This window comes from Nomascus leucogenys, chromosome 14 (genome assembly GCF_006542625.1).
Source record: "Nomascus leucogenys isolate Asia chromosome 14, Asia_NLE_v1, whole genome shotgun sequence".
Classification (NCBI taxonomy): Eukaryota; Metazoa; Chordata; class Mammalia; order Primates; family Hylobatidae; genus Nomascus; species Nomascus leucogenys.
Window position 1 is genome coordinate 27,574,814 of NC_044394.1, and position 1,108,002 is coordinate 28,682,815.

At 38.3% G+C, this 1,108,002-nt stretch overlaps 7 protein-coding genes and 5 pseudogenes across 18 annotated transcripts in view; 6 read left to right on the forward strand and 6 right to left on the reverse strand.

Moving 5' to 3' along the window:
• Positions 1–30,986, forward strand: part of EHBP1 (EH domain binding protein 1) — a 354,447-nt gene extending 323,461 nt beyond the window's left edge. For all 7 annotated transcript variants that reach the window (XM_003262441.3, XM_003262440.4, XM_030828368.1 and 4 more), the window contains 4 exons: positions 22,084–22,183; positions 23,292–23,365; positions 29,562–29,676; positions 29,906–30,986. In XM_003262441.3, the coding sequence (XP_003262489.2) occupies positions 22,084–22,183; positions 23,292–23,365; positions 29,562–29,676; positions 29,906–29,996 (380 nt within the window). In that variant the 3' untranslated portion in view covers positions 29,997–30,986. The remainder of the gene's footprint in view (positions 1–22,083; positions 22,184–23,291; positions 23,366–29,561; positions 29,677–29,905) is intronic.
• A 4,755-nt stretch (positions 30,987–35,741) lies between these two features.
• Positions 35,742–42,325, forward strand: OTX1 (orthodenticle homeobox 1). Its single transcript, XM_030827337.1, has 4 exons — positions 35,742–35,820; positions 37,390–37,597; positions 38,526–38,677; positions 39,978–42,325. Exons 2-4 carry the CDS (start codon positions 37,501–37,503, stop codon positions 40,791–40,793), a joined length of 1,065 nt encoding a protein of 354 aa, XP_030683197.1. The 5' UTR covers positions 35,742–35,820; positions 37,390–37,500; the 3' UTR covers positions 40,794–42,325.
• A 75,067-nt stretch (positions 42,326–117,392) lies between these two features.
• WDPCP (WD repeat containing planar cell polarity effector) lies at positions 117,393–595,823 on the reverse strand. Its single transcript, XM_003262443.4, has 18 exons — positions 595,085–595,823; positions 491,211–491,295; positions 485,825–485,872; positions 484,920–484,964; positions 483,296–483,366; positions 482,983–483,042; positions 441,027–441,141; positions 438,678–438,811; positions 434,994–435,185; positions 404,094–404,703; positions 381,925–382,113; positions 378,443–378,566; positions 323,291–323,354; positions 269,045–269,147; positions 173,270–173,432; positions 149,180–149,259; positions 148,614–148,645; positions 117,393–117,625 (listed from the first exon to the last, which is right to left on the reverse strand). The coding sequence occupies exons 1-18, from the start codon at positions 595,157–595,159 to the stop codon at positions 117,575–117,577; spliced, it is 2,241 nt and encodes a 746-aa protein (XP_003262491.2). The 5' UTR covers positions 595,160–595,823; the 3' UTR covers positions 117,393–117,574.
• Positions 235,703–236,834, reverse strand: LOC105738556 (annotated as a pseudogene).
• Positions 595,815–613,985, forward strand: MDH1 (malate dehydrogenase 1). Its single transcript, XM_012501160.2, has 9 exons — positions 595,815–595,928; positions 601,347–601,445; positions 602,278–602,374; positions 604,248–604,423; positions 606,011–606,133; positions 611,456–611,632; positions 612,050–612,163; positions 612,723–612,812; positions 613,650–613,985. Exons 1-9 carry the CDS (start codon positions 595,926–595,928, stop codon positions 613,773–613,775), a joined length of 1,005 nt encoding a protein of 334 aa, XP_012356614.2. The 5' UTR covers positions 595,815–595,925; the 3' UTR covers positions 613,776–613,985.
• A 4,563-nt stretch (positions 613,986–618,548) lies between these two features.
• Positions 618,549–619,665, forward strand: LOC100582469 (annotated as a pseudogene). Its single transcript, XR_179337.3, has 2 exons — positions 618,549–618,706; positions 618,807–619,665. The product of XR_179337.3 is annotated as a 40S ribosomal protein SA-like (transcript).
• A 30,794-nt stretch (positions 619,666–650,459) lies between these two features.
• LOC100604430 lies at positions 650,460–651,231 on the reverse strand (annotated as a pseudogene).
• Positions 651,232–691,764: 40,533 nt separating this feature from the next.
• On the forward strand, positions 691,765–692,097 carry LOC100582811 (annotated as a pseudogene).
• Positions 692,098–757,277: 65,180 nt separating this feature from the next.
• LOC100604758 lies at positions 757,278–758,172 on the reverse strand (annotated as a pseudogene).
• Positions 758,173–854,643: 96,471 nt separating this feature from the next.
• LOC105738580 (proline-rich protein 36-like) lies at positions 854,644–856,512 on the reverse strand. Its single transcript, XM_030828079.1, has 2 exons — positions 855,126–856,512; positions 854,644–854,715 (listed from the first exon to the last, which is right to left on the reverse strand). The coding sequence occupies exon 1, from the start codon at positions 856,237–856,239 to the stop codon at positions 855,529–855,531; it is 711 nt and encodes a 236-aa protein (XP_030683939.1). The 5' UTR covers positions 856,240–856,512; the 3' UTR covers positions 854,644–854,715; positions 855,126–855,528.
• On the forward strand, positions 855,344–908,363 carry UGP2 (UDP-glucose pyrophosphorylase 2). 2 transcript variants are annotated; one of them, XM_003262447.3, is made up of 10 exons: positions 855,344–855,612; positions 870,246–870,373; positions 871,782–871,889; positions 899,313–899,498; positions 900,805–900,938; positions 902,419–902,716; positions 903,212–903,409; positions 904,244–904,486; positions 906,891–906,995; positions 907,921–908,363. In XM_003262447.3, the coding sequence occupies exons 2-10, from the start codon at positions 870,260–870,262 to the stop codon at positions 908,026–908,028; spliced, it is 1,494 nt and encodes a 497-aa protein (XP_003262495.1). In that variant the 5' UTR covers positions 855,344–855,612; positions 870,246–870,259; the 3' UTR covers positions 908,029–908,363. The 2 variants fall into 2 exon arrangements, with proteins under 2 accessions (XP_003262495.1, XP_012356616.1); XM_012501162.2 differs by lacking the exon at positions 855,344–855,612 and adding an exon at positions 856,238–856,580.
• A 586-nt stretch (positions 908,364–908,949) lies between these two features.
• VPS54 (VPS54 subunit of GARP complex) lies at positions 908,950–1,040,089 on the reverse strand. 4 transcript variants are annotated; one of them, XM_003262449.4, is made up of 23 exons: positions 1,039,603–1,040,089; positions 1,004,488–1,004,643; positions 1,002,268–1,002,509; positions 992,630–992,708; positions 989,392–989,426; positions 986,259–986,390; positions 982,490–982,875; positions 968,801–968,927; positions 967,151–967,258; positions 964,352–964,407; positions 962,234–962,330; positions 953,115–953,455; positions 938,490–938,619; positions 937,727–937,908; positions 937,166–937,278; positions 934,175–934,238; positions 931,467–931,572; positions 930,509–930,596; positions 929,829–929,950; positions 929,635–929,715; positions 915,818–915,925; positions 913,815–913,909; positions 908,950–910,321 (listed from the first exon to the last, which is right to left on the reverse strand). In XM_003262449.4, the coding sequence occupies exons 2-23, from the start codon at positions 1,004,621–1,004,623 to the stop codon at positions 910,216–910,218; spliced, it is 2,934 nt and encodes a 977-aa protein (XP_003262497.1). In that variant the 5' UTR covers positions 1,004,624–1,004,643; positions 1,039,603–1,040,089; the 3' UTR covers positions 908,950–910,215. The 4 variants fall into 4 exon arrangements, 3 of the variants coding, with proteins under 3 accessions (XP_003262497.1, XP_003262498.1, XP_030683938.1); XM_003262450.4 differs by having other exon boundaries at positions 908,964–910,321; positions 1,002,268–1,002,473; XM_030828078.1 differs by lacking the exon at positions 989,392–989,426 and having other exon boundaries at positions 908,964–910,321; positions 1,039,603–1,040,063.
• Positions 1,040,090–1,108,002: the final 67,913 nt, after the last annotated feature.

Sequence of the window (1,108,002 nt, forward strand, 5' to 3'; positions counted from 1 at the left end):
ACCTGAGGTCAGGAGTTCAAGACCAGCCTGACCAACATGGAGAAACCCCGTCTCTACTAAAGATACAAAAATTAGCCGAGTGTGGTGGCGCATGCCTGTAATCCCAGCTACTCAGGAGGCTGAGGCAGGAGAATCGCTTGAGCCCGGGAGGTGGAGGTTACAGTGAGCTGAGATCACGCCATTGCACTCCAACTGGGGCAACAAGAGTGAAACTCCATCTCAAAAAAAAAAAGATATTTGAGCTTAGAGTTAAATTAATTCTGTACAACTAATAAATAACCAGGAAAGGAAGGAAAAGATGTTTGCTATAATAACACTTTTCAAATTTTATATGAAGAAAAATTTTGCCAGTGTTTCTCACATTTAACACATATATTTGATGTTTCTATATACTGTTCTTTAAATGTTCTCTTATCCTGAAAAATTATATTTTTGTTCATTGTACTTGGTTCACATGACTTAAATATTGCCTCTTAAGATATTGTAATTTATACACCTTTCTAGCAAAATGGAGGTTAAAAATCCTATATTAATAGGGGTAACTTGGACAACCATAAAAAAGGAGAGACTATCTTCTAAATATAACAACAGTTTTTAAAAATATTCTAGTTCTTTACTTTTTATTATTTAGTGTGCTATTTCTATGTTCCTCGTAAGTATGGATTGTATGGGAATTAGGATTCGTGTAATAACATGTCTCCATTTTGTAAAGTTCCTGGGTTTTTGTGGTTTTGTGTTTGTTTGTTTGTTTAGAGACAGGGTCTTGCTATGTTGCCCAGGCTGGACTGGACCTCCGGGGTTCAAGCAATTATCTTGCCTCAGCTTACCAAGTAGCTGGGACTACAGGCAAGTGCCACCCTGCTTGGCTAGAGATTCTATTTTAATAGACATTAATATGTCTATTTTCATACAGATTATAATGAGAAAAAAGACCATGTCATTAAAAATATATACATTAAACTAAGTGAGATATCTCTTTTAGCATTTTAATTACAGAACTGAAAAAAATTTAAAAAGTGAAGATTTGTCATTAAAAATTATTTTCTAATATGATATACCATGATAAAATAGAAAATAAAGTTTTCTAGGTTATTAAAGTTGAATACCCAGTTGACATCTACTCATATAAAATATCAGATGGACAGACAAGGCTTTAATATTTCCTCTGCAAAGGAACTTTTCATAAACAGAAACAAAATAAATGAGGGAATTTGATGTTATAAAGCAAATAAAATGATTACTAAGGTTCTGAAGTGGTATAGAGTTACCCTATTCTTCTCTACTAAAATTTATAGAGTATTGAATCTGTAATAATAAAGAAACCAGAAAAAATGATACTTTATATCTGAAAATTTTCTACAAAGTGAATTTTTAACACAATTTTCAGAGGCAATAAGCCACATCTGTTGATGGACTCTAAGAGTTGATAGTATTGTTCCTTTCTGGAAGCAAAATGCTGACATGATTTTGATAAATGTGGTGTTATAGGTCTGTTTTGTATATATGTGTTTTTAACTGCATCAAGATTTTAGTTACTTTATGTTACCTAACTCCAAGAATGCAAAATAATACAGCATCATTTTCTAATTACAAGAAGTGATAAAACTTCTTGCAATTATGTGGAGTTTTGGGGGGGTTTTTTGTTTGTTTTTCTGTTTTGGGGGGTTGGGGAAATGGAGTCTCATTCTTGTCGCCCAGGCCGGAGTGCAATGGCGTCATCTCGGCTCCCAGCAACCTCCGCCTCCCAGGTTCAAGTGGTTCTCCCGCCTCAGCCCCCCGAGTACCTGGGATTACAGGTACCCACCACCACGCCCGGCTAATTTTTGTATTTTTAGTAGAGATGGGGTTTCACCATGTTGGCCAGGCTGGTCTCAAACTCCTGAGCTCAGGTGATCCACCCACCTCAGCCTCCCAAAGTGCTGGGATTACAGGCATGAGCCACCATCCCTGACCCAGCCAATATACTTGAATCCCTCATTATGTCTGAGGTTTTGATCCTTGATATGCTTATACTGAATGTAGAAACTTAACCCTGGTTAGTGAAGCTAATTAGTTTACATATAGTCACACTAAGTCAAAGGTGATACAGTATGGCAGCTAAGAGAATTGTGAGAATTAAATTAGATACTTTATATCAAGCATTTGCAACCAAACACTTGGAGTATAACATTTGCAACCAAGTACTTGGAGCTCCATAAATGTTAGCTATTATTATTTATATGATCTTTTTAATACTTAAATTTCTCAAGGTCTCCTTTGAAGTAAAAGATGAAAAACACCAATATGCTGGGAATTTTACCTATCATCATCACGCACTAAAAAAAGGTATAATGAATTAATATTGTTCTCACATTTCTACATTTTATTTATTATTCTATGTTACATATGTAGTATAGAGGCATTTGATTATTGGGAATAATCAATAATGAACAGACATATAGTTTAAAGAAAATAGTAAATTTTGTTTTAAAAGGAGAGTTTAGGGGGCTGAGTGTGGTGGCACCCACCTGTAATCCCAGCACTTTGGGAGGCTTAGGCAGGAGGATTGCTTGAAGCCAAGAGTTGAAGACAAGCCTGGGCAACAAAGCAAGACCTTGTCTCTACAAAAACTAAAAAATTTAGCTGGTTGTGGTGGCACATGACTGTAGTTCCCAGCTACTCAAGAGGCTGAGGCAGAAGAATTGCTTGAGCCCAAGAGTTTGCAGCTACAGTGAGCTATGATTGCACTCCAGCCTGAGCAACAGAATGAGACCTTGTCTCTAAAACTGAAATAAAATAAATAAAAGGAGAGTTTATATTTAAGGTGCTTATAGTACTTTTGTTTTTTACTTTTTATACTTTCAATTTTAAAAACTGGTAATATAATTCTTTCTATAGTTTTTTTCTGTAGTTACAAGGAAAATTAAAATATCATACTTTCAAGTTTTCTTTATTCTCACAATTTGTTCAGCTAATTCAAGCTTCTGTTGCTATCTGTATTTCATTATTTAGACCATTTAAGAAGGAAAATATAAATTATATATAGAAACACTAGCACTTAATTGTTGAATCATTCTGGTTCATGAAATAGGTTCTGGATCATAGTTTCTAGAAAGGAACCTTGCTGATTCAGAAATGCAGAGGGCTTCCTAAGGTTCTCATTTCTAACATTTATTTCTTCTCTCCTTGGCACTCACTGGATGCCCCAACTTTTTACTATATACAGTATTAAGTTGACTTTCTCATCTGCTGACTCATGTTTATTCATTTATCCAGAAAAACAAATGTATACAGTTTCTACCCGTGATATTTAGAAAGTATTTTCCACTACTAGAAATTTTGAATTGGAAATGTAAAGTATAATTTTTGAACCTAAAGAATTAACACATCACCATAATTTTCAATTTGGAACATGTCTGTTGCCTGAAGTGAGGAACATCCTTATTCTAGATTGCAATAAAATTTTTTAACATTTAAAAAAGTAGAAATTCCAGGAAAATGTGTTTTTTCTCAACAACTATCTATGAAACAAAATTTAGGCATTTGAACTGACTTGGCAGCAACATGTTTTTCTTCTGAATGTGAAATTAAATTTGTGTAATGTCATGCCAATGCTAAAATAACATGTTATACATGGAATATCACCGTTTCTTTTTTTAAGAAAAATTAATCTCAGTGACTTCTTTGTGAAAGGGCCAAGACAGTGATTCTCAAACTTTTATATCCATCAAAAAAATGCCTGAGAAATTTGTTAAAAACATAGATTCCCAAGCCCTACTTAGAAGATTTTGATTCACTGGACCTGGTATGGAGCCAGTCTTCTAGGCAGTTCTAATACAGGTGATCCACAGACCACATTTAAGAAACACAGAGTGAAGATGTGCTAAACTCATAGTGTTACAAGTGCTAAGAGAAGTAGCACAGCATAGAGATTTAAGAGCATAGACTTTAAAATCAGTAAGATCCCAACTAGAATCTGGGTGTTCTTAGACAAGTTACTTAATCTCTCTGAGCCTCCGTTTGATCAGATGTTTTAAAAAAGAAAAAGGCAGCAGTGGCTCACGTCTGTAATCCCAGCACTGGGAGGCTGAGGCAGGCAGATCGCGAGGTCAGGAGTTTGAGACCAGCCTGGCCAATATGGTGAAACCTCATCTCTACTAAAAGTACAAAAATTGGCCGGGTGTGGTGGCACACACCTGTAGTCCCAGCTACTCGGGAGGCTGAGGCAGAAGAATCACTTGAACCCAGAAGGTGGAGGTTGCAATGAGCCGAGATCACGCCATTGCACTCCAGCCTGGGCAACAGAGTGAGACTCCATCTCAAAAAAGGAAAAAGAAAGAAAGGGAAGGGAAGAGGAGGGGAGGGGAGAGGACAGGAGGAGAAGGGAAAGGGGGAGGGAAAGGGAGGGAAGGGAAGGGGGAGGGAAGGAAGGAAGGAAGGAAGGAAGGAAGGAAGGAAGGAAGGAAGGAAGGAAAAAAAAAAAAAAAAAAAGGATGGGCTGGGCGCGGTGGCTCATGCCTGTAATTCTAGCACTTTGGGAGGCCGAGACAGGCAGATTGCCTGAGGTCAGGAGTTGGAGACCTGCCTGGCCAACATGGTGAAACCCTGTCTCTATTAAAAGTACAAAAATTAAGGCCGGGCGAGGTGGCTCATGCCTGTAATTCTAGCACTTTGGGAGGCCGAGGCAAGCAGATCACAAGGTCGGGAGTTTGAGACCAGCGTGGTCAACATGGTTGAAGCCCTGTCTGTACTAAAAATACAAAAAATTAGCCAGGCGTGTTGGCAGGTGCCTGTAATCCCAGCTACTTGAGAGGCTGAGTCAGGAGAATCACTTGAACCTGGGTGGTGGAAGTTTCAGTGAGCCGAGATCATGCCACTGCACGCCAGCCTGTGCAACAGAGTGAGACTCTGTCTCAAAAAAAAAAAAAAGAAAGAAAAGAAAACATTAGCTGGGTGTGGTGGCAGGCGCCTGTAATCCCAGCTACTTGGGAGGCTGAGTCAGGAGAATCGCTTGAACCCAGGAGGTGGAGGTTGCAATGAGCTGAGATTGTACCACTGCACTCAAGCCTGCACAGCAGAATGAGACTCCATCTCAAAAAAAAAAGAAAGAAAGAAAAGAAAAAGGCTAATAATACCTACTTCAGAAAGTTATGAGTACTTAGCACAGAACTTGGCAGAGGATGAGCACTCAATACAATAGTAGCTACTGCTATCAGTCGGAGTAGTTTAATTATTTATTATTGTTTCTGCCTTTTTTCTTTTTTTTTTTTTTTGAGATGGAGTCTTGCTCAGTCGCCTAGGCTGGAGTGCAGTGTTGCGATCTCGGCTCACTGCAACATCTGCCTCCCAGGTTCAAGCCATTCTCCTGCCTCAGCCTCCTGAGTAGCTGGGATTACAGACCACCACGCCCAGCTGATTTTTGTATTTTTAGTAGAGACAGGTTTCACCATGTTGGCCAGGATGGTCTTGAACTCCTGATCTCAGGTGATCCACCTGCCTTGGCCTCCCAAAGTGCTGGGATTACAGGTGTGAGCCACTGTGCCTGGCCTCATTTTTTTTTTTTTTTTTTTTTTTTTTGAGACAAGGTCTCGCTGTGTTGCCCAAGCTGTTCTCAAACTCCTGGACTTGTGATCCTCCCACCTCAGCCTTCCAAGTAGCTGGGATCACAGGCATGCACCACCACACTCAGCTGTTTCTACATTTACTTTAAATTTTCCTTAGCTTCTAATATACACATCTCGTTCTATCATAACTCTCCTCTTCTTTGCAACTCACACACACACACTTATACTCTCTCCGTCCCTCCTCTGTCTCTCCCCCAGCCCCCCAGAAAAGCCAAAAGTACTGGTTTAGGAATTTGACATAAGGCCAGAGAATTATTTTTGTTGTTATTGTGTTGTTTTTCAACCCTTAGGTTATATGTAAAAAGTAACTTTGATGAATGTTTGTGTGAACGCCATAATTTTCACAGATAAATTAATAACTAGGAGGAAGCCTTAGGAATTGTGCTAGTCCCTTTATCTGAATTCCTACACTTATTATATGAGTGTTAGGCACTTACAGAAGCAAACTGAACTTAGACATTGTATTTTGAGAAATTTATTTTAGGACATCAGGTAAGAGTCAACTTTACAAATGCATTTATCCTCCTCTGTTTCATCCTGACTTCATCCCCTAAGAAGATTAACCAACATTTCATAATTTGTTTTGACAAAGAGTGACATCAGAGATGGATAAGTATGTATGTGTTGGCCCCTCAGTCCCGAACCAAAATCAAGGTAGTTCATGGAAGGGTGCAAGCTCTGTTCCGACACCTTTCTCCCAGTTTCCCCAAATGGAAACTTTTTTTTTTTTTAAACGGAGTCTCACACTGTTGCCCAGGCTAAAGTGTAGTGGCTCGATCTCGGCTCACGACAACCTCTGCCTCCCAGGTTCAAGCAATTATCCTGCCTCAGCCTCCCGAGTAGCTGGGATTACAGGCACCTGCCACCACGCCCAGCTAATTTTTTGTATTTTTAGTAGAGACGGGATTTCACTATGTTGGCCAGGCTGGTCCCAAACTCCTGACCTCGTTATCCGCCCACCTCTGCCTCCCAAAGTGCCGGTATTAGAGGAGTGAGCCACCGCGCCCAGCATTCGAAACATTTTTCTTTAAAAATACGGATGCTAATGTATAGAAACAACTGGATGCATTACTGACCCTTGTTATGTCCTTCATCTTGGAGACAGAGCTGTCCAATTGAATAGTCATGAACCATACTTTCATTGTTATGCAGGCTTACAAAGTTGTGCTTTCAAATCATTGGCCATTCCCTTGTGGAGACATTGCCAGTTCCTCCTCTCCTCCTTTCTCCTTCCTCTTTCCTCCTTCCTCCTCCTCCTCTTTCTTCTTCTTTTTCTTTTTGACAGAATCTCACTCTGTCGCACAGGCTGGAGTGCAATGGTGCGATCTTGGCTCACTGCAACCTCCGCTTCCCAGGTTCAAGCGATCCTCTTGCCTCAGCCTCCTGTGTAGCTTGACTACAGACATGCACCACCACGCTCAGGTTATTTTTGTATTTTTAGTGGAGATGGGGTTTCACCATGTTGGCCAGGCTGATCTCGAACTCCTGACCTCAGGTGATCCACCTGCCTTTGCCTCCCAAAGTGCTGGGATCACAGACATGAGCCACCGCACCTGGCCGACATTGCCAGTTCTTCTAGTGTATGGTAGATTATTAAGTCTTTCTTTTAGTTACTCATGTTTTTAACACTTTTCATAGGCCTGTAGGTGGTTTGCATAAGAAAACAACATACATAGTCATTGTATCTGTTCCCTATCCCCACTTGTCACTTCTGAGCTGAAATGTGAAAAGTATTCATGCACTCAAAGGAGCTATCTCATCAGAAAAAGTTTACAGTGTAAGTTAAAGAAAACCTGTTGAGTTGATACCTATTTTTTTAAAAACATCAGAGGCCAGGCACAGTGGCTCACACCTGTGATCCTAGCATTTTGGGAGGCTGAGGCAGGCAGATCACCTGAGGTCAGGAGTTCGAGACCAGCCTGGCCAATATGTCAGAACCCCATCTCTACTAAATATTCAATAATTAGCTGGGCGTGGTGGTGTGCACCTGTAATCCCAGCTACAGAGGAGGCTGAGGCAAGAGAATCGCTAGAACCCTGGGCAGTGAAGGTTGTAGTGAGCCAAGATGACACCACTGCACTCCAACCTGGACAACATAGCAAGACTCTGTATCAAATAATAATAGTAATAAATTAGATATTTTTAGATGCTTAATATTACTAATTAATGTTTGTAATGTTTGCTTAATTGTTTGGTTTTCTGTAAAGGTTTTTTGTTTTGTTTTAATGGAATTTGGAGGAATTTTTTAGAGAAACAAAGATTAATCAAAATAGTGTGATTATTTTTATAGCTGTGTAGCTTTACAGGATAAGATTTGATACACATATATATACATAAACAGTTATTTTCCTAAGGAAAGACAGTGGACTTTACCTGTAAAAATGAAAGTATATAAGTTAGTTTTATCCTCTGTGTTTAAACTAGTGACACTGGTACATGAATTCACAGTATACAGAGTTGCAAACATCTGGCTTGTCAGTGTCCGTTGTACTTACTGACTGGTTGTAGACTGCTCTTCTACTCTTTACCCACCCCAAAGCCAACCAATCCCATGCCCCCAGTGCCAGTTCACTCTGAATTAATAGCACCACTTGGTGGCCAAAACTAGGAATTGTGTCAAGCACTAACATTTCTTCCCTACTAGCATGTTGTCCTCCACATTAGACACTTCTGAACTGGAACCTGACAGATCTCTTCATGGCTATATCTGTTGTGCTTTTGAAGGATCTAGCTCCATAAGGAAAGTTAAAGATATAAGTCAAGGAAGACATTTAGACTGATATAATTATTTCAAAAATGAGTTTATTATAAATTTTAGTGCTTTAAAAAATTAGAGGTAGTTTTATATTTCAGGTATAAAAATTTTCTAGAGAAATGAATTATTAAAAGTCATAAATATTTTATTTTCTTACAAGAATAAAATTAGAGGGAGCCAAGGCCAGGTCTGGTGGTTCATACCTGTAATCCAAGCACTTTGGGAGGCCAAAGTGGGAGGATCGGCCAGGCACGGTGGCTCACGCCTGTAATCCCAACACTTTGGGGGGCCGAGGTGGGCAGATCACGAGGTCAGGAGTTCGAGACCAGCCTGGCCAACATGGTGAAACCCCGTCTCTACTAAAAACACAAAAATTAGCCTGGCGTGGTGGTGGGTGCCTGTAATCCCAGCTACTTGGGAGGCTGAGGCACAAGAATCACTTGAACTCGGGAGGTGGAGATTGCAGTGAGCCAAGACTGCACCATTGCACTGCAGCCTAGATGACAAGAGCGAGACTCCATCTCAAAAAGAACAAAAAACAAAACAAAACAAAAAAAAATGGGAAGATCACTTGAGCCTAGGTGTTCAAGACCAGCTGAGCAACATAGCAATACCCTGTCTCTATAAATAACTTAAAAATGAGCTGAGCATGGTGGCATGTGCTTGTGGTCCCAACTACTCAGGAGCCTGAGGCAGGAGGATTGCCTGAAGCCAGGAGGTCAAGGCTATAGTGAGCTGTGATGATGCCACTGTATTCTTGCCTTGGCAAAACAGCAAGACCCTGTCTCAAAAAAAAAAAAAAAATTAGATGGAGTCAAAATTTAACACTTTTAAGACCATTTGTTTTTACTCAAATGCTTATTTTGAATCAAAGTTATACTGAACATTGCTATTCAAAAGTAGAATACTGGTTGGGCATGGTGGTTCACACCTGTAATCCCAATGCTTTGGAAGGCTGAGGTAGGAGGATTGCTTGAGCCCAGCCTGGGCAACAGAGTGAAACCCCATGTCTACAAAAAATTTAAAAATTAGCCAGGCATGGTGTTGTGCACCTGTAGTCTCAGCTACTCAGGAGGCTGAGGCAGGAGGATTGCTTGACCCCAGGAGTTCAAGGTTACAGTGAGCTATGATCACTCTCCTGAATTCTAGCCTGGGCAACAGAGTGAGATCTACTCTGGGAAAAAAAAAAAAAAGTAGAATACCATTCTAGAAAAAGTACTACACATTCATAAAGCCAACAAAGTTTGGTTTTAGATAATGGACTTTCATTAAAAGATTAGTTTTCATCATTTGTAGATGATAAAATGTTTTCTTTAAAATTATCCTACAAAATTGTTAGTGTAGATTAGGTAGATATTTTGCTAAACTCTGAAACACGTAATTTGATTTGATGGCAACAAGTGTGGGAAATGAAAAGAAGTACTGTGTCAACAGGTGTGTTGTGAGGACTAAGCAGATTTTAGACAGGGTTTTGATCTGTCACCCAGGCTGGATTGCTTTGATGCAGTCATAGCTCACTGCAGCCTCCATCTCTTGGGCTCAGGCAATCCTCCCGCCTCAGGCTCTGAGTGGCTGGTACTACAGGTGCACACCACCACACCCAGCTTACTAACTTTTTTGATTTTTAGTAGAGACAAAGCCTTGCTATGTTCAGGCTGGTCTTGAACTCCTGAGCTTAAATGATCCTGTCACTTTGGCCACCCAAAGTGCTAGGATTATAGGCGTGAGGCTCTGGCCCTTTTTAAATGGGCTGTAGCTTTGGAGAAAAGGGAAAGGATATTACAACACAAGGACATAAAGCTAACTGCTTGAGATTGACCCATAAGATTTGTGCCAGAATCTGAGATAAATTATTGGGTTACCATGATATTCTTCATTCTACAGGGTATTTAAAAATTTATATCATGATAGAAGGGGCAACTGAACATATCCTGGGGATTAAGTTGAGGAGAAACATGAAAATAACTTTGGGAATTTTAGAGATTCTGGGAGTCACATGTTAGATTTTCTGTAGACTTCTAACTGAACAAAATGGCAATTAGCACAAGGATCTTTGGGATACACTTAACAGAACATGTGTAACCTTGGAAAGGGGAATGTCTAATGGAGGGTTTGCAACTGAGTAACTGCTTTAAGAAAAGAAAAATGGGTAATGGGTAGTTGATGGGTTTGGGTGCATTGAGGGGATTTAAAAAGGCAGAATGCTGTTAGGATGCATTTTGGTTGATTGGTTCAGTAAAATGAATATGTAAAGACATTAGAAATATGCTCAATGAAACTAACAACTTCAGACTTGCACTGAGTTGCCCAACATATTTACTTCTGTGGATAGTCCTTTTTAATGCTTGCATAGGCAGTCAGAAAAACTCTGACACTCTGCTGGGAGGAATCACCATGCCTTGCTCTATCAATAATTCTAGGAGTCAAGAGAGGATACTGAAGTTTGAATAATGAATGTGGCTCTCTACCTAGTGTGTGTGTGTGTGTGTGTGTGTGTGTGTGTGTGTGTGTAGAGAGAGAGAGCAAGAGAAAGAATAATAGCAATATCGTATTACTTACATAGCATTTATTCACCATGAGCCTGGCACTATTCTAAGTGCTTTACATATTTGAATTCATTTAATCTTCACAAAACTCTATGAAGTAGTACCATTGTTTCCTTTTTACAGATGAGGAAACTGAGTCTTAGGGAGAGTAAATAACCTACACAAGTTCATATAGCTCTTAAAGAGCATTAGCTGGACTTGAATGTATCCTGATAATCCAGTGCTGGGCAGAGTATTCTTGCTTGGCCATTTTCATTGGATGGCCATTTCCATTGCCTCAGATGGAATCACAGGTAACTTGTAGTTACCCAAGAAGTGAACAGGTCTCTTCTAGGCATCCCATTTTTGTAAGATATCATATACCAACGTATAATTCAAGGATCTTATGGACATGTTTGCATAGGAAGAAAGGCTGACTCCTCTTATGAAGAATGGTATGCTGCTCTGACATCATTGCTAAGTCCCAATGGCATGCACATGGGAAGACTAAATGAAATCCCCTCTGTTATGGATGAACTAAGTGAACAGCATGAGGGTTTTCTTGTTTATCAGCGTTTTGAAGGTTTTTTTGTGTTCATTTGTTTATCAAAGCCACTCTGAAGGCTTTGTCAAGGTTGGCCCGAATTCTAAATAAAGAGTCTGTTCTGGTAAGACTGATTACCTATGAGTCCTTAAGTGTCAAGTGGGTGGCTAAGAGTAGTGGCTCACAAGACAAACTGGCTGCATCTGAGGCCTGGTTCCACCACTGACTAGCTATATGACTTGAGGTAAATTATATAACCTCATTAAACAGTTGATGCTATTATCATCATCATCATCATCATTACCATTATTATTCCCAGCCTATAAGAAAGTTATTGGTTGTCAGTGATCTGATGAAGGAAATACATGACAGTCTCTTTGAGACATTCTTGTTCTGAACTTCAGGAAATGGCAATACAGAGCCAAGTTCGTTATGAGTGTACTCTAGTGAAGATAATGTGTACCCACATGAAGAGAATGGTTCTCCAGAGAACCACTGAGGGGCACTGGATGTGGTATTATAGTGTTGAAATTCACACTAATCACCTGGCCTGATCTGGAAGAACAGCATTTATTGCATTTGATTTCAAGGTGTTGTGTTAATTGTTGAAATCCTGTTCAAGTTAGAAAGCTGCTGGAGAAGGATCTACACTGTCCTGCTTTGCTTAGGCTTCTGTGGTTTGAGAACAAATGTGGGTGCGGGCTGCAAGTGGGGAGGCATAATTCCCATCAGCTCTACCCTATAGATATTTAGGAAGGTGCATATGAGGACATTATGTTAAGTGAAATAGGGCTGGCACAGAAAGACAAATATCGTATGACCTTACTTATATTTATAATTAAAAAGATTGAACTTGTCGACGTAGAGAGCACAATGGTGGTTACCGGGGGGGCTAAGATGGTAGGGGACGTAGGGGTAAGGTCAGGGAAGATGTTGGTGAAAGGATACAAAATTTCAGTTCGATAGGAGGAATAAGTTAACCAAATCTATTGTACAATGTGGTGAGTATATGTTTTTGTTTGTTCGTTTGTTTGTTTTTCAGTGACAGGATCTCACTATGTTGCCCATGCTGGCCTTGAACTCTTGGGCGCAAGTGATCCTCCTGTCTTGGCCTCTGAAAGTGCTGGGATTACAGGCGTGAGCCACCACACCTGGGCTTTAACAGTGTATTATACTTCAAAATTGCTAAGAGACTTGATTTTAAGTGTTCTTACCACAAAAAAAATAAGTATATAATGTAATCCATATGTTAATTACCATAGTTTAGACATTCCACAGTGTTTACCTATTTCAAAACATGGACATGATAAATATATACTCTTTTTGTCAATTAAATAAGTAAATGAGAAGGTACATAGGAAGGATATATCACAGTGTTACCTGGTTATCTGAACCCAAGCATGATCAAAGCAGGAATACAGTGGAAAAGAAACTTACTGTGCAGGCAGCTAATTTAGGGTTGAACTCATCCCTTATTGGAAACCGGAGGCTCTGGAGACACCCTGGGTATGATATTTTAAGCACTTTTAAAGACTTTTTTTTTTTTAAGAGTTTTGGTCTTGCTGTGTTCCACAGGCTGGCCTTGAACTTCTAGGCTCCAGTGATCCTCCCACCTCAGCCTCCTGAGTACCTGATACTGTAGGCATGCTCCACCACCCTCAGCCAATTTGTAGAGACTTTAAGCCACACTGGAGCAGGTTACCTACAAGAGTAGTTGTCCGACTGCATAATACATCTTTGGAGAAACCCTTTATTAGGAAGGAACATATCTGGAACACATTTAAAGCCTATCTGTCTGAATTTGTATTTCTATATTTTAAAAATTATATATATTTAATTTTCCGTACTTTCAGTAGAATCTAATCACAGTCTCACCTGGCATTTAGTAAATAAGCTATTTCATCTACACTGACAATTTCATAAGCTGCTTTTAAAGGTGCTGTGCTTTTAACCTCCAAATATCTTCCTATAAAAATGATGAAAACTTACTTTCCCACTGAAGCTTTTTGCTTTGTAAATATTTGATATTCTGTTGTTGTCATTCTTTTCTTCAAATTACATCAACTTGTACTTCATATTGTAATTCTCATTTTTTAAACTTTATATTCATAACCAGCAAACTTGTAGATGTGTTCCATTAGTCCATAATTTTCAATCTTAAAATGTACCTTTTTTATTTTTTGATATTAACCAGTATTCCATTATCTACTTTTTTTTTAAGTCTCTAAAGCCCACTGTCAATAACTAGACTACCATTGTTTGGAGCACAGCCACACTGTTGTGTTACCATAGCTGTGGTTATCTTTTGTAGGCAGCAGTGGCACTGCTGACCCAGTAGGGCATCTGCTTTGTTTTTCCAGCTGCAGAGATGGGTTTGTACTGATTCACCCACATTTTTCACCTATCCTGCATATGACCAATGGAACACTAACTATAGACTTCGTTATGGGAGCCAAGATTAAAAATACAATTTGTGTCCATGAAATTGTTTACAGATTTACCCTTGATCTAGCTATCCCTGGTTATGTCTGTCTCCATACTAGACTATGCGGCCTTTGAGGGGAGGGACCACATCTTGGTTATTTTGTATCTCCAGTTCCTGCCTCAGGGCTATATACACCATCATCACGCCCTTCATTATTATCATCATAGCTTGTAGTCTTGGGTTCTGCATTAAGTACTTTATGTGGATTTTCTCAATTCTTACAACAATCGTGAAGTAAGTAATACCATTATCCATATAGAGATGAAGAAACTGAGGTTTAGAGAGTTTCAATAATTAGTCTGAGATCAAGGGGCTCAATTTTTTTTTAAAAGCTCAACTGAACAAAAGCTATATTGTTTTTTGTTTTTGAGATGAAGTCTTGCTCTGTCGCCCAGGCTAGAGTGCAGTGGCGCAGTCTCAGCTCACAACCTTCACCTCCCAGATTCAAGCGATTCTTCTGCCTCAGCCTCCCGAGTAGCTAGGATTACAGGCACACGCCACCATGCCTGGCCAATTTTTTTGTATTTTTAGTAGAGATGGGGTTTCACCATGTTGGTCAGGCTGGTCTCAAACTCCTGACCTCAGGTGATCTGCCCACCTCAGCCTCCCAAAGTGCTGGGATTACAGGCATGAGCCACCATGCCCAGCCAGCAGAAGCCATATTGGGTGTGGATGCAATGTTCATCTTATTTGCATTATATTCAGAATGACTGATCTAACCAGCCACGAAACTATAGATAGTATATAATTATATATCATGCTTGACTCTACCAGAATTTATAGTTATATCTACAAGAGTTTCTCAGAATTAATGTAAGTAAACATTCATAATATGCTCCTTAATTTATAAGAGGTCTTTATTCTAAAGTTCATTTATGAGTCAGTTGTTCTATCATGTGTATCCAAATAACCTAAATAAAGATGAACCCCATTCTCCCAGTGAGAATATCCTCCCTGAAATTTTGGCCTACATGAATGTATAAATGTTTATGAATATCTGTTTTAATATTTAGCTATATATATATATATATATATATACACAGTTATTTAAAAATCACATCTTAAAATACATTAACCTAGGAATATTGCTTTTCTCCACTTCCGCTTTTTTTTTTCTTTTTTTTTGAAACGGAGTCTCGCTCTATCGCCCAGGCTGGAGTGCAGTGGCGCGATCTCGGCTCACTGAAAGCTCCGCCTCCCAGGTTCACGCCATTCTCCTGCCTCAGCCTCCCAAGTAGCTGGGACTACAGGCGCCCACCACCACACCCGGCTAATTTTTTTTTTTTCGTATTTTTAGTAGAGACAGGGTTTCACTGTGTTAGCCAGGGTGGTCTTGATTTCCTGACCTAATGATCTGCCCGCCTTGGCATCCCAAAGTGCTGGGATTACAGGCGTGAACCACCATGCCCAGCCTTTTCTTTCTTTTTTTTTTTTTTTTTTTTTTGAGGTGGAGTTTCGCTGTGTCACCCAGGCTGGAGTGCAGTGGTGTGGTCTCGGCTCACTGCAACCTCCGCCTCTTAGGTTCAAGTGATTCTCCTGCCTTGGCCTCCTGAGTAGCTGGGATCACAGGCATGCGCCACCACGCCCAGCTAATTTTTTGTATTTTTAGTAGAGACAGGGTTTCGCCATGTTGGCCAGCCCAGTCTCGAACTCCTGACCTCAGGTGATCCACCCACCTCAGCCTCCCAAAGTGCTGAGATTGCAGGCATGAGCCACTGTGCCCAGCTTCTACTCCCACTTTTAAAGAAATTATTTTATTCAACTATTCATGTTCATCTTTGATATTAATATATCTGTCACTTCTAGAGCCACTTGAGTCATTCCCATGACTTGACTGTGAGAAGGCTGTAGAATAGGGAGTGGATAGAAGGGAGTAGGCCAGATGCAGCCCAAACAAAAAGGCCTTCAGGAGAGTGGAGAGCTGGCAGAGGGAGGCATCCATCTGTAAGGGAAGCTTACAATTCAAGTTTGCCCCTTACTAGAGGTCGCTTAATTGATTCTCCAAGAAGACTACTGTCTATCCAGTAGAATTATGTCTGTAAAAGTGACTGACTGTATTTTATCCTATTTTACAAAATACATTAAATGTACCTTAAAAAATAAATACAGCTTTGGAGTTCTGAGTGTTTTAACTTTAGTCAAATGCTCATCTGTAGATGGTCAAGATAGTCATGCATTACCTGAAATGTGAGTCATTTACCTTTAAAGGCTCTTAGCAATAAAAAGTTATGGATGCATCATAATCCCATATGTAATTTTAAAAAAAATACTAAACTATTGGCCGGGCACAGTGTCTCACACCTGTAATCCCAGCACTTTGGAAGGCTGAGGTGGGCAGATCATTTGAAGCCAGCAGTGTGAGACTAGCCTGGCCACCATGGCGAAACCCCATGTCTACTGAAAATACAAAAATCAGCCAGGTGTGGTGGTGCACACCTGTGATCCCAGCAACACGAGAGGCTGAGGCAGGAGAATTGTTTGAACCCTGGAGGTGGAGATTGCAGTGGGCTGAGATCATGTCACTGCACTTCAGCCTGGGTGACAGAACAAGACCCTGTCTCAAAACAAAATACAAAAACAAAAAAAAACCCTAAGCTATAAGTAAATATAAATAATTTAATCAGTTATAATTTTTTCCATAATGACTACTTTGATGCTTTTTTATTTCTGCCTTAACTTTGTGTTTAGTTTGTTACCTTTTGAGAAATCCAGTGCTGACCTTCAGTATAAAAAAGATCAGTTCAAGCATTAGGAGATATACCTAATGTAAATGACGAGTTAACAGGTGCAGCACACCAACATGGCACATGTATACATATGTAACAAACCTGTACATTGTGCACATGTACCCTAGAACTTAAAGTATAATTAATAAATAAATAAATAAAAAGAAATGATTTTTAAAAAGAAAAAAAAAAGGTCAGTTCAGGCTGGGCGTGGTGCCTCATGCCTGTAATCCCAGCGCTTTGGGAGGCCCAGGTGGGTGGATCATGAGGTCAGGAAATCAAGACCATCCTGGCTAACATGGTGAAACCCTGTCTCTACTGAAAATACAAAAAATTAGCTGGGCGTGGTGGTGGGCGCCTGTAGTCCCAGCTACTTGGAGGCTGAGGCAGGAGAATTGTTTGAACCCAGGAGGCAGAGGTTGCAGTGAGCCAAGATCGCACCACTGCACTCCAGCCTGGGCAACAGAGCGAGACTCTGTCTCAAAAAAAAAAAAAGTCATTTCAGACCCCATTAAGGAGTGAGAAGTTGGTGCAAGAAGACTGCTGTAAACTTCCAACCTTTAGAAATAGCTTCTTCCTATGTGTAAGTTTATTGAGGAAGAATTTTGGTGAAGTTGTCTGTGCCTCCTCCTGTAGAAAGTCCATGCATAGGGGTCTGTTAGAAGTCATGTGTAGAAAGTTGCTACCTCACATCTGTCCCTACATTCTATCTTAGCAAACGGGTAAATATAAGATACGTGTGAGAGAGTATGGCAGTTTTTCTTTTGCTTCAACCAAAGGAGACAGGATATTTCCCAAAGTTTGTACTCTTAATATTGTAAATATGTCAGGCTGAGCAAATGGTTTTAAGACAATTAAACTGCTGAAAACATCAAGATTATGAGATTCTTCCATATTGATGCTGTTTGAGGATATTGTTGGATCAGAAACATTTGTAGTAAAATTTATTTTCATAATATAGCTCTATTTCCTAAGTTTAAATATTTTCTAAAACTGAGGCACTGGAGTCCTGCAATAATGTTGGCTTTGGAGTTAATGTCTACATGACCCTACATAACTGCACCAAATTCATCTCTTTCATCCATTAAATACCAGTTACTTGGATACCTTCGTGTATCATATGTCTTTTTGTCATATGTCTTTGAAAGGTCATAATCATATTCTTATAATCACCATCAGGACAATTTGTAATGGCAGGTTTTTGTGTTTTTGTGTTTGGTTTAGCTTTGCTATGTTGTGTCCTTTAAGGGCTATATGTGATTACTACTCAGCCATCACCACTATGGGGCTATGGCAAGATTTCAGCATTCTTTAATGATTTCATGGTAGAAAATCTTGAATTTGTATACTTGTATAACAGCAGCCTACATTTATATGTATTAACTCTTTCCCATTGAATTCGTCCTCAGCTGAAATTGTTTTGTTCCTTATTTTGCATTTATATAAGAATTCACTGTCTAAAATATATCTTTATAAAATAGATAATTTTACGGTGAAAGATTAATTAGGAAAAGCTAATGAGAAGACAGTTTTTAAAACATTCATAATTTCTGGTTTTTGACATCACTTATTCATTTTAAAACTTACGTTGAAAATACTACTTCTGAAAAAATAAGTAAAAATTACATACAGATGCTTGGATAAATGAATGAATTGCTAAATAAAAATAATAACTTTGAAGATTTCTTGGAAGATATGTAATATAAAGTAGTTGATATTGTCAGTTAACACTGACTACTGCATGTAGTGCTCTGCATCATATGCTTCTGTCAAGTGGTTTTTGTTAACTGTGTAATAAGAAGAATAATTTGAAGTTATATTTACAAATAGTTACTTTTCCTGCCATTATCATTATCCTTGATTATTTAATAATTTTTAAAAATCATACTCTAGCTGCAATAACGGATTAAAAGAAAAAACTGACTTTAAGGATTGTGATATCGAAATAGATGTTACATTGTCTTGGAGGCAAAATAAAAACAAGTTTTTAAGGAAACAAAGTAGGAAAAAATATTACCAGAGATTATATTAAGTAGTCCAATACTTTAAAATGTTAAGGCTAAAACTAGTTAAGTAGTTTTTATGTTTTTATTGATAATTTATTTATAATAAATGTGAGGTACTATGTTTTAAAATATAGCGTAACAACTCAGCCATGCTTTCACGTTTTAGTAATTGTATACTATACTATATTATTTTGTCATTTTTAATTTCAAAATGGCTTTCAGTAGTGTACGTCTTGAATTTTCTAAATGGTGAAACTGAAAAAAAATTTTAAAAAGCATTATTGTTGGTCTAGGTGACAAAAATGTGGTTGTAATTACAAATTAAAGATAATTTTGAAAAAGAGGCAGTTAACCAGGTTAGGTTAAATAAGATTAAACGATTTATGGCCATTTTATAAAATAATGACAGTCTTCATTTTAAGCTACAATGTAAAGTGCTTTATTCTGAGATTAGGTATTGTGGCAGAAGCTAAAACTGCCTTTTTTTCTAACAGTGCCAGAATACAACCTCTTTTTCTTTTTGCACTAACAAGACGGCTTTACCACCACAGCCCACTCTAAGTAATTAAATCAATCCTTTGTACTTACCGTATTCTCCTCTAGTGACGGTACTAGATCTGATTATATGCTTCATGCATATTCAAAGTACCTCACTGACAGCTCTTTAATGAGCTCTTACTTAATCAGTATGAACAATGTTCATCTTGTTCTTTTTTTCCTCATGCATTAGAGCTACGAACAGTTGGGAAAAATGAAACATCCAGCATTCATTTGAAAAATATATTGTACTTTGAAAAGTGTCTAAGCTGAGGAAGTTGCATTCTGCCCTTTAAAAGTCTGATGGACAAATTGGATTACTAGTATTGGATTAAATAACAAATGGTTAGAGGAGAAATGAGAAAAGCTCACTGTGATCACAGGCTTTAATATTTTTTGTTACTTATAAAGCTAAAGGGGTCTTTAACCAGTTATTAAAGTCAGGATTAATTTGTAATGGTTCAACTTACTGGCTTTTAAAAGCTTTTTAAATTTAAAAAATTTGAGAGCCCTAAAAACAATAGTGTAATGATGTATTAGAAGAAATTTTAATTTTTTTAATATTAGGTTAAGTATAGATGTCCATCATTGTATACTATCGCAGATAAGGATTTGGTGATACAGAATTGATTTATCTTCAAATATGTTTTTCCAATTAAATACTCTGTGAAGCAATGAGTAATGTGTCCTTAAATATTTCTTATTGTTAGGCTTATTTCCTTCTAAAACATGAGATTCTTTTGTTATTAGTCATTTCGTAACAATTAGAGGAAGGATATCTCTTATTCTTCACTAGAATTCATAGGCATAAGTTAAACTGAAAATAACACAGTACCACATCAATATTGTTATTCTGAAGGAAGCTGTCTTCCATTGAAGAAAATGATGCTAATTTAAGAGTAGGCTGGTTGCTTCTAGTATTGCCTGAAAACCTCAAATTATAGGTTAAGTTAAATGCAAAAGAAAGTTTTAATAAGTCTATATTTTTAGAAATCACATAGGTTATGAACACAAGAATTAAGTCTTTAATTGGAAAGTAAAATATCATAAAATCTACACCTATTAATATTGCACACATGTGGCATTTCACTGATCAAAAAGGCCTTCACCAGGGTACAATTGGCCTTTTTCCAAATTGCAAGCTTTTTCTCAGCTTTTTCTTTTTACTCTTTCTTCTTTTGTTGCTACCCAGGGATTTGTGCCTATCGCAGCCTGTATCACATGACCAGTGTCAAGACATCACATGGTCCAAAGTGAATACAAAACCAGCTACCCTAAAAGAGAGATTAAAAATACTGTAAAACAATAAAGACTTTTGTTCAGACTCTTAAAAGAATCTATCCTAAGTCGGCTTCATACCATTAGTTTTAACAGCATTAAATGAAGGCACATATTCTCAACTATTCTCCCTACTGGTAAACAACAGCTATCTATTTTATAGGGATGCTCTGAAATACATGTTTAATCCCTTACACACACAGATTAGCTTTTTATATTCTATTTGTATTCTAAAAATTATTTAAATTTGTATTAATGTAGAAATATTTAAATAAATTATGGTATGCTCATAATTTATGCAAGCACTATAAAGAATGAGATAGAAATTTGGACAATATGACAGAACAAATCATAGATGAATATGTAATATGAGCTCTTATGTTAAAAAAACATGTATGTGTCTATAGATACAGTTCATACACATGTGTGATAGACATAGCTATCAATGTGGTCTGGAAGGAGATATGTTAAACTATAATCATACTTACCTCTGGAGAAGGGAAGTGTGGGGTTGGTAGAAGAGGGCTCTCCTTGACATTTTACTTGAAAAGAAAATCAAACTTAGGGAATAATAATCTGAGGGGAATTATTTAATTTTAATAGATATTTAAATTAACCTTATGAATGCCATACAGAAGTTAAACTGAAATATTAAATAATAGCTTAGCAAAACAATAAACCAGTCATGGGAAAAATTCAGGAAATAAACATTGAAGAATTAGAAATTCGACTAGGTATAATTTGAAGGGAGAGAAAGGAAGATAGGAAAATTAATATTTTTCTTCAATGTAATTGTGGCCTACCTCTACATGAACAAATGACAAATATATACTATATTATAATCCCTAATATGGATTATATTGGCCTTTGTGAGGAAGTGGCAGGGTGGTATTAGATGATGGGATGGATATTAGCGATGGGGAATTTTAAGTATCTCCTGTGTACAATCAGTTATAATCTAAAATGTTCACTTGTCACTCTGCTCACATGTTTTCTGAACATCATGATGTTCATTAAATTTTTTTTTCATAGGTAGCTGTGGGTACTTTTTTGTAGCCTGGTCATTTACAGTGTATTTAGTAATTTATAAGTAGTCTACCCTATTAGGGATGATGAGTTCCAAAATGTCATATATATTACATATCTCTAGTTTACTTTTGGGGAGGAAAATAAGAAAATAGCAAGTTGTTACAAATGGAAGCTTTCACACAATCTCTGGACTTCCCTGATCTTCCTGCTAGTCTTATGAGTCTCATAATGATTTTTTAATTTTTTTTTAATCATGACCATATGTCTCTCAGCACTGTGAGTTCCTTATTGAAACATAATAGCAAGTCAGCCTCTAGGGAGACTTTAAAAGGTAGGACATTTTGCTTACTGTACTTAGTGTTAATATGATCTATAGGTATGTTCACGGAGAGTAAAATATGCATGCTGAATAATATCACCTTAAGAAGACTGACTTTTCTTTTTTCAGGACTTGGACTTTAACCTTCTTATAAGCAGTTTAATATACAGTATTAGAATAACTAAAATGTTTTCTATGTTTAAAAAATTCTGTGCTAAACTATTATTTGGCTTGTATAACATCATATAGTAAGAGTTAACTCTTCCTGAATTATAGGAAGGAACACAGAAGAAGAAGAAGCTATGATGCAGGAATGGTTTATGTTAGTTAATAAGAAAAATGCCTTAATAAGGAGAATGAATCAGCTCTCTCTTCTGTAAGTACTCATCATTATGCTTGTTTTGCCTACAACATTGATAAATCTTAGGCCTCTTGTTATTGCCTTCTTTGGGATTTCATATTTATTCGGTATTTTCCCTTTCCTTAGCAATTACATGTTTTATAAAAAAATAAAAAATAGTATATGACAGTTTTCATCTTATAAGAATTTTTAAATGGAACAATAGACACTGAAAAAGTGTTTATTATACAGAAAGCCAAGGAATATAAACAATTATTGTATTTAAGAAATAAATCACTTATACAAGGAAAGGAAGTTTGGTTTATATTGAGAGAGGGCAAGATAAATAAAATTAAAGTTTATTTAACAACAAATTCTAAGTTAAATAAAATAACTCTTAATAAGGACAAAAGTACATTTATAGTCTCAGGTGATGTTACTCTAAATTTTGGGATAAAAGATCAGTTACTAAAACAAAAGTGACCTTTTTGTGATTATAAGAATTACAGTAAAATGGAGTCTAGACAAAATGTAAGCATTCTTAGTTTTTAGCATTTTAGTTCACCGGAGGACTTAAGCATGTTCCTTTCTGCTCACTAGCAGTATTCTTCTAGTATGCCACCTAGTGTGAGAATGAGCAGGCTTACGTGGTTTATTTTAGTGAAAAAGTCTAATTTTATAATTTCTGCCATGCCTGAACTTGATAAAAGAGCTATGAAGAAGCACAAAACTTAACAAATCCTGAATTGTGGTCTCTGTATTAAATTTGCACTGCTGGTACTTTCATGTTTCTTGTATTCTTTTCATATGGAGTTTTGGAAAAAAGAGATTATAAATTATGAAAAATATTTTAGAAAATAGCCTTATACTTGGCATTTACTACAAGAAGCAATGAAGAAAGTGAGTAATTATCCTCAGATTAAAATATACCTATGTAACATTCAGAATTGAAGGAGGAAAATAATAGCACTAGTAAATACTCGACTGAGGAAGGTTTTAGGTTTGTGTATCATTCATTTGGAGTGGCTTAAAGTTAAAGAGAAAAGTCAGTTATGAGTCCTAAAATCAATGTAACCTAAAGGTTCTTTTAAGTGTTTAATGATTTAGTAATTAGCATATTGATGAACTTTTGCAACTTGCCCAGGGAAAAAGAACATGATTTAGAACGACGGTATGAGCTGCTGAACCGGGAATTGCGGGCAATGCTAGCCATTGAAGGTAAGAAATGCTATGGTGTGGTGAGGTATGTGACGTGTCAGTTGTCAAAGAGATTTAAAGAATATAATACACTTCTGGTCTTACTACATCTGGTGTACTAGGGACCTTCCGGAATTGCAAATAAATGCCGTGGAGGCAGAAAGCAGTATCCATATAAACTTAAAGACCCTAATTCAGATAGATAATCATTATGTTTGCTATTAATAATAGCAGAAAATTGTCTTAAGTTTTGATTCAGTAAGCTTATATGTCCATAAAATGGAAAATATAAGGAGTTGATTGATTTAATTACATTTTACTTAAGTGCGATTTAAAGTTGTTTCCACTGGGGAGGTTTGGAAAAGATTTATCATTTTGATTTTTTACATCCAGACTCTAAATTTTGCTTTAATATTTAATTGATGTCAACATTGAAATATATCCGTGTTCAGTCTACTACAGTTCTTAAGATTCCAACTTGTATTAAGTGAGTATCTGGGCAAAGATTGGCATAAGAGATAAATGAAACAGTTTCATGCTTTTCATAAAGCTTTTAAATGAATTATATAGTAATCCTATGCATGGTTCATATATCAGTAAACATCAGCTAGCTTATCTGGCATTTACTATATATGTTTTTTTTTAATTCTTAGGTGTTTTATAATGCTGTTCTCCTTATATCTCAGTTGAAAATGTCTTATAGTTCAAAGATGTCTGCTTAAAAGCTAATCCTTTGGGCTCTGTAAAATAGACCTTTAGTCTAATCAATGCAAACTGATTTTCCTATTCTATATTGACCTCTTAACCCATTGACTGTCCATGGTAATTTTGTTCTTCACCTGATAAGGTACCTGATCCATAATAAGTCAATTCTAATTAGTTCGGAAACTGGAAATTTAAGTACGTAAGGGAAAGCCAAGTGAAGCCTTATATTCTTAAAATATTTTAATAAATATTGTCATCAAAGTGCATGCTATTTGTCTAAATACTATCATATATGCTTGTAGACATTTCATTTTTAGTTACTTTTATATTCATAAACTCATTTGATAAATATCACTGGCAACATTTGTATATCCTCATTTAGAAATCTGATTTACTTTATTTTGAAAGGCTTCAGTTAGCCAATTTCCTTCAAGTGGCTACCCAGATGTATCAAATTATAGCATTGATAATGACTATAAAATTTGTCAAAATTATTTAAGAAGTTCTGTGAAACTTGCCGTTGAAATAAAGTGCACAACTATACTAAATGGTATTTTTCCTTTTGATATAGTTTTTGTAGTCATGGTATAGTCTTCAAAAGAGCAAAATAGTCAGTTGAAAAGTAGGCACAGCAAACACTATTTATATTATATATATATGTATGTATAATATATAATGTTTATATATAGTATATATAATACATATAACTCGTCATACAGTTTATTATAGATTCATTGTACACTACACTCAACACAATATTCTTTACATTTTTATCTACGCTTTCACGTATAGAAAGATAAACTATGCCCAAAATACAGCTTGATACAATACAGTTGACTTTAAGATAGATATTGGTTCTAACCCCAAAACCAATATAACCAAATACCTGTCTTAAAAGCAGGGCCATGACACATTAAATAATTCAATTTCATCAGCAGTCCTATCCCTATATACCAGATTTACAGTGTTAAATAATCTAATATTTTATCTGCCTGACCTGCTTGCACATACAGAAAAGCAGTAGAAAGTCATATATTTGAAGAAAAGTGGAAAAATATTTTTAAAACAGTTTTACTACAGTTGTTAGTGTTTTGCATTATCTTTCTCTTTTGTGTTTTAAATACATTGTCTGTGTATATATGACTGTGCCTTAAATCTCTCAGCCAGTTTCCATTGCTGGTTGAGGGAAAGAGGCGACTTGAGATAAGGAGTAGCCTGTTGATTACAAATAAAGATACTGTCTTAAGAAAGAGGCCTGCCCCACTAGCCTGGGCAGTACATGGGCTGGGCTGTCCCAGAGAGGTGGTGATCACTGTGAAGATCAGCTCTGTGAAGACAGTGTCCTCTGAGCCAACCCTTAGAGTGGACACACATTCAGATGAATAGCCTTTTCGAGTGTTAACACACCACAGAAAAAAACACATGAATAAGCAACAGTAGTTGGTTTTGTTTTGCTTTCTTTTGTTTTAAAGTTCATTTCTCTTTTCCCATCCCTCCTACTTAGTAGCCATAAGATGGTTTTAGTATAAATAAACTAAAATCTTTTCAAATAAATCTGCTGCTGAAACCATTCACCAGGAGAATAGCATAGAATATTGATAACCATAGTACATTGAAAGAAATATTAACAGCTTGGTTTGAGAGCAAAATATAATATTCAATACATCCATTCTAAGAATCCATAATCACTTTGGCCTTTTACCCTTTTTATCCTGAGGTGTTTTTCATAGCAGGAGTTTCACTCTACTGAACTAAGTTGTAGGATCCCTCAAACTAACAAATATCTTTTAGATACTTTTCCTATAGTTTTTTTTGTTCCAGATTATTTAATGCCCCCTCAAGAAAGATAAATTCATTTCTGCACACATTGGGGTGGGCTTTTAGAAAGTGGTATGTTCATTTTCTGCACAAGAAATGGATCTTCTCTAGGATTTTGTACATCTTGATTTATTCCTGGCTTAGAGTTTGAAGTGGGTGCTCTTCTAAAGGGATTTATGCATAGGTTCACTATTTTTGTAGTTATGGTTTATATGATAAGCTTTTTATATTTAAAATCAATATGTAATCCTGTGGAGGAGCTTATCCCCTAAAACCCCATTTGTAAATCTATTTTAGCTTTGTTACACAGTACAGCCACAGTCTTCCATAGATTGATTAGGTACAGCGGTAGAATCCTATCAAATGGCCTGTTCTGATGATGATGCAAACTCTTTCAGGATTGCTAGTTGACTGGAACTAAAGATAAGACTTGACTGCAATCCCCCAATGTGCTCTTTACAAAACTAGTGTTAATTTTCATCAAAGTGCCAGGCTTATTTATAGTGGCAAGGTTGAAGGTTTACTACAAGAACTTTAGGTCCTTTCTATTAAAGTGTTTATAGGTATTTCTCTTGCCTTTTTTCAAGGTAATTATCAACTTCAGCAAATAAACTGAATCAGGGAGTGAATAATTGGCCCTATATATAAAAAAGAGTTTTTTAAACTAACAAAACAGCTCAGTGCAGATGGACATAAACAGAATCTCTTTATTTCAACACTTTGGCTCAAATGCAGCATCAAAACTTAATCCTATTTGTTACGAGAGGATATGGCTTTTGTAGCAAAAGTACACTGGAATCTTTAAATTAATCAGAACCCACATTGTAGTTTGTCCAAGCCAAAGTCAGTGCAGTTAGGCTTGAACATGCGAATGTGAATCTTGATCAATTTTAAATGTAATACTACATTTTTTAAAAAAGATAAAAATGGTTTGCTTAATTTCTCAAATTAGCATTCAAATATATATGTATGTGTATGTATACATATGTATGAGTTTGTGTACATGTATATTATATAATTTATTCCCATTATGAGAAAACAAACATGAAGTAAAAGTATAGTTTTGCTTATGTAAACTCTATTCACTGCACATTGCTATTTCCTGTACAGTTGACTAATATTTTGTAGACAGATATTAATGTAGCACTGTAATGACAGATTTAACATTTTAAAATCCTATAAATTTATGCTGGGATATTTTAAATTCTAATGTCATTTAAATTTGACTCTGAAATGATTAAAATTACCTAAATATTCTTAATTTTTAAAAGATTTCATTACAGTTATAGAAAATGTCATTACTGAGCTAGGGAAAAGTTAAGATATTTTAAATTACTCAATACTTCAAAGGTTAAAATTTTCTTTAAGGTCCTCTTTTATCCATTTTGTTAAAGTCCTAATTTTTTCAATATTAATGAAATCTTGGTATTTTTAATTACTAATTAAAGCCTTAAAAGCAACTGGTCAAGTTCAGAGAAGGAATAATTAAGAAAATTATATGTGTTGTTAAAATTTATGTTTTCTTGGTTTAATTTTTTTAAATATAATTTTCAATTTAATTCTATTTTTGAAAATTTATTCAATTGTAAAGCTGTTAGCAAAATGTTTTGGAAGTAAATAATTATAAATCAAAGCTTATAATCAGAATGATTTCTTGAGGTTGGAAGTGAAAAAAATTAATATTCATTAAACTAGTAATCTTAATATAAAATTTAGTCTCAAATCTGTTACACGTTTAGGTTTTTTCTCAAATAATATTTCTAGAATTATAGTTACCTGAAATTAGACTAGATGACCCTTAAGATCTTTCCAACCTGGAGACCCTATTAATTTACCTGCTGAATAAGACTGATTTAAGAACAAGAACCAGATTAAAAAATTTTCCAGCATTCCTGTCCTCAGTTGCATTTAAATCCAAAGAATAAAATTGTGATATATATGGCTGCTCTTCAATTTTGCTGTTTATTTTTTAAATTATTATATTCAAAGAAACCCTTTCCAAATAGTTTCTGTATTCATCTCCATGCTATAGAATATTTCATTTTTAAAATAAAAATGTAATAGTGATCAGTTATTTAATGTATTTGATGTTTTATATCGAATGTGGATAATTAACATATAGCATGTTTCATATAAATATGTATGTATGTGTTAGAGCTTATAATGAAAGAAATAGTGATAAATTGAATAAAACATTCTAGCTTTTTGCTGCTTTTCTAACCTTTATTGCATGATGATGCATCTAATTTTTAATTTGTAAATACAAGATAGAATTCCCTCTAGCACCATTTGCTTTCATAAAGCTGCTGAGCAGTTTGCTGTCTTGAATAAATTTTGCTTTGGAGGGGGTCGGGGGGGATTTGAACCAGCACATTCTTGTGTGGTTTGTGAAGATTCACATGGTAACCAGCGGTGTGCATTGTTAGGTTTATCTGAATAAGCACCAGCCATGTGAGTTTTAACATGATTGCCCAGGGCAATGGAGAGAGAAGAGAGAAACCCGAAAGGATTGCACTTCTCTCTGTTTTTTTGGAAAGTGCATTTGCTGGGGGAGGGGGCTGCAGGAGTCAGTGGCCATGGTTCTTTTTTTTTTTTTTTTTTTTTAAGCTGGTGTCCTGTTTCCCTCTAGGTCCTCATTTGTTCTGCTATCTGCCTCATCATCTACTTCTTCTTTTCATTGTTTACCTTCCTAATGAGGGAGGCGGGGTAGACTGGGGGTTGATTGACAGCTACAAGCCCTTACAGTCTGGCCAGAGAGCAGTTGGCTTTGGTTTCAAAAGTGTTTTAAATGTTCGATTTGGTCCTGTTTTTATTAAATGAAACTGCTGCTCATCTTAAGGAAATCATCAGACCAGCAAAGATTAGGAAATACATTATTGGGGTCTAAAACCTTCAAAAAAAAAAAAAACGCCCCCCATCCATGGAAAGAGCACTGCCCATCGGGTTCTCCAACCTTTATCATAGGATTTCAAAAAGAAATATGTAATTTTTCCTTTGCAAAAGTGCTTTGATTTGAAACCACCCAGCAAACGTCTCCAAAAGAAAACTGGCTGTGATGCGATCGAGAGCTGCAGTGTAATATTGCAGAGCAAATTTATTTTTTACTTCAAAGAAAAATGCTAATTAGCCGATTCACTACTTTTAAAGTTATTGTGAAGCATATGGCGCCCAGTGTGAGATACATCCAACTGCTAAAATAGAGCGAAGAGGAAATTAGCGAAGAATGGGCTGTTTGGGGTGAGAGTGGGGGTGGGGGAGGAGGATAGGTTCTCAGGCAGATTCTCTAGCCTTTTCAGAATAATTTTATCGCCCATCACTGTTTCCCGCCTCCTCATTTACCCACTTCCCCCACTACCAACCCCTGGGCCAACCTCTTCTGGGCCTCTAGCTCCCCTCCCCCACTTTGGCTGGATTCAGGTGCGCACCTCAGGCTAGCCGCCGGTTCACACCTGGTTCTAAGCAGGTTCCAACCCTGCCGCAGCCATCTCCATTCACAGGATCTATTTAGGAAGTAGAGTTTTAGAGAGGAAGCCTTCACCACAACAGCCAAACTCCCCAGAAAACAGTAGCTAGTGGCCCTATAGTGTGGTTTGCTGAGAAATATAAGGAAACTAGAAAAGGCGGGAAGGGGAGGGCGGGGGGCCGGGTGTTCAGAGGCCCTGCCGGTGGGTAACTAGCCTCCCGTCTTCTGCAGACTGGCAGAAGACCGAGGCCCAGAAGCGACGCGAGCAGCTTCTGCTAGATGAGCTGGTGGCCCTGGTGAACAAGCGCGATGCGCTGGTCAGGGACCTGGACGCGCAGGAGAAGCAGTGAGTGGGCAGTGGGGTCGGGTCGAGGCTGGGCCACCTGCCGAGGGGCCGAGAAGTGTGCGGAAAGTTCAATCCAGAGGTCGCGGGAGGGCCGGGGCAGACTCCCGCTGGCCTGGTGCTCCCCATTCCCGCTGGGGATCCAAATACTGGGCGACGGGGGAGTGCTGCTCTGCCCTCCACGAAGAAAAATAATTTTGTTTCCTGTTTGTCCTGTTTGTCTGACATCCAGGGCCGAAGAAGAAGATGAGCATTTGGAGCGAACTCTGGAGCAAAACAAAGGCAAGATGGCCAAGAAAGAGGAGAAATGTGTTCTTCAGTAGCCATCAGATCAGAAAGAATCTCTCCCAACATTTTAGAGTCTTGGTTCCCAGAGCAGAAAAAGTCAGACTCATTGTTGATTTAAAACTTTTAACATTTTGTTTGGCTGGATTGTACTACTTTACCTCTACTTTACCACCACCACCTTTTCCCTCCCTCCTTTCCAAATAATATACAGAACTCCAAAATAGCTTCGTTTAAGGATTTTTTTGTGAGTTAACAATTTCCTTGAAATCCTGTGAAATAGATTTGCACAGACACCTTGTGAGTGATTGGTATTGGAGGTGTTCAAGAAACTGTTCAAAAAAAGAACAAAAACACTTCCCTCGTTATTTTCTCTCATTTTTTGATGGGAGGAAAATTTGAAACATTATTCTTGTTGTTGTTGGTAATAGCATAATGACAGTGGGAGGGGGGTACAAGGGGATAAGAAAAATGTCATGATTTTTTTCCAGTCCTGCCATATGTAACACTTACTCTGTTACCTAAATTTTATAGTTAGATCATATCCAATCTACTTATTAAACTGTGTTCTATTTACCAGTGGAGTTTTTCTGCAGTGGTTGCGTTTCGCTGTAAGGATAATGGAGTTCCTCTCCTCTGCTTTCCTCAGAGGATGGTCCTTTAACATAGCCAGAAACAAGCCCTGTGGTTTGAAGGTGAGCTGTGAGGATAGGACTAATTGATATGCACCAGTTTACAAAGACAGTCTTATCATCCGAGAATACACCATCTTTTTCTCTGGATAATTATTTCTTACATCATGCTTGATTCCTACATTTTGTTGGGTCTCAACATTGGCTCACAAATGCTGTTAATATTTATTCTGTATTGATAAAAAGTCTGTCTTGCCACTACAAGTAAATCCCCCATTTAATATTTTCTTCTTTAGCATAGCACTGTCATTTTTTGTGAAAATGGTTATGTTTATTTATTACAATACTGAGTCATATATAAATTTTCAATAAAAGCAGAAACTTTCTTACCTTAAACACGGCTGCTACTTTCTTGCAATGAAAACTTGACATTAGTTTGAATGGAAGTTTGTCTATCCATAAGACTTTTCATGTGGAAAATGGTCCTCTGGAACTTAGGGCAGGATACTGGGCTGCATTTGAAGCTGAATAAGTTTACACCATCCCAGAGGGGGCCCTGCTGACACACGAATGCGAATTGAAAAGTAATTAGTCATATTCTTAAGCAGTATAAACTATCAAGTCTTTTGTCAAGGGTAATCTCTGCTAAAGATTTGAGGAAATTTGTGATTCCACACCAATGAAAAAATATTTATATCTTGAATTTTCCACGTCATTACTTTGAATTGTTAGAGTTTTGAAGTCGTATTAGGGAGAGTCGTGTCTTCTGATAACCGGCAAGTCTGTAGGTACTGAAGTGAAAGGAAGAGGGTTATTTGTTGGGGGGCGGGGAGAATGTGTGCAGGTATGTGTGTATGAAATGAGGGAAAGAGAACTTTTAACAAGAAGTTCTAGGCTACGGAAAAAAAAAAAAAGCGATTCTATGGTAGTTTCCTTCATTCCCCCACAGGGGTGTCCAAACAAAGAAAGCTTGTTCAACAAGTCCAGAAACTTAGAGAAAACAGTCCACTAGCATTTATACTTTAGCGTAGATCATATGCATGTACACACAAACAAATTTCGTTCCAAGTATGCAGCCACCTCCAACTGCCAGTCTTTCAAAATGATAAAAACTTGCTACGGTAGAATTCCTTCATGATGAGGATTTCTTTTAAGTTATTGAAAAGTTATTTTAAGTAAATGAAGTCGGTATTTGCCCTCTTTATTCGAGCAGGAGAGCAGAGAGAGAGCTGCTGCTCTCTGGGGAACGCTCTCAGAATCCCGTTCTAACCCCAGGAAAACTCAGCAGACAGAAATCGCCCGCCCCAAGCAGCCTGGGGCCTGGGCGGCCAACAGCACCCACCCAGTTTACGCTTGATTCGAGGAACCTTCACTTCCGAGGGGCCTCGCCGAAAAGCAGCTCCTTCACTCCGGAAGCCGCTCCCAATCGACCAACTGACAACCCTTCCCTCGCCCCAGATTTGCTAGGATGGTCTGGGACCGCCGGGCGGCCCCTCTACCTGCCCCTCCAGCTTTAGTCCCGAGCCTCTCGGGGTTTCAATTTGGGCTGCTCGGTGGCGCCCGAACGCCCCTCAGCGGCGGTGGAGCGTGGACTCCGGCGCCTGGCGGGGTCAGGCCCGCGGCAAGGGCGCTGCATCCGGACATCGCTGCGTGGTGCCCAGACGCTGGCTCCCGAGAACGGGCACGAACCCAGCACGCCGGAGGACCCGGAACCCGAAAGCCCGCGCTGCGGGAAAAGAGGCTATCGGTCCGAGGGTCGCAGAGGAGCAGGGGCGTTGGCGGTGGGCTTGCTTGGGCACAGTCTGCGAGCCGGTGCAGAACTTCCGCCCCTGGTCAGATCCCTCGGCCTCACATCCAAAGCCCTCCCCCTGTCCCAAGTGTCCTCCAGAGCCTGGCCCGGCCTGGAGGTCACCTGGATGCTGGATCCGCGTCTCCAGACCCAGCTCCCTCGCCCCTTCCCGGCTCGAGGGCCTTGAGCTGGATGGCTTCACCTCCTCCAGTGGTGTCCCCACTTCCCCTTCCCGCACCGCGGCCGATGCTGGAACGGTCATGGCTTCTGGCCCAGCATCTCCCACCTGGACATTTGCCTAGCGACGGCCGCCTCAATCCTCTGCGCTGCTTTCAAGAAACTTTCATCCCAGTCTCTCTCCCTCTCCACTCTCCTCCCTCTCCCCCTCTCCTCTCTCTTTCTTTTCTTAATCCTGGGGTTTTATGGGCTGAGCGTTAAGAAAATTCGCCTGCAATTTGGGATTAGATAAATACTCTCATTAGGAAAAAAAAAAAAAATCCGTGCTACTTGATACCTCCCAACTTCCCCGAGAATGGTGGCAGCATCTGGAACCGAGAGCGCCGGACTCCCGCGAGGCGTGCCCCGGGGACCACGCGGGCACATTCCAGCGCGCACTGCCGTCCCACCTCGCTGCGCGGGACCCAGGTCAGGTGCTGAGGCTGCAGGCGAAACAGGGCCTGGTGGAGGGAGGAATGCGTTAAGGTGGAGGAATGGGGCAAGGTCACGCGCCCCGGCACTGGAGGGCCAACCCCGGCACACAGCGGACTGGCCGGGAGTAGGGCAGCGCCGGGCTATGGACGCGGACGCCGGCGAAGCGAACCCCGGACGTCCGCCTATTCTTTCCCCCCAAACTAGTGCGCTCCAGCCGGCGCCTTTCCTCGGAACCTAAGGAAGGGGTATATTTCGTTGCTTTCTTTAAACTTCAGCACGATCACAGTGGCTCCGAGCCACGGGCGGCTGACCGCGGGCCTCGCGGGCTACTCCTGGTAGGGGCCTGCGCGAGCCTAAGGTGTGTCCCCGCCTGGGTTAGCGCTGCGCTCTGCACTGTTTCTTTTCCTCTTAAAGCTTCTTTCTCACTCAGTCTCTCCCTCCTTCTCTCTCTCATTTTTTCCCATTTCTCTCGTTCTTTTATTCAGCTTTCTCTCTTTCTCTCCCTTTTGTGAATGGGCCGCGGTGTCTTTGTTCTGGAGAGAAGCGCCCGTGTCGCTGACTTTTGTGAACCAGAGAAGGATCTTGTAAAACCTCCTTTTCTCCTTCGTACGCCCCCACTCCCACCCCTCCTCCCCTGCCCCTTTGATTAGATGTTCCCTCATAGTCAAAAAAAAAAATGTAATTTCGTTGGTCTGGCGGCCACTTTCTTTGAACATTAGCTCGCTTTCAGCTCCAACTTCAATTAGAAGGAGTTGATTTTGAGAGATCAACAAAAGAACCGACCAAAGCCTTATTAAAGGTCCTAAGAAGATCTCCCGGGTCCTTTGAGAAGCAGTTAAGGAAACAGTGTGCCCTCCATCATATTCTGTTACCGTATTTTATTCGGACTCCAAAGGAAAGTGTCGCTTGGGGGAGGGGGAAGCACTTTGATGAGCTGCGGCCGCGGCCCCTTTTCACTCAGCGGGCTCCCCTTTCCTTCTCCTCCTCCTCACCCAGCGCCCGGTCCGCTCTCGGCGCCCGACCCCGCAGCCCGGGCAGCGCGAGTGCTCCCCACTGCGATGCGCCTGGAGGCTCCTTGACTCGCCCTCACACTTAATCCTATGAAAACTTTTTACCCCGCCTGTCGGAGTGGGGGAGTGGGGGAGATTAGAAACAAGGGGTAGAAATTCCTCGAAAGGGAATAAAGTGCCTAATTTTCAGGAGGAGGTGCCATTTAAAAGATTCGCCTAGCTTAGAGTTGGAACGAAAACTCTTTTTTGCACTTTTAAAAGTCCACCCAGGTAGACGTGTTTGGGAAGTTTTTTCGGCTGGGAAATGGGCTTCGCCCGTACGAACAATCCGGGGAAATCGCCTCAAGGAGGCTCCTTACGCATCATGTGGAAAAAAGTTGAGGGCAGGGGTCTGTGGCCACATTTTCCATCAAAAAGTCCCTGTTAGAGGCAGTCTAAGAAAGAGAGAGGAAGAGTGAAAAAGAAACTTTCCTATCAAAATGTTTGAATTAAGAAGTAAGGTGTACGTGTGAGGGGAAGAGGACGCTGGGCTCCAACGTTTCAGAAGAAGCGCTTAAGACTTGCAAACACCCTTGGTGGGGAACCGGGAACCCCGGGAGATGCCGACGAGCAGGTAAGTGGCGGCGCCCTCCCAGTGGGTGCTCTTCCCAGGCGCGAGAGTCCCGAGGCGCCGAGGAGAGATCTGCACGCCCGGAGCTGCTCCCGCGCTCTGCAAAGTAGCCTGCGCCGGCACGAGCAGCCCGCGGCGTCGGTCTCAGGTGGCGGCGCCGAGGAAGAAAACGCTGGGGCCCGCGGCGCCGGGAGAGGGGCCGAGGCCCGGGCTCCTCCAGCCCGCCGCCCCCGGGTCCTGGCGCCCACACCCGAGCGGCTGAGCCCGGTAGCGCGCGGGAGAGCGAAGGAACCGGTTCTCCAGCACCTCGCCTCCTCCCTGCCACTCCCTCCGGAGCGCCGAGAGCGCGAGAGAAGGGCGGGGACGCCCAGGGCAGTCCTGGAGACCCACGGCCCCCTCCGCGGCCAGGACTCGGGCTCTCCGCTCGCCTTCCTTGCCTAGCTCTGCGCCGCTTTTGCCAGCCGAGTCCCGGAGTTAGCGCGCGACCGGGGCGGGGCGGGCGGGCGGGGAGGGCGGGGTGTGGGGGGCGGGGGAGGGCGGGGGCGCGCGGAGGTAACCCCCGGCTCGCGCAGCCATTGCCCGGCTCCCTGTCACTCAGCCCTCGCGGGGCCCCCGATTGGCGGCCTAGCCCCGTTACGCACTCGCCTCGCGTTCACATACCCGGGGAGGGCAGTAGAAAGGTGATCAATCTTCATCAGGCTACATTTCCAATCACCTAAACAACCGAGCAAGACAAGCCACTCCGACAAGGTAAATCGCTTGATTTATTTAGTTTGCAAAGTGACTCTGCAGGACTTCCCAGTCCGCACTGCCTCCACGTTGCACCGGGAGTGCCGCGGCAACGCCGAGCCACCTCCCAACTCTGCCCCTCGAATTCCCCCCCTTGCGGCCCCTCGGCGCGATCCCGGGCGAGGCAATGTCCTGAGAACGTGTGGGGCTTAGCAAACAAAGTGTCTGTGCAATAAAGTGAAACCCAGAGGGACACGCACAAAGCCACTGAAAAAAAGATAGAGGTGGGAAGAAGGAAGTTGGGAAAAGAAAGAAACCCGGGGGTCTTAGACCAGCCGCCAGGGTAATTCCAGTGCCGCTCTGTTTTGCAGGTTGGCTGCCCCGGCGGGTCTCTGTGAGAGATCCAGGTAGATGGTGAACGGCCCCGGCAGCTGAGGGCAGGTAAGGAGAAAGCCGCGGGGCCACCCCGGACTCCGGGAGCGCGTTGGTTACCCTTACCTCCCCCTCCTCAAATGGATCCCGGCTTCCCCGGTCCCCAGCAGGTGGGCGGGGCTGTGGGAGCGGCCTGGCTCCCCTCTTGGTGAGCCGAGGACCCCGGGGCGCTGTCGCGGCCCGCCGTCCCCTCCCCCGCCTCCTCCGAAGTAACCAAGCTGAAGTGCTAAGTTTGGAGAAAGTCTTTGAAAACTCACGCTGCAGCTTCGCAAAGCCGTCGCAGCTTTGAGTTCCATTTTCCTTCGGCCCTAGAGCCCTGGCTGCTTCCCTTCCGGTCCCCTTCCTACAAGCTGGACTCCCTCAGCCCAGGTCTTGGGTCCCAGAAGACGGGGGCGGGAACCGGGCTGGGGGGAGCTTCTTTAGCTCTAACTTCTCTCCTTGAAAGTCCTAGCCCGAGTCCCTGGCTTGCTTCACAGCGATCCCGCTAAACGGGGTGTAGCGATGGCCCCCCAGGGCCCCAGGCCCAGTTTCCAGCGCCCCTCCCTGACCCCTGAGAGTGGCGCCCCGGGTTCCCGGCAGCGACGGGGGCGAGGCTTCGACCTCCCAGCTCGGGTCTGCGTGGGCTACGCCGCTGAGGCCTAGTTCTCTGTTCTCGACCGTGTCCTGGGGCCGCGGGTTCAGCTACGAGGATGGCAGCACGCGACTTGCTGCCCTCCGGCTGCACAAATCCCCGAGACCCTTTAAGGTGCTAGGCCAGTCACCCTTCACCCCCTGCTGGGACCCTGTGGTCCGCAGCCCAGACTGGGCAGAGAGAAGGCCGGGTGTGCGCTGGCAACGAAGGACGCTGGCCGCAGCTGAGGCGCTCCCGACCTCAGGCCACATCTTGGGGTCGCCCCCCTCTACAGTGGCCCCTTCGGCGTCCTCTGGCCCTCTGCGAGGCCTGGGCCCGTTACTGCGGTTCAGGTGTGGTGGGATTTCGCGTCAGCGATCTTTCAGTGGCTGGGCACAGAGAGGTCAGCTGGAGTGGTGATTGCGGGACCCGGGGCAGGGGAGCAGCCCTGGAGACCTTTGAAGGAACCAAGTGTCCTAAGTGGACAAGAGGTGGAGGTGCAGTTAGCCCTCCACATTGGCCCTTTGTAGTCTCTACCTTTTCAAAAACACGTGAAACAAAATGAAACAACCTCTCATGCTCTGGGCGGCCTGCCGTCCGGGCACCAAGTGAACGTTTGCTTGTGCAACATGAAGCTGGCTTCTGCCGGATTCAGAATTTTGCCTGGACTTGGGATCTTGTACACTCCGTGGTTCTGGCTCTGACCTCCCCAGCCTGGCCCTGCTTTTAACTTCTCCTTACTCATATGGACTCCCTACCAGTGTCTTTGGCTTATTCCAACCCTAGAGCCAGACGACCCAGAAAACTTTACTTTTCAAAGCAACTGTGGTTTCTGGGCTAAGGCCTTGTGAATCCCAGTTGACCACCCTGCGCAGTTCTGTAACCTGCCTTCCCTGTCTATCCCGGGGCAAGACTTGGCAGCCAAGTGGCTCCGATTGACGGTTTCCGTGTGTCTCGTGTCTTCATAGGCCAGGCCCCCAGACGCATCAGACCCTGAAGGACTGCGCGGTGGGAGCCCTGCACCGCTCCTGGCCCCGGGCCCCCTGGATCCGTCGGGGCGCCTCCACCCAGCTGTTAGCATGATGTCTTACCTCAAACAACCCCCATACGGCATGAACGGGCTGGGCCTGGCCGGGCCCGCCATGGACCTCCTGCACCCATCCGTGGGCTATCCGGGTGAGCACCAGCCCTCCCGACCCTGCCTCAGCCTCTCAAATGTTGGGGACCCCCAGACTGTTGGGTTTGAGTGCAAGCTTTGTTGCTGAGCAGGCCCAGGGAGCCGGTTGCAATACAGGGCCCACTGCCGGCGCACGGGGCAGAGTCGTGGGCGTGGGAGGTGGCCAGGGCTGAGAAAACGCGCAATGTGCGCCTTCCCGGCTGGGTCACCGGCAACCTTTCTCCTGTTGTGGTCCCACCGCCAGCGCAGAGCTCATTTACCTGCGGATTCGCTACCCAGGGGCCGCTAGTGTTTTTCCTTTTTCCCCAACATGAAATGAGTAATCTGGACCCTCGTTAGGCCCTGACAGAAAGAGCCAAACTTTCCTTATGCGAAGCGGCAGGCTGCACTGAAGTAGTATTCTTCCTCCCTAATTAAATTGTCCTCTAAATCGATGTCCTGCACCCATTTTTGCACTGCTGTAGAGGACGACTTGAGCCAAAGCCGGGGTTTCTTTTTTAGCTCCCGCTCCTTTACCTCATTTATTTTCTCCGAAAGTGTTTTTCAGGTCGTGTTTCTGCCTACCTCTTCCCCACTCCCTGTCCCCTAGCCAGAGTGTGTGTGTGTGTGTGTGTGCGCGCGCGCGCGCGCAGGGGAGGGGGGGATGTAGAAGAAGGGAGACTGTAGACTTCTCTTACTTTTTTAACCTCAGAGGCATAGAGAGGGGCAGCCCTCGAATCTTGGAGACACTGGCTTCTAGTCGCACATCTGCACTTTCTCCCACCTGTGGCCTCTCAGGCTCGGCCGCCCGAGGGAGTTTCTTTTATTCCCAGTTCGGCTTTCTCTTGCGAAGGCCGAGCTCTGGGCCTGCCAGGGGCCTGCCTGAGTCCTCTATCGCTGGTCCGCGTGGCCACCAATGACCCGCGGCGTCCCCGCGTGTCCCCGCAGCCACTCCGCGGAAGCAGCGGCGGGAGCGCACCACCTTCACGCGTTCACAGCTGGACGTGCTCGAGGCGCTCTTCGCCAAGACTCGCTACCCTGACATCTTCATGCGGGAGGAGGTGGCGCTCAAGATCAACCTGCCGGAGTCTAGAGTCCAGGTGCGCACTCCCCGGGCTCCAGGGTCTGGGTAGGGGAGCTGAGGCTGCTCGGGGAAGGTCTAGGAAGGCTCTTGAGTAGTTCTTGAGGAGACCATCCTGCGGGGGTGGGCTTACAGAGTGGGCAGCCGCTCTCGGACTCCCCCTAGCGCTGGGCCCCAGCCAGGAAAGGGGGCAAAAGTTAAAGGAAATGGCTTAGAGCCCTGGATTCCGCCTTTAGCCCTGGGGCGCCTTCGGTATCGGTATCGAAAGTACTTTTCAGAATTGCGGGAGGACTAGGGAAGCTCCCGAATGTAAAGCGCCCTGCGGGCCTGACACTCGCCCCTGCTTCTTCGCCTGCCCCAGGACTTGGCAGTTTCCCTCAGAGGCCTGAATTCTGCCTCTGCCCTTGTCTTCCACCCCGGGAATCCTAGAAATGGAAGAGCGGAGATTGGCCGGAGCCTGGTGCTCTGCCTGGGTCTCATTAGACGCTTCCTGTGCTTACAGAGGATGCTAAGTGCAAAATCCTGCTGCCGGCTTTCTTATTTCTGTTTTTGAGATGAAAGGGTTCCGATGATAATGTTCGGATTCTAACTCAGAACTCTCCTCAAGAATCTCGCCTCCTTTACTCGAAAGCTTGAGAAGGGGGACCAGGAATGCAGTGCCATGTGCTGGGGCTCTCCTAGAAGAGTAACCATTCCATTTGGTTCCCCACCTGGAGCCAAAGGGCCAACGAAATCTCACCCAGGCTTCCTTCCCGAGTTTAAGTACTGCCTCTGTTTAGCCTCTGGCCTTGCTCCTACCCCCACCCAAATACTCGCCCTGCCCAGTTCTGGCCTCCAGGAGCTGCTCAGTGAAACGGCTCTGGCCCTTAGACTTGGTGACTGTTCCACACTCTTCGGCTCTGTACCTCTCCACTGTTGCTGGAGCTCTGTTAGTAGAAAACTGGGCCTCCAAACACACACGGGGCCTCCAAACATACACGGAAGCAGCCAACAGCAGCAATTTAGAGATGGCAGAACTTCTGGCTGGGCAGACTGAAATATTCCGCTCTAGGGCAGAGTTGCGGTAGGGGTGGGGAGGTGCGCATCCCTGCTCTGGAGCCAGCTGAGGAGGGGCTTTGAGTAGAAGGATGGGGGAGGGTGGAGGAGCTGGGAACCCAGGTAGGGGGCAGGGTCTGGCCAGGCCAGAGACAGGAAGGGGCGGAGGCCTTGGTGGGAAAGGGTTGCGATATTCTGGGCGGGGAGTTGGGTCCACGGGGCGGGGGAGCAACAAGCTGCCCTAGCTCCCTTTGACCCACTCTCCCGCATCCGGCCCACTGCAGGTCTGGTTCAAGAACCGCCGTGCCAAATGCCGCCAGCAGCAGCAGAGCGGGAGCGGAACCAAGAGCCGCCCAGCCAAGAAGAAGTCCTCTCCAGTGCGGGAGAGCTCGGGCTCCGAAAGCAGTGGCCAATTCACGCCGCCAGCTGTGTCCAGCTCTGCCTCGTCCTCTAGCTCGGCGTCCAGCTCTTCCGCCAACCCAGCGGCTGCAGCGGCTGCGGGACTAGGTGGGAACCCGGTGGCCGCCGCGTCGTCGCTGAGTACACCAACTGCCTCATCTATCTGGAGCCCGGCCTCCATCTCGCCAGGCTCAGCGCCCGCGTCCGTGTCGGTGCCGGAGCCACTGGCCGCGCCTAGCAACGCCTCGTGTATGCAGCGCTCGGTAGCTGCAGGCGCCGCCACCGCAGCAGCCTCTTACCCCATGTCCTACGGCCAGGGCGGCAGCTACGGCCAAGGCTACCCTACGCCCTCCTCTTCCTACTTTGGCGGCGTGGACTGCAGCTCATACCTAGCGCCCATGCACTCACATCACCACCCGCACCAGCTCAGCCCCATGGCACCCTCCTCCATGGCGGGCCACCATCATCACCACCCACATGCGCACCACCCGTTGAGCCAATCCTCAGGCCACCACCACCATCATCACCACCACCACCACCAAGGCTACGGTGGCTCGGGGCTTGCCTTCAACTCTGCCGACTGCTTGGATTACAAGGAGCCTGGCGCCGCTGCTGCTTCCTCCGCCTGGAAACTCAACTTCAACTCCCCCGACTGTCTGGACTATAAGGACCAAGCCTCATGGCGGTTCCAGGTCTTGTGAGCCCAGCAATGAAAGAGGAGAAGAAACGCAACTACCTGCGCCCTCCGTGGTCCCGATCCTGTTGCTGCTGCTGCACCGCCCGCCTTTGCCTCGACTTCTCTAAAACTGAATTTTCACCCCCCAAAAAGATGTCCATTGCCTGCACTGCCGCCCCCATTTTTGTGCCACTTGCTTGGGGGGATGTGCAAACCCGCCCTGCCCCTTGGATGGGGGGACCGGTGCTTCGGCTTGGCCTACACATTCTATACAGGAGAGATGTATTATTCCCCCCCTTCAGCCCCTACTAAACTCCTAAGCCTCCCTTCCAATCTTTCTGAACAGCTATTAAGCACTTGCAGCCTTCGGAGGCTCTTCGCTCTGATCCGCTGTTTGAGCCCAACACTTTAATTTATTCTTTCTGGACACTGGAGTCACTAACTGGCGTGTTTCTGCCCACTGGAGCACCCGCACACTACTCCAAATCAAAACCACTACGAGTTTCTCCCGCGCAGACTGCCGCCCCTTCAGCTGCCCTCGATTTTGCTCCACGCCTGCGGGCCAGAGCCTCCCGGCGTTTCTTCCGCCCCAGCGGAGTGCGCTGGGGCGCGCCAGGGCTGGGCGCGCCAGGGCTAGGCCCGCCGGAGGAGCGCGCCCCCAGCCTTCCGCGCACAGAGCCGCATCCCGCCCCGCCCTGCGCTGGACTGGTTCAAGCTTCCGCCTCGGCGGGAACGCTGTACATAGTCAGGTCCGTTCCAGGGACCACTTAAACTTTTTAGTTGCTGTTGGTTGGTTGAACTGAACATATCTTGTCTTAGCAGCCAGGAAACAGAACTTTAAGATATATACAGCACATATATATATACACATATATATACACATATATAAAAAACAAAAGCAAAAAATATTTTCCCTCTGTCCGTCCCCCGTCTGCTCTTCCTCAATCAATGGCGCTTTTTCTTTTTCAGTTGTTGCAAAGCTGCCCTGCCCTCTTCACATCTTCTCCCTCTGTGTATTTATTGAAGAGAACCGCTTGGTTTCAGGAAGCTGGGCGCGGGATATCCGAAGTGTGGAGGAAACAGACAAGTCAGGGTACAGAGGTGGGGGTTGGGCAGGGGCGCAGGGCTGAACCCCTCACCCGGTCTAAGCACAGGGTCGCAGTTCCGATTTACAAGTCTAAAACAAGAAAACCAAAACCAGGGAACAAAACAAAACAAAACAAAACAAAATCCATAAAAGTACAGCATTAGGGAAAAACAAACAAATCCAGGCCCCAAACCCAGTTCCAACTTCTCTGTCGGCTTCTCTCTTTCAACACCCTTGTTTTGTCTAGTGAGTTTTTAGTGCACCTTCGTTCTCCGAAATCTGCGGAGAGCCCGCGCGCCTGTGTATCAATTTTGGCTTTGGCCGCTTCGTCCAGTAGGTGGGAAAGTAATTTGTAAATTTGATTTGTCTGATGTGAAGATCACAAATTACTTGTTGAAATGTAAGGCAGTCCCCCTCCTCCTCTTTATCTACATTAATTCCCGAAAATAAATGCAAATTAATGAACGGCTTGTTAGTGTTGCTCTTCTGATTCCAGCCCCAGGTCCTGGTCTCGGGGGGCTAAAGGCGAGGGAAACTCCGTGTTAATAACCCGCGTGTTAATGACCTGCGTGAAGCTGGAGGCCAAAGGATGAGGCTGGAGGACTTGGCAAGAGAAGTCCCCAGAAACTTTCGCTTAGGGAGTGTCTCCCCCCACCCCCACCACGCCCCTCCGCGTCAGCCTGGCCTCTTCCCCCAGGCGTTTTGACCCCGCTTCCCCCCTCGCCATCCAGGACAGAGACAGGTGTCAGGACTCAATTCCCGAAGCAATTCCTTTCTCTTCAGAGGCAGGAGCCTGGCACTGATTTCTTCACCCTAATTGCCTGCACCAGAAAGAAGAGGGGGAGGGGAAGAGGGTCGGGAGGCGGGAAAGGATAGCTCTGTAATGCTCTCAGAGCTGAGCCAAAAAGGAAAAGAAAGCAAAACGACAAAAAACTGATCCGTGTCCTGCATGTTGGCAGCAGACAACCTTCCTTGCTGCTGAGCTGTCCCGGGTGGCTTCACCGCGGCTGGGGAATCCGAGCCATTCCTTCCACGTGCTAAGATGTCCCTCTAAGCCCTCAGCTCCTGCCAGAAGCAGCCAAATTACCTTTCTTCGTATTGTAAAGTTCCTTTAAAACATACAAACTCATAACCTGGAAAAGTCGACAAGGACGCGTTTCACTTTGGCAGGGGAAGAAGACGCCTGGCTTGCATCTGGGGGTCAGGAAGGACAGTTCCATCTCCCTCTGAGGGAAGACGGGGGTGGGGGGTAATCCTCCCCCAGAAAATGCAGAGCCTGGAACTGTCCAGACTCTGGCCTGAAACCTCATGGGTGTAAGGCCATGAATCTGCTCAACTTGTTCACGGTCGGGAAGGAAACAAGGAAACAACGAAAAGTTTCCTGCGAAGTGACCAACATCCCCTATTTTTAAAAAATTCAGTGTGAGACCTGAGAACACACCGTGAAGCGGGGTTCGGAGAACGACCCCTCCCGCGTCCCGCGCCCAGCGGGGTCGCAGGGCTGCGAGCCCGGCTGTAGGAAAGCTTTCTCGGCCGCGTCCTCCCTCCGGATTCGGTAGGCCAGGTTCGGGCGCGCCCTTCCCACACCAACAAACCATCTTTCCCGACTCAGCAGAGGCCCACAGGGGCGCAGCCCCTGCCCCTCCGCCCTTGGCCCAGCGGCGCCGCCCTGGCACGCCAGGCCTGAAGGCAGGGCCGGCCCGCGCCACGCAGGGTCTCCCTTAGGCGGCGCCTTGGGTGAAATGCGGGGCCAAGCCTGACCTGCCGGGGTGCCCCGTGTCATCTCTGGTGCGGACCCCGCACGTGCCGGGGAGAACTGGCAGGCGGCCAGGGCGAGGAGGCTTCCAGCTTGCGCCGCACTGGCCTGGGCACCCGGGCTGCAGGGCCTTTTGGGCGCTCCCCTCAGTGACCCTACCCGTAGCGGCCCCAGGGCGGCTTTGGCTCAGGCATCAGCTGCCAATGCCGCTCGAGGCCCGCGGCTCCCTGAGGCGAGCTCTGTGGGGCCCAGAAGTCCTCTTGGCTGCTAAATGGAACGAAACCAGGAGACCCGGCTTTGCACTCGTTTGGACAACTGTGTGGCCTCCGGAGCAAGGTACCCAAACCCTTGGGCCTCAGTGTCGTCGCAGTTGTTATTTGACCCCACTCGGCCTGGGACGTGCCAGAGCTTCACACTTTCGGTCGCGGCTGCGGGCAGGAAGGGCAGATGCGACCCCGTAGGCCGGCCCCTCGGGGGTGTCTAGAAGCTTCGGCAACTGCATACAAGGCCGGAAGGGGCTGGCAGCCAGGCACACCGAAGCCCGGCTGGAGTTCCCGCCCGGGGAACGAGGCTTCGAAAAGAGGCACGTGCTTCTCCCAGGGCCTCCTGGCAGGTGCTGAAACCCCACGGCGCTGAGTGGAAACCGGAAGAGGGAAGGCGCCCAGGCAGGGCCTGCCGGGCCGCGGCGCCACCTCAGGCTGCCGGGACGCTGGAGCGTAGGGGAGTGGGGTGAGTGCGCCGCCGGACCGGGGGCGGCGGGGGATGGCGGGCGACGGCGGGAGGTGGCCAGGCCCGGCAGGGTGAGGGCGCTGGCGTTGGCCGAGAGTCCCTGGGCAGCGGCGGCGGGAACGCGGAAGGTCCCCCCCACCCCCACCCCCGGGCCGGCCACCTGTTGACAGGCAGGTTCTCTGAGAACCGACTTCAGCTCGCCCTTCTGTCCAGGAAGTTTGTTCGGTTTGGGTTTGAGTGTTCGTGACACAATTGGAGCAACTAGAATTGAAGCAACTTCAGGAGATTTAGCAACCCGCGAAAATTTAGCAAAGTTCAGACGTCGACAGTTTTCTTTCTTTGAGTGGTCAACGAAAACTTGACGTTTTCTACTCATACCTTGTATTCTCTGCTTATACTGTAGGGGCAAAAAAGTCTACTCTTAGACGAACGTGTGTGAAGTGCTTTAAGGTTAAGGGATGGGTCATATTTATGATTTTAAAGATTGCTTTTAATCTTAAAACTCTCTCAAGGGCACTGCTTTAATTTGCTGAAGTTCTGAACAGATTCGGTGAAGTAACCTCGTTTGTTGAGCCTTTCTGTAATTTTTTATACCAGTTATTGAGGATATATAGAGACAATGTTTCTCTAATTCATTAGTGGGTTTGGGGTTTTTTAGTTTTTTTTTTTTTTTTGAGGAAAAAATCTTAAAGCTACAGGGTAGTAAACGTAAGGGGGAATCTGATTCAGAAGAAAAACAGGTGAAAACCTTAAGACGCTGGATGTCAGCAAATTCATTTCTGCTAAATTACAGAGACCAAAAAACGGAGAGGTTTCATTTCTTGTATCAAAAGAAAATTACGAGTTTTTAATGTATTTTGTGCAAAATAGCAATTTCCACAGCTAAATCGTGATTTTTTTTCAATTGTGAAAATATAAATTCACTACTCGCTCTGGCAGAATTAATTAATGTTAATGATGTCATTAGTGCCTGATGACAAGCACTAAGGTTTTCTTTAGAGGTAAAGAAATAAAATCTGATATATAAATGTTGTTATTATATACATTATTGGTAAAGAGAATCTGTATCATTACTATTCAAAACCAAAAAATCACTTGGCTTCTGATGCGGAATTAATTTAAGAACAGCAACAAGATATTTTTGTAAAATTCCCTAATTAAAAACAGAATAAGTTCTCAACAAGTTATTCTGTATTTCTCACACATTCTCTCCCTTCCCCCATGCATTTTCATGTTTAAAATGAAAATGAAAAAAACCCTCAAGAAATATTTATATTAAACAATACTTGAATTAAAACCCAACACATTTTAATTGAATATTAAATAATAACAATGTCTTGCCTATTTGACAACAAGCAAACATCTTCATTAAGGAAAGAATCTGTTTTAAATAAATGTTTGGGTGTCTGGACTGTACTTTTTTGAAAACCAGAAGCTTTTTTGGCTGTGTTTAGTAGATGGTTCCTGAGAAAGCAATTATGCCTCTTAATTATCCTGTTGATATTTACTGATATCTGAAAAAAGAATTGAATTTTTGTGTGTGTGGAGGAGGGGAACATGCCATTTTGATCTAATGATTCTTCAATCATGTTTTAAAACTGAGTTAGATTTTACTTAAAACACATTAGGTGCAGTTCCTCAAAAGTTTTAAAAATCAAAAATATTTGCCAAAAAAATCCAGTAATTTAGGTGAAATGGCAATTACATGATACAGCCAAAATTGACACTGCTTTTAAATATATCTAGTTTTTTTCTTAGGAAAAAAATAGAGCAAAGAAGTATATAGTGTGCTTGAAACGAAAATACGTATCACTCTAATTTATGAAATTGTACACTTTTGTTTCTAAAACTATTACTTGAAAGATAGGGATATGCTTAAAATATGTTGGAGTTCTTTCTAACCAAATAGGACTTAGGCTTCATTTAATCAATAATGGTCCATCAACATTCAAACATTGGAAATCTATGGTGTTTCTAAAAATTGTGCCTCTTTTACCTCCTTTGAATCCTTTACTTGGTGACTAATATAACTAAAGGGACAAAATTGCATTCCTTTCCAATGGTCACAAATACTTTTTTTCGAAGGTTCATCTTTACTAAACAGATTATGAAAGCTATTTTAGAAAATTTTAGAAATTCTTTTAAAGTGGATTGTAAATTAGGATTTAAGGAACTTGAGTCAAAACATTTTCAGGATTGGAATATAAATAGATCATAACTAATCTTTACACTCGGGGTAAAAAATAAAATGTAAGAATAAATGATCTCTGATTCAGCTTCTAAAGAGTGTACAAAACATTTGGTGTCTAAAGAATGTATAAACATTTTCAGTACACAAATATTCTCATGTATGTTCAGCGCTCTAAATGCTGTGAGATACATCATCTATCATAGCTATTTCAATAGGAATCATGTTTTTAAAATTTGTTTTAAAAATTTTGCTGTGAAATATACAAAAGAAATTAAAAAGATTGTACACTGCAAGGAATAAAATATACATGGAGCAACAAGTTTTTAACAAATACTTTGAAAAGTAGATTTGTTGTTGGTTACAATATCAGTGTTTAAATTTAATGTTGCATAAAATATATCTTCATGTTTGGGGGATTTGTTAAATCTTTTAGAATAGTTACTGCTACTACATAAGGACACTTTTTAAGGGAGAAAAGCACTTTAAATCATAAGATAAAAAAAATCTATAGGCCTTTGTAAATTCATAGGGTTTCTTTCTTGGGTGGAAGAGATGTGCTTTATGTCTATTTGTATTTTTTATGAACGAGCACCCAGATAATCTACCTTCTTGTTTCTCAAGCATGAATATTTGACCTCAGAGCTATTGCATCAAATCTTGATTTCATTGCTGGTGTTTCATTGCTCAAATCCATGTTTCTAGCCCAGACTTCTCTGTTAGACTTCGGATACCATACCTGTACATGAACTAAATAGAGGCTATTGAATTTAAGCCCTTAGGGAAGTTAATGATATGATGTCTGGGACTTGCTTCAAAATAGTCAAGGAAGAGAGAGAGTAGGTCAAAAATAGAAGAAATAAGATTAGCCTTGAGTTGATAATTTTTGAAACTGAGGGAGAGAACTAAGACTTTATTATACTATGCTTTTGTAGATTTAAATTTTTTTCTGTACTGTGAATAAAAGATATTTTATTAGTTCGTCAAACGTAGTCTTTGTAGTAGATTGAAAAAAATTGCACTTCCCATGCATTGCACTTCCCATACAATATTATTCACATATATTGTTTTCTTTAATTTGCCCAAGTCTTGTGAAGTTGGCAATGGTAAAGTGAGACTAAGTGGTTTGGTCACTTATTCAAGGTTGCATTATTGGTAGGTAGCAGATCTTGGTACTCAGTCTTCAGATTCCATTCTCATTTGTTCTAAGAGGTACCTAAATTTTTAAGTATATTAACAAACATTAATTTTAAAATACATAACATATCATTTGAGAATCTGATTGCCAGATTAATATTAACAAAACATGCTTCATCTAAATTCAAGTTGTAAAAATTTGAATTTTGGTCATTGAAAATTATTTCTTGGGATGTTCTTACCTTTCTGTTTCTGGGCGTCACTTAAATTTCATTTTAATGAGTTTTCTGAGAGATATTAACATTAATTGAGGAGACTAGTGTGATTCCAAGTCTCATCTTTCTATTTTCCCCATTAATTCCTTATTAATTTTAATTTCTTACTAATTTTCATTTCTAAGTAATTAAAAAATTCCTTATTGGTGGGTTCATATTTATGAGTGGTGTTTTCTGTTCTTAACTGAGGCTTCTTTGCTCAGAATATTGCTGTATTATAGGAGTTCTAATCCAGAGAATAAGTTTAAACCAGATATGGAGTTGGGATTAGATTAGTGGCTCTGTATTTGAGGCTTAATTTATGTGTAAGCAAACATTAAGGTTTTTTTTTCCCTAACTGCACTAACTTGGAAACATCTATTTTTGAGTTTTGAAGCTTGTAGCGTGATGTTTAAAATCTCACTAATGGCAAATCCTTGTCTTTTTTGGGTAAATTTTATTTTTCAGAGCTAAGTCTGGAAATTAAGAAATGGGTTAACAAGTTGGGTGGCAGAGATCATATCACTTTAGGTCTCCTTTATTGAAAAGCAAAGAGCAGAAGTCTTGTTTAAGTTGTACCTTTATTCTTCAGGTTTTTTTAAATCCTTATTTTATGATTCTATTCATGCTAATGACTTCTTCAGTCTTCCCCTTACTTGACGTGAAAAATAAACGTTGTCTATTCATGTTTATTATGTTTAGAGAAAATAAATAGCACCTATTTTCTCCCTGTATTTTCTCAGTTGAGGCATAAATTTTATTGTGTACTCAGCTCAGCACCTGATAATCCTGCATACCTTTTATTTGAACTTTTTATTAGGAACTGAGATTTTTCTTTACCCTGAGATTGTATTCCAATTAATAAGTCAGCTAAACCTTTTATCCCAAGAGAGATTAGAAATCAGCGGGGTTCCTAGTGCTAAGAGAAACCTAAGAGGTTGCACTAAGTTTTCCTGTACTCTCAGGCCTTGGCACAGTGCCAGACACAAGGTAGGACTCAACAGTGTTTACTGAGTGAATTGAAGAGTGAAGCCCAGTCATCAGCCATGAAGCAGATTTATATGTAATTCTTCTCAGACACAGAATTGCCTTTGTTTCTTTGTGATTTTTAAAGTTAGTTTTGAATGGATTTGATAGCATCCTTTCCTAATCTCTTTTGATCATCCTTAGAAATAAGACTTTTTTGGTTCTCACTGTCACATCTCTTTCAATATTTATTTCATTAAAATTTATGTTATAAAATTATTTAAAAGTTTATAAAATGTATGTGTACATTTTATCAAATGGTTATCAACTTAACACCATGTAATCACTACCCCCACGTCAATAGAATATTATTGGGACCACAGAACTTTTTAGGTTATTCTTTATCCATCATAATCTCTTGTGTCTCCCCAGAGGTAACTGCTCTTCTGTTGTTCATGTTACTGACACTTCTTTACTTACCATGAGGTTATGTCCTAATAAACCCATAGTAAGTTAAAAATATTGTAAGTTTATTGGCTAGAGTAAAAAAAAAAAAGAAAATATTGTAAGTCAAAAACACATTTAATACATCTAACCTACCAAGCATCATAGCTTAGCTTAACCTACCTTAAATGTGTGAAAAGCACTTATATTAACCTACAGTTGGGCAAAATAACCTAACAGAAAGCCTATTTTATAATAAACTGTTGAATATCTCATACAATTTCTTGAGAACTCTACTAAAAGTGAAAACCCGAATGAATACACGGGAACTTAACATATGGTTTCTACTGAATGTGTATTGCTTTTGCACCATCATAAAGTTGAAAAATCCTAAATTGAACCATTGTAAGTTGGGAACTGTCTATAATTTTTTCTTGCATTTCTTTTCTATCTTAACCACCTCTATATGTATTCCTAAACAATTATAGATCTATTTAGCCAGTTTTGAATTTTATAAGAATAAAATTATATTGTATTATCTTTGTAACTATTTTCACTTAACATTGTTATGTTTATAATTATATATCTGTAGCTTGTTTATTTTTATTGCTGTATATTGTATAATAATACATAGTGTGAATATACCAAAATTTATCTGTTTTACTGTTAATAGGTGTTTGGGTTGTTTCCAGTTTGGGACAGTTATAATGGTGCCACTCTGAACATTCTTTTATGCATATCCTGATGCATATAAGAATGCAGGTCTCTAGGATATGTTCTAGGAGTAAAGTTTCCGAGCCATAAGACCTGTATATATTGACTAAATACTGGCATAATTTTCCAAATTGGTTGTGTTAGTTCATATTCTCAAATAGTGAATGAGAATTCTAATTGCTCCATATCTTTGCCAGAGTTTAGTATTGTTAGACTTTAAAAATTTTGTCTCACTGTTGGGTGTGTAGTAATATCTCATTGTGGTTTTAATTTGTGTTTTCTTGATTACTGATGAGATTGAACCCCTTTTCATATGTTTGTTGTCTATTTTTCTTTCTTCTTTTGTGAAGTGCCTATTCTTATATTTGCCTTGGTCTTTTTTTTCTATTAGATTGTCTGCCTTTTCTCTGATTTGTAAGAGCTCCTTGTATGTTCTGCATATTACTCCTTTGTCAGTTATATGTGTTGCAGATATTTTCCCCACTTTATGGATTGCACTTTCACTCTTAGCTGAATTTGTTAAATTTTTTCTTTCTGATTGGTGCTTTTTATATGTCTTGTTTAGGGAGTCCTTTCTTACCTCATGATCATGAAAATATTTCTCTATATTTTCTTATAAAATATTTATTTTAAAAGTTTTGCCTTAAATATTTATCATCTGACTTTTGTGTGAGTGAAGTATTTGGCAATGGTTCCTCCTGTTCCTTCTTGAAACTTCATCTGCTCACATGACTGCAAATATTATCTTTATGTTGCTAATTCCAAAACTCTGTATTTTTTGGTATTGACTACATTCCTTAGCTGAGACCCTTATTTCCAGCTGCCTCCTGGATCTCTCCACTTGAATCCAATCAATACAACGAATTTGGAAAATATCTGCTACACTGAGCTCATTTGTTTAATCCTTGCTTTCTGTTTAGATTAAATCATCATGTAAGCCAAAGTACATCGTGGAATCTGAGATTTTTCCCCTTTCCTTCCCCATCCAAATAGCCATCATGTCCAGGTGATGCTACTTTTGAAATACATCTCAAATCCATTCTTCTTTTCCTTCTCTCCGGTTCCACAATTACTGCTCAGAGTTCCACCTAGTCTAGTACAATAGCTTCCTAATTGGTTTTCCTGCCTTCCTTCTATCCCCCTTCTGTAGTCAGTCATTCACACTGCCACAGAATTTTCTTTCTAAGACAAATCACACCTCTTTCCTGCTTTTATGGCTTTTCATTGCCTTCATTATAACAAAAAGTTTAAATCTTTCACATGGCTTCTACCATCACTCTGCGGGAATCTCATGTTTTAGCCACACCAGGCTACTTATTGTTTCCCAAAGAAGCTGCGTACTTTCATTATGCCTTTTTTCATGTTGTTCCCTCTGCTTGGAGTAGTCATCTTTCTACCTCTTCCCACGGGGAAAATCCTATTCCTTCCACCACCATTCCCAGACAAAATTAATCATTCCTGCCTCTGGGCTTCCCATAACACTTTGTTCATATCTTTATTGCAGTACTTATCATACTGCTTTATAGTTATTAGTTTATGTACCTGTATTTCATGCTATAGATTTTGAGGTCTTTTAAGACAGAGAATGTGTTTTGGTAATATTTTTATTCTTAGCACCTAGCAGTGCCTGATACATAATAGTACTAAAACATACTTGAATTAAATTTAAAAATTCTGCTAATCTTAAAAAAGAAAATAGAAATATATGCATTGACTAAAAGGTCATGAGTAGAGAAAAATGTTGATGAAAGAGTACAATATCAATGTTTCTAAACTGTTTTAGAAAAGATTCATATCCATTACCTATTCTGAAGTTGATTAAAGCTGTTGTGTTTTGCCGTACCATAATCTCAGCTTAATTAGTTATCTGGGCTGTTTTATGTGGGTGGGTTCTAGTTAAAAAGATTACAGCATACTGCTCTGCCTCAATGCTAATGAAGGGGCAAAAATAATCTTAAAAGAACAAATAAAATTGACTGAACTCTCATTTTTAAAAGGATGACTTTTGTTTCAAACAGACTTAGAATACAAAGTTAGTTAAAAATTAGTTTTAAAAAAGTAAGAAATTTGTAACACTGCTGGAGAGATGTGTGTGTTTTTTTTTCAGAGAACACATTAATGAGCATAGTCTATCCTATTACAAGTGTTATGATACTGAATATATTTGTTTTGACAGTGCTTGCTAACGTCTAGTCTGGAAGGTGCTGGAATTAGGTACTCCTTGAGTTTAATCATAATGGTGATAGGTTAACAGTTTCTACGTGTGATAATTTTGCAGACTTCCACAGAATATAAAACCTCTGGTGACTAGAGTCCAAATATTTACCTAAGGCTCACACAGCACATACAAAACAATTGAATTGTTGTTAGACAATTTTTTACTGTTCATCTGGAGGAAGCAGGGTTAGTAGAGTTTGATAACGTTATCTTTCTCTCTTTTCGTGTTAGCTTATTTGTCATATGCACAAGAATATTCTGAATATAAAATGTTCTTAATAGAGAAAATTTAAGAGAAAATTGATTTTTCATTAAGATATTATATATTATTTACATTTGGAATTCAGATTGAAGTAGATCTTTAAAGAAACTTGAAAACGTTTGTCTTCTATGTCTGCAGATCAGTATCTTCTGATAATTATATAGATTTTGAAATAAATCATTCCCCAATCATAAAAGTAACTTTTAGATAAACATGGTCAACTGAATACATGTGTTCATTTTTACTCTCTCATGAAAACACAGTAAAATGAAAGTCAAGGAATAAAAAAAGGCATAAACTCCATAAGGACAAAGGGAACATGAAAGGAGACATCAACAGAATTTTGGAAGCTGGATTGTTAGTGGGTGAGTGATAACTAACTTAGTAAAGAAAGCTGAATGCCTGACTGTGCAGCTACTTTCTACCTGCCACACCTGGCTAGCTGGGATAGCAAATAATAGCCAGTGGCTGTACAGATACTGGTGGTTCCAAGCAAGTGGTCAACATGAAATTAGGGGGGACCAGAGCTGTCTTGACATGATCTCATTGTAACACACGTGTCTACATTTTTGAGCCTACAAATAACATTATAGATGCAGTATGCGATGTAAGCATGTTATGAATTATGTTTGATTATGGGAGTAGGATGATGGTATCTAAGGAAGAACTTCAGTGGCTCTGTTAATTCAGCAAGAGTAACTGTGGAAACATAACATCTGGACCTGACTGTCCATTATGGTAGCCATTAGCCACATGTGTCTTTTGAGCACTTGAAATGTGGCTAGTCTGAATCGAGATGCAATGTAAGTATACAACTCTTCCTAGTTTTCAAGGACTTAGTATAAAAAAAAGACAACGTGACATCTCATTAACTTTTATATTAATTGCTTTTAAAAAATATCTCGGATATACTGGTTAAATCAAATATATTACTAAAAATAATTTCACCAGTTTCTCTTTACTTTTCTAATGTAGATTTTAGAACATTTTAAATTATGTATGTGGCTCCTGTTATTTTTCTTTATTTCACCTCTGAATAGAAATATTGATCCCTAAGATGGCTGGTGTGGTTCTCTGGTCTGTCTCTTACAGAGGCAGAAAGAACTCTAAATGGGGACCCCATCCATACTCTATAGTACATTTGAGTATCACCGAAAGTGCTACAAATATGTACTTTTGGCAAACTACAAAACTAATAGCATTGTGAGTTGTGAGTCTCTTAACTGAATAAAAGGTAATTGCCTACAGTTATCAATAGATCTCTTGCTAAAATTGTTAATTTTCTTGAATGTCACCCACCTGTCAATGCCTCTGTAGCACAATTCCTCCCTTGAATCTATGTGACTTATTTTTTGTACGTGATTATTGAATGCCAAAAGAGAAAACCTCACAGCTGAGCAGACAGGATTCCATAGAGGCACTGTTGCCAACCTGGCCTTGGATTCTCAAGCTTTTTAACAATCTTTCCAATGTTTCTGTGTTTTTCTAATCGTTTCTTTTTTTGAGACAGGGTTTCACTCTGCCACTTGGGCTGGAGTGCAGTGGCACAACCATGGCCCACTGTAGCTTTGACCTCATGGGTTCGAGCAGTCCTCCCACCTAAGCCCCCCAAGTAGCGGGGACTACAGGCTCATGTCACCATGCCTAGCTAATTAAAAAAATTTTTGTAGAAACAAGATCTCACTATGTCGCCCAGGCTGCTCTTGAACTCCTGAGCTCAAGTGATCCTCCTATCTCGGCATCACAAAGTGCTGGGATTACCGGTGTAAGCCACCTTGCCCAGCCTCTAGTCATCTCTTTAACCTAGTCTTCATGGTGGCCATTAAAACCCCCTCTATTCTTCTCAAACCCTCTATCCTTTTTCTTAGCAGATGACCTTACTTTCTGCTTTACTGAGAAAATACTGTAGAAGGCATCAGAGAGGAATTCCCTTGTCTTTCAGCTACCATACCTGCAATCTTATCTCTACTCGTGTATTAGAGTTCTCTAGAGGGACAGAACTAAGGGAATATATATGTATATATATATGTGTGTATATATATGTATATATAGGTGTGTGTATATATGTATATATACGTATATATGTATATATGTGTATATGTGTGTATATATATATATATGAGTTTATTAAGTATGAACTTACATGATCACAAGGTCCCACGATAGGCCATCTGCAGGCGGAGAAGCAAGGAGAGCCAGTCCAAGTTCCAAAACTGAAGAACCTGGAGTCCGATATTCGAGGGCAGGAAGTATCTAGCACGGGAGAAAGATGTAGGCTGGGAGGCTAGGCCAGTCTCTCTTTTCACATTTTTCTCCCTGATTATATACTAGCTGCACTGGCAACTGATTAGATTGTGCTCACCCAGATTAAGGGTGGGTCTACCTTTCCCAGCCCACTGACTCAAATGTTAATCTCATTTTGCAACACCTTCACAGACACTCCCAGGATCAATACTTTGTATCCTTCAATTCAATCAAGTTGACACTCAGTATTAACCATCACAGTTCATAACCATTCCTTTACTTCTGTCAAATGTTAGGCACAGTGATTCTCTTCTGTCTGAAGTTAATCTCTGATTCTGTATTCTTGTTCTTATCCCCTTAAGCTTCCTCAGAGGCTTCTTTTGGCATCTTCAGTTTCTTTCTCCCTCCTTACTGGCTTTATCCCAACAGAACTTAAAGATGCACTGACCTCTGCCATCTTTAAAAATCCTCTCTTGATCCTTTGTCCTCCTATACTTACTACTAGGTCTTCTAACAGCTGAGCTTCTTGAGGAAATTGCCTACTTACTATTTTTGTGTCATCACCTTCTGTTTACATCGTAATTCACTGCAGTAAAACTTCTCCCCAAGACTGCTTTTGCCAAAGCCAATAATTATATGTCTAAGATCCAAGGGGACAATTTTTAGTCTTAATCATATTTAACTCCTCAATAGCATTTGATACTAGTAGTCATTTTATCTTCTATGAAACACCTTTTCCTGCCAGGTTTTGGGAATCTCTATTCTTGCAGTTTTTTTTTCTTCTTAGTCTGCTTTGTGGCTCCTCCTTTTCTGCTTACGCATTAAATATTGTTTTTCCTCAAGACTCCTTCCCTGGACTGTCTTCTCAGTTTACATACCCTCTATGGTAATTCATCTACTCTCACGTTTTCAGTTGCTCTGCATATGTGTTTTCAGCCTTAATCTCTGACCCAATTTCTATCTGCATGATGCACATACAATGGTACCTACACTACCACATCTGCTCCTTGTACTTTATCCTCTATCTCGGTGTATAACAACTCTATGAACCCCTGACCACAAGAAGGAAACCAGAAAGTTATCTACATTCCATTCACCTTGGTCCTTCTTCAATTTCCATTGTCAGTTGCTCAACAAATTCAGTTCATTTTATCACTTAACAGGTCTTAATTCTACTTACCTGTCTATATTCCAAATACAAAATGCCTCTATAATCTCTCGTCTAGTCTGTTCCAATAACCTCCTTACTGGTTACACTTTCCTCAATCCTGATCCTATACATAAAACCTGTGGTAGTTAGTTTCCAAAGATGGCCCCTAATGAATCACATCTTCCAGGATTTATGCCCTTGTGTGGTTCCCTCCCATATTGAATCTGAGCTGACCTTGTCACTCACTCTAAGTAATATGGTAGAAGGGATGCTGTGCCAGTTCCAGGCCTCCGCCATATAGCAAAAGTTGAACACTTGATAGCTTTAATTTTTGCACCTAAAGTGCCTCATAGTCTCCAGCTCCCCTGCTGGAGGACTAGAAAGTGGAAAGAGTGTGCCTGAAACTAGATGGAGGAAGAGAAGGGCTCAGGCATCCCGGTACCCCAGGTGAATCTAGCCTTCTAGATGTCCCTGACAAGATGCCATATGTGTGAGAGAGCCATCTTTGATGTTCCACATCTGTAAAACCCCCAGATTACTTCAGCCCCAGGCAGCATCATGTGGAGTTATAGAACTGTCTAACTGAGCCTAATCAATCCACAGAATAATGACAAATAACAAAATGGTTGTTGTTTTAAACCACTAAACATTGTGGTGGTTTACTTCACAATAGGTAAAGCCAAAACTAAACCTCTCTCTGTTGTACTTACTACTCCGGTCTCACCTCTGACAGTTTACCTTTGACACTTTAAGATATACCTTCACTAAGCTGCTTGAAGTTCCCCGAATTCCCTCTGCCTTTTCTTCTAGGCTTTTTGCTCCCACTGTTAGAAACATTTTCTTTTCTTTTCTTTTTTTCAGACAGGGTCTCGCCTTGTCACCCAGGCTGGAGTACAGTGGTGCAATCATGGCTCACTGTAGCCTTAAACTCCTGGGCTCAGGTGATCTGCCTACCTTAGCCTCCTAAGTATCTGGGACTACAGGCATGCACTACCATGCCTGACTAACTTTTATTTGTAGAGACAGGGTCTCGCTATGTTGCCCAGAGTGGTTTTGAACTCCTGGCCTCAAGTGATCCTCCCGCCTAGGCCTCTCAAAGTGCTGGGAATGCAGGTGTGAGCTCCCACACCTGGCCTAGAAACATTTTCTTATTTAACATAACCCTTGCCCTACCAAAATTCCTACTCAGCTTTCAAATTTTTGCTTAGACATCCCTAAAATCCTAGGTGACTAATTTAATTGCATTGCTTATGTACTTTCATAGTAACAAATACACTTGCTGGCAGAATAATGGTTGAGAATATATAGTTGAGCAGTGATCTTTTTGTAAGTTGCTTATTCTCTCTAAGCCTCTAGTTTCTTCATCAGTAAAATGAGGATAATCATATAAATTAACCCATAAGTTTGTTGGGAGTATGTAAGAATGTTCAAAAACAGTTAACTATCATTAAGCAAAGACATGGAATCAACCTAGGTGGCTATCAACAGTGGTATGTCTATACCATGGAATACTATGCAGCCATAAAAAAGAATGAAATCGGCCGGGTGCGGTGGCTCATGCCTGTAATCCCAGCACTTTGGGAGACCGAAGCAGGCAGATCATGAGGTCAGGAGATTGAGACCATCCTGGCTGACATGGTGAAACCCGGTCTCTACTAAAAATACAAAAACTTAGCTGGGTGTGGTGGTGGGCACCTGTAGTCCCAGCTACTTGGGAGGCTGAGGCAGGAGAATGGCGTGAACCCGGGAGGCGGAGCTTGCAGTGAGCCGAGACCGCGCCACTGCACTCCAGCCTGGGCGACACAGCGAGACTCTGTCTCAAAAACAAAAAAGAATGAAATCATGTCCTGTGCAGCAACATGGGTGCAGCTGGAGGCCATTATTCTAAGTGAATTAACACAGGAAGAGGAACCCAAATATTGTGTTCTCACTTACAAGTGGGAGCTAAACATGGCACAATAGACACTGAGGACTACTAGAGGTAGGAGGGAGGGAGAAAGGCAAGGGTTGAAAAACTGTTAGATACTATGCTTACTACCTGGGTGGGTCATTTGTATCCCAGACCTCAGCATCACTCAATATACCCATGTAACAAACCTGCACATATACTGCTTGAATCTAAAAGTTGAAATTTTAAAAACCCAAAAACTGTTAATGATTATTAATGTTGTGAAAACATTATCACAGCCCAGGTGCAGTGGCTCATGCCTATAATCCCACCACTCTGGGAGGCTGTGATGGGAGGATTGCTTGAAGCCAGGAGTTCAAGACCAGCCTGGGCAATGTAGTGAGACCCCATATCCATAAAAATATTTTCAAAAATCAGCTAAGTGTGGTGTGTGTGCTCATAGTCCTAGCTATTCAGGAGACTGAAATGGGGGGATTGCTTAAGCCCGGAAGTTCAGAGTTGCAGTGAGCTGTGATTATGCCACTGCACTCCAGCTTGTGTGACAGAGCAAAACCTGTTCTCAAAAAAAAAAAAAAAAAAATTACTAAATGGATGAATGAATTCAGATTATTCGCATTTCATCATATCAATCCAAATAAAAGCCTAACTTCATGCCTTTTTAAATTCTTTTTTTATTTTAGTGAACTATATGTAAATACGGATTTGTCATTTTAGCCTTTTTTTTTTTTTTTGAGACGAAGTCTCACTCTGCTATCCAGGCTGGAGTGCAGTGGTGCAATCTTGGCTCACTGCAACCTCCGCCCCTGGGTTCAAGTGATTCTCCGGCCTCAGCCTCCTGAGTAGCTGGGACTACAGGTGCACACCATTATGCCTGGGTAATTTTTGTATTTTTAGTAGAGACGGGGTTTCACCATGTTGGCTAGGCTTGTCTCGAACTTCTGACCTCAGGTGATCCGCCCACGCTGGCCTCCCCAAGTGCTGGGATTACAGACGTGAGCCACTGTGCCTGGCCCGTTTTAGCCATTTTAAGTGTACAATTTAGTTGTGTTAATTACATTCACAATATTGTGCCACCATCACCATTTCCAAATTTTTTTTCATTATTCCAAACAGAACCTCTGTGTCATTAAACAATAAACTGTAATTTTCCCCTTCCTCCAGAGTCTAGAAACCTTTAATATACTTTCCTTTTCTGTGAATTTACCTATTTTAGATTCCCATGTAAGTGAAATCATACAATATTTATCCCTTCGTTTGGCTTATTTCACTTAGCATAATGTCTTCAAGATTCATTCATGTGGCATGTGTCAGAATTTTCTTCCTTTTAAGGCTGAATATTCTATTGTATACATATATATTTTTTGTTTATTTATCCTTTGTTGGACACTTGGGTTGTGTCTTCCTTTTAGCTGTTGTGAATAATGCTGGTGTGAACATGGGTGTACAAATGTCTGTTCAAGCCTCTGCTTTGAATTCTTTTGGGTATATACCCAAAAGTGGAATTGCTGGAATATGTGGTAATTCTATTTTTAGTTTTTTGAGGGACCATCATATTTTCCATAGCAGCTGTACCATTTTACATTCCCCCCACCCCAGCAATGCACAAGTGTTCCTGTTTCTCCACGTCCTTGCTAACACTTGTTTTTTTCCTTTTAATAATAGTCATCCTAATGGGTAGGAAGTGGTATCTCATTGTGATTTTGACTTGCATCTTCCTAATATTGGTAATGGTGAGCATCTTTTCATGTGCCTGTTGGCCATGTGTATATTTTCTTTGGAGAAATATTTAAGTCCTGTGTCCATTTTAAAAATCAGATTGTTTTTATGTTGTTGAATTGTAGGAATTCTATATCTGTACAAGATATTAAGTCCTTATCAGATATATGATTTGGAAATATTTTCTCCCATTCTGTTGGTTGCTGTTTCACTCTGCTGAGAGTATATTTTGAGGTAGTTCAATTTATCTATTTGTTTGTTTTGTTGGCTGTGCTTTTGGTATCATATCCAATAAATTATTGCTGAATTCAGTGTCATGATGATTTCTCCCTATTTTTTGTCTAAGAGTTTTGTAATTTTAGGTCTTATATTTAGGTCTTTGATCCATTTTGAGTTAATTTTTGTATGTGGTGTAAAGTAAGAGAACTTCATTCTTTTGCATGTGGATATCCAGGTTTTCCAGCACCATTTGTTGAAAAAGACTGTCTTTTCCCAATTGAATGGTCTTGGCATCCTTGTCAAAAATCATTTGACAACGTACTCTAAGGTTTATTTCTAGGCTATCTATTGCGTTGGTCTTTATGTATGTCTTTATGCCAGTACTATACTTTTTCCATTATTTGTAGCATTTAAAAAAATAAATTTTATTGTGTATATTTAAGGCATATTTGTAGCTTTTGAAATCAGAATGTGCAAGTCCTCCAACTTTGTCATTTTTTTTCAAGATTGTTTTTGCTCTTCTGGGACCCTTGGAATTTCATATAAATTTTAGGATGGACTTTTCTATTTCTGCAAAAAATGCTATTGGGTCTTTAAATTGAATCTGTGTATTGCTTTGGGTGGTATTATCTTAGCAGTATTAAGTCTTCCAACTCATTAACATTGGATGTCTTTCCATTTATTTATGTTTTCCTTAATTTCTTTCAGCAAAATTTTGTAGTTTTCAGTGTACAGGTCTTGTACCTCCTTTGCTAAATTGATTCCTCAGTATTTTATTTTTTTAAACCAAATTTTAATTATGGTAAAATACATATAACATTAACCATCTTAGCCATTTTTTAAGTGTGCAGTTCAGTTTAAGTATTCACGTTGTTGTACAACCAATCTCCAGAACTCCTTTCATCTGTCAAAACAAACTCTGTATCTATGAAACAACCACTTTCCATTTTTCCTCCCCCAGCCTGTGGCACACACCCTTCTACTTCCTGTCTCTAGGAATTTGAATCTTCTAATTACCTCGTATAAGTGGCACATACAGTATTTGTCTTTGTGTGACTGGCTTATTTCACTTAGCATAATGTCCTCAAGGTTCATCTATGTTGTAGCATGTGTCAGAATTTTATTCCTTTTTTTTTCTTTTTTTTTTTTTGAGATGGAGTCTTGCTCTGTCGCCCAGGCTGGAATGCAGTGGTGCGATCTCGGCTCACTGCAAGCTCCGCCTCCTGGGTTCACGCCATTCTCCTGCCTCAGCCTCCCAAGTAGCTAGGACTACAGGTACCCGCTACCATGCCCAGCTAATTTTTTTTTTTTTTTTGTATTTTTAGTAGAGACAGGGTTTCACCATGTTAGCCAGGATGGGCTTGATCTCCTGACCTCGTGATCCGCCTGCCTTGGCCTCCCAAAGTGCTGGGATTACAGGTGTGAGCCACCGCGCCCAGCCGAATTTTATTCCTTTTTAAAGCTGAATAATATTCTATTGTGTGGGTATATATATATGATATATATATGAGATAAACAATATATGTATCACTGGTAGATGACACTTGGGTTGCCTGCACTTTTTAGCTATTCTGAATAATCCTGCTCTGAACATGAGTGTACAAATGTATTAGTTCACTAGGAGCAGCATAACAAAATGCCACAGTCTGGGTGGCTTAAACAACAGCAATTAATTTTCTCACAGTTCTAGAGGCTAGAAGTCTGAGATCAAGGTGTTGTCGGGGTCAGTTTTTCCTGAGGCCTGTCTCCTTGGCTTGCAGATGGTCATCTTCTCACTATGTGGACACATCTCTGGTGTCTGTCTCTTCTTCTTATAAGGTCACCAGTCATATTGGATTAAGTCCCATCCATGTGACCTCATTTAACCTTGGTTACCTTTTTAAATGTATTGCCTCCAAATATAGAGACACATTCTGAGGTGTACTGAGGGTTAGGACTTCAACATGTAAATTTTGAGGAGGACACAATTTAGTGTATAACAACAAATATCTGTTTGAGATTCTGCTTTAATTCTTTTGTGTACGTACCCAGAAGTAGAATTTCTGGTTCATATGGTAATTTAATTTTTAATTTTTTGAGGAACCACTGTACTGTTATCTAGAGCAGCTATACCATTTTACATTCCCACCAACAGTGTACAGGGGTTTCAATTTCTACACATCCTGAGCAACACTTACTGTTTTCTGTTTTTTTAATAATGGTCTTCCTAATGGTTGCATTTTATTCTTTTTGATAATGTTATAAATGAAATTGTTTTCTTCTTTCTTGTATTGTTTCCTCCTAATCTGTAGAAATACAGCTGATTTTTGTGTGTATTGATCTTGTATCCTGTAACTTTGCATGATTTGTTTATTAGCTCTGACAGGTTGAAAACTTTTTTTTTTTTGTAGAGATGGGGTCTCACTATGTTGCCCAGGCTGACCTTGAACTCCTGGTTTCAAGTGATCCTCTCACCTTGGCCATCCAAAGTATTGGCATTACAGGCATGAGCCACCATGCCTGGGTTTTACGTGAATCTTTTAGGGTTTTTCTACGTAGAAGATGATATGGTTAGGCTTTGTGTCTCCACCCAAGTTTCATTTTGAATTGTAATCCCCACAATCCCCATATTTCAAGGGAGAAACCAGGTGAAGGTTAGTGAATCATGGGGACAGTTTCCCCCATGCTGTTCTGGAGATAGCGGGTGAGTTCTGATAAGATCTGATGGTTTTATAAGGGGCTCTTCCCAGTTCGCTAGGCACTCCTCCTTCTTGCCACCTTGTGAAGAAGGTGCCTTGTTTCCCCTTCGCCTTCTGCCATGATTGTAAGTTTCCTGACACTTCCCCAGCCATGCTGAACTGTGAGTCAATTAAACCTCTTTCTTCTATAGATTACTCAGTCTCAGGCAGTTCTTTGTAGCAGTATGAAAACAGACTAATATAGAAGATCATTTCATCTGCAAACAGAGATAGTTTTACTTCTTCCTTTCCAATTTGAATGCCTGTAATTTTCTTTTTTCCTCCCTAATTGCTCTGGCTAGAAATCCAGTACTTTTTGAATAGAAGTGACAAAAGCAGGCACCCCTGACTTGTTCCTGATCTTACAGGAAATCAAGACTATTTTTTTCTATAAAGTAAAAATTTCCATCTGTGGAGAAAGTCTTTCATATTTGGGATACACTTCTCATTAGCTTGGTTTGAATGAGGAAACACAAGAGCTTATTAAGCACAAGAGGGAAAAGTATGGGATGGAAAGAGTCCTTCGAAGCTGATTAGTAGGTATAGGAGAACCTCACTAGGCTTGACAAAATGTTGTTTTGTCAAGGGGTCAGGGACATCCGAGACTCACCCCACCACTAGGAGGCGGTCACTAGCTGTTTCAGGGCGAGTTTCTGAAAGTGTGAGCAGCATTCTATGAGTTACTAGCAACTATAATGGATGTTCATAGGATATGACAGATATTTTTGTAAATTAGGAATAAACATGAAGTAGAAAATAATAATTTCCTGTGTGCTTGGCTTCATCGATATGGGGTCCATGTAATTTACCATCCATACTTTAAGAGTGAAAGGGGGTACTATTAATGATCATTCCTGAAAAGCATGTATAAACTGACTGTCCCAGGCAAACCGGGACACAGGATATCCTATTTGTAGAGTTATTCACATTCTTAGATGGCAATTGTAGTTAGCATTTAATCTTGGGAATGTTTAGTCATGATGGCACGTTAACTTCTGTTAATAATTAGCTACTAACACAATCTAGAGGTGGATTCATAAGGTTGAGACATTTAATATAAATAGCTTCAGTTCATACATGAACATAGAAAATAAAGGATAATTTGTGAAGAATGTAGTGATTTCTGTTACAGTTGCCTCCACTATTGCATGCAACTAAATTTATGCTCAAAGCTATACTGCCCTTTAGGCAATTTCTTTGCCTATTAGACTGAGTCAGAGTAATCCTGTGGTAATGCAACTTTCAGTGATGATTGGTGATGAATTTATAGCTCATTTTTGCTTACTGTTATTTTCTGAGAGTTTATAATAGTATCTATGAGCCATTTGACTCATAACTGGATTTGTTTTCTGTAAGTAGTATGACTTCCTTTTAGAATAGCCTCCCTCATGGATGTATGTGTTATTTATATATAGGGCTATAATCTTTGATACCAACCTAAAAGTTTAGGAATTTCTGTCATAACATATTGGTAAACAATCATGATTCTGTGGTCCATAACCTTTCTTAAATCTTAAAAGATGATTGATTTATCATGTTTTTAGTTTCTGCAGTCCCCCTGGCAAGAGTAAAGCTTTTCATTGTTTTAACATTTGAATGGAAAGTCATATTCGCCTTCTTTGGCTGCTTTGCCTGCCCTTCTTTTGGTTCCCTAACCTGTGGGTGTTGCGCAAGGCCCTGTTTTCTACCTCTTTCCTTTGCCATGTTCATTCTCTTCATGAGCTCATTCATTCTGGTGAAAGATTCAGCTGTTACTTCTATGTTGACTTTTAAAGCTGTCTGTTCAGACTGATTATCTCATTTCATCAAATCTAAAGTTTAATTCATTTTTGTGTGTCAGACTCCTTTCCCCAACTACCCAAGGTCATTTATATCTGTCTTTCTCTCCATAAGTCTGTCTGTCATATATATTACTATCAGTAATATAATTTAAATTTTAATTTTAAAAATATAATATAAAGAGGTTTGACTCCCAGTAAGTAATTCATCTTTATTACTTTCCCTGGAAATTTATAGGGGCTTCATTTTGTCCATTGCTTTAAGTTCAGGCTCCTGTGCTTTCAAGGTTTCATTATCTAGTTCGGTCATCTCTCTCTCACTGGTCCCTCCCAGGATCTAACCTTACCCTTCCCCTAACCCCTTGGTATTAGGCGGGTCTCCTCTTTGTCATGGTGAACACACCTTGCTGATGCTGTCCATTTAATTCTAGAATGCACAGCTGAAGGAATTATGAACATTTATTTCACAAATGTTTAGAAAGTGACTGACATGTAATTCTTTGTTTTTCCTATTGCCTGTTTTCTTTACCACCCTGTAAGCTCCGTGAAGGCAGGCAGACCTATGTTATACCTGTTTGTGTGTGCTCCAGTGTAATCAAATGCTAGACACATAGAAATGGCTTGCTGATAAGTTGTTTTATTTTAAACATACAGTATCTTCCAATACATACCTTAACCATATCATTTTTGTGGATCAATTTAATTTAATCAGGTTTTTGGTCAGTCATAAGTTGTCCTAATTCAAATCCTCACCTTTAAGGAACCAAAGCTTATAGAACAGTGATTCTCAATCTCAATGGAATGAACAACCCCCTTTTTAAAATTAAATACTTTGTAACATCACTTTATTATCCTGAAAAAAATGTAGGGACAATACAACCTATTTATATCTCTAATATAAAAATAAAATAGAATGCCTGAAATCACACTAAGAAGCAATAAAGGAAACTGTTTTATAATAAAATATCAGATATTTCTATATATAAATGCTTAGGCATGACCACACTGGAAGTCCCAATGAAGTAGTCAGATGTTTGTACACAGAATCACCATGAAATAGACAACTATGTATACAAACTGATTGAGGTAAGTTGTATTGATGTTTAAAATATAATGAGTATAATGAGTAGTGTTTCTTTCAGTAGTGTGATTTTCTGAAATGGTGAATAACTACAAAGTTCCAAACTTTTCATTCCTGAAAAATTCAGCACATATCAATACTGTACAAGAATATTTTGTGTTTATATGTAACATGGAGAGTCTAAGCTCACATAATTATAAACACGTTTTTCCCTTATATGACCATCCATCAGGAGTTGAAAGTGATGAGACTATTCTTTGTTCTGTGTAACTGTCCCACTTCCTGCCCACTTGCTTACTGCTCATTAAATATCAGTAGCAACTGATTATTGTGATTGTAACAACCAAAAATGCCCCTACCAGATTTCTCTTTTTTTTTTTGTTGTTGTTGTTGTTGAGACAGAGTCTTGCTCTGTCACTCAGGCTGGAGTGCAGTGGCACGATCTCAGCTCACTGCAAGCTCCGCCTCCTGGGTTCATGCCATTCTCCTGCCTCAGCCTCCCGAGTAGCTGGGACTACAGGTGCCTGCCACCACGCCCGGCTAATTTTTTGTATTTTTAATAGAGACGCAGTTTCACCATGTTAGCCAGGATGGTCTCGATCTCCTGACCTTGTGATCCTCCTGCCTCGACCTCCCAAAGTGCTGGGATTTCAGGCGTGAGCCACTGTGCCCGGCCTGTATTTTTCTATTATTATTTTGTTGTTGTTGTTGTTGTTGTTGAGACAGGGTCTCACTCTGTTGCCCAGGCTGGAGTGCAGTGGTGTGATTATGGCTCACTGCAGCCTTGACCTCCCAAGCCCAAGCGATCCTCTGAGTAGCTGGGACTACAGGCGCATGACACCATGCCTGGCTAATTTTTGTATTTTTTGGAGACAGGGTTTTGTCATGTTGCCCAGGCTGATCTCAAACTCATGGGCTCAAGTGATCTGTCTGCCTCAGCCTCTCAAAGTGCTGGGATTTCAGGCGTGAACCACGATGCCTGGCTCCTCACCAAATTTCTTTTCTTTTTTTTTTTTAAATTTCATTTTATAGAGATGGGGTTTCACCATGTTGCCCAGGCTAGTCTCGAACTCCTGGGCTCAAGTGGTCTGCCCACCTTGGCCTCCCAAAGTGCTGGGATTACAGGCTTGAGCCACTGTGCCCAGCCATCACCACCAAATTTTTAAGACAAAAAAATTTTATTTTCCATAGAAAATAAATCCCTTTTCTTAGGGGATGCTGCCCCATTGAGAATAATTTTAAAAATGATTTTGATTTTCAGATGAAATGAGGACTTCCCAAATTGTGTTTTGTGATGAACTAGATTTTGACATGTTAACAGAATATCCATGGGGGGCAGGGAATAGTCTAAGGTTGAATTAAAATAGTTTTCTTTTTCTCCAATTTGCATGATTTTTCATAGCCTTTAATGTGTCAATGAATATTTTTCAATTTACTAGAGGAAGATGCATTATTTCCCCAAAGGATTTCATTGTGGAGTCCTTTGGAAATTGCTGAACTCACTTGTTTAAAATATAACCCCTGTAGGCATATAAGATTCTGTGGGTTGCCCTTTGAAGATAAAGACAAGAATGTCTGTAATGTGTTCCATTTACAGTAGGATCTAGGCAGCCTTTGGTCATCTAGAGAACTTTGAGTTGCATATGTCTTGCTATTATTTGTAAGCATGTCTATTCTACCAGAATGTTATGGAATAATTCAACCCTGAGCTGTGAAATTTAATAAACCTAGGAAAAGTTATGAAAAAAATTATGGAAAACTAATATGCACAACTGTATTGTATATCAACCTAAAAGTGGCAGGAAGATGGAGTGACCAAAATAAGTAAACCCCAGGTTTCCTATGTTGATAATACTGGTAAAATTTTTCTTCTGTTAATAGTTCAAATAATTTTCATAACGAGATTATATGCAAATTAGAGGAGACAGCATTCAATGAAAAATATATGAATGCATCTCTAGAACTGTACTAAAATGGACATAGAAATAAATTAGATTCTTTGGAGAAATCTGAAGGAAAATTGATGATCAGATAGAAATATCAATGAAACATACAAAAGAACACAAAGAAAACAAATCAATGAAATATGTGGAAACCATTACATTTTAAAAATTTTAGATTCAGGAGGTACATGTGCAGGTTTATTTTGTGGATATATTGAGTGATGCTGAGGTTTGGGCTTCTGATGATCCCATTGCCCAAGTATTGAGCATACTACCTGATAGGCAGTTTTTCAGCCCTTGTTCCTTTCCCTCCCTCCCCACTTTTGGAGTCCACAATGTCTGTTGTTCCTATCTTTGTGTCCATGTGTACCCAGTGTTTAGCTCCCACTTACAAGTAAGAACATGCCTTATTTGGCTTTTTTTCTGTGTTAGTCCTCTTAACATAATGGCCTCCAGTTGCATCCATGTTGCTGCAAAGGACGTGATTTCATTCTTTTTCATGACTGCATAGCATTCCATAGTGTATATGTACCACATTTTCTTTATCCAGTCCACCATTGATAGGCACTTGGGTTGATTCCATGTCTTTGCTATTTTGAATAGTGTTGTGATAAACATGTGAGTGCAGGTATCTTTTTGGTAGAACGATCTATTTTCCTTTGGATATATACCCAGTAATGGAATTGTTGGGTTGAATGGTAATTCTATTTTTAGTTCTTTGAGAAATCTCCAAACTGTTTTCCACAGGGGCTGAACTATTAATAATTTGCATTCCTGCCACAGGAATTTCTTCTCAACCTCACCAATATCTGGTATTTTTCATTTATTTATTTATTTTGAGACGGAGTCTTGCTCTGTCGCCCAGACTGGAGTGCAGTGGCACAATATCGGTTCACTGCAACCTCTGCCTCCTGGGTTCAAGCGATTCTTTTGCCTCAGCCTTTTGAGTAGCTGGGACTACAGGCATCCGCCACCATACCTGGCTAATTTCTGTATTTTTAGTAGAGACGGGGGTTTCACCATATTGGCCAGGCTGGTCTCGAACTCCTGACCTCATGATCCACCCACCTCGGCCTCCCAAAATGCTAGGATTAAAGGTGTGAGCCACTGTACCTGGCCTATCTGTTATTTTAAAATTTTTTCATAATAGCCATTCTGACTTGTGGTATCTCATTGTGGTTATGATTTGCATCTCTCTGATGATTAGTGATGTCGAACATTTTTTATATGTTTGTTGGCTGCTGTATGTCTTTTTTTGAGAAGTGTCTATATCCTTTGCCCATTTTTTAATGGGATTTTTGTTTTTCTCTTATTGATTTAAGTTCCTTATAGACTCTGGATATTAGTCTGTTGTTGGATCCATAGTTTGCAAATATTTTCTCCCATTCTGTAGGTTGTCTGTTTACTCTGTTCATAGTTTCGTTTGCTGTGCAGAAGCTCTTGTTTAATTAGATCTCATTCGTCAACTTTTGCTTTTGCATGTGCCTGTCCAATTAGCAGGTAGACACATGTAGGTAGAGGATCCACAGAGGAAGAAGAGACCTTGTGCGAGGCAAAACTGGAGATGTAAAGTAAAAAGATGGGAAGGAGTGCTGAAAGGGGTGTCTTGTACCCAGACTCCTAGGGATCCAGCTAGGGTGGCAGCTGTCAGAGGTTGTAATGGGGACTGATGGGGTAACTGCATAGAAGGGGAGGTTCGATTTTCATGGTGTATGAGAAAACGTTGAGTATCTACGAGCAAACTTTCACTGTTATTTTTGGGGCTGGGTATAAGTAAACAAGAAGAGGGCCTGGGAGGAGAGTCTGATGAGCAAGGGGAAGGTAGCTTAGCCAAGGATTGAGTGAAATACAGGGTAAGTGTCTTCCTAAGCAATAATTACTGCTGATGTTTTTAAGTTTGTCAGTATTGATAGAGGGCTTGTCTGTAATATGGAGGTGGAAGGCTCCAATTGTTTCAGTGATGTGTGTAGTTGGGCTTTGGAGATGAAGAGTAAAGGAACATTGAGAAGGTGAAAGATTACCTAGGGGAATTCCAGTGGGTCTTTGCCGAGAGATACATAAAGGAGTAGCCACAGGAATAGTAGTTTGTGTTGTGAGAGATCCAAATATGGGGGAAGTAGAGTTAATATAAGGAGAAAGGTTTTTAAAATAAGTGTGAAGGAGGGCGGCAGCTTGCTGCTGTGAAATGTCTGGGGAAGTCTTGCTGGACCTGTCTAGAAAGTAAATGAGTTCTTCGGGACGGTAAAGGTGAGGGCTGTTAAAGGAAGTTCAGAGGTGTAGGGAGACAGGAGATGTTGCCCAGTCTGTCTGTAAGGCAGGGACAGCTGTGTAGGCACTGAAAGAAAGGGAAATGCAAAGCCAGCAGTTGTTCGCTAAGGAGGGATTAGAAGTGGCTAGGAGAGAATGGATAAGGTTGATAGTGTGGTGGAGATAGCTGGGGAGAGGTAGAGGGTGGCATAAGAATGGGAATGAGAATAAGAGTGAGTATAAAAGTAAAGAATAGAACTTCATCAGGGTGGAAGTATTGGAGGGTGCCCTGCCAGCAAAGATTATCTATCCACCCTAAGAGGGAGTTAAGAGTGGCAGTTTGGGGATAGCACCAAGAGATATTAGCTGTGATGGCTTGAAGAAACAGTGTAAACTGGCGGTGTAAACAAGAGTAGGGCATTTATAAGCAGTTGAGAATGGAGAATAGGAGTATGACCAGACAGAAGATAGTAGGGATGACTAGTTTTTTGGGGCGCAGCCTAAGTGGTGGGGGTGACTTTGTAAAGCCCTGTTGCAAAAAGTAGGGTAAGGACGAACAGACCTAATAGAATGAAGGGATGTATTAGGCTCATAAGGGTTATTACTGTTCTTCAGAAATACGAGTGAGTTTAAGGGAAGTAGGGGAGAGTACTTGCGACTTCCAGGAGGAAGAGGAGGGATTAGGCTGGCTGTCCGATGGACACAGCTTTATTCTGGAACGGTGAACCCAGTGGGGAGGATCCTGCAGGTGGACGGCAGTTGGGGTACTATAGATGACTAAGTAGGGTCTGGTCCATCGAGGTTGTAGAGTTTGAGCGGTCAGATTCTTAACAAGAACTGATCATCCAGCTAGGGTGTCTTCATATGGCTGGGGATCTGGAGTAGGCAAGAGAAGATAAGCAGCCTGGTGAATTTCCTGTCTAGCCTGCTGGAGGACTGAAAGATAGTCACCTAGAGGGCTGGTGTCTGGGATGAGGTTGGGGCCAAGCAAGAAAGTGCGTCCATATAAAAGTTCAAATGGACTGTACCCTGTAGCATCTCAAGGACAGGCTCTAATTCTGAGAAGAGCAAGAGGTAAAAGTACTGTCCAATCCTTTTTAAATTGGAGGCTGAGCTTGGTGAGGTGTACCTTTAAAAGACCATTAGTCCGTTCTACCTTTCCTAAAGATTGAGGATGGTAAGGTATATGAAGCTTCCGCTGAATACTAAGAGCCTGAGAAACTGCTTGGATGATTTGACTAGTAAAGGCTGGTCCGTTATCAGACTGTATAGAGGTGGGAAGGCCAAACCGAGGAATTATGTCTGACAGAAGGGAAGAAATGACCGCAGTGGCCTTCTCAGACCCTGTGGGGAAGGCCTCTACTCATCCGGTGAAAGTGTCTACCCAGACTAAGAGATATTTTAGTTTTCTGACTCGAGGCATGTGAGTAAAGTCAATTTGCCAGTCCTGGGCAGGGGCAAATCCCCGAGCTTGACATGTAGGAAAGGGAGGAGGCCTGAACAATCCTTGAGGGGTAGTAGAATAGAAGATGGAACACTGAGAAGTGATCTCCTTGAGGATAGATTTCCATGATGGAAAGGAAATGAGAGGTTCTAAGAGACGGGGTAGCGGCTTGTAACCTACATGGAAGAGGTTATGAAATGACGACAGAATAGAATGGGCCTGTGAGGCTGGAGGGAGATATTTTCCTTGGTCTAAGAACCATTTGCCTTGTGTGGGAAGAGACTGATAGGTGGAAGTTTCAGCGGGGGAGTAGGTGGGAGTGACCGAAGTGAAGGAGAAAAACTGGCCGTGAGGGACAGAAGTTGGAGAGCTAGCTGCTTGTCTAGCCACCTTATCAGCATGAGCGTTGCTGTGAGAGACAGAACTCGGAAAGCTAGCTGCTTATCTAGCCACCTTATCAGCATAAACGTTGCCTAGAGCAAAGGGATCTGACACCTTTTGATGGCCCTTGCAGTGAATGACCCCAGCTTCCTTTGGAAGAAAAGTGGCCTTGAGCAGAGTTTTTATTAAAGAGGCATTAATGATGGAGGACCCTTGTGTAGTGAGAAAACCTCTTTCAGCCCATATGACTGCATGGTGGTGCAGAATATGAAAGGCATATTTAGAATCAGTATAGATATTGACGCGTAGTCCTTTTGCAAGAGTGAGGGCTTGAGTTAAGGCAACTAGTTCGGCTTGCTGAGAGGTAGTGGAGGGGGGCAGAGCGGTAGCCTCAATGATAGATGTGGAAGATACTATAGCATAGCCTGCCTTTGCTGGTGAGTGGTGATTAGGCCTGATGGGACTGCCATCAATAAACCAAGTATGATCAGGGTGAGAAACACGAAAGAAGGAAATATGGGGAAATGGGGTGAATGTCAGGTGGATCAGAGAGATGCAGTCCTGAGGGTCAGGTGTGGTATCCGGAATAATGTGGGAGGCCAGATTGAAGTCCGGGCCAGGAACAATGGTAATTGTGGGAGACTCAACAAAGAGCGAGTATAGCTGAAGGAGCCGGGGAGCAGAAGGTATATGTGTCAGGTGTGAGGAAGAAAATAGATTTTGGAAATTATGAGAGCTGTAGGGAGTGAGTTGAGCATAGTTTGTGATTTTGAGGGCCTCTAAAAGAATTAGGGCAGCAGCAGCGGCTGCATGGAGACATGATGGCCAGCCTAAAACAGTAAGGTCAAGTTGTTTGGACAAAAAGGCTACAGGACGCGATCCTGGTCCTTGTGTAAGAATTCTGACTGCATAGCCCTGCACTTCGGCTGTGTGTAATGAAAAGGGTTGGGATGAGTCAGGGAGAGCTAGAGTGGGGGCAGTCTCTAGAGCTGTCTTTAAGGAATAGAAAGAAGAGTGGGGAAAGGATTTAGGATCTATGGGGTCAGCTAGGTTTCCTTTTGTGGGTTTATATAATGGTTTTGTTAGGATGGCAAAACCAGGTATCCAAAGGTGAAAGTATCCAACCATGCCCAGGAAGGAAAGGAGTTGTCGTTTTGTAGAAGGGATTGAGGTTTGAGAGATTAGTCAGACACGATCGGCAGGGAGAGCATGTGTATTTTTATGAAGAATTATACTGAGGTAGGTAAAGGATGGAGAAGAAATTTGACCTTTGGAGGGGGATACCCAATATCCTTTGGAGAATAAATGCTGAAGGAGCAGAAGTGTGTCTTGTTGAGAAGATTCAAAGGAGGGGCTACAAAGAAGAAGGTAATCAATATATTGAATAAGGTGAGAAGCGGAGGGGTGGAAAGAAAGTAGATCATGAGAAAGAGCTTGGCTGAAGTAATGAGGGCTGTCCCTGAAACCTTGCGGCAGTACAGCCTAGGTAAGCTGCTGGGACTGATGGGTGTCAGGGTCAGTCCAGGTGAAAGCAAAGAGAGGCTGGGACGAGGGGTGCAGGGGAATAGTGAAAAACGCATCTTTAAGATCAAGAACAGAATAGTGAGTTGTGGAGGAAGGTACTGGGGACAAAAGAGTGTATGGGTTGGGCACCACAGGGTGGATAGGCAAAACAATTTGGTTGATAAGGCGCAGATCCTAAACTAATCTGTAAGACTTGTCCGGTTTTTGGACAGGTAAAATGAGGGAACTGTAAGGAGAGTTTATAGGTTTTAGAAGCCCATGCTGTAGCAGGCGAGTGATAACAGGCTTTAATCCTTTTAAAGCGTGCTGTGGGATGGGATATTGGCGTTGAGTGGGGTAAGAGTGATTAGGTTTTAATGGGATGGTAATGGGCATGTGATCGGTTGCTAGGGAAGGAGTAGAGATGTCCCATACTTGTGGGTTAAGGTGGGGGGATATGAAAGGAAGATGTGAAAGAGGCTCTGGGTTGGGGAGAAGGGCGGCAATGAGATGTGGCTGTAGTCCAGGAATAGTCAGGGAAGCAGATAATTTGGTTAAAATGTCTCGGCCTAATAAGGGAACTGGGCAGGTGGGGATAACTAAAAAAGAGTGCATAAAAGAGGGTTGTCCAAGTTGGCACCAGAGTGGGGGAGTTTTCAGGGGTTTTGAAGCTTGGCCGTCAATACCCACAACAGTTATTGGGGCGAGGGAAACAGGTCCTTGAAAAGAAGGCAACGTGGAGTGGGTAGCGCCCGTATCAATTAAACAGGGGATGGACTTACCCTCCACTGTGAGAGTTACCCGAAGCTTGGCGTCCGTGATGGTCCAGGGGGCTTCTGAGGCAATTGGGCAGCGTCAGTCTTCAGTCGCTAAGCCGAGCAGATCTGGGAAGGAGTCAGTCAGAGAGCCTTGGGCTAGAGCTTTAGGGGCTCTAGGAGTAGCTGCTGGGTGAGCTGGGCAGTCTGATTTCCAATAGGTCCCTGCACAGATGGGACATGGCTTGGGAGGAATCCCAGGCTGTGGGCATTCCGTGGCCCAATGGCCATATTTGTGGCACTTGAAGCAAGATCCTGATGGAGGAAGTCTTGTAGGAATGCTTGACTGCCACGGCTTAGGCATTTTGAAGTTCTCATATGCTGGAGGTGTGTCTGGGTTTTGTCTCACAGCAGAGGCAAGTAATTGCAACTCAGAAATGCATTGCCATCTGGCTGCTTCCTCTCTATTATTGTACACCTTGAAGGTGAGGTTGATTAATTCCTGTTGTGGGGTTTGAGGGCCAGATTCTAATTTTTGAAGTTTTTTACTAATGTCAGGAGTGGATTGGGTGATAAAATGCATATTAAGAATCAGGCGGCCTTCTGGCCCTTCTGGGTCTAGGGCGGTATAGCGTCTAAGGGTTGCTGCTAAGCAGGCCATGAACTGGGCTGGGTTTTCATCTTTACCTTGGGTCGTTTCTTTAAGTTTGTCATAATTAACAGCCTTGTAAGCTGCCTTTTTAAGCCCTTCAACTAGGCAGGAAACCATGTAATCTCGCTTAGCTATACCTGGGGAATTTGCCTGGTAGTTCCACTGGGGATCCTCTCAGGGAACTGCTCTAATGCCTTCCTGGAGGTCTGGCTCATGAAGCCGGTGGTTATCAGCATGAGATTGGTCTAGAGAAAAAACTCTTTCCTGTTCATCTGGGGGAGGGTAGAAGTCAGGATGACATTTAAGTCACTCCAGGTTAAATTGTATGACAGAGTTAGATATTGGAATTCTTGTATATATTTAGTGGGGTCTGATGAGAAAGAGCCTAAATGTTGACTGATCTGAGAGAGGTCTGATAGAGAAAAAGGTACATGTACCCTGACTATGCCTTCAGCTCCAGCCATCTCTCTAAGAGGAAATTGTTGGGCAGGTAGGGAAGAGCTAGTCACGGAACTAAACTGTAAGCCGGACCGGGTGTGAGGAGGGGAGGTGATAGAAGGATTATAGGGTGGAGGAGTGGAGGCTGAGGAAGAATTGGGACTTAGGTCAGCCTGGCGATGAGCAGCCTGGGGAGGAGGGGAAAGGTCAGATGGGTCTGTAGAAAAGGAAGACTGAAAAGACTCAGCGACGCTTGGGGTTGGGACTGAGGGGACAGGTGGGAGGGAAAGAAGGATCTGGGAGGAATCGCATTGGGAACAGAGACTAGGGAGGGAACGAAGTGTGAAAAATGCCTGGACGTAAGGCACCTCAGACCATTTGCCCATTTTTCAACAAAAATTATTTAGGTCTTGTAGGATGGAGAAATGGAAAGTGCCGTTTTCTGGCCATTTAGAGCCATTGTCAAGTTTGTATTGGGGCCAAGCGATGTTGCAGAAGAAAATAAGACGTTTAGGTTTTAGGTCAGGTGTGAGTTGAAGAGGTTTTAAGTTCTTGAGAACACAGGCTAAGGGAGAAGAAGGAGGAATGGAGGGTGGAAGGTTGCCCATAGTGAAGGAGGCAAACCTAGAGAGAAGAGAGTGTAGAGACACGGAGGGAAGGGGTTCGGGGGTTCTTACCCTCCAGAAAAGGGGGAAAGGGGTCGGGTCATGGAAATAAGGGATTGGGGCACAGAGATAAGAGGTTGAGGTGTGGAAATAAGCGATTGGGGGTTCTTGCCCCCTAGAAAAGCAGGACTTGCCACTAAGAGTGAAGGAGAAGGGGTTGAGGGGTACTTGCCCCGCCCCAGGAAAGCAGGACTTGCCGCTAAGGGTGAAGGAGAAGGGGTTGAGGGGTACTTGCCCCTGCCCCAGGAAAGCAGAGAAGGGGTAGAGACAGAGAAGGGGTTGGGGTACTTGCCCCTTCTCCAGAAAAGCAGAGAAGGGGTAGAGACAAGGAGAGAAGGGGTTGGGGTACTTGCCCCTGTACTTGCCCCTTCCCCAGAAAAGCGGGACTTGCCGCTAAGGGTGAAGGACCAAGGCAGGCATCCCTGCGTGGTCTGACACCTCTGAAACATGGGTGAATAATCAGAGAGGCGTCCCTGCAATGATTAAACACCAAGGGAAGCTTGCCTTCCCGGTCCGTGACCGGCGCCGGAATTTTCGGTCCATGGATATAATGTGTCTCCTTTGTCTCTACCAGAAAATGAAAGGAATTGAAATTAACAGAAGGGAGAGATTGAAGTGTGGCACCAAGATTGAAAGGAGAAAGAGGTTGAGGGATAGTGAGGGAAGTTGGAGAAGAGAGTAAAAATAGGCCGCTTACTGGATTTGAAATTGGTGAGGTGTTTCTTGGGCTGGTCGGTCTGAGGACCTGAGGTCGTAGGTGGATCTTTTTCATGGAGCAAAGAACAGGAGGACAGGGGATTGATCTCCCAAGGGAGGTCCCCCATCCAAGTCACGGCACCAAATTTCATGAGCATCCATGTGAAGAGACCACCAAACAGGCTTTGTGTGAGCAATAAAGCTTTTAATCACCTGGGTGCAGGCGGGCTGAGTCCGAAAAGAGAGTCAGCAAAGGGTGGTGGATTATCATTAGTTCTTATAGGTTTTGGGGTAGGCGGTGGAGTTAGGAGCAATGTTTTGGGGGCAGGGGGTGGATCTCTCAAAGTACATTCTCAAGGGTAGGGAGAATTACAAAGAACCTTCTTAAGGGTGGGGGAGATTACAAAGTACCTTCTTAGGGTGGGGAAGATAACAAAGTACATTGATCAGTTAGGGTGGGGCAGGAACAAATCACAATGGTGGAATGTCATCAGTTAAGGCTATTTTTACTTCTTTTGTGGATCTTCAGTTACTTCAGGCCATCTGGATGTATATGTGCAAGTCACGGGGGATGCAATGGCTTGGCTTGGGCTCAGGGGCCTGACACATACTACAAACTTATGTCCACCCTACCTCTCCATTGAAAGTACTCAGCTCCTTTAGCCAGAACATATACCAGACCTTTCACTGATAAGTTTAACAGCATGTTAACAGTTCCAGAGGGTTGAGAAAGGATAAATAATCCACAAATACTCAAATTATCCTTGTTAACAGTGACTGGTTTCTGTTGTAATTGGACTGAACATGATGAAAAAACATAAAACCGATTTTTTCACATACTGCTGACGCGACCTTAACTTTGTACAAGGTGACGTGATCATCACACTGTCTCTGAAGGAAAAGGTGGCTGATTTTATGGGAATTTAGGCATGGGGTTGGTTACCATTCTCATATACAGATTTGCTGGGAGAAAATGAGAAGGAAATAATGACTATGGCAACTCCATGCCCTGAATCCATCCATAAGATTAGCATTATTAGCATGGTGAGTTTATCTGAGAAATGTAGGGTCATTCCATTCACCAAATTCTCCAAAACATTATTTGGAATGTTTGTCAATAAGAGCAGCTGCTTCTAAAAGTGATTTGTACTTTTGAGGCACCTGTGTCCAAGCTAGAAATCATATCTCCTAAAAATTTAAAGGTAGCAAAACTGCCTACGTGGAGAAAACCTCTTGGATGCTGTGAAACTCTGATCATCAGTGGTAAATGATCCACAGTACCAATAATATGTGAAAAACATTATTGAAATTCACCAAGATCAAATGCAGGTAAAGGAATGTGAGTGTGGACACTTCAGGTTGTTTGTCCCAGGATCCTTCCTGTTGAGTTAAGTAAAATAATAGCTTGTCTCTCCCAGGATAGCAAAATAGGTAATTCTACCAAATGTTAATGACAGGACCATGTTATTGCTACTCCAGGACTCACAAAGGGGAACATAAAGTTTAAGTTATCCTAAATGCAATTGTTTTGAGGGGAGATGCTCCAGCCAGGAAAGAAATTGTAAGTGTGTTTAATTAAATGGCTCATTACTTCTCTCACCATTTAAGAGTTGAGACATCTTTGTTTTCTTAAGGCAAAACAGCAGAGGATTCCAAAGGGAAACAAGATGATCGATAGGAAGATGCCCATGTTGTTAGAGGCATCTTCCAAAACCCTGATTCTGTCTGGTTAGGACCACTGCTGGAGACAAAGACCTGGCATGATGTCCCATCTTGCTAAATACCCAGAACGTTCTCTCCCACACCAGGGCAGTAATTTCTTTATATGCCCTTGGGCTAAAAGGGACAAATGGCCAGTCATCGTGGACAGTTTATGATTATACAAAGGTACTTGGCAATTTATGGTGAAACACTGCTTGAAAAAGCAGTCTTTGTCTCTCCCTGAGAGAATTCTTCCACTTAAGAAGAGCCACAAGAATTCTATTTGCATTTGCTGGTTTACAAAGTGAATGGCAAATTAATAATATTTGATACATATAAAATTGGAAGAAAACATTTCAAATAAAAAGAGAAAAAGAAAATAAATTAAATGTTATCACTTATCACTTTGAAAGGCAAATACATGAAAATTCAGTTTTCATGCAATCTGCTTTATGTTTTCTCCCAGGTTAATTAATAAAGGTACAAAAATAAGGAGGAAGAAGAAATAAATGCTAATTACCATAAAAATTCCTGCATCTCTATAAAATCCATGGGCTCACAACTAAAATGTAGTCAAATGACTTTATTGTTTTTCTCTCAATATTAATACCTAAGTATTCACTTCCAAATAAAAAAGGAAAAGTTTTAAATTTTCCCCCTTCCTCCTATAGAGAAATTCCAATAAAATAACCTGATATTTGGGTTTTAACCAAATTGTTTTTACATTTTTTGTAGAGATGGGTCTCACTGTGTTGCCCAGGCTGGTCTTGGGTTCCTGGCTTCAAGTGATCCTCCTGCCTTGGCCTTCCAAAATGCTGGAATTATAGGCATGAGCCACTGCACCCAGCTGGTTTGGGGTTTTGTTTGGTTTTTTTATTTGTTTATTTTTTCAAAATTGTAGTGAAAGACATGTGTTTATATCAGTCATGTTTATATTATGTCTGGAAAGCCACCTTTCTTGAGAAATTTAATCTCAAAACTGCTTCTTCAAAATGAAAGCATCAAATTAAACATATACGTATATAAGTATATAGCCCCTTTAATGTGATGCTAATATAGATATCTTATTGAAGTACCTCAACTATTAAGCTGAAAACTGTAGATTCTTCTCACTTAAGCTAGTATGACATATTCTTTTTCCTCTTGGGATCCCTACACTCTTGAGCTACTAGGATTGAGTTCTCAAGGATGCAGGGCAATATGGGAAGTACTCTTAGAGATTCAAGGCAATGGATCTAACATATGTTAAATGTCCATCTGTTATAGGCACTGAAATAGATTCTTTATATTTAATTTACTTAATCCCTACATTACTTTGTATTTTTTTATTCTCCCTTTACAAATAACAACAATTGAGACCAAGTGAAGTTGTCCAAGATCACTCAACTATTAAGTACTTGAACTTAGATTTTAATCATGGTTAATCTGATACCAAACCAGTTATCATGCCATTTTGTATAATCTACAAAGCAGTGTTAGTGCAAATTATTTCTATTAGTCAAAAGGATAAATTTTCATAACTTTCAAAAAATGATTATACATCCTCTTCCCAAGTTTTGCTCAGAACCGTTCATTTTGGCCGTCTGTTTCCGTCATTGTAAAGCTAATGTTTTTATAGCGGCCTACAAATCCCTACTTAAGCCTTGTCCCACCTCTTTCTATTGTCTCTGTAGCCTCCTCATTTACTACTTTTCTTCTTGATCATTATGCTTCAGCCACTCTGGCATTCTTGCTATTTCTTGACTATGTGAGGCATACCTTTGCCTCAGGCCTATTGCATTGGCTGTCCTCTCTGTCTGGAATGTTCTTCCTTCAGATATCCACAGGTTTCACTTGCTTTTCTCCTTCAAGTTTTTGCTCAAATGTCATCTTCTCAGTGAGGGCCACTCTGGTAACCCTGCTTAAAATTTTCATGTCACCTACTTCAATTCTCTCTTATTTTGCTCCTCTCTCTATATATATGTATTTTTTAGAGATAGGGTCTACTTCTGTTGCCCAGGCTGGGGTGTAGTGGCACAATCATAGCTCAGTGTATGTAGCCTGGAACTCCTTAGCTCAGGTGATCTTCCTGCCTCAGCCTCCTGTGTAGCTGGGGTTACAGATGTGTCCCAGCATGTCCAGCTAATTTAATTTTTTTTTTTTTTTTTTTTTTTTTTTTTTGGTGATGGGGTCTCACTATGTTGTCTAGGCAGGTCTTGAACTCCTGGTCTCAAGTGATCCTCCCACCCAAAAGTCTCCCAAAGTGTTGGGATTATGGGCATGAGGCACGATGCCTGGATCTATATTTTTTCCATAGCACTTATCACCTTCCAACATACTGTATAATTTACTTATTATTATCTGTCCACTCCTTCCTTACTAGAGTGTAAAATCCATACACTTTTTTTTTTTTTTGAGACAGGGTCTCACTCTGTCGCCCAGGCTAGAGTGCAGTAGTGTTATCACAGCTCACTGCAGGCTGGAACTCCATGCCACCATGTGGAGTAGTGCATCTACCACATCTGGCTAATTTTTGTACTTTTTGTAGAGACAGGGTTTTGCCATGTTGCCCAGGCTGGTCTCAAATTCCCGAGCTTAAGCAATCTTCCTGCCTCGGCCTCCCAAAGTGCTGGGGTTACTGGTGTGAGCAACTGCACCTGGCCGAGATTTTTATCTGGTTTATTTAGTGATGCAGCCTCAGTGCTTACAGCAGTACTTGGCACAGAGTGCTTAATGTATATTTGTTGAATGAACGATTGAATTAATGAATAAGCTTTTATTTCTTCAGAGGTTTTCTGACATCTACAGCAATAGATGGAAGAGTGCCTTGGTGTATTATCATCAGACAGTGGCCCTGGTATATATATAGTGAATAGATCCTGATTTATGTGAGTGATTACATAGTCAGTTCATTTTGGGTAGAGTGACTTCCTTATGGTGATTCTTGAATTAGCAAACATGAAAGATTTTTCTGTTTTAGCTTGTATATTTTTCTGTTTTAGCTTATATATTTTTAGATTTTTTTTTTTTTTAATGGATGGGGGTCTCACTGTGTTACCCAGGCTGGTCTCAAACTCCTAGACTCAAGCCATCCTCCCACCTCAGCCTCCTGAGTAGCTGGAACTATAGGCACATGCCACCATACATGGCTGTATTCTTAGATTTTTGGGGTAAATTTTTTCTTTTCATTCTGGAAATTTTAAGACATAAACTAAAGTGGAGCTTTAGCAGTTATCAAAACACAGCTAGCCTTATTCCTCCTTGCTTACAGCCACCTCCCAAAGATTATTTTGAAGCAAAATGCTATGGTGGAGAGAAAACATATCATTTCAGTTGTAAGTTATCTGAAAGGTTTTTGATAGACTTGAATATTGTTGAAACTCTTAATATTGCAGCTCATGATTTGTTCCAAAATATGATTAAATCCCTGCTAAAGCAAGTCACTCTTATTCTAGAATTTTACTGTATTTTTATTTTTCCATCTAAGATCTGAACCAGTTTTCTAATTTACAGTTGATCTAAATGTGACTTTCCCCCTTTTCATTATAAAGTGTGTGTTTGTTTGTTTGTTTGTTTGTTTTTTAAGAGAGGCTCTCACTATGTTGCCCAGGCTGGCCTCAAAGTCCTAGGCTCAAGCAGTCTTCCTACCTCAGCCTCCTGAGTAGCTGTCAGTGTATTTATAAGAAAAAAACAAAAACAAAAACTCCTCCTTAAGGTATCTGCTTTTTATACAAATGGCCTTTTTAATAAAATGACTGGATACTTAAAAAGAAAAAGCTAATTGTTTTTAGAGTAGCGGGATTATGGGTAATATTTAATTTTAAAAAATTGGACTATCTTTACTATTACTATTAAAAGTAAAAAGCGTTTTGTAATTGAGGGTTCTTTACTTATCTGTGTAATATGAGATGACCAAATCAGTGGTGCATGAGAAGGGTCAATTTTGTTGTACAAATGGCTGAAGAAGAGCTGGATATAACACTTTGTTCAGAGCCAATGAGCTGTGATTTTTATCTGAAATGTTACAGCTTATTTTTCAAGCCTAAATTCTCTCTGTGCTATGGGGTTACTTCAGGCAGTCTCAATGTATGACCAAAGGCAGAGTGTTTAATTTGCTGATAATTATTACAGGCCCCTATAATTCATAAGTATATTTTTAGATTGGGGAGGGGAGGAGGAAGCAAACATTTTGTATAACTGTCATAATTTGCACATTATTACAATAAATAATTATTTTACAGTTAATTAAAATGTTCTAAATTAGAGAACTATCTTATATATGAATTTTAATGTATTATTAGACTATTAAATTTAGTCTTCATTATTTTCTTAGCTTACCAGTTGTGAAAGTGTAATAACAAATGGGCTGTTTGCTGTAATTGCTGTTTGTTATAATTAATTTATAGGTTCCGTGTTAAGGAACCTATTCTGCTTAGAAACATTTGAAAGTTTTAAGTGCTGACTAGGAAATTTTAAAATGTTATATTATCTGAAAAAGATTTTCTTGACAGACAAATCAGCATCTCTGCCAGTTTTTGCATCATTATTTTTGGCAGGATAATTAGCTGTAATGCCAGAATTCAGATATATGGTAGTTGGAGTTATAGATGATCCAAAAATTCATTCTCAAACTGTGATTTATCTCACAACCATAGGAAGTAGGGTGTAGATTACAAATAACTAGGTGTATACATGGTTTTAAAGCTACTCAAATAAAAATAAGTAACCTAATAAAAAGATGAGAGCTTTTGAACTATTACAACTTTGATTATTTTAAGTTAACGAAACATTCAAAGCCTTAGCACTCTGTCAAAATTTTGGCAGTACATAATGGCATATATACAGTACAGTAATGCTCAGCAATTCTTGAGGGAAAAGGTATAACTTTGGACAGTTTCTGACATATGTATCTTTTACCCATGAGGGAGTAGTTGAAGTTATAGCCTAAAGGAGTTAATTGGTAGAATAAGACTTCTGAGGAGGTGGTTGGTAAGGCCAACTTAAATGGTTGTGCATAAGGATGCTGGGCCAAGTGAGTGAGGAGGGACTGAAATTGTGTGCTTGGCTGCTAAACCTGTGCCCTCGTGTAGAGATTGTGTACCTAGAGGAGGAGCCTTTTTCTTAACAAAGTGTAACAGCATGAGCTCTCAGAGGCTCTGGTGGACAGAGATGAGTTCCAGAGGCCAGAAGTGATTGATTCCTATTCCATAATGATAGTAGGAGTATAGAAAGGAAAATCTATAAAGAGTCTTCTTCAAATATTTGTTTAATATTTTATTCAGAGTAAGAAGATATTTACTTTCTAGTAAAAAATATTGCATACCTCTGTATGTTCATAATAAAAGATTTATTAACATGGACAGAACACAGTTTAATATTTTAATTTATATATATTTTTAAAAACTCATTGATATACTACCACTGAAAATTAGGTAGCATTATTTATTCACACTCATTAAGGATTGGGGTAGTGGCCTATACTTGATCTGACTCCTCCCTCCCTTTTTTAAGTCATCTCCTGTAATTTACTTCCTTTTTCATTTCAGCCACAGAGAGGTCCTTGTTTCTGTTTTTGGTACTTGCCATTTTCGTCTGCTTACAATGTTCTTTTCCCTACTCTGCTCTATCTTTGCATGGCTGTTTCCTTTTTATCCTTTACGTCTTTTTTACCTCAGTGTGGCTTTTCCTTACTTTTAATCTCTATTGGCAACCTCTTTATCCCTAGTCTTCTCTATATGTCCCCCTATGTTTTTCTAAAAATAGTGTTTATTATGTATCATCTTCATTTATATGTTTGGTATCTGTTCCTCCTAGAATGTAAATCCCGCAAGAGCAGGGACCTTGTTTGTCTTGTTTACCACTGTATCCTTGGTTTCCCAGAACTGTACCTGGTATATAATTGGTGCTCAATAATATCGTTGAATACATTATTAAAGTCGAAAAGTCTTGTTCAAAATATATTTTCAGGTTACTTTTATGTTTTTTGTGTTGACAACATGCTTCTCACTTTTCTGTATTTTTTTCTTTAATCAGTTTTCTTGTGCTGTTTTCTGAACCAGAGAGCTTCCTGTGAGGCATATTACAGATTTCAAATTTAAATTTAAAAAATAAATTACTTGCTCCTGGTAAATAGCACCGTGCAATGCAGGGTTTAATTTCAAGTTTTCTGGAGATTGTGACTATCAGTTTTATGTCCTTGTTAAACATCTGGATCAGGATTGGTGGTACAACCTTCAGTGGTACTATATAGTACAGTCTGCAAAAATATTTGATGAGGATAGGTTGATGTTGGCAAGAGGTATTGAAAATTTTTTTTTTTTATTATACTTTAGGTTTTAGGGTACATGTGCACAATGTGCAGGTTTGTTACATATGTATCCATGTGCCATGTTGATTTCCTGCACCCATTAACTCGTCATTTAGCATTAGGTATATCTCCTAATGCTGTCCCGCCCCCCTCCCCCAACCCCACAACAGTCCCCGGAGTGTGATGTTCCCCTTCCTGTGTCCATGAGTTCTCAGTGTTCAATTCCCACCTATGAGTGAGAACATGCAGTGTTTGGTTTTTTGTCCTTGCAATAGTTTACTGAGAGTGATGTTTTCCAGTTTCATCTATGTCCCTACAAAGGATATTAACTCATCATTTTTTATGGCTGTATAGTATTCCATGGTGTATATGTGCCACATTTTCTTAATCCAGTCTATTGTTGTTGGACATTTGGGTTGGTTCCAACTCTTTGCTATTGTGAATAGTGCCGCAATAAACATACGTGTGCATGTGTCTTTATAGCAGCATGATTTATAGTCCTTTGGGTATATACCCAGTAATGGGATGGCAGGGTCAAATGGTATTTCTAGTTCTAGATCCCTGAGGAATCGCCACACTGACTTCCACAATGGTTGAACTAGTTTACTGTCCCACCAACAGTGTAAAAATGTTCCTATTTCTCCACATCCTCTCCAGCACCTGTTGTTTCCTGATTTTTTAATGATGGCCATTCTAACTGGTGTGAGATGGTATCTCATTGTGGTTTTGATTTGCATTTCTCTGATGGCCAGTGATGATGAGCATTTCTTCATGTGTTTTTTGGCTGCATAAATGTCTTCTTTTGAGAAGTGTCTGTTCATGTCCTCTGCCCACTTTTTGATGGGGTTGTTTGTTTTTTTCTTGTAAATTTGTTTGAGTTCATTGTAGATTCTGGATATTAGCCCTTTGTCAGATGAGTAGGTTGCAAAAATTTTCTCCCATTCTGTAGGTTGCCTGTTCACTCTGATGGTAGTTTCTTTTGCTATGCAGAAGCTCTTTAGTTTAATTAGATCCCATTTGTCAATTTTGGCTTTTGTTGCCATTGCTTTTGGTGTTTTAGACATGAAGTCCTTGCCCACGCCTATGTCCTGAATGGTATTGCCTAGGTTTTCTTGTAGGATTTTAATGGTTTTAGGTCTAACATTTAAGTCTTTAATCCATCTTGAATTAATTTTTGTATAAGGTGTAAGGAAGGGATCCAGTTTCAGCTTTCTACATATGGCTTGCCAGTTTTCCCAGCACCATTTATTAAATAGGGAATTCTTTCCCCATTTCTTGTTTTTGTCAGGTTTGTCAAAGATCAGATAGTTGTAGATATGCGGCATCATTTCTGAGGGCTCTGTTCTGTTCCATTGATCTATGTCTCTGTTGTGGTACCAGTACCATGCTGTTTTGGTTACTGTAGCCTTGTAGTATAGTTTGAAGTCAGGTAGCGTGATGCCTCAAGCTTTGTTCTTTTGGCTTAGGATTGACTTGGCGATGCGGGCTCTTTTTTGGTTCCATATGAACTTTCAAGTAGTTTTTTCCAATTCTGTGAAGAAAGTCATTGGTAGCTTGATGGGGATGGCATTGAATCTATAAATTACCTTGGGCAGTATGGCCATTTTCACGATATTGATTCTTCCAACCCATGAGCATGGAATGTTCTTCCATTTGTTTGTATCCTCTTTTATTTCATTGAGCAGTGTTTTGTAGTTCTCCTTGAAGAGGTCCTTCACATCCCTTGTAAGTTGGATTCCTAGGAATTTTATTCTCTTTGAAGCAATTGTGAATGGGAGTTCACTCATGATTTGGCTCTCTGTTTGTCTGTTATTGGTGTACAAGAATGCTTATGATTTTTGTACATTGATTTTGTATCCTGAGACTTTGCTGAAGTTGTTAGTGAGCTTAAGGAGATTTTGGGCTGAGACAATGGGGTTTTCTAGATATACAATCATGTCATCTGCAAACAGGGACAATTTGACTTCCTCTTTTCCTAATTGAATACCCTTTATTTCCTTCTCCTGCCTGACTGCTCTGGCCAGAACTTCCAGCACTATGTTGAATAGGAGCAGTGAGAGAGGGCATCCCTGTCTTGTGCCCGTTTTCAAAGGGAATGCTTCCAGTTTTTGCCCATTCAGTATGATATTGGCTGTGGGTTTGTCATAGATAGCTCTTATTATTTTGAGATACGTCCCATCAATACCTAATTTATTGAGAGTTTTTAGCATGAAGGGTTGTTGAATTTTGTCAAAGGCCTTTTCTGCATCTATTGAGATAATCATGTGGTTTTTGTCTTTGGTTCTGTTTATGTGCTGGATTACATTTATTGTTTTGCGTATGTTGAACCAGCCTTGCATCCCAGGGATGAAGCCCACTTGATTATGGTGGATAAGCTTTTTGATGTGCTGCTGGATTCGGTTTGCCAGTATTTTATTGAGGATTTTTGCATCAATGTTCATCAAGGATATTGGTCTGAAATTCTCTTTTTTGGTTATGTCTCTGCCAGGCTTTGGTATCAGGATGATGCTGGCCTCATAAAATGTGTTAGGGAGGATTCCCTCTTTTTCTATTGATTGGAATAGTTTCAGAAGGAATGGTACCAGTTCCTCCTTGTACCTCTGGAAGAATTCGGCTGTGAATCCATCTGGTCCTGGACTCTTTTTGGTTGGTAAGCTATTGATTATTGCCACAATTTCAGAACCTGTTATTGGTCTATTCAGAGATTCAACTTCTTCCTTATTTAGTCTTGGGAGGGTGTGTTTGTCGAGGAAGTTATCCATTTCTTCTAGATTTTCTAGTTTATTTGCATAGAGGTGTTTGTAGTATTCTGTGATGGTAGATTGTATTTCTGTGGGATCGGTGGTGATATCCCCTTTTTCATTTTTTATTGCGTCTATTTGATTCTTCTCTCTTTTCTTCTTTATTAGTCTTGCTAGCGGTCTATGAATTTTGTTGATCTTTTCAAAAAACCAGCTCCTGGATTCACTAATTTTTTGAAGGGTTTTTTGTGTCTCTATTTCCTTCAGTTCTGCTCTGATTTTAGTTATTTCTAGCCTCCTGCTAGCTTTTGAATGTGTTTGCTCTTGCTTTTCTAGTTGTTTTATTTGTGATGTTAGGGTGTCAATTTTGGATCTTTCCTGATTTCTCTTGTGGGCATTTAGTGCTATAAATTTCCCTCTACACACTGCTTTGAATGTGTCCCAGAGATTCTGGTATGTTGTGTCTTTGTTCTCGTTGGTTTCAAAGAACATCTTTATTTCTGCCTTCATTTCATTATGTACCCAATAGTCATTCAGGAGCAGGTTGTTCAGTTTCCATGTAGTTGAGCAGTTTTGAGTGAGTTTCTCAATCCTGAGTTCTAGTTTGATTGCACTGTGGTCTGAGAGACAGTTTGTTATAATTTCTGTTCTTTTACATTTGCTGAGGAGAGCTTTACTTCCAACTATGTGGTCAATTTTGGAATAGGTGTGGTGTGGTGCTGAAAAAAATATATATTCTGTTGATTTGGGGTGGAGAGTTCTGTAGATGTCTATTAGGTCCACTTTGTGTAGAGCTGAGTTCAATTCCTGGATATCCTTGTTAACTTTCTGTCTCGTTGATCTGTCTAATGTTGACAGTGGGGTGTTAAAATCTCCCATTATTATTGTGTGGGAGTTTAAGTCCCTTTGTAGGTCACTCAGGACTTGCTTTATGAATCTGGGTGCTCCTGTGTTGGGTGCATATATATTTAGGATAGTTAGCTCTTCTTGTTGAATTGATCCCTTTACCATTATGTAATGGCCTTCTTTGTCTCTTTTGATCTTTGTTGGTTTAAAGTCTATTTTATCAGAGACTAGGATTGCAACCCCTGCCTTTTTTTGTTTTCCATTTGCTTGATAGATCTTCCTCCATCCCTTTATTTTGAGTCTATGAGTGTCTCTGCACGTGAGATGGGTTTCCTGAATACAGCACACTGATGGGTCTTGACTCCTTATCCAGTTTGCCAGTCTGTGTCTTTTAATTGGAGCATTTAGCCCATTTACATTTAAAGTTAATATCGTTATGTGTGAATCTGATCCTGTCATTATGATGTTAGTTGGTTATTTTGCTCGTTAGTTGATGCAGTTTCTTCCTAGCCTCGATGGTCTTTACAATTTGGCATGTTGTTGCAGTGGCTGGTACCGGTTGTTCCTTTCCATGTTTAGTGCTTCCTTCAGGAGCTCTTTTAGGGCAGGCCTGGTGGTGACAAAATCACTCAGCATTTGCTTGTCTGTAAAGTATTTTATTTCTCCTTCACTTATGAAGCTTAGTTTGGCTGGATATGAAATTCTGGGTTGAAAATTCTTTTCTTGAAGAATGTTGAATATCGGCCCCCACTCTCTTCTGGCTTGTAGAGTTTCTGCCGAGAGATCAGGTGTTAATCTGATGGGCTTCCCTTTGTGGGTAACCCGACCTTTCTCTCTGGCTGCCCTTAACATTTTTTCCTTCATTTCAACTTTGGTGAATCTGAGAATTATGTGTCTTGGAGTTGCTCTCCTCAAGGAGTATCTTTGTGGCGTTCTCTGTATTTCCTGAATCTGAATGTTGGCCTGCCTTGCTAGATTGGGGAAGTTCTCCTGGATAATATCTTGCAGTGTTTTCCAACTTGGTTCCATTCTCCCCGTCATTTTCAGCTACACCAATCAGACGTAGGTTTGGTCTTTTCACATAGTCCCAAATTTCTTGGAGGCTTTGTTCATTTATTTTTATTGTTTTTTCTCTAAACTTCCCTTCTCACTTCATTTCATTCATTTCATCTTCCATCAGTGATACCATTTCTTCCAGTTGATCACATCTGCTACTGAGGCTTCTGCAATCTTCGCGTAGTTCTCAAAACTTGGCTTCTCCATCAGCTCCTTTAAGCCCTTCTCTCCATTGGTTATTCTAGTTATCCATTCTTCTAGTTTTTTTTCAAAGTTTTTAACTTCTTTGCTCTTGTTTTGAATTTCCTCCCGTAGCTCAGAGTAGTTTCATCGCCTGAAGCCTTCTTCTCTCAACTCGTCAAAGTCATCCTCCGTCCAGCTTTGTTCCATTGCTAGTGAGGAACTGTGTTCCTTTGGAGGAGGAGAGGTGCTCTGCTTTTTAGAGTTTCCAGTTTTTCTGCTCTGTTTTTTCCCCATCTTTGTGGTTTTATCTACTTTTGGTCTTTGATGATGGTGATGTACAGATGGGTTTTTGGTGTGGATGTCCTTTCTGTTTGTTAGTTTTCCTTCTACCAGACAGGACCTTCAGCTGCAGGTCTGTTGGAGTTTACCTGAGCTCCACTCCAGACCCTGTTTGGCTGGGTGTCAGCAGCGGTGGCTGCAGAACAGCGGATTTTCATGAGACCACAAATGCAGCTGTCTGATAGTTCCTCTGGAAGTTTTGTCTCAGAGGAGTACCCAGCCGAGTGAGGTGTCAGTCTGTCCCTACTGGGGGGGTGCCTCCCAGTTAGGCTGCTCAGGGGTGAGGGACCCACTTTAGGAGGCAGTCTGTCTGTTCTCAGATCTGCAGCTGCGTGCTGGGAGAACCACTACTCTCTTCAAAGCTGTCAGTCACACAGGGACATTTAATTCTGAGGAGGTTCCTGCTAACTTTTTGTTTGTCTATGCCCTGCCCCCAGAGGTGGAGCCTACAGAGGCAGGCAGGCCTCCTTGAGCTGTGGTGGGCTCCACCCAGTTCGAGCTTCCTGGCTGCTTTGTTTACCTAAGCAAGCCTGGGCAATGGCGGGCGCCCCTCCCCCAGCCTCGCTGCCACCTTGCAGCTTGATCTCAGACTGCTGTGCTAGCAATCAGCAAGACTCCGTGGGCATAGGACCTTCCGAGCCAGGTGCGGGACACAATCGTCTAGTGTGCCGTTTTCCAGGCCCATTGGAAAAGCACAGTATTAGGGTGGGACTGACCCGATATTCCAGGTGCTGTCTGTTTCCCCTTTCTTTGACTAGGAAAGGGAACTCCCTGACCCCTTGCGCTTCCCGAGTGAGGCAATGCCTCTCCCTTCTTCTGCTCGCGTACAGTGCGCTTCACCGACTGTCCTGCACCCACTGTTTGGCACTCCCTAGTGAGATGAAACCGGTACCTCAAGCAGAAATGCAGAAATCACCGGTCTTCTGTGTCGCTCAGGCTGGGAGCTGGAGACCGGAGCTGTTCCTATTTGGCCATCTTGGCTCCACCCCCCCGAAAAAATTTTTTTTTTTTTAATGCTTTCAACTTTGAGGACTTAGGGACCATTACACATTTGCCTGGTTATGAAGCAGTTGTATTAAATGGTTATTATCAGTTTATTCCAGTGATATTATAGTACCTCTTGAAGACTGGTGCTCAGGCTTCTATTTGGTCAGTCAACCCTTTAATCCAGCTCCGAGAAATGGATAGTTATGGGTATATGTCACTTTAAGTGTGATAGCAAGAATTTGCGGAGTTCTTGGCTGATGTCTTTTACTAAAATAGCAGGCAAGGTCATTTGCTGAGACCAAGTAGAGAAATAGCAGGATGGGAGGTGTCAGGAAAGTAAAGAAGAATGGGAGGGAACTGACTAGGGAAGTGAAGAAGGGTTATTTGGTAGAGCTGAGAACCAAACTGAGATAGATAACTATGCATTTTCAGTGGTACCAGTTTGTTCATTTGTGTGAACAACTGGAATGGTAAATATCATAAACACTTTTTTTTTAGTTCTTTAGTAAATGTTTTACAGCTGAAATAAAAAATAACACTGTCTAATGGGGTTTTCAATGTGTATAGATATATAGATAACTATAACACAAAGGGGAGAGCTAAAGGACCTATATGATGGTAATGTTGCTATAGTCTACTTTAATTGTTAAATTGTGATTCTAAGAAGACTGAGTAGTTTTTATTGTAATCCCTAAAGCTATCACTAAAAAGATACAAAGATATATAGTAATAGCACAATAGATAAATTTAAATCAAATACTAAATAATATTCAAATTGTCAAAAAGGCAGGAAATGGGAAACAGAAGAAAACAGAGGAGACCAACAGAAAACAATAAAATGGTAGTCCTAAATCTAAACATATCTATATCTATATCTATATGCATCTAAGTGGTCTAAATACAAGAACTAAAATACAGCAATTGTCAGATTCAATAATAATAATAATAGACCCTACAATATCTGTCTATACAAGAAACCCACTTTAAATACAGTGATACAGACAGATTAAAACAAGAGGATGGAAAAAGATATACCTTGCAAATACTAATCAAAAGATACTTGGATGATACCTCACCAAATAGATTTCAGAGCAAGGAAAATTAATAGGGGCATTACATACTGATAAAGGGGTCTATTTGCCAAGAAGACTCTACCAATTTAAAACAACTGTGTGCCTAACAGCAGCGCTTTGAAATAACATGGAGCAAAAACTGGTACAAAGGAGAAATGGGAAAATCCACGTGTAGGTGGAGACTTCAAGACTCCTTTCCTATCCGCTCCAATCACTATCCTAAGTGATAAAGAAAGAAGAGAGAGGCCGGGCATGGTGGCTCACACCTGTCATCCCAGCACTTTGGGAGGCCGAGGTGTGCAGATCACTTGAAGTCAGGAGTTCGAGACCAGCCTGGCCAACATGGTGAAACTCCGTCTCTACTAAAAATACAAAAATTAGCCAGGTGTGGTGGTACATGCCTGTAGTTCTGGCTACTCGGGAGGCTGAGGCAGGAGAATTGCTTGAATCCGGGAGGCAGAGGTTGCAATGAGTCAAGATCATGCCACTGCACTCCAGCCTGGGTGACAGAGTGAGACTCTGCCTTAAAAAAAAAAAAAAAAAAGAGGAGATCAACAATTGAATAACACCATCAATCAACTAGATCTAATTGAATTTAAAGAACATATCACCCAACAGAGCTACATATATATTATTTTCAAATGCTCATGGAATATACCAAGATCAGGGGTCAGCAAATATTTTGTGTACAGTGCCAGATAGTAAATATTTTAAGCATTGTGAGCCATGTGGTCTCTGTCACAACTACTCAATTCTGTCATTGTAGTGCAAACTCAGACTTAGATAATTCATAAATAAATGGGTGTGACTATGTTCCAATAAAAGTTTATACATGGACACTGAAATTTGAATTTCATGTAATTTTCACATCATGAAATATTCTTCTTTTGATATTTTTAGCCATTTAAAATATAAATATAATCCCTAGTACACGGGCCATACAAAAATTGTCAGCAGCTGGATTTGGTGCAAAGGCCGTAGTTTGCACTCCCCTGACCAAGATAAACAATATTCTGGTTCATAAAAGAAACTTAACACCTTTAAAAAAATTGAAATCATACAAAGTCTGTTCTCTGGCAGTAACAGATTTAAACTAGAAAAATATCAAAAAAAGTTATCTAGAAAGTCTGCAGATATTTAGAAAGTAAACAACATAGTTCTAAACTCATGGGTCAAAGACATCTCATGAGAAATTGACATAGTTTGAATTAAATGAAAATACAACATAACAATTTGTGGGATACAGAATACACAGAACTTTATAGCACTAAAAATAGATGGAAATTTATTATTTTTATTTCTATTTTTATTTTTGAGACAGTCTTATTCTGTCTCCCAGGCTAGAGTGCAGTGGCATGATCTCAGCTCACTGCAATCTTTGCGTCCCAGGTTCAAGTGATTCTTGTACCTCAGCCTCCCAAGTAGCTGGGACTACAGGTGCGCACCACCACAATGCCTGGCTAATTTTTGTATTTTTAGTAGAGAGGGGGTTTCACCATGTTGGGCAGGGTGGTCTCGAAACTGCTGACCTCAGGTGATCTGCCCACCTTGACTTCCCAAAATGCTGAGATTATAGTCATGAACCACTGTGCCTGGCCCAAAAATAGAGGGAAATTGATAGCATTAAATGCTTATGTCAGAGGTGTTTAAACCAGAGCAACTCCATCTTGAACAGGAGCTGGGTAAAACGAGGCTGAGACCTACTGGGTTGCATTCCCGGATGTTTAAGGCATTCTAAGTTACAGGATAAGATAGGAGGTTGGCACAATATATAGGTCATAGAGACGTTGCTGATAAAACAGGTTGCAGTAAAGAAGCCAGCAAAACCCTCCAAAACCAAGGTGGTGATGAGAGTAACTTCTGGTTGTCCTCACTGCCACACTCCCACCAGTACCATAACAGTTTACAGATTCCATGGCAACATCAGGAAGTTACCCTATATGGTCTAAAAGGAGAAGCACGAATAGTCCACCCCTTGTTTAGTGTATAATCAAGAAATAACCATAAAAATGGGCAACCAGCAGCCCTCAGGCTGCTTTGTCTATGGAATAGCCATTCTTTTATTCCTTTACTTTCTTAATAAACTTGCTTTCACTTTGCTCTATGGACTTGTCCTGAATTTTTTCTTGCACAAGATCCAAGAACCCTCTCTTGGGGTCTGGATCCAGACGACTTTCCTGTAACACTTAGAAAAAAACAACTCGGCTGGGCGTGGTGGCTCATACCTGTAATCCTAGCACTTTGGGAGGCTGAGGTGGGTGGATCTTGAGGTCAGGAGTTCGAGACCATCCTGACCAACATGGTGAAACCCCGTTTCTACTAAAAATACAAAAATTAGCAGGGTGTGGTGGTGCACACCTGTAATCCCAGCTACTCGGGAGGCTGAGGCAGAGGAATTGCTTGAACCTGGGAGGCGGAGGTTGCACTGAGCCAAGATTGCACCACTCCACTCCAGCCTGGGCAACAGAGCGAGACTCCAGAGCAAGACTCCATCTCCAAAAAAAAAAACAACTTAACTCAATAATCTAAGCTTCTGTCTTTGGGTTTTCCATATAGACAGTTTCTTCTTTTCATTATGCTATTGTATGATTTTCTAGTTGATTTGCTATTTCTTTTATCTTGTTCATTCTTTTTTTTTTTTTGAGATGGAGTCTTGCTCTGTTGCCCAGGCTGGAGTGCAGTGGCGCGATCTCGGCTCACTGCAAGCTCCGCCTCCTGGGTTCACACCATTCTCCTGCCTCAGCCTCCCGAGTAGCTGGGACTACAGGCACCCACTACCACGCTCGGCTAATTTTTTGTATTTTTAGCAGAGATGGGGTTTCACCATTCACGGGATAGTCTCGATCTCCTGACCTCATGGTCCGCCCACCTCAGCCTCCCAAAGTGCTGGGATTACAGGCTTGAGCCACTGTGCCCGGCCTTATCTTGTTCATTCTTAAGGTCTGGGTCCCTACCCCAACTTTCTATTTGCTCTATTGCAATATGGGTGAATTTTTCTAGACTTCTCTGTGACCAGTTTGTCTTTTCTCAGCTACAGTTTGGTGGTTGGATAATGCCTTGTACCTGCTTTCTGTACTCATAAAGTTGGGAATGTGAGGGGAGTAGGGAGAGTTATTCAGCTGGGGTTTTGCAAGTTTTTCTAAAGGACATGGGTTTCGTTTCCTCTTTCAGGTTTTATTAAGTGTCCTTGACCAGGGTTCATTAAGTGTCCTTGACCAGGGTTCGTTCCTCCTAACGAGTGGGTATCCTTTTCCTGTGTGGGATGTGCTCAGGGTTGACATGTTTTCCTCCAATGTGTTACGTAACTCTAGTGCCGTTTCTTCCATTAGGGAAAAACATCCTACCCCATTTTACTTACTAATTTCCACCTCAATACTTATAGTTTATAACAATTCACATTCCTTTTGTGTTTGGTTTTGGTAAATTCCTATTTAATGTTGGGGACAGTTAGCTCTGCCTATATTTTAAATGATGCATCTGAGAGTACCTCATTTCCTCACTAGAATCTAGCTTTTTTATATACAGTTTGTCTACTCTAAAAATATTTTCAGCTGGGTGTGGTGTCTCACGCCTGTAATCCCAGCACTTTGGGAAGCCAAGGTGAGTGGATCACTTGAGGTCAGGAGTTTGAGACCAGCCTGGCCAACATGGTGAAACCCTGTCTCTACTAAAACTACAAAAATAAGCTGGGCGTGGTGGTGCATGCTTGTAGTCCCAGCTACTTGGGAGGCTGAGGCAAGAGTATTGCTTGAACCTGGGAGGCGGAGGTTGCAGCGAGCCCAGATTGTGCCACTGCACTCCAGCCTGGGCTACAGAGTGAGACTCTGTCTCAAAAAAAATAAATAAAAATAAAAAGATAGTTTTGGTTTGTTTTCCATGAGCCACTTACTCACTTATTCATTTCCTCAGTCTGCTTTTTTCCAAACTGGGGCACCAGTGAGAAACCTCATGCTTTTTCTTTTTGTTACCAAAATAAATAAACTTAATTAATTATAATGTGCAGCAATAAAATATTTTACATATTTATAGGATACATATGAGTATTTTTACATGTATAGACTGTAATGATCAAGCCAGGGTGTTTGGGGTATCCATCATGTTGGGTATTTATCATTTCTATGTGTTGGGAACATTTCACATCTGTTCTTCTAGCTACTTTGAAATATATAATATATTGTTGCTAACTATAGTCACCCTACTCTGCTATTAAATATTGGAGCTTATTTCTTCTATCTAACTGTATATTTGTACCTACTAACCAACCTCTCTTTATGCCACTCTCCCACCCACACTCACCTCACTCTCTGGTATCTATCATTCTATTCACTACCTCTGTGGGACCAACATTTTTAGCTCCTACATATGAGTGAGAACACGTGTTATCTGCCTGTGTGTTTGGTGTTTGGTTTTGCTAAATTCCTATTTATTGTTGGGGATAGTTAGCACTGCCTGTATTTTAAATGATGTACCTGAGAGTTTGTGTGTCTGGCTTATTTCCCTTAATATAATGTCCTCCAGTTCTATTTATGTTGTCGCAAATGACAGGAATTCATTCTTCGGGCTGACTAGTATTCCATTGTGTATATATACCACCATTTTCTTTATTCATTTGTCTGTTGATAGACACTTATGTTGGTTCCATATAATGGTGCTATAATAAATATGCCAGTGCAGGTATCCTTTTGATACACAGATTTCTTTTCCTTGAACAAATATCCATTAGTGGGATTGCCAGATCATAGGGTAGTTCTGTTTTTAGCTTTCTAAAAAATGTCCATACTGGTTTTCATAGTGGTTTTACTAATTTACATTCCCACCAACTGTGTATAAGAATTCCCTTTTCTCAGCACCCTCACCAACATCTGTTATTTTTTGTCTTTTTAATAACGGCCATTCTAACTGGGGTAAGATGATCTCTCATTGAAGTTCTCATTTGCATTTCCCTGATAATTAGTGATGTTGAACTTTTATCTTCATAAACTTGTTAGCCATTTGTTTGTCTTCTTTTAACAAATGTCTATTCAGATCCTTTGCCCATTGTTTCAGGGGATTTTTTTCCTGTTGTTTGAATTTCTTGTATATTCTGGATATTAGTTTATTAGGTGAATAATTTGCAAATATTTTCTCCCATTCAACAAGTTGCCTCTTCACTCTGTTGATTGTTTCCTTTGCTGTGCAGGAGCTTTTTGGTTTAATATAGTCCCATTTGTCTATTTTTGTTTTCATTGTCTATGCTTTTGAGGTTTTAGGCATAAAATCTGCCTACCAATTGTCCTTAAGTATTTCCCCTATGTCTTCTTCCAGTAGTTTTATGGCTTGGGGTCTTATATTTAAGTCTTTAATTAATCTTTAGTTGATTTTATATGTAGAGAAGGGTCCAGTTTCATTCCTGTGTGTATAGATATTCAGTTTTCCCAGCACCATTTATTCAAGATCGTGTTCTTTCCCCAATATATGTTCTTGGTGCCTTCATTGAAAATTAGTTGGCTGTAAACATGTGGATTTATTTCTTGATTCCCTCTTCTGTTTCATTGGTCTATACATCTGATTTTATACCAATACCATGCTGTTTTGGTTACTATAGCCTTTTAATATATTTTGAAGTCAGGCAATGTGATGCCTCTCACTTTGTTTGCTCAGGATTGCTTTGGCTATTCATGCTCCTTTCTTGTTCCATATGAATTTTAGGATTTTTTTTAATTCTGTAAAAAAGACATTGGTATTTTGATAGTGATTACATTGAATCTGTAGATTGCTTTGGGCAGTTTAGTCACTTTAATGAGATTAATTCTTCCAGTCCATGAGCATGGGATGTCTTTCCATTTGTTTGTGTGTGTACTCTTCAATTTATTTCATTAATGTTTTGTTGTTTTCCTGGTATACATATTTCACCTCCTTGGTTAGACGTATTACTAGATTTTTTTTGTGACTATTTTAAATAGGATTGCTTTCTTGATTGCTTTCTCAGCTAGTTGATTATTGGTATATGGAAACTACTGATTTTTTTGTATGCAGATTTTGCATACAGTTACTGAATTTATTAATCTAATCCAGGAAGTTTTTGGTGGAATCTTTAGGTTTTTCTAAATATAGGATCATATCAGTAAAGGAGGACAATTTGACTTCCTCTTTTCCAATCTGGATGCCTTTTATTTCTTTCTCTTGCCTGGTTGCTCTGGCTAGGACTTACAGTATGACATTGAATAGAAGTGGTAAAAGTGGACAGCCTCGTCTTTTTCTAGATCTTGGAGAAAAGGCTTTTAGCGTTTTTCCCATTCAGTATGATGTTAGCAATGTGTTTGTTATATTTGGCCTTTATTATTTTGAGGTATGTTTCTTCTATTCCTAGTATGTTGAGAGTTTTTACCATGAAGGGATGTTGAATTTTATCAAATGCTTTTTTTCTGCATCTATTAAGATGATCATATGTTTTTTTTCCTTCATTCTGTTGATGTGATGTGTCACATTTATTGACATTTGCATATCTTGAGCCATCCTTGCATCACTGGTATAAATCCCACTTGGTAATGGTCTATTGCCTTTTTGCTGGGTTGCTGGATTCAGTTTGTTAGAATGTTGTTGAGGATTTTTGTATCTATGTTCATCAGGTATATTGGCCTGTCATTTTCTTTTTTTATTGTGTCATTGTCTGGTTTTAGTATCAGGGTGATGTTGGCCTCTTAGAACGAGTTAGGGAGAGCTTCTGCTTCAGTGTTCTGGGATAGTTTCAGGAAGACAGGTATTAATTCTTCTTTCTACATTAATAGAATTTGACTGTGAGTGTATCTAGTCCTGGGCTTTTCTTTGGAGACTTTTTATTACTGATTCAATCTTGCTACTCATTACTGGTCTGCTCAGGTTTTTGATTTTTGTTGTTGTTTTTTCTGAGATGGAGTGTGACTCTGTCAACCAGTCTGGAGTGCAGTGGTATGATCTCGGCTCACTACAACCTCTGCCTCCCAGGTTCAAGCAATTCTCCTGCCTCAGCCTCCTGAGTTGCTGGGATTACAGGCATGTACCAACATGCATGCTAATTTTTGTATTTTTAGTAGAGATGAGGTTTCACCATGTTGGTCAGGCTGATTTCAAACCCCTGGCCTCAAGTGATCTGTCCCTGTTGGCCTCCCAAAGTGCTGGGATTACAGGTATGAGTCACCACACCCAGCCTACTCAGGTTTTCTATTTCTTCTTGATTCAGTCTTGGTAGCATGTATATTTTCAGCAATCTATTCATTTCCTCTATGTTTTTCAATTTGTTAGTGTAGAGTTGTATATAGTCTGTGATCTTTTGTATTTCTGTGGTATCAGTTGTACTGTTTCATTTTTCTGATTTTGTTTATTTGAGTCTTCTCTCTTTTTTTTTCTTGGTTAGTCTAACTAGCAGTTTAGCAATTTTGTTTATCTTTTTGAAGAACCAACTTTTCATTTTGTTGCTCCTTTGTATTGTTTTCTTAGTCTCTATTTTGTTTAGTTCCACTTTGATCTTTATTCTTTCTTTCTGCCAATTTGGGGATTGGTTTGTTGTTGGTTTTCTAATTCCTTGAGTTGTATTGTTAGGTTGTTTTTTTTGAAACCTTTCTACCTTTTTGATGTAGGTATTGTAATAAAATTCCCTCTTTGCTGTAACCCAATGGTTGTTCAGGAGCATATTGTTTAATTTTCCACATATTTGCGTAGTTTCCAAAGTTCCTCTTGGTATTGATTTCTACTTTTATTTTATTGCGGTCTGAGAAGGCACTTGATATCATTTAGATTTTTTAAAAATGTTGACTTCTTTCATGGCCTAACATATCTTAGAGACTATTCCACGTGCAGATAAGAAGAATGTATGTTCAGCAGTTGTTTGATAAATGTTCTGTAAATGTCTTTAGGACCATTTGGTCTAAAGTCCAGTTTAAATTGAATGCTTCTTTGTTGATTTTCTGTGTACATGATCTGACTAATGCTGAGAATAGAGTGTTGAAGTTCCTTACTATTATTAGATTGGAGTCTGTCTCTCTCTTTAGACCTAGTAATATTGCTTTATAAATCTGTGCTGCAGTATTGGGTGCACATATGTCTAGAATTATTATATCCTCTTGTGGGATTGATACCTTTATCATCATATAATGACATTCTGTGTCTTTTAAAAATGTTTTTGACTCAAAATCTGTTTTCTCTGATGTAAGTATAGCTACTTCTGCTTGCTTCTGCTTTCTGTGTATATGGAATATTTTTTCCATTCCTTTGCTTTGAGTCTGTATTTGTCTTTACAGGGGAAGTGCATTTCCTGTAGGCAGCATATAGTTGGTTCCTGTTTCTTTATCCATTCAGCCAGTCTCTGCCTTTTAAGTGGAGAATTTAATCTGTTTACATTCAAGGTTATTATTGACATGTGAGGTTTTTTATTTGTTCTTGTTAATTGTTTTCTTGTGGTTTTCTTTATTCTTTGTGTTTTTTTTTCTTTGTCTGTTATTGCTGGTTATTGTGGTTTGATAGTTTTCTATAGTGATACCTTTTGAATCCTTTCTGTTCTTTATTTGTATTTGGTTTATGAGTGAGTTTATGGTTTCATGTGTTTTCTTGATGATAAATGTCATCCTTTCATTTCCAGGTTTAGGACTTCCTTGAGCATTTCTTATAGATCTGGTCCAGTGGTGATGAATTCTCTTAGTGTTTGCTTGTCTGGGAAAGACCTTATTTCTTCATTTATGAAGGCTTATTTTGGTGGATATAGTATCCTTGCTTGGCAGTTTCTTTCTTTCAGCTCGTTGAATATGTCATTCCATTCTCCTCTGGGGTGTAAGGTTTCAGCTGAGAAATCCACTGATGGGGTTTCCTTTATAGGTATATAGATACTTGCCTCTTTCTGATTTTAGAATCCTGTCTTTGTCTTTGACTTTAGACATTTTGATTATAATGTGCTGTGGAGTAAGCCTTTTTGCATTTTATCTGTTGGTGGAATCTCTGAACTTCCTGGATCTGCATGTCAGTCTCCTGCCAGACTTGGGAAGTTTTTATCAATTATTTTGTCAAATAGGTTTTCTAGGCCTTTCATTCTCTCTTTGCCCTTGGGGACACCAGTCATTCAAATATTTGTTTGCTTTATGTTGTCCCAGATGTCACAAAGGCTTTGCTTATTCCTTTAAATCCTTTTTTTCTTTATTTTTCTCTCATTGGACTATTTCAAAAAACCCATCTTCAAGTTCTGAGATTCCTTCTTCTGCTTGAACTAGTCTATTGTTGAAGCTTTTGAATGTATTTTGTATTTCAATTAATTCTCCATTCCAGAATTTGTTTGATCCTTTTAAAAAATATCTATCTGGTAGATTTCTCATTCATATCCTGAATTGTTTTTCGAATTTCTTTGTATTGTTTTTCAGAATTTTCTTGTATCTCTTTGAGCCTCTGTAAATGAGCATTTTGAATTCTTTGTCTAAGGTTTAATGAATTTCTTTTTAATTGGTATCTGTTGCTAGAGAATTCTTGTGTTTCTTTTGGGGTGTCATATTTCTTTGCTTTTTTGTGATTCTTATGTTCTTTTATTGATATCTGTACATCTGGTGTAACTGTTGCTTCTTCCACATTTTTGAATTTGCCTTTGTAGTGGAGGACTTTTTCCTGAAGATGTATCTATGATGTTGGTTGGATAGGGCACTTTGGTGTTGATTCGGGTGCATGCAGTAGTGTAGCTCCTGTATGGTTTCTTTGGCTATAAACAGTGTTAGTGGTACCTGTGACTTCCATGTAGCTTAGGTGCAATTATTAGTGGAGGCTGTGCTGAAGTTTTGCTGGGGACTGGGATGCCAGGTAGGCCACTCTTTGGGCCCCAGGAGTGGCAGTGGTAGGCTGAAGTGATTATCCTTGAGCCCTGGAGTGGTTATGCTGATTCTAGTGTTAGTGGGTCCAGATGGCTGGTTCTTGGGCCTCCAGGTGGTTTGCTTGGATGCTGGCACTGGCAGTGGTAGGCCACACATGTGGGGATGTTCTTGGGCTCCTGGGCAGCAGGTGTGATATGGGTGATGGTAGTGGCAGTGGTGGGGCAAATCATTGGAACCCAAGTGGTTCAAGCTGCTGTTGGTGGTGGCTGCAATGGGTTGGGAAGACCAATCCTGTGATCCACAGGTGGCATATGTGTTTGGGTGCCAGCTGTGGTGGTATTGACAGGTTGCATCAGCCTGATCTCAGACCTCAGGAGGAGTGCTCAGATGTCAACAGTGATGGGCTGGGTTGGGCAATTTTCAGGCACCTGGACAGCATGCTCAAGTATTAGGGGGAGACACTGGTCCAGCAGACTTGTTATCAGGCCCCTGGTAGTGTGTTTAGGCACTAGCTATGATAATATGGGTGGAGTTGTCTCTAGGCCACTGGAAAAATGCTCAGATAGGGACAGTGGCAACTGTGTTGCAGAAGCCTGCCACTGGGGAAAGTGGGGCCACTCTCAGTGGGAGCAGCAAAGGCAGACAGTTCTGGAGTGTATGATTTTCTTGCACTTCAGTCTTGCAACAGCTTGCAGCAGCAGCAGTCATCGGATTTGTCTTTGAGGCACATGAGAGTGCTCAGCCTCCCCTCTCCCTCCTTGGTCTGGGAGTAGCAGCAGTAGCATCGGCTCCAGGGCAGGATATAGTCCTTTCGGGACTAGGGTCTCAGAATGGTGCCTTGTGGTAGCTACTCAAGGCTTAGGGGCCTGTGGGTCACAGTGTCAGCTCCCTCTCTGCAGCAATGCCTCTGCACAATCTTTAGGCAGCTCCCTATGTGAGTCTCAAGTTGATTCAAGATGACTGACTAGATCCTACTAGTATGCACCTCATGAGTATCAAGGGGCTCTCCTCTAGCTAGGATTGTAAGAGTTTGTGGCAGGAGTGTGGACCCTTGGGGTCTCTTACTTGCCTTTTCTCTGTGTCACAGAGCTTCTCCTGGCTTCCAGTGCATCTTGGCCAAGGAGGCTGCCTCATTTCTGTCTCTTTCCTTGCTTTCGGTGCTTCCTAGAACTTCTCGGTTGAATTCCAGTGTTTTCTCCTGGAGGATCTATTCTAATTGTAAGTATCTATTTGATATTTTGGTTCCTTTCCATGGATGAGGTGCATACTAGTAGGATCTAGTCAGTCATCTTGAATCAACTCGCCTCACGATTTTTCTGAAGCTGCTTCTTTTCTTAGAACTTCTTCTTTGGGATAGAGATTATAGCCATCTCACACATTTCCTTAGTTATTATTTTTTGAAGATTCATAGCATATCGTTTATGCTTTACTGTTCGGTTTTTTTGCCATTTAAAGTACTCTTAAATTGCTTTTGTTAGGCTTTGACAAAGAGAATCCGTGATGTGGTTTTACTCTGCCTTCCACCCAGCTCTCGGAAGACCTATAATTTTTGTACTTAGAAAAATTAATAAAGATATTTCTACTTTAGAAGGTAGAATATAAAGTTTTCAAAAAATAAAATGAGACATATTTGAAAAATTGATCAAAATATAAGAAGTGCAATGAAAATAACTTGTGAAATTTACAAAGAAAAATAAAACCAATATATTGAGGATTCAGTTTAAAAAATACCACATACAAACATGTTTCCTCAGAATTTATAAAACTGTGGAAAACAATGTGGTAATATATTTCACAATTCTTAAAAATACTTATTTTCTTTCACACAACATTCCAGTTTGTCCTAAGGAAATAACAAGAATATGTATATATAAACAACAAAAAGACATTAGTATTAATATAAACCTTAAACTGAAAAGTGATTAAAATGTTGATCAACAGATAAATGTTTAAGTGTAATTAGAAAATGCTCATTACAAAAAACAGGATAGTAAACTATACGTATTATGTGACCCTAGTTTTATAAGAAAAATATATTTATAATAAAGGACAGTGAAAGGAAGCACACATTTTTAATTTTATTTTTAATAACTTACATATTTTTTTCAAATGTTCCATCATGAATATATATTCTTAAATTTAGAGAAAAATAAAAATAATAAGATTAAGAGATATCTGTTCTCTGATGGTTCTAGAGCTGGGAAGGGGTGTGGTTGAAGAAAGTTGCTTAATGGGTATAAAATAGTTAGATGGAAGGAAAAAGTGCTAGGGTTGTATAGCACAGTAGCATGACTATAGTTAACAATAATCCCACTGGGCCTTGTGTTTAAGAGCAGGGTCTCTGAAGACATCCTTGTTGAAGACAGTTTTGCCCAAGTGGATATTACAGAGTATTTGTGGACATGAAATGATTGTAGTTATAAATTTGCGCAACAGACTTGATCTTTGACCTCTTGATGATCTTCTTGCCTATGGCACCTATCACTTTGTAGGGACAGTGGTCAATTCCAGACACCAGAGATATGGTTATAGGGGTGATCTGAAGTGCCGTAATCGATGTTCTACATGATGATGTGTTGGCCTTGAGTCCAGAGTAGCATCAGGCCAGGACCAGCACCACTCTCCCAGGTTTCACAAACTTGCCCATTTCGACAACAACCAAGTAGGCCTACATCAGAAAGGAAGAAAGCACACTTCTGCTAACTGTATATTTCAAAAAAGTTGGAAGATTTGAGATGTTCCTAAAACAAATTATAAATGTTTGAGGTAATAGATATCCTAATTACCCTGATTTGATCATTGCACATTGTATGCATGTATAAAACTATCATATGTACTCCATACATTTGTATAATTATCAATAAACAAATTTAAGATATCTATTGCATATGAAAGAAATATAAATAAATGAATACAAACTTAAGAAAGAAGTATTCATAAGAGGATAAAAATATGAGTTTAAAGTGATAAGATAGCAAAAATGGTAAGACAATAATGTATGCTAAGATTAATCAATATAAGCCAATTAAAACCAGAAGGTAAAACATTGAATAATAAAGTGATAGGATGTTTAAATAATATAATAAAATAATCTAATATTAATAATGAGTTTTAAAAATAAAATCACACTAAACTGGAAGAAGTAAATAAGGTAGATACCCAGATTAAATCTTCACATTAACATCCTGTAAGAATGAGAATAAAAAGAGTTTTCTGAGCTGAGGAAGTTTCATAGCTTTAGTGACTGACTGAAGATTGCTGAGAGATAGAAGACAGTATCTATTTAATGGTGCCATTTTCCCCTGGTTTCTCATAATTGAAAAAGCAGCAGCTCTTAGGTATTTTAAAAGGAATTTAAGGGGATTTGGGGTTGTTTCTTCGTTGTCATGTTTTTGGAAGTTCTTAGTTACGGTCTCATCGTGACCGTCTCAGAATGATAGCCTCAGACCCAGAGTCTACATGACTTCTGGCTCTCCTACACGTAATTAAGTGTTCATGTTCTAATTCCAAATCCCCGAGAGAGTATCTAATTGCTTCAATTATTTATGTTCTGGGGATAGGGTTGGGAGTGAAGGAACAGGGTCAAATAGTACAAAAGATCTGTTCCTTCCAGGGTTATAAGCAGGACAGATTCTCAAAGAAGAAATTATTGGCATCTCTGATACATGTCGTGAATAATTTTAATTTCTATATGTAATGTGAATAATCACAGATAAAGCAAAGGATTTTTTTTTTAAGTCTCAGTGTCTTCCACTGTACTTGTGAATTATGTGAACACAGTAATGGTAGCTTCATAGAGTGGTCACAAAATGAGAACATATTGATGTCTAGATAGAATTATCTTAAGTAAATCTCTGGATTGAAGATTTCAGCATCTTCTCACTTATTTGTGGGATCTAAAAATCATGTCAATTGAACTCACGAACACAGAGAGTAGTAAGATGGTTACCAGATGCTGGGAAGGGTAGTAGGAGGTTAGGGAGGAAGTAGGGATGGTTAATAGGTACAAAAAAAAAAAAATAGAAAGAATGAATAAGACCTACTATTTGATAGCACAGTCGGGTGACTATAGTCAATAATAACCTAAATTTATTTTTTAAATAACCTAAATAATGTAATTTGATTATTTGTAGCTCAAAGAATAAATGCTTGAGGGGATACATACCCCATTTGTATGATGTGCTTATTTCACATTGCATGCCTGTATCAAAACATCTCATGTACCCTGTAAATATATACACCTACTCTATACCCTCAAAAAATTTAAAAAGTTTAAAAAAATTATAAAATATTATCAAATGATGATTTTAATTCTACCCCATAAAATTAAATAAGCATTGTATTTCACCTTTTAAAATAAGTCCATTCATGCTATGTAGACATTAAAACTAAATATTTTAGGAAAATTGCTTTTGTTCTATGTACATGTTTAGCACTACTTCCCGTATAATTTTAAAATCTGAAATTCTTCTAGCATACAGAGTAAGTAGATTATGATATACTGAAGGATTAAGCTTCACTGTCTTGTGTCAGATTAATCTCTCATACATAGATTGTCACTTGACCTGATAGAAATATGACTGTAATTCACTAAAAAAATTCAGTGGATAAGTAACCATTTCACTATTTTATGTAGAATGAAGAATGTATGCTTCTTGACTGATTGCATAATTCTCCAAATTAAATTTAAATAAACCTCATAATCACGCATTTTTCTCAGAGTTTCATAAGGATTCATGGAAAAGGTATATCTGATAGCTTATGTAGTGAAATAGAACAATTAAATATAAATATTCTGTGATTCTTCTCACTTTATTAGGGTTAAAGTGTGTTAAAGTTACTGAATGAGGATAATTTTGTATTTTTATATAAAAGTTTCTACATTATTTTAAACTTAAATTTTCTCATGAAACAAGTAAACTTTTGCATTTAAACAAAATAGTTAATACTATGAGAACATTACTCCATTTGCTTATATGTTTTTGAATGAAATAGGTAAAATTATATGCATATAAATGAATGTTAAAAAGGAGTGTGAAAAATAAAGATAGCAGTGAGGATTATAGTTTGAAATTAATGTATATTTAATAGTTAAAGGAAATTTAAATAAAGTAAAGCAATGTGTTTTTGTCCTAACCGGAGGTTGTATGAAAGAACTGAAATGTATCATATTTAGGTAAATAGTTCAGCTATAGAGCAGAAATATTAACCTAAAAAATTAATTAAAAAGTTGAAAATAAATAGGTGGGCACAGTGGCTCATGCCTGTAATCCCAGCACTTTGGGAGGCTGAGGCAGGAGGATAGTTTGAGTTCAGGAGTTTAAGACCAGCCTGGGTAGCACAATGAGACCCTGTCTCTATAAAAAATTAAAAATTAGCCAGGTGTGGTGGCATGCACCTATGGTCCCAGCTACTCAGGAGGCTAAGGTGGGAGAACTGTGTGAGCCTGGGAGGTGAGGCTGCAGTGAGCTGTGGTCGTGCCACTGCACTCCAGCCTGAGTGACAAAGTGAGACTCTGTCTCAAAAAAAAAGTTAAAAGTATTAATAAACTTTTACATAACACATGAACAATATTATGTAATTTATGTTAGAATCATTGTAAGAGGATAAAGGAATACTGCTTTTTTTGAAAAGTTGAGAATAAAACTAGAATACTGAACTAGATTGTTAAAATCTGATTTTTAAAATGAATTGTATTTTAAACGTCATGACTTATTTTTTACAAGACCTAATTTTTTTTTTTTAGACAGAGCCTCGCTCTGTTGCCCAGGCTGGAGTGCAGTGGCATGATCTCGGCTCACTGCAACCCCCACCTCCTGGGTTCAAGTGATTCTCCTGTCTCAGCCTCCTGAGTAGTAAACTTCATGACTTATTTTTTATAAGACCTAATTTTTTTTTTTTTAGACAGAGTCTTGCTCTGTCACCCAGGGTGGAGTGCAGTGGCATGATCTCGGCTCACTGCAACCTCTGCCTCCTAAGGTTCAAGCGATCCTCCTGCCTCAGCCTCCCGAGTAGCTGGAACTACAGGCACATGCCATCACACCCAGCTAATTTTTGTACTTTTAGTAGAGACGGGGTTTCACCATATTGGCCAGGCTGGTCTCAAACTCCTGACCTTGTGATCCACCCGCCTTGGCCTCCCAAAGTGCTGGGATTACAGGCATGAGCCACCGTGCCTGGCAAGACCTAATTTTTTTAGAGCAGATTTAAGTTCACAACAAAGTTGAGAGGAAAGTACAGAGATTTCCCATATATGTACTGTCCCCACAGATGCAATAGCTGCCCCCCATCAACATCCCCCACCAGAATGGTGTATTTGTTACAGATGATGACTCTCCATTGATACATCATCACCCAAAGTCCATAGCTTATATTAGGGTTTACTCTTGATGTTGTACATTCTCTGGGTCTTGACAAATGTATGATGAGCTGTATTTACTCTATCGTATCATATAAAATAGTTTCACTGCCCTAAGAATCCTCTGTGCTCCACCTATTCATCCCTCCTTTTCCTGTAACCCCTGGAACCCACTGATCTTTTTATTGTCTTCATAGTTTTCCAGAATCCCTTTTCCAGAATGTCATATTGATGGAATCATACATTATGTAGCCATTTCAGATTGACTTCTTTCACTTGGTATTATGCATTTAAGGTTTCTTCATGTCTTTTCATGGCTTGATAGCTAATTTATTTTAGTGTTGAATAATATTCCATTATTTGGATGTACTACAGTTTATCCATTCACCTACTGAAGGGCATCTTGATTGCTTCCAAGTTTTGTTACTTATGAATAAAACTTTGATAAACATCCATGTGCAGATTTTTGTGTGGACATAAATTTTCCACTCTTTTGGATAAATACCAAGGAGCTCAATTGCTGAATGATATATATGGTAAGAGTATGTCTAGTTTTGTTGAGAAACCACCAAACTTTCTTCCAAACTGCCTGTACCATTTTGTGTTCCCATGTGCAATAAATGATAGTTCTTGTTCCACCTCCTTGCCAGCATTTGGTGCTATCAATGTTCTGGATTTTGGCCATTCTAATAAGTGTGCGGTGGTTATCTTCTTGTTTTAATTTGCATTTCCCTCATGACATATGATGTGGAGCATCTTTTCATATGCTTTTTTTTTTTTTTTTTTTGCATCTATATGTTTTCTTTGGTGAGGTGTCTGTTAAGGTCTTTGGTCCTTTTTTTTTTTGAGATGGAGTCTCGCTCTGTCGCCCAGGCTGGAGTACAGTGGTGCGATCTTGGCTTACTGCCAGCTCTGCCTCCCAGGTTCACACCATTCTCCTGCCTCAGCCTCCTGAGTAGCTGGGACTACAGGTGCTGGCCACCACGCCCAGCTAATTTTTTGTATTTTTAGTAGAGACAGGGTTTCACCGTGTTAGCCAGGATGGTGGTCCATTTTTTAATTGGGTTGTTTTCTTATTTTTGAGTTTTGGGAATTCTTTGTATATTTTGGATAACAGTTCCTTATGAGATAGGTCTTTTGCAAATATTTTCTCCTAGTCTGTGACCGTGTTTTCATTCTCTTGGCAGTGTCTTTTGTAGAGCAGAAATGTTTAATTTTAATGAAATCCAGCTTATTGACTCTTTTCTTTTATAAATCATGTCTTCAGTGTCACATCTAAAAAGTCATCAGCAAATCTAAGGTCATCTAGATTTTCTCCTGTTATCTTCTAGGAGTTTTATAGTTTTGTGTTCTACATTAAGGCTTGTGATACATTTTGAGTTAATTTTTTGAAGGTCTTCCTCTAAATTCATCTTTTTTTCTTTTTTTTATTATTATACTTCAAGTTTTAGGGTACATGTGCACAATGTACAGGTTTGTTACATATGTATCCATGTGCCATGTTGGTGTGCTGCACCCATTAACTCGTCATTTAGCATTAGGTATATCTCCTAATGCTGTCCCTCCCCCCTCCCCCCCACCCCACAACAGTCCCCGGAGTGTGTTCCCCTTCCTGTGTCCATGTGTTCTCATTGTTCAATTCCCACCTATGAGTGAGAACATGTGGTATTTGGTTTTTTGTCCTTGCGATAGTTTACTGAGAATGATGGTTTCCAGTTTCATCCATGTCCGTTTTTTGTTGTTTTTTTTTTTAAAAGAAATCTCCTGTCCCCCAGGTTTGAGCGCAATGGCTTGATCTCGGCTCACTGCAACCTCCGCCTCCCGGGTTGAAATGATTCTCCTGCCTCTGCCTCCCAAGTAGCTGGGATTAAGGCGCCTGCCACCACGCCCAGCTAATTTTTGTATTTTTTTTAGTAGAGATGGGGTTTCACCATGTTGGCCAGGCTGGTCTCGAACTCCTGACCTCAGGCGATCCGCCCACCTCGGCCTCCCGAAGTGCTGGGATTACAGGCGTGAGCCACCGCACCCAGCCTAGATTCATCTTTTGCATGTGGGTGTCCATTGTTCCAACATCATTTATTGAAAAGGCTATATATATATATATATATTTTTTTTTTTTTTTTTTTTTTTTTTTTTTTTTTTTTACAATGTATTGCCTTTGCTCCTTTGTCAAAGATTAGGTGACTATATTTAGTGGCTCCATTTCTGTGCTCTCTATTCTATTCCATTGACCTATTTGTCCTTCACCAGTACCACACTGTCTTGATTATTGTAGTGTTACAGTAAGTCTTTAAGTTGAGTAGTGTCAGTCCTCTAACTAACTTTATGCCCCTTCAATATTGTATTGGCTATTCTGAGTCTTTTGCCTCTGCATATAAACATTAGAATTGGTTTGTTCATATTTACAAAATAACTTGTTGGGATTTTGATTAGGATAGCATTGAATTTATAGATCAAGTTGGAAAAACTGTTGTCTTGATAATATTAAGTCTTTCTATCTATGAATATGGAATATCTTCCAATTTATTTATAGTTTTCCTCATATAGATCCTGTAAATATTTTGTTAGATTTATACCTAAGTATTTCAGTTTTTTGGTGCTTATATAATGGTATCATGTTTTTTATTTCAAATTGCACTTGTTCATTGCTGGTATATAGGAAAGCAATTGACCTTTGTATATTAGCTTTGTATCCTGCAATCTTGCTATAATTGCTTATTCCAGTTTTCTTGTGAATTCTTTTGGATTTTCTTCCATGATTTTTTTAAAAAAAGCAAATTGGTAGTTATGTAACTAGGGTTATAGTTGTAGATTATTAAAATATAGAAATATTCTTAGCAAAATCTTGCTACTTCTGAAAGTCAGTTTTTTTGGAGTTATTTTAGGAGATAGCAGATCTCAGTGAATTTCAGTCTTCAAAGTCATATTAGGGAAAAACTTTATGTTACATATATATTTCTCAAAATTGTGATAAATACACATAACATATAATTTACCATCTTACCCATTTTAAGTGTGCAGCTTAGTGGGCTATGTATATTCACACTGCTGTGCAACCAACCTCCAGAACTTTTTTTGTCTTGCAAAACTGGAACTGTCTACCAATTAAATAACAACTCACAATTTTCCTCTCCCCTCATCCCCTGGCAACTACCATTCTATTTTTGTTCTTATGAATTTGACTACTTTGGATACCTCATATAGGTGGAATCATACAATATTTGTCTTTTTGTGACCAACTTATTTCACTTAGCATAATATATTCAAGGTTCATGTATGTTATAGCATGTGTCACAATTTACTTCCTTTTTTAGGCTCAATGTTCTATTTTGTGTGTGTGTGTGTGTACAGACATACATAAGCACCACAGTTTATGTATCTGTCAATGGACATTTGGGTTCTTTTTGCCTTTTAGCCATTGTGAATAACAATACTGTTATTAACATGGGTGTACAAATATCTGTTTGAGTCACTGCTTTAAATTCTTTTGGGTATATACTGGAAGTGGAATTGTTGGATCATATGATCATTGTATTTTCAATTTTTTGAGGAATCAACGTACTGTTTTCTGTAATGGCCGTGCAATTTTAACTTTGTACCAACAGTGCATAAATGTTCCACATCCCTGCTAACACTTGTTATTTTCTTTCTTTCTTTTATAATGTAATAGCCATCCTAAGGTATGTAAAGTAGTATGTGATTGTGGTTTTGATTTTCATTTCCACTAGCAACTACATTAGCAATGTTGAGCATTATTTCATGTGCTCATTGGCCTTTTGTATATCTTCTTTGGAGAAATGTCTGTTCAAGTTCTTTGCCCATTTAAAAATATTTTGCTATTTTTTGTGTGAGTTGTAGGAGTTCTTTATATAGTCTAGATATTATGCCCTTATCAGATATGATTTGCAAATGTTTTCTTCCATTTCATAGACTGCTTTTTCAATCTGCTGATAGTGTCCTTTGATGCACAGAAGTTTTTGGAGTCCAGTTCATCTATTTTTACTTTTGTTGCTGGGCTTTATGTCATATCCAAGAAATCATCACCAAATCAAATGTAAAGAAGCTTTCCTTCTGTTTTCTTCTAATAGTTTTATATTTTTAGGTCTTATGTTTGGGTCTTTGATCCATTTTGAGTTATTTTTGTATATGGCATAAAGTAAGGGTCCAACTTCTTTCTTTTGCGTGTGGATATCCAGTTTTCCCAGCAGCAGCACTTGTTGAAAAGACTGCCCTTTCCCTCCCCATTTAATGGTCTTGGCACCCTCATCAAAAATAATTTGACCATATACTCTAAGGTTTATTTCTCGGCTCTGTATTTGTTCAATTGGTCTATATGTCTGTGTGTATATATTTAAATAATATAATTAATTAATTAGTATTTTCTTTTTCTTTTTTTTTTGATAGAGTGTCTCATGCTGTCACCCAGCCTAGAGTGCAGTGGTGCGATCTTGGCTCACTGCAGCCTCCACCTCCTGGGTTCAAGCGATTCTCCTGCCTCAGCCTCCATGAGTAGTTGGGACTACAGGCACGCACCACATGCCCAACTAATTTTTGTATTTTTAGTAGAAATGGGGTTTTGCCATGTTGGCCAGGCTGTTCTTGAATACCTGACCTCAGGTGATCTGCTCACCTTGGCCTCCCAATGTGCTGGAATTACAGGTGTGAGCCACCATGCCTGGCCAATTAGTATGTTTTAAAATAAAGTCTTAGTTGTAAATTTGATAGTCTTTACTAATTTAGAGATGGTGAAACTTCACCTCCATTTTCTTAGGGTCCTGACTGGGCCCAATAACTAAACTGATATAAGTTAGATTAACAGGAGAAAAGCATGCACATTTATTCAATACAAGTTTTATGTGGCATGGGAGCCTTCATAAAGGAACGAAGAACTGAAGAAACTGTTAGAGTCAATTTCTTAAATACTGAATTGGACAAAGAACAGTAAGTTGGGAAAATGTGATAAGGCAAAGGGGATTAGGCTAGGATAGTTAATTGTGTAGGTAAGTAGCCAGGAAGATAAGCATTGGTGTAACTAGGTTTGTTTTTACAGAATTCCTTTGGCCTCAGCTTTTTGTCCTCCATGGTAAGAATGTTGCATCTTTCATATAGGAATTTCATTTCTTGCCTTAGGAAGCAGCATGAATGTCATAGCGATCTTTTTTTCACCTGCTGTTTTTCAAGTGCTCTATTAACTTAAATAGTTAATATGCCAGAATGGTATAATTTTTTTCAGTAGTGAGTCCTGAGATTTTATTTTCTTTTCACAGTATCCATAGAAAAATCTTGCTCCTACCCCATCTGTATCAGTCCCATTTCCCCTGCATCCTATAGGTAACCATGTCATAAGGAAATACACATATATAAGTCCTATTGTTTCTCCTTTTTTAAACTTAATCTATCTTACAGTTACTTTTTACTGTCCTAATTATAGCACATTTTTACTTTTTAGGTTCTATGATTTGAAGAGTGGTATGGCTATATATTACACCTTCTAAGTTGTTACCATATTTTGGAGCAAAATGTATTATTATTTTTACTATTAATTTACATTTAACATGAATCATGATCCTAAAAGCATCAAAATGTCTTCATAACCTCCTACAAAGAAGAGAGAACAGCACTGCTGTTCTATACTGTGGCTCTTGCCTGGTCTACAGTTACAAGAAATAGTTCTTTGGTTGTCGTGATGCCCTGGGTAGGCTTCATTCTTAAGTAATGTACTTTGTCTATAGTAACTCCCTGCAAATATGTATATGTGAACAGAATATCTTGAAGAAACATGGTGAGGTTTGGTTGCCTTTGTTCTCTGAAGTCTTTTTTTTTTTTTTTTTGGAGATGGAGTCTCACTCTGTCGCCCAGGCTGGAGGCCAGTGGCATGATCTCGGCTCACTGCAACCTCTGCCTTCTGGGTTCAAGCGATTCTCCTGCCCCAGTCTCCCAAGTAGCTGGGACTACAGGCACGTGCCACCACACCCAGCTAATTTTTTTTTTGTATTTTTAGTAGAAACGAGGTTTCACCATGTTAGCCAGGATGGTCTTGATCTCCTGACCTCGTGATCCATCCACCTTGGCCTCCCAAAGTGCTGGGATTACAGGCGTAAGCCACCATGCCCGGTCTGTTCTCTAAAGTCTTTACGGTTGTTGTTTCTATTATTGTTCCCAGCAAGAACTGGAACTGACCTGATGTCATGATCTATGAATATAATTTTTAATTAAGGAAGAAGTACCAGGAAATCTCATGTCACTATAGACCTGCTTTGCTGAATACCATTTAGCAGTCTATACTCCAGCCACCAGGCATATTGGTTGTGCAGTGATGCCTCCACGATAACTAACAGTGAGGAGTAGAAGTTGGGCTTAGACACTCTGGCTCTTGCATAGGTTGAGGGGTATGTTGTGTTCTTGTAACAAATCCCACATATACATACATATGCATATTGTTCCACAAACATCCCCAAGCAGAAACCAGAGTTAGGAGCAGAATAACCTCAAGAAAATTTTGGTTGCTAGGCCATAGATGAGTCTTTCTGAGGCTGGTATTTTGACACTATGTGCTCCATTGTTTCTAATCTGCTGTGTTGTGCTGCATCAATTGTTTCACCACATTATCACTAAAAACTTGGTCTCCCTAAAAACATTAACTTTTTAGGGCCTGTGTGCCAATGGGGCCTTTTGGACTTGACTTCAGCTTTTTGGAGGACAGAGTCCTTTTCCCCTCGTAGTGTTGGGTTATTAGTGAATCAACCCTGAAGGGGTAAAGGGTTGGAGCCTCAGCCTCCCAAGAGGCTGTCACTGGAGAATGGTCTCACTGACCTCAGCCCTTGGGCATTTCTACAGCACATTTTCCCCCTAACCCCTCTACTCCTGCCAAATGCCTACCTAACTCTTATAATAGGAAAGCTGGGAACTTCACTCAAAACCATACAAAAAACCAGTTTGTACATTTGGACAGCTCCCGAGCACTCACAGTCACTGTGTTTCTCTTTTCCAGCAGCAGACAGTCACTCTCATGCAGTTTAAGTGATTTATTGATGTCTCAGCTAAACTTGCTATTGTTTCAGGACTTTTCGCCATCAAGGTTTTTAAGGAAGGGCATTCTGTACCAGAGGAGCCATGCTACTTCCTTGTGTTTGCTAATGTGTCCTTAGCCAGCCTTATTCTTCTTCAGCTTTTCTACTTTGGCAATAGATCCTCATGGTGTCCATCTTAGACATCCCTTTGTTCACATTCCATGCCTCCTACTTGGCCTTGGCTTTCACATCTGAGGCTGAAGGGGCAGGGATGTTGCAGTCGCTCTGGGTGGGCTGTTTGTAGAAGCTACACACCAGCAGTTTTCTCCTGATCGCACACAGTACCCTTCAGCTGCTTGAGGGCAGTGTGGGCCAGCTCGAACTCCACTTGGCACATTGTGGGAGGGGAGGCCAGGCCCCTCTGTCCTTTCTAGGTGACACCTGGTGCTAGAAGGCTCATCAGGTTTCTTCATCAATAGAGTAGGGATCATGATGATGATGATGTATCTTCCTCACTGAGTTTCAGGGGACTTTTCATTGAGAATCCCTATGTACAGTGTCTGGTACAGGGCTATGTGTGTTGTAGCACTGATCAAACTCTCAGTAGACGGTGGTATAATTTTAACTCCTTAACAAACATTTCAAGATAGTAAGAAGAAAGTATAATACCAAGTTTTGGTTACACAGCCTTTTAATGAAGCAAAAACTTTTAGACATTAACATTCCAAAGTTTATTCTAGCAATAAGACACAATGTGACAGCTAATATAAATTACTGTGGAAGTTACTTCAGATCTGAGAAATCTGGAAAATAGTTGAAAAAGCTCATGGGTCTATTCCTGAAGGACAACCTGTGAACCTGTCAGTGCTAGGACAGATACTACCTAGCTGTTCCTGCCTATACTACTCTTCTTACTTTAGAGCTATGGTAGCCCCTTCATAATCCTTTCAGGTTCTAGCAAAGCAGGAATATCAATTTAATTAATATTCTCAGATTTACAACATCTGGGAAATAACAGCATTTATAAATCATGGGCATTATCAAAGATCATTCATAATATATTCTTACTATCTAAACTTGGTTTTCTGTACATTTAATTTTTCTAGACGTATGTGAAGTGGGGAAAATGGGTACTTTAAGAACTATGATTTGTTTAATTTTCACCTACATAACTGGCAAACATTTTCATTATTATTATTATTATGTAGAACAACATAGATGTATCAATATCCATATTTTATATTTAATATCTCACAGGAAAGGTATTTTGGGTTAATGACTATTTACCCAGAAAATCTGGAGAAAATTTTGCAATCTTGACAAAACCCTATTTTTTTAAATAAAATTTTTTCTCTAAAAATTAGTTAACTTTTGATTATCTGTGTGATAAAGAAGGTTGGGAATAGGAGAATGAAAATTTGCTGGTAACTCAGTTTGGCTTACATGTTATGCATTATTAAAATTTTTTCAGAGCAATAACAAAATGAAAAATCTAATTTGAGTTTCACCTTCTTTTGTCATACCCTCTGGTAGAGGTACAGATAAATGGGAAGTAGAAAGAAAAATTTGAAGTATAAAAGCCTTCAGTCTGATTAACTTTGAACTCTAAGATTTATATAATGTAATTATTATCTAATATTAAACAATGTTGATTATTATAGATGTCTATAATTTTTTTTTTTTTTTTTTTGAGACGGAGTCTTACTTTGTCACCCAGGCTGGAGTGTAATGGCATGATCTCGGCTCACTGCAACCTCCACCCCCCGGGTTCACGCCATTCTCCTGCTTCAGCCTCCCAAGTCGCTGGGACTACAGGTGTACGCCACCACGCCTGGCTAATTTTTTTTTTTTTTTTTGTATTTTTAGTAGAGATGGGGTTTCACCATGTTGTCTAGGATGGTTTCCATCTCCTGACCTCGTGATTCGCCCTCCTCGGCCTCCCAAAGTGCTGGGATTACAGGCATGAGTCACCGTGCCTGGCCTATAGATGTCTATAATTGTGAAATACCAGTTATCTGCTAAAGAATGGGTGTCAATAACTGTGAAGGGTATGAGATTTTACCCTACTTACTGGCTAACAAGTTACCACACTATAGTTTCATGAGTGCTGTTAGAAGACATGAGACTCCTGAGTCAGAGACAAATGATAGTAACCAGGGTATCAGCATTTTTTTCTTTTCTTCATGGATTCTCTGAGCCCTATTCCTATAGAACAATGTCAAGAGATGACACCTGCACACTCAATGGGCAGTGTAAAGCAGAGGCATTCTGAGCTTAAAGAACTCAAATCTCAAAGAAAAGTTGGTAAGCATGCCTGCGCCTTTCTCCAGAGGGAAAACAGTATCTGTGTTCTAAGGGGCAGTCAGGGCAAATTACTCATAGCAGTAATTTGAGAGAACCATGGAGAATTGTCTTCTAACAGTGGGTCTGGGCTGAAAATTTGCATAATAAATACTGTATTTGTAATGTAAATTAATAATGTAAACAAGAGCAGAAGAGGACTTTCTTTCTTTTCTTTTTCTTTTTTTTTTTTTGGAGACGGGGTCACTCTCTGTTGCCCAGGTTAGAGTGCAGTGGCGCGATCAGAGCTCACTGTAGCCTTGAACTCCTGGGCTCAAGCAGTTCTTCTGCCTCAGCTTCACGAGCATGTACCACCATGCCTGGCTAATTTTTAAAATTTTTTCTAGAGACAGCGTTTCACTATGTTGCACAGGCTAGTCTTGAACTCCTGGGCTGAAGAGATCCTTCAGCCTTGGCCTCCTAAAGCACTGGAACTACAGGCATGAGCACTATGCCTGCCCCCTACTGCCCCTTTTTTAAAGTACCTGGGAGAACAAAGTTTAAATATTCTATTTTTGTTGCACCTAATTAACATACAATTTAAGACACTTCCAAATTTTACATTATTGAAAATAAGTAGGTTAAAGACTTTTACTTAGGATCACTTTGCTGTTATGCTGCATGTTTTTGAAATAATAAAACTTTATTTTGAAAACACTCAACTCAAAACTCTTAACTAATTTATGTGATTCATACTGTCTCTTGTTAAAAATCCACACAGGGGATTTTAAGTCTGTATCAGGCCATGAAAAAGTTTAGATACGAAGGAGGCAGTTTTCTTTTTTTCTTAATATTTACACCAGACCAAAGTGAATCATTTTGAGAGAACTACCATCTCTGATATCCTGCAAATAAACAAATAAAAAATAATGTTTAAGCAGAGTAAAAAGTTACTGACTTAACATTTGTATCTTTATTATTTTTAAGTACTTAAAAATAGTGAAACAAAATAAAATAGTTTAAAATGTACTGCACATAGATACATAAGAGAACTGTATACTTACCTGACTTGGTCATCAAAATTTTGATACGATATTCATAAAAACTAGTCAAGAAATAATAAGCATTAAAAGGCAAAGAAAGGACAGGATGTTAATTGAAATTTAGAAGCATCTGAGGGTTCCTCCAATGAAAAATTGCAAACTGTGGGTCATCATTTGGATTCTACAGTGTGATTTTAAAATACTGTGTGTTCTAAAAGGTATTATATAGCATATATTTCCTAATTTTGGTGTTTTACTGAGTATTTGATAATGGCTCTTGAGATAATGGTTTATAAAATAGAACAGATTGTGGTTTTATAAGACTTTCATAAAATTTTATGAAGCTGCAAAGAAATATTAACAACAACTTTATCTATTTCCCATTTGTTATTCTTTCTTTTGCACTTTCCGCCCATCCCTGTCAGTTACAGAAAAACAGAAGATCTTATGGGCTTCTGAAGTTGGATGATGTGTGAAGATAAGACTAAAGATGAGTGATATTATGTGAAAAATAATACAGTGGGGACAGTTTGTAAAATTTGAAGATAACCTACTTAGAGTTGAAATGGTAAAAGTAAAAGGTAAAGAGAGTAGGGATAACAGCACTTACACTATCATGTCATAATTGGAGACATTTTACTTAAAGTATAGGTGAAAATAATTTTAAAAAATAAATTTAAAGTTATTCTGTAAGTTATATCTTAAAAGTTATTTTTACTAAGAGAAGCCTTTCAGAAAGTCTGCATTTGTACTATTTTAAGTAGTCACATCTCAAAGGAAACAGATATGCGGCTAAAAATTAAGGGCAACACATGTATGTAGGTATGTGCCTGTAGATCTTGATGTACACAAAATCGAAAAAAAAAAAACCTGGAAAAACAGGTAGCAAGAAGAATGCGTAATTTAATAGTGCCTGAGGCTTGAGTGTGTGCTGGCAAGTTCCAGGCTTTTAGGTAGCTTTCAATTTAAAAAGAAAACTAAGCACTGTCATTTTTAAAACATAAGCTTCAACTCTTGGCTTATAAACTACCATACCAAAGTCTAGTTTCTATACCACGAGAATGGTCATTGAGAAAATGAGTTAGGTTTTGGCCTTGTTCATCAACTGGCAGAGATCCTAGGTAAATTATTTTATTTTCTTAATATCTAGATATACTTGTTGCTAGAAGGCTGATGGCATACCTAAGAACTATCGTGTCGTTCAGCCATGTTGTTGATGTTATGTAGTGTCTTCTATCCATGATTTAATCCTCTCTTACCTTAGGAATTACATTTTAAAAAGTAAGAATCATAGAATTAACTTCTCAAGATCTTCCAGGATTTAAAAAAAACAAAACAAAAAATATTCCTTTGGAGGATTTCCTTTAAAATCCATTGCATTTTAAAAAGACTTCAGGTCATTTCCAAGGTTTCCATTGCTATATAACCTTGACTTATACTCTACGTACCTTAGAGGGATATTTTGAAGATTTATAAAATAATTTATTTTACATTCAAGTTTTTAAACATTATTTGAAGTAAACATAATCATTAAATAAAATTTGGAAAACAGAAAAGTATGAAAATTTACCCATAGTCCTACCAGTTATACAAAAGTAAAGTTAACATGAATTTGCTTCTAGTCTCTTTTTCTCCACATATATGTTTTATTTATTTATTTTAAACACAGCTTGAATTATATTGTATATATAATTCTGTATCTTTTCTTTTTCTTTTTTTGGCCTCACAACACTTCAAAACTTTTTAATGTTCCCACATAGTCTGTTTTTAATGGCTGAATTTTATTATTCCATTAAATACTATAGCTTTATTTAACCACTCCTTTTTTGGATAAATTTACATTGTTTCCAATTTCTTCTTTTTCATAAATAACCCTATGATAGATATTCTTAGGCATGAAGTTTTTTTTTTTTTCTGTTTGTAGGATTATTTCCTTGGTATAGAACTGTAGAAATAGAATTATTGGACCAAAAGCTTATGAAATTTTAAGCTTCTGGATAAACACTGTAGAATTGGTAGTTTTGCTTTGCTTGTTTCCTAGTTTGGGAGGAGGTGATTTTGTTCAATAATAGGAAGTTGTGGTTCCAAGGAAGACTGATCTTCATTTTTTTTTAATGTTTTGAAATTGTGCTCAGCCTTGACTGAATGAAACTACATGTTAATTCTTGTAGTAATTTTACAGCAACAAAAGGGTTTTCCCCAGTCCCTCATTGCTTTCTACATGTGGTTAAGTGCATTTTCTGAGCCACACCCTTTTGCTGTTACCTAATATTGGGTGATATCAGGTCACTTTCCTTTAAATGTACACAGACTTTTGTAAGTAAATTCAGCAGACAAATTAAGCTTTGCTTTGTTATAAACTGGACTTTGACCTGTGGCTCACTTAATACAGATTTTTAAATTTTAATACAGTAAGTGATCATCTCAGTTTATTATGTCAGGTTTCCTCTGTGTTACTAATAGTCTCTCTTGAAGTTTCTGATTTGGTTTAATAATAATTAAATCCCAGAAGTATAATATTTTAGACATGGAAGAAATCTTAAAACTCCCTAATCTGAAATTCTTTTATTTTATAGATGAACAAGTTGAGGCTCATATGGGTTAAGTGTTTTGTCCAAAGTCAGTTAGTGGCAGAGTTGGGATTATAATTTTGTTCTTATTTCTCTGTAAAGTGTTTTTTTTCCACTATAGTTTTTTAATGTACTAACAATACTAGTTCCACAGACTGCTTTATGATTAACTTCTCTGATTCCCTATTCCTATCATTCAAGGCTTTTGCTTATAAGCATGCTACCTAGTGGCCCACCCTATGTGGCAGGAGACGCTTTTCTGAGTAAGTTGACCAGCTATTCAAGTTTCACTACTGAACATTGTGAAATTGAACTCTGCTTTTTGCATATTTGGTATCATATATAGGTTTCTTTTTCATCAACATTGCAGAGTTTGGTACTTGACATTTTTTGCAGAAAATGCAGTCTCAAACTGACTATAGTCTAGCACTTGCCAAAGGTTGGCTTGAGGCTTCTGGTACATACTAGAGACAAGCTGATAGATAAGCTAACTAACTTTATAACTTCTGTGTTAAGTAAGCCATCAGAAAGGAATGTACTTAGAACTTGTCATTTCACCTTTCCACAGGAATGCCTTTAGTGAATTATGATTTAATATAAGTATTTCACCTTATAAAGAAGAGTTATAATAAGAAACATCTATGTGACTAGAATGTCTATCCTTTTCAAAACTCTTAAGACATGCTTAGTTTGTTTTTCAGTTAAAAATTTAGAGATTGGGTCTTGCTAGGTTCTCCACGCTGGCCTAAAATTCCTGGGCTCAAGCAGTTCCGCTACCTCAGCCTCCAGAGGAGCTGGGATTGTAGGGATACGCTATCACACCCAGGTTGCGTTTCAGTTTTTTTGTTTGTTTGTTTTTTAATAAGACAGTGTCTTGCTCCGTTGCCCAGGTTGGAGTGCAGTGGCGTGATCTCGGCTCACTGCAACCTCCGCTTCCCAGATTCAAGCAGTTTTCCCTGCCTCAGCCTCCTGAGTAGCTGAGACTACAGGTGCACGCCACCACATCTGGCTAATTTTTTTTGTATTTTTAGTAGAGACGGGGTTTTGCCGTGTTGGCCGGGCTGGTCTTGAACTCTTGACCTCAGGCGATCTCCCCACCTTGGCCTCCCAAAGTGCTGGGATTACAGGTGTGAGCCACCTTGCTGGGCTGCTTTTCAGTTTTTTTTACACAAGCTTTTTTTTTTTTTTTTTTTTTTTTTTAGAGATAAGGGCTCACTCTGTCACCCAGGCTGGAGTGTAGTGGTACAATCAAGGCTCAATGCAGCCTTGATCTCCCAGACTCAGGTGATTTTCCCACCCTAGCCTCCCAAGTAGCTGGGATTACAGGCATGCACCACCACGCCAGGCTATTTTTGTATTTTTTGTAGAGACAAGGTTTCACCATTTTGGCCAGGCTGGTCTTGAACTCCTGGCCTCAAGTGATCCACCTGCCTTGACCTCCCAAAGTGCTGGGATTACAGGTGTAAGCCAATGCACCTGGCCTGCACAAACATTCTTGAGTGTGAATATAGAATGCTGAAAAAGTGTTTCCATCTAGATAAATTTATTATTTGCATGTGTTAAAAAGTCAATAAAAACAATAATCATGAACCGTGTTTTAGAACAGAATGGTTTTCCATTACCTAATTTGACAGATTAATCATGTAATATTACTAAATTAAACATAACTATTCTCATTTTACAGATGAGGAAACAAGTATAGAGGTGTGTAGCAGTGAGGAGGTAGTGGAACAAAATTGGACTGAGACAGTTTGCTTATAATACTGCATTCTTTCTGTTATACCGTGATACTTCTCAAAGTAAACCTATTTCACTTTTTTGCCTTTGCCTTCCCAAATTCAGAGCTAAACACACTTTTAATTTGTATAAAACAGCCTGATATTCGACATCACCTAACTCTGCAACTTTTTTTCTTTTCTTTTTTTTTGAGATAGGGTCGTGCTCTGTTGCCCAGGCTGGAGAACAGTGGCACAATTATAGCTCACAGCAAAATTACAGCTCAAACTTCTGGGCTCAGGTGATCTTGCCTCAGCATCCCAAGTAGCTGGGACTACAGGTGTGCACCACCATGCTTGGATAATTTTTTTAAACTTTTATTTTTGTAGAGACAAGGTCTTGCTGTGTTGCCCAAGCTAGTCTCAAACTACTGGGCTCTGGTGATCTTTTCGCCTTAGCCTCCCAAATCACTAGGATTACAGGCTAAGTCACCATGCCCGGCCTGCAACTTTTAATTGACTTTTGCTGTGTATATAATTTATTTTAGATATGATATATAAAATACTTTAATGAAATGCCCCAAATCTTTCAGAAAGTAAATAGATCATAAATACTGAGATAAAGTATGTTGATATATTTAACTTTTTTTTTTTTTTGAGATGGAGTCTCGCTCTGTCACTAGGCTGGAGTACAGTGGCACAGTCTTGGCTCACTGCAGTCTCCGCCTCCCAGGTTCAAGCAATTCTCCTGCCTCAGCCTCCCGAGTAGCTGAGACTACAGGCACGTGCCGCCATACCCGGCTAATTTTTTTTTGTATTTTTAGTAGAGACGGGGTTTCACCATGTTGGCCAGAATGGTCTTGATCTCCTGACCTGGTGATCCGCCCGCCTTGGCCTCCCAAAGTGCTGGGATTACAGGCGTGAGCCACCACGCCCAGCCTTAAAATATTTTTTAAAAATCAATTTTTAGAGGAAAGAATGAGAATAGTTTTATCAATTACTCCATCTCAACCAATACTTGAAGATACTGTATTCCATCAAGCAAATTGATAAACTTATGATAGAAGTACTAGCAAACACAAAAATTGCTACTTTATCATTTTTAGAGGTTACACACTTATACTTCAAGATGCTCTATTAATGTAATTGTCAACATGTAAATACCGTGTATGTGTATGTGTATGTGCGTGTATATACACACACACACACACACACACACACACATATATATACACACACTCTCTATTCTATGTGTATCACTCCCCTCTGGATGATAGTATAAACAGAAAGCGCAGCAGGTTGCTGTATCTACCATAATTCCACATTAAAAGAATGGGTTTCTGCCATTTCTAAATACAACATTTCTGTGGGCTGGCACGGTGGCTCACAACTGTAATCCCAGCACTTTGGGAGGTCAAGGCGGGTGGATCACTTCAGGTCAGAAGTTCAAGACCAGCCTGGCCAACATGGTGAAACCCTGTCTCTTCTAAAAATAAACAAATTAGCCGGGTATGGTGGCATGCTTCTGTAATCCCAGTTACTCTGGAGGCTGAGGCAGGAGAATCACTTGAACCCGGGAGGCAGAGGTTGCAGTGAGCTGAGATCATACCTCTGCACTCCAGCCTGGGTGACAGGATGATACTCCACCTCAAAAAAAATTAATAAATAAATATAAGATTTCTTTCAGACAGTATGCCAATGAATAGTACAAACAAGACAATGTAGATATGTAACTACATGATTTATTACCCTTGACTATGAGCAAAGTCAGTGGGAGGAAACAAGAGGTATGCCCCATACCTAGAAACTCACTCAAACATGTAGCCCCAAGATAACCTTACCTATTAAAGTTTAAAAGATAATTAAAACTTTTTCCTTCCATTTCTGTCATTAGCACAAATTTTTTCCAGAATGTTCCCAAGAGGTAACTAAATCACTAGGGGTTTCATTTCTTTCCTTTATTTTTTATTGTGGTAAAATATATGTAACATAAAATTTACCACTTTATTTTTTAAGTGTATACTTTAGTGGGATTAGGCACATTCACATCATCATGTAACCATCACCGCTTTCCATCTCCAGAACTTTTTCATCATCCAACTGAAATTCTGTACTCATTAAGTAACAATTTCCTATTTCATACTTCCTTAAGTCTCTGATAACCACTGTTTTACTTTTCTGAGATGGAATTTCACTCTTGTTGCCCAGGCTGGAGTGCAGTGGCACAATCTCGGCTCACCACAACCTCCGCCTCCTGGGTTCAAGTGATTCTCCTGCCTCAACCTCTCGAGTAGCTGGGATTACAGGCATGTGCCACCACGCCCTGCTAATTTTGTATTTTTATTAGAGATGGGGTTTCTCCGTGTTGGTCAGGCTGGTCTTGAACTCCTAACCTCAGGTGATCCACCCACCTTGGCCTCTGAAAGTGCTGGGATTACAGGCATAAGCCACCGTGCGTGGGGTTCTACATTGTGTCCGTAAGAATTTGACTATTCCAGGTACTTCATATAAGTGGAGTAATACAATATTTGTCCTTTTGAGCCTCATTTCACTTAGCATAATGTCTGCAAAGTTCATTCATGCTGTAGCAGGTATCAGAACTTCATTCCCTTTTTAGGGCTGAATAAGATTTCATTATATGTATATACCACCTTTTGTTTATTCATCTGTCAATGGCCATTTTGATTGTTTTGGGTATTGTGACTAATGTTGCTATGAACATAGGTGTAAAAATATTTGTTCATGTCCTTGCTTTCAATTCTTTGGGGTGTATACCAGAAGTAAAATTGCTGGATCACATAATGGTTTTATGTTTAATTTTTTGAGGAACTATCATACTGTTTTCCACAGGGGCAACACCATTTTATATTCCCACTGGCAATGTACAAATGTTCTAGTTTCTCCACATCCTTATCAACACTTTTGCTTTCTGTTTTTGATAATGGCTATCTTATTGCTTCTCAGCCTTTTGGCTAAAATCAAATAATAGCCATCCCAATGTATATAAAGTAGTTTCTCATTGTGGTTTGATCTGCATTTTTCTAACAATTAGTGATGTTGAACATCATTTCATGTACTTTTTGTCCATTTGTATATCTTGGAAGTTCTTTGCACATTAAATTTTTTTTTATTGGGTTGTAGTTCTTCTATATTCTGGTTATTTGTCACTTATTATATATGTGATTTGCAAATACAGTTGTCACTCAGTATTTGTGGGGGTTGATTCCAGGACCCCCTACAGATACTAAAATCTGCAGATGCTTATGTCCCTGATATTAAATGCATAGTATTTGCATTTAATCTATACATATCCTCACATATATTTTAAATAATCTCTGCATTACTTATAATACCTAATACAATGTAATTGTTATGTAAATCATTGTTATACTGTATTATTTAGGGAATAATTTACAAGAAAAAAAGTCTGTACATGTTTAGTACAGATGGTTTTTTTCCCAATGTTTTCAATCTGTTGTTGGTGGAATCCACAGATGAGGAACCCATATGGATACAGAGGGCCAACTGTCTTTTCTCCTGTTGTGTGGGTTGCCTTTTTACTCTGTTGATAGTATCCTTTGATGGACAAACGATAATTTTAATGAAGTCTAATTTATCTGTTTTTTTGTTGTTGTTTTTATTGCCTGTACTTTTGGTGTCTTACCTGTGAAATCGTTGCCAAATTCAATGCTACATTTTCTCCTATGTTTTCTTCCAAGAGAATTGTAGTTTTAGGCCCATGTGTAGATTTTTGAAACATTTTGAGTTGATTTTTGTATATGGTGTAAGGTATGAGTCTAACTTCATACTTTTGCATATGGACATCCTGTTTTCCCAGCAACATTTGATGAAAGGAATGTCTTTTCCCCCATTAAATGGTCTTGGCACCCTTGTCAGAAATCATTTATCCACATACACAAAGGTTTTATTTAGGTTCTCAATTCTGTTCCATGGTTCTAGATGTCTCTCTTTATGCTAGTACCATATTTTGATTACTGTAGCTTTGCAGTAAATTTTGAAGTCAGAAAGTGTGAGTTCTTCAACTTTATTGTTTGTTTTCAAGATTGTTTTGGCTTCTCAAGGTCCCTTGATTTTCTGTATTAATTTAAGGATGAGTATTTTTTTTTCTATTTCTGCAAAGATATATTGAGATTTTGATAGGAATTGAGTGGAGAGTTCTGTATGTGTCTATTCCATCCAATTGATCTGTAGTGTTTTTCAAGTCTTCTGTTGTCCTTATTGATCTTCTGTCTGGTTGTCCTATCGATTACTGAAAGCAGGTTATTGAAGTCTCCTAATATTACTGCATTGCTGTCTATTTCTTTCTTCAATTATGTTAATGTTTGCTTCACATATTTTAGAGTTCTGATATTTGGTGCATACATATTTATAATCATTATATCTTGGTGAATTGACTCTTTAATCATATATTATCCTTCCTGGTCTCTTGTGATGATTTTTCATTGAAAGTCTTTTATCTGATACCATTATAGGTACCCCTGCTCTCTTGTGGTTACTATTTACATGAAATATTTTTTCCATCCTTTCCATTTCAGCTTATGTGTTGGATCTAAAATGAGTCTCTTGTGTGCAGCAGAGTGTTGGATTTTTTTAAAAAAATCCATTCAGTCAATATGTCTTTTGACTAGTAGTTGGATTATTAAAATTTAAAGTAATTATTGATATGGAAGGATTTACTACTGCTGATTTGTCACCTCTTTTCTGTATGTCTTGTGGCTTTTTGGTCCCTCATTTCTTTTCTTACTGCCCTCCCTTTGTAATCCATTGATTTTTTTTTTTTATAGTGACATATTTTGATTCCCTTTTCATTTCCTTTTGTGTGCACTATATAGATATTTTTCTTGGTGGCTAACATTGTGATTACATAACACATTTCAAATTTATGCAATTTATGTTACACTGATAACAACTAATCTTCATTAGCATACAAAAATTCTCCTTTACAGTTCCTCCTATTTTTATTGTTAAAACTTATATTTATATATTGTGTACTTATTAGATATATAGTTTTTTTGTGTGAGTAATTTTATAGATTCTTTTTTTTTTTTGAGATGGAGTCTCGCTCTGTCACCCAGGCTGGAGTGCAGTGGCGCGATCTCGGCTCACTGCAAGCTCCGCCTCCCGGGTTCACGCCATTCTCCTGCCTCAGCCTCTCTGAGTAGCTGGGACTACAGGCGCCCGCCACCACGCCCGGCTAATTTTTTTGTATTTTTAGTAGAGACGGGGTTTCACCGTGGTCTCGATCTCCTGACCTTGTGATCTGCCCGCCTCGGCCTCCCAAAGTGCTGGGATTACAAGCATGAGCCACCGCGCTCGGCCAATTTTATAGATTCTATACAAGAATTAAAAGTGGATTTATGTACCAGAATTATAATAACACAGGACTCTATAGTTGCCTATATGTTTACCTTTAATGGAGAACATTGTACTTTCATGTGACTTTGTATAGCTGTCTAGTATCTTTTTGTTTCAATTAGAAGGACTCTCTTTAGCATATCTTGTAGGGAACATCTAGTGGTGTTGACTACACATCTTTTATCTGGGAATGTCATAATTTCTTCACATTTGAAGGACAGTTCTGCTAGATACAGTATTCTTTTGTTTTTTTTTTGAGATGGGGTCTCGCTCTGTCTCCCAGGTTGGAGTACAGTGGTGTGATCTCAGCTCACTGCAACCTCCGCCTCCCAGGTTCCAGCTATTCTCCTGTCTCAGCCTCCCGAACAGCTGGGATTACAGGCATGTGCCACCATGCCCGGCTAATATTTTGTATTTTTAGTAGAGATGGGGTTTCACCATGTTGGCCAGGCTGGTCTTGAACTCCTGATCTCAAGTGGTCTGCCTGCCTCAGCCTCCCAAGGTGCTGGGATTACAAGTGTGAGCCACCACGCCCAGCCCAGTTGATGTTTTTGAATATACTTTCCCATTCCTTTTTAGCCTGCAAGATTCATACTGAGAAATTCGCTGATAATCTTACTAGGCTCCCTTGTACGTGATGAGTCATTTTTCTCTTGTAGCTCTCAAGATTATCTCTTTGTCTTTGACTTTCAGCAGTTTGATTGTAATGTGTCTTGTTGTGTGTCTCTTTGGGTTTATTATACTTAGAGTTTTTTGAGCTTCTTGAGTTTATATGTCTATTTCTGTCCTCAGATTGGGTAAGTTTTTGGCCATTATATTTCAAATAAGTTCCCTACCTTTTTCTTATTGTCTTCTCCTTCTGGGATCTTCATAATGGATATATTGTTCTGCTTGATAGTGTCTCTTAAGCTCTGTTCACTTTTTTATTCTTTTGTTCTTTTTGCACCTCATACTAGATAATTTCAAATAAGTTATCTTTAAGCTTGTTTATTCTTTCTGTCCAAGTCTGCTATTGAATCCCTCTAGTGAATTTTTAAGTTTGACTATCCCCAGTGTGCCCATTATATTTTTCATTTCCAGAATTTCTGGTTGGTTCTTTTAATAATGTCTATCTCTGTTGAAATTCCCCTTTGTTCATATAGTTTACCTGATTTCCTTTAGGTCTGGGTCCATGTTGTTCTTTACTGTTTGAACATATTTAAAACAATTGTTTGAAAATCTTTTTCTAGTAAGTCTGATACCTGTATTTTTTCAGGGATAGTTTCTGCCAGTTTATTATTATTATTGAATGGTCCATGTTTCCCTGTTTCTTTTTATGCATTGTGATTTTGGGATTTTAAATTCACAATAGTTATGTTGGGGATTTGAAAACAAAAACAAAAACAAAAACAGCTACTTCTCCCATTCTCTGTAGACTGGCTCTTTGCCATGGAAGTCCTTTCCTAATTATCTTGGCCTTGCTTCTGAATTTTGAGATCACATCAAAGAGAAAGCTAAAGGTCTTCTCAGGTCTTTACTGAGCATGCATCTTGCCTGGACCTGTTCGTGGTGTTTTGTATCTCTGTATAGATGGCTGCTTTTAATTGTCTTAAATTTCCCAAGAGATCTTTGTGGGGTCTTGATGGTCTGTCATATGTCTCCACCTATAATCTTTTGCCCCAGGAATCTGTAGGGTCAGTCTCTCTGCAGCTTTCCTGAGCCATGACTACTGCTTCTCCTCATCTGAGATTAAGGCCATGCTTGTCTCCTAGCAGAGATCTAAGTTAGGTGAATCAGGGATCAATTCTTCAGGCAGTCTGTAGACAAGTTAGAATGTTGCAAATAAGGTCAGCCTTGTTCATTTTGGTTCAAGGGATGGTGATATGATTTGGCTCTGTGTCCCCACCCAAATCTCATCTTGAATTGTAATAATTCCCATGTGTCAAGGGTGGGACCAAGTGGAGGTAACTGAATCATGGGGGCAGTTTTCCCCATGCCGTTCTTATGATAGTGATGAGTTCTCATAAGATTTGATGGTTTTATAAGCGTCTGGCATTTCCCCTGCTGGCATTCACTCTGTCCTGTCTGCTTCTCCTTTGCCTTTTGCCATGATTATAAGGTTCCTGAGGTCTCCCCAGCTATGCAGAACTGTGAGTCAACTAAACCTCTTTCCTTTATAAATTACCCAGTCTTGGATATTTATTCATAGCAGCATGAGAATGGACTAATACAGGTGGAATTGGGAACTGCCATCTCCTCCAAACCAAGACAACGGCTGGGGAGGGGTGGAACAAGGGTGAGCAAAAATGCCATGACATGTCCTACTGTTCGGGATGTAGCTTGTTCTTGATTGTTTGTTTAGTTGGTTTCTGTAGACCTTTGACTGTTTTCCAGAGTTCCTATAAAGTTATTTAGCCACTGTATAGTTGTTTCTTTAATGTTTATTAAGGAGAATGAGAGTCTGAAGCTTCTTAGTCACATTTTGCTGACATCATTCTTCCTAGGGGTTTTCTAATCGTTGTTTCCTCTGGTTGTATGTGGTTTCCTTACTGCATGGGAAGGGGACTCCATTGTCAATACAACCCTGAATAATATATGCAGTGTGAGAACTTTAGTGAAATTCTAATCCCACCTGGTCAAATCCTCGTTATTTTGCCCAACCCACTTCTGTGGTTATAGAATGTAATTTCTCTGTAGTATCTCTCTTCCCCAGTTTTATTTTATTTTTCTCCAAAATTCATATTTTATTTCTATGATTTAACTCATATCCTTTCCTGCTTCAATATAATAGATCATAATTATGATCAATAATACCCACTCGGCATGTAAATAAAGGAAATAAAAATTAAATTCTGGCTAAGTTTCACAGAATGCCAGAAAAGTATTTAGTAAATTTATATATATGCATACACAAACACCCCCCCCACACGCACACACACATACATGTACACATATTGTTTTCATAGAATGCTGTGTTTTCAAAGGTTTTAGATACTTGGCTTATACTATGAGAACTTTGAACACTGGTGTTTTTAATTTGAAATTCTGAGAACCTTTTGTTCTTGGTATCAAATATGAAACTTGCAAAATTCACATATGCAAATTGCTTCATTTATTAGTGACCTCTGATGGCTTCTGATTAAGTCAATATTGTGTCCATCTTTGAAGTATGTATTTAAAAAGTATGAATTTCCTAATTTTTTCTTCATTGTGGCTGACTATAGGGAAATTGCTGTGTATCTCAGTTAAGGTCCATTTAAACGTGTTTTTCAAAGCTCAAGATGGGGTTGCACTGTGGCTCACACCTGTAACCCCAGCACTTTGGGAGGCCAGTGCAGGTGGATTGCATGAACTCAGGAGGTTGAGACTAGCCTGGGCAACAAGGTGAAACCCTGTCTCTACAAAAAATACAAAATTTAGCCAGGTGTGGTGGCACGGGCCTGTAGTCCTAGCTACCTGGGAGGCTCAGGTGGGAGGATCACTTAAAGCCGTGAGGTAGAAGTTGCAGTGAGCTGAGATCACACCACTGCACTCTAGCCTGGGCAACAGAGCCAGACCCTGTCTCAAAACAAAACAAAAAGCTCTGGATAAAGTGTGCAAAAATCTTAAAATGGACCACATCCATCAGAGAATAGTCTACTAAATTCAGGGCACGTGATGTTTTTAAGATCTCTGTGAACGTGTTCATAAACTTTAAGGAGGAATTAGCCAAGCACTGTCAGAACATTTTTTTGTTTTCACAGAGGCTAATATAATTGTTCTTCAAATGTCATTATTTCTTTTATTTTGAGATAAACTCTTGCTCTGTTGTCCAGGCTGGAGTGCAATGGCACGATCTTGGCTCACTGCCACCTTGGTCTCCCAAATTCAAGTGATTCTCCTGCCTCAGCCTTCTGAGTAGCTGGGATTATAGGCGTGCGTCACCACGCCCAGCTAATTTTTGTATTTTTAGGAGAGACAGCGTTTCACCATGTTGGCCAGGCTGATCTTGAACTCCTAACCTCAGGTGATTCATCCACCTCAGCCTCCCAAAGTGTTAGGATTATAGGCATGTGCCACTGTGCCCAGCCAAATGTTATTATTTCAAGTTAATAAAATTCTCATAATTATGGCAACATAATCCTCTCTTTATGTTTTTCCACAAAAGAGAATATGAATAAGGAAATTAAGGTTTTTTGTTTGTTTGTTTTGAGACAGAGTCTCACTCTGTCATCCAGGCTGGAGTGCAGAGGTGTGATTATGGCTTACTGCAGCCTCTAACTCCTGGGCTCAGGCGATGCACCTGCCTCAGCCTTCTGAGTAGCTGGGACTACAGGCACGTGTACCATGTCTGGCTAATTAAAAAAAAAATTTTTAGAGGCCTAGTTCAAACTCCAGGCCTTAAGTGATCCTTCCACCTTGGCCTCCCAAAGTGCTAGGATTACAGGTGTGAGCCACTGCACTGAACAAGGAAATCTGAGGGACATACTTTTTCTTGAGAAGTAAACAGGCAGTAATGTATTCTATTAAAGATGTAGCCATTGTAGTGCCAAAGGTTTAATAAGCTAATTCAAAGTGTCAGAGAACTTTATACTTGAATTACTCTCTCTCTATATGTATATATTCCCCAGAGGACTTTTACCCAAACAGTTTTCTTAGAGTTAAAGTTAATAATCTGATGAAACCTAGAGCTAGGTAATGGTTAAAATAAGTAGTGATTTAAAAATAGTTCACTGCTTACTTTAACCATAAACTAACTTCAGGTCTGAGCAGAATATGAAATTTAAGAAAATTGTTTGGGAAAAAAGTCCTGCAGGGATTGATGGAGAGAGTGAGAGAGAGAGAGGAAGAGAAAGAGACAATCTATTATAATATGGGTATAATAAAATACATAATGTATTATGTATTATATACAGACACATAATGGAGCACTTAAGATGGGTGCATTTTATTTATATGCATTTTATGGGGGAGGGAAAGTAGTATAAACAAATATTCTTTTATCTTTTTTTTTAACTTTTTGGTTCAAGAATACATGTGTAGGTTTGTAACACAGGTAAACTTGTGTAATGGGGATTTGAGGTTTTTTGTATATATTATTTCATCATCCAGGTATTAAGCCTAGTACCCTTTAGTTATTTTTACTGATCCTCTCCCTTCTCCCACCCACCACCCTACAATACCCTCCAATAGGCCTCATGGTCTGTTGTTTCCCTCTATGTGTCCATGTGTTCTCATCATTTAGCTCCCACTTGTAAGTGAGAACATGCAAAATTTGATTTTCTGTTCCTGTATTAGTTTGCTAAGGATAATGGCTTCCAGCTCCATCCATGTCCCTGAATGGGACATGATCTTGTTCTTTTTCATGGCTGCATAGTATTCCATGGTATATATGTACCACATTTTCTTTATCCAGTCTATTATTGATGGGCATTTAGGTTGACTCCATGTCTTTGGTATTGTGAATAGTGCTGCAATGAACATATGCATGCATGTCTTTATAACAGAATGATCTATATTTCTTTGAGTATATACTCAGTAATGGGATTGCTGGGTCAAATGGCATTTCTGGCTTTAGGATGTTGAGGAATCACCACAATCTCTTCCACAGTGGTTGAAGTAATTTACACACCCACCAACAATGTATAAGCATTCCTTTTTCTCCACAAACTTGCTAACATCTGTTTTTTTTTGTTTGTTTGTTTGTTTTACTTTTTAATAATCACTCTGACTGGTGTGAGGTGGTATCTCATTGTGGTTTTGATTTGCATTTCTCTGATGATCAAAGATGTCAAGCATTTTTTCATGTTTATTGGTTGTATGTATGATTCTCTTGAAAAGTATCTGCTTGTGTCCGCTGCCCACTTTTAATAGATTTTTTTCTTCTTGTATATTTATTTAAGTTCCTTATAGATGTTGGACATTTGTCAGATGCATAGTTTGCAAACATTTTCTCCCATTCTGCAGGTTATCTGTTTACTCTGTTGATAATTTCTTTTGCTGTGCAGAAGCTCTTTAGTTTAGTTTAATTGGATCCCATTAGTCAATTTTGCTTTTGTTGCAATTACTTTTGGCATCTTCATCATGAAATCTGTGCCCATGCCTATGTCCTGAATGGTATTACCTAGGTTTTCTTCTAGGGTTTTTATAGTTTTGGGTTTTACATTTAAGTCTTTAATCCATCTTGAGTTAATTTTTGTATATGGTCTAATGAAGGGGTCGTTTCAATTTTCTACATATAGCTAGCTACTTATCCCAGCACCATTTATTGAATAGGGATTCATTTCTCCATTGCTTGTTTTTGTCAGGTTTTTTGAAGATCAGATAGTTGTAGGTGTGCAGTCTTATTTCTGCATTCTCTATTCTGTTCCATTGGTCCATGTGTCTGTTTTTGTACAGGTACCATGCTGTTTTGGTTACTGTAGTTCTGTAGTATAGTTTGAAGTTGGGTAGCAATGATGCCTCCAGCTTTTTTATTTTTTTTGCTTAGGATTTCCTTGGCCTTTTGGACTCTTTTTAGGTTCCATATGATTTTTTTTTTTTTTTTTTGGTGCACATAGTTTATTTAACACTCCTCTGTTTGGTGATTTAGATTATTTCCCACTTTTATTTGTAATAAAAAATTGCACTGCAGTGAGCATCCTTATGATTAAATTTTTGTACTCATCCTTAATTATCTTTTTAGGATGAATTTCCAGAGGATGAATTACAGTTCACATTTAACTCTTTAAATGCAGAGTGTCAAGCTGCCCTGCAGAGAGGTTGTGCTAATGTGTGCATGCTCAGCAGTGTATACCAGTGCCCATTTCCTTGCAACCTTGGCAACACCAGATATTGCTATTTTATTTTTTATTTTAATTAATTAATTAATTTGTCCATAAGTTACTGGGTACAGGTGGTATTTGGTTACATGAGTAAGTTCTTTAGTGATGATTTGGGAGATTTTGGTGCATCCATCAAATATGGGTATACACTGCACCATATTAGTACTGTTTTATCCCTCACCCCCTTCCCACTCTTCCCCCCAAGTCCCCAAAGTCCTTTGTATCATTCTTATACCTTTGTGTCCTCATAGCTTAGCTCCTACATATCAGTGAGAACATAACGATGTTTGGTTTCCATTCCTGAGTTACTTCACGTAGAATAATAGTCTCTAATCTCATCCAGGTCACTACAAATGCTATTAATTCACTCCTTTTTATGGCTGCATAGTATTCCACTGTGTATGTATGTGTGTGTGTGTATATATATACATGTGTATATACACATATACATGTATATATACACATATACACGTATATATACACATATATATATGTGTGTATATATACACACATATATATATGTGTATATACACACCAGTTTCTTTATCCACTTGTTGATGATGGGCATTTGGGTTGGTTCCATGATTTTGCAATTGTGAATTGCTCCACTATAAAAATGCATGTACAAGTATCTTTTTTGAGTAATGACTTCTTTTCTTCTGTGTAGACACCCAATAGTGGGGTTGCTGGATCAAATGGTAGTTCTACTTTTAGTTCTTTAAGGAATCTCCACACTGTTTTCCATAGTGGCTGTATGAGTTTACATTCCCAACAGCAGTGTAGAAGTGTTCCCTGTTCACCACATCCATGCCCGCATCTACTGTTTGTTTTTTTTATTATGTCCATTCTTGCAGAAGTAAGGTGGTATTGCTTGTGGTTTTGATTTGCATTTCCCTGATCATTAGTGATGTTGAGCATTTTTTCATGTTTGTTGGCCATTTGTGTATGTTCTTTTCAGAACTGTCCATTCATGTCCTTAGCCCACTTTTTTATGGGATTGTTTTTTTCTTACTGATTTGAGTTTGTTGTAGATTCTGGATATTAGTCTTTGTTAGATGTATAGATTGTGAAGATTTTCTCCCACTCTGTGGGTTGTCTGTTTACTCTGCTGACTGTTTCTTTTGCTGTGAAAAAGCTCTTTAGTTTAATTAGGTCCCAGCTATTTATCTTTGTTTTTATTGCATTTGCTTTTGGGTTCTTGGTAATGAAATCTTTGCCTAAGCCAATGTCTAGAAGGGTTTTTCCAATGTTATCTTCTAAAATGTTTATAGTTTCACGTCTTAGGCTTAAGTACTTAATCCATCCTGAGTTGATTTTTGTATAAGGTGAGAGATGAGGATCCAGTTTCATTCTCCTACATGTGGCTAGTCAATTATCCCAGCACCATTTGTTGAAAAGGGTGTCCTTTCCCCACTTTATGTTTTTGTCTGCTTTGTTGAGAATCAGTTGGCTGTAAGTATTTGCATTTATTTCTGGGTTCTCTATTCTGTTCCATTGATCTGTGTGCCTATTTTTATACCAGTACTATGCTGTTTTGGTGACTATGGCCTTATATTATAGTTTGAAATCAGGTAGTGTGATTCCTCTAGATTTGTTCTTTTTGCTTAGTCTTGCTTTGGCTATGTGGGCTCTTTTTTGGTTCCATATGAATTTTAGAATTGTTTTTTCTAATTTTGTGAAGAATGATGGTGGTATTTTGATGGGGACTACATTAAATTTGTAGATTGCTTTTGGCAGTATGGTCATTTTCACAATATTGATTCTACCCATTCATGAGCATGGGATGTGTTTCCATTTGTTTGTGTCATCTATGATTTCTTTCAGCAGTGTTTTGTAGTTTTCCTTGTAGAGGTCTTTCAACTTCTTGGTTAGGTATATTCCTAAGTATTTTTTTTTTTTTTTTGCAGCTATTATAAAAGCAGTTGAGTTCTTGATCTGATTCTCCACTTGGTTGCTATTGGTGTATAGAAGAGCTACTGATTTGTGTATATTAATCTTGTATCCAGAAACTTTGCTGAATTCTTTTATCAGTTCTAGGAGCTTTCTGGAGGAGTCCTTAGGGTTTTCAAGGTAAACGATTGTATCATCAGCAAACAGTGACAGTTTGACTTCCTCTTTACTGATTTGGATGCCCTTTATTTCTTTCTCTTGTCTGATTGCTCTGGCTAGGACCTCCCAGTACTATGTTGAACAGGAGTGGTGAGAGTGGGCATTCTTGTCTTGTTCCAGTTCCCAGAGGGAATGCTTTCAACTTTTCCCCATTCAGTATCATGTTTGCTGTGGGTTTGTCATAGATGAAGTTTATTACATTAAGGTTATGTCCTTTGAATGCTGATTTTGCTGAGAGTTTTAATCATAAAGGGATGCTGGATTTTGTCGAATGCTTTTTCTGCATCTATTGAGATGATCATGTGATTTTTACTTTTTTTTTTTTTTTTTTTTTTGAGACAGAGTCTCACTCTGTTGCCCAGGCTGGAGTGCAATGGTGCGATCTTGGCTCCTGCAACCTCCACCTCCTGGGTTCAAGTGATTCTCCTGTCTCAGCCTCCCGAGTAGTTGGGATTACAGGCGTGCATCACCAGTCCCGGCTAATTTTTGTATTTTTAGTACAGACGGGGTTTCACCATGTTGGTCAGGCTGGTCTCAAACTCCTGACCTTGTGATCTGCCCGCCTCAGCCCACCCAAAGTGCTGGGATTACAGGCATGAGCCACCATGCCCAGCTGATTTTTACTTTTAATTCTGTTTATGTGGTATATCACATTTATTGGCTTGCATAAGTTAAACCATCCCTCCATCCCTGGTATGAAACCCACTTGATCGTGGTGGATTATCTTTTTGATATGTTGTTGGATTTGGTTAGCTAGTAGTTGTTAAGGAGTTTAGCATCAATGTTCATCAAGGATATCGGTCTGTAGTTTTCTTTTTTGGTTATGTCCTTTCCTGGATTTGGTATTAGGGTGATGCTGGCTTCATAAAATGAATTACGGAGGGTTCCTTCTTTCTCTGTCTTGTGGAATAGTATCAAAAGGATTGGTACCAATTCTTCTTTGAATGTCTGGTAGAATCTGAATATCTGCTGTGAATCTGTCTGGCGTGGACTCTTTTTGTGTGTGTTGGTAATTTTAAAATTACCATTTCAGTCTCACTGCTTGTTATTGGTCTGTTCAGGGTATCTAATTTTTCCTGATTTAAGCTAGAAGGGCTGTATTTTTTCCAGGAATTTATCCATCTCTTCTAGGTTTTCTAGTTCATGTGCATAAAGGTGTTCATAGTAGCCTCGAATGATCTTTTGTATTTCAGTGTTGTCAGTTGTAATATCTCCTGTTTTGTTTCTTATTGAGGTTATTTGGCTTTTCTCTCTTTTTCTCTTGGTTAATCTTGCTAATGGTCTATCAATTTTATTTATCTTTTCAAAGAACCAGCTTTTTGTCTCATTTATCTTTTGTATTTTTTGTTTGTTTCAATTTCATTTAGTTCTGCTCTGATCTTGGCAGTTTTCTTATTTCTGCAGGGTTTGAGTTTGGTTTGTTCTTGTTTCTGTAGTTCCTTGAGGTATGACCTTAGAATGTCAGTTTGTGCCCTTTTAGTCTTTTTGATGTAGGTGCTTAGGGCTATGAACTTTCATCTTAGCACCGCCTTTGCTGTATCCCAGAGGTTTTGATAGGTTGTGTCATTCTTGTCATTCAGTTCAAATAATTCTTTAATTTCCATCTTGATTTCATTTTTGACTCAATGCTTATTCAGGAGCATATTATTTAATTTCTATGTATTTGCATGGTTCTGAAGGTTCCTTTTGGAGTTGATTTCCAGTTTTATTCCACTGTGATCTGAGAGAGTGCTTGATATAATTTCAATTTTTTAAAATTTATTGAGGCTCGTTTTATGGGCTATGATATGCTGTATCTTGGAGAAAGTTCCATGCACTGTGTGTTCTGTGGTTGCTGGATGAAATGTTCTGTTTATCTCTGTTAAGTCCATTTGTTCTAAGGTATAGTTGAAATCCATTGTTTCTTTGTTGGGTTTCTGTCTTGATGACCTGTCTAGTGCTGTCAGTGGAGTAGTATAGGTCTTAGGTCTATTCTTAGGTCTATTAGTAATTGTTTCTTAGGTCTATTAGTAATTGTTATATAAATTTGGGAGCTGCAGTGTTAGGGGTGTGTGTGTGTGTGCATATGTGTGTATATATATATATACACATACATATATATACACACATACATATATATACACATACATTCATATACACACACATACATATATATACACATACATATATATATCCACACACACACACACCCATCTATATATATATTTTGAGACAGAGTTTTGCTGTCACCCAGGCTGGAGTGCAGTGGTCTGATCTTGGCTCACTACACCTTCTGCCTCCCAAGTTCAAGTGATTCTCCTGCCCCAGCCTCCTGGAGTAGCTGGGACTACAGGCACATGTCACCGCAGGTGCCTCTGTTTTTAGGATTGTGATATTTCCTGTTGGACAAGGTTTTTATCATTATATAATGTCCCTCTTGGTCTCTTTTAACTGCTGTTACTTTAAAATTTGTTTTGTCTGATATAAGAATAGCTACCCCTGCTCACTTTTGGTGTCCATTTGCATGAAATGCCTTTTTCTGCCCCTTTACTTTATGTGAGTCGTTATGTGTTAGGTGAGTCTTCTGAAGGCAGCAGAGAGTTGGTTGGTGAGTTCTTATCCATTCTGTGGCTCTGTATATTTTAAGAGGAGCATTTAGGCCATTTACATTCAATGTTAGTATTGAAATGTGAGGTACCGTTGCATTCACTGTGATTTTTGTTGCCTGTGTACTTTGGTTTTTTTGTTGTTTTTGCTTTTTAACATGTATTTTTGTTTTATAGGTCCTGTGTGATTTATGCTTTAAAGAGGTTCTGTTTTGATGTGTTTCCAGAATTTGTTTCAAGATTTACAGCTCCTTCTACCAGTTCTTATAGTGGTGGCTTGGTAATAGCAAATTCTCTCCGCATTTGTCTGAAAACGACTGTATCTTTGCTTCATATATGATGCTGAGAGTTTTCATCATAAAGGGATGCTGGATTTTGTCGAATGCTTTTTCTGCATCTATTGAGATGATCATGTGATTTTTTTTTTTTTTTTTTTTTTTTTTTTTTTTTTTTGAGACAGAGTCTCACTCTGTTGCCCAGGCTGGAGTGCAATGGTGCAATCTTGGCTCCTGCAACCTCCTTTTGCTGGATACTAAATTCTTGGCTGATAATTGTTTTCTTTGAGGAGGCTGAAGATAGGGTGCCAATCTCTTCTAGCTTGTAGGGTTTCTGCTGAGAAGTCTGCTGCAATCTGATAGGTTTTCCTTTATAGGTTACTTGGTGCTTCTGTCTTACAGGTTTTAAGAATCTTTCTTTTGTCTTAACTTTGGATAACCTGATGACTATGTGCCTAGGCGAAGATCTTTTTGCAATGAATTTTCCAGGTGTTCTTTGTGCTTCTTGTATTTGGATGTCTAGGTCTCTAGCAAGGCTGGGGAAGTTTTCCTTGATTATTCCCCCACATATGTTTTCCAAGCTTTTAGAATTCTCTTCTTCCTCAGGAACACTGATTATTCTTAAGTTTAGTTGTTTAACGTAATCCCAGACTTCTTCATGACTTTGTTCATATTTTCTTATTCTTTTTTCTTTGACCTTGTTCGATTGGGTTAGTTCAAAGACCTTGTTTTCGAGCTCTGAATTTCTTTCTTCTACTTGTTCAATTCTATTGGTGAGACTTTCCAGAGCATTCACCCTTTTTATTTTATTTTTTTTTGAGACGGAGTCTCACCCTGTCACCCAGGCTGGAGTGCAGTGGCACGGCTCAATGCAACCCCCGCCTCCTGGGTTCCAGTGATCCCCTGGCTAATTTTTGTATTTTTGTCCAGCTAATTTTTGTATTTTTAGTAGAGACAGGGTTTCGCCATGTTGGCCAGACTGGTCTCAAAATCCTGACCTTGTGATCTGCCCACCTCACCCTCCCAAAGTACTGGGATTAGAGGGGTAAGCCACCATGCCTGGGCAGCATTTCACATTTCTAAAAGTGTGTCCAAAGTTTCCTGAATTTTTGGTTCTTTTTTCTTTAAGCTATCTATTTCCTTGAATATTTCTCCCTTCACTTGTTGCATCACTTTTTGGATTTCCTCTTGTTAAAATTGGGCTTCACCTTTCTTTGGTCCATCCCTCTTTAGCTTAATAACTAACCTCCTAAATTCTTTTTCAGGTAAATCAGGGATTTCTTCTTGATTTGGATCCACTGCCGGTGAACTAGTGTGATTTTTTGGGGGTGTTGAAGAGCCTCATTTTGTCATATTACCAGGGTTTTTTTTTCTGGTTCCTTCTCATTTGCGTAGGCTCTATCAGAGGGAAGGTTTAGGGCTGAAGGCTGCTGTTCAGGTTCTTTTGTCCCACAGGGTGTTCCCTTGATGTAGTACTCTCCCCCTTTTCCTATGGATGTGGCTTTCTGTGAGCCGTACTACAGTGATTGTTGTTTCTCTTCTGGGTCTAGCTACCCAGCAAGTTTATCTGGCTCCAGGCTGGTAATGCGGGTTGTCTGCACAGAGTCCTGTGATATGAAGCATCTATGGGTCTCTCTGTCATGGATACCAGTGCCTGTTCCAGTGGAGATGGCAGGGCTGTGTGATGGACTCTGTGAGGGTTCTTGGCTTTGGTGGTTTAATGCTCTATTTTTGGGCTGGTTGGGCTCCTGCCAGGAGGTGCGCTTTCCTGAAAGCATCAGCTGTAGTAACATAGAGAGGGACCAGCGGTGGGCGGGGCCCTGACACTCGCAAGATTATATGCCGTTTGTCTTCTGCTACCAGGGTGGATAGGGAAGTGCCATCAGGTGGGGGTGGGGCTAGGCATGTCTGAGCTCAGACACTCCTTGGGCAGGTCTTGCTGTGGCTGCTGTGGTGGATGGGGGTGAGATCCCCAGGTCACTGGAGTTGGGTACCTAGGAGGATTATGGATGCCTCTGCTGAGAAATGCAGTTTGTCAGGGAAGTAGGGGAAAGCCGGCAGTCACTGGCCTCACCCAGCTCCCATGCAAACTGAAGGGCCTGTCTCACTCCCACCATGCCCCCCAACAACAGTCCTGAGTCTGTTTCCAGGCAGAGGGCATGATGGGCTTGAAAACTTGTCCTGTGCTACCTGCCTCCCAGCTGCAAAAGAAAAAGGCCTGAATTTTAAAATAGTTTTTATCTAGTTCTGTGAAGAATCTCAGTGGTAGTTTAATAGGAATAGCATTGAATCTATACATTGCTTTGGGTAGTATGGCCATTTTAACAATATTGATTCTTCCTATTCATGAGCATGGAATGTTTTTCCATTTGTTTGTGTCATCTCTGATTTCTTTGAGCAGTGTTTTGTAGTTCTCATTGTAGAGATCTTTCACCTTTTGGATTAGCTGCATTCCTAGGTATTTTATTCTTTTTGTAACAATTGTGAATGGGATTGCATTCCTGATTTGGCTCTTGGCTTGGCTATTGTTGGTGTATAGGAATGCTAGTGATTTTTGTACATTGATTTTGTATCCTGAAACTTTGCTGAAGTTGTTTATCAGCTGAAGGAGCTTCTGGGCTGAGACTATGGGGTTCTCTAGATATAGGACCATGTTGTCTGCAAACAGGGATAGTTTGACTTCCTCTCTTCCTATTTGGATGCCCTTTATTTCTTTCTCTTGCCTGATTGCTCTGGCTATAACTTCCAATACTCTGTTGAATAGGAGTGGTGAGAGAGGGCATCCTTGTCTTGTGTCAGTTTTCTAGGGAGTTTTCTAGGGGAATGTTTCCAGCTTTTGCCCATTGAGTATGATTTTGGCTATGGGTTTGTCATATCTAGCTCTTATTATTTTGAGGTATGTTCCTTCAGTACCTAGTTTATTGAGAGTGTTTTTTTTTTTTTTTTTGACAGAGTCTCGCTGTATTGCCCAGGCTGGAGTGCAGTCATGCAATCTTAGCTCATTGCAATCTCTGCCTCCGCCTCCTGAGTAGCTGGGACTACAGGCACACGCCACCATGCCCAGCTAATTTTTGTATTTTTAGTAGAGACGGGGTTTCCATGTTGGCCAGGATGGCCTTGATCTCCTGACCTCGTGATCTACCCGCCTCAGCCTCCCAAAGTCCTGGGATTACAGGCATAAGCCACCGTTCCTGGCCGAGAGTTTTTAACATGTTAATGATATGTATGCTAAAGTGGCTAAAGAGGCGAAGTGTATGGATATCTGCAACTTACTTTGAAATGTATCAAAAATAAGATGTTTCAATGCAATAAAAGTTGAAAAAAAATAAGATGGATTGATAAAGGGACAGTTAATGGACAGATATGTGATAACGCAATTATTTTAAGACATTAATGGTCGAATCCAAATAGTGGGCATACGGATGTTTACTGTACATTCTTAGAACTTTTCTGTATATTTAAAACTTTTCATAATAAAATTTTGGTAAAACTAGTGTTACTGAGAAGGTACCTAAGCCTACATAGGTCTAGTTTGGTTCGGTCAACATTTAGTGACACCTATAGTGCTCGAAGTGATATAATAACTATTAGGGATATAAGAGTGAAGTAACTCAGGCTCTTTGAGGTAGAGAGTGGCAGGAAATAAAACTGGAAAGCACAGGTTAGTTAATGGAGAGTCTTATACACCATGATAAGGAGCTTGAACTTTATCCTATGGGGTTTTAGGGAGGGGAATGATACTTAGGTAGGTTACTTTGGCAGCATTGTGGAGGCTAGATTTCAGGAGGAGGTGGTGGTGGTGGTAGTGGGTATAGATTAAAGACAAAGATAATAATTAGGAAGCAGTACTCCAAATGAAGATGATTGATTAACCTAAATTCCAATGGTTATAGGGCTAGTTTCTAGAAATATTTAGGAGCATTAATCAATTGAATTAGATTGGTTGGATTAATTGTAAGTGGGTTATAGAGAATCAAGAATGACAAAGACCACATATGAAGGAGCAAGTTTGGAGTTTGAGGGGAAAATGATGAGTTTGGTTTAAGACATCTTATGTTTTGGATATTATCTAGTCAAAGACTTCTTTATTCATGCATTTTTGCCTACATTATTTTATAAACATTCACTATAGAATTCCAAGTCTGTTGCTAACAGTAAGATGTTGAGCAAAATGGATACAGATACTGCCTTTTAGAAAGTTACAGCCTAATAGGCTGGGTGCGGTGGCTCATGCCTGTAATCCCAGCACTTTGGGGGGCCAAGATGGGCAGATCACTTGAGCTCAGTAGTTCGAGACCAGCCTGGGTAACATGGTGAAACCTCATCTGTACTAAAAATGCAAAAATTAGCTGGGAGTGGTGGCACGTGCCTGTAATCTCAGCTACTTGGGAGGCTAAGGCAGGAGAAGTGCTTGAACCCAGAGGTGGAGGTTGCAGTGAGCCAAGATCGTGCCACTGCACTTCAGTCTGGGTGACAGAGTAAGACTCTGTCTCAAAAACAAAAAAAAAAAGTTACAGCCTAGTGAAGGAGATAATTAAACCAAAGTTATAATAAAAAGTGATATTCATGGTGATAGGAAAAGTACAAGATGGTATGGAACTTCCTAGAAGGAATAGTTATCTTAACATTGGCTTGTAGATATTATCAGTCTGAAGCCTGGGATGAAGCCTGGACTGGAGATACCAATTAATGTCTTTCTGCTGCTGATTCCTGAGAGTTGATAAAAATGTCCCAGCAACTCAGGAGGCTGAGGTGGGAGGATGGCTTGAGCTTGGGAGGCCAAGGCTGCAGTGAGCTGTGATCACACCACTGCACTCCAGTCTGGGTGACAGAGCGAGACACTGTTATCAAGAAAAAAAAGTTGTTCATTTTTTCTTTTGAGACAGTCTCGTTCTGTCGCCCAGGCTGGAGTGCAGTGGCATGACCTTGCCTCACTGCAACCTCTGCCTCCTGGGTTCAAATGATTCTTGTGTCTCAGTCTCCCGAGTAGCTGGGATTACAGGCGTGTACCACCACACCAGCTAATATTTGTATTTTTTTTTTTTCTTTTTAGTAGAGATGGGGTTTCACCATGTTCGCCAGGCTGATCTTGAATTTCTGGCCTCACGTGATCCACCCGCCTCCCAAAGTGCTGGGTTACAGGTGTAAACATCTACTCCTGGCTGAGAGAAAAAAAAAAGTATTTTCTTTTCTGTCCACTAAAAAAGTCTAAAAGCCAAGATTAACCCAGAGAAAATAGAAGAAATGGAGAAATAGTAGATTCTAGGTATAAGACAGAGAATTTACAAGGAATTTACAAGATGAGTCTGGGACATCTCATGCCATAAAAGTTAAGCTGCTGCCAAAGACTAATAGGGTTAAAAGGACACAGGAGCCAACACACACACACACACACACACACACACACACACACACACATCCCAAACCCCAGTGGATTAAAGACAAATGTGAAAGGTAAAAACTTTAATAAAAGGATATTATCTGTATGAGATTGGAAATAAGGAAGGACATCTTAAACAAGATATAAAAGCATACCATAAAGGTATAATGGTGCATTCTTGTCTTTAATATAGTCAAAATTTTTTTCGTCAACCACAAAGACAGGAAAGAGATAAGCAACAACTTGGGAGGAGTTATTTGTAACACTGACAAAAGATTAGTTTCTAAAATATATAAAGACTACTACAAATCAGTGAGAAAAAGGCAAAGAACTCAGTGGAAAAATGAGTAAAACGTAGGAATAGGCATTTCAAGGAAGAAGAAACAAGATGGCAAGAAACATATGAAAAGATGTTCAACCTCATTATTAATCAGGCAAATACAAATTAAAACCTCAATGAGAAACCACTACACAGCTACTAGGGATGGCAAACATTTCAAAACCTGAGTGTTTAAGTATTAGCAAGATGTGGAGAAATGGAAACTCTTATACTTGTTTAGTGGAAATATAAATTGGCAAAACTACTCTAGGAAGTATTTGGAATTATTTATTAAAATTACAGATATGTATTGCCTGTGACCAGAAATTTCACTCCTAAGTATATACCCTAGGAATATATTGTTGCCCTGTTCATAATAGAAAAAGCTAGAATCAACATAAATGTCCATTAACAGAAGAATGAATAAACTGAGTAGTGGATGAATAAATTGTATTCAGTCGGTGACATACTATAGGCAGTGAAAATGAATATACCTACATCTATACATGTCAGCATGGCTATATTCAAAAATAATATTTAGTGAAAAAAGTAAGTAACAAGAAGAATGCACTATGTTTCCACTTATATAAAGTTCAGAAAGAAGTAAAACTAAACAAGTTGTTAAATGAGTTTGAGACCAACAATATAGCCAAGACCCTGTCTCTACAAAAAGCCCAAAATTAGCTAGGCATGGTGGCATGCACCTATAATTCTAGCTACTTAGGGGGCTGAAGTGGGATGATTGCTTATGCCCAGGAGTTTGAGGTTACAGTGAGCTGTGTTCAAGCAACTGCACTCCAGCCTGGGTGACAGAGTGAGACTCTCTTAAAAAAAAAAAAAGATTTTATTTATGGAACTTGCCTCATATGGGAAAACCATAAAGACAAGCAAAAGAGTGGTTAAGACAAAATTTAAGACTGAGAGTAGATGGAAGAAGAAATGTAATTGAGGAGGGGCACCCAGGGGACTTCAAAGGTACTAGTAATGTTAATGATTTTTCTCTCAATGGTGGGATGAAGGTGATTTTTATTTTGTTTTCTGGCTTTCCATATTTTTGTATGTGTGGCTTTCAGAGAGGTGATGTCATGTAGGGGTTTCTCTAGGGTTGTGGTTCTCAACCAGGGATGACTTTTTACTATCTTCCTCCCCCCAGGAGACATTTGGCAATGTCTGGAGAGTTATTTGGTTGTCGTGACTGGGGTGGGTAAACTACTGGCATTCAGTAGACAGAGGCCAGGGATTGCTGCTAAACATCCTACAATGCACAGGACGGCCCAAGAGCAAATAATTATTTGGCCCAAAATGTCAATAGCACTAAAGTTCAGAAACCCTGGTCTAACAGCCAGACTCTTTGGGTTTGAATTCTAGCTTTGCACTTTACAAGCTGGGAGACTATGGGAAATTACTAATCTCTGTGTCTCAGTATCGTTGTTTATATGAGGCTAATAGTAGTATCCATCTGATAGGTTTGTTGTGAGAATTAACAGAATTAAAACATAAGGTACTGAGTCCAGAACCAGACAAATAATAAGTACTTGATAAATACTAACCATAATGTTTTATTATTATTTTTGTTGAATATATTCAATTGGTTGAGAAAAAAGTTAAGAGAAATATGTTGAAAAATAGTTATTATAGCAATAGAAAAATATGCAAAGACACACATATGCACAAACCATACTTTAAAATGTAGCATGTGGAAATTTCACAAGAAGACCTTTGCAAACAATGACAGCCTGTTATAATCTGTATCTTATCTGTACTTAATAGCAATTTCTAAACAAGAAACCAGAGCACTGAACATAAAGTGTGTATGAGTTAGTGCTAATCTGAATTAAGCTATATTAGTAACTGAACTCAAAGTCTTGTGACAGATTACATTACAAAAACCATCCTATACTTTAGTGCACAAACTGATATTTCCCTTATTCTTTATAAAAACCGTTCCAGAAAGATCCTTGGGAAGTCAGTTTCTTGACTGGATTTCATGTACACTTGTTTATCCAAGTGGATGTGTCTGTAAAGTTGTGACAGGATGCTGTTTTTTTTTGTTTGTTTGCTTATTTCAAGACAGGGTCTTACTCTGTTGTTGCTCAGGGTGGAGTGCAGTGGTGTGATCTCAGCTCACTACAATCTCCAGCTCCTGGGCTCAAGTGATCTTCCCACCTTAGCCTCCTGAGTAGCTGTGACTACAGGTACACGCCACTGTGCCTGGCTACTTTTTGTATTTTTAGTAGAGATGGGGTTTTGCCATGTTGCCCAAGCTGGTCTCGAACTCCTGGGCTTATGCAATCCACCTTCCTTAGCTTTGCAAAGTGCTTGGGTGTGAGCCACTGCACCTGGCCAGGATGTTGTTGTTGTTGTTTTCTTAAAACAAGTATTCTAAAAAAAATAAGCTATTTAAAATATATACAATTTATGGTAAAGTTTCTTGAAGCTTTTGCGAATTAAACAAATTTTTAGGCATGTACATTCAACTGTAATATGGCGTATTTCCCTCCAAGCAAATAAAGATTATTATTTTTATTTTCAATGCAGGTATGTCCAGGAAGAAGTAGATTGAAGCAATGATATTGATCATTACTATCATTAGTATAGTTCCATATAATTAGCAAAGTCCTACCACATTTGTGTTCATAAAAGAGCTTCATAAAAATCCCGTGGAGTGTGTGGCATTATCTCTATTTTAGGAATGAAGAAGTTAAGGCTTAGAGAGATGAAATGACTCGCCCAAAGTTACAGTGCTAGAAATTGTGGGACTATCATTCAGATTCAAGTCTCACAATAAATCCTAGCCTTTCTGTAATTGGTATAACAGGGAATTGCTATTTCCTCTCAAAATGAACTGAGATGCGATGTCAGGGACAGACACGGGGAGGGGTTCAGAACTACCTGTCAGATGTGATATTTTATATGCACTATTTATAAAAATTATATGTAAGTAATAAAATATATTGAATAATTTAATCATTATTATACACCTTTTATTTTTAAATTTTTTACTTTGGATAATTTCAAACATATATCAAAGAGAGAATGACATTTGCAAACTGCTATATTACCCGCTACCCAGCTTCATCAGTTATCAACTCCTGGCTACTCTTTTTTTTTTTTCTGTGACACAGAGTCTTGCTGTGTCACCCAGGCTGGAGTGCAGTGGCATAATCTTGGCTCACTGCAATTTCTGCCTCCTGGGTTCAAGTAATTCTCATGCCTCAGCCTCCCAAGTAGCTGGGATTACAGGTGCAGCTGCCACACCTGGCTAATTTTTGTATTTTTAGTAGAGAGGGTTTTGCCATGTTGGCCAGGCTGGTCTCAAACTCCTGGCCTCAAGTGATCCGCCTGCCTCGGCCTCCCAAAGTGCTGGGATTACAAGCATGAGCCACAGCGCCTGGCCAACTCCTGGTTACTCTTAATTCGCCTACATCCCTTCTACTTTCTCCCTACTGAATCATTTTGAGTCAACTTGAAGACGTGTAATTTCATTTGTACATATTCTGTTATGCACAATTTTATTTTAAAATAGCTTTTAAATAATAATTACAACTTGGGAATACTGAAAAGCTGAAGACATTTTTAGAAGCTGTTAGTGTAGTTAATATAGACCAGTTAATCTAGTTAATGTAGTCCAGTTAGTGTAGACCAATAGATAGCATTTCTTGAGTTCAAAATAATCACATACATTACGCTTTTCTCTTAGAATTTAAATGTCTAGTAATAAACAGAGAAAGTGTTTTACCTGTTCTCTGCCGTCTTCTCTCAGTTCTCCGCCTAAAGTAAAAGATTAAAACATTAATTATCTTAAAAATCTAATAAAGGACCTTGAGAAAAATTTTTTACAACACTAAAAACAGAAATGCTTAAAATAATAAGTTAAAATGCTGAAAACGCTAGAGAAATAAAAAACCAAACCTTAACATACTATGAAAGTACCAATCATTTTCATATATATGTGTATGGCTACCTTGTGTTACAGTATTTACTATGTATAGTATATACTAGCAGCATATCACTTGAGAGCTTATTAGAAATGCAGAGCCGTAGGCTCCAGCCCAGATCTACTGAATCAGAATCAACTTTTCAACAAGATCTCCAAATTTATCTATATTTATTTGTATGATCATTGAAATTTCACCTTTGTAATAATCAGGCAACTTGGTATTTTATATCAATGACAAGCAGTCTTATACCAACTAGAAATGCTCAGAGTTTTCTTGTTTTTATTAATTTACTGAAAGTTCTTGCAAGCTATAACATAGTTTTTCTGTTATACTTTGAATACTTGGGTGTCTTGAATACCATTACCTTCTGCATTACAGGTATTAGTCATCAAAAATCCAGAACAGATGTCTTTTTCAGGTTCATTCTTTCTGTCAATTATTTGTCTGCAGTATATGGGTGTTTTTCATTGGAAAAAGGATTAAAAAGAAAATTTTAAGGTTAGGTATAAGTTATAGATTTTAAAGTATTAAAATATTTAAAAATTTCTGGGTTAAAAAACGTAATTAAAAAATTTCTTTGGAAACTTTCAACAATATAGTAATCATTTAAATACCATTATATTTAAAAACAGAGAAAGACACTTTTAATTTTTCCACCATTAAATATTTTACAGGACATTTCAAAGAGCAGTTAAATTAAACTAACATACAAATAATGTAATTTACATATGAAGTTTTAAGAGAAACAATCATGGAAACCAAATGTGATGCTCTGAACTCATGGCTATTACAAAATTAAAATTAATGATGAAGTTTTATAAACTTGTAAAAGTAATTCACTTTTGATGTAGAAAACCCCCCACCAAAACATAGAAAAAGAATAATATAAATATCCAGAGTAGTTGTCTGGATATTTAGCTCCACTACTTATTATTATATATCTTTTAAAAAAATAAAACTGAAATAACGCAGTCTTGTGAAATTTCATGTCATCATCTTTCACTTATTATATTTTTTTGTTTTAAAATTTGTACTGTTTCTATGTTAAAACTGACTTTCTTAAGGTATAGAGTTTTGTGATTTTTAACAGATGTTTAGATTCTTGTTATTACCATTACAAACAGAATATAGAACAGTTTCATTATGCCAAAAAAACCTCCCTTATATACTTTATAGTCACACCCCCCTCAACCTATACACCCTGGCAACCACAGAAATCTTCATAACTATAGTTTTCACTTCATGAATGTTGTATAATTGGAATTATACCATATAAACTTTTGTGACTGACTTCTGTCATTCAGTATAATGCCCTGATATTCATCCAAGTTGTTAAACGTGTATCAATGCTTCACTGCTTTTTATTGCTGAGCAGTATTCCATTACAGATGTGTGTACCAGTTTATTTATTCACCTGTTGAAGGGTATTTTTCTCAGTTTTTGAAAATTATGAATAAAACTGCTACAAGCATTCATGTAAAGGTTCTTGTGTGAACCTGTTTTTACTTTTCTAGTGTAAATACTTAATGGGATTGTTGAATCATACGGTGAATACATATTTTACTTTGAAAGAAACTGCAAAGCCATTTCCCAGAAGAGTTATACTATTTTATATTACATCTCATGCAACAATGAATGAGAGTTCAGTTACTTTGCATCATCCTCACCAGCACTTGGAATTGTCAGTATTTTTAAAAATTATTGACATTCTAGGGCCAGGCACAGTGGCTCACGCCTGTAATCCCAGCACTTTGGGAGGCCGAGGCGGGCAGATCACGAGGTCAGGAGATCGAGACCATCCTGGCTAAAATGGTGAAACCCCGTCTCTACTAAAAATACAAAAAAATTTTTTTTAAAAAATTATTATTATACTTTAGATTTTAGGGTACATGTGCACAATGTGCAGGTTTGTTACATATGTATCCATGTGCCATGTTGTTTTGCTGCACCCATTAACTCGTCATTTAGCATTAGGTATATCTCCTAATGCCGTCCCTCCCCCCTCCCCCCACCCCACAACAGTCCCCCAAGTGTGATGTTCCCCTTCCTGTGTCCATCAGTTCTCATTGTTCAATTCCTACCTATGAGTGAGAACATGCGGTGTTTGGTTTTTTGTCCTTGCAATAGTTTACTGAGAATGATGTTTTCCAGTTTCATCCATGTCCCTACAAAGGACATGAACTCATCATTTCTAATGGCTGCATAGTATTCCATGGTGTATCTGTGCCACATTTTCTTAATCCAGTCTATTGTTGTTGGACATTTGGGTTGGTTCCAACTCTTTGCTATTGTGAATAGTGCCGCAATAAACATACATGTGCATGTGTCTTTATAGCAGCATGATTTATAGTCCTTTGGGTATATACCCAGTAATGAGATGGCTGGGTCAAATGGTATTTCTAGTTCTAGATCCCTGAGGAATCGCCACACTGACTTCCACAATGGTTGAACTAGTTTACAGTCCCACCAACAGTGTAAAAGTGTTCCTATTTCTCCACATCCTCTCCAGCACCTGTTGTTTCCTGACTTTTTAATGATGGCCATTCTAACTGGTGTGAGATGGTATCTCACTGTGGTTTTGATTTGCATTTCTCTGATGGCCAGTGATGATGAGCATTTTTTCATGTGTTTTTTGGCTGCATAAATGTCTTCTTTTGAGAAGTGTCTGTTCCTGTCCTTTGCCCACTTTTTGATGGGGTTGTTTGTTTTTTTCTTGTAAATTTGTTCAAGTTCATTGTAGATTCTGGATATTAGCCCTTTGTCAGATGAGTAGGTTGCAAAAATTTTCTCCCATTCTGTAGGTTGCCTGTTCACTCTGATGGTAGTTTCTTTTGCTGTGCAGAAGCTCTTTAGTTTAATGAGATCCCATTTGTCAATTTTGGCTTTTGTTGCCATTGCTTTTGGTGTTTTAGACATGAAGTCCTTGCCCACGCCTATGTCGTGAATGGTATTGCCTAGGTTTTCCAATCGATAGAAAAAGAGGGAATCCTCCCTAACACATTTTATGAAGCCAGCATCGTCCTGATACCAAAGCCTGGCAGAGACATAACCAAAAAAGAGAATTTCAGACCAATATCCTTGATGAACATTGATGCAAAACTCCTCAATAAAATACTGGCAAACCGAATCCAGCAGCGCATCAAAAAGCTTATACACCATGATCAAGTGGGCTTCATCCCTGGGATGCAAGGCTGGTTCAACATATGCAAATCAATAAATGTAATCCAGCATATAAACAGAACCAAAGACAAAAACCACATGATTATCTCAATAGATGCAGAAAAGGCCTTTGACAAAATTCAACAACCCTTCATGCTAAAAACTCTCAATAAATTAGGTATTGATGGGACGTATCTCAAAATAATAAGAGCTATCTATGACAAACCCACAGTCAATATCATACTGAATGGGCAAAAACTGGAAGCATTCCCTTTGAAGACTGGCACAAGACAGGGATGCCCTCTCTCACCGCTCCTATTCAATATAGTGCTGGAAGTTCTGGCCAGAGCAATCAGGCAGGAGAAGGAAATAAAGGGTATTCAATTAGGAAAAGAGGAAGTCAAATTGTCCCTGTTTGCAGATGACATGATTGTATATCTAGAAAACCCCATTGTCTCAGCCCAAAATCTCCTTAAGCTGATTAGCAACTTCAGCAAAGTCTCAGGATACAAAATCAATGTACAAAAATCACAAGCATTCTTGTACACCAATCACAGACAAACAGAGAGCCAAATCATGAGTGAACTCCCATTCACAATTGCTTCAAAGAGAATAAAATACCTAGGAATCCAACTTACAAGGAATGTGAAGGACCTCTTCAAGGAGAACTACAAACCACTGCTCAATGAAATAAAAGAGGATACAAACAAATGGAAGAACATTCCATGCTCATGGGTTGGAAGAATCAATATTGTGAAAATGGCCATACTGCCCAAGGTAATTTATAGATTCAATGCCATCCCCATCAAGCTACCAATGACTTTCTTCACAGAATTGGAAAAAACCACTTTAAAGTTCATATGGAACCAAAAAAGAGCCCACATTGCCAAGTCAATCCTAAGCCAAAAGAACAAAGCTGGAGGCATCACGCTACCTGACTTCAAACTATACTACAAGGCTACAGTAACCAAAATAGCATGGTACTGGTACCACAACAGAGAAATAGATCAATGGAACAGAACAGAGTCCTCAGAAATGATGCCACATATCTACAACTATCTGATCTTTGACAAACCTGACAAAAACAAGAAATGGGAGAAGGATTTCCTATTTAATAAATGGTGCTGGGAAAACTGGCTAGCCATATGTAGAAAGCTGAAACTGGATCCCTTCCTTACACCTTATACAAAAATTAATTCAAGATGGATTAAAGACTTAAATGTTAGACCTAAAACCATTAAAATCCTACAGGAAAACCTAGGCAATACAAAAAATTAGCCAGGCGTGGTGGCAGGCGCCTGTAGTCCCAGCTACTTGGGAGGCTGAGGCAGGAGAATGGCGTGAACCTGGGAGGCGGAGCTTGCAGTGAGCCGAGATCTTGCCACTGCACTCCAGCCTGGGTGACAGCGCAAGACTCCGTCTCAAAAAAAAAAAAAAAAAAAAAAAAAAAAAATTACTGCCATTCTAATAGGTGTACAGAGGTATCTCATCATGGTTTTAATTTCAATTTCCCAAATAACCAATGATATTAAATTTATTTGTTTGCTATCCATATATGTCCTTATTGAAATGTCCGTCCAAGTCTTTTGACCACTGTAATTGGGCTATTTGTTTTCTTACTGTTGAGCTTTGAGAGTTCTGTATATATTCTGGATACAACTCCTTTGCTGGATATGTGACTTGCAAATATTTGCTCCCATCATGTAGCTTATCTTTTCAGGCTCCTAACAGTGCCTTTTGAGGAACAACAGTTGATGAAGTTACCAATTTTTAAAAAATGGATCATGCTTTTGGTGTCTAGTTGGAGAATTCTTTGTTAATCCCAGGTCACACATATTTCCTCCTATGCTTTCTTCTAGTTTTACATTTTATATTTAGATCTATGATTTATTTTTAATTTTTGAGAGTAATGTGTGAGGTTTAGTTTGAGATTCTTTGTGTGTCTGTGTGTGCATACATGTATATTGTGCCAATACCATTTGTTGAAAAACTATCCTTTCTCCATTGAATTACCTTTGCACTTTTGTCAAAAATCAGCTGGGCATATTTATATGGGTCTATTTCTGGGTTATATGTTCTGTTTCATTAATCTGTGTGTCTGTCCTTTTACTAATACCATAATTTCTTGATTAGTTATAGCTTTGGGGATGGCAAACCACAGTCCCTAGGCGAAATCCAGTTCATACATATTTTAGTAAATAAAGTTTTATTGGAATACATTCATTTTATATTATCTATGGCTGCTTCCTTGCTATGATGACAGTTAAGTAGCTGTGAGAGACTATGTGACCTGCAAAACCAAAAATCTTTACTAAATGGCCCCTCACAGAAAATGTTTGTCAACCCCTGCTATAGCAAAAGTCCTAAGATCATGTTTGATTCTTCCAACATTATTTTCCTTTTTCAAAATGTTTTTTGTTATTCTAGCTTCTTTGTCTCTTTTTATAAATTTTAGAATCAGCTTGTTGATATCCTTAAAAACTCCTTCTGGGATTTTGATCAGAATTTTATCAGATCTTTAGATTAATCAGAAATCTTTAGATTAGTCAGGAGACAGCTGACATCTTTACTATATTGAGTCTTCAAACCATAAACATGTCTCTCTATTTATTTGTTTACTTACTTATTTGACAGAGTCTCACTTTGTTGCTCAGGCTGGAGTGCAGTGGTGGGATCTTGGCTCACTGCAACCTCCACCCCCTGGATTCCAGCAATTCTCCTGCCTCAGCCTCCCGAGTAGCTGGGACTACAGGCTCGTGCCACCATACCCGGCTAATTTTTTTTTTTTATTTTTAATAGAGACGGGGTTTCACCATGTTGCCCAGGCTGGTCTCGAACTCCTGACCTCAGGTGATCTGCCCGCCTAGGCCTCCCAAAGTGTTGGGATTACAAGCATGAGCCACCATGCCCGGCTCATTTATTTTAATCTTCTTAAGTTTTTAGCATACAGATGGAATGTTTTGTTAGACTTATAACCAGTATTTCGTTTATTTTGGAGCTACTGTAATTTAAAAAGCTTTTTTGGTTTTCAACTGTACATTACTAGTATATAGAAATACAATTGGGCCGGGGGTGGTGGCTCATGCCTGTAATCCCAGCACTTTGGGAGTCCGAGGCAGGCAGATTGCCTGAGGTCAGGAGCTCGAGACCAGTCTGGTCAACATGGTAAAACTCCATCTCTACTAAAAATACAAACAAATTAGCTGGGCGTGGTAGCATGCGCCTCTAATCCCAGCTACTAGGGAGGCTGAGGCAGGGGAATTGCTTGAACCAAGGAGGTGGAGATTGCAGTGAGCCGAGGTCGTGCCATTGCACTCTAGCCTGGGTGACAGAGTGAGACTCTGTCTCAAAAAAAAGAAATACAATTGATTTTTATGTGTTGATCATATATCTGGTGACCTTGCTAAATGCACTTATTAGTTGTAGGAACCATTTTGTCTGCAAAAAGGGATGGTTTCATTTCTTCTTTCGTACAGTGTCCCATAAGAGTGGTAAAAGTGGACATTTTTACCATGTTTCCAATCTTAGGAGGAAAACATTCAGTCTTTCTCTATCAAGTAGGATAATAGCTGTAGTATTCTTTTTTTCCTTCTTGGTAGAAACTCTCTATAGTTTGAGGAAGCCCCCTTCTACTCCTAGTTTTCTGGGCTTTTTTTTTTTTTTTTTTAAATCATGAATGGGTATGGAATTTTGTCAGACATGTTTTTTGTACCAGTTGATTTGATCAGTTGATTTTTCTTATATTGTTAAAACTGTGGATTACATTAATTTTTGAATATTGAATAAGCTGTGCATTCCCAAGGTAAATCCCACTTAATTCTGGTATATTATTATTTTTATATATTACTAAATTCTTAATCCTTGTTGAGGATTTTTACTTCTATATGTATGAGAGACATAGTAGTCTATAGTTTTTTTGTACTTTTTGTTTTGTTTTGTTTTGTTTTAAAAATTCCATGGGACTGCTTGATATCTTTTTTTGTATTGTCTTTGGGTAGTAGCCTCAGAAAATGAGCTGGGATGTGTTGAATTATCATCTTATATTTTCTGAAAGAAATGTGCACAATTGCTAGTATATTCTTCTCTCAACGAATTCACCAGTGAAACCATCAGGACCTGGAGATATCTTTTACAGAGTTTTTTGTTTTGTTTTAAACTACAAATTTAATTCCTTTAATAGCCATAGGATTCAGATGATCTCTTTCATTTTCTGCCAGTTTGGTTTTTGTGGCTTTCAAGGAATTATTCCATTCAAACTATGTTGTTAAACTTATTTGCATACAGCAGTTCATGACGTTATTTTTTATCTACTTAATGTCGGTAAAGTTTAAGATAATATACCCTCTTTTGTTCCTGATATCAATAATCTATGTCTTCTTTTTCTCTTTGTCTGACTAGAGTTTTATCAGTTTTGTTGATCTTTTCAAATAGGCTTTTGGCTTCATTAATTTTTCTGTTTTCAACTGCAATGATATATGCTCTTTATTATTTCCTTTCTTCTGCTTCCTTTGAGTTTACTTTGCTTTTCTTCCTTTAGTCTCTTTAGATGGAAGCTTAGATTGTTGACTGAGGCATTTCTTCTTTTCTAATGTAAGCATTTAATTGAATAAAATTCTTATTTTAAGCTGTGATTTTTTTTTTTCAGTTTATAATCTTTTCTGACTTCCTTAAGACAGCCTCTTTGACCTAGGGATTATTTAGAAGTTTCTTTATTTCTAAGTGTTTGGAGAATTTTCTCTATTTCTTTCTGTTATTTATTTCTAATCTATTCCCATTATGGTCAGAGGACATACTTTGTGTATTCTTCTAGGTTTGTTTTATGACCCAGGATATGGTCTGTTTTGGTAAGTTCACGTGCACTGCAAAAGGATGTGTGTTCTACTGTTGTTGGGTGGAATGATTTTCTGTCACTAGTTCTATCAGTTGTTGAGAAAGGACTGATGCAGTCTCCAAATGCAAATGTAGATTTGTCTGTTCTCATTGTGATCTCCATCATTTTTTCTTATATATTATGACATTCTCTTGTCAGATGCAAACACATTTAGAATTGTTACGCTTTCTTGATAAATTGACTCTTTTATCATCTTTTCCTTCTTTCCTGGTGTCCCAAGTTTCCCTCTGGTATCATTTACCTTATGTCTCAAGAACTTCTTTTAGTAATTCTTTAATAACAAATCTACTGGAAACATATTTACTAAGTTTTCCTTTACCAAATTTGAAGTTTTCAGGTATTCTTTGTATATATATATTTTTCAGCATTGCATTCTTTATCCTCTCCTTCTAGGGCTCTAATGTCATGAATGTTAGACCTTTTGGCATTGCCTCACAGGTCCCTCGGTTCATTTCTTTAAAAAATATGTTTTCTTTGTTGTTCATTGGATACTTTTGATTGATCTGTCTTCAAGTTCATTGATTTTCCTTTGTTATCCCTATTCTGCTATTATCAAACCTATCAATGAATTAAAAAATTTTGTGGGGGCCAGGCGCGGTGGCTCACGCCTGTAATCCCAGCACTCTGGCAGGCTGAGGTGGTTGGATCATTTGAGTTCAGGAGTTCGAGACCAGCCTGGGTAACATGGTAAAAACTCATCTCTACAAAAAAAAAAAAAAAAAAAAAAAAAGCAAAAATTAGCAGGGTGTGGTGGCATGCACCTGTAGTCCCAGATCCTTGGGTGGCTGAGGCAGGAGGATTGCTTGAGCCCAGGAGGCTAAGGCTGCAGTGAGCTATGATTGCACCATTGCAATCTAGCCTGTGAGACAGAATGAGACCCTGTCTCAAAAAAAAACTTTTTTTTTTTTTTTGGTTAATTTGCTTTTGAATTCTTTATTTGTTTCTTCTTTATACCTTCTACTTCTTTTTGATACTTGGGTTTTTTTTTGTTTGTTGCTTTTTTAAAGAGATGAGGTGTCACTAGTTGCCTAGGCTACCCTCCAACTCCTGGGCTCAAGTGATTTTCCTGCCTCCGTCTCCCAAGTAGCTGGGACTACAGGTGCATGCCACCATGCCTGGCTTGTTTCAGTAATTTTAATGATTGTTGGAGCTCCTTAAAGTTTGTCAGATAATTCCAACATTTGTCATCTCAGCGTTATTGTCTTTTGATAATCTTTTCTCACGTGAGTTGAGATTTTCCTGCCACTTTATATATCAAGTAATTTTTGGTATCCTGGACATTTTGAATATTTTAAGACTTGATCTTGTTAAAATTCTGTGATGAATGTTATTTTTGTTTTAGCAAGCAATTATCTTATTATGTTTAGGCTTCAAGTTACAGTGTTCCTCTGTGAGCAATGGTATGTCAGTTTACTTTTCAAAGCTTCTTTGCAGGGCTGTTTGTCATGCTGTTTGGTGATATTTGCAGTGCTGTCAGTGTCTGTACCATCCAGCAGCAAATATATAAGCTGGGTGATAGTTTATCTATCAGTTTAGATATCAAAGTCTTTTATATACTGGTTAGAATCAGATCCACACATGCATACCTTGGGGTAAGCCCTGGAGTTTATAAACAATTTAATGGGGTTGTTTTCACAAGCTTTCATGTCTGCAGTCTCCTTTGGTGCTTTCTGGATCCAGGAAGCTGCATCTTTAGTTACCTTATGCTTCCATGTACCTCCATGGTTGCACTTGACTAGGCCCAAGTGGTGGTGAACTAAAGGAAAACACACTAGTAAACTTGCCATAGGTTCAGAGGCACCTCAAGTTCTTGTCTTCTTCCTCATTCCTTCTGTATTATTTACTTTTCAGACTCCCCAAACAGCTGCTCCAATATATTCTACCTAGGATTTTTAGCTGCATTCAATGGGTAAGACAGGAGGAATATGCTTACTCCATCTTACCTGGAACCAGAACCTGATAATCATGATTTTTAAGTGAGTATATAGTATCTGTTATTTAGATATACTGTAATTTAGTCATTAATTCCACATATATGTTTTTAGGCCATTCACTTATATAATAACAATGTGATTAACATTTTTATGTTTATATTACAAAAATGAAATTTAAAGTTATGGCATTTTTAGGCTTTTGTTATATGTTGCTAAAATTAGTTTCTGAAAGATTGATACTAATTTACAAATTTGACCATCACAAAGAATATTGACCACAATTCATTAAAACACATCAAATGATATTTAAAAATCCATATGAACCTCCACTCCCCTACTACCCAAACAGTGGCCACTACTGGGGCTTGCTGGGTTAATTTATTATCCTAAAAACTGTTAAATCTAGGGAAGTTATCAAGCATTTACTCTGCCTTTCGAGGTAACTGAATAGTTGATAAGGAAACTTTTATTATGTATAGAAGTACTCAAACTTATAAATGCAGAAGGAGCTACAAAATTAGAAAATCATCATTTCCCAACCCCTAATAAAATAATCTAGGCAATGTTCATCAGTGATTTCAAAAACATCAACTGAAAGGTTGATGGGGAAGTTTATAATGGAGAATTCCATTAATCAGTCTTTGCTTCACTAAAAGACATTATATACCTCATGTTGTGATGTAATAGGAAGCCCACAGCACCATCTACTATGCATTACTTGGGACACAAAGCAACAATTTCCCCAAATTTGCTTATAGAACCATAAGTAAGAAAGCAAAATAATAAAAATGTATAAATATAAGGGATTTGCAGATGACATGTGCTCTTCTCCCTTGTTCCAGATATGCAGTGTATCTGTGGGAAGAAGCATACAAAGCTTGATGTACCTTGAACCATAGTTAATAGATATGGTCTGTAAGGAAAGTATTACATGACAGTGTGAAAGTGTGTCAGGGCATACTTAAGGAATTTTCTGGGCCTCTGCCATATCTGCAGAAGGCAGTTCAGTACCCTTGTCTAGCTCTGTTTTCAGTTGTGCAGGAAACAGCAAAGACAAAAGCATCTATTATTTAGTTATAATTTTTGCATGTATATAAAAATGGCGCCATATTCCTTATGTGCTTTTCACTTTCCATAATTCCCTCTCTGAAAGTTTGAATTTCTTAACCTTTTTATCACTCCCTCTTGACACAGAAAGGTATGTGAACCTAGATTCAAAGAATATGGCACAGAGATAATAAATAGACCCAAAGAAATAGTGAAAAGGACATTTCTGGCTGTTCTGCAATGGCAATGTTTCATGATTTTGAAACACACATTTCAATATTTCATTATGCACTAACAAAGCTGCAGGAGGTCCATATCTGAGAATAACTGCTTTCAGAAAGTAAAACAAAAAAGCCCCTTAAAGTGAATCAATTTAAAATGGGGTTGAAAATCATAGTAAATGGTGACAATATAATTTGACTAAAAATAAGAGGTAAAAATATATAGATAAGCTTATTTTACTTGTATTAATAAAATATATGTTATAATTTCAGCTGTTCATAAATTCATTTTTTTTCTTTTTTTCGACATGGAGTCTTGCTCTGTTGCTTAGGCTGGAGTGCAGTGGCACGATCTCGATTCACTGCAACCTCCTGTGTTCAAGCGATTCTCCTGCCTCAGCCTCCCGAGTAGCTGGGACTACAGGCGTGTGCCACCACACCCGGTTAATTTTTGTATTTTTATTTTTAGTAGAGATGGGATTTCACCATGTCGGCCAGGCTGGTCTTGAACTCCTGATCTCAAGTGATCCACGTGCCTCAGCCTCCCAAAATGCTGGGATTACTGGCATGAGCTATTGTGCCCAGCCATCTGTGCATAAATTCTTAGATGGAACAAAGTCAGTCAGTTTGATTTGGAGAGTGGGGAATGGTTCTACTTTTTCTGACCAAATTGTCTTACAGTATGATATGGCATATTTAACTTCATATTCGACTTGCACAGCATACAAGTTCAGAAAGAGGGCCATTTTTTTCAAAAAATATTCAAGGACTTAATCATTTTTCTGAGGGATTCTATTAATACTTTGATAAATTCATTTGCAGTTTTATTATTCTTCTTGAATTTCTCTTTTTAATTGGTCTAAGTTCCTTTTCCTGATTTATCAATAGTTTTACATGAGATCTGAACATTTCTGTAACATCTCTTTCATTGACTTCATGAAATATTGTTTTTGCAAGATTTTTAGTTGTTTTGAAATATGTTTGTATTGCTGTGTTGGGTATTTAAAGAGCTGACAATCAGTGAAAATACTGATAAACTAATATTTCATAGGTGGAGATAAATGCTAGTCTTCACTGGGGTGTGATATTTGAATGGGGAGAGGACTGAGTTTACAAGTAGTTAACTTATTGTTAAATATTTCATGTTATAAGGACTATTGTTCTATGTAAACTCATAACTACAGGGTCTCAGATAATGAATATTTGGGTAATTAGGAACCCCTATAGTTAAAAAATTATATCTTTGAATGCAACTTATGAAGTTTGAATGCTACTTATGAAGTTTGAATGCTCTGAGCTTTGTGGGATAAAAGTACTATGCAAATAGTAAATGTCACATGAAGTCCACTAATAAAGGTTAAGGATTTCAAAATATGTAATATAGATAAGGCTTTATACATGAAATTATACCTCATTTGACTTAGTAACTAAAAAGAAAATGAAACATTCCAAGTGAAAACACTTCTTAAAATACATAAATTTTGGTGCCTTAGATTTTCTAAGGTTTTCATTTGTCTAGTTCTGGTACTGGAGAACTAACTGCAGTTCCATAAAAGAGCTGTGAATCTATAAAGCAGCTCATTTCCTTCCAGCTTTTCTTGAGACATATTAAAGCCACAATAAAATATAACTTCTCCTTCTCAATAAGCTTTAGTGGATCAGAAAAAGAAACTAAGAAAATAGGCCAGATTAAGCTGGAGAGAAAATGGAAATCTTTTTGTTCTTCAACTCCCATTGTCTTTCTCACATTATCAGTTTTCTTAAAAATAGCTATAGAGTCAGTGAAAAAGTGTAAACATTTTTAGATTGCCAAATTGATTATACCCTTTCATTTTTATGTTTTAAAAGAGCTTAATATTGTTTATCTTCTTTGGAAAGATGTTTAAAATTAGCCACATTTAATCATATACCAAGGCTTAGAAAAGGATGTCTCTAGTGAGTTTCTGGTTTTATAGGCAGCAAACATAAAGCACCTGGTGGGCACAATATGAACTTACAGTTTTATGTAATATACATTAAAGCTACCTTAAGAGCTCAACACACTGGAAATGCTTAGTATATTCTACATTTATTTCAGTTTAAGATACAGAAATGGACTTCCTAGACATATGCCATATGTTCTCCTCTCATGCCAAGTTAACAAGAATTAAAAGACTGAGATGAATAAACAAGGTCAACTTAGGCTGAGCCAAATTAGACAACAGAATAATTGTCAGATTTTCTGTTGGCAGGGACAGTTTGTTTTGAGCCAATCTTCATGAATTATAGGCTGTAATTTTTTTTTTTCTGGTAAGTCTACTGCCAGGCATTCTGTTGACAATTTCTTTGTTTTGTAAACACTGAAAATTTTCATCCATTATATTGTTTGTAGGCACACACCAGGATTCTGAATAGATGAGTATTTTTGGTTTGTTCCAACTTAAAGGAAAACTGCTTAGACATGAATCAAATAAAATCACGCCAAAATTTAACAACTTTTAACAAGATAGTATTTCATTTGGAGTTTCTTATGTATGAATTCAATACTGGTTCATTATAATAGCAGGAAACCAACCAGTATTGTAGTTAATTTCTAGCTGTAAATATCAAAGTAGATATATTTACTGCAAATACAAGGTTTATTTGTTCTACAATAAATAATTTTAGACCTTGGAAAGGATAATCTAATACAAATGAGAAAATTGAGGCAACCAGAGAAGTTGACTTATTTGAAATATAAGAACTAATTTAGGGCTGTACCTAATCTAATTATTTTTAATTTAGTCCTAGGATCATTCATTTTGTTTATACACTGTCTGACATGGTTTAGATCTGTGTCCTCACCAAATCAAACTTGACATTAGATATGTCAAATTGTAATCCCCAGAGTTGGAGGTCGGACCTGGTGGGAGGTGATTGGATCGTGGGAGTGGTTTCTCATGAATGGCTTAGCACTGTCCCCTTGTTCTTGTGATAGCAAGTAAGTTCTCATGAGATCTGGTGGTTTAAAAGTGTGTGGCACCTCCCCCCAGACCCCTCTATTCCTCCTGCTCTGACCATGTGAAGTGCTGGCTCCCCCTTTGCCTTCTGCCATGATTGTAAGTTTCCTGAGGCCTCCCCAGAAACTGAGCAGATGCTAGCATTATGCTTCCTGTACAGCCTGAGGAAGAGTGAGCCAATTAAACCTCTTTTCTTTATAAATTACCCAGTCTCAGGTATTTCTTTATAAGAATGTGAGGACAGACCAATATAATGTTTAAGGCTTTGTTACACACAAATGTTTATGTATAAAGATGTAATTTATAATAACACAAAGGAGCAAGAGAGAGGAATGGAGCAATACAGGAGCAAAGTTTTTATATACTATTGTTGTTAAATTGATATTAAAACAAACTAAGTTGTTATAAATTAAGATTTATAATCATCAGGTGAACCACAAGAGAAAAAGCCTCCAAAGAAATTACAAGGGTATTAAAATACCTACTTAACACAAGAGAAGGCAATAAGTGAGGAATAGAGGAATAGCTACAAGGAATGTAGAATATGACAGCAAAATGACTGATGTAAATCCTGACTTATTAATTACACTAATAATAAATGGATTAAACCCTCCAATTAAAAGGAAGAGACTGGAGGAATGAATTTTAAAATAATCACTTTCAAATCTTTTAAGATATGTGACAGTATGTAAGAGACAAAGTGAGAAACTTTAAAAGAGAATTAAAAAAATATAGTTTTTCTTATGTAAAGTGAGTGTCCCTCAATTCCTGTTGTGTTTTCATCAGGACTGGGAGCTGAATTTTGTCAAAGGCATTTTCAACATCTATATAAATAATTGTATGATTTTTATCAACCTTAGATCTATTAATATGGTATATGATATTAATGGATTTGGTAACACTAAAACAACCTTGTATTTTCAGGGTGGGTCCAAGTGTTGGTTTTTTTCACTAATATTTTACATGAATGATATTGGTTTGTCATTTTTCTGTGGAAAAGTTTTTCTTTATTTTCAATGCTTTGGAATAATTTATAGAGCATTGGGAATATCTGATCTTTGAAGGTTTGGTAGAATTCTACCTGGTCATCTGGGCCTTTTGCTCTTTTACAGGGTAATTTCTTAATAATCTTGTCTATTTCTTTTATGAAAATTGGTGTGCTTCAGATTTCTAAATTCAATGGTGGACACTTTTGGCAATTTGTATTTATCTAGTATATTATCTATTGTTTTCTAAGTTTTCAAATTCATTTGCATAGAAATTTGCAAAGTAGTCTCTTATGATTAAAAAGAAAAAACCCTCTCTTGTTTAAATGGTTAATTTCTCCCTTCCTCCCTCTGCCATTTCTTAATTTTGTATGTTTGTGTTTTCTCTCTCTTTTTTTGATCAAGTTGGTCTATTTTGTTGTTTCAAAAACATCTGGATTTGATAATTACATCTACAGTTTTTTGTTTGTTTTGTTTTGTTTTTTGTCTTCTACCTGAGGTATCAGTAATCTATGGCTTATGGACTGGTTGCCTGTTTTGGTAAATAAAGTTTTTTGTTTGTTTTGTTTTTTGCTTTGGAAATTTATTTTTTTAATTTTAATTTTAATTTTTTTATTTTGAAACGGAGTCAAGCCCAGTCGTCCAGGCTGGTGTGCAATGGCGCAGTCTAGCCTCAGCGCAACCTCCGCCTCTCGGGTCCAAGCAATTCTCCTGCCTCAGCCTCCCAGGTAGCTGGGACTACAGGTGCGTGACACCACACCTGGCTAATTTTTGTATTTTTAGTAGAGACGGGTTTCACCATGTTGGCCAGGCTGGTCTCAAACCCCTGACCCCGTGATTCGCCTGCTTCGGCCTCCCAAAGTGCTGGGATTACAGGCACGAGCCACCGCGCCTGGCTAATTTTTAATTTGTTGGATACGTAGTATGTGTATATATTTATGGGGTACATGAAATTTGAGACAGGGTACATGAAATTTGAGACAGGGTCTTGCTCTGTCACCCAGGCTGGAGTGCACGGGCGTGATCAGCTCACTGAAACTTCTGCCTCCCGGGTTTCAGCGATTCTCATGCTTCACCCTTCCTGAGGCGTGTTCCACCACGCCTGGCTACTTGTTTTGTATTTTCAGTAGAGACAGGGTTTTGCCATGTTTGCCGAGCTGGTCTCGAACTCCTGGCCTCAAGTGATCCGCCTGCCTCAGCCTCCCTAAATGCTGGGATTGCAGGCATTAGCCACTGTGCCTGGCTGTACATGAGATATTTTAATATAGGTAAACAATGTGTAATAAGCACATCAGGGTAAATGAGGTGTCCATCACCTAAAGCATTTATCATTTCCTTGTGTTACAAACATTCCAATTATACTCATTTATTTATTTTTATTAAAATATACAATAAATTACTGTTGACTGTAATTACCCTGTTGTGCTATCAAATACTAGATCTCACTCATTCTATCTGACTGTATTTTTGTACCCATTAACCATCCCCTCCGCCATCAATTACCTTTCACAGCCTCTGGTAACCATTATTATATTCACTATCTCTGTGAGTTCAATTGTTTTAATTTTTAGCTTCCCACAAATGAGTGAGAACATGTGAAGTTTGTCATTCTGTGCCTGGCTTATTTCACTTAACATAAAGTTCTGCAGTTCCATGTAAATAAAGTTTTATTGGACCACAGCCACATCCGTTCACTTATGTATTGTCTATGACTGTTTTCATGCTACAACAGAGTTAAATAGTTGCAGCAGAGAACATATGGTCCATAAGCCTAAAATATTTACACTGAAGCCATTTAGGAAAAAAGTTTGCCAATCCCTGCTCTGCCTCATTAATTTCTGGTTTTATCTTTATTATTTCTTTCCTTGTGCTTTATTTTGGTATAGTTTCTTGTTATTTTTTAAAGCTTTTGAGTTAGAATTGTTCCCTTTTTTCATTTCTTTCTGGTAAAAGTGCTTAGTGGTATCGATTTTCCTCTGATTATTACTTAAATACATCCCATATATTCTGATATGTAGTGTTTTATTATAATTACTTCTTAGAAATTTCATGTTGTATTTCTTCTTTCATCCAAAAATTGTTTAATACAAGGTTTTAAAATTTCCACAAGGAAGGGCATGTTGGTTCTTGTTAAACATTGCTGGTTGTATTACATTGTGATTGGAAAGTGTTTGTAATATTTAGTGAAATTTAATGATATATTTTGGCAAGTAACATACCTTTTTTGTAAATAGTCCATGAATTCTTAGGAAGAAAACTTATTTTCTTTTATCAAGGAATAGAATTTGATGAATATTCATAATATCTACATTATTATGTTTAGGTATTATTTCTTGTTACTTTTTGCCTACTTGATCTATTCTGTAGTAAGCATAGTGAGTTAGGCTGGGTGTGGTGGCTCACGCCTATAATCCCAGCACTTTGGGAGGCCAAGGCAGGTGGATCACTTGAGCCCAGAAGTTCAAGACTAGCCTGGGCAACATGGCAAAACCCCATCTCTACAAAAAATACAAAAAATTAGCTGCATGTGGTGACACATGCCTGTTGTCCTAGCCACCCAGGAGGCTGAGGTGGATCACCTGAGCCCAGGAGGTCAAGACCGTGGTGAGCCATGATCACGCCACTGCACTCTAGGCTGGGCAAGAGTGAGACCCTGCCAAAAAAAAAAAAAAAAGGGAATAGTAAGTTAAAATCTCTTATTATTCCTATCTCTCTATATCTCCTTGCATCTTTTATATTTTCCTTTATAAAGGTGGCTTCTATATTATTTGTTGTACAAATATTCTTAAGTGTTTTATCTTTGTGAAATTTGCATTAATTTTTTTTCTTTGTTGGATTTTATGCTTTTGGGCTTGAATTCTGTAATTAGTATGGTTACTATTGGTTTCTTATTATTTTCATTTGCCTGAATATCTTTCCCCATTCCTTTATTTTTACTCTTTCTGAATCATTTTATTTAGATGTATGTCTTTCTTACAGTACATAGCTGGATCTTGCTTTATGAGTAAATTGAAAATCGTTTTCTTTTAATAGGTGAGGTGAGTCCATTTACATTAATTGATATGACTGATATGCTAGGTTTCAACTCTTTTACTAATATTTTACAATTTTGTGAATTTTGATATATTTGCTATGTTTCTCTCTGAGGTGTGTGTTTCCTTTCTTCTCAGTTATTTATCACTTGAGCCCAGGAGCTCTGGGCTGCAAAATGACCATTGGGTACCACACTAAGTTTGGCATCAACATGGTGACCTCCTGGGAGCTGAGGACCACTAGGTTGCCTAAGGTGGGGTAAACTGGGCCAGGCTGGAAAGGAGTGGGTCAATCAGTAGTGGGATTGTGCCTGGTGAATAACCATTGCACTCCAGCCTGGGCAACACAGTGAGACTCCATCTCTTAAAAAATAAAAAGTAGATGGTAGTTAGTAAGGCTAGTGGTTTCGTTCTAGTGGTTACCTTTGTACTTGTATGTTTTCTAATGCCTTTAGTCTCTTCTTTTCCTACTTAACCTTTTATTATGTGGCATATGAGATTTTATTGTCTCTTTTAACTCTCAACTATTGGCTATACAAAAATCAGTGAGCTTATTCTATCTTACTCTTTCACTCTCTGTTCCACTCCCATTTCCTAAAGCTGTATTACTTCTACTTAACATACAGTATTTGTATATGGGTCTTCCACCCCTTTTATCTTCTGCTTACATTTATATTTATTAAAATACAGTCAGTCCTTGTACTGACAATTTGTTACTCATTTCATGGTTAGATGAAACTCTTCCTCTAGTATTCCTCAGGAAGGGTTCATAGGTACAGAATTTCCTATATTGAAAACTGTTTCTTTTAGTGTTCATACTTGAAGGAGATCATGGATGACTATACTATCCTTGGTTCACACTTTCAGTCACTGAGTTTTTGAAAACTATAGTTCTGCTTTTGCCTTGCCTTATATTTTATTTTTTTGAAAAGTTTGATACTTGTTTGAAAAGTTCGATACTTTTTTCCTGAAAGTGCACTTTGGGCGTCTGAGAAAAATTATATCAGAACAATCAGCTCCAAGAAATATTCTAGCTATACTCTTATATTTCAATGATTAATTAAAAAAATGTTTAGGGCCTTCTGGTAAAAAGATCAAATAACTTACATAAGCAAAAGTACATGAATACATTTTGCAACATTTTCTTGGATTTCTAGTTTCAAGTATTCTGTTACATTGTTTTATTTTTTCTTTTTCAAGGAATCCAATTATACAAATGCTGTTGCTTCTTTGTCTTATCTCCCATTCCATTACTTTTTCTTTGACTTTTTTGCTTCTCATTTTCTTTTCTTTTCCACTATTTTCAATGTTTTTAATTAAGTCTTATTATGAGTTTATTCTCAATGGGGTACCCTGTAACCTTTTTTTCATTTTTGGATAATATTATGCTTTTATTTTTCATTTATTTGTTTCAGTGGACTTTTTTTTTTTTTTTTTTTTGAGACTCTATCACTCTGCTACCCAGGCTGGAGTGCAGTGGCATAATCAGGACTCATTGAAGCCTTAATGTTTAGGGCCCCAAGCGATCCTCCTACCTCAGTCTCCCAGGTAGCTGGGACTGCAGGCGTGGACCAACATGCCAGGCTAATTTTTTTTTTTTTTTTTTCAGTACAGATGAGGTCTTGCTATGCTGCCCAGGCTGGTCTTGAGTCCCTGGGCTCAAGGGATCCTCCTACCTTGGCCTCCCAAAGTGTTTGGATTACAGGTGCAAGCCACCACACCTGGCCAATTTTCTTGGTATCTTCTTCCATCCCTCTCTCCTTCTCTCCTGTCCATTTGTATTTTCCATTTTTTTCTTTTTCTTTCTTTGAGATGGAGTCTCACTCTGTCACCCAGGCTGGAGTGCAATGGTGCAATCTCAGCTCACTGCAACCTCCGCCTCCTGGGTTCAAGCAATTCCCCTGCCTCAGCCTCCCAAGGAGCTGGGATTACAGACATGTGCCATCATGCCAGGCTAATTTTTATATTTTTAGTAGAGATGGGGTTTCACCATGTTGGCCAGGCTAGTCTTGAACTCCTGACCTCAGGTGATCTGCCTCAGCCTCCGAAAGTGCTGGTATTACAGGCATGAGCCACCATGCCTGGTCTCATTTTGTCTTTATAATTCAGAGTGGGTTTCAATATACCCAGTTGCTTATTCCAATGTATCTAATTCTGCCTGGTATGTTGTTGTACAGTTTTCTTTGACATCATAATTGTTTTGGGGGAGGAGAATTTTCCTTAATTGATGTGTGTAGTTTTCATTTTCCGTTACTTTGACGTAACTTTGTATGAAACTGTTCATCTTTTTCCTGCTTATTTTTGTGGTACTGGCTATGTTTTGTGAGATCCTAGTTCAGTGGGGTCCTCAGTAGAGCAAAGTCTAGGCACTCGTTAGCATATGAATAGACATATAGATCAATGGAGCAGAATGACAAATCCAGAAATAAACACTTAACACCTATAGTCAGTTGATTTTTGATGAAGGTGTAAAGGCAATTCAGTGGGGAAAATGAGTTTTTTTTTTCCTCAAAAAAAAAATACTGGGGAAACGTGTATTTCTATATACTAAATAATGACCTTAGACCCTTATTCACATCCTACATAAAAATTAACTCAAAATGGACTTTAAGAGCTGGAACTATAAAACTTCTAAAAGAAAACATGAGCAAATATCCACATGTTCAGATTAGAAAGAAATTTAAGTACAACACATAAAAGACAATCAAAAAAAGAAAAAATTGCTATCCTTGGCTTCACCAAAATTTGGAAACTTTTGCACTTCAAAAGACACTACTGGAAAATGAAATGGCAAACCACAGACTGGGAGAAAATACTTGCACATCAGGTATTTAATAAGGAACTTGTATTCAGAATATATAAAAGTATCTTACAATTCAATAACAAGACAACTAAAGAATGGACAACAAATTTGAATAGCTATAACAACAAAGAATGCTAATGAGCAAATAAGAAATGTTCAACCTCATTAGTTGTTAGGGAAATACAAATTAAAGCTACAGTTAGATACCATTCTTCACCCAACAGAATAGTTATAATAAAAAAACATTGACAGTATTAAATATTGGTGAGGATACTGAGAAACTGGAACCCTTATATGTTGCTGGTGGGTATGTAAAATATTATAGGCACTTTGGAAAACGATTTGGCAGTTTCTTAAAACTAGCGAATTAAATATAAACTTAGAATAAGACCCAGCAATTCAATTCCTACATATCTGCCCAAGGGAAATGAAAATATATGTCCACTTAGAAACTTAAATGTGAATGTTTACAGCAACGTTATTCATAATTGTCCCAAAATGGAAATAACCCAGATACCATCAGCTGGTGAGTGGATAAGCAAAATATGGCATATTCATGTAATAGAATACTATTCAGCAATTAAGAAGGAATAAACTACACATTACATGAGCCTCAGTAATATAATGCTAAGTGAAAGAAGCCGGATACAAAAGACAATATATTGTATGACTTCATTTATATGAAATGTCCACATTATATGATTTCATTTATATAAAATTTCTCTAGAGACAGAAAGCAGAGCAATGTTTGCCTCAGGCTGGGTTAGGAGAGTGGAAATTGGGCATAAGGGAACTATTTGGGGGTGATGGAAGTGCTCTAAACCTAAACTGTGGTGATGGTCATACAGCTTTATAAATTTACCAAATATCATTGACTTGTATACTTACAATGGGTGAATTTTATGGTATATATAAGTTATATCTCAGTAAAATTGTTTCTAAAGAAGTATCCAGATGTGGTGGCTCACGCTTGTAATCCCAGCACTTTGAAAGGCCAAGGCAAAAGGATCACTTGAGCCCAGGAGTCTGAGACGTGCCTGGGCAACATGGTGAAATCCTGTTTCTACAAAAAAAAATACAAAAATTAGCCCGGCATGGTGGCATGTGCCTGTAGTTGCAGTTGCTTGGGAGGCTGAGGTGGGAGAATCACCTGAGCCTGGGAGGTCAAGGCTGCAGTAAGCCATGATCACACCACTGCACTCCAGCTTGTGTGACAGAGTGAGATGCCGCCCACCGCACCAAAAAAAAAAAAAAAATAATAATAAAGAGGTAGGACTTCTAGGTAGCTGAAAGTAACAGCAGTCGCCTATGTTCTAGCTCCCAATACTTCTTTTATAAACAATACAGAACATTATACAAGGAAAAATGAAACTACATGACAATCATGTTCTTAGCATGACTTGAAGACAGAGAATGTCCAAACTTCAAAATAATTGTAACTAAAATGGAAAAAACAAATGCCAATGCATGATCTCTCTAGCTCCTGATATTCTGGTACATCAGAGCATGGACTACAGAGAAGACACTATAAAGTACCATGCAATCAGAAGAGGGAGTTTTCAAAAAGGATAGCTTCTCAGGGAAAAGGCAGAAAGAGAGAGGTACTTTTGGCATTTGGGTGTGAAGGAAGAAAGAAGCATAAGGAGGAAAATACTAGACAAGAGAAAGCCAAAAAATGAGAGGTTACACGATCCCATCAAGAATTTGTGTGCTGGGTGTGGTGGCTCATGCCTGTAATCCTAGCACTTTGAGAGGCTGAGGCGGGTGGATCACCTGAGGTCAGGAGTTTGAGACCAGCCTGGCCAACATGGTGAAACCCTGTCTCTACTAAAAATAAAAAAAAAAATTAGCAGGGCACAGTGGTGGGCACCTGTAATCCTAGCTACTATGGAGGGTGAAGCAGGAGAGTCGCGTGAACCCAGGAGGTGGGGGTTGCAGTGAGCTGAGGTCGTGCCATTGCACTCCGGCCTGAGCGACTAGAGCGAAACTCTGTCTCAAAAAAAAAAAAAAAAAAAAAAAAAAAAAGAATTTGTGGAGAGCTTAATTAGCCCCTCTTTGTTTTTCTCATTTCCAGGCTCTCCCTGTTGAATTTTTGGCTAGTTTGCTATTCTGTCACTTGCCCTAATGAGGTGAGCAGAACTGGCATTTCCTATCAAGTTTGTCAATTTTACTGACAATAGTTTGCTACTTTTATTAGACAATGCTGCTAGGCAGTTTTCCCACCCTCAGCTCAAGTCAGCTGTTGGTTTTCAAAGCCAGTCCTACCCTGGTAGAACTAGTTTGGGGATGGGCAGGAGGATGGAAGCAGCTTCAGGCAAGAAAATAAGAGACTTCTACTTTATTACTAGAAGTTCAGCAATTTTTCATGAATAAATGCTTCTCAATTTGTTTTTTGCCTTTGTTTGATTTCCAAAGTCCAGAAATGATGGCTTTTGTCTAGTTTTATATTTGTTTCTTGGAGAGAGGATTTGCTGATATCCAAATAAACTCTTTCATATTTGGAAATCCTCCCCCTCTTTATTTGCTGTTAATGTGTACAGTTTGAGAGATTTTTCTTGAGGGTATTATAGGTGGGTAGGTATAATTGATATATACGTATTTTTTAATGTGGCCTCTTTACAATTACTGAAAATAGGATCCTCAAAAGCAGGAATGTTATGCATAAACCAGGGAACAGATCTGACCCACTGCCTATTTTTATAAAGTTTTATCGTAACACTGCCATTCTCAATCATTTATATATTGTCTGTGGCCACTTTTTTACTGTAACAGCAGGATTGAGTAGTTGCAAAAGTTTGTCTGGCCTGCAAAGCCTAAAATATTTGCTCTCTAGCCCTTTACACAAAAAGCTTGCTGACCCTTGCTTGAGAGAATCATTATCATAATTAATACTATAATTATCACTTTAAATAACATTATTACTTTTGTTTGTTTTTTAAATTTCATATTTATTCTTTATCTTCTCAATAACCCATGTAGCAAACTGGACAGATATCAGATATTTAAACTATCATTTATCAGATTTCAAAAACTAATGGTAAACTTGCATTAAATAAATATTATATAAATTATAATTCAAACTACATATTCTAAAAATAAATATGTATTAAAGGTAGTCTAACAATCCTAGAATTTAACAGCAGAATACAAACAATTCAATATGTTATAGTAATTTCATTTTGGCCCAGAATAACATTTATTGTAGCAATATTATTTTTATATTCACTTCTGCCATTCATTATGCCTGCTTTGAATAACCAAACTACTGCAAAGTCTGAGCCATGAGAAATGCAAATTTTTCTCCTTGACAGTTTGAAATATTCTTGCTTTGCTATTAGTTGGCATTTGAACAGGTAATACTAAATACTTTATGGAGCAATTTCCTCAGTTCAACATTTCTTACCTGTTAGAAGAGCCATTCAGTATTCTTTGTTGTACAATATGTCTGTGGGTTGGGCAAGAGGGAGGGAGGTTATCTGGAAATGAGTCTTCCCCTTGAGGTGCTAAAGACAGGCCAATAAAAGCTTCATTTAGCATATCCCCTCTGTCCAAGGGCCCCAGGAGTTCTGTTAAAAATGATTAATATATGAGTGAAATATTAGATACAATTTCTGCTAACTCCCTTATAAGTAAGATCACAGAACAACTTTCACATATCCCAGTAGAACTTTTTTCTTTATTTTGTCAATTTGAAAATCTTGTTGTCCTAGTTCCCTATGACTTCTGTCATTCTTATACTTACTTCAGCAGTTTGATAACAGAATAGTGAATGTTTTCAAGTACAGATTTTAAAAAATTCATTTATATCTTGCTTATGTATAGTGTTTTTAACCAGCATATTATTTATACAATTTTTTTGTTTTTGTTAGCCAATTACTGGAATATTTTATCTTGGAATATTGCAAGAAGTGATTTTACTCTTTCACATATAGCACATAACTTGAAAAGGAAAATATCTCCCAATATTTGCTTTCAATTAGCATTTTAAACTTTATAGGGAGATATATACTCCCATATCTTAGAGATGTACAGAAGTATATAGAGAGATATTGGGCATTTGACAGGGCATTGTTTAAAAATATTGTTTGAAACATAATGAAGCTGTGAAAAATATATTTTTTGTAAGAAACATAAACCTTATTAAAAACCAAAAAAAAAAAAAACTCTTAGGACCACCGTGTATGGCAAAACATAATTTTTACCATCTTAAACATTTTAAAGCATACAGTTCAATAGTGTTAAGTATATTCACATTGTTGTGAAGCAAATCTCCACAACTGTTTTGTCTTGCAAAACTGAAACTGCACCCATTGTACCATTCCCCATTTGCCCCTCTCCCAGTTCGATAACCAACATTTTATTTTCTGTTTCTATGAATTTGATAACTTTAGATCTTGTGTAAGTAGTATCATACAGTATTCGTGTTTTTGTCACTCGCTTATTTCACTTAGTATAATGTCCTCAAGGTTTATCCGTGTTGTAGTATGTGACAAGATTGCTTCCTTTTTAAGACTGAATAGTAAGCTGTTGTATGTATATACCATGCTTTGTTTTTCCATTCTCTATCTATTGACATTTGGGTTGCTTCCACCTCCTGGCTATTGTGAATAATGCTGTTATGAACATGGATGTGCAGATATCTCTGAGACCCTGCTATCAGTGCTTTTGGACATATACTCAGAAGGGGGATTGTCATATCATACAGTGGATCTATCTTTAAATTTTTGAGGAAACACCATACTGTTTCATTGTGGTTCACCATTTTACAATCCCACCAACAGTGCACAAAGATTCTAATTTCTCCAAATCCTTGACAAACTTGTTATTTTCTGTTTTTTTTTTAAAAACTAGTCATCCTAATGAATGTGACATGCTACCTTATGGTTTTGATTTGCATTTCTCTAATAAGTGATACTGAGCATCTTTTTATATGCTTGTTGGTCATTTGTATACCTTCATTGAAGAAATGTGGATTCAAGTCACTTGTCCTTTTTTGCTTTGAGACAGAGTCTCACTCTGTTGCCCTGGCTGGAGTGCAGTATCACAATCATGGCTCACTAAAGTCTTAACCTCTCAGGCTCAAGTGATCCTCCCACCTCACCCCTCTGAGTAGCTGGGACTACAGGTGTGTGCCACAATTCATGACTCATTTAAAAAAACATTATTGTAGAGAGGGGCTTTCACTAGGTTGCCCAGGCTGGTCTTGAACTCCCGGGCTCAAGCAATCTTCCCACTTCCTGTGGTGGCTCATGCCTGTAATCCTGCCTCCCAAAGTGCTGGCATTACAGGCATGAGCCATGGCACTCAGCCCCCTTGCCCATTTTTAATTAGATTGTTTTTGTTCTTAAGTTGTAGGAGCTCTGTATGTAGTCTAGATATTAATGCTTTGTCAGATTTGCAAATATTGTCTCCCATTCCTTAGGCTGTCTGTTCACTTTATTGGTACTTTATTGTGTCCTTTAATGCATAAAAGTTTTTAAGTTGGATTAAGCCCCATTTGCAGTCCCATTTGTCTATTTTGCTTTTGTTGCCTATGTTTTTGGTATCACATACAAGAAATCATTGTCATATCCAATATCATGAAGCTTTTCTCTAATGTTTTCTTCTAGCAGTTTTATACTTTTGTTTCTTTAATTCATTTTGAGTTAATTTTTGTTTATGGTGTAACAAAAGGGTCCAACTCGCTCTTTTGCATGGGGATATCCAGTTTCTCAGCAATGTTTGTTGAAGAGATAGTTCCTTTTGCATTGAATGGTGTTGACATCTGTCAAAAATTGCTTGACCATATGGTTAATGGTTTATATCTGGGCTCTCAATTCTGTTCATTTTTGTTAGTCTATGTCTGTGTTTATGCCAGTACTAATGTTTAGATTACTGTAGCCTTGTAATATGTTTTGAATCAGAAAGACCTCTTTTTCCCTTTTCAAGATTGTTCTGGCTATTCAGCATCCCTTGTGATTCCATACTAATTTTTAAATGGATTTTTCTGTATTTCCAAAGATGCCTTTGGGATTTTGATAGGGATTGCACTGAATTGGTAGCTTACCTTGGGCAATACTGACATTTTAACAACATGAAATATTCCAATCCATGAATATTGGATGTCTTTCAATTTATTTGTCTTTAATACCTATCAGCAGTGTTTTCTAGTTTTAAGTCTTTTACCTCCTTGGTTAGGTTTATTCCAAAGTATTTTGTTCTTTTTGATGCTATTGTAAATGAAATTGTTTTCTTACTGTCCTTTGCAGATTGCTCATTTTTAGTGTACAGAAATGCAATGAATTTTTGTATGTTGACTTGTATCTTGCAACTTTGCTGAATTCAATTATTCTAAAGTTTTTAAATGGGATCTTTAGGGCTTGCTGCATAGGAGATTAAGACATCTATAACCAGAGACAATTTTACTTCCTTTCTGATTTTGGTGCCTTTTATTTCACTTGCATAATTGCTTTGACTAGGATATTCCAGTATTATGTTAAATAGAAGGGGTGAAAGCAGGCATCTTTGTCTTGTTCCTGATACTAGAGGAAGGGCTTTCAGTTTTTCACCATTGAGACTGATGTTAGCTGTGGTTTTTTCATGTATAGCCTTTATTATGTTGGAGTATTAATAGTTTCCTTACATCCTAGTTTGTTGAGCATTTTTAGCATGAAAGAAATTGATGTTAGCTGTGGTCTTTTCATGTATAGCCTTTATTATGTTGGGGTATTAATAGTTTCCTTACATCCTAGTTTGTTGAACATTTTTAGCATGAAAGAACATCAAATTTTGTCAAATGCTTTTTTTGTGTATATCAATTGAGATGATTACGTAGTTCTCATCTTTCATTCTGTTAATGTGATTAGAATGATTTTCTTATGTTGAACCATCCTTACTTTACATCAGTAAATTTTACTTGATCATGGTATATTATCTTTTTACTATGCCTAAGAATTTCGTTGGCTAGTATTTTGTTAATGACTTCTTTGCTCCAATATCTATCAAGAATGTTGGTCTGTAGTTTTCTTTGTCTTCATCTGGCTTTGTTATTAGGGTAATGCTAGCCTTATATAATGAATTTGGGATTTTCCCTTCTTTTAAGTTTTTTGGAAGAGTTTGAGGAGAATGGGTGCTAATTCTTTAAATATTTGCTGGAATATTCTAATGAAGGCATGAGGTCTTGGGCTTTTTATGTGTGGAGTATTGGTTACTGATGCAATCACTTTAATAGTTGTAAGTCTGTCCAGATTATGTAATTCTTCATTATCCAATCTTGGTTGGTTGTGTGTTTAAAAGATTTTGTCCATTTGTGTAGGTTTTCCAGATTGTTGGCATACGACTGTTTGTAATATTCTCTTACAACCCTCTTTATTTTATGTCGTATTGGCTGTAATATCCCCTCTTTCACTTTTGATTTTAGTTATTTGAGTCTTCTCTCTTTTTTTTAATTAGTATACCTAATAATTGGTCAGTTTTGTAGATACTTTGGAAAAACCACCTCTTAAGTTTTGTTGATTTTTTTCTATTGCTTTTGTATTCTCTATTTCATTGATCTTTGCTCTAAACTTTATTATTTTCTTCTGTTAGCTTTGGGTTTAGTTTGTTTTTCTTTTTTTTTCAGTTAAGGTACAAAGTTAGGTTATTAATTTTCAGTTTTTCTTCTTTTTTAATGTAAACATAGCCATAAACTTCTCTGTTAGTACTGTTTTCACTGCATCTCACAAGTTTGGGCACTGATATGGCTTGGATGTTCCCTCCAAATCTCATGTTGAGATGTAATCCCCAGTGTTAGAGGTGGGACCTTGTATTAGGCTGTTCTTGCATCACTATAAAGAAATACCATACAACCTCAGCGACATGTCAAAACTCCATTTCTACAAAAAGTACAAAAATTACCTAGGCATGGTAGCTCATGCCTGTAGTTGCACTTACTCAGGAATTTGAGGCTGGAGAATCACTTGACCAGGGAAATGGAGGTTGCAGTGAGCTGAGACTGCACCACTGCTCTCCAGCCTGGGTGACAGAGTGAGACCCTGTCTTGGGGAAGAAAAAAAAAAAAGAAATAACAGAGACTGGGTAATTTATAAAGAAAAGGGGTTTAATTGACTCATTGTTCTGCAGGGTGTACATGCATGGTGCTGGCATTTGCTCAGCTTCTGGGGAGGACTCAGGGAACTTTTCCTCATGGAGGAAGGTGAAATGGAAAGTGACTGGATTATGGGGGCAGATTTCTCATGAATGGTTTAGCACCATCCCCTTGGTGCTGTCTTTGCAATAGTGAGTTCTCATGAGATCTGGCTGTTTAAAAGTGTGTAGCACCTCCCCCTTCTCTTTCTCCTTCTCCAGCCTTCCCTTGATCTTCCCATTTCACCTTCTGCCATGAGGAAAAGCTCCCTGAGGCCTCCTCAGAAGCTGAGTAGATGCCAGCACTGTGCTTATAGAGCCTGCAGAACTGTCAATAAAACTTCTTTTCTTTATAAATTACCCAGTGTCGAGTATTCCTTTATAACAATCCAAGAATGGCCTAACACAGGAACATTGTGTTTTCATTTTCATTTGTCTCAAGAGGTTTTCTAATTTTCCTTGTGACTTCTTCTTTGACCTGTTGTTTAAGAGTGCATTGCTTAATTTTCATGTATTTGTGGATTTTCCAGTTTTCCTTCTGTTGTTGATGTCTAGTGTCATTTCACTGTAATCAGAGAAGATATTTTCTGTGATTGCTGTCTTTTAAAATTTGTTAAGATTTGTTTTGTAGCCTTCATGTGGTCTGTTTTGGAGAATGTTCCATGTGCACTTGAAAAGAATGTGTTTTTTTGCAGTTGATGGGTGAGTGTTCTGTATATGTTCTGTTCCTTATATAGAGCTGGAGGTCATTATCTTAAGTGAAATAACTCAGAAAACAGAAAGTCAAATACCATATGTTTTCATTTATAAATAGGAGCTAAATACTGTGAACACATGTAAATAGAGTGTACAATAATAGACACTGGAGCCTCAGAACAGTGGGAGGGTGGTAACTGTGTTGTTGAAGACCTCTATTACTTTTTTTTGGTATGCATTTAAGGGGTACAAGTACAGTTTCGTTACATGGATATACTGCGTAGTGGTAAAGTCTGGCCATTTAGTGTAACCACCACCTGAATAATGTACATAGTACCCATTAATTTATTTCTCATCCTTTACCCACCTCCTACACTACTGAATCTCCAGTGTCTATTATTCCATACTTTGTGTCCATATGTACACATTATTTAGCTCTCACTTGTAAGTGAGAACATGTGGTGTTTGACTTTGTTTCTGAGCTATTTCACTTAAGATTATAGCCTCCAGTTCCATCAATGTTGCTGCAAAAGATGATTTTATTCTTTTATATGACTGAGTAGTATTCCATTGCACATATATACTACATTTTCTGTATCTAGTCCTTCATTGATGTAAACGTAGGTGATTCCATCTCTTTGGTATTGTGAATAGTGCAGTGATAAACATGTGAGTGTGGGTATCTTTTAGATCTAATTATTTTTCCTTTGGGTAGATAGCCAGTAGTGGGATTGCTGCCTAGAATGGCAGTTCTATTTTCAGTTCTATGACAAATCTCCATATGGTTTTTCATACAGGTTATACTAATTTACATTCCCAATAACAGTGTGTAAGTGTTCCATTTTCTCTGCATCCTTACCAACATGTTATTTTTTGAATTTTTAGTATTAGCCATTATGACTTGTGTGAAATATGTCATTGTGGTTTTAATTTGCATTTCTCTGATCATTAGTGATGTTAAAAATTTTTTCATATGCAGGTTAGACATTTGTATGTTTTCTTTTGAAAAAATATTTATGTTCTTTGCCCATTCAGTAGTGTAGGAGGTGGGTAAAGGATGAGAAAATATTTATGTTCTCTGATTTGTTTTTGTTGTTGTTGAGTTGAGTTCCTTGTATATTAGTCCCTTGTTGTATGCATAGTTTGTAAATGTTTTCTCCCATTCTACACATTGTCTGTTCTCTTATTTCTTTTTGCTTTGCAGAAGCTCTTTAGTTTAATTAAGTCCCATTTGTCTATTTGTGTTTTTGTTGCATTTGCTTTCGAGGCCTTAGTCATAAATTGTTCATCTAGGCCAATATCCAGAGGAGTTTTCTCTAGGTTTTCTTCTAGTATTTTTATAGTTTCAGGTCTTACATTTAAGGTTTTAATTGATATTGAGTTGGCTTGTAGATGGTGAGAGACAGAAGTCCAGTTTCATTCTTCTGCACAGGTAATCCAATTTTCCCAGCACCACTTATTGTAAAGGATGTCCTTTCCTCAGGGTATGTTTGTGTTGACATTGTCAAAGATCAGTTGTCTGTAGGTATATGGCTTTATTTCTGAGTTCTCAATTCTGTTACATTGATCTGTGTGTCTATTTTTATACAAGTACCATGCTGTTTTGGTTACTATAACCTCATAGTATAATTTGAAGTCAGGTAATGTGATGCCTCCAGCTTTGTTCTTTTTGCTTACAATTGCTTTGGATATTCAGGCTCTTTTTTTCATTCTATATGAATTTTAGGATTGTTTTTTCTAATTCTCTGAAAAATTACATTTTAAAAATAGGAATTACATTCAATCTGTACATCTGTATGGTTGTTTTAATGATATTGATTTTTGTGATCCATGAACATGGGAGGTTTTTCCATTTGTGTCATGTATGATTTCTATCACCAGTGTTTTGTAGTTTTCCTTGTAAAGATCTTTCACCCCCTTGTTTAAAATATATTCCTAAATATTTTACTTTTTTTGTAGCTATTGTAGTTCTCGATTTGGTTCTCAGTTTGCTGTTGATGTATAGAAATGACACTGATTTTTGTACACCAATTTCATATTCTGAAACTTTACTGAACTTACAAAATCTAGGAGTCTTTGAGATTTTCTAGGTATAAGATCATATCATGAGCAAACAGAGATAAGTTGACTTCATCTTTTCCAAATTTGGATGCCTTTTATTTCTTCTCTTGCCTGATTGCTCTGGCTTGGGCTTCTAGTATGTTGAATAGGAGTGGTGAAAGTGGTCATCATTGTCTTGTTCCAGTTCTTCAGGAGACTGCTTTCAAATTTTCCCTGTCTAGTATAATGTTTTCTGTGGTCTTATCATATATTGCTTTTATTATTTTGCAGTATGTTCCTTCTATGCCTAGTTTGTTGAGGATTTTATCACAAAAGGATCCTTAATTTTATCAAATGCTTTTTCTGTATCTAGAGATATTTATATAGTTTGTTTTTAATTCTTGTGTAATGAATCAAATTTGTTTACTTGAGTATGTTGAACTATACTTGCAAATTGGAATAAAACCATTTGATTGTGGTGTATTATGTTTTTGATGTGCTGCTGTATTGGGTTTGCTAGTACTTTGTTGCAGATTTTTGCATCTATGTTCATCAGAGGCTTTGGTCTATAGTTTTCATTTTTTGTTGTGTGCTAGTCTGGCTTTAGTATCAGAATAATACTGGCTCTGTAGAATGAGTCAGGGAGGCTTCCCTTCTCATTGAAGTTTTGGAAGCATTTCAGAGGGCATTAGTACCAGTTCTTTGTAGATTTGGTAGAATTTGGCTGTGAATCCATTTGGCCCTGGACTTTTTTTTTTTCCCCTTAGGAGACTTTTTTATTACTGATTAAGTGTCACTACTTGTTATTGGTCTGCTTAGGATTTCTGTGTGTTCAATCTCGGGTGGTTTTATGTTTCCAGGAATTTATATGTCTTCTAGATTTTCTAGTTTGTGAGTGTAGAGATGTTCATGGTAGTCTCTGATGATCACTTGCATTGTGGTATCAGTTCTAATGTCTCCTTTTAAATTTCTGTTTATTGGATCTTCTGTCTTCTTGATTAGTCTAGCTAGCAGTTTGTCAACTTTGTTTATTTTATCAAAGAACCAACTTTCTGTTTCTTTGATCCTTTATAATGTTCTTTTGTTCACAATTTCATTTAGTTCTTCCCTGATTTGTTACTTGTTTTCTGTTAGCTTTGGGTTTTCTTTGTTCTTGTTTTTCTAGTTTCTTGAGGTGTGATGTTAGGTTGTTAATTTTTCTATTCTTTGGTTGTAAGCATTTAATGCTATAAACTTCCCTCTTAGCACTGCTTTTGTCATTGACCTAAAGACCATTCAGGAATATGTTGTCCAATTTCCATGTATTTGTATAGTTTCAACAGTTCCTCCTGGTATTGATTTATAGTTTTATTTTTCTGTGGTCTGAGAAAATACTTGGTATGATTTCAATTTTTAAAAATTTATTGAGATTTGTTTTGTGACCTAATGTATGGTCTGTGTTTGAGAATGCTGCATGCACTGATGAGAAGAATCTATATTCTGCTGTTGTTGGGTAGAATGTTCTGTAAATGTCTGTCAGGTACATTTGGTCTCAAGATCAATTTAAGCCCAGTGTTTCCTTGTTGCTTTTCTGTCTCAATGATCTGTGAACTGCTACAAGTACAGTGTTGAAGTCTCCTACCATTATTATGTTGCTGTCTCTCTATGTCCAGTAATATTTATTTTGTGACTGTGACTGCTCCAGTGTTTGGTGTGTATATATTCAGGATTTTTATATCCTCTTGTAGAATTGATCCCTTTATCATTACATAATGACTGACTTTGTCTTTTTTTTACTTTTGTTGATTAAAAGTCTGTTTTATCTGATATAAGCATAGATACTCCTGCTCACTTTTAGTTTCTGTTTCTGCGGGAGATGTTTCTAGTCCTTTACCTTCAGGCTATAAAAATCTTTACCAATATGGGGAGTTTCTTATAGTTCTTATGAAAATATGGTTCATATTTTAAAAAACCCCATCTTCCAATCTATACCTTTTAAATTAAGCATTTTATCTATTTATGTACAATGTTCATAGTTATATGTGAGGTTTGTTTCTATGATAATGTTAATTGTTATCAAATTGCTTTGTACATTATTTGCATCTTTTTTTCCCTCTTTCTGTTTGTCTTTGTTGTTTGGCAGAGTTCTGTCCTGTTGTAATTTGGTTTCTTTCTCTTCCTCCTTTGTGTAACTGTTTTTATAAGACCTGTGAGTTTTATAGTTTGTGTATTTTTTATGATGGCAAACATTGACCATTTTGTTCCATGTTTAGAACTCCTTTGAATATTTTTATATGGTTCGTCTAGTGGTGATAAATTCCATCAGTGTTTGGGAAGTACCTTATTTCTCCTTTATTTATGAAACTTATTTTAGCAGAATACAAAATTTGTGGTTGATAATTTTTTTTTTTCCTTTAAGCACGTTGAAAATAGAATCCCAATCTCTTACTGGCTTATAAAGTTCCCACTGAGAAGTCCACTGTTAGTCTGATGGAGTTTACTTTACAGGTGACTAGACGATTTTCTCTTGCTGATTTTAGGATGTCTTCCTTTATATTAATTTTAGACAATTTAATGACTATACGTTGTGGTGAAATCCATCTGGCAGTGTGTTCTCCTAGTATTCATTTGGCCTCTTGTATTTGGATGTCTAAATCTCTTATAAAATTAGGGAAATTTTCATCTGTTATTTCCTTAAATGATTTTCAAAACTTTGTTTTTTCTTCTCCCTCAGGAACACCAATGATTCATAAGTTTAGATTCTGTATATAATCCCATGCTTCTCAAAATGTTCATTCTATTTTATTCTTTTTTCTTTATCTTTGTCTAACTAGATTAATTCAAAGGATTGTCTTCAAGTTTTGAGATTTTGTCTTCTGCTTTATCTAGTCAGTTATTGACCCTTTCAGCTGTATTTTGTAATTCCTTCAGTGAATTTTTCATTTCCAAAAGTTATGTTTGTTCAATTTTAGATAAGAAAAAATTGGTGAAGTTCTCTGTGATAAATTTCTCATTGATATCCAGAATTAATTTTCTGATTTCTTTCTATTGGTTTTCAGATTTCTTTTGGATCTGATTGAGCTTCTATAAAATCAATATCTTGAATTCTTTATCTGGCATTTCAGAAATTTCCTTTTGGTCAGCATCCATTGCTAGAGAGTTAGTGTAATCCTTTGAGGGGTGTCATAACCCCCTGACTTTTCATGCTTCCAGTATTACGCAGATTTGTTCTCATTTGGAGAAATAGTCACTTCTTATTATTGAATTTACTTGGGCTTGGACAGGGCTTCCCCCTCTCCCCCATCCCCAAATCCTTGAGGATGTGACTGTAATATATATTGTGCAGGGATGTTTGGCTTTGCTTCTGGGTACATTCAGTGGCAAAGACTATGTATGAATTCCTTGGTTGTAAATTACCATCATGTGGTGGCTTTTTAAAATGCTGGTTGTAGTAGTGGTATACCAGGCAGGTGAGCAGGCTCATGACCTCCTGTGAAGCCAGGGTTATAGGTCACAAGGAGCTTATCTCATTCATAAGTGCTATGGGCTTGTGTTACCAGATTTTGTCCTGTATTGTGCAGGTTGACCTCCAGGCCAGTTAGTGGCACTTGTAGGTAAGAGCTGGCTGTGGTGGTAGTAGTAAAGTTCATGCTTGATCTTTGTTTACCAAGAGAAACACTCCAATGTCCCAGGCAATGGGCTGGATTGTGGAATGCTCAGTGGTTTGGGTTTTATCCTCAGCCTGAGAGAGTGTGTGAAGCTGGGCAGAGCTGGACCAGGCAACCCTGCACTTGCGCTGCTCCCGACCCTGGCCCCCCCACCTCCCAAACAGTGAATGCAAGCACTATCTCTGAGGAGAGTTTAGGGAGCAGTCACCAAATGCCTGGAGATATGCCCAGTAAAGGGTAGAAACACTGTTGCTGCACCAAGTTCCTCACATGTGAAGACCAGGGCAGCCAAAGCTCCTAGACCAGGTGAGCTGGTGTGGAAATCTGCCTCCCTCTCACTCCTCAGAACCAATGGAGTTTAATCCCACCCTGGCATGAGCTGGGGCACTCAGGAAAGTCAATGCAGACTGGCTTTAGATCGCAGTGCCATCCTGTCCGCAAATCTTGCCACTTGGGGAAAACCATGGCTCCCTAGCAAATCTCCTCCCTCTCTGGTTCCACAAAGGGGGAAAGTTCAATTTCACAACCCATGGCTTGAATGCACTTCACAATCACCACTCAGTTCTGGATGTGGGGGCCCTTCCCCACCTCCAGTCCCAGCACTCCATACTGCAGCCCAAGAATCTCTAATGCCCATGGCTACTGTTGCTAGGTTACTGAATCCTGCCCAGTTTCTTGTGAGCCAAGATTGAGAAGGGCATCCTCCTGTTAGATCCCAGGTCTGAGAAAAATACTGGAGCATTTCCCAGTATTTTTCTTTCTCAGTCTCCTGGCCTCTTGCCATGTTAGCCCCAGGGCTTAGAAGGGCCGACGTAGTTTCCCATGGCCTGGGTGGCATGGTTTCTTAGAGGAAAGGTAGATCACAGAGGTACACTCTTTGCTCCTCTACCATATTGGGGGCTTCACTCACAGTTTTCAGCCAGATGCTGCTACTCAGGGTGCCTTCTCACCTTTTATTTTCCAGGATTTGAATTTCTGTGCTCCTTCTTGAATAAAAGAGCAATATGTGACTATGCACTGTTTTTTTTTTTTTTTTTTTTTTTTTTGGTTCCAAATAGGTGAAGCATGCTAGAAAAGTCTCTGATCTGCCACCTTGGGGGAAAAAAAGAGAAGTCCTTTATTTCTTTATTGATCTTATCTTATATCTGGTGATCCTATCCATTATTGGAAGTGGGCTATTGAAATCTCCTACTATTACTGTGTTGATACGTATTTATCCCTTCAATTCTGTCAATGTTTGCTTCACATATTTAAGAGCTCTGATATTTAGTGCATAAACATTTATAATTACTATATCATCCTGGCGAATTGACCCTTTAATCATTATATAGTATCCTTCTTAGTCTCTTGTGACAGTTTTTGACTTAAAGTCTATTTTGCCTCATATTAGTATAGATATCCCTGCTCTCTTTTGGTCATTGTCTGCATTGAATATCTTTTTTCATCCTTCATGTTTAGCCTTTGTGTGTTGTTAGATCTAAAGTGCTTCTATGCAGCATATCACTGGATCCTATTTTTATATTTTTATCCATTTAGCCAATATGTCTTTTGGCTGAGGGGTTTAATTGCCTCACTTTAAAGTAGTTACTGATATGGAAGGATTTTCTATTGCCATTTTGTTACCTGTTTCCTGTATATCTTGTGGCTTTTTGGGCCCTCATTCTTCTCTTACTGTCTGTCTTTGACTCCCTTCTTTGTCCTTTTGTGTGCACTGTATGGATATTTTGTGGTTACCACTGCAATTGCAGAAAGTATCTTAAAGTTATAACAAACCTATTTTAGGCTAATAAGAACTTAATTTCAATTGCATACACAAATTCTCCTTTACAGCTGCCATTTCCCCCCTTATGTTATTGTCATAAATTACCTGTTGTATATATTGTGTATCAATTACCATAGATTTATAATTGTGTGTGTCTGTGATTTACTTGTTTAGACTTGTATATACAAGAATTAAAAGTGGACTTATGCACTAGAATTACAATATAGGATTCTATGTTTAAATGTTTATCATTAGTGGAGAACTTTACAATTTCATATTACTATGTTGGTGCCTACCATCCTTTGTTTAATTTGAGGGACTCTCCTTAGTATTTATTGTTTAGTAATATTGACTAAACAGCTTTTGTTTATCTGGAAAGGTCTTCATTTCTTCTTCATTTCTGAAGGACAGTTTTGCTGGATACAGTATTCTTAGTTGATTTTTTTTCTTTTAGCACTTTAATCATCCCATTTCTTTTTAGCCTTCAAGGTTTCTATTGAGAAATCTGCTGATAATCTTAGTTGGCTCACATGTACATGATGAGTTGTTTTTCTCTGGCTGGTTTCAGGATTCTTCCTTTGACTCATAACAATTTGATTATAATGTGTCTTGGTATGGGTCTCTTCAGGTTTATCATAGTTGGAGTTCATTGAGTTCTTGAGTTTGTAGGTCCATTTCTTTTATCAGCCTGGGGAAGTCTGTAGCCACTGTTTGTTCAAATAAGCTCTTTGTCCCTTTCTCTTTCATTCCTCCTTTTGAGACGCCCATACTACATATATTATTCTGCTCAGGTTCTGGTAATTTATCTTAATTTTTTTTTCTTTTTTCTCCTCAGTCTCAATAATTCCAAATGTGCTAACTTCAAGAACACTGATTCTTCTGCTTGCTTAAGTCTGCCGTTGAACCCCTCTAGTGAATTATTTAGTTCACTTGTATTTTTCAGGTCCACAGTTTATTTTTGTTTTGCTTTTTTTTTCAAGAGACAGGGTCTTGCTATGTTGTCCAGGCTAGTCTTGAACTCCTGGGCTCAAGCAATCCTCCCTCCTCAGCCTCCCAAAGTGCTAGGATTAGAGGCTTGAGCCATCATGCCTGGCTTTATAATTTTTTGAAAATAGTTTCTCTTTGTTGATATTCTTATTTTGTTCGTGCATTGTCTTCCTGATTTCTGTGCAGTTCTGTGTTCTCTTGTAGGTCTTGATCATCTTTATGAGAGTTATTATAAATTCTTTTTTAGGAAGCTTATAGATCTGCAGTTCTTTTTTTAATTTTATTTTATTATCATTATACTTTAAGATTTAGGGTACATGTGCACAATGTGCAGGTTTGTTACATATGTATACATGTGCCATGTTGGTGTGCTGCACCTATTAACTCATCATTTAGCATTAGGTATATCTCCTATTGCTATCCCTCCCCCCTCACCTCACCCAACAACAGTGCCCGGTATGTGATGTTCCCCTTCCTGTGTCCATGTGTTCTCATTGTTCAATTCCCACCTATGAGTGAGAACATGCAGTGTTTGTTTGGTTTTTGTCCTTGCGACAGTTTGCTGAGAATGATGGTTTCCAGTTTCATCCATGTCCCTACAAAGGACATGAACTCATCATTTTTTATGGCTGCATAGTATTCCATGGTGTGGAATTCCAATGTGCCACATTTCTTAATCCAGTCTATTGTTGTTGGACATTTAGGTTGGTTCCAAGACTTTGCTATTGTGAATAGTGCTGCTACAAAAATACGTGTGCATGTGTCTTTATAGCAGCATGATTTATAGTCCTTTGGGTATATACCCAGTAATGGGATGGCTGGGTCAAATGGTTATTTCTAGTTCTAGATCCCTAAGGAGTCACCACACTGACTTCCACAATGGTTGAACTAGTTTACAGTCCCACCAACAGTGTAAAAGTGTTCCTATTTCTCCACATCCTCTCCAGCACCTGTTGTTTCCTGACTTTTTAATGATGGCCATTCTAACTGGTGTGAGATGGTATCTCATTGTGGTTTTGATTTGCATTTCTCTGATGGCCAGTGATGATGAGCATTTTTTCATGTGTTTTTTGGCAGCATAAATGTCTTCTTTTGAGAAGTGTCTGTTCATATCCTTTGCCCACTTTTTGATGGGGTTGTTTGTTTTTTTCTTGTAAATTTGTTTGAGTTCATTGTAGATTCTGGATATTAGCCCTTTGTCAGATGAGTAGGTTGCAAAAATTTTCTCCCAGTCTGTAGGTTGCCTGTTCACTCTGATGGTAGTTTCTTTTGCTGTGCAGAAGCTCTTTAGTTTAATGAGATCCCATTTGTCAATTTTGGCTTTTGTTGCCATTGCTTTTGGTGTTTTAGACATGAAGTCCTTGCCTATGCCTATGTCCTGAATGGTATTGCCTAGGTTTTCTTCTAGGGTTTTTATGGTTTTAGGTCTAACATTTAAGTCTTTAATCCATGTTGAATTAATTTTTGTGTAAGGTGTAAGGAAGGGATCCAATTTCAGCCTTCTACATATGGCTAGCCAGTTTTCCCAGCACCATTTATTAAATAGGGAATCTTTCCCCATTGCTTGTTTTTGTCAGGTTTGTCAAAGATCAGATAGTTGTAGATATGCAGCATTATTTCTGAGGGCTCTGTTCTGTTCCATTGGTCTATATCTCTGTTTTGGTACCAGTACCACACTGTTTTGGTTACCGTAGACTTGTAGTGTAGTTTGAAGTCAGGTAGCATGATGCCTCCAGCTTTGTTCTTTTGGCTTAGGATTGACGTGGCAATGCAGGCTCTTTTTTGGTTCCATAGAAACTTTAAAGTAGTTTTTTTCCAATTCTGTGAAGAAAGTTATTGGTACCTTGATGGGGATGGCATTGAATCTATAAATTACCTTGGGCAGTATGGCCATTTTCATGATTTTGATTCTTCCTATCCGTGAACATGGAATGTTCTTCCATTTGTTTGTGTCCTCTTTTATTTTGTTGAGCACTGGTTTGTAGTTCTCCTTGAATAGGTCCTTCACATCCCTTGTAAGTTGGATTCCTAGGTATTTTATTCTCTTTGAAGCAATTGTGAATGGGAGTTCACTCATGATTTGGCTCTCTGTTTGTCTGTTATTGGTGTATAAGAATGCTTGTGATTTTTGTACATTGATTTTGTATTCTGAGACTTTGCTGAAGTTGCTTATCAGCTTGAGGAGATTTTGGGCTGAGATGATGGGGTTTTCTAGATACACAACCATGTCATCTGCAAACAGGGACAATTTGACTTCTGCGTTTCCTACTTGAATACCCTTTATTTCCTTCTGCTGCCTGATTGCCCTGGCCAGAACTTCCAGCACTATGTTGAATAGGAGTGGTGAGAGAGGGCATCCCTGTCTTGTGCCCGTTTTCAAAGGGAATGCTTCCAGTTTTTGCCCATTCAGTATGATATTGGCTGTGGGTTCGTCATAGATAGCTCTCATTATTTTGAGACACGTCCCATCAATACCTAGTTTATTCAGAGTTTTAGCATGAAGAGTTGTTGAATTTTGTCAAAGGCCTTTTCTGCATCTATTGAGATAATCATGTGGTTTTTGTCTTTGGTTCTGTTTATATGTTGGATTACATTTATTGATTTGTGTAGGTTGAACCAGCCTTGCATCCCAGGGATGAAGCCCACTTGATCATGGTGTATAAGCTTTTTGATGTGCTGCTGGATTCGGTTTGCCAGTATTTTATTGAGGATTTTTGCATCAATGTTCATCAAGGATATTGGTCTAAAATTCTCCTTTTTTGTTGTGTCTCTGCCAGGCTTTGGTATCAGGATGATGCTGGCCTCATAAAATGAGTTAGGGAGGATTCCCTCTTTTTCTATTGATTGGAATACTTTCAGAAGGAATGGTACCAGCTCCTTTTGTACCTCTGGTAGAATTCGGCTGTGAATCCATCTGGTCCTGGACTTTTTTTGGTTGGTAAGCTATTGATTATTGCCTCATTTTCAGAGCCTGTTATTGGTCCATTCAGAGATTAAACTTCTTCCTGGTTTAGTCTTGGGAGGATGTATGTGTCGAGGAATTTATCCATTTCTTCTAGATTTTCGAGTTTATTTGCGTAGAGGTGTTTATAGTACACTCTGATGGTAGTTTGTATTTCTGTGGCATCAGTGGTGATATCCCCTTTATCATTTTTTATTGTGTCTATTTGATTCTTCTCTCTTTTCTTCTTTATTAGTCTTGCTAGCAGTCTATCTAGTTTGTTGATCTTTTCAAAAAACCAGCTCCTGGATTCATTGATTTTTTGAAGGGTTTTTTGTGTCTCTATTTCCTTGAGTTTTGCTCTGATCTTAGTTATTTCTTGCCTTCTGCTAGCTTTTGAATGTGTTTGTTCTTGCTTTTCTGGTTCTTTTAATTGTGATGTTATAGTGTCAATTTTACCTCTTTCCTGCCTTCTCTTGTGGGCATTTAGTGCTATAAATTTCCCTCTACACACTGCTTTGAATGTGTCCCAGAGATGCTGGTGTGTTGTGTCTTTGTTCTCGTTGGTTTCAAAGCCTGGCCAACACGGTGAAACCCCATCTCTACTAAAAATAGAAAAATTAGCCGGGCATGGTGGCGGGTACCTGTAATCCCAGCTACCTGGGAGGCTGAGGCAGGAGTATCGCTTGAAGTCAGGAGGCAGTGGTTGCAGTGAGCCGAGATTGAGCCATTGCACTCCAGCCTGGACGACAGAGCAAGACCCTGTCTCAAAAAAAAAAAAAAAAAAAAGAACATCTTTATTTCTGCCTTCATTTCATTATTTACCCAGTAGTCATTCAGGAGCAGGTTGTTCAGTTTCCATGTAGTTGAGCAGTTTTGAGTGAGTTTCTTAATCCTGAGTTCTAGTTTGATTGCACTGTGGTCTGAGAGACAGTTTGTTATAATTTCTGTTCTTTTACATTTGCTGAGGAGTGCTTTACTTCCAACTATGTGGTCAATTTTGGAATAGGTGTGGTGTGGTGCTGAAAAGAATGTATATTCTGTTGATTAGGGGTGGAGAGTTCTGTAGATGTCTATTAGGTCTGCTTGGTGCAGAGCTGAGTTCAATTCCTGGGTATCCTTGTTAACTTTGTCTCGTTGATCTGTCTAATGTTGACAGTGGGGTGTTAAAGTCTCCCATTATTATTGTGTGGGAGTCTAAGTCTCTTTGTAGGTCTCTAAGGACTTGCTTTATGAATCTGGGTGCTCCTGTATTGGGTGCATATATATTTAGGATAGTTAGCTCTTCTTGTTGAATTGATCCCTTTACCATTATGTAATGGCCTTCTTTGTCTCTTTTGATCTTTGTTGGTTTAAAGTCTGTTTTATCAGAGACTAGGATTGCAACCCCTGCCTTTTTTTGTTTTCCATTTGCTTGGTAGATCTTCCTCCATCCCTTTATTTTGAGCCTATGTGTGTCTCTGCACATGAGATGGGTTTCCTGAATACAGCACACTGATGGGTCTTGACTCTTTATTCAGTTTGGCAGTCTGTGTCTTTTAATTGGAGCATTTAGCTCATTTACATTTAAAGTTGTCATGTGTGAATTGGATCCTGTAATTATGATGTTCGCTGGTTATTTTGCTCGTTAGTTGATGCAGTTTCTTCCTAGCCTTGATGGTCTTTACAATTTTGCATGTTTTTGCAGGGGCTGGTACCGGTTGTTCCTTTCCATGTTTAGTGCTTCCTTCAGGGGCTCTTTTAGGGCAGGCCCGGTGGTGACAAAATCTCTCAGCATTTGCTTGTCTGTAAAGGATTTTATTTCCCCTTCACTTATGAAGCTTACTTTGGCTGGATATAAGATTCTGGGTTGAAAATTCTTTTCTTTAAGAATGTTGAATATTGGTCCCCACTCTCTTCTGGCTTGTAGAGTTTCTGCCGAGAGATCAGCTGTTAGTCTGATGGGCTTCCCTTTGTGGGTAACCCGACCTTTCTCTCTGGCTGCCCTTAACATTTTTTCCTTCATTTCAACTTTGGTGAATCTGACAATTATGTGTCTTGGAGTTGCTCTTCTCAAGGAGTATCTTTGTGGCGTTCTTTGTATTTCCTGAATTTGAATGTTGGCCTGCCTTGCTAGATTGGGGAAGTTCTCCTGGATAATATCCTGCAGAGTGTTTTCCAACTTGGTTCCATTCTCCCCGTCACTTTCAGGTACACCAATCAGACGTAGATTTGGTCTTTTGACATAATCCCATATTTCTTGGAGGCTTTGTTTCTTTTTATTCTTTTTTCTCTAAACCTCTCTTCTCGCTTCATTTAATTCATTTCATCTTCCATCACTGATACCCTTTCTTCCAGTTGATCACATCGGCTACTGAGGCTTCTGCATTCGTCACGTAGCTCTCGTGCCTTGGTTTTCAGCTCCATCAGGTCCTTTAAGGACTTCTCTGCATTGGTTATTCTAGTTATTCATTCGTCTAATTTTTTTTCAAAGCTTTTAACTTCTTTGCCATTGGTTCGAATTTCCTCCTGTAGCTCGGAGTAGTTTGATAGTCTGAACCCTTCTTCTCTCAGCTCGTCAAAGTCATTCTCTGTCCAGCTTTGTTCCATTGCTGGTGAGGCACTGTGTTCCTTTGGAGAAGGAGAGGCGCTGTGATTTTTATTCCAGTTTTTCTGCTCTGTTTTTATCCCATCTTTGTGGTTTTATCTACCTTTGGTCTTTGATAATGGTGATGTACAGATGGGTTTTTGGTGTGGATGTCCTTTCTGTTTGTTAGTTTTCCTTCTAAGAGACAGGACCCTTGGCTGCAGGTCTGTTGGAGTTTGCTAGAGGTCCACTCCAGACGCTGTTTGCCTGGGTATCTGCAGCGGTGGCTGCAGAACAGTGGATATTGGTGAACCGCAGATGCTGCTGCCTGATCGTTCCTCTGGAAGTTTTGTCTCAGAGGAGTGCCCGGCCGTGTGAGGTGTCAGTCTGTCCCTACTGGGGGATGCCTCCCAGTTAGGCTACTCGGGTGTCAGGGACCCACTTGAGGAGGTAGTCTGCCTGATCTCAGATCTCAAGCTATGTGCTGGGAGAACCACTACTCTCTTCAAAGCTCAGTTGGAAAGGCAGAAATCACCCGTCTTCTGTGTCGCTCATGCTGGGAGCTGTAGACCAGAGCTGTTCCTATTCGGCCATCTTGGCTCCTCCCCCTAGATCTGCATTTCTTTAAGGCAAATTTCTGGAGCTTAATTTTGTTCCTTTGGTCAGGCCATGGTCCCGTTTCTTTGTATGCCTTGTGGTCTTTTGTTGGGATTTGAGCATTTGAAGAAACAGCCACCTTTCTCAATCTTTATGAACTACTTTTACTTGGGGGAAAACTGACTAGTCAAGCTGGCTAGAGGTTGTGAGACCTCTCAGATTTTTCCTGGGGATGCATTTTCTTTGGGGTTGTATGTTTACTTTTATTGTATCTGGGTGCTTCTGTCTTCCTTTCCTGTGTCTTCACAGGAGCTCTTTCTGTTGTAGTCTTCTGCCCTTAATCTCTTGCTCCCCCTAGAGCCTGTCTGCAGAACCGCAGAGTCTCTCCTGTCTAACATGCTAAGGCATTAACCTCTGTTTTCAGTGGCCTCTAATCTTGTATCCAAACTATGCGACTGTCATTCTCATCAGTTCCCTGAGCAAAGTAATGCAGCCCACAAACAAGTTTGCATGCTGGACTTAAGTTTCAATCTATTTCTTCTGTTCCAAGGGAGGGGTCAGGCAAGCAAAATGCAATGAACTCTCTTACCCTCTCAGGCACCATCCATTCTCTTGTTTTGCACTTGCCTGAGTCCTGTAGTCCATTAACTAATTTCTAGATTTCTCACAAAGCAATTTTTATGTATATGTTACAGATGATTTGTCTCCATAGAAAAATGAGGGCCTGGAGCTTCCTAATCTGCCATTTTGCTAATGTCACTTATGTATATTATTTTCACAGTGTGTATATAGATCTACATAGACATATATATTTGAAAACTGCAGCAGGTGAGGACTAAATGCTTTTTCCTTGACAGACAAAACATTATATTTATTCTCACCTTGAGTCCTTTTCCCAATCCTTACTGTTATTGAATTTCTTTTATATTCCATTAGAAAATACATATAGCATATGGACTGTCTCCTCCCACAATTTTTTGTAATACATTCTCCTTGGATATGCTAGTACTATTTTAAGGATGAAAAGTGTAGTAGGTCCTTCTATTAACATACTTATTTTTCAGAATATCACTACATGGATGAATTGTACTCTTTGCTATTCATTAAGATAAAATGCAAATGTATCTGTACCAGTAAATGGAGTTCTTAGATGGTTTCATTTTCAAATGTGAAAATTAGGTTTGATTGTTCATTCTTAAAAGCAAACATTTATTGAAGGTCTATTGTGTGCAGATATCTTTACTGATTGGGGGATATAAAGATGAAGCTGACATAATCCCATCCTTAATGGGCTTACAGTGTGATAGCAGGGTAGGGAGAGGGGGCAGAAAAAATAAACAAATAGTGACAACATAGAAGTAGAGAAGAGGCCAGGTGCTGCGGCTCACGCCTGTAATCCCAGCAGTTTGGGAGGCTGAGGCAGGCAGATTGCTTAAGCCAAGCAGTTCAAGACCAGCTTGGGCAACATGGCAAAAACCCCATCTCTTAAAAAAAAAGAAATACAAAAACTAGCCAGGCATGGTGGCACACACATGTACTCCCAGCTACTTGGGAGGCTGAATGGGAGGAGCACCTGACCTGGGGAGGTTGAAGCTGCAGTGAGCCGTGATCATGCCACTGCACTCCAGCCTGGGTGACACAGTGAGACCTTGTCTCGAAAAAAAAAAAAAAAAAAAAAAAAAGTAGAGGAGAAAAGTTTTTAGAAGATGCTAAAGGACATATTTTGGGTCCTTTATATTTGTAAATATGTTTAAATTGTGTTTTCCTCAATATAAAATGAAAGTAAGATCCATAGTGGCAGCAATTTAATATGGTTATAACTTTGAGAAAGGACAACAAGAGTTAGAAAAAAAATTTATATTAACTATTTTAAATCTGATAGTCTTAGATTATAGCTATAATATGTGATTATATTTTTGAAATATAATATTGAGTGTACTCAATTCCAGGAAAGGTTCTAGATGTGACTAGTACTTTGGTACCACCTACTAAACAAAGCTTAATGTCTTAAACTAATAAACTACAAAGAAGCAGAATTTTGGTGGGGGTGGGGTACAGGATGGGATAGGGAGTGATTATAGCCTGAGTGACCTATTACTTTATAATCACCTTTGTGTTCAGTTTGTGGAAAGGTTAAGTGTTTAGTCTGGAAGATCCTGAATTGGGTAAATTTGAATTATTGCTAGGAAGCATGAATTACCTAGAATTTTGCTTTGTCTTCCTAGAACGCAGATTTTAGACTGGGAGTCCAGGTGCCAAATTCAGTTTATAGATGTTTGATCTACGGTATTTAACAACTATTTTGAATTATTTACCAACACTTAAAAATTGAGTCATTTAGGGCTGGGCATGGTGGCTCACACCTGTAATCCCAGCACTTTGGGAGGCCGAGGCAGGCAGATCACAAGGTCAGGAGATCGAGACCATCCTGGCTAACACGGTGAAACCCTGTCTCTACTAAAAAATACCAAAAATTAGCCAGGCCTGGTGGTGGGCCCCTGTTGTCCCAGCTACTCGGGAGGCTGAGGCAGGAGAATGGTGTGAACCCGGGAGGCAGAGCTTGCAGTGAGCTGAGATTGCGCCACTGCACTCCAGCCTGGGCGACAGAGCCAGACTCTATCTCAAAGGAAAAAAAAGAAAAAATTGGGACATTTAGATAAGCTTTCATTCTGTTTTGTGCAATGGAAGCTACCCTAATTCATAAAAAAATGGAGAGATTTAGCATAAAAATCCAGTGTTCAGGCTTTTTGAAAAGTCAGATTTTGCAATATTTGGCCTCCATTTCCTAAGAGCCACAGTTTCCTTAATCAGAATGGCTACTGCCCACTTTAGTGGGGCAGGCACACTCCACTTCATCCCAGTCCCCATTAAACTCTATTATTTCTATGACATCAAGGCTGAATATCTGTTCTCCTTATCAGGCTTATACTTCTAAAGGCATCAAACTATAGATCACATGGGCCAAATGCAGCCCTACATCTGTTTTTTTATGGCCCGCAATCTAAGAATGGTTTTTATATTTTCAAATGGTTGAAAAAATACAAGAAAGATATATTTTTAGATGTGAAAATTATATGAAATTCAAATTTCAGTGTCCAAATAAAGTTTTATCGGAGCATAGGCATGCTTGTTTGTTTACATATTGTCTAAGGCTGCTTTTGTACTATAGTGTCGGAGTTGAGTAGTTGAGATAGAGGCCATATGACTTGAGAAGCCTAAACTATTTACTATCTGGCCCTTTAAAAAATTTGCTGAGCCTTGATGCAGAACAAAAGGAAACGCTTTCCTTACCCCCCTTTAAATTTTTTCCTTTCCTTGTCTCTTTCACTGTTTTTTTGCTATCCTATCTTAACATGTTCCTTTAGATCCAGGCTAGAATTACCTTACCAAATTCCATTTCACAGCAAGAATGAAAACAGTGAAAAACTCAGGAGACCAGGGTTCTGATCTCTGTGTTTAACTATCTGTGATCTTAGACAAGTCATTTAATCTCTCTGAGCTTCTATTTCCTCATTTGTTCAACAAAAGTGCTAAATTAGATCATCTCTAAAATATTTCTTACTTTCAATTCCATGAAGTAGACAAAAAAGAAAGAAGAGATAAGCTGGGTGAATAAAAATGTAAAGGACAAAGACTAAAGAATGACTGGGAGACTCCTGGTTGCTAGGTAGGTAGGATAGAATAATAATTGCCACCTTTATTCAGTTAGCCCATTTACATATATTATCTCTAATTCTCATAATGACCCTTTAAGGTAGGTATCATTACCCCATTTGCAGATACAGAAACTGAGGGTCAAAGAGGTTAATTGGCTTGCTCTAAACCAATATCTATTAAGTGGCAAAAGAATCAAGGTTCATACCTGAAATGTCTGGCACAAAGCCAGTGCTCTTCCATTTCAACAAACTGCTGAAGTCAAAAGAAGAGAAGTGAGCTAAGAGAACTTATTGCTGTTATACATTTGTCTTCTGAAATAAATGGCACTGTTTCTCTGGTGATCTTATACATTATTCTTTAAACCTATCTATTCTTTTGTTGGCTTTGTGCCTTCAAAGGAGATACCCTTTCCAGTCTAAAATCTCCAAAGGATTTTCAAGGTAAAACACTTTTCAAGATGTTCAATCACATGGAAGAATGAAAATCTTTTATAATATTGTTTGTTAAACTGACAGCTCTACTTAACAGAAACCATTAAAATATTTACAAAGTAGCAGCTGCTCTTGTAAAAAAATACAGCTTTTTGGAGGCATAAAAATAAACAAGTTGATAAGTACAAGATAAGCCATTTGGTGACTTCTTTATGTACATTGCACAATATATGGAAAATTATGATATTTACACAGCAATTATACTACAAAGCCTTTTAAGTTAAAAGGACACAGACTGAGTAAGAACTGAACTGTTTACAAGAATTTTCCATACTGATCTTGGAAACAATTTAGGGAACCCCCAAACATAATCCTTTAATAAGCTTTATGTTTTAGGTGTTTTTTTTTTTCCCAAAAAAGCTTTGTTCTTATAAGATAGTTATATATGAATGAATCTCTATTGAACTCAGTTGCATTTGATATTCTACTAGAATTACAGCCAAGTTTCTTATATAAATAATTAGAAGTTGTGGGAAATAGATCGAGAGCAAACCAATATATGTTAACAAAAATGTTTAAAAGTAACTGAACATTTGCATTTTATGCCTTTATCTGTTCATATGACATTATTTATTTATTTAGAAACAAGGCCTTGCTCTGTTTTCCAGGCTGGAGTGCAGTGGCATGATCATAGCTCACTGCAACCTCTAACTGCTAGGCTTAAGCAATCCTCCCTAACTCACCCTCCTGGGTAGCTGGAAGTACAAGCACGAACCACCATGCCTGGCTAATTTTTAAATTACTTTTGTAGATATGGGGTCTAACTATGTTGCCTAGGCTAGTAATTTGATATATATAAGCTAAGTGATTTTTTTAAAAAAAGTAAACATTATCAAAAATTTGCATTGTTGGGTAAAATTAATTTTATCAAAATTGAGCAGTCATATGTAACTTTTACAACTCAAGGTTATTCATAAGGAAAAAAAATTACATGAAGGTGAAGGTGGCTTTTTGCAAAATTTTGAGTTAATGGAAGAATGACACTGGTCATGATCCTGTGATAACATGAGCTTGCTGATTTATTTAATGACTTCTACTTACTGGTAAGACCATTAGATTGAAAAGAAAGAAAACCTTCCGGTAGTGATTTCTAAATCTGTGATATACTAATAGCTTGAGAAAACCACATACTTTCATTTTTAAATATCCCTATAAATTATAGAATTACTACAAACCTTTAAAAATGTTTTGATATTATTTTTTCTACCTTCAAGTTCACTTAGTTCACCCTTTGTTGTCCTTCCAAATACAGTATTTTCCATGCTGTTCTTAAAGAAAATAATATTTTTCCATTTTTTAGAACTAGAAAAAGGCAAGAGACTAAGATGATGATGGAAGAAGTGTTAGGATGTTCAATAAGTGTCAGCAGCTTATCAAAAGAAAGAAAGAAAAAAAATAGTGTTACCTTGACCCAAAAGGGTGATAACAGGCAACTTATCTTTTAGGGTAAATGTTATGAAGTCCCATACTGTTGGCCTTAGTTACTTCAAAGTGTTGATGTGATCTCTATGGAAGTTATGCCTTCCTGTGTAAGAAATACCCACATATATATTTTTGACAGTTCTTTTCATTAGAAAAATAAGTAAGCAAAACAGGAAAAATATGCAATTAATGATAATGTGTTATATTTATGTACAAAAGTTTGTCTTTAACAATGAGTTTTCCCTTCTCATCTTAGAAATCTTTGATATGAGTTGATGTGCCTATATGGAAATAAGTAGTCATTCTTTAGGGTGATGTAAATGTATTGGGATTAAAGTATTTTCTAAAAATTTCATTTTCAATTATCATTACTATGTGTTGATTGATACACTGAGTTTCAGTGTCTATATATTATCAAAGCATATCACAGGAAAAAGCAGATTTGAACCAGTTTATTCCAGCATAACTTGGTAGGAAAAGAAATTTTCTTAAACAAGATCAGATTTCAGTTTTCATTGCTTGTTGCAAGTAGAAAATATAATCAATATCAAGAACCACAAAATCTGTTTATTGTATTTCAGTAGTAATCAGATGGTTTTCTACAACTAAAATGTACTGGTAGGATACTAGTTATTACTGTTTTATTTTTATATATTTTCTCAAAAATGTATGGTAATTTTATAGTTAAATATAGGGCTAGGAAATATATAAATGACTGACTAGTCTTGATTAAATGACTTAACAATCTTTACATTTCAAAAATTTTTTCTTTTAGAGTTAATATTTAACTTATTTTTCATTTATTCTTTAAATTTTTATCGACTCAAAACCAAGATGACATTTTTATAATTGGTAGAGGAGTCAAAGGCCGATGAGCCTTTTTATTCAGTGTTTCATAGATGCAAATTTACAAACTGCTCAAATAAACTGTACTGAGTCAGGCAACAATAATTACTGATAATTATGAGATTTATTCTAGACTCTGCCATGTGATCTTAAGCAGGTCACGTAATCTCTCAGATTGTTGGAAGTGGCATTTAGAAGTGGGCATCTTACATATTATTGGTAAATCAATACAGTTTACCCTTGACAACATGGGTTTGAACTGCATGGGTCCACTTATACATGGATTTTTTTTAATTTATTTTTTTATTTTTTTGAGACAGGGTCGGATTCTGGCATCCAGGCTGGAGTGCAGTGATCAGCCTCAAACTCCTGGGCTTAAGTGATCCTCCTGCCTGAGCCTCCCAAAGGGTTATAGGCATGAGCCACCATGCCAGGACAGACATAGATTTTTTCAACAAATATATTAAAAAAAAGTTTTTGGAGGTTTGTGACAATTTGAAAAAACTCACAGATGAACCACATAGGCTAAAAATATCCAAAAAATTAAGAAAAAGGTATTTCATGATTTCAAAAAAACATGTAGATACTAGTCTAAGATAAATACAAATCTACTATAAAAAGTTAAAATTTATCAAAATATGTACACACACGTACAGACCATACATGGAACCATTCAATCAAAAGAAATGTTAACAAATATAAAGATTGAATATTAAATCATAATAGCATAAAATTAACTGTAGTACACATAATGTACTACTGTAATAATTGTATAGCCACCTCCTGTTGCTATTGTGGTGGATTTGAGATTTTTGAGTATCTGCTTAAAATGCTGCATGATGCTAATCATCTATCCATGAGCAGTTTGTCTCTTAAGTAAATTGTGTATCATCGTAAAAAGTGATCTTTTGTGGTTCTTGTGTATTTTTCATTATATTTAGTGCAATACCAGAAACCTTGAATAACACTATCAATTCCCTATGAAGTGCCACTAGTGATGCTGGAATTTCTGCCAAGAAGTAGAGAAAAGTCCTGACGTTACAAGAAAATGTTGAATAATGTTGAATTGCTTGATATGTACAATAGACTGGGGATCTGCAGCTGTGGTTGCTCACCATTTCAAGATAAATGAATCCAGCATAAGGACCATTCTAAAAAAGGAAAAGGAAATTCATGAAGCTGTCATTGAAGCTATGCCAGCAGGTGCTAAAATCTTGCACTTTTTGCAAAATACCCTTTTATCTTGCTTTGAAAATACAGCTTTCATGTGGGTGCAGGATTCCTATGAGAAAGACATATCTATAGACTATAATGATTTGAGAAAATGTGAAGTCATTATATGACAACTTAAAGCAAAAGGAAGGTGAAGGATCTAAAGCTGGAGAATTTAATGCCAGCAAAGGATGGTCTGATAATTTTAGAAAGGTGTTTGGCTTTAAAAATATCAAGATAACAGGAGAGGCAGCTTCTGCTGACCAAGAAGCAGCAGACAAGTTCTCAGGCACCATTAAGAAAATCATTGAGGAGAAAGGATATCTACCTGAGGTGTTTAATGTAGACAAAAGTGCTTGATTCTTGGGGAAAAAAATGCCACAAAGGACATTTATTAGTAAGGAAGACATCAGTGCCTCCGACTATGAGTAGTCAGACCATGAGGAAGAAGACATGGAAGAACCAGTGCCAGAAAACAAATTGACAATCTGGGAGACGGGTTCTGACTGTTCAAGACTGCTTTTGACTACTTCTGACACAGACCCTTCTATGAAACAGGCACTGAAACTAAAGCAAACAATGGAAGAAGGATTGGTACAATATAGAAACATTTTTAGAGAAATGAAAAAGAAATAAACAGAAATTATGATGTATTTTCATAAAGTTACACTAAGTATGCCTACCTCTCTTGCCTCTCCTTCAACCTCCTTCACGTATTCTGCCTCTGCCACCCCAAGACAGCAATACCCACCCCTCCTCTTCCTCCTTCTCAGCCTACTCAACACAAAGACAACACGGATGAAGACCTTTATGATAATTCACTTCCATTTAATGGTAAATATATTTTCCCTTCCTTATGGCTTTTGTAATAAAATTTTCTTTTTTCTAGCTTACTTTATTGTAAGAAGATAGTATATAACATATAAAACATGTTAATTGATTGTTTATGCTATTGGTAATGCTTCCAATCAACAGTTGGCTACTAGTAGTTAAGTTTTGGTAAAGTCAAAAGTTATACATGGATTTTCTACTTCATGGGGGTGCCCCTAAACCCCCACCTTGTTCAAGGGTTAGTTGTACTTTTAAAAGGGCAATTTGGCAGTATTAATAAAAATAAAAATGAAAATATTCACTCTTTGGCCTAGAAAGCCTACCTATTGAAGTATATCCTGTAAAAAACATCAATAGAATGAGCATGAAGATATGTATAAGGGTACTTATGCAAGCTTGTGATTAAACATACATTATTTATTATGGAAATTTCAGCATCTGAAACTAGCCATTATTTAGCTCTCACTTATAAGTGAGAACATGCAATATTTGTCTTTCTGTGTTTGAGTTGTTTCACTTAATATAATGGCCTCCAGTTTTATCCATGTTGCTGCAAGACCTCCTTTTCTACCACATCTTACCTAGCCAAAGAAAGTTCTCTGGCTCATTTAATTAGATTGGGCCCACCTGGATAATACAGAATAATTTCTCTGTAATCTTAGTTAAATCTCATGTAACATAGCATATTCACAGGTTCTAGGGATTAGAATATGAACATCTCCTGGGGGAGATATTTTGTCTAAACTCATTTTTAGAAAGGGTTCTCCCATTTACAGGTTATACCAGATTTCACCCTTGTTTTCTTCTAGTACTTATATGGTTTCATTTGTTTACATTTAAATCCCTCATCCTTCTGGAATTTATTATGGTATGAGGAGTGAATCCAGTTTTATCATTAAAAAATTAATACATTTACAGAAATTTCATTTATTAAAAAGCTGAAGTTCATCTTTTCTCCACTGATTTGAACTGCTTTTATCATACACTAAATTTCCATACGGATTTTCTGCTCATTTCCATTGGGATACCAATATACTGTGTAATTTTAATTAAAGAGTTTTTTGAGGAACCTCCAACCTGTTCTCCATAGTGGATGTACTAAATTACATTCCCACCAACAATGTGTGAGTTTTCCCTTTTCTCTACATCCTCACCAGCTTTTCTTATTACCTGTCTTTTGGATAATAGCCATTTTAATTGGGGTGAGATGATATCCCATTGTAGTTTTGATTTGTATTTCTCTGATGATCAGTGATGTTCAGCACATTTTTATATGCCTGTTTGCCATTTGTGTGTATATATATATATATATATATATATTTTTTTTTTTTTAGACAGAGTCTCACTCTGGTCACCCAGGCTGGAGTGCAATGGTGCAGTTTCGGCTCACTGCAACCTCCACCTTCCAGGTTCAAGCGATTCTCTTGCCTCAGCCTCCCAAGTAGCTGGGATTACAGGCACCTGCCACCACGCCCGGCTAATTTTTGTATTTTCAGTTGAGTCGGGGTTTCACCATGTTGGCCAGGCTGGTCTCAAACTCCTGAATTCAGGTGATCTGCCCGCTTCAGCCTCCCAAAGTGTTGGGATGACAGGCATGAGCCACTGCGCCTGGCCTGTACTTTTGAGAAATGTCTATTTAAATATTTAGCTCATTTTTAAATAGGATTATTACATGTTTTTTTCATACAGAGTTGTTGAAATTCCTTATATATTCTGGTTATTAATCACTTGTGAGATGGGTAGTTTGTGGTATTTTCCCCCATTCTGTGGCTTGTCTCTTCACTTTGTGGATTGTTTCCTTTGCTGGGTAGAAGCTTTTAAACTTGATGTGATCCCATTTGTCCATTTTTGCTTTAGTTATCTGTGCTTGTGGGGTATTACTTAAGAAGTTTCTACCCAGACCAATGCCCTGGAGCATTTCCCCAATATTTTCTTGTATTAGTTTGAGGTTGTAGATTTAAGTCTTTAGTCATTTTATTTTGATTTTTGTATATGGCAAGAGATACAGGTCTAGTTTCATTTTTCTACATATGGATATCCAGTTTTCCCAGTACCATTTATTGAAGAGACTATCTTTTCCCCAGTGTATGCTTTTGTCACCTTTGTTGAAAATGAGTTCACTGGAGGTGCGTGGATTTGTTTCGGGTTAGCTCTTTTGTTCCATTGGTCTGCGTGTCTATTTTTATGCCAGTACCATGTTGTTTTGGTTACTATAGCTCTGTAGTATAATTTTAAGTAAGGTAATATGATTCTTTTTGCTTAGGATTGCTTTGGCTACTCTGTGTCTTTTGTGGTTCCATGTAAATTTTAGGATTTTTTTTTTCTATTTCTGTGAAGAATGTCAGTGGTATTTGATATGGATTGCATTGAATATGTAGATTGTTTTGGTAGTATAGACATTTTATCAATATTGATTCTTCCAATCCATGAACATGGAATATCTTTCTACTTTTTGGTGTTCTCTTCAATTTCTTTCATCAGTGTTTTATAGTTTTCATTATACAGATCTTTCACTTCTTTCATTAATTCCTAGGTATTTTATTTTATTTGTGGCTATTGTAAATGGGATTACTTTTTAAATTTCTTCTTCACATTGTTCACTGTTGGGATATAGAAATGCTACTGATTTTTGTAGGTTGATTTTGTAACCCACAGCTTCACTGAATTTATCAGTTCCCACAGTTCTTTTGTGTGGATTCTTTAAATTTTTTCAAGTATAAGATCATAGCATCTGCAAACAAGGACAGTTTGACTTCTTCCTTTCCAATATGGACGTCCTTTATTCCTTTCTCTTGTCCAATTGCTCTTGCTAAGACCTCCAGAAATACTATGTTGAGTAACAGTGGTGAAAGCGGGCATCCTTGTTGTGTCCCCATTCTTAGAGGAAAGGCTTTCAGTTTTTTTTCATTCGGTATGTTACCAGCTGTGGGTCTGTCATATATGGCTTTTATTAAGCTGAGGTATATTCCTTCTACACCACTTTAGATGGTTTTTATCCTGAAGTGATGTTGAATTTTATCAAATGCTTTTTTAGCATCAAATGAAAATGATCATATGGCTTTTGTCTTTCATTCTGTTGATATGATGTATCACATTCATTGATCTGCATATTTTGAACCATCCTTTCCTCCCAGGAATAAATTTCACTAGGTCATGATGAATGCTCTTTTTAATGTATTGTTCAATTCGGTTTGCTAGTATTTTGTTGAGGATTTTTGCATCAATATTCATCAGAGATATTCACCAGTTGTTTTCTTTTTTTCCTGTCATTTTTAGAGGAGTACTGTCTGTTGGTTCTCTACTATGAGCATTACTGGAATTAGTAACCAATTTCCCCCTTTATCCTTCTTCTCTCCCAGTGTCAGATATGAAGTAATACACTTCTTGTTTCTAGCCAGCATCTGTAAGGCAGTCCTTTATTAATTTTATTTTTTTCCTTTTCTTTGAGACACAGTCTCACTCTGTCATCCAGGCTGGAGTGCAGTGGCTCATGGCTTACTGCAGCCTTGACCTCCTGGACTCAAGCAATTTCCCCACATCAGCCTCCTGAGAAGCTGGGAGTACAGGAGTGTGCCATCATGCCTGGCTAATTTTTGTACTTTTTATAGAGATGGAGTTTTGCCATGTTGCCCAGGCTGGGCTCAAGTGATCCTCCTGTCTCAGCATCCCACTTACTGTATTTTTATTCTACTCTTCTTATTCTCCCTATATTTTTATTTGTTTTGGGTTGTGTCATTATCTCGCTTTAACCATCATTTAGTTTTATTTTTAATTTACTTACACGCTAATAGTTTTTCATTTATTGTGGTAAAAAACACATAAGAAAAGTTACTATCTTAACCATTTTTAAGTGAATACTTCAGTATGTTGACTATACTCACATCGATGGGCAACAAATTGCTTGAACTTTTTAATCTTGCAAAACTGAAACCTATTAAAAACTAATTTTCCTCCTCCCTTTTCTCCAGCTGTTGACAGCCACCACTTTGTTTCTATGAGTTATGACCACTTTAGCTAGTTCATATGAGTGGAATCATATAGTATTTACCCTTTTGTGACTGGCTTCATCAGTTAGTTTTAAATGTAGATGTATTTATTATGCTTATCGCTAGTCCTTACATAGATGTCTCAAGTCATATTGGCTGTTTGAATCTCATTATCCAATAGATTTCCTAGTAGTGGCTCATGGAAATAAGAGTGATATGGTTTGGCTCTGTGTCCTCACCCAAATCTCATGTCAAACTCATGACAGTGAGTTCTCACAAGATTTGGTTGTTTCTATAGCACCTCCCCCTTCGCTCTCTTTCTCCCTCTCTGCCATGTGAAGAAGGTGCTTGCTTCCCCTTTACCCTACCACCCTGATTGTAAGTTTCCGGAGGCCTCCCCAGCCATGCCTCCTGTACAGCCTGCGGAACTGAGTCAATTAAACCTCTTTTCTTAATAAATTACCCAGTCTCTGGTAGTTCTTTATAGCAATGTGAGAATGGACCTAATGCAAATAGGTCATTTTGGCTCACCTTTTTCTTGAGTATCTTAAATGTATTTCTGTATTGTGTTCTGGCATAAAGTGTTGCTGACAAAGTGATCATAATCCATTTTCATTCATTTATAAGAACTTGGTCTTTTTGTCTGAATGCTCAAAGGATTTCATTAGAATATATCCTGATGTTGACCAACGTGGGCTGGTGTTTCCAGGTCATGATGTGCTCTTTCATTACTACTATAAAGTTTTTTTCTATTTCAGGAAATTTTTCTTAAGAGTTTTTCAGGATTCTGCTGTATTGCATTGGTTTTTCTTCTCTAGGAATTCTCATTTTATGTATGTTGGATCTTCTTTGCCTATGATCTTTCTCTAGCACTTTTTCTTGAGTCCATTTTCATTTATCTTTGATTTTTAAGTGTTTCCTCTTTTAAATTCTCTAGTTATCATAAGCAATTGTGTTTACTTAGTCTTGTGATCCTTCTAAGTTAGTGTTCATTTCTAAAATGATTTTTTTCTTTTGTTTCTTATTCTTTCATTCTCTAAAAAATCTTCTTTAATCACCTCTGAGTTTGTTATCCTTATTTACATTATTCTTTCATAACTTATATCACTGTATTTAAGATTATTTTAAAATATTGGGGTCAATTCTCATCTATTTGTGGGCATGTCTTTCTAGAGTGCTTGCATTGTTGATAGGAAATTATTATTCTTATTCTGTTTTTCAAATGCTGCTTTGTATGGGATGTGATTGCAACCCTTTGTTCTTGTTCATTTTTATGGAAAACTGCCTTTTCTGTACTTTTAAGGGGGTGAGTGTGCCAAGAAAGCTTTCTTATCTGCATAGGTCTGGAGCTTCTGAGTTTGTTGTGTTCATCATATAGACAAAAATATGGTCTTCTATTTTACCCCTTTAATTTCTACATTCTTTTTCCTTTTCCCCCATTTTGCCTGGCATACTCAATTTGGGCTCTACTCCGAACTGTTTCTCCTAAGTTTGGGGATTTATCTAGAAAGATTATTTTGATTTGTTAGTCTTAAGCATTTATAGGATCCAGAATCTAGACCATCCCAGCACCTCCATACTTTCTACAGTTTTCTTGTATCCACAAATTGGAATCTACAGAATCATCTCTATTTTCTGCTGCTGTTCTGAGAATGACTTCACAAAATCTCCCAATTAGTAGTTGAAGTTTTCATCTGTCTGGACCATTAGAAGTCCCCCTACCTTCCATGTGTTTCTCCCATGAAGCTGTTGTTGTTATTTTTGTTTGGGTGAGACTCTGCTTTCATGGTCTGTATTTATACTGAAAATCAAGATCAAGTCAGCTTTTGCCCTTCTGCTCCATAGGAGGTTTATACCCTCCCTGAGCTTGGCTTGGGACACCTGCATTATTGTTTCATAGGTATACCTGCACCCTCCCACACCGCTTTTCCCCAGTTTAACTCCCCCTTTGGCTCTGGCTCTGGCAAGGCTTGTGTCTGGCTGGTGTGACTGGGTGTTTACAGCTGGGAGTAACAGCCTATTAGGGCTTGCTTTCTACTCTCCCCATACTGGGCCAGTAAAAAACAAAAGCAAAAACAGTAAGAGTAGTGATATATTTCACAGGCAGCCCAAAAGGCTGCCTCCATCCCACTCCCTCCCAGGGTCCCTCTAATTATTTTACTTTTTGTGATTGTAGAATTGCATAACACTTTATTCCATAAAATGTAATAGAATAAGTGTTCTCCCTCCCACTTTTTGTTCACCTTTCATAGCTGTTTCTGCCATACTCATTCCCTTGGCTGAGGTTTCACTGGATAGTAGGTAGAGACAGTGGGAATCTTGGTCATCCATTCATGCATGTCACTAATTAAATGACCAAGCTTTAGGGTTCCTTAAGAGACCTATAGTTGTTACTGCCACTTACCTGAGCCTCATTGAATTTTTTCATGTTGACATTCAGAGGACTGCACAGAAATCACATTGCTTCAACACCCACTGTGGACCCTCTAGACCTCATGAAGTTTTTAGTGGGTCCTATAGCTGTTGGTGATTTATCCCTATCCACTTATGTTTTGGGGTTTATAAGAATATGTAGTTATTAAAGTTTGTTGTAGATGCTGTCCATGGATATTGGTGTTCATTATTGTAGTTGCTCTTTCTGTTAAGAGAGTTTCCAGGGGATTAAATACTTCAATGACAGCATCTTTTTAGAATTATCTAGCAGCACAGATTTTAGCAAAAACAAGGAATAACCCAAACACCCACTAATCGGATACTGATTAAATTGTAATATATTCATACAATTAAATAATATAGCTATAAAAAAGAGAAGGGGGTCAGTCTATGTATACTGACATGTAGTGTTCCAAAATATTTTGTTAAATCTTTAAAAAGTCATTTTGCAAAACAGGAAGCATGATTATATTTTGTTAAAAATATGTGAAAGGGGAAAAGCTAGAAAATATGTACTATGTTAAGATTTCTTTTCTGGTTGGTGGCATTATACAGATCTCTTATTTTCTAAATGTTTGAGTTTTATGTAATGTGAATGTATTAACTTGTCATTAGAAAGTAGAGTACATTTTGAAAACAATGGCTATGCTATAAAATTAAGATAAAATTAATATACATATAAAATTATAAATGTTATATATTTACAGACTATACATATGTAATTGCAAACCTAATATGGGCTGTTAGGTTTATAACAGTTAACATTATTTGCCTCTGAAGAGAAGACTGGATGACTACAGAACAAGTTTGGCAGTAGACCCTTTAACTAGAAACCTTTGGAATTCTGAGCCATGTGTGTATTTATTATTCAAAAAATTAAATGTAATTTAAAATTAAAAATTTTCACAGATTAAAACTTCTTTGGTGTAATTTACACAAATTAAAATTTTTTAAATTAAAATTTGTGTAAATTAACTTTACACGAATTTAAAACTCATTTAAAATAGTTAATGTAGGGGGAAGTTCTAAGATGGCCGAATAGGAACAGCTCCAGTCTACAGTTCCCACCGTGAGTGACACAGAAGACAGGTGATTTCTGCATTTCCAGCTGAGGTACTGGGTTCTTCTCACTGGAGCTTGTCAGACAGTGGGTACAGGACAGTGGGTGTAGCCCACGGACTGTGAGCCAAAGAAGGGCAAGGCATCGCCTCACCCAGGAAGCACAAGGGGTCAGAGAATTCCCTTTCCTAGCCAAGGGAAGCCATGACAGATGGCACCTGGAAAATCAGATCACTCCCACCCTAATACTGCGCTTTTCCAATGGTCTTAGCAAACGGCACACGAGGAGATTATATCCCATGCCTGGATGGGCGGGTCCCATGCCCACGGAGGCTTGCTCACTGCTAGCACAGCAGTCTTGAGATCAAACTGCAAGGTGGCAGCGAGGCTGGGGGAGGGGCGCCTGCCATGGCTGAGGCTTAAGTAGGTAAACAAAGCAGCCAGGAAGCTCGAACTGGGTGGAGGCCGCTGCAGCTCAAGGAGGCCTGCCTGCCTCTGTAGACTCCACCTCTGGGGGCAGGGCATAGCTGAACAAAAGGCAGCAGAAACTTCTGCAGACTTAAACGTCCCTGTCTGACAGCCTTGAAGAGAGTAGTGGTTCTCCCAGCACGGAGTTTGAGATCCGAGAACAGACAGACTGCCTCCTCAAGTGGGTCCCTGATCCCTGAGTAGCCTAACTGGGAGGCACCTCCAAGTAGGGGCTGACTGACACCTCATACGGTCAGTCGGGTGCCCCTCTGAGATGAAGCTTCCAGAGGAAGGATCAGGCAGCAACATTTGTCATTCTGCAATATTTGTGGTTCTGCAGCCTCCGCTGGTGATACCCAGGCAAATAGGGTCTGGAGTGGACCTCCAGCAAACTCCGATAGACCTGCAGCTGTGGGTCCTGACTGCAGGAAGGAAAACTAACAAACAGAAAGGACATCCACATGGAAACCGCATTTGTACGTCAACATCATCAAAGACCAAAGGTAGATAAAACCACTAAGATAGGGAGAAACCAGAGCAGAAAAGCTGAAAATTCTAAAAATCAGAGTGCCTCTTCTCCTCCAGAGGAATGCAGCTCCTTGCCAGCAACAGAATAAAGCTGCATGGAGAATGACTTTGACGAATTGAGAGAAGAAGGCTTCAGAAGATCGGTAACAACAAACGTCTCCAAGCTAAAGGAGGAAGTTTGAACCTATTGCAAAGAAACTAAAAACCTTGAAAAAATACTGGACGAATGGCTAACTAGAATCAACAGGGTAGAGAAGACCTTAGATGACCTGATGGAGCTGAAAACCATGGCACGAGAACTATGTGATGTGTGCACAAGCTTCAGTAGCCGATTTGATCAACTGGAAAAAAGGGTATCAGTGATTGAAGATGAAATGAATGAAACGGAGCAAGAAGAGAAGTTCAGAGAAAAAAGAGTAAAAAGAAATGAACAAAGCCTCCAAGAAATATGGGACTATGTGAAAAGATCAAATCTACATCTGATTGGTGTATCTGAAAGTGACAGTGAGAATGGAACCAAGTTGGAAAACACTCTTCAGGATATTGTCCAGGAGAACTTCCCCAGTCTAGCAAGGCAGGCCAACATTCAAATTCAGGAAATACAAATAACGTCACAAAGATACTCCTTCAGAAGAACAACTCCAGGACACATAATTGTCAGATTCACCAAAGTTGAAATGAAGGAAAAAATGTTAAGGGCAACCAGAGAGAAAGGTTGGGTTACCCACAAAGGGAAGCCCATCAGACTAACAGCAGATCTCTCAGCAGAAACTACAAGCCAGAAGAGAGTGGGGGCCAATATTCAACATTCTTAAAGAAAAGAATTTTCAACCCAGAATTTCATATCCAGCCAAACTAAGCTTCATAAGTGAAGGAGAAATAAAATCCTTTACAGACAAGCAAATGCCGAGAGATTTTGTCACCACCAGGCCTGCCTTACAAAAGCTCCTGAAGGAAGCACTAAACATGGAAAGGAAGAAATGGTACCAGCCACTGCAAAAACATGCCAAACTGTAAAGACCATCAAGGCTAGGAAGAAACTGCATCAACTAACGAGCAAAATAACCAGCGAACATCATAATGACAGGAACAAAGTCACACATAACAATATTAACCTTACATGTAAATGGGCAAAATGCCTCAATTAAAAGACACAGACTAGCAAATTGGATAAAGAGGCAAGACCCATCAGAGTGCTGTATTCAGGAGACCCATTTCACATGCAGAGACACACATAGCCTGATAATAAAGGGATGGAGGAAGATCTACCATGAAAATGGAAAACAAACAAACAAAAAAGCAGGGGTTGCAATCCTAGTCTCTGATAAAACAGACTTTAAACCAACAAAGATCAGAAGAGACAAAGTAGGCCATTACATAATGGTAAAGGGATCAATTCAACAAGAAGAGCTAACTATCCTAAATATATATGCACCCAATACAGGAGCACCCAGATTCATAAAGCAAGTCCTTAGAGACCTACAAAGAGACTTAGACTCCCACACAATAATAATGGGAGACTTTAACACCCCACTGTCAACATTAGACAGATCAACGAGACAGAAAGTTAACAGGGATACCCAGGAATTGAACTCAGCTCTGCACCAAGCAGACCTAATAGACATCTACAGAACTCTCCACCCCAATCAACAGAATATACATTCTATTCAGCACCACACCACACCTACTCCAAAACTGACCACATAGTTGGAAGTAAAGCACTCCTCAGTAACTGTAAAAGAACAGAAATTATAACAAACTGTCTCTCAGACTACAGTGCAATCAAACTAGAACTCAGGGTTAAGAAACTCACTCAAAACCGCTCATCTACATGGAAACTGAACAACCTGCTCCTGAATGACTACTGGGTAAATAATGAAATGAAGGCAGAAATAAAGATGTTCTTTGAAACCAATGAGAACAAACACACAGCATACAAGAATCTCTGGGACACATTTAAAGTAGTGTGGAGAGGGAAACTTATAGCACTAAATGCCCACAAGAGAAAGCAAGAAAGATGTAAAATTGACACCCTAACATCACAATTAAAAGGACTAGAGAAGCAAGAGCAAACACATTCAAAAGCTAGCACAAGGCAAGAAATAACTAAGAACAGAGCAAAACTCAAGGAGATAGAGAAACAAAAAACCCTTCAAAAAAATCAATGAATCCAGGAGTTGGTTTTCTGAAAAGATCAACAAAATTGATAGACTGCTAGCAAGACTAATAAAGAAGAAAAGAAAGAAGAATGAAATAGACACAACAAAAATGATAAAGGGGATATCACCACCGATCCCAGAGAGATACAAACTACCATCAGAGAATACTATAAACACCGCTACACAAATAAACTAGAAAATCTAGAAGAAATGGATAAATTCCTGGACACATACACCCTCCCAAGAATAAACCAGGAAGAAGTTGAATCCCTGAATAGACCAATAACGGGCTCTGAAATTCAGGAAATAATTAATAGCCTACCAACCAAAAAAAGTCCAGGACCAGATGGATTCACAGCCGAATTCTACCAGAGGTACAAAGAGGAGCTGGTACCATTCCTTCTGAAACTGTTCCAGTCAATAGAAAAAGAGGGAATCCTCCCTTTGGTATCAGGCCAGCATCATCCTGATACCAAAGCCTGGCAGAGACACAACCAAAAAAGAGAATTTTAGACCGATATCCGTGATGAACATTGATGCAAAAATCCTCAATAAAATACTGGCAAACTGAATCCAGCAGCACATCAAAAAGCTTATCCACCATGATCTAGTGGGCTTCATCCCTGGGATGCAAGGCTGGTTCAATATATGCAAATCAATAAACATAATCCATCAGATAAAGAGAACCAAAGACAAAAACCACAGGATTATCTCAATAGATATAGAAAAGGACTGCAACAAAATTCAACAGTGCTTCATGCTAAAAACTCTGAATAAACTAGGTATTCATGGGATGTATCCCAAAGTAATAAGAGCTATCTATGACAAAAGCACAGCCAGTATCATACTGAATGGGCAAAAACTGGAAGCATTCCCTTTGAAAACTGGCACAAGACAGAGATGCCCTCTCTCACCACACCTATTCAACATAGTGTTGGAAGTACTGGCCAGGGCAATAAGGCAAAAGAAAGAAATAAAGGGTATTCAATTAGTAAAACAGGAAGTCAAGTTGTCCCTGTTTGCAGATGACATGATTGTATATTTAGAAAACCGCATCGTCTCAGCTGAATATGTCCTTAAACTGATATGCAACATCAGCAAAGTCTAAGGATACAAAATCAATGTACAAAAATCACAAGCATTCCTATACACCAATAACAGAGAGCCAAATCATGAGTGAACTCCCATTCACAATTGCTTCAAAGTGAATAAAATACTTAGGAATCCAACATACAAGGGATGGGAAGGACCACTTCAAGGAGAATTACAAACCACTGCTCAAGAAAATAAAAGAGGACACAACCAAATGGAAGAATGTTCCATGCTGATGGATAGGAAGAATCAATATTGTGAAAACGGCCATACTGCCCAAGGTAATCTATAGATTCAATGCCATCCCCATCAAGCTACCAATTACTTTCCTCACAGAATTGGAAAAAACTACTTTAAAGTTCATATGGAACCAAAAAATAGCCCGCATTGCCAAGATAATCCTAAGCAAAAAGAACAAAGCTGGAGGCATCATGCTACCTGACTTCAAACTACACTACAAGGCTACAGTAACCAAAACAGAGATATAGACCAATGGAACAGGACAGAGCCCTCAGAAATAACCCTGACTTCAAACAATACTACAAGGCTACAGTAACCAAAATAGCATGGTGCTGGTATCAAAACAGAGATATAGACCAATGGAACAGAACAGAGCCCTCAGAAATAATGCCGCATATCTACAACTATCTGATCTTTGACAAACCTGACAAAAACAAGAAACGGGGAAAGGATTCCCTATTTAATAAATGGTGCTGGGAAAACTGGCTAGCCATAGGTAGAAAACTGAAACTGGATCCCTTCCTTACACCTTATACAAAAATTAATTCAAGATGGATTAAAGACTTAAATGTCAGACCTAAAACCATAAAAACCCTAGAAGAAAACCTAGGCAATACCATTCAGGACATAGGCATGGGCAACAACTTTACGTCTAAAACACTAAAAGCAACAGCAACAAAAGCCAAAGTTGAGAAATGGGATCTAATTAAACTAAAGAGCTTCTGCACAGCAAAAGAAACTACCATCAGAGTGAACAGGCAACCTACAGAATGGGAGAAAATTTTTGCAATCTACCCATCTGACAAAGGGCTAATATCCAGAATCTATAAAAAAGCAAATTTACAAGAAAAAATCAAGCAACCCCATCAAAAAGTGGGCAAAGGATATGAACAGACACTTCTCAAAAGAAGCCATTTATGCAGCCAACAGACACATGAAAAAATGCTCATAATCACTGGCCATCACAGAAATGCAAATCAAAACCACAATGAGATACCATCTCACACCAGTTAGAATGGCCATCATTAAAATTCAGGAAACAACAGGTGCTGGAGAGGATGTGGAGAAACAGGAACACTTTTACACTGTTGGTGGGACTGTAAACTAGTTCAACCATTGTAGAAGACAGTGTGGAGAGTCCTCAAGGATCTAGAACTAGAAATACCATTTGACCCAGCCATCCCATCACTGGGCATATACACAAAGGATTATAAATCATGCTGCTATAAAGACACATGCACACGTATGTTTATTACAACACTATTCACAATAGCAAAGAGTTGGAACCAAGCCAAATGTCCATCAGTGATAGACTGGATTAAGAAAATGTGGCACATATACACCATTGAAAAATTTGCAGCCATAAAAAAGGATGAGTTCGGGCGGTGGAGCCAAGATGGCCGAATAGGAACAGCTCCGGTCTGTGGCTCCCAGCCTCAGCGACACAGAAGACGGGTGATTTCTGCATCTCCGTTTAAGTACCGGGTTCATCTCACTAGGGAGTGCCAAACACTGGGAGCAGGACAACCGGTGCAGTGCGCTGTGCGCAAGCCGAAGCAGGGCGAGGCATTGCCTCACTCAGGAAGCGCAAGGGGTCAGGGAGTTCCCTTTCCTAGTCAAAGAAAGGGGTAACAGACGGCACCTGGAAAATCGGGTCAGTCCCACCCTAATACTGCGCTTTTCCAACGGACCTGGAAAACGGCACACCAGAAGACGGTGTCCCGCACCTGGCTCAGAGGGTCCTATGCCCACGGAGTCTCGCTGATTGCTAGCACAGCAGTCTGAGACCAAACTGCAAGGCGGCAGTGAGGCTGGGGGAGGGGCGCCCGCCATTGCCGAGGCTTGCTTAGGCAAACAAAGCAGCCAGGAAGCTCGAACTGGGTGGAGCCCACCACAGCTCAAGGAGGCCTGCCTGCCTCTGTAGGCTCCACCTCTGGGGGCAGGGCACAGACAAACAAAAAGTCAGCAGGAACCTCTGCAGACTTAAATGTCCCTGTCTGACTGACAGCTTTAAAGAGAGTAGTGGTTGTCTCAGCACGCAGCTGGAGATCTGAGAACGGACAGACTGCCTCCTAAAGTGAGTCCCTGACCCCCGAGCAGCCTAACTGGGAGGCACCACCCCAGTAGGGACAGACTGACATCTCACTCAGCCGGGTACTCCTCTGAGACAAAACTTCCAGAGGAACTATCAGACAGCTGAATTTGTGGTCTCACGAAAATCCACTGTTCTGCAGCCACCACTGCTGACACCCAGTCAAACAGGGTCTGGAGTGGACCTCTAGCAAACTCCAACAGACCTGCAGCTGAGGGTCCTGTCTGGTAGAAGGAAAACTAACAAACAGAAAGGACATCCACACCAAAAACCCATCTGTACATCACCATCATCAAAGACCAAAGGTTGATAAAACCACAAAGATGGGGAAAAAACAGAGCAGAAAAACTGGAAACTCTAAAAAGCAGAGCACCTCTCCTCCTCCAAAGGACTGCAGTTCCTCACCAGCAATGGAACAAAGCTGGATGGAGAATGACTTTGACGAGTTGAGAGAAGAAGGCTTCAGACGATCAAACTACTCTGAGCTATGGGAGGAAATTCAAAACAATAGCAAAGAAGTTAAAAACTTTGAAAAAAAATTAGACAAATGGATAACTTGAATAACCAATGGAGAGAAGGGCTTAAAGGAGCTGATGGAGCTGAAAGCCAAGTATCGAGAACTACACGAAGATTGCAGAAGCCTCGGTAGCCGATGTGATCAAATGGAAGAAAGGGCATCAGGGATGGAAGATGAAATGAATGAAATGAAGCGAGAAGGGAAGTTTAGAGAAAAAAGAATAAAAAGAAATGAACAAAGCCTCCAAGAAATTTGTGACTATGTGAAAAGACCAAACCTACGTCTGATTGGTGTAGCTGAAAATGACAGGGAGAATGGAACCAAGTTGGAAAACACTCTGCAAGATATTATCCAGGAGAACTTCCCCAATCTAGCAGGGCAGGCCAACATTCAGATTCAGGAAATACAGAGAACGCCACAAAGATACTCCTCGAGAAGAGCAACTCCAAGACACATAATTGTCAGATTCACCAAAGTTGAAATGAAGGAAAAAATGTTAAGGGCAGCCAGAGAGAAAGGTCGGGTTACCCACAAAGGGAAGCCCATCAGACTAACAGCTGATCTCTCGGCAGAAACTCTACAAGCCAGAAGAGAGTGGGGGCCGATATTCAACATTCTTCAAGAAAAGAATTTTCAACCCAGAATTTCATATCCAGCCAAACTAAGCTTCATAAGTGAAGGAGAAATAAAATCCTTTACAGACAAGCAAATGCTGAGTGATTTTGTCACCACCAGGCCTGCCCTAAAAGAGCTCCTGAAGGAAGCACTAAACATGGAAAGGAACAACCGGTACCAGCCCCTGCAAAAACATGCCAAATTGTAAAGACCATCGAGGCTAGGAAGAAACTGCATCAACTAACGAGCAAAATAACCAACTAACATCATAATGACAGGATCAGATTCACACATAACAATATTAACTTTAAATGCAAATGGGCTAAATGCTCCAGTTAAAAGACACAGACTGGCAAACTGGATAAGGAGTCAAGACCCATCAGTGTGCTGTATTCAGGAAACCCATCTAACGTGCAGAGACACACATAGGCTCAAAATAAAGGGATGGAGGAAGATCTATCAAGCAAATGGAAAACAAAAAAAGGCAGGGGTTGCAATCCTAGTCTCTGATAAAATAGACTTTAAACCAACAAAGATCAAAAGAGACAAAGAAGGCCATTACAGAATGGTAAAGGGATCAATTCAACAAGAAGAGCTAACTATCCTAAATATATATGCACCCAACACAGGAGCACCCAGATTCATAAAGCAAGTCCTGAGTGACCTACAAAGGGACTTAAACTCCCACACAATAATAATGTGAGATCTTAACACCCCACTGTCAACATTAGACAGATCGACGAGACAGAAAGTTAACAAGGATATCCAGGAATTGAACTCAGCTCTGCACAAAGTGGACCTAATAGACATCTACAGAACTCTCCACCCCAAATCAACAGAATATACATTTTTTTCAGCACCACACCACACCTATTCCAAAATTGACCACATAGTTGGAAGTAAAGCTCTCCTCAGCAAATGTAAAAGAACAGAAATTATAACAAACTGTCTCTCAGACCACAGTGCAATCAAACTAGAACTCAGGATTGAGAAACTCACTCAAAACCGCTCAACTACATGGAAACTGAACAACCTGCTCCTGAGTGACTATTGGGTACATAACGAAATGAAGGCAGAAATAAAGATGTTCTTTGAAACCAACGAGAACAAAGACACAACATACCAGAATCTCTGGGACACATTCAAAGCAGTGTGTAGAGGGAAATTTATAGCACTAAATGCCCACAAGAGAAAGCAGGAAAGATCCAAAATTGACACCCTAACATCACAATTAAAAGAACTAGAAAAGCAAGAGCAAACACATTCAAAAGCTAGCAGAAGGCTAGAAATAACTAAAATCAGAGCAGAACTGAAGGAAATAGAGACACAAAAAACCCTTCAAAAAATTAATGAATCCAGGAGTGGGTTTTTTGAAAAGATCAAAAAAATTGATAGACCACTAGCAAGACGAATAAAGAGGAAAAGAGAGAAGAATCAAAAAAAATGATAAAGGGCATATCACCACCGATCCCACAGAAATACAATCTACCATCAGAGAATACTACAAACACCTCTATGCAAATAAACTAGAAAATCTAGAAGAAATGGATACATTCCTGGACACATACACCCTCCCAAGACTAAACCAGGAAGAAGTTGAATTTCTGAATAGACCAATAACAGGCTCTGAAGTTGTGGCAATAATCAATAGCTTACCAACCAAAAAGAGTCCAGGACCTGATGGATTCACAGCCGAACTCTACCAGAGGTACAAGGAGGAACTGGTACCATTCCTTCTGAAACTATTCCAATTGATAGAAGAAGAGGGAATCCTCCCTAACACATTTTAGGAGGCCAGCATCATCCTGATACCAAAGCCTGGCAAAGACATAACCAAAAAAGAGAATTTCAGACCAATATCCTTGATGAACATTGATGCAAAAATCCTCAATAAAATACTGGCAAACCGAATCCAGCAGCACATCAAAAAGCTTATACACCATGATCAAGTGGGCTTCATCCCTGGGATGCAAGGCTGGTTTGACATATGCAAATCAATAAATGTAATCCAGCATATAAACAGAACCAAAGACCAAAACCACATGATTATCTCAATAGATGCAGAAAAGGCCTTTGACAAAATTCAACAACACTTCATGCTAAAAACTCTCAATAAATTAGGTATTGATGGGACGTATCTTAAAATAATAAGAGCTATCTATGACAAGCCCACAGCCAATATCATACTGAATGGGCAAAAACTGTAAGTATTCCCTTTGAAAACGGGCACAAGACAGGGATGCCCTCTCTCACCGCTCCTATTCAACATAGTGCTGGAAGTTCTGGCCAGAGCAGTCAGGCAGGAGAAGGAAATAAAGGGTATTCAATTAGGAAAAGAGGAAGTCAAATTGTCCCTGTTTGCAGATGACATGATTGTATATCTAGAAAACCCCACTGTCTCAGCCCAAAATCTCCTTAAGCTGATTAGCAACTTCAGCAAAGTCTCAGGATACAAAATCAATGTACAAAAATCATAAGCATTCTTGTACAACAATCACAGACAAACGGAGAGCCAAATCATGAGTGAACTCCCATTCACAATTGCTTCAAAGAGAATAAAATACCTAGGAATCCAAGTTACAAGGGATGTGAAGGACCTCTTCAAGGAGAACTACAAACCACTGCTCAATGAAATAAAAGAGGATACAAACAAATGGAAGAACATTCCATGCTCATGGGTTGGAAGAATCAATATCGTGAAAATGGCCATACCGCCCAAGGTAATTTATAGATTCAATGCCATCCCCATCAAGCTACCAATGACTTTCTTCACAGAATTGGAAAAAACTACTTTAAAGTTCATATGGAACCAAAAAAGAGCCCGCATCGCCAAGTCAATCCTAAGCCAAAAGAACAAAGCTGGAGGCATCATGCTACCTGACTTCAAACTATACTACAAGGCTACAGTAACCAAAACAGCATGGTACTGGTACCACAACAGAGACATAGATGAATGGAACAGAACAGAGCCCTCAGAAATAATGCTGCATATCTACAACTATCTGATCTTTGACAGACCTGACAAAAACAAGCAATGGGGAAAGGATTCCCTATTTAATAAATGGTGCTGGGAAAACTGGCTAGCCATATGTAGAAAGCTGAAACTGGATCCCTTCCTTACACCTTATACAAAAATTAATTCAAGATGGATTAAAGACTTACATGTTAGACCTAAAACCATTAAAATCCTACAAGAAAACCTAGGCAATACCATTCAGGACATAGGCGTGGGCAAGGACTTCATGTCTAAAACACCAAAAGCAATGGCAACAAAAGCCAAAATTGACAAATGGGATCTCATTAAACTAAAGAGCTTCTGCACAGCAAAAGAAACTACCATCAGAGTGAACAGGCAACCTACAGAATGGGAGAAAATTTTTGTAACCTACTCATCTGACAAAGGGCTAATACCCAGCATCTACAATGAACTCAAACAAATTTACAAGAAAAAAACAAACAACCCCATCAAAAAGTGGGCAAAGGACATGAACAGACACTTCTCAAAAGAAGACATTTATGCAGCCAAAAAACATATGACAAAATGCTCATCATCACTGGCCATCAGAGAAATGCAAATCAAAACTATAGTGAGATACCATCTCACACCAGTTAGAATGGCCATCATTAAAAAGTCAGGAAACAACAGGTGGTGGAGAGGATGTGGAGAAATAGGAACACTTTTACACTGCTGGTGGGACTGTAAACTAGTTCAACCATTGTGGAAGTCAGTGTGGCGACTCCTTAGGGATCTAGAACTAGAAATACCATTTGAGCCAGCCATCCCATTACTGGGTATATACCCAAAGGACTATAAATCATGCTGCTATAAAGACACATGCACATGTATGTTTATTGCGGCACTATTCACAATAGCAAAGAGTTGGAACCAACCCAAATGTCCAACAACGGTAGACTGGATTAAGAAAATGTGGCACATATACACCATGGAATACTATGCAGCCATAAAAAATGATGAGTTCATGTCCTTTGTAGGGACATGGATGAAACTGGAAATCATCATTCTCAGTAAACTATCGCGAGGATGAAAAACCAAACACCACGTGTTCTCACTCATAGGTGGGAATTGAACAATGAGAACTCATGGACACAGGAAGGGGAACATCACACTCTGGGGACTGTTGTGGGGTGGGGGGAGGAGGGAGGGACAGCATTAGGAGATATACCTAATGCTAAATGACGAGTTAATGGGTGCAGCAAAACAACATGGCACATGGATACATATGTAAGAAACCTGCACATTGTGCACATGGACCCTACAACCTAAAGTATAATGAAAAAAAGAAAAAAAAGGATGAGTTCATGTCCATTGTAGGGACACGGATGAAGCTGGAAACTATCATTCTGAGCAAACTATCACAAGGATAGAAAACCAAACACCGCATGTTCTCACTCATAGGTGGGAATTGAAGAATGAGAACACTTGGACACAGGGTGGGGAACACCACACACCAGGGCCTGTTGTGGGGTGGGGGGAGGGGGGAGGGATAGCATTAGGAGATATACCTAATGTAAATGACGAGTTAATGGGTGCAGCACACCAACATGGCACATGTATACATATGTAACAAACCTGCACATTGTGTACATGTACCCTAGAACTTAAAGTATAATAAAAAAAAAACTAAATAAAATAGTTAATGTAGAACATGGCCAAACTTCATTTTTTTTCCTAAAAATTTATTAGCATAGGAAATTTTTTAATGAAGTAAATGGAACAAAAGGTATTATACTGAAAACTCGTGTTTTCTACTAAGGACTACTATAATGAAAATGCAGTCTAAAGACACTGAATTGGGTTCACCTGAAAGAAATATTTTAAATGGCATTACTTCCAATAATTATTCTGGCAATTGGTAGGATTCTTGAACCTATCAAATACTTTAAACAAAATTAAAAAAAAATCCCTCAATGACATGTTTTTCCTTTGAAGCATAGGTGCAGTCTATAAAACAAGAACCAAAACAATCTGTTAGAACAGGGTTCACCAAACTAAGTTCAGACAAAATCCAGGTTGATGCCTGTTATTCTTTAACCTGTGAGCTAAGAATGGCTTTTACTTTTTATTGGTTGGAAAAACATCAAAAAATTTTCTGAGATCTGTCAACATTATATAGAATTTATATTTATGTCCATAAATTCAGTTTTGTTGAACTCAGCCTTGATTATTCATTTATATATCATCTATGGCTGCTTTTGGACTACAAGGGCAGAGTCAAGTAGCTGTGACAGAAACTGTGTGGCCCACAAAATGCAAAATACTTACTATCTGGCTTTTTACAGAAAAAAACTTGCCTACCTCTGCTTTAAAATATTTCATTAATCTGGAAAAGCTGCGTGTATTAGTATCATGAGTTTTAAATCCTTGACCTTAATTTTATTTAGGTTCTTAAAGTGTGATCAAAGAAATAATTGGTTTGATCCTCAATTAGGAAAATTTTTCATTTTCATTCATGATTTAGGTACATTCTTGAGACCAACAAATAAAGTATTTGAAATAGCCTTCTTTCTCCTGAACTAAAACCTTACCTCTCAGCTGTCATCTTAGAGTAAAAGGGAAGACTAACATATCATTTTGTGCTGAGCCACATAATTAATGGACCAGTGCACACACTGATGGGTTTAGATGAAAAGCGACTGAAATTTGAACTATTAGCTTTCTCTTTCTTGTTACTTCAAAAGTAGTTTGGGCTTTAAACATCAACTTACAGGTGTTTATCTTTTCTTAGTTGTCAGATAAATGGGGTTCCTGAGACATCATTTTGCAGTTTGGTCCACCTCAAAAAAGAAAAACCCAAGAATCCCACAACTGAACTCCTTGATAAAGATTAGACTACTTAAGGTTGTCCCTTAAGGTTACCTCTGTGGAGATATCCTTCAGAAACGAAAAATCTGAAGTATCATTATTGAGTACTAATTTACTGAGCAGTTATACAGAATGCTCTTTACCTTAAAGTTTGAGTACTAATGAGAATTCAATTTGATAATTTATGGTAAATGGATTAAAACCTTCAATATTTATCTAAAAGCTATACATTTGAATTACTACCCTTATTGAAATTTGGACCACAAAAATTATTTTGTTTTAAGTAAAGTTTTTGGTCAGTGAAGGAGGGGATTATGGGGCATTTTTATTGAATATATTATGCTTTCCTGTACTGTATGAATTTTACAAATGAATATATATTACTTTCATTAGAAATAGGATAGTGTTATCGTATATTCAGGAAGGGATATTAGCACTATTAATAAAAGTCAAACTGTAATATTTGTTTTCATGCCTTATTTCAGTTCAGAACTGTACAGTTGTAAGAAAAGTATGATGGGAACGTATATTTGTTTCTGTTTAATATCAAAGTTAAATTGGATGTTTCTCATAAAATACAGCATGCTTTAAAATACAAATTGTTCATTTATTTATTTATTTATTTATTTTATTATTATTATTTTTTGAGACGGAGCCTTGCTCTGTTACCCAGGCTGGAGTGCAGTGGCTCTATCTCGGCTCATTGCAACCTCCGCCTCCCGGGTTCAAGCGATTCTCCTGCGTCAGCTTCCTGAGTAGCTGGGACTAAAGGCGTGCGCCACTACGCCCAGCTAATTTTTGTATTTTTTTAGTAGAGACGGGGTTTCACCATGTTGGTTGGCCAGGACGGTCTTGATCTCTTGACCTCATGATCCGCCCACCTCGGCCTCCCAAAGTGCCGGGATTACAGGCTTGAGCCACTGCAGCTAGCCAAAATACAGATTGTTCTATAGTTCTTTTTAGATACTAAAAACCTCCAATGAAGTTTTTGTTATTAATTGCAATTTTAATTCAGTGTATAGGGTTAATAGTATGTTTTAAAATATGGCTTAAAACCTGACACAAAACAATAGAATGCTTTTCTTTGTTCTAAATCCGAACTATGTGCTGAACTATAATGAAGGCTGAGTTAGCTAATTGTGATGTTTAAATATACAATTTACATGTATGCATAGTGTCATAAATCTTTGCATTGCTCTTTACTATTAGGGTTTGTTATTTAGTATTTTCCAGATGGATGCTTTTACGAGCCAAAACATAGGAACATTTTCTGAATTCACCTCTGGGCATTAAGACAAAAGAAGTAGAGGTATTATAACCTGACTTGTTTGAAACATCACTATGCTACTCTGAATGACAGTTTACAATTTACAAGCAGGGTGTGGCTAAAAAAGTCACTGAAGCAGACATAAGCATAGGTTTTCCCTGATACATACTTCTGGCCTGTCAGTCATGCCTCTCAAATGCTTTGTTGCACAGGCATGCCAATAAGTAAAACCACATTTTATCAGTTTTGTGCCCAAAGGCTTTTAAAAGGCCACGCAACTATATCAGTGTTTGAAAACCCCAGATTAAAGCTGAAGTCCTCAAGCAGATACTTTTCTTCCATTTAAAAGAGTAGTCTTGTATTTTCTTAAAGTGATTGATGTAAGAATGATAAAAACTTAATATTTTAACAAAATTATTAAAACTTTGGTTATTTATCCTGCTTCCAACATTTTCTATAATTTTTACACAACTAAAAAATTCTAACATGAATGAATTAAAATATGTATCATTTTCAGTGAATGTATCCATGTTAACATATAGTAAAAACAGGCCGGACATGGTGGCTCATGCCTGTAATCCCAGCACTTTGGGAGGCTGAGGCGGGCAGATCACGAGGTCAGGAGTTCGAGACCAGCCTGGCCAACCAATATGGTGAAACCCCATCTCTACTGAAAATACAAAAATTAGCTGGGGGTGGTGGCAGCACCTATAGTCCCAGCTACTCAGGAGGCTGAGGCAGAAGAATTGCTTGAACCCAGGAGGCAGAGGTTGCAGTAAGCCAAGATCGTGCCACTGCAATCCAGCCTGGGTGACAGAGTGAGGCTCTGTCTCCCAAAAAAAGAAAAAAGATATAGTAAAAACAAAACAAACAACAAAAGCCTTTGGCTACACTGACTGCACCTCCTTCTTCTGCTACCTGAAATATGTCATCCTTAAGTTTTAACTTAAAGGCATAGATTTGGGTAGCTGAAGCCAGAGTTTAAGCCAATAAAAGTTGCACGTGTATTTTAGCGCTTTCTGGTTTTAGAAAACTGATTCCCATTATCATCCATTTCAGAGCTGGCCATGGAGTTTTTGAGAATTTGTTAGCTTCTGGGATTGGAGAATGGGGTGAGAACTTAATGAGAGAAGTAGGGATCAGCAGAAAAAGAGAAGGGGGGTAAATCTGACTGAATATAAACAACTCTAGGCTGAATATTAGGTGGTTGGTTACATCTGTGACCCTGAATGGCTCTAGGAAATGTTTAGCTAAAATTGATAGTATGGATATGTTCTGGAGGAAAATGGTGTCTCCAACTTGGATTATGTCTTCTGATAACTACTGTTTATTGCTTGGCATATTAGAAGGTTTACTCTGAGTCGTTTTAGTTTTTTTTTTTGTCTGAAGTTCTTTCTAGCTGTTGATTGGCAAGGGTTTGTGAAATTACCCAGTAGTGCAGACAAAATGCAGGTATGGAAGTTAAAGTTACTATGCAGTGATGTATGAATGTAGTACATTATTATATGCATATTTTTCTTTTTTTAATTTAATTTAAAGTTCCAGGATACACGTGCAGGATGTGTGGGTTTGTTACATAGGTAAACACGTGCCATGGTGGTTTGCCCATCAACCCCTCACCTAGGTACTAAGCCCTGCATGCATTAGCTATATTTATCCTGATGCTCTCCCTCCCCCTGCCCATCAAAAGGCCCCAGTGTGTGTTGTTCCCCTCCCTATGTCCATGTGTTCTCATTTTGCAACTCCCACTTATCAGTGACAACATGTAGTATTTGGTTTTCTGTTCCTGCATTAGTTTGCTAAGGATAATGGCTTTCAGCTCCGTCCATGTCCCACAAAGGACACAATCCTATTCATTTTATGGCTGTATCGTATTCCATGGTGTGTATGTACCACATTTCCTTTATCCAGTCTATCATTGATGGGCATTTGGGTTGATTCCATGTCTTTGCTATTGTGAATAGTATATGCCTATTTTTCAACAATGAGATAAGAGAACCAGGAGTGTTGTCTATATCATATGTAGCTGTAGAACTATTTTTCCAGGATTCATGTAGTATTAGTTTTCTCTTCCCTTCATTTGAATGGTGAATAGAAGAATATGAATTCTTCCAGCTAAAGCAGCTGTTTTGTAATGCTTTCCACAGTTGCATATATAAACTGTGGGATAAGGGAATAGGCTGTGGGGAAGTTAATAGTGGTAGAAAACTTTGATCAATGATATACTGATAGAACAGAGGAGCCAATAGGCCCAATGAAGGTAAGAGAGCCATTTTGATAAGCACATCTACCACGATCAGGATTAAATGTCATCCTTGAGAGGACATGTTTGTTATAACATCCATAGCAACAGTTTCCTAAAGGTATTTAGAAGACAGTTCAGATGTAGCAACTTCTTGGACGTTCTGGGTCTTTGCTGGAGGTACAAAGTAATCACAAAAGTAAAGCTTTGCTGGAGCTTTTTAAAAGATACGTAGAACCAGGTGTATTGGTAGATAACTTCCCCTCCATTTCCTGGCCTGCATTCCCTATCTATCTTCAGGGGCTTGACTCTAAAAGGTTCTCGATTAGGTCAGGCATTGCTATATGTAGGTGTCCACTTGTTGTTTCCTCCTAATTATCTCAGTTAATTAAAATTGTGTAGAGAATTTATGACCAGAACTCAAGCAAAACCTTGTATTTTTTTGAGAAGGTTCATTAGGTAGGGCAATGACATTAGAAAAATGGGTGATGAAATAACCTGCAAATCTAGGAACATTTAAATACCTTTGATGAGGGGTGTGGGCTGTCCCATTCTGGGTTGGATCCTTTCCCATAGTTGGAGAGAACATTACTTATAAGAGTCACCACCAGGCTCTCGAAAATACAATTTTAGGGATTGGTCCAGTGGTAGTACTCTTGCAGGCAATTCACCTTTGCCTGGACAGAGACTCATATGCAGTTGAGGCTAAAGAGAGAAAGCAAAGTTTCATATATATATATATATATATATATGTTTACTCCTAATATTACGGACCAACCTTTGTAATGTGCCTATAGCATTTTATGGACTTAAGAACATCACCAGTTACTTTTAGTAACAGACACTTTTAATAGTGTCTGGAAGGCTTCCTCACTTACAGTTCTACTGTTTAAGTTTCGCTTCTTTAAAACTTCTACCATCAGACTTGTGGGGATTTAGCACAACAGGATTCCCTCAACTCCCAGCTTGTAAAAAACAAGACACTGGCGTGGCCATAGATGAGGAATGTGGGAGCAAGGGCCTCTAGCTTAGATATTAAATACACTGTTTATCATGTCAAGCACCTAGTCTTTCACCTGCAGTTCTGGTGACAATGTAACTCCTTTGTCTCCTCATCTGAGAAGTCCTATAGGAAGCAGTATATTTGGTCAGAATTTTAGGAGTGGATAGAGCAGATGGCACATCTAGGTAGGTAGTTTGCAGACTATGCTTAAGGCAGTGCCTGGAGGTGAAACTTATAATAATTTAAGTCAGCACTACACATAGCTGTATCAGCTGCATTTGTAGCTGTAACATTTACTGTGATTTTATGTACAGGTAAAAGCAACTAAATAATTTACGTCTTTTAGTATAGAATTGTTACATGAATCTATTTTTTAACTTATAAATTATTTTCCATTTATTTCTTCTCTATAAAGTTATGACATTTCATTGTCATTAATAATATGTGTATATATACATGTGTTCATTATGAGTTTGATTTGAGTAAAGTAAAATTGATCTTTGAAATATGTTTTAAAAGGGGGAAAAGGTCTAAGAGGGCTAAGAACACCTGATTGATATAAAACGTAAGAAAAAATGGGAAAGTGATCCTAACAAATCAATTATCTATAAACAGATAAGATAAAATGGGTATAATCTTTTAGTCCTTAATTAAACAAAATATGACTGTATCAGTACTAAATATGTCTATACGTAGGATGTCTTAAATTTTAAATGAGAAAGCTAGCAATTCCTATTTGACGGAAACAACTCACCTGCTATCGAATATGCTTATGAATTCCATTCATACCTGAATGTTGGGTGAGTTTTGATTAAATTGGACAATGCATTTGCAAGTATTCAGATAATTTCTGATACACAGATGGCAATCAGCAAAGACCTAGATTCTTCATTAAGCTAATGAATTATCAGAGAACATTTTACCACCCTCACATGTGAGAATCCCGAGAAAGCATATTGTTTGGTTGTGAAAATCTGATTGGCACTCACAAACTAGCCATTATAAAGGCAATATTCCTACAGTTACATAAAGGCTCCCCTGGAAAAGAGAAACTAAATAGTAATAATCCAGTCTGTGCTTTTCTGTGGAGCTTACAAGAGGCCTTATTCCAGGGCAGTAAGTGGGCAAGGACTGAGTGAATTCTGCGAAACATAAGACTCACTACAATTGTGGCATATGGTGGCAGGGCTATAGCATGGCCAGGTAAATACCTAGCAGCAATATGTTTCAGGAGATTGGTCCTCTGCTTCTAAACTGTTTAATCCATAAGGAATTGCTTTGTGTGTATGCTATTAGGCGAGGTTTTAAAAACTTACATTTTAATCACATAGATATCCAAATAACCTAGCACCATCTATTTAAAAGATTATCCTTTCTCTTCTGCACTACAGTGTCACCTTTGTCATAAATCATATGGCCATACTATATATGGGGTGTGTTTCTGGCTTATTTGCTTCTGTTGGTCTGTTTGTCTATTCTTGCATCAATATCACTATTCAATTACTGTAGACTTGTAAAAGTTCTTGATTTCTAGCACTGTAAGTCTTCCAGCTTTGTTATTCTTCAGAATTGCCTTAGCTATTCTTGGTCCTTTGCATTTCCATTTTCATCTTATAATCAGTTGTCAGTTTACACCAAAAATACTGTTACAGGCCTAAAGAGACACCTTACCAAAGAAGATATACATATGGCAAATAAGCATAGGAAAAGATATGCCACATCACATGTCATTAAGGAAATGCAATTTTCAATAATTAAAATAACAAGCAGATATGACTACACACCTATCAGGATGGCCAAAATCTAGGACACTCATGACATAAAATGCTGGTGGAACAACAAGGATTCTTATTCATCGATGGCAGGAATGCAAAATGGTACAGTCACTTTGGAGGAAAGTTTGGTGCTTTCTTATAAAACTAAACATACTCATACTGTACGACCCAATACTTGTACTCCTTGATATTTACCCAAGGGAACTGAAAACTTATGTCCACACAAAATCCTGCACACAGATATTTATCATAGCTTTATTCATAACTGCCAGAACCCAGAAGTAACCAATTTGTTCTTCAGTCGATGACTAGATAAACTGTGGTACATTTAGATAATGGAGTATTATTCAACACTAAAAGTAAATGAGAGATCAAGCAATGAAAAAAACATGAAGAAACCTTATTAAATGCGTATCACCAAGTGAAAGAAGCCAATCTGAAAAGGCTGTTTGATTCCAACTATGTGACATTCTAGAAAAGACAAAACTATAGAAACAATAAAAGCATCAGTGGTTACCAGGGACTAGGGAGGAGAGAGGGATGAACAGGCAGAGCGCAGAGGATTCTAAGGACAGTGAAACTAGTCTATATGATATTACATGGTGGATATATGTCATTGTACATTTATTTGTCTAAATCTATAGAATATGCAACACAAAGAAAAAACACTAATGTAAATTATTATTCTGGAGGATAATGATGTATAAATATAGGCTCACCAATTGTAACAGATGTACCATTCTAGAAGGGGATGTTGTTATAGGGGAAGACTGTTATATGTGTGGGAGCTCGGGGTATGTGGGAAATCTCTGTACCTTCAGCTTAATTTTGCTGTGAACCTACAATGACTAAAAAAAACCTATTAAAATAATTTTTATAAAGATACTCAGGAATGAAAAAATACTATTCAGACTTTGGACTTGTTCTGCAGTACATACATTTAACAAAAGATTTGTATAAGGAATATATGAAGAACTCTTGGAAAGCATAAGAATAGGGATGATAACTCTATAGAACAATAGGCAGAAGGCAAAAGTCTTGAAAGGGCACTTCACAAAATATATATCCAAATTCCCAATAAACATATAAAAAGAAACTTTGTGAATCATCAGCAAAATACAAATTAAGTAAAATGGTAGTGGTGGTTGGGGGTTGAGGATACCTAGTGTTGGCAAGGATGGGGATGTAAGAGAATTCTCACGTATTGGCAGTGAGAACATAAATTGCTATAGTTACTCAGGAAAAATCCTAAGAGGTATCTACTAAAGCCGAAAAAACACATGCCCTAAGACCCAACAATTCAAGTCTCAGATATTATACCCAAAAGAAGTGGGTATATACATTCACAAAGGACATGTAGAATAATACTTATAATAGCCTCAAACTGGAGACAACCCAAATGTTTCTTAATGATGAAATGAATAAACAAATTGTGGTATACAGTGGGATAATATACATAACAATATGGGTGCATTTCACAAACATAATAGTAATAAAATTATGTTTTCCTCATCTATCTCCGCCAACACACAGAAAGATGCAAATAGTCATCTCTGTATATTATTACTACAGTATATATGTTTACGAATGCACTTATTTCTGGATAAGGATGTGTAATTCGCTTCCTAAACCAGGTGAAACTGATTTATAGTATTAGAAGGCAGAAACTTTAATCCTTTGCAGTATAAGAAGATGGGACAAAGGAGCCTTTTGGAGTGCTGGTAAAATTTAGTTTCACGGTCTGGATGCCAATTATATGTGTGTGTTCACTTAGTCAAAATTCTTTGAGTTGAACACTTACAATATGTATATTCACTATGATAGAAACAAAATTTGGCTCTTCCAAAGCAAATCTTGTTATCAACTCATCTACCCATACTCTATGTTGAAATCCCATGCTTTGGAACAGGAGTTTGTGATGACAGCTAAATATATTGCAGAGGCTTTAGAAAAATAAAGGTAGATGAGGAAAACATAATTTTATTACTAGAATGGTTTGGTCAACAATGGAATCTGTAAACTCTGACTAAATAGCTGTGTCTGCTGGAAGGGACTCTAACCCAGAGAAACCCAGGGATTCCTCCCTTACTTCAATTGCCATATATTTTCCTTTTTTTGAGTAAAAGACTTTCCTAAGCATTTGAACTAAATTCTTTGATAGGAAAAAAAGACTGTATATTCTATACAACTTTAAAATACTATTTATTTAAATCATTTTAAAGTATTGTTTTCAAGATTTCTTGAAATTCCTGACCTGAGTCATCTTTGTGATGTGTCACACCCTGTCACATTAAGTTACCTTACATCGAATAAACAGAAGAAAGGTTATAAAAACCTAGCATGCATACCACCTGACATGAAAATATTTGCCAGCTATTCCTTCTGCTTAAGTGAATGCATCCCAAATATCTAGATTATTAGCTTGGAAAAATTATACACTTTAAAAATAATGAAAGAGTAATCTCTCTACATTACTATAGTACATACATTTATGAGTATACTTAATTCTAGATAAGGGTAGAGTTTTACTAGAAATATTATGTTTCTCTTTCACATTTTTTCTTTTCATATGAATGTACATGTACAAACTTGTTTTACTTCTTTCTTGGAAGCAGTCTTATGCACAACATGGTAACTATCTAGTGTAAGTGGAATTTAGCCAGAAAATAAAGAACAAAGAACTAATTGAAAGTTAACAGAAAATTTGGCCAGAAAGTGTTTATGGAACTTAACACACCACTTGTTATGAAAAAGCATTATTATGAACATCTAAGTAACCTAGAATAGCTCCAAACACTTTTATTTTTGATTAACAAGGCAAAATAAAGTGAGGCTCTCAAAAGGATATTCAGGTAATGTAGAAAAAAATTTTTCCTAAGGAAAAGGAATCACTCTATGCACATAATTAACAGTCCCCCATTAATGTAAATTATTTAGCTATGATAAGCAATGTTTTATCCTCTATCTCATATTTTATTATAAATATAGCTTTAAAATACCCACTGAATGAACAACTTCCTTTAGTTCTAGAGGAATTGTAGAAGTTTCCGTTTCATAAATGAAGGAATTGCTTAGATCAAGGTCTAAGGTAAAAACCTCCAGTTCCACATTAGTATTAAAACCTGTCAGTATGATACATTGCAAAGGTGTTATAGAGATTGTATGATACAAGGCTCAAAGCTACTTTCCTGCACTGTGCTATGTAAGTGGTGTAAGCACTTGCTTGTAGCATTGTTAATACAATATGGTAAACAAAGAAGACCTTTCTTGCTATCTATCTTTTCTATGCCAAAATTTAAAAAGAACCACACAACTAATCTGCAACATGCAACATTATGGTGGTAAAAAATATGGGAAACAGCAGTGGACTTAAAAAGCAGAATAGCAAAGTGATTTAGAGTATGAGACTTGTAGTCAAATAGGCATGGTTTCAAAATCTAGCACTGACAGTCTGAGTCTCTGTGTCCTCATTTGTAAATGGGAAAACGAATATTTAACTCTGTAGTTGTAAATATGAAATATGATAGTAATTACAGAGCTTAGCATTATGGCTTGCAAATAGCATGTGCTAATAGTAGTTATTTTTAATGAAGATTGGTTCCTACATTCCCTAACCTTGATAATATGCCATTTTTATTTATTTCAAGTTCAAAAGGTACATTTATTTTACACTATATTTACAAAGGAACAGAGTATAAATGTAACAGGGAACAAAGGAAACAAAAATGACAGGCATACATAGTTACATACCAAGTATAGCAAAATTTGTTAAGAAGAGTCTTTAAATATTACTACTTGTAGCATTTAATAGTCAAAATCAGTTGCTAAGAATAATTTATCATCTCAGGAAGAAGTTTTAGAAGGCTCAATATATATGACTCAAACTATGACTTTCTTAATGAAAAAAGTTTACTTTTATCTTCTGAAAATCTCCAAGTTGCTGGAGGTCATGTACACCAGATCACTGCCAATTTTTAAAAGATTCAAAGGCTCTTAAATTAGCAAGTCACAATTGCTTAGGAAAACTATTTGTAGTATATATTCAACTTTCAGTAATATTAACACATGAAAAAAAATCCTTACACCTAACTACAATCAGTAATATGTTGCTGGATCTTCCAAAACAGAGACAAGGTATTCTTTTATTTTTGTTTTATTTATTTATTTTTTATTATACTTTAAGTTCTAGGGTACCTGTGCACAATGTGCAGGTTTGTTACATATGTATACATGTGCCATGTTGGTGTGCTGCACCCATTAACTCGTCATTTACATTAGGTATATCTCCTAATGCTATCCGTCCTCCCTCCCCCCACCCCACGACAGGCCCTGGTGTGTGATGTTCCCCACCCTGTGTCCAAGTATTCTCATTGTTCAATTCCCACTTATGAGTGAGAACATGTGGTGTTTGGTTTTCTGTCCTTGTGATAGTTTACTCAGAATGATGGTTTCCAGCTTCATCCATGTCCCGACAATTGACATGAACTCATCCTTTTTATAGCTGCATAGTATTCCATGGTGTATATGTGCCACATTTTCTTATTCCAGTCTATCATTGATGGACATTTGGGTTGGTTCCAAGTCTTTGCTATTGTGAATACTGCTGCTATAAACATACGTGTGCATGTGTCTTTATAGCAGCATGATTTATAATCCTTTGGGTACATGCCCAGTAATGGGATGGCTGGGTCAAGTGGTATTTCTAGTTCTAGATCCTTGAGGAATCGCCACACTGTCTTCCACAATGGTTGAACTAGTTTACAGTCCCACCAACAGTGTAAAAGTGGTGTAAAAGTGTTCCTATTTCTCCACATCCTCTCCAGCACCTGTTGTTTCCTGACTTTTTAGTGATTGCCATTCTAACTGGTGTGAGATGGTATCTCATTGTGGTTTTGATTTGCATTTCTCTGATGGCCAGTGATGATGAACATTTCTTCATGTGTCTGCTGGCTGCATAAATGGCTTCTTTTGAGAAGTGTCTGTTCATATCCTTTGCCCACTTTTTGATGGGGTTGTTTGATTTTTTCTTGTGAATTTGTTTAAGTTCTTTGTAGATTCTGGATATTAGCCCTTTGTCAGATGGGTAGATTGCAAAAATTTTCTCCCATTCTGTAGGTTGCCTGTTCACTCTGATGGTAGTTTCTTTTGCTGTGCAGAAGCTCTTTAGTTTAATTAGATCCCATTTCTCAACTTTGGCTTTTGTTGCCATTACTTTTGGTGTTTTAATCCTCAACAAAATACTGGCAAACCAAATCCAGCAGCACATCAAAAAGCTTATCCACCATGATCAAGTGGGCTTCGTCCCTGGGATGCAAGGCTGGTTCAATATATGCAAATCAATAAACGTAATCCATCATATGAACAGAACCAAGACAAAAACCACGTTATTATCTCAATAGATGCAGAAAAGGCCTTTGACAAAATTCAACAGTGTTTCATGCTGAAAACTCTCAATAAACTAGGTATTCATGGGATATATCTCAAAATAATAAGAGCTATTTATGACAAACCCACAGCCAGTATCATACCGAATGGGCAAAAATTAGAAGCATTCCCTTTGAAAATGGGCAAAAGACAGGGATGCCCTCTCTCACCACTCCTATTCAACATAGTGTTGGAAGTTCTGGCCAGGGCAATCAGGCATGAGAAAGAAATCAAGGGTATTCAATTAGGAAAAAAGGAAGTCAAATTGTCCCTGTTTGCAGATGACATGATTGTATATTTAGAAAACCCCATCATCTCCGCCCAAAATCTCCTTAAGCTGATAAGCAATTTCAGCAAAGTCTCAGAATACCAAATCAATGTGCAAAAACCACAAGCATTCCTATACACCAATAACAGACAAGCCAAGAGCCAAATCATGAGTGAACTCTCATTCACAATTGCTTCAAAGAGAATAAAATACCTAGGAATCCAGCTTACAAGGGATGTGAAGGACCTCTTCAAGGAGAACTACAAACCACTGCTCAATGAAATAAAAGAGGATACAAACAAATGGAAGAACATTCCATGCTTATGGATAGGAAGAATCAATATCGTGAAAATGGCCATACTGCCCAAGGTAATTTATAGATTCAATGCCATCCCCATCAAGCTACCATTGACTTTCTTCACAGAATTGGAAAAAAATACTTTAAAGTTCATATGGAGACAAAGGAGCCCACGTTGCCAAGACAATCCTAAGCCAAAAGAACAAAGCTGGAGGCGTCATGTTACCTGACTTCAAACTATACTACAAGGCTACAGTAACCAAAACCAGCATGGTACTGGTACCAAAACAGAGATATAGACCAATGGAACAGAATAGAGCCCCTGGAAATAATACCACACATCTACAACCATCTGATCTTTGACAAACCTGACAAAAACAAGAAATGGGGAATGGATTCTCTACGTAATAAATGGTGCTGGGAAAACTGGCTAGCCATAGGTAGAAAGCTGAAACTGTATCCCTTCCTTTCACCTTATACAAAAATTAATTCAAGATGGATTAAAGACTTAAATGTTAGACCTAAAACCATAAAAACTCTAGAAGAAAACCTAGGAAATACCATTCAGGCCATAGGCATGGCCAAGGACTTCGAGACAAGGTATTCTTAAGAGTCCAGACTTTTCAGACCTCCACACTAGCATATTCCAGCATACAGAGTTTATTTGACTTCATTTAACAGAAGAGAAGATCCTTTGAAATGTAGTGAAAGACAGGCTGGTGTATTTTTGCAATCTTTCCTTCTAAGTTTAGACACAGATTTTGTTGCTGATACCTTGGTCAACAGCTGCTGTGTTTATCAGTTTCGCTTTAGTTCACTGTCCTTACTGTGAAATGTGATGTCCAAACCTTGAAGTTATTGAACTAGAAAATGGGGAAGGCTCTCAAGATGTATTTACTTTCTCAAAAGAATCTTGAAATGCAAATTTCTGCATAAGTGCATGAGATATTAAAGACAGGGGGTCCTAATATGAATTTTGTCTTTTCCTCTTATGAATGGGTTTGCTGCTAGGTGACCATTCAATCACATTAAGCTTAACCTTTTTCATATCCTTTAGAACATCCAATATGTTTGGAATATATTTCTCTGGCTTTTTTTAATGATAATTATAATTGGTCTTACTAGCACCTGCATGCTCTTTGTTCATTTCAGTAGCTGGATTATCTGAGTTACAAATATTAGATCCTGGTTGTACAGGAGGAATATGGAGGCTGGAGAGAAGAAAACTGAGGAGGAAGTGGTGGTGGAGGAGAAGGAAGCAAGGAGGAAAAGAAAGCATTGAACTTGGAAACTGATCTGACTCTAAGTTGGAAACTCATCTGAGCAGCCCCCAATGCTGGCATTTGTCTCAAACTAATGGGCCTGTCATTCAAGCCAAAGGAGCTAGAATTTGTACTCTTTTTAAATTCCTGCATTTCCACAATTGCAGCAATCTGACAGCCAAAACAAAAATTAACTTCAAGGACAACTACTTTTTTAAATTGCAGCTTCATTTGCAGGCAGATCTTTTTTCACCGGTTTGTTATGTCTTAGGGCAGGTGACAATGGATCCCAAATTAATTGCAAAATATGGAAAAATTCAATTTTTTTCTTTTCTTTTTTCTGTATACTATTATAAAATCAGAGCTAGCTGGCTTCTTCATCATTTGCCACACAGAAAATATCAGCAAAAGATGGAACCATAGATCCACAGTCTACACAGTTCAAGAGTGGGACCAACTCAAAATTAAGTCCTCTACAAAGTTCTAATGGAAGCATTTTCCCAATAATACAAATGATATTCCTACTTGATCCACATTCTTTCTCAAATCAGTAAAACTTCATCTGGAGGAACGCCAAAATATTCCAGCATCTCTCAAGATATTCAATATGAGAGACATCCAGGAAGCAAATACAAAAGCCAATTCAAGGAAACTATCAGTTTTTCGGTATCTTCCTCTGAACCTGAAGCCAAGCCTCCTGGCAACCACCAGCACATCAAGCAGAGGGCATTATGAATCCCTGTCTTAGAATCCTCAATTCAAGAATTCTGGAATGCACAGGTTCTGGTCCAGGAGTGCTCAGATGTTGACCTAATGACTGCCTGCATACCTCGACTTGCAGGCCACAGACATTAATGATGCCCTCACTTAGGGGTATGAGGTTGAGCTGGTGCCAAGCCCTGGAGCCCCTTGCTCAGCCAAGGTTAACTCTGCAGGAGGTGCAGCCATCTCCTCCTGTGCCCAACCAACCTACCCAGTATTCCATTTATAGATTCAGCATAGTATTATAAAAATTAAGAACATATGCTTAGGGTAAAAAGGACCTATATGTAACAATCTCTCAGCATCGTAATTTTTACTCATGGGTAAAACAGATATGTTGTGAGGTGGCTGTAACCATAAAATGAGATAATGTATGAACAGTGTTCAACACATTCTCCAACATACAGTAAATACTAAATAAGGGTGGCTAAAATCACAATACCTAGATTCTGGCTCTAGTTCTTGCACCAATCAGTATGTTAACTTTGAGCAAGTCACCTAGCCTGAGTTTCATCGAAAAGAATAAATGAGTATAACAACATCTGTTACCATCTATCTTTTAGTGTTGTTGAGATAACAATATTAAATGAAGTGGGCACTGTAGCTTGCACCTGTAATCCCAGCTACTTGGGAAAATGAAGCAGGATGATTGCTTAAGCCCACGAGTTTGAGGCTGCAGTGAGCTATGACCATGCCACTGCACTCCAGCCTGGGTAACACAGCAAGATTTCATCTCTTTAAAAAATGATTCAAGTAATCCCTTTGAAAGCTGGAATGTCTATAAAATGGATGATATAATAATTTGGATGGCGGTTGAGAGCATAAATAACATAAAAATGTCATTTTAAAGTCTATATAATCAAGAAAGCTGTGGCTAGCTTTTGTTAATTTTGTAGACAATACACAGGTGATAAACATTAAATAAGAATCATTTTTCTCTGTGATTAGTTTATTATGGTACTTAGAATCAGAAAACTTAGTTAATATGAATATTTTGTCCTATTCGGGAATAAGATATTAACAGAAGTTTATGTATACTGTAGTATAGAATGTATGACAAGTGTACTGATGGTTTTTGTTGAGAAGAAATGCCCTCTTTGGCTCTATAATTCACTTCTAAAAGAAATGACATATTGTTATGTTATCAGATTAATAACTATTTGTAAAGCCCTTCAAAGATGAAAAGCACTCCATAAATGCTTAGCATTTATTATCACTAATAGAAACATCATTAAGCTCTTCTTCAAAATGCTGTGAAGACAGAAGAAGATAAATAACTAAAATTAGAGCAGAACTAAAGAAACTGACACCAAAAAAAACATAAAGGATAAATGAAAAGTTGGTTCTTTGAAAGGATAAACAAGATTAATAGGCCACTAGCTACATTAACAAAAAGAGAGAAGATCCAAATAAGCACAATCAGAGGTGACAAAGGAGACATTACAACAGACCCCACAGATATACAAAAGATCCTCAGAAACTGATACAAACACCTCAATGTACACAAAGTGGAAAATGTAGAGGAAACAGATAAACTCCTGGAAACACACAACCACCCAAGATTCCCAAGATTGAGCCAGAAAGAAGTTGAAACCCTGAACAGAACAGTAAACAACAAGTTGTGAAAATGAATCAGTAATAAAAAGGCTACCAATCAAAAAAAGCCCTAGCCCAGAAGGATTCGCAGGTGAATTAAACCAGATGTACAAAGAAGAACTTGTACCAATCCTACTGAAACCATTCCAGAAATTGAGTAGAAGAGAACTCCTTCTTAACTCATTCTATGAAGCCAGAACCACCTTGATACCAAAACCTGGCAAAGACACAATGAAAACAGAAAACCACAGGCCAACATCCCTGATGAACATATATGCAAAAATCTTCAACAAAATTCTAACACATCGAATCCAGCAGCAAATTAAAAAGTCAATTCACCATGATCAAGCAGGCTGTATTTCTGGGATGCAAGGTTGGTTCAACATATGCAAATCAATAAATGTGATTTACCACATAAACAATTAAAAAAAAAACCATATGATCATTTCAATAGACATGGAAAAAGCCTTTGATAACATCCAACATCCTTCTTGATAAAAACCCTCAACAAACTAGGCATAGAAAGAACAAACCTCACAATAATAAGAGCCAGTAAGAGCCATCTATGACAGACATATCTGCATGGGCTGCCCATGCAGCCAACATCATACCACATGGGCAAAAGCTGGAAGCATTCCCCTTAGGAACAGGAACAACACAAAGAAGCTCACACTCCCATTCAAAAAAGTACTGGAAGTCCTAGTCAGAGAAATCAAGAGAAGAGAAAGAAATGAAAGGCATCCAAATAGGAAAAGAGGAAGTCAAATTATCTCTCTTTGCTGATAATACGCTTCTGTACATAGAAAACCCTAAATACTTCACCAGGAGACTCCTAGACCTGATAAATGATTTCTGTAAAGTTTTGGATACAAAATCAATGTACAAAAATCAGTGCCATTTCTATATCCCAATAACGTTCAAGCTGAGAGCCAAGTTAAGAACATAATCCCACTTACAGTAGCCACACACAAAATAAAATACTTAAGAATACACCTAACCAAGAAAGTGAAAGATCTCCACAAGAACTACAAAACACTGCTGAAAGAAATCATAGATGACACAAACAAATGGAAAAACTTCCACATGCAACGGATTGGAAGAATTAATATCATTAAAATGTCCATACCACCCAAAGCTATCTACAGATTAAATGCTATTCCTATCCAGTTACCAAGGTCATTTTTCACAAATTTAGAAAAAACTGTTCCAAAATTCATATGGAATTTAATAAGAGGCTGAATAGCCATAGCAATCCTAAGCAAAAAGAATAAAGCTGGAGGCATCAGACTATCTGACTTCAAATGACATTACAAGACTGCAGTAACCGAAACAGCATGGTACTGGTACAAAAACAGACAGACAGAATAGAGTGGAACAGAATAGAGAATGCTGAAATAAAGCTGTACGCCTACAACCAACTGATCTTCAACAAAGTCAACAAAAATAAGCAATGGGGAAAGGACTCCCTATATAATAAATGATGCTGGGAAAATAGGCTAGCCATATGCAGAAGAATGAAGCTGGACCCCTACCTCTCAACATGTACAAAAATTAAGTCAAGATGGATAAGACTTAAATGTAAAACCTCAAAATATAAAAATCCTAGAACAAAACCTAAGAAATACTCTTGTGGAAGTTGATACAGCCAAAGAATTTATGACGTGATAGACATCCTCAAAAGCAATTGCAACAGTAACAAAAATGGAATATCGGGACCTGCTTAAACTAAAGAGCTTCTGCACAGCAAAAGAAACTATCAACAGAATAAATAGATAATCTACAGACTGGGAGAAAATATTTGCAAACTACACCTCCAACAAAGGACTAATATCCGGAATCTATAAGGAACTTAAACAAATCATTAAGAAAAAAAAAACCCATTAAAAAGTGGGCAAAGGACATGAAAAGACACTTCTCAAAAGAAGACATACAAGTGGCCAAACATTAAAAAAATGCTCAATATCATTAATCATCAGAGGAATGCAAATCAAAACCACAATGAGATACCATCTCACACCAATCAGAATGGCTTTTGTTACAAAATTAAAAAACAACAGATGTTGGCAAGGCTACCGAGAAAAGGGAATGCTTATACACTGTTGGTGGGAATGTAAAAATTAGTTCAGCCCCAGTAGAAAGCAGTTTGAAGATTTCTAAAAAAACTGAGTTGAACTACAATTACATCCAGTAATCCCACTACTGTGTTTATACCCAAAGGAAAATTGTGCTACCAAAGATACCCGGCCTTGTAAGCTTATTATAGCACTACTCACAAGTGCAAAGATACGGAAACAACCTTAGTGCCCATAATGGTGAACTGGATAATGAAAATGTGGTACATATACACCATGGAATACTACGTAGTCATAAAAAAGAATGAAATCATGTCCTTTGCACCAACATGGATGCAACTGGAGGCATTATCATAAGTGAAATAATGCAGAAACAGAATGAAATATTCTATGTTCTCTTATAAAGTAGGAGCAGCTAAACCCTGGGTACACACAGATGTAAAGATGGGAACAACACACACTGGTGGCTCCAAAAGGAAAGAGGGAAAGAGAGGGGCAAGGGCTGAAAAACTTGTTAGGTACTATATTCACTCTCTGGGTGATAGGGTCAATAGAAGCTGAAACCTCAGCATTAGGCAATATACCCTTGTAACAAACCTGCACATGCATTCCCCTAATCTCAAATGAAAATTAAAAATAAATATTTTCTAAAAAAAAAACAAAATGCAGCTATAGCTTCATGAATTAATTGTTAAATAAGATGGCATGCCCAAAATGGCAGATGGTATATCATGTGAACCTTTTCATGATTATAGCAATAATACAAATTTCTTTTGTTAGACAGCTATTAATAACTATTAGCACCTCATTCTTCAAAGGTTATTTTTGTCTCAGATAATTGCGGCACTGAAAAGTGAAATAATTCATTTTTGATTCTACAGTTTAAGCTAGCGCAGAAAAAGGCCTAAGCTTCTGGGAAACTCCTGAATGATTGATGTTGTAAAGCTGCAGTTTCCAATATGGTAGACACTACTGCATGTGACTACTGAATCTTGAAACACGGCTCATGTGACTGGGGAACTACCTTTTAAAATTTTATTTAATTTCAATTAAATTAAAAAATTGATATTCCATCTAGTAATTGTGAATTTTTAAAGAATGTGTACAACAACTTGGGTAACAAACTACTTCAACTGTAAATTTTATGAAATATGAATATAGATCATTTATTTCCAATGAAACTTTAACATCTGATTTGAGATGTACCCTAAGATGTAGTAGATAATTTAAAATTCTGTCTGTGGCTTGCATTATATTTCTATTGGACATCATTGCTACACAGGTTTAAAGACACACAACAAATCATATATGACATGGACGTTACTCCCTTTTTTAATCCTTCTAGTTCAAACCTAGGAAGTTGGAAGAGTATATGTGAAAGTAGAAAATTTCAGTTCTTGTATTTGTAGAATAGGGGAGTAATAGAACACCTTTTTTTTGATAGGTGAAGACATGGCCTTCAGGAACTATGACCTGGCATTACTTCAGTTATGCACTATTAAATGATTAACAACTAGCTCTCCACAAACTAAACCAGAACCCAAACCAAAAAACAACCAATTTGTAGAGTTTGCCAATTTCCATGACATAAATATTCCTACCAGGGCCAATTTCGAGCTACCAACATGGTCACTGAACATGCAGTTGGGAAGAGATGCACATAATTGGCACTCATGAGGCCGTAGAATCCAGCCTCAGTGCAGACTGGAATACTTTGAGTTGCTGACATCTATATTCTTTAAAGATGTGTGTGTATATATGTGTGTATGTGGGAGCTGAAATAGATCAGCTTTAAATTAAATTCTGCCCTATAGCAAAAAGCATTATAGGATTATTATTTCTATGAAAGTAGGGCATTTTCTTTTCTTTTTTTTGAGATGGAGTCTCACTCTGTCACCCAGGCTGGAGTGCAGTGGCGCGATCTCTGCTCACTGCAAGCTCCGCCTCCTAGGTTCAGGGCATTTCATTTTCTTTAAGCCTTTGGAAACTATGTGACTATAAAAACTCTGATTCTTTCCAAATTCCCCTTGAGAATATAGATTTATGGTTATATGAAGCCATTTTGTAAATTGTAAAATGGTAAAAACAGGTGAAGATATTTAATTTTGATAAAACAAAATACATGATTGTAACTTAGAAACTTATTAGGCCAACTATATAACAAAGATTTGTGAATAGAGATTTCCTAGGGACATAATAAGGGCATAGGAAGATTACCTTCAAAATTGATATAAATTCTGACATATTGAGAATTTTATACATGTAAAATATCTGTAAGAGGTCCAAATTTAGCTCTAAAGTTCGATAATTTTATGAGTTTTGTTAGCTAATATATGTTAAATCATTCTGTTTATTTAGAAATTCTTGTTTCTATAATAGCTCCTCTGCTTGGGCACTTTAATGTTATGCTTTTTGCTACACTTTTAAATTTAGCATAACGTCTTTTAAAGGCAGTAACTAAGAGGATTTAATTTAAAAGTATCTTTTGAATAAAGCAATTTCCCCTCTAAGGAAATCCTCTAAGAGAATATTCAAGCTTATTATTTTAGTATGGGTTTGTTTGTACTATTAAATGGATATGAATAAATGATTTTTTCACAGAGTTATATGTTGGCTAGAATTTTATAGTGCCTGAGTTTGGATTCTATTTTGTCATATCTAATCACATGCATAAAATTTTACTGCTGGAAAAGACAGACTCTTCTGTATCTTTATTTTATAATAGAGCAAACTAAGACCCCAAAAAGGGACTGTTTAAGTGTTATTTGGCTAGTCTTTACTAGTTTAGCCAAGACTAGACCTCAGGTTTTCCATCACTCAGTATTTTTTGATTTTTAGAGACAGGGTCTCGCTCTCTTGCCCAGGCTGGAGTGCAGTGGCATGATCACAACTCAGTGTAACCTCAAACTCTTGGCCTAAGTGATCCTCCTACCTCAGCCTCCCAAGTAGCTAGGGCTACAGGTGCGTGCCACCACCCCGAGCTAGCTTTAAAATTTTTGGTAGAGTTGAGGTCTTGATATATTGCCCAAGCTGGTCTCAAACTCCTGGCCTCAAGCTATCCTCCCACCTTGGCCTCTTGAGTCTTTGGGATTACAGGCATGAACCACCATGACTGGCCCATCCTTAGTATTCTTAGTTTGTACCATATAACTGCATAAATCTACTTGTCCATCCACATTTTGGAATTATTGATAGAAGATATTTTTGTTATACTCCACACTAGCTACATTGGACACGTATTCTGTTTATTCTTTAACTACATAGTTTCATTAGTTACCCTTAATGTTATATACCAATCCTTGAGCAAAATTCTTTCATTATTTTCTTATAGAAACTGTGAATATGGGTTATTCTGCCCCAGATTGGCATAATTTGCTAGTCTAATAAGTAAAGCAGAGAAAGAGGTTTGAGACATTCAACTCCTGTCTCAGAAGGAAAAACAGAAGGGCTAAATGCATAACATTTAACATTTGTACCTTTCTCCACAGGAAAAGACCACTACCTTTTGCTTAGTAACTGTCAATTTATGACTAGGTAAGTTCTGAAGAGTTGACAACTTGTTTTGGAATATAGTAATCTAGTATTTCAGAATTCAAAAATATGTTAAATAACATTTAAATTATGGAAAGTTTCCATCTGAAAATAACTAATTTAGAGAAAATCCATACTTATTCAATAACACCAATTCTTAATTACCATATGTCACATTCTGTGATTGACAACATTATGTCACCACAAAGAAAGGAACAAAGGTTTGATAATCATAGCATACTTAATAAGTTTACTGAAAACTGTACATCTCTTAAGATATACAAGTAATACAGTCTTGTATAGACCTCTGCAGTCAAGCAAGCAGTTAGTCTTTGATGTGCTCATAATTATGAAATATTTAGGATGTCTTTAGGGAAAGATGCCTATAGGTAGGAAGGTTTAGATCAAAACTGACATCATTACATAATAAAGGAGGAAGGGTGAAGTGAAGCCAAAAGTAGATTGGCAAGAATATACCTAAGTCAAACAAATAATATAATGCACCCTGTAATGCACAGTATAGGAAGTTAAACAGTTGGCCACAGTTTCAATTGTTTATACAATTAAAAACTGCTTTTGTAGTTTCATTTTAGAAGAATTTTATATTTATAATAAGATATTTAAAGTATAAGAGCAAATCTTTACCTTCATCCATGTATCACCTCTTGGATAGAATTTTTATATATTTTTACAATGGTACCATGATTTTTAATTTTTAAAGTATTTTTAGAGACAGTCTTGCTCTGAGGTCAAGGCTAGAGTACAGTGGCCTGATCATAACTCCCTGTGACCTCAAACTCCTGGGCTCAAATGATGTTCTCACCTCAGCTTCTCAAGTAGCTAGATTACAGATGTTTGCCACCATGCGCAGCTAAATTTTTAATTTTTGTAGACATGAGGTCTCACTGTGATGTCCAGGCTGGTCTCAAACTTCTGGGCGCAAGCAAACCTCCTGCCTCAGTCTCTGCAAGTGCTGGGATGACATGTGTGAGCCACTGCACCTAGGCTTATGACTTTAATGCCATTTTAGGAAGAAGATAACATAAAAAATCAAGCTTTTGAATGATTTTTAAAATGGCATGGTAATGTGGTGATGACATATCTCTGGTAACAAAAAGGAAGATAAATAATGATTCCAATTTTGTTAAATATATGCATAGAAAAAAGGGAATTAAATACACTAAAATAACTCTTTTTATCAGTTATCTCCAGGTAATAATAAGAGTGATCTTTATCTTTTACGTTCTTTATACTACATTCTCTAAAGTTACCCATTTAAGCATGAATAAGCTTTTATATCAGAATTTTAAAATACATTTTAAAAGGAGATGGCAACTTATAATGCTACAGCTTTTTTACAGCATAGTATCTGCAAGATCATATATGATAAATGTATTTGGAAATATAATGCATTTGGAAGGATTTCATAATATGCAAATTTGTAGACAGCCACATTAAGTACAGCTGGGATGTCTTTGAAAAGGATTTCTTTTATATTTTCATTTCTCTGCATATGAGGATTATATAAAAGAAGTTGTTTCTCTATGTTTTTCTTTTTCTAAATAATATTCTTCAAATAAGAAGTTAACCAGGCACGGTGTTGCATTCCTATAGTCCCAGCTACACAGGAAGCTGAGGCAGGAGGATCGCTTGTGCCCAGAAGTTTGAGGCTGCAGTGAGCTATGATTGCGCCACTGCACTCTAGCCGTGGCAAGAGGGCGAGACATTGTCTCTAAAAAATAAATAAATGCTATTCTTCAAATCTCAGTGTAACAGATGAACTGCTAGCTGTCCCCAAATGGCTTTTGCTTTTATAGTAACTGGTGTTTTGCTGGGTGCATTATCACCCCACTAAAAATGCTTTCCAGACTTTCTTACGGTTAGTGTAGCCTTATGAACAGGTTCTGTCTAATGGGATATGTACAGAAGTGATATGTAACAACTCCTGGGTTGTAGCCTGAACAAGATAGGACTATGCTTGCCTCCTTTTTCCTCCTTTTGTAGGCTGGGATGCAAATCTTCAATGATGTAGATGAAGGCTTTACCCTAGAGATGACAAAGTAACACAATAGATAAGGCCTGGTAATCTAATACCAGCATGCCTTACCAGTCCTGGAACATGTTCCAGGATTGTTATACAAGAAGGAAAGAAAATTCTCTTCCTGAAGTTACTGGGTTTTATGGTCCCTTGTTTTACAGTAGCTTAGACTATTTCACTTCATAACTGTATTGTACTGTAGACAGATGTCAATCTGACTTTTCAGGCTTATGCTAAAAATGACACAATATAAAAATACAGTCTTATTTAAGGGAAAACTTATTGAATGGCCATCTCTATTATTTCCTCACACAAATGGCTGGTGTGATAGAGTATCTCATTGTGGTTTTGATTTGCATCTCTCTGATGATTAGTGATGATTAGCATTTTTTCATGTTTCTTGGGGGCTTGTATGCCTTCTTTTGCATAGTTCATGTCCTTTGCGCACTTTTAATTGGGTTATTTTTTTCTTGTGATTTATTTAATTTTCTCATAGATTCTGGATATTAGGCCTTTGTTGTATGCAGTTTGTGAACTCCCATTTTGTAGATTGCCTGTTTACTTCATTGATAGTTTCTATTGCTGTGCTGAAGCTCTTTCATGAAAGCAGAAAACAAAAAAGAGCAGGAGTTGCTATTCTTAGATCACAGAAAACAGACTTTAAACCAGCAAGCATCAAAAATGACAAAGAAGGGTATCATATAATGATAAAGTGTTCAATTTATCAAGAAGACTTAACTATCCTAAATGTATATATACCCACCATTGGAGCTCCCAAATTCATAAAACAAGTACTTCTAGACCTATGAAAAGACTAAGACAGCCATGCAATAATAATGGGGGACTTCAAGGGCTTCAACAGCACACTGACAGCATTAGACAGGTAATCAAGGCAGAAAAGTAACAAAGAACTTCTAGACTTCAACTCGACACTTGGCTAATTAGACCTAATAAACATCTACAGAATGCTCCATGCAACAATCACAGAATATACATTCTTCTCATCTGCACACATAACATATTCTAGGATTGACCACATGCTTGGCCATAAAGCAAGTCTCAATAAATGAAAAAAAAATTAAAATCATACCAAACAACACTCTTAGACCACAGTGCAATAAAAATAGAAATCAATATCAAAGGTCTCTCAAAACCACACAATTACATGGAAATTAAACAACTTACTCTTGAATTACTTTGGGCATTAAGGCAGAAATCAAATAATTTCTTGAAATTAATGAAAACAGAGACACAACTTACTGAAATCTCTGGGTGCAGTAAACACAGTATTAAGAGGAAAGTTTATAGTTAAACACCTACATCAAGAAGTTAGAAAAAGTTCAAATTAACAATCTAACATCACACATAGAGGAACAACAACAACAACAACAAAAAAACTAACCCCAAAGATAGCAGAAGAAAAGAAATAATATCAGAGCAAAACTGAACAAAATTGAGAGGCAAAAATCCATACAAAAGATCAATGAAACCAAAAGTTGGTTCTTTGAAAGGACAAACAAGATTGGTAGACTGCTAGCTTGGCTAGATTAACAACGAAAAAAAGAGAGATCCAAATAAGCACAATCTGAAATGACAAACATGACATTACAACTGATCCCATAAAAATATAAAAGATCCTTAGAGATTATGATGAACACCTCTATGCACACAAACTGGAAAATCTAGAGGAAATGGATAAATTTCTGTAAACACACAACCTCCCAGGAAGAAATTAAAACCCTAACAGACCAATAACAAATTCCGAAATCAAATACGTAATTTTTAATAAGTCCAGCTATTTCTGAGGTAGAGCCACATTTCTACTCTTTGCTGCTAGTATGTATCCTATGATTGCAGTGACGTATTCCCATTTTCACTTATTTTGAGATGGGTGTCAGTCAGTTGTCCTTATTAACATAATTCACAGGCCAAGTCCTATCTGCAACTTCTATCAGCGTGAAGTTGACTAGAGAGTTTAATCTATTACATTTAAAGCATAGGTTGAGCATCCTCAATCCAAAAATCCAAAATCTGAAATGCTCCAAAATCTGAAATTTTTTTGAGTGCCAATATTGATGGCATAACTGGAAATTCTACATCTGACCGCCTGTGACAGGTGGCAATAAAAATGCATGCACACACAGTTTATTAAATGTTCCCAAGGAAGAAAGACCTTCCCCCACCCCCTCAGCTGTCATATCTTTTCCACACACAGCTAGATGCCCTCACACAAGCACACCCACAAAGGTTAATAAAATGGCACAAGTGCAAGCCAGGTGTGCCAATGTCAGGTTCCCCATGATACCCTGCATGAGGCCAAGACCTATGTGTATTACTCACTGTGTCGTTTTGTGTATTCTCTGCTCTTTGTAAAGATATTCATGAAATGTCCAAACAGTCTATATTAAATAATTGTACGGGTAACAGTGATAAGAAAAAGAAGAAGCATTTATATTTATTGCACAGAAAGTCGAGCTTTTTGAGAAACAGGACAGTGGTGTAAGTGTAAAACATCTGGCCGGGCGCGGTGGCTCACGCTTGTAATCCCAGCACTTTGGGAGGTCGAGGCGGGCGGATCAAGAGGTCAGAAGATCAAGACCACGGTGAAACCCCGTCTCTACTAAAAATACAAAAAAAATTAGCCGGGCGTGGTGGCGGGCGCCTGTAGTCCCAGCTACTCGGAGAGGCTGAGGCAGGAGAATGGCGTGAACCCAGGAGGCGGAGCTTGCAGTGAGCGGAGATTGCGCCACTGCACTCCACCCTGGGCGACAGAGCGAGACTCCGTCTCAAAAAAAAAAGTGTAAAACATCTTAGAGAGCAGAAGGGTGTTGGAATGACCACCATAAATGACTTGTATAAACAGGAGGTAAACTATTGTTTTATGCTAAAAGTGATTAAGTTAATGAAAAATAGAAAAACAATGCATGCCATAAAGCTAAAAATGCAGATTTTGATCATATATTGAGTAGATCCATCAGTACTGCAGTGAACACATGCCACTTATTGGTATACTGATCATGAAACAAGCAAAGATCATGATGAACTAAAAATTGAAGGGAACTGTGGATATTCAGTAAGCTCGTTGCAGAAATTTAAGAAAGATATGGCATTCAATTTTTATTATTACTTTTAAATATGGGCACATAATAGTTCTATATATTTATGGGTACATGTGATGTTCGATATAGGGATAAAATATGTAATAAATCAGGATAACTGGGGTATCCATCACCTTAGCACTTACTATTTTTCGTGTTAGGAACATTACAATTCTACTGTCTTAGTTTTAAAAATTTGTGGTGATAAAGCATCTGCTGATTATAAAGCAGTGGACAAATTCACTGACGAGTTCACTAAGGTCATCAGAAATAAAAATCACCAGAACAAGTCTATAATATTGATGAAACATCACTGTTTTTGTTACTGCCCCAGGTGAGACAGCCCCTATATGAATTAAGGATACCAATGACAGAAGAACTCTGCTGAGATATGTTAATACAGCAGGCCTGCATAATTATAAACTTGCTATGATAGGCAAAAGTTTGCATCCTTGCTATTTTCCAGGAGTGAATTTCTCACCAGTGCATTATTATGCCAACAAAAAGGCATGGATCACCAGGGACATCTTTCCTGGTCGGTTTCACAAACATTTTATACCAGTGGCTTGTGCTCACTGCAGGGAAGCTGGCCTGGGTGATGACTGCAAGATTTTGTTATTCCTTGATAACTTCTGCTCATCTTCCAGCTGAAATTCTCTTTAAAAAGTGTTTATGCCATGTATTTTCCCCCAAGTGTGACTTCATTAATTCAGCCATGTGACCAGGGTGGGTATCCTTAGATCAATGAAGAGTAAATATAAAAACACTTTCTTAAAGAGCATCCTATCAGCAGTAAGCAGAGGCGTGGGTGCAGAAGGTTTTCAAAAGGATGTTTAGCATGAAGGATGCCACATATGCTTTTGCCAACACTTTGAATACATGACTAGAGACACAGTTGTGCATGACTGGCACAATCTCTGGCCTGTGATTATGTTAACTGATGATGATAAACAAGGTGGTGACTTTGAAGGATTCTGTATGTCAAGTGAGAGAAAAATGTCTGACCTCCTTACATATGCAACAAATATACCTTCAGAGTCCTTCAGTAAGCTGGAAGAGGAAGATATTGAAGAGGTTTTTAAAACCAATAAGGAGCCTCCAGTTGCTCATTCATTGACCAATGGTGAAATAGCCAAAAGGGTTCTGAATCAAGGTGATTATGATAATAGTGATGATGAAACTGTTAACACTGCAGAAAAAGTGCTTGGAAGTGACATTGTGAAAATGTGTGATGGGCTTATTGAAAGTCTACAGCAGCATGAACAAGAAATCATGTCAGTTTATAAAACCAAAAAGAAATGTGTAAGACAAAAACCTTTGTTATGAGGCAGATAACTCTAAAGGAAACACTTCAAAATGCCATTGAACAGGATTTTTTCTTATCCCTAGATGACCCGCTTCCGGACTCTTTAACTGCTGCTGCTGTTTTTCTCACCCAGAAAAATAAAATTCCCTATGCAGTAATCTTTTACTCAAAACACAGCATTGTAGGTAGAGGCAGAAAGCTTGCCATTGTTTGTTGTTGCTGTTGTGTAACAGCTGCTAACAGGTATTCTGATGATGCTACTGTAATACTTAGTTATCCTGAACACATTTTTTTACTGTAGTAATGGTATGTCATATATTTACTCTTAAGTACTTATGAATGAATGTGTATGAAAATGACTGCTTATTGGTAGCATATAAATTCAGTCAGGAATGATGGTGATGCCAAACAATCACAGATTGTCCACATGGGTGGCTGAGACAGTGACACCTTTACGTTCTAATGGTTCAATGTAGACAGCTTTGTTGCATGCACAAAATTATCAAAAATATTATATAAAATTGCCTTCAGGCTATGTGTGTGAGGTGTTTTGTGTTTAGACCTGGGTACCATCCTCAAGATATCTCAGTATGTACCTGCAAATATTCCAAAATAGAAAAAAAAAAAAAAAAAAAAACCACCAAACAAACCCCAAATCCAAAACACTTCTGGTCACAAGCATTTCAGACAGTGAACAGTTAACCTATAATTACTGATAGAGAAGGACTTATGTCTTAGGGCTGTTTTTTGTTTGTTTGTTTTGTTTTGTTTTTTACATATAGGCTTTTTGTTACACATTTCCTTCACTGCTGCCTTCTTTTGTTTTTAGTTGTGACATGTTTTGATTCCCTTCTCATTTCCTTTTGTACACATTCGATAGTTATTTTCTCTGTGGTTATCATGGGAATTATGTATAACATTCTAAAATTACAACAATCTAATTTAAATTGATATCAAGTTAACCTCAAGTGTATACAAAAACTCTTATAAAGCACTGTCACTTCCCCTACTTTGTTATTGATGTCACAAATTACATCTTTATATATTGAGTACCTATTCAAGAGCTTTATAATTATTTTTATGCCTTTGTGTTTTTTTTCTTCTTCTTTTTAAATCTTTTTTAATTTTATTATTATTATACTTTAAGTTCTAGGGTACATGTGCACAACGTGCAGATTTGTTACATATGTGTATACATGTGCCATGTTGGTGTGCTGCACCCATTAACTCGTCATTTACATTAGGTATGTCTCCTAATGCTATCCCTCCCCACTCCCCCTACCCCAGGACAGTCCCGGTGTGTGATGTTCCCCTTGCTGTGTCCATGTGTTCTCATCGTTCAATTCTCACCTATGAGTGAGAACATGCAGTGTTTGGTTTTTTGTCCTTGCGATAGTTTGCTGAGAATGATGGTTTCCAGTTTCATCCATGTCCCTACAAAGGACATGAACTCATCATTTTTTATGGCTGCATAGTATTCCATGGTGTATATGTGCCACATTTTCTTAATCCAGTCTATTGTTGTTGGACATTTAGGTTGGTTCCAAGTCTTTGCTATTGTGAATAGTGCTGCTATAAACATACGTGTGCATGTGTCTTTATAGCAGCATGATTTATAATCCTTTGGGTATATACCCAGTAATGGGGTGGCTGGCTCAAATGGTATTTCTACTTCTAGATCCCTGAGGAATGGCCACACAGACTTCCACAATGGTTGAACTAGTTTACAGTCCCACCAACAGTGTAAAAGTGTTCCTATTTCTCCACATCCTCTCCAGCACCTGTTGTTTCCTGACTTTTTAATGATGGCCATTCTAACTGGTGTGAGATGGTATCTCATTGTGGTTTTGATTTGCATTTCTCTGATGGCCAGTGATGATGAGCATTTTTTCACGTGTTTTTTGGCTGCATAAATGTCTTCTTTTGAGAAGTGTCTGTTCATATCCTTTGCCCACTTTTTGATGGGGTTGTTTTTTTCTTGTAAATTTGAGTTCATTGTAGATTCTGGATATCAGCCCTTTGTCAGATGAGTAGGTCGCAAAAATTTTCTCCCATTCTGTAGGTTGCCTGTTCACTCTGATGGTAGTTTCTTTTGCTGTGCAGAAGCTCTTTAGTTTAATGAGATCCCATTTGTCAATTTTGGCTTTTGTTGCCATTGCTTTTGGTGTTTTAGACATGAAGTCCTTGCGCATGCCTATGTCCTGAATGGTATTGCCTAGGTTTTCTTCTAGGGTTTTTATGGTTTTAGGTCTAACATTTAAGTCTTTAATCCATCTTGAATTAATTTTTGTATAAGGTGTAAGGAAGGGATCCAGTTTCAGCTTTCTACATATGGCTAGCCAGTTTTCCCAGCACCATTTATGCAATAGGGAATCCTTACCCCATTTCTTGCTTTTGTCAGGTTTGTCAAAGATCAGATAGGTGTAGATATGTGGCATTATTTCTGAGGGCTCTGTTCTGTTCCATTGGTCTATATCTCTGTTTTGGTACCAGTACCATGCTGTTTTGGTTACTGTAGCCTTGTACTAGAGTTTGAAGTCAGGTAGCGTGATGCCTCCAGCTTTGTTCTTTTGGCTTAGGATTGACTTGGCGATGCGGGCTCTTTTTTGGTTCCATATGAACTTTAAAGTAGTTTTTTCCAATTCTGTGAAGAAAGTCATTGGTAGCTTGATGGGGATGGCATTGAATCTATAAATTACCTTGGGCAGTATGGCCATTTTCACGATATTGATTCTTCCAACCCATGAGCATGGAATGTTCTTCCATTTGTTTGTATCCTCTTTTATTTCATTGAGCAGTGGTTTGTAGTTCTCCTTGAAGAGGTCCTTCACATCCCTTGTAAGTTGGATTCCTAGGTATTTTATTCTCTTTGAAGCAATTGTGAATGGGAGTTCACTCATGATTTGGCTCTCTGTTTGTCTGTTATTGGTGTATAAGAATGCTTGTGATTTTTGTACATTGATTTTGTATCCTGAGACTTTGCTGAAGCTGCTTATCAGCTTGAGGAGATTTTGGGCTGAGATGATGGGGTTTTCTATATATACAATCATGTAATCTGCAAAAAGGGACAATTTGACTTCCTCTTTTCCTAACTGAATACCCTTTATTTCCTTCTCCTGCCTGATTGCCCTGGCCAGAACTTCCAACATTATGTTGAATAGGAGTGGTGAGAGAGGGCACCCCTGTCTTGTGCCCGTTTTCAAAGGGAATACTTACAGTTTTTGCCCATTCAGTATGATATTGGCTGTGGGTTTGTCATAGATAGCTCTTATCATTTTGAGATACCTCCCATCAATACCTAATTTATTGAGAGTTTTTAGCCTGAAGGGTTGTTGAATTTTGTCAAAGGCCTTTTCTGCATCTATTAAGATAATCATGTGGTTTTTGTCTTTGGTTCTGTTTATATGTTGGATTACATTTATTGATTTGCGTATATTGAACCAGCCTTGCATCCCAGGGATGAAGCCCACTTGATCATGGTGGATAAGCCTTTTGATGTGCTGCTGGATTCGGTTTGCCAGTATTTTATTGAGGATTTTTGCATCGATGTTCATCAAGGATATTAGTCTAAAATTCTCCTTTTTTGTTGTGTCTCTGCCAGGCTTTGGTATCAGGATGATGCTGGCCTCATAAAATGAGTTAGGGAGGATTCTCTCTTCTCCTATTGATTGGTATGCTTTCAGAAGGAATGGTACCAGCTCTTCTTTGTACCTCTGGTAGAATTCGGCTGTGAATCCATCTGGTCCTGGACTTTTTTTGGTTGGTAAGCTATTGATTATTGCCTCATTTTCAGAGCCTGTTATTGGTCCATTCAGAGATTAAACTTCTTCCTGGTTTAGTCTTGGGAGGATGTATGTGTTGAGGAATTTATCCATTTCTTCTAGATTTTCGAGTTTATTTGCGTAGAGGTGTTTATGGTATTCTCTGATGGTAGTCTATTTCTGTGGGATTGGTGGTGATATCCCCTTTATCATTTTTTATTGTGTCTATTTGATTCTTCTCTCTTTTCTTCTTCATTAGTCTTGCTAGCGGTCTATCAATTTAGTTGGTCTTTTCAAAAAACCAGCTCCTGGATTCATTAATTTTTTGAAGGGATTTTGTGTCTCTATTTCCTTCATTTCGGCTCTGATCTTATTTCTTGCCTTCTGCTAGCTTTTGAATGTGTTTGCTGTTGCTTTTCTAGTTCTTTTAATTGTGATGTTAGGGTGTCAATTTTACATCTTTCCTGCTTTCTCTTGTGGGCATTTAGTGGTATAAATTTCCCTTTACACACTGCTTTGAATGTGTCCCAGAGATTCTGGTATGTTGTGTCTTTGTTCTCATTGGTTTCAAAGAACATCTTTATTTCTGCCTTCATTTCATTATTTACCCCATAGTCTCTCAGGAGCAGGTTGTTCAGTTTCCATGTAGTTGAGCGGTTTTGAGTGAGTTTCTCAATCCTGAGTTCTAGTTTGATTGCACTGTGGTCTGAGAGACAGTTTGTTATAATTTCTATTCTTTTACATTTGCTGAGGAGTGCTTTACTTCCAACTATGTGGTCAATTTTGGAGTAGCTGTGGTGTGGTGCTGGAAAGAATGTATATTCTGTTGATTTGGGGTGGAGAGTTCTGTAGATGTCTATTAGGTCTGCTTGGTGCAGAGCTGAGTTCAATTCCTGGGTATCCTTGTTAACTTTCTGTCTCGTTGATCTGTCTAATGTTGACAGTGGGGTGTTAAAGTCTCCCATTATTATTGTGTGGGAGTCTAAGTCTCTTTGTAGGTCACTAAGGACTTGCTTTATGAATCTGGGTGCTCCTGTGTTGGGTGCATATATATTTAGGATAGTTAGCTCTTCTTGTTGAATTGATCCCTTTACCATTATGTAGTGGCCTTCTTTGTCTCTTTTGATCTTTGTTGGTTTAAAGTCTGTTTTATCCGCGACTAGGATTGCAACTCCTGCCTTTTTTTGTTTTCCATTTGCTTGGTAGATCTTCCTCCATCCCTTTATTTTGAGCCTATGTGTGTCTCTGCACATGAGATGGGTTTCTTGAATACAGCACACTGATGGGTCTTGCCTCTTTATCCAATTTGCCAGTCTGTGTCTTTTAATTGGAGCATTTAGTCCATTTACATTTAAAGTTAATATTGTTATGGGTGAATTGGATCCTGTCATTATGATGTTAGCTAGTTATTTTGCTCATTAGTTGATGCAGGTTCTTCCTAGCCTTGATGGTCTTTACAATTTGGCATGTTTTTGCACTGTCTGGTACCGGTTGTTCCTTTCCATGTTTAGTGCTTCCTTCAGGAGCTCTTTTAGGGCAGGCCTGGTGGTGACAAAATCTCTCGGCATTTGCTTGTCTGTAAAGGATTTTATTTCTCCTTCACTTATGAAGCTTAGTTTGGCTGGATATGAGATTCTGGGTTGAAAATTCTTTTCTTTAAGAATATTGAATATCGGCCCCCACTCTCTTCTGGCTTGTAGAGTTTCTGCCAAGAGATCAGCTGTTAGTCTGATGGGCTTCCCTTTGTTGGTAACCCAACCTTTCTCTCTGGCTGCCCTTAACATTTTTTCCTTCATTTCAACTTTGGTGAATCTGACAATTATGTGTCTTGGAGTTGCTCTTCTCGAGGAGTATCCTTGTGGCGTTCTTTGTATTTCCTGAATTTGAATGTTGGCCTGCCTTGCTAGATTGGGGAAGTTCTCCTGGATAATATCCTGCAGAGTGTTTTCCAACTTGGGTCCATTCTCCCCGTCACTTTCAGGTACACCAATCCGATGTAGATTTGGTCTTTTCACATAGTCCCATATTTCTTGGAGGCTTTGTTCGTTTCTTTTTATTCTTTTTTCTCTAAACTTCTCTTCTTGCTTCATTTCATTCATTTCATCTTCCATCACTGATACCCTTTCTTCCAGTTGATTGCATCGGCTACTGAGGCTTCTGCATTCGTCACGTAGCTCTCGTGCCTTGGTTTTCAGCTCCATCAGGTCCTTTAAGGACTTCTCTGCATGGTTATTCTAGTTATCCATTCGTCTAATTTTTTTTAAAAGCTTTTAACTTCTTTGCCATTTGTTCGAATTTCCTCCTGTAGCTCGGAGTAGTTTGATCGTCTGAAGCCTTCTTCTCTCAGCTCGTCAAAGTCATTCTCCGTCCAGCTTTGTTCCATTGCTGGTGAGGAGCTGCGTTCCTTTGGAGGAGGAGAGGTGCTTTGCTTTTTAGAGTTTCCAGTTTTTCTGCTCTGTTTTTTTCCCATCTTTGTGGTTTTATCTACCTTTGATCTTTGATGATGGTGATGTACAGATGGGTTTTTGGTGTGGATGTCCTTTCTGTTTGTCAGTTTTCCTTCTAACAGAAAGGACCCTCAGCTGCAGATCTGTTGGAGTTTTCTGGAGGTTCACTCCAGATCCTGTTTGCCTGGGTTATCTGCAGCGGTGGCTGCAGAACAGTGGATATTGGTGAACCGCAGATGCTGCTGCCTGATCGTTCCTCTGGAAGTTTTGTCTCAGAGGAGTACCCGGCTGTATGAGGTGTCAGTCCGCCCCTACTGGGGGGTGCCTCCCAGTTAGGCTACTCGGGAGTCTGGGACCCACTTGAGGAGATAGTCCGCCCGTTTTCAGATCTCAAGCTGCATGCTGGGAGAACCGCTGCTCTCTTCAAAGCTGTCAGAGAGGGACATTTAAGTCTGCAGAGGTTACTGCTGTCTTTTTGTTTGTCTGTGCCCTGCCCCCAGAGGTGGAGGCTACAGAGGCAGGCAGGCCTCCTTGAGTTGTGGTGGGCTCCACCCAGTTCGAGCTTCCCGGAGGCTTTGTTTCCCTAATCAAACGACTCTGCAATGGCGGGCGCCCGGAGTCCCCCAGCCTTGCTGCTGCCTTGCAGTTTGATCTCGGACTGCTGTGCTAGCAATCAGCAAGACTCCATGGGTGTAGGACCCTCCGAGCCAGGTGCGGGATATAATCTCCTGGTGTGCCGTTTTTAAGCGCGTTGGAAAAGCGCAGTATTAGGGTGGGAGGGACCCGATTTTCCAGGTACCGTCTGTCACCACTTTCTTTGACTAGGAAAGGGAATTCCCTGACCCCTGTGCTTCCTGGGTGAGGCGATGCCTCGCCCTGCTTTGGCTCGCACATAGTGCACTGCACCCACTGTCCTGAACCCACTCTCTGGCACTCCCCAGTGAGATGAACCCGGTACCTCAGTTGGAAATGCAGAAATCACCCATCTTCTGCGTCACTCATGCTGGGAGCTGTAGACCGGAGCTGTTCCTATTTGGCCATCTTGGCTCCTCCTCCACCTTTGTGTTTTAATTCAGGTTGATAATAATAAGTAGTGTTAAAAACTAAAATTATAATAATACTGGTTTTTATATTTGACTGCCCAGTCTTCCTGGACATATAATTCTTGGTTAATCTTTATTTTTTTTCTAGCACTTTAATTACACCTTCTGGCCTCCAAAGCTTCTGCTGAGAAGTCAGAATCCCTTATTATTGAGAATCCCTTGGATATTATGAGTTTATTCTCTCTTGCTGCTTGCAGATTCTCTTTCGACAATTTGATTATAAGGTGTCCTTTGGGTTGATTCTACTTGAAGTTCATTGAGCATCTTACATTTGTGGATCCATGTATTTCCTCAAATTTGGGAGGGTTTTGGTCATTATTTCTTCAAATCATCTTTCTGATCCTTTCTCTGTTCAATGAGCATCTTGGATTTGTGGATCCATGTATTTCCTGAAATTTGGGAGGGTTTTGGTCATTATTTCTTCACATAATCTTTCCGATCTTTTCTCTCTTCCCCTTCTGGGACTCTCATAATGTATATATTGGTATATTTGATGATGTCCCATAAACCTCATAGGCTTAGTTCACTTTTCGTAATTCTTCTTGGTCCTTAGAATTGATAATTTCAAATATTGTATCATAAAGTTGGCTGATTTTTTTTCTTCTGCCTACTCAAACCTTGAACTTCTCTAGTAAATTTTTAAATTCAGTTATTGGACTTTTCAGTTGCTTCAGAATTTGTTTGGTTCCTTTTTATAATTTTTCTTTTTTGATATTTTCATTTTGCTCTTATGTGTTTTTTTTTTTTAATATTCTTTAGTTCTTTGTATGGTGAACATATTTAAGGCAGCTGTTTTAAAGACTTTGCCTAGGTAGTAAGATGTCTGTGCTTTCTCAGGTTTGATTTCTACCAATTAATTTTGCTCCTTTGAATAGGCCATGTTTTCCTGTTTCTTTGTATGCCTTGTGGGGTGTGTGTGTGTGAAACTGGGCATTTGAAAAAACCATCTCTCCCGGACTTTGCAGACTAGCTGTGTGCTGGGACAGTCCCACTAATTAGCTAGGTTTGCTCTGAGCATAGGAATTGGCCTGAGGTAAAAGCATATGGTCTTCTCAGGTCTTTTCTGAAATGTGTGTTGACTGGGCCTGTGTGTGGCTTTCTCAATTCCCCTGTATACATGGCTGCTTTTGAATGCCTTAATTTCTTTAAGAAAATGGCCAGTTGCATGGCAACAGTGATGTCATCTTGAAGCAAAACTGACATGATGATGGATGTTTGACTCCTACATACCAAGGTGTTCTGCAGCAAGTTCTTTAGACAATACCTGTAGCATAGATAATCCCTAATAAGATGTTTTATCTAGCCTCTACAGTGATCATGGGTTTTGGCAATATAACGCCTCATGAGAATGCTTATTTAATCTCTCCAGTTTTGTCAAGAAAGTCTGAGACATCACCAGCTGCACGTGTCTTTACCTCTGATTTTTTATGTAACTGTGGGGTAACAAGGACAAAGGGCTTCCTATTCTGAAATTTTGCTGTATGTCACTCAGAGTGTGGAACTGAAAGAAGGAAGAGGCTGACGGGAGAGGAATTTTCCAGGTATGGTAGTCTTCCTTTATCCATGGGGTATATGTTCAAAGACCCCCAGTGAATGCTTGAAATAGATATTACCGAATCTGATGGCTGCCAATTCGAACACCTTTCTGTTTGTGTCTTTCACCTGCAAATTTAATGACTTCCATCATAGCTAAGCACTTATCACACAGTGTGGCTGTAACTTTTGCAGTTTGAGGTGCAACAGTACCACTCACGAATTTCTGTTTCCTTCTTCACAATGTCATGGATAGAGGATTCGTATGTAATGTACTATAGATCTTAGCAAGCTCAGCATATGATATATTTCCTTATTAAGTTGATAACTTTCACCTTTTTACTTACTGAGAGCACCATAAGGTGCATCTCTTTGGTATATCTGAATTGCCAGCATCACTACTCTTGTGCTTTGGAGTCATTATTAAGTAAAATACAGGTTGCTTGAATACAAGCAGTGCTACACCATTACGGTCCATCTTATAACCAAGATGGCTGCTAAATGACTTATGGGCAGGTGGCATATACAGTGTGGGTACACTGGACAAAGGGATTCACATCCTGGACAAAACAAAATAGGACAGTGTGAGATTTCATCACACTACTCAACAGTGCACGATTTAAAAATTATGAATTATTTATTTCTGGAATTTTCCATATAATATTTTTGGGCTGCGGTTGACTGCAGGTAATTGATACCACAGAAAGGAAATTAGCAGATAAGGGGAGACTACTATAATAACAGTATAAACATCTGAGTTCTTTACCTCAATTGAATGATTATTATTATTTTAATAGCTAGTACCATCATGCTAAGCCTATTAGCAAGGATAAAGATTTACAGCTGTGCAATTAAGCTATAAGTTTCCCCATGTGAATTATAAAAATCTCAAGTTCTATGAATTTATAGCTCTTGCCTGGAATGATGAGAAAGATGAGGGTTGTATGGTCAAAATTTTTGGAAATGTTAAGATAAATAGTTAAGTTTGTGATTTCTGAGAACATTTCATGTATACCAGAAATTTTTAAAGAAATTAGTTTGTCTTAATATATCCTTCAAGTATTTAGCCATATATATTTTATTTTACTGAGTGTTTTATGGCACTATTATATTAAGGAGTTCAATCTGGGAACTATGTCCATAGAAAACTGATTAGAATTGCTATAGAGCAGTGGCTCTCAATTTTTTGCAATTTATGGAGCATTTCCACTGTAACCTCATTTCACTGCCTATACAAAAAAGATCTCTCCAAAGTTTATAGAACTAAAGGCCTGCACCAAAAAGTTAGAAAGATCTCAAATTAACAATCTAACATCACACCTAGAGGAACTAGAAAAACAAGAATAAACTAACCCCAAAGATAGCAGAAGAAATGAAGTAACTAATATCAGAGCAGAACTAAATGAACTTGAGATCCAAAAATCCATAAAAAGAATGAACGAAACCAAAAGTTTATACTTTGAAAGGATAAACAGGTATGATAGACCACTTGTTTGATAACAAAGGAAAAAAGGATAATCTAAATAAGCACAATCAGAAATAACAAAGGTAATATTATCAATGATCCCACAGATATACAAAAGATCCTCAGAAACTAATACAAACATCTCAATGCACACAAACTAGAAAATGTAGAGGAAATAGATAAATTCCTGGAAAAACACAACCTCCCAAGATTCAGCCAGAAAGAAAGTGAAACCCTGAACAGAACAATAAACAAGTTATCAAATTCAATCAATAATAAAAAGCCTGCCCTTTTTTTTTTTTTTTTTGAGATGGAGTCTCGCTCTGTTGTCGAGGCTGGAGTACAGTGGCATGATCTCGGCTCACTGCAATCTCCGCCTCCTAGGTTCATGCCATTCTCCTGCCTCAGCCTCCCAGGTAGCTGGGACTACAGTCACTCACCATCATACCTGGCTAATTTTTTGTATTTTTAGTAGAGACGGGGTTTCACCGTGTTAGCCAGGATGGTCTCGATCTCCTGACCTCATGATCTGCCCGCCTCGGCCTCCCAAAGTGCTGGGATTACAGGGGTGAGCCATCGTGCCTGGCCAGAAAGCCTACCAATTTTAAAAAAGCCCCAGACCAGACGGATTTGCAGCTGAATTATACTAGATGTACAAAGAAGAACTTGTACCAATCCTACTAAAACTATTCCAAAAATCAGGTAGGAGGGAACTCCTTCATAACTCATCCTATGAAGCCAGAACCACCCTGATACCAAAACCTGGCAAAGTCACAATGAAAAAAGAAAACCACAGGCCAATATGCCTGATGAACATATATGCAAAAATCCTCAACAAAATTCTAACACATCGAATCCAGCAGCAAATCAGAAATTTAATTCACCATGATCAAGCAGGCTTTATTCCTGGGATGCAAGGTTGGTTCAACATATGCAGATCAATAAGCATGATTCACCACATGAATAGAATTAAAAACAAAAAGCATATGATCATCTCAATAGACATGGGAAAAGCCTTTGATAAAATCCAACATCCTTCTTGATGAAAAACCCTCAACAAGCTAGGCATAGAAGGAACAGACCTCAAAGTAAGGGCCATCTATGACAAACCCATAGCCAACATCATACTGAATGGCAAAAGCTGGAAGCATTCCCCTTAAGTACAGGAATAAGACAAAGATGCCCACACTCATCATTCCTGTTCAAGAAAGTACTGGAAGTCCTAGCCACAGAAATCAGGAGAAGACAAAGAAATGAAAGGCATCCAAATAGGAAAAGATTATCTCTCTTTGCTGATGATATGATTCTGTACATAGAAAACCCTAACGACTTCACCAGAAGACTCCTAGACCTGATAAGAAAACCCTAAAGACTTCACCAGAAGACTCCTAGACCTGATAAATGACTTCTGTAAAGTTTTGGATACAAAAATCAACAGAAAAATCAGTGCCATTCTATATACCAATAACGTTCAAGCTGAAAGCCAAGTCAAGAACATAATCCCACTTACAATATCCATATACAAACAAAATAAAATAAATAGGAATACACCTAACCAACGAAGTGAATGAACTACAAAGTACCGCTGAAAGAAATCACAGATGACATAAACAAACGGAAAAACTTCCACGTGCATGGATTGGAAGAATCAGTATCATTAAAATGTCCATACTGCCCAAAGCAATCTATGGATTCAACTCTGTATCTATCAAACTACCAAGGTCATTTTTCATAGAAATAGAACAAAAACCATTCTAAAATTCATATGGAACCAAAGAGCCCAGATAACCAAAGCAATCCTAAGCATGAAGAACAGAGCTGGAGGGATCACCATTACCCAACTTTAAACTATACTACAAGTCTGCAGTAACCAAAACAACATGGTACTAGTACAAAAACAGACACAGAGACCAATGTAACAAAATAGAGAACACTGAAATAAAGCCACACACCTACAGGCATCTGATCTTTGACAGTCAAGAAAAGAAGTTGGGAAAGGACTCCCTATCCAATAAATGGTGCTGGAATAGCTTGCTAGCCATATCTTTTCACCATATACAAAAAATAACTTAAGATTAATTAAATAATTAAATGTATGACCTCATACCATATAAGCATCCTAGAAGAAAACCTAGGAAATGTCCTTCTGGACATTGGCCTTGGTAAAAAATTTATGATTAAGTCCTCAAAAATGAATGCAACAATAACAAAAATTGACAAGTGGGGCCCAATGAAACCAAAGAGCTTCTGCACATCAAAAAAACTCTCAACAAAGTAAACAGACGGCCTACAGAATGGGAGAAAATATTTGTAAATTATGCTATGCATTTAACAAAGGACTAATAAGCAGAATCTATGAAGAACTTAAAATCAACAAGATAAAAACAAACAAATAAGACCATTAAAAAGCCTGCAAATGCCATGAACAATCATTACTCAAAAGCAGACATACAAGCAGTCAGCAAACATGAAAAAATGCTCAATGTCACTAATCAAAGAGATGCAGATCAAAACCACAATGAGATACCATCTCACACCAGTCAGAATGGCTTTTGTTAAAAAGTCAGAAAATAACATATGCTGTGAGGTTGTGGAGAAAAGGGAATGCTTATACACTGCTGGTAGGAATGTAAATTAATTCAGCCACTGTGGAAAACAGTCTGGAGATTTCTCAAAAACTGAGAATTATCATTCAACCCGTTGATCCCATTTCTGGGTATATACCCAAAGGAAAATAAATTGTTTTGCCAAAAAGACACATGCACTTGTATGTTCATCACAGCACTACTCACAATAGCAAAGACATGGAATCAACCTAGGAACCCATCAATGATAGACTGAATAAAGAAAATGTAGTATATATATACCATGGAAAACTATACAGCCATAAAAAAGACTGAAATCACATCCTTTGCAGCAACATAGTTGTAGCTGGAAGCCATTATTGTAAGTGAATTAACTCAGGAATAGAAAACCAAATACCACATATTCTCATATGTAAGTGGGAGTAAAGTATTAGGTACAAATGGACATAAAGATGGGAATAATAAACACTGGGGACTAACAGAAGGGCAAGGAAAAACTACTTCTTGGGTACTATTGCTTACTACCTGGGTGATGGGGATCATTCATACCTCAAATCTTAGCATCATGTAATATACCCATGTAACAAACCTGCACATATGCCCCCTGAATCTAAAATAAAAGTTGAAATTACTAAAGAAAAAAGCTTCTAAAAAATTCACCAATAGAGTAGTTTCTCCTTTAGAGATAATTTGGGAGGACCAAATAAGGTAATGTTTGTTACAGTACTTAACATAGGACACTATATGAATATAAACTTTGAAAATTAAACTTTTAAAGATAATTATATATTAATATGCAGTTCTAAGAAATAATGGAGAGGTCCCACGTCTCTTTTATCCAGTTTCTTCAAATGATAATATTTTACAAAAATTTAATACAATGTTACAACCAAAATATTCACATTAATACAGTCAAGATTAATGTAAAATTTTTAAGTTGTAGGAAGTGTTACATATGCCATATATAAATAGCTGGATCATAAAGTACTATTACATGTTCAAATGCATCCTTTCTAGAATGTTTGACATTTAGGCATTAGGTCAAAATAATCTAGATATCAAAACTAGGCAGAGATATTGAAGCAAAACCATGAGTCTGTAAGACTGATCCCTCATGAATGTAAATGCCAACATTTAAAAATAGTACATGAAATGCAGGAATATGTAAAAATACATCATCACAATTAAGAAGTATTTATTCTGGAATGTAAGGTTAGTCTGCCATTTGAAAATCAATGCAATTCACTATATTAATAGAACAAAGGAGAAAGATCATGATAATCTTGATAGGCACAGGAAAAGTATTCGATGAAATTCAGTACCTATTCGTGATAGAAACTCTTAGCAAACTAGTTACTGAAGGGAACTTTATTAATATGAATAAAAGGCCTATTAAAAACCTGGGGAAAACTTTATGCTAACTGGTGAATTATTATAAGCTTTCCCTAAGAATGAAGAAATAGAAAATAATGCCGGTCACAACTTCTACTTATCTTTATACTAGAGCTTCTAGTCAGTACAATAATAAGGAAAGAGAAGTAAAAGGCATAAGAACTAAAAAGGAAGGAATTAAAATGTCCTTATTTGCTGATATTGTTTGGATGTTTGTCCCCTCCAACTCTCATATTGAAATGTAATCCCCCATGTTGGAGGTAGGGCCTCATGGGAGGTGTTTGGGTCATGAAGGCAGATCCCTCTTACATGGCTTGGTGCCCTCCCCATGGTAAGAAGTGAGTTCTTGCTGTTAGTTCACATGAGAGCTAGTTGTTTAAAGGAGCCTGGGTCCTCCTCCTCTCTCTGTTTCTTCCTCTCTTACCATGTGATATGGCATCTCCCCCTCTACCTTCTACCACGATTTGAAGCTTCCTGAGGCCTCACCAGGTGCAGATGCCAGCACCATACTTCTCATATAGCCTGAAGAACCTTGAACCAAAATAAACCTTTTTTCTTCATAAATTACTCAGTCTCAGGTATTCCTTTATAGCAACGCAAAGAGACTAACACATTTCCAGACGACATGATTTGGATGCAGAAAATTCAAAAGAATTTACTATTGGCATTAATAAGCAAATTTATCACTTATTGCTGGATATAAGGTCAATATATACAATAGTCAATTGTATATATATCAGAAATAAAACAGAAAATGAAATTTAAAAATAAGATTACCACATACAAAGGAGAAAAAGAAATACTTAAATCTAAAGGAAGATGTGGAAGACCACCACTATGAAAACTACAAAACATTTTTTATAAGAAATAGAGAAGACCTAAATAAATGGAGGGATAGATCATATTCATGGATTGGAAAACAATATTATAAAGAAATAAATTCAGCGCAAATGTATCTATGAATTAAATGAGATTCTAACCAGAATTTCAGCCCCCGCTGTTTTTTTTTTTTTTTCCTTGAGTCAGGGTATAAGCTGATTTTGAGATTTATATGGAAGGATAGCCAAGTCTATCTTAAAGAACAAAGCTGGGCAATTTGCACTACTAAATAATAACATTGACAGCCAGAGTTGCTTAAAGCAGTGAGATATTTGTGCAAGTATAGACAAACAGAGTAATAAAATAGAACATGGTCCAGAAACAGCCTAAATATTATACTGTCACATATACAAAATTACAATACCTTTTCCACCGGAATGGCTAAAATGAAAAAGAGAGACAATATCAAGCATCAGTGAGGATGGCCAAAGCTGGAACTCTTACGTACTGCTGGTGAGAAGGGAAATTGTTAACAACTACTTTGGAAAACTGGAAGTAGTTACTAAGGCTGCATATTCTATGTCACAGTCTAACTTCTAAGCACAGTCAAACAGATCTGTGTACCTATGTCCGTTAAAAGACATACACAAGAATGTTCATAGCAACACTATTCACATTAGCCCCAAACTTGAAACAACCCAAATATCCATCTAAAGTAGAATAAATTGAAGTACATTCATGCATTGGAATATTGTCATACAGCAATAAGAGTGGAAGAATTATAACTATATGCAACAATATGAAAGATTCTCAGATTTGTAATGTTGAATAAAAGGAGCCAAATACAAAAGAATATAGGTATGAATCCATTTACGTTTGAAAAAAGGCAAAATTAGTCTATAATGTTACAAATCTAGACAGTTGGGCTGAGATTATAGCATCTTGAAGTGGGTATAGGAAGGCTTCTGGGGTCCCGGTAACATATGTTACTTCGTCAGGATACTGTTTACAAGGATGTGTTCACTTTGTGAAATTCATTGAGTCACATGCTTATGTTTTGTGCACTTTTCTGTATGCATGTTAGACTTCAATAAAAAATTTTAAAAATTACCAAATTGTTCAGATTATCATCATCCAGCTTTTCCTTTGGCGCCTCTTGCTTTTAACTATGGTGACAGTATTTATGTCTGATGCTTTTTTACAGACTTTCCCATGTAAATGGAACTACTCTTTCACTATCTTACATAATTTGGCTCCTTGCTTGCATCAGAGAACCACTTTGAAAGCCAAAAATTTAATAACTTTCAGCTTTGGGATAAGTTTAAGAGAATAATTGAATTAAATTGAGGGAATTTGAGAGAAAATTAGCTTTCCCCAGCATGATGTGGGCTGCAAAAAAGAAGTAGGTAGAGACCATGACGAGGAAACAAGAAATTCTTTGTTAATTCCATTTGGAATTATGAGTGAGAATCACCCAGTTTTCTGCAGCAAAACTAGAGTAGAACATTCACATAATGGGGCAACCTCTTGAAAGTTACTGATGTTATTTAATAGTATCTTTGTCAAAACACAGTAATCTAGGTCAAAGGCTAAGGCCTGAGACAAGGCTGAGAAAAGGGAAGTCACAGGGTATCAGTGAAAATATATTTGCTAGAAATGACGCAGGGCTCAAAGTGGGTACACTAAGCTTTCTGGCTAGGAATTATCAGCTGGCCACAGTAACCTCATCAGAGAATACACAGGAAATGAGATGCATTTTGGTGAATTGGGGAGTTTCTTCATTTTGCTGAAATTTTGTGATAATCTCTTCACATTCTCTTTCACTCTTACTAGTTTTAAATAGCTTTAAAATGCAAAGATGGTCCTCATTATATCTGATACCCTGGAAGAAAAGGCAGGGTACAGGACAACTAAGGAAAATTCCCAGAAAATTGGCTATGACTTAACTTCCTGCTTTGTTTTCCTAAATGGCTAGAGGGATAGGGATGGAGGGTATTTCCCCATCATATAACATCATCATTCCTCTAAACATGGTATGCTTTCATCATTTAGTTAGAAGTGACTTCTCATAGCAAATATAAATTGTACTTACTTCACAGAGTTGTGCTGAAAATTAGTTATCTGTAACTTAACATTCAATAAATATTAGGTGCTATTATTAGTAGTAGTACACACATTAATATCCCTCCCTGGAAAGTAACAAGATATAGTCATAGGTCAATTACAGTTATTCTTATCCAATACTGCATTAATAGTGAGTATTCCTTATCCATTAGAAACGGAGATATGAAAGTGGTCTAATCAATTTGGAACTCTTTCAGGATGGGGGAAGGAGAATGGAATTATCTTGCTAGTACCTGTCAGCCCTGGTATTCAAGTTTAGAGCTACCCTGCTGGAATGGCTTTGAGTCCTTCAGTACCACCTTGAAGATTAGATCTATGTGGTGGCATCAGAGAGAAGCTGACAGTTGGTCCCTTTGGCTGCAAACAGCATTACAAAAACAAAGCACAAGATCTGTCAATGGAGAGGCTTGTATAAGATTTTTCAAGCACTTACAAAGTGGAAATCTTTTTAAAACTTATTTGTTTCAGAGGAGTTCCACAGAAAAATGAATTCTAGTACAATCCTGAGGGTTCTTTGCCTAATTTAAGAATAATGAATACTCAGGAAGAAAAGGAATTGGATTTCTAAGTATCAATATTGCTCAATTTAGCAGCATTAGATAAACTGAGTTAAAAAAAAGATGTTAGTGTTGATATTACAATACTTTTTATAAACTTTCATTTTTTTATGTTATAAAATTTAAATGGACTTTTAAATTCATTCTAAGGCTTCTGATCTGTCTTCTTCAGAATACTACGGTTTAAAATGATTCTAGCAGCTTCTAAACAAAAACAATCACCCATCAAACCCAAAATCTCATATGAAATACTTTGCCTGATATAGGAGAGAATTCTTTTGAGAAATGACATGTCTATGTATAAATAAAGGATTATATAAATTTCTGCACTGGTTAATTTTAGTAACAGCACTATGATAATACTAAGCTCTTTCTCCCAAAATCTTATGAAAAGAATATACTTTCGACTTTTTGCTAAATGATAACTATAGTAATCACTGATTAGAAATTTTCACATAAACACAATTCCAACTTGTGTATCAACATTGTGCTGTTTGTCAAGGCTTAATTCTTCTTTTTATAAGGCACTGTCTTTACAAACAAAGTAATTCAAATTAACCAACCATGTCCTCCAAACATAAATAGAAATGATACTATTGATTAAAATAAAAAGCACTTAAAAATAGCATTAATTCTTACCAACCCCAGAGGTTATTGATTCTGCATCAATGTCACTAGCTCTTTTTCTTGCCACTTCAGCTAGTGCCAATTCACCTTTATCTAGTGCAAGGTAATGAACATCCTGAGGAAATAAAGCAAAATAAAAGATTGATTCAAAATTAATCTTGCTCAAGTTACAAAGAGGATTTTGAAGGAAACTTATTGTCCAGATTACAAAATAGAAACAGTTTGTAAATATTCTTTTCTGTATTTTAAGTTTCTTAGTTTTCTAGTATAAGCAAATTTTTCTGAATTGGAGATCACAGCTATAACTAAAGGCAAGTATTTAAATAAATTATTTTAAGCTGTGAGGAAAAATACAAGTTTTTAATAAAGTGTTTGACATAGTTCTGTCAGGGAATAAAAATGTTAATTGCTGTTTTTCTTTGGTAAGACATTAATATCCAAGGGTGTGTCTTCAAATTTTAATTGTATATTATGCTAAGCACGACAAAAGGGATACTAAACAGATTTGTTGCTGCATCTGGCATATATTTGTTATTATTAATATTACTAGTATTTTGAACCCAAATAATTAGTACCGACTAAGTGCTGGGCACTGTTTTGGAGTATGGCGATCAATTATAATACCATATCTCAAAAAGCTGTATGCCCAGTGGGGAGAGAGACCACTGTAAACCAGTAGTTAATTACAAAAAGGTATGGTAGATTTTATAGCACATATGTGCAGAGTGCTATGGAGCCAAAGAGGAGGAACTGATCTCTGATGGTAGTCTTGAAGGGTGAATAAGAGTTACTGTAAGAGAAGGAAAATGGAGAAAAGGTGACAGGGAATGAATGACATCTGCTACAGATATGCAGAGAAGCTTGAGAAAACACAACTCTCTCAGACAATGGCAGATCTTTCGATATGGAAGGAGTGTTGGATATGTGGGAGAAAACAGTGAAAAGTAATACTGAACAAGTGGAGTCACTAAAACGGATTTAGATCTCTTTTTGCTATGCAGAATGATTGTTGGAATGAAAATTTTATTGAAATAAAAATGGGAAAAGAATATGAACAACAAGTTTACAGTGAAGAAATAAATATAAATGGCTTATCATTAAAAGATATGTGACCTTATGCAAATAAATGCAAGCTGAAAAATGTAATTTCAAATTGGATAAATCTTTAAAAGTAAATAATAATTACGGGTTGCAAAGTTTTGGGAAAACAGGCATGTAACACTTACTGGGAATATAATTGGTTAAGACTTTATTTATTTATTTATTTATTTTTTGAGACAGAGTCTCACTCTGTTGCCAGGCTGGAGTACAGTGGCATGATCTTGGCTCACGGAAACCTCTGCCTCTCCAGTTCAAGTGATTCCCTTGCCTCTGCCTCTTGAGTAGCTGGGATTACAGGTACGCACCACCACGCCTGGCTAACTTTTGTATTTTTAGTAGAGACGGGGTTTCACCATGATGATCAGGCTGGTCTCGAACTCCTAACCTTGTGATCTGCCCGCCTCGGCCTCTGAAAGTGCTGGGATTACAGGCGTGAGCCACCACACCGGCAGGTTAAGACTTTATAGAGCCAAGGATCAGTAACCTATGGCCCATGGGCCAAATCTAGCCTGCTTTTGATACAGTCCTCAAGTTAAGAATGGTTTTTACATTTTTAATGGTTGGAAGAACTGTGCTCAATCACTGCTATGGAATGCTGAGTGGCTTTGAAATTAGCTTTTGCTGCAGATTTGAAAAGGTTTCAAGCTAAAGTTACAATGTAAAACAGTGCTTATATGTGAAACATACTGTGATAAAGTCATTTCATTTCAACGAGAACATTGTTTGAATTGCAAGTAATGTCAGGCTGCATCACATACTTCCTGCACTGTCGAAAGGTTTTTTTTTCCTGTTTTTTTTTTTTTTTTAATCTCCATTCCTACACAAATTTTCAGCAATATATTTTCTGATTTCAAACTACAGCAGTGTTTTTCAGACCTTGATGCAAGTGCAAAGGAAATTTACATATTCCAAAATCCATTTAACTGTGCAATTGAGGAACTTTAATTGGAAGTGATTTGCAATGTAATGACATGCTAAAAGGCATTCTAGCCTTTTAGCTAATAGAATTCTAAAAATGCCTGCCAGTCTGTTGAATATACTCAATTAAAAGCATATACTCATGGATTGATATCAGTATTTGGCAGTACTTACATATGTGGAAAGACATTTTCGAAGGTGAAATATGTAAAATCTCATTGTAGATAAGCATTAACAGATGAACGTTAGCTAAAGATTTTGATGATAGGAAACACCAGCTTTCAAACCCAATTAAGTGAAATGTTACCTCCTCTGAAAAGGATTCCATTCTTCACATATGTAGAGCTATATCACAAAAATTGTCCTCTTTTAATTCCATCAATAAAGATTTATGGAAATTTTCTGTCTTATTATATAAGTACCTATATGATAACTTCAGTTTTGCCTCTTGGCTCACAAATCTGTAATATTTGCTATCTGGCCCTTTGTAGAGAAAGTTTGCTGGCCCTGTATTTTAACAATATATCATAATTTAAAATATACTTTTGGTAAATCTTCCTAAGGAAATGATGGGACAGTGTCCAAGATTGGTAATTAAAGCATTGTTTATAACAGTGAAAAACTGGGGGCAACTAAAATGTACAATCAAAATAATCATGTGGTTTTTAATTTTTAATCCAAGAATAGCATGATACTTTCATAATAGATCCTTATATTCAGAGAAGAATTTGGTAAGTTGAAAATAATATACTTTTTTCAACTTTGCTAATATTTAAGATTTTTACATCTATGCTCTTAAGAATAGTCTGTGACTTTGTTTACTTGGACTGCCCTTGACTGGTATCAAGACTACACTGGCCTTATAAAATGAGTTAGGTGGCTTTCCCTGTTTTCTGTTCTTTGATAAAATTTGTATTTATTATTGAAAGCAAAAAATATGCAATACATTTGAGAAGACATTACCAACCATTACTAAAGAACACAAATGAACATCTGATTAAAATACAGACATACACATGCTTATATTTAAGAAGACCATACATTTATAAAGATTTCAATTCTGACCCCATATATCCTGTAAAACTCAGTGGAGTTCTAATCAAAATCCCCTCAACTTGATAAATTGATCTTAAAATTAATAGGTCAAAACAAATGGTCAAGAATATCTAAAACTTATTCTAGTTAATTTTAAAACTATAGAACACTGATATACAGCCATATAAACAACAACAAAAAAGAAACAAGAAACATACCCATATATAGATGGTTCTATTTGTGGTACTATTATGAGTACTTTATGTTTAGAAGTAAGTGTGGGCTATAAGATCTGTGGTCAACAAATGATTTCTGGAACATTTTCTGTCTCTTATTTTTGCATTCTTCCTTAATTCTCTGATTTCTCCCCTGTATTTTAAAAAAAGTTCTAGGGAATTGGGGTCATCGATTTGAAGAGGGCAAATTAAAACAAAAATAAAAGAGATTGTGTTTTACTTTGCCCAGGCTAGATTCAAACTCCTGGGCTCCAGTGAACCTTCTGCTTCAGTCTCCTGAGTAGGTGGGACTACAGGTACTGGCTAAGAGGGCAAACATTAATAGTTCTTAAATTGATATTGTATCTCTCCCATGAAAGTCTTAATTTCATAATCTGTTTGGAAACGTACTATGCAGTCCATGTATTTGCTGATTCACTTGTGGACCTCCTCATTATTCATATATTTGAATGTGGACTTAAGCAAAATGCATTCAAGAGTATATCTCTGTAATTCCATGCCCCTGAGGTCTGACAGAGTTAATTAAGCTTTAGGATCTGGTGAAAGACATATCTAGTATCTATATTGCCTCTTGAGTGGCTATCTTCTGACTTCGTTTAATAATTTTTGATAGATTTAGCCTAGGAATTTAGTTTAAATGTTGGATTTACACAATTAAATGCTATGATATGAATGTCCCACCAAAACACATGTTGAAACTTAATTGCCAATGCAATGGTATTGGAAGGTGGGGCCCTTAAGAGAGGATTAGGTCATGAGGGCTTTGCCATCATGAACAGATTAATGCTGTTATCACAGGAATGGGTTAGTTATCAAAAGAATGGGTTTGTTGTAAAAGTGAATTTGGCCCAATTTCCTTTCTCTGTCTCATGTGTTTACTCTGCCTTCCACCCTTCACCATGGGATCACTCTTACCAGATCCCAGCACCATGCTCTCGGACTTCCCAGGCTCTAGAGCTGTTAACTGAATAAATCTGTTTTCTTTATAAATTACCCAGTCTATGGTATGCTGTTGTAGCAGCAGAAAACGGATTAAGACAACAAATGTCTGGGAAATGGTCATAGTCTAAATGAATCAAGAAAATAAAACCCACTTGGCTGTATATTTCATTTTTATGTCCTTTACCTGAGTAGGCTAGCACATACAGGAATAATGGACATGGAGTAAAGCTCATTGAGACTAATGCTAAGGTACTGTTAAGTCTAAATATACTGAAGAAATTGCAAACAAGTGGCCACCAGCAGGGTAGTCATACTCACTGTAACATTAGTTTTAATCAACAGATATTAGCTAATCAAAAATCATTCCACAAATAACTATGCAATGTTTACTATGTGCCAGATACAGAGATGAATTTTCCATGAAGCTAATGAAGCTTAAGCTTCATTACCTCTTACTTGTAGAAGCCCTTTCTGGTATCTAATTTTGTATCTGAAAATGTAAATCCTTTTTCTTAAAAAAAAATTCCTCAAATTATATCAGCTTCAGGCTCTGTAAAACATGGATGTACCCCTGGCCAGATGCCTAGCTGTCATGGTTCTAACAGACTAGTGGACTATTTACTATATGCTACTTGTTTAGAATCACTTGTCTGGAAGACCCAACTATATGCTGTGTACAAGAGGCTCACTTCACCTCTGAGGAAACACAGACTGAAAGTAAATGGATGGGAAAAAGATATTCCATTCAAATAGAAACGGAAAGATTGGAGATGGCTATACTTCCATCAGACAAGATATACTTTTAGTAAAAAGGCTGGGCGCGGTGGCTCATGCCTGTAATCCCAGCACTTTGGGAGGCTGAGGCGGGTGGATCACGAGGTCAGGAGATCGAGACCATCCCAGCTAACATGGTGAAACCCCGCTTGAAAAGAGAAAAAGGTCATCTTATAGTGATAAAGGGTTCAGTTCATCAAGAAGTTATAACAGTGGTAAATATATTTGCATTCAACACTGGAGCCCATGAATATATGAAGCAAATATTAATAAGTTTGAAGGGAGAGAGAGATTGCAATACAATAATAGTAGTAGACTTCATTACCCCCACTTTCAACACTGGATCATCTAAAGAGAAAATCAATGAGGAGACATCAATTTAAACTACAATTTAAAAAATGGACCTAACATATTTTATAGCATCAGCATCCAACAGAAACAGAATATAAATTCTTTTCAAGTGTACATTGAACATTCTTCAGAACATATGATATGCTGGGCCACAAAACAAGTCTTAACAAATTTAGGAAGACTGAAATCATACATTTTCTGACCACGATGGCATGAAACTATAAATCAGTAACAGGAACAATCTTGGAAAAGTCACAAACATGTATAAATGAAGCATCTTTCTGAACAACCAATTGGCTAAAGATAAAATTTAAAAATACCTTGCGACAAACAAAAATGAAAACACAATATACCAAAATGTATAAGATGCAGCAAAAGTAGTCCTAAGAGAGTATGTAGTAAAAAGTGCCTACTTCAGAAAAGAATATCTCAAATAAACAATCTAACATTACACCTCAAGGAACTAGAAAAAGAAGAATAAGCCCAAACTTGGAAGGAAATAATAAAGAGAAAAAAGAAACAAAATAGATACTAGAAAAATAACAGAAGAGATCAAGAAAACTAAAAGTTGGTTTTTGAAAAGATAAACAAAACTGATTAAACTTTTGGTAAACTAACAAAGAAAAAAGAGAAGATTCAAATAAAATCAGAAATGAAAGAGGAGACATTATAACAGTATACCACAGAAATACAAAGAATCACAACGTACTACTACTACTATGAACAACTGTATACCAACAACTTGGATAACCTAGAAGAAATGAATGAGCTCCAAGAAACATGCAGTCTACTAAGTCAGGAAAGAAAGAAATAGAAAATCTGAACAGACCAATAATGAGAAAGGAGACTGAATAAATAATGAAAAAGAAAAGCCTGGAATCTGATGGTTTCACTACTGAATTATACCAAACACTGAAAGAAAAAGTAAAACCAATCCTTCTCAAGCCCTTCCAACAAACTGAAGAGGACGTACTTCCAAACTCACTATGAGGCCAGCATTACCCTGATACCAAAGCCAGACAAAGACATTACAATAAAAGAAAATTACAGCCCCATGTCCCTGATGAACATAGATGCAAAAATCCTCAACAAAATACTATCAAACAAAATTCAGTGGCACATTAAAAAAGATCATTCACCATGATGAAGTGGTATTTATTCCAGAAATGCAAGTATGGTTCAACATATATAAATCAATAAGTGTGATACACTGTATTAACAAGATGAAGGACAAAGACTGCATGACCATCTCAATAGATGCAGAAAAATCACCTGACAAAATTCAACATCTGGTCATGATAAAAACTCAAAAAAATGTGGAAGGAATATACCTCAACACAATAAAGGCCATATGTGATAAGCCCACAGCCAACATCATACTCATTTGTGAAAAGTTGTAAGTTTTTCCTCTAAGATCAGGAATAAGATAAGGATACCTACTCTTATCACTTCTATTCAGCACAGCACTGGAAATCCTAGCCAGTGCAATTATACATGGAAAAGAAATAAAAAGTATCCTTATAGGAAAGGAAGATGTGAAATTCTGTTTGCTGATGACACAATCTTACATACAGAAAAAACAAAAAATAGTTCAAACTGATAAATTTGCAGGTTGCAAAACCAAATTTAGTTGATTTTGCAGCTTATAAAATCAGTAAAGTTGCAGGTTATAAAATCAACATACAAAAACTTATCCAAAAAATAAATTAAGAAAACAATTCCATTGATACTAGCACCAAAAAAGAAAATACATAGGAGCAAATTTAACCAAACAGATGAAAAACCTATACACTGAAAACTATAAAACATTGATGAAAGAAATTAAAGAAGACACAAATAAATGGAAAGATATCGGTTGGGCACGGTGGCTCATGCCTGTAATCCCAGCACTTTGGGACGCCGAGGCGGGTGGATCACGAGGTCAGGAGTTCAAGACCAGCCTGGCCAAGATGGTGAAACCCCATCCCTACTAAAAATACAAAAATTAGCTGGGTGTGGTGGCAGGCACCTGTAATCTCAGCTACTCAGGAGACTGAGGCAGGAGAGTCATTTGAACTCGGGGGGTGGAGGTGGCAGTGAGTCAAGATCACTCCACTACACTCTAGCCTGGGCAACAGAGTGAGACTCCATCTCGATAAATAAATAAATAAATAAATAAATAAATAAAATTAAAAAAATAAATGGAAAGATATCCCATATTCATGGATTAGTAGAAACAATAGTGTTACAATGTTCACACTACCCAAAGTAATGTACTAATTCAATGCAATTCCTATCAAAATTCCAATGTCATTTTTTTAGCAAAATAGAAAAAACAGTCCTAAAATTAATATGGAACCAGATAATACCCTAGAGAGCCAACAATCTTGCGCAAAAGAAACAAAGCTGGAGGCAACACAATAACTTCAAAATATATTATAAAGCTATTGAAACAAAAGTAGCATGGTACTGGCATAAAAACAGGCACACTGAAGAATGGTACAAGATAGAAAGCCCAGATGTAAATTCAAATATTTATGGTCAGTTGATTTTCAACAAAGCGGCCAAGAGCATGCAATGGGGAAAGAACAATTTATTGTCCTTTCCAATTTATTTAATAAATGGTGTTGGGAAAACTGGATATTCATGTGCAGAATAATAAAATTGGACCCTTACATCAAACTACATATAAAAATCAACTAAAAACGGATAAAAGATAGTATGTTAAGCACAAGACTTGAAACTTGTGGAGGAGGGAAAAGCTCCTCGACATTTGCCTGGGCAATGATTTCTTGGCTAGGATTCCAAAAGCACAAGTAGCAAAAGCAAAAACAGATAAATGAGACTGCAATGAATGAAAAAGATAATGGACAGCAAAAGAAGGAAGTAACAGTGAAGAGATAAACCATGTACTGGGAGAAAATATTTACAAACCATACATCTGATAAGGGGCCAATATCCAAAATATATAAGGAATTCAAACAACTCAGTAGTAAGAAAACTCAGTTAAAAGCTGGTAAAAGTATCTGAGCAGACATTTCTCAAAAGACAGAGAGATGCCAACAGATATATGAAAAACACTCAACATCTCTAATCACCAAGGAAATGCAAATTAAAACCACAATGAGATATCACCTCATGCCTGTTAGAATAACTACTAATGTCAAAAAAGAAAAAAAGAATAAGTGTTGGTGATGATATGAGGAGAAGGGAACCTGTGTATACTGCTGCTGGGAAAGCAAATTAGTACAGCCATTTTGAAAATAGTATGGAGGTTTCTTAAAAAAACTAAAAATACCATATGATCTAGCAGTTGTGCTTCTGGGTACGTATCCAAAGGAATTGAAAGTGATATGTCAAGCAGACACTGGTACTCCCATATATTTCAAGGTTTTTCACCACAGCCAAGTTATGGGGCAACCTAAGTGTCCACCAATGGATGAATGGATAAAGGCAATGTGGTATATCAACACAATGAGATATTATATATAGCCTTTAAAAATAAGAAAATTTTTTCATTTGTGACAATATGGATGGAACTAGAGGGCATTATGCTAAGTGAAAGAAGCCAGGTACAGAAAGACAGATATTGTATGATCTCACTTGTTATATACGGGATTTTTTAAAAATTGATTTCATAGAAACAGGAAGGTGATGACAGAGTCTGGAGGTAATAGTGGTGGGGAAAGGGAAGATGGTGATCAAAACATACAAAGTTTCAGTTAGACCATAGGAATAAGTTTAGTGATCATTTACACTATATGATGACCGGCGTTAATAACAATGTATTGTATATTTTGAAACAGATTTTTATTTTTTATCTTTTTATTTTATTTTGTAAAACAGGATCTCACTCTGTCAGCCAGGCTGCAGTACAGTGGCACGACCATGGCTCACTGCAACCTCGACCTCCAGGGCTCAGGTGATCCTCCCATCTCAGCCTCCCAAGTAGTGGGACTACAGGCACATGCCACCCCACTTGGCTAGTTTTGTTTTGTTTTTGTTTTTATTGTTTTTTTTTTTGTAGAGACAAATTTGCCATGTTGCCCAGGCTGGTTTCAAACTCCTGGGCTCAAGTGATCCTCTCACCTTAGCCTCCCAAAGGGATGGGATTACAGGCATAAGTCACTGCTCCTGGCCTTCAAAAAAGATTTTTACTGTTATGATCACAAAAAATAAATTGGTAAGGTAACAATATGTTAATTAGCTCAAGGGAATCTTTCTGCAATGTATACATAGATCAAAACATCATATTGTACCCCACAAATATACACACATCACATTATACCCCATAAATATACACAATTGTTATCTGTCAATTAAAAATATAAAAGAATCATGCATCTTGGAGAGAGGCATAATAAAACATTGTAAGATGTTTAGTCTTTTTTTTATTTATTGGCCCCTTTTTGGAGTCACTTTATAAAATTAAAATGTCATATAACAAGTCTAAATGGACAATGTACGTAACAGATTTGAAAAGTGTCATATTGACAATTTTCAACTTTTACTTCAACCCAACCAGTGTTACTTAGTTGATAGATGGTTAACTTATAAAAGTGTTACTAACTTGGAATCAAGTTTTCAGAAAGATATTCAGAAGAATGAACACCACTTAGTTTCTGTCATTCTCAATGACAATTTTATAATTTATCATTTGTCAATTTGACTTATATTAGCATCATCATTTAGCACTATTAAATGAAATTGGCTTCCACTCAACAAAAGATGACAAACTGACAGTCTCTGGACATGATCCAGATTTCAAAATTTACACATATTCTGTCTATACATGTAAGATCTAAATAAAAAATTTGCTGTCCCTGGGACTTCATTACCTTTCACAGAAGACTTTTGAATGTGCTACCAGAATGAATATGCAAATTTACAGCAAAAAAAGCATTTAAAGCTAAAAAAATCTTGAATGGAGTTTCATCTTAAATCATACTTTGGATCAGTTATTGACAGATATATAAGTACTATAACATATTGATGTTGTTATAACCTTTTCTAATTTGTGAAATGTTCCTAGGATTGATAGGTTTCTATGAGATATGGAAGCACTAACAAAGACATGCAACAGCTTATACATATTTATGATTACTGTGTTCTTGTCCTGTATGATGTTTTGATTAGTTCAAATCCATTGATAATTGAAAAATTTTATTCATATTCTACAGCTTTACAGGTTTAAACCTTGGTCAAAGTTGCCTTCAACACATTCAAATTCATGCTATTTCACCTACACATAAATGTGTAAAATATTGATACAATCCTCTTTGTGTTTGTTTATTTATTTAATTTTTTTTTTTTTTTTTGAGACAGGGTCTCGCTCTTTCGCCCAGCCCAGTGTGCAGTGGCGCAATCTCGGCTCACGGCAAGCTCTGCCTCCCGGGTTCACGCCATTCTGCTGCCTCAGCCCCCCGAGTAGCTGCGACTACAGGTGCCCGCCATTGCGCCCGGCTAATTTTTTGTATTTTTAGTAGAGACAGAGTTTCACCATGTTAACCAGGATGGTCTCCATCTCCTGACCTCGTGATCCACCCACCTCGGCCTCCCAATGTGCTGGGATTACAGGCGTGAGCCACTGCACCCGACCTTTGTGTTTATTTTAAAATAACATTTTCCTTTGGACAAATCTGATCAATAAGCAGCTTTAAGAATTGGGGAAAAATATCATTTCTAATACTGTGTTTATATTTTAGAAGCACCATATTTCGTAGCTTTGAGGAGAATGAATGTAACTTTCAAGATAAGGAAGTATGTTAAATAACTTACCTCAGAGTTACGTTAATAGAAATAAAAATTTTAGTAATCAATTGTTAGCATTCATATAAATGTTCCACAGTATTTCTTATATTAGGTCAGAACAATGAATCATCACTTTAAAAGTGAAAACATATGGAAAGAATCGATATTTTATTTTACCAAATTAAGAATGTACTTGGCTTGTCATATATTCTCATGTTAGAATAAGCTTGTAGGAATTACATGTTTTTGAAGGTTTTGTAGAACTCGTAAATAAAACCAAGTGCTTCCTTTCAGGAGTTCTATTTTTGACTACTGTTTGAATTTTCTCTGTGGGATTACTGGACTATTTAATTTTATTTCTTATGTCGATTTTAGCCATTTATATTTTTCTGGAAATTATTCACAATGGGGAGGAGGCTTTCAAGATGGCTAACTAGAGGCACCAGCACTCACCTCCTCCACAAAGAAGGACCAGAATATCAAGTAGATAATCACATATTGAATACAGCATTTAAGAGAGAACATTAGAATTCAGAGAGAAGTGACAGGGAACCTCTGAGACACAGAAGGAGAGGGAAGAAAAGTTGCCAGCCAACCAGTATTGGCACAGAGCCAAGAGAAACTCCCCAGTGCAGGGAAAAGGTTAAGGTGGGAGGTCTATAGCAGTCTGCTCTCCCATGATGGACTCCTACAGTCCTAGTCACAGGAGAGCCCCTCAGTCCTTATGGACCCTGAGACTAGTATAGGGACTTCTCGGAGTCCATGCAGTGGCACTGTTCCAGAGAGGTAGTTTGCACTGCATCCCACATTCCCCAAGACTCAAGCAGCTGTAGCATAACATCACTTTGAGAGCCCAGTCACAACAAATGATATGCTTCTCTGGGGCACAATAGCCCCTGAATGTCCACATCACTGGAACCCTGCTGACATTTCCCCCAACATCAGCCCAGAGGGCTGTAGCATTGAGGCACCAGCTAGACTCAGTGGTATGCCCAGGTTGTTTGCAGCACTCTAGCCCACATACTGTCCTGCACCTGGGAAATGGGCAGTGATGTATACTGGGGAGGCTGCCTCTGGGACAATGGGAGCCAGAACCAAAGTGTGTGCTCACCAGAGCCTGAGAGCCAACTTCCTACGTTCACTGTCACTGATAGCAGCCCTTCCTTGCTCCCAGCAGCAAAGCCAATGTGCACTTGCACATACCTTTGAGGAGCCCAGAGACCAGCCAACCTGGGCACCATCCTAAGGCCTAAGGACAGGCCCACCCTACCCACTACTGCATGAGTGCACTGTCCAGAGCCCTGAGGATTGATCTGCTTGTCTGCCACAGCCTGTGGTTGAGTGAAACGCTAAGGAGCTTCAGGACAGGCTTAACTGCTGGTGCCCACATGTACCACTGAGGGGCCTGAGAATAGGTCTCCGCTGGTCACTGGCATCTGAGTACACTATCTAGGGTCCTGGGGACTGACCCATCCCATCACCGTCACTGGTGCCTTAAATGCACCATTGTGGTGGGGGGGAGGGGGCTTGGAAACAGGCCCGCCCTGCCCACTGCCAGTGACTGCATGTACCACAAAGAAACCTGAAGATAGGTCTACTCTGCCCACTGCCACTGCTTCCACTGCCCAAGCACACCATTTGAGGATGTGGGGAATCAACCCATCCCACCCACCAGCACTAGCACCTGCACCTGCCTTTTGAGAGCATGACATCAGGCCCACCCAGCCTGCTGCCACTACTGCTGCCAACATCAACCTACATGTGCCACCTGGGAGACAGGAAACTGGCTTGCCCAGACTGCTACAACCACTGGTGCCAGCATGTATTGCTTAGGAGCCTCTAGGTTGTCCCAACACTGCTACTGTCATTGTTAACATCATACATGCTGCCTAAGGACCCACCCACCCACCAACCACTGCCACTGTTGGTCCCTGAACAAGCAACCTGGAGGTCCAAGGGTTAGCCTGCATGGACTTACCACCAGTGCCCGCATATGTCACCTGGAGGTCCAAGAATTGGTGCACATCCAGCCCACCACCACTACCACTATTGCTGCCTGAAGACCAGCCTTCCTGACATTCCCATCCTCAGCAAAGTCTCACTATACCTTTCACTAACAACTGCAGCCTAAGCAACTGAGGAATGAATAGACACCACTAATTCTGATGACAGCCAATGAAATCATATGACGACTACGTGAGTATGCCCAACCAGAATCAAAGCCAAATCAACCTACCCAACCAACACTATAGATACATCTTTAGGAAAATGTCTTACCCTATGAAAGCCAATCTATAAAACTGGAAGAAGCAACTGTTCACCAGATGTGCAGATATCAACATAAAGACATAAGAAACATGAAAAGGCAAGGAAACATGACACTGCCAAAAGAACATAATAATTCTCCAGCAACAGATTCCAATGAAAAAGAAATCTGTAAAATGCCTGAAAAAGAATTCAAAATAATAATATTAAAGAAGCTAAATGAGATACAGATAAAAGTTTTAAAACAATCAGAAACACAATTCATGATCCGAATGAGAATTCAACAGAGATATCATTTAAAAAATTCTGAAACTGAAGAATTCAATGAATGAAATAAAAAATACAATGGAGGGTTTAAACAACAGATTAGATCAAATACAAGAAATAATCTAAGAACTGGAAGACAGTTTTGACACCATAAATCTACCAAATATTTGAATTTTCAGAGTCCCAGAAGGAGACAATATGGGCAAAGGTATAGAAAACCTATTTAACAAAATAATAGCTGAATACCTCCCAAATCTTACAAGAGACATAGACATTCACATACAGGAATCTCAAAAGGTTCCTAAATAGATACAATCCAAAAAGGTTTTCAAGCCACGTTATAGTCACTGTTAAGAGTCAAAGAAAGACAGAATTCTAAAAACAGCAAGAGAAGTGTCAAGTCACATATAAGGGAATCCCATCAGATTAACACTGGATTTCTCTTTTTACAAGACAGGAGAGAATAGGATGATATATTCAAACTACTGAAAGAAAAAAAACATGTCAGCCAAGAGTACTGTACCCAGAAAAGCTTCTTTTCAAAAATGAAGGAAAAATAAAGAAATAAAATGTTGCCCAGATAAGGAAAAACTGAGGGAATTCATCACCACTAGATTGGTCCTACAAGAAATATTTAAGGAAGTCCTAGATCTGGAAGCAAAAGGATGATATCTACCATCATGAAAACACATAAAGTATACAACTCACTGATAGAGCAGACACACAATAAGAGAAAGAGAAAGGAGTCAAATGTTACTACTATAGAAACCCAACAAACTACAATGATAAACAGTAAGAGAGGAAGAAAAGAATAAAGGATATACAAAACAAACTTAAAACATGTAAAAAAAAAAAAAACCAGAAGTAAGTCCTCATCTAACAATAAAACCTTGAATGTAAATGGATTAAATTCCCCATTTAAAAGATACAGACAGCTTGAATGTATTAAAAAGACATGACCCAACTATATGCTTCCTATAAGACACTGACTTCACCTGTAAAGGTACAATAAACAAAATAAAGGGATAGAAAAATATGTGCTGCACAAATGGAAACCAACAATGAATTGGAGTAACTATATTTATATCAGGTAAAATAGAATTTAAATACAAAACTAAAAAGAGACAAGGAAGGTAATTATGTAATGATGAAGGGATCAATTCAGCAAGAGGGTCTAACAACTCTAAATATGTATGCACCCAACACTGAAACACACACACACACACACACACACACACACACACACACACAGCAAATATTGTTATATATAAATGGAGAGACAGACTTAAATACAATAAGAGTTACAGACTTCAACACTTTTCATTCTCAGCATTGGACAGATAATCTAGATAGAAAATCAACAAAGAAACATCGGATTTAAACTGCACTGCAGACCAAATGGACCTAACAGACATTTACAGAACATTTTATTCAACAGTTACGAAATATGTACTCTTCTCATCAGCACATGGAATATTCTCCAGGACTGACCATATGTGTTAGGCCACAAAACAACTCTCAACAAATTTAAAAAAAAATCATATCAAGTATCTTCTCAGACCACAAAGGAAGAAAACTAGAAGTCAATACCAAGAGGAACTACGGAAAATGTACAAATACAGGGAAATTAAACAATATGTTCCTCAATGACCCCTGAATCAAGTAAGAAATTAAGAAGGAAATAAAAAAATGGAAACAAATGAAAATGGAAATACAACATACTAAAACCAATGGGATCCAGCCAAAGCAGTGCTAAGAAGTACTTTTTTGTACATCAGAAAAGTAAGATTTCAAATAAACTACTTAACAATGCACCTGAAGGAACTAGAAAAGCCACAAACAAAACCCAAAATTAGTAGAAAAAGAGAAATAATAAAGATCAGAGCAGAACTAAACAAGATAGAGGCTAATAAATAACACAAGAAAATTGGTTCACTGAAAAGATAAAAATCTATACATTTCTAGCTAGACTAACAAGAAAAAAGGAGAAAAGCTGAAATAAATAAGATCAGAAAGGGTAAAGGAGACATTACAACTGATATCAAAGAAACAGAAAGGATCATCTGAGACTTTTATGAACAACTATACACCAACAAATTGGAAAACCTACAGGAAATGCGTAAGTTCCTGGACATATACAACCTACCAAGATTATACCAGGAAGAAATAGAAAACCTGAAGAAAACGATTTTCTTCATTAACAAGATTTAATCAGTAATAAAAACTCTCCCCAAAAAGAAAAGCCAGCTGTTTTATTATTGAATTCTACCAAACTTAGAAATGAATACCAATTCCTCTCAAACTATTTCAGAAGATTGAAGAGCAAAAATTCTCCTAACTCATTCTATGAGGTCAACATTGCCTCAATACCAATACCAGACAAAGATATGACAAAGAAAAAAAAAACCTATAGGCCCAAAACCTACGGGCCAATATGCCTGATGAACACAGTTGCAAAAATCCTCAACAAAATACTAGCAAACTGAATCCAACAAGACATCAGTAAGACAATACACCATGATCAAGTGGGATCTATCCCAGGGATGCAAGGATGCTTCGACATATGCAAATCGATAAAAGAACAGAATGAAGGACAAAAACCATTTGATCATCAAATAGATGCAGAACAAATGTGATAAAATTCAACATCCATTCCTGGTAAAAACTCTCAAGTTAGGCAAAAAAGGAATCTACTTCAATATAATAAAGGCCATATATGAAAAACAGTTAACATCATACTGAATAGGCAAAAGCTGAAAGCATTTCTTCTAAGAACTGAACAAGAAAAGGATGCCCACTTTCACCACTCCTGATCAGTATAGTACTGTAAGTACTAGCTAGAACAATCAAGCAAGAGAAAGAAAGATGGAAAAAACAAAGTCAGATTTGCAGACGGCATGATCTTATACCTAGAAAGTTATCAGAAATGATAAATGAACTCAGTAAAGTTTCAGTTTACAAAATTAACATATAAATATCAGTAGAGTTTCTATATTTCAATAATGAACTAGCTGAAAAATAAGAAAGAAATCCCATTTGCAATGGCCACAAAAAAATACATAAGAAATGTTTAACCAAGAAGGTGAAAGACCTGTATGAGGAAAATGAAATAACACCAGTAAAAAAAACCAAAGAGGACACAAACAAATGGAAAGATATCCCATGCTCATGGATCAGAAGATTTAACCTCATTAAAATGAATCAGGGAGAACCAGGAAGATGGTGCATAGGAGGCAGGACTAGCTCACAGCTCCTGCTTGGACAGACAAAACAGTGTATAGAAACTCACGTCATGAACTTTTGCTCCAGGAACTACTGCAAGAACATACCAAGAAAGCTGAGAGAATCCACAGGCTCTTTGAAGGAACTTGATCACCCTGCAGGCTCCCTGAGATACGGAAAAACTGTGCAGGTATCCATGGCTGAAAGATCTGAAGACAAATCACATCAAAGGACTCTTTGCAGACATTCCCCACTACCAGTCCAGAGCCCAGTAGCTCCACTGGGTGGCTAAACCCAAAAGAGCAAAAACAATTGCTGCAGTTCCACTCTCAGGAAACCCCATCCCTAGGGGGAAGGTGGAGAACACCACATCAAGGGAGAACTCCATGGAACAAAAGAATCTGAATAGCAGTCCTTGGGTTCCAGATCTTCCCTCTGATATAGGCCACCAAATGAGAAGGAACCAGAACAATTCTGGTAATATGATAAAACAAAGTTCTTTAACACCCTCAAAAGAACATAACCAGCTCACCAGCAATGGATCCAAACCAAGATTAAATCTCTCAATTGCCAGAAGAAGAATTCAGAAGGTTAATTATTAAGCTAATCAAGGAGGTACCAGAGAAAGGTGAAGTCCAACTTCAAGAAATAAAAAACATGATACAGGGTATGAAAAGAAAAATCTTCAGTGAAATAGCTAGCATAAATAAAAAACAATCACAACTTCTGAAAATCAAGGACACACTCAGAGAAATGCAAAATGCACTGGAAAGTCTCAGCAACAGAATTGAATAAACAGAAGAAAGAACTTCAGAGCTTGAGGACAAGGCTTTCAAATTAACCCAATCCATCAAAGACAAAGAAAAAATAATTTATAAAAGTGAAGAAAGCCTAAAAGAAGTTTGGGATTTGTTAAGTGTCCAAACCTAAGAATAACTGGTGTACCCAAGGAAGAAGAGAAATCTAGAAGTCTGGAAAACATATTTGAGGGAATAATCGAGGAAAACTTCCTTAGCCTTGCTAGAGATCTAGACACGCAAATACAAGAAGCTCAAAGAACACCTGGGAAATTTATCACAAAAAGATCATTGTTTAGGCACATAGTCATCAAGTTATCTAAAGTTAAGATGAAGGGAAGAATCTTAAGAGCTGTGAGGCAACGGCATCAGGTAACCTATAAAGGAAAACCTATCAGAGTAACAGCAGATTTCTCAGCAGAAACCCTATAAGCTAAAAGGAATTAGGGTCCTATTTTTAGCCTCCTTAAACAAAGCAATTATCAGCCAAGAATTTTGTATCCAGAGAAACTATACTTCATAAATGAAGAAAAGACACAGTCTTTTCCAGACATAGACAAATGCTGAGAGAATTCGCCACTAACATGCCAGCATGACAAGAACTGCTAAAAAAAGAGCTAAATCTTGAAACAAATCCTCAAAACACACCAAAATCGAACCTCCTTAAGGCATGACTCTCACAGGACCTATATAACAATAACACAATGGAAAAAAAAAAAAAAACACCACCACAAGGTATTCAGGCAACAAACAGCATGATGAATAAAATAGTACCTCACATCTCAATATTAATGTTGAATGTAAATGGCCTAAATGCTTCACTTAAAAGACACAGAATGGCAGAATGCATAAGAATTCACCAACCAAGTTATTCTTGTCTTCAGGAAACTCAACTAACACATAAGGACTCCCATAAATTTAAGGTAAAGCAGTGGAAAAAGATATTCCATGCAAATGGACAACAAAAGTGAGCAGGAGTAGCTATTTTTATATCAGACAAAACAAACTTTAAGACAACAGCAGTTTAAAAAGACAAAGACATTATATAATGATAAAAGGGCTAGTCCAACAGGAAAATATCACAATCTTAAATATATATGCACCTAACACTGGAGCTCCCAGATTTATAAAACAATTACTACTAGACCCAAGAAATGAGATAGATGGCAACACAATAATAGTGGGGGCCTTTAATACTTTACTGACAGTACTAAACAGGTCATCAAGACAAAAAGTCAACAAAGAAACAATGGACTTAAACTATACTCCAGAGCAAATGAACTTAACAGATATTTACAGAACATTCTACCCAACAACTGCAGAATATACATTCTATTCATCAGCACATGGAGCATTCTCCAAGACAGAGCATATGAAGGCCATATGACAGGCCACAAAACAAGTCTCACTAAATTTAAGAAAAACCTAAATTGTATCAAGTACTGTCAGACAACAGTGGAATAAAATTGGAAATCAACTCCAAAAGGAATCCTCAAAACCATGCAAATACATGGAAATTAAATAACCTGCTCCTGTATGATCTTTAGGTCAACAATGAAATCAAGATGGAAATTTAAAAATTCTTTGAACTGAATAAGAATAGTAACACAACCCATCAAAACCTCTGGGATACAGCAAAAGCGGTGCTAAGAGGAAAGTTCATAGCATTAAATGCCTACATCAAAAAGTCTGAAAGAGCACAAAGAGACAATCTAAAGTCACACCTCATGGAACTGGACAAACAAGGACAATCCAAACCCAAACCCAGCAGAAGAAAAGAAATACCAAACATCAGAGCAGAACTAAATGAAATTGATTGAAACAACACACAAAAAAATACAAAAGATAAATGTAACAAAAAGCTGGTTCTTTGAAAAAATAAAATTGATGGACATTAGTGAGATTAACCAAGCAAAGGAGAAGATCCAGCTGGGCGCGGTGGCTCATGTCTGTAATCCCAGCACTTTGGGAGGCCGAGGCAGGCAGATCATGAGGTCAGGAGATCGAGACCATCCTGGCTAACACAGGGAAACCCTGTCTCTACTAAAAATACAAAAAATTAGCCGGGCATGGTGGCAGGTGCCTGTAGTCCCAGCTACCAGGAGGCTGAGGCAGAAGAATGGTGTGAACCTGGAAGACAGAGCTTGCAGTGAGCCGAGATCATGCCATTGCACTCCAGCCTGAGCGACAGAGCGAGACTCTGTCTCAAAAAAAAAAAAAAAAAAAAAAAGGAGAAAATCCAAATAAGCTCAATTAGAAACAAAATGGGAGATATTACTATAGATACCATAGAAAAAGATTATTCAAGGCTGCTATGAACACCTTTTTGTGTGTAAACTAGAAAACCTAGAGGAGATGGATAAATTCCTAGAAATATACAATCCTCCTAGATTAAACCAGGGAGATATATAAACTCTGAACAGACCAATTATAAGCAGTGAGATTGAAATGGTAATAAGACTGCCAACAAGAAAAAGTCCAGGACCAGATGGATTCACCGCTGAATTCTATCAGACATTCAAAGAAGAATTGGTACCAATCCTACTGACACTATTCCAGAAGATAGGGAAAGAGGGAATCTTCCCTAAATCATTCTATGAAACCAGTATCACCATAATACCAAAACCAGGGAAGGACATAACAAAAAAAGAAAACTACAGACAAATATCTCTGATGAACATAGATGCAACAATCCTCAATAAAATACCAGCTAATTGAATCCAACAGCCTATCAAAAAGATAATCCACCATGATCAAGTGGGTTTCATATCAGGGATGCAGGGATGGTTTAATATACCACATAGACACAATTAAAAACAAAAATCACATGATCATCTCAATGAATGCAGAAAAAGGATTAGACAAAATCCAGCATCCCATTAGGATTAAACCTTCAGCAAAGTCAGCATAGAAGGGACAGACCTTAACGTAATAAAAGCCATCTATGACAAACCCACAGCCAACATAATACTGAATAGGGAAAAGTTGAAAGCATTCCCCCTGAGAACTGGAAAAAGACAAGGATGCTCACTTTTACCACTTCTATTCAACATCGTACTAGAAGTCCTACTCAGAGCAATCAGATAAGAGAAAGAAATCAAGGGCATCCAAACTGGTAAAGAGGAAGTCAGACTGTTGCCGTATGCTGATGTTATGATCATGTATCTAGAACACCTTAAAGACTCTCCAAAAAGCTCCTAGAACTGGTAAATGAATTCAGCAAGGTTTCAGGATACAAAATTAATGCACACAAATCAGTAGCTCTGCTATACACTAACAGTGACCAAGCTGAGAATGAAATCAAGAACTCAACCCCTTTTACAATAGCTGCAAAAAAAAAAAAAAAAAAAAAAAAAGGAAAAGAAAAGAAAAAAAAAATACTTAGGAATATATCTAACCAAGGAGGTGAAAGACCTCCACAAGGAAAACTACAAAATACTGCTGAAACAAATCATAGACAACACAATTAAATGGAAACACACCCCATGCTCATGGATGGGTAGAATCAATATTGTGGAAATGGCAATACTGCCAAAAGCAATCTACAAATACCACCATCATTCTTCACAAAACTAGAAAAAACAATCCTAGAATTCATAAGGAACCAAAAAAGAGCCCTGTATTAGTTCATTTGCATGCTGCTGATAAAGACATACCCAAAAGTGGGAACAAAAAGAAGTTTAATTGGACTTACAGTTCCATATGGCTGGGGAGGCCTCAGAATCATGACGGGAGGTGAAAGGCACTTCTTACATGGCTGAGGCAAGAGAAAAAATGAGGAAGAAGCAAAAACGGAAACCCCTGATAAACCCATCAGATCTCGTGAGACTTATTCACTATCACAAGAATAGCATGAGACAGACTGACCCCCATGATTCAATTACCTCCCCATGGGTCCCTCCCACAACACATGGGAATTCTGGGAGATACAATTCAAGTTGAGATTTGGGTGGGGACACAGCCAAACCATATCAAGCCCACATAGCCAAAGCAAGACTAAGCAAAAAGAACAAATCTGGAAGCATCACATTACCCAACTTCAAACCATACCCTAAGACTACAGTCACCAAAACAGCATGGTACTGCTATAAAAATAGGCACATAGACCAATGGAACAGAATAAATAACCCAGAAATAAAGGCAAATATTTACAGCTAACTGATCTTCAACAAAGCAAACAAATACATAAAGTGAGGAAAGGACACCCGTTTTAATAAATGGTGCTGGGATAATTGGCTAGCTACATGTAGAAAATGAAACTGGATTATCATCTCTTACTTTATACAAAAATCAACTCAAGATGGATCAGAGTCTTAAATCTAAGACCTGAAACCATAAAAATTCTAGAAGATAACATCAGAGAAACCCTTCTAGACAGTGGCTTAGGCAAAGACTTCATGACCACAACCCAAAAGCAAATGCAACAAAAACAAAGATAAGTAGATGGGACTTAATTAAACTAAAAAGGTTTTTCTGCACTGGAAAAGAAATAATCAGCAGAGTTAACAGAAAACCCACAGAAAGGGAGAAAATCTTCACAGTCTATACATCTAACGAAGGACTAATACCCAGAATCTACAAAGAACTCAAATCAGCAAAAAAAAAAAACCCAACAATCCCACAAAAAAAGTAGGCTAAGGACATCAATAGACAATTCTCAAAAGAAGATAAACAAATGGCCAACAAGCATATGGGAAAATGCTCAACATCACTAATTATCAGGGTAATGCAAATCAAAACCACAATGTGATACCACTTTACTTCTGCAAGAATGGCCATAATAAAAGAATTAAAAAAAAATGTTGGCATGAATGTGGTAAAAACGGAACACTTTTACACTGTTGGTGGGAATGTAAAGTAGTACAACCACTGTGGAAAACAGTGTGGAGATTCCGTGAAGAACTAAAAGTAGAACTACCATTTGATCCAGAAATCCCACTACTGGGATCTACTCAGAGGAAAATAAGTCATTATACAAAAGAGATACTTGCACCTGCATGTTTATAGTAGCAAAATTTGCAATTGCAAAAATATGGAACCAGTCCAAATACCAATCAATCAATGAGCGGATAAAGAAAATGTGGTATATATATATACTATGGAATACTACTCAGCCATAAAATGGAATTGAATAATGGCATTTGCAGCAACCTGGATGGAATTAGAGACTATTATTCTAAGTGAAGTAACTCAGGAATGGAAAACTAAACATCGTATGTTCTCAGTCACAAGTGGGAGCTAAGCTATGAGGACGCAATATTGTAAGAACGATACAATGGACTTTGGAGACTCAGAGAAAATTGTGAGGGCGGGGTGAATGATAAGAGACTTCAAATTGGGTATACTGGACACTACTTGGGTGATGGGTGCACCAAAATCTCAGAAATCACCACTAAAGAACTTATTCATGTAACCAAACACAACCTGTTTCCCTAAAACCTATTGAAATAAAAAATAAAATAAAATGAACCATACCACCCAAAGCAATCTACAGATTCACTACAATCCTTATCAAAATATCAATGACATTCTTCACAGAAATAGAAAAAATAATCCTAAAAGTATTATAGAACCACAAACAACTCTAAATACCAAAGCAATGTGAACAAAAAGACCAAAGCTGAAGGCAAAATATAATACAAAGTTATGGTAACCCAAAAAGCATGGAACTGGTATAAAAACAGACACAGGGGCCCAGGCACAGTGGCTCATGCCTGTAATCCCAGCACTTTGGGAGGCTGAGACAGGTGGATCATGAGGTTAGGAGTTCAAGACCAGCCTGGCCAACATGGTGAAACCCTGTCTCTACTAAAAATACAAAAATTAGCTGGGCGTGGTGGTGCACACCTGTAGTCCCAGCTACTCAGGAGGCTGAGGCGAGAGAATTGCTTGAACCTGGGAGGCAGAGGTTGCAGTGAGCCGAGATCATGCCACTGCACTCCAGCCTGGGCGACAGAGCGAGACTCTGTCTCATAAACAAACAAACAAACAAACAAACAGACACATAGATTGATGGAACAGAATAGAGAACCCAGAAAGAAATCTACATATTTACAGCCAACTGATGTATAAAACATAGATTTAAATTGGATCTCTCTGAATGTAATTTTTTTGATGATGTTATTTTACAGCCATATACGTTTTTACATAATTATAAAATAAATAAAAGTGAAAGGCAGTTCTCAAGAATCAAAAGCAAAATTAAATGAACTTAGTAGTATAGTGGTCCCTCAGTATTAATGAGTGATTTGTCTCATGACTTCCCCCACCCCCAAGAATACCAAAATCTACAGATATTCATGTCCTTTATATAAAATGGCCTGGCATTTCCACATAACCTACACACACATTCCCAAAACACTTTAAATCATCTCTTGATTACTTATAATACTTACTATAATTCCTACACATTATTTCATTAATGTGGATTCAACATAGCGTTTGGCTTGGGAAAAACTGAAGTTTTGCTTTTTGGAATTTTGCAGAATTTTTTTTTCTGAATGTTTTTGATCCACGGTTGGTGGAATCCATGGATGGGGAACTAACAGATATGGTGGCCTGACTGTATATCAAATTCATGGCATAACTTTATGAAGAACATGATTTCAAGTCACTTTAAAATGTAAATGTTTTTTATCGCTTATGGGATGTATTTACAAAGAAAGGAACTGCAAAGAAATCTTAGAATTTTTTTTTAAGAGGTTTTGCTATATTGCCCAGGCTGGCCTCAAGCAATCCACCTGCCTCAACCCCCTTGCATCACCAGGATTACAGGTGCATGCCACCACACCCAGCTTTTGGAATGTTTTTATAAGTTTACAAATAGGATTCATATTTGTATAATTATTCAAAAACCATTTTCTATAAACATTGTATATATGTTGATAAAGCGCAGCCTGTGAGCCAAATACAGCCTGTGACCAGTTCTTGTAAATAGTTTTATTAGAATGTAGCCATACTTATTTGTTTACATATTGCCAATGGCTGTTTCTGAGCTGCAGTGGCAGAGTTGAATAGTTGTGACAGAGACTTTGTGGCCTGCAGAGCCTGAAGTGTTTACTATCTGGCCTTTACAAAAAAAGTTTGCCAACCCCTGTTCTAGCTCTTTCTCCAACACAGTAACACACTCAGGACAAGCAGAGCATCCCAAATCTAAAAATTCAAAATGCTTCAAAATCTGTAACATTTTGAGTACTTTGGAATTAGGGGTTGTGACTTTTTGTCTCTAATTCAGTATCACCGGCAGTAAGGTTCTAAACAGTGCTAGGGCAGTGCTATATATTATGACCAACGAGGTAGTTGTGTTGTTTCGATTCAGTTTGTTCCTGTATCTTAGGAGTAACTTAGAGAACAATGAGGAATTCTAATAAGGAATGAAGGTGACACAAAGCTGAGAGGATTTATCAGTAAAGGCCAGCGCAACAAAAAATACTAAACAAGGTTATTCAGTCAAAAAAGAAAATATATCAGATAGATACTTGGAATGATATAAAGGAATGAAGAGTACCAAAATGGTAAATACATGAGTACATATAAAAGACTTTTTCTTTTACATTAAAAACTAGGAGCAAAAACAGTTTCAATGTATTATGGCACGTATTATACATAAAAGTGAAATGAATAACAATAGCACAGAAGATAGAAGGAATGAATATATACTGTTGTCATGTTCTTACACTATCCATGAAGTGGTATATTATTTGAAAGCAGATGGTTATAACTTAAACATGCATACAGTAGTCCCCCCTTACCTGTAGGGGGTCCCCAGTGGATGCCTGAAAGCATGGATAATACTGAATCCTATATATACTGTGCATGGTTTTATTCTTTCTTCTTCACAATTTCATGGACAGAAAATGTTCCAACCATATATCTTAGCAACCTCAGCATATGATGTTTTAATCTTTCCTTATTATGTTGAGAACTTGCACATTTTCATTTAAATGAAGCACTTAGTATATCTGAATTGTCAGAATTACTACTTTTGTGCTTTGGGGCCATAATTTGGTAAAGGTAACTTGAACACAAGCACTATAATAGTTTAACAGTTGATATAATAACTAAGATGGCTACTAAGTGACAAATGGGCAGGTAGCTGTATAAAGTATGAATATGCTAGACAAAGGGGTGATTTTTATCCTGGGCAGGATGGAGCAGGACGACACAAGATTCCATCATGCTACTCAAAATGGCACACAATTTAAAATGAATTGTTTATTTTTGGAATTTTCTTTTCCATTTAATATTTTTAGACTGCAGTTGACTGTGGGTAACTGAAACCATGGAAGGTGAAGCTGCTGGTAATAAGAGGGGACTACTGTATTTTAAGCCCTAGAACAAGCAGTTGCACATGGACATACACACACAAAAAAATTTAAAAATGAAGTATAGCTAATAAACCAAAATAGAAGGTAAATTGGAATACCAAAAAAAAAAAAACAAAAAAAACAAATTAATTCAAATGAAGCGCCAAAAAAGGTAAAAAGAAGAAAAGGTGAAGAACAGATATGACAAAAAAACGAAATGACAGGTTTAAATCGAAATACATAATTACATTAAATGAAGATGGTCTAAAGAGTCCAAAAATAAGGTCGGGTGTGGTGGCTCAGGCCTGTAATCCCAGCACTTTGGGAGGCCGAGGGGGGCGGATCACGAGGTGAGGAGATCGAGACCATCCTGGCTAACATGCTGAAACCCCGGTTCTACTAAAAATGCAAAAACAAAATTAGCCGGGCGTGGTGGCGGGCGGCTGTAGTCCCAGCTACTCAGGAGGCTGAGGCGGGAGAATGGTGTGAACCCGGGAGGTGGAGCTTGCAGTGACCTGAGATCGTGCCACTGCTCTCCAGCCTGGGTGACAGAGTGAGACTCCGTCTCAAAAAAAAAAAAGTCCAAAAATAACACCCCAGAGATTATTGTACTTGATGAAAAAGCAGGAATCAATTACATTTTGTCTATGGGAGACCCACTTTAAAGACAAAGATAGGTAGAAATAATAGAATAAAAAATACGTGTAATGCAAACACCAATCAAAAGAAAGCTGAAATGCCTATATTAATAAAGGACCAGTAAACTTCAGAACAATAACTATTATTGGGGGAAAAAGTCGTTTCATGAAAAAGAAGGTCAATGGCTTTAAAATAGTTGATGCAAACTCTGAAAGAACTGAAAGTAGAAGTAGTGGAATCCACAATTATAGTAAATAGTAAAAATAGATTTTCCTATTTACTAGTTCTAAAGTAAAGAAGATTTAAACACTCCTCTCGAAGTAGTTGAGAGAACAAACAGAAAGTCAGTGGATATAAAGACTTAAACAACACTATTAACCAACTGACCTAATTATCATTTAAAGAGCAACACCCAGCAAGAGCAAAATATACATTCTTTCAGTACACATGGAACATTCAATAATAACACAAGGTCGTAAAACAAGTTTCTCTCTCTCTCATTTTGTTTTTTTTTTTTCAGATAGTCTTTCTCTGTCACCCAAGCTGAGGGGCAGTGACAATCATCGCTCACTGCAGCCTCGAACTCTTAGGCTCAAGCAATCCTCCCACCTCAGCCACCCAAGTAGCTAGGACTGCAGGCACATGCGACCACACTCAAATTTTTAAATTTTCTAAATGTAATATATATCCGGATTGTCAGGCCTCTGAGCCCAAGCTAAGCCATCATATCCCCTGTGACCTGCACGTATACATCCAGATGGCCTGAAGCAACTGAAGATCCACAAAAGAAGTGAAAATAGCCTTAACTAATGACATTCCACCATTGTGATTTGTTTCTGCCCTACCCTCACTGATCAATGTACTTTGTAATCTCCCCCACCCTTAAGAAGGTTCTTTGTAATTCTCCCCACCCTCGAGAATGTACTTTGTGAGATCCACCCCCTGCCCACAAAACATTGCTCCTAACTCCACCGCCTATCCCAAAACCTGTAAGAACTAATGATAATCCTACCACCCTTTGCTGACTCTCTTTTCGGACTCAACCTGCCTGCACCCAGGTGGAATAAACAGCCCTGTTGCTCACACAAAGCCTGTTTGGTGGTCTCTTCACACGGATGCGCATGACATGGATATTTTAAAAATCCAATCTTATGGTCACTGATTTTCAACAAGTGAATTTAATTCATTTATATTTATTATAATTTATGATGTTTAGACATTCTAGCTAGCTTATTCTATGGTTTCTTACCATACCTTTAACTATTTCCTTTTGATTATTTCCTATTTGCTTTTAAATTTTTTATCAAGTTTTCTTTGTTGTGTTTTTCCTATTTACTAGTTCTAAAGTTATACCATTTATAGTAGTTGGCTAAGGCTGTCATAACAAAATACCACAGAGTGGGTGGCCTAAATAACAGACATTTATTTTCTCACAGTTCCAGAAGCTGGAAATTCATTGTCAAACTGGCAGGTTTGGTTTCTCCCTGAACCTCTCTCCTTGGCTTGTAGATGGCCACCTTCTTGCTGTGTCCTCACATGGTCTTACCTCTGTGCACGCACATTCCTGGTGTCTCTTCTACTTCTTGTAAGGACACCAGTCATATTGGATAAGGGGCCCATCCTCATGGCCTCATTTAACCTTAATTACCTCCTTTAAAGGTTCTATCTCCAAATATTGTCACATTGAAGGTCAGGGCTTCAACACATGAACTGGGGAAGGGTGGATATAATTCAGTCCATGACGTCATCCATTCTTTTTTTTTTTTTTTTTTTTTGGCTGAATATCCTTAAATTTTCGACATACTCATATCAACTTATTTTTCTAAAAATACCTAGGGTTTAATCAGTATCCGCTTATTCTAACTTTTCTCCACTCACTCACCCTACTCTTCCTGTTGTAACACCCTAATTATTCATCCTTGCTTGCCCAGGAACACTTTGCCATTCCTAGTATCCCTTTTCTCAAGGCATGAAGAACTTTTTGGTGCTCCTCCCAATTTTGGTAGCAATCTTCTCCTCTTGACATTTTGGTTTCTGCTTTGTTTCTTCTATTTCATTCTGTTTTACAGTTTTCAATAGATTCCTCACAGACTCTGGCCCATCAAATTTCTTGTCTTGAATTCCAGTCATAAATTTTTAAAACACATACACATACACATGCATCTTCCATCATTCCCAGAGATTTGGCACAGAAGTAGAAAAGATTTATGTGTACACTCAATCTAATATCTTAAAACAGAAGTACATTTCATTTCATAGTTAATTCTTCTGACTAGAGAGTTCCAATTGGGAGAATTTAAACTTGAAAGTCCAAGCTAGGTTTGAGTCAACAGAGGCAAAAACGAGTCTATATTAATAATATTTAAAATTGCAATTACAAGGTATGTAATAAATGGTAAGTCTTGTTTCAGAAGTTAGCAGGTATAAAACTCCTCTATATAAAAACAGTGCCAACAAAGCAATTCTATGTCAACTTGATCACCAAGCAAGTGCCTAGGAGTGGCAGATGTAAGCCATCCTACAAAAATCATGCCAATGAAAGACAAACTACCCAACAGTATCATGCCAAGGGAAGGCACAGATGGCTGGAGAGCAGCAGCTATAGGTCTTTTTATAGCATTATCAGATGGCACAGTTGACATTCCAACTGGACCTGCGCCAATGGCCAAGGTAATTAGGGATGCCAACATGAGAATGTTCAGAAGGCATACTCATCCTCATGCCATCCAACATGAAGCCAGAGATGCAATCTTGGGTGGCTTTTATGCCACAATGAGTAAAGTAAAATGAGTAGCTTTTATGGCACAGTAATAATGAGTTTGGAGAGGTTACCTGAATTTTCAAAAGCAGAATAATGTCCTAAAGACAAAGAATTAAAAGCAGCATTTCTGTGGCCAAATCGACTTCCAAACCACACAGCATCTATTGACAGAACGCATGTAATAGTAGAGTCTAGATCTGTGATAGTAAGTGAAAATTTATATTTTTTAAGTAATCTCAAAGACACAGAAAAGTTTCAAGTACAGTACAAAGATCACTTTTTTTCTGAACCATTTCAGAGTAAGTTGCCAACATATTCTTGAATACTTCAGCATCTATTTTCCACAAATTAGGACATTCACTTACATAACCACAATCAAACCAATAAAATCATGAAATTAACACTGATATCATCACTCAAACTTAATCACTGAAGTTTCACCAGTTGTTCAAATAATGTCCTTCCTGTCACAAAGATCCATTTCTTGATGCATTTAGTTGTAATGTTTCTTTAGTCTCCTTTAATCTGGAATAGTTCTTTGCTCTTACTTTCTCTTATATGAACTTAGCATTTTTGAAGAGTATAGGCTGGTTATTAGAATGTCTCTCAATTTAGGTTCAGTCGATACTCCCCATGACTAGATTCGGGTTATGCATTTTTTTTTTTTTCAAGAATACCATGGAAAGGATGTTGTGTTCTTACTGCAATATATGAGGTGACAAATTACTTTTATTTCTTCCATTATTGATGATGTAAATATAAATTTTGATTACTTGATTAACAGGGCATCTGCCAGCCTTCTCCACTGCAAAGTTATTCCTTTTCCCTTTGTAAATCATAGATATTTCATGAGAAAATATTTTGAGGCTATGTAAATATACTGTTTTTCATGAAACTTTTTCTCACCAGTTATAGCATCCATTATGGATTCTTGTCTTAGAAAATTATCACTATGATGTTTGCCAAATTGTCATTTTCTAATTCTATCTTTACTTTTATATTTATTAGTTGGATTTATTTACTTGTATCATTATGAAGTCATGGTGCCTTATTTTATGCTACATGTTATAATCATCCTACACATTTTGATATATTATGTTCTCATTTTAAAATTCAATTCAAAATATTTCCCATTTTCTTTTGTGATTCCTTCTTTAATCCGTGATCTTTTTGGAGAAGTATTATTTACTTTGTATTTGGGAACTTCATAGATATTTGGATGTAACTGACTTGTAATTTAATTCCTTTCCTGTCATATTTCAATCTTCTGGAATTTATTGAGTTTTATTTTATGAACCAGGATACAGTTTATATTTAGGGAATATGCCATGTAGATTTGAAAAGAATGTGTATTCTGCAGTTGTTGGATACAGGTTCAAAAAATGTCAGATCAAGTTGGTTCACATATTTTATATATTCATGATTTTTTGACATGTTCTATGAATTATTATATTTATCTATTTCTTTTTTGGTTTGTCGGCTTTTGCTTCATGCATTTGAAGCTCAGTTATCTTCTTTAGGATTGTCGTGTCTGCCGGATTAAACTTTTGTCATTATAATGTCTCTCTTATCTCTGGTGATACTTTCTTTGTTTTTGAAGTCACTTTGTCTTATATTTACTGTTTGCAGGATATATATTTTTCACATTTTTTCTTTAAATTTATTTGTGTCATAATAATTAAAGTGCTTCCCTTATACACTGAACATAATTAGATCTTGCTTTTTATCCAGTCTGACAGTCTCTGACTTTAAAAAAAAAAATTCATGTCTGCTTTTTGAGTATGCATCCAGTTGGAACTTAAAGTCGTTATTTATTAATATATTTGGGGTTAAGTGTAACATCTTATTATTTGTTTTCTATTTGTCCTCCTTTTCTGTCTTCTTTGGATTGAATATTTTAGAAGTATTTTAAAATTTCCTCTTTTGACTTTTTAAAGCAACATACCTATTTCCTTTTTTAAAAAAATCCTCTAGGCACCATAATGTGCAATTTTAACTTATCACAGTCTACCTAGAATTAATACTGCACCACTTCAGTTAAAAGGCACAAATCTTACAATAGTATAATTCCATTTACCCCCTCCTCTGATGAAATGTTATTCATTTCTTGTAGACATAATTATCACAATGTATTATTACTTTTGCTTTAAATAATTATATACTAAAGAAATGTTAAAATAAGAAGGAAAGAGAATATTAGTCCACATGCTTATGATTTTTAGGACTCTTCATTCTTTCATGCAGAGACGAGTTTTAATCTGGTATCATTTCTGTCCTATCTGAAAAACTTCTTTCAGCTTTTCTAGTAGTGCTGCTGCTAATTTCAATTTAATTTCACTAATTTAAAAGTATCTTTATTTCACCCTCACTTAAGGATGATTTTCACTGGATATAAGATTTTGAGTTGAGAGTTTTGGTTTTGTTTAGCATGTTGATGATGCTGTTCCATTATCTTTTGGCATCACTGTTTCTGATTTGAAGTCAGTCATAATTCGTATTAGCTGTTGCTCTTTTTTGTTTCCTGGGTATTTTAAAGATATAATTTTTTGTTTCCTGGGTGTCTTAAAGATTTATCTCTCATCACTAGTTTTCAGTAATTTGTCTATGCTGTGCCAAGATATGGTGTGCCTAGGTATTGATTTCTTATATTTGGAATTCACTGAGATTTTTGGATCTGTAGGCCAATGTTTTTCACCAAGCTCCAATTACATGTATTTTAGACTATTTGATTTTGTTCCATAAGTCACTGAGACTGCTCATTTTTTGAAATATTTTTGTTTTCTTTAGATTGGATACTTTATACTGATCTGTCTTTAAGTTCACTGATCCTTTATTATGTCCAGTCTCCTACTGAGTAAATGTTTCATTTCACGTTTTATATTTCTTACTTCTAGAATTTCTATTTTGCTTTTAAAAAAAACATACAGTTTCTATGTTTCTCCTGAGAATCCCTATCTTTTCAATCATTATGTTCATCATTTCCTTGAAAATCCTTGAACATTTCTGATGACTTATTGCCCAGAACATATTTAAAAGGAAGGCTAATACAGTTTCTTATAGGAAAGACCCAATGGCAGCTGCACCAGAGAGTCAATTACAGTTTTGTATGTGCTACACAGACTTATTTTTCACTGTCAAAGAGAAGGAAGAATAAGGCAAATTAATGTCTCCATAGTGATGGTGTTTTTCTGTCTCTGATTTTTGGATTACAAATCTAGGGAAATGAAAAGCAAAGAGGAGGCTGGGCATGGTCGTTCACACCTGTAATTCCAGCACTTTGGGAGGCTAAGGTGGGCAGATCTCTTAAGGCCAGGAGTTTGAGACAAGCCTGGCCAACATGGTGAAACCCCACCTCTACTAAAAATACAAAAATTAGCTGGACATGGTGGCTCATGCCTGTAATCCCAGGATCCCAGGTACTTGGGAGGGAGAGGCAGGAGAATCACTCGAATCCAGGAGGCAGAGGTTACAGTGAGCTGAGATTGCGCCACTGCACTCTAGCCTGGGCAACAGAGTGAGATTCTGTTCCAAAAAAAAAAAAAAAAAAAAAGAAAAGAAAAGACAAACCCAAAGAGGAAATGGAAAGATCTTGTTAGCAATTTGAAAGCTGGCTCTTTTAGTCTCCATAATGAATTTAGGAGAAGGTTTAAAAAGACCACAAAATAACCCTGTAATAGAATTATCAGGTTGAGGGTCATGGAGAAGGATATCAACATTATCATCATTTAATGCAGCTGGATTTTCTATCCTAACAGTTTTATTTTTTTTAAAAAATCTCACAACAGAACAATAAGTTGTCCAATTTGTTGTTTTTGGTAAATATAAGACATGTTTAATGTGGGATTTTATATAAATGCCAAGTGAGGTTGCTTAAGTTTGGATGAGTCAGGATTCTAGTATTTCTCAGAACTGTGAAAACTCTAGCATCTCCATTTAGCCCTTAATCTCACAGCAGTGGCTTTCTGCTATGCCTTGTCTACCTATAGTATAGCTCTCCATTAAGGACCCAAAGGGGACCACAATAAAGACTTCTGGGTCTCACCTCTTCACACAGATTCCCCCTTTCTGATATATCAAAAATTTTAGATCCCTTATCATCCCTGGATTCTGAACACTGATCTCTGGGAAGATGACAGAGTAGGAAGCACTAGGAATCTGGAACCTAAATAATAATTGCATTGGCAGAATCTGTCTGATGTAATTGTTTTGGAACTATGGAGTCTATTGAGGCTTGCAACTTTTAGGGAAAGGCTTGGATGATAAATTGCAGTTAATTTTTATCAATTTCAGCTCTTAGCACAGTATCTGTTACACATCCACCACCCCAGCTGTATGGTGGGCAACTGTGCACACCTTCCAGAGCAGCTGGTGGTCAGCTGTCTGGAACGAGGGTGAGCAAAATATAGGGGTTCTGTGCGCTATGAACTGATGCTTGACTGCAGAGGTGCAGACAGGGAGGCAGGGCACCTGACTCCTCATTGCACCTCACCCCTCATTGTTGCAAACCCCTCCTCCTTGCCTGAAGCGACTTGTAGGAGATTTAAGGAGCTGTGCTCTCATTACCCCCTTCATTTTTCTTTCTTGCCCTTTTGGGAACCAAACATTAAAGACTAGGACTCTGAAATGCAACCGCATATATGGGGAAAACTACAAAGTTACCACACATTCCAAGCGCAGGAAAAGTATAGTTTTTGACAAGGCCTGAGAAGACCTTAAGATTCACTTTAGTATAATCTTTGGCCCACAGTCAGCCTAAAACAATTGTAAAAACCCTAAAACAATAATAAAAAAACAGCAAACCCTGAGGAAGGATGTGAATCTGATTCTGTTACCATGTTATTAGATTCCAATGTCCAGTTTTCAGCAACAAAAAATCATGAGGCATATAATGAAATAGGAAAGTATGGCCTATTTTAAGAGGAAAAAATAAACAAATAGAAACTGTCCCTGAAAAAAAAAGACCTGATGGCAGACCTACTAGACTGTAAAACAGCTGTCTAAAATATGCTCAAAGACTTAAAGGAAGATGTGGGGAAAGTCAAAATTATGAATGAACAAAGTGAAAACATCAATAAAAAGAAAACCTAAAAGCAAACCAAAAAGAAATTCTGGAGCTGGAAAATATAATGACAAGATGATTTCAAAGCCAGATTTGAGCAGACAGAAAAAGAATCAGGAACTTTGAAGACAGGACAATAAACATTATCAACATAAGGAACAAAAAGAAAAAAGACTGAAGAAAAGTGAATAGAGTCTAACGGACCTGAGAGATACCATCAAGCTGATCAACATATGCATTGTGGGAGTTCCAGAAGGAAAAGAGAAAGTGCCAGAGATGGCTAAAAACTCCCCAAATTTGATGAAAGATATGAATACAAACATCCAAGAAGCTCAATGAACTCCAAATAAGATGAACTCAAATAAATCCACTGTGAGACACATTATAATTAAATGACAAAGGGAATGTTGAAAGCAGAAAGAGAGAAGTGATTTTTCACATACAAGGGCCCCTAAGTAATACTACCAGTAGATTTCGCATCAAAAGCTTTGGAGGTAAGAAAGCACTGGGCTGATAAAAGTGCCGAAAGAGGCCAGGGGTGGTGGCTCATGCCTGTAATCCTTGCACTTTGGGAGGCTGAGGCAGGCGGATCATTTGGAGTCAGGAATTTGGGACCAGTCTGGCCAACAGGGGGAAACTCCATCTATTACTAAAAATACGCACACAAAAAATTCACTGGGCATCTTGGCAGGCCCCTGTAATCCCAGCTACTTGGGAGGCTGAGGGAGGAGAATCACTTGAACCCAGGAGGTGGAGGTTGCAGTGAGCTGAGATCATGCCACTCCACTCCAGCCTGGGTGACAGAGCAAGACTGTCTCGAAAAAAAAAAAAAAGTGCTGAAAGAAAAAAAATGTCAACCAAGAATCCTGTATCTGGCAAAATTGTCCTTCAAAAGTGAAGAAGAAATTGAGAAATTCCCAGTTAAACCTAAGCTGAGGGAGTTCATTACCACTAGACCTTGCCTGCAGGACATGTGAAAGGGAGTCCTGTAGGGTGAAATAAAAGGGCACTAGACAGCTACTCAAAGCCATACAAAGAAAAAAAAAACTCAATAAAATTAACTACCAAGTATATTATAAAAGCTAGCATTATTGTAACAATGGTTCAAAATTCCACCTTTTGCTCTCTATACAAATTAAGATACTAATACATTTTAAAAATTATTAGTCTAAAAGCTAGCATTATTGTAACTTTGGTTGGTAATACTACATTTTATATTTTGTATGAGACAGATACATTTAAAAGAATTATTAGTTTATGTTATAGAGTAAACAACTTGTAACAAAGTAGTTTTGTGACATTAAAAACCAAAAAGGGTGTAGAGAAAGGCATGAAGGAGGAAAGTTTTTGTGTGTTACTGAAAATTAAGCAGGTGTAAATCCAAATTATAGCCTTATAACTTTAGGATATTTAAATGTAATCCCCATGATAGCTGCAAAGAAAATAGCTATAGAATATACACAAATGAAAGAGGGAAAAAAAATATTTCACTACAAAAACAATCAACCAAACATGAAAAAGACAGTCATCCAGGAAATGAGGGACAAAAAAAGCTGTATGGTATAAAAAACGACTGGCAAAATAACAGAAGACACTCTGTATTAGTAATTTTAATGCAAATGGCTCAAACTTCCAAACAGAATAGATAAAAACTGACTCAACTATATGCTGTAAGAGATTTACTATAGATCCAAAGACTCTAATAGATTAAAAATGAAAAGATGAAAAAAATATATTCCATGCAAATAGTAACCAAAATAACAGGTATGGCAATACTAATATTCAGAAAAAAACCAGACTTTAAATTTAAAAAGGTTACAAGAGATAAAAAAAGAATATTATATAAGTACAATCAGAAATGATAACAGTGAAATTGCAACTGATAAGAAATATAAAAGATCATCAGAGATTACTATGAACATATATACATACATAAACCAGAAAACCTTGAGGAAATATATTAATTCCCAAACATCCTCCCAAGATTGAACCAGGAAGAACTAGAAATCCTGAACAGACCAATAATGAGTACTGAAATTGAATCAGTAATAAAAAAAATCTTCGAACAACAACAGCAACAACAACAAAAAAGCCCAGGACCAGATGAATTCATGGACTACTTTTATCAGATATACAAAGGAGAGCTGGTACCAATCTTACTGAAACTATTCCAAAAAAAAAAAAAAAAATCAAGTTGGAAGGATTCCTCCCTAATTCATTCTACAAATCCAGTATCATCCTGATACCAAAATCATGCAAAGACACAACAAATATTCCTAATAATACAGGCCAGTATTCCTAATAAATACAGATGTAAATATCCTCAACAAAATATTAGCAAACCAAATCCAACAGCATATTAAAAAGGTAATTCACGATTAAGTGGGCTTTATTCCAGGGATACAAGGATGGTTCAACATTCACAAATCAATAATTATGACTCACCACATAAACAGAATTAAAAACAAAAACCATATGATCATCTCAATAGATGCAAAAAAAAAAAAAAAGCATTTGATAAAATCCAGCATCCCTTCATGATAAAAACCCTCAGCAAACTATGCACTGAGGGAACATGCCTCAAAATAATAACGGCCATCTATGACAAGCCCGCGGCAAACATCATACTGAATGGAGAAAACTTGCAAGCATTCCCTCTTAAAACAGGAACAAGACAAGGATTTCCACTCTCAGCACTACTATTCAACGTAATACTGGAAGTCCTAGCTGCAGCAATCAGGCAAGAGAAAGAAATAAAATGTATCCAACTAGGAATAGAGGAGTCAAACTATCTCTATTCACTGATTACATGATCTTATACTGAGAAAATCCTAAAGACTCCTCCAACAGACTTCTAGACTTGAAAAATGACTTCAGTAAATTTCTGAATACAAAATCAACATACAGAAATCAGTAGCATTTCTATAAACCAATAACATTCAAGCTGAGAGTCAAATCAGGAACTCAATCCCATTTACAACAGCCATAAAAATTAAAATACCTGGTAATATATTTAACCAAGGATGTGAAAGATCTCTACAAGGAGAACCACAAATGCTGATAAAAGAAATCACAGATGATACAAAAAAAATGGGAAAACATTCCATGCTCATGGATTTGAAAAATCAATATTGTTAAAATGACCATACAGCCCAAAGCAATCTACAGATTCAATGCAATTCCTATCAAAGTACCAATGTCATTTCACAAAATTAGAAAAAACAATCCTAAAGTTCATATCAAGTCAAAAAAGAGCCCAAATAGCCAAAGCAATCCTAAGGAAAAAGAACGAAGCTGAAAGCATCACATTATCTGACTGCTGTCGTTCTGGATGCCTACTGACTCCAATAAGGATGGCACCATGTCTGAGAGGCTGAAGAAGAGACCCGGAGTCAGCAAATGAGGCATAGCATTTAGTGAGGGACTTACATAAAAGGATGGTCCAGAGGTGGTGAGTTGGACAGGAGAACTGTTACCGCTTGTAAAAAGCATGTGGTTTATATAGCATTTTCACTTAGCAACCTCCACTTGGCCAAAATAATCCCCTGTACAGCCTGCATTCCAAGGGCTGGGCTGGGGGTTCAGATGTCCTCCGTAAATATGGAATAGATCCTCAGGTTGGTCACTCTTGGATTCCTTAGCTTAGGACTCCAGACACACATTCTTGTAAGACAATAGGATCATTCTCAGGGTATACTTAAGTTATTGCTGTCAGGTGCCATACACTCCACCCTAACATACTCTTGAATGGCCCTCACATTCTTATCATGCCATTTCCTCTATCATTCTCCTGCAGTCAGGTATGTGGAGGAGCATTTCAGCCAGATGCCACAGCAGCAATACAAACTACAACAACAAAAAAGAATAACAAATATAATAACAATCTCACTGGATACAAAGTTCTACCAAGTGCTTGGGAGTTGATTTAACCATGTTGTTATGGGGTGTAAGACAGAGATTCTATAGTGTTATTATAATATACACTATAGAATATAATGCACGGGGTAGACCTAAATACTGGTATTTAGGACCTGCATGGCCTAGTTACACTGTGAGAGTAATCAGGGATATATACACAACATTCAGTTTTAACTAATGCGCAGGTTCTACCCAGGGCAGCAGTTAAGATGTCCATGCCACTTTTCAAAGTAATGTGTCTGATTTGGGTGGTGTCTTCAGTAAGAAGAAGAATAGCATGGTTGGTATCATTAATGGCTGCAGCCATATGTTTAGCCTCAACTTGCAGCTCTATCTATATCTATTGTTGCCACTTGGGGAGAAAAAATGGCCAAAGGGTAAAACCGCCAGGATGCATGCTTCTGGCAGTACCTGACTTTCACACTCTCCCAGTGAATAGGAATGCATGGTATCTACATGGGACACAATGCATACTGACAAGGATGCCACCAGGTGCATATACCAGTCCAATTAGAGGGTAAGGCCAGCTGTGGGTGTCACAGCCCATAACAATCCCCAAGGGGAGAGGTAGACCCCCATGTGGAGAGAGTTATACTGCCACCCAGCCACATATCTTTGGTTATTTGAAGGGATCGGTTACATTGCTGTGGAGATAGCCATCTGTATGGTTAATATTGTCAACTTGATTGAAGTATCCAAAGTATTGTTTCTGGGTGTTGCCAGAAGAGATTAACATTTGAATCAGTGGACTGGAAGAGGAAGAACCACCTTCAGGAAGACCCACCCACAGTGTGGGTGGGCACCATCCCACTGGCTGCCAGCATGGCTAGAAAAGCAAACAGAAGAAGGTGGAAGAAGCTGACTTGCTGAGTCTTCTTGCCTTTATCTTTCTCCCATGCTAGATGCTTCCTGCTCTCAAGACTCCAAGTTCTTCAGCTTTTGGACTCTTGGACTTACATCAGTGGTTTGCCAGGGGCTCTCGGGCCTTCAGCCACAGATTTGAGGCCACATTGTTGGCTTCCTTATTTTTGAGATTTTGGGACTTGGGCTGAGCCATTACTGGCTTCCTTGGCAGCCATTACATACAGGCAAAGGTCTTATGTAGTCTACCTGCCACTGTTGCACTTGGCTCCAGCCCTGGCCTATCTGTTCAGTATTGTGTGGAAAGGGCCTGGGGTGTTTCTGTGCACAGGTAGGACATTGCTGATAGATGAGTACTATCTCTTTATATCATAGTGGTAGTCCTCAATTTTCACTATGTCCCAAAAGGTATGTGGTCCCCAATGTCCTGTCTTTTTATGTAGCCAGTAAGCCACATCTTTTATGGGCACTTCCTTGAGGAGGAGAACGTAGGCTAGGCTTGTCTACCTGTTGATTTCCAGGTGGTGTAGATGCAACGTGGACATCCACATGGTAGACTGTTACATGCATCCTCTGGATGCGTGGAGAACATCATTCCACACATCAGCACCTGAAGGGCGCAGGCTGCTATTGACCAATCCTGTGTTTTCCACTATAGTAGCCACATTGTAAGTCCCTTAAAGACAGCCCAGTTGTCAGTGCATAGGACTACTGAGTCCAGCTTATGAAGGAGGACCATCTAAGCTGCCTAAAGCTCAGCCCACTGGCTACTATGCCCTTCACCTGTATCAAACCAGATATTATCAGTGGATGGCTGAGTGGCCACAACTGTCTCGTTGTAAGGACTGTATCATGATGAGCCATCTGTGTACCAGGCCTGGTTAGGAATTGGACCCTGTCCCTACTGTAAAAAGAGGGGATTTGTGGAGGCTCAGCATCCTCCACTGAAGACTGTCCTTCAGTTGTAACATAAATGACAGGTCCAAGCATCAAATGGAGCTCTGCAATCAAGGGGCTATTAGTTCATGTGCTCCTCTGTTGCAGGTAGGCTTCACATTTGGGCAGTTTGTGTCTGGGCATTTCTAGACTTTTGTTTCTGGAAGGTACCCTTCAGCCAACCTGCTGTGAGGTACGGGGTGCATACTAGCATCGAGACCCTCTTTGTAATGTCCTCAACTTCTAAGGCATAATATGTAGCACAAAGTTTTTGCTCTGTGACATTACATTTAACTCCAATCCCCTTCCATAGTGATACAGGAGTTAAGAAGAAATCACTTAGGCAGATAGCAAGGACATGGGAGTCCTTGGAAAGGCTTTTCTGTTTAATGACAAGCAGCCCCAATCATTTTCTAACAAAGAACAGCCTGCAAGCTGGGAGCTTGCACGGATGAATGCTGGCAGAAACTAAGGACTGGACATTTTTAAGATGGCGGCTCCATCCTCCCTTCTCTGCCAGCCACGTGTGCTGTAAGGGGCAGATAAGATGGCACTGATCAACTGGAAATCCCTGGGACGACTAGCCTTCCCTGCTTGCTATGTAAGCATCATACCTGATCGAACCAATCTATGAGCCCTATATAAATCAGACACCACCTCCTCTAACTGGACTATAAAACTTGGTGCATTCACCACCAGCTGGCCCTTTCCGCTAGGAGACCTCTTCCTCTACGGAGGAAACTGTTTCTCTTTCTCTTCTCTTCTACCTATTAAACCTCCGTTCCTAAACTCCTCATGTGTGTCTGTGCCCTAAATTTTCCTGGTGCGTGACAGTGAACCCCAGGGTTTATAACCCAGACAACGTAGCCACTTCATAATGGGAACCTTGTCTGGGATACCAAGTACAACATTCATCAAAATGGTGAGCAGAGGGGAGCGAACTCCAACTCTGTCCTTTCATTCTGAGGCTCTCAGCCTCCATTTTAGACCTTTTGTGGAGGACTTAGTTGTTGCACGGGACTGAAGGAAGTCCTACGGCAACTGAAGATTTCTTCTGGCCAGGGCTGCCACCCGGTATTATTCAAAGGCTTCTGGACTGACCCCAGCCTCTGACTGCCCTGATGGGGTGTCAGCAACAGGATCCCCAACTTTCCTATCATAATTTCCTCCTGTCCTGTTTGCAACCATCATATCTCTTATCCTGTGTGTGAAATATATGCGTGAAGTTTTACAGTTCAGGGATGTAATCTTGTTTGGCAAGATCAGAGAATGTCTAGTAACTGGGGATGTAGCTCAAGGGAAGATGTCTTTGTGATTTTCTAGGAACAGAGGGTTCCCCCAACCACAGTGACTGTCTCTCTCTTAGCCTTTGGTCTGGAGAGCACATGTCATTTCCAGGTCTCTGCCCTTGGTCTGGAGAGTACATGGCATTTCCAGGTCTCTCTGTCCTTGGTCTAGAGAGTATGTGGCATTTCCAGGTCTCTCTCTGCCCATGGTCTGGAGAGTACATGACATTTCTAGGTCTCTCTCTGCCCTTGGTCTGGAGAGCATGTGGCATTTCCAGGTCTCTATCTGCCCTTGGTCTGAAGAGCACATGGCATGTCAAGGTCACTCTGTCCTTGGTCTAGAGAGCACATGGTGTTTCAAGACAACAGTGCCACCTAGTGGAACAGGGATCCATGAGGCATATTGTCAGTCCTTCACTGAAATACCCTAGCCTCCCAATTATCTTCCCTTTTTGAGCCTCTCTACTAGAAACCAGGCTTTACGCTGCTTTGGTAAATGGGAAAACTCTGCCTTCAACAATTACGTTAAAATATCCTCCAAAGCCAAATTTTAGTCTTCCCATCAGCAGGAAAATGGCCATTCAGTCTCTACGTTCTTTTAAGGTACCTATTCTGCCTCCAATTAGAGTGGTACTTAATTAGTAAGGGGATTTTAAGTTCAGAAGTTAGCCGGAACCATTCTTTATGGGTAAATGCTTCAGCACAGGCCATAATAGCAGGATATAAAGTTCAAACTAGCACACCCTCTCCATTAAAGTGGCCTTGCTCAACTATTATGTAGTTTTTCTGGAGATCCATTTTTCAGGGAGCCAGGCACGTCACACAAATCTAGGAAGTCAAAGGGAAATCACAGGCAGAGAACTAGAGCCACTTGGGTGAGCATGACTAATCCCAATCTCTTAGTTCCTCTGGTTCCATGGCTGGGGGTCATGGCAACAACCATGAGCAGCATGTTCAACAAGGTGTCAGGACCCAGGAACCATAGAGGGAAGACAGCAAGGGGACGCCCCCACTGTCTTCCTCTCCACCCTGAGTCACACCAAAAGGAAGGAGACAAAGGGATGCCTTTTTTTTTTTTTTTTTTTTTTTTTCCACTTTTCTTTCTAGACGGGTACTATCTTAAACCTGCATTCCCTTGGAGTGCATTCTGAAGCACTGGGACTTCTTTCACCCTGAGACTTTAAAGAAAAAGCAGCTCATTTTCTTTTGCACAAGGGCATGGCCTTTTTACTAGATCTTTGCAAGTGTTACAAAATCAACCTAGTGCTTTCAGCAATCATATTGGGCAGACCTAAAAAGAATATTTCTCCAAAATTAGAGAAGCAACTTCCAAGGGAACCACCTGATGATCTCCCTTCATTTGGGGCCCCTTCAAGTTCCCTTCTCATTACAGGACCTTAGTCAAATAAAGGGAGACTTAGGTCAATTTTCTAATGACTCTGATAGGTATATAGAAGCTTCCTAAAATTTAACTCATGTATTTGACCTCTCATAGAAGGATGTTATGCTGCTCCTAAGCCAAACCCTAACCACAGCTGAGAAGCAGGCAGCTCTGTAAGCATCAGAGAATATCAAAGATGAGCAATATGTCTCCTATAGTGGGCCAAAAGAGAAAATAGGAAAGGGGAAGAAATACAGCAAATACCATTCCCAGTAGGATAGGAAATACCTGTTCACAATCCTAATTGAAACTACCAGACTTTTCTATGGTGTTTTTCCTTCTTTCATGGTTTAAAATGGCTTCTCTTTTATAATGTTCTTCCAACTTTGGAAAAATTCATTTTCCGACCGTTAAAATGCTTGGCTTAGAGTTGAGCTAGGAGGAAGGGAACCCAGAAGCCTGACATGCCAACAAAAGGGTAAAAATATCTTACCAGTTGGGCTTTTGGCTTCTCTCTCCCTGTGCAAATTGGTAAAAGGGATAAATAAGGATAGTTGCTAATATTCTCTGTAAAGTTTTAATGAAAAAGGATTTGTGAGGTTGGTCTCAAGCTGTAGACAATCTGGTGTGCTTTGTGTGTCTTTCTGTATGGTTCTGTCAGAAGAAAGGGTACCTTAGGTTAAGATGTAGACCCAGGACCCCATAAGACTGCTGTTCAAGCCAGCCCAACAAAATGATCAGTAACAAACTTGGCTACAGGCCTCCATCTTGTTTCATGTCCTTGGGAACATGACCTGTAAACACATGGCAATATTTTGTTTTAGTCTCTGCCACTTTACAATGGTGACTGTCTTCTTGTGCTGAGTCCATTCCTGGGTGAGGGCCACAAAATCAGAAGCCAGTTTTCTGAGTGGGGTCAGGGTATATACCCCAAAGTAGCCACTTCAATAGATGGGACCAGAATCCTAAAGGCACGTGTATATGTCCGTGTGTTTCCCACAGGCCCCACCCAAGCCCCTCAGAGTAACTGGCTACCTCCAATCCACAAGGCTATTCCTGCACTAGAACTTCCAAGGCCTGCATTTATTTCACTGTGATTTTAGCTTGTTCAAGGCCACATCCTCCCTTGTGGACCAGTTCCAGTGGTCCTCCTTCTTGACTAAGCCATCTAGGGGCCTAAGGAGTTGTACCAAATGGGGAAATAAAAGGACATCAATACCCTAGAAGGCCTAAGAAGGTTTGCAACTACTCTGGTGTGGTAGGACGTGGGTTGGCCTGTACCTTATTCTATAATGGTAGACTGAATAAATTTAGTCTCATCCCACTAGGTGACACCCAGGTATTTGACTGATACACCTGGACCCTGGACTGTGAGTTGACCACCCATTGTCCCTCTGTAGGTCAAGTAAGACAGCAAGTTGGGGGCTGCAGTTTCTAAGCTAGAAAAAGACTCAGAAGTTAGCATGATATCATCAGTATAATGGAAAACACATACCCCTCTGGAGTGGTCCACTGACAGAGGTTGGAGGCCTTTCGGCCACAACAGACAGTGGGGCTAAGTAAAAATACCGGGGGCAAGATGGTAAAGATTCATTGTTCTCTTTTCCCAGATGAATGCATATTGGTCTTGACTCTCTGGGGCAATGCGAATGTTAGAGAAGGCCTTGGTAAATAACCCAGCAACAGAAAAGAACAAACAATCCCATTAAAAGTGGGTGAAAGACATAGACATTTCTCAAAAGAAGACATATAAGCAGTCAATAAACATATGAAAAAATGCTCAACATCACTAATTATCAGAGAAATTAAAATTAAAACCACACTGACATTTCATCTTACATGACTCAGAATGGCTATTAGTAAAAAGTCAAAAAAAAAAAAAAAAAACAGATGTAGGCAGGGATGTTGAGTAAAGGGAGCCCTTGTACACTATTGGTGGGAATGTGAATTAGTACCACCTCTATAAAAAACAGCATAGATGTTTTACAAAGAACTAAAAATAAAACTACCATTCAACCCAGCAATCCCACAACTGGGCATCTACCCAAAGGAAAAGAAATTATTATATAAAAAAGACACTTGCACTCATATGTTTATTGAGTATTATTCACAATAGTAAAGTCATGGAATCAACCAAAGTCTTCATCAATGGTTGACTGTATAAAGAAAATGTGATATATGGGTGCCTGGCAAGATGGCTGAATTGAAACAGCTCCAGTCTGCAGCTCCCAGTGAGATCAACACAGAAGGCGGGTGATTTCTGCATTTCCAACTGAGGTACCTGATTCATCAAATTGAGACTGGTTAGATGGTGGGTGCAGCCCACGGAAGGCGAGCCGAAGCAGGGTGGGGCATCACCTCACACAGGAAGCACAAGGGGTCGGGGAACTCCCTCCCCTAGCCAAGGGAAGCCGTGAGGGACTGTGCTGTGAGGGACTGTACCATGACGGACAGTGCATTTAGGCCCAGATACTATGCTTTTCCCATGGTTTTTGCAACTTGCAGACCAGGAGATTCCCAAGGATGCCTACACCACCAGGGCCCTGGGTTTCAAGCACAAAACTTGGCAGCTGTTTGGGAAGACACCAAGTTAGCTGCAGGAGTCTTTTTTTATACCCCAGTGGTGCCTGGAATGCCAGTGAGACACAACTGTTTACTTCCCTGGAAAGGGTGCTGAAGTCAGGGACCCAGGTGGTCTAGCTCAGCAGATCCCACCCCCGTGGAGCCCAGCAAGCTAAGATCCACTAGCTTGAAATTCTTGCTGGCAACACAGCAGTTTGAAGTCCACCTGAGACACTCAAGCCTGGTGGGGAGAGTGGCATCTGCCATTATTGAAGCTTGAGTAGGCAGTTTTCCCCTCACGGTGTAAACAAAGCTGCTGGGAAGTTCAAAATGGGAAGAGCCCACCGCAGATCAGCAAATCTGCTATAGCCAGACAGCCAGACTGTAGCCAGACTGCTGTAGCCAGACTGCCTCTACACTCTGGGCAGGGTATCTCTGACAGAAAGGCAGCAGGCCCAGTCAGGGGCTTATAGGTAAAACTCCCATCTTCCTGGGACAGAGCGCTTGGGGGAAGAGGCGACTTCGGGCGCAGCTTCAGCAGACTTAAACGTTCCTGCCTGCGAGCTCTGAAGAGAGCAGTGAATCTCCCAGCACAGCACTCGAGCTCTAAGGGACAGACTGCCTCCTCAAGTGTGTCCCTGACCCCCGTGACTCCTGACTGGGAGACATCTCCCAGCAGGGGTCAATAGACGCCTCATACAAGAGAGCTCCAGCTGGCATCTGACGGATGCCCCTCTGGGACGAAGGAACAGGCAGCAATCTTTGCTGTTCTGCAGCCTCTGCTGGTGATACCCAGGCAAACTCCAGCAGACCTGCAGTAGAAGGGCCTGACTACTAGAAGGAAAATTAACAAACAGAAAGAAATAGCATCAACATCAACAAAAAAGGTGTCCACATAAAAACCCCATCCAAAGGTCACCAGCATCAAAGACCAAAGGTAGATAAATCCACAAAGATCAGGAAAAACCAGGGCAAAAAGGCTGAAAATTCCAAAAACCAGAAAGCTGCTTCTCCTCCAAAGGATCACAGCTCCTCGCCAGCAAGGGAACAAAACTGGATGGAGAATGAGTGTGACGAACTGACAGTAGGCTTCAGAAGGTGGGTAATAACAAACTTCACCGAGCTCAAGGAGCATGTTCTAACCCAATGCAAGGAAGCTAAGAACCTTGAAAAAGTTAGAGGAATTGGTAACTAGAATAACCAGTTTAGAGAAGAACATAAATGACCTGACAGAGATGGAAAACACAGCACAAGAACTTCATAAAGCATACTGAAGGAGATAGAGATGCAAACGACCCTTCAAAAATCAATGACTCCAGGAGCTATTTGAAAATATTAACAAAATACATAGACCGCTAGCCAGACTAATAAAGAAAAGAGAGAAGAATCAAATAGACACAATAAAAAATGATAAAGGGGATACCACCACTGATCCCACAGAAACACAAACTACCGTCAGAGAATACTATAAACACCTCTATGCAAATAAACTAGAAAATCTAGAAGAAACAGATAAATTCCTGGACACATACACCCTCCCAAGACTAAACCAGGAAGAAGTTGAATCCCTGAATAGACCAATAACAAGTTCTGAAATTGAGGCAGTAATTAATAGCCTACCAACCAAAAAAAGTCCAGGACCAGACAGATTCACAGCCGAATTCTACCAGAGGTACAAAGAGGAGCTGGTATCCTTCCTTCTGAAACTATTCCAAGCAATAGAAAAAGAAGGGCTCCTCCCTAACTCATTTTATGAGGCCAGCATCAACCTGATTCCAAAACCTGGCAGAGTCAAAACAAAAAAAGAAAATTTCAGCCCCAAATCCCTGATGAACATCAATGTAAAAATCCTCAATAAAATACTCACAAACTGACTCCAGCAGCATATCAAAAAGCTTTGTCCACCATGATCAAGTCAGCTTTATCCCTGGGAAGCAAGGCTGGTTCCACATATGCAAATAAATAAACATAATCCATCACATAAACAGAACCAATGACAAAAACCACATGATTATCTCAATAGATGCAGAAAAGGCCTTCCATAAAATTCAACACCACTTCATGCTAAAAACTCTCAATAAACTAGGTATTGATGGAACACAGCTCAAAATAATAAGACCTATTTATGACAAACTCACAGCTAGTATCATACTGAATGGGCAAAAGATGGAAGCATTCCCTTTGAAAACCAGCACAAGACAGGGATGCCCTCTCTCAGCACTCCTATTCAACATAGTGATGGAAGTTCTGGCCAGGGCAATCAGGCAAGAGAAAGAAATAATGAATGGGCAATCAAATAGGAAGAGAGGAAGTCAAATTGTCTCTTTTTGCAGATGACATGATTGTATATTTAGACAACCCCATTGTCTCAGCCCAAAATCTCCTTAAGCTGATAAGCAACTTCAGCAAATCTTGGGATACAAAATTAATGTGCAAAAATCACAAGCATTCCTATACACCAATAATAGACAAACTAAGAGCTAAATCGTGAGTGAACTCCCATTCACAGTTGCTACAAAGAGAATAAAATACCTAGGAATCCAACTTACAAGGAATGTGAAGGACCTCTTCAAGGAGAACTACAAACCAGTGCTCAAGGAAATAAGAGAGGACACAAACAAATGGAAAATATTCCATGCTCATGGATAGGAAGAATCAATATCATGAAAATGGCTATACTGCCCAAAGTAATTTATAGATTCAATGCTATCCTCATCAAGCTACCATTGACTTTCTTCACAGAATTAGAAAAAACTACTTTAAATTTCATATGGAATCAAAAAAGAGCCCACATTGCCAAGACAATCCTAAGCAAAAAGAACAAAGCTGGAGGCACCATGCTATCTGACTTCAAACTATACTACAAGGCTACAGTAAAGAAAACAGCATGGTACTGGTACCAAAACAGATATATAGACAAATGGAACAGAGGCCTCAGAATAATGCCACACATCTACAACCATTTGATCTTTGACAAACCTGACAAAAACAAGCAATGGGGAAAGGATTCCCTATTTAATAAATGGTGTTGGGAAAATTGGCTAGCCATATGCAGAAAACTGAAACTGGACCCCTTCCTTATACAAAAATTAACTCAAGACAGATTAACGATTTAAATGTAAGACCTAAAACCATAAAAACCCTAGAAGAAAAGCTAGGCAATACCATTCAGGACATAGGCATGGGCAAAGACTTCATGACTAAAACACCAAAAGCAATGGCAACAAAAGCCAAAATTGACAAATGGGATCTAACTACTCTAAAGAGCTTCTCCACAGCAAAAGAAACTATCATCAGAGTAAACATGCAACCTACAGAATGGGAGAAAATTTTTGCAATGTATCCATCTGACAAAGGGCTAATATCCAGAATCTACAAAGAACTTAAACAAATGTACAAGAAAACAAACAACCCCATCAAAAAGTGGGCAAAGCATACGAACAGACATTTCTCAAAAGAAGACATTTATGTGGCCAACAAACATATGAAAAAAAGCTCATCATTACTGGTCATTAGAGAAATGCAAATCAGACCCACAATGAGATACCGTCTCACAGCAGTTAGAATGGTGATCATTAAAAACTCAGGAAACAACAGATGCTGGAGAGGATGTGGAGAAATAGAAACGTTTTAACACTGTTGGTGAGAGCGCAAATTAGTTCAGCCATTGTGGAAGACGATGTGGCAACTCCTCAAGGATGTAGAACTAGAAATACCATGTGATCCAGCAATCCCATTACTGGGTATATACCCAAAGGATTATAAATCATTCCACTATAAAGACATATGCACACGTATGATTACTGTAGCACTATTCACAATAGCAAAGACTTGGAACCAACCCAAATGCCCATCAGTGGTAGACTGGATAAAGAAAATGTGGCACATATACACCATGGACTACTATGCAGCCATAAAAAAGGATGAGTTCATGTCCGTTGCAGGGACATGGATGAAGCTGGAAACCATCATTCTCAGCAAGCTAACACAGGAACAGAAAACCAAATAGCACATGTTCTCACTCATAAGTGGGAGCTGAAGAGTGAGAACACATGGACACAGGGAGGGGAACATCACACACAGGCCTGTCAGGGGGTGGGGAGATAGGGGAGGGATAGCATTAGGAGAAACAACTAATGTAGATGATGGGTTGATAGGTGCAGAAAACCAATGGCACATGTATACCCATGTGACAAACCTGCATGTTCTGCACATGTATCCAAGAACTTAAAGTATAATCAAAGAAAATGTGGTAAATATACACCATGAAATACAGTTCAGCCATAAAAAAGAATGACATCATGTCCTTTGCAGCAACATGGATGGAGTTTGAGAACATTATCCTAGTTGTAGTAACTGAGGTAATTAAACACCACATGTTCTCTAAGTGTGAGCTAAATATTGGGTACACATGGACATAAAGATGGAAATAACAGACACTAGGGACTCCAAAGTTGGTAGAGGAGTAAGGGTTAGAAATTTACCTATTGGATACAATGTTTATTATTTGGATAATGGGTACACCACAAGCCCAATCCTCACCATTACTCAGTGTATCCATGTAACAAACGTGCCCATGTGCTTCTGAATGTAAAATTTAAAAAAATTAAAAGATGGCATATACTAATGCAAATTTAAATACAGCAAGAAAAATAACAATAATTAACATTTATGTACCTAATACTGTATCATCAAATATATGAAGCAAAAACTGACAGGAGAGGTACAGTGGTGCATGCCTGTAATCCCAGCTACTTGGGAGGCTGATGTGGCAGGATTGCATAAACCCAGGGGTTCAAGTCCAGTCTGAGCAACATAGTGAGACCCTGTCTCTTAAAATAAACCAAATAGAATTGAAGTGAGAAATAGTCTACAATAGTAGTTGCAGACTTCAATACCCTACTCTTAATAATTGCTAGAAAACCAGACAGAAGGAAATATAAGACTTAAACAACACAATAAATCAACTAGTTGTACAAATACAAAATATTCTTCCCCAAAACATAAACATTATTCTCATGTCTATATAAGACATTTTCTAGGATAAACTAAGTTTCAATAGATTTAAAATGATAGATATCGAAGTATCTTCTCCCATCACAATGGGATGAAGTTACAAATCAATAACAGAAGTAAAACTAAAAAACCCCCAATTTCTGGAAATCATATAAATAACACACTCAGACAACTAACAGATTAAAAAAGAAACCACAAGGGAAATTAGAAAATGCTTAGAGACAAATAAAAATGAAAACACAGAGTATGTACTCTGAAACTAGGCTGCCTTGATTCAATTCCAATCCCTCAGGTAGAGACTATTTATTTTTAAACACCCAAATATCAATAGTTACCTAAATTCCAGCATTGTTAATCTGACAAATGTATAAATAATGTAAAGTGAAGTACTACCTAAATATTTGAAAAGTGAGTAATATAAAATATATACTAGAACTGTAGTCCTTAAGTCATTACAATATGCCAGGCACTTCATATATATTATTAATTCATTTGATACTTAAAGCATACTACGGATTTATGCATTATCATCACCACAGGCAATAAAATGAAAGCAAACAAAGTTAGGTAAATTATACAAAATTATGCAGCTAATAACTGAGAGAGCTTGGAGTTGAATCAACAGGCCTTAAATATAAGAAAATTACTATGAGGTTGCTGGACCTGAGGAAATGGGCCTGAAAGAACCCACCTCTTTGTTTACTTCACACTTGTACCTAGGAGCCTTGTCTCTTTTCAGTTTATTCTCTACAATGCAGCCTTAAGTGATCATACTCTAAACAAGGAATCAGCAAACTGTGACCTGCCGTCCAAGTCTAACCCAAACTAAGAATGGTTTTTGAAAAAAAAAAAAAAAAAAAATCACAGGAACAGTTTTTTGTGACATCAAATTTCAGTGTCTATATATGAACTTTTATTGGAACACAGCCAAACTTATTTCTGTATGTATTGACTATGCCTGCTTTTGCTCTATAATGGCAGAGTTAAGTAGATGCAACAGAGCCCGTATGGCTTGTAAAAAGTCTAAAATATTTACAAAACTAAGCCAAGCATGGTGGCACATGCCTGTAGTCTTAGCTCCTTTGGAGGCTAAGATAGGAGGATTGCTTGAGCCCAGGAGTTCAAGGTTATAGTGAGCTATGATCACATCACTGCATTCCAACCTAGGTGAAAAACCAAGACCCTGTCTCAATCAATCAATCAATCAATAAAGCAAGCAAGCAAGCCTAAACTATTTGCTACCTGGCCCTTTACAGGAAAAGTTTCCTAGCCAAAATACTGATAATATCACTCTTCTATTTAAAATGATTTAGTAACTTCCTATTGCTTTTGAGATAAATTCTAACTTCTTTATACGGAATGTAAGCCCCTTTAGTCTCTCTGCTTTCTGGCCATATCAACTTTCTTATCATGTTGTATGTCTTGTAACTTTTTACCACTGATAATATGCTAATGCAAAAAGGACTATTTTCAGGTTAACTGATAGACTTTTGTGTGATCCCATTGTGATTCATATGTTATTATTTTTAGTCTTTTAGCAAGAGATATCTCAAGGGTAGAAAATCATGTATGAGTAGGAACAATCCTGTTTATTTTACAAGCTTTTAATTTCAAAAGAGGTAACATTTTTCAATCTATAGGCTACAGACCTCTGGCTAGATGAAATTTAGATAGTAAGAATCAATCTATTAAAAAAAATCCTTTTAGGCAATTTCTACGTGGAACCTTAAATGTATATAGTAGATTGATGAGCTTAAATAGAACTTTGAGGCTTTAATGCTGTCAGTATTTTGAGCTTCTTTAAAGCAGACCTTGGGCTATAAATAAAGTTATGTATGAAGAGTAACAATGCAGCATTCTGAATAATGACTGTTTGCTTTTGCAAATAAAAAGGACAGTAAAACCACTTCTATACTTCCGTTATTTTAGATTTTCATCTTTTATGTGTAAAAATCCTCATGGGTTAAGATTAGCCTATCAGTAGAAAGGCTATTGGATGAAGGTGATTTGAACTAACATGGACACTTTATATTGTTATTGGCTAAACTGAGACTGAAAGCTGAAACAGATACGATTTGAGAAAAGTTTAGAAGGTGCCTTTCATGATGTTTCTAAATTAATTATTATAACATTAGAAATTACAGAACATAATACCTTGAGAGATAAATTTTACCAGGCACCAAACATTTAAGTATTCATCTCTTTAGTTCTTATCTTGGCTAGAAAAAAGACTGAAACTATAGACATAAAAAATAAAGAAATATGGGGAAAATCTACCGTTATTGGGGTAAGTGGCAAAGGTGAAAAGGTGGAGATAAGGAAAAAAGTCAATGGGGATGGAAAATCTAAAAAGCGTAATTAATTTTCTGACACTGTGGCCGGGCGCGGTGGCTCAAGCCTGTAATCCCAGCACTTTGGGAGGCCGAGGCGGGTGGATCACGAGGTCAGGAGATCGAGACCATCCTGGCTAACCCGGTGAAACCCCGTCTCTACTAAAAATACAAAAAAAAAAAGTTAGCCGGGCGTGTTGGCGGGCGCCTGTAGTCCCAGCTACTCGGGAGGCTGAGGCAGGAGAATGGCATGAACCCGGGAGGCGGAGCTTGCAGTGAGCAGAGATGCACCACTGCACTCCAGCCTGGGGGACAGAGCAAGACTCCGTCTCAAAAAAAAAAAAAAAAAATTTTCTGACACTGTGATCTCTGCATGTATAGATTTTGATGAAAATAATAAAACCTTCCCTCAATGTAATATGCCTGCTCAATTAAACATCACAAAATGCAGATGACGAACAATGGAATGTTCACACTTTTGAAATTAGATTTTTATGATCAATAATAGTATAATTAATTGAATGACATACATTTAGAATTTAAATATCAAACTCAATCCAAAGATGATTGATCTAATGTGATGAATCCATAATATTATCTAAAACATCAAAGCTTAATTTAAACTACAAAATGTCTTCACTGTGCAAAAGATTCAGGAAAAGGACCTTCTACAAGTATTTCTTGCTTTCAAGAGGCTTTTCATCTATTGTTTCTGTGACAACAATGAAATTGCTGTATAACAGAATATCTGAAACATCAAAGCTTAATTTAAACTATAAAATGTCTTAATTGTGCAAAAGACTCAGGCAAAAGCACCTTCTAGAAGCATTTCTTCTTTCAAGAACCTTTTCCTCTGTTGTTTCTGTAGAAACAATGAAATTGCTGTCTAACAGAATATGCTGGGAAACTAGGAAAGGACTTTTCCTTTGTTCATTTGATCTCAATGTGGCACTGTGGTGCAAGATCTTATAAAACAGAAACCTGATACAGAGTACAAAGATTTGTAAGAAACTGGTCAGTTTTACTGTTCTGTAGCTAATAAATGGGAGGGCCAGAGTGTACATGAATTTAACTTCTTGGATCCACTTTGTACTATGGTTACTTAAAAAATACATGTGAGAACATTCCTACTTTGTTACTCTACACTAAAATCTAAGGGACAAACTGAGCACATTCAAGATCTGTGGGACATATTTTGCCCTATGTCCTGGATTCTATAGCTTTTCTTCAGAGAATGGATTAGAAAGACATTTAAGCTTATTAGATAGATAGGTGTCATCCCCTTGCATCAAGGTACATGAGGAGAAAAGTTCAAGAATTATAAATTCTTAGAAAACATAAAAGATCCATTGGAGCCAGCAAAGAAAATGTCAACAAATCAAAAGATACTAGATGGTTATTGACCAGTTTCACGAAAGCAAACCTGCAAGTCAAGATGGAATAATGCTTTCCCACCCTGTGTCTAAGGCTGCAAAATGACACTAATCCTTTTTATGGTCACAAAAGCTGACAACTTACTCAGCCTTAGAACTGAAGGCACAAAATCATCTCCGAAAATGACTCACCATAAAGAGGTCACGAGCACCAATGTCAACAGCTAGGAGAAATGCCTTTTCAAACCTCTGGTACCTACAAGGCAGAAAAAAATGTTATGTTAGTTGTGAACAAGAATATATAAAAGAAAAGAGCTGTTTATTTAACATATTTCTGTGATATTGTTTTTGTCCTTCTGATTGGAAAAATATTTTCAAACAGAAGGGATTTGGCCTACTAAGATCTTCCATATGTGAAAAGTTATTACATTTAGGAGGGGCTGAGGCACAGAGCCTGTGGAGGCCTTAAGTATAACTTTCAAGAATAAACATAACCCCAAGTAGACACTGCTGACTATGATAGCTTAGAAAATATGTTGCCTCTTCTTGTTAGTACCTCCTGTATTTGCCTGAATCCCTCTCAGCTACAGAAATCAAAAGGCAATTGTGTTTATTTTGTGAATGAAGAGTGTCTTGTACTAGGAAGCTTATTGATTCATTATATATTCAGTGGAGGTGGGATATACTAAGGAAGAGGTCAGAGGATTAGCAAATTGTACTATTTGTCCATGCATTCACTGCAGTTTTGCATTTGTCCCCATTCCATTGTAACTATCTGGCAATACTAATTATCTATCTATCTATCTATCTATATATATATATTTTTTTTTTTTTTTTTGAGATGGAGTCTCACTCTGTCGCCCGGCTGGAGTGCAGTGGCATGATCTCGGCTCACTGCAACCTCCACCTCCCTGATTCAAGTGATTCTCCTGCCTCAGCCTCCCAAGTAGCTGGGAGTAGGCGCACACCACCATGCCCAGCTAATTTTTGTATTTTTAGTAGAGATGGAGTTTCACCATATTGGCCAGGATGGTCTCGATCTCTTGACCTCGTGATCCGCCGGCCTCAGCCTCCCAAAGTGCTGGGATTACAGGCGTGAGCCACTGTGCCTGGCCCCATCTTCTTTTTTTTTTTAATACAGGGTCTCACTCTGTCACCCAGGCTGGAGTGCAGTGGTGCAATCATCGCTCACTACAGCCTTGACCTCTTGGGCTCAGGTGATCTTCCCACTTCAGCCCCACCAAGTAGCTGGGCCTATAGGTGCACGCTACTATGCCCAGCTAATTTTTTGCATTTTTTGTAGAGATGGAGTTTCTGCCATGTTGCCCAGGCTGGTCTCAAATTCCTGGGCTCAAGCAAACCACCCACCTCAGCATCCCAAAAGTGCTGGGATTATAGGCCTGAGCCATTGTCATCATCTTCTTAGGATCAAACTTAAAGGTAAATTCTTATATTGTGTGCCCCTTTGGTCACATCTAATTCTATAAACTGCCCTTCCTTGAAACCCTCTCCTACCTTGGCTTGCCCTGCTTTCCTTAATTTTTTGTTTTCCCTTCCTTAGATGTATTCTTCTTCGTCTCCTTCGCTAGTTCATTTTTCTCTGCCTCCCCATGAAATCAGTATTCAATAATGCCCTTTTATTTCTACCCACTCTCTCCAATCTCCTCAATAACCTTACCATACCCAGGGCATTGCTTATCAGTTATCAGTGGCTTACAAATCTACACCTCTGGGATCCATCTCTTCCCTGATCTCCAAATTATTATTTCGAGGCACCTCAAAGTTAACATGTCTAACATGTTCACTGAAACATCAATTTGGCAATCATATAGGGCAAACTGAAATTGGAGAGAGTGAAATTAAGGGGGATAAGTTAGGATGTGCTCTTCTTTCTAGGTGAGAGGTAATGATAGACAGTAGATGGTAATGATACATGGTAAAATTAAAAAACTGACATTGGCATCTGGCAGCATGGTGAAACAGAAACAGCAAAAGAAAACTCCCAACTAGGTTGTTTATAAAATATACAACTTAGTTAAAGTAAATCATAGGACTATGAAAAGTAAGTAAATACCAAGGGGGCCATATCCTCCATAAAAAAATAACCAATTAAACAAAATCTCTTGATAGAAATCAGAGTAAGGATCACTCAGCAGACAACAAATAAGGGGCAAAAACAGGGCAGAACTACTTACAGGGCCATCACTCTTAGGAGATAAGCCTGAACAAAACTCAAGTTAAAGGTGATAAGCTCAGACTGTTGATTAAGCCAAGTACAAGAGCTAAACCCAAGAATTCTGATTAAGCCAGGGGCTAAAAGAGACCCAGGTTAGTAGTGCCCCTAACTTTCACAGAAACAAACAAATTCATGTCTGGATTAAAGCCTTTCTAATAGAGGCCCTCAATGATTTTTTAACATAAATTAACATAAATTAAAATCAAACAAGTATGAGTTCATAAAGATAATCAAAAACACAAGAAAACAAGGCACTATAACTAAAAATTAGAAAAATAACAAATTTAGATCTCCATGGATTTCAAATAATTGAACTATTAAAGTAGGCATATAAAATAATTCAATATAAAATATTTAAAGAAATGAGAGAGTCATGAAAATAAGCATGTAATATGATACAAAAAAGAATAATCAGGTTACTATTTTAAAGAATAAAACAGAACTTTTAGAAATAAAAATCTAATTATTGAAATTAAATAATTTGACTTTTTGTTTGTTTGTTTTGGACTGGGTCTTGCTCTGTTACCCAAGCTGGAGTACAGTGGCGTGATTATAGCTCACTGCAACCTCAACATCATAAGTACCTCGAGTGTCTTAGAAGACCTTGAGTCTCCTAAGCAGCTGTGACTACAAGCATGTGCCACATGCTGGGGTAATACTTTTTTTTTTTGTAGAAATGAGGTCTCATTATGTTGCCCAGCCTGATTTTGAATCCATGAGCTCGAGTGATCTTCCTGCCTCAGCCTCCCAAAGTGCTGGGACTACAGGTGTGAGCCACTGTGCTCAGTCAATTTGACACATTTGAAGAAAGAATTGGTGGAATAAAAGTGCATAAATTATGTATGTCAGGAATTACACAGAATGTTGCACAGAGGAAAAAGAGATTAAAAATATAAAGAGAGGCTGAGCAAATTAGAGAATATGAAAAAGTCTAATATGACTACACAGGGAATTAAGTTAATGGCTAAGAATTTCCAGAGATGATAAATGATATGAGACAATCAACACAAAAGAAACAATGTATATCAGGCAGGAGATATAAAAAGGAAATTTAAAATATCCACATTTGTAATGGAAATGCAGAACTGAACAAAAAGAGACAATTAGGCCGGGTGCCTATAATTCCAGCACTCTGGGAGGCCGAGATGGGTTTATCACTTGATGCTAAAACTTCAAGACCAGCCTGGGCAACACAGTAAAACCCCACCTCTACCAAAAATACAAAAATGAGCCAGATGTGGTGGTGGGTGCCTGTATTCTCAGCTACTCAGGAGGCTGAGGCACAAGAATTGCTTGAACCCAGGAGGCAGAGGTTGCAGTGAGCTGAGATTGTGCCACTGCATTCTAGCCTGGGCAAGAGAGTGAGTTTCTGCCTCAAAATAAATAAATAAATAAAAATAAAAAGATAAGAAAGAAAACTAAAACCTTCCAGAAAAGAAAGAAATAAAAGGCATCTATCAATAAATTGGAAGAGAGGAAGTCGAACTATCTCCCTTCTCAGATGATATGATTCTATACCTACAAAATCCCATAGTCTCAGCCCAAAGACTCCTAGATCTGATAAACAGCTTTGGCAAAGTTGCAGGATACGAAATTAGTGCAAAATGAGTTGCATTTCTATACAACAATAATGTCCAAGCTGAGAGCCAAATCAAGAATGCAATTCCATTCACAATGGCCACAAAAAGAATAAAATACACAGGAATACAGCTAAACAGGGAGGTGAAAGATCTTTACAATGAGAATTACAAAACACTGTGGAAAGAAATTAGAGATGACATAAACAATTGGAAAACCATTTCATGCTCATGGATAATAAGAATCGATACTGTTAAAATGGCCATACTACAGATTCAATGTTATTCCTATCCAACTACTACTGACATTTTTCACAGAACTAGAAAAACCTTAGATTTATATGGAACCAGGCCAGGCATAGTGGCTTATACCTATAATCCCAGCACTACTTAAAAAAAAATACAAAACATTAGCCAGGTGTGGTGGCGGGGGCCTGTAATCCCAGCTACTTGGGAAGCTGAGGCAGAAGAATCGCTTGAATCTGGGAGGCAGAGGCTGCAGTGAGCTAAGATCGCACCATTGCACTCCAGCCTGGACAACAAAAGTGAAACTACATCTCAAAAAAAAAAAAATTTATATGGAACCAAAAAAAGCCTGAACACCCAAAGCAATTCTAAGTAAAAAGAACAAAGTTGGAGGCATCAGGTTATGCACTTCAAACTCCTACAAAGCTACAGTAAACAAAGCAGCATGGTACTGGTACAAAAACAGACACATAAACCAATGGAACAGATTAGAGAACTTAGAAATAAAGGCAAACACCTGCAACCAACCATCTGATCTTTGACAAGATAGACAATAGCAGCAATGGGGAAATGACTTCCTATTTAATAAATGGTGCTGGAATAACTGGATAGTCGTATACAGATGATTGAAACTAGGCACCTTCCTTTCACTGTATACAAAAATCAACTCAAGATGAATTACAGACTTAAATGTAAAACCCAAAACTACAAAAACCTTAGAAGAAAACCTAGGAAATATCATTATGGACATAGGCCCTGGCAAAGATGTCATGACAGAGACTCCACAAGCAATTGTAACAAAAACAAAAAACTGATGAATGGGAAGACCAATTAAACTAAAGAACTTCTGCATAGCAAAAGAAACTATCAAAAAAGTAAACAGAGAACCTACAGAATGAGAGAAAATATTCACAAACTATGCATTTGGCAAAGGTCTAATATCCAGAATCTATAAAGAATTTAAATAAATTAACAGGCAAAAAACTTAAAACCCCATTAAAAAACGGGGAAAGGACATGAACAGACACTTCTCAAAATAAGACACTCAGCCAACATGCATATGGAAAAATCCTCAGCATCACTAATCGTTAGAGAAATGTGAATCAAAACCACAATGAGATACCATCTCATACCAGTCAGAATGGCTATTATTAAAAAGTCAGAAAACAACAGATGCTGGCAAGGGTGCAGAGAAAAAAGAACACTTATACACCAATAGTGGCAATGTAAATTAGTTCAGCTACTGTGGAAAGCAGTTTGGAGATTTCGCAAAGAACTTAAAACAAAACTACTATTCAACCCAGCAATCCCATTACTGAGTATATACCCAAAGGAATATAAATTGTTTTAACATAAAGATATGTGATGTGTATGTTCATCACAGCACTATTCACAATAGGAAGGACATGGAATCAACCTAGATGCTCATCAGTGGTTGACAGGATAAAGAAAATGTGGTATATCCAAAGCTGGGCAGAGACACAACCAAAAAAGAGAATTTTAGACCAATATCCTTGATGAACATTGATGCAAAAATCCTCAATAAAATACTGGCAAACTGAATCCAGCAGCACATCAAAAAGCTTATCCACCATGATCAAGTGGGCTTCATCCCTGGGATGCAAGGCTGGTTCAACATGCACAAATCAATAAATGTAATCCAGCATATAAACAGAACCAAAGACAAAAACCACATGATTATCTCAATAGATGCAGAAAAGGCCTTTGACAAAATTCAACAACCCTTCATGCTAAAAACTCTCAATAAATTAGGTACTGATGGGACATATCTCAAAATCGTAAGAGCTATCTATGACAGAACCACAGCCAATATCATACTGAATGGGCAAAAACTGGAAGCACTCCCCTTGAAAACTGGCACAAGACAGGGATGCCCTCTCTCACCACTCCTATTCAACACAGTGTTGGAAGTTCTGGCCAGGGCAATCAGGCAGGAGAAGGAAATAAAGGGTATTCAATTAGGAAAAGAGGAAGTCAAATTGTCCTGTTTGCAGATGACATGATTGTATATCTAGAAAACCCCATCGTCTCAGCCCAAAATCTCCTTAAGCTGATAAGCAACTTCAGTAAAGTCTCAGGATACAAAATCAATGTACAAAAATCACAAGCATTCTTATACACCAATAACAGACAAACAGGGAGCCAAATCATGAGTGAACTCCCATTCACAATTGCTTCAAAGAGAATAAAATACCTAGGAATCCAACTTACAAGGGATGTGAAGGACCTCTTCAAGGAGAACTACAAACCACTGCTCAATGAAATAAAAGAGGATACAAACAAATGGAAGAACATTCCATGCTCATGGGTAGGAAGAATCAATATCGTGAAAATGGCCATACTGTCCAAGGTAATTTATAGATTCAATGCCATCCCCATCAAGCTACCAATGACTTTCTTCACAGAATTGGAAAAAACTACTTTAAAGTTCATATGGAACCAAAAAAGAGCCCACATCGCCAAGTCAATCCTAAGCCAAAAGAACAAAACTGGAGGCATCATGCTACCTGACTTCAAACTATACTACAAGGCTACAGTAACCAAAACAGCATATTACTGGTACCAAAACAGAGATATAGATCAATGGAACAGAACAGAGCCCTCAGAAATAACGCCGCATATCTACAACTATCTGATCTTTGACAAACCTGACAAAAACAAGCAATGGGGAAAGGATTCCCTATTGCATAAATGGTGCTGGGAAAACTGGCTAGCCATATGTAGAAAGCTGAAACTGGATCCCTTCCTTACACCTTATACAAAAATTAATTCAAGATGGATTAAAGACTTACATGTTAGACCTAAAACCATAAATACCCTAGAAGAAAACCTAGGCATTACCATTCAGGATATAGGCATGGGCAAGGACTTCATGTCTAAAACACCAAAATCAATGGCAACAAAAGCCAAAATTGACAAATGGGATCTAATTAAACTAAAGAGCTTCTGCACAGCAAAAGAAACTACCATCAGAGTGAACAGGCAACCTACAAAATGGGAGGAAATTTTCGCAACCTACTCATCTGACAAAGGGTTAATATCCAGAATCTACAATGAACTCAAACAAATTCACAAGAAAAAAACAAACAACCCCATCAAAAAGTGGGCGAAGGACATGAACAGACACTTCTCAAAAGAAGACATTTATGCAGCCAAAAAACACATGAAAAAATGCTCATCATCACTGGCCATCAGAGAAATGCAAATCAAAACCACAATGAGATACCATCTCACACCAGTTAGAATGGCCATCATTAAAAAGTCAGGAAACAACAGGTGCTGGAGAGGATGTGGAGAAATAGGAACACTTTTACACTGTTGGTGGGACTGTAAACTAGTTCAACCATTGTGGAAGTCAGTGTGGCGATTCCTCAGGGATCTAGAACTAGAAATACCATTTGACCCAGCCATCCCCTTACTGGGTGTATACCCAAAGGACTATAAATCATGCTGCTATAAAGACATATGCACACGTATGTTTATTGTGGCACTATTCACAATAGCAAAGACTTGGAACCAACCCAAATGTCCAACAATGATAGACTGGATTAAGAAAATGTGGCACATATACACCATGGAATACTATGCAGCCATAAAAAATGATGAGTTCATGTCCTTTGTAGGGACATGGATGAAACTGGAAACCATCATTCTCAGTAAACTATCGCAAGGACAAAAAAAACAAACACCGCATGTTCTCACTCATAGGTGGGAATTGAACAATGAGAACACATGGACACAGGAAGGGGAACATCACACTCGAGGGACTGTTGTGGGGTGGGGGGAGGGGGGAGGGATAGCATTAGGAGATACACCTTATGCTAAATGACAAGTTAATGGGTGCAGCACACCAACATGGCACATGGATACATATGTAACAAACCTGCATATTGTCCACATGTACCCTAAAACTTAAAATACAATAATAAAAAAAAAGAAAGAAAATGTGGTATATATACACCCTGGAATACTATGCAGTCATATAAAAGAAAGAGATAGTCCTTTGCAGCAACATGGATGGAGTTGGTGGCCACTATCCTAAGAGAATTAATACAGGACCAAAAAACCAAATACCACATGTTCTCTCTTGTAAGTGGGAGCTAAACACTGAGTACACAGGGACACAAAGAAGGTAACAGTAGATACCAAGGCCTACTTGAGGCTGGAGTGTGGGAGGAGGGTGAATTGAAAAAGTACCTATGGAATACCATGCTCATTAGTAGCATAGTTATTCTGGGTGATGAAATAAGCTGTACACCAGACCCCCATGACATGCAATTTACCCTTGTAACAAACCAGCTGATGTACCCTTGAACCTAAAAGTGCAAGAAAAAAAGAATAACTTATACATAAAGTTTTAAAAAAGAAAAAGCTGCCAGAGAGAAGACATATCATCTAAAAAGGAACTACAAATAGACTGACCCTAGACTTCATTGGCAACAATGGGAGGTAGAAGACAGAAAATATCTTCAAATTATGGAGGAAAGATAAGCATCAAGTCTTTGAGCAGAGATTCCTCCAATTTGTCGATTTTTTTGTTGCAATTGCTTGTGGAGTCTTTGTCATGATGTCTTTGCCAGAGCCTATGTCCAGAACAATATTTCCTAGGTTTTCTTCTAAGGGTTTTATAGTTTTAGGTTTCACATTTAAGTCTCTAATCCATCTTGAGTTAATTTTTGTATACAGTGAAAGGAAGGGGCCTAGTTTCAATCTTCTGTATATACAAAAATTCTAAACTTGAATGTACGTAATAAAATAGGCTTGAAAATGTATAAGGCAAAACATGAATAGAATTAAAACAAATGATCAGACTACCATCACTGTATAAGACTTCAAGGGTTATCTCTAAATATTTGCTAGTCTAAGCAGTGAGAAAATTAGAAAGAAATAGGAGTCTTAAACAACACAATTACGAAGTTATATTTATTGGATACCTAGAACTTAAATCAGAGAACCACTTCCCGGGTTCACGCCATTCTCCTGCCTCAGCCTCCCAAGTAGCTGGGACTACAGGGGCCCGCCACCACGCCTAGCTAATTTTTTGTATTTTTAGTAGAGATGGGGTTTTACCGTGTTAGCCAGGATAGTCTCCATCTCCTGACCTTGTGATCCACCCGCCTTAGCCTCCCAAAGTGCTGGGATTACAGGTGTGAGCCACTGTGCCTGGCCCAGAGAACCTTAAATCTTAAATCAGAGAATGCACATTCTTCTCAAGCACAAATGGGATATCTACAAAATTATATTGTGTAGTAAGTAAAAAAGCATGTCTCAATACATTTTAAACATTATAATTAATCCATCAACAATGTAATTAAGTTTGACAAAAAGATAAGCAATATATTCACATGTACTTAGAAATGAAGTCATTAAAGAAGAAATCATAATAGAAATTTTAAAATACTTAAATGCTAATACTATAAAAAAACTTGAGCAAATGAGGTATTTGAAGGGAAATCTATAGCCTTACGTGCTTATATTGAAAAGAAGTTTAAAAATTGATAAACTACGTATCCAACTTAATAATTTAAAAAAACAATAACAGAATAATCTCAAGAGGGCAGTGGAATAACATGTTTGAAGTATTGGAAGGAAGAAACACAAAAAATTTTATATGCAGTAAAGACTTTCACAAATGAAGGTGTAATAAAGACATTTTCAGGAAGAAACTAAGAAAATTTATCAAAAGTAGAACTACGCCATAAGAAAGACTAAAAGAAGCTCTTTAGGCTAAAATAAATGTTAGATGGAAATGCAGATCTTCAAGAAAGAGTGAAAAGTAGGAGTAACGGTAAATACGTGGGCAAATATAAAGAACTCCATTACCTTATTTAATATACACTAGTCTGTTGAAAGCAAAAATTATAACATTTTGTGACGGTTGTAACATGTAGGTAATGTATATGGCAACAATAGCATAAAGGATGTTGTAAGGTGGGTAAATGAACAGATTCAGTTCATTGCAAGATTTCTACATTTTCCATGAAGTGGACTGCATGAAGATTTCCACATTTTCCATGAAGTGGACTGCATGAAGATTTCTACATTTTAATTCTAAGTGGACTGTAGAACAGTAAGGATATAAATGTAACCCTTACAGCAACCACTAAAAAAACAGTGCAAGTAGGTATGACTGAAAAAGCAAATAAATAAAAAATCTGGAAAATATTAAAATAATCCAAAGAAGGAAGGAAAAGCGGAGTGAAGAAACAAAAATTAGTAAAAATTAGTACAAACAGGAAACAAAATGACAGACTGAATTCCAACTACATCCATAATTACATTAAATGTTAATGAACTGAACATTCCAATTAAAACACAAAGACTGTCATAAAAGAGCAAGAACCAAATATATGGTGCTTGTAAGAAGTCCACTATAAATATACAAACACAGATAGTTTTAAAGTACATAAATATAAAAATGTAAATGTGAAAAGGCTAGAATGGCAATAATTATCAGATATAATATACTTTAAAAAACAGTATTAAAGGAGGGACATTTCATAATGATAAAAACACCAATTCATCAGGAAGACCCAACAATCATGAGTGTGAACGTCTTAAATATATGAAACAAAAAAAGGTGACAGAAATAAAGAAGACAATTATATTAACAGTTGCTTTTAGCACACCTCAATCAGCAAGTTAAACAAATGGAAAGTTAAAGTAATAGATGATCTCAATATTCATGTAACTGATATTATAGAACAATATCAGTCTGAAGTACTGAAAGGAAGTGTGTCTCTATTATCAGAGTGTGTATATATATATACGTTTTAATATGTACTTTGTGTGTGTATAGCTGTATATACACTGTGTGTATGTGTATATGTGTGTGTGTGTGTGTGTGTGTGTATCCATCCACATGAGAGCTCCTTATTGACTCTGTTACTTTGCTGATTTATTTCCTCATTTTTGTCATTCTGACCCATCTTAGACTGAAAATGTTACATGCAAATTAACTACTGGTTTGCTTTTGTCTGTTTCTTCTTATATCTCCTACAATTTCTGCTTTATGAAGATTCCTATCATTTTATTTGCTACACAGATATAACTTTTTTTTACTATGAAAGGTAGCCCACAGCATTGTAGAGTGACTTTCTTTGTTCTGTTTAATAATCTGTGGCATAATTCTGTCTTGTTATACAGTATATAACAATCCCTGCTTAGTTTGTATTTTTTGCCATATGGCAACTTTGCTTTACTTTTTAAAAAATTGTTTTGATTTCGTGTTTGTTTTGTATTTAGGAATGTTTACATTTTTATAAACTCAAGTATGTATAATTAATGTACTTCTCTTGAGCTCCTTTTTCTTTACTTCTATTGTCTTCTTTTTACATATCACTTTACTGAGGTATTATTGACACACAAAAAGCTGTACATATTTAATGTATACAACTTGATTAATTTGGAGAGAAGTAGACACCACTGAAGCTATTACTGAGAGGTGAAGCTGGCTGGGCTTCTGGGTTGGGTGGGGACTTGGAGAACTTTTCTGTCTAGCTGAAGGATTGTAAATGCACCAATCAGCACTCTGTGTCTAGCTAATCAGGTAGGGGGATTGGAGAACTTTTCTGTCTAGCTAAAGGATTGTAAATGCACCAATCAGCACTCTGTGTCTAGCTAAAGGTTTGTAAATGCACCAATCATCACTCTGTCAAAATGGACCAATCAGCTCTCTGTAAAATGGACCAATCAGCACTCTGTAAAATGAACCAATCAGCAGGATGTGGTTGGGCCCAGATAAGGGAATAAAAGCAGGCCACCTGAGCCAGCAGCGGCAACCCACTCAGGTCCCCTTCCACGCTGTGGAAGCTTTGTTCTTTCACTCTTCACAATAAATCTTGCTGCTGCTCACTCTTTGGGTCCGTGCTGCTTTTATGAGCTGTAACACTCACCGCGAAGGTCTGCAGCTTCACTCCTGAAGTCAGCGAGACCATGAACCCACCGGGAGGAACAAACAACTCCAGACGCGCCACCTTTAAGAGCTGTAACACTCACTGCGAAGGTCTGCGGCTTCACTCCTAAAGTCAGCAAGACCAAAACCCACCAGAAGGAAGAAAGTCCAGACACGTCCAAATATCAGAAGGAACAAATTCTGGACACAACATCTTTAAGAACTGTAACACTCACTGCAAGCGTCCACGGCTTCATTCTTGAAGTCAGTGAGACCAAGAACCCACCAATTCCAGACACATTACCACACTCAATGCCATAAACATATCTATCACTTTCAAAAATTTCCTCTTATTCTGTTTTCTAATTTTTACTTTTTCTTTTTGACACAGGGTCTCACTCCGTCACCCAGGCTGAAGTACAGCAATCATGGCTCACTGCAGCCTGAAACTCCTGGGCTCAGGTGATTCTCCCACCTCAGCCTCCTGAGTAGGCTGGGGCTACAGGTACACACCACTGTGCCTAGCCAATTTTTTGTATTTTTTGTAGAGATGGCGTTTTGTCATGTTGCCAGGCTGGTCTCAAACTCCTGGGTCAAGCCATCTGCTGGCCTCGGCCTCCCAAAGTGCTACAGGCGTGAGCCACCATGCCTGGCCCTCTTAATTTGTTTACTTTCATGGTAAGAACACTGAAGATGTACCCTATTAGCAAATTTTTAAGTATACAGTACAGTATTTGTTAATGATAGGTATTACGCTGTACATTAGATCTCTAGGTCTTACTCATCTTGCATATCTGAAACTTTGTGCTCTTTGACTAACACATGTTGTTCCCCCTCCCACTGGCCCTGGCAATAACTATTCTACTCCATGCTTCTATGAGTCTGACTTTAGATTCCTCCTATGAGTGGAATAAGTCATATTTGTCCTCTGTTCCTGGCTTATTTTACTCAGCAAAATAAGCTGGTTCATCCATGTTAAAATTTCCTTTATTTTATAAGGCAAAATGATATTCTATTTATGTAAAACCACACTTTTTTTTGCAAGTACATTGCTTTTATTGATTATACTGCAATATAAGTGAATGATACCGATGATATTAATAGAACTTTGTAAGTATTTGAATTCTATTTAATTCTGCTAAGAATTAGAGATTGACTAATCCTCATAGAACTTCCTAATTTGCCTTGTAAATGAAGTTGGTAGTATGAATTTTATTATTCTGGTTTTGTATATCAATATTTCTCAATTTTTTTCATTATTACCCTTCCCCCAAAGGTCTTTTTGTTTTAAAAAATTTTAAATGTGAAATATCCAAATTTTTCAGGGCTGACTGAATTTTTTTTGTACCCTTTGCCTAACATCCATCTCTCTTTTTCCAGAATGCCTCATTTCCCTAACTTTCTGGTAACCACCATTCTATTCTGTATCACTATGAGTGCAACTTTTTTTTGATTACACATATAAGTGAGATCATGCAGTCTTTTTGTGTCTGGCTTATTCACTTAGCATAATGTCCTCCAGGTTCATTCACATTGTTGTAAATAACAGGATTTCCTTCTTTTTAAAGGCTGAATAATATTCCATTATATAGATATTTATCTCATTTCTTTATCCATTCAACTTTTGAGGGAAAATTAGGTTGTTTCCATATCTCAACTGTTGTGAATAATGCTGCAATGAGCATGAGAGTATAGATGTCTCTTCAAGATACTGATTTCATTTCCTTTAGACATATACCTAGAAGTAGGATTTCTGGACCATACGATAGTTTTGTTTTTAATATTTTGGGAAACCTTTATACTGTTTTCCACAGGGGCTATACCAGCTTACATTCCCACCAAGTGGTATTCTTTTATGCACATTCTTGCCAGCCACTTGTTACCTTTTGACTTTTTGGTTAGGAGGTATCATAACAGATGTAAGGTGTTATCTCTTTGTGCTTTGATTTTCATTTCCCTGATGATTAGTAATGTCAAGCATCTTTTCTTATACCTGGTTGGACATTTGTGTATCTTCTTTGGAAAGATGTTTATTCAGTTCCCTTGCCCATTTTAAAATTTGGTTGTTTATTTGCTATGGAGTTGTATGAGTTCCTTATATATTTTAGATATTGACCCCTTTCCCAGCTATATGGTTTGCAAATATTTTCTCTCATTCAATTGGTTGCCTTTCATTTTGCTGATTTTTTTTCTTTGCAGTACAGAAACTTTTTAGTTTCATGTAGTTTCATTTCTTTATTTTTCCTGTTGTTGCCTATGATTCTGATATCAAATCTAAAAACTCATTGCCAAGACCAATGGCAAGAAACTTTACCTCATTGTTTTCTTCTAGCAGTTTTAGTTTCAAGGTTTTATGTTTAAGTCTTTAATCCATTTTAAGTTAACTTGCTTGTATGGTGTAAGAGAAGCATCCCTCTTAGAACTGTTTTGCTGCATCTAGTTACATTTTGGTACATTGTGTGTTTCATCCTTAGGATGCATATGTTCACTGTTCCCCAAGGCCAATTTTTTTTTTTTTTTTTTTGAGACGGTCTTGCTCTGTCACCCAGGTGGGAATGCAGAGGCACTATCACGGCTCACTGCAGCCTCGACCTCCCAGGTTCAAGGATCCTCCCACCTCAGTCTCCCAAACAGCTAGGACTACAGGTGTGCACCACCACACCCAGCTAGTTTTCGTATTTTTAGTAGAGGCAGGGTTTTGCTCCGTTGTCCAAGCTGATCTTGAGCTCAAGCAATTCACCTGCCTTGGCCTCCCAAAGTGTTGGGATTACAAGCATAAGCCATCGTGCCTAATTTTTTTAAAGCCATCGGCCACATTTTTTTAAAGGCAGATTTGACACCATGTAGAATAGCTTGGGAAGATATAAAATCCTTGGCCCATCCCCTTTTTCCTTGAGTATTTTGTATTCACTGCATCAGTGTTCTCTTGTTGGTATGAAATCTTATGTTAACTTGATTATTTTTACCCTTTGAAAATGATTTAATGTTTTGGCCTGGAGACTGGGAGGATATATTATCTTTAAAGTCTGTTTTACTAAGCTATTTCATGGAACAGTCTGACTGTTTGGGTTAATTTTCCAGGTACACTGTGAGTTGTTTCAGTACGTATATTCAAGTCATCTATTTCAGGAAAGATATCTCGAATGTTTTAAATCACCTATTGAGATATGACTCATTTATAATAAAATTCACCAATTTAAGTAAATAGTGCAAGGGGTTTAGATGAATGTATAGTTATGTTACAATAATTACAATCAAGGTAAGTATTTTTTAAATCATCTCAAAAAAGTTTCCACGTGCTATTTTGCAGCAAATGCCCTTAGTCCACCCATCTTCAGGCTTTGAAAAACAATTTATCCATCTTGTTTCTGTCACTATACTTTTGCTTTTTTTCCTAGCATGTCATATGTGTGATATCAAACAGAATATAGTCTAAAATGTATCAGGCTTTGCTTTTCCTTTTCAAGAATATCATAAATGGAATAGTGCAGAATGTATTGTTTTTACCTTTCTTTTCATAAATCTTTAGAGATTCGTCCATTTTGTTCAGGTAGCTAGTTTTTTTTAAAAAAATTGAGTAGCATTAATCAACAGTTTGTTTATACATTTACCAACTGGTGGTCATTTGAGATGTTCCCATTTGGGCCTGTTATGAATAATGGTGCTTTAAGTATTCATGTACAAGTTCTTGTGTGGAGATGTATTTTCAGTTCTCTTGGGGGGAGATACATACATATATATACATATATGTATATATATGTATGTACATACATATGTGTATATATATATGTACACATATATATATATTTGTATTATTGGGTAATATGGTAAATGTATTCTTAAAAGGAACTGAACAATGCTCCAGTATGTTATATAACATCTTATATATCCAAGAGCAATACAGAAAATTTCCAGTATATCCACATCCTCCCTAGCACTTGGTATTGTCTTTTAAGTTTTATCCTTCTAATGGTTCCTGATGTAGTGGCTTCTTATTATATGTAAAACTTATATTTCTCTGATGACTAATGATGTTGAACATTGTTCATGTGCTACCTAGACATCCATATTTTTTCTTTCGTAATGTGTCTCTTCAAATCTTCTGTCCATTTTTTATTGAGTTATCTTACTGTTAAGTTGTAAGAATTCTTTATATATGCTGGATACAATAATCAGATACTGTTTTATCAGACACATATATTGAGAATATTCTCAGTTTGTGGCTTCCATTTTCATTTCTTAATGGTGTCTTTTGAAGAGCAGAAGCTTCCAATTTTGATGAAGATCTGTCTGTTTTATTCTTTTTTCCTTATTTGATTTTGTAGAGATGGGGTCTCACTATGCTGCCCAGACTGATCTGGAACTCCTGGCCTCAGGTGATCCTCCCACTTTAGCTTCCCAAAGCACTGAGATTACAGGTACAACCACACTCCACCTATTTTTTCCATGTTATATCTAAGAAATCTTTACACCAAAATCATTAATGTTTATCTTCTATCCACTTTTCCTGAAGGTCTACAGTTTTACCTCTTATATTTAGGCTTTACCCATTTCAAGTACATTTTGTATTGGTAAGAGAACAGGATTTTTTATTTTTTTGGCCCACACAAATATCCAATTGTTTTAGCACCATTTATTGAAAAGATTACTCAGTTGATGACTAAGCTCTGATTTTTTTTTTTATCTTGCCCAAATTCCTATATAAGGGGTCTGGGGAAGTCATGCCCTACAAACCAAAAATTCTCATCAGATGGATTTTATTTAACTCTGTATATCATGACTTACTTTCCAATCTGACTCTGGCATAACAAGGAAGAAAATCAAAATGTTTTACCCCAAAATATATTTCCTTGTCATACCTTGAAATTGCCATGCAAAGTCTCTTGTGGGAAAAATCCACATTCTGTAGAGAATCCCCTTTCCCTTTTCCCCTTTGTTTTCCTTCCTTCCTTTTCGGATCCAGGAGATAATCAACTAAGAGCTAGGAACACGTTTAAGTCCACTAAGAAACATTTTACAACCTGTTCTCTCTGAAGTCCGCTGAGAGCTTCCGCTACACAATCAAACTTGGTCACCACAATCCTTTATCTTAACCTGAACATTTCCTTTCTGTCGATCCCATGTCTTCAGATAAACTCAACGAATTGTGAACTAGAAAATGTTTAAATTTACCTATAGCCTGGAAGCCCCTGCTTTGAGTTGTCCCGCCTTTCTGAACCAAACCAATGTATTTCTTAAATGTATTTGATTAAGTCTTATGCCTCCCTAAAATATATAAAACCAAGCTGCACTCTGACCACTTTGGGCACATGTCCTCAGGACCTCCCGAGGGCTGTGTCATGGGCCATGTTCACTCATATTTGGCTCAGAATAAATCTCTTAAAATATTTTACAGAGTTTGACTCTTTTTGACAACACATTCCACATAGAATTATCTTGAACAGTTAATAAAAACCCACTTGTAATAAGTTTTGAAATCAGGAAGGGGAAATATGCAAACTTTGTTCTTTTTCAAGATTGTTGGGGGCACTTTGTAATTTCATATGAATTCATAGATTGGCTTTCCCTATTTTTGAGAAAACAAAAAACACATCCATTGGAATTCTGGGAGGGGTACCATCAAATTTGTACATTACTTTGTTCACAATTGCTGGCTCAACAATACCAAGACTTTTAATACATGAACATGGGGTGTCTTTACATTTATTTAAGTCTTAATTTCTTTCAGGAATTTATTATAGCTTTCAGTGTTTATTTCTTTGACCTTGTGAACCCCGAATATCTAACTGAGACAGGTCTCAGTTAATTTAGAAAGTTTATTCTGCCAAAGTTGAGGATGCGCACCTGTGACACAGTATCAGGAGGTTCTGATATGTGCCCAAGGTGGTCAGAGCACAGTTTGGTTTTATACATTTCAGGGAGACATGCGACATCAATCAACATATGTGAGATGAACATTGGTTCGGTCCAGAAAGGCAGGACAACTTGAAGCAAAGGTGGGACAACTGGAGATGGGGAGGGGACATTCAGGTCATAGGTAGACAAGAGACAAATGGTTGCATTCTTTTGAGCTTGATTAGCCTCTCCAAACGAGGCAGTCAGATATGCAATTATCTTAGTGAGTAGAGTGAGTAGTAGGAGGCTGGTTTGCCCTAAACAGTTCCCAGCTTGACTTTTTCCTTTAGCTTAGTCAGTTTGGGGCCCCAAGATTTATTTTCATTTCACAATCTCCTTGGTTATAGTTATTGCTAGTGTGAAATGAAAGTAAATCTTGGGACCCAAACTCACTAAGCTAAAGGGAAAAGTCAAGTTGGAAACTGAGTCACACGAACCTGCCTCCAATTTTATTCCTAAATAGGACAGCTACAAAGATTTTTAAAAGCTATAGACCTCCTTCACAATTTGCCCACGAGGAAATTTCTTGTGGGCCCCAAGATCTTTACCCTAAAACAGTTCTGTTGACTTTTACCCTGACAATGTAAATTGACAGCTTATCTTCACAGGTAAGGGACAAAGGACATAACTCAAAGTCATCCCTCTGCCCACCTGAGACAAATACATATCTGATTGCTTCCTCTGCTCTATGTTTATCTTATGTAAAAAATGCAGATTTAATGAGCTAGATGCATAAGTGACTATTCTTCTACCCCTTTCACATGTATATGGATAATCAAAGACTCAAAAGAATGCAACCCCTTGCCTCTTATCTACCCATGCCCTTTTAAAATTTCTTCCTCTTTCACCAATACCTGCCCTTTTCCCTTTAAATACTGAAGTCCCCAGACCCTCTTTGGAAAAAGCATGGACCACAGTTTTTCCTGTGAATCTGTGTTCTTTCCTGGGCATGTCCTTACCTGTGGCAAATAAACCTCCTAAAATGATTGAGACTCTCCTTGCTCATTTGATTTATACTAGGTAATTTATTCTTTTGGATGCTATTGTAAATAGAATGAAGTTTTTTTTTTTTTTTTTTTTGAGACAGGGTGTAGGCTCTGTCACCCAGGCTGGAGTGCAGTGGCATGATCTCAGATCAGTCCAGCCTCAGCCTCCCAGGTTCAAGAGATTCTCCCACATCAGCCTCCCAAGTAGCTGTGATTACAAGCATGCACCACACCTGGCCAGGATTTCTTAATTTCCTTCTTAACCTGTTCATTGCTGGTGTAGAAAAATGCTACTGTTTTTGTGTTAATCTTGTATCCTGCAACCTTGCTGAATTCATTTATTAGGTCTAATTGTCAGAGGCATATGAACTGGAGCAACTCCATCTTAAATAGGAACTGGGTAAAAATGAGGCTGAAACCTACCAGGCTGCAACCCAGAAAGTTAAGGCATTCTAAGTCACAGGATGAGACAGGAGATTAGCACAAAATACAGGTCATAAAGACCTTGCTGATAAAACAGTTTGCAGTAAAGGAGTCAGACAAAACCCGCCAAAACCAAAATGGCAACAAGAGCGACCTCTGGTCACCCTCATTGCTACACTCCCACCAGCGCCATGACAGTTTACAAATGCCATGGCAACATCAGGAAGTTACCCTATATGGTCTAAAAAGAGGAGGCATGAATAATCTCCTCCTTGTTTAGCATTTCATCAAGAAATAACCATAAAAATGGGCAACCAGCAGCACTCAGGGCTGCTCTATGGAGTAGCCATTCATTTATTCCTTTACTTTTTTAATAAACTTGCTTTTACTTTGCACTGCAGACTCACCCTGAATTCTTTCTTGCACAAGATCCAAGAACCCGCTTTTGGGGTCTGGATCGGGACCCCTTTCCTGTAACATAATGGTTTTTATGTGGACTCTCTGGGATTTTCAAAATAGAATCATGTCATTTGCAAATATAGTTTCTCTTCTCTTTTTCCAACTTAGGTGCTATTTCTTTCTTTTACCTAATTGCTCTGACCAGCAGTTCTAGAACAATATTGACTAGTAGTGGTGAAAGCGAACATCCTTATTTTGTTTCCAATCTTAGGTGGAAAACACTCAGCCATTGAATATAAGATTAGCTGTGGGTTTTCCATAAATGGCCTTTAACATGTTGAGGAAGTTCACTTCTATTCTTAGTTTTCTGAGTGTTTTTTAACATAAATGGGTATTGAATGTGGTCACCTTTCCTGCATCAATTAAGATTATTGTATGGCTTTCCTCCTTGCTTCCACACTCATGATTGATAGATTTTCTTACGTTGAAACGCCCTTGTATTCCTGTGATAAATCTACCCATTAGGTTATTGATTTCAGATCTCTCCTCTTTTTTTAATTTTTAGGTAAAATATACATATAAAGTTACCACCTTTACTATTTTTACGTGTACAGTTCAGTGCTAATAAATATATTTATATATATTTTTTCCCCTTTTATCCTCCTCCTTACCCTTCCTGGCCTCTGGTAACCACCAGTCTACTCTCTATCTTCATGAGAGTCACTTTTTTTTTTTTTTTTTTTGAGAGAGTCTCACTGTGTCACCAGGCTGGAGTGCAGTGGCATGATCTCAGATCACTGCAACCTCTGCCTCCCAGGTTCAAGTGATTATCCTGCCTCAGCCTCCCGAGTGGCTGAGATTACAGGCCTGTGCCACAATGCCCAGCTAATTTTTGTAGTTTTAGTAGAGATGGGGTTTCACCATGTTGGCCAGGATGGGCTCAATCTCTTAACTTTGTGATCCACCCACCTCAGCCTCCCAAAGTGCTGGGACTACAGGCGTGAGCCACCACACACAGCCCATGAGAGTCACTTTTTAAGATTCCACTTATGAGTGACAACATGCAATATTTGTCTTTCTGTGCTTGGCTTATTTCACTTAACATAATGACCTCCATTTCCATCCATGTTGTAGCAAGTGACATGATTTCATTTTCTGATGGCTGAATAATATTCCATTGTGTATATATACCACATTTTCTTTATCCATTCATCCATTAATGAGCACTTAGGTTGCTTCCATATTTTGGCTATTGTGAATAGTTCTGTAATAAACATGGGTGGGCAAAAATCTGTTGGATATAGTGATTTCATTTCTTTTGGATATATATGCAGTAGTATATATTTAAAGCAGTAGTAAAATGGCTGAATTATGTAGTAGTTCTGTTTTTGGTTTTTTGAGAAACCTCCATTCTGTTCTTCATAGTGGCTGTACTAATTTACATTCTCACCAACAGTGTATAAGAACTCCCCTTTATCCACAATGTCACCAGCATCTGTTATTGTTTGTCTTTTGGATACAAGTCGTTTTAACTGGGATAAGATGATAGGTAATTGTGGTTTTGATTTGCATTTCTCTGATTAGTGATGTTGAACAGTTTTTCCACATATATGTTGGTCATTAGTATGTCTTCTTTTGGAAAATGTCTATTCAGATCTTTTGCCCATTTAAAAAAAAAGGATTTTTTTTTACTATTAAGTTATTTGAGCTCCTTATTCTGATTATTAATCTCTTATCAAATGAAAAATTTGCAAATATTTTCTCCCATTCTGTGGACTGGCTCTTCACTTTGTTGATCATCTCTTTTGCTGTGCAGAAACTTTTTTGCTTGAGGTAATCTTCTTTGTCTATTTTTGTTTTGGTTACCTGTGCTTTTGAGGTCTTACACAAAATGTCTTCTCAAAAACCAGTATCCCAGAGCCTTTCCCTAATGATACCTTCTAGTAGTTTCATACTTTCAGGTCTTGGGTTTAAGTATTTAATCCATTTTAATTTAATTTTTGTGTATGGTGAGAGATGGGGTCTACCTTCATTGTTCTTCAAAGAGTAATCCAGTCTTCCCAGCATCATTTATTGAAAAGACTCTCCTAGGGCCAGGCACAGTGGCTCATGCCCATAATCCCAGCACTTTGGGAGGCCAAGGCAGGTGGATCACCTGAGGTCAGGAGTTTGAGACCAGCCTGGCCAACATGGTGAAACCTCATCTCTATTAAAGATACAAAAATTAGCCAAGCATGGTGGCGGGCGCCTGTAATTCCAGCTACTCCGGAAGCTGAGGCAGGAGAACCACTTGAGCCCAGGAGGTGGAGGCTGCAGTGAGCCGAGATCATACCATTGCACTCCAGCCTAGGCAACAAGAGCAAAACTCCATCTCAAAATAAATAAATAAATAAATAAATAAATAAATAAATAAATAAATAAGGATAATTAGAAAAGACTGTCCTTTCCCCATTGTATGTACTTGGTGTCTGTATCGCAAATGACTTGTCTATAAAAGTGTGAATTTATATCAGGGTTCTCTATTCTGTTCCATTGGTTTATGTGTCTGTTTTTACACCAGTGCTATGCTGTTTCAGTTACTATGGCTTTGTAGTAAATTTTGAAGTCAGGTAGTGTAATGCCTCCAGCTTTGTTCTTTTTGTTCAGGATTGCTTTGGCTATTCAGGGTCTTCTGTGGTTCCATATAAATTTTAAACTTTTTTTTCTATTTTTGTGAAAAATGTCATTGGTATTTTGATAGGGATAACATTGAATCTGTAAATTGCTTTGGGTAGTACTGTGATTTTAACTATATTAATTCTTCCAATTTACAAGCATGGAATATCCATTTTGTATGTTTGTCTCTTCAATTTCTTTCATCAGAGTTTTATAGTTCTCCTTGTACAGAACTTTCACTTCTTTGGTTATGTTGACCCCTAGGTACTTAATATTTTTTTTTGTAGCTATTATAAATGGGATTGCCTTCCTGATTTCTTATTTTTTTAATTTTTATTTTTTGAGATGGAGTCTCACTCTGTTGCCCAGGCTAGAGGGCAGTGGTGCAATCTCAGCTCACTTCAACCTCTGCCTCCTGGGTTCAAGCAATTCTTGTGCCTCAACTTCCCGAGTAGCTGGACTACAGGCACACGCCACCATGTCCAGCTAATCTATGTATTTTTAGTAGAGATGGGGTTTCGCTGTGTTGGCCAGGCTGGTCTCAAACTCCTGACCTCAAGTGATCCGCCCACCTCTGACTCCCAAAGTGTTGGGATTATAGGCGTGAGCCACCGTGCACAGCCTGATTTATTTTTTAGATTGTTTGCTGTTGGTATATATAAGTGCTGCTGATTTTTGTATGTTATTTTTATATCCTGCAACTTGACTGAATTCATTTATCAGTTCTAACAGTTTTTTGGTGGGGTCTTTAGGTTTTTCCACATATAGGATCACGTCATCTGCAAACAGGGCTAATTTGACTTCTCCTTTTCCAGTTTGGATGCCCTTTCTCTTTTTTTCTCTTGCCTAATTGCTCTCACCAGGAGTTTCCATATTATGTTGAATAAAAGTGGTGAAATGTGCGCATCCTTGTCTTTTCCAATCCTTAGAGGAAAAGTCTTCAATTTTTCCCTATTCGGTATGATTTTAGCTGTGGGTTTGTCATAGATGGTCTTTATTATTTTGAGGTATGTTCCTTCTATACTTATTTGGATGAGGGTTTTCAATCATAAAGGTATATTGAATTTTATCAAATGCTTTTTTTGCCATCTATTGAAATAATCATATGGTTTTTGTTTTTTATTCTGTTAATGTGATATACCACGTTTAGCGTCAGTCACTGGATTTTTACTTAGTCCTTTTGGGAAGCTCATGGTTCTCTTTGTTGGCGTTCCTTACGGGTATAAATCTATGTCTTTGCATTGAAGGATTATTCATTCCAGTTTTCTCTGTCCAGCTTGTTTTGTTTTTTATGGAATATATTTGCTTAGTCTATCTTTACTGGTAGGTCACTGCCTCCTTTTTGGCTCAAGGTGGCTCTTTAAGCCCAGGTTCTCCTCAGCTGTAGTAAATGATCAGAGTTCTGCCTGTCCCAAATGGTGTGGTCCTAAAAGGATTATCCCAGCAGTAGGTGAAGGCTGGCTAGGAGTTCCTGTCCAAGGGACCTGTGAAACACACCTCCTAAAGTGTGGTGCTGCTGAATAACCACTGTGATTTGACGTCTCTTTTGGCCAAGTTACAGAGCAGATTTTCCAGGGTGGAGGATAGTAGTCCTGCCTACCTACTCTTTGTCTCTGCCTCTCCTTAGGGATATTTCTTCATTTAAGCAGTCATGATGCTTCTTGTGGATTAACATAAGGGCATGTCTCCTGCCAGGGACCCCAATATAGTGTGACTGCTGGTTGACCACCTCAGTCTCACTTTTTCCAATATAGAAACTGTGAACTGAAGGGAAGATTTTCCATTCACTTGTTGCCAGGCAGAATGGGAGCAAAGGGTATGATGGATGTGAAAGTCCAATTCTCCTACCATCTGCTCAGAATGTTTTCACTTCTCTGTGGCCCTGGGATCTGTATCATCCTCATATTTGAGTTCTGGGTTGTTGTTGTTAGAAATCTCAGCGTTGTATATTTATTTCTGGTTTTCTGTGGGAGGGGGAGTTAAGCCAGCTTGCATTTACACTGCCATTTTAAAACCAGAAGTTCCTCCTTTTTAAAAATGTAGGCATTTACCACTATAAATTTCCCTGTGAGCATGAATTTTGCTGTACCCCGTAAGTTTCATCGTTTTCCTTTTTAATTTCTGTCAAATTTGACAATGTGATTTCTTCTGGGACCTCTTAAAAGTCTTTTGTTTAATTTCAACATATTTCTGAATTTTTCAGTTTTCCTTCATTAATTTCTAGGTTCATTCTATTCTGATAGAAACTGCTTTGTACTATTTGTCTTTTTAAATGTATTCAGACTTGTTTATTTTTGAAAGACAGAGTCTCACTCTGTTGCCCAGACTGGAGTGCAGTGGTGTGATCTCGGGGCACTGCAACCTCCGCCTCCCAGGTTCAAGTGATTCTCCTGCCTCAGCCTCCTGAGTAGCTGGGACTACAGGCGCATGCCACCATGCCTGGCTAATTTTTGTATTTTTAGTAGAGACAAGGTTTCACCATGTTGGCCAGGCTGGTCTCGAACTCCTGACCTCGGGTGATCCACCCTCCTCGGCCTCCCAAAGTGCCGGGATTACAGGCGTGAGCAACCATGCCCAGCCCCAGGCTTGTTTTGTGACCTAATATAGGATCTATCCTGCAGAATGCCCTTGAGAAAAATGTATATTCTGCTGTTGTGGGTAGTGGGTAGTATATTCTGTTTATGTATCTATCGGGGGTCGTTAGTTTATAGTATTGTTCAAACCCTCAATTTCCTTATTGACTTTCTCTCTAGATATGGGACATCTAGAGAGATGGGACAGAGCTATTGAAGTCATCAACTATTAGTGTACAACTTTCTATTCCCTTCAATTCCATCAATGTTTGCTTCATATATCTTGGGTCTCTACTGTTTGGTGCACACATGTTAAATATGTAATATCTTCTTGATGCATTTTCTCTTTTATCAATATATGATGTTTTTCTTTGCCTCATGTAATAATTTTTGTCTTAGCATCGATTGTATTTGTTATTAGTATAGCCACCCCACCTCTCTTTTGGTTACCATTGCATAGAATATATTTTTTCATCCTTTCACTTTGAACCTATTTGTGTCTTTGGATATAAAGTGAGTCACTTCTAGAACACATATGGTTGGATCATGTTATTTAATCCAGTGGTCCCCAACCTTTTAGACAATTTTTCCATGGATGGGGTGGGGAGGGGGTGATAGTTTTGGAATGAAACCATTCCACCTGAGATTATCAGGAATTAGATTCTCATAAGGAACATGCAACCTAGATCCCTCGCATGTGCAGTTCACAATAAGGTTCATAGTCTCAATGCTGCCACTGATCTGACTGGAGACAGAGCTCAGGTGGTAATGCTCAATCTCCCACCACTCACTTCCTGCTGTGTGACCTGGTTCCTAACAGGCCATGGTACCTGGGGATTGGGGACCCTAACCAGGTCTGTGGCCTGGGGATTGGGGAACCCTGATTTAATCTGTTGTTTCAATCTTTGCCTTTTAAGTATCAAATTTAATCTATTTACATTTAAATTGATTACCAATAAGAAAATACATCTACCATTTGCTATGTTTTCCATAACTCATATGTGTTTTGTTATAGAATTCTTCCAATACTGCCTTCTTTTGCAAATTTTTTCCAGTGTACCATTTTAATCTTCATTGCCTTTTCTGTGTATATTTTTAGTTATTTTCTTAGCGGTTACCCTAAGGATTATAATTAATGTACTAAATTTGTAACAATCTAGTTTCAATTCACACCAACGTGGCTTCAATAACATACAGATACTTTGCTTCTCTATAGCTCTATCTACCCTATGTTATTATTGTCACAAATTACATGTATATATATTGTATCCCCATTTACATAGGTTTTAATTATTGTTTCATGTATTAATTTTTAAATCATGAGGAAAACTTAACAATCTAAAAATACAGTAGTATTGTCTTTTATATTTACCTATATAGTTATCTTTATACATTCTTTATTTCTTTCTATGGCTTTGAGTTACCATCCAGTGTCTTTTCATTTCAGTCTGAAGAACTCTTTCTAGCATTTCTTATAAGACATGTCTACTAGCAAAAACTCCCTCATCTTTTATCTAGAATGTCTTAATTCTCCCTCATTTTTAAGAGATAATTTTGCTGGATATAAAATTCTTTGTTGTTGGTTTTTTTCTTTGAGACAGAGTCTTACTCTGTTACCCAGGCTGAAGTGCAGTGGCGCCATCTCAGCTCACTGCACCCTCTGCCTCCCAGGTTCAATTCTCCTGCCTCAGCCTTCCGAGTAGCTGGGATTACAGACTTGTGCCACCACATCTGGCTTTTTTTCTTTTTTTGCATTTTTAGTAGAGATGAGGTTTTGCCATGTTGGCCAGGCTGGTCTCAAACTCCTGACCTCAAGTGATCTGCCCACCTTGGCCTCCCAAAGTGCTGGGATTACAGGTGATTTTTTTTTTTCTTTAAACAGTTTGCATATGTCTTCTCACTGCCTTCTGGCCTCAATGATTACTAATGAGAAAAGTATCTGTTAATATATTGAGGATCCCTTCTACATGGATTACTAATGAGAAAATTATCTGTTAATATATTGAGGATCCCTTCTACATGACAAAATACTTCCTGCTTTCTGTTTAAGATTCTCTCTTTGTCATTTGGTTTTGATTATAATGTGTTTTGGTATTGATCTTTGAGCTGATTCTACTTGAATTTTGTTGAGCTTCTTGCATGTGCAGATGCATGTCTTCAATCAAATTGGGATTTTTCTACCATAATTTCTTCTGATAGTCTTTCTTCTTTTTCTAGGGCTCCCATAATATACATGCTGCTATGCTGCATATACAGACTCTGTTCATTTTTCTTCATTTTTAAAATTTTTGTTCCTCAGAGTTGATCATTTCAATTGTCCTATTTTCATGTCCTATTTTAATGCTTCTTCTGCCAGGTCAAACTTGATGAATGCCATCTAGCAAATTTATCATTTTGGTTCTTATATTTTCCAGCTCCAACTTTTCTATTTGGTTCGTTTTTATAATTTCCATCTCTTCATTGATATTCTCTATTTGGTGAGGCATCATTATCCCCTCCCTTAGTTTACTGTCCATGGTTTCCTTTAGCTTTCTGAGTTTAAAGGAAGACAGTTGATTTTAAGTCTTTGTCTAGTAATTTCAATGTCTGGGCTTCCCCCAGCGATACTTTCTATTTTTTTTCTTTTTTTATGTGAATGGGCCATACTTTCCTGCTTTTAAGCTTTTGTTGACATTTTAAATATTTTAATGTTATAACTCTGGAAATCAGATTTTTCCCTCTCTATGGTTTGCTATCGTTACTGCTGAGGGCTGCAGTCATCCATTTTATTAGTGACATTCCCAAACTAATCTTGCAAAGCCTGTATTCCTTGTCATTTGTGGTTGGTGAAGTCTCCATTTCATTATCTCTGTCATTAGCCAGTGACCTAACAGAGATGCCTTTAAATCCTGAAGCACAACAACAAATGAACAAAGACAAAAATTTTCCGAGAACTAGGGCACTCCTTCACTGCTTAGCCAGGCTGCCTGACATTCTACCTTACCATTTCTTTCTTACTTGTGCAGACTCTGAAAGTCCTCCAGAGGTGTAAACCCAGGGTGCATCTCATTATTTCTGAGCCTGTGTCCAGCTCTGGGCATGGTGTTGTACACAATTTACTAACATATGCGAGTAACTATTCATGACTCCTATTCACCCAAATATCTTTCTCCTCATCCTTTTCTTTCCCAGGTTTCTTTGGTCTGTCTGCTGCTTTCCCCATTTGTCATCCCTTGACTGAGACAGCTAGGTATTTTCTCAGACATATAGGTATAACATGTCTTTACATGCTTTAGACACACACTGCCAGAAATGCTATTCCAGCCTGAGGGAGGTGAAAAAACCGAGCCTCTGTATCAGTTCCTCTGGAAACCACCAGACTGGTCAAAATACACAACCACAGTTTTTGAGAACAAGGTTTGTAATGGCCCTCTGGCACCAACTAACCACACCAGAAATGTCCTTATGGCCACTATCACACTGGGAAATGGGGGTGATACACAGGTAACCAAAATGCCACCATGCTTTCTAACCAAAATTTAGCAGCTTCTATCTTCATTAAGCACTCACCTGACTGCTCTGTTTCATTAGATTCTTTATAATGTAATTTTCAAAAAATTGGTTCCGTTTTTGCCTACTTAATAGTTGCTTCAGTGGAGGCATTAATTCTTGGAGCTTCTTACTCTGCTGTGTTTAATGATACCACTCCTGCTTCTATTTATAAACCCCAATGTGGCTTCTACTACCATATGTCTCCAATTTCCTATTACACAGAAAATAATTTACTACAGCCCCAGTTGCTGCCTTCTGAAGTTTAACACTGTATTTTCATGTTAAGACTACACTTTCCATAAGCTGCTCCTAGGCAATGGGTGATTATTCAGAAACAGCAATACTAAGGCAGTCTGTTTCTAGGTGACATAAGGCACTTTAGTTGGGCAACTTTGGCTTGAAGACTCCCAGTGCCCTTTCTGTAGAACTTTTCTGCAGTACATGCGGTTGGCAAGGCACAGATGGGCAAGGCTCACTAAGTCAGTGGAATTTGCAATTACTACTAAGCTGTATATGCTTTCAGGAAGGCTAGTGAAAGACTGAGTGCTATTTACAGGTAATGACTAAATGTGACAGAGAATCTCTCTGGTAGCTCACAGAGGTTCTTATCTTCTTAATTTGAAGGGCAGACATAGTAGACAGGTAGAAGATCTAATTGTTGATCAGAATTCTAGAGATGTTAAGATGCAACATCAAGGCAGGTCTGCTTTACTAAAGTCAGGGCACTGCTTAATAACACCTGGAATCCTGAAATATGAAATGGGTACCTCTGAATAGATGCCCTTAAGTATTCTGATACTGCAGAACTCTTGAATCTGAGGCAGCACTCCACTGTACTAGAAGAAGCTCAGAGACCTCTCCCCACAAAGTAGTACCTACTCCCCTCTCTCAGGAAACGCCTCTACCTTTATCCTGGCTGCCAGGCTGATAACTATGGTTAAATCTCAGCACAATCCAGCTGGGGACATGATGAACCTGATAAGATAGGAAAATTATACAACTAAAGAGTTGCAAGAATTCGACACTATGTGCCAGCAAAAATAAGGGAGCACCCCTTGGATTTAAGAGGATGCTTGAACATGGGAGCTGGAATGGAAAACTGGGTAAGAGTCCATTGATGTGGAGGCACTTTTTCAGGACACAGGATTTAACAACTGATTGAGGAGCCCAAGAGATGGAGCTAATTGCTGCTGGAATGGCTCTTAGATACCTGGAAAAAGTAATGTCCAATACTCAATGAAGTGGAAATACCCCAATTGTTATGGCACAAGAAGAAATGGAAAGCATAGGAGGGAGAGTAAGAATCATTTGAAGCCATGAGATGAGCTGCAGTGACAGTGGGTTCAGTTTATATTATGAACCTCCCATTTCACCTCCCCCCAGTTACTATGGAATAGCTGAGCCTACGTGGAAAAGTAGACCTATTCAGCCAATAGGTGGATAGTGGAGATCTTGAGAATGCACCTCTCAGATTTCTGACTTCATTCAACAAAATAGACCAGCAGCCCTGGCTGCTATGGTCTGAAATCCATTAGTGCATCTGCACTGAAGATATAATTCCCACAGGCTGCTCCCAGCCAATCCCCAGCAGGGATTCTAGGTCAGCTCCCTTTCTGGGAGACATGGAACTGTCCTGTTATTGTTCTTTGCCCAGCCTCATGTCATCTCACTCTATGAACGCATAGCTTAGAGTTCAGCCAAAGACTCAAGGTGACTCTTATGTAGATTTATGGAGCTCTTTCTCCACGTAGCACCTGCCTCTCCAGTACACAAACCTGCAAATTCAAGCTGCCTCAGCTTCCCTGAACTCCAACTAACTCAAAAAACCGCCATGTTCTGCTTGCATTCCCTCTCTTTGCTCTCTGGTCTAGAAAGTGCCTCTCATCATAAAACCAGAGGATCATAAGGTTGACCTCATTTGTTTTTAATTCTCAGGGATCAGAGTCCTACACTGTCAGTCATTTAATATCTACAGACAAATTTTCAATGCATTTTGTCAAGTTTAATAATTGTCTACGGCAAGAGGGTCAGTTTCCAAATAATTGTAGCTGACAGCAGAAACTCTCAAATAGCATTTTCATTAAATATTACAACCCTAACAACAATAGCCACAGTAACAATAACAGGTAATATTTATTAGGATCTTCTGTGTACTAGTTACTATTTTAAGTACCTTACATATATTAATTCATTTAATCTTGACAACAGCCCTATTAAGTTGGTAGTACTATTATCCCCATTCAACTGATGAGAAAACTCAAGTACAGAGATGTTAAATAACAGTTGCCAGGTGAAACACAAGACACCTAGTTAAATTTGAACTTCAAAGAATAATAATTTTTGATTATAAGTATATCTGATACAATATTTGGGAAATACTTATATGAAACAATTATTTATTATCTGAAATTCAAACTTAACTGGGCATTCTGTATTTTTGCTAAATCTGGCAACCCTTAACTTGTCCAAGCTCCCATAGCTACTCAATTGCATAGTAGGACATGGAGCCTGGCAGTCTTGCTCCAAAACTCACACTCTTTACCATAGTGCTGCTCTACTGTCATTGGAAAAGAATTAAGTATTTGCCCCAGGCTTATAGATCCTTCTTTAGATCTGGTTTGTTGGTTTTCAGAATTCGAGATTAGAAATGCCATGTTGTAGTCATGGAAATAGAATGATCAAGTAGCTCCCATGTTGGGCTGTTTTGGGGAGGGTCATTGGGTGTTGAAGAAGTAACTTCTGAGAGGGGGGTGTTGCCCCCCGACCCCCGACTGGGTACTCATCTGAGCTTTATTCAGTCCCAGCTATGGCCCTGACTTTTTATTGTGGCCCTCCCTAATGCCAGCCCCCTCTTTGACTTATATGTTAGGGACCTAAAATTCTGTCATTTTGGACCTTGCAAGTTTTAAAATTAGTATCATTCAAAAGTTATCATCAGCTAGATGTCAGCTATAACTACATTTACTTTTATGGGGTATTTTCAAAATCCGCTAATGCTTGATGTCCTGTGGTAAGACTAAAAAGTTTAGAAAAACTAATGACATTAGTCTTTCTCACCTTAAGAAACTCAGTCTAGTAGGCGAGATAGCCACAAACACAATGATAATAGCTATCACTTACAAAGTACTTAATACATGCTAGTCACTTTATTATTTATAATCTTGGCATTTAATTAAAGTTTGTTAAGTTCTTCATCTATAAAAATGGAAATAATAGTAATAGCTTAAGTAACTCACCCAAAGTTACCCATCCAATAAATTAGGAAGCTGGGATTCAAACTTAGTTGTGTTTGACTCCAAGCCTTGGACTTTTTAAAAATTACTGCATGCTATCTCCACAACTGACTTAAACTTCAGACTATAAGTGCTATAGCAGAGCTGTCAATGAAGAATTAGGGAAGCATTCATAACTAGTGCATCCTCCTCAATACCTAGTAGAGGGGCTTTTCTTAATTATAATTGCTGTTGATTATGAGATGACATGTACTAATTAATCTTATTGTTGGTGTTATATTTATAAAGACATTATTTCTAAGACTTTTTTCTGACAGCAACGATGAGTAAACTGGTAATAGACTGACTCTATTACCATATAATAATGGTAGAAGATACCATGTATATTTAATTGTGCTTATATGGGTATTGATGATATAATGTTGCAAAATGACTACAGACATTATAATTACATGAAAAATAATACTAAGTTGAAGAATAATTCCATGACAGTAAATCAGTCTAAAATAAATTAAAATAGAGAACTCCAAATTAATGGCAGCAAGTATATTTAAAAAATAAGAATATGAGTAAAAAGATAAGACCTGACAAAGGAGAGTTTCAACACTACTGTTTAACCAAGGATATGCCTCTGGAGAAAACTGTTAACAAGTGTGAACATATTCTGGCTCTTCAGACATCAGGGATATTCAGAAAAGCTGAGCTGATAAAATAGCAGCATAAATTGTGGACCTGAAAACATGTTGAGATAGTGAAATGTCCATAGAAGTTTTCAGAAATATTTCTCATGGCCACTTCATGGAAACTGCAACTGAGTTCTCCTGTTGAAGCAGGAGAGGTCTGTGTGCCTGTGTGTTTGGTATAGGGATGAAAATTTGTGATTAACAAATCTGTAAAAAATTGACATGGATTGGTTGTTCATGTTAAATTTTGTCTGTGAAGTATGAATAGAAGTAATGATTTAGCCAAAGTTCCTGTTTTTTTTTTTCCTAGAAATATGAGGTTGTTGGAAGTACCTGTTTCTTTACTAGAAATTTTAACTCATTGTTTTTATATATATAGGGCATAAATTTCAAAAATAAAATAATTCAGATCTTAGTTTAAAAGTACGGAAGTACAATTTTATTATTCTAAGACATAAAGTACTAAAAATTTATTTTCTTTTAATTTTATTTTAGTTAATTTAAAACCCATCCAAAATTTCCCTCTATTCTAAGCTGTATCAAATTAACCACTACTCATGACTATTTTGTACTCTAGACTATCTCTTTCTATATGAATTATTTTCAAAGATAAATTATTTCTGATTAAATTATAACATCATACAAAAATTAAAGGTTTATTGGCATTTTCATTAATCAATTAATAATGAATGGTAGTCAGAATCCTCTGGGAAAAAAAAATCCAAGTTGGTTTCTTTCCTTTTTAGCCCCTATATAAAAAAGGTGTATAAATCTACATTAAAAGGACACATTTGAAGTTGAAGCTATTTGGCTTAGGAACAGTCTTATTTTCATCCTTTGAAAAGTACCTTTAGGAAAAGGGAGGCTTATAAAAACTAATTTACTAGACTACCTCCACCCCCTGGTTTCTTATAGCACTGCTTATCTCTGCTGAATAAAAAAATAGCAGGATTATTTCAATTTAGTTGCAGGCTCTCCCAGATCACATTCAGGGAATAGGCTAGATTCCAGCCCTCCTTTTCCAAAACACTGAAATGGAAGAATTCATGGGGTATAGGATTTCCTCTCCTTAATACTGTGTGCTTCTCCGTATGTTTACTGCGGCACTATTCACAATAGCAAAGACTTGGAACCAATCCAAATGTTCATCAATGATAGACTGGATTAAGAAAATGTGGCACATATACACCATGAAATACTATGCAGCCATAAAGGTGAGTTCATGTCCTTTGCAGGGATGTGGATGAAGCTGGAAACCATCATTATCAGCAAACTATCACAAGGACAGAAAACCAAACACCACATGTTCTCACTCATAGGTGGGAATTGAACAATGGGAACACTTGGACACAGGGCAGGGAACATCCCACACTGGGGCGTGTCGGGGGGTGGGGGGCTGGGGGAGGTATAGCATTAGGAGAAATACCTAATGTAAATGACTAGTTGATGGGTGCAGCAAACCAACATGGCACATGTATACCTATGTATCAAACCTGCACATTGTGCACATGTATCCTAGAACTTAGAGTATAAAAAAAGAAAAGAAAATAGGAAATAGAGAAAATCAACAAAACCAAAAAAAAAAACAAAAAACACTGTGTGCTTCTCTTTTGCATACACCCTCCTCTAACAGCCATATCTGAGCCAACCCATTCAGTCTCTGGAAATTGTGGGTTTAAGGCTTACACTGTGAGCTACTGTCCATTTGATCTGAGGTCTAAGCCCTTTCTTTGCAGGGCACAGTATAGGGTATGTTGAAAGAGGAAGGCCTGTAATAGAATGGCTATTAACTCTTCCTTCTCACTCCATTTTGGCTCTAAACTGTACTCTTGCTTAGTGTAGGGATTATGTTAAGCTTTGGATGTCTACTGGCAATTTGCAAGCATTTCTGTGGTAGAGCAAGGCAAATTATAAGCTTCTATGATGCTTTGTTTACCTACTAAATGCAAATAGCCAATTTATCTACTTTTTAGACCTTTCCTCCCTCGCTTTCTATCCTGAAATCTAATAATAAAATATTTTGAAACAATGAAAATTTCTAAATATTTGTCTCTAATTTTATTATTTTAAATATCAACATTTATTATTATTATTATTATTGTTATTATTGAGATGGAGTCTCACTCTGTTGCCCAGGCTAGAGTGCAATGGCTCAATCTCAGCTCACTGTAACCTCCACCTCCTGGGTTCAAGTGATTCTTGTGCCTCGGCCTCTCAAGTAGCTGGGATTACAGGCGTGTGCCACCACATCTGGCTAATTTTTGTATTTTTAGTAAAGATGGCGTTTTACCATGTTGGTGAGGCTGGTCTTGAACTCCTGACCTCAAGTGATCCATCCACCTCGGCCTCCCAAAGTGCTGGGATTATAGGCATGAGCCACTGTGCAGGGCTCAACTTTTATTTTAGATAAAGGAGGTACATGTGCAGGTTTGCTCCATGGGAATATTGTGTGATGTTAAGGTTTGGGGTATGGATCCCATCACCCATGTAGTGAACCTAATACCTGATATGTAGTTTTTCAACCAATGACCCTGTCCTTTTCTCTCCCATCTAGTAGTCCGCAGTGTCTATTGTTCCCATATTAATGTCCATGTATGCTCAATGTTTAGCTCTTATTTATAAATGAGAATATGTGGCACTTGGTTTTTGTTCCTGTGTTAATTCACTTAGGATTATGCCTTCAGCTGCATCCACGTTGCTACAAAGAACATGATTTCTTTATTTACGGATGCATATATCCATGATATGTACCACATTTTCTTTATCAAATCCACCATTGATAGGCACATGAGTGGATTCCATGTCATTGCTGTTGTGAATAGTGCAGCGATGAACACAGGAGTGCATGTGTCTTTTTGGTAGAATGATTTATATTCCTTTGGGTATATACCCAGTAATGGGATTGCTGGGTTGAAGGGTGAATCTATTTTCAGTTTTTTGAGAAGTCTCCAGACTGCTTTCCACAGTGGCTGGACTAATTTACATTCCCACCAACAGTGTATAAGCATAACCTTTTCTCTGCAGCCTCACCAGCATCTGTTGTTTTCTGACTTTTTAATACCAGCCATTCTGATTGGTGTGAGATGGTATCTTACTATAGTTCTGATTTGCATTTCTCTAATGATTAGTGATGTTGAGCATTTTTTCATGTTTGTTGGCTGCTTGTATATTTTCCTTCTTTTGAGAAGTGTCTGTTCATGTTTTTTGCCCACTTTTTAATGGGGTTGTTTTTTCTTGTTCATTTGTTTAATTTCCTTATAGATTCTGGGTAGTAGACCTCTGTTGGATGCATAATCTGTGACTATCGTCTCCCATTCTGTAGATTGTCTGTTTACTCTGTTGATAGTTTCTTTTGCTGTGCAAAAGCTCTTTCATTTAATCAGGATCCGCTTGTCTATTTTTGTTTTTTTAAAAGTTGAAAATGTTTTTAAAAAGTGTTAAGTTTCAATACTTTCCTATACTTCATATTCTTATCTAAAAGGCAAGAATGATATAATTTCTGCTCCCAACAAATTCATGAGATTACAGTGATAAATTAATGTATGGCATTATGCTTCAGAAATCAACGCGAAATCATTTTCAATGTTTAGTGCCGATACTTTATAACTTAGTAGTATGACAAAATATAAACTGAATGGATATTTAACTGAATCATGGGATGAATACATTCAGGGAATCACAGTAAGTTGTACTTGAAAAGACAACAACCAGAAGCCTGAATACAGTTCAATATTCTTAATTCAATCTGGGTTCCAAAGCAAAGAGGAGAAGAACATGGAGCCAATGTCTCCTACAGTGGAAAGGCAGCTGTTGAGCATATGAACTTGGTGCCAGATATCTTCCCTGGCCTCCATTGAGGCTAGGAACATATATAAAGGAATGACACATTCTCTAGCTTGAGGGTGCAAGCTCTGTGCCTTGGATGCTGGTATTCATACTTCACAAATAATGTGAATATGACGTGAATTTACTGACTCCTGCTATGTCCTATTGGTGTGTAATGATGGTTATGCTAATAAAAAAACTAGCAAGGTAGTGGCCCTTTCTAATGAAAATTAGTAAAGTCTTTTTTTAAAAAAATATCATGCTTATATACTCACATTGGAATTAATCAAGGAAACAACCTGACCCATGGAGAGCAAAGAAAAGTACAACAGGATGACAGCCCACCCGGAAGCAACACAGAGCCAGGGAAGCAGTGCGTGAATGTGTGATCCCAGGGAACCATGATTATCCTACAGATCTTTGCAACCCTCGGGTCAAGATATCTCTTTGTGAACCCACTCCACTGGGGCCTTCAGTCTGACAGACAGAGCTACCTGGAGTCTCTGTAGAACAGTCCCTAAGGCACACGTAGAGACCATGGAGCCTTAGATACTTGGGCTTTCTGGCAAAAGTAGCTGTGGCTCCAGCAAAGTGGGAGGTTAGATATCAGAACATATCCCTAGGAAAGAGGCTGAATCCAAGGAACTGAGCAAGAATAGCCTGCAAGCCCTACTTCCACAGCAACTCAAAAGATAAGACCCACTGGCTTGGAATTCCAGCCAGCCCCTGGTAGTAGCATTGCGCCTCCCTGAGAAGGAGCTCCTGGTGGGAGGGGCAGGCCACAATCTTTGCTATTTCGGTGCCTTAGCTGCTCCAGTCAGGCTTTGGAGAGTCCAAGCTGACCAGGTGTGGAAGGGATCCCCAGCATAGCACAGCTGCTCTACCAAAAAGTGGACAGGCTGCTTTTTTAAGCAGTTTCCCAATCCTGTTCCTCCTCACTTGGCGGGACCTCCCAACTGGGGTCTCCATCCACCTCCTACAGGTGTCTTTGGGCTGGCAACAGCCCCGTATGTCCCTAGGATGAAGTTCCCAGAGGGAAAGGCAGGCTGCCATCTTTGTTGTTTTGCAGGCTTCCCTGGTGATACCTCCAGGTACTGGAAAATCTGAAGTGACAAGGGACGGGAGCAGGCCCCCAGAATACTGCAGCAGCCCTATAGAAAAGTGGCCAGTTTCAGCTTTCTACATATGGCTAGCCAGTTTTCCCAGCACCACTGGATCCCTTCTTTACAGCTTATACAAAAATTAATTCAAGATGGATTAAAGACTTACATGTCAGACCTAAAACCATAAAAACCCTAGAAGAAAACCTAGGCAATACCATTCAGGACACAGGCATGGGCAAGGACTTCATGTCTAAAACACCAAAAGCAATGGCAACAAAAGCCAAAATTGACAAATGGGATCTAATTAAACTAAAGAGCTTCTGCACAGCAAAAGAAACCACCATCAGAGTGAACAGGCAACCTACAGAATGGGAGAAAATTTTTGCAACCTACTCATCTGAAAAAGGGCTAATATGCAGAATCTACAATGAACTCAAACAAGTTTACAAGAAAAAAACAACCCCATCAAAAAGTGGGCAAAGGATATGAACAGACACCTCTCAAAAGAAGACATTTATGCAGCCAAAAAACACATGAAAAAATGCTCATCATCACTGGCCATCAGAGAAATGCAAATCAAAACCACAATGAGATACCATCTCACACCAGTTAGAATGGCCATCATTAAAAAGTCAGGAAACAACAGGTGCTGGAGAGGATGTGGAGAAATAGGAACACTTTTACACTGTTGGTGGGACTGTAAACTAGTTCAACCATTGTGGAAGTCAGTATGGCGATTCCTCAGGAATCTAGAACTAGAAATACCATTTGACCCAGCCATCCCATTACTGGGTGTATACCCAAAGGATTATAAATCATGCTGCTATAAAGACACATGCACAGGTATGTTTATTGCGGCACTATTCACAATAGCAAAGACTTGGAACCAACCCAATGTCCAACAATGATAGACTGGATTAAGAAAATGTGGCACATATACACCATGGAATACTATGCAGCCATAAAAAATGATGAGTTCATGTCAATTGTCGGGACATGGATGAAGCTGGAAACCATCATTCTCAGCAAACTATCGCAAGGACAAAAAACCAAACACCGCGTGTTCTCACTCACAGGTGGGAACTGAACAATGAGAACTGATGGACACAGGAAGGGGAACATCACACACTGGGGACTGTTGTGGGGTGGGGGGAGGGGGGAGGGATAGCATTAGGAGATATACCTAATGCTAAATGACGAGTTAATGGGTGCAGCAAAACAACATGGCACATGTATACGTATGTAACAAACCTGCACGTTGTGCACATGTACCCTAAAACTTAAAGTATAATAATAATAAAAAAAGAAAGAAAACAAAAGTGGCCACACTGTTATGTGGTTGCCCAATCTCATATCTCCTCACTGGGCAGGTCCTCCAGGTCTGAGCCTCCAGTCATCTCCTGCCAGAGCTATCGAGCCAGTAGCAAGTCAGCAACTCCCTGAACAGAACCTTCAGGGGCAAATGAAAGCCTCTCTGCCACTGCCTCTACAGTGGAACTGCCCTTGCCACCCTCAGACTAACAAAGGGGCAAAGACCCTAAATGCCTTATCCACACCTCTTACAAGCTGCAGTAGACCCAAAAAGATGCCAGTCTGTCTCCCACCAATCCCACACATCCCCAACTGCTTGTCACCAGACCCCCTGGCTTGGACCCACAGCACAGACCTTCCATCCTGGGCTGATTGCACTGAGTGATTGCTGACCTGCATCTCTCTGGAGAAGAGCCTCCAGGAGACAAGCAAACAACACTTGGCCATAACCACTATGAGGTCCCTTCCTCTGCTGCCTCCAAGTTGGGGAAGGAACATAAACACTGAGATCTCTCCAGAGCTGAAGCAGGCACCCCAGGAGTGCCAAGTCTGATCTACAGCCAGCCCTCAATGGGGAAAGGCACCTATACATTCAGAGCACTGAGAGGGAAAATGGCTGCAACTGTGAGCAAACACAGGGGAGTCACACTCATTAAGCAAGAGTCTACCAACTGACCAATAAGTCTAAGTGCCACCAGCTGGATCACACCCCAAAGCTTCAACATCAAAAATACATATACACACACACACACACAGCTAAAGAGAAAGGGCAGGTCATCTTCGATATATATGACCCCAACACAGGAGCCTTCAGATTCATATAGCAAGCTCTTAGAATACCTATAAAAAGAAATAGACTCCCACACAATAATAGTGGGACACTTCAACACTCCACTAACAGTATTAGACAGATCAAGGCAGAAAATGAACAAAGATATTCAGGACCTGAACTCAGCATTGAACCAAATGTATGTGACAAGACCTTTAAAGAACTCTCCACCCAAAAACAACAGAATATACATTCTTCTCATTGCCATGTGGCACATATTCTAAAATCAACCACATAATTGGACATAATCCTCAAAAAATGTAAAAAAACTGAAAGCATACCAAACACACTCTTGGACCACAGCATAATAAAAATAGAAGTCAAAATTATGAATATCACTCAAAACCATGCGATTACATGGAAATTAAAAAATATGCTCCTGAATGACTTTTGGATAAATAATGAAATTAAGGCAGAAATCCAGAAGTTCTTTGAAAATAATAAGAACAAAGATACAGCATACCAGAATCTCTGGGACACAGCTAAGGCAGTGTTAAGAAGGAATTTCATAGCACCAAACGCCCACATTGAAAGGCAACCCTAAGCAAAAAGAACAAAGCTGGAGACATCATGTTATCCAACTTCAAAGTATACTACAGGGCTATAGTAACTAAAACAGCATGGTACTGGTACAAAAACAGACACATAGGCCAATGAAACAGAAGAGAGAGGCCAGAAATAAGGCCACACATCCACAACCATCTAACCTTCAACAAAGGACAAATACAAGCAATGAGGAATACAAATTTGTATTGCTTGAATACAAATACAAGCAATAAATGGTGCTGGGATAACTGGCTAGCCATATGCAGAAGATTGAAGCTAGAGGTCTTCTTTATATCATACAAAAATCAACTCAAGATGGATTAAAGACTTAAATGTAAAACCCAAAACTATAAAAACCATGGAAGACAACCTAGGCAATACTATTATAGACATAAGAACAGGCAAAGATTTCATGACAAAGACACCAAAAGCAACTGCAACAAAAGCAAAAATTGACAAGTAGGATCTAATTAAACTTAAGAGCCTCTGTACAGCAAAAGAAACCATCAACAGAGTAAACAGACAACCTACACAATAGGAGAAAATATTTGCAAACTATGCATCTGACAAAGGTCTAATATCTAGCATCTATAAGGAACTTAAATTTACAAGAGAAAAACAACTCCATTAAAAAGTGGGCAAAGGACATGAACAGACACTCCTCAAAAGAAGATATACATGCAGCCAAGAAGCATATGAAAAAAAGCTCAGTATCACTGATTAGAGAAATGGAAATCAAAAGTACAATGAGATACCATCTCACAGTCAGAATGGCTATTATTAAAAAGTCAAGAAACAACAGATGCTGGCAAGGTTGCGGAGAAAAGAGAATGCTTATACACTGTGGGTGGGAGTGTTAATTTAGTCAACCACTGTGGAAAGCAGTTTGGCGATTCCTCCAAGAGCTAAAAGCAGAACTAGCATTTGACCCAGCAATCTCATTACTGGGTATATACTCAGAGGAATATAAATCATTCTACCATAAAGACACATGCATGCAAATGTTCATTGGAGCACTATTCATAGCAGTAAAGACATAGAATCAACCTAAATGCCAATCAGTGACAGACGGGATAAAGAAAATGTGGTACATATACCCCAAGGAATACTCTGCAGCCATAAAAAAGAATTAGGTCATGTCTTTGGCAGTGACATGGATGGAGCTGGAGGCTATTATACTTAGCAAACTAACATAGTAACAGAAAATCAAATACTGCATGTTCTCACCTATAAGTGGGAGCTAAATGATACAAACATATGAACTGGGGTCTACTTGAGGGTGGAGGTGGGAGAAGGAGAGGAGTAGAAAAGCTAATTATTCAGTACTAGGCTTAATACCTAGGTAATGAAATAATCTGTACAACAACCATCATGACACATGTTTATGTATGTAACAAACCTTCACATGCATCCCTGAACCTAAACGTTTTTTAAAAAAGAAAAAAAATCATGGTTGTATTTGCATTCTTATAATATTTCAGTCCTGTTACTATATTCCTGTTTTTTTTTAACTAGCACTCACAGCTTGTATTTACAGAACACCTTACAGATTTAAAAATGTTTTCTAGTAATTGTATTATTGGATACAACACTCCAGAAATACAGGAGATTCAGATGATTTGATTTCCCAGTATATAGATAAGTAGCTTGTCAAAGATCTCTTACTCTTTGGTAGAGACAGGTTCTTGCTGTTACCCAAGCTGCAGTGCAGGTGCAGTCACAGCTCACTGCAGCCTCATGCTCAAGTGACCCTCCCACCTCAGCCTCACGAGTAGCTGGGACTACAGGTGTGCACCATCACACCTGGCTAATTATTTTATTTTTTGTAGAGATGGGGTCTCACTTTGTTGCATCAGCTGGTCTTGAACTAGTTGCCTCAAGCAGTCTTCCCACCTTGGCTTCCAAAGTTCTGGGATTACAGGTGTGAGCCACCAGGATGGCCTCCAATGCTCTCTTAACTCTACCACTAACAGTCAGCATAGATGCAATTTAAAGGAAGTCAAATTCTTTTCCACTATCACAGAGTATAACTCATTTTTTAAATCCCCAAAATTTCTATACAGACTACCCAGTCTCACTGCCCATTAGTCCCATAAATACTTTCTAGTCCCTGACAAAAGCCCTTGTTCCTAGGTTATACTTAGACTTGACATATTTCATTTTCTTCCCTGGATCCACTCTCTCCCTTACTTATCCCCTTTCTTATTTCTATATATACCTACCTCTTCTCCCTGTCCTTGCACTCTCTCTCTCCTTCCCTCCCTTCCTTCCTCTTTCCACTTGCCCTCATTCCCTTACCTTCTTTTTCCTTCTCCCTCCCTTGGATGTTTGTATCTCAATACTACTTTGCCAATATTTGAGTCTTACCATAATCCAATCACAACATTCTAGTTCCTACATCTACATTTAAACATCTATAATATCATCAAATTGTCTTGCAATATTTCTCTCATGCTTAAGACATGCAACCTTGCATTTCCATGGAAAAATCCATAAACTTTTTTAGAAGCATATGTTCAAACAATTCAATTAGAAAATAGGCAACGGACAAGAAAATATATTTCACCAGAGAGCATAAAGATAGAACATAAGTACATGAAAAGATGTTCAATATCATTAGCCATCAGGAAAATGCAAATGAAAACCCCAATGAGATATCATTACACATCTATTATAATAGCTAAAATAAAAAATGGCAATGCTAGGAGAAACCAGATCTCTCACACATTGTTAGTGGGAATGCAAAATGACACAGACATTCTGGAAAACAGTATGGCAGTTTCCTATAGAACTAACTATACATGGCCTAGCACCAGACTTAGCAATCACCCTCTTAGGCATTTATTTCAGAGAAATGAAATCACATCCATATAAAAACCTGTACATAAATGTTCATGGAAGTTTTATTTGTAATAGCTCCAAACTGGCCACAACTAAAATACCCCTTGACAAGTGAATTCCATGATTTTTAAAAATTGTACTTTATGGCCGGGCACGGTGGCTCATGCCTGTAATCCCAGCACTTTGGGAGGCCAAGGCGGGTGGATCACGAGGTCAGGAGTTCAAGACCAGCCTGGCCAACATGGTGAAATCCCATCTCTACTAAAAACAACAACATCTCTACTAAAAAATTAGCCAGGTGTGGTGGGACATGCCAGTGGTCCCGGCTACTCGGGAGGCTGAGGCAGAAGAATCGTTTGAACCCAGGAGGTGGAGGTGGCAGTGAACCGCAATCGTGTCACTGCACTCCAGCCTGGGCAACAAGGCAAGACTCCATCTAAAAAAAAAAAAAAATTTTACTTTATAAAATAACATTTCTTAGGAGAGTCAGACTAGCAGCTTTATGTATATGTTAAAAAGAAGTATCTATTAAAACATTTCTAAGAACCATTTTTCCTCCAAACAGTACAAACCAAACCAAACCTTAGCTTTGAATTCGATTTTAGGCTGAATAATGGAAGTCTGTGTCTTGTGATCACTTCAGTTATGCCGTGGTTATGCAGAGAAACTTAAGCACCAATATTGTACAGTTAGTCTCAACTAGTACATATTTCACTATCTGACAAAAGCTAATCAAGAAGACTACTTTGACTCCCTTCCACAAACCCTTGTTGGCTTTTATTTTTTTTCAATTCTCTAGATTCTTTCAATTTTCCCAACATGAAAAAATTCTTAAACTGCTACCATACCTTATGCCAAAGATAGGTTTAACAGAGATTTCTCTTAGACATCTATATCCAGTGAGTAATCTCCATTATTCTTTCCTCCCAAGGAAAATCTTCGTATTTTACTAACCCCTTACTACTTAGCTGCATCTCAGTAGTTGGTGTTTAGCTCTGAATAAAGGCACGTGGTGCATTCTCTGCAAATTGCTTTCAGCTAAAAACAGATGTTAATTTAAAAACGTAGATAACATCCCATGGCACCTGTTGTTTCACACTTCTTTTGCTCAAGCCCCAGTGGTCCAAATCCCATCTTTTATTTCAATAATTTTCTGCAGCTTTTCTTCCATTCCAGCTGTAGGTCTTTCACTGTGATGATCATTCAAACTTAATAGAAAAGCCATGTTTTAGTGAGCAAAACTATCAGGATGACTACACAGAGTCAATGCAAGCAGCCTTAAGTCACGGCTCTAATTTAAGAATGAAATATGTTCTAATGATAAATGTCAGTTATCTGGATGCAGTGTCTGAATAATTTTAACTATAAGAACAGGAACTTGGGAAATTAACTAAATGTATGTCTGTCTTCCAACTGTGTTGCAGATCTTAGTACAGTGTTTTCATGACAAGACAAGATGGAAGAAAGGAGAAGGACCAGGTCAGAATTCATAGTGACCTTAATCACCTAGTACACGTAGTCAGAAAAGATTAAAGTTCTTTAAAAGTACCTGTGAGTCACTGGAAATAAAATGCATAAAACTGATAAGATGGGGAGGGACTAGATGAGAATATTCAGAAACATTTACAGAGTGGATCAAACAAAGAAATCAAGACTAAACAGTGTAATATTGTGGCCAAAATAGCTACTGAGATAATACATGTATAAATTGGAATATTCTGATACTGATCACTGGCCACTAATCCTAAATTACACCAAGCATGGGGTTACAGCCTCAATAGCTACAAAAAGTAGACTTTTTCACTTACTAGAAATAGAAAAAGATTACATCACCTGTCCATAGTTTTTTGAGTTCTACTAAGTTTATTTTTATTTTGTTTTTATTTATTTATTTATTTTTTTTAAGACAGTGTCTCGCTCTGTCGCCCAGGCTGGAGTGCAGTGGCGCAATATTGGCTCACTGCAGCCTCCACCTCCCAGGTTCAAGTGATTCTCCTGCCTCAACCTCCTGAGTAGCTGGGATTACAGGCGCACGCCACCACGCCTGGCTAATTTTTGTATTTTTAGTAGAGACAGGGTTTCACCATGTTGGTGAGGCTGGTCTTGAACTCCCGACCTCAGGTGATCCACTCACCTCGGCCTCTCAAAGTGCTGGGATTATAGGCGTGAGCCACCACACCCGGCCAATTTTATTTTTTTAATTGAAAAAAAAAAAAAGGACTCAAGCAATCCTCCCGCCTCAGCCTTCCAAGTAGCTGGAACTACAGGCATACACCTGGCAAGTTCTGTTAAGTTTAAATATGTAATAAAAGTGCAAAGGATTATTAAGGTTGTATCTACATTGCATTAAACAAAAGGAAATACAAATATATTTCACATGCAGTGACAAATTCTGAACATTTATTGATGTTCATATTTTATGTGTTATGCTCTTTCCTTGAGCTATGAGCTCTGCAGATGTTATAAATCTGCCAAATAAATTCTTGATTATATTTTCTCTGCATGTTTCTTTTCAGACTTCAAGAGAGTAGAATATCTAACAAAATTTTTCTTATATTTTATAAAGTATTCATGAATGTAAACAGCCAAAAATCACCATATCTCTCTTAATAGCTGCAGTTGCACATACTATGTATGCCCTTCACTACATAGTGAAAAAAAAAAAATCTTTGATTTTGACCATGTTGGTAAAGGCTGTCCTCATCCCACAGCTTTAATACAACTGCAGCTTTGTAATAGAAGTGTCTGTAGCCATCTCTAGTACATACTAATTTCTGCTGGTGCTATAATCAAATGTCCATAAAGGCCAGTTACTTAATACAGTGAATGTAGGCACTGTATGTCTTTTAATCCTTGCCAAACTAAAGACAGCCAAGCTTGCTAACAAGAAGCATGATGAGGTCATCAGTAGGGGACAGTCTGGAGTTTGAGGTCAACAACTGTCTTGATCAGGAGTATGGTGGATCTGCAGATGCAGTTCGCCCTCTTATAAAAGTGGTCTTCTACCCAGGTCCTCACTCACTGAATAAAAGTACCAGAGAAGACAGTGAGCAGTTGCAAGCAAAAGAAAATGAGAGTAATAAACAATTCTGAACAGATACCTCAACTAGAATTTGGGCAGAAAACACATTTTGTACATCCCAAATGAAAAAAATAACTAATGTCTAGGGTGAAGAAAAGTCTTAAGATTCATTTGTTCAATGTCACGCCTAATAAGCAGACTATCCCCACTCTTACCTCTATCTGTACAATGAATCCAGTCTATTTCTCTCACACCAGAAAAAAGAGTTGTTAAGGTTATCACAGCAATGCAAATGGAACAGAGTGGGTATTAGGGTAGCTTCTTACATAATCATGATATTCCCTTTTTAACACTGCAGTTTTTACCCATTCGATTTTTAGACAAAATATCATTCATAATTTAGAACATGAACAATATAAACAAAATGTAAGGACTTCCTTTACTGCTATTGCTATATTTAGGAGGCAATGCTGTTAAAGGAAACCAGACTGCCAGATGAAAAACAGCATGGATGCTTTGGGCCACACCCCTCACTCACACACCCAATTAGCTATGAAACGGGAACTTTAAGGAAGAAAAACAAGGTATACAAAATTTGTTCATGTAATGACCATCGAGTTATTTATACCTATATTCTGTCAATTTTATTTGGTATCCTAATTTACTGATTAGTATAACAACTTTTCTTCAAATTGCCATTATGGTAAAGGAACCCTTATCCCTTGGCAGGAATCTAAAGAACCCCTATACCCATGGTATTCCCTCCTAAATGGCCCTAACCGTGCCCACATAAAAACCAGCTCCTTCATCTATAAAATCACATTTTTCTAGGTGCTTCCAGTTAAAAGACTTGAGGTTTTGCTATTGTTCCCTCCTGCTTATTTCTCGTTTTGCCTTTTCATCCTTTGCCTAACCAAGGGTCTGTTCAGATGTGTGCAGACCATTCTAGGCTTAAACAACCTTTAAATTCAACTCTCATACCAAAGAGTACAAGTCTTGGAATGCCATCATAATGAATCAAACTTCTTAGGATTTTTTAAAGATGTTAAAATTTCATGTATTCAATGATTACAACTATGTAAAAAATGCATTTGATAAAAAGGACTGAAAAAAAAACACAGAAAAGAGTTGTGTGAATATAGCAATGGAACCTCACTTGAAAAAAACATCTTGGGACTGTGGTTTACTTTATAGGAGAAACATTAATTACCAATTTCTTTCATGTGTATAGGACTATTTAAATCTTCTATTTCTTTTTTAGTCAGTTTTGGTTTTTATTTACCTAAGAAATTTTCAGTTTTCCCCATTTTTCACATTTGTTGTCATAAATTGTTCATTGTATTCCCTTTGCTTTTTTTCTGTTTGACTAATCTTGTCAAAGAAGAAATGTTTAGCTTTATTAATCCTATTTTATAATTTTGGTTTTTGTTACATTTATTTCTAAACATATCTTTATTTCCTTCCTTCTTTCTTCAGATTTATTTTACTGATATTTTTTGCAAGTTTTAAAAATTTCGTGGCTCATTAATTTTGAGTCTTTCTTCTTTTCCAAGAAAAACATTTTAAATATATGTATTTCCCTTCATAGCCCTGTCTCAGAACTCACTTCTGAATTTCTCACTCAAACTCAACATTTCCAAAACCAAACTCCTGATCTTTTCCCACACACCTGTTCTTTCTGGAGTCTTATCAATCTTGTCAGTAACAACTCTGTTTTTCCAGTTGCTCAGGTCAAAACACTTGAAGTCATGCTTGACTTCTCTATTATATTCTTTGTCCAATCTGTTAGAAAATCCTGTTGTCAAAATCTTTAATATGTTGAAAATCCACCACTCTTATCTTCATTCCCTTTGCTACCAATCTGTAATTGGCCACCATTGCTTACTCAATTGCTGCAATAGCTTCCCAACAGGTCTCCTTCTCCTTGACCTTCTAAGGACAATTCTCAACACAGGATCTGAGTTATCCATTCACTAGGTAGTTTCAAATCATCTATTGAGTTCCCCTATTATTCAAGAGAATACTCTCAATTCCTTACAATAATCTACAAAGTCCTGTATGACCTGGCCACTTGCTGCCTCTCTGACCCATTGTCTCATTCCTCTCCTTCTCATTCACTGCTCCAGCCAAACTGCTGGAATTTAACTAATATTTTGTCTTTTTAGTGAGGCCTTCCCTGGCAATCTTTTTTTTTTAAATAGTATGATTCTTTATTTTGTAAAACAAGCCTCCACTCCAAAAAAACCTTTTACATAACAATTTGTATTTTCCAGGGCCAAGGCCAAGGCTAGGGTGAGATGAATGAGGGAGAACAAGAGAATTTACCTTAGGAGTAAAATTTTTTTTTTTTTTTTTTTTTTTTAAACGGAGTCTTGCTCTGTTACCCAGGCTGGAGTGCAGTGGCGTGATCTCAGCTCACTGCAAGCTCCGCCTCGCGGGTTCACGCCATTCTCCTGCCTCAGCCTCTCCAAGTAGCTGGGACTACAGGCACCCGCCACCACGCCTGGCTAATTTTTTATATTTTTGGTAGAGACAGGGTTTCACCGTGGTCTCGATCTCCTGACCTTGTTATCTGCCCACCTCGGCCTCCCAAAGTGCTGGGATTACAAGCGTGAGCCACCGCGCCCGGCCCTTAGCAGTAAAATTTAAGAAATCTGGCAATCTTATTTAAAACTGCAGTCCACTCACCCATCATCCAATACTTCCTAGCTCTGTCCCTGCATGTTTTCTTTCATGGCATGTATCATTATCTGATATATTATGTATTTTACCCACTTATTTATTGTATTAGGCCATTCTTGCATTGCTATAAATAAATACCTGACACTGGGAAATTTATAAAGAAAAGAGGTTTAATTGGCTCATGGTTCTGCAGCCTGTACAGGTAGCATGGTGCTAGCAATTGCTCAGCTTCTGGTGAGGTCTCAGGAAGCTTTCACTCATGGCAGAAGGCAAAGGGGGAGCCGGCATCTCACATGGCAAGAACGGGAGCAAGAGAAGGGAGAGCCACCCATGTTTAACCAACCACATATGGTCATTTGGGTCATGAGGGTGGATCCCTTATGGTTTGGTGCTGTCCTTGTGAACTCACTATCACAGGGAGCATCAAGCCATAAATAATCCACCCCATGATCCAAATACCTCCTACCAAGCCCCACCTCCAACACTGGGGATTACACTTCAACATGAGATTTAGGCGGGGGCAAATATACAAACTTTTCTTTTTTGGTCTGTTTTGCCCTTTGCCATATTCCTAGCTAAGTGCCTGGCATGTAGTACTCAGTAATTAATTGTGGAGTAAATAAAAATTACTCCTTGAAATTTTCATGAATTTTATGACCTAGAATATGGTCAATTTATATAAATGCTTATTCATGGGAAAAAAGTATAGTCTCCACTTGTTGGACTCTACACATGTCCATTAAGTCAAGATTTCAATTATACAGTATTGTTCAAATCTCCTATTTCCTGACACTTTGTTTGCTTAATCTATCAATTACTAAATGAAAGGAGTTAAAATTCTTTAACTATTGACAGTGGACTTTTGTTTTGTGTACATTGAAGCTATGTTATACACATTTAGAATTGTTATATCTTTCCGATGAATTGATTTTTCTGTCAATATTGATCTCTAGTAATCTCTACTAATCATTTTGCTTTAAAGACTATTTGTATTACATTACCAATATAGGCTGGGCACGGTAGCTCACGCCTATAACCCCAGCACTCTGGGAGGCCGAGGCGTGTGGATCACCTGAAGTTGGGAGTTTGAGACCAGTCTGACCAACATGGAGAAACCCCATCTCTACTAAAAATACAAAATTAGCCAGTCATGGTGGCGCATTCCTGTAATCCTAGCTACCTGGGAGGCTAAGGCAGGAGAATCGCTTGAACCTGGGAGGTGGAGGTTGCAGTGAGCCAAGATCACTCCATTGCACTCCAGCCAGGGCAACAAGAGTGAAACGCCATCTCAAAATAAATAAACAAAAGACAAAAAAACTCATTACTACTATATTAGCCCTCTTTGGAGTATTTATCTGGTATAATTTTTTTTATATTCTCTGACATTTAAACTTTCTTTGTTTTTTTCTTTTTTTTTTTTTTTTTTTTTTTTTTTTGAGAAGGAGTCTCACTCTTTCACCCAGGCTGGAGTGCAGTGGCGCGATCTCGGCTCACTGCAGGCTCCGCCCCCCGGGGTTCACGCCATTCTCCTGCCTCAGCCTCCCTCGTAGCTGGGACTACAGGCGCCCGCCACCTCGCCCGGCTAATTTTTTGTATTTTTAATAGAGATGGGGTTTCACCATGTTAGCCAGGATGGTCTCAATCTCCTGACCTTGTGATCCGCCCGCCTCGGCATCCCAAAGTGCTGGGATTACAGGCGTGAGCCACCGCGCCCGGCCTCTTTTTTTTTTTTTTAAATGACATACGGTCTTGCTCTGTTGCCCAATGCAGTTGCAGGAACAAGGCTCACTGCAGAGTTGAACACCCAGGCTCATGCGATCCTCCCATCTCAGCCTTCCAATAGCCGGGACTACAGGCGTGTGCCACCATGCACCTGGCTAATTTTTTAAAAAATGTTTTGTAGAGACGGGGTCTCACTGTGTTGCTTGTGCTGGTCTCAAACTCCTGGGCTGAAGCGATTCTCCTGCCTTGACCTCCCATAAATGCTGGGATTACAGGTGTGAGCCACAGCACCCGGCCACCTTCTCTGTTTTAGATATCTTAAAAAAGAAAAAATAAATAAAACTGAGGAAAAAATGTTTTACATTAACAATGATTATTGAGTTTTTGATTCATTGCTAGTATCTCATTGTGTGCTATTTTCCATCTTTTTTCCCATGTTCCTTCCCCTGCATGCTGCACTTTCCCCTAATTCTTGCCATCTTTGGGGTTAATTTTTTTTCTTTATCCAACATTTTCCCTCTCCTTGCATGAAAATTATATACTCTATTTCTTTCCTTTTAGTGATTACCCTAGAAATTCTGTATTTCACTTACTAAAATCTAGAATTAATAAATATCTTTATCTTCCTCTTGAAAAGTATAAGGACCTTAGAATGCTTTAACTCTCTTCACTTCTCTTCTGATTTATATGTTGTTATTGTCCAAGATTTTAGTTTAACTTTTAACCCCCTGAATTAGACATTAGTGTATATGCTTTATATGATCAATTTTTGTTTAGGTTCCCACAAGTTTATGAGTTTTTTTTTTTTGTCTACCATTCCTTTTTGCATCTCATGACTTCCTTCATTCCAGTTCTCTCAGGAAGGATGCTGTCCCATTCAAGGGTTCTAGATTTATGTATGGATGTCTGATACAACCTCCCATTCTGCGTGAGCTCTCAGTTATGTCTCCTATCCTCTGAGTACACAACCTTTGTAAACCAAGCACCTATCTTACTGTGAGCCAGAAGATGCCCTCCAGGAGGACGTTGAGTTTGCTTACTCTTGTGGAATCAAGCACCCTTGTCATTTCGGCCTGTTTCCCTTACTTTACTGCCAGCTCAACCATGCTTTCAATAAATATTTTGAATATATTATCTAGCATTTTTGGATGATCTGACTAGGAGTTTTTCTCTAAAAATCATTCTGTCTTGTTGCCTTGAATGTTCTTAGGTTAACTTTTTTAGTATTCATGTTCTTTAAAATGATTTCATACAAATGTTGTATTTACTATATATGCTCCATCAGTGAAAAGTATAACTGAAAAAGCCATGTATATATGGAATTGCTTAAGAACTGTTTTAGTCACAAAATGATTTTTGTTTTGCCTATCATATATATTTTACATAAGCTAAAAGCCATTTCCAAAAGACTGCCCTTTTCTGTATTCTAAGTGTAAATACTGACTCCAATATATTATCCCCAACATCTTATTATAAAAATTTCCAACATAGAGCAAAGTTAAAAGATTATCTACCACATGTATTCTGACTTTATCGTTTTACATGATTGCTTATCACATATCTACCCATCTTTCCCTCTATTTATCCATCAATTCATATTACTTTTTGTTGTTACATTACAAAGGAAAATGCAGACATCAATACATTTCCCCATCAATATTTCATAAACAAAAAATGTTATTTCTAGGCAATAAATCTCAAATTCCCCAAATTTTGCTTAATATTTTTATAACCACTTAAAAAGCACAACTCTCTGTGCCACAATCACATAACGCTATTTGAGTCAGAAAACTCAAATAGGGAACAGTCTCACAGTTAAGAAGGGGGAAAAGTTAAAAATAAATTATTAACTCTTTATATTACATTATATTTCCATGTTAGTAATAAGCTTCATATGTGGCACATTCATTTGAAATGTTTGCCCTTTCATTTCATCAATATTTAGGGGTTCCTATTATAGTTTCTATTTGTTTATGATGAAAAGCTCTCACTTGCCATCACTTCCCTGTTCAGTACTTGTGGAAGACTATTCAATTTCATGGAGGCAGCTGACAAACTACCTTTTAAACTTAGTTTAGGCAAAGCTGCATTTACCTTCTGTAGGTAAGTGTCTTCCAGTTTAATGATTTTATAAATTAGATTTTATCATCTCTTTAATAAACACTTTATTAGCTACCATATCAAGACTGTGCTTCTACTGTTTTCTCTTCCTATCTTTAATGTTAGGAGCATAATTTACATTTCTAGGGAGCATTTCTTTATGAAAATTGATCACTTTGAATGCATACGAAAAGAAGAGAAGTGAGTTTTAAAGTTTAGATTTGTTTGAATTTGGAAAAAGGCTTTCAGGTAATTTTTTATATTTGTTAAAGACAAAAAAGACCAAAAAGTGTAAAGCAATGTCTATAGAATTCCTCTCCTCTCAAGACAAAAACAAAATTGTATATAAAACATTTATTTTAACAATCTACATGGTATACTTGTCTATTATCACAAATTCATACTATGACCTTACCCTTCATATGCTGGATGAAATTAAAATCAATGTAATATTTTACTCTTTATCAAAAGAATCCAATCCAGATTCAGGCAATCTGAGTTCCATGTGAGTAATTTTAGCTACACCCCTAATCTCTGTGGGGCTACTTTTCCTCATCTTTAATTTAAAATTCCCTATGATGGTCTTTACTGTTCCAGGATTATTCCATTATCTAATATTGTTTCTTTTTTCAGAGTATTAAAATATTGACTAGCCAAAGGACAACGAGTAATGTAATTCTAGCATTTCACAGATACAAAAAGGTATTTGGCTTGTTTCTCTTCCCCTAAGCATGAGAACTTCTTGGTAGCACATTAAACAAAAGAATGGTTCCAACTTAAGCTATGTCATTTAATTTCTTCAAAACTTTTGTTTCTTTTTTCATAATACTGTATAGCTTACTATCAAAAGAAGAACTAATAAAACACTCATTATAATTGGAATAGTAGCAAAGTATGCAAAAGAAGAAACATGAAAAAGCTAGTATACCCCAAGGGAAACCATCCAGTTCCAGATGTAACCACATAGAAAAGCTAGAGAATAATAATAATGATAACAATAATAGTGACCTTATCAAAGTACATCCAAAAAATAATTAGAAAACCATTTGAGAAAAACCAATGAATAAAAAATTCACATTAGTAGAACAGAGCATCCTAGAGCCAGCAGGATGGTTACAAATATGATGCTTATGTGAAAACTAAATCACTGCATAAAATCTCAGAGGTCAGAGACAATGAGGACACAAAGAATAGGCTTCCAAAACTTCTGTTTCATTCACTTTCATCTTTTTGGGCTCTTTAGGCAGGAGGAGAATTCATTAATTTTCCCCAGAAACAGAGAAACAAATATTAGCAATAAGAGCAAAGAACAAAGCTCTAAGTCCAAATAAGTGTGACAATTAACCCCAGCACTTTTACCATATGTTCATTCATAGAAGACAGCCTCATTTATATGAAGAGTCCTGGAATATGCTAATGTCATTCAGATGAAAAGGCAAGATTCAATTACATATCATAACGCTTACAATATTTTAACGTTTCTCAGCTTCTAAAATTGCTGTTTTCCAGAGGCTTCACTGCTTGGTAGACTTCAAAATGCCACTTTATATATAAAAATCTAATTATAGAACATGAATATCTACACAATAATACAACTTATCAAATCTTGACCAGTCTGAAGTTTCCCCCTTCTTTTTGGCAGTCAAAAATAGTTACCAAACAGTCCACTCTTAAGTGAATAAAAATTTCCAGTTATTTTATAAGCTAGGAACTAAAAAATATACAACAAATAATAGATAAATGTTTTTAAGGGAAGAGTAAGGAACAGGGAATCAAAATCAGTTCAAAGATCTGGCACCACCAATAACTTGTTATTTGATCTAAGCAAGCCACTTATCTATGCCTCAGTTTGCTCATTTGTCAAATGATACTACTACTTTAACAGGGGTTTCTGAGAAAAAAATAAGAGAATATACATCAAAGCCCTTGAAAGAGTGAAAAGCACTAAAACAGATTATATTATTGGTAAAATTAAAAGTCTAAAATCAACTCCTTGATGTAATCCTCCTTTTTGGTATACAGTTGAAAATTCTGTTACTTTCCATTATATATCATATATAAAAGAATACTATACATATATGTATACATATATGCAAACATACACAGACATACATATGTATATTTATGTGTATATATACACATAGTTAAAAAACAATTTTTTATTTTTAATAATTTAATAATTTAATATACCCTGATATTTACCACTCATCTTAAGAAATAGAACATTACTAATACCTTGGAGGCTATTATATGCTTATTTTATCATATTTCTTTTCATTCACTCCAGACTGCTCTAAATTGTGTGCTAATTACTCGCTTGCTTTTACTTATAGTATTGCCACATTTATATATATATATCCCTAAATTATCCATGCATTCATCTTCCTTCTTTCCATCCATTAATCCTGCTTTCTGAACTTCATGTGTGTACATATATATCCTATTATATTTTTCCTTCAACTTCTGCAATACTTTTCTTAGAGAAATTTCTTGACATTATTTTTCACATATTTTCTAAGGTTAACAAAATTTATTATACCCATTTAAAGCAGAGAAAATGGGGTACAGTGAAGCTAGAAACTTGCCACATTATATGAGCAGACAATGGACAAGTTTTTCTACAGTAATTCTGAAAGAAAAACAAACCACTGAGTGTCTCAGAGCTTTACAGAACATTCATATCATTAGCTTCAATTAAAAAGAAAATATTTACTTAGTGCAAGTAGCACAATTCAGTTAATATTTCTACATTGACTTTACATAGCTTTCATATTAAAGAGGAAGGTATATTAAAAAGTACTGATGATATAAAACCCCCAAATAATATTCAAATATTTCCTTAAAATTAAAACAATAACAAATTAAATAAGATCAAAAGAAGATGTATATTTCTTTGAGGAGATGGACTGTTAGGAAACATGAAGCCTTACTATGGAATATTTTAATTAAAGAGGATGTCTCCTGAAATAAGTAATTAGTCTGATACTAATCAATCCAAACATATCATTCACCTGAGCAAGTGATGGAAGAATCTCCTTGCATATTTGCTGATCTGGTCTCTATATTCCAATATAGTGGAATCCAGAAGTGGTCTTGTTGGAGCATAGAAGGTTCCAAGGCTTGTCTCAAGCTGTGCTGTGGAATTCAAACATAGCAGCACTAAAACAAGTGAAACTCCTTCAATTACAACAAAATACTCATGTTTGCAGTCAGTCAGGTTTTGCAAACTTGGATGAAACGTGAGCTTGTTGCAGGAAAGATGAAATTAAAATATGACAGCTGGTACAAAAACAAACCTGTGCATAAACTTTCACTTGAGGCAAAGCTGACAATGACTCTGAGCAACAAAAAGCTGTCAAAACTGAAGAAATCCATAATGAACCAACCTCTCACCACAAATGGGTAATTAAAACAGTGACTCATCAAAGTAACACAGTTTGAACTAGTACTTCCAGTAAAATCAATTCACAGTGTGCTAAACGTTTACTCTCTTTGGCTAAAAGGAGAAAACTGACCTTTCTTCATTGGGAATTGAAATCGATACAGCAGAAATGTTTTTTAAAATAATACAAATAAACAGCCATATTGGAGTAGAAATATGTCTCTATTGCAATTTTAAGACAACCATGAGTTGTCTTAAACAGCAAAAGTCTTGGTTTTATCTAAGTGTGAAAGCTAAGACCTCTGGGAGAGGAAAGAAGGACTGAAGAGGCAGGTTTTGATAAACTAGAGGGCTAAGATTGGGGTAAAGGGCACATTTTGCCTGCTTCACAATTTTACCAAGACATGCTCATGGGACTAGGTTTTTCCCCAGAAATACCTGGAAGTTAAGCAATTACCATAATGGTGAGAGTAAGAGTATGTATGAGAACACTACAGTTCACAGTAAGACTTCTCTGATTTTTATGCTACTAGCACCGGGTTGAATAAACAATTCCTTATTTAGCAAAACTCTTTAGTTTTAGGCATATTTGGGTGTGAAAGTATTAAATACCTCATCAGAGTAATTACTATGGACTTGGCTAAGCTGTTAGTAATTTCTTTGTTTAATCTCAAATCTAGACAGTAAAGTAAGATGAACTTTAGGGGTATTTTCTTTCAAAGCAGCAGTCAATTTAGATTAAAATTGAATACAGCAATGCTATTGTGAAAACAAGCCAGATTCTCTTGCCATTGCTTGTTTTCTTGACAGCATGTTTCGTACATCTGAAATGTTCGAACCCACATGGAATACTCATAACCCAGCACAGTTATAGATTCATTAGATAGCCCAGCTTGATGTTTAAGGCAGAAATGAAGATCTCAAAGATAACTACAATACGGCTACAAATAAAAGAGCTCACTGGGTTCCGCTAAGAAAAGGAAAACAAATTACCATGTCAAATTTGTTAGATTCAGATAGAATAAGTCTCAAGAGAGAAAAAAAAATTCTGAATGTTTTAGAAATATGTTTTGCAGTTACTGGGGAGAAAACGCACATACCTACTTAAAATGCACATATTCTGATAACCCAGCACTATGCAAAAATTTTATTTTAATAGCCTAGTATCATACAAGCTTTTTATTTCCCTATCTCCCCAATATGGTTCCTTGAAAATATACTTTATTAAGGCAAGAATCTGATAATGCCATTTGTGTATTCCCTAATAATCTTTCCTATAACACAGTAATCTTACAAGACAAATTCACTGAGGTGCTAGCAATTTTTCAGTGTGCTGAGGGTCAATATTTTATCTTTTCCATATTTCTTCTTTAACTGTAAATTTATTATCTCTTATATAGATTGTGTATAACATAAGCATTCTTTAGGGACCCTGCTTTTTAAAATTTTTTCTTTCATGTTTTTTTTTAAGTATACACTCAGTCATTACAGTATATCAATACTAAGAAATAATCAGTTAAGATAACTCTGCAGGCAGCAATATTATAGTAGTACCTCATACCCTAAAATTACGGAGTTATACTCTTCTTTTTAACTAATACTCATTGAGTACCTAAGTAGTGGGCCATGCACTAGGCATTTTCTCATTGTAAAAATACTGGAATTTCTTGGCCAGGCGCAGTACGGGCTCACGCCTGTAATCCCAGCACTTTGGGAGGCTGAGGCAGGCAGATCACTTGAGGCCAACCCGGGCAACATAGTGAAACCTCTCTACTAAAAATAGAAAAATTAGCTGGGCGTGGTGGTGCACATCTGGAATACCAGCTACTCAGGAGGCTAAGGCAGGAGAATCACTTGAACTCGGGAGGCAGGCATTGCAGTGAGACGAGATCATGCCACTGCATGCCAGCCTGAGTAACAGAGTGAGACTGTCTCTAAATAAATAAAATATTGGAATTTCCCTAGATAAATTTTGACTACCTCCAAAAAGAATATTTAATTAATATTAAATAAATATTTATTGTGGACCATGTGTGACTTGGGCCAAGACCCATGATACAGACTTCCTGGAAGAGCATGTGCTTACTAATTATTCTTCTCTAAAATTACCAAAATGAAGGTTACCTACAGAATTCTATCCAAACAACTTGTTTATTTTGGCAATGTAATAAACTGGGATAAGAAAAATCTATAAAAATGCAAAGAAAATAGAAAAGTAAAGCTCTCCAAGTTAAGATCTTTTGACATATTTCCTGTTCCTCCTAGCTTGTAAATTACCTAGGGACAGTTTCTCATTCACCATGATTTTCCGCCATTAATGTCAATGCTTACCGCAAAGATATGAAAGATGCAAATGTTAGAATGTTTAGGTGCATTGTACATTAAGTAAATAACTTATAAGAAAAATAATACTAGATAATTGGCAAATATAAAGATTTATTTCATTATTGTATGTGTCACAGCATTCCCCACTGCCCCACCCCCTGACCTTAGTTTTTTTAACTTCTCTTTTAAAATTAAACATCTTAGGTATCTATCAACAAAATTACTTATTGGGCAAAGGTAAGGAAATCCAAGCAGGCAGAAGAGAGAAGAGTGTTACAACTATAAGTCAGAATAAGGAAAACAAGAAGGAGAGGCCTGGGCTACAATTCAGATATACAAAAAAAGGAAGTGTTAAGGACTATTGTCTGGACAGAGGACTTCGGTGTGAGAAAAAATATTGATGTCTAATGTGAGGGAGGAATAAAGACCTTTGTTTGGTGCCCTTTGTCTAGCAGACCCCACGGAGTACATGAAATTTTTGATCAAAGTTTGAAATCTGAGCACGTTCCATCTGTGAGCTTAGACTGAATTGTATAGTGACTGCACTGTAAGTTCCAACATAAGCATATACAGAAAAGTTGTTCTTTATGTTGACAAATACTATACAGTAAGTACCATCTGGGAGCAATTATTTGATATCTGATCCTTTCAGTTTTAATAGAGCGCTAACATTTTTATCATTTAATCTCCAATACCATGACTCAAAAACAACTTCAAAAGATAACTCAATAAAATATATTTCATGTATATACAAAACCCATCTATGAAAAATATTTCAAGTCTGACCTTCTCTCTCTGGAGTGAGCTTCTGTCTAAGAAGATGGTTTACAATGGCGCTCATGCTGATAAAGCACTGGTGGCCCAAAGTGTCCCAGTTCATGCTGCTCAGGATGTTTATTGCCTCATAGATCTCATCACAGTGAATGTATTGGAAGATGATGTCTATCAGGCCCAGCTGTCCTCGAGTGAAGACACCTATCACAAAACATGGAAAACCAGGTGAATCTTTTAAAATAAAAGTAGAATAACAAAAAGAGTTAACTTTTCCATAAAGAAAAAAACCTGTATTGCTTGCATAAGTGCTAGAAATGTGGGACTGATCTCCTTCTCAGCTAATATTTGCTATAAGATACACTGATACAACAAAAACACATCTGTTGATCCTTTTAAAATGAAAGAAAATTCACTTTTACTCTTAGGACCAAGAGCATAAAACAAATATTGGGGGGTGGCATTCTGTTCTGGTTTTATTGTCTTTTAAATATGGCTGACCTCATTTGAAATTAATAATTTCTGTGTATTAAATGACACTAAGTACTAGCAAAAAAACAAGGTTTTTTGCTTGTTTGTTTTATCTAATTTTTAAAATCTTTTCAAAATGGTAGGTTACAAAATCTTTTTTTCTCAATGTTTACTGATTAAAGTCTAAAAAACTTCCTCTCAGTACAAATAATCATGAAAGAAAATGAGAAAATGTATGTGAAATTACTTTTAAGCCACAAAGTATTATAAAATATTACTGTAATTATTTTTATTACTATCATCATCATCATCATTTAACTGGAATAGTTATAGGCTTCAGGATTTTAAAAAATGTATTAGTTCATGAGAAAGATGCTAAAATTCTTCATACTAACTTCAAATCACATCAAAATGAAAACTTGTGCTATTAACAGGACTCAACTTGATAGGGAATCTGGGGAATTGCCTTTGACTATACTAAGCAGTAAAACTTTACTATTCCTTTTGTGTTGGTAAAATCAAAGAATGTGACCATCCAACAGCCTTCATGAGCCTGCAGTCAAGCATTGGAAGTCCTCATAAATCAGGGTGGCTCCTTGGCAGTAGATATTAATCCATAGGAACTTTGTAGGAAACCAAAAATATCTGAAGTCTGTTGACTCCGCCTATACCCTATGTAATACTTCTACTAGTAACAAGAGAAAGAACTCATCTATTGAGAAGAAAAGCTAACATATAATCATAATAAAATCATTGAAAGGTGATAAAGAGAAAATCTTAAAAGGCAACCACAGGAAAAAAAATACACTGAATGTACAAAAGAGCAAAGATATGAATGATTCCAGACTTTGCATCTAAAATTATGTAATCCAGAAAACAATATCAAGACATTTTAAAAGTACTGAGAGGTAAAAAGTAAATTAATCTAGAATTCTATACCTTTATAAAAACGATCCAAAATTCATGAAGATAACAATCCTTAAATGCACCTAATAACAGAGCTGTGAAATAATAAAGCAAAAACTGACAGAATTAAAAGGAGAAAAAGCCAGATCTAAAATTATAATTGGTGCCCAGGGGCGGTGGCTCATGCCAGTAATCTGAGCACTATGGAAGGCCAAGGCAGGCAGATCACTTGAGGTCAGCAGTTCAAGACAGGCATGGCAAACATGGCAAAACAGTCTTTACTAAAAATACAAAAATTAGCCAGGCATGGTGGCAGGGGCCAGTAATCATAGCTACTGGGGAGGCTGCAGCAGGAAAATCGCTTGCATCTGGGAGGTGGAGGTTGCGTTGAACCAAGATCTCACCACTGCACTCCAGCCTGGGTGACAGAGTGAGACTCTGTCTCAATCAATCAATCAATCAATCAATCAATAAAATTATAATTGGAGATTTCAGCACTTTTACTAATCAAGAGAATATGTAAGCAAAAAATCAATACGTATAGGAAATACTTGAAAAATACTATCAATGAATTTGACCTAATTGACATTTATAAAACACTGCACCCAACCACAGTAAAATGCATTCTTTTTAAGTGCACACAGAACATAGACCAAGATAGAGCATATTCTGAGTAATATAATGATAGCTAAATACATTTAAAAGTTTTAAAATCATAAGAGCATTTTCTCTGACCACAACAGAATTAAATATCAATAACAGAAAAATTATCTGGAAAATCCCCAAATATTTAGAAGTTAAGCAACATCCTTCTTTTAACCTATGGGTCAAAGAAAAAAATGTCACAAAGTATATTAGAAAATATTTTTAATTGAATTAAAGTAAGACCCAAAGTAAATAGAAGGAAGGAAATAATAAAGACAGTAAATAGGAAATAACAAATATAGAAAAATCAATGAATTCAATAGCTTGTTCTTTGAAAAGATCAGTAAAATTGACAAACTTCTGTCTCAGCTGAGAAAAAAAGAGAGATGATACAATTACCAATATAAGAATGATCACTACAGAACTGCTGACATTTAAAATCAGTGAATAATTAGTTTTCATATGAATAAATATAACCTAAATGCAATGGATTCCTTGAAAGACCCAAACTATCAAAGCTCACTCAAGAAGGAATACACTTGAATGGCTCTATATTATTTAAATTTGAAGTCATTGTTAAAAAAACCTTTACACATACACACACACACACACACACACACACCAATGTACACACATAATTAAACACGACCTGCATGTTAAGATGTCTTCACTGGTGAATTCTCTCAAAGATTAACGGAAGAAATAATAAAACCAGGAACAGTCGCACACACCTATTGTCCCAGCCTCACAGGAGGCTAAGGCGGGAGGACTGCTTGAGCCCAAGAGTTTTAAGTCCAACCTGGGCAAGACAGCAAGACTGTGTCTCTAAAAAAAATAGTAATACGTTAAAAAAAAAAATTAACAAAAGAAGAAATAATATAAATTCAATACAACTCAAATTATAAGAGAGAATACTTCCCAACTCATTTCATGTGGTTAGAATTACACTGACACCAAAAATGAAGATATTACAAGAAAATAAAAAGAAAACTACAGACCAATATTTCCCATAAACAAACACAAAAACCCTTAACATAATATTAGCAAATCCAGCAATATATTAAAAAGATAATATATCATGAACAAGCAAGATTACTCCCACAAATGCAAGGTTGCTTAATCATCTGAAAGCCAATCAATATAATTTACCTTATGATGAGAAAAAAGAGAAAAAAACTATAATCCTTTCAATTGCTGCAGAAAAAGCACTTGAAAAAAAATTCAACATCCAATCAAGATAATGTATCTCAGCAGACTAGGAATGGAAAGGGACTTCCTCAATATAATACCATCATACTTATAGTGAAAGATTGAATGTTTTCCACCGAAGATTGGAAACAAAGCAAGGATGTCCTCTCTTACCATTTCTATTTAATATTGTACCAGATGTCCTAGCTGTAAGAAGTGAAGAGAATAAAATAAAAAGCACACAGTTTGGATAAGATGATGTAAAACTTCTAAATCCAGTTGTCATGATCATCTATGTAGAAAATCCTAAGGATTCCAAGTTACTTCAGCTAAGAATGAGTTTAACAGGATTGCAGGATATATATGGTCAATATTTAAAAAATTTATTTCTACATAATCCCAATGAACAATAAAAATTGTAATTAAAACCATTTATAATATAATCCAAAAACATGAAATACTTAAGGATAAATATAACAAAGCATGTACAAGACCTTTACACTTAAAATTATAAAACTACGCAGAGAGAAACTAACACCTAAATAATTGGAGAGAGGTACTACTTTTATGGATTAGGAGACTCAATATTGTTAAGAATCATTCCTCCCTAAAATGATCTATAGACTCAACACAATCTCAGTCAAAATCCCATCAGGTGAAACAAGCCAGTTTCAAAACTTATGTAAACATGGAAAGGATCTAGAATAGTCAAAATAATAGGAAAAAGAAGAATAAAGTTGAAGGACTAACAGTACCTGATTTCAAGACTTACTGTAAAGCCACAGGAATCAAGTCAGAATGGTACTTGCTTAACTATAGACATTTAATTCACTAAAAGACAATACAGTTATTGATAGGTCAAAGTAATTCAATGGGAGAAAGAATACTCTTTCTGACAATTGGTGCTGGAACAATAAATATTCATATTAAAAATTAATCTCAACCCATACCTCATACCATATGCAAAAAATTAACTTGAAATAGACCATAAACCTAAAGGTAAGAGCTAAACCCACAAAACTTCTATAAGAAAATCCTTGTGACCCTGCGTTAAACAGTTTTCTTAGGACGTGAAAAGCAAAAGCCATAAAACAAAGAACATTATGAACTGAGTTTCATTAAAATTAAAAACTTCTGCTACTTTATACACAATGGTAAAATAATAAAAGGGTAAACTACAGGCTGAAAGAAAATATTCACAATACAAGTATCTTACAAAGGCCTTGTATTCATAAAATATACATAAAAAACCTCTTACAACTCAAGAATAAGTAAACAAAAAATCCAATTAAATTTGGGCAAAAGATTTGAAGACATACTTCATCAGACAAGATATACAACAAATAAGCACATGAAAAGATGCTCAATTCCAACAGTCACCAGAGAAATGCAAATCAATACCACGACACACTTACTAGAATGGCTAAAATTAAAATGACCATTAATTTCAAGTGTTAGAACTTGGAGCAACTAGAGTTCCCATAAATTGCTGATATGCTAAATGACACAATCATTTTAGAAAACAGTTTATTCTAAAGTTAAACAAACACTTAGCATATGGCCCATCCATTTTAAACTTGTAGGTTTTTGACAAGAGAAATGAAAATATATGTTCATACAAAGACTTGTAGATGAAAGTACATAGCATTTTTAATCTGTTAGTGAAAACCTGGAAACAAACCAAATGTCTATCAATATGTGAAAGGATTAAAAAACTGTGGCACAGAAATACAAAAAAAACCCTCAGAGGATATTAGGAACACCTCTATGCACTCAAGCTAGAAAACCTAGAAGATATGAATACATTTCTGGGAACGTACACCCTGTCAAGATTGAATCAGGAAGAAACTGAATCCCCGAACAGACCAATAACAAGTTCCAAAACTGAATCACTAATAAAAAGCCTACCACCAGAAAAAGCTTAGGACCAGACAATTCACAGCCAAATTCTACCACGTGTATAAAGAAGAGCTGGTACCATTCCTACTGAAACTATTCCAAAAAAATGAGAAGGAAGGACTCCCCAACTCATTCTATGAGGCCAGCATCATCCTGATAGAAAAATCTGGCAGAGAGACAACAAAAAAAGGAAACTTATGGCCAATATCCTTGATAAACATAGATGTAAAAATTCTCAACAAATACTAGCAAACGAAATCCAGCAGCACATCAAAATGAAAATCTACCACAAATAAGTAGGTTTTATCCCTAGATGTAAGGTTAGGTCAACATACGCAAATCACTAAATGTGATTCATCACATAAACAGAATGAAAAACAAAAACCACATGATCGTCTCGATAGACACAGAAAACGTTTTCAATAAAATCCGACATCGCTTCATGTTAAAAAACAACTTCAACAAACTAGGCATTGAAGGAATATACGTCAAAATAATAGAGTAATCTATGACAAATCCACAGCCAACATCATACTGAATGGGCAAAAGCTGGAAAACTGGAATAAGACAACGATGCCCTCTCTCACCATTCCTGTTCAATATAGAACTGGAAGTCCTAGCCAGAGCAATCAGGCAAGAGAAAGAAATAAAATACATCCAAATAGAAGACAGGAAGTCAAACTATCTCTGTTTGTAGAAAACATGATTCTATACCTGGAAACCTCATAGTCTCTGCCCAAAAGCTCCTAGATCTGAGAAACAATTTCAGCAAAGTTTCACAATACAAAACTAAAGTATACAAATCAGTAATATTTTCATACACCAACGACATCCAAGCTGAGAGCCACATAAGCAACACAGTCCCATTCACAAAAGCCACAAGAAGAATAAAACACCTGGGAATACTGCTAACAGAGAGGTAAAAGATCTCTACAACAGGAATTACAAAACATGGCTCAAAGAAATCAGAGATGACACAAACAAATGGAAAAACATTCCAAGTTCATGGATAGGTAGAATCAGTATCATTAAAATGGCTTTAATGCCCAAAGCAATTTACAGATCCAATGCTATTCCTATCAAACCACCAATGACATTCTTCACAGAATTAGAAAAAAAATAAACTAATTTGAGATCCGTTCCAAGATGGCTGAATAGGAACAGCTCCGGTCTGCCACTCCCGGTGTGACTGACACGGAAGACGGGTGATTTCTGCATTTCCAACTGAGCCTCGGCTGGTGATACCCAGGCAAACAGTGTCTGGAGTGGACCTCCAGCAAACTCCAACAGCCCTGCAGCTGAGGGACCTGACTGTTAGAAGGAAAACTAACAGAAAGGAATAGAACCAACATCAACAAAAAGGGCATCTACACCAAAACGCCATCTGTAGGTCACCAACATCAAAGACCGAAGGTAGATAAAACCACAAAGATGAGGAGAAACCAGAAAAGAAAAGCTGAAAATTCTAAAAACCAGAGCGCCTCTTCTCCTCCAAAGCATCGCAGCTCCTCGCCAGCAATGGAACAAAGCTGGACAGAGAATGACTTCGACGAGTTGACAGAAGTAGGCTTCAGAAGGTTGATAATAACAAACTTCTCCAAGCTAAAGAAGCATGTTCAAATCCATCGCGAGGAAGCTAAAAACCTTGAAAAAAGTTAGACGAATGGCTAACTAGAATAAACAGTGTAGAGAAGAACTTAAATGACCTGATGGAGCTAAAAACCAGGGCACGAGAACGTCGTGATGCATGCACAGGCTTCAATAGCCAATTCGATCAAGTGGAAGAAAGGGTATCAGTGATTGAAGATCAAATTAATGAAATAAAACGAGAAGACAAAGTTGGACAAAAAAGAGTAAAAAGAAACAAATAAAGCCTCCACGAAATATGGGACTATGCGAAAAGACCAAATCTAGGTTTGATACGTGTACCTAAAAGTGATGGGGAGAATGGAACCAAATTGGAAAACACTCTTCAGGATATTATCAAGGAGAACTTCCCCAACCTAGCAAGACAGGCCAACATTCAAGTTCAAGAAATACAGAACACACCACAAAGATACTCCTCAAGAAGAGCAACCCCAAGACACATAATTGTCAGATTCACCAAGGTCGAAATGAAGAAAAAAATGTCAAGGGAAGCCAGAAAGAAAGGTAGGGTTACCCACAAAGGGAAGCCCATCAGACTACCAGCGGATCTCCCTGCAGAAACATTACAAGCCAGAAGAGGGTGAGGGCCAATATTCAACATTCTTAAAGAAAAGAATTTTCAACCCAGAATTTCATATCCAGCCAAATTAAGCTTCATAAGTGAAGGAGAAATAAAATACCTTATACACAAGCAAATGCTGAGAGACTGTCACCACCAGGCCTGCCCTACAAGAACTCCTGAGGAAGCACTAAACAAGGAAAGGAAAAACTAGTACCAGCCACTGCAAAAACATGCCAAATTCTAAAGACCATCGAGGCTAGGAAGAAACTGCATCAACTAACGAGCAAAATAACCAGCTAACATCATAATGACAGGATCAAATTCACACATAACAATATTAACCTTAAATGTAAATGGGCTAAATGCCCCAATTAAAAGACACAAACTGACAAATTGGATAAAGAGTCAAGACCCATCAGTGTGCTATATTCAGGAGACCCATCTCACGTGCAGAGACACACATAGGCTCAAAATAAAGGGATGGAAGAAGATCTACCAAGCAAATAGAAAGCAAAAAAAAGCAGGGGTTGCAATCCTAGTCTCTGATAAAATAGACTTCAAACCAACAAAGATCAAAAGAGACAAAGAAGACCATTACATAATGGTAAAGGGATCAATTCAACAAGAAGAGCTAACTATCCTAAATATATATGCACCCAATACAGGAGCACCCAGATTCATAAAGCAAGTCCTTAGTGACCTACAAAGAGACTTAGACTCCCACACAATAATAATGGGAGACTTTAACACCCCACTGTCAACATTAGACAGATCAACAAGACAGAAAGTTAACAAGGATACCCAGGAATTGAACTCAGCTCTGCACCAAGCAGACCTAATAGACATCTACAGAATTCTCCACCCCAAATCAAGAGAATATACATTCTTCACAGCACCACATTGCACTTATTCTAAAATTGACCACATAATTGGAAGTAAAGCAATCCTCAGCAAATGTAAAAGAACAGAAATCACAACAAACTGTCTCTCAGACCACAGTGCAATCAAATTACAACTCAGGATTAAGAAACTCACTCAAAACTGCACAACTATATGGAAACTGAACAACCTGCTCCTGAATGACTACTGGGTACATAACGAAAGCAGAAATAAAGATGTTCTTTGAAACCAACAAGAACAAAGACACAATGTACCAAAATCTCTGGGACACATTTAAAGCAGTGTGTAGAGGGAAATTTATAGCACTAAATGCCCTCAAGAGAAAGCAGCAAAGATCTAAAATTGACACCCTAACATCACAATTAAAAGAATAGAGAAGCAAGAGCAAACAAATTCAAAAGCTAGCAGAAGGCAAGAAATAACTAAGATCAGAGCAAAACTGAAAGAGATGGAGACACAAAAAAACCTTTCAAAAAATCAATGAATCCAGGGGCTGGTTTTTCGAAAAGATCAACAAAACTGATAGACCCCTAGCAAGACTAATAAAGAAGAGACAACAATCAAATAGACGCAACACAAAATGATAAAGGGGATATCACCACCGTTCCCACAGAAATACCATCAGAGAATACTATAAACACCTCTATGCAAATAAACTAGAAAATCTAGAAGAAATGGATAAATTCCTGGACATATACACTCTCCCAAGACTAAACCAGGAAGAAGTTGAATCTCTGAATAAACCAATAACAGGCTCTGAAATTGAGGCAATAATTAATAGCCTACCAACCAAAAAACGTCCAGGACGAGATGGATTCACAGCCGAATTCTACCAGAGGTACAAAGAGGAGCTGGTACCATTCCTTCTGATACTATTCCAATCAATGGAAAAAGAGGGAATCCTCCCTAACTCATTTTATGAGGCCAGCATCATCCTGATACAAAAGCCTGGCAGAGACACAGGAAAAAAAGAGAATTTTACACCAATGTCCCTGATGAACATCGATGCAAAAATCCTCAATAAAACACTGGCAAACCGAATCCAGCAGCACATCAAAAAGCTTATCCACCAAGATCAAGTTGGTTTCATCCCTGGGATGCAAGGATGGTTAAACATATGCAAATCAATAAACATAATCCATCACATAAACAGAAGCAACGACAAAAACCACATGATTATCTCAATAGGTGCAGAAAAAGCCTTCATCAAAATTCAACAGCCCTTCATGATAAAAACTCTCAATAAACTAGGTATTGATGGAATATATCCCCAAACAATAAGAGCTATTTATGACAAATCCACAGCCAATATCATACTGAATGGGCAAAAACAGGGAGCATTCCCTTTGAAAACTGGCAGGAGACAAGGATGCCCTCTCTCACCACTCTTATTCAACATATTGGAAGTTCTGGCTAGGGCAATCAGGCATGAGAAAGAAATAAAGGGAATTCAATTAGGAAAAGAGGAAGTCAAATTGTCCCCGTTTGCAGATGACATGATTGTATATTTAGAAAACCCCATCATCTCAGCTCAAAATCTCCTTAAGCTGATAAGCAACGTCAGCAAAGTCTCAGGATACAAGATCAATGTGCAAAAATCACAAGCATTCCTATACACCAATAATAGAGAGCCAAATCAGGAGTGACCTCCCATTCAAAATTGCTACAAAGAGAAGAAAATACCTAGGAATCAAACTTAGAAGGGACGTGAAGGACCTCTTCAAGGAGAATTACAAACCACTGCTCAAGGAAATAAAAGAAGACACAAACAAATGGAAGAACATTCCATGCTCATGGACAGGAAGAATCAATATTGTGAAAATGGCCATACTGCCCAAGGTAATTTATAGATTCAATGCCATCCCCATCAAGCTACCAATGACTTTCTTCACAGATTTGGAAAAAAACTACTTTAAAGTTCATATGGAACCAAAAAAGAGCTTGCATTGCCAAGGCAATCCTAAGCAAAAAGAACAAAGCTGGAGGCATCATGCTACCTGACTTCAAACTATACTACAAGGCTACACTAACCAAAACAGCATGGTACTGGTACCAAAACAGAGATATAGATCAATGGAACAGAACAGAGGCCTCAGAAACAACACCACACATCTACAACCATCTGATCTTTGACAAACCTGCAAAAACAAGCAATGGGGAAAGGATTCCCTATTTCATAAATGAGCTGGGAAAACTGGCTAGCCATATGTAGAAAGCTGACACTGGATCCCTTCCTTACACCTTATACAAAAGTATATTCAAGATGGATTAAAGATTTAAATGTTAGGCCTAAAACCATAAAACCCCTAGAAGAAAACCTAGGCAATACCATTCAGGACATAGGCGTGGGCAAGGACTTCATGACTAAAACACCAAAAGCAATGGCAACAAAAGCCAAAATAGACAAATGTGATCTAATTAAACTAAAGAGCTTCTGCACAGCAAAAGAAACTACAGGCAACCTACAGAATGGGAGAGAATTTTTGCAGGCAACCTACAGAATGGGAGAGAATTTTTGCAATCTACCCATCTGACAAAGGGCTAATATCCAGAATCTACAAAGAACTCGAATAGATTTACAAGAAAAAAACAAACAACCCCATCAAAAAGTGGGCAAAGGATATGAAGACACTTTTCAAAAGCAGACCTCTATGCAGCCAATAAACACATGAAAAAATGCTCATCATCACTGGTCATCAGAGAAATGCAAATCAAAACCACAATGAGCTACCACCTCACACTAGTTAGAATGGTGATCATTAAAAAGTCAGGAAAACAACAGATGCTGGGGAGGATGTGGAGAAATAGGAACACTTTTACACTGTTGGTGGGGGTGTAAACTGGTTCAACCATTGTGTAAGACAGTGTGGTGATTCCTCAAGGATCTAGAACCAGAAATACCACTTGACCCAGCAATCCCATTATTGGGTATATACCCAAAGGATTATAAATCATGCTACTATAAAGACACATGCACACGTATGTTTATTGTGGCACTATTCACAATAGCAAAGATTTGGAACCAACCCAAATGTCCATCAATGATAGACTGAATTAAGAAAATGTGGCACATATACACCATGGAATACCATGCAGCCATAAAAAAGGATGAGTTCATGTCCTTTTCAAGGACATGGATGAAGCTGGAAACGATCATTCTCAGCAAACTATCGCAAAGACAGAAAACCAAACCCCACATGTTCTCACTCATAGGTGGGAATTGAACAATGAGAACACTTGGATACAGGGCAGGGAACATCCCACACCGGGGCGTGTTGGGGGGTGGGGGGCTGGGGGAGGGATAGCATTAGGAGAAATACCTAATGTAAATGACTAGCTGATCAGCAAACCAACATGTCACATGTATACCTATTTATCAAACCTGCACGTTGTACACATGTACCCTAGAACTTAAAATATAAAAATAAATAAATAAAATAAAAAAGAGAAAAAAAAAGAAAAACTAATTTAAAATTCATATGGAACCAAAAAAAGAGCCTGAATAGCTAACGTGATCCTAAACAAAAAAAAATAAAGCTGGAGGCATCACAACATACCCAACTTCAAACTATACCACAATGCTACAGTGACCAAAACAGCATGGTACTGGTACAAAAACAGACACAGAGACCAATGAAACAGAATAGAGAGCCCAGAAATAATGCTATACACCTACGACCATATGATCTTTGACAAAGTCAACAAAAACAAGCGGGGAAAAGACTTCTTATTCAATATATTGTGCTGGGATAACTGGCTAGCCATATACAGAAGATTGAAACTGGACCCCACCTTTACACCATATACAAAAATCAATTCAAGATGGATTAAAGACTTAAGTGTAAAACCTAAAACTATGAAAACCCTGCAAGGTAACCTAGGAAATACCATTTGGGCACAGGCCCCGGCAAAGATTTCATGACAAAGGCGCCAAAAACAATTGCAACGAAACCAAACATTGACAAATGAGACTAAAGAGCTTCTGCACAGCAAAAGAAACAATCAACAGAGTAAACAGACAACCTACAGAATGGGAGAAGATATTTGCAAATTATGCATCTGACAAAGGTTTAGTATCCAGCATCTTAAGGAACTTATACAAATGAATAACCAAAACACAAACAACCCCATTAACAAGTGGGCAAAGAACATAGACATTTCAAAAGGAGACATACATGCAGCCTACAACCATATGAAAAAATGCTCAACATCACTAATTATCAGAGAAATTCAAATCAAAACCACAATGAGATACCATCTCATACCAGTCAGAATGGCTATTATTAATAAGCTAAAAAAAAAAAAAAAAACAGATGCTGGGGAGGGTGCAGAGAAAAGAGGACGCTTATACACTGTTAGTGGGAATGTAAATTAGCTCAGACATTGTGGAAAGCAGTTTGGGCATTTCTCAAAGAACTTGAAACAGAATTGCCATTCAACCCAACAATCTCATTACTGGGTATATACTCAAAGAAATATAAATTGTTCTACTATAAAGACACATGCACACGTATGTTTGTCACAGCATTATTCACAATAGCAAAGACTTGGAATCAAACCAAATACCCATCAACGGTAGACTGGATAAAGAAAATGTGGTACATATACACTATGGAATACTACATAGCCATAAAAAAGAATGAGATGATATGCTTTGCAGCAAGATGGATGCAGCTGGAGGCCATTATCCTAAATGAAATAACACAGGAATAGAAAAGCAAATACCACATTTCTCACTTATACAGGAGAGCTAAACATTGAGTACTTACAGACACTAAGAAGGGAACAATAGACAACAGGGCCTAGTTGAGGGTGAAGGGTGGGAGGATGGTAAGGATCGAAAAACTGCCTATCGAATACTGTATTTATTACCTGGGTGATGAAATAATCTGTACACCAAACCCCCAAGACACGCAATGTACCTATAAAAGAAACCTGCACATGTACCTCTGAACCTAAAATAAAAGTTAAAAAAATTGTGGTGTATTGACATAATGACCTACTGTTCAGTAATGTAACAAAAAAATACAGAAATACATACTAACATCGAAGATTCTCACAGAATAATGCCGAGCGAAAGTACCAAGACACAAGAGTACCTACTACATGATCCCATTTCTATGAAATTCTAGAAAAGGCAAATCGAATCTATTTTTTTACCTAAAAAATGTTTTTTATAGATTTAGGGATACAAGTGTACTTGTGTTACATAGATACATTGCATTGATGAAGTCTGGGCTTTTACCGTACCTATCACCCAAATAGTGAACATTGTACTCAATAGGCAGGATTTCATCCCTCACCCCTCTCCCACCCTCTCACCTTTTGGAGTCTCCAGTGTCTATTATGCCACTCTGTATGTCCATGTGTACCCACTGTTTAGCTCCCACCTATAAATGAGAATGTGCAGTTTTTGACTTTGTTTTACAGCCATTTCACTTAGGATAATGGCCTCTAGCTCCATGCATGTTGCTGCAAAGGACATGAGCAAATATAATCTATTATAATGGAAAGCATATCAATGCTCATCAGCTTCTGGAGAGGTGGGAATTAACTGAAAAGGGCCTTGAGAGAATTTTTTGGGATGATGGAAATGTTCTATATTATGATTGTGGTGGTAATCATCAGGGTATATACATTTGTCAAAACTCATTGAACTGTACTTTTTTTTTTTTTTTTTTGAGAAGGAGTTTTGCTCTTGCTGCCCAGGCTGGAGTGCAATGGCGCGATTTTGGCTCACTGCATCCTCTGCCTCCTGGGTTCAAACGGTTCTCCTGTCTCAGCCTTCTGAATAGCTGGGATTACAGGCATGTGCCACCATACCCACGTAATTTTTTTGTATTTTTAGTAGAGACAGGTTTCACCATGTTGGTCTGGTCTCAAACACCTGACCTCAGGTGATCCGCCCACCTCGGCCTCCTAAAGTGCTGGGATTACAGGTATGAGCCACCGTGCCTGGCCTTAACTGTACATTTTAAATGTGTGTATTTTATTTAGGTAAATTATACCTCAATAAACTGCATTTTAAAATTCATCATCACTCTAGTTTGAAGAAAGTAGAATGCTGTCTAGAATAAAAATTCATTTTAAATGATATGAGATCCAATTTTAAGATGGCTAGGCATCTAACAAAGTGTCTAGCATTTTCAGCAATAAATTACCTAATACCACTTGGGTAAAGTATAATGTTAAAATAACTCTTTGAAAATAACTCTTGAGGAAAATTGCTTTGTACCAAATTTCTAAGAGAAAAATCATGCTGTATGTTTTTTAGAAAGAGAGACAGACAGACATACACACACATACACACGTTGCCTGTGATTTTAAAAATTCTATGAGAGTGAAGATGTTAGCTTTAATTACCTCTTTTTTAACATCATCACTTGAACATTTAACCTTTTCCTAACTTTGCACACTCTACGAGGGCACTGTGGGGACACTTTAGGCAAAGGGAATACTATCATCACCAACATGGAAGGAGTGAGTGTGAGAGCACACACCAGGGCTGGGAAGCTACACTAGTGAAACTCAGCTGGGGAGATAAAGACCAAGTGGCAGGAAAGGGCTTATCAACCACTGAAGTATTTCTTTTTTTTTTTTTTTTTAACTTTTATTTTAGGTTTGGGGATACATGTGAAGGTTTGTTACGTAGGTAAACTCGTATCACAGAGGCTTGTTGAACAGATTATTTCATCACCCAGGTATTAAGTTCAGTACCCAATAGTTACCTTTTCTGCTTCTCTCCCTCCTCCCAAACTCCACCCTCAAGTAGACCCCAGTGTTTGCTGTTCATTTGTTTGTGTTCATGAGTTGTTAGCATTTAGCTCCCACTTATAAGTAAGAACATGCAGTATTTGGTTTTCATTCCTGCGTTTGTTTGCTAAGGTATAATACCCCCAGCTCCATCCATGTTCCCACAAAAGACATGAAGTATTTCAAGCTGGAGAATCCATGACCAAATCTGTACTGTTAGAAAGATCACTAGGATAGCACTCAGGGGATTAACTGCGGAGTAAGATGACAAGACTGGAAGGCAGAAGAATATAGATACAGGACCTCTGCTTGATCATGGTAAAACAGAGAAGGTCTACATTAAAGCAATGACATTGAGGCTGAATTAAATGAAATGTTTTGACTGTATTTAGAAGGACGAATCGATAGGATTTGGTCACTAATTGGATGTGGCATTAGGAGTGAGGGAGGATTCTAGAACGACTTTTGACTTGGACGTTCCATCTGAATAATTGTACCGTTCACCAAAAAGAAGAATACAAGAGGAAAAGCAGGGATGGAGAGAAAAAAGATGAAAACTCATTATGTCTGCACACAATGAGTCTAAGGCACACATGTACATCCAAGAGAAGGTATTCAGCAAGCCAGATGAATATGTGGATGTGGAGTCAGGAATGGTCTGGGCTGGAGTCAGAGATCAGATAACAAAACTGAAAATAAAGTCTAAACCTGCACAAAATGAGGGCTAAAAATGGAACCCTGGATGGCCTCAACATTTTCATGAGTAGGCAGAACAAGAGCATAAAAAAGTGATAGAAACTTGCATTTGGGATCATAGAAGGCTGTTTGATGAGGGTTCTGTGATAGTAGAAGTGGTCAGCAACCATCAAATGCTGAAAAGTCATCAAACAACATAAGAGAAATGTATTTATCAAGTAGGAAGTCACTGGTGACTTTTCTAAGAGCAGTTCCAAGACACCGCGGAAGATACAGCCAGAGCAGTGTTCTGAGGAGTGAGAAGTGAAGAAGCAGAGAAAAGGCAATGTTCGGTATTATTTCAATGAGTTTGGCTATGAAAAAAAGGTGAATATTAGATCAGTAACAGAGGGGAAACCATTTTAAGGAAAAGTTTCGTTAGTCTGTTTTTATGGTGTAGCTTGGGCCTGTTTATCTGCTGCTGTTCCAAGATAGATGGGGCCGGGGAGGGTGACAAAGTAAAGGTGTCAAAGGGAATGTTATGGGATCCACAGAGAAAATAGTAGTGGCACTAGTCTTGGACAAGAGGAAGGGATCCTTTTTCACTGAACTGAGAGGGAAAGATTCATGTGCATATTGATAAGTGGTTGAGTGGGGGCGTGGTAAGAAGCAAATAAACTTAATGAACTGACAAAAGGTGAGATGCTCTGTTGAGAGGAATAGGGAGCTGATAATGTGAGTTTAAGGAGAACAGTGAAGGTTGGAAAAGGTACTGGTGAGAATGGAAAAGCTTTAATATCTTAGTAGTATAATTAGGGCCTCCACTTTTTAAAATTAATCTCACTCTATATATGAAGAAATGTTATAATTATTGCCACATAAAGAGATTCTGAATACATATTGCTTTCTATAAAACAACATTTCTTGGCTTCCATGTAATGATACTTCTAATTACCTCCTAAGGAAGACATAATCTTTGAATTCTTCTAATAACAAGAATGATGGACTTTTAATGCCCAACACATTTATGTGATCATTGTAAGGATTAAGAAATGGAAGCTCTAGCCTTGGAGCAATGTTCCTTCAACATTACATTAACTGACCTAATCTAAGAGTCTAACTCCAAAAATCTTAGCATATTGGCATTAGGCACTGTCACGTTTACATATGAAAGCATTCTATTTTAAACTACGATCCATGATCTATCTTTACAATTTTAAATTGTAAGCTACACCTTTCATGTCAAATTTTCCAAAGGCTTGCATAACAAGCATCTGAAAAAAAAATCTCATAAATGCTCCCTAGTGGGAAAACTGCACATGCAACTACCTGTTTATATATGCAGTAACTTGAATTATACATGAAAACTCCACATGGATGCCCAGAATCAGCACTGACAAATTCAAGAAGTATATTAATTTTTTTGGATGTATTTAGTAGCAGATCATAAGAAAAATCTGTTCTTTATACTGGGTTTTCTTTAAAAAATCTGCTAGTTGGAATCTTCTATTTCAAGGAATCTACTCTTCCCAGGAAAAATAATTTGTAATAAATATTAATCTTATACATTAAAAATGGGAAACAAAACTTTAAAAAATCCTTGGAAATTCCACATTTAGATCTTTTAAAGAGCCTATAAGACTGTACAATTTCCCTATTCTATAAAACTTAAGAGTCATATTGAAAGTAAAATTTAAATGATAAATGTCAGTTGCAAAAGTTATCACCTTTTCATTTGAATGCTTGACTTCTATTGGATAATTCTCTTCCAAGAGACCTTCTTGGGAAAAAGAGGTGACAGCCAACTCATTGCCTAATTGATTTAGGAACACTGCCCAGGGAGACAGTCCAATTAAGTTTACAAGCTGGCAATTAGCAGGAAGCCCTCTAAATCCCTACACTGAGAGCCTGTTTACTTTAGTAAGAAGGCAAATGTGCTAGAGATAGGAAGAGAAAGCTGTGCTTTTTGCAAAGCTGTTGTGAGTAGGCCCACAAGGGAGGGCTGAAGAAAAGCTAGGTGTACATGGGCAGAAAGCCTTCTGTTTGACAGGTAACTGGGTAATTTAGATGGTGAAAGGAGAGATTGAGAGAGAGAAAGAAGGGTGGGGGGCGGGAAGAGAGAGAGTGTGTGAGAGAGAGCATGAGTGCATGCATGTGTGTGTGTTTTAACAGACACGCAAAACATCAAACATCCACTTTAATTAGTGTTGTGTATGGAGACATACAACTGTTAAACATGTAGTTAGGCAAAGTATAACTGGATTATCTCATAATAAATGAGACTCCAAACATTTTTTTCTTGAACAATATTAACATTATGAATAGATTTAGCTGCATTTTTATTATGTGAAAAGAACATAAGTCTCACATTGTATGCATTATATCTTTCAGGTAAATCAAATCATGTTCACTAGATTTATTTCATGTATTCAACTTCAGAGACAAGCAGCTCCATGAAAAAAAACAAATTAAATTGAAAGCTATTTAACAAACACTACAATGTCTTTAAAAACCTAACTTTGTATCACAGAGCCAAATTCCATAAAGGGTTTTAAAATGTATTTACCTTTCTATGTTTTCAAGTAGCCATAATGTACATTAATTAAAATTTATTTTTTACATCTAAGTGAAGTTCTCTCAAGAATGTTAAATTGTAGAAATCTACCTAAAGTATATCATATATTTCAGGGCACAGCTGGTAATGCAAAGCTACAATAGGCAAGTGAATCATCATAATAAAATTTTATTTTAAAGTCTCTTGGTTGATACATAAAAATCAACTGGAAATGGATTAAAGACTTAAATATAAAACCCAAAAGTATAGAAATCCTGGAAGACAGCTAGGCAATACTATCCTGGACAACAGGCAAAGAGTTCATGACAAGGACGCCAAAAGCAATTACAACAAAAGAAACTATGCATAGAGTAAACAGACAACCTACAGAATGGGAGAAAATATTTGTAAACTGTGTCTGACAAACGTCTAATATCCAGCATCTATAAGGAACTTAAACAAACTTACAAGAGAAAAACAAACAAACCCATTAAAAAGTAGGCAAAGCCAAAGTAATTTACAGATTCAATGCTATTGCCATAAAACTACCATTGACATTCTTCACAGAATTAGAAAAAATTACTTTAAATTTCATATGGAACCAAAAAGGAACCCATACAGCCAAGACAATCCTAAGCAAAAAGAACACGCTGGAGGCATCACACTACCTGACTTCAAACTATACTAAAGTCTACAGTAACCATAACAGCATGGTACTGGTACCAAAACAAATATATAGACCAATAGAACAGAAAGAAGAGACACCTCAGAAATAACACCACACATCTACAACTATCTGATCTTCAACAAACCTGACACAAAAACAAGCAATGGGGAGAGGATCCCCTATTTAATAAATGGTGCTGCAAAAACTGGCTAGCTATATGCAGAAAACTGAAACTGACCCCTTCCTTACACCTTACACAAAAATTAACTCAAAATGGATAAAGGACTTAAATGTAAAACCCAAAATCATAAAAACCCGAGAAGAAAACCTAGGTAATACCATTCAGGACACAGGCATGAGCAAAGACTTCATGACGAAAAACCAAAAGCAATTGCAACAAAAGCCAAAACTGACAAATGGGATCTAATTAAATTAAAGAGCCTCTGCACAGCCAAAGAAACTATCATCAGAGTGAACAGGCAACCTACAGAATGGGAGAAAATTTTTGCAATCTACCCATCTGACAAAGGTCTAATAAATATACAGAATCTATAAGGAACTTAAACAAATTTATAAGAACAAAACAAACAACCCCATCAAAAAGTGGGCAAAGGATACGAACAGACACTTCTCAGAAGAAGACATTTATGCAGCCAACAAACATGAACAAAAGCTCATCATCACTGATCATTAGAGAAATGCAAATCAAAACCACAATGAGATACATCTCACATCAGTTCAGAATGGTGATTATTTAGAAAGTCAAGAGGCCAGGTGTGGTGGCTCACACTTGTAATCTCAGCACTTTGGGAAGCTGAGGCAGGCAGATCACTTTAGGTTAGGATTTGAGACCAGCTCAAGACCACTTGAGGCTGGTTTGAGACCAGCCTGGGCAACATGGTGAAACCCTGTCTCTACTAAAAATATAAAAATTAGCCAGGCGTGGTGGCACATGCCTGTAATCCCAGCTACTCAGGGGGCTGAGGCAGGAGAATCACTTGAACCCAGGAGGTGGAGGTTGCCGTGAGCTGAGATCACACCACTGCACTCCAGCCTGGGTGACAGAGGGAGACTCTGTCTCAAAAATAAAAAAAGTCAAGAAACAATAGATTCTGGTGAGGCTGTGGAGAAATAGGAACACTTTTACACTGCTGGGCATGTAAATTAGTTCAACCATTGTGGAAGACGGTGTGGTGATTCCTCAAGGATCTAGAACCAGAAATACCATGTTACCCAGCAATCCCATTACTGAGTATATACCCAAAGGAATATAAATCATTCTACTATAAAGACACATGCACACATATGTTTATTACACAACTATTTATGATAGCAAAGACATGGAACCAACCAAATGCCCATCAATAATAGACTGAATAAAGAAAATGTGGAATATACACCATGGAATACTATGCAGCCATAAAAAAGATGAGATCATGTCCTTTGCTGGGACATGGATGAAGCTGGAAGCCATCATCCTCAGCAAACTAACACAGGAAAAGAAAACCAAACATCACATTTTCTCATTCATAAGTGAGAGTTGAACAATGAGAATACATGGACACAGGGAGGGGAACAACACACACAAGGGCCTGTTGGGGGTGGGGGGCAAGGAGAGGGAGAGCATTAGGACAAATACCTAATGCACACAGGGCTTAAAACCTAGATAACAGGTTGATAGGTGTAGCAAACCACCACAGCACATGTATACCTACGTAACAAACTTGCATGTTCTGCACATGTATCCTGGAACTTAAAGTAAAATAAAAATAAAAATGGCAAAGGACATGAACAGACACTTCTCAAAAGAAGACATACATGCAGCCAAGAAGCATATGAAAAAAAGCTCAGTATCACTGATTATTAGAGAAATGCAAACTAAAACCACAATGAGATACCATCACACACCAGTCAGAATGGCTATTTTTTTTTTTGAGACGGAGTCTTGCTCTGTCACCCAGGCTGGAGTGCAGTGGCACGATCTCGGCTCACTGCAAGCTCTGCCTCCCGGGTCCACACAGAATGGCTATTATTAAAAAGTAAAAAAATAACAGATACTGGCAAGGTTGTGGAAAAAAGGGAATGCTTATGCACTGTGAGGGGGGAGTGTAAATTAGTTCAATCATTGTGGAAAGCAATACAGCAATTCCTCAAAGAGCTAAAAGCAGAACTACTATTTGACCTAGGAATCCCATTATTGGGTATATATCCAGAGGAATATATATCATTCTGCCATAAAGATACATGCACACAAATGTTTGTTGCAGCACCATTCACAATAGTAAAGACATAGAATCAACCTAAATGCCCGTCAATCACAGATTGGATAAAGAAAATGTGGTACACTGTGGAATACTATGCAGCCATTAAAAAGAACGAGGTAATGTCTTTTGCAGGAACTTGGACGGGGCTGAATGCCATTATCCTTAGCAAATTAATGCAGAAACAGAAAACCAAATACCGCGTGTTCTCACTTATAAGTGGGAGCTAAATGACAAGAACTTATGAACACAAAGAAGAAAAAAACAGACACTGGGGTCTACTTGAGGGAGGAGGATATGAGGAGGGCGAGAAGCAGAAAAGATAACTATTGGGTACTGGGCTTAATACCTGTGTGATGAAATAATATGTACAATAAACCCCCATGACACGTTTACCTATATAACAAATCTGCATGTGTACCCACAAACCTACATAAAAGTTAAAAAAAAATTCTCTTGGTTGAAATGGGCTACATTAATATATAATTTTATAGCTATTAACTTATCAACATCTATAAAAATATCTATCCTTTTGAATATTTTTATCCAAAAGAGAAACTAAAACAAAGTTATACAGGTATCTTCAGCAAATTCTAACTAAATATCTGCTTTCTTTTAAAACACTTGCTTCACACAATTCCAGTCTGGGAAGCAACAGACACCAATAATCTGAAATAATTTTTATAAAAAAGTTATTCCATTCCTACAACACAGAATTTTTCAATGGACAAAGTAAGTCCTTTTCAAATATTCACATGTCCATTTCTTAAGGAATTATTTAGTAGTGTAGTTTATTTTAGAGCGTATCAAATGTAAAAGGGCTTTTGAAGCATCATGATTGCCAATTAGTGCAATTTCCAAATTATTCAATATCTAGTGTTCTTTTGGCAGTTAGAAAGTCATCCACAAAAGGAAACTATATGGATATTTGCAAGGCAAACATATTTATGGGATGATAAATAGAAAAATCTACATTCTAAGAATAGTTTTATTGCCTTAATTATGTCACTATCATAAACATTTTAATTTACTTACTCATCACTTTCCTTGACTTACCTAGTTTAAACAACAGCACACCCAAAGGTCCTCTTTCAAACCTCAGGAAGAGGAGATCATAGATATCACTACCTTCACCCTTCTGAGAAACAACCTGAGGAGCTATCCATTGTATTTGAACAAGACTGCTGGAGGCATCAAATAATTTATTGAATTGCAGAGTCTCCCTGGGTAAGCGGTCTTCAGCCAATAGTTGGATGTTAATAGGGGATAGAGCCATATCAAAAATTTGCAACTCCCCTTGGTTGCTGCCAACTAGCAGAATGGCACCACTTGGGTGGCAGCTTATTAACGAAGGCAAAAGTTCAGTCTGTGTTAAGAGAGTCACTCTACGGTGAGTTTCATAAAGAATTAGCGAAGAATCTTCACAGCCCAGAATCAGTTTGTCTTCAGTAACATTCCTGCAGCAGCTGATGGCCTTTGACTTTAGTGGTATTCTGGTGACTGACACACACTGGATTTTATTCCGAATGCATTCATAGATGCAGCTGTCAGCCATGGGCTCTTTGTCTACACTTATGGAGTGCTCCACTGTGAACACCTGATAAGGCTGTTTGGTGCCAAAGCGAACATCCAGTGGGTCCCATTCTGTGCGGACAGAACTCAGAACCTGTTAAGAAATATATCAAGTACATTCAGATAAACTTTGGTTTTTCTTCAACTTCACACCTAGGCCTGCATATTTATTCAGAAACCTATTAAAGAACATCAATTACTATATTAAACACCAGCAACATATAAGTATATAAAGTATATATAGCACATCTATCTCATACAGCACATATATAAATATATATAGTGACACAGTGAGATCCTGTCTTAAAAAAATAAAAAATATACATATAGCACAGCTGCAAGAATTAAACTATAAGATTTTAACTTTAACAATTTGTTTTGGAAGGCCTGTAAATCACTTTAAATATGTCCCACAGTACATAAAAACTAAGAAAGTCAGCTTTTAGTAATATAATATGGCTAGCAGAATATCTTAAAAAGTTAAAAAGAATGAATAAGAACTTACCAACACAAAGTTGGACTTTAAATAATTAGTTAATCTCCTTCAACCTACCACCCTTGTCAATTCTGCAATTATTGGTAAATTGTTTATAAGAAATATATTTCTAATTAGTAGGGCTGGTTAGACAAAGGAAAAAACTTTAGAACCCTGTTAACAATCTTGTGGAAATATTTTACTATCGGAAAGGATATAAAGGAATTCTGAGTAGACAAGTGACCAATAGAAAGAAATAATGTAATGTACTAGTTTTAAAATAAACATTAAAAAATTAAGACCTAGTATATATAGTTGGTCCTTGAACAACATGAGTTTGAACTGTAGGGTCCACTTATAGGTGGATGTTTTTCAACCAAATGCAAATAGAAAATACAGTATTCCCAGTATGTGGGAAATCTATGTAAACAGAGGGCTGACTTTTCATATACTTGAGTTCCACAAGGCTAAGTATATGCAGATTTTGGTATACTCTGTGTGTGTGTGCGTGTGTGTGTGTGTGTGTGTGTGTGTGTGTGTTGGTGGGGGTGGTCCTGGAACCAATCATCCACATATATCGAGGGACAACTGCAATATGATTTGTCAATCCTGGTGGAGTAAAATTTTAAAAGCATCTTTGGTGTAGAAAGGAAAGGCTATCTACCAACCTGGAACACAATGCAGAAGAACATCAAATAAAACAACAGGCCATCCACTTTATTCATATGTAAATGACGGGAGTCCAAGAACCAGGAGAGTGGTGTTAAAGAAGGTCAGACCCGGAAATATTAAAAAACATGTATCTACACGTTAAAATGTTATAGAACTGTACATCCCCCAGAAAAGGTGCATGTAAAATCTGATGAAATCCATCTAAGGTCTGCACCTGAGTTAACAGTATAGTAACAAGGTCATTTTCCTGTATTTGACAGTGTATTGCAGTAATGTAAGATGTCACTGGGGAAACTGGGGGAAAGTACAGAAAGAGCATTTACTTACTGTTTAGCAATTTCATGTGAGTCAAACTATTTCAAGATTAAAAGTCATTTTTTAAAAAAGCACATAGAGCTGTGTGGCAGAGTGCTGGATTGGGGAGGATTGGGGAGTTCATGTGACTTAAAAAAAATCCATCCTACACCTTATCACCAAATTAATCTTCCTAAACTAAATGCTTTTGCCTTTACTCCACTCTTCAAACCGTTGACTAATATGTTAAATTTTTATTCCTTTGCCTGGAACATAAACTACCATAGGATCCATATCCAACTCCTTCCCTCCCTCACACTCTTTTTGCTGCAGTCATTTTCTTTTTTGTCCAATAAATATTTGAATATGAGCCACGTGCCAGGCACTGGTTCTGGGGGCCAGGGATACGACAGTGCATAAAATCTTCTCGATCAGGGGCATACACTTGTAAAGGAGAAAAAGTAATATATTTCCCTCCTATCACAAGGTTCGTAGCTGACCCCCCTATAACAAAAGACAGATTAATAAGAGAAAAGCTTAACAATTTTATGTAACCAAAGTTTTATGCAACACAGGTGCCTTCAGAAATGAAGACCCAAAGAACCAGGGAAAACTGTTTATTTTCTGCTTAGGTTTGATAAAGAATGGATAGTCATGTAGAAGTATGAGTGGACAAAAAGCAGATATGACCTAATGTACTGAGGGGAACTTAGCAAGTCCTATTTGTTCAGATTTTTCTCTGTGTCTCTGTGTACTCATTCCTTTCCTCCATGTATAGGGCAGACACTTGTCACATGAGGGTCTTATGATCTACTTTTAGGTCAGAGAATTCTTTTCATGGCTTCAGGGGAGAAAGGTGGAAGGATGTCAGAGAAAGAGAATGACAAAGACAAAGGGACCTTTCTGCTTCTGTGGTTTTCTCAATTTCCTTTAGCTTTAAACATTCAGTATGCCAAAAATGCTGTATTTGGGGGTAGCACTTTCCACACACCATCACACCCTAATAGCAAAAACAAAGGCAAGAATAATAAAAGCATATAGATATCCTAAACACTATGAAGTAAAATAAAGCAAAGTACAGGGAATAGGAAGTGGCTGGAGTGGGGCTCGGGGTGTGATACAGAGAGATCAAGACAGACCTCTCTGATAAAGGTAACCTGAAAGAGGCGTGAGCCATGCAGCCATGTGGGAAAGGAGAGCTTCAAGCAGAGGAAACAAGCCCTGAGGTGGAATCTCTATTGGCCAGATCAAGGAGACTAATATAGCTAGAGAAGGGGAAGCAAGGAAGAAAGTCATGGGAAATGGGAATTGAGGCACAGGGAGGATATTGTGTGATAGCTTGTAGGCCACTAGGGACTTAGACTTTTTCTCTAAATCAGATGAGAAGCTGTAAGTTTTGAACAAAGGAGGGACATGATCTGCTTTGCAAATTCCAGTATTATCTCCTACAGTCTCCCCTCCGGGACTCCTACTCCAAGTTCAAACTAAAACCTGCCCCATATTTTCCCTGCTCTATAACTTCATTCATGCCTTTTGCCTGAAATCCACAATCTTCACCTACACACTCTGTTTGTCCTACCAACCATACTTAACTAACCGTACTTACATATATGCTACACCAAAAGTATCCTCGTTTCTTGGATTCCTTCTAGCTGGATGGCATCTTTAAAAAAATAATGTCTTATATATTTTACACTTTTTTGTACCTGTGTAGCAGCTAGCCAAAAACTGTGCTGGTAGGAAGTTTCTTAAACTATGAATTAAAAGAAAATTGTAACGCTGGTTGAAATATCATACTTCCAGAAAGCTTAAAGATTTATAAAGGAAGCCTTAGGACAGATGATTGAGAGGCCAGGTGATGTCAAGTAGAGCCTGTACTCACAAAGGGGCAGCCTAAAAGAAGGGGCCCAAACAGATGGCAGTCTTGGACTTGAACAAGTTATGTTCATGATCCAGAAAAAAGGATCCCAGGCCTCCTTGTTTCCAAAGTTTGTGAGGCGCTCTCTAATAGGCTCTGTAGTTTCACCAAGAAAACAGGGTAAAAAGTGGAGGTGGATGGGAGGCAGATCTAGAGTGCACCTCCAGACAGAGCAGTATGTGGAGGCTCGCACTGTGACTTTTAGCCCAGATAGATTGCAAGAACAAACCAGCAGTCCTGAGAAGAGCCACAGACTCTCTGAAGGAAGCAGACTGCTCCTGCAGGACCCAGGAGACACCCCAAATACTGTGAGTGCCCCAACTGCGCAAGTGGGAAAGGGAGAGCCTCATCTCCTGAACACACCCCCAGAATGGAGAAACTGAAGGTCTGTTTGCAGGAGAGGTTTCTGACCTTAACTGGAGGTGAGTCAATTTAGAGGGTGGAGCAAAATACAGGGGTAGTGGAAGCAGCAGAAAGGCCCTGGGAGCTCACTATGTCCCCAAGCAGGCCATTCCTACCTGGTACCATAGGGATCCATTGAGGGGGTGGCCAGAGGAAAGACGGGTAAAACTCCATAGGGAGAAGGAAATCTCTAGCTGAACTGTATAACAATTTGAACGGGACAAGAAGCTTCCTGGACATCTGGGATGCAAACTCCACAGGCAAGGGGAGAAGCAAGCCCTTTTCTTTCACAGCTAGGAGGCAGGTAGCCTTGGGCAAGTTTTCAAGCCTGGCTTGCCCACTGCCTGGAAACAGACTTGGGACTGTTGTGTGGGGCAGTGAGAGTGAGACAGGCCCTTTGGTTTGTGTGGGAACTGGGTAAGGCCTGTGACTGCCGGCTCTCCCCAACTTCCCTGACAACCTGCATGACTCAGCAGAAGCAGCCATAATCCTCCTAGGTACACAAATCCAGTGACCTGGGAATCTCACCCCCCTCCCCCACAGCAGCCACAGCAACACCCACCCAAGGAGAGTCTGAGCTCAGGCACACCTAGCGCTGCTCCCACCTGATGGTCCTTCCCTACCCACCCTGGTAGTGGAAGACAAAGGGCATATAATCTTGGGAGTTCTAGGGCCCTGCTCACCGCAGTTCCCTCTCCATGCTACCACGGCTGATGCTCTCTGGAAAGCGCCACCTCCCGGCAGGAGGCCAACGACCACTAAAATAAAGCATTAAACCACCAAAGCTAAGAACCCTCACAAAGTCCACTGCATCCCCTGCTACCTCCACCAGAACAGGCACTGGTATCCATGGCTGAAAGACCCACAGATGGTTCACATCACAGGACTCTGTGCAGACAACCCCCAGTACCAGACTGGAGCCAGGTAGACTTCCTGGGTGGCTAGACACAGAAGAGAGACAACAATCACTGCAGTTTGGCTCACAGGAAGCCACATCCATAGGAAAAGGGGGAGAGTACTACATCAAGAGAACACCCAGAGGGACAAAAGAATCTGAACAACAGCCTTCAACCCTAGACCTTCCCTCTGACAGAACCTACCCAAATGAGAAGAAACCAGAAAACCAACTCTGGTAAGAGGACACAACAAGGCTCTTTAGTACCCCCAAAAGATCACACTAGTTCACCAGCAATGGATCCAAACCAAGAAGAAATCCCTGATTTACCTGAAAAAGAATTCAGGAAGTTAGTTATTTAGCTAATCAGGGAGGGACCAGAGAAAGGTGAGTCCTAATGTAAGGAAATTCGAAAAACGATAGAAGTGAAAGGAGAAATATTCAAGGAAATAGATAGCTTAAAGAAAAAACAATGAAAAATTCAGGAAACATTGGAAACACTTACAGAAATGCAAAATGCTCTGGAAAGTCTCAGCAATAGCATTAACAAGTAGAAGAAAGAAATTCAGAGCTAGAAGACAAAGTCTTCCAATAAAGGCAAAGAAAAAAGAATAAGAAAATATGAACAAAGCCTCCAAGAAGTCTGGGATCACATTAAATGACCAAACCTAAGAATAATTGGTGTTCCTGAGGAAGAAGAGAATTCGAAAAGTTTGGAAAACATAATTGGGGGAATAATCAAGGAAAACTTCCCCAGCCTTGCTAGAGACCTAGACATCCAAATTCAAGAAGCACAGAAAACATCTGGGAAATTCATCGCAAAAAGATCATTGCCTAGGCACATTGTCATCAGGTTATCCAAAGTTAAGACGAAGGAAAGAATTTTAAGAGCTGTGAAACAGAAGCACCTGGTAACCTAAAAAGGAAAACCTATCAGATTAACAGCAGATTTCTCAGCAGAAACCCTACAAGCTAGAAGATATTGGGGTCCTATCTTCAGCCTCCTTGAACAAAACAATTATCAGTCAAGAATTTTGTATCCATTAAAACTAAGCATCATATATGAACGAAAGATAACAGTCTTTTTCAGACAAACAAATGCTAAGATAATTTGCCACTACCAAGCAACCACTACAAGAACTGCTAAAAGGAGCTCTAAATCTTGAAACAAATCCTGGAAACACATCAAAACAGAACACCTTTAAAGCATAAATGACACAGGACCTATAAAACAAAAATACAACTTATAAAGCCAAACAATAAACAAAAAACCAAAAGTACACAGGCAACAAATAGCACTGTGAATGCGAGGGTACCTGACATTTCAGTACTAACATTGAATGTAAACGGCCTAAATGCTCCACTTAAAAGATACAGAACTACAGAATGGGTAAGAACTCATCTATCAACCACCTGCTACCTTCAGGAGACTCATTTAACACATAAGGACTCACATAAATTTCAAGTAAAGGGATGGAAAAAGGCATTTCATGCAAATGGACACCAAAAGTGAGTAGGGATAGCTATTCTTATATCAGACAAAATAAACTTTAAAGCAACAGCAGTTAAAAGAGACAAAGAGGGACGTTATATAATGGTAAAAGACCTTGTCCAACAGGAAAATATCACAGTCCTAAACATATATGCACTTAACACTGGAGCTCTCAAATTTATAAAACAATTACTAATTGACCTAAGAAATGAGATAGATAGCAACACAATAATAGAGGGGGACTTCAATACTCCACTGACAGCACCAGACAGGTCATCAAGACAAAAAGTGAACAAAGAAAAAATGGATTTAAACTATACCTTGGAACAAATGGACTTAACATACAGAATATTTCATCCAACAACCGCAGAATACACATTCTATTCAACAACACATGGAACCTTCTCCAAGATAAACCACATGACAGTCCATAAAATGAACCTCGATAAATTGAAGAAAATTGAAATATCAAACACTCTCTCAGACCACAGTAGAATAAAACTAAAATCAACTCCAAAAGGAACCTTCAAAACCTTGCAAATACATGGAAATTTAATAACCTGCTCCTGAATAAGCATTGGGTCAAAAACGAAGTCAAGATGGAAATTAAAAAAATTCTTCGAACTGAACGACAATGACACAACCTACAAAAACCTCTGGGATACAGCAAAGGTGGTGCTAAGAGGAAAGTTCATAGCCCTAAACACCTACATCAAAAAGACTGGAAGAGCAGAAACTGACATTCTAAAGTCACCTCAAGGAATTACAGGAACAAGAACAAACCAAACCCAAACCCAGCAGAAGAAAGGAAATAACCAAGATCAGAGCAAAACTAAATGAAATTTAAATAAACAAAAATACAAAAGATAAATGCTGGTGCTTTGAAAAGATCAATAAAAGTGATAGACCATTAGCAAGATTAACCAAGAAAAGAAGAGAGAAAATCCAAATAACCTCACTAATAAATAAAAAGAGACATTACAACTGATACCACTGAAATACAAAAGATCATTCAAGGCTACTGTGAACACCTTTACACACATAATCTAGAAAACCTAGAAGAGAGGGAAAAATTCCTGGAAAAATACAACCCTCCTAGCTTAAGTCAGGAAGAATTAGATACCTTGAACAGACCAATAACAAGCAGTGAGATTGAAACGGTAATTTAAAAATTACCAACAAAAAAATGTCCAGGATCAGATGGATTCACAGAAGAATTCTAACAGACATTCAAAGAAGAATTGGTACCAATCCTTTTGATACTACTCCACAAGATAGAGAAAGGAAGAACCTTCCCTACTTCATTCTATGAAGCCAGCATCACCCTGATACCAAAACCAGGAAAGGACATAACCAAAAAAGAAAACTACAGACCAGTATCCTTGATGAACATTGATGCTAAACTCCTTAACAAAATAATAGCTAACTGAATCCAACAACACATCAAAAAGGTAATCCACCATGATCAAGTGGGTTTCATACCAGGGATGCAGGGATGGTTTAACATATGCAAGTCAATAAATGTGATACACCACATAAACAGAATTAAAAACAAAAATCACATGATCATCTCAATAGATACAGAAAAAGCATTCAACAAAATCCAGCATCCCTTTATGATTAAAACTCTCAGCAAAATTGGCACACAAGGGACATACCTCAATGTAATAAATGCCATCTATGACAGTCCCACAGCCAACATAATACTGAATGGGGAAAAGTTGAAAGTATTCCCTCTGAAAACTGGAACAAGACAAGGATGCCCACTCTCACCACTCCTCTTCAACACAGTACTGGAAGTCCTAGCCAGAGCAGTCAGATAAGAGAAAGAAATAAAGAGTGACCAAATTGGTAAAGAGGAAGTCAAACTGTCACTGTTTGCTGACAACATGATCATTTACCTTGAAAACCCTAAGTACTCCTCCAGAAAGCTCCTAGAACTGATAAAAGAATTCAGCAAAGTTTCTGTCTACAAGATTAATGTACACAAATCAGTAGTTCTATACAACAGCATCCAAGCAGAGTATCAAATCAAGAACTCAACCCCTTTTATAATAGCTGCAAAAAAAAAATGCTTAGGAATATACCTAACCAAGGAGTCGAAAGATCTCTACAAGGAAAATTATAAAACACTGCTGAAAGAAATCATAGATGACACAAACAAATGGAAACACATTCCATGCTCATGGATGGGTAGAATCAATGTTGTGAAAATGACCATACTGCCAAAAGCAATCTACAGATTCAATCCAATCCCCATCAAAATACCACCATCATTCTTCATGGAATCAGAAAAACAATTCTAAAATTCATATGGAACCAAAAAAGAGCCCACATAGCCAAAGCAAGATTAAGCAAAAAGAACAAATTTGGAGGCATCACACTACCTGATTTCAAACTATCACCAAAAGAGCATGGTACTGGTATTAAAATAGGCACACAGGCCAATGGAACAGAATAAAGAATCCAGAAATAAACCCAAATACTCCAACTGATCTTTGACAAAGCATACAAAAACATACAGTTGGAAAAGGACACCCTATTCAACAAATGATGCTAGAATAATTGGCTAGCCACATGTAGAAGAATGAAACTGGATCCTCATCTCTCACCTTATACAAAAATCAACTGAAGATGGATTAAGGACCTAAACCTAAAACCTGAAACTATAAAAATTCTAGAAGATAACATTGGAAAAACCCCTCTGGACATGGGCTTAGGCAAGGATTTCATGACCAAGAACCCGAAAGCAAATGCAATAAAAACAAAGATAAGGCCGGGCATGGTGGCTCACACTTGTAATCTCAGCACTTTGGGAAGCTGAGGCGAGCGGATCATGAGGTCAGGAGATCGAGACCATCCTGCCTAACGTGGTGAAATCCCGTCTCTACTAAAAATACAAAAAAATTAGCCAGGTGTGGTGGCGGGAGCCTGTAGTCCCAGCTACTCAGGAGGCCGAGGCAGGAGAATGGTGTGAACCTGGGAGGTGGAGCTTGCAATGAGCCAAGATCCAGCCTGGGCTACAGAGCGAGACTCTGTCTCAAAAACAAAAACAAAAACAAAAACACAAAGATAAATAGCTGGGACTTAATTAAACTATAGAGCTTTTGCAAAGAACAAAAGGAACAGTCAGCAGAGTAAACAGACAACCCAGTGGGAGAAAATCTTCACTATCTGTACATCTGACAAAGGATTAATATCTAGAATCTACAAAGAACTCAAACAAATCAATAAGAAAAAAACAAACATAAAAAATGATGAGTTCATGTCCTTTGTAGGGACATGGATGAAACTGGAAACCATCATTCTCAGTAAACTATCGCAAGGACAAAAAACCAAACACCGCATGTTCTCACTCACAGGTGGGAATTGAACAATGAGAACACACGGACACAGGAAGGGGAACATCACACTCCGGTGACTGTTGTGGGGTTGGGGGAGGGGGGAGGGACAGCATTAGGAGATATACCTAATGCTAAATGACGAGTTAATGGGTACAGCACACCAACATGGCATATGGATACATATGTAACAAACCTGCACATTGTGCACATGTACCCTAAAACTTATAGTAATAATAAAAAAAATTAAAAAAGAAAAAAGAAAAAAACAAACAATCCCATAAAAAAAAGTGGGCTAAGGAATGGACAATTCTCAAAAGAAGACACAGAAATGGCCAACAAACATATGAAAAAATGCTGAACATCACTAATGATCAGGGAAATGCAAATCAAAACCACAGTGCAATAATACCACTTTACTCCTTCAAGAATGGCCATAATCAAAACATAAAAAAACAGTAGATGTTGGCATGGATGCAGTGATCAGAGAACACTTCTACGCTGCTGTTGGGAACGTAAACTAGTACAGCCACTGTGGAAAACAGTGTGGAGATTCCTTAAAGAACTAAAAGTAGAACTACCATTTGATCCAGCAATCCCACTACTGGGTATCTACCCAGAGGAAAAGAAGTCATTATATTAAGATACTTGCATAGGCATGTTTACAGCAACACAATTCACAGTTGCAAAGTCGTGGAACAAACCCAAATGCCCATCAATCAACAAGTGGATAAAGAAACTGATACACACACACACACACATATATACACACACACATATATACACACACACATATACACACACACATATATATACACACACACACATATACATATATGATGGAATACTACACAGCCATAAAAAGGAATGAATTAACAGTATTTGCAGTGACCTGGATGAGATTGGAGACTATTATTCTAAGTGAAGCAACTCAGGAATGGAAAACCAAAAATCATATGTTCTCACTGATATGTGGGAGCTAAGTTATAAAGATGCAAAGGCCTAAGAATGATACAAAGGACTGTGGGGACTTGGAGCAAGGGATAAAAGACTACAAATACGGTGCAGTGTATACTGCTTGGGTGATGGGTGCACCAAAAGCTCCCAAATCATCACTAAAGAACTTACTCATATAACCAAATACCACCTTTACCCCAATAAGTTATGGGAAAATAATAAAAAGGGGAGTAAGACCATGGACTTATGTACCCCCTTTCCCCAGCTGCCAATCCTAGATTACTCTTAAAAGCCAGTCAAGGCCAGAGGATCACTTGCTGTCTTCTCAACCAACTGTCCACATAATGATAAATGGCTAACACTCATTTAAGGGTGGAAAATGTCTTGCACAGCATAATTAAAGATACCATAAAAGTTTAGAGATTAAAAAAATACTTTAGTATAATCCCAGTGCTTTGTAATGCCAAGGCGGGAGGATTACTTGAGCCCAAGGGTTTGAGACCCACCTGGGCAACTTAGCAAGACCTCGTCTCTACAAAAAAATTTAAAAATTAGCCAGGCACGGTGGCACGTGCCTATAATCCTAGCTACTCAGGAGGCTGAGGTGGGAGGATCACTTGAGCACAGGAGTTTGAGGCTATAGTGAGCTAGTATCATGCCACTGCACTCCAGGCTGGGTGACAGAGCAAGACTGTCTATAACAAAACAAAGCAAAATACTTGAATGTGCGTAAGTTTCCGTAAAGAGTAACCTCACCAATAATAAGAGTAGTAAGCAAGACAATAGGATACCGTGTGACTTTTCATGCATTGTCTTATTTAATATTTTCAATACCCCAAAGTTAGGTATTATAATCTGCATTCTAAAGATAAGGGAAGTGAGGGTCAGAGAGATGGTATAAATTGCACCTGGTCCCACTAAGTGATAGAGTTGCAGTTTGAATCCAGGTCTGTCTGACTCTAAAAACCAAGATCTCTGCAAGACATGCTGCATGTTGTCAAGCATAGGTAACTAATAAGTTTACATGACTATATCAGCTTTTCCTTTATACAATCAGAGAGAGGAAATGGGAACCACAGGGCACTGGGAACCTTAAGTGAGGCTGAGGGAGCCCCACAGAAGAAAGAAGAGTGAGAAAAAGGTGAAGGGACTGAAGAGAGGGCAAATGACAGTAAAGCCTGTTAACTTTGGGGTGGAAAAGAAAGAAGCTTGTGCTTTTTGTCCAGTAGCTAATAATATAGGTAACTTTGCTCTGAATGGTTGAAAAAGTTTGGAAGGGGAAGTTCTTAATAAGCTGACTTCTCATAAAGATGCTTCATTCTTTTATTGATTGATTTGTACTAAAAATAAAGATAATGCTTTGTAAATGTAAATGAAAAAAATTCCTAAAATGAACCACATAAAAACTGAATTATCTCCTCAAAACCAAAATTATACAAATACAAAACATTATTGGTAGTTTTGCATCTGTTTATATAGAAGATAAAAAGGAAAACTAAGTTTCTCCTATGCTGTTGCATGAATTCTTTTTTTTTCTTTTTTTTTTTCTTTTGAAACAGAGTATCACTCTGTTGCCCAGGCTGGAGTGCAGTGGTGCAATCTCGATTCACTGCAACCTCCGCCTCCCGGGTTCAAGTGATTCTCCTGCCTCAGCCTCCTGAGTAGCTGCGATTACAGGTGCACACCACCACACCCAGCTAAGTTTTGTATTTTTAATAGAGACAGGGATTCGCCATGTTGGCCCAGCTGGTCTTGAACTCCTGACCTCAAGTGATCCACCCGCCTTGACCTCCCAAAGTGCTGGGATTACAGGCGCAAGCCACCACACTCGGCTGGAATCTTTTGAAAGTAGTAGTATGTCAAGAACAGACAGGGTCAAGTTGATTTGACCCTTATAATGATATGACATTAGCATTAACACCCAAAATACTGTTGTTTTTTTTTTGAGACGGAGTCTCGCCCTGTCGCCCAGGCTGGAGTGCAATGGCATGATCTCAGCTCACTGCAATCTCCACCTCCCGGGTTCAAACGATTCTCATGCCTCAGCCTCCCAAGTAGCCGGGATTACAGGCCCCCCACCACCACGTCCAGCTAATTTTTGTATTTTTAGTAGAGACGGGTTTTCAGCATGTTTGCCAGGCTGGTCTCAAACTCCTGACCTCGTGATCGCCCACCTTGGCCTCCCAAAGTGCTGAGATTACAGGTGTGGGCCACCGCGCCTGGCCCAAAATACTTTCATGTTTAAAGTATTTTAAATACTTGGGTTCAGAATATAATTCCAAGTTGGACCTGACCCTGTATAATAGCCACAGACAACACTGTACAGTTAAAAAGGCAAATAACAGGGCCTGACCCCTTCTTTTGACAATAGAGAATGCTGGGATCTTGAGCAAGATCACCTCTTAGAACTGCAGTTTTCTCATCTCTAAAATAAGGATTTATTCACTTGTGTTACAAGATTGCTGCACAAATTAAAAATAATATAACTAAATCCAGGGGACAGAGGAGCACTCAGTAAATAGCGGCTATTATTGTTGTTTCTAACGAGAAAGCCCTGGATTATTTGGCAAGAATAGCAGAATGAAACAACAAAAAGAATGAAAAACACGAACACTAAATAAAATCCGTATTTCGTTATTTAGAATTTATGGCTGATATTTATATAGTGCAAACTATTTTAAACATAGTAAGGATGCAGCTTGGAAGTTAATATTAAACTCATTTAATTGATTTATGAAATTTAACCCTGTAGTTGGCATATGGTAGTAGCTCAATAAACACTATTGATGGAATACATTTCAAATAAAATATACATTTCATATTTAATTTCATAATTTTAAATTTATTTTTATTCATACTTAACAATGTGATTTTTAAAGATAACCAATATTATTAGAATGAAACATTTCTGTTTCTATGTCTATGAAATAATGAAAATAATGTCTATGAAAATAATAAATTTGTATACTGCTGTGATAAAGGTATCATGTACTATAATAAACAAGAAACAGGAATAAGCATATAGAGACAATAAATCTGCACGGGGAAATGTTTATAAATAATTTGATTCACACAGCACAGACCCTTAGTGCAAAAGTTTAAGTCAATCAAGAAGAGTGAAACAACATTAAATTATATTATATATTAAATTATATTAATATATTAATATTAATATATAATATATATTAAATTATAATTTATATTAATATATATTAAATTATATTAATATTTTAATTGAAAGAAAAAGTAGATTGGAATTTCAATTAGAATTTTGAAGTAAGATATTTTGTATTTAAAAAGTAGGGAGAAATGGACAATCATCAATAAAAATGGGCTCAGATAAAATATGGCAATCAGTAGAAGAAAATTCATTCAGTTCTTCTAGGAAAATGCTAATGTGATAGACCAAGATGATAAAGTGCAAATACCTGCATTTTAGCAGCTTTAAAGTTATTAGAGTATACTCTATTGACTAAAGAACTATATAAAGACAAAAATATGTTAATATATTTTCTAGCTATAAGATGTTCTGTTAGCAGATCCTTGCAAATAAGAACGTGAAAACACCAAATAGAATTATGTAGTTATTGAAAATACCTAGAAAAAAACAGACTTTTAAAAAATCCAAACTTGTCCATACTAAGATATCTCTCATCCTATATTCATGCAGCTGGTTTTTCTCCCAAAATCAGCTTAGGTTGAATTACTAGTCAAGAGATGACCAAATCCAAGATATGATGCTAAGAAAAAAGAACGAAATATATGGTGTGTAATGAAGGGAGAAATACTAAATGACAAGCATAAAGGAGACAGAAGAATCCAAAAAGATAGGATAGTGGTTGGTGACATTAGTGTAATCTATCAAGATTAATTTGAAGTCTACTCCCATCTTCCATGAGGCACGCTTATTGTTATCAACAAACTTCATGATCAAGAATTCCTTCACTTACTGGGTTCTTGGTCTTAATCCTGTCTTCAGATACTTCCTAGACTTGGTGAATTCTGAAATCGAATAACTAAAGAGTCCTAAAATATACGTGGGGGATTTCAGGAACTGGTCATTAGAATTCGAAAGGGAATGCCTATGATAACGAACAGGGTAAAAGGTTCTAACAAAGGCATGGTGAAAAGGCAAACAATGAGAAGGGGAAAAACAGTATAGACAATTAAAGGAAGAAGAAAAAACTCTTATGAGGTGAAAAGTCTGATGAAAGTCTAAAAATCTAAAGGAAAACATCTCTGCTTTAATTCTAAGGCAATAGGGTAGGACAAAGAAGAAAAGCACAGAAACACAGGCAGTGTGTTAGTTAAACCACAGGCTATGCAGTGTTAAAAATGGCCAGGGAGGGAAGACTGTTACACAAGAAATGGCCAACGTCCAGTGTTTTGTTTTTCTTGTTTGTTTTTTTGCTTTTAAAGAAAACTGTGTGGTAAAGAAAGAAATGGTGAGAACTGAAAAATTCAAACTAAGAAAGAGTAGAAAAAATAAAGAGTCCCTAATGTCCTGGGATTTCCCAGTTTCACAGATGAATAAGGTAGTAGTTTATCCTTTAGTTTATCCTTTGTTTTTGTTTTTTGAGATGGAGTCTCGCTCTGTCACCCAGGCTGGGGTGCAGTGGCGTGATCTTGGCTCAGTGCAACCTCCACCTCCCGGGTTCAAGCAATTCTCTGCCTCAGCCTCCCAAGTAGCTGGGATTACAGGCAACCACCACCATGCCCGGCTAATTTTTGTATTTTTAGTAAAGACGGGGTTTCATCATCTTGGCCAGGCTGGTCTTGAACTCCTGACCTCGTGATCCACCCGCCTTGGCCTCCCAAAGTGCTGGGATTACAGGTGTGAGCCACTGTGCCTGGCCCCTTAAGTGTATCTTAAAGTGATTGTTTTAACCAGTATAAATCAGTCATACATTGTCTTATTTAAGGTTGAAACCTGCTGAAAAATGCATCACTGAAATGATTCATTTTCATTTTTAAAAAGCTACATTTGAAAAATGTAGATAGAATTGATCCAAATGCCATCAAAGGTGGAAGAAAAATAATCAGTCAACATGATTGATGCCAATCTCTGGAAGATATTTAAAATCAAGAAAACACAAAAAGCAGAAAAACAATAGTCAGAGATAGGCTTAAGATCCTCATGTTTCATGTTTCAGGTATGGAATATATCTATTATAATCCTTTTAAGGTCACCTGATACATCAATCAGGAAAAAAAATTACTTAAAGAGTGGCCTTTTCTGGAACTGAAAACTTTCACCAGTAAGTGCCAGTAAGTAACCAAGATGTTTCATTTTCCTGTAGGTAAACATTTAATGTTTCGATTATTTTTTGCTATTACATATTTTTGCTATTACAATCATTTAAAATATTATGCAGCAACCAAAAGTTCCTAGATTATCAGCAGGATTTTTTTCTGAAATCTCTATTTCCCTCCTTACTTTGTGGAAATTTTCAGAAACAGAAGATAAAAGGTATATTTTATTTTTACTTTTTAAAAAGGTACACTTTATTGTTACTTTTTTAAAAGGTACACTTTATTTTTACTTTTTTAAAAGGTACACTTTATTTTTACTTTTTTACCATGATGCATTCAAAACACATAAAATCAGAATAATATGATAAATGTGAAAACCAGTTTCATGAAATACTATCCTTTTGCTTCATTTCTTTTAATGAAATAAATATTGGCCAGGCACGGTGGCTCACGCCTGTAATCCCAACACTTTGGGGGGCCAAGGTGGGCGGATCACCTGAGGTCAGGAGTTCGAGACCAGCCTGACCAATATAGAGACACCCCGTCTTTACTAAAAAAACAAAACAAAACAAAAAAAACAGAAAAATTAGCCGGCTATGGTGGCACATGCCTGTAATCCCAGCTATTCAGGCGGCTGAGGCAGCAAAATCTCTTGAATCCGGGAGGCAGAGGTTGTGGTGAGCCGACATGGCACCATTGCACTCCAGCCTGGGCAACAGAAGCGAAACTCCATCTCAAAAAAAAAAAAAAAAGAAAGAAAGAAATATCATAGATAAAGTTAAGGCCTGCCAAATCCTATTCCCTTGCCTCTCTCTCCAGATGCAACACTATTATGAATTTGGTATTTAATCCTATGCATACTACTACTTCATCATCAATCAATAACAATGTGTTATAGCATTATCCTGAATGTTTTAAAATTTTATGTAAATGTTATTGTATTTTGTCATACTGTAATTTCTTTTTGCTCAACTTATTCTATTCAGATTTCACATGATCACATAGCTCTAGTTCAGTCATTTAAACTGCTGTAGAGCATTCCATCCTCTAAATTCACCACAAGATGTTTTCATTTTCCTGTTGGTAGACATTTAAGTTGTTTCTAATGTATTTTTACTATTACAATGATGCTATGAACACTGTTGTACATGCCTCTTTGTGCACATGGGCCAGTTTTTCTTAGTGTAGGATACTCACCTTCAATTATATTACCTATTGCTAAACTGCTCTCCATTAGAGTTTACTAATTTACTCTACAATAATAGTGAATGAGAGTTCCCTATTGCTCTACATCTTTACTTATTCAAATTATCAATTAAAAACAAAATAGTAGCAATTGTTTTCAAATGGATACCTCTCTTATTTGTAATAGTTTTCAATGAAATCTGTCATTTGTATACAGGATAAATATATAAATGTCTTACAAGAATAAAAAGAAAAATTTAGAAAAACATACATATTTACTAGTAAGCATAAGCATTTTCTTATGCATACTTTTGGGCATGTGAAAGTTACAAATTATGTTTATATTAATAAAATCCTCCAATCCACAGAACTACTTGTTATAATAGTCAACACAATATATTAAAAACTTTATTTCATTAAAAAAACAGGTAAATAGATCAATGGAACAGAACAGAAAGCCGAGAAATAGACCCACACAAATATAATCAACTGATATTTGACAAAGTAGCAAAGGCAATTCATTGGAGAAAGGATAGTCTTCTCAAGAAATAGTGCTGGAACAGCTGGACATCCACATGCAAAAATGTGAATCTAAACACAGGCCTTAAGCTTTCACAGAAAGTTGGTTCAAACTAAAGGTGTTCATCATGACCATAAACACGGCATCCCTAATTCTGGAGAGTTGTCACGGGGAGTACCACAGATTTTTAATGTCTCTAAGTCCCCACATAAAACAGATAGTTAAACTAAAGGGCAAAACCCAAAACCTACAGACAACTAGATGAAGATTAAAAGAAAGAGAACATTATATACAGTGGTAGTATTAGCATGATTATCTTGAAACTGTTAAGTGTGTACTGTGGGTTAAAGTAAATGAGAAATTACGGGATATTCTTATTCATCCTGTGTCCCTACAAACTAGGATTTTTGATACAGAAAGAAGGAGATATAAATGTAATACAGAAGAGGTTTAATTAAAAACTCTGGAGTCCTGAATTTCAGTTGTTAAGTGTTGGCACGGACTCATTACGAATATGTATATGTATAAAATCTCCAACTCTTTCTACTGAAGAAACCTAGAAACAACGATCAACCCAAAAACAACAGCCTAATATCCCTAACACCCTGACTCAGGTGTAAAATACCATTTTCCATTAAAAGGAAACCACAGTGTCTTGGAGAAATGACTAATTCCAGGTGTGGGGCAGAAAATATACAAGATAAACAAAGAATATACTATCACAACAGATAGCAGAGAAGCTACCCAAGACTGCTGAGGCCATACAAAAAGAACAGCCAACCTGAAGAGCCTCCCACTGGCCTAAGATGGGACAATCTGAGCTTCCAAAGGATAATAATTATAATTTAGGACCCCATCAAATCAAATGTATTAAAATTCATGAATTAATAATGCTATTTTAAAAACAAAAGCTAACAGGGCACCTTCAGAGAGTACTAGAGAATCAATTCATTATCTCAAAAACTGGTAAATAGAAAATAACCAGACATTTGTCCTGTTTACCCTATATAAGTACAACCATTAGGAAACATATAGGAGTTGAGTGGAAGTGTCTCTTTATAAAAGTATCCCAAGTAATCAATGAAAAATAAATAATATAATTATAATATTACCATTTTGCAACCCTAATGAATTAATGGATCTAGGCATTGAACATTGAATAGCTGCTAACATCAAAAAAGAGAAAGAACTGAGAGAAAATATGAAATTATGTGCCTCCTGACGAAAGACACACCATCTCATATAGTCTTGCCAAAACTGACTACTAACTTGAGGAATTTTCAAATAACAGAGAAACATATTGAACCAAACATGAATATGCAAGCAATAAAATCCAGACTGTGGGACACTACAGTTTCAACAAATTTTACAGAAAAAGAAAGGATGGATGGGGGACTTGTACATTAAAAGAGATTTAAGATACACATTAAAATGTCTTAAATGGCTAATATTAAACTATGGTTTCTGGGGATGCACACTCGGTGACAAAAGCTATATGGGTATACAAGAAAGTGATACAAAGTCATGATAGTAGTTACTTTGGGGGACAGGGAAGAGGTTAAGATCATGACAGAGCACATGGAGGTACTTCTGGGTGCCTGCACAATTCTATTTCCTCACTTGGGTGGTGGTTTCAGGAGTGTTTCCTTTGTAATAGCTCATTAAACTATGCATTTATTTTGTGTGGTTTTATGTGTGCTTTATTTTATAATAAAGAGGTTTCTTTAAAAATTGCCATCCCTAAAGCAGAATATCTTTGTCACTGGTTGAAAGCTAACACAGTATATGCATTTTTGGGGAAGATAGGTTTCTTAAGTATTTTGCCTTTACAGTTGGATGCATTTATAATGCCTTCTGAATGCCTATTGTATCAAATTACATTAATAGTTGGTTACATTATTACTTTCCCATAAGTTACTGCTCCTGAAAAACCCTGGAAAACTAGTTTTTTCTTCTTATGGGAAAATTGTTTTCATAATCTTATGTTTCCCTGACTACATATTTTAAGGTTTAATAGCTCTGCTTATATATTTTTGGTTAATTTGGTAAACAAATTCAAGGACCTGTTCTGAGTAAGAGATCATGAAATTACCACCATACTCAGAAAGCATTATCAAGTCTACATATCTGAAAAGTTAAAGTACCTGCTTAGATACTATAAAGTAAGGGCAGAATAAGTTGTCATCATGTGATTGATAGTGGTTCACATTACTGATAAAAGTTGGTTCAAGCTAAAGGTGTTTGTTGACAAATGAATTATGTGACAAAGCAAATGAATAAAATACTAGTTCTAGGAGGATGGTAATAACTTTCCAAAAAGAAATATTAAAAGTATGTGGAGATTAATGAGGGATAAGATGGCCAACTTGACACAGCCAGGAGGTACCTCTACCACTGAGAGAGACCAAAATATTGAGTAAGCCAAGGTACTTGGAACAGATCTTCGGAGAAAAAACACTGACATTCAATAGAGAGGGATACAGACACGAAGCTGAAGATGGAAGAAACTAGGAACCCTGCATAGGATTGCTGAGCACCAGGACTAGATCCTGGCCCTGAACAGCTCCTAAGGAAGGGGTGAGTGAAGTGATGGCAGGGGAACGCTCTCTCGCCGCTTACCTCTGGGATCCTAGCTACAAGAGATCCCACAACCCCCATACACGTTTGAATTGGCAGGGGTATCTGCCCAGAGAGTAAGCAGAGACAAAGCTTCAGCCAGCATGGAGCCCAGGGAGGCGCGCAGTGTGGGGGGGGTGGGGTGGGGGAGGGGGTGTACGTCAGCCCTTGTAAGTGGGGCAGCTGCAGCAAAATGTGGTCATAGGTTCTCCATTTTCCTCCAGGTAGTTCTATCCCCCAACTGACCACTGAGCCAGGAGAGAAGAGGACTGTCTTTCTCATAGGACTGAGGCATGACTGTTCTTCACACCCTCGTTGTCCACCAGCCCCTCCCAAGGCCCTGCTTGGCCACTCCTGCAAGAGTGTGTACACAGCACAGCCTCCACTGCCCAGCCTGAGTGCTTTGCTAGTGGCCTTGGAGCACTTTGACTGCCCCAATATGGCCGGTACCCAAACCACGGGCCAGAGAGCAAAGCTGCAGGCCCAGTCCCAATCCCCCAGGGTTACTGCACACAACTCAGGGGAGCCGAGCTGAGATCTGTGGCCAGCATGTAAGCGGGGGAAGAGCTCCCACTTTCAGAACACTCAGAAGAGTGAAACTGGGTATTCGTGGGCTGGTGTGGGCCTGGGGCATGCCTCCCTCCACAGGGTTATCTGGGAAGGGTATAGCCTGTCTGCCAGCCACAGCCCGTATCTAAGAAAGCCTGAGGCCTAGAATACCTAACAAAGGTATTGGGCGCGGTGCGAGTGATCGGACGGGGATCCCCAAGGCCTGGGAATGGATCTGGCGAGGGGCTTATCTTTCCCCCAACACCACAGAGAGATGCTGCGAATGTGCTGAAATACAAGAGCCACGTGGCTAAGAACTTATCTGCCAGGCATTACTCTTAAGCGCCATCTACTGGATTGCAGCTTAAATTACAACACCAAAAATACTCTTCCAGTATACATAGCTTGTAAAACCGAGAGCAAGAATCTAGCCACAAATGAAGATCCTGTGCAGACACTTGGCCTTCTGAAAGCATCCAGAAACAAAGCCTATTGACCACAGTTAAAAACTCAAGGGAAATAAATTATGTAAAAACAAAAAGCCCCATTCAACAACAGCAAATCCAAAAGACAATACCAGCCCGCTCAGATGAGAAAGGATGCGCGCAAGAACATTGGTGATTCAAAAGTCAGAGTGTCCCCCTACCTCCAAACAAGTGCACTAGCTCCCTAGCAACAGTTCTTTACCAGATTGAAGCAACAGAAATGGCAGACATAGAATTCAGAATCTGGGTGGCAATGAAGCTCATCAAGATTCTGTTGAAACCCAGTAGAACCCAGTGAATCCAGTAAAATGATTCAAGAGTAGAAAGATGAAATAGCCATTTTAAGAAACAATAAAACTCAACTTCTGAAACTGAAAAATTCACTACAAGAATTTCAAAATACTGTTGGAAGCATTAACAACATAATAGACTAAACTACGAAAAGAATCTCAGAGCTCAAAGACGAGTTCTTTAAATCAACTTAGTAAGACAAAAAAATTTTAAAAGAATTTTTAAAAATGAGTAAAACCTCTGCAAAATATGGGATTATGTAAAGAAATCAAACCTATGACTCACTGGCATTTCTGAGAGGGAAGAAGAGAGAGTAAGCAACTTGGAAAACATATTTGAGAATACAGTCCAAGAAAACATTCTCAATCTTCCTAGAGAGACTGATATGCAAATTCAAGAAATACAGAGAACCCATGCAAGATACTATAAAAGACAACCATCCCCAAGGCACATACTCTTCAGATTGCCCAAAGTCAACATCAAAGAAAAAATCTTAAAGGGAGCTAGACAGAGGGTCAGGTCACTTACAAAGGGAACTACGTCAGGCTAGCAGCAGACCTCTCAGCAGAAACTTAAAAGACAAAAGAGGAGGCCGAGCATGGTGGCTCACGCCTGTAATGCCAGCACTCTTGGGAGGCTGAGGCGGGCGGATCATGAGGTCAGGAGTTCGAGACCAGCCTGGCCAATATGGTGAAACCCCATTTCTACTAAAAAATACAAAAATTAGCTGGGCATGGTGGCGTGCACCTGTAGTTCCAGCTACTCAGGAGGCTGAGGCAGGGGAATCGCTTGAACCCAGTTCAAGCGGAGGTTGCAGTGAGCCAAGATCATATCACTGCACTCCAGCCTAGGTGACAGAGTGAGACTCTGTCTCAAAAAAACAAAACAAAACAAATGGCAGAAGAGGTTAGGGGCCTATTTTCAGCATCATTAAAGAAAAGAAATTCCAACCAAGAATTTCATATCTCACCAAACTAAGCTTCATAAGTGAAGAAGAAATAAAATCCTTTTCAAACAAGTAATGCTAAGGGAATTCATTACCAGTACACCAGCCTTACAAGAAGTCCTTAAGGGAGTGCTAAACATGGAAACAAAAGAATAATACCTGCTACCACAAAAACACAAGTAAGCACATAGCCCACAAATACTATAAAGCAACTACACATCAAAAGCAACTAAACATCATCTACAAAACAACCAGCTAGTAACACAATGACAGCATCAAAATCTCACATATCAGTATTAACTTTGCACGTAAATGGTCCCGACATCCCACTTAAAAGGCATGGAGTTGCAAGTTGAATAAAAAGACAAGGTCCAAGTGTCTATTGTCTTTAAGAGAGCCAATTCACATTTAACAACACCCACAAGCTCAAACTAAGGGATGGAGAAAGATCTATCATGCAAACAGAAATCAAAAAAGAGCAGGGGCCACTATTCTTACATCAGATAAAACAGACTTTAACAATAGTCGAGAAGGACAAAGAAGGGTATTACATGATAAAAAAAAAAAAAGGGTTCAATTCAACAAGAAGATCTAACTATCCTAAATATATATGCACCCAACACTGGAGCACCCACATTCATAAAACGAATTCTTCTTGACCTATGTGAAATACTTAGCCGCACAATAATAGAGAGAGACTTCAACAACCCACTGATATCATGTGACAGATCATCAAGGCAGAAAACTAAAAATGAAGTTCTGGACTAAACTGCAACACCTGACCAATTGGACCTGATAGACATATAAAAGAATACTCCACCCAACAACCACAGAACATACATTCTTCTCATCTGCACAAGGGACACACTCAAAAACTGACAACCTCCTTAGCCATAAAGCAAGTATCAATAAATTTTTTAAAAAATCAAAATCATACCAACTATACTCTTGGACTACATTGCAATAAAAATAGAAATCAATACCAAAAGTTCTCCCAAAACCACAAAATTACATGGAAATTAAACAACTTACTCCTGAATGACTTTTGAGTAAACAATGAAATTAAGGCAGAAATTTTAAAATTTTTGAAATTAATGAAAACAGAGACACAACATACAAAATCTCTGGGTGAAGTTAAGAGGAAAATTTACCGCAGTAAATGCCTACATCAAGAAGTTAGAAAGCTCTCAAATTAACAATCTAACATTGCACCTAGAGGAAATAGGAAAAAAATAACAAATGAACCCCAAAGGTAGCAGTAGAAAAGAAATAGCCAAAATCAGAGAACCGAACAAAATTGAAACACAAAAATCCATACAAAGATCAATAAGACCAAAAGTTGTTTTCTGAGAGAATAAACAAGATTAATAGAGTGCTAGCTAGATTAACAAAGACAGAAAGAAGATCCAAATAAGCAGAATCAGAAATGACAAAGATGACATTACAAATGATCCCACAGGAATGCAAAAGATCCTTAGAGACTATTATGAACATCACCATGCATAAAACTTAGAAAATCTGTAGGAAATAGATACATTCCTGGAAACACAGAACCCCTCAAGATTGAACCAGAAAGAAAGTGAAAACCTGAACAGACCAATAATGAGTTCCGAAATTGAATCAGTAATAAAAACCCTACCAACCAAAAAAAGCCTTGGACCAGATGGATTCACAGCCGAATTCTACCAGACGTAAAAAGAAGAACTTGTACCAATCCTATTGAAACTATGCCAAAAAAAAAAAAAAAAAAAAAAAAAAAAAATCGAGGAGGAGGGACTCCTCCCTAACTCATTCTACGAAGCCAGCATCATCCTGATACCAAAATCTGGCAGAGACACAACAAAAAAAGAAAACTTCAGGCCAATATCCCTGACTAACATAGATGCAAAAATCCTCAACAAAACACTAGAAAACCAAATCCAGCAGCACATCAAAAAGTTAATTCACCACAATCAAGTAGGTTTTATCCCTGGGATGCAAGGTTGGTTCAACATACACAAATCAATAAATGTGATTTATCACATAAACAGAACTAAAGACAAAAACCACATGATTACCTCAATAGATGCAGAAAAGGCTTTCAATAAAATCCAACATCCTTTGACAACCCCCAACAAAATAGGTATCGAAGGAACATACCTCAACACAATAAAAGCCATCTATTTCAAACCCACAGCCAACATCATACCGAATGAGCAAAAGTTGGGAGCATTCTCCTTGAAAACTGGAACAAGACAAGGATGCCCACTCTCACCACTCCTGTTCAGTATAGTACTGAAGTCCTTGCCAGGGTAATCACGCAAGATTTTTCTACACCAATAATGTCCAAATCAAGATTGCAATCCCATTCACAATAGCCACAAAAAGAATAAAATGCCTAAGAAGACAGCTAACCAGGGAGGTAAAAGACCTCTGCAATAAGAACTACGAAATACTGTTGAAAGAAATCAGAGACAACACAAATAAATGGAAAAACATTCCATGCTCAGAGACTGGAAGAATCATTCTTGTTAAAATGGCCATAATGCCCAAAGCAACCTAGAGATGGAACAGAATAGAGAACCCAGTAAAAAAGTCACACACCTACAACCATCTTGATCTTCAACAAACTTGACAAAAATAAGCAATGGGGAAAACACTCCCTATTCAATAAATAGTGTTAGGATAGCTAGCTATTCATGTGCAGAAGAATGAAACTGGAAGCCCTCCTCAGCATAAACAAAAATTAATTCACGATTAAATTAAACAAAAATTAATTCACTTAAAAAACTTAAATGTAATATCTCAAACTATAAATATCCTACAAGGAAACCTAGGAAATACCCTTCTCAATATCAGTCTTAGCAAAGAATTTATGGTAAAGTCCTCAAAAGCAAATACAAGAAAAACACAAATTAAGTGGGGCCTAATTAAACTAAAGAGCTTCTACACAGCAAGAAACACTGTAAAGAGAGTAAAGAGACAACCTACAGAATGAGAGAAAATATTTGTAAACTGTGCATCCAACAAAGGTCTAATACATAGGATCTATAAGGAACATAAACAAATCAAGAAGCAAAAAACAAACAACCTCTATAAAAAGCGGGCAAAGGACATGAATTTCTCAAAAGAAGACATACAAATCGCCAACAAACATATGAAAGAATCCTCATAATCACTAATCATCACAGAAATGCAAATCAAAACCAAAATGAGATACCATCTCACACCCGTCAGAATGGCTTTTGTTAAAAGTCAAAAAATAACAGAAATTGGTGACGCTGCAGAAAAAAAAGGGATACTTACACACTGTTGGTGGGTATGTAAATTAGTCCAGCCACTGTGGAGTGCAGTCTGGAAATTTCTCAAAGAACTAAGAGTTGAACTACCATTCGACCTAGCCATCCTATTACTGGGTATACACTGAAAAGAAAATAAATCATTCTACCAAAAGGACATGTGCACCTGTAAATTCACTGCAGTGCTATTCGCAATAGCAAAAACATGGAATCTACCCAGGTGCCCATCGAATGGTGGACTGGATAAAGAAAATGTGATACATACACACACACACACACACACACACACACACACGCACACACACCATGAAATACTATGCAGCCATAAAAAAGAACAAAAGTATGTCCTTTCTAGCAACAGGGATACAGCTGGAGGCCATTATCCTGAGTGAATTAATGCAGGAACAGAAAGGTAAATACAACAGTTCTCACTTATAAGTGAGAGCTAAACACTGGGTATACACGGACATAAAGAGGGAAACAATATACAGTGGGGACTAATAGTAGAGCAGGGAGAGAGGGAGGAGGACAAGGACTAAAAAACTACCTACTGGGTACTATGCTCACTACCTGGGTGATGGCTTCAATCATACCCCAAACCACAGCAACCTGCAATACATCTTTCTTAACAAGCCTGCATAAGTACCTCCCAATTCTAAAATAAGTTGAAAAATAAAAGAAAAAGAGTATGTGGAAATTCAAATGAAAACAACTACCATGTTATATGTGATAATCTACATATAGACCATTAAAATATATTAATATTTTTAAATGAATTTACTTATAAAAAATTTTTTCTGTACTATTTACTCTATATTTTTCAAAAGAATTTTTTCTTAGACTACATAATTCTCTCTGTTCTGTTCTTCTAATTAAGATATGGACTGTTGGGCTGGGCGCGGTGGCTCATGCCTGTAATCCCAGCACTTTGGGAGGCCGAGGCGGGCAGATCACGAGGTCAAGAGATCGAGACTATCCTGGCCAACATGTTGAAACCCTGTCTTTACTAAAAATACAAAAATTAGCTGGGCGTGATGGTGCGTGCCTGTAGTCTCAGCTACTTGGGAGGCTGGGGCAGGATAATCACTTGAACCTGGGAGGCGGATATTGCAGTGAACCGAGATTGCACTACTGCACTCCAGCCTGGTGACAGAGCGAGACTCCGTCTAAAGTATATATATATATATATAATATATATGTAATATATATGTTATATATATTATAAAATATATAAAACATAAAATATTTATATATAAAAAATATATAAATATTTATATATAAAAAATTTTTATATGTAAAATATATTTTATATCTAAAATATAAAATATATATATTATATATATATAGACTGTTGTTTAGAGTTCTGTGGTGTGAAATTAGACCAGCAGTTTTCTAATATCCATAAAATAATTTAAAAATGTTTCTCCTCTGAAAGTCACATAATTCAGTCACAGAGAGCTTATTTCTATGTTTCCTTTGTTTTGTTTTGAGCTGCTTGGTAAGCCAATTTTCTACTTAGAATCTACTGTTAAAACTCTCATTTGGTTCAGTATGTGGGCTTTATCCTTTTCATGGTCTGTTATGTAAAAAAGATGGCTTAAAAAACATTTTTTTTAAGTTTGCTGTATAGCAGTGGTTCTCAACTTGGAAGCCCACGAGAATCGCCTAGGGAACCTATAAAAGATACTGATATTCCCTCCCCTCCAGAGATTCTGATGTAACTGGTCTGGGTGGGCCTCTTTTAAAAGCTCTGTAGGTGATCTTAATGTGTTGTCAAAGCTAGGAACTACTGCTCTAGGATCCTGCCATTGTCCAAATAAAAGCTTATCTTTTCTGATAGAACCTAGATGATAAATGCTTTTTAAAAATTCTATAGTTCAGTAGATCCAATGATTAAATTTCTTCTCTACAAGGCTGGTTTTTTTTTTTAGTTTGAATTTTAGGGTTTAAGAGCATATTGTTATCTTTATTCTGATGATTAGTCCAAGAAGTCCCTCGGCTGCTACTGAAAAAAAAAAAATTAAAGGAATATGCCTGAATACTACTTTAATAGACTGGTACTTTTGGTTCACGATATTCTAAAAAAAATTCTATTCTTCGTATTTAAAGATTATGTCTTCACACACACACAAGAAAAACAATTAATGCCCTAGACATTTCTTCTACAAGATTACACTTTTTGCATAATGACTTTCACATGAAGCTCTAAAAAAGAAATCTTTACAAATTTTTCCAGTTGCTAGAATAACTAAAAGGGCCAATTCCTAAAACAAAAGCTCTTGACAAAAAAATGAACTGTATATCTTAATAAGATCAAAAGGGAGGAAATTACACAATCAGTGGTGAATAAAGAATCATGTACAAATTTGCATACAACTTTATGAAAAAATACTCAAATGCATAAAATGAGTAATTTTCTAGAAACACCAATTATGGAAAAAAAAGGAAAAAAACAACTCTTTAAAAATGGAATCAGTAATGAAAAAAATCTACCCTCCTTAAAAGACATCACACCCAGGAAGTTTTATAGGTAAGTTTTACCAAATTTTCAAGTATCAATTTCTTTTGGTACTTTTACAGAGAGGAGAAAAGGAAAAAGCTAGCCAAATCATTCCACAGAGCTAATAAAACTTTGATATCAACTCTAGAAAGGTTAGATAAGAAAGGATAATTTTAAAAAGTAAAATTGTGTGCTAAGCTCATATTTAAGCATATTGGGAAGCCTCGTCAATCTTCCCTACTTAACATCTCTCTAAGTAGATAATCGATCACCACTTTCTATTGGGTCCCACTATAGCTTACACATACTCTACCCACAGCACCATTAACACTTTAATGCACTTACACATTTTCATATTTGTCTCTTATTGGCAGACACTAAGATCCTTGAAGGCACGGACAGTTTCTTATTCATATCCCCTGGTATGAAATACAGTGTTTACCCCATGGTCATGCTCAGTAGTTGCTAAATGACATGGCTATTTCAAGTAGAAATACCACTAATGTGCACATGCAGAGGTAGGAAATAATGAGTCAGCAAGTAAATACATTTGACTAAGACATGGTTTATGTAAGGAAACAACACTGGAAAGGTAGGCAAAGGGCAATCAGGGTGGGTTTTTTAGTGCTGAGGCTGAGTTTGGTTTTAGCATCTACAGAAGACTTTTAAGCAGGCAATGTCTAAATCAGATCTGTGCTTCAGGATCCATAGAAGCACTTCTTAAAGCTGTTAAAGACCTAGAGGTGACCTATCTGAATTAAAGCAATTGTTTTAAAAATAAGAAAACTAAAGTCAGATAGGGTAGGTGATCTACTCAAAGCCACAGAACACAGAATTAGCTAGAAGCAGGCAGAAGCTTAGAGGGAGTAAACTTGATTAAGGTCACATAGTATATGATGCAACCAACAGGCAACCCCAAGTTTATTCAACTCCAAAGTCCATGATCTAGATGACACCAGGCAATGAGGTATGTAGACTATGTATATCCTTTTAGGACAGTCCTACTTTCATATAAGGACTCATTTCAAAGAAAGTTAATTTGTAAAATATGTAACTAAAAGCTAATTTAATTATTTTTACTTTTATTATAAGACACACATTTAATTGAATTCTAATTAGCTTAATTACATTAAGTCATTTTAACAAAGTCTTTTACTCAATCAACTACTGAACTCAAGATCAATAAAATGTTGGTCATTAACAGGAAGTGAGTAGGAATAGAGCACTTATTTAGCCTCACAAAATCCACACCTATATCACTACAAGTGATTTTAATCACTGTAACAGAATTAGAAAAGTTCCAGAAAAAGGAAACTAAAAAATCTATCGGTGATTACCAGGATTTTTATGGAAGACATACATACATATATACATATTTATTACACATCAAATTTTAGGACTCTTCAGTCTTAAAAAGACAGCCTGAAAGTTTATAAAACCAGGAGAGGTAGGTAGGGATAGAGAAAACTTAAACTTATTCATCTTATCTCAAATACTAATTCTGGGAAATACTCCTTAAAGTCTAAAAGATAACTGATTTAGAGGCAAATACAGGAACATACTATTTTACCTACATAAGAAAGTGGGGGAGAGGAAGCTTTTTTTTACGGTTATAATACAACAAAAACAGAGAATTTTGTAACCAAAGTATTAGTACAAACTGAAAATACACATAGGTTCACATATATGAATGAATGGTCAAACCATTATCATGAATCGATAGAGGATACTGTACTCACTTCATAATCTATAACTCTCCTTAAATATCCTTGCCCCAAATGCGGTCTGGCACGACAGGGCCTTACACAATATAGGCATTTAACTAATGTTTGTTAACTGACTGAAGTTTGAAGAGAGTAACTGGTAACAAAAGCTTTCACAGGCATGATATCATGAGTAAACAGTAATAATAGAATTAATAATGATAATAACAAGAGTCATAATAGTGAACAGTGATTCAGGGCTTACTATACATTGATATTGCTCTAAATGCATGTATTAACTCATTTATCATCATGAACTGTATTTTTCAAATAATGAAACTATAGCACATACAAGTTAGTAACTTGGTCAAGGACAGGAAGCTACATAGTGGCAGAGCTAGCATTTGAACCTGGAAGCCTGGACTCTTAATTACTATACTATTCTAGCCAGCCCTGGAATTGTCTGGGTATCTTCTAAATATGATACTTTTTGAATATTTGAAAAAAATAAATTATAGGTAAAAAATATTCACATTTATTTCAGAATAGAAAATCTAATAGTTCTATTTTATTTACACTTTATTAAAATGTACATATTTGTTTTAGATTTACCTCTAGTCTTCCTTGAGCATAACCCAGGAGGAGTAGATTGGCTCTGTCCTTCTCAGAAGAAACGGGGGCCCAAGGCCAAGCATCATCGTTGACCAGTGGCCACCAGCAAATAACTCTATCATGAACACAGTTGATAGCTAGATGTCGCTCTGTTGTCTTGTTTATTGGGCCAGGTATTTCATAATAGAAAATCTAATGATTTAAAAAAAGCATACATGAAACATTTCTTTTAAAAGATGCAAAATCCTCAAGTATTACAAAAATTAAAGCATCTGGAAATGTAGTTACATGCAAGTAAATATGCATGTTAAACATGTGCGTAAGAAGGTGTCAGAATTTACCAAATTCTTCTGACACATATATAAAAAAGACATATGTTCAAAATTCTCCCCATTTTTAGCGAAGGAAGGAAAAGAAGAAATGTGAGTTAGGAAGGAATTGAATGTAGCAATTCCAATCAATACCAAAATGTACAGTCATGGTTGCTTGACAGTATCGACCTACACATAGGATTTAGGACCAGCTGTATAAAATGACAAGTTCAGTACTGCTGACCAAGAGAGTCTCACTACTATTTAAGACATAACATGTTAACAATGACTGACAACAAAAAAAGGAAAAATAACTTGAGGCAAATATCTCTTTAAAGAATATATGCGACGTATACACATATATTCTGCATAAAAGGGATAAGCCACAGCATCATGCATAAAAGTTTATGCAGCTTCTGAGAATTATGCTTCTCTTTCTTAGGCAGGATTTGTAGAATTTATTATTCAAACTATGTTATTTTGGAACATGGTTATTTGAAAACATAAGCACGGCACCATCTGTGTGACACATGCCAAGGAAATATAGATTGCACCGTATTTCTGCTTAAGGAATTAATGGAAGGTTGATAGCTTGGAAGAAAAAAAAAAAACTATCTTGCCATTGCTGGTCAGCAATAATCGAACCACTTTCTGGGGATTAAGCGCATGGCTAAGCCTACTGGACCAGACACTAGCAAAGGGCAGGGGGTCTTCTTATCAGAGAAATGCTTCTGGAGCCAGTCTCACTACATGACAGATTGCTTTCATATTCCTGTCTGCAAGGCAACAAAGGATGGCAGTAATGCGATAATGCCAGAGTGCAATGGGTGTTAAGAACCCGTTGCATTTATGTATTGTATTTAGTAAATAATCAGGCTCATCCAAATTGTGATCTCACCACTCAACCAAGGCCATTAAAACCAAGGTTAATGCTTTAATAATCCTCTGCTATTTTTTTTCAATATGGTCAAAAGGAACCCTTTTCTATTTGCATGGCCATAATATTACTGACCTCTTCATCCTCTGAATGCACATCAAAAGGAACTGAAATCAAAGTAATTACCAGTGTTGTTCTCTCATGGTAAACATTTAACTCCTCACAGTGTCTCTTCACTGTTAAATAAATTGAATTGGATTTTTTCAGATGTAGACAGGAAAACTTGTTAAAGGTCAATAGTTTAAGGATGTTTACTCTGCAATTTTCTTTGCCAAAATTATATCAATCTGAAAGAATTAAACTATGGTACAGCTGTAAAGAAAAGCGAAAGTACAATACTCTATACCACTTCCTTGTTTTAAAATCCAAATGGGCAATGACAGACAACACAGATGTACTTTATGCTATTAAGTGTAATTTCTTATATTTAAGCTCTCAATATCATTGTTTTAAGTCTTCTTATTTGAGAGAAATACCATGATGAAACTGCTAAGTACTTAAAAATACACATACATTATTTCGATGTCTGATTTGCTGCATAAGTATGTTACCTATGAATTTCTAGATGAAGAAATTGAGTCACAATGAGTAACTGACATTTTCAGTTGTCACATAATACAAATCACTTATGTTATGAAATGTTAGGAAATTTCCTGTTTCCTATGAGTTTAATATTATCAGCATTCTGTCATGATGACCAAGAGGGAATGTAAAATAAACAAATTTCTTAAAATATCCTTCCAATGGACAAATAGCAGATTTGACTAAGTATTAAAAATATATATTTTAAATATTAAACCAGGAAATGAAATTAATGAGCTTTCTGAAGGGAAACAGATTACTTCTCTAATGTATAGAAATGACATGGAGTGCCAATGTTCCTATTTTCCTAAATCCAAAGGCATATTCAAATAAGCAAGTAAGTAATTCCCTTACTTAAGGTTTAAGGACCCAAATGCTAGATCTGTTTTCCTCATCTTTTCATAAGAAAAGATGACATCTTGACAGTTTCCCTCTGTTCTCAGGTAGCTACTACTCTTCATCTGAGAAGATTTTATCAAGCTATCACACCTAAGATAAAGAAACTAGTCATCCAAAATTTTATATATAATTACTTTAAATGGTTTGAGTTAATGCACACTGGTACATTTTAAAGACCGATCAATTTTAGTAAATAAACAGTATTTCAAGTAAATCTGAAGTTAGCCATTCTAGAACTAATATCCCTTTAAGAATGCTAATACCATTTTTGTTTTGGCTAACCAAATATAATAAATAGCACTAATTTCCAGTTTTAAAAAATCTATATTAAGGTTTTATAGAAGTTTCACAAAGCTGGCAAATGAAACTAGATGGTAGTTTATCACCACAATGAAAAACTCATTTATTTTATTCCACATTAAAAATCTTTTTTTAAGAATAAATGTTTCTGCTAAATAAAACTAAATCCTCCCATGCTACCACCACCTCATTCATAAGTAATAATCCCAAAGGGCAAAAGGTTAGGTTAAATACTACTTTGCCAAAAACACACACACATTTCAAGTTACAGAGCTAGCTTCTCAAACTCTTTGCTCTTGCTACAGATGCTCTAGGTATGGCATAAGTGTGCATCTTTTTTAAGGAAGCTGTATATCAGCTTTGTTCCCAGTGAACAGTGAACTGTCTCAAATCCACATCACAGAGGTTGGATCAATCTTGCAAATACAAGTCACTGCTGAAAAGAGGCCTTGAACTGAAACAGCCTGGAAAATGTATTAGATACTCATCCTAGCAGAGAATATGCCTTCCCAGCAGTTAAAATGTAATGTGGCAAAACTCAAATTAAACACATCACTTAAAATAAAAATTCTGCCTTAACAGATGTGAAGCCCTTGATACAGGAAGGAAGCAAATTACCTGGAGTTAGTGAAGGGAGAGATACTAACACATGAAGGAGATTTCTTTTTGCATTTTGTCCAGTTATAGTTGGAGGGGGAGGGTTCTTCCCCCTCCTTGTTTATTACACTTTTGTATTAACCTTTGAAAGTGCCTTCGTCTTTCTTTCTTTACTTGTGAAGTGGAAACCAGAGCAGCTATCCTACTCTAGAAAGATGATATGGGGTCTTAGGCGAAAATGAGAATGGTATACATACTACCACTAGCATGACAACCATTTTCAAAAGTGTAACTTGCCTCTATTTTCTGTCTTTGACATCTATAAATACTATATAAATTGCTCCAAATGTGCCATTGTTAGACAACCCCCTATAGTGAGAGTATAAAAGAAAACTTAGGATGGCCACTGTTTACAGTTAATTAAGCTTAATCCTGTAATATTTCCAGTTTTTCTGAAATCCAGAAATGTTGAAGAATAATGAGCAGAATACCAACTTATGTGATACTCTCATATACCTTAATAATTAATAATATGACTATATAAATCAAAATCTCTACCTTATAATCCAAGGCTGAGAGTTTTTCCAGTCTTTTGTTTACATCAGAAGAATCCATCTTCTTGGTAAACTGAATAAAACATAGTTTGTTTTGTGCCAAAAATGATAAGATGATAAAACTGTCTGTGAGAAGAGCTAAAACACATAATTAGATAATATCAAGTTAGAATAAAATAATGAATATTTTTCCACTGATGTTACAAAAAGCTATTTTCAAACATACATATTAATTGAAATCACTAAAGTCTCTTGAATATCATTATAGCATTTTATAAAAATATTAAAGATATTAGGAATAAACAATAATTGTCAATCTAATCATGTGTGATTTTTTTTTCCTGTGACTATTTCAATATACACTGATATTTGAGGACCACCACCGGATGAGATGTATTTAGAACCAGGGCTATAAAGGTATTTAAAAAAAAACTATTTCACACCTGAATGTAGAGATGAAAACATTCCATTTTATTTATGCTAAGAGTTTAATCCTATGTTTATACGATAGAAACCATCTGAGGATAAAGTGGATTTATTAGGGGATACTGATCAGTGTTCTCTACCAGTCTCTTTATTTAAAAAATTTTCATCAATGAATCTTCTTTTAGGGGCATACAAGCTGGATGAAATAAAGCATATTATGACCAATATGTACATTACATAAATATTTAATAATGAAAATTAGCACAATATTACTACAGCTTTGTCACTAAAGCACACAAGTAGGTAAATAACAAATATTTGTGGATTATATAAAGGGCTATTAATGTTACATAAAATTATTGATAAAAACATGTTACAGGAATTTGAGAAATGTTTTGCATTGTTCCTAGCATAAAGAAATTATTAAATGTTTTATACATTTTCCTTTACTTTCACACCCCTGACTATACAAACAGTGACCAACAGTGGATCTACACAATTACAGGAGAATCTGGAGAACTGCCAAGAAATCACATTGTTACCATGTTCCCATGAGAGTGTATTATTTTGGGTACAAATAAAAGAAATATGTGAAAAAGGGTAACTCAGAGACATGAATTGTGCTGAAAGTCTCCTTTTAATTCTCATTGAGGAGCATCAATATAACAAAATCATCACAGCCAGTATTTTATTTGGAGTACCAACGAAGGGGTCAATTATTAGACATATGAAAATGGAACCTCTTCTACAGGGAAGCTTCCTCAGCACCTTACTCCTGTAAGGAAGGGGAAACGGCATGCTTACAATCCTACCCCCAGCTTATTACTATCAGTAATGTTGCTAATTATGGCCATCCTGCAGAGTTCATTTCTTCAAGATGATGTGATTATGTCTGATTTATTCAGACTTAGCTAGTGAGAGAACACAGCAGACACAAGATGTCTTTATTCTCACCTCTGTCCTTTCCACTAGGACATACTTCCTTCAATTACTAAATTTAAGATACTGACCATTTTCAATCTTTCATTAAAATACAATGTTTCTCAACCTTTTTACCTTGAATAAAAGAATATAATCTTTAAAAATTCAGGAGTCAGCACAGTATAGTGAAAGGAAAATGGGCTTCACAGCCAGAACCTGTATTCAAATCTTAGCTCAGTCACTTTCTAGCTATATGACTCTGGACATGTTCCTTAGTAGCTCAGCTTCAGTTTCCTTATGTGTAAAAATGGAAATAACTATACTTTATACAATTGTTTTCTTGTATTAAATAGATAGGTTAGGAACCCAGCATATAGAGCCTTTTGGTTCAATAAATGTCAGTATCCTTCCTATTCAATAACTGGCTTAATATCTTTTTCTTATGTGCTTTGTACCAATTACAGACTGATTGTGATGTCACTTAATAGGACCTGATTGTCCAGTATATTAGGCATTGATCTTTACTATTGAGAAAATATAGCCCAAAATCTCTCAAAAGTTAGTATTCATAAGACTTTAGTAACAAAGAATCTTCCTATGAGAGCCAAAGCATCAATTGTTTACTGGTGGTTGTGTTGATATATTTGTGTTATTTATTCAAAGTTCATTTGGAAATGAAATATATATTTGAAGTACCAGTTATAGAGAACTAATTTTGAAAAAATGAAAACAAAACCCTATTTTGAAAAAATGTTCACTTCTTTTAAGGAAAAAGTAAAAAACAACTCAGAATATAAGCTTAACACTTGACAAGAAGAAAAAAACTTTGATATTAAATATTAGTAGAAACTTGTATTGGTCCCAGGGGGTGTAAGTACGCTATTACAAGCAATTACTTGTTGTGTTTGCAAGTCCCCAGTGGTAATAATTAGTCTACCTGTTGACACACTATTTCTCCTGCCCCACTGTTAATGTAGGCAATTGATTTGCACATGGGGCTAATTACCATCACTGATGGTGTCTGAGATGAGCTTCCCCACCAGGCTTCTGTCAATCATCACTTTCTCCAGCTGCGGCCCAGAAAGGCTTAGAGACACCAGCACACCTGAACCAAAGAGGAGCTAAAACCAGGTAAGGGGGGGAGAGGGGGAGGAAGACATGCTGTGATTTAGAATCTTTAAAAAACCTCTCTCCAAATATACAACTTATACAGACATTTTACACATGCATCTACACTACGAAATTATAAAGAATTTTCTTCACTGAAAAACAATTACTGACATTGTGAGTGAAAAGAGAAAGGTGGCTAAAGGATGCAACGCAATAAATGCATTGATTAAAGCTACATGCAGAAACCTAATTTAGGCCATGTTTATTAGAAATCTAATCTTCTAAATACTTAGAAAGCACACATGCAGAAATAACTGCGTTGTTTTGGATTCAGAAAATGTATTCTATTGTTTTGAAAAATTACTATTATAAACTAAAACATTTCTTGAGGTTTGAATAGTCATTGCTACACATTAAATATAGAAGAGATGCCACTATTACAATATAAACAGCTAATGTTATGCATTTATTTGGAAGTTAAACACTACTGACTTCTAAAAATAAAGATCTTGTCAGTCTACAATTTGAAAATACACATAAATCAAGGCAATTAAGTAAAATGTTAAATTTTTAAAATCATAAACAAATAACACGTATCAGAAACAATTTCACAAGGAGAGATAAAGGAATATAGTAGAGCATCCAGGCTTTATCAATATCAGTGTTCACAAAACCACTCAATAAAAGATGATTGGATATCACCATTATAATTTTATACTGCTCCTTTCCATTTGTGGCAGCATAATTCATTCATCTCCAAATGTTTAAAACTTCTGAAAGGACTATGCATATGCGTATGCTTGTTATCTATGAGATTATGAAATATCAACATTGGAAGAAATTGTTTCACCTTCAAGGCAACAGACTCAAAGCTGATGAATCATGGAATAACATATGGTATAAGAAGAAAAAAAACCAATTGTCAGTAAACTAATCACAAACATGCTAGCCAAATTCAAAGACAACTTTGATTTTAAACAAAACAGGGGAATCCCCCACCCACCTAGGCATCATGTCCCAGCTAGAGAGGATGATTCTGTGTTGAGACATATTTGGACATGTGTGAAAGATAAGCAGCATGAGGGACCAGGGTAATATAAAGACAGACCACCATTCCTCACTGCCTAACAGATTCCAGGCACATGATTCAGAAAAGAAACTGAAGAGTCGCTTTGCATTTACTGTTAGAACTCTTGTCCTAGTCACCAGAAAGCTTACCTTTATTTGACTTAACAGATTATTCCATTTTGCGTTAATACCTCTACAGGGGCAGAGAGTTGGGGGTAGAGTACTTAATCATCTTTATGGGTTTTGGAGACTACTAAGAGAAGGCACATTTGTTTCAAGAAATTTAAAATGCTTCACAAATTAATCTCTACTGAATTACACCCAGCCCTACCACATACCTTAATGGCAAATGGTGATATTTCCCTTTTGAAGAATCCCCCCATAGCAACACAGCATGTGATCTTAACTCCCCAAATTCTTCTCAGACAGGCAATTTTAGGGACATCTTTTATATCTACTTCTCCCCTTCCTCCTTTATTCAAAACATCTCTAAAATCTACCCTTTTCTATTTATTTTTATCTACTAAAGCTTTACACCTATACTCTTAAGCACTTCTTTTCCTAATTACTCATTGACTACCAGCTCCTCATGGATGTTGGCTTGGCCACATTTATCTTTGTAGTGCCAGGAATACAGTAGGTGCTCAACAAATGTTTGGAGAAAGAATCACAACTAACTCAATGGAACATCAGATAATTTGCAGTTACAAAAAAAAAAAAAAAAAACTTGGTCTAATTTTCGTTTTCATATGACATGGATGTTCCTTCTGCAGCATCCCTTCAAGCATCTAGCCCATGCTTGAATACTGCCAGTGATCAGGAGCTCACTACTTCACAGGAAAACTATTCTACCATGGGTCAGTTGTAATCAATTTAAAGATCCTTCATTCATTTTTTTAATTCACCAAAAACTGAATGTTCATTATCTGCCAAGCACTAAATTAAATTTAAGGGCTCAAAAAGAAATCAAATATAATTCTTAAAGTAGGTTAATAGAAAGAGGTTGAAATCAAAGCAAATAACTAATAAAGTGCTGTTACCAGTTTACCAGACCTATTATAGACGTACATACTGGGTAGACTCAGAGGACTGAGAAGGAGGTGGTGACTCTTGAGATTGAGGCTAAGGATACAACTGACTCCCTACAACTTCAACAGTTGCCCCAATTATTCTTCAGTAGCACCCACCTCAAACATTCAAGGATAATAACACAGTGGTTAAGAGCACAGACTCTGAAATCAGAATAAAATCAATATTGGCTACTTGTTACTTACTAGCTGTGTGACACTGACAGTGTAATTTAACCTCTCTGTCCCTTCATTTCCTCACCTGAAAATAAACATGATAGTATCTACTTCATAGGATGAGGATTAAATAACTTTTTTACAAAAAACATTTAGAATAATGCCTGGCACACAGTGTTTGCAATTATTATTATTATTCAACCATTAATTGTAGGATGCTGTCCATAGTCTCCCAATCACTGCTCCTGCCTCCAGGCATAGATTAGTTATTTAACCAATGTATGCATGCTCTTGGCTCCATGACACTCACCCCTTTGAATCCATATCAAATAACAAATATCCTCACTACATTGTTAACCAACTCTGAGCACATTTGTCTTTTTAAAAACCTTGTAACCCAGGTTGGACTCAATGTTAGATGTGCGACACTCAGGTGAGTTATAATTAGTAAAAAATGCAATCTTTTGTTGCCTTTCCCATTTGCTATGATTTCACAAGGATATTATCTCCAAAATATTTGCAAGTTCCTTCAGAACTCTGGAATTTAATTTTTCCAAGTGTCTAATTTGTTTTACCTTGTTTTCTGTTCTCGCCACTGCTCTCATGAAATAACTCTCATACCCTAACAAAAACTGCTTTTTCTATGTATAAGCGTTTGTTATAAAATTCTTTTAAAAACCCACTTTTATGAGATGAAAAAGGAAAGTACAGCCTGTGAGAGTAAGTAAATGAGGGAACTGATGCCAGAAAAGATTCAGAGGGGTGAGTGCCATGGAGCCAAAAGCATGCATACACTGGTTAGATAACTGATCTATGCAAGGAGGCAGGAGCAGTAATTTGGAGACTATGGATCCTGCCAAGTGAGGTTGGACATTCCTTCAGAATCCTTCTCAAAGAATAGGTACAGCCACTTTTTCACAAATTCACTCATTTACCCCAAAATATATATATTTAGTATATCATATGAGCCAGGCACTGTTCCAAGTGCTGAGAATGCAGCAATAAACAAAACAGACAATGCCCTTGCCCTCCCTGGCCTCATGGAGCCTGCATTCAAGTGTGGACACAGATAATAAAACAAACAGTTTTAATATAATGTACAATAGCAATAAGAACTATAGAGCAAATTTAGGAGGGTGCTACTTTAAGCAGGATGGCTAATAAAGAAATAAGCCTCACTGAGGAAATAACATTTGAATATAGACTCAAATGAAGTAAAAGAACAAGCCACATAAATATCTGGAGAAAAGGAGTTCGAGACAGAGAGAAGAGCTAATGCAAAAACTCTGAGGTGGGAATGTGCCTAGGCTGATTGAAGAAAGCTAGGCCAGTGTGGCTGGAGGGGAGTGAGTGAAAGGGATATTCATAGAGGATGAAGTCCGAAAGGCAGTCAAGGGCCAGGTTAGGTTAGACCTTGTTGATGAGAAGTCACTGAGTTTTAAGCAGCACAGAAGTATAATATAATTTATGTTTTAAAGCGGGGGGTCAGGCAAGAGTGAAGCAAGGAGACCATCATGAGCCTATTGCAGTGGTTGAGGTGAGAGATGATGGCTTGGGACTAGAATGGTAATGCTGAAGGAAATGATAAGTGGGCAGACTTGAAATATATTTTTAAAAGTATCTACTAGCACTTGCTGAAAAATTGAATGTGGCATATGAGAGAAAGACTCAAAAATTTTTGGCCTGAGCAACAGTTTACTGTGATTGGGAATGCTAGAAGAAAAGCAAATTTAGATTATGGAGAAACAAGAGTTTGATTTTGACACGTTAAGTTTAAAGTATTTATGGACATACCAGTGGAGAGGTCTAGTACATAATCAGAAATGAGTCTGAACTTCATGGGGGACTACAGATGTATATCTGGGAGTCATCAACAATACAAAGGTAGTATTTAAAGCCATGGTACTGGACATGCTCTCCTTTCAAAAATGAGTGGAAAGACAGAAAGAGATCTAAGGTCTGAGCTCTGTGACATTCTGACCCAAAAGATCAGTTTAACCCTCTTATTGAACCTGAGTTTGGATACTTGAAAGATCAAGTATATCCACCATTTCATATTTCCAAATGTCCTATGGACTAGAGGCATCCTTGACACCAGATTTTGGAATAAGAAGGTATAAATCAATTAATAAGCTAATTAACGCATTTTTATAAAACAGCCTATGGGGAAGCATAGAGTTGCCAAGTACTGGTGCCAAAGATACTCCTGAATATTGTAAAGGAGATAACTAGAGTTAGAAAAATATAGTCAAAGAAAGAATATTCCAGCCCAGACAGGAAAGTGCTATTCTCATCTCTGCCTGTTTCCCTAAAGTGGTTAGTCCTTAAGACCTCCAAAATGGAAAGGTTCTATGCAAGATTTGGTAGGACAAAAAGGAAAAAGAGCACCAAGACAGTGTCCTATTCCATTGCAAGGGGTTGGAGGGAGGATTCTGGTAGCTCAGAAAATAAAAAAGAGCAGGCAAGGTGGTAAAGGGAGGCATCTCTGAAGCAGATCTGAACTGAAAAGTCCCGCAGGATGAACCAACGAGAAGGCCAGTGGGATCTCCCAACACTGTCCCAATTTGAATGTTGTTTAAATGTTGTGCAAGAGATAACTGAGGCAAATAGAAACCGAAACTCTTCTTTTTCTTTGACACCCCTCCAGACAAAAAGTATCTTCCTTATTATTCCTGCTCTGACCATGTCTCTTTATGTTGCCTTTCTCATTTGCTCCTTTTCATTTTCTTCAAATAAGCTCATACTGGAAAGGTATGCTTTCTCTTTAAGAAACTCAGAAATGATTTTCACAATCCCCAGATGGCTCTTCAAATTGGCTTCTCTTAAACTTCAAGTCTACAGTACTTAGATTGAGGATTAAATTGGAAGTGAAATGGTACTTTGAGGAGAATGAGAAAATTTTATTAGATGACATCATTAATTGAAACAAAACATAAATAACATCTGAGTTTTGTTCATTCAGTAGGTTAAAAAAAAAAAACATGTGAGTGCCTCCTACATGTCAGGAGACAAAAGTGAATATAGTTAAGGATTAAAAAAAATTAGTTGATTTACTACAGAGAATTGACTTAAGGAGAAAAAACAAAAGAACAAGAAATAAACAGGTATTTTTCTGGATAGAGAAGTGAGGTTCCTCACTGGGGTCTCCCAGTGGGATTTCCCAAAGATTTGTACAGTGTTATTCAATATACGGAATACATACATACCTAGAAATCTGCCTGCAAAGTCTATTTCAATTTAATAAACCTAATTTTCTCACTTATTCTCATTCTAAAACAAATGATGCCATATTTCAATCCTTAATGTAACTTTAAAATCCTGCTAATTATATTTGCTTAAAAGAAAAGTGATCATTCCTAGAAAGTATTTATAAACATGGTCAAATTTGGTAGGACAAAAAAGAAAAAGAGCACCAAGATAGTGTCCTATTCCATTGCAAGGGGTTGGAGGGAGGTTTCTGGTAGCTCAGAAAATAAAAAAGAGCAGGCAAGGTGGTAAAGGGAGGCATCTCAAAATAAAACAAGGTCCAATTTTGTATTTGTCAGTAGTTTTAAAGATCTAAAGAGTTAAAAGTAGTGGTGAGAAGTAAAGAGAAAGGCAAATCAGATAACACTTTTTTTGTATAATATTTTATAATTTACAGAAGACTTTTATATGCACCATAATGCATGTAAAATGCCAGTATAACTGATACAAAATAAGTATGCAAGTTTTAAAAACAATAGTAATAAGGTTAATCTCATGCTCATACTAATTCCCAATCAGAAAGGTAAAGCAATTAATCAAAGGTCTCATAATTAGTGGGAAAGTAGAGACCAAGACAGGTCTATTAATGACAAATCCTAAATACTCCTTCACTACTGTTTAGGAACTAATATCCTTAACTCTCACTTCTCAGTTGACTTCCATGCAATATCTCATATGATTTTTCTCTCTCCATCTCTTTACTTCACTCAAACCAGTCTCCCTCTAAACCAGCGGTCCCCAACGCCCAAGCCACTGACCAGTACCCATTTGTGGCCTGATAGGAACCGGGCCACACAGCAGGAAGTAAGCGGTGAGTGGGCAAGCATTACCTCCTGAGCTGTACCCCCTGTCAGATCAGCTGCAGCATTACATTCTCATAGGAGGTAAACCCTATTGAGAACTGTGCATGTGTTCTCAACTGGGGATGATTTTGGCCACCAGGAGACATGACATCTGGCAACGTCTGGAGACACTGCGGCTGTCACCACCTTTATATATTAGCCATCTTCACAGAGCCTCTCTTTAAAAGAGTGCTTGTAAATGAGTTGCTGTGGAAGCAAAGATGTTTTCCATGTCCTCATTAGGCAGATTTGGAAACTTCTCAAATTTTAATCAATCCTTTTCTCACATAAAGAAAGGGTAATGTGATAAGGTATCCTCTCTCATGTATGACAGCCTGGTCAGATATCTCAAATGGAGTGGTGGGCAGTGCACAGTCCAGATCAGCAGTCCACAGGAAACCCACCCTGTGTGTCTCTAACCATGTTCAGGGCTATCACTTTGATGACTAATACTACTTTTCAAGATTGAAAGTACCCATAGTAAGTAATCGAGCTACCTTAGCTTGAAAGAAATATCTTGTTAGAACACCTCCTTGCCTTTGTTCTCATTCTCTGCTCACCAATCAGCCTTCTTATCTATACTTCAGTCTCTTGAATAACTCATCCATGAGGTTATGCCCCAAGGAAATGAGCAATGTCTATGATGCCAAATATATCTCACATAGTAAATTAATAAATTGCCATTCCAGTTAATAAATCAGTCACTTCTGAATTTGGCTATTGTTAATGTTGTTAGTTCAAGAAAATAAATGGAGATAACATAAAAGATGGATAAGTTTAATTAATCAGAAATTTTTTTCCCAACTGCATGATACCTTGTTGAAGGTGGGGGGAGGCATTTTTAAAAGTTACAGACCTACACAAGTAGCATCATTCCGTTTTACTAGGAAAAAAACAAGAGTAGTATGGGTATATATATGCATAAAGAAATTGTAGAAACACAAGAAAATATCTGAAAAATAAAACCAAAGCTGTTGATAGCAGGCATCTCACAGATAAAATTGGAACCCAGAGGGCACAAACTTCAACTTCTTGCCTTATAAAATTTTTAAAAATTGATATTAGGGATGATTTTTTAAAACTTTTGTGTGTTACTCAGTATTTTTCTATAAAAATTTTCAAAACAAGGAAATGCTTAAAATATCTGACCACAAATATATTTCTTATTTTATGGTTTTAAAGAGATGCTAGAAATGTGTTTCTCAAAAGTCAGAATACTGAAAATGCAGTTATTTGATCCTCACTAAAAGGATCAAATAAGAAACTGAAATGAGTCCCTCATCTCTGCTATTTAACTTATTAAATAATTTTAAGACCATTTTGTTCTTATTACATTGCCTTGATTACTCATCTATGTCCAATTTCCATATTTACTAAAAAGATTGCCATTAATAATTGTAAAGTATGGTATATCCAAATTATGGATTACTATGTATCTAGTAAAAATAGGGAGGTAGATATAGATGATTGACAGATGTGTCATATATTGTTATGTAAAGAAAGAGAAAAATATGTATAGAGTGATTCCATTATTTTTAAATATGTGTATACATACACATACACAGATGAGTGTTTGAAAAAAGATATAAGCCAAATTGCTGAACACAGTTACTACTGGAGAAGGGAATGAGTTTGGGGTAGGTATGTAGTTTTTACTATATATCTATTTGTATACTATGCCATTTTATGATTACCAGAAATCATTTTATTATTTTAAATTTAGAAACATTAAAAGAGGGAATAAAGATCTCCACTAACTCTCTTTTCAGTTCATTTGGTATGAGATCGCCCTTTTTAATCTCTTACCTTTAGCTAACAAACTTCAAATTCATCAGTAAATTCTGCTGATACTCTTTGTTCCATTTATCTCAGATCTACCACTTTTAATATACTTCCTTGTCCATTCTCTTTTACTAGGACCACACTCAATGGTTGCCCTTTACAACTTCCAATTCTCCTCCATAATCCATACTAATGTAGCGTAAATGAAAAATGAATAAATGAAAAAAGACCATTTCTCAAAGCAGAGTCCATGAAATAATAATCTTTGAATAATGTTTCAAAAAAGTAAGCCTGGCAACTTTTCATATAATAGGCCCCTCTCAAAGACTTAGAACCATGCTACCTGAGTTAATTTAAATACACACACACACACACACACACACACACACACACACATCTTTAATATGCAATGAGTTATGTTTCCTAATTTATCAGCATAGAGTATTATGGTGAGTTTAAGCACAGCAGAAATCTCTTAGGGTGAGTTTGTTAAATTGTTACCATTATGTTTTGTCTAGTTAGAAATATGAAACCCCAAAATCTTTGAGAATAAAAATGATCACTGAAAGTAAATGTTGTATATATACTCAATGGAATACTATTCGGCCTTAAAAAAGGGAAATTCTGTCATTTGTGACAACATGGATGAACCTGTGGGACATTATGCTAAGGGAAATAAGCTAGGCACAGAAAGACAAATACTGCATGATCTCACTTATATGTGGAATCTAAAAAAGTAAAACTCATAGCACTAGAGAGTATGACGGTAGTTACCATGCTAGGGGTAGGGGAAATGGGGAGATACCGGTCAAAATTGAAATTGAGGCAATAATTAATAGCTTGCCAACCAAAAACAGTCCAGGACCACATGGATTCACAGCCGAATTCTACCAGAGATACAAGGAGGAGCTGGTACCATTCCTTCAGAAACTATTCCAATCAATAGAAAAAGAGGGAATCCTCCCTAACTCATTTTATGAGGCCAGCATCATCCTGATACCAAAGCCTGGCAGAGACACAACAAAAAAACAGAATTTTAGACCAATATCCCTGACGAACATCGATGCAAAAATCCTCAATAAAATACTGGCTAACCGAATCCAGCAGCACATCAAAAAGCTTATCCACCATGATCAAGTGGGCTTCATCCCTGGGATGCAAGGCTGGTTCAACATACGCAAATCAATAAACGTAATCCAGCATATAAACTGAACCAAAGACAAAAATCATATGATTATCTCAATAGATGCAGAAAAGGCCTTTGACAAAATTCAACAATCCTTCATGCTAAAAACTCTCAATAAATTAGGTATTGATGGGACGTCTCTCAAAGTAATAAGAGCTATCTATGACAAACCCACAGCCAATATCATACTGAATGGGCAAAAACTGGAAGCATTCCCTTCGAAAATGGGCACAAGACAGGGATGCCCTCTCTCACCACTCCTATTCAACATAGTGTTGGAAGTTCTGGCCAGGGCAGTCAGGCAGGAGAAGGAAATAAAGGGTATTCAACTAGGAAAAGAGGAAGTCAAATTGTCCCTGTTTGCAGATGACATGATTGTATATCTAGAAAACCCCATCGTCTCAGCCTAAAATTTCCTTAAGCTGATAAGCAACTTCAGCAAAGTCTCAGGATAGAAAATCAATGTGCAAAAATCACAAGCATTCTTACACACCTATAACAGACAAACAGAGAGCCAAATCATGAGTGAACTCCCATTCACAATTGCTTCAAAGAGAATAAAATACCTAGGAATCCAACTTACAAGGGACATGAAGGACCTCTTCAAGGAGAACTACAAACCACTGCTCAATGAAATAAAAGAGGATACAAACAAATGGAAGAACGTTCCATGCTCATGGGTAGGAAGAATCAATATTGTGAAAGTGGCCACACTGCCAAGGTAATTTATAGATTCAATGCCATCCCCATCAAGCTACCATTGACTTTCTTCACAGGATTGGAAAAAACTACTTTAAAGTTCATATGGAACCAAAAAAGAGCCTGCATTGCCAAATCCATCCTAAACCATAAGAACAAAGCTGGAGGTATCATGCTACCTGACTTCAAACTACACTAGAAGGCTACAGCAACCAAAACAGCATGGTACTGGTACCACAACAGAGATATAGACCAATGCAACAGAACAGAGCCCTCAGAAATAATGCCGCATATCTACAGCCAACTGATCTTTGACAAACCTGACAAAAACAAGAAATGGGGAAACGATTCCCTATTTAACAAATGGTGCTGGGAAAACTGGCTAGCCATATGTAGAAAGCTGAAACTAGATCCCTTCCTTACACCTATACGAAAATTAATTCAAGATGGATTAAACACTTAAATGTTAGACCTGAAACCATAAAAACCTTAGAAGAAAACCTAGGCGATACCATTCAGGACATAGGCATGGGCAAGGACTTCATGTCTAAAACACCAAAAGCAATGGCAACAAAAGCCAAAATTGACAAATGGGATCTAATTAAACTAAAGAGCTTCTGCACAGCAAAAGAAACTACTATCAGAGTGAACAGGCAACCTACAGAATGGGAGAAAATTTTTGCAATCTACTCATCTGACAAAGGGCTAATATCCAGAATCTACAATGAACTCAAACAAATTTACAAGAATAAAACAAACAACCCCATCAAAAAGTGGCCGAAGGATATGAACAGACACTTCTCAAAAGAAGACATTTATGCAGCCAAAAAACACATGAAAAAATGCTCCTCATCACTGGCCATCAGAGAAATGCAAATCAAAACCACAATGAGATACCATCTCACACCAGTTAGAATGGCCATCATTAAAAAGTCAGGAAACAACAGGTGCTGGAGAGGATGTGGAGAAATAGGAACACTTTTACACTGTTGGTGGGACTGTAAACTAGTCCAACCATTGTGGAAGACAGTGTGGCGATTCCTCAGGGATCTAGAACTAGACATACCATTTGATCCAGCCATCCCAATACTGGGTATATACCCAGAGGAATATAAATCATGCTGCTATAAAAACACATGCACACATATGTTTATTGCAGCACTATTCACAATAGGAAAGACTTGGAACCAAGCCATATGTCCAACAATGATAGACTGGATTAAGAAAATGTGGCATATATACACCATGGAATACTATGCAGCCATAAAAAAGGATGAGTTCATGTCCTTTGTAGGGACATGGATGAAGCTGGAAACCATCATTCTCAGCAAACTATCACAAGGACAAAAAACCAAACACTGCATGTTCTCACTCATAGGTGGGAATTGAACAATGAGAACACTTGGACACAGGGTGGGGAACGGAACATCACACACTGGGGCCTGTTGTGGGGTGGGGGGAGGGGGGAGGGATAGCATTAGGATATATACCTAATGTAAATGATGAGTTAATGGGTGCAGCACACCCACATGGCACATGTATACATATGTAACAAACCTGCGCGTTGTGCACATGTACCCTAGAACTTAAAGTATAATAAATATATATATATATATTAAAAAAAAGAAAGAAAATGTGGCACATATACACCATGGAATACTATGTAGCCATAAAAAAGGAGGAGTTCATGTCCTTTCCAGGGACATGGATGAAGCTGGAAACCATCATTCTCAGAAAACTATCACAAGAATGGAAAACCAAACACCACATGTTCTCACTCATAAGTGGGAGTTGAACAATGAACATATGGACACAGGGTGGGCAATATCCCACGCTGAGCCCTGTTGCGGGGTGGGGGACTGAGGGAGGGATAGCATTGGGAGAAATACCTAATGTAAATGATGAGTTGATGGGTGCAGCAAACCAACATGGCACAGGTATATCTGTGTAACAAACCTGCACGTTGTACACATGTACCCCAGAACTTAAAGTATAATAATAAAAAAATTTAAAAATAAAGAATGAGCAAAGTCTCTGATAAATAGGATACCATAAAGCAACCAAATACAGGAGTTATCAGTATTTCTCAAGGTGTGGAGACAATGAGAAAGTTCAAAAACTTACTTAAAATAATAGATGAAAACTTCCCAAGTCTAGCAAGAGATTTAGACATCCAGACACTGGCGATCCAGTGACCCCAATCAGATTCAATGCAAAAAGGTCTTCTCCACAGCACATTATAGGCAAACTGTCTAAAGTCATTAACGAAGAGAAAATTCTAAAAACAGCAACAGAAAATAATCTAGTCATAAAGGAGCCCCTATCAGACTAACAGCAAACTTCTCAGCAGAAACCTCACGGGCCAGGAGAGAATGAAAAAATATAGTCAAATTGCTGAAAGAAAAACAACACCACCCAAAGATACTATCAAAATTACCCTTCATAAATGAGAAAGAAATACTTTCCCAGACAAGCAAATGCTGAAGCAATTCATCACTACTAGACCTGCCTTACAAGAAAGGCTCAAGGGAGTCCTAAACCTGGAAGTGAAAGAATGATAATTCCCATCATCAAAACACATGAAAATATAAAAATCACTGGTAATACAAATACACAAATGAGAAAGAGGAAAGACTCAAATGGTACCACCACAGAAAAACAGCAATCCACAAAGACAGTCAGTAAGGAAAAAAACAAAGGAACAAAGACTATACAAAGCAACCCAAAGACAATTAACAATATTACAGGAACAAAACCTCACATACCAGCAATAAACCTGAATGTAAACAGATTAGATTCTCCACTTAAAAAGATATAGACTGTTTGAACAGATTTTTAAAAACCGTGATCCAACAATATTCTGCCTATAAGAAATGTACTTTACTTGTAAAGATACACACACACACACACACACAGAAAGTAAAGGGATGGAAAAAGATATTCCACGCAAATGGAAAACAAAACACACCAGGAGTAGTTACATTTATATCAGATAAAACAGACTTTAATTCAAAAACAGTAAAAAAATAAAAATAAAAACAAAGGTCATTATACAATGATAAAGGGATCAATCGAGCAAGAGGATATAACAATTCTAAATATATATGCAACCAACACTAGTGCACCCAGATTCATAAAGCAAATATTGCTAGATCTAAAGAAAGAGACAGACTTCAACACAATAATAGTAGGAGGCCTCAACAGTTCACTCTCAGCATTAGCCAGATCATCTAGACAGAAAACCAACAAAGAAATATTGGACTTAAACCAGACTTTAGACCAAACCTAACAGATATTTACAGAACATTTTATCCAAAATCTGCAGAATACACATTCTTCTCACCAGTACATGGAACAGTCTCCAGGATTAGACATGTTAGGCCACAAAAAAAGTCTCAACAAAATTTTAAAAATGGAAATCATATCACATATCTTCTCAGACAGTGAAATAAAATGAGGAATCACTACCAAGAGAAACACTAAAGAGCATACAAATACATGGAAATTAAATAACATACTCCTAAACAACCATTGGATCAATAAAGAAATTAAGATGGAAATTGAAAAATATATCAAAATAAATGCAAATGGAGGCAAGGCGAGGTGGCTCACGCTGTAATCTCAGCACTTTGGGAGGGCAAGGCAGGTAGATCACTTGAGGTCAGGAATTCAAGACCAGCCTGACAAACATGGTGAAACCCCATCTCATCTCTACTAAAAATACAAAAATTAGCCAGGCATGGTGGTGCATGCTTGTAATCCCAGCCACTTGGGAGGCTGAGATGGGAGGATCACTTGAACCCGGGAGGCAGTGGTTGCAGTGAGCCAAGATTGTGCCACTGCACTCCAGCCTGGGCAACAGAGTGAGTGAGATTCTGTCTAAAATAAATAAATAATAAATAAATAAATGCAAATGGAAACACAATATACCCAAACCTGTGCTGCGTTTTTGGGACACAGTGAAAGCAGTGCTAAGAGGGAAACTTGTAGCAATAAACACCTGCATCAAAAAAAAAAAAAAACAGATTTCAAATAAACAATCTAATGGTAGACCTCAAGGAACAAGAAAAGCAAGAACAAATCAAACCCCAAATTAGCAGAAAGAATAATAAAGATCAGAGCAAAACTAAACAAAATAGACTAAAAAAAATTATAAAGGATAAATGAAATGAAAAGTTGGTTCTCCAGGCCAGACATGGTGGCTCACCCTTGTAATCCCAGCACTTTGGGAGGCTGAGGCAGGCGAATTACTTGATGCGAGGAGTTTAAGACCAGCCTGAGCAACATGGCAAAACCCTGTCTGTACTACAAATACAAAAACTTGCCGAGCTTGGTGGCACATGCCTGTAATCCCAGCTAGTAGGGAGGCTGAGGCATGAGAATCACTTAAACCTGGGAGGTGGAGGTTGCAGTGAGCCGAGGTTGCTCCACTGCACTCCAGCCTGGGTGACAGAGTAAGACTCTATCTCAAAAAAAAAAAGAAAGAAAAGTTGGTTCTTCAAAAAGACAAACAAAATGGATAAACTACTTGCTACAATAACCAAGAACAAAAGAGAAGACCCAAATAAAATCATAAGTGAAAAAGGAAACATTACAACTGATGCCACAGAAATATAAAATATCATCAGGGACTAATAGGTACAATTACATGCTAACAAGCTAAAAAATCTAGAGGAAATGGATAAATTGCTGAATGCATACAACCCTGAATCAGGAAGAAATAGAAAACCTGAGCATACCAATAACAAGACTGAATCAGTATAAAAAGTCTCTCTACAAAGAAAAGCCAAGGACCAGATGGATTCCCTGCAGAATTCTACCACATGTATAAAGAAGAACTAAACCTCCTCAAACTATTGAAGAGGAATGAATTCACCCTAACTCATTCTATAAGTCCAGCATTACCACGATACCGAAACCAGACAAGGATACAACAAAAAAGTAAAACTGCAGGCCAATATCCCTAAATAAAAATAGATGCAAAAATCATCAACTAAATACTAACAAACCAAATCTAACAGCACATCAAATGATAATACATCATGATCAAGAAGAATGTAACCCAGGGGTGCAACGATGGTCCAACACATGCACATCAATAAACATGATACATCACATCAACAGAATGAAAGACAAAAATTATATGATCATCTCAAAAGATGCAGAAAATGCATGTAATAAAATTCAACACTCCTTCATGATAAAAACTCTCAACAAACTAGGCATAGAAAGACCATCCATCATACTGAATAAGGAAAGGTTGAAAGCTTTTACTCTAAAAACTGGAATACGGTGGTTCACACCTGTAACCCAGCACTTTGGGAGGCCAAGGCAGGCAGATCATGTGGTCAAGAGATCAAGACCATCTTGGCCAACATGGTGAAACCCCATCTCTACTAAAAATACAAAAATTAGCTGGGTGTGGTGGTGTGCACCTGTAGTCCCAGCTGCTTGGGAGGCTGAGGCAGGAGTATTGCTTGAACCCAGGAGGCCAAGGTTGCAGTAAGCCGAGATCACACCACCACACTCCAGCCTGGTGACAGTGTGAGACTCCGTCTCAAAAAAAAAAAAAAAAAAAAAACTGGAATAAGACAAGAATGCCCACTTTCACCATTCCTAATCAACATAGTACTAGAAGTCCTAGACAGAGCAGTCAGGCAAGAAAAAAAAAAAATTAAGGCATTCGAATTGGAAAACAGAATTTCAAACTGTCCCTCTTTGCAGATGACATGATTTTATATCTAGAAAAACCAAAAGACTCCACTAGAAAACTCTTAGAACTGATAAGCAAATTCAGTTGCAGGATACAAAAATCAACATATAAAAATCAGTAGTACACTGATCAGCATACATGTAAAAATCAGTATACAACAATAATGAACTAGCCGACAAAGAAATCAAGAAGACAATCTCATTTACAGTAACTACAAAAAATAAAATACTTAGGAATAAATTTAACCAATTTAGTGAAAGATCTCTACAAGAAAAACTATAAAACACTGACGAAAGAAATTGAAGAGGACACAAACAAGTGAAAAGAAAACACCATGCTCATGGATTAAAAAAATTAACATAGTTAAAATGACCATACTACCCAAAGCAATCTACAGTTTGAATATAATACCAATGCCACTTTTCACAGACATAGAAAAAATAATCCTAAAATTTGTATGGAACCAAAAAAGAACCCAAATAGCCAAAGCAATCCTGACCAAAAAGAACAAAGCTGGAGGCATCACACTACATGACTTCAAAACATATTACAAGGATATAGAAACCAAAACAGCATGATATTCATATAACAACAGACACATAGATCAATGGAACAGACTAGAGACACAAAGCTAAATCCACATATTTACAGCCAACTGATCTTCTCCATAGCCCTCAAGAACATACACTGGGGAAAGAAACCCTCTTCAATAAATGATAACCACTTATTCTTCTATATGTAGAAGAATGAAACTGGACCCCTATCTCTCACAATATACAGAAGTCAACTCAAGATGGATTAAACTCAAAAGTATAAAACTACCAGAAATAGTAGTAGTTCTAGGGAAAACTCTTCAGGACATTGGTTTAGGCAAAGATTTTATGGCTAAGACCTCAAAAGCACAGGCAACAAAAACAAAAATAGACAAATGAGAGTATATTAAATTTAAATGCTTCTACACAGCAAAAGAAACAATCAACAGAGTAAAGAAACAACCTCTTGTATGGGAGAAAATGTTTGCAAATTACTCATCCAATAGGGGACTAATATCCAACATATACAAGGAATTCAGACATCTCAACAGTTTAAAAAAAACTCATTTAAAAAAATGAGCAAAGTACATGAATAGATATTTCTCAAAAGACACACGTATAGACAACAGGTATATGACTAACACCACAATGTGATTTCATCTCACGCCTGTTAGAATGGCTATTATTTAAAAGACAAAAAATAACATGCTGGCAAGAAAGCAAAGGGAACTCTTATATACTGTTGGTTGGAATGTAAATTAGTACAACCACTATGGAAAATAGTACGGAGATTTATCAAAAACCAAAAGGAGGCCTGGCATGGTGGCTCACGCCTATAATCCCAGCACTTTGGGAGGCTGAGGCAGGCGGATCACTGGAGGTCAGGAGTTTGAGAACAGCTTGGCCAACATGGTTGAAACCCTGTGTCTACTAAAAATGTAAAAAAATTAGCCAGAAGTGGTGGCAAGTGCCTGTAGTCCCAGCTACTCAGGAGGCTGAGGCAAGAGAATGGCTTGAACTTGGGAGGGGGAGATTGCAGTGAGGTGAGATTGTGCCACTGTACTCCAGCCTGAGCAACAGAGTGAGATTCTGTCTCAAAAAAGAAGAAAAACAAAAGGAGATCTACCATACAATCCAGAAATCCTACTACTTGGTATCTATCCAAAGGAAAGAAATATATTTATATCAAAAGGATATCTGCACTCACATGTTTATCACAGCACTATTCATAACAGCAAAGATATGGAATCAATCTAAGTGCCCATCAACAGATCAATGAATAAAGAAAATGTGGTGTATATAACCAATGGAATATTATTCAGCCATAAAAAAGAATGAAATCATCCATTTTGTAGCAACATGGATGGAACTGGAGGTCAGTATGTTAAATGAAATAAGCCGGGCACAGAAAGACAGGTACTACATGTTCTTACTCATATATGGTAGCTAAAAGCTTGACCTCATGGACATAGAGAATAGAAGCACAGATACCAAAGACTGGGAATTGGAGGTAGGGGGAGAGAGTTCGGTTATGGGTCCAAACATACAGTTAGATAGAAGAAATAAGCTATAATGTTTGATAGCAGACTAGGATGACTATACTTAGCAACAATATTACGTATATTTCAAAATAATTAGAAGAGAGAACTTGAAGTAATACCAACATGTAAAAATACTACCCACTGAAGTTGGCAGACACCCCAATTACTCACACTTGATCATTACACATTATTTGCATGTAAACACTCACATGTACCCCACAAATATATAAATTATATATCAATAAAAGGGAAAAAAACAAAACAAAAATACATGAAAATAAACTAAGTCTCTCTTTTTTTTTTTTTTTTTTGAAACGGAGTCTTGCTCCATCTCGGCTCACTGCAAGCTCCACCTCCCGGATTCACGCCATTCTCCTGCCTCAGCCTCCTGAGTTGCTGGGACTACAGGCGCCTGCCACCACGCCTGGCTAATTTTTTGTATTTTTAGTAGAGGCAGGGTTTCACCATGTTAGCCAGGATGGTCTTCATCTCCCAACCTTGTGATTTGCCCACCTCAGCCTCCCGAAGTGCTGGGATTACAGGCGTGAGCCACCACGCCCAGCCACTAAGTCTCTTATAAGCAGAAAAAAAGGAAATACATGATGTTCTAAAACCACAAAATAAAGGATCAAGCTTCTCTGGGAATGCTTCCTTGAGGAAGAGACAACTGATAGTCTGGGATCTAAGGTTAAGAATGTGTTACTTCCATGAAAGGGGAAGCAAAGGGCATTTTAGGCAGACCTAGGAATGGTTTGTGCAAAGGCCAGGTAGCAAGAGATAGTATGTAGAATATAAGGGATTGACAGAAGCCTGGTGATATAGTTTGGATATTTGTCCCCACCCAAATCTCATGTTGAAATGTAATCCCCAGTGTTGGAGGTATTTGGGTCACAGAGGCAGATTCCTCATGGTTTGGTGTTATCCTGGCAATAGTGAGAGAGTGTTCACTAAATTTAGTTGTTTAAATGTGTAGCACCTCCCATCCCTACTCTCTCTTGCTCTGGCTCCTGCCATGTGAGATGCTGGCTTCCCCCTTTGCCTTCCACCATGATTGAAAGCTCCCTGAGGCTTTACCAGAAGCCAAGCAGGTGCCAGCAACATGCTTCTTGTACAGCCTGCATAACCACAAGCCAATTAAATCTCTTTTCTTTATAAACTATCCAGTCTCAAGTATTTCTTTATAGCAATGCAAGAACGGCCTAATAACCTGGTGTAGCTTGGCCAATGAGATTAAAAAAGAGTGTAGTAAGGGATGAAATTTAAAATGCAGGTAGACTGGGACCAGTTCTGTTGATGTTGTAATTTTTAAAATTCAAATTATTGATTCATTTTGGAATATATAATACATTCATGTAGCTCCAAAAGAACACAATAGCAGATTATACCAAGGTGTACCATTAAAAGTCTTCTTCTCATCCCTGTATCCCCTTACCCATGTTTCTCTATCCATTTTCATCAGTTTCCAGTTTCCCACCTGTCCTTCAAAGTTGTAGAAGGGTTTTAAGCAGAGGAGTAACAAATTTGTTTTTTAAAAAGTTCAACCATTGTGGAAGACAATGTGGCGATTCCTCAAGGATCTAGAACTAGAAATACCATTTGATCCAGCTATCCCACTACTGGGTATATACCCAAAGGATTATAAATCATGCTGCTATAAAGACACATGCACACATATGTTTACTGCGGCACTATTCACAATAGCAAAGACTTGGAACCAACCCAAATGTCCATCAATGATAGACTGGATTAAGAAAATGTGGCACATATACATCGTGGAATACTATGCAGCCATAAAAAAGGATGAGTTCATGTCCTTTGTAGGGACATGGATGAAGCTGGAAACCATCATTCTGGGCAAACTATCACAAGGACAGAAAACCAAACACCACATGTTCTCACTCATAAGTGGCAACTGAACAATGAGAACACTTGAACACAGGGTGGGGAACATCACACACTGGGGCGTGTCGTGGGGTGGGGGGAGAGGGGACGGATAGCATTAGGAGATATACCTAATGTAAATGACAAGCTAATGGGTGCAGCATACCAACATGGCACATATAATACATATGTAACAAACCTGCACGTTGTGCACATGTACCCTAGAACTTAACGTATAATAAAAAATAAATAAATAATTAAATAAAAAATCATTCTGACTACTATGTGGAGAGCAGACTAGTAGGGGCACACAGAGAATAGACAGAGTGGTTAGGAAGTTTTGAAGTAGTCTAGAGAGAGAAGAAGTGAGGAGGTTCTGGCTAAAAATATGCAGAAAGGGACGGAGAACCTCTGGCAGAGGTGAGAGAAATTTAGAAACTAAAATCAACAAGAACCAGAGATTAGTTGGATATGGGGGGAAAGAAGGAGTTGGATAAAGAAGAGGATAATTCCAAAGATAAATAGCTGACTTCCAGGTTTCTGGTTTCTATAAAAGGATGGAAGTCAGGGCCATTCCTTGAGATTGGGAATGGTGGAAGAGGACCAAAGAGGGGTCTCTGAGTTTCCATGAGGAACCATGGAAGCTGTGGTTATAAATTTGATAATCTAGAAGTTCAGAATGGAGAGCAGATGGTTCAGAATTGGGCCTTGAGGAATTCCAACATTCAAAGACAGGGGAAAGGAACATGGATCTGAAAAAGAAATAGAGAGAACACTGAAAGAACCAAAAAAAAAAAAAAAATTTCAAGAACAAGGGGTACTCAGTAATGTTAATTGCTACTGTGTATTTAAGATGATAAGATTTTTTTTTACATCTACTAGATCTAGTGATATGGAGGTTTTCTACAACCTTAGTGGAAGATTTTGCAGTGTAATAATCAGGAAAAAAGCATGATTAAAGTTGGTGAATGCTGAGTAAGCAAGAAGGAAATGGAAACTCTAAATACAGACAATTTTGTTGAGAAATTTGATTTTGAAGAAGGATACGATATGATGGTACCTGGAGGAGAATGTGGTACTGACCAAGAGTTGGGTTCATTTGTTTAAATGGAGAAGAGTTGAGCCTGTTTAAAAGCTCACTGGGAATATCAAGGGCCCTCCAGTAGTCAAAATAATTTTGAAAAAGAAGAACAAAGTTGGAGGACTTGCATTTCCTGATTTCAAAATATATTACAAAACTAATCAAAAACAGTGTGGTTCTGGCATAAAAACAGACACATAAACCAGTGGAACACAAAAGAGATCCCAGGAATAAATCCTCATATAAATGGTCAAATGATCTTCCACAAGGGTGCCAAGACTATTCAATGGGGAGAAAGAACAATCTCTTCAATAAATGATGTTGAGAAAACTGGATATTCATATGCAAAAGAACGAAGTTGAACCTTACCTTACCTAGTATACAAAAATTAACTCAAAATGGATTAAAGACAGAAATGTAGAGAACCCTGGAAAAGCAAAGTATCATGGACCCAATCTATAAAACTTCCAGAAGAAAACAGAGGAAAAGCTTCATGACATTGGGGTGGACTTCATGATTTCTTGCATATGACACCAAAAGCACATACTGCAAAAGCAAAAATAGACAAATGGGACATCAAACTTAAAAACCTTTAGGTATCAAAGGACACAATCATCAAAATGAAAAGGTAACCTACAGAATGGGAGAAAATATTTGCAAAACATATGAAAGAGTTAATCCTCAAAATACATTTTAAAACTCCTACAATTCAACAACAAAAAAATCAGATAATCCAACTTAAAAATGGGCAAAGGACTTAAATAGACATTTCTACAAAGATGATATACAAACACCCAACAAGCACATGAAAAGATACTCAACATTACTAATCGTTAGATAAATGCAAATCAAAATCACAATGAAATACTACTTCATAGCTTGATAGTAGAATGACTACTACCACAAAAACAAACAACAACAAAGCAGAAAAGATCTAGTGTTAGCAAAGATGTGGAGAAATTAGAATCCTCATGCACTGCTTGGTGAGATTGTAAAATGGTGCAACCACTATGAAAATCAGTATGGTGTCTCCTCAAAAAATTAAAAATAGAACTAGCATATGATCTAGTGATCTCAATTCTGGGTATACATCCAAAAGAATTGAAAGCGGGGTCTTGAAGAGATATTTGCACACTCATATTAATAGATGCACTATTCACAAACTCTAAGAGGTGGTAGCAACCCAGATGTCCACTTATGGATGAATGGAGAAAAAAAATGTAGATATCCATACATTGGAATATTATTCAGCCTGAAAAAAAGAAGGAAATCTTGTCACATGCTATGGCACGGATGAACCTTGAGGACATTATGCTAAGTGAAGCCAGTCAGTAACAAAAAGATATATATTGTAGGATTCCACTTAGATGGGGTATCTAAAGTTGTCAAATTCATAGAAACAGAAAGTAGAATGGTGGTTACCAGGGGTTGAGGGGAGGGGGAAAAGGGGGCATTGTTGTTTAATGGGTACAGAGTTTCTGTTTTGCAAAATTAAAAAGTTCTGGACATCTGTTTCACAATAATGTGAATACACTTAACACACTGAACTGTACACGTAAAGATGGGCAATTTATATGTTTTTATCACAATAAAAAAATTAATTTAAAGCTTTTTACTGAAAAAAAAAAGCTGACTGGGAAGATCAAACTGACAGGTTAAATTTATTTATTTATTTATTTAAAAAGCAGGTACCTGTGCCAGACACTGTGCTAAGTATTTCATATGTGTTAACTTACTGAGTTCTCATAATAAACCTATGAGTTATGTATTTTTATTTTTGTTTGATAGCTAAATAAAAACTGGCACAGATAGACGAAGTAACTTCCCCAAAGTCACACAGCTGGGAAAGCCAAAATTTGACACCAAGAAAAATGGAGCAGTCTGTGCTTTCCACTACTATGCTGCACATCAGAGAAGTGACAGTTACATTAGGTTTGAGAAGGCCAGATGGAATGGGATCTAAAATGAGGGCCACAGGTTCCTATTCTTTCTCAGTTCACAGTACCATTTGTGTCTCTCTAATTTTTTATAGTGCCCCTAGGCCAAAAGAAATACCAATAGTTCCATTTATTAAATAGATTAAAACAACTTAGTAAGTATTTATGTCCTAATAAGTTAATAGCCATTTGGAAATACAACACACAGAGATTGAAAGAAAAAGATTTTTATTTCATTCCTAAATAACTACAATTACTTACTAACAAGTTGTGTGTACTAACAGAAGACAGGCACCACAAAGCTTGTCAAATTTTGAAATCAAATTGGACATCCTCACCCTAATTCCTGTTCTATGCTGATTATTGTGTAGTAGTTGCTTTTTATCATAGCAAGCCCTGAAAACCCAGCTTCAAATAGTTATGACAACCTGAAAAGGGATGTAGCATAAACTAACATTGAAACTCTGAACTATCTGGAGCTAATAGTTTGTATCTTCAACAGTAGTCTCTGTGTTTTCCTTGAGACTTTAAAAAATACCCTGCAGCATGCCTGTGAATTCACTGTAGTACCCAGGGTGCCTCTGTGCATAGTTTGGGAACTTTAGGTCTAGGTGGAAGACTTGGCTCAGATAAAACAAGGGACTGTTCTATTATGGGAGAAGGATGAACACAAAAATAGACCAATTTATATGCTTAGTGGGGCCTCACAATTCAACCTAGGATTCCACTAAGACCAACGAGACTACCAAAGGACAGGTACTTCTTCACTGTGGAGAGCCACTGTGAACATTTTATATACAGTACTATTTTATGAGTAGTTCTAACTGCTTTTCATTTCACAGTCACTTGTTAAGTAGTTTATCTGCTAAGTTAATATTTTTATTTTTTAAAAAAACACTTTATTAAAAAAACTAAGGGACATATAAATTACAATTTGGCAAAAGCACCTAATGTGTTTTCTCTATTAGTTACATTGACATATATATATAACATAATATTCTCAAATATCATGAATATAAATTTGCTGTGTTTTCACACTTAACCTTAGATGCTTAGTTTATACATACATTTATATCACATTCTAACTTGTACATTTAATACAGTTATAAATTTAAAATAAGTCACTTTTTAAGTTTCTACACAACTGATAAAACCTGATTAAAAAATCAGTACCAGTATTTAAATATAATTTATTAAAGTCTTCTCATTAGCTAATTATGGAAGTACAACTTTACCCTCCCTTTAAAAACTAGATAAATATTTGGTATGTGTTTGTAAAAGACAACTGAAAAACAACAAGAGAAGAGTTAGATTACTCAGATTTTGAACTCATTTAGCTTGACACATATGATTAACTATAACTGAATAAATATGAGAAAAATTAACAGTCCTGAACTGGCTTCCTCTGTAGCAAAATACGTGGAACCTTCCAAAACATTATTAGTCATGAATGCCAACAGTGGAGCCAGGAAATTAAGAGTTTCTTTAAAGAAATGTTTTAAAATGAAAACAATTAATAAAAGCAAAGAAATAACCATTTATGAAGAGAACAGGAAGAAAATGTTGATTGATGATACAAAGATATATTATTAAAAAGAAGACCAAGTGTTTCTTTGTGTCACAACCATGTTGCAAAATCGGGTAAATATTCTACTGTATTCTTAAGCATAAATAATGTATCAGTCAATTATCATAGGTCATTGAATTTTGGATTGAAGTAGTCAAGATACAATGTAAATTTCCTGTTTTTCTTGGAAAGGAATAAAGTTTTTGCCCAAGGCCCAGCAGTGGCTCACACCTGTATTCCCAGCACTTTGGGAGGCCAAGGTGGACAGATCACCTGAGGTCAGGAGTTCGAGACCAGCCTGGCCAGCATGGTGAAACTCCATCTCTACTAAAAATATACAAATAAGCCGGGCATGGTGGCACACACTTATAATCCCAGCTGCTCAGGAGGCTAAGGCAGGAGAATCACCTGAACCCGGGAGGGAGAGGTTGCAGTGAGCCGAGATTGCACTCCATCCTGGGCAACAGAGGGAGATCCCATCTCAAAACAAACAAACAAACAAACAAAAGAAAATGCCAGGCGTGGTAGCTCAGGCCTGTAATCCCAGCACTTTGGGAGGCCAAGGTAGGTGGATCATGAGGTCAGGAGTTCAAGACCACCCTGGCCAACATGGTGAAACCCCATCTCTACTAAAAATAAAACATTAGTCAGGTGTGGTTGTACACACCTGTGGTCCCAGCTACTTGGGAGGCCGAGGCAGGAGAATTGCTTGAACCCAGGAGGCAGAGGTTGCAGTGAGCGAAGATTGTGCCAGTGCACTCCAGCCTGGGTGACAGAGCGAGACTTGGTCTCCAAAAAAAAAAAAAAAAATTGCCCAAGAAAGACTAATTATCAAGGGCATGATATTAAACTCACTAGCTGAACATTTAAGATTCCTCGGGTACAATGTTGTGTGTATACACGAACATACACACATCCTTTATTTTAATGTAAATCTTTGTGAGTGTGATGGCTATGGCTGTGTACCACTCAGAACTCCTTCAAGAGGAACTGAGGCTGGCGGTATAGTTGACAGAGAGAAGCCACACTTTCCCTGGGTGGCTACCAGCCAATGACTGAGCATCACAGGGTACTAGGGCCAGCCCAATCCTGTCCAACAGGGGATTCCTCTAATGAGTAACATTTCCTCTAATGAGTAACATTTGGCCTGGCTGAAACTTTCTCAGCACGATGCTTCAGCCTGCACCTCTTTCTATCCAACCCTCCTTCCTTCTCTCTCCTTTCACATGTTTCAGACTAGCATCATAGTCTAAAAGCTCTCCCCACCTACTCCTGCTCCCTTCTTCATCATCTTTCACATCTCCCCCACAAATCTCTCACGTGGCTAGTACTATCTTGCCATCTGCTTCTTAGAAGACCCAAACTGACACTGAGCATGATTGAAAAGGATTTCAATTAAAGGAATGCATGTATAAATTGTTAAAATGTCAGAGAATACTTGGAATTAAAACAGCTGTTTACTCTCTTAACTCCACCCCACAGCCTCTCATCCCACTCTCAAAGGTAATCATTTTCTATTCTCTTAGCAGCTTCTTCTGTTGCTACCTCACACTTCTAAGTAACATGATATGTTAGTTAGAAATGCATTCTTGTGTATGTAACACAAACCTGAAAACTCATTAGTTAACCAAATAGGGCTTGTTATTCTCACTTGGGAAGAAATATGAAGTTGAGAAGTCCAGGACTATAAAGCACCTCCATGATGTCATCAGATACCGGGCACCTACGTTCTATTCCCTCCCCGCTTAGCAGGTATGTTTTTCTTTCTTTCTGTCTCTCTCCTTCTTTCTTGCCAACAGCTCCAGCAATTAATGCTCCCCTTTCCCTGCACTGATTTCCCCCTTTCCATGGGATTATTCTCATTAGTATACCAACATCTGTTATTTCTCTCATCTAAAAAAGAAAGAAAAAATTAAAACCTCTTTTGACTCCATTTCTCCGTCAAGCTCCTACTCTATTTCTCCATTTTCCTTTACAACATTAACCCTTTGTTATAAGCCCCTAATTTCTCTCCTCCCATTTTCTCTTAAATACAAGAAAAAAAAAGCCCATTAAAAAGTGGGCAAAGGGCATGAACTGACACTTTTCAAAAAAAAAAGATATACATGCAGCCAACAACCATATGAGAAAAAGTTCAATATCACTGAGCATTAGAGAAATGCAAATCAAAACCACAATGAGATATCATCCCACACCAGTTAGAATGGCTATTACTAAAAAGTCAAAACATAACAGATACTGGTGAGGTTGCAGAGAAAAGGAACACTTATACACTGTTGGTGGGAATGTAAATTAGTTCAACCACTGGGAAAGCAATGTGGAAATGCCTCAAAGTCCTAAAGACAGAAATACCATTTGACCTAGCAATCCCATTACTGGGATATACCCAAATGAATATAAATAGTTCTATCATAAAGACACATGCATGCATATATTCATTGCAGCACTATTCACAATAGCAAAGACATGGAATCAACCTAGATGCCCATCAGTGGTAGACTGGATAAAGAAAATGCGGTACATATATACCATGGAATACTATGCAGCCATAAAAAGGACTAAGACCGTGTTCTTTCCAGGAACATGGAAGGCGCTGGAGGCCATTATCCTTAGCAAACTAACTCAGGAACATAAAACCAAATACCACATGTTCTCACTTGTAAGTGGGAGCTAAATGATGAGAACACATGAACAAAAAGAGGGGAAAAATAGACACTGGGGCCTACCTGAGGATGGAGTGTGGGAGGTGGGAGAGGAGCAACAGAAATCACTACTGGGTACTCAGCTTAGTACCAGGATGACAAAATAATCTGTACAACAAACCCCCATGACACATGTTTACCTATATAACAAACCTGCACATGTACTCTTGAATCTAAAATAAAAGTTTTTTAAAAAATACTTTCCAATCAGGCTTCTACCATCACCTTCCATTGAAACTGCTTTTATCCAGATCATGAATGACCTGCATGCTCCTCCATGCAGTGGCCAATGGCCAGCATCTTGTTACAGGTATCTTAGCACACTAGTAACACTCCACTTTATTCTTGAAACTTGGTTTCCAGGACACCACACTCCCTTCATTGTGCTCTACTTCTCTAGCTACTCCATTCTGTCTCCTTTCTTCATCTCCCCTTTTCTCCATCTCTCCAATCTTAAAATGTTAGTGGACTCTAGGGCTCAGCTCTTCAGTCTCCTCTGTTTCTCTGTCTACACCCACTCCTTTGGTGATCTTCACCAGTCTTTTGTCTTTTAATGCCTTCTGTGTTGCTGCCACTCAAATTTATACATCGGGCCCAAATCTTTCCCTCAACTACAAATTCCAATAATCAACAATCTATTTGACTTCTCTAATTGGCTATCTAATGGGCATTTCAAACATACCATGTTCAAAATAGAACTTCTGATAAGTCCCTCAAAAATATCCCTTCTCAATCTTCCCCACATTAGTAAATACAACTCCATTCTTCCAATTCCTCAGAAATTTCCTCTATACCCCACATTTGACTCATCGGCAAATTCTGATGCCTCAACACTCAAAATATACCCAGAATCTGGCCATTTCTCACCACTCCACTGCTATCATCCAGTCAAAGCCACCATCACACCTTACCCTGGACTACGGCAACAGCCTTCTAAGTCATCTTTCTCACTCTCTTCAGTCTATTCCCATCAATAGCTACAGTGATCCAATTAAAAAGTAAATTGAATCATATTTCTCCACTCAAAACTCTTCAAGAGCATCTCTTCTCATTTAGAGTAAAAGCCAAGCCCTCTTGATGGCCTAGAAGACATATAACTAGTGTCACATTTCCTTTCTGACCTCAATTCCTACTACTCTTCTTGCTCATTTCACCCCACTCATATCAACTCCCTGCTATTCTTCAAACATGCCAGGTATACTCCCATCTCAGGGCCTTTGTACCTGTTGTTCCCTCTACCTGGAACACTCTTCCCCAAGTATCTTCCATGGCTTACTCCCTCACTTCCTTCGTATCTTAATCTCAATCTGGGGATACTTCATTAAGTCCTTTCCTGGCCACCAAATATGAGGCCCATCCTGCCCTACCATCCCCCATCATGCTTTCTTTCTTGCTTTTATTTTTCTCTAGTAGTTGCACTCTCTTACATACTACATGTTTTCCTTATTCATCTTTTCTTGACTCTCTCCTCTTTTAGAACATAAGCTACATGAGAACAGGGATATTGGTCACTTTTGTCCCTTTTGTTCACTGCTATCCCCAGCACCTAGAATACTATCTGGCATATTGTTGGTACTAAATAAATATGCATTGAGTGAATGAATGGTCACAAGCTGCCCCTACCCTTTCTGGATCATATCTCAGATTCAGACTTTTAAAAGAAGGCAAAGAGCAGAAGCTGAGAAGTTATAACCCAATTCTTGGAAGTCCCACCAATGACCTCTGCTTAGCAAAGCAAGATGTGCTTCATATGGCCAACTGCAGCTGGAAGGGGAACAGGAAAGCTAAGAATTTTTAATTGGTTATATTGTTACTCTGAACATCAAGGTCAGTTCATAAGGAAAAATGGATGATGGACAAGCAATGAGTAGTGTCCTCAATAGACGCTATTTCTTGATTTAGTCATTGACTTCCTATTACCATAAATGCAGATTTATCATATCTCTTATTATCTCTTATTAATTATCTTACATTAAATGATCTATCAGTTCCTTTCCATCTCTTCAACATCCTTCCTGGAACCTCCCATTCCCTGCCCCTATTTGGACTAGCTGCTCTCTGAGACTAAGGCACAGTCATTCTAAAACTTTGTTTCACCTCTTTCCTGTATGAAATTCACTGTTTCTTGATTCCTAAGAATCTTGTTTACTCTATGGCTTTAGGGCACCACATCTTTCAATAACTTCCTGAGAAAAGTTCTTGGCAGGTAAAATTTTTTGAGAGCTAATAAGTCTGGAAGTGTCTGGCTTGAATGACAATTTAGAATTTTAGATACAGAATTATAGGCTAAAAATCACTTTCTTTCCGAATTTTGAAGGCCTCATTGTATTCTAACTCCTCGTGTTACTGTTGAGAAGTCTGATATAATCCTGATTCCCAATCTTTTGTATGTATCTTGCTGTTTTTTCTTTTCTTTTTTTTAAACTCTAGAAGTTTTTTGGATTTTCTTTTTTTCTCTCTTTGATTTCCTAAAATTAACAAAAATGCCTTTTCTAAAATTCACAAAATATGCCTATTAATCTTTTTTTAATCATTGGGTCCTTTCAAACTACAGACATGCCTTCAGTTCTGGGAAATTTTCTTTTATTATTTCTTTGATTCTTCTCTTCTGTTTTCTATTATTAGTTAGATATTAAATCTTCTGGCCTAATACTCTAATTTTTTTTTATCTCCTATCACCTTTGGTTCATTATTATGTCCCTTTGTCATTCTGTTCCACATTATAGGGATATTTCAACTTTATCTTTCAAATTTATTAATTTTTCTATTTATGCTGTCAAGTTCTTAACTTGCAAGAATTCCTTTCCCCTTTTCCTGATTATTACTTTTTTTTTTTATTTTTTATTTTTTTGAGATGGAGTCTCGTTCTGTCTCCCAGGCTGGAGTACAGTGGTGTGATCTTGGCTCACTGCAACCTTCGCCTCCTGGATTCAAGTGATTCTCCTACCTCAGCCTCCCGAGTAGCTGTGATTACAGGTGCGTGCCACCACGCCTGGCTAATTTTTGTATTTTTAGTAGAGACAAGGTTTCGCCATGTTGGCCAGGCTGGTCTGGAACTCCTGACCTCAGGTGATCCATCCACCTTGGCCCCGCAAAGTGCTAGGATTACAGCCATAAGCCGCCGTGCCCGGCCAATTATTCCTTGTTAAAAACAGCATACCCTTCTTGTTTCTAGGATGCCACATCTTCTCATTTCTCTGTGGATACACATTTTAATTCTCTGAATTTACTTCCATTTACGGCACTGTCCCTGATTCTATTTTCTGAAGCCTTAGACTTACAGATCTGAGATTTACAGATGGAGAATTTCCACAAAAGTATGGTGATCTCTGGCTCTCTGATTATATTTAAAGGTGATTAGAAAGTTGGTTTACATGGGTAGGCTTGTTAACTTGAGCCTCATTGTAAGGAGGTTAGTTGGCACAGCCACCTTTTCAGAGAGAACTGTCAAACATCAGTATGTATACGTTTTACTCTGGGAAGAATAATCTGTTTTTCCAGAGAAGGATCCTCTAAGCAAGTAACATAGAGACATAAGCCTTGTTGCTGGAACAGGGAAAGAGTTGGGAAAAACCTCACTATTCTGGATACAGACTCAATTAATCACCTTATTTTCAGTCTAGCCACCTCATGTTTACTTTTTAATGTGCTTAGTGTTTTCAAGTCCGGAAACCCTGTGGGTTGGTGTCTCCCAAAAATTATTCCATCTCATTTTCTCTTTATACAAACTTTCAACATACTCCCTTATTTTAAGTTCTACCTCCTAATGCACCTGGTCATCCCAATATTTGTGCCTTTCTAGGGTTCTATAGTACTACACTTTTACTCCCCATTGGTATCTTTTGCTGTAACCACTGATATTTCAGGAAAGCCTGTGGTCTGTAAAGTCAGGTACCACATAGCCATCTGGTTTGCAACTTCCAAAAACTGGTATCTCCTATTTTCACAGCCTTTTTATTATCTTTGTCCTCATGACTTTACATCTTTTTTTTTCCATTGCTTTACTATAATTTAGTGAAGTTATAAGAGGAAATGAGAATAATAATATAGCTTTAATTACCCACGTTTAATGGGAAGACCTATGTGTGTTCCATATCTCACTGTGATTGAGGATATTTTTATTTGAATATTTTTTCTATAATTATGTTTTGCTGAAAAACAGTATGATATACAGTGACTAAGGGCATGAACTTTGAAGCCACCTTGTTTGAGTCTGAATCCTGGTATGACTTACTAGTTGTGTAATTAATCTGTATTCCTGTTTTCTCATCTATTAAATGGAGATATAATAGCTATCTCATAGGGCTGTGAGGAGTACAATGAGTAAATATTTGTTCTATGAGAAATGAAAATGAGTTAATATGTATAAAATACTTAAAGATTGCCTGACACATAGGAAATTCTATATAGATTTTAAATAAAAAATGTACATTCAGGTAATACAGAACTTAAATACATATAGAATTGAAGAATATCCTATTACAGGATATCAGTGGTAACTAGAATTGTGTCTTCCAGTGCATTTTTGAATAATTTTACACACATAAATACATATCCATGGCAAATTAGAAAATTTATGTTACATAAATGGAATCACAGTATACATAAAAGGTTCTGCACTAATTGGCAGACACAAGATAGTTCTCAATTTTAAACATTTACTTTAATTGGACATTTATGTGAATGTTTCTGTAGCATACATATTTAACAATAGAATTGCCCTCCAATTGGCAATTGTACACTCTGACCAGTGATTTATGAAAATACTCATTTTCCTATAAACTTACCACTAATATCTGAGGCTATTAAATATTTGCTTATCTCCTGAGTGGAAAAAATAGTATCTCACTGCTATTTTAATTTGCACATTTTAATGCTTGGTAGGAAAAGCTCTTTAAAACCATCTGTATCTGAGAGGGATGGGGAACTGGGTGGAGGAAGAATAATAGGCAGATTCAACAATATTGGTAATAATCTAATTCATTAGTTCAGTGTTGGGTTCACGTGTTTATTTTATGACACATGAAAAAGAATATATGTAATGTATTAATGTAAGTTCAAATATTATGTGTTAAAATAATTAGGCCATATGTACAGTATATGTATATCAACTATGTAATCTTTTAAGCAAATATTTGTAAGTAAAGGTCTGCACAGTAAAAGGATAAATATCAAACGGTGAATAGTGGGTAATACTGAGTGGCTGAATTAGATGAGTTATGTCCCTTTGGGCTTCTCTGTGTTTTCCAAATTTTCTGCCTTAAGCATGTCATTTTTATAATTTTAAAGAAAACCAGTAAATACTGTTTTTTTAAGTGGGAAAATATAAAGTGCTAAGCTGCCACATACTGGCTAAATTCGGTAGCCCCTACACAGTACTATTTATTTATCATAATAGTGAAACTAGCCCAACCCTGAAACAAAACAGTTGTAGAGTATGTCAAAAAAGGAAATCAAATACATATCTATGGAGCAATCTTTTCGGACTACCTTTCTAACCCTTAATTTGTACTTATCGAAAGACAGTTTTTCTTTGATGGTACATTTCCCCTGACTAGGAATGTTGTCCTTTCCCTTTCTACTTGCCTAACGTATGTCCTTCCTGCAAAGTCCAGCTATGTCCAGTCTCCTTTATGAAATCTTAACCAACTACTTTAATCAGCAACAACCTCTGACCTCACGATACTGTACTTTAGATATTAAACTTTAGATACTGTATCAACAAATATAACATTTAATATCAAATTATCCTTTAATATTTTATAAATTAGTTTCATTTCCCAAATATATTTCAAATTTCCATCTAATATTTTCACTAGTCCATAACATAAAAATGGGTTTCTTGTAGAGCCTCAACAAATGCCTGTTGATAGACAGCTTAATAATAACAACATTGAGACTTGTAAGTAGTTAAATATTAAAACAGGAATCAAAATATAAGTTAAGGCTTTTTCAGGCCCTCTGACTTCTAAACCCTCTAATTTTTAGGGAAATAAACTTCACCACAGTTCCTCATTACTCTTATTGATCTTTCTGTTTCTTCTGTTAGCTTAATTTTCCTCTCCTGTCCTCCAAATGAGAAGATCTTTGGCTCTAGCTCTTCTCCCAAGATACTCACCTCCTCCTTCTTGAGGGCACCCTCTTAGATGGTTTTAATATCACCTCTTAGGTGATTTGGGAGGCTGTCTCCTCTGAAATTTTCAACTCCAACCTTTCAATCCAGTTCCATACTTCCAATAATATCATCATTTGATTATCTCTGGTCACTTCACATGTAACAGAGTCAAAACTAAATTTTTTACCTGTCATTCTAAATTTTTCTGACTTTCAAAACCCTCTGCACCTTAACCTCACTGTACTTACCATTTGAAATGATTTCAGGGCCTCTGGTTCTCATGTGTTACCCTACAACCCACTGCCAGGCTAATCATTCTATAAGCGTAATTTTAATATGGTACTCCGCAATATGAAAGTGTTTACAGTGTTACAGGACAATGTGTCAGTTCCTTAATATAACATTCAAAGTCCCCGACAAGGAAGTTCCAAGGTGCCTTTCTAGTCCTTTCATTCTTCAACATGAACCATCTATTTCTAAATGGGCTCACCTCCTCACTACTATGTAGACACCCTATTTAAGTCTCAGTTAATATAATTCCCTTTTTCTGGAATACTTTTCCTTTCGGCTTAACCAAATTTTACACAGCTTTTTAGGTCTAAGTAAAGTTATAAATTCTCCACAAACTTTTTCTTATTTCATGCTATGCTTTCTCTAAACTTCTACCATCTTTTTACTCTGTGTCATACAATTTGGCACTCATTAGTGTCCTAGTGATTTCATGTGTCTATTTTCCGTGACTAGATTATGCTCTGGACCCAGCCCATGCCTTACATTTCTTTAGTGACTCCCACAGTTCTTCCCACAATGGCTGAAATCAATACTGTGTGATGAGTTTTGTATAAATAATAAACTATTATTAATAGTTATAACTTGAAAACATGGTTTGCCTATTATTATTTTATGAGAAAAGCAAATTGAGTTTCGCACAACTTGACAAAAAGAAAAATCAAGTTCTACAATTAAGGGAGTTGTGATCAAATGAGTTTCATAAGGTCACAATTTATCTGTGATAGGCTTGGAAAATAATTTGTACTTTTACATAGCCTGTCAAATAATTTACCAGAGGCATTTAAAAAGGAAACCATCTTTAGTTGGCCTTTTATGATTATGCCTGAAAATGCAGAATTGTTATGGATGGAAACCATGGTACAGCTGACTATGTTATATCCTTTTATAGTTAAATTTACATGCACAATTCAAGTAATTTAATCCAAAATGAACATATATGAAGTTACATCCATACTTAATGATAATACTGTTTTAAACTAATTGCATAATAATCTACAAACATGAATGTGACTTAAGCCATAATACTTTATTAAATTCAAAAATTCCACCAGACTAATGAACAATTTAATAGTATATTAATGTCAAAACTATTATTCTCTAGGAACAGATTTATAATGGTTTAAAAAATTCAAAGCAGGAAATTATTAAACACTTTTAGTGAAATGATTTTAGGAGACCAAAAAAAAAAGAGAAATAAATAGCTGGTAAAACTAAAACTATATATCTCATACCTTTTAATGTATCCCAAACTAGGGATAGGCATTGTCTGAAAAAAATCAACTTTAAAAGACAATTTTTATCCTGAACATATGTATAGGTAAGTCTTGATTTCAAAACCATTCTGGGAGGTAGAAGGAAAATGGTGGATGGGAGGCAGGACTAAACTAAAGCTCCCACTCAGACAGACAGAGCAGCACGTGGGGACACACATCATGAACTTAACAGAAAAGCCAAAAGAATCCACAGACCCTTTGAAGGAAGTAGATTGCTCCTGCAGGCCCTGGGAAACAGCCCCAAAACTGTGAGTGCCCGAAGTGTGAAAGTGGGAAAGGGGGATCATCCACCCCCGAACATACACCCTAAATGGGGAACCTGAAGGTCTAGATCACAGGAGAAGGATCTCACCTTACCTGGAGCTGAGACAATTTTAGAGAGCCAAGCGAAACAAAAGGGTAGAAAAAGCAGTGGGAAGAGAACTATGGGCTCTCAGTCCCCAGGGAAGCCATTTCTGACTTTTGTCTTGCAGAGGTCTTTGGGAAGGGCTCCCTGGGAAAAGACCACAGGGAGAAGGAAATTTCCAGCTCAACTTTGTAACAGTTTCAACCAAATGTGAATGTGAAGTTTGCTGGACAGAACTCAAGGGAGGGGGTGAATGGGGAGTGCAGACACAGCACAGAAGAGACAAAGAGTGATATTATATAATGATAAAATGATTTGTCCAACAGGAAAATATCACAATCCTAAACATATATGCACCTAACACTGGAGACCCCAAATTTATAAAACAATTACTATTAGACCTAAGAAATTAGATAGACAGCAACACGGTATTAGTAGGGGACTTCAATACTCCACTGACAGCACTAGACAGGTCATCAAGACCAAGTCAAAAAAGAAACAATGGATTTAAGCTATACCCTAGAAAAAATGGATTTAACAGATATTTACAAAACATTCCATCCAACAACTGTAGAATATACATTCTATTCATCAGCATATGGAACTTTCTCCAAGACAGACCATAGGATAGGCCACAAAACAAGTCTCAGTAAATTTAAGAAAACTGAAATTATATCAAGTACTCTCTCAGACCACAGTAGAATAAAACTCCAAAAGGAACCCTCAAAACCATGCAAATACATGGAAATTAAATAACATGCTCCTGAAAGATTTTTGGGTCAACAATGAAATCAAGATGGAAATTTAAAAATTCTTTGAACTGAACCATAATAGTGACACTGCCTATCAAAACCTCTGGGATACAGCAAAGATGGTGCTAAGAGGAAAGTTCATAGCCTTAAACGCGTACATCAAAATGTCTGAAAGAGCACAAACAATCTAAGGTCACACCTCAAGGAACTAGAGAAACAAGAACAAACCAAACCCAAACCCAGCAGAAGAACAGAAATAACAAAGAGCAGAGCAGAACTACACGAAACTGAAACAAACAAACAACAACAACAAAAACACACAAGATAAACGAAACAAAAAGCCGGTTCTTTGAAAAGATAAATAAAATTGATAGACCGTTAGCAAGATTAACCAAGAAGAGAGATGATCAAAATAAGTTCAAAACGGGAGATATTACAACCAATACCATAGAAATACAAAAAAAACATTCAAGGCTACTACAAACACCTTTATGCCCATAAACTAGAAAACCTAGAAGAGACGGATAAATTCCTGGAAATATACAACCTTCCTAGATTAAACCAGGAAGAAATAGGAACTCTGAACAGACCAGTAACAGGAAGCAAGACTGAAATGGTAATATAAAAAATTGTCAACAAAAAAAAGTCCAGGACCAGACAGATTTACAGCTGAATTCTATCAGATATTCAAAGAAGAATTGGTACCAATCCTATTGACACTATTCCACAAGATAAAGAGGAAATCCTCCCTAAATCATTCTGTGAAGCTAGTATCACCCTAATACCAAAACCAGGAAAGGACATAACAAAAAAAAATAACACTACAGACCAATATTCCTGATGAATATAGATGTAAAAATCCTTAACAAAATACTAGCTAACTGAATCCAACAACATATCACAAGATAATCCACCATGAGCAAGTTGGTTTCATACCAGGGATGCAAGGATAATTTAACATACCCAATTCAATAAATGTGATACACTGCATAAACAGAATTAAAAACAAAAATCACATGATCATCTCAATAGATACAGAAAAAGCATTTGACAAAACCCTCAGCAAAATTGGCATAGAAGGGACATCCTTAATGTAATAAAAGCCATCTATGACAAACCCACAGCCAACATAATACTGAATGGGGAAAGGTTGAAAGCATTTCCCCTAAGAAGTGGAACAAGACAAGGATGCTAACCCTCAACACTTCTATTCAACATAGTACTGGAAGTCCCAGCCAGAGCTGGAACAAGATGAGGATGCTGACTCTCAACACTTCTATTCAACATAGTACTGGAAGTCCCAGCCAGAGCAATCAGACAAGAGCAACAAATCAAGGGCATCCAAATGGGTAAAGAGGAAGTCAAGGTGTCACTGTTTGCTGATGATACAATCGTTTACCTTGAAAACTCTAAAGACTCCTCCAAAAAGCTCCTAGAACTGAAAAACTAATTCAGCAAAGCTTCAGGATACAAAATTAACGTACACAAATCAGTAGCCCTGCTATTATCAGTAGCCCAACAGCTACCAAGCTGAGAATAAAATCAAGAACTCAACCCCTTTTACAATAGCTGCAAAAGAAAAAAACTACTTAGATATATACCTAACCAAGGAAGTGAGAGATCTCTACAAGGAAAACTACAAAACACTGCTGAAAGAAATCACAGATCACACAAACAAATGGAAACACATCCCACGCTCATGGATGGGTAGAATCAATATTGTGAAAATGGCCATACTGCCAAAAGCAGTCTACAAATTCAATGTAATTCCCATCAAATACCACCATCATTCTTCACAGAACTAGAAAAAACAATCCTAAAATTCATATGGAACCAAAAAAGAGCCCGCATAGCCAAAGCAAGACTAAGCAAAAAGAACAAATCTGGAGGCATCACATTTCCCAACTTCAAACTATAATACAAGGCCATAGTTACCAAAACAGCATAGTGCTGGTATAAAAATAGGCACATAGACCAATGGAACAGAATAGACAACCCAGAAATAAACCCAAATACTTACAGCCAACTGATCTCTGACAAAGCAAACAAAAACATACAGTGGGGAAAGGGCACCCTATTCAACAAATGGTGCTGGGATAATTGGCAAGCCACATGTAGAAGAATGAAACTGGATCCTCATCTCTCACCTTATACAAAAATCAACTTAAGATGGATTAAGGACTTACACCTAAGACCTGAAACTATAAAAATTCTAGAAGATAACATTGGAAAAACCCCTCTAGACATTGGCTTAGGCAAGGATTTCATGACCAAGAACCCAAAAGCAAATGCAATAACAACAAAGATAAATAGCTGGGACCTAATTAAACTAAAGAGCTTTTGCACAGCAAAAGGAACAGTCAGCAGAGTAAACAGACAACCCACAGAGTGGGAGAAAATCTTCACAATCTATATATCTGACAAAGGGCTAATATCCAGAATCTACAATGAACTCAAACAAATCAGTAAGAAAAAAAACAAACAATCCCATTAAAAAAAGTGGGTTAAGGACATGAATGGACAATTTTCAAAAGAAGATATACAAATGGCCAGCAAACACATGAAAAAACGCTCAACATCACTAATGATCAGGGAAATGCAAATCAAAACCACAATGCGATATACCACCTTACTCCTGCAAGAATGGCCATAATCAAAAAATAAAAAAAAAATAGATTTAGTGGGGATGTGGTGAAAAGGAAACACTTTTACACTACTGGTAAAAATGTAAACTAGTATAACTACTATGGAAAACAGTGTGGAGATTCCCTAAAGAACTAAAAGTGGAACTACCATTTGATCCAGCAATCCCACTACTGGGTATCTACCGAGATGAAAAGAAGTCATTATACGAAAAAGATACTTGCCCATACATGTTTGCAGCAGCACAATTCGCAATTGCAAAAATATGGAACCAACCAGCCCAAATGCCCATCAATCAACAAGTGAATAAAGAAATTGTGGTAAATATATACCATGGAATACTACTCAGCCATAAAAAAGGAATGAAATAATGGCATTCACAGCAATTTAGATGGAATTGCAGACCATTATTCTAACTGAAGTAACTCAGGAATGGAAAACCAGACACTGTATGTTCTCACTCATAAGTGGGAGTTTGATGTGAGGATGCAAAGGCTTAAGAATGATACAATGGACTTTGGGGACTCAGAGGAAAGGGTGGGAGGGGGGTGAGGGATAAAAGACTATAGATAGGATACAGTGAATACTGCTCGGGTGATGGGTGCACCAAAATCTCAGAAATCACCACTAAAGAACTTATTCATGTAACCAAACACCACCTTTTCCCCCAAAAACCTATGGAAATAAAAAACAAAAACAAAATCAAAAAATAAAAACAGGAGAAAAAATAAGTAAACATCCTGAAACATAAAATAAACTACTATCCTCCAAAAAAAAGAAAGAAAATCATTCTGAATTTATAGGTGATGGGAATTAGTTTTTAAATGGTACAATGTGCAGATCATTGGATTGACAACATCAACTAAGCTTTGGTAAATGATGAAAACCTATAAATCCTCATTGTTTGACACAGAGAAAGATCCAATCTCAGATTGCATCCTCTGAAATCTTATGTTGCTGTGGTTGCCTGGCTCATTTTTAAACAATTGGACTTTTTAAAGCAGTAAGGGATGACAACTAAAATAAATTCGTAAATCCTAAATTTACCATTTCTTGGGAGAAAATGATGTACATTAGCAGAGGAATAGCCAAATTAAAAGACCGAGCATCCAAATGTGTTAGCATGAAGATGTTGATGAACTTTTTCACTCCTTTTCTAAGAGTTATAGAGCATTATGTTGCATCAGCTGACATGTTATCTCTGGAACCACCATACTGGATATGTGCACAAAAGGAGGTCCCTTGGGGAGCCTGTTGAGGTGGTTTACTTACTTTATAACTAAGGAAAATTTAACAAAAATTTAACTAAAAGGGCTAAGGAGGGGGTCATTTCCTTAAGCTAATAATGTAGCTTGAACATCAAAATTTTAATTTATTGTGATACCAGAGATCTTTTGAAACAGAACATACACAGATTTTTAGAAGAACTAGCTAACAGTCTTAACTAGAAACTGAAGAAGTGAAAGGATAATGTTAGGAGGTCTCTCAAAGACTTTAAATATGTGAAGACTAACCTAGACCTGTGGGCAGGGTGGAGGTGAAGTTACCTTGTTAAAATATATGACATCAAGAATGTGCTGAGAGTATAAGGTCTATTTTAGAAATATCTTTATAATCATAGAAACGAAGCACAGAATATAACAGAACAACAAAAAAAGATAAGTCCTATTATAAATGTTAAAAGCAGATTCATTGGTACACCAGCCTAATTAACCAATTAGATTACTGTAAATTACAAAGGTAATTATATATATATTTTATCATGAAAATTCCCTTTCTGAGTTGAATTAATGTAATAGTAAGGGACATTCTTCTCCAGACATCCCTTCATCAGACACACACACAAAATTACTATTAAATTACAATTCATTAAACTCTATCTAAAAAGGATTGTCTGTTGGGATGCTCCACTGCATATTTTAAGATGCCCAACATGTTCCAACTTACCCTGTGTGATGGGTAAGGGTGGAGGCCATGAGACATGCCTCTTATTATAGGTGACAGGCTGGCCCTCTGGTCAAATAATTCTGAGCCTGTTTTTAACGTGAGTAATGGCATTAAAAACTACAAGTTTGAGTTGTACTAAGTTTGAAACTTTCTGGAGCGTATTTTGTATTCAAGTTTTAAAGTCTGATTGAAATGTACTATTATGCAAATAAGCTATAATTTTTTTAAATGCCATCCTTTTTAATAGCAACCTAAGGCAAATTTAAGAAGTATTATAATTCTGAAAATGCTAATTCACCCTTGTAAACGATCTCTGAAAAATAAAAATTTATGCCAGTTGAAAAGGTAACTAAATAGTTGCCTCCATGAGTAAAGGTAGACTAGACAAAAAAATGAGGAAAAACTAGAATCCACAAAAATGATAGTATATATTCAAATAGTAGATTAAGATCTGTTAATAATTGCTACAAATTTGATGTTGTAGCTTTATGAATAGAACCATGGGCCTAAACTACAAACAAGAATGATTACACAAAATAAATCACATTGTAAAAAAGAATTTAAATTAATATACGAATATTTGATTCCACACATCAGTTACAATTATTATTAGAACTAATGCAACTTCAATTCCACAGATGACTAATAATTATTTTTTTATCACAAGTATACTAAGTTTTTCTAGGCATAGAGTACCTTTTAAGCCTACCAGCAAAGCTAAAGCATTTGTCATTATCTTGTAATCAGTGTACACTAATTATTATGTTCTGAATCTACCCATTCAATACTTAGATCACTTGTCTAGGCCTTAACACTATTGTCCAATAGAACTGTCTGAGATGGAAATGTTCTGTATCTGCACTGTCCAATATGATAACATGTGGCTATTGAACATTTAAATGCGGGTAGTGCAACTGAAGAACTGAATTTTTTATTTAATTTAATTATTCAGTCACATATGACCAGTGGCTACCATAGTAAACAGCACAGCTTACAGGGTTCAAAAAGTAAGACTAAATATCTTGTTATGATAGGTCTAACTGTATGTAGTTGGCTTGTTGATTTGCATAAGCAATGATATTCACAAATGCTTACAAGAGTAGTATGCCAAAATGTCTTTCGCCCTGTGGTTTCATCTTCACTCAAAACTATTATTAAATCTATGCCAGCAAACATCTACTACAACATTCAGACAACTTCAAACAAAAAAATACAATATGAAAAGATTTTTATTAGTGTTTGTATGTCAGTACAACTATACTGATTAATACTGATTAATGAGCCTGGTGGCCTGTGTCAATCTGTCTAATGTTAGCTCTAGAACAACTAGAATTCAAACTATGAAATAACCACTGCTAAAAAAGTTTTTGTCCATTACCTAACATAACACAAGAATACCAATTACTACATAGTTTTCAGCTCCATTGGTTAAACACTGCAAAGGCTTGTCAAATCATTTTACCTGACAGACATATTTGTTCTTCCATTTGCTCAGCACACACCGACTGTTTTGCATCAGCTCCTGAAGTACAACAGAAAAAGAGAGAGCGTAGTTGGCTATACACATTGTCATTATCAGTTAAAGTGCCTCTGATTTGCAAGCAAAAAAAGATCAACATGCCACACAAAGATGCAACTGTTTTGGGACTCATCACTGGACAAAAGCAAAGCTATCATCACCATGAGAGTTGATCCTTTATGAAAATTAAAGCTGTTGAAAGATGTTTTAAAAACAGATTTGTTTGTTGCCATTTTTGAAACTTTTTGAAAGATACCTCCAACTCTTTGAGCGAGTCTCGGAGTTTTTCTGGGCGTCTGTTTTTGAGCGTCCAAGGATAATCTCGTGCTGGCAAATAAAACATGTACTACAGTTAGTTAAACAAGATTTAAAAAGGAAATTCTGCTTAGCAGTGTGCCTTAGGAAGATTAAAATAAAACACCTCTATAATCGAGAGGAAGTGGGCTTCATTTCCATCATCAAATGACAGCCTTATGAAAGCCTTTGTCATAGGAACAGTATTTTTACCACAAAACAATCTCCCTAATCATAATTTTACGATGACAACCAACAAGGCTTGGAGAATCCCTGGGAAAGTCCGCTAGGCTTGTGAATCTAGTAATTCATAGTAAATGATGTACTCTTTACTAACTTTTTCAAGTAAATAATTAAATGTTCAATCCAAAAGAAATTCCAAATTCTACAAGTAACCTACTCAGACCTAAAAAAAAAAAATATATATATCATGAGTAAATGAATATAATGAGCAAAGAAATAAAATGAAAAGAAATAAAAAATAAAACTGTACGTAAAAATATATGAAGTTAAGCATTAAAGCTCCACATTGGAAAAATCATCTGAGGGAAATCCAAGTTTTAACAGATTAGGCCCTAACAGTGCTCTTTTTAATTTAAAACAGTTATCTTTAAAGTATACACCACAATTGAATGATAAGCCTTCGTTTTGCTTTAAATAAATCTAATTGAAAGATAAAATTATTTAGTAGAGTCATCATGTTAGCCTAAAATAAATTAAAAATAGTTCTGTTTAAAATAATTTAAAAACATTAAACATGTCTATTTTATCAGAAAAATGAATTCATCTTTGGATTCTCCTCAGTAATAATTCTAAACAAGAGTTATATGTGTATTTGTGCTTATGTGTGTTGTACGTACATATACATATATATAGTATACATAGATACTTAAATTTGAGAGTATAATTGCTATACATCTTATTTCAGCAAATGAATTTGGGTCTATAAACAATTTTGATGTAGAACGTATATGCAAATTTTTAAATCTGTGTTGCAGCTACTAATACATTATTTTTTTAAATTAAATGTCAGTTCAACCATTTAAAATACAAGAGAACAAATAGGATTTTCAGCTCTAGCTGTAATCCAAAAAAATCTTAATGTATGTTTAATTCTATGTCATTAAAACCGTATTACATTGTCGCCATAATATATACACATACTTATATACTGGAGATCAGAAAAGACTAGAGTGAATAAAATGCTAATATTGATATTACAAATATTATTTTCTTAAAAATGGGTAAGACATGTCAACAATTTAGGCAAAGTATGAATAATTAAATGTTACTATCAGAATTTAAGCTTGGTATAATTATCCTAAATATAATAACTAATATATAGTTCATTATGAAAGTTTATGTCTATATAAACATACATTTTATCAAAACTGAATAGAGATTTCAACGACCTAAATTAGAAAGGCCTGACAAATACAATTGTTACTCATATGTTTATATTCCTAAGTAATAGGAATTTAAGAAATTTGGAGGGAATAATGTTTCCTCTTTGTTCCAGATGAATATTTTATAATATTGAACTTTCCAGTTTTATAATAATTCCAAAAAATATAAAGTAAGCTTACACTCTGCCAGCTTCTGCTTCTCTTCTAAGTCACCATGCTCTGTCGCTGATATTGTGGCAGAAAGGATAGAAAGAAAAAAACAAAAGTAGAATTTATTTTTATTATAATGCCTTGTATTTTAATATGTACACGTATAAGTTATTATTAACATTACATGCATTATTGAGATTAATAAATTATGCTTAGGTTCTAAAAGGACAGTTGAAAAAAATGCCATAATTTGCATGTTTTCATTTCATAGAGATATTTCCTAAATTTGCAGTGAAAGGGCACAACAGGTGGACCAATATCCTGAGCTTCCAATCTGATCAGATAGGAAAGAGAACTGCAACAGAGCCCAGAACAGAAGCTGCTTCAGTCTGTCATCAGAACCATGAAGTCAGCCTATTAACCACCAAGGTAAGCACACAGGATGCTCACACAAGCCCACTTCAACGGAGACCAAAACAGGAAGTAACTCTAGCTAGAAAGACCTTTTGGCCCATCATAAAACTTCTGGGATTAGCAGGATTAATCAGATAAAGAAAATTGATCATTCACTCAGAAATGCCTATTTCAGATATCAGGTGAGGATCCAGGAGGCCAGCATCAGTAGGACCCATGCATTAACAATGCCCTCTACTGGGACACTGATAAATAAACGTGAATAGACTGCCCTATTATCAGCCTGATCAGCAGTAAAATGAAAACTTTCATGTCTTTCTACAGCATTTTCTCGATACTAGTTTATTTTATATAGAACAGATAGATATCAACCTCAGCATTTTTCTGAAGAACTGAAGGGACTTTTCTTAAAATTCTAGAATTTATCTAAAGCTCATAAGAAGAGAGCTTTTAATGGTCAGTATTTCAGGGTTTAGAATATTTAGTTAATAAAAATTAATTGCACAGAATAGGTACTTTACCTGGTGGATCTTTCTTGTCATAATACTGGTAGATCCCAATGTCTCTATCTATAGAAAGGAAGAAATAACATTAAATTATGATTTAAAAGTCCCAGAGAATAAGAAGCCAAGCCATACTATATTAGGGGAAGGATAGGGAGAAAAGCAGAAACAGTCTCCTTATGTTACTAGAAATAAAATGGCTCAAAAGCATCTGGAGATGAGTTCATCTATTCTAGGGATATGCAGAAACTGGAAAGTTTATCAGTCTAATGAGAAAAGATTTACACAAAACTAGAATGGCATGAGAAAAAGATTAGTAAAGAACTGAAATCAAGAAAGACCAAGTTTTCTCTTTCACACATCCTCTGATATTTTTCACAGGGTGCTACCAAAAGGAACTGCCACTAAGCAATGCCAAATGAAATAAGTGGATGGAAGAAAATGCCCTGTTGGATTCTGAGCTGTGGTTTTCTTTTTTCCAATTTAGCTCGAGTCTAGTTCCTATCCTACGGCATTTGGGAGAAATCCGCAGAAGAGAAAGGGAAGATTAGAGGAAGGTTTGGATAAATTATTATCTGAAACTTGTTTAGACAGGGAAAACCCCTTCTAAACCTAACTTCGGACACTTTGCTGGGGCTACCTAAGAAGCAAAGCTGGGCTTCCTAGATGTCAAGATTCATTTAACCAAGGAATTATTCCAATTTAAATATAAGAGAACAAAATAATTTTGTCCATTTTATTCATATCTATGAATAATAAAATATTTCTTTCATTGAAGGAACATTTGTTTTCTTCCATGCAAAATAATTCTCAGTTACTAACATAAGGATAAAGAGTATACAACTGTTTCTAAAGAGGTGGAAGCAGTACAGGCTGCCCCCTAGTGACTGACTGCTCCAGAGTTTCTCAAACCGAATGATAAAACTTCAAAAAAAAGTATTACTGCTATAATTAGCTTTTCAAATACAGTCTTTCAAAATAGTCAATTGCGTGTACTTGTTAAAGCTCTATTTTATTCATCATGCCATTAGTAGAGGCATACAATTTTAAAGAATGCAGATTTATTGCGAAAAATCATGAGTAGGACTTCTTGGATGCTGATATTTTATTTGTTGTCCTGGATGGTGATTTTATGGGTGTTTTCACATTCTGATGGTTTGCAACATAATCTTATGATCTTTACACTTTTCAGTACATACATTATACTTCAATAAAAAGGCTTTTTTTTTTTAAATCTAAGAACCACAGGCATTACATATGCAGACAATATCTCTATTAAAATATTCCACCCTATAATTATACCGATCATTCCATACATCCAAATATATATCACAACTCTAGAACAGAACTATGAAGATCATAAAGAATCCTGAATTATTTGCACAAGTCTGACCTACTGCATCTGGCCCAGAATGGGACTGTCAAAACACAAGCAGAATAAGGAGAGCATCCAGTTAAGAAAACCTGCCCTACAGTGGGTACCAGAGCTGGATAGGGAAGGTGTCCATTTAGAGAGTCAGCCTGACATGGTGTGTTAGAACTCCAGCAGGGTAAGAACACTCACATGAAGCAACAGCCTGGTGTAGGGTATTAGAGGCTAAACAAGGTAAGGAGGACATTTACATATGGGGGCAGCCCAACATGGTATATCAAATCCCACATGGGGTGAGAAGGGTATCCATACAGGGGAGGGAGTAGCCACAGAGATAGGGGATTGACTGCAAACAGGGTGAATGATAAGTCAATAAATAAAAAATAGGGGAGCCCCAGGTTTCCCATTGTCTGAGAAGAAAAATACAAATATGGAAAGGGAGAAAATTAGAATGAACCCTATGGTGGTAGATAGGAATGAGATGTATCAGTGTAGACTCATGGTTTCAATATAGACAGATAGATACAGAAATAAATGTGGATGTAAATACGTGTGTATACATACATACATACATTCTGCAAGCTCTATCCACTGAGAGGGCCTGGGAGCAGCAATACTCCAATAATGAATGCACCTAAAGCAGAACTTGGCTTCTAGACATGCTTGCCCTCTAAAAGGAACAAAGCTCCTTAGAGAAGTGACTGATTCCTAGGCTAGGGAAAGGAAATACAACGTGAGTCTGGAACATTTGTTGTACCAGAAAGAATTAAAGTGCTCAGATTTTGACAGGGACATGTCAAAAAGACACAGAAGCCAGCTTGAAGAGGGTCCCTCTGGCCACATCAGGGACAATTTAAACATCAAAATAAATAATGAAATGAAATAAAATAATGATATGACTATATTATAACAACTCCATAAAGTGGAAAACTTGAGTCCACAGAGATAAAATAAATTGATCATATATAATAATACATTTAAAGCGTGATGAGGAACAGGATATTTACATAATTTCAAGGTACTTCCCTATGAAATACTTACTAATCACAAAGAAGAAAGTAACTTTGCAGTGGAGAAGCCTAGCAGACACTGTCTTATCAGGTAATCATGAATATCACCAGGCAAGGGACAAACTGAAATCATGCACCACCTGATAGGATGCACTGAAATGCATAACCTGAATCTAATTGTGAGGAAATTTCAAATATAACCAAATTTACAATCATCCTACACAATAACTGGCCTAATATCTTCAAAAATGTTAAGGTTATGAAAGTTTAAAAAAAAAGAAGAAGGATGAAGGATAACCCAGAATGAAGGACACTAAAGAAACATGATAACAATGCAATGTGTTACTGTGAACAAAATCCTTTTCCTAAAAAAAGAACACTGATGGGACAATTGGTGAACTGGTCCATCTAGACTGAAGTACATCATTGTTAATTTCCTGATTTCAACGGCTATACAGTAATGCAGGACAAAATCCTTTTTGTAGGACATATACATGAATGTATTTGGAGGTGATAAAGCATCAGGCTACAACTCTCAAATGGTTCAAGAAAAAAAATTCTCTGTACTGACAATTTTTCTATAAGTTTGTGATTATTTCAAACATTTAAAAAATAAACATCAAGCATAATGAGTGCACATTAACAGGGTTACTAATTTAGTCTAGATACCAGGAAAGACTTCTCTAAGTGACTTAATAAAGCTGAGCCCTAAAGAAGTAGAATTCATAAAAGGTTAAATAGAAGAATGTCCCAATAGAGAGAATGGGTAGGCCCTGCAAAAATGCAGTTGGGGTTGAAGACCATTCTCATGGGGCTACTGTGCACCACTGTGTGATTCTTTTCTAAAAACCATACACTTACTCAGAATAGAAGGAACAGGGACAGAAAACTTGAGGACACAGGGAGGGGCAGGGAAGGAATTTGTTGGGCATGAACAGAGGACGAGGGTTAAAAGGGGATCAAGATGGAATAGCTCAGACTTCCAACCATGGGGTCCAAGCTGGGTAGGAAGATAAGTGAAGAAGCCCCAATGGACTAGGAGACTGTCAAGCGATTAAAAGACTGACCATCTCGAAGCATAAAACCTAGATATATGAGAAAAAGGGAATAAGATAAAAAATGGGCAATTATGATTAAAGAAGAAAACATTTCAATTAAAGATTTCCACCAGCAGTAAAATAAGTTCACTTTGGGATTTCTTTTTTCTATTTTCTGAGATTTCTTTTACACTTTTGAATTTTGAATTTTTTCTGCAACGTATTTTTAATTTCCAAGAGACCTGTATAACTTCAAATGTTTTCTGAAGCTTCTGTTTTTGTTTCTTGCTTCATAGATTTAGTATTTTTCCTTAGGTCTCTGTTGTACTTTTTTTCCCCCTTCCTACATTATCTCTGTTTCTTCAGAGATCCATTCACCTATTCATTTTGTTTTCTTTCCTGTTGAAGATATTCCTCAAATATCTAGTGATCCTTCATTCTCTGTTTGTATTTACAAGTGAGGCACTAAAAAACTGATTGGAAGTCCTGTGTACACAAATAAGCTTGCCAACTGGTGGGCTTCACTGATCAGCCAAGGACTGGGGTATTTCACCAAAGGACTCCCTCAAACGTCTATGTACATAGGTCTTCTTTCTAGGGTCATGCCGTCATTCCAGAAAGGAATATCTCAAGCTCCTTCTTTCTTGGAAAGTGTACAAATAGATATGACATTCTCAGAACCAAGTGGGATTAAGAAGACCTCACCCATCAGTTTGTAGGCTTCCTTCCATTTCATGCCTGTTTTCAGTTCAGCAGGTCTTCTTCCACTGCCCCTGGTGTTCCCAACTTTAGAGCCTCCTTAATTAAATATTTCCACAGTATGAAAGGTATCTCACAACTTTTCCTGCAAACTTTCATGTCCCTTTACTGTCACTCTCATGACATATACCATCTTCTACAATATCTGGCTCCTCAAATTTCTGTATCTTTCCAGAATTTTGAGTCATAAATTGGCTGTCATTGGAACTCTCCTCTGCAGGCAATTTATATTCAGGTTTTTCAGCTCTGCTAATTCCTCTTTCTCTCCCATCTTCCAAAATTTGTCCAATTTCAGTTGTCCCCTCTGTCGAAAGGGTTTATGCCTTCTTTATTTTTATTCCTTTATTGGCATCTTAGAAGAGTTTTAGGAGGAAGCAAACAAATGTTAAATCTACTTTAACTGAAATTTCAAATCTTTATACATTTTAAAGCAGATAAACTTGATGAAAACATCAGTCATCCTTAATTCTATATTTGATACGAAGAAACAATACTTTGTAAGGTAAATCATTTTCTTAGTAATGATGCTTAAAAGATATAAATAATATTCTTCTCCTAAATACAAATGTTACTTTGTATAAAGATTTTTTTAAAGATATTTCTTATAAAGTATACTGTATCTTATGTTAATAAGCATCATTAAAACACACATATTATTCCCCCCCCAAAATTGTGAAAAACAAAGAACGTGAAAATAATCGTACATCTTAGCTATATGTTTGAAATGTTATTTTAATATCAAATAGAAATGCCTTTACCATTAGCTATCCTGTACATATTTATGAATATAAATGTTATTATGAAGAATCCCAGAAAAAAAAAATTGAACATGTGTGTATCTTTTTTTTTTTTTTACAGTTCAATAAATTTTATTATTTATTTATTATTTTAGAGACAGGGTCTCACTCTGTCACCTGGGCTAGAGCATAGTGACACGATCTCGGCTCACTGCAGCATCAACCTCCCAGGCTCGTGTGTATCTTAAGAGAGAACAAACATTAAGCCAATAAGATTAATTTTCAAAACTGAAAACCTAACTCAAGCTGTAAATATTAAGTTAGTAAGAGTAATTAAAAGGAATTATTTTCCATTAACCAATTTTTCATTAAGAATAAAGAAAGAATGCAACTGCAGCTGGAGAATTCAGGCTCTAACCTTTGCTGGTACTTATTTATAATGGTGTAACATATTTGAAAAATATTGAAATTAATCCAGAGCTCATTTACCCGCAATGTGTAAGGTATTCTTCAAAGACCACAGGTGCAGTTCAGTCAAGCAGAAAGACATCTGATGGCAGAAGGAATCTCTGTCCTGTTTAAAAAATAATTAAAAAGAGGTGCCAATTAATTATCTTCTATTGCCAATAAAACCAAGATACCTTAGAAATAGTAAAAAGAATCATTCGCCACAACTGTTATTTGAAATATGGTCCATTAGAATAAACATGCTCTAGTGTATCCTTGGTTAACCATCCAGAAATAAACTCTAGAAAGAGGAAAAATATACTTCTTTTCCTGGATTTAGTATGTCATCACATTGAGAAATGTGGTAAGAAGAATATATATAGTATTTGGGTTTTCAATAGCATATGTTTGGTTAAGGCTCTGAGTATATTTAGAATTATTTAGTATTTAAGCATTTTTTTTAAGTTTTATTTTAAGGAAAGGAAACATCTGTTGGTAGTTATTAAGTACAAGCACATTTTGTGGTGCATTTTTGGTATATAAAGCAAATATTTACAATATCCTACATACAAACAGGCTAATTAAAGTGGAATTTGCAAGGTAAATGGTATATAGTTACTATTATAAGAAACATAATTACGTAAAAGTAAACTCTGAAACCACATTAGCATTCAACTTAGTATGTTAATCTGCATGTCATGATGGATCCAGATATTTTATTCTATGGGGGTTTTTTTTGAAAAAATAAAATGGTAATAATATACATCCTGTCTTCCCCCAAGCAGGGGCTAGGGATGGACACAATGAATACTTTTTTTTTTTTTAATCAAGTACTACCTCATCGATTTAGACTGATTGGGAGAAGCCTAGTCTGCATTAGAAAAAAGGTCAACATTTTACAAAAGTTTGAAAGGAATTTATATAATTTTCAAATGTCTGCTTGGAAATACATATAGTACTATACTGTATTTATGTTATACTACATATTAGAAATATATACAATAATTTAAACTATGGACATTTTCTTTATAGAATCATGAAAGAAATGTTCTTTCCAGTAAACTTCCAAATGACGAAGTTTGAAAAATATTTTAAGACATATTTTAATGGAGGAAAAATCCTTCAGCTTCTTTAACATTAGGAGTGACCAAAAATATTTCCCATAGTATCCATATGGGTGATAATCCAAAATAATTTCAGACATAGTACAAACTTCCTTGGCCCGCCCTTCATCCTTACACTTATTTGACCTCACTGCACTTACAATCAAGAAACAGATGAATGTTGAACTAATGAGATACAGTATGCTACGGACTGAAATGGCAGAGTGAAAAATGTGGCAGCACACAAGAGGGGCCCAATCCTGCCTGAACAGCTGGGCTGTGAGAAAGCTCAGAGAAGTTGTGAAATGTTAGTGGGTCCTCAAAGGAGGACAGGATTTCACCAGATGATGATGATGATGATGATGATGATGATGATGATGATGATGATGGAGAAAAAGATGAGGAAGAAAATGATGGTGATAACAACAGATTAACACTTCCTTGTTCCAAACATTTTACATGTATTAACTCTCTTAATCCTCGTAGCTACTCTTTGAGGTAGTAACATCAGTATTCCTGTAATGAGGAAACTTAGGCACAGAGTGGTCACATAGCTAGCAGGTGGTGGAGGCAGGCTTTGGATCTACACAGACTAGCTCTGGAGTCTGTTTGCAACCACAGTACTCTACCATATTGGGGTAGACAGAGTTGTGGGAGGGAGTATATATAGATGTTTGAGTAAAAAGATGGCATGACCCGGCCGGGTGCGGTGGCTCACGCCTGTAATCCCAGTACTTTGGGAGGCCGAGGTGGGCAGATCACAAGGTCAGGAGATCAAGACCATCCTGGCCAACACGGTGAAACCCCGTCTCTACTAAAAATACAAAAAATCAGCTGGGCGTGGTGGCGGGCGCCTGTAGTCCCGGCTACTGGGGAGGCTGAGGCAGGAGAATGGCGTGAACGCCGGAGGCGGAGCTTGCAGTGAGCCGAGATCGCGCCACTGCACTCCAGCCTGGGCAACAGAGCGAGACTCCGTCTCAAAAAAAAAAAAAAAAAAAAAAAAAAAAAAAGATGGCATGACCCAAGTATGACAGTAGATTAAAGTGCACAGTGGATAGCGATAGAAAGGTGAAGTAGGAAAGGGTAAGGAGGAAACAGGCTACAATAGAAAATTTGGGGTTGATCTGAATTTACTTTCTTCCGTGCATTAAATGCCTTTAAAGGTAAGAGATGAAATAAGGAACCCCTCAATCCCCAGATCTGCCCTGCTGTGCCTAGGTGCTGGCTGCCATTGTATACAGGTATGGAGTTGGAAAGCTAGTGGACTGCATTACTAAGAGAAAGAATGCAGTTCATTATCAGCAAGCAGTAGAGAAAAAGGGAATTAAACTAGTTACTAATTTTTCAGTTCAACTGAGTATTATCTTTCAGAGTTGTCACTTTGGAAGTGACTCTAGTGAGTCTACTATTACTCAAAATGTTTCCAATGCAGTGTTCTTTGGAATTGCTTTCAGTTAGTTTTATGAGGCTTATTTTAGAATTGTCATCTTACAGTTAAGCTTTTTTCTTAACTAAAATACTTACTGTATTAGAATAAGTAAACTGCAGCCTTTTCATTTGGAAATGTGAGGACTGGAATGTTTGTTTTAAAATATCAGTTAATGAATTAAATATTTATTTTGCATCTATTTAGCTTAATGTGTGGATTCTAGAATCTGCCTGCCTGTTTTCTTATTCTAATTTCTCAGCTTAGTAGCTAACTTGGACTAATTACCTAACTTCTCTATTTCTAAGAGTCCCCAGCTATAAAATGGGTATAATAAAGTACCTACATCAGGACTGCTTTCAGGATACACTTACTCAATTATCTTAACACTGCAGTTGCTGTTTGCTGTTACTCAGTATATCCATCACTACACAAATTTGTATGGAAAAAAATAAAATAATAAATATCATCTCTGACCTTATATGGTAATCTCACAGTATGAAATAAATAAGTACTGAGCACAACAGGAGGTTTATGAAGGAAAAACATCCAGATGTGGAGCAGTTACTACACAAGAGAAGGTATTTGAATTAGGACATGCAAATGGGTTAATATTCCATTGCAAGCAAGAAAGAAAAGAGATGGTAAAACAGGTGTATACTTCCTCTGACACTGAGCATCAAAAGTCACCAACTTCTAGACTATACTAGAAAAATAAACATCATATTCCTCAATTTAGTTTTTATTCAGATACCAGTAATACTAATTTATGACAATCTGCATAAGACAAGGCTAAAGTTTAGCTGTTTGTTGCTATATAAAAATGTCTTATCATGTAAATTAAATACAGATAAAATTTTATAGATGAAACCAAAAGACTGCACCTTTACTTACATATCAAAAGAAGACAACACTTGAAATTCTATATTTCAGTTTAAATCAATTTAGTAACAATTTGTCAAAACTTCCTCCTGATAACAGAAATGGAGAGTGTAGTGTACTTTTCACTATAATCTACACTGGCTATTTCTAAGAGGCAGAAAAACATCTTTTACTTGAAAAATTGATAGGTCTACTCCCCATATCTTCACTAAGTTTGAAAGTCCTAAATTAATCAAAAATTACAGTGTTTCAAGGAGAATACGCAAAATGAGATCTGTGAAGAACTTCAAAGCCAAGAGTCAAGCCATTAATTCTCTACATTTGAACATGGGAAATCCTGAGCATAGTACGGTATAGAGTCTATGACCTGGACTTGTCTTCCAGCTCAGCACCCAACGATCCATATCTAGGTCCAATGGTGGTGGGAGGACTGAGAAAAATGTACAAGGTATTTCTCAAAATGCTCTGATGTACAAACAACACTGCTCTAGTTTCCCATTAAAAAGCACAGGACAAAAGAAGGAGAGAGACATTCTTCTCCTACTTTAAAAATGACCCCTTTGTGGCCCCACAGGGAACCTATCATATAAGGATGGGGAAGCAGGCCAGGCGCAGTGGCTCACACCTGTAATCCCAGCACTTTGGGAGGCTGACGCAGGCAGATCACTTGAGGCCAAGAGTTCGAGACCAGCCTGGTCTACATGGCAAAACCCCATCTCTACCAAAAATACAAAAATTAGCTGGGCATGGTGGCATGCACCTGTAATCCCAGCTACTTGGGAGGCTGAGGCAGGAGAATCTCTGGAACCCGGGAGGCGAAGGTTGCAGTGAGTCAAGATCACACCACTGCACTCCAGCCTAGGCGACAGAGTGAGACTCCATCTCAAAAAAAAAAAAAAAAGAATGGAAAAATAGCTGCAGGAAGTGGTGTGCAGCAGAAAGTAAGCAGGAATGGTGAATGTGGTGCTATACAGACAAAGCAGAATCTGTATCAAGCAAAAGCAGACACGAGTGGTCAAGGAGTGGCCTGTATCATCTGAAGAAACAGCAGCAATAATTATCAAGTAGTGAGTACATCAATGAGAAGAAAATGGCCAATGTCCATTAGTAGATGACTGGACTGGTTTGTGAACAAAATGTCATAACTCTTGTGGATTCCCCAAGATCTGTGTGATTAAGGAGGGGGCTTTGCAAGTGGTCATGCATTAGCGGGGGAGCGGGCGGAAGATAGTAAAATGTGGGTTATTCATCCTTCTTTTTTCCTTAACTTCAAATATCTGCCAAGAAAACCAGGTAAAACTAAAGAAAATTATGGAGTAAATAAAACAAGTTTGTAAAAATCTTTAATAATAACTAGATGGGCAAGGTGGGAGAGGACCAAATCAATATCCTTTTTAGTCTTCAAGCATTATATGTCATGCAGGTTTTTTGAAAGACACAAGTTTTTTAAAGAGCTCTGAACATCTTGAATCTTACTCAAGTGTGCCACCAGTTAAAAAGAATGCTGGTAATTTCCTGGTTTGAAAAATCCGCCTGGAGGAAGTAGTCAAGACTGAGCTTGTATTATTCAAATACTGTATTCGTGCATAAATAGTTGTTTTGAAGGAGAGAAGAAAAGAATTTCAGAAGAACGCTGGATTCTGCATTTTCAGAAGGGGGTGTGGGCAGGGATTAAAAAGGTAGTGAAATAGTCAGGGGGCACCAAAGTAAGCTGAGCAATCCTTCCCCACTCAGTGCCCCTGTACATTTCCCTGAGCAATTAAAACCCAATGCACATGGCATAGAACTGTAATAAAAGTAGCTGTACTGGGAGAAATGAATGAAAGAATGAAAGAATAAAACATATAGCAAGTTATCCAACTATTAAATATTGAATCGGAAAAAGAATTATCCAAATGAAAATAGTAGAATGAAAAACCCAAACAAAAAAATCACCCATAATGTAACTTCATTTATTTTTAAACACCTTTTTAACTTTTACAATTTCCTCTTTAATTACGTAAGGCATTGATGACAGTCTCAGAAGGCCATTTTGAATCCAAGCTTCCTACATGAGATAATAAACAGCATGATTTAAATTGAGCTTCACATACATTTAGGATGACTGCTCTTTTTTATGCAGGGGACAATCTATGATTGCCCAAATTTTGAGGACAGAGATGTGAGAATTCTAGAAAGCCCCTTTTCACTTTATACTTACATCCTTAAAAAATTTCAATTTTTAATACCTTCACTCCAATTTGGGTTACATTAGAGTAAATTAATATTTATTTGTCTAAGAATAATTTTACCATATAGACTAAATTTTGAGAAAGTAACATGCAAAATAGAAATAGTTTCACTACTATACTGTTGATAATCTCCTTTTGAAAAATAAAATATATGTTTTAGAAGTAGAGATTACTTGCCACTGAATAAATCTGCAAAATACCTGTACTCTGCCAGGGTAAAGTATGCTTTGCAGTTCCCCGGTTTCTTAAGTCAGCTATTTTGGCAGCCATGGTAAGGACAGGAAGCTTGAGGGCAAAGAAAACCCAAATGTGAAACATGATAGCAAAGAAAGAATTAAGAAATAGAAGACATTGCTGTAGTTATAACAAGGATAAATGATAGCATGGCATCCATAAGACATTTAACATGGATGTATATTAGCAGAAGACTGCAAAGAACCTAAGTAAATAAGGAGACCTCAAGCTTGGACTAACCTATTGTACCCAAAGAATGGAGTACTAGAAACAATGGCTCATTTGTACCTCACAGGGCCTTATGAGATCTAAATAACAATTAAATATCACAATTTGAGCACTTTATATATATGTTTACTGAATCACAGATACAAACTTTTATAGAATGGGCCTCTACTATCAAACACCATATAATCAGGGTAGCAGATAAAATAATCACGAAAACAATATGAAGTGTGTAGTAAGTGCTAATTTGGTAACATACACAAAGGGCTAGGGGGGTTCAAAGGGCATCTGAGGATTGTCAGATTTTGCTAGAGGGAGATAGATAAAAAGGAGGGAACAATACCCAAAAGTATAAATTAGAAAGATGCAAGGCTTATTTGAGGAATAATAAGCAATCTGGTTTGATGCACAGGTGGAAGAGATAAATCAGGGCCATAATAAGGAAGTCTTTGCCAAGCTCAGGAATTAGGACTTTATATTGGCTAGGTAGCTAATTAGGAATAATGAAGTTTCTGATCTGGGAAGGTATTTCTAAAAAGAATAATTAATAGATCAGAATTATTGTTGCAAGACTAACTGGTGAGTAAAATATTGGAGGAGTGAAGGAAAGTTTGATACGAGTGACCTGTTAGAAAGGTATTAAAGGAACAGATAACACTAATATTCAGTAACAAGGACCTGAATAGGGGTGGTGGCAGCTGGAATATAACGAAAGAAAGGGATGTCAGTGACCTTTTAAAGAAAGAATCAACAGCATATGGGCACTGATGATTTGTAAGAGACAGTGTAAGGGAGTTAAGAGAGAAGAATCTGGAGTAACCATCAATGGATGGGGATCTGGTTACTGCTCATATAGTGACCCTTGCCTTGACCATGCCTTCACTGAACAGGCATGCCTGCATCATCATGTGCCCAGTAAATGGGTACCAGTGCATTCCATCTGTTCACAATGACTGCCTCAACTACTGAACCCACATACCTCAATGTTCTTAGCTACTAACCTGGCTACGTGGTCTCCTGTTTTACTTCTGCCTTGCCCCTCAGTTTGTAACTCTGGCTCTTCTTCTTAAACTATGATTCAACTTCTTCATCCTGTCAAAGGACCCATGAATACTATTCTTCTTGGCCACACTGAGTTCCCAGGAACCCCTTACCCAGACTTGTTCCCACCTAGTTGATCCTAGTTTCAAGGGCAGGACTTGGATTGAAACACACATAGAAACAGGTTAGTCTAGAAGAAGAGCAAGTTTTGTTAATAAGTTGAATTGTAGACTCAGTGGGAGATTAAGGTACAAGGAAATGCTCTGGGTTGATATGTCTAGCTGGTAGCTAGAAATACAGAAGAGAGGCCTGGACTACATAAAAACTACTTTGGAATTTTCTAAATAGAGAGTAAAGCCATTGAGTAAGATCACAGAAGAAAAATAAAGTCAAAGATAGATAGTCTGGTAATTCTCCAATAAAGAGTCAATTTAAAAGACAGACTAAGATAATACAGTGTCAAAAAAGCCTTGAAAGAGAAAATGGTGTGTGTGTGTGTGTGTGTGTGTGTGTGTGTGTGTGTTTGTGTGTGTAAAGCAGTTATACAGTGATCAAACTTGTTGGTTCTGAATTTTAATGCAGAGATGACCTCAATATGATTTAATGAGAAGTAATGTTTTATCAAGTACATAGAGATTAAGTCTGCTAAAGGTGTGGTTCTACTGTTCTGAATGCTGGGCTCTAAGCCAAAAAATGCCTTCATTCTAATCCTGCTATGACAAACTTACTCCAAATCATTTAACCTCTGCCTCAATTTCCCCACCTGCAAAAACAGGGATAATGATATTGACCTACATTTGTAAGGGTGTTGTAAGGATTAACTAATGTGTATAATGCTTTGAAGATTAAAAGTGCTGAGCATTATTCGTGAGTATTACATAACTAATTGTCTATAATACTAAAAATTTTATCCTTTAAGTTTAGGCAAATAGCAGTTATCAAATAAATGTTCTAGCTCCCTTAGTGACATTTAGCTTCTAATGTTAATATTAAATTTATTATTGAATGTGTATCTAGATCTCTTTTACAACTGTCATCTCATGGCATATAAAGTTCTAAATCAGTTCAGAAGCCTAGGACACTTTTTCAACCTAAATATTAAGTGTAAGTATTCAGGACATATTTATTTGAAAATGAGCACCCACTGCAAGTATTCAATAAATACCAAAGGTAATATTTTTAATTATAAAATTTCAGATTTAACAAATAACACTAAGCAACTAAATAGAAGCAAAATGCAAAACCACAAAACATTATGTTAAAAATACTATCTAAGTCCCTATTTTGAAAACAAGCTTTAGAACCTAAAAGTGTGCAAAAAATGAAGAGAGAAAGCCAGGTGCAGAGGCTTACATCTATAATCCAAGGACTTTAGGAGGGCGAGGTAGAAGGATTGCTCTAAGTCAGGAGTTCAAGATCAGCCTGGGCAACATAGTAAGACCCTGTCTCTACAAAAAATAAATAAAAATTAGGCAGGTGTGGTGGCACCTGCCTATACTCCTAGCTACTCAGGAGGCTGAGAGAGGAGGATGGCTCAAGACCAGGAGTTGGAGAGTGCAATGAGCTATGGTCCTGCCACTGCACTCCAGCCTAGATGACAGAGCAAGACCAAGTTTCAAAAAAAAAAAAAAACTTTTTTTTAGGCCTCTGTCTGGTCCTTTGTTTCTTTCTTTCTTTTTTGGAGATGGAGTTTCACTCTTGTCAGCCAGGCAGGAGTCCAGTGGCGTGATCTCAGCTCACTGCAACTTCCACCTCCCGGGTTCAAGCAATTCTCCTGCCTCAGTCTCCCAAGTATCTGGGATTATAAGCGTGAGCCACCACATAAGGTTAATTTTGTATTTTTAATAGAGACAGCATTTCACCATGTTGGCCAGGCTGGTCTCGAACTCTTGACCTCAGGCCACCGGCCTCAGCTTCCCAAAGTGCTGGGATTACAGGTGTGAGCCACCGTGCCTGATGGTCTTTTGTTTCTTCTCAGGTTTTAAAATTACAATAGTAACACATACTTACTGTTTTGTTTAAAAAATGCAAACTTACAGAAGTATTTGATGTAAAAATTAATGTGTTCTCCTCCAAGCTGCCCTCCTCACTCTGAAGGAAGCCATTGCACAGTGTGGCATGTGGCCTTCCAGACTTTCTAAATGTACTTACATGTGCACACCCATACTGACTTGTTTTGTGTTTTTATAAAGATAAAATTTTACTATATATACAACTTGCTTTGTTCACTGAACACCACATCATGGATACTCTGTTAGCATAAACAGATAGATCTACCTAATTTTTTAATAGCCACAATATGTTCAATTGAATAGTGACCATAATTGACTTATCCATTCTCTTAATAAACAACAATCTGTTTCTACTTTTTACCTTACAAATAATATAACCATGAAAATATACGTGCACACTTTACATTTTGATAGGTATTGCCAAATTAGCCTCCAAAACGATTGGTAAATTTACATTTCCACCCATAACATGACTGTACTTTTTCCTATATCCTCAACGGCATGCAGCATTATCCAAGTTTTAAGTTGTTGCCAACCTGGTAGGTGAAAATTTATCTTGTATTTCAAGTTTTTTTTTTTTTTTTTTTTTTTTTTTTTTTTTTTTTTTAGACGAGTTTGCTCTGTGCCCAGCTGGAGTGCAGTGCGCGATCTCGCTCACTGCAAGCTCCCTCCGGTTCACCCATTCTCCTGCTCACCTCCGAGTAGCTGGCTACAGGCCCCCCACACCCGCTAATTTTTCGTATTTTTAGTAGACGGGTTTCACTGTGTTAGCCAGGATGGTTCGATCTCCTGACTCGTGATCCCCCCTCGCCTCCAATGCTGGATTACAGCTTGACCACCGCCCCCGTAATTTCAAGTTTCATTTTTCCATTCATTACTGAAACCAAACATCTTTTCATGGATTTTTAAAACAATTTGTTCCCTCTATAAATTACCTGTTCCTATATTTTGCTCATCTTTCTATTAAGTTCTTTATCCCTATGTGTGTATGAATAATATTAGTCCTTTGTTATGAAGTTTGTGCATGTTTAGTCATTTAAAATTTTTTTCACTAACATTATATATGAAGAAAATAAGAGAATGTAGAAGCTGATTTAAAAAAAAAACCTGGGCATAACATAAAAAGCTCTTTAAACTCAATTAAGCTAGTGCTGTGCAAAGTGCCAAAGAGATTTAGACCCCAGCCAGACTGTGGTTCTTTACAGCTGCTAACCACTGGTCAGATGATGCTATTTCAACATGAAGCAAAAGGTGACAGATTTCTATGTTCCAAGATAATCTGTGCACCGTTCTTATTAAAAGAGGTTACAACAAATTCTATGCCTAGAAAGAAAAGTAGGAATCCCTTCACTTTCATCAAAGAATTGTGGCAAAAATCGTTTAAAATCTTTTGTTTTAGTTAAATTTGGAAAATATTTCTCTAGGGCATTGTTCAACGGTTTAATTCACTTAGTTAAATAGATCTTGTCAATTTAACATTTTCCGTATTATAAGCAGTTTTGACATTTAGACAATTTATCAATGGCTTCTTCATTGTGGTCTGCTTCCTCTTCTTTCTACTCATTACATGCAACAAATTAAATTTCACTAATATTTAAAGATCGGTGCTGACCTTTGCATAGTCATTTTCTAGGTTCCTATTAATACAAACATCTTGTTTGCTAATGCTCATTTTAAATATTTTGCTGCACACAATTTTCCATTATCCCAAAGAGACTTGTATCTAGTTGAAATGCATTTTTTCCATGACCTCAAAAAATAATTGCAATAGTTTATATCAGGCATTGGGGGGAGGTATGCCTGCATCAGCAAATCATAATCATCATCATCATCATCACCTCTCACCACCTCCACTCAACACAGATACCTACTTTTCTGATCTTCAAAAACATGAACTTCATTCTTTTTAGGATGTACCTCAACCACAACAATAAAAGGACAAGGAAAACAGAAATGTTAGCAACGTAACAATGATAATTCTACATTAAAACTCTGTAAATATCATTTTATGCTACACTTGAATAAACCGAAAAAAACGTAACTTTGAAGAGAAAATAAATTGAATTTCAGGAATAACTCCAAAATAGCTAAAATAAAGGCAAGAGAACACTGAAATGCTCTTATCTAAACCAATGCTTAAATACCAAAATAATTTGTCAATTCAGGGTTATTGTTTTGAAAAGCATAGAAATCAAAGACTGCTATGAAGTGAGCTCAAATGAAAAAAGAAAAGAAAAGAAATCCTTTATCTACAAATAGAAAAGATAGTGGAAAATTTTGGAGTGGCCTGCAGCTATACCACCTCTACCTTGTCAGATTTCACTTGTCAACAGTTTGACGACAGATTGCTACCCGCTCCTCTGAAAAACAAACTCTAGTAACTGCTGAAAGAAATGGCTTCTTATAAAAACTGAAATATCTCACGCAACTTGATAGTTGTATATTTTAAATATTTCTTTTCCAAAAGAGACCTGAAAAACTTTTTTCTATGGCTTCTAGAAAAACTTAGAAGCTAAAGAACCCTCCTAACATGGAGAATAGAAAGGTGAATAACATTTTAAAATACCTACTAAATGCACTTTATATTCATTATTTCATTTAATCCTCACAAGAGCCTTCTGAAATTACGTACTAAATTTTGTGTGTGTGTGTGTGTGCGTGTGTGTGTGTATGTGTTATGTATTTTATTCATGTATTCTTACAAATATTTTTCTGGGCAGGGAATAGCAGTTTCTCCAAAGAGTCCATGTACCTCCTCTCCCATAAGTCAACTCTGAGAGACCCTAAACCCCTTAATTTATAAATATGGAAACTGAAATCTATGAGGGTAAAGTAATTTGCACAAATTCAATCATCTTTTTAGAGGAACAATTAGGACTAAAATTTCTGTCCACAGATTATCTGTGCAGTGCTCTTTCAACTCTCTCTCCCTCTGCCTAAATGCTGTGCTAAATGGAGCCTTTTGACCCCTGAGACAAATGTCAGTTTAGACTTGTATAATTAATCCATGGAAAGGGATATCGATGGAAACTATCTTCTGACCAATTTTTACTTTAATTTACTTTGCTTAGAAAGCTCTTGGAGAAAGTTAACTGAATGACTAAGGAGTGTTTTAAATTAGTATATCAATAGTTTATAAGCAAATTGATGTATCTAAACATCGGATTAAACTTTATATTTCTTATGCCCTAAAGAATCTTCCCACTATTGCTTAGCAAACTTCACAGATGATATAAAAGTAAGCTCCAATATGAATTATTAATATTTATGTCTGATTGGTAAATAAATTAAGGTCTTCCTGTTAAGTTATTGTGTTATATCGCAGAAGCTTTATTTCTATTTTGACTACCCTTATTTGGTAGTGGCTCCCATTAAGTTCTCAGCCCCTTAGTCTTTATGACAAGTTCTTAATGAAATGTAAACAAGCCCTAAATAGTCACAATTTATAAGAATTCTGCAGTGAATTCTTTAATATTGTAATTGGATCTTCCTTCATACTCTTTCTTCCCTGATTGTTTGCTTTCAACTTTACTAACGGTTTGTCACAGTGTTCTTACTTACATAAAATTTTTAGTATTTTGTTTCAATGGTTGAATAGAGAACCAAAGTAGATAACTTAGGAAAGAACAGCCTTTTCTTATTGAAATGAAAGCCTGTGAATAAACCACCAAGGTCCCCTGAGAAGGGATCAATTTCACTGAACTATATTTAACACAGGCATACATCATCACAGCTTAAAATCTTAATTCCCTAATATAGTAGGAAATTATTACCTGATATTTAAAAATCAATAGAATAAAATAAGGAAGATTCTAGATTATGACCATGTTTTGCCCTAAAGCCCAAACAAGTTACAGATTAATAAAAAATGTTTCCTATGCTTTTTTAATTCTATATTAAGACATAGAAGAGTAAATGGAAAAACATATTTGAAAATTTGTGGCAAATAACTGTTCAATAAATGTGCTTCTCTTTCATGAACATTCAATATCCTCAAAATAATGAGTCTGATCTCAAAAATACCTAAGTGAAAAAAAGGAGTTTCACTGGATATCATTTTATCTTCTAATTATTTTTAGTATGGTTCAACCTACATTTACAAAGCATCTACTAAGTGCAACCACTGAGAGGCACCATGCTAGGCATTCACAATATGAAGTTAACAAACCAAAGAACTTGTTCTTGAGGATATCAAAACTTAGTGGGGAGCTTGGGGATGGAGGAGAAAAATAATGAATACAATTACATCAGCGTACGGCAAATAAAACAGAACCATGTCCAGGAATTTAGTACAAAGAAGAGAGTTATAATTTCTAGCATTTAACAAAATCTCTGTCGCAATAAAAATAGAAATCATATATTCATTATCAGAACCTGAAACTTCTTTAAAGAAAATGAATATCAAGCATGTGATCCACACAAATTTACTAATTCTAAAGTCACTATAATTCACATTTGATAGTTTCTGAAGTTTTATGTATCTTATAATCAATGTGTACATTTAATATAGTGTTGCTTTTTTTCATCAAACTTGCACCTAAATGAACAGTACCTTAAAACCAATGGTAAATTAGAAGCAAGGAAACATGGTATATGCCAATGCTTGATTTCCTTTGGCAGCAAGACCAGCTCCAAATAACTTGGCAACATATACAAAGTCCTACACAGAGGACCATCCAAAAAAAGGTGGGGGATTGAGCACATGTAGTTATTTGCACTCTCTCCCAAACTCTCACAAAAATGATAAAGGAGAAAAAAAAAAAACCTCACAAGGCAAAGGAATTAGTGGCAAGATAACCACAAAACAGATGTCATCAAAATTTTGGAGGGCAAAAAGCAGATGGGCAAGAGATAACTGACAATAGATCTGAGAAAGCAGAAAACAAGTACCAATGGCGGGGTGGATGAAGTCAAAAAGCACATGTACTGGAACCCTAGAAAAGCTCAGAAACTGGAAGCACCAAGTACTTCTGAAGAAATGGCTGTGCTTAGAACTGAAAACAAGAGAACTGAAAGTCTATGGATATAATACTTAGAATTCTAGGTGCTCTTCCCTGCCAACACAGTTGGCCAATGATCTCTCCCTACCACAGAAGAAAACTGAAAATGGACTCATGAGAGGTTATATCAGAGCATCTTTAGAAGTAAAACATTGCTGAGAGTGGGAAGGCTATGCTGAAAACAGGGAGAAAAGGAACTCCTGGAAATAAAAATATGAGAGCCAAAACAAAAACAAACAAAAGAAGACTTGAAAGATACTTTTGAGGAAGTCTCCCAGAAGAAAAAAAGAAACATACAGAGAAAGAAAGAGAGAGACGGAGTTTGGGTGATCAGTCACAGTGATTCTTAGTCAGACATCAGACTAAGACAAAAAACAGAGACAATGGAAGGAAAGAAATTATGAAGAAATAATGCAAGAAAATTCCCCAGAACTGAAGTACATGATTTTCTCTGTTGAAAGAAATCACTAAGTACCCAATACAATGAATTACAAAAGATACAATCCCTGTGCATATTATTGTGAAATCTCAAAATACTGGAGATAAATAAAATATACTAAAAGTTTGCAGAGAAGGAAAAAAAAAGGTCACATAAAAAGGATCAGGGCAACAGACTTTCTCAGTCCCAACACTGGGATTTGTTAGAAGACAAAGGAGTTGTGCTTTCAATTTCTGAAAGAAAATTATTTCCTACCTATAATTCTATATCTAGCCAAATTGTCACTTGAGTGTGAGGTTAGAAAAAAACATTCAGAGGACCAAAGTCTCAAAAATTAACAATCATGTATTATTTTTAAGGAAGTTACTGGAGGATGTGTCACACCAAAGGATGAAATAAACCCAAGAAGGCGGATGATATAGAATCCAGGCAGGGAACAAAACTGGACGGAGAATTAGTTTGACGAACTGACAGAAGTAGGCTTCAGAAGGTGGGTACTAACAAACTCCACCGAGCTAAAGGAGCATGTTCTAACACAATGCAAGGAAGCTAAGAACCTTGAAAAAAGGTTAGAGGAATTGCTAACTAGAATAACCAGTTTAGAGAAGAACATAAATGACCTGATGGAGCTGAAAAACACAGCACGAGAACTTCATGAAGCATACACAAGCATAAATAGCCGAATTGGTCAAGTGGAAGAAAGGATATCAGAGATTGAAGATCAACTTAATGAAATAAAGTGTGAAGACAAGATTAGAGAAAAAAGAATGAAAAGGAACAAACAAAGCCTGCAAGAAATATGGGACTATGTGAAAAGACCAAGCCTACATTTGACCGGTGTACCTGAAAGTGACGGGGAGAATGGGAGCGAGTTGGAAAACACTCTTCAGGGTATTATCCAGGAGAATTTCCCTAACCTATCAAGACAGGCCAACATTCAAATTCAGGAAATACAGAGAAGACCACAAAGATGCTCCTCGAGAAGAGCAACCCCAAGACAAATGATCGTCAGATTCACCAAGGTTGAAATGAGGGAAAAAATGTTAAGGGAAGCCAAACAGAAAGGTCGGGTTACCCACAAAGGAAAGCCCATCAGGCTAACAGCTCATCTCTCCGCAGAAATCCTACAAGCCAGAAGAGATTGAGGGCTAATAATCAACTATCTTAAAGAAAAGAATTTTCAACCCAGAATTTCACATGCAACCAAACTAAGCTTCATAAGTGAAGGAGAAATAAAATCCTTTATAGACAAGCAAATGCTGAGGGATTGTGTCACCACCAGGCCCACCTTACAAGAGTTCCTGAAGGGAGCACTAAATATGGAAAGGAAAAACCAGTACCAGCCACTGCAAAAACAAAGCAAAATCTAGAGAGCATTCACACTATCAAGAAACTGCATCAACTAACGGGCAAAATAACCAGCTAACATCATAATGACAGGATCAAATTCACACATAACAATATTACCCTTAAATGTAAACTGGCCAAATGCTCCAATTAAAGGGCACAGACTGGCAAACTGAATACAGACAGGACTCATCGGTGTGCTGTGTTCAGGAGACCCATCTCACATGCAAAGACACACATAGGCCCAAAATAAAGGGATGCAAGAATATTTACCAAGCAAATGGAAAGCAAAAAAAAGCAGGGGTTGCAATCCTAATCTCTGACAAAACAGACTTTAAACCAACAAAGATCAAAAAAGACAAAGAAGGGCATTACATAATGGTAAAGGGTTGAATTCAACAAGAAGAGCTAACTATCCTAAATATATATGCACCCAGTACAGGAGCACTCAGATTTATAAAGCAAGTTCTTAGAGACCTACAAAGAGACTTAGACTCCCACACAATCATAGTGGGAGACTTTAACATCCCGCTGTCAATATTAGGCACATCAACGAGACAGAAAACTAACAAGGATATACAGGACTTGAACTCACCTCTGGACCAAGTGGACCTAATAGACATCTACGGAACTCTCCACCCCAAGTCAACAGAATACACATTCTTCTCAGCACCACATAGCACTCATTCTAAAATCAACCGCATAATTGGAAGTAAAACACTCCTCAGCAAATGCAAAAGTATGGAAATCAAAACAAACAGTTTCTCAGACCACAATGCAATCAAATTAGAACTCAGGATTAAGAAACTCACTCAAAACCACACAACTACATGGAAACTGAACAACCTGCTCCTGAATCTCTACTGGGTAAATAATGAAATGAAGGCAGAAATAAATAAGTTCTTTGAAACCAGTAAGAACAAAGACACAATGTACCAGAATCTCTGGGACATCGCTAAAGCAGTGTTTAGAGGAAAATTTATAGCACTAAATGCCCAGAGGAGAAAGCAGGAAAGATCTAAAACTGACACCCTAACATCACAATTAGAAGAACTAAAGAAGAACAAACAAATTCAAAAGCTAGCAGAAGACGAGAAATAGCTAAGATCAGAGCAGAACTGAAGGAGACATGAAAAACCCTTCAAAAAAATCAGTGAATCCAGGAGCTGGTTTTTTTGAAAGCATTAACAAAATAGACCGCTAGCCAGAATAATAAAGGAGAAAAGAGAGAAGAATCAAATAGATACAATAAAAAAAGATAAAGGGGAGATCACCACTGATCCCACAGAAATACAAACTACCATCAGAGAATACTATAAACACCTCTATACAAATAAACTAGAAAATCTAGAAGAAATGGATAAATTCCTAGACACATATACCCTCCCAAGACTAAACCAGGAAGAAGTTGAATCCCTGAATAGACCAAACACAAGTTCTGAAATTGAGGCAGTAATATACAGCCTACCAACCAAAAAAAGCCAAGGACCAGACAGATTCACAGCCGAATTCTACCAGAGGTACAAAGAGGAGCTGGTACCATTCCTTCTGAAACTATTCCAAACAACAGAAAAAAAAAGCAACTCCTCCCTAACTCATTTTATGAGGCCAGCATCATCCTCATACCAAAACCTGGCAGAGACACAACAAAAAAAGAAAATTTCAGGCCAATATCTCTGATGAACATCAATGCAAAAATCCCTATACAAATACTGGCAAACCGAATCCAGCAGCACATTAAAAAGATTATCCACCATGATCAAGTCGGCTTCCTCCCTGGGATGCAAGGCTGGTTCAACATACACAAATCAATAAGCATAATTCATCACATAAACAAAACCAATGACAAAAACCACACGATTATCTCAATAAATGTAGAAAAGGCCTTTGATAAAATTCAACACTCCTCCACGCTAAAAACACTTAATAAACTAGGTATTGGTGGAACATATCTCAAAATAACAAGACCTATTTATGACAAATCCACAGCCAGCATCATACTGAATGGGCAAAAGCTGGATGCATTCCCTTTGAAAACCTGCACAAGACAAGGATGCCCTCTCTCACCACTCCTATTCAACATAGTATTGGAAGTTCTGGCCAGGGCAATCAGGAAAAAGAAAGAAATAAAGGGTATTCAAATAGGACGAGAAGAAATCAAATTATCTGTGTTTGCAGATGACATGATTGTATATTTAGAAAACCCCATCATCTGGCTTGGCACGGTGGCTCACGCCTGTAATCCCAACACTTTGGGAGGCCAAAGCAGGCAGATCACAAGGTCAGGCATTCAAGACCAGCCTGGCCGACATGGCAAACCCTGTCTCTACTAAAAAATACCAAAAAAAATTCACCAGGCATGGTGGTGGGTGCCTGTAGTCCCAGCTACTCGGGAGGCTGAGGCAGGTGAATGGCGTGAACCTGGGAGGTGGAGGTTACAGTGAGCTGAGATCAAGCCACTGCACTCCAGCCTGGATGACAGAGCAAGACACCGTCTCAATAAATAAATAAATAAATAAAACCCCATCGTCTCAGCCCAAAATCTCCTTAAGCTGATAAGCAACTTCAGCAAAGTCTCAGGATACAAAATCAATGTGCAAAAGTCACAAGCATTCCTATACAACAGTAATAGACAAACAGCCAAATCATGAGCAAACCCCCATTCACAACTGCTACAAAGAGAATAAAATACCTAGGAATACAACTTACAAGGAATGTGAAGGACCTCTTCAAGAAGAACTACAAATCACTGCTCAAGGAAATCAGAGAGGACACAAACAAATGGAAAAACATTCCATGCTCATGGATACAAAGAATCAATATCATGAAAATGGCCATACTTCCCAAAGTAATTTATAGATTCAGTGGTATTCCCATCAAGCTACCATTGACTTTCTTCACAGAATTAGAAAAAAACTACTTTAAATTTCATATGGAACCAAAAAAGAGCCCGTATAGCCAAGACAATCCTAAGCAAAAAGAACAAAGCTGAAGGCATCATGCTACCTGACTTCAAACTATACTACAAGGCTGCAATAACCAAAACAGCATGGTACTGGTACCAAAGCAGATATATAGACCTATGGAACAGAACAGAGGCCTCAGAAATAACACTACACATCTACAACCATCTGTCTGGTCTTTGACAAACCTGACAAAAACAAGCAATGGGGAAAGGATTCCCTATTTAATAAATGATGTTGGGAAAACTGGCTAGCCATGTGCAGAAAACTGAAACTGGACCCCTTCCTTACACCTTATACAAAAATTAACTCATGATGGATTAAAGATTTAAATGTAAGACCTAAAACTATGAAAACCCTAGAAGAAAACATAGGCAATACCATTCAGGACATAGGCATGGGCAAAGACTTCATGACTAAAACACTACAAGCAATTGCAACAAAAGTCAAAATTGACAAATGGGATCTAATTAAACTAAAGAGCTTCTGCACAGCAAAAGAAACTACCATCAGAGTGAACAGGCAACCTACAGAATGGGGGAAAATTTTTGCAATCTATCCATCTGACAAAGGGCTAAAATCCAGAATCTACAAAGAACTTAAATTTACAAGAAAAAAATAACCCCATCAAAAAGTGGGCAAATGATATAAACAGACACTTTTCAAAAGAAGACATTTATGCAGCCAACAAACATATGAAAAAAAGCTCATCATCACTGGTTATTAAACAAATGCAAATCAAAACCACAATGAGATACTATCTTATGCCAGTTAGGATAGCGATCATTAAAAAGTCAGGAAACAACAGATACTGGAGAGTATGTGGAGAAACAGGAATGCTTTTACACTGTTGGTGGGAGTGTAAATTAGTTCAGTCACTGTGTCAGACAGTGTGGCGATTCCTCAAGGATCTAGAACTAGAAATACCATGTGATTCAGCAATCCCATTACTGGATATATACCCAAAGGATTATAAATCATTCTACTATAAAGACATATGCACATGTATGTTTATTGCAGCACTATTCACAATAACAAAGACTTGGAACCAACACAAATGCCCATCAATGTTAGACTGGATAAAGCAAATGTGGCACATATATACCATGGAATATTATGCAGCCATAAAAAACTAATGAGTTTATGTCCTTTGCAGGGGCATAGATGAAACTGGAAACCATCATTCTCAGCAAACTAACACAGCAAAAGAAAACCAAAAACCTCATGTTCTCACTCGGAAGTAGGAGTTGAACAATGAGAACATATGGGCACAGGGAGGGGAACGTCACACACTGGGGCCTGTTGGGAGTTGGGGGGCAAGGGAAGGGATAGTATTAGGAGAAATACCTAATGTAGATGATGGGTTGATGGGTTCAGCAAACCACCATGGCACATGTATACCTATGTAATGAACCGCACGTTCTGCACATGTATCCCAGAACTTAAAGTATAATTTTTAAAAATTAAAAAAAAGAATCCAGGAAATAAGGGATTCAACACAAGAACAAAGAAAAAAGAATTTCCAGAATAATGATGAAAGGAAATCCTACAAGGATATCTGTGTCTCATGAGGAAGACAGTAAATTCAGGTTTAAGCAGGAGAGCAAAGAAGTTTCAGAGGGATAGCTTCAAGGAAAAATAAAATTTACAGAGTAATAGAGGCCGGAGGCTTCTGAACTTACTTAAAGAAGACTTATACTTCTGGGGAAGTTGGGAATTAAGAAATAATAGGTCTATTAAAAAAGCATATTTAAAAAGTAAAGGCAATTATTTACTGCAGAGAAAAAAGTTGTACAAAAAATATAGTATGCTACATGATTATATGGGCTTTGCTTTAAATATTTACATCGTTAGAAAAATGTAAACATACAATATCGATCAACCAAAAATGGTGGCATAACCATGTTGGAGGGGAGAAAGGAAGTTATGTTGGGGAGAGGATGAGTGCTGAAGCAGGGGTTGTTCAGGCTCAGATCACTAGACCCCAGAGAATGGCACTCTGGCATGCTGAGCACTTTAAAGGGGATTTGAAGGCCTCTGAAGCAAGGTATCTCAGATGTTCTACTGCTCTCCTGTCTCCCTCCTCTTTTTCCCCCAAAAGTGATTCACAGAAACCAGAATTCCTCTTCCTCAAGTGTCATAGACACTAGAACTCCTCTCCCTCAAAGCAAGCCATAAAAACTAGAAAGGTTACTTTCTCCTTTCTCTCTTGAAGACCCTCATTCCACAGGGGTCCTGCCCCATACTTCTAAGGAAGGAATGCTACACAGAGAGGCCAAGATAAATCTGAACAGACAAGCCTTGCTGGGTTTCCCTTCTCAGTCTATTACCATTATTCCCCACTATGTCCAGTCACATTTCTACACAACTGTCCATTCTTCATTGAACCTAAGCATGAAAATAGACAGTTTTCCCTGGATCCTTAGGTTTCATTTCTGAAAGCTCTTGTGTCACATCAGACTTTTGGTTAAATAAATTTACTATGCTTTTCTCTTGTTTACCTGTCCTTTGTTAAAGGAGTGTTGGCTGTTAACTCTTATAATGGGTGAGGAAAAGTATCATCCCTTGCTACCCCTCCAGAGTTAAGTTCTCTTCCATTAAAAATTAAAATTTAAAAAATGATGAAATAAGTACATGCATGTTGTTTATAAACATGGAAGCAAATACCAGAAGAAATAACGAAAGAATTTAAATTGGTTGCCTCGGGAGAGAGCTGGGAAAGATGAATGCTGTTGCTAGTAATGAGCCTTGTAGAACTCTTTGGCCTTTTATAGTACATATATGGGCCATATGGATTTTTTTAAGTGCCCCACCTCCTACCAAGTTCACTCAGAACACATTTGAAGATGGGAATAGCAGTGAACACTGAGTAAATGCCTCATCCCAGGTGCTGTGCCCTCTCCTGTGCTAATGCCTTTAATGTCTTGGTGTGCATCCCTTATTCTTCCTTCAAATTGATGGTCCGTTTAACTACGTGGGTTGCACCATTGATACAGCTAATCATATTACCTCGACAGGCACTTTCCATGAAAGAATATTTTCTATTAGAAGTGCAACTAGGATTTTTTCCAGGATAATTCAGTACTTTGGCTTTGCAACATTCCATGATGTCACCTGGCATTTAAAAATAGGTACAAAACTGCTGGGCTGCCCACAGTTAGCATTTATTATGTAGGAGTTACGTGCTCTATAGAACGGCAGGCTAAGTTATAGCTCTAGATAGACGTTAAACACCTAAATACAGATACAGAGCTCAGGAGTCAGATCTGGAATGAAAATACGGGTTTAGGAGCCAACCCTACAATTGAAGCCACAGATGTGGATAGAGAGAGAGTGGTAGCTACAGGATTCTCAAGACAAAAAGAGGGTTTATATTTTAAGACAGAATAGATATGAACTATCAATTATTCTTGCCACTCCTGTATTTGCAACCTCTCTTCCTAAACCCTTCTTTCAAGAAAAATTAGCCAGGATCAGGGCAGCAAATAACACAGCATCAGTAATTGGTTTTGGTGCCAATTTAGGCTGCAGCTGTGTGTCTGTAAATCATCACAGTCAGTTCCAGCCAACGAGAAGATGCCTAGGTATTTAAAGGACAGTTTGCCATTTTTTTAATAGGTAATAAATACTGTGTGTCAGTTTTTTTCTAATGAAAATTAGATGATATACATATTTTAACTGTAAAATATTTTAATATATTTATAAATTAAAAGCTTTTCAGTAAGCTATACCAGAGGAGTATTAATTTCTTCTGGTACAGCTTAATACATATGAGTGTGTGGTAGACTTGGTAGACTTGGCACAAGCACTGATAACGATACATTCTCTTTTGATGAACATTCCAATTTAGACTTATTGTAAACTGCCTAATTTACAAAATTGATATCTGAACATGATTTAGTTATCTCAAATATAAACTTCATAGTGTGACTTGCACGTTATCCAATATGTGGCACACTCAAACATACTTTCCATTAAAGATGCTCAATAAAAGGTTTAATGCTGTTACAAAGAAATGGTCAATTCCTAAAAACTGCATTTGTGTAAGGTGTTATTAACCCCTCACTTATAATTTAAATAACTGTCCTAGGAAAAGTGCAATTTGCCTTTAGAGATTGCATTTGTTTCTAAATCTTGGCAAATTTGGAAAATCACCAAAACTTTTAATATTACTCATTTTATGTTTGATCAAGAAGAAAGTTCTCTTCCCAGTTATTTATAGAGCGCCTACTATGTGTTGAATGCTTTACGTGCATTTTCTCATTTAGATTTTATAATCACCACTGGGTGCAGTGGCTCACGCCTATAATCCCAGCACTTTGGGAGGCCGAGGCAGGCAGATCACTTGAGGCCAGGAGTTCGAGACCAGCCTGGTCAACATGGTGAAACCTCGTCTCTACTAAAAATACAAAAATTAGCTGGGCGTGGTTGTGCACGCCTGTAATCCCAGCTACTTGGGAGGCTGAGGCAGGAGAATCGCTTGAACCCAGGATATGGAGGTTGCAGTGAGCCAAGATCACGCTACTGCACTCCAGCCTGTGCGACAGGGCCAGACTCCATTTCAAAAAAAAAAAAAGATTTTCTAATCACCATATAAGGTAGTATTTCCCTACTTTATAAAGTGGAAAAGTGATGTAGCTATATTTTTAACACAAATCTGTCTAATTCCAAAGCCCATCATTTTGTCACTACATGCTTCCTTCATTGTAAGGTATTTAGAACAATTTTTTGATATATAATAGACATATTTTGGGGTACATGTGATATTTCAATACATTCATAAATGTGTAATAATCAAATCAGGGTAAATGGGATACCCATCACCCTCAAAATTTATCTTTTCTTTATGCTGAGAACATTCAAATTATTCTCTACTAGCTATTTTGAAATACACAATAGATTATTGTTTAGTCACTCTACTGATTTAAACACTAGTCTTATTTCTTCTACCTACTTTTATTTTTAAAGTTCTGACTACTTTGCCTCATGATGGGGCTGCTACAGCCCTCTGTGAGGCTCAGAGCCTTCATTCACTGACACCTGTCTCCTCTGACCAGAGTGAGAGGGGTAGCCAGCCACTGTGTTGTGAAGACACTCAAACAGCCTGTGGGGAAGCCCATGTGAAGAGGAGGGGATGCTGGACTCTTGCCAACGACCAGCACATCATTGTCAGCCATGTGAATGAGCCACCTTGGATGGAAATCCACCAGCTCCAGGCCAGCATTCAGATGACTGTCACCTCATAGGAAATCTTGAGCCACAGTGGCCTATCTGGTCCATTCTCAAATATCTGATGCACAGAAACTGTGAGGATAATGGTTTTTTTTTTTAAGTTCTGATATTCTTTTCTAAAATATGAGTAATGCATCTTAAATGTGAGCAACCTTCCCACTCTTAACATAAACTCTTTTTCCTTTCCCAGCAACACGACGGCTACATAAAATTACTTACTCTTTTATATAGGGGGATGAGGACAGGGAGAGAAACAGGGAGGTAGGGAAGGAGGTGGGAGAAAGAAGTGAAAGACAAAAAAAGAAAAATAAAAACCTACCCTTTGAAGTCTATCTCACTATCCGTCACCACTTCAGGTCCTCTTTTCCCTTCTTGGCTCGTCTTCTTCTAAACTACATCCTAATCTTTCTATTTCTTCATCTCTACTATTACCACTGTAGTTTATGCCCTCATCTTATCTTGCCTAGAGCACTTCAATAGCTTTCTGACTAGACTCCCATTTTGACTTTTGAGTCCCTATAACCCATTTCCTATAAAAATATAACACTATTTCATATGTTCATATATTATGTATAATATTTAATAAAAAGTATATTTTAAATATATGAATTAGATCATTTGTCTAAGGCCCTTCAAAAGATTTTCATTGCCTATGTTTCGAAGTCCTTATACTGGCTTATATACCCATGTGAGATTGCCTCTGCCTGTCACTTGTACATATTCTCCCTTTATTACCCCAAAAAAGACAAATTGGGGTGAAATTATAAAGAACCTAGGATAAAATGCAATAAGTCTAAATGTATCCCACAGATGAATAGTTTTCAAACATTTTTTCTGGCAGAACACTTTTTCTTATAATAAAACATTATATAAGACTCCAATATATAAAACTTGTACAAGTAGAGACTGGTTGAAGCAAGGTCCAGGGCCCCATTCCAACCACTAATACGAATAGTTCCCTAAGGCCTTAGGTTAGATGCAGGGAGCCATCCTTTATTTCTTAATTTCTAGTTTTATTGCATTTACAGGATGGCCCTTCTATGTCTCAACTTCCCTGTCACATTTTGTCTTTTAGCTTTAAATCTGTAAATGTTTCTTTGTTTTATATGTCATATTACTATTTCAATCTGTAGTTAGATCTGTTACATTGTTTTGCTCTCTATGTACATACACACACACATACAGCATTATTTTTAGTTTCTTTCTTTTTTTGTTTTTGTTTTTTGTTTTTTTGTTTTTTTGAGATGAGTCTCCCTCTGTCTTGCCCAGACTGGAGTGCAGTGGTGCGATCTCAGCTCGCTATAACCTCTGCCTCCCAAGTTCAAGCGATTCTCCTGTCTCAGCCTCCCGAGTAGCTGGGACTACAGGCATGTGCCACCACACCCAGCTAATTTTGTACTTTTAGTAGAGATGGGGTTTCACCACATTGGCCAGGCTGGTCTCAAACTCCTGACCTCAAGTGATCCACCTGCCTCGGCCTCCCAAAGTGCTGGGATTATGAGTATGAGCCACCATGCCTGGCCTAGTTTCATATTTTTAAAAATTATATTTTTAATTTCAAAGACCTCTTTCTGATCTTCAGAGGGAAGGCATTGGGTGGATGAAGGGATGGCACTGGGAGTGGACAGAGGGAAGACACAAATCCTGATCAGAAGGGGAAGGAAGCTGGGAACACAGCACATGGCTACCAACACCAGGACCTGTTCTGGTCCCCAGTGACTCCTAGAGACAGGGTGAGTCGAGCAGGTGAGTGGCCATCTGCTTTCACCAGGAACCTCTGGAATTCTGGTAGCAGGAGGCCCCATAACCCCCACAGACACTTGAGCTGGCAGGGAGAGCTGCATAGAGGAGTGGTAGGGGCAGAACTAAAGCCAGTGGGGAGCCCAGAGGGTTTGGTGTGGGAGCATCTGTAGTGGAACATGGCCATGGATGCCCATACCCCCAAAGCTCACCAGGCACCCCTAGGAGACTTTAGCCTTAGGGGAACTGTCAGACCTGAACAGTGCAGGACAATCTTGCCCATGAGACAGGGCCAGTCCAACCTGAGCAGCCCCCTTCACCTGGCCTCTCCTGGGGCCCCAGCCTGACCATGCCTGCTTACAGTGCAGCCTTGGATACCTAACTAGGGTACCACATGGGGTCACATCATAGCTCTTGCAGGGGCAAACTGGATCTGACCATTAGAGCACTCCAGCAGAACGGCCCCCACAAATGCACACCAACCTGCTCATGCCCACCTCCCACCCACAGACTCCCCTTCACCCATGGCCACCCCCATATCACTTTGCTGGTACATGTGCACCTGGGCAAACCTCACCTCCCATTCACTGCCAGTGCACGGTACACATGCACCCACTGTGCCACTGCTGTCAGCATGTGCACATCCTGCCACCCCCCCTCCATGCTGCTACTGCCAACCTGAAGGCACACAAGGAGACCAGTTGCCCCAGCCCCCAAACTGCACCATCATTGTCACCAGCACGTTCATGCACAAAGAGATCACCAGCCTCTTTTCACTAGCGCCCCGCCCCATACCGACCATTACTGTAAACCTACGCACAGAGACCAGTAGCCCTGCCCTCTGCCCTGCAGGGCCACTGCCACCCGCAGGAACATGGGCATGGAGAATGCCAACCCCACACCTGCTAGTGCCCCAGGTCACCCCCATGCCAATACCACCACTGTTGCAAATGCCCACAGAGAGGCTGGCACTCCTGCACCTGCCAGTGCCCTGCCACAGACTATGAGAGTGCACTCTGCCATGTGGCTGGCAAATGCAAAGAGGCATGGATCCCACTGCCACTGCCCAAAGAGCTTTGGCTAGCACCACCATTAGTGACCAATAGTCTGGAACACCTCAGCCCCTCCAGCACAGAAGTTTCCTAACCTCAGCGGGTGAGAGAACAAATCTGGGGGCCTGATACCACCTCCCCAGAGTCAGAGCATGCACCCCAGGAATCAGGAGCTGAGCCTTGGGCCCCTAAAATTATCCAGAAGTCAACTGAACCCACCTTACACCACAAGACAAACCCCCAAGGGCATCAAGGAGGATAAAAGAAAAAAAAATCAAAAGTCAGCAACTTCAAAGACTGAAGGAACATCAACCCACAAAGATGAGAAAGAATCAGCACAAAAACTCTGGCAACTCAAAAAAACATTGGCTTCTTACCTCCAAATCACCATACTAGTTCCCCAGCAATGGTTCTTAACCAAGCTGAACTAGCTAAAATGACAGATACAGAATTCAGAATATGGATAGAAATAAAGATCATCAACATTCAGGAGAAAGTCAAAACCCAATCCAAGGAATATTAAGATTATAATAAAACAATATAGGAGCTGATGGGTGAAATAGCCATTGTAAGAAAGACCAAACTGATCTGACAGAGCTGAAAAACACACTACAGGAGTTTCATAATTAAATCACAAATATTAACAGAAGAATCAACCAAGCTGAGGAAAGAATCTCAGAGCTTGGAGACTGGTTCTCCAAAATAACTCAGTCAGACAAAAATAAAGAAAAAAGCAATAAAAAAGAATGAACAAAACCTCCAAGAAATATGGGATTATATAAAGAGACCAAATCTACAACTCACTGGCATCTCTGAAAGGGAGGAAGAGAAACCCAGCAACTTGGAAAACACATTTCAAGATATCATCCATGAAAATTTCCCCAACCTTACTAGAGAGGCCAACATTCAAATTCAGAAAATGCACAGAACTCCTGCAGAATACTACCAAAGAAGATCATCCCAAAGACAAATAGTCATCAGATTCTCCAAGGTCAAAATGAAAGAAAAAATGTTAAAGGCAGCTAGAGAGAAAGAGCAGGTCACCTAGAAAGGGATCCCATTCAGGCTTACTGCAGACCTGTCAGCAAAGGCCCTACAAGCCAGAAGAAATTGGATGCCTACATTAAGCATTTTTTAAAAAAAGAATTTTCATCCAAGTGTGATGGCTCACACCTGTAATCCCAGCACTCTGGGAGGCCAAGATGGATGGATCAGTTTAGCCCAGGAGTTTGAGACCAGCCTGGGTGACATGGCAAAATCCCATCTCTACAAAAATAAAAATTAAAAATTTGCCAGGTATGGTGGGATGCACCTGTGGTCCCAGCTACTCGGAAGGCTGAGGTGGGAGGATAACATGAGCCTGGGGAGGTCAAGGCTGCAGTGAGCCATGATTGTGCCACTGCACATCAGCCTGGGCAATGGAGTGAGACCCTATTTCAAAAAAAAAGATTTTTCAACCAAGAATTTTATATCCAGCCAAACTAAGTTTCATACTCAAAGGACAAATAAGATCCTCTTCAGACAAGCAAACTCTAAGGGAATTTGGAATTTGTTATCCCCAGACCTGCCTTACAAGAGGTCCTAAAGGGAGTGTTAAATATGGAAAGGAAAGACTGTCACCAGCCACTACAAAACCACGTTTAAGCACATAGACCAGTGATACTATAAGGTAACCACGCAAACAAATCTGCATAATAACCAGCTAACAAATGACAGAATCAAATCCACACATATCTATACCAACCTTTAATGTAAACATGCTAAATGCCCTAATTAAAAGGCACAGAGTGGCAGCTTGGATAAGAAGCAAAACCCAATGATATGCTGTCTTCAAGAAACTCGTCTCACATGCCATGAGACCCATAGGCTCAAAAGTAAAGGGATGGAGAAAAATCTACCAAGCAAATGGAAAACAGAAGAAAGCAGGGGGTTGCTATTCTAATTTCAGACAAAACAAACTTTAAATCAACAAAAATCAAAAAAGACAAAGAAGGGCATTACATAATGGTAAAAGGCTCAATACACACCCCATACAGGAGCACCCAGATTCATAAAGTAAAGTTCTTAGAAATCTACAAAGAGACTTAGATAAACACACAATAATACTGGGAGACTTCAACACCCCATTGACAGTATTAGACAGATCATCAAGGCAGAAAACTAACAAAGATACTTGGGACCTGAACTCAACACTGGACCAAAGGGACCTAATAGACATCTACAGAACTCTCCACCCAAAACCAAAAGAATGAATATACATTCCTCTCATCTGGACATAGCACATACTCTAAAATTGACCACCCAATCAGGCATAAAACAACCCTCAGCAAATTAAAAAACACCAAAATTACAGCAACCACACTCTCGGGCCACGGTGCAATAAAAATAGAAATTATTGCTAAGAAAATCACTCAAAACCATACAATTGCATGGAAATTAAACAACCTGTTCCTGAATGACTTATTGGTAAACAGTGAAATTAAGGCAGAAATCAGGGGGTCTTTGAAACTAATGAGAACAAAGATACAACATACCAAAATCTCTGGGACACAGCCAAAGCAATTTTTTTTTTTTGGTTTTTTTAATACTTTAAGTTTTGGGATACATGTACAGAGTGTGCACGCTTGTTACACAGGCATACACGTGCCATGGTGGCTTGCTGCACCCATCAGCCTGTCATCTACATTAGGTATTTCTTCTAATGCTATCCCTCCTCTAGCCCCCCACCCCCCGGCAGGCCTCGGTGTGTGATGTTCCCCTCACTGTGTGTTCTCATTGTTCAGCTTCCACTTATGAGTGAAAACATGCTAAATGGGAAGTTTATAAGACTAAACACCCACATCAGAAAGTTAAAAAGATCTCAAATTAACAACCTAACATCACACCTAGAGGAACTAGAGAAACAAGAGCAAACAAACCCCAAAGCTAGCGGAAGACAAGAAATAACCAAAATCAGAGCTGAACTAAAGGAAATCAAGACAGACAGACAGACACACACACACACACACACACACACACACACACACAAATATACAAAAGATCAATGAATCCAGGAGCTGGTTCCTTGAAAGAATTAATAAGATAGACCACTAGCTAGACTAATAAAGAAAAAGAAGATCTAAATAAACACAATCACGAATGACAAAGAGGATTTACCACTTGCCCCAGAGAAATACCAAAAACCCTCAGAGACTATTATGAACACCTCTATGAACACAGCTAGGAAATCTACCAGAAATGAGTAAATTCTTCATAATACACAACCTCCCAAGGCTGAACCAGGAAGAAACTTAATCCCTGGAAAGACCAATAAGTAGTTCCAAAATTAAATCAGTAATAAAAAACCTACCCACCAGAAAAGACCCTAGACCAGACAGATTCACTGCTAAATTCTACTACATGTACAAAGAAGGGCTAGTACCATTCCTACTGAGATTTCTCCAAAAACTGAGGAGGGATTCTTCTTTAACTCATTCTATGAGGCCAGCATCATCCTGATACCAACACCTGACAGAGACACACACAAAGAAAACTTCAGGCCAATATCCTTGATGAACATAGACACAAAAATCCTCAACAAAATACTAGCACACAAAATCCAGCAGCACATCATAAAGCTAATCCACCACAATCAAGTAGGCATTATCCCTAGAATGCAAGATTGGTTCAACATATGTAAATTTACTAAACGTGATTCATCACATAAACAGCTAACAATGAAAACCACATGATCATCTCAATAAATGCAGAAAAGGCTTTCCATAAAAGTCAACATACCTTCATTTTAAAAACCCTCAACAAACTAAGCATCAAAAGAACGTACCTCACAATAATAAGGGCCATTTATGACAAACCCACAGCCAGCATCATACTGAATGGGCAAAAGCTGGAAGCATTCTCCTGGAAAACCAGGAGACAAGGATGTCATCTGTCACAACTCCTATTAAACATAGTAAGGGAAGTCATAGCTAGAGCAATCAGACAAGAGAAAGAAATAAAATGCATCCAAATAGGAAGAGAGGAAGTCAAAATATTCCTGTTGGCAGATGATATGATTCTATACCTAGAAAACTCCATGGTCCCTGCCCAAAAGCTCTTTGATCTGATAAACAACTTGGGCAAGTTTCAGGATACAAAGGCAATGAACAGGCTGGGCACGGTGGCTCACACCTGTAATCCCAGCACTTTGAGAGGCCGAGGCGGGCGGATCACCTGAGGTCAGGAGTTTGAGACCAGTTTGGCCAATATGGCGAAACGCCATCTCTACTAAAATTACAAAATTTCCTGGGCATGGTGGCACATGCCTGTAATCCCAGCTACTTGGGAGGCTGAGGCAGGAGAATTGCTTGAACCCAGGAGGTGGAGGTTGTGGTGAGCCAAGATCGCACCATTGCACTCCAGTCTGGGCAACAAGAGTGAAACTCCATCTCAAAAAAATAAAAAGCGATGTACAAAAATCAGTAGCATTCCTACACACCAACAACATCCAACCTGAGAGCCAAATCAAAAATGCAATCCCATTCACAATAGCCACAAAAAGAATAAAATACCTAGGAATAAAGCTGACCAGAGAAGTGGAACACCTCCACAATGAGAATTGCAAAACACTTCTCAAAGAAATCAGAGATGACACAAACAAATGAAAAAAATATTCCATGCTCATGGATAGGAAATATTGTTAAAATGGCCATACTGCCCATAAGCAATGTACAGATTCAGTGCTATTCCTATCAAACTACCAATGACAATTTTTTACAGAACTGGGAAAAGCTATTCTAAAATTCACATGGAACCAAAAAAGAATAGCCAAAGCAATCCTAAGCAAAAAGAACAAAGCCAGAAGCATCACACTACCTGACCTCCAACTATAATACAAGGCTACAGTAACCAAAACAGCATGGTACTAGTACAAAAACAGACAGAGACCAATGGAACAGAACAGAGAACCCAGAAATAAAGCCATACAACCACAACTCTCTGATCTTCGACAAGGTCAACAAAAACAAGCAATGGGGAAAGGACTCCCTATTGAAAAAACGGTGTTGGGATAACTGGCTAGCCATATGCAGAAGATTGAAACTTGGCCCCTTCCTTTCACCACATACAAAAATCAACTCAAGATGGATTATAGATTTAAATGTGAAACCTAAAACTATGAAAACCATGGAAGATAACCTAGGAAATACCATTCTAGACATAGGACTTTGCAAAGATTTCATGATGAAGATGGCAAAAGCAATGCAATAAAAGCAAAAATTAACAAATGGAATCTAATTAAACTAAAGAACTTCTGCACAGCAACATAAACTATCAACAGAGTAAATGGACAACCTTCACAATGGGAGATAATGATTTCTCAAAGAACTTAAAACAGAATTACCATTCAACCTAGCAATCCCACAATTTGGTATATACCTAAAGGAATATAAGTTATTCTACCACAAAGACACATGCATGCTTATGTTCATCACAGCATTATTCACAATAGTAAAGACAGAGAATCAACCTAAAAGTTCATCAATGGTAGACTGGATAAAGAAAATGTGGTATAGATACACAAAGTAATACTACTCAGCCCAAAAAAAAGAATAAGGTCATGTCCTTTGCAGCAACATGGATGCAGCTGGAGGTCATTATCCTAAGCAAACTAACACAGGGACAGAAAACCAAATACTACATATTCTTGCTTATAAGTGGGAGCTAAACACTGAGTACACATGGACACAAAGAAGGGAACAACAGACCCAAGGCCTACCTGAGGGTGGAGGGTGGAAGGAGGGTGAGGACAGAAAAACTACCTGTTGGGTACTATACTTATTTCCTGGGTGACAAAATAATCTGTACACCAAACCCCTGTGACATGCAATTTACCTGTGTAACAAACCTGCACAGGTACTCCTGAACCTAAAATAAAATTTAAAAAAATAAAAACTAAAAAAAAAATAAATAAAAAGTCTGTTTCTCTCATTGCTTCTTTTGGATAGTGATCTGTTCTTATTTTATTAACTTCTGGAATCATTGATTAAAATACATTTTATGTACTCTTCTATTCCTTAAATTCCAAGTTTCATCCAAATCCATTGTCTGCTCATCTTGGCTCTTCTTTTTCTGGCTATTGGTTTTCTTAAATGTCTGATGATCCTGGGCTATCATTCATATTTATAAATGAAGGTCTAAGTTGATGAGTACACAGGGCTCTGTTTCCTCCATCTGGTCTCTTTCCTAGAGAGAAGGGCTGACTGCCATTATGTTAGTGGCCGTGGCCACATTAAGATGCGTGGGCCGAGGGAGGCAAGTTGAGGGCACCCTAACTGCAAAAAAGAAGAGCTTTACATTGGTAAACTACACTGGAGTACTTTAATGTAATTTCCTCCTGGGCAAGGCTGCCTTTCCTTTTCATTTTTCCCTCCCATCTGTGTCTGTAACATAGGTAAGTCCCAAGTCACTTCAGGTTGTGCTCTTTCCTCAGGCTGCAACAACCACACCAGAAGCCTTTCCCAGATAAGTGGCTTACCTTATATATGTATGGCTTTTGAATTTCAGGAAAGGGCAAATACTTCTGTTGCTTGCTGTTGCTACTCTGTGTGTGTGTGTGTACACACACATACATGTGCTCTCCCATGCACACACATATCTTGAGAACAGAGGAGGAATTGGGAAAAAAGACATATCAGCCCTTCTATTTAAGGCACAGAGCCCTATAACCAAGTCTTGAAGTTTTTGAGGCTCTACTTTCACGTACAGTTGTTTTTTCTTGTGTGTCATTTTGAGTACTTGTTTTCCAGCCTTCTGCTTCTGTCTCTCAGGAATTCCTCACAATTTTTGATGGCACTATTTCGTGTTGTTCAACACTATCATGTTTATCTTTTCATTCTCCTCTATTTTAAAATATTTGGGGTGAAATGGAGAAGCAGTGGCAACTGTTTGAAAACGAATTTTTTTAAAGGGAAAAGGCCTAAAATATTTGTAAATTAAGAGGAAAGATACAGGGGAGTAACAAAGGTTAAAGATATCAGAATAAAACTCAAACCTCTTGCCATGACCTACCTTTCCAAATTCACCTTTTACCATTTTCCTCCATAGCTGACTATTCTCCAGAAACCGGTGCTTTCTATTCCTCAAAAAATATCAAGCTCATTCCTGCTTCAGAGCCTTTGTATTTGATGTTCTTTTATGTAGAAATCTCTTCCCTGTGGTTTTTACATGGCTGGCTGCTTCTCATGATTCAGATCTCCTTGCAAATGTTGTTTCTTCCTAAAAGTCTTCTCCAATAACCCCTATACTTCAAACCCAGTTTTTGGTTTTAACTTTATTGAGCTTATCCTAGTCCAGGATTACCTTGATTATTTCTTTGCTTACTCATCTGAGTACATGAACTAGAATGAAAGCCACATAAATTTGCTCTATAATATTCCCCAATGTATCATAGTATTCAATAAATATTCGATGAATGGAGATTAGGGAAGAGAACACACAGCCAATGAAACAAGGTTCCTCATAAACTTGGAGTGTCAGCCATGAAAAGAAATCACTTTTTATTTTTCAGAATATGAGTGAAATAAGGATAAAAATTATGTTTTGAGGTGCTGTACAATAATTCTCTAGAAGTCTCTCACATTTCTGCAAGCAAGGCACTGCTTTGTTCGGACTATTTTTTCAAAAATAGCAAGCAGTCTTAGAAAATCAAGCTAGTTTATCTAACAGAGCAAAGGGCAGGCATGCTTTTTGTTTTTTCTTTAAGTTCTAGGGTACATGTGCACAATGTGCAGATTACATATGTATACCTGTGCCATGTTGGTGTGCTACACCCATTAACTCATCATTTACATTAGGTATATCTCCTAATGTTATCCCTCCCCTCTACCCCCAACCCATGACAGGCCCCAGTGTGTGATGTTCCCCTTCCAGTGTCCAAGTGTTCTCATTGTTCAATTCCTACCTATGAGTGAGAACATGTGGTGTTTGGTTTTTTGTCCTCGCGATAGTTTGCTCAGAATGACGGTTTCCAGCTTCATCCATGTCCCTACAAAGGACACGAACTCATCCTTTTTTATGGCTGCATAGTATTCCATGGTGTTTATGTGCCACATTTTCTTAATCCAGTCTATCATTGATGGACATTTGGGTTGGTTCCAAGTCTTTGCTATTGTGAACAGTGCCACAGTAAACATATTGTGCACGTGTCTTTATAGCAGCATGATTCATAATCCTTTCGGTATATACCCAGTAATCGGATGGCTGGGTCAAATGGTATTTCTAGTTCTAGATTGTTGAGGAATCGCCACACTGTCTTCCACAATGGTTGAACTAGTTTACATTCCCACCAACAGTGCAAAAGCGTTCTTATTTCTCCACATCCTTTCCAAGACCTGTTGTTTCCTGACTTTTTAATGATCGCCATTCTAACTGGTGTGAGATGGTATCTCATTGTGGTTTTGATTTGTATTTCTCTGATGGCCAGTGATGATGAGCATTTTTTCATGTGTCTGTTGGCTGCATAGATGTCTTATTTTGAGAAGTGTCCGTTAATATCCTTCGCCCACTTTTTGATGGGATTGTTTGACTTTTTCTTGTAAATTAGTTTAAATTCCTTGTAGATTCCAGATATTAGCCCTTTGTCAGACGGGTAGACTGCAAAAATTTTCTCCCATTCTGTAGGTTGCCTGTTCACTCTGCTGGTAGTTTCTTTTGCTGTGCAGAAGCTCTTTAGTTTAATTAGATCCCATGTGTCAATTTTAGCTTTTGTTGTCATTGCTTTTGGTGTTTTAGATATGAAGTCCTTGCCCATGCCTATGTCCTGAATTGTATTGCCTAGGTTTTCTTCTAGGGTTTTTATGGTTTTAGGTCTAACATTTAAGTCTTTAATCCATCTTGAATTAATTTTTGTATAAGGTGTAAGGAAGGGACCCAGTTTCAGCTTTCTACATATGGCTAGCCAGTTTTCCCAGCACCATTTATTATAATAGGGAATCCTTTCCCCATTGCTTGTTTTTGTCATGTTTGTCAAAGATCAGATAGTTGTAGATGTGTGGTATTATTTCTGAGGGCTCTGTTCTATTCCATTGGTCTCTATCTCTGTTTTGGTACCAGTACCATGCTATTTTGGTTACTGTAGACTTGTAGTATAGTTTGAAGTCAAGTAGCGTGATGCCTCCAGCTTTGTTCTTTTGACTTAGGATTGACGCAGCAATGCGGGGTATTTTTTGGTTCCATATGAACTTTAAAGTAGTTTTTCCAATTCTGTGAAGAAAGTCATTGGTAGCTTGATGGGGATGGCATTGAATCTATAAATTACCTTGGGCAGTATGGCCATTTTCACGATATTGATTCTTCCTATCCATGAACATGGAATGTTCTCCCATTTGTTTGTGTCCTCTTTTATTTCGTGGAGCAGTGGTTTGTAGTTCTCCTTGAAGAGGTCCTTCACATCCCTTGTAAGTTGGATTCCTAGGTATTTTATTCTCTTTGAAGCAACTGTGAATGGGAGTTCACTCATGATTTGGCTCTCTGTTTGTCTCTTATTGATGTATAAGAATGACTGTGATTTTTGTACATTGATTTTGTATCCTGAGACTTTGCTGAAGTTGCTTATCAGCTTAAGGAGATTTTGGGCTGAGACGATGGGGTTTTCTAAATATACCATCATGTCATCTGCAAACAGGAACAATTTGACTTTCTCTTTTCCTAATTGAATACCCTTTATTTCCTTCTCCTGCCTGATTGCCCTGGCCAGAACTTCCAACATTATGTTGAATAGGAGTGGTGAGAGAGGGCATCCCTGTTTTGTGCCAGTTTTCAAAAGGAATGCTTCCAGTTTTTGCCCATTCAGTATGATATTGGCTGTGGGTTTGTTGTAAATAGCTTTTATTACTTTGAGATACGTCCCATCAATACCTAATTTATTGAGAGTTTTTAGCATGAAGCACTGTTGAATTTTGTCAAAGGCCTTTTCTGCATCTATTGAGATAATCATGTGGTTTTTGTCTTTGGTTCTGTTTATATGATGGATTACAGTTATTGATTTGCATATGTTGAACCAGCCTTGCATCCCAGGAATGAAACCAACTCGATCATGGTGGACAAGCTTTTTGACATGCTGCTGGATTTGGTTTGCCAGTGTTTTATTGAGGATTTTTTGATTGATGTTCATCAGGGATATTGGTCTAAAATTCTCTTTTTTTGTTGTGTCTCTGTCAGGTTTTGGTATCCAGATGATGCTGGCCTCATAAAATGAGTTAGGGATTGATTGGAATAGTTTCAGAAGGAATGGTACCAGTTCCTCCTTGTATCTCTGGTAGAATTCGGCTGTGAATCCATCTGGTCCTGGACATTTTTGTGGTTGGTAGGCTATTAATTATTGCCTCAATTTCAGACCCTGTTATTGGTCTATTCAGGGATTCAGCTTCTTCCTGGTTTAGTCTTGGGAGGGTGTATGTGTCCAGAAATTTATCCATTTCTTCTAGATTTTCTAGTTTATTTGTGTAGAGGTGTTTATAGTATTCTCTGATGGTAGTTTGTATCCCTGTGGGATCAGTGGTGATATCCCCTTTATCATTTTTTATTGCATCTATTTGATTCTTCTCTCTTTTCTTCTTTAGTAGTCTTGCTAGCAGTCTATCTATTTTGTTGATCTTTTCAAAAAACCAGCTCCTGGATTCACTGATTTTTTTGAAGGGTTTTTTGTGTCTCTATCTCCTTCAGTTCTGCTCTGATCTTAGTTATTTCTTGCCTTCTGCTAGCTTGTGAATGTGTTTGCTCTTGCTTCTCTAGTTCTTTTCATTGTGATGTTAGGGTGTCAATTTTAGATCTTTCCTGCTTTCTCTTGTGGGCATTTAGTGCTATAAATTTCCTGCTATACACTGCTTTAAATGTGTACCAGAGCTTCTGGTATGTCGTGTCTTTGTTCTCATTGGTTTCAAAGAACATCTTTATTTCAGGGCAGGCATGCTTTATGTACAGTATAAAAGACTTGGGCTTCTTAAGCATGGAGTTCCTCTCCTATAATGCAACCCACTGTATGTACATGTGTTATCTGGCCCTTTCCATGTCACTCTAAGGTAATTAAGGTTCAGAGAGCCAATGCAAAAATGTTGATACCTCAGCTACTCTGTTACCGTGAGTACTAAACTGTCCTTCATCTCTGTCATCTCCGACCCAAGGTCATATTTTCTAACAGGATCCATGCAACTGGCAGGCCAACTTATTAGTTTGAAAACATGGTCAGTTCCGGTTCCAAGATGACCAAATAGGAACAGCTCCAGGATACAGCTCCCAGCGTGAGCGATACAGAAGACGGGTGATTTCTGCATTTCCAACTGAATTACTGCATTCATCTCACTGGGACTTATCGGACAGTGGGTGTAGCCCATGGAGTGTGAGCCAAAGCAAGGCAGGGCATTGCCTCATCCAGGAAGTGCAAGGGGTTGGGGAATTCCCTTTCCTAGCCAAACAAAGCAGTGACAGACGGTACACAGGAAATTGGGACACTCCAGCCCTAATATTGCGCTTTTCCAATGGTCTCGGCAAACCGCACACCAGGAGATTATATCCCGCACCTGGCTCACCAGGTCCCACGCCCACGGAGCCTTGCTCACTGCTAGCACAGCAGTCCAAGATCGAACTGCAATGCAGCAACGAGACTGGGGGAGGGGCATCTGCCATTGCAGAGGCTTGACTAGGTAAACAAAGCAGCCGGGAAGCTTGAACTGGGTGGAGCACACCACACCTCAAGGAGGCCTGTCTGCCTCTGTAGACTCCACCTCTGGGGGCAGGGAATAGCTGAACAAAAGGCAGCAGAAACTTCTGCAGGCTTAAGCATCCCTGTCTGACGATTTGAAGAGAGCAGTGGTTCTCCTAGCATGGAGTATGAAATCTGAGAACAGACAGACTGCCTCCTCAAATGGGTCCCTGACCCCTGAGTAGCCTAACTGGGAGACATCTCCCAGTAGGGCCGACTGACACCTCATACAGCTGGGTGCCCCTCTAAGATGAAGCTTCCAGAGGAAGGATCAGGCAGCAACATTTACTATTCTGCAATATTTGCTGTTCTGCAGCCTCCACTGGTGATACCCAGGTAAACAGGGTATGGAGTGGACCTCCAGCAAATTCCAACAGACCTGCAGCTGAGGGTCCTGACGGTTAGAAGGAAAACTAGCAAACAGAAAAGAATAACATCAACAAAAAAGACATCCACACCAAAACCCCATCTGTAGGTCACCATTATCAAAGACCAAAGGTAGATAAAACCACAAAGATGGGGAGAAACCAGAGCAGAAAAGCTGAAAATTCTAAAAATCAGACCATCTCTTCTCCTCCAAAGGATCGCAGCTCCTCGCCAGCAACAGAACAAAGCTGGACAGAGAATGACTTTGACGAATTGACAGAAGTAGGCTTCAGAAGATCGGTAATAACGAACTTCTCCGAGCTAAAGGAGGATGTTCGAACCTATCATAAGGAAGCTAAAAACCTTGAAAAAAAATTAGACGAATGGCTAACTAGAATAACCAGCATAGAGAAGACCTTAAATGACCTGACGGAGCTGAAAACCATGGCACGAGAACTACGTGACTCATGCACAGGCTTCAGTAGCCGATTCGATCAAGTGGAATAAAGGGGATCAAGGACTGAAGATCAAATGAATGAAATGAAGCGAGAAGAGAAGTTGAGAGAAAACAGAGTGAAAAGAAATGAACAAAGCCTCCAAGAAATATGGTAATATGTGAAAAGACCAAATCTACATCTGATTGGTGTACCTGAAAGTGATGGGGAGATGGAACCAAGTTGGAAAACACTCTTCAGGATATTATCCAGGAGAACTTCCCCAACCTAGTGAGGCAGGACAACATTCAAATTCAGGAAACACAGAGAATGCCACAAAGATACTCCTCGAGAAGAGCAACCCCAAGACACATAATTGTTAGATTCACCAAGGTTGAAATGAAGGAATATGTTAAGGGCAGCCAGAGAGAAAGGTCGGGTTACCCACAAAGGGAAGCCCATCAGACTAACAGCTGATCTCTCAGCAGAAACTCTACAAGCCAGAAGAGAGTGGGGGCCAATATTCAACATTCTCAAAGAAAAGAATTTTCAACCCAGAATTTCACATCCGGCCAAACTAAGCTTCATAAGTGAAGGAGAAATAAAAGCCTTTACAGACAAGCAAATGCTGAGAGATTCTGTCACCACCAGGCCTGTCTTACAAGATCTCCTGTAGGAAGCACTAAACATGGAAAGGAACAAATGGTACCAGCCACTGCAAAAACATGCCAAATTGTAAAGACCATCAAGACTAGGAAGAAACTGCATCAACTAATGAGCAAAATAACCACTAATATCATAATGACAGGATCAAATTAACACATAACAATATTAACCTTAAATGTAAATGGGCTAAATGCTCCAATTAAAAGACACAGACTGGCAGATTGGATAAAAAGTTAAGACCCATCAGTGTGCTGTATTCAGGAGACCCATCTCACGTGCAGAGACACACAGGCTCAAAATAAAGGGATGGAGGAAGATCTACCAAGCAAATGGAAAACAAAAAAAGGCAGGGGTTGCAATCCTAGTCTCTGATAAAATAGACTTTAAACCAACAAAGATCAAAAGAGGCAAAGAAGGCCATTACATAATGGTAAAGGGATGAATTCAACAAGAAGGGCTAACTATCCTAAATATATATGCACCCAGTACAGGAGCACCCAGATTCATAAAGCAAGTCCTTACAGACTTACAAAGAACTTAGACTCCCACACAATAATAATGGGAGACTTGAACACCCCACCATTAACATTAGACAGATCTATGAGACAGAAAGTTAACAAGGATATCCAGGACCTGAACACAGCTCTGCACCAAGCGAACCTAATAGACATCTACAGAACTCTCCACCCCAGATCAACAGAATATACATTCTTCTCAGCATCACATCACACTTATTCCACAATTGACCACATAGTTGGAAGGAAAGCACTCCTCAGCAAATGTAAAAGAACAGAAATTTATAACAGTCTCTCGGACCACAGTGCAATCAAATTACAACTCAGGATTAAGAAACTCACTCAAAACTGCTCAACTACATGGAGACTGAACAACCTGCTCCTGAATGACTACTGGGTACATAACGAAATGAAGGCAGAAATAAAGATGTTGTTTGAAACCAATGAGAACAAAGACACAACATACCAGAATCTCTGGGACACATTTAAAGCAGCGTGTACAGGGAAATTTATAGCACTAAATGCCCACAAGAGAAAGCAGCAGAGATCTAAAATCGACACCCTAACATCACAATTAAAAGAACTAGAGAAGCAAGAGCAAATGCATTCAAAAGCTAGAAGAAGGCAAGAAATAACTAAGATCAGAGCAGAACTGAAGGAGATAGAGACAGAAAAAACCCTTCAAAAAATCAGTGAATACAGGAGCTGGCTTTTTTGAAAAGATCAACAAAATTGATAGACTGCTAGCAAGACTAATAAAGAAGAAAAGACAAGAGAATCAAATAGATGCAAAAAAATGGTAACAGGGATATCACCACCGATCCCACAGAGATACAAACTACCATCAGAGAATACTATAAACACCTCTACACAAATAAACTAGAAAACCTAGAAGAAGTGGATAAATTTCTGGACACATACACCCTCCCAAGGCTAAACCAGGAAGAAGTTGAATCTCTGACTTGACCAATAACAGGCTCTGAAATTTAAGCAATAATTAATAGCCTACCAACTAAAAAAACTCCAGGACCAGACAGATTCAAAGCCAAATTCTACCAGAGGTACAAAGAGGAGCTGGTACCACTCCTTCTGTAACTATTCCAATCAATAGAAAAAGAGGGATTCCTCCCTAACTCATTTTATGAGGCCAGCATCAACCTGATACCAAAGCCTGGCAGAGACACAACAAAAAAAGAGAATTTTAGACCAATATCCCTGATGAATATCAATGCAAAAATCCTCAATAAAATACTGGCAAACCGAATCCAGCAGCACATCAAAAAGCTTATCCACGACAATCAAGTCAGCTTCATCCCTGGGATGCAAGGCTGGTTCAGCATATGCAAATCAATAAACATAATCCATCATATAAACAGAACCAAAGACAAAAACCACATGATTATCTCAATAGATGCAGAAAAGGCCTTTGACAAAATTCAACAACGCTTCATGCTAAAACTCTGAATAAACTAGGTATTGATGGGACATATCTCAAAATAATAAAAGCTATTTACAACAAACCCACAGCCAATATCATACTGAATGAGCAAAAACTGGAAGCATTCCCTCTGAAAGCTCGCACAAGACAGGGATGCCCTCTCTCACCACTCCTATTCAACATAATGTTGGAAGTTCTGGCCAGGGCAATCAGGCAAGAGAAAGAAATAAAGGGTATTCAATTAGGAAAAGAGGAACTCAAATTGTTCCTGTTTGCAGATGACATGATCGTATATTTAGAAAACCCCATCGTCTCAGCCCAAAATCTCCTTAAGCTGATATGCAACTTCAACAGTCTCAGGATACAAAATCAATGCGCAAAAATCACAAGCATTCCTATACACCAATAATAGACAAACAGAGAGCCAAATCATGAGTGAACTCCCATTCACAACTGCTTCAAAGAGAATAAAATACCTAGGAATCCAACTTACAAGGGATGTGAAGGACCTCTTCAAGGAGAACTACAAACCACTGCTCCACGAAATAAAAGAGGACACAAACAAATGGAAAAACATTCCATGCTCATGGATAGGAAGAATCAATATTGTGAAAAATGGCCACACTGCCCAAGGTAATTTATCGATTCAATGCCATCCCCATCAAGCTACCAAGGACTTTCTTCACAGAATTGGAAAAACTACTTTAAAGTTCATATGGAACCAGAAAAGACCCCGCATTGCCAAGAAAATCCTAAGTCAAAAGAATAAAGCTGGAAGCATCACGCTACCTGACTTCAAACAATACTACAAGGCTACAGTAACCAAAATGGCATGGTACTGGTACCAAAACAGAGATATAGACCAATGGAACAGAAAAGAGCCCTCAGAAATAATGCCACACACATCTACAACCATCTGATCTTTGACAAACCTGACAAAAACAAGAAATGGAGAAAGGATTCCCTATTATGATAAATGGTGCTGGGAAAACTGGCTAGCCATATGTAGAAAGCTGAAACTGGATCCCTTCCTTATACCTTATACAAAAATTAATTCAAGATGGATTAAAGACTTAAATGTTAGACCTAAAACCATAAAAACCCTAGAAGAAAACCTAGGCAATACCATTCAGGACATAGGCATGGGCAAGGACTTCATATCTAAAACACCAAAAGCAATGACAACAAAAGCTAAAATTGACACATGGGATCTAATTAAACTAAAGAGCTTCTGCACAGCAAAAGAAACTACCAGCAGAGTGAACGGGCAATCTACAGAATGGGAGAAAATTTTTGCAGTCTACCCGTCTGACAAAGGGCTAATATCTGGAATCTACAAAGAATTTAAACTAATTTACAAGAAAAAGTCAAACAATCCCATCAAAAATTGGGCGAAGGATATTAACGGACACTTCTCAAAAGACATCTATGCAACCAACAGACACATGAAAAAATGCTCATCATTGCTGGCCATCAGAGAGATGCAAATCAAAACCACAATGAGATACCATCTCACACCAGTTAGAATGGCGATCATTAAAAAGTCAGGAAACAACAGGTCTTGGAAAGGATGTGGAGAAATAAGAACGCTTTTGCACTGTTGGTGGGAATGTAAACTAGTTCAACCATTGTGGAAGACAGTGTGGCGATTCCTCAACGATCTAGAACTAGAAATACCATTTGACCCAGCCATCCCATTACTGGGTATATACCGAAAGGATTATGAATCATGCTGCTATAAAGACACATGCACACAAACACGTATGTTTACTGTGGCACTATTCACAATAGCAAAGACTTGGAACCAACCCAAATGTCCATCAATGATAGACTGGATTAAGAAAATGTGGCACATATACACCATGGAATACTATGCAGCCATAAAAAAGGATGAGTTCATGTCCTTTGTAGGGACATGGATGAAGCTGGAAACCGTCATTCTGAGCAAACTATCGCAAGGACAGAAAACCAAGTATAAAAAAAATTATCTGTAATATACTTTGAAGTGCATCAGAACGTAAGATAGATTAACGGATAGGTGGAAGACAAATAAATAGAAAGATAAAAACAAACAACCAAAAAAAAATGGTAAAAATCTCAAATTCTTCATGGCTTTTTTTTTTTTTTTTTGATGGAATCTCTTGTTACCCAGGCTAGAGTGCAGTGGCGCGATCTTGGCTCACTGCAACCTTTGCCTCCCAAGTTCAAATGATTCTTGTGCCTCAGCCTCCCAAGTAGCTGGGACTACTGGCATGCACCACCACACCCAGCCAATTTTTTTGTATTTTTAAGAGACGGGGTTTCGCCATGTTGGCCAGGCTGGCCTCAAACTCTGGGCCTCAAGTGATCCGCCCGTCTCAGCCTCCCATAGTACTGGAATTAGGAGCCTGAGCCGTGGAGCCCAGCTCACCATTTCTAAAGCTGAATTCATATTTTTTGCTTTCAGACTCCTTCCTTGGTTCCAATCCCATTGAATGGAAGCACCAACCACCTAGTTATCTTTAACAAAAATCTGTGCCACCTTTACTACTGTTTCTTCCACAAACCTCCATATCTAGTAAATCAACTCTGTTGCTGTTACTAGTTAAATATTTCACAAATACATCTAGTTTTCTCCATCCCTACTGCTACCATCATAGTTTATGCTGATAATGCCTCTCAAGTAATTCCTCAGAAAGTTTGTATCCCTGCCTCTAATTTGACTCTTTCCAATCCATTCTCCACACTGTTGCCAGCGCAATTTTTCCAAAAAACAATTATGTCACTTCTCTGAAAAGCCTTAATGACTACTCATTGCACCAAGGATGAAATTCTGATGATACACAAGACCATGCATGAAATGATCCTTACTCACAGCTCTGGCTTCACCTCAGAACACTTAAGTCTTAGGGTCCTATGAGTCACACCATGTTCCCTAGACTCTTTGCCTTTTTACATATCATTTCATCTGAAATGCACTTACCTATCCCTGCTTTTCTCTCTCTTCCAACCCTTCACCTGACTAATGCTTATACATGCTAGGCCTCAGGTTAGCCAAAACTTTCTCCAGGGAGCTTTCCCCAACATCAGGCCCCACTAGGATTCAGTTAGATGGGTTGTGCTTTCCTCAATCATAACATCATCTTACACACTTAGATTTTAACTACGTATTTACTTGTTTGTCTCCTCCACAAAACTGTAAGCAACTTGAGCCATAACGGGTAACTTACTATTTTATACCCAGGTTCTTAAACACAGTAAATGCTCTATAAATATTTGCTGTCAGATAAATTAATCAATGAATGAATAAACCAATGCCATCTCTGCCGAACAAGAACATAAGTCCCGCATGGCAAAATCTGAATCTGATAAATTTGTAATCATCATATAATATGCGCTAAAAAACAAGGTTTTGGGGGTTTTTTAAATTTCAGATAGGTCAAAATAAATCTTAAACTTTAAAGAACATTATGTACAATAGAAAAGTATACTCATAATGTTGAGAAAGGGATCTCAAGAGTAACACAATTCAGGCCCCTGCCTTTAAACAAATAAAAGATAATCCCTCAGCTGTAATCAAGTATTTATAAATTAGCAATATTACTAAAAATAACATGTAAAATTACAAAATTAGATGTACAGAACCCCAAATAAGACATTAAAATAAAAATTGACTTACTATACATGAGTTAATATGCTAGTGTAGAAAAAGAAGAAATACTGAGAAATGTGAATATCCCACAGAATTAGAATGCTGAAATCTACCTGAGTTTAGAGCTTTCATAATTTTAAAATATTTGAAGCCATCACTTTATAATAAAAAAATTGCCTTTGACAAATTGTTTTGCACATTCTACGGGAGAGAAATTCATACAAGCAAGCTTGCCCAGCTATAAAGATGATTTCCACATCCTAACAATTTTAGCATATACTAACACAAATCTGCTTTAAATATATTGCATCATTCTGTATATTTTCTTTATAGCTTAATATCAACCATCAAAATCACTAGTGTCAACACCTCCTTTAAAAACACTCATTCATGCATCATTCAAGGAAAATATTTTTAAAGCATATATATTTTGACATGTATTTTCAAACTGACAAGAACTCAGCAGTTATAAGGATTTATAGTTTTCAGAGTAATAAAGTAGCAGAAAAGATAAAACTAGTTTGATAGAATTTCATTACATAATAGCTCTGAGAGTCAGTATCCTATCAATAGAAATCAGTCACTTTTATTCTCTTCTGAAAAATTATGTAAGGTGACTTGCAAAATAACTGTGGTTAGTGAAAATATTTTCAAAACAATATAATGCCAGTCATTAAAATTCACAGCTGGTGTCTATTTCTCAGACTTTTCTCAATTTTCTCCTTTGCAATTCTTGAACCTAAGTCTCCTAGACCTTTAACATACCATTAAAGAATATTGTTTAAATGTTTGTTGCTAAAATATTTAAACATATTTTATCAAAAATAGTATTTGATGAAAAGTGAAACTTTCGCCAATATGCAATTAGATTAGTTTTTTAAAATTTATATTTTCTACTAAGACAGTTAACCCATAATTTACATTTATGTGAAAAACTGCATTATCTCATCATAATCTGGCTTTTGATAGCTAAAGCCCCTTTTTCATTTGAAGTAAAAATTGTACAGATATTACAAGGTGAAAGCAGACAGAAATTATTTTGCATTGCCAATGCTTCTGTAACATGTAGTTAAACTAAACTGACTTCACTGAATAATATCTGTTCCACAAATGATGGTTAAAAAAAAATTCAGCTCATGCCTGTAATCCCAGCACTTTGGGAGGCCAAGGAGGGCAGATCACTTGAGGCCAGGAGTTTGAAACCAGCCTGGCCAACGTGGTGAAACCCTGTCTCTAGTAAAAATACAGAAATTAGCCAAGTGTGGTGGCGCATGCCTGTAATGGGTTGGGAGGGTGAGTCACGAGAAGCATTTGAACTTGGGAGGAGGAGGTTGCAGTGAGCTCAGATCACACCACTGCACTCCAGCCTGGGTAGCACAGCAAGACTCTGTCTCAAAAAAAAAATAAAAAAATAAAACTCAGGTAAAACTTTGATTATGTATCAAATTAAGTTTTTAGTAGTATATTTCTTTCCAGTAAACTATTCTATCATCTATAGATAATCAGAGAATGTGAACCAATAATTTTATTAAGTATTGCCATTTATTTATAGATAGATGGATGAGTAGATAAATAATAATTAGTCATCTCTTGAGTTATTCAGGACATGTTTTGCATTCTTTAATACTTAATTTAATAATTTCACCATTCTCATTGGAACATTAAATAAAAGCAGGATATTCCATTAAAAGGTTATGTTCCAAGAGCTATGTAATGAATAGTCTCTTGAGAACTAAATTTTAAAAACATTATTTTATTAACTACATAGAAACTTTTCGGTATCACTATTTAAAGGTGACTTAAAGATGGTATGTATAAGTATATTCAAGACAAAAACAAGTTTTCTACATTAGAAATAGTATTTAATTTACTAATTATTTTTATAAACAATAGACAAATATTTATTTGGCCTCAATATTCTTCTAAAACATCAAAATATTTCTGTTTTATTACTAGGTTATTTAAACTCATATAAAGTCAGAGTATAAACAATTAGTGCAAACACAATTATTCTAATGAATTAAGAGTTATGGAATTCTGAAAATTCATTACACAAAATGTTCACCTTCAGAGTCAATAATTATGTACACACTGTTCAAACAGAGCAGCTTGTTGGTATAAAGACCTCCACTCATGGTGGGATAAGGAGAATAATGAGAGCAACTTGTTGACGTAGACGACCCCCCTTATGGTTGTCTAAGGAATGGACTCAGTGTTCACCAAGAAGCACCTCTAAACCTTAAGACATAAGGAAATACTAATGATGTACCAGAAAATATATGAGACTGTTTTATATGTGCTTATAAATGTGTCTCTGTATGTAACTGCTTATGTTAAATATGAAATGCAAAAAGTAGCAAACTAGAACTGTTATACATTTTCCTAATTAAAACATGATTAAATTCTATATTTCAGTTTTTAATTGGACCCATTTTGATATAATGGCTTTTTTGTTTGGTTGGTTTTTTTTTTTTTTTTTTTTTGAGAGTCTCACTCTATTGCCCAGGCTGGAGTGCAGTGGGGCAATCTCAGTTCACTGCAGCCACAACTTCCCGGGCTCAAATCCTCCCTCCTCAGCCTCCCAAGTAGCTGAGACTATAGGTGCACACCACCATACCTGGCTAATTTTTGTGTTTTTCTGTTTTTGTTTTGTAGAGATGGGGTTTTACCATGTTGCCCAGGCTGGTTGTTTTTGTTTGTTTGTTTTCTGGTAGACTCTCCCTCTGGGGCCCAGGCTGGAGTGCAGCAGCATGATCTCGGCTCATTGCAACCTTGCCTCCCAGATTAAAGTGATTCTCTTCCCTTAGACTCTCGAGTGGCTAGGGCTACAGGCATGTGCTATCACATCTGGCTAATTTTGTATTTTTAGTAGAGATGGGTTTTTGCCGTGTTGGTCAGGCTAGTCTTGAACTCCTGGCCTCAAGTGATCCACCCACCTTGGCCTCCCAAAGTGCTGGGATTACAGACATGAGCCACCATGCCCAGCCTAGTAAGCATTTTAACCCAAATGGGCTTCAGTAGTCCTTTGTTTTTTTTCAAAACTGCATGCAAACAAATGGCTTGTTACTATCAAGATTTATAATGCAATACAGTGTATAATAAGTTACAATTATACATGGTTTTTCATTTCACATTATTCTTAATTGTGTAGTGTTGAAAAAGCAGCATATTTCCGATTACTCTCCTAAATACTGGTTTTTCCACCATAACATCCTTTCTTGTTTTTTCAAAACCATTTATCATAAAGAAAAGTAGAATAACAAATATTAAAATATATAGCAAATGTTTCAATTTTGCCCCAGTTTGTTATTAAACCAGCAAATGCTGGGTTTCTGCCCTTATTTCCCCCTTCTCTTATCAATAAATGCATTATTCAATGTTAAAGGTAAGGCGATGAGTCATGTAAAAGCCCGTGCCATACCAACTAGTTAATAACATCAAACTAATAAAACCACAGACCAACTTGCTTTTTTGACATCACTTCCAAATCTCTTTGGGCTAAATTTTCAGTCAACATGTAAGAATTAATCATAGCAATCCCATTACCTTAATGAGTATTCTACGTGTAACTCTCTATGCACCCAACATAAGGCCTTCACAGTTTATACATAGTTTATCTTTCAAATTTTATAAAAAAATCTAAATTCTTTATAAAGCCTAAACATATTTACATAATGTATATATACACATATATATTTATATATTAATTCATACACACACACACACACACACACACACACACACTCTATCAGTTCTCTACATAGCTAAGAAGTTGAGTAACAGTCATTAAAAGGATTATCCAAAATAAGTGACTGCATAGCAATATCTTGGACGGGGTTTGAATAAACTATATATTTAACAGAGCGTGTCAAATGTGAGGACTCTTATTCTTGAGACTGTATGTATCACCTAAATGAAACTATTTGAAGCCTGAATACTGCATTCAATAATACAGGCCTGGGAAGGAAGCATTTTTTTTTTCTTCCTGAAGGGAATTTGATGCTTCTGAAAGACTGACAGATTTGGACGAGAAAGTATAGCTCTAAACTAAATTAAGTATTCACAGAACAAACACTGCAGCTGCAACAGCAATTCAAATTTCCTATCACCAATGTTTCAATCCTCTTTTAAAAGAACGATTTCTGAGGTCAGAGGTTACTCCCATTTTCATGGCTATTCAGCCCCCTGGGTAATGTAGCTACCATGGGTGCCATTAAATAGTGGCAATTGCGATAATGGATATAGCTGCAAAGCAGCAAGTCACTTTATAAAGGCTCCAACTATTATAAAAATAGTGATTTTACAATTCCACAAATTATTTCTGTAACATTTTGTCTAAAACTGGCTTGCATTACTCAAATACTAAATATGTATTTTTAAAATATTAATTACATGTTTCATTCCAAAAGTTTCAAAGGAGACTTAAATTTAAAATGAAAATATATATCAAATAAACCGTGAGCAATGGCCCAGCCACCTGGACTTACAGTAATCCCAAGCAGTCTCTGACGCATATGCGTGTCCATGAGTCTGTGCACATATACATCTGTTTCACAAACAGAAGGAAAACACCTCTTCCCTTCAAACCTCCTCTGCTAATTACTAGTAAAAAATCTAATTATTCTTATATATAAGGAAACTTGAACATATTCTGAAATAAATGTGTAAAAATTTATTCATAAGCAATGAAACAACATTACCTCAAAATGAAAATATCAAATATTCAAAAGAAAAATACTAAAGGTGGTAGTCTCGAAGAGAAGCAGTAAAACATTATAGGGAAAGAATTTCATAAAACATAAATCTAGATTTCCAAAAATGCTATAATCTTTGTACAGTTGTTTGTTAATGGAAAATAAGTTTTAAAAGAAAATCATTTATATCCCATATTGTTTCACTACATTAGTGAAGTATAAAAATCAGTTTTGTATGACTCTGCACCTGAGAGCATTATCTTATTCACAGAAAAATAACATATACAAATACACATATAGTTTGTGTAATTCTGTCAGTTATAATAGCCTACTGAAGTACTTAAATTGATCCTGATTTTGTGATGACCATTGAATGCTTTGAAATGGTAAGATAGCCTCATTTTGTGCTTCAAAAATATTGAAAAATATTTAAATACACATGTAACAGAAACATTATTCACAAAATCACGGGAAAACACAGATGGCTTTTCTTTTTAATTCCCAAAAAGTATTGTACCTCAAATTGGAAAATAAAAGGAAAATAAAACCTCTCCAAATTAAGACTTAAGGCTTTAAATTATTATCCATATAATTTTCTTTTACTTTATTTCAACATATAAATAAAACAATAATAATTATTTTTCATTTCAGAAGCTGACTCTTTAATAATTTAATGACTTGAATTTACATAGGAATGCAAGGGTTTTTTCAGTGAATAAAAGAAGACACATAGGCCAAAAGGAAAGCTACTTTTCAAGTTTTAACTGATCAACAATTACTCAATGAGATATAATATTACAGAAAATTACTCAAATCCTAGGGCATTTTAGAAAAATTTGAAATAGTAGAAGGTAAGCCTCTTTAATTGCAGTCAGAGAGCAATTTAATATTTAAATTTTACAGAAAACCAAATTGGATCAGTTTTTTGTTGTTTTTTCTTTTATATTTTATGTACTTTATTTGTACGCTGGGGAGGGTGGTATGGTTAGTTGAGCTTAAAATGCAATACAAACAATATACCAACAGCTTGAGCCCTCTAGTGTAAATCACAAGATAGGTCCCCATTTAAATCCCAGACCAATTAATAGCAAAGCAAGATTCATTCATTCTATTTTAGTATTTTGATAATTCTTATTTCCAAAGAGTTTCTTCAAACCATAATTTTAATTTCAACCTGACAGCTTTTTTCAAAAAATACATACTTCATTATATGGTCCTTGCACAATTGCACCACCTAGTGTTTACTCAATAATTCCACAAATTTAATAAAGTTTTCTCAGCATTTAAAACAAAACAAAAACCCCTACCATCACCACCATGATACCACCACACTACATCAACCATCTAAACTTTGTTATCTTTAACTTATAAAAGTTTAACTTTGTTTGACTTATAAAAGACTTATAAACTATTAAGTTTGGGATATGTTAAAATTTTAGATTTTAATTATAATCTATTTAAAATATTCTAAGTGTACACTGAAAAACATATTTCAAATATGTTCAAACTGATTCTCTATTATTTCAAAAAGACTCACTTTTAAAAATCTAAAATGTATTTCAATGTCAAAATTAATAGACAAAAATGAGAATGGCAGGTGGCCCACCATTTTCATGGGCAAAAGCGATAATGGTGTATATCTCCTCTTCTCTCTACTCCTTTGGCTTCCTGAGGACAACAGAGTAGTAGGCAGAGTAGGCTCTTTCTCCTTTTCTTCACTCAGAATCATATTTTAAAAGCTGTGTATAAGGAAAGGTATGCTACTATAGTTTCCTCAATAGTTATTAGATTTTTTAAAATTAATGTTCCTGTTACAGTGTTGAGCAATAACTTCTTTAAATGTGCATCTGTGAATGATAAATTACCATATTATATTAAATTTAAAGTATTAACCTGACATTTAATAATGTACCTGATTATTACAGATCATTATTGCAGTTCTACATTTTAATCAGGCATAAGTGATAAACTATTCATGTGAATTACTAGAATCAACATTGACTTTACATAGTTAAAACTAAGAATTCATAAAGTAAGCTGGAGGGAGAAAAAGAGGAACTCAGGCAAAACAGAAAGGTACTCTAAGGCCCTTCCAAAGACTTTACGATCCATTATCTACACTTGGGAGAGCCAATCCTACTCCTTTTCTAGCAGCAGGGTGCCACGGCCATGGATTACAGAATTCCCTGGCTGGTAAGTATACCAGTTCTCCAACTTGCCAACCTCCAGTGTTGAAAGCCAGGAGAGAGCCAAATACAATTTGGCTTATAGTAGTAGTCCTAAGTGTTAAAGTGTGTGAGTAGAATGTGTGTGTGTGCGCGCACGTGTATGTGTGTGTATGCGTGTGTGTGTGTGTGTGTGTGTGTGAGAGAGAGAGAGATAGAGAGAGAGAGGAGGGAGAGAAAGAGAAAGAAAAAAAGAGAGAGATAAATGAAAATGGAGGGCTTCAATCCAAATTGAAAACTAGTCCAGGCTCCTCATTTAAACTGCAAAGGTATTCAATCAAATCTTCTTTGGATAGTGTCTATTACCCTTTGTTCTCCAGCATCAGGCTTCTATAATGATGCATTTTCTTATCCACCCTGTGATAATCTACCCAAACATTTTATTTTTCACCTTCTGTCTAGTCGAGGTATGATTCATATAATTTGTTTCTCTAAAGCAGGGTATAAAAAAAAATCCAAGTGATTACCTTGGTGCCATGATGTCAAGTAGAGCTCAGATCCACCTAGAAACATTCAAGTGTTCATGGACCACGGTGTATTCTCTAGAGGATGAAGGTACGCAAGAATATGACACCTCCTTGGCAAAAAATGGTGCAATGGTCTACAAAGGGCTCTTCCAGACCCTCTCGTTTCTTCTGACAGGTTCCTATTACTCATCCTGAGAACTGAGCTTTATAGTGATATGAGGCGCTCAGATTTGAAAAAAAAAAAAAAAAAAAAAGTACTGTGAAATGTGCCTGTGGATTGAAGGCTTTTCTTGACTTACACAAAACTTACCAAAACCTTTCTCTTTACTAGACTGATGCAGGGTCTTGCTCCCATGATCCTAGAGACCAACTGTAAACAATATGATCTCCTAAGATCTGACAGTCATACCTCTCAGGATCCTAAGTCTAACCCAGCACACCAAGGAGTTATGCCTACAAAAATATTGTGGGATACTATATTCACTGAAGCAGAAAAATGAGAGCCACACTTGGGAGGGCCTTAGCCTGTAATTAGCTCCTCTAATCAGCAAAATGGAGAAATGGGGTAACACTCATTCCTGTTCCTCCTAAAGAATAAAATGATGTGAAAATGGTAAAAGGAGATATTTTATGCATGACTTACGTGGAAATACATAACTCAGAGCCTTTAATATGAACTCAGAGCAAAACAGTAATGTAGTTTTTAAATTCAAGAGGAAAGAAGACAGAGTCCAGGCCTGCTCAAGGTAGGGGATCTAATAGACAATCCAACTCTAACAACAAGTTTGAATTCTCAACACAAAAGTGAAAGAAAAGTAAACTCACCCAATCTTTCCTACTCTAGAGAACTCCAACGAAAGTTGCCTTGGCACTGAAAGGAGGCCAGGGGATTCTGTACCTGAGACACCATAGCCTGAAGCAAGCCACTGCATACAGTTACAATCCAAATTCTCTTGACTGGTGTATTCAAAGCATTTTAAATCTTGATTTAGCCCAAACTGGTGCCAGGCTTGTAAGTGACCTCAAATGCACAGCATAAGCAAACAAAGTTCCTCTTGGAAGAATAATTACATGATCATTCCAGAGCCCAAAGCCTTATTTAATTCTTCAAATTTAAAAAATGACATAATAAAACAAGGTATCATGAAAAAGAACCAGTAAAAGTATTAGAAAGCAGAAACAAACTCAAAAACTTAATATACTGGAATCAGGCACAGAAAATAAATAACTATATTTATATCTAAAGACACAAAAAGCAAGGTTGGAAATACTGCAGAAAACAGTATTATTTTATATAAATAATTTATATATTTATATAAAATATATTTATATAAAACAGTATTTATTTTATATAAAATAAAAAAATTTTTTTAAAAGACAAAAGATTTCAGAGAAAGTAAATAAGCTAGAAATGAAAAATATAATACTTGAAATTAGAAACTCAATAGAAAGAATTAATTCCAGATTACAGAGCTGGGAAACATGAAAGAGTAAGCTAGTTTAAAAGACAGTTTAACAAATAATTCTATTAAAAAGTAGGAAAATGATGAAAAGACATATCTCAAAAAAGACATACAAATGACCAAGAAATATATTAAAAATGCTCAACATCACTAATCATCAACAAAATGTAAATCAAAACCACAGAGACATTATCCTATCCCAGTTAGAATGGCTATTATCAAGAAGACCAAAAAGACAACAGATGCTGACAAGGATGTAGAGAAAAAGCAGAGTAGGCTCAACTATTAAACACTGTTGGTGGGAATGTAAATCAACACAGCCATTATGGAAAACAGTATGGAGATTTCTCAAAAACTAAAAATAGAACTACCATATGATCCAGCAATTCCACTACTGCGTATATATCCAAAAGAAAGGAAATCAATATATCAAAGAGATATTTGCACTCCCATTTTATTGCAGCCCTATACAAAATTTGCTAAAGTATGGAATAAACCCAAGTGCCCATCAATGGATAAACAAATAAAGAAAATGTGGTATGTATACACACACACACACACACACACACATACACACACACATACACACACACACACACACACCCCTGAAATATTATTCAGCCATTATAAAGAATGAAATTCTGTCATTTGCAGCAACATAGATGGAACTGGAGGTCATCATGTAAGTGAAGTAAGTCAAGCAGAGAAAGACAAATATCACATGTTCTCACTCATATGTGGAAGGTAGAAAAAGAAAAACAGAAAAGGTGGCTCTCATGAAGATAGAGAATAGACTTGTGGGTACCAGAGGCAGGGAAGGTGGGGTGGGGGATGCTGAAGAGCAGTTTATTAATAGATACAAATGGTGTTTCACAGATCAGTAGAATGACTATACTTAACAGTAATGTATTATACATTTCAAAATAGCTAGAAGAGAATAATTCAAATATTTCTACCATAAAGTTAAATATTTAAGGTGAGAGATATTCTAATTACCGATTTGATTATATGAATGTATCAAAATTATCACATATACTCTGAAAATATGTACATCTATTATGCATCAATAAAAAATATTAAAAACTTAAGACATATAACTCAAAACAAAAATAATAAATACTAGAAGCAATTCCAAATTTTTTTAAAAAGCAAACATAAGTATTACATAATACTTATAAGAGACACATCTAAAATATAAGGAAACACAAAGATTGAAAGTAAGGGCCGGGCGCGGTGGCTCACGCTTGTAATCCCAGCACTTTGGGAGGCCGAGGCGGGCGGATCACAAGATTAGGAGATCGAGACCACGGTGAAACCCCGTCTCTACTAAAAATACAAAAAATTAGCCGGGCGTGGTGGCGGGCACCTGTAGTCCCAGCTACTCGGAGAGGCTGAGGCAGGAGAATGGTGTGAACCCAGGAGGTAGAGCTTGTCCCGCCACTGTACTCCAGCGTGGGTGAGAGCACGAGACTCCGTCTCCAAAAAAAAAAAAGAAAGAAAGAAGGAAAAATGATTTTTCATGAAAATACTAACAAAAAGATACCTGGTACAGTTGTATTAATATCAAGCAAAAAAGGCTTTTAAAATTATTTCTAAAGATAAAGAGAGTCAGTTTATAATGACAGAGGTTCAACTCACCATGAAAAACAATTTATAATTAATATGCATCCAATAACATACCTTCAAAATATATAAAACAAAAACTAACAGAAGTAAATCTACTCTTAGTTTCCTGAATGGCAATCAGAAAAAAAAAATCAGGATATGGATTTTAGAACAGCATTAACAAATCTGTCACAATTGGCATGCAGAGAACACTACTCTCAAAAGCTACAGAATATATACTCTTTTAAAACTCAATCTGGACATTAAAAAATCAAATGGACCACATCTTAAGTCTTGACAAATGTTAAGGTACTTTGATCATAAAGAATACATTTTCTTTCCTTTTTTTTTTTTTTGAGACCGGGGTCTCACTATGTTGCTCAGGCTGATCTCGAACTCCTAGCCTCAAGTGATCTTACAGCCTCAGCCTCCTGAGTAGCTAGGATTACAGGCATGAGCCACCATGCCCAGCAAAACACATTTTCTAACTAATTCAGCTAGAACTCAACCAAAAAAGAATTAAATGTCCATATGTTAAGAATCAGGAAACACACTTCTAAACAACCATGGGTGAAAGAAACATATCAGCAGAAAAAGTTAAGTATGTATGTTAAACAGTGATGAAAATATCATTTGTTGGCCGGGTGTGGTGGCTCACACCTGTAATCCCAGCATTTTAGGAGGCAGAGGTGGGTGGATCACCTGAGGTCAGGAGTTCAAGACCATCCTGGCCAACATGGCGAAACCCAGTCTCTACTAAAAATATAAAAATTAGTTGGGCATGGTGGCGGATGCCTGTAATCCCAGCTACTCAGAAGGCTGAGGCAGGGAGAATCACTTGAAGCTGGGAGGCCAAGGTTACAGTGAGCCAGGATCCTGCCATTACACTTCAACCTGGGCAACAGAGCGAGACTCTGTCTCAAAAAAAAAAAAAAAGAAAGAAAATATCATTTGTGCTAAGCATCCATCTAAAGGAATTAAAAATAAAAAGAGCCTCAAAGGAAATTTGAAGAAATTGGAGGGAAATAATAAAATTAGCAGAATTAATGAATTCAGAAACAAAAACACCATAGTCAAGAAAGTGTTTTATACTTTAATGGAAACTAGAAAAAAAAAATTACCAAGTCATTAGCATAAAAGATATTTTTTTTTTTTTTTTTTTTTTTATTATACTTTAGGGTTTTAGGGTACATGTGCACAATGTGCAGGTTTGTTACATATGTATCCATGTGCCATGTTGATTTCCTGCACCCATTAACTCGTCATTTAGCATTAGGTATATCTCCTAATGCTGTCCCTCCCCCCTCCCCCCACCCCACAACAGTCCCCGGAGTGTGATGTTCACCTTCCTGTGTCCATGAGTTCTCATTGTTCAATTCCCACCTATGAGTGAGAACATGCGGTGTTTGGTTTTTTGTCCTTGCGATAGTTTACTGAGAATGATGTTTTCCAGTTTCATCCATGTCCCTACAAAGGACATGAACTCATCATTTTTTATGGCTGCATAGTATTCCATGGTGTATATGTGCCACATTTTCTTAATCCAGTCTATCGTTGTTGGACATTTGGGTTGGTTCCAACTCTTTGCTATTGTGAATAGTGCTGCAATAAACATACGTGTGCATGTGTCTTTATAGCAGCATGATTTATAGTCCTTTGGGTATATACCCAGTAATGGGATGGCTGGGTCAAATGGTATTTCTAGTTCGAGATCCCTGAGGAATCGCCACACTGACTTCCACAATGGTTGAACTAGTTTACAGTCCCACCAACAGTGTAAAAGTGTTCCTATTTCTCCACATCCTCTCCAGCACCTGTTGTTTCCTGATTTTTTAATGATGGCCATTCTAACTGGTGTGAGATGGTATCTCACTGTGGTTTTGATTTGCATTTCTCTGATGGCCAGTGATGATGAGCATTTCTTCATGTGTTTTCTGGCTGCATAAATGTCTTCTTTTGAGAAGTGTCTGTTCATGTCCTCTGCCCACTTTTTGATGGGGTTGTTTGTTTTTTTCTTGTAAATTTGTTTGAGTTCATTATAGATTCTGGATATTAGCCCTTGTCAGATGAGTAGGTTGCAAAAATTTTCTCCCATTCTGTAGGTTGCCTGTTAATTCTGATGATAGTTTCTTTTGCTGTGCAGAAGCTCTTTAGTTTAATGAGATCCCATTTGTCGATTTTGGCTTTTGTTGCCATTGCTTTTGGTGTTTTAGACATGAAGTCCTTGCCCACGCCTATGTCCTGAATGGTATTGCCTAGGTTTTCTTGTAGGATTTTAATGGTTTTAGGTCTAACATATAAGTCTTTAATCCATCTTGAATTAATTTTTGTATAAGGTGTAAGGAAGGGATCCAGTTGCAGCTTTCTACATATGGCTAGCCAGTTTTCCCAGCACCATTTATTAAATAGGGAATCCTTTCCCCATTTCTTGTTTTTGTCAGGTTTGTCAAAGATCAGATAGTTGTAGCTATGCGGCATCATTTCTGAGGGCTCTGTTCTGTTCCATTGATCTATGTCTCTGTTGTGGTACCAGTACCATGCTGTTTTGGTTACTGTAGCCTTGTAGTATAGTTTAAAGTCAGGTAGCGTGATGCCTCCAGCTTTGTTCTTTTGGCTTAGGATTGACTTGGCGATGCGGGCTCTTTTTTGGTTCCATATGAACTTTAAAGTAGTTTTTTCCAATTCTGTGAAGAAAGTCATTGGTAGCTTGATGGGGATGGCATTGAATCTATAAATTACCTTGGGCAGTATGGCCATTTTCACAATATTGATTCTTCCAACCCATGAGCATGGAATGTTCTTCCATTTGTTTGTATCCTCTTTTATTTCATTCAGCAGTGGTTTGTAGTTCTCCTTGAAGAGGTCCTTCACATCCCTTGTAAGTTGGATTCCTAGGTATTTTATTCTCTTTGAAGCAATTGTGAATGGGAGTTCACTCATGATTTGGCTCTCTGTTTGTCTGTTATTGGTGTACAAGAATGCTTGTGATTTTTGTACATTAATTTTGTATCCTGAGACTTCGCTGAAGTTGCTAATCAGCTTAAGGAGATTTTGGGCTGAGACAATGGGGTTTTCTAGATATACAATCATGTCATCTGCAAACAGGGACAATTTGACTTCCTCTTTTCCTAATTGAATACCTTTTATTTCCTTCTCCTGCCTGATTGCTCTGGCCAGAACTTCCAGCACTATGTTGAACAGGAGCGGTGAGAGAGGGCATCCCTGTCTTGTGCCAGTTTTCAGAGGGAATGCTTCCAGTTTTTGCCCATTCAGTATGATATTGGCTGTGGGTTTGTCGTAGATAGCTCTTATTATTTTGAGATACGTCCCATCAATACCTAATTTATTGAGAGTTTTTAGCATGAAGGGTTGTTGAATTTTGTCAAAGGCCTTTTCTGCATCTATTGAGATAATCATGTGGTTTTTGTCTTTGGTTCTGTTTATATGTTGGATTACATTTATTGATTTGCGTATGTTGAACCAGCCTTGCATCCCAGGGATGAAGCCCACTTGATCATGGTGGATAAGCTTTTTGATGTGCTGCTGGATTCGGTTTGCCAGTATTTTATTGAGGATTTTTGCATCAATGTTCATCAAGGATATTGGTCTGAAATTCTCTTTTTTGGTTATGTCTCTGCCAGGGTTTGGTATCAGGACGATGCTGGCTTCATAAAATGTGTTAGGGAGGATTCCCTCTTTTTCTATCGATTGGAATAGTTTCAGAAGGAATGGTACCAGTTCCTCCTTGTACCTCTGGTAGAATTCGGCTGTGAATCCATCAGGTCCTGGACTCTTTTTGGTTGGTAAGCTATTGATTATTGCCACAATTTCAGAACCTGTTATTGGTCTATTCAGAGATTCAATTTCTTCCTGGTTTAGTCTTGGGAGGGTGTATTTGTCGAGGAATTTATCCATTTCTTCTAGATTTTCTAGTTTATTTGCATAGAGGTGTTTGTAGTATTCTCTGATGGTAGATTGTATTTCTGTGGGATCGGTGGTGATATCCCCTTTTTCGTTTTTTATTGCATCTATTTGATTCTTCTCTCTTTTCTTCTTTATTAGTCTTGCTAGCAGTCCATCAATTTTGTTGATCTTTTCAAAAAACCAGCTCCTGGATTCATTAATTTTTTGAAGGGTTTTTTGTGTCTCTATTTCCTTCAGTTCTGCTCTGATTTTAGTTATTTCTAGCCTTCTGCTAGCTTTTGAATGTGTTTGCTCTTGCTTTTCTAGTTCTTTTAATTGTGATGTTAGGGAGTCAATTTTGGATCTTTCCTGCTTTCTCTTGTGGGCATTTAGTGCTATAAATTTCCCTCTACACACTGCTTTGAATGTGTCCCAGAGATTCTGGTATGTTGTGTCTTTGTTCTCGTTGGTTTCAAAGAACATCTTTATTTCTGCCTTCATTTCATTATGTACCCAATAGTCATTCAGGAGCAGGTTGTTCAGTTTCCATGTAGTAGAGCGGTTTTGAGTGAGTTTCTTAATCCTGAGTTCTAGTTTGATTGCACTGTGGTCTGAGAGACAGTTTGTTATAATTTCTGTTCTTTTACATTTGCTGAGGAGAGCTTTACTTCCAACTATGTGGTCAATTTTGGAATAGGTGTGGTGTGGTGCTGAAAAAAATGTATATTCTGTTGACTTGGGGTGGAGAGTTCTGTAGATGTCTATTAGGTCCACTTTATGTAGAGCTGAGTTCAATTCCTGGATATCCTTGTTAACTTTCTGTCTCGTTGATCTGTCTAATGCTGACAGTGGGGTGTTAAAATCTCCCATTATTATTGTGTGGGAGTTTAAGTCCCTTAGTAGGTCACTCAGGACTTGCTTTATGAATCTGGGTGCTCCTGTGTTGGGTGCATATATATTTAGGATAGTTAGCTCTTCTTGATGAATTGATCCCTTTACCATTATGTAATGGCCTTCTTTGTCTCTTTTGATCTTTGTTGGTTTAAAGTCTATTTTATCAGAGACTAGGATTGCAACCCCTGCCTTTTTTTGTTTTCCAGTTGCTTGATAGATCTTCCTCCATCCCTTTATTTTGAGTCTATGTGTGTCTCTGCATGTGAGATGGGTTTCCTGAATACAGCACACTGATGGGTCCTGACTCCTTATCCAGTTTGCCAGTCTGTGTCTTTTGGTTGGAGCATTTAGCCCATTTACATTTAACGTTAATATTGTTATGTGTGAATCTGATCCTGTCATTATGATGTTAGTTGGTTATTTTGCTCGTTAGTTGCTATAGTTTCTTCCTAGTCTCGATGGTCTTTACAATTTGGCATGTTTTTGCAGTGGCTGGTACCGGTTGTTCCTTTCCATGTTTAGTGCTTCCTTCAGGAGCTCTTTTAGGGCAGGCCTGGTGGTGACAAAATCACTCAGCGTTTGCTTGTCTGTAAAGTGTTTTATTTCTCCTTCACTTATGAAGCTTAGTTTGGCGGGATAGGAGATTCTGGGTTGAAAATTCTTTTCTTTAAGAATGTTGAATATCGGCCCCCACTCTCTTCTGGCTTGTAGAGTTTCTGCTGAGAGATCAGCTGTTAGTCTGATGGGCTTCCCTTTGTGGGTAACCCGACCTTTCTCTCTGGCTGCCCTTAACATTTTTTCTTCATTTCAACTTTGGTGAATCTGACAATAATGTGTCTTGGAGTTGCCCTTCTCGAGGAGTATCTTTGTGGCGTTCTCTGTATTTCCTGAATCTGAATGCTGGCCTGCCTTGCTAGATTGGGGAAGTTCTCCTGGATAATATCTTGCAGAGTGTTTTCCAACTTGGTTCCATTCTCCCCATCATTTTCAGGTACACCAATCAGACGTAGGTTTGGTCTTTTCACATAGTCCCAAATTTCTTGGAAGCTTTGTTCATTTCTTTTTATCCTTTTTTCTCTAAACTTCCCTTCTCTTTTCATTTCATTCATTTCATCTTCCATCAGCGATACCCTTTCTTCCAGTTGATCGCATCTGCTACTGAGGCTTCTGCAATCTTCGCGTAGTTCTCGAAACTTGGCTTTCAGCTCCATCGGCTCCTTGAAGCCCTTCTCTCCATTGGTTATTCTAGTTATCCATTCTTCTAATTTTTTTTCAAAGTTTTTAACTTCTTTGCTGTTGTTTTGAATTTCCTCTCGTAGCTCAGAGTAGTTTGATCGTCTGAAGCCTTCTTCTCTCAACTCATCAAAGTCATCCTCCATCCAGCTTTGTTCCGTTGCTGGTGAGGAACTGCGTTCCTTTGGAGGAGGAGAAGTGCTCTGTTTTTTAGAGTTTCCAGTTTTTGTGCTCTGTTTTTTCCCCATCTTTGTGGTTTTATCTACTTTTTGTCTTTGATGATGGTGATGTACAGATGGGTTTTTGGTGTGGATGTCCTTTCTGTTTGTTAGTTTTCCTTCTACCAGACAGGACCCTCAGCTGCAGGTCTGTTGGAGTTTACTAGAGGTGCACTCCAGACCCTGTTTGGCTGGGTGTCAGCAGCGGTGGCTGCAGAACAGCAGATTTTCGTGAGACCACAAATTCAGCTGTCTGATAGTTCCTCTGAAAGTTTTGTCTCAGAGAAGTACCGGGTTGAATGAGGTGTCAGTCTGTCCCTACTGGGGGGGTGCCTCCCAGTTAGGCTGCTCAGGGGTGAGGGACCCACTTTAGGAGGCAGTCTGACTGTTCTCAGATCTCCAGCTGCGTGCTGGGAGAACCACTACTCTCTTCAAAGCTGTCAGTCAGACAGGGACATTTAAGTCTGTGGAAGTTCTTGCAGAGTTTTTGTTTGTCTGTGCCCTGCCCCCAGAGGTGGAGCCTACAGAGGCAGGGAGGCCTCCTTGAGCTGTGGTGGGCTCCACCCAGTTCGAGCTTCCTGGCTGCTTTGTTTACCTAAGCAAGCCTGGGCAATGGCGGGCGCCCCTCCCCCAGCCTCGCTGCCGCCTCGCAGCTTGATCTCAGACTGCTGTGCTAGCAATTAGCGAGACTCCGTGGGCATAGGACCCTCCGAGCCAGGTGCGGGACACAATCTCCTAGTGTGCCGTTTTCCAGGCCCGTTGGAAAAGCGCAGTTAGGGTGGGACTGACCCGATATTCCAGGTGCCGTCTGCTTCCCCTTTCTTTGACTAGGAAAGGGAACTCCCTGACCCCTTGCGCTTCCCGAGTGAGTCAATGCCTCGCCCTGCTTCGGCTCGCGCACAGTGCGCTTCACCGACTGTCCTGCACCCACTGTTAGGCACTCCCTAGTGAGATGAAACCGGTACCTCAAGCAGAAATGCAGAAATCACCCGTCTTCTGTGTCGCTGGGGCTGGGAGCTGGAGACCGGAGCTGTTCCTATTCGGCCATCTTGGCTCCACCCCTGGAGTGCTCCAGCATAAAAGATATTTTAAAACCATTCTCAGCAAAGCGCGGTGGCTCACGCCTGTAATCCCAACGCTTTGGGAGGCCAAGGTGGGTGGATCATAAGGTCAGGAGTTCAAGACCAGCCTGGCCAAGATGGTGAAACCCCATCTCTACTGAAAATACAAAAATTAGCCAGGCATAGTGGCAGAAACCTGTAATCCCAGCTACTTGGGAGGCTGAGGCAGGAGAATTGCTTGAACTAGGGCGGCAAAGGTTGCAGTCAGCTGAGATCGAGCCACTGCAACTCCAGCCTGGACGACAGAGTGAGACTGTCTCAAAAAAACAAAAAAAAAACAAAAACAACAACAACAACAACAAAAAACTATTCTCATAAACAGGAATTAGGAAGACGGACATAAGAACACACCTACATCAGTGGCTACTTCCACTCAAGGTTCTGATCTTGTTGCTCCAAATAGTAAGAAAGGGAGATCTGAAATTTAGTTGTTTATGCAGTAAAAATGTGCTCACTCCCTCTCTTTCCTATGCCATCTCCCACTGCTTCCCTCCATGCCAGACCTTTCTGCAGTACTCTGTGAACTTCCTTCCACTCTGTCTTAAACATCTTCAAATGCATCAACCAATGCTTTCTCTCTCTCTCCTTGTCTTCTGTAAAACTTAGTTCTGCCATTATACTGGCTTCTCCTATGTTCTCATGCGTAGATTATCTCACACATTCCCAACAGCATTAACTATATTTGTCTCCCATCTTAAGAAACACACACACACACACATACACCCCTTCCTCTAATTCCAATGACCACCATTCTCCTTGGTTTAAAAACCAACTCTTGAAAGAGTTTTCTTCATGTATTCACAATCCCTGCACTATGGTTTCTATTTTCACCACAAAAGGAAACTGCTTTCACTAAGATGACCAATGATTTCCTTGTTCCTAAAGCTAATGGACCTTTCTCAGGCCTTATCTCACTTGAGGTTTCTCCTATTATTTGACATTGTTAACATCTCCTTTTTCTAGTAATATTTTCTTCTCTTTGCTCCCAAACTAGTTTACTTCCTATCTTTCTGACCACTCTTCCTTAAGTACCATTTTTCTGCTTCTGTCTAATATTCCTCAAAATTCTGTCCTCTTCTGTCTGCTATCCTTGGGTGATCATATCTGCTTCCACAGCTTCAATTTCCATCTACAAAATTAAATCTCAAGCATATATATATATATACACACACCTATAGAAAGGCAAGCTGTTTCCCTTTCACCTACCCCCAACTCCTGAAATAAGAATTCCTTATAATGTTACTTACCAAGGACTAAAATTGAACTTCTCTTCACCAGGCAAACCTGTCTATTTTCCTGTGATTCCAGTTTTAGTAAATAATACTATCATTCATTCAACTGCTCAAGGCAGAAACCTACATATAGGTCTTTTCTCCTCCTTCTCCCTTGCTACTCACATCCCATCAACCACTACCCACTAAAGTCTACCTTATAAATGTCTTTCAAAATGATCTAAATCTCTTCTCTGAAATATCAGCATTTATTCTAAGATTTCAAAAATTAAGACCTTCAAATTCATCATTTCTTATGTACAATATAAACTTTCCTAATCCACAAGAAAAATTAGCTTAGCTTTCATTTATAAATAAATACAAAAAAACCACTAGTAAAAAATATGACTGTAATATAGTTTGGATGTGTGTCCCCTCCAAATCTCATGTTGAAATATAATCCCTAGTGTTGGAGATGGGGCCTGGTGGGAGGTGTTTGGGTCATGGGGGCAGATCTCTCATGAATGGCTTGTTGCCCTCCTTGAGATAGCGAGTTCTCACTCTGAGTTCAAGTGAGATTGGGTTATTTAAGAGTCTGGAACCTCCCCCTCACCATGTGATACAATGACAATGACTCCATTGCCTTCCACCATAATTGAAAGCTTCCTGAGGCCTCACCAGGAGCAGATGCCAGCACTACGCTTCCTGTACAGCCTGCAGAACCATGAACCAAAATAACACCCTTTTATTTATAAATTACCCAGCCTCAGATATTTCTTTATAGCAACATAAATGGACTAATACAGACTCCTATCATGACAAGGATGTGTTGGACACACTGATCTTAGATAATATTAAGGCAAATAAGACTCAAAATATGTTAAAAGCAAAATGCTGGCATAATGCTTTTGTTTTCTAAAACCAAAGACACATATGTGAATTATTTGTTACATAAGAGGCACCCATTTGAAAAGGGTGATATTTTTTATAATGTGCCAGATTTCATTGTCCTTTTTTAACCTATCCCCATCACAGTCTTTCCTTCTTAAATCTTCTTATCCTAGTATAAACCTAAATATGAATATTCTGTTTTGCTTTCATTTTTTTTTTTTTTAAGAGAGAGGGTCTCACTATGTTGCCCAGGCTGGTCTCAACTCCTGGGATCAAGTGATCTTCCTACCTCAGCTTCCTAAGGTGCTGGGTTTATAGGTGTGAGCCACCACACTTGGCCCTGCTTTCTTTAAAACAATATTTTATATTCTATATTCTATTTAAAATCCAAGTATTCTATTATAGTACCCAAAAAAAGTTGGGAAAAGTTATTTCACTACTATCAATATTTACTCTGTATTTGGGCACTGTTAAACTGAGCAGAATGAAGACTTATAAAAAATTAATTTTCTCTATTCTTTCTCTTTTATATTGTTTATTCCAGTTATTCCCAGAGATATATATACACCTACTCTAATGCATAAAAATTATTTAATTTTAAAGATTCCAGAAAGCAGTAATAAAATGCCAATTTTTAAAGATTTATTCTCATATTAAGTAACAAGTGTTTAAAAGATTTCTGCATTTTAAAAAGTAATAAAGAAGTAATTCAATTTAAAAAAATAGCTAGACACTGTCAGGAAGATTATAAGGTATAAACACAGTATCTCCTCTTTTTTTTATTTCAACTTTTAAATGCAGGGGGTACATGTGTGGGTTAGTTATATGGGTATATTGCGTGATGCTGGGTATCTCTTCTTTTAGAGTTTACAAATTAGTTGAGAAGACAAAGGACACAGATATAAACAGCAGAACAATAATACAGGATATTTAATAGGAAATGTGTGACTAAATGCCAAATAAAAGACACTAACAAGAAAGCTATAAATTACTTAATACAGAGAAATCACTATGGACCAACAGTGATTAGAAACAGCTTCTTGGAAGAAATAGAACCTGTGTTTTGTCAGATGAGTAGCAAACTTTTAGAAAATAACAGAGGTAAGAGAATCACACACAATAAAAACCAAAGATTGTTTTCAGCGTAAAATAAATACAAGTGTGTCTAAACGTGATTTCTACTAAGCAGTAAAGTTAAGAAAAGTTAGATAGGTTACCACTAAACTATAGAAGGTCTTGCAGGCCAAACTAAGAATTATGAAATGAAATTTAACCTCTCTGGGCCTGATGGCACTGAAAGAAAAGCATCCAACAGACTCACTGACACTTGGGGAAAGCAACAGTATTTTTTAAGTGTTGAGGGGAAAGCAACAGTATTTTTTAAGTGTTTAGTTCTCCCCACACCACTGTAAGGGGGAGAGAGGAAGAATTGATATAAAAATAAGCTTGATTTAATTTTATGAGCTTTTGCCAAGTAATAATAAAATTACAAATGAGTAATGTGAACTCTTCAACTGTTAAATTCCATTTATGAAATATGATACAACATTTTCTTTTATTCTCTTTAAGAACTAATCATTTATTTCAAGGTTGTGGGAAGTATTTCCCAGCCATCCACCCGATCCTGGTACATGTCAGAGCCAGTTATTTTTGCAGCTTTGAAGTTGCTTCAAGATCTGTCATTTGGTTAGGTCAGGGGATGAATGCCTGAGGTGTTTTGTCCTCCAGGATGCTATTTTTCCTCAATTCATCTGTGTTTGGAAACGATTTATGCATTTTGGAGTGTAGGGTATTTTTTTAAAGATTTAAAATATCAACATGTCTCATGTTGACCTCAACATATTCAAGACATAATTTTCCATTCTTCTATTTTGTGTAAATATTTAAGCTCACCTTTACATCAATCTGATGCTTTAAAAAAAAAACTTTTATCTTGGTAAGTAGAGCATTCAATGTGAATTGGGTCATAGGGATATTCAATTTTAGAAGAAAAGAGGATTGTTTTTCTACCTTTGCTGTGAAATAATTTCAAGTTAATGGAAGTGTTGCAAAAATGATTTTTTTAAAAAAACTCCTATATACCCTTGACCCAGATTCCCCAATTAACATTTTACCTCATTCAATTTAACATTCTCTTATACACATAAACACACACAAATTTATTTCAAGCCATTTGAAATTAAGGTGCAGACACAATGCTCCATTACCCCTTGATATGTCAGTGTATTTCCTAAAACCAAGGACACTCTTTCACATAACCACAGTACAACCATCATAATAAATAATTTACTATCAACACAATTTTACCATTTAAACCAGAAACCAAATGCCAGTTTCACCCACTGTTCCAATAATGTTTAGATCCAATTCAGGATCATGCTTTGCATTTCACTGTTATGTCTCTTTGGTCCACTTCAATTTGGAACACTTCCTGCTGTCTCTTGATTTTGACATTTCTGATGCATAAAGGATGGTTACTTTATAGAAGTTTCTTTGCTTTAAATTTTTCTTATGTTTCCTTGGAATTAGATGTGGCTTATGTATTTTTGGCAAGAGTACTGCAGAACTGATGCCATGCTCTTCTAGGTTCATTATATCAGGAGGCACACAATGTCAATTTGTCCCATTATTGGGGCTGGTAACTTATGTCACTTGGTTAATTGGTGTCTACCATGATTTCCCCCAGTTAATAAATATGTTGTACTTGATCACCTGAGGCCCCAAGTTCGAGACCAGCCTGGCCAACGTGGCAAAACCCCGTCTCTACTAAAAATACAAAAAATTAGCTGGGTGTGATGGCAGGCACCTGTAATCCCGGCTACTTTGGAGGCTGAGGCAGAATTGCTTGAACCCAGGAGGCGGAGGTTGCAGTGAGCCAAGATCACGCCGTTGCAGTGAGCCAAGATCGCGCCATTGCTCTCCAGCCTGGGTAATAAAGCAAAACTCCGTCTCAAAAAAAAAAAAGATTAATATTTTGTGGGCAGATATTATGAAATTATGCAAGTATCCTCCTCATCAAAATTTCACCTACTACTGAGAAGAACAAAAATGGTGATTGAATCCTGAACCAAAAACTGAGGTATCCAGGTTCTCTCATTGGGACTGAGTAGGCAGTTGGTGAGAACCGTGGAGACTGAGGAAAAGCCAGGTGGTGTGACAGCCCACCTGGGAGCTACATTGGGGAAAAGAAGCTCCCACCCTCAGCCAAGGGAGGAGGTGAGAAATTGTGCTACCCTGCCCAAGAAATCATACTTTTTCCACATATCTGAGCAGCCCGCAGATTAGGAGATCCCCTCATGAGCTCATGCCAGCAGGGCCTTAGTCTAAAGCACAGAGCTGTGCACATTCTCTACAGCCACTTGGCTGGAGACTGCCTAAGACTACCAAGTTCCCAGGGAGAGGGGCAGCAGCCATCATTGTCGCTCTGGTCTGCTATTTTTCCCGCCAGTGCCAAGGAGACTGGGCAGTTTGGACACAGGAGGAATTCCTCACAGTGTAGCACAGTGCCTGTGGCAGACTGTGGTCAGACTGCCTCTTTAGGCCGGACCCTGACCCATCCCTCCTCACTAGTTGGGGGGACCTCCCTGAAGGAATTTCAGCAACTCTAGCCAGGGGTTTATGGGCAGAACTCTGGTCTCCCTGGGACTGTGCCCCTGCAGGGAGAGGCAGCTGTGATCTCCGTAGATCAGTGGACTTAGTCTTTCCCCCTGCTGGCTCTAGGGAATCCAGGTGGTCCAGGCCAGTGGGATTCCCCCCAGTGCAGCACACCCCCTCTGCCAAGGGGCAGCCAGAGTGCTTCGTTAAGTGGGTCCCGGATCCCGTGCCTCCTGACTAGGTGAGAGCCCCCCAACAGGGGTTGCAGGACACCTTATACAGGAGCATTCCCACTGGATCAGGTTGGTGCCCCTCTGGGATGGAAATCCCTGAGGATGGAGCAGGCAGCCATCTTTGTTGTTCTGCAGCCTCCACTGGTGACATCTCCAGTGTGAGAGGGACCCAGGCAAACAGAGTCTGGAGTGGACCCCCAGCAAGCTGCAGCAGCCCTACAGAAGAGGGGTCTGACTGTTAAAAGAAAAACAAACAGAAAGGAACAACAACAACAGCATCAACAAAAAAAGTCCCCAAAAAAACCCCATGCAAAGTCAGCAGCCTCAAAGATTGAAGCTAGACAAACTCACAAAGATGAGAAAGAATCAATGAAAAAAACGCTGAAAACTAAAAAAGCCAGAGTGCCTCGTCTCCAAATAATCCTCTCCAGCAAGGGCACAGAACTGGGTGGAGGCTGAGATGGATGAATTGACAGAAGTAAGCTTCAGAAGGTAAGTAATAACAAACTTCTCTAAGCTAAAGGAGCATGTTCTAATCCACTGCAAAGAAGCTAAGAACCATGACAAAACATCACAGCAGCTGTTAACCAGAAGAACCAGTTTAGAGAGGAACATCAATGACCTGATGGAGCTGAAAAACATAACATGAGAACTTCACAAATCAACTACAAGTATTAACAGCCAAATAGACCAAGTAGAGGAAAGAATTTCAGAGCTTGAAGACTATCTTGCTGAAATAAGAAAGGCAGACAAGATTAGAGATAAAAGAATGAAAAGGAACGAACAAAACCTCTAAGAACTATGGGATTATGTAAAAAGACCGAACCTGCGATTGATTGGGGTACCTGAAAGAGATAAGGAGAATGGAACCAAGTTGGAAAACATACTTCAGGATATAATCCAGGAGAACGTCCCCAAACTAGCAAAACAGGCCAACATTCAAATTTAGCTTCTTTGCATTGGGCTGGAACATGCTCCTTTAGCTCAGTGAAATTTGTTATTACCCACCTTCTGAAGCCTATTTCTGTCAATTCATTCATCTCAGCCTCCGTCCAGTTCTGTGCCCTTGCTGAAGAGGTGTTGAAATCCTTTGGAAGAGAAGAGGCACTCTGGCTTTTTTAGTTTTCAGAACACCAGTAAGATACTCCATGAAAAGATCAACCGCAAGACACATAATCATCAGATTTTCCAAGGTAAAAATGAAGGAAAAAATGTTAAGGACAGCCAGACAGAAAGGCCAGGTCACCTACAAAGGGAAGCCCGTCAGACTAACAGCAGACCTCTTAGCAGAAACCCTACAAGCCAGAAGAGACTGGGGGCCAATATTCAACATTCTTACAGAAAAGAATTTCCAACCCAGAATTTCATACCCAGCCAAACTAAGCTTCATAAGGGAAGGGGAAATAAAATCCTTTTTGGATAAGCATATGCTGAGGGAATTCATCACCACCAGGCCTTCCTTACAAGAGCTCCTAAAGGAAGCACTAAATATGGAAAATAAAAAACGTTATCAACCACTACAAAAACACACTGAAGTACAAAGACCAGTGACACTATGAAGCAATTACAACATGTCTGCAAAATAACTAGCTAGCATCACAATGACAGAATCAAATTCACTCATTTAACCTTAAATGTAAATAGATTAAATGCCCCCAATTAAAAGACACAGAATGACAAGCTAGATAAAGAATCAAGACCCCATCAGTGTGCTGTATTCAAGCGACCCATCTCACATGCAAAGATACACAAAGGCTCAAAATAAAAGGATGAAGGAAAATTTACCAAGCAAATGGAAAGCAAAAAAAGCAGGGGTTCCAATTCTAGTTTCTCACAAAACAGACTTTAAACCAACAAAGATCAAAAAAGACAAAGAAGGGCATTACATAATGGTAAAGGGTTGAATTCAACAAGAAAAGCTAACTATGCTAAACATATATGCACCCAATACAGGAGCACCCAGATTCATAAAATAAACTCTTAGAGACCTACAAAGAGACTTAGACTCCCACACAATAATAGCTAGAGAGTTTAACACTCCACTGTCAATATTAGACAGGAAATTAACGAGGATATTCAGGACTTGAATTCAGCTCTGGATCAAGTAGACTTGACAGACATCTACAGAACACTGCACCCAAAAACAATAGAATACACATTCTTCTTGGTGCCACATGTCACTTACTCTAAAATCTGTCACATAATTGAAAGTAAAACACTCCTCAGCAAATGCAAAAGAACTGAAATTATAAAAACAGTCTCTCAGACCACAGTGCAATCAAATTAGAACTCAAGATTAAGAAACTCACTCAAAACCATACAACTACATGGAAATTGAACAACCTCCTCCTGAATGACTCCTGGGTAAATAATGAAATTAAGACGGAAATCAAGAAGTTCTTTGAAACCAAAGAGAACAAAGACAAAACATAACAGAATCTCTGGGGAGCAGCTAAAGCAGTGTCATAAGGGAAATTTATAGGACTAAATGCCCACACCAAAAAGCTGGAAAGATCTCAAATCAACACCATAACATCACAACTAAAACAGCTAGAGAATCAAAGCAGACAAGAAATAACCAAGTTCAGAGCAGAACTGAAGGAGATAAGAGACATAAAAACCTCTTCAAAAAAAAAAAAAATTCAATGAATCCAGTAGCTGGTTTTTTGAAAATTAACAAAATAGATGGCTAGCTAAACTAATAAAGAAGAAAAGAAGCCGGGCATGGTGGCTCACGCCTGTAATCCCAGCACTTTGGGATGCTGAAGCGGGCAGATCACGATGTCAGGAGTTTGAGACAAGCCTGGCCAACATGGTGAAACCCCATCTCTATTAGAAATACAAATATTAGCCGGGTGTGGTGGTGCATGCTTGTAATCCCAGCTACTTGGGAGGCTTGAGGCAGGAGAACTGCTTGAACCAGGGAGTCAGAGGTTGCAGTGAGCCAAGACCACACCACTGCGCTCCAGCCTGGCAACAGAGTGAGACTCTGTCTCAAAAAAAAAAAGAAAAAAGAAAAGAGAGAATAATCAAATAGAATAAAAAATGATAAAGGGGAGATCACCACTGACCCCACAAAAATACAAACATCGGAGAATACTATAAACACCTCTATGCAAATAAACTAGAAAATCTAGAAGAAATGGATAAATTCCTGGACACATACACCCTCCCAAGACTGAACCAGGAAGAAGCTGAATCCCTAAACAGACCAATAACAAGTTCTGAAATTGAGGCAGCAATAAATGGCCTACTAACCAAAAAAAGGCCAGCAACAAATGAATTTACAGCTGAATTCTACCACAGGTACAAAGGGGAACTAGTACCATTTCTTTTAAAACTATTCCAAACAACTGAAAAGGAAAGACTCCTCCCTAACTCATTTTATAATGCCAGCATCATCCTGATACCAAAACCTGGCAGAGATACAATAAAAAAAGAAAATTTCAGGCCAACATCCCTGATGAACACCAATGCAAAAATCCTCAATAAAATACTGGCAAACCGAATCCAGCAGCACATCAAAAAGCTTATCCACCACGATCAAGTCGGCTTCATTCCTGGGATGCAAGGCTGGTTCAACATATGCAAATCAATATTTCATCACATAAACAGAACTAAAGAAAAAAACCACATGATTATCTCAATAGATGCAGAAAAGGCCTTTGATAAAATTCAACATCCCTTCATGTTAAAAACTCTCAATAAACTAGGTATTGATGGAATCTATCTCAAAATAATAACAGCCATTTATGACAAACCCACAGCCAGTATCATACTGAATGGGCAAAAGCTGGAAGCACTCCCTTTGAAAACCGGCACAAGACAAGGATGCCCTCTCTCACCACTCCTATTCAACATAGTATTGGAAGTTCTGGCCAGGGCAATCAGGCAAGAAAAAGAAATAAAGGGTATTCAAATAGGAAGAGAGGAAGTCAAACTGTCTCTGTTTGCAGATGACATGATCCTATATCTAGAAAACCCCTTCACCTCAGCCCAAAAGTGTCTTAGGCTGATAAGTAACTTCAGAGCCAAGATGGCCGAATAGGAACAGCTCCGGTCTACAGCTCCTAGCATGAGCGGCACAGAAGACGGGTGATTTCTGCATTTCCGTTTGAGGTACCGGGTTCATCTCACTAGGGAGTGCCAAACAGTGGGTACAGGACAGTTGGTGCAGTGCACTGTGCGGGAACAGAAGCAGGGCGAGGCATTGCCTCACTTGGGAAGTGCAAGGGGTCAGGGAGTTCCCTTTCCCAGTCAAAGAAAGGGGTAACAGACGGCACCTGGAAAATCGGGTCAGTCCCACCCTAATACTGCGCTTTTCCAACGGGCTTGGAAAACGGCACACCAGGAGATTGTGTCCCGCACCTGGCTCAGAGGGTCCTATGCCCATGGAATCTTGCTGATTGCTAGCACAGCAGTCTGAGATCAAACTGCAAGGCGGCAGCAAGGCTGGGGGAGGGGCGCCCGCCATTGCCCAGGCTTGCTTAGGTAAACAAAGCAGCCAGGAAGCTCGAACTGGGTGGAGCCCACCACAACTCAAGGAGGCCTGCCTGCCTCTGTAGGCTCCACCTCTGGGGGCAGGGCACAGACAAAATTCAGCAGGAACCTCTGCAGACTTAAATGTCCCTGTCTGACAGCTTTGAAGAGAGTAGTGGTTCTCCCAGCACGCAGCTGGAGATCTGAGAACGGACAGACTGCCTCCTAAAGTGGGTCCCTGACTCCCAAGCAGCTTAACTGGGAGGCACCCCCCAGTAGGGACAGACTGACACCTCACTCAGCCAGGTACTCCTCTGAGACAAAACTTCCAGAGGAACTATCAGACAGCTGAATTTGTGGTCTCATGAAAATCCACTGTTCTGCAGCCACCGCTGCTGACACTCAGCCAAACAGGGTCTGGAGTGGACCTCTAACAAACTCCAACAGACCTGCAGCTGAGGGTCCTGTCTGGTAGAAGGAAAACTAACAAACAGAAAGGACATCCACACCAAAAACCCATCTGTACATCACCATCATCAAAGACCAAAAGTAGATAAAACCACAAAGATGGGGAAAAAACAGAGCAGAAAAACTGGGAACTCTAAAAAGCAGAGCACCTCTCCTCCTCCAAAGGAACGCAGTTCCTCACCAGCAATGGAACAAAGCTTGACGGAGAATGACTGACGAGTTGAGAGAAGAAGGCTTCAGACGATCAAACTATTCCGAGCTACAGGAGGAAATTCAAAACAACAGCAGAGAAGTTAAAAACTTTGAAAAAAAATTAGACGAATGGATAACTAGAATAACCAATGGAGAGAAGGGCTCAAAGGAGCTGATGGAGCTGAAAGTCAAGTTTCGAGAACTACGCGAAGATTACAGAAGCCTCGGGAGCCGATGCGATCACCTGGAAGAAAGGGTATCAGCAATGGAAGATGAAATGAATGAAATGAAGCGAGAAGGGAAGTTTAGAGAAAAAAGAATAAAAAGAAACGAACAAAGCCTCCAAGAAATTTGGGACTATGTGAAAAGACCAAATCTACGTCTGACTGGTGTACCTGAAAATGACGGGGAGAATGGAACCAAGTTGGAAAACACTCTGCAAGATATTATCAAGGAGAACTTCCCCAATCTAGCAAGGCAGGCCAACATTCAGATTCAGGAAATACAGAGAACGCCACAAAGATACTCCTCGAGAAGAGCAACTCCAAGACACATAATTGTCAGATTCACCAAAGTTGAAATGAAGGAAAAAATGTTAAGGGCGGCCAGAGAGAAAGGTCGGGTTACCCACAACCATTCCTATACACCAACAATAGACAAGCAGACAGCCAAATCATGGGTGAACTCCCATTCACAATTGCTATAAAGGGAGTAAAATATCTAGGAATATTTAACATAATAGTTAACAAGGGAAGTGAAGGACCTCTTCAAGGAGAACTACAATTCACTGCTTAAGGAAATCAGAGAGGACACAAACAAATGGAAAAACATTCCATGCTCATGGATAGGAAGAATCAATATCATGAAAATGATCATACTGCCCAAAGTAATTTATAGATTCAATGTTATTCCCATTAAACTGCCATTGACATTCTTCACAGAATTAGAAAAAACTACTTTAAAATTCATATGGGGCCAGATGTGGTGGCTCACGCCTGTAATCACAACACTTTGGGAGGCCAAGGCAGGTGGATCACCTGAGGTCAGGAGTTCAAGACCAACCTGACCAAAATGGTGAAACCCTGTCTCTTAAAAGTACAAAAAAAATTAGCCAGGGGTGGTGTCGCATGCCTGTAATCCCAGCTATTTGGGAGGCTGAGGCAGGAGAACCACTTGAAGCTGGGAGGTGGAAGTTGCAGTGAGCCAACATCACACCATTTCATTCCAGCCTGGGTGACAAGGGCAAAAATCTGTCGCAAAAAAATAAAATAAAATAAAATAAAATTCATATGGAACCAAAAAAAAGTGTGTATAGCCAAGACAATCCTAAGCAAAAAGAACAAAGCTGGAGGTATCATGCTACCGGACCTCAAACTATACTACAAGGCTACAGTAACCAAAACAGCATTGTACTGGTACAAAAACAGACACATAGACCAATGGAACAGAATCGAGATCTCAGAAATAAGACCACACATCTACAACCATCTGATCTTCAACAAACCTGACAAAAATAAGCAATGGGAAAAGGATTCCCTATTTAATAAATGCTGTTGACATGCACACATGTTTATTGTGGCACTATTCACAATAGCAAAGACTTGGGACCAACCCAAATGTCCATCAATGATAGACCGGATTAAGAAAATGTGGCAAATATACACCATGGAATACTATGCAGCCATACAAAAGGGTGAGTTCATGTCCTTTGCAGGGACATGGATGAAGCTGGAAACCATCATTCTCAGCAAACTATCACAAGATCATAAAACCAAACACTGCATGTTCTCACTCATAAGTGGGAGTTGAATAATGAGAACACATGGACACAGGGAGGAGAACATCACACACTGGGGCCTGTTGGGAGGTAGGGGCCTGGGGAGGGATAGCATTAGGAGAAATACCTAATGTAAATGACGAGTTGATGGGTGCAGCAAACCAACATGGCACATGTATACATATGTAAAAAACCTGCACGTTGTGCACATGTACCCTAGAACTTAAAGTATAATACAATAAATAAATAAATAAATGGTGCTGAGAGAACTGGCTAGCCATATGCAGAAAAACTGAAACTGGACCCCTTCCCTACACCTTATGTAAAATTTAACTCAAGATGGATTAAAAACTTAAATGTAAAACCCAAAACTACAGAAACCCTAGAAGAAAATCTAGGCAAAACCATTCAGGACATAGGCATGGACAAAGATTTCACAATGAAAATGTCAAAAGCAGTTGCGGGCCAGGCACAGTGGCTCACGCCCCTAATCCCAGCACTCTGGGAGGCCAAGGCAGGTGGATCACGAGGTCAGGAGATCGAGACCATCCTGGCTAACACGGTGAAACACTGTCTCTACTAAAAATACAAAAAAACCAGCCAGGCGTGGTGGCACACACCCGTAGTCCCAGCTACTCGGGAGGCTGAGGCAGGAGAATCGCTTGAACCCGGGAGGCAGAGGTTGCAGTGAGCTGAGATCATGCCACTGCACTCCAGCCTGGGCAACAGAGCCAGACTCCTTCTCAAATAATAATTTAAAAAAAAAAGCAGTTGCAACAAAAGCAAAAATTGACAAATGGGATCTAATTAAACTAAAGAGCTTCTGCATAGCAAAAGAAACTATCATCAGAGTGAACAAACAACCTACAGAATGGGAAAATTTTGCAATCTATCCATCTGACAAAGGTCTAATATCTAGAATTTACAAGGAACATAAATTTACAAGAAAAAAACAACCCCACTAAGAAGTGGGCAAAGGACATGAACAGACATTTCTCAAAAGAAAACATTTATGCAGCCAACAAACGTGAAAAAAAAGCCAGACATCACTAATCATTGAGAAATGCAAATCAAAACCACAATGAGATACCATCTCATGCCAGTCAGAATGGCAGTTATTAAAACGTCAAGAAACAACAGATGCTGGCGGGGCTGTGGAGAAACAGGAAAGCTTTTCCACTGTTGGTGGGAATGTATATTGGTTCAACCACTGTGAAAAACAGTGTGATGATTCCTCAAAGATCTAGAACCAGAAATACCATTTGACCTAGCAATCCCATTATTGGGTATATACCCAAAGGAATATAAATCATTTCATTATAAAGACACATGCAAATGTATTTCCACTGCAGCACTATTCACAATAGCAAAAACACGGAATTAGTCCAAATGCCCATCAATGATAGACTGGATAAGGAAAATGTGGCACATATATGCCAGGAATAGCATGCAGCCATAAAAAGGAACGAGATCATGTCCTTTGCAGGGACATGGATGGAGCCGGAAGCCATTATCCTCAGCAAACTAACACAAGAACAGAAAACCAAACACCACATATTCTCACTTATAAGTGGGAGCTGAACAATGAGAACACATGGACACAGGAAGGAGAACAACACACACTGGGTAGAGCCTGTCAGGGGTTGTGGTGGGAGGGAGTGCACAAGGATAAATAACTAATGCATGTGGGGCTTAATACCTAGGTGATGGGTTGATAGGTGCAACCATGGCACACATTTGTAACAAAGCTACACATCCTGCATATGTATCCTGGAACTTAAAACTTTAAAAATAATAAAATTTTTAAAAATAAAAAATTTCCAAAAAAAATTTCACCTATCAGTTATAGAATCCACTGATGATTCTGCCCAAATAAATTAGTACTATGAGAATTGCCAAAGATGATTTTCTAATTCCAACATTTTTCTGCATAAGTTGGTATTATACTGTAAGGTAGAGCTTTCCAATTGACATTTGTAAATTTCATGTATGTACTTGTGAATTTCAACTTACTCAGTGAGTTAAATGTATTATTATTTATTGTGACATTCAAAATGTCCCAGATTTGGCCAGTGGAGTTCCTTCAAGCTTGCTCCCATGTGCTTTTGACATGGTTTTACCATTCTTTCAACATTTCATTGTTTTCTGGCACAGCAAGGTATTTCTCTAAGAGGCCCTGAACGCTTTTAGTGGAAAATGATAGTTAAAAATAGAGATGTAGACACTAGTGTGCTCACTCCTACTAGACTGTCATTGCTTCTAAGTCCTCTCAGAGATCAGAGGTAGGAAATATATGTAGGTATACCCACAAATACACACACACATACATACATACATACAGCCCACTGCTGGTGCAATGATTGAAAGGACTGCATTTCTAATTCTAGTCTTAAGATCATCCAAAGAACAAGGTTTTGATGCATATATGACAGTTTTAACATAACTCCATCAAAAAATTGTAATGTTAATAGAACAAGTGAGACACAGAACAGCAAGCAAAACGATCTCTTCAACTACTAATCCACTAGTCTGAAAAAGTGTCATCCAGAAAATGCCACATATGCAATGTATAACAAGTCCTCTGCTTGTTGAAAAATGGCATCATTTAATGGAATAACCACTGTAGTATGGAAATGAAAAAATACTGAAGCACTGCCAAGTAAAATTTATCATTGATTATAGGTTCTTCAAAAAGAAAAAGCCAATAGACACATAAAGCCACATATTGTATAATTTCATATATATGAAATGTGTAGATGGGGCAAATACATAGAGACACAGAGTAGATTACTTGCTGGGGCTGGAGGGAGGGAGAAATGGGGAATGACTACTAATGCATATAGGATTGCTTTTTGGGTTGATAAAAATGTTCTCAGTTAGACAGTGGTTGCTATGGTTTCAATGTATCCCTTAAGACAGGTTCTTAGGAGGCAATTAAGGTTAAATTGAGGTCATAAAGGTAGATCCCTAGTGCAAAAGGACTGTTGCCTTAAAAAAGAGAAAGAAAAAGAGCCCTCTAACACACTCCTTATATCTCACCATATGATGCCTTCTGCCATACAGCAAGAAGGACTTCAATCCCATGCAGCCCCTTGAAATTGGGCTTGTCAGCCTCCAAAACTGTAAGAAATAAATTTCTTCACTTTATAAATTACCCACTCTCAGGTATTCTGTTATAGCAACAGAAAATGGGCTAAAGCAGTGGCAATGGTGGCAAACTTTTGAGTATACTAAAAACCATTAAATTGTACACTTCAAACGGGTGAATTTTAGGGTATATGAATTATATCTCAATAAAAATGGAGGGCTAGTAATGCAAGACTCCTTAATGGCCCACCAAACATTAACTTTTGGTGATTCTCATGTTGCTAAACTTTGGTGGCTTCTCTGTACATAAAACGAAGTAATTTTGACAGACAACATTGTCACTTAGGTGGAAAGGTGCTTCATTATAAGGGTCAACTTGTCAAGAATATTTTTGGAAATTTCATTTTCTCATTTCACTAGATGACAGAAGCCAAGTTCAGCCTGGTTAACTTGTAGCATTTATATATTTAGGTATGCTTCGGAATTTCACTGTTAGAATTCCGTAACCTGTGGTTTTGGAATATTCAATTCAGCAAATGTGCAGTGCATGCTTTTGGGACTCTGCTAACATTGCCTCAATTTCAGCCACAGTTTTTCTGCTTGCTGGCATCTCCCAGATCTAGGCTTGTTGTGAACTATAAACCCAGTTTCCTTGAAGTTTTCATCCAGTTGTTAATTCAATGTCTGTGGGGAGCCTCCTTCTTATGACAGGAAGTGAGTTTTCTTCTTTCTGTCATTGTGAGTTTGAGTTCAGCTAACGAGATAGCACAATTAACTTTTTTTCAATGTTTGCTGATCTTCAATCAACTGAAATGAAAAATCAAAGTTAAAATTTTGTTATTCAAAATTAACAAAGATAAATGACTATAAAACAAATGTAAATAAAGTTTCAAATGATGTTCTTTCTAAATCTATAGTATTTATACTTGTGATGTTATGAAAGCTTAAAACTGCACTTTTTTTTTTTTTTTTGAGACAGAGTCTTGCTCTGTTGCCCAGGTTGGAGTGCAGTGGCACGATCCTGGCTCACTGCAACCTCCACCTCCCAGGTTCAAGCAATTCTCCTGCCTCAGCCTCCTGAGCAGCCAGTATTACAGGCACGTGCCACCATGCCTGGCTAACTTTTTGTATTTTTAGTAGAGATGGGGTTTCACCGTGTTAGCCAGGATAGTCTTGATCTCCTCACCTCATGATCTGCTGCCTTGGCCTCCCAAAGTGCTGGGATTACAGGCGTGAATCATGGCACCTGGCCAAAACTGCACTTTTTAAAAAGACCAGACTACTGTCCAGAATGATGAAAGCAAAACAAGATTTATCCTAAAGCATGAAGGTCATGAAAAGGCTGAACACAGAATGATTATCAAATCCCAGATTATTAGACTTAAAATTTTCAACCTTCAAAGCTTGCAGGATATTAAGACCAAAAAAAGTAATGCGTTATTTTTTATAAAACTTATGAATTTATGAATACATAGACTGAAAATTCAATTCACTTCAATAAGAGTTTGAATAAATGTATACATGACTGTTGGTCAGAACCAACAGAGAATAAGCTGGAGATATACACCTTGAAAATACACAAGTATGTATTTTAAATAACCTTAGAAAATTAAATAAATATTTAAACTCTATAGGATATGAATTCTAGTATAATAAAACATCAAGGAGTCACTGAGAAAAATAAGGTGTCAGTGGTTTAGCATTGTGCTTTCATTCAATTCACTTCTGAATCATTGTATCTTACCCATGCCTTGCTAAATGTAAATTCTCAAGGAATTAATAAATAAATTACTATATTGATAGATAATCTTAAAAAGCAAGCAGGAAATCAGTACATATAACCTGGAATCCCACATTAGTTAAGCCTCTATTTTTGAAAAAATACTGAATTATATTATAGGTTATATAACTAAAGAGAAAAGTTGTAAACCTGAGCAGGTTGAATAAAAAACCACAAACACAGTTTAAAACTTTGCAAAGGAGACTGATTAGTCAAAACTCTTATCCTTGACATCTCCCTCTCTCTTACCATCTACAGGTACATATATAGCCATCACCCAGTCCTGTCTATTCTATATCCTAAATATTTCTGAATGTCTAGTTTTATATCCACTGCCACCATCATCTTCTACCTCAACAATCTATTACAGTCTCCTAACTCATCTATATTCAGTACTTTCTCTACGCTACAGACAGATCCTTTAAGATATAAAATGGATCCTTCTCCTCTCCAACCTCAAATTCTTCGAGAATTCCCATCCATTTCCCTTTACTTGGTTTGCAGGACCTTGATTGTACCACTCTGATCAGTTTTTATACGTCTGTGAAAAGAAAATATCTTGGTCCCCCAAAATCACCAAAGAAAACTCAAGCTGGAAACTGCTTAGGGCAAACCTGCCTCTCATTCTATTCAAAGTCACTCCTCTGCTCACTGAGATAGATGGATATCTGATTTGTGTCCTTTGGAAAGGCTAATTAGAAACTCAAAAGAATGTAACCATTTGTGTCTCACCTATCTGTGACCTGGAAGCTCTCCCCACTTCTAGTCTTCCTGACTTTGCTTCAAGTTGTCCTGCCTTTCCAGACTGAGCCAATGTACTTCTTTCTTGTATTGACTGATGTCTCATGTCTCCCTAAATGTGTAAAAACAAGCTGTGCTGTGACCACTTTGGGCACATGTCGTCGGGACTTCCTGAAGCTGTGTCACAGGCGCGTCCTCAACCTTGGCAAAATAAACTTTCTAAATTAACTGAGACCTGTCTCAGATTTTCTGGGTTCACACTTCTGACACCAAATGTGTGGAGGTTTTCCAAACCAAGCAATTCTCCAATTCTCTGGACACCAACTGTATGTCTTACAATTCAGTTCAATCCTAACAATATCCAGAATTAGCAAGACTTTACAGGTTTAAGAGCTCAATCCCACAAGACTGTCTTCACTTCAGATATTGGTTGCAAGTCCCATGTTGTTGCTGATACTTATGACTGACTAGCTATATATTCAAGGGTTCCCACGACCCCCTCCTCAGGTTCTGTAATTTGCTAGAATGGCTCATAGAACTCAGAAAGGAACCTTACTTACTGTTACCAGTTTATCATAAAGAATACAACTTAGCAACAGCCAAATGCAAGAGATGCATAGGGCAAATGGCAGCAGGGGTCGGGTGGAGTTGGGGTCAGGGGTGGTGTGGTTGTGGGGAGAATGGTTAGGACAGGGCTTCCATGCCTTCTACTGGCTTGCCACCCTCCCAGCACCGCAATGTGTTCACCAACCCAGAAGCTCTGAATTCTGTTATTTAGTGGCGTTAACGGTTTCATTAAAAGGCATGATTAATTAAATCTCTGGACATTGCTGACTGAACTCAACCTCAAGCCCCTCTCCCCTCCCCTAGAGGTCAGGGAGTGGGGCTGAAAATTCAAACCCTATACTTCCTTTGGTCTTTCTGGCTACCAGCCCCCATTCTGAAACTATCTAGGGACCCCCAGCCACCAGTCATCTTAGCATACAAAAGACATTCTTATCAACTGCAGAGATTGCAAGGGTTTTAGAAGCTGTGTGCTAAAAACCAGGAACAAAGACCAAGTATGTATTTCAGTTCCCATTATATCACACTCTCCAACTTAACTTCATGCAGCTCCCACTTTGTTCACTAAGCTCTAGCCTCTCTGGCTTCTCTTGAGCCCCCAATACGCCAGGCTCTTTCCCACCTGAGGAGCTGGACACATGCTGATCCCTCTGTAAGAAGCACTTTCCCCCCTACTCAGCTACAGTTACAGTTTAAATATCAGTTGCTAAAAGAAGCTTTCCCCAATCCTTCCCTCTAAAGTAGACATCCCTTGTTTTTTTCCCCTTTATAGCCCATATTCTTTATTTTCATAGCACTAATAACAGTTTGAAATTCGATATTTGTGTATTTTTTTCGGTCTTTATTCTCTGTTAGACTCTGATGTTTCTTAAGGGCAGAAAACCATGTCAATTTAGTTGACCATTGTTTGGCCAGTGCCTTTCACAATGCCAGGCATCCAGTAGATGTTAAACTCATTGAATAAATAATTTTTTATATACCTCATTTTGATGTAATTTGAATTAAAATCCAATAAGTATGCCTTTGAATTTAGAATAGGGTTGAGGAGTACTGAATTTAAGTGTATAAATGGATATCCCATAAAAGATAATGACAGCTTTTTCCACTTCCATTATGGGTAGATTAAGAATAATAAGAGCTAACATTTACTGAAAGTTTGCCGTGTTTCAGGCACTTACATGTATTAATTCAATGATCCTTATGACAGCCATATGAGGTTGTTTGCAGGTGAAGTCACAAGGTCAGAGAGATTAATTAGCTTGCCCTAGACTAAACAAACATGAGAGAGCTGGGAATTGTTAACCCAAGCAATCTAGTTCAACTACTATGCCTTCTAGAATAAAAGGAAACAAGTTTAAGGGTAATATAACTACTTTAGGTAAGAAAGAAGGAAGAAGTCTGTGACTATAAATGCTGAATAAATTCCTAAAAAAAAAAAACAAACAAACTATTTCTCTAAAGAGCTTTAAAAATTCCACAACAGCCTCTCATTTGTAATGGGAGATATTTATAAAAGTGCACATAGTACTGTTTGAAACGCTTGTTTCCCAGTGCCATAAAGAAATAGCACTTGAACATAAATTTAATTTACTCAGCAAGGCCATTTTTACTTCCTGCAGAAAGGGTACACTCGCCAGCAATTTTGTCTCCAAACAAAGGAGACAGGGTCATTTATAACCTGACGCGTCCACCCTCCTGCTGTGTCCAGTTTCCATTGGCTGGAATGGGACCTCACATTTTGTATTTGTCCCGACCAGCTAGCAACTTAGAACTTGTTAAAAGAGGCAAAGGCAGAGGAGAACAAAGGAAGGAGGAAGTAACTTGTGGAATGCTAAGAAAGGTAAAAACACCTTCAAATAAGGAAGAGAAACAGGCTATGACCTAATGCTTGCTTGGACCAGTATAAGCATGCCAGGGCAAATATTTAGGCTAAATTGTGAGAGCTAAGAACATAAAGTACATTGATTTCTTTATCACGGCTAGCAGATATTTAAGAATGTTAGCACAGCTCTTTGAATAAATTTTGCTTCTAAGAGAAGTTACTATTTATTCCTAATTAAATGGGGAGGAAAGTCTTTGAAGAGGAATCTCTACTTTATTTTTTACAGTACCAATGTTAGAAATCGTTAAAAACTGGAAACAACCTAAATGTCATTAAATGGAAAATGGAGAACAAATAAAGTATAAGGTAGAAAACAACACAGATGACTCTCAAAAACAATGTTGAACAAAGAAACAAGCTGCAGAAAAACGCTAATTTCCATAAAATTCAAAAATGATCAAAATGAAACCTACTATTTAGAATACAAATAAAAAGTCTGAAGAAAACCAAGAGATTAACTAAAAACTTGAGACAATGGTTATCACTGGTGAGAAAAAAGAAGAATGCAATTGGGAAAGGATCTGTAGGTGGTTCAAAAGCACTGTTAATGTTCAATTTCTTAAGCTGGAGAGCAGGTACACGTATTTTTTTTCCTTTGGCCTTATATATGTTATGTGTTGTTTCACATATATCTAGCTAAAGCTATACTATGTCACCAATGCAAAAAAGAAAGATCCAGCAGAATGGGAAAGCCCAAGGAAGCAATGTCATGTCAAAAAAAAAAGATGGGAAGGTCCAAAGATTATAAGCGCTATACTACCTGATATTGAACACCTGGCTTTCTTCCTTCTATAGCTTTAGTGCTGGGAGCCTGTACTCAATTTCCTCACAAACATTTGCTAACTCACGTGGGCAAGGGCTCAGTGGGTCAGAGCTATCACTGACATGCAGAATCAAGTAGCCAGTTAACAGTGTGTTGATAACTACTTCCCCCCAAATTCCCTACCTACATGAAATTTGCTGTATCCTGGTAGACGGGGCTAGCAAGCATATTTTCAGTTTACTTAGAAGCCCTCAGAAAGGACTATCTGACTATATATAGCATTGAAAGTACCCCAGTGGGTAGTTTTAAAACACCTTCAGACTCTCTCATATGCTTTGAACCCCAAGTACCTATATATAGTTATAATCACAAAAGACAGCTCAAGAAAAGGGGTTAACGATGTGGTTGAATGACTGGCTCCCTGCTCCTGTTAGTAGGGCCATTTTCACCACTTACCTGAATACTTATTCACTAAAACTACAGAAATAACTGGGTGCTGAGACTAAGATCACAACTGACATCCACAACTCTCATTTTCAAATTTTGCCTTTTTCAAAAAATGACTAATCCCATTAACTTGATGCAAATATTTATAAATGTAAAAGTACAAAAACACCCGTGTAAACAATATATTTGTTTTATACACTGCAATAAAATGAAATATTTATCTCGGAAAAAGGGTTCTTTGCTACTTAAAAAAGGTCTGAAAACATATGTATTATCATGTATTCTCAAACTGGACAAAACGCAGAGAATTTTTATGAACTTGATGGATGTTTATGCCCTTCCCCACCAAAGAATAGCCTGATTTTTCTATCCTCCCCTCAACCTTCACCTCATCAACTTTTCACTTAGCCTTCCTACTCTAGGCTGTCAGCTCTTGTTTTCCAGTCAAACATATTAAAATAGGGGTTGTGAGAGCAAAGGAAGGGCTAAGTGATAAAATAAAGCCAAAGGATGATGAACTTGGGATAGGTATTACCTGCCCTAGGGATTAACCACAGGTATACAACTAGGTAGATGATCATTATCATGTTTACAGGGGAGAAAGTGAAGTGTATATATTATACGTAGGAAAAACAGAATGCCAAGTACACTAGAAATGGGAATTAAATGTTTCTCATATTTCATATTTTTGACAAATACTTTAATTTAGTTTATTCATATATTGTATTTTATTTGCCATATGCTAGTCATGAAGTTTAATTCAGTTTTCATTTTCTGAGGTGGTATAATATAGTAGCTTGGAGCATAACTCTGAAGTTAGACACACTGTGTTCAAATCCTTGCTCTGCCACTTACACTCTATGAAACTTTGGGTAAATTTTTTTTTCTTTTTTTTTTTTTTGAGGTGGAGTCTCATTCTGTCACCCAGGTTGGAGTGCAGTGGCGCAATCTCGGCTCACTGCAACCTCCGCCTCTCGGTTCAAGCGATTCTCCTGCCTCAGCCTCCTGAATAGCTGGGACTACAGGCGTGTGCCACTAGGCCCAGCTAATTTTTTGTATTTTTTTTTAGTAGAGACAGGGTTTCACCGTGTTAGCCAGTATGGTCTCGATCTCTTGACCTTGTGATTCGCCTGCCTCGGCCTCCCAAAGTGCAGGGATTACAGGCACGAGCCACCACGCCCGGTCTGGGTAAATTATTTAACATTACCATGTGTCACTTTCCTCATGTGTAAAACAAATCAGTGTACTATATTTACATATGCCACAAACCTCACAGAACAATGTTATAATTTTTAACCTTAGTCATTTTTTTAATTGACAGAAATAAATATATTTACCCATATACTTACCATTTCTGGAGTTCTCCATTCCTCAGATCCAACTTTCCATCTGGTATCATTTCCTTTCAGCCTGAAGAATTTCCTTTAGCATTTCTTGCAGTGAAGGTCTGCTGGCAACAAAACCTCATTTTTGTTTATTCAGTGATACTCCCTCTTTCCAAGTACAGACTCCCTTTCAGTTTATGCCTGCTATGGTCACTCTCCAGTGCCTTCAGAGAGTTGTGGGTTTTCTGTATTTTGTCCAGAATTTATCATGGTTTTTTGTAAAAGGATTAGTTCAATATGACCTACTCCACCATTACTAGAAGTGGCTCATATTTTAAGACGCCAGAAAAGTTTTAAATATTCAAACATTCTTGGACACCTGACCATCAGGTGAAAGATGAACTACAATGCTTCAACATGATATATTCATAGTTATTCGTATCATAACATAAATTAATTCATGTAGTCTACTGGGTTATAATTCAGCAACCTAATTATTTCAGCACTGTTTCTATTTTTCCCACATATATTTTGTATGTATTTTACTCTCTCCCATGTAAACTTGATAATGATCATCTACCCAGACACATAATCATGTACTTGGTTGTTTCTTCTTCTAGCTTTGTTGAAAACAACAGAAACCAACTCCAGTAAACTTTAACAGAAAAGAAAATTACTGCAAAGAAATCAGGCAAATCACAGAAGCAGCGGACATGTAGATAATCAGGCTCCAGAGGAAACCAAAGGAGGCAAGGAATGGCAAAAATCCTATATTGTGTATTCCAGTCCCATATCCCTTAACCCACTGAATACGTTTCCTCACTCCCTACCACCATACTGCTAGACTCACAACTATTCCACAGCCACTTCATCTAATCTAACACCAATCGTTTCCTTAAGAGTAAGCGCTCTGGGCAGGACTATCTGATTGGCTCAGTCTAACTGCCAGGAGTAGATAGGTAGAAACTACCTTATCAAGTGTAGTATTTGCCCCAGATAAAAAGGGTATCCAGTTGTAAGTTATTTCTAATATGTTGTTATTAATTATAAATTGGACAGTAGGCCGGGCATGGTGGCTCACGCCTATAGTCCCAGCACTTTGGGAGGCCGAGGTGGGTGGATCACCTGAGGTCAGGAGCTTGAGACCAGCCTGGTCAACATGGCAAAACCCCATCTCTATTAAAAATACAAAAATTAGCCAGGCATGGTGGCGGGTGTCTGTAATCCCAGCTACTCACGAGGCTGAGGCAGGAGAATCGCTTGAACCTGGGAGGTGGAGGTTGCAGTGAGCCAAGATTGCACCACTGTACTCCAGCTGGGTGACAGAGTGAGACTCTGTCTCAAAAAAAAAAAAAAAAAAAAAAAAGTTGGACAGCATAAATCACTAGCAAGAGAGTAAAGAGGGCAAAATCATACAATATGAGAAATTTGTAAAAATAACTTGTCATGCTTGCTTTTTCCTTGGTTCAATGCTTCTAATAATTTTGGAGTTAAAAGTTATGCCCAACTTAAAATCTGATATACAAAGTTCTCATTTTTAAAATACATAATGCAATAAATAACTTCAGTTAGAAGAGGATTTCTACTCTTCAAAAGTATTCATTGGCCAGGCATAGTGGCTCACACCTATAATCCCAGCACTTTTGGAGGCCAAGGCAGGAGGACTGACTGGGGCCAAGAGTCTGAGACCAGCCTGGGAAAAATAGCAAGACCCTGTCTCTTAAAAAAAATAAATTTTTAATTGGCTGGTGGCATGTGCCTGTACTCCTACTCAAGAGACTGAGGCCAGGATCACTTGAGCCCAGGAAGTAGAGGCTGCAGTGAGCCATGATCATGCCACTGAACTTTAGCCTGAGCAACAGAGCAAGACCTGTCTCCAAAAAAAAAAAAGGATTCATTGCTGGATTCCTTTATATAACTGGCTCCCTCATTGCAACTTGTTGCAGGAAGTCAGGGACCCCAAACAGAGGGACTGGCTGAAGCCATGGCAGAAGAATGTGGATTGTAAAGATTTCATGGACATTTATTAGTTCCCCAAATTAATACTTTAATAATTTCTTATGACTGTCTTTACTGAAATCTCTGACCATAAATTGTGAAGATTTCATGGACACTTATCACTCCCCCAATCAATACCCTTGTGATTTCCTATGCTGTCTTTACTTTAATCTCTTAATCCTGTCATCTTCGTAAGCTGAGGAGGATGTATGTCGCCTCAGGATCCTGTGATGATTGTGTTAACTGCACAAATTGTAAAGCATGTGTGTTTGAACAATATGAAATCTGGGCACCTTGAAAAAAGAACAGGATAACAGCAACGTTCAGCGAACAAGAGAGATAACCTTAAACTCTGACCACCGGTGAGCCAGGCGGAACAGAGCCATATTTCTCTTCTTTCAAAAGCAAATGGGAGAAATATCACTGAATTTTTTTTCTCAGCAAGGAACATCCCTGAGAAAGAGAATGCATCCCTGAGGGTAGGCCTCTAAAATGGCCACTTCAGGGGGTGGCCGTCTTTTATGGTCAAAGCTGTAGGGATAAAATAAGCCCCAGTCTCCCATAGCACTCCCAGGCTTATTAGGATGAGGAAATTCCCACCTAATAAATTTTGGTCAGACTGGTTGTCTGCTCTCAAACCCTGTCTCCTGATAAGATGTTATCAATGACAATGCGTGCCCGAAACTTCATTAGCAATTTTAATTTCACCCCAGTCCTGTGGTCCTGTGATCTCACCCTGCCTCCATTTGCCTCGTGATATTCTATTACCTTGTGAAGCACATGATTTCTGTGACCCACACCCTATTCATACACTCCCTCCCCTTTTGAAAATCACTAATAAAAACCTGCCAGTTTTATGGCGCAGGGGGCATCACGGAACCTGCCGACATGTGATGTCTCCCCCAGACACCCAGCTTTAAAATTTCTCTCTTTTGTACACTGTCCCTTTATTTCTCAGACTGGCCAACACTTAGGGAAGATAGAAAAGAACCTACGTGAAATATCGGGGGTGAATTTTGCCTGATATCTGGCTGAATTTCCCCCGATAGCAACTGAAATAAGATTAGATTTAGAAAATCCCTATTTTCTTCTACTTTCTGAATCAGGACACAGTTTTTAACCAATCAATTTGTGCTTTTACACCAAGAACATCATTTTATTAATTTATAGATTCATGCATTTTAAGGTGCCTACCCTCACAGAATTTCCATCTTGGGTAGACATGAATAAATTAAAAACATGGGTAGACATGAATCAATTACTCTACTGCAGCTACTAAAATCAAGCTAATATGAAGTACCAGGGGTACCAGTATTGAACGATAAGAAAAAAATGTAAAAGATTGAAATTCAGTGAGTGTTTTGGCTAGCTTGTCCATTTGTCTGTCATTGACTAGGCCATGCTACAACTCTGTAGAGAGAAAAGTTGTAGAAAACTGATAATAATACAAATAATTCCTGTCCATAGAAATGCAAATTATGTCCTGTAAAATGGAACTGATTATTGCTCAGTGGATATTCATCAGTTTTGCCAGTTTTGCATTCAATATGTGGTACTTCAACTGGCAATAATATCATTATTGAGTTAAATATAATCTTTGACAAATTATCATTTTATATTTTTTTGAGAATCATGATCATATTCACTTTTTAACCTTATCCTTTAAAAATGGTCTGCTTGGTAGAGGGTTAAAATAGAAAGACAACATACATATCTGTCATCCATAATTCTATAATGCAACCTTGAAAAACATGGCAAAGGAGGGCTGCCTAGGGGACAATTACTATAACAAAACAGACTTGGGATCAACACAATGATTATTTCTCCGTATTACATAATAGAAATAGTCTAGAAATGTATTGTTCTCTACTACAGATAATATGTCTCTATATATAATACATATTATATACACATATATAGTATGTATATATATAGTATGTACATATATATACACAGTATATATGGTATATATTGTATATACAGTATATATACTGTATAACTAAAGATATCTTATTTACTATAGTATATATATGGTATACTACTAAAGATATTTACTATACAGTATATATACTGTATACTACTAAATATATCTTATTTACTATACAGTATATTGTATACTACTAAAAATGTCTTATTTATTATATAATATAGAGACTTACACATATAAAGTATACAGCATTCAGTATATACAAACACATGTGTGTGCATATGTATATAATAGACAATATACAAAATAACTGTGCCAATATCTAAATGGGAGATAATTTATATTATTTAGAATAGGAATCCAGTAAATAACATGAATCCTAGACTAACTCTGGCATTTTAACTCTTCATCTAGTTGTAAACTATTTTAATACAATGAGAGCACAATTCATAATTTGGCATCAAGAGTTTATTTCCTTTTCACAGGCACACAGTTAAGTAATTTTATCTTTTCAATTAGACACAATATAGAGACAGGACAAACCAAAGTGTTTTTCCTACCCTCACACACCACTCAACGCATTTCTCATACCAGATGTATGTGCGTTTCTCTGCACACTACAAGCAATTCTCTAGCAGATACCAAATGCGTTGTCCTATAATTTAAGTCAATTCTGACATTATGTACCTAGAGATAGCATCGGATCCCACAGGTAAGGACTCAGTCCCACAAGACTGTCCCCCACCCCCCACTTCTGATGCCAGTCACAAACCCCATGTTGTGACCTGTGCATCTGACCAACTGGCTATATATCAGGGTTCCCACGAACTCCTTTTTGGGTTCAATTAATTTGCTAGCGTGGCTCCCAGAACTCAGAGAAACACTTTACTTATACTTATCTATTTATCATAAAGGTTACTACAAAGGATACAGATGAACAGCCAGAGGGAGGAAATGCATAAAGCAAGGCATGTGGGAAGGGGCACAGAGTGCCATGTCTTCTTTGGGTATGCCACTCTGCAGGCACCGCCAGCTGTTCAACTATCCAGAAGCTCTCTGAACCCTGTCCCTTTGGGGTTTTATGGAGGTTTCTTTATGTAGGCATGATTGATTAGATCCATAGTCACGGGGGAATCTATCCAACCTTCAGCTTCTAGAGGTTGTGGGGTTCAGCTGAAAGACTCAACCCTCTAATCACAAAGTTGGCTCCTCTGGCAACCAGCCCCCCTATCCTGAGGCTATCCAGGAGCCTCCAGCTACCAGTCATCTCACTAGCATACAAAAAACACTTATCACTTTAGAGATTCCAAGGGTTTGGGCTGTTGTGTGCCAGGAACCAGGCGCAGAGACCAAATATATACTTCTAATTATGTCATAAATGATATATAAATATCCATCATTAATAGGTTTCTCATAGGCAACTTAATAATAAAATCAGATTTTCATAGCCAGAAAAGACCATGTTCTTTTGAAGTCTTCACTATAAGGTAGTTCCACAATGCAGTTTCAAACATTCTGAATGTAATTTCAAATAACAGTAATAAAAATGCTTTTTAAAAATCCCTTTGCAATCAAGAAGTTCTAGTCACTATGGTAACTTAATTCATTTTAGATGCATATTTCAACTTTTTATATTTAATCTGACCTATAGTGTAATTTCCAAAGTGATATTTCCTGAAGCCAAAACCCAGACTTCATGTCTCTAGAGTAACCTTGCCTTATATTAGTAAGTCTATATTCCTTCCCAAAGTAGTTCTGGCTGGCCTGGGCTTGTTGTAAATAATTGGTTCAGTCAGACAGCTTTTTAACTGTCAACACCCTTAACAGTTCACACAATGTACATGGAAAGTATTGTACCTTAAATTAAAGATATGTTTCCTCTAAATAAAGTCTATTGTTTGGGAGAGTCTGCTGAACGGAAATGAAGCAGCTTTATGTTCTCCAGAAAAGAAGTGAAAAGGCATCTCATCTCACTTTTCCCTTCCTTTATCCCATTTCAAGCATGACCCAGAAATTAAATATTTTATGTAGACAGAAAAAGTAACATATCATTAAAGGATGCGAACCTGCAAAATCTACTAGTCATGTAAGCCTGTGAGATTGCCAAAAACTGTTCTACGTTTTTAATATCTGAAAATAATCAAATAATTTTATGTCAAATACAAATTTTCCAAGCTCCCTGCTATATCCCCTCTAAAATTTTAAACAAATATACTTGATATGAAAAATAGCAGTTTATCCAAATATCAAATATTATACTGAGTATTTGAACAGCAAACACAAACAGTCCTAATCCCAATCATAGACTATGTTGTGAAATGTTAATGTATTTAAATTTTTTAATTATACATGGAATTAACTTAAATACTGCACTTTAAACAATTAGTTATTAATATTTCATTCATATTAAATAACAAGAACACATGAAGAAGTGATACCCAACACAGGAAATCTTCAAAGGTAAATTATACATTGTGGGAAGTCTAGTTTTGGCTTCTGGAAAATGTTAACTGCAAACAATCTACACAGATGTTCACAGAAATACTGAATAGCTCTTTTAAGGAAATACTAAATGATGGGGTAATAACAGAAAAGTTAAAAAAAATACACTGTGTTATATTTGTATCTCTTCATCAGGCCAAATTAATAAGGCAGACTCAACAGTCATGGTTTCATAACAATTTTAGTGAATAATACAAGGTATCAAATTACTGGAAATCTTTGTCCCAGTTTTATACCAATTTTCAGCATTATCATTATTTAAAATAAATTTAAATAAATCTCACCATATTAGTATCCCGAAAATAACTCAAAAAGTAAACCACTTAGCTTATATTACCTACAGGCAGAGTAGAGCTCTGAGTATGACTCTGCCTTTAGGATGAAGAACAGGATGCAAATCCATATTGCCAATTATATCTATAGTAGCAACTTATGAAAACTGCCCTTTCCACCAACCCTACCACAAGGGGAGCCACAAGATATTCCATGAAAAGAAATATGTGTTCTAAACATCATGATTCCTCTCTCCAACTGTGCCCTCACCTGAGTGGACTGGGAATGGGCACCTGACATAGCCTGGAGGTTGGTAAGTAAAACATGGGAAACTTAGGAGGGGAAGCTCTGCCCAAACAACAGCAGCGATGAACTCCCAGACCAATCTACCTCTTTCTCTCTAAGGACGTATGGACACCCAGACAATTAAGAGCAAGAAGAAAAGCAGAAAGATTTTAAAAGTTAAGTTAGGTTATTGATAAAACACTAGAATTAAGACGTGTGGACTGCTGAAGCTAGGACAGGTAACACAGAACCCATAACTTTTTGAGATTCTAGAATGGCCTATCGATTCTATTCTTCATGAGATTCACTTATTCTTCATGAGGCTCAAATAATGGCCCTATTTGTTCCTATTTAGGAGAGGGAGAATAGGATTGGAATCTCACAGTTTGGCTTTCCCTGGGTTCCCCTGAGGTCTTCCTAAGTGGCCAAGATTTGTCTCTTCTTATTATCATGCATATCCTTATACTATAGCATCCTATGACAAAGCATCTGAGGTGGTCTCTGTTCCTTATTCTCCAGAAAATAATTGAAAGGGCATCTTATATCACTTTTCACTAAAAGTGCTAAATAGAAGATCATGTGTGCTCTAAACATAATTCTTCTCCAACTGTGCCCCACACATAAACCTGAGTGGACTAGGAATGGGCACCTCACACAGTCTGGAGGCTGGTAAATAAGTGTTAAATAAAAGATGCTAAATCAAAGATCATCTGTCTTGATGTTTAGCTCATTTCCTCTTATTAAGTCATGGTAAATTAGAAAAAAGTCATCAACTGGTTGGGCGCAGTGGTTCATGCCTGTAATCCCAGCACTTTGGGAGGCCAAGGTGAGTGGATCACTGGAGGTCAGGAGTTCGAGACCAGCCTGGGCAACATGGCAAAACCCTATCTCTACTAAAAGTAAAAAACATAGCTGGGTGTGGTGGCACACACCTGTAATCCCACCTACTCAGGAGGCTGAGGCAGGAGAATCACTTGAACCCAGGAGGCAGAGGTTGCAGTGAGTCAACATCACTCCACTGCACTCCAGCCTGGGCAACAGAGCTAAACGCCATCTCAAAAAAAAAAAAAGAAAAAGAAAAAATCATCAACAATCACTTAAAGAAAAACAAAGCCTTTAGTACTGATGCAATCCACTGAATAAAATGAGAAGTCATGAATCCAAACGGAGTAGATAGATTAGATACGTAGGTAGGCAGGTAGGTAGATACACAGATAGATAGACAGAGAGACAGACAAGATAGATAATGCTAGTTTGGATGTCTATACCAAATCTCATGTTGAAATTTGATGCTATTGTAATAGTATTAAAAGGTGGGGACTTTAAGAGGTGATTAGGTCATGAGGGTTCTGTCCTTGTAAACTGGTTAATGTTGCTATCAGGAGGATGGGTTAATTATTGTGGGAGCGGGCTCCTGATATGTTCAGCCCCCTTCCTCTCTTTGTCTCTCACACTTGCTTGCCATGTGGTGACTTCTGCCATGAGATGACCCTCACCAGAAGCCAGTGCCACACTCTTGGACTTGCAAGCCTCCAGAACTATGAGCCAAATAAACTTCTATTCTTTATAAATCACTCAGTCTGTATTTGTTATATATAGGAGCAGCAAAGGCAGATGAGAAGGAAAAACTCAAACTTACAGTAGAATGCCATTTACTAAGTGGTGAAAAAATGACAGACTTTGAAAATCATTTTACAACCATAGTAATAATTGATTCAGGCAAAAATCATCAATGAGTGCTAAAACTGAGTAAAAGTTTGGTGAGAAACAGGATATTAATTAATGTAGTCTCAACGTATGTCCCCACTGATTATTAATTACAAGGGGAAGAAATGGTAATTTTATAGTAAAGAAATCTGGCAAATACCTTAACCAAATGATTAAAATCAACATCATAAATAATAAGACATACTGATTTAATGCCCTGATAAGGCCATTACATCACCTATGTAATCTTCCTCCCAAAAATGCAAACCTGAATTTAATCACAAAAAAACATCAAACAAACCCAAATTGAGGGACGGTCTCCAAAAAACTAGCCTATACTCTTCAGAAATGTCAATGTCATGAAAGACAAAGAGGGCTGATAAACTGTTCCGGATTACAGGAGATTAAAGAGATATGACATCTAAATTAAATGCACAATCCTGTATGAGGGGAAAAACATTATGGGACATTACTGAGACAACTGGCAGTGTGTCAACAGGAGAGTATATTAGATACTGGTACACATCAATGTTAAGTTTCTTAACTGTATAGTGGTTAAGTAAAAGAATGCCCTTGTTCCTGGAATATATTCACTGAAGAATACAGGAATATAAAAGGACACATTGTCTGCAACTTACTCTCGAATGATTCAGAAAAAATCATTCGAGAGTAATGTGTGGCAAGGGGATAGTGTGGTGGGAACATGTGATAAAGCAAATGTGACAACATGTTTAAAAGGTAAATCTAACTAAGGGGGCCTTAGATGTTCTTTTTACTATTCTTACAACTCTTTACTAAATTTGAAATTATTTCAAAATAAAAGACTAAAAAAAATAGCTGAGCTTGTAAGAGACAGCACTTCTCTTCACCAAAAAGTAGGAACTAAAAACCAACGTAGTAGGCATACAAAGCCGTGTTAGAGCTTAGTTCCATAAGACATATTTCCATATGTCTTTGTGTGAGATAATGTACAGCGCAAGGAAGGGGAAACCAGGAGTAGCCCGGCAAACTTGAGTTGAGGAGACAGAACAGAAAAACTGGAGAAGACAAGGTAGTTAGTTCCCTGAAGAGGGAGAATCATACAGAGAGAACTCCAGAGAATTTCAGAGGGTTCCCCTTGAGAATTCAGCTGAGTACTGACAGCACATGCATATGATAAAACCATGAGGCTGGAGAAAGTGCAACTAGAAATGATTACAGATAACAGTGCTTGGCACTTCTATCGGGCTGGGAATAGTGCCTGTTCTCACCAGCCCGACAGAAAAACTTTGTGATTCACAGTCACTGGGTAGAGTACACCGAAAAGTCTTGGCTCAGGAGTAGGAAATTATTAGCCCTAGTAGATGAGCAATACTCAGATCCTGACTAATATTTAATAAATCTTAAAAGCAAGTTTTGAAAGAATTAAACTAATTTCAAATAATTTAATTGCATCACAGAATAAAGCTCAAAGTTATTTATAGAAAGATAAAATCATTCAGGCCGGTAATGGTGGCTCAGGCCTGTAATCCCAGCACTTTGGGAGGCTGAGATGGGTGGATCGTTTGAGTCCTGGAGTTCGAGACCAGCCTTGGAAACATGGCAAAACCCTGTATCTGCAAAAAACTACAAGAAATTAGCCAGGTTGCCGGGCGCGGTGGCTCACGCTTGTAATCCCAGCACTTTGGGAGGCCGAGGCAGGCGGATCACGAGGTCAGGAGATCGAGACCACGGTGAAACCCCGTCTCTACTAAAAATACAAAAAAAAAAAAAAAAATTAGCCGGGTGTGGTGGCGGGTGCCTGTAGTCCCAGCTACTCGGAGAGGCTGAGGCAGGAGAATGGTGTGAACCCGGGAGGCAGAGCTTGCAGTGAGCCGAGATTGCGCCACTGCACTCCAGCCTGGGCGACAGAGTGAGACTCCATCTCAAAAAAAAAAAAAAAAAGAAATTAGCCAGGCATGGTGGTGCATACCTGTAGTCCCAGCTATTTGGGAGCTGAGGATGGAGGATTGTTTGAGCCTGGGAGGTTGAGGCTGCACTGGCCACTCACTCTAGCCTGGGCAATAGAGCAAAATCCTAACTTAAAAAAAAAAAAAAAAAAGAAATGTAATATTCGCAATCTGACATTTAATAAAAAAAATTACCAGACTTCCAAAGAAGCATAAAAATATGGCCCATAATAGAAATAAAAATTAATTAAAACCAACCCAGGACTGGCAGACATATTATAATCTGGAGACTAGAATATTAAAACAATGATTATAACTATATTCCACATGTTAAACAAATGTAGTAGACATGAAAGATATTTTTTAAAAGACCCAAATCCAACTTCTACACATAAAAACAATATGTGAAATGAAAAATATACTGGATAGAATGAATAGCATATTAGACATTGCAAAATAAAAAACTGGTGTCCTTGAAAACCTAGCAACAGAAACTTTACAAAATGAAACCTAGAAAGAAAAGATAATTTTAAAAATAAACAGAGCACCAATGAGCCGTGAGACAACTTCAGTCAGCTCACAATACATATAACTGTCATCCCCAAAACAGCACAAGAATCAAAGGGCAGACAGAAAAAAATATTTCAAGAAACAAGGTCAAAATTTTCCCAAATTCATTGAAAACTACAAACCTATGGATCCAAGAAGCTCCATGAACCCCAAGCACAAGAAACATGAAAAAGACTACACTTGCAAGGCACATCATAATGAAATTACTCAAAAGCAGTAATAAAGAGAAAAATGCTAAAAGCAGCCAGAGAAAAACGACACTTAAGTACAAATACAGAAAGATAAATATGATAGTAGATTTTTCATCAGAAACAAGGCAAATGAAAAAAAACAGTGGATCAAGATCTTCAAAGTACTGAAAGAAAAAACTATCAACCTAGAACTCTATATCCGGTGAAAATATCTTTCAAACAAACATTTTTCCACACATACAAAAGCTGAGAGAATTTTTCAGTAGCCAATCCTAACCACAAGAAATATTTTTAAAAAGGAACCACATTAGACAGAAGAAAAATCATACTACATTAGAAATACAGATCTATAAAAAGAAATTAAAGGACTGAAAATAGTAACCATGTTGATGAATATTTAAGATATTTTCTCATTATTTAAATCTCTTTTAAAAATAATTGACTAAGCAAAAATAACAATGATGTTGTATGGGGCTCATAACATGTAAAAGTAAAGTGGTCAGAAAGGGAGAAATGGAAGTAAATTATTGGCAGGTTTTTATATATGAAGTGGTATAATATCACTTGAAAATACACTATGATAAAAGGATGTATGCTATAAACCCTACAACAGTCACTAAAATAAAGTTACTATCAATAAGCCAACAAAGGAGATAAAATGGAATTGTAAAACATTTCAATTCATCAAAAAGAAGGAAGAAGAGAGAACAGAGAACAAATGGGACAAATTGAAGACAAACAGCAAGATGTCACTTAAATTTAACCTTGAAATTTTGAAAACCTGGCAGGGCACGGTGGCTCATGCCTGTAATCCCAGTACTTTGGGAGGCCAGGCGGGCAGATCACCAAGTCAAGAGATCGAGATCATCTGACCAACATGGTGAAAACCCATCTCCACTAAAAATACAAAAATTAGCTGGGTGTGGTGGCACATGCCTGTAGTCCCAGCTACTGGGGAGGCTGAGGCAGAAGAATTGCTTGAACCCAGGAAGTGGAGCTTGCAGTGAGCCAAGATCGCGCCACTGCACTCCAGCGTGGCGACAGAGCAAGACTACGTCTCAAAAAAAAAAAAAGAAATTTTGAAAAATGGAAATAGTTTACGGTACAAGTGCCATGCGTGACTGTATTCTCTCTCAAATTTGTTGTTCAATAATAAAAGATAACATTCTAAGTCACCATGTTTCATATAAAATAGGATACATATGAGTGGTCAGTGCCTGTAGTCCCAGCTACCTGGGAGGCTGAGGCAGGAGGATCATTCAAGCCCAGGCGTTCTAGACCAGCCTCAGCAACCTAGCGAGACCACATCTCAAAGAAGAATAAGAAAAAAAAAGAGTGGTCAGAGGTGTATGTATATCTTAAACTAAAACAAAAAATAAAACCAGGCTATGTGCAGTGGTTCATGCCTGTAATACAAGCACTTTGGGTGGCCAAGGCAGGAGGATCACTTGAGCCCAGGAATTTGAGGCCACAGTGATTTGATCATACCACTGCACTCCAGCCTCAGAAACAGAGTTAGATGGCCTCAAAATAAATAAATGAATGAATAAATACCCACATACTAACACAGCTTAAAAAGAAGTAGATTACTAATATTTTGAAGACCCCAGTACCCCGTCTCCTACTTTCCTCCCCAAGCAACCACTATCCTGAATTCTGAATTAATCATTCCTCTGCTCTTATTTATGGTTTTACCAGATGTGTATGAAATCCTGAACAACAGTATTTGTTGCAAATTTTTAATTTTTATAAAAATTAAATCAATGTATATATTATTATATGGTTTGCTTTTTTTAATCAACATTGTATTTTTGATGCTCATCCATGCTGGTGTGTAGCTATATTCATTTTCAATGAATCCAATGAAAATGAATTCATTTTCAATGAATCCAATGGATTTCAATGAATCCATGTTGGTGTGTAGCTATGTTCTACGAATTTTCAATATTATTTTTACATTTTCCTATTGATGGCCATATGGGTAATTTCTAGAGCTGTGCTCTTAGAAACAGTGCTTATGAACATCTTGTACATCTCTTGATTTGAATGGGTATGTAAAGGAATGGAATTGCTACATTATGTTTCCAGATATAATCATCACTCTGTGTTATTAGCCTCATTTTATTAATAAATGAAGGCTTATAGAGACCAGGAAACTTGTTCAAGGTCACACAGCTAGGTAGTAAAGTTAAGACCAATAAATTCTGCTCCTTCACTTGAAAAAAACTCAAGGTTAGGTAGCTCATACTTCTGGAAACATGTAATTATCAAACAGAATCCTGATGAATAATGTTTTACCTTGTTTAACTAAAGTTAAAAGAGGAGGTCCTAGCAAATTATTCCACTCAATTCTACCACTTGACCACTCAAAGCAACTTGACTACATAATGATCATGATTGAAACTTTTATCCTATTAAAATATCCTGTATTTCACCATTCCTGAAAATTCTAGTCAAATGTTAATAGTCTAAAATGTGTACAAATTGTGTATGTATAAAATTATAAGACATAGTAATAAAGTGGTTCTCATTGAGACTACAGTTTTAAATTACAAGCACTTTTATTTTTGCCATAACTAAATTTGGAATTACTATGTTTAAGATTCACTGAAGTGAATGTAATAATTATTTTTAAAATACTACATATTCATTTTAGAAATTACTTGAGAATACTTTCAAAAATGTCCTGCATGTCACTTAAGCCAACCAAATAATTTCCAAGATACCTAGCATTACACTTAAATTTTAAAAAAGGTAAAAAGCCAAAGTTTTTTTTCAGCTAAGGTCAACTATTTAGCTCTGCAATCTTTCCTTTAAAAAATATTTGTAATAATTTAGTCTCTGATTTATTTCACAAGTCTTAATCTTGCTTTATAAATAATCCTATTTTCAATCACACTCCATTATCTAACATGGCTGTTTACTAATTACATGATCCTATGGTAAAATACATATTTCTAAAAATGTAGCAACTTAGACCGACAGCAATGTAAAGGCATCTTTACATTATAGTACTCTCTAAATATTACATTGTTACTTTCAACAAAAAGGAACCAGATTATAACAAAATTGTTATAAAATAGCTTAAAAGTGTAACAGAACTTCATTAAAGAAAACATTAAGATGAATGAGTTTTAACTAGATCTGTAACAATTTTATATATGCTAGAGATAAAATTAATATGAGGTTAAATAATTTTCTTTTTTTGTGTGTGTGTTTTTTTTTTTTGAGACAGGATCTCTTTGTCGCCCAGGCTGCGGTGCAGTGATGCCAGTGCAACCTCTGCTTCCTGGGCTCAAGCAACCCTCCCACCTCAGCCTCTTGCGGAGCTGGGAGTACAGGTGCACAACACCATACTCAGCTAATTTTTTAAATATTTTTTGTAGAGACAAGGTCTCAGTATATTGCCCAGGCTGGTCTCAATCTTGGATTCAAGCAGTCCTCCAGCCTTAGCCTCTCAAAGTGCTGAGATTACAAGTGTGAGCCACCACGCTCAGCTGAGGTTAAATAATTGTATACTATAAAAAAGCATAAGATCTTGTGAGTTCCAAAGTGCCTTGGGTATCAAGAGCCAATATTCTATTTCAGGGATTTGAAACTTAATGCTCCTTTAATATCTTTGCTGGATGTTGTTAGAATAGTATTTCAAACATTTTCTACAATTTGAATTAAATATTACCTTACTAAATAATGCGAGGCTGGGCAAAAAAAATGTTAAGTACATCTCCAAATATAGCATAACAGTTTAATGCTCTGTTTGTTGCCTTAACAAAAAATGAATGTCTGCAACACATTCACAAACCACCTGGAGATTCAAACTCACAATGAAAGTGCAATGACATACTGTGCTACTTGACATTAGCTATTACCAAAGACGGTTCAAAAGAAAGAGAACACAGACAGTCTTATTAGTATAATTGGAAATGTGCTGATATACCCACCTTACCAAACATCTTCTCTTGCAGTGTATTATATTACCTGAGAAAAGTCACTTATAATCAGCGCTAATATGCTCCTTAACCTGATTTACAAGGACAACTAGCGATAAACAGAACAAGGCCCATGAACTACCACACAGATGACTTCAATTCTGTACATCTGGACTGGATGGGAATACGGGGGCTTACATGTTTGTGGCCTTCTTGGAGTATGGGAATGTCCCATCCTGCTATAGGACTTCAGTGAGAATTCTGGTTATAAAAGGTCTCTCTTGTAAAATTCACTGTAAATCAAGGACAAAAATCATGAGATTGTTTTGTTATACTTTAAGTTCTAGGGTACATGTGCACACAGTGCAAGTTTGTTACATATGTATGTATACATGCCACGTTGGTGTACTGCACCCATTAACTCGTCATTTACATTAGGTAAAATCATGAGATTTTTAAGGACAACAACATGGAAAAATCTTTCTGTTAGCAGCTAGTAAAATTCATTTAGGAGGATAATGGGAGAAACTTTTCGTAACTGCTCAGAATAAAAAGTAAAACTCAGAGAACCTACGTTTGAGAATAATGCATACCTACTAATTCAGTACTAGACACATAAATTTCAGAGTTTTTGACATAAAAGTAGCATTTGAAGCGATGCAACTTATGAATTAGCTGACTGAGGGATTTAGTATAGACAGAGAATACAGGCACCCCAATGTTAAGAGATCACAACTAAAAAAAAATTTAGAAACTCCAAAGAACTGAGAACCAGTAACAAAAGAGGAAAACCAGGAAAGTATGTTGTCTGAGAGCCAAATGAATAAAGAGATACAAGGAGAGTCATTCAGGTATGATATTAACAAATGCTAAAAAGTCAAGCATTACATTTCTTTCCAAAAATAGCAAATCCTCCAAACTGAAATAGAGAAAAATTGAAAGATATTACTTGGCATTCATTTATCAGTGACAGAGAAAAAACGGAAGTTCTAACAATGTTATCTAATAGAGATGTTTTATTCATTTTCATTACGTATATGCTGTGTATGCTATTCTCGAGCATCGTATCTTCCTTTTAACATCCACAAGAAACAAGCTTTCAAAAAGCACAGCAATTCTCTTGGCAGCATTAATTTTAAAGAGAACCTCTTAAGTTGTTTTACCAGCTGAGACTGAGTGATTAAACAACCAGCGTCTCCCCTTCAGCTGCTAGTCTTTCCTCAGAAATGCCGGTTTGGCATAACTTTTAAGACTCAAGATGGTTTAAGGCGCATCCTGTTTCTTCCAAAAGAGAATGGACAAAACTTAACATTTACGGAGGGCTTAGAGCAAATTAGATCCGTATACTGTGACCTCCTGGAAGGGAGAGGCTCACCTCCTACAAAGTAAATGCTCAATAAATATTTTTGATATAACTCTGGAAGAGCTTCATTTGGGGTCGGAGGTGCACCTACTCCAGGGCACCACGCCCTCCAGAACAGTTGCATTCCCACGCCCCTCAAACTCCGCTCAGAAAAGGGACCGGCGAGCTTGCAGGCATCCGCCCAGCGGATAAAAGCAAAGCGGGACGGCGCACCACCGCATTCCGGACTCTAAGGTTAAAACAAAACCCCCTGCCCTCGGGCCAGGGCTCACCTTTCTCGGGAGTGGGAAAGAAGCGCGACTCCCGGCCGCTTCGTAGTAGGCGTCCCGGCAAAACTCTCGCCTCATCACCAGACACTATCCCGGGCAGAAGGTTCCTGGGCTAGGTCCTTGGACCCAAGAGAGAGCGACACGCTCGCTTGGTCTCTTGGGTCTCCAGGACGCCGCCGCCACAGTTCCCTCAGGTGCTATAAAGCAGCCAGCGTGTGCGTGCGCTCCCGCCTCGTCGCTTAGCAACCTGAGAAGCTGTCCGGTCGTCCCAACTTATCAATTCCCCCGCCCCTCCAGAGTGTCAATTGTTTTTTAAAAGATTTTGTTTCCGGGTCGATCCAGCTTTACGCAGCGGAAGGTCTCTTTACCTTCCACGTTTACCCTCATGGGAGGATGCAGTCTCAGTCACGCGCGTGTGGGTGATGTCGCAAAGGGGTCATTCTCCCCTCCCTAGAGTTACACACGCTATCTCTCCCGCCAATTGCCGGGCGCCATCAGGCAGGTCCATTCCGCCTGAGCCCAAACCATCCGCTTGTCGTCGTCCTCCAATCACAGCGGCTCATTCTCAGGGACTACTTTGCAATCGGCGCAGAGCGCAGTGAGAAGAGCTTGAGAAATACCTGTCGTATCGGGAAGTGTAGTTCAATACTTGAAGGAAGCGCTTTGGAGATTGCGCCAGAACCAGGGCAGCATAAACTACAGTTCCCAGAGAGCGCCGCGTCGGGAGCGGAGCCTTTTCTCGCTAACACCGCTCGCCCTCTCCGAGTCAGTTCCGCAGTAGAGGTGACCTGACTGTCTGAGGCTCATTTTGCAGTTGTTGAAATTGTCCCCGCAGTTTTCAATCATGGTGAGTGTGGGCCCCGGGTTCCTGCCCACCTCCGGCTCTCGCGCCCTTGTTGGGGTTTCTTGCACTTTAGGGACTTTTGGGAGGCAGCTGTGCAATGCACTGTCCTTCGCGCCGTTTGGCAAGCTCGGACTCATCTTCTGGGGATTGTCGCAGTGACCCAGTAATGGGAAGGGATTGATTTCCACCTTGCGGGGCATGGGGCGCTCTTAGGAGGACTCTGGAGAAGTAGTTGCCCTGGGAGAGGTGCGATCTTAATCCTGCTGCATGGCGGGAGGACAAAATGCGACGCTGCAGCTATTTTCCAAAGGACGTTACGGTGTTTGATAAGGACGATAAGGTTTGCGATGGGAAGGAAAGGTTGGGTCCTAACCCCTTTTTCTCCTGATTTGCCTACAGTGTTTATAACGGCTTTTGTCACAGGGCCCTTGAAAGCAAAATGCTGGAAAGGTAGTATTTACCAGGTGCGCCAGATTACGATCTGCGTTTGCAGGAGACGTGTTTCCGCCATATCTAATTTCTCAAAATGTTATTTGGAACCCGTTCATTGACCTTTTTTGTAATGCCAGGACATATTGAAGTGACAGCATCACTAACCAAATAACTACTGCAGATATTCTTTATTGAACTGTATGTTGTGAATTCCAGAAGCATCTCTCTTAAATGTAGCAGAGTAACCATTTTGTCATGGAAGACCTGGATAACCTAGATCTCCATAGCTTGTCTCTGCTGAAAGAGAGGGGGAGGGGGAGGGTTGGTGAAGGAACTCTGGCGTAGGAATAATCTGTGTACTGCTTGAAGGTGACATTTGTCATCAAACTCAGAGAAATCGCTTCATACTATCAATACAATGCCTTGTATTTATAGTTGCGACTGTTTTTCCTACTTTATCTGCAAAATACTAAAATGGCTGGAGAATGTGGAGAAATGTTTGAATGAATTGGAAATTTCCCAGAACCTGAAAAGACATGTTTTCAAGGCAAGGGCATTACTCTCTCTGCCTGTTTAACGGGGCCAGTGGAGACAGCTACTAAGTTCCAGGAGGTGTTAAACCTAGGTTTCCTAAATGTTTTGTCACATAATTAGTCACTTAAATTATGGTTTCAGTAGTTTCTGTCCTAATAACCTTAGCTAGAAAGCAGAGGTACTTATTATCTGAGAACCTTGGGCTTTTTGCTTTTAGAACTGAATGGGATCTTTTAAAGGTCATCTTGACGAATCTCCCCACTTCAGATCTTAAAATTGAGTTTATCGAGACCCAGAGAGAATGTGATTTGCCCCAAGAGTCTCACACTCTTGCCATTTTTCTATATTGTGTCTTACACTTACCAAGTCTTTCTGAATTTTTATTTTTATAGAGACCACCGCAGTGAGGTCTCGCAGCGGGGGAGAGACAGTGTACTCAACTCCCTGAAAACTTATTTTTACTAGCTGAGATTCTGGATGAAGTTACCAGTTCATACTGCATATACAGACTCAAATGTGTTACCAGCATGTAGATTACTTGATAGCTTTTTATTCCTTGCAATTCAAAATACTGGAATTCTAGAATTAAAAGGGAATTTGGAGATTATATTATCTACTCTTATAATGTAGTCTGGTGAGGTCAGATAATTTTCCCAAGGTCACAGAGAGATTTTGGGCCCCAGATTCTTAGCTAGTTTCCCTAGCAAGGCCCCACGGCTGGAAGGTCACTGGGGTGCCAGATAACACGGAGACAGAACATGAGGAAGAATTTGTCTGGCAGTTTGCTGGAACTGACAGCAAACTCACACATGACTCAATTTCCCTGCCCCCTCAGGAGTGTGTGAATGGACAGAGTTAGAAAAGAGCCTTCTTTTGTAAGCTCATTCAAAGCGGAGGATTCTTTGCTTGTTGTCTATAGGGAGTGACAGCAAAATAAACTGTATGAAGGAATCTAAATGGTACTGCTTAGTTTTTTGTGTTATAGAAATACATGTAATTTAGAAATGTATATAAATTTGAAAGTGAAAAAGGAATATGTGGATCTGTCTGTGGAATAACAGAGACACTTAAATTCAGTCTTTGTAGCTGAGAAGTTAGCACAGAGCCTGCATCTGCAGGAAAGTCATTGGTGCCCTGCTAAGAGCAAAGACATTCCTTCTTTGGATCTTGGCAGACTGCCCAGATATCTGAGCAAAGAATAGTAACCTATGTTCACACTATAACATTGTGAAAGTCAGCAGGACTCTCCCACCCTCCTGCTTTTCAACTGCAATGTTGCAGAAGAGCAGAAAGAACCATACATGGACTTTCTTTCTCTGTTTCATCTTCAAACATTCAAACACTAACTAAGCCTCATACTACCATTAATAAGATGGAATTACCTACCTGGGAAAGTAATTTCCCCAAAGACACAGAAGAAAACTGCTGAGGTGGAATTAACTGTTCATTAGGTGGCCACAACCCCTTCACTAAGGACTGTGAACTGTGAACATATTTTTAAGTAGCTACTAAAATTGACTGCATTCTAACCATATAGGTGACCTTATGGGAAGTTAAACTTTATAGTGATCTTCACTCTCCAGCCCCCCTTTTCTTATCCTAGTTTGCTGTTCATTGAAGTAGTATCTGTTCATACTTTATACCCTAACCTTCCTTCATTCAACAAATACTTGTTGAACGCTATACGGGAATGCAAATCCGCATCAAAGACAGACTGTTCTCAAGGGGGCTTCAGAGCAACAGAAATGTAAATAGAAAACCACAGGCTATTAAAGTCTTTAGAGGAAAATTCTGTGATGATAATTATAAATACTACGCACTGTTCTTAGTGCTTTGTGTGTTAACTCTTTTAATCCTTAAAATTACTCTGTTTGTTAGGTAATTGCTATTATTATCTCCATTTTACTATGGGGAAATAATACAGAAAGGTTAAGTAACTTGTCCTAGAGCATGCAGTTAATGAGTTGTGGAGCCAGGACTTGAACCCAGAAAGTCTGGCTCCAGAGTCCATCTCTTTAATTACTACTCTATACTGCTTCTCTAGCCCCCTGTTTTAGAAAATTGATGTATCCTTTTGTTTCCTTCACGTGATTCACCAATGGATTCCCTGGCCTAAAATAGTACCAAGTACATGATAGGAACTTAATGATGTTTTGTTTAATGAATGAATTAAATGAGAAAACAGTTCACCAGTGAATTTATAAGGTAATATCATTAGTACTAATGACAATTGTGTTAACTATAGTTGGGACTATTGTGGTCACTAAGTTTCCAGTTTTCTCAATACATGGTATATATGAATAAAATACCTTTTGTTTTCATAATATATATGAGTAAGTTTTTGTTTGAGACAGGATCTCACTCTGTCACCAAGGCTGAAGTGCACTGACACAGTAATGGGTCACTGTAGCCTTAACTTCCAAGGCTCAAGTGATTCTCCTCCCTCAGCCTCCTGAGTGGCTGGAACTACAGCATCTGCCACCACACCCAGCTAAATTGTTTTTTTAAGAGACAGGGTTTCACTGTGTTGCCCAGGCTGGTCTCGAACTCCTGGGCTCAAGTGATCCACCCGCCTCGGCCCCCTGTGCAATGCACTGGGATCATAGGCGTGAGCCACTGCACTCAGCCTGAAATATCTTAAATAAATAAAATATCTTTAAAAATTTTTAAAGCACGTTACATATGTTTCCAAACAGTTCTTATACATTTCCATCTTTTTGGTAGTTTTACAGGACCCAGCTATTCCTTCAAGCAAATATCGGAGTTCCAACTACGGGACAGGTGTTGTTCTAGGCAATTGAGATACAGCAGTAAATAAAATAGACAAAGTCCCTGTCCTTAAGGATCTCGTATTCTAAAGGGAAAGGGAGTAATAATTTCTTCCTGTATTCCCTTTTTCTCACCTACTCTACTTCAAGGAAAGAAGGGAAAATGACAGAATGAAAAACGTATAGGCCATTAAAGATTTTTCTATAAATAGTAATAAATTAGAAAACAAATATTGTGTAGTATATAGTTGGCTATGATCAAATTCAAATTCATTTCTCTACACCAGTTGACACTTTTTTTTTTTTTTTTTTTTTTTTTGGAGAAGGAGTTTCGATCTTGTTGCCCAGGCTGGAATGCAATGGCACGATCTCCGCTCACTCAACCTCTGCCTCCCGAGTTCAAGCGAGTCACCTGCCTCCGCCTTCCAAATAGCTGGGAGGTGCCTGCCACCATGCCCAGCTAATTTTGTATTTTTAGTAGAGACGGGGTTTCTCCATGTTGGTCAGGCTGGTCTCAAACTCCCAACCTCAGGTGATCTGCCTGCCTCGGCCTCCCAACGTGCTGGGATTACAGGCATGAGCCACCATCCCTGGCCTGACACTTCTTTTTTGAAATTTTTTTTTTCTTTGATTTCTATGAGTGAGTACCAAATTGCTGAGTGCTGCTGACTTTCAGAGCTTAGAGTTAGAAGCTTAAAAGAAGCCTTCGAGGCTATCCATCCTTGTTTTGTCTTAGAGACACGACTCTCATCTGGAAGAAGGAACTTTAAATAAAAAGAAACCAAACACTTCTAGGCTTAGTCACATCAGTGAACCATCTCTCCATGCAGGTAGGGGTAAAGGTGACAGTGGAAGTACATTTACCCAGCATTATCGGGGAAACGAATGGTTCACCTTAATTGAATTTTTCTGTCTAACCTTACTCATTACGTTTCTAAACATTATTGTTTTTTTCTTTTTAATAGAAATATTTCTATTTTTTAAAATTCTGTCAGCTTAGTCTTTTTTTACTCAGAGTCATCACTTTGAATATCAGTTATCTTTGTTTCTATGTCTATATTTTGTTCAGGATCTGTTTAAATCTCTCTTTGTATGTCTTCCCTCCTTGCTTTTAAAAATAATTTTCCCTTGGAATCAGGTTGTCAGCTGTCTGTCACTACATGTTGCTGTTGTTTCTCCCGAAATAAAAAATCTTGTTTTTCCTCCTCCAGACAATAAAGTTGAAGCACGATTAATTGTCTTATTTAAATGTTTTGGCTCAATGTAAATGGAAAGTTTTAGCCTCTTTCACTGTTCTTCTTGGTATGAAGACTCTATTGAGCAGATGGGAGTGGGGGCTTTGCATAATAAGGATTTGTGTGGCTCTAGTGGCTGCCAGGTTTGGATCACCACATACTGAACACATCAACATTGTTGAGCCTATTTTAGTGGTAAAATATCCCAAAAAAGGTGGATAAGATTATGTAAGTAAATCCAGGATAACACTTTTAGCTCCCTACATGGTGAGAGTTAAATAACACCACGTAAATATGCAGCACATTCATTTTCTACTGAGCCAGATGCAAAAGGACTTTAAAATTTTACATTCACTTTTAAAGTATGTGGATTTCTTACTATAAATTAAAATCCTGGATATTTTTGAGGTACAGTAGTACTTAAAGATGTTAATGGGTCTTTTTCATTACAGTCTGAACCAATCAGAGTCCTTGTGACTGGAGCAGCTGGTCAAATTGCATATTCACTGCTGTACAGTATTGGAAATGGATCTGTCTTTGGTAAAGATCAGGTAGGAACAGGTGTCTATAAATCTTAAGTTATTAGAGTAAGAATATGGTTAATAAAATTCTGTATTTAGTTGTACACAAATTGTAAAACAGTGAAGGAAGGTGTAATCCCAGTAAATGTAATAGGCACACTGCTATAAATGGAAGCTACTAAGGTATTTATATGTATGCCTGCAGGCACTGAAAACACTGCAAATGAGAACTCTTCCATATATTGTACTTAGTTGACTTGGTGTAACCAGCAGGTGTCAGTCAATGGGAGATATCACTAATGACAGTAACTTACCGTCATGTGGGAGAGTTACTCAATAAGCACTCCCTTGTTCATAAATGGCCTTTGGAACCAAAAGAGTCAGGAAATCTGCTTCCCAGTTGAAGCAGGCACTCCGACTTCCAGCAAGCCTGATTAATATACAGTAAAATCCTTTTCTAAGGTATTCATTTATTCAGTTTCTTGACCCATGGATACTGAATTATTCTTTCATGTCAGATACTGTACTTAGCTTTCCATGAACTGAAATCAAACATACAGCTATTAACAGTAAGAGCAAGCTATGGCATGTCACTCAGTTTAATGTTTTTTTCATGTACTGTTAAAATTGAGTAGTGGTGATTCCTCTCACTGTGTCTGTTAGCAAACCAATGCTGGTTTTATAGCATCCTTCTTTCTGAAAGTGGCATAGTGCTAGATACCTGACCTCCTAAAATAATTATCATGACTAATTAATGGGAATTACATGCATGTACATACCAAATAAAAACTATGTGAAAAGACTTTCTTGTGTCTAAATGAAATAGCCTACACTAACAGATGCTGTCCTTGCTTTTTGGTAGCCTATAATTCTTGTGCTGTTGGATATCACCCCCATGATGGGTGTCCTGGACGGTGTCCTAATGGAACTGCAAGACTGTGCCCTTCCCCTCCTGAAAGGTGGGTTGGGGAGTAGAGAAGGGATTTTATGGTATTTGATTTCTTACAAAATACAGGTTTTAGGCTTTTGTTAAAGGCTCTCAATTAGAAGATATTTCATAAGAGGATTTTTTTATTTTGAACTACCACTACTTATTAACTACTTATGTATACCAAGGATAAATAAGGGTAAAAAATGAGAAACAATCATTGTCAAGTAAAGGACTATCCTTTTTTCCCCAATGTGTGTGTGTATATAATTTATTATACCAGTTAAGTGTAATATTGCGCAAGGGTTATACACCTGAAATTGTCAACACACACACATTATAGACAACGTAGGAATTGTCTACATTGTGTTGTTATGGAGTCTGTTTAAATGGTAATAGTAGCATCCTTTAATGGAAAACTCTCAGTTTTGAAGGATGTCCTTCATAACTATACATTGCTCTGGAAGTTGGTTGGTTCCTCTTATATGGTTCCCATCCCATCTACCAATCATCAGGTTGAGACATAGTGTAAATTGTCCTTACCATATGCTCTATAGTTTGAAAAATACCCAGAAGAGCTCAGCTAAGGGCCTTTGCAAATCATTGAACTGTAATACAAATATAATAAGGAGCCTTAAATTTGATTGAAAAGTTTATTAAAATATTCTAAATTAATTTGAATATTTTTCTTCAACTATATCTTCATCATAGTCTTTCTTTTGGTAAAGATTAATTAATGATACTCTCCTAGAAGTTTGCACAAAGCAAAATAATATATACCTTCCAAGAAAAACTTTCCTTAAAATTCTTCATCTGTTGAATAAACATTTGCTAGAAGGGATACTCTGCCATCTAAGTCTTTTGGTTGCAAAGTTCTGTAGAAGAATACATGACTGCCCACATTATTCCATTGGTTCCCTTTTCTCACCCACAGCTCTTTCCAAATCAGCTTTGCTGCTTTTTCCCATTTGTATTCCTTTCTCTGCTGAGTTGCCTGTGCTTTTTCTCTAAAGGGCCCAGATTGCAGTTGGTTTGTCCTCTGCCAGATGTGAATATGACAGGGAAGGGAAAGTTCAGCAAATAAGGACATGTGACTGGGAAAGAGGAAGATAATTTTTTTCCTCCAGCTGGTGTTCCTGTCTATGCCCATTTTCAGACTTATGGCAGCCTTGACTGTGATGCAACTAGCCAATTTTCCAGTGAAAATGCTGAATGTTGGTCATAGCTTTTTTAATACAATCAAAGAAGTGCGATGACTTATGTTCTTTAGTCAAAAAGCAAGTGATGTTTGCTTATTGTATTAGCACTGGAGCATAGTGGTTGAACTCTGGACCAACCTAGGCTGGAATTACAGCTCCATTATCTTTTGATGGTGGCAAGTTAATCTCTTTAAACCTCAGTGTCTCCATCTATAAAATGTGAAGATTAAATTTGATAATAATATAAATCTCTTAGCATTATCTGTGGCACAAAACTCCTCAATAGCCATTTATTATTTTTAAATTTGTGATTGGTGTCTTAGACCTTAAAGTAATTGTAATTTAAAGGTTAGGTGAGTTAGTTGCTCTTTTGTGTTGTGTGGTAATTAGTGTGAATAACAAGTGTTGCTTCAAAAGTCATCATTATACCTTGCATCCCTTATGATTATATAAGATAAAAGCTATGGAATTTTGACATTTAAGATAATTATTGAAATAGGAGAAGCAAAATAAATCTATTGACATTTCTGATGTTATGATTGTTAAATTAATATATTATCTTTCTTAGGCTCCTGAAATGTATATCAGTGTGATATGTAAACACTTGCAACAAGTGAAAGAATTAATGAGTAGATTCAATATAAAAAAGAAAACTTCAAACTTTGATGTTTAAGTAGCTCTGCATATTTATTGCCATGTCCACAGATGTCATCGCAACAGATAAAGAAGAGGTTGCCTTCAAAGACCTGGATGTGGCCATTCTTGTGGGCTCCATGCCAAGAAGGGAAGGCATGGAGAGAAAAGATTTACTGAAAGCAAATGTGAAAATCTTCAAATCCCAGGGTGCAGCCTTAGATAAATACGCCAAGAAGTCAGTAAAGGTGACCAACACTGTATCTTATGGGATTTTTCATTATTAGCATTTGAAACTTATGCTTTCAGCATTTAAGCAAAACCAAAATTATTTGCCCTTTTTTCTAGTTCTGTACAATCATCAGTAAATACGGCTATAGAGTTTTGCTCGATAAGCTCTCCCTTTCTGGGTTTTTTCTTACAGTGTAGAAATCTATATTCAGAGTGCTCAAAAATATTTTTCCTATTAGTATAACGTGAAAATTTAGTATTAGTTCTTAAACCTGTAGAGAAGGCACAGGACCTTCTGGTGTATTTTTGCTGCGTGGGAATATTTATTTAGACATTTAAATTTGTGTGTGATTGTGAAAGGAGATAGCTAGCTATAAGGTAAGTTTATTCTCAGAAGTAGAAGATAGTTGTTTCTGAATGCTCAGATTTTCTTAATGCAGAGGAATTTTAATATGCTTGTCTCTTGAAGAATTGAGTCAGTATGACTTAGAGTTCTCTCTTCGTGTTCAAACTATTTACTTTAGATTCTAATATGTCTTAATATTACAGTAAGCCTTTATTTTTTATTTATTTTTCTAATTTTTTTGAGATGGAGTCTTGCTCTGTCACCCAGGCTGGAGTGCAGTGGTGCAATCTTGGCTCACTGCAACCTCTGCCTCCCGGGTTCAAGCGATTCTCCTGTCTCAGCCTCCTGAGTAGCTGGGACTACAGTTGCATGCCACCACACCCAGCTAATTTTTGTATTTTTAGTAGAGACGGGGTTTCACCATGTTGGCCAGGCTGGTCTCGAACTCCTGACCTCAGGTGATCCACCCGTCTTGCCCTCCCAAAGTGCTGGGATTACAGGTGTGAGCTACCACGCCCAGCCAAACCTTCTTTTATTAGTGAACTATCAATTAACTAGAACTTAATTGTCACATAGCAAATAGGCTTGCTGGTTAAAGATTTAACTGATTTCCATATACTTTCCTATCTTTCAAAAAAAGGTGAAAGAAAATTTTATAAGATTTTTTAAGTTGCCCATTATAATGTTCTATCAATAACATTTCATAGATGTCTGCATTTTTTGCTTTCTATGGGCTTCATTTTAAATAGTTAACTTATTTTCTGTCATCATAGAAAATAATATAAATGAGTTGAATAGAAATCCACAGGTGCCAGTCAAATATTAGAAGGTTGTTCAGACTACTAAATGGCAGGCTATTTGGAGGTAAAGTACTCCTTGCACAGTAATTCCACCTCTGCAAAGCGTCCTTGTTTGTGAGAAATATTTGCCAGCACTGCACTACTTAGAGACAATGAAGTATCTTGTCTACAGCTTGTCAAAAGAGGTACCAAAAAAAAAAAAAGATATATGGGAGTCAGTCTCTGTAATATGGTTGTAACTTTTCTATAAATCTGATATTATTTCAAAATTTTTTATTACCATTTTATTAAAGATTTTTATAACGTAAAATGCATTTTCCTATGCTATATTGTATTTGGTGTTTCCCAAGCCTCCCCTGTACAAAGGCTACCTGTTAGTCATTTTCAGTCAAATTTTAACATAGATTAGTTAGTAACTATATAGTCTGTAACTCTTCGGTGCCTTCCATTCCTCCTAGGTTATTGTTGTGGGTAACCCAGCCAATACCAACTGCCTGACTGCCTCCAAGTCGGCTCCATCCATCCCCAAGGAGAACTTCAGTTGCTTGACTCGTTTGGATCACAACCGAGCTAAAGCTCAAGTAAGAAAAATGTCTTTTAAATCTCGTGATTGTTCAACTTTAAAACATTTTTCTCTCACTTTTAAAATAACTGAATCTGAGTTTGTGCTTTTTTCTTGTTTTTGTTTAGTAGGAACCTATTACTTTTATTAAATTAAAAGTAAATTATTATTAATTTGTTAGGGAGTCTTTAAATGTATTCTCGTAAAGGACCAGAGGCTGGACTTCCTACTTGATTTCGTCTTTAACTATATTTCAATTGCTAACTATAATGAAATGCAGTTACTAATGTTCTCTTGTTACAGTGGTTAAAAATTAGTTATACATGATGGTACATAATTTAGTTTAATTTTTTTCAGATACATATAATCTCATATAAACAAAGACTTGAGCTTTGTGTGATTGTGTGGCTCTGCTTCTATTTTACCTGCAGCTAAGCAATCAAATTCAGATTTTAATTTTTAATTTTATATTTAATTTTCAGTTTTGTGTCTTTTTAATAGTCTATGTGTATCTGTAAAATTTCCTACTTTCACTACTTAGGAACTAAACTCTGTTGCTAATTTTCTTTACTCTTGGAGCCATAGATAAGTATGCCAAGGAGCCAGTGACCAGGGAATTAACAATAGCTTTTCAAAAAATTAGAAGCCAGGCAACTGATCTGAGCTAGTTTCCTAGGCTTTTTCAGATCTAACTGGTCCTGGTGCCCGTTCTTGGACAGAACCTCTTTCCTTTGCCCTAATGCTTTTCTGGCCATCCCTTCTTGTCTGTAGGTCATCACTGCTAGATAGGTCTATGAGTTCAGTGCTTTTTCTTCTAGAGAAGATAACTTTAGTTTCAAAAAAAAATTGTTGTTAACCAGAAGATGCTGTGAGGTCTAAGCTGAAGCACTACTGCCTTAACCTGAGAATAATCCTTCAGCTCTGGAATGCCTAGTGAAAGAGAAAAGAATATACATTTGTTAAGCAGCTACTGTAAATTGAATGCTATACATGTAATTTTCCATTTAATTTTTATAGTAACCATATGAGGTATCTCATATTATCCCTGCATTAGGTAAGAAAACTGAGGCCCAGGGAAGTCAGAGAACCTGCTCAGAGTCATACAGCTCATAAATTACGGAGCCACCTTGATTTGCCTGACTCCAAATGCTTGTGTATGTTCTTACCTAATGGTATCAACTAACCTTAGTCCACTTACTAGCTCTGTGATTTTGAGAAAGTATATTCAATGTTTAAAATGTAATAATTATATCTACCTCAGAGAGTTCTTATGAGGATTAAATAAGATCTATTTTAAGCCCTTAGCATGGTGCCTGCACATAATAAATACAAGAAAGGTTGGCTGCTATTATTAGTTGATTTCTTCTTTCTAAGAAGCATACAGCCTAAACATTCCTAATTTAGAGGGTTGTTGGATAACAACACTTAAATTTTTAGCTTAAAATGCAAATATTCCCTGAGAGGCTGTAGGCTGTGGGCTGGGTCTGGTGGTAGCTGAGAACGAATAGGAGTTTGTTTGAGTGGCAGGCAGTTTGAGTTCTGTGGGACAGTTATAAAGGAAGAGATATTATACGTGTTACAGTTGTAAACTCTGGATTGCCAGAAAGTGACTTATTTAGTTCCTACAACAAGAAAGAGGTAACACAATGACACTAACAACCACTTTCTGTTGTTTCACCTGAGGCTTTGGTGGAGACAGGCATTGGAAAATTCTGCTTCCAAAGGTACTACAAAGAGATACTTTGTCCTAGTGCCTGAAACAGTTTTCACTGCAGGGCTAAAGTCTGAATGAGCAAAGAGGAAAGAAAGTGCTGTCTCCTCAGACTTTAACCTTCACTTGGGGACATGTTCTTTGTTACTCCTGGGACCTTGGCTAGGCACTGTTTCAGCATGTCAGTCTGGCATAGTGAGAGCTTTTAGGGAGTCATTGAAGAAGCACTTTCTTCCTCTAAAAGAAGTTGTTTTTCCAGTGAGAAAAATAACAAACCCAAAGATAAGTTTTTCTTACAGGAATGGTTGCTAGATATTATTGTCTTGGAATTCAGAGGCCTTAGCTACTTAGGGACTGTTTAACACCTGCAGAACTTCCCTGTGTATTTTCAAACCAGTGCTGTATTTAAGTCTGCTGATAAGGTAATTTGACAATGATACCAGTTAGCTGGTAAGAAAATTACTAGGGCTGGAGAATTAATCAAAAACTTTTACCAGACCTATATGACAGACATGAGTGTCCAAGGGAGCAAAGAACTGTTATCCTGGGTATGTATTAATTGAGACTAATTGTGACATGAATCATATTAAATTATATCTGCTGGGTGCAAAGTACCTGGCCTTTGCTGTCCAGACAGAACTGGATTAACTCAAGAGATAGAAGGAGCAAGAGGAGGAGGGCAACAAGAACAAAGGAAGGCATGGGAGCCAAGGAGGACTGAGGGCGGAGAGGCCTAGAGGCATTTTGTCTTTACTGTACTTGGGAGCATTGAAGCAGACATTCAGGGAAGTTATAGGCTCTAACTTCCTGGTAATATATATCTTGAGTTAATTGTTCAAGGTATAAATTTTATCTTTTTCTATATACCATACCAGCTAAATTTAAGTATAAATATAAGAGCAGTTTCTTCCCCAGTTCTTTCCAGTCATGGCACACATAAAAAATGGTACTCATTGAACAGCGTGCCACTCTGCCCTACCCCACAGGCTAAGCAGATCAATAGCTGGGTACCCCAGAAACCCAACTCTCAACTAATTTGTGGAGACTAATGCAAATATTGTAGATAATAGTCCTAATACTTGCAAGACTTGCAGGGATTAGGTCGGTCAAAAGTGATTTACAATATTACAAACAGAAATTTTTAAGTAAACTTTTAACTATTTTAGGATTTAAGAAAGCAGTCTCAACTAGTTTAAGAGAGTGAAAGTAAAGACAGTTTACTTCTTACTTAACTGAATAAATTAGTATGAAGACCAGTCAAGTCATTGCAGACATTTAAGGTAATGGCCTTTTTTTTTTTCATCTTTATCCTTTTCGGTTGGTTGGTTGGGGTTTTTTTTTACTTTTTATTTTGAAATAATTTTAGACTCAGAAGTTGCAAAAAAATAGTACAGAGAAGTCCCATGTACCCATCACCCATTGATGGCATCTTACATAACTACAGAGTATTATCAAAACCAGGAAGTTGATGAACTACACAATACTATTAACTAGACTTACTGAAGTTTCACCAGTTTTATATTCACTTATTTTTTTCTGTGTCTTTATGAATGATTCTATGACATTTAATTACAAGTGTAGATTCCTATAACTGCCCCCATAGTCAAGGTACAGAATTTCTTCATTACTCACAAAAGAACTCCTTCATATTCTCCCTTATAGTCACACCTCCCTCTGTCCCTGACATCATTTATCTGCACTCCACCTCTATAATTTTGTCATTTTGAGAATTTACAAAAGTGGAATCATGCAGTAAGGAACCTTTTGAGACTGGCTCTTTTTCACTCAGTTTAATGCCTTTAAGATCCATCCAGGTTGTTCCTTTTTGTTGTTTTTCCACTTCCCCCTTTTATTTATTCCATTGCATACGTAAGACATAATACAGTTTATTTAACCATTCTTTTTTTTTTTTTTTTTTTTTTTTTTTTGAGACAGTCTCGCCCTGTCGCCTAGGCTGGAGTGCAATGGCACGATCTCGGCTCATTGCAACCTCCACCTCCCAGGTTCAAGAGATTCTCCTGCCTCAGCCTCCTGAGTAGCTGGGATTACAGGCACACGCTGCCACGTCCAGCTAATTTTTGTATTTTTAGTAGAGACGGGGCTTCACCATGTTGGCCATGATGGTCTCGTTCTCGACCTTGTGATCCTCCCACCTTGGCCTCCTAAAGTGCTGGGATTATAGGTGTGAGCCACCGTGCCTGGCGTATTTAACCATTCTTGAAGGACATTTGAGTTGTTTCAGTTTGGAGCTATTACCCTTGTTTTAAAATTTTCCTTAAAATATCAAAGTGTATTCCTTTTATTACATGGTAAATACTGAAATGCTTTATTTATGTGTGCTAAAGCTGCTGGCACAACTAATTTTCTCTCCCATTCTTTTTGGGACACAGAGGAAGGAAGAATTGCCCACAATGTCACCAAAACAGATCAGCTTCTTAAAATATTTTTCCACATTCCCTTCTGGTTCATCATAAATTCTGTTGTCTAGTTAGGAACAAATTATACATATACCTGATCATAATTTATTTTCTGCACATAAACTTATCAGACAAATAACAAGCAGGCTGATTTTATTTAAATCTACCAAGACATTTCTTTCTTTTTTTTTTTTTTGAGACAGAGTCTCGCTGTGTCACCCATGCTGGAGTGCAGTGGTGCAATCTTGGCTCACCGCAACCTCCGCCTCCCAGGTTCAAGCGATTCTCCTGCCTCAGCCTCCCGAGTAGCTGGGATTACAGACATGTGCCACCAAGCCCGGCTAACTTTGTATTTTTAGTAGAGACAGGGTTTCTCCATGTTGGTCAGGCTGGTCTCGAACTGCCAACCTCAGGTCTGCCTGCCTTGGCCTCCCAAAGCACTAGGATGACAGGCGTGAGCCACCATGCCCAGCCCAAGACAACTTTCTAACCTTTTTTGTGGCTACTATATTACATGTGATTGCAAGGCATTGCATGACCCTAAAGTGCTTTCTGGAGTCATAGCTAGAGATTGTTACATATGTTATAATTTTAGTGTGTATATGTGTACACACACACACATACACATATATAAAACCTCTTTCCTTTAGTTTCCTGATATATAAAATGAGGACAGTCATATCTTGGTAATTTGAGTCCTATCCAACTCTAAAATTTCATATTTAGGGTTATCTGAAAATTAATTTCTATATGGTATATAATAAAAATTTTACCTAAATATAAAGTGCCTAAATACCTGATTACTCAGAAGCACTGAGAAGACACCTCCAAGTAAACATTAACAGTGAAACAAAAGATCACATTTACATATTCAAGAAATAGTAAATTGATTAATAAATAATAGTAACTTGATTAATGTTTTATGTTTGATACACCTACTGTACTAATAAGTTAACCACAAACTATGGGATGCTTCATACCCTTAAACATTCTACTCCATAAGGTTTCAAGTCCACAGTTGTTACCACTGTTAAGCTGTTGTAGGAAATTGCCAAGCAATAAATTTACATTTTTTACAAGTAAATATAACTCTTGTGTTCTCTTGAAATTTCAGAAGCTTTTTATCTTTATTTAAGGGCATTTGTCAAAACAGGTCCCAATCGGAAATAAAAAGCATTTGTCTCAGTAATGTATTTGTTTTCAATTTAACTAGATTGCTCTTAAACTTGGTGTGACTGCTAATGATGTGAAGAATGTCATTATCTGGGGAAACCATTCCTCGACTCAGTATCCAGATGTCAACCATGCCAAGGTAAAATTGCAAGGAAAGGAAGTTGGTGTTTATGAAGCTCTGAAAGATGACAGCTGGCTCAAGGGAGAATTTGTCACGGTAAGAAAAATCTGTGAGCCTTCTTAATACTGAGCATAAAGAACTCTTGAGAGACTCTTAGGACAGAAAACCTTCAAGGAGGGCAGGTCTTTCACAGTTGCTCTGATGACTGCATACTTTCGGGAACATAGTAAGCCAGACATGATCCAATGTGATCTGATGTGATCTGTAGCACAGCAGTTGAGATTTATACCAAGATCCATGTCTTTGTCTGACCTATGATAAACTTTGTATGGAGATACATAGTCTCCTTTTTCCAGAAGGATTGGTAAGGCTCACATCGGGTTGTTGCATGATTTTGGAGGGGACACATTAAGCTCTGGTCATAGCCTTTCACCCCAAGGTCGATTTGGAATTAATGAAAACTTTGCTATCATGACCAATTAATACTGCTGCCTTCGCCTGCCCCCTTCCCAGACTGTGCAGCAGCGTGGTGCTGCTGTCATCAAGGCTCGAAAACTATCCAGTGCAATGTCTGCGGCAAAAGCCATCTGTGACCACGTCAGGGACATCTGGTTTGGAACCCCAGAGGTAAGGATTTAGTGATTTGCACAGGTCACTCTATTTTATTTTTGTTGCCTGATGATATAATATAAAAAGAATATAGCCTTAGCAATCAGTCAGGTTAGGTTCATTTCTCAGGTTCATTTCTCAGCTCAGCTGCCTATTAACTAAGTAAACTTCGGAGTTTGTTAGCCTTGACCTTTCTGAGCTGTTTTGTCATCTTTTACATGACATTACTATTATACACAGGGTTGTGAGGGTTAAAGGAGATTGCATATGGAAAACACCTAGCACAATGCCTGGTACATAGTAGGGGTGGAATTTTTTCTTCTAGGCCACAGCTTCCTCATCTGTAAAATGAGGATTAGGTTTCCCTGGCCTACTTCACATATGATATGGAAGCGTGGAATGAAATAATGTCCATGAAAGTTATCTTGTCACCATTACCTGGTGCTGATGATAGTTCCTTACACACTAATAATGTTATGAACATAGTAAGAAAGGGTCACCTGGTTTAATTTTATTAGTTCATATGTCAGTTGTGTAAACTAATCATCATGAGTATGTGAAACATTGTTATTTTCAGGGAGAGTTTGTGTCCATGGGTGTTGTCTCTGATGGCAACTCCTATGGTGTTCCTGATGATCTGCTCTACTCATTCCCTGTTGTAATCAAGGTAAGGTATTTTGGAGCTATTTCCCTTCTTTGAGGAAGTAGTTATATGTTTCTCTTAAGAATGGTATTATTGGCCAGGCATGGTGGCTCACGCCTATAATCCCAACACTTTGGAAGGCCAAAGTGGCAAGATTGCTTGAGCCCAGGAGTTCAAGACCAGCCTGGGCAACATAGTGAGACCCCCATCTCTGCAAAAATAAAATAATTAGCCGGGCATGGTGGCACACACCTGTGGTCCCAGGTTCTTGAGAGGCTGAGGTAGGAGGATTACTTGAGCTTAGGAGATCAAGGCTGCAGTGAACCATGACAGCACCCCTCCACCAGGCAACAGAACAGGACCCTGTCCCTCGAAAAAGAAAACAGAATGGTATAACTTAATCTAGAAAATTGTTCCTTTACTAAAATAGACATTTTTTCTCAGCTTTAAAACTATAGGTATTTCAACTTCAGGTCATTAAAAGGTTTTATGATTGAAATTAATCTGGAAAGGAAGATTCAGCTCTTCCCACTAGACACTATGTTATTATGCCTCTACTATTAGAGACCTACAAATAGTATATTTCTAAATGAAGCAATGGTTTTCAGTGTTGTTGCTCTTTATTATAACTGTGCTAAAGTCAGTCATTTTTGAAGATTTTTTTTTTTTAGATTCAAGGGGTTTAAAATTCAAGTGTTGAGTTTTTATTAGAATTATCTATTAATTAAAATCTGGATTTTGATTTACTTTAGAATCAGACTTTAAAACAGATATACCTCTAAATATAAGTTCAAACAAGGTTGTTGCTTACTGAAAGATCAGTTCCAGTATAAATTTCTTATTTGCATTATTTTCAAACAGAATAAGACCTGGAAGTTTGTTGAAGGTCTCCCTATTAATGATTTCTCACGTGAGAAGATGGATCTTACTGCAAAGGAACTGACAGAAGAAAAAGAAACTGCTTTTGAATTTCTTTCCTCTGCCTGACTAGACAATGATGTTACTAAATGCTTCAAAGCTGAAGAATCTAAATGCCGTCTTTGACTCAAGTACCAAATAATAATAATGCTATACTTAAATTACTTGTGAAAAACAACACATTTTAAAGATTATGTGCTTCTTGGTACAGGTTGGTGAATGACAGTTTATCGTCATGCTGTTAGTGTGCATTCTAAATAAATATATATTCAAATGAAAGTGACTCAGACTCTGTTTCTAGCTAATATTTAGTGTCTATTCGGGAAACAAACTTTCGGCCAGGCACAGTCGCTGACACCTGTAATCCCAGCACTTTGGGAAGCTTGAGACAGGCGGATCACCTGAGGTCAGGAGTTTGAGACCAGCCTGGGCAAATAGTGACACTCCGTCTCTACTAAAAATACAAAAATTAGCCAGGCATGGTGGCACAGGCCTGTAATCCCAGCTACTTGGGAGGATGAGGTAGGAGAATAGGTTGTCCCAGGGCGGGGGCGGAAGTTGCAGTGAGCTGGGATTGCACCACTGCACTCCAGCCTGGGCTACGGGGGAAACTCCGTCTCAAAAAAAGAAAAGAGGGCTGGGCGTGGTGGCTCGCACCTGTAATCCCAGCACTTTGGGAGGCAGAGGCGGGTGGATCACTAGGTCAGGAGATCAAGACCATCCTGGCTGACGCGGTGAAACCCCATCTCTACTAAAAATACAAAAAATTAGCCAGGTGTGGTGGCAGGCACCTGTAGTCCCAGCTACTCGGGAGGCTGAGGCAGGAGAATGGCGTGAACCCGGGAGGCGGAGCTTGCTGTGAGCAGATGGCGCCACCACACTCCAGCCTGGGCACAGAGCGAGACTCCGTCTCAAAAAAAAAAGAAGAAAATAAACTCGGATGTTTCCCAGCTTGCCTAAATAATTTTGAGATATATATATATATACATTTTCTTAACCAGGGGAAGGCAGTAAGGCTAGAAAGATAAAGCATAAATCTCGTATTTAAATAGAATATGGAAACCCACCTTGTGACAATGAATCAGTCTATTTCAGCATATATTTGTAAACATTACCTACATTGAACAAATACCATATTTTAAAAATCTTAAAGGTTCACGCTTTGTAGATAATTTGATTGTAAGGCTAGCTACTAATATTAAATAAGTTGCAGATAATACTGTTAACAGTGTTATGCCATTGGATGAAATTAGAACATTTTCATTATATTAAAAAAAATGGTAATAGGTTTTCACTGGAGGTATTACTTTTTAGCAGATAAGGAATCATTTATATTTCAAAACCACTAAATGCCACAGAAGTTTATGCTAGTGTTAGGAGTAACACTAGCATAGTGTTGTTATGTTAGGAGTAAGTAAGAATCTAAGCTTATTACTAGAAAAATAGTGGAGTTTTTTTAATAGTCTTGTTTTTTCTCCAAACCTATATGGCAGAAGGCATTTTCTATTTTTTCATCCTCATGCTTAACACACTGTTCTCATCTAATAGGCAATATTGTATTAATATTAATATCTCCAGGCCTAATGTAGTACTCCATGGATGCTCAAATATTTGTTGGTTGGTTTTATTTAAAATTACTACTTTGGGAGGCCAGGGCAGGAGGATTGCTTGAAGCCAGGAGTTCAAGGCTAGCCTGGGCAACAAAACAAGACCCCATCTCTACAAAAAATTTTTAAAATTAGCTGAGTGCAGTGGTGGATTCCTGTAATCCCATCTACTCAGGAAAGTAAGGCAAGAGGATCACCTAGACACAGGAATTCAAGGCTGCAGTGAGCTAGGATCACACCACTGCACTCCAGCCGAGGCAACAGAGCGAGACCGTCTCCTTTTTAAAAAATTAAAAATTACCTATATCATTATATGATGTAGAAAAGAAAAAGCAAGTGAGTAAAACTACTTTTAAGACTACTATTAATCAGAAGCATAAAAACAAAATTTCATATAGAGAACAAAATTTTGCATAAAGTAAGTATGAATTGTACCAGTTGTTATTTTCTTTCAGTTCCAAACACTCCCTTCTATATTCTCGTGACATTAGGACTGGAATTTGGCAAGCCACATTTCTTTACCAGCTGCTCCTTGTTAAAAATGTGCTAATAGGCCAGGCGCAGTGGCTCATGCTTGTAATCCCAGTACTTTGGGAGGCCGAGGCAGGCAGATCATTTGAGGTCAGGAGTTCAAGACTAGCCTGGCCTACATGGTGAACCCTTGTCACTACTAAAAATACAAAAATTAGTCAGGCATGGTGGCGCATGCCTGTAATCCCAGCTACTCGGGAGGCTGAGGCAGGAGAATCACTTGAACCTGGGAGGTTGCAGTGAGCCGAGATCATGCCACTGCACTGCAGACTGGGTGACAGCAAGACTCCATTTCAAAAAAAAAAAAATATATATATATATATATACACACACACACACACACACACACACACACACACGCACACACACACTAATAAAGGGTACTGGAGGGGGACTGGATGGCGGAAGAGAAAGAAAACATGCTCTTACTCCTTCCTGTTGGTTTCCTCTATCATTACCTTCTATCCACTTTATATAAGCCAGAAAAGAAAAAAACAAATGAATCGAACATATCTTTAGAAGAGCAATTAGTTGGAAGCATGTGGAAGCATGAAAACTAATTTCATGTAGAATTAAAAAGAAAATCTTGGCTGGGTGCAGTGACTCATGCCTGTAATCCCAATACTTTGGGAAGCTAAGGTGGGAGGATCACAGACCAGCCTGAGCAATGTAGTGAGACCCCATCTCTACTAAAAATAAAAAACTAGCCAGGCATGGTGGTGCACACCTGTAGTCCCAACTACTTGGGAGGCCGAGGTGGGAGGGTCGCTTGAGCCCGGGAGGTCAAGGTTGCAGTGAGCCATTTCATGCCACCGCACTTTAGTCTGGGTGACAGAGCAAGATTGTCTTTTAAAAACAAGAAAGAAAATGTTAAGTGAAGGAAGTATGTATATATGAAAGTTATTGGAGAGATCTAGATTACTTGTAGAAACAAGTAATTTTTTACCAACTGTGCCTTTGAAGCATGGATTTTGGTTTGAATATTCACATTGTGAAACTGATTATCTCTTTATGCCATTTTTTTAATGCTCTTCACTTCTATCACCTTTACCAAGAGAACAAAGCATTTTGTTGCTCCTTCTCTTAATGGAGTCCAGGCCCAGGAAATTGTGTCTTTAAGCAGCATGATAATATGTGAAAAGCCTATGCCTTTCCTAAGCATTTTTACTAGTACTTGAGGAAATGATACATGGGTGCATTACAGGGCAAAAGACATTACATTTTAAGCCAATAAAGTTAGATTAAGAAGCTTTCTGCCAGGCGCGGTGGCTCACGCTTGTAATCCCAGCACTTTGGGAGGCCGAGGCGGGCGGATCACGAGGTCGGGAGATTGAGACCACGGTGAAACCTCGTCTCTACTAAAAATACAAAAAAATTAGCCGGGCGTGGTGGTGGGCGCCTGTAGTCCCAGCTACTCGGAGAGGCTGAGGCAGGAGAATGGCGTAAACCCGGGAGGCGGAGCTTGCAGTGAGCCGAGATTGCGCCACTGCACTCCAGCCTGGGCGACAGAGCAAGACTCCGTCTCAAAAAAAAAAAAAAAAAACCCTATAATTCCACTGCCAGTTAAGTCATAATTTAAATAAAAGTTATATGTACATTAGAAAATCAATGAAATGGTGTTAAATGAAAACCAAGTTTTTGTTTATCCTTACAGGAAAAAAAAATACACATATTTATTTTGAGAATTAAAAAAAAAAAGGAATACATAGTGAAAAGAAATGTTCTTTACTCACCTGACTCCCACCCATTTAAGCCTCGTTTTTGTCCCATGGCCTATAGCTCAGAAATATTCAATGCATAACCGAAGTATGTATGTAAATATATGTGTGTGCATGTAATCATCCCCTTTTGTACATAAATTATAACACACTGTTCTGCACTCTGTGTTTTTCCTTTAGTAATACATCTTAAAGCTATAAAGATACTTAGCATCAGGCACAGTGGCTCATGGCTGTAATCCCAGCACTTTGGGGGGCCCAGGCAGGCAGATCGCTTTGAACTCAGGAGTTTGAGACCAACCTGGGCAACATGGCAAGACCCCGTCTTACAAAAACAAAATAAAACAATTAGCCCAGCTTGGTGGCTCACACCTGTGGTTCCAGCTACTTGGGAGGCTGAGGTGGGAGGATTGTTTGAGCCCCAGAAGCAGAGGTTGCAGAGAACTGAGATCATGCCACAGCACTCCAGCTTGGGTGACAGTGCAAGACCCTGTCTCAAAAAAAACATAAAAGCTATATAGATACCTGCAGAGCCACCCCATTCATTTTTAAAGTTATGCAGTACTCCATTGAATGGATATACCAAACTTTATTTAGCCAGTCTCCTATTGATGGACATTTAGATTCTTTTCAATCTTTTACTACTATAAAGATGCTGGACTATTTTTGTAAGTTGGTTATTTCATACATGTGCAAGTGTATCTGCAGGATAAATTCCTAAAACACAGCAGATTTTTTTGTTTAAACACTGTTGAATCTAGTTTGTTATGAAAGCAGCAGCCTTCTGGATTCGATATTATATGTACATTTAATACCATTTTAACTGTCCTTTCTAATCCCCCGCTTTTTTTTTTTTAACAATACCTTGATTAAACCAGCCACAATATTTCTCAAGAAACGTTGACCAGGGGAAAAATCTATTAGGAAGTACCTTTTTGGTATGTAAGCTTAAGAATTTGACTACGGCTTTTTCCGCGCTACCTGTAGAGGGACCCATACGGCGTTGTTCTGGATTCCCGTCGTAACTTAAAGGGAAACTTTCACAATGTCCGGAGCCCTTGATGTCCTGCAAATGAAGGAGAAGGATGTCCTTAAGTTCCTTGCAGCAGGAACCCACTTAGGTGGCACCAATCTTGACTTCCACATGGAACAGTACATCTATAAAAGGAAAAGTGATGGCATCTATATCATAAATCTGAAGAGGACCTGGGAGAAGCTTCGGTGGCACCAATCTTGACTTCCACATGGAACAGTACATCTATAAAAGGAAAAGTGATGGCATCTATATCATAAATCTGAAGAGGACCTGGGAGAAGCTTCTGCTGGCAGCTCGTGCTATTGTTGCCATTGAAAACCCTGCTGATGTCAGTGTTATATCCTCCAGGAATACTGGCCAGAGGGCTGTGATGAAGTTTGCTGCTGCCACTGGAGCCACTCCAATTGCTGACCGCTTCACTCCTGGAACCTTCACTAACCAGATCCAGGCAGCCTTCCGGGAGCCACGGCTTCTTGTGGTTACTGACCCCAGGGCTGACCACCAGCCTCTCATGGAGGCATCTTATGTTAACCTACCTACCATCGCGCTGTGTAACACAGATTCTCCTCTGTGCTATGTGGACATTGCCATCCCATGCAAACAACAAGGGAGCTCACTCAGTGGGTTTGATGTGGTGGATGCTGGCTCGGGAAGTTCTGCGCATGCGTGTCACCATTTCCCGTGAACACCCATGGGAGTTCATGCCTGATCTCTACTTCTACAGAGATCCTGAAGAGATTGAAAAAGAAGAGCAGGCTGCTGCTGAAAAGGCAGTGACCAAGGAGAAATTTCAGGGTGAATGGACTGCTCCAGCTCCTGAGTTCACTGCTACTCAGCCTGAGGTTGCAGGCTGGTCTGAAGGTGTACAGGTGCCCTCTGTGCCTATTCAGCAGTTCCCTACTGAAGATTGGAGCGCTCAGCCTGCCACGGAAGACTGGTCTGCAGCTCCCACTGCTCAGGCCACTGAATGGGTAAGAGCAACCACTGACTGGTCTTAAGCTGTTCTTGCATAGGCTCTTAAGCAACATGGAAAAATGGTCGATGGAAAATAAACATCAGTTTCTAAAAGTTAAAAAAAAAAAAAGAATTTGACTATGAAAAACAAAAAGCAACAAAAATAGGTTCCTAGTTGTCTTTGTGAAATTGGTATAAGAACTCATCATCTTTATGATCTTTATGGCTTTAAACAAACCTCAAAACAAGAAACATGTCTGTTTTGATTTCTGAATATTGGTGGGTTCTTAGACAAACTAAAATAGTTACTGACTCAGTAGAAATATATACGCTTTCATTCCAGTAGTGTCACCTAATTGGTATCATCCAGCACAATATAGTGACAGTTCAATACACATTGTTGAATAAACGGGTTCTTGTCAATTTGCCCTCTCACTCTGCTGGGAATAGACTTGTATTCTAAATCAAACTCATAGCCTGACCTGGGTAGCACAATTGAGTAAAGCACTTTTAAGCAGAATAGACATCTTTAAAACCATCCAATTTTCTCATGTCCTTACCACCATCACCCTGGTCCAAGCCATCATTATTTCTTCATAAAAGACTTCTGCAATAACAATAGGAATGGCAGCTCAGTTTGGAGTCTATACCTCCCCTCTCTACCCTAGTCCAATCCAGACTTGCACCAGAGTTACTGATTAACAACGACATTTTACTTCGCGTTTTCTGAAGAATAGACCAACTCATGGGCTTGGAAGTCAGACAAGCTTGGATTCCAGCTCTGACTCTTTTTAGGTGTCCTTAAACAACCTTTCCACGTTTTGACTCCCTCAGATACAAAATTGGGATATTAATAGTATATCCTTTAAAATGTTTTTGTGAGGATTATTTAAATGGAAAGCACACGGTAAGGGCTCAGTTTACTTATTGGGTTTGTAGGGGATCAAAATACGCCACCCCAAAATATGCCACTTTAGCATAAGAAGTATTTTGAGCTGAAGTCATTTCAGATTCAACAGATACAGAAGCAGCCTTCCCAGCGCCTCCCTTGTCTGACTAAAAGCAGAAACTTCTGAAAATGAGGACTGCCATAAATCCTCTCTCCTAGGGAAGTTTCATGACCATGAAGACGACAGAAAGTTGGCACTGACATGGACATATGAAAACAAATCTTATTCCTTTAGTTTCCCCCATACACTTACCTTTCCACAGTTTACCACCCTTGAAAGCTTAAAACCTTTTCCTTTGTCTCGTCACGTCTAAGTGGGCTGGTTTTTTGTGAAAATGCTATATAAACTCAAATTCTAACCATCGTTTTTAGTTACTCATCACTGAGTTTCTCCCCCATGTATGTGTACTACATGTGTTAGTAAATTCTGTTTTTCTTTTGTTAATCTGTCTTTTGTCAGTTAGATTTCCAGGGCCCAAGATGGAGGCTAGGACCTAGGCAGGTAGGGGAAAAATTTTATTTTTTTCTCCCCATAGGTTTTTTCCTTTTCTTTTCCTTTCTTTTTTTTTTTTTTTTCTTCTTCTTAGCATCACTTCAAAGTCTATTATAATGTGGCCTCAAGTGACATCTTCCAGCCCCGTCTTTGACTATTATTCCCTGTACCTTACATACCTTCCATGCTGGCCATGTTAAAGTATTTGGACAGTTAGTCACGTGCATGGCTCCATGCCTTTGTTTGGCTGTTCTCTTTGCTTAGAGTGCTCTTCTCTGCTTCTCTAGACTGCCTTACACATAGGTAGTCAACATGTGCATATTGATTAAGGGGGAGGAAAAATCCCAAGAACCTTTGTCCCACTGTCTTAAGACTTGTCCTTCAGTAGTAGACCCTAAAATGAGGTTTTTGAGGATTCAAGTGCATGTGATTTACTAAGGCAGTGCTCCCAGGAGAAATCTCTAAGGAAGAAGAGCAGGAGCAGGGAAAAGGAGGAAGCCAAGCAATGCTGCATCTAGCCAAGGATGGCTCCAGCCTGATGAAATCAGGGAACTTCTGTTCTTAGGCAAGGAGCCTGGGGCTTTTATTTCACGCTCCCAAACCTCCCAATCATGGGATGGGGGTGGGGAATGTAATTCCCAGCCATTGCCTGCTCTCTATGCTGCCAGTAAAGCAGGCTGTAGCAGTACAGGCACAGTCCTCCAAAAAGAACCCCAGATGCTAGCTGTTAGAAGCAAAGGAAAGTCCAAGGGAATGGGAGCATGGGTGCTAAAAGGGATCTGGGCAGAAGCACCAACATTATTCACCATTTCCACTGTTGGAGTGCAGAGAACAATACCCCAAAGTATGATGCTTTGTCATGCTGAACACTTCTGAATTAAAGGAACTTGTAAAGGCTAAGAACCGAGGAGTTTCTAGCCTTCTCTTATTTCTACCCCAAACCCCAAGCACAGGGAGAGGTTGTCTCTGGAATTTCCCTTGTCTGACTGAGGAAAACTTCTTTCAAAAGAAATGCAATTGTCTTAAGACACCCTCCCTAGGAATAACTAGGCAAGAGTAACCACTGGAGAAAAGACTAAATATCATCACCATGCTCAGACAGACTTTTTATTCATTTTTCTGAGAGCAGCTCCAAGAGATTACCTGGGAGAATTTATTTACATAATGTAAGAACCTTCGTTCACAGGGAAGTTCTGCCCCTCACTATCCCACCACCTCCCCTAGTGCTCAGAATGAAGTTTTGTTCCAGACCAATGTCTGTTCTTTGGGCTCAATTATCCTGAAAATCATTTACTACCGCTCAAAATTGCCTGCATCCCCCATTCCCTCTCCCCTATGAAGAAGATTTTTAAACCTCAACCATCTGACCCTTCTTTGAGTTTCATATTTTGTATGGCTTCTGTACACACTTGCATGTTAATAAATTTGTATGCCTCTTTCTCCTGTTAATCTCTCTACTGTCAGTTCATTTCAGCAAACCTTCAGAAGGCAAATGGCAAACTTTTCCTCCACTCCTATGTCTACCCACTTAGTCTTACTCCTAATGAAGCCTAGATGAACTCTATCATTTTATACTTAAATGGAGATGGCACTGTTAGGGCTCAGAACACAACAGCCCAAAGTATGATGTCTTTGGTATGCTGAGTACTTTGAAATGAAAGAGACTGGAAGAACCACAGAAGCAAAGTCTCTCTCTGACCTTCTCTCATCCTCTTGTCTCCCATGCCTTTTCCTCCCCGAAAGCAGGTCTATAAACTAGTATTCCTCGTCCCCAAGGAGAGTCACAGCATCTAAAACTCCTGTTCCCCAAAACAAGTCATAAAACCTAGAAAGACCTCTTTCTCCCTTTTCACTTGAAGAACCTCATTCCATAGGGATTCTGCCCCATACTGGAGGATGAAATGCTTCCCAGAGAGGCATTTCAAGAATCTGAACAGACAGGCCTTGCTGGGTTTCTCCCCTCAGTTGATTACCACTAGGTCGTACCCTGTATCCAATCACATTTCTACACAACTGTCTATTCTTCATTGAACCTAAGCATAAAAACAGACAATTTTCCCTAGGTTTTGGGATTTTCATTCTGAAGCCTCCCATATCACATAAAACTTTGATAAAATAAGTTTGTTATGCTTTTCTCTAGTTAACCTGTTTTTGTTATAGTGAGAGAGGAGGTAGAAAGAAACTAGCTAGGCAGACAGTTAGGGCAAAGAGTTCTCGGCAGAACTTCCCTTCTAACAAAAAGCAGCCTAAAAAATCACTTCCCTTTTAACAAAGAGCAGCCTGGAAGATCAGGCTGCAAACATAGATAAGGAAGCAGCTATGACACAGAGGTAGAGCTTCCTGGGTAATTGGCAAGTTTCATCTACATACGGTGGGTCCCAGTAAACACAATGGGCCTTAGTGAGCACATTCCTTTCCTTTTTTCGACATGCTCATGGGGAGATGCCTGCAGCTGCACCAACAGAAAGGAGTACCTGGGGCCAGGCATGTCCACCATGAGGGCTCTACCTCCCGTTTTTTAGCACATGCACAGTAGGAAAGAAATAAGCAATGCAAAGAAGCTCAGGCCAAGGAGCCGTCTGCATAATAAAAGGTAGGGGTGGGGGCTGCCAGAGATTCATGCTCTATGCAGATGGCACACCTGGTTCTAACCTGTTTTTCATGCCCTAGGTAAATAAGATACCCCGTCCCCACTAACTCATTTATAAAAACCCTTGCATTTCCCTGCAGAATGGCAACCCTTTTGGGGACCCCACTCTGCAGCAGAGAGCTGTTTCTTTTGCCTATTAAACTTCTGCTCTAACCTCACCCTTGGTGTGTTTGTGTCCTTGATTTCCTTGGCCACGAGACCAAGAACTTCAGGTGCCACCCCAGGCAATGAGGCCATTTCAAGAGGGGTGTCAGCCGCAACCCTTAGGATTACACCATTTCCAGAATAAAGCCGCTCAGAGTTAATGTTCTCCTGTTCATTTATTTTTTCAACAGAGAGATTAGTCTGTGCATGGCATTGTGCTAATTCCAGGTACATTGATGAATTCTATCTTTATGGAACATACTATAAATAACACACATATATTACAATAAATTCTTTGCAGGAAAGAGTGCAATGTTAAGAAACTTACAGAGGTGAGAATCTACTTAGATAGGGATGGTTCTCTAAATCTTTCTGAGGCATTGATATTTAAGGCCAAGATCCGAAGAATAAGAAGGGAGAGGGGGAGTTCCTTCCTTACCTCACAAAGGGAATTATAAATGGAAAAGCCTTGAGCCTGGAAAAAACTCCTTCTGTTTTAGGAAAGAAAAGATCTGTTTAGGCCTGAAACAAACTGGGGGGAATTAAGGGAGGAAGGGTAAAGGGGCTGAAAATGGAATTGGAGAGGTAAGTAGGAGCCAGTCCATGCTAGACCCTCACCTTAGCCTAATAGGCTAGATTTCTTTTTAACATGCAAAAGTAAGTCTAATGTGCACATTTGAATCTTTTATATATCCTTTACTCTATAGCATAAAATAAGAAATATAAAACAAAAATAGAAATAAGTTTCAGATTCTAGTGGCTTTAGTATTGCCAATAATGTTGATTAGTGGACAACTTCGCTTATGTGGAAAGAGACCATATTACTCCCTTCCTCCTATATTAGAATGCAAATAAATAGCATTATTTAAACATAGCAACCCACGTGGAGAAGAAAAAAAATCATTATTTTAAAAAGTATATGCAAATAAGGATATTAGTGATAATGTGAAAAGGACTAAATAAAATTACAATCCATAGAAGGATTTTAAAGCTGGAAGAAACTTTGAGATTATCCAGCAAAATGCTTTTTTTTTAAATTGAAGTAATGACAAGGATATTTAAGGTTTAAGAATTTTTTGTTTGTAAAAACAAAATGCCTTTCTCTAACATCCCCAAAAGTAAAAATAAAGCTGGAGTAAGTGGAAAAACAAATTTAGAAATGGATGCAAACCGGGAGCTTTTGCCTTTTCTCTGATCTGGCAGCAGGTCTTCTCGGGCAGAACTGAGCACTTGTAATTAGCACCTCACCACAGGAAAAATTTGTAATAACTCTCAAGAAAGCCATTCAAGACACAGAATAAATTCTGCATTGGCCATGCTCTTGCAACCATAAGAGATAATTAACCATGTTTTAATGTATTTGTTGGAGCGATAATGTAGACCAGCTGCCTTTCAATTCAGCTATGAAATTGAAAATAAGGATTTTCAAAATTATCTTGAACTTAGAGATGGGTTGAAAGTAAGATTAAAATGATTACATTGTACTTTCAAATGAAATTATAACCTCATATCTTCCTTATATCATACGTATTTGGGAGGAAAAAATGCTTTCTTTTACCCTTCTAGGTTCTGTGGCTGGTCTAAGAATTAAACTGACATAGATTAATAGGAGAAAAATAATTACATATGTACACATAGGAGTCCCACAGAAATATGAAACAAAGCAGCCAGGTGATTGAGACTTTCATATTGTCTGGAGTTACAGAAAGGAATAGGGGTTTGGGGCTGCTCGGGGTGGTGGAGGCAAATTGTGGGAAGGCTAGATAGATGAGGAAATGTATAGTGAATAAAAGTTGCTTGCCTTGTTATACAGATAAGAGAGTCTCTCAGGTGATGAAAGTTGTCTTCAAGGATGGCCATCTTCCTGGAACAAATACCTTTACTAATGAAAATTTCCTTTATAAATGTAAATTTCCTTTATATAAGGGGAAACTTATACTTTATTTTAGGCAGTTGAGATAAAGAGTTGGTTCTCAATTTCTTTTAGCTCAACATAATCAGCATGCCAAGGCAACATATTTTAGAGTGGCATGTTCTGAACCCCTTCATATGCATATATGTACACATTTGTTTTCAACCCAGATCAGGAAAATACAAACAATTATCTTGAAACCACACTGCTTTTAGGCAAGACAACATGAAAATAAAAAAGAAAATGGTTTTTAAAAATTGTTTATCTGTACTGTTTGTTTTCTCTTATGTTTTTTTTCCATTGATAAAAAAATGCATTTTGCATTTCAATTACTAAATCCTTGAGGATTAAGACAGATTTAAATGAAAGAGGGGCTTATGTAAATATACCACCTTTGAGGCAGAAATGAGAACAATTTTCTTTTCTGCTCAAATATCAACGCCCTGTTGAGAAGAAGATTCCCCAAAATGCTCAAGCAAGTGCTTAGAATGAAAACTCAGCCAGCACAGAGTGGAATGAAGAACTGGGAAAGCTGTATCTGGAAGGTTTTATTTCCTTGGGGGAAACTGCACCTTTGAACTTAATAGCTTAAGGGGAAGTACAATCAGCAACTAAGGTAGAAATGGACTTCATTGCTTTCCTTCAACACACAGAGTACATTTGAGTCTGATCACCAATTTATTATTAAGAATTTAATTGCCCAGGTGTTAAGCATTCTCTTTTTCTTTCCTGAATTCATTTACTGCAATTGCGAAATGATCAGTGATTATCCCCTATGTTCCTCCCTTAGATACTGATACCACCACACTGGAACAATTCCTTCTTCAACACTCTTGGGCTCTAGTTGACAATTCTGCATGCCCTTCGTTCACTTTTTGAAGCATGGGTACTGTGGTCCTTTTAAAATGTGTTACTTTGGATAGAAGGATAGAAGTGGGATAGTAATTTTTTTTTTTTTTTTTTTTTTTTTGAGACGGAGTTTTGCTTTTGTTGACCAGGCTGGAGTGCAATGGCGCGATCTTGGCTCACGGCAACCTCTGCCTCCCAGGTTAAAGCAGTTCTCCTGCCTCAGCTCCTGAGCAGCTGGGATTACAGGCATGCGCCACCTCGCCTAGCTAATTTTGTATTTTTAGTAGAGACAGGGTTTCTCCATGTTGGTCAGGCTGGTCTCAAACTGCTGACCTCAAGTGATCCACCCGCCTCACCCTCCCAAAGTGCTGGGATTACAGGCATGAGCCACTGCACCCAACCTGGATAATCATTTTTTGTTTTAAATGGGTTGTAAATTGTATGGTGTGAAGAGGATCTATGTCATCCTGATCCATGTTAAAATGTAAAATTAAACAGATCCACTATCAGGTCTCCCAGGAGGACTTTATTCTGTCATCTTCTTTGTTTCTTGACCACCACTCCCTTCCTCCAATCCATGTTAGTTGGCTGGCCATTTAGGGAGCACGAAAAAATAGTGAAGGGCAGAGAAGAATTTTAAACTGATATCAGTATGTTGGGTCATGGGTAACAGATCATCAGAGAAAATTATCCAGCTTCCTTTTAAAAGATTTTAACGGAAGGGATTTCAAGAGTTGGAATACCCAACCTTCTTTACCTTCATGTATCCACATCCCTCCTACCCTTGATGACTTGATTCAATTATCATCTTCTCTATAAAGCTCAGTCTAAAATGAGCCTCCCTCTTCAAAGCTTTCATAGACTTTTGGTACAGCTAACTCATGTGGCCACTGGTCATGCACTTCCTTGCAGCATTGCCTCCCTTTGAACTTAACTGCTGTCATTATTTACTCTTCCTCAGTCTATGTCCTATTTTACTAGATTGTAAGCATCTGAAACCAGGATCTACATCTTCTATTCTTTAACAGTGCCTGGCACCATGCTTTGTATCTAGGGAGCTCTTTCAATAATTATTATTGATTTCAAATATTAGCACCATGCAACTGGTTCACATAAAAATACAAGGATTAGGAAGTGGCTGGCAAGATGGCCAAACAGGAACAGCTCTGGTCTGCAGCTCCCAGCCAGATCCATCAGAAGGTGGGTGATTTTTGCATTTCCAGCTAAGGTACCCGGCTCCTCTCATTGGGACTGATTAGACAGTGGCAGTGGGTGCGGCCCATGGAGGGCGAGCCAAAGCAGAGTGGGGCATTGCTTCACCTGGGAAGCGCAAGGGGTCGGGGAACTCCCTCCCTAAGCAAAGGGAAGCCATGAGGGACTGTGCCATGAAAAATGGTGCATTCCAGCCCAGATACTATGCTTTTCCCACAGGCTTTGCAACCCACAGACCAGGAGACTCCCTCAGGTGCCTACACCACCAGGGCCCTAGGTTTCAAACACAAAACTGGGTGGCCATTTGGGCAGACACTGAGCTAGCTGCAGGAGTTTTTTTTTCCTACCCCAGTGGCACCTGGAACACCGGTGTGACAGAAGCATTCACAACCTAACCTCTGCAGTGGGCTAAGGGTTAGTCCCCTGGAAAGGGGGCTAAAGCCAGGGAGCCAACTGGTCTAGCTCAGCGGATCCCACCCCAACAGAGCCCAGCAAGCTAAGACTCATTGGCTTGAAATTCTCACTGCCAGCACAGCAGTCTGAAGTCTACCTGGGATGCTCAAGCTTGGTAGGGGGAGGGGCATCCACTATTACTGAGACTTGAGTAGACAGTTTTCCCTTCACAGTGTAAACAAAGCCTTTGTAGGGGGAGGGGCATCTGCTATTACTGAGACTTGAGTAGACAGTTTTCCCTTCACAGTGTAAACAAAGCCTTTCGGAAGTTCAAACTGAGCAGAGCCCATTGCAGCTTGGCAAAGCCACTGTAACCAGACTGCCTTTCTAGATTCCTCCCCTCTGGACAGGACATCCCTGAAAGAAAGGCAGCTGCCCCAGTCAGGGGCTTACAGATAAAACTCCCATCTCCCTGGGACAGAGCACCTGGGGGAAGGGGTGGGTGTGGGCGCAGCTTCAGCAGATTTAAACGTTCCTGTCTGCCAGCTCTGAAGAGAGCAGCAGATCTCCCAGCACAGTGCTTGAACTCTGCTAAGGGACAGACTGTCTCCTCAAGTGGGTGCCTGAACCCCTTGCCTCCTGACTGGGAGACACCTCCCAGCAGGGGTCAACAGACACCTCATAAAGGAGAGCTCTGGCTGGCACCTGGCAGGTGTCCCTCTGGGACAAAGCTTCCAGAGGCAGGAATAGGCAGCAATCTTTGCTGTTCTGCAGCCACTAATGGTGATACTCAGGCAAACAGACTCTGCAGTGGACCTCCAGCAAACTCCAGCAGACCTGCAGCAGAGGGGCTGACTGTTAGAAGGAAAACTAACAAACAGAAAACAATAGCATCAACATCAACAAAAAGGACACCCACACCAAAACCCCATCCAAAGGTCACCAACATCAAAGACCAAAGGTAGATAAATCCACAAAGATGAGGAAAAACCAGCACAGAAAGGCTGAAAATTCCAGAAACCAGAACATCTCTTTTCTTCCAAAGGATCACAACTCCTCACCAGCAAGGGAACAAAACTGGATGGAAAATGAGTTTGACAAATTAACTGATGTAGACTTCAGAAGGTGGGTAATAACAAACTCCTCTGAGCTAAAGGAGCACATTCTAACCCAATGCAAGAAAGCCAAGAAACTTGAAAAAAGGTTAGAGGAATTGCTAACTAGAATAACTGGTTTAGAGAAGAACATAAATGACATGATGGAGCTGAAAAACAGCACAAGAACTTTGTGAAGCATACACAAGTATCAATAGCCGAATTGATCAAGTGGAAGAAAGGATATCAGAGATTGAAGATCAACTTAATGAAATAAAATGTGAAGACAAGATTAGAGAAAAAAGAATGAAAAGTAATGAACAAAGCCTCCAAGAAATACGGGACTATGTAAAACAACTAAACTTACGTCTGATTGGTGCACCTGAAAGTGATGGAGAGGATGGAAACAAGTTGGAAAACACTCTGCAGGATATTATCCAGGAGAACTTCCCCAACCTAGCAAGACAGGCCAACATTCAAATTCAGGAAATACAGAGAACACCACTAAGATACTCCTCAAGAGGAGCAACCCCAAGACACATAATCATCAGATTCACCAAGGTTGAAATGAAGGAAAAAATGTTAAGGGCAGCCAGAAGGAAAGGTCGGGTTACCCAAAAGGGAAGCCCATCAGACTACCAGTGGATCTGCTTGCAGAAACTCTACAAGCCAGAAGAGGGTGGGGGCCAATATTCAACATTCTTAAAGAAAAGAATTTTCAGCCCAGAATCTCATATCCAGTCAAACTAAGCTTCATAAGTGAAAAAGAAATAGCATCTTTCACAGACAAGCAAATGCTGAGAGATTTTTTCACCACCAGGCCTGCCTTACAAGAGCTCCTGAAGGAAGCACTAAATATGGAAAGGAAAAACTGGTACCTGCCACTGCAAAAACATACCAAATTGTAAAGACCGTCAACACTATGAAGAAACTGCATCAATGGGCAAAATAACCAGCTAGCATCATAATGACAGGATCAAATTCACACATAGCAGTATTAAACTTAAATGTAAATGGGCTAAATGCCCCAATTAAAAGACACAGACTGACAAATTGGATAAAGAGTCAAGAACTGTCAGTGTGCTGTATTCAGGAGACCCACCTCACATGCAAAGACACATACAGGCACAAAATAAAGGGATGGAGGAATATTTACCAAGCAAATGGAAAGCAGAAAAAAAAAAAGCAGGGGTTGCATTCCTAGTCTCTGTAAAACAAACTTTAAACCAACAAAAATCAAAAAAGACAAAGAAGAACATTACATTATTGTAAAGGGATCAACACAACAAGAAGAGCTAACTATCCTAAATATATATGAACCCAATACAGGAGCACCCAGATTCATAAAGCAAGTTCTTAGAGACCTACAAAGAGACTTAGACTCCCACACAATAATAGTGGGAGTCTTTAACACCCCAATGTCAATATTAGGCAGATCAGCAAGACAGAAAATTAACAAGGATATTCAGGACTTGAATTCAGCTCTGGACCAAGTGGACCTAATAGACATGTTCAGAACTCTCCACCCAAAATCAACAGAATATACATTCTTCTCAGCACTGCATCGCACTTATTCTAAAATTGACCACATAATTGGAAGTAAAACACTCCTCAGCAAATGCAAAAGAATGGAAATCATAACAAACAGTCACACAAACCATCGTGCAATCAAATTAGAACTCAGGATTAAGAAACTCACTCAAAACTGCACAACTACATGGACACTAAACAACCTGCTCCTGAATGACTTACTAGGTAAATAATGAAATTAAAGCAGAAATAAATAAATTCTCTGAAGCCAATGAGAACAAAGACACAATATACCAGAATCTCTGGGGCACTGCTAAAGTAGTGTTTAGAGGGAAATTTATAGCACTAAATGCCCACAGGAGAAAGCAGGAAAGATCTAAAATTGACACCCTAACATCACAATTAAAAGAACTAGAAAGGCAAGAGCAAACATATTCAAAAGCTAGCAGAAGACAAAAAATAACTAAGATTAGAGCACAACTGAAGATTAGAGCAGAAAAACCCTTCAAGGAATAATAAATCCAGGAGCTGGTTTTTTGAAAATATTAACAAAATAGATAGACTTCTAGCCAGACTAATAAAGAAGAAAAGAGAGAAGAATCAAATAGACACAATAAAAAAAGATAAAGGGGAGATCACCACTGATCCCACAGAAATACAAACTACCATCAGAGAATACTATAAACATCTCTATGCAAATAAACTAGAAAATCTAGAAGAAATGGATACATTCCTGCACATATACACCCTCCCAAGACTAAACCAGGAAGAAGTCAAACCCTGAATAGACCAATAACAAATTCTGAAATTGAGGCAGGAATTAATAGCTTACCAACCAAAAAAAGCCCGGAACCAGATGGATTCACAGCCGAATTCTACCAAAGGTACAAAGAGGAGTTGGTACCATTCCTTCTGAAACTATTCCAAACAGTAGAAAAAGAGGTACCCTTCCCTAACTCATTTTATGAGGCCAGCATCATCCTGATACCAAAACCTGGCAGAGACAACAAAAAAAGAAAATTTCATGCCAATATCCCTGATGAACATTGATGTGAAAATCCTCAAAACAATACTGGCAAACCAAATCCAGCAGCACATCAAAAAGCTTATCCACCACTATCAAGTGAGCTTCATCCCTGGGACACAAGGCTGGTTCAACATATGCAAATCAATAAACGTAATCCATCACATAAACAGAACCAATGACAAAAACCACATGAATATCTCAACAGATGCAGGAAAGGCCTTTGATAAAATGCAACACCCCTTCATGCTAAAAACTCTCAATAATCTAGGTATTGATGGAATGTATCTCAAAATAATAAGAGCTATTTATGATAAACCCACAGCCAATATCATACTGAATGGGCAAAAGCTGGAAGCATTCCCTTTGAAAACAGGCACAAGACAAGGATGCCCTCTCTCACCACTCCTATTCAACATATTGGAAGTTCTGGCGAGGGCAATCAGGCAAGAGAAAGAAATAAAGGGTATTCAAATAGGAAGAGAGGAAGTCAAATTGTCTCTGTTTGAAGATAACATCATTGTATATTTAGAAAACCCCATTGTCTGAGCCCAAAATCTCCTTAAGCTGATAAGCAACTTCAGCAAAGTATCAGGATACAAAATCAATGTGAAAAAATCGCAAGCATTCTTATACACCGATAATAGACAGAGAGCCAAATCATGAGTGAACTCCCATTCACAATTGCTACGAAGAGAATAAAATGTCTAGGAATACAACTTACAAGAGATGTGAAGAGGGATGTGAAGGACCTCTTCAAGGAGAACTATAAACCATGCTCAAGGCAATAAAAGAGAACACAAACAAATGGAAAAACATTCCATCCTCATGGATGGGAGGAATCAATATTGTGAAAATGGCCATACTGCCTAAAGTAATTTACAGATTCAATGCTATCCCCATCAAGCTACTATTGACTTTCTTCACAGAATTAGAAAAAACTACTTTAAATTTCATATGGAACCAAAAAAGAGCCCATATAGCCAAGACAATCCTAAGCAAAAATAACAAAGCTGGAGGCACCATGCTACCTGACTTCAAACTACACTACAAGGCTACAGTAACCAAAACAGCATGGTACTGATACCAAAACAGATATATAGACCTATGGAACAGAACGGAGGCCTTAGAAATAAGGCCATACATCTACAACCATCTGATCTTTGACAAACCTGACAAAAACAGGCAAAGGGGAAAGGATTCCCTATTTAATAAATGGTGTTGGGAAAACTGGCTAGCCATATGCAGAAAACTGAAACTGGACCCCTTCCTTATACCTTATACAAAAATTAACTCAAGATGGATTAAAGACTTAAATGTAAGACCTAAAACCATAAAAACCCTGGAAGAAAACCTAGGCAATATCATTCAGGATATAGGCATGAGCAAAGACTTCAGGACCAAAATACCAAAAGCAACGGCAACAAAAGCTAAAATTGACAAATTGGATCTAATTAAACCTAAGAGCTTCTGCACAGCAAAAGAAACTATCATTAGAGTGAACAGGCAACCTACAGAATGGGAGAAAATATTTGCAATCTATCTGTCTGATAGAGGGCTAATATTCAGAATCTACAAAAAAACTTAAACAAATTTACAAGAAAAAAAAACCCATTAAAAAAGGATATGAACAGACACTTCTCAAAAGAAGACATTTATGTAGCCAATAAACATATTTAAAAAAGCTCATCATCACTGGTCATTAGAGAAATGCAAATCAAAACCACAATGAGATACCATCTCATGCCATCTCAGTTAGAATGGCAATCATTAAAAAGTCAGGAAACAACAGATGCTGGAGAGGATGTGGAGAAACAGGAACGATTTTACACTGTTGATGGGAATGTAAATCAGTTCAACCGTTGTGGCAGACATTGTTGCCATTCCTCAAGGCTCTAGAACCAGAAATACAATACATCACACACTGGGGTCTGCCATGGGGTTCAAGGATAGGGGAGGGATAGCATTAGGAAAAATATCTAATGTAGATGATGGGTTGATGGGTGTGGCAAACCACCATGGCACATGTCATGCTGTGTAACAAACCTGCACGTTCTGCACATGTATCCCAGAACTTAAAACATAATTAAAAAAAAAAAAGCCCAAGAGAATAAAATATATAAATACAACAACAAAAAAAAAAATCCAAGGATTAGTTAAATGACACATTTGGTGACTACTTCCATTAATAAGTAATTTTTCTGCTTTAACCTTAGTTATTTTGTTTTCTAAAACATTAATCTCAAATGCTGTAATTTTTATTCTCAGTTTTCCAATAACAGGATTACTACATTTAGTTGAAAAGACAGGCTGGGCGCGGTGGCTCACGCTTGTAATCCCAGCACTTTGAAAGGCCAAGGCGGGCGGATCACGAGGTCAGGAGATCGAGACCACGGTGAAATCCCGTCTCTACTAAAAATACAAAAAATTAGCCGGGCGTGGTGGCAGGCGCCTGTAGTCCCAGCTACTCGGAGAGGCTGAGGCAGGAGAATGGCGTGAACCCGGGAGGCGGAGCTTGCAGAGAGCCGAGATCGCGCCACTGCACTCCAGCCTGGGTGACAGAGCGACCCTCTGTCTCAAAAAAAAAAAGAAAAGACAAAGCTCATGTATTGTCAACCTCCCCCAAGATTGTCATGATCTGGAGTTATAATATTCAAGGAGTATTCAACTGACGATTTTTACACCCTAGTCAGTGACTAGATTAGAGAGACACAGAGATTAGAGAGACATAGATAAGCTTCTTTTCGTTCTTTAAAAATACTGAAAATCATATCTGTAATGATAGGGACAGGAGGCAGAGAAATTCTAGGCAGAAAAGGGCGGGGTCCCCTGCGAAGCTCCACATTCAAGCCTGGAACCACAACCCAAAGTGAGAATATGCACTCCCGTTTTACCACTCCAACGTTGCCTTTTCCAACCACCTATGGCCCGACCTGCCCCCCCATCTTGTACCCATAAAAACCCTAGGCTCCACTGGTAGAGAGCAGAGAAGGGGAAAAGAGAAGGAGTAGTTGAACATTGGAGAAAAGCAGCTTAACTTCAACGGGACGGCTTGACAATGGGACTTCGGAGGAGAGTCCCTCCAGAGACTGCCAGACTTGAAGGGAAGAATACCTTCCAGCTCCATTCCCCTTCCAGCTGAGCACCACTTCCGTCGGCAACAAAATCCTCTGCATTCACCACCCTTCAATTTGTTCGTGGGACCTGATTTTTCCTGGACGCCAAACAAGAGCTTGGGTGCCATGTCTGCAGATGCTAAAGGCTGTCACACTGACCCTCTGCCCTCCTGGTGGAGAGCAACTGCCTGATGCAAAAACGCAGAGGGCCCACTGAGCTGTTTAACACTTGAGCTTGGACGGCAAAGCTAAAAGAGCACACTGCAACGCACACCCTCTGGGGCTTTAGGGGTCATAGGTATCCCCAGACTAGATCCTGCCTTGAGGACTCTGGCACCCGCCTACCTGCATGCTCCCCCTCCTGCTAGGGGTTGAGAGCTGTGAGCTGAGAAAGCGAGGCAACCTTATTGCCGAGGCCCGCGAAGGGGTCAGGGAAAATCTCCTGTTTCAGTAATGTTATATATAGTCTATATACCAGCTTTCTGCTCTACAAAATAGGATAATGGTAACTACTATTTTTCTATTTTATAATGATAAAAAATTTTTTTCTCAATAAAAAATGCTATTTTCCACTTTCAAGACAAAATGAATATCATAAAGATAATTGCATTCACTCAGTGAGAGAGGATAATAGATATCTTTTTTGTATAATATCAAATATAATATAAAATATTTTGCTAATGAACATACCTTCTGACAATACTATTTATGACTTTATAAACAGAAACCACAACAGAGCTATCTTAAAATAATTATTTAAAAAGCATAAGTTTCAAATGAGGAAAAACTAAGACAGAGTGATCTTAAAATAGAGAGGTTTCAGTTTAAGATTCAAAACAGAAAATTTTGCAAGCTTCTGTTCTATGAGGAAATTCACAGCTGTGAGTTTAGATACCATCTGGTTTAGGAGGCCTCAGTTTTTCCATACTAAGGACCAGCTCCCAATTTGACATCTTGGTATGTGGCCTAAGGGAGTTGGTAACAATGTCCTTTACAGCAGCTGCTCAACTTTTTAATAGAGAATCACAGGGGTCTGAGAGAAGGGCACATCCTATGGCAACTGGCTTAGCAACCAATTGACCTAATGCCTGCAAGGTGCCTCCTAAGAACCCAGATCCAGGACCACAATACGGAAAACCAACTTGGAGCTGGAATGGGCTTCACAGTTACCTAGTCTAGTGGTCCCACACTTGGACTCAACAATGAGTTTCCAAAACAAAACAACAACAATCCAACAAAACAAAAAGTTTCACAGGGCTTTAGCTTCTAGAAAGGTAGAGTAGACATTCTTCCATCTATTCTTTCCTCTAAGTATAACTAAAGGAGTAACATGGTGGTGAGTTCTCTGGGCTTTTTTTTTTTACCTTGTATAGATCCCAGAAGCCAGCAAACTGGAAACACCAACAGGCACAGACAAACAAAGAAAAAAGCCCATCATAAGCCTGCTCTCTCTAGCCAAAGGAGCAGGAAAGGGGGCAGCTTTGCAAGAGAAAAAACTTCTAGCCAATAATTGCTCTACACCACAGAAAAGAACTGTAACCCCACAATACCTACACCAGCAAATGCCAAATGGGGAGCCCAAAGTTCCCCTCAGGCCGTGCTGTAGCAAGGCATCCTAACCCCACCACTGGGGAAGTATCAGAGAAGGCCAAGTAGAATTCTATGACTTTCATCCCACTGGGAAATTTGAGAAATTTTATGGTATCAGTGGAGACTACATGGGAAGTCTGGACTTCCACCGTACTTGGTATTAACGAGGCACTCCTCTCCCACCTACATGCTATGTGGTGTCAGAGGAGAGCCAGTGGACAGTAAGGACTTATATAAGCAAAGAAGGCCACCTCCCTCCTGGTGGCAGTGGAGACCATGCAGGAAGCAATGATGACACACTCCTACCCCTCTCAGTCAGGAAGTATCAGTAAAGGCTTAGTGGAGAGTTGGAACTTCCACTCCCACCCAGCAGTAACAAGGAGCCCTCAACCCCACTTGGGTATCAGTGGAGATTGAGTGAGGGACCTAAATGTCTACCCTCAGCTGGCAATAGAGAGGTGGTACCCCCACCCTTCCTGCCATAGCAGTGTCAGAGAAAGCCATGTAAAACAAAACATGTAACTAAGATCTGGAGTTTCATAATGTAATACTCAAAATGTCCAGATTTCCACTGAAAATTACTTGTCGGCCGGGCGCGGTGGCTCACGCCTGTAATCCTAGCACTTTGGGAGGCCGAGGCGGGCGGATCACGAGGTCAGGAGATCGAGACCATCCTGGCTAACATGGTGAAACCCCGTCTCTACCAAAAACACAAAAAAATTAGCCAGGCGTGGTGGTGGGCACCTATAGTCCCAGCTACTTGGGAGGCTGAGGCAGGAGAATGGCGTGAACCCAGGAGGCGGAGCTTGCAGTGAGCCAAGACTGCACCACTGCACTCCAGCCTGGGCAACAGAGCGAGACTCTGTCTTCAAAAAAAAAAAAAAAGAAAATTACTTGTCACACCATGAACTAAAAAATTTCAAACTGAATGAAAATAGACAACGAATAGATGCCAATACTGAGATGACAGAAACATTAGGATTTAAATCTGACAAGGATTTAAAGGCAGCTATTATAAATGCTCCAATGAGAAATTATGAACATGCTTGGAACAAATGAAAAATCAGAAAATCTAAGCATAAGTGATACGCAATATCTACAGCAACCATGAGAAAATTATAACAAAAAGATACACTCAAAAAACTGTATCCAAATAAATAGAATTCACAAACATATTCAAGTAACCCACAAGAATTAAGGAAAAATAAAATGGAAACAAAACCCAGAGGAAACAAATAGAAAGCAAAAATGAAGTGGCAAATTTAAACTCTAATATATCAATTATTACTTTAAATGAAAATGGTCTAAAGGCATCAGTTAAAAGACAGATTGACAGAAGGGATTTAAAAAGATGACCTAACTACATACAGTCTACAAGAAACTTACTTCAAATATAATGATAGAGACAGGGTTGAAAGTAAAAGAACAAAAAAAGATATCATGCAAACATTAATCAAAAAGAAAGCAGGTGTGTCTATATTAATATCGGATAAAGAGAAAAAAACTCCCAGGGACAGAGAAGGCCTTTAACATAATGATAAAATGATCATTCCACCAAGAAGACATAGCAATCCTATGTATGTGTGCACCAAACAACAGAGATGCAAAATATGTGAAGCAAAAATTGATAGGATTAATGAGATAGACAAATACACAATTATAGTTGGAGATATTAGCACCTCTCTCTCAACAATGGATAGATCAATGAGACAGAAAGATCTGTAAGCTATGGAAGAACTCAACAACATCAAACAACAGAATTCTACCCCCCGAACAGCAGAGTATGCATTATTTTCAAGTTTTTCTGAATATGTACCAAGATAGACCTTATTCTAGGCAATAAAACAAACCTCAACAAATTTAAAAGAACTGAAATAATACAGAGTATGTTCTCTGATCACAGTGAAATCAAATTAGAAATCAACAATGGAAAGACAATAGGAAAATCACTAAACAATTGGAAAGTAAAGAAGAAATGAAAATATAATATATCAAAAATTGTGGGCTGGGCACAGTGGCTCACACCTATAATCTCAGCACTTTGGGAGGCCTAGGTGGATGGAATACCTGAGGTCAGGAGTTCGAGACCAGCCTAGCCAACATGGTGAAACCCCATCTCTACTAAAAATACAAAAACTTAGCTGGGTGTGGCAGTGCACACCTGTAATCCCACCTACTAAGGAGGCTGAGGCAGGAGAATCACTTGAACCCGAGAGACAGATGTTGCAGTGAGCGAGATTGCGCCACTGCACTCCAGTCGAGGCAACAGAGTGAGACTCCATCTCAAAATAAATTAAAAAGAAATTGTGAAACACAGCTGAAGTAGTGCTGAGAAAATAATTTATATCACTAAATGCATACATTAGAAAAGAAGAGTTTCAAATTAATGATCTAAGTTTCCACCTAGGGAAGCTAGAAAAAGAAGAGAGAAAAAAGCAAGCAGAAGGGAAAAATAAACATAAAAGTGGAACCAATAAAATTGAAAATAGAAAAACAATAGGGAGAGAAGTGATGTCAGCAAGATGGAGGAGTAAGAGATAGCAGCCTCCCTCCTCTAACAAAAAATAATAATTAAACAGCTATCCAAGGATAAAAATAGCCCTGAGAGGGCTCAAATGTCCATTTAAAAACTACAGCAATATAGTGGAGCAAAAAAGATAATAACAATACAGAAAAGATTGCTAAGGAGATTGGCTAATTAGAGACATCTGGAGATGGCTGTGAGTAAAGGCAAGGCATGGGGGCTATCTTTATCAGCCATGCTGCAGGTGCCATTGTAACCTCAAATGGCCGCTCAGTGGAGGACTCCAGCAACCTTTGCTGCTCAGGACCTCAATAGCCCTGATGACAGCCACAGACTCTGTGCAGCTTTCACTGTGGAGAACCCTGTAGTTTTCATTGGTGCCAACCCCAGCATCCTGCTCTGCAGAGGACACTGGCAACTTTCATTATTGAGATAATGAACAGTCATTGCTGCCACAGACTCCCCAGAGAGAGAGATACTGCTGAGCACCCCCGCAAAAGGATAGGCTGTTATGTATGTTGAGGACCCCTGCAATCCTTACTGATGATGATCTCAGCTGACAGAGCTGCACAGATATTACATCACTGTTCCTTCTATAGAGCTGAAACCATCACCCCATTCTTCCAGTGCCCTTGCACCAGCCCAGCACCACCTTGTTGAAGGTCTTTCCCCACAAAAACCAATTTGTAAAATCTGGAAGAAAGGCTTGCTCCATAAAATACACAGACGTCAACATGAGAACAAAAAAAAAAATAGAGGAAACATACACAGACATCAACATGAGAACAAAAAAGAGGAAACACAATACCACCAGGGGAACACAATAATTTTACAATAACCAATGCCAAAGAAATAAAGACCTACAAACTGCCGAAGAATACAAAATAATTGTTTAAAGGAAGTTCAGTAAGCTATACCAGAACTCAGATAGACAGCTCAATGCAATCAGGAAAACAATATACGAGCAAAACAAGAAGTTCAACAGACAGATAGAAATTATAAAAAAGAAACAGAAATACTGGAGCTGAAGAATGCAATGAATAAAATGCAAAATGAAATAGAGAGCATCAACAGCAGACTTGAACAAGTGGAGGGGAAAAACTATAAACTCAAAGACAGGTCATTTGAAATTATCCAGTTAGAGAGGGAAATAAAAAAGGAAATTTTTAAAAGTGAAGAAAATATATTTGAATTATAGGACACCAAAAAGCAGCCCAATGTATACATTATGGGAGTTTCAGAAGGAGAAGAGAGAGAGAGCAAAGCACACAGAAAACTTATTGAAAGAAATAATGTCTGAAAACTTCCCAAATCTGGGGATATGTATGGATATATAGGAATATGAAGCTCATAGATCCCCATACAGATTCAATCCAAAGAGGACTTTACCAAAACACATTATACTAAAACTGTCAAAAATCAAAGACAGAGAAAATTTTCAAAGTAGCATGAGAAAATAAACTCATCTCATACAAGGGAGTCTTCATAAGGCTACCAGCAGACTTCTCAGCAGAAACCTTATAGGCCAGGAGAGAGTGAGATATATTCAAAGTCCTGAAAGAAAAAAATCTGCCAACCAAAAATATTTTACCCAGCAAAGCTGTCCTTCAGCAATGAATGAGAAAGACATTCCCAGACAAACAAAAGCTGAGGGAGTTCATTACCACTAGACCTTCCATATAAGAAATACTGAAGGGAGTTATTCAAGCTAAAATGAAAAGACACTAATAGAAACATGAAAACATAAGAAAGTATGAAACTCACTGGTAAAGGTAAATATATAGTCAAATTCAGATGTGCTAATTACTATAATAGTATACAGGTTTAAAGACAAAAGCATTAAAAATAACTAAAGCTACAATAATTTGTTCACTGATACATAATATAAAAAGAAAAAATGTAAATTATGACATCAAAAATATAAAATGGAGGCGAGTAAAAGAGTAAAGTTTTTGTATGCAGTTGAAGTTCAGTTAATATCAACTTAAAATAGATTGTTATAATTATAAAATATTTTATGGAAGCCTCATGGTAACAACAAAGTACAAACCTATAGTAGACATACAAAAGATAAACAGAAAAAAATCAAAGCATACCACTATGGAAAAACCATCAAACCACAAAGGAAGACAGGAAAGAAGGAAGAAAGGAACAAAGGAACTAAAAACAGCCAGAAAACAATTAACAAGATGGTAATAGTAAGTCCTTACCTATAAACAATTATTTTTTATTTAAATGGGTTAAATTCGGCCAGGTGCAGTGGCTGATGCTTGAAATCCCAGTACTTTGGGAGGCCAAGGCGGGTGGATCACTTGTGTTCAGGAGTTCCAGACCAGCCTGGCCAACATGGTAAAACCCTGTCTCTACTAAAAATACAAAAATTAGCCAGATGTGGTGGTGCATGCCTGTAATCCCAGCTACTTGGGAGGGTGAGGAAGAAGAATCACTTGAACCTGGGAGGTGGAGGTTGCAGTGAGCTGAGATCACACCACTGCACTCCAGCAACAAAGTGAGATTCCATCTCGGAAAAAGGGGAAGTTAAATCCCCCAGTCAACAAACAAACATAGAGTGCCCGAGTAGACAAAAACAAAAACAAAAAAGATACAACTATATGCTACCTACAGGAGAGTCACTTCAACTTTAAGAAAACACATAGGCTGAAAGTGAAGGAATTGAAAAAGATAGTCCATGCAAATGGAAACTGAAAGAGAGCAGGGATAGCTATACTTATATCAAACAAAATAAACTGTTAGTCAAAATAATGATAAGGGGGTCAATTCATCAAGAGGATATAACAGTTGTAAATATGCACCCAGTATTGGAACACACAAATATATTAAGCCAATATTAAAGGCCTAAAGGGAGAAATCTATAGCAATACAATAATAGTAGAAACTTTAACATCTCATTTTCAAAATGGACAGTCATCCAAGCAGAAAATCCATAAGGAAATACTGTACTTGAACTACAATTTAGATCAAATGTACCTAACAGACATATCCAGAACATTCCATACAATGGCAGCAGAATATACATTCATCTCAAACACACATGGAACATTCTCCAGGATAGATCATAAGTTAGGCTACAAAACAAGTCTTAACAAATTTAAGAAGCTGGAAAATTTACAAATATGTTAAAATTAAACAACACACTCCAGAACAATCAATGGATGAAAGAAGAAATCAAAAGGGAAATTTAAAAATATCTTGAGGCAAATAAAAATGAAAACACAACATACCAAAACTTATGGAATGTAACAAAATAAATAACCTAATGTTATGCCTTAAGGAACTAAAAAAGGATAAACTAAGTGCAAAGTTATCAGAAGAAAGAAAATAAGATAAGAGCAGAAATAAGTGAAATAGAGAGTAGAAAACCAATAGAAAAGATCAATGATACTAAGAGCTGGTTTCTTGAGAAGATAAAGAAAACTGACAAACATTTAGCTAAATTAAGTAACAAAAACAGAGAAGACTTGAATAAAGAAAAATATAAACAAGGGACATTACAACTGCTACTCCGTAAATACAAAGGATCATAAGCAACTACTATAAATAATTATACACCAGTAAATTGGATAACCTAGAAGAAATGTATAAATTCCTATAAACATACAACCTACCAAGACTGGAAAATGAAGAAATAGAAAATCTGAATAGACTTATAAATAATAAGAACATTGAATCAGTAATCAAAAATCTCCCAAAAAAGAAAAGACCAGAAACGATGGCTTTACTGGCAAATTCTACCAAATGTTGAAAGAAGAATTAATGCCAATCTTTCTCAAACTCTTCCAGAAAATTGAAGAGGAGAAAACACTTCCAACCTCATTTTATGAAGCCAGCATTACCTGATACCTAAACCAGATGAGGATACTGTAAAAAAGAAAATTAGAGGTCAATATCCCTGATGAACACAGATACAAAAATTCTCAACAAAATACTAGCAAATTGAATTCAATAGCACATTAAAATAATCAAACACCATAATCAAGTGAGATGCAAGGATGGTTCATTAGACACAAATCAATAAAGATGATACACCAGATTAGCAGAATAAAGGATAAAAATTATATGATCATCTCAATAGATGCAGAAAAAGCATTTTAAAAAATCAACATGTTTCATGATAAAAACTCTTGACAAATTAGGCATATAAGTAACGTATTTCAACGTAATAAAGGCCATATATGACAAGCTCCCAGCTAATATCATTTCAATGGTGAAAAGCTGAAAGGTTTTCCTCTAAGAAGTAGAACAAGACAGACAAGGATGTCCTCTCTTGCCTCTTCTATTTAACATAGTACTGGAAGTCCTAGTCAGAGCAATTAGGGAAGAAAAAGAGATCAAAACTATCTATATTGGACAGGAGGAAGTAAAATTGCTGTTTGCAGATGATACGGTCTTGTAGATAGAAAATCCTAAAGACTTCACCAAAAATTGGTTAGAAGTAATCAACAAATTAAATATAATATCAGGATAGAAAATCAACATATTAATATCAGTTGTATCAGTTTCTACATTTCAACAAGGAACTATCCAAAAAACAAATCAAGAAAACAATCCCATTTACAATAGCATCAAAAAAATTAATGTATTTGGGAATAAATTTAACTATGGAGGTAAAAGGTCTGTACACTGAAAACTACAAAACGTTGATGATGACATTGAAGACATAAACAAACAGAAAGATATCCCATGTTCGTGGATTGGAAGAATATTGTTAAAATGTCCATACTATCCAAAGTGATCAGTAGATTCAATACAATCTTTGTCAAAATTTTATCATCATTTTTCATAGAAATAGTAAAAACAATACTAAAATTTGGATGGAACCACAAAGGACCCAAAACACCCAAAGCAATCATGAGAAAAAACAAAGCTGGTGGCATCACACTTCCTTTATTTTTTTGACACAGATTCTCACTCTGTCACCCAGACTGGAGTGCAATGTGCAATGGTGAAATCATGGCCCACTGCAGCCTCAATCTCTGTGCTCAAGACATCCTCCTATCTCAGCCTCCCATGCATCTGGGACTACAGGTACATACCACATGCCTGGCTAATCTTTTCTCACTTTTTGTAGAGACAGGGTCTCAATATGTTGTCCAGGCTGGCATCACACTTCTTAATTTCAAACTACATTACAAATAGTAATAAAACCGTCCGATACTGGCCTAAAAACAGACACACCAAGCAATTGAACAGAATACAGAGCCCAGAAATAAACTCACACATGTACAATCGACCAGTCTTTGACAAGGGCTTCAAGAATATGCAATGAAGAAAGATGATATCTTCAAAAAACAGTGTTGGGAAACTGGATATCCACATGCAAGGAGATGAAACTGTATCCCCACTTTACATCACTTCCAAAAATTAACTCAAATTGGATTTAAGATTTAAGTGTAAGACTCGAAATTGTAAAACTAGAAGAAAAAGAGAAAAGCTCCTTGACATTAGTCTTGGCAGTGATATTTTGACTATGACATCAAAGGCACAGGCAATAAAAGCAAAAACAAACAAGAGTGGTGACTGGGCGTGGTAGCTCATGCCTGTAATCCCAGCACTTTGGGAGGCCGGAGAGGGTGGATCATGAGGTCAGGAGTTCAAGACCAGCCTGGCCAAGATGGTGAAACCCCACCTCTACTAAAAATACGAAAAATTAGCTGGGCATGGTGGCATGTGCCTTTAATTCCACCTACTCAGGAGGCTGAGGCAGAGAATTGCTTAAACCTGGGAGATGGAGGTTGCAATGAGCCAAGTTCACGCCACTGCACTCCAGCCTAGGTGACAGAGAAAGACTCCGTCTCAAAAAAAAAAAGAAAAACAAAAAAACAAAAACAAAGAAACAAAAAAAACAGTGGCTACATCAGAAAAAAAAAAAAAGCTTTTGCACAGCAAACTAAACAATCAACGAAATGGAAAGGCAACCTACAGAATGGGAGAAAATACATCTGATATAAGGGGCTAACAACTAAAATGTATAAGGAACTCATACAGCTCAATAGCAAAACAAACAAACAGACAAACAAAAAAACAACAAAAACACAAATAATCTGGTTTCAAAATGGGCGAAAGACCTGAATGGATATTTTTCCAAGAAGATACACAAATGGCCAGCAGATACAGGAAAGGGTACTAAACATCACTAACCATTAGGGAAATGCAAATCAAAACCACAATGAGAGATAATCTCACATCTGTTTAGGATGTCTCTAATAAAAATATCAAAAGAAACCAAGTGTTGGCAAAAATGTGGATAAATGAAAACTGTCTCAAACTTTTGGTGGGAATGTAAATTGGTATAGCTACTATAGAAAACAGTATGGAGATTCCTTACAAAACTAAAAATAAAACTTCTATATAATCCAGCAATCCCAAGTCTGGGTATATCTCTGAAGTCACGGAAATCAGTATCTTAAAGAGATATCTACACTCCCATGTTCAATGGATGGATGAACATTGGATTGGATTTTATCAATGGATAAAAAATGTGTTATGTATGTACAATAGAATATTATTGAGCCATAAAATGAAGGAAATACTGCCATTGTGATCTCATAGAAACAGAGTAGAATGATGGTTGCCATGGACTGGGGCTGTGGGAAATGAAGAGATGGTGGGCAAAGGGTGCAAGCCTTCAGTAATAAGATGAATACAATTTGAGGTTCTAATGTACAGTGTGAGAATTATACTTAAAAATATTGTTCTGCATACTTGAAATTTGCTATGAGAGTACATCTTAAGCATTCTCTCTCTCTCTCTTTCTCTCTCTCTCTCTCACATACACACACACACACACACATCCAAGGTATCTATGTGAGGTGATGATTATGTTAATTAACTTGATTGTGGTAATCATTTCACAATCTATATATATATCAAAGCATCATCTTGTACACTTTAAATATACACAATTTTATCAATTATACCTCAATAAAGCTTTTAAAAAATGAAAAAATGGGCTGGGTGCAGTGACTCTCAGTTGTAATCCCAACACTTTGAAAGGCAGAGGCAGGAGGATTGCTTGAGGCCTGGATTATGAGACCAGTCTGGGCAATATAGTGAGACTCTGTCTCTATAAAATTTAAAAAATTGACTAGGTATGGTTGTACATGTCTGTAGTCCTAGCTACTCAGGAGGCTGAGGTGGGAGGATCACTTGAGCCTAGGAGTTTGAGATTGCAGTGAGCCATGATTACACCACTGCACTCCAGCCTGGGTGACAGAGGGAGCTTCTGTCTCGAAAAAAAGAAAAAAAAAAAAAAAAAGGGAAAAAGTCAATGAAACAAAGAACTGTTTCCTTGAAAACATTAGTAATGTTGACAAACCTCTAGCGTGGCTGAAAAGAAAAAACAGAGAGAAGACACAAATTACTAATATCAAGAAGAAAACAGGGATATCATTATAGAACCTGCATACGCTCAAAGAATAAGGGAATATTAAGAACAATTCTATGTTCAGAAATTTGGCAACTTAGGTGAAATGAATCAATTTCTTAAAAAACACAATTCATCCAATATGAAATAGAGCATTTGAAACATTGTATAGCTACTAAGTAAACTGAATTCATAATTCAAAATCCTCTGTTGCCCAGGTTGGAGTGCAGTAGAGTAAACCTAGGAGGCGGAGGTTACAGTGAGCCGAGATTGCACCAGCCTGGGTGACAGAGTGAGACTCCATCTCAAAAAAAAGAGATCCTCCTGCTTCAGCCTTTCAAGTAGCTAAGATTACAAACATGCGCCATCATCCTTGGCTAATTTAAAAAATAATTTTGTAGAGACAGTGTCTACGATGTTGCCCAGTCTGATCTATCAAACTCCTGGCCTCAAGCAACTCTCCTGCCTCTGCCTCCCAAAGTGCTGGGATTACAGGTGTGCACAACCTAACCTGGCCTAGAAGTTTATTTCTTATAGTTCTAGAGGTTGAGGAGTCTAAGATCAAGGTGAGAGGGGCACACTGAGAGTCAAACTGGCTTTTATAACAGACCCATTCTTGTTAACTAACCCGCTACCATGGTAACCCATTAATCCATGGCAAGTCCTCACTTCTTAATACTGTTACATTGGGGATTAAATTTCAACATGAGTTTCACAGGACAAAAACATTTAAATCATAGCAGAAGATATGCAGGTGTCAAGTAAGAACATATAAAGGTATTTAACATCATTAGCCATTAGAGATTTAAATTAAAACCATGATGAGTTATTACTACAAACGTAACAAAATAGCTTAAATAAAAAATAGTGACAAAACCAGATGCTGTCAAAAATGTGGAGAAACTAGATCACTCACACATTGCTGGTAGGAAAGTAAAATGGCACACTCATTATGGAAAACATTATGGAAACAATATTGCAGTTTCTTGAAAAATTAAACATGCAACTACCATATCACCCTGAAGTTGCATTCTTGGGCGCTTATTCCAGAGAGATCAAGATTTAATGTTGTTTTTTTTTTTTGTTTTTTGTTTGTTTGTTTGTTTCTGAGATGGAGTCTCGCTGTCTCCCAGGCTGGAGTGCAGTGGTGCGATCTCAGCTCACTGCAAGCTCCGCCTCCCGGGTTCACACCGTTCTCCTGCCTCAGCCTCCCGAGAAGCTGGGACTACAGGCGCCCGCCACGACGCCCAGCTAATTTTTTGTATTTTTAGTAGAGACGGTGTTTCACCGTGTTAGCCAGGATGGTCTCGATCTCCTGACCTTGTGATCCGCCTGCCTCGGCCTCCCAAAGTGCTGGGATTACAGGCATGAGCCACCACGCCTGGCCAGATTTAATGTTAATATACAAACCTGCACATGAAAAATTAGCTGCATGTAGCAGTGTTCCCCTGTAGTCCCAGCTATTCAGATGTCAGTGGCAGGAGGATTGCTTAAGCATGGCAGGTTGAGGCAGCAGTGAGCTGTGATCACATCACTGCACTCCACCCTGGGCAAAAGAGTGAGTCTCTGAAAAACACAAAATAAAACCAAACAAAACTCTGCAAATGAGTGTTTATGTAGTTTTATTTATAATGGTCCAAAATTTGAACAAACTTAGATGTCCTTCACCAGGTGAATAATTGGTTAAACATATTGCGGCACATCCATGCCACGGAATACTGCTTGACAATAAAAATAAATAAAATATTTTGTTTGTATTTTTGTGGGTACATAGTAAGTGTATATATTTATCAGGAACATGAGATGTTTTGATACAGGAATGCAATGTGTAACAATCACTTCATGGAGAGTAGGGTATCCATCCCCTCAAGCATTCATTCTTTGTGTTACAAACAATCCAATTATACTTTTTAAGTTATTTTTAAATATACAATTAAATTATTATCAACTATAGTCATCCTGCTGTGCAATCAAATGCTAGGTCTTATTCATGCTTTTGAACTATTTTTTGTACCCATTAACCATCCCCATCTTCCTCCTAACCCCCTACTAACCTTCCCAGCCCCTAGTAACCATGTTTCTACTCTATCTCAATGAATTCAGTTGATTTGATTTTTAGATCCCACAAATAAATGAGAACACGGGATGGTTGTCTTTCCGTGCCTGCCTTTTTTCACTTAACGTAATGATCTTTGGTTCCATCCATGTTGTTCCAAATGACAGGATTTCATTCTTTTTATAGCTAAATAGTACTCCATTGTGTATATGTACCACATTTTATTTATCCTTTCATCTGTTGAGGGACACTCGGGTTGCTTCCAAATCTTGGCTATTGTGAACAGTGCTACAATAAATATGAGAGTGCAGATATCTCTTCAATATGCTGATTTCCTTTCTTTTGAGTATATACCCAGCTCTATATTTAGATTTTTGAGGAATCTCCAAACTATTCTTCATAGTGGTTGTACTAATTTCATTTTCATCAACAGCGTATGAGGGTTCCCTTTTCTCCACATCCTTGCCAGCATTTCTTATTGCCTGTCTTTCGGATATAAACCATTTTAACTGGGGTGAGATGATATCTCACTGTAGTTTTGTTTTGTATTTTGCTGATGATCAGTGATATCGGGCACTTTTTCATATGCCTGTTTGTTGTTTGCATGTCTTCTTTTGAGAAATGTCTCTGCACATCTTTTGCCCATTTTTTGGATTGGATTATTAGATTTTTCCCTATAGAGTTGTTTGAGCTCCTTACTTATTCTGGTTATTAATCCCTTGTCAGATGGCCAGCTTGCAAATATTTTCTCCCATTCTGGTAGTTGTCTCTTCACTTTGTTGATTGTTTCCATTTCTGTGCAAAGTCTTTTTAACTTGATGTGATCCCATTTCTCCATTTTTGCTTTGGTTGCCTGTGCTTGTGGGGTATTACTCAAGAAATTTTTGCCTACATCAATGTTCTGGAGACTTTCCCCAATATATTTTTAGTAGTTTCACAGTTTGAGATCTTAGATTTAAGTCTTTAATCCATTTTTATTTGATTTTTGTTTATGGTGAGAGATGGGGTCTAGTTTCTTTCTTCTGCATATGATTATCCATTTTTCCCAGCACCATGTATTGAAGAGACTTTTTCCCAGTATATGTTCTTGGCACCTTTGTTGAAAATGAGTTCATTGTGGGTACGGGGATTTGTTTCTTGACTCTCTCTATTCTGTTCCACTGGTTTATATGTCTATTTTTATGCCAGTCCCATGCTGTTTTGCTTACTATAGCGCTGTAGTATAATTTTTTTTCTTACCCTAACTTGATGTAGTATAATTTGAAGTCCGGTAATGTAATTCCTCCAGTTTTGTTATTTTTGCTTGGGATAGAGTTGATTAGTCTGGGTTTTTGTGGTTTATATACATTTTAGAATTGTTGTTTCTATTTTTGTGAAGAATGCCATTAGTATTTTGATAGGGATTGCATTGAATTTGTAGATTGCTTTGGGTAGTATGGACATTTAACAATACTGATTCTTCCAATCCATGAACATGAAATGTCTTTTCTTTTTTTGTGTGTGTGTCATCACCATTTTAGAATTTTCATTATAGAGATCTTCCAATTTGGAGGCCCTTCTCTTCTCTGATTGCTCTAGCTAGGACTTCCCGTAATATGTTTAATAACAGTGACAAAAGTGGGCATCCTTGTTGTGTTCCAGATCTTAGAGAAAAGGCTTTCAGTTTTTCCCCCATTCAGTATGATACTAGCTGTGGGTCTGTTATATATGGCTTTTATTATGTTGAGGTTATGTTCCTTCTATACCCAGTTTTTTGAGGTTTTTCTTTTATCATGAAGGGATGTTGAATTTTATCAAATGCTTTTTTTGGCATCAGTTGAAATGATCATATGGTTTTAGTTTTTCATTCTGTTGGTATGATGTATGTTCAACAATCCTTGCATTCCTGGGATAAATCCAACTTGGTCATGATGAGTGATCTTTTCTTCATGCTATATTATCTTTAATTAAGTACAAAAAGCTTTCTAACATGTCTCTAGAGACCATTTCACCCACTTCTCTGTTTGGCTGCCAGTCTCTCATCTCTCTCTTCAGCAATGATGAGGCAGATACCCTTTCTTCAGGGAGGAGAAGTTCATGGTTTGTTGCTCTTGCCAATAACAAAAATGTTGGAAAGGTGGGTGACAAAGCTGTTGCCATTGGCATCTTTCACATGAACCACATCAAAAGATCCAGGATGTCTCTCTCTGTTGGTGATTACACACATTCTTCCCAGGTTAGCACCCCCCAGTCACTATACACAGGTTACCAATGTTGAACTTGATAAAATCAGTAATCTTGCCAGTCTCCAAACCAATCTGAATCTGTTATTCACCTTGATGAGGGGATCAAGGTAGTGGATGGTGTGAACATCATGAATCACCAGATGAGGAATTCCTTTTGTACCCACAAAGATTTTTCTCACTTTGCACAACTTGTACTTAGCCTCCTCAGATGTAATATGATAAACAGCAGAGTGACCCTTGGTGTCATAGATCAGATGGAAATTCTCTCCAGTCTTGTCAATGCTGATGACCTCCATGAATCCAAGCAGGGTAGGTTACATCAGTTTGGACCTTGCCATTGATCTTAATAAACCACTGCATGCAAATCTTCTTTACTTCATCTCCTGTCAAGGCATACTTAAGTCTGTTCCTTAGGAAAATGATGACAGGGAGGTACTTTCTCAACTTGTGGGGACCAGTGAATGGACGAGCAGTAAACACACCAATCAATTTATCCAGCATCCAATGCTTTGGAGCTGGTACTCGCTTCAGATGCTTCTTGGAACCACAGCCATGGTTGTGCTAGGCACAGAAAGAGTGATGAATGATCTTGTTAAGCTGGTTTGTTAGTATTTTGTTGAGAATTTTTGCATCAATGTTCATCAGGGATATTGGCCTATAGTTTTATTTTTTGATGTATCTTTGTCTGGTTTTGGTATCAGGGTAATACTGGCCTCACATTCTGAGTTTGCAAGTATTCCCTTCTCCTCTATTTTTTTTTTTTTTTTTTTTTTTTTGGAGACAGAGTCTTGCTCTGTCACCCAGGCTGGAATGCAGTGGCGCAATCTCAGCTCATTGCAACTTCTGTCTCCTGGGTTTAAGCAATTATCTGCCTCAGGCTCCCGAGTAGCTGGGATTACAGGCACCTGCCACCACGCCCAGCTAATTTTTGTATTTTTAGTAGAGACAGGGTTTCGCCATGTTGGCCAGGCTGGTCTTGAACTCCTGACCTCATGATCCACCCACCTCGGCCTCCCAAAGTGCTGGGATTACAGGCGTGAGCCACTGTGCCCGGCCTCCCTTCTCCTCTATTTTTCAGGACAGTTTTAGGAGGATTGGTATTCTTTTTTCATGAAATGTTTGGTGGAATTCGGCATTGGAGCCATTGGGTCCTGGGCTTTTCTTTACTGTGAGACTTTTTATTATGACTTCAATCTTGTTACCTGTTATTGGTCTGTTTGGGTTTTGGATTTTTTCATGGTTCAATCTTGGTATGTGGTATGCATCTAGAAATTTGTCCATTTCTTCTACATTTTCCAATTTATTGGCATATAGTTGCTCATATAGCTACTAATGATTTTTTGAGTTTCTGCAGTATCAGCTGTAATGTGTCCTTTTTCATGTCTGTTTTGATTATTTGGATCTCCTCTCTTTTTTTCTTAGTTGGTTAAAGGTTTATCAATTTTGTTTATCTTTTCAAGAAACCAACTTTTCCTTCCATTAATCATTTGTGTTGTTTTCTTCATTTCAATTTCACTTATTTCTGCCCTGATCTTTATTTTTTCTTTTCTTCTACCAATTTTGAGCTTGCTTTGCTCTTGCTTTTCTAGTTATTTAAGATGCATTGTTAGGTTGTCTACTTGAAGTTTTTTTTCTTTTTGATGTAATCACTTACAGCTATAAATTTCCCTCTTAGTAATGCTTTTGCTGTATCACAAAGGTTTTGGTATGTTGTGTTGCCATTGTAACTTGTCTCAAGAAATGCTTTATTTTCTTCCTAATTTCTTCATTCACATGCTCATCACTCTGGAGCATATTGTTTAATTTTCATATATTTGCATAGTTTCCAAAATTCCTCTTGTTATTAGTTTTTAGTTGTATTCCATTGTGATCAGAGAAGATGCTGGATAGCATTTCAATTTTTTTTGCATGTTTTAAGGCTTGTTTTATGATCTAACATATGGTTTACCCTTGAGAATGATCCAAGTGCTGAGAAAAAGAATGTGTATTCTGCAGCCATTGGATGAAATGTTCTGAAAATATCTATTTGGTCCATTTGGTTTATAGTGCAGATTAAGTCTGGTGTAACTTATTTATTTTTCTGTCTGGAAGATCTGTCCAATGTTGAAAGTGAAGAGTTGAAGTCTCCAGCTATTATTATATTGGAGTCTATCTCTCTCTTTAGCTCTAATAATATTTGCTTTATATATCTGGGTGCTCCAGTGTTGGGCACATATATATTTACAATTGTTATATTCTTTTGCTGAATTAACTCCTTTATCATTATTTAGTGACCTTTGTCTCTTCTTATATTTTTATCTTAAAATCTATGTTGTCTGATATAAGTATAGCTACTCCTGCTCTTTTTTGGTTTCCATTAGCATGGACTATCATTTTCCATCCCTTTACATTCAGTCTATGTGTGTCTTTATAGGTGAAGTGTGTTTCTTGTAGGCAAGAGACCACTGGTTCTTGTTCTTCACCCATTCAGCCACTCTATGTCTTTTGATTGGAGAGTTTAGTTCATTTACATTCATTGTTATTACTGATAAGAACTTACTCCTACCATTTTGTTGTTTATTTTCTGGTTGTTTAGCGATTTTCTCTTCCTTCTTTCTTCCCTTCCTATCTTCCTTTTAGTGAAGGTAATTTTCTCTAATGATATGATCTAGTTTCTTGCTTTTTACATTTTGTGTATTCATTGTATGGTTTTTGGTTTGAGGTTACCATGAAGTTTGCAAATACTATCTTATAACTTATTATTTTAAGCTGATAACAACTCTGCCTAAACAAACAAGCAAAAAGAAAACTAATAAAATTTCTATGCCTTAACTTCACCCTTCCTCCCATGCTTTTCAACTTTTTGTTGTTTCCATTTGTATTTTACTGTAGTCTCTATGTCTTGAAAACTTGTCATAGTTATGATTTTTTATTGGTTTATCATTTAATGTTTTTACTTAAGATAAGAGTAGTTTACACACCATAGTTACATTATTATAATATTCTGTGTTTTTCTGTGTACTTACTATTACCAGCAAGTTTGTACCTTGAGGTGATTACATACTGCTTGTTCACATTTTTTTTTCTTTCTGATTTAAGTCCTTCCATTAGCATTTCTTGTAGGACAGGTCTGATGTTAATGAAATCCCTCAGCTTTTGTTTGCTTGGTAAAGTTTTTATTTCTCCTTCCTGTTTGAAGGATGTTTTCACCAGATATACTATTCTAAAGTAAAACTTTGTTTTTCCTTCAGCATTTTAAATATATCATTCCTCTCTCTCCTGCCTGTAAAGTTTCCACTAACAAGTCTGCTTCCAGACATATTGGAGCTCCATTGCATCTTATTTGTTTCTTTTCTTTTGCTGCTTTTAGGATCCTTTCTTTATTCTTGATCTTTGGGAGTTTGGTTATTAAATGTCTTGAGGTAGTCTTCTTTGGGTTAAATCTGCTTGGTATTCTATAATCTTCTTGTACTTGGATATTGATATCTTTCTCTAGGTTTGGGAACTTCTCTTATTATATCTTTGAATAAACTTTCTACTCCTATCTCTTCCTCTACCCCCTCTTTAAGGCCATTAATTCTTAGATTTGCCCTTTTGAGACTATTTTCTATATCCTGTAGGTGTGCTTCATTGTTTTTTCTTCTTTTTTCCTTTCATCTCCTCTGATCAGGCATTTTTTTGTTGTTGTTGTGTTTTTGAGATGGAGTCTCACCCTGTCTCCCAGGCTGGAGTGCAATGGTGCAATCTTGGCTCACTGCAACCTCTGTCTTCTGGGTTCAAATGATTCTCCTGCCTCAGCCTCCTGAGTAGCTGGGATTACAGGTGCCCACCACCACGCCCAGCTAATTTTTGTATTTTTAGTAGAGATGGGGTTCATCATTTGGCCAGCTTGGTCTCGAAATCCTGACCTCATGATCCACCTGCTTCAGCCTCCCAAAGTGCTGGGATTACAGGCGTGAGCCACCACGCCCAGCCTGTGCATTTTCAAATAGCCTGTCTTGATGTATGCAGCAACCTGGATGAATTTCCAGAGAATTATGCTGAGTGAAAAAAAAAGCCAATCCCCAAAGGTTATATACTGTGTGATTCCATTTATATAACATTCTTAAAGTGATGAAATTATAGACATGGAGTACAAGCTAGTGGTTTCCAGAGTGGGTGAGAGTGAAAGGAAAGTCACTGCCTATAAAAGTACAACTTCAGGTGATAGAAACCTTTTTTTATTTTGTCTGTATAAATGTCAATATCCTGGTTTTGATATTGTACTATATTTTTGCAAGATGTAACCACTGGGTAAAACTGGGTAAAGGATACAAGACCCTCTCTGTATTATTATTATTATTTTTTACAACTGCATATGAATTTATAATTATCTCAAAATAAAAAGTTTAGTTAAAAAAATCTTGGTTCTTGGGCCCCATCTGAAACCTGACCAATGAGGAACTCCAGAAATGGGGCTCAAGAATCTATATCTCTAACAACTTCCTTAGCTCTGCATACTACCATTTGAGAATGAATGATGTAACCCAACTTCTTACTCATGCATGAATTCCTTCCAAAAACCTCCCCTACAGGTGCCCCGGATAGCTCCTTGAATATTTTTAGGAAAATGGACACTCTTCTGGTTAAGACAGCCTATCTGCCTATAGGAGAGTATCACAGAACATTCTTTGGTTTTTGAGCCAAAATCTGCCTCTCTGTATGATCTAGGGCTTCCCTGTGGGCCAATCTGTCAGGCATGTGACAATTCTTTAGTCTTATTCCCCTAAGTTTTTCTCATGGTTTCAAACTCCTCACTATCTAGCCACTCTAACTCCAATTTATCTGAGGCTGGGGGGTGTCCCAGGGATGTGGGACTTTCATGTGCTAAAATTGAGAAAATACTAGCCAAATCTGGACTCGTTGGTCACTCTAAAATTCATCAGTATTCTTTTTTTGAAGTATTATTTATATACAATGAAATTAATCCTTTTAAAGTGTATGTCATTCAATGAGTTGGGAAATGTATAGTTGTGTAATTATTACCACCACAATCAAGGTATTTACATCATCCCAAAATATGGTGCCCCTAGTCAGTCAATTCCATCCTCTGACAACCTGCAACCCCTGATATGATTTGGGTACCTATAGTTTTGTCTTTTTCAGAATGTCATATAAATGGAAACCAAAAAATGTACAGACTTTTGTGTCTGGCTTTTTTCATTAGTATAATTCTTTTGAGATTCATCCATTTTGTTGCATGAATAAGTAGTTAATCTCTTTTTATTGCTGAATTTTGGCAACATTCTTAAATGCCCATAACTGAATCCAAGACCTTAGAAATGGTCCACTCTGGTGAACATAGCAGAAAGAATGACTACCTTCTTCCTTAACTGGAGTATTGCCAATTACAATCAAAGATAAACTTAGTGTTCTCAGTAGTCAGATTGCAAAATTACCTCGTTTAGGCTCCAGTTAACTAAAAATCCCATATTATTTTCACATGGATTGCTGTTCAGCAATTGCTAGGACCCATATGATGTTTTGGGCCCAAGTACAATACTTAACACAACTTTCTTTTTTCTTTGATAGCATTTAAAAATTGAGATATATACTTCATATAACATATTTACCATTTTGTATGTACACTTTAGTATATTGACTATTGTGAGCAACTATCATCACTACCTACTTCTAGAACATTCCCATCACCCCAGAAAGAAACCCCATACCTATTAGCAGCTAGTCCCTGTTCTCCCCTTCTCCATCCCTTGGTAACTACTAAACTACTTTCTGTATCTATTTGTCTATTTTGGACATTTCATTTAAATGGAACCATACAATATGTGGTCTTTTGTGTCTGGTTTCTTTCACTTACCATGTTTCCAAGGTTCATTTATGTGGTAACATGTAACAACTGAACTTCTTTTATGACTGAATAATATTTCAGTGTATGTATGTGCCACATTTTGTTTATCCATTCATTAGTTGATAGTCACTTAGATTTTTTCCCCACCTTTTGGTTATTGTGAATAGTGATGCTATAAACACATTTGTGTACAAGATTTTGTGGGAATATGTTTTCAAACACCTTGGTTATATATAGCTATGGTAAAATTATTAGGTCATAAGATAACTCTGTTCAATTTTCTAAGAACTGAATAACTGTTTTCCATAGAAATACCTAATATTTGTCCTTCTTAAATTTCATCATTCATCAAATATCATTCCCCTGCTCAGCCAGCCTATTAACTTGTTTTGCTTTTTTAAAGGAAAAACTTAATTTGGTACTCTGACTTCTTTTCCCAGAAAGGGGGGTTTGAGGGGAGGGGTCTGGAGTAGAGCAGAAATGATCAATGGCTACAGGACTTGGAGCAAAAGGGAAACAGATATAGGATCCAAGGGAAAGGTTGTTCAGAAACCAAAGAGAGACCAGATTAAAACAACAGATACAGTATTTGGCCAGAGAGGCTTAAACCAAGTCTGACAGACAACCTCTGGGGTCAGGAATCAGAAGCAAAGGCAATAAGAGAAGAAGACCAGTTGATGTGTTACAGAGAGATCCCCTGAGACAGCGGTATGTACAGCCAAGAATCCAGCAGAGGCTGTGCCTTCTTCTCTGGGTCTGGAATGAGATAATGGAATAACCAGCTTGGATATTATGTCCAAGACCTTTGCTCAAGATGGAATGACATGAAGTTTCCCAAGATTTGTTCAGTACAGTAGTTTTCAAACTTTAGCTTGAGTCAGTCACCTGGAGGACTTTTTAAAACACAGATTGCTAGACCCCACTCCCTGAGTTTATGACTCAAACTCAGGACACTGTTGGGGCCTGAGAATTGGTATTTCTAGCAAGTTCCCCAATGATGCTTATGCTGCTGGTCCAGGGACCACACATATTTTGAGAACTTCTGCCTTAGTGAATGACTTTATCCCACTGAAAAACATTTTTGAAGGGAGGTGGTCCCCACTATCATTCCTTCAGGACTTGCCCCGCCCAGTGACTTTAGTACTGGAGTTTGCCACGGCTTCTTTATTTGTCTTATATGATCCATATGTTCACCCTACTTAGGTTTCTTTTAGGGAGATAACTGGGATAAAGAAGAAAAAATATGTTCTCAGTATGACTCAGGAAGCTGTGAGTAAAAATTGGAGGAAGATAAGTGAAGTAAAAAAGATCCTGAATTGATACTCTTACTTCTTATAGTGATCCTTGGGCAATCTGAGGTTTCCTGGAGGTCCTTCTTGGTAACCATAGGTAGTTTTCTTAGCAACTGACCAGCTAGCATGGACTTCATGGTGTTGGAAGGTGAGAGAATAGGACAGGAGCCATCATTCACATGCAATGAGAGGGGCAATGCATTGGGGTTGGCAAAGTCTGTGGTGGAAAGACATTATTACAATTGTAGTATTGTTAGTAGGAGGTAAAACAACATAAGTACTTTTAAAATACTTTGCCAGATGCCTTGCCAAGAAGGCTGAAAGATGGAGTGTGGGGAGCTGGCAGTAGCCCAGTAGACTTGGATGTACAGGGCTTTGGAAATTTGTCTCCCTCAAATACAAAGAGACAAACTTGAGACCATTATCAATAAAGACATTTATAAATAAAGACAACACCCTTGGAGATGATAGAACAATATGGTTCCTAGGTTGCTTTCCAACCATGTAGAGCAGAGCCACCCTGTCAGCCTGGACTGCTCATCCTCTGGAATGTTTAGAGAGGCTAATTCTATTTTTTTAAAAGCCACTATACTTTTGAATTTCTTAATTATAGCAGTTTAGTCTGTCCTTTAACAAGTATGGGTATATTATAAATACATACCATAAATATTTGGGGATAGAAGACATGAAATTATAAAAATAAAGGTAGTGTACAGTTAAGTGCTAAGTCAGAGGAAGGGGAAATCACTCTGGTCTAGAGATGTCAGAAAAGGCTTCCATTTCAATTAGGGTTTTCCAGAGAAACAAACTCTATTTTATATGTGTGTACAACACACACACACACACACACACACACACACACACACAGAGTCAGAGACTTATTTTAAGAAATAAGAAATTGGCTCATGCAATGTGCAATGTGGGGGCTGGCAAGTCTGAAATCCATTGGGTAGGCAGGCAGGCAGGCTGGAAACTCAGGAGGAGTTAATGATGCAGGTTTGAGATGGAATTTCTTCTTGGGTAAACCTCAGTTTTTGCTCTTAAGGCCTTCAATTGATTTGATGAGGTCTATCAGCCTTACTGAGGGTAATCATTACTTAAAGTCAGCTGATCGTAGATGTTCACCACATCTACAAAATACCTTCACAGCCACATCTACAAAATACCTTCACAGCAACATCTACATTAATGCTTGATCTAATAACTCAGTACTATAACCTAACTCAGTTGACATGTAAAACTACCCATCACAACTTCTCATAAAGAGTGGTATTTGAGCTTAACCTTGAAGAATGAATAAAATTTCAATAAGCACATGACTTATATCAGGCTGATTTTTGCATGCTTCTTATCTGGCCATGTGTTCCTGGAGCTATAATAACTTTCCTCAAGGATATAAACAGCCTAATTTAAGCCGTGGCTCCATATGGAGAAAAAGATTAATTTAAACCCACAGTCTGGTTCAATCAGTGAGTTAAATGCTGCAATTCTGAAGGGCCATTTGTTCAGATAATGCAATATTGAATGGTGCAAGTGGCCCTGATGGTTCCACACATGGACACTGGCATGATGCATTTGCAGAAGGCTTCTGTGAAGCTCTGGCAAGAACAGAACATTAGCCCAGTATAAGTTCCCTGGGTACCCACACAGACGCAGACACAATGTCCAGTTAACTTTGGAGGCTTGCGTATGGCTTCCAGCAACTTGGATGGCACAACCTCTCGGTGAAGGTGGGTCACAACACTTATTCAATTCACAAACTTTTGTGAAATTCAAGTACTTGAACTTATTACTGAGAAACAGGAAAGCCCTCAGCTGAAGCAGATCTCAACGCAAGCAAAGGTGTGTTTTTATTTGAGAAGAGAAGGAAAGAATTCACTTGCTTGAAATCAGGACTGTCACTGGGTCTACAAGTAGGCAACTGTGTGGAAGGATCCCACCAGATGGCTTCCTCGCCTGCCACAAAGTCTCTACCATCTGCTGCAATTTATCAGCACTGGAGCTTCATTTTCTTCTGCTAAGGCTTGATCACTTCTAAAATGTTTTAGGCTTTCTGAGGAAAGATTTGATAGAAATGCAGGAACCTGAGGATAAAAGGATTCAGAAATGAAATGCAGTTGGCTCTGAAGATAAAATTTACCAAATTTACTACAAGTTAAACTGCTGTTAGTACCTGGTTGGAAAACTTAAGTCCAACTCACTGTGGGCCATTGATCTTGATCTTATTTGTTCTCAGCAAAAATGTAGAGCATATGGATGGATACAATCCCAGATAAGGGAGTTTAAAGTAAGACTGTGGCCCTTAAGGGGTAACTACTAGAAGTCTGCACTCTTCCCCAACTGCCAGTAGAAAACCTAGATAACTAGACAAAAAAGAAACAACCATTCTCAGATATTGGATAATAGGCAGTGCAGTACTATGATGTTCAAGAGAAAGGAATAAAATAAGATGAATCCTTCAATTGCTCTGGCTTTCTTCCTGGAAGCAATTTCCTGGCAGTAGCTAAGGAAGAGGGAACCCAAATAGAGCCTGGTGGTCTTTCTGAGTGGAGACAGAGATCATAAATAGTGGACAGAAGGGAGCTTTACAGTGAAAAAGGATCCAGAAATCTATATAGAGGTCCTTTTGAGACTTTGACTATCAATTTGTGCATGCAAAGGAGGAAACTTTATGAGGTGGAACAAAGAGCTGGGAAAGAGTAATTATTGGGACACTGTAAGCCAAATAACTCTCAAAGCTTGCACAGGATTGGGACTGAATCAGGTTCCCACCAACTAGAGTGAAGAGACTTTGCTGAATACATGGAGAATTCAGTGGACACCCCAGATAGGTCAAACTTATTTTAATAGGGAGACTAAACTAGACCTAGAGTAAGGCTACTCCAGATAAACTCCCTGACAAAAAACCTTAAAAGCAAGTCTGGAAAAGATTAAGCTAATCTGCAAATAACTTTCTGCTAGAGTAAAGATAATCTTTAAAGGAATACAAAAATATCCAGCACTCAGCAATGTAAAATTTAAGTCCACTATCCAATAAAAATTACTAGAGGCCACACACATTGGCTTATGCCTGTAATCCCACCACTTTGGGAAGCTGAGGTAGGTGGATCACTTGAAGTCAGGAGTTCGTAACCAGCCTGGCCAACATGGCGAAACCCCGTCTCTACTAAAAATACAAAAATTAGCCAGGTGTAATGGCGGTGCCTGTAATCCCAGTTACTCGGGAGGCTGATGCACGAGAATCACTTGAAGCCAGGAGACAAAGATTGCAGTGAGCTGAGATTGTGCCACTGCACTCCAGCCTGTGCAACAGAGCAAGACTCCATCTCAAAAAAAAAAAAAAAAAAAAAAAAAACTAGACATGCAAAGACACAAGAAAGTGTGGCTCATAACCCAGAGAAAAATCAGTTGATAGAAACAGACCCAGAAATGACACATGATGAAATTAGATAAGAACTTTAAAAGACTTATCAGAAATAATATAAATAAGCTCAAGGATTTAAAAGAATATATGAGCACAACAAAGAGACAAATGGAAGACACAGAAACCTTGGGGTAAAAAACAAAAGAAATTTTTAGAGATGAAAAATAAAATATCTGAAGTGAAAACTTTTCTGGACAGAATTAAATAGCAGGTTAGATATTGCAAAAGAATAAACCATGAAGCTAAAGAGAAGACAATAAAAATAATCTAAAAGGAGGCACAGAGAGAAAAAGATTGTAAGATTATGGTACAAGCAGTGGCAGAATAGAGGTTCTTGGGGCTAAAATAGTTAAAATTATTTCTGTCCACTTAAAAAATGACTGTAGGTCTAGATAGGCAAGGCATTTGTCACTAATTGGAAGATGAAAATGTGGACAATCAGGCTGAGATGTCCACTGATCAGAGGATGGATGTTTTTTTTCATGTTGCTGTATATTTGGATGCCTTCTTCCTTCCTCACTCTCTTGTCTTCCCCTTTCAGAGGAAAAGCTGGATGTGAAAGGACAGACTTTCCACAATAAGGAACATGTTCTTTAGCCACATATGCACAGTTGTTCCTCAGTGTCTGTGGGAGATTGGTTCCAGGACCCCCCAGGGATAGCAGAATCCATGGATGGTTGAGGCCCTTATATAAAATGGTGTAATACTTACATATAACTTATGCACATTCCCCTATATACTTTAAATCATCTCTGGATTACCGATAATACCTAGTACAAGGTAAATGCCATGCAAATAATTGTTATACCATATTGGTCTTAAATTTTGTATATTTTTATTTTTTTTTAATTTTCAAATATTTTGAATCCACGGTTGGTTGAATCTGTGAATGTGGAACCACAGATACGGGGGACTGACTGTACTGGGATTAAGCTTTGCCTTTGCTCTCAGCTCCTCATGCCTGAGCCCACTCATCTCCCACAGAATATTCAGCCCCATTCTAGTAACCAGACCAAGCCAGAGATGAGAGACTAGAGAATCACTCACAGACTTTCACCATCTCAGCTCAGAAATGGCTCATGTCATTTGTACTCATGCTTCATTGGCCAAAACCATGCATGTGGGTCTGCCCAGTTGCAAAGGGGCCAGGAAATACTAAGAAGCAAATGGGAGACACGAAGAAAGTGTGGCTCATAACCCAGAGAAAGTGTGACTCGTAACTCACATTTTCACACATTTTGGCTCATCACCAGATGAGAACTTGGTGAGCATTGCTCTCTCTTCGTATTACCCCCTTCCCTTTCTCCAGCCATCTGGTTTACTTTTCCAGTGGAAAGCCCATTACCAGTGTCTTCTGCCACAGAAATTCTAGTATTACAAACACATATATACATGCTACATATGTGTATATATACACACACGTATATGTATATATATATTTAAATAACACCTTGCTATACACTCTTCCATACTTTTTTCACTTAATCTTATGTCTTAGAGATCTTTCCATCTCAGTACATGATAATTTTCTTATTTTTCATTTTTAAGAGGGGTTAATTTTTATATTTTAATACATTCACATGATTCAAAAGAGAAACTACTTCTGTCCTCTATCTGTTCACACGTCACTCTTAGTTGATCACTGTTATTAGCTTTTGTGCATCCTTCCAGAGGTTCTTGATGCACACAGAAGCAAAATCTATATATGTCCTTGTTTACTACCTTTTTACACAAAAAGTATCATACTATATATGCTGTTCTAAACCTTTTTTAAGGTTTAACAATATGTCTTGAAGATATTTCCCCATTAATACATAGAGAACTTTCTCATTCTTTCTTTACAGTTGTATAGTATTCCATTGTATGTATGCACCATATCATTTATTTCCCCAGTTCCTTATGAACTGCAATGTGTAACCTTGTATATACATCAATTCACATGGTGCAAATGACTCTGTAGGATGTATTCTCAGAAATAGGATTTCCTACCCTTTAATATAAATTAATCTGATGAAGGACAGGGGATTATTGTGCTGGTTCTGCTGAAAAGAACCTCTTTGCAAGCCCTGTGGGGAACTGGGTGGCATCACAGCTCCTATTTCTCTGAACTTAGAATGTGGGTACATGGTGCCTTTTGTTCTCAACTGTGAGTTCCAGTTGCCAGTTCTGGGAAAACAGGAAGATCCCAAGTAGCACTTTTGACTATTGTGTATCAGTATCTTAAGATCTTGCTCCAACAACCTGTCTACTTCCCCAACTCCAGTGAAGAGTGAGGCCATACCCAGCTTGCCTCCCTGCCTCAGACCTAGAGCCCTACAGTGGGTCAGGATTGGTTGGCCCCAGATGCAGACTGGGTTGGTGGCTTGGAAGTCACAGAGATTCACGATTCTTGAGATTCATGGAGAATGGCTGGCATTAGCATCAGGAAGTGCCAAGGCCAAATACCTGGGCTATGAGAGGGCTGAGAGGGCCATGGAACCTGACTGGAAGCCAGAAATGGGCCAAAGCCAAGGAGACACACAAACATTGGGATATATTTCAAGAGCTAAGAGCAGCTAATCAGAAATTACTTAGGAGCCATGTATAGAATGGAGACTAAGAAGACAAAGTCAAGATTAAAAGCCGACTTGAACAACTAAAACAACATCAAAAACAATGTCCTGAGTACCTACTATGTGCCATGCACTATTCAAGGTGCTGAAGACAGAACAATAAATGAAACAGACTGTGACTGTCCTCATGAACTTACATTCAATGTAGGGACAGACAATAAAATAATAAACAAAGGCTATCAAGGTAGTAAAGTTCAATGAAGGAAAGTGAAGCAGAGTAAGAGGGCTGAGGAATGAAAGGGTCTGCTTTTTAAGACAGAGTAGTCAGGAAAGCCTTTTACAAGAAGATGGCATTTGGTGAAATGAACGAAGTTGGGGAAACAACCACGAGACTATCTAGGAAAGGGAATTCCAAGTAAGTGCCAAAGACCTGAGGTTGAAGCATGCTTCACAAAGTAAAGGAGAAGCTGGAAGGCCTGGATGGCTGGTGTGAAGTTAGTGACAGAGTGCTAAGAGCTGAAGCTGGGGAGGGTGGTAAGGGCCAGGTTGTGTGAGACTTTCAAGCCATGGTAAGGGCTACTTTATTTTAATTATGGCTGTGAATTATTGGGGAGGGTTTTGAGTACAGATGAGACAGGTTCTGGGTGATATATATTTTTTTTGAGACGGAGTCTTGCTGTGTCACCCAGGCTGGAGTGCAGCGGCCGGATCTCGACTCACTGCAAGCTCTGCCTCCCGGGTTCATGCCATTCTCCTGCCTCAGCCTCCTGAGTAGCTGGGACTACAGGCACCCGCCACCACTCCTGGCTAATTTTTTTGTATTTTTTAGTAGAGACAGGGTTTCACCGTGTTAGCCAGGATGGTCTCGATTTCCTGACCTCGTGATCTGCCCGCCTCAGCCTCCCAAAGTGCTGGGATTACAGGCGTGAGCCACTGCGGCGTCCGGCCTCTGAGTGATATTTTTAAAAAGTCACTCTGGTTGTTCTGTGGAGAAGAGACTGGGAAAGAGGAATATTTAAAGGCAACTGCAATTATCTAGGCAAGAAATGATGACAGACTAGAATGTAGGTGGTGCAGGTGGTGATAAGCGGGTGGATTTGAGATGTACTGGCATTTCCCATTTACTGTCATTAATTTGTTCCTGAAAACATTCTGTGCAAAAACACTGAGTGTATTTCCCATTGTTTGTAAATAGAAAAAAGTTATAAAAGTATTGTGAATGTAGCTACGCTCAGAATCCACAGGCCCATCCTTACATTAGAGTCCTTCAGTCTGGTTCCCTGTCCAGCTGGCCTCTGCTTGGCAGGGACCTGTCCACCCCTCACCACCTACAACAGCCAGGCATCTCTAGGTTGTGGAGCAAAAACCTTGCTCTATATCTGCTTAATTAAAAAGGTTCCATCAAAGTTGCCTTCCTAACTGGTTTTCCTCCAAAATTCTAGTTTCCTTCTAGAAGATAAAGGACAATCTATAATTTTTTAAATGGCATTTTTTTAGCTTCAAAAAACTGAAGTTCCACCCTCTATGGACATCCCATTGTTCTCTATGGGTTTGAGTAGTGTTCTACAACTCCATTGCCCTAATCTTGCTTCACATTATACCTTTGATTCTGATTCTTGGTTTTAAGAAAAGTCCCAATGTGTGTTTTATCTGGCTTGAATAGAGTTGCTTCATATATACCCTGAAACAGTGCAAGGAGAGTACATAAGGTCCAGATAATCTCTGCCCTGGATAATCTCTGTCTAATGTCAAAATGCATCTCTGGGAAAAGACAGAGTAAAATGGTTTCAGAAAGTCCTTATGGGGATGTGTCAGCTGTTTTTCAGCCAGGTACTTTTCCTCTCCATTTCTGTGATGGAGTAATCAGACCTATGTACCAACTATGCAGGAAATGTCAGTAGTTAGTGAAAATAGCTGTATAGGACAAACAGCAGAGAATACCAAAGAAGAAACCACTCAAAAAAGCACTGAGTGTGGTATTTCAATCAAACAGGACCCCAAAATTTATGTTTATTCTTATTTATCAGAAAATCAAAACATTATGAAAAATTTAGGAAAACATGTAACTTAGCAATTCCCAAAGTCAGGAAATATCCTGGCCTTTAATGCTCAAATAACAATAGTTTGCACCCCCATCCTGTGTAATGGCAGGAAGTCCTGAGATTTACTGGGTTGCTGGATCCAAGTGTTTCTGGGAATCCCTGAGAAATGCTGACATGTTCCACAAGTATGAGCCACTTTTTATTGATCATCTCAGCTGGCCAACAGGCTCTGGTCCACTGCTTTTGTTTCCTCAGGTCTCCTCTCACTAACTTGACCTTGAATCCTAACTTAGAAATTGATCTAGGACTTTTGTCGTCTTGATTTAAAACAAAAACAAAACAAAAAAGTAAACAAATCAACTCCAAAATATCTGAGCTATAGCTGTCATCATATTGCTGGAGGTAAAAGGCTATATTCACCTTTGGAAACCAGAACTCTTGTTTTGTAAATAATACTTTAGTGGATCTTTGGCTGTGAAAAAGTAAATCTAACAAGAAATAGGGGTAAATATAGCTTACAGCATATTATTTAAAAGCTAAATTGTGGCCAGGAATGAGCTAAAAGAGTTAAGTGAGCTCTTCCATCAAAATAAGACTAGGTCTAACCACATTTAACTGGAAGTTTCAGGACGTCAGAAAGAATTTATAATAATGATCGAGAGAAAAACATTAAAACTAGATATCGTGAGCTGCACAGTCGTCCCCTAAATGACACATCCTAATCCCTGAAACTTGTGATGTTACCTTATTTGGAAAAGAGGACTTTATAGATACAATATTAAGTTAAGCATCTTAAAAGGAGAAGCTTATCCTGGATTATGCAGGTGGGCCCTAAATGCAATTGCATGTATCCTTATAAAAGAGAGGGATATTATATCAAAAAAGCACAGGAGACAGACACACAAACAAAAGGAGGAGGCAATGTGACCATGAAGGCAGAGATTAGAGTATTGCAGCCACAAACCAAAAAAGGCCTATACCCACTAGAATCTGGAAGAAGCAAGCTATGGATTCTCCTCTAGAGCCTTGGGAGGTAGGACACCTTGATTTTGGACTTCTGGCCTTTAGATTGTGAGAGAATGCATTTCTGTTGTTTTAAGTCACCTAGTGTGTGGCAATTTGTTAGAGTAGCCCTAGAGGAACCAATACAGTAGATACAACTATATATGAGCCCGTGAGCTTCCACAGAGTATCCTCTAATGGCCACCTCCATCCTTAGCCCCTGGTCTGTGGCAAGGTTGTAGGACCAGCTTGCTCTCTCATGGTCTAGGATCCCAACTTCTCTTTTACTCTGAAGAACAGAGAAAACTTTTCATTTTAATAATCCAATCATTTTAATAATCTTTGCAAAGATGCAACTCTGGCCACAATTTGGCTTTTAAATAATATGCTGTATATTATATTTACCCTTATCTCTTTTTAGATTATGTTTTCACATCCAAAGATCCACTAAAGTATTTTTCACAAAACCAAGAGTTCTGGTTCCCAAAGGTAAATATAGCCTTTTATCTTTGGCAATATAATGATAAGCTGTAACTTAGATATTTTGGAGTTGATTTGTTTACTTTTTTCTTTTTAAAAAAAGTTTCATTATTAATTAATTTACTAGGACTACAAGTCCTAGATCAATTTCTAAGTTGGGACTCAAGGTCAAAGTCCCTGGGATGCCCCTACCTCCGCACTGGTAAATCTAAGCTCCGCTCTTAAAATTCACAAATCAAAGAGAAAGAAAAAATTCCTTTCCCAGTTTCAAGGCAAAGAATTCCAGGGAAGAACTCTGATAAGCCTTGCTTGAATTGCAATTGGTAGTTGCAGCAAAATTACAGGGAGTAGGAGAAGAGTAGTTTTACTAAGAACATGGATGTGAGAAAGGGACGGGCTATAGGCAGATGAAAACAAGTGTCCATTCCAACAGGCTTCCTGCCTCCCAGTCCAATTTCTCTCCTCTGCTCTATATTGTTATTCTGTTACCTCAAAACTAAAGCTCTATGTCACAAACCTATGCATGTACCCCCCTGTATCTAAAATAAAAGTTGAAATATAAAAAAACTACAGCTCCTTGAATAGTCCCAAAATGAAATATCAAATTCTAAACTATCCTTAATTTCTGTGTTTAAGTAACATGTTTGTATTATCAGATAAGGAAAATTTCAGGGACATAGAAGTATGGTTAATTTTGAATAACATTTTAGTAACACAGTATTATTTTCAAAAAGATTTAGTAGTGGAGTTTAGTGAGAACTCTTCGTGTAAGAGTTAAAGTATAAATTATTATTGCAAATATTTTTTCCATATCACCAAACATGACCATTTAATGACATTATTTGATAAAGTTTAACTCCATTTAGTGGAGATCTAAACCTAAATTTAAATTAGGAAATCATGTTATAATCTCTCATTCCATTCTTTACTTTTGTTTCATAGCACTTACTTAACATCATCTGTAGTTCATTTGTGTGAATGTATGAGTTATCTATTGCTATGCAACAAATCTCCCCAAAACTTAGTGGCTTAAAACAACACACAATTATTATCTCACAGTTTTTATGGGTTCCGTGAGTACTGGGTCTTTTGCTTTAGGATCTCTCACAAGGCTGCAATGAAAGTGTCATCTGGGAACATCTCATTTAAAGACTCAACTAGGGAGGATTTACTTCTAAGCCTACCCAAATAGTTGTTGGTAGTATTCACTTCCTCTCAGACTACGGAATTGAGGCTTCATTTCCTTATAAGCTGTTGGGTTCTTGCCACATGCTGTTTCCTTAGTGAGTATTTAGTTAATGTCTGTCCTCCATATCCTACTCATTAGACTGTAAACTTTTTGAAGGCTAGGACCACATCTATTTTTCATGACAATATTCTTATCACCTAGTACAATGCATGGCAAAAAGTGGGACTTAATACATGTTTGTCAAAATAATGATAGAATGAACATACTTGCTGTAATTATTGATGCTTGAACAAAAGGATATTTAAGTATCATTCATGACATGTATTGCTTGAATCATCTTAAATACACACACAATTTCTGTTACAATGTTCAGTTGTCAATCTATGGAGATAAATAGCTATACACTGACACGGTGTTTTGAAGTTATCTATGAAACAAACAAAATAGTAGGTGACATAATAGATGCTAAATACAATACAGGGCAAATGAATATTGCAGACAGTGGGTGCTGTGGGGAGAGCCATCACCAAGGCTATCTTAATGATTTCGGTCCCTTGATTGATGAACAGGACCTTGATGAATGGAAGTCAGTAAGGGGAGCTTCCAGGTGGCAAAAATCACTGGGACAAAGATGTGAAGGCAAAGGTATATATGTTGTGCATAGGGATCCATAATAGAACAGCTGGCAAGAGAGAAATTGCCTTTAGGGAGAACTTAGAGACAAGGTAAGAGGGGAAGCATAAAATCTTAAAATGAAGAAATTGGAATGGATCATAGTGGTCACATAATCTAATCTTTTCATGTTAAGTACAGGGAAAATGAGGCACAAAGAGGTCAAATGACTTGCCCCATGTGCCACAACAAGCCAGTACAGAGTAGAAATTATTAGAGTATGAACAGCACCTACTTTGGTGGTAAATAGCTGGATTTGAAACATAGCTCTGCCACCTATCAGATTGACCTTAGGCAAACAGCTACCTCTCTGAACTTTGGTTTCCTCATCTGTAAGTGGTGATAATAGTTTATACCACTTGCAGGGTTTTTTGAGGATTAGATAGTGCTACGTTTACCACATGGTCTGTTTGTGTATATATGTATATGTATGTATGCATACACATACATAAATTCATATTTATGACAGAAAACATGAGATTTCTGGATCAGAGAACATACCATTCATTATTCACACAGTATCTTAGCACTGGTTCCCCAAGCCCTGCAGAGCAACATGGGAAGAGCCTACCATGTTAAGCCCAGGATAAGAGCCAGGGTTGCAGCACACGAGAGGAACACCAAAGTCATGAGACTTGGAGCTTTATACGGGCTGCTGATGTATCTGCCCATCATCTCTTCCAGAGAGAGAGAGAGAGAGAGCTTATCTTTGCTCTGGAATTTAAGCAAATGTCTGCTGGAGAGAGGGGTAGGTGGCTCCAGGAAAGATAAGCCTCTAAATCACTCCAGAACGGTACTATATCTCTAATTTCCTAGGTGTGTTTGCCATTCAATCATTCTTTAACCAAGTTTGCCAGTGTTCTTTGTTCAGAAAGCCCAAACAGTGCAGAAATGTGAAAATATTCATGGAGAATTGCATCCCAACAGTAAGTAGTCAGTAAAGGTTATCTTCTTTCATAAGTCTGAAAACAGTGCTCTTTACTTTTAAACCATTTCCCACAGATGCCCGTGCCACTGTTGTTTACAGACCAAAAGCTCACCAGCCATGAGTTACCTCAAGGTGAACAGCCCCGGCCATATTATGTCGTACCTGCTTCCATTTGGTCATTTCCTGCCTTACAACTCAACAATCTGTTGGCTGCTTTTTTGGGCTTCTTTCACACATATAATTTCTGTAGATTAGAGATTCTGGAAAGTATCTTGTGTTTGGAGGGCTAACCATTTTAACTACTAATTGGTAGCTTCCCTGTACCCTACCCCTTGCCCTCTGCTACTATTGGCAGCTACAGTGCAGGATGACTATTATTTTGGGAAATTTTATTATAAGGGAACTGGAGAACAAAGAGGCCAACTTCTTCAATATCTCTGGTTCACACTTGAAGCACATACTTGGAACTTTATAAAACCAGTTGCATAATGTACTCCTTCTCTATCTTAGGACTAGATACAGATAACTGGAAGGAAACATCAGAGGGGAGAGCAATCATGAACGCTGGTGTGGGTTGGCTCCCAGCCTGGCTCAGTCTGAGTAGAGAGAGAGGAAGCAGAGATGGAAACTCCTGTAAAGTGGCAACTGCAGATTATAGATGAGATATGATCATTTGAACCCTGGCAATAGAAATGGAGAAAGGACACAGGAGGATTTAAGATTTTGTAGGTGTGATTTATAAAAGTTGGTGACTGAATACAGTTTGAGAAAGAGGGCAGAGTTCATGGTGAATTCAGTTTCTAAGCTGAGTGTTGTGTGACTAAAACATTTGGATGGAGGTTATAGATTAATTGGATGTTGTAATGTTGCGCCTTCACTATTTAGATAAAAATACTCGATCATGCTATCATGGAACAACTAGAATGGGAATTTTTAAATTTGATAATTGATGTTCACGTCATGCATTTGCAGATTTTTTTTTCATGTTTTTAATAGAAACAGACTTCACAGTTGGAGAAGTCAAGAGGGCATTTTACCTCGTATATCAACAACTACCCCACCTTTAACCCAAGCAGTACTGAAGGGCATTTGAGCATCTAGCAATTTCATTAAATTGAGAAAATACAGTTTAGGGAAGTTTGAGATAATTAAATCATTACATTTGGTTATGCACATGTTTGTCTCAAGGTCATTTTTAGAACATGCAAATAGAGAGGCCCAGATGGAATTCCAAGTGGGAAGTAGAAGCTGACAATCTCAGTTTAGGCATCTTCAGTATGTAAGTGGTCATTAAAACCAAAGTTGTGACCATCAAAGTTCTTGGTTTCAAACAATAGAAACCAACCCTGGTTAGTTTAAGTAGGAAAATAATTTACTAGTGAAAATGGGTGGCTGGAAGAATGTCCAGGAAGATAGAGAACCAAGATTAGAGACTATATGACAAGAAACAATTCTCAAATCACATTGCAGGACTGGGCTCTGTCTCTGCAGCTAGTACCATTGACACTGCCAATATGTGGGACTGGGTACTACCATCAGCTCTGCTGCAACTGCCCCTGGATACTGGAGGTGCTGCTTCCATCCTTGGCAAAAGAGCTCCACAAGGGACTTCTTCTTTCTGCACTGGCTCCCAATTCAGTCTATCGTGGGTACAACTGAAATGCTTGCATCATAGTTGCAAGTGAGTCTGGAAACATGACTAGCAATCTATCGTCTATTATAGGAGGCAGAAGCTGTTAATGTAGGGAAGGGGGTAAAATGGGCAGTGTAGCCAAAAGATATAACAAATGTCCACTACCAGAATAGAAGCTAAGATTATGAGAGAGAAAATGTGAAAATAAGAAGAGAAGATAATAATTATAGCAAGTTTGTTGAGCACTTATATGTTCAGCACTTTAGATACATATATAATAATTTACTTCTTAGAATAACCCTTTCAATTAGGAATTATTCAGGGAAACTGAATCAATAGAGTGATCAAACACATTGCCCCAGGTCACCCAACAAGGAGATCTGACTCCAGGACTTATGCTTTTACCACTACACTACACTGCCTCTGCAAGGAGAGGACGAAGATGGCATTCTAGCAAACATACATTTAGGGAGCAAATAGAGAAAATGAGATGGACTGAGAAGAAATAAATGATTGTAGAGCTGGACAGAATCCCTTAGGAGAGTACTCTCTCTATCAGAATCCTAGGATAAGAGAGTTTAAAGGAATTATGGTTCTATTAGTTCACTAGGGCTGCTGTAACAAACTATCACAAACTGGGTGGCTTAAACAACAGAAATGTGTTGTCTCATGGTTCTCAAGGTTAGAAGTCCAAGATCAAGGTGTTAGTAGGGTTGGTTTCTTCTGAAGGCTGTGAGGGAAGAATCTGTTCTAGGCTTCTTTCCTAGCATCTGGTGGTTTGCTGGCAATCTGATGTTTCTTGGCCTGTAAATGCATCGTTCCAATCTCTGTCTTCACATGGCATCCTTCTTGTACCTCTTCACACAATCTTCACTCCGTGTATGTCTGTCTCAAAATTTCCCCTTTTTATAAGGACACCAGTCATATTGAATTGGGGGTCCACCCTATTCCAGTATGACCTCATCATAACTAATTACATCTATTATACAATGATCCTGCTTCCAAATAAGATCACACACTGAGATACTAGGAGTCAGGACTTCAACATGTGAATTTTGGGGGACCCAATTCAATCCACAGCAGTGGTCAACTACACAAATGTGACAGAAAGGTCAAGAGGGATATTGGCTGCAAATAAACTATTGAATTTGACAACTAGGAGGTGGCTGGAGATTTGGCAAGAACAATTTCAGTAGCATGGTGCTGGTACACATATATTATGGAAGTTGACATGAAGGAAGGGCTTAGGGGAGGACATGAGGGAATAAGCATAGACAATTCTCTATAGAAGTTTGATGCATCAAGAAAGGTAGACTTTCCCTACACAGGAAGGCAGATCCCTGCATAGCCTTTACCAAGATATTTGATACCATAAACAGAAATTTTATGGTTTGGTGGTGTCACTTCCTATGTGTGAATCCAAATCTTTAGGAATTGTGGTTCAAGTCAACAACTGGTTTTGGGCAGACATCTGCACATGTGGTGGTGTTGCCATAGTGATTGTTACTCTGAGGAATTCAGGGTAGGATATTTACACTGAAACTTCTGTGTTCCAAAATGAAGACATAATTTTAGATACTAAGGACCTTTACATACATCCCTCCTGAATGTTAATGTTATTTAAATGAGTAATAGAACACTTCAGACATTTTTTCATTCCTTGAAAATGAAATGCTTTTCATTTCCTGAAAATGAAATGCTTTTCATTTCCTGAAAATGAAATATGTCCTCTGCCTGGAGATACTCTTCTGAAATGCAAGAGCTCAAATAGAGCAAATTCAAATAGTTTTTGAGCTCTACTGCCAACAGGAAGGAGTTAGGATTTAGAAGGCTGATTTCAGTGCCTGCTGTGTGTTTTCATTTCTCTTTGCTAGGGTCAGTTGCTGTATTTCAGAAACAGAGAAGCTCTGAAAGCAGAGATGTGTGACTGAGAACATGGAATTGGTTCTCCATGTATGTTTAAACCTCCAGTTTGAAAGAATTGCTTTATTCCTTTTCAAACTTCCCTACTGTTTTGGTGAATTCATTTCACACATGATCTTGCAGAACTGAATTTTGTGCCGCGGCCTTCAGGCTCGAAACAGTTTAGTCTTTTGTGCTAATGACTGATTCTCCCAGAGTGTGACCACCTGGCTGCCAGGATCTTTTGAAGTTCCTGCTACGGCCAAGCTTTCTCAGTGCTGGGCATTTTTCACTTCCTTCTTTTTCTACCCTACCATTTTCATCTGCTTAACATGGGGAGTGGAAATGCTGAACGTGTCGGAACCTTACCACGAATCCTACCCCATGTCAATATGTCCACACCACACTCTCAATTCCACAGACATTCATTGCTGGAGAATCAAGGAAATCAGCATTGGAACCTTGTCAAATTTCCCACCAATATAGCCCAACAGACCCACAAAAAGAGCAGCTTAGGTAATCACAATGCAGATGCTTTTTGTTAAATATTTTTGGGGAAGTTTATTTCATTTGATGAGATACTTGGCTAAATGGAACCATCTCCTGGAAACACCCATAAACGTTTTTTAAAGTGGTGGTCCTCTATCTTGATTGTAGTGATGATTTCAGGGGTACATACATACATTAAAACTTAGATTGTATGCATTAAATAAGTGCAGTTTATGTCAAGTGTATGCCAACAAAACTGTTATGAAAATGTGTGGGCCCCTGAACAAACTTGTCTGTTATTTTTGTGTGTGGTCTCTCACTGACATGGTTGTATTTCAGAATTTGGCAAGTGATGTTCACACACCCATTTATTCACCATGGGGTGAGGCTGGCATAGGCTTGTCCTCTAGGGCAGAACAGGGCTGGCAGAGATCCTGGGGATAGGTATGAACTTCAAACCACATGCAAAGTCATTGCAAAAACCTGAACAAGTAATCCAGTGACTTCTGGATGGAACTCTGAAATGATGTTTTACTAGCATTTTAACAGTAATAGCTAATTGCTTGTGGATTTGGTTGCTTTGTTGTTGCCAGTTTTTGTTTGTTCAGTTTTTTTGGCCACTTTTCAAGGTGGAGTTATATTATGCACATTCAAAAGCAGTTCAGAACATTTCTGGAGTCTTTCTCCCTGTTATCATGTTTTCTTCTTCTCTTTCCTTCTTCTTCTAGAGCTACATTAAACTCTAGAAAGTCTCTGTGGGTCTCTTTTGCAGGGTAGGTTGGAGAATGCAGAGGAACAGGGAATATATAGGGATAGGGTCCCATGATAACCCAGGAAGAAGAGTTGCTGGCTTTAGCTAATACTTGCTGCACCCTCTGGATTCTGGCTAGGGAAACCCAAGTAGCCTTCATGTTATCCAGGTTTCCTTCCTTTAATATTCAAATAAAGTAACTCAAGCCCCATGCTCCAGTCCCTTCTCATATGTTTCTTAGGGCTGCCAGGGAATGTTCACACACTCTGGATGCCTTCCTACTCCCCATTTTTCTCTATCTGATCAGTGCTTCTCCAGGATGCTGGGCCCTTTCTCCAGTTCTCTTTGTTCTAAAAATTGAATTCCCTAAGGCAATGAGTGCTAATCCAAGTCTAATACTAAATTGTGATGATTAACAAAAGCCTTTTAAAGGTTTTTGGTGGGTGGAATGGCAACAGATAGATGGCCACTATACGGCAGAACAGGACACAAAGTGAGATGTCAAATATCTCTGTTCCTAGAGCCCACTGGCTACCCTCCTTTGTAGGAGTCCCTGGCCATCTCTCCCTGGCTGGGGTCATCTCTAACTCTCTCCTGCATCCCCTCTCCCACCACTCCCCAAGCCTCAAAACTGCAGCTTCAGTGTTCCCAGAAAAATGGAGAAGACAACAAAAAAGATTCTCCCCATAAAACAATTGTTTTACAACAACCAGCAGGAAAGTTTTAGCTCACATTGTTCTATACCTGTTTTTTCTGGATTAGGTTTTAGCATAACTAAAGAACCATTCAGAGTATTCCTAACCCAACCCCAAAAGAACTGTCTACCCCAAAATAAAATCCAGATCTGTACTTTTAGTAAAACAGGGTACTGACTGAAACTGAAATTATACTTTTTATTTATAATGTAAATATATATTCGCGGGCAGGACACAAGACCAAGGTCTGTGCTTCCCTCCCCTGCTGGCAGTCCCACAAATAGAGTGAGAATAGGATGGTAGAAGATTTATCACCCACCCTACTCCCTGCCCCTGCTTTCCAGGGTAAACTGAAGACTTCGATTCTTTCCTCTTCTGTTTCTACATGTCTTTCTCCCTCTCTCCCCTCCTCCTTTCTGTACACTCCTGTTTCTCTTCTAGGTTCATATCTTTTCTTATTTTGTGACAGATTCTAATAGGCAGGAATTAGATCTAAATCTGATTTTGGCATATCACCCATATATTAGTGCTTGGTGTAATTTTAGGGACACTAAATTGCTTTCTAGAATAACCCTCCTTTCCCAGGAGAGAAAGCACAGGCTTTGGGAACTACTGCCAGCATGCTTTTGGCTAGACCCTGGTCAACAGCACCGAGTTACACAAAACACTAACACTTACTTAGCATTGCTAGGTAAACTTCTGCTGAATGCTTAGGTCAGCAACACATCTGTTCTTTTCTGGTGTGAAGTAGATAATGATGTCCCAAGATCCATACTCAGGCGAAACATTAGGGAGAAAGATTCATCATTAGTTTCTCTGAACTCTACCCATTTTCTTTAGAATCCAGAAGGTAAAACTATGAAATCTGGCAGGATATAAATAGCAGCTAAAGTCTGCAGAGTAAAAAGTAGTAAAATGTCTAAGCACAACATGGATATGTGCTTAAATGCAATCTAAGCAACCTGATTCTTCTACAATGTCTAATATTTTATTTATTTTATTTTTTTTTTTTGAGACAAAGTCTCACTCTATCACCCAGGCTGGAGTGCGAAATAGGGTTTCGGTCAGTACCCTGTTTTACTAAAAGTACAGATCTGGATTTTATTTTGGGGTAGACAGTTCTTTTGGGATTGGGTTAGGAATACTCTGAATGGTTCTTTAGTTATGCTAAAACCTAATCCAGAAAAAACAGGTATAGAATAATGTGAGCTAAAACTTTCCTGCTGGTTATTGTAAAACAATTGTTTTATGGAGAGAATCTTTTTTGTTGTCTTCTCCATTTTTCTGGGAACACTGAAGCTGCAGTGGTGCAATTTTGGCTCACTGCAACCTCCACCTCCCAGGTTCAAGCGATTCTTGTGCCTCAGCCTCCCGAGTAGATGGGATTACAGGTATGTGCCACCATGCCCAGCTAATTTTTATATTTTTAGTAGAGACAGAGTTTTGCCATGATGGCCAGGCTGGTCTTGAATTCCTGACCTCAGGTGATCCACCCGTCTCAGCCTCCCAAAGTGCTGGGATTACAAGTGTGAGCTACCATGCCCAGCCTAATTTTTAATTTAAAGAGTATATTCTTTTGTTAGATACATTTAAAAAGCTCTTCTCTTGTTACATGCATTTGCTCAAAACTCCAGTGTTGTGCTTATGCATTCTTGCTTGGTCAGGGCTGCTGCACTGTACAACTCCAGGAAGCACCATTCACATCACGGTCTGTGAATAGCAACCCCAGGATTTGTCCAATGCACAGCTTGCAGGACAGTACATGGAACTCCTGGTTTGAATCCTGGTCTGCTACTTACCAGCTGTGTGAACTCAGGGAAGCTTTTTATTTTCTATAAGGCTCATATTCTTCAACTGTAGAAAGGGGATGATAATGGTATTTACCCCTTAGGATTGCTGTGAGGATTAAATGAGGTAGTTAAGAAAATGGTAATAATTGTTAGGTATTATTGATAAAAATAACAAATAAGCTTACCATTTATCTGATATCTCAGCCACAGAGAGCACAATCTGTAATGTTGATAAAATGGAACATTTGCATAGGGCAAGAGAGCTTTTCAAAGGCTCTAACATGATATAATTTTATGAATCTTGACTTCCAGATTGTTTTCAAGGTGCCAGGCTTTTATATTACCAGGTCTTCCCTCAGTTCTGCTGCAGTCCTGGTGTTGCTACATAGCCAGTGCTGTCTGGTATACTTTGGCTCTGGCTACACAGCCCCTTTTCCTCTGTTCTCCCATCCCAATGACTGCCCACCATGGAGAATTTACATGAATCTTGAACAGAGTTAGAACCTAAGGAAAGTATGATCCTGGGATCTAGTAGCTACAAGTATCAGGACCAAGTACACTGGGAAAGGTGGCTTCTAGATTTTTTAATTTCTTCCCCTTGAATGCCAGGTCTGGGACCATGAAGGAAAATTACAGAGAGAGCAAAATAGCAATGCAGCAGGAAGATTATAGGAATGTGAGTGCCCAAGGGTGAGTGTGTATAGAGGTAGAGTGGATATGGTATAAAAAACAGAGAAGAAGAGAGAAAATGGGTGGAGGAAAGCGGTGATGAGAACCAACAGTTACTGGAGACCATGTTCCCATCTGCCCTTTGCCAACTTGCCTCAAGGTCTGGGACCTGGTCAGAAATGGCATCTGAGGTTATTAATCACACTCACCTTCGGACCAAGTTAACATCGTAAATAACAAGGGTAGCAATCTCTTATTACCTTGGGATAGTGGGAGCACATCTAAGGCCCAAGTATGAAATGAAAGAGAGGAAAAGAGAAGTAGAAAAAAATTAGAGAAAAGGAGAGAGAAAAGGGAAGGCTAAATAAAAAGTTCAGCTTTTGGAGAACCAGTAACAGGCATAGTTGCCACTGCTACACATAAAGTATTGCGCAGAGAAGGCAATGAAAGAGGGGAATCCCACTGCACAGTTCGAACCTTTAGTTCTGTCCCTACTCAGGCTCAGCTTTGAGATTTTTGGAGAGGCTAGAGCAATTCCTAGACTGCCCAGGAGGGTAGCTGGGATCCTCTTTCTTCTGCTGGCATGATTCTCTCCTATCTCTGACTGCCATGAGATGTGCCTACTAGACCTCCAACTACATAGAGTGTAATTGATTAAGGGTCCAGCTCCTGACTGAAATCCATCATCACATTTGCTCCCAGGCCATGCTTCCCACAGGCTGCTCCTAGCCAATGACAAAGTGCAGCAGGGATACTAACAGTCCCATTTCTCAGAGGCACGGGAGTGTTCTGATGGCTATTTGGCTCAGGGACTCCCAAAAAGCCTAATTGAAGTTTTCTTAAACTCCAGCAGTGTAGGATACTTCTACCCAACCTACCTTCTCTCTCTCCTTCACCTAGCATCAGACTTGCTTTATTAGCTGATGCTCACCCAGCCTTGTCTGGCTCCCTCTTCATTTTCTTTCACGAGTGATCCCCCTAATATAATCTTTGCCTTTTTTTTTTTGACACAGAGTCTCACTCTGTCACCCAGGCTGGAGTGCGGTGGTGCAATCTCGGCTCACTGCAACCTCCGCCTCCCAAGTTCAAGTGATTCTCGTGCTTCAGCCTCCCTAGTAGCTGGGATTACAGGTGCATGCCACCACACCCTGCCAATCTTTGCATATTTAATCCTAAATTGGTACCTGCTTTTCAGACTAATATAATATCCAAGAACTAGCAGAAACATAATATCCCAGCTCTCACTACTCATTATGTACAATGCAAGGCCTAAATCAGTGCTTGCTCAATTATACTGAGACCCTTACCATGCTCTGAGTGTGATGTAAACACTTCAGTGACCTGGCTAGTCACTCCCATGCTCAAATAAACCTAGTTTTCTGGCTTTGTCAGTGGGCACTCTCAGACCGTCTCTGTGGGGAGGTGGGATATCCATTTTTCCAGGTAAAAGGCTTGATTTTACTCCTCAAATTCCACTAGAAAGAAGTCAACTGTGGCATTAACATGTATGATCTCTACATTATAGGGGGTCTAACCTAAGCAAGACATAGAGTGCCTGCCCTCTAGGACTTTTTGGAGGCCTTGACATTGAATTGCCCCATCAAAGAAAGGAAGCCTATTTGAAATGACACATGCAGAGTGTTGTTTGTCCAGCCAATCCTGCAGATTCTAAAATTTATCATTAGATCTATCAGAAAGCTGAATACTTGTACAGCTCACCTTGGATCAAAAAGAAAGAAATGAGTTTAGTCTAAGGCTATATCCTCAGTTTTGTTTTGTTTTTCTGAGAAGCATTACTTTAATGAGCTTATAATTACTATATAAGTCAGAGGATGTGAACACAATAAACATATATGGGGAAATTGTCATAGAAATATTTGCATAGAAAACATGCAAACTATAGTATTTTCTCCTGTTTAAAGAAAATTTCCAACAATATAAACATCTAAACAAGAAGACATTTTATTTTCTTGAGAGATCAAGATTTTCTACTTTTTAAAATTGTGGTAAAATATGCATAACCTGAAATTTACCATTTGAACTACTTTATTTTTTATTTTATTTTATTTTATTTTTATTTTATTTTTTTGAGATAGGGTCTCACTCTGTTGTCCAGGCTGGAGGGCAGTAGCATGATCCTGGCTCACTGAAGCCTTTATTTTATTTTATTTTATTTTATTTTATTTTATTTTATTTTATCTTATTTTTTGAGATAAGATCTCACTCTGTTGTCTAGGCTGGAGGGCAGTAGCATGATCCTGGCTCACCGAAGCCTTCTGGATTCAAGCCATCCTCCTACCTCAGCCTCCTGAGTAGCTGAAACCATAGGCATGCGCCGCCATGCCAGGCTAATTTAAATCTTTTTTTGTAGGTACAGGGTGGGGGTGTCTCCCTGTGTTGCCCAGGTTGGTATCTAACTCCTGGGCTCAAGTGATCCTTCTGCCTCAGACTCCCAAAGTGCTGGGATTACAGGTGTGAGCCATTGCTCTTGGCCCATTTTAACCATTTTAAACTCTGCACTTCTTTACAAGGATTAAATATAATATAAATATGTGTTAATTAGCATAATACCTTAAGTGCATAAGGTACCTAGGTGCTTGATAAATGTACAGGTATGCAGATGTGTGTGGGTGGGGCTAAAGTACAGAGGAGATACCAAACCACTTAGACAATAGTGTCAAATTGACTTCTCTAAACAGAGGCCAAGGTGGGATTAGATACACAGGAGATTTATTGGAGAAAATGCCTGTGAAGGATAAAGTGGTAGGGAGCTGACGTAGGAACTGTTTTCGGACCACAATATCAGCTTGACACATGTGAAAGGAGAGAGAGAAGGAAAGAAGACCGGGTAGGAAGAGTCTCAAATACTGCAGTTCTGAGCAAGTTTTGGCCAGCCTGATGGGAGTCCCTGAGCCAGAGATGCCCATTAAAGGAATCCCCATCAGGCAGGAATGGCCTGATTTGAGTATCTCCATTGTACCACCAGTTATTGGTGGGAGAGGCTGGAGGCTATTGGTCAGCTACACTCTCCACAACAGGTTCTTCTAACAGGACACCTGAAAAGCACATCTTCATGCCCCTGCCCCATGATAGCCTATCAAAAAACCATCACTTATTTACTGCATTTGCTGTGAGGATAAGAAACATTTCCATCATATATCTGTACAGTCTATAAAAAGTCTTATTTGAGTAAGTCTTCCTGAGTGTCTCAACAAACTTGGTCCCTATAAAAACTTCTTCCCCAAATACAGGCAAAATTTCATAAGGACTTGGCACTCTGCATCGCCATCTGAGACAATCTTACCAAATGTTTTTCTAATTGTCCTCAGGAACCTGTTCCATTTTTCTAGTTCCAGTTGCTGTGGAATTTGCCTTTCTACCTAGTTCCTGCTGGATGTAAAGCTGTGTATGCTTTATTGGTTCCCAGTTCTGACTTTTCCCCAGAATACTGCCACTGCTTCTGTGTTTGTCTCATGTCCCCAAAGCCTCAGGCCAGCCCTGCCCTGTTCTTGATCCCAACTCTGATTCCGAGGAACCAAATCCACATCAGAGTCCCAAGGCCACATTGGTCTGGGGAAAACAAATATTTTCTCCTCATGGATAAAAAGAACAATGCGATTGATTTTACGTATTTCCTTTTTCCTTTGGCTGCAACTTTAACAGGTTACAACTTTTTTTTTGTTTTATTTAAAAAATTCCCAAGATTGCTATATAGACCTATGTAGAGTAATCAAAGCCTGCCATGGGTTTTTGGAAAATTTAACAAAGTGGTTCAAAGTTTGTCAGGTAGAATGAAAAAGGAGCAAGAGTCAAAACATTCCTGAAAAAGAAAAGCTACAGAGGGGTAAAGCTAGAGGACATTATGCTAAGTGAAATAAGCCAGTCACAGCAGAATAAATACTGCATGATTCCACTTATATTAGGTATCTAAAATAGTCAGACTCATAAGAAGCATAGAGTAGAATGATAGTTTTGTTTGGGGGCAGGGAGAAATGGGGAGTTGCTGTTCAATATGTATAAAGATGAATAAGTTCTAGAGATCTGCTGTGTAATATCGAGCCTATAGTTAACAATACTGTATTCTATGTACCCTTAGGAACTTGTTAAGGGGTAGATCTCATGTTAAGTGTTCTTGACACTAAAGATAAAAAAATGAAAAATAAATAAAAGCATTCAATGGTTTAAAATTTATATAACATGTGTGTTATAAATGAATTCAAATTTTGACTCTCATTTTCTTTGATGATGGAAAATACTCAATCTTGCCTCATATTTTAGCTCAGTAAGTTTGGTTTAAAATGTAGTTCCTTGTAAGTAAATATCTGGTCCACCCTAAGATCTGAGAATACCCACCTTCTTGACAGGTATATATGTGTGTGTGATCCAAGTTACCCTGGGGACATAGCAGATGTCCTGGCATGGGGCAGCAGCCTCTTGTTCTCATGCCAGCCTATGTCTACGTGAGAGTATAACTGGTTCTCATCTGCCCTGGTCTTGGGGTTCCTTTTGAACCCCAACCCAAACTTCCTTTTGTCCTCTGGTTCTCTCATCACTTTTTTTTAACCTCCACTGGGAGCTCAGGAATTTTCAGTGCCTTCTGGAACTACCCAGGATTGTGAGACTCTGCCAAGCCCCTCTTAGGCCCATCTGCCTACACGCCTCCTTCAGTGGGACTCTTCTACCACCCAGGCAGTGTGTTTCTCCGAATCTTGGCTGAACTCACTTAACTCTAGGCTTCCCTATGAGTTCTGCAGTCTCCTTGGCTGGGATTCCCTCAAAGCTCTCTGGGTATTTCTATCATACTCTCTCCATCTGGGCTTTATTTAACTCCAGGTGGGTGGCATGTATATAATGGAGCAGGTAAGGGAACGGTTCTAAAGTGAAAAGCCTATGCTTTATTTGGTTCCCTCCAAAATATCCTCTAACTGCTGTTCAAGCTCTCTCATTTCCTTTCTTCGGGGGGTGGGGGGTGGTGGCAAGGGCAGAAAAATCTCCATTATATGTTGTCATGCACTCCTTTCAACTCCAGTTTTATATAAATTATGCTTAGTCCTCCAAATCTGGCATTTTCTATTTAAATCTAGTGTGGAATGGTAAGAAAATTGTTTTCTCTTTTAACAAATACTAAGTTTTGCAAATAAAAATGTTTTCAGCCTATTGTTTCAATCTGTTTAATAACTTATTTAGGAATTCAGTTGCCATTTTTTGTCTTAAGAGATAGCCATCTTTCCCTTCAAGACCAAATATATGAAATAATATCATTTATTTAAGTGTAATGTAGTGATAAAATGAATAGAAACTATAATTTAATATCAAAGCATTGCCCAATACAACACAGACAAATTTATGGTTTAGTTATATCAAATATTAAAACCTTATGATCAGATACTCTATGACCAATTCTTCCTCATAGTTTACGATTACTTTCCCTTTGGTCTATACATTTTCTCTAGGACTAATCTTTTTTACTTTTACTTAGATATTATTCGATAGAGTTCTACCTTTGGCAATAGCTGGCTAGGTTATTTTGGAGTAATCCTGGCATTGATAAGAATCACATAAAATGGACAAAATATGAAATAAACATCTGTTCAAAGACATCAGAAAGCCACTGAGAGAGTGAGAATTTACAGGGCCAATAATCCAAAAGAAGAAGGAAGTTTACAGAGGGGAGCTGGGCATTTGGTCTCCATTTCTTACAAGGCAATTGCTAATTCTGAAAGTGAAAGGTATCTAAGTGCACGAGAATTTAAGCAGAACTTTTGGCAAGATTCTTGAGCTAGGACAAGCCCACAAAGGAGGAGTGACCCTGGAAAACACCTCAGCCTTTTGTTTGGGACTTTTAAAGGTTATGCTCTAAGAGTAACAGTAAACCAGAAACAGACCAGCCCTTATAGCAGTGGTTCTCAATCATGAATAAACATGAGAATTACCTACAAAGATTAAAAAATTTATCAATGCCCCATAGTTCAAAAAATCTCTACAAAATTATGCTGAGTGAAAAGAACCAAAAAAATAAAAGGATACATATTACATGACTCCTTTTGTCTAACACTCATGGAACAATTGCAGGAATGGAGAATAGATCGGTGGTTGCTAGGGGTTAGAAAAGAAAGAGAGAGGATGAGTACAGCTATAAAGGAATAACACAGGGAGTGATGGTATAGTTGATTATCTCATTTGTGGTGGTTTTTAGGGAGGCTACAGATGTGAAAAAATTGCATAGAACTACACATACACACACACATGTACACAAGTCCATGTATAACTGGTAAAATCTGAATAGGCTCTATGGATTGTGCCAATGTTAGTTTTTTGGTTTTGACATTGTACTATAGTTGTGTGAAATGTTTGCATTCAGTCGGGTAAGCTTTAGGGAAGGGCTACGTGAGCTTTTCAGTGCATTTTTTGCAACCTCCTGTAAATCCATAATTATTTCAAAAAAAGTTTTTAAAAACTACTCCCCCCCCAAAAATCAATGCCTCACTTCAGATCAGTTGATTCAGATCTCTGAAGTAGAGTCCAGGCACATGCATATTTTTGAAGCTTCCTGCGTAGTTCTAATGTGCATCCAGTATTGAGAATCACTGACTTACAGGGACTGAAGCCACTTTTAATAATTTTAATACTTAGATAGATTAAGGTTATCACTAGGCCCATTCCCTCCAGAGCAAAAGTAAATCCTCTATGAAAGAAGATAACATCATTCAGGATCACAAATTATCTCTATGGTTTTTCATACTCAGTATACATCAAGACAAGACTTCATCCAAAACTAAGAATAAAAACAGATAATAGAGACGGATCCACAGAAGATCCAGATACTGAAGTTATCAGCCAAAGATTTAAAAATAACCATAGTTAAAATAGCTATACAAACAGAAGAGCCACAAAGAAAAAAATTCAAAGCAGAGGAAAGTGCAAAGAAAACCATGCTTATGCACATGATGATAAAAGTACTAAAAATCAAAGACAAAAAAGTCTTAAAAGCAGCCACAGAATAAAAACTATAAAGGAACAGCCATAAGATTAAACTTATAGCTGAATTCCTAACAGAAATATGAAAGTCAGAATAAATGCTGTGATATCTTCAAAATGCTAAAAGAAAATTACTATCGACCTAGAATTCTATGCCCGATGAAGATATCCCTCAAAAATGAAGTAAAATAAGAGCATTTTCAGGCTATTATAAATTGACAGAATTTGTCACTAAAGGAAATATGAAAGAGTGTTCTCTAGCAGAAGGAAAACAATCCCAGATGAAACTTGGGAAAAGCAATGGATAGGGTAAATACATGGGTAAATCTACATGAATATTGCCTGCATATATTTTATTAAATATATTTTTGGTAGATGCTTCAAAATATTTATGTAACAACACTTCAAAAAAGTATTCTCATATAAGATATATCATCTTCATAATCTTTCTATGACAGGAAAGTCTGTGTATCATTTAGGAATGTGGGTTGCAAGTATGTGAAAACTAAATAAAGCTTGAAAATAGGGGTTCACTTTTCTAATATAACAAGAAATTAATGCAAATGCCAAATCTATGGTATTTGCAGTTGCTGAATGTAATCAAGGACTCAGCCTTTTTCTTTCTGCTCCATCGTTCTTAGTTTGTTGGCTTTCAGTATTATGGTCAACAGATGGCTGTGCATCCAGGCATCACAGTCTCATCCTAGGCAGGAAGAAAAGGGTAGAGCAAAAGGCTACATCAGCTAATTTGTTCTCCATTTAGGGGGGAAAGAATATTTTCCCCAAACCACATATCAAACTGCTGCTCACAACCTCTTGGTCAGACTGTTTCACAGGGCACCTCCAGTTGCAAAAGAGGTTGGAGGATTGATTAAGAATTGATAAATTTATCTTTCCAGCCTCAAATGTACAGGAAGGCAAAAGGGAATGGGGCAGGGAATTAATTTGAAGTAAGCCAGCCTACAGTACCTGCATGGGGGATAAGGTCAACTAGCTCGCTAAACATTGACTCTACCCTCCTTTTAGTGCACCTTTTTGTACTGCAGAGGCTAGGGAGCTAAAAATTACTTTTCCCAACTAGGTTCCTCTGTGATTTAGCGTTTGCTAATCAGATGCACTTGTGCAAGAGTTGGGACCTGGAAGTGATAGGATGAAAGCGATTCTGCTATTTCTTTTGATTCTTTCTTCTGGCAGGCACAGTCAGGCAGAGAAGCACTGGCTTTTTCTGTGCCAGAATTTCAGTGGCAAGTCGCTAGCTTCATGGGTAGGGATGTGCCTGATGTAGAGCATGCACATCTAAGAGAGTCAGCATAGTTCTAGAGCTAGCAGTAGAGGCGGTGGTGGCAGGAGCTACCTGATCCCTGGTACATGTTTCTGAAGTCAACAGTTCCAATGATGGTGGCAGAAATGACACCTCTGGTGGCTACTTCTGCAGGATCATTCTGGGAGTTATTTTTGAAGACCTAGCCTGCAGCTTGCCCATATCTAAAATGTTGTAAATTTCTAATCCCGTGCATTAAATACCTTTGCTTAAAATAGCTAGTTTATGTTTCTGCAGTTGACTCTGGCTTATATAATCTGCCTCAATTCATCTCTTTAGGTTCCCAATACCCCTACTCAATCTTTTAATCAAATATATACTTGGTTTAGAGGGAGTCATTCCTTCCCTCAGGTTAAACTCAATTCTTGCAGTCAGCTTGAGTGATTTTTATTCCTGTCAAGTTGCTATATGGGCTCCCCATGGAGTCACGGAATTAATCTGCCTTCTACATTCTTGGTGTACAGTGTGTGGAGAAGTAGAATGACTACACTATGAACATGACTCACGGAGCTGTCAGTGGTCATGGCACACGCAGAATCCTGTTGGGCAGGAATGGTGAGTACTCTCTGCTGACAGTGGAGTCACTTCCTTGGTTGAGCCATCTGTCTGTCAGTCCTGGTTCTGCCCTATGGGGGAATCTTCTCATTATCTCCCATAGCCACATCTTATTAATATTTGGTCAGTGGAGAGCATTCCATTCCTATATAGATTTTATAAACCATCTCCTTTTGAGGTGGATTTAGGAGCCTGAGGGCTGAGCAGTTAGTCACTGGCTGACAGCAAGCTAGGCCAGCATTTCTTTGCAGCTTCCACGACCTCGTTAGTAGGTTTCTAGTTAGTTGGATTCTTGTCGATTCCAGATATGAGTAACCATAGTTACTCATAGCTTAGGGACATAGTCTCTGTCCCTAAGCTTCATGGTCACTGCATGGAGCACTTTGAATCAATAGCCCTCTATGGAAAGATATCACCTTTAATAAATTGTTTCCCTAGGGACTGGCCTCTTTTTCTTCTCACTGGTAGAGAGCTTTTAAGGGAAAATGCTTGAGAAAGGCCTAAAGCCCCCACTACAAGGTTCTAAACTATAACATTTGCAGGCAATTTAGAGTTTAGGCAGCGGGCAGAGACCACTTCTCTCAGCAAAACTATGTTTTCATTCATCTTTTCTACACTGGCTACTTCTAGGCCAAGTTCATCCCTTGCTAGGGTCTGAATATCCCCATCAAAACTCATAGTGAGACAGGGTGGAGAAAGATGGTCAAATAGAAGCCTTCACTGATCATCTCCCCCAGAGGAACACCAAATTGAACAACAATCTATACAAAAAAGCATCTTCGTAAGAACCAAAAATCAGGTGAGCAATCACAGTACCTGGTTTTAATTTTAAATAGCTGAAAATTAACTTTACATAGCTGAAAGAGACACTGAAGAGGGTAGGAAAGATAGTCTTGAATAGCTGATACCACCCCCTCCCCCATTCAGCAGAGGCTGCACAGCATGGAGAATCTGTGTGCTTAGGGGAGAGACAGCAGGGCAATTGTGGGACCCTGCACTGAACTCAGTGCTGCCCTGTCACAGTGGAAAGCAAAACCAGGCTGAGGTCAGCCAACACTCATCCACAGAGGGAGCATTTGGACCAGTCCTGGCCAGAAGGGAATCACCCATCCCATTGGTCAGAATTTGAGTTTCCACAAGCCTTGTCACGCCAGGCTGAAGTCTCTGGGGTCCTAAATAAACAAGAAAGGCTATCTAGGTCACAAGGACTGCAATTCCTAGTGCTGTTCTGGGCTTGGAGCCTGTGGGACTTGGGGGACATGTGACCCATGTGACCCAGTGAGACACCAGCTGGGGTGGCTAAAAAAGTGCTTGCGCCACCTCTCCCCAACCCCAAGCAGCAAAGCTCACAGCAACAAAAGCAACTCCTTCTTCTTTCTACTTGAGAAGAGGAGAGGAAACAGTAAAAAGGACTTTGTCTTGAATCTTGGATATCAGCTCAGCCACAGTATAGCACACTGGGCAGAGTTGTGAGGCACCCATTCCAGGCCCTAGCTCCTGGACAACATATCTAGACACACACTGGGCCAGAAGGGAACCTGCTGCCTTGAAAGGAAGGACCCAGTCCTGGCAGGATTCATCACCTGCTGACCAAAGAAACCTTTGGCTCTGAAACCAGCAGTGATACCCTGGTAGTACAGCACGGGCCTTGGGTGAGACTGAGATGTGCCGGCTTCAGGTGAGACCCAGCACATTCCCAGCTGTATTAGCTATGGTGAGAGACTCCTTCTGCTTGAGAAAAGCAGAAGGAAAACTGAGGGGGACTTTGTCTTGCACTTTAGCTACCAGCTCAGCCACAGAGATGTACAGCACCAAGAGGGCTCTTAGAGTCCCCAGTTCCAGGACTTGTCTCTTGGATGGCATTTCTGGATCTGCTGTGGACCAGAGGGGAGCCCACTGCTCTGAAGGGTGAGTCACAAGCCTGGCAGCATTCACCATAAGCTGACTGAAGAATCCTTGAGCCTTAAGGAAATATTGGTGGTAATCTGGTTGTACTCCCCATGGGCCTATGGTGGTGGTGGTCATGGAATGGGGCTCCTCTTCCTTTGGAAAGCGGTAGGAAGAGTGGGAAGGACTGCATCTTGTGGTTTGAGTACCAGCTCAGCTGCAAACAATGGAAAACCAACAGACTTCTAAGGTTTTTGTCTCTAGTCCCTGACACCTTTATGGTACCTATGGATTTCCCTGGGGCAACTCACCACCTTGAAGGGAAGGACACAGACCTGGCTGGTTTTGCCATCTGCTGATTGTAGAGCCCCAAGGCCTTGAGTGAATACAGGTGGTAGTGAGGCAGTGGCTACAGAGGGCCTTGGACAAGATTCAATACTATGCTGGCTTCTAGTCTGACCAAGCACAGTCTCAGCAGTGGTGGCCACAGTGGTGCTTGTATCACTGCACCATCAGCTCCAGGTGGCTTACCACCGAGAGAGACCCTCCCTTTGTTTGAGAGAAAGTAAGGGTAGAGAACAAGAGTCCCTGCCTGGTAATCCAGAGAATTCTTCCAGATCTTACCCAAGACCACAAAGCTGATATTTCCACAAATCAGCATGAACCACAGTGTTATTGGGTTTGGGGTGCCCCCAATGCAGATACGACATAGATCACAACATTCAAGTCCTTTTGAGTACATGGAAAGCCTTCCCAAGAAGGACAGGTACAAACAAGCCCAGACTGTGAGGACAAAACAAATACCTAACTCTTCAAACATACACTGACAGACATCCACAAGCATCAAGATCATCCAGGAAAACATGACCTCATCAAATGAACTAAATAAGGTACCAAGGACCAATCACAGAGAAACAGGGATATGTGACTCTTCAGACAGAGAATTCAAAATAGCTATTTTGGGGAAACTCAAAGAAATTCAAGATCACATAGAGAAGGAATTCAGAATTCTATCCGGTAAATTTAACAAAGAGATTGAAATTAAAAAATCAAATTTTAGAGCTAAAAAATGCAATAGGCATACTGAAGAATGCATCAGAATCTTTTAATAGCAGAATTGATCAGGAAGAAGAAAGAATTACTGAGCTTGAAGATGGGTTATTTGAAAATACACAATCAGAGGAGACAAAAGAAAAAAGAATAAAAAAAAATGAAGCATGCCTACAGGATCTAGTAAATAGTCTCAAAAGGGAAAATCTAAGAGTTATTGGCCTTAAAGAGGAGGCAGAGAAAGAGATACGGGTAGAAAGTTTATTCAAAGGGATTAATAACAGAGAACCTTCTAAACCTAGAGAAAGATACAAATATCCAAGTACAAGAAGCTTATAGAACACCAAGCAGATTTAAGAACCTCAAGGCACACAAAGATCAAAGATAAAGAAGGGATCCCAAAAGCAGCAAGAGAAAAGAAACAAAAAACATACAGAATATTATAACACTGTAATTGTATTGGGTAAATTATTCATATTATGAGTAGAAAGACTAAAAGATGAACCAATCAAAAACAATAACAACTTTTTAAGACACAGACACTGCACTAAGATATAAATAGAAACAACAAAAGTTAAAAAGCAGAGAAATGAAGTTACGGTTTTTATTAGTTTTCCCTTTGCTTGTTTTTTTCTTATGCAATCAGTGTTAAATTGTCATTAGTTTAAAATAATGGGTTATAAGATAGTATTTGCAAGCCTCATGGTAACCTCAAAAAAAATACAACTGATATTCAAGAAATAAAAAGCAAGATAGTAAATAATAACACCACAGAAAATCACCTTCACTAAAAGGAAGACAGGAAGGAGGGAAAAAAGGATGAGAAGACCACAAAACAACCAGAAAACAAATAACAAAATGGCAGAAGCAAGTCCTTACTTATCAGTAGTAACATTGAATGTAAATGGACTATACTCTTCAATAAAAAGACATAGGGTGGCTGAATGGATAAAAAGGCAAAACCCACTAATCTATTACCCACAAGAAACACATTTCATCTATGAAGATGCACATAGACTGAAAATAAAGGGATAGAAAAAGATATTTCATGCCAATGGAAACCAAAGAGAGCAGGAATAGCTATATCAGACAAAATGTCATATTTAAAATATCATATTATGATATTTATCATATTATATTCATCATAATATGATATTTATATCAGACAAAATAGATTTCAAGATAAAAGCTATAAAAAGAGACAAAGGGCCAGGTGCAGTGGCTCACACCTGTAATCCCAGCACTTTGGGAGTCTGAGGTGGGTGGATCATGAGGTCAAGAGATGGAGATTATCCTGGCCAACATGGTGAAAACCCGTCTCTACTAAAAATACAAAAATTAGCTGGGCATGGTGGCATGTGCCTGTAGTCCCAGCTACTCGGGATGCTAAGGCAGGAAAATCGCTTGACCCCGGGAGGCGGAGGTTGCAGTGAGCCAAGATCGTGCCACTCAATTCCAGCCTGGGTGACAGAGTGAGACTCCATCTCAAAGAAAAAAGAACAGACAAAGAAGGTCATTATATAATGATAAAGGGGTTAATTCAGCAAAAGGATATAACAATTGTAAACATATATGCACCCAACACTGCAGCACCCAGATATATAAAGCAAATATTACTAGAGTTAAAGAGAGAGATTAACCCTAATACAATGATAGCTGGAGACTTCAACACACCACTTTCAGCATTGGACAGATCTTCCAGACAGAAAATTAACAAAGAAATATTGAATTTAATCTACACTATAGACCAAATAAACCTATTAGATACTACAGAACATTTCATCCAACAGCTGCAGAATACATATTCTTCTCCCCAGCAAGTGGATCATTTTCAAGGATAGGCCATATGTTAGATCACAAAACGAGTCTTAAAACATTCAAAAAATTGAAACAGTAACAAGTGCCCTTTTTGCTGTAGGCCCAAGTGGTTGCTGCTGAAATGGGCAAGTTCATGAAAACTGGGAAGGTGGTGCTTGTCCTGGCTGGATGCTACTCTGGACACAAAGCCATCATCGTGAAGAACATTGATGATGGTATCTCAGATCACCCCTATAGCCATTCTCTGGTGGCTGGAATTGACCACTACACCTGCAAAGTGATAGCTGCCATGGGCAAGAAGAAGATCGCCAAGAGGTCAAAGATCAAGTCTTTTGTGAAAGTTTATAACTACAATCACCTAATGCCCATGAGGTACTCTGTGGATATCCCCTTGGACAAAACTGTCATCAGTAAGGATGTCTTCAGAGATCCTGCTCTTAAATGCAAGGCCTGACAAGAGGCCAAGGTCAAGTTTGAAGAGAGATACAAGACAGGCAAGAACAAGTGGTTCTTCCAGAAGCTGCGGTTTTAGATACTTTGTTTTGATCATTAAAAATAAAAAAAAAGAAAAAGAAATAGTAACAAGCATTTTCTTTGATCACAATGGAATAAAACTAAAAATCAATAATAATAGGAATTTTGGAAACCATACAATCACATGGAAATTAAACAATGTGCTCCTGAATAACCAGTGAGTCAATGAAAAAACTAAGAAGGAAATTTTAAAAATGTCTTAAAACAAGTGAAAATGGAAATGCAAAATACCAAAACCAATGGGGTACAGAAAAAGCAGTACTAGGAGGGAAGTTTATAGCTATAAGTGATTACACCAAAAACAAAGAAAAACTTCAAATAACAATGCATCATAAAGAACTAGAAAAGAAAGAGCAAACCAAACTCAAAATTGTAGAAGAAATAATACAGATCAAGGCCATAGAAATAAATGAAATGAACAAAACAATACAAATGATTAATGGAAGGAAAAGCTGTTTTTTACAAAACATAAACAAAATTGGCAAACCCTTAGGCAGACTAAGAAAAAAAGAGAGGAGACCCAAATAAATAAAATCAGAGATGAAAAAGGAGACATTAGAAATGATACAGCAGAAATTCAAAGGATTATTAGTGGCTACTATGAGCAACTTTTGTCAATAGTTTAGGAAATATAAGAGAAATGGACAAATTCCTAGACATGTACAACCTACCAAGATTGAACCACGAAGAAATCCAAACCTGGGCCGGGCGCGGTGGCTCACGCTTGTAATCCCAACACTTTGGGAGGCCGAGGTGGGTGGATCACGAGCTCAGGAGATCGAGACCATGGTGAAACCTCATCTCTACTAAAAATACAAAAAATTAGCCGGGCGTGGTGGTGGGCGCCTGTAGTCCCAGCTACTCGGAGAGGCTGAGGCAGGAGAATGGTGTGAACCCGGGAGGTGGAGCTTGCAGTGAGCTAAGATTGTGCCACTGCACTCCAGCCTGGGTGACAGAGTGAGACTCTGTCTCAAAAAAAAAAAAAAAGAAATCCAAACCTGAACAGACCAATAACAAGTAACAAGATTGAAGTTGTAGTAAAAAAGTCTCCCAGCAAAGAAAAGCCCAGGACCCAATGGCTTCATGGCTGAATTCTACGAAACATTTAAAGAAGAACTAATACCAATCCTGTTCAAACTGTTCCATAAAATAGAGGTGGAGGGAATACTTCCAAATGCATTCTATGAGGCCAGTATAATCCTGATACCAAAACCAGAAAAGACACGTCAGAAAAAGAAAACTACAGGCCAATATCTCTGATGAATATTGATGCAAAAATCCTCAAGAAAATACTAGCAAGCCAAATTCAACAACACATTAAAAAGATCATTCATCATGACCAAGTGAGATTTATCCCGGGGATGCAAGAATGGTTAGATTTGTGCAAATAAATAAATGTGATACATATTACATCAAGAGAATGAAGGACAAAAAACATATTATCATTGAAATTGATGCTGAAAAAGCATTTGATGTAATTCAACATAACTTCATGATAAAAACCCTCAAAAAACTGGGTACAGAAGAAACATACGTCAACACAATAAAAGCCATATGTGACAGAACCATAGCTAGTATCATACTGAATGGGGTAAAACTGAAAATCTTTTCTCTAAGATCTGGAACAGTACAAGGATGCCCACTTTCATCACTGTTATTGAACATATTACTGGAAGTCCTCACTAGAGCAATCAGACAAGAGAAAGAAAGGGCATCCAAAGTGGAAAGGAAGAAGTCAAGTTATCCTTGTTTGCAGATATGATCTTATATTTGGAAAAACTTAAAAACCCCACCAGAAAACTATTAGAACTGATAAACGAATTCAGTAAAGTTGCATACAAAATCAATACACAAAATCAGTGGCATTTCAATATGTCAATAGCAAATAATCTGAAAAAGAAATCAAGAGAGTAATCCTATTTATAACAGCTACAAATAAAATACCTACAAATTTACTTAACCAAAAAAGGGAAAGATCTCTGCAAAGAACACTATAAAACACTGATTCCAGATGTTGAAGAGAACATTAAAAAATGGAAAGATATCTCATGTTCATGGGTTGCAAGAATCAATATTGTTAAAATGTCCTACTACCCAAAGCATTCTGCAGATTTGATGCAATCCATCAAAATACCAACAACATCCTTCAGAGAAATAGAAAAAAATCCTAAAATTAAGTGGAACCACAAAAGACCCAGAATAGCCAAATCTATCCTGAGCAAAAAGAAAACTGAAGGAATCACATTATACTACAGTACTATAGTAACCAAAACAGAATGGTACTGGCATAAAAACAAACACATAGACTAAAGGCACAGCATACAGAACCCAGAAATAAATTCATACATCTTCAGTAAACTCATTTTTGACAAAGTTGCCAAGAACATACAGTCTCTTGAGAAAAGGACAGTCTTTTCAATGAATAGTGCTGATAAAACTGTATATCCATATTCAGAAGAATGAAACTAGACCCCTATCTCTTGCCATATACAAAATCCAAATCAAAATGGATTAAAGACTTAAATCAGGAGTGTCCAATCTTTTGGCTTTCCTGGGCCACATCAGAAGAAGAATTGTCTTGGACCACACATAAAATACACTAACACTAATGATAGCTGATGAGCTAAAAAAAAAATTGCAAAAATATTCATAATTTTTAAACAAAGTTTACAAATTTCTGTTGGCCCACATTGAAAGCCATCTTGGGCTGCATGCAGCCCAAGGGCCATGGGTTGGACAAGCTTGACTTAAATATAAGACCTCAAATTACAAAACTACTAAAAGAAAACATTGAGGAAACTCATCAAGACATTGGAGTGGGCAAAGATTTCTTGAATAATATCCCACAAGCACAGGCAACCAAAGCAAAAATGGACAAATGGGATCACATCAAGTTAAAAAGCTTTCTGCCCAGCAATGGAAACAATCAACAAAGTGAAGAGACAACTACCAGAATGGGAGAAAATATTTGCAAGCTGCCCATCTCACAAGGGATTAATAACCAGAATATGTAAGGAGTTCAAACAACTCAATAGGAAAAAATCTAATAATCCCATCAAAGAAAATGGGCAAAAGATGTGCATAGACATTTCTCAAAAGAAGACATACAAACAACAAACAGGCATATGAAAAGGTGTTCAATATCGTTCATCATCAGCAAAATGCAAATCAAAACTACAGTGAGATATCATCTCACCCCAGTTAAAATGGTTTATATCCAAAAGACAGGCAATAAGAAATGCTGATGAGAATGTGGAGAAAAAAGAACCCCTGTGCATTGTTGGTGAGAATGTAAATTAGTACAATTACTATGGAGAACAAATTGGAGGTTCCTTAAAACACAAAAAATAAAGCTACTCTATGATCCAGCAATCCCACTACTTGGTATATACCTAAATGAAAGGAAATCATGATATTGAAGATGTATCTGTACTCCCATGTTTATTGCAGCACTGTTCACAATAGCCGAGATTTTGGAAGCATCCCAAGTGTCCATCAACAGATGAATGGATAAAGAAAATGTTGTACTTACATACAATGGAGTACTATTCAGCTATAAAAAGGATGAGATCCTGCCATTTGCAACAACATGGATGGAACTGGAGGTCATTATAGCTAAGTGAAATAAGCCAGGCAAAGAAACACAAACATCACATGTTCTTATTTGTGGGAGCTAAAAGTTAAAACGATTGGCCTGGTGGGAGCTAAAAGTTAAATCCCAGCACTTTGGGAGGCCGAGGCGGGCAGATCACGAGGTCAGGAGATCAAGACCAGCCTGGCTAACACGGTGAAACCCCGTCTCTACTAAAAATACAAAAAAATTAGCCGGGCCTGGTGGCGGACGCCTGGAGTCCCAGCTACTCAGGTGGCTGAGGCTGGAGAATGGCGTGAACCCGGGAGGTGGAGCTCGCAGTGAGCCGAGATCGCTCCACTGCAGTCCAGCCTGAGCGACAGAGCGAGACTCCGTTTAAAAAAAAAAAAAAAAGTTAAAATGATTGAACTCATGGAGATAGAGAGTAGAAGGACAGTTACCAGAGGCTGGGAAGGGTTATTGCGGGGTTGGGGAGAGTGGGGATGATTAATGGGTGCAAAAAATAGTTAGAAAGAATGAGTAAGAACTTGTATTTGCTAGCACTACAGGGTGACTATAGTAAAGAAATCAATTTAATTGTACATTTAAAAATAACTAAAAGAGTGTAATTGGATTGTTTGTAACACAAAGGATAAATGCTTGAGGTGATGGATACCCCCATTACCCTGATAGGATTATTATGCATTGCATGCCTGTATCAAAATATCTCACATACCCCATAAATATATATACCTACTATGTACTCACAAAAATTAAAAATTAAAAAAAAATTCATGTTGAAATTTGATTGCCAATATAATGATTTTGGGAGGTGGGGCCTTTAAAAGGTGATTAGGTCATGAGGGTTCTGTCCTCATGAATGGATTAATGCCATTATTGTGGGAGTGGATTAGCTATCTCAGGAGTTAGGCCCTCCTTTTTCTGTCTCATGTGCTCTTGCCCTCTCTCTCTTGCCGTCTTTGACTACATGACACCTTCTGCCATGGGATGAAGGCCATGTTCTTGAACTTCCCAGCCTCCAGAACTGTAAGCCAAATACACTTCTGTTCTTTATAAATTATCCAGTCTGTGGTATTCTGTTTTAACAACAGAAAATGTGCTAAGACATCCCTCTTGCAGGACTTTGTGGAAAGTGGCAAAGCATTATTACTAGGGTCTGTGTTGGGATGGGGAGGGGGAATATAATTTTAATGGATCAATTTGTTTTTAAAAAAATGATCCAGGGTATTGTCAGCAACTAGTCTATTCTTCTCTGTAAATTTTTCTTCAAAGAGCAGAAGAATTCACAAATTTAGATAATCTGGTCAAACCCTCTAACTTCAGAAAAGAAACTAGGCATCAAAACTAGAATCTTTGATGCTCTTTTCTCCACCGAAAAGCTTTTCAGTGGAGTAAAGGGGGCCTCGAAATATTCTGAGATTTGTAGGAGGGTGAAGTAAATACCTAAGGTAATTGTGATGGATAGTTCTTGAATTATCTGCTTTCAACTACCTTCTATCAGGCTGTGGTGAACCCAAGTAACTGAAACTCCTGATGCAAGCAATACAGATGTATTCAGGAGGGATACTTCTAAGGGGTTGAGGGGAAAAATGCCTGTTGGGGGTTAACCTTATTCAGTGGAGAAAACAGCATCATTGATTCTGATGCCTAGTTTCTTACTTTTAAAGTAGGCCTGATCCAACATCTTCTCATCATCCTCTCTTACTTCTTCAGATATAAGACTTCTGAAATAGAAATAAATTTTATTCTTATTTATACAGAGTGAATACTTCAGCTGCTCAGTATCATATGAAATAAAGACCTCCAGAAACTTCCAGGGCCTATTCAATCTTCCTTGCCAAGGGGTCAGCTTGACGTTATTAGCACAGTGTACTGCACAGAAGCAATAATAAAAGCCATAAAACATCATTTCAAAGTGACTAGCACAGACTTCAAAGAGGAGCTAAGACAGATGTGAGCAATATTCTATAATGTATGTACTTATCACCTTTGCATTCAGATGGTGGTGGATACCCCTGAATGAGTGTTTAAAGATGTCAAGAATGAGGGCATAAGGAGAAACCAGACAGCTCCAGCTAAGTGGACCCATGCACAAAGGACAGTCATGAGGTGAACCATCTGTCTCTTCCAGTCTGTTCTACCCTGTTCAAAGCACTTCTAACAGGTTGTTTTAATTAACCGTAAAACAATTTCCCGTGAAGTAGATTGGAGAGAAATTATTGTAAAACCTTATTTAAAAGTGTTAAATTCAGCTGGAAAGGCTAATTATCGTTATCATACTTTTATAAATGAGGAAACTGAGACACAATGAAGTTAAGTGATTTATGTAGAGCTAGATATCTAATCCCTATTTAATTCCTGATTCTGTGCTTTTTTCACACCATCCCAGTAACTCCCACTTAGGAACATCCTGGCCTTCTGTAGTTCAGCAGTAACATCAAAAACTTCAAGCAGGCCAGGAGCTGTGACCCATGCCTGTAATCCCAGCAATTTGGGAGGCTGAAATGGGCAGATTGCTTGAGCCCAAGAGTTTGAGACTAGCCTGGGCAACATGGCAAGATCTCCTCTCTACAAAAAATACAAAAACTAGGCAGGTGTGGTGGGGGCATGCTTATTGGAGGCTGAGGTGGGAGGATCACTTGAGCCCAGGAGGCAGAGCCTGCCGTGAACCATGATCGTGCCACTTCACTCCAGCCTGGGTGACAGAGTGAGACCCTGTCTCGAGAAAACAAAACAAAACAAAACAAACAAACAAACAAACAAAAACCCACAAAAAACTTCAAGCAGATTGCTCCGAGGTAATAATTATGAATATGTGTAAAGTTTACCTGTAATGATTCCATTGTGTAGTTGTTAAAAGCAAAAGATTGGAATTAATATAAATATCTACCAAAGGTGGCACATTAAATTACATAGGGGAATGCCATGGTAATAGGAAAAAAACCACATAATTCAAGAAAAGTTGGGTAGGGAAATGTAATACAATTGTATATCAGTGGGGAGAAATGAATGTACATGTATAACCTTAAAACATATATTTATCTAGGTCTGTTATAAGCAACAATAACATCAATGATAGCATTTTTGCTCTCAACTAAATCTCACGTGGGCACCCTTAGCATCCAGCTTTTAGTCTCTAATACTATTATCCATTAATATGAACCAGGAAATTTGGGGGATGGTTGACTCCATAGTTTGAGGGCAGGAAAAATTATGCTGGATCTGAAACATCAGGATGTTTGGATAGGATATAAGGATAGAAGTGCTTATAGGACAGAAGGCACTATATAAGGGGGCCTCCCCTGAACAGGTTATGAACATTTGTGTATCAGAAAAGAAGTAGTAGGCTGGGGGCAGTGGCTCATGCCTATAATCCCAACACTTTGGGAGGCTGAGGCGGGCAGATCACTTGAGGTCAGGAGTTGGAGACCAGCCTGGCCAACATGTTGAAACTCCACCTCCACTAAAAACACAAAAATTAGCGGGGCGTGGTGGTGGGCACCTGTAATCCTAGCTACTCGGGAGACTGAGGTGAAAGAATTGCTTGAACCTGGGGGGCGGAGGTTGCAGTGAGCCAAGATTGTGCCACTGCATTCCAGCCTGGGCAACAAGAGCGAAACTCCGTCTCAAAAAAAGAAAAAAAGAAAAAGAAGTAGTAGTATCAATAATAATGGGTAACTGAAACCAGCTGAGACTGTAAAGGCTGTGAGTTCATACTGATGCTGAAGGAGGAATGCTAATTGTAAGTGATAAAAATGTAATTGCCATACAAAAGGAGAATAAAAAAGTTTTGATTTACCTTATTAACTTTAATAAGTAGAAAGGAATGATCTATACAAGATTTTTAAAAATTATATACTATGAAGTGTGTGTGTGTGTGTGTATTTTTCTATTCTATTAGCAGGAAGAAGTTTACAAATATTTACTGAATGAATGAAATAATTACCCAAAATATAGGACCTACTAATTTTCTATAAATGATTATTTTCTCCATTATACTATTACAAGTTACTCTCAATAGTTATTCCTGGAAGGGCATTTTCTTCAAGTTTTGTTTGAGCCACAGATTTCTAGCTCTACTTTTACTGGGAGTGCCTGATTTTGTTAGAGCCTTACATTACACAGAGAAAAACTTTAATATAAGTATATAAAACACATCATTGACCAGCAGATGGCTCTACAGAGCAACAACAAAAAAAATCACGACATAATTTAAAACTGACGTATGTGTAAATCATTATTACAGGAAATCTTTTTTACATTGTCTCTCTGTGTGTATGTGTGTGTATGAGAGAAACTGGAATGGTAAAAATGAAAACATTTAACTTGTTAAATTAACTTAGGCAAGCTAAATGTTTTGGTAAAATTTTAGAACAAAATAGTTTTCAAGAAGTTCATCATGAAGTTATTACTGTCAACTTCTACATCAAAATTTATGCATAATATATGCAAAAGTAGTTCAACACAGATATTAAGAGCAAATTGTCTGGAATTAATTGCTGCTTTTAAGTGTCATCTTCTAAAGAGTATAAACCAAGGTCAAGAATATTCAGCAATCATTATTTATTCAGATCTAAAAGTAATGTGATGTTTAGAAAAGTGACTGTACTAAAATCTCTTTTAGATAGGCCTTAAATGATTTTTGAAGTTTAAGTAGTACAAATTAAGTAATACAGAATATAAGCTTCATTCTGAAAAATATATCTAGGAATAAATATATACATAATGGCTTATATCTCAAACAGTTATACTGATTTCCCTTGACATTCTTATGTATTATGTGTTATTTTATAATCACAGTTCCAGGGATAATAAAATATAACATTGTTGTTTCTAGATTTTAATTGAAGTGCATTCTGTCTCATTCATTCATTCAATTAACATTTATTGAGCACTGGCTATGTGCTAAGCAAGCTGTTTTAGGCACTTAAAATGTATAAATTCATTTAATTCTCAACTTTATGAGGTAGATACTATTATTATCCCCATTCTACAGATAAAAAACTGAAGCATGGAGATTAAATAACTAGTTCAAAGTCAGAGAGGTGACAAGTGGCAAATGCAAACTGGTGGTTTAGCTCCAATTCCAGTGGTCTTCCATGCATTCACTCATCAGAAAATATTAATTGGAGAATACAATGCTCTCCTAGATGTCATACAAAAATATATGCACAAGGGGACTATAAACTAGGGAATAAACTTTACATTGGTAGGATGTTTTATAGTTTACAAAAGTTTGTTCGTATACCCATGAATATTAAGTAACTCTTCAAGAAAACAGTGCAGAAGATGGTATAAGCTGGTATGTATAATAAAATACCATGTTAGTGGTACAGACAGTAATTTAATAATATAACCAAGCAAAAGAAAAGATGGCTATAGACTAGAGTAGATATAGATATTAGATAGATAGATAGATAGATAGATGATAGATAGATAGATAGATAGATAGATAGAATTTAATGGAGGTGGTGGGAGTTGAATGGAGCTAGGCCTGAACAGTGGGGAGGATTTGAGGGGACAGGGAGGAAGTAGGAAAGGTACTATTCTGACAGCTCCAGGAGTACAGAAATTAGAAACCAATAAGACCTGACCAGAACAGACCCCCAAGGCAGGTTGTGGAAAATAAGGTTGGACAAGTAGGAGGGAGCAGATTTTGGAGACCTTTGAATGTTAGGAATGCTAGAGACTACAAGGGCAAGTAATTGATAAGTTGTTGCTAACAACCCAGCACATTCCTGGGAGTTCATTTAGCTGCCAAAGTCATTATTGCATTTGCTGTAGAATATTAGAGTTGAAAATACTATTAGAGTTGTTAAGGATTCTGCAATTGTAAACATCATTTATTGATTGATGGACCATTCACTAATGCTTATGGAGTGTTCTGAAAAATCCAGAGCTACTTAATTTATGTGTTTCTGCTAATACTATTTCATGAAAATTAGTGTTGTTTTTCTACCTTATTTATAATGCTTTCATACTAATTTGTCTTTGTATATTTTTAAATTCTTCTCTGCATATATTAAACCTTTATCATTCTTCCCTCCTCTTCTCTACTGTATTTTCACAGCAAAACTTATGAACAGAGGGTTTAAGGTTAAATATGTCTATTTTATGGTATAGAAAAAGAGTTGTCTCCATGACAGGATAATCAGTTGATTTAATCAGTTGTGTCTGAGATAATAAAGGAAAAATATTGTCTGAAGTCATTTAGAGTAGATCAATGATTGGTTAGGTGATTCAATCAAAAATATACTTTTTAGTTGACAATATTGCAGGAAACTACTAACTTGAAAAGACTAGGATGGTTAGCCTTTAGATGGTTAGGATTTCAAAGGTGGGTTGTTGAGAGGCACCTTATAATCTTCTTTGATGTTGATGCAACTTCCCTCTTTTCCCCTTCTTTCTCTCCTCAAGTATTGTAGGACATGTATTTATTGTTTAAATGAAAAAAATAATAAAAATAATTATTGAGTATTTTACTGTGAATAAAGTGGATGACACTCTTGGTGACAAAGTCACAATTTAGGAGCCTTTTCAAGCAGGAAATAATTTTATTTTATTACCATCCATCAATATATACTGAAAACGTATCAAAGCACAAAATCTTGGGGACTCAATTCCATGTACTGATAGAGCCTAGTTGTACAAAATAATTTGTACCAGAATTTCTTCATCTTTAAGAGTAGGAAGCATAAAAAAGGAAATGAAATGGAATTCTGACTTTGGTTCATATTTGTTTAAGAAACAATTGAAACGTAGCAGGTATGTATAAGTTAACATTGTTGGAGAGGAAAATGTGGCCTTTTTGAGATCAACAACAAATAGATTTTTCACATTTAGCCTATGAAACCTAAAGATAAGAAAAGGCAGGAAAAACACTGATTAGACTGAGAAGGGTTCAACTTCTGTCTGGTCAAAGGTTGCAGGCCAAGTTCTGAAAGAGAGTGAAATAGGGAGGAAATAGTTCAGTCAAAAATAAGAAACAAAAACACAGACAAATACAGGAACAATAATTTCAGAAACATTGACCAACAGAGTTGTGAATTCAAACTTACTAAATGAAAGTGTGAAGTAGTTGGCATTATCTTATTTCTCTTACTTATCTTATTTCCCTTATTTTCATTGATATGAATGTGGGAATGAGAAACCAAGGAACAACAGAAGAGAAATACGAAATGAATGAGGAATGGATAAAACAAAAAATTAAAACATTTATTTTCTCATTTCTTTGTCTCCTATGCTTTATTTACAGATTTTAGTATTCCTTTCCAAGACTATATATCCTTCATATATATAATTCAATAGATATCCTTTTCTTACTTTGTTATATTGATGAAGAGACTTATTTAGAAGATTTAAGATTAGAGTTGCTAGATCAAATCCTGCCATGCAGGACAACCAGTTAAATTTGAATTTCAGATAAGCAATGAATACTTTTTTTTAGCATAAATATGTCCCATATATTGCATGGGACATAGTTAAACTCAAAATTATTCGCTGTTTACCTGGAATTCAAATTTAACTGTCTGTCTTGTATTTTTATTTGCTAAATCTGGTAGCCCTACTAGGAAAGAACCACTAGTCTTAAGAGAGGTCGATCTCCTTGGGCTCTTTATTTTAAAGCATTTACTCTGGTTTATCAATATCTCCTACTTAAATTTTTTTAATTGAAAAAAGTATACTTATCATGAGTGTATAGTTCATTGAACTTTCACAAATTGAACACACCCATGTAACCAGCACCCAGGTCAAAACCCAAAATGTTATCCACCCCCTAGAAGCCTCCCTTGTACCCTCTTCCAGCAACATGGTTTCCCGGAGCTTGACCTTTCCACTACGGGTAATCATTATCCTGACTTCTAAAAGTATAGACTAGTTTTGCTTATTTCACAACTATTTTTATCTAGTGTCAGTGGCCTCATCCTTGTATTCTAAAAGAATATCCACTCACTTGGTAGAAACAAAGACCCCCTGGCACCAGGTTAAATGACCATTTGATTTGGAGATGGTTGAGGTTGGGGGACAGCTCACCCATCTCCATGTATTAAGGGAATTCTCTAGGGAGTGGTATTTATCTAGAACCCCACAGTGGGTAGCAGGTGGGTAGAACCTTCCAGTGGACCTAAGAGATAATAAAGGCAGAAATCTAGAAGTTGTGGGTCTTCCAGAACATGGTCAGGTTATGAATTTTGGCTAGGAGGGACTGAGAACCAAGCAGATGGTTTGGTTGATGACACCTGAGAGACTGTAAGAACTAGGCATTTGACACACTCCCTCATGCACATCTTCATGGAAGTGATCTGATCAGTTGCTAATCCCCCAGCAAGGTTTCTTCTTGGCAGTATTTGTCTGCAATGGCACAGCTTTGTCGTGTAAAGTTGTTCCATGAAACCATGAAATTTTTCTATCATTCCCTCAGTTTGTAGACAGACAACTGTGCCCATTCTACAAGAATGCATCATAACCATTACCATAACTAAGGACAGAAACCAGAAGGGGTCCAGAAACCAGAAGGGGTCCCTTCCCCTTCTCTCCAGTAGTATTGAGGGGGAGGGCCACAGGAATAGAGCTCCAAGAGAAGGCAGAGCAGGACTTTCATCTCCACCAGCCTGGAAAAGGAGGCTCCAGGGACCCACTACAGTTCACTGAGTACCCACCAATGCTTCCTTGGAGCAGAGCCCACATGGCTGAGACACCCATGGCAGCAATTGGGTAGTTGGGTAAAGAGCCAGAGTATATGACATGGGTGGTTAAGAATCCTTTTCTGACCAGAATCTTAGGTTAGGAATCCAGGTGATTCAATTTGGCAAGGACCACCAAATATTTGACTGGCTGATGCCAGAAAGTCTGAATGGTTTCTCAGTAGCAGCCTTCCAGGCAAAAGTGAGATATCAAGATATTTGCCTCTCCACCAAGCTCAAAACAAAGAAGGTAAAACATAGTTCTTCCATCTCCCATCACTGTATTCCTCCCCTACCTGGTACATAGTTTGTCCTGTTACAGAAGAGGGTATTTGCTGCAGTATTATTCATAATACCAAAAAAGCAGAACACTCTATTCAAGAATGGGACTTTGACTAAATAAATTATGCCACAACCAATGTAATCCTATTCAGTCTTCAAGTGACGTTGTAGAAGACAATGTAGTAGTAGTTATAGTAGCTGTAGTACTGTGGGCCCCATAAAGCCCACACTACCTGCCAGCATTGTTCTAAGTACTTGGCAAATGTTGACTCACTTAAATATTCACAACACTTTGTGAAGTAGGAACCATTATTATCCCCATTTTACAGATGAGGAATTTGCAGGAATTATTTCAGTTAAAGGAAATGCCCAAGGGTCACACAGTAAGTGGTGAGCCAAGATTCAAATTCAGATAGGCTAGATCCAGAGTCCACTCTATGAACTGTTGCATAATGACAAATGAAATGTTAATCATTTATAATTACAGGAGAAAAGTAGGCTAAAAAACAGTTTGAAAAGTGTGATTCCAATTCCATATCAAACACTAAAAAATCGTATGATCATACACCCAAAGAAAAATTGTTGTGTTGCCTGCCATGGTGTTAATAGTATTACCTCTGAGAAGTTGCATTTAAGTGATTCTTATTTCCTTTTTAATAATTTTCTATAATGCCTATATTTTCTATAATAAAGCTTTATGATTTCTTCTTTTGAAACAGAGTCCCACTCTGTCACCCAGGCTGGAGTGCAGTGGCATGATCTTGGCTCACTGCAGCCTAGACTTCCTGGGCTGAGGTGATTCTCCCACCTCAGCCTCTGGAGTAGCTGGGACTACAGGGGTGTACCACCATGCCAGGCTAATTTTTGTATTTTTTGTAGAGATGGGGTTTTGCCTTATTGCCCAGGCTAGTCTTGAACTCCTGAGTTCAAAAGTGATCCTCCTGCCTTGGCCTCCCAAAATGCTGGGACTACAGGTATGAGTCACCATGCCCAGCCTATGACTTTTTTTTTTTTAAGATAGAGTTTCGCTCTGTCACCTGTCGCCCAGGCTGGAGTGCAGTGGTGTGATCTCGGCTCACTGCAACCTCCGCTTCCCGGGTTCAAGTGATTCTCGTGCCTCAGTCTCCTGAGTAGCTGGGATTACGGATGTGCAGAACCACACCTGGCTAATTTTTGTATTTTTATTAGAGACAGGATTTCACCATGTTGGCCAGGCTGGTCTCAAACTCCTGACCTCAGGTGATCTGCCACCTTGGCCTCCCAAAGTGCTCAACTTTTTTAATGAGGAAAAAATTCTAAGACAAAATGATTTCTTGTGGTGAAATCAGCTCAACAATTGTGATCTTCATGCAAGGTCTTCTGGTACGAAGATGTGGAGAGAAGTCACATCCTATGGAAAGCTTTCAAAGGACATCCCCAGATCACATCATACCAACCTATTTGCCTCAGAGGAAAATGAACTTCAAACTCATTAATGCATAAACTCAGTGCCTGGGAAGCAAGCTATGTTGAGCACCAAGCAGATGTTAGAATGTTGAAGCTGGCAGGGACCTGGAGCCTCTAGAATCTAATCCCTCTGTTGGCAGAGACTGAGGCTGGCGGGGATGCCTATGGAAACTCAAGTCAGGTAACAGGGAGGCCCTTACAGAAAATGGCCTAGGAAGCAGAACTAAGCAGGAAATTTCACAAGTCATTTAAAATTTAGTCACAGAATATCCTGGCTAGCAAGAGAACACGTGAGATGACTTTCATCTTCTCGTGGCCACAGAAGTTTACTCAGAAAAAGAGGGAGGGGGGAATAAAGCTTTGTGAATGTATTGCAGTAAAGATTTATGCTTGGGAGAGTTCAAAATTAGCTGTGATGGAGAAGAAACCTGTTGCAGACAATGACATGGACATGTAGCCCTCTTTTCCCAGACTACACCCTCTGACAGGATGCGGTTATGCTCAGTATCTCCCTGGAAAATGACCCAGAGTTTCTGGACTTCCAGCCCAGTCTGGATTTCCTGGGGGAAGCTATTACTTAGTCAGGCCCCACCCTTCCAAGACATCACAGTGACTCATCTGAGCCAACTGGAAAGGGCTGGCAATCTCCAACCAACACGGTTTCCCAGAGCTTGACCTTTCCAACAGCTACTCCCACAAACAGGGCCAATTAGCGAGTCCTGCTGATGAAGAAACACTCTCAGCAGCTCCCCTTCCCAACTGGTTAGCAGCCACTGTCTTTCACCCATTCATGGTTGTAGGTCTCTCTCTGGCTCACTGATAATGTACTACCTCTAGAGGGCAGTTCAAAGCAGGATTCTCACTGAGTTCTGTAATAGTAGTACTTCACAGATTGTAATGAAATTATTCAAAATGTCCTTGTGAAAGAAACCCATGTTCTTTCATATAATGTCACAATTTTAGCTGTCCACTCAAGCAATTTGCAGGACCGAATCTGGATGCAAGTATTTAACTAAAAAGAACTATGTGATAACAGATGCTAGACTTACAAAGAAGGAACTGAAAGGATTCAGAGGGATGGTTGTTCCCAGTAAGGTGGTGGATAAAGCAGTCTTTGAGGCGCTGGCATTTGAGCTGGGCCTTATTAAAGATGAGCTGATTTTTACAGGGAGATATGTTAAGGGAGGCAGAGGAAGAGGGATACCCAGGCAGAGGGAGATGTCTAAACAAAAGTTTGGAGCTATAAAAGAATGAGTCATGGCATAACAAAGTGAGAAGTCTTGTTTTCTAGCATAGAGGTATCCTGTAGCCAGGGCAAACTGGGAAAAGAAATATTGAATCTAAGACACCATGATTGCCATCGATTGTAACATGCACTCTGATTTCAGAGATGTTTCAAAGGTCTTTTTAAAAAAATGTGTCTTAGAATTGACAAAACACAGTTAACTGGGATAGTATTATACAAGGTCTCAAAAACCAGCTAAGAGGGTAGACGGTGAGAAATGAGGAGCTCCTGAAGGCTTTTGAGCAGGGGTGTGAGGTTATGTTTTATGAAGATTGCTCATTGCTGTGGGTAAGGCCAAGGTAGAATATGCTGTGGGCTGGGCATGGTGGCTCACGCTTATAATCCTAGCACGGTGAGAGGCTGAGGCAGATGGATGGGTTGAGCCCAGGAGTTTGAGACCAGCCTGGGCAACCTGACCAAACCTCATACAAAAAATGCAAAAATTAGCTAGGCATGGTGGTGCACACCTTTAGTCCCAGCTACTTGAGAGGCTGAAGTGGGAGGATCATCTGAGCCTGGGGAGGTCAAGGCTGCAGTGAGCCATGATAGCGTCACTGTACTGCAGCCTGGGCGACAGAGTGAGACCCTGTCTCAAAAAAAAAAAAAAGAAAAACAAACAAAAAATGCTGTGCTAGAGCTACTTAATTAGTACAGGCTCCAGAGAACTAGAGAAGTGGTAGTGGGAATGGAAAGGGTCAGACACAAGACTTTTCCAAGGAAAAATCAAGTGAGTCAACTGCACAGACATGGTGAGTGAGAGAGGAGTCAAAAATGAATTACAGATGGATAACGAAGACAAATGTGGTATGCCTGTCATTGTAATTTATGTTTCCTACTCATTATGCTTTCGTGTTGAACATTTTTTCCTTTACTGATTTTTTTCTAAATGGTAAAATTTTGTTATTCATTTTCTCTCGCATACAGTGTTTAAAAGTTTTGATACCCAGCATGGTACTCACATAAAAACAGACACACAGACCAATGGAACAGAATAGAGAACGCTGACATAAATCCACGTATTTACAGCCAACTCATTTCAACACAGACACCAAGCACATACAACAGGGAAAGAACAGTCTCTTCAATAAAAGGCGCTGAAAAAACTGGATAACCATATGCACAAGATTGAAACTAGACCTCCATCTCTCACTATATGCAAAAATCAAATAAAATGGACTGATGACTTAAATTTAAAACTTGAAACTATGAAACTACTAGAAGAAAACATTGGGGAAATACTCCAGGACATCAGTCTTGGCAAAGAATTTTTGGTGTAAGACCTCAAAATCATAGGCAACCAAAACAAAAGACAAATGAGATTACATCAACCTTCTGCACAGCAAAGGAGGCAACAAGGTAGAGACGATCCACAGAATAGAAGAAAATATTTGCAAACTGCTCATCTGACAAAGGATTAATAACCAGGATATATAAGGATCTCAAACAACTCAATAGCAAAACAACAAATAATCCAATTTAAAAATGGGCAAAAGATCTGAATAGACATTTCTCAAAAAAAGACATAAAAATGACCAGTAAGAATATGAAAAAAAAATGCTCAACACTGCTAGTCATCAGAGAAATGCAAGTCAAAATCACAACGAGAAATCTTACCCCAATTAAAACTGGCTTTTGTCAAAAAGACAGGCAATAACAAATGCTGACAAGGATGTGAAGAAAGGAGAACCTTCATACACCATTGGTGGGAATGTAAATTAGTACAACCACTATGGAAAACTGTATAGAAGGTCCTCAAAAAACTAAAAATAGAGCTATCATATGTTCAGCAATTTTTCTACTTATATATGGCCAAAAGAAATGAAATCAACATATCAAAGAGACTTGTGCACTTCCAAGTTTATTGCAGCACTATTCATAATAGCCAAAATATGGAACCAACCTAAGTGCCCATTAATGGATGAATGGATAAAGAAAATGTGTTATTACATATACACAACAGGACATTATTCAGCCATAAGAAAGAATGAAATCCTGTCACATGCAGCAACATGGATGGAACTGGAGGTCATTATATTAAGTGAAACAAGCCAAGCACAGAAAGACAAATATCACATGTTCTCACTCATATGTGGGAGCTTAAAAAGTGACTATCATGAAATAGAGAACAGATTGGTGGTTACCACAGGCACCAGAAAGGGTGGGGTGAGGGGATGAAGAGAGGTTGACTAATGGGTACAAATATACAGTTCGATAGAAGAAATAAAACCTAGTGTTTGATAGATAAATAGGATGATCATAGTTTACAATATCTATTGTATATTTCAAAATCATTAGATGAGAATAATTCAATTGTTTCTAGCATAAAGAAAAGATGATTTTTTTTTTTTTGAGATGGAGTTTCGCTCTTGTTGCCCAGGCTGGAGAGCAATGGCACGATCTCTGCTCCCTGCAACCTCCGCCTCCTAGGTTCAAGTGATTCTCCTGCCTCAGCCTCCCGAGTAGCTGGGATTATAGGCGCATGCCACCACACCCGGCTAATTTTTGTATTTTTGGTAGAGATGGGGTTTCACCATGTTGGCCAGGCTGGTCTTGAACTCCTGACCTCAGGTGATCCACCCGCCTCGGCCTCCCAAAGTGCTGGGATTACAGGCATGAGCCACCGCGCCCGGCCAAAGACAAATACTTAAGGTGATGGATCTTCTAATTACGCTGATTTGATCTTTACAAATTATATATACCCTGAAAATATGTACACCTAGTATATATCAGTAAAAAGTAGAATTTAAAACAGTTTTAATTCCCATCTTTACAGTGCTAATGGTTGCCCTGACATATTTAAGCCTACATTTTTACATCAACATCAAAAATTAATAGCTACCCATTCTTTTTTTTTTTTTTTTTTTGGTGTGGGGGACGGAGTCTTGCTCTGTCTCCCAGGCAGGAGTGCAATGGTGCGATTTCGGCTCACTGCACGTTTCGCCTCCCGGGTTCACACCATTCTCCTGCCCCAGCCTTCCAAGTAGCTGGGACTACAGGCGCCCGCCACCACGTCCGGCTAATTTTTTTTTTTTTCACTTTTTTTTAAATTTTATTATTATTATACTTTAAGTTTTAGGGTACATGTGTACAATCTGCAGGTTTGTTACATATGTATACATGTGTCATGTTCGTGTGCTGCACCCATCAACTCATCATTTAGCATTAGGTATATCTCCTAATGCTATCCCTCCCCTCTTCCCAAACCCAACAACAGTCCCTTGTGTGTGATGTTCCCCTTCCTGTGTCCATATGTTCTCATTGTTCAATTCCCACCTATGAGTGAGAACATGCAGTGTTTGGTTTTTTGTCCTTGTGATAGTTTGCTGAGAATGATGGTTTCCAGTTTCATCCATGTCCCTACAAAGGACATGAACTCATCATTTTTTACGCCGGAATAGTATTCCATTGTGTATATGTGCCACATTTTCTTAATCCAGTCTATCGTTGTTGGACATTTGGGTTGGTTCCAAGTCTTTGCTATTGTGGATAGTGCCCCAATAAACATACGTGTGCATGTGTCTTTATAGCAGCATGATTTATAGTCCTTTGGGTATATACCCAGTAATGGGATGGTTGGGTCAAATGGTATTTCTAGTTCTAGATCCCTGAGGAATCGCCACACTGACTTCCACAATGGTTAAACTAGTTTACAGTCCCACCAACAGTGTAAAAGTGTTCCTATTTCTCCACATCCTCTCCAGCACCTGTTGTTTCCTGACTTTTTAATGATGGCCATTCTAACTGGTGTGAGATGGTATCTCATTGTGGTTTTGATTTACATTTCTCTGATGGCCAGTGATGATGAGCATTTTTTCATGTGTTTTTTGGCTGCATAAATGTCTTCTTCTGAGAAGTGTCTGTTCATCTCCTTTACCCACTTTTTGATGGGGTTGTTTGTTTTTTTCTTGTAAATTTGTTTGAGTTCATTGTAGATTCTGGATATTAGCCCTTTGTCAGATGAGTAGGTTGCGAAAATTTTCTCCCATTTTGTAGGTTGCCTGTTCACTCTGATGGTAGTTTCTTTTGCTGTGCAGAAGCTCTTTAGTTTAATTAGATCCCATTTGTCAATTTTGGCTTTTGTTGCCATTGCTTTTGGTGTTTTAGACATGAAGTCCTTGCCCATGCCTATGTCCTGAATGGTATTGCCTAGGTTTTCTTCTAGGGTTTTTATGGTTTTAGGTCTAACATTTAAGTCTTTAATCCATCTTGAATTAATTTTTGTATAAGGTGTAAGGAAGGGATCCAGTTTCAGCTTTCTACATATGGCTAGCCAGTTTTCCCAGCACCATTTATTAAATAGGGAATCCTTATCCCATTGCTTGTTTTTCTCAGGTTTGTCAAAGATTAGATAGTTGTAGATATGCTGCATTATTTCTGAGGGCTCTGTTCTGTTCCATTGGTCTGTATCTCTGTTGTGGTACCAGTACCATGCTGTTTTGGTTACTGTAGCCTTGTAGTATAGTTTGAAGTCAGGTAGCATGATGCCTCCAGCTTTGTTCTTTTGGCTTAGGATTGACTTGGCGATGTGGGCTCTTTTTTGGTTCCATATGAACTTTAAAGTAGTTTTTTCCAATTCTGTGAAGAAAGTCATTGGTAGCTTGATGGGGATGGCACTGAATCTATAAATTACCTTGGGCAGTATGGCCATTTTCACGATATTGATTCTTCCTACCCATGAGCATGGAATGTTCTTCCATTTGTTTGTATCCTCTTTTATTTCATTGAGCAGTGGTTTGTAGTTCTCCTTGAAGAGGTCCTTCACATCCCTTGTAACTTGGATTCCTAGGTATTTTATTCTCTTTGAAGCAATTGTGAATGGCAGTTTACTCACGATTTGGCTCTCTGTTTGTCTGTTATTGGTGTATAAGAATGCTTGTGATTTTTGCACATTGGTTTTGTATCCTGAGACTTTGCTGAAGTTGCTTATCAGCTTGAGGAGATTTTGGGCTGAGACGATGGGGTTTTCTAGATATATAATCATGTCATCTGCAAACAGGGACAATTTGACTTCCTCTTTTCCTAATTGAATACCCTTTATTTCCTTCTCCTGCCTGACTGCTCTGGCCAGAACTTCCAACACTATGTTGAATAGGAGTGGTGAGAGAGGGCATCCCTGTCTTGTGCCTGTTTTCAAAGGGAATGCTTCCAGTTTTTGCCCATTCAGTATGATATTGGCTGTGGGTTTGTCTTAGATAGCTCTTATTATTTTGAGATACGTCCCATCAATACCTAATTTATTGAGAGTTTTTAGCATGAAGTGTTGTTGAATTTTGTGAAAGGCCTTTTCTGCATCTATTGAGATAATCATGTGGTTTTTGTCTGGTTCTGTTTATATGCTGGATTACATTTATTGATTTGTGTATGCTGAATGAGGCTTGCATCCCAGGAATGAAGCCCACTTGATCATGGTAGATAAGCTTTTTGATGTGCTGCTGGATTCAGTTTGCCAGTATTTTATTGAGGATTTTTGCATCGATGTTCATCAGGGATATTGGTCTAAAATTCTCTTTTTTTGTTGTGTCTCTGCCAGGCTTTGGTATCAGGATGATGCTGGCCTCATAAAATGAGTTAGGGAGGATTCTCTCTTTTTCTATTGATTGGAATGGTTTCAGAAGGAATGGTACCAGCTCCTCCTTGTACCTCTGGTAGAATTCGGCTGTGAATCCATCTGGTCCTGGACTTTTTTGGTTGGTAACCTATTAATTATTGCCTCAATTTCAGAGCCAGTTATTGGTCTATTCAGAGATTCAACTTCTTCCTTGTTTAGTCTTGGAAGGGTGTGTTTGTCGAGGAATTTCTCCATTTCTTCTAGATTTTCTAGTTTATTTGCATAGAGGTGTTTATAGTATTCTCTGTTTGTAGTTTGTATTTCTGTGGGATCGGTGGTGATATCCCCTTTGTCATTTGTTATTGCATCTATTTGATTCTTCTCTCTTTTCTTTATTAGTCTTGCTAGCAGTCTATCAATTTTGTTGATCCTTTCAAAAAACCAGCTCCTGGATTCATTGATTTTTTGAAGGGTTTTTTGGGTCTCTATGTCCTTCAGTTCTGCTCTGATCTTAGTTATTTCTTGCCTTCTGCTAGCTTTTGAATGTGTTTGCTCTTGCTTCTCTAGTTCTTTTAATTGTGATGTTAGGGTGTCGATTTTAGATCTCTGCTGCTTTCTCTTGTGGGCATTTAGTGCTATAAATTTCCCTCTACACACTGCTTTGAATGTGTCCCAGAGATTCTGGTATGTTGTGTCTTTGTTCTCGTTGGTTTCAAAGAACATCTTTATTTCTGTCTTCATTTCGTTATGTACCCAGTAGTCATTCAGGAGCAGGTTGTTCAGTTTCCATGTAGTTGAGCGGTTTTGAGTGAGTTTCTTAATTCTGAGTTCTAGTTTGATTGCACTGTGGTCGGAGAGGCAGTTTTTTATAATTTCTGTTCTTTTACATTTGCTGAGGAGTGCCTTACTTCCAACTATGTGGTCAGTTTTGGAATAGGTGTGGTGTGGTGCTGAAAAGAATGTATATTCTGTTGATTTGGGGTGGAGAGTTCTGTAGATGTCTATTAGGTCTGCTTGGTGCAGAGCTGAGTTCAATTCCTGGGTATCCTTGTTAACTTTCTGTCTTGTTGATCTGTCTAATGTTGATAGTGGGGTATTAAAGTTTCCCATTATTATTGTGTGGGAGTTTAAGTCTCTTTGTAGGTCACTAAGGACTTGCTTTATGAATCTGGGTGCTCCTGTATTGGGTGCATATATATTTAGGATAGTTAGTTCTTCTTGTGGAATTGATCCCTTTACCATTATGTAATGGCCTTCTTTGTCTCTTTTGATCTTTGTTGGTTTAAAGTCTGTTTTATCCGAGACTAGGATTGGAACCCCCGCCTTTTTTTGTTTTTGTTTTCCATTTGCTTGGTAGATCTTCCTCCATCCCTTTATTTTGAGCCTATGTGTGTCTCTGCACGTGAGGTGGGTTTCCTGAATATAGCACACTGATGGGTCTTGACTCTTTATCCAACTTGCCAGTCTATGCCTTTTAATTGGAGCATTTAGCCGATTTACATTTAAGGTTAGTATTGTTATATGTGAATTTGATCCTGTCATTATGATGTTAGCTGGTTATGTTGCTTGTTAGTTGATGCAGTTTCTTCCTAGCCTCGATGGTCTTTACAATTTGGCATGTTTTTACAGGGGCTGGTACCGGTTGTTCCTTTGCATGTTTAGTGCTTCCTTCAGGAGCTTTTTTAGGGCAGGCCTGGTGGTGACAAAATCTTTCAGCATTTGCTTGTCTGTAAAGGATTTTATTTCTCCTTCACTTATGAAGCTTAGTTTGGCTGGATATGAGATTCTGGGTTGAAAATTCTTTTCTTTAAGAATGTTGAATATTGGCCCCCACTCTCTTCTGGCTTGTAGAGTTTCTGCCGAGAGATCAGCTGTTAGTCTGATGGGCTTCCCTTTGTGGGTAACCCGACCTTTCTCTCTGGCTGCGCTTAACATTTTTTGCTTCATTTCAACTTTGGTGAATCTGACAATTATGTTTCTTGGAGTTGCTCTTCTTGAGGAGTATCTTTGTGGCATTCTCTGTATTTCCTGAATTTGAATGTTGGCCTGCCTTGCTAGATTGGGGAAGTTCTCCTGGATAATATCCTGCAGAGTGTTTTCCAACTTGGTTCCATTCTCCCCGTCACTTTCAGGTACACCAATCAGACGTAGATTTAGTCTTTTCACATAGTCCCATATTTCTTGGAGGCTTTGTTCGTTTCTTTTTATTCTTTTTTCTCTAAACTTCTCTTCTCATTTCATTTCATTCATTTCATCTTCCATCGCTGATACCCTTTCTTCCAGTTGATCGCATCAGCTACTGAGGCTTCTGCATTCGTCATGTAGATCTTGTCCCATGGTTTTCAGCTCCATCAGGTCCTTTAAGGACTTCTCTGCATTGGTTATTCTAGTTATCCATTCGTCTAATTTTTTTTCAAAGTTTTTAACTTCTTTGCCATTGGTTCGAACTTCCTCCTTTAGCCCGGAGTAGTTTGATCTTCTGAAGCCTTCTTCTCTCAACTCATCAAAGTCATTCTCCATCCAGCTTTGTTCTGTTGCTGGTGAGGAGCTGTGTTCCTTTGGAGGAGGAGAGGTGCTCTGATTTTTAGAGTTTCCAGTTTTCCTGCTTTGTTTTTTCCCCATCTGCGTGGTTTTATCTACCTTTGGTCTTTGATGATGGTGAGGTACAGATGGGTTTTTGGTGTGGATGTCCTTTCTGTTTGTTAGTTTTCCTTCTAACAGTCAGGACCCTCAGCTGCAGGTCTGTTGGAGTTTGCTGGAGGTCCACTCCAGACCCTGTTTTCCTGGGTATCTGCAGCGGTGGCTGCAGAACAGCGGATATTGGTGAACCGCAAATGCTGCTGCCTGATTGTTCCTCTGGAAGTTTTGTCTCAGAGGAGTACCCAGCCATGCGAGGTGTCAGTCCACCCCTACTGGGAGCTGCCTCCCAGTTAGGCTACTCGGGGGGTCAGGGACCCACTTGAGGAGGCAGTCTGCCTGTTCTCCGATCTCAAGCTGCGTGCTGGGAGAACCACTACTCTTTTCAAAGCTGTCAGACAGGGACATTTAAGTCTGCAGAGGTTATTGCTGTCTTTTGTTTGTCTGTGCCCTGCCCCAGTGGTGGAGCCTACAGAGGCAGGCAGGCCTCCTTGAGCTGTGGTGGGCTCCACGCAGTTTGAGCTTCCCAGCCACTTTGTTTACCTACTCAAGCCTGGGCAATGGCAGGCTCCCTCCCCCAGCCTCGCTGCCACCTTGCAGTTTGATCTCAGACTGCTGTGCCAGCAATGAGCGAGGTTCCGTGGGCGTAGGACCCTCCGAGCCAGGTGTGAGATATAATCTCCTGGTGTGCCATTTGTTAAGCCCATTGGGAAAGCACAGTATTAGGGTGGGTGTGACTTGATTTTCCAGGTGCCATCTGTCACCCCTTTCTTTGACTAGGAAAGGGAATTCCCTGACCCCTTGTGCTTCCCAGGTGAGGCGATGCCTCCCCCTGATTCAGCTCATGCATGGTGTACTGCACCCACTGTCCTGCACCCACTGTCCAGCACTCCCCAGTCAGATGAACCTGGTACCTCAGTTGGAAATGCAGAAATCACCCATCTTCTGTGTCACTCATGCTGGGAGCTCTAGACTGGAGCTGTTCCTATTTGGCCATCTTGGCTCCACCCTCCCAGCTAATTTTTTGTATTTTTAGTAGAGACAGGGTTTCATCGTGTTAGCTAGAATGGTCTGGATCTCCTGACCTCGTGATCCACCTGCCTCGGCCTCCCAAAGTGCTGGGAGTGCAGGTGTGAGCCACCGCGCCTGGCGAATAGCTACCCATTTTTAAACAGAATGGGAAATTTGGCCAGGCGCTCATGCCTGTAATCCCAGTACTTTGGGAGGCTGAAGGTGGTGGATCATTTGAGGTCAGGAGTTCAAGACTAGCCTGGCCAACATGATGAAACCCTGTCTCTACAAAAAAAAAAAAAAAGAAAAGATCCAGGCATGGTGATGTATGCCTGTAATCCCAGATACTAGGTAGGCTGAGGCCAGAGAATCACTTGAACCCTGGAGGCGGAGGTTGCAGTGAGCCAAGATCGTGCCCCTGCACTCTAGCCTGGGTAACAGACCGAAACTCCGTCTTGAAAAAAAAGAATAGAAAATTTAGCTGCTTTTTCCCTCCTCCATTCTTACCCTCAGTCCCATCCCCTTCAGGCTTTGGTGCTATTATCACATTTGACATTTTATTTGGGGGCTAGATTCATGCACATTTCATATCTAGTCATGGGTGGTATTAGATTATGCTATGTGATATATTCCCAATAAATAGAATCAATTTCAAGCCACCAGAAATACATTAAACTTATGGAAACTTCTACCCCAAGGCCTGCTATGAATTTAAGTCTATGGTCTATGTGGTGCTAATTCCAAATAATTCCTATCTGCCTCTAAATTGTTTCAATTCTTAACATTGCTATATTTTCTTATTTCCTTAAATTTTATTTTAACTTTTATTGTCCTGAAAGTTCTTATGATTTAATTAGCATATTTTCCATTCTTACCTTGGAATGTATGCTTCTAGAATAACGTATGCAGTTTTAGTTGCTGAAACTTAAGGAAGTTATTGAAGATATTCAGGAGCAGAGATTTACAATAAATGTTTGACAAAGAGCTACTGCTGAGTAGGGAACAACAAAAATGATTAGAGCTTTTGGGTTTGTGAAAGCAATGATTCAGAGGGCACATGGTTAAAGCTTTTAAAATCAAGAGGCAAAAATGAGGTGAATCTAATTGTAGTATCCTTACGCTAACACTAGAAGATTTCTTGCAACTTTTAAGAAATAAATTGAGAAAAAAAAGCTTGAGTTTCACAATAGGAAATTTCATTAGGTAACTTCTTTTGCCCCTCCGGATCTACTTTTTGTCCTTTTCTACCCTGCTCTGGTCCTAGGAGGCTCATCTACACTGACCACATCACCAAGCATGTTTGCCTTCTGGCTTAGTGATGGGCTTGGTGAGTGGGGTGGGGATGAGCAGCACTGTGGCAGGAGAGTGGAAAATGGAGGAAAGTGAGATTGGGGTATTTATTCCCCAGCTTCCTCCCCACCAGGGTGCCCAAGGTTGGCTGAGTTTGTCTACTGAAAGCTACCACTTGTGTCACACAGTTCTCTCCATACGCTTTGTGAGTTCTGGTAAACATATCTTCTCCTTTCCATTTCAGAATTATGAGCAGTAATAGCCCCTTATTGTTGCAAATTCCAGATACTATATGCTATTGCTGATTTCTGTAAACCCTGCTCGGGCCTTGCAAATAGTGCCTTGACTACTCTCAATTGCCCACATGGAGTATGCCCTCTCTTTCCAGACCCATGCCGAACCCTGACTGATGTACTAATTAATGGACCAAGAGATCTCTGTAACTAAGAAATAAGCGTAGAAAATACAAATGTTTAAAAAGTGACCATGGATAAGACAGTAGCCCTGACTTTGGGAAAGAGGTGAATATTAGACCATTTTGCGATTGTATTGTTGGGGCCAAGGAGCACCTTTTGGGCTGAATGGTTGGGTGGAAGTAGGCTTTTTCTTTTGAGAGAATGAATGTTCCCACTATCAGTCATCCTTGGAAGTGGATAATCCCCATGTGGGAAATAAACTAAAACTACGGACTGTAGAAGGAGGGACCTCCACCTGTCTCTGAATTAGGGATCTATTTGGTCCTGGACTTTGAGGTATGAAAAGGCAGGCTCATGCTGGAGTAAGCTGTGCCCAGGGAAGCTGCAACATCAAGCTTCTATTTTTGTCAGAGTGGCAACAGGGACAACAGCAGTTCAGAGAAGGAAACAACCAGCATATTTTGATAAGAAACTCCAGGTAAAGAACCCCTAGGCCCAAAAGGTATTACATCTTCATCCTAGCCCCACCAAAAAGCAGGAATCATTATCAGGATGTTTTCTTTGGACCAAAGGAAAAAGTTTATCTTTCCTGAGGCTGAAGTCAGGATAACAGTGGGCTTCAGTGGGTAGATATGAGAACATCATAGCAGAGCTCTCCTGAAGGTCAAAACAATGAGTTGAAAAAATGAGAGAGGAAGCATGGGGGAGCTCTGTTTTAGAGCAAATATAAGGTAGTACCAGTAAAGTTTCACATATAGTTGAAACCACTTTAAGAGAGTTGAATTTCCAGCAAGTGGGTTCGTAGGAGAGAATACTGCAATATTTTTGGTATGAAATGGAAGGATACTTTCCATTGTAGTCATAGACCGGAATCTGGGAATAAATGGGTTACAGAAATAGCTTCTAGGCCAAGCACAGTGGCTCATAACTATAATCCCAGAACTTTGAGAGGCCGAGGTTGGAGGATTGCTTCAGCCCAGGAGTTCAAGATCAGCCTGGACAACATAGTGAGACCCCATCTATCTAAAAAACAAAATGAAACAAAATTAGTTGGGTCTGGTGGTGTGCAACTGTCCTAGCTTCTTGGGAGGCTAAAGTGAGAAGATCCACTGAGCTCAGAAAGTCGAGGCTGCAGTGAGCTGTGATGGTGCCATTGTGCTCCAGCCTAGGTGACAGAGCAAGACACAGTTCTTAAAATGAACCAACAAACAAACAAAACAGAAATAGCTTCTAATGGGTTAGGTAAACCTTATGTGTGGTAAATTGATAGTACTTTCCTGATGGGAGCTGAAACACATTCCTGACCTTTTGGATTGATACTGGAGAAACCGGACCTTCCCACAAACTCCCTTGCTACTGCTGCTGGGATCAGAATGCAGGATTTGGTGAGTATGGCAACATTTAAGGATTTTTTTTTTTTTATTGAGGTTGTGCAATTCATTCTCCCTATATTAGAGACAGAAATAGTTCTTGGGGCTTTCACAAGGTTGATATGATGCTCTGATTTCTATTTTGGTGTAATGGGACTTAGAATCTCATTAGGGGCTAAACCAAGTCTCATTAGTCATATGAGCTTTGCATATTTACCAAAAACTTGTTATATGCTCTGGTGAGAAAAGGAAGGGCCTGGTGTGCCAGCTGAAAGGATATCGCCTGACAACTTCCACAATATAATGTGGAGCTTGGGCTCAGCTCATGTGGGCAGTGAACCCAGGTATCATCCAAAAATATTGCCGTGAGTTACCAATTTGCATCAGATGCACGTTCCAATATTTTTTGAAAATATCAAAAGTAGCAATATATTCAGTGTTTTGTAACAGCTCAAGGAGATAAATTACTGAAAGAGGAATATCAACTCCCATACCAAGAATAATTTCTCCTGTCCTTGGAAAATGTTAATCAAACTTTAGAGATCTAACTAACCTAATATCTTAAAGTGATAACCTGGGATAAGGAGAGATTGAGACTTAAGGTTTTAATATGAATTATTCTATGAACTACATCTTCCTGAATATGTTTGAAGCCTGCAGCGTCAGGCTTTCTCCTGTCTGCCATGACCAATTATATATAAGTGGGTTCAAAAATTCCACTTCAGGGACATTTTGTTTCTCCACAGGCATAATCATTACTCTCAGGAATTTGTGAGCCCTCCTCAAGAAGTCTTTTTCTGTGTGAAGACAGTGAGACCCCCTGTAGTGTGTTCTCATTAATCTGTTTCTAAGTAATCTGATCAAGGGTTCATCTGCCTAGCCCCACGTTGCCCTGCCTCCCTGTCCTCTTTTGAACTTTCTACTTAAACCTGATGTCATCTTCTCCAGGAGCATGTGACTCAGGCAGCATAATGTCAGGGAACAGGGCTGAACTATTATAGACACAGTGGATTAGCAGCCAAGGAGTGGTTCCTCTGACTTGGGCTAGCCAGGGTTCTCTGAGGATTCATTCTCTGGCAATGCTGCCACTCAGACTGTAACAGCTTTGTAATTTTGAGGAGTAATTCTGAATTACAACATGGCAGGATCCACAATGGATGAGCTCATCTTCTGGGTGCACTATGTGGGCATATTATCTCAATTATACTGACTTGAACAAAACCTCCAAGAAAGAGTGAGGTCTTTGGTTCTAATGTTTCCAATTTGATCCTGTTACAGTTTTAATTCCATCACACACCTCCGTTCCATACACACCCCTTTGGGTCCTTTTATTCTTCAGAAAATCCTCCTCAGGTTCCGAGGGCTGTACCTCCCTTACCAAGACAAGTTCATTTTATGACCAGCACAGCTTTATCAAGCATAGAGGGATAGGAATGGTGAATTGTCTCCTACAGCCTTTCATTGGCACCATAGGATGAGTATGATTCAGGGCTCCACTACATCTTCAATAGCAATGTCATATAAAAGGCAATGTCTATGGGAACATTCTGAAAACTGAACATAAGGCATGAATTTTTTAAAGTCCAGCCTATTTCTACAATAGGCAAATTAGATTAATCTTCATACCAATTTACCCATAACAGAGTAGCAGTTTCTGGAAAATAGGTAGATGTCTTTCTACATCATAATTAAATGGTAATTAATTTGCTAACATTAGCCAAACACTCAAAGGGTAGATACTTATGCTGACAAGAAGAAAGGGGCACAAACTTGACTTCTGCCAACTAGAATGTTTCTCAGGTTTTCCTTAGAATATACCTCATCAGAATTGCCTTCTTCATTTAAACCAATTCTCATCATTAGGTTTGAGGTTAATTATAGTAGGAACATAGCCAAAGGGCAATTGATTTGTGCTGATTGAAGTATCTCAGAGAAACAACATGGCAAAAACTTAACTGGGCTCTGCGGCTAATTTGAGATTCCTTCCCCTGATATTTATAGATTGTGGTTATTGTCATTGTTGTTGTTCCAAGTATATTTTGGTTCTGTCTGTTCAGGAGCAGAGGACAGTCAGCTAAAATATCTTTGCTGCCAACAACTATGTATCTTTTTTATTCTTTTTGTTTTTTGAGATGGAGTTTCACTCTTGTTGCCCAGGCTAGAGTGCAGTGGTGCCATCTTGGCTCACTGCAACCTCTGCCTCCCAGGTTCAAGTGATTCCCCTGCCTGAGCCTCCCGAGTAGCTGGGATTATAGGTACCCACCGCCATGCCCAGCTAATTTTTAAAAATATTTTTAGTAGGGATGGGGTTTCACCATCTTGGCCAGCTGGCCAGGCTGGTCTCGAACTCCTGACCTCAGGTGATCTACCTGCCTTGTCCTCCCAAAGTGCTGGGATTACAGGCTTGAGCCACCATGCCTGGCCTTCCTTTTATTCTTCAGAAAATCCTCCTCAGGTTCAGGGGACTATACCTCCCTTATAAGACAAGTTCATTTCATTAATGCGGTGGGTTTTCTCTTTCAAAAATAAATATAGAAAAATAGTTTGGCAGTTCCTAAAAAGGTAAAACATAAAATTACCATACAACCCAGCAATTCCAGTCATAAGAACTGAAAACAGGTATTCAAATAAATACCAGCACTTTGGCAGGCCGAGGTGGGCGGATCACGAGGTCAGGAGGTCAAGACCATCCTGGGTAACACATTAAAACCCTGCCTCTACAAAAAATACAAAAAATTAGCCGGGCATGGTGGCATGTGCCTGTAGTCCCAGCTGCTAGCTACTCGGGAGGCTGAGGCAGGAGAATCCCTTGAACCCAGGAGGCAGAGGTTGCAGTGAGCCAAGATTGCACCACTGCACTCCAGCCTGGGTGAGAGAGTGAGACTCCGTCTCAAAACAAACAAACAAACAACAAATAAATAATAGTACACAAATGTTCATAGCAGCACAATTCACAATAGTCAAAAGTGGCAACAACCCAGGTGTCCATCAATAGATGAATGAATAAACCAATTGTGGTATATGCATACAAAAGAATATTATTCAGTCATGAAAAAAGAATGCTGTGACATGGATGAACCTTGAAAACATTAGGCTAAGTGGAAAGAGGCCAGACACAAAGGTCACATATGGGATGATTCCATTTATATGAAATATCCCGAATGGGTAAATTCATAGAGATAGAAAGCAGATAGATGGTTTCTAGGGCCTTGTGGTAAGTGAGTATGGATTTTCTTCGTGGGGTGATAAAACATTTTGGAATTTGATATAGATGGTAGTTGCAAAATATTGTGAATATACTAAATGCCTCTGAGTTTTTCACCTTAAAATGGCTCATTTTATGTTATGCAAATTTTGCCTCAATAAAGTAATTTGAAAATAAATGCAAAATAGCACTTTGTTCAATTCTCTGCATGAAGTACAATGCAACTCAGAATACCCTTCAGCCTTAGGCAAGAGGACTATAAGCCATAGGTAGAGAAACAACTGTTTGTACCAATTCCTGACAATGAGAAGCTACTTTAGCTACCTGTAACATACCAGCTTCATAAAGAGAAGCCTGACAGTTCACCAAAAAGAGAAACGATACCCAGTCCTCATATTTGTTGACAGCCATTTCAAAATAGAAGAGCCATTCATTTCTATGACAGCTACAGAGCTTGAGATTAAATTTTTTCATGCTTCACAAAAAATGTACTTTCAATAGAAAAATGATATACTTGTTTTTGTGAAAAGAATCTTGCAATTGGTGATCTGTAGAAGAAAAATAGCCTATTTCTGCTCATACATTCCATTGCATTTAAATTTTTAATACAAAGATAAAGTCAAGAATTCTCTACTTCTCAGCATCAGGAGGTGTCAGGATTGCCATTCATCATAAAATCAGAGAGGCAAGAACAATACTTAAGGTTTTGGGACTTAGACTCAGTGAGGGCCAGGGAAATAAAGGAAGAAAAGAAAGACATGGTATAGGAATTTAGTATTTGAGGGATATCACACGAGGTGGAGGTTGGTGATCTTCTGTTCTTCCTTCCCAGAGGAAAGAGGAAATGTGCCTAACTGCAGAGGGGTTTCTATTTGGCATTAATGTGTTCTTGCTGCAATAATTAAAAGACATCAAAATAAGACACTAAAGGGGAGTATAATGTTTCTTCAGGAGACATTTTTAAGACTCAGGTTAGTAAGCGTTTCTCTGGGAAGCTGGTGGACTTGATGAGCTCTGAAGGGACAGTCCACTTTTCTGACTCTGGGAAAGCTGTAACAGATCAGGACAGAAAGGACAACTTTCTTTCTAATAACTTAATAGACCTCTCTGCCTGTATCTAACATAATTAATAGCTTCATGATTACTTTCTTATTGTCCTAACCTTAGTGAGGACAAGGATCAAAGTCACTATTGCAGTAAGCACCTCCCTATCCCAGCTAAGTTTTGCATTCTCTGGTTTAGTTCTTAACCTTTTTCTCACAAATCTATTTGATCATCTTTGTGGCATTTTTGTCATTATTTTAAACCTCTTTATTGTCCTCAGAAGTAATCTCTATGATGCGGGAGCCCAACTTTTGAAAGGAAGTGTAAGTGCTATTTAAATAAATATGCAAAAATAATAGAATGCATGAGTTGTCCACCCATTTTGTTTCTAGTTGCTATCATTTTATATAGGGTCACAGAAAAACCCTTGTTTGGAAGAGGTTGGGGTGTGCAGTGTGGGACCGACGGGAGGACAGGGAGCAAGGAGGAGATGGTATTGATGCACTGCCCCATGAGGACTTTATTGGAAAATAAAAACTGGCCCTGGAGCCAGGAATTCCTCAAATTAAATATTAAAGACTCGTCTGACCAGAACTCTTGTGCTACATTTATATTTTACTAATTAAAGGCCAAAGGATTGAGTGAGGCAAAGAAACAACAAATAGTTTACTTACTACTACACAGCCAATCAGTAGCAGAACTGACGTTAGGAGTACTTTATTATGAATTCAGTGCTACGTGTACTGAACTAGGCTGCCCACATTTGGAAGCTCATTTAATATAAAATAAATATATTGTGAAGTGTCTCCTTTCAACCTTGTCCACTTCATCGGTATGACCTCTGGAGAGGCAGTGGTGGTTCCCATTCCTGAGGCAGCTGTCTTCCCTTCTTCTGTCTCCACTATATTCTGGAGTTCACCTGCCATGGCATTACTCACTGTTGCCACCTGGCTCTTGGAAATGAAGAATGCATCTTTTTGTATTCTTGCTGTCCAGCATACCAGTGCTTCCTCCATGAATTTGAAAGACATATTGGCTGACCTGATGCGTAAGAATCAGGCCAGAATTAAGACCTTCAGGCAGCAACATGGCAAGATGGTGGCAGGCCAAATCACTGTGAACATGAAAAATGATGGCACGAGAGGCACCAAGGACTGGTACATGAAATGTCAGTTCTTGATCCTGATGATAGTATCTGTTTTTTTAAGGTCATGGTATCCCTGAATGCTGCCCAAAACTAAAGGTGGAAAAGAATTAAGGGTGGTAAAGATGTGTCAGATGAGCATTTAAGAGAAGACATCTCGAACAAACTCAGGACAGGTTGTCCCAGGCTCTGGCCATGCAGTCTTCTAAGGAAGACTGATTCATGGTATACCTGCCAGTGAGAGTTTGCTCTGGAACACCTGCTTAGTGACCCCATGTTAAGCTGACTGCTCAACTCTACAAGATTCTGTCCAATAACCTCTTAGAGCAGGGCAAGGGCAAGAATCCTTGGCCCAATGTTGATGCTCACAGTGGGGTGTTGCTCCAGTACTATGGTATGATGGAGACGAATTACTACATAGTCCTATTTGGGGTGTCATAAGCAGTGGGTATACTGGCACAGCACATCTGGAGGTGAGCCCGAGGCCTCCCTCTAGAGAGGTCCAAGTCCATGAGCACAGATGCTCTGATGAAGTTGTGAATTCTAAGGGTAAAACTGAAGACTGTGGGGGAAACTGACTACCAGAAAGTAAGAAAGCTTAAAAAGAAAGTGTACTTTTTTTTAATTTTAGGAGGACTTTGAAAACTTAAGATTAAATTGTATCTGAGGCACTGAAAATACATTTGAGGTAAAAATACATATTAAAACATTAAATAATGAATAGTGATCCCATATATATATGATACATATATGATATGATATATATAATGTATATATGTCCATTTTCTTTCTCCAATCATCCATTGATGGACACTACTTAGGTTGATTCCACATCTTATTGTAAATATTGCTGCAATAAACATAAGCGTGCAAATATCTTTTTTATATAATGATTTCTTTTCTTTTGGGTAGATAGCCAGCAGTGAGATTGCTGGATCAAGGGGTAGTTCTATCTTTAGTATTTGAGAAATCTCCATGCTATTTTCCATAGGGGTTTTACTAATTTATGTTCTTACCAACAATGTATAAGTGTTCCATTTTCTCCACATCCTTGCCAACATCTGTTGTTTTTTAACGTTTTATTAATAGCCATTCTGACTGATGTAAGATGGTATCTCATGGTGGTGTTAATTTGCATTTCTCTGATGATTAGTGATGTAGAGCATTTTTTCATGTTCGGTGGCTACTTGCATGTGTTCTTTTGAGAAATGTCTGTTCAAGTCCTTTGTCCACTTTTTAATGGGGTTGTTTTTTTCCTTGTTGAGTTGAGTTCCTTGCAGATTCTATATATTAGCCATTTGTTGAATGCATTCTTCGCAAATATTTTCTCCCATTCTGTAGGTTGTCTGTTTACTTTATGGATCATTTCTTGTGCTTTGTAGAAGTCTGTAAACTTTCTAAAAGATGCTTCAAAAAACATACTTCAAAAAATACAGAAAGTTTGAAAAACAAAAGATGAAAAAACTCAACTATGCTAGGTAAATACAAACCAAAAGAAGACTGGCTTATCAGTTACTATTAGACAAAATAATATTTTTTAAAAAACAATTAATATATAAAAGGAGAAATCCACCAAGGAGATACATTAATCATAATTGTATGGGTACTTGCCAATATAGCCTTAAAATTTACAAACAAAAATGAACAGACTTAAAAGAAGATATGGAAAATTTAGTCAGAGTCTTGACAAGGAAACAGTTGTCAAGCTTAAGAGATTTAACTGAAGATAATGTAATGAATGTACTATTTACAGAGGTGTATAGGTTGAAGGAACAAGAGGGACTATGAGGGACCAAAGAACTAGCAAGAGTGGCATGACATTACTCCCTCAGGCATGACAGTACAAGAGGTGGGGACAGTATTACTGGAGCCAGAGAGAACTGGAAATGTGGAGGAGGGGCTACTTAGAATGAGTTACAGCCATAGAGGATGGCAGCCAGAACCCTGGGTGGTGCAGGGAGGGAATGTGGGACAGGGTAAGCGACAGTAGTGAGAGGTTAAATCCCCTGACCCCTTTTTCTGTCTGCTGATTTGATAGTACCAAGCCCACCAACAAAACCTAGATGAAAATCAGAGGGCAAAAGAGGCGGGTAGAGAAAGGCCAAGAATGGATCTGATGTACAAATGCAGAATAACTGACAAAACAACCATAGTGAGAAATTTTAACATCACTTTGTCAGAAACTGATAGACAAAGTGACCAAAAATTAGGCAGATACAGAATATTTGTTCAGTACAATTAACAAGTTTGATTTAATAAATGTGTGGTGGGTGGGCTGTGTGGAGAGAGTGAGAGACAACTTGTTCCCAAGAATGTATGTTCCCATACATTCTTTCTGAGCGTGTGAAATATTTCGGAGCATAATGAAGTATTTATAAAAGTTTATAAATTATAAGGCTTATAATTTATAAAAGTTTATAAGTTATAAAAGTTTATAAAAGTTTACCACATACTAGGCTATAAGAAAATCAAATGCAGAAATTAACCTTAATTAGCCTTAGAAATTAGCCTTTCTGAGCGAAAAAAACAAGATGTGGAATGTTACCTATATTATACTAGTATTTATATAGCAATCATCTATCTCTACTTATATATGCACTGAAAATACCTGGATTCCCAAGAAACTATGAATAGTGGTTGCCTCTGGGGTAGATGGGTAATTGAATTTTTTCTTCTTTTTGGTATTCTTAATCTTTCATAATATTTGTATCATTACTAAAGAACAAAAAATCCCGAGAAAACAACAAATAAAGCCCTAGTTTAAAAATTGCTAAATAGGCCCGGCACAGTGGCTTATGCCTGTAATCCTTGCACTTTGGGAGGCTGAGGCGGGCGGATTGCCTGAGCTCAGAAGTTCGAGACCAACCTGGGTACATGGCGAAACCCCATCTCTATAAGACACAAAAAAATTTAGCCAGGTATGGCAGTGTATGCCTGTAGTCCCAGCTACTCGGGAGGCTGAGGCAGAAGAATTGCTTGATCCCGGGAGGCAGAGGTTGCGGTGAGCTGAGATTGCGCCACTGCACTCCAGCCTGGGTGACAGAGCAAGAACTCTACCTCAAAAAACAAAACAAAACAAAACAAAAGTACTATCCTCAATTAAAAAAAATCAATTCTGAAGGCAGACTCCTTAGCTAGTTTTGTAGCATGATTAAGAGCTGCCATGGCTTACCCGGTGCTCTGCCAAATTTCCACTTACCCTCCCCATTGATTTTTTTTCCTACATAGAAAATAACATTATTAAGTCTAATGTGTCTCTTTCCATTGACCCCTAGGTTGAGGTGATATCTGAAAAAGTAAAAGCTGAACTTCTGAACACAAACAACATTCCTGTGATCTCTGCATATATATACTGTCTTGTTCTTTGGGAATTTCTGCTAGGGATGGCAGTCACTCATATGGCAGTTAAACAGAAACAATACAGAGGAAAAATGAAATCATCAGAACAAGGAACTAAATATTAACACAGCCCACTGAAATGAATGTCAAGAATGGAGTATCTAAATTACCTTGTACATTTTTAAGCCAAATTCCCCCAGTCAGAAACAGCTAGCAGTTCTCTGAGTATGCTGCCATACCTGACAGATAGTCATTAACCTGGAGCCTGAAATGTCAATAGCAAAGTAATATCTCATCTGACATTTCAGGCATTAATAGGGACATTTGAACAGAAAACCCTGAAGCAAACAACAGTTCTTTAACAGGCTTCCTTATACAAGGCAGAAACTACCTTGACAATTTTTGTTTTCACAATTCAAACACTGATTTAGATACACGAGTCAAGGAGAATTGGCATGACTGCATAAATGGGGCTATCTTTCAATTGCTTGATTTATTTGTTTGCAAATCTACAAAATGACAGTGCGTGTTCTTGATCTGTCCACTTCAGAGTGGTGTCATGAGGGGAGGTGCTCTGGCTGTTGTATATGCCACCTAATGGAAGTCATTCTTGGCAACTTCCCATAACCAACCAGACAGCAATCTTGTCAACTCTATCTCCTGTGTTATCTCTGGAACTTGTCTATTATGCCCCAAGCCTGATGCCCCAACTGCCACACAGACCACCATCTTTCCCACTTGGACCACTGTAATAGCCTCTTCCTCCCTGTACCCCTCTTACCCCTTCTATCTCACTCCACAGAGCAGTCAGAGTGTCTTTTTTAAAAAAAATAAATAAATTTTTAAAATCTCATAATCAGTAACTTTCTCATTCTCCTGGCTCCAGCCATAATGGCCTTTCCATTTTTTGGCCTTGACACTCTTTTTCCTATTTCTGGGCCTTCCCAAAAGCCATTCCCTCTATTTAGAATGCTCCCTTTTTCTCACCCTCATATTTGGCTAATTCCTGCTTACTCTTCAGATTTCAAAGTATATGTCACTTCTTCACAGTCACCATCCAGTGTCTCTCTGCCCTTTTCCCTGGTCAGATTCTGCTATTATAAGCTCTTTTAGAATCTTATAATTTCTTTGTAGAAATTATCATAATGCCATCTAAAGAATTCTCCCAGAACAGAATCTCCATGTTGGAGCTCATCAGTGGCTGCCTAACCCCTCACACGATGTTTTGCACATAGTTGGCATTCTACAGATAGTTGTTGAATTATGGACAAATGAATATATATTAATGTCAGTTTGGACAGTACTCAAGGTTTACCGTTCCCCCAACAACTTAAACTGCTGATGAGTGACACCTCTGGCCCCACCCAATACTGGTTTGCAGCACCATTGAGATCTTAGCACACCTCCAACAAACCTGAGGCAACATGGATTATAAATCCTTATTAAGTGACATTCTCATTTTGAAAATTTGGCAAAGTTAAAAAAAAAAGGAGAAGAAAAATTTCCCATAACTCCGACATCCAGGACATTGTCCATTTTAAACCTCTGATAAATTTGTGTGGTATTACACAACTCTTGAAAAATCTGTACAGAGGGGAAACTCATCTTGAACTCTGGCTCTGGGCCTGGAAGAACTGCTTTCATACCCATTTCACAGATTTGCTACCTAAATTGCAATTTGAAATTTTTTCATCTTTAACTAACAACCTACACATCTAGCATATAGCTATGTCCTGCCCAATTTGAGCAGTTTCTATGAGAGAGTATTTATAAACCAAAACATGCAGAATGCTGAGTAATAAAGGAAAATGCCTGAATGATAAATATTTAGTTTGATGTAGGTACATACTTGTTCATTGCTGTGCTGCAATTCTTACCCATAAATATATCTACCTTTAACAACAGAACAAAAATGGGCTAAAAGTACCACATTTCATCTATGTCCTAAGTTTCCATTAAACTAATAGACTTAAAAAATGGTCTTCAGCCTTTTTTTTTCATCTTCTAAACTACTGAAGGGCAAAAAATGCAATCTTTGAAAGAATTTCATCAATACTTACACTGTTGATCACATTTTCTGAGGAACCTACTTGCCAGTTCTCCTGCTTCTACGGCTTTTGCTAGTCATTGAGCCTGACTTAAACAGTCGTATCTTTAAAAAAATCACAATTCCTCTCTGACAGATTTAGCTTCAAAATATCACTAATAAAATCACACCAATGCTTATGGGAGCATCAGAGACAAATATAAAATTTCAGGATATAAAACCTGGGTATCTGCAAAGATTTAAAAGACAAGTATGGGACATCATAAAGCAAAATTTAAGAGGGGGTCAAACCTTTTAAAAGCAGCATGAGGAAACCCAAATGGAAAAGTGGGCAACAAAGTTTAAAACTCTACTAGCAAGCAATTTAGAAAGCTCTGAAACTGTAACTAGTAACACTAGCCTCTCTTGTTTAAATAACTCATTGAGAGGTTTGTCACTGAACTGTTACCCTGAAAAGTCCACCTCTGCTAGCACATGTGGGCATGTGAACAACTCTTGAAAAATCTGTTTGTATAGAGGGGCAACTCATATTTGCTTCTTCAACTCTGGCTCTGAGCCTGGAAGAACTGCCTTCATATCCATTCTCCTATGGGATTTTTAAAAATGATGACCTGTGACATCTTTTTACTTGGCAAGTAAATGGCTTCTACCTTGAAAGCAGGCAGTTTTTTTTTCTTTCCAACTTTTATTTTAGGTTCAGAGGGGACACGTGCAGGTTTCTTACCTGGGGAAATTGTCACAGGTTTTGGTGTATAGATTATTTCATTACTCAGGTAATGAGCACAGTACTCGATAGGTAGTTTTTTGATCTTCAGCCTCCTCCCACCCTTCCACCCTCCAGTAGGCCCCCATGTCTATTGTAACCTTAGTGTCCATGTGTACTCAATGTAGCTCCCACTTATAAGTGTGAACATGTGGTATTTGGTTTTCTGTTTCTGCATTAATTTGCTTAGGATAATGGCCTATAGTTGCATCCATGTTGCTGCAAAGGACATAATTTCATTCTTTTTTATGGCTGCATAGTATTCCATGGTGTATATGTACCACATTTTCTTTATCCAGTCCAACATTGATGGGCATTTAGGTTGATTCCATGTCTTTACTATTGTGAATAGTGCTGCAATGAATATATACATGCATGTATCTTTACGGTAGAATGATTTATATTCCTTTGGGTATATACCTAGTAGTGGGATTGCTGCGTCAAATGGTAGCTCTGTTTTAGGTTCTTTGAGAAAACTCCAAACTGCTTTCCACAGTGGCTGAACTAATTTACACTCCCACCAACAGTATGTAGGTGTTAACTGTTCTCCACAACCTTGCCAGCATCTGTTATTTTTCTGACTTTTTAATAATAACCATTCTGACTGGTATGAGATGGTATCTCTTGTGGTTTTGATTTAAATTTCTCTGATGATTGGTGATGTTGAGCATTTTTTCATATGCTTGTTGGCTGCATGTATGCCTTCTTTTGAGAAGTGTCCATTCATGTCATTTGCTAATTTTAATGGGTTTTCTTTTTGTTTGTTAATTTTTTAAGTTCCTTATAGATTCTGGATATTAGACCTTTGCTGGATGCATAGTTTGCAAATATTTTCTCCCATTCTGTAAACTGTCTGCTTACTCCATTGATAGTTTCTCTTGCTGTGCAGAAGCTCTTTAGTTTAATTAAGTCCCACTTCTCAATTTTTGTTTTTGTTGCAATTGCTTTTGGAGGCTTCATCATGAAATCTTTGCCAGGGTATATGTCCAGAATAGTATTAATATTTCCTAGGTTTTCTTCTAGGGTTTTTATACTTTTAGGTTTTACATTTAAGTCTTTAATACATCTTGAGTTGATTTTTGTATATGGTGAAAGGAAGTGGTCCAGTTTCAATCTTCCATGTATGGCTAGCCAGTTACGCCAGCACCATTTATTGAATAGGGAGTCCTTTTCCCATTGCTTGTTTTTGTTAAACTTGCTGAAGATTAGACAGTTGTAAGTGCGCAGCTTTATTTCTGGGTTCTCTAACCTGTTCCATTGGTCTATATGACTGTTTTTGTACCAATATCATGCTCTTTGGGTTACTGTAGCCCTGTAGTGTAGTTTGAGGTCAGGTAGTGTGATGCTTCTGGCTTTGTTCTTTTTGCTCAGGATTGCCTTTGGCTATTCTTTTTTCATTCCATATGAATTTTAGAATAGTTATTCCTAGTTCTGTAAAAAGTGTCATCAGTAGTTTGATAGGAATAGCATTGCATCTGTAAATTGCTTTGGGCAGTGTGGCCATTTTAACACTATTGATTCTTCCTATCCATGATAATGGAACATTCTTCCACTTCTTTGTGTTGTCTCTAATTTCTTTCAGCAGTGTTTTGTAATTCTCACTGTAGAGATCTTTCATCTCCCTGGTTAGCTATATGTATTCCTAGGCATTTTATTCCTTTTGCGTGGCTATGGTGAATGGGATTGAGTTCTTGATTTGGCTCTCAGCTTGAATGTTATTGATGCATAGAAATACAACTGATTTTTGTATACTTATTTTATGTCCTAAAACAGCTGAAGTTGTTTATCAGATCTAGGAAAATCTGGGCAGAAACTATGGCATTTTCTAGGTACAGAAGCATACTGTCTGCAAAGAGATAAGTTTGACTTCTCTTCCTATTTCGATGTCTTTGATTTCTTTCTCTTGCCTGATTGCTCTAGCTAACACTTCCAGTAAGTACTATGTTGAATAGGAGTGGTGAGAATGGGCATCCTTGTTTTGTTGTGGCTCTCAAGGAGGATGCTTTCAGCTTTTGCCCATTCAGTATGATGTGGGCTATGGGTTTGTCATAGATAGTTCTCATTATTTTGAGGTATGTTCTTTTGATGCCTAGTTTGTTGAGGGTTTTTAACATAAAGGAATGTTGAATTTTATTGAAAGCCTTTTCTGAGTCTATTGAGATAATCATGTAGTTTTTGTTTTTAGTTCTGTTCATGTATTGAATCACATTTAGCGATTTGCATGTGTTGAAACAACCTTGCATCCCAGGAATAAAGCCTACTTGATCGTATTGGATTAGCATTTTGATATCCTCCTGGATTCAGTTTGCTAGTATTTTGTTGAGGAGTTTTGCATCTATGCTCATCAGGGATATTGGCCTGAATTTTTCTTTATTTGTTATGTCTCTGCCAGGCTTTGGTATCAGCATGATGTTGGCCTCATAAAATGAGTTGGATAGGAGTCCCTTCTCCTCTATTTTTCTGAATAGTTTCAGTGGTATTTGTACCAACTCTTATTTATATGTCTGGTAGAATTCAGCTGTGAATCTGTCTGATCCATGGCTTTTCCTGGTTGGTAGGCTTTCCATTACTGATTAAATATCAGAACTCATTGTTGGTCTGTTCAGAGTTTCAATTTTTTCCTAGTTCAGTTTTGGGAAGTTGTATATTTCCAGAAAATTATGCATTTCTTCTAGGTTTTCTAATTTGTGTGTGTAGAGGTGCTCATAATAGTGGCAATGTCCCCTTTGTCATTGCTGATTGTGTTTTTTGGATCTTCTCTCTTTTTTCCTTTATTAGTCTAGCTAGCAGTCTATCAATCTTATTTTTTGAAAGCGAGCAATTTAAAGAAGCTAAAGCTAAAAGATCTTCCCCCTCAGTACTACAAATTTCAGAAAATAATAATGCAGACATGGTGTTGTTTAGCAATAGGTCATAATGAAATACTACCTCCAGGAGAATATCTGAAGACAAAATTAATGTATCTTGTAACATCTAACTATGCACAGAGATATAAGTAGCATAATAAAGGAATTGAAAGAAAAAAGAAGTTAGAGGAAGATTGTTTAATACAAGCAGTAGTATTATATTTTTTGGAAACTAGCAGGAAAAGTTGCTCCTGACTTACTAAGTGTAAGTGAACAAAAACGGTCTTTCAGAAACTGGACCCACATCTGAAGCGGTATGGCTCCTATTCAAAGGAGCTTACTTGGCCAAACACCAGGACCTGGATGAGGGTGAGAGAAGTGAGGAGCCTGGGCTTAAACTTTGAGTAGGTGCCCACTTTCAAGGGTGACTTTGCACTTGTATGTTCCTGAGAGTGAAGTGGCCTCCTTAAATTCTGACCACTAGGCTGGCTGGCATCTTAATCACCTCACCTTTGTCCTGCCAAAATGCTTTTTGACAAATGTGATACTTTTTAAAAGTAATGCCATATACTAAATTTTATTTACATCTTACAATAACCCTAGGAAGTAAATATATAATTATCCTCATTGTACGGATGAGGAGACTGAGGCTCAAGGTTAAGTGATAACTTGCAGTTATCCACTGCAAGTTGAATAGCATGACTTGAATGTGGGCTTTGTGAGTTTAGCGTTGGCATCCTTCCACTCAGTGCTCCATTCCCATGCCATCATGGACTGCTTCTCTCTGAGTTCCACAGGGATTCCTTCCAGCAGGCATCAAGGAAATTTTCAATATACAATCTCATGAACATGAACTGAAAATATTTGGGAAGTTAAAATAAACTCATTCTTCATCTAACTATTCATCCAATCGCTATTTAGGACCAGCACTAAGAGTTACGTATTTCTAACAAAAAGAATCCTTGATTCATATTTTCTAAGAACATACACTGACACTTTCAATGGCTTTTGACCAAAAGTTAATTATACCCCTCAAAGAGGCCACTCCACATTATCCACACTCATGATATTCTCCTCAGTATGAAGGTCCAAGTAAGTATCAATCAATCATAGTGCCATATGTCACTAAATAAAATTATTCTTGAAAAAAATATTTTCTACATAAAACACTGACTTGGAGATAATATGATTCAGTATTTTTTAACCCAACGTTGTCACAAAAGGAAATATAGGATTCTGATTATACATTAATGATTTTATTAAAATTATGTTAATAGATGCTGTATTAAATCTGATCTAAAATTTTTTTAACCTAAAACCATTTTGTAATACACCACAAAAAACGATAAAAAATATGTATTTTAATTCCTAAGAAGTGGAGTTGTTCTGTGGAAAGGAGTTTTGGAGTAAAAATAAATAAATAACAGAATAGGTGGTGGTGGGGTTGCGGATTCAGTTTGTATTTTTCAGGAAGCACACAGCCCCAGTTAGGAGAAGTAGCGTGTTGAAGGTCATCCAGTTAGTGGCAGGGCCAGGACCCACATCTCCTAATCCCCAATTCAAAGCTCTTCCTCTGAACCCTGCTGCCTCCTGATAGCACATCAGGTGATTTCACTTTCATGCCAAAATAAAACAAAACAAAAAAACCCAGAAATATTGCACAACTCAATTTTCTATTTTCTTATTTAACATGTGGAATAACTTTCATCTATAGTTTAAGGCTACTCTCTCCCCCAGACTAAAGGGATACAGCAGTTTTAACCAAATTTCTGCACACTAGTTATGTTTCCTATGTTACTTTGTGTAGTGAAAAAAAAATACAATCAAAAGTAAGGATCACAAAGAGGAATTAGGTTGTTTGTTTTTCTTGTGCCTGACACATGCTCCTGTATTATTTTCTTATAATGCTGAAATTCATCAAATATAGTCCATGCTCATTTTTCTACATGGTGCTTCATTGGCTGGCATTTATTTACGCATAGTGAAAATGGGAGAAAGAGCCATTCCCCAGGCAGAGGCATAAGTAGCTCAGTGTTTGTTGTAAGGGAGGCAAAGGGTAGTTTCAGATACTAGGAGACAAGTAGAAAAAGAGTAAGTGTGAACATGGACACTTATACACAGGCATGTGTGTAATTCCAAGGGACATTTATATGCATTATCTCATGCAATCCTCACAAGGACCTTAGGAAGTAGGTACTATTGTTATTCTCATTTTTTTTTTTTACATGAGGAATATGACTTACAAAGTGACTGACCCAAGATCACATAGCTACTATGTGACAGAACCAGGATCTGAACTGAGGCTATCTGACTCCAAAAACCCACAGGGAGGAAAATTTTCTCCCTTCGGTTTCTGGAGGTTGATTTGCTGCCCCTCACCATCAAAATAGAAAGGAGTGCAAATGGTCAGGCCTTTATCAGGGACAAGTAATCTCTTAATGACTGAAGTTCTCTAGTAATACTGTCTTCTTCTTTTGTTTTTTTTTGAGATGGAGTCTCGCTCTGTTGCCCAGGCTGGAATGCAACGGTGTAATCTCGGCTCACTGCAACCTCTGCCTCCTGCATTCAAGTGATTCTCCTGCCTTAGCCTCCCGAGTAGCTGGGATTACAGGTGCCCACCACCACGCCTGGCTAATTTTTTTTATTTTACTGTCTTCTTTATGACATCCCCAGGAGATATGACATGACCACTGTGGTAAGGCAAAGTTCAATTCAAGAGCAAGAAAAGGTACTGAGAAAAGAGAAAAGAAAGAATGGGCACTAATAGGAGAGTATCATTAAAAGAGTGAAAAGATAATGATTTACTAGTAGGAATTACAGCCAAAAAATAAGCAGTGATTAAATGTTGATGTCCTCACTGCTGTGTTCCAATCTTTAGAAAGTTGGCTGGACTCATCTTTTGCTGTTATTTTCAATGATATATGGGAGAAAGGTAAAATAAACAAGTACATGAAAAAAAATACAAGCACTATCTTAAAAGACAAGAACGAGGCCGGGTACGGTGGCTCACGCCTGTAATCCCAGCACTTTGGGAGGCCGAGGTGGGTGGATAACGAGGTCAGGAGATCGAGACTATCCTGGCAAACATGGTGAAACCTTGTCTCTACTAAAAATACAAAAGTTAGCTGGGCGTGGTGGCACATGCCTGTAGTCCCAGCTACTTGGGAGGCTGAGGCAGGAGAATCACTTGAACCCGGGAGGCGGAGGTTACAGTGAGCTGAGATTGCGACACTGCACCCCAGCATGGCAACAGAGTGAGACTCCGTCTCAAAAAAAAAAAAGACAAAAATGAGACTGTTTATAAACTGTTGGGTTTTTTTTTGTTTGTTTTATTAACTCATAGTAGTGCAGTTTTAAAAATTGAGGTAAAATTCACATAACATTAATTAACCTATTAACCATAATGTACAATTCAGTGGCACTTAGTATATGTTCACTATGTTGTGCAACTTATCACCTCTAACTACTCCCAAGAAATTTTCATCACCCCACAAGGCAACCCTGTACCCATAATAATGCAGTTTGAAGAAATACTATTAGGAAAGTTGGCAAAATGGAGGAAAGTAAGATACTAAGATCCAGTGGTATGGCAATAAGTGAGAAGTAGCTAACAGATTAACATAAAAGAAATAAATATTTAAAAAATCATATTTAACAAATTTTTGCTGGAACATTATAACGTACAATGTACTGTGCAGAGTGTTGGATACTGTGGTTGGAGGGCGGATAGGGAAGGTAGCAAATATGAATGCAATCTGATTTTAGTCTTCAAAAGAGCTTGTAATCTCAAGATGAATTCAGACATGTCATCAATGGTACAAGGTAAGCAAGAGACAAGGGACTGGATAGAGAAAGGATAAGATACCAAAGGAAGGTGATAAGAAGTATATTTGTTCTGTTTAGATTAAGCAAAGTCTAGTGCTTGAGCCAATGATGATTTTCTCTTTAAGACTATGAAGAGCAGATGCCAGACAAACTGCTAAAATCAAGGCAAATGTTACATGGGCACATGAAGTGAATCCCCACTCCCTAGGAATAAATGAGGAAAGAGGGGAGATAGTTAAGGCTCCATGTGACTATTGGTCTTTATGGTGTTATGGTGTGTAGACACTCTTACAATAAAGTACAAGCCAAATCCAACACACAGATTGGGGAAAATGAAAAGAGGGTGCTATGCAATTATAGCTTTCAAGGCATCATTTGTGCATTTAAGACATATAAAGAATGAGCAACATGAGCTGTTATGGATGCCAACAAAATTAAAATGGGACATGAAGAGGAATACCATAGCATTGATGCTATAAAGACTAGGCTTATGCCCCAAGATGGAAGAAAATGCAACTGCTGGAGACTAAGTTTCAAATTCCACCCTGGCCAAGATGAAATGGCAAATCATGCTATAAAGAAAGGTGATTTGTAGGTGGGAATTGAACAATGAGAACTCATGGACACAGGAAGGGGAACATCACACTCCGGGGACTGTTGTGGGGTTTGGGGAGGGGGGAGGAATAGCATTAGGAGATATACCTAATGCTAAATGACGAGTTAATGGGTGCAGGAAATCAACATGGCACATGGATACATATGTAACAAACCTGCACATTGTGCACATGTACCCTAAAACCTAAAGTATAATTTAAAAAATTAAAAAAATTAAAATAAAATAAAATAAAATAGCAACAAAAAAAAAAGAAAGAAAAGTGATTTGTAAATATAGAAGAAGGGTATCTTTCCATAAGATAAAATGCAGAAGATCATCAATGGAATGTAAATATTGAGGACCTAAAAACTATAATAAGAAATTATCAAAGTACTCTTAAAGGAGACATATACTTATTAAATAATAAATAATAAACCTGAGTACTATATTAACATAACATATAGGAGTCTACAGGAAATAAAGGAATAAGTATAACCAGTTTATAGTAAATATAATATAAAACAGAAATATCTTACAAAATGTTTTATTTATTTAAGAAATGATGGTTCTACAATAAAAAGGCAGCAAATACCATTGCACGGGATATGACATTATTTTTGGAGTCACTCAGCCAAGATTAAGGGAAAGAAAGAAGTGAATTATAGTTTTGAAGAAAAAGCTTATTGATCTTATTCAGGGGAAGGGAGAATGATGAAGAGTAAATCATTGAAACTTAAAAATAAAGACTCAGAAGGCAGAAACATGGAGAACTACAGATATGTAAAAAGTCAGGAGAATTGGACATATATGGACAGTACTGGAGAACTGGGCAAAATGTATTAGAAGAAAGAGGAGAGTGAAACAAAGTGTCAGCAAAGACAGCCAAGAGAAATCCATTACATTTATAAGAAATAAAACTTTTGTTTTGATGGATGAACAACTATAAATGGGTATAAAATATAAGTATGTTTGGAAAGAAAACATTTGAGAACCAAATGAGTTAGTGGGAGTGAAAGTGCTTTAAAAATTACAAGCTAATATACAAATAAACGATTTTATCTCACTGGAGTGTAGCAATGATGGGCTTTCACACAGTCCAGGCAAGGAGGGCAGAAGCATTTAGCTGGTCCTGCTCAGTTACCATAAAACACAGTGACCAGCAAGGGCAAGTGTGTTGAAGACTGGGATTGCCAACGACTGTCATCTCTGTACTCGTCAGTGCTGGCTGGAAGAAAACCTCTGGAAAATCTTCTTCTTGTGCAGAATCTTCAATTTGTATCTTTTTTAAATTGGGATATAATTCACCTACCATAATATTCACCCCTTGAAAGTGTACAATTCAGTGGCTCTTAGTATATTCACAAAATTGTGCAACCATCACCACTATCTGATTCTAAACATTTTCATCCCCATAAAAAAAACCTCTGAACCCATAAGTAGCCCCTCGTTTCCCTCTCTTCCCAGCCTCTAGCAACCAAGAATCTACTTTGTCTCTATGAATGTGCTTATTCTAGAAATATCATATGAATAGAATCACACAATATGTAACCTTTTGTGTTTGGCTTCTTTCACTTAGTGTTTTTAATGTCCATCCATGTTGTAGCAGGTATGAGTACTCAGTCCATTTTATGGCAAAACAATATTCCATTATATAGATAAACTACATTTTGTTATCCATTCACCAGTTGATGAACATTTTCAGTTTTTTTAATTTCCTTTAATTTTTTTTCTAGTGTGCAGATATTTGGAAATTATTCTTACATTCAACTAGACAAATTCCAAGTATGTGATATAGGTTCTTAAGATTAATTTTAAGACAAAGAATTTGTATAAAAATTGGCAAACATCACAAAAGGCCTAGAAATGAATAAAGTGGCTTTATGTATGTATTTACATATATAACCACTTTATTATATATATATGTAAATATATGCATATAATGTCTATATAATGAGATCTTGTGACCAGTTATCTACATCTAACTTTCCCTATTTAGGTACACATTTTCCATCGCATGGCTGCTCTTTGCCAAAAAATAAATTAATTAATTAAAAAGCCATGACTTTTCCAGTGCCCCACATGAAACAATACCTCGAGTAAATCTTCACTTCACTGGATTAAAACTTGTATGTTCCATCTACAGAGTTAGTGTTGATCTTTCTCACAGAGTTGCATCAGCTTTAACAAACATTTGAACATTACAGTATGCAAACAAATGTGAACCTAAACCATTGTTGAAAGCTGACCATGGCAAAATGCATGAAATAAAGGAGCTGAATATAAATTACTTGCTAAACCTGCAGTTTAAGTTATTGCACCTTTTTATTTTTTTTCTTAATTTTCCTCACTGAAACCAAACATAGGCTGAGAAATTTTAAGTTGCAGAAGGATAGATAGATGGGGATAGGTAGATAGATGATAGATAGATAGATAGATAGATAGATAGATAGATAGATAGATAGATAGATTGATAGATAGACAGAGAAATTTCCCACTTAAAAAATATGCCCTGTGAGTGGTTCTAATTTAGTTGAAGGAGTTTGGGTAAGTTCAGATTTCCATGGTAACTCTGATATCACTTATTCATTAAGCAAACATTTATAGAAGAACTACTTACTATGTGCCAGGTATCTTGAAGGCTACAAATACAGAACAATATTGCTTCTGACCTCATGAAAATGAGTATCTAGTGAGGAAAATAAGATATGAATACAAATATCTATAATATAGAGTGGAAGTGATCGCTCCTATGACAGAGATGCAGATAAATTGTTACAGGAGTTCAGAAAAATTATAGGTCCCTTGTAGTTAAGAGAGACCACGAAAAGCTGGGCAGGCAGAGAAGGTGATATCAGAACTGTGGCCTTAAACTGTAAGGAGAGGTAGAATCTGAACAGGTAGAAACAGGGAGCAAGAACCGGTGGGACAAAGGGACAAAATCAGAGCATTTCTGGGCATGTGAAGGAAGAACAGGAAGCTCAGAAGGCTGTGGGACAAGGAGCAATGGGCCACAGGATGGGAAACAGGGTTGAGTCAGACAGTGCAAGTCTTGGATGCCATGAGAAGGAGTTCATATTTTATATTGTAGCCAACAGAGAGCTATTAAGGTTTTTGCGCAGGAAAGTAATAGGGAAGAGCTGTATGTGGGAAAGATTAACTTGTAATCCAAGTATAAAATCATGTAAAAAGGGTCAGAGGAAGGGGCCCAAAGTGGGAAAACCAGTTAAGAGTCTATTACAATGGTCCAAAAGAAAGAGACACAGTCAGACTAGAGGCATGGAAGAAAGAAATATTATGAAATCAGAATCCAATAAATGTTTCATATTCTTGTTGTTAATTGTGTTCCAGAAAGCTAAATTCTATTAATATAGAAACAAGCTTTGATTGACTGGTGGCAATATTAGGCACCTGTATCCAAAGATACACAGAAAATAACCCTAGCTCTCTGTTAAAAAAGAAACTTATAATACCAAGAGTCCTTTCCAGTTGAACTTTTCTTTTTCAAATACTTAATCCATCATTAAGATTCTCCACGGAGAGTTCTCATAATCCAGAGGTTAAGGATTGCAGAATTCTAGTCACTGAAGTCTAGGCCAGTTTCCCCACCTCCAATTTTACTGACAGTGAAACTTAGCACCATAGAGGAAATGACTTGTTCAGGAAAACATTGCTGGTTAGAATGCAAGTCTCCTGATCTCTGACCCTCATCTCATTAATGCATATTCTGCTGTGGATATTCTACATTGGCTAGAACCGAAGTATCAAAATAAAGTGACTCTTTTAGTTCACATGGGCTTAAAAAATTGGTTTCAAATAAATAGCAAACAAAAAATATAACTCCATCAGAAAATTGGAAATCTGCAAGGTATTGCTGTCTGGATGAAATACTAATGTACCACATGCCTTACTTATCAGGTATCATAAAACACTGGCTTAAATGCAATGTAGCAACCACTTAACTGCGGAAAACTCTGATTACTTAGGGGAATTCCTTAGGTCTTACAGAGAACTTGTGGTCTCCAAAATATAATACCAAACATTTTTTATTGAGAACACCAAATATGTTTTTAATAGAATTCAATTTAGGATTTCAGGAAGTAACTGAAAATCTGCAGCCTATAGGCATTGCAGAAATGAAGGAAAAGGGCATCAACCTCTCAAAATTCTGGCAGGAAAGGAGTGGCTATTTCCAAAGTTATTTTTCCTTTGGAATAAGCTGCTTGCTGGTGCCAAAGAACAGCTCATCAGCAATGTTGTTTGATTTTATAGGGATGTTTTGAAAGAGAAAAAAAAATAGGAATGAATGCTGTGATTTTTTAAATCTCATATCCCAAAACCTATAATAATTTTGCTGCTTTTTATTTTTAAAAAACAAAACCAAATGTTTGAGATTTAATTTTGAGTCCACCATGTTCACTGCAGGCATATTATGTCAATCTTATTACAAGATGCAGCACGTAATTTCTTTAAATGCTGCCAAAGACAAAGAAAAAAAAAATACGTTACCTTATAGACTCAAATGACAGCAAAAAACCAAGCTATAAACTACCATTTCTCTACCTCTCCTGGAGGGCTATCATCCTCCAAAAATGTACAGGGATGTCTCATGTGTGCTCCTGAAACAGGTCTCTTGGCTGCCATGTGGTTCGCAATTCTCCATGCCTGATATAAGCAGCTGCTGCCAATCCTTCAAGCCATGTCCCACTGCCCACCAAAAGCACTACCACCACTGTTGCAGTTGCTGATGTGTGCAAGCAGGCCTCCAAGGCTCAAAGCTCAACTTCAAGGGCATCAAAGATGTTGATGGTCCTGGAGCCAAGGCTGCTGCTGCTGGCACCAATATTCATGCCACAAACAAGCTGCACTCTCCATGTCCTAAGAAGATTAGCAAACACCAACTCCTTTAGCTTCTACTAGGTCTTATATTACAGACACTCTGGGGTCACAGAACTCAGAGACAGATGAGGTAGATGTTCAATAGCTATTTGTTGAAAGAATGAATTAGTCCTCCTTGCTGGGCTAGAAGCAACCTGAGTGGCAGACATCATGTGTACTCAGACATGTTCAACCCCATCTGCTGTCTTAATACAACCTCTGTACTTTGGTTCTTCCTTCCACTGGGATAAGTTCTTTCCTGGAGGCTACTTGAGTTGTCTTATACGTAGAATTCCAGAAGGCCCATCCCACTAGATACCAGGCATGTCCAGATATGCCTGAATCCTGGGGAAGATAAAACTTAGGCTCAACCTTTACCACATACTATCTTTCTTCATCTTAAAAAAGGAAAATACAGAACTGACATAATTATACAAATAATTCAAGTTTTTGTTTTTCATTTGAATCTCATTAGGAGTTACAAATTGGCAGCCTATAGGCTGAATCTGGCCAGATGATTTTTTTTAAGCACACATGATTTTAAAAAATTTTGTTTGAGTTAGTATACATCTAGATCAGTGGTTCTCATACTTGAATGTGCATCAGAATCAAGCTTGTTACAACTCGAGGGCTTGTTAAAACTTAGATTGCTGGGCCCCACCCCCAGCATTTCTTAATTCCATGGCTCTGGGTTGGGGGCCAGATAACTTGAATGTCTACCTAGTTCCTAATGTAGCTGGTCTGGAGACATATTCTGAGAACCAGTGCTTAGGTGCTCTGTAGTTTTCCCACACCCCTCACCAGTCCCCATTGCATTTCATCTGACCAGTTTTATTCATTTCTATTACTAACTGCTTGGCCTGTGAGTCTGAAATGTCTGTGAGTCTCAATATTTCAGGTGAAATCCCTTTTACAGCATGACTCATGGAGATGATTGTATTAATATTATCCACTTTATTTCACTTGTAATACGTGGTTTATCTATGGCCTCACAACAGAATATTCAGCAAATGGTGTTTCTATTACTCAGGTTCTTATTTTTTTATGAGGGCTACTATTGACATTTGCTTGTTCTGGGGACCACCCCCACTCCTTCGCCTGTGCACATAGATCTGCTTGATATCAGCTCAATCCAGAAGTGGAAAATGAGAAAGGCCAGAATGCTTATGACAAATGAGAAAGCAATTTCATTTTTGTCTATGTTTGATCATGTCACTTTTATAATTAAATGGTGATTTTTCAAGCATATCTGTATTTGCAATTTTAATCTATACCTTGGTCAAAGACCAAACATTTCCTGAAAACCAAATGCTGATTATATTCATAGCTATAGGCATAATCATATGTGAGGATAATTTAAGTCTGTCATAAAGGATAAATATTTATGTTTTTTAAACTTTTTATTGAAGTATTAACAGATAAACAGAATAGTACACACATCATAAATGTACAGATCATTGAATTTTCACAACTGAACACACTCATGTAACTACCACCCAGAGCAAGAAAGAGATCATTACCAGCTCCCCAAAATCCCCCCGACAACCCTTTCAAATATTAACTCCCAAGGTTACTACTATGCTGACTTCTAACATCATAGATTAGCTTTGCCTATTTTTGTAATTTGTACAAATGAACTTATACAATATGTACTCCATGTGTCCGGCTTTTTTTGATCAACATTATGTTTATTAACATTGTTTTTTAACTTTTATTTTAGGTTTGGGGGTACTTGTGAAGGTTTGTTATATAGGCAAACACATGTCACAGGGGTTGTTGTACATATTATTTTATCACCCCGGTATTAAGTCCAGTACCCAATAGCTATATTGTCTGCTCCTCTCCTTCCTCCCACCCTCCCACCTCAAGTAGGCTCCAGTGTCTGTTGTTTCCTTCTTTGCACTGATAAGCTCTTATCATTTACCTCCCACTTATAAGTAAGAACATGTGGTATTTGGTTTTCTGTTCCTGAGTTAGTTTGCTGAGGATAACAGCCTCCAGCTCCATCCATGTTTCCACAAAATACATGATCTCATTCTTTTTTATGGCTGCATAGTATTCCATGGTGTATATGTACCACATTTTCTTTATCCAATCTGTCACTGATGGGCATTTAGGTTGATTCCATGTCTTTGCTATTGTGAATAGTGCTACAATGAACATTCGGATGCATGTGTCTTCATAGTAGAATGGTTTATATTTCTCTGGGTATGTACCCAGTAATGGGATTGCTGGGTTGAATGGTAGTTCTGCTTTTAGCTCTTTGAGGAATCACCACACTGCTTTTGTGGATAGCAGCAATCTAACTTTTGTGGAAAGCAGTGTGGTGATTCCTCAAAGAGGAATGGTTGAACTAATTTACGCTTCTACCAACAGTGTATGCATTCCCTTTTCTTCACAACCTTGCCATTATCTGTTATTTTTTTACTTTTATTAATAATAGCCATTCTGACTGGTGTGAAATGGTATCTCACTCTTGTTTTGATTTGCACTTCTCTAATGATCAGTGATATTGAGCTTTTTTGTCATATGCTTGTTGGCCACGTGTATATCTTCTTTAGAGAAATGTCTATTCATGTCCTTTGTCCACTATTTAGTGGGGTTTTGTTTTTCTCTTGTAAATTTAACATTGTTAATAAACATTAACATCATTAATGAACATTATGTTCATTAACATTGTTATATATAATCATAATTTGTTCACTGTCATTGCTATATAGTATTCCATTATGTGATTACACTACAAATTAGTCATTCTACTATTGATGAGCATTTGGATTATTTATATTTTTATTACTTATATTTTGATGGGGCTAGAAAAAGTGCTGCTACAAACCTTTGGCCATTTCTGTATCTTCTTTTGAGAATTGTCCATTCCTTAGCCCACTTTTTTTTATGGGATTGTTTGTTTTTTTCTTTTTTCTTTTTTCTTTTTTTTTTATTACTATAAGTTTTAGGGTACATGTGCACAATGTGCAGGTTTGTTACATATGTATCCATATGCCATGTTGGTGTGCTGCACCCATTAACTCGTCATTTAGCATTAGGTATATCTCCTAATGCTGTCCTTCCCCCCTCCCCCAACCCCACAACAGTCCCCCGAGTGTGATGTTCCCCTTCCTGTGTCCATGAGTTCTCATTGTTCAATTCCCACCTATGAGTGAGAACATGCGGTGTTTGTTTTTTTGTCCTTGCGATAGTTTACTGAGAATGATGATTTCCAGTTTCATCCATGTCCCTACAAAGGACATGAACTCATCATTTTTTATGGCTGCATAGTATTCCATGGTGTATATGTGCCACATTTTCTTAATCCAGTCTATCATTGTTGGACATTTGGGTTGGTTCCAAGTCTTTGCTATTGTGAATAGTGCCGCAATAAACATACGTGTGCATGTGTCTTTATAGCAGCATGGTTTATAGTCCTTTGGGTATATACCCAGTAATGGGATGGCTGGGTCAAATGGTACTTCTAGTTCTAGATCCCTGAGGAATCGCCACACTGACTTCCACAATGGTTGAACTAGTTTACAGTCCCACCAACAGTGTAAAAGTGTTCCTATTTCTCCACATCCTTTCCAGCACTTGTTGTTTCCTGATTTTTTAATGATGGCCATTCTAACTGGTGTGAGATGGTATCTCACTGTGGTTTTGATTTGCATTTCTCTGATGGCCAGTGATGATGAGCATTTCTTCATGTGTTTTTTGGCTGCATAAATGTCTTCTTTTGAGAAGTGTCTGTTCATGTCCTTTGCCCACTTTTGGATAGGGTTGTTTGTTTTTTTCTTGTAAATTTGTTTGAGTTCATTGTAGATTCTGGATATTAGCCCTTTGTCAGATGAGTAGGTTGCGAAAATTTTCTCCCATTCTGTAGGTTGCCTGTTCACTCTGATGGTAGTTTCTTTTGCTATGCAGAAGCTCTTTAGTTTAATTAGATCCCATTTGTCAATTTTGGCTTTTGTTGCCATTGCTTTTGGTGTTTTAGACATGAAGTCCTTGCCCACGCCTATGTCCTGAATGGTATTGCCTAGGTTTTCTTGTAGGATTTTAATGGTTTTAGGTCTAACATTTAAGTCTTCAATCCATCTTGAATTAATTTTTGTATAAGGTGTAAGGAAGGGATCCAGTTTCAGCTTTCTACATATGGCTAGCCAGTTTTCCCAGCACCATTTATTAAATAGGGAATCCTTTCCCCATTTCTTGTTTTTGTCAGGTTTGTCAAAGATCAGATAGTTGTAGATATGCTGCATCATTTCTGAGGGCTCTGTTCTGCTCCATTGATCTATGTCTCTGTTGTGGTACCAGTACCATGCTGTTTTGGTTACTGTAGCCTTGTAGTATAGTTTGAAGTCAGGTAGCGTGATGCCTCCAGCTTTGTTCTTTTAGCTTAGGATTGACTTGGCAATGCGGGCTCTTTTTTGGTTCCATATGAACTTTAAAGTGGTTTTTTCCAATTGTGTGAAGAAAGTCATTGGTAGCTTGATGGGGATGGCATTGAATCTATAAATTACCTTGGGCAGTATGGCCGTTTTCACGATATTGATTCTTCCAACCCATGAGCATGGAATGTTCTTCCATTTGTTTGTATCCTCTTTTATTTCATTGAGCAGTGGTTTGTAGTTCTCCTTGAAGAGGTCCTTCACATCCCTTGTAAGTTGGATTCCTAGGTATTTTATTCTCTTTGAAGCAATTGTGAATGGGAGTTCATTCATGATTTGGCTGTCTGTTCAAGGGTTCTTTTTTCTTATAAATTCTAATGAGATTATCTGTAGATTATCAACACAAAACTTGAGAGCAGTGATAACTAACAAAAGACCCATAGGAGATGACATAAAAACGTTGGTGGATTGTTTATTGTATGTTCCACACAATACCACAGACCATGACCTTCTAGAACATCTGGGTAATGTGCCAAGCAGCACCAGGGAAACTCTATACCCAGTCCTTGCCTCAGTAACACAGAGCCCAATGTTATCAGTTGCGTCTCATTACTAGCCTGTAAAGAATTTAAGGGTGCTATAATTGAAAATGAACTGAAAATTTAATAAGAAAGGCCAGCATGACACATGATGCAGGTGAACGGAAAGAAGGGAACTAACATTTCTTGAGCCTCTATTTCATGCCAAACGGGATGTTTACATCTTTTTAATCCCCAGACAACCCCGTGGAATTGATATTGTTTGTATTTTCATGTTACAAATGAGTAAACAAGGCTTGGAGGGGTTGATGTTGTAAGTGGTGAGCTGGAATTTGAATCCAGATCTGTCCCATTCCAGTGCTCTTTTACCTGAGCTGTTCTTCCTACCTGGAAGTTGTTATTCCAACAAAATTTCAAACTATATTCTAAATGAGCTCTGTGATAAGGCGGTATGTGCAGCCTGCTACGTGGCTTTCCTACCTAATCATTCTTCAGAGCATCAGACCCAACTATTTTAGTAAGGTCATCAATGTTAGAGTCACACTTAACACTAAATGGATTTGGTTACCGCCTGTCCTTGCCACCTGATGCTGCCAGGGAAAATGGAAGAACAGCTGCTGGAAAGATTTGCTAATTCCTTTGGATAGTTTGTGACATTATCTAAACTTTAGATTCCAAAGGGATTTGTTGATTCTACAGTTTTTAAAAAAATACATCAAGATATACCTGGAAATAAGATAATAAGGTTTTTAGAAAATTATTTTGTTGGCATTATATAGACTTCTCAAATAATGTATATGAAATTTAATCCCAAGTTATGAATACTTGCGTGACAGTCCACAGCATTAAGAGATGGCATTCTATTTGAAAGGCCATGTGCACAGTTGAGCAACTTGATATCAAGTGATCTTATTAGGGAGATTACATTGTAGACCTTGTGATACTAAAAGCTTTTTTAAAAAAATATGAGCTGCTTAAAAGTAACAACTGATTGTCTGTGATATATTTATTGCAACTTTGATAACATGGAAAATTATGTTTAAAAATTTATTCACTGCTTATCACTCTTTGTGACTTTAAGATCTCTCAACCAAACACTTGAGTAGAAATCACATAACTTAATGTACAAAACAGAAAGCAGTACTAATTAAAGTGTAATAAGCCCCTTAATGGCAGGGACAACTTACACACATCATGTTCTAAAAAGAAATTATTGATTTTTCTAATCTGTCATAATATGTTCCAGATGTATGAAGGGTGGGGGTGTGGAGGGATAGTAGACAGAGGGAGTTATTTCTCATTTTGTTTTATAACTGGAGAAACTGAAATAGAGAAGTGATCTGTTGAGGTCACAGTGTTCTTGGATGCACAACACACTTTTAGCTGCATTGCACTTTTTCTCGAGCAGAATATTCATACTTTATAGCTTCAGTTTAAGGAAATGGTGCCTTCTTCTTTGTTTCCAATATACTCTAACCTGAAAGCTGCAACAGCAATACAGCCCTCTCCTCTTGCTCACTGACCTTCTTTTATGCTGGCTTTTGGTTCAGAATGGCACATCATTCCTTGTTTTTGTCTTCAGTAAATGAGACAAGATTCTGAGAAGAGAGTCACCTTAATGTTGCTGCCATCAAAGGAACTGGATGCCAGTTAATTGACAAGTTTCTTCCATAGTTACACTGCCCATACTTCTCTCAATGTTGAAATCAAACAAATTAGTCAGACCAAGGACACAGAACTTAGACTCTCTGGAAAACAGCCTCTCTCATATATTGTAGTAAATCACTAAGTTCCAATTGTTTTAAACATAAATAAATAAAAGAAACAAAGAAAAGAAAAGCAGCTTACATCCTAAAGGGAAATTAATTTACAATCACATTTTTCTAATTATAGTCCTTTCAGTTTTTTTTCCCCTTTGAGAAGTCTTCTGTATGAGTCTGCCTTTTGGCTCCACAGTCTGCACAACCCAGAGAAAACTCTCTGATTATAGAAACTTCCATGTGGTGAGATTCTAGGTCCCCCTTTCCCCTACCCACCCCACCTCCTGCACAAATAGTTTCACCATCTGTCTATAACACTGCCTGAAATTTCATCATTAAATATATTCCTTCAGAATAAATATATACCCACTTATTTTAAAAATAATAATCACGTCATTGAACATTCCCATAAGCCTAACACAACTATTTATATTACTTTAAATTTCTCTGATATTTTCAGTGCTTCTGTAGATCTTTTTAATCATACAAACTATGTGAATTTATGTTTAGTCTGGTTGTTCATTTGATGTTGTTTAATATATACATATGCCAATACAAGGTATATATTTATGTTATTTTCGTAAGTAATGTACTCTTCTTTGAGGATTTATAAAAAGTAAGGAATTTGAATTGTTTTAAGTTTTGCCTTTATAAATATTTCTGCCTTAAACATTATTTTACACATTGATTTGTTCTGCCCTTTAAAAATTATTTTCTTAAATAACCTTAAATTTCCCAAAGCAGAAACCTGAGTCAAAGAATGGCAATGTTTTAATATCTCATTTCATATTTCTAATATGGTTAAAACTATTCCACTGAATGATCGTATCAATTGGCAATGCTTCCAGCAACTATGAGTACCAATTTCTCTACACTGTTGGTTGATTACTATCATTATTAAATTTAAAAACATATGTATAGCATTTACATGCATAGCTAGAACTCACAGTTGTTGGTTTTATATATTTTTAATTAGACAAGGTAATGATTTTTCAACTGTTGTTTTATTATAGCCCTTTCATCTGGAAGGCCTAGAGTTTGGGTATTGGTCTTATAGCTCTGCATTATGATTAAAATCATATGCACATGCACACACTTACACACACATACACACACACACACACACTTGTACTTCATCTTATTTGCTCCCTTTCTCTGGAGAATCTTGACTAATATAGGGACTGTTATCAACAATGTTTCCATGAATGTTCTGTATGTCTCCTGATGAGTATGAGGGAGTTACTGGAGTTACTAGGGTAAAAAGTATGCCTCTTTTCTTCTTTATGAAGTACTGCCAAACTGTTTTTGTGCCCATTTACATTCCCACCAGCACAACTGAGTCCCATTAAGACAAATGCTGATCAACACATGGTATTGGCTATTTTAAAATTTTTGTTAATCTGATAGATAGGAAATATCTCATTGTATTTGCATTTTCTTAATCACTAATGAAGGTGAGCATGTTTTCATATGTTTATGGGCCATTTGAGTTTCTTCTTTTGTGAAATGTGTTGCGGGAAGTCAGGGACCCCAAACAGAGGGACTGGCTGAAGCCATGGCAGAAGAACATAAATTGTGAAGATTTCATGGACATTTATTAGTTCCCCAAATTAATACTTTTATAATTTCTTACACCTGTCTTTACTACAATCTCTGAACATAAATTGTGAAGATTTCATGGACATTTATCACTTCCCCAATCAATACTCTTGTGATTTCCCATTCCTGTCTTTACTTTAATCTCTTAATCCTGTCATCTTCATAAACTGAGGATGTATGTTGCCTCAGGACCCTGAGATGATTGTGTTAACTGAACAAATTGTTTGTAGAGCATGTGTGTTTGAACAATATGAAATCCGGGCACCTTAAGAACAGGATAACAGCAATTTTCAGGGAACAAGGGAGATAACCTTAAAGTCTGGCTGCCTGTGGGCCAGGCAAGACAGAGCCATATTTCTCTTATTACCGAAAACAGGTAAGAGAAATATTGCTGAATTCTTTCCCCAGTAAGGAATATTAATAATTAACAGCCCTGGGAAAAGAATGCATTCCCAGGGGGGGCCTCTAAAATGGCCGCCCTGGGAGTGTCTGCCTTATGCAGATGTAGATAGGGATGAAACACGCCCTAGTCTCCTGCAGCGCCCCAAGGCTTGCTAGGATTGGGAAATTCCAGCCTGGCGAATTCTAGTCAGAACATTTCTCTGCTCTTGAACCCTGTTAAGATGTTTATCAATGACAACGCGTGCACAGTGGGACATGGAAGTTCATTAGTGATTCTAGTTTTGCCCTGAACTTGTGATCTTGCCCTGACCTTCTGCCTTGTGATCTTTTGTTGCCCTTGAAGCATGTGATCTCTGTGACCCACACCCTATTTGTACACTCCCTCCCCTTTGAAAATTGCTAATAAAAACTTGGGTTTTATGGCTCAGGGGGCATCACGAAACCTGCCGACATGTGATGTCTCCCCCGGACACACAGCTTTAAAATTTTTCTCTTTTGTACTCTTTCCCTTTCTCAGATTGGCCGACACTTAGAGAAAATAGAAAAAGACCCATGTTGAAATATCGGGGGCTGAATTTCCCCCAATAAAATGTCTGGTCAAGTGTCTTGTGCGTTTATCTACTATTTTGTCATTTTCCCACTGATTTGTAGCAGCTCTTACATACTATAGATGTTAGATCTTAGTAACATATGCTACAAATATTTTCTACTAATTTGTAACTTGTCTTTGCACTTTTTATGTTGTCCTTTGATGATCTGAAATGTATCTAAAATTCTTAATTTTAATTTAGTTTAAATTTTCAATCTTTCACCTGTTTGTCTTTTTGTACTTTGTTCAAGAAATCCTTCTGTACTCTGTTGCCATGAGGATATTTTCCTATATTATTTTTTAAAGGCTTTGGTTTTGTCTCTTACTTTTAGGTCTTTGATTCTCCCCAAATTTTATTTTGTTTATAGTGTGAGGTAGAGACTCAATATAATTTTTTCCCATATGGATATCTTAATCCCGTACCATTTATTGAAAAACTCATCATTTTTCTGTCATCTGCAATACCACTTCTGTCATATATCTAGTATCTATATATGTCAGTGTCTATTTCTGGGCTTTAATTCTGTGCCATAGATCTATTTGTCTATCCAGCACTAATACTATACTATCTTAAGAACCACAGCTTTATTAGTGCCTTGAAAGCTGGTAGGACAAACTCATTTGTCCTCTTTAAGAGTATTTTGGCTATTTTTGGTCCTTTGTTATTCCATATACATTTTAGAATATGATGGTCATGATTGACTTTTTAAACAAAATCTATCAGAGATTTGATTGAGATTGCATTGATTCTGTAGATCAAATTGGGGACAACAGATATCTTTATAATATAGAATCTTCTAGTTCTATTGTTTCTTAAAAGTTTTGTATATTTTGTTAGATTAACATATAGGTATTTTCCATTAAAAATACATGTGGATGGAATGAATATATATATATATAGAGAGAGAGAGAGAGAGAGAAAGGGAAATAGAAAGAGAAAAAGAGAGTGTGTTATTTGCTAACTCTAGCTGCTATATAGAAATGAAATAGACTTTTATATTGAGTTGGTATCTGGCAACTTTTGTTAAATTTACATTCATTTAAAAAATTTACTGGTAGTTCATTTTGAATTTTTTTTACATATTAGCAGTATTATTTGAAAGCAATGATAGTATTATCCCTCTTTCAATCCTTATTCTTTTGATATGTTTTCTTGTTTTTCTTCAGTGACTTGTACATACAGTGTAATGTTAAATAGAAATGGGAATCCTTGTTTTGTTCCTAATCTTAGATAAAATTATTTGAATAAGTAACCACAAGATATAATATTTTCCTTAGTTTTATTTATTTTTAAATTAGACTGAGGAAGCTCCTTCTATTCCTAGTTAACTAGATGTTTTTATTATAAATGAATGTTAAATTTTATCAAACACCTTTTCTGCATTTATTGAGATGATCATATAAATTTTCTCCTTTAACTTGTTAACGTGGTGAACGACATTACTAATTTTTTAGTATAAACCAATCCTGAATTATTAGGATAAGCCTAATTTGATATATTATCTCTTACCCATTGCTGGGTATGTTTTTGGTAATATTTTATTACTGGCATATACTTTGAAGCTTATCCCTTATTCCTTTAAGCATAGTAAACATTTTAATTTTATAGCTGGTATGTGAAATACATATGGACATATTCCTTGTAGCTCTTGCTTTTGCTGTTTATCACTCATGGTGCTTTTGCTCACTCGTATATTTTGTTGTTTTTTTCTTGTGAGTTGTTCATTTTACTTAGAGTTTCATTTCTTTGAAGTCTTTGAAGCCTGACATGATGGTGGGATACTATAGATTAATTTGCATTTGTTTCTGACCAGCCATATGAAGGCACTACAAGTCTGGGGTGCTCTAATTTAAATTCTTAACTTGCGGTTTTTGGTAACACACAGTTTCTGTGAATTTGTGCTACAAATTTGTGTGAGGACCATCTTGTGATTCCAAATTTTCAGCAACTATTTTTACCTCCTGTACTCTTTACTAAAGGTCAAAGATATTTTCTTTTTAGACCTCAGGGACAGGAAAGGGATGGGTTTATTTCCAGGTCATGCTTACACTGAATGTTTAGAACTTTGATATCTCAGCTCTTTTAAAGTAAGGGATGAGCTAATAAATTGCTACCTTTTGAAAGTCCTTGTCTTTGTTTCCTGCTCTGTGGGCTCTGTAGATTCAGGATAACCAAGGCTCAAATTTACACAAGTTAACAAATAGACTCAGAAAGAAAACTGGCTAAAATACTACACTTCTCCAAGATCCCTTCCTCCTTTAGTCCCTGATCTGAGACTTCCTTACTTTCTTGTACAGACAGTCCCCAATTTACAATGGTTTGCTTATAATTTTTGACTTTATAGTGGTGCAAAGGTGATGTGCATTCAGTAGAAACCATTTGAGTACCCATACAACCATTCTGTTTTTCATATTCGGTACACAAGTTAATAAATTACATAAAATATTCAACACTTTATTATAAAATAGGCTTTGTCTTAGATGATTTTGCCCAACTGTAGCTAACGTAGGTGTTTTAGCACCCACCTACCTGTTTAAGGTAGGCTAGGCTAAGCCATGATGTTTGGTAGGTTAGGTGTATTAAATGCATTTTTGACTTACAATATTTTCAACTTGCAATGGGTGTATCAGGGAGTAACCCCATTATAAGAAGCATCTGTAGTTCATTGATGCTTTTAAGATTTCTTGAACACATAATCTAGAATTTTTTGTTGTTTTCTTAAAAAAGGACAAACTAGGTGCCTATTCTTCCACATTATGTGAAATTACTATATTAAATGTTTATATCCTCATCCTATAGTCTTGCTGTTATCTTAATTTTCCTATTATTGTTCATAAACATGCTCTTCCAATGCAAATATCCTTGGGAGGAACAACACATTAACTGTGAACTTACTGGTTTGAAATAGTTTTTGAGATGTATTCCTCTGACAACTGTGACTAGAACTCTGAAACAGTGGGAGAATATATATATTTGTGATAAAAATAGGTAAGAAAAGAGAAGTGATTTTGAAGAATGAGATATTAGTGAAGAAAAATAGACTGGAATGGTATATTACCTCTGGGCAATCGATGATTGGGAGACACAGGGAGGCATCAGAATGGATGAGAGATATACTTAAAACCCCCAAAGATAGGAAGGCACTAAAATAAATTTCTCTTGCCTCACAATTTTGCCTAGGTTTAGTTATATAAGCATAACTAGAATAACTTACAACAGAATTCCTATGAAATTAAAAACTCTAACTCAGAAGGCAAGCCTATCTAAACTCAAGTTTTCTTGAAATATTTTGGTTTATTTCACGCACAGCCTTGGTAAAATAAATAGGAAAGCATACACTTAAACAAAAAACCTGAATACAGAGAAAGTTTTACTTCAAATTTTTATTCTCCCCACTGCTGCCTGTTTTTTATCTTATTGCAATAGCTAGGACCTTCATTAACACTGTTGAGTACAAGTTGTAAGGGTGGGCCTTCACTCTTTGTTACTGATCTTAGGGGAAAAGCATTCAATGTATGATCATTAAGTGTGAGGTTAGCTCTAGGTTTTTGTAACTGCCTTTTATGAAATTGAGGAAGTTCCCTTCTATTCCTAGTTTGCTAAAAGTGTTTTTATAATTGGGTGATGGATTTTGAAAAATGCTATTTCTGCATCTATGGAAATGATCTTGTTTTTTTTCTTCATTATTCTGTTAATGTAGTTATGGTGATAAATTTGTGGGTGTTAAATCAATCTTACATTTTTGTGATATACCCTTCTTGGCCACTGTATATTATTACTGATATATATTGCTGCAATCAATGCATGAAGTTTTCAAAGATTTTTATGTCTATGTTCATGGAAAATATTGGTAGGCAAATTTTTTTCTGGTAATTTGTTAGGTTTTAGTATCAGAGTTATGGTGGCCTCACGAACAAGCAGGAAAGTGTCCCCTCCTGTTTTTTATAAGGGTTTGTGTAAGATTAGTGTTATTTCTTCAGTGAATGTTCATCAGTGAAACCATCTGAATCTAGATTTACACTGTGGAATTTTTTGACAATAAATTTAATTTTAAAAATGGATATAGGACTATTAATATTTTTGTTTAATCTGTATTGACTTTGGTAAATTGCATTTTTCAAAGAACTTATCATATTTTCAGTATAAAATTTTAATAATGGTATCTTATTATCCTTTTCATGCCTGTAGAATTTATAGTGATAACCTCTCTTTTATTTCTGATACTGGTGATTTATGTTCTATTCTTTTTTTAAAGACACATTTATTCAGCGTCATGATCAGACTATATTACATTTAGCAATCAACAGCATGGGTGCAAAAAAATATTTACATTAAAACCCTTTGTTGGAATGCTGTACACTTTCTACAGAACAAAAACTAAAATAACCTGTTACACCTTTAGTCACAAATACAGTCCTCAAGTTTTTTGCCCATACACATGAGTATTTATCTAAAACATGTCTTTTTTTTATAGCAGCTAGGCCCTGCCACCACTGTGCTTGGTTGAGTTCACAAATCTGCTGTAATCTGTAGCTTCCGTGTCCCTTCTCTGGCTCTCTTCTGCTAAGCTTTGTTTCCTGGTAGTAACTAAAATCTTCTCCCATTGCTGTAACTGCTGCTGCTACTGAAATTGACATAGTCACCTTCGTTTTGTGGTTTGGCAAAGTATTGGCCTCCAACACCACAGGGGCCAGTGCTTCTGCTTCCAAAGTTCTCCCATTCATGGGTCCAAAATTTGAAGACTAATTGTTGTAATTGCCAAAATCATTGTAGCTTCCACCACCTTCAAAATTGCTTCCATCACCAAATCCATTATAGCCATCCCCACTGCCACTATATCCACTGTGACCACAGCTGCCACCATGACCACTGAAGTTTCCTCCACAATCAAAGTTGCCGTTTCCACTGAAACAATCTCCACAACCACCACCAAAGTTTCCAGAACCACTTCAACCTCTTTGGCTGGGTGAAGCACTATGCACCTCTTGCTTTGGCAGGGCTTTCCTAACTTCACAGTTGTGGCCATTCTCACGATGGTATTTCTGAATGACAATTTTATCCATGGAGTCATCGTCACCAAAGCTTATAAAGGCAAAGCTCCTTTTTTTTTGCCACTGCCTCAATCAGTCATAATTTTAATCACTTCAATTTTTCCATACTGTTCAAAATAATCTCTCAGGTGATGTTCTTCAGTGTCTTCTTTAATGCCAGCAACAAATACCTTTTCCATAGTTAGGCAGGCACCTGGTCTTTGAGAACCTTCTCTTGAGACAGCCCTCTTTGGTTCCACAGCTCTCCCATCCACCTTGTGTGGCCTTGCATTCATGGCTGCATCCACCTCCTCCACAGTGGCATAGGTGACAAACCCAAAGCCCCTGGAGCGCTTGGTGTTGGGATCTCTCATGACCACACAGCCTGTGAGCGTTCCCCTTTGCTCAGAACGGCTCCTCAGCCTCTCATCAGTCATTTCAAAGCTCAGCCTTCCAGTGAAGAGCTGCTCAGGCTCTTTAGGAGACCGATTTAGACATGACGGTGGTGGTGGGAAGAGAGACTTTAGCAACTTTTCCTTGGTGGTGACCACAGGCAGAAAAAAGTAAGTTAATGAATGTATCCTTATGTTATATTCTTAATCCATTTTAGGATTTATCAATTTAGTTGATAACTCAGCTCACTGCAACCTCCGCTTCCCAGGTTCAAGCAACTCTCCTGTCTCAGCCTCCTGAGTAGCTGGGATTACAGGCGCCTACTACCAGCCCAGCTAATTTTTGTATGTTTTGAGTAAAGATGGGCTTCACCATGTTGGCCAGGCTGGTCTCGAACTCCTGATCTCAAGTGATCCACCCACCTTGGCCTCCCAAAGTGCTAGGATTATAAGTATGAGCCCCCACACCTGGCCAACTTTTGGATTTCTTAATATTCTTTATTATTTTACTGTTTTTAAGTCTTTTTCAAAGTTTTGGACTGAATATATATTCTTCCTATCATGCATAAAATACATCAGTATTGTGTTAGTCCGTTCTTGCACTGCTATAAAGAAATACCTGAGACTAGGGGCTGGGCGCAGTGGCTCATGCTTGTAATCCCAGCACTTTAGGAGGCCAAGGTGGGCGGGTCACCGAGGTCAGTAGTTCAAGACCAGCCTGGCCAACATGATGAAACCCTGTCTTTACAAAAATACAAAAATTAGCCGTGCATGATGGCAGGTGCCTGTAATCCCAGTTACTCGGGAGGCTGAGGTGGAAGGATTGTTTGAACCCAGGAGGCGGAGGTTGCAGTGAGCCAAGATTGTGCCATTGCACTCCAGCCTGGGCGACAGTGCAAGACTCCATCTCGAACAACAGCAACAACAAAAAACGAAATACCTGAGACTAGGTAATTTATAAAGAAAAGAGGTTCAATTGGCTCATGGTTACATGGGCTGTACAGGAAGCATAGCAGCTTCTAGGGAGGCCTCAGGAAATTTACAATTATGGCAGAAGGCAAAGGGGAAACCAGCACTTCACACGGCCATAGCAGGAGGAAGAGTGAGAGGTGGGAGGTGCTACATACTTTTAAACAAGCAGATCTTGCAATATCTCACTCTCGCTGTGATAACACCAAGGGGGATGGTGTTAAACCATGAGAAACCACCCCCATGATCCAGTCACCTCCCACCAGACCCCACCTCCAACATTAGAAATTACAATTCGACATGAGATTTGGGTAGGGACACAGATCCAAACCATATAAGTAATGTAAGTACCTGAGAAGAGGATCTCACCTCTTGTGTTCAGTTTTATGGAAGTAGGTAGCCTTAGATAAAATTCCCTGGAACCAGAATCTGAGACAGATTTGGGTGGATGTGGTTTATTGAGGGACTCCTTGGGAAAAACCTGTATGTGAAGGAGAGGAGCATGATAGGGAAGGGAAAAGAGCTGCCAAGCAAGGATCTGGTTTTAAGTAAAGTCTAGTCCTGGCCCAAACCACAGAAGGGAAGGATCTGAAATATAAACAGCACAGCAGAGTTGTCATCCCTGGTGGCAAGGGCTGGACTTTCATGCCATCCTGTCAGTTGGCCACTGTTGTGGGTCATCTACGGAGGGAGCATAACTTCCCTAGTGAGTTGGCTCCTATCAGTTGATGGCAGTTCTCTGGAAAAGAGGGCTAGCTGTAACCTATTACCAGCCACCACTCATAAGACCTTGGGGATAGAAGCTTTAACCAAGTGAACAGGATCTGGACAGGGCACCATAGTATCAACCACAACTCTGATAGTAAACATAGAGTCCTAGGCAAATAAAATAGAATTTGCAGGTGGGGGAAGTGCTTTGAATATTTAATATAATGCCTTGTAGCCAATACAATATTTTTGATAGTGTTTGAAGAACTATGCCAATAATAATCCTTGTTCAGGGGAATAATACCCTCACAGATGAATAAGACTTGATGTAAGGAAGAAATAGAATACAAAGTTGGTATATTTGTTAGGGCTGGATATACTGTTATAAATTTTAGATCCCAAACATGTAATGGCTCTAAAGTTTATTTCTCTCTCAACAGTCCAGGTTGATGTGGGGAGTGGAGAAACTAGAGGAAAAGGCCCTCCTTTACACAATCATTCAGGCACCTGAGCTGACTGTAGCTCTGCAATCTTCAAGACATGATTTCCAAGACTCTCATTAGTATTGCCACCCAGCTGACTGGGTGTATTAATTATCTGCTGCTGCATAACGAACTTAGCAGCTTAAAACAACAATTAATATTTATTATCTCATTGTTATTTTGGGTCAGAAATTTGGAAGTGGCTTAGCTGAATGGTTCTGGCTCAAGGTCATTCATGAGTTTGCCATCAGATGTGCTTTGTGGGTACAGTCATAAGAAGGCTTGACTAGGGCTGAAGTATGTGCTTCCAATATGGCTTCCTTAGTCCTGGCTATAGGCAGCTGGCTTTGGTTTCCTGACACTCAGGCCTCTTTATAAGGGCTGTTGGAATGTCCTCATGACATAGTAGCTGACCTCCCTCAGGAAAGTAATCTAAGAGAACAAGACGAAAGCCTAAATATCCTTTATGACCTTGACTTGGAAATCACATTCCATCATTTCTGCACTATCTTGTTCGTTACACAGGTCTGCTATATTCAGCGGAGGAGGGAATTATACAGGGACATAAATACCATGAGCCAAGAATCACTGAGAGCCATCTTGGAGGTGGGCTATCATCTTAGAGGAGCAGGTGTGGGAGGTCTTTAAGGACAAATCCTATTTGCATTCCATTGGAGTACACTTACTCACATGGCTACATCTAACAGCAGGAGAAGCAAGGACATGTCGTATAGTTGGTTAGCCATGTGCCTTTTATTACAGTGGAAGGAGGAGGGCAGTATTTAAATGCACATCTGGCAGCTTCTGCTACAATTGGGAAAATGAAACAGGAAGAAAAAATCTTCAAGACATGAATAACTAAAGTAACAACAAAAGTTGACGTTAGTGAGCAAATTTCTTTATGTACCCAAACCTACATAATGCTTAATTTTTTTTTTCTGGTTTCATAAAATTGTTCTTGTCTATAGAATCTCACAGGCAAAAGCTCTTAAATTCTGATAGATTGTTTTTAAAAATCCAACATCTTAGTCATGCATGGCCTTAACAAATGTTTCCAATTTAAGTAACTGACTTTTTAAAAATAGTGCAAAAAAATACTAATATCCATTAGTGAAATCCAAGATACATATACAACAGGGAAAATATAATTTGTCTACACACTCGCTGCATGGAAAATTAGTAACCAAGGTGCAAAATATTCTATCCCTTCTTTGAGAATCTCCCCTGCAGAAATGTTTCCTATGCACTGACTTAGGTCAGAGACCAGGTAATTCTCATTGCATTTCCTATTAAAACAGTAAAATCTCAGATAGAAGATTAAATCTAGAACCAAAAGATTTTTTAATTAGTTTTGCTTAACGAGGAAGAGATAATCTCAGTTGTAACAAGAACCTCAAGTGAAAAATAGTTTTCTTCCTAATTTGTCCCAAACATTCTGTTTTGGCTTTGAGTCATATTCTGCATCAGTGAACGGGAATTCAGAATGTTATTGATTTTTCCTAAACATTTAACAACTCAGAACTAGTCTTGCCCACATTTCCACTGAAGATAGTATATATTCATTCTTTTTAAAGTAAGTTTGCTTGACTACATTTGATTGGAATGATAGAAGTAGCACATCATAAAAAATTCTGTATCCTCTGAATTGCTGCATCCTGCATTGTTATTATAACAATTTAAGAAAGCAATAGCCAGGCCGGGCACTGTGGCTCACGCTTGTAATCCCAGCACTTTGGGAGGCTGAGGCGGGCAGATCACGAGGTCAGGAGATCGAGACCACGGTGAAACTCCGTCTCTACTAAAAATACAAAAAAATTAGCGGGGCCTGGTGGCGGGCGCCTGTAGTCCCAGCTACTCGGAGAGGCTGAGGCAGGAGAATGGCGTGAACCCGGGAGGCAGAGCTTGCAGTGAGCCGAGATTGCGCCACTGCACTCCAGCCTGGGCAACAGAGCAAGACTCCATCTCAAAAAAAAAAAAAAAAAGAAAGCAATAGCCTTATTTCAGGGTCTATCAGTTCTTTATAATGGAGAAATGTGTAAATCGGATGGCAAAATTCTTGTCAATGATTATGATCACTCTGTGACATCTTGATTCATGATAAAAAACCAAATATACATTCTATATTTTCTATAGAATTTAATAACATTTACCTCAAAACAAGGAGTAGCTGTGTGGGAGTAGAATGTACACAAGATATCAAGTTGGGAATTTTGACTCTGTCATTTATTAGCTTTATCATATCATTTATTATATGGGCAAGCCATATTATTTCTTACATGGGCAAGTCATCTAGTCTATTTGAGTTCCAGTTTCCTCATATAAAAACGAATACTAATAACCTTCTAAGCCTGTGTATGGATTAAAAGAGGGAAAAATGTAAAAGAACTTAGCCAACATTTATATGGTACATAAAGGTTTTGTTTATTGGTCCTTTAATCCTGTTAATCTAAAAATAGAATTTCATAGATGGGAAAATTCAGACAGAGAAGTCAAGTAACCTACATAAGATCATATATCCAAGAAATTTTCTAGTGCACTTATCACTACACTGTGCTCATATCAAAGTCTCTTGCAGGGGACATATGAACCAATTAATTGCAGGAGGTATGGGACCTCACTGGTTGGTTATACGTGTGTAGTGGGAGTTGGGGGTACTACAATGTGGAGTATTTTAGCACCCCGAGGAAAAGCTTAGTCCAAATTGGTTATATATGAGAAATTTGCTCAGCCCTGAAAGAAGGCATATTTCCCAATGTCCACTTTAGATTCAGTCAAAGAAGAAAATGAAAAAGGACAAAACTTTCAGAAGGCAGATCCAGGGGCTACAGAGACCAATGAGCAAAAGGAGCATCTCAGAATTAGAATTAATCAGGTAACATTCCTCAAACACAGGTAGGGGGCCCTCAAAAGTTGTTCCCAACAGGATTTCAGAATTCTATAGACACGTATTTGCTGTGTGTTTTCCATTTTCCCCAAGGAGAATATTACAATTATCCTGTTCCTTTATCAGCCCTTATGTATCAGGTGAGAGAAGGCAGAAAATCTGTCTTTTTTATTTCACAGGTGTAAGTAGGATGTACAGAAACAGATCATGATTAGAAACTACCATACCTCACCCAGATGTCACAGATTATGACCTTCATGCTATGCTTGCCTAGGACTTTGGGGCTTTCTCCCTTAAGGAATGGGTGGGTATATTTTGCATCTCAGAAATAGAGCAAATCAAACATTTGGTGACCAAAAGGCATGTAGCCATTAGAGCTATTCTAAATATTCTAGTTCTTCTTCCAGGAATATGATGGGACTAAACTTTCCTGCCCCTTGAAGTTAGACATAGGCAGGTAATTTACTTTGGCCAATGAAATGTGAGTGGAAATGATATGTGTCACTTTCAGGCAAAATTCATTTATTCACATGTTTCTCTTCTCTCCTACCATAGCGATCACAGAAACACATGTACAGATGGAACCTCTTTCAGCCTGGGTCCTTGAGTCACTAAGTTGAACAGAGACCTCCTTGCTAACCTGAGTTCTGCATGTAGAGTGAGCAAGAAATAAATATTTATTGTGATCAAGCCTCTATGATATGAAAGTTGTTTGTTACTACAGTAAAAGGCAGTAGACTTTTATTAATACAAGCACACATTTTATTAATTCATTGAAATTATTTCCTTCAGAAAGACAAGTAGGATCAATGTCAATCAACCTGAGATAAAGTGTTGTTGGTTTTTTTTTTTTTTTATAACCAACCTAATAAGTTGTATTTCCCAGTACTAGGTAAAATTGTTGGCCAAAAATTTAATAAAGTCAACCATCTCACCTCAGCAGCCCAGCACCACTGAACTGGAAAGAGTTCTCATAAAGAAGTCTAGGGTTGGTTCAGCAAAAGAGGTGCTTCGAGGAGGCCACAAGTAACTCCTCTGTGGCAGCAAAGAAGAGTGAAAGACAGGAGAGAAAAACACTGAAATTATGAGGGCCTCAATGAAAGTTCACCAAAAAAAAAAAAAAATGACTGCTTAGCTTTTAATTTGTGGGTTTCAGGGTAACCAGGAGAGGTTCTGGAATCTTTTTGTTTTGTTTTGTTTTTGCTTTTTGGGACAGCATCTGGCTCTGTCACTCAGGCTGAAGTGCAGTGACACGATCTTGGCTTACTGCAGCCTTGACCTCCTGGGCTCAACTGATCCTCCCACCTCAGCCTCCCAAGTAGCTGGGACTACAGGCACATGCCACCACGGCCGGCTAATTTTTGTATCTTTTTGTAGAGATAGGGTTTCACCGTGTTGCCCAGGCTAGTCTCAAACTCCTGGGCTCAAGTGATCTGCCTGCCTCAGCCTCCCAAAGTGCTGGGATTACAGGCATGAGCCACTGCGTACAGCCCAGTTCTGGAACCTTTAAAAAAAGCTCCAGATTCTTTTTTTTATTTTTATTTTTTGAGACAGAGTCTCACTTTGTTGCCCAGGCTGGAGTGCAGTGGTACAGTCTCGGCTCACTGCAACCTCAGACTCCGGGGTTCAAGCAATTCTCCTGCCTCAGCCTCCCGAGTAGCTGGGATTACAGGTGTGCACCACCATGCCTGGCTAATTTTTTGTATTTTTTTAGTAGAGAAGGGGTTTCACCATGTTGGCCAGGCTGGTCTCAAACTCCTGACCTCAGGTGATCCACCCACTTTGGCCTCCCAAAGTGCTGGGATTACAGTCGTGAGGCACCATGCACGGCCAAAAAAAAAAGCTCCAGATTCTTAAAGTGGACCCAGGAGTGAATAGAAGGCATGCTGGGAAGGCAGGGGTGGAGTTACCATGAAGCTCATGCCTGTGATCTCAGCACTTTGGGAGGCTGAGGAGGGTGGATCACTTGAGGCCAGGAGTTTGAGACCAGCCTGGCCGATATAGTGAAACCCCGTCTCTACTAAAAATACAAAAAATTAGCTGGGTGTGGTGGCACACTTGTAATCCCAGCTACTCAGGAGGCTGAGGCAGAGAATCATCTGAACCTGAAAGGCAGAGGTTGCAGTGAACCGAGATTGTGCCACTGCATTCCAGCCTGAGCAACAGAACAAGACTTTGTCTCAAAAAAAAAAAAATTGTTGATGGAATAAATGAATTCATTTGCAGTAAGAATAACATAACTCATGAAATGCATCCAAAATACACGTTTTTAATTTAGTATGACTAAAACTTCATGAAACCAAAATTCTTCTCATATATTCTGAAATGTAGCACAAAAAAAGTGTTTTGATTAGTGAAATTATGGAGAAAAATATACCTAAAAAGGATATGTTCAGAGATTAGTCAGGAGTTATTTTCATTTTCTTCCATTATGGCTATTTATTTGTGCCAAAAAATTGCTGTTAGAAGTTGTTTTTAAAAATAGAATTTTTAAGTGGTAGATTAAATCCAGCTGGCTTCAAACGGTACAGGGCGGTGGTGTTGGGGGGAGGGTCACAGATGGCCAGATCTCCAGGGAATTCTATAACCTCAGTGATGACTGACTAAAATTCCTGGACTTTTCTTGTGAGAGGAATTCTACAATTGATAATTATTGATAATTATCAATTCTTGTTCCCTGATAATTATTGTTATTACTTTTTATTGAGGTAAAATTCACATAAGATAAAATTATTTTGAAGTGTGCAATTCAGTGACTTTGAGTGCATTCACAGTGTTATACAACTATTGCCTCTCTCTAGTTTCAAAACATTTTCATCACCCCAAAAGAAAACCTCATACCCATTAAGCAGTCACCCTGAGAATTATTTAATCTCTGGCTCCACACAATAAGCACCAGTCCTATCAGCTCTATAATAGAAAAATAACAGGAAAAGTATTTTCCTCCAAAAAGTATAAAAATTGTAACTTTAATAATAGGGTTTGCAAGACCAGTCACAGGCTAGCCTGTGATCCTTCGAATGATGCCCTGGTGACCTCTGATGCTGAACATATGGGCATGGTCTGACCTCCAGAGGGGCAGCAGGTGTATCTCTGCACAGGCCTCTGAGAAAGCTACCTGGGATGATCCTGGAAGACCAAAATGTCAACTGAGTTTTTAAGTGTATTTAAGGTTTTCAGACTTAAGTGATTTTTGAATTGTCAAACACCAGGCAAAGAGTAGATATGGTAAGTGATTAAAAAAGCAGATTAAATATAAATGGATTGGAATGTGAAAAAAGCCACAAACACTACAAACTGAGAGACTTTAGGAAATGCCTCTTTACAACCTTGACTTTCTTGGTGAGGAATTTGTGCTGGTAAAGGGGCTTTTGTTTATTTAGGGGATGGACCAAGAGGCTTCCTGAGGAGAAAATCTATTTTAAAGCAAGACCACGAAGGAGGCGTTTGGGTTGGAAACAAAGGCTAAGTCACCAAAGGGGTGTGATCTTTCTGATTCCAGGGTTATATTGTCATTCAGATTACTTTCCTAGCCCAGATTCTCTTTGAGGTCATGTTTGGATGGGGTAGAGTAGGAACATGGTAAATAAAAAATTGAAAATGGAAAGAGCTACTTATCTAAGAAGGAGTCCTGAACTAGGCTAAGGTAGCTTATCCACTCAACAAAGATGTGTGGAAAGCACTATGTGCTGGGCATTTGTTAAACATGGAAGATACAATGGTAAACAGGACAGATACACTCCCTGTCTCCAAGAATTTTACAGTCTAAAGGTACATATTTAAAATAGGACTACATAAATATTGATTACAATAAAGACTACAAAGGAATAGTTCACTAGGCAATGGCAGTGTTTAATGGCAGAACTCTAACCCAGTCTGGAAAGACACGGAAGACTTCCCTGAGGAGGCATTTCAGCTGAGATCTGAAGAATAAAGAGTAGAGAAGGCAAGAGGGTGGGGGCAGTAGGCACAGTGTGTGTAAATGTTTTGAGGTGGGAGGAACTGGAGTTTGAGGCCAGTGGGCTTAAGCATAGGGGCCAGCGAGAAAAGCAGCAGAACAGTTTATGAAGGAGCTGGCTACTTCCCTGCACTTGTGGACTGTCCTGCCAGCAAGTAAACCAGCCACAGGCAGGGCAGAGAGACCTTCACTGTTGTAAAGTTGTGGGGTATGAATTGAACTGGGGCCTTGAGGGGCTTGGTAAATGGATTAGGCAGGTGTCTGGTTACCCCTCTAGCTAGATGCACTAGGCCTTTTGTGTGGCCAGGTCACATGCCTCTGGCTTCTATGCAACATTGTCCCAAAGACATGGATTCAATCCCTTCCAGAAACTCCAAAATTATCCTAGACTCTGGATCAACTCTCAGATCAGGAACCACAGCTAAGGCATGTTGTGCTGACAGGGTTGGCCTACTGCCTGGTTAACAATTTTGGCTCAATTCGGGGGCACATGTGTTTGTTCATCTGCATGGGAAACCCCTCATGACACTGACTCTTTTTGTTGTAGGAAGGATGCAGCCATGCTTGTGCTTTACCTAGCAGAAACATTTTACCAGGAATGAGCTGCGAGAAGAGCCACAAATCTCTCAGTCACATCAGGGCCAGGCTTCCTATCAGATATTTGGGCAGAACTACTATGGGTAGGGATAGCACCTCCAACCATCCATAGCTCCAGGGAGCCTCAAAAGTTGTCCATCTTGTTTAGAGCACTAGCACCTAGCACAGGTGCATTTAGGAAATCAAGAAATATCATTGCAATGGATAAGTGGAGGCGGAGCACAGAGCAGGCAGTTCTGCTAAAGCAGTTCCCAGCTAACCCAAAAGATTAGCATTCTTTGCTTGCAGAGATGTGAAAAGCCAGCAGCTAAATCAGTGAGTCTCATCCCTCCCTGAACATATACATTACATACATACATAGTTTTATTTAAGATATGTTTTTAAAGTATATTTATAAAGAAATTAGGCTGGAAGTAAATATGCCCAAATATTAATATTTTTTTTTTAGACAGGATCTTGTGCTGTCACCCAGGCTGGAGTGCAGTGGCATGATCATAGCTTACTGAAGCCTTGAATTCCTGGGTTCAAATGATTCTTCCACCTCAGCCTTCCATTTAGGTGGGACTATAGGCGTGTACTACCATGCCTAGCCAATATTAATTTTTTGACAATAGGATTATGTATAGTTATCTTACTCTGTTGGATTTCTGTAAGATACTTAAAAAAAACAGCTTTACTGAAGTATAGCTGGCATACAATAAAATGCATATGTTTAAAGTCTCACTATGAAAAATTTTAGCACATTAATACACCTGTGAAAACATCACCACAATCAAGATAGTGAATATATGCATCACTCTCAAAAGACTCTTCTTGTCAAAATACACATAGCTATAAAATTTACCATCTTAACCATTTTAAGTATATAGTTCACTGTTATTAAATACATTCATAAAGTTATGCACCATCACCACCATATAACTCCACAACTCTTCATTTTGTAAAACTGAAACTCCATAGCCATTAAACAATAACTCCCATTCCCTTCTATCCCAAGCCCATGGAAACCACTATTCTACTTTCTATCTATGATTTTGACTACTCTAAGTTCACCTTCTCCTTTTTTAATGCCACCTTCTTGCCCCACCCTCACCCCATCCCCAGACAACCACTGATCTGTTTTATATCAATATAGATTAGTTTTTTTTCCTTAGAATTTTATACAAATGGAGTTATAATGTACACTTTCTGTCAAGTCTGGCTTCTTTCATACAACAGAATTACTTTGAGATTCCTCCATGTTGTTGTTTGTATCAATAATTTATTCCTTTTTATTACTGAGTAATATTGCATTGTATATATACTTAATTTGCTTATTCATTCATTGTACATGGACATTTGGGTTGTTTCTAGTTTTGAGCTATTACAAATAAAGCTGCTGTGAATATTAATGTACAAGTCTTTGTGTGGGTGTAAGTTTTCATTTATCTTAGGCAAATACCTAGGAGTTGAATGGGTCATTTGGTGGATGTATGGCTTAACTTTTTAAAAAGCTGCTGAGCCATTTTCCAAAACAACGATAACATTTTAGATTTTCATCAGCATTGTATGAGAGTTCCTGTTGTTCCATAACCTCTCCAAAACTTAGTATGATTAGTCTTTTTAATTTCAGACATTCTAGTGGGTATAGGTATATCATTGTGGTTTTAATTTGCATTCTGTAATGACTGATGATGACGAACATCTTTTTATGTGCTTATTTGCCATCTGAATATCTTCTTTGACAAAAAGTCTGTTCAAATATCTTATCTATAGGTTTATTTGTGTATGTGTGTTCTTATTGTTGAGTTTCAAGAATTCTTTGTGTATTCTAGATAGAAGTCCTTTATTTGATATGTGATATGCAAATATTTTATCCTGTCTGTGTGGCTTTTCACTCTCTTTGGTGTCTTTCTATGAGCAAAATGTCTCAATTTTGATAAAGCTTAATTTATCAAAATTTTTAAATGGATCATCTCTTTCATATGGTATCTAAGGAAGCTTTGTTTAGCCCAAGGTTACCAAGATTTTCTCCTAATTTTTCCTTACAGAAGTTTTATAGTTTTAGTTAAGTTGAGGTTGATGCCTAGGAAAATAACAAAAAAAAAAAGAACAAATTTAAAAACAACAAAAAATAAGTTTTATATTTTAGGTTTTATATTCAGGTCTATGATCAATTTTGAGTTGATTTTATTTATGGTAGAAGGTATGGACCAAAGTTCATTTATTTGCAAATAAATGTCCCATTGTTCTAGTACCTTTTGTTGAAAACAACTATGCTTTTTTCCTGAATTGACTTTGTACTTTTGTTAAAAATCAATGGACAATACATGTGTAGGCCTATTTCTGAAGTCTCTATTTTATACCACTGAACTATTTGACTATTTTTATGCCACTATCTTTAAGTCTTTAAGTCAGACAGTATAAGTGTGCCATTTTTGTTTCTTTTTTTTTTCCAAATTGTTTTGGCTATTCCAGGTCCTCTGCATTTTTATGAGTTTTAGAGTCAATCTGTCAATTTTTAAAAAATCTGCTGAAATTTTGATAGGGGTTGCATTGAATTTATAGATGAATTTGGGGATAATTGATGTCTTTAAAATATCAAGTCTTGGGGGTGGAGCCAAGATGGCCGAATAGGAACAGCTCTGGTCTACAGCTCCCAGCGTGAGCGACACAGAAGACTGGTGATTTTTGCATTTCCATCTGAGGTACCGGGTTCATCTCACTAGGGAGTGCCAAACAGTGGGTGCAGGACAGTCGGTGCAGCGCACCGTGCGCAAGCCGAAGCAGGGAAAGGCATTGCCTCCCTTGGGAAGCGCAAGGGGTCAGGGAGTTCCCTTTCCTAGTTAAAGAAAGGGGTAACAGACGGCACCTGGAAAATTGGGTCACCCTAATACTGCCCTTTTCCAACGGGCTTGGAAAACGGCACACCAGGAGATTGTGTCCCGCACCTGGCTCGGAGGGTCCTACGCCCACGGAGTCTCGCTGATTGCTAGCACAGCAGTCTGAGATCAAACTGCAAGGCGGCAGCAAGGCTGGGGGAGGGGTGCCCTCCATTGCCCAGGCTTGCTTAGGTAAACAAAGCAGCCAGGAAGCTCCAACTGGGTGGAGCCCACCACAGCTCAAGGAGGCCTGCCTGCCTCTGTAGGCTCCACCTCTGGGGGCAGGGCACAGACAAACAAAAAGACAGCAGGAACTTCTGCAGTCTTAAATGTCCCTGTCTGACAGCTTTGAAGAGAGTAGTGGTTTCCCCGGCACGCAGCCGGAGATCTGAGAACGGGCAGACTGCCTCCTAAAGTAGGTCCCTGACTCCCGAGCAGCCTAACTGGGAGGCATACCCCAGTAGGGACAGACTGACACCTCACTCGGCCAGGTACTCCTCTGAGACAAAACTTCCAGAGGAAAAATCAGAGAGCTGAATTTGTGGTCCACGAAAATCCGCTGTTCTACAGCCACTGCTGCTGACACCCAGCAAAACAGGGTCTGGAGTGGACCTCTAACAAACTCCAACAGACCTGCAGCTGACGGTCCTGTCTGGTAGAAGGAAAACTAACAAACAGAAAGGACATCCACACCAAAAACCCATCTGTACACCACCATCATCAAAGACCAAAAGTAGATAAAACCACAAAGATGGGGAAAAAACAGAGCAGAAAAACTGGAAATTCTAAAAAACAGAGCACCTCTCCTCCTCCAAAGGAACGCAGTTCTTCACCAGCAACGGAACAAAGCTGGATGGAGAATGACTTTGACGAGTTGAGAGAAGTCTTCAGACGATCAAGCTACTCCGAGCTACGGGAGGAAATTCAAACCAATGGCAAAGAAGTTAAAAACTTTGAAAAAAAAAAAAGATGAATGTATAACTAAGATAACTAATGCAGAGAAGGACTTAAAGGAGCTGATGGAGCTGAAAGCCAAGTTTCGAGAACTACGTGAAGATTGCAGAAGCCTCGGTAGCCGATGCGATCAACTGGAAGAAAGGGTATCAGCGATGGAAGATGAAATGAATGAAATGAAGCAAGAAGAGAAGTTTAGAGAAAAAAGAATAAAATGAAACGAACAAAGCCTCCAAGAAATATGGGACTATGTGAAAAGACCAAACCTATGTCTGATTGGTGTACCTGAAAATGATGGGGAGAATGGAACCAAGTTGGAAAACACTCTGCAAGATATTATCCAGGAGAACTTCCCCAATCTAGCAAGGCAGGCCAACATTCAGAGTCAGGAAATACAGAGAACGCCACAAAGATACTCCTTGAGAAGAGCAACTCCAAGACACATAATTGTCAGATTCACCAAAGTTGAAATGAAGGAAAAAATGTTATGGGCAGCCAGAGAGAAAGGTCGGGTTACCCACAAAGGGAAGCCCATCAGACTAACAGCTGATTTCTCGGCAGAAACTCTACAAGCCAGAAAAGAGTGGGGGCCGATATTCAACATTCTTAAAGAAAAGAATTTTCAACCCAGAATTTCATATCCAGCCAAACTAAGGTTCGTAAGTGAAGGAGAAATAAAATACTTTACAGACAAGCAAATGCTGAGTGATTTTGTCAGCACCAGGCCTGCCCTAAAAGAGCTCCTGAAGGAAGCACTAAACATGGAAAGGAACAACCAGTACCAGCCCCTGCAAAAACATGCCAAATTGTAAAGACCATCGAGGCTAGGAAGAAACTGCATCAACTAACGAGCAAAATAACCAACTAACATCGTAATGACAGGATCAAATTCACACATAACAATATTAACTTTAAATGTAAATGGGCTAAATGCTCCAATTAAAAGACACAGACTGGCAAGTTGGATAAGGAGTCAAGACCCATCAGTGTGCTGTATTCAGGAAACCCATCTCACATGCAGAGACACACATAGACTCAAAATAAAGGGATGGAGGAAGATCTACCAAGCAAATGGAAAACAAAAAAAGGCAGGGGTTGCAATCCTAGTCTCTGATAAAATAGACTTTAAACCAACAAAGATCAAAAGAGACAAAGAAGGCCATTACATAATGGTAAAGGGATCAATTCAACAAGAAGAGCTAACTATCCTAAATATATATGCACCCAACACAGGAGCACCCAGATTCATAAAGCAAGTCCTGAGCTACCTACAAAGAGACTTAAACTCCCACACAATAATAATGGGAGATTTTAACACCTCACTGTCAACATTAGACAGATCAACGAGACAGAAAGTTAACAAGGATATCCAGGAATTGAACTCAGCTCTGCACCAAGCAGACCTAATAGACATCTACAGAACTCTCCACCCCAAATCAACAGAATATACAACTTTTTCAGCACCACACCACACCTATTCCAAAATTGACCACATAGTTGGAAGTAAAGCTCTCCTCAGCAAATGTAAAAAAACAGAAATTATAACAAACTGTCTCTCAGACCACAGTGCAATCAAACTAGAACTCAGGATCAAGAAACTAACTCAAAACCGCTCAACTACATGGAAACTGAACAACCTGCTCCTGAATGACTATTGGGTACATAACGAAATGAAGGCAGAAATAAAGATGTTCTTTGAAACCAATGAGAACAAAGACACAACATACCAGAATCTCTGGGACACATTCAAAGCAGTGTGTAGAGGGAAATTTATAGCACTAAATGCCCACAAGAGAAAGCAGGAAAGATCCAAAATTGACACCCTAACATTGCAATTAAAAAGAACTAGAAAACCAAGAGCAAACACATTCAAAAGCTAGCAGAAGGCAAGAAATAACTAAAATCAGAGCAGAACTGAAGGAAATGGAGACACAAAAAACCCTTCAAAAAATTAATGAATCCAGGAGCTGGTTTTTTGAAAAGATCAACAAATTGATAGACTGCTAGCAAGGCTAATAAAGAAGAAAAGAGAGAGGAATCAAATAGATGCAATAAAAAATGATAAAGGGGATATCACCACCGATCCCACAGAAATACAATCTACCATCAGAGAATACTACAAACACCTCTACACAAATAAACTAGAAAATCTAGAAGAAATGGATAAATTCCTCGACAAATACACCCTCCCAAGCCTAAACCAAGAAGAAGTTCAATCTCTGAATAGACCAATAACAGGCTCTGAAATTGTGGCAATAATCAATAGCTTACCAGCCAAAAAGAGTCCAGGACCTGATGGATTCACAGCCGAATTCTACCAGAGGTACAAGGAGGAACTGGTACCATTCCTTCTGAAACCATTCCAATCGACAGAAAAAGAGGGAATCCTCCCTAACACATTTTATGAGGCCAGCATCATCCTGATACCAAAGCCCGGCAGAGACACAACCAAAAAAGAGAATTTCAGACCAATATCCTTGATGAACACTGATGCAAAAATCCTCAATAAAATACTGGCAAACCGAATGCAGCAGCACATCAAAAAGCTTACCCACCATGATCAAGTGGGCTTCATCCCTGGGATGCAAGGCTGGTTCAACATACGCAAATCAATAAATGTAATCCAGCATATAAACAGAACCAGAGACAAAAACCACATGATTATCTCAATAGATGCAGAAAAGGCTTTTGACAAAATTCAACAACACTTCATGCTAAAAACTCTCAATAAATTAGGTATTGATGGGATGTATCTCTAAATAATAAGAGCTATCTAGGACAAACCCACAGCCAATATCATACTGAATGGGCAAAAACTGGAAGCATTCCCTTTGAAAACTGGCACAAGACAGGGATGCCCTCTCTCACCACTCCTATTCAACATAGTGCTGGAAGTTCTGGCCAGGGAAGTCAGGCAGGAGAAGGAAATAAAGGGTATTCAATTAGGAAAAGAGGAAGTCAAATTGTCCCTGTTTGCAGATGATATGATTGTATATCTAGAAAACCCCATTGTCTCAGCCCAAAATCTCCTTAAGCTGATTAGCAACTTCAGCAAAGTCTCAGGATACAAAATCAATGTACAAAAATCACAAGCATTCTTGTACACCAATCACAGACAAACAGAGAGCCAAATCATGAGTGAACTCCCATTCACAATTGCTTCAAAGAGAATAAAATACCTAGGAATCCAACTTACAAGGGACGTGAAGGACCTCTTCAAGGAGAACTACAAACCACTGCTCAATGAAATAAAAGAGGATACAAACAAATGGAAGAACATTCTATGCTCATGGGTTGGAAGAATCAATATCGTGAAAATGGCCATACTGCCCAAGGTAATTTATAGATTCAATGCCATCCCCATCAAGCTACCAATGACTTTCTTCACACAATTGGAAAAAACTACTTTAAAGTTCATATGGAACCAAAAAACAGCCTGCATCGCCAAGTCAATCCTAAGCCAAAAGAACAAAGCTGGAGGCATCACACTACCTGACTTCAAACTATACTACAAGGCTACAGTAACCAAAACAGCATGGTACTGGTACCACAACAGAGACATAGATCAATGGATCAGAACAGAGCCCTCAGAAATGATGCCGCGGCCGGGAGCGGTGGCTCACGCTTGTAATCCCAGCACTTTGGGAGGCTGAGGCGGGAGGATCACGAGGTCAGGAGATCGAGACCACGGTGAAACCCCGTCTCTACTAAAAATACAAAAAATTAGCCGGGCGTGGTGGCGGGCGCCTGTAGTCCCAGCTACTCGGAGAGGCTGAGGCAGGAGAATGGCGGGAACCCAGGAGGCGGGGAGCTTGCAGTGAGCCGAGATTGCGCCACTGCACTCCAGCATGGGTGAAAGAGCGAGACTCCGTCTCAAAAAAAAAAAAAAAAGAAATGATGCCGCATATCTACAACTATCTGATCTTTGACAAACCTGACAAAAACAAGAAATGGGGAAAGGATTCCCTATTTAATAAACAGTGCTGGGAAAACTGGCTAGCCATATGTAGAAAGCTGAAACTGGATCCCTTCCTTACACCTTATACAAAAATTAATTCAAGATGGATTAAAGACTTACAAATTAGACCCAAAACCATAAAAACCCTAGAAGAAAACCTAGGCAATACCATTCAGGACATAGGCATGGGCAAGGACTTCATGTCTAAAACACCAAAAGCAATGGCAACAAAAGCCAAAATTGACAAATGGGATCTAATGAAACTAAAGAGCTTCTGCACAGCAAAAGAAACTACCATCAGAGTGAACAGACAACCTAGAGAATGGGAGAAAATTTTTGCAATCTACTCATCTGACAAAGGGCTAATATCCAGAATCTACAATGAACTCAAACAAATTTACAAGAAAAAAACAAACAACCCCATCAAAAAGTGGGTAAAGGAGATGAACAGACACTTCTCAAAAAAAGACATTTATGCAGCCAAAAAACACATAAAAAAAATGCTCATCATCACCGGCCATCAGAGAAATGCAAATTCAAACCACAATGAGATACCATCTCACACCAATTAGAATGGCCATCATTAAAAAGTCAGGAAACAACAGGTGCTGGAGAGGATGTGGAGAAATAGGAACACTTTTACACTGTTAGTGGGACTGTAAACTAGTTCAACCATTGTGGGAGTCAGTGTGGCGATTCCTCAGGGATCTAGAACTAGAAATACCATTTGACCCAGCCATCCCATTACTGGGTATATACCCAAAGGACTATAAATCATGCTGCTATAAAGACACATGCACACGTATGTTTATTGCGGTACTATTCACAATAGCAAAGACTTGGAACCAACCTAAATGTCCAACAACGATTGACTACATTAAGAAAATGTGGCACATATACACCATGAAATACAATGCAGCCATAAAAAATGATGAGTTCATGTCCTTTGTAGGGACATGGATGAAGCTGGAAACCATCATTCTCAGCAAACTATCACAAGGACAAAAAACCAAACACTGCATGTTCTCACTCATAGGTGAGAATTGAACAATGAGAACACATGGACACAGGAAGGGGAACATCACACTCCGGGGACTGTTGTGGGGTGGGGGGAGGGAGGAGGGACAGCATTAGCAGATATACCTAATGCTAAATGACAAGTTAATGGATGCAGCACATAAACATGGCACATGGATACATATGTAACAAACCTGCACATCGTGCACATGTACCCTAAAACTTAAAGTATAATTAAAAAAAAATATGAAGTCTTCAGTCACTTGGGTATTGGTTACTCTAAGCCAATTCAATCAGAATCTCTGGGGATGAGACAAGCCATTGTATTTTCTAAGAAATTCCCCAGGTGCTTTTAATGTGCAGCCAGAGTTGTGAACACTGAGCTCTGGCATCTGTCTTGCGGGGGGCTCTGCCTACTTAATGTTCCCAAAGGAAATGAACTATATTGAATAACACAAGGAATAATTGAAGGAAATAGTGACACTGAGCTTAGAGAAAAACTTTCAAGGAGACGTGGACTTGAAAGGCTATCATATAGGGGAGGAATTAGACTCAGACAAACTTCAGGGAATCAGACATTATCTTAGCCTAAGGAGGTACTTTCAACAGTCAATGATGTCCTCAGAAACAATGGGCTTTCTAGGAGGGGAGATCTCTTTGGTCCTAGAGATTAGTGGGATTCATTCACTAAACATTCACCAGCTCCCTACAATGTAGTGATAAGAAAGTTGCAGAGGCTTTTCAGTATCAGAAGAGTTCTTGGAAGAACTACTCTGAGTTTGATAACTACTCTGAGTTTCTGATTCCATAAAATACTTTTTGAAAATTCTTCATGAAATTCTCATGAAATGGCTACCTTGTACTGTTGGGCCACAACTGTAGGCTTTATTATTATTCATAGCTCAAGGTTGTTGGGGAAAAAAATGAATACATTGCCAGTGGGTAACTAATTCTGTATAGGGATAAGAACACACAGGGGCATACAGCATTATGTAGGAGAGAGAACAGAAATAGTAATAATGCAACTGTCTCATTGAGAAAAAGAAGCTCAGAACCATGAAACTTCTGTGGGTAAGAAATTCCAGTAATATAAAAATATGTGGGGTGACTCTATTGCATTGACCACATGACCAGGATAATGTAAAGTTTATATGGAGTATAGTTTATATGGAGTTAAAGTAGCAGCTAAAATATTTGACAGATTTAGAAATATAATTAGTTTTTTCAAGGGCATATGGAACCTTGACCAAAATGGACCATATTCTGGACCATAGAAGAGATTGATCTGTGTTTCTTTCTTGTATTGGCCTCATGAGGTTTTGGTACCAGGTTATGTGGTCTCATTAAACAAGTTGTCTATTAGACCTCTATATACAGAATCTATATGGAATAATTCAACAAGCAAGAACTACTCTGAGTTTGGTAACTACTCTGAGTTTCTGATTCCATGAAATACTTCTTTAAAATTTTTCATGAAACTTTCATGAAATGGCTACATTATACTGTTGGGTCACAACTGTAGGTTTATTATAATTTATATTTCAAGGTTGATGGGGAAAAAATGAATACATTGCTGGTGGGTAACTAATTCTGTGTGAGGGATATAGAATTCTGTTAATTTTTCTTTAAGTTTCTGTTAGTTTTTCTCTAAGTTCAGAGTCACTATTTCCTTCAATCATTCCTTGTGTTATTCAACATGGCTCATTACTTTTGAGAGCCTCAAGCAGGTAGAGCCCCCCCAAGACAAATGCCATGTGTGAGTCTGAACAAATTTCAAATGATTGAAATGATACAAAGCATGTTCTTAAACTACAGTGGAATTAAGCTAGAAATCAGTGATAAAGGGTAATTTAAAAATTGCTAAGTCATTGGAAATTACACATACACTTCTAGATAACCTATGGTTCTAAGGAAACTTCAACAAATATTGGAAACTTTTTGAGCTGAAAATAATATTTTAGTCTACCACCATACCACCCTGAACGTGCCCAATCTCATCTGAAAATAATATTTTGTTTCAGATTAGGAAAATACAACATATTCAAACTGGAGTGCAACTTAAGTTGTACTCAGAAGAATATTTGTATCCTTAAATGAATATATTCAAAAAGAAGGTGAAAATTATTTGAAAAAGTCATGAAAAGAGTACCAAATTAAACCTAAAGGAAGTGTTAAAGTGAAGCATATTAAATTATCTGCATTCAACTATTTTTTACCTACAAAAACAGCAATTTCATTTTGTTAAATTTAATAGAAGGAAATAAATAATAAATCACACAACTTAACAAGCTATAATGAAACAAACGAACAAAAAAGTTATAGTGGTGTGAATCAAAACCAAAAGTTGCTTCTTTATGAAGACTAATACAGTGGTTCTCAAAGTATGGTCTGAGGACTTTTGGATGTCTCTGAGTCCTTTCAAGGAGTCTACAGGGTCAAAATTATTTTTATAACAATAATAATATGTTATTTTTCATCCTTATTCCCTCACAAGTATACAACAGAGTTTTCCAGTGGATGCATGACAGGAAATATTGCAACAGATTGACAGCAAAAATAGGTAAAAGACTCCAACTGTCTTCTATTAAGCCTGACATTAAAAGAGATTCAAAATGTAAAACGATGTCACTCTTCCCAATTTCTTGTTTTAAAAAAAATTACTGTTTTCATTAGAGATAAACATTTTATCTCTATTATCTTTATTATGTTAAAAATAACATAAAATATGTTATGCTAAAGTATAATAGTTTTAAGTAAATTAAAAAATAAATATTTTTAAATTTTCAGATTTTTAACCTGTAACATAAATATTTATCAAAATATCTTTAGGGTCCGCAATAATTTTTAAAAGTGTAGAGAGTCCTGAGAATCACGGAGCTAATAAAATTGATTTATCAGTGGTGATGATGATCAAGAAAAAAAAAGAAATAAAAGCATGAATCTCTAATATTGAGAATAAAAAGGAGATATCACTATATAGTCTATGGACATTAAAAAGATAATAAAATATTATAAACACCCTTATGTTAATTGATTTGAAATTTTAATAAATTGATAAATTCCTAACAATATAAAACTTACTCAAGCGGCACACAAAAAAATAGAAAATACAAATAATTTTATATCTATTTAAACATTTAATCTATAATTTAAAACATTTCTCTGGTATACATAAAACCTCTAGGCCCAGATGACTTTGCCAGTGAATTCTACCAAACAATTAAAGAATAAATAACACCAATCTTACACAAACTCTTCAAGAGAATAGACTAAAAGTGGAAACTTGCCAACTTGGTTTTTTTTAATTTCAACTTTTATTTTAGATTCAGGGAGTACATGTGCAGGTCTGGGTTAATTGTTATATTGCATGATGCTGAGGTTTGGGGTACAACTGATCCTGTCACCCAGGTAACGAGCATAATTCCTGACAGGTAGTTTTTCCTTGCCCCCTCACTCTCCCTGCCCTCTTTTGGAGGCCCTGATGTCTATTGTGCTTATCTTTGTGTCCGTGTGTACCCAATGTTTAGCTCCCACTTATAACTGAGAACATGTGTTTACTTTTCTTTTCCTGTATTAATTCACTTAGGATAATGGCCTCCAGCTGTATCCATGTTGCTGCAAAGGACTTACTTTTGATATTTTTTTAATGGCTGCGTAGTATTCCATGGTGTAAATGTACCACATTTTCTTTATCCAGTCCACCACTGATGGGCACCTGACTTAATTCCATATCTTTGCTATTGTGAATAGTGCTGCAATGAACATATGAGTGCATGTGTCTTTTTTGTAGAATGACTTATTTTTCTTTGGGTATATACCTAGTAATGAGATTGCTGGGTCAAATGGCAGTTCTATAAGTTCTTTAAGAAATCTCTAAACTAATTTCCACAGTGGCTGAACTAATTTACATTCTCACCAATAGTGTATAAGCATTCCCTTTTCTCTGAAGCATCTGCCTTTTTGACTTTCTAATAATAGCCATTCTGACTGATGTGGGATGGCATCTCATTGTGGTTTTGATTTGCATGTCTCTGATGATTAATGATGTTGAGCATTTTTTCATGTTTGTTGGTCGCTTGTATGTCTTCTTTTTTTTTTTTTTTTATTATACTTTAGGGTTTTAGGGTACATGTGCACAATGTGCAGGTTTACATATGTATCCATGTGCCATGTTGATTTCCTGCACCCATTAACTGTCATTTAGCATTAGGTGTATCTCCTAATGCTGTCCCTCCCCCCTCCCCCCACCCCACAACAGTCCCCGGAGTGTGATGATCCCCTTCCTGTGTCCATGAGTTCTCATTGTTCAATTCCCACCTATGAGTGAGAACATGCAGTATTTGGTTTTTTGTCCTTGCGATAGTTTACTGAGAATGATGTTTTCCAGTTTCATCCATGTCCCTACAAAGGAGACGAACTCATCATTTTTTATGGCTGCATAGTATTCCATGGTGTATATGTGCCACATTTTCTTAATCCAGTCTATCGTTGTTGGACATTTGGGTTGGTTCCAACTCTTTGCTATTGTGAATAGTGCCGCAATAAACATACGTGTGCATGTGTCTTTATAGCAGCATGATTTATAGTCCTTTGGGTATATACCCAGTAATGGGATGGCTGGGTCAAATGGTATTTTAGTTCTAGATCCCTGAGGAATCGCCACACTGACTTCCACAATGGTTGAACTAGTTTACAGTCCCACCAACAGTGTAAAAGTGTTCCTATTTCTCCACATCCTCTCCAGCACCTGTTGTTTCCTGATTTTTTAATGATGGCCATTCTAAATGGTGTGAGATGGTATCTCACTGTGGTTTTGATTTGCATTTCTCTGATGGCCAGTGATGATGAGCATTTCTTCATGTGTTTTTTGGCTGCATAAATGTCTTCTTTTGAGAAGTGTCTGTTCATGTCCTCTGCCCACTTTTTGATGGGGTTGTTTGTTTTTTTCTTGTAAATTTGTTTGAGTTCATTGTAGATTCTGGATATTAGCCCTTTGTCAGATGAGTAGGTTGCAAAAATTTTCTCCCATTCTGTAGGTTGCCTGTTCACTCTGATGGTAGTTTCTTTTGCTGTGCAGAAGCTCTTTAGTTTAATGAGATCCCATTTGTCAATTTTGGCTTTTGTTGCCATTGCTTTTGGTGTTTTAGACATGAAGTCCTTGCCCACGCCTATGTCCTGAATGGTATTGCCTAGGTTTTCTTGTAGGATTTTAATGGTTTTAGGTCTAACATATAAGTCTTTAATCCATCTTGAATTAATTTTTGTATAAGGTGTAAGGAAGGGATCCAGTTTCAGCTTTCTACATATGGCTAGCCAGTTTTCCCAGCACCATTTATTAAATAGGGAATCCTTTCCCCATTGCTTGTTTTTGTCAGGTTTGTCAAAGATCAGATAGTTGTAGATATGCGGCATCATTTCTGAGGGCTCTGTTCTGTTCCATTGATCTATGTCTCTGTTGTGGTACCAGTACCATGCTGTTTTGGTTACTGTAGCCTTGTAGTATAGTTTAAAGTCAGGTAGCGTGATGCCTCCAGCTTTGTTCTTTTGGCTTAGGATTGACTTGGCGATGCGGGCTCTTTTTTGGTTCCATATGAACTTTAAAGTAGTTTTTTCCAATTCTGTGAAGAAAGTCATTGGTAGCTTGATGGGGATGGCATTGAATCTATAAATTACCTTGGGCAGTATGGCCATTTTCACGATATTGATTCTTCCAACCCATGAGCATGGAATGTTCTTCCATTTGTTTGTATCCTCTTTTATTTCATTGAGCAGTGGTTTGTAGTTCTCCTTGAAGAGGTCCTTCACATCCCTTGTAAGTTGGATTCCTAGGTATTTTATTCTCTTTGAAGCAATTGTGAATGGGAGTTCACTCATGATTTGGCTCTCTGTTTGTCTGTGATTGGTGTACAAGAATGCTTGTGATTTTTGTACATTAATTTTGTATCCTGAGACTTTGCTGAAGTTGCTAATCAGCTTAAGGAGATTTTGGGCTGAGACAATGGGATTTTCTAGATATACAATCATGTCATCTGCAAACAGGGACAATTTGACTTCCTCTTTTCCTAATTGAATACCCTTTATTTCCTTCTCCTGCCTGATTGCTCTGGCCAGAACTTCCAGCACTATGTTGAATAGCAGCGGTGAGAGAGGGCATCCCTGTCTTGTGCCAGTTTTCAGAGGGAATGCTTCCAGTTTTTGCCCATTCAGTATGATATTGGCTGTGGGTTTGTCATAGATAGCTCTTATTATTTTGAGATACGTCCCATCAATACCTAATTTATTGAGAGTTTTTAGCATGAAGGGTTGTTGAATTTTGTCAAAGGCCTTTTCTGCATCTATTGAGATAATCATGTGGTTTTTGTCTTTGGTTCTGTTTATATGCTGGATTACATTTATTGATTTGCGTATGTTGAACCAGCCTTGCATCCCAGGGATGAAGCCCACTTGATCATGGTGGATAAGCTTTTTGATGTGCTGCTGGATTCGGTTTGCCAGTATTTTATTGAGGATTTTTGCATCAATGTTCATCAAGGATATTGGTCTGAAATTCTCTTTTTTGGTTAAGTCTCTGCCAGGTTTTGGTATCAGGATGATGCTGGCTTCGTAAAATGTGTTAGGGAGGATTCCCTCTTTTTCTATCGATTGGAATAGTTTCAGAAGGAATGGTACCAGTTCCTCCTTGTACCTCTGGTAGAACTCAGCTGTGAATCCATCAGGTCCTGGACTCTTTTTGGTTGGTAAGCTATTGATTATTGCCACAATTTCAGAACCTGTTATTGGTCTATTCAGAGATTCAACTTCTTCCTGGTTTAGTCTTGGGAGGGTGTATTTGTCAAGGAATTTATCCATTTCTTCTAGATTTTCTAGTTTATTTGCATAGAGGTGTTTGTAGTATTCTCTGATGGTAGATTGTATTTCTGTGGGATCGGTGGTGATGTCCCCTTTTTCGTTTTTTATTGCATCTATTTGATTCTTCTCTCTTTTCTTCTTTATTAGTCTTGCTAGTGGTCCATCAATTTTGTTGATCCTTTCAAAAAACCAGCTCCTGGATTCATTAATTTTTTGAAGGTTTTTTGTGTCTCTATTTCCTTCAGTTCTGCTCTGATTTTAGTTATTTCTAGCCTTCTGCTAGCTTTTGAATGTGTTTGCTCTTGCTTTTCTAGTTCTTTTAATTGTGATGTTAGGGTGTCAATTTTGGATCTTTCCTGCTTTCTCTTGTGGGCATTTAGTGCTATAAATTTCCCTCTACACACTGCTTTGAACGTGTCCCAGAGATTCTGGTATGTTGTGTCTTTGTTCTCGTTGGTTTCAAAGAACATCTTTATTTCTGCCTTCATTTCATTATGTACCCAATAGTCATTCAGGAGCAGGTTGTTCAGTTTCCATGTAGTTGAGCGGTTTTGAGTTAGTTTCTTAATCCTGAGTTCTAGTTTGATTGCACTGTGGTCTGAGAGACAGTTTGTTATAATTTCTGTTCTTTTACATTTGCTGAGGAGAGCTTTACTTCCAACTATGTGGTCAATTTTGGAATAGGTGTGGTGTGGTGCTGAAAAAAATGTATATTCTGTTGACTTGGGGTGGAGAGTTCTGTAGATGTCTATTAGGTCCACTTTATGCAGAGCTGAGTTCAATTCCTGGATATCCTTGTTAACTTTCTGTCTCGTTGATCTGTCTAATGCTGACAGTGGGGTGTTAAAATCTCCCATTATTATTGTGTGGGAGTTTAAGTCCCTTTGTAGGTCACTGAGGACTTGCTTTATGAATCTGGGTGCTCCTGTGTTGGGTGCATATATATTTAGGATAGTTAGCTCTTCTTGTTGAATTGATCCCTTTACCATTATGTAATGGCCTTCTTTGTCTCTTTTGATCTTTGTTGGTTTAAAGTCTATTTTATCAGAGACTAGGATTGCAACCCCTGCCTTTTTTTGATTTCCAGTTGCTTGATAGATTTTCCTCCATCCCTTTATTTTGAGTCTATGTGTGTCTCTGCACGTGAGATGGTTTCCTGAATACAGCACACTGATGGGTCCTGACTCCTTATCCAGTTTGCCAGTCTGTGTCTTTTGGTTGGAGCATTTAGCCCATTTACATTTAACGTTAATATTGTTATGTGTGAATCTGATCCTGTCATTATGATGTTAGTTGGTTATTTTGCTCGTTAGTTGCTATAGTTTCTTCCTAGCCTCGATGGTCTTTACAGTTTGGCATGTTTTTGCAGTGGCTGGTGCCGGTCATTCCTTTCCATGTTTAGTGCTTCCTTCAGGAGCTCTTTTAGGGCAGGCCTGGTGGTGACAAAATCACTCAGCGTTTGCTTATCTGTAAAGTATTTTATTTCTCCTTCACTTATGAAGCTTAGTTTGGCGGGATAGGAAATTCTGGGTTGAAAATTCTTTTCTTTAAGAATGGTGAATATCGGCCCCCACTCTCTTCTGGCTTGTAGAGTTTCTGCTGAGAGATCAGCTGTTAGTCTGATGGGCTTCCCTTTGTGAGTAACCCGACCTTTCTCTCTGGCTGCCCTTAACATTTTTTCCTTCATTTCAACTTTGGTGAATCTGACAATTATGTGTCTTGGAGTTGCTCTTCTCGAGGAGTATCTTTGTGGCGTTCTCTGTATTTCCTGAATCTGAATGCTGGCCTGCCTTGCTAGATTGGGGAAGTTCTCCTGGAAAACACTCTTGCAGAGTGTTTTCCAACTTGGTTCCATTCTCCCCATCATTTTCAGGTACACCAATCAGACGTAGGTTTGGTCTTTTCACATAGTCCCAAATTTCTTGGAGGCTTTGTTCATTTCTTTTTATTCTTTTTTCTCTAAACTTCCCTTCTCTCTTCATTTCATTCATTTCATCTTCCATCAGTGATACCCTTTCTTCCAGTTGATCGCATCTGCTACTGACGCTTCTGCAATCTTCGCGTAGTTCTCGAAACTTGGCTTTCAGCTCCATCAGCTCCTTGAAGCCCTTCTCTCCATTGGTTATTCTAGTTATCCATTCTTCTAATTTTTTTTCAAAGTTTTTAACTTCTTTGCTATTGTTTTGAATTTCCTCTCGTAGCTCAGAGTAGTTTGATCGTCTGAAGCCTTCTTCTCTCAACTCATCAAAGTCATCCTCCATCCAGCTTTGTTCCGTTGCTGGTGAGGAACTGCGTTCCTTTGGAGGAGGAGAGGTGCTCTGTTTTTTAGAGTTTCCAGTTTTTGTGCTCTGTTTTTTCCCCATCTTTGTGGTTTTATCTACTTTTTGTTTTTGATGATGGTGATGTACAGATGGGTTTTTGGTGTGGATGTCCTTTCTGTTTGTTAGTTTTCCTTCTACCAGACAGGCCCCTCAGCTGCAGGTCTGTTGGAGTTTACTAGAGGTCCACTCCAGACCCTGTTTGGCTGGGTGTCAGCAGCGGTGGCTGCAGAACAGCGGATTTTCGTGAGACCACAAATTCAGCTGTCTGATAGTTCCTCTGAAAGTTTTGTCTCAGAGGAGTACCCGGTTGAATGAGGTGTCAGTCTGTCCCTACTGGGGGGTGCCTCCCAGTTAGGCTGCTCAGGGGTGAGGGACCCACTTTAGGAGGCAGTCTGTCCGTTCTCAGATCTCCAGCTGCGTGCTGGGAGAACCACTACTCTCTTCAAAGCTGTCGGTCAGACAGGGACATTTAAGTCTGTGGAGGTTCTTGCTGAGTTTTTGTTTGTCTGTGCCCTGCCCCCAGAGGTGGAGCCTACAGAGGCAGGCAGGCCTCCTTGAGCTGTGGTGGGCTCCACCCAGTTCGAGCTTCCTGGCTGCTTTGTTTACCTAAGCAAGCCTGGGCAATGGCGGGCACCCCTCCCCCAGTCTCGCTGCCGCCTTGCAGCTTGATCTCAGACTGCTGTGCTAGCAATCAACGAGACTCCGTGGGCATAGGACCCTCCGAGCCAGGTGTGGGACACAATCTCCTAGTGTGCCGTTTTCCAGGCCCGTTGGAAAAGCGCAGTATTAGGATGGGACTGACCCGATATTCCAGGTGCCGTCTGTTTCCCCTTTCTTTGACTAGGAAAGGGAACTCCCTGACCCCTTGCGCTTCCCGAGTGAGGCAATGCCTTGCCCTGCTTCGGCTCGTGCACAGTGCGCTTCACCGACTGTCCTGCACCCACTGTTAGGCACTCCCTAGTGAGATGAAACCGGTACCTCAAGCAGAAATGCAGAAATCACCAGTCTTCTGTGTCGCTGGAGCTGGGAGCTGGAGACCGGAGCTGTTCCTATTCGGCCATCTTGGCTCCACCCTCGTATGTCTTCTTTTGAGAAGTGTTTCTTTATGTCCTTTGCTCACTCTTTAATGGGGTTATTTGGTTTTTGCTTGCTGAATTATTCCTTATAGATTCTGTATATAAATGTCTAATAGACAACTTGTTTAATGAGACCACATAACCTGATACCAAAACCTCACAAGGCCAATACAAGAAAGAAACACAGGTCAATCTCTTCTACGACAGATGCAAAAATCCTAAACAAAAGATTAGCAAACTTAATCCAAGGATGCATAATAGAATAATACACTAAAACCAAATTGGGTTTATTCTATGACTGCAATATTGCTTTAATATTTGAATATCAATCAATGTAATTCATGACATTAATAGAATAAAAGATATCAATTATATCAATTCAGTAGATGCAGAAAAGATATCAACAATAAAAATATTCAACAATTACTCATGACATAAAATAAAACAACAGCAACCTCGTAACAAATGAGGTATAAAAGTAAACTTCATTAACCTGATAAAGAGTAGTTACAAAATACCTACAGTAAATGTCTTATTACTTTCAAAGTTTTCCTCCTGACACTGGGATCAAGTCAAGGATGCCTATTGTCACCACTGTGATTCACTATTTTTCTGAATGGCCTAGCCACTACAGTAAGTCAAGAAAAACAAAAGTATTAGAATGAAAGAAAAATAATAAAACTGTTATTACTCACAGATGATAGGATCATATATGTACAAAATCCAAAAGAATCTTTAGAGAAACCATTAGCATTGCATTTCTTTATATAATTTCACTCCTATATATATATATATATATCCAATAAAGTATGTACATATGTATGCCAAAAGACATTTACAGCAGCATTATTTATAATAGCCAGAAAACTGGGAATAATCCAAATGCCCACAACAGTATAATGGAAAAATAAATTGAGATATACTCATGTAATGTTATACTATATGGCAACAAAAAGGAACAAACTAATGATAGATGCAAGAATATGGAGAGTCTCATAAGCAATACGTTGAATGAAAAAAGCCAGACATAAGGAGTAAATGTTGTATAACATTTATATGACACTCAGAAACAGACAAAACTAATTTATGAGATTAGAAGTGAGAAGACCAATTACCATTTAGAAAGCAGGGAAGGGTGACTGGGAAGGGCACAAGGGGGGATTTCTGAGGTGCCAGTAGTGCCTTATTTCTTCATCTAAGTAGATATTACATGGATATAACCATTGTATAAAAATTTATTAAACTGAGTACTTATGAATTTTGTACTTTTCTGTATATTATACTTCAATAAAATAATTCATAAAGATACTTGTACAAGATACTAAAGAAGAAATCTTTTTTACTTGTACATGCAAATGATTGGCTGTTGAATAAGAAGTCTTTGAGAAATACCAGGTTCAATGCAAAAATACTTTTGAGATAAATCAAACTTTGCCAAAAGAGCTATATAATTTAATGAATGTAATTCAGTTCAACATTATTCTGAAAGAGAGAAAAATTTTTAAATCTCATCATGTTGTTTTAGTGTTGGAAACTTTGATAAAAACGTATTGGCTGACTCTGAGCACACTGGCTATGGGTTAGCCCTGCTCCACAAGGAGCAGCAAAAAATAAGATTTTTTTAAAAAAAATACGAGCATTGTGAGGAAATAATGGTATGGAGACTTAAAAATATAGTAAGTCACTGTATATTCTAGGGATTATATAAAATATTTTAAAAGTCTGGGAAAAATTGAACTTCAGATTAAAAGACCTCCTACTCTAATAAAAATATGCCATGGCTATATGCAAAGTAAAACAGGTATAATTTTAAATGAGATCAGTAAAGCCTAGGAAATGGTAGGTCAGAAATTACACAGTGCCAAGCAATTATGGAAATATCTTTCCAGGGCCATAAAATCTAATAACAAAAGTTTATGACAGAAAATATTCAAAATCAGACTGAAAATCAGTGGAATCAGGTCAGCATTATGGAGCGAATATAAAATGAAGGCATAGCTGCAGATAGAACCTTTTTTTGCTTTAATCTTTACTGAAAAATATTTTAGAAAATATCTTATATCTAAACTCCCTAGTACCAATTTTCTCACATCAGTTCTCTTCTATTCCTTCTCTACAAAATCTCCCCAGGAAATCTCAACTCTTCCCAAGATTTTGACCCACCACCTATGTGTGTATATTTTTCCTCAAATCTTTATATCCAGCCACCTCTGTTTTCTGAGCTCCAGAGATTTATTTTTAATGTTCTACTGCTATTTTCACTTGAATAACTTAAAGGCATAACCTTCAAATGTCAAAAGCTAAACTCATGATCATTTCTGGCATACCCAGTTCTTCCTCCATTGCTCTAAATTGCAGTGACTTGGCCAACAGTCCTCCTAGCTGGCCAGCCTAGAATAATCTTAGAGTCATTTTCAAGTTCTTCTTCAGCTTCTTCAAATCATTCTTGAATCTCCACCTCTCAGTTTCCACTACAATGGTCTCAGAGCAGACCCCTAATTTTCATTTTCCTAGACTATTTCAACAGTCTCCCATCTCCCTAACTTCTCTCCCCCTTTCAATATGTTCTTCACACTACTAACAAACTCATCTTTCTAAAATATAAGTCACATCAATCTCATGCTTTAAGACCTCCAATGGTTCTTGTCCCTGACTATAAGATTTCGTCGATATCCTGGCATAGGTGGAATGACTCTGTTAGGCAACAGCCTCTGCAAAGAGATGCTAATCCCAAATCCAACTGTCTCCCTTAATATATAAAGTATATATTCAACAAGCAGCATAGAAAAGCAGGGAGCATAATCTTGGGCTCAACCTCACAGACCCCAACTGATATTTTCAAAAACTTGTTTAAGAGAAAATGTGGATTATTGTCTGAAATGAAGATTATTTACCCTTTCTTATAGTCCAGATAGTCTTAAGTACACTCTTGCATCAATTTAGATCAGCAGTGAGCTGGATACCTATTCTTCATTGTATTGGCTCTCTGAAAGAATGGGTTTTATTGAACTGCACCCAATTGTAATGCGGTCAGCCCATACTGAACATTGTTATAACAAACTGCCCTTTGAAACTTACTGTTGCTGTCTACAACACTGCTCCTCCCTCTTTATGAGGTTCTTTGGAGGAAATTCTTATATAGTTTTAGTACTAGTATGTCTCCTAAGCAGTTGGCTTGTTTGTGTCTTATACACATTGAATTGTTGGAAAGGTTGAAGGCAAATTTGTGTCCTGCTCAGAGTCCATGTATACATCATTAAAGTACGCATCTTTAGCTTCATTAGTAGCTTCAGTCCCACTTCGCTTTTATTTCTTCTATTTACTTTCAAATTATGCTATCTTGGATCCTTATAAACTATCTTAGAGTCTTTCTGGACCAAGGTGAAATAAAAGGAGATAACTAAATAAATACACAAACATTCAAATAAATATATACAAAATCTTACTACCTTCTGTTGTTTTATGCAGTATTCCCAACAGTAGCTGATATCAAAACCACCTTTGAAGTTTTATACATACCCAGATGCCCAGGCTTATTTCAAGACTTACTGAATGAGGATCTTAAGGGAAGACGCCCAGGCATTAGTATTAAAAAATAAAAACAGGCCAGGTGCAGTGGCTCACACCTGTAATCCCAGCACTTTGGGTGGCTGGGATGGGAGAACTGCTTGAGCCCAAGAGTTTGAGGCTGCAGTGAGCTATGATTGCACCACTGCACTCCAGCCTGGGCAACAGAGTGAGACTCTGCCTATAAATACATACATACATACACGCACAAGTTGCTCCACAAATGAAACAACTGATAAACTGAACTTCAAAAAAAAAAAAAAAGAACTTTTGAAAGAAACTGTTAAGAAAATGAAAAGATAAGCCACCGACAGGAAGACAATATTTGCAAATCACACCTCAGATAAAGGAATTGTATCCAGAATACATGAAGAACTATTGAAATTCAATAATAAGAACACACACAACCCAGTATAAAACATGGAAAGATCTGAATTGCCACTTCACCAAAGAAGTTATAAAGATAGGATGGGTGCAGTGGCTCATGTCTGTAATCTCAGCACTTTGGGAGGCTAAGGTGGGCAGGTTGTTTGAGCCCAGGAGTTTGGGACCAGCCTGGGCAACATGGTGAAACCCCATATCTACAAAAAATACAAAAAATTACCTGGGTGTAGTGGCGCATGCCTGTAGTCCCAGCTACCAGGAAGGCTGAGATAAGAGGATCACCTGAGCCTGGGAGGTCAAGGCTGCAGTGAGCCACGATTGTGCCACTACATTCCAGCCTGAGCAACAGAGTGAGGCCCTGTCTCAAAAAAAAAAAAAAAAAAAAAGATATAAAGATAGAAAACAAGCACATGAAAGATGTTCAACATCATTAGTTGTTAGGGAATGCAAATTAAAACCACAGTGTCATGGAATACTATTTAGCCATAAAAAATGAAATCCTGTCATTTGTGAAAACATGGACAAATCCGAAGAACATTATGTTAACTGAAATAAGCCAGACCCAGAAAGACAAATACTATATGATCTCACTCACACATAAAAAAAGTTGATCTCATAGAAGTAGTGCATAGAAGAGAATGGGAAGAGGTTGGTCAATGAGTACAAAGTTACAGTTAGAAAGACTGAATAAATTCTAGTGTCCTATTGCACAGTAGGATAACTACAGTTAACAATATGGTATTGTATATCTCAAAATAGCTAGAAGTGAGGACTTTGAATGTTCCCACCACGAAGAAATGACAAATGTTTGATGTGATGAATATCCTAAGTACCATGATTTGACCATTATACAATATATACATGTATTGAAATATCATATTGTACTCCATAAATATGTATAATTATTATGTGTCCATTAAAATTTTTTAAAAATAATTGTGTCAGTTAAAACTTTTAAAAAACCATAATGCAAATTAAAACCATACCTACTAGAAAGTCTAACATTCAAAAACTGAAGATGCCAACAATTGGTGAGGATGTGGAACAGCTGGAACTCTGCAGCTGACAGGAGTGTAAAATGTCACAGCCATTTTGGAAGACCGTTTGGCAGTTTCTTAAAAAGTTAAACATATTGCTACCATATTGAAAGCATACATCCAAAGACCTGTAGTTGAATGTTCACAGCAGCTCTATTTGTAATAGCCCAAAACTGGAAACAACCCAAATGTCTATCTGCAAGTGAATGAATAAACAAATTGTGGTATATCCATAAAATGAAATATCACTTATTAATAAAAGGAATAAACTACTGATACATGCAACAATATGAATGAATCTCAAAATAATTACATTGAAAGAAACCAGACAAAAAAGAATATATGGTGTATGAGTCCATTTATATAAAATTCTAATGAATACAAACTGTTCTATAGTGACAAAAGGCAGATCAGTGGTTGCCTGAAGACGAGGGGAGTAAAAAGGGTGAAAGATAAGAATCACAAAGGGGCATAAGGAAACTTTAAGGGGTGATGAAGATGTTTATTATCTTGACTGGGGTGATAATTTTATGGGTATATATGCATGTCTAACATCAAATTATACAATTGAAATATGCACAGTTTATTGTATGCAATTATACCTCAATAAAGCTGTCTTTAAAAACTGTGTAGATGATTCTGATAAGGAGGTAAGATTGAGAGCCATTGGTCTTTGAGATAAAAACTGAACTCCTAGTATGCAATGCCTTTTACAATATTTCTACCCTATTTCCTTCAACTCCACCTGACCCATTCTGTGCTATGGGCACACAGAGCTGCTTACATGCTCTGATTATACCTTTTCCTTCATACCTCTGTTAGACATGGTGTTTTCTCTGCCTAGAGGTCATCTCTCCCTTGTCCACTTGTTTTTTGTTTTTCTTTTCTTTTTTTGAGACAGAGTCTCACTCTGTCTCCCAGGCTGGAGTGCAGTGGCGCGATTTCAGATCACTGCAACCTCCACCCTCCGACTTCAAGCGATTCTCCTGCCTCAGCCTCCCAAGTAGCTGGGATTACAGGTGCCTGCCACTGCGCCTGGCTAATTTTTTGTATTTTTAGTAGAGACAGGGTTTCACCATCTTGGCCAAGCTGGTCTTGAACTCCTGACCTCATGATCCACCTAACTCGGTCTCCCAAAGTGCTAGGATTACAGGTGTGAGCCACTGCACCCGGCCTCCCTTGTCCACTTGTTGAACTTCTTCCTATCCTACAAGAGCCAACTAAAATGTCTCGACCTCTGAGATAGCCTCCTAACTTCCTTCTGAAAGTTCCTGTGTCTTATGTTTCTCCTGTTATGGTTTGCATAAACACTATTTTCAAACTTACAACACACTGATTCTATGTTCTTTTTATATGTCAAACTCTACCACTGGCCAGAGCAGCACTTTTCAGCTTTTAAAAACTCTATGCTCTCTTTTGATGAACATAAATGTCTTAACCCTTAGTCTCACTGTTGGTTCTGAGAATCTCCACATCCTCTATATAATATTGCCAGTCCAAAATTTTTGTTCAAGCTTTACTTTCTGTCATTTGTGTTATAAAATAACATATTTTTGTTCTCTAAATAAAAGATAACATTTTATCGTTGAATATACTTTTTTCAAGTTATATGTGTTTCTCCCTCCCTTCTGCTGCCTAGGAGATTTTGGCATATGTCCCTCTCTCTTCCAATTGAGAAACACCTCACTAAAGAGGGGGAATGTATCTTTTCCTTCTTTGAATCCCAATGTTGGACACACAGTAAACTCTCAATGAAGGTTTATAAAATCTAATTGAATTGCAACTATATTTTGAGGGGGACAAGCTCAATAGGAAAATAACAGTAAATTCACAAGAAGGTTCAAAACTAAGTGACAAAATACTTTTAGATAAATCACTGGGATAAGCAAGCATCCTCTCAAGAATTTGAAAGACCTGGCAGGAACTGTGAAAATGCTGGAACTGTTTTCCAAAATGTGTTCCCTATCGTATAAATGATTACTTTATGGTAGGATGTATTGCTATGGCCTCCAAACATAAGACATACTTTCAGCAAAGACTTGGGGAACAACAGATGTTGGAATCTCACTTTCATTCCCACAGTAAAAGGTAGGATGTTAGAGTACTTGGGGTAATTATATTAAGTTGAGAAGAGCCAAAATAAAATTTCAGAGAAATAAGGCATTGCTTGTCCTGGTTTATTCTGATTCCACTTGAGCCTGAGAGGCAACACAGTGCTTCTATGGTTGAGCAAGGCTGTTCAACCCTCTTTGGTGGGGAGGGGTGCCCACACCTCCCTCCTGAGGATGAATCACCATCTATCTCTAGGTGTGTATATCCTTGGGGCAGAGAAGAGGGCTCGATGTTGATTAAGCGCCTTGTGAGGAATAAATAGTAGATGCTTTCCATTCTTGAGTGCAAAGAGAGGAGGCAGTTTCACCAAAGTTTTTCAGATCACTTTCTCAGATGGGCTGAAAGTACTGTTGAAAAAAACCCTTAAACCTCACTCAGCCTCAATTTGTAATTCACTGTGTGAGCAAAGGATTTTAAAGCTTAATCTAGTTTTGTGATACATAAGATCTAAATTATACTTTCATTTCTTTTTCCAAAAAGATTCCAAAAACTAGTTCTTAGAGTCAAGATACCATCCTCATCTTTGACATATTTCTTAATAATTTATCAAATAGTTAGCGTTCTTGGTATGCAAAGGTGAATAAACACATAATTCCTGTTCTCAGGTTTTTCCTAGTCTTTCCCCTGCCTACCTATAACGCCCTCACAGCTGTTTTGTAAACTCCAAACAATCTAGGGATGTTGTTTTTTATTTTTATTTCTAGCTCTGTGCCCTGCACTCACATTTTCAGCTATGCACAGCTGTTTATTTCCATCTTGCAGAAGTCACAAATGTATGGTGCCAAAAAGTGATTGGCAGTCGATGATCCTTCGAGTCCTGGTACCTGGACCAGAGGAGGCTTGGTTCAACACATTTTAGTTTAATGAATGCATATTGCATGTATCACTGTACCCTGAGAGAAACTCCCAGCCACCAAAAGAAGCTAGTGGAAAGGGTTCTCGTGCAGGTCTTCGAGGGCTGTGACTGCCAGAATACAATCTGGAAGAAAGAGATAGAAGGATTATTCTACTCTTCACCAGAAGGATACCCTGTTAATGAACCAAGCTGAACATTATTATCCTCAATTATAGAGAAGTAGGTATTTTTCCTGTTGCATATTTTTCCTTCTAAGCACGTAACTCCCAAGGACATACTTGGCCTAATCAGAAGTAGGAGCTGAAGTGTAAGAAATGAAAGGCAAAGTCAGGAAGAGAATCACAATGTTTTAATCAGCCCACACGGTCTGATTCAAGACACCTGCTGCTTTGTTTAACAACAGCAGTCTTCTCAGGAAAACACATCTTTGTTTCCTAGCAGTGATGGATAATACATGCACAGCTTGGAGAACAACATTTATTATGGTAACTAACTTCAGGCAGAATGGAAGCAGTAAAGAAAATAAATAGGTAGTTAGATTCCAGTGCAATGAAGCCCTTTTAGACTCTTTAAAACAAAATCCCAAATAAAACAAAACAAAAACCAAACAACATGTGGGACCTGAAAACCAGGCCAAGTAGTCATTTTGTATTCCTCTCTCACCAAATAAAATCACTTCAGAAATGGATGGAATCTCAACACAGTTAGAATTGAGCCAACAACAGAAAATTGAAGAACCAGGTCTGTTACAGAATTGGTTTGAGAAAGGGTATTGCTCTTTGAACCATTCAGCTTAATTAGTGCTATTTCCCCCCAACTCTGTATTATTACTTCAAATCTGCACCACTGGTGGGCACCATAAAATCTTGCTGTTTATTTCCTATAGTATTTCCATACTCAATCCCAGTCCAAATGCCAGGACTTGGGCTGGCTCTAAAATGCCATGTAGGTATTTGCTGAGCATGGGCATTCCATGACTGGTATATATTTGCTATCATACTTGCCTGTCCATATAGCATATGTCACATGTGCCAAATATGTGTACCAGAAATGTTGAATGGGACACATATTCGTGGGGTGACTTGGGAAGAGAAAGAGAAGGAAGGGATAGAGTGCCTACTCTCCTGTTCTTTATTTCATTTATTTTTGAGAAGTACTCCAGTAGTAGTTTGTCATTTCATTCATTCATTCAGCATCATTTATTGAGTGCTTACTCTAGGCACTGTACAGTCACTATGCTAGATTCTAGGAAAACAGACATAAATAAGACATCTTTTCTGTCCTCAAGAAGTACAGCCTACTTGGGAGGCAGATAGTCATGTTAACAACAGAAATGAAACAATCTGTGGGATATGTGCAACCAACAGAAGCAGGTATAAGATACAAGAGAAGAAAAGAGAAGGGAGCAATCACTTTGCCTGGGGGAACTGGGGAAGCTTCTTGGAGGCAGCAGCATGTCCCCAAAATGAATTATTACAGCCATAGTTCCAGTAAGTGAAGTTGTCACTTGCTCAGATCTTGTTAAGGAGCCCAGGACCCAGGAGCTCTCCCTCACCCAGCCACAGCTCTCTGGGCCAAAGGTGGGCACCTAATCTGAAGCAGTCAGTCCACAGGCAACCTGTGTGTGTGTGTATATAAAAGGAGAACTTAGAGCAATCACATTCCGTCAGGACTGGGAAATGCAGAGAATTGGGTAGCCCAGAAAGCCTTTCCTTCCCCTCTTTTCAGTGTTCATCCTTCAAACTGTTTCATCCTTCAAATTGCAGCTAAGTATCACTTTCTTATTAAGAAGTCTGGCTTGCATATACAAAAGAATGAAATTGGACCTGTATCTCGCACCATATTAAAAAATCAACTCAAAATGGATTAAAGACTTAAATGTAAGACTTGAAACTATAAAAATACTAGAATAAAACCCAGGGAAAACTCTTCTGGACATTTGAATAGGCAAAGAATTCATGACTAAGACTTCAAAAGCACAAGCAACAAAACCAAAAATAGACAAATGGGGTTTAATTAAACTAAAAAGCTTCTACACAGCAAAAGAAATAATCAACAGAGTGAGCATACAACCTACAGAATGGGAGAAAAGATTTGCTAACTATGTATCCAACAGGGGACTAATATCAGAATCTAGAAGGAATTCAACAACAACAGCAAAACAACTCAATTAAAAACTGGACAAACTGGGCAAAGGCCAAGAATAGACATTTTTCAAGAGAAGACATCCAAATGGCCAAGCAGCATATGAAAAAATGCTCAACATCACTAATCATTAGAGAAATGCAAATTAAAACCACAATGAGATTTTGTCTTATACCAGTCAGAATTTTAAAATTCTATTATATTATTAAAAAGACAAAAAATAACGAATGTTGGCAAAGGTGGGCCAAAGTTGGCCACCTAATCTGAAGCAGTCAGTCCACAGGCAACGTGTCTGTGTGTGTGTGTGTGTGTGTGTGTGTGTGTAATATATAAAAGGACAACCTGGAGCCATCACATTCCCTCAGTACTGGAAAATGGAGAGAGAAATGGATAGTTAGTCCAGAAAGCCCTTCCTTCTCCTTTCCAGTGTTAATTCATCCTTCAAACTGCAGCTAAGTGTCACTTCCTCATTAAGAAGGAGCAAAGGAAATGCTTATACACTCTCAGTGGGAATGTAAATTAGTACAACCTCTATGGAAAACAGTATGGGGGTTTCTCAAAGAGCTAAAGATAGAACTGCCATGTGATCTGGAAATCCCACTCCTGGGTATCTACTCAAAGAAAAAGAAATAATTACATCAAAAAGATACCTGGCCAGGCACAGTGGCTCATGCATGTAAACTCAGTGCTTTGGGAGGCTAGGCAGGAAAATCACTTGAGGCCAGGAGTTCAGGACCAGCCTGGACAATATGGCAAGACTCTGTCTCTACAAAAAAAAAAAAAAAAAAATTAAAAAGGAAATTAGCCAGATGTCATGGTACACACTGTAGTCCTAGCTACTTGGGAGGCTAAGGTGGGAAGATTAGTGGACCCAGGAGTTCAAGGCTGCAGTGAGACATGTTTGCACCACTGCACCACAGTCTGGGCAACAGAGGAAGTCTCTGTCTCTAAAAAAAATTTTTAATAAATAAATAATCTTTTAAAAGATAGCTGTAGTCATATGTTTATTGCAGCTCTATTCGCAACAGCAAAGAAATGGAATCAACCTAAGTGTCCATCAGCAGATGACTGGATAAAAAAAGTATAGTATATATACACAATGGAATACTATTTAGCCATAAAAAAGAATGAAATAATGTCTTTTGCAGCTATATAGCTAGAACTGGAGGCCATTATCTTAAGTGAAATGACTCAGAAAGAGACAAATACCACATGTTCTCACTTAGAAGTCTGAGCTAAATAATGTGTATACCTTGGCATAAAGTGTGGAATGACAGACATTGGTGGCTTGGAAGGGTGGGCAGGTTTGGGTGCTGGATGATGGGAAATTACTCAATGGGTACAATGACCATTACTTAAGTGATGGAGACACTAAAAGTCCAGACTTCACCACTATGCAATATATCTATCAAACAAAATTGCACTTGTACCCCTTAAATTTATACAAATCAAAAGAAAAAAAAGAAGTTTGGCCTGATTTCCCTGACTTAGCCAAATCCGAGTACCAAATCTCCAGCACCATTTCACATTTGCAGTGTTGCTTTTGTTTGTGCAACCTTTACTCATTGGATTAGCACCTAATTCCTTTTTACATCATTAACTCCATGAGGGCAATGAGCATGTCTCTTCTCTCATCACTGTATATCTAGCATCTGGCACTGTATTTGAGACATATGGTCAATAAATATTTGTCGTGTGAATGAACAAAAGTGTATCAATGAGGGCAAGCAGGAAAAAGTGAAGGAAGGGTGGGGTACTCTGAGCAGCCAGTATCATCAAGAAGGTCCCAGGAAAGGACCTCTGAAGCAGTTAGAAGGGCATTCAAAGGAAGACAGAAGGGGTCCCAAAGACAAATTTTGGCCCAAGACTAAAATAATGTTGCCTTAAGTCAGCTGGCATATGAAATTCCTTTTGAAAATAATGAAACATGCCTGCACTTAATAGCAGAATTTGGGCATAAGAGAATGTGGGTCCAAAAAAGCTCTTATTCTTTCTATAATGTTAATAATAGAGATTACAAATGCGAGTCACCAACAAGTGAAAGACAACTCTTCAAAGATTATTTTAAAATTCTGAACTTTTGAAAAAATATCTCTAGCTGGTGTGTGTGTGTGTGTGTGTGTGTGTGTGTGAATATGAAACTTCTAGAGGGAAATTCTGACAAAGATCTTGCTGTAATAAGGAAAGACAGTGAAGAAACAAGTCAAAATTTAGGCCCAATTACTCAATACAAATTTAGCAATCTGAGATGTTTTAAGATGATCATATTCTTATAAATTTAAAATCACAACCCATGTATACAATTGTATCATAGTACTTGAATTCAAATCTCAGTATTGAAACTATATGAGGAACCAATGTTATGTTTGGGACACAGGCTTTAAAATTGGCAAACCTGGGTATAAATCCTAATGCTTTAAGTTGGTTTCATCTCTGAAAACTTCAGTTTCTTAATATGGACCATGAAAATAATCATGCTACCTCATAAAGTTGTAAAGATTAAATGAAACAATATATACAGAGCTTGGCTACGCTTACCCTATGAGAGTTCAATAAATGACAATTACTGTTAAATAAATGAAACTATCTCCTTCAAACATTTAAAAATATTTCTTAAAAGTCTTTCTCCATTGGTTTTGCTCTTGAATTACACTGAGTTGGTTTTTTCCCTCAACCATAAGAAGAATATTTAAACATATTCTTCCTAGTCAAGGCTAGTGAAAATATGTTCCATAGGCACAGAGGAGAGAAAATGTCTTTTTTGTTCCCAGGTTCTTTCCACACCAGAGGAGTTACTCCTCCTTCCTCCCTTCTCCCTCTCTGCTTCTTTTTTACCCACCTAGGCTGGCTACTTAGCATGAGTTCACATTCACTGCTTTTCCCTTTCTCTGGTGTGGAGAGCTGAACTCATTCATTATTGAAGAAGGGTAGTGTCTTTTTTTTAGTCACTACTTTGAAAGGATACTATATTGGCATTTATAAATTAAGAACGCATAAATATTATATTATATACATTTACTTTTCTGCTTTAATATTTATAAAGTTCCCATGTAACACTCCAGCAGATAATTTTTTCCCTAGAGGGCCATATTTTAGGAAAGGTTTAGGAAATATGATAAACCCTCTCTGTTCTTCTCTTTATTATATTCTATATTTCATTGTTGTTGGTTAGCTGAAAATCAGGCATCTTATAAATGCATGCAGTCTTCAACTTAACTGAAGCAAAACAACCACTACAATTTTCTTAGATTCATTTTCCTCCAAATTGGAGGCTTACAAGTTTTAAATTAGGTCATCTGGAGAAATCTGATTTAACATCTAGTTTGTATATGATTGTGTAGCAAGACGAAGATATTTTTTAAAAGACTATGTTAAGACAGTATGATCACAATAACAATTGACACATTTTTACTATGAAAAAGAGAGTACACATTTGGTAGCATAGCTTCGTGTATTGCAAACAAGATCAACCACACTGACCTGGCTCAGCTAAACTTTTAAAAAAGAGTTACGTGTTTTCCACAGATAAATTCCTCATTCAAAATATTTATGATTCTCTTTTGTTTTTTCTTCTTTTTTTCTGAGACAGGGTCTCTCTCCGTTGCCTAGGCTGGAGTGCAATGGCGCAATCACAGCTCACTGCAACCTCTGCCGCCCAGACTCAAGCAATCTTTTTACCTCAGCCTCACTACATCTGGCTAATTTTTAAATTCTTTTGTAAAGACGAGGTCTCACTATATTGCCCAGGCTGGTCTCAAACTCCTGGGCTCAAGCAATCCTCCTGCCTCAGCCTCCCAAAGTGCTAGGATTACAGGTGTGAGCCACCACACTTGGCCTCATTTTGTTTTTTTTTATGTGATATTCAACTAAGCAGAAAGTGAAACATTTGAATTTTTTAAAAAAAGTCCCGTTATGGAATGTCTTTAGGAGAATGGCTCTATGCAGTTTGGAAGAGAGCATCTAAGTAACCATTTTAGTCCAAAGCTACAGGAGTCCTGGAAAAATTTTAAGGTCTAGAATTTGTTCACGATACTGCCAGTGCCATATGTGTGTTGAGCACAGCCTCTCACTAAATTCTGATCTATATCCTTACCTCCAAGAAAATGGTGATCTTTAAGTGTCAGCCTCTCACTTTGTTTTCAATATGGTGAGAAGCAAGTATGTCACTTGGCCACTTACATGGCCACATCTGAGACACTAAATTGTGTTTCATCAAGTAATACAGACATACGTAAAGCATGATCAGCAGAAACAGACTGCAAAAAATCCAAATTGCATGCACTGATGTAACAACTTACAAAATGAAAAAGAATGATTCATACTCTCAAGAGATATAAAATTGAACAAATGTGAGCACACAGAAAAAAAATCACAAAATTATTGTTATATGAAAAACAAACACAGGGAATTTTATGTTTTGTTATTTGATGTATTCCAAGTGCCTCGAATATATCTGGCACCCAATAGTCACTCAAAAAATATATGTCAAATGAATGAGTGATTGAGACAATATGAATGAGGAAAGGGTGCTATTTCTAGAAGATTCTTACATTCCTTGATCATGACAATTCTAACCCTCCCCTATGAGTAAACCTGCCTTGACATTTAAAAAAATTATATAAACTAGGATATCCTTGTATCCTAAGAAAATAAACACAGAATAGCTAAATTTTAAATGGAGAAAGAAATTATGGTATTCGTGATTTTACAGAATAAGGTATTAGGAATTGAAGGGAAGAATCTAGAAGGACAGAGTGCTGGAGATGGGCCCCTGTGGGGAAGTGTGCCTTCAGGATAGAAGGCATCCAAGATAAATGGTTCTTCTTTGTAATTTTGCCAGGGTCAACCAGATTCCTACACCACAAGCAAAGTGTACTTAAGCAAGTAGAGTGGAAAAATAGATGGAGAAGTTTCTCTACTTATACCTACTGGTAAAACTACTGGACAAAAAGATGAAATATGCAGTCCTGGGGAGGGTTTGTCTTATCTTAAACCAAAGTAATTTTGACTTAAAAAAATTTAAGGGCCCCATTAATTAAGGGCACTGAGACTATGAAGAATCAAATATGACTGATTTTCGTTGGCTGTTCCAGAACACATTACATTAAAAAGATATATTTAAAACATACATCATGGAACAGCATTGTCTAAAATTATAGGTAAGTTTGAGCACTGACCATAATCCACTTTCTGTCAATTAAAATTACAGTAAATATAAATAATTACTAAACTATGGAACCAAAATACTACATTAATTTGATAAAATTGAGTCCAGGTCAGGCACAGTGGCTCATGCCTCTAATCCCAGCACTTTGGGAGGCTGAAGCAGGCAGATCACCTGAGGTCAGGAGTTCAAGATCAGCCTGGCTAACATGGTGAAACTCCATCTCTACTAAAAATACAAAAAGGAGCTGGGTGTGGTGGTGCACATCTGGAATCCCAGCTGCTTGGGAGACTGAGGCAGGAGAATGACTTGAACTGGGAGGCGGAGGTTGCAATGAGCTGAGATCGTGTGCCACTGCACTCTAGCCTAGGCAACAGAACAAGACTCTGTCTCAAAAAAAAAAATAAAATAAATAAAATAAAATAAAAAATGAGTCCAATACCATATACATATATATATATATATATACATATATATATATATATATATATATATATATATTTTTTTTTTTTTTTTTTTGAGACAGAGTCTTGCTCTATCGCCCAGGCTAGAGTGCAGTGGCGCAATCTCGGCTCACTGCAAGCTCCGCCTCCTGGGTTCATGCCATTCTCCTGCCTCAGCCTCTCCGAGTAGCTGGGACTACAGGCGCCCGCCACCATGCCCGGCTAATTTTTTTGTATTTTTAGTAGAGACGGGGTTTCACCGTGGTCTCGATCTCCTGACCTCGTGATCCGCCCGCCTCGGCCTCCCAAAGTGCTGGGATTACAAGCGTGAGCCACCGCGCCTGGCCTCCAATACCATACTATCTCTTTTTATTTTGATCTTGTGAAGAACTCATGATATCTAGCACATCTGTAGGTGTATGTTGCAACATTTTGTAGCTAGAATGACTACACAGCCCTTCAAGATACACGTACAAACAAGCAGTATAATTTTCCAGACCATGATGTTCCAGTACAGTCAAGTACCATAAAAAACAAAATGAGCGGCTGGGCGCGGTGGCTCACGCCTGTAATCCCACCACTTTGGAAGGCCGAGGCGGGTGGATCACGAGGTCAGGAGATCGAGACTATCTTGGCTAACACAGTGAAACCCCGTCTCTACTAAAAACACAAAAAATTAGCCGGGCGAGGTGGCGGGCGCCTGTAGTCCCAGCTACTCGGGAGGCTGAGGCAGAAGAATGGCGTGAACCCCGGGGGGCAGGGCCTGCAGTGAGCCGAGATCGCGCCACTGCATTCCAGCCTGGGCGACAGCCAGACTCTGTCTCAAAAAAAAAAAAAAACCAAAATGAGCAATATGTCATTGGTGGGTATGACTCGCAGGGCATTAGCTAACGCAATTTTCCAATAGGGAGTCTACTCAACAGATATAACGATAAACAGAATTTTTCTTAGTAAAATTTACAACTTCATATTTTTATACTTGAGAGAAACATATGGTTCAGTACTTACAGACTTAGCAGTAGTGGGAGGCCTGTGAAAACTGTTTGCAGCTACAACTTGGAGCACATCTTTAGGACTTCTCTCAGAACTCTTTTAAGGACTTTTTCTAATGCTAAATGTAGACTTAGTTCTATTTTACTTACTTGTATCATTCATTATAATCAACATGAAAATTATCTAAAGGACATTTTTATTTTTACCAAGAGAAACAAACTGCCAAAGTTCCTTGTGCTACTGATTTTAAAAAAGAAATAAATCAAAGAAAAAATCTTGCCTTAATTTTTTTGCACCAATTCTGCAAATGTTTTTCAAAAACTATGATTAGGCGCACATAAATTCTATCTGCCTTGGTTGACCTCACACTTTCAAATCCCTTTTCTTTCTTTACCTATCCACTGATATCACCTTCTGCTCCTGGCATTGCCAGACTTCAGTATCACACATATCTATCTATAGAGTATGCCTATAATTCTGAGCATTCAGACCCTAAACCCTAAACATAGATCCTCACTATGCTGCCCAGGTTTGTCTTGAATTCCTGGGCTCAAGCAATCCTCCCACCTCAGCCTCCTGAGTAGCTGTGCCTGGCTTAACATTGTCATTCTTACAACTATTTTTATTTCTATAAAAAACTCACATAATTATTGTTATATGAAAAGATGGTTAAAGAATATGCAGATAAAATATAGAAAAATATAACAGAGATGTGCCAGATAAGTTAATAAAAACATTATATCATTTTTCTGGATTTTGTAATTTTTAGTGGTATTTGTCAGTTTTTGAAAACTTAAATTTGTCACCATTTTTTTTTCTTATTCATTTTCATACCAATTTTGGTCTGCAATTAAGTATTTTTTTTTCTTAGCAAGGGCCCCCAAATTACATCATCTTCAGGCCACACAAAACCTGGGTCTGCCTTTGCCCAGTGCCTGGCTCAGAACCTGGCACATTAGGTGTTTGTTGAAAGGAACACTCTATCAACCCAAGGGTGGTGACTTCATACTCAGCTTAGTGAAGGTAGAGTCAGCCTGTGCTGAGAGTTCTTTAGCATATCCAGCCTCCAGACTGGACCAGTTTGGGGAGAGTGGTAGTACTACACCTGCCAGCAGAGATCCTAAACTCAGCTAGTGGGAGGCCGAGATAGCAAAGGCAGAGAAAATGAGGCCAAAGACTGTCATGTTGTTTTACAGTCAAGAAACAATATTTTTCCTTATGCTTTCATTTCTGAAGGGTACTGAAATTAATGAAAAGAAACTCTTTCTGTCTCCAAAGAGTATGCAACTTAATTTTCATGTGCTTGGAAATTTATTCTTTTGAGTTATGTTTCTCATTTGAAGAATATGGTTACTCACCCTTCCCTTTACACTGTATAATGCGAAACATATGTGAGTAGGATTACATCAAGTCCCAAGATATCAGTGTTTGGAAGTGACTGAAGTCTTCCACATAGAGTTCCAAGTTAAAATACTTTACTTGAATTAGCATGTGAATTGTGAATTGTGACATTGTTGTTCTATTTATGTTTGTACTATTTCCACCCTAAAATAATGTTTAACCTCAAAATTTCTAGATTGCTTCATCAAGTGCTAGAAGATTAGGAAGCTCCCTTAACTAAAGATAAAGTCAAATCTAGATATGGGGCTGGGTTAACTGCTTCATGATGGAGCTGCTTCTGAGGCACCAGCACCTAGATCTAGAGCCACCCATCAGACCAGGTGGGATCACCCAGAGCCTGATGGGAGAGATGGGGTAGGCAGTCCTCACTCAAGGTGCTGGGGGAAATTATAGTGCATCATGATACCTAAAGAGTATAACAATCGATAAATTCACACAGTCGATGCTATGGATTCTGATACTCAGAGTAGGGTGCCCGAAATGGGAGAAAATATGAAACCGAGAAGAAACCAAACCAATAACAGAGTCAGTACCAGCCACAGGGGAAGCAAGGCAGAAACTCCGTTAACTAAACTGAAGCACAAGCAGGTGCACAAGTGGGTCTTGAAGGATGAGACAGAGACTTGTAATCAGAACTTGAGCAGGTAGTCAGAGTTGGCCTGGCAACATGGGTGACTTGATGCTGAATCCCTTAGTATTGGGCTGCAGCCCCTTAAACCTCTTCTGTTCAAGTTGTATATTAGACAGTAGGATAAGTTCAGCTCATGGTTAGGACCATGAAGCCTTTGCTGAGGGAAGAAGGGAACTGCAGAAACTTGGAGCCAAGCAAGAACTAACTGATGATGAAATATAGGAAAGTCCTATTCTGTACAGGACTTTTGAAATAAAACATCAAAAGAGAACATACAAATAAAACTTAATGACATAAGGAAAATAACTTGAATCTTCTATGCTACTTCTAAGAAAGAGAAGACCTCTTAGTAAGGGGAAATATTTTTAGTGGGAGAAAGAAATAATCAGATTTTTAAAACACACATTCTTTAGTTTTCCCTTACATATAATAAGGCAAGAAAGTAAGTGTCAATATAGAATGTAATTAAGGACTCTTTTCTAAAAATTCAGGAAGGATTAAGTTAGGATAAAGAAAGCTGCTTTCTCTTTCTAATACTGATTTAGCAACTGTTTGACATGAATTCCTTACCTAGGAAGTTGCTCAGCACATTTTTTCTCTTGACTCACTGCCTGACTCACCAGGGAGATAGGCTGTTTCCAATTCTGGTCATCACTGGGGGGTCTATCATTTAGCCCCACATATAATTGCTCAATTCCTGGGTCTAGGGTAGGGAATAATTTAGAGGATTCAATTTATTGTAAGTGGAATTTAGAATTTGCCTTGTTGGCATAGACTTGGTGTCTGACAAGCTCAGGATGACCACATATTAGTCCCTAACGCTGCCATGTTGGCTAAGTTTCTATCACTGTGCTCCAACCTCAGTTCCTTACTTAGTATTCCAATTCTTTATGGGATGGAGACTTATACCAAGACCTAGTCTTCCTAGCTGGGTATCTGATGCATTGTTAGCTCTGGATCTTGTCTCCTAAAAGACTGAATCCTGCTTTTTATACTCATAGCCTCCACCTAGCATTCTTCTTGGAAGGTAAATGATAACCCTAAAGCCATGGAAATGGTGCGTGCTTATCTTAGAGCACTGCTTACTGCTTGAATATTTGCCTAGAATAACACTGAGATTAGCACCATTAAACCCTTGGACACTGAATGGAGCTGACTGAATATTGATCCTGAAGGCCATCAGACCAGAGTCTCCTGTCTCTTTCTTCACCTAGGGTATCAGGGAGGATCTCCATAATGTGTTGCATGGAGGATAAAAGCAAAGATTTGGAATCTAACAGACATAGGGTTGATCCTAGCTCTGTCACTTAATTTTAGATAAATTACTGCATGTTTCTAGACCTATTATCTCATCTGCAAAAATGAGGATAGTGATTCCTATACATATAACAACTATGAAATTAAATGAGATAAGTAATATAAAGCATTTACTACGGTGCCTGCATGTAAAAGCTGCTTAACAAATCATTGCTATTTAGTTATTAGCAAATGTAAGGGAAAAAAACTATATTCATTCATCCAGCAAATGTTTAGTTGCCTATTTGCTGCCAATTATTGTATTGAGCTCTGGAGGTACAAAAGTGATGACATGAAAAAGAATCAGTAAATAGACATCTTCAAAACAGTGTGCTGTGAACAGTGCAATGACATGTATATTAGTCCATTTACACACTGTTATAAAGAACTGCCCAAGACTGGGTAATATATAAAGAAAAGAAATTTAATTGAGTCACAGTTCCACATGGCTGGGGAGGCCTCAGGAAACTTACAATCATGGCAGAAAAGAAAGCAGTCATGTCTTACATGGCAGCAGGCGAGAGAGGGCATGTGAAGGAGGAACTGTCAAACATGTATAAAACCATCAGATCTCATGAGAACTCACTCACTATCATGAGAACAGCATGGGGGAAACTGCCCCCATGATCCATGCTTGTTTGTTGGTTTGCTTATGCAAACAGTGTTGTTATCAGCTTAAAATAATGAATTATAAGATAGTATTTTCAGGCCTCATGGTAACCTCAAGCCAAAACACATATAATGGATACACAAAAAATAAAAAACAAGAAACTAAATCATATCATGAGAGAAAAACACCTTTACTAATAGGAAGACAGGAAGGAAAGAAAAAAAGTAAGAGAAGACCACAAAACAACCAGAAAATAAATAAAAAATGGCAGGAGTAAGTCTTTACTTATTAATAATAACACTGAATGTAAATAGACTAAATTCTCCAATCAAAAGACAGAGAGTGGCTGAATGGATTAAAAATCAAGACCCAGTGATCTGTTGCCTATAAGAACACACTTCACCTAAAATGACACACACAGGCTGAAAATAAAGGAATGGAACAATATATTCCATGCCAATTAAAACAAACAAACAGATCGGGAGTAGCTATACTTATATCAAACAAAATAGATTTCAAGAATTACTTATTTTGAATTTTGGTAAGTTACCAGTGTTCCTACATCTAAGATTTATTCATGATCTGAAATACTTTATAAGTGAGCAAATGTGTGTTTCTTACCTTTGCTTAATTACCATACCTACTAAGAATGTTTCACACTTTAGAGTCTGCCAATACAACTAATAGTTTTCTGTTCCTGGAATTTTCCCTATTATGCATATCAACTACATTTCTGAAAAGCTACATTGTTCAAAGTGAACAGTAAAGTCCAAGAAATCCAGCCTATGAGGAAATTAGGAAGGAACACCAATATCTTGTTAGTTATTGAATTCAGGGGGAAAAAACTGAATATAAAGGAGAGTGAACCATAGAAGATAATTGGTATTCTAGAAACAGACTTTTAGATTTGGAAGTGACCTCACCTATTATCAACTTATAAATGAGATAACTGAAGCTTACTGAGATTCAGTGATTTGCCCAAGATCTCAGAGTTAGTGGCAGTTTTTGGAATATACCAAAGTAGCCTTGACTTCAGTCTTTCCTTAACACTAGCCCTGATGGAGACAACCACTCAATAGTAGCCTCAATGGTTTGTACCAACATCAGAGTCTTTTCTCAAGGGATATAATTCTAGGGTGATGTAGGCAAGACATCTGTAAACATTTCTGTAAAGGCTTGGATAGTAAATATTTTAGGCCTCATGGGCCACAAAAAGTCTTTGTCTCATATTCTTCTTTTTTAAATTTGTAACCCTTCGCAAATATAAAAGCCATTTTTAGCTTGAGTTCCTGTTAAGAAATAGGCTGAAGGCCAGATTTATCCCCTAGGCTAGTAGTTTTTCAATACCTGTTATATGTCAGAGAGTGATGGTCAGTAAAGTTTTCATTAGCCCAGCAAAATGAAAAAAAATAAGGGCAATGTAATGAACTAAATTCACTCAGTATAAAGGACTATCCTCTGTTCTGAAATCATGTCTTTCCTCCATTGTGGGGGATGGAGAAGCATTAAAATGTTCTCTCTTGTATGCAATAGTGATGACATAGACAGTAAGATTTTGCTTGTTTTGTTTTTTGTGTTCTTCCTTGGTTAAAAAAAGTATGAGTCTATATACCTAATTGGAAATTACATATATATTATTATTCCCTGAAATCTCAACATCTAACAGTCTTTGTGAATATTCACTCATCCCAAATAAGGCATCTTAGGCCTTTAGAATGTATCCAAATGGGATTCACAACTGAATGGCAACATATAACTTAATTCTAAAAAAAAAACCCAATGGAAGTCTGGCAATTATTTCAGAACCACTGAGAAACTTTTGAGTTCCTTTTACTGTGTGATAAAATGTTACTTTGTATAGTGAGTAACGGAGCTCAGTACAGCTGCATTTCTGGTTCTTGCACAGTGGAAATAGCCTTTTTTCAGACCTGTCTCTCCTATTATGGTGTCACATAAGAAAAGTGATTGTAAATTATTTAAAGACAGAGACCATATTTTTTCCATGTTTCTATATTCCCACAGCATCAAGCATAGTAAGGAGAGTTGTATTTTTTTCTAATTAAATAAATGAACAAAATAAAACAATCAAAAGTTCAGAAGTATGTTGGAAAGATTACTGCCCATAGCAGATATGAATCTGGGGAATATTACTCTAGGTTTAAATATGTGGGTCCCCTAGGCAGAGTAATAATTTGGCATTTTTTAAAACAATATCTAAAAAATAAATGCTCAACATTTATTTACAGGTAACGCTAAATGCTTCATGGAAAAGAATGCACCTATTACCACATAGCAAATTACCCTAAAATTCAGCAATTTAAAATAACAAACAGGCCAGGCATCATGGCTCATGCCTGTAATCCAAGCACTTTGGGAGGGCTGAGGTGGGAGGACTGCTTGAGCCCAGGAGTTCAAGGCCAGCCTGGGCAACAGAGAGAAACCCCATCTCCGCAAAAAACTTAAAAATTAGCCAGGCATGGTGGTATGTGCCTGTAGTCTCAGTTACTCCGGAGGCTGAGGTGGGAGGACCACTTGAGTCCGGCACGTCAAGGATGCAGAGAGCCGGGATTACACCATTATACTCAGCCTGGACTATAGAGTATGGCCATGTTTCAAAATAAATAAATACATAAAAATAAAACAACAAACATTTATTCTTTAGCAATTTCTGTAGGTCAAGAATTGATGAGCATCTTAGCTGGGTGGTTGGTTCCAGCTCAGGATCTCTCATAACCTGGCAGTCAATCTGTCAGCTGGGGCAGGAATCATATGAAGACTTGCCTCAGGTTAAAAAATCCATTTCCATGAGGGCTCACTCAAAGAAATCAGCTCCTCACCCATGTGAGCCCCTGCATAGTGCTCCTTTAGTGTCTCATGATGTGTCTGGAGTGGGTTCCTGCCAGTGGGTTCCTGGTCTCGCTGACTTCAAGAATGAAGCCATAGACCTTCATGGTGAGTGTCACAGCTCTTAAAGGCGGTAGGGACGCGAAGAGTGAGGAGCAGCAAGATTTATTATGAAGAGCAAAAGAACAAAGCTTCCACGGCATGGAAGGCGGCCGCAGCTGGTTCCTGCTGTTGGCTGGGGGTAGCCAGCTTTTATTCCCTTATTTGTCCCCTCCCACGTTCCATTTCTGTCCTACCAGAATGCCCTTTTTTCAATCCTCCCTGCGATTGGCTACTTTTAGAATCCTGCTGATTGGTGCATTTTACAGAAGGCTGATTGGTGCATTTTACAGAGTGCTGATTGGTGTATTTTACAAACCTCTGGTAAGACAGGAAAGTCCCTGATTGGTGCGTTCTACAATTCTCTTGTAAGACAGGAAAGTTCCCCAAGTTCCCACTCTACCCAGGAAGTCCAGCTGGCTTCACCTCTCAATGACATGGTAGCTAGCTTCCCACAAAGCAAGCGATCCAAGAGAAGGAGCAAGGAGGAAGTCACATTGTCTTTTAGGACATAGTCTTAGAAGTCACACATTGTCACTTATGCCATATTCTATCTGTAAGTAGCAAGTCATGCAGTCCATAAAGTCAAGCAAGGAAAAGCAAGTCCATAAAGTCGAGAAGAAGGTCAGTAAGCACCACATCGTCAAGAAAGGTTGTCAAAGAATTTGTGGACACATTTTAACCACAACAAATAGCAAAGAACATGAACATTGCATCTCCTGTATTTTTTCTAAATGATTTAGCTTTAACCTCAAACTTGCATATTCTAACATCATCATTAAAGGTAGGCTGGGCATGGTGGCTCACGCCTGTAGTCCCAGCACTTTGGAAGGCCAACGTGGGCAGATCACTTGCATCCAGGAGTTCGAGACCAGCCTGGGCAACATTATGATACCCTGTCTCTTAAAAAAAATAATAATAAAGATTTATTATTCTCAGCATGCCCTATGGGAAGGAGGTCCCACCCACCAGCCTCAAGTAGTTTACTAAAATATTTCTTTTAACCCATAGATACCAAATACCATTTACACTATTTTCTCCATATAACAATATTTCCAGTGATATTTCAGTCTCATGATAGGGTTTACAAATGCCACAAGGTATGGTACTGTCCTAAAGAACTACCTTGCTGGATTTTTTTCTAGCTGTGACTGAAAGTAAAAAAATTGTGAAGAATTTTGGACTGAATTTCTAAAAGGAACATTTCCTACAGATGATGATTTTTTTAATTGTATAGAATTCACAACATTTCACCTAAGAATTTTGCTGCATTGTACCTAGTCTGGCAAATGTATTAGGAAATTGTCTATATTATTGTTAGTCTATATAGTATAGCTTTAAAAAAAAAAGACACATGGAGATGTATTATGTTTCTTCCACCTAAAAGAGAAACAGCAAGAGTTCTGAAGAATTCTAATTCTTAGATTTCTTTAGGACGTTTTAGACCAATTATTGGAAGTAGGCTTCGGACATTACTCTACACATATAGCTTGGGGCATTACTCAAACTCTACGCATCTGAAACACTGCACCTGTTCAAGGAGTGAACCCTTTTTACATTGTAATAACCCAAAACGTTCAAGGTTTTCATTTTGTAGTGAGCTCCTTTATAGCATTTCTAGAGACCTTGACATTTCACAGGCCCAAATCTTGAAAGCTATATATGGAGTAACACAGACACCTCAAACGGGTGATCAGAGGAACACATGCCTGCCCACCAGCATTTGTTTTCAATCTATAGGTATTTATCATGAATAATAATTAAGCTGTTATGAAACTGACTCATGAGATTTCAGACATTTTCACTTTGACATTCATACTCTGGCAGAGATACCAACCCTAAAGAAAGACAATGCTGTTAAGTATGACCTGTGTATTTTAAACATACAAGGAAAAATCGATTTTAATACTGAAAACAATTTGGTTATTGGATTTATTTCTTGCAATAAATATATGGAATACCTGCTAAAACTGGCATGGTATTTCTTTTTGGCAGAATTTGTATAATGTAAACCAGAAAAGTACCATCTTATCATATTATATTGTTAAATAATATGGAACTAGCATATTCCAAATGTAGAAAATTTTGGCTGTCTACCTAAGTAACTTTGAGTAGTGAGTTATGTAATTGGCCAGCATTTACCATCTGCTGTAACCCTCACATCTTTATTTTTCTGGCTTTTTGGGGTACTTTTTAAAGGCTGTTAATATAGGAATTATATAAAAATATAGAAAGCTATTAAATATCACATTTATTTATTGTTTCATTGTTTTTACAAAACAGACACACACAAAAACATGTTATTTCCTATTAACTTACCTATTTATTATTACTAAGGAGGCTACAACTAGGGCTGGCTCTCCTCAATTTCACTCACCATGTATGAAATTCAGTATTCTACTACATGTAAGGCATTTTCAGATATGTTTTGGGAATTTAAGTTATGGAACATGAATACACATAATTTCAGTGTTTAGTTTTAGATATGTACTTAACATTACTGACAATTAAATGCCATGCTTTTATATTTAGTTTCACATTGTTCTTTCAATTATCTATTTCCATATTTCTTCTATTACCAGAAAACTACATGTGATAGACTGAGAAAAATTGGCATTGAATTGAAATTGTTACCTCTAGGGGGGACTTTTCATTTAAAACCAGGTTTATCCTAGATAATACTTCACTTGGTAATGTGCTTGTGACTATGAAATTTTATCAGGCTGAATTATTCCCTTCGTTTCTAGAGCAGGGGTGGCACCATACTTTACCCAGTACATTAAGGAGAAGTGTTTTTCTCAGTTCCTATCCTAGGCTTTTTGAAGCATAGAAATGTCCTGAAGAACAAGCCAGATACTCCTTTTTTTTTTTTGAGGCGGAGTCTCGCTCTGTCGCCCAGGCTGGAGCGCAGTGGCGCCATCTCGGCTTCACTGCAAGCTCCGCCTCCCGGGTTCACGCCATTCTCCTGCCTCAGCCTCCCGAGTAGCTGGGACTACAGGCACCTGCCACCATGCCCGGCTAATTTTTTTTTTGTATTTTTTAGTAAAGACGGGGTTTCACAGTGTTAGCCAGGATGGTCTGGATCTCCTGACCTCGTGATCCGCCCGCCTCGGCCTCCCAAAGTGCTGAGATTACAGGCGTGAGCCACCGGGCCCGACCCAAGCCAGATACTTATTCTAACTCTATGTGTCCTTCTCCTGGCTGCAAGGTAGCCAGATCCCACCTTTGCAAGATAATGTTGGTGAACAACTAGAATAACTTAGAAGGAATCAAGATCTCTCTTTCTACAACTCCCTCTCCCTCAAGGCCTATCTCCTGATGGTCTAGATTTGTCATATAGAGTCCATGTTGGGCCGGGTGCGGTGGCTCACGCCTGTAATCCCAGCACTTTGGGAGGCTGAGGCGAGCAGATCACGAGGTTAAGAATTCAAGACCAGCCTGGCCAACATGGTGAAACCCCATCTCTACTAAAAATCTAAAAATTAGCCTGGCTTGGTGGCGGGCGCCTGTAATCCCAGCTACTCGGGAGGTTGAGGCAGGAGAATCGCTTGAAACTGGAAGGCGGAGGTTGCAGTGAGCCGAGATGGTGCCACTGTACTCCAGCCCGGGTGAAAGAGCAAAACTCCATTTCAAAAAAAAAAGAAAAAAGAAAAGAAAAGAAAGAGTCCATGCCAAGGTGTCTCTGGCTGAAGATAGGAGCAAAACAAAAGCTACCCATTTCATGTCAAATTTATGAAGTTTTATTCTCTTTTATAGAAAGAAAAGCGTCAGGGACAATTTACAATTTAAATCAAGAAGTAGATGTACTTTTGATAAGCATATTGCTTTCTACTGGGTTTTGAACCCATATGCTCAGTGAGTGTACCCACCCACTTAATCTCATTTAAGATCATGGAATTTCAGAACTGGAAGGAATCTAGGAAGTTAGAGGTCAAAATGTCACTTTTATTATTGATAAAACTGTTTGTGGAATGAGGGTTAGGGCTGAGGGCTAAATGAGCTAGCTAATGTTTCCTAACATACTCTGCCCTATCCCACTCATACTCTGTCCCCAAATCAGACCCCAGAACAGAAATTGAAACTGACTCAGTTTGGTTCAGAACTGAACGTTTATGTGCATATGATTTTTTTGATAGATTCACTCCACCCAATTATGATCTGTAGATCAATGGCTGTCAGCCACCAACCAGGTGGAATAAGAGGTCAGAGTGCTACTACTCTGGGGAAGTCCCTCCACATGAAAACAGAAGAGTAGGGAAAGGCACACCACCTCCCAACATTAGGGAGGGCGATGCCATAGGAATTCTGATGAATAAAATCCTCCATTTCATTTCAAAATAATTTGAAAGCAGTATAACAGGAATGTACCACAAATTATTAATATAGAACTTAGTATGATTTTGACGTTTGTCCCCTCCAAATCTCATGTTAAAATGTAATCCCTGGCTGGGTGCAGTGGCTCACACCTGTAATCCCAGCATTTTGAAAGGCTGAGGCAAGCAAATTGCTTGAGTCCAGGTGTTTGAGACCAGCTGGGGCAATATAGCAAAACCTCATCTCTACAAAAATTACAAAAATTAGCCAGGTGTGGTGGTGAGCACCTGTAGTCCCAGGGCAGCCTGAGGTAGGAGAATCACTTGCACCCAGGAGGCGTAGGTTGCAGTGATTCAGGATTGCACCACTGCACTCCAGCCTGGGTGACAGAGTGACAGCCTGTCTCAAAAACAGAGAAAAAGGAAAAGAAATGTAATCTATCGGGGAACCTGCCCCGATATTCATGTAGGTTCTTTTCTATTTTTCCTAAGTGTTGGCCAGCTTGAGAAATAAAGGGACAGAGTACAAAAGAGAGAAATTTTAAAGCCGGGTGTCCATGGGAGACATCACATGTTGGTAGGTTCTGTGATGCCCCACAAGCCACAAAAACCAGCAAGTTTTTATTAGGGAGTTTCAGAAGGGGAGGGAGTGTGTGAATAGGTGTGGGTCACAGACATCAAGTACTTTACGAAATAATAGAATATTACAAGGCAAGTGGAGGCAGGGCAAGATCACAGGACCACAGGACCGAGCCGAAATTAAAACTGCTAATGAAGTTTCGGGCACCATTGTCATTGATAACATCTTATTAGGAGACAGCGTTTTGAGATCAACCGGTCTGACCAAAATTTATTAGGCGGGAATTTCCTCTTCCTAATAAGCCTGGGAGTGCTATGGGAGATTGGAGTCTATCTCACCTCTACAGTCTTGACCATAAGAGATGACCACGCCCCGGGGGGGCCAGTTCAGAGACTCACCCCCAGGTGCGCATTCTCTTTCTCAGGGATGTTCCATGCTGAGAAAAAGAATTCAGCGATATTTCTCCCATTTGCTTTTGAAAGAAGAGAAATATGGCTCTGTTCCACCCGGCTCACCGGCGGTCAGAGTTTAAGGTTATCTCTCTTATTCCCTGAGCAATTGCTGTTATCCTGTTCTTTTTTCAAGGTGCCCACATTTCATATTGCTGAAACACACATGCTGTACAATTTGTGCAGTTAATGCAATTATTACAGGGTCCTGAGGCAACATACATCCTCCTCAGCTGACAGGATTAAGAGATTAAAGTAAAGACAGGCATAGGAAATCACAAAGGTATTGATTAGGGAAGTGATAAGTGTCCATGAAATCTGTACAATTTATGTTTAGAGATTGCAGTAAAGACAGGCATAAGAAATTACAAAAGTATTAATTTGGGGAACTAATAAATGTCCACGAAATCTTCACAATCTACATTCTTTTGCCATGGCTTCAGCCAGTCCCTCCGTTTGGGGTCCCTGACTTCCCACAATGGTAATCCCCATTATTGGAGGAGGGGGTCTAGAGGAAGGTGTTGGACCATAAGAGGTGATCCCTCATGAATGGCTTAGTGCCATTCTTGAGATAATGAGTGAGTTCCAGCTCTGAATTCACATGAGATCTGGTTGTTTAAAAGAGTGTGACACTTCTCCTGTCTCTCTCTATTGCTCCCACTCTTGCCATGTGATGTGCCTACTCCCTCTTTGCCTTACACCATGATTGGAAGCTTCTGGCCCTCACCAGAAGCAGATACTGGCACCATGCTTCTTGTACACCCTGCAGAACCATGAGCCAATCACACGTCTTTTCTTCATAAATTACCCAGCCTCAGGTATTTCTTTATGGCAATGCAAGTGGAATAACATAAAACTCTATTCTTAATAAATAAATATAAAAGACTTTTACTAATCTCTCACAAACATATTAGCAAAAAAGTTAATAAATTTAAAACCATTATGTTTTTCTCTTTCAAAATCTTATCACAACAATTTGTCTCATTTCTCAAATTGTGAATAATTTTAGCAATAAACTTATTTTGAAGGAAGGAATACTAAATATAAGACTGTTCTGTATGAAAGAACTTGAAGATTAAAACTGAGTTTTGCTTGCAATTTAATTCTAATTTATAGTCTTTTTATTTTTTATTTATTTATTTATTTATTTATTTTGAGACGGATTCTTGCCCTGTCGCCCAGGCTGGAGTGCAGTAGCACGATCTCAGCTCACTGCAAGCTCCGCCTCCCGGGTTCATGCCATTCTCCTGCCTCAGCCTCTCCGAGTAGCTGGGACTACAGGCGCCCGCCACCACACCCGGCTAATTTTTTTCGTATTTTTAGTAGAGATGGGGTTTCACCGTGGTCTCGATCACCTGACCTCGTGGTCCACCCGCCTCGGCCTCCCAAAGTGCTGGGATTACAAGCGTGAGGCACCGCGCCCGGCCTTTTTTAAAACCAAAAATTAAATTTGAGGAAGTGACATTATACTAGGTTGATGAAGTTTACAAATATCTTATGGAAGCCATCTGTCAGAAAACAATCAAACCAACAAAGGCAATAACAGATTCATATGATAGATATTCAATGTACTTACTGAATTATTACAAAGAGTGACTACATAAAATCTGGAGAAATTGAGCTCTTATCTCTGAACATTAAGACCTTTAATTCACTCAGGGGTCATCATTTCAAGAAAATAACTGAGGCCACAAGGTTGTAAGTTTATATGTTATGGTGTGTAATAGAAATGCTATTTAGGACAGGAATTTACTGAAATTAAACTGGCAGGAGACTGAAAAATTATTTAAGTTGCTCAAATTATAAAACATAGAGAACATTTTATCTGAGTTTCCTTAAAATTAATTCCTTCCTGATAAATATTTTTTCCTTAAATGAAATTTTTCATTGTATACCTTATTTATACTGTAGTCAGAATCCACACTACTCTACAACATTTGGCTAATCTATTTAGTGTAGACAAAAAGTAATTCAAAAAATAAGCTATATACAAAAGCACCTAAAGACCCGGTAAACTGCAAACAGAAGTTGGTTTTATACTTCACTGGGCATCCTAATTAGAGGTTCTATACTGCTTTGTTCTGCCCCCTTCTATTTTCCTCTGGATGATCTCATCCACTCCATGACTTCAAATACCATCTTTTATGTTGATTACTTTCAAATATATACTCCAGCTATCACCTCTGTCCTGCTGTGTTGACCTGTATTTATCTTTGTGATAGGACAACCTCTTCAAGTTTTCTAAAAAGATACAGGCATATAAACAAGTTATAAAAGTGTTATAAATACTAGTATCAGTTCATACAAGGTTCTGTGAGTTTACAAAATAAGAAGACAGAAAAAGCTTCCTAGAGGAAATAATACTTCAGTAGATGTCTAGAGGAGGGAGTGACAGAAAGGGAGACAGATGACAGGCATTGGAGGCAAAAAGAACAGTGGGAGTCAAGTTTCTGAACCAGGAAGCAAGCTATAAAAGAATTCCCTAAAATCTGGGCCTTATAGTACAAGGTGGGGGTAACCAAAACCAGGCAAGTACCAAATCAGGGAAGGTCTCACATGTCATACTTGGGAATTCAAATTTATTCCATATTTTTTATACCTATTATGTAGCAATAGGGAAGCAAGCATTAAAGGGCTTTTTAAGCAAAGGAGAAACAGGATCAAATTTGGATATAATGTAGGGAAAAGCTTTTCTATTTTAATCCCTATTGCTTTCTAAACGATATGGACTAAATTTGTTGCGCTGAGCCCTGAAGCAATTTGACTTCATGTTTGTACATGTTTGTGAGTGGCAACCTAGAAAAGCTGGACTGATGTGCTTTCCAGAGGGAGAAGGAATTTCCTAGGACAATTGTAGGAAAATGGGAGAAAAGTGAGAAAAACCAGCAAAATTGCCAAAGGCAGAGGGCCCCTATATCTTCTATAAAATACTAACTCATAAACACTTTGACTGGTTGTTTTTTTGGTTTGTTTGTTGGCAGAAACCAGGCTTCACTCCAAGATCAGTCCCAGAGATAGTACTCATGAAGCAGAACCCAAGGACAGAGAAGACTGTGAAAATGTTGTGGCAAACACACTATAAGGTGGCTCCCCATGATCTTTGCCTCTTGGTGTTCACATCTCTGGTGTTCATACCTCTCTGAGTGTGTGGGCAGGACCTGTAACTTGTTTATAACTAATAAAATACGGCAAAGGTGATGGGATGTCACTCCCATAATTACATTGCTCGGTCTTGCTCACAGACTCACTCTAGAGACTTTCCTCACTGGTCTGATGAAGTAAGCAGCCAAGTTGGAAAAGGCCACGTGTAAGCAGCCTCTAGGAACTACAGGTGGTCTCTAGGTGCTAAAGGCATCCTCCAGCCAATAGCCAGAAAGAAGCTGGGGCTCTCAGCCTTACCAACACAAGGAAATGAAGTTTGCCAACAACCTGAGTGAACTTGGAAGCAGATTATTTCCCAGTCAAGTTGCCAAATGAGAACAGAGCCCTGTCCACACTTTTTTTTTTTTTTTTTTTTTTTTTTTTCAAATTTTATTTTAGAGTCAGGGAGTACATGTGCAGGTATGTTACCTTGCTTGATGCTGAGGTTTGGGGTATGAAAGACCCTGTCACCCAGGTACTGAGCATAGTGCCCAATAGGCAGTTTTTCATTCCTTGTACCCCACTCTCCCTCCCTGTTTTGGAGTCCCCTGTGTCTACTGTTTTCATTTTTGTGTTCATGTATACCCACTGTTTAGCTCCCACTTACAAGTAAGAACATACAGTATTTGGTTTACTTTTTGTTTTTGAGACAGGGTCTCACTCTGTCACCCTGGCTGGAGTGCAGTGGCATAATCAAGGCTCACTGCAGCCTCAACTTCCCTGGGCTCAGGTGATCCTCCCACCTCAGTCTCCTGAGTAGCTGGAACTACAGGCGTATACCACCATGCCCAGCTAATTGTATTTTTTTTGTAGAGATGGGGTTTTGTCATGTTGTGCAAGCTGGTCTCGAACTCCTGGGCTCAAATGATCCTCCTGCCTCGGCATCCCAAAGTGTTGGGATTACAGGCATGAGCCACCATGCCTGGCTGGTATTTGGTTGTCTGTTCCTGTGTTAATTTGCTTAGGATAATGGCCTCCAGCTCCATCCATGTTGCTGCAAGGGACATGATTTTGTTCTTTTTTTATGGCACTGTTCTATCGTGTATATATACCACATTTTCTTTATCCAGCCAGCCATTGCTGGGCACCTAGATTGATTCCGTGTCTTTGCTATTATGAATAGTGCTGTGATGAACAGGTAGGGCTGTGTCTTTTTGGTAGAATGATTTGTTTTCTTTTGAATATATACCCACTAACGGCATTGCTGGGTCATATGGTAGTTCTGTTTTAAGTTATTTGAGAAATCTCCAGACTGCTTTCCACAGCAGCTGAACTAATTTGCATTCCCACCAACAGTGTATAAGCATTCCGTTTTCTCCACAGCCTCACCAACATCTGTTGGTTTTTTCAATTTTTTAATAATAGCCATTCTGCCTGTCCACACTTTGCAGCCTTGTGAGACCTTAAGCAGAAGACCCAGCTAAAGTGTGCCTGTGACTCCTGACCCACAGAAACTGTGTAATAATAAATGGGTGTTGTTTTAAACCTCTCTAAATTTGTGGTAATTTGTTACATGGCAATAGAAAACTAATACAAATATTTGCTCCCGCTACAGTACCCCATCCCTCAAGTTTACAGATATTCCATAATCTATGTCCCCCATCTAACTTCTGGGTCACGTAAGTTTTAGAAAAAAAATCACTTTATTTTATTCTTTTTAGACAGAGTCTCACTCTGGTGCCCAAGCTGGAGTGCAGTGGTTCAGTCTAGGCTCAACTGATCCTCCCACATCAGCCTCCTGAGTAGCTGGGACTACAGGCACACAGCACCACACTCAGCTAATTAAAAAAATAAAATTGTAGATATGAGGTCTCACTACATTGCCCAGGTTGGTCTTGTACTCCTAGGCTCAAGTGATCCTCCCACCTTAGCCTCCCAAAGCACTGGGATTACAGGCATGAGCCACCATGCCCAGCCAAAAATCACTTGGCAGTTTGAGAGAGAATGGATTTAAAAGGTAGGAAATAATGGCAATAGCCCAGGTGAGAAATGGTGAAGGCCTAAACCAGAAAAATAGCAGTGCCATTTACCAAGTTAGGAAATAAAGGAAAAGCACAGGTTTCAAGAGAAGTATTAATATACCGAGTCTATTTGGGACATCATAATTTGAAGTGTCTATAGGTCCTCCAGGTGAAGATGTCTACTAAGCTTCAGTACTAACTTTGCAAGATGCTAGTTCTGATCTGGAAAAACTCACATTTCCCTGGTCACAACCTGACAGTAAGCTGCCCTTTCAGTCCTCATCATGTGTTCTACACTTCATGGAGCTACTTGGTGCTCCACAAACAGGACATGCCTACACACAAGTCCATGTCTTTGCTGATGCTGTTCACTTTTAATGAAATGCAATTCCCCCTCATCAAATTTATAAAAATCCTACTCACCTTTTAAAAATGTCAATATGCTCTGTTAGAATGTGGGCTCCCTTGAGGGCAGGGCACTTCGTTTTGTCCACAGATGTCTCAGAAACCTAGAACAGTGTCTGGAATATAACAGGTACTCGATAAATATTTATTGAATGAATGGATAAATGTCTTATATAAAGCCATTCCTTATTCTCTCTCCAGTCACAGAATAAATACTAATGTATTCCATATCATATATATATATATAAATGTTTGCTGATAACTAGTAGTACAACTAAGAACTTCTGTTTCTGAACAAATGAGGAAAAGAAAATATAAATTTGATAGGAAAGATAATGAAGGGGTGGATGTACACCTGGAACATTAGCTCTGTTTAAGAGTATGGATCACTTAACATATAGTTACCAAACACCTAGTATATGCAATATGTGACTGGTTACCCAAAAGTTATTCCCAACCCCTTCTTCCTTGCCTCCCTCTAATTACAGAGATGAAAGTAAACAATTATTTTCCCAGCCTCCTTTATAGCTAGAGATAGTCACGTGACACATTCTGGTCAATGAAATGCAAGGGGGAAATCTAGTCAATGGATGATTCGAAAAAAAATATCTTTCCTGGTTTGAAAAAAAAAAAAAAGCAGAAAGATCTGTCCAGTCATATCTCCTGCTTCCTACGTTTGAAAATTTTCATGCTTGGAGCTTTTGTATTCATCTTGTGACTATGAAGAGAAGGCAAAAGAAATCACAGAGATACCAATCCAGAGCCCTCACATTAAGCCACTAAACCAATGCCAGAAGGCACCTAACTCTTGTTGTTAGACAAACTCCTCTAGTGTAAGATCTATTAGTCTGTTATTCTGTTACTTATAGTTGAAAATATTCCTGAACTAGTGCAAGATATCTTAGAAATCCTGGCTAATAATATTATCTGGTTAATAATGCCACACATGAAATGACCTTAAAATGCCTATTTGATTTTAAATTGTGTTTTTGAAAATAGCACTATGTGTCTTTACATATATTTATCATAAATTACACTATCTACATGTGGCTGTGTTGTCATAGTCTTCACTGTCTTTTCTGTTACACCTCATCCCGTGGATAATTGTGTCAAAAATGAAGAAAACATGGTTTCAATAGGATATGTTTGTCAACTCTGATTTCAGAGGTAGAATTATTACAACCAAAAGGGAAATAAAAGGAACAGAATAAACTTCCAAATTTATTTACCTAAAAGTTTCAAAGTAATTATATTCCAAATAATGAAGCTGTATCTATACTTTTCTAAAACAGTTAAATAAGATTTTCGATTTACAGACATTGCAAAAGACTGGAGTGGTAATGACAAAGCATATTACATAATTCTGTGCCCATTTAAAAAAAACTCCAAACCATTTACAAGACCATGTTTTAAAGCTGTCTAAAAAGTATAATGAGAACTCTACACTTTTCTCTGTTAGATTTGCCAAGTGTCAACAGGGACTGAGAAGTGTTTTAAATTGCTTTTATAAATGAGTAGTGAAGCCACTCACCAGTTCCTAGAATTTTGAACAAAGGGAACAAATATTCAATAAGAAACCACCAGCATAATAAATAATAATCATAGAGACTTTCTAGTGGATTAAAAAAAGGAATCATTCATTAAAACTATTTCTAAAAATCTCAGTAGCTGGAATTGTTCTACATTAGTGGAATTACTCTACTACGAAATAAGATACTCTCTTCCTTATTTTTTATTAACAGGTACTATTTAGTCAGGAAACACTTGTAAGATTAAGAAAGCATTGAGCTGGGCCTAGAGTTGTGAGATATATAGACAAATGAGACCTAGTTCTTTCTCTCTAAGGAGCTTTCATTGCAAAGTGACATTCAGACACACACTCTTAAATACAGCCGGGGCCAGGCGCGGTGGCTCACGCCTGTAATCCCAGCACTTTGGGAGGCCAAGGCGGGTGGATCACGAGGTCAGGAGATCGAGACCATCCTGGCTAACATGGTGAAACCCCGTCTCTACTAAAAATACAAAAAAAAAAAAATTAGCCGGGCGTGGTGGCGGGCGCCTATAGTCCCAGCTACTCAGGAGGCTGAGGCAGGAGAATGGCGTGAACCCGGGAGGCGGAGCTTGCAGTGAGCCGAGATCGCGCCATTGCACTCCATTGCACTTCAGGCTGGGTGACAGAGCAAGACTCCGTCTCAAAAAAAAAAAAAAACAAAAAATACAGCCGGAAAGTCTCCAAACCACATACCAGTAGTAGTTGGCCTATCAGAATCTAAGGGTGGGAGGGCAGCCCAGATGAATGGCTTTATTTGGTTGTTTATTAAGGAGCTGCATTTAAATTTCAAAACAGTGGAAGGTATTAGTCATTCCCATATGAGATAAATGTAACAAATTTAGCCTAGGTGATAGTTGCGAGTACTAATAAAGTATCGTAACAAAAACAAAAGACACAATGGAGTCAAACTTTGTTTTTTTTATTGTTGTTGTTTGTTTGTTTTTTGCTTTTTTTTCGCTTTAATCAGGTACTCCTGATATTTTAAGGAGTTAAAGGCACTGCCTCATGGAACTTGTTCATTTCTTGATATTATCTTGAGAAACAAAAATGAAGATAGTAGAATTCTGTATCTTGTCTCTTGGAATTATTATGTTTTCAGTTGTACAAAATATCTAAGTCAGATGTATACAGTTTGAACAATTCTTACAGAAATTCCTGCCAAAATTAAAAATATTATGGGTAATTATCACTAAAAAGAAAATTAATCACATTTTATATTAAGATAATTAAAACTGGAATTCAAAAAATGTGAGGCTGAAAACAAATCTACAAAAAGCCTGGTATGGTATGACTCATAGCAGCTTTATTCATAATAACAACAAAAAAGAAATACTTCAGATATATATTATTAGGTGACTTGACAAACTGATATTATAGTAGGTTAAATAGTGACCCCTAAAAGATTCCACGCAGAAACTGTGAATGTCCCTTTATTTGGGAAAAGGATTTTTGCAGATGTAATTAAGGATCTTGAGATGAGATCAATGACACTGTCCATATAAGAGACAGAAGATAAGAAAGACACAGAGACACAGGGAGGAAGGCCATATGAAGACAGAGGCAGAGATTGGAGTTATGCTGCCACAAACCAAGGAATATCTGGAGCCACCAGAAGCTGGAAGAAGCAAGGAAGGATTATCCCCTAGAGTCTTCAGAGGGAGCACAGCCCTGCCAACACCCTGATTTTGGGCTTCTGGCCTCCAGAGCTATGAGAGAATAACCTTTTGTTGTTTTAAGCCACCACGTTTGTAGTCATTTGTTAAGGCAGCCCTAGGAAACTAATACAGGGATATTCACAAAAATGTGGTATATTCATAAAATGGAATGCTATTCAATAATAAAAGGAATGAACTACTGACACCCTCAACAACATGGATGACTCTCACAAATAAGTTGAGTGAGAGAAGCCATACACTCAGACATGCACTGTGTAATTTTATTTATATGAAGTTCAAGAACAGGCTAAATTATTCTAAGAGAATAGAAATCAGAACAGTGGTTAACCTCTGGGGGCAGGAATAAGGACTGATGGGAAAGGGGCATGAAAGCAATTTCTGGGGCAATGGAAATATTCTATATCTTGATTAGGACGGTGGGGTTACACAGGTGAATAGTTTGTCAAAAACTCATCAGACACTGCACTCAAGAACTGCTACTTTTTTTTTTTTTTTTTTTGAGTCAGAGTCTCGCTCTGTCACCCAGGCTGAAGTGCAATGGTGCAATCTTGGCTCACTGCCACCTCTGCTTCCTAGGTTCAAGCAATTCTTCTGCCTCAGCCTCCTGAGTAGCTAGGATTACAGGCGTCCATCACCAAGCCCAGCTAATTGTTGTCTTTTTAGTAGAGACGGGGTTTTGCCATGTTGGCCAGGCTGGTCTCGAACTCCTGACCTCGTGATCCACCTGCCTTGGCCTCCCAAAGTGCTGGGATTACAGGAGTGAGCCACCACACCCGGCCGAGCTACTACATTTTATTAAGTATAAATTAGATCTTAATTTTTAAAAACTAAGGAATAAACCAAAACAACAAACAGCAATGAGGACTGAAATTACACATTAAGGCAGGGGTTGACAAACTACAGTTCATGGGTTAAATCTTGCCTGCCACCAATAAAATGTTATTGGAACACAGCCAGACCCAATCATTTACATATTGTCTATGGCTGCTTTCACTCTACAAAGGCAAAGTTCAGTAGCTGTGACAGAGACCAGACAGTCTGCAAAGCTGAAAGTATTTATTATCTGTCCCTTTACAAAAAAAAGTTTGCCAACTTCTCTACTAAAGTAATAGTCTGTAAGATGACAGCAAGAGTGAGGGGGAAAAATTATAGTCTGTAACTACATTTATAACTATAGAAGCCTCTTCTTGCTCTAACATTCTGTGATTCTCTTATATTTAATTATATGAATCAGAGATGTCTGTTAAGACACTTGAAATGTCTTTACCCTAGGGCACTTAGTTGAGATTTTGAGCTAAATCTTACAATTCTTAGTTATTCCATTTTTTCCTTTCACTTGCCATTTTTAGCAAAATTAATAGTTCACTATTGTACTAAGAAAAGTCATCACATTTTATCCATAAATGCATTAACTTATATGGCCTCATCTGTGAGATATGCTAGGCACATAACAGTTCATTACAGAGTAATGAAAGAGAATTGGCAACCAATGGGGCCAGGGCTGACAGAACCAACTAGCAGCCTAAGCAATCCCAAGGCATTAGGCAGAGCATAATAAGGGCCTAGCACATTTGGTTGTATTCTTGCAGACATAATTATTAAAAGGGTCTAAGCTGACGGTCTAGGGACTCTGGTGTAGGAGTAACTGAACTTAGAAAGTCAAAGCTACTGGCCAGAAAGGGCTTTCCGTTGCCTTTAGAATAAAAACCACAATCCTTAAAATGGTCACCAATGCCTTGAATAATGTGGTCACTGTCTACCACCAGTCTTTCTTCTTCCTCTCTTTTGACAACAACTTTTAACGGGAGGCACATGATCAGTGTTGACCTTCAGAAAAATTATCTGCCAGCCATCAGAGAGAGCCTGGAGATGAGGAGAACAGTTAGGGGTCACTGGGATAATTTAATTAATAAGAAAACATATACTGAATGCTTGAATTAGGAGAGTGACAGTGGGAACGAAGAAATGAATTCCAGGATAAAGAAAATGTTTGTGACCCACTCAATGCAACACTACATAGCAATGAAAATGATCTATGGCTACATACAACATGGATGCATTCACAAACATTGTATTGAGCAAAAGAAGCAGGATACAAAAGAATATAAACAGTATGATTCCTTTCATATAAAGTGCAAAACAGGGGGAAAAAACCCACCGAACTATGTTGTTTGAGAATCCTTATAGAGGTGATTTAGTAAGAAAAAGTGATTAAACAATTATCACAAGGGTCAAATTAATGGTTACTTCCAGGAGGAAGAGAAAGGCATATAGGAGCTTCTGGGGCTGCAATGTTCTATTTTGCCCTAAGTGGTGGCGATTATATGGGTGCTGGCTGTGTAACAATAATAAATATAAATATACATAAATACAAATGTCTCTTGATATATATTTACTATAAATAGATGTATACACACATATATATATAATATACACACATAGATATATGCACTCTTATATATTTTCTCCATATATCACAGTTTAAATCAAGGTTTTAAAAAAGATTGTACAGAAACAGCTGAGGTACACTTAATTATGACTTAATTAGGATATGGAAGGCAAAGCAGCTCTGGGTTCAAATCTTGATTATTTATTAGTAGTGTGACCTTGAACAAGTTATTTAACCTCTCTAAGACTCAATTTTTATCGGGGGAACTAACAGGGCTGTTACTAGGATTAAAATTTTGATCTGTCTTTGATTATTTTTCTGTGACCTTTTCTGATTGATCAGCTGAGGGATCTCCCTCAATTTACTAAAGTTATTACCTGCATTGTAATTTCCTGTGCTTTACTAATGGCTGTGAGTTCCTCAGCACCTTTAAAGGTCAGGTGGCTTGGGTTTCCCTAATATTAATAAACCAGCAGGTGGAGGATATTAAGCTTTCTGCTCTGCAAGCCCAGTGGTTCTCAAACACGAGTGTTTATCACAATCTCCTGGAGGACTTGTATTAAAATACAGCTTGCTGGGCTCCACTTTCAGAGTTTTAATTCATAGACCTGCAGTAAGACATGAGAATTTGCATTTATTTAATAAATTCTAGTAAGTTCCCAGGTGATACTGTCGCTTCTAGCACAGGAACAGTATTTCTAGAACCTCTATTCTAGCCCAATGTCAGAAAAGTTGGCAAACTGGGTCCCCTTCACTTAAAAGAGAGAGGAAGGAGCTTCTTTGCTCCCAGGCTCTCCAAGTACAAAGGAGACAGTTTTCACAGACAGTTGGAAAGACAGTGACTCCATCTACCTATGCAGGCCCCCTTTTCCTCTTAGACAGGGGTCAGCCTTCGTGAGCTACAGACTTCATATGTCCCTCATTTACCCTCTCCTATGAGAGCTCACAGATGTCCTCAGAAGCATGGATTACTTCCAGGGGACTCTGGCGGTTGCTTTTAGTCCCTGAGTTGCTCCAGTAAGGAATTGTGGAAAGAGAGAGATCAGGAACATGTGTTCATTTTCTTCCCAAAAACTTCTTCTGTAAGCATTAAGGGAGATAAAAGCATAATGTTTGGGACATTAAAAGTACTTAATAAATGTTACCGTCATTCTTATGACTTCAACTTTTTTGAAGTGGATGTTTGCAAAGATGGTTGCATCACAACAGAAACAGTACATGAGATGAACAGGTTTATCAGGAAAATGAATAGTTTAGTTAGGAACATTTTAATGTTTATAAATTTTATATTTATTTTCATATTTATAAATTTTTATATCATGGCTCTAAGGCTAAACTTGAGGAATTTTATAAAACAGACTAGATTAGTAATCCGAGAGACAGAGGAGACAACAGAAAGCTTGTGGAGCTTCTTTTGGGAAATAATGATGCAACCCAGTTTGAGACCTAACTAGCTAGAGAATAACACAAATGCTAGCAGCTGGCTGGCTCATAGAGACTTGTTTTTGAGAGCAGGCAGTAAGCACATGTTAAGCTTGTGATGTGCTTTGGCAGAAAGTCTTGACAAACCTATCTCATTCTTTAAACACATGGTTCCAAAGTTGCTAAGCAAAGTTCAGTCTGAACCTTGACTTTGCCTCCCTTAGAAGCGGGGGCTTGTATATTTTGCAATGCCTCATTAAATATTTCAGCATTTTGGTCTCTGCAAAAAAACGTGTGTTCTTTTCAGGCAACAGTTGGTGGTTTTTTGGGGACAATCTTAATATTTGTATCTTAGTTATCCATTCCAATATTATTTCTATGCTTTATACGCTTTCAAATTACTCTGAGGCATTTACATAGGTTCTAGGAATTACACAAACCTTAAAGTAAAAAAAAAAACAACAAACAAAAATCCCATATAAAGTTAACTTAAATTTATTAAAAACTATAGTATATATACTTATTTCTAAAACTTTAGCAACCATTTTGTAGTTTGTTTTTTAAAGCCAAATTATGAGCCTATAGCTTTAGAAAATCTACATAGTCAATATTCTTAGAAGTGAAAATGCAATTATAAATTCATTCCACATGATTCAGTTACATTTAATTCAACATATGACTAGTAGGTACTGGAGACACAGACATGAATAAATGATGATGCCCTTGTCCTTGAGGAGTTCACAGTTCTTCTGACAATGTGTTTGACTATTTGTTTCCATGTCTCTCTCACCCACTAGACTATGATTTGTCTAGTCCCTAGAGGGGGAGGTGACTGACTCTGCCAGGGAGTCTGAACTTGGAGGTGTCATTAAGAAGGTGAACTCTGGGTTGGCTCTTGAAGGATACTAAGATTTGGGGTGAGGAGGTAGGGAGAAAAGGGCAGAACAATCTAAATGGAAATAACAGAGTAAGTGCAAAAGCACTGACATGGAAAATAATTGTTAAGATTTACAAGTATCTCTGCGTGGCTACAGCTCCTGTGTTCCTTTGAGTGTAGTACAAATGAGGAGGGTAGAGTTAGGTGAGACCAGATGGTGAAAGGTTCTTTTTCTCTTCTAAGGAGTTTTGATTTTACCTGTAGGTGGCTGAGAGACGTGGAAGCTTTGTAAGCAGCAAAGTGACAAGATCAGATTTGTGTTTTGACAACAACTTCAGTGTCAACAGTACAGAGAGTGGACCATGGTGAACTACCCCAGACAAAAAGTCTAGTTAGGATGTGGTCACAACAGGCTGTCTATTGCTGTTTCCAATGTTTGACTCAATATTAGTCTCAAATTCTATTTTAAAATTGTTACATAAAATGAAAACAGTGAAAATGAGCTAAAACTATAGGCCCTACTCAAAGGCTTAAAGCTCAAAATTGAGGATATCAAAGGATTTCAGAAAAAAAAAAACACACACACACAAACGCACACTTAAGGTATGAAGTTAAGTAGTAAGGATAGGTTTTCAGCACCTTTTCAGTCACTCAACTAATTAACATAAGACTAAAATATGAATCACCTCTGTGTGAGGGAAGAGGGATTATGATTATTGAGATATACTGTGAAACAATTCAATATTTTATTAAAGAAAGTAGAAAAGAGATGGGGTTTGTGAATCAATCAATCTGAACTTCAAAGGGAAAATATGGGGAATAATATTAATAGTTATTCCCTGTTTTTTTTTTTAATTATTCCCTGTTTTTTATCTGTTTTTAAAATTATTATATAAAATGACTGTTTTTGTTTTATATAACAATTTTAAAATAGAATTTGAGACTAATATTGAGTCAGACATTGGAAATAGCAATAGACAGCCTGTTGTGACCACATCCTAACTAGACTTTTTGTCTGAAGTAGTTCACCATAGTCCACTCTCTGTACTGTTGACACTGAAGTTGTTGTCAAAACACAAAGCACTGGCCAATATGCTACTTATTTATTATGACATAATTAAAAGAAATTAGAGTTTGTAGAATTTTTATATTAAAATTCAGCTTTGGAGATTTATTTTAAAACTTTCAAAGTATCAGTTTGCACACACTAAATTTGGATTTTACTTTATTATATGAATAACATATAACTCACAGATTTGAGAAAGTCAAATAGTAATTAAAAGTAGCTCTTATTTTTTACACAGATCCCAAAATATGAGTGATAGAGAAAAGTATTCAGTCAGCTGGGCACAGTGGCTCACACCTATAATCCCAGCAATTTGGGAGGCCAAGGTGGGAGGACTGCTTGTGGACAGGAGTTTCTGACTAGCCTGGGCAACATAGCGAGACCCTGTCTCTAAAATAAAATTTTTAATTAGCTGGGTGTGGTGGCACGCAGCTGTAGTCTTAGCTACTCAGGAGGCTGAGGTGGGAGGATTGCTTGAGCCAACTGCATTTCAGCTTGGGCAACAGAGTGAGACCCTGTCTCTTAAATAAATATATATATATATATATATATATATATACATATATTTATTTATTTATTTATTTAGAATATATATATTTATTTGATATATATATTTGGTATATATATATTCATTTGTTTGATCAGATCTGCTTCTGTTATCATTAACCTATCTTGGTGTCTGTAAAAACACAAAACACCCATTGACAAATTTAATTAAATCTTTGAAAAAATGGCACAACAAATAACTCATCAGAAAAACTCTGATACGAAGTTTTTTGTCTTAAACATTGAACCAAATCCCAAATCTCACTTAAAATGTATTGTTTTTATTGTTTTCCTTTCATTTTGTAAAATTTCAACCTACTTTACTGTTTGTAAATTATACCTCAATTTAAAAAATTTCATTTAGGAACAAAAAGTTTCACCCAAAAAAAAAAAAAAAAAAAACCTTTGGCCAGGCGCAGTGGCTCATGCCTGTAATCCCAGCACTTTGGGAGGCCAAGGTGGGCAGATAATGAGGTCAGGAGTTCAAGACCAGCCTGGTCAATATGGTGAAACCCCGTCTCTACTAAAAATACAAAAATAGCCAAGCGTGGTTGCACGCACCTGTAGTCCCAGCTACTCAGGAGGCTGAGGCAGAAGAATTGCTTGAACGTGGGAGGCGGGGGTTGTAGTGAGCCGAGATTGCACCACTGCACTCCAGCGTGGGTGACAGAGCAAGACTCCATCTCAAAAACAAACAAACAAACAAAAAAACTTTTCCAACCTACATAAAAGATAGAAGATAGTACAGTGAATACTAGAATCACTAGAGTAACATTTTGTTGCTTGTTTTCTCTCTCTTTTTCCAGAACCAACTGAAATTAAGTTGCAAACATCATGGACATCATCACACTTTCCCCCTAAATGCACCAGTAACCTTTAAGGGATATTTTGATAACCAAATTTTGTTATACTCTATTGAATCTTTCAAAAGCCACCATGAAACAAAGAAACAGATAAATGTGAACTGTAGAATGGATACAGTGAAATAAAGACTTCATTATATTCGGTCAAAAATGATACTGAAAAAGCACAACAAAATAGTGGGAAATGGGCTGGGCATGGTGTTACATGCCTGGTAATCTCAGCACTTTGGGAGGCTAAGGCAGAAAGGTTGCTTGAGCCCAGGGGTTTGAGACCAGCCTGAGCAACATAGGGAGACCCCTGTTGATACTGTTTGGCTCTGTGTCCCCGCTCAAATCTCATCTTGAATTGTAATCCCCATAATTCTCACATGTCAAGGGAGGAAACTGGTGAGAGGTGACTGGATCATAGGGGTAGTTTCCCCCATGCTGTTCTCATGATAGTGAGTTTTCATGAGATCTGATGGTTTTGTAAGTGTTTGACAGTTCCTCCTTCACATCTTCTCTCTCTCCTGCCACCATGTAAGACATGCCTGCTTCCTCTTCTACCATGATTTTAAGTTTCCTGAGGATGCTCCAGCCATGTGGAACTGTGAAACAATTAAACTTCTTTTCTTTATAAATTACCCAATCTCAGGCAGTTCTTTATAGTAGTATAAAAATGCACTAATGCACCTATCTCTACAAAAAAAAAAAAAAAAAATTAGCTGGGCACGGTGGCCCATACCCATGGTCCCAGCTACTAGGGAAGCTGAAGTGGGAGAACTGCTTGTGCCCAGGAGGTCCAGGCTGCTGTAAGCTGTGATCATACCACTGCACTCCAGCCTAGACAACATAGTGACCATGTTTCCCAAAAAACAAAAAAGCAAAAAACAAAAACAGGAAAAGGAAGGGTTGTTCAATAAAATGCCAGGATAATTAGCCATTTTTTAAAAGAATCAATCAAATCTTTACCTTACACTGTATGCCAAATTAAAATATATTATAGGTTAAAAAATCTTAAATCTTACCATTAAAAGAGAAAATAATAGTTTGGTCATTTGTGTATCTGTTTTTGTATTTATACTTTTCTACAATTGATATAAATGTTTTTGTACAATATAAATGAGAATCAAATAGATGAGAAAAAGAGAGTAAAGGGAAAAATAAGTGAATAATCTTTGGTTAGGTAAAATTTTAGTCTTAGACACAATGATGAACTAGCAAAGGAAAATATATATTTTACAATATGACAGTTAATAATCGACATTTTCACATAATAAAAATGTGAAAGCTGAAAGCAAATTGGGCAAATATTTGTGAAAATTATTATAATACAAAAAGCTCACATAAATCCTTAAGAAATCTTTAAGACCTTAATAAATGTGGGCACAAGATAAATTTTTAAAATTACAAAAGAAAGGGTGAATGACTTAGAAACAGTTTTAAAAATTTCAGTCTCACTAATAAACGCTGATGAATAGAGTTTTTTGTTTTTTTTTTTTTTGCTTTGCTTAATTTTTTTTTATACATATCCTCAGAATCAGGAGTCAAGAGTACTGTGAAAAGGCCACTCTGCCTTGCTAGTGGGTGATATTTGGCAATATATATTAAAAGGGTCTTCTGACTCAGCAAAATTCTCAATATTCATTATGGTGATATCTTGCTGAGTGGAAATAATGTTTTTTTTAAAATTTTATTATTATTATACTTGAAGTTTTAGGGTACATGTGCACAACATGCAGGTTTGTTACATATGTATACATGTGCCATGTTGGTGTGTTGCACCCATTAACTCATCATTTAGCATTAGGTATATCTCCTAATGCTATCCCTCCCCCCTCCCCCCACCCCACAACAGTTCCCGGTGTGTGATGTTCCCCTTCCTGTGTCCATGAGATCTCAATTGTTCAATTCCCACCTATGAGTGAGAACATGCGGTGTTTGGTTTTTTGTCCTTGCGATAGTTTGCTCAGAATGATGGTTTCCAGTTTCATCCCTGTCCCTAGAAAGGACATGAACTCATCATTTTTTATGGCTGCATAGTATTCCATGGTGTATACGTGCCACATTTTCTTAATCCAGTCTATCGTTGTTGGACATTTAGGTTGGTTCCAAGTCTTTGCTATTGTGAATAGTGCCGCTATAAACATACATGTGCATGTGTCTTTATAGCAGCATGATTTATAATCCTTTGGGTATATACCCAGTAATGGGATGGCTGGGTCAAATGGTATTTCTAGTTCTAGATCCCTGAGGAATCACCACACTGACTTCCACAATGGTTGAACTAGTTTACAGTCCCACCAACAGTGTAAAAGTGTTCCTATTTCTCCACATCCTCTCCACCACCTGTTGTTTCCTGACTTTTTAATGATCACCATTCTAACTGGTGTGAGATGGTATCTCATGGTGGTTTCGATTTGCATTTCTCTGATGGCCAGTGATGATGAGCATTTCTTCATGTGTTTTTTGGCTGCATAAATGTCTTATTTTGAGAAGAGTCTGTTCATAACCTTTGCCCACATTTTGATGGGATTGTTTTTTTTTTTCTTGTAAATTTGTTTGAGTTCATTGTAGATTCTGGATATTAGCCCTTTGTCAGATGAGTAGGTTGCAAAAATTTTCTCCCATTTTGTAGGTTGCCTGTTCACTCTGATGGTAGTTTCTTTTGCTGTGCAGAAGCTTTTCAGTTTAATTAGATCCCATTTGTCAATTTTGGCTTTTGTTGCCATTGCTTTTGGTGTTTTAGACATGAAGTCCTTGCCCATGCCTATGTCCTGAATGGTATTGCCTAGGTTTTCTTCTAGGGTTTTTATGCTTTTAGGTCTAACATTTAAGTCTTTAATCCATCTTGAATTAATTTTTGTATAAGGTGTAAGGAAGGGATCCAGTTTCAGCTTTCTACATATGGCTAGCCAGTTTTCCCAGCACCATTTGTTAAATAGGGAATCCTTTCCCCATTTCTTGTTTTTGTCAGGTTTGTCAAAGATCAGATAGTTGTAGATGTGTGGTATTATTTCTGAGGGCTCTGTTCTGTTCCATTGGTCTATATCTCTGTTTTGGTACCAGTACCACGCTGTTTTTGTTACTGTAGCCTTTTAGTATAGTTTGAAGTCAGGTAGCATGATGCCTCCAGCTTTGTTCTTTTGGCTTAGGATTGACTTGGCGATGAGGGCTCTTTTTTGTTTCCATGTGAACTTTAAAGTAATTTTTTCCAATTCTGTGAAGAAAGTCATTGGTAGCTTGATGGGGATGGCATTGAATCTATAAATTACCTTGGGCACTATGGCCATTTTCACGATATTGATTCTTCCAACCCATGAGCATGGAATGTTCTTCCATTTGTTTGTATCCTCTTTTATTTCATTGAGCAGTGGTTTGTAGTTCTCCTTGAAGAGGTCCTTCACATCCCTTGTAACTTGGATTCCTAGGTATTTTATTCTCTTTGAAGCAATTGTGAATGGGAGTTCACTCATGATTTGGCTCTCTGTTTGTCTGTGATTGGTGTACAAGAATGCTTGTGATTTTTGTACATTGATTTTGTATCCTGAGACTTTGCTGAAGTTGCTTATCAGCTTAAGGAGATTTTGGGCTGAGACAATGGGGTTTTCTAGATATACAATCATATCATCTGCAAACAGGGACAATTTGACTTCCTCTTTTCCTAAGTGAATACCCTTTATTTCCTTCTCCTGCCTGATTGCCCTGGCCAGAACTTCCAACACTATATTGAATAGGAGTGGTGAGAGAGGGCATCCCTGTCTTGTGCCAGTTTTCAAAGGGAATACTTCCAGTTTTTGCCCATTCAGTATGATATTGGCTGTGGGTTTGTCCTAGATAGCTCTTATTATTTTGAGATACGTCCCATCAATACCTAATTTATTGAGAGTTTTTAGCATGAAGTGTTGTTGAATTTTGTGAAAGGCCTTTTCTGCATCTATTGAGATAATCATGTGGTTTTTGTCTTTGGTTCTCTTTATATGTTGGATTACATTTATTGATTTGGGTATGTTGAACCAGCCTTGCATCCCATGGATGGAGCCCACTTGTTCACGGTGGATAAGCTTTTTGATGTGCTGCTGGATTTGGTTTGCCAGTATTTTATTGAGGATTTTTGCATCGATGTTCATCAAGGATATTGGTCTAAAATTCTCTTTTTTGGTTGTGTCTCTGCCAGGCTTTGGTATCAGGATGATACTGGCCACATAAAATGAGTTAGGGAGGATTCCCTCTTTTTCTATCGATTGAAATAGTTTCAGAAGGAATGGTACCAGCTCCTCTTTGTACCTCTGGTAGAATTCGGCTGTGAACCCATCTGGTCCTGGACGTTTTTTGGTTGGTAAGCTATTGATTATTGCCTCAATTTCAGAGCTTGTTATTGGTCTATTCAGAGATTCAACTTCTTCCTGGTTTAGTCTTGGGAGGATGTATGTGTCGAGAAATTTATCCATTTCTTCTAGATTTTCTAGTTTATTTGTGTAGAGGTGTTTATAGTATTCTCTGATGGTAGTTTGTATTTCTGTGGGATTGGTGGTGATATCCCCTTTATCATTTTTTATTGCATCTATTTGATTCTTCTCTCTTTTCTTCTTTATTAGCCTTGCTAGCGGTCTATCAATTTTGTTGATCTTTTCAAAAAACCAGCTCCTGGATTCATTAATTTTTTCAAGGGATTTTTGTGTCTCTATTTCCTTCAGTTCTGCTCTGATCTTAGTTATTTCTTGCCTTCTGCTAGCTTTTGAATGTGTTTGCTCTTGCTTCTATAGTTCTTTTAATTGTGATGTTAGGGTGTCAATTTTACATCTTTCCTGCTTTCTCTTGTGGGCATTTAGTGCTATAAATTTCCCTCTACACACTGCTTTGAATGTGTCCCAGAGATTCTGGTATGTTGTGTCTTTGTTCTCGTTGGTTTCAAAGAACATCTTTATTTCTGCCTTCATTTCATTATTTACCCAGTAGTCATTCAGGAGCAGGTTGTTCAGTTTCCATGTAGTTGAGCAGTTTTGAGTGAGTTTCTTAATTCTGAGTTCTAGTTTGATTGCACTGTGGTCTGAGAGACAGTTTGTTATAATTTCTGTTCTTTTACATTTGCTGAGGAGTGCCTTACTTCCAACTATGTGGTCAATTTTGGAGTAGGTGTGGTGTGGTGCTGAAAAGAATGTACATTCTGTTGATTTGGGGTGGAGAGTTCTGTAGATGTCTATTAGGTCTGCTTGGTGCAGAGCTGAGTTCAATTCCTGGGTATCCTTGTTAACTTTCTGTCTCGTTAATCTGTCTAATGTTGACAGTGGGGTGTTAAAGTCTCCCATTATTATTGTGTGGGAGTCTAAGTCTCTTTGTAGGTCACTAAGGACTTGCTTTATGAATCTGGGTGCTCCTGTATTGGGTGCATATATATTTAGGATAGTTAGCTCTTCTTGTTGAATTGATCCCTTTACCATTATGTAATGGCCTTCTTTGTCTCTTTTGATCTTTGTTGGTTTAAAGTCTATTTTATCAGAGACTAGGATTGCAACCCCTGCCTTTTTTTGTTTTCCATTTGCTTGGTAGATCTTCCTCCATCCCTTTATTTTGAGCCTATGTGTGTCTCTGCACATGAGATGGGTTTCCTGAATACAGCACACTGATGGGTCTTGACTCTTTATCCAATTTGCCAGTCTGTGCCTTTTAATTGGAGCATTTAGCCAATTTACATTTAAAGTTAATATTGTTATCTGTGAATTTGATCCTGTCATTATGATGTTAGCTGGTTATTTTGCTTGTTAGTTGATTTTCTTCCCAGCCTTGATGGTCTTTACAATTTGGCATGTTTTTGCAGTGGCTGGTACTGGTTGTTCCTTTCCATGTTTAGTGCTTCCTTCAGGAGCTCTTTTAGGGCAGGCCTGGTGGTGACAAAATCTCTCAGCATTTGCTTGTCTGTAGAGGATTTTATTTCTCCTTCACTTATGAAGCTTAGTTTGGCTGGATATGAGATTCTGGGTTGAAAATTCTTTTCTTTACGAATGTTGAACATGGGTCCCCACTCTCTTCTGGCTTGTAGAGTTTGTGCAGAGAGATCAGCTGTTAGTCTGATGGGCTTCCCTTTGTGGGTAACCCAACCTTTCTCTCTGGCTGCCCTTAACATTTTTTGCTTCATTTCAACTTTGGTGAATCTGACAATTATGTGTCTTGGAGTTTCTCTTCTCAAGGAGTATCTTTGTGGCGTTCTCTGTATTTCCTGAATTTGAATGTTGGCCTGCCTTGCTAGATTGGGGAAGTTCTCCTGGATAATATCCTGCAGAGTGTTTTCCAACTTGGTTCCATTCTCCCTGTCACTTTCAGGTACACCAATCAGACGTAGATTTGGTCTTTTCACATAGTCCCATATTTCTTGGAGGCTTTGTCTCTTTTTATTCTTTTTTCTGTAAACTTCTCTTCTCGCTTCATTTCATTCATTTCGTCTTCCATCGCTGATACCCTTTCTTCCAGTTGATTGCATCGGCTCCTGAGGCTTCTGCATTCGTCACATAGCTCTCGTGCCTTGGTTTTCAGCTCCATCAGGTCCTTTAAGGACTTCTCTGCATTGGTTATTCTAGTTATCCATTCGTCTAATTTTTTTTCAAAGCTTTTAACTTCTTTGCCATTGGTTCGAATTTCCTCCTGTAGCTCGGAGTAGTTTGATCGTCTGAAGCCTTCTTCTCTCAACTCGTCAAAGTCATTCTCCGTCCAGCTTTGTTCCATTGCTGGTGAGGAGCTGCATTCTTTTGGAGGAGGAGAGGTGCTCTGATTTTTAGATTTTCCAGTTTTTCTGCTCTGTTTTTTTTCCCATCTTTGTGGTTTTGTCTACTTTTGGTTTTTGATGATGGTGACGTACAGATGGGTTTTTGGTGTGGGTGTCTTTTCTGTTTGTTAGTTTTCCTTCTACCAGACAGGACCCTCAGCTGCAGGTCTGTTGGAGTTTGCTAGAGGTCCACTCCAGACCCTGTGTGCCCGGGTATCTGCAGCAGTGGCTGCAGAACAGCAGATATTGGTGAACCGCATATGCTGCTGCCTGATTGTTCCTCTGGAAGTTTTGTCTCAGAGGAGTACCCGGCCGTGTGAGGTGTCAGTCCACCCCTACTGGGGGGTGCCTCCCAGTTAGGCTACTCGGGGGTCAGGGACCCACTTGAGGAGGCAGTCTGCCCAATCTCAGATCTCAAGCTGTGTGCTGGGAGAACCACTACTCTCTTCAAAGCTGTCAGACAGGGACATTTAAGTCTGCAGAGGTTAGTGCTGTCTTTTTGTGTGTCTGTGCCCTGTCCCTAGAGGTGGAGCCTACAGAGGCAGGCAGGCCTCCTTGAGCTGTGGTGGGCTCCACCCAGTTCGAGCTTCCCGGCCTCTTTGTTTACCTAATCAAAGAACTAACTCGGCAATGGCGGGCGCCCCTCCCCTAGCCTCGCTGCCACCTTGCAGTTTGATCTCAGACTGCTGTGCTAGCAATGAGCGAGACTCCGTGGGCGTAGGACCCTCCAAGCCAGGTGCAGGATATAATCTCCTGGTGTGCCGTTTTTTAAGCCCATTGGAAAAGCGCAGTATTAGGGTGGGAGTGACCCGATTTTCTAGGTGCCGTCTGTCACTGCTTTCTTTGACTAGGAAAGGGAATTCCCTGACCCCTTGCGCTTCCCAGGTGAGGCGATGCCTCGCCCTGCTTTGGCTCGTGCACGGTGTGCTGCACCCACTGTCCTGCACCTACTGTCTGGCACTCCCCAGTGAGATGAACCCGGTACCTCAGTTGGAAATGCAGAAATCACCCATCTTGTGCGTCACTCACGCTGGGAGCTGTAGACTGGAGCTGTTCCTATTCGGCCATCTTGGCTCCTCTCCCAAAATAATGTTTTATATAGGCTTTTTGTTGTTGCTGTTGTTCAAGGATTGGGAGCCCTATTCAAGCTTCATAGGATAATGTGAGGTTTAGTGTTAGAACCCATGGGAACTGGGAAGCACCTCGAACCAAAAGAGTTCTAGGGATCAGCTGCTCTCTCTTTCTCTGATGGCATCTCCAATTCTCTCTGCCAGTCTATCCCACTCTCTTTTCTCTGCTAACCACATTCTTCTGCTTGTACATGGTTTCTGATTTTACACATCCAGTGCAGATTAGCAGGGGGTTCTGTTCATCATCATCCAGGAATTGAGGTTGATGGAGACTCCATCTCAAAAGCGAACTTTAATCATGTGACAGCGGAAAGGAAACAGAGAATTGTGCAGTGACACTTGCGCTTAAAATGTCTGCCCCACAGTGATACCTATTACTGCTGCTCACATTTCACTGGCCAAAGCAAGGCACATGGCTACAACTAACTGCAAAGAAGACAAGGAAGAGCAATCTTACCAAATATCCAGGAGGAGAATTGGAATATTTGTGAACAGTCCTTATGATTTCCTTATCTACATCTTTGTGTGCTCACTTAAACTTCTTGTAAATGTGGATTAAATGGAAAGTTACAGTCTTGCATTATCTTTTTTTTAAAAAATTAAAACATGTCAGCAAATATTTCCTGACACAAAATTATAAAAATGAGCAAAAAGCCAACATACACATGCATCTTGCTCAATTCAATGCCATTAAAAGTTCAGATGCATCAGTTTGCCAAATTCTCTGTTGAGGAAAAATAGTTACTTACATACCAAAAATAACACATTAACAAGTAAGTATGGTGTCTTACTTCTTATAACAGGATACAGAATACTGTATCCTATTATAGGTATTTTAAGCAGTCCTTGTAACTTTTAGTTCTTTTTTCTCTAACTTTTATATTTATGATCATTAATTCCACTAATAGACACACTAGTGGTGTAACTTTGAAATAAAATTTTTAAAAAGTCTGCTACTTCTTTCTTAGGCTTCTAAGTTAGTTTAATTGAGAAGTATCCTGAAATTACCATTTGGAAATACTTACCTTACTCTTGCATAACCAAAATAGAGAAATAAATTAAACGATAATGCAGACAAGAGTGGAAGTGTCATCCATAACTCCTGATTTTAAATATTTTGCATGTCCATCAAATAGCATCCCTCTTCTACTCTTTAAAAAATAAATGCTATACAGTTAAACTTAAACAATAAATCCGTACTAACAAATATATCATTTTTCTAACTTTGAAGTTCTAATTTTGAAGTTCTCTGTAAGATCTAATTTGGAAAAATGGTCCAAAGCTAAAATTAATTTTGAGAACTACTTCCGTAGACCATTTTCTTTGTCACAAATCCATTTGATATTTATTTGACTTTTAGGTCTCCCATCTTTTGAAAAATCTTCTAAAAATGCAAATGTAATTCTCTTGTGTCTCCAGACTTTTAGATTTCCTTGAATCTTTCTTCCTTGTAAGTCATCCTAGAAAGACTCCCTAGTGAACAAAATGTGCAAATTTTAAAAGCAGCTTATACTGCATATTTGTAAAAATTCCCTCAATAAGCCCAAAAAATGAGGCAAGAGTTTATTTTCTGTTATACAATCCCGTTACCCTTGTTACTTGGCTAATAAAATTAAGCCCTCCTTCTGACCCTATATCATTGTATTCTTCTCAATTCTTCAGCTTTGTTTTATTAAACAAAATATGCTCAATATTTTTCTTGTTTCTTTTCTCTGTTTTTCTTAGAATTCTCAAAAGATGTAATATTACTATGATTCAAATAGTTCAATCAAATCCATGCACAGGTTTTATGATCTACACATGTTGATTGCACATTGGCCTTATTAGTCACATTTTAAGAAACTCACTGATCATGGATTCTATAATAATTTATTTAAGAAAGTGAGCTGAGTCTACCATCTCTAACACGTTCATTTCATTTGCATAAGACAGACAATCCAACTTAAAATGGCCTAAACGAATAAAAAAAAATTATTGGCTTACATAATTTAAAAGTCCATGGATAGCCTGCAGAGGCAGGTCTCAGTTAAAGGGTTCAAACCTTGTAATCAAAACTCTGTCTTGTCATTCTCCACTATGCTGGCTTAATTTTCAGGCTTCATGGAATTCCTAACAAGAGGGATCTTAACATGTCTAGGTAACGTCACTAAGCAGCAAGGTGAGGAATCTCTAGGTCAATAGCTCTGAAGGGCAGCAGCAGTTTGTGGTCTTTTTAGCCACAGAGTTTGTCTTATCTATGGCTAGAAGATGTTGGGTGCAGTTTCATGGGGGTATGCCAAGCAGGTATGATCTAATGGCTAAAATATGCTCATTTGAGCTATATTTAAAGCAACTAGACGTGCAAGAATTTGAGTCTGGCACTGGCAGGCTTTGATCTACTGGTCCTAGCCTGCTGCAAAGAAGTAAACATTGGGCTAATACACAGGGGCCATCTTTAACCCGTTTATGCAACAATTGAGAAATCTGTCTTTTCTCCCTGGATGTTTTTAAGATCTCTTCTTTATCTTTATTTAGATGCGGATTTACTTTTTTTTTTTTTCATTCTTCTTGCCACTATGTCTCCTAAATTTCCCCAGAATGCTCCCAACTCAAAGTTTTTGCATGTCCTAGCACTGCAGCTTGAAAGCATTTCTTCCAGATATATTTTTGGCTTGCTTTCCCAACTGGCTCAAACCTCTGCTCCAACTATTTCCTCAGAAAGGACTTCCCTGAACCCAACTTCTTCAAACTTTCTATCCCTTACCCTGCTTTTTAAATAGAACTTAGTACTACTTGATATTACATGAAATATTTGTTCATCATTCTCCTTCCCCCAAGAATATATATCTATGTGGGGAGAGACTGTTTTACTCATTGCTATATACTTAGTACCTAGAACAGTGCCTAAGGCTCAAACATTTGTTGACTTAATGAAAAAATAACCTCTCCTTTATGCTTCATTTTCTCCTTTTTAGGCAGATGAGGTTTTCTGTGTAACTATGCAGATGGCCCAAATACTTTCACTGTCAGATGGAACACTACTACATACAATCAACAAGGTTGTAGTCAAGATCATCCTTAGCATTGGTTTTCTTTGTGAAAATGATACCTAAGATTTTTTATTTCTTTTGCTTTGTCTTCTTCCTATTCAATCCATTGCCTGGATTCTAATGTTTTAAACTCTTGCCCTTTCCCTAGCCTTCCCTCTTGTGAGCCTTAAGTAATCTTTAAAAATTATTAAGTTTAACTTTTTGTATTTTGCTAAGCAATGGTAAGACTATCTTTTTTTACTCAAGAAAATTGCTTAATATTTGCTTTTGTTAGAAAATATGTATATCACTTTGTGTTATAAAAGCTTATAAATTTGTATTTTTATGTATTAAAAACAGAAACATTTAAATTATGATAAAAGTAATACACGAGTTTAAAAACTCAAACATTACAGAGGAGCAGAAAAATAAAACACAAAAATGCAGCCAAACAACTGTCTTACAATCCAATTCTACTTCCTACAGTACTTTGTTGACCAAAACTCAAGTAGGAAATACATTTTACAGGTATGCAGAAAGCTGAAAAACATTTCACACATCTTACTCATCTTTACTGTCTTTACTAGTGCAATGCAACCTGATATTTCTTTTTTCTTCTTGTCTCCTAATGTAGGTGGCAACCTACTAAATTGATTTCATTCCCACAGCTTGAAAACACCGCCCAGAAGTTGCCAACATCAAACTGTTTTTAGCTCTTCTGATAGTTACTCCATAATTTAAAATAATATGCACACACTGCACTGCCACTGTTTGGTTCAACTCCTGGCTTTTTTAACAAATTGACTCTACATTTTGAGAATGAACAATGAGAATTTAGCTCAGTTCCAGTACTCTCCATTTTTCTTCCCCTAGTCTTCTCTTTGCAATTTTTAAAATTAAATTATATTACATTCTATTTGCTACTTTATTCCTTTAAAGAATACTTAAACCTATTTCTTGATGTACTTAATTCAGAAAGTGTCTCCTGACTTTTCCATTGTGTAAGATTAAAAAATTTTATCCTTTCACTTCCTTCCATTTCCCAAATACCACGGGTTATACCAGTACTTTTACACTGTTGATATTTGTATTATTTGCTCTGTTAGAATAATCGTCTTGTGCATTTTGTCTTAAATTTTGTCTTTTATTTTGAAAATTAAAGATTTTTTCACTATTACAATTTTGTACATCTTATTCACTGCAGAATCAAGTGGTATGAATGGACGTGTGGGAAGAGAAATGTAAACTGTGTTATTAAATCTACACCTATTGAAGGAGAATGTTCTAGGTGTCAATGTCAAATGGATTTTCTTTTCTTATTATGTCCACTGATTACTCATAATAATGACACATTTTAGTTCATTTCATCTTTGAGCCATGGCTTATACAATTTTTTTGCCTTTACTAAAGATTCTATTTCTTCTGTCTTGATGACAAGAGAAGCATCATCAGCCTATCATAAAGATGATTAAGGTTTTTAATAATGATATTTCATAAAGTAAATTTACTTTTTTCTTAAAGCCATTCTCTGAAATCTTCCAGCTTCTTGTCCTATTATTATTAATTATCTTGATAGCCTAAATATTTGTGGTCCTGAAATACCTTTTTATTGCACACCTTCAACAGATCTTTACTGGAACCTCATTACTGAGATCTCATTACTGGGATCTCATGTTCTGTCTTTAGTTCTCATCTTATTTTGCTAGAACATTTCCTTAAGCAATTTTTTTCCCCTGAAATGGGTAAAAAGTCAAAAAAGGTGAGAACATCTTTAATTTATCCTCATCCCTAAATGTTTTGTTTGTCTGTAGAATTCTAGGTTAGAATAATTTTCTCTCAGAACTATAAAGATATTGCTGTTTGAATAATCTAATAATAGTCATCTAATAATCAATGTTGCTAATAAATGACAAAATTCAATCTACTTTAATCTTCCTATCACTCTACTGCTCTTATAAGGGTAACTGACTTTTGTTTGGCTGACTCTCTTTTCTCTCCACAGTTAACTGAACTCTCATAACTGGCCATATCTGATACTCTCCTCTCTGGGCTCTATAGCACACGTTATCCTGGTTTTCTTAAATAATTGGCTATTCTTCCTTATTCTCTCTCAGTTTTCCTTTTTCTATGTGACCTCTAAATGATGGAGTTTATACCCACTTTTCTATTCTGTGTCTTCTCCCTATATGCTCTCATCCATTCTCTCTTTTTTTTTTTTTTTTTTTTTGAGACGGAGTCTCGCTCTGTCACCCAGGCTGGAGTGCAGTGGCGCTATCTCGGCTCACTGCAAGCTCCGCCTCCCGGGTTCACGCCATTCTCCTGCCTCAGCGTCTCTGAGTAGCTGGGACTACAGGCGCCTGCCACCACGCCCGGCTAATTTTTTTGTATTTTTAGTAGAGACGGGGTTTCACCGTGGTCTCGATCTCCTGACCTCGTGATCCGCCCGCCTCGGCCTCCCAAAGTGCTGGGATTACAAGCGTGAGCCACCGCGCCCGGCCTCATCCATTCTCATGGTTTAAAAAACTATATGCTGACAATTCCTAAATTTATACCAGTAGGTTAGATTTTTTTTTCTGAGTTTCAGACTCACATCTTTAAATATCTTTTTGACCTCTGTCTTGTCTGTCTCCTAGGCATTTCAAACTTAAAATGACCAAAATGGATCTCTATCTCTAAATCTGGATCTCCTTCACCCTTTACCACTCAAAAAATGGTCCTATGGTTAACTGTTCCCCTTGACTCTTCCTTTTCATTCCCTCCTCCTAATGACTCCCTCCTCATCTAAGCCATCAGTAATTCCTGTTATTTCCACTTTCGAAACAGATCTCTAAACTCTTAAAAATGTAAATCAGGTCATGTCAGTTCTCTGTCTAAAATGATGAGATTGCTTTCCACTGCATTTAGGATAAATTTAAAACATATACAGCCAGCCCTCCAAACTCACATCTTGCCTCTCCAAACTCATTTCTTGCCTCTTGCCATTCTGCACTTATTCATTTCCTCACTCCAGTCTCCTCTCTCCTAGAATACACAATGCTGTTTCAGAGCCTCGGTTCTTGCCTTTCTATCTGGCATATTTGCTCCACAGGTCATTATATGGCTGATCTTTTTTCCACTTGAGACATAAAGAATATCTTTGTCAATATACATACTGCCATCACATCTTTTAATGAGTGATACTATCCTTTTATATTGATGCTAAATGTATTTAACATAATTTAAATCCCCATAGTAGTGATATTTGAATTGTATCCTCGTTTTGAAACATTTAAATAGTTTTTAAATGTTTAAAATGTTTTTAAACTATTAAAACACTGCATGGAATATTTGTATATATATAGCGAATATCCAAAGCAATCTATTTAAATCATGTGTAAAAACATTTTTTAATATCAAAACCAATCTTTTTTCATTTAAAGAATCTTCAGAACTGTAGAGGAAAAGCAGATCTCTAAGTTTGGGGGCAGTGATTTGACAAGGAAAGTGATAAAAGGAGATCTCTTCCTCAGAAGGATTTGGAGAATACAGTTTACAGATGAAAAATGTGTGGGCTGAAAAACATAGTCCCATTGTGGAAAGATGAAGAGCAGTTCTGGGACTAAGCAAAGAGCAAATGAGTGTGGTTTGAGTGGTTTGAGTTTTCTTCGATACTACAATTACGATATCAATTAACTTTTACTATGTATCAACACACTGCACTGGATATAGCTTATCTGGGTGATTCTTCTACTAGTCTTACCTAGTTCACTCATGTGGCCAGTTTGACTCATTAGGCAGTTTAACGAGAGCTAGACCTAAGATGGGCTACAACGCATCTGGCATCCTGTTTGTCTGTACTGTTTGGTCTAGTGGGGCCTCAACTGGAAAAACTCATCTCTACTTCATGTAGCTTGTCATTTTCCAGCAGGTAATAATGGCCTTCCTCATGCAGCAGTCTCAGGTCAGTATTCCAAGGCATGAGGTTGAAAGCTGAAAAGCTTCTTGAGGCCAATGCTTGGAGGTCACATAACATTACTTCTGCTGTATTCTATTGGTCAAAGAAAATCACCAGGCTGGCCGGGCGCGGTGGCTCACGCCTGTAATCCCAGCACTTTGGGAGGCCGAGGCAGGCGGATCACGAGGTCAGGAGATCGAGACCATCCTGGCTAACACGGTGAAACCCCGTCTCTACTAAAAAAATACAAAAAATTAGCCGGGCGAGGTGGCGGGCGCCTGTAGTCCCAGCTACGTGGGAGGCTGAGGCAGGAGAATGGCGTCAACCCCGGGGGGCGGAGCCTGCAGTGAGCCGAGATCGCGCCACTGCACTCCAGCCTGGGTGAAAGAGCGAGACTCCGTCTCAAAAAAAAAAAAAAAAAAAGAAAAGAAAATCACCAGGCCAACACAGACTCCAGGTGTCCGGGGGGGGGGAGGGGGGGAAATTCCACCTCCTAATGGGAGGAGTGACAAAGTCACATTGCAAAAGAGCAAGGGGCACAGGGATGGGAAGAATTGTGGCCATCTCTGCAAACAATCTATTACCGCAGGACTTGCTTAGAAGTGATCACTTTTGTGTTATAAAAGTACATTCATAAGTTGATTATTTGCCATCCAAAACATGTTTCCGATAGAAATAATGTGAAAACTCTAATATACACCTATACAGTACTCTACAGTTTTTACATTCATTCATAAATATCTCATTTGATAGTTCATTGAACAAATTTCTTTTGAGTGCCTATTATGTGTCAAGCACTATGATACGCTCCGGGGATACAAGAGAGACATGGTCCTTGCTCTTAAAAAGCTTATAGTCTATGGAGGGGAAATAAATATTTAATAAGTAATAATAGTAAATCAATTAATAACAATAACTTGAGATAAATCTTATGACATGGCAATACAAGGAATAATCATTAGTTGAACTTACACTCTGTGCTAACAGAGTGAGAAGATCTTTATAATAACTCAGGCCGGGCACAGTGGCTCATGCCTGTTATCCCAGCACTTTGGGAGGCCGAGGCGGGAAGATCACTTGAGGTCAGGAGTTCGGGACCAGCCTGGCCAACATGGTAAAACCCCGTCTCTACTAAAAATATAAAAACTAGCCAGGCATGGTGGCAGGCGCCTGTAATCCCAGCTACTCAAGAGACTGTGGCAGGAGAATCGCTTAAACCTGGGAGGCGGAGGTTGCAGTGAGCTGAGGCTGTGCTACTGCACTCCAGCCTGGGTGACAGAGTGAGACACCATCTCAAAAAACAAACAAAAAAACCCTCTGTATTATATAATAACTCTGTCTCTGTCTGGTGAGACAAGCTATTAGTTGTTATTCTCATCTTTAAGTGAGGAAATTAAGGTTCGTAAGGTTATCCAAGTAATTTATCCAAGGTTACTCAGGTTCTAAGTGACAAAATTTGAAATAAAAAAAAAGACCTATTTTCCAAACTCTTTTTCCAATGTACTCCTCTGCTTCCCTAGACGCCAATATGCAAAAACAGAGAAAACACCAATAAATTAAAACCAACCAACCAACCCTTATGTGATGGTACATATTTTGTGGAGATTCTTTTGAAGAGACTTCAGTCTTTACAGTCTCAGAGATTGACCATGTAATATATAGCACACCTAATCTAGAATATCATCTATAATGTTGAGGAATTTTGCTTACTTCCTAACTCTTTCTAGACCCAGAATCTAGACTGTTATCACTTGGGTTCACTGGGTTGAGAAAAAGCCATTTAAAAAATAATATAAGAAGAGGTTCTTTAACATGACAATCTAAAGACAACAAAAAGGATTTTAGATAAGAATGACTAAATTGAATTTCCACTATAAGAATGAACTATAGTATGGTCAGTTTACTAAGCAATGAACTTAATCAGGAATTTATACACCTTGCTTGGCCTCAAATTCTCTTTGGAATAAGAAAGAATATAAATTATAAATAAATATATGAACATGTGTAAGTGTATGCCAACATATATATATATATATACAAACACACACACACTTCAAATAATTGTCAATGTGGTGTTATCACTGTTTTATTCCTTCTCACTAGGAAACTGGTAAAACCTTCAGCCTAACATGGCTTAAGCAAAGGTCTATCTGTATTCTTTTTTCTTTCATTATTCTATTACTCCATTTGTGACTTTATCTGGTCTCCATTCCCTGCTGGTCTGTGTTAGAAAGGCTTACATATCAAACAGCTGAACGTCTCTCAGTCTGTCTGTGATGCTCCAAATACAGACAGTAGTCTTCAATAAATTTATTTCTATTACTCAAATAGTCTGTTTTTAATTTGTTGCTGTACAGATCCATGCAAAGCTAGAACTTCAGTAAGTTGCTGACCTCTAACATTTTCTTTGTAAACTCTTGTTGTAAGTCACTGATAATTGAGAATGGCCTCTGTCTTTCTCCTAGTACTGCTCTCTGCTCCAAATTCTAATTTTTTTTTAATATGCTGCTCAGCAGTTGTGAGAGAGGTAATATAGACCAGAATTTTCTAATTATATGTTTTGAATGACTTAAAGCTGTGAAACATGATATTGATCCTTTCAGGCCTGGGGCACGCAAGTTGGGAGCCCCTGGCCTGGTTGCAGTCCAGCTGCTAGCAGCATTTACCAGAGCTTCCTGGAAGGTGGCCAAGAGGAGCAGCATCTCTCTACAGGTAGAGTGGATGATAAAAAACAACTAATAATTCCACAGGCCTCTTATCGAAGGTGAACAGTGGTATGTTCAGTAGCTGGTTCCTGAAGTAGATGTCCAGATAATGGAACACCTACCTCCTTGGCTGTGCTTAGCACATCGCAGCCAACATGGAGCTCCTGGATGATGCAGCTCTGGTGGCTCTGAAACTCTGATTTCATAGACATCGGATATTTTTCGTTAGCAGCTGAAGTGCCCTTTTTGTGGCATCCAAAGTAGTTTTGGTCTGACTGATCCAACAATGCATGCATGTTTTACAAATTAAAGCTTCATCATTATTTTAAAGTACTTTCTAGAAAAAAAGTACTGCTATTCATTATTGGCATTTTGGTACTATCTGGATTTTTTTTTTAAGCTGTGTATTCTTACTGAAATTAAAAAAAAAAATTGAAGTGCAATTTAAAATGGCACCAGAAGCCAGGCATGGTGGCTCAAACTTGTAATCCCGGCACTTTGGGAGGCTTAGGTGGGCAGATCACTTGAGGTCAGGAGTTTGAGACCAGCCTGGCCAACATGGGAAACCCTGTCTCTACCACAAAAATACAAAAATTAGCCAGGTGAGGTGTCAGGCCCCTGTAATCCCAGCTACTTGGAAGACTGAGGCAGGAGAATTGCTTGAACCTGGGGGGCAGAGGTTGCAGTGAGCCGAGATTGCACCACTTCACTCCAGCCTGGGCGACAGAGCGAGACTTCGTCTCAAAAAAAAAAAAAGAAGAAGACAGTATTACCAGAGAACTTCAGTCATTAAGAGATTACTTGTCCCTGATAAAGGCCTGACCATTTGCATTCCTTTCTGTTTTGATGGAGAGGGGTAGCAAATCAACCTCCAGAAATCAAAGGGAGAAAATTTTCCTCCCTGTGGATTTTTGGAGTCAGATAGCTTCAGTTCAGATCCTGGTTCTGTCACATAGTAGCTATGTGATCTAAAAAAAAAAAAAAAATTAAATAAAAAAATAAAATGGCATCAGAACTTAACATTAGTATTCCACATTTTTTCCTGTAGTTTTTTTCTCTATGACATTCCTCCTCTTTTTCATTATATAGAGAAAAAATAGTTACTTTTTATTCTCTAATCATATTATCCATTTAATGACATAGAGTTATTCAATTATTTAATCTTCACCCAAAAAGCAGCCCTGAGAATCTTCTCTTTATTTTATTTTTATTTTTTGAGACAAAGTCTTGTTCTGTAGCCCAGGCTGGAGTGCAGTGGCGCAACCTCGGCTCACTGTAGCTAGGATTACAAGTAGCTAGGATTACAGGTGCCTGCCACCAAGCCCAGCTAATTTTTGTATTTTAGTAGAGAAGGGGTTTAATCATGTTGGCCAGGCTGCTCTCAAACTCCTGACCTCAGATGATCCACCAGCCTTGGCCTCCCAAAGTGCTGGGATTACAGGTGTGAGCCATTGCACCCAGCTGAGAATCTTCTCTTTAATATTTAGTTAGGTTGGTGGGTGTGAAATGCTTAAAATACATTCCCTGAGACTAAGTTAGGAAACAGAAGTTCTTTATCCTTTCCTTCCCACTGGTGGCACTGGCAGGAAATTTAATAAACTAGACCAGAGGTAGAGATGTTTAGAAAACCATCAAAAGTCATTTGATGGAATGCACAACAGGGAGCCTTTAATATAGTTGAAAGAGGCAGAAAAAATAGAATTAAACTGAATGCTTTTCTCTTTCACAGCTCTTCTCTATGAGGATTTCAAAGTCAATAAGCAACCTGATCATCTATACATATATCACTACAGTAAATCAAAATAATATTTATTCTATGTATGAGTTTGGTAAAAGATGGTTTATTATTATTTTATCTTTTCAAATTATAATCACATAACAATCTACGCTTGTTAAAAACCCTGAGAGAATATAGGGAGTTTATTTATGTTTATTCCTGGGCCTATTCACTAAAGGGAATGGCTCTATTGCCTCTATAATGAAAGGGGCGGGCACGACTTGGAGATATAGTTTTGCACATGACAGAAATACAACAACCTCATGGGTGTCACCATTTCTCACCAACACTCTCCTCTGGGGAACATGCAGAACAGACTAAACAGAAAATGAAATAGTAAGGACCTGCTTCCTTCAACTTTCAAAGGAGAATCTAGAGGGGAATTATTGATAAACATGAACAAGATAATGTATGTTTTGATTAAACATGCTTGGGAGCCTAATGACTTCTAAAACCACTTAGAAGATTGGTTTATGAACCTTTAATTAACTATCCATAATGTGAACTAACTTCATTTTTTAAAGCATCTCAGTTATTTGAAATAATTGCTACTGCTCTGACATAAAAGTTATATAACTCTCAAATATAACTTAAAAATCATACTGTGAACAAATGGAAGGATATGTCATAATTTAAATTCACAACTTGTTTCAGCAAACTTCCTGATTCATTAACAACAGGGTGTTGGCAACAGGAAAGAATGAAGTCTTTCTCTTCCTCAAGTATTTGGAAACCCATTCATTTTTAGACAACTCATTCATTAGTAGTCCATCTCATAAATATAATTTGATATCTTTTTCCAGTTAAGCCTGTTTGGTTACCTTTTTACTCAAGTGAAATGCCCTATTGTTAGATGTAGTCAGTTACTGGCAACTGCTGACTGAGTAACAGTAGCCCCTTTTTCCTCTCTCATGTGGGTGGCCTAGGATTTAGATGGGTACAGATGGGAGCCAATATTGAGTATGGGCAACATTCCAGTGGGTAACTGTTGCCTGGTCTCTTGGCTAAACATTTTGGGCATGACACAGAAATTTTTATGTCTAGTACATGTTCGCTCAAACTACACTGCTTTATTTTCTTGAGTGTAGAGGATAGGCAAGAAAAAATAAAGGACCACACACATTGATGATCTGTATACTGTATCCAATTCCTAAACCACTCCTTATTAGATAATGCTCATGGGTAGTTAGCAGAGCTTATTGTAAAGTTATCAGGGCATTTGCTGCTATTATTCTTATAATTTGGCCCAGGTTCACCTCCTATGTGGAAATAACTGAAATTTAAAAAAGTTATCTCTAAATATAAACTTTTTATGTTTTATATGGCTCTCAAAGAGCAGAGAGTAGGGGTGCGCTTGTGGCTCACGCCTGTAATCCCAGCACTTTGGGAGTCTGAGGTGGGAGGATCACCTGAGGTCAGGAGTTCAAGACAAGCCTGGCCAACATGCTGAAACCCTGTCTCCACTAAAAATACAAAAACTAGCCAGGTGGGGACCTGTAATCCTGGCTACTTGGGAGGCTGAGGCAGGAGAATCCAGCTACTCAGGAGGCGGAGGTTGCATTGAGCCAAGATCGCACCACTGCACTCCAGCCTGGGTGACAGAGCGAAACTCTATCTCAAAGAAAAAAAAAAAGAGTGGATAGTAGGATACAACATTGTGAGTTAAAATGATTTAGTGGCACTAAACTGGTCATTCAATATATACTTATGGAATGTTTGCTATGTACCAGACACTGTGCCAAGCACTAAATCTAATAAGGCACCAAAAAAGATGCTTAGAAATAGGACCACAGACATGGTTTCCTTGCTGTTAATAGAGAGCTCCTGTCTAAAGCAAAGGAAAAAGATACGGTGAGGTTGTTATACATCCTAGGATATGGGACTGGGTAAACCAAACTGAGTTTCCTCAAGTTTCTATAGGAAAGTAGAAAGAAGGAAGAAATTATAGGCAGAATTTGTATCATCCGTGGATGGTCGCATATGGAACCAGACAAAAACTGGCTTCCAGGCTTTCTTTTTAATTCACAATCCATTTCACTCCAGCTCCTTGACCCTGTACACACTCTTATCAGCCCCCATCTTCATTCTTTGGACCCCCCCCCAAGTTTCTGCAAAGGTAAAATCTATAAATCTACCGATGTTACAGATTTCTAATGATAAGATTATCAACATCAGGCACCTCGAAGGGATATTCCAGAGTAGTATCTTATGAAAAAAAGGATTAAGGATACACACACTTGCCCAGAGAAAGCAATCTTTCAATGACTAAAACATATAAAGGGAAATAGGTAACTGCTTTCTAAGCATGTCTTTGCTCCATGGCCATCAAGAACTCCACCTCTTTCTTTCCTATCTCCACAAGATTTGTCAAGTGAGGTTGTTCTTAGTGGCTCTGAGAGAGTGGGAAGCTCGTTTACAAAGTGTTTGTGGGTTCAAAATTTAAATTTATACCGATGTATAAAGAAATTTCATTTTATAAGGTACTGTTTGGAAATATTTGGAAATTAAGCTTCTAAAGTGCTACTTCTCTAACAACTAGTGACTGAGTAGTTATAGATGTAACCACTGAAGTTGGGTAGTTAGTTACTTTTTGGAGAGTTCTTGAGGCAGCAAGTGTACAACAACCTTTGGTAGTATATCTCAATATTCAATCACTCATAAATCAAGATGCCATTCTTAGGTATTAACAAATGCTCTTGCTGCAATTAAAACCCATTTCCTTTTTAATCTTCTGTGAAGGCAGAAAATACAGTAACTGATCATCCTTTCTTATAATAAACCTTGTATAATTAAAAACTCGCCAGGCGCGGTGGCTCACGCCTGTAATCCCAGCACTTTGGGAGGCCGAGGCAGGTGGATCACAAGGTCAGGGGTTTGAGACCAGCCTGGCCAACATGGCGGAAACTCCGCCTCTACTAAAAATACAAAAATTAGCCAGGTGCGGTGGCACGAGCCTGCGGTCCCAGCTACTCGAGAGGCTGAGGCAGGAGAATCGCTTGAACCTGGGAGGCGGAGGTTGCAGTGAGCCGAGACTGCGCCATTGCACTCCAGCCTGGATGACAGAGCAAGACTCCGTCTCAAAACAAAAACAAAACAAACAACAACAACAAAAATCTCTTCATTGTCCTTTATCTTTTGCAGGCTAAGTAACCCTATGTGGCCCAAATCTTTTGGTAGTATTTTATTTTGGTACTGATGCTCATTGGTAAAGACTGCTTTTTCAGTGCCAGAATAATTTTTGTACTGTATACAAAGGATGTAGAGATTTTGTTAAGATCTTCAGTCTCCAAATGCTGTTATTAAACTGTAGACATCTGGATTTTAGACACTTCTTTTGTTTTGTTTGGGGAAAATTCGTTTTACGGCCGAGAGGTTTTTAATCTTTTTGGATTTCATGTAAGAAACACAGTACCAATGGTTGTCATTCTCTACTATAACAAATTTTCACTAGACTTTTCTGTGTTGTTTGTTCTAATAACATTTCCATATGAAGACGTAGAACCAAAAAATCAAAGTTCCTTTATTTAGACAATGAGTCATTAAAAAATTCTCACTTTACCTTGGTTGATTAGTGTTGCCCAAAGCCTCAAACTCTTCCGTAATTACTGTACTTGTTTATTGGAGGCACTTGAGAAGGCGCTGGCAATTCATCGGTCCTGGTGCGGGCTATTTGAGTCTTAAAGTGGAAATACAAAGTCTGAAATGCACTCGCTGCCAGGCACACTGAGTCTTAGGTGCAGGTGGGGTTGGCGGTACCAGGTGTGATTTGACAAGCCGTGTGCTGGCCCTGTAACAGTCCTCAGGCTAGCGTCAAGTTCCGTGTAACATCCTCTTTCCTTGAGGACTTCAAGAATCTACCAAAAAAAAACCATCTCTTGAGGAGTAACTTAAGCCAGTTCCACGTTAAACAGAAAAGTAAACGCCTATCACAGCAGAAATCTCTACAGGATTAGGAACCGGGGCAATGGGGATGGTGGTGGTTCTGGTGAGGGAGCCTTCACTTGTCACTTTCTTCAATGTCTGAACCCTCCTTTTGTTAGGTGGCCCACACAGGCCAATGCCTACTCCCTAACGCATCCTCACCCTCCCCCAACCAGATGTGATGAGGGGAACGAGCGTCCCTTGAGAACCGTCTGAGCTCCCTCGGGACAGCTGCAGTCGGGAGCTCCGGCTCTATCCGCAGAGCTTTCTTTAGTCCCTAGTCAGCGGGAATATTTTTACTGACTGGAAAAATAACCAGTCGTGCTCAGGTGCTCTCCCTTACTGAGCTATACTGGAGAGGCTTCCCTGGCCGCAACGCCGCCGTAGGTGCTGCTCCCACGCGCGGTATCCCCGCGTGCTGCTCAGTGCCCAACTCCAACGGGCTCCCAATTGCCGCAACGCCCCGCCCCTTGCCACCCCCGCACGTCTCATTGGCCAGAGCCTGCGTCCACCTCGGCTCCTGACTGGCGGCTGCGCCTGTCGGTCCGTGCGGCAGGGACATTTCCGCATTGAAGGGGCTGCTCCGAATGGAGGGGGAGGGGAGATGTTTAGGAGAAAGTAGGGGCTTTGGGTGTCGGGAGCCGGCTGACCGGTGGACAAGCGGGGGTTAGCAGCTTGGCTGCGACCGTTAGCGAGGGGCTCAAGGTGTGCCTGTGTGAGGGAAGAGGGAGAGAGAGAAGGGCGCCTCAGAGGTGACTTTCAGCCTGCGAGCCTTCTTCCCGGGGCGCCATAAACGCCCCCAATTTCCCAGCTGCTAAAGGAAGAGGAAGGTGGGTCTCGCTGGCGGCTTGAAGAGGGGCGGGGTTGGGCTTCCGGCGACCCCCTCGATGAAGGTGTTTCCCGCTCTCGCTGGCCCGCTGTGTGGTTTCGGAGGCGGAATTTGGGATTCTGAGGAGCGCAGGACAGGCGGGGCGAGAATATGTGTGGGAAGGGCCGGTGCCCTCCCTTGGGACTCCCGCGCCCGTGCACCGGTCTACCTCTAGTCGGTGACCCCTTAGTGTCCGCCGCGGGGGAGGGGCAGCGTAGCCTTCGGCCCCTACCGAGAAAAAGCTGCGGCCGGATTTCACTGCTCGAGGCGGGAAGGCGGGGAGCTGAGGCCCCGACCGGTCGGCACGCCAGAGCGTGGAATTGGTAGCGCCTCCTAGTCCCAGGATATTTATGGCTGGTGAAAATGGTTGCACTGCCCCCGCTTGCCGGCCTCGCCTGCCTCCCCGACTCCTACTTGGGCGGGAGCCGCTGTTAACCGGGTCTTTCGGGGGAGGCGGCTCGGGGCTGGACGGCGGCGCGGGGAGGGGGCAGCTAGGGGCGCGGCCTGCCAGTGACTCCTGCGGTCCAGTCCTGGAGGACGTGGGGACTGGAGGGCGGTGAAATAGCCGCTGTAGGTCCGCCTCTTTCATTGAAGAAATTTAAGTTCGTGTGGTTTTACCTTTTCCGGGAGTCTCCAGCTGGCCCTCATTTGTGTCAGGAGCTCAGGAGTTCCCAAGCCGACTCAGTCGCACCAAGTTTCCGTCTTTTGGAACTGGGGAAGGAGTTTCTTTCTTTTCTTTTTATTGAGCCAGTTTTAATCGCTTTGAATAAATACTCCCTTAAGTAGTTAAATATAGGAGGAGAAAGAATACGTCGGTTGTTAAAGCAGGAGAGGAAAAGAGACCTGCCCTATAGCGTGACTCCTGTAGAAAAAAAAAAAAAAAAGCCGGAGTATTTTACTAAACTCCTAAAATGTCGAGATTTGTACAAGGTAAGAAATGCTGCTCCTTATATCCCGAGTTGCTTCAGCCGAATTTGGGTACTGACAGTGGAGAGGTTGGTGGGTGGTTTGGAAGTGGAAATGTTCATTTGAGATAACATTTGCGAAACCCTTTTCGTTGAATTGTCATCTGAGCTGCCTTGAGCTGCTCGGTTGACGTTCCAGACGCGTATAATTTATGCTCCTGTACCCTGATGGGTTTAGTTTTGCCTCCCTGAAATCAGGTTAGTAGTACTGTCGCTCTCCTGGATAGTGGCTGTAAGTGATAAAACAGGATTTTGGCTGCTGATTAATCCTTGTTCTCTTTTCCTGGTCTGTGTCAAGGTACCTGTGCGTGCACGCAGACGGGAAGGGCTGGGGAAGCGGGAGGCCTGGGAAAGGCCAGGTGGGTTTTGCCGGGACAGTTGGGGAAGCTTTAGTGTTCTCCGCTTATGCTTCGTTTGTGTGTACGTGGTTTGCGTCTCAGATTCACTTATTGCGAAACTGGGAGTAGCCCGAAGAAGCTGGAGGTCATTTCAGCTGGAGAAATGACTTTGCTGCATTGCTGTGTTTATTTTTTCCTTTTTTGAACTATGAAAAGATGATTAAGGTTTCTTTGAAATTTGAAAACTGCCCTCTAAATTCCACATGTGTATTAAAAAAGGGTTAGGGAATGCCTCAACTGAGATTATCAGTAACATTGTGTATATGAATGCATGTGTGTACGGTGTACTGACTGAAATTGGTGCTGCCATATACCTTTGACACCAGTTTGTAGCATGAGATTTGCCTTCTGGTATGCAAGTAAACTCTTTCCTTGTAGACTCCAGTGTGTGAAAGCTTCAGCCATCTTGATGAACACACAGCTAATAAAGTTCACAAACATTTATTGTGCTTCCTGATAAATGTAGGTGTACTTTTGGAAAAAAAAAAGTTGTGTCAGTAATGGCCATCATTTGACCCTGGAAATAAAAATGCCCTACTGAGTTCTACATCACTTTATTAACTATTCTTTAAATTTTGTATAGTAAAGTAAGAGAATTCGACTGCCTGTGTTATTATCGAAACAGATCGAACACTATGCTTGCCTTTGGCACTAAGCTCAGAAATGTCACTTGTTATTAGACTTCCAAATTCATGTTATACCTTATATGTGGTAAGAGATGCTTATGTTCTGATTGAGTAAATGTCTTATTCAAGAATAGAAAGGCAGAACTGTTAGAAACGTACTGGTTTTGTAATAACAATACTTAGTTACCATAAAGGCGGTATTTTGCAAGAATATGCTAGGTAAAAGTGGACAAGTTACTTCTCTTTAAAAGTTAGAAATATTATTAAACCCAAGGTGTTCCATGTAGAGTTATGCTTTAGAATAGGTTGCAGAATTGGCAAGCATCGACTGATTTCACAGCCTTTGTTGTAATGCCAACTTGTCCTCAGGAGATTCAAAATCAAGTGGTAAGAATTGCTGTGTATGTTTGTCATTACTTTGTCATCCACTTTTTTAAAAAAAAACTTTTTATGTTTTGAATACTTCTGGATTTATAGAAAAGTTGCACATTTGTCAAAACTAAGAAATTAACATAGGTACATTACTGTTAACTAAAGACTGTTCAGATTACAGTTCTCATGATTCACTCTAAGATACCAGATTGCATTTAGTTGCCAGCCACTTTTTTTTCTTTCCTTTTTTTCTGTTTTCTTTTTCTTTCTTTCTTTTCTTCTTTTTTTTTGTCAAGGTCTTACTGTGTTGTCCACGCTGGAGTACAGTGGGTATTCACAGGAGTAATCATAGTGCACTACAGCCTCAAGCCCCTGGGCTCAAGCTGTCCTCCTGCCTTAGCCTCCTGAGTAGATGGGACTTAGGCATATGCCATAGCCTATAGTTGCCATACATTTTTACTTTAAATGGTAGTTTTCCTTTTAAGATGGGCAGGTTTGCACAAGCATATGACACCTCCTCAAAATTTTTGGACATGAATGTGCTCCTGTTTATCATTGTTTAAATTTTGTACAGTGTGAGCCCTCTATATGTTTAACTCTGCTGCTGTTGTAAATGATAAACCTAATTGACAAATGACACAGCTGTCTCCACAAAAGAGCTTTCAAGTGTAAGGGTTGGAAATTTTGGTTTTGATGTTTTTTTAAGCAAATCAAATTCTTTGATCTTTGCTGTAGAAAATATTGATATTTCCAATCACTGGCACTTAGTAGTTCATGCTCCTTCATAGGGGAAAGAGTTAACAAAGGTTTCTAACTATTTTTTTCATGAGTTTTCTCAAGCTTTATAAGAGTCCTGAGATGTAGATTTTTTATCCTGCCCTTACAGGTGAGGAAAATTAAGTATCTTGTCCAAAGTTCACAGCTTGTATAAAGCACTGATTGATTGATTGATTGATTGATTGATTGATTTTTTGAGGCAGGGTCTCACTTTGTTGCCCAGGCTGGAGTGCAGTGGTGCGATCACAGCTCACTGCAGCCTTGATCTCCTGGGCTTAAGCAATTTTCCCACCTCAGCCCCCTGAGTAGCTGGGACTACAGGTGCACACCACCATGCCTTGGCTACTTTTCTCCTTTTTTAAAGAGACAGGCTTTCCCTATGTTTCTCAGGCTGGTCTCAAACTCCTGGTCTTAAGCAATCTTCTAGCCTCCGCCTCCCAAAGTACTGGGATTACAGTTGTGAGCTGCTAGTGCCCAGCACTGAAATTCTGATATGAATGTGTCTAAAACCCTTGTCCTTCCTGACATCTTTTGTTGCTTCTAACATTAACAACTGTGGAAATGGCCTGTTTCTCCAGCTAGACTGTCAGTTCCCACTGGGCAAAGATAATATTATATCCTTGGGAGAAATACAGTGTTTTCTAAGTGGTGGATACTCTAAATGAATTTGTCATGGATGACAAATGAGAAGCCCACAGCTTAGCACTTTCCATCTACTATTTAGTAGGTTATCTTACATTTTTGGTTGTAGTTTTTATAACACCTCTTAGATTACATAAATGTTGAGAAAGATGGAAGGGTACAGACTTAGATTTGAATACTGTTACTAGCAGGTGATCTTAGACACATACCTTTCAAACCTCAGTTTCTTCTTAGATAAAAATTGGGCAGTAATGCTTATGCCTCAGGGTTTTTGAGAAGCTGAAATAAGATGAACTATGTGGATGTGCTAGGCACATATTAGGTAGCCAGTCAATTTTACTTTTCTTTCCTGAAATGATGGTGGCCTTTCAGGTAGCATTGCCACCCGAAATAGAACCACATGTCATCAACAGAACTAAAAGAAAAAAGGCAGGTATGACAGTTCTTTATTTTCCTATTCCAGGTTTCATGTTCAGGCCTAGGTGTTATTATGTTAAAAAAAAAAAAAAATGTGCAGGGGTGGGGCAAGGTAACGTTTGGACAATGTGAATTTGGTTGTAGTTTTTATAACCTCTCAACTTGAATACAAGTTGGTGACAGTTTTCTTCTGAATACAATGAACAAAAATTTTTTTGAGCGCTTACTATGTATGATGTACTGTATTAGGATTTCTGGCATATCCCTTATGGTAGGCACTGAAGTTCAGCAGATCTGGGCATTACACCTAAGTGTTGTATTCACCTGTTTTGAATGTAATAGAATGGTTGCTATACTTGGCTTGTATCTCCTTCTCCAAATCTAGGCATTGTGCCTTACGGGAAAGCTGGGTATCTCCATCCTCAAGCACATTGACCATAAACTATTAGGTGGAAATGTTCAATTAATAAAAATATTGAGGTAGGCAGGAGAGTTCTTAGTATATATTTCTTGGCCAAAAAAAAAAAGGTTCACGTTTCTTTGGTCACATCCCCAAGTCTCTGTCCCTCAGGCACTTAAGATTCCTTCTCTTAGGAAGACCTTTCTTTACTGGATCTGCAGCATAATTCCTAGCTATTCTGCTGTTGGGTCACCTTCTGCCTACTTGTGACATTTCTTCTGCTTCTGGTTTTCCTTGCCCCAGGGATTGTTCCAGGGCCACCAGTTATTCTAAATGGATGTGAGTACCATCTCTTCCCTAGCTGAGTGAGGAAGGGGGCTCCCTGTCATAGTTGAAGGTACCAGGGGCGGGGGTCATCAGCAGCTGTGGGTTTTTGTCAGGTTTGTCAGTGGGTGCCATTTGGAATTTTGCTTTTAAAAAGTTCTGAGAGTTATGGGGTAATCATTGTAAATGTTTTGAAACTTAATAAATAGTGAAGATACTAATGTTGTCTAGCCAGCTAAGGCCATAATGGATGCTAATGCTCTAATATGAGAGGCATTGTTTTTTAAAAAAAATGATTTTAAATATGCCATTATCTATCTAAATTATGTAAAAATGTCCCTAATGTTCTTAAATTGAGGTACATACTTACATTTCAGGGAAAGCCATTTAAGTACCTTTGTCACTTAAAAAATGCTTGAGGCCTATCAGCTTTCCCATTTGTTAAAATTCTTTTCATAACTTTTTTGGTGACTCCTATTTGGTAGATGGCAGCTAGCCAGGGAAGATTACTGAGCTAATTATAACTGGAGGGGGGTCTCCGAGGAATACAGAGATGAGAAGCATTCTGGGGCCTGGTTATTCTCAAATCCTAAAACCAAATTTAGCCTGTTGCTGATTATTTAGACGATGAGGACACATTTAGCACAGGGATAGTGGCATGGATTTGAGTGCGGACAAGAGCCATGAAAATAATGACTAAGGCATACCGCTCATTTTTTAAAGATCTGATTTAAGATTTATTATATTGTTTGAAGAGAAGGGTTTAGTTAAATTCAGTCACAGTTATAAATGTAAAAAAAAAAATTCTAAAGAAATTTAAAATGAAGAGTTGAGCTGATGAAAAGTGTTAACTGTTTTCCAACATGGACCTTGTAATCTCTGTGGTTAAATTGTCCCTGTTCTTGCTAACTCAGCCTTTCTTCTAATAAGATGGATGATTTTCATTTGTGAAAGTCTACTGAGGAAAAAAAATTGATAAGGGACATTAGAGAAAATAGAAATATTAACTGGTACACTTTTTGGGAGTGCCATTTTAATATTCTGAATAAATTGAAAAATGACCTTAAAAGGAAATTAAGGAGTTATTTTAGTCCATAGGTATTTTCTTGTAATACTGTTTCACAGAGACCCTTCCCTTTGTTGGTATGTATTATTTTTCCCTGCATAGATGAATTATAGCAAGTTTAATTAAAATAATGGGATACTTAGATTTTGTGAGGAACATCAGCTGGCCTAATAATGAAAGTGTTTTAAATAAAAGAAAATATACTGTAGTTTCCTAGTTCCCACCAAGCTTTTTGCAGAAGTATAGGCATTATGAGTTCTCAGAAAGTTAGCCATATTAATTACTGAAAAGTTAACATAAACAGATATTTGAAAGTCAACCTGGATTATCTGTGAAAACGAAGAAGAGTGTGTTAACTTTCTGTAATGCCATTCATCCAGATATCCAGCATTTATACTGTTGGAGAAAATTCCAGCAATATGAATAAATTAGGGCAGGTTCTCTGGCTTGGGATTTAATGGATGAGAAAATATGATTCAGTTACTACCTTTTTGGTTGGATAGAATCTCTTTAGAAGACAGAGCTTTTCTAAAGACGGTTGCCTTTTTGACATAGCCTACAATTTCTTTTCTAAATATCATATTTTGGACTTGGAGTAATAGTGTTTGAAATTGTGACCATCTTGGTCTTGGTAATTGAATGGATTGTCCCAGGCACAGTGACTATTAATTGAAACCATACTTCTTAGATATTTATTTATTTATTCATTGAGACGGAGTCTCGCTTTGTTGCCCAGGCTGGAACGCAGTGGCGTGATCTTGGCTCACCACAACCTCCGCCTCCCAGGTTCAAGTGCTTCTCCTACCTCAGCCTCCTGAGTAGCTGGAATTATAGGAGCATGCCACCATGCCCAGCTAATTTTTGTATTTTTAGTAGAGACAGGGTTTCACCATGTTGGCCAGGCTGGTCTTGAACTCCTGACCTTGTGATCCGCCTGCCTTGGCCTCCCAAAGTGCTGGGATTACAGGTGTGGCCACTGCGCCCAGCTGATTCTTAGATATTTAAAATTCCACTACCAGGCATGTATCCTTCTGTTAATAAGACATTCTTTGAAAATTGGCTTTATGAAGCTGTCAAAGAAAATTAAACTTTGTGTGTTTTTTGATTGGGTGACTTATGTGTGAGAAAAGAGATAATACTCTGTTTGAAAGCTGTTTCCCAGTTTTCTTGATTGGTGATGCAGGCATCTCCTTTAATTTGTTGCACAGTAATTTTTCCTCTGCCAACAGTTCCGTTGTTTATTTTTCTCAGTCATTAACAAATGAAATCGATTGTGCCCCCAATCCATTTTGACAATTAAGGATTGTTTTTGAGAAACATGGAGAAATTGGCTATGTTGTCTTGTCAATATACATTAACAATAAAATGTTTCATTTCCCTAAACATTTTTAGATATTTCTGTTAGTTTTTTCTGTGTATATCAAGAGAATTCTTTGTGATTTCGCTTGCATCCTAAAAAAAAAAAGCCATTAATTGTCTTCGTGGACCAGAAATTAGTTGTATTATGCTTAGTCTCCTTTTTACTTGCTAGTCAACATATTGTAAAAATACTATTTTAGGGGATCCTTTCTTTGACAGTAGCTCTTCTTGCTCCTTGGCCACAATGAAAATGTGATTGGAGTTTGTATTTTGTTCTAGTTGCTGCCCTGGCAGAAGCTGATGTGATATTTCATTTGTTTTATATGCCTGCCTAGAATTTAATAAAACTTCCAAAGAGCACAGGAAAACAGAACAACATAGTTATATCCACTGTTTTGGGTTCATTTGGGTCAATGGTAAAATGCTTAGCCTTGGTAATAAAATATTTATGGAATGCATAAAAGCATTCATCGATTTTTTTCATTGCTTAGACAACACAGTGTATAAGGAAGAGTTGAAGAGCATGAGATGCGGTAAGAAAGCATTATTCTAATTGTAGTTTTAACCTCACATAGCAGACATAGTTGAGCTGCCGGTTTTCATTCAGATTTAGTGGCAAACACCTGGAGGTGGTAAACCATGTAAATGCACTGTAACTGAGAAAGGAGAGACCTTGCTCCAGAAGGAGAAACAGTGCACCAGGCAACAGGGTTTGAGTTCCAGCTTGGCATTGTGTCCTTAGGCAAGTCAGCATCTCTGGGCCCATTTCTTTATCTCCAAAATAAGGAATTGGACTCACTGACCTTAAAGCCCTTCTAAGCATAAAAGTTTCTCTAAATGCACACGTATCAAGTTACAGGGCAGGACTACCGGATCATTTTTTGGCTTTTCATCGTGATTTTATGTTATACCTCTTTCTCTTCTTCTCAACAAAGGAGTGTGAGGCCTTTTGTGATGACTTTCTTCTCATCCATTAAACATAAAACAAAGTGGTATTATTTAACAAATCTCTTCTGAATGTTCTGTTTTCCATAAGTAGTGTTTTCTTTTTCCTTTGAGATTTTAAGAGCTACTCTATTGTATAAGAATAGGGTTAATTTTAATTGTTAATGAGAAGTCTGGTTTATATATAAATTGTAGCAGTTTTTTTTTTTAAGTAAAGCAATGCATGATTAGAAAAAACCTTTTTTAGCGAGCTGCTCTGCATATTTGTTTCTGCAACAGTTCTTGAAAGCCTGATATCCTTTTATTTTTGTTATCAAAAAGCATTTATTAAGCATTCATATGAATGTAAAGCTGAGTCATCTAAAAATATATCTCAGCGCAGTCATAGTTGACAGTCTAATAACTTTAGTATGAAAAGATCATATAAAATCATGTAAGATGCAACTTAATTGAATTTACTTAATATATCAATGACATGGAATATTTTTTCTATATTTTTCCCTAAATTAAACTAAATATAAACATATAAATTGCCCAATTTTGTTCAATCTCTAAAGTTAGTGAAAACATTACATTGGCATTTATATTGGTTAATAAAATTGAAAAGAAATTTAGTAGTCATTTGTCTAGACTACCTACTGTGTGAAACTTCTTTGATCATATCCCTGATACTTGACTAATAAATCATCCTCTGCTTGAGAAGCCTTAGGGACTGGGGCTTCAAATACTTACGACAGTCTATACTTATCTGTCATAACAGTTCCGTTGTTTATTTTTCTCAGTCATTAACAGACTAGACATCATGGCTCTTGTACACTTTCACTTTGGGCTTATTAGGCACTACCTAAACTAGACTAGACTTTGCCTTCTGTATACCCAGAGCATAGCTGGATCATAATAGGCTCTTACTCATTTAATAAATGTTACGTGAGTATCTACTATATCTCAGGCTCTGTGTTTGGCAGTGGGAATACAGCTGTGAACATTACAGACATACACTTTCGCAGAATTTACTGTCTGTTGGATAAGATAAACATTGAATAAATTTTTAAAAGTATGATGTTATAAAGGAGAGGTACAAGGATCTAGCATATGAGCATGTAATAGGTAACTTAGTTTAGAAAGATTTCTAGGAGGATAATCTCAGGTAATATTTAAACTGAACTCTGACAAATGAATAGGAGCTATTCAAACTACTGTTATGTGAGAATTTAAGTCCTGATCTACAGTTTAGTTACGTACCATTATTAGGCACCTATACTGTGCAAGGTGCTAAGGTGGGTTTTGGGAAAACAAAGTTGCATGACATAATATAGTTTTTTCCCCCTCAAGAGAATATGTTCTAGGATTGTAGACAGACATTTAACTAAAGAATTGGGGTTTTGAGGGGTGTTTGATATAATACAGAGACAGGAGTGATTAAAACTCCCAAATCAGTTGTGGTAGAAAGAAAGGCCTCTTTGAATGTTCCGAAGCCACTGCTTAGAACACTAGGAATACCACCATCAAAATGACAGAAGCTAATCAAGTAAAAGTTTGAGTCTTTGGGGATTGAGAGATCAGGGCGGTTTCCCAGAGATTGGGATGATTCTCATTATTCTGGAACTCATACTGGGCCATTCTTATTTTTCTATTTTTTTTTCTCATTTCTGTCTCCCCTTTTCTAAAAGTGTTGAGTGGTATTTGAAGTGCATGGTTTCGAACAATCTTATAGTTACGATGCTTTTAACTTCATGGAGCAGAAAAATACCAATTCACTTGGCTTTCAAAAATGAGGGTCTTTTTATCACATAAATCCTGAAGTAGGATATGCAGGGTTGGTTAATTCAGTACAAAAGCTTATCAGACCTTCATTCTGCTGTGCTATCTTTGACATATCTGCCTCATTCCTGGGTCAGCTTCCTTCAAGGGCAGTAATCATGGCAGAAGAAACATGGGGTGATGGGTGGACACATACTCATTATGTGAGTAGAAAAAATACTATTTTTTCTCATGTATGTCTTTTTTCAGTGAGGAACACCTTTCTCCAAAGTGCTGTGACAGATTATACCCTTATGGCTCACTGGCCAGAATCGTATTACGTTTTATGCTTAAACCAATCACTAGGAAGGCTTTGGACCAATCTGGGCCTGGTGCCTTCTCTGAAACACAGGGCATTGGGGCAGGGAGTTGGTGACAGAATAGCATTGGAGTGGCAAGAAGGATGAAGAATATGGCTGTTACAAATATGTTAAGATAAATGGAGTGTAATCTACCAGAGCTACTCAAAGCCATACTGGCAATGTTTGGTTATTAGATATGCATATCCTCCCCACCCCAAACCTACTGAATCAGAATCTCTCTGGGAGCTTACCCAGGAATCTGTGTTTTAACCAGCCTCCAAGTGATTGTATGTACATTAAAGTTTTAGAAGAACTATTCTAGATGTCCCAAATGGAGTAGGAAATTGCAGCCTTTAGGCAGTCTGGTTTCACACTTTCATTAGCTTTGGCTACTCCAAAAGATACTTCAGCTTGGCTTTTGAGACATGCCTGGATAAGGAATTTGTATTTATTTCCATAGGCAATGAGAATTTCATCAAACAAGGAAGAAAAGTGATATGATGGGGGTTGCAGCTGAAGGAGATCAATCCATCCTCCTTGGCACCATTAGATTAGAGTGATGGGCAGACTAGTTAGAAAGCTGTTGTCATGACTAGGAGAGTAAAAATGCTAGGGGAACTAAGGTAGCAGTAATGGAAATGGAAAACAGCGAATGGAATTACGGCAGTCATTTAAGAAGTTTTGATATTGGATTGTCCAATGTGAGGGGAAAGGCGGGAAGAGCCAACTGTGACTGTGAGGTTTAAACCTTAGTTTCTGTGAAAATGTTAATGCCATGGGGAACAGGGAGGGCAAAAAGAGTAATTTAGTTTGGATGATCAGTCATGTTTTGGACATGTTGAGTTTGAGGTACCCAGCTGGGTATCCAAGTGTCAGAAGTCTTTAAGGCAGTAAAGAATGTGATCCTGGAGCTCAGGAAAAAAGTTTAGGATGAGAGGCAACATGTTTGAGTGATCAGTAAGGAGAGTGGTGAGAGAATTGAGGAGAAAAAATGGTCTGAGGACAGAATTTTAGGAATCTCAGGAGAGGAAAGGAGGAGCCAGTTAGGGAAACTGAGGTGTGGTCAGAGAGGTAAGAAAAGATATAGGATAAACGAGTAATGGAACCCCAAAAAGAGCTTTTCTAGGAGGAATATTCACAAATAACTGGGTTTAAAGGACTGTAATGAGCCCAGAAGAAGCTGGTTAGCTTGAATTGGTCATAAATCTAGCCGGCATAGTTCATATTTCCTTGAAATAATCAAGATAGCTTTATCTTGATTATTTCTTGATTATGTCTTGAAATAATCAAGATAGCTTTATCTTATTTCCAGTTGCCATTAAATTCTTGGAGTTTTATGGTTATTTGGATCACAAGTCATTTCCTGATTTAAGATTAAGTGGGCTCTCCAATTCTCTGACTTTGAGTATCTCTCATTGTGGGTTTTCCAGGAAGGTTGGGACTGATCAGACAGAGGTGGCCTGGGGATGGCTCTTCAACTTCCCTGTTGCTCTTGGTGCCTTCCCTGGTTTTTCCATGGCCTCTGCATTATGAAACCAGCTTGTGTACTTATTTTGTTTTCGCCAGTGTCGGGGTGTCAGGGAAGGGTATTATGTATACCTCTTACTTGCTGAAATACATGAAATGAGATCCATGAATTAAGAAAGAAAAACATTCACTTGTCAGATTGACTGTAGCCCTCTCTCTTTTTTGGCTCCAGCTGGATAAAAAAGCCCATGATGTTGAAATTTTAGTTCTTATGAACAGGAAGAATTAGGAAATTGGGGGAAAGGAGAAACTTGTGAAAAAAAAGTTACTGCCTGTTCTATCTGAAATTGACTTAAAGTGTCCAGTAAGTCCAGTTTTATGTGGTGGGGAATTATCTTGTCTGTTGATTGAACATAAAAAGAGGTTCTGATATAAATGCTTTTGGAGGAGAGTGTAGTATTTAGGGATTTTGCGTCAAGGTTAAAGACAGCCAGGCCAGGAAAAAAACATTAGCAAGGTATTTCTGCCTCACTGTGGTAGAATGGGACTAAAAAAACATGGCTTTGCTTCTGGGCTCCAACATTGGCCTGCTCTGTGACTTTGGATAAGTCATTTAACTATTTTCAACCTATTTCCTCGTCTGTAAAATGATGAGAGTAGGTTAAATGCTCCCTCCCATCTATAAAAATGTTTATGACTAAGGTAATGAAATGTTTGACTCCCAATCCACTCCAGGTCTGAAGTCGTGGGGAATCAATTTTATATTGCTAGGAAATAGGGACAAAACACTTTATGAGGTTAGAAATCTTGCATTATTCAGAGGATTTTAGTTGACCTTCCTTTAGAAACACAACTGTCCTTGTCAGAAGTGTAACCTGAGAATATTAAATCCAAGAAAGCTTCTAACATCTGTACTACTTTTCCTACCAGAAATTTCAGACCTTTCTTAAAAAATTCAGGATGGATGAGGAAGTCACCACTAAGGGAAATGGTTCCCTGCTCTGTGCCTCCTGGTCTGTGTCCAGATGCTTGATAGCTACTCTTGTTGTCTAAGCACTCTTCCTTATTCTTTATTCTTGAATATTTTTAATTCGTTACAAGCCGTTCCTGATTCTTTAATCACTAAAAGCAGAGCTTTTAGAGGGGTAGAAGAGGTGACAGGCCTGTTGTAATGTTCTTTTGTTTAAGCCCATCATATTTGTAAAGAGGGTGGAAGAAAACAAATTATTTTTCATGTGCATTGGTGCTGTATCAAACAAAAGAAAAACAAAGGTTAGAGACATTTCTCGAGTTTGAACCTGTGTCTGGGATTTTTTCAAATCTGCTTCTGAAACGTAGACCTGTGTTGACAGAGAGCACATGCAATATTAAATGTGAGTCTTTCAGGCAGCCTTTCTTAGCTTGGCTTAATAGGATAGTGACTTGGGTTCTGTGTGTCTTGACCTTAAATCATGTAAATTAATAAGTTACTGTTCTGCAGAGGGAGCTTCTAAAATGTTTTGTTTTCAAATGGTTCTCATTTAGACAAATCTCAAACAGCTACTTTAGTTACTTCTAAACTTTGTAGTTACATTTAGTTTTATCTCATATGTTAGCTTTAATTCTATCTGTGTAAATGTCTTCTGTTCAAATATAAGTGAAAGAATTTATAGTAGGTGGAGTATATAAGGGGAAAGAGTTTTTAGCCTTATTGAAATGTGATTCTGCTAAATTAGGCATTTGTAAAAATAACTAGTTATCAAACAATATTTGAATATAAACTTTACATATACATTTTTAAAATAAGATTGAATCAAGTACTAAGGATAGAAGGGGAAGGGTGGACAATAATCCAGTTGTCCCTATTTTATGAGAAGTAAATAAGATGATTACTTTCTAGATAAAGTGTAAAACAGCCTGTGTTGGTATTTTTCTCCCATGGCATTTGGGTCTGGGGTGTTTCTTTTTCTTTTTTTTTTTTTCTCTCTTTTCTCTTTTCTTTTCTTTTTGAGATAGGATCTGGCTCTGTCACCGAGGCTGGAGTGCAGTGGCGCCATCTCTCCTCACTGCAGCCTCTGCCTCCTCGGCTCAAGGTATCCTCTTGCTTCAGCCTTCCAAGTAGCTGGGAATACAGACAAGCGCCACCACGCCTGGCTAATTTTTGTATTTTTTTGTAGAGATGAGGTTTTGCCATGTTGCCCAGCCTGGTCTCAAGCTCCTGGGCACCAGGGTCTACCCGCCTCGGTCTCCTGCAGTGTTGGGATTACAGGCATGAGCTGCCATTGCCCAGCCTTTTTCTGTAGTTTTCTATTTTTGTTGTTTGTATTTATCTAAGAGGGATTTCTGTCACCTTTAGTGAGATCCATCTGTCACAGAAGTGCCCGGCTATGCCAAAAGCATTAAAAGTCTAGTCTGACACACGTAAGCAGTGCAAAGTCTTGGCTGAAATTGGGAACCAGAAGATGGCAGGCAGCCCTATGCCCTTCTCCTTTTAAAATGAAAACATTGATACAGGGAAGTAGAGGCACCTTGGAATTGCCAGTACCTCTCAAGGGGTTCTTGTTTAGTGGAGAATACGAAACTGGAGTGAAACGAGTCCTAGCTAGTTGACACCACTGAATTACTGCCACAGGATAAGGGGACCTTGGGATTGAGCCCTTTTCATTTGCTGAATACCAGAAATCGGTTATAGCTTACCAGCTGTTTGAATGGCTTCCTGGAGTTTTCAGTTGGTGGTTTTATATTTTTGTTTTAAGATCTTAGCAAAGCAATGTCTCAAGATGGCGCTTCTCAGTTCCAAGAAGTCATTCGGCAAGAGCTAGAATTATCTGTGAAGAAGGAACTAGAAAAAATACTCACCACAGCATCATCACATGAATTTGAGGTAAGGAGGTCTCTACAGCGGTTTTTTTTTTTTTTTTTTTTTCCCCCCGCTTCATCTGTCTTCATGCTGAGTTGCTGCCGGTGATGATCATCATCATCACCTCGAATCAGCACAAGATGTACGCTAACATCAAAAACAAAAAAATTAGAATTGCTTAACAATTAAGGGCTTTTAACATTTGCCCTTTGTTGTAAATCCATCATCTTTTTTTCATTTAAGCCTAGGAAGTTTTCAAAGTCATTAAAATAATCAGAACCAAATTATACTTTGTTCTGTGTTTTGATGTCACTGGGTGGAGAAATGCATACCGGTGTTCGGTTGTAATTTAGAGAAGCTAGCTTCATATGTCCTGCATGCCTTTTCCAGATAGTCACTTCTGATAGAACCATGCTACTTTGACAATTGTCATAGAAGTTTTCCAGAACTGGGAGGCATTTACTTTTTTACTTATAAATCAATAGGTTAGTATTTTCATTTTTATATTTCAATTTATACTTAATGTTTTGAAGCTAGCTGTGTTTTGTTTCTTTTTGTTCTTTTAGTGAAGATTAATTTTCATTGAGAAGTAGAGAAAGATATTGGTAAGTAAGTGTAGTGGCCAGGCGCAGTGGCTCTTACCTGTAATCCCAGCACTTTGGGAGACCAAGGCAGGAGGATTGCTTGAGCTCAGGAGTTTGAGACTGGCCTGGGCAACATGGCGAAACCCTGTCTCTACCAAAAAATACAAAAATTAGCCAGGCATGGTGGTATGCGCCTGTGGTCCCAGCTACCGGGGAGGCTGAGGTGGGAGGGTGGTTTAAGCTTGGGAGGTGAAGGTTGCAGTGAGCCGAGATTGCGCCACTACATTCTAGCCTGGAACAGAGCAAGACTCTATCTCAAAAAAAAAAAAAAGTACAGAGCCAGTTGGAATTCCTATTAAACAAATGGTGTTTGTTTGTTTGTTTTTCTTTTTTTTTTGAGACAGGGTCTCACTCTGTCACCCAGGCTGGAGTGCAGTGGTGCAATCTCTGCTCACTGCAGCCTCAACTTCCTGGGGTCAAGTGATCCTCCCACCTCAGCCCCCGAGTAGGTGAGACTACAGGCACACACCACCACATCTGGCTAATTTTTGTGGTTTTTTTTTTTGTAGACACCAGGTTTTGCCATATTGCCGAGGCTGGTCTCAAACTCCTGAGCTCAAGTGATCAGCAGGCCTGAGCCTCCCAAGGTGCTGGGATTACAGGCGTGCACCAACCATGCCCAGCCTGTATTAGCTATTAGGATGTGAAAAAGTCTTGCTCCCTTCATGTCCTAATGGTATAAGAATTTCATGTAAAGATATTTTAAACGTGTAACTTGTATCTGTCTTTATGTTTTTATTAAATATTAAGCATTCTGCTGGTTGTAACAATGACTTCTATTTTCATAGCACACCAAAAAAGACCTGGATGGATTTCGGAAGCTATTTCATAGATTTTTGCAAGAAAAGGGGCCTTCTGTGGATTGGGGAAAAATCCAGAGACCCCCTGAAGATTCGGTAAGTTTTAGATAAAATGTAGGAAAATGTAGGGTAATCTTGGACATTGGTTTAACTTAGGAGGGTTGGGTAGTGTAGGGGACCTGTAACAAACATGTGAGACAAGACAGGACTTGCTTTGAATTCTCTGACCCCTCATCCTGAAACTATGGAGACAGCCTTCAGCTCCTTTTCCTTCTTTTAGACCTCTCAGAGTCTTGCTGAGGTCCTCTAACAGTCTGATCTCCCTGTGGCAGTACCCAGTATCCCTGGATATGAAACGACTATTTTGCAAAGTACTAAATATACCGTAAGAGCTTCATTTACTTTGTTTCTTCCTTCTCTCTCCCAAAACATTTGATTTCTCATTGCCCGTAGGGTCATGGATGCTTAGCCAGACCTTAAAGCTCTCTTCTTGCTTTCAACCCATCTTTATAGCCTTATTTCCCAACTGCCTTATGTGAACCAGCCTAGCATTAACTTTATGCACATTGTATTCCCTTGCTTCTGGGCTTCTATATATGCTTTTTCCTCGGAATGCCAGGGTCTCTTCTATCAAAATCCCACCCATTCTTGGAGGCTCAATTCAAATACCTGTACATCTGTCATAGGCCTCTAGCGGAAAGCTGCACTGTGGAGGTATGGAGTGGTAGTATTGGAGGTTCAAATCCTAGCTCTGCTGCTTATGAGTTTTGTGTAAAATGAGAATAATACAAAGTACTTTATGTACCTCACAGGGTTATTTTGAAGCTTTATTAATTTATGTGGAAATATGTTAAACCTTGAAGCATTTTGCAAATGTTAGTGGTTATTTCTACCATCATGTGGCACTTAGCCAGCCTAATTAGTCGTGTTTGTAAGTGTGTTGTCTTTCATACTAGATCCTGAAGCGAGGGGGTGTCCTGAGCAAATACTTGTTGAATGGATGATCTAAATGAAGTGATTGTTTAAGGATTTGGTTAACACATTGGCTTTCTTCCCTGTCCTTTCAGCGCTTTGGAACCCTGCTTCTTTTGGCACATTTCGCTGCAGGTAGAAAAGACTTGATACAGTGGAATAATTATATGTAGATAGTTTATTTTTATATGTGTATAATCTTACATAATCTAATATTGGTTTAAAAACTGGGCTGTTTACAGCAGGGGTATGGCAAACTATTGCTTGAAAGCCACCTGTGTTTGTAGAGTTTTATTGGAATACAGCTTCACCCATTAATTTATATACTATTTATCATAGCTTAAGCTAGTGAATCTCTCTTGTTTTTTCCTAATGAGAAAATTATATATATAGTTCCTAGTTAGAGGTACGTTTATTCGCATATGTGGAAAATGTCTTTCAGTTCTTAAAGTTTTAAAAATTATACATAACATTCTCATTATAAAAAAAAGCTAAAAAATAAAAATCTCACGTAATGTTCTCTCTGAGGAGTCTATTATTTTTGATGTTAAAGCTAAAATTCCTCTTGGCGTAATGCTTAACAGTTACAATATGCGTTTGTTTTTTTTTAGGGTCTGCTATTCTGGTCTTTAATTTCCTTTGCCCTAGTGAATGAATTGTGATTTATTTTTCTACTTTTAAGTAGTAGATTTAATAGTATTTTCTTCCAAGAAAGAGTTAGAATTCTTCTGGATAGGTATGTTGTTGAAGAAAATAAGCAGGTTTAAATTCAGTCAGATTCTTAAAAATGTTTGGGAACAGCCTAAAATTATAATAAATTTAGGCACTATTTATTCCCCCCCGCCCGAAACACTTATAACTTTTGCTTAGGAATTACCCTAATTTAAGTAACCTCACTTATATAATTTATGATGGACGTGGGTATAGAAGTATAGTTTCTTTTTTCTTTTTTTTTAGACAGTCTCACTCTGTCACCCAAGCTGGAGTACAATGGCATGATCAAAGCTCATTGCAGCCTCTATTTCCCTGGGCTCGTGTCCTCCCACAGCCTCCTGGGTAGCTGGGACCATAGGCGTTTACCAACATGTCTGGCTAATTTTTGTATTTTTTTTGTAGAGATGGGATTTCGCCATGTTGCCCAGGCTGGTCTCAAACATCTGGGCTCAAGCAGTCTGCCTGCCTTGGCCTCCCAAAATACTGGGATTACAGACATGAACCACTGTTCCTGACGATGGTTTTGGTCTTAATTCTTGCTTGCAGACCTGGGAATTTTTTGTTTTCTACTATACAAACTTAACTTTTCGGAGATAGAGCCTACTTGAAGGAAGGCACACAGATTTATTATGTTCAATATATTTTAAGGTTCAAGAATTAGTTTTTTTCAGTGGAGAAATCTTTTGTACTTTGAGAGATCATGATATATAGTAGGGATTCTTGAAGTGGGGGTCAGAGGGTGGAGAAGGAAGGAGAAGAGGGGTCATGGGATTTTTTCGGTTCAGTACTACCCTACCCCATTCCCAAGAAAGTTCTGATAAATTCTTTCAGGAGGCTATGCCCATGTAGTGAGCCATAGTTACTGATAGTAATACAGAATTGATATAGGACAAAAGAATAGAAATATAAACTAAATTCTAGATGTAATATGATTTTATGCAGTCTTTTTCTGTTTATAAAAGTGTAAGTCGTCATTGAAAGTGTCTTTATTTTGAAGCCTAAGTTTTAAGCTTCTTCAAAAAATGTATTTGCAATCCCATATGCCCTTAATCTTGAAAATTTTGGAATGCAGAGGCAAAAAATAAGTTTGCTCTTCAACTATGTCATGAGTTTCTTGAGGGCACAAGTGTGTTTTATATATGGTATGCATGTTACCAGCTTTTGCAGATAGTTCTGAGAATACAAATCATGAGCTAATGTTTGTTCACCTTGGTTCTTTTGAATGCCTCCTTCTAGCCTCCTAGTCCCACTCTTCTATTTCCCATAGGTTTTGTTTCTCAGGTCTTAGAGATTATATAGAGATGAATTTTCCTTTCAAAATGTAATTTTTAAAAGTGAACATAGGTCTTTTTTAAAAAAATGCAAATAGTATTTTACATTCCTAAGTAAAAAGAAATTACTATAGAAGAACAGCCATTTAGAGTAACATTTCTCATGTCAGCCTTATATCGAAGGTGTGACATAAACATTGTCATACTAGTGGATCTATATTTTTGTGTATGGGTTGACAATTAGCAGAGTCAGCCACCTGGTTTGTAAGTAAAGTTTTATTGGAACACACCTACACATTCACTTACATATTGTCTATAACTGCTGTTTTGCCACAATGGCAGAGTTGAATAGTTGGAGTGGAGACAGTATGGCTTGTAACAAAACCTAAAATACTTATTATCTAGCCCATTTACTGACCCCATTTTAGTGTATGTATTTTCAGAACATCTTTAGTAGCTTTCTTTATTTCTTTGGCCCTCAGAAAACTGACCTCATACGCCTTTGTCATTTCACATGATCACTTTTAATTTTTATCTTTATTTTTTATTTTCTTTTAGAGATGAGGTCTTGTTCTGTCACTCAGGCTGGAGTGTAGTGGTACAGTCATAGCTTACTACAGCCTCGAACTCCTGGGCTCAAGGGATCCTCCTGCCTCAGCCTCCTGAGTAGGCAGGACTACAGGCATTGTGCCACCAGGCCTAGCTAATTTTTTTTTTTTTTTTTGGTAGAGACGGTCTCCCTGTGTTGCCTAGGCTGCTCTGAAACTCCTGGCCTCAAGTGATCCTCCTGCCTTAACCACTTTTTAGATAAAAATAGTTTTTCATAAATACTAGATTGAAGGACATACTTTATAGATAGGCATTGAAATTTTATATTGTGAGGTTTTACTCATTCTTACCTTTTGTGTTGAATGATTCGTGTTAGCTCTCAGTAAGTACATAGATGTTTTGTGAGAAGTCTTTTGAGTTCATGTTTTATTGAATTATGGCTAACAAGAACCCAGTTTATTGAGTTATGGATAATGCTCTGCTCCTTCTTTGTAAATGTTAACTAAATGTAATAATAAGATTATCTTGATATTTAACTACGTAAGTAAAAAAATTTATTTATATATATAAGTTAATGTTTTAAATCAGAGCAAGGAAGGACAAGCCAGCATATGTAGCTTATTTGACCATTTCATTGTTTTCCAGAGAGGTTATGAGAGTGTCTTGGTCTTGGCCAAGCTTACACGTTGGGCATGGAGAGGGATGGGAAACAGATCAGAGTTACGAGAAAGTACGGGGCCTGTTCAAGAAGGTATTAGAGCTGAGAGGTTCTCTTGAGTGCTGATTTAAAACCTGTTAGTCACATGGCTGGCACTGACCCCCGGTGATGACGTATTTTCATTTCTATACAAAATATTCTCTAAAGAAGGCTTTTTTACCAGCACGGGCAACATAGACCTCGCCTCTACAAATTTTTTTTTTTTTAGTTAGCTGTGCCTGGTGGCATCTGCCTGTAGTCCCAGCTACTTGGAAGGCTGAGGTAGGAAGATCACTTGAGCCCAGGAGTTTGAGGCTACAGTAAGCTATGATATCGCTGCTGCACTCCAGCCTGGGCAACAGAGTGAGATCCTGTTTCAAAAAAAAAAAAAACAGAAACAAAAACAAAAAAACCCATGACTTTTTATTTCAATATTTAATAGGATCAAAAGAGTGAAGGTATATTTGTGAATGGGGACGAGTTACATAGGGTCATAGGGTAGAGAATTGGCATGAAGAGAATAGCATGCATCAATGTGGAATTTAGCTCCAATAGGTTTTTTGTTTTGTTCCATAAAATTGCTGAGAGTTTTTCTTAGTCTATCAATACAAAAAACATTGAAAGCTATCGTTTGTTTATAAGGAAGTCTGAGGAAGTTACAGTTTATGTGTGCAGAGTACAGATACGTAGAATTTTTTTTTCTGAAGGTGAACCGTAGTACACTGTGCATTTAAAGTTTGCACATTAAAAAAAAAAAATCTTGAGGCAATCTGGCCAAGCATCTGATATAGTATGCCATATAGGATGATTTACTTTGAGCATGTGAAGATTTCCCAGCTGCAACTAGCCAATGGTAAAGCCATTAGAGACTTGTTTTGTGTGTATGTGGAGATACACACACAAATGAGATCCTAAAAAGTATTCCACAAAAAGGAATTAGTGGCATTTAAAGAAATGGCTCTGAGGACATGGCTGAATACCAAAGAGTCTCATCGTTTCTTTGACATAAAGTTTTAAAACAGTAATATAAATACTGATACTAAGCAAATATACTAATACTAATTTAGCAAATATTGCCAAAGCTTCAACTTTTGATTTCATGATGGATTGAACAGTTTTTGAATTTCCCTCGGGATTACCTTCCTTCACATTCCTTTGTGTACAGGACTTTCAGAAATGGGGACCTGATAAAGGAACTGACAACAAGCCCATGATTATTAATTCCATTCTGGTTACATGTCTATAATTTCACTTTAGAAATAGCAATAGCAAATACATGGAACTTTAATGGCAGTTATATACTTGATTTGATAGACTCCAGGTATTATTGTTGGACCAGGGTCTTTAATTACTGCCTTTGTGTCCAAAGTAGAGGACACACCAGTCCCACAGAATTGAATTCATTAGGAAAATCAGAGTGTGGGTTTAGGTGGTAATACTACTATTTGAACATTGCCAGTTCTTCCAATTCCAATTTCCACCCCACGAAGAGTCTTTTTAGACCTCAGCTCATGTGTCACAGGGCTAGTGATAACTAATAAAGATAAGTTTGGTATTCTACTCCCTAAGTGTATCATATGTCTTATAATGGAATGAAAATGCATATATACATTTTTAGAGACAGTGACTACCTCTGTTTCCCAAGCTGTAGTGCAGCAGTGGCATGATTATACTCACTGTGGCCTCAAACTCCTGGGCTCAAGCAACCCTCGTGCTGCAGCCTCCTGAGTAGCTGGGACTACAGGCATGTGTCACTATGGCCGGCTAACTATAAAAAACTTTTTTTTTTTTTTTGTAGGAAACTGGGTCTTGCTGTGTTGTCCAGGCTGGTCTCAAACTCCTGGCCTCCCCAAAGTGCTGAGAGTACAGGCATGAGCCACCTTGCCAGGCCCCATTATCTTTATTTAATATAAATAGTGGGGGAATCTTTATATAAAATGGGATGGGCGGCCCATGTCTACTTCTTATCTTTTCTTCCCTGACGTCTCTTACTTGGGGGACCTACTAATTCATTTTTTTTGTTCTAGATTAGACTTAAACAGCTGACACTTCACTTGTGGCATTGTATAGCTGAGACTAGAATGTTTATGCCGGACATCTCAATTTGGGAGGTCTTTGTAGGAATTGCAGTCCCTTCATAGAGTTCTTAAAATTATATGTGAAACCATGTGTAAATGTACATTTTTTAGAGTAGATTACCTGACTTTGATTAGATTTTCAAAGTCGGTGGGGGGGGGTTCATGACCTGTGAAGATGATAAGAAGTACTGTCCTAGAATCTTATTCAAGACACATTTATCGGGTACCTTCTCTCTGTGAGGCACTAGTTGGATGCTGGTGCTACAAAAATAAGTCTTGGACTCTTCTCAGAATTTTGGCCCCATGTTTGTGGAGGAAATGGGTCCAGAAACAGCTAACTACAGAACAAACAATTAACAGTCCATAGGGTGCTGTGGAAGCATCTTACTGGCCTGAGGCTCAGGAAAGACTTTCTGGCATTAGGCTAGACTCCTGGGGTAACCTTGAGGCAAGATTTCCCTGAGGATAGAGGGATGATCAAAGAGAAAAAAGCTTTGAGAGTAGTAGGTGTCTAAAAATAATAAACTTAATAGCGTGTAGCTGTTCTCTGGTGGTGGAGCATATGGTAGATGGGTCTGCTGCTCCGTATCTGGAGCCAGAAGAAAGCCCCTGAGAGCCAGATGCTGAGTCTCTCTGCCTGCCACTGCAGCCCTTCTTCCAGGCTGAGATCCTCCCTCTTCTCTTGGTGGGTTGCACTGGGGAGATATCGGAAACTTCAGTTTCCATTTGAGAGAGAGAAGATTGGAACAAAATTGTAAAACCTTGCTTCATTACATAACTCAAACAGTTGGTTTCGATTTTTCAACATTATAAAACATCAACCCAATTAGTTAAAAGATGCTTATTGTTTTTGTTTTTCATTGTGATAAACCTCATAAGGTTAATCAAAATTTTAGCTGTTAATAGCTTTGGGGTGTTTCTCCTGCGCTTAGTGCACATTTTTATGAGTTTTGGCAGATGCTCATAGTCATGTAACTGCCACCACAATCAATATACAGAACTTTTCCATCATCTCCAACCGTTTTCTTGTGCCCCTTTGAAATGGACTTCTTTATAGATTTTCCCTTAAACACGCAAGCTAAGCAGATCTTGCCTTTTTCTTAATTTATACATCCAAAAAAGAGGTCAGCCTTGCCTCCCCTCTGTTTTATGTCATCTTGCCTTTCTCTAGCCTTTTGTATAACTCGCCCATACCAGCCCTTTAACCTTTTATAGAACTTTGTTTTTATAGCCTCTGGCCTTTTCCCCATTCCCACCTTCATTTCTCTGGAGCTGTTCCAACTATGTGAATTACATAATTAAACTACCAGTGTAGGCTGATGCCTGTAATCCTAGCACTTTGGGAGGCCAAGGCAGGTGGATCAACTAAGGTCAGGAGTTTGAGACCAGCCTGGCCAACATGGCGAAACCCCGTCTCTACTAAAAATACAAAAATTAGCTGGGTGTGGTGGCAGGTGCCTATCATCCCAGCTACTTAAGAGGCTGAGGCAGTAGAATCACTTGAACCTGGGCGGCCGGAGGTTGCAGTGAGCTGAAATTGCGTCACTTTACTCCAGCCTGGGTGAAAGAGCGAAACTCTGCCTCAAAAAAAAAAAAAACAACTATCATTGTATTTTACACTGCTTTAATCACAGGCTATTCAATACCTCAGCGTTTAAGGCTAGCATACAGCATAAGCAGGATGATGTAAGAGGCTGCGGGTTTTTTTGTTTTTTTTTTTTTTAAGGCACTTAGGATTATAAGTTATTCTGAAACTTCTTTTGCCCACAGGTAGGTTAACAAGAAGGGAGATACAAGATGATTTTAGTAAAGAGTCCTTTGCTAAGGACTTTACTGGAACAGATTGTGATGTAAGCAGGTTGGTATTTGGAAGTCCATTTCTGTTAGCATATCTTTCCAGCTCCCTGAGTCATCTACCTTTGTCCTTTCTAATCCATACTAAAGTGGAGTGTTCTTTTAAAACTATCTTCTTAGCTGATAAGGATATGGGTCAGATGTTCCACAAGGTTGCCTAATTTTATGACTTCAGCTGACTTCTACAAAAAGGTGATGAATATACATACCTGTTTGTAGCGTTTGAATTTTTTTAAACCATCTGTGTATCACTTTTACCTTTTACACTCAAAAAATACTCAGAAGTCTTTGAACTTCTTAAAATTTCTATAAAAATTCTAGATTACAGTAAGGTTTAGGGAGCAGTTGGTACCTTCTCTTCATAGGTACCATCTACTTTGTAGGATCGTTTGCCATCTGTAACCACAGCGTTTTACTTATTTCTTCTTTTTTAAATCTGGGTTTTCTGCCAATTCTTTTATTGTCATCTCTTCTCTAGTTTTCTAGGTTTAAAGTGCACAGTTGGGAGCATTATAATTTTATATCTCTTTAGCATGTTGGAAATCGCTACAATTTTTAATGAAAGGGCAGTAGTTACAGGAGTTTGAGAGGCAAATATATCAAGAGGAAGAAACAAAATGCTGTAAGTAGGTTAACACATCAGCATTGAATAAGAAGCAACTTACAATATGTGTTTTAAAATCAACTTTTAATTTTAGAATAGTTTGATTTACAAAAAAGTTGCAAAGATACACTATTTTTAGCTAGAAACATTATAAAGCTATCCAAGCTAATTTGTTTTCTGTATCTCATTTTTAAAATTCCTGCTGAGTCAAATGAAGGACAAGGTAATAACTAATAAGAGTACTGATGGAATTTTTCTTTCAAGGTCAAAAGTGAAAATATATAAAAGATAGCTGAGAAGAAACTTGGATGTGCCAGGAGAATACCTATGACTAGACTAAATATGGAAAGAAGTAGAAGTAGGCCATTAAATACAGATTATTTATTTATAGATGGGCTTGTTTAAGACGGGTCTTTGGCTGGGCGCGGTGGCTCACGCCTGTAATCCCAGCACTTTGGGAGGCCGAGGTGGGCGGATCACGAGGTCAGGAGATCGAGACCATCCTGGCTAACACGGTGAAACCCCGTCTCTACTAAAAATACAAAAAATTAGCTGGGCGAGGTGGCAGGTGCCTGTAGTCCCAGCTACGCGGGAGGCTGAGGCAGGAGAATGGCGTGAACCCCGGGGGGCGGAGCCTGCAGTGAGCCGAGATCGCGCCACTGCACTCCAGCCTGGGTGAAAGAGCGAGACTCTGTCAAAAAAAAAAAAAAAAAAAAAAAAAAAAAGACAGGTGTCTTCATTGTACATAGTCCTAATGCTAACAGCAGATTGGAAAATATTATCTTATTTCAAAAGAACAAGAAACACCATTTCAAAGGGTTTTTTGGTTTTTAATGAAGCAAAGCTTTAAGCATTTTTCCTTTTTTAAAACTTTGTAAAAAGCTGTATATGCAAAGCTCTATATTCTGTAGTGAATGATTATTGCCAGTGTTTGGGTACTCACATGTCAGGCTTTGTGCTGAATCCTTTACGTTTGTGATTTCATTTAATATTCATAACAGACCTGGAAGATAGGTACTATTATGTCATTTTACAAAAGAGGAAACTGAAGTTCAGAGTAAGTCACCTAAGAGAAGGGGCCCTGATGAACCAGGTACATAGGCCCCCAAGACCTGGTTCTTTGGTATCCTGTAGTAACAATAAGGAATACATCCCTATCTTTATCTCTGGTGCACTGAATGTGGCATACTTTATGTGCTTATCAACAACAGTAGTAATAACAATAGCAACAAACATTTATTCAGCACTAATAAGCATTCTTCTCAACTCTTCCACATGTGTTTTCTTACATGATACTCAGATAACTCTAGGAGCTCACTATTATCCTTTTTTCATAATGCAAGACACAGTGGGGGCTGAGAGGGATTGAGTTATCCACACAAGTTTCCTTAGCTAATAAGGCAGAATTTAGGCCCAGGTCTACCTGAGCCCGCATTCCTAATCACTATGATGTATTGTAGAACACCCACCAGTTGCCAGCAATGTTTGAAAGAAACTTGAAAGTCTTTAAAGTATGGCCTTTCCGTCAGTTCTCCATCTTTCCTTGAGTAGAGTAGAGCAGGCTCCATTCCTTCCTTTAGAGCATAAAATACCCTCACTTCTCTTTGAAGTTCTTCCCACGATACATTTAACAAATATTTATTGAATAGCTACTGTGTGATAGGCATTGGGCACTGAGATACAAGTGAACAAGATAGTCAAGGGCCTAATACTAATAGACCTCTATTCTAGTGGGAGAGATAAAACATAAATTCATAAATAAATAAAATAATTTAGAAGAGTAATTTCCCATCACTGCTCTTCTGGCCCAGGCTTACCCCCAACAGTCACATCTCCCTGTCTGAAGTCCTTTTTTCTGGTTTATCTGTAGTCACTATGTGAGGCTATCGAAGTCTCCTTTATTCATTACGTTTATTCTACAGACCTATCAAATACCCACTGTTTTATTTTAATTATTGGGAATGCAAAAATAAAGACAGTCACTCTCCTTAAAGAACTTAAAATTTGGACCATACAATGTTTCCCAAATTTTCCCATAGAAAATGAGTAGGTTAAATGAAAGAGGCCATTTAGTAGGGAAGGAGGCCGTGGCTGCCTCCAGCCCTGCCCAGCTGCCTAGAGGGCTGAAGGAATCAATAACACAGGCATACAATAGCAAGCCAGTTCTGAACTTTTGGTTTAGTGAGGAGATGTTTGCACAAAAATATGTTTATTGTGCAAGTGGGTAATAGCTATGAATGTGGTTCAGGAGATATTTCACTAACAGGCTTCTACCTAGAGAGAATAACTGGTGTTCTCCATTCTCAGAATTCTTGGGTCTACTTTTTTTTTTTTTTTTCAAAGAGACAGGGTCTCACTCTGTTGCCCAGGCTGAAGTGCAGTGTTGTGACCATAGCTCATTGTTACCTTGAACTTGTGAACTCAAGGGATCCTCCTGCCTCGGCCTCTTGAGTAGTGGGGACTACAGGCATGTGTCAGCACACCCACCTAATTTTCAAATTTTTGTAAAGACAAGGTCTCGCTATGTTACCCAGGCTGGTAACTCCTGGGCTCAAACGATTCTCCTACCTAGGTCTCCCAAAGTGCTGGGATTGTAGGTGTGAGTGACCTCACCTGGCCTTGGGTCTACTTTTTATTATGCATATGTTCTCCCACCAAAGTGAGTGGCTTGCTTACCGAAGTCAATTGTGCTTGTTCTCAAATGTGTTCATGCTAGTTATCTTGCTTATAACGACATAATATAATTAAATTTTATATAAACTAGTGAAATGGGTTTAAAAAAGCTCTTCCTATGAAAACTGAGTTGAATGCTTTGGGAAACTTGGATAAAGATGAATAGCAAAAAAAAATGTTGAATAGGTGTGACAACTAGGAAAGACTGGGAAAATTGCATTAATCTAGAGTGATTCTTCTGCATGCAGATTGTTTCACAGATGTCTAAGCTCTTGGTCCACTTGGAAGAAACTGAAACTGAAAATCACAGAATGTATATTATTGATGTGGTTTATATAAGAAAGATGACACACAGCTCTGGGTCAACAGATTCGTGCTATAAATAAGGAAAATACCTTGGTGAATGAATGTAGACTTATTTGTAAAAAGTTAAAATACTTAATGTATCTAAAACTTTTTCATGATTCTATGCTTGCACTTATTTTTAAAATTAACTGACTACTTGTTCGGATGTTTTAAATAATTAAGTGGGTTTCTGGTATATGTGCTCAGTGTAGCAGGAGAAGGAGCAGCTGGTGAGTTGGTGAAGTCCTAATCAAGTTAAGGATAAGAGGTAATGTTAGAGCTCAGACTTGAAGTATGAGTAAGAGTTTGCCCAAAAAATCAGGGGTAGATACTCTAGGTTTAAGAGAATGTGGTATGCAAAGTCCCACAGGCATGAGAGAACAGAAGGTGCTCTAAGAACTATAATTTTTATAGTACTCCTGGAGAATAAGAATGCAAATAGGTGGGAAATGAGGGTAGGCAAGGTAAGTGGGGGCCATGCTGCAAGCTCATTGTCAATTGGGGGATCATTTTGGCTGAAATAAGAAGATGCTGGAAAACACAGGATGGACGGTCCTGTACCTTCTAGCAGTCTAGGCGGATGTATTTTTTAGGAAGCAAGTAGGGAGTAGCTGTGCTTTAAATTCCTCAGTCTGAAACCCCTAATTACATAGGAAATACAGATTTCTTGTGGTTCTTGGTCACTGTTACTGAAATGGCTACTTTGAAATTTCCCTGTTTTTTAATTTTTTTTATTTTTAACACCATTTCTCAGGGATAGCTGAGCTTGTAGTTTAATTTCTGTATATTTATGTTGTTCATTGTGTGAATTTTTATAGTTTTAAAATCCCTAATTTTATGATAGAGAGCTATAATATTCTTAACCAAGTGCACAGTCAACACGTATCTGAGAAATTACTTCAAGCTCTATGTAAATCACTAAAAAAATCCTACCATTACAAAGACCACCTGCATATACATTTTGAATTCATTCTGCCTTCAGTGTATTTAACACTTTTTTTCCAATTTGTTAGTAATGGCAGTGAGATAAAAAAACAGACTTAAGAGATTTGTCCTAGCCTCATTACTCCTTAGCCATGTAACATTGGGCAAGTTATTTAACTGCTTTAAGTCTTGGTTTCCTTACTCATAAAAAGTAGAAATAAAAAAAGAACCTACTTTATAGGATTTTAGTGAGGATTATTGACAATATTCATAAAAGCATTTACTATGTGCCAGGCATTTTGGCAAAGGCTCAACCACAGCAAAGGTTGCTATCATTACACATTCAACAAATATTTATGAAATACCTCCTCTATGTCAGGTATTATGCTGGGCACAGTAAAAACAATGGAATTAAGAGTCTAGATTGTGCTTCTTTTTAAAATTCTATAACTTTCATATTTATTCTTTGCCTTTGGTTTTAAATGTATTTTTATATATTTATCAGTGTACTTAATTTGATGTATGTTTCATTTATTATTCATGAATAATTTAATACTTTGTTTTTATTTTTAGCAAAATATTCTATCAAATGTGTTGTTAGTCTGCAGTTTTCATTGTATTAAATAAACTCATCTATCCTAACAAATTTTTGTTATTGCAAAGATACACTTTAGCTAATTCTTTAACCTTCAGGATTGCAGGAAGCCTCTACTCTGTCAGTGAGAATAAACACCATTATGAACATGTTTAGGTGACTATTTTGTTTAATGAGTTTTACTGAAGGATATCTAGATTCACATACTGAAAGCCCTAGGTTATATGTAGAATTACTTTTAAGCGGCGACTCCAACCACGTTTATAGGTTTTATGTCTACCAAACTCAAGATAAATATAAGAGGTAGGCCTTGTCTTAGAGGACTATTGTAGCTATTAAAATAATTAAGTACCCGTTTTCATATTGTATGGAGGTGGAGATGTTTAAAGAATTGGTATGTGTTCATTATGTGGTGTTTAGTGGGCCAAGGAGGCTTTGCACAGTATCCTTGGCATTAAGTTGTCAAAGTTTAGGTGAAATTTTAGGAAGGATGGTTGATGGCCATCATAGGATCTTTGATCATTTATCATTAAGCATGGCAAAACCTTGGAAATGAAATGTCTTTTCTTAATTTTTTGATGGTGGAAAATAAGACAGTGGATTCAGTTAATCACTTGAAGGAAATATTGTAGTTGACGGTAGTGTGAGCATATCAGCGTCTGTTACTTCTGGGGATTCTCTTATAGTTGGGTAGATTGGTTCTGATTTTTTGCTGTTATTAAAACCGTGTAATGAATGTAAAACTTTGCATTTCTGAATTTTCTAAGAATAAATGTTCAGAAATGGTGTTTTCTTCAGAGGATATGAACTTTTTAAAGGTTTTGTTTTGTATTTCTGATTGCTTTCCAAAAAGAGTATATCAGGCTGGGCTCAATGGCTCACACCTGTAATCCTAGCACTTTGGGAAGCTGAGGTGGGCAGGTCACCTGAGGTCAGGAGTTTGAGACTAGCCAACATGGTGAAACCCCGTCTCTACTAAAAATACAAAAATTAGCCAGGCGTGGTGGCACGTACCTGTAATCCCACCTACTTGGGAGGCTGAGGCAGGAGAATCACTTGAACCTGGGTGGCAGTGCGCTCTAGCCTGGGCGACAAGAGTGAAACTCCATCTCAAAAAAAAAAAAAAAAAAAAAGTATATCAATTTGCACTCCCATTCATATTAATTTGTTGGTCCAACAGCTGTTTTTTGAGCACCAACTGTATGTATATTAGTAGAGAACCATAATGATAAAACCCTCCATTCATCTAGTTTCTAGTTTACAATCTAGTAAAGAAGTGGACAATAAAAAATATGTAACGTGATTTCAAGTAGTGATAAGTGAAATGAAGAAAAAGAAAGATAAAGGAACAGAGAAGAAGGGGTAGAGGTAATATTTTAGATAGGCTGGGTAGAGAAGGCCTAAGTTGACATTTGAGTAGAGAACTATAGTCTGTTTTATTGCCAATCTCACTGTATTTATTAAAGCATTTAATATTATCACTTTAAAACATACTTGCCAGTTGAGATGAAAAATATTTTTAAATTTCCAGATTTTTCTTTAGATTTTTATTTATTAACGTGATCTTTTTTCCATTGGCTGTTATATTAACTGCTGTTTGAAACATGTAATAGAGAACTAACCTTTTATTTGTAGTAATTGGTCATTGGATTTTGAATTGCTATGATGCTTTAATATAACAAAAAGGCACACTATTCAAGTTTGGCTTCCTAGAGAGGACAGTGCAAAATTTAGGCTGAAAATAAGTGACTTTTATGATTCTGGTTCGCAAATATTTGCTTAGAATTTTACTAAGGCTGACTTTAGTAACTGAAGTATCAGATTATATTGAAGGATATTGAGCATGAATGATTGCGTTAGTACTAGTGTATGTAGTTGTTTGGAGGACAGTGTTGGTGCCAAGATTTCTAACTAGCTCTTTGAAAAGACCTGTTTACTTACATGTAAAAAATGTTACAAATTTTTGCCTTTGGACTGTGAGGGCTCATCCACCACTGGAAAAATTGCCTTTATGTTTTCCTTTCCACAGGTTAGTAACATTTATTTTAGAGTAATTAAAATTAATTTTTTTTTTTTGAGACAGAGTCTCGGTCTGTCGCCCAGGCTGGAGTGCAGTGGTGCAGTCTCGGCTCACTGCAAGCTCTGCCTCCCGGGTTCATGCCATTCTCCTGCCTCAGCCTCCCGAGTAGCTGGTACTACAGGCGCCAGCCACCACGCCTAGCTAATTTTTTGTATTTTTAGTAGAGATGGGGTTTCACCATGTTAGCCAGGATGGTCTCTGTCTCCTGACCTTGTGATCCACCTGCCTCGGTCTCCCAAAGTGCTGGGATTACAGGTGTGAGCCACTGCGTCTGGCCCTACAATTAATTTTTAAAAACCCCAAAGATACGGGAGTTAATAGCTGGGAAAATAAAAATATGTACTTGATTTGATTGTTTGCTTTGCTTATAATTTATAAGTGGTAGAAGACAAAAAACTTTCTTAGGAAATTTACTTTTCCAGGCTTGTGATATGTGATTGTTCATTCTATTCGTTTATTACAGAGGGATTGCTTTGTAATTCCTGTACTAATTATGACCTATAAAATTTCTTACGCAAAACAAAGTTTTCTATTTAGGTTTTCTTTCATCAAACTTGTATATAACATCTGTTGATCCAATATTTTATTTTTTGAATTAAAGTAGTGGGTGGTTGTAATCTGGTTTCTAATCAGTGATCAAACCACTTTTATTTTAAACTAAGGATTTAAAAGTAGGACAAGAAATAATTTTCGGAGAACAGATTTCATTAATTAATAGCTGTTTGTTTCATTCATTTATTCACTTATTCACAAATGTTTGAGTGCTGCCAACACTGGGAAGCTAAGCCATTAGTAGTTTAAAGGTGATGAATGTGGTGGGGAGTATCAGGTGGCAGTCACTGCCTTTATGGAGTTTACAGTCGTATAACAGAGCCAGAGAACTTAGCAGGCAGTTTGGAGACTGTAAGAATTGCTGTGATAGGAGGCGGTAGCGCCCGAAGCCAAGAGCTGCACCAGATTCACTACTAGGGCTGAGGGTCACAAATGGCTTCTAAAAAGTGATACTTTTGCCATTTGGTTCTTGAACTCCTTGATGGGGCATACATGTATGACTGCACATACACACTTACACAAAATATTTTTTTAATTAAATTTTAAATTGTAAAATACACATAACATAAAATTTACTATCTTAATTATTTTAAAATGTATCCTTCAGTGTTAAGTATATTTGTATTATTTGGCAACCAATCTTCACAACTTTTTCATCTTGTAGAACTGAGACTCTTTAGCATTAAAGAACAGTTCCCCATTCCCTTCTACCCCCTCTCCCCTAATCCCCTGGCAAGCACCATTCTGATTTCTCTCTGTGTGAATTGATTACTTTAGATGACTTACTAGTGGACAAAAGCCTTTTTTTTTTCCTCCTTGCTCTTACCGCCCAGGCTGGAGTGCAGTGGCGCAATCTTGGCTCACTGTAACCGCTGCCTCCCAGGTTCAAGCAAATTTCCTGCCTCAGCCTCCTGGGTAGCTGGGATTACAGGAATGCGCCACCACGTCCAGCTAATTTTTGTACTTTTAGTAGAGACAGGGTTTCGCCATGTTGGCCAGGCTGGTCTTGAACTCCTGACCTCAGGTGATCCGCCCATCTCGGCCTCCCAGTGTGCTGGGATTACAGGCGTGAGCCACTGTGCACGGCCACAAAAACCGTTTTAAATCTCAAGTTTTCTTTCTGTTGTTTTGAAAATTGCCTGATTTCTGTTACCAATTACATATTACTGGTTTTGCTTTCCTGGAGAAATTTGAGAACGTACAAAAGCCTAGGGGGTTGTTTATATGGCAGCGTTCTTGCCAGTGGAAGCATGAAGCCAACATATAGCCTTAGAGAGACCCTCTTTTCTCTGGCCATCCTGAGGCATCTCAGGCAGTATGGAGCTATTTTAGGAGAAGCATGGTTTGAAAAGGGAGAAATATTATCAAAACTTGGGTTTTTTCCACAAGGCTTTCTTAAACCAGGGGTTGGCAAACATTTTCTGTAAGGGGCAGATAGTAAATATTTTAGGTTTTATAGGCCATACAATCTGGGGATGATTACTCAATTCAGCCATGTTAGCATGAAAATAGCCGTAGACTATATGTAAACTAATGAGCGTGGCTATGTTCCAATAAAACTTTATGAAAACAAGTGGCAGCTCTCAGACCCTAGTTTGTTGACCTCTGTCTTAATATCCTCAGGCTACACATGACTGGAGAGAAACTGGCTGAAGCCCATGTCAGGGAGATCATTCAGCTAGTTCGTGACTTGAAACCTAGAAATTCAATACTATATTTCATCAAATTTGGGCCATTGATTATAAGTTACACCTTTTATGTACCACTAATAAAGAAAAGAAATCAATTAATTGTAAGAACCTATTGGTTATATGGTGGATCCTGCTTTCAGAAATGTTAAAATGTTGGGTACGGGTGAGGGAGTGTGTCTGAATCAGTGAAGTAGTAATAATACCAGCCAACATTTGAATATTTACTGTGGGGCCAGGCACTTTGCTAAGCACTTTATATGCATTATCTCATTTATCTTCATAACAAATTAATGAAGTAAATGAAAAAGACTTAGAGCAGTTAAATAATTTGCCATAATAAGTGGTGGATTCTAAGAAACCCAGGTAGCCTGGCATTAAAGCCTGTGTTCTCTCTCAGTTACTATACTTTACTGTCTCATTCGATTTAAAGGAGGCTTTTTGTCAAATGATATCATTCATGCTGGAATTGATGTAGTTTACTGAATCGGGTCATGGAGGAAACAACTACATAATTTCCCTTTAGCATGTCCTTGCAATTTCAGACATTTCTCAGTGCAGCCAGCTGTTGCATGCCGGTGCCCTCAAAAAAAAAAAAAAAAAAAAAAATTTATGAACCTCTTCTGAAAGTGTTTTTTAAATGATAACATGTCTAAGCCAAGCAAAACATGCTGGACGAGGTGTTGGTGCTCTGTATGCCAGTAGAGTGTCTGTGATGCTAGCCAGGACTTCTGGTCCTGCTGCAGAGGAGGAGAGTGAATTCCACATATTACTGTAATTCACCTTCTTCTGCATCTGTGAGCCTTACATCCAGTATGTTGAAATCCTGTATGAATGATGCAGACTTCTGCAAAGATGACGTTATTGACTTTCAAAGAAAGAGGACACACATGAACCACTCAGCTCTCAGTCTTAGAGAATACTGGTGTTTGTAGCACAGGCTGCATACGACTAACAGAACAAAAGTTGGGGGAGCTTGCTTTTGAGCACTTTACGGTTTTCAGCACTTGTGACCATCAAAAAGAAAAGTCAAAATGGAATGGCAATTAAAGATGGTATGCATGTAATCATCTCAAACCACATCACGCATCAGCTTCTTATTCAAGCCAAACAGAAGCCTTCTCATTGAAACTTAGTTTGGAGAGAGGTAAAGTTTATTTTTTACTCTATTTGCACATTAGTTTTCACTGGGAAATGAATGACTTCTCTTACTAATATTAATTTTATATTCTGTGAATGACATTTCCAATGTAGTGAAGTAAATTGTAAGCAAACATTTTGTTTTTTTAGGGGTGGTGAACTAGCCTGAAAGAGGCTCCATTATTTTATCTTCACAAGTACCTGTTGGCTCATAAAGCCATAAATCGCCGGTCTTAGCTGAGATGTGGAAGAGAAAGAAAAAGTAGTTGATGAAGTGAAGTTGTATGAGAGGAAAAAGTGCAAGGCCTTACAAGCAAGAGATGTGGTATGTTAGCGAACCCAATGCTCCATGTTCCTGGAGCAGCATGTTAGGGGGAGTAGAAGAAAGTGGAAGGTAAAAAAGGTCAAATCATTAAGGACCTTGCAAACCCTGTCTTCCGGTTAGGATTAGATTCAGCTACATAGAATAGAGAAACCCAGAATAACACAGTAGATCTGGAGAGAGGCAATCCAGAGTTAGTAAGACAATTATGTGGTAATCAGAAACTTGGGCTTCTCTGTCTGGCTGCTCTGCCGTCCTTAGAGTATCTCCTCATTGTCCAGATGGCCACCAGAATGAACACTATTCATCATGCCTCTAGTCCAAACAGCAGGAAGAAGGAAGATGGCACAGACCCTGCCCTTTCACAGAGACTTCCTGGAAATCTTTTAATTCACTTCTAGTTAATCATATTGACCAGAACTTTGGCACAAATAGCTGCAAGGGAGGCTGGAAATGGAGTCTTTTATTCTGGATGGCAATGTGCCCAGCTGAAAGTCAGGGTTCTAAAGTGAAAGGGGAAAAAAATGATGTTGGGGTAGGCCGCTGATAATTTCTGCCATGCCATGCCAGTGCTTTATTTTATAAATGATGCAATAAGGAGGGAAACATGCTCACATTCTTTTTTAAGAGATTGCCACTTGAGAGATGGAGGGTGGGTTGGAAAGAGGTAAAGGATCATAGAGACCACTGCAATAACACAGGTCATGAGACTGACAGGACTTGGTCATTGATCACATATGAGCAGGCTTCTGTCTTAGCAGCTGAGTATGTTATGTTGCCATGGAGACAGGAGTAATTGAAGCTGATTGCGTAGAAGAGGAGGTCTACTTAGAATGAGATTTTCAAGGAGCAGGCAGAAAGAGGAGGAAAACAGAGTATGGTGTTTCATAGGTCAAGGGTAATAGAGCACTTCAAGGTTTAGGGAGTGTTCTGTTGTGTCAGATGTATCTGAGAGTACAGATAAGAAGTACTGATGTTATTGATAGGATTTAGCAACTTAGCAAAGTGGGAGGTGTTTGGGTCATGGGAACGGATCCCTCATGCATGACTTGGTGCTGTCCTTGTGGTAATGAATGAGTTCTCGCTCCATTAGTTATAGCAAGAACTGATTGTTTAAAAAAAAAAAAAAAGCCTGGTACCTCCCTCCCTTTTTTTCTTGCTTCCCACCATGTGATCTCTACAAACCAGCTACCCTCTGCCTTCCACTATGAGTGGAAGATTCCAGAGGTGCTCACCAGAAGCAGATGCTGACACCATGCTTCTTTCTTGTACAGCTTGCAGAACCGTGCACCAAATAAACCTCTTTTCTTTATAAACTGCCCAGCCTCAGGGATTCCTTTATGGCAACACAACCGGACAAAGACATTATTCTAGGTATGACTTTTCTGTTATAAAGTAAATTTGTGGGATCTTTCAAATGATCCAGATTTTTGGTTATTACCTTTAGAAATGTGAAATAGACAATACATGAAAGTGACTAGCACAGAATTTGACACACAAACCCTGTGCAGTAAGGGTTTAGTGAATAAGCCAGTGTTCTTGGAACACTTTCTGTACATATGGAGTGGCATTCCTAATTTAACTGTTTACACAGCTCATTTTCCTTCAGGCAAACTTGCTTTTGTTGAAAAAAAATTCTTTCAGATTGCAATAATCATACCCTTGTGAAGCATACAGGGCAGGTACTGTTAGCTTGCTTTGGGTGTTTGGCAGTGTCTCCAGGAATAGCACAAATATGCTACCAAGAACTGGGTTATCCTATTACTAATGGGAACAGTGTGTCTATGACTGTATGATGAATTTGGCTTTTCTTCTAACTGGAAACTAAGTTGTGAACAAACTTGGCAAGGTACAGATCATGGTAGATAGTTTTAAAAAGATCTTTTTAAAAATCTCATTCCACTTTCTGCAGAAAAACTAGATTGACATCCTAGAGGGCTGAATGTTGTTTAGCGCATGTTCTTCAGTAGATTGCCAATTACTGTCTTTCACTTATTCCCCAGAGGATGTTAGCTATTTGGCCAATTCTTTTCCACCAGTGAGAAGAGAACATGAGTGGCCTGGCCTCCTCTGGACTTTTTGCCAGGAGCCTCATGCGGTTTACCCCATCTCACCTGTGAAGTTTTCCCTCCTGTCTGTTTAGTTGCAGTAGAGGTCTTAGAACACTGAGTTTTATTCATGTTTTGGGAAAGAGAGAAACAGGGTGATTAGAATTGAAAGCACAAAGATCGCACTGGTGACTGACTAAAGTGATTCAGTCAGAGTAACATTGAGGCTGTATCCGGTAGTATGTGATGTTCCCTGTGTTGTCTCTGAACACTAGGCATCTTTGCTTGAGTAAATGTCTTTGTGCATTCTCCTGGGGGAGCTAAGTAGAGAAAGTGGAAGGCAGGCCTAAAACTTGTCTCTGTGACTAGGTGTGTCCAGTGTGACTTTAGCTGTTGCTAAGCAATTTTCTAACACATATCCTCTTGGCTTGTTGAACTAAACCAAGCTCTGTGGGACTGCTTGGTTAGGTGCCTGGTAGAGGGTGTGAACAGTGTCACCGAGAGAGCACCTCTGCTGATAATAGGGTGATTTATGTGATGGAAAGCTGTACTTACCACCAAATTTAACGTGTAATAAGCTTTAGACAGAAAGTGTCCTGGCTTCCTGGAATCAAATGACTAGTACCTTTGTGCACACCCCTGTGTCTGTTGAGGGGTGGTGGTGGTTGGGGCTGGGTATGTCAGGAAACATCAATGAAGGACCTCCCCTGGAGGCTTCCAACAGTGACGTTATCTTGACCACTTTAAATATTTCTCCCGTCTTCATACCCTGTTACTTCTTTCTTTCCTTTCCACAGTTACTCTGAGAGTCTTCTGTGGTTAACAAATTCCTCAGCAGGACCTGCATTTAATTAGCTGCTTTTAAGTGTTAGATATAGCAAAACAAGAAGGTATTATTGAAAGCACCACATAAAGAACCGTGGTTCCTTGACATTTTAAGAGGTGGGGTGACTTTCTGCCCCCTTAACTTAGCATGCAAGGTTATAAATACAACACATCACAGAGAAATCTGGCACTTACTTGAATGGTAAATAAGTCTCTGTATTGTGAGTTGCCAGGGCCTGTTCCCAAAAGTCTTTATTGACTTGGTTTTTGAATTCTTAATGTTGTCCGTGGATCAGCTCATTTTATTTTATTCCAAATATTTGAACAGTATTCAGAATTACATTTTAAATTCAAACTCAGTTTCTTAAGATGCCAACCTTGGGGATATTCGACTTAAAACTAGAAGTATATTTAGTATATCTTTTGGCTGAAGGCCAAATGGCCTAGTATTAAAAATCAGTATGAGGCTGAGGATCTATATCACCATCATAGAATAAGTTTTTGGGATAACAAAGAAATTGCAGTTGTTACAGTTCTATTTAGAAATTTAGTATCCAAGCTTTAAAATGTTGATGTTACAGTGCAAGAACAATAGTTCATCAGCATGGTTATCTGGTAGGTTGCTTTTGCAGTCACCATAATGCACATCTATAACAGTAAATGGACTTACTTTGGTCAATGGAGGTTGTTGGAGGAGCAAGATATTTTCCAGCTATTTTTGCTAGTATTGAATGTGCTGATTATGATGTAGCTGCCATGATGTCAAGTTTTCCTTCCTCTCTAATAGTAACTAACTGAAGTGAAGCTCTGTCCTCTCAGTATTCTGAGCTTGTAAATTTCATTAGTTTATGGCAATGGTGCCATTTCCTTGAAGTTATCTCACAAACTGAAGTTTTGTGCATGTTGACAGATAATTTCTGAATACTTTCTCATTACCTTATTTTGTGCGCGTTTTCAAAAATATTTCAGCATGCACTTGTTCCTTCACACAATCACTTGAGATCTTAGATTTTGGATCTAGAAATTTGGTGGTGGAGTAATGGCTCTCATGACAAGTGTGTCTCTGAATATCAATTTTCATTGCATAAACATAAATTTTTACATTTTCTCGAATAGAATGAGTGGAAGATCTTCACAGCTTATCTTGTAAGAAGTCTACATGCTTAGGACACATAAGTTGGTTATTTCTTAGCAGGTTCTGGCGATTGAACTGTTAGTAAGTCCTGCTATGTTGGTTTTGTTACTTCCAAAGCATAATTTTGGGACTATTTTTTTGTGCAAACAGCCTATATAAAATGTAATAAGTGCTGTTCCATCTTGTGTGAACATCTCATATAAAGCAAATTGTTCTCTGATAGCTTGTCTTTGAAGCAGAATGAGAGTGGCCCACCATCTCTTAGCCCATAGCCAGCAGGTGGAAAGTGTGAGTGAAACACTGAATGTTCGTGATTCCTAAATCATTCTCTCACCCTATTTGTCACTGATAATTGCATAACACTTTTTAATATTTCTTCAATCAGATATGTTTTTAGCATTGTTGAATTGATCATTGTATTTTGCTTTCACACTTAAAAAAGGCTCTGATTATGTCTCCATGACTAAGTACAGGAAAAAAAAGCAGCACATTTAATTTCATTAACTAAAATTTATAATAAAACTTTCCAGCAACATGTTTCTACAAGGAACTTTGTATCTAGGACTCAGAACTTGGGCAAATATTTGTTTTGGCAGTCTATTTGTGTAGCCTCTCAGGCTCAAGCAATCCTCCCACTCCAGCCTCCCACTGAGTACCTGGGACTATAGGTGTGCACCACCATGCTCAGGTAATTAAAAAAAGTTTTTGTAGAGGCAAGGTCTCACCATATTGCCCAAGCTGTTCTCAAACTCCTGGGCTTAAGTGATCCTCCTGCCTCAGACTCCCAAAGTGTTGGGGTTACAGATGTGAGCTCTTGCATCCAGCCAGAACTTTCTATTATTAATGGTGTGTGGATCAAAGCTGATTTAGCATGAATACATATGATTTTGGAGTTCTATTTTCTCCTGGTGAAATTTTAAGGCAGCAAGGTTGACATTTGGTTTTTAATTCACTTTCACTGGAGGTAAAAAAAAAAAAATTCCTGTTAGTACTTTTTCTTGATGACTTATGTCCTAAATCAAATTAAATAGCTCAAAATTAAACATGGTTCCTAAAGCTCACTTTGTTTAATGCTATGAATGTTAGTATACCAAACATTTCTGTAAAGATTAGAATTAAGGTGTAGTCTAGAGTTTTCTGCCTCACATTATTATTTAAATTTGTATAAATATTTGTTCCCTCAAAAAGGGAATATTTTCCTAAAGATACCTATCTAATGTACTGAGTTTTATGTTTATTGTCATTCTGTTTTCCAACTTATTGAATTATTTGAAAACATTAATTGTTATATATAAAATTAATAGCTTTCAGAATTATTGTAGCATTTTTACTTTTATAATAAGCATTTATACTTTGATAAAATATTGATGTTACATGAAAATTTTCACTCCAAGTTACATCTAGATAATGTTTACCTCTATTTGAAATAGAATATTCAAATAACAACAAACCCAGTGATATGCCTTGTTTAAATTCCTGATATTGTAATAACAAGATGAGTCATACTTTATAGTATGATTCAGTTTATTTAAAAGTTTTGAGACAAAATGGCATACAATATTGTTACACACATAGGTGGTAAAACTATAGAATAAAAGTCCAGATGATGGTTACCCGTAGGAGTAGAAGAGGAATGTGATTAGGGGCAGATGCATGGCAGTGTTCCTTTTTTAAAAATGTTATTCTTTCAACTGTATATGTATATTTTATAAACTTTTGTGTATGTGATGTACCACAATTAAAAATTTTAGGTAAAATTGGAAGACAGGCGTGTCCTACCATGTGGAAAATTGCTTCTATGTACTCTATTTTTTTTAAAGTGTAGTCAAAACATAAATAGGTAAGACTATCTCTGAACCAACAATTTTACCTAAAATGAATGTATGAACTAGGAGTTTTCGGTGATTTTCAGCTGATTTTCACACCCTTGTGAGACCTCTGTAAATATTAGGTTCTTGCTAGGAAGAGAAAAATAACTGATAAATGGAAATTCTTGGCTTTTACAAAATAATTGGAAAATAATTGGCCTGATCCTATTTGCTGACTCTTCTAAACTAATAATAGACTACTTACAGCCATGATCACAGTGGTCTTTCTTTCCTTCCTCCCCTCTCCCCTCTCCCCTCTCCCCTCCCCCTCCCCCCTTTTCCCTCCCCCCTCCCCCCTTTTCCCTCCCCCCTCCCCCATCCTCCCTCTCTTTTTGACAGGGTCTCACTCTGTGGAATACAGTGGCATGATCACAGCTTACTTCAGCCTTGACCACCTGGGCTCAGGTGATCCTCCCACTTCAGTCTCCTGGGTAGCTGGGACTATAGGCATGCACCACCATGCCTGGCTAATTTTTGTATTTTTTGTAGGGATGGGGTTTCACCATGTTGCCCAGACTGGTCTCAAACCCCTAGGCTGCCTTGGCTTCCCAAATTGCTGGGATTAGAGGTGTGAGCCACCGCATCCAGCCTGTTTCTTTTAATGACTGGTTGCTTTCAGTTGCTGGGCTAGAAAAGATTATAAGCTACCCTGTTGTGTCAGGGTGACAAAGGTTCTGCTGTCATCTACTCTTATTTTTCTAGCAGTGTGGCACTTAAATTGTAAGTTTTTCTCTCCTAAGCAATATTACCAGTTTCTTTGAAATGCTGAACAAATGATGGTCATGGCAGTAGAGTCAAATCAAAACATCCTTCAAGGATTGTCAACTCTGCAGGTTGCTTTTTGTGTGTGTTGGGGGGCCAAGTTGTTAGCGCCCACCCCTGCGTTGTCCTCACCTGGACCACGTGCTGCAGGGGAAGCGATCAGTGTGGTCTGCGTTCTTTCCTGCCTCCCTCCTCTTCCTTGTCATTTCACATCCCAATATTTATGTAGCACCCCCTGGAGTGCCCACAGGCCTGTCCCCTCCTCTTATCTTTTCTGTAACCAGCCCTTATTTTGGTTCATGAATATGAATGGCTTTAGAAAGCTACTTAGCAGCACTTACCAGGAAGATTGACAGTCCTACCACATGAGGAAAGAATTGATAATTAGTGATGATTGGAGCAATAACAAGTAGAGAGCCTTGGAGAAGAGTGCTTCATGTTCTTCTGTATTTACACCAAACAAGAAAGTGTATTATTAATCTGCACTTGGCAGTTAACATAGTATATTGCAGGGTAGAAGAAATAAGAACCACAGACTAGTTTTTTTGTGGAAAGCTGTTAAAAACAAGAATTTTGTCATCAGGAGGCTACATATGATATATGTATGTATGTTCATCTGACCAAGCATAAAGAGATTTTTGCCTCCATAGGCTTAGATCACTGGAGTGTGAGCCTGTCCAGTTCTTTCCCAGTCACACCTACCCATTACACACACAAACACACACACACGTTCCTACAATAGCAGAACAAGTAACAGCTAATGTCCACAAAGCACTTATGGGATAGTTTTATTTTTTTTCAGTCCATTATGTGTTAGCTGTCCTACACAATTATGTAACTGAAGAGTCAATTGGAGGACCTATTCCATTAAAGCAAAATAACAGCAAACATGTCACATAAATGGATAGAAAATACACTGTGATCTTTCTGAAAGGTTTCCTTCTTAGTGTAAGATGTTTAGACTTGCTTGTGCCTCTGCTTTGAAGAAAAGAATCTGGGCCTCTGCTGTAAGTTGTGTCACTGTTCCTTTCCTATAAGGGAGAAGTTATAGATTAAGGCCCTCTGCTCACAGGAATAGATGAGGATGCTAGGAGGAGATTGAGTTGGGATTTTCTTCAGCCCCACCTCTTGCCCTTTCCCTCCCTTCCAGGGCATTTCTTAGAACAGTGACAACACTTAATTTTCCAGTATTGGCTTTTGTATGGTGACACCTGAAAGTTAAATTCTTGAGGAAGGAATTCTGTCCTTGTGCATACCTAGAAGTTTGACAAAAAGTCTATGCTACCTTCCTCTGAAAGGCAAACTTAATGACTGAATAGAGGAGAATGGCAAAGAACAAGTGTGTTTTGGTATTTGCCTCCTGTGGAGGAAGGAATACTGTGTAATTTTATATGTAGTTTTCCAGAATTGAAGTAGAGCCACAGTACAGCAGAAATATTTAGACTTGATGATTCTAAATACATGACTTGATCATTTGCTATGTTGATGCAAATTGGGAATTCTGAGTGTTTGAAGATACTCCAAGAGATCTGGATGTTCTTAACCAGCCAGACAATATATAGGGCCTACAACATTTTCCCCCTTCTCATACTCCATTGTAAAGTAAATGATCCACTGAACTACTGTGTGCAAGGGAAGTTGCCTGTTAAAGTACTTGATTTTGAAAACCACAAGGGCCTATGACATTAAAGAAAAGTTGATTAAAACTTTCCACAGAGAAACCGAAACTCTTCATGGAAGCATGGAAATAACCCTGGGATTGATATGCTTTAACGTCCCTTAAAGCTGTTTAAATTACTCCTATAATGTTATTTTTCTTTCAGATTCAACCCTATGAAAAGATAAAGGCCAGGGGCTTGCCTGATAATATATCTTCTGTGTTGAACAAACTAGTGGTGGTGAAACTCAATGGTGGTTTGGGAACCAGCATGGGCTGCAAAGGCCCTAAAAGTCTGATTGGTGTGAGGAATGAGAATACCTTTCTGGATCTGACTGTTCAGCAAATTGAAGTGAGTAACAATTTAGCCTTTCTCATGAGATACTAAAATAGTTTTTAGTTTTTAAGTTATCATAAATGTTATAAAATGTAGCAGATGTGAATTTGAGCTACCCAAAGAGCTTGCTATCTTTAGTGTCTTTATTGGTGGAAAAAAGGTTTAGTGTTCTTAAGGGCAAATCCTTAAGGTTATGTAAAGGCTTTTGATCTTAAATAGCACCTGTGGTTGTTGAAATCTCTGGGTCTGTTGAGATTTTCTTTTGATCTCCCACCTCTCTACCCATTTTCTTTCTGGTGGCAGCCTTCATCAAGGCTGGGATGATCTCGCTTTATTAACCTCTTTTGGGAGGGTGGGGAGGATGTTGTGTATTTGGCTGCAGGCCATGCATGCTAAGAACTGTTTTTGGCTTCTGTCTTACGACAAAGTCATTAATCGTATACCATAAGCTCATCTGGGGCAGTGGCCTTATTTTTTCTATCTCCTTATCCTATTGCCTAGTATGGTGCTGGCAACTATAATCCTAATGCAAGTTGTAGCAGTGGCTAACATGTATTCAGCACTTATTGTCCACCAGGTATTATTCTGAGCTCTTTATATGAATTTACTCATTTGTTTCTCTCAACAACTCTGTGAGGTAGGTACTGTTATCCCCATTTTACCAATGAGGAAACCAAAGCACAAGAGGTTGGTTACTTGCCCAAGGTTCCCAAGCTAGTTAGTAAGTGCAGAATTAAAATTTTAACATAGGGCATTCTGACTTGTAAGACCCTGTTTTCTTCACACTCTGCCGCCTCTTAGCTCTTCTGAGGTTGAAAAGATTTCAGTTGGGGTGTGATTCAAAATTTTTGATCATTAATTTTGAGAGTAGGGAGCCATGTCTTTGTCACATTTGTACTTTCATCCCTACAGAGATGTTAACATAGAGTAAATGCTTAATCAGCAGTTGCCTACCCAGTGAGGCCACAGAGCACTGTGGCTGTACGCAAGCTCCAGACTCAAACTGCCTGGGGTGGGGAGGTGGGGGTCCTGTCTCTGCCATTGCCAGACCCACCACCTATCTGGGCCTTAGTTTAGACATCCGTAAAATGCAGACAGTAGTTTCTATCTCAGAGGGTAGTGATTTAATGAGCAAGTGCATGGTGAATTGCTTAGCAAAATGTCTGGCTCATGCTGAGCAGTTTTTTGTCAAATCTGTATATTTGGCTACATACAGATGATGTTTTAGATATTTTGTGATTTAACCATTAAGAACTAATTTTGCATATTTGAGCAAAAGAAAAGTGAGTCTGGGTAATCTAATTGTCATTTTCCTCCCTAGCATTTGAATAAAACCTACAATACAGATGTTCCTCTTGTTTTAATGAACTCTTTTAACACGGATGAAGATACCAAAAAAATTCTACAGAAGTACAATCATTGTCGTGTGAAAATCTACACTTTCAATCAAAGCAGGTACAATGAGTAAAAAATTAACTCTGGGTATGTTACTCCTGGGAAAGGACTTCTTGTTTATAACAGAGCAGTTTCAAGATGTACAGGTACCAAATATTGATGTTCACAAGTGTTTGATGCCCATAAAAGCTAAGCATTTTTTGATATGTGATTGTTATAATCACTGTGGTTCTCTAACTTCTAGTTCTTAAAATTCAGTCTGCTTGAGACTCCGTTCCATGTCCAGAATATTTGGGGATAGCTTAAGCCTTTGCTTTCTGAGAGCATATTTGGTCTCTAGGTGGGTCTGTGAAAATCTTTTTATATTCCTACATTATTGATGACCTTTCCCATGGAAAGGAATTTCTTCAACATCTTTTATGGGCTTGGGGTAATTTAATAAATTCTGGAGGAAGTCTTTGGGGAATAGTGAGTAAAAAGTAAATTCAGATGATGAATTGTGACTGAAGGCCAGGAAACTGGAAAAATAAGACTTCCATTTAAGGGATGGACGTCAGTCCACATGAACTTGTACAGAAGGGATATTTTGAGGCTGGGTGTGTGGTGGCTTATACCTGTAATTCCAACACTTTGGAAAGCCAAGGCAGGAGGATTGCTTGAGCCTAGGAGTTTGAGACCAACCTGGGCAACATAATGAGACCTCGTCTCTACAAAAAAAATTTAAAAATTAGCATTGGTGGTGTGCCCTTGTAGCCCCCGCTACTTGGGAGGCTGAGGTGGGAGTATCACTTGAGCCCAGGAGGTCGAGGCTGTTTATGCTACTGTACTCCAGCCTAGGCAACAGAGCAAGACCCTATCTCAAAAATAAAACAAAAATAAAAAAGAAAGGACATTTCTAAAGTTGTACCATTAGTTTGTTTGGTTGTTTTTAAGATCTATTTCCCATGGTTACTTTTTTGTTTGTTTGTTTTTTACTTTGCAGATGTTTTGCCTTTATTTTCTGGTCTTCAGTCTGTTGCAGTGCTAGCTCCTGTTTTCCTCTTGCCCCATCACCAGCTTTACCTTTCTCACTAGTGGTGGGAAGCAGAAATCTTGGAATGCTAACCTGGTGCTTATTTTCTGGGAAAGAAAGAGATCCACCCCTGAATATATCCATTTGTAAGAATGGGCAGTATTTCCCAGATAGGTTTTCAGGGAAAAGAACAATCCCACAACTACATAAGTTTGAGAAAATTTACTTGATATATCCCTCCTCTTGGAGAGTCATAAAACATTAATATCTTAAAAATATGGTGGGTCTTCCCATCTGTATGACCATAGAGACATGTTTTTGCAGCAGCTATCACCATCTAGAGAACAGATTTTGGACAACACAGATACTGAGAGATTTTCTTAAATGGATTCACCTATAATTAAATTACTTATTGTAGACTCTGAAAAGAAGTGAAATTTTATTTAACTTTAATGCATTATTTTATTTAAAGGTCTGAAATGCTCTACAGGGTCAATATTGAAAAAGAACTTTTTTTTTTTTTTAAAGGTACCCGAGGATTAATAAAGAATCTTTACTTCCTGTAGCAAAGGACGTGTCTTACTCAGGGGAAAATACAGAAGCTTGGTACCCTCCAGGTCATGGTGATATTTACGCCAGTTTCTACAACTCTGGTTTGCTTGATACCTTTATAGGAGAAGGCAAAGAGTATATTTTTGTGTCTAACATAGATAATCTGGGTGCCACAGTGGATCTGTATATTCTTAATCATCTAATGAACCCACCCAATGGAAAACGCTGTGAATTTGTCATGGAAGTCACAAATAAGACACGTGCAGATGTAAAGGTAAATACTGAGAGGAAGCAGTTTAGGGCTTCATGTTTTCACATTTCGTAAGTTACGAAGTTAAAGCCTTTTTTATTTGAAAGTTTCTATGTTAAACAACACATTTAACCACTTGGTATCGTAAGAAAGGGTGAGATGATACGTGGAATACTTTCAGTTCTGTTTGACATAATAGCATGTATCATAAATCCATAATAGTATCAAAATCATCTCTCTTTTTTTGGATAAGCTACATCAGTAATTTTAACTAAAATAGTTTCATATATATTTATGGCAAAAATCTGAAACATGTGAAACCTTTCAGTAAAGTTGTCCAAACCTTTAATACTCTTCTAGTTTGGCATTTAAATGTTATTTCATTGTCCCTTTTATGAAAATTTACTATGTTTCTACATAATGTATTTATATATTATTTATATAATCACTATCTTTGTACTTACAAAAAAATGCACTTGGGACAGATGTGGAGGCACTCACTATTTTTTGCCTTTCTAGGGCGGGACACTCACTCAATATGAAGGCAAACTGAGACTGGTGGAAATTGCTCAAGTGCCAAAAGCACATGTAGATGAGTTCAAGTCTGTTTCAAAGTTCAAAATATTTAATACAAACAACCTATGGATTTCTCTTGCAGCAGTTAAAAGACTGCAGGAGCAAAATGCCATTGACATGGAAATCATTGTGAATGCAAAGGTAAGCCAAGGTTGTGGCCCATTGAGTTTCCTGGTTCCTAAGGTCATAGTAGGCTACACACAGGCCCCATCGCCCACTCCCTCTGCCCCATCTATTCCATTGGTTACTCCCTTTTGTCTTTTCAGACTCGCTAGTTCCTAGCCCAGAATCTGCTGTCACCCCTCTAGTGTGCCAAGTTATGGTGCCCTATATTTGACCCTGGGTTGTGGTAGTGGCAAAAACACTGGGCTTCAAAAGTAGAGAACCTACTTCAGTCTTAGTTGTTGCTCTGACACTCATAGGTCGTTTGGCCATCGGTACTTTGCATGAGTTTTCTGAACCTATGGTTTATCATAAAATGGAAATGATATTACTGAACAGAAGAGTTTTAAGACTGAAAAAAGATCACATGTATAAGAATTTGGCATATGATAGGTGCTTGATAAATGTCAGTTCTCAAAATTATTTTTCTGGCCAGGCTCAGTGGCTCATACCTGTAATCCCAACACTTTGGGAGGCCAGGACCAACCTGGCCAACATAGTGAAACCCCATCTCTACTAAAAATACAAAAAATTAGCTGGGCATGGTGGCACATCCCTATAATTCCAGCTACTTGGGAAGCTGAGGCATAAGAATTGCTTGAACCCAGGAGGGCAGAGGCTGCAGTGAGCCGAGTTTGCGCCACTGCACTCCAGCCTGGGTGACAGATCAAGACTCCGTCTCAAAAAAAAATTTTTCTTTTTCCATCAATGGATCTCTGAAATCACTTCCCAAATAATAACTAACCTACATGGAACTAAGTTGTAGGTGCTTAAAACCTCTGTTCTCTATTCCCCACCCCTAATTTCTTACAGACTTTGGATGGAGGCTTGAATGTCATTCAATTAGAAACTGCAGTAGGGGCTGCCATCAAAAGTTTTGAGAATTCTCTAGGTATTAATGTGCCAAGGAGCCGTTTTCTGCCTGTCAAAACCACATCAGATCTCTTGCTGGTGATGTCAAACCTCTATAGTCTTAATGCAGGATCTCTGACAATGAGTGAAAAGCGGGAATTTCCTACAGTGCCCTTGGTTAAATTAGGCAGTTCTTTTACAAAGGTACGTAACTATAAAGATATGTGAGTTCATGATATACATGTGAATTGGAGACTAATTACAGTCTCTACCACTGACCTGTTGTATTCCTGTCTTTGATGTCTTTTAAAGGGAATTGACCACAGAAGATAAAGATTTTACTTCACATTTGAAACATGATTGCCATATGGGGAGTAGAAAATCATCTTTAAATTTTGGGGCATTTTATCTTCTGTCTCTTCCAAGACCAGTACTGCTTTCATCAGTGGGAAAAGGTTAATTCTGGCTTAACAAATACTTATTGAGCCCCTGCAATGTACTGGGCAGTGTTCTAGGTTCTAGGGATTTAGCAGTAAACAAAACAGACTAAATCTTTGTCTTCACAGAATTGACATTCTAGTGGAGAAAGGATGATAAGTAAGTAAATGTATGATATGCCAAGTGGTGGAAAATGCTATGGAGAAACAAAGCAAGGATGGAGAATAGGGAATGCCTGGGGAGGTGCGGGGGGCGGGGGTTGGGGGTGGTGGTGATGGTATAATTTTACATTGAGTGGCCACAGGCAGCCTCATTGAGTTGATTGGTTCTGACAAATGGGTATCTAGTGCAAAAAGTGTTCCAGACAGGTGGAATAGCAAGTACAGTAAGTCCTCAGTGTATCAGTATGTTCTTGGAAACTGCCACAGTAAGCAAAACAATGTATAACACATTTTACCACAGGCTAATTGATAGAAACAAGAGTTCAGTTCCTACAGTTTATTTCTGGTCACAAAAATATCACCAAATTTTAAAAACAAAACACTTCTAATATTAAACCCTGAAATAAATGTGAGCTGTACATACATTAATAAAAAGATAATTCTTGACTCACTTATTCTGGTTCAGGTTCATGGGTGACCAGAGCTTATCCCGGCAGCTCAGGGCACAAGGCAGGAGCCAACCCTGGACAGGCCACCATCCCATCTCAGGGCACACTCACACATACCCACACTCATACTGGGACCATGTAGATACACAAGTTCACCTAACATGCACATCTTTGGGATGTGGGAAGAAACCAGAATAGTTGGAGAATACCCACACTGATGTGGGGAGAACGTGCAAACTCCACACAGACAGTAGCCCTGGCTGGCAATCTTTTTTTCCTCATCAACATTATAACAAAATAACATTGAACAAAACAGCACTATCTGTGGATGTGCTGTGAAACTCCACCCTAGCCTGATAAGTGAAATCCAAAAAAATTTAATCAATGAAATGTGACACTGTGAGCCTTTGTGGTTGGCCTATGGGGTCCTGCTCTGCCATCTAAGTCTATTTTAGTCCACAGCAGGTGTGGTTTGGTGCCACCTGCTGTGGATGTGTAGAATGCAGATGGGGAATTAGAAAACTATTAATGCATGTGTCCTCAGAGTCAAATGAAGAAAATATTTCAAGAAAGTGGGAAGGATCATGTGTCAAATGCTGCTGCTGATTCAAGTAAGATGGGCGTTAGATTTATCAGTATGGAGGTTTGGGAGCCTCACAGGCATGGATTTAAAAGACAATGAAAAAGGAGGAATTGGAGATATGAATATAGAAAACTCAAGAGTTTTGCCTTAAAGAGAAACAGAAATGGGGCTATAGGTAGAAAGGAATATAGGATTTGAGTTTTTGTTTTTTAATGGGAGGATGTTTATACATTAATGAGAATTAATGCAGTCAGGAGGGAAAAAAGACTGAAGAGGGAGAATTGCTGAAACAACAGTTGATAGGCCATAAGAAGGGATCTGATGCACAAATGGAGAGGTTGGCTTTAAGTAGGAATAGAAGCAGTCCAATTCCAGTACTAGGAAGGCAGAGTAATGGGCAATGGGGGCAAGGTGGTGGTGGTGGTGGATGGAAACAAGTGGAAGTTTTCTGATTGCTCCCATTTTCCCAGCAAAATAGGAAACGGGGTCACATAGGACAATCTCTAGTGCTTGTAAATCTAAGGAAATAAAAAGACAACGATGGTGATAACTTATAATAATTTGTGCTATTGCTCTTCCGAAAATGTGCTCTAATTTTTCAGAATCCTACCTATCCACTAAAGTCCAGCTCCAGTCTAGCCTGCTTCAAAGCATGATCTCTTTTTTTCAGTTAAATTCAGATTGTGTGAACTACTCATCTGGCTCTTGGAATGTTGATTATCTTTAAAAAAAAAAAAAAAAACTTAGATCTGCTCAACTATCTTGTAAATTGCCAGAAACAATGTTTGTAGCTCCTGGTCTTTCTTGCACAGCATTTAGCATATAATGAGTGCTTAATAAATAGGTGCTTCCCACAGAGGACCTGAGCTTTGCCAAAAAAGGTTTTTACAGTTCAGTTAAACTTTCTTGTTAATATTTCTCCTGTCTTTCTTTGAACCCATTTGAGACAAATTTTTATGTTTCTACTTTTCTGTAAGGTTCAAGATTATCTAAGAAGATTTGAAAGTATACCAGATATGCTTGAATTGGATCACCTCACAGTTTCAGGAGATGTGACATTTGGAAAAAATGTTTCATTAAAGGTATTGTTGTTACAATGAAAATTATATTTCTTACAGCTTTATAATATAGGTCTCATTTTCTAGTCATAAATTTACATTTAAGGAATACTTGTTAGTCTTAATTATACTAGTAATTAAGTTGGTACTATTTTACTGAAATGAGAATCTTTAAAATAGGATCACTATTAGCGTTAGCTTACTAAAGATGATTATTTGAGTAAAAGTAGAAAAAAATGACAATTTGTACTGAATATACTCTATTAAAGGAATGTTATCACTGTAAGAATATTCATTTACATTATTGTAGTACTCAGGTACTCTGAGTGTCATTCCAGCTTCACGTAAGAAATAGGAGGGAAATGGGGGTATAAAAGTATTAAAGCTCACCAAAGATACAATAGCTTTTTCCAAATCATGTAATTTTTAAAAAAATCTCCTAACTAGGTTTCATGTACTCCTCCCATTAAAGCTACTTACTTAAATGAAGATCTTGAAAAAACAAATACATATATTGAATTTTATTGCTGAGACTGCCTAAAGACTTAAGACATGAAAAATCTTATCAGTAAACTGTCATAAAAACAACAACAAAAGCCCTGTATGTAAATGTAAACCAAGCACCTTTTAATTTCTCTATGAAGGTTGGATAATGCTGGTGGCCTTGCAAGTAGGCCTTCAAAAGGGGGCTGGCCATGCTGTGGTACCGGGTCCCCTTCCCACTCTTAGTTCTACCTCTAACAAGGAGACAGAGAATCTAGAACTACTGCCAGGATTGTTACAGAAAGACACATTACAATTTTCCTTAACTGTTATTTGTTTTTCATGTTAATATTATTTATACAGTTACTTCACTGTAAAAAAAAGTTGTACATAAACTTGATCACTGTAAGATAATCAAATTGCATTTCAGTTGCAAGTACACTCTTTTGTTTTCCCTGTCACTTAGGGAACGGTTATCATCATTGCAAATCATGGTGACAGAATTGATATCCCACCTGGAGCAGTATTAGAGAACAAGATTGTATCTGGAAACCTTCGCATCTTGGACCACTGAAATGAAAAATACTGTGGACACTTTAATAATGGGCTAGTTTCTTACAATGAAATGTTCTCTAGGATTCTAAAATAGGAAGGTACTTTACTATGTTACTGTACCCTGCAGTGTTGATTTTTAAAATAGAGTTTTCTGCAGTATGCTTTTAGTCTTAAGAAAAGCACAGATGGAGCAATACTTTCCTTCTTTGAAGAGGATCCCAAAAGTTAGTTCATCTTAAAGTGCAATAGTTTAATCTTAAAACTGGGGCAACTTTGGAAGATCTTTTAACAGAAGCCTCAATGATGATCACTTTAAATTGCTTGTGATTTCAAAAATAAAGCAGTGAAGCAATACTTGTGTACACTTGTACTTTATAATGCTAACTAACTATGAAATGGTAAAATGGTTTATTCTTGCTAGGCAGTTACTATATTAGTTGGAAGCTTTGCCCTTGGAATATTTAAGTACACACTGGCTAGTTACCTAATGAGTCCAGTTTTTGGCATTTCTGAGAATCTTAATCATACCATTATTTCCATAGGAATTAAACTGAAGGTATTTAGTACCTTTCATCTAGTTCTAAAACTGGGATGCCTGCCATGCTTTCCACAAACTCTCCATTTATTGAAACAAAGTGGCATTTATTTTCCCAGCTGATGGGGGTGGGCAAAGGGAAGGCATTTCTTTCACATCCTTGTACTCTTCTATAGTGAGGTAGGGGGTATAGCTTCATAAAAAGTTCCCTTTCCCTAAAGCTTCATTTCCTGAAGCTTGTTTATTATCACTGCAAAATGATCATTAATAATCTTTCCAATCAGGTCTGCTGGTAGTTCAATTTATGCCTTTTCTTTAAATTCATCCATACTTGTTTTGAGTAGGCTGCTTGTTTAACTTAAAGTTCACTATATACCATTTTAAAAAAGTTGCCTTTTAAAGTCTGTTAATTTTTTACAGCTTTATTTTAGACAGTTTAAGAACCAAAGACATACCTCTGTAATGATAAAGGAAAGAAAACAAGCTTTCCTTTTAAGAAACCAAAGAGCACAAAATAAGACTGTTTCATTATACATCATCACCACAGGATATTAGGCACTCTGACAGGGTTAGGCAAGATTCTTGGTGTGAGGTGAAGCACAGGCACTTTATTTGTAGAGTGCTGCTGATTCTAATTTTGAAGGTAGGTTATTATAAAAGTCTTTACTTGTCACCTTATTTCTGGCCCCAACACAGCAGCCTATAGTTTTAAAAGTTCTGTTTCTCCCTGGTCTTTGTTCATATACACATCGAAAGTAACTTAAAAACAAGGATACGAGGGGGCCATACTTCATATGTTATCTAAATGTTAATATGAGAACTCAAAAGTAGGCAGATTATATGAATACATATTCTTACCTCTGCTACAAATAAAAACACCCCAAACCCTTCATACTTTTATAAAAATACAGATATTAAACTGTAGCCTTTTATATACCATTTCTGAAAAGTATTTAGTTGCATAAATAGATGCCAGTATCTTTTTTTTTTTTTTTAAGTATTACTTAAAAAAAGTCTTTCAGGTATTTAGACAGCTCTGGAAGGCTTTACCCAGTTGACATACGGTGGTAGTAGAAATATTAAATATGCAACACACAAAGCCTGCAACTTGACATTGGTCACTGAAACAAAAATTGAATTCCTAAATCCAAGCAATCAAAAGATGTTTATTTTTTATAGAAAGATCTGTAAAAAAATAATTTTTCAAACAGCTTTACTTTCATAGAGAAAACTTTCTACAGAAGTTGACTAAGATTTTAAATTGTACCATCATTAAATAAGGTGGGACACCATATGAATTTCATTGCACTGGAAGAAATGCAAAGCATTTTTTAATATAAAGTATACAGAGCATTCTAGTCAACTACAGCTGTGTTACAGCTATGTGTTCTTTTGGATTTGGTCCAAAGAAACCTGAGTCTGTTTCCAGAGAGAATGAAAAATGTTATAGACACCTGATCAGTTACTCCTTGCTGTAGGATGCACAAAAATGACATTCCTTGTAGATCCCACTGAATCCAGTTTCCCAACACTGATACTTTCCTTTTTCCCTTCCCCCACCCCAGTTCACTCTGGGTTTCAGGTTCAATTCTCGAATCACAGGCATCCAGATTTTCTTCATAACAAATGCATCCCATGGTCAGATGAACTACCCAGTTTTCCAGTATGACATCACCTCTTCTGCTCCCAAATTTCAGCCATATTTAGGTCCAAATCTTTAAGGCCTTTTAAGGCTTGAAGATTTCCAGTGTAAAAAGCTACATCTGCTGTGACCAACCTAAATAATGGAGAGAAAATTATTTTTAAATCTCAAACTTTCTATTCAGATAATAAAAGTAACAGTGCTCACCGAGTCAGAGTCCTATTATCTAAAATTCAGATGTCTTAGTACCCAAGTGTCCACATACTTTACTTACCAGGATTCCTGCTATCAATAAGTAGGCCATTTAATGCTGTATTTCCATAATAAATATTTGGAAAATGAATAAACCAATGCATGTTAGAGTCAGTTTCATGATAAGTTCAGCCCAAGAAAATCAGATTCATCTTGAAACAGCATGAATTAATATACAGAGAAAATAACAGGTTAAACTAAAATGTTTTTGATTGGTTAGCACTAGAGTATAGGAGTGTTGACTAAAATAGTAAACTCTAGGGAAAAGCAGGCCAGGTTTCCTAAGTGTCATCTACGGCGTTAAATACAGACTAGTATTCATGTATATAAGTGCTACTAGATATTTCTTTAAAAACCCAAGAGAAAAATAAGAACATGAACAAGAAGTCACAGATGAAAACACCTGAATAACCAATAAACTGAAAAAATGGTAAACTTCAGGAAAATGCAAATCAAAACAAGGTACTATTATCCCCCATCAGACTGGCAACAATTAAGAAATCTAACAGCAAATGTTGACAAGATGTGGGAAACAAATTCACACAAACTACTCCACTAATGTGGGAGTATTAACTTGGTACAGCCACTGTCAATACCTAACTATGAAAATGTGTATTAGCTCCAATTCACTTATAGGTATATGCCCTGAAGAAATGGTCACACCATTTGACATGTATAAAGAGCTTCAGTGTGGCATGATTATAATGGAAGAAAGCAATGACTTAGAAATTTATCACCAGGGGAAATGTCTAACTTACCTATGGCTGATTCATGGCCAGGAGTGGTGTCTCACACCTGTAATCCCAGCACTTGGGGATGCTGAGGCAGGAGGATCACCTGAGCTCAGGAGTTTAAGACCAGCCTGGCCAACATGGTAAAACCCTGTCTCTACTAAAAATACAAAAATTAGCCAGGCGTGGTGGCACGTGCCTGTAATCCCAGCTACTCGGGAGGCTGAGGCAGGAGAACTGCTTGAACCTGGGAGGTGGAGGTTGCAGTGAGCTGAGATCATGCCACTGCGCTCCAGCCTGTGTGACAGAGTGATACTCCATCTCAAAAAAAAAAAAAATTAAAGTACAGGGCTGGGGAGAGGGAGAAATAGGAAGCAGCTGCCTAATGGGTACAGGATTTTCTTTTGGAGTAGTGAAAATGTTTGGAACTAGATAGAGGTGGTGGTTACGCATCATTGTGAAGACACTAAATGCCACTGAATTGTTCACTTTAAAACGTTAATTTTATGTTATGTGAATTTCAACTCAAAGTCAAAAGCTACATTTTTAGAGCAATTTCAGAAACAAACTTCTTTTAAGCAGGTAGTTTATGTCCTTGGCTACAGGGTAGAGGTTAATCTTCAGGCATCTTTCAAAGACATGAATTGACTTACAAAGAATGAGTTTCTGTTAGCATGTGACAGTGAGGATCTCTAAGGTCAGACTGACTTCCAAATAGCTATATTAAGAAAGAAAAATAATAGCTAACGAGTTAGCTTGGATGCTTCAGAACTATTGGTCTGCAAAAACCCAACTAACCAACCCACATTTAGTTATGGGAATAAAAGCAAAAGGGTATGAGCGGGGTAGGCCTTAAAAATATTATTAGCTTTTTTTGAACAGCCTCTTTAGGGTACACAGTATACATCTCTACCAAGAGTCTCTAAGTTTCTAATGTGCTATTTTCAGGAGCAGGTGTCTTATGTATGTACCACTTGTATCACTTGACATCAAGTGAGAGAGATACACAGCGTCACCCCATGTGATGTTCTTGCTGAAAATATCTGACTCTATGTTGGTATAATGCTATTAAATTAATGTTGATTTTCTTAGGTGGAGTTCAGGTATTATGGTTGTATAAAAATGTACTTGTTTTTAGAGACACATGCCAAAGTATTTAAGGGTTAAATTTTATGACTGCAGCCTACTTTTTTGGATGTTTCTCAAAAGGGAGGTATGGGGTTGGGAGGGAGAAGGAGCAAAAGTGGCAAGGAGAATGTGGCAAAATTTTAACAGTTGATAAATCTAGGTAAAAGGTATTCAGTGTTCATTATTGTCCTTTAAGTGTTCCATGGCTTTGAAATTTTTGAAAACAAATAATTCTTTAAAAAGAAAAAGAAGAATCAGGTAATAAGACTATCATTCTTGCATAAAACTCTTAAATTCAGCCTAACAGATGCAACAGAACGAAGCTTTCACATAGCTCTTTGCAAAATTGATTCACTGTACTTCTTTTTAAATGGCAGGGCCAACTTCTGACCCCAACATACATTTTTCATTTTCCATTTGTTCTTATAAGTTTGAAATTTGAGCCTGAAATTCCTTTAACAGGAAATAAAATTTTATTCCTAAAAACCCTAGCACACTAAATAATTGATATTAAGATGTAACTAAATGATCAGTGCTTTAAATTTTATAAAATCTCTTCCCCATATCTTTATCTACATAACTCTTCACAAAAATTCTGTTAAGGAAACTTTTTTTTTTTTTTGAGACAGAGTCTCGCTCTGTCGCCCAGGCTGGAGTGCAGTGGCGCTATCTCGGCTCACTGCAAGCTCTGCCTCCCGGGTTCACGCCATTCTCCTGCCTCAGCCTCTCCGAGTAGCTGGGACTACAGGCGCCCGCCACCACGCCCGGCTAATTTTTTGTATTTTTAGTAGAGACGGGGTTTCACCATGGTCTCGATCTCCTGACCTCGTGATCCGCCCGCCTCGGCCTCCCAAAGTGCTGGGATTACAAGCGTGAGCCACCGTGCCCAGCCTGTTAAGGAAACTTTTATCATCATCCCTATTTTCAAATCTAAAAAAACCTAAGCTGAGGGGGAGTAAGTGATTTGCCCAAAGTTACAACAGCTAGTAAGTGACAGAACTAGAACTTAACCCAAGTTTTCAGATTCTAAATCCTACCCTATGCTTTCTATGTACTATGCTATTTTAACAGTAATATATACAATTTTTTCAATACCTTACAATAAAATATATACATATACACACATATATTATTTTTCATAACCCTGTGAAGGAATTAAGACAGATTTCATCCTTGTTATTTTATAAATGTGGCATAGAGGTTAAGTGACATTCACATGGTCACACAGTAGGACTTCTGAATCCTGTTTGGAATGGGGAAAGCTATTGGGTATCAAAGGAAGTGCTACTAACTCACACTGCCTCAAAACAGATACATAAGGTCAGGTAAGTAATTGTCCATGTATAAACCTCTTTTAGATAGATAGATATTTCCACAGGGGGAAAAAAAAAAAGCTTGCTGATTTTACAACGTTGGTCTTCAGTGTGACTACAGCAGAAATAAAACTGGCACAAATAAAACTGATCATTAAAACAATTCAATATGGGAGTATATGGTGAAAATGTTAAAAAACATACCCATTTTGAGGTCCTCCATCATTTATCACATTTAAGTGAGATAACTGCTTTTTCAAGTGGAGTTTATAACTTGCATTAATTCTTAAAAATAACATCTGAAAAAGAAATAAAACTAAGTTTCTTAAAGTTCTACCGAAATAGAAGATGTAAATATCTTGAGTTATCAATATTATTTAGAGAAAGTATTTTTAAAAACCAAAACCTTTGCTTTGACATATACTTTTAAAATCCTCCTCTGAAAGTATTCTATTGCCATTTCACTACATCTTTTTTCCTTAGTTGGACAAAACCTTTTTACTCTCCTTAGCAGTACTCCTTTTTGGAAAAATTCCCGTAAGTGGGATCAACTGTGACAGGTAAAAATAATAAAAAGTAGTGGGGAATTTTGTAACATATTAAGTAGGAAGTTGATAGGGGAAAAAATGTCATAATGATACAGGCAAAGATACCTTCGTACTTCTAATCTAGTGAAATCACTTCAAAGTATTTTATTGTTCTTACATGCAATGACCCAATATTTTTTTGGGAAATACCTAACCTAAAATTATATACAATGAATTTATGAAATGATTTTGTGAAATAACATTTTCTGTGGGAAAAATATATATAATAATCTATGGAAGTTCTGTGGAATTACTAGTATTCAAGTGTCAATAGTGACATAAAATAACATTTGCCCAGCTTTGACAAGAGTACCCTTTAAAGTACGCCACAGATAAAACATATGAAGTACCTGTATGCCCAGCTCCCTGACCTGGCTAAGTCCTGCTCTAGAATTAGAACTCAGATGGCAAATCCAGAAGGTCAGAATGTCAGAGGTGGAGGATCTTACATGTGGAATGGAAAGGATGGCTTGTCTAAGAAGAAATTAGAAGGAAAAAGGAGACGACCCTAGTGGGTACGTCATATTTTATGGCTCCCCTTCAGTCCTCAGTAAGTCCCAAATGAGTTACATGATATTTATTCATGAGTTTGGTATGATTTATGAAAACCTAGGGAAGTATGAAGAAAATGTTAATAGCTAGTATAGGATGGAAGTTTGAGGTGGCATAGGAAAGGAGACCAGCAGGAGCAACAGTAGGCAAGAGACACTAAGAAAGCCACCCTCTGCTCCCAAATACCATTTCCACCCACTCAACCAAGTAAGAGAGACAAACTGAAATAAACAAACTTGTCTGAATAGCAAAAATCTCAGTGAAAGTTAAATTCATTAGTCATACAGCAATTAGACTTTGATATTATACCCTTTATTCTACAAACTAGGCATACTTAGTACAGAGAAAATAAGCTGAGATTTAAAAAAAAAAAAAAAACAAAAACAAAAACTGGTAAAAAAGGGAATACTGAAAACTTCAAAGTTCCAGGAGAGGGCAACAGGGGTGTAGAGGGTAGAGTTGTTACTGAAGAGTGAAGAGAACTCTGTGATAATACTTTTGTAAGGGAATACGGTAGTGATAGAAGGGTGGATACTTCATAGCTGAGAGGTGCCAAAGATTCCCCCACCCTGCATTTTGCTCTTTTTCCTAGTTTGTCTTTACTACAGATCACTTACTCAGACATAACTATAAGGCAGATTGAGTTAATGATATGTGTTAATCTTATTAACTCTATCACTAATTCTTTCCATATCCAATTTGAATTATAATCACCATAACATATTTTGCTACTCATTGATAAAGGCCAACTCTAATTTTCCAAGGAACAGCGTAATAAATGATGTAAGTAGAATCTGGGACTACTGATCATGGACAAATAGAAAACCTACTTTTTAGAATTGTTTATAATGTAGTAAAGCTATAGCTCTGGTCTGTCACTGCAAGGAGCACTTAGAAATTAGAAATTTTTATTCATGTTCTGCCAGTCAATATAACAATGTAAAAAAGTGATAATCATATTGGAACATGAACAGCCTAACTGTGCCAAAAGCATGTAAAAACACCCCAATTCTGCACAGATATTGTATGTTATATATACATGAATAGTTTTAGGAATTACTTACTAACCTGTGTTTGTTCTTCTGGAAGGAGATCAAATATAGCTTCGTGCATTTTTGTCATTTGCTTACAAATATTCCTGAAACAGGCAGAAGGAACGGGAGCCTTCACCTCATACTGGTAGGAAAAAATAATGAGAATTATGTTCATGTCCTCTGAATTGCATAATGTCTCCACCATTCCCTGAGACATATATTTACTGTCCCTCCACATATCCAATTCTGGCATAGTACTCAAGCTTACACTTTTCAACTGTGATCTGCACTACTCATACAAATCTGGAGAACCTTTCATTCAATATCTTAATCCACTTTGAAGGAGCTAAAATAGCTCAGTGACTAAGAACAAAGGCTGCTTCCAATCTTAGAACAGACTGCTGGGCTCAGATCCCAGCTCCTCCCATTCTAAGCTAGGTGATGTTGGGCAAGTTACTTAATTTATCTATCTCAAAGGGCTGCTGTGAGGATTAAAAAAGAGGACTCATAAGAACGCAAAACAGTGCTTGATACAAAGTAAGTACTCAAAAAAATGTTAGCTACTAATCTGGCTCAATATACAACATAGCCACTCCAAATAAACAGATTACGTTTGAAACAATTTAAAAATTAGCTGGGGCATGGTGGCAGGCACCTGCAATCCCAGCTACTCAGGAGGCTGAGGCAGAAGAATTGCTTGGACCTGGGAGGTGGAGGTTGCAGTGAGCCGAGATCACACCACTGCACTCCAGCCTGGGCGACAAGAGTGAAATTCTGTCTCAAAAAAAAAAAAAAAAAAAAAAAAAAGAATGTGTCAATATGATCATATCTGAAATCAACAGAAAAATCTGGCAGAATTAATATGTTTTTTATTTTGTAGGTGGGTCAATATAGTAATCATATTTTACCCTAACACTAAAAGGAGGATTTTTTTCAGCAATGTTCTATGCTAAAAATTTAAACTTAGATAAATTCATTTTACTATTCTTACATATGAAACAATATGGTAGTATGACTTTAAAAACCATCTTTTAGCTTATATTTTAGAATTCACACAGCTGAAGTTATATACCATTTTATTTATAAGACAAATTTGGGCTAAATACTATATCTCCCTTTGGGGAGATAACTGTCTAAAAGCTGGTTAGTGTTCCAAAAAGTGGACAAGGAACACTATAGGAACTCAAGTGAAGGACATTTATACAATGATGTCTAATGGCTTCCCGAGCTGCCCACCTGAGGTGTTCAGTCTTCAAAGGGAAAAAAAACAGGTGAAAGTATTCCAAGTAGAGGACATGCCATATCATCTCAAATCTGTTTTTTTGTTGTTGTTTTTAGTTTTTTTGATTTTTTGAGACAGAGTCTCACTCTGATGCCAGGCTGGAATGCAGTGGTGCAATCTCAGCTCAGTGCAACCTCTGCCTCCCAGGTTCAAGTGACTCTCCTGCCTCAGCCTCCCGAGTAGCTGGGACTACAGGTACTCGCCACCCCACCCGGGATTTTTTGTTTTTAGTAGAGATAGGGTTTCATCATGTTGGCCAGGATGGTCTTGATCTCCTGACCTCGTGATCCACCAGCCTCGGCCTCCCAAAGTGCTGAGATTACAGGCATGTGCCACCACGTCTGACCTCAAATCCGTTTTATACACTATCTGATTAATACTTCTAAAGTACCATTCTAATCATATGATTAATTCATTAAAAAACTTTTGGGTTCTACTTTCATTTAAAATTTAGAAAGCTGCAACAGAACATTGCTACTACCTTAACCATACAAAAAACTGAGATAATCTATAAGATCACACATCAGAGAACAGAGATCAGGGGAACCAAGGGAACTAATTCCAAAGACTGAAAAGGCCCTCTGAGGAGAGGTGATACACGGGAACTGTCTCACTTTTGGCAGAGCATAAAAAGAAGAGGTAACCACAAGAGAAGCAAGTAAGAAGAAAATAACTAAAATTTTAATAAATTGCTAAAGGCCAAACATGGGCTAGGATATATTTAGGATAACTGAAAACCCTAGCCATAAGGAGAGTGCACTCATGCAGAAGTTTTACTTCACGGCCTCCAGGAGGTACTCAGAAGAAACAGGAGGATCAAAGGGAGAAGATCATATAGATCCACTCTCAGTAGCACAGGTATTCAGGAGGTGATTAGTTGCCACAAGGGAATAGAAACAAATGCCATCCATTTCCCCCAAACCCTATTCTCATACAAAGTAAAAGGCCTAAGTCACTGAGAAGGGGCACCAAACTCTCACCACTGGGGTCACTGTGTGGAGCCAGGAACAAAACATGCCTGTTCCTGGGCTGGGCATGGTGGCTCATGCCTGTAATCCCAGCACTTTGGGAGACTAAGGAGGGTGGATCACCTGAGGTCAGGAGTTTGAGACTAGCCTGGCCAACATGGTGAAACCCTGTCTCTACTAAAAATACAAAATTAGCTGGGCATGGTGGTGCATGCCTGTAATCCTAGCTACTTGAAAGGCTGAGGCAGCAGAATTGCTTGAACCCGGGAGGCAGAAGTTGCAGTGAGCTGAGATCACACCATTGCACTCCAGCCTGGGAGACAAGAGCAAAACTCCATCTCAAAACAAAACGAAAAAACGTGCCTGCTGCTGAAGAAAGTGACAAAAAACACCTGAAGCCCAGGATCTTGCACCAATCAAAGCAGAAGTTGAGAGCAGAAGTATGGGCTCCACATTCAAGGCCAGCTATATAGGCTCTACCTAAGATGGAGACCAGACAAGAAGAACAAATATTTCCCCTATTACCCTTAAGAGCCTAGCAATGAGAGTCTGGAGAAAGACTCCTGCTCTGTAGTGGAGATGTACAGAGATGACTAAAAGGTGAGGGTGAAACAAACACTGAGAAAAACCCTCTAACAACACCTCAGGCCCTACATTAAACACAAGGTAGTAGCAGCCTACTACTGAAGGAGTTGGAAGCCTCTGGCATACTAAGGATAACAGCAGCAACAACAAAACAGAAACCTAGCTTGGTTATTGAATAACTTGATTCAAACCATAACAAAAATAGCCTGACAGAAGAGGCATGTCCATTTCCATGCATAAACACTATTTACCTCACAGTCTCTACTGTTCTTCTACATACAAGGTTCAGCATTTAATAAAAAAATCACAAAATATACAAAAAAGAAAACAATATCCCACTGTCAAGAAATAAAGCAACCAACAAAACTAGACTGAGAGATAATCCAGATGTTGAAATGATTAGAGGGAGATATAAAAATAACTGATTAGGCCGGGCGCAGTGGCTCAAGCCTGTAATCCCACTACTTTGGGAGGCTGAAGCGGGTGGATCACCTGAAGTCAAGAGTTCAGACCAGCCTGGCCAACATGGCAAAATCCCATCTCTACTAAAAATATGAAAATTAGCTGGGTGTGGTGGCACATGCCTATAATCCCAGCTACTCCATAGGCTGAGACCTGAGAATTGCTTAAACCCAGGAGGTGGAGGTCACAGTGAGCTGAGATCATGCAACTGTGCTCCAGCCTGGGAGAAAGAGTGAGACTGTCTCAAAAAATAACATAACATAACATAACATACCATACCATACATAACTAAAATAACTGATTAACATGTTAAAGGATCTAATGAAACCAAAATCTCAAGAGAGAAATTGAAACTATAAAAAAGGAAACACACAACAGGTTCAAGAAGTGCAGAAGAAACTCAAGCATGATCAAAAACACACAAAACTTAGACACATCATAGTGAAACAGCTGAAAATCAAAGACAATATTTTGAAGGCAAATAGAGCAAAAAACAAAGAATTACAGCAGACTTCTTGTTGAAAACTATGTGAGCCAGAAGACAATTGAACTGAATTCTATACCTAGCAAAAATATCTTTGAAAAATGAAGAGAAAATACACACTTTTTCAAACAAAAACTGAGATGATTCATTGCTGGCAGATATATACACAAGAAATATGAGTGGAATGTTTTCAGGCAGAAGAGTATGGTATCGGACAGATCCAAGCAAAGTAATGAAGAACTCCAAAAATCTACCCTCATTTTTTCACAAAAATGAGGATAAATATAAAAGGCATTGTTTTCCTCATTTTTATCACTTTAAAGGATAACTGGTAATCTAAAGCAAAAACAGTGGCAAGGTATCACGGGTTTTATAAAATATGTAGAAGTAAAATGTATGACAACAATAGCACACAGCAGGAGAGAGAGAAAACAGGTATCCTGTCATAAAATTCTTATACGATCAGGGAAGTAATGTCATCATATTATTTAAAGGTAAACTGAAAGATGTATGTTATAATCCCTAGAGCAGCCACTAGAAACAAACAGAAATATAGCTAGTACACCAACTTTAAAGATTAAACAAAATGAAACTATAAAAAACATTTAATCTGAAAAAAGAGGGGAAAATCAGTCAAAGAACAGAAGGAACAAACAGAAGACAACTAGCAAGATGACAGATTTAAATCTAACTATATAAAAAAATTTAAATGGTTTAATAGGTCAAAAAAAAGACAGCAATTGCCAGACTAAGGGAAAAAAGCAAGATCCAGCTTCATTCTGGGTATAAGAAACTAACTTTAAATAAGGCACAGATATGTTAAAAACACAAGGATAGTAAGAGAAACACTATAAAAACTCTATTCAAAAAAATTGGAATGGTCACATTTGTATTAGATAATATGCACTTCAAAAAAAGCAACATAACCAGCCATAAAAAGGATATCACAGGCCGGACGTGGTGGCTCACACCTGTAATCCCAGCACTTTGGAAGGCCGAGGTGGGCGGATCACTTGAGGGCAGGAGTCGAGACCAGCCTGGCCAACACGGTGAAACCCCATCTCTACTAAAAATACAAAAATTAGCTGGGCATAGTGGCAGGCACCTGTAATCCCAGTTACTCGGGAGGCTGTGGCAGGAGAATCACTTGAACCTGGGAGGCAGAGGTTGCAGTGAGCCAAGATTGCATCACTGCACTCCAGCCCGGGCAACAGAGCAAGACTCTGTCTAAAAAAAAAAAAAAGGGATATCACACAATAAATATTAAGAAAACACAGTAATCCTAAATGTGCATGTATCCAGCAATAGAACTTCAAGATACATATAACAAAAACTTGCAAAGATCTGAACACAAAAGCAGACAAATTTACAATTATAGTAAAAAACTTCAGTGCTCATCTCTCAGTAATTGATATAAGAAGTAGACAGAAAAATCAGTAAGGACAGAAAACACCTAAATAACACTACCAACCAACACCACTTAGTTGATATACACAGGACACTCTACCCAATGACAGCAAAATACACATTGTTTTCATGTGCATGTGGAACATTAGCCAAGACATTTTTCAGCCACATTCTGGGCCACAAAAGAAATCTTAGACATAAAATAACTGGAGTCATATAAAGTCTGTTTGCTGACCAAAACAGAATTAGACTTGAGATCAAAACAAAGATTGCTGGAAAATCCTAAAATATTTAGAAATTAAGTAACAGACTTCCAAATAACCCAAGGCCAAAGAAGAATCACAAGAGCAGTTAGAAAATATTTTGAAACAAATAAATATAGAAACACAAAGTATCAAAATTTGCAGGACACAGCAAAAGCAGTACATAAAGGAAAACACAGATTATCAAATGCTTATATCCAAAAAAGGAAAAGAAAGGTCTCAAATCAAAAATCTGGGCTTCTACCTTGAGAAATTAGAAAACAGCAAATTAAATCCAAAGCAAGTTAAAATAGAAAATAATACAGACTGGAGTAGGAAAATAAAAAGCAGAAAAAGAGCAGGAAATATTTACTTTTACTAAAAGATCAAAACATGATAAACTTCTAGCCAGAAAGGGGGAGGTGAGGAAGACTTTATAAATTAACATCATTACCAATATCATGAAACAGCAGATAATACAGATCCTCACTGACATTAAAATAAAAGAATATCATATACAAGTTAATGCTTCTAAGTTAATAACAGATGAAATAGATAAATCCATTCAAAGAAACAAACTTCCAAAGTGTACTCAAGTAGATTACCCACATAGTCCTATATGTATTTTTTTTTTTATGAACTTATTAAAAACCTGCCTGTAAAGCAAGAACAAAGACCAAATGGCTTTACTAGTAAATTCTAACCTAAAACTTGGGGAAAAAATAATACCAACTCCCCACAAATTCTTCTTCCAGGAAATATAGGAGGAAGAATACTAACTCATTTTATGAGTCCAGTATTACTCTGATACCAAAATCAAATAGGCACTTCAAAACAAAACAAATAACCCTGTAGACCAATATCCTCCATAATACTCCCCCAACCTGCCACACAAAAAAATCCTTAAGTAGGTTTATCCTATGAATGCAAGGTTGGCTCAACATTAAAAAATCAATTAAGGTAATTCCCCTTGGCAATCTTAAAGGCAATCCTAAAATATTTAGAAATTAAGAAATTAATTTCTTCAGACTAAGGCAGACCATATGATCATCTCAACAGATGCACAAAAAGTATTTGACAAAATTCAACATCTGTTCATCATACAAACCTCTCAGCAAACTTGAACAGAGTCTTCCTTAACCTGATAAAGGCCTCTAAAAAAAACCTATAGCTAACATTATACTTAATGGTTAAAGACTGAACATTTTGTCCCAAGACTGGAGAAACCAAGCATATCTGTTTTCACCAATTTTATTCAACGTTGTGCTGAAAGTCCTAGCCAGTGCCATAAAGCAAGGAAAAGAAATAAAAGGTATACAGATTGAAAAAGATGCAAGATTCTATTTGCAGACATGACTGTGTATGCAGAAAAATCCCAAAGAATCTACAAAGTTGGCATTGTAACGAATATGTGAGTTTAGCAAGGATGCAGGACATAAAGTTAATATAGAAAAATCCAAGGTGTTTTAATATACTAGCATCGAATAATTGGAAACGTAAATCTTAAAAAAATGCCATGTACAATAGCATCAAAAATCAAGAAATACTTATAAAATGTGTGCATTATCTGTTTACTGAAAAATACAAAATTTTGAACAAAGAAATTAAAGATGTAAGGAGTGATTTTGAAAAAGAACAAAATTAGTGAGCTCACATTATCTTATTTCAAGATTTACAATAATACTGGAGTAGCTAAGACAGTGTGGTACTGGAACAGAATATAATCTCAAAACCAAACAAAAACAGTTGATTTTTAACAAAGGTGCCAACGGAGAAATGATAGTCTTTTTAACAAAAGGTGCTGGAACTATGAAAAATGAACACTGACTTATACTTTGCATTATATATAAATATCAACTAGAAATGAATCATAGCCTTAAATATAAAACCTAAAACAATAACATTCTAGAAAAAAAACTGGAGAATATCTTTGTAACTTGGGTTATACAAAGATTTCTTGGCCGGACGCAGCAGCTCACACCTGTAATCCCAGCACTTTGGGAGGCCAAGGTGGGCAGATCATCTGAGGTTGGGAGTTCGAGACCAGCCTGACCAACATGGAGAAACCTCGTCTCTATTAAAAATATAAAATTAGCTGGGCATGGTGGTGCATGCCTGTAATCCCAGTTACTCAGGAGGCTGAGGCAGGAGAATCGCAAGAACCCAGGAGGTAGAGGTTGCGGTGAGCTGAGATTGCGCCATTGCACTCCAGCCTGGGCAACAAGAGCGAAACTCCATCTCAAAAAAAAAAAAAAAAAAAAAAAAAAAGAAAAGAAAGAAAAGATTTCTCAGGATAGGACACAAGCAGCATGAACAGAAAATAAATAAATAAACTGAATTTCATCAAAATCAAAAATTGCTTTAAGACACTGTTAATGAAACAAAAAGACAAGCCACAAACTGGGAGAAAATACTTAGAAACCACATACTGATAAAGAATTTGTATCAAAGATATGTAAGGAACTCTTATAAGACAAACAACCTAATATTTTTAAATCAGCAAGAAATCTGAACAGACACTTTACCAAAGAAAAGATATGAATGGCAAACAAGCACACGAAAAGATGCTTAACGTATCTGTAATTATGTAACTTAAAACCACAATGAGGTATCACTCCATACACACCTACAAGAGGACTAACATTAAAAAATAAAGTGATAGTGAAGAGCACCTGGAACTCTTCTACATGGCAAGTAAAAAGGCAAAATGATGCATTTTAGAAAATTTTAGAAAAATTTTGCAGTTTCTTATAAAGTTACCATAAAATTTTATATTTCCATAATCCACAATTGCCAATCTTATTCCAAAGTATTTATACTAAAGAAATGTAAACACATACCTACACAAAGACTGTACATGTATACTTATAACAGCTTTCTTCATAACAGCCAAAAACTGGAGAAAACTCAAATGTCTACCAATTGGTGAATGGATAAACAAATAGCAGTGAATCCATACAATGAATACTACTCTATAATAAAACGGAACAAACCACTGACACATGCTGTAACATCCATGAACTCCAAAAACATTATGTTAAATGAAGTGTGGCACAGCAGACTACATTCTGTATAATTCTACTTAAGAGGATATTCTGGAAAAGGCAAAACTACATGGACAAACATCAGATCAGTAGCTTTCAGAGGCTGAGTATGGGAAGTGAACTGACTACAAAAGTGCCCAAGAGAATGTTTACCAATGATGTTCTACAACTTGCAGTTCTACTATCTGTATTTGTTAATTAAACCATACACTTAGAAAAGGTGAATTTTACTGACTGTAAATTATACCTCAATAAACCTGATATAAATTGTTTAGTTTTCTACTGGTAGTCACAGCTCTCTACTATCTTTCCACCATATCTCCCACTCATGTGTGCCCACTCTGATGCATTAGCCAAATGGAACTATTACCTTTATTATTAACAACAACAGCAAAAGCATTAGCAGTCAATATTTACTAGAACTTGCTATAGTCAGATACATGATAAAAGGAAAGCAATCCACACATATTATCTCATTAATAGAACCTTATGAAGTAGGTGCCACTATTATCCTCATTTAGAGGCAGAAACTGAGGCTTAACGAGATTAATAATTTGCCCAAAGTCCTTCAATAGCTAGTATGTGACAGACATGGGATTTCAATTTAGGTCTACCTGACTCCAAAACCCTGACAATGAACTGCCTTAAGATTTCTACCCACATGTTTGCTTATGCTGTTATCTCAGATCTCTTCTCCTCAACTTCATTTGCCCTCATCTTATCTATCCTTAGAAGCAAAATTTATATGCATGCCTCATTCATAAAGCTTTCCCAGAACTCCTTCACCAGCTGACACCATCTTTTCCAAAGCCTTAAAAGCTCCAGCACTAAATTAGCTCCTTATTTATAACACTTTACATATATCCTACATCCTGTCATAGTTATTGATGTACTTCCCCGACAAATATTTTGTTACTGGAGGACAAGATCAAAGACTTATTCACCCTTGTGTACCCAATACTGAACAAAACAGTTTATATTAATACATAACTTACAGAATGAATGAATAAATGAATGGTGGTTGGAACATTAGTCTACCTGTTAGTACAATTAGATATTGTTTCATCCTACCCAGGCAATGGAACCCTTACTTATGAGCTGCTTTTTTTTTTTTTTTTTTTTTTGGGATGGAGTCTCACTCTGTCGCCTAGGCTGGAGTGCAGTGGCGTGATCTTGGCTCACTGCAACCTCTGCCTCGTGGGTTCAAGCAATTCTCTGCCATAGCCTCCGGGTAGCTGGGATTACAAGCACCCACTACCATGCCCGGCTAATTTTTGTATTTTTAGTAGAGACGGGATTTCACCATCTTGGCCAGGCTGGTCTTGAACTCCTGACCTCATGATCCACCCACCTCGGCCTCCCAAAGTGCTGGGATTACAGGCGTGAGTGACCACGCCTGGCCGCTTTTTTTTTTTTTTTTTTTTTTTGAGACAGAGTTTCACTCTTATTGCCTAGGCTGGAATGCAATGGCGCCATATCGGCTCACTGCAACCTCTGCTTCCTGGGTTCAAGCAACTCTCCTGCCTCAGCCTCCCGAGTAGCTGGGATTACAGGTGCCCACCACCACGCCTGGCTAATTTTTTTGTATTTTTGGTAGAGACAGGGTTTCACCATATTGGCCAAGCTGGTCTCCAACTCCTGACCTCAGGTGATCCACCTGCCTCAGCCTCCCAAAGTGCTGGGATTACAGGCTTGAGCCATCGTGCCTGGCCACTTATTAGCTTCTTAGAATCAACCCATATGTTATTGTGTCATCCTTTCCTAAAATTATATTTTCAGATAAGAACATGAAAGGTTAAAAACTGAAAGGCAAACCCAAACCAAACACTGTCTGCTATTTTGATATTAATTAAAAACAGGGTCAAACTCCTGAGCAACACATGAAAGTAAACAGAACAGGGAGTGGCAAAGACAGACTTGTTAACACAGGAAGAATATAATATGCCAGAGTAATAGGAAAAGTCATCAGTGGAGAAGATACTAGAGAGAACATTATGTTATAAAAGCCTGGCCATATTCTTCAACAGGTCAATGACATATATTTTTTTAAATGAAGAGGGGGGTGTTCTAGTTTATAAGACTTAAGAGACGTAATAACCAAATGCAATCTGTGAACCATATAGAAGCCTTTGTCCAAACAAATTATTATAAAAAGACATTTTTGGGACAATTAATAAGTTTCAAATAGGAGATTAAATATTAGATGATTTTGAGGAATTACCAATTTTGTTAGGTGTGATAATAGTGTGGTTATGTAAAAACGTTCTTAGTTTTTAAAAATGCATACTTAGGTATTTAGGGATAAAATGCCATAATGCCTCAAATTTATTCTAAAATATTTTAGCAAAAAAGGCAAATTGTTAATAACAAATATAGGTGATGCATACATGGGAAGTTCATTAAACAATTCTCTTTTTTCTTTACAGAAAAAAAAAGTAAGTTGTCATAGGAAAAAGTCTAGTCACTGTGACAATTCTTATTCAAAAACTCTGTGGATGACCAAAGTGACAGTCTAAAGTCAAGAGTTTTAAGAGTACTAGCACATCTTTGGTTTTTCTTCATTGTATTCCACAGCCTATTAATAGTTCCACTGTTTTTGTTTGTTTGTTTTAGAGACAGCATCTTGCTCTGTCACCTAGACTGGAGTGCAGTGGGGTGATCACAGCTCACTGCAGGCTGGAACTCCTGGACTCAAGCATAGTTCCACTATTCCCAGCCTAGTTCCACTATTTAACATATATTTTATTCTCCAATGTTAGCTGTTTACAGTCTTCTACCTTGTTAGATGGTAATCTTTTTTTTTTTTTTTTTTACCATGAAACATTTTTTATTTTATTTTTATTATTATACTTTAGGTTTTAGGGTACATGTGCACAATGTGCAGGTTTGTTACATATGTATACATGTGCCATGTTGTTTTGCTGCACCCATTAACTCGTCATTTAGCATTAGGAATATCTCCTAATGCTGTCCCTCCCCCCTCCCCCCACCCCACAACAGTCCCCGGAGTGTGATGTTCCCCTTCCTGTGTCCATGAGTTCTCATTGTTCAATTCCCACCTATGAGTGAGAACACACGGTGTTTGGTTTTTTGTCCTTGCGATAGTTTACTGAGAATGATGGTTTCCAGCTTCATCCATGTCCCTACAAAGGACATGAACTCATCATTTTTTATGGCTGCATAGTATTCCATGGTGTATATGTGCCACATTTTCTTAATCCAGTCTACCATTGTTGGACATTTGGGTTGGTTCCAAGTCTTTGCTATTGTGAATAGTGCCGCAATAAACATACGTGTGCATGTGTCTTTATAGCAGCATGACTTATAGTCCTTTGGGTATATACCCAGTAATGGGATGGCTAGGTCAAATGGTATTTCTAGTTCTAGATCCCTGAGGAATCGCCACACTGACTTCCACAATGGTTGAACTAGTTTACAGTCCCACTAACAGTGTAAAAGTGTTCCTATTTCTCCACATCCTCTCCAGCACCTGTTGTTTCCTGACTTTTTAATGATGGCCATTCTAACTGGTGTGAGATGGTATCTCATTGTGGTTTTGATTTGCATTTCTCTGATGGCCAGTGATGATGAGCATTTCTTCATATGTTTTTTGGCTGCATAAATGTCTTCTTTTGAGAAGTGTCTGTTCATGTCCTTTGCCCACTTTTTGATGGGGTTGTTTGTTTTTTTCTTGTAAATTTGTTTGAGTTCATTGTAGATTCTGGATATTGGCCCTTTGTCAGATGAGTAGGTTGCAAAAATTTTCTCCCATTCTCTAGGTTGTCTGTTCACTCTGATGGTAGTTTCTTTTGCTGTGCAGAAGCTCTTTAGTTTAATTAGATCCCATCTGTCAATTTTGGCTTTTGTTGCCATTGCTTTTGGTGTTTTAGACATGAAGTCCTTGCCCACGCCTATGTCCTGAATGGTATTGCCTAGGTTTTCTTGTAGGATTTTAATGGTTTTAGGTCTAACATGTAAGTCTTTAATCCATCTTGAATTAATTTTTGTATAAGGTGTAAGGAAGGGATCCAGTTTCAGCTTTCTACATATGGCTAGCCAGTTTTCCCAGCACCATTTATTAAATAGGGAATCCTTTCCCCATTTCTTGTTTTTGTCAGGTTTGTCAAAGATCAGATAGTTGTGTAAGCTTCTTGAGAGCAGACACAATATGTTACCGACTTTTGGTACACAGAAGAATGCTGTATATCAAAAAGGAAACTGGTAGAATAGAACTGCTTTTGAATGTAGCTTGTACTTGGCACCCGTGAAGAAAATAAAGTATCTCTCAACAGTAATTCTTCTCCCTTCACAACTAGAAACTAATTTAATAGGCATAACATAATATAGGTATGTTTGTACATAAATACAAATTCCTTAAGCTTCTTAAAAGTGAAGCATAAAACATCTGTATTACCAACTACACCAGAGGTGTAGCGTAGTCTGGGGATTCCTGGAAGTCAGACACCCTTTCCAGGAATCTGGGAAGTAAAAGCCGCTTTCATAATAATATTATTTATAAGATGTTATTTATCTATTTTACTCTCATTCTCTCATGATTGAACAGTGGGGATTTTTAGATGACTTGTGATATCATTCTTCTGAAGGCTAATAGAATATGTCTTTAGGTGGTCTTGTGTGAGTGAACGGACACCACTTTATCTTGCCCTTTTGATTCTTATGTACCTGCTGTTCCTGCCATTTTGGAATCTGAAGGATGCAACTAGGATAAAAAGCAAATCAAAGTTTTTTGCTATTAAGGTTACTCCAAATATGATCTTGGACAGACAGTATACACTGAGTAAACTTTCAGACTTTCAAGTTACGAAATTTTGGCTTTTCCCCTAAGACATGAATTTAAAAACTTAGGGGAAGGAAAGAGTGAAAGATAGATAAAGAGTGATTGGGGCCGACTAAATGACATTTTTCTGAAGATACTCTCCCAGTATAATTGCGAATTCTTTGGGGGAAACTGCTTCATTTAATGACATACTGGGAATGAAAAACAAACAAGAAATGAATGTTGAAATGAATTAACATAAAAATACTTCTGCATAGGGTTTCTACCATCCTTAGAATCATCTCTCCTACTCCCGCCAGCCCCTTAGAATATCAACTGTTTTGGCAATCTGAAAATTTTGTTGAGTTGTTTTCTAAACCCTGAATAATTTGTTAGATAACTGCAGGTTAGACCACTACAGGTGGTCTTGGCCACAGCACATGGTCACATTTTTCTGAAAAAAAATTTCGAATTCTACTAATTGGTAAATATCCTATGAAAGTTTAGATTATCTTTTCACATCTTAATTTATAAAGTACTCCTTATAAAATAGAAAATAATGCCTCTGAACAAAGTCTAATAATTTCTATAAATCATTACCTTAGATAACAGCTTGTCAAATAAGCTATCCATTATCGCTACAAGCTTAGCTGATATTTCAGCTATGTGATCATGGTAGTCCTGCAATGAGAAATGATATTGTATTTTTAAGTCCCTGGGACACATTTAAAAAATACTTAACAATTAAGGATCTAAACTTATGAAATTCCAACAGAAAATATATGAAAAAGTACCTTAGTGATATGATCAAAGTGCCTAAGCATGCTATATTGCTTAGGTGGTAGTCGAGCTTCAAAATGAGCCCGGATCACAGGAATGTAGTGCACAATTAACTGCAAACATCGTGAAGAAAGAGCTGAAGATCCAGTGAGTGGATATATAATGGAGAAATTTTTAAAAAAAAGGTATTAGTTGATTTTAATTACAAATCAAATCAAATAAAAAACATCACTTATAAAGATCCAGTTTATTTCATAAATGAAGAGCACTATGGCAGAAGGCAACATATTTCATTTTGTCTAATAATTTGATACTGAATAACGTAATGAACATGCTGCTTTCACAAAGGACTCAAGTTGTGAGTATTATCAGTATCACAGTAACAAGACAACTGATTCTCCTCTGACATTCGGATACCTTTCACCCCCAAATACTTTATACACATTATATCTTAATGTTTTCTAGTGGTGTAACTTCCAAGTAACTTATACTTGGAGGGGAAATGCATTGTAACCTTTTCCCCATGGTTAGTTTTTTCAGTGATGAGTATACATAAAAGAGTAAGTAGCATTTATTTTTAGAGTAATGCCACTTTGGTTAGAGCCATGAAAACATGAGATATAAAAAAATATGATGAGTACAGTGACATCACTGTTAACACTTCAGCAAGTGAATTAAATGCAAGAATCCATACCCAAATTTTTTGTAGTTATCGTTTTTAGTCCAACAACTTGCAGTGCACCAGCTCCAAGAACTAACTGGCAACTTCTTGAATTGAAGTACTAACAAAAGAAGGAGAAAAAAACCCAAAATTTATTGAAAACTATTCTTTATATCCTGGCAATGTGCTGTTATAAAAATACATTCCCCTTTCCTCTCATTCAATGGCCAAATGAATTATCTAGTAGAAGCAATTAGTATCTATTTATTTAATGAAAAAGAAATGAGAAGGGGAGATTCTAAACGATAATATTTACTGATAAGAAAAAAGTTGAAAAATTCTAAAAATCAGTTCGCAGAAATTAATCTTTAATTTGCATGTACAAAACAAATTCAGTTTCAGTCATTCTTGTTGGGAAGTCCTATTTTCAAAAGTTATAAAAATCTTTCTCAGCTAAAACATGACAACTCAAGTCAGAACATAATTAATAGATTAGAGGTTTGAAAAAAATAATGAAGCCTGTCCTCCGTACTGGTAGTTTAAAATATCTCAATATGAAATGGCTGAATAAAATCATCACATTTTCATTTTATATCAATGGTTCTGAAAGAATGATGCAAGAAAAATCTCTAACCTTAGTGAGATGAATTTTGTAAAGTTCAGTGAATTCCTTCCATGCACATTTGAAACCAGTCCAGGTTTTTTGACCTAAGTGGCCTCAGTCATGTTCAGCACCTAACGAACAAATCATCTCCTGTCTCCAATGTCATTAACAACTCTATGGGTGAATGAGGATCACTAACTGTGGAGTAAGAAGGAAGCAGGCAGCCTGTTTCCAATAACATGTTGTGATTCAACCACAATCAAATGTTATAAAACTAATGCCTTAAAGTTAATTTGACCTTGAAATGTCTTTGAGTTAAGATTAGTCACACCCTAATGTATTAATTCCTCGAACAATTTTTCCATAATGGAGTGAAGTCATACACACCTTCAATAAATCTGACAGACGAGTAAGCATGTCAGTAGTAACAGATGGGATGTTATCCACACACTGGCAATATTCAAGGATAATTCTTATTAACAGCAATACAGTTCTACAAGAAAAGAAAAATGGCCCAATAGGAAATCAAACAAGAAAAATCAGAGGAATTTGGCATACACAAATCAAATTACTTAATGGCACAAAGGATCTCTGAGAATATAATGATCTTGGTAACTGTTGAAGTATGTGTTCTACCTACTAGTACAGCAGCTTCATGACTAACACAAGACAAGAGAGGTGTCTAGAATGCAAAATTTAAAGAGGCACTTACTCTGTACAATTACAGGATCAGCTTGCACAACACTGAGAATGAGTGGCTCCTCAAATTCTGCACAACAGGCATAATACTCTCTGTATGGCATTCTTATTAAGTAAGGGAGTCGCTTCAGTAAGACAGGTACTGCATTCCTTAGCCAATTCAGAAACACTGACAAAAAGCCTATCCAGTGTTTCTGATTACCAACATAGTAGGTCCTCCATCATAATTAATGAATTGATGAAGAAAACCTAGTCCAGATTTTCTTAGTGAGATGGAAAAAAAAAAAAAATCTATAATGGCTTCTAAGGAAAACATGTCTCCTAAGAATTTTATTGGCAGGTCACAAAAGGTTCTCTGGCCAGGCGCGGTGGCTCACACCTGTAATCCCAGCACTTTGGGAGGCCAAGGCAGGCGGATCACTGGAGGTCGGGAGTTCGAGACCAGCCTGACAATGGAGAAACCCTGTCTCTATTAAAAATTCAAAATTAGCTGGGCGTGGTGCTGCACATCTGTAATCCCAGCTACTCAGGAGGCTGAGGCAGGAGAATCGCTTGAACCTGGGAGCCGGAGGTTGCGGTGAACTGAGATCATGCCATGGCACTCCAGCCTGGGCAACAAAAGCGAAGCTCTGTCTCAAAAAAAAAAAAAAAAAAAAGTTTTCCAAAGATGATAAAGTTAAAGTTATCACCTCCATAGTAGGACAAATCACACATTGAAAAGACACACTACTGGGAGGTTAAAGACGATTGAAATTAAGGAGAAAGCCATTCATCATAGGATATCTAAGTTCAATGAGATGCTCAGAAGTAAGATCTATGTAAAATAAGGATTTATAAGAGCCTGAAGGATATCAGGAACTAATGATCCAAGAAAGATGGTGTCTAGCCTTTATAACAGCTTGTCAGACCATATATGCATACTGCTCTCTATGCTTATTTCTCCTAGAGTCTGCCTAAATGAGCATGAGTCCATTGCTTATCTTTTGTAATTTTTTCTCAGAAGTTGTAATAGTTCTCCTTTAGCCAGGGAATTTAGTTTTTTGGCAACAGACTCTTTGCCTAAAGAGCCAAAAGCAAGATGGCCAGAGGGGACCATATCCGTCAAGCAGTGAAGAGCGATCAGATAACCAGTAGTTAAGGAGGGAAATCATAATTAGATTGAAGGGATGGGATTACAGGAAGACTGAAGAAAGCTTTCCCTACCAGAAACAGGGAAGGACTCCAGAAGAGAAAAGAATGGAGGCTTTAGTTTAGAATGTGTGGACTTCAGGTATTTGAATACAGATACAGAAAAATGATTAATTCTATACATACTTTTTGAGTGCTTATTATGGTGCCAAGAAAAATAAAAACGGTAAGACCTGATCTCCACCTTTGAGGAATTCAGAGTCAAATTAGAAGACATATATATAAATAAATAATTCTATTATACTACGGTAAGTGCCATGATTGAGGGACATAGAATTACATTCTTCCTGGAGGCAGTGGCCATTTCAAAAAACACTTACACAGTGACAAGAAGAAAAGTGAAAAAGAATGCTGGGCTAGATATTGGGAGTTAGACCTAGATTCTAATTCTGACTCCATCTGGGTCACTTGAACCACTTAATCTTCTAAAGCTTCAATTCTCATAGTGCAGAAAGGAAATAATAATCCCCAATATCTTTATTTTACAATGTAGTTATAAAGATCAAATGAGATCACATATATATGAAAACACTTAAGCTGTGAAGTACTGTTAAAGAATATGAAGATATATTTTAATTACCAATTTAATAAAAGACATAGTACTAGACAAAAAAAGATGGAATTTGTATGCTTCTTAGTTAACTTGAATTTGAGATACTTTTATCGGTAAAAGATCTAGTGAATCAAATGATGCCAATGAGAATAACTACCAATAACTATCAACTTCTTAGGTGCTAGATCTGTGCTAAATGCTTTACATGAATTACTTAATTTTCACAGTAATTCTGTGTATAGTACTATTTTCCACATTGTGTGGGTTCCAGAGTTCACAACTTAAACTACTATGCTATAATACACTCTAAGAAAGCAACAGAAGAAAAGATAGAAAGAGCCTGGGATAGTAATAATATCATGGATCCACTACAATTACTCTTGGGTTGTCTAGATTTCTTGTTACATGAGAAAAATCAAGCTTTTTGTGTTAAGCCAGTGTAGTCCTTAATAATGCATGCTACAGAAGAGAGAAGATAAAGAAATCCATAAAGTTTCCTTTAAGTTCTTTGCAGGATTAACTATTTTAATAGTTAATCCAAATTTAACATTGTTAAAATTGTTAATCCAAAATTTCCAATTCACTTCGAGAGAGACTTAGAAGACTTGTGTTTTAAATAGTTGACTCAACTACTAAAGAAAAATGTGTCACTCACCCAACAACTGCATACTGTTGTCCCTCGACAATAAGAACTTCAGCTGGTTTCCTTTCTTCTGTGGCTACAGAGTAAAGCAAATAAACAAGACAGACAAGAGTACCACATGAAACAAAATAGAGAAAAAGCTGAAGAAGATAATTCCTGTTTAAGGCCTAAAACTCTCATTTCTGAAAATAAACATCTACTTCCTGGGAAACTATTTGGCACACAGTAAATAAAGTATACTGGAAGTTGGAGAGATTTGGATTTGAGTACCAGTACTACCAATTACTGGATACATGACTTTGGGGCAATTATTTAACCTCTTTGAGTATCACTATCTGTATCTATTTCAGGGTTGTTGTTAATGGTAGAAATAATTATCACAAATTGCCTATCCCTTAGGGCTGGCACGAGGTAAATGATCAGCAAATAGTTTTTTAAAAAAAGTTATTAGTTTTGGAAAGGCAGAACTAGCATTTAAATTGGTTGTCTTTAGTATTATCATTATAGAATACAAGTTAATTTCTAAATTTGACAGAAAGATTATATATTTAATTTTTAATACTTCAACCCAGAAGTTACTTTATTTTCAGCATGTGATACTTCTTTAAACAAAATTCAGCATATTGAGGTGAAAAGAACAGTGGACTGGATTTTATCCTGGATGCGCCAAATTGATTAGATTATCATGGGCAACTCATTATGCTTCCCTAAGCTTCAAATCCCTTTGGGATTTGTAAATATATTTGACTATTTGAGAGCTATATATATTCCAATCACAGTTTACTATGTACGTCAGACATATATTTTTTGAGGTTAAGGACTGTGTCTTCATCACTTCTCTGTATTACAGAGAAGTGGCATAGCATCGTAGAAAAGAGAAATGGCCCTAAAGTCAGTCTGCCGGGACTGAAATCCCAGCTCTACCACTTCCTAGCTATGTAACCTTAGGCAAGTTGCTTAACCTCTTTGTGCCTTAGTTTCTAAATTTGTAAAATAGGAATACTAATAATGTCTAGCTCATGGACCTGTAAATGAGATAACACATGTAAAATACTTAGAACAAAACAGTGTAAGTAAACACTCAATTAATATTAGCTGCTATCCATTAATCTTCATTTCCCCAATGCCTAGCTGAGTGGATAGTAACCCAATTAATGTGTCATGGACAAATGGGTAATAATCCAGGATCCTTAACTTGAAAAGAACTAGTAAAATGTTAATGGACTTCTAATAGCATACACCTATGCTATTCAGAGAGGAAAAAAAGACTGAGACAGAAGCAAGGTATGTAAGAGAAACCTCCTACCATCAATATCCTCCAAAGAAGTGAAAATAAATAGTTCATGTTTGAAACAAAATACACGATTAATTCAATTATTCCACATTTATGATTTTAATTCAGAAATCATTCTGTTTGCTTAACAGTGGAATCAAAAGACCATGAGCTGTTCAGGGACAAAAAACATATCCTAGTCATCTAGCACAGTACCTCACATAGAGGGAAGTCAATTAAATACAGCTTGAAAGACTAGATGAGTGATAAGTCTTATAATTTTAAACTAGTGATTTAGAGTGGTCAGAGTGTTTTATTTTTCCATCAGCTCTTGCTACTTGAATGCTTTAGTTGTACCAATATCATACAATCAATTAGAAAACTCCACCACCCAACACTATTACCTATTAAAAACTGACATATGACAAAAATTTACTTAATTCCTTCAATTCTTCTCTCTGCCCTACATCAACTCACCTATTTTATACTTGTCCTTAACCCTCTTCCCCTTGTCACAGGGGCAGAAGTAGTAGCCTTTCTCTCAAACTCTGGATTCGATTCCATGCACCTTGCCCCGTAAATCACCCTCTCTAACTTCTTTAGCTACTATTTCATCACTCACTTTTCCTGCACAGCCACATCTGTTGAAAAAGTAGGCTATACTTGTCTACCCTTCCTCACTTTTCCAGTTACTAAGCACTGAACTGCAATTTGACTATCACTCCACTGAATTACTGAGATTGCAAATGATCTATGTATCAGACTAATGGTTACTGTTTGTGTTTTACTCAAGTCTTTCTCTTGTAGTCTAGTTGCATTTTGTGCGAATGTGAAGTATACAATTTAAAAACATTTCTGTGTAGAAATGTAAAACTTTGATTAAACACATAAAATTTGAAATAGTGCAACTACCTTCTCTATTAGAAATACTCAAGAATTTCATAATTGTAAATCTTATAGGATTATTATAAACAAATTTACATTATTATCAGATGATGACTCCACCTGAACTAGGGTACAAAAATATTTCCCAGCCATCTCTTCCACATGAAAACTCTCTCATCATTTTACTTCTATGTTCTAGATTTCTCCCTGCCTCTCTGGTTCTTCCTTTTTTGTCTCCTTCATGGTTTTCTTTCTTTACATTTGGGTTTTCGCTATCATGTAACTACATTACTTTTGATTGCTTATGTATTTTTTGGTTTTGTTCATTAGACTTAGCCTCTTTAAAGCAGAATTATAGCTGTTATCTCTGTCTCAATTCTGTCTCAATATAGGACACAAAGTAGAAGCTAACTAGTGCTTGCTCAATACATGTATGTAAACAATATGGTATAGTAGCTAAGAACATAGCTATGAAATTATATAAAGCTGGTTTCAAATCCCAACTCATCGTTGGTATAAAAATTCCTTAACCCTTCTGAGCCTCAAGCCTCCTCACTGTTACACAAAGTAACAACAGTACCCGTATCACAGATCATTGTGAGAATGAACTGGAGTAATGCATGTAAAGAACATGGTCCAGTGTCTGGCATATGGTTATAACACGCAATAAATATTTGAAATAATTATTATAAATTACCATAGTTTTCCTGTCAAGTATTTACTAAGCTGGAAATATTGGTTCTAGCTTTGAAATAGGCATTGTCAACTAAAGAAATATTAAGCATTAATACAAAATAAATAAACAATATAAAATTGAAAGAGAATGTGTGAATGAATACACATACCACCTGATTTTTTTTCAGGTAAAGCAATCTTCCCATCTGATAGAGAATCAACAAGATCCTGAAATTCTGCAGGAACATCTGCTTGCTTCCAGCGCTCATTGTCTAAGAGGAGGCTAGTCCACAGTAAAGAGAAAAGAACGTAAACTTTAACATTTCAATACCATCTTCCTTGGTTTAAAAGAAAAGGAAGAAGAGCTGAGTGAGAACATAAGACTTAAAAAGTGCTGAACACTTTAACAAGCAGGATCAATACTTAAAAATTAGTTCCCTTTTTATATCTCAGCCTAAACAAAAAGAATGATGAAACAATTTACTTAACTTTGAGTGGGAAAAAAAGCCAACTTACTGAGGATCTTCCTGATAGTACTTTAATAGAAGTAAACATTCTAACTCTGCTTTGAAAAGCCAAGAAATGTGATTTTAATTCCACAATCTGCCTTTAATTAAAAAAACTTTATCAGGCATTCTCACTGGCCAATTAAGTTTCCTCTTTTAAATATAACTGTGTTTCTCAAAGAAAAATGAAAAAATCAAACAACAGAATGGACGTGGTGATGATACCTGAGCTTGGTTTTTCTCTCTTCATGAAACCTGTTTACAAACTTAATAGCTTGGCTCTGAAGTGCTCCAAGTAATGACGTGCTTTTTCTTCCACAGATCTGTTCGGTGTCTAAAATGAATGTTTCCATTAATCTAGAAAGTGTTATGAATTCCATGGAATTTAGCTTCTCAAGAAAACCATCCTAAATTTTAATACAAAAATCATGAGAGTTAGTGTAACACCAAATTGAGTTATGAAACCTAGTTTAACAATTATTATAATATATATATTTTTTATTTTAATATTTCCCAATACTTCATTCAGACCCAGAAATTGAGCATGAAATGCTTAAGAGGTCCAAATTTGATTCTTATCCCTTTATAACTAATATAGTAGTTCAAATGAATTTAGGTCATACTATAAAATTTTCACAATGTTGGAGTTTTATTATAAACTTGTTTAACTACATATATTTAGGTATACATATACACACGTATTATATATGTAAAACAACATTAATTTCAAATTAGTTATTAACATATATTTCAAAATAAGTCCTTTAACCATTTATCTGAAAATAATGCTTTAATAATTCCTATTTATTTTATTTAGATTACTTTATATCTCAACATCTCCCTAGTAGACCACATCGGTGGTAACACTGACTTTATTAAATGTTAAAAATATAATATGCATTATGGGGAACATAGGAAGCAAAGACATAATTCCAGATCTTCAAAATTATTATGTATAAAATATATAAAGCTTTATGAAAATAACTACCTTTGCTCTTGACATGAGAAATTTGACAGCTCGATCATGGCATATATCTGAGGCACTATATAATAATTCCTGGATATTATTTGCCAGCTTTCCTAGCTCTGAGTCAGTTAATTTCATGTCTTCACTGACCCTGAAAATGACAAAGTAAGATTTAGTCAGGGAAAGTTGTAAACATAGTATTCTCCATAGGTGACCTATCAATAAAAAGGATGAAAAAGCTGTAAAATTCACATTTGAATAAAAATTCTATGATGTACCACATATCTTATAGTTTTTATAGTGACACATTAAACATGCTCAGATAATACAACTATTTTCTATATTATTGTTTGTTTTGAGACAGGGTCTTGCTCTGTCACCTAGGCTGGAGTGCAGTGGCACATTCAGAGCTCACTGAAACCTCAAAATCCTAGCCTCAAGCGAACCCCCTACCTTAGCCTCCCAAGTAGCTAAGACTACAGGTGTGCACCAACACACCTGGCTAATCTTTTTTGAAAATTTTTTGTAGAGACAGAGTCTTGCTACAATGCCCAGGGTGGTCTCAAATATCCCCGGCCTCAAGCAATCCTCCCAGCTCGGCCTCCCAAAGTGCTAGGATTACAAGTGTGAGCCACTGTGCCCATCCACAAATGTATTTTATCATAACCTTAAATAAGAATTTTCATTCTCCACTGTAGTATTTTCAACACTTCGTTCAGACTCCGATTGAAAAGTCTGCAGAAAGTATAGCAAAATTAAATTTTTAGATTACGTACAAGGTAGTAGCTATGTCAGGGGACAGTTGTGCATAGGCACCTAGGATGATACAGTGGAAGCAAGAAGAGGGAAGGAATGTTATTTCATGACAAACAGGCTCTCTTTTTACTTATAATTATGAATGAGTATAAATATTCAGTTCAATTGAACTAATATTTACTAAGCATTTACCGTGCTTAAGTGCTAGGCACTAGAGGGAATATAATAGGTTGCTGCTTTCAAGGAACCTAAACTCAAAGAGGAGTATTTATAAGACATAATGTACTTTTTTTCAATTTTGAGGGGAAATGTAAAACTTTCTATTTTTAAACATTTTCCCCCAGGGGCATATATAAAGACCAATGATTCCATGCCATCAGTTCAGTTTAGGGTTACCATGAGCCAAGTGATGTACCTTAACCTCATTTTTCTCTCTTTCAGTTGAATTAAAATACTTTTCAAAAATACTACAAAGAGGCTCTGGTGTATATTACTTTGAGGCAAACTATCATTCTAATTGGTTATGGTATTAAAGAAGGTTATTACCTGCTAGCCTTCAAAATCATAATATCACCAAATTTGTTTACTAATGCTTCAAAATAACAGGAATTAATATTCTTAAAGTACTCTCAGAAACATTATCTTGTTTCATTCTCACACTCTGAAGTAGGTAGATAAATAACCACCTATGGAGGAGAACACTGAATCTTAGAAAGTTAAAGTGACCTATCCAAGGTTACAATATTAAGAGAGCAGAACTAGAACCCAGAATTAGTCTACTTCTAATCGAGTAAGCTTCCTCTACTCCGACATTTCTATATAAACAGTCTAGTAGTATTTCAAAACAGAATACCTGCAAAATTCTTGCTTAAATTTCAAAGTCAACTTTACTACTGAAGTAAATTTTTAATTCCTGAAACATTACTTAAAATTTCCCCCATGTAACAGAATGATTAAGGAATTTGAAACTCTTGGCAATATGCTACCAATTCACAAAAATATAAACAAAAAATAGCAAATAAAAACAACTCAAGTCCTTAAAAAAAAAAAAGAGTGAATTAATCCAAAAAGCCCAAAGTTAGTTTTTAAAAATAATTTCATTCATTGTAATTCTGCTTTTAAAAAGATTTTTTGGGGCCGGGGCGTGGTGGCTCACGCCTGTAATTCCAGCACTTCGGAAGGCCGAGGCGGGCAGATCATGAGGTCAGGAGGCCGAGACCATCCTGGCTAACACGTGGTGAAACCCCGTCTCTACTAAAAACACAAAAAAATTAGCCGGGCGTGGTGGCGGGCACCTGTAGTCCCAGCTACTTGGGAGGCTGAGGCAGGAGAATGGTGTGAACCCGGTAGGTAGAGCTTGCAGTGAGCCGAGATAGCACCACTGCACTCCAGCCTGGGTGAAGGAGCGAGGACAAACCCACAGCCAATATCATACTGAATGGGCAAATACTGGAAGCATTCCCTTTGAAAACTGGCACAAGACAGGGATGCCCTCTCTCACCACTCCTATTCAACATAGTGCTGGAAGTTCTGGCCAGGGCAATCAGGCAGGAGAAGGAAATAAAGGGTATTCAATTAGGAAAAGAGGAAGTCTAATTGTCCCTGTTTGCAGATGACATGATTGTATATCTAGAAAACCCCATTGGCTCAGCCGAAAATCTCCTTAAGCTGATTAGCAACTTCAGCAAAGTCTCAGGATACAAAATCAATGTACAAAAATCACAAGCATTCTTGTACACCAATCACAGACAAACAGAGAGCCAAATCATGAGTGAACTCCCATTCACAATTGCTTCAAAGAGAATAAAATACCTAGGAATCCAACTTACAAGGGATGTGAAGGACCTCTTCAAGGAGAACTACAAACCACTGCTCAATGAAATAAAAGAGGATACAAACAAATGGAAGAACATTCCATGCTCATGGGTTGGACGAATCAATATCGTGAAAATGGCCATACTGCCCAAGGTAATTTATAGATTCAATGCCATCCCCATCAAGCTACCAATGACTTTCTTCACAGAATTGGAAAAAACTACTTTAAAGTTCATATGGAACCAAAAAAGAGCCCGCATCGCCAAGTCAATCCTAAGCCAAAAGAACAAAGCTGGAGGCATCACGCTACCTGACTTCAAACTATCCTACAAGGCTACAGTAACCAAAACAGCATGGTACTGGTACCACAACAGAGACACAGATCAATGGATCAGAACAGAGCCCTCAGAAATGATGCTGCATATCTACAACTATCTGATCTTTGATAAACCTGACAAAAACAAGAAATGGGGAAAGGATTCCCTATTTAATAAATGGTGCTGGGAAAATTGGCTAGCCATATGTAGAAAGCTGAAACTGGATCCCTTCCTTACACCTTATACAAAAATTAATTCAAGATGGATTAAAGACTTACATGTTAGACCTAAAACCATAAAAACCTTAGAAGAAAACCTAGGCAATACCATTCAGGACATAGGCGTGGGCAAGGACTTCATGTCTAAAACACCAAAAGCAATGGCAACAAAAGCCAAAATTGACAAATGGGATCTAATTAAACTAAAGAGCTTCTGCACAGCAAAAGAAACTACCATCAGAGTGAACAGGCAACCTACAGAATGGGAGAAAATTTTTGCAACCTACTCATCTGCCAAAGGGCTAATATCCAGAATCTACAATGAACTCAAACAAATTTACAAGAAAAAAACAAACAACCCCATCAAAAAGTGGGCGAAGGACATGAACAGACACTTCTCAAAAGAAGACATTTATGCAGCCAAAAAACATATGAAAAAATGCTCATCATCACTGGCCATCAGAGAAACGTAAATCAAAACCACAATGAGATACCATCTCACACCAGTTAGAATGGCCATCATTAAAAAGTCAGGAAACAACAGGTGCTGGAGAGGATGTGGAGAAATAGGAACACTTTTACACTGTTGGTGGGACTGTAAACTAGTTCAACCATTGTGGAAGTCAGTGTGGTGATTCCTCAGGGATCTAGAACTAGAAATACCATTTGACCCAGCCATCCCATTACTGGGTATATACCCAAAGGACTATAAATCATGCTGCTATAAAGACACATGCACACGTATGTTTGTTGCGGCACTATTCACAATAGCAAAGACTTGGAACCAACCCAAATGTCCAACAATGATAGACTGGATTAAGAAAATGTGGCACATATACACCATGGAATACTATGCAGCCATAAAAAATGATGAGTTCATGTCCTTTGTAGGGACATGGATGAAACTGGAAAACATCATTCTCAGTAAATTATCGCAAGGACAAACAACCAAACACCGCATGTTCTCACTCATAGGTGGGAATTGAACAATGAGAACTCATGGACACAGGAAGGGGAACATCACACTCCAGGGACTGTGGTGGGTTGGGGGCAGGGGGGAGGGACAGCATTAGGAGATATACCTAATGTTAAATGACAAGTTAATGGGTGCAGCAAACCAGCATGGCACATGAATACATATGTAACAAACCTGCACATTGTGCACATGTACCCTAAAACCTGAAGTATAATAATAAAATTAAAAAAATAAAATTAAATTAAATTAAATTAAAAAAAGAAAAAAAATTATTCTTTAACTTGAGTTAGATCTCTAACTTTCACGTCAACAGGAAAAAAGCAAATGAACTCAAACATAATCCAGCAATTCTACTTCTGGGTATATATCCAAAATAACTGAAAGTAAGATCTCTAGGATTTATATGTACACTCAAGTTCATAACAGCACTATTCAAAATAGCCAAGATGTGGAAGCAACCCAAGTGTCCACTAATGGATGAACAGATAAACAAAATGTGATATATACATATACATCTTGTATGTATATATCACATACATGTGAATGGAATATTATTCAGCCTTAAAAAGGAAGAAAATTTTGATATACGCTTCAACATGGATGAAACTTGAGGACATTATGCTCTGCAACTCTAATATTTTCCATTGTTTTTCTTTTCCTATTTCCTGCCTAGAAAAGTATTTCCTATTTTGTGCCATATTTGCATTGCAATAAACTTACAAAATTGCAGGTTATTTTGAAGTAAGAAAATAGGGAAAATCTACCACTAACAAAGTTAAAACATCAAGACGTATTTTTGCATGTTCTATATCAGTGATTCAATTATATACAGCAAAAACACTTGCTACAGGAATAGTCAGAGCCCTTGTATGAAAGAACTAGTTAGACTCACACATATAAATATACTCAATTCATTGCCCCTCTGGGTTAGGTAGTTCCCAGACATTTATGTGCCTACTGAACATACAAAGAACCATCTACAGAACCTATGCTTCATGCTGTCAGAGGATGTGATTGGGGAAAGCCAGAGAAGGTTCAATGTATAAAGTGAGCCACAATGGAGGTAGGAGAGGAAGGATAAAAACTGTGAGACTGCATCCAGTTTAAAAGGATCTCAAATGGTGTGGCAGAAAGCTAACTATCTTTCAGTATATGTTCTCTCTTTTGCCACAATGACAGCTCTAGCTGGGCAAATAGTTCACAAGCTAAAGACTTATTTCTCAAGCTTCCCTTATAGCTAGACATAGTCATGTAATTATGCTGGCCACTAGGATATAAGTGGAAGTAATAAGTGCAAATTCTGGATTGTGCTTGTTTTTAAAAAGAAAGAATAAAATATAAACAAATCTATGTGAAGGTAACACAGAACTAACAAATCTAAAATGTATATGGATTTGTAAAAGACCAAGAAGAGTTGAGGCAATCCTAAAGAAGAAAAAGTAGGAGAAATTACTCTCCCAGATATTAATATGGATTAAAAAGCTACAGTTGCTGGGCATGGTGGTTCACGTCTAGCACTCTGGGAGGTTGAGACAGGAGGATCACTTGAGGCCAGGAGTGACCAGCCTGGGCAACATAGTAAGACCCCATCTCTACAAACTAATTGTTTAAGAAAACAAAAGCTATAGTAACTACAGTAACTATGACAATTTTATTTAATGCTATTGGTGTAAAGACAGAAAAATGAACGAAATAGAGTCCAGAAACAGATACACCTATCTGAATATTTGATTTACGGCAAGAGTGACATTATAAGAGCACCTTGTCAATAAATGGTGCAAGGTCAAAAACATATTCTTATGGGAAAAAAATCTTAACCCTCATACTAAACACAAAAATCAATTCTAGATGGACTGTAGGTCTTAATGTGAAAAAGACAGTAATCAGAAAATATCTTCAAGTCTTTAAGGTAGGGAAAGATTTCTTAAACAGGACACAAAGAAGCATAAATCATGAAGGAAAGTAATGAATCATAGAATTATATTAAGAACTTTTGTTCACCAAAAAAACCCAATAAGAGTGAAAAGTCAATACAGAAAGTGGGAGAAAATAATCTGCAATATGGACAACTGGCAAAAGGCTTGTGCTGACATAATATAAAGAACCTTCACAGATCAAGAAGACAAACCAACAGAAAAATGGGTAAAGGCCTTGAATAGGCACTTCATAGAAGAGGATGTCCCAGAAGCCAATGAATGTATGAAAAGGTGCTCTCCTACCAATCATCAGGGAAATAAAATTACTACACTTGTGACATACCCAACAGAATGGCTAACATGTAAAAGACTGACAATATTAACAGTGAAGGAAGATGTGGAGTGACACAAACTGTTCCACACTTCTGAGGGGAGCGTAAATGAGTACAACTACTTTGAGAAATTGTTTGGCATTAGCTAAACTGACCATTCACATACTTTGTTTCCAGGTATATATTCAACAGAAATGACTGTAACATGTGCACCAAAGGTATCTAGAAGAATGTTCATGACAATCCAGAATGAAAATAACCCAAATCTTATCAAAAGTAAAATACATACATACATTGTGGTGTATCATAAAATGGATTATTTATACACAACAAATAAAATCACTGCGACATGCAACAACCTGGATAGATATCACAACTGTAATGCTGAACGAAAGAAATCAGAGACAAAAGAGCAAATATATTATTCCATTAAAATAAAGTTTAAAAACTGGAAAAACCAATTGTTTTAATGGTTTCCTATGGGAAGGAGTAGTGTAGTATTACAGCAGCAAGAGGGGCTTCTGAAGAGCTGGTAAAGTTATAGTTCTTGAGGTGGGTGACAATTATACCAACACATTCACTTTGTGCTAGTTAATTGAGCTGAGCACTTTATAATTGCTACATTTTCCCATATGTGCCTTAAGTTCCAAATGGATCATAAAAGGGCTGAGAGGAAGATGCATACAAATGATACTTGAAGCTGGAAGGTGGGCTTAGTTCTACCCAAATTACATGGCTGTTGTTAAAATGTTTAACAAGCAAAACAAAGTAACCAAGGTATCAGCCCTTTGTCCTCTCCTTCCTGCTGCTACGGATGAAAATGAAATGCTAAAAGCTAGAACAGCCACCTTAGACACAGATGGAAACTATACACTGAGAATGGTAGAACTGTCTTCTCAGCTGACCATCTCCTACCTCTGAAATGTTACATGAGAGAAACAAAATTTTACATTAAGCTACAGAGTTTTTACATCTCTTTTTATAGCAGTTTTAGACTGCACCCTAACTAGTAAATGTGAAAATATTAGCCTGAACACAGAAGAAACTTTATTAATATATAGCTCAGGGTTTGGTTTGTTTGTACTGAAGAGCAGTGTAATAGCTGACTTTATGCTGTAACTGTGACCTTTATAAGCTCCAGGACCGTAAGTTGATTTACATAAAGTACTGAGTTGACTGGTGGCTCCCAAGATGGCTGAATAGGAACAGCTCTGGTCTACAGCTCCCAGCGAGATCGACGCAGAAGATGGGCAATTTCTGCGTTTCCAAATGAGGTACCTGGTTCATCTCATTGGGACTGGCTGGACAGTGGGTGCAGCCCACGGAGGGTGCGCTGAAGCAGGGCGGGGCGTCGCCTCACCAGGGAAACGCAAGGGGTTGGGGGATTTCCCTTTCCTAGCCAAGAGAAGCTATGAGTGATTGTATCTGGAGAAGTGGTACACTCCTGCTCAAATACTGTGCTTTTCCTATGGTCTTTGTAACAGGCAGACAAGGAGATCCCCTCCCGTGCCTGGCTCGGCAGGTCCCACACCCATGGAGCCTTGCTCACTGGTAGCACAGGAGTCTGAGATCCACCTGGGATGTGAGAACTTGGTCGGGGGAGGGGCGTCTGCCATTGCTGAGGCTTGAGTAGGCAGTTCTGTGCTCAGAGTGTAAACAAAGCAGCAGGGAAGCTCAAACTGGGCAGAGCGCACAGCAGCTCAGCAACGCCTACTGCCTCTCTGGATTCCACCTCTCTGAGGAGGGCATAGCTGAACAAAAGGCAGCAGACAGCTTCTCCAGACTTAAACATTCCCTGCCTGAGAGCTCTGAAGAAAGCAGTGGTTCTCCCAGCACAGCATTCGAGCTCTGATAACAGACAGACTGCCTCCTCAAGTGGATCCCTGACCCCTATGTAGCCTGACTGGGAGACACCTCCCAGTAGGGGCCGACAGACACCTCATACAGGCGGGTGCCCCTCTGTGACAAAGCTTGCAGAGGAAGGATCAGGCAGCAATATTTGCTGTTCTGCAGCCTCTGCTAGTGATACCCAGACAAACGGTCTGGAGTGGACCTCCAGCAAACTCCAACAGACCTGCAGTTGAGGGACGTGACTGTTAGAAGGAAAATTAACAAAGTAATAGCATCAACATCAACAAAAAGGACATCCACACCAAAATCCCATTGATAGGTCACCAACATCAAAGACCAAAGGTAGGTAAAACCAAAAAGATGAGGAGAAACCAGAGTAGAAATGCGGAAGACTCCAAAAGCCAGAATACCTCTTCTCCTTCAAAGGAACACAATCCTCGCCAGCAAGGGAACAAAACTGGACAGAGAATGAGTTTGACCAGCTGACAGAAGTAGGCTTCAGAAGGTCCGTAGTAACAAACTTCTCCGAGCTAAAGGAGCATGTTCTAGCCCATTGCAAGGAAGCTAAAAACCTCGAAAAAAGATTAGATGAATGGCTAACTGGAATAACCAGTCTAGAGAAAAGCTTAAATGACCTGATGGAGCTGAAAACCACAGTACAAGAACTTTGTGAAGCATACACAAGCTTCAATAGCCGATTCGATCAAGTAGAAGAAAGGGTATCAGTGACTGAAGATCAAATTAGTGAAATAAAGCGAGAAGACAAGATTAGAGAAAAAAGAGTGAAAAGAAATGAAAAAGTCTCCAAGAAATATGGGACTATGTGAAAAGACCAAATCTACGTCTGATTGGTGTACCTGAAAGTGATGGGAAGAGTGGAACCAAGTTAGAAAACACTCTTCAGGATATTATCCAGGAGAACTTCCCCAGCCTAGCAAGGCAGGCCAACATTCACATTCAGGAAATACAGAGACCACCACAAAGATACTTCTTGAGAAGAGCAACCCCAAGACACATAATTGTCGGTTTCACCAAGGTTGAAATGAAGGAAAAAATGTTAAGGGCAGCCAGAGAGAAAGGTCAGGTTACTCACAAAGGGAAGCCCATAAGACTAACAGTGGATGTCTCTGCAGAAATCCTACAAGCCAGAAGAGAGTGGGGGCCAAGATTCAACATTCTTAAAGAATTTTCAACCCAGAATTTCATATCCAGCCAAACTAAGCTTCATAAGTGAAGGAGAAATAAAAGCCTTTATAAACAAGCAAATGCTGAGAGATTTTGTCACCACCAGGCCTGCCCTAAAAGAGCTCCTGAAGGAAGCACTAAACATGGAAAGGAACAACTGGGACCAGCCACTGCAAAAACATGCCAAATTGTAAAGACCATCGATGCTAGGAAGAAACTGCATCAATTAGCGCACAAAATAACCAGCTAGCACCATAATGACAGGATCAAATTCACACATAACAATATTAACCTTAAATGTAAATGGGCTAAATGCCCCAATTAAAAGACACAGACTGGCAAACTGGATAAAGAGTCAAGACCCATCGGTGTGCTACATTCAGGAGACCCATCTCACATGCAAAGACACACACAGGCTCAAAATAAAGAGATGGAGGAAGATCTACCAAGCAAATGGAAAGCAAAAAAAAAAAAAAAGCAGGGGTTGCAATCTTGGTCTCTGATAAAACAGACTTTAAACCAACAAAAATCAAAAGAGACAAAGAAGGCCATTATATAATGGTAAAGGGATCAATTCAACAAGAAGAACTAACTATCCTAAATATATATACACCCAATACAGGAGCACCCAGATTCATAAAGCAAGTCCTTAGACACCTACAAAGAGACTTAGACTCCCACACAATAATAATGGGAGACGTTAATACCCCACTGTCAATATTAGATCAACACGACAGAAAATTAACAAGGATATCCAGGAATTGAACTCAGCTCTGGACCAAACGGACCTAAGAGACATCTGCAGAACTCTCCACCCCGAATCAACAGAATATACATTCTTCTCAGCACATTACACTTATTCTAAAATTGACCACATAACTGGAAGTAAAGCACTCCTCAGCAAATGTAAAAGAACAGAAATCACAACAAACTGTCTCTCAGACCACATTGCAATCAAATTAGAACTCAGGATTAAGAATCTCAGTCAAAACCACTCAACTACATGGAAACTGAACAACCTGCTCCTGAATGACTACTGGGTACATAACAAAATGAAGGCAGAAACAAAGATGTTCTTTGAAACCACTGAGAACAAAGACACAACATACCAGAATCTCTGGGACACATTTAAAGCAGTGTGTAGAGGGAAATTTATAGCACTAAATGCCCACAAGAGAAAGCAGGAGAGATCTAAAATCAACAACCTAACATCACAATTAAAAGAACTAGAGAAGCAAGAGCAAACAAATTCAAAAGCTAGCAGAAGACAAGAAATAACTAAGACCAGAGCAGAACTGAAGGAGGCAGAGACATTAAAAAACCCCTCAAAAAAAAAAAAAAATCAATGAATCCAGGAGCTGGTTTTTTGAAAAGATCAACAAAATTGATAGACCACTAGCAAGACGAATAAAGAAGAGAGAGAAGAATCAAATAGACACAATAAAAAATGATAATGGGGATATCACAACCGACCCCACAGAAATACAAACTACCATCAGAGAATACTATAAACACCTCTACGCAAATAAACTAGAAAATCTAGAAGAAATGAATAAATTCCTGGACACATGCACCCTCCCAAGACTAAACCAGGAGGAAGTTGAATCTCTGAATAGACCAGTAACAGGTTCTGAAATTGAGGCAATAATTAATAGCCTACCAACCAAAAAAAGTTCAGGACCAGACAGATTCACAGCTGAATTCTACCAGAGGTACAAGGAAGAGCTAGTACCATTCCTTCTGAAACTATTCCAATCAATAGAAAACGAGGGAATCCACCCTAACTCATTTTATGAGGCCAGCATCATCCTGATACCAAAGCCTGGAAGAGACACAATAAAAACAGAGAATTTTAGGCCAATATCCCGATGAATACCGATGAGAAAACCTCAATAAAATACTGGCAAACTGAATCCAGCAGCACATCAAAAAGCTTATCCACCATGATCAAGTCAGCTTCATCCCTGGGATGCAAGGCTGGTTCGACATTCATAAATCAATCAATGTAATCCATCACATAAGCAGAACCAATGACAAAAACCACATGATTATCTCAATAGATGCAGAAAACACCTTTGAAAAAATTCAACAGCCTTTCATGCTAAAAACTCTCAATAAACTAGGTATTGATGGAACGTATCTCAAAATAATAAGAGCTATTTATGACAAACCCACAGCCAATACTGAATAGGCAAAAACTGGAAGCATTCCCTTTGAAAACTGGCACAAGGATGCCCTTTCTCACCACTCCTATTCAATGTAGTATTGGAAGTTCTGGCCAGGGCAATCAGGCAAGAGAAAAAAATAAAGGGTATTCAGTTTGGAAAAGAGGAAGTCAAATTGTCTCCGTTTGTAGATGACATGACTGTATATTTAGAAAACCCCATCATCTCAGCCCAAAATCTCCTTAAGCTGATAAGCAACTTCAGCAAAGTCTCAGGATACAAAATCAATGTGCAAAAATCACAAGCATTCCTATACACCAATAACAGACCAACAGAGAGCCAAATCATGGGCAAACTCCCATTCACAATTGCTACAAAGAGAATAAAATACCTAGGAATCCAACTTACAAGGGATGTGAAGGACCTCTTCAAGGAGAACTACAAACCACTGCTCAAGGAAATAAGAGAGGACACAAACAAATGGAAAAACATTCCATGCTCATGGATAAGAAGAATCAATATTGTGAAAACGGCCTTACTGCCCAAAGTAATTTATAGATTCAATGCCATCCCCATCAAGCTACCAGTGACTTTCTTCACAGAAATGAAAAAAACTACTAATGGAACCAAAAAAGAGCCCGCATAGCCAAGACAATCCTGGGCAAGAAGAACAAAGCTGGAGGCATCACGCTACCTGACTTCAAACGATACTACAAGGCTACAATAATCAAAACAACATGATACTGGGACCAAAAGAGATATATAGACCAATGGAACAGAACAGAGGCCTCAGAAATAATACCACACATCTACAACCATCTGATCTTTGACAAACCTGACACATACAAGCAATGGGGAAAAGATTCCCTATTTGATAAATGGTGTTGGGAAAACTGGCTAGCCATATGCAGAAAACTGAAACTGGACCCCTTCCTTACACCATATACAAAAATCAACTCAAGATGGATCAAAGATTTAAACATAAGACCTAGGACCATAAAACTCCTAGAAGAAAACCTGGGCAATACCATTCAGGACATACGCATGGGCAAAGACTTCATATCTAAAACACCAAAAGCAATGGCAACAAAAGCCAAAATTGACAAATGGGATCTAATTAAACTAAAGAGCTTCTGCACAGCAAAAGAAACTATCATCAGAGTGAACAGGCAACCTACAGAATGGGAGAAAATTTTTGCAATCTACCCATCTGACAAAGGGCTAATATCCAGAATCTACAAAGAATTTAAACAAATTTACAAGAAAAAAGCAAACAACCCCATCAAAAAGTGGGCAAAGGATATGAACAGACACTTCTCAAAAGAAGACATTTATGCGGCCAACAGACATATGAAAAAATGCTCATCATCACTGGTCATTAGAGAAATGCAAATCAAAACCACAGTGAGATACCATCTCACTCCAGTTAAAATGGCCATCATTACAAAATCAGGAAACAACAGATGCTGGAGAGGATTCGGAGCAACAGGAATGCTTTTACACTGTTGGTGGGAGTGTTAATTAGTTCAACCATTGTGGAAGACAGTGTGGCAATTCCTCAAGGATCTAGAACTAGAAATACCATTTGACCCAGCCATCCCATTACTGGGCATATACCCAAAGGATTATAAATGATTCTACGATGAAGACACATGCACACGTATGTTTACTTGGCACTATTCACAATAGCAAAGACTTGGAACAAACCCAAAAGTCCATCAATGATAGACTGGATTAAGAAAATGTGGCAAATATACACCATGGAATACTATGCAGCCATAAAAAACGATGAGTTCATGTCCTTTGCAGGGACATGGATGAAGCTGGGAACCATCATTCTCAGCAAACTATCACAAGATCAGAAAACCAAACACTGCATGTTCTCACTCATAAGTGGGAGCTGAACAATGAGAACACATGGACACAGGGAGGGGAACATCACACACCGGGGCCTGTGAGGGGTGGAGGGCTAAGGGAGGGATAACATTAGGAGAAATACCTAATGTAGGTGACGGGTTGATGGGTGCAGCAAACCACCATGGCACATGTGTATACCTATGTAACAAAACTGCATGTTCTGCACTTGTAACCCAGAACTTAAAGTATAATAAAAAAAAAAAAAAACAGAAAAAGAAATAATAAAGTACTGAGTTGATTTATATAAAGATAATAAAAATATTGTTATTCTTAACAATAACTAAATCCAAACTATATTCTTGGACCAGAAATATTTTATTGGTTCTATTTTTTTGATAACAGAGATTACTGGGTCAATTGGTAAACTTTGTTTAAATGGGATCTGTGGATCAGATGGTAATATTAATAATTTACTGTATCAATGCTTCCTTGTATTTAATCAGTATACTAAGGTTATATAGGTGTGTTCTTGTGTTTAGGAAATATACACCAGGTACCCAGGGATAATAGTGCATCATGTCTGTAACCTACTGTCAAAGGATTCAGAAAAAAAATATTAACATAAGAGATAAAAGGAGACAGAGAAAAAGAGGGAGGGAGGCAGAGTGCAATGTGGTAAAGTATTAACACCTGGGGAATCTGGATGAAGGTTATATGAGAGTTTTTTATTCTATTCTGGTAACTTTTCTATACATTTGAAATTATTTCAAAATAAGAAGTTTTTAAAATAAGGTTTAAGAAAAGATGTGATCCATTTGGAAATTCATGTTTTGAAAAACCAAAAGTTATAAATCAAACAGATCTTCACAACATATAAATCACAAAGGTGACACAGAAGAAAGAAAAATGACCAAAGCAAAAATTGACCTGGGTTCCAGTATATGTTCTGCTACTAGTCACTGTAAGTAAGTCATCTAAGCTCTCTGGGCATCAATTACCTTATCACTGAAATGCGGGCATTTAATAAAATGGTCTTTAAAGTTCTTTTCCAATCTTAAAACTCTATAATTTTCAATTACTTCCAATGCTCACCTCCTTACTTCTCATACATTTTTATAGAGATACGTTTCATAAAATTTATTTTTGTTAAATTCTAAAATTTACATGGTTTTTCAATAAACTGAATAATCAATCTTACTGAATCCATTAATAAGATGACTCAAAATCTTGTCAATTTGGCAGTAGCCACTATACTCACATAATATCCACACCTCCTGGAATAGCAGATGATGATGTGTGCTCTTTGCTGGATGAAGAATCAGTAGTACATTCTGGCTCGGATACAGAATCACTGCTGCAGGGCTCACTATTTGGAGATGCATTTCTTTGAGAGGTAGTGTCAATTGCTATAGGTGTTAGCTCACCCTCACCGAATGCATCACTTATAAACATGCCTTCATGGATTAAATAAGCCACCTCTGTGTCCAGTGAATTATCTTTTGCAGCATTCTTCTGTTGTGAAATCTCTTCCAATTCTCTAGTCCTTTGGTTTTTGTCAAGAACTGAGAGAACAACACTGTGAATGATATTTAATGTTGCCTACAAGAAAATAGGACACACTTTTAAGGGATGTAAAATATCTCTTACCTGAAGTTCCCAAAAGAGAATTCTGTGCATGTAATTTTGGACATCTATAATCATAAATGAGTCAAAGTCATGTATATCAGAATTTCTACCGATCTTTTATTACATAGGAAAAGTGACGTGAAAAAGAACTGGCCAGGAGAAATGGGTTCACTAGAGCTTAGAAATAAACTTCCTACATTTTAACTAATTTTTAAAATGGAAATCTCCCTAAAATATGTTGCATATTTCTCTGACCTCTTAAAAAGGTTATTACACTAAACATAACTTGCCCGTCAGAGAATCATATACACTGATATGCCTGTCTAAAAGAAAAGGAATCTGTTACTTACCATGCCTAGCCCTTACCTCTCTTTCTCCTTTTCTCATATCTTCTCTCACTTATTCACTACTCTCCAGACATTCTAGTTCTCTTTCTACTCTTCCCTCATTCCAGGATTGTTCCCACCTCAGTGCCTCTGCTGTTTCCTCTATCTGGAATGCTTTTCACCTTGATCTTTGCACATATTTCCTTCTAATCACTGAGGTTCTGGCACCAGTGGTCACTTCCTCAAAGAGGCCTTCCCTGACTCTCCACCCAACAACTCTATCCTACTATCCAGTTTTTGTAAAAAAAACAAAACAAAAAAAAATTTATCATTATGTACAATTATCTTCGTTTATTCTAGGTCTCCTTCTATTAGAATGTTAGCTCCATTCCATGACACTATAATCCTAATGCCTAGAATAGTGCCTGGCAAATAGGAGGTGCTCAATAAATATTGAAAGCTAGGCAAATGAAGAGTAAATTTATGTAAACTAATGTCTTTATGGACAATTAAGAAATAAAGGACTGCTTGCCTATTTTAACATTCACAGTTGCAGTCTTACAATCTGTTTCTCCCTTTCTCAAAATGCTTGGTTAGTTTTTTTGGAATCTACATGGTTCTAGTGAAGCAGACTCTAACTTCGGGTCTCCAAAATCAACAAAAGGATCTAAGCTAGTCTAATTAGTACATGGAACCGCCACAATCTGAGCTTAATTATTAGTACAGTACATAGAAGGGAGAATTGCAAAGCAATAAAGCCAAGGCTTGATGACATCAACAACCTCTTTATGAAGCACCTAAAGGCTGACCTACCTCTGTGTATTGTTTTAGTTATGTGAGCTAATAAATCCTCTTAACTGTTTGAGACACTCTGAGTTGTGTTTCCTGTTATTTGGAACTGAAAGCATTTTAAATGCGTCAATAGCCCATATAGTATACCGAAGATAGAGCCTTCAAGAGCTTTAGGACCAAAGTGTCTACTATGGATACTGCATTTTTTTTCTTTCTTCTTTGCTCACTAACTTCTTCTGTATTGTCACAAACTTGCTGCTCCACTACTGCTGCTTTAATCCTCACTGCTGTCCAATCTTTGATATACTTAGTTCCCCCATCTTGTTTTGTGTCTTTTTCCTTACCTCTTCTGTCTTGCTAATTTTCTTTCTTAACTTTTTAAAATAAAAAGACATGATAGACCTATCCAACATCTATTCTACATCACTTTTCCCATGGTACAACAGCCATGTAATTTGGGTAGAAATAAGCCTACTTTCCAGCTTCACGTATCAGTTCTAAATAGCCCACTCAGTGTACTCCCAACCTCCTTGCCTAATGTTTAGCTTAGAGATGAGAAGAAAATCCAGACTTAAACTAATAATTAGTGCACAGCATTTTCCTGATCACAGTGACTGGACAGGTGACCTAAACTGGTTCCATCAATTAAAGCCAAGGACTTTCATTTGATGACTGAAGAAGAAAAACTCCAGGTGAAAAATTCTATATTTGGCTTAATCAATAAAGGAATTTCATTTGGTGACTGAAGAAGAAAAACTCTAAGTAAAAAATAGAAAACTTCTAGGTGGTATAGAATTGTGGCAAATGTGGCAGACCTAGAACTGATGAAGCCAAGAGGAAAGAGAAAGGCAAAGCTGAATTGGAAACAGAGAAACTAAGCTCGAGAACCAAGACAAAACCATGCATGAAGCCCATCCTAGTCTTGGACTTTTTTTTAATTCTCAAAGCCAATACATTCCTTGTATTGTTTAAACTACTTTGATTTGAATACTTCATTCCTTTTAATAACATCTTCGCTTATACAGTTATTAAAATTTTCCACATAAAGTATATCAGGTATTCTCCTAGGGATTCTTCTTTGCTGTTTTCACCGTATCTACACTTTTAAAGATTTGCTGATTATTTTTTCCAAGTCCAAAGCCATTCTTAAGAATGCCAGAAGACTGGTATCCAAAAAATAAGATTTTAAAATACATAATAGTTTCAACAGTAGATACCTGGTTTACTTTCTGAACTATTAACACAGTCTATAGACAAGTTCATGTTTCAAAAACACCAGGACAGCTAAGCCAAATATAATTTTCCAATCTTGAGAATGGAGTTAATGAAATATCTGGTAGCCATATTGATAACCATAATGACAACTGATATTGTCATTCTGAAATGACAGACTAGGATTATTTATCCATACAACAAAATGAAATTTAAAAGCTAAGAATTCCTTGAAAAGAAGGTAAGCTGCATTTAAAGGCTGTTATCTTTCTTACCTATAAAAATTAGCCTAATCTATAGGGTGCAAACAATAAACAAGAATTTAATAAAAAGTCAAAATACAATAGTAAAGAACGAAGTAGGGAAGTCTTTTTTTTTTTTTTTTTTTTTTTTTTTTTTTTTTTGAGACGGAGTCTCGCTCTGTCGCCCAGGCTGGAGTGCAGTGGCGCAATCTCGGCTCACTGCAAGCTCCGCCTCCCGGGTTCACGCCATTCTCCTGCCTCAGCCTCTCCGAGTAGCTGGGACTACAGGCGCCCACCACCACGCCCGGCCAATTTTTTGTATTTTTAGTAGAGACGGGGTTTCACCGTGGTCTTGATCTCCTGACCTCGTGATCCGCCCGCCTCGGCCTCCCAAAGTGCTGGGATTACAAGCGTGAGCCACCGCGCCCAGCCGAAGTATGGAAGTCTTATAATCCTGATTTCAAAACTTACAAGACTACGGCAATCATAACAGCGTGGTATTGGCATAAAGAGTGACATATAGAACACAGAGAGCCCACAAATGAACTCTCACATATATAGTAAAATGTTTTTTGACAAGGGTGGCAGGACCATTCAATGCAGAAAGGTCAGTCTTTTCAACAAATGATACTGGGAAAACTGAATATCCACATGCTAAAGAATGAAAGTATACCTCTATCTTATACCACCTATAAAAACTAACTAAAATCAATTAAAGGCCTAAATATAAGCTCTAAAAATATAAAACTCTTAGAAGAAAATACAGGGAAAAAGCTTCATGACACTGGATTTGGCACTGATTTCTTGGATATGAAATGAAAAACACAGGCGACAACAAAAAAATAGACAAATTGGACTACATCAAAATAGAAAAACTTCTATGCATCAAAAGACACCATTAACAGAGTAAAAAGGCAACCTACAGAATGGGAGAAAATATTTGCAAATCATGTATATGATAAAAGGTTAATATCCAGAATATGTAAAGAACTTCTACAACTCAACAACAAAAAAACCAAACCACCCCATTAAATAATAGGCAAATAAAATATTTTCCAAAAAAGACAGAAAAGTGCCCAATAAGCACATAAAAAAGATGCTCAACATCACTCATCATTAGAAAAATGTAAATTAAACCTACAGGGAAATACCACCTCATACCCATTAGGATGGCTAGTCTCACAAAATCCAGAAAATAACAAATTTTGGCAAGGATGCAGAAAAACTGAAACCCTGCACTATTGGTGGAAATGTAAAATGGTACAGCTGCTATGGAGAACAGTGTGAAGGTTCCTCAGAAAATTACAAATAGAATTACTGTATGATCCAGAAATTCCAATTCTGGGGTTGACAAAAATAAGAACTAAAAGGGGACCTCAGAGAGATATTTGCATATGCATGTTCATGGCAGTATTATTCTCAACAGCCAAAAGGTGAAGGCAACACAAATGTCCATTGACAAATGAATGGATAAGCAAAATGTAGTATATACACATATAATGGAATATTATTCATACTACTCAGCCTTAAAAAGGAAGGAAATTCTAACATGCTACAACACAGATGGCACCTTGAGGACAATAAGCTACATTAAATAAGCCAGTCACAAAAGGATAAATATTGTATGATTCCACTTATATGAAATACCTAATAATCAGTGCACAGCATGAGTGCTCTATGAGTGAAACTCATAGAGACAGAAAGTAGAATGGTGGTTGCCAGGGGATGGGGGAAAGTGGAAACTGTGGGTGTGTGTGTGTGTGTGTGTGTGTGTGTGTGTGTGGTGTGTGGTGTGTGTGTATGTGTGTGTGTGTGTCTAGACAGGATCTTGCTAGGTTTGCCCAGGACTTGTGTGTGCATGGCTGTGTGTGTGTGTGCAGACAGGATCTTCCTAGGTTGCCCAGACTGGTCTCAAACTCTGGTCTCAAGTGATCCTCCTGCCTCAGTCTCTCAAGGTGTTGGGATTATAGGCATGAGCTACTATGTCAGCCCTATATTTGGTCTTTGTCCCCATTCCCTGGCATACAGCCTTGGAATCTCCAGAGTGGTAAAAATGTCTTCATATGCTAAAGAGATGACAAATAGCCGAGGGCCCCTACATAGCCACAGGATGAAGGCTGGTCACCTGAAAGACTAAGGCAGGATTAGAGGGTTGGGACTTTCAGCCCCACCTTGGCCAGAGTTATTATTATTATTTTGAGACAAAGTTTCGCTCTTGTCGCCCAAGCTGGAGTGCAGTGGCGTGATCTTGGCTCACTGCAACCTCCACCTCCTGGGTTCAAGCGATTCTCCTGCCTCAGCCTCCGGAATAGCTAGGATTACAGGCATGAGACACCATGCCCAGCTGATTTTTGTATTATTAGTAGAGACGGGGTTTCACTATTTTGGCCCAACTGGTCTCAAATTCCTGACCTCAGGTGATCCACCCACCTCAGCCTCCCAAAGTGCTGGGATTACAGGCGTGAGCCACCACGCCAGGCCCAGAGTTATTATGTAATAGGTACAGAGTTTCAGCTTTGCAAGATAAAGAGAGTTCTGTGGATGGATGTTAACAGTAGCATAATAGTGCAAATGAACTTAATGCCACTGAATTGTGCACTTAAAAACAGTTAAGATGATGTTTTATGTTTATTTTTACCATGACCAAAAAGAAAGAAAAAATACACAGTAAAAAAATACAAATAACAGCAACAGATCCTCAAGTTGTTAACAATTACTCAAATATGAAATTTATAAATCCCAATAGTTTATTATTTATCCATTCAAAATAAAAATACTATTGAAATATTCTGGCTGAAAATTTACCCTTTAATTTCTTTTAAAAAGTATAATGCTATATCCCTGCACTTTTGGAGGCCAAGGCGGGTAGATCACGAGGTCAGGAGATTGAGATCATCCTGACCAACATGGTGAAACCCCATCTGTACTAAAAACACAAAAATTAGCTGGACATGGTGGCCTGCGCCTGTAATCCCAGCTACTCAGGAGCCTGAGGCAAGATAATCACTTGATCCTGGGAGGCGGAGACTGAAGTGAGCTGAGATTGTGCCACTGCACTCCAGCCTGGCGACAGAGTGAAACTCTATCTCAAAAAAAAAAAAAGTGTAATACTAAAGTGACATATAGGATTGGATATATCTCAATATATATATCTTTGAGAAATAAATGCAACAATGTAGGAAAGTAAATTATTAACCCTGGTAATCAAACAAGAAAATCAAATAGTCTATTCCTGTAATGTGGTAAATTCGATTAAAAAACAAAACAAGTTTTTCTGATTATAAAAGTAATACTTCTCTTTGTAGAAAATTCAGGGAAAATAGAAAAGAACAAAAAATTTAAATGACATCTAATCTGACCAGCTAAAGAAAACCACCAAAAAAAAACCAAAGTTTCTCCTTGTTCTAGGAAGATAAAAAGGTTAAAAAATTTTTTTGACATAGCTGAGATCACACTATATAAGTACATCTATATCTTGCCTTTTTTTTTTTTTTTTTTTTTTTTGAGACGGAGTCTTGCTCCGTCGCCAGGCTGGAGTACAGCGGCACGATCTTGGATCACTGCAACCTCCACCTCCCGGGTTCAAGTGATTCTCCTGCCTCAGCCTCCCAAGTAGCTGGGACAAACATGCACCACCACACTCAACTAATTTTTGTATTTAGTAGAGACAGGGTTTCACCATATTGGCCAGGATGGTGTCGATCTCTTGACCTTGTGATCTGCCCGCCTCGGCCTCCCAAAGTGCTGGAATTACAGGCATGAGCCATGGTGCCTGGCCCTATATCTTGCATTTTTAACTGAATATCATAATGCATGTATTTTCTCCTACCATTAAAAATCCTTGGCTGTACATAATATTCCATGGTAATGAATGTGTCAAGCATAATTTATTTTACCATTTCTCTATTGTTAGACATCTGAGTTCTTTCCAATTTTTAGTTATTTTTAAATTCTTCAATAAAAATAAACAGCTTGTAATTAACATTATTTTTCAGTGAAATAATACTTGATAGAATCACAAACTTTTTTCACAGAAAAAAGTACCATATTTCATGTCATCTGCAAAGATGTTGTACATAAGTACTAGTTTAAGTGGTCCAAATGTGAAAATGAGAAATTACAATTATAATAAATCACTTTTCATATAGCACATACATAAAATAATAACTCTACTTAGTTTAACTTACATAGAGCCTTAAAGTGGAATAACTACAGTAAATCCTCACTTAATCTGGATGATAGGTTCTGGGAGACTGTAACTTTAAGTGAAACCATGTACAGCAGGTTTTTTAATAACACTGTTTCCTTCAATGTTATTGAAAAAAACATTGAAGGAAATGTTTCACTATAATGATGAGTGAAAAAAATAGCTTTGGTATAAGTTGTTTCACTTAAAGTCATAGTTTCCAAGACCTATCCATAACATTGAGGACTTACTGTACTTTAAAAAATTACTGGCAAAAAGTTGGCCAATTCTACAATATGCAATGTAAGAGTTCTATATATCTAGACGTGCAATAATTGAAGTGTGTGATGATGAGATCATGGTCAGAATATAAGAAGTGAAAACATGGTTTAGTTATTGAACACCTATAGATACAAGTTTGTGTCTGTCACTATCAATAGGTAGGGTCAACATTTTAGAAGCAGTCTAAATTAAGCACAGTGAATCCCACTCTATAAAACTTTTGTGAACCTGATTGGAGAGCTTACACATGTGACTTAGCATTGCTCCAATGTGAATAAAGGGAAATTCATGTCATACACAAGTACCAAAGTCCCCTGCACTATTTAACATGGTACTCAGGAGATGCTGGGGATGTTAACTAGTACATAAAACACAATGCTAACACTTGACAACTCAAAGAATATCTAATTTCACAAATGGTCCCTTTTAACTGTTACACATGGTAATTCCTAATGATTGTATTCTTTTTTTATTTTTTTCATTTTTTGAGACAAAGTCTTGCTCTGTTGGCCAGGCTGGAGTACAGTGGCACAATCATGCCTCACTGCAGCCTTGACCCGCTGGGGTTAGGTGATCATCCCACCTTGGCCACCCAAGTAGCTGGGACTACAGGTGTGCATCACTATGCTTGGCTAATTTAAAAAATTTTTTTTGTAGAGATGAGGTCTCATTATGTTGCCCAAGCTGGTCTCAAACTCCTGAGCTCAAGTGATCCTCTTGCCTTGGCCTCCCACAGTGATAGGATTACAGGTGTAATCCACCGTGCCCAGCCTGTATTCTTCTTAAACCAAAACTATGACATGTTGGTGATTCAAACCAGTATGTATTAGAGTCTGACATCTTCCGTAAAATGATACGTGAGCTGTTCTTTTTGTTATACTAAGTGGTTTAAAATTAAGTGGCTTGACTAAAGAGACAAAATAATTAAATATAACACATGATGCTTAATTGGATTCGTGCCAAAAAGTGAAATAAAAATGTAAATAAAGAATATTAGCAGCCAGGCGCAGTGGCTCACACCTATAATCTCAGCACTTTGGGAGGCAGAGGCGGGCAGATCACTTGAGGTCAGGAGTTCGAGACCAGCCTGGCCAACATGGTGAAATCCCATCTCTACTAAAAATACAAAAATTAGCCAGGTGTGGTGGCACACGCCTATAATCCTAGCTACTCGGGAGGCTGAGGTAGAAGAATCACTTGAACCCGGGAGGCAGAAGTTGTGGTGAGCCAAGATTGTGCCACTGCACTCCAGCCTGGGTAACAGCAAGACTCCATCTCAAAAAAAAAAAAAAAAAAAAAAAAAGTAAATTAGCAAGGTAATTTGAATATAAACAGTGTATTTTAAAACACCATTATATCAACATTGACTTTATAGAAAAATTAGTAGTTTGGGGTGGTTTTGGGGTGTTTAACAATATTGTACCTCTAGACAACCTAGGAGAACAAAAAATCACCAGAGGAAATATTGCTGTATAATATTTAATGTCAAGTAAGCATATTTCTTTTTAAGTTATAAAATTATAACTTATTAAATTCTTAAAATTGTCAAACTCTGAGGTACCTAAATTTTTATTTAAAACCAAGCCTCTTTAGAAAAATTACAAAAACAAACTGTGTTTTATTCTAGTTTGAGTCTTTATTTACATATTGTGTATCTAGAAAGCTGACTTAATTTTAGGGATATTCTGGACAAACTAATTTATAAGCTTACCTTCACTCTCTGTAGGAAAATTGTAAACTTAGAGAAAATATCCTTGAGCAGATCAAACCACTGGGGAAAATTCAACATTCTCATCTGATCTGCAAGCCTAGAAAAAAATAATTCAAACAAAAATAATGATTGTCTCTGGGCCAATATAACATCTACAAACTGGAAGAAATGAGAGTAAATACTATCTAGTGATAAAATGCAATTTTATCTAGATACCTAACTAAAATGTTGAAGAGGTAAATTACCAAAGAGTTATGGCTTATTTAAATATTTTTAAGACTGGTAAGTTAACTATATCATATATCAATTTCATATGAACAAGCTTTATGATCACTGAATGAATAAACCATAGAGAAATAAGTGTGAAGATATACTCTGGAATAAAAATGGAAACATACATCTCTCCCCAAAATTTAATAATCTGCTTTTCTAACTACAACTTCAAAAATACCATATGAGAAGTAATATGGCATGGTAGTTAAGAGCACTGGAACCACAACACAATGCCTTGGTTTAAAATAGCAGCAGCTTATTGGAATTGCTAGCTATGTGGCTCTGGCAAGTGACTTAACCCCTCCATGCTCCAATTTTCTCATCTAACATGAGGAAACTGACAGAACCTACCTTAGATGGTTGTTGTAAATATTATATGAGTTAATAAAACTTAGAACAATGCATGACACATTTTTAAAAGTACCATGTAAGCAGCAGCCAATATTATTTTGATAGTTGACACAAATCATTAACTTCAAGGTGAAAAAAAGTAATATAAAATATAATTCATCCCCCAAAGATATTTTATAGTACCAAAATGACTTATTACTCCAAATTTTTAATAAATGCAGCTTCAGCTAAGAGTTTATTCTAAAAAGATACTACAACACTTGATATACAGGAAGTTCTCTACTTATATGGAGAAAATTCCCTAGGGAAAAAGAAAAACTGACTCTCCACGTCCATGGAGCTTCTAATAGTGTCCCAATGACTTATGTTTTCCAACCACTAACAATTCTCTGATTATTATAGTTGGCTTCAACTAATTCTGAAATTGAGTTTTCCCTAGGTAATAGTGTGGAAATTAATACTCCACTCTGTGAGTTTGGCCCAAGAAAGTTTCACAGTTGTACATATTGCTATTCATATCTAAGCCAGTTAAAAGCATTTAAATATCCATATGAACAAGAAATTCAGTCATAAAATATTATCACTATTCTTCTTAAAATAATAGAATAGGAATATTTCTTTTTTTCTTTCTTTTTTGTTTGAGACAGGATCTTACTTTGTTTTGCAGGCTGGAATGCAGTGGCACAATCACGGCTCACTGAAGCCTGGACCTCCCAGGCTCAAACCATCCTCCTACCTTAGCCTCCTGAGTAGCTAGGACTACAGGCATGTGCCACCATGCCCAACTTATTTTTTTAATGTTTATTTTTGGTAGAGATAGGGGTCTCACTTTATTGCCCAGGGTGGTCTCAAACTCTTGGGCTCAAGCGATTCTCCCACCTCGGCCTCCCAAAGTGCTGGGATTACAGGTGTGAGTCAATGCGCCTGGCCAAGAACAGGAATTTCTAGGGTGAAAACAAAAAAAAAAATACAAACATGGGCAATTCAAAATCATAAACTCAAACTTCTCAAAGCCAATTAAAAGTTGAATTTTAATTATATAGCTAAAAATTTAAACATAATACTTGCTATGCCCCTGTAATGAATTATCTTCAATTTCACCTCTCCATATCTATGTTCTGTCCCTCTCCATCCTGCTCTCTGCTCTGGGAAACTAATATGTGGGCCTGGCCAATGAGGAGCCCTTACAAAGACTGGAAGGAGTAAAGGTACCTACTCCTCTAGCTCTCTAGTAAAGGTACCTACTTCTCCGGCCTCTTTCAAGGGTTGCCTCAGGGTGACTGCTTCCCTCTACTCAAGGTCACAGCTTTTTTTCAACTACCTTTCTCCTCAATTCTGTTAAGCACTGTCTTCGTTCCGCACTGTCACTTATGATTTTCCTACACCCTGCTCACACCTTAGTAAATAATTCCTTAATGAAATCTACTTCAAATTATTCTAATTTGCATCTATCATCTTTGACTGATAACCACCAACCTATATATTTATACTTACTTCACAACAACATCTGTGTCTATTTCTTCTGTTTGTGAAACTTTATTAATCACACACTGCAAAATTTAAGAAAAAACAAAAACAATTTGATTAATTGTCTTTCAAATCCTAAGTATTCCATGTTCCATTTGTACATTAAAAAAGCCCTTACTATATGAACAGACACTTTTCAAAAGAGGACATATATGTGGCCAACATAACTGATCATTAGAGAAATGCAAATCAAAACCACAATGAGATACATCTCACACAAGTAAGAATGGCGATTACTAAAAAGTCAAAAGTAACAGGTGCTGGCAAGGTTGTAAAGAAAAGGGAACACTTATACACTGCTGATGGGAGTGTAAATTAGTTCAATCATTTTGGAAGACAGTGTAGCCATTCCTCAAAGACCTAAAGAGAGAAATACCATTCAATCCAGCAATCCCATTACTAGTTACATACCCAAAGGAATATAAATTGTTCTATTATTAAAGACACATGCACACGTATGTTCACTGTAGCACTATTCACAATAGCAAATACATGGAATCAACCTAAATCCCCATCAATGATAGACTGGATAAAGAAAATGTGGTAAATGTACACCATGGAATACTATGCAGCCATAAAAAAACAATGAGGTCATGTCCTTTGCAGGAACATGGATGGAGCTGGAGGTCATTATCCTTAGCAAACTAACACAGAAACTGAAAACCAAATACTGCATGTTCTCACTTATAAGTAGGAGCTAAATGATGAGAACACACAGACACATAGAGGGGGGAACAACACACAGTGGAGACTATTGGAGAGTGGAGGGTGGAGGGAAGGAGGAGAGAAAGGACCAGAAAAATAACTAATGGGTACTAGGCTTAATACCTGGGTGATGATATAATCTATACCAAAAAAACCCATGTCACATGTTTACTTATGTAACAAACCTGCACATGAACCCCTGCACTTAAGATAAAAAAAAATTTTAAAGGCTCTTACTGACTACAATAATTATTTTACCAGATTTTTATCTCTTATGTATCTCTCAGTGTTTGAAAAGCTGATTACAATTAGCCAATTAAATAATCATTTCAGAATATGTTTGAATTGTACTAATTAAAATAACCTAATATTCAAAACTGTTCAAAATCCTACACCAGAAAAGCAGAACTATAATACTTAGGAACAAGGTGTAAGCCCCATATTAAAATCCCAAAAGAAATTAATATTAGAAGTTACATTTCCTTGTGATACATGCAACAGTTTAAAATTAAAAAATAAATGCTTAGATTTGAAGTCTGGGAATTGAAACATACCAGTTTTTAGAAATTGCTTAAAATATATATACAGAAAATTGTACAAATTATGTTTACAGCTCAATACTTTTGTACAAATGGAGTACATCTGTGTAATCAGAACTCAGCTCATGAAACAAACTTGCTAATACCCAGAGCTCCTCTCCTATTCCCCTACCAGTTACTACTTCCTCCCAAAATATACTATTGTCCTGATTTTTAAACCATAGAATAATTTTGCCTGCATTTGAGTTTTACATAAGTGGAATCATACAATGTATACTTTTCTGTGTCTGGTTTCTTTGGCTCCACATTATGTCTATAATATTCATTTGTTATTCTGTGTAATCTATTCATTCTCATTAATGTATAGTATTCCACTGTATAAATACATCAAAATTCTGTTTATCCTTTCTACTGGTGATGGAATTTGGGCTGTTTCCAGTTTTTAAAATTACCAATAGTACTGCCAGGAACATTCTCCTGCTGTGTTTTGGTGAACTTATATACATATTTCTGTTGGGTGCATACCTAGGAATAGAAATGCTGGGTCACAACATGTATGCAAATTTGGCATTACTATATATTGGCAACAATTTTTCAAAGTGGTTGTACCAATTTAAAAATACAGTGTTTTAATCAGTGCTTGAAAGAGGGGATGATTATAATTTTTTTTGCTTAACTTTTAAACTTAAACTTTAAAAACTGATACATGTACATTCAACCTAATGATAATCAATTAAGCCTAATAAATACCTTTAAAATTATATTATCTTTTTCATATATTAAAAAACTGAAGTTCAGTGGATAAGAGTTATCTGACTAAAAAAAGTCAAAACAAAGATCAGGGAATACTGAAGAACACATGGATTCTAGTTTATAATTTCTTAGAGATTAGGATAAAAAGGAAATGAACATTTGTCTACTGCTGGTGGGAGTATAAATTGGCAAATCTTTTTAAATAGGAATTAAATTCTATACATCAAATAACTTAAAAATACTCTTTACCCTCTAACCAATACTTCTACTTCTGGGAATCAGTCTAAGAACAAACATTCTTAAGTATGAAAAACAAAATAACTTTATACCACAGATGTCTGTCACAGTGCTATTTATTGTATTAAATTAAAAACAACCTAAATATTCAACACAGAGGAAAAGTTAAGTAGATTTAACATAATGTTAATGGGACTTTACACAGTCATTAAAAATGATGTTTCTGAAAGCTTTTATAATAATATGAGAAAATGCTTATGATTGTAACTGAAATATATGTATAAAATCATATACACATAATGACAACATAAGAAAATCAGTCTACATAAGAAAAAAAGTCTACAAATAGAAATATTCCTATAGCAGTAATCTTTTGGCTGGTAGGGCTATGTTTTAATTTTTCTAAATTTTCAGTTTTTAGATAAATGAGCTATATTACTATTACACTATATATATTATTACTAGGATAACATAAAAATAAACTTCACAAAGGTTCCAGACCAAAATATATCAAATAAAAATGTACAATTACCTGTTTAATGATATTCTTTGCTGTAATAATCATTTTTTCACCATAGATTTCTAAAAAATTAAGCTTTCTTTGTTTTAAAAGTCCAAATACAAGAGATACTAGTCTTTCCTGTTAAAATAAAATAAAAGTATGTAACTTGACATTTTAAATATGAAGTAATTTTACTTAGAGGTAGAAATATTCAGCATCAAGAGTTCTGTTTAATCCTCAGATCTCTATCCTGCACAAAGTATTTTCTAGCAGCCTGAAAAACCCCTCCCACAGCAATCTTACCATGAGATTTTTGGAGTCAGTGTTCTAAAACAGATAAATCCTACCCCACCACAGTGAACCAGTGAAGCTGGTTTTCGGGCAAAACAATACAAGGGTATTTTTTGTTCTAGTTTCAACAAGTAAAAAATATCCTTCTCACACCCTGACGACCCATAAATACTCCATGGGCCCTGTAGGTTTTTTTTGGTTTTTGCTTGTTTGTTTTGAGACAGGGTTCTACTCTGTTGCCAAGGCTGGAGTGTAGTGAGGTGATTACAGTTCACTGCAGCCTTGATCTCCCAGGCTCAAGTGATCCTCCCACCTCAGCCTCCCAAGTAGCTGGGACTAGAGGCATGCACCACCACACCTGGCTAATTTTTAAATTTGTTTTGTAGACTCACTGTGTTGCCCAGGCTGGTCTCAAATTCCTGGGCTCAAACGATCCTCTAGCTTCAGCCTCCTAAAGTGCTTGGATTACAGGCCTGACCCACTGCGCCTCACCCCTGTGCTTTGTAATGCATAGTCTAGCAGACTGAAATAATGACCTAGACTCTCAGTGGGAAGTCAACTGCTAACATCTACAAAAGTTTCTTTACTTAGGCGGTTATCAGGGTTTCTGGGATTTTTTACTAGTTGTTGTCAGTGATTAACACTGAGAATTTACCAGCTAAGTGAAGCCTGGATATTATGTATTTGTATATACATATATAAAAAACATGTTCATAATAGGTACTCAGTAAATCTGAATGATGGGTAATTACCATATGATAACGATCAATTTTGTTTTTGTTTTTTTTTTGAGACAGGGTCTTGCTATGTCACAATCATGGCTCACTACAGCCTCAAACTCCTGGACTCAAGTGATCCTCTCACCTTAGCCACCCAAGTAGCTGGGACTACAGGTCTGCATGAACCACTACACTCAGCTAATTTTTTTATTTTTTGTAGAGACGGAGTTTCCCTATGTTGCCAAGGCTGGTCTCAAACTCCTGGGCTCAAGCAATCTTCCCACCTCAGCCTCTCAAACTGCTGGGATTACAGGCATGAGCCAATGCGCCCAAATATGATCACTTTTTATAAAAGACAAGCTCCAGCACTCGCACACATAAACACAGAATATAAGTTAATTCATCCTATATCTGTATTTTTAACTTGGTCTGTAAGCTCATTTTAACTCTAATTTCTAATTAAGCTATACAATTATTTTATTCTCTAATTCCATAGGATAGTGAACAATTACGGTGCTTGCTAAAGTCACATAGCTAGTGAAGTACTTCATAGGTCTGACAGCCCTTGAAATTTAAGATAATTTTGCTTCCTATAATCTGAGAAAAATGTGTTCTAAGCCAAGACTGTTAAGCAATGGCATCAACTTCATTCCACAGTTAAAACACATACCTCTTCTAAAACTTGACAGTCATCTTCCAGTGGTCTATTTAAGTCACTGTGAGAATAAGTAGAAAACTCTGCGATCATCATTTTATCTATCAGTTTTTCTAATTCACAAAGCTGTGATCCCAAATGCCTAAAAAGGAAGAGAAAAATGTTATATTTATATTCACTAAAAACTACAAATTCGCTCCACAATCAAGGGAACTAGTAGGTAAAACTTCTCCAGTTGACAGTACCTGTGCAATAATGCAATGTTTTCAAAAAATGAAGTCCTTTAACTTACCAAAACAACTGCAAACGTTTCATCTTCTAAATTCCATTTTTCTCTTTACAGTTGACCCTTGAACAACATGGTGGTTAGAGGCACCAAACACCAGTGCAATCAAAAATCTGTGTATAACTTTTGACTCCCCAAAAATTTAACTACTAATAGCTTATGTTGACCAGAAGGCTTACCAATAATATAAAGTCAATTAACACTTTTTTTCTATATTATGTGTACCATATACTATATTCTTACAATAAAGCTAGAGAAAATATGGTACTAAGAAAATCCTAAGGAAAAGAAAATACATTTACTATTGATTAGCTGGAATCAGATCATCATAAAGGTCATCTTCACATTGAGTAGGCTGAGGAGGAGGAGGGAGAGGACGGGTTGGTCTTGCTATCTTAAGGGTGACAGAGGAGGTGGAAGTGGAGGCAGAAGAGGCAAGCACACTCAGTATAACTTTACCGAAATGCATTGTAATTTCTGACTTTACTGTTTCATTGCTCTAAAAATGTTTGTTTCTATATGGTACCAATCCTTCTCCCACCATTTGCTTTAGTTTCAGTGCCCATATCATAGAAGAGTCCATGTCATAAAAGAAGTCAAAGGCAGTCTTGAATAATGGGAACTCTGCTGCCAGATTGTCTAATGTCATCTTGTTTTCTGGCACTGCTGCTTCTATCTCTTTTTCCTCATTGTCTGGCATTGGTTTGAGAACACTCATCTCCGTCAAGTCATCTTCTGTTAATTCCTCTGGTGTGGTATCTATTAGCTGTTAAATTTCTCCAAGATTCTTATCTTGAAATCCTTCATTCCTCACCCTTTTTTGTCACATCCACAATCTCTTTCATGATTTCCTTGATTGTCTCACAGCATCTGCACTCAGTTTTCTCTAACAGGAATGTATTGTTTCGGGCTTTATGGTCTTCCCAACTTTTTCTATAACAATGACGGCATCTTCAACGGTGTAATCCTTCCAGACTTTCGTGATGTTCTATCGGGGTTCTCTTCCACAGCACTGATAATCCTTTCCATAGAGTAGTGTGTGTAATGAGCTGTAAAGGTACTTATGACTCTCTGATCTAGAAGCTAGATTAGAGATGTTGTGTTTGGGGCAAGGAGACCATTTTAATGCCTCTGGTGCTGAATTCATGGGGTTCTGGGTGGACGGGGGCATTGTTCAACACGAAAAGAACTTTAAAAGGCAGTCTCTTACTGGCAAGGTACTTCCTGACTTCAGAGACAAAGCATCAATGGCACCAATCCAGAAAAAGCATTCTCATGCAGGTCTTTTGTTGTATAAGCAGAAGACTGGCAGCTGTTATTTATCTTTTCCCTTTGAAGCTTGTGGGTTAGCAGCTTTATAGATAAGGGCAGTCCTGATCACAAACCTGACGTCATTTGCACAAAACAGTAAGAGATAGCCTATCCCTTCCTGTCTTAAATCCTGGTGGCTCACTTCTCTTCCTTGCTAATAAATGTTCTTTGTGGCTTTTTTTTTCCCCCAGAGTAGGGCACTTTTGTCTGCATTAAAACCTTTCAGGTAGATATTCTTTGTCCTCCATTATTTTCTAAATGGCATCCAGGAACTCATTTGCTGCCTCTTTGTCAGCAGAAGCTGCTTCTCCTATTATCATGACATTTTTTTAAGCCAAACCTCTAAAATTATCAAACCATCCTTTGCTGGCATTAAGCTCTCTAGCTTTAGATGTTCATTTTCCTTTTGCTTTAAATTATCACTTGATATCTTAGCTTTTTCTCAAATAATTACTTAGAGTCTATAGGTATGCCTTTCTCATAGTAAGCCTGCACCTACATGAAATCTGCATTTTCAATAATGGATAAAAAGGTACTTGCAGAAAGAAAAGGTTTTAGTAAATGCTGCTGTAGCTGGAGTGAGGACTTCACAAATTTCCTTTTTTATTGTTGTTGTCGTTGTTGTTGTTTTTTTACAATCGTGGGCAACCACAACTGTAGACCTCAATCTACTATACACATCAAGGAATTAAACTTTTTACTGTAAATGTCATGACTTCTCTCTGCTTCTTGGGAGTACTTCCAGCATCACCAGTGAACTTAGTATGGGTCCCATGGTGTTATTTAAGGTGTATAGTATGTATTAAAAACAATAAAAACCATGCAAAAACTGTTAGAGATCACCTTTTACTGTGATACTCAATTTACTGGAGAGAGGAACTGCTCAAACATAGATGACTAGCATCACTTTGGCTCACTACAGCAGCAACAAGGTGGTGGTTATGAAATTATTACAGTGGTACAATATATACCACAGTTAGTTTTTTGCAGTTATGATTTAATACTGCATGAGTGGGGCCATGTACAGTCTGTGTGCAAGTTTTGATAAATTTTAACTTTTTAAATAGTGCTGTGTTTTTTGGTTGTTTTTTTTTTTGGAGATGGAGTCTCGCTCTTTCACCCAGGCTGGAGTGCAGTGGCGCGATCTCGGCTCACTGCAGGCTCCGCCCCCCGGGGTTCATGCCATTCTCCTGCCTCAGCCTCCCACGTAGCTGGGACTACAGGCGCCCGCCACCTCGCCCGGCTAATTTTTTGTATTTTTTAGTGGAGACGGGGTTTCACCGTGTTAGCCAGGATGGTCTCGATCTCCTGACCTCGTGATCTGCCCGCCTCGGCCTCCCAAAGTGCTGGGACTACAGGCGTGAGCCACAGCGCCCGGCCTTGTGCTGTGTATATTTTATGGTAGTAAATGATAAAATAGACTAGTACCTACACATATTTTATGCATTCATGGCATATATATTTCTAGGCTACGTGGTAAGTTTTTTCAAACTTTCACAAATCTCCAAAAACTTTTCCAATATATTTACTGAAAAAAAATCTGTGTATAAATGGACCCACAAGTCCAAACCCATGTTGTTCAAGGTCAAAGGTGTACCTTTAGTCTCCCAATAAATGTGTTCTAGAAAACCTGGTTACTGGGTATATTTATGATTATTTTCCACAGACAAAATATTGACATTCTAAGTCCTTTCCTTATTAAGCATTTACTGAATATCAATGGTGGTAGCTCCCTAGTCATTCATTTATTCAACAAACATTTGTGCCTACCCTGTGCTAGGCCCTGTTCTGGGTGCAAACACAAATATCTGAAGGACTATATGTACAGAGGGACTCAATTCAATCTTTCTTATAATCAGTTTGAGTTACTGTGCAACATCCTTTAGGTCATTAAACTGAAAGTAATTGAAACACAAGACTGAAAAATGTAAGGATGAAGTACTTTCATATACAAAGGGATTTCTGCCATACTTTCAAATAGCTGTGTAAAAGCAATGAGCTAAAGAAGCCTAGATAACCTAGTTGGTCCAAAGAATTTCAAAACTTAAATGAAAGAGCCCAATGGAAAATATGTTTATATCTCAGGGGAAAAAAATGTTTTAAGCTCTATTTTGAGGGACAGTTTTAAAACATTTAAATTTTATATTACATTAAAATTTAAAAAACATTTAAAATATATCTACACTATATTTACTTGAAAAACAAATCCTTAATATTGGCAACTATATTTACTAAGAAAGATGAGATATAACACAATTTTTAAAAAAATTAGTTAAGGGCCGGGCGCGGTGGCTCACGCTTGTAATCCCAGCACTTTGGGAGGCCAAGGCGGGCGGATCACGAGGTCAGGAGATCGAGACCACAGTGAAACCCCGTCTCTACTAAAAATACAAAAAAAAAAAAAATTAGCCGGGTGTGGTGGCGGGCGCCTGTAGTCCCAGCTACTCGGAGAGGCTGAGGCAGGAGAATGGCGTGAACCCGGGAGGCGGAGCTTGCAGTGAGCCGAGATTGCGCCACTGCACTCCAGCCTGGGCGACAGAGTGAGACTCCGTCTCAAAAAAAAAAAAAAATTAGTTAAAACCATTTGACCTTTTGGGTAGATGCATTATTCTTCTTTTATAAACAACATATGGTAAGCAGGAGTAGTGATAATTATGAAACAAATCTGATAAGTGAAATAACATATAAGTTTGCATCTTACAACATGAAAATTATATTTCTTATAGTTAATAGACTAAAAAGGTTCTCATAAATGGCATCAATATCTTACAGTAGACTAATTTAAAATATATCCACCAGTACAAACTAAAACATTGTCACAAGAGGAATTTGGCAGTATCTAGCAAAATCACAGAGGAATTTTGACCTAGGAATCTCACTTCTTAGAATCTGTCTCAAAGATGCATGAACAAAAATACCAAAGAACATACATTAACTGCCCTACTATTGGTAACTGTAACAGAATAGAAACAATCCAAATGCTGACCAATGGGGAATGGTTGAATAAATCACAATGCATTTATTTTAAATAGATATTACTCATTTTTAAAAGAATTGATTAATACCTATACATACAGCTATAGAGCATTTTTCATTATTTCCCCTCCAGAAGCCTTTTCTAACCTCACACACACACAACCCCATGAAATTTTTATTTTTTTTTTTTTTTTAGACAGAGTCTCCTCTGTTGCCTAGGCTGGAGTGTAGTGGCGCAATCTCAACTCACTGCAACCTCTACCTCCCAGGTTCATGCAATTCTCGTGCCTCAGCCTCCCGAGTAGCTAGGAATACAGGTATGTGCCACCACACCCAGCTAATTTTTGTGTTTTTAGTAAAAGACAGGGTTTCACCATATTGGCCAGGCTGGTTTCGAGCTCCTGACCTCAAGTGGTCCACACGCCTTGGCCTCCCAAAGTGCTGGAATTATAGGCATGAGCCACGGTACCCGGCCACCCCTATGAAACTTTAATGCCACAAATATATTATATATCTGTTTATGTACTATGGCCCTTTGAAGGGTCACAAACCATTGTTATATTCAAGATTTTTTTTCACCTTTCAAGAGCTAATGTTTGCCCTCTTGAGGTAGTATCTCCCATTGAGAATGCATGCTGTAGAGCATGTACAATATCCAGAGTATATTGTAAGGTAAAAACAGCAAGGTGGAGAACAGTATGTATAGTGCGCTAACGCTTATCTAAGATGAGAGACAGACAGATGGATGCATAGATATAAACTAAAACTTTTAAATGGCGACTTATGGTAGGGGTTGTAGGGGAGAAAAACTGAGGTCATACTGATACTTCCCTTTAAATTCAAGACTATATGCTTTTTACTTCTTCAATCTTACGTATGTATCTCCTTTTAATCAGGCTGAAAATTGTGATTACTAATGACACTAACATAATTCCTCATTTGTTTTATCCCACAACATACACAGATTATCTCAGAACAATATTATTAATACAAACAATATAGGACTTTTTTCTCTTCTTTTCCTTAAGATATATCCCATATGAAATGAACAGTTAAATTATTGTTTTAAAGTCACTTAAAAAAGAAAATTATTTCCCAGTTCTGTCCACTACAAAAGCCTAGAAATAATGGCCAATCCAGTAGCAAGAACATGCCTACTACCCAGATGGATTTCTAAATACTATTTCCTACTGAAAGAAAGTAGGGCTCCCTAGACAAATGGCAGATTACAGGTCTGGGGTAGAAAATGTATACTATAAACATCCTGTCATAACACAAAGTAAGAAAACTGTCAATAACTACTTAGGAAATCATGTCAAAAAGACTCAAGAATGAACTGGAGGAGGTTCCTACAAATGATAATTCAATTTGAACATTGATAAAAATTAAAAAGCAAAGAACTTAAAACACTTTGCATATAAATCCATGTATTTATAATATCTTTAAAAATTCATCAGTTATCTTTGGAGGATGCTAGATTTCCAATCCGTTATTTTGAAAACAGCTAAATAAAGGAAAAGAATCTAGCATTTATCCTGTCTAATCTTGTAAGAATTGTCCTTCAAAGGGTGACCAAATAATTGTTATAGGGAAACATCAATTCATAGAAATATTCCAGTGAATAAGAAAGTGGGATAGAATTAGAGTATCATAATTTGTAGCCCACAATTAATGACAAATCTAGACAACAATTATTAAATGGCTGCTAATCATCAAAAGAGAGACTTTTCATGCTTCTTGACTGAAATACGCACCACTGTCTATTAGGTGCTCTTGTCAAAAAGTAAAATTTAAAGCTAATCAAGCTTTTAAATCTAACTATCAATTACAGAGAATACAGGTGAAAAAATAACATGCTAAACATGGAAACACAGTTTACAAAATCCAAACTATGAGAAGCACTATAAGACAACCCAGTTTCTTCGATTAGTATTTTGAAAGAAAATTAGAATGGATAACTATGGATCAAAAAACACTTGAGACATATCAACCAATTGCAATATACAGATATTATTTGGACTCTGATTACAATAAACACACTGTAAGAAAGAATTTTGAGACAAACAGGAAAATCTGAACACTGACTAGCTATATTTGAAAATATAAATGACATTAGAGTTATATTTTTAAAAAATCCTTATCTTTTGAAGATACCTAATGAAATATTTATGAATGAAACAAAATGTTTGGGGTTTGTTACAAAATAATACAGGATACAGATAAAACAAACTTGGCTTTGCATTGACAACTTAGATAAACAATTTATCTGGCTTCCTATAATTCTTTTCATATAATTTCCTTTATTGTTGTGTATGTTTAAGTTTAAAAAAAAACAGTGACAGTGTAGGATATAAATTTAGACCTAATATTGCTTGGCTCTCAATTATTTTTATAAAGATCATTGATTCTTTTTTAATGCAGACTAGAGGTTAGCACTCAGGTATGTGTTACCTCAAGTATAAATAGTCTTCAACAAATCACCATAAAGAATTATGGTGGGAGGTCCATATGACTGTATCTACTGATATTTGGGCATCAAAATAATAAAACTTTCCGTCATTTCGGCACAACTTAAATGCAATGTTCTATTTGACCTTAGATATTATTTTAAATAACTTGAGTAGCTTCATTTTTATGCATCCTTAAAGTAATTTTAAAGTTTAATTATCTAATACAGATTAGATAATTAATTTAATAAAGAACCTCAATACTAACACCAAATAGTACTTATTTTATAATCACAGGTATTTTATATATGCAACAATTTGTCTACACAAATCCTTAAATGCAACTTTCAGAACTATAATATTTTACAAGTTTCACCTATTCATCCTCAATCCATTCTTTTATATTCTTGGCTACTTTGACAATAGATGCAATAATAATGACGTGTGCATTATTATTAACCTTAACAAAACAAAAATATTTCAAAACTATTATTAACCTTAACAAAACTGCTAACACCTTGTTTTAAAAGTATGTATCCTAATAATCACATACAGTAATTTAGAGTGGTGAGAGAATCTACTGAAATGACAACTAAAATATCACTTTCTGAAAAATATATCCAGCTAAGTAAACTGAAACAATCCCAATACTTTCTACTTAGATATACCTCCATTTGCACATTAATTCAGACATTCTACTAAGCTGTATGTTCAATACAGTGACCTCTGTGCTGTTCTTATCAGAAAACCTTGTATATCAATAAACTCCGTAGTAATTCTAGTTTCATCAAACAGCAAGAAGTCTGATTTCTTCATCACAAAACATACAATGTGGATGTTTTCTTACTACAATATTTTAAAATCTAAATTATAGGAGATTTAAGGTCAAATAACCTGTTAAATACCTTTTGATACATCCAATAATAAAGATCCCTTAAATGGAATCTCAAGGTGGCCACTGATCAATGAAATCATAATAAACTGGAACCTATAATAAACTGAGTGTTTCGCATCTTTTCTTTCAAAACAAAACAAAAAAAGGCTTACAAGGAGAAAACAAGCTAGCTGCAGTAATTTCTAAGCCAAAATCCATTAATATGGTAGCTCCTGGCTGCTGAGCAAACCTATAGCTCAATTGCCCACAGTTTGTACAATTAAATTAGTATTGACATTCAGAGTGATCTATTTGAGGCCCTATAAGATCCTCAAACAAATATATTAAAAAGCATAGCTCTCAAGCCCAGTGAGACCCAAGTTGAATCTCTACTGTACTGTTACTCAACTTGCTGTATGACCTCAGTTTTCCTATCTGTAAAGTGTGGGTAACATTCCCTATCTCATAGTTTTTTGGGGAGTGGGCAATGTCAATATACTTAGCACAGTATCTGGTACAGAATACTCAAGTATTCAATATATGTCCTCTGTTGTAGAATGGCGGTGGTAGTAATCATGGTATGAAGTAGTAGGAAAACAGTGTTAACAACTGATGAAAACTAAGAGTTTCTACACAAAGCTTTACAATAAGAGCAAATAACAACACTACAGCACTAAGTTTCAAGGTAACTAAAGATTTTCTTTATCAAAACCTGCAAGATATCAACATTCAAATGCATTCTTGGGCTCATAATGAGACTTCTGTACTACATCTGCTTAAGCATTTGAATGCCATCAGCCTCAGCAATACTTTTAGTTAAATTAGTATATAAATGATATATATTGTTTCAATGATTATCATTTTTATTGGTAATAGATAACAAAATTTCATTTCATATGTAATGATTAAAAATATTTATATCCCGGCCAGGCACAGTGGCTCACACCTGTAATCCCAGCACTTTGGGAGGCCAAGGCGGGCAGATCACAAGGTCAGGAGATCGAGACCATCCTGGCTAACACGGTGAAACCCTGTCTCTACTAAAAATACAAAAAATTAGCCAGGTGTGGTGGCGGGTGCCTGTAGTCCCAGCTACTCAGGAGGCTGAGGCAGGAGAATGGCGTGAATCTGGGAGGCGGAGCTTGCAGTGAGCCGAGATTGCACCACTGCACTCCAGCCTGGACAACACAGCAACACTCCCTCTCAAAAAAAAAAAAAAAAATTTATGTCCTAATAATTAAAATTGCCCAATTTTGCAACAATTCAGGCAGTAAAATCATTCAAAGTTTTTTAAATTTATAAATTCATCAAATGTACAAAGGAATTATAATAATTATGAGTTATGCAATGAGTCAAAATTACCCTTCAAGTTCTGAAGAGGGGAAATCAAACTTGGAACTTATACAGATACATCATACCCCCAAATCCATTAGTAGAAACCTCTTTGAATACAGACAGGAAGGTGTGTTAGTTGAAAATTTTGTTTTAGAAAGAACAAATTTATGTAGGAAGATGCTACCACTTTAATTACACATCAAGAAAAAGTTGAGTATCCAACAGTAGTTATAAACCAGGCTTCTCAATTATGGTGCACATTAGAATCTCCCAGAGAGCTTTCAAAAAAATACAGATGCTCAAGCCTTAACCTCTAGAAAGTCTGACTTAATTGGCTTGGGTGAGGTGTGACACACTTTTTTAAAAGCTCTTCTGGAGATTTTATTATGCAGCCAGGATTAAGAACTATAGTCATATAGACTATAAATGGGAAATTAGGGACAATGATTATAGACAGGAAAAAAAAGAGTGGAATAAAGTGTCAAGATACATTTGGTAATATACTGAATAATTCACAGATTTCACAAATACGTATTAAGATGTGTACAACATAGCTCTTGTCCAAGACATTTAAATTCAAAGCCCGATAGAAAGATTTAAAATAAAAACACAAACCATGATAAAACATGGTAGGAGACTGTAAAATTTCATTAGAGAATATAAACAAGGTGGTCTGGGAGCTCAGAAGTCACCAAAAAAGTTTACACGAAAAATAATTTCAAAGTCAAAAAATATAGAAGGAATGAGAAAAAAGAAGACATACATAAGCATTATTTGCTACTAATGACTAGAAAAAATGTGATGTTAGGTTAATAGTACACAGAAAAATGGCAGACAAAACTATTAAAATTCCTTTTTGAAAACAAATTTGCATTTGTGGTAATTTAACTACTGGAAAATTTTGGTATGAAAGTTCCCTTTAAAAGCAATAGAACCAGTCTGGGCAACATAGCAAGACCTTATCTCTACAAAAAAATTTAAAAATTAGCCTGGCATGGTGGCACAGACCTATAGTCCTAGCTACCCAGGAGGCTGGGGCAGGAGGATCACTTGAGCCCAGGAGTTCAAGGCTACAGTTGAGCTATGATCGCACCATTGCACTCCACCAGCCTGGGTGACAGGGCAAAACTGCATATATATATGAAATAGAGCATTTTTAAAAAGCAATACAAAGAACATTACAGCCAAAAGCAAAACTTGGACTAAGATTCATAAAATGGAAAAACTATTAACAAATAAATTCAAAAGAGTCCTTTGCTTGTCCTACTGAAAGATTTCTTATTTCAAGTAAGACCCTATGCTTAGTATATGGCCCACAAAATGACTAAAATATGGACTCTGATACAAAAAAGACAAAAGAGTGTGAAATGCAAGTAGAATATTTCTTATTTCCTAATGGGAGAGTATAATTATTCTAATAAACTAAGGAGAACAGCTTATAAACTAATGCTTATGTTACCATAAGAGACCTCTAATACATATTTTACTGGATAAAAATCAATCTATAAAGCATCCAAAACTAATTCTTATGCTTCTAAATAAAGTTAAATGGCCTTAAAAATATCTGTGAAACTATGTAAGAAAGTAACTAATGTTAATATTTAACAACCTTTAGCAAAAGGAAAGATAAAGTCAAGAAGTAAATCATCATATAGGATTTGACACAAATTTAAAACAAAACACAAACAAAAGAATGGGGTTATAATAACAAGTCTTAGACTACTTCACATATGATTCAGTATTCTTCCTTGACTATAAAAACATTTTCTTTTAGAGTACTTTTGTTTTTGAAAATAATTTGCTATATGTTTATTAGAAGTTAGAGACTCAAGTTCTGATACCAAACTTTTAAATAGTTATAAACATATTGGAACTGACATTTGATAGGAAACTTTACAGAAATGTTTTACATGAAGAAATAACACTCTTTACACATGTGGTCTAAAAAAAATAGAAAGATATTGAGCAAAATGTAGAAAATGAGAACATCTGAAAGTCTTTTTAAAAATCATAAACATTTTTGGCTGAGCACAGTGGCTAATGCCTGTAATCACAGCACTCTGCGAAACCGAGGAAGGCAGATGGCGTGTGCTCAAGAGTTCGAGACCAGCCTGGGTAACAAGGCAAGACCCCGTCTCTACTAAAAATAAAAATCAGGCCAGGCGCGGTAGCTCACACTTGTAATCCCAGCACTTTGGGAGGCCGAGATGGGCAGATCACTTGAGGTCAGGAGTTCGAGACCAGCCTGGCCAATGTGGTGAAACCCCGTCTCTACTAAAAATACAAAAATTAGCTGAGCACAGTGGCGGGAGCCTGTAATCCCAGCTACTCGGGAGCTGAGGCAGGAGAATCGCTTGAACCCAGGAGGCGGAGGTTGCAGTGAACCGAGATCGTGCCACTGCACTCCAGCCTGGGCGACAGAGCTAGACTCCATCTCAAAAAAAAAATAAAAAATAAATAAATAAAAATTAGCTGGGCATGGTGGTGTGTGTTTTTAATCCCATCTACTCAGGAGGCTGAGGTGAGAGAATGGCTTGAGCTGGTGGTGGGTGGGGAGTTAACAGGGTAGCAGGGGACTGGGGGTGGGGGCAGAGATTGCAGTGAGCTGAGAGCACACCACTGCACTCTAGCCTGGGCAACAGAGCAAAAACCGTGTCTCGAAATACATACATATATAAATAATAGACATTTTTAAATGAAGAATATTTTATACTTTGAGTTAAGGTACAAACAAAAAAATTAAGGTTGAAAACAAAGGTAAGCTCTTCCTTGAGCTCATAATAAATACAAGATTATAAAATTTTTATTCTGTAACCCAATAAATCATAAACTGCTGAGAATAAATAAATATCCAACCCTCTTCTTAAAATTACTTTTCATGAGTATTGACCATAAACTTATGAGTCAAGGAAAGTAAAAGTAAACTGCATGAACTTTGAGGTAAAAATTAGAACAGTTTGAGAATTTGTGTTTGCCAAGGCAGCATTCAATCTTTGATTCTATTTCTCAGCTCTGTACTATCTATGGGATACTGGCTCCCAATATTCATCAACACTCATGATATTATACAGTAAGTGATAAGTTAAAAACACAGCTTCTGTCATTATAGAAATCCATTTTTCTAAGGCAATGACAAAATTGACATTTATTGAAAAAATACATACGACATACAAATTCAAAGAAGATAAATCCTTATAATTTCAAAGGTGAAAGAAAAATTAAAAATTAGTTGCCCTGGGTTCCATGCTGGGAAATTCAAAGTAGACTTCAAAAAACCATGAATCACCCAAAATTGATTGCAAAATTTTATGTACAGGTATATTTTTGTGGAAAGATGGTCCAACAGTAGCTTTCAATGGATTCTCAAAGAGGTTTGTGACTCAGAATGTTTTCTATAACCATCCAAGTCTGGATTAGGTTCCACCCCTAAGGTCAGAGCTCCACAGCAATCTTTCCATTCATCACACTGTATTACACTATATCATAACTATGCAGTAATTTGTCTGCTTCCTTCCCCATGCCAAATAAATTGTAGAGACTTTTAGAGCACTGAACATCTCTACTTTATTCATGACTATATTCCCAGTATTCATTCTGTCTGGTACTTCACATGTAATAGATGCTCAACAGCCATACCTTAACTGAATGAATCATTTGTTCATCTAATTAAATTTGGTTTCAGCTTTAAAAATATATCCTAAACATTCCAATTACATACCTTCAGTCAATAAGATTTATAATTCAATTAAAATAAATGTATTTTGAAGCTAACTTTTCCATAATGGATTAAGTTACAGAGCACATCTTCCATAAAACTTTACAGTCACTTACTAGTACGTGGCTTTGATGGGTTTTCCCAGCAGATAGGAACTTCTACAAGGATACTGCAAGCCTGCTTAATGGAACGAAATTTTGATGGCTTGCAATTAGTCTATAAAATAAACACTTTGGAATGATTTCATATAAAATACCTAAAACCTAAGGTATTTTCAAAATCACAACAGGAGAAATTGGGTCTTTTCCATCACCACGTGGATTTATTTTGCAATTTGATAAACAGACTGCAAATCAGAAATGAATTTTAATAATTATTCAATTTTAAATCTATTAAAGGCTTTCAACACAAACTTAATTTTAAATATACTGGTATTGTCTCCACCTTGACCTACCATTGTGACACAAAGCTATTTCAACATTTTCAAAATGTTAATGTTGTGACTGGCCTTGCATTTATCTCATCTCCTAGAAATTTTAATTTTGCTTCTCCATCCAAATGTCTCTGAAAATATTATTCCTTATGGTTTTTGTTTTGCTAATACTATAATATCAGAATAACATTATTAAACAAATGATCAATCTGGAAGAAAAAATATCCATTTAACTTTGAATACATTCACACTTTTAACATTACATGCTAAATTTTATCCTTTAAAAATTTCTAACAATATTTCTAGTGGCTTACTTAATGGACATACCGGAAACTGTGAATGCCCTGAAGTTCCTGCTGTAGAACCTCTTGCGTTGTTGCTATTAAGTCCAATGCTCCAACAAATTCAGAAGTAGATAATAACACCTGTACTGTAGGCTGAGTCTGGTGTACAGTGGCCATTAACTTCAGCTTATTGTATACTTTAACACAATTATTTCTGGTAAGTGCCAGTCTTAAAATGTGGAGTGATCCTTCACACATTACTTCATCAATCTGTGCAATTTTATCTCGAAGCATTTTTACAGCCTGGGAAGTTTTCTTGAGGTAGTCCTGCAACTCGTGTTGAGAGGTCATTGCATGAAAAAATGCTTCTGAACGTAGAGAGATCTGGTGAGCAATGTTTACTTCCACAATATCCAGATAATGGCTCAGCTTAAAAGGGAAGGAAAAAAAATATGAAGTACTATGAGCATACCTTCCTTGATTATCCAAATACTTTATGACAATGATAAAAGATTTCTACACATACTTTAAATTCCATTGTGTGAATTGTTTGATTGTGAGATCCTTGAAATTGGGCACAACAAAATGGAAGGAAGATAAAGGGTACGGCCCACAGATATAAATGTAAGACAAAAGAGTACAAGGTCATTTACTTTCCTCCTCTGTTCCTGTCATTACCACCTTCCAAACACCAACTGCTTTCTAAAAGAGTACCCCACAGACATCTCAAATTACAATTCCAGTTTCAGATGTTCTAAGATCTGAGATAAAGAGAATGATCTCCTTAGCCCCCAACATCATCACACATCATTTATCTGGCTAAATAGATGTTTATACCTTCCATTTATTGACCTCCTCCTATGGATTAGGGACAGGTATTTTATACACATCTAATTTTTCTAATTTTAACAATCTTGAAATATAGGTATTATTATTATCATTTTACAGATGAGGAAACACAGAGAGTCATGTAGTTACTAAGTAGCAAAACTAGAATGTTGGTATATCTCTGACTGAAAAACTGAAGCTGTTTCTATTATACCATTCTGCCTCAAAATGCTGAATAATCCAAGATTGACTGATGGTTCAGTCACAAATTATAGATAAGGTACTATAATTCATTTGGATTTTTTTCAGGCTGCTTATTTTATATTTCAAAAGTGATTCTTTTATCAATTTGTAAAATTCAGTTTATTTCCAACAAATTTTCCTCTTAAAAGTTCGACAAACACCTTAAACAATTAGCTCATATATATTTTATTAGTAGCACTACCAAGATTAATTCTTATGGTAATATATATTTAAAATGCTTTCTAAATTTCAAATATGGACTTCTAAAACTTGTTTTGCCTTTTCTTCCTTTCTAACTGCATATGCCTTTTTTGGCTATATTATCTTTCCATTATTCACCCATTTTTTTACTTTGAGATTTTTTAACCCACAGCTCAGACTTCAGGCATTATCTCTGAATGTCTTGGGATCATTCATCGTTTCAAAGGGTTACTGAACTTTCAACATTTAGGTCTCATAAGATTAGAAGAAACTATTTGGTCATCAAATCTGTTTCCCTAAGGAAACACAGAGTATCATTCATATCTTCAATAATGTTCCTTCAATAATCTTACAATATCTAAATAGGTTACAGAGAAGAAATTTTTCCATAGTTTAAATCTTGAGTGTATGCCCTTTTGCTCTTTCATCTTCAATATGGCTGTTCATTTATTCACTAAAAAAGCAAAATGGGCACAAATGTACTAGGGTAAATTGCAAGGTAACATGGACTCAATTCCCAGAATACTAAATGGAGAATAGATAACTTTAGGACAGCGCTACCCAGAATCTGATTTATATGCTGCTGCCAATCTGTGGACTGTTTAACAGGGCCATAACAAAATAAAGAATTTTGCTAGAAAGTAAATCAACTACATAATTAAACACACTGTATTTTTTTCAGACTTTCTTAATGAAGTAAGCAGTGCAGCGATTTGCATTCCAGTGCAAACTCCTTATTTTACTGCAGACCAGCACTTTGCATAGTACAATAGAATATGAATTTCTTTAATTCTAGTCATAGCATCCTTGCTCTTTAAAGCGAACACGATAAACCAGCTGTTGTCCATCATAAAAGGAGTTTGAAAGTGCTCTCTTGGAATCCTGTCTTCTATTCCTATTCTAAGAACAGAGCAGAACGAAAAGGAGTCAGAATGTAAATATAGCAAATCTGATTCTGCAATTTACAAATAAAAAAAATTTCCATTACTTTAGTCACTTTAAACATTCAGCATAAGAAAAGCATTTGAGTCTCAAAGATTTTTTGAATTTTCAATAATCCATTGATTTACTCTTTTCAAGACATAACATTTTTATAGTTTATTTCCTATTAAAATGCTATAAAGGAAATAATTTTTAAATTATCTGTATTAAAAGTACCTGTACAGATTGATGAGACTTTTACTGGCTTTTGCTTTTTAAGGTATTGTTCTCTCAGGGCATATACTTAGAATATGGAAGCCTGTGTCTTGAGCAAGCCTATGTCTCTAAACCCATGGTTTTCGTCAGATTTATCGATTTGTTCTTATGCACGGAGAAACCTTTTTATAGGTGAAAATGTTGCCAAAGGAAAAAGCTCATTTTCATTTTCAATTGTGAGAAAAGGAATACTCATGATTCCTTCCCCACATTTCTTCTTCTCTCCTCCCCAAGCTAGCCTTTTCTTCAGCTTCTGACGAGGACTGAACCTAATTTATTGATGTCTTCCTGAGACAAGCTTTCAGATTGCCAGGGGATATCACTAAAGTAAAACAAAATCACTACCTCTCATTTTAAGAACTACCTTCAGTTTTAGACGAGCTCTAAACTGAATGCTAAGAAAGAACAGAGATCAAATGTCTTTAGAAGATTCTTGATAAGTAAATTATATTTAAAGGTCTAAATATTAAATGACTTTCAAGGTGTTGACTTTTGGACTATAGAACATTGTAAAATGTAAAGAACTGACTAGTAACATGTAAAAGACTAGGCTTTGCAAAGCTACAAAAATAACAGGAATATTGTATTCTTTAAGATATTTTTGTTTCAAAATAATCATCCCTAGGTGAAAATGAAAAACAGTACCTCGGAAAACATTGGTTTTCTGTGCTTTAAATCATTCTTATAAAATTAGCCAATGTGGGGCTGGGCATGGTTGCTCACATCTGTAATCTCAGCACTTTGGGAGGCCAAGGTGGGCGGATCATGAGGTCAGGAGTTCGAGACCAGCCTGGCCAACATGGTGAAACCCCATCTCTACTAAAAATACAAAAAATTAGCCAAGCATGGTGGTGTGCACCTGTAGTCCCAGCTACTTGGGAGGCTGAGGAAGGAGAATTGCTTGAACCCAGGAGGTGGAGGTTGCAGTGAGTGGAGATTGTGCCACCGCACTCCAGCCTGGGCAACAGAGTGAGACTACGTCTCAAAAAAATAAAAATAAAAATAAATAAAATTAGCCAATATGTAAATAAAATATCTGGGATAAATGCAAAGCAATTTATTGTGTTAGCTAATATATCCTTTCAACTAAAATTCCATCAACTGCTCTTTCAGGTAAGAAGCACTCACATAGTAAGTTTTTCCTTGTTCATCTGCACAACTTGTGTTCCATTGAACCAAAATACTGTTAGTTTATTAGTTAAGATTGGGAGGCTTATAGTTATCAGTAACAACAAAAATGAATTTAAAAGTACAGCTTACTAAATAACTAAATCTGAACCCATGCAAACAGTACTGCTTAACTAGAACAGTTTCCTACATGGAAAAAGTCAAAAAGAAATTACCTTTTCTTGAAGCAACTTTGAGGAAGCTGCATCACGATTTCCTTTTCCACCAGCAGTATTAAAATGAGACCATGGTAAAACTGAATTAAAAGTTAAGGAATCATCCAAGGCAAAATCTGGTTTCATAAAAATCTATTAAAAAAATGCATTTCCCTCAATTAGATAAGTATTTTCTTTATACCCATTATCTCTAACATCATGATCATTAAACAAAATTAACGTGGATCTTGAGTATGAATAGCAAAAGCAAGTGATAACGCTTGAGTTATTTACACAAATATCTATAAGAAAAATGTGTAAATTTCTCACCAAGCTTAAAATACTCATAAAAGATACAAAATGTTTTTTGCCTTTACCAATGGAGATGGTCATTCTATTACTACATGATCATACTCACTAATGCAGTCCTACAGGTACACACCAGAGGCAGATATAATACTTATCCTAAAATCTCCACGTTATTTCCTACTGATAGTTTTTTAAAATGCCAAATAACAATTTCTTTAACCTATATTTCTATTTTCTCCTGCTCAAAATTGTTTTAAAATTAGTTTAGATTAAGCATACAATAAATATTAAAACCAAAACAAATTCAATTTTATGAACAGACTACTTTTCCCTTACATATCACGACCAGCCAGGCAATAAGGCCTACCCGTTATATTTTGTAAATATACCTTGAATCTCTGCTTTCCTGTATCTCCACAGCATTTAGTAATTCAGCTCTTCAATAGCTATTTACTGATATCCTTCCCTAATCTATCCCCTATACTACTGTTAGAGATACTCCTCTAAAATGTCAAGTATAACTGTATTAACTTCCCTGTTTAAAACTCTCAGTAGATTCCCATGACCCACAGACCAAACTATTTAGAATGGCATCCAAAATCCTTCATTGTTTTTCTGGAACCACTTACCTCTTTGTATCTTGTCACTCCCACTATTTACCCATTACACTCTAGCAATATTCAATTCTCTTCCATACTCTTACTCTTTTTACAATGCATGTATTAATACATAAAGTATGCATATCTTTATATACATACTTCTAGCCTAGAATGCCTTTTCTTGTACATCTTCCTGAAGAACATGACCCAATCAAAAGGGCAAATGTGTCCTTGCGCATGACATAATGACTCCCATCTCTGAACACAAATATATCATGCATACTTAATTATTTACCTCATACTTTATAGAAATTATTTATTTAGTATGCATATCTCCCTCTGGAGACCATATGTTCTTGCAGGGTTAAAATTATAGCTTATTTTTGTATCTCTAGCACCTAGCATAGGGCCTAAAACATGGTTTAATCAATTTATGTATTTATTTATATACTATATTTTATTTACTGACTTATTTTACCTATATACAAAAATTAGAATGAATATGGTAGAAAAAAATCTAACTAGAGACATGAGTAAATTTTCTAATCCCTGCTTTGGTATTATAACTAAAAGTATTGATTAATTCAATAAATATTTACTATTTCTGATGCTAGGTACTGAGGGAGAAACAAAGATAATTTAGTAAAGAGACCCCAACCTTATGGAGCTTCTTCAATCCAAGGGATGTGATAAAATATGTATATAAAATATTATAAGGAGACCGGGCCTGGTGGTTCATGCTTGTAATCCCAGCACTTTTGGAGGCCAGGTGGGCGGATCACTTAAGTCAGAAGTTTGAGACCAGCCTAGCCTGGCCAACGTGGCAAAACCCCGTCTCTTCTAAAAATACTAAAATTAGCCAGGCGTGGTAGCAGGCACCTGTAATCCCAGCTACTCAGGAGGCTGAGGTAACAGAATTGCATGAACCTGGGAGGCGGAGGTTGCAGTGAGCCGAGATTGTGCCACTGCACTCCAGCCTGGGTGATAATCGAGACTCTGCTTCAAAAAAAAAAAAAAAATCTTATAAGGAGAAGAGGGACAAATCCTTAAAGGGGTAGCAGAGGGATGAGGGAAGAGTCCCAGATAAAATGTTATGGGAATTTGGCAAAAGGGCCAATTATCTTCTGTTGGAAAGAACAAGAAAGTACCCATGTAAAGCTGCCATTTTAAGCAAAAGATTATAGAGAATTAGATATGGGAAGATGAGGGAAAAGTCTTCCAGGATCAAGAAACAGTGTAAATAAAGCACAGAGCCATCAAAAAAAGTTTGGCTGAAGTAAAGAATGTGTAAAGATTACATGAAAGGGAACATTGAGCCTTAAATGACAAACTTTGAATTTTATTTTGTAGGATCAAATAAATGATATAAATGATATCCTTCTCCCTTTTTTGTGTCTTTCATCTTCTCTTACCCTAAAGAACAACTGTCACAGACCTATTTGAGAATCTGATGAAGGTAATCGACTCTCTTCCCAGAAAAAAATGGATCTATTATACATCTCGACAATATTTTTCATACAAAGTAAGTATCTCTTAATAATTTGAAGAGGTTGAATGATCAGCAAAATTTTTTTAATGGAAAGATTTAAAAATATTTGTAGGTTTCAGTGATGAGAAAGAGACTGATGATGCAAAAGAGAAAAAACACCATAAATATACATCATTTTTATTTGTCAATTAAAAACATTTCTTCATTAAAAAAAAAAAAGGCCAGGTGTGGTGGCTCACACCTGTAATCCCAGCACGTTGGGAGGCCGAGGTGGACGGATCACTTGAAATCAGGAGTTCAAGACCAGCCTGGCCAACACAGTGAAACTCCGTCTCTACTAAAAATACAAAACAAAAAAAGTAGCTGGGCATGGTGACATGCACCTGTAATCCCAGCTACTTAGGATGCTGAGGCAGGAGAATCACTGGAACCCAGGAGGCAGAGGTTACAGTGAACTGAGATCGCACCACTGCACTCCAGCCTGCGAGACGGAGCAAGATTCTGTCTCAAAATAAGTAAGAGAAAGAAAAGAAAAGCAGAAAGAAAGACAAAGACAGAAAGAAAGAAAAGACAGAAAGACAGAAGAAAGAAAAAAAGAAAAGAATGAGAAAGAAAGAAGAAAGTGATGCAACACAGCCCCACAAGAGACAAAATAGCCACAGGGTCAAAAAAAAAAAAGCCAAATGAAATCTGCTTGTAAGGCAAAATTAAAGATCAAAGATTATAAGGCAATTTTCTCATGTTTAAGCTTTGTTACCTTAGGTACTTGCTCCAGATCTGTCCTGGATTTATCTATTTAAAAAAGAAGGGAAAATACTATTTTTAAAACTTGTTTTCATTTTAACTCCATAAAATACATTTTGACAGATTCAGTGTTGTACTGGGTCATATCCAAATAACTACTTAAGTTTATTCCTTCAACAAATATCTATCAAGCACGTATTATATGCCTAGTAGTAGGCAAAGCGCGGAACAAAACAATGTTTCAGGTAATTGTAATCAATTATATAGCAGCAATAAAACAGCTAAATACATCTCAAATCTTTTTAATCAGACATACAAGGCTTTATGCTATCTCAGTGGTCCCCAACCCCCAGGCCATGGACAGGTAGTGATCCATGGCCTGTTAGGAACCAGGTTGCACAGCAGGAGGTGAGCAGTGGGCACAAGCAAAGCTTCATCTGTATTTACAGCCACTCTCCATCGCTCACATTACCATCTGAGCTCCACCTTCTGTCAGATCAGTGGTGGCACTAGGTTCTCATAGGAGCACAAACCCTAATGTGAACTGCACATGTCAGAGATCTAGGTTGTGCCCTCCTTATAAGAATCTAATGCCTGATGATCTGTCACTGTCTCCCATCTCCCCAAGATGGGACCATCTAGTTCCAGGAAAATAAGCTCAGGGCTCCCACTGACTCTACATTATGATGAATTGTATAATTATTCATTATATTTTACAATGTAATAATAGTAGAAATAAAGTGCATAATAAAGGTTCATCCCAAAACTATCTCCCCCCAAACCCCTTGGTGTATGGAAAAATTGTTTTCCACAAAACCAGTCCCTGGTGCCAAAAACATTGAGGACTGCTGTGCTATCTTTTTAAGTTTTGGTAAGACTGAATATGGCATGTTATGTAATTTTTAAAAATGAATTAAATTCTAAAGTAGGAATACTGTTTTTATTGTTTAAAAGATCTATCATCCCATCCAGAATTTCTTATGATCAAAGGTTGCTTTTTTATACTATATTAATTTTCTTCTCAGACATCTTAAGGCTGAGATACACACTTATCTTCAAATGAACCTACTTTACTTTCATCCTGCCAATCCAAACTCAGATAAGGTACTACTCTTCTCTTCAAAACCAACCTTTCTGCACTTAGACTCCATTCCCTCCTGCCTCTGCTGTGAGCTTGGTTAATCAGTTTACTCTATCTCGGTATCTTCAGCCTCTTCCCTTGTACTAGCTCTCTTATCTCTGTATATAAACATGCTCAGTTCTTTCCCATTTAAAAAAAAAAAAAAAATAATATATATATATATATATATATATATATATATATATATATATATACACACACACATATATATATAAAGATAAAACCCAGGCCAGGACCAGGTTGAGGGAAGGGCAGGACCTCAGATGCAAAAGCACTCACTCTCAGGGATAGTCAAATGCCTCTCTTACCTGATCTAGTCCTGGCCATGAAAAAATATTCTTCCACTCTGTTCCCTGTAGTCAATAATCTATCTCAAATCTTTTAGTGACATAATACTGGTAGTCTACATTTCTTTCTCTTGTACTCACTCCTTAATATATAGTATTGAGGTTTCTGGAACCTCCCTAAATGCTCTCCCTAAGATCTCCTAATTGCCAAAACAAAGGAGACTTCTCAGTATACAAATTGATCTATCCCTGAACTATTCTGACATTATATACCAACTAACTATTCTTACTTTCTGAAATCCTCACTAGCTTTAACTTCTAAGGTGCAATTCTCTCTTGGTTGACTTTCCTATCTCTCTGACCACTTTTTGTCTCCTTCACAGGTATCTCATCTTCTGTCTGCCCCTTAAATGCAACAGCTTAATTAGTGCTCCATCACCAGTCGTTTTCTTCTCACTATTCACATCTTCCCTGGGCAATCTCACCCAACATCCTTGGATTCAACTACCATGCTATTATCCAGCATACCTGTCTATGATGATGTCGACCATACCTACATCTTCAGCCTAAATCTTCAACCTGAGCTCCAGGTTGCCAAAAAGGCACGTCCTTCACTGCAAATCTGCAACTAAACTTGCCTCCATCTCCCTCAAAATTCCTCCTCCTATATTGCCTCTCTCACTGAATTGCACTGTCACCCACCCAGTTGTCCAAGCAAGAAACCTGGGAATTGTCCTTGAATCATCTTGCTCCATTACCAATAACTGGCCACCAAAACCTGTGCCTCCATCTCTGAGTTACTTCTTAAAGGCCTAATTTCCTCTCCATCTCCACTGTAACTGTTACTGGAATATCATTTCTCATTTGTATTACTGCAGTAGCCTCCAACTGTCTCCTTGCCTCTAGTCTAATTATCATCCTATAATTCACTATCCACAACTATTTTCACATAAATGTATAATCATAAATCTGATCATGCCTAGTTAAAAATATTATGTAGCTTTATAGTGTCTTCAGAAAAAGTAAAATTCCTTACCATAGCAAACAAGGTTCTTCATGATCTGACCCCTGCCTATGCTTCAGTCTCATCTCTTGCTCCCAGTAGAACCAACATATTAAACTCTTACAGTTCCTTGAACATTCTGTTCTCTCTTTATTCTATGGCTATTAGATATATATATAAACTATTATATATGTAATATATATAAACTATTCCCTTTTCTTGGAATGCCTTCTCCCACATAAATGTTTCAAACTAACGACTTTAAAACACATGTAATCACTGTCAACTCTAGGAATGCTTCTAAAGCTAATTTAGGCATGTTATAAAACTTTACCACACTGAACTTACTCTTTAATATACAGTGATACAATTGTTGGTTTACTTCTTTAAACATTCAGGAGAACTTCAGTTCTTTGAGGACCAAAGCTACTTTTTACTTATCTATAGATTTACTTTAGGGTATCACTACGTTACTGTTCTCAAACTCATAGGCTCAAGCAATCCTCCCACCTCAGCCTCCCAAGTAGTTGGGACTATACACATGTGCCATCATGTCCAGCTTACTCATCTATTTTTAAGCAACAAAGAACACACCAAGCACAAAGATATTCAATCAATATTTGTTGAACTGAAGGATTATACTACTGTCAGATCTACTTTTCTCTTAGAAGTTCTTAGAAAATATCATAATCATAGGTTATAAAAATTTTACTAGAAATAAAAATAATAGATATAATAGGCAATAAGGTCCCGAAATAAAGATTTTGTTCACTAATATTTATGCTATGCATTATTATCTATAAATAACACATATTCATACCATGAGTATGTAAAAGAGTCCTTTCAAAGGTATCTTTAGGAGGACAAATATTCTTGCATCTCTCATGAATCTTCTCTCTCTAATAAAAAGACAAATAACATGATCAATTTATGTGTAAACATGAGTATTCAAAGCATGAACGTGTTTTGCAACAGAATATCAGAATATGCCAAATTAGTCCTACGACTTTTAATATGAAATCACTAGCCTCCTGAACTTAAATACAAGTAACAAGCCTGCTTAATAAACCAAATACCTCTATGAGATCTATGCACATCTATATACCTATATCCATTCCATCTTATATAATTATAGTAAAATCTCCATATTTAGAATAAAGTGAGAAAGCAAATGGAAAATATTTATATATCAATTAGGAGAATAATTTGAATCAAGAAAGAAAATTCAAAAACCTATATATCTAAGATAGAAAGACAGAAATTAGGCCAGGTGCGGTGGCTCACACCTGTAATCTCAGCACCTTCAGAGGCCAAGGTGGGCCAATCACCTGAGGTCAAGAGTTTGAGACTAGCCTGGCCAACATGGTGAAATGCCATCTCTACCAAAAATTAGCCAGGAGTAGTGGTGCACACCAGAAATCCCAGCTACTGGGGAAGCTGAGGCACAAGAATCACTTAAACCCAGGAGGCGGAGGCTGCAGTGAACTGAGATCGTGCCACTGCACTCCAGCCTGGGTGGCAGAGTGAGACTCCGTCTCAAAAAAAAAAAAAAAAGAAAGATAGAAATTAGTTATTGACATGTTCTGAGTCAAAAAAAAAAATCTCACTCTGATTTAGAATTAGATGACCACTAACAATGTTATTATCTTTTCAGAGATATCACCGAAAAGATACCTGAGGAAGTGTGGTAACAAGAAAAGCAGCAGGCCAGCAGTGTTCAGAGTTCTGGTAGCAATTCTATCAGTTACTACAGGACTGTTTTCCAAGTGGCCATACCACTTTTCATTCCCACCAGCAATAAATAAGAGTTCCTGTTGTTCTACACCCTTGTCAACATTTGGTGTTGTCAGTGTTTTAGATTTTTGCTATTCTAATAGATATGTAGTGGCATCTCATTTTAATTAGGAATTCCCTAATGACATTTGATATTGAGCATCTTTTTATATGCTTATTTGCCATCTGCATTATCTTCTTTGGTGAGGTATTTAGATCTTTTGCTCATATTTTTTAAGGTAAAATATATTTAACATAAAATCTATCATGTAAAATTATTTGCTATGTTGACCATCTTTTCATGTGCTAATTGCACACTTCTGTATCTTTTTTGGGAAAAGGTCTATTCAAAGTCCTTTACTCATTTTTTAATTTGGCTGTTTTGTTGTTGTTGAGTTTTAACTCCTTTATTTTTGGTACCAGTCCCTTTTTGTTTTTTGAGACAGGGTCTAGTTCTGTTGCCCAGGCTGAAGTTGCTCACTGTAACTTCAAATTTCAGGGCTCAAGCAATCTTCCTGCCTCAGCCTCCAGAGCAACTAGGACTACAGGTGCACACCACCATGCCTGACTAATTTTTCTAATTTTTTCTTGTAGAGATGGGTTCTCACTATGTTGCCCAGGCTGGTCCGGAACTCTCGGTCTCAAGTGATTCTCCCACCTCCACCTCCCAAAGTGCTGCGATTACAAGGCGTAAGCCACCACACCTGACCGTCAATCCAGTATCAGATACGTGTTTTGTAAATATTTTCTCTCAGTCTTTGGCTTGTTTTTTCATTCTCTTAACGGTGTCTTTCACAGAGTAGAACTTTTTAATTTTAATGAAGTTCAACTTTTCAATTTTTTCTTTCATGGATTGTGCTTTTCTTTCATATCTAAAAAGTCATTACCAAACCCAAGGTTACCTAGATTTTCTCCTATGTTATCATCTAGAAGTTTTATAGTTTTGCATTTTACATTAAGGTCTATCATCAACTTTGAGCTAATTTCCATGAATAGTGCAAGGTGGTGTGTGTCTATATTCTTTCTCTTTGGTATGTGGATGTGTAGTTGTTTCAGTACCATTTGTTCAAACAACTATCCTTTTTCTATTGAATTACCTTTGCCCCTTTGTTAAAAATCAGTTGATTGTATTTGTGTGGGTCTATTTCTGGGTTCTCTGTTCCACTGATCCATGTCTGTTCTTTCACCAATATGACATTGTCTTGATTACTGTAGCTTTATAGCAAAACTTCACACTGGGTGGTATCAGTCCTCCAGCTTTGCTCCTCTTTTAATACTGTGTTAGCTATTCTGGGTCTTTTTCTATATAAGCTTTAGAGTCAGTTTTCAATATCCATGAAACCAACTGCTAGGATTTTAATCAGGATTATGTTGACTCTATTGATCAAGTTGGGAAAAAGAGACACCTTGACAATATTGAGCCTTCCTATCCACATAAATGAACTATCTCTCCATTTATATTTAGATATTTAATTTCTTTCATCAGAGTCTTGTGGTTTTCCTCAGATCTTATATATATTTAGATTTATACATAAAGCCTTCATTTTCTTTGATGCTAATGTAAATGGCATTGGGTTTTTAATTTCAAGTTCAAATTATTCACTGCTGGTATATAAGAAAGTAATTAACTTTTATATATTAACCTTGTATCTTGCAACCTTACTATAGTCACTTATTAGTTCCAGGAGTTTCTTTTTGGATTCTTTGGGATTTTCCACATAGGCAATCATTTCATCTGGAAACAGTTTCACTTCTTCCTAATTTTTATATATTTTATTTCCTTTTCTTGTCTTATTACATTAGTCAGGACTTCCAAGACAATGTTTAAAGAAACAGTGAGAGGGGACATCCTTACCTTGATCCTGTTCTTAGTGGGAAGCATCTAGTTTCCCCCATTAGCTATAGAGTTTTTGTAGATTTTTTTTTCTTTTTTGAGACAGTCTCACTCTGTCACCCAATCTGTAGTGCTGTGGCATGATCTTGGTTCACTGCAACCTCCACCTCCTGGGTCCAAGTGATTCTCATGCCTCAGCCTCCCAAGTAGCTGAAATCCCCATTGCAAAATTATAACTGAGACAGTGAAAGAGATCTGACCTAACCAACTCCATCTTGCTTCTAACCTCCAAGCTGTTCTTGTCCATTCTTGGGCATAGGGTGAACTAACTTTGGGAGGAACTTAGTTTATAGTTTAAAACAAAGATGATAACAGTCCTTTCCCAAAACAAACCACCTTCTTACCTGGGGGCTAGACTGTCTTTGTTGGACTAACAAATTAGCCACAAGATTAGAAATTACGGTTTAGGAGTCGAGTCATGCAACTGGAGACTACAAGATTCTGACCCTCCCCCTAAACTGCTCCTAAGATCCACGCTTGAGATATTTTGCAGACCCTGTACTTGATGGATCAGCTGGTACCACCCAGATCAATAAAGTGGCTCATTTGATCTTGTTGGCCCCACCCAGGAACTGACTCAGCACATGGAGATGGCTTCTCCCTATGATATCATCGCTGACCTGACCAATCAGCACTGCCAGCTCACTGGATTCCCCTTACCCACCAAGTTGTCCTTAAAAACTCTGATCCTCGAATGCTCGGGGAGACTGATTTGAGTAATAATAAAACTCTAGTCTCCCACACAGCCAGCTCTGCATGGATTACTCATTACCTATTGCAATTCCCCTGTCTCAATAAATCAGCTGCCTAGGCAGCAGTCAAGGTGAACCCATTGGCAGTTACATAGCTGAGATTACAGGCGTGCGCCACCATGCCCAGCTAAATTTTGTGTTTTCAGTAGAGATGAGTTTCACCATATTGGCCACGCTGGTCTCAAGTCCTGGCCTCAAGCATCCTGCCAAAGTGCTGGGATTACAGGCGTGAGCCGACACGCCCAGTACATTCTTTATCAAGTTAAAGAAATTCCTTCCTATTCCTAGTTTGCTGAGAGTTCTTTTTTTAAAAATAATGAATAGCCAACACGGGCAGACTGCTTGAGTTGAGGAGTTTAAGACCAGCCTGGACAACATGGCAAAACCCTGTCACTACAAAATATACAAAAATTAGCCAGGCGTGGTGTTGTGGTGGTGCTCGCCTGCAGTCCCAGCTACTTGGGGGGTGCTGAGATGGGAGGATTGCTTGAGCCGGGAGGTTGAGGCTGCAGTGAGCTGTGATCCTGCCACCACACTCCAGCCTGGGCAACAGAGCATGACCTTGTCTCGAAAAAAAAAAAAACAAAAACCACAAGTGGTCTAAAGCTTTCTTTCCTTATAATGTCTTTGTCTGATTTTAGTATTAGCTTCATGATGGCCTCACCAAATGCATTAGTAAGTATGTCCTTAGCTTCCATTTCCTGAAATAGATTATAAGTAATTGGTATAATTTCTTACTGAAATGTTTGGTAGAATTCACCAAGGAACCCATCTGGGCCTGGTGATTCTGTTTTGAGCAGTACGATTGATTCAATTTATTTAATAAATATAGGCCTATTCAGAGTATTTATTTCTTGTTGTGTAAGCTTTGGTAAATTGTGTCTTTCAAAATAAATTGGTCCATTTCACCTAGGATATCAAATTTCTGGGCACAGAATTGTTCACAATATTCTCTTATTATCCTTTTAATGTCTGTGGGATCAGTAGAAACAGCCCCTCTTTCATTTTTGATACTAGTAGCTTATATCTTCTTTTTTTTTTTTTTTTTTTTTTTTGAGACGGAGTCTTGCTCTGTCACCCAGGCTGGAGTGCAACGGTGCGATCTCAGCTCACTGCAACCTCTGCCTCCCAGGTTCATGTGATTTTCTTGCCTCAGCCTCCCAAGTAGCTGGGATGACAGGTGCCTACCACCATACCCAGCTAATTTTTGTATTTTTAGGTGTTTCACCATGTTGGCCAGGCTGGTCTTGAACTCCTGGCCTCAAGTGATCCACCTACCTCAGCCTCCCAAAGTGCTGGCATTGCAGGCATGAGCCACCGTGCACTGGCCTTCTCTTTTTTCTTAATCTAGCTAAATGTTTATCAGTTTTATTGATCTCAAAGAACGAGATTTTGCTTTTGTTGATTTTCTCTACTGATTTGCTATTGTCAATTTCCCTGATTTCTGCTCTAATTTTTATTACTGCTTTTCTTCTGCTTAATTTGGATTAAATTTGCTCTTCTTTTGATAACTTCCTAAGGTAGAAGCTTGGATTATTAATTTTAAATTTTCTTAAGCATTCAATGAAGCCTTGAGTGCTTATTTAAGCAAGACTTCCTTGAAGCCTTACTTCCCTTGCATCCCACACATTTTTATAAGTTTGTATCAGCGTTTCTTTAAGCTCACTGATTTCTTCCCCTGCCACTTCAAGTCTATTAATGAACTCATCAAAAGCATTCTTCATTTCCGTTATACTATCTTTGATTTGTAGCATTTCCTTTTGATTCTTAGTTTCCATCTCTCTGCTTACATCTGTTCTTACATGTTGTCCATGTTTTCCACTGCAGCCCTTAGTATATTAAACATAGTTACTTTGAGTTCCCAGTTTGATCATTCCAACATCACAACTGCATCTGAGTCTGATTCTGATACTTGATCTGTCTCTTTAAACAGTGTTTTCCGTTTGGTATGCACTGTAATGTTTTGCTGAAAGCCAGATATAATATACCAAAGCTAAAAGGAACTGAGGTAAATAGGCCTTTAGTATGAAGTTTTGTTTATCTGGCTAAGAGTTAGGCTTTATTTACTGATTGCTATAGCTGTAGGTGTCAGAGGCTAAAATTTCTACTGGTGCCCTTGTTTTTCATCTCTCCTACTATCTTCAGGTTTCCCTGCAGACCTCTTAAATAAGGTCTGAGACATGCAGTCCTTTCTGTTGTATTCTCATTATTCAAGCGCTCCACTGATGTGGTGGTAATGCGTGAAGGGAGGGGAAGCATTCTATGATCTTATGATTAGGTTTGGGTCTTAGTGAGCCTGTGCCTCTGGGCTGTGACCTTCACAGGTGCTTCTCAGTTGTTGATTTTCAGTTTGCTAAGGTTCTTTGTTGTGGTAACATAAGTGACAACTTCCAAGCTCCTTACGTGACAGATCAGAAGTATGTTTAACTTTTTAAGAAACTGCCACACTTTTTTCCAAAGGGGCTGTAGCACTTTAAATTCCCACCAGCAGTATATGAGAGTTCCAGTTACTCCATGAAGGCTGGCAGTAGGATGAAGCAAGCAAGAAGCATACGGTACAATATTTAAGGAGGTACCCACTCTCAGATTCCAGTGCCTCTCAAATTTTGCTCACCTGCCTCACCTTATCCTAGAACCAGCCCTGTCTTCCACATCTTTACCAAAATTTGAAAGAATGTGTGTAGATTTGGAACTACTTTTTCTGTAAATGTTTGGTAGAATTCACCAGTGAAGCCACGTGGATCTGAGCTTTCTTTGTGGAAAGGTATTTAACTATACATCAATGTAATAAATACAACACCATTTCAGATTTTTCTATTTCTTTTTGTTTCGTTTTTTGAGATGGAGTCTTGCAGTCACCCAGGCTGGAGTGCAATGGCATGATCTCAGCTCACTGAAACCTCCACCTCCCAGGTTCATGGGATTCTTCTGCCTCAGCCTCCTGAGTAGCTGGGACTACAGGCACGCACCACCACATGTGGCTAATTTTTGTATTTTTAGTAGAGACGGAGTTTCACCATGTTGGCCAGACTGGTCTCGAACTCCTAACCTCAGGTGATCTGCCCACCGTGGCCTCCCAAAGTGCGGGCATTACAGGCGTGAGCCACCATGCCCAGCCAGATTATCTATTTTTTCTCGAAAGAGATTTGGTATTTTTTCAAGAAATCTGTAAATTCATCTAAGTTGTTGAACTTACTGGCACAAAGTTATTCATAAAATTTCATTATTAGGCTTTTAATCTCTGTAGAATCTGTAGTGATATCACCTTTCTTATTTTTGTTATTGGTGACTTATATCTTCTCTTTTTGTCCTAATCAGTATTGCCAAAGGCTTATTGAGTTTATCTTCTCAACGAATCAGCTTTTCGTTTCACTAATTTTCTCTATTGTTTCTCTGATTTTGACTTTGATGTTTATTTTCTTTTTTCTGTTTGTTTTTTTTGGAGACGGAGTCTCGCTCTGTCACCCAGGCTGGAGTGCAAAGGGTGCGATCTCAGCTCACTGCAACCTCCACCACCCAGTTTCAAGCGACTCTCCCACTTCAGCCTCCCGAGTAGCTGGGATTACAGGCACCTGCCATCATGCCTGGCTAATTTTTTTGTATTTTTATAGAGACAGGGTTTCACCATGTTGGCCAGGCTGGTCTTGAACTCCTGACCTCAGGTGATCCGCCCACCTTGGCCTCCCAAAGTGCTGGGATTACAGGCGTGAGCCACTGCGCTCAGCCATTTTTCCAGCTTCTTAAGGTATAAGCTGAGGTCACTGATTTGAAATCATTCTTCTTTCAATAATATATGCATTCAGTGCTACAAATTTCTCCATAAGTGCTAACTGAGCATCACCCCACAAATCCTGATATGCTGTGTTTTCATTTCCATTCAGTTCAAACTACTTTCTGATTTTTCTTTCTTCTTTGACTCACATTTTATTTAGAAGCATAAAGTTCTGGTTTCCAAATATCTGTGGATTTTCCACCAACCTTTCCATTATTAATTTCTATTTTAATTATACTGTGGCCAGAGAGCATACTGCGTATGAGGTAAAGTCTTCTAAATGTATTAAAATTTGTTTTCAAACCTAGAATATAGTCTATGTCCATAAATGTTTCATGAACACTTGAAAAAAAAGTATATTGTTCTATGTTATATGGAGTGCTCTTTCAAGTCAGGCCAGGTTGGTTAATGGTTCAAGTCTATTATAATCTTGCTGATATTCTGCTTGTCCTATCATTTATTGAAAGAGTATTGAAATCTCCATAATTTTGAATAGCTACTTTGCCATAAAATTCTCAGCTTCTGCTTCACATGTTTTGAAGCATGTTATTAGGGGCAAAAATGTTTAAAACTGTTATGCTTCTTGATTAGCTGACCCTTTTATCATTATAAAATAATATTCTTTATACATACTAATAGTTTTTGCTCTGAAATCTACTTTGTTATTAATACAGCCATTTCTGCTTTCTTTTGACTACTGTTAAGCATGGTATATATTTTTTCATCCTTTTAAATGCTTTTTTCTTTCTATTCAAGTTATGTTTCTTATATACAGCACATACTTGGGTCATCAGATCTCACAATCTCTGCCTTTTGATTGGGATGCTTAAACCATTTAGATTTGGTGTAATTACTGATATGATTAGGCTTAAGATTATCATCTTGAAATTTATTTTATGTCCTATCCATTTTTTTCTTTTTATGCCTTTGTTTGGATTGAGAATTTTTAAAATTCCATTTCTGTCTTCCATTGTTAGCTGTAATTCTTTGTTTTGCTATTTTAGTGGTTGCTTTAGGGTTTATTGTTAAACCCCTTGCTAGAAACATAGCTTTGTAAGGGAAGGAATTGGTGTCAATTTTATTCTCTGCTGTATCCTCATGTTTAGAAGACTACCTGACACATGGAAGGCACTCAATAAATATTTGATCAATACACAAATAGAAAAACCAAATTATAGGTTACAAAGGCATATTAATGTTCATCCACTTAACAATCACTTAGATCTGATCATTGAAAACAGTTTTTGTGTTGTTTTCAATGATCAGATCTAAGTGATTGTTAATATGACAATATATACATACAAAGGCAAATAAAATATATAGGTTCTGTATAAAAATATTTGATAGTAATAAAAATGAACCAGACGCTATACAGTATTAATGTTAATACAGCCATATTCAAAAAAGTGCAAAGTAAGTAAAATAAAACCAGCTAAATTCAAATTACCTGTTGATTTTCAGTTTGCTAAGGTTTTTTGTTGTGATAAGTTAATGAAAAAAGTATAATTGAATTATACTTTTTAATTGAATTATAATGAAAAAACTAATGAAAAAAGTATATAAATGAAAAATATATAAAAAGGAATGGTTATAAAATATATTTTTATATAAAATATTAAAATATAAAAATATAAAAAATATAAAAATATTTTTATAATTTTTATAAAATTATATAAAAATTATAAAAAATTTATAAAAATATAAATATCCCCTGTACCACTTTAATGATTTTAATTATATTGATAACAGCCACTTACTAATAATCTGAAAATGAATTGATAGACCATCTAAAACTCTGCACTATACTCAGTTCTTGCTCTCAGACTGGGTTTAAAGTAATATATTAAGTTATAATTATGTCTGGAGATATTATAACTACCTGCTAGAGCTAGGGTGCTCTATAGAATTGTTTGCAGTGAATCAGACACAGAAACAGTAATATTCTGCCAATTTCTCAAACCTCACAAATCATCTGGACTTTATAGGCCTAATAGAATCATTTTCTCCTTGATAAGCAGGGTAGGTTTCATGCTGAAACTTAGCATTATTTGGAATGTGTAATTCTGAAAAATCACTACTGTAAGAGAAATGTATTAAAATACGTTTAAGCAAAGAATTAAATGCAACCCAGGACAGTATAATTTGTATGAACAAAAAGAATACTATAGGTTCATCGAACATTACTGGTCAAAAATCTATAATAAAGCATACTAAAAATATTTCTATTACTTTTGACCTGACTATAACTAGCCAAGATTAGATATTACCTGAGAGATTTCCTGTTGATAGACTGTAAAATGTTCCTTGCTGATCTGTGGGAGGTAGAATGAAGGTATGACTTCAGTGTCCACAAAGTCCAATCCCCATGTTTTTGTGAAGAAGTCAGATTCTCTTTTTGCTAATCTAGGATCATTTAATGCTGCTGGGAGATTTACTTTGGAATGATATACAGTCCATCTATGTTGATCTGTAACTAGAGATGGGGCAACATATAAACTATGTGAATCACCTGCAAAAAGTAAACAAGAGAACTCTGTAAATGCTGTAAAACTGGTTCTATGTTTGAAAGTACACACTAGAAAACTAAAAATGCATAGATTCCATCTTACGCAAACCAACTAATCTTCCACAGTAAATGATTTAATAAAAATCAATCTGATTGAATAATCGTCAGCTGCCAGCATCAATTACTAAGGCTTTGAAAAATATGCACAAGATAAAAGATATGCAAAATTTGAGAACTACGATTGCAGGGTGGAGTGAATAGTAAAGAAAGTCTTTCATGAATTCCTTTCCTTAATGTACAATTACTCTTATCTTTTTTTTTTCAACATCAGAACTATGCTGCTTTCTATATTTTCTATCCTTTAATACCCCACTGTTTTTTAGAGATAGGCCTCTTTTCTATTATATCATGGCAGGATCTCCTGGATAAAATATCCTTTGGCTTATAATTAGGTGACATAAATGTTGCTGTGGCATTAACCATACAAGAAGGAAAAATATATACTCTATTCTCATTATTAGTAGTGTATTTGTTCTATAAAGTTATTGTGAATATTGAATTAGCAAATATTGAACCATTGCTTGTAGGGAAACTAAAGAGTTAGGTTCCTGTGAGCCTTTGGTCACAATAGTTTCATCAACTGATCAATACATAACCTTGTTTTATGTGTTTAAAGACGCGTTATTCAGTATACATCATTGATTCACTAACACTGAACTTGTGGCTAACAGTGCTATAATTTATGCCTGAATGAAGCTTACACAACACATGTATTTTCTCCATAAGGGACACATCATAGCCTTCTTGCACTTAGGAACTCCAGATAGCATTTTAGCACTGCGCTTCGGGGCAATTTAAACAGCAAAATCACCAACAAAAAGCTCCAAACATGTGGCACCAAGTAAAAACAGACCACAAAAAGAACATTAGTTTATAGTATGAGAGCTGAAACAAGAAGGCAGAGCTTTTCCTTGTTCAACTTCAGCTAGGAATGCATATGTCAGGTATCTCAAATCTTTCACTGCTCTGCACATGACTGCAAATTACCACAAACGTGCCACAAGTAGTGATTTGGGGATTATGAATAAATATTAAGGAGTCAGGAGAATTTGCAAATACATAATATGCAAATGATAAGGGCTGACTGTACCATGTTTTAACTAAGCAGCTTTCAATCTGTACCTTCATTTACAATACTTTTTCAGTTTATATAAGTAATGCATGAAATACATGAAAAAAACCATATTTCAATTTCCCAATCATTTCCAAATGATTTTTTTTTTTTTTTTTTTTGAGAAACAGTCTTGTTCTGTCACCCAGGCTGGAGTGCACTGCAACCTCCACCTCCCAGGTTCAAGTGATTCTCCTGCCTCAGCCTCCCAAGCAGCTGGGATTACAGGCACACGCCACCACACCCACTTAATTTTTTATATTTTTGGTAGAGATGGGGTTTCACCATGTTGACCAGGCTGGTCTTGAACTCCCTCCTGACCTCAAGTGATCTGCCTGCCTTGGCCTCCCAAAGTGCTGGGATTACAGGCGTGAGCCACCACGCCGGGCCCCAAATGATTTTTTTTTTTTTTTTTTTGAGATGGAGTCTGTCTCTGTCACCCAGGCTGGAGTGCAGTGGCCTGATTTCGGCTCACTGCATGCTCCGCCTCCCGAGCTCACATCATTCTCCTGCCTCAGCCTCCGGAGTAGCTGGGACTACAGGAGGCTAATTTTTTGTATTTTTAGTAGAGACAGGGTTTCACCATGTTAGCCAGGATGGTCTCGATCTCCTGACCTTGTGAACCGCCCACCTCGGCCTCCCAAAGTGCTGGGATTACAAGCGTGAGCCACCGTGCCCAGCCCCCCCAAAATGATTTTTAACATCATAAAATTAACTCTTCTAATGTTGGTATATAAAACCTGACTACTCATTTAAAGATAATAGAAATCATCAGTAAAAATCCTACAAAAAAAAAAAAAAAAGCATTACCTGTGGGTTCCTTGGGACACACATCTGGCAGTGATGGCACAGGTCGAATGTGTTTTGACGGATCTACCTCTATTTTAAAGAAAACATCACTGCTGCTTCCTTGAGGCACTGGTGAAGAACTGTGGCTTGAAGCCATTGCATAAAATCACCACTGAACTGAAAATGAGTAAGACATGATAATTAAGACACCGCAAATCAAAATCCATCTCTAAGTATTATATATGTCACAGATTTTCTTTCAAAAGCAGAAGACTTTTTCAAAATACCTCAAAGTAGGCAATTTGAATATTTGCTCTTAATTGGGAAAATTGATCACAATATTTAGGTTACTAAGATAGTTATTTGTCCCCATTTTTTAAAAAGTGAAACATCTTTAATCTTTTATTCAAAGTACAAAAAATACCAAGGTTGTACTCAACATATATTAAAGATGAAAAACACTCTATTCATTCAGCAAGTATACAGTAGTTATGCATTATAGCAAAACAGGTAAGTGCATGGGTTTTGAAGTATCCCTGCTTAGGTCCATCTATGTTTACTCACTAGTGGTGAGGAAATTTACTTAACCTTTATGTATGTGTCTTTCCTCATCAGTGAAATGGAGATGAAACGAGATCTTATCTCATCAACATCCTGTTACGAATTATGAGAATGGACATAATAAGTAAAGCATTTAAAATAATGTCTGCCCCAGAGTTAGTATTCAGAGGTTACTGTCATTGTAATTATTACTATGATGTGACTGCTACATAGTAATATAATGATTAAAAAATAGTAATTAAATTCTTTAAAAAGGAAGTGTCATTCTTCAAAGAGCTTGCAATTGTATTAAGTAATTAAAACAAATATATGTAAGCAAAACACAAGTTAACCTATGTCTACATTTTAAAGTAAGTACTGAAAGAATTTGTGGGGCAAGACAACGTAATATAGGCTACAGGGTCAGGTAAGACTTTATAAATGAAGCAATATTGAAACTGGATACTAAAGAACATGCATTGTTTTATTATTGAAATGTTTAGAGATCACCTAGTCTAAGTTCTCTCAAAACAGAGAAGAATAGAAAGGCCCAGAAAGAATACGAGGTTTAACAAGTCCAAAAAACAAAAAAACAACAAAAAAAAAACACAAAAAGCCAAGTTAGAAAATCTGGCAAAAAGATAAATAAGAGTAGGAAATGGGGAGCAGAGGCTGGCACAGTGGCTCATGCCTGTAAATCTCAGCACTTTGGGAGGCCAAAGTAGGTGGATTGCTTGAGTCCTGGAGTTCAAGACCAGCCTGAACGACATGATGAAACCTCGTATCTACAAAAATTACAAAAATTAGCTGGGCGTGGTGGTGCATGCCTGTAGTTCAGTTACTCGGAAGGCTGAGGTGAGAGGATCGCTTGAGCCCAGGAGGCAGAGGTTGCAGTGAGCCAAGATCACTCCACTATACTCCAGCCTGGGCAACGGGGCGAGACCCTGTCTCAAACAAACAAACAATAAATAAAAAATAAGGAGCAGAGATATGAGGCAAGAACCCGTGACAAATAGTTCGTCTGTTCTAACTTCCCTCTAGTTTGCTGGAAAACTAAAAATATGTATCTGTCTCAGTACTTTCAATGCAAAGGAAACATAACCAAATATACCATTCACTGAAACCGTAAGAAACAAGCTGCTTTAAAAATACACAACGATAAACAACTTTCTCAAGGTGCTTAAACAGAAAGCCTACAATAACATGAACCAAAGATAATGAACACTGAATAATCAATCATGACTAAGGAACTGACTATAGTGGAAACTGACCTGACTAAAGTGAAATGTTTACTCTGGGAAGAAGTGACCAATTATATTCACACACACACACACACACACACGCACACACATGCACACACACACAGAGTATAGTTAAATTGTAGTTGGTTCTCTACGCAATAAGGAGACATCAGAGGTTTGGTGGCAAAAGTTCTGTGATGAAAATGGTATTTGGGAAAACTAAGAGTCTTTGAAAGGCCTCTTTATCATTACATCCACACACATTAAGTGTATGGTTGTTTCTGTATAAAAGTTTACACATATTTAAGAGAGAGAAACATACATATTTATCTAAAGGATAATACACATACTTATCTAAAGGGTAAGAAACACTGTACAACACAGAAACACTGTGTACTAAGTGATAAAGACAATTCTACATTTAAGATCGACCATGTTAACTTTCTCATTAATCAAATAAAACAGCTAAAAACATTTTTGAAATTTTTTATTTTTAATTTTTGTGAGTACACAGTAGGTATTTATCCTTTGTGTTACTATCTAATTATACTTTTAGTTATTTTAAAATGTACAATTAAAATCACTTTTTACTCTAATCACCCTGTTAGGCTAGCAAATACTAGGTCTTATTCATTATTTCTATTTTTCTGTACCTATTCACCACCACTACTGCTCCTCGAGGTCCCCTTCCCCCACACTTATCCTTCCAGGCCTCTAGTAACCATCACTCTAGTTTCAATTATTTTCATTTTTAGCTCCCACAAATAAGGTAGAACATGTGAAGTTTCTCATTCTGTGCCTGGCTTACATAGTGACCTCCACTTCCATCCATCTGTTGCAAATGACAAGATCTCATCCTTTTCTATGGCTGAATAGTTCTCCATTGTGTAGATGTACCACATTTTCTTTACTCATTCATCTGTTGATGGACACTTCAGCTGTTTCCAAATCGAGGCTATTGTCAATACTGCTGCAATAAATACGGATATCTCTTCAATATACTGATTTCCTTTATTTATTGTATATTCTTAGGAGTGGGATTGCTGGATCATACAGCTCCATTTTCAGTTTTTCGAGGAACCTCCAAACTGCTCTCCATGGTGATTGTACTAATTTACATTACCACTAACCATATGAGGGTTCCCTATTCTCCACATCTTCGCAAGCACTTCTTAATGCCTGTCTTTTGGATAAACGCCATTTTAACTGGGGTGAGACAGCTCATTGTACTTCTGATTTGCATTCCTCTGATGATAAATACACCTGTGTGCCATTTGCATGTTTTCTCTTGAGTAATATCTATTCAGTTATTTTGCCCATCTTTTAATCAATATATTGGATTTTTATCTATAAGGTTGTTTGAGCTCCCTATATATTCTTGTTATTAATCCCTTGTCAGATGGGTAGTTTGCAAATATTTTCCTCCCATTCTGTGGGATGTCTCCTCACTTTGTTGTTCCTTTGCTGTGCAGAAGCTCTGTAACTGGATGTGATTCCATTTGTTCATTTTGTGCTTGTGGGGTATTTATTCAAGAAATCCTTGCTCACTTCAATGACCTGGACATTTTCCCCAAGGCTTTCTTTTCATTGTTTCATAGTTTGACGTCTTAGATTTAAGTCTTGCATCCATTTTGATTTTATTTTTGTATATGGCGAGATAGGGGTCCAGTTTCATTGTTCTATCCATGGATATCTAGTTTTCCCAGCACAATTTATTGAAGAGACTGTCCTTTCCCCCAAGATTGTCCTTTGTTAAGAATGAGATCACTGTAGATGAATGGATTTATTTCTGGGTTCTCTACTCGGTTCCACATTTCTATGTGTCTGGTTATATGCCAATACGTTGTATAATTTGAAATCACATCATGTGGTTCTTCCAATTTTCTTTTTTTTGCATAGGATAGCTTTGGCTATTCCGAGTCTTTTGTGGTTCTATATAAATTTCAAGATTGTTTTTTCTATTTCTCTGAAGAATGTAATTGGTATTTTGATAGGGAATACATTCAATCTGCAGATTGCTTTGGTTAGTATGGACATTTTAACAATATTGATTCTTCCAATCCATGAACACAGAATATCTTTCCTTTGTGTGTGTGTTTGCCGTCAATTTCTTGCACCAACATTTTATAGCTTTCACTGTAGAGACTTCACTTCTTTGGTTAACTCCTAGGTATTTTATTTCTAGCTATTGTAAATGGGGTTACTTTCTTGATTTCTTTTTCACATTGTTCAGTGTTGGCATATGGAAATGATACTGAATTTTTGTATGCTGATTTTGTATCCTGCAACTTTACTGAATTTATCACTTCTAATCATTTTTGATAAATTCTTTAGGTTTATGCAAACATAAGATCATATAATCTACAAACAAGGATAATTTGACTTCTTCCTTTCCAATTTGGACGCTCTTTCTTTCTCCTGTCTGACTGCTCCGGCTAGGACTTCCAGTACTATGTTGAATAACTGTAGTGAAAGTGGGCATCCTTGCTGTGTTTCAGATCCTGGAAGGGCTTTCAGTTTTTCCTCATTCAGTGTGATAACAGCTATGGGTCTGTCATATATGGCTTTTACTGTTTTGAGGAATGTTCCTTCTATACCTAGTTTTGAGGGTTTTTATTATGAAAGAATGTTTAATTTTATGACATGCTTTTTCAGAATCAATTGATGTTTTTTCTCCTTCATTCTCTTGATATGATGTATCACCTTTGCACATGTTGAATTATCTGCATTCCTGAAATAAATCCCACTTGGTCATGATGAATAATATTTTTAATTGTTGAATTTGGTTTGCTAGTATTTTTGTTGAAGATTTTTTGCATCAATAGTCACAGATATGTGTTGCAGGAAGTCAGGGACCCCAAACGGAGGGACCGGCTGAAGCCATGGCAAAAGAATATAAATTGTGAAGATTTCATGGACATTTGTTAGTGCTCCAAATTAATACTTTTATAATTTCTTACGCCTGTCTTTACTGCAATCTCTGAATATAAATCGTGAAGATTTCATGGACATTTATCACTTCCCCAATCAATAATTTTATAATTTCCTATGCCTGTCTTTATTTTAATCTCTTAATCCCATCATCTTCATAAGCTGAGGATGTACGTCACCTTGGGACCCTGTGATGATTGCATTAACTGCACAGATTGTTCGTAAAGCACGTGTGTTTGAACAATATAAAATCTGGGCACCTTGAAAAAAGAACAGGCAGGATAATGGCGATGTTCAGGGAGATAACCATTAGGTCTGACTGCCTGGGAGCCAGGCAGGACAGAGCCATATTTCTCTTACTCATTGCTGAAAATATTCCCAGTAAGGAATATTAATAATTAACAGCCCTGGGAAAGAATGCATTGGTGGGGGGGGCTCTAAAATGGCCACTCTGGGAGTGTCTGCCTTATGCAGTTGTAGATAAGAATGAAACATGCCCTAGTCTCCTGCAGCGCCCCCAGGCTTATTAGGATTAGGAAATTCCTGCCTAGTAAATTGTAGTCAGACCGGCTGTCTGCTCTCAAACCCTGTTTCCTGATGTTTATCAATGACAATGCGTGCACAGCGGGACCGGGAACCTCATTAGTAATTCTAGTTTCACCCTGGCCTTGTGACCTTGCCCTGCCCATTTGCCTTGTGATATTTTGTTGCCCTTGAAGCATGTGATCTCTGTGACCCACACCCTATTCATACACTCCCTCCTCTTTGAAAATTGCCAAAAACTTGCTGGTTTTTTGGCTCAGGGGGCATCACGGAATCTGCTGACATGTGAGGTCTCCCCCAGATACCCAGCTGTAAAATTTCTCTCTTTTGTACTCTTTCCCTTTATTTCTCAGACCGGCTGACACTTAGGGAAAATAGAAAACAACCTACGTTGAAATATCGGGGACTGGTTCCCCCGATATCTGGTGCCCAGCATGGTTTTTCTTTTTTTCCTAAGTGCATGTGGGAACCCGATTCCCTTTGGTAGGTGCGGAGAAATGTCATCAGTTCGGTCCACAGAAACGCTCGTTCGACTCCCTGACGACTGGTGAGTAGTCTGTGAATTTGTCCGGGTTAACTACGGGTCACACGGAGTCTAAAAATTATACTTATCTCTTCTATATTACACTCTGGTTAAAACAGAAAAGGGTTTGAGTGCCCGTGGAAAATATGGTCACTCTATTCAGGGCAGTGGGAAAAATACTGTCCTTGGTGTCCTAAAAAAGGAACCTTAGATGTAGACCTGTTAAAACAGGGAAGGGTCCCAGTAACCATGGAAAATATGGTCACTCTATTCAAGGCAGTGGAAAAATACTGTCCTTGGTTTCCTGAAAAAGGAACCATATATGTAAAATTACGGGATCGTGTTGGTGCAACATTCCAGGAGCTGTTCCCAGCAGGGAAATGTGTTCCTGTCACTGTTTGGGGTGATTGGGCCTTGGTACATGTCGTCCTAATGACATACCAATCCCATGACCCCCTACAGTTACTACAATTTTCTGAATCTGATGACCCTCCACCTCTTCCTTAACTTTCCTCTCCCGCATAGCCTTCGTTACCTGATCAGCCTCTCCCTTCAGCTACTCCTCCCCCACCTAACGATGCTGAAAATTCAATGTCTAACACCGGTGACTTTGGCTTAACGTTACCCCCTGCTGACCTTATTTCTTCTCATGAAGGGCCAGTACTTGTAGCTCCCGCAGCCATGACTCAGACAGCCTGGGGCCATATATACATTAATTCTTCTCTCTTCAAACCTCCAGAGTCACCTAATGGCTCCAGGACCAAACTACAATTTACCTATAATTCTTCAGGCCCTCCCCCATCCACTTCAGCCCCTCACTCTCCTTTCATTTCCGTTCCTCAACCGGTCACTTTGCCATCCACTCAGGCTGCCTCTCTGTACCCTTCTTCACACATGAACGCCAGTAATCACCAGGATACCTCTGCTCCTTCTGCTCCCTCAGCTCCCTCAATGCCCCTTTCTCACACTCTCATTCTGGTCCGACCCCCTCAACCTCAGTTTCCCTTATCTACACATGCTTTTCCTATCACTTCTATGCCAACTCTGTCTCAGATACCTACTCTTGAAACTTCAATGCAACACTTATTATGCCAAAACAAAGAAACAAGCGGATTAGACACGTGGGCTTATCCAGTTGCTCTAGAACGTCCTATCTTCCAAAGGTACAAATGTATCATTATGTACCTCTTAATCTTACCTTTTTAAAAGAATTTAAGGATGCTTGTACTCAGTATGGTCCTATTTCTCCTTATGTTAAAATGGTATTACAAACTTTTTGTACTGAGGTCATTTCGCTTCCTTTAGACTGGGACCTTTTGGCAAAAGCTGTTCTAACCCCATTAAAGCATTTATAATTTCGTAGCTGGTGGTCAGAAGAGGCCCATCTGCAGGCTCAGCTAAATGGGACTAATAGCATTCTAATTACTCAGGCTCAGCTCACAGGCTCCGATAGTTTCTCTGATACTTATGCCCAATTAAACTTTGATGCTCTTACCACAGAACAAGTAACAAAGGTGTGTATGAGAGCTTGGGATAAATTATGCGCCCCAGGCCAAGCTCCTGTTTCTTTTACTATGGTTAAACAAGGTCATGATGAATTATATCCCGGATTTTTTAGCTAAATTACAAGATGCCATTGAAAAAATCTGTCTCTGATGAGCGTGCTGAAGGTATTCTTTCTCGTATGTTAGCTTTTGAAAATGCGAACCATGAGTGTAAAATGGCCATGCATTCCGTCCAATGACAAAATTTACCTGATCACAAGGTGTTGCCTGCATATATTAAAGCTTGTGAAGGCATTGGATCAGACACCCACAAAGCTATTCTGTGGGCACAGGCCACGAAGGACACCAATCAAACTGGCCCCACTAATTCTTTTCTTGGAGCCTACTATAATTGCGGTCAACTTGGTCATACTCAGAAAAATTGCACTGTTAAAAACTTAAAAGTGGCCAAGCCAGCTCAACAAACATGGCCAAATGCTGCTGCTACTGTTTGCTCACGTTGTCACAAAGGTAAACACTGGGCAAGTACTTGCCGCTCTAAGTATGATACAGATGGAAACCACCTACCACAGAACCAGGGAAACAGGAAGTGGGACCAGTCCCAGGCCCCAATATCAAATGGGATGCTTCAGACTCAGACCAACATTGCATTTCCGCTTCACGCAGTCCCAATGCAGCCCCCAGCACAAACAAATTTACCTGCAGTCAACCCAGATGGGTCCCAGCCTCTTCTTCTGTCTCAGTACAATGCTTGTCCACCTCCACAGTAGGGGTTGGGGCGGTCGATCTCTATAGCACTATTCCTCTAAATTTACTACCTAACTCTTTGCCTTTAATTGTCCCCACAGGGGTCACTGGCCCTTTACCTCAAGGTTTGGTGGGCCTAGTGTTAGGTAGGGCATCCACCTCTGCTGAAGGAATCACCATTCATACTGGTCTCATTAATTCTGATTCAGTTGATGAGATTAAACTAATCATGTCTGCCAAACTTCCTGTTTCCATTCTGGCCGGTGAGTCAATTACTCAATTGCTTTTACTACCTAATATCATTTTAAATGAAGGAGGTAAGACACGTGGCCCTGGGATGGGCTCCAGCAGTGAAAAGGCCGCTTATTGGATTAATGTAATTTCTGAACAACAGCCCACCTCCATACACATCCAAGGAAAAAAGTTTGAGGGTCTAGTAGATACTGGGGCTTAAATTAATATTCCACATAACTCTTACAGTACTCCCAGTCAACATATGATGGAAAACATGGGGTATGTTCCTGGACTCGGTCTCGGTCCAAAACATGAAGGGATTACTAAAACCCTCCCAATTACTATAAAAGAAGACAGGGCTGGTTTAGGTTATCCTTTTTAATGGCGGCCACTGCCATGCCTCCTGATCCTATTCCTTTACCATGGAAATCTTACACACCCGTTTGGATTCAGCAGTGGCTGCTCTCTAAAGAAAAACTGGAGGCTTTAACTCAATTAGTTTCTGAACAGTTACAACTTGGAAATGTGGAACCTTCTCTTTCCCGCTGGAATTCTCCTGTGTTTCTAGTAAAAAAGAAATCAGGCAAGTGGTGGATGGTAACCGATTTAAGGGCCATTAATGCTGTAATTAAACCTATGGGAGCCGTCCAACCCGGCATGCCTGCCCCTGCTTTAATACCTACAAATTGGCCTCTCGTAGTTATTGATCTTAAAGATTTTATATTGCTTTACATAAATCAGACTGTGAAAAATTTGCTTTTATTGTACCATCTATCAATAATCAGGAGCCTGCAGCTCATTATCAATGGAAAGTACTCCCTCAGGGAATGCTAAATAGCCCTACGATCTGCCAGCTTTATGTTGGGCAAGTGCTTTCACCAGTTCGAGCCCAATTTCCCCAGGCCTATATTCTTCATTATATTGATATTTTAACTGCTGCCCCCAATGATAAAGAATTCACTGTTACCAAATTTTGAGCCGCCATGTTACAGAGGCTGGATTACACATCACTCAGGATAAAATTCAACAGACCACTCCTGTTCAATATTTAGGAATGGTGGTCGATAAACAACATATTCAACCTCAAAAAGTTCAAATTAGGAGAGATTCTTTGAAAACTTTAAATGACTTCCAAAAACTTTTGGGTAACATTAATTATTTAAGACCTACTTTAGGCATTCCGACCTATGCGCTAACTTGTTTTCTATGCTGCGGGGAGATTCCCATCTCCGCAGTCCCAGGACTTTGACCCCTGAGGCTTCACTAGAACTGGAATTCGTAAAGAATCCAGACTGCCCAGTTATCTAGAGTACAGCCGTTTCAGCCTTTTCAGCTTCTGGTTTCCGCCTCATTGCACTCCCCTACTGGGCTAATAGTTCAACATAATGATTTAGTGGAGTGGTGTTTTCTTCCTCATTCTGTGTCAAAAACTTTGTCTGTTTATCTGGACCAACTGGCCATCTTAATTGGACAGGCTCGGCGTAGAATACTTAAAATTTCCAGATTTGATCCAAATTTAATTATAGTTCCTTTAAATCAGCTCAAAGTTCAAGTCACCTTTCGACATTCCATACTGTGGCAAATTCACTTGACTGATTTTATTGGCGTTATTGACAATCATTATCCAAAAAACAAATTGTTTGATTTTATAAAAATGACTTCTTGGGTGGTCCCTCAATTGACCAAAGATCAGCCCATTCCTAAGGCTGTTACAGTGTTCACTGATGGCTCCAGTAATGGAAATGCTGGTTATGTAGGTCCTACAAACAAGCTTATTTCTACCCCTTATACCTCTGCTCAAAAGGCAGAGTTAAATTGCTGTAATTACTGCCTTATAGGATTTCCCCTAAACCTTTAAATATTGTCTCTGATGCTACTTAATGTGGGAAAGAGGATATGCTTGTGTTTCACCAGATCATCAAACGAAAACCACAGGGAAAAGACGTCCACGTCAAAAACCGCCCTCAGACGTGGTGAGATCTGTGCCAACTCCTTAGAAGCTGGCACACCAAATCCCAATGGGTCTGATTCAATCCTCCCTGATGGCAACACAGACCCATCTAACCAATCCCACGTCTCCTAATTACCTTTTTCTCCTTACAAACCTAAAAATCTCACCATTTATATTAGCCTGAAAATAACATCCCTCTGTTCTTCTCTTCCTCCTTCAGCACTGGAATCTTGCTTACACTAGGTTTTATTTAATGATTCTCCTCCTTATACTTTCTGTCTCACCAGTTTCCTTTCATACTGATTTACCTGCTACACCAAATTATTCTTATTGGGCTCATGTGCCTTTTCCTCCACTTATTTGACCACTCACCTGCAGAAATCTACACTAATGATAGTGTGTGGATGCCTGGAGCTACAGATGACCATTGCCCCGCTCAACCAGGAGAAGAAGGCACTGCATTTAATGTTACCATGGGTTACAAATACCCCCCTCTGTGCCTCAGACATGCACCTGGTTGTATCCATCTAGAAACTCAAGTCTGAGCTGCTTATCTTCCAGAGATCAGCTACAGAGAAACCAGGACATTTGGTCTCCAGCCTCTCCCTTTCTCCTTCAAGACAAATGAAAGAGGGAGTAATGGGAGATATTCCATACTTTGAATATAAACCTGCAGGAAAACCATGCCCTAAAAATTTTGAGGGCCCACCTTAATTTGGGAAGATTGTGTTAACTCACATGCAATAATATTTAAAAATGACTCATACGGCTTAGTAATAGACTGAGCACCAAAGGGCTATGTAAAAAACAATTGCTCCTCTTGTACAGGCAATTCCCTATCGGGAGAACAAGAATCACCATTCTACTTTGCATAGGAGGTTCCAGCTCATTCTTTCCCTTAAAATGGGAAGATAAAGGCATTACCCCCATCTGAGGCCTCGTATATTCCCCATTCTGAGCCCAGAACACCCAGAACTTTGGAAATAGGCTATTGCCATATCTGGACTGCGAGTATGGGAAGGGAAAACTATTTTGTCTGTTGTCCCTGCTACCGTCCCCCTCTCTCAGTATCAACGTAGATCGAGACATTCTGTTTTACTTACCTCCAACCTGACTGTTCCCATAAAGAGTTGTGTTAAGCCTCCTTACATGCCGTTAGTGGGAAATATCAAAATTTGGATGAAGAATCAAACTGTCCAATGCATTGTCATTCATACACTTGTATTAACTCCCATTTTGACTCCAGGAAAAGTATAATGTTGGTTCGAGCTGGAGAAGGAATCTGGATTCCGGTAACTTTGCCCAGACCTTGGGAATCCTCCCCCTCGATACATTTAATTAATGAAGTGTTACAGCAAATTCTTAAAAGATCTAAGAGATTTGTTTTCACTTTAATCGCTGTGATCATGGGCCTAATTACAGTCACTGCAATGGCCACCACTGCCGGAATGGCGTTACATCAGTCTATTCAAACGGCCCATTTTGTTAATGACTGGCAAGCCAATTCTACCAAATGTTGAATTCTCAACAAGGCATTGATCAAAAATTGGCTAATCAAATGATTTAAGACAATCTGTTATTTGGCTTGGAGATCGGGTAGTGAGTCTCGAATATCGCATGCAAATGCAGTGCGATTGGAATACTTCAGATTTCCGTATCACCCTGTATTCCTGTAACGAGACTGACGATTCATGGGAAATGGTCAAAGGACACCTTCTGGGTAGGGAAGATAATTTATCATTGGACATAACTAAATTAAATAAACAAATTTTTGAAGCCTCTCAAGCTCAGGTTTATCCATTGTGCCTGGGGCTGAGGCGTTAGATCAGGTGGCAGAAAATCTTTCTGGACTAAACCCCACAACTTGGATTAAGTCTACTGGGGGCTCCTCTGTAGTAAATTTTGGAATTATGTTTCCCTGTTTAATCGGCTTGTCTTTAGTGTGCTGGACCAGTCAAAGAATCCTGCGTCAAAATCGAGAGAACGAACAAGCCTTCATCGCCATGGCACATTTATATAAAAAGAAAGGGAGAGACATTGCGGGAAGTCAGACCCCGAACAGAGGGACCGGCTGAAGCCATGGCAGAAGAACATAAATTGTGAAGATTTCATGGACGTTTGTTAGTGCTCCAAATTAATACTTTCACAGTTTCTTACACCTGTCTTTAGTGCAATCTCTGAACATAAATCGTAAACATTTCATAGACATTTATCACTTCCCCAATCAATAATCTTATAATTTCCTATGCCTGTCTTTACTTTAATCTCTTAATCCCAACATCTTCAAAAGCTGAGGATGTATGTCACCTCAGGACCCTGTGATGATTGCGGTAACTGCACAAATTGTTCGTAAAGCATGTGTGTTTGAACAATATGAAACCTGGGCACCTTGAAAAAAGAACAGGGTAACAGCAATGTTCAGGGAACAAGGGAGATAACCATTAGGCCTGACTGCCTGGAAGCCAGGCAGGACAGAGCCATATTTCTCTTATTGCCGAAAACAAGTAAGAGAAATATTGCTGAGTTCTTTCCCCAGTAAGGAATATTAATAATTAACAGCCCTGGGAAAAGAATGCATTGGGGGGAGGCCTCTAAAATGGCCACTCTGGGAGTGTCTGCCTTATGCAGTTGTAGATAGGGATGAAACATACCGTAGTCTTCTGCAGCGCCCCCAGGCTTATTAGGATTAGGAAATTCCTGCCTAGTAACCTCATTAGTATTTCTAGTTTCGCCCTGGCCTTGTGACCTTGCCCTGCCCATTTGCCTTGTGATATTTTGTTGCCCTTGAAGCATGTGATCTCTGTGGCCCACACCCTATTCATACACTCCCTCCCCTTTGAAAACTGCTAATAAAAACTTGCTGGTTTTACGGCTCAGGGGGCATCACGGAACCTGCTGACATGTGGTGTCTCCCCCAGACACCCAGATTTAAAATTTCTCTCTTTTATACGCTTTCCCTTTATTTCTCAAACTGGCCGACACTTAGGGAAAATAGAAGAGAACCTATGTTGAAATATAGGGGGCTGGTTCCCCCAACAGATATGGGCTTGCAGTTTCATTTTCTGATGTGTCTTTGTTTGGTTTTGGTATCAGGGTAATACTGCCCTGGTAGAATGAGTTTTAAAGTATTCCGTCCTATTTTTCAGACTAGTTTGAGTAGGATTGGTATTAGACCCTCATTAAATGTTTGGTAGAATTCAGCAGTGAAGCCATTCAGGTTCTGGACTTTTTACTGGGAGACTTTTCATCACAACTTTTATCTTATTACTTGTTATTGGTCTGTTCACACCCTGGATTTCTTCATGGTTCAGTCCTGGAAGATTGTATGTACATAGGAATTTATCCATTTCTTCTAGATTTTGCAATTTATTGGCATACAGTTGCTCACAGTAGCTGCTAATAATCCTTTGAATTTGGTGGTATCGGTTTTAACATCTCCTTTTTTCATCTCTGATTTTTTGGGGTCTTCTCTCTTTTTTCTTAGTCTGGCAAAAGATGTGTCAGTTTTGTTTTTTTTTTTTAATCTTTTCAAAAACCCAACGTTTTATTGATCTTTTGTCCTGTTTCTTCATTTCAATTTCATTTATCTCTGCTCTGAGCTTTGTTATTTCTTTTTTTCCACTAATTTTGTGTTTGGCTTGCTCTTGCTTTTTCATTTCTTTAAAATCCATCATTAGGTTTTTATTTAAAGTTTTTCTTCTTTTTTGATGTAGGCACTTATAGCTATAAACTTTCCTCTTTGTATCATTTTTGCTGTATCCTCATAGATTTTGGTATGTCATATTTCTGTTATTAATAAATTTTTCAATTTCTTAATTTCTTCACTGACTCACTGGTCATTCAGGAGCATATTATGTAATTTCCATGTGTTTGCATAGTTTCCAGAATTCCTAATATTGATTTCTGGTTTTATTCCATTGTGGTCAGAGAAGACGCTTGATATTATTTGAATTTTTTCTTTATTTCCAATCTGTTTCTTTGGCTCTAATATTTGCTTTATATATGAGTGCTCCCATAGTTAGGTGCATATATATTTACAATTGTTATCTCCTATGCTGAACTGACCCCTTTATCATTATATGATGACCTTCATTGTCTCTTCTTATAGTTTGTGTCTTGAAATATATTTTGTCTGATAACTACTCCGGAATATCTTTTTCCATCCCTTTTTTTCAGTCTGTGTCTTTATAGGTGAAGTGTGTTTCTTGTGGGCAACAGATCACTGGGTCCTGTTTTTCTTCCATGCAGCCTCTTTATGTCTTGTGATTGGAGAGTTTAGTCAACTTACATTCAATATTATTACTGATAAGTAAGGACTTACTCCTGCCATTTGTTTGTTTTCTGGTTGTTTCGTACTCTTCTCTTCCTTCATGTCTTCCTCTTAGTAAGGGTGATTTTTTTCTGGTAGTATGACTTAATGTCTTGGTTTCTTAATTTTTTGTGTATCTGTTCCATGTTTTTTCATTTGAGGTTACCATGAGGCTTGCAAATACTATCTTATAACCCATTGTTTTATGCAGATAACAATTAAAACTGCTTGTATAAACAAATAGGCAAAAAGAAAATAAAACTCTATACTTTATGTCCCCCCACTTTATAGCTTTTTGTTGTTTCTATTTATATTTTACTGTCCTTATGTCTTGAAAAAATTGTAGTTATAATTTGTTATTGGCCCATCTTTTAGTTTCTCTAATTAAGACTAGTTTACACACCAGTTATCATGTTATAATATTCTATGATTTTCTGTGTACTTATATTGCCAGTTAGTTTTACATCTTCAGATGGTATCTTTTTGCTCATTAAACTCTTTTTCTTTCTTATTGAAGTAAATACCCTTTAGCATTTCTTTTTTTAAGACAGAGTCTCACTCTGTCACCCAGGCTGGAGTGCAGTGGCACCATCTTGGCTCACTGCAACCTCCACCTCCCAGGTTCAAGTGATTCTCTTGCCTCAGCCTCCTGAGTAGCTGGGATTACAGGCACTGACTATCTATCATGCCTGGCTAATTTTTATGTTTTTAGGAGAGACAAGGTTTCATCATGTTGGCCAGGCTAGTCTTCAACTCCTGACCTCAGCTGATCCATCCACCTCAGCCTCCCAAAGTGCTAGGATTACCGGTGTGAGCCACTGCACCTGGCCAGCTCTTTAGCATTTCTTATAGGACAGGTCCAGAGCTGATGAAATCCCTCGGATTTTGTTTGTCTGGGAAAGTCTTTATTTCTCTTTCATGTTTGAAGGATATTTTCACTGGATATACTATTCTAGGGTAAAAGGTTTTTTTCCTTCAGCACTTGAAACATGTCATGCCACTCTCTCTTGGCCTGTAAGGTTTCTACTGAAAAGTCTACTGCCAGCCATATTGAAGCTCCATTGTATGTTGTTTCTTTTCTCTTGCTCCTTTTAGTATCCTTGCTTTATCCTTGACCTTTGGAAATTTTATTATTAAATGTCTTGAGTTAATCCTCTCTGGGTGAAATTTGCTTAGTGTCCTATAACCGTCTTGTATTTGGATATTAATATCTTTCTCTAGGTTTGAAAAGTTCTCTGTTATTATCCCTTTGAATAAACTTTTTACCCCTATCTCTTTCTCTACCTCCTCTTTACGGCCAATAACTCTTAGATTTGCCCCTTCAAGGCTACTTTCTAAATCCCATAGGTGTGCTTATTGTTTTTTATTCTTTTTTCTTTTGTCTTCTCTGATTGTGTATTTTCAAAAAGCCTGTCTTCAAGCTCACTCTTTCTTCTGCTTATCAAATGCTTTTTTTTTTTTTTGAGATGGAGTCTCGCCCTGTCACCCAGACTGGAGTGCAATGGCGCGATCTCGTCTCACTGCAACCTCTGCCTCCCAGGTTCAAGCAATTCTCCTGCCTCAGCCTCCTAAGTGGCTCAGATTACAGGGATGTGCCACCATGCCCAGCTAATTTTTTGTATCTTTAAGTAGAGGCAGGGTTTCACCATGTTGGCCGGGCTGGTCTTGAACTCCTGACCTCATGATCCACCCTCCTCAGCCTCCCAAAGTGATGGGATTACAGACATGAGCCACCACGCCCGGCCAATCAACTGCTTTTAAGCCATTCTGATGCATTCTTCGTATGTCAATTGCATTTTTCAACTCCAGAATATTTGTTTAAATCTTTTTAATTTTTTCAATCTGTTTTTTTTGTTTTTTTTTTTTTGAGATGGAGTCTCACTCTGTCACCCAGGCTGGAGTGCAGTGGTGCGATCTCGGCTCACTGCAAGCTCTGCCTCCTGGGTTCACGCCATTCTCCTGCCTCAGCCTCTCCAAGTAGCTGGAACTACAGGCCACCAAGCCTGGCTAATTTTTTGTATTTTTAGTAGAGACGGGGTTTCACCGTGGTCTCGATCTCCTGACCTCGTGATCTGCCCGCCTCAGCCTCCCAAAGTGCTGGGATTACAAGCATGAGCCACCATGCCTGGCCAATTATTTCAATCTGTTAAATTTATCTGATAGGATTCTGAATTCCTTCTCTGTGTTATCTTGAATTTCTCTGAGTTTCCTCAACACAGCTGTTTTGATTTCTGTTTGAAAGGTCACATAACTCTGTTTCTCCAGGATTAGTCCCTGGTGCCTTATTTAGTTCATCTGGAGAGGTCATATTTTCCTGGATGATGTAGATGGGTGTAGATGTTCTTCAGTGTCCGGACGTTGAAGTTAGGTATTTATTGTAGTCTTCACTGTCTGGCCTTATTTGTACCTGTCCTTCCTCGGAAGGCTTTCCAGATACTCTAATGGACTTGGGTGTTGTGATTTAAGCTGTATCTGCTTTAGGGGGCACCCCAAGACCAGTAATGCTGTGGTTCTTGCAGATTTGTAGAGGTACCACCTTGGTAGTCTTGAATAAAATCTGGAAGAATTCTCTGGATTACCAGGCAGAGATTCTTGTTCTCTTCCCTTACTTTCTCCCAAACAAATGAAGTCTCTTTCTGCTGAGCTGCCTGGGGCTTGCAGCAGGGCAACACAAGTACCCTGTGGTCATCAACACTGGCACTGCACTGGGTCAGACCTGAAGCCAGCACAGCACTGAGTCTCACCCAAGGCCCGCCATAACCACTACCTGGCTACCGCTTATGTTTGCTCAAGGACCTAGGGCTCTACCATCAGCAGGTGGCAAAGCCAGCCCAGCTTCTGTCCTTCCCTTCAGGACAGCAAGTTCCCCCAAGTCCTCATGTAAGTCCAGAGGTTATCTCCAGGAGCTAGGGATCAATCAAAAACCTTAGAAGTCTACCTGGTGTTCTATACTGCAGCTGAGCTGGCCCTCAAATCATGAGACACGGTCATTCCCACTTCTCTCTTCCCTTTCCACAGGCAGAGGAGCCTCACCCTGTGGCCGCCACCACCACCACCAAAGGCCCATAGGGAGTACTGCCAGGCTACTGTCAATGTTCAGGTAAGATACAAGGGCTCTTCAGTCAGCATATGGTGAAGGCTGCCAGGCCTGGGACTCACCCTTCAGTAAGCTCCCCTCTGGCCCAGGGCAGGTCCAGAAATGCTGTCCAAGAGCCAAGGCCTGGCATCAGGGACCTCAAGAGCCCACTTGGTGTTTGAACCCATTATGGCCAAGCTGATACCTAAGATACAAGACAAAGTCCCCTTTATTTTTCCATCTGCTTTTCTCAAGCAGAGTCTCTCACTGTAGCCACTATAGCTGGGAATGTGCTGGGTCTCACCTGAAGCCAGCATGTCTCAGAGTCTCAGCCAAGGCCCATGGCGTACTACGTGGTATCACTGCTAGTTATTCAGGGCCCAAGGGCCCTTTAGTCAGCACAGGATGGATCCTGCCAGGACTGGGTCCCTCCCCTCAAGGCAACAGGTTCCCCTCTAGCCCAGGCACGTGTCTAGAAATGTTATCAAGGAGCTAGGGCTTAGAATGGGGGCCTGACCAGTACCCTATCCTACTGTGGTTGAGGTGGTATCCAAGATGTAAGACAAAAGTCCTCTTTACTCTTCCTTCTCCTCTCCCCAAGCAGAAGGTAGGAGTCTCTTTTGGAGCTGCGAGCTGGGCTGCCTGGGCTTGGAGGAGGGGTGGCACAAGCACTCCCTTAGGTGTTCCAATTGATGTCTTAGTAAGTCATATGCCCCTAATTCCACTGGTGCCGAGCCCAGTTCAGCATTAGGACTTGCAGTCCTTTTGGCCTACACTGCCTTTTAAGTTTATTTAGGATTCCGGCACACCTCAGCCCACAGAGGCAAGGCTTGCCAGAACTCAAGTTCCAACCACTGGGATGGGCAATTCCCCTCTGGCTAGGGCTGGTCTGAATACTCCATGTGTGGGCATCAGCTGAGTTCAGCCTGGTTTTGCTTTTTGCTGTTACAGTGCATTCAGTGAGAAGTCTCACAATTGCTGCACTCCTCCTATCCCAAGCATACAAATTTCTCCACACCACACAGTCGCTGCATGGGGGATGGGGGAGAGGTGGTGTCAGCAATTCAAGACTGTCTTTCCTATCCTGTTCAGTGCTTCTTTGGGCAATATGAAGTTAAAACCAGGTTCTGTGAGTGCTCACCTGATTTTTGTTTCTTATGAAAGTGCTTTTTGTGTGTAGTTGTTAAATTTGGTGTTCCTATGGAGGGGGACATCCAGTGGAGCCTTCTAGTCCACCCACCATCTTGCTCTGTACCCCTAGATCTAAAATAAATACATTTTGACATGAAGTGTTAAGCCACAGATATGTGGAAAATGTATTTATGTCAAACATCCATTGCTTAATGTCAGATAAATTAGATATTCATTCTGACAATACTATGCTGATTATCTTGATTTATTCTATTTACCATGCTGCTTTTACAGAAAAAAAATCCTAAGTGCCATTTTAGAAACCTGGAAATATGCAGGGAGATGGCAGAAAAATATTTCTAGATTCTTTTATTTCTGTATCTGAGGAGAAAAACACATGGTTTACTCTTTAAAGATTTTGAATTGGAAAATATATGCACATTCTCTTTTTTCCTATACCACTCTTAATTCTTATAACAAGAGGGAAGATCTCTAGTAAAGAGGGATTACATAAAACTAGTAGACTGCCTATAAAGGTGAGTCCCAGTTTCCAAACATTTGACTCTTCACTGCCTTCACCATCCACAGCTTATTATTAAGAAGATCTCCCCACAGTAAGAACCAAACTTTGTACTGATCATCACATAATTATAAAAGTATAATCACTCGTAAGAAAACATGGATTTATTCATAAGACGTAGATGTACAAATACAACAAATGTACATGGCATCTGAATCACAAAATTTCAGCAAAGAAATAATCTTTCATTGAAAGGCTAAAGAACAAAAATGATGAGAAACCTTAAGAAGGTTTCAGGATAAGCAATGCATAGTTTGTCTGCTCAGAAAAAAACTCAGTTCGAAAAAACAAACAAAATACACAAAATACAGGAAAATGGAAAGCTCTAAGCACTAAACGCAGGGAACTACTGATTTCTGATAGTTCAAGTTAACTACCATCTAGAAACAAATCTGGCATCTTAATAATCATAATGAGAATCTATAAATAGCTCTACCTTTTTCACATGGTAATCTCCTTATAATTGTATCAATACTATGTTCGAATATTATTCTCTCTTGAAGCATTCTTTGGTTTCTCACACTTAGTCACTCTATGTATTTCAATTTTTGCATCAATCATACTGAGGTTTTGGTTTTCATACAGTTCTTCCCTATCAGACTCTGAATTTCTTGATGTTTCTGTTTTCCTGTGTATTCTATTTGCTTATCACAGTTCCTGTCACACATATAATAAAAATTTTATAGATGAATGAAATGGATGGTATGTAGAACATATCAGAACAGACAGACAAAACAGACAGACAGCTGCCAATAATACTTAAGTAATAACAGAATGGGTCTGGGCTAATAAGAAAAAACAGAATCATCCATTCCAAAAGAAAGGATTTCCAAGGATGAGTAAATAGAGATTTGATTTTCTTTCTTATAGTTCAAAATATCTTTTTATGTTCAGTTAAAAACTTCTTTTGAAAGGCACTAGAAGCATTGCCTCCCTCAACCCCAACCACCAGCAGAACCCCACCAAGCAATGAACACACGTGCTGCCCAGACTTCTGTTTCTAAATACCACTTCCAAATAAAAGAACCAGGACTCTTTGAAGACATATGTAACTCCAGACATGGAATACAGAAAGAATAAGTCTACCCTAAGCACTCTTGTGTCAGAAAGCAAGATATGCTCAAAGACCAGTAGGACCTATCAAGAGGACAAAAGACCAAGTTAAAAGGGGGTTCCCACTGGCCACATTTGGGATAACTTGAGCATATTTTTTAAAAGTAATAGAGTATAACATATGGAATAAGTAAAAATTAATGGATACATAGAGATACTTAAGGGAGGAAAATGAGCTAAGGAAATGGGGTGGGGAAAGACAATCTCTACTGAAGAATACCAGTAATAAATATAGAAGGAATGACCAAATTAGAAAATCACCAATTTGCAACCCCCAATGTAAAAGCTAATTCAGGCAAAAATCACCAATGTATGCTAAGGCCATTAGGTGAAAAGTTGTTAAAAACATTATATGCTCGTGGTGCCTAAGTATCACCTCACAGATTACTTAGCAACACAAAGGGGAAAATGAATCTTTAAAATGGAGACCTGGCTGTCACCACCTTAAATAAGTCATTAAACTTAACATTACTGATAACAGGAGGACAACCTGATATTATGTAATTCATGAAATGACAAGATAGCAAATAAACATCATTACCTATGAAATATTCTCTTCAAAAATGTTTAATCCAATCCAATCCAATCTCTAGATCAGCTTTATTATCCTGTGGATTTCTTTTACAGTCTGGTAAAGTCTATGGATACCTTCTTAGAATAATGTTTTTAAATGCATAAAACACACAACACTACAATGGACAATTATACTGAAATACAGCTACAATAATAATTGTTTAAATTATAACATAGTAATATTATTTCTTCTTTTTGAGACAGGGTCTCACTCTGTCACCCAGGCTGGAGTGCACTGACATAATCACAGCTCACTGCAATCTCAACCTCCTGGGTGCAAGCGATCCTCCCACCTCAGCCTCCTGAGTAGCTGGGACCACAGGTGCACACTACCACACCTGGCTAATTTTTGTATTTTTGTAGAGACGAGGTCTCACTATGTTGTCCAGGCTGGTCCTGAACTCCTGGGCTCAGGCAGTCCTCCCACATCAGCCTTCCAAAGTGCTGGTATTACAGGCATGAGCTACCATGCCCAGTCTACTGTTGCGTCTTAACACGAATCTAGTAACTACCTTAATTTATAGGCAATAAATGAGCATACATTAAATCTTAAGATATCTGCAGCAATTGAATGTGATATGAGAATACCTGAGATTTCTATTGGTGACAAAGCTACAGGTACTGTAAATGTACTGTCCATACTGTATCCATGAAGGGTTTCTTATATTCCTAATTAAAGGAAATGCTAAAATCCAGTTAGGGCAGAGTTTTTCAATCTTGACACTACTGACATTTTGAATGGGATAATTCTGTTATCAGGGACTCTTTTGTATCCACCCAGCTGTGACAATCAAAAATGTCTCCAGACATTGCCAAATGTCCTAGGGTTGGGGAAGGAGAAGACAAACTCACCCCGGTTGAGAACCACTGAGTTAGAGATAAGTTAAAATAAAGATGTAATTTTTTCCCCATCTAAAGTTCACAGATTCCCTGAATTCTACAGACCCTACAAGAGTCTGTGAACTCAAGGTTCAGTACCCTTGCTCTAGACCTACCTTTGAGTTTACAGTAAATAGAAGGAAGCAGGATAGTAAGGTTTAAACCACCATATACGAGGAAACAATGAGCAAATTAAGAGTATGAGATAGTCTATTAAGAAATTGGCTTGGATACTTAGTCATTTTAAAAAGGTGGGAAACTACTCTAGACTAAAATAAATTATGTGATTATTTACCTGCTTGTTTCCTATCTCTCTCACTTTACTGTAAACTTACTTACTTATATTTGTTTCATTCACTTTCCTATACCACACCCAATACAAAGTCTAAGCATTCAATAAACTGCATGACTATTAAATGAATGAATGAGCAAATGAATGAATATCACAGAAAGTGGGTAAGACACATAAGCCACTAACACAATACCTCAAAAGGTTCACATACATTTCAAATAATCTAAAAATATGAATCCAAAATATATTTCCTTGTTTGTATAACATTACTTGACTTTCTGAAATTTGGTTCTAGATCTCCACCTTCCTTGTAAAACGATATACTAGTTAAGAGTATTGGCCATACAATGAGTTAGATCACTGTCATTTAGTTGTGTGACAACTGTCTTACCTTCCTAAGTCTCAGTTTCCTAATTTGTAAAATGGGACAGAGCAGTATCTTCCTCATAGGAATGTCATAAGATTTAAATGAAATAACTTATGTAAGTTCATAGCATAATACTTGGTACATAGCAGACATTCAATAAATAATTGCAACAACTATTATTATAAACTTTTTTTTTTTTTGAGACAGAGTCTTGCTCTGTCGCCACGCTAGAGTGCAGTGGCGCAATCTCGGCTCACTGCAACCTCTGCCTCCCAGGTTTAAGCCATTCTCCTGCCTCAGCCTCCTGAGTAGCTGGGACTACAGGTGCATGCCACCACGCCCAGCTAATTTCTGTAATTTTAGTAGAGACAGGGTTTCGCCATATTGGTCAGGTTAGTCTTGAACTCCTGACCTCAGGTGATCCACCCATCTTGGCCTCCCAAAGTGCTGGGATTACAGGCGTGAGCCACCCTGCCCGGCAAACATCTTACTTTTTAAATGGTCAGCAAACATTAACATTTCAATTGTGCCATGCAAAATTTTAAAATAAATGCAAACTTTAGGATCCTGAGCCTCCTCTTCTGGCGTCCTTTTCTTTGCTTGAGCATTCCTAATCCTGGAGAGAGAGGTGGTGGGTAAGAGGAAGTAGAGGGAAAACAGCAATAACAAACTAAACCAATATGGGCAGACATAACTTACTTTCAGAAAAGTCACCAAAGCATATAAAAATGATCCTCATTGCCATGCCACTAAAGGGGGTAAAAAGAATATTGGAAAGTGATAATGAAGCTAGAAAATATGGTGGCCTAGAACATAAGCAACTTTGATGACAAAAACTTGTGCCCGTGGGAGAGAAGAGAGACGAGGAGGTGGTAGGGGAGTGACTGGAAATAATGGTTTGGAAGACATCTGAGTATAGGTCAAAGTTAAATCCATGGAAGTAGAGTAGACGAGATAAAAATGACAATTTCTGAGTTAGACAAGACTTTAAAAGAGTATGTGGCTCGACTTTCTACTTCATATATAAATCCGTTCTACAAGGGGTCTTTTTGCCTCTACTTGAAAACTTCGATAATGAAGAATTAACTACTTTAAAAGCAGAGTACTACTGTAAAACAACCATAATTACTTTGGAGAAAAAAAATTCTTGTAGTGAACAGAATCCTGCTTCCCTGAATTTTCCATTACTGCTTCTAGTTCAATTACATTACAGGAATGAATTAGTAGATAACTACAAATAGTCACAGGAAAGTGGTATTACAAGTGGAGAAAGTGCCAAAGAAGAGAGCTAATGAAAGCTCTGAGCAAGGGGTAGGGCAAATATGTTTAGAGGAAAAGACAAAGGCAATCAGAAATACCATCCTTACACAGGGAAGATGTGTCAGGAAGTAAAGTGCGAACAGTAAGTACCATCAACATGCTGCAAAGAGATCAAGGAGATTACTAACTTTAGAAAGGATACTGGATTAAGAACAGTTTCAGGACAGTGGTTAGGGAAGAAGGCATCCCACTGAGGTTAAGATGTAAGTGATGAAGTAATAAAGGCAACAATATTAACATCTCTTTGGTGGTAAAAGGAAAAAAATAAAAAGAACAAGAGTTGAGCAAGAATCTTTTAGGCTATCGGAGACCTGAGCATATTTGTAGGCAAACAGCAAGAAGCCAATTGAAGGGTGAGATTAAAGAGGAACAAGAGGCCGGGTGCAGTGGCTCATGTCTGTAATTCCAGCAGTTTGGGAGGACGAGGTGGGTAGATCACCTGAGGTCAGGAGTTCAAGATCAGCCTAGCCAACGTGGTGAAACCCCACCTCTACAAAAAAATACGAAAAATTAGCCAGGCATGGTGGCGGACACCTGTAATCCCAGCTACTCGGGAGGTTGAGGCACAAGAATCACTTGGACCTGGGAGGCAGAGGTTGCAATGAGCCAAGATCACGCCACTGAACTCCAGCCTGGGTGACAGAGCGTGACTGTGTCTCAAAAAAAAAAAAAAAAGGAACAAGTAAGTGGTGGAGAAAGGAGATAGTCAGAGTTACATACACACAGGAATGGGGTGAGAGGGGATGGGAAAAGGAGAGGCAAAGTGAGAAAGAAAAAATATCAAGCCCAGAGACTATAAGGCACCTCAAGTTTATGCCACACCTTGAGAAAGACAGGACTTTGTCAGGCAACAGTGAGAAAATAAGCAGGCTGACCTAGAAAAGTTGCCTCACATCCTACTCCTGTGCCCAGTGTGTGAGTGGGAGGAGGAGTGGAAATCAGCTGGGACGGCAGGCTCTGAAGGTTCTGTGAAGTGCTAGATCAAGAGCATGTAAAAATATGCTATCAATGAAAGAAGGAAGGATGACAGGGAAGAATGAAATGGAAAGACAAGAAGAATTGCATCATCACTAATATCTGACTATACAGTCAAATACAGTGAACACTATACAGTTCATAATAGCTTACTTTCAGATGTTTTTGTTCATCTTCAAAATAACCTAGTAAGAAACATATTTCTGAATGAATCAATGATCTCCATTATATGAATGAAGAAACAAGTTCAAGAGTAACTTGATTTCAGACCATTTAGTGAGTTAACTGTGAAGAGGGAATCTGAATTCAGATTTTCTGATTCTAAGTTCCATGCCTCTGTCTCTGCACCAATAAAAAAATTTTAAATTATGTCACTACTCCTTCCCACCCATTTCAGGCACCTGGTGCTTTCCTTTTCAGTCTTTGTCTCCTGATCAGATCAATGACTGAACCAATATTTACTCTCATAACTATTACCTATGTCCATCATCTATTGAATGATAGAAATAATTAACATCTAATTGTGACAATTTTGTAAGACCAAGACTATTCCAAAAGGAAAAAGATATATTTTCTTTTCTTTTTTTTGAGATGGAGTCTCGCTGTGTTGCCCAGGCTGGAGTACAGTGGTAAGATCTCAGTTCACAACAACCTCTGCCTCCCGGGTTCAAGCGATTCTCCTGCCTCAGCCTCCTGAGTAGCTAAGACTACAGGCACCTGGCACCATGCCTGGCTAATCTTTGTATTTTTAGTACAGATGGGGTTTCACCATGTTGCCCAGGCTGGTCTCAAACTCCTGACCTCAGGTGATCCACCTGCCTCAGCCTCCCAAAGTGCTGGGATTACAGGCGTGAGCCACCATGCCCAGCCTACATTTTCATCAGTGTAATTTACTGCATTTTTCTTATCAAAGGAATAATTCTGCACCTGTAATGTGGGATAAATATACTACTTTGGTGCATCATTTTAGCACTTTCAAGAAAGTCTGAGCCCAAGAAGTTGAGGCTGCAGTGAGCTGTGATGGCATCACTGCACTATGACCAAGGCAATGGAGAGAGGCTATCTCAACAACAACTTCTGAATTCCATATAATTGACCCTTTTTTTTTTTTTTTTTTTTTTTTTTTTGAGACAGTCTCGCTCTGTCACTCAGGCTGGAGTGCAGTGGCGTGATCTCAGCTCACTGCAACCTCCTGCTTCTGGATTCAACTGATTCTCTTGCCTCAGCCTCCCAAGAAAGTGGGACTACAAGCGCCTGTCACCTTGCCTGGCTAATTTTCGTATTTTCAGTAGAGACGAAGTTTCACCATGTTGGCCAGGCTGGTCTCAAACTACTGACCTCAGGTGATCCACTCGCCTCGGCCTCCCAAAGTGCTGGCATTACAGGCATGAGCCACCGTGCCTGGCCCCAAATAATTGACTTATAAATGAGCTTTTTTTAAAAAAGTCTATTTATAATTTGAGAAAACATAGATAAAGTGGAATTTCTTTTTCATATTGGAGCTGGACAGAGCTTTTTTGACATAATTTTGATACAATTTTGGACCTAATTTTTTTAAAAGTCCACAATTGACTATTTTTTAAAAGCAAACAAAAAAATCTCAAATTTCATTTCTCCAAATTTAGAAGTATTGATAATATGCAAGAAAAACTTAACCATACTGTAATGTCCTACCAAAGACCAGTTTGATAGAACTCCGGAGTTTATGTTACCATAGTAAAAACTCTGCCCCCTCCTTTCTCCACCATCTTTTCTTATTCCTATTTAATCTCATCCTTCAGTTGGTTTCTTGCTGTTTTCCTACAAAATACATCAAATATCTCATATTCTAAGAAGTATTTTCCACAACATTTTTGAAATGTAAGAGCCAATTTCTGGTAAATGGTATAGTTAAGTTTTTCATACTACCTATACACAAATATACTTCTACACTATTTAAGATTTATCATTTGACAAAATCTAGTTTAATCATAATTTTTAAAAATCCTTAAATTTTTTAAATGCATATCACATATATTATTGCTCACAAAAATCTCAGTATTGAAGGTACAATTTAAACATACTCTCAAGAAACACTAACATTGGGGCTGTCATACAAATAAGTACTTCTATAGTCCTCTTGAGCATTAAAGAAGTATGGAAGAGGCTTAAGGAACCCAGAAAATAAGAACAAAGTTGTAGTAATCTAATTTGCTTTTTCTTTACATCCTTATATGGCATTTATGAGATCCTGTGCTTTGCAGGAAACTCTGAATGCATGCGCTTCCTAAAGTTGCTTATTTACTTTTTATTTAGTGACAAGAAACAATAAGAGATAATATTGACTAGGAGGATAAAAATTATAACAATTTGTAATGTTAAATTTAAATATTTTTAAATGGCTTATAAAACAAATGCTATTTCATGTGACATCTTTATCAGGAAGAAAAATCATAAATATCCTCATAAAATATATAATTTTTAAGTCTAGATATTATTCCAAATAAAAGCAATGTCTTTTTTCCCCCAGCACTCAGAAAATTATAACATTATAGCAGCCATTAAAATTAAGGGGAGGCCGGGTGTGGTGGCTCATGCCTGTAATCCCAGCACTTTGAGAGGCTGAGGCAGGCAGGTCACAAGGACAAGAGATCCAGACCATCATGGCCAAAATGGTGAAACCCTGTCTCTACTAAAATACAAAAAGTTAGCCAGGCATGGTGGTGCATGCCTGTAGTCCCAGCTACTCGGGAGGCTGAGGCAGAGGAATCGCTTGAACACAGAAGGGGGAGGTTGCAGTGAGCCATGATTACACCATTGCACTCCAGCTTAGCAACAGGGACAGACTCCGTCTCAAAAGAAAAAAAAAATTGATTAAGGGTCACAGGCCTGGAATATGAATAAACTATACTAAGATAAAATCTGTCTCTAGCATGTAAAAATTCCAACAACAACAAAAAATAGCTTGGATGCTTTCTTACTCCTTTGGGCCATTGACATGACTGTATTACTAGTGAAATTTTTGTCAGTCAAAATGAACCATATTAGACACGGGTATTCTCTTCTTGGTGTCCCAGCCAAATATCAGCAAGACAATCTTAAAATCACTCATTCAGAGGTACTGAAGAATAAATATGTCTCAAATATATAAACTATTAGACACTTATTAAGTAACAAAGATGATGCTTTCAAGGAATTTTCATTTTAGGGAAAATAAAGCAAAATAGCTAAGAAACATCTGCAATAAGTCAGTAAATAGTTCACAAATAAAAATATTAAATGTTAGTTTAAGGGAAAAGTAAATACAGGGTTTATGATTACTATAACCTCAAACAAACAATAAATTAGTATTTTAATTAATCACTCCTTGGCATTACCCTTACATCCCTCACCACTGGTTGGGTATCTTAGCCCTGTTTTACTTTACTAACTTCATTACTTAGCCTACATCTCCATTACTTCATCTCCCTTGCATCTCTCCTCCCTCATCCACCTTCAATACAATCTGTCTTTGCTTTTCTCCTGGTTGCAGAACACTGCCAGAAAAAACAGTAAAATATGCTGATTACAAATTTATGAGTTTCAATCTCAGATGAGCCTCTGATGCTGTTCGGCAATTCTTTCACTTATTTATCTTGAAACACTTCTCTTCTCCATTCCCCGCAATATGTGTAACAGTTTCTTCACTTTCCTCAAGTCCCCTAGCCTACTTCCAACAACCCAAGGCTCAAAAAGTAACTGTTAAAAAAAAAAGTCCCCAGATGTAGTTTTTTCCCTCCATATCCAAATGTACCTAATTCTCATCTATACACAATTCTTAACTTTCTGAGATAGTGTATAGGTGTCTACTCTTTTCCAGAGTTAATCCCCCAACAGCTGTTTTTGATCTTACCTCTTCCTGCTTCATCTGAGACCTTTTTCTATTAGTTATTCCCCAATTCTATCTTTAATCTCTTCATCAGCCCATCCAAAAAAAAAAAAAAAAAAAAAGTTCAAGCACCAAATGAAGGCCCCTTCCCTCCTCCCTGCCTCCTCCAGCTACTACTTCTCACCTCCCCTTCACTGGCAAACCTCTGTTCTCTTTTTGGTCTACCTCCTTAGCTGTCTTCCATCTTCACCATTTACTTGGCTCCAGAAAAGGTTAGGAATGACCTGATTTCTACATTCAGTGGCCTATATTCAGAATTTATCTAACCCGACCTCAAGGCCCTGAAAAAGTCAAAGAAGGTAATAAGAGTAGAAGGAAATAAAAGTAGAAGGAACAAAAAAGAAAAGTCACCATTGCAAAAGTAGAAGGAATGCACTATCGCAAAAAGAAGGAATGCAAAAGAAAAGTCACCATTTGTAATCCTCCAACATAATGACTGATTCAAGCAAGGATCATTAATGGATACCAAAATCACTGTTTAAAGGTTTGTCAGGGAATAGGATATTTACATGGCTATTATAAGTATCCTCTATAAATTATTTATTAAATAGTAGAGAGATCTGTCAGTCCCACCTTTACCAAGTGATCAAACTTGCATTACCAATACAGTGATAGCCTGAAATCATGTGCCTCCTGATGTAATACAGCAGAAATACACATTATCTGTGTGATGGTCTCACCAGAAATGTCTGACTAGAATCTAATCATGAGGAACAGAACAATTCAGAATGTGGAACTTGCTCCAGGACATATGGTCTCTACTTCTCAACGGATAAACCTAAAGAAGAGAGGAAGGCGGTAGGACTAGTCCAGATTGGGGGAGACTTAAAGAGACATGCCAGCCAAATGCGATGCATTAACCTTGAATGAATCCTGCATTTGAGGGGGGAAAAAGCTATAAAGATTTTTGGGACAAATGGGAAGATTTAAGTATAGAGTATATGTCAAATAATGTTATTAAGTAAATGCTGATATATATATATATATATATATATATATATATATATATATATCATATATAATACCAATCAATACCACATTACTTATTCTGAATATTGTGTGCAACTATTCCACCCTCAAATTACCCCATAAAAATCTTACTGAATAGCTGGGCCTTTGACCACCTCTACCCTTATTTTTATATGATTGTGAAAGAAAGGTGACCAGTTAACAGAATTCTAAGAAATTGGCCGGGCGCGGTGGCTCACACCTGTAATCCCAACACTTTGGGAGGCCGAGGCAGGTGGATCACAAGGTCAGGAGTTCGAGACCAGTCTGACCAACATGGCGAAACCCTGTCTCCACTTAAAATAGAAAAATTTGCCGGGCGTAGTGACACACACCTGTAATCCCAGCTACTCAGGAGGCTGAGGCAGGAGAATCGCTTGAACCCAGGATGCGAAGGTTGCAGTGAGCTGAGATTGCACCACTGCACTCCAGCCTGGGTGACAGAGTGAGACTGTCTCAAAAAATAATAATAATAATAAAATTGTAAGAAATTATATTTTCGCCCATTCATTTCATGCATTTTAATTAATTCAACTCTAAACGCTACAGCATAACTGTGGACTACTGGACATACAGAAAAATCAAAGTGACTTTTTTGCATAGAAAGATGAAAAATAATTTTAAAAGAAATCTAGAAGGAAATGAGATTTTACAAATGGCGAGTAGGCTTATAACCCCTATTTCTTCAGTTAAATCCTCACATCTGAAGAATAATTACCACTGGTAGAAAAACCCTTCAAATACATAGGAAGGCAGGCAAAGTAAATGAAGACGAAAGGATTATTCCCCAAAAGGGAATTAATCCAAATAACGGTAGCATACTCTTAAAAACACTAAAACTTTTTATATAAGTCACTTCCAAAATTTTAACTCTGAAATAAAATATATATTTTCAAGTCTTCTCAGATAGCATATTTGAAAACAAGGTAATCTTTTCTTAATAAGTTAGTTTCACCATTATAATAATCAGTTATTTTACTGTGCTATAACGGTGATACTCTCAGGTGCTACAGAAGGAAGTCAGTTTGCCCCTATATTAAGGAGTTTCAGATTATAGTGATATACTAGTTATTTTACCAGTTTGTTATCAATATTTGTATTTAGTGTTTCTCTCCTCCCTAGAGAGGCTGTCAGCCATCACTATTCTCTGCCTTACTATCTATATTCCTGCCTTTGACAACCTCTATATTGCTTCCTAATTTGATTCTTCTGAAGTGAATAACTCTTCTACAGTATGTTATAGTTGACACAGCATCTTAATACATATTACCTCATTTAATAATTCTTACAATAGCCTTGTAATACATGGATTATCACTACCCCTATTTTATAGATGAGAAAACTGAGGCTCAGAAAGAATAACTTGAGTAACTTATCCATAAGGTATGGATGATAAATAGCAAAAGTGATCTCAACTGTCAATTACCTTCTTTCAGCAACAAATTAAGCTTGTTAAAAACATTAAATAATAGTCTAAAGCGGAGTTCACAGGGGAAAAAAAGAGATTCATTATAAGCTTTGAATTTTTCTGGACATTCACAACATACATACATACATACATTAAGTTAAACACTTAGCTTACTTCTCCTTTCTTGGTAGTTGAAGCTGCCCGGAAAAAAAAAATCACTTCTGGATAAAAAAGATATGACTATATTCTATTTACAATTTCAAAAACATATGCAAAAATAACAATTCAAAACAATAGTAGTCCAAATTTGCAGTAAATTAAGTCTATTTTTAGGAAAAAAAGGGTTTTTTTCAGATTTGAAGACAACCTAAACATACGAAAGAGTATCTGCATTATGTCGTGAACAGATTTCCTTTTATTTTTCCCTCAATTCCTCTTCTTGCAAAGAAATATAGTTAGTTGCTAGAGGATCTAAGGTGTTAATCTAATTCACCAAACATCGCCCACTGAGACTATTCTCCCACCTGGTAGGAATCAAAAACACTAGGTCCTTAACAGAAATCGTGCAACCCGTAGGTTTACAATGGTACCATTGACATTTTGAACTGGATAATTTCTTGCATAAGTGGATGCGGTATGTCCTGTGCATTGTAGGGTATTTAGCAACATCCCTGGCCAATAGCATTTCCTTCAGCTGTGACAACCAAAAATGTCTCTAGACACTGCCAAATTTCCCTCGGAGGTCAAAACCATCCTTGCAGAGCCGTTGTTTTAGATGTTAGGGCACTGGATATTTGAAAAAGGAAACCTCCAACTGGCCCTGTTAATTATAATTTTTTAAAATTTGGATTTAAAAAAAAAAGACATTAATAGTACAAGAAGATACCTAAATAATACATTTGCTATCCTTCCTTAGGTTAAAGCATTTTTAGAGGATTTTGTAACATGGGTTTCATCAGTGTAGCTACATACAGTCACCCACTTTTCCCCCAAAGTTGGGGGAATGTCTAGTTCTTTCTCAGCTCTGCTAGCAAAATGTCAAATACATACATATATACAAGAATCTAAACAATTCTAACTTCCAAAGTCCCATTTCTTGCTTTATATGGCCACGGTGTGGTTCTTGAGCCACGCATCCTAGAGATTCAAGCTTCTAATCTCCATGTTTCCTCATCTGGTTGCTGCCAACTAATAGCGAGATAAGCAGGAAGTAAGCTGATGACCTTTAAGATCTTTTCCAACCCTGATATTCTAATATTCGGTGACAAAAATGCCCACTTTTACGTATTGATTCCGAGCTGACCAAACCACCTCTTGAGGTTGCTGAAGCCATTCATGCCTTCTTTCTCCAACTTTATGCTGAATACAACCAAAAAATGTATCAGTTATTTACAACATCACTTTTAATATTGGTGATCAGTTGCTTATTCCCTAGCTCAAATAAAAAATTTTAACATGTACACTAATTTTAAAGGAAAAGCTTTTCAAGAAGCTATGAGCCAACAGCATTATATGAAAGGCCCACATTAGGCCAATATTGAGACAGAAAGTAGACTAGTGGTTGCCTAAAGCTGAGGGTGGGGTGAAGAGAATGGGGAGTAACTGTTAATGGATAAAGGTTTTTTGAGGGAATGATGAAAATGTTCTAAAATTAGATTATGGTGATGGTTGCACAATTATTTAAACTAAAAACCACTAAATTGTACTTTTTTTTTTTTTTTTTTTTTGAGATGGAGTCTCGTTCTGTCACCCAGGCTGGAGTGCAGTGGTGCTATCTCGGCTCACTGCAACCTCCACCTCCCAGGTTCAAGTGATTCTCCAGCCTTGGCCTCCCCAGTAGCTGGGATGACAGGCGCTTGCCCCCATGCCCGGCTAATTTTTATATTTTTAGTAGAGACGGGGTTTCACCATGTTGGCTAGGCTGGTCTCGAACTCTGGACCTCAGGTGATCTACCTGCCTAGGCTTCCCAAAGTGCTGGGATTACAGGTGTGAGCCACCGAACCCGGCCAAGTTGTACATCTTCAATGGGCGTATTTTATGGTATGTTAATTTTATCTCAATAAAACAGTTTTTAAAAAGCTAAGAGCAGGAAAAAGGAATTGTAATCAACTTTTGTTGATTTAAAAAAAAAAAAAAAAAAGGTGTGATGGGCCGGGGCAGTGGCTCACACCTCTAATCCCAGCACTCTGGGAGGCCGAGGCCAGTGGATCACAAGGTCAGGAGTTCAAGACCAGCGTGGCTAATACGGTGAAACCCCATCTCTACTAAAAATACAAAAATTAGCCAGGCGTGGGCGAACCTGTAGTCCCAGCTACTCAGGAGACTGAGGCAGGAGAATCACTTGAAGCCGGTAGGAGGAGGTTGGGGTGAGCCAAGATAGTGCCACTGCACTCCAGCCTGGGGGACAGAGCAAGACCCCGTCTCAAAAAAAAAAAAAAGGGTGTGATGAAGAAATTCTGCGAAATTTGCCGTTTCATGGGCTATATAGGAATTGACTTTAATTCTGACACAAAAAATTATCTTATCCAGAAATACATTTTAAATTTCCAGAAAATATAAACATATGCAAAAGTAATCACCTTTTCCTAGTAAACTTTTAGCATTAAATTCTAATTTCAAAAACACTTCAGAAAGCCAAATGCTGTAGTAACAATACTTCTACAAGAACAAAATATACGAATATCAACAACAAAACAGTCTTCACGATTTGGTTGTGATGCATTCTTTATTTTAAAAACCCATTAAAACATTTTTCATTTATTTAAAAAGTGATCCTCGCACTGCCTCTTAGATTGGTAGTGTAATAATTCTTAAGTTATCAGAACATAACTTAAAAATAGCCAAATTACAATAAAATCGCAAACATCTACTGTCCCAAACAACCATCAATTACACCTACTGATAACCTATTATGAGCAATGATGAGCACTATGAACCATCAACATCCATTTCTAGGAAATCCGATTCTGACTACACTACAAATACAGTCAAATCCCATCATTCCCTCTGTTCCATCATTTAACTGCTTAGAAATCATTTAGGCTCTGAAGGTGCTTTTTCCAATTAGAACTCCCCTTTGGATTTATAAAAGTGAATGTACATCAAAATCTGCAGTTTAGGTTATCGCAGTAATATTTCTCAGTATACTACAAGTAATTTATCATGGTATTATTTACAGGCGTTTAGTATTAAGACTGCCCTTGATTTGACAAATCAGAAATACAGCCAATTAAAAACAAAAACAGTTCAAACAATTCTTCGAAAGTAAGAGCCTCAATACAGACCAAAAAATAAAGCTGGTTAGAAGAAAAAAAAATTTTTTTGCAACGCCGGTCAGTCAAAATGCTAAAAATACCATCTTGAACTCAACACATGAACAGACCAAATGGCTAATTATAATTGGCAAGCCAAAGTTCCCAAGTCAACGACGGGAGAGCAGAGACGGCAGGGAGGGCCTGCCCTGTCTGTCTATGCAGAGATGGAAGGAGGCAGAACTGAAGAAAATTAATTATTGAACAAATTATTTCAAGCTACATTGCCAAAATGCAAAATACAATACTGAGTAACTCTTTGGGTTAGCCTTCCCCAGAGAGAAAAACAAACAAATGTTTAAACGATTCCAGTAGAATCCAATAGGACTAAGGGCCTGGCTGGAAAAAGAAAGGGAAAGTTTGGGGGCAGCGTCTAAGGGGGTGATGGAAGTTCCAGAGCTGGGATCCCGGAAAGAGAAGAGAGGGGCGAGAGCGGCGTTTGCGGTCGCCGACAGGAGGTAGAGAACACAGCGCCAGCCCCGATCCCGGAGGGAGAGTGAAAAGGAAAAAAAAAAAGGAGGTGGCGGAGAGGAGCAAGGAAGCTTCAGCGCCGGTCAGCTGTGACCGAAACTCCGTCCGCTTGGGGCTGGGGAGGAGAGCCGAGGGGGTGGGGTCTCGGTCCCTCTCTCCGCAGTAGGTCGGGGTGAGGGGGGGCCGCGGGGCACACCTACCTGCGGGTCCCGGGGCAGCCGCCCTGAACGAGGCCTAGTGCATCGCCGCCGCCTCCAGCCCTCCACGTCGCACCGAGGCTGCTGCTCCACGGCCGCCGCCGCCCGGCGCCCGGCCGGGCCCGAGCCCGGCTTCCCGCCCCCGCCCCGCGCCCGCTGGCCAGTCGGCCCGGGGAGCACAGGGCCGCCCTCTCGAGCCCAGCTCCACTCAGGGGTGAGAGGCGGCAGCGGCGGCTCCCTCACGTCTCTCCCGGGTGTCCTGTCAGCCAGCAGTTTCCCCCGGGTCCGCAGCGCCGCCTCCGCCGCTGCTGCCACCGCCTCTCCCACATCCCCGGCCTCCAGGGGAGCCGCCGCCGCCGCGCCACGACCACTGCTTCTAGCGCTTCTGCTCCCGGCTCCACTGCTTTCCCTCACCCCGCCCAGCCGGCTCGGCCCGGTCGGGTGCGGGGAGACAGCGCCGGAGGCCGCCGCAGCCCCCAGCCCACAATCCACCGCGCGGCTCCGCCGGGGCGGGCGGGCCGCGGCCCGGGCCGCGGGGAGCGCCCGCCGCCTGGGGAAAGCGGCCTTGGCGCAGGCCGGCGTGCCAGTCGCAGGCGCAGCCAGAGTTCTCTCGGGGCGGGGAATACACCGCGTAGGCTCCCCTGCGCCTCCTCTAATAGTCCTACACGCGGACAGAAATCCACGCTGAATTCCACTTTCCCCACCACCATTCCCCCCAACTCCCAGTTTTCAGGAACAGCCAGAAAACCTCTTGCCGCCTTCCCCGGGACTGGGACGCGACCCCTCCAGCGTAGCCCTCGCCACCTCCAAGACCAACCGACTCGAAACATCCCTAAATCACCCGGGACCTATTAAAGCAAATACTTCCACGAGATTCCACCTCTCCCCCCCGCCCTCGAAGTAAATGCTTTTCAGCCGTTCCCAAGTAAATGCCCTCCCAAAGGTTAAAGGTCACCCCTCCGCAACAAACCAATTCTCTCTATTGAGGCCTTTTCCCCATCCAGTCCTCCCCTCCAAGTCTTCCCCAAGTTCCAGGCCTTCCTCCCAGGCACTGTAATCAGTTATTCCTGTTACTTTACTGAGATACTTGGAGTGTGTATGATAATTAATACCTTCTAATTCTGACTTCAGCCTGGTTTCACAGGACTTGCAACTTTAAACCAATAAAACACAGTCCACAAGAAAGGGAAGGTCTTGGTATATAAATATATACACACACACACATATATATATATATACATTTTAGGAAGAAAAGGGTCCTCAATCATTTGAGTGCTTGTGGCTTAATTTTGGGAAGATTTTATTCAATTTTGAAATTCTTGCCTAAAAATAAATTTCAAGCATTTATAAGACATAGTATGTTTTAACAAATCAAAAGTGAAAATGTAACTCTTATAGTTGGGGGGTTGAAAAAAAAGTTGATCCAAGTTTCACTTCTAAGAAGTCACTTTGAAAACTGCAAACATAACTTTTTTCTTTTTTTTTTTTTTTGAGACGGAGCCTTGCTCTGTCGCCCGGGCTGGAGTGCAGTGGCACAATCTCGGCTCACTGCAAGCTCCGCCTCCCGGGCTCACGCCATTCTCCTGCCTCAGCCTCCCAAGTAGGTGGGACTACAGGCGCCAGCCACCACGCCGGGCTGATTTTTTTTTGTATTTTTAGTGGTGACGGGGTTTCACCGTGGTCTTGATCTCCTGACCTCATGATCCACCCGCCGCGGCCTCCCAAAGTGCTGGGATTACAAGTGTGAGCCACCGCGCCCGGCCAAACATAACTTTTATGAAATAATATTTTCCCCACCAAAGAGCTAAAGTTGGGGGAAGAGGACAAAAAGTAAGGAAGCATCAAAAATAGTTGAGAGAAAATTCTTACATTATATTTTTCCAAGTTCAATCCTCTACAATTATGTAATAAAGTGAGAAAATCATTTCCCAATATGAAATAAATTTAACTATAAAATAGTGAAGTCCTCTTAAATCCCTGATCGCTTATAAAATCAGATGAGTTTACATAGAAGCAGAGTAGAACGGTGGTTACCAAAGACTGGGGGGTAAAGGGTGATGAGGAAAGGGGAAATGTGGGTCAAAGCGTATAAAGTTTCAGGTAGGAGGAATAAATTTTAGTGATCTATTGCACAGCATGATGACCACAGTTAACAACAATGTATTTAATATTCCAGAATAGCTAAAAGAGTACTTTTTTTGTTTGGTTTTGTTGAGACTGTGTCTGGCTCTGTCGCCCAGGCCGGAGTGCAGTGGCATGATCTCGGCTCACTGCAACCTCGGCCTCCCAGGTTGAAGCAATTCTCCTGCCTCAGCCTCCCGAGCAGCTGGGACTACAGGCGCGCACCACCACGCCCAGCTAATTTTTGTATTTTTAGTAGAGACGGGGTTTCACCATATTACCAGGCTGGTCTCCAGCTCCTGACCTTGTGATCCACCTGCCTCAGCCTCCCAAAGTGCTGGGATTACAGGCGTGAGCCACCATGCCCGGCCAAGAGTACCTTTTAAATGTTCTCACCATAAAAAAAATAAGCTGGGTACAGTGGCCCACACTTGTAGTCTCAGCTGAAGTGGAAGGATGCCTTGAAACTAGCAGTTTGAGTCCAGCCTGGACAACATAGCCAGACACCATCTCTTAAAAAAAAAAAAAAGTAGATGAGGTGAAAGATATGTTAATAGCTTGGTTTAGTTATTCCACAGTGTGTACATATATCAAAACATCACATTGGATCCTATAAATATATATAATTATTATTTTTCAATTTAAAAATTTTTTATTTAAAAAGATGTGTTTATACTGTGAAAATATTAACAAGAGGATTAACCAAGTTTTATCTAAGGCCATAAAGGAAGATAATTTTTCTTTATGTCTAGAATCAGTTCATAGATTATACTAAGAATTGGATTTAGCAAATTCTTATATTTTGACCCGCCTCAGGAAGTCAACAACAGTTCAAAAACTTCCTTAAGCCTGGCTGCTTTGGCCTTTAAAAAAATATTTGTGTTTAAACCCCACCTTGTTCCAGAAAAGATTCCAAGTTGGCACGTGGACTAAATGATAGCTGTCAGTTGTCTCCCAGACACTAGAACAAGACAGTCTGGTTTGCTTCCTCATTATCTATCTGTTGATAACATACCATAGGAAGAAAATACACATTGAATGTAGTGCTTAGTTCTTTCAGGGATCCAGCTCAATGTTTACTTTTACTTTTCCACAGAACAATTCATAATCTTGAATCTAAACAGCAAAGTAAATGCTGATGATCAGGTTTGCAAAAATTTTTTTAAAGGGTGTAAACTGGGCAAGCAATTTCATTTAAAGCTAGATAAATTTCAAATTAATTAGTATGTTCACTTGCTATCACTTGAATCATTTCAGTCAGTATGAGAACTAAAAGCCAATCACCAATAAATAGGTATAGATATATTATTAGTGTATATTTCTAGAAAAAACAGATGATAGAAAATTAAGAAATTAATAAAAAATTAAGAAATTGATAGGAGTTAAGATTGCATCATTGCCTTCAAAAAAAGGAATCAGGAACAAAATATTTAGCTACCATGTCACTAACTCTGTATTTGGCATATTTATTATATCTGTTACCCACCAATCACATGAAAGGTGATAGTCCATCAAAGTTATATGTTCTAATTAGTGGGAGAATGGCAAATTTTCTAATGCCATAACACCTATAAAAGGGCTATGTTTATGTTCACTGTGTATTCTGTGCATATTTGTATGGGTGGCAGTAGTGAGGTTAACATATCTACTCAATCACTGAACACTGCCTTTCTTTTTTTTTTTTGAGATGGAGTCTCGCTCTGTTGCCCAGGCTGGAGTGCAGTGGCACGATCTCGACTCACTGCAAGCTCCACCTCCCGGTTCATACCATTCTCCTGCCTCAGCCTCCCAATGTAGCTGGGACTACAGGCGCCTGCCTCTGTGCCTGGCTAATTTTTTGTATTTTTAGTAGAGACGGGGTTTCACCGTGTTAGCCAGGATGGTCTTGACCTCCTGACCTCATGATCCGCCCACCTTGGCCTCCCCAAGTGCTGGGATTACAGGCGTGAGCCACCGTGTCCGGCCTGAACATTGCCTTTCTAATGATTTATTTGATAGAACCTATACATTCACATGCAATATAAATACAGAGGGGAAAGGGGGCACTGATAGAATGAACAATTAGAAAAATCATTTTCCAATTTAGTAAGATAGAAGCACTAGCTTCTTTTTTCTGTGATAGCAAACCTTGAATCTATCAAATGGAAACCCATCCATGTTCTTAACCTACTCTACAGCTAAATATGTGTAATTATATTGTGTGTTTAGTATAAATAAGCTATCTTTGATAAGCAAGATTTACATGCACTAATGAACTGAAGGTATCAAGCTGGTAATTGTTTCATTAGGGTTTGGATTTTCTATCCAATAATGTCCTGAATTATTTTATGCATCATATTTGAGCTATTCTTAAATGTTATATATATAAATATATAATTATATGTGTTTTTATAATTTAAAAAATTTTATAATTTTTGATATAGCTAATATATAGTATATAAAAATATAAATGATAATCTATAACAATATGACTCTAACCTGAAACTGTGTTTTGATATTTCTTCATAGGTAATATAGGACTATCTTAATGTAGGAAAACTTTCCAGTTTACTTTGAGTATGGTGTAAGATATTAAAGCTAAATGTAGATATAAGCACCACTATAAAATTTATAATATTTTATGTGGTGATGATAATGTACTCAATACTTGTTGGGAGTAATATACAAGTTTTCAACATATTATCTTTTTGTCTTCTACATCAGCCGCTTGGTTACTTTGGAAGCAATTATTTAACTCTGTTAAATTTCTCCGTTAACTTTTTTCTTGACCTTGATATTTCAGATTTCCATTTTGATTATTATAATAATAGCAGCTGTAATCTACTAAGAATTTACTGCACCCCAAGCATAGGGAAAAACCAAGATACTATGATATATTAGTTTTCTATTGGTGCGTACAAATTATCGCCAATTTAGCAATTTAAAGCAACACACGTTTATTATGTCATGGTTTCTGTGAGTCAGGAATCTGAGCACAACTTAGCTTTGCTTAAGGTCTCACAAGGCTGCAATCAAAGCATCCATCAGCCTGTATTCTCATCTGAAAGCTTGACTGAGGAAGAGTCTGCTTCCAGTCTCCTTCAGGTTGTTGGCAACATTCATTTTCTTGCATTTACAGACTGAGAGCCCTGGCTCCTTGCTGGCTCAAGGCTGCCCTCAGATTTTAGAGGCCACCTGCAGTTCTTCACCCTGTGGGTTTCTCTAACACAGCTGTTTACTTCATCAGCCAGTGAGGAGTGTCTTTAAAGTCTCTAAAGTGAATCTGCTAGCCAAATAGAGTAATATCCTAGCATATTTTCTATAGTCTGTGGTTTATAAGCAGGTCACAAGTTTCACGCACACTCGAGGAGAGGGGATTACAAAAAGTGTGAACAATCATGGTTGCCTTTGATGGTGGATATCATGAAGGGCTACTCTCGAGCCTGTAATTAATACCACAGGCTTTGGAGTTTGGCCAACCTTGGGCTTTAAACTTGGCTGTGACACTTTAGCTATGTGACTTTATTATCAGTCTCTAACTCATAGTTCGTTCATCTGCAAAGAGGGAAAACAAGCTCTTTACACTTTATTTTTCTCCCGTGTAAAATGAGACCAATAATAGAGTTTAAGGATTAAATGAGCATTTTAACACAGTAACTGGTAACATGAAATACTCAATAAACACTTGTTAGTTTTCTCCCTTTATTCTCCCTCTTTCTCTCATCTCTTTTTATTTTGAACCTGGTCTGTTAAAAGTCCCAGTTGGCATTTCTACCCTTTCAACTGCTACGTTTTTATCCTGGGTCCAGAGATCATGTACATGTGTGTGCACCTGTATCTAGGGCCATTCAAAACCAATTCTAGTATCAACACCTTAAAAAACAGGATGGATAGTATTGCAAATGTTATTTCCAACTTGAGCTTGGAAAAATAAATAAAATGATAAATGCATAACATTAGAAAGATCATTATTAGACACAGAGGCTTTGAGAGTTTAGAGAACTTTGCTGGGGTTGGCTTCAGTTCTCCCTCTGAATCATGTTCAATAGGTACAAGGTACAAAAGGACATGTTCTGGCATAATAGTGTTCATGGGCTCTGAGTTTGTATTCCAGCTTTGCCACTTTCTAAGTAACCTTGGGAATATTATTTAAGCTCTTTAAAGCTCAGTTCATTGTGGGGTAATGATAGTACTTAGACTTTGTAGATGTGCTGTGAGGATTACATTTAAAGTGCACAGTCAGCCCTCTATATCTGCAGATTCCACATCCATAGATTCAACCAACTGTGTATTGAATATATATATTTAAAAACAATAAAAATACCAATAAAAAACAATACAGTATAACAACTATTTACATTGCATTAGGTATTATAAGTAATCTAGAGATGATTTAAAGTATCTGGGAGGATGTGTGTAGGTTATACGCAAGTACTTTGCCATTTTATATAAAAAACTTGCTCAAATCCCTGATTTTGGTAACTGCAGAGGAGCGGGTAGTCCTTGAACCAATTGTCCTCAGATACTGAGGGATGATTGTACTTAAATAGCGTAATTTAATCCTTAGTTCATAATTGGTACTTTAAAATGTTAACTATCATAATTATTATTATAATCTTCAGTATATCATTATTATTAGGAAAGCTGTTTTAATGAAACCCACAAAACAGGAAGGGGCAAGATTTGACTATGAATGAGGTGGTTGAGGTGAGGCATGAGAAGCCACAAGATCTCAAAAGTCCTTATAAGCCCATGGGCTGCAAGTAAGATCAGTGGTCAGAAGGTATAAAAATTGGCAAGTCAAAGCCAGGTGTGGTGGCTCATGCCTGTAATCCCAGCACCTTGGGAGGCCAAGGTGGGAGGATCACATGAGCCCAGGAGTTTGAGACCAACCTGGACCATATAGTGAAACCTCATCTCTTAAAATAATTTTAAAAAGTTATATATATATATATATAGAGAGAGAGAGAGAGAGAGAACACTGACAGGTCAGAAACTGGACAAATAGGAACTAGGGGCCAAGGTAAAATTATGAACTCTCAACCAAACCGAAAAATGCAACCCAAGACACAACAGAAGAGTACATGAAACAAATAATTCGTACTTCAAACATGAAGCCTTTTATATACTTCCTGTTGGAGCAGGAGTCAACCACAGAGCATATCTGGTACGTGTCTGTACCATGCCTGGTACAAGGTAAGAGTTCAATAACTATTTTGAATGGAAAACACAGGAGTCATGTTCCTATAGGCAAATAGTGACTACATTGTTGAGTAGAACAGAGGATATGGACATATCTTGACAAATATAAGATTACTTTCAAATTGGACCATTTCCCTAGAAAAGTAGTTATATATACCATTTTGTTAGTCCTGCTATCATATTTTTGCTTTATGTTGCTTTATACAGTATTTGGTTCTTTATTCTGTGGAGAATATGTCTAATGAACTAAATTGTAACTATTTCCAGGGCAGGATTTTCTGTTGTTGTTGCAGCGTACTTTTAAAAATTTCCCTACAGAATCTGGAACAGTATACTACATAGTAGACTTTCAGTAGATGCTTGTTGAATTAAAGTAATTATGAATTACCCATCCTTAGTAAATGGTATTTGGCATAATGAATACTAATAATGTATAAAACTAGTGGGCAACCTTGAAATCATTCTTGACTTTCATGTACCACATCTAATTTGTCAGCAAATTCTATTATTTCTACCTTTGAAATATATCTAGACTAAAGACTTCTCACCATTCACACTGCATCCAGTCTGATCCAAGCCATCTTGCCTGTGGGGCCCCTGACTGTGGCTGTTGGACTATAATATACTGCTCATTACTGAAGGCACCGTTCATACAGATGGCAGGGTGAATGATGCTTCTTGGAGTTGTGCAGTGCAATGATCCTACTTGCCTGGATTGTTGCAAAAGTCTTCTAGCCCATCTCCCCATTTCTGCCTTCTCCCCCCTGACCCCACCAGTCTATTCTCAAAATGATAGTCAGCTTGCTCCTGTTGAAACTTAAGTCAGATCAGGTCATTCCTCCAGAAGCTCCCATCTCATTCAGAGAAAAGTTAAAGTTCTTGCAAGACCCTAGGTGATCTCATCCCACTGTTACCTCTCTGACTTTATCTGCTCCTGCTCCCCCTATTTCTGACAACCGAGCTCCTCACGATTCCTGGGAAAGACCAGACATGGCCCTGCCCCAGAGCATTTGCACTTGCACCTCTCTCTGCCTGGAATTTCCCCAGTTGTCTGCATAGCTAACTCTCTTACTTCTTTCAGGTCTTCATTCAAATGTCACCTTCTCAGTGAGGCATTTCTTGACATGCATATTTCTCATTACAACACTATGCTTTTTTTTTTTTTTTTTTTTTTGAGACAGAGTCTTGCTCTGTCCCCTAGGCTGGAGTGCAGTGGCGCGATCTCGGCTCACTGCAAGCTCCACCTCCCGGGTTCACACCATTCTCCTGCCTCAGCCTCTCCAAGTAGCTGGGACTACAGGCGCCCCCCACCGCACCCGGCTAATTTTTTGTATTTTTTTAGTAGAGACGGGGTTTCACCGTGTTAGCCAGGATGATCTCGATCTCCTGACCTCGTGATCCGCCCCCCTCGGCCTCCCAAAGTGCTGGGATTACAGGCTTGAGCTACCGCGCCTGGCCAACAACACTATGCTTTAACTGCTTTTCCACTTTCACCTCTTAGCCTTTATTATTATCTAACCCTCCATATGTTTTACTTATCTATTGTTTATCTGTCCCCGACAAGAATGCAAGCTCTTTTGAGGGCAAGGATTTTTTTCTGTTTGGCTTACCACTTTACCACCCAACACCTGGAACAGTGCCTGTTCAAAGTAAGGGTTCAATAAATACTTGAAATAATGAATGAATGACTTAAAAAAAACTAGCTATTGTAAGTATGCACCACTTTATTTCCTGCACTAAGCAGAATAAATAACCAGTTAGTCTAATATCTTGAGAACAACTTGCCATTGATATGTTATAGGGCTCAAGATTTTTGTAAGCCACTATTAATTTGTTATATTTATGATCAAGATGATACTCATGGCTCATTTTACATTTGGAGTAATTTAAGTAATAATGATTTGAAAAATGTTTTAAATATGCAATTCTGTAATGAAGTAGAACTATAAGGATATAACAGTCAAACATTTATTAGGAAAAAAGCATTTTTTTTTTTTTTATACGAAGTCTCGCTCTGTTGCCCAGGCTGGAGTGCAGTGGCATGATCTCAGCTCACTGCGACCTCTGCCTTCTGGGTTCAAGCGATTCTCCTGCCTTGGCCTCCTGAGCAGCTGGGACCACAGGCACGCACCACCATGCCCGGCTAATTTTTTTGTATTTTTAGTGGAGATGGGTTTTCGCCATGTTGGCCAGGCTGGTCTCAGACTCCTGACCTCAGGTGATCTGCCCACCTCGGCCTCCCAAAGTGCTGAAATTATAGGCATGAGCCACTGCGCCCAGCCAGGAAAAGAAATTATCATTTAAAACTTATCTCTGGAGAGGAGAAATTTTGTTTAAAACTTCTCCAGGAAAATTGTGGGCAATTTGGAAGGCATACATTGCCAGAAAAACAGAAGCCAGGGTTGGTCTCCCAAAGGATTTTCTCAAGAACCACCTTATACATCAACTGGGTATGTGACAACACCAGCCCTTGCTCAGGAAGAACCCCCTAAGCGGTGGAAATACAAGGGATGCAAATTCTTACCCCACTATATAATATTTTTAAATGGAAAAAAATCAAAATCAAGCAGCGAGGAAAATTTTACAAGCCAAATAGAGACAAAACAACCCTGAACATCATAAAACTAGGAAAATTTAACAACATAATCCAAAGTAAGAGATTAATATAACAATGGATTGCAATTATGTAATGGATTTTCCTGGATACCAAAATGCATTATAAAGGTCATTTAATTCTCATGCCACTGTCTGGTCATTTTGGTTCCCATTACACCAGGCAGTAAAACATCTGTATTTTTTTACTGTCTTTACTGCTATGAATTCCTGAGCTTTAATAAAAAGTTCTCAATCAGAATCTGGTTTCCATTTAGAAGTCTTACTTCCAAAAATCTAACTTTATGTTTAGAACAGCATTTTTTTCCCTTCCATGCTTTTATTTAATAGCTTTTAAGCCAATATATAAAATAGAATTAATAAACTCAAAAGAAAGAAAACATCACTGAAATCAGACTTCTAGAACAGCAGATGCCTCTCATTTGACAGACGAGGGCTGAGACAGATCATGTTTTAGTGGTGGCAGCTAATTTCCAATCAGAAACCAGGTTTAAGGACATTAAGACTAGTGATCTTTGCCTCGCACTATACTGAGGAAATGCTATAACAACAAATAGCTGAAAAAGTAAGAATTATGTTAACTGAAATTACTTATTACTTGAATTTTTAAAAAATGGTATTCTCCTCTCACTGCCCCCAAAGGAAAAGTTAGAACTTTCACTAAAATATGAAATTTTTCATTATTTGTAAGAAAAAACCATCTTGTAGGAAAGATTTTGCTTGGTAACAGATGTTTAATAACTTAGGAAATAATCAATATACATTAATTTATTATTTTAAATACTCTTTACCAGTTCTTAAGTCCAAAGATAGAGCTCGTGTTTGGTTGCAACAATCTAGTATTTTAGAAAATGTATAGCCTATTTTCGTGTATTCTTCCTTCATAAATATGCAAAAGCCTATTTCTATTCTTCTAAGTTTGTCCCAACTTTACTTTGCAGATCAGTATGCATAGCAAAAGAAATGGTAAAATGAGCATAAAGGACACATTTACAAAGCATATGTATTTCTGTGTCTATTACAAATTGAAAGTCACGCTACTGACAGTTTTTCCCCCTACAGAGCTCTACAACAAGCATATATCAAATCAGTGAGCAAACAAAAAGCTTGTATAAATGGCTTTGTCTTTATGATTAAACTGGCTCACTCATGCATGCCAGTGGAGTGCTGCTTTGATTCCAGGTGGTCAGCATATCTCTCTGGTTAATGGCATCCAAGAAGGAAAATTGCTGATTCTTTACTGCCTGCCGACCTACCTATATTTTGCTCTAGTATATCGGGGGCTACCTCAGTTACTCACTACTTGCCCCCAGAATGAGGTTAAATTTTGTCAAAATTATGATTCCCCTTAATGGTGGAATCAATATTGTGATTCTCATTCTAAATCTTTTATTGTAATGAAGAGATAGGAAAAATATTTCTACACAAGTACTCCTTAACCCCCAGCACACATCCTGATTCTCAAATAAATATCCAGATATCCATTCACACTCAATGGATATTTATCAAGGGCATTCTGGGTCCTATAAGCTAGCAGTAAGCAAGACTGGTTCCATTCATGCTGTCATAGAACTTACAATCTGGAGTGAGAAGAGAGACATTAAACAATTATAGGAATTGTTCGACAACAGTTAGGATATGTATCATGAGAAGGCATAAGTTAGGAGAGCTTGTCAAGCTGAGTATAATTTAACATAGATAAATAGAGAATCCTTGCCCAAGAAAGCAAAATTTAAACTGAAAAATGAATAGGAGTTGGTCAGGGAAGAGGAGTAGTGGTGATGAAGAGGAAACAGCCAGCAGAAAGAGGCTCTGAGGCATGAAGAACTAGTAGACTAGTAGAGGAAAAAAAGGACCAATGTGGCTGGCATTAAATGAGACAATTGGGCCAAAGCCAGAGCATACAAGAAGGTATAGGTCTTGGTGGAGTTTGAGCTTTATTATAAACTAAAATAGGGCTTTGGGCAATGAGATGACATAAGCATGTTTTTAAAAGATCGGTTTGACCCACTATGTGGAAAGCGAATTAGTGGAGATGACCAAGAGAAGGTGTGGCACCTGCAATTAGAAGGCTATCCAAGGGGTCCAGGTGTCAGGTAAAGACTAACAGCAGTTAGACAGATGTCTTCGTTGGCTTGGGTTGCCATAACAAAATACCATAGACTGGTTGGCTTAAACACCAGAAATTTATTTCTCACAGTTCCAGAGTCTCAAATCAGGGTGCCTGTATGGTCAGATTTCCGGTGAGGGCTCTCTTCCTGGCTCGTAGATAGCTGCCTTCTGCCTACGTCCTCACATGGTAGAGAGAGAGAGAAACTTCAGTCTCCTCCTCTTCTTACAAAGACATTAATCCCTTCAAGGGAGTCCCACCATCCTGACCCTTTCTAAACCTAATTACCTTCCAAAGTCTTATCTCCAAATACCATTACATTGAGGGTTAGGGCTTCAACATATGAATTTGGGTGGCGGGACGCAAACATTCAGTCCATAACAACAGATTGAAGAGGTATCCTTAGAGACAGAATTGACAGTACTGGGTGATTGGCTGGACAAAGAAGCTAAGAAATGGGTAGGGATTAAAGATGATTCTGGTTGGGCGCGGTGGCTCACGCCTCTAATCCCAGCATTTTGGAAGGCCGAGGCTGGCAGATCACCAGGTCAAGAGATTGAGACCATCCTGGCTAACATAGTGAAAAACAACATAAAAAGGGAGAACAAATTTATTGCTTCATGTCATTAAAAAGTCCAAGGTCAGGGATGACTTAAGACATGGTGGGATCTGGAAGCTTAAATGATCAAGCAGGAACCAATCTTTCCCCATCTCTCAGCTTTACTGTCATTAATTTTAAAATATTTATTGAAAAGCTACTGAGTCCCATGCTCCATTTTAAGCACTAGAGATGCAGTGGTACAAAAGACAAGCAAGTCCACTATCACTGCTTCTTTTCAGCATCGTACTGGAGGTTCTAGTCAGTGCAACAATTCAAGAAAAAGACATTTTTAACAATATAAGAATGGAGAAGAAGGCTGGGCACTGTGGCTCATGCCTGTAATCCCAGCACTTTGGGAGGCTGAGGTGGGTGGATCATGAGGTCAAGAGATCAAGATCATCCTAGCCAACATGTTGAACCCCATCTCTACTAAAAATACAAAAATTAGCTGGGCGTCGTGGCGGGCGCCTGTATTCCCAGCTACCCGGAAGGCTGAGGCAGGAGAATGGCATGAACCCAGGAGGCAGAGGTTGTAGTGAGCCGAGATTGTGCCACTGCACTCCAGCCTGGGCGACAGAGCGAGACTCAGTCTCAAAAAAAAAAAAAAAAAAAAAAATTAGTAACGTGTTTGTCCAATGGCAGCATTAAGAGAATAAAAAGGCAAGCCGGTGAGAGAAGGTATTTGCAATACCTGTAGCTAAAAAGGCCTTATATTCAGAATATTTTAAAAGATAAAAATTTTAATATCTCCTACAAATCAAAAAAGAAAAAAAAATGGGTAACTCAATAGATGCTTGAATAGGTACTCCACATAAAAGGACATACAAATGGCCAATAAACATATGAAAGGATATTCAGCCTCATTAGAAATCAGGAAAGTGCAATATGATATACTGTACATTCATGTTTAAAGACTCATAACACCAAATGTTGCCTAGGATATGCAATAACAGGTACACACTAGGGTAGGAGAGTAAGTTGATACAATCACTTCAGAAGATAATTTGGCAATAGTCTTCTAAAGCAGAACATTTGTATACTCCAGGATCCGGCAATTCTATCCCAGGAATATATTCAATAGAAATGAAGGCTGGCTGGGCGCGGTGGCTCACGCTTGTAATCCTAGCACTTTGGGAGGCCGAGGCGGGCGGATCACGAGGTCAGGAGATCGAGACCACGGTGAAACCCCATCTCTACTAAAAATACAAAAAATTAGCCAGGCGTGGTGGCGGGCGCCTGTAGTCCCAGCTACTCGGAGAGGCTGAGGCAGGAGAATGGCGTGAACCCGGGAGGCGGAGCTTGCAGTGAGCTGAGATTGCGCCACTGCACTCCAGCCTGGGCGACAGAGCGAGACTCCGTTTCAAAAAAAAAAAAAAAAAAAGAAATGAAGACATATATGTACCAAAGACATTTACAATAATGTTGAGTGACAGAAGCCAGACACACAAGTGTATATTCCATTCATCTATATAACTTTAAAAACTGTCAAACTATGATGTTATTAGTTAGCAGGAGAGAAGGTATAGTGATTGGGAGAAGCATGAGGGTGTAATGTTCTATTTCTTCATCTAGGTGGTAGACAAATGGGTGTATTCATTTTGTAATAATTTTTGACCCAAATATTTGTTTTGTACATTTTTTTCTGTATGTGAATGATGTGTCAATAAAAAAAGATTTAAAAATAAAGCCAAGCTTCCTGTCCCCATGGACTTTACATTCTGCTGTGAGGATCCCTGCTCTCCTCCCTGTTGATTGGCTTCAATCTAAGGCTGCAAGTGGTGGCAAAGTAGTGGAAATATGGCGACCAGCAGCTCCTAGTCTACAACTTCCCACGTTCAAACAAGTAGAAGTCAAGGCATACTTGTCTCAGGAGTTCAGCAAAAGTCCCATACTGCCTCTGACTGGCTCTAATTGGAGCATGCCTTTGTCTCTGATCCAATCACCGTGGCCAATGTGAGACTCTAATTGGCCAAGCCTGAATCACAGCCAACTCATGAAGCCAGGGTCGAATGGAGTCAGTTTCACCAGAACACATATAATAAAAATAGGTAAAGATTCAAACAAAACAAAACTGTGGCCCTGTTTCAAAAGAGGAAATAAATATGGGTTGTAAACCCAACAAATGTCTGTAACAGATCTCCTGCAAATGAGAACCCAGATTTCCTACTTCATGTTAGGCTAACTTCCCTTTAATTCCTTCATTTTATCACATGTCCCAGGGATTTGGCTCTTCCACTGCTATCACGATTGCAAATGGACTCTTTTCTTCTTCCCTTTGGTCACCTGAGAAATAGGGTACTCTCTCCTACTCCATCTCTATTTTTCTGACTTTGAAATAAGACAAAAACAATCAACCAGACAGATGAAAGCGAATAACAGTAACAACAAAAATTTATTTAGAGTTTTAAATGTTTGTTTCTGCTAGAAACTGCGTGTTAACATAAAGGCTAATAAAAATAATCAGACCTTAGAAAGTAAGTTGTATTTCTATCCCTCTTCAAAGGATCCTTTGAAGTGCCTCAGGGAGTACCTCCTCTGGTCAGTTTTCTTTACCACCCCCACCCCTGATCTGAGTTATTGAACACCTCTGCCCCTGTGCTCACTCATACTATATTGTAGTTTTCTGTTTACTTATCTGCCTTAAGCATTGGCTCATGTGTTCCTTGAAGGAAGGGTTTCTCCCTTTATCTCTGTATTAACAGTACAAAGCTCAGTGTCTGGGACATATACAGTGAAGGGTCAGTAAATATTTTCAGAATGAGTGAGTGTTTCATATCCCAATTACACTTAAACCTGATAGCAGCCCTGTGAGATAGAGGTGATCAACCTGAGGCTTAGAGAGGTAAGGTAGGTGACTTGCTCAAGGTCATAAATAGTAAGTAGAATCAGGATTGGAGCTCAAATCCATCTGATAAAAAGTCTGAGCCCTTGACCAGGGCTTTGGTCAAAACTGTTCATTTATTTGGAATAAGGTTCAAAATCTAGCTGGGAGGAGTTTTCCCGGATTGAATCCTACCTGCCTTTCCAACCCTTTTTGTCATTTTTCTCCTTCACGCATCTTTCCTTACAGCCCCTGAACAGACTGGGGCTTTCCTGCCTCTGTTTTCACTGGACTCTGTCAACTCTGCCTACTAAAATCTTACACCTTCTTCAAGGATCAGCTCAGACATCATCTCTTTTACAAAATTTTCCTTTATCACATACCCAGAAGTGACATCATCCTCCTTTGAATTGTCATATTATTTCCTGAACCATGAACATGGCATGTATGACATACTAGCTCTGCTCAAACTATTAGTCTCCATATTAAACTACTAGATCATGCCTTGTCCTCTTTATGGCCCTTAGTATAGTGATTTGCACATAGTAGACTTTTTACAAATTTGCTGAATAAATTAATGGTGGTAGTGGTTTGACTTTTCGGTATGCCAACAATTTCCCCCACTGTCTAGGGCTTAGGACTGTGCAAATCATTGTTAGATCTGCCCTATTTCTTCATACGTTATAGGCTGTGATATGATTTGGCTGTGTCCCCACCCAAATCTCATCTTGAATTGTAGTTCCCATAATCCCCACATGTCGTGGGAGGGACCCAGTAGGAGGCAATTGAATCATGGGGGCATTTTCCCCCATGCTATTCTCATGATAGTAAGTTCTCACGAGATCTGATGATTTTATAAGAGGCTTCACTTGGCTCTCATTCTTCTCTTTCCTGCTGCCATGTGAAGAAGGACGTGTTTGCTTCCCCTTTCACCATGATTGTAAGTTTTCTGAGGCCTCCCCAGCCCTGTGGAACTGTGAGTCAGTTAAACCTCTTTCCTTTATAAATTACCCAGTCTCCGGCATTTCTTCATAGCAGCATGAGAACAAACTAATATAGGCTGTATTCTCTCTTGATAACCAAAGGGGTTTTATATATTCAGAACTACCAAATATCAACTTGGCAAATTTAAGTATAAATGGGCTTTTGATAGCTGTTAACAGTGGGTTTTCACAAGTAGTTGGGAGACATGGCTTTGTGAATAAGTTTTGTTTTGTTTTAATTAAGAAGGAATAGTGACTGGGAGAAGAAAAAGAAGGGAATATATTCCAGGTGTTTCTAGGGGTGAGGTAATTTGGCCTGCTAATAGTAAAACCCCAAGTTAATCAGAACCCGATTAACTGGCATTAATTGGCACCTCAATTATACACACACACACACACACACACACACACACATACATAAAGCAGACAGAGAAAAAGGGAGAGAGAGACAGAGAGAAGAGAGAAGGGGAAAGGATCTGCCCTTAATAGAGATGAATGACAACAACAAATGAAACAGGAGCAAAATAATATCGAAATAGCATCTAGCAGCATAGGTTCTGCTCTCAATAACAGCATCATTTTCAGAAACGAAGCAACTCAAAATCCTGAATCATGTGACAAGATTGAAAGATAAAAGGGCTTAACCAGAAAATTCATTTAACCAGCACGTCATTTCCCACAAATTATACTTAAGCAGTGTTGTATTATCATATCACTATAGTCTTATAAGATTATAGTTATACATCACTGTATCATATATCGTATCACCGTATAGTTATATATCACATCACTAGCCACCTAGAAGTTGTGGGTAGGTGTGAATATATAATATTCTTCAAAAAAACAACTTTGGAAAGTTATTTAAGGCTTGAATTATAGCAATGAAACTAACTAGAAATATAAGGGTATTTTTAAAGAGACTTGAATCTTCAATAATCAGCTGGAGCAGCAGATCCTGGTGTGACTTGTTTTCTGCTAACTTGCAGCCTTCTTCAATGATCAGGTTTCAAGTTTCACTGCGGCAACTGACTCAAAGTGATTATTTAGCCTGCAAAATAGAAAAGAGTATAAAGGGACATGGTTGAAGTATTGAAAATTGCAATTACAGAGGGCACGTGAAAATTGATTTGTTCCTCCTTTTTATCTGGTTGAATAATACAGGAACAAGAGAATTTAAAATACATTTTAGTATTAATGAGAATACCAGAGATGTATAATTTTATGTGGCATTTTTAAGAGGATATTATTCACAATGGCAAAGGAAGCATGGGGAAAAAGAGTGACAGAAGATATATATTTTTTACTGAATAATCACACATTTTAACGTTTAGTGACAGAGTCAACAAAATCATGTTTCAGGTGATTAGACCCCAAGAACTTTTGGGCTAACACTGAAGATTCTGCTGGAAGAACACAATGGCTAGTACAATAAGTAAGGTTGGGAGCAAATTAACACGGTGGGCAAAGTGGTCCATGTGTCACATAGTGTCCACATAATGACGATGATGATAAGGATAATAGCTAGTGTGTTTACAGCTACTTCCCCATTATTTGTAAGAAAAATTATAAGAGTTTCATTTTGTTTTGTTTTCTTTTTTGCTTGAATTCCCTTCCCTGGGCTCCTTCCCAGCTCCCACATGCCCAATTCTGCATATTCAAATTTGACCTCTTCTTCAAATACCCTTTTAAAAATGCAGTGTAGTCCAAACAGCAATCTCTGACCTCACTGCTAAGAAAGAGTAATCTTCTACTCTGAATCCGTCCTCCATACCTCTCATGCAGCACTACTCATTTCCTGCCTAGTAATGTGGCTATGTGACGTATTATGTGGTTAGTTTCCCTTACTAGATCTTTGCATGTGATTCATGATTTATCTCTGTATTCTCTGCATTGTCATAAGCTTTTATATAATAAGCAATGAACAAATACTTACAAATAATTATAAATATGTGTTTAATTAATGGAATAGTAGGAATGGAGTTGTATTAATTTCACTTTGTCACATCAGGTTCTCTTTGACCAATGTCTCATCTTTTCCAAGGATAAAGATGCAGTTCTTATGACTTCATGGGCTCAGCATTGCCAGTGTTCAGACAGTGTACAATAGATATGTGCCAGAATCTTTATGTGTGAGTTAATTTTATACATTTTATAAATTTTATAAATTTCATATATATATATATATATATATATTTTTTTTTTTTGAGATGAAGTCTCGCTCTGTTGCCCAGGCTGGAGTGCAATGGCATGATCTTGGCTCACCATAACCTCCGCCTCCCAGGTTCAAGTGATTCTTCTGCCTCAGCCTCCTGAGTAGCTGGGACTACAGGTGCATGCCACCACACCCAGCTAATTTTTGTATTTTTAGTAGAGACGGGGTTTCACTGTGTTGGCCAGGCTGGCCTCGAACTCCTGACCTCATGATCTGCCTGACTCGGCCTCCCAAAATGCTGAGATTACAGGCATGAGCCACCGCCCCCGGCCAAATTTCATTATATTTTAATGCCAGAGGGGTCTTGCTATTTAGAGGAACCATACACAGGATCCTTCTGAAATATTTGCTTCTAATTTAAGAGTTTTTTAAGTTGTAATTTTAATACACAGTGTTTTTTATATTTGTATTTTTTTAAATTTCTTTCTCTTTTTTTTTTTTTAGACGGAGCCTTGCTCTGTCACCCAGGCTGGAGTGCAGTGGTGCGATCTCGGCTCACTGCAACTTCTGCCACCCAGGTTCAAGCAATTCTCCCTGCCTCAGCTTCCCAAGTAGCTGAGATTACAGGCGCCTGCCACCACGCCCAGCTAATTTTTCGAATTTTTAGTAGAGATGGGGTTTTGCCATGTTGGCCAGGCTGGTCTTGAACGCCTGACCTCAGATGATCCACCTGCCTCGGCCTCCCAAAGTGCTGGGATTACAGGTGTGAGCCACCTCACCTGGCCCGAAAAATTTCTATACAGTAAAAGTCACTCATTTCAGCACATGACACCACATGTTTTTACAAATGCATAGAGTCATATAATCAAGAAACAGAAAGTGCCATCACTCAAAAAATTGTCTCATACTATCCTTTTGTTAGCTTGTCCCTTTGTCCCTGACCCCTGGTAACCATCTATCTGTCCTATGTCCCTATAGTTTTGCTTTTCCAGAATGTCATATAAATGGAACTAGAAAGAATATAGCCTTTTGAGTCTGGCTTCTTTCACTTAACATAATGCATTTGAGATTTATTCATATTGTTGTAATATGTATCAATAGTTCATTTATTTTCATTGTTGAGTAGTATTCCACAGTATGGAGATATTCATACTATGGAATATCAAAGGAATATCATACAGTTGAAGGATATTTGGGTTGTTTCCAGGTTCTGGCTACTATGAATAAATCTACTGTAAATATTCATGTACAGATTTTTATATGAACATATACTTTCATTTTTCTCTGGTAAATATCTAGGAGTAGGATTATTGGCCATGTGGTATGTGTTTAACTTCATGAAAACTGCCAACTGCTTTCCAAAGTGGCTGTACCATTTTGCATTCCCATCAACAATGTATGAAAATTGCTCTACACCATTACCAGCACTTGGTAGTATATGTGTTGTTTTTAAAAAGCCATTGTAATGAGTATATTGTGGTTTTAATTTGTTTTTCTCTAATTACAAAAGGTGTTGTGCATCTTTTCATGTACTTATTTTGCTATCTGTATCTGTTATTTGATGAAATATCTGTTGAAATCTTTTGTCCATTTCAGAAATTGGGTGTTTTTTATGGTTTGATTTTATTTAAATACTTTAAAAAATCAAATAGTTAATTTTGTAGAAAAATTAGAAAATTTAGATAAGAAAAATAGAGAATTTAAATAACCCATGAATCCACAACTAGGAGATAACTAGTTTAACATTTTGGTATATGTACTTTCAGACTATTTTTTAATGCAGATGTACATGTTACAGACATCTAACCTGAATTACCTTGGCTGCATCAGCCTAAATGTTCTGGCTGAACGGTGGATGGTCAGACTCATTTCTACACCTTGCTCACAAAATGCAATTTAAGATGGGAGAATTTAGTTTCTTCTATGGAGAAACTAAGTTGCTTTACTTTCTCGTACTGACATTTGGTAGTCAGCCAATAAAAAGACTGGTGTACCAACCGATCACCATAAGTGAAACCCACCATTTGACCTGTCCTCCTCACTCCAGCAAGGCCTTCCAATACATCTTTTTAGTTTATTTCTGTCATGTAAACCCACATACAAAAAGAACAAAAACCCAGGAATCACCAGGTAATTGGGAAAAGCTCACAGTATCAAAGGTAACGAACAAACCAAAAAGGAACTCAGAGGAAACCAAGATGATGCAGGGTACTGAAGAAAATTATTTTTAAAAAGCATTTGGGAATTTACAATACAATCACTGAATTTAAAAGCAGAAAAGAAAAGCACGAGAACATTGATGACATCTCCCAGAAAGTCAAACAAGGAAACAAAGAGATGGAACACTGGAGAAAAAAGGTAAGAGACTTAAATAACCAATCAGAAATTCTATTGTTTAGCCAGTAGGAGGTCCAGAGAGTATCGAACAAAAATGAAGAAGAAAAAAAACTACAACACTGGGAATAAACACCATCAAAGCTTCCAAAGAGAGGAAAAAGGATCAGATCAAAAGAAAGGAGAAACAATAACCTCATGCTTCTCAACATTGTCAGTGAATTCTAGAAAGCAAAGGACTATTGTCTTCAATATTCTGAGCAGAAATTAGGTTTAGCTAAGAATTTTAGATCCAACCAAACCACCAATAAAGTATGAGGATAGAATAAAGACGTTTTGGCCGGGTGTGGTGGCTCATGCCTGTAATCCCAGGACTTTGGGAGGCTAAGGCAGGTGAATGGCTTGAGCTCAGCAGTTCGAGACCAGCCTGGGCAACATAGCAAAACCGTGTCTTTACAAATACAAAAACAAATTAGCTAGGCATGGTGGGCCGTGCACCTGAAGCCCCGGCTACACTGGAGACTGAGGTGGGAGGATCACCTGAGCCTGGGAGATGGGTGCTGCAATGAGCCATCATTGTGCCACTGCACTCCAGTCTGGGCAACAGCGTAAGACCCTGTCTCAAAAAAAGACATTTTCAGAGATTCAAGGACTCAAAATTTTGCCTATATGTACCTTTTCTTAGGAAATGTCCATTTCAGGAATACTGGAGAGTAAACTGAGAAAGAAAAAGTAGTCCAGGAAATGAGAGAGCTAACACAGAGGATAGTGAGGGGAAGTCCTAGAATGACAACCATGCCCCAAGTCTATGGAGCAGTCAGTCCTGATTAGATGAGGAATTAGAGGGATATGAGAGGAAGGTCTTGAGAAAAAATGGAACTGCTAGGTTGTTGGATGTTTTTATGTTTGGAGATTTGGAAAAAAATATTGCTAGCCCTTTGATATTTAGAAATCTTTACATAGTCATAATTATGTGAATACTTATTACCAAATTAATCAAAACACTTTTGCCCTAAGAAAAAAAGTTTTTGTTTTTACCAAAAAGTCCTGCCTTATGACATTTAAAGATTATGATAAAGCTATAGTGAGAGGAAGTGGGGAAAGGAAGTGGAGATTGAGTAAGAGAGTGAAATCCTCAACTACTTTAACAGGATGTCTGTAGACAATGTCTTAAGTTGATAAATCAAGAAAAAGCCTGAATGAGCAAATTATTTAAACACAAAGACGTAAGTAGTAGATGAAATGGCTAAAACGTTCTTGAAAGTGGCAGATTGGAGAGCAGTATGGGTAAGAAATGGAGCAGAGGTACACTGCTTTCCCATCTAAATCTTCTACAATAATTAATTTTAAAAATACCATGTGCAAGCAGGACATGATGGTGCATGCCTGTTTTCCCAGCTGCTGGACAGGCTGGAGCTAGTGGGGAGGATTTCTTGAGCCCAGGAGTTTGAAGCTAGCCTGGGCAACATAGCCAGAACTTTTCTCTAAAAACAACAACAACAAAACAGAACAAAAAACCCAACGATGCGCATATATTACTTTGATTAAAAAATTATTTTAAACTTATCTGCATATACTTTTCAGATAGAGTTGGAATTGCTGGATGAAAAGACCTAACATTTTTTAAAAGTTTTTGCTATCTACTGTAAAATTGTCTTCCAAAAGTTGTAATCACTTACACTCCCACCAGCAGTATATGACAGTACCCATTTCTCTGCATCTTTGCTAATCTAGGTTATTTTTTAAAATCTTTGGCCAGGCGCAGTGGCTCATGCCTGTAATCCTCCCAGCACTTTGGGAGGCTGAGGCGGGCGGATCACAAGGTCAGGAGTTTGAGACCACCCTGGTCAATATGGTGAAACCTCGTCTCTACTAAAAGTACAAAATTAGCCAGGTGTTGTGGTGGGCGCCTGTAGTCCCACCTACTTGGGAGGCTGAGGCAGGAGAATCACTTGAACCGGGGAAAAAGAGGTTGCAGTGAGCTGAGATTGCGCCACTGTACTCCAGCCTGGGTGACAGAACAAGACTCCGTCACAAAAAAAAAAAAAAAAAAAAAAAATCTTTGCCAGTTGGCCAGGCCAAAAAAAGTCTCTTACCACTATTTGAAGTGTGTCTTCTTTATGAGTAGGTCCTACTTGTAGCTAAGGCTAAGTGGCATTCTGTTTCCTTCCTTTTGAGTTCCTAGATTACTACTTGATGAAATTACAAATCTTCTATACAAACATATGTATTAACATCTAGATTCTGGACCTAGAGAGAATTTTAAAAATTGTCTTCATTGTGCAGTAATAGAAAAACTGAATTATTAAGTGCTTGCCTGAACAAGTGCGTATGACTTCCATATTTCTATGAATGCCCCTAGTAATGTTTGACCCTTTCCTCCATATTCAGTCAGCAAATTAATTAAATTAGACTCTACTTAGGCTTTCATATCTGTTGTTTCCTTTCCATTCTTGCTCTTACCATTCAAATGTTGCTGTTGCTTTCAGGAGAATTTCGATAGATATTTCCAAATTACTCTTCCAAGGGATTTTATATGAACTTATATTTCCACCAATAGTGTAGAAGAATGTGTCTTCAAACTGTCAACAACAGTTGGGAGTAACAAATTTTTTATCATTATCAATCTAATAGGTGAAAAAATGGATGGCACTTCATTGTGATTTTGATTTGTATTGCTTATGTGTGTAGGTAGAATATATTTCTGCCTAAATCTCATTAACTAGCATTAAGGGTCACATGGACAGGCTCAGTGCCAGGGGGCTAGCAATGCCAACATTTCACTTTGTAGCCTTTACAATGGAAGGCAGGGAGGAAGGGAGCTGGAATGGATGCTAAAACCATCAACATTTTTTTCATTTATGACTTTCGGGTTTTATGTCCTTCTCTACACTAAGACTAAAATTGTACCTGTGGGGGTTTTTTTTGTAGCTTTTTATTATAAAAACATTCTTCCAATACACAAAAGTAGAAAGAGTAGAATAGTGAACTTTCATGTAACTATCACACAGCTTAAAAAATTATTAGCAGTCTATATTTTTATTTCATCTATCCCATGCCTAATTATTTTTCTGAAGTTTTCTAAGAAAATCTCGAGTATCATACCATTTCATTCATTAATATTTTAATATTTCTCTAACAGGCAAGGACATTTTATTGATGTGTAATATATACATTAAAATATATGGCTCAGCCAGATGCATGTAATCCTAGCACTTTGGGAGGCCTAGGTGGGAGGATCCCTTGAGTTCCAGGAGTTTGAGTCTACAGTGAGCCATGACTGGACCACTGCACTCCAGCCTGGGTAACAGAGTAAGACCCTGTCTAAAAATATATCTATATTGCTTGAATAATTTTCACAAAATGAAAACACTCATATAACCACATGCCATATTAAGAAATAGAATATTACCACACTATAGAAGCCCCCTTTTCATTTTGCAGTTACTACTGAAAGTTAAGCACTATCTTGACTTCTATCAGTTTGAATCAGTTTTTCCTATTTTTGAACTTTATATACATAGAATTGCATTACAAACTTTACATATATAAATGATATCACATTGTTTGGTGTTTGGCTCACTTTACTCAATATTATGTTTGTCAGACTTATCCATGTTGTCGTGTGTAGCAGTAGTTTGTTCATACACACCATATTTACTATAATCTAGTATGTAGATTATCTACATGCTATGAAGACTCTAGAGTATTTCATTGTATGAATATACCATAGATTTTAACTCTACTGTTAACGGGTATTTGGGTTGTTTTCTATTTTTGGTCATTGAAAATAGTGCTGCAGCCACGTGCAGTGGCTCACGCCTGTAATCCCAACACTTTAGGAGGCCGAGGCGGGCGGATCACGAGGTCAGTAGTTCGCGACCAGCTTGACCAGCATGGTGAAACCCCGTCTCTACTAATTAGCAGGGTATGGTGGCACACGCCTGTAATCTCAGCTACTCAGGAGGCTAAGACAGAAGAATGGCTTGAACCTGGGAGGCAGAGATCAAGCCGTTGCACTCCAGCCTGGACATGAAAGAAAGAAAGACAGAAGAAAGACAGAAAGAGAGAGAGAGAGAGAGAAAGAAAGAAAGAAAAAAGAAAGAAAGAAAGAAAGAAAAAATAATGCTGCTATGATCATTCTTAAACAAGTATTTTGCTGCACACATATGTCTGCATTTCTGTTGTAGGAGTTGCACCACCTGATCATGGGTATTCCTATATTCAGTGTTAGTAGATTCTTTCAGTTTTCTAAAATGGTTATACGAAGTTACATTCCCACAAACAGTGTATGTGAGTTAACAGTTGTTAACAATTGTACCACATCATTATTAACACTTGGCATTGTCAGTTGAGAAATAGACTCTGAGGAGATTATCATATAGAAAATGTATTAGGGTTTGCTCTTGGGATTAACACCTGTGGAAGGGATGGAGCAGAGACCAAAATTGGACAGAGGCAGAAGTTGGGCTCTGGTGCAGTTTCAACTAATGCCTCAGCTGACCCCATAGAGAGCCCCTTTTTTTGGTTTGTTTTTTGAGACAGGGTCTCACTCTGTCATCCAGGCTACAGTGTAGTGGTGCAATCACAGCTCACTGCAGCCTCGACTTCCCAAGAGCCCATGCTTTTAAGACCTTTCATAGCCTGCACTCTGCCACGATGGTACACTGTTTATTTTTATTTATTATTATTATTATTATTGAAAGGAAGTCTTGCTTGTCACCCAGGCTGAAGTGCAGTGGCATGATCTCAGCTCACTGCAACCTCTGTCACCTGGATTCAATAAATTCTCCTGCCTCAGCCTCCCAAGTAGTTGAGATTACAAGTGCCTGCCATCACGCCTGGCTAATTTTTGTATTCCGGTAGAGACAGGGTTTCACCATGTTGGTCAGGCTGGTCTCAAAATCCTGACCTCAAATGATCTGCCCGCTTTGGCCTCCCAAAGTTCTGGGATTACAGATGTGAGCGACCATGCCCGGCCATGGTACACTGTTTGTATATAACATAATAGCACTAGATGCTGATGATGAAAGCTGGCTGAAGTCAACCAGCCGAGTCGTTTTGACTTCTGGCTGTGTAGTGCCTCTTTGGTGGTAGATGGTGCTTGCTGGTAGGCATTACCATGTAATCTTCATGCCCACTTTGTGCCTATTCACATATACGCATCCTTCCCCAGATTTTCTTGTTCCTGATCTGCCAAGCTTTCTCTTCCAGGTTCTGAGGAGCTTGGTTTTAGAAATCAGATAATCCATTATTTGCTAGGATGGTTTAAATAAAAGAAGCTTGTATTAAAACTCTCCATAATATATTTGACTTTTTTTTTTTTTTTTTTGAGATGGAATTTCGCTCTTGTTGCCCAAGCTGGAGTGCAATGGTGCGATCTCAGCTCACTGCAACCTCCACCTCCCGGGTTCAAGCGATTCTCCTGACTCAGCATCCCAAAGTGCTGGGATTACAGGCGTGAGCTACCGCGCCCGGCCTCTATTTGACTTTTTTAGAGCCGAACTATACTATAAAGAATGTTTTCAAAAGAACCAGCCAAATTAAAATTATAGAAGGTTTTTTGCTATCTTTAGATTCATGTTTTAATATTCACGGTGAACTATCTTTTCTACTAAAGCCCTTAGACAACTGGCAGTAGCAATTTTCACTGTCTAGAAGGCGACTTCTCCAACTCGATGTGCATAAGAAGCACCTGGAGCTCTTGTTGAAATGCAGATTAAGATGCAGTTGCTCTGGGCTGAAGCCCAAGATTGTGCATTTCTGTTAGGCTGGTGCAAAAGTAATTGCAGTTTTTGCCATTACTTTTGATGGCAAAAACCACAGTAACTTTTGCACCAACCTAATAACAAGCTTCCAGGTGGTGCTGGCGCAGCTGGTCTGCAAACCACACTTTGAATGGCCAAGTTCTGTGGCCTCTTATCCTTCCCTGCTAGCTGGAAATTCACCTTATAACAAATTCCAACCCACTTTGGTCCTTTGGGCTAAAACCGATCCAAACTTTAAGATGTTCCAGTTGGGGTGGTTAACTGATCCCATTACACGTTCTGCCCTGCAAGTTAGAATGCGGACTTAAATGAAAAATTAAACTATAGTCAAGTATAGATTTTAAAAACAGTTGAGGCCGGACATGGTGGCTCATGCCTGTAATCCCAGCACTTTGGGAGGCCAAGGCAGGTGGATCACCTGAGGTCAGGAGTTCGAGAGCATCCTGGCCAACATGGCGAAACCCATCTCTACTAAAAATACAAAAATTAGCTGGGCATGGTGGCAGGCACCTGTAATCCCAGCTACTCGGGAGGCTGAGGCAGGAGAATCGCTTGAATCTGGGAGGTGGAGGTTGCAGTGAGCCAAGATCGCATCATTGCACTCTAGCCTGGGAGACAAGAGCGAAACTCTGTCTCAAAAAAAAAAAAAAAAAAAAAAAAAAAAAAATTGAAAATGTGACCCACACTCTCCATATTCATTCAAACTCTCTATGTCCTCTGATTTAAGCAGTATTCTTGTCATATCTTAATCTCTTCTTAATGAATAAGATTTAAAAAGATGTATCGATGGAAATAGCGTGTTAAACAACTTATCTGTTGACATAGCAAATAAGTAGAATTATTTTAGAAAGCTATTTAGTAATCTGTATCAAGACGTTGTTTTTTTACACCAGAATTGTACACCAGAATTGTTTCAATGTTTGTTTCAATGTTTATTCTCATTCTTGATAATTTATTATACAAAATTATATTTATTATACAAAATTATATTTATTATACAAAAAAGTTATATTATACAAAATTATAATATTTGCTGAGCATTGCCACACGCTCTTCACTGTAATGGATTGTAGATTAACTTGCAGTAAGGAGAAAAGCACTTTCCACAAAGATATTTATTTCAGTATGAACTAAAATGAAAAACATAGGAAATTAAATCTTCAACGAGTAGGTAAATTTGTATATAACAACTCAAAGGAATAATTCAAGACATTAAAAATGTGTAAATTATAAAATTGTGTGTTAAATGAATGCAAATAAAAAACTATAGAAGCAAAAAAATAAATAAAAGTTAAAGAGGCAGAATTTTAAATAAAATGTTGCCTTAAAAGTTATTTGAGGCTGGGCACAGTGGCTTACGCCTGTAATCTCAACACTTTGGGAGGCCGAGGCGGGCGGATCACAAGGTCAGGAGTTCAAGACCAGCCTGGGCAACATGGTGAAACCGTCTCTACTAAAAATACAAAAATTAGCCAGGTGTGGTGGCAGGCAGCTGTAATCCCAGCTACTCAGGAGGTTGAGGCAGGAGAATCGCTTGAAACTGGAAGGCGGAGGTTGCGGTGAGCTGAGATCGCGCCATTGCATTCCAGTCTGGGTGACAAGAGTGAGATTCCATCTCAAAAAAAAAAAAAAAGGTTATTTGAAACACTACACACACACACACACACACACACACACACACACACGTGTAGAAGGATCAGATAATACAAGGCTTCATTTCATTTCTTTGGCTGTTGAGGCAACTTTTAGAAAGGCTTCTCTTACACCAACAAAAATATTCTTGTCCTTTTCCTGCTTTCGTAGCCTACCTCTTCCTGTTTGTGAATACAGGTAGGAGATGTTGGAGTGGCAATCTGGGGCTCTGCCATGGTTTACAGTGAAGAAAATAACTCAGTTTCATCAAGAGGTTGGCAAATGTTTTGCAGATATTTTACAATTGTATCAACCATAACAATGCCATAGATTGTACAAGGCTAAAAACCAGGTAGCAAAGCATTTGTCTTTCGGCTATTTTTGCTTAGAAGTTATTGGTGTTTGGCCTTATTTTTCTTATATTGTAAACTTTTTGGATATTGGATATTTAGTTGTAGATGTCAGGTTGTTTATATTTGAGTTTACTCAACATTGGAATCCCTAAGGAATTCTTGAAGTTTGGTAAATTCCCAGATACAAAGGCACAATTTAGGGAGATGAGTTTAGAGTGGTGAGTACCCTTTGCAGGAAGATAATGGTAAGCAAAACCTACTCTTAAAAGTTGTGTTGGGGGGTAGACCACAGTAGCTGATGGGTGGCGAATGGTCTCAGGGTGGGAGTGGAGAATGGAGAAGGGAAGAGGAGGCTCTGGGGCATAAAATGATGGGCCCTATACTAGCACCTCATTCTTGCTTTTACAGGGGAGGGAAAGACTTTTCCTCTATCCTCCTAGGTTTAAAATTTGAGTCTGTGAAACAAACTGACAATATGCAGATTAACAGGAGAAAAGGTATACAAATTTATTGCATGGATGGGGCATCACAAGAGAAAAAAAAAATGAATACCCAAAAAAGTGGTGAGATTTGGGAGCTTATACTGTCTTCGTAGGGGAAAGAAGAAGAGGGATATGGACAACTTAGGAGAGGGTAAATAATTTGGGGGAAAGAATGAGCACTTAGGGAGATGGAATCGTTTGCAGCAAACTATTACATTCTATTACAGATGTAATAGAACTAGTGTCCACTTCTAGTCTTCTGTCCTGTTGTAATAGTCAATCTTCCCTGGTTGATTAACCTACCAGAGAGGGGAATTAATGACAACTGAGTTCATTTTGGAGGATCTGTCTTCAGGCAGGTAAGGGAGAGTTCAGAGAAAGCCTCTCCCTGCATTTGCTGTCTTTCGAGTGTCTTCAGCTTAAAATAATTAGTATACCAAAGTAGCATATTTTGGGGTGGCATGTCCCAAATGCCTTTGCTTTCATTTTTCTGAGTTTGGGAAATGTTCTTCCTTTTCTTGGGCACATTGTCCCCACCAAAGACAGAACAAACAAACAATTCAAGCTTTTATGCAATGAGATAGACACTGTGCTAGGCCTGCCCCCATTTTTGGCCTCCTGCAAAAATCCCAAGGAGCAACCTGAGATTTTTTTTTTTTCTTTTTTTTTAAGATGGAGTTTTGCTCTTGTTGCCCAGGCTGGAGTGCAATGGTGTGATCTCAGCTCACTGCAACCTCCACCTCCCAGGTTCAAGCAATTCTGCCTCAGCCTCCCAAGTAGCTGGGACTACAGGCGTGCGCCACCACACCTGGCTAATTTTTGTATTTTTAGTAGAAACAGGGCTTCTCCATATTGGCCAGGGTGGTCTCAAACTCCTGACCTCAGGTGATCCGCCTGCCTTGGCTTCCAAAAGTGCTGGGATTACAGGCATGAGCCACTGCGCCCGGCTGCTACTTGGGATTTTTGTAGGAAATCAGGAGCAAGGCTCAGGAATGCTGCCCTGAAAACGATCAGTTTTTATTCTCCTCAAATCCTTTCACCTGCCTAAGTCTTGCTAGGGGCGTGGAGAATACATAAAGGTACACAGAACTAGAAGGATGGAGGAAATAATGAACCTGTCATGGGAGATTTCCTGAAGGTTACTATGAATTAGCTAATTTGTGATACCTTGTTGCTAATTGCTGAAGAGAGGCTGCTCTTGTATTCAGAGTTATGGCTATGCCAGTTCCTTCTGGGCACCATTCATATGGATGAGTTTGCGTCTTGTTCTACGTCATTGCCTCCTGGTTTGCCCTCCTCTTTACACTCTTGATTTGCAGAGGTGAAGGCAAGTGTGGTTGTGCTTTCGTTAATTTTGTATGGGAGGGAGTAGTTGTTCAGTGACCTTGGAAAAGCCCAGTGCTGATGTTTTACAGCAGGTGGCAGCCTTTCCCTGGGAGAGAAGACAGAGCTAGTATGATCTAATGCAAAATTGTTTAGGGTTTTATTGCTTTTCCTTGATAGACGTGTCAAGTGATTACCTGACCCTGAAGTTGAAATTGGCTTTATGACAGGGGGAAGAGAAGCAGAGACCCTAAGCCCTAGAAAAGGGAGTGTAAACTCACTTCTGGGGCTCAATCCCACAGCTGCTGCCTCTGAAGAAACTGGTGGCTGCCCTGAGGGAGTCTGGTCAAGTTCAGACACCATCTGGCATCTCTGAGCAAGGGCCCACAGGGAAACACGGATTGGAGCAGGGAGACACGGATTGAAGCAGATCAAGAATTACCCTGCTGTATTTTGTGAAGGAGGGCATTTGATAGCAGAAGTACCCCCTTTCCATTCCAGATGTGTAAAGCAGCCTTTTTTTTTTTTTTGAGATGGAGTCTTGCTCTGTCACCCAGGCTGGAATGCAGTGGCGCGATCTCTGCTCACTGCAAGCTCCACCTCCTGGGTTCACGCCATCCTCCTGCCTCAGCCTCTTGAGTAGCTGGGACTACAGGCGCCAACCATCACGCTCGGCTAATTTTTTTTGTATTTTTTAGTAGAGACGGGGGTTTCACCGTGTTAGCCAGGATGGTCTTGATCTCCTGACCTCGTGATCCGCCCGCCTCGGCCTCCCGAAGTGCTGGGACTACAGGCTTGAGCCACTGCGCCCGGCTGCAGCCTTTTAAACTAATCTGCCAAATGGTTTTCTTAAGGTTATTCAGTTATTTGCATTCAAATTTGCAAAGTGCTTAATAGAAGGAAAGGCAGACTTGGTGGAGAAGCTTGATGCTGGAAATACATCCAGTTTGTTTCTGAATTCTTTTTGTCTTTTTTAATTTTTTGTTTATTTTTTTGAGACAAGATCACACTCTGTCACCCAGGCTGGAGTGCAGTGGCGTGATCTTGGCTCATTGCAAACTTCGCCTTCCAGGTTCAAGCGATTCTCGAGCCTCAGTCTCCCGAGTAACTGGGACTACAGGCACTCACCACCACGCCCATAGGAGTTTTTTGTATTTTTATTAGAGACAGGGTTTCAACATGTTGGTCAGGCTGGTCTTGAACTCCTGACCTCAAGTGATCCACCTGCCTCGGCCTCCCAAAGTGTTGGGATTACAGGTATAAGCCACTGCGCCAGGTCTGTTTCTGATTTCTTAATGGTAGGATTCTATGTATCATTTATCAATAAAGTGCTACGTAGAATACATTATTCAAAACTTAGCGTAAATGAGTAGAGATTGACCGAAGTCCCTATAGATGAATCTACTTTATGCCTAAAGGAAATAGGGGTGATTAGACAGGGATAGGAGCTGACAGAAATCAAGGGACTATGTGGGACGATTGAAATTAATTAAAATTGAAACGAAAAATTCAGTTCCTAAGTTGCACTAGCCACATTTCAAGAGCTCAATAGCCACATGTGACTAGCAGCTACCATGTTGGACAGCACGGATAATTGACCGTTTTTATCATCACAGAAACTTCTACCAGATAGCAGTGGACTAGAAGAAAAAAACAGGGAGTGTGGCCAAGTGAAAAGGTGAGTAGTTAAGAACAAACCCTCCCTGTAATGCTAATTATTGAAATACTAATTCCTAAGTGTGGCAGGAGTTTCAAATAGAGTATCTCATATAATCCTCATACTGATCCACAACCACAATAATGCTGCTGACATTTGTTGAAACCTTTTTACTACTGCAGGCCAGGCACTAAAAACTCTGTTGTAATAACTGTTTGGAGGCTGGGCGCGGTGGCTCAAGCCTGTAATCCCGGCACTTTGGGAGGCCGAGGCGGGTGGATCACGAGGTCAGGAGATCGAGACCATCCTGGCTAACACGGTGAAACCCCGTCTCTACTAAAAATACAAAAAAATTAGCCGGGCGTGTTGGCGGGCGCCTGTGGTCCCAGCTACTCGGGAGGCTGAGGCAGGAGAATGGCGTGAACCCGGGAGGCGGAGCTTGCAGTGAGCCGAGATCACGCCACTGCACTCCAGCCTGGGGGACAGAGCAAGACTCCGTCTCAAAAAAAAAAAAAAAAAAAACTGTTTGGGCTCAGAAAACAATACCCTAAAACAAAGGCTTCAGAAAGCAACCTCAAAAACAGAAGTTTTTCTTTGACCTTCTCCTGCCCTCCTGTCTCTTAATCCTTTCTCCACGGAGGCCAGCCGCAGAAACTAGAATCCCTCTTCCCCAAGGTGGGTCATAGAAACCAGAACCCCTTTCCCCAAAGCTAGTGATAAAACCTACAATTTTACTCTAACTTTCCCTCCACCTTTCTGTATAAAAACTGGCCATGAAGAAATTATCTGACCTCCCTTATTTGACTGCAGGACATAAGACCCTGGTTCCAGATAGGGTCCTGTCCCACACCCAGAAGGAAGGAATGCGTACTCAGAGAGGCCAAGAAGAATCTAAACGGACAGGCCTTGCTGGGTTTCCCCACTCCGGCCATTAAATCTTACCCTTTTTGGCTGGGCGCGGTGGCTCACGCTTGTAATCCCAGCACTTTGGGAGGCCGAGGCGGGCGGATCACGAGGTCAGGAGATCGAGACCACGGTGAAACCCCGTCTCTACTAAAAATACAAAAAATTAGCCGGGCGTGGTGGCGGGCGCCTGTAGTCCCAGCTACTCGGAGAGGCTGAGGCAGGAGAATGGCGTGAATCCGGGAGGTGGAGCTTGCAGTGAGCCGAAATCGCGCCACTGCACTCCAGCCTGGGTGAAAGAGCGAGACTCCGTCTCAAAAAAAAAAAAAAAATCTTACCCTTTTTGTCCAGTCATGTTCCTATACAGCTGGCCATACTTTGTTGAACCTAAGCATAAAAATGGCAATTTCCCCTGCATGTTTGGGTCTTCATTCTGAAGGCTCTTGTGTATTCCCGTTAAATAAATTTGAATGTCTTTTCTCCAATTAATCTACCTTTTTTGAGTTGGTTTTTCAGCAAACCTTCTGAGGGCCACGGGGAAAGCTCTCCCTTGGCCCCTACATAACTTGCTGGTCTTTGCAAGAACTCAGTCAAGTCGGTACTATTATTGTTCCTATTTAATAAATGAGGAAACTGTAGCAGAGACGGACTTTAGTAACTTATCCAAGGTTACCTGGCTTGTAAGGAATAACTGGGACTCAAACCCATGTCTTTCTGGGTTGTAATAATTAGAGAGAAAGCAAGCAAGGAAAATGCCTAGCACTCTCTGTATGTGAGTCAAATTTGCTTTTAAGCCACTTTCCCCTAAGGCAGGCCCACCTCTTAGATTTTCTGTCACATAATTGTCTTTCTGGCTGAAGAAGAAGGCATTATGCCAATTCTGAGAGAGTAACAATGACCCCCTGTTAGTCAGGATGTGAGCCGCTTCCTTCCCTCTAAAGCAGAGTCTGCTGCTGCACAAGGGAAGTTGGTTTCTCAGAAGCTCACCTTTGTAGACACAAGTCTGATTGGGTGACATTTTTGAAGTAAAATATTCTTGTTTAAGATGAAAATGAAGACTAGAAGTGTTCATGGGAGATGCTCTTTTCTCTAGGTGGTGAGATTAAGAAAAACTGTTTTTCTGTTCATCTGTATTCTGTAACTTTTCTACATGAATATGTCTAAAAAATTTTTTAAAAAAATCAAAGCTAGAGACTGCATGGGAAAAAATTGTGCCTTGGCTTTTGTTAATAGGCTTTTGATAAGATAGTAACTACTTTAGTACTAATAGCCAATAAAAATACATTTGGTTGAGTGCTAAATACTTTAAACAATAGCAGGGGAAGTGTGGAATTTAATTATAAGGTTAAAAAGGACACTAAACAATGTTCAGGTACTCAGTGCTTCTCTGCAGATGGAGACACAGTTGTTTTGTGTTCATGGCCCTGTCTTTTAAATTTTTTTTATTTTTATTTTTTTTTGAGATGGAGTCTCGCTCTGTCACCCAGGCTGGCATGCAATGGCTCCATCTCAGCTCACTGCAACCTCCGCCTCCCGGGTTCAAGTGATTCTCCTGCCTCGGCCTCCTGAGTAGCTGGGATTACAGGCATGTGCCACCAGAGCCAGCTAATTTTGTATTTTTAGTAGAGACGGGGTTTCTCCATGTTGGTCAGGCTGGTCTTGAACTCCCAACCTCAGGTGATCTGCCTGCCTTGGCCTCCCAAAGTGCTGGGATTATGGGTGTAAGCCATCGTGCCCAGCCATGGCCCTGTCTTATGTCACACAGTTCAAAGTGAGGCACAGGCTGGTAGATAAAAAACAGAGAAAGTCATGAATCACAATATTACTTTTATCATCAATTAGCAACAAATGGTCTCTGAAAACTAATAAACTTGGCATGGGGAAAGAAAGAGGTGATTTTTTTCAAGCTACAGTGCATGTTTGTTCTCCCAGGTGAGACTCATTAAGTAGAAGCCATGTTACTGAGAATTTGCAAATGTAAACAGTATGGTGGCAGAAAAAAAAAAGAGGCTGAGAACTGGTCAGTGCTTGCTAAGGTTCTTTTGTCCTACAAAGTTCTAAGATTTTGTGATCATTTTAGTTTAGTAGTATGTCTTTATATACTTTTAAAGTTATGTACTCTTAAGTTTCTATACATTTTAAAGCTAGTTTTCCCTAAACTGATGTGCTGCTAAGGGGTATCTTAGAGTTTTAGTTAAATCTGTAGGTGAGTCCACTATAAAATGCTAGCCAAATGAAATGGTAGCCAAAAACATTTTCAAACACCTAAGTATCCAGAGTGAGTACAGTTTATAGGCTCACACACTTTAATGGCAAAATAAAGGAATTTTAAGTACAAAAGATAACTCAGACGAAGAATCAAGTGATAATACAGCACCAAGGAATCAAGAAGTCATCCCCCACCTTCCTCACTTCTCCATCTCTCAGGGTTCCGTTTAAAACCAATTCCTGCTTACCTTGGAGTGTAATTTAAGTGGGGTGGCTATAGTATTAAAGCTAAGGAGAAGGAAAAACATGTGAATTCCCGGCAGTCATCTGTCTAGGCAGACAGTTGGAGACAAGAAAGAACAAACTGAAAAAGGGCAACAGACTCATGCCACAGGTGGTGCATGCAGCTGCAAGGACTTGGGTCAGACAAACCCTTCTCAGAAACACAGAGAAATATTCTGCCTTGTTCACTCTCATTCCCTGCAAGAGGACAGACCTGGCAGCCTTAAAAAGGAAGAGTTCTGGAATCAAACCAGGTTCTTTTGTGTTCCCTGTTTGGCTGAAAGCAATCTGAAGTGAACAAAATCCTAAGATCAACTCACTTTAAAAATTGTATATATACACACATACATATATACATTTTATATTGCCTGATTATGCCAAATAATCTGCCTTTACCAACTACATTGTCTTTGCAGATGACGCAGAGCTACCTGTTTGTTTTCTCTTTTCTGTGCTTCATTGTTAGATAACTTTCCATTTTGTTTGATGGAAATAACCACGCTAGGGTCACTGATCTGACACTGCAATCTCTTTATTCTTGGTCTTACACTGCACTTCTAGTTTCATCAATGAGGCCGTATTTAGGCTTTGGTTTATGGAATTGAGTTTACAAGGGTATCCTTCACTCTGTTTTATTTCTGCCCTCTGGCTTCTCATGGATGTGTGCTTTGCTCAAGTGTCCCCAGAGAGCTGGAAGAACCAGCTAGATGGATGATCCTTGAGTTGCTAGTTGCACAGATGTTTACACGGATTGTCTCAAAAATCAGATGTTGCATCTCATTTATGGGATGAAAAAGCTTCAAGAAAGGAAGATAGGATTTAGATCTTTCCCTTTTTCCTCTTTTGGACTTAAAGTGCAAAGATTTGAGTTAATCACCCTCCTTAGATCACTGTATGTGATCATCCATGAGAGGCCTTTTCTTGTTTTATTTTACTTCATTGTTTTCCTCCTTGATTGCCAGCATTGGCAGTCACTCTGATGTATTAATAAGTGTTTGGATATGAGTGTACCCCCAGGTTGTTTTTTCTATAATGCTGCTTTATGAATATATGTGTTAAATCTGTAATGTTCAATGGCTCTCATTATGTTTCTTGCTTTTTGATGCAATGCTGTTTTTAAGCTCTATTCATGTTCCTTTATGCACAGCTAGCGCATTTCTTCTAACTGCCGCATAAGGTTCCATATTATGTGTCATGATCATCTGATCCTCTTAACATATCTGTGGCCCCTAGTGGTGGACTCCCAGACTGCCCCGAACTCTCTTGTACCACAAACAATCCTGTGATAGACATCTTTGTATTTCTTCATGAACCTGTGTGGAGAGAGATTCCTGGATTGTAGGTTGTCAGTGAGCATGCATGTGCGTGCATGTGCGCATGTGCACAAACACACACACACACACACACACAATATGAGATACTGCCACAGTGCTCTCTAGGATACCTATATCTGTGTACACTCCCGGCAGCAGCATATGAGGGTTTTTGTTTCCCACACCTTTGCCAAGATTGCCAAGATTTCCCAACTTTCTAATTTTTATAAATCTATTGGGTGTAATGTAAGGCGGCATCTCAAATAGTTTTAATTTCCATTCTTCTGTTTACTAGTGACACTGAACTTCTCTTCAATCCTTCTTAGGCATTTGGTTTTCCACTTCTGAGAGTTGGCTATTCATACTTTTTGTCAATGTCTGTCTTGGGTACTTTATCTGATTTATAGGAGTTCCTTATACAGTCGTCCCCCCTTATCTGAGGTTTTGCTTTCCGAGTTTTGTTACCCACCATCTTTAGTCCAAAAATATTAAGTGGAAAATTACAGAAATAAACAATTCATAAGCTTTAAATTGCATGCTATTTTGACTAGTGTGATGCAAACTTGTGCCATCTTGCTCCATCCTGCCCAAGGCCCGTATCATTCCTTTGTCTAGCATGTATCCACACGCTGCCCACCCCTTAGTCACTTAGTAGCCCTCCCGGTTCTCAGAATAATTTGTGGCATCTCAATGCTTGTGTTCAAGTCACTCTTATTTTATTTAATAATGGACACAAACTGCAAGAGTAGTAATGCTATTATATTATTATAATTGTTGTATTGTATTATTAGTTATTGTTAATCTCTTCCTGTGCTTAATTTATAAATTAAACTTTATCATAGTTATGTATGTAAAAGAAAGAAACATCGTATATATAAGGTTTGGTGCTATCCACAGTTTCAGGCATACACTTGGCAAAGTTTGGAATGTATCCCCTGCAGATAAGGAGCGCTATTGTATATTCTGGGTTTGAATTCCTTGTTGGCGTGAAATATCTTCCAAATGTTTTCTTTCTGTCTATCCTCTGTCTGTGTAAGTTTGTTTATGATGGGCTTCACTGAACAGAAATCTGTAATTTTCATGCAGTCAAAATTTCATATCTTGCGATTTTTGGGTCTGATTTACAAAATTCTTTCCCATTCCAAAGTCTCACATATATTCTATATATTCTTCTATTAGCTTTATCATTTTATAGCTGTATACCAAGTCATAAGGTACTCATAAATATATGATTATTGTTGGGTACCCCTAACGTTGTGTAACACAGTACTGGCCATATTGTAGGAACTTAACAAATAAATTTTGTTTCTTTCTCTAGCCCTGTTTCTCTGGTAAGTGGATTGAATGACCCCTCCGCTACAGACTGTTTTGTGGCTGAAGAGGGTAGAGAGCTCTTTCTGCTCTGGGCCTTACTAAGCCAACAGCATGCTATCCCCGTGCTATCACCCTAGTCCAAGCCACTGTCATCTCATGCCTGGAATTTTATAGCAACCTCCTAACTGGCTTCCTGGCTTATATATTTTCAGCTTTTTCCCATTCATTTGCAACCCTGTTACCAGAGTGATAGAGCTTAGATTAGTGCTGGCACATAGTAAGTGGCCAATAAATGTTATGATGATGATGATGATGATGATGATGATGATTGATTTGTTATTATGGAGCTTGGCATTTATAAGCACTTAATAAAACAGTTATAAATGAAAAATGTGTTCAATATCTATATAGAATGCATTGTACTAGTGAAAGGCTAGTACAGACTAGCAACCTATCTTTGGCCATTCATCATCTGTCATGGTCCCAATGTCATCATTCCAAACATATATTCCCACTGTGCAAGATGTAAGTAGCTGGGGATGTTAAGTAGCTGGGGATTGAGCTCTACAGGCTATAGAAAATGTCCTAGAGGACTGGGCACGGTGGCTCATGCCTGTAATCCTAGCACTTTGGGAGGCTAAGGTGGGCAGATCACGAGGTCAAGAGATTGAGACCATCCTGGACAACATGGTGAAACCCCGTCTCTAATAAAAATACAAAAATTGGCTGGGGGTGGTGGCAAGTGCCTGTAGTCCCAGCTACTCGGGAGGCTGAAGCAGGAGAATCGCTTGAACCCAGGAGGCAGAGGTTGCAGTGAGCCAAGATCATGCCACTGCACTCCAGCCTGGGCGACAGAGCGAGACTCCGTCTCAAAAAAAAAAAAAAAAAAAAGACAATGTCCTAGAATTTTAAAAACTCAAGCCTTTGATTTTAGCATATTTTCAATTATTATTTGCCTTTTTTCCATAAAAGTCAAGTGCACTGTATCAGTCAAGGTCCAGCCAGAAGACAATCACACAATAAGTCCAACAGGGAAAATGTAAAGTATATTAATTAGAAATGGGATTAACTACTAAGGGGTAAACATAACTCTTAAGAATACAAGAACGGTGGATATAAAGAGCATCTGCTACTCTCTAGACCAGAGTTTCTCAACTTATAAAAAGAAATTTGCCCCTGTAAGGAGATATTTTTAGATATTTTTTGCCCCTTATCACCACCTGTCCCCACATCCCCATGAAACCTTAATTCTACAGGTACACCGAATATCTGTGTGTCTACTGTGGCCCTTTGGAGGAATAACCTAAGATTATTTCACACTCCCCACCCCCGCAAAAACCAACTTTCACCCCCACTGAGAATGCTTGTCCCAGGGCTACCGCTGAGTACCCAAGGAAGGAACAAATTTGGAAGAGCCCTCTCTTCAAGACTGACTTCACTGGAGTCACTTCACTCAGATGTAGCTATCACCTCCTGGATGGTAAAGAAGTTCACCGAGGTTCTGCAAGTCAGCGTCAGGATACAAGAAACCACCTTCCGGGTTGCCTGTGAGACTCCTTGGGCAGTTGAGCACTGTTGGAATTCTTGCACCCACTGGCTGCCAAGTACCCCAAGAGAAGGAAAATCACATGGGAACAAAGAAGAGAGAAGCACTTTCCTCCTGCAGTGGCCCCCCAGCCCTGTAGACAAAGCTTAACATTCTGCCAGCTGCAAAGGAGAAATGTTTACAGGGCCCAGCTCCAGCATCACAAAGCAGAGCAGTGCAGAGTAGATTTGGAGCTGAGAGGAAAGAAGTTGATGCATCAAAGAAATTCTTTTAAATGAAGTGTTCTTTTTTTTGTTTTGTTTTTTTGGAGACGGAGTCTCGCTCTGTCGCCCAGGCTGGAGTGCAGTGGTGCAATCTCGGCTCACTGCAAGCTCCGCCTCCCGGGTTCACGCCATTCTCCTGCCTCAGCCTCCCCGAGTAGCTGGGACTACAGGCTCCCGCCACCACGCCCGGCTAATTTTTTGTATTTTTAGTAGAGACGGGGTTTCACCGTGGTCTCGATCTCCTGACCTCGTGATCTGCCCGCCTTGGCCTCCCAAAGTGCTGGGATTACAAGCGTGAGCCACTGCGCCCGGTGAAGTGTTCTAATTAATTTCTGTCTAACCAAAGTTTTATGATGCCAAGATGTTACCACACTATGGAGGATGCACCTCAAAACACCAAGGAATTTGTAAAAATGCAGGGCATGGCTGGGTGCTGTGGCTTACGCCTGTAATCCCAGCATTTTGGGAGGCTGAGGCAGGCAGATCACCTGAGGTTGGGAGTTCAAGACCAGCCTGACCAACACGGAGAAACTCCGTCTCTACTAAAAACACAAAATTAGCCGGGTGTGGTGGCACATGCCTGCAATCCCAGCTACTAAGGAGGCTGAGGCAGGAGAATTGCTTGAACCTGGGAGGTCGAGGCAGGCGGATCATGAGGTCAGGAGATCGAGACCATCCTGGCTAACATGGTGAAACCCTGTCTCTACTAAAAATACAAAAAAAATTAGCTGGGCGTGGTGACAGGCACCTTTAGTCCCAGCTACTCAGGAGGCTGAGGCAGGAGAATGGCGTGAACCCGGGAGGTGCAGCTTGCAGTGAGCTGAGATTGCGCCATTGCACTCCAGCCTGGGCAACGGAGCGAGACTCCATCTCAAAAAAAAAAAAAAAAAAAAAAAAAATGCAGGGCATATGCTTAGTAGAGCAAATTGTTATTATATGTTGTCATTTATGTGTGAAGTTTATGTCTTTGACCCACTGTCAGTGGGATTTACACTTGGAGTTATTTCCTTGAGAATGAAAATGAATGTCTGATTTATCTATATTTTCCCTCCAAACAATTCAGCCAGAGAATATGCTGACTAGTTGATACCAGTCTTATTTCTTTGACAGTAACATTTCTCAGCATAATTGAATGCACATTTTTATTTACCAGTAACTCTGTTTGTGAGGTTGACAAGTACATCAATTCATTGGAACCTGATTATTCTTGGGTGAAAAGATGAAATTGAATTTCTGTATCACAGAACTAAGGTCTAAACCTCAGAAGAGAGGTATAAGTCACTGTAACAAGGAAGCCTGGCTTGGCCAGTGAGACTTCTCCAGCTACCAGATACCACACCACCTAAGAGTAATGTCTGCTGCCAAGCGATACAGCAAAGATAGCTCATAGACCTTGTTTAAAATTTTGCCTTAGACCTTGTTTGAAATTTGCAACAGTGATAACTTCTTGCATAAGCCCACAGGGGCATGTCCTATAGATGCCTCAATTTATGCTTCTAGTTTGGATTTTAGTGTGAAGTGGTTTGCTGAGATGGGGGTATGTGAATCAAGCTCTCTCGGATTCAGTTTCATTGCCTGTAAAGTGAGAAAGTTGGAAAACATGTTGAATAAGAATTCTCTGATGTAATAAAAAAGCAACTTTAGGCTGGGCACAGCAGTTCATGCCTGTAATTGTAGCACTTTGGGAGGCCAAGGCAGGTGGATCACTTGAGCCTAGGAGTTCGAGACTAGCCTGGGTAACATGGTGAAACCTCGTCTCTACAAAAAAATGCAAAACTTAGCCGGTGTGGTGGCGCATGCCTGTAGTCCCATCTACTCGGGAGGCTGAGGTGGGAGGATCACTTGACCCCAAAGGTCGAGGCTGTGAGCCAAGTGAGCTGAGATCGTGCCACTGTACTCCAGCCTGGGTGACAGAGCAAAACCCTGTCTCAATTAAAAAAAAAAAAAAGCAACTTTATTTTTGTCCCTATTGTCCCTTTACATATATAAAGTCTATCCATCTATCTATCTAGATGTCTGTAGATATGTTCTAGTATGAAAATTCTGGCAAGCCCTTAAATGTTCTGGCTTATAATGATCGCTATCACTATAGACTATCACTTTCAGTTACAAACACAGTCTTGATGCAGAGATTAGAATGTCCAGTGTAAGATATTAATCAGGCCGGGTGTGGTGGCTGACGCCTGTAATCCCAGCACTTTGGGAGGCCAAGGTGGGTGGATCACAAGGTCAGGAGTTTGAGACCAGCCTGGCCAACATGGTGAAACCCCATCTCTACTAAAAATACAAAAATTAGCCTGGTGTGGTGGAACACACTTGTAATCCCAGCTACTCAGGAGGCTGAGGCAGGAGAATTGCTTGATTCCGGGAGGCGGAGGTTGCAGTGAGCCGAGATCACACCACCGCGCTCCAGCCTAGGCAACAGAGCAAGACTCTCATCTCAAAAAAAAATATACACACACACACACACACACATATATATATACACACACACACACACATATATATATACACACATACATATATATATAAATACACGCACTCCAAATCTGGTAAGATATTAATCAACACTCCAAGTCTGATTTTAAGGATACATCCTCTCCACTCTTCCAGCCCAAGACTGCTTCACTCTGAAAGCTTGCAGTGGGAAAGGGAGAGATGTGAATGGCTCTTCCTCAGCACTTCTTGTGGAGTGAATGGGGGTGTCATTATGCTCCTCCAGATTCCTCTCCACCCTTTTCTACCTCCCCCTCTGCCCCACCAATGTGAATATGCTCCATTGCCCTTTGGCTTCCAGTTGGTTTTGGCCAATGGAGAGCTCTGGCAGAAAAGGGAGAAGTGCAAGATCAAAGTTTTTATTCCCTTGGCTTTTTCCTAGAGAGGTTGACTCTAGCTGTGTGTCCCTTGAGTAAAGGTCACTGCTCCCCTCAAGGCGGTCTCCTCCAAATGACACTCCCTTTCCAGGTTCTGATCATCACTCCTTAGGGCCTAAGGGTATAAGCCATTCTGAGGCTTCTAATCCCTGGTTTCTAGACTAGCCTTATGTTTCCATTACACCCCACCAGCTCTCCTGTAAATAGTCCCTTTAAAAATAAACTCTCCCCCACTGCACTCCAGCCTGTGTGACAGGGCGAGACTCTGTCTCGAAAAAAAATAGAAAATAATAATAAACTCTCCTCAAATTATCCTAATTCAAGTGTGTCATCTGTTGCCTGTTGGGACCCTCACTAGAAAAAAATGCATCAAAATTTATATTGCATAGCAACATTTGAACTTTAAAAAATCTATTTTCTTTTTTTTTTTTAGACAGAGTCACACTCTGTCACCCAGGCTGGAGTGCAGTGGCACGATCTTGGCTCACTGCAACCTCAGCCTCCTGAGTAGCTAGGACTACAGGCACGTGCCACCATGCCTGGCTAATATATATATATATATATATATATATATATATATATATGTATTTTGTTTTTTTTTTTTTGTATTTTTAGTAGAGACAGGGTTTCACCATGTTAGCCAGGCTGGTCTTGAACTCCTGACCTCATGACCCACCCACCTTGGCCTCCCAAAGTGCTGCGATTACAGGCATGAGCCACTGCACCCGGCCAAAAAATCTATTTTCTTAGATTAAGTAACTCGCATCGCAAAACTTACAATTTGCTCCACAATATCATTATCCAAAGGCTCGACAACTACTGTACTGTACTGTACTGTACTGTACTGGGTCCATTCTAGGTTCAGCAAAGTCAGAGTTGGTACATCTAGCCTCCCCTGATGCATCTCTTTCTTACTCTTTCAGGGCTTATAGGGAGGAACACGGATCTAAGTGGTTTCAGTGTCTTCATGAATTGGTCTAATATATTGCCAGGAATAGATGCATTTTAAAAAAGGACTCCAGGATAAAAATATAGAGCTCTAATGGTAGGAATTGTGGACACTATGAACCAGGGATGGAGAAGGATGTTTGATCTTGTTTATTCTGATCAAGATGAGGCTTAATTTTTCTGCACCTTTATTCAAAGCATGTAACTCAGAGCAGATTTTTTTTTTTTTTTTTTTTGAGATAGGGCCTCACTCTGTCACCTAGGCTGGAATGCAGTGATGCAATGATCACAGTTCACTGCAGCCTCAACTTCCTGGGCTCAAGCAATCCTCCCACCTCAGCCTCCCAGAGAACTGGGACTACAAATGTGTGCCACCACACCTAGCTAATTTTTTGTAGAGATGGGGTTTTGCCGTGCTGCTCAGGCTGGTCTTGAACTCCTGGGCTTAAGCAATCTTCTTGTCTTGGCCTCCAGAAGTGCTGGGATTACAGGTGTGAGCCACCATGCCCAGCACCCAGGGCAGAATTTTAAAGTCCTTGCTTCAGTGTTTGTACAGCTGTTCAGGCCTTTCCAGTGTTATCAGTTATTCAAAATTTTAAAGCACCTATCAAAGAGAGCTTAGTTTTCAGTCTCGAAAGTCCAAGAAATACCTAAAGATAGTTGGTGGTTATTTCATAACACACCCAAAAAAATCTTTCACATTGTCTCTCTTTTTACCACTTGCCTCTGATCAGGCCTGCCTCCTCAGCCACACTTCAAATGAAAGAAATCAAGTAAACAACTTTTAGCAATCAGGGGACCCTAAAATAGCAGGTGATCTGCAGCAGGTTAAGCACACACCAACATACATGCAAATCAGTCAAATTTTGTACCTGGCAAATAAGGCTAACAATTTATATTTTGACTGTCTTGATTATCTGAAAAAACTGCTTTTCTGTGACATAAATATAGATGTTAGTTCTGTCTTGCAGCTGAGTGTCTCACGAGAAAGCCACATTAACCTTAATGATTTCCTGACATAGAAATTAATATTCCTCAGCAAAGAAATAAAATGGTATCCACTGGTGCTTGTGGAGTTAAAAAATACTGTGTTCCTCCTTCCCTCCCCTGGTTGACATTAGTTGGTTTCAGTCCACAAATATTTACTGAGTGTTTACAATGTGCCAGGCAACTGTTTGATGCTAGAAACACAGTGCTGAAAAGGACAAAACAAGTCCCTGTTTAAGGCAGTTGCATTCTAAGGGAAGGGGGATATGCAGTAAACATGTAAACAAACAAATAAATAATACAATTTCAGGAACTAAGGACTCTGAAGAAAAGAAAGCGGAGTACTACGGTAGATGGTACCTGGGGTGTGGTGTGGCTGCTCAGTGACATCTGAGTTGAGACCTGAAGGCTGTGAAGGAGGCAGCAGTGTGAGAATCTGGGGAAGAGCTCTGCTAGCAAAGAAACAGTAAGTGCAAAGGACCTGGGATAGAAACAAGCCTTGTGTACTGTGTACTTGAGGGCAACAAGATGGGCAGTGTGGTTAGAGGCAAGTAGTTAGAGGGAAAGCTTGGAAGGAGATAAGGCTGAACAGGAGCCAGGATGAAAGAAGCAGAGCCAGATCAGAGTGATGACAAGCTGGAGGAGGAGTTAAAGCAAGGAAGCTAGGAAGTGGTGTGATCTCATTTGTATTTAATCTGGCTACTTTGTGGAGAATGGATTGTAAGAGGTCAAACACAGAAGTGGGGAGATCTGGGAGGAGCCTACGGCAGAAGTCTGGGTGACAGACACTGGCAGCTTGGCCTAGGGTTTCAGCAACAGGCCACTACCGGCTCATACGGTGCCTTTGGGAAAATTAGAAAAAGGCTTCTCTTTCCCATTAGATGCCCTGATTGCAGATGGATTAAACGTGAGGTGTGAAGAAAAGAGAGGAATCCAGAATGACTCAAGTTTGCACCTCAATAATTGGCTGGAGAGTTATGGAATCAGTAGTTCAATTTTGATCATGTTCACTTTCAGGACCTTGAAATTTTCCCATGCAGCGGGTGCACCCCCTGTTACAATGTGAAAACTCAGTAGCATTTGCCACACTGACGTTGGTTTCCTTTCAGCTGGCTCTGGGAACCTTATGCTGACGTAATGGAGATAACCTTTGTGAGACGTTAAATCAGTGTATTTGCTTGCCCAGTAAGTCTTTGTCTCCATGGCTTCCCCCTTGAGTCAATGGCATGCATTGAGTCACAGGGAGAAAAAATAACCCACCCAAGATCGGATAAGTCATCCCTTCGCTTAGAATTTCAAAATAGGATTAATTCATAGCAAGACAATAGTTTTAAATCAAGGGCTTTTGAGTGGTAAAAACCAGACTTTGTTGAAAGAAAAAAATGTATTTGTATACGCTAGTAAGGCAGAACTTGGAAAAGTGCCCCTGAACAGATCACAGATACAGCCGAGAAGAACACAGGATATGATGTCAGAGCCACTTTCTCATGACTGGAAGGGAAGATAAAAGCAGCAGGCAGAGGCCGGGCGCAGTGGCTCACGCCTGTAATCCCAGCACTTGGGGAGGCCAAGGCGGGCGGATCATGAGGTCAGGAAGTCGAGACCATCCTGGCTAACATGGTGAAACGCCGTCTGTACTAAAAATACAGAAAATTAGCTGGGTGTGGTGGTGGGTACCTGTAATCCCAGCTACTCGGGGAGCTGAGGCAGGTGAATCGCTTGAATCTGGGTGGCGGAGGTTGCAATGAGCTGAGATCGCGTCACTGCACTCCAGCCTGGGCAAGAGAGTGAGACTCTGTCTCAAAAAAAAAAAAAAAAAAAAAAAAAAAAAGCAGCAGGCAGGAAGTTGGGACGTTCAGAGAGTACAAGCACAGGGTTGCCCCAGATGAGTGGAGGGTGCACTAAAGCAGAGGAGGCGTGTACCCTGCTTTCTGTTTGGAACCGGGGTAACTACAGAGAAGTAGAAATGCTACGATTAGGCACAACAGGCTTGAGATAGTGATTTCTGTTCTTTGGGGTCGTGCATAGTCTTTAGGAGATCCAGTGGTAGAACGACAAAGGCTATGGGATGAATGGGCTGGAAGAGGCCTGGCCCTTGGGCCAAGAAGGTGTGAGGCTTATGGTCCTTGCCACTGGGAGCCATGGCAGGGGCCGTGGCTGTCAGTAGTGGAAATGGTTCTAGGCCCAAAAGCCGGAGATAATTTCCTCATCAAGGGAGGCCGGGAAAGCTTGGAGGATGGCAGACAGACTTGCTCTGCCAGTTTTTCAAGACCTGAATGACATCTTAAGAAAGAGAAGTGGGAGAGGAGAACCGTTGGATCAGGGAGAAACCTTGAAAGATTGAGTGATTTTCCAAGGAAAACTGTTTTAAACCTAAAGAGACTGCGTTACCTTTAATTGGCAAGATCAAGTGTTTCCACCTACGTTAGGAATGGGGGCTTTCCAGCAAGAAATCATTATCGACAATGAAGTTACTTTTTTTTGTAAATCTAGTTTTTAGTGGGTACATTTAAACCCTGCTACATTAGGAAGGTCTGTATTGTTACCAAATAAAGAGAACTCAGCTTGACATACCCCTGCCTCTAATGGAGACGGGGGCGGGGGCGCGGGTAGGAAGGAGAGGAAAGATTGAGTCTGTCAACAGTAGTTACCTCCAGGGAAGATAACTGAGGGACAGAGAAGGAAGAAAAACCTATTTCTCATGGAACGTTTTCTGTACCTTTTGCATTTTTTCCATATGCATGCATTAACTATTCAAAAATAAATTAAAAGGGGGAAAAATAAGTTTCTGAAATGAGAAAAATGCAGATGCACAGAATGTGATATTCAGTGCTTGGCAATTAACCTTAAATAGTTTTCATCTCACCAGAATCTTTGAGCCACTTCTCCTCAGCGTACCTTGTGGTTATTCCCTTCATTTGTGTAGGTGTTGGGTAAGCTGTCTGTCTTGCCTCTCCGGCGAGCCCATGACCCATTTGTGCGTGGTACTCCAAACACTGTACCACCGACCCTATAGGTGGCCCACCCCTTTTACAGAGGAAAACAATCCCACTGACCCATTTGGTCTTGCCCTTCATCCTGGATTGAGGTGTGGGAAGGATTACTAAGGGTTTTTTGTTCTCATCCTGGTTATTTCCACCCTGTTGGCATCACATAACAATGGGGAAGCAGTGGAAAGAACTTAGGTGCTGGAATCAAATTTGCTAGGGCTTACCTCTGCCAGCTACTAGCTTTAGGTACTTGGGTGGGTCTCAAGTTTCTTCTTCTATACGTTGGAGCAATACAAACCTCACTGGGTTATCACAACACAATGCTAGAACTGTTCTGATTATCCCAACCCCCAGTCTAGGAGACCAGACTAATTTTTGTAAAATCTTGCATCCAGCCAAACTCAGCATACCTATTGTCCCTGTATTCCTCAGTTTCTACCCAAGCCTCTTCATTCATCTGTTGTACCCCTTACTGTCATTTATATCCTTCCCTGTATTTCACTCCCTTGACTCAATCTCCCTCTGCTTCCCTCTTTTAAGTAGTATGTTTTCATTTGCAGGCTACAGGAAACTCAAGTCTAACTGGTTTAAACATTAAGGGCATTTACTGACTCAAGTAACTGAAAATTTAGCAGTGGCAAAGGCCTCGGGTTAACTGCCAGACAGACATACCAAGAGCCTTGTTTCTTCTGTTTCTCTACTCTCCCATCCTCAACGTGAGCTTCATTCTGGGATTGGCTCCCCTCGTGGTTATACAGGCTGGAGGTCAGCAGCAACTGAGCCTGCATGCTTCTGCATTAAGTCCAGAGGAACTGAGGAGTGAGTCTTTAACCATCAGACAAAAATCCTGGCCTTTCATTAATTAGAACAACCTGAACCAATCATGGTGACTAGGGGAATGCCATGTGCTAATTTGCTTAGCTCTGAACTAAGTTATCCATTTTTGAGCCAGTTACAGTGACAAGGGAGTTGAGATTATGATGATTGATTTACATCAGAGGTTCTCGACTGGGAGCAGCACTGCCTCCTTCAGAGTATTTGGAAATGTTGCTCTGACTGGGAGTACCACTGGCATTTACTGGAAGAGGGACAGGGGGAGGGGAGACACAGGACAGTCATGTGGAATTCTGGCCTGCCCAAAATGCCAATAGTGAAGAAACACTGACTTAAACCATCAGAGCACACGTCTGAAACAGGAGATTGTTTTCCCTTAGGTACATAAGCCATACTGGGGCAGGATGGACACCTAAACAAAAATGACTAGACTACTCAGGCTCCTTCCTAATCTTTATTGACTCTCTTCTATCTTTACTTAGATCCCTGTTCAGCCTATTATGTATTACTTTTAACTAACCTCTTGACAATGTCATTTACTTCCTAGCCCCATTCTGCTGTACCTACCCAGATAAATCCTATAGTGACACTGACTTGAGAAAGACATGTTTAAACTTTTTAAAAATCAAAGCTATAGGCAGGGCATGGTGGCTCACGCCTATAATCCCAATACTTTCGGAGGCCGAGGGGGGCAGATCACCTGAGGTCAGGAGTTCGAGACCAGCCTGGTCAACATGGTGAAAGCCTGTCTCTACTACAAGTACAAAAATTATCTGGGTGTCATGGTGGGCGTCTGTAATCCCAGCTATTCAGAAGGCTGAGGCAGGAGAATCGCTTGAACCCGGGAGGCGGAGGTTGCAGTGAGCAGACATCACGCCACTGCACTCCAGCCTGGGGGACAAGAGTGAGACTCCCATCTCAAAACAAAACAAAAAAAGCCAGTGTGGTGGCTCCTGCCTGAACTTTGGGAGGCTGAAGTGGGTGGATCACAAGGTCAGGAGATCGAGAGCATCCTGGCCAACATGGTGAAACCCTGTCTCTACTAAAAATACAAAAATTAGCCAGGTTTTGTGGTATGCGCCTGTAGTTCCAACTACTCGGGAGGCTGAGGCAGGAGAATTACTTGATTGAACCCGGGAGGCAGAGCTTGCAGTGAGCTGAGATCATGCCACTGCACTCCAGCCTGGTGACAGAGCAAGACTCTGTCAAAAAAAAAAAAAAAAAATCAAATCTATATAATATTTTTTTAATTTTTTTTTTTTTTTGAGATGGAGTCTTGCTCTGTTGCCCAGGCTGGAGTGCAGTGGAGTGATCTCGGCTCACTGCAAGCTCCACCTCCTAGGTCCATGTCATTCTCCTGCCTCAGCCTCCCGGGTAGCAGGGATGACAGGTGCCCGCCACCACGCCTGGCTAATTTTTTGTATTTTTAGTAGAGACGGGGTTTCACTGTGTTAGCCAGGATGGTCTTGATCTCCTGATCTTGTGATCCACCCGCCTCGGCCTCCCAAAGTGCTGGGATTACAGCCGTGAGCCACTGTGCCTGGCCTTTTAAAATTTTTTATGCAGAGTCCTTCTCTGTCACCCAGGCTAAAGTGCAGTGGTGAGATCTCAGCTCACTGCAACCTTCGCCTCCTGGGCTCAAGCAGTCCTCCCACCTTGGCCTCCCAAAGTTCTGGGACTACAGATGTGAGCCACTGAACCTGGCCCTTTGTCTGTATTTCATGTATACCTGTGCACATCCATGTGTTTGTATGTTGTCTACATGATACCAAATGCACTTATACATAAATGAGCACTCATAAATTAATAAGCCCAAATAAATGCTTTCCAAAGTTCACATAGACTTGAGTAACTCTTCTGGTAAATAAGGCTAGTTTTAATATTGTTGGTTTAATAAAAACAACTATGTCTTCTGAGTTATCAACAAAATATATATGTATTTAACTTTAAGATTCTTGCCCAACCATAAAAATGGTGAATAGAAAATTTAACTTGAGATGGATAGATTTGTCCAGTTGTAAAATTTTCCAAACACGATTGTTTAAATAAATAGGCCGGGCACAGTGGCTAATGCCTGTAATCCCAGCACTTTGGGAGGCCGAGGCGGGCGGATCACCTGAGGTCAGGAGTTCCATACCAGCCTGGCCAACATGGTGAAATCCCGTCTCTACTAAAAATACAAAAATTAGCCGGGTGTGGTGGCAGGCGCCTGTAATCCCAGCTACTCAGGAGGCTGAGGCAGGAGAATCGCTTGAACTGGGGAGGCGGAGATTGCAGTGAGCCAAGATCGCACCATTGCACTCCAGCCTGGGGGACAAGAGCGAGATTTCATCGCAAAACAAATAAAAATAAATAAATAAATAAATAAAATAGATGTAAATGAGGTAGAAGTTTATAAACGAACTTTTAATAATTATTATGTTTTATAAAATGTTTACTTAAAAAGGGTTTTCAAATCTTTTTGGGCTATAGCCTTAGAATTTTGCTAAACTAAATGATAGATATTCATTGCAGATGATAATCTAAATCATCTGCAAATAAGATATAATGCTAAGACATTAGTTACTAATCATGAGTTTAAGCTTACATGCTTTTAACTTCAGAAAACAAAAGGTATTTAGTTATACTAAAAATGTTCTGTTCCACATTAAAAAATTGTTCAATTAGAAAAGCCTATGTTTCAGGCCGGGTGGGATGGCTCACACCTGTAATCCTAGCACTTTGGGAGGCTGAGGCGGGTGGAGTTCGGACTATCCTGGGCAACACGGTGAAACCTTGTCTCTACTAAAATACAAAAAATTAGCCGGGCATGGTGGCATGCAACTGCAGTCCCAGCTACTTGCGAGGCTGAGGCAGAATTGCTTGAACCCAGGAGGCGGAGGTTGCACTGAGCCAAAATTGCGCCACTGCACTCCAGCCTGGGTGACACAGTGAGACTCCATCTCCAAAGATTCATAAATTCAAGTTGGTACTTGACTGAGGGTTAAAAATTGCTTACTTTTTAGATTTTCACCATAAATTAAGGTTACAAAGAGTTAAAATTCTAACATATGGTAACTAAAACTAAAGAAGGAAAACAATTCTACATACAGAATATAGCAGGAACGTAAGATGTGTTTTTAATAAGGAAGGTTATAAGAAAGACATGAGGCTGGGCATGGTGGCTCATGCCTGTAATCCCAACACTTTGGGAGGCCGAGGCAGGCCGGGCGTGGTGGCGGGCACCTGTGATCCCAGCTACTTGGTAAGGTGAGGCAGGAGAATCACTTGAACCCAGGAGACAGAGGTTGCAGTGAGCCGAGATCGCGCCATTGCACTCCAGCCTGGGCATCAATAGCGAGACTCCATCTCAAAAAACAAAAAACAAAAAAACTTCCAGAACTCTAATATAAACCTGACAGGTTCACGAAGATTGCTAACCCAACATTAAGCAGAACAAGACTCACTTTCATGGGACTGAATTGATGGAGTAGTGAAATTATTTTCATGTCCTTTTGTTTAAAATATTGCCGATTATGTCTGGACACAGTGGCTCACGCCTGTAATCCCAGCACTTTGGGAGGCCAAGGCGGGTGAATCACCCGAGGTCAGGAGTTTGAAACCAGCTTGGTCAACATGGCAAAACTCTGTCTCCACTAAAAATACAAAAATTAGCCGGGCATGGTGGTGGGTACCTGAAATCCCAGCTACTTGGGAGGCTGAGGCAAGGAGAATTGCTTGAACCTGGGAGGCAGAGGTTGCAGTGAGCCAAGATCGAGCCACTGCACTCCAGCCTGGACGACAAGAACAAAACTCCAACTCAAAAAAAAAAAGTCCTGGCAAGGTGGCTCATTCATGCCTGTAATTCCAGCACTTTGGGAGGCCGAGGTGGGTGAATAACAAGGTCAGGAGATTGAGACCATCCTGGCTAACGTGGTGAAACTCCGTCTCTACTACAAATACAAAAAATTAGACGTGCATGGTGGCACACTCCAGTAATCTCAGCTACTCAGGAGGCTGAGGCAGGAGAATTGCTTGAACCCAAGAGGCGGAGGTTGCAGTGAGCCAATATCACACCACTGCACTCCATCCTGGGAGAGAGAACAAGACTTCATCTCAAAAAAAAAAAAAAAAAAAATTGCTGATTCTTTTCATGTTTGTTTTCCAGAGTCAAGATATATTAGCTTTTGAGTTATTTATGGCCAACAGCAATCAGGTAAAGTATACCTTTTTTTTTTTTTTTTTGAGTTGGAGTCTTGCTCTGTTGCCCAGGCTGGAGTGCAGTGGCACAATCTTGGCTCACTGCAACCTCTGCCTCCTGGGTTCAAGCGATTCTCCTGCCTCAGCCTCCCGAGTAGCTGGGATTAGCCCACCACAACACCTGGCTTATATTTGTATTTCTAGTAGAAATGAAGTTTCAGCATGTGTTCCAGCTGGTCTCGAACTTCTGACCTCAGGTTGTCCACTGGCCTTGGCCTCCCAAAGTGCTGGGATTACAGGTGTCAGCCGCCATGCCTGGCCAGGTAAAGTATACTTTTGTGGAGAAATTGAGACATTTACCTTTCTCTTTACCTGTCTTCTCTGGAATTCAGAAACTATTCATGAATATCCTTGTTTTCTAGCAATATAGTAATTTGCATAAGTTCAATAAGAATTTGGTTTTTTTTGGTAACAGGACACAGTTGGAGACACTGGTAATTTTACCAAGGCATTGACTGGAATAATATATTTTGGATATCACCAGTCTTTGAGGGATTGAAATTGACTTTAGAAAGCCAATAGACTTAGAAAAAGACTGACCTGGTACCTTGTCTACACAGTTTTCTTACAAGATTCCTGACCTTGTGGTAAGTAAAGAATGTCACTTTCTGACAGGCCCAGGAACTTCAAGATATTTCCAGACCTTGAGAAGAGAGGAACTCACCTGATTTGTACAGGTATTACAGGCATAGTCTGATGGTGAATTCTTGGCTTGGCTTTGTAGCCTCAAGACACTTTTAAAAGTCTAATTCTTTATGAAAATGTTTCAGCAAAGCCAATTTAAAAGGAGACTATGGCCAATCAGTATCCTTGTTGAACTTTATGTAAATAATCAGGCAAAGTATAGTAAGGCTAAAACTTATTTTACAAGTAAATTGGTCTTACTATGATTTATCTTTGATAAAATGGGGGAACTAGAAGAGAAAAATTGTATTTTAATAGTATGCCTACTGTTAGATTTTAGCCCTGACAATTGTTTTTGACTTTTTATTGTTTACCTAAAATTTGGATTAAATTTGGAATTATTTTCTGGCTACAACAAGACTCTTACAAAACACCCTGGATTTAATTTTCTTCTTGATATTTTTAGTTGGCTCCCTAATGGAATAGTTTCTTTTTGTTATTGTTCTGTCATCCAAATTCTCTTTTTGATTATAGTCCTTCTGCACATTATATTTCTACTATTCAAATTATTAATGCTATATATCTCTCATTGTTTTATTTCTGAGAAAATTAAAATCATGGTATTCCAAGGACTAAATATGATTCAACAAGTGATAATAGCTATATAAATCAATGATTTGACTGAGGTCTCTTGCCAGTCTGTGATTCCATCACAATTCAGCTTTTGGGCGCTCTTAAGATTTCTTCCCTAAGATGTGTCCTCCTTATCTCTGATATAAGACAGGACTATATGGGAATGAGTCTTCCCAGTGACAAGGAACACTTTGACACTCAGACTTTGATAATCAATGCTTTCAAGAAGAAAGATTTTTGATCAAAAGAGGGAAATGAGAAAGAAAAGAAAATCTGAGGAATGCAAGCCTCCTTTAAATGATCAGGAACAGAGAGGCATTGAAATATGATTACAGTCACATCCCATCTCCCCCCTCCACTGTGCCCTTGAGTTTAGTAATCATTTCATAGTTGCCTGCTGTATGGACTTGAGATGGAGTGTTTCCAGCAATAGCTATAAATTAATCTAGTAATGCCATATGCTAGACACTATAACTCATACCCTATTGTACAACAATGTATAGCCAATCATGTATCAATGTTATTTCTGTAAACCAGTGAGAATTCCTGACCAAAAACTTTTGTAAATTGCCCCCTCTCCTGGTTCATCGTTTTTTCTTTAAGACCTTGAGCCTCTCCTTTTCCTCTGGAGCACTTCCTAGTGTTTCCCAGGCTGCAGTCCTCAACCTTGGGCCAAACAAACTCTCAGCCTATATTAATTTTGCCTCAGTTTCTTTCTTTAGGTTGACAGACTCTTAGTATCTCCCAGGGGCTCCCCTTCTCTTGCCCTTGAAAAATAGGACCTCAGAAATTTAACTGGGCACATGGTCATCCACAATAAAGGCTATATTTATCAGCTTCTCTTGTGGCTAGATGTGCCATGGGACTAAGCTATGGTCAATGGATTTAAGTAGAAGTGGCATATGCAACCACCTGATAGATTCATCTTGCTCACTGTCCAGATAGAGCCAATTATAAGACAGGGGAATTGCAATAGAGAAAGAGTTTAATTGACAGTGCTGGCTGAACAGGAGACCAGAGTTTTAGTATTATTCAAATCAGCCTCCCTGAAAATTCCAAGGCTAGAGTTTTTCAAGGATACTTTGGAGGTCCAGGGAATCGGTGCTACTGATTAGTTGGGTGTGCAATCATAGGGATGTGGAAAATAGTTTGCTTTCGGGTGAGGCCAAAAGACTGCTTGATGGGTCTGCATGGAGCCATTGTGGTCAGAAATGCAAACCTGAAATGACATCTCAAAAGGCCAATCTTAGGTTCTACAATAGTGATGTTATCTGCAGGAGTAACTGAGGAAGTTGTAAATCTTGTGACCTCTGGAATAATGGCTTGTAATTGTTTACATAGACACCTTAGCAGAATTCATGCTCCTGTTATCCTCCTAACCTGGTGGTCTTTTATTAGCTTTGCAAAGACAGTTTAGATTTGGGGAGGGGCTATTATCATTTAAGTTATAAACTAAATGTTTCCCAAAGTTAGGGTGGCCCAAGCCCAGCAATGATTAAGGGCAGTTTGGAGATTAAAGGAAAGATGGGGATTGGTTAGATCTCTTTTATTTTTTTTTATTTTATTTTTTTTGAGACAGAGTCTTGCTGTGTAGCCCAGGCTGGAGTACAGTGGCATGATCTTGACTCACTGCATGCTCCGCCTCCCGGGTTCACACCATTCTCCTGCCTCAGCCTCCCGAGTAGCTGGGACTACAGGCGCCTGCCACCATGCCCAGCTAATTTTTTTTGTATTTTTAGTAGAGACGGGGTTTCACTGTGTTAGCCAGGATGGTCTCCATCTCCTGACCTCATGATCCGCCCGCCTCAGCCTCCCAATGTGCTGGGATTACAGGCGTGAGCCACTGCACCTGGCCGATTAGATCTCTTTTACTGTCATTAATTTTCTCACTGTTATAATTTTTGCAAAGATGGTTTCATTATAACCTTTATTTCAAAGTTAAACTAAATTTCTCCCAAAGTTAGTTTGGCCTGTGCCCAGGAATGAACAAGGGCAGTTTCATGCGCATCCCTGTGAAGAGACCACCAAACAGGCTTTGTGTGAGCAATAAAGCTTTTAATCACCTGGGTGCAGGAGGGCTGAGTCCGAAAAGAGAGTCAGAGAAGGGAGATAAGGGTGGAGCTGTTTTATAGGATTTGGGTAGATAAAGGAAAATTATAGTCAAAGGGGGGTTGTTCTCTGGTGGGCAGAGTGGGGGTCACAAGGTGCTCAGTAGGGGAGCTTTTGAGCCAGGATGAGCCAGGAGAAGGAATTTTACAAGACAATGTCATCAGTTAAGTCAGGAACAGGCCATTTTCACTTCTTCTGTGGTGGACTGTCATCAGTTAAGGCAGGAACCGGCCATCTGGAAGTGTACATGCAGGTCACAGGGGATATGATGGCTTAGCTTGGGCTCAGAGGCCTGACATTCCTGTCTTCTTATATTAATAAGAAAAATAAAATGAAATAGTGGTAAAGTGTTAGGACAGTGAAAATTTTTAGGGGTGGTATGGAGAGATAATGGGCGATGTTTCTCAGGGCTGCTTCCAGCGGGATTAGGGGCGGCGTGGGAACCTAGAGTGGGAGAGATTAAGCTGAAGGAAGATTTTGTGGTAAGGGGTGATATTGTGGGGTTGTTAGAAGAAACATTTGTCGTGTAGAATTATTGGTGATGGCCTGGATACAGTTTTGTATGAAATTAAAAACTAAATGGAATAAGAGAAGGAGAAAAACAGGTATAAAAGGTCTAAGAATTGGGAGGACCCAGGACATCTGATTAGAGAGTGCCTAAGGAGATTCAGCATAGTCCTGCCAGCAAAGATTATTTATTAACTTCAAGAGTTTAGAGTGGCAGTTTGGGGATAGCACCAGGAGATATCAGCTGTGATGGCTTGGAGAAACAGTGTAAACTGGCAGTGTAAACAAGAGCAGGGCATGTATGAGTAGTTGAGAACAGTGAATAGGAGTGTCAGGCCTCTGAGCCCAAGCCAAGCCATCACATCCCCTGTGACTTTCACGTATACATCCAGATGGCCTGAAGTAACTGAAGATCCACAAAAGAAGTAAAAATAGCCTTAACTGATGATATTCCACCATTGTGATTTGTTCCTGCCCCACCCTAACTGATCAATGTACTTTGTAATCTCCCCCACCCATAAGAAGGTACTTTGTAATCTCCCCCACCCTTAAGAAGGTTCTTTGTAATTCTCCCCACCCTTGAGAATGTACTTTGGGAGATCCACCCCTGCCCGAAAAACATTGCTCTTAACTTCACCGCCTATCCCAAAACCTATAAGAACTAATGATAATCCACAACCCTCTGCTGACTCTTTCCGGACTCAGCCCGCCTGCACCCAGGTGATGAAAAGCTTTTATTGCTCACACAAAGCGTGTTTGGTGGTCTCTTCACATGGACGTGCATGAAAAGGAATATGACTAGACAGAAGATAGTAGGAATGACAAGTTTTTTTGGGGCACAGTCTGAGTTGGTCTGGTGTCTGGAATGAGATTGGGGCCTAATAAAAAGGAGCTTCTATATAGGAGCTCAAATGGGCTGTACCTTGTAGCATTCTGAGACAGGTCTGACTTCTGAGAAAGGAAAGTGATAAAAGTATTGTCCAGTCCTCTTTAAGTCGGTGGCTGAGCTTGGTGAGGTGTGTTTTTAAAAGACCTTTAGTCTGTTCTACTTTTCTTGAAGATGGAGGACCGTAAGGGATATAAAGGTTTCACTGAATACTAAGAGCCTGAAAAACTGCTTGGCTGATTTGACTAATAAAGGCTGGTCTGTTATCAGACTGTATAGAGGTGGGAAGGCTAAACTGAGGAATTATGTCTGCCAGAAGGGAAGAAATGACTGCGGTGGCCTTCTCAGACCCTGTGGGAAAGGCCTCTACTTATCTAGTGAAAGTGTCTACCTAGACTAAGAGGTATTTTAGTGATCTGACTCGGGGCATGTTGATTAAAGCTAATTTGCCAGTCCTGGGCGGGGGCAAATCCCTGAGCTTGATGTGTAGGGAAGGGAGGGGGCCTGAATAATCCCTGAGGAGTTATTTCCTTGACGATAGATTTCCACGATGGAAAGGAAATGAGAGGTTCTAAGAGGCGGGTTAGTGGCCTGCCTTTGCTGGCGTGTGGTGATTAGGCCTGGTGGAACTGCCATCAATAAATCAAGCATGATCAGGGTGAGGAACAGGAAAGAAGAAAATATGGGGAAATGGGGTGAATGGCAGGTGGATCACAGAGATACAGTCATGGGGGTCAGGTGTGGTATCAGGAATAATGTGGGAGGCCGGATTGAAGTCTGGGCCAGGAACAATGGTAATTGTGGGACTTAACAAAGAGTGAGTACAGCTGAAGGAGCCGGGGAGCAGACAGTATATGTGTCAGGCATGAGGAAGAAAATACATTTTGGAAGTTATGAGAAATGTAGAGAGTGATTTGAGCATAATTTGTGATTTTTAGGGCCTCTGAAAGTATTAAAGCAGCGGCCGCCACTGCATGCAGACATGAGGGCTAGGCTAAAACAGTAAGGTCAAGTTGTTTGCACAGAAAGGCTACAGGGTACGGTCCTGGCTCTTGTGTAAGAATTCTGACCGCACTAACCATGGCTAGGAAGGAAAGGAGTTGTTGTTTTGTAAGGGATTGAGGTTTGGGAGATTAATCGGACACGATCAGCACGGAGAGCACGTGTGTTTTTATGAGAATTATGCCGAGATAGGTAACAGATGAGGATGAAATTTGGGCTTGACTGAAGTAATGGGGGCTGTTTGTGAAGGCTTGCGGCAGTACAGCCCAGGTAATTTGCTGAGCCTAATGGGTGTCAGGGTCAGTCTAAGTGAAAGTGAAGAGAGGCTGGGATGAAGAGTGCAAAGGAATAGTAAAGAAAGCATGTTTGAGATCTAGAACACAATGGGTTGTAAAGGGAGGTTCTGAGGATAGGAGAGTATATAGGTTTGGCACCACGGGGTGGATAGGCAAAACAATTTGGTTGATAAGGCGCAGATCCTGAACTAACCTGTAAGCCTTGTCTGGTTTTAGGACAGGTAAAATGGGGGAATGGTAAGGAGAGTTTATAGGCTTTAAAAGACCATGCTGTAACAGGCAAGTGATAACAGGCTTTAATCTTTTTAAAGCGTGCTGTGGGATGGGATATTGGCATTGAGTGAGGTAAACGTGATTAGGTTTTAATGGGATGGTAAGGGGTGCATGATTGGTCGATAAGGAGGGAGTAGAGATGTCATACTTGTGGGTTAAGGTGGGGAGATACAAGGGGAGGAAGTGAAGGAGGCTTTGAACTGGGGGAAAAGGTGGCAATGAGGTGTGGCTGTAGCCCAGGAATAGTCAGGGGAGCAGATAATTTAGTTAAAGTATCTGGGCCTAATAAGGGAACTGGGCAGGTGGGGATAACTAAAAAGGAGTGCTTAAAAGAGTATTGTCTAAATTGGCACCAGAGTTGGGGAGTTTTAAGAGGTTTAGAAGCCTGGCCGTCAATACGCACAACAGTTATGGAGGCAAGGGAAACAGGCCTTTGAAAAGAAGGTAATGTGGAGTGGGTAGCCTCTGTATTGATTAAGAAGGGGACGGACTTACCCTCCACTGTGAGAGTTACCTACAGCGTCTGTGATGGTCCTGTAGGCTTCTGAGGCGATCGGGCAGTGTCAATCTTCAGCTGCTAAGCCGAGAAGATCTAGGAAGGAGTCAGAGAGCCTTGGGCCAGAGTTCCAGGGGCTCTGGAAGTGGCTGCCAGGTGAGTTGAACAGTCCAATTTTCAGTGGGGTCCTGCACAGATGGGACACGGCTTAGGAGGAATCCCAGGCTGTGGGCATTCCTTGGCCCAGTGACCAGATTTCTGGCACTTGTGGCAAACTCCTGGGGGAGGAGGTTCTGGAGGAACCCCTGGCAGCTGCGGTTCAGGCGTTTGGAGTTCTTAGGTGCTGGAGATGTGGCTGGGGTTTGTCTCACAGTGGAGGCAAAGAATTGCAACTCAGAAATATGTTGCTACTTGGCTGCCTCTACTCTATTATTGTACACCTTGAAGGTGAGGTTAATTAAGTCCTGTTGTGGGGTTTGAGGGCTGGAATTTAATTTTTGGAGTTTTATTTAATGTCAGGAGCAGATTGGGTAATAAAATGTATATTGAGAATAAGACGGCCTTTTGACGTTTTAGGGTCTAGGGCTGTAAAGCGTCTCAGTGTTGCTGCCGAATGAGCCATGAACTGGGCTGGGTTTTTCATATTTGATGAAAGAGCCTAAACACTCACTGATTTGGGAGAGGTCTGATAAAGAAAAAGGAGCATTAACCTTGGCTATGCCTTTATCTTCAGCCACCTTTTTAAGAGGAAATTGCTGGGCAGGTGGGGGAGGGCTACTTACGGAATGAAACTGTAAACCAGACCGGGTGTGAGGAGGGGAGGTGATAAAAAGATTATAGGGTGGAGGAGCAGAGGCTGAGGAAGAATTGGGACCTAGCTCGGCCTGGCGAGGAGCAGCCTGGGGAGGAGGGGAGAGGTCAGAGGCGTCTGTAGAAAAGGAAGATTAGAAAGACTCAGCAATGCTTGGGGTTGGGACTGAGGGGACAGGCGGGAGGGAAAGAAGGAAGATTTGGGATAAGTTGCACTGGGCACAGAGACTACGGAGGGACCAATGTGTAAAAGAATGCCTGCACATCAGGCACCTCAGACCATTTGCCCATTTTACGACAAGAATTATTTAGATCTTGCAGGATGGAAAAATTGAAAGTGCCGTTTTCTGGCTATTTGCAACCACTGTTGAGTTTGTATTGGGGTCAAGCAGCATTGCAGAAGAAAATAAGGCATTTAGGTTTTAGGTCAGGTGTGAGTTGAAGAGGTTTTAAGTTCTTGAGAGCACAGGCTAAGGGAGAAGAAGGAGGAATGGAGGGTGGAAGGTTGCCTATAGTGAAGGAAGCAAGCCTAGAGAAAAGAGAGAGTAGAGACATGGAGGGAAGGGGTTCGGGGGTTCTTATCCTCCAGAAAAGCAGGAAAGGGGTCGGGGCACGGAAATAAGGGATCAGGGCACACAGATGAGAGGTCAGGGCGTGGAAATAAGGGATGGGGCACAGAGATAAGAGGTCCGGGCATGGAAATAAGGGACTGGGGATTCTTGCCCCCTAGAAAAGCAGGACTTGCTGCTAAGGGTGAAGGAGAAGGGTTTGAGGGGTTCTTACCCCTCCCCCAGAAAAGCAGAGAAGGGGTGGAGACACGGAGAGAAGGGGTTGGGGTACTTGCCCCTCCCCCAGAAAAGTGGGACTTGCTGCTAAGGGTGAAGGACCAAGGCAGGCATCCCTGCGTGGTCTGACACCTCTGAAACGTGAGTGAATAATCAGAGAGGCGTCCCTGCAATGATTAAACACCAAGGGAAGGCTGCCTTCCCAGTCCGTGACCTGTGCCGGAGTTTTGGGTCCACGGATAAAACGTGTCTCCTTTGTCTCTACCAGAAAATGAAAGGAATTGAAATTAAGAGAAGAGAGAGATTGAAGTGTGGTGCCAAGATTGAAAGGAGAAAGAGGTTGAGGGATAGTGAGGGAGGTTGGAGAAGAGAGTAAAAAGAGGCCGCTTACTGGATTTGAAATTGGTGAAATGTTTCTTGGGCTGTGGTCTGACGACCTGAGGTCTTAGGTGGATCTTTCTCATGGAGCAATGAACAGGAGGACAGGGGATTGATCTCCCAAGGGAGGTCCACCAATCTGAGTCACGGCACCAAATTTCATGCACGTCCATATGAAGAGACCACCAAACAGGCTTTGCGTGAGCAATAAAGCTTTTAATCACCTGGGTGCGGGCGGGCTGAGTCCGAAAAGAGTCAGAGAAGGGAGATAAGGGTGGGGCTGTTTTATAGGATTTGGGTAGATAAAGGAAAATTATAGTCAAAGGGGGGTTGTTCTCTGGCAGGCAGAGTGGGGGTCACAAGGTGCTCAGTAGGGGAGCTTTTGAGCCAGGATGAGCCAGGAGAAGGAATTTTACAAGACAATGTCATCAGTTAAGGCAGGAACAGGCCATTTTCACTTCTTCTGTGGTGGACTGTCATCAGTTAAGGCAAGAACCAGCCATCTGGATGTGTACGTGCAGGTCACAGGGGATATGATGGCTTAGCTTGGGCTTAGAGGCCTGACAGGCGGCTTGGAGGTTAAAGGCAACATGGAGTCGGGTTAGGTCAGATCTCTTTCACTGTCATATTTTCTCACTATTATAATTTTTGCAAAGGCAGTTTCATATATGCCCCTCTCCTGATCCTTCCTCCTGTTGGCTGAATGCAAACAAAATGAATGGAGCTGGAAAAATGGTATTGAACTATGAGATAGAAGCCAAACACCAAGGATGGCAAAGCAAGGAGCTACAAATAATATGGATTCCTGACATCATAGACCTCCGTTCTAGCCTTATTCATCTACCTGGATTTTTATGTAAGAGAGCAATTAACCTCTTTCCTGTTTAAGCAGTTCTTACTTGGGCTTTTCTGTCATTTGTAGCCAAACACAACTAATATGATAATATTGGGCCAATCTAACTGTCTCACACCCCAATATGGGGAGTTCTAAATGCTAATGATCAAATTACATGATCAGTTCCGATATCAGGTATGTTCACCAACCTCAACTGGGCCCTCAGTGCTGCATAGCAGTCTCTCCAGTTCTCTCTGGTAGCCACTTCAGGCATTTATGCTCCTCAAACTTTTCACTCCTCCTTCTCCTACTCCTCAGCATTTGACCTCTGCTTATTTCAGAGGGAACATATAAGAAACCATTAGATAAGAACTTACCCCTTCAGGCTGGGCGCAGTGGCTCACACCTGTAATCTCAGCACTTTGGGAGGCTGAGGTGGGCGGATCACGAGGTCAGGAGATCGAGACCATCCTGGCTAACATGGTGAAACCCCCGTCCCTACTAAAAAATACAAAAAATTAGCTGGGCGTGGTGGCGGGCACCTGTAGTCCCAGCTACTCGGGAGGCTGAGACAGGAAAATCTCTTGAACCTGGTAGGTGGAAGCTTCAGTGAGCCCTCTCCCTCTCCTTTTCTTCCCAACCATAGTCAAACTACTTGACTTTTCTGAGTCCACTTCTTCATCCTTAAGGATCTTCTCAAAACCTCTGAAGTATGGCTTCAGCTTGTGCCACTCTGTGAAAATGCTGTCAAGGATGCCAACTTCCCTTGTAGCTAAATCTACTGGACATTTCTCAGTCCTCAGCTTACTTCGCTCCTCAGTAATGTGACATCGCAAACCATCTCTCCTTAAATGATTCTTGTCTCTTGGTTTCTGTGCCATTGATCTCTTCTGGTTTTCTATCTATCTCTTTTTCTTTCTGACAGCTCTTACCCTTGGTCTTTGTTATGGGTTTCTTTTCTTTCACCCTACCCCTTAAATGTTAATCTCAGTCTAATCCTAATCACCCCACCCTAATCCTCGTATTATGCAAACGGATTTTCTACTTGGCCAGCGCCATGTTGTCTGCTCCTTACTGTACATGTGGTCGGCAAGAAAGATGGAAGATGGAGCCGCCATGTTGAACATGCCAACGCACAGGTAGCCTTTCCCTATTGGCACAGCTGCCGGCATTCACCTGTGCAAGCTTCCAGCTTGCCTTTGTATGTCTGCAGCTTTATTTTACAGGCTGCCAGGCTGCACTCTGTTAGAAAAGAAAATGATTTGGGGGCTGTTTTCATTAAAAAGAAAACCTTATCTAGGACTTTCTTACTGTCACTATCTGCCTAAATAATTTCTTTTTAACACCTATATCAAAACTACCATCCAATTGCCCAAGCCTGTCATGGCTACACTTACATCTAATCAATCATAAAGCCCTGCCAAGTTTACTTTTACATATATTATATTTCATGCGCGTCCATGTGAAGAGACCACCAAACAGGCTTTGTGTGAGCAATAAAACTGTTTATTTCACCTGGGTGCAGGTGGGCTGAGTTCAAAAAGAGAGTCAGCAAAGGGTGGTGGATTATCATTAGTTCTTATAGGTTTTGGGATAGGCGGTGAAGTTACGAGCAATGTTTTTCGGGCAGGGATGGATCTCACAAAGTACATTCTCAAGGGTGGGGAGAATTACAAAGAACCTTCTTAAGGGTGGGGGAGATTACAAAGTACCTTCTTAAGGGTGGGGAAGATTACAAAGTACATTGATCAGTTACAGTGGGGCAGGAACAAATCACAATGGTGGAATGTCATCAGTTAAGGCTATTTTTACTTCTTTTGTGGATCTTCAGTTACTTCAGGCCATCTGGATGTATATGTGCAAGTCACAGGGGATGCGATGGCTTGGCTTGGGCTCAGAGGCCTGACATTATATATGTTTCAGACCCATTCATCTCTCTCCATTCCTACTGCTACTTCCCTTATTCCAGTTCCCCATCATCTCTCACTTGGGCTATTCTATAACTTTCTCTCTCTCTGCCTCCAGTCTTCCACACCCATTCTCCACAGTACAGCCACAGTGATCTTTCTTTTTTTTTTTTTTGAGATGGAGTCTCGCTCTGTCACCCAGGCTGGAGTGCAGTGGCGCAATCTTGGCTCACTGCAAGCTCTGCCTCCTGGGTTCACGCCATTCTCCTGCCTCAGCCTCCCGAGTAGCTGGGACTACAGGCGCCCGCCACTATGCCCGGCTAATTTTTTTTTTTGTATTTTTAGTAGAGACGGGGTTTCACCGTGGTCTCGATCTCCTGACCTCGTGATCCGCCCGCCTCGGCCTCCCAAAGTGCTGGGATTACAGGCGTGAGCCACCACGCCCGGCCTCTCACAGTGATCTTTCAAACGTGGTAATTTATTTATTTGAGACAGAGTTTCGGTTTTGTCACCCGTGCTGGAGTGCAGTGGCGTGATCTCCGCTCACTGCAACTTCCGCCTCCCAGGTTCAAGTGATTCTCCTACCTCAGACTCCTGAGTAGCTGGCATTACAGGTGCCCACCACCAAGCCTAGATAATTTTTGTATTTTTAGTAGAGACAGGGTTTCACCATCTTGGCCAGGCTGGTCTTGAACTCCTGACCTTAGGTGATCCACCCGCCTCGGCCTCCCAGTGTGCTGGGATTATGGGTGTGAGCCACCGCGCCTGGCCTGAAGCATTGAGATTTAATCACACCATTCTCTGATTCCTTATGGCCCATAGGATAAATCTAAACATCTAGACTTGGCTTACAAAAGCCTGTCGATGTGTCTTCTGCCTGTGTCTTTGGCCTCTTTTCTTGCCACTCACCTCCTTTTACTCTCCATTTACCCACATTCAATTCCATTTTCTCAAGTATGCACTACTCTCTATTGGTGCTGAGTCACTGCAAAAACTAAGCCATTCCTTCTGCTGGGAATCCTCTTCCCACTGTCCCCACCTGCCACTCTGCCCCCATCTTTAGCTATCTCCCTTTTCCAAGTCCCTGATTCCTATCATTTCCTTCTACAGCATCTTCTCTGATTTCCAGAGTCTGGTTCAGCGACCCTTCTATGTGCTCCCAAAGGTCTTCTTCCTCTTTTTTAAAATTAATTTTTAATTTTTGTGGGTATATAATAGGTGTATGGATTTATGGGGTATGTGAGATACTTCGATACAGGCATGTTAGTATGTAAATGGAGTATCCATCACCTCAAGCATTTATTCTTTGTGTTACAATCCAATTTTGCTATTTTAGTTATTTTTAAATGTACAATTATTTTCTACTATAGTCACCAGGTTGTGCTAACAAATGCTAGGTCTTATTCATTCTTTCTATTTTTTGTACGCATTAACCATCCTCACTTCTCCCCCATATCCCCACTACCCTTCCCAGCCTCTGGTAACCATGCTTCTACCATTTCCATGAGTTCAGCTGTTTTAATTTTTAGCTCCCACAAATAAGTGAGAACATGCAAACTTTGTCTTTCTGTGCCTGGCTTATTTCACTTAACATAATGACCTCCAGTTCCATCCATGTTGTTGCAAATGAAAGGAGCTCATTCTTTTTTTATGGCAGATTAGTACTCCATTGTGTATGGGGACCACATTTTCTTTATCCATTAATCTGTTAGTGGACATGTAGGTTGTTTCCAAATCTTGGATATCGTGAACAGTGCTGCAATAAACACGGGAGTGCAGATATCCCTTCAATATACTGATTTCCTTTATTTTGGGTATATACCCAGCAGTAGGATTACTGGATCGTCTGGTTGTTCTATTTTTAGTTTTTTGAGGAACTTCCAAATTGTTCTCCAAAGATCTTTCCTTTTGCTATAGCACTTACACCATATTGTAATTGCTTATTTACCTTCTGCAAGACTGCAGCATTGTAAAGGTAGGGACATGTCTATTTTATTCATCTTTGTATTTCCAGAGCCTCTCAGCTCAACATATTTTTACTGAATAAATGAACCCAAAGTAGGTATTCAGTTTTTAATACATGCTTCACTTTCCTAACGGATAAACATGTCTGCGTAGTCAGGCAATTAAGAGATATTCTGTATAACAACCACTCTCATGGTGAGTGAAAAGAAAGAATTCCCCTCTAGACATCTTTAATGATTTTTTTAAAAATCACTAATTTTACCAGAGCATTGTAAATTGCGATACTCAAGCAGAAAAAAAAGATCAAATTAAAATCAGCTCTTGCTTTCCAATTTAAGTTGTCAACAGGCCTCCGTGTTTGAGGTTTCCCCAGGAGTCTCACAGGACAAGGAGAGAGAAAAAGGCTTATCACAACTGTCAGTCCAGACTCTTCCTACTTCTCCACTCAAGAGTGGAGTTCCTCTCCTATCCAGTGATCTTAAGGTTGCTAGAAAATTAAAAATAGTTCTTCAATACATGAAAGATGAAGGCTCCAGTTCTAATCTGCTCAAATATTCAATGAATATTCAACTGCAGGCTGACTGTATGCAAGACGTCTTATTTCTCATAATCTCCTCAGGTCTCCTGTAAGTATTTTATTCTCTTGGACAGACCTCCGTTTAAGAGAGGGAGACCCTTACTCTATTGACAAAGCCCCCTAGCCTTTAAGAAGCAGAATAACATCTGATAGTTTAACTTCCAAGTTTAACTTCCAATTATACAGGTACCAATCACACTACTAATTTAAAATACCAAAAAAGAGATTTTGGTAATGGCTAATGGAAAGGTGTCATGGGTCAACATATAATTAAATTCCAATACAAATACCAAAAAAAAAAAAAAAAAAGAACTTTGGTATCTTAAATTATCAGATAATTTTGCTCTGAGCTGTTTTTCTAATCAGATTGATTATGATGTATTGCATTATTCACACTGTTTTATCCATTCATTCCAGTATACATTAGCCCCAATATATGTTTGCAAGATTGCTGGTCATAGGATAGTTTTTTTTCAGGAGAAAATAATTGGTCAACAAAGGGGATCGAATTTTAGATTTATTAACATAACAACTACCTCAAATCCCACTTCAAAAAGAACTGATGATCTGGCATTCTATTAAAAACACAGCATTATCTTCTTGGCACCCATATTAGTTTGCTTAGACACAACACCAGAAAACAAAAAGCGAATGCTGGCATTTCAGAAATGCTGTGTTAGCTGGAAATGAACCATGCAAACAGAAGCACATAAAGAACCTTAAGAGTCAATGTGTTTTTTCCAGCCAGGAAAATAGTGTCACTACATAAGATTCCCTTTTGTTTAATTATACCTAGTTCTCTAAATAAAGCCTTTTATCACCTTTCCACATAAAGGGAAATTTTAAAGAAACAATGTAACAAAATAGATGTTTTTGAAATATTTTCACTCAATGAGGTAGGAGCTTCTTGTTGCAAACCCTCTCTAGTAGATGCTGGGTCCTGTGGTTACAGATGTACTTACAAATCAGGCCAAGGATATCTGGAAATCCAGGTTAATCAGTAGTCCAAAATGTCAGTCATAATAACAATAATGACAAAGGTCAAATTAATGTAATATTCTCAGAGTAAAAGTGTGTATTTCTCCTTGTTATGTCAATTATTTTGCTCTTCTTCCTCCCATTTAGGACATTTCATTTGGTCAGCAGGCTTAACTCATCATAATGAAGGAATGAATGAAAAGGTGAAGATCAACTTTCTATTCTAATTCCCATTATGACAAAACATTTTTGCAGATCAAAAAGATGTTTGAACTAGTGTCACAGATCAACACAGAATTACATTCCAATACAAGCTAATAGGAACAAATTCCTTGGAATTTGTTGTTAGAGAATTTGATATGTTGGGTCATTGCTCTGTAATCTGTCCTCCGAACTATATAGCCTTTCAAGTGTTTCAGCTGCAAATAATTTGGATTATCCTTTCCATTAGCCATTGAATGATTAAAAGGCTCCTTAGACTGAAGATAACTTTAGAATACATTTAAGATGC

Bases quoted from the DNA above. Each gene is read 5' to 3' on its own strand.
- OTX1 (XM_030827337.1), top strand. From the start codon at position 37,501: ATGATGTCTTACCTCAAACAACCCCCATACGGCATGAACGGGCTGGGC. The intron at 37,598-38,525 runs GTGAGCACCAGC...GTGTCCCCGCAG, and splicing joins CCCATCCGTGGGCTATCCGG to CCACTCCGCGGAAGCAGCGG. The intron at 38,678-39,977 runs GTGCGCACTCCC...GGCCCACTGCAG, and splicing joins TGCCGGAGTCTAGAGTCCAG to GTCTGGTTCAAGAACCGCCG.
- WDPCP (XM_003262443.4), bottom strand. From the start codon at position 595,159: ATGAGGCGAGAGTTTTGCCGGGACGCCTACTACGAAGCGGCCGGGAGT. The intron at 323,355-378,442 runs GTGAATGATATG...TCTGCCTTGTAG, and splicing joins TTCTTCCATCACTTGCTCAG to GTACCAGAGGTTTGAAAAGG. The intron at 148,646-149,179 runs GTAATGGTATTC...CTTTTACTTTAG, and splicing joins TAATACCTGTAATGCAGAAG to GCGGAGAACTGAGAGAAGAC.
- MDH1 (XM_012501160.2), top strand. The intron at 606,134-611,455 runs GTAAGAAAAATG...CAATTTAACTAG, and splicing joins ACAACCGAGCTAAAGCTCAA to ATTGCTCTTAAACTTGGTGT. The intron at 612,164-612,722 runs GTAAGGATTTAG...TGTTATTTTCAG, and splicing joins TCTGGTTTGGAACCCCAGAG to GGAGAGTTTGTGTCCATGGG.
- LOC105738580 (XM_030828079.1), bottom strand. From the start codon at position 856,239: ATGAAAGAGGCGGACCTACAGCGGCTATTTCACCGCCCTCCAGTCCCC.
- UGP2 (XM_012501162.2), top strand. The intron at 900,939-902,418 runs GTACAATGAGTA...TTTTTTTTAAAG, and splicing joins TACACTTTCAATCAAAGCAG to GTACCCGAGGATTAATAAAG. The intron at 906,996-907,920 runs GTATTGTTGTTA...CCTGTCACTTAG, and splicing joins GAAAAAATGTTTCATTAAAG to GGAACGGTTATCATCATTGC.
- VPS54 (XM_003262449.4), bottom strand. From the start codon at position 1,004,623: ATGGCTTCAAGCCACAGTTCTTCACCAGTGCCTCAAGGAAGCAGCAGT. The intron at 989,427-992,629 runs GTATGAATATGT...TTTTTTAAATAG, and splicing joins GACTCTTTTACATACTCATG to ATAAATCCAGGACAGATCTG. The intron at 953,456-962,233 runs GTAAGCTTATAA...ATTTTCTTGTAG, and splicing joins TTTTCCTACAGAGAGTGAAG to GCAACATTAAATATCATTCA.